This window comes from Choloepus didactylus, chromosome 1 (assembly GCF_015220235.1).
Source record: "Choloepus didactylus isolate mChoDid1 chromosome 1, mChoDid1.pri, whole genome shotgun sequence".
Classification (NCBI taxonomy): Eukaryota; Metazoa; Chordata; class Mammalia; order Pilosa; family Megalonychidae; genus Choloepus; species Choloepus didactylus.
The window spans coordinates 215,115,674-216,147,650 of record NC_051307.1 but is presented as its reverse complement, the minus strand read 5'-3'; the positions used below and the strand labels follow the sequence as shown (position 1 = coordinate 216,147,650).

Genomic DNA, 1,031,977 nt, shown 5'->3' with positions numbered 1-1,031,977 from the left:
TCCCTGGGCTTCAGCCTCGTCAGCCATCTTTCATTTCCTCCCGTGCACCATGGTTCTTCCTACCTGGGGCCTTCCCCCCAACCACCTCTTCTTATCCTTCAAATCTTTGACTTTCCCAGGGAAACTTTCCCAAACTCCCCTCTCACCTCTGTTCTCTCTAGCTCAACATCCATTTCCCTGGTATAGACTGGTAACACTCTTTACTTCTCTTCCATGACATTCCTCACACTGTTTATGGATGGATTGTTTGTATAATTACATGCTTCATGTCCATTTTCTCCACTTCAGAGGTTGTGCCAGCTTCCCCATTCTGTCTTCATTACACTCAGTAAATAAATGATTAATAAATGAAGGCTGAAAATACAAAGATACAGATGACCCGATTGATATTCTGTTAGAGCCATTTGTCTAGGTAGTTTGAAACTTCAAATCACCCATACAGACAAAATACTATAAGAATCAGAGACAGGAGAATGAAAGGAAGACTTCATGGAGGAGGTAGGCTTTGAAGAACACATAGGAAAGGAAAGGATGTGAGCAAAAGTAGAGGGAGGCAAAAGGATGTACCACTTGGCTATAAGCTCAAAGAGGTAGGAAATTGTTTTTTTCTCTGATGGATTCCCAGTGCACATGGTAAACACTCAACAAATACATGTTGACTCAATTAATGGCTATTAAAACAAATACATATTGGCTTAATTAATGAATATGTTCAGTGTATTAGAGGAGCCTGGCTTCCATGAATCATGGAAAGATTCATGCAGGGGATTTGGAAGAGATTATGATGGGAAGAGTAGATAAAGGTGATGAAGAAGGATCTTTAGCTTAGTTTAGTTTCTTAGCATAGCTGAGAGGTAACCAGAACTTCCAAGGTTTGTGGGGGTTTTTTAGTATATATTTAAATACATTTTTAAAGTTAAAAAAATCAAATAAAACAAAATTGTATGAAACAAAAAGTTCAAACCTCTCCCCTCCCCAGCCCATTTCCCCAAAGTAGCCATTGCTAACAGATGGTCATATTTTCTCCCAAATATGTTCAATGCATATATAAACATATTGGATATAATGATACAGATTCTTTACACAAAAGGGAATCATCTGAGTCTACTACTTGGCAAATTACATTTTTCATTTATCAGTGCAGGGATATTGCCTTGTCTGCATGTATAGATTTTCCATATTATTTTGAATGGTTGTACTGTAATTGAGGAAGTTTTCTCATCAAAGAAGAAGCAAGAGCAAAGTAAAGTAAACCGACAACCCAGGATGAAATTAGGATAGATTAAAACATAATGGAAGAAATGAACCATCTGTGGAAGTGACCCAAAAGTCTGCTTAAAAATGTGTGACTGAAGAATCTCTGAAATACCCCAAATCCCAATCACTGTCTAACTGTTCTGTATTATGATTATCCGTTTATGTGTTTGTCTCCCTGCTAGACTGACAACTTCTTGAGGTCAGAGACTGCATATCCATTTGTGTTTCGTAGTCTGGTGCCTGGGATATAGTAGTCACTCAATAAATGGTGGTTAATCGAATGGGTGAACATCAGAGAGAAATGCCTAAGTGTGATCGTGACCAAGAAAGCGTTAACTGATTTTATTGTAATGTACTCTGTCTGTAAAGAAAGAATTACTTAAAAAGGTGAAGAATCTCAATGGGGAAATCATCGACTTGACCACTAGCATGAACTGAACTTCCAGTGCAGGCATGAATGGTCACGCTTGTCATGAATTTGGGTTTCCATAAGAATTTTAGGAAATCGCCAGCCAACAAGGGTAGTATCATTGTTTAAGCACAAAATTTAATAAGTTCATTTTATTTAAATTTTAAAATCCAAAATAAGAGTGTTCTCTGTGACCAACTTCCATCAGCCATATATAATTAACAACTCTGAAATGAAATCCAATTATGCACAATTCTGCAATTCTTGGTAAACAAATTTTTTAAAAATCAGTATGGATTTTTTATTCAAGGTTGTTTTGCTTCTTCATCTAAATACTAAAATTATCATCTGTTTTCCTTCTTATGATACCGTGGATTTCATCTAAAGTGTAAATCTGCATTTGTTGTAGCCAAGCAAAGCACAAGAAAAGGGCCGATGATGGTACAATCTGCCAGCAGAGTTCTCTACCCTGACGACAGTGCCTTGAAGGTCAGAGGAAAACACTGAGCAACAAGTTAATCACAGCCACAAGCTAGCAAAGGGATAAAATGATTTCAATTAATATACACAACTACAAAATAAGTGGAATGCCTATAGGCCAAAAAGTATGCAAATAAGATTGTTTTTTATTTCCTGAGAATTGACAGGAATAGGAAAAAGCAATTATAAACATGCTTAAGTTGGCGTATTTCTCTCTGTCCATCAGACACAAGTTGGCTTATTTCCTGGGTGGTGAATACAATTGCAGAGAATAAACAAGGCTTTGCTTAAATCCTCCAAGCAGGAAACATGTGATTGAAGATGATACGGATTTCAGAGAAAGTGTTGGAAATGTTGGAATGTATTTAAAAGAAAATCAAAAGGAACATAAGAAGACAAATATTGATGGCATTTGGTGCAAAAAAAAGTACAGTTTATATGGAAGTTATAACTGTGTTTCAAATTTTAATATCACTGTATTATTGTAAATGGGACCTCTGAACTGTGCACCTCACTCAGTCCCCTCAAATACCTCCTGGAACAGGGCTTTGTACATAATAAATTCCTCCAAAGTATTTGATAATTGACTTACTTTAATTTGAATAAAAAGTATCCTTCAGAAATATAACATCAATCTGGGTATCTGGGTGGGGGGTATATGAGAGTTCTCTGTGTGGGTTTTATATTATTTTTATAACTCCCCCTGTAAGTTTGAAATTATTTCAAATAAAAAGTTTTTTTTTTTAATCATAACATCAAGATTATACACTAAAATTTCCAGAGCATATGGAGACTAGTGACATCGCAATGTATTTGGAAAGTTTGAACTCTTCAAAGGATGCTTTAATTAAGCAACAATTTCTAGTTTTGTGATATTGAAAACTGAACTTCTATAAAGTGATTTTTTGGCAGGATGAGATGGCTTTCTCTCCAGAACTCAGAGTACTTAAATAGTTCTGATAAGATTATTCAGGGGAAGTTAAGGTAGACCATTGATCTCCAAATCAAGGAAATGGGTTTCTTTGCAGAAAGACAACACATAAGACCATCACATTCATTTCTTCTGTAGCTTCTAGTGAAACCAATTTTCATACCATATTTCATTGATTCTAAGACAAAATAATTTTTCACTTTTAAAACCTCTGAAGTTGTGATGCATCCTTCCACTATGAGGAAACAAACTCATGTTGTGCTTACCCTCTGCCACCACCACAGCTCCATGGAAAGGCTGCTACCTGCACAGTCTTGCAATAATAATCCCTTGAAGAATGCCAGGAAAAGTAGGACTCTGTCCCAGAGAGGAAACTTCCACAATGCAAATGAAGGGCAGAGGCAGAACTGGGGACTGACTCAGAAGTGGGCATGAAAGAAGTATCCAATATGTTAAGAAAAAGATGATCCTTGAAAGGTGGAGGGGCCCAGATCCTATTATTACAAAAGGATGAGGGCTCAAATCACTCTGTTTAAATATTGAAGTAAAGATCAAAGGAAGGGGCTGTGGGATTTGTAGAACATGGGGCTATAAGTATAGCAGGAGGGAGTGGAAAGTGGAGATTTAAAGCACAGGTTCTGGAGACAGGTTGACCTTCGTCCAGATTTCAGATGATCAGTGGCAATCACAAATCATGTGACCTTGGGCAAATTCCTTGACTTCTCTAGGCCTCACTTTTCTCATCTGTAAGATAGAAATAACCGGATAAGTATTACCTATCATCATAAGCTCATTGAGTTACCATCAAGATTAAAATTGTTAATATATGTAAAATGTATTCATATATGCACATGCTAAGCACTCAATAAATGTTAGCTGTTGTTTTACTGTTAATTCTTAAGTGCTGAAGAGCCTGCTGCGTGTTTTAGGATCTGAAGAGATCACAGATATGGCTAAGCCACCACCATTGAGAGGCTGGATTCCGCCGCTCACTCTTCCTGTTCCACTTTTCCCAAAAGAACAATTCACCATCAGCAAACAGGCAGCAATGTGTCGAGCAAGGTATTGAGCAACTTTTTTTTTTTTTTTTTCTGGCTACTTCTTTTTTCAATATTTGCTTTTTTACCTTGAAAAAGAAGAATTTGTCCCCTTTGTCTACATTTGTTCACACTCTGCTTTCCTTTGACCATGGATCTCAGTAAATAATTGTTGAAGGAGTAAATTAATGAACATATAAATTTCTTCCCATATCTCCCCATTTTCTTCATCACTGCCTTAATTTGGGTTTGCCTTGAAACAGACCCTGAGACAAGGATCCCAGTGCAAGTTATTTACTTGGGAGGTGATTCCAAGAAACACCAGTGAGGGAGTAAGGAAGGGAGATTGGGAAGGGAAGGTAGCCACTGTAGGTAACTGAAGTTTGATTCCCCAAGGGAAATCTGCGAACCAGGGTAGAACATATATGTCAGAGTTATCCCTTTTGATAACTTATTTAGACTCCAATTCTTGTCAGTCACTGGCTGATGACAGCTGGGGATGAGGGCAAGAAGAGTTAATTCCCCAGTACTTCAGGCCTGGAGAGCAGGTAAACAAAGCAAACTCTGGTTATCACAAAAAGTACTTAGGCTAATAAATGCATGAATGGCAGTGGGATGTGGGGCATGCTTGCACAAAGTGCCAGGGGGCCTGGGCAAGGAACCCACATCTGCTACAATCGTCCTTTTGCAAGCCAGAGCAGAGGCTGTGGTCAACACCGGCCTGAGGAGAGCAAAGCAGAATCAGCATCTCTCCTATCAGAAACACTGACACACCAGGCTAGACGTGGAAGCCTCCCAAGAGTAGTAAAATAAATTCCATTCATCAATACCATGGAATACCATGGAGCCAGGAAAAAGAACAAAGGAGATTTATATACGCTCATACTGAAAGATTTCCAAAACATATTTTCGAGTTTTTAAAAAAAAGAAAAGAAAAAGTAAGGGGCAGACCAGCATTTAAGGAATTCTCCCCATTTGTGTAAAAAAAAAAATTAATGAACAGATCTATCTATGTATATGTGTGCATATTATTTTTCAAGAGGTCAAATGGACATTTGCCATTTTGACATCCCCAAATCCATGGTCACTGAAGGGGAAAGGACGTTCCCGCTCCCTACCTCTGGCTGCTTAGAATGTGGCTAAGGAAGAGACAGATACTCTGACTGAGGATTTTGACCCTTGAGAGAAGGACCCAAAGGCACAGCAGCATTAGAGGTCTTTGGCTGTGGCCATGGGAAAGTCCAAGGTTGTGGCAGCCAGTGAGAGGACGGTGGGCTCAGCAGCAGCAACCCAAGCAAAGCTGCACCTCCCCTCCCTTGCCCCGTGGTTCCTGACTAAGCCTGTTTCCGCAGTGCTCAGTAGATTCTATGAACTACTCTATATCCTTCCAATCAACTCTTTTTCTGCTTACACCAACTAGAGTCCATTTCTGTTGACGCTAGCTGACACGGGAGAGACTGAAGAAACTGATAACAGTAGCTGCCTCTAAGGAAAGAAACTACAGACTTTGGATGGAAAGGAGGTTTATCTTTTCAGTGCATAGTTTTTCTGTTTGATTTTTTTAACCCATGGACATATATTACTTTTTCACATTAAAAACATTTTTTTAAAGGATTGTAGTTGAAATGGATTTGTTTTTAAAAGTTATCCCAGTAAAGGCAGTACGTAGACAAGAAAGATGTGGAATTCAAGTACGATACTGCTAGCAGGTGCAGGATGGGAGGTTAAATATCACCCTCTTACTCTGCTCATGCCCTCTTTCCATGGAGGGATTCTTAACATAGACTTGGGTGGCTAGAACTCGGGAGGTCCATGAACTTGTGAACAGGAAAGAGAGGCAGCAAAAACACAGTAGCATTTGCAGCAACTGTGACTCTGTCACCAATAGAAATAAAAGATATTTTCATATGGCATTACAGTTGTTGAGATATCTCAAATATCATTTACACTCAGCAGTACTTCTAAATTACTTTACTTATTAGACTCACCACTAGACCTTATTTAACACATTAAAAAAGAAAGCATATATATCACTGTATCACACGTTTATTTTTTCATATTTCAATAATTATGATTGTATGATTGGTCTCCTTTAGAAACCTATCTATTTCATGCTATGCATTTATAAACATTGTTCTGGGAAGAGGTCCACAAGCTCCATCCGATTGCAGAAGGGGTCCGTGGTGCACAGGTGTGCACACACACACTCACACGCACACATAGCAAGGTTGAGAACCTCTGCCAGGATGCATTATTTTTTACCTCTCCATCTTACTCCTCACTGCATCTATTGACTCTCTTCTTTTAATTTTCTTACCTGTAAAATGGGGAAACTGCTTTCCTTTGTATAAACAAAGTATCTGAGGTACACACTCTTAATTTCTTGAAAAAAAGTCAAACCATCCAACTGGCCAAAACAATTAGCAAATGGTAGTCTAGTTCACTGGTCTGAGGATATTAATAAGGCATATATTTGTGTTTTTAGATAGGATAAGATAGTGAAACTCATAGCTGCCTGGCAATAAGTTTCAGCTCTGCCACTCAACTATATGCACGTCCTTGGGCTAATCACAGATAGTCACCCAGTCTTGCTTACTTCCTCTGAAGACAGGGATATTTGGTCCACCTGATTCATAGTGTCACATTGCTAACTACTGTCAGTAACTAAGAATCTTGATTTTTGCTAAGCATGACCTAAAGGACAATGGGGAAAATGTCTATATTTTTAAATCAACAGGAGGCCTGCCCTGTCCTTAGAGACTAAACACAAGTGTGAAAAAAGAGCACAAGAAGTGCAAAATGCAATGCTACAAACCAAATTCAAGGGTGTGTATGCCAGAAATAAAAAAGAAAAGTGAGTGTAATTCTTGCAGTTATTTGATGTTTGATTCATCGACATGAATGTGGCAGCAGGCAACAAAGCTGACCAAGAAAGGACTCATACCCTCTAGGAGTTCACAGGCAAGAGGGTAAACAGGGAAGATTTACTCTCAAAGGAATGTACAAGAAGGAGTGACAGAAAGAAGGGCAGCACCTTAAGACGAAGTGAGCCTTTAAAATCGCCAAAACCATGAGGATGCTATCAGCAAAATGCAGACTGTGAGAACCTCTACAGGACAAACACTATGATTTCTTCAAGAAATAAATTGCAAGGAAAAAAAAAGAGAGAGAGATGGAGAGGAGCCTATAAATTAAAAGGTACTTAAAAGGCATAGCAACCATTCACAATGCCTTATTTGGATACTTATTTGGATACTTATTCAAACAGAAGATTTTTTTTAATTATAACATTTATAAGATAATTGGAAATTCGAACACTATGTATTTGATGGCATTAAGGAATTATTGTTGATACTTTAGGTCCTTAAATAACTTATGGATGACAAAATATTATGCCTGGGATTTACTTTAGAATACTGAGTGGGGACTGGATGGGACATCGAGGAACCAAGATTGGCCATGGAGTGATGGCATGGGAGCTGGATGATGCTACATGGGTTATTTATATTATTCTGTACTTTTTAGTATTTTCAAAATTCTCCCTAATAAAGTTTGTTTGGGTTATTTTGATTTCTGTTTTTAAATCACTGGGGGAGACCCAACAGAAATAAGAGGTAACTAAAAGCATGCAGTTCTCTGGCTAGAGGGGTGTTCAAATTCAGCACAAAAATCTAGCTCTTGGGGGTAAATATTCCTCCTCTTTGCACCCTTTTTGTGGGGTATGGGTAGGACCCCTCTTCTGACTTCTAAATATGCTAGTATTTTACTTCTAGTATTTCCTAGCTTTTGATTTCTAGGCATGTAAAAGATTTAATCTGGTCCAGTCCCTCTCACTAGTGTTCCCCCACCTGGTCACCAGCTTGCATTGGCAATGGAGCAGGGAAGAGGCACGGGCGACCTTGGTCTCATCATCATGAAGCCCCCTCCCCTTCACTGAGCCCTGGGGCCAGACCTCCAGTTACAGGTCTGCACCCACGTGCAGGACATAGGGGCAAGCTGGCCTGGCGAAGGACAGAGGGCACAGAAGGTGTAGAGGAGGCAACAACTCACTTTCTGTCTGGAAGGTTCTGAAGAGCAAGGGAGCGAGGAGGCTTTTCAAGGAAACATTCCAAATCTCAACAATCCAGAATGATTTGGATGCCAAAAGAGATGTGATGTGACACTGCTCCCCCCTCCCTTCTCTGGACATTTCTGTCTCTGGGACATTCTTTCCCATATTTCTTCTTCTAGTCTATCACCCAGGTCTGTCACCTTCATTTCTACATTACAAAGTCTCCATAATTTGGCACCTGAATCTGCTACAGGCAAGAACACATGGGCAGAAATAGCAATGAGATAGCATTGGGGGCCTATCAAATTGGTAAGGACTTTTTAAATAAGAATGCCCAGTGTTAGTGAAGGTGCTGAGAAAGAGGCATACTCACATCCTGCTGGGTGGATTGGGGATAACTATGTACCCCTTTCTGAAGGGCAATTCGTGAACTGGTATCTGATGTTTTTTAAATGTACATGTCTTCTGTCATAGTAATTCTACTTCTGGAAATTGGTCCTGCAGGAATGATATAAGTACAAAGATTTATGTATGAGAATGGTCTTGATGGAATTATTGCAAAAAAAAATTGTGAACAACCTAAATATCCAATGATAAATAGCAGAGGACGACAGAAGCAATAAAATCACATCCTAGTAGCATATTTAGAACACGAGAAAATAGTCATGCTATATTAAAGAGAAAAGCAGATTATAAAGCAGAATATATCATATGATGTCAATCTTATAAATACATGGAAAGAACATACACCAAAATGTCTGATTTGTGGATAGTAGGATTCTGTACTATTTTAATTTTCTTCTTTGTAATTCTTGGCTTTTCCCAAAATTTCTCCACTAATTCCTTTTTCAATCAGAAAATAAAGCTTTATTTACAAAAACAAGTGAGCAGTAAAGAGCAGAATAAAAAAGAATTTTTTTGCCCTCTTCTCATCCCCTCCTCCTGTCTTCCTGAAGGTCTGCTGTTATGAATAGCAATAGTTATTGTAACAACAATAGCATACATTCATTGTAGACTTTCCATTTACCAGTCATCAGTGCTGAGCTCTTCTGGGCAAAGTCTCATTTAGTCCTCAGCACCCTGTAGGTGTTCATCTCTTGTCAAAGACAGGCACCTCAGGCATGCAGAGAGGTTTAGTTACTTGCCTGTGGGCACACAGCTAAATGAGGAACCAGATTTCTAATTCAATCTGATTCCAGAACCCATACCACCTCAAAGACACTCAGCCCTACAAAACCCAGAAAGGTGTTTCATGTTGAGCCACACATCTTAAGAAATGCCATGCTCCAGGGAGACACAAGGTCTACCCCAACCAGAATTCTAACTCTAGTAAAGTGTCAGACAATAAACTACCAAAGGGTGAATCTAAGAACCCGTCATGGAAATGCCTCCAGAAACCCCAGTTATTTATTATTTCAGTCTGTAACCCCTGTTGGAGTAAGGAGTTTATTAAATTTTTTAACCTCACTGTCAAGGAGTTTTGTTTTGTTTTGTCATTTTTTAACCACCACCCCCCCCCAACTCCACTCATTTCGAGTGTCTTAGACCACCCTAACCACACCTGTTATCCATTCCCCAATGCCTGGCACAGATCCTGGCATACAGAAGCTACTTATGCATATCTATTGGTTGAATAACAGAATGTAAGTTCCATGAGGGCAGGGATTGTGCCTAGCTTGGTAAGAACTGTGTCTGCAGCCTCTAGATGGTGCCCAGTATAGTCTCAAGATAGGTATACCGGGTAACTAATGAATGAATTGTATCACCTTGGGTCCGACATCCCCTCACCCTTTCAGGACAGGGGAGTTCTTATCTTTTCAGTCTACCTGAATTAGAACACCAGCCCTTACCTTCTCACCTGACCTAATTGCTTTAGTTGTAGGTTCTTGGTATCTTTTCTTGAAGGCTGAGGTCAGATTCTGTGTAGCTCACAGAATCCACCAGGGATTTGCACAAAGGGATTGTCAAGTATTCAGTTTGGTTTCTGTGTTCCAAGGCTTATTCCTGCTCAAATAAGCCTTCCCCACCCTCTCCCAGAACAAAACTGCTAGTTCTGCTAACTGGGTCACTTGCCAAAGAGCCAAGATTCTGTCTGTTTTCCCTTGGTCTAGTCTAGGGCCAAAAGCTAGTAAGTTGAACTCGAGGGACTTGCCAAGGTTCTCTATTAATGCCAATTTCTACAAACATCCTCAACCAGATCCTCTGCCTTCCAAGGTAACCTGCCAGAAAGTATCTCTGAAAAGTTTTGGAGCAGTCTCTGGCCTGAGAACTGTTACCTGGAGCCCTGGGAAAGGGTTCCAAGGCCAAATTTGAAGCTGTCACCCCTCCGCTGATGTCTCAGGTAAGAAGGCGGCTTCAAATATACTCTCCTTATTAAGCATTTCTAAGCCCCTTGCAGGTTCCATGGAAAGCTGGATCAAATGCCCAGCTCCAAACCCCATGTTAGAAGTTTGGATGCAGTATGTTTTTAAAAGTATATCTGAAAGTCCAATTAATTGATATAATTATCTAGTCCAGAAGAAGAAATTAAGGGACAGACGAGAGACCTGTCTCTATGGAATTAGGATGGAGAGACAGACAGGTCTCTTGTCTGTCATTACTCAGGGGACAGATGAGAGACCTGTCTCTTTAGGGAATTGGGATGGGGAGAAGGCAAATCAGTCAAACTTGTGCTGATTATTCACTTACTTAACAGACAAACAGATACTATAATCAATATACACAAAAGTCTACCCATAGTATACTTAGGCTATACAGTATATAGATATATAGAAGTATAACAAATATATTAAAAAGTACACAAATAATAAGTGTACACAGCTTGATGAGCATTCACAAACCAGAACCCAGATCAGGAAACAGACCATCTCCAGCACCCCAGAAGTCCCAATTGTGCCCCCAATGTTTGACTATTTTTGAACCTCATTTAAATGAAATCATACAGCATGTTCTCTTTTGGATCTGGCTGCTTTTGTTCAGCATTATGTTTGTAAGACTCATTCATGCTGTTGAGTGTAGCAGTAATTTGTTGATTCTTACTGATGTATAGATTTCATTGTGTGAACATACCACTATTCATTGGTTGTACTCTGGAGGGTTATTCAGACAATTTCCAATTTAGGGCTATTACAAATAAAGCTACTAGGAGTATTCTACTTCATATCTTCTAGTAAACATAGGTACACATTCCTGTTGAGTATATACTTAGAAGTGGAATTGCTGGGTCATAAGAAATGCAACTTTAGTAGATACTGCCAACCAATTATCTATCATGTTTGATCTGATTTACACTCTTCCAGCAACTCATGCTAGTTGCTTAATTTTGGATTTTTAGCATGGTGATTAAAAGCATAAGTTTGGAAAACAACCCCTTACCAGTTATGTAACTTTGGTCCTGTTACCTAGCCTCCAGGAGCCTCAGTTTTTATATCCTTGTGATGGCGATATTGGTTATATTTCATAGAAAGAGGGATGATGGGAGAACTGATTTGGGTGGGTATTTACCTTAGTAGCGTGCCTGGTGTATAACAGGCCCTTAGTAATAGATCACTGTTTAGTGATTGCTACCATCACTTAACCCCAAGAGAGAGCATCTGTCTAGGTGAGGGAGACAGGGGTGGAAGCAGAGAGAGGTTGATTCATTCTTGGTGGAGCTCTACACAGCATTTTTGCAATCCCCATTTTGTCTTTACCTAAGTCAAACTACAAAATCAATGGCCCTGGGTGGAACATGCAGGCAGAGATCTTTACCCAGGTGAGGAAAAGAAGAGATGTGACTAAATGGGCAAGTTCAAGCTGCCAAGGTAGGAAAGAATTTTACTGTCCCCACACATATCCGGGGAAGTTCCTTTCAAAAACAGCAAAGCAAAACAAACAAACAAACAGAACAGTTGAGGGACTCTCCTGTAAAGTGATTGGAGCATTTTGGGCATTTATCCAAGAGGCCATCCAGTTCAGACCCAGGCTGCCGGGCAAATTTACAGCAGTTTGGGTGAAGCCTGAAATTGGTTCCTCTCACCCTTTTGCCCCTTCCAGTCCCTCCTTTTCCCTGCCGGCTTAACTCCTGCTCTCAGCACTTAACGCTAATACCTTTGGGCAGGCTCCACTTCGGAGTTTAATCAGCTGCCAAGTTAAATAATGCCAAGGAGCCTAAGCAGTCTTCCCAGGGAGTCAGAATTCGGCATCACCCCACTACACAGGCCAGTCACTTACCAAAATGGCTTTTATTTCAATATATTTCTATGTGTGTGTGTATGTATGATTGTTTTTGTAAACGATTGTTTCCTGAGTTGCACACCAAAATCTTGTGGCAAGAGGAAGACGGAGGTGCACAAGGCACTGCACCTCGCAAAATAACACGACCACTGAAAAATTGCTGCAGGCAGATATTGGATCAGATTCCTAATTAAATGGCATTTCTAGTGAGGGGCTGTCGGTATCAGTGATTACACAAACACACACACATATGCATACGTACATCTGTGTATATATATGATATATATGTTTATGATTATATATGCATCCATTGCAGAGAAGAGAGTGCACCAAGTTTACACTGGTAGAGACTGCAGATCTACTCCTTTAGGAGACCCTCTGGCCTAGGCGCGTGCACACAGTGCAGATTTCCGAAAACGTGCCGAATGTCCTCCGATGTGATCGTGCAGGGGGATCGGAGGATCCCGGAAATCATGATAGAATTTCACCATCACTGCCCTCCACCCCCATCCCGCCCAAGGCTGCAAAGCCGCTGCCCCGGTATTTTAGATGTCTCTCCTGCTCCAAGTGAAAACCAATCTGTGGGTGCATTGGGATTTGCAAACCAGTTCCCGAAAGCAGCGGAGCACTCACTGCAAAACAGCCGCCGGTACAGTGGACCGGGCACTGGGCCACCTTGGCTGCAGCACCACAGCCTCCGGGAGGACTCGGGCAGATGCAGACGGCTCTGGCCCATCTGTCCCGAGAGGCCCGGACCCAGGGTTGGGCTCGCACTGGCCGCGCAGACACTTGGGACCCGGGATCTCTCCCGGCGCACCCGGCCTTGCCTGACCAGAGGATCCGGGGTTCTTTGTCTCAGGATCGCGCTAATCCGGCGAGCTGAGCGCTCCGGAGCCGAAGGTCCCTGCGCCTTGCACAAGCCCGCCACGGGCTAGCCGGTTCCAGTGTTTTCAATAAAATGCTTCAGTGATGGCAAGGAGGCGTGTGTTAAAAGAGGATTGTGGAATATCTCCTCAGAAGTTAATTTTCAGCAGCGGTTAAGAACTGCACCATGCAAATCAGATCCTAATTGTCCCTCTTGAAAGAAAGGAAGGAGGGAGGAAGGGAGGGAGAGAAGGAAAGGGAGAGGGAAAGAAGAGAAAGGACAGGAGAGAAGAGAAGAGAAGAGAAGAGAAGAGAAGAGAAGAGAAGAGAAGAGAAGAGAAGAGAACTCTTTAAACCACAAAGTTTCTTTGGTGGTTTGGTTTTTGTACAAACAAGTCACAGAAGAGCTAGGTGAAAGAATATGGTATCTGTCCAGTGGATGTTTCCTTATACTCAGGAGCCCTGTGCACTGCTCAACTCCTGTGGGGGACGGCAACATATAGCAACCTCATAATCTTGTTAGAGAATAATATTGGTATTAAAAATAATAATAGTGTCCCTTGTCATCTAGAATCAACAAGCCACCAGTACTGGGATTGCAACGCCTCCCTGGAGTAGAAATGCTTTGCCTTTTTCCTCCCTGATCTCAGGAGAGGTATAAACCTGTGAGCTTTTGCACAAGAAAGGGGTTTTCCTCCGAGGTTGTATCTACTCCGGGAAGGAGTCTAAGTAACTTGTCCTGGGTAAGGGCGATTTCTGGCATTAAAAACTAAAGTAAAATAAAAGCAAAAGTCAACATAAAAATTGTTATGGTTAGTGACCATAAAATGGCCAGAGGGAGGGAGCCGGAGGGGAAGCGTAGCTCTAGCCACGCCAGTCATATTTAATATGCTTCCCACGAGAGAAGCCCCTGCAGAATCCATAGGCAGCTGCCAGCTGTGCTTAAACCTGCGCTTTCAATTAAAAGCACTGGGCTCCAGCCATCGGGGTTGAGTCCGGATGCCCAATGAGCCGTGTGCGAGTTACCTGGTTGGGTCGCGGCGTTCCACGGCCACGGATCCACCAGGTCACGGCTAGTGTCAGGACCCAAAGAGTCACGGATCGGATACGCGCAGATGCTCCGGGCCTCGGCGCTGGGCTCCCCAGTGTGGGGAATAGCACAGGCCGCAGGGAGGCTTCAGGCCTAACTCTCGCAGTGTTTCCCACTGCTGCCCGGGTGTTGAGGCCCAAGAGTGGGCAAGAAGGCTTCCAGGCAACAGCGTTCCACTTTCTGCTGGGGCAGAACGAACAGGATGGGTCTGGAGTTGAGGACTCGGGACAGAGGAGATCCCCCGCGGCCGCCGTGGCGGATTCAGGCTGGGCGGGCGGAGCGCAATGGGCCGCAGCCGGCGCCGTCGAGCAAGGAGGCTGCCGCGCGTTTGGGCGCCCCCAGGTTGCCTCTTCGGAATCCGGCCCCGGCGCGCCGCGGCCTCATGGGCCTCATTTGGTCCGGAGTCCCTTGCCTGCCGGTCAGGCGGCCCCACTCGACCCGTTTTATGCCCCCAGATACCTGCGAGTGTGTAGGCCCAGCGCCGGCGCCTCCTTGTAAACCAGTCGGCGTTGGAAGAGAGACGGGGCCTTCCAGTCCATCACCAAGTCTTCTAAAGGGAAATTATCACCTTGAAGGGCAGGATTTCTTTAGATCTTGAGGTTTGGGAAAACATTTTTCATGAATGGGTCCACGTCGCTGAAATATCTGCTAATCCCTGGAGACTGGTGTTACCCTTGGGGTGGAGTTATTTTGGATTTTTCCTTCACTGAAAATGTATAGGTAGGAAGAAAAGTCATCCTCAATCCCACGGATCCCCCTCCATCAACTCCCTAAAACTGTCACATTTTAACTCCTATAGTTGCCCCCCCCTTTTTTGAAGCTTTTCAGCGTCAAAAAAATAAAAAAGCTGCTGCGTATGAAAATTAATTTGGAGGGTTGGGGGACAGCAAATCGAAATCTCAGCACTCCCTCCACTACGTGCCACGTTTCCCCAGTCTTCTATTATTCTGCCTGAAATCATCTCGTTTACAGAAAATATTTGTTTGCACTATTAGTTGGTACTGGAGTTAATTACTCAATGTGTTAACGTGAAGTAATATGTATAAAAGTAGGATCAGTGTTTATTGTGTGGGTGAGCTGTTGAGCGGTGCTTGAATAAACTGCAATTAGGGTTAGATAGAGATTAATTAACATGTGAGTGGCAAGGTGTAAAATAGTTTCCAACCCTCCACTTCAATATAATCTGCAGGCGAGGGAAGAAGTTTGTGGAAGCTAATTAAATACTTTCATAAAAGCCAGCGCATTCACCCAAGATTTGGAAAAAGAGGCACATTAGGGACAACTTGTTTTTACCCAAATGTTTTCTTTCTGTTGAGGTAGCACTCCTTTGTGGTGGGAATGGGGGGGTGGCTTATACAGCCACAAAAAGCGCTTAGGGATGGTGAGGCAGGTTCACGGAAAGCCTTTCAGCCTGATGGAGCTTTTAAACGAGCAGATCTTTCAAGCTGCTGCTGAGATCGACAGTTACCCAATTTGGAAAGGGGGGTGGCTGCGGGCCTGGTGGATAAACGGGAATCCACAGGAAAGTCGGGATAGAAATTCGGGTTTTGAAACCATGCGTAAGTGTACTGATATTGTTTCAGTGTCAGGGTGAGTTGTTGGTTTGCTTCATGTTTGGTTGCAGGATGGGGGGACGGGGGTTGGGGTTATTCTGTGCTCTGTTTTCACATTAACATGAGGATGGGGATAACATTGGGTCTGAAATCCCGACCCCCTGAAAATCTCCTAGATTAAATGGGTTGTGGGGAAATATTCTGCCCCAGAGAAGCACGCCTTTTTCTAGTGGCAAGTTCTGGAAGTTGGAGGGGGGCCATTGGGGGAACAGATTCTTGATTGCTGAATTTAGGGGCAGTTTTCGAGTTTCTGAGGCTTGGCAGAGTGAGAAAATTAATCGACCGCGAAGCCGCCCTCCGACCACCGTCCCTCTGAGAAGTCTCTTTGTTCCCCTCTCTGTGCTTTCCAAGTACATTCTCCCTTTCCCTCACCTGCTATGTCAATATCCTGTCTGAAACTGCATGTGAGAGAAGCTGCAACCGGGTGGGAGGGTAGAAGTCAGAAGAAGGGAGAAGTTCTGAAGGCGGAAAGGGAGTGATTTGACTGAAGTTAAAACTAGACCTTTCCTCCACCGTCCCGGAAGGTTTCCGGGATGTTTTGCAGCGCTCGGGGGGTGGGTTCGGGATAGTGGTCCATGAGTGAAGGGCAGGGTTTGCCTCCAGCATCCCTTTCTCGGGCTCCATAGAGTGTCTTTGGAGATGGAATTCACTACCAAACCCTCAACCCTGTTTGCTCATATTATACCCACCATAATCCTCTTAAACTGTGGTTGCGGCTACAAAGCTCCTGGTCTTGCAAACGCCGGCTGGCAAGATATAATTGTCCGGTGAACAAAACCAGCCAAAAGTTTTCAAAAACCCTTGCACCACCCACCCCACCCCCCTTTTCCTAAACCTAATTCTCTCGGTGGCTCTCTTGCTAGCAGTCTCCCCACCACCACCCCCATAAGAACCCTCAGCCTCGACCACTTTTGTTGTTGCCAAGAGCACCGGGCCTGTTGAAAGTGCTGGAGCGTCTTTGAGCAGTTTGTTGTGATACGCAGGTGGAATGGTCTGCAAACAGATGAATTCAGCCCCTCCAAACCGAGCGAGGAGCGCGCTGCTTTTGTGCTCCAAGCACAAAACGTTGAATTCCTCCGAACTTAGTTGGGGCCTGCCTAGAAAAGGGTCTTTTCTTCCCTCTGCTTGTACCTCTGGCCACACTAAGTCTCTGCTCGCCCCCCTTCAGGCCCCCTCCCTCTCCCCTCTGATAATCCTTCTCTTTATTTTAGAAAAACACAAAACCCGGTTCCACGCGGTGCTTTAGTGGCTAAAAGTGAAAGAGCTGCCTTGGCAGAATTCAGCTCTATGAATCACTTCGGAAAATTGGTTCGACTGAATGGCCTTAGGAGGGAAAACGTTTTAATAGGATCCAGGGGAGGTTCTGCTGTTTCAATCTGCTTCTTAAACAGGTGGAGATTGGACCTTCTCAATTATACAAACAGTAAGTACCCATCAGCGAGGAAAGCTGCCCTCCGAATCCTCCCCGCGCACAGCGCCAAACCCGCAGCAAAGCTGGGCTTTGCCTCAGAAACCTGATCAGAAATCAGCGGTTCTGATCGATTAGGATCTCAAACAGTCCTCCAGCTCGGCGTGCCGTGTCCCCCATCCGCGGGAGGGGGGCCGACAGGAGAGCAGGAGGCACAGCCGCCGGGCACCGAGGCCCCGGGATCCCGGCGCGCGGCCCTGCTCTTCCGGACGCTTCGGGGTCGTCCTTAAGCGGCGGGAGCTCTCTCCCGACCTCCGACGCCAGCCAAGACGAGCTCATTGCTTTTGCATAAATTAATATTTCCCCATTAACAAGTCCTGTCCACCCCCTCCCAGACGCGGCGCCCGCGTCCATGCGCCACATCCTAATGAGGTAATTATCATTTGCGCGTGTTCGGGGCTGGCGCCGGCTCCGTGGATAAATGGCAGTTTATTAGCACGATGCCCAGCTCGGCTGCGGAGGGCTAAGGGAGACTTCGGCAAGTAGACGGACACTCCGGGGCCCTATGGGGCGGCGCGCCGGGGGCCCCCGCCCTCCTCGCACCCCCCAAATCTGTAGGCCCCCAAAGTTGTGAATCACGCATAGAACTCTGCCTAGGTTTGGGTTTGGACTCTCCCTCCCCCCTCCTCTCCAACCAGCAAAACCATCACGATTCCACTCCCTCCCCCTCCCGTCTTTTCCCTCTTTCGCGATTCGCAAACCTCTCGCACTTTCTCGAGAGGAGCGCGGGCGCCAGTTGCCTCCTTTAAAGTTTGAGGGGCGGTGGCAGCGGCGGCCGGTAGGCGCGGGGGAACATAGGGGCCGCTACGGGAGCCGCGCCGCCGTCCATGTCATTCCACTTCAAGTGACTTCATGTGATGTCAGCTGAATGTAAAAGACAGTGATCTCACGCGGAGGGGAAGATGTTTGCCATCAAAATGTGACAGAGAAGACACGCTGCATGGCTCAGAACGCATCTCCTTGGCGGTGGGGGAAAGAGGTAAATAGGTGGGTCTCCCGGTCCCCTTTAACTTTGCCCCTTCACTGTCCAGCTCCTAGCTTGCGTGCGGAGGCCGGGGTCCAGGGAAGGGCTCAGGGGAGTTAATTTGAGGCGCTTTTCTTTCTTTCCTTTATATCTCTCTCCTATTCCTTTGTAAACCCTCCTCTTCTTCCCTCTTTCAAAGTCCCAGGGTAGCGGCTGGGGGTTCCTATGTGCGCCCTGTTAATGGGCGGTAATTTGGTACCCTTGGGTGCACTTTGTTCTGCCCTGTTCATTTGAATGCAAATGGGTGACCTGGGCCTGACAGGGTGCTTATTAAATTGCGGTTTCCCTCCTGCCTTTTCCGGAATGCAGACTTAGGCTGTGCCCCGGTCCAGTCCGGCTGGGCTCGGCTCGGCTCGGCTCCCTGCGCCATGGCAAGCTCGGCTTCCCTGGAGACCATGGTGCCCCCGGCCTGCCCGCGTGCTGGAGCGTCGCCGGCCACTTCCAAGACTCTGGCCTTTTCCATCGAGCGCATCATGGCCAAGACTTCGGAGCCCCGCGCGCCCTTTGAGCCCCGGCCCGGGGCGCTGGAGGCGGACGGCGGCCCGGGCAAGAAACTGCTTAACCTCTGTTCACCGCTGCCCTGTATGATCCCCCTCCAGCCGCTGGGCTACGAGGTGCCGTCCAAGACGCTGCTCAGTTACTCTGAGCTCTGGAAAAGCAGCCTCCGGGCGGGCGGCGGTGGAGGAGGAGGAGGAGGAGGTGGCGGCGGCGGGGGGGCCCCAGTGTGCGGCGCCAGTGGCTTGTGCAAAACCAACTGTGGCGTGTGTTGCAAGGCCGAGCTGGGCCTGACGCCGTCCGCGCTGCCCACGGGCAGAGTCATCAAGCCTCAGGTCATCAACCAGGCAATGGGGCTGCCAGCCAGCGGCTCGCTCTACTACTTCAACTACCTGGACTCGGCCGCGTATCCGCCGTCCGAGCTGCTCGGCGGCCACCTCTTCCCGTCTGGCCTCCTCAACGCGCAGGGCCCCGCGGCCCTGGCCGCACACCCCAAGCTCTTTCTGCTGGAGAATGCCAAGTTGGCCGGCCTGGCCGCGGACAAGTTCCCCCATCAGGCCCCTTATTCCCACAAGGAGCGCCTGCCTGCGCCTCTGGAGCAGGTGCTGAAGGAGAACTCGGCCCTGACTGCAGAGCGCGGCGGCGTCAAGGGCCATGGCAAGCTGACTGGGGGCTCCTCGGACGGCAAGCCTAAGAACTTCACCTGTGAGGTGTGCGGCAAGGTGAGGCCTAGAGTTCAAGGGGGCCGGGAGGGGTGAGTAGCGGTGGCTGCTTTCCCGGTGCAACCTGGACCGCCCCTTTCTCTAGATGGGGAGCTCGCCAGTAGCTGCGCACCCAAATTGGGGCGGAAGGGAGGGTAGCTTGGCCTCAGTTTCCTATTCTGCAAAATGGGGATGGCCTTTTTGTAGGACTGGCGCCAGCAGCAGGTTGAAAAGCACTTTATAAATTGAAAGGGGCTCTGGTTTCCCAAGAGGGTTTTGGTTGCTGGGAATAGGCTGTGGCCTCCCAGGGCTGCTTCTAGACCCTTGTACGGACACACCACAAGGCCGCCTCGTGTCCCTCCATAGGTGTTTAACGCTCACTATAATCTCACCCGCCATATGCCGGTCCACACGGGAGCCAGACCGTTCGTGTGCAAAGTCTGCGGCAAAGGCTTCCGCCAGGCCAGCACGCTCTGCAGACACAAAATTATTCACACCCAGGTACGTGGCCCCCGCGCCGGGTCCCCCCGGCCCACCACACCCCGCGCCTGAGAGTTGGCGTCGGGGAGAGGACAGCCAAGCGTTCCCCTTTATCCCTCCCGTGGGGCCCGTGTCCCTTTGAGATGCCCCCGAGGTGCCCTCTCTCGGCTAGGCCCTCGGCCTCACTGTGCGCGTACCTCTCTCTGCAGGAAAAGCCGCATAAATGTAACCAGTGCGGCAAAGCCTTCAACCGCAGCTCCACGCTCAACACGCACATCCGCATCCACGCCGGCTACAAACCCTTCGTCTGCGAATTTTGCGGCAAAGGCTTTCACCAAAAAGGTAGCGTGCCGGGCGGGACCCTCTCCTCACCTGGGGATTCGGTGGGTCGCGGCTGGCAGAAAGGCGAAGAGAGATCCGGAGAGAGGGAGCGCGAGAGCTGCAGGCTAAGACGCAGCGTTTCTTTGGAATAGGGTTTTGCGTGCTTTAGGTGGAAGCTCTCTGGGCGGGGTAGTAGACCTTGCTGTATTCAGGGTGGGTGCACAGGGAGACTCACAATTTGGGACGTGGGAAAGAAGGAAGGGGGCAGGAAGAAAGGAAGTAGTAGAAGGAGGGGATTTTGCCTTGTAGGAAAAGGTTCCCTTTGTAGCTGTAACTCCCCTTTCAAATGAAAAAAAAAAAAAAAAAAAAATCGAAGCAAAATCCACCTCTTGGGAACGACATAGGACTTGAGGAAAACCGCCACGGTCCCCAGCGCCCCCAGGCCCAGCGCCGGGTTCGGATTTCCCAAAGTACATCTGTATTCCTGGGTGGTGGTTGGGGGACTAGAGGGAGTAACTTTTAAAATGAGAAGGAAAAAAATGGGGGACGCAGCTTGGGTTCGTGCAAATTTCTTCAAGCGAGTTAGCAGCCGGGAGAAGAACCCGGTGCATCTCCGAGCGACACAAAAGTTCCCCCGCCCGCCAGAGAGCGGCGGGAGGGATGCTGCGCAGGTCTCAGGGCCGGTTGGGGCAGGGCGCGGGGCCACCCGGCGGGCCTGGGCCCTCGGCCCTGTCGGGAGAGCCCCTGGCTTGACACAGATGAAGTTTGACAACTTCTTCACTCGGAGAGGTCGCGACTGCCTAGCCAAGCGTCGCCGCCTTTGCGCGGGCACCTGAGCCGTCCCCGGGACGCCCGAGGCCCCCCATTACACTCCATCCCCCCACTTTTTTTTTTTTTTTTTTTTTTTTTGGTCTCCTGTAGGGAACTACAAGAACCATAAGCTGACCCACAGCGGCGAGAAGCAGTACAAATGCACCATCTGTAACAAGGCCTTCCACCAGGTCTACAACCTGACATTCCATATGCACACCCACAACGACAAGAAGCCTTTCACGTGCGCCACTTGCGGGAAAGGGTTTTGCAGAAACTTTGACTTAAAGAAACACGTGCGCAAACTCCACGACAGCGTCGGCCCCGCCGCCCCCTCAGCAAAGGACCTGACTACTCGGACAGTGCAGAGCTGAGAGCTACTGCTTCGCTGTCCCTTTCAGCCCTGTCCCATCCCCTAAACAGATCACACGTAAAAACTCATTTCTAATATTAAAAAAAAAAAAAAACTATAGCAGAGAGGCTAGAATCTATTTATCGAAACCAGCGTATTTTTGGAAAGCTAAACGTTTCCTCGATGACTGGCAGCAAACGCGTGGCTCCCACCTTTGTATATTCAGGAAACTTTATTTAAATCCTGTGCGCCGAAACTTATTTAATTCCAAGGCCTCAGCTTTTCGGGCTGCTGGTTTTAACCCCAGCCTGTCACCGTGAGCACCCCGGAAGAGCGTGGCGCCCCAGCCTTCTTTATACAGCGATGTAAATTCTCCTGTACAAGCGAACACGGAATATATACATATATGTGACTAAATAAACGGAATCATTAGTGCGCGTTTTTCCCCCCTCTTCCGTCGCCGTGAGGTCAGCTCACCAACCCCAAAGAATGCAAAGGAAATAGGCGTTTTTAGCACCCCCCACCCCAAATGCGTCTTCTTTTGAGGTGCTGGTGCCACGGTGAGACCAAACGGGTGCGCTGGAGTGTTAAGGCCCCCAGTGGGGAGGGCGCGTAGGCCTACATCAAGCCTCCAAGTGGTGCCAGGTTTCGATTTGGTGACTTCGGATGTTTGGGTTTCTGGGTTTTGCTTCATTGGGTTGAGAAATAGCAAAAAAAAAAAAAAAAAAAAAAAAAAAAAAATGTTAAAGTGGCATGGATCGGGGAGCAGATTTTGCGTTCGTCCGCGGGAAAAGCGGGGGTCAGCGGCCAGTGCACTGCCTTGCGGGGACGTCTCTGGATACGTTCCCTCCCCTGGGCGGCCTGAAGGGGTCAACCCCCGCTCCCAATCTTCCCAGGCACCGAAAGCTGAAGGCGAAAGGTCCCAGCCTAGCCTGACCGGTCGGCTGTTAGTCTGGGGCCGAACGACTTCGCGGTGCCGTGAGCCCTGAAGCGGGAAGGCGCGCCAGGGTTCCTCAAGCTCGCTGCGGCGGTAGCCGCCGCCGCCGCCGCCGCCTCCAGCTTCCTGATTACGGCGCAGTTAGCCCATTTCCTGAATAGCTATCTCCGCCGCCGAACACGCTGATGAAATGATCTCACGCTTGCTTTCTAAGTAATGACCCAAATTAAGAGAGAAAACAGAGACCCTTCAAACAGCATTACATTAATCATCTAATCATTCCCAGGAGGGGGCCGGCCACCGCCGCCCCGTTTGATCCGAATCTGGATAATCAAGAGCTCGGATTAACGGCTCGGCGCACTCGGCCTCTCCCCCCAACCCCTACTTTTAATATCCGCGCCACGATTCAACCCACGTCTTCTGGAACAAGGTTCTCTAGCGCGGGGAGGAAATGAGGCGCGGGCCCCCGGCGTGCGCTTTCACGCACCCTCGCCAGTGCCCGGGCGAGAGAGGCTAGGTGCTGGCCCCATGCGGATTTCTGCTGGGGGCTGCTATGTGGGAGGGAAAAATGGTTAGCCGCTAAGGGCAATCGCCAAGTAACTCCGAAAGTGACTTAGTGACGGTTTTATCTCAACGACTGGTGTAGAGTAGGCGCTTAGTGCACTGTGCACCAGTGACTTCCACAAGTACATTTCCCGAGCTCTTGCTCCATGCCAGGCACTCGACACACACCGCAAACTGGGAATTATTCCTACTTTACGGACGAAGAAATTGTGACAGAGATAGCTAAGTGATATACCCAGGGAACAGGGCTAGGTATGGTCGGGATTCGAACTCTGGACTTCCAGGTTCAGGACCCCAAGGTCGGAGCCCCCGGAAGATGTTCGGTAGCAAGGTGGAAGATCTGTACTGGTCCGAGCCAACGGTAAGGTCCCCTGCTCGCGGACCCATTGCGCGGGGAAGGAGAATAGTTGATCTTGTTTGCACAGTGGACGGCGACAGCTTCCCCAGGCTGTCGCAGGAGGTATTTTTAGTACCTCCGATTCAGAAATAGGAACATGTACATTAGAATTCCATTTCCTGAAAGGAGAGCGTCCTCGTTTTTTGTATTCTCCCCACCCCCCAACAAGTCTGGGGAGATGCAGCCAGGGGAGGGGGAATGAGGAAGCGAGGTGGAATTTAAATGTTAGTTTGTTCTGGCTGCAGTTAGCTGAAGGAAGATTGGGACCCAGAGGAATATGCAGATTCAACTCCGAAATCTCGGTGGGTGCCACCCACCCCAGGAAACCCCAGGATGGGCGAGGAGGACTTGGCGGCTACGGGTATGGAAATACCGCTTGCTTTTCCCAGACATCTATTCCTACGGAGATTACAGGCCGATTTGAGGAGCCCAGCTCCCTTCCTTGTTCTCACACAAGGTTTTATTAGCCCACCTTTCCCCATTTCTGGGAGATCCTGGGTGCCTCATGAAAGTCCTCTCAGCTGAATTTTTTTTTTTTTTTTTGGCCTTCCGGAAAGAATCCTTTGCAGACATGCTTCTTGGAGACCAGGCAATAGTCAGGCCAAGCTCACCTTCATCCTAAACAGCCCCAGAACGATGGACAACTGGCACACACCCCAAAATCTAGTGCAAAAGCATCCTCTTGAAGAAGTGGGCGGGGGTTGGGAGTGGGGGGGTGGGCAAGTTGGCCTGCATGCTGAGATGATCAAGTTCTCCTCTAAACTTTACAAAAAAAAGAGAAATAAATAATAGATGGGGCACCCCCATCCTGTGAAATCATTTCCCTAACCGTCAAGTGAGAGAACATTCTTGGAGAAATTCTTCTGTAATAAGAATTTCTTTTCACAGAAGAAAGAAACAAAGGGGTCATCCATTTCACAAAACTCGAGAGATGTGTTTCCGGGTGACAATTCTGAAGAAGGCTGAGGGATTGCTTGTTTGCAAACTGGGCAGCATATAAAAATAAAACTATGGGCCTTGCTCTCTTGGACTGCTCATCTCTGCAGCCAGGGAGAGATGCAGTGGCTATGGTTCAGGGGTTTACCTGAGTAGAATTTGTTGTACATCCAACCTCCCTGAGGTTGTTTCTCCATAACCTGATTGTTACTTAACCTTCACACAGTCTCCTGTCAATCGCTCTCACCTAGGAAGGTGTTATTTCACATCTGGTGGTAATTGTAGATAAACAGAGTTCTTCCGTATCTATAGGGCTTAGCTTTGCTTTTGACAGGTTCAAAGTCATTCCTCCCAGGTTAAATATGTCTGCTTCTTTCAGAGGTGGGATTCAGGGATTCCTTCTCCTGAAAGGTAGTGCGAAGAAAAAAGGAATCTTCTGACCGGATTACTGAACACGTTTCTCAGACGGTACACATCCTGAAGCCAGTGCTGAGTCCTTTTGGTAACTATCATAGCTGGGACCCTTCTTAGTTATTCCCCATGCATCGGAATTGACGGGTGAAAGGCTCTGTTTTCTCATTGCTTTTTTTTTCCTTCTTAATATTAAGCTGTTTGCATGACTTGTAGTTTGCAATATTAATAAATGACTTAAACAAGGTAGTCATCAGCTGCATATTAATATTCTAACCTTGATTAAATTGAAGAGGCCGCCCTTAAAAATATTTTTAAAAAAAATCAAATTGCGGGGGAGGGGAATCCTGTCACAGACACAAAAAAGACTCCAATTATCTTTTCCCCTACAAGATGTTTGTTCTGTCCATGACTGCTCACACTTCAGCAATCTTGCCAGCAAGACTCAAAAAAAAAAAAAAAAAAAAAAAAAAAAAAAAAAAAAGCCCTCTTCCAAAGCCACAGCCTTGTGCATAACAGATTGAACAGTCCTATTGCCTTAGGCGGGTTAGAGGTTCCTCTCTGCAAAGACGATGCGGAGAAGTTGCCAGCATCCAGACACATTTTGGGGGACACTGTGCTCATTCTTTCGTTGCTGCAGAAGTGAGTCTATATGCTCCCCATTTTGCCCACAAGTGGGTAGGTAGAGGGCTGTCTGAACCAGGACCAAGAGTTAGAGCAGCCAGGTGTCCAGGTGTGCTGGTGGTGAGCGGTCTGGGGGAGAAGTGGGGATAAAAGGGAGGGGGGGAGGGGGGCTGCCAAAGAGAGGACAGGAGTCTTGAGAAAACGCTGGGAAATAAACAACCTCAAGGCAGCTGCGTTGCCCTTTTCCCTGCACTTCCCTCTCAAACGTCTGAGCAACCAGTTTGCTCCTAGAAACATGTTAATTGCCAACGGAGCTCATTAAGGCATGCACATGCAAAACACAGCAAGAAAGATTAAATGGACAAAAGCGCAATAATGAACTGTCAACAATCGGGCCCATCTACGCAACCAGGATCACTCAAGAATGAGGCATTTAGAGGCAACAAAGGATTGTCTGGGATAGGAAGAAAAGACGACCTAGACTTTTGTTTAGTCAACACAATTGATTACAAATGAGAGATTAACAGGATAGCTTCAGGTTTTTTTTAAAAGAGGCAGAAAAGAAAAGTCCAATTAAGTCCACCGAATGTTAACTACATTGCGTTCCATGCCTAGCCCCAAAGAAATTCTCATTAAACCATCCCTGGCGATCCCTTTTGGAAAGTAATTTGTCTCCCTGATGGAGCAGAGAAAGAGAATCGTGTAAAAGAAAGCGTTAGTTCTTGGCACAATGAGCTTAGGAGACACACTAGAAAGAGCCAAAGGGGGAGTTAATGAGCATCTGACAAACTGCTTGGATTCAGGCCTAGAGAACAGCGATGAAAAGATGAAATTGGCCAACAACTATTCTTTATATCAAACATAAAAAGGCCAATCTGAAATGGGGCTGCTCAAAACTGGTTGAAAGTACATAGCCTAAGAAAAGAGAGCCACGGCCAGAACTCTTGTGGACAGTGGACAGAGTGTGAAGAACTCAGCACCCCACGAGCTAGGAAATAAGCAGAAAGGTGGGCTCTCCATCAGGGAGCAAACTCCAGCCCAGGCCTTTGGAGGTGCTGATTTGAAATTCTTGGTGCCCAACTCCCAGTCTCAGGGTGTTTCTTTCTTGGGTGAAAAATGTATCAGGCCAGCCTTTGAGTATTGCCCCAAAGTTCTGGTAATTAGCCCCTGGCATTCACCAAACCACTCCCCTCTCTTCTCTTAGAGCTGGAGGGGCCCCAAGGGGTACCATATGTCACCAACTCACATTCAGTCCCACTAACCTTCCCCCTAGTGACCATTCGAAACCCTTACCTCCAAGTGGTTGCCTTCCTAATTATGCGTGGAGGAGAGGTGGTGAGGAAATGATCTCACGGCGGCTTTGTGGACAGGTCATAAAATATTTAAATTATATCTCACAGTTGTTCACCTGGCTTTTAAAAAACCACCCATGTTTAATGTTTCCTTTTCTGAACAAACAATAGTATATGTCTACATGAAACACATATTATGTCTTAATCAAACATACATGTCCAGACAGCCCAACAGCAGAACTGTTTGGAGGTTCTTTAATACTCAGTGTTTTTTAGAGCCAGGGAAACAAAATTTAGAGGTATGAGATGGTTTTCAGCTTAGTCCACCAGCTAAGGAACTCAGAACAAATGTATGTGGATTCTTAATGCCTTATTTATCCCATCTTTGAGATGGGATGCATGCCATCTCAGATACTAAAGTGCAGCATTTAAAGTCTTGAGTCTAGGTTTTGTATTTTACTCTCAAATCCCTGGTAACAGCTATCACATTTCTGAGGGCTTGGCTTGCACTTCAGGCACTGCTCTTGCTTCATGGAAAAATATACTGGTATCTAGAAGTAAGGAAGGGGGAAGAAGTATACCAATTCAAAATAAAAACAGTCATCTAAGACCAGGGACAATTTTTGGTTTTCAAAGCACAGAGATGTTATAGAATCTAGAAAGGTGGGTTTCCAGAAAGGGGGAAGAAAATGAGACTTTTCTGTTGCAGATGAACTGGAGTCTTAATATACAGTATCTTGTTCTTTACCACAGCATCTTGGCAAGGCCACATTACTGACACAACTGTCATTGTTTCTGTCCTTTCCTCAATGTTTTTGAGTCCGACCTCTTATTTGGAGCTCTACTTTCTCTGAGTTTCAATATCCTCATTCTTCTGCCCCACCTCCACCCCCCAGAGGATGGTGGTGATTTGCCTAGGGAAAGATGAAATCTGTATCTATAAGGAGAAAGTAAAGCGAGTACTTAGGAGGATGGGATCTGGCATCAGAGAAGCTGAGTTCGAAATCTGGCTCAGCCACTTATCAGGGCCTGTCACACGCCTAGTAAGCATTCCAGAAGTTAGCTATTAGAAAAACTCGAACAGTAAAACTTCAGTGCAGAACTTTGTAAAGAAATGTTACATGTATTGTCTATGGACTACTCCTTACCTATTGATTAGGCAGGTTTTCTTAGCCCCATTTTGAAGGGGAGCACACTGAGTTGCTGAGAGGGTGTGACTTCTTTTAGTTTATACAACTAGAACACAGTGGAGCTGGCCTCACACTTAGATGGTTCTGTCTCACTCCAGTGTCATGGTTCTAAACATTAATGTGCATGAGAAGCATGTAAAGTTTTTTCTAAAAATGGAGATTCCTGGACTTCACTTAACTGAGTCGGTAGATCTAGGCTGGGGCCCAGAAATCTGCATTTTAACCTGATGCAGGTGGTTTCTCCCACTATATTCTGAGAAATATCTGTTTAGCCTGTGTGTTCTTTCTACCTCACTATGATGCTGATGAAATATCATCAGAACTTCATGGATTAATTAATACCTTCAATCATTCATTCAATAAATAAGACTTCCTCACCTCCTAGGTGTCAGGCATTGTACTCCATGCTGGAGTTACAAAGAGGAGAAGGACATAGCCTCTGCCCTAGAGGAGTTTATAGTTTGGTTGGGGAGAAAAACAATCCCCATACAACATTTGGATATGAAGATGAGATTGGGCATTCAGTCTAGTCTGGGTGTGTAGTGGACATCTGTTATTTTTGCCTGATGATCATCATTCTCCCGCCTTGGTAACAGCATCCAAACTTTCCTTTGGAGAAGCTACCCCTCCCCCACTCTCGGTCCATCTGGTTAAGGTGGGGCTAGTTCATCCTCCCATGGGTGAGCATGTGACCCAAGCTTGGCTAATCAAAGCACAGCATATTCCTGGCCACGGTGAATGGTTGAGGACTAAGCATCTGATTCAAGTTGGGCCAATTAGGGTCCTACACAGAACTTTTGCCAGAGCAGAAGCCTTCATTCCAGGGTTTGTAAGCAGGTTGGATGATACTCGGGAGACCTGGTTTGAGCATATTTATTGCACTGGTAGAGAAGACCTACCTGTAACTGAGAATATGAGAGACAGTGAGTGAGAAAAATGGAGACCTACGTTGGACCCTGGTGTGCCTGAAGCCAGCAGCACCCCTGGACTTCCAGGTATTTGCACTAAAAGTTTCTCTGTTCTAACCTTAAAGCTCCAGAGTGATACCAGGTGGAAGAAAAGGAAGTTTGAGGTTCCTCTCTAGAGGAGGCAGGCAATGCTTGAACTGAGTTTTAAAAGAGCAGTAGGCATAGCTACAAGGGAATGGAGGAAAAGGCCTCACAGGCAACCTAGCTGAAAGCTCAGAAGTAAAAGAAAGAGGGAGATTTGATGGCAACCAGATGCAGTTTGGTGTGGCTGGGTTTAATGTTAACAGATTTGGCTCTGAAACCTAGCTGGGTTTCTGAGCAGCTGTGGGACTCTGGGCTAGAGGCTTGTCTTCTCTGAGTTTCAGGTTCCTCCTCTGCAAAATGAGCACCAAGAACCACAGCACAGGGCTGTTAGGGTGATTCAGTGTGGTGGGGCAAGTCATACGTCTGGTCCACTGTGGGCATTCGGAGAAACGATTGCAATTATTATCACTGAAAGGTGAGGCACCTTACGATGGAGTGACAGGTTGGTATTCTATATTTCCCAAATAGTCTAAAGGAGTGTACTTCTGAAGCTACAGATCTTTTAGGGCAGAGAAGTAGACTGCCTGTTTCTAAGCAAAGCCATGGGATGTAGATACAATGCTGTTGGTTTGGAGTGGTGTACACCAGCTGATGTCAATACTCACCAGGTGTGGTGGCTTTGGGTGATTCCTCTTGACGTGCTAAGACCCAGTTGTTTCATATTTAAAATCTTTAACATAACAGGTTGTTAGAAGGATTTAAATGAGATAATATGTGTACTGCACCTGGCCCACAGTAGATGTTAAAAATATTTTAACTATTTACACTTACTACTAATTACTACTATTATCATTCAAATAATCTTAAAACCCTTGGGCAGGAGCTGTAGGACCCCGGCATCCTTCTGCAAATAAAGTGCCGTAAGCACCACAAGGACAGAAACTGTGTCTGCTTTGTTGGCTCCTGTGTGTCTAATGTCTGGCACATGGTGGAGACACTGAAATCAAGAGTTGGATTTCGGTTTCTACTCCTCCCCATGGGTGGGAAGGTTATCCTGGTTCAGCCTTCTGGGCAGCCAAGTTGCATTTCCATCCTGCCGCAACTCAGTAACAGAACAAATACTTATCAAAAGTCTGCTATTTGTGAGGCATTGTCCTAGAGATACCACTGTGAATAAAACAGACTTTGACCTTTTGAGTTTACCTACTAATGGGAGGCAGGTGATAAGCCAATAAACAAATGAATAATGTCTGGTCATGGTAAACACCAAGGAAGGAAATAAAAGAGGATGATGTGATAAGACATGTCTGGGAGATCACTTTGAATATGGGGTCAGTACCAGTGTTGTTGCAATTAAAGTCCCCCTTATACACAGGAACTAGGAGAAGCATCAACACAACTCAAGGTTACCCCTTGAATTAATCCACCTGGACTTGAGCAAAAAGCCTCCCCTCCCCCACAGCTCCAAATTCCTTGGCTCAGCGCATATCTGCTCAGGACTCAGAAAAAGAGTTTTCCAAGGTATACTACAGAAAACAAAAAGCACCCCTGAATCATGGACAGGACAATATTGACCCAAATACCATTTTCCCACTGAATGGCATGGTAATTGATCACAGCAACAAATTTTATAGAAAGAGATACTGCTGCCATGTTTTTAAAGCGTGCGTTTCCCAGCCAAGTCTCCAGATGGAATCACCGAAGCAACACATCCTTGACTTAAATGTGACTGTTTAACAGTTATATTGGGTAGGCCATATTTTTCCACAAGGAGGTGGTTGCTTGTCTTAGGAACTTGAGACTCTTAACAGACTTTTGGGTGAGAGCTTTCCAGGATACCACTCTTTCTCTCTCACTTCCTGAAGTCACAGAAGTCAGAGCCCTCGCTGGAGAGTCAGGAGAGAGGAGCGACAAAGCGAACTGTTATCCAGCCCATAGAATGATGAGGTTTGAAAGATGTCTTAGTGCCAGCGACTGCCACTAGTGAACAATTCGTGAACGTGAGGATGGTTGAGTTGTTTTTTTTTGCCTGACCAGCCTCCACGTTCCCTTCCTCTGGTTATCAGCCTTCCGATTTTGCGTTGGGGGAGCTGCCCTTCTCCACTGAGGACAGGCCAATGGAACTGTGAAGCCAGGTCCCTCACCATGTCCACTCACCAAGGGAAAGACAAAGGGAGCAAAGCTAAATTAGACATGCTTTCTCTCAAACTAGAGCCTTGGGCAGAGGGCTAAGACTGCAAAAACTGATGCTCCTTCATTGCAAGGAGACTGGGATCAGCCTGTTGCCGTAACTTCTGCCCTTTCCAAACCAGGGATTCCGGCCTTCTCTTTGTACTATGAGCTTCCCCATAACATTCCAGTGAATTCCTTTTCCACATAAATTGGCCAGAGTTGGTTTCCATGGCTTGCAAACAAAGATGCTGATGCATACAGTAGTGTTTGCACCCCTGAAACACTTTCTCTTTATAGTCCTTAGAAACAGAATGTCTGAAGTTCAAGATTGGATTTTCTATTGTCTACCTAAATGCCTTCTTTGAGTTTAGGGAATCTTTCAAATAGACATAGCCACACATTCAGTTCTCTGCTTTGCTTTTTGAAAGTGTTTGGAAGAAAGGAACCTGCACAACAATAATGGAATTTAGGGTTATTTTGCCTAGAACTCTCTGGATATAATTCTGTTTTTTCCAACCCTCCCATTGTAGGAACACCTTAAGTGCAGTTCACTGAAAAAAGCAGACATCTCAATAGACTTTGGGAAGATAGTTACCTGAGGTCAAGCAGTGAGATGGAGGAAGGCTGGTTTTAATTCCTGGGAGTCTGTGCCTAGAAGTCTGTGCTTTGTTTCTTGAAGAATCCTAAAACAAGGTGTACATTTGGGGTGAGAAGGTTTAATTTGCTTATCTCTTCTCCCTTTCCAAAAATGAGTTAAGATAATTTCCCCATATATTCAATAAGCCTGTCAAAAGAAGTAGAAGATCAAGTAAAGTGGGAAAAAATGTTAGCTACAAGGGTTACTATGAGAGAAAAATTGACTTCAGCAGAGGCTGAATCTCCCAGTAGCTAAGGCAAAAAGGGAAAGACAAGGTACTGATATCCTTCAAGAGACGAGGGAAAACAAAACAGCTTCCTTGATCAGATTTTCTTTCAGGTACCTCTTCAGTCTCAAATATCATGGAATTTGCGCCGAGAAACCCTAATGTTGATCAAGTTGTTATAGGTTAGCTCCAGTTGGGTTGTGTAGTAACAACTAAAGGGTGTCAGCCGACTTCAGTCATGGCACAGAGTTCATGGAAAAAGAAATACAAGAAGTCAAGGCTCTCTGATTATTGTGGCTGTTTCATAAAAATGCATGCCTTTTAGTAAAGGCTGGAGTTTTCTCTCATATAAATATCTCACACCTTATGCATCCATAATATATTTTGCAGGTCTGGTTTCTCGGGATGGAGGGCAGAGCAGAGTTTGATGTTTTGAGTGAGGCAGAGTAAACAAGGGATTTAAACTGTAGATCTAGGATTAATTTGAAGAAGATGCACAGGGTCTCTATGGTTTTCTCTCAAATTTATAAAATTGACATAAGACCGTTGACTATCTACTGCAAAGGAATATTGTGTTGGAAAAGGAATGTCCTGATGTTTGCAATTGCATCCCTGGAGGGGTGCCCTGTAGAACTCACAAGTGGCTGCTCTAAGCTTAAAGTACTCATCACATCACTCCGGTTAGATCATGGGAAATCAATAGCTTTAGAAGACAGTGTTATACATTCCACCCTCTGGGGAAAAAATGCCAAAGTGTCTGCTAGAGAGAAGAGGTTTGGGAGTTTTGGTTTCCCCATGAGTTCTTCAATGGTGCTGTTTTCCTGTTCACTTTGTGGTTCCCACTTCTGATATTTGGCTTATGCTGTTCCCTCTACTTAGCCCAGAGGCACCTCCTTCCATCTCCCCTACCTCATTCTTTTCGTGGCTGGCTCCATCTCATCCTCAGAGTATAGCATAAAGTATTGGCACTACTTCAGAAAGATCTTCCCTGGAAAGGCAAGAATTAACAGTACAGACAATACAGTGACACTTCACCTAGCAAGAGCTTATTCTTGGAAAGAGCCTTCATCCCTCTCCACTCCACCTGGTCATCTGAGAGAGCCTTCCTTCTTACTCCTTTCTCCCTCCCCCACCCTCACTCACTCCACGTTTCCCCCATTCTTTTCCTTCATAGGACACATCACAAATCATCTTTACTTGTCCCTTTCTTTTTGCTCTCCGAGTACATTGGAATTACCACAGCGCAGGCTCCTGTTGTCACCGGTGTGTGCCCAGCACCCAGGACTTCATCTGGCATGTGGTGGGCACTCAGCAACTCTAGGTTGAAGGTTTGAATAAAGTTTGTCCTGCTTGACCAAACCATGCATTGAAAATGACTTGCAGATTCTGATACAGCTCTCACTGACTCCATGCTCTCATTCCAAGTGGGGAACAGAAACCCCAATCAACAGAATTTGTCATCTATCAAGATAGCTATTGTTTATTGGGCATTCAATGCACAGAGAGTTTTATGAACGTTATTTTTAATTCTCCCAAACCTATAAAGCCCATACCGTTCCTTCAGTTGGGGAGGATGGAGGCTCCCAAAGGCTCCAGTTTAGCCCCAGTTGTTACTGGCGGAGCAAGCATCTGAAGCTGGATCCAATTCCCTGTCTGACCCCTTTCCATCTCCCCATGATGACTTCTCATTCTGGACCTGACCAAACTCTATGCATCCTCAAAGTATACCTCAACACTGCTGCCTTCCCAATACTCCATGTGAATTGTCTTTCCTTAAAGCTCCCATGGCTTTTTATCTATGTATCTCTTGTGATATCTGATATTTTTCTGCCTTGGACAACCAGTTTCTGCCTTGGGTGACCTTTAACATGGCTTACACATCCAGCCTGGTCTGGCTCCAGCTGACGGCAACAATCTCATCCCATTACTCCCTTGTGCTTTGGGGACTAGCTATGTTGGTTTTCCTCTTGCAACAAGCCACATCCTTTCATCCCCTGGGTCTTAAACATACAGTTCTCTTTGCATGATGCAGTCAACCTTATGTTTAGCTAGCTCCTCTGCATCCTCTCACATTCATCTGAAATGTTGCTTCCTCTGAGAAATCTTTCTTGATGACCCCACACAAGGTAAGATTCCCTGTACATTCTTACTACTCCATCCATCATTATGCAAGTTCCTTGATTTTTTTTTCCAGCATGATCACAACTGGCAGTTATTTTTATGAGCCAGTTTACTTGTTTGTCTTTCTCCCCACTAGGATACAAGCTCCATGAGGGAAAGGACCATGTCTGGACTCCAGTGTATGGCTCTGGAGAGTGCTTGGGCCACAATAGGTGCCCAGTAAATATTTGTTGAAAAATATCAGAACTTGTCACTCCTCTTCTCATAACCCTCCTATATTTTACCAAATTTCTTACTATGACTTACAAGGCCCCTGTTCCTACTCCCTCACACTGAGGTTTCTGGGCTCATCTACCTCACTCAATCCACTCCAGCTACCCTGGCCTCCTTGATGCACCTCACACATGCCAGGCAAGCTCCTGCCTCAGGACCTTTGCATCTGCTGTGTCTTCCTCTGCAACCCTTTTCTCCAAGGATCATCCTCTCTTCCTTCAGGTCTTTGCTGAGCTCTTGCCTTTTGAGGAAGGCCTTCTGTTATCAATCTGTTTGAAATGTGAAACGTTCCCCATCACATACATACAGATGCTTACTCCCACAAACTCCCTATCTCCCTTTCCTGCTTTATTTTTCTCCAAAACAATTTTACCACCTGTAAACAATAAATAATAAATGAATATTACTTATTATGATTACTTTTTTGTCTGTCTCATACCACTACATGGTAAGTTTCATTAGTACAGGGATCTTGGAATGTTTTCTTCACTGCTGCATTCCTCAGATCCCAGAATAGCACTTAACACATAGTAGGTGCTCAGGAAATATTGAATGAATAGCTGTCTTGCCCCTTCTGATATGCCCATCTCTCTTCATAGCCCCCGAGTCCCATTAAGCATTCACTGTTACTTCGAAGAATGAATGAACCTGTCAGATACTAAATATGGTTCCTTCTAAAAGTATACCAGACACATTTTGTTAAACTGTGGAAGATCTTCAGCAAACACTTGCAGGACTTTCAGAGAAAATCCAAGCCTGAAATGATAACACAATTCCTTAGCTTTTTGCTTTGTGCTGTCCTCTGTGGGCCTGGCTAAACATTACTTAAACAAAATAATGTCTTCTCATGCCAGGCTTTCCCCCCTTGCTGTTAACATCTTGCAAAGCTTCCTCTCTGCAAACTCAGTTTGTTTTCATCGTAGACCATCTCTGGGCTAAGAACTATGCTTCTAAAGGAGGAGCAGTCCTAGCAATCCTTGGGTTGCACAAGCTTTTGGTTTAGCTTGTTAAGAGAAACAACAACAACACAAAAGCAAACAGAAAGAGTTGAAGAGTTTGAATTTATGAATAGTTTTTCAACCTTAGTCACCACTAGGCTAGAAACTGCACTTCAAGGGTGACCTTAATTAGTGTAGCCTTTCATAACTTCAGATCACCAGCTATGGTATGATGCTACCTTCTGTGCCAGCTGGGCTTTGTGATGCCATCATATTAAGCAAATTTTTAAATTTTGTTTGCTTTTGTCTTTTTAGAAGAATCCCTTCCTTTTAGTGTATATATATATTTCCTTTTGTTAGAGACCCTGGGGAGATTTCCAGCCACCCCTTGCATTCTTGTTTGTGCTTTGCCAGCACCTTGAGCTTTTCTCCACCATAGCACTTACCAGGATGTTTTCTGGTTTCTCTCCCTAATCCTTATCTATGTACCTCTTGAGCACAAGGGCAGTAAGAGTTCAAAAAAGTTCATTGAAAAAATTAATAAATATTCTTTCCTCTCTTTCCCTTTCTTATTGATTTGTTGTTGACTTTTATTTGACCTAAATGAGTCACACCCTAACTACTTTTAGATAATTGATGACCACAAATGTCTCATTTCAACTTTCTAGGAAATTTAGATAAAATATTTGCAGAACCTTTACTTATCTAATCACCTTGATTTTTCATTTTTTATTTTAACAATTGCATGTTAGCATAATTTAAATACTTCTCTTGATTAGGAATCCTCTTTAGCTTATTTTATAAAATATGACAATTCACAAATACTTTGTAAGTATTAAGGATTAAAAAGCCATGAGTTTCTGTAAAAACTCACCTTTTGTTAGTTGCAAATACCCTTTAAGCCAAATAATTTCTAAATCCTGCTCCAGAATTTGCTTCTGTTCTGTAGCGCTTAGAGTGATCAATTTTCAGAAATTGTAGAAGAAAATAAATTCTGTCTCCAAATGATGTTTATAATCTCATATCTAAATTAAAACATGTCGATGCCACAGCAGTAGTCACTATGAAAATAGAAACATATAGGCCTCGATTCTAAATCAAGAGAGTGTTTAGCTGGGTGGTATATATATTTTCCATCATGTTTTTAAAAAATCTGTTACAGTGTATGCATTTTCAAAGGCCTGCATTTGATAAGCTTCTAAGAAATAGTACATGTATGGGTCAGATTAGAATTAAATGTACTTTGTATGCTTTTCAAATGTAGTACATATGGCCTGCTCATTAATGAAAATCCTGTTAGATTTTGATTAGACTTAATGGGATTTTTAAATAAAGCAAAAACATATCTGAAATATAGTCCATGGTGCCTATGTAACAGATATGCCTAAATGTTATCTCCATTCTAATTCTTCTTAAATTCAAACGTTTTATTGAGAATACTGACAAGTATACAATGGATTTTAAAGAGTTTAAATAGAATTGCGGCACACATCTCAATTTACACCTAATTATCAAGATTAATTTAGTTTTAGATACTGTTTAAAAATATATCTGCTAGTTTAAAAAATTGTCAGCTTTAAAAAAAACCCTAAGGTAATAATAGAAATAATTTATTCTAACATTATGTCACCTGAAAGACTTTAAACTTATTTGTATGTTTTAGAAGTTAAAAAAAGGCTTTTCCCCCATTTGGATGAATAAACAATATATCTTTTTCTGTTTTCTTGTTTACTCTTTTCCTAGCAATTAGTCGACAAGTATTCATTTAACCAATATCTGCATGTCTACTAGTGCCCAGCACTATTCCAAAATCGAATGTCACCTCCCAAATAACATGAAACCATGCTGTGATGATTTTGCTTTAAATATCATAAGCCAAGCATATAACTACTTTATATAGAATATATAATTATTCTCATTTTTAAATTACATGATTCCTTTCTTCCAAAGAGCTCAAGATGTTTTTCAAGTCAAAATACATTATCACATTATCTTCGCATTACCCCCATGAATTTAATGGAAACCAAGTCCTACCTACCTTTTCTTCCACCAGGCATGTCTTTCTAAAAATTGGCAATGGAGAAGAGAGATTATACACTCCTTGGAAGACAGAGAGAGTGATACGGCAATTCTGCCAGTTCCTTGCCCAGTAATCTCCCATCAACTGCAGAATGAGGGTGGCCTAGTCTCCCCTTCCCAGCAAAGAGATCATTCAATCTTCTTTCTTTTTTTAGTTTCTCTCTGAGCATTAGCTTTTACCTTCAGCATCTCACCCTCTGCTGATACTTAACCTCAGAAGTCACCTGCTTATATACCCTGTGCAGTACCATGTAATGAAATATATAGGTCAGCCCATCTGGTTTATGTGTTCAGAACTTCAGCCATTTATTTGGATATCATTTTTAGTGTACAGCTTGTCTCATAATTAGCCAGGATGCTAAGATCTTTCTCAGAAGCAGCTGACATCTTGTAGTCATGCCTCCAAATGTATTGGGGATAATGATGTGTGAAATTCAGATGTGTGAGGTTTCCCCTGCCCCCACTGGCTTGTTCTAATAAGGTTAACCTAAGCATCACTATTATGGTCTACCTTTTTTTGCTCTCTCTATTCAACTCCATCCCATTTGCTAGGGTACCCCTAAACTTCTCAGAGACTTGCATTATTAGGGTCTTTTCTTGACTCCATATCACCTCTTACACTTACTTTCTATTTTTGAACCCAAATAACCAGCTATTTTGGAATCTCAAATATCTACTCTTAGTCTATTCCCATAAATTGCCTAAAAAATAATCGATTGTATCGTTGCCTGAAATTCTAAACTGTAAGGAATTATTTTAAATTTTTTTATTTTATTTTATGTAATGTATTATTTAGAGCTCTTAGCTGCACGTAACATGTAAAGGGGCTTGAACAATAAGGAAACTGATCATTTCACATTACTAGAAACCCAAAGGTAGAGGCCTTAGGTCTGTTCCAGTTGTGTTATTAGCAGTTCCCAGCGTCACAGGCAGCCCTGGCAAGGTTCAGACAACAAAGACTTGTTTCTCTTACTTCTGAGCAAGAGAACCTTTCCCAGAAAGGTACCCTCCTGGCAAACTTGCTCTAGTGTCTCATTCGCCAGAAGTTTATCACATGTTCATTCCTAAACCAATCAATGGCAAAGAGAAGGGAATTAGCAGGACTGGCTTAGATCAATTAAAATAACAGGAACTGCTGTTGGGTGGGGCAGCTTTCCAGAAGCACTCAACAGGTTAGAAAAAGGTGATCTCTGAATAAAATGCAGTTTTAGTTAAGAAGTGTGTGTGTGTGTGGGGGGTGGGGCAGGGAATCAACAGTGTCTACTACACATGATTTGGGGGAAGAAAGAGAGAAGTGTTTTCACAAAGTCAGAGTGGCATTTTAGAACTAATGGACTCTTTCCCGCAGGTTAGCAAAAGGAAGGTAGAGAGTGATATATTTATCTTTTGGATAATTGATTTTTTAAATTTACATCTCAGCACAATAAAAACATTGGCTATAGATAAATTTATTTCATTTTGGAAATTCCCACTTAGTACAAAAATAGAATTTGGCTATTTAAAAATTTTTTAGCAGCTTATACAATTCACTTGTTTCCTAAATTAACAACTATAAGTAACAACAGAAAGGAAGCATTTAATAACCTTGGTATCCAAAGTTAAAAATATTATCAATGGAGAGAATTAATTAGCTGAAGTCATCTGAATACACTTTGTAATTTGTTTTCCTCTGAATTTGCTTTGACATTTAGATTAAACCTAGATTTTGAAAAAAAAAAAGTTTTTGATGGTACTTGGCATATCTCTGTACTACATTATGTGTTGCTGCAGAATTTACAAGATCAACATTTAGATGTCATCAGAGAGACATGCATCCTCGCACTGTGATAGACATTATCAGGCACCGCCCAAAGTAGCAGCAGCTATTTACATTGAACTTAAATAGACCACTATGGAAATGTCAAGAAGCATTACATTTTTGGAAGCCGGAAACACTGAGGAGAATTAGGCTTTGAAAAAATTTTGCATTCAAGTGACCAAAAATTATTGTGTACTAGAATAATTCTTTATGGGCAGAGCAAACACTGAGGTAGTTGGCAACTTAAACCATTCATCACAAGTCATTTGGTGCATCATGAAATCAATGTAGGGTATCGTCACTAGCATTTTTTTCCTTCCATTATTTTCTTTAAAAAAAAAACAACAAAAAAAAAATCAGAGGGCATTGTATATAGTAAAGGTAAGGTAAGGTTCATCTATTTCAATCTTAAACTTTTTATTTTGAAAAATTTCAAGTATACACAAAAGTAGAGAGACTCGTATAATAAACCCCCATATACTCATCATCCAGATTCAACAGTACCAAGATTTTTGCTACACTAGCATCATCTTTTTTTTTCTTTCTTTTTTTGCCAATGTATTTTAAGGCAAATCCCAGCCAATACTTCATTTCCCCCATATATACTTCAGTGTATTTCTTTAAAAATATAGAAATTTCTTACCAAACCACAGTAAAATTATCACTCCTAATAAAATTAACAATAATTATTTGCAGTCATATAATAGCCAATCCATAGTCCAATCTCCCCAACTATTTTTTAAAATAAATCTTTGGAGGATTGATTTATTTGAAACATAAAACTTTTGTTTCAGATATTTGTCTATTTGCAGGTGGTAAGTCATGATGTAAAATAGATTTCTTATATGGATTGCAGTCAAAGACATTTTTGGAAACATTTTCCAGGGCTTTGAAAAATTTTGTTTGCGGAGTAAAGTTTTATTTTTGTAGATAGGCATTATCTATATGAAACTAAAATGATATCATGAAGTAAAAATTTCAACAATCAATGGATTATTTTCCTCTACGTGGAGCAAAAGAGATGCTTTGGCTTTCACTTTTTTTTTCCAAGTGAAAAAAAAACGCACAAAAACACAAATCACATATTCTCAGAGGCTATTGATTTGACCCTTTGTGGGACTTGACTAAGTATCTCAGACTGGAGGAATTGTAGCCTCAGCTTTAAGAGTCTCATCCTAAAATAAATAATGAATTTAGAGCCTTGTTTGTTGCTAAAAAAAAGCACTATGGTAGGGAAAGATGGCAAAGTCAAGTGTTCAGGTATGTGATCTATTTATATTCCATCTCTCTCCAGATCAACAAATTAGGAAGCAACAAGAAACAAAAAGTTTTTTCCAGCAACTGTGTTCTCAGAGGTCCCTTGAAATATCAGCATTGCCCCTTTCCAGCCATAGACCCTTTTGCACATGCTGCTCCATTTGCCAAAAGGAACCTTCTTACCCACTGCCACTTTTAGTTTTTCTTTTCCTTTCCTCCTTTTAAATCTCAATCTTCCCTTCCTTAGCAAAGCCTTCCCTGACCTCCCTGAGTCACATTCCCCCATTATCTGCTTAAACTACCACAGACCACTCCTTTGTAGAACTTAGCAATGTTGCAGTTTTACATTTCTCAGTTCTAATAATTCATTTAATAGCTGTATCCTTGACTAGACTGTAAACCCCATGAGGGTGTGGACTGTCCTTGTTCAGCATTGTAGCTTCAGCCCTTAAGATAGTTGAACTCTACAAATATTTGATGAATGAATGACATGCTGACTGATGGGAGGAGGGCTGTCATCTTTGAAGCAGTTAAATGGGCAGGCCTATTATAATTAGGTGACATTGTCTTTTTTTAACTTAATTATTTCCTGTGAAGTTCCAAAGAAGAAGGGCATGGGTAATTAACAGGTGCTGTAGTCAGCCTCTGCTTTTCTGCTTTTTTCTTTAAAAAAGATTTTTATTGAAGTAACATATATGTAACTCAAAATTCCCCATTTTTACCATTTTCAAATGTACACTTTCAAGCATAGAATTCATTGGTATTAATTATGTTCACAACACTGTGCCACCATCACTAACACCGATTATCCCAACTTCTTCATCATCTCAAACAGTAATTTTGTACCCATTAAGCAGTAATGACCCCTCCCCATCACTCTCCACCCCCCTGTAACCTGTAATCTTGTTTTTTATGATATCTAAAATAATATAATGGTTTTAGCGACACAACTTTTATAAATTGTGAAAGCTTTCATAGATAATGACTGTTTTTTTTTTAAATTCAGTTTTACTGAGATATATTCACATACCATACAATCATCTATGGTGTACAATCAACTGTTCACAGTACCATCCTATAGTTGTGCATTCATCACCCCAATCTATTTTTGAACATTTTCCTTACACCAGAAAGAATCAGAATCACAGTAAAAAATAAAAATAAAAAAAGAACACCCAAATAACCCCCCCATCCCACCCTATTTTTTCACTTGGATTTTGTCCCCATTTTTCTACTCATCCATCTGTACACTGGATAAAGGGAGTGCGATTCACAGGGTTTTCACAATCACACGGGATAATGACTGTTTTTGCAATGCTACAAGAGAATTTAGTAGTTTAAGATATATTAAAAAAATGTATAAGATCAACCCTAGTTATTAAGAAATTTGTTGTACCTCTCAAAGCTATTACTTATAATAGAGACATGGATAAATAATGTGGAATCATTGGATAAAGTCCATGTGATTTAATCTGGACCAGGCAACCTCTCCTGTCTCAATTTCTGCCACTCCCTGCCTCAATTTCTACACTCCAAAGATATGGACCTGTTTGTTCTTCAAATATGCCAATCTACTTCTATTCTTCATGCATTTTACTTTGTTCTGAACACCAACACTGTCCAAATTCTCTCACCTAAGTTTTTATACCTTACACTTTGTGTATTCACATATTGCCTGTAAAATCTTAAAACATTACAGATAAGAAGTTCTCCTTTGACAATCCACTTGCTTCTGTGTCCTCCCTCTATACACATACATTTCCTTATAAAACATATATTGTAATATTGGATATGTACAAATTTTAAATAGAAATGATACATTGAATCCTTGTGCAAATTGCCTTTTTCACTGCAGTGTGCTGTGGAGAGGTGTCCATCAAAACTATTGTAAAGAATTCTATTCTATGACTAGACAATGAGTTTTCAGTCCTTTTCTCTATTGAGGACTTTCAAGTTGTCCCTCATTTTTTAATACTAGAAACTAGGCTTCTTTTTTAATACTAGAAACTAGGCTTCTGTAAGCATTCTTATATATGTCTCATTGTCCAACTGTGTGAATGTTTCTCTAGGATATAAATGGAAATGTTGGGGTGTAGACATTTTTGGGTTTTGTAGATAGATACTGCAAAATCGCCCTCCAAAGTGGCTGCACCTATTTACACTGCTATTAGCAGCATATAAGAGGATAATTTCCTCTTATCTTTGCTAACACTTTTTGATATGAAGCTTTGTTCATTTTTCCAGTGTGGTAGGTGAGAAATGATATCTTGTAATTCATATTTCCTTGATTGTTGAAATTTAGCATCTTTTCTTAACTTTTACTGGCCATTGCCACTTTCTCTTTGGTGACCTCTTTGCTTCTGGCTGTCTTCTTGGGCTGCTTTTTTGTTTGTGCTCTGGTTCATGGCTATGGCTCCACTGTTTCTCTACTCTTTGTTCCTGGCTCAATAGTTTTTCTTCTTGTTTTTGAGCAAGGTTAAATTGTATCAACTTCTTTCTCTTTTAATTAATTCAAAATATATTCACTGAGTACCTTAGGCTGATGATACGGTGGTGACAAGATAGGGTCACTGCCATAATCGAGCTTATATTTCAGTAGGAGAAATAGACAATAAACACATTAGTAAATGTATAGTACAATTAACATAAAGCAGGTAAGACTGAGTTATGGAATATGGGGGGTGACTAAGAGAGCGTGGTCAAGGAAGGCCTCTACAAAGAGGTGATATTTGAGCAAAGAACTGAAATTAGGGAGAAAAGAGCCTTCCAAGCAGATATATTGGCAAGCATAAAAGCCCTGAGGTAAGAGTGAGTAATGGGAAGAGAGTTGGCGTGGCTGGACCTTAGAGGCCAAGGGACAGCATGATAGGAAATGATGTTGAAAAAGTAGCTAGGATCTAGATCATATAGGACTTCCTAGACCATGATAAAGATTATTTGTTTCATTTCAAGGGTATTGGGAAGCCTTAGAGGTCTGTGGGCACCAGAGTGCCATTTTGATGACTCAAGTTGTTCTTTGGTAAAAGAGGAACAAATGTGGAAGCTGTAGGCCCAGCAAGGATGCCCTTGATCATGGTGACAGAGCTGTTGAGAAGGGGTCAGATTTGGGGCCTATTCTGAAGGCGGAGCCAACATGCCTTGCTGATGGATTATATGTTTGTGGTGGGAAGGGCAAAAGAAGCATTGAAGGTAACTTCAAGGTTTTGACCTGAGCTACTGGAGGAATGGTGATGGCATTTCCCAAGATGGAGAAAACTATGGGAGGGGCAGATTTGAGGGGAGAAATCTAGACTTCTGTTGTGGACATGTTAAATTTGAGATACTTATTAGCTATCCAAGTGTCGAGGGGACATTCAGCTTAAGGGAAAAGTTGGACCTGAGGCTATACATTAGGGAGTTGTTCCCTTAGGGATGGTCTTGAAAACCATGAACTTGATGACATCACTGAGGAATTGAGCATTAGCTAGAGAGAAGAATAGGGCCAGGACTGAGCTGTGGACACTCCAATATTTAGGAGTTGGGGAATAGGAACAGAAGCCAGCAAACTGAGGAGCTGTCATGGGGTAACCAAGGGAAGCCAAATGAAGAAGCATTTCAAGCATAAGCATCCATGATACCAAAGGGTTAGGACCAACATTGGATTTAGTTAGATAGAAGGCATTGGTGACCTTGACTAGAGACAGTTGGGGAGAAAGAGGTGAGAAGGCAGACATGCCCCTTATTTATGAGGGTTGGATACAGAGGGAGAGATGTCAGTATTGCTTCTCTGTCATCTCTAATTTAACTACTACACCACACAGATACTCCAGAGGAACCATCTTGGAATTGGAAGTCTCTTGGCTAATTTCTACTCTTCCATTCATCCCTGAAAATGCAGCACTGGTTTCTTCTTCCCTCTCCCAGTTTCCTTACTGCACCCCCACCCCCCATCTCCCAGGCTGTGCTAATAACGCTACCTCAGTCTTTCTACAACAGTCTACTGTATCTGAATATACAACTGATTCCTCCACAGACAAGAGGTTTTGAAGTAGGCACATTGTTTATTTCCACCCATAAACCCCTAATCCCCCCTGGGTCTAAGTAATAAATATTTGTTAAATTGAACTTCACCTCCTATTCAATTTTAATTGAATGGGAGGACATGGTAAAAGGAAGCCTTGTTCTAGTCACAGAAGTTTCTGAATTTGACAAACATGTAGAGGAGTAAATGAGGAAGATAAATTCTGTTAGATGAGCAAGCAACCACCTATTTTATGCAAAACAGCACCATTTCTCATGATATTGGTATGGCCCAAAGCAGGTCAGGGCACTGACAGGACCTGATGTATCTGTAAAAAAGTTAATTTTGACGGAAGGTATTAAAGGTCTTTGCTCAGATTGTAAAACTATAAGTAACAAAGATGTGAATTCCATTTTGAAATCAGAACCTATTACGTGTATGAAGTTAAAATACCTGCTCTGTGAAGCCAGTGTTTTCTCTCAACCTAATTTTAACTGGTAATTGCTTCTCGATGGTTCCTCTGTAGTACCTGTGTGGTGTAGTAGTTGGAATAGAGGACAAGGAGAAACTAAGAATGACGAGTCCCCAGGTATAAGAAGGGACTGGTATGACCTCCACAGTCACTTAATGTCACACTGCTTCCATTTTACCACCTCTAATTTGATGATTAATAGTACTTGCCTGTAATGTACTTTCCCTGTGAAAGATGCTTTTTTTAATCACCAAGTACTAACATTACTTCCAATGATTATCAAGGTCCTCTAAGCAAAAACAAACCTTTGATTTCAGTATCCAGCTTCTTTTATCTTGTACAGTAATCAAACCAATGTCAAATTATTTTATCTGGCTTGAAGCTTCATGGTGTTTCATCTTTAATAAACGTCCTCATCAAATGTACTTTAATTAAGAGTCTGGTCAAAATGCAAATTCCGGTTTTAATATTCATACAAAAATATTTATTGAGTATCTAATATCTGCTAGGCATTGTGCTTAGACTTGAGACTCTAAAAATGAACAAAAATGAATTGTCATAGCACATATAACTCTGAGAACAAAACAATATTCTACTCTGCCCTTATTAATTTTTCCTTTTATTATAAAGTATACTGTTAGAAGTGAAGTATGGAAATCTCAGTTAACTATGTTACCTTAAGTGTCTGTCCCAAGTTCAGCGTTAAAAGCTTCAGATTTAAATACTGAGTGGATTTTTACAAGTTACAGGTAATTGTAAGGGCTCTAAGGAATCAAGTTTAGTGCTGTCCAATAGAAATATAATGCAAATCACATGTACTTTTGAATTTTCAAGTAGGCACTTTAAAAACTAAAAAGAAACAGGTGAATTAATTTTAACAATACATTTTATTTAACCCAGTATATTGACAATAACATTATCATTTCAATATATAATCAATGTAAAAACTATTATCAAGTCATTTTGTACAATGTACAATTGAGCAAGTAGATTCACATATTCAACTTGTCCCAAACATCAAATATTGAAATTAAATAAAATTAAAAATTAAGTTTCTCAGTTGCACCAGCCCCATTTCAAGTGCTCAATAGCTATGTGTGGCTAGTGGCTACTGGCTACCATGTTGGAGAGCACAGATATAGATCATTTACATCATTGCCAAAAGTTGTATTGCACAGTGCTGGTCTAATTCAACTCACTGAGGAAACTGAGTGGCATTTTGTGGTAGGCCTGGGACTGGAATATTGTAAATTTCAAAAGACATTAAAAAAAAATTCAGGACCACCAACCTTTCAAAAGGTGAGTATTGAAATGAATTTGAACACATGGAAGGTAATGCATTGTTTAACAAATGATAGAGACATTTTCTAGAGGGAATTAACCTGCTTATATATGCTTGGTCATCACAAACAAGAAGATTTAAATAAAATATTGTACACTATGTAAGTGTTCTGGTTATGTTTGGTGAAGATTTTCTGTACATTCTTTATTATAAAGTGATTTGTTAAGCTTACATAACTTCCAAGTAAGTAGCAGTGGAAATGTTGCATCACTGGAAAACCATCACTCAAGACCTTTCAAAAGGGAAAAAAATCTCTAGGTTCTAGTCATGCTATCTGAGAAACTATGAAATCTGCTTTGTTGTCTTGCCTTGAGAAGGCATTTTAGGTGTTCATACCATATTAGCCCTTATTACCATCTAATATACATGTATGAGTATTTTTTATTGCTCATCTCTTCCTCCCACCCCCTTTTTCCACTCCTTCCTAAGGTTGTAAGTTCCATGAGAACATGGATTTTTTTTTTTTTCTTTTGGTGTTTTGTTCACTGCTCTATTCTTAGTGCTTAGTACATGGTAGGCAGTCAATAAGAATGAATGAATGGATGGATGGATGAAGGGATGGATGGATGATGCTCAGTTGGTATCCACTTCCATGTTTCATGGATATCATTTTAAAGGATTCTAGATTTGGCTCCTTTTGATTATCTCAGTATTTTAGTTTTCCCGGGGAGAGGATTACAGTACAAGAATATGTTCATAAGTGTCATAGACATTATAAAATGATTGGAGACAAGGTATGAAAAATAAGTATGGAGGACAAAAAAGACAGAAATGTAAGAGACAAAAAAAATACATATATGGAATTGTCCCCCTCTAATCTGACTGCATTGTCTCCAAAGTGGTATTGTGTAAAATATCACAAAAATGTCTAAATTGATAATTAGACTCAGAAAGGAATAATAAAAAAAAATTGACTCTAACAGTGGAGGTAGTTTTTGAGCAAACATGAGCAATTATCATCAAAAAGCTGGAAACAAAGTAAATCATCAACTAGAACATTTAATTGTTTCCTCTCAATACAGCTATTCATTGAATTTTACCCTAGTTCATCTACATTCTATTTTAGCAAAGTCTCAGTTTCTGTCTTTGTCTGAGATACAAATTAGTCTTTAAAATACCAGTAACTTAAAAAAAATTATTATATCTTAAGAGACCAGGTCCTTTTTCTTGCAAGCAGGGAAATATGACTCTGAGAGGTAAGTTGACATCCGGAAACGTTTTTAGCCTTCTGTCTTTGTTGGAGATGGTTTCCTTTTGTTGGATTTTAGCAAGGATATAATCTCAGTTCCATTTAGAAAGGGAGATCACAATGTCAGATGTCAAATCCACAAATCAATCCTCTCCTTAATTGCTGAAGTTTGACAAGTCCCCATGTTTGTCCCAGAAAACTCTAAACATTCTTTTATTAGCCACAGGGAATTAAATTTCTTATGTAGACAAATTTACTTCTAAATTATAAGAGCAACAAATGAAAACATCACCAAAAAGAAAGAAAGCCCTTGTTCTAACTTGAAGCTTTCTCAAAGTAATCTCTTTCCTCTTCTCCATATTTTCCACAGACGGGTGGAATAATCAACACCTGGTTATTATCTACTCTGGAGACTAGATTTTGGCAAGCAACTCTTTAAAAAGAAATCTCAGTATCCTAACTATGGTGGAAGAGGTCAAAATAGGTGACTATTGAAATGTAGAGTGCTTTAAGCCATGTAGCTATTATGTTTGGGCAATTCTTGAAAGAAGGAAAAATAACTCCACAGTGGGATTTAAGACTTTATTTTGTTTCAAATAAAAGACTTGCTTTTTCTTTTAACAAAATAAAAGGATGTGAGTGGGCTTAGAATAAAAAGACAAATTAAAAGACTCAGAAAGGAAAAGGAAAGAATATATTTTCTAGATGAACCAAATTCATAGCCTTGTGCATAAAATTCTACAGCTAAAGCTCCATGTCTTCCTCTTGTCTGAAACTGGTGATGGCAAAATCTAGTTTTTCACTCCCCACACCAGCTAGGGTATCTTCAATTATCTCAGAAGTGACAAAATAATCTCCAAATAATTTTAATTTGATTGAAAGGTAAGTATGCCCACATATTTACAGTTGTTGCTGTTGTTATCTATGGAAAAGGGGGGATGAGGCACAGATGTGAAAATTGTAAAGAAACTTAAAGATTATTATCTTTACCTCAACCTTAAACCGACAAGTTAAACACCTTGTGCATAAATGCAGAAGAAAACTGTGTCCGTTGGACTTTACTTTTAATCACACTGCTTTCTACATATGAGAAAGACCAGATGTCAGGTTTCCAGAGTACCATGCTTTTTCCTTGGTACTTAAAGTTTATTTTTTGAAGTTTGGAGAAAAGCTGCAGCTCCTTCTGATCTTTAATTTAGTTTATATGGAATTATTATTATGGTCTAATAATTCCACATAACAAAAGTGTTTCAGCAGAAAATGAGCTTTGAATATTTATGTACTAGCAATAATCCAAGAAAGGCTGTGAAAACAAATTCTTGGAATGACCTTTATTTTGAAAACTCTATTATTCTAAAAAACAAAAATTCACAAATTTCCTAGACAGTAGTATCTACAATGCAGCATATAGGAAGGATGCTGAATTAGGGGGAAAAGGTATAAGTAAATGACATTTCTTTTTCCTTGTCTAATTCCTACTCATTGTGCACAAAAACATACATTATATATGGTATTCCTCTTTTCTTCACCAAAAACAATATTTGGAAATTCCTATGTGAAGCTAATTTGTCATGAGGTATATAAAGCCCTTTAATGGGCAGTCCAGGTCCCTATGGGGAATTTTTTTTTTTTTTTTTTTTTTTTTTTTTGAACATACACCATGTGGTGCAATCTGTTACAGTCTACAAGTAGAGGAGGGGGGAAAAAAAGCTCTGTAGGGGCCAGGAATAAAAGTTTCTGAGATAGTAACTACAAACAGGAAAAATGGCACAGCCGAAGCCTGGCAATACCTGCCCTCCTTTCCTAAACTGTAACCCAGGATATAATAAATTTTATGCTCTTCTTCTTAACTATTTAGCAAGTTAGTTAATGCAGGAAAGGGGAAAAAAAAAGCAACCTTTCCTGAGATGGTTAAATTGACATTCAAATATTTTATATTTTAATCTAACCTGCTGGTAAATTAATTTACAGATTTCAATGAAAGTGTATGTGCAAATATTTCAGGACATTAATGTATCAACCGCTGTTCAATTCTGGAATGTGCCTACTTGCTTGACACAATATTTTACCATCTCAACAAATGTTTAGCCTTTTCTTCACTTGACTAAAGAGAAATAAGTTTCACATTACTTCATTCACCTACTTATGTGCATATGCTGGGAAAGATTGGATTTAAAAAAATAAACAAAAAAACTTCCTCATGTTCCTTTCTACTACATCTAAATCTGTTTACTAATTCAACACTGCTAAAAATAAAAAAAAATTTTTAAAATCCAGCATTCTCCTGCTAAATCAATTGGATGGCTGGAAACCAAACTGTAATATAACAGGAAAAAAATTATCAATTTGTCTTCATGATAGAACACACTTGAGAAGGTATAAAATTGTTCAGGTCTCTATGCCAGTTTTCTTTCTTCCTTTCTCTAGCTTCCTTTTAAAAAGGCTTTCAGCTTTTAAGCTGAGTTTTTATAGTTATATAACAGTTCTAATATTCTGCAACATTTTGTATTGTGACACTATACATGAAATTGTCATCGGACTGACACCCTGTGCTATTTATTCCTTAATTACAACTGTTAACACTGTAGAGAAGAGTGCTAATCTGCCAGCACATACTATGAAAACAACGTTATTGTTACACCAACACTCACTCAACAGGATATTTCTAAGATAGTAGTTTAAAAGAACTTATTAGCACAATGGTCATTTCAACAGTTTTTTTTTTTTAATATTGTCCTATTGTCTTCTTTTAAAAACACAAACCAATTTGAAATTTAAAATATTTAACTTTAGTACAGTGTAGACTTCCTTTATTAGCAGAAGCAACTTCTGTAGTTACAAAAATTATACACACACACACACATTTTTTTCCTTCTATTGAGTAAGCACTGGTGGACTGAGGAATCTTGAGGCTGTTTAGGGTTGTGACCCAAAGCTCTCTGTCAACTGTTTCAGAAATAATGAAAATAGAAAGGAGAAGGAAAGGCAAGTTTACAGATGAAAAGATGAGAGATCAGTTTTTCTCATTCACAGGGGTGGCAATCCTTAAATAACCAAGTGAAAATCCAATAACCATTTCCAGCTCTAATGGGTATCCTTGTTCAAAACCAAGTAAGTCTAAGACCTCTTGAAACTGGCTATTTATTGAATACTTCACAGAGTTCAGTTCTTCCCATCTCTAGAACTTTTAGCAGTTTGATTATCTTTAAAGCACAGAATCTGATGACTCTGTTTTCTGATAAACATTCTTATTATACTGCAGCTAAACATCACTGTCTTTTCATTTGTTAAAAGAAACCATAATAGTAAACAACCACTTGATCCTGTGCCTCACCCCCATAATGAAAGTAATCTTTATGGAAAGTAAAGATTCTTGAAACTTAAAATCAGAACCAGTAATTGTTATTCACCGTTGAGATGTGAATAATTGTAAATAATTTTTTAAGCAACATATATGACACTCATTTAATAATTTAGTTAATAAACAACCCACCTCTCTATACTAGTTTTTAACACTTCCATGGGTTTTGGTAGAAAGGAAATTCAAGAACTTGAAATATAGTAGTGTAGTGATTACCTGACATTTTCCAGAAGATTCTCATATTTTCATTGTCACTTAGTAGACAACAGAACAATATGAACATATCCAGTTCCTCAAGTTTCTGCAGTGACCTGACATTCTTTAACATTTGGTGTTACTAAACAAGGTTTCTGAAATAGCACATTAAAAAATTACAGCTGTGCCTCATTTTGCATGGCATTTTCCGCTTCATTTTGATTTTCAAAACCAATAGGATATGGTGCTTTTCCTAAAAGAAATTGTTCCCATTTGGGAATATATTCTTCTACTGATGCCCAGTAACGAGTCTGGAAAAAAAAAACATACCCCAAAGTAAAAAAGCATATCAAGCATTTGAACTTGGCTCTTCATAATAGTCTAAATGTTTATTCACTTAAGTGTGTATGTGTGTGCGTGTGTACACACACACACACACACACACACACAGAATATACATAGAATGTACTTCCTCTACAGAACATTTTATGTTAATTTTAGAAAAAAATCTGGCTACTTACTCATGTTAATTTTCAAATTTCTCAGTAAAACCAGAGGTTGGCAGAATTACAGATTTTAGAATTTTATTGTGATTTTACACGCCCTCTTGTGGCCAACCTTGTGATTATTTCCGGTAGCATCATTTGTGGCTATACAATAATTAAATGTTTTCTTTTAATGTTCCAAATCCTATACCAAATGGTTACCCATACTGAAATTATTACAATGAAATGATTAAACATGAAAAAATGCCACAGAATTAACATCAAAAAGCTTGACCTGGGACAAGTTCAGGAACTGAAATATAGCTAATAAGTTATAATATAGTATTCAGAATTGTCCCCATTAATAGTGTGGGGGAAAACAGGCATCCACTGTATCTTTTAGAAGAACACTTGATAAATTGTAATTTTTTCCCAATTGTTTTTGTATGATGAGAAAATAATATCAATATCATCTAGCCACTTTCAATACAAATAACTAGAAAATTGAGATGCTGTATTACCAGCCTTGCTTCAGTGGTTTATGGGATATGGAAGCTCAACCAATATCGCCACACTGCATCTATAAGCTTTGCTAGCTTCTCATGTTTTGGTCTTAAGGAGGCCAAAGAGAACCAAATTGCCAAAGTAAGTCAGAGGAGTGCATTATATTAGATAATCACTTATCAACCACATTTTGGGAAATTCATTCAAAGAATTTGATAGCATTTGGAACTCACAATTATTCACTATGGACATGAAAAAAGTACAGGGGTTGTGAAAGGTGAAAATGATGAGGGATTCTTCATATCTACTCAACTATGCATTTGGTCTGAGAAAACAGCCTGACATAATCAAAATAAAGGCCATCCTGCTGTGCAAGCTAAAAAATACCAACCGGGGCTTGTGTTGGGAGTTTCTCAGCCATGCACGGCAGGAATAACCCTGATGGTGTGGATCTCGTACATGCCACAGTAAGGTATTGAAAAATTCAGCAAATAAAAAGTCATGCCCAGGGCACAACTTTGTACTAAGTTTTTTGTATCCTTCACCACTGCCTTTTCTTATTACGTTATTTGACACAGAAAATTGAGGGGAAAATTCTCGGACTTTAATTTTGAGTCTATTTGTATCCCTGGTTAGGCAAAAAGCAAAATTGTATTTGGAGAAGGTCATAAAAAATATAAAATCAAATTATTCTATAGTAAATTCTCATTCCTCACACATACGTTCATAAATCAAGTATTTTTTTTTTTTTTTTTTTGCCAACCATCTTTCCAATCTGGTCTTAAACTGACTGAGCTAAATAAAGCAGGTAAAAGTCACATTATACTGCATGATAACCTTTGGTTAAATGTTTGGTGAAGGGGCTGAATTGCTACTTCTAACATCAGCCAACAGGAAAAGCTCTTTGGTTAGTTATGCCATCATCTTAAGATTCAGTGAATACTGTCTTTATGGTTTTTAACAGGACAATTGTTTTTTAGTGACTAGATGAAAACATACAGGATATGATAAAATTTCCATATGATTAAAAATAATTTTTAATCAAGGTACTTATCAATTACCTACCATGTATAAAAGCATAGCACTGTGGACATACAAAGAATAAATCAAGACACATCTTGTTTATTTTACTGAAGAAATAAATCTGGGAAAAGCACACATATAGCCATTGTTTAACAATACACTACTGACATGATGGGGTTTCTCTTTTTAAGTTTATGCCTTAAGATTCTCACCTCCAGAGAAACCACCTCAGGCTGTGAAAGTGGATGAATCCTGGTTTGTAGAGACTTTGCTGCTGCTTCTATATCCTGTAACAGACATCAGCATTTTAAAAGCAAAGTGTATTTACATAAACATACACACAATGATATCTGTACTAGCAGTTTTTATATCCCAAGTGTCTTACCTTAACTCTTTTCTGGGTACATGGTTTGAACTGAGGCAGGGGTACTGAGGTAGGAGAACTGATCCTTTGTCAGTTAGCCAGCTTCAAAGTTGAGAGTGCAGGACTTCTTATATTAAAATAGAAGGGAGGTGGTAATACTTCTAAGTTCTGTCTTTTCAATTTAAATAGCTAGTAAGTGCCAGTAATTCTTGCAAAAAGAGCTTTCTCTAAAACCACTCAGGGCAATAATTTAGCTCTGAAATTACTTAAAAATAGTCAGCTGGATAAAACAGTCAAATATTCTGACACTAAAGCAGTCAGATACTCGGACCCACACTGTGCTAACCTTAAAAGTGAAGAGTTCCAGAGGTCTCCCCAGATCATGTAAATGATATATCAGTGACATACATTTCATGTGTTTAAAATTCCATTTTAAATTTTAGTTATGAGAATAGTCCATGTATTTTAAAAAAAGAGTATCAATGAGGTAACCTCAGTACTTTGTGACAAGAACCTTACCACTATCCTATTTGGATTTTTAGTACTAGATTTCCAAGTTAATTCAACTACAAGTTTTATTGCTAAGTAGTATGTCATTTAGTTGATAGCATTCAATTACAAAATGAGCACCGTGCTTTCATTTGTAGTATAACTTGTAGATGTGTTTTCTCATATAGTTGTAAAATTGCAAGGGTAACTCAACTTAATTCATATCCTGATAAAGATTATACCTTGAGACATGCATGAATTCCAAGCTCCAAAATATAAGGCTCCAGCAGGTTGTTACTGAAGTATTTGAACCCTTTTTAATAAACATTCCCCAAATCAGCCCTATTTTGTCTTGTGTCTACTGATCATGGTTGAAAAGTTCACAGAGGCCTTGCCTGAAGACTATGTAAATTTTGTCTCTGCTTTGAGCTTAGTGAGTTGCTAGAAAAGAGAAAGTTGTCTGATCCTTGCACAAGCTCTGGAGCAATCTAAGTACAGGGCTGTTGGACAGACGGAGAGAGATGGAAAGGGGCGTGGGAGTAGGGTGTGAAGAAGCCAATGCTGAACAGGAGAAAAGAGATAGCAGATGGTAGCGGCAGGAGCAAGGAATGGGTGTGAAATGTAAAAGGGAAAAACAGGAAATTCCCTAAAGGGACTCCCCAAAGTTGCACAACCATTAATGCACCTGCTGTCTGGAGGAAGGTGATTTGAAGGGGAAAAACATCAATTTAGGATTAAAAAGCCCGTCTATCAGCATGTCTATCCCATATCAGAAGTTTACAGCTAAGACATTGGCAAATAAAGAGCTTTTGACATGGATGCTACAAAAGATACAGAAGCTAAACTGTTCTGTGATTATACTGAGATTTCACAAGGTCCTGAAACAAAATAATTTTTACTTTATAAATCAAATAAACCAGAAAAGAACATGGATATAGTAATCACACCCCAAATGATGTCATTTTTCTAAAAACAGTTATAAAGTTACGGTTAGTGGAAGGTCTAGGACTGTAGACAATATTATAAACATATTTCTTGAATATTATAAACATTTTTCTTGAAGACAGGATGCTGAATATATCTTATAAAAGAAAATGAGGATACTCAGTATCTTATAAGAGCATATTTGCAAACAAAAGAGCAGAAATAAGGAGAGGATATGTGGCCTGGCAAAGCAGGCCTGTGATTACAAATTTGACTGTCATCTCTGCAGCATGTCAACAAGGGATTATCACCCCTCCTAAAAATTCTTCATTAGCTAAGTGATATTTCACTTTCTTAGATTTTTTTTCTTCTCTGATTCCTATTTCTCTTTCTCCTTACCTGATCCTTTTTCTATCCCTGCTCCTAAGGGTGGGCTTTCTTAAGTTTTGTGACATTTGTCCTCATCTTTTTACTTTTCTCCCTCCAAGACTATCTCTTCTATGTAGCTTCAACTATTATTATTAACTTTTCTTTGTAAGCCATAATTCTCAACCTAACTAAAACAAAACTTAACTTCCTACTGAATTAGTAGTGAGAATTCCATTCACCTAGATACCCAGGCTGTATTCTCATCTTCAACTCTTCTTATTCCTTGCCATTTAAAATTACAAAACTCTATAGATTGTTTCTTCAGGAATGTTCCTCTCCAGCCTTTCCATTTAATTCCCAATGGTAGGCTCTTATTACATCCATCCATTCAACAAATTCTTATTCAATGATTACTCTGACTCATATCTAGACAATATGTCATTCTACTTCTATCCTGCTTTTCCTAATGTGGTATTGATTAGTTTTCTTAAAAAAACTACTATACATAAGTCTTTGCCTAGAATATAATCAATAATTATAAAAATAATCAATAGACACCCACAACATAGAGGATAAAGTCTGAATTTCTTAGCCTGACAGAAAAATCTCTGCAATTTGACCCAAGCTTTCTATAGCAAGTTATATCCTAATACTTCCATATAAGAACCTTCCTTTGACTATAAACTTGCTGGAAGGTAAGGACTACGACCCATACAACTTTTAGGTAGCAGAGTACCTAACAACGTGCAGGGCATGTGATAGGCTTTAAATATTCATTCAATGAATAAATGACTAAGGTATCAAAGTTTCCTAAATAGAAACTAAAAACTAAAAAAGCTAAAAAAAGGAGGAGGGGGGAAGAGGGGGAGAAGCTAGATTTCATTGACTACATGGTGTTACCCATGTAAAATTTTACATAGTTATAAGACAATAAAAAAGCAACCCTTAAAAACTGAAAACACAAACAAATCTGTTATGGAGTTGGTGGCATAATCACATGGAGAAGATGTACATCAAGTGATCTTAAAACAGTATTTTGACTGAACAGCCCCAAGGGGATATATCCTAAGGACAAAAAGAGTTATTAAAAAAAATCTTACTGAAAACTATTCTCAGTGATAACTTTGTTGGTAGTAGTGCTATCTGTATCAGAGGATAAAGTAAATGAAGAGTTATGTTGGTATGGTAGGTTGAGTTATATATCCCAGAAAAAAAAACATAATCTTAGTACCATTCCTGTGGGTGTGAATCCATTATAAATAGGACATTTTGAAGATGTTATTTTTAGTTAAGGTGTGGCCAACTGAATCAGGATGGGTCTTAATCCTATTACTGGAGGCTTTATATAGAGAAAGCCATGGGGAGGAGCTAGAAGTGGGAAGCCAGCAACCAACAGAACCTGGAAGAGAAAGGAGAGCCCACAGCCATGACGTGAGGCAGGGATACCAGCTAATGAACCCCAAGGATCACTGGCAGCCAACACGAGAATGTTACAGACTGGGGAGAAAGCATTATCTTGCTGATGCCTCAATTTGGGACTTCTTCTAGCCTCAAAACCATGAGCCAACCCATTGTATGATATTAGTCATAGAAGCCTGCAAACTAAAACAGTGTTGGAAAATTCTTTGGGAAATAAAATTTTTGGAGTGAGAAAAAGGAAACAGAAGTACAAGATTGATGATTTTTAGTTAAAAACCTTGCGATCCTGTATTTGAATTGGAAATACTGATACAGGCTCTTGATGCATTTTATCTTTAAAAAGAAAGTTGCAATAAACACCCTTAGGACTCTAAATATATTTCCCACCAAAAGGATGAAGGACACCTTGGAAAAATGGCCAATTCCTGATCTGGGCAGCAAATGTACATGATGAGCATGAAAGATTTTATGATATCAGAGAGGAAGTAAACTATCAAAGATTGATAGGATTGTGTCAAAGGCATTCAGGAGCTAACCTGAAGAGGCTCCACTTGGTAAAGATAGGATGATTTGAGCATCAGTAAGGATACAAATTATAGTGGATTAAAATACTTCAAATCCTGGATATGGTAAAAAAAAAAAACAAAAAAAACCTCACTGATCACCATTTTCACCTTTGGAGGATGCTAGAGAACCAAATCTGTTATTGTGAAAACTAAATAAAGGGAAAGAACCAAGCACTCATCATGTCTTTTCCTATATGAACTGTGCTTCAGTGAAACCAAGTAGTTGATGAGAGGAAGTTTCTCTTTCTATAAATATTTAGTGACTAAATGAGAGGGAATAAAAGAACTTGAATAACAGATTTTCAACCCATAATGAATTAATTAATCTAGGTAATGGTCATCAATAACTGCTTAAATTCCAAAAAGAAGGACAATGAGGCCTCATGGAGGCATCTTCCCTGCAAAATTGAACCTGAATCTCATCAGGCCTCTAGATCTAAATGTTCAACATGGGAACCGTTAGCCATATGTGACAAGTTCACATTAAGATGTCCTGTAAGTATAAAATACATACCGATTTTGAAGGAAAGAGAATATAAAATATCTAATTAATAACTTTTTCATTGATTACATTTGAAATGATAATGTATAGATGAATACATAATATATAATATAGTAACTGAATAAATGGTATTAAAATTAATTTGACCTATTTCTTTTAACTTTAAAGTGGTTACTAGAAAATTTAAAATTACATATATGGTTTGTATGAAATTTCTACTGGACAGCACAGCTCTAGATCTATCAATTTAAAGGAATTACGAGCAACAGAGGAACATGTTGAATGATACCTCAGAGATATAATTAGCAATATTCAGACAGTAGGAACAAATGGCCCAATTCCTTCAACAAATAAAAGGGGGAAAAAAGGGCAGAGGGGATTTAGAGATTATGATTGATAGAGACCTGTCAATCAATTACAAGGTCAGATCTTATTTGGGTCCTGTTTCAAACAAATCTAAATACTTCTTTATAAGATAATCAGGGAATATTGAACCCTGACTAGATATTTGAAAAATAATTGTTAATTTGTAAGTTGATAATGGTATTGTGATTTTGCTTAAAAAATAGTTTTTTAAGCCTTGTGGAAGAAATGTAGATGCCCTTATATAGATAGTGGTGAAGGTGGTGAACACATAAATGTATGACCATGCAGAGAACCACTGATTATTTACTTGGGATGGAATGTATGGTGAGTGAACAAAACCATATTAAAAAAAGAAATGGGTTGATGACAAAACCTCGAGGGCAATATACTGAGTGAAATAAGCCAGACACATAAGGACAATTATTGCAGGGTCTCACTGATAGGAATTAATTATAATATGTAAACTCATAGACATGAAATATAAGGTACCAAGATACAGGACGAGGCTTAAGAATGGGGAGTGGTTGCTTAGAAATGAACAGGGGTGTCGGTAGCAAGATGTGAGAATAACTAACAGCGCCGAATGGTGTGTGAATGAGGTGGAAAGGGGAAGCTCAGAGTCATATATGTCACCAGAAGGAAAGTTGGAGGTCAAAAGATGGGAATGTATAAAACTGAATCCTATGATGGTGGGCAATGTCCATGGTCAACTGTACAGATACTAGAAATTGCTTCCATGAACCAGAACAAATGTATGACAATACAATTAGAAGTTAATAATAGAGGGGCATATAAGGAAGAATGCCCTTCCTTAGGTATCTATTACAAACTATAGGTTTGTAGGTATCTATTACAAACTATATACTACAGTTAGTAGTATTTCAACATTTTTTCATAAACAGTAACAAATGTACTATATCAATACTATGAGTCAACAATTGAGGGGGGTTGGTTAGGGAGGATTAGAGTTTCCTTTTCTTTTTTCATCTTTCACTTTATTTCTTGTCTGGAGTAATGAAAAGTTTCTAAAAATTGAACAAAAATTAAGTGTGATGGATGCACAGCTGTATGAGGGTACCCAGGGGCAAGTGATTGTACACTTTGGATCTTTGGACAATTGTATGGTATCTGAACAATCTCAATAAAAATGAAAAAAAAAATATCAGAGTAATAAAGTTGGCTTGTTATAAAAAAAATAGTTTTTATCTTTTGGCCACAGATACTGAAATATATAGATAGATGTACTGAAATAGTTACAGAGGAAACAATATGATGTCTGGAGATCAGCTTCTCCAGGAGGATGGGGAGTATAGATTAAACAAGATTGGCCATGAATTTATAATTGTTGGTAATTGTGATAATCATATGGAACTACATTCTTCTATTCTCTCTTCTTCTGTATAGGTGTGATATTTTTTATAATTATTTAAAAATGAGTTTCCAATATGGATGATGGTACAAATGTCACTCTGTGGTAGAATTTAGAAGCCTATATTTAAATGAATCTGCTCATGATTATGAAAGGCAAAATATGAGCACAGAATGCTGAGATCTTTTACCCCACTCCCTGTACATGTACCCCCCCCCCCCGACCCCTCAATCCAGCAATATATATCTTACCCTAACTATACAGCAAACCCAGCTGTAACTGGCTAGTTTTAATCTTTTAATCTGTTGAAGAGCCAATTTCTGGCAAAGAAAAAAAAATAATGAAGCATGTGATATAGGGTCATTGGTACAAGGAACACTTAAGCATTCATTAAAATTATTCTATCACTGTTCCTCGAATGAATTGGAGAAAGTGAGAAAAGTAAGGAGGAAAGAGAAGAGATGTGGTGCTGTAAGTCACTGGCCGTCTTGGGTGGCAGTTTGTTGAAGGTCTTGCTCAACTGCCAACTGCCCCAAGAAGGTTTCCAGGACACTCCTCAATGGAAGCGCTGTATCCCTTATCTGCTCGAGCACTTTCCCATTCTTTCTCAACCTAGTGTTTGTCTATCCACGCCCCCACCCCATGATGTTAATTACCAAGCAATTGCCTTTCTGGTAAAACTAAATTAGGGGATGTGTGACAATTTATATCATGGAAGTATTTAAAGAAACAAAATCTTTCCTTTCTCTTTCAAAATCATACTAATTATGTTTACATGTTAAAAGGCAGACAGGTTTAATTTTACCAATATTAACAGGGAAAAAAATCATTCAGTCTGTGCTTTCAAAGTCCACTATTGATATTTAGTGACAAAGGAAAAATTCTGTGGACCTGGCTGTGATTTGTCTTTACTCCTTATAGTCATATTCATTTGTCTAGTAGTATGTTTTAATATTTGATCAGGTTAGTCTTTTCTTGATTGCTCCTCTTTTAAAAACATTCTTTGATATCCCTCCTTGTTAATTTTTTCAAATGAATTTAGAGAAATTTGAGTTTGATGAAAGTTTTGTTGGGATTTTATTAAATCTAAAAATAAGTTTGTGATAACTGACTATTTAGACAGTCTCCCCAGTCAAGATTAAGACATACATCTCCATTTAAATTTTCTTTCAAATATGCCACTGAAGTGTAATAATTGTCTTTACACTGATCATACATATCCCCTGTTGAGAGCATTCCTAAGTATTTATAATTTTATTGCTAATGTGAATGTGATCTCTTACATGTTATGTATACATAGGATTACTATTGATTTTTGCATATTTATTTTTATCCATTAATTTTATTCAACTTGTAATATACTAGCTTAAAACAACTTTGGCTATACTCAGTCTATAATCATATCATTTAAAAATACTAGTGTTATATCTTCCCTTTCAAACATTAAAACTCATTTCTTTCTAGTGTTTATTACACTGGTAAAGAATATCTAAATGACGTCAAATAATGAATGGTGATACAGGTCATTCTTAATTTGTTACTGTCTTTGTAGGGAATGCTTCCAATTTTTAATGGAATTATTTTTAAAGTGTGCTCTGTACTTTTTAAGTACAAATCCTGGATGTAACTTGTTTCTCACAAGGAGCACAAGGAGTTACCCTGTGGTTTCCCCATCTTTAATTTAAGGGATTGGCTCAGATGAGAGGTTCTCATAAAGTATTACTGAGAGCCACAGCAGGGCAAGCAAGGAAGGCTGAAGGGGTGGGACTTTATACTGAAGAAGTTCCACTTTTATCCATTTTACATCTTTAGAAAGTTTTTATGTTTAAAAAATGGAAAACCTTTAGATGAGAATCTATTTTTACCATTAGATGCTTCCTAAAGACTTTCTAACTCAAAATTCTGTAGCCAGGTCCTACTTTCAAAATGACTTCTATGGTAGAGTCATTAAAATTGTTTCCAATATTTAAAAGAATAATGAAGAAAAGCAGGATTCAAAAAAGAACATATAGAATGAGTCAAAACATGTTTTATAAAAAGGGAGGGTCGAGATTGCATTCTTAGAAGCAAGCACTGTGCCAAGCAAACATGTATTAAACCAACATTTATTAAAGGACTGGAAGGAAAAATACACTATTTCTAAATGGGAGGGATGATATATAAGGTGTGTTGTTTCATCTTCACTATTTCAAATTTGTTTTTCAGTGAGAATATATTACTTTAATAACCGGGGAAAAAAAGCATACCAAATTGAAGTTTCTCATGACTACAAAACCAGGTTCATTATCTTCCTTCTAGCTATAATGATGATTTCTTAGCTACCCTCCTTAACTTCAGCTTCTCCAGTCTTAAAATCACCTTGCCTCTAAATAGTAAATCAATCTTCCTTAAATGCCCATTCATACATTTCTTATATTAGTCTATATTTTTCTTTTGTTTAAACATTTCAGTGCTATATTATTTCTACATATCAAGTCTTATCTCCTTAGCTTGGCTCCACAACACATATCCAATCTTGTTTCCTCTGACTTTCCAAGGCTGTTAGCTCTCTGTCCCATAAATATTATCAGGGTCACTCATTCTTCTGGTCTTTGCTATACTGCAAGAATCCAATGGAATGTCTTGCCTTCTGCCTCTTGAAATACAGCTAAAGTTAGCCTCCTCTCTGAGGCCTCTAAGAATATCCAAGTTATCAAAGACCTTTTAGCTCTTATTCCTACAGAACTGAGTTTATTCCATGTCATTTAATGTTTTATCACATAAGGTCTCACATCTTGTGTCATCAACTAAGTCCGTAAGCTCCTTGATATCAAGAACTTTGATTTTATACTTATTTTGTTCTCCTCATTCTGCTCAGAGGTGGCTCAATACAACTCTCCAGACATTCATCAAATACTTGCTAATTAAAAGGAAGACACTTGAAAACCATATATCATATCACCAGCTGCAGGTCACCAGCAATCAAACCTTCTAATTTAGCTTTACTGACGTTTCATGGCAAATTCCAGATTATCCTATATCTTTCCATTTAAAAATAAATATTGCAAGCACCACTGGGCAAGTAAGACATATGGCAATATAGAATGCTTTGGTAGCACTATGGCTGTGACTTAAATTACTGTGGATCAAACTGCCAGAAGCTGAGAAGATAACTGAATTTTCCTCTTCCTTTATCCTTTAGTGACGACAGAAGATAACTATATTATGCCTATCGATGAAAATATTTAACAATAAAAAACTGAAAACACTGCTTTATAACTTAAATAATATAGTCTTACTACCAAATGTTTTAGTCATGGGATCTCTTGGAAGCTTGAATGGAAGCAAACTTTAGGGTTTTAATTATGGATGAAGCCATACAATTCTGGAAGCAAAGTATAGCAAGCAGCCAAAAATGTTACACATATGATTTTACTTCAAATGGGCTCATCGGACAAATGGTGAGGCCCTGCACAATGATACACTTTGACCACTCCTCAACAACATCAAAAGAGTTCAGGAAAATCTCTTATCTTAGATATGAACTCTATGTATTGACTGTGGTCCTAGAAGGGCAAAATAAAATTGACCTTATTTTTATAATGTTAAATAGTTTAGAGTTGTATCTAAATACCTTATGAGTACTTTATGGTCTTTCAGGATCTCCCTTCAAATAAAAGATGATAGACAATAGAAAGTTACATCTTCTATTTCTTACTTTCTTATTCTTGCATAAAGGTGACCTTAAAATTTCTTCTGTTGTCATCAATTTTCTGGTTGATTGAACACATTTAGCTTAAGCATATGCCAATATTTTTTTCATTTTACAAAATTAGAATTCAGATGCTACTTATCCATATAAGACAGATTTTTAAAAGAGATGCTGCTTCATTAATCCTATTTATTACTCAGAACAAATAAATTATATAAATGAAAATTATGAAATTCACCCAAAATGTTTTTGAAAAGGTGGGAAAAATCTCTATAGTCAAGTCATGGAAACTTACATTTAAAAGACTAACATTCCTTTTATAAGCAGTCTTAGCTGCTTGCATCTGAGATGCCTTGTCCAGGTTTTGATCTCCAAATCTATTGTCCATTTGTTGAAGTAACATTAATCTTTGTGATACTCTAGGAAAAAAAGAAGATTAAAGTAAAATAATTTATTACCTCCCTAATATAAAAAAGTAATTTCTTAATTGCAACTCAATTCCAAATTATTTTGAAAGCCAATTATGTCAATTAATAAGACAAGTGAAAAACTCAGATAAACTTAATTCAGTAAAATTAAGGAAAATTTGGGTAGATTTTAATTTTCATTAGCATATCTTTAGATATTCTGTAAGTATATGCTTCTGTTTTTTGGTCTCTGGTCTTTTGAAATTATTTTAGAATATTGAAGATATGCTTTAATTTTTGGTGAAAACGCAAGCTGTAATACATATTCCTTTGTACACATACTTATATATACTTCCTCACACACATACTTTGCTATAACTTGCTATACGAAACCTTCTGCTTAACACTTCAGTACCCCTGAATCTCATGTTACACATTTAGAATTGTGCTAAACTTCCATATGTTTGAAGAAGCAATAAAAATATTTTTCCTCTTTTCCAAAAGAAAAAGATGATGGTTCAATATATGAGTGAGAGGCTGTGTGTATGTATGCATACTCATAACAAGGTGAGACAGTAATTGACAAAATATGTAAAAAGTTGACGTAATTACCAAACTACTTTGTTAAATGTAATATACTTCAGAAGTTTCTCATTGGCCAAATGTTCACTTTACAAGTTTTTTGGTTCTCTTAAATGATTAGTACAAAAATATGTCAGATGATAAAAATACATAAGTGGCATACATAACAGCCACTTTTTGTTTCCCAAAATGTTGTGAGGGTTCTCAAGAAACACTGTTGCATAGGGCTGTTCTTGAGGGTAGAAGTAAAAACCCAGGTCTCTGAACAGTAATATTTGAAAGGGAAATATCTTAGAAAGCCAAGGAATTACCAAGGACCTGGTAATTAAAGAAAAACTTGAGAACTCACAGACAGAGGAAGAGAAAGAAAAGGTTAATACTAAATATAAGAATAATTTGCAGGTCCCAGTACAAAGTGAAAATGGAGAGACCCTTGTTAAAAAAATTAAGAAAACAACCGAAGTGTCCATCAACAGATAAATGGATAAATAACATATGGTATATACATACAATGGAATATTATTCAGCCATAAAAATGAATAGTATTCTTGTACATGCTACGAGATGAATGAACCTTAAACATTATGGTGACTGAAACAAGCCAGACACAAAAGGACAAATATTGATTCCATTTATGTGAAATACCTATAATAGTCAAATTCATAAAAACAAAAATATATTCAAGGTTACCAGGGGTGGGGTGGGGTGGGGGAGTGGGTGGGGGGGAAGTGGGTGGAGGGGGAGAGAAGGTGAATGAAGAGCTAGTGCTTAATGGGTACAGAGTTTCTGTCTGAGGTAATGAAAAATTGTGGAAATAGATAATGGTGATGGTTTCACAACATTGTGAATGTAATTAATGCCAATGAATGGTACTTAAAAATAGTTAAGATGGCAAATTTTATGTTATATTATTTCACCATAATAAAAAAAACAAAAACAGATCATGAATACAGTGATATTAGAGCATTTAGCTGAGGGCTGGGTCCTTCTAAACGTGGGACCTGTGACTGCACAGGTCACATGCCCATAAAGCCAGCCCTGGGTTAAGAAGCTTAGGGAAGTCCACTGAATACCAATATGAAGCTTCTCTAGACAGGGTTGGAGGAGAGGTGAATTAATCCATATACTAATAATTAAAAGTAAAACTATACTAAACATAATCATACCTTTATAAAAATTATTTACAAACACTTGATACCTACCAAGCAAAAACTACTCCCTCCCTCCAGCCCCATCCCCTGGTAACCTCTAATCTACTTTCTGTCTCTGTGAAATTGCTAATTCTAGATATTTCATATAAGTGACATCATGCAATATTTGTCCTGATGTGCCTTGCTTATTTTGCTGAGCAAAATGTTTTCCATACTATATCTTTTAATATTTGTTATTTAAGAGACAATGACACTCTCTAACAGCAAAATCTATTAACTCAAGTGTCAGAAAATTGAAAAAAAAAAAAAAAACTTTCAAATTTTTAAATCTTCCTGCATACACAATGTCTCACTAATAAAGCCGGTACCATTAATATATTTAGATTAATCTGTAAAAACAACATACTTACATTTCTTCATGTCTTTTAGAAAGGCGAATTTCTTGTGCAAACAAGGAAGTCATCTTTAATCAAAGCAGAGATATATGGTTTCTGCTAAATAATAAAAACATTGAAAGTTATTTCTACTACATGTCCACAGCTTTGCAACACTTGATAGCTTTAGTACTTTAGCCCTGAGTACTTTCTCTATTCTCAGAAGAGAAAATAAGACTTAAGGTGTAATAATGTATAAAATGAAAGAATGCATTTGAAAACAGATTTATTCACAATCTATAGCTTTTTGTATGCTAGATGCATCCCAAAACACCATGAATAAGGAAAATTCAACACATTTCCTATTTTCCCTTCCCACCCCCCTCTAACCTTAATCAGAACCCAAAACAAACAAGCAGCTGGTACTAAGACTAGTAAACATTTTATTTAATCGACAGAAAAAACATCCACTCTGTAAAATTCAACACAGGAACACCATCCGTTATGCATGTGCACATACACATAGACAGAAAGGCAAACAAGTATGAAAAGCAACTGGAAACTCGTGGTCTTTCCTTAATTGGAAGACTGCCCAGTTAGTTCTACCATCTCTTCCAAATACGAAAGTATCTTTATGTATAACTGTGGGGAAAAGCGCAGTTACGTCCCTTCACCTTTCCCCGGCCGCTCATCAATCTCAGCGGGGAATTTAGGAAAACCATTTCCATGCATACTCTATAGCATGAGCCAAGCTCACCTGGGCTAAAAAGCCTGGACCAATACAGTTGAAGGTCTAGAAAAATGCTTTGAAGGCCCTGAGCCTGAAGGTGAGTTATCTGCTTGACTGAATTTTGCAAAAGCTGAAGGTGCCTGCCCTAAGGGAGAAAAGGATAGGAATGAAATTCCTTCCTGGAATGATTCTCTGGCTTTCTTAAATTTTATGAAGTTCAATACTTATTCTCTACTAATCGTCTGAGTGTCCACGGATGATAAAAAGATTGAGCTCTTCATTTGGTACATTAGTAGGGCCACAGCCGTGGGAAACCTGGCTTCCCTACCCTCATTGGGTTGCCTCCTCAAGGCACAGCAGTGTTTTCCAATACCACGGACAGCAATCGCTCCGAGGCGAGTTTGGGAAGATTTATTTACACGAATTTTTCTGAGATCATTGCAGGCCAATTTCCGCCGCTTTTCACACAGTTTCATTAACAATAGAGCTGACCAGTGCACGTGTCAGGGAAATTCGGGAAAACTGGTTCACTTTAATTTCTTTTCTGTTTTCGCCCGCCATCAGCACTGCTAACAAACCCCAAGAGAAATTATGCCCTTTGAATCGAAGCCAGCGGCATTCGCCCCAACTCCCGGTTATACCCGAAGGTCTGAAGAAGTTTCCTCAGCTCCCCAGCTCTTCCTCCTTAACAACCCTCTCCTACCGGGCCTGCAGCAACTGCGCCGCCGTCTGACAGTAGGGATACCCACCCACGGGCCCCACAGCCACCCGAATTCACTCACCGAGCCCGCCCATGGGCTCTGCCGGGACCGTGCCAGCGTCGGGATCTCCGCGCAGGTCTGGGCGTGGACACGTCATCAACCTTGCGCACGCATGCCGCGCGGTGACGTCAGCACGTCGATATAAAATGAGGGCGCCGGCCCTAAGCGGCCAGTGATGGGAAGCTGCTTTGGCTGGAGGTTTCTCGGGTGACTCACAGTGGGGTTGTCTGGAAGGGTCGTTTTGAGCCACAGAGAAATTCCATTTGGGGATAGCTGAATTTCAAAGCGTTTGAAAATGTAACCTGCATATGTCAAAAGGGATCCAGTGAGTGAAGCTTTTTTATAAGCTGAAATGTCACAGCAGAATATAGAAACGAGGGAATAACTCGTCAGAGTAGTCCAAAGTGCTTCATTGGATTTCACATTTATTCAATTTATTTAACAAATACCTATGGAGAGCCTTCACGGTGCCCTGCCCTGGGTGTCCCATGCTGAGCAAAGCAGTGAAGCCTCTGCCCGCTGGTAGTTCTGAGCCCCGGTAGCGATAATATTGATCGTTCACGTCGTGAGGGTTTCCCTGTGTCTATGATTGTGTTTAAGTGGATGATTTCAGTGAAACCCCCACAATACCCCTTGAGATAGGTACCATCATCCTCATTTGACAGACTAGGAAACAAATTTGGCCGTTAATGTGTCCAAGGCTGTTGTTTGAAACCAGCACAGTCTTCATTAAATTTCCTACAGTCCCTAGGGTACACTCTTGATAATAATACTTTAGAGCTCTAGAGTGCATTCTCACACTTTATCTTATTTATTCCTTGAAATAATTATGGTGAGGGACATTGCACTATCAATTCATAGAGGAAGAAACAGGTTCAATTGGGATAAGGATGTGCTTCCCCTCCCCCCAGGATATATACATAAAACTAACTCGTGCCTCAGGACTCTTGAACATAATGCTTGATACCTACATCGACTCAGTTGCTCCTGTCCTTCAATGCTACCTCCTCAAAGAAGCATTCCTTGAACCCCTAATCTAAGATCGCAACTCTACCCCTTGGCTCTTCGTCCGTCTCTCTTATTTTCTTTTGCCCTACAACACTGCACCATGCCACGTTTTTTATAATCACCTCTTCATTTATCAGTGCCCCCCACACTACAATTCAAACTTCTGACAGCAATTTTGTCTTATTTCCTGCTGTGTCCTTAGTAACTAGATCTGTCTGACATGTAAGCTCTCATTAAATACTTTTGAATAAATGAGTGAAATAATTCCCCCATTGAAGTTCTATTATAATTTGAGATAGGATAGATACACTCAGTTGATGAGACTCTTGATTTAACTGTTCCACACCCTTACTGCTTAGTAAAGATGAAAAATGACCCTTAAATGGTCCTGCATTCTAAATATGAAATAGAGTTTTTGCATGGTTACAAGGCATTCTTATCTTTTATGTAGTTTACAAATAAGGATTTTTTTAAATAGGAAATGTGTTACATAAGCTAGAGACCTGGGAGACAGCATATTAAAGCATTTGTGTTGCCTAAGACAAAGTTTGCTCACCTTCCTGCTTTGTCTGTGTTTGTATAATGACACAGTTCGGACAAACCCAGCTCTTTCAACATTGAACTCAGGTTTTTTAGGTTATTAATCTGCCTTAGCTGTGAACCAAGAAATACCTTAGAAATTTTCTTGCGTTTTTTTAGGAGCATGACAATCAGGGAGCCCTCACAGACATTTAGAGATTATCTAGATAGACTGTGATAATTTGTTTTATAACATCCCATAAAAGTATATACTTAATGATGTGCCTTTTCATGACATAAGCCCACCATTGAGCCTTTTTTGAGATACCTTTTTGGTGAGGAAGACGCTGGTAATTGCAGAGCATATCTATTAGCATACACCTGTGTTAATTAGGTAATTGCTTGCAGGAATGAGGTACTTATGATCTACCATGCAAATTATTGCAATATACTTTGTAACACCTGGCCTGTAATGGGGTATTCTGTAAATGTGTAGTGAAGTTAATGTCTTCTAACCCCTGGAGTAGTTCTGTGCATTAGTGTGCTATAATTCTGTAATTGCCTCCTTAGCTTCACTATTTAGAAAGTATTCTGTCACTTAGTCATAAATTCTATATAAATGTATTTATTAAACATCTATAAGATGTAGTCTCTTCCCTCAAGAGCCTAGAATCTGGCTGGGCTCTGATGGGATACACAAGAGGCTAGAGGATGATGGCTGACAACTTAAAAATGGCTAATATATATATTGATGTCTCATTCTGTACCAGGCACTTTGCATGTATTACCTCATCTAATCTTTATAACAACCCTATGAGCAAGAGTGCTAAGCTCTTTAATATCCCCATTTTTCATAGCTGAGGAAATTCAGGCTTATAGAAATGACTTATCTAAGATCACACGGCTAGTAAGTGCACTCCAGCCAGTATTCTAAATTATTATGTATGTTATGATGACAATGTGTAACTTAAAAATATAATGCAGGTTATGAGGATGCTGGAGAAGAAAGGATAGAGCACTATAAGCTGAAATATCACAGCATTTTGAAAGATTGAGGTGAATGTTGAAGATAGTCAGAATTTGCAGGCCTTTTTTGTTTGTGACTTGGTGTGTCAGAAGGTAGGAGAGTCGGTGTGGTATGTTGTAAGTAAAGGAAGCAGTATGCACAGAAGTGTGTATGAGAATACATCTGGGGTGGGGACCAGTGGAACGGAAGCACTGAAAATATTTTTTTCTCATTTCCCCCAATTTTCAAGAAGTTGTTTCTGGTGTTACAGAATTTAGAAATGACCTTTAACAGTAATAAAGCGTAATAGGAGGTGAGTTGAATGAGGATAGAAAAAGGAAGACGTGATGATGAAACAGGAGAGACGAGCTTTAAAAAGTAAGAAATGATTAAAAGAATTGCAGAATCCTTGACTATTTCAAAGATTCCAAACAACTGATGGTAAAAGCTGTCGTAGTTTATAGAGAAGTCATGTTTTTTGACTTCCTTTGACTTTACTCTGGGTAGACAAATACTATGAAAATGAAGAACTCTTGATTGAAATGGAGGTAGTTTTTGTTTCAGGAAATCCCAGAGAAAATTTGGTAAAATGGGTCCAATTGCCTGTATTTCTGCTTTTCTTCAGTTTGAAATCATTGTAAATTTACCTCATTCTGTAATTCTAGTCTGTCCATTTTAATATGAAAAAAATATTCTACACTCAAAATATATCTGAAATGATTTAAATTGGGCCTTGATGAGTTGTGACAAGAGAGAATTTATAACTAGCAACTTATTTAGAAACTTTTGTTAAATGAACCAGGTATCAGTCTTTGCCCAATCAGATAAAACTCTGCAACAGAGAAATCATTATCACAGCTGGTGCCTACATTGCAGTCATTCTTGGCTGGGAGAACAAGGCCATGCTGATGGCTCTTCTCAATAAGATTTCCAGTGAGAATTTCCATATGCCTCATCCTTCCTTAGGAAAGCAAATTAAAAATCTCAGTAGTTCTAAAATGGACTTGAGAAAGCTTTAGAATTTTTAAATTGAAGCAAACATGATTTTTAGGTAATCATATGTTTGTTGTATGCAATGTAAGTATGTATACTTTTTACTTCCGCAATTTCAGTAATTTAAAGATGACGCCATCCTTTTGTCTTAAACTGACATACTTCCAGCTGAGTATAATTTATGAAGGCTTTTTTTCTTCCAATCTTGTCTCCTTCATTTCCCAGTGTCTTTCAATATGTTTATTAGCCTCTCGGTGAATTTTAACCCAGAATTTTCTTTCATAGCCTTCTTGTGTGTTTCTTTATTTCCTCCACATTTTTTCCCTTTTGGTCTTATAATCCTGTATAACCTTTATCATTAGTTCACAACTGAGCAAGTATTAAGAACCTTCTTAAATGTATACTTTACTTAGCATTGTATTTGGTCCTTCCCAGTTTAAATACTCTACATACCAGAGAGTTTTTTCATTATTATTGTTTGCAACATGAAACAACTTGAAAACTTTCGTATAATTTCTTTGAAAAAAGAAGAGTTGTATTTTTCCTGGAGAGCAACTTCTTTGTTTCCGGATCTAATGATATATACAAATATTGTCAGAAAAGGTTGTGATTTGATACAATTGGGACAGTTAAAAACAAAGCAAAACAACATAGTCTCACACATATGAGAGTGGCCTGAAGAAAATGTTTTACCTAATTTTTGAATACTTCCTGTGAATGCACTTCTTTTTTCAGGGCATCAGGTCTTGTTTTCAAATCTGATTTTGTTTTTTCTTAAGCATCCCTTTGATACTGCTCTTCAGTAATGAATTTCTTAAATTGAAAGCTGAGTGATTGTACGTATAGTTTGTTACAAACTCTCCCCTCAAATTTGGGTATGTGGTATGTGTTACTTTTAATGAAAGAGTATTAAAAAGTTTAATCAGTTAAATATACACTTTAGATTTAGTTTTCATGATCATGTTTTTCAGATGTTAGAAAGAAAAAAAAAGAGCCCCCAAATTTCTTTTTTCTTTGTATTTGGGTCTGCTCTACTTGGGCTCTGAAAAAAAAATACAAGCAGAAGGCCATAGAAGTAAACTGCATATTAATTTTAAGTCTTGAATATATTTCCCTAAGTCCAAATGTGTATTAATTTGCTTGTTGAGTTGTTTATAATTTTATTTAGTGTTTTAATTAGAATAAATGTTAATCTAAATTTCTAATCAACTTAAAATATTTGTAGTGGGTGGACCTGTTAGTACTCTGAAAAACTGGATAAAGAAAATTATCCTTTTACATTTTTTTTGTCTGAAGGACTCTTGTTTGACATGAAAGGAAGTTAAATATGTTGGCTTATATGCCCAAAATTTTGTGAAAAGTAATAGAAAGGAAAAGAAATAGATTCATTTTAACTCTAGATGGCAGTTAAACACAACTAATGAAGACCATCTTCTTTGAAATGCAGAAACAGAAAAATTAAAAAAAAAACAAAAAAAAAAACAAACAAAAAAAACAACCACCCACATTCTGTTCTACCATCCAGCTAATTATATTCTCAAAATGATGTCTTGGATTGATATTACTAAACAAACGTGTATAAAATGTAATTACACACAAGTGAAATAGTGTAGGCTTGTAATGGCAAGTTTTTTTTTCATCTGGTAATATGGCATACACCTGTGCAATGGTTTATAGTGCCTTATTTTATTTTATTATCTTTACTAACAGTTCAGTGTAGTTTCATTTTACATACAATTATTTACCAATATCAGTTCAAACCATATGTCACTGGAAACACTATTACATATTTAATGTTTTGAAATGTTTAAATAAAGGCAAAGCCTATTTTCAAAAAGAAATGTGTTCCATAAAAGTCCACTCCAAAATCTGGCATGGAAGCCCACACATGTACATTTGAGATTTTATTTTCTTTTATTTTACCACACATTTAAAAATATCATTTTTCTACACGAGTATTTAATTCACAGTGTTAGTTTGCTGCTTTTGAGGGTACTAAAATTATGTTTCTGATAGTATTTATAAGGGACAGGAGAAGTTTGTGAGATCATACTTTGCTCTCATCTCATGGTTTCAGCTCTGTGAGTGGACTATCATCTCTATAAACTTGTAGAACACAAATGTCTTGCTTATGAATGCTGTGCATTGACATTGGGTCTAGGAAACAGTACACAAACAACTTAAGGTAGACCTGATGATTCTCACCTGACTTGTCAGATGGCTTAGAAAAGGAAAGGATGTGATATCTTAAAAAAATTTTTTTTTGCAGATTTTATATGAAATAACCTTCTGTTGAGAAAACTTACTTGAATGAATTCCATTTCCTGTTTTTAGCATGTATATCCTGAATCTTTTCCCAACAGTAGATTATTGCATAGGCAGCAGCTGATGCTCTGGGCGAAGGGCCTCACTGTCCTTGCTATGTCAGGCCTTGCACTCAGGGAGGCACAGGTGGTGAAGGTGTAGTAAGGATCTGTGGTGCTCTCAGGCATAAAAGTGTGGAGATGCAGGTCAAGCCTACTGGAAGCTAGGGACCTAGAACACCTCATATTCTGGAATCAGCTCTTGGCCTTTGAATTGGCTGTAGGATCAATGTTGAACAGAAACTTCTCAAGAGGTGGTCACATTGTACAAAGTACCTGTGCCCTTAGAGTTACTTCTCTAGATTTCATACTCCTTAAATTGAAAGCCGAGGGATTGTGCAATGGTTTATTACAAATCTTCTCCTCAAATTTGTATATAAATGTTAATGTTAACATAAGAGTATTAAAAAGTTTAATCAGTTAAATATACGCTTGGGATTTCACTAGTTTTCATGATCATGTCCAAGACTCCAAACTCGTAATATCGGTGTGGAGTCATAGTAGGTTCTTTTTTTAAAATGCAATTTTATTGAGATATATTCACATACCATGCAGTCATCCAAAGTGTACAACAGTTGTTCACAGTATCATCACATAGTTGTGCATTCATCACTACAGTCAACTTTTGAGCATTTTCATTACTCTAAAAAATAAGAATAAAAATGAAAGTAAATAAGAACACCCGAAACATCTTATACTCATTTTCCCACCTATTATTCATTTACTTTTTGTCCCCCTTTTTTCTACACATTTGTCCATACGCTGGATAAAGGGAGTGTGAGTGTCAAGGTTTTCAAAATCACGCAGACACACTGTATAAGCTATATAGTTATATGATCATCTTCGAGAAACAAGGATACTGGGTTACAGTTCAATAGTTTCTGGTATTTTCTTCTAGCTAGTCTAGTAGACTAAAAACTAAAATGGGATATCTGTATAATGTGTAAGAATTACCTCCAGAATAACCTCTCAACTCCATTTTAGATCTCTCAGCCACTGAAACTTTGTTTTGTTTAATTGCTCTTCCCCCTTTTGGTCAGGAAGGCTTTCTCAGTCCCACGATGCTGGGTCCAGGCTCATCCCTGGAAGTCATGTCCCACATTGCCAGGGAGATTTACACTCCTGGGAGTTGTGTCCCACATAGTGGGGAAGGCAATGAGTTTACCTGCTGAGTGGGCTTAGAGACAGGCTGCATCTGAGCAACAAAAGATATTCTCTGGGGGTGACTCTTAGGCACCATTTTAAGTAGGCGTAGCCTCTCCATTGCAGTAACAAGCTTCATAAGGGCAAGCCGCAAGATTGAGGACTTGGCCTGCTGCAGTGGTAGTCCCCAAATGCTTGTGAAAATATCAGAAATTCCCCAAGTGGGGAAGTTTTAATGTTTTCACATTTTCTCCCAAGCCCTCAAGGGGGCTTTGCAAATGCTTTTTATTCTCTGCCCAAATTACTCTGGGATGTACTGGGGTTTCACACTAACCTGTACAAACCAACTAGATGTCACCCCCATTCAAGGTTTCATGTAAGTATGGTGTTTGAATAAACGGACCGTTCAAGTTAAATTATATAGCATGCTACAGAAAATATAGATTTTGCACCAAATAAACATCTCTTCCTTTGGTCTCACACAGAAGTGGAGGTTTTAAAACACAGTCAATATCATCCTTTTCCCTTAATTAATTCTAATCAAGTCCATTTTGTTCATATCTCTGATTGAAGTGTGATCTCTTTTTCAGCTTTTTTAACATTTGCTGTGTGGGGTAATGCTGAGATTCATGGCTGCTGCACTCTGGCTCTGAGTCTTAGGTGTCACACAAATACCCGAAGTTGCAGGGACTGACCAGGTTATGCATGAACAGCTCAGCATCTCAGAATTTAGAGATAACCATTACAACTCATGAATAGATGTGACTGCTCTAAGAGCTTATAATCTAGGTACCTTTATCATAAGCCTTCGCTTGATAACCTGTGCTCTCAGGTTCGATTCTCAGAGCTTGCGAATTATAGTTAGTCCATGTTAGTAAGGCATGGTAATATTTGTTGTTTCAATTCTGGCTTATTTCATTCAACATACTGTCCTCAAAGTCCATTCACCTAGTTGCATATCTCACAACTTCATTTCTTCTTGCCACCAGCTTGGTATTCCATTGTACGTATACACCAGGGTTCACCATTCTGTTTATAAGTTGATGTACCCTTGGGCCACCTCCATCCATTGCGAATTGTGAATATTGCTGCCATTAATACCAGTGTGCAATGTCCACTCATGTCCTTGCTCTCAGTTCTTCCAAGTATATACCCAGTAACGGGGTTGCAGAATCATATGGCAACTCCGTAGTTAGCTTCCTGTGGAACCCTCACCCTGCCCTCCAGCTAGGCTGCACCATTCTACCTCCTTAGCAACAGTGAATAGGTATATCCCTCTCTCCACATTTTATCCAGCACTTGTATCCCTCTGTTTTTGTTTTTTTACAGTTTTATTCACACAACATGGAATCCACCCTAAGTAAACAATCAATGATTCTCAGTATAATCACATAATTATTGCATTCACCACCACAATCTGTGTGAGGACATTTCCATCTCTTCCCCAAAGGGGAAAAGGGGGGAAAATGAATAAAAATACAAAAGATAGAAGAAAAATAAAAATGGAATACAATGAAAAGGTTAGACAACACCACCACCAAGAATCCCTTTTCACTCCCTTATATCCCCCTATTATAGACATTTAGCTTTGGTATATTGCCTTTGTACAATTAATGGAAGCATCTTTCAATGTTATCGTTAACTATAGACACCTTGCAATGTTGACATTCATTTGTTCTCCCTCATTTAAAAACATTCGTATATTCGTACATTTAATCACCATCATTGACCACTCTAGGTTTTGCTAAGTTATACAATCCCAGTTTTTATCTTCTATCTTTCCTTCTGGTGTCATGCATGCCCTTAGCTTTCCTCTTTCAACCGTACTCACACTCATCCTTCTTAAGAGTATTTACAATATTGTATACCATCACACACTTATACTGTTCATTCCATATCTGGATCTATACAATCAGTCCTTTTGAACCTTCTGTACTCCTTCAGAATCAAATGACTGATCTCTAATCTCTTTTCTATTTTCTGATAACCTGTGTTCTCAATTCTAAAATTTTCCTCATCATCGTTTCACAATAACTGTACAAACCTACCAGATCTCACTTCCTATTCAAAGTTCCTTGTAATTATGGTGTTTGAATGAACTGACCATACAAGTTAAATTATTTAGTGTGCTACAGGAAATACAGATCCTGCACCAAATAAACATCTCTTCCCTTGGTCTCACACAGAAATTGAAGGTTTAAAACACACTCAATATCATCCTTTACCCTTTGGTCTGATTTGCCTTAGTCCTAACCGGGTCCGCTTCATTCATACCTCTAATTGAGGTCTGAACTCTTCTTCAGCTTTTTTTAACAATTGCTTTATGAGGTAGTACTGACATTTGTAGCTGCCAATCCCTGGCTCTGAGTTTCAGGTGTCACATAGATACCCAAAGTTCCAGAGACTGACCAGGTTATACATGAACAACTCAGTATCTCATAATTTAGAGATAACCATTACAACTCAGGAATAGATGTGACTGCTGTAAGAGCTTACAATCTAGAGACCATTACAGTAAGCATTCACCTGATAATCTGTGCTCTAAGATTCAATTCTCAGAGTTTACACATTCTAGTTAGTCCATATTAGTGAGGCGTTATAAAGTTTGTCTTTTCATTTCTGGTGTACTTCACTCAAAATGCTGTCTTCAAGATCCACTCACCTAGTTGCATGTCTCACAGCTTCATTCCTTCTTGCAAATGCTCAATATTCTATTGTATGCATACACTACATTTCACCATTCTATTCTTCAGTCAATGTATCTTTAGGCCACCTCCATCCATTGCAAATTGTGACTACTGCCGCCATAAACACTGGTGTGCAAGTGTCCATTCGTTTCCCTGCCCTCTGATCTTGCAAGTATATACCCCATAATGAGGTTGCAGGACCTTATGGCACCCACATACTTAGCTTCTTTTGGAACCACCACACTGTCCTCCAGATAGGCTACTCCATTCTACTTCTCTACTAACAGTAAATAGGTACATCCCTCTCGCTATGTTTTGTCCTCTGTTTATATTTTTCCCTGCAATTTTATAGAGATATATTAACATACATACAATCATCCACAGTGTACAATCAATTGTTCACAGTATCATCATACGGTTGGGCACTCATCGCCACAATCAGCACTTGAACATATTACTTCCAAAAAAATTTTTTTGAGAATAAAAAAGATAAAAAAATTAAAATACCATACCATACAATATAATATAATGTCAGACAACAACACCACTACCAAGAATCCTATACCCCTCCTTTATATCCCCCTCTCATATACATTATCTTTGGTATATTTCCTTTGTTAAATTTAATGGAAGCATATTACAATGTTACTATTAACCATAGACTCCAGTTTGCTTTGATTATATTTTTCCCCAATACCATCCCTTTTTCAACATCTTTCAAGGTTAAACATTCATTTGTTCTTCCACCTGTAATAACATTTTTATATTTGTACATTTAGTCACCATCATTGCCTACTGAACATTCTATACTCCTTCAGCATGAAGTGCTCAATCTCTGCCCTCTTTCTATCTGCTGATAACCTGTGTTCTCAGCTTTTGACTCTCAAAGTTTGCTCATTAATGTTAGTTCATATTAGTGAGACCAGTATTTGTCCTTTTGTTTCTGGCTTACTTCTTTCAACATAACGTCCTCAAGGTTCATCCGTGTTTTTATATGTTCTGTGACTTTGTTCTGTCTTACAGCTGCATAATATTCTATCATGTATACATACCGCAGTTTGTTTATCCACTCATCCACTGATGGACATTTGGGCGGTTTCCATCTCTTGGCAGTCATGAATAATGCTGCTATAAACATTGGTTTATAAATGTCCATTTGTGTCTTAGCTTTCAGTTCCTCTGAGTATATATCTAGGGATGGAATTGCTGGATCATATGGCAGTTCTATACTTAGCTTCCTGAGGAACTGCCACACTACCTTCCAGAGTGGCTGCACCATTCTACATTCCCACCAACAGTGAGTAAGTATGCCCCTTTCTCCACATCCTCTCCAGCACTTGTCATTTTCTGTTTTATTGATAATGCCCGTTCTAGTAGGTGTGAGATGATATCTTATTGTGGTTTTGATTTAGATTTCCCTAATAGCCAGTGAACCTGAGCATCTTTTTGAGCCATTTGTATTTCCTCTTCAGAAAAGTATCTGTCCATGTCTTTTGCTCATTTTAAATTGGGTTGTTTGTCTTTCTGTGGTTGACTTGTAGGATCTCTTTGTATATTCTGGATATTAAACCCTTACTGATATGTGGTTTCCAAATATTGTCTCCCATTGCGTAGGCTGCCTTTTCACTTTTCTGACAAAGTCCTTTGATATACAAATGTTTAATTTTGAGGAGATCGCGTTTGTCTATTTCTTCTTTGGTTGCTCATGCATTAGGTGTAAGGTCTAGGAAACTACCTCCTATTACAGGATCTTTAAGATATTGTCCTACATTTTCTTCTAAAAGCCTTATGGTCTCAGCGCTAATGTTTAGGTCTTTGATCCATTTCGAGTTAATTTTTGTATAAGGTGTGAGAGAGGAGTCCTCTTTCATTCTTTTGGATATGGATATCCAGTTCTCCAAACACCATTTATTGAAGAGGCTGTTCTGTTTCAGTTGCTTTGGCTTGACTGCCTTATAAAAGATCAATTGTCTGTAGATGAGATGGTCTATTTCTGAACACTCAATTCTATTCCATTGGTCTATATATCTGTCCTTATGCCAGTACCATACTGTTTTGACCCCTGTAGCTTTGTAGTATGCTTCAAAGTTAGGTAGTATGAGATCTCCTACTTTGTTCCTCTTGCTCAAGATATTCTTGGCTATTTGGGTCACCCTGCCCTTCCAAATAAATTTGGTCATTGGTTTTTCTATTTCTGTAAAGTAAGTTGTTGGGATTTTAATTGGTATTGCATTGAATCTATAAATCAGTTTAGGAAGAATTGACATCTTAACTATATTTATTCTTCCAATTCATGAACATGGTGTATTCTTCCATTTTTGTAAGTCCCATTTGATTGCTTTTAGCAGTTTCTTGTGGTTCTCTCTGTATAGGTCTTTTTTGGCCTTGGTTAAGTTTATTCCTAAATACTTGATTATTTTGGTTGCCATTGTAAATTGAATTTTTTTCTTAATTTCCTCCTCCTGTTGCTCATTACTTGTGTATAGGAACACTGTTGATTTTTGCATGTTGATCTTGTAGTCTGCCACTTTGCTGTGTTCATTGATTACCTCTAGTAGCTTTGCTGTAGATTTTTTAGATTTTTCTACATATAGGATCATGTCATCTGCAAACAGTGAAAGTTTTACTTCTTTTTCAATTTGGATGTCTTTTATTTCTTTTTCTTGCCTAATTGCTCTAGCTAGAATTTCAAGCACAATGTTGAAATAACAATGGTGAAAATGGGCATTCCTGCCTTGTTCCTGATCTTAGAGGGAAAACTTTCAGTCTTTCTCCATTGAATATGATGTTAGCTGTAGGTTTTTCATATATTGCCTTTATCATATTGAGAAAGTTTCCTTCTATTCCTATCCTTTGAAGTGTTTTCATCAAGAAAGGATTTTGAATTTTGTCATATGCCTTTTCTGCATTGATTGAGGTGATCATTTGGTTCTTCTGCTTTATTCATGTGGTATATTACATTAATTGATTTTCTTGTGTTGAACCAGCCTTCCATAATTGGAATAAATCCCACTTGTTCATGGTGTATAATTCTTTTAATGTGCTGATGGATTTGATTTGTGAGTATTTTGTTGAGGAATTTTGCATCTATATTCATTAAAGAGATTGGTCTATAATTTTCTTTTTTTTGTAGTATCTTTGTCTGACTTTGGATTAGGGTAATGTTGGCTTCATAGAATGAGTTAGGTAGCTTTCCCTCCTCTTCAATTTTTTGAAGACTTTGAGCAGGGTTGGTATTAATTCTTTCTTGAATGCTTGGTAGAATTCACATGTGAAGCCATCTGGTCCTTGCTTTTGTTTTGGGGGAGCTTTTTGAAGACTGACTCAATCTCTTGTGATTGGTTTGTTGAGGTTGTCTGTTTCTTCTGGAGTCATTTTTTGATTATTTATGCTTTTCTAGGAAGTTGTCCATTTCATCTAAGTTGTCTTATTTATTAGCATATAGTTGCCTGTAGTATCCTCTCATTATCTCCTTTATTTCTGTGGGGTCCATAGTTACGTCCCCTTACTCATTTCTGATTATGTTTACTTGCATCCATTCTCTTTTTCTTTTCTTTCTCTCTCTCTCTCTCTTTTTTTTTTTTTTTTTTTGTTAGCCTAGCTAAGCATCCATCAATTTTATTGATTTTCTCAAAGAACCTACTTCTGGTTTTGTTGATTCTCTCTATTGTTTTTCTGCTCTCATTTTCCTTTATTTCTGCTCTAATCTTCATTATTTCTTTCCTTCTGTTTGCTTTGGGGTTAGTTTGCTGTTCTTTCTCTAGTTCCTCCAGGTGACCAATTAATTTCTCAATTGTTTCTCTTTCTTCTCTTGTAATATATACATTTAGGGCAATAAATTTCCCTCCCAGTACTCCGTTGCTGCATCCCATAAGTTTTGATATGTTGTTTTTTCATTTTCATTTGCCTCTAGGTATTTGCTAATTTCTCTTGTAATTTCTTCCTTTCCCAATTGGTTGTCTAAGAGTGTCCTATTTAGCCTCCATATATTTGTGAATTTTCCATCCTTCTGCCTGTTATTGATTTCCAGCTTCATTCCATGATGATCCAAGAAGGTGTTTCGTATAATATCAAATTTTTTAAATCTGTTGAGACTTGCTTTGTGACCCAACATGTGGTTTATCCTAGAGAATCATCCATGAGCACTGGAGAAGAATGTGTATCCTGCTGTTGTGGGGTGTACTGTTCTATAAATGTCAAGTCTAATTCATCTATCATACAATTCAACATCTATGTTTCCTTATTGATCCTCTGTCTAGATGTTCTATCCATTGATGAGAGCAGTATATTGAAGTCTCCAACTATTATTGTAGAGGTATCTACTTTTCCCTTCAGTGTTGTCAGTGTTTGCCGCATGTATTTTGGGGCACTCTGGCTTGGTGCATAAATATTTATGATTGTTACATTTTCTTGATGAATTGTCCCTTTTATTAATTATAGTGTCCTTCTTTGTCTCTGTTAATTGTTTTTCATTTGAAGTCTAATTTGATATTAATATAGCTACTTCCATTTTTTTCTGATTGTTTGCGTGATATATATTTTTGTAACCTTTCACTTTCAGCTTATTTTTGGATCTGTGTCTAAAGTGAGTTTCTTGTAGACAGCATATAGATGGGTCTTCTTTTTTAATCCATTCTGCCAGTCTGTGTCTTTTTATTGGGGAGTTTAATCCATTAACATTTAGTGTTATTACTGTAAGGGCAGTACTTTATTCTATCATTTTATCTTTTGGTTTTTATGTGTCATATCTTATTTTTTTCTCTCTCTCCTTTTACCCTTCCTGATAGTCTTCATTTCTATACTCTTCTCCAAACTTCTCTCTAATGGCTTTTTCTATCGGCCTGTACCACTCCTTTTAGCATTGCTTGAAGTGCAGGTCTCTTATTCACAAACTCTCTCAGTGTCTGTCTGAAAATATTTTAATCTCTCCCTTATTTTTGAAAGACAGTTTTGCTGGATATAGAATTCTTGGTTGATAGTTTTGATTTGATTTGTGAATAGATTTAGCATATTTGTTTGAAGATCTTTAATTAGTTGTTTCAACTCCTGTATCTCATTTGAAGTGTAAGTTTGTTCCTCTGACTGGGCCATATCTTTGTTTGTCCTAGTGTGATTTGTAATTTTTTTGTTTTCTAGGCATGTGGTTCCCCTGATTACCCCAATTAGATTTTCCCAGACCAAATGGGACCAGGTCTCAAGAGGAGGGTAAATTCAGTGTCAGGTTTCCCTGAGTGTGAGACCCAGAAGATTGTCAGACTTTCCTGTGAGGCCTCTAGTCTCTGTGCTTTTCCTATCCTGCCCAGCAGGTAGTGCTTCTGAGCCCACAGGTCTCCACTGGTGTAAAGAGGTATGGTGTATTTAATTCTCAGGGGACCCTCTGCCTGCCAGAGACTGAGGGTGTCAGAAGCCAAGCTTAAGCTGTTTCTGTTATTTTTTCCTCCCAGGCCCTGTGGTGTGAGTTCTCTGAGGGAAGGCCACCATTTGAGCTGGGCCCCATCTCTCCCCTTTTCCTTAGGGAAGATAAGCCCTTTAGGGGATTATCTCCTATAATTGAATTTTCCCTTTGACTAACTGACGATGTTGACTCTACCCTTGCCTGGGTCAGTGCTGACAATTGAAAATGAGGCTTTCTCTAATGAGCTACTTAGAATGAGAGAGAAAAGAAGGAAAAAAGTAAGAAGTCCCTTTTTTCAGAGCCAGTCCCCAGCCTTCCAGTTCACCAGGCAAGAACCAGAATTAGTACCCAGTTCTGTGTGTCCCTTTTCTTGGGACACAGCCCTTTTCCAGTATTCTGAGCTCAGCAAACTCCAAAAGCCTCTGTTTTTTGTTCATTTATTTATTTTTGGTCAGCCCTGCCTCCTCTTTGCTAGGAGAAACCTCTGGGTTCCTTTCCTGCTTGTTCTGGGTTTATCTGTGCTGTCAGCATGTATTCGTTAGTTCAAATTTGTTAATTAAAACCACTATTGGAGCATGGTTGTGCTACATTCCCTTGCTCCTGGCTGGACTGCTTTTTCCCACAGTGAAGTTTTCCAACTCACCCTGCTGTGCTGGTGGGATGGGGCACCATCTATGCTGAGATCTCAGCCATTCCACCCATTCCAGACCTGGTGTACAATATGTGTTCAGTCACAGATGGCCCCCCATCAGTTCCTGAATATTTACTAGCTGTTCTTGGCTATTTACCTATTGTTCTGTGGGACTCACCAAATTCCATACCTCTCTATGCTGCCATCTTGTCCTGCCTCAAATGTCAAATGCTTTTTCAGCATCTATTGAGGTGATCATTTGATTTTTCCCTTTCAATTTGGTAATGTGTTGTATTACATTGATTTTCTTATGTTGAACCACCCTTGCATGCCAAGAATGAACACCACTTGGTCTTGGTGTATAATTCTTTTAATGTACCTTAGGTTCAATTTGCAAGTATTTTGTTGAGAATTTTTGCATCAATATTCATTAAGGAAATTGACCTATAGTTTTCCTTTTTTGTGGTATCTTTATCTGGTTTTGTTATTAGTGTGATATTAGCATCATAAAATGAGTTAGGTAGTGTCCCTTTTTCTTCAGTTTTTTGAGAGTTTGAGCAGGAATGGTGTTAATTCTTTTTGGAAGGTTTGGTAAAATTCTCCTGTAAAAGCCATCTGGTCCTGGGCTTTTACTTGTAGGTAGATTTTTGATGACTGGTTGGATCTCTTTGCTTGTGATTGGTTTGTTGAGGTCTTCTATTTCTTCTTGGGTCAGTTTAGGTTGTTCATGTGTTTCCAGGGAATTGTCCATTTCCTCTAAATTGTCTAGCTTGTTGGCATATAGTAGTTGTTCATAGTATCCTCACATGACATTTTTTATTCTTTGTTATCCACAGTAATTACCCTTCTCTCATTTCTGATTCTGTTTATTTGGGTCTTCTCTCTTTTTGACCCTGTCAGTCTAGCTAAGGGTCTGCCAATCTTGTTGATCTTCTCAAGAAACCAACTTTCCATTTTATTTATTCTATTTTTTTGTTCTCCTCCTTTATTTCTGCTTTAATCTTTGTTATCTCTGTTCTACTTGCTTTAGGGTTAGTTTGCTGATCATTCTCTAGCCTCTTCAGTTGTTCAGTTAGGTCTGTGGTTTTCGCTCTTTCTTAATTTTGATGTATGCATTTAGAGTTATAAATTTCCTTCACAGCACTGCCTTTGCTTCTTCCCATAGGTTTTGATATGTTGTATTCTTGTTTTCAATCATCGCTAGTCATTTACCTATTTCATACTCTGCTCCCTGCCTGCCATTCACCTGAGAGCCTCTGGGGTATGAGAGGAGCTTCTGGTGCTTCCATGTGGCACCCTTGCCTATCTCTACTTCTTGCCCATGCACACCCTGGACTTCTGTAGGGGGAGAGTAAATGCATTCAATACTCATCTGCTGCCTCCCAGGTTCCCACGGGAGCTCCTGGCCATGTGGCTGTGAAGGATTATCTCCCCAGCTAATTGTTAAGGTGGGTGCATGGGTTTGGAGGGCTGCTGCTCACTCCCTTGCTATTTCTCTACTGCTGGCCCTTGGAGGCGGTCCTGGCTGAACAAATTCACCCCATGCCTCATGGTACAGTCTCCCCACCTTTCCATCCATGTCCCTGCCTCGTACTATAAGAGTCCCTCTATGGCTACACACACCAAATCCATGGTCCCAGGCATACTCTGGCCCCTCTCTAGTTTCTTTCATGGAGGAGAAGCCCATTTGCCTCACCCACTCTGCCAGTAGATTGTTGTCTTGCAAGAATACAAAGTTGCCAGAGCTTCTGATTTTTAAGTGAAGACAGAAATTCAGATTATCAGGTGAAATCTTCTGATTTTCAGTATTAGCAACTAATTCAAATAACAACAACAAATAACCCCAAAACAACAACAAAAACATGCCAGCAGGCAGACAGCTTACACCCTCATTTTATAGCATATTTTTAATAACATGTATTATAAAATTGTTTACATCTTTTATGTGTGGTTGCAATCCAGTCATACTTCCCTGAGGTTACATTTTAGTTAAAATTAGCTTTTAGGGACTGTCTGAAAAGGCTTCAGTTTCATATCCACCATCAGTGTCTTAATTGATATCCATGGATCTCTGATTACATCCTTTGTATTTCACTTCTGCCTAATTTTATCCTCAAAGAACAACCTTAAATTAAATTTTGGGAGTAGCTTACCATAGGCACTGTGTGCCATCAGTTTGTGTCCAAGAATCCAAGTACAAAATAAATATTGGAAAGCCTCTTCATTGGTTTTCCTTTTCCCACTTTTCCCCTTCTACACTCTTTTCTAGAATCAGAGTGATTTTTTTAAAACCATAAATCAGAACTTATCACTCCCCTCCCCAAACCTTGCCATAATTTTCCATTGCTCTTAGAGTGAAATCTAAGCTTCTTGCCGTGGCCTACAAGGTCTTGCTTGATGAGGTCCCTGCTTACATCTCTGAACTCATTTCCAACAAGGGCCCTCCTTGTTCACTCTGATCTTATTAGTGCACACCAAGATCAGCCCCATATCAAGAACTTTTGTACTCATTGTTCCCTCTGGCTGGAATGTCTTCCTCAGAGCTTTGTATGTTCTTCACATATCACCCCCTGTGGCAGATTATGTATCCCAGAAAAAGCCAAAACAAAACATATTCTTAATGTTAATGTATTCCTGTGGGTGTGAACCTGTTGTAAATAGGGTCTTTCCTAGGTATTATTTTTAGTTAACATGTGGCCAATAGAATCAGAATGGGTCTTAATCCTCTTACTGTAGGCCTTATGGAAAAAGTCTTAGAGAGAAAGCCACAGGAGAAGCAAGCCACCAGAAGTAAATGGAACCTGAAAGAGATAGAAGAGAACATTGCCAAGTGATGGAAAAGCCAAGGAGCCCCAAAGATAGCTGGAAGCCAGCCCCAGACCACCGTAGTCTTCAGAGAAAAAGCATTGGCTTGCTGACTCCTTAATTTTGGACTTCTAGCCTCAAAACCATGAGCCAATAAATTCCTGTTGTTTAAGCCAACCCATTGTATGGTTTTTTGTTTTTTGTTTTTTTTAGCAGCTGGGAAACTAAAATAGTTTTTGGTACTGGAAAGTGGGTTGCTGCTATGACAAATTCATAAAAATGTGGAAACAGCTTTGAAATTGGGTAATGAGTAGAGGCTCGAAGAATTGTGCGGTGCTTGGCAGAAAAGCCTAGATTGTTTTGAAGAGACAGTTGGTAGAAATATGGACATTAAAGGAACTTCCAGTCAGGTCTTGAAAGAAACGATGAATGTGTAACTGGAAATTGGAAGAAAGGAGATCCTTGTTATAAAGTGCCAGAGAACTTGGCAAAATTGTGTTTTGTTGTTGGATTGAAATTGGAACTTGTAAGCAATGCATTTGGATATGTAGCTGAGGAGATTTCCAAGCTAAGTGTGGAAGGTGCAGCCTGACTTCTTGCAGCTTATAATAAAATGTGAGAGGAAAGAGATAAGCTGAGAACTGAACTCTTAAGCACAAAGAAACCAGAAATTGATGGTTTAGAAAATTCTGAGCCTATCTAGGTAGTGTACTCTAGACTAGAGTAGACTAGGTAGTGTACTCTGAGACTAGGGCAGCTTTATCAGGGCCTCCCTGAGCTTTCAGGAAATATGTCGCCAGAGGACAAGGCTCCATGTAAAGTTTTAATTAAATAACCCTTTGCTAATGAGGATGTGGCTGAACATGGATCCAGTCAGCTAGTTCATTGGAAGTCAGGATTGGAAATATAGTTATCTAGGAAGAATCTATGGAAAGAACTTTTATCTGATGGTTTGGACCTCCTGGAACTGCACACAAAAACACCAAGATTTTTGTGACATTTGTATAAATAGAAGCAGTTCCTGAAAGGGACAGAGAGGGAATGAATTGAAGGAAGAAAGACTTCAGGGGCAGAACAATGGAAGCCAAGATCTGGATCAAAGAGATCTTGGGTGAGGTGTGAGGACACACGCATATGTGGGAAAGGGCAGGTCTACCCCTGCACTTGGAGCGGGCAGGCCTTCTGCCCTGGTGCTTGCAGGGTGCAGGCTTTGTGCCCCCTTGTGTTTGGAGATGGTAGGGCTTACATCCCATTGTTTGGGGAGAGGATGGCTACTGCACAAGCACTTGGGAGGAATGGGGCTGCCACTCCAGCAGACCCAGAGGGTATAAAGCATCATTCTAGAGATGACTCTCAGACTTTGAGACCTAATGGAGTTTTCTCTCCTGGGTGTTGTACTTGTTTTGAACCTATGATCTCTGTTTTCCTTCCAATTTCTCTGTATATTGTATGTTGAAAACAAATTGTATATTGGAAGCAAATAATTTTTTTTCTGGGTTTCACAGGTCCATCAGACAGAGGATATTTTCCCCCAAGATGGACCACATGCATAACTGATTTTGGTGAGACTTTGTACTTAGCATTGTGAATGAAATGACTGAAGCCTTTTTGGGTTGTTGTGATGGGATGAGTATATATATATTTTTTCATTTTAAATTGTAGACTACAACATACGTACATAAAAGTGACAACTTTCTAAATGCAATTTCACAAGTAGTTTGAGAGTAAATTTCAAAGAATATTATAGGTTACAATTCCGTAGTTTCGGTTATTTTCTTCTTAAGAAATATAACAGAATGAGTATATTTTGAATATGGGAAGAACATGTCTTTTTTGGGATCCAGAGGGAGGACTATTGGGGATTGAATTATGTCCCCCACAAAAGGCATGTTGATGTCCCAACCCCTGGTCTTGTAGGTGTGAACCCATTTGTAAATAGGACCTTTGAAGATGTTATTAGTTGAGGTGCACAAATGAAAGAGGATAGGTCTTAATCCAATATAACCGAAGTTTTTATAAGCAAAGGAAATTGGGTATAGAAAAGCCACTAAGAGCAGCCAGAAACTGGGAGTCAATGAAATTCAGAAGAGAAAGGAGAAGACACCACCATGTATATTTCCATGTGACAGAAAAGCCAAGGACCAAGCATCCCCGGCAGCCAGTTTCAGAATGACAGTCTTCAAGGAGAAAGCATCGCCCTGCTGATGCTTCAATTTTGGCTTCTCCTAGCCTCAAAACCATGAGGCCAATAAATTCCCATTGTTTATGCCAACCCTTTGTATGGTATTTGTGATGGTTAAGTTCATGTGTCAACTTGTCTAGGTTATGGTGTCCAATAGTTTGGTCAAGCAAGCCTGATTGTTTCTGTGAGGATATTTCGTGGATTTAAATCATCAGTACTTTAATTGCATCTGTGGCTGATTATCTTTATAATACATCATCTAAGGAGATGGCCTTCAACTATGAGACAAGTCTCATCCAGTCAGTTGAAGGCCTTAAATGGAGAACTGATGATATCAGCAGTCAGAAGGGAGAATTTCCATCTCTACTTCAGCCAACCAACTTTTCCTGGGGAATTCATTGAAAACCTTTATCAGAGTTCCTTTCATTTCTGATTTTATTTATTTGTATCCTCTCTCTTTTTTTCTTTGTCAGCCTGCCTAAGTGTCCATTGATTTTATTGGTTTTCTCAAAGAAACAACTTTTGGTTTTATTGACTCTCTCTGTTGTTCTTCATTTCATTTATTTCTGCTTTAATCTTTGTTATTTCTCTTCTTGTTTAGGGTTAGTTTGCTGTTCTATCTCTAGGTTCACCAGGTGAACACTTAAGTCGTCTATTTTTGCTCTTTCTCCTTTTTAATATAGGCATTTAGGACAATAAATTTCCCTCTCAGGACTGCCTTTGCTGCATCCTGTAAGTTTTTTTTTTTTTACTGCAATTTTATTGAGATATGTTCACAGACCATACAGTCATCTGAAGTATGCAGTCAGTTCACAGTATCATCATAGAGTTGTGCATTCATCACCACAATCAATTTTTGAACATTTTTATTATTCCAAAAAATAAAATATAAGAATAAACATAAAAGTAAAAAGAGCGTTCAAAACATCTCATACTCCTCTTCACCCCCCTATTATTCATTTACTTTTTGTCCCCATTTTTCTACTCATGTTTCCATACACAGGATAAAGGGAGTGTGAGCCACAACGGTTTCATAATCACATGGTCACACCATGTAAGCTCTGTAGTTATACAGTCATCTTCAAGAATCAAGAATACTGGGTTGCAGCTCAACAGTTTCAGGTATTTCCGTCTAGCTATTCTAGTACGCTAAAAACAAAAAAGGGATATCTATATAATGCATAAGAATAACCTCCAGAAAGACCTCTCAGCTCCATTTGAGATCTCTCAGCCACTGAAACTTTATTTTGTTTAATTTCTCTTCCCACTTTTGGATAAGAAGGCTTTCTCAATCCCACGATGCCAGGTCCAGGATCATCCCAGGGAGTCATGTCCATGTTGCCTGGGAGATTTACGCTCCTGGGAGTCATGTACCACATAGGTGGGAGGGCAGTGAATTTACCTGCTGAGTTGGCTTAGAGAGAGAGGCCACATCTGCTGAACAAAAGAGGTTCTCTGTGACTGACTCTTAGGCACAGTTATAAATAGGCTTAGCCTGTACTTTGCAATAGCAAGCTTCATAAGGGCAAGCCCCAAGAATGAGGGCTTGGCCTACTACAGTGGTAGTCCCCAAATGCTTGTGAAAATTTCAGAAATTCCCCAGGTGAGGAAGTTTAATATTTGCATATTTTTCCCCAGTCCCTCAAGGGGGCTTTGCAAATACTTTTTATTCTCTGCCCGAATACTCTGAGATGTATCGGGGCTTCACACTAACCTGTACAAACCAACCAGATCTCATCTCCTATTCAAAGTTCTATGTAATTATGGTGTTTGAATAAACTGAACATACAAGTTAAATTATTTAGTGTACTACAGAAAGTATAGATTTTGCACCAAATAAACATCTCTTCCTCTGGTCTCACATAGAAGTTGAAGATTTGAAACACAGTCAATATCATCCTTTACCCTTTAGTCTGATTTACCTTAGTCCCAACCAGCTCCATTTTGTTTGCTGTAAACACCCGTGTGCAAGTGTCCATTCATGTCGTTGCTCTCTGTTCTTCCAAGTATGTATCCAATAACAGGGTTGCAGGACCATATGACAACCCCATTCTTAGCCTCCTGTGAAACCACCACACTGCTTTCCAGGTGGACTGCAGCATTCTGCTTCCCCACCATCAGGGAATAGGTACATACCTCTCTCCACATTTTCTCCAGCACTTGTATCTCTATTTTTTAAACAGTTTTGTTCACACCCCATACAATCCATTCTAAGTAAACAATCATTGATACCTGGTATAATCATATAGTTATGCATTCACTACTGCAATCTATTTGAAGATATTTCCATTTCTTCATCAAGAAAGAGGAAGAGGAGAAAAAAATGAAGAAAAAAAACGATAGAAGGAAAATAAAAATAAAGTAAAATAAAATACAATGAAAAGGTCAGACACCACCACCACCAAGAATCCCATACCACTCACTTACATCCTCCTCTTACAGACTTTTAGCTTTGGTATATTGCCTTTGTTACAATTAATGGAAGCATCTTACAATGTTACTGTTAACTATAGACTCTAGTTTGCATTGCTTTTTTTCCCCACCCTGATACCATCCAATTTTCAACACCTTGCAATGTTGACGTTCATTTTTTGTCCCTTATTTAAAAACATTCTTATATTTGTACATTTACTCACCATTGTTGGCCACTCTAGGTTTCACTAAGTTATACAATCCCAGTCTTTATCTTCTGTCCTTCCTTCTGGTGTCATATGTGCCCCTTGCCTTCCCCTTCAACTATAGTCACACTAATCTTTGTTCAGAGTACTTACAATATTGTGCTATCCATTTCTGGATCTACAGTCAATCCTGTTGAACCTTCTGTACTCCTCCAGTATCAAATGCACGATCTCTAACCTGTTTCTATCTTCTGGTAACTTGTGTTCTCAACTTTAACTCTCAAAATTCACTCATCAATGTTAGTTCATATTAGTGAGACCATATAGTATCTGTCCTTTTGTTTATGGCTAATTTTATTCAACATAACATCTACTGTCTCCCATTTTGTCTTTTGGATTTTATATGTCTTATTTTATTTTTTCCCTCTCTCTTTTTACCCTTACTGATTGCCTTCATTTCTACACTCTTCTCCAAAGCGCTCTCTCCTTGCTTTTTCTATCTGCCTGTAGTGCTCCCTTAGTATTTCTTGTAGAGCAGGTCTCTTGTTCACAGACTCTCTCAGTGTCTGTTTGTCTGAAAATATTTTAAACTTTTCCTCATTTTTAAGGACAGTTTTTCTGGATATAGAATTCTTGGTTGATATGTCTTAAAATATCATACCTCTTGCCTCCATGATTTCTACTGAGAAATCTGCACATAGTGTTATGGAGCTTCCTTTATATGTGATGGATTGCTTTTCTCTTGCTGCTTTCAGAATTCTTTCTTTGTCTTTGACATTTGATAATCTGATTGTTACGTGCCTTGGAGTAGGTCTATTCATATCTATGCTGTTTCAGGTATGCTGCGCTTCTTGGATCTGTAATTTTATGTCTTTCATAAGAGATGGGAAATTGTCAGTGATTATTTTGTCCATTATTCTTTCTCTACCCTTTCCCTTCTCTTATCCTTCTGGGCACTCCATGACATATACATTCAGGTACTTCATGTTGTCCTTCAATTCCCTGAGACCCTGCTCATCTTTTCCCATTCTTTTCCTTATCTCTTCTTTTTTTTGTGTAGGATTTCAGATATCCTGTTCTCTAGCTCATGAATCCTTTCTTCTGCTTCTTCAAGTCTGCTGTTGTATGTCTCCATTGTGGTTTTCATCTCTTCTATTATGCCTTTCATTCCCATAAGTTCTGCCAATTGTTTTTCATACTTTCAAGTTCTTCCTTGCATTTGCCCAATGTCTTCTTTATATCCTTCATATCTTTTGCCATAACTTCCCTCAATTTGTTGATTTGATTTATGAATTGATTTAGCGTATTTGTTTGAAGATCTTTAATTACTTGTTTCAATTCCTGTATTTCATTTAAAGTGTATGTTTGTTCCTTTGGGCCATATCTTCATTTTTGTTAGTGTGTGACTTGTAATTCTTTTTTGTCTAGACACTTGGTTTTCTTGATTACTCCAGTCAGATTCTCCTTGACCATATGGGCCCAGGTCTCAGTTGGAGGGTGTAATCAGTATCAAGTTGCCCTGAGGATGAGACCCAGAATGTTGTCAGACTTTTCTGTGTGGCCTCTAGACTCTGTGCTTTTCCTAGCCAGCAAATGGCCCTTGTCAGCCTGCAGCTCCCCACTGGCATAAAGAGTTGTGATGCCTTAAATTCTCAGCAGAACCTGTCCCTGCTTGTGACCAAGGCAGTGTCCGAATCCAAGCTTAAGCACTTTCTGTTCCCTGACCCCACCTCAGGCTGTGGGGTCTGAATTCTCTGAAGAAGGGCAGCCACTTGAATTGGCTCTGCCCCCCCTTTTCTTGGGGAAGGTATGCCCTTTAGGGAATTATTACCTTCACTTGACTTCTTCCTTTCTCTATCTTAACTTGGCCCTTGCTTGAATCAGTGCTGACAGTTGAAAATGCCTGAGGCTTTCTCTAATGAACTACTTAGAATGAGAGGAAAAAAAAAAAAGAAAGAAATCCCCTTTTCAAAGCCAGTCTCCAGCCCCCCAGTTTCGCTGGTCAACTGGAGTTGGTACCCGGTTCTCTGTGATCCTTTTCTTGGGACACAGCCTTTTCCAGTTATCTGAGCTCAACTGATTCCACAAGCCTGTGCTTTTATTTCTTCATTATTATTTTTTTTCCATCAGCCCCACCTCCTCTCTGCTGGGAGAGACCTCAGGGTACCTTTCTTGCTTTCTACAGGTTTATCTGCTCTCATAGATTGTATTCTGTAGTCCAAACTTGTTAATTAAAACTGCAGTTGTAGCTTGGTTGAGCCACCTTTCCTCGCTCCCGGCAGAAATTGTTCCTTTTTCCCACAGGGGAGTGTTCCAGCTCAGACTGCTGTGCCAGTTGGGGAGGAATGCCAACTGCTCAGTTTGGGGAGCTTTAGTTACAGTTCTATGCTGTGATCTTAGCCATTTCACCTATTCCAGATTGGTGTACGATGTGTGTCCATTCACAGATGTCCCCCAAACAGTTGTTCCAGACTATTTACTAATTGTTCCTTGCTATTTTCTAGTTGCTCTAGGGGACTAACTAAATTCCACACCTCCCTATGCCACCATCTTGCCCTGCCTCATCCCATAAGTTTTTATGTATTGTATTCTTGTTTTCATTCATCTCCAGGTATTTACTGATTTCTCTTGCAATTTCTTCTCTGACCCACTGATTTTTAATTTGGCCAACAGTTTCTTTTATTTCCATAAGGTCTTCTATTTTTTTTATTTGCTCTTGCAATTTCTTCTTTATGCTCTTCTAGGGTCTTCTTTATGTCCTTTATATCCTGTGCCATGCTCTTCTTCATGTCCTTTATATCCTGTGCCATGCTCTCGTTGTTTGTCCTTAGTTCTTTGATTAATTGTGCCAAGTACTGTGTCTCGTCTGATCTTTTGATTTGGGTGTTTGGGTTTGGGTTCTCCATATTGTCTGGTTTTATCATATGCTTTAAGATTTTCTGTTGTTTTTGGCCTCTTGGCATTCGCTTTACTTGATAGAGTTCTTTGCGGATATAAAAAATACTGATCTCTGATTTGTCAGATCTACAGCTTGATGGCATACACTTTCTCTAACTAACCAGCAGATGGCATCTGCAAGTCACCTATTCCCCTCAAGTCAGTTCTCCCCAACTTTGTCTTTGTGGCGTGTGGGGATCTGATTCTTGTGCAATTGGTGCACTAAGTTTGGGTGTGTTGTTGGTGCTGTCCGCCCTGAATGTGGGGTGTGTGTCTGGGTAGTTAGGGAGGCAGGGGAGTTTTAATAATCAGACCTCCTAGGTGTTCCTGGAGATTTAAGGCAGTTGCAAGAGTCTAAGCCTTCATTTCAGGCTTGCTACATACTGTCTCTGCCGCTGACCCACAAGTCCTTGGTATTGGCGTAGGGTCCCTGGAATTTCCAAGCAGGTCCATGTTCTCAGCTGTGCTCTTCCAGGACCTCTGCTGAGGGAAGGCTGTGCCATGTCACAAGTGCACGCTGGCCCTCTAGAGAAACCCTGGACCGCCGGGCTGTGCAGGGGCGTTCCCAGCCTGCTGTAAAGATGGTTGAATGGGGCATGTTAATTTCCCCCTTTTCACACAGCTCCACCTTCCCAGCTGTGGGTCCCCCACCCACTGGGGAGATGGCTGCAAGCGGTGCGGTTTCTTTCTCCTTTTGGCTCCCCTCTGCCCCCCTGGTCCCAAGACAATCATCAGCGGGCTGTCCTCCACGCCAGACACTGAGATGTTGGCACAGTCTCCTCCTGCCGTGCTTCACTGCGTGGTTCTCACTGTCGTAACCACAGCTGCTCCCGGGTTTTGTTTTTGTTTTTTTTTTAAAGGAACTAGTCCATCCTCAAACACCAATCCATGGTTTCCCCACACTGCAGTGCGGCCGCCGGACTTTCAGCCGGCTCACTCACTCATTTCAGATCGTAGACTCCTGGTTTCACCAAATGCACGGTCCCTGTGGATTTAGCAGACCTTGTCCAGCTGGTGCATCACTGGAACTGGTGTTCTGGGTCACTTTCATGGCTTTTATCTAGTATTTTTCATGGAGGTGTTTTTTTGCCCTGTCTCACCTAGCCGCCATCTTAGGTTCTTCCCCCACTGATTTTTTTTTTTTTAAATATTCATTTTATTGAGTTTTATTCACGTACCACGCAGTCATACAAAACAAATCATACATTCGATTGTTCACAGTACCGTTACATAGTTGTACATTCATCACCAAAATCAATCCCTGACACCTTCATTACCACACACACACAAATAACAAGAATAATAATTAAAGTGAAAAAGAGCAATTAAAGTAAATAAGAACACTGGGTGCCTTTGTCTGTCTGTCTGTTTATTTGTTTCCTTTCCCTATTTTTCTACTCATCCATCCATAAACTAGACAAAGGGGAATGTGGTTCTCATGGCTTTCCCAATCCCATCGTCACCCCTCATAAGCTACATTTTTATACAATTGTCTTCAAGATTCATGGGTTCTGGGTTGTAGTTTGATAGTTTCAGGTATCCACCACCAGCTACCCCAATTCATTAGAACCTAAAAAGGGTTGTCTATATTGTGTGTAAGAGTGCCCACCAGAGTGACCTCTCGGCTTCTTTTGGAATCTCTCTGCCACTGAAGCTTATTTCACCCCACTGATTTTTAAAGAGTGTTATTTAACCTCCATATATTTGTGAAAGTTCTGATTCTTTGGTGGTTATTGATTTCCAGCTTCATTCCATTGTCAGAGAAAGTGCTTTGAATAATTTCAGTCTTTCTAAAATTGATTAAGACCTGTTTTGTTCACTAGCATATGATCTATCCTGGAGAATGTACCATGAGCACTAGAGAAGAATGTATATCCTTGTGTTTTGGGGTATAATGATCTATATGTGTCTGTTAGGTCTCATTCGTTTATCACATTGTTGAGGTTCTCTGTTTCCTTATTGATCCTCTGTTTGGTTCTGTTTATAGAAGAGAGTGGTGAGTTGAAGTCTCCCACTATTATTGTAGAAACAGTTATTGCTCCCTTGAGTTTTGCCAATATTTGCCTCAAGTACTTTGGATCTCCTTGGTTGCATAAACATTTGTGATTGTTATTTCTTCTTGGTGAATTGTTTCTTTTATTAATATGTAATGTCTTTTCTCGTCTCTTACACATTTTTGCATTTAAAGTATATTTTGTCTGATATTAGTATAGCTACTCCTGTTTTTTTTTTTTTTTTTTTTTTTTTTTGGTTACAACTTGGGTGGAATATCTTTTTCCATCCTTTCTCTTTCAATCTATTTGTATCTTTGAGTCTAAGATGAGTCTCTTGAAAAAAGCATATAGTTGAATCATATTTTTTAATCCATTTTGCCAATCTGTATCTCTTAATTGGCAAGTTTCATCTTTTAACATTCAGCGTTATTACTGTGAAGGCAATTCTTGAATATCCTATCTTATCCTTTTTTTTTTTTTTTTTTTGCCCTTCAATGCTTCATTGATACTTATAATCCCATTAACAAACCACAGTCACACCTGACCAGTAGTCCCATACCATTAAGTTCCAAAGTATGCTTTGGTTTTTGTTTGTCAGATCTGTTTTTTTCCTCTCTTTCTTTTTATCCTTTAAGTTACCCTTTCTAATACTCGTCAATTCTGTGCTCCAGACCTCTCTATCCTGTCTTTTTTTTCTCAGTCAACAGATCTCCCTTTACTATTTCTTGCAGGACATGTCTCTTGTTAACAGATTCTCCCAGCATTTGTTTGTGAGTGAAAATTTTAATCTCTCCCTCACTTTTTTCCAATTTTTTTATTGAGATTTTTCAGATACCATACAACTATCCAAAGATCCAAAGTGTACAACCAATTGCCCACAGCACCACCATACAGCTGTGCATCCATCAACACAATTTTTTTTTTTAATTTTTAGAACACTTTCACTACTTCAGAAAAGAAATAAAGACAAAAAAAAGGAAACTTAGATCCTCCCATACCCCTAACCATGCCCTGCTCCTTTACTGATTCATAGTTTTGGTATAGTATATTTGTTACTGTTGAAGAAAAAATGTTAAAATACTACTAACTGTAGTATATAGTTTGCAATAGGTATATATTTTTTCCTATATGCCTCTCTATTGTTAACTTCTAGTTATAGTGACATACATTTGTTCTAGTCCATGAGAGAGATTTCTAATATTTGTGTAGTTAATCATGAACATTGTCCACCACAAGATTTGCTATTTTATGCATTCCCATCTGTAACCTCCAACTTTCCTTCTGTTCACATGTATGACTCTGAGCTTACCCTTTCCACCACCTTCACACACCTTTCAGCACTGTTAGTTATTCTCATAACATTCTATTATTACCCCTGTCCATTTCCAAACATTTGGATTCGTAATTTTATATCTTTCATGAGAGATGGGAAATTTTCACTGATTATTTCCTCTATTATTGCTTCTGCCCCCTTTCCCTTCTTTTCTCCTTCTGGGACACCAATGACATGTAAGTTCTTGCTTTTCTTTTTGTCTTTAAGTTCCCAGAGACATTGCTTGCATTTTTCCATCCTTTTCTCTGTCTTTTGTGTGTAGGCTTTCAGGTGCCTTGTTCTCCAGTTCCTGAGTGTTTTCTTCTGCCTCTTGAGATCTGCTGTTGTATGTTTCCATTGTGTTTTTCATCTCTTGTGTTGTGCCTTTCATTTCCATAGTTTCTGCCAGTTGGTTTTTTGAACTTTCAATTTCTCCCTTATGTATGTCCTGTGTTTTCATTATATGGTTCAGCGCTTTCACCATATCTTCCCTAAACTTTTTGAATTATTATTAGTTGTTTCCATTCCTGTATCACAGTTGAAGTGTAAGTTTGTTCCTTTGACTGGGCCATAATTTCATTTTTCTTAGTGTAGGCTGTAATTTTCTGTTGTCTAAGCATGGTTTCTTTGGTTACCCCAAACAGGTTTTCCCAGACCAGAACAGGCTCAGGTCCCAGAGGGAAGAAATATTCAGTATCTGGTTTCCCTGAGGGTGTATCTTAGAAAATTGGTACACCCTGTGATGCCTCAGGTTGCTGTGATTTTCTGCCCAACAGGTGGCACCTGTTAGCCTATAATTCTTGACTGGTGTGAGGAGGTGTGGCCTTGTTCCCCCAGGCTCTGGGTTCTAGTTCTGAATGGAAAGGCCCCCACCCCTTTCCTCTTAGAGAAGATAGACCCCCTAGGGGGAGGCCATTAGCATTTCAGTGGTCTCTCTCTGCTTGTGCTATCTCCACCCTTCTCTGAGTCACAGCACTGGGAACTGAAAATGGCTTTCTCCACTGAGCCGAAAAGAAATAGGTCCCCTTCAGACCTATTCTGAGGTGACCCTCCGGGTCAGTTGTCACCCAAAGCCTCTGTCTGCTTTTTGGGGATTCGTACCTGTAGTGAGCAGTTCACACTCGCTACTTAAAACCTCAGTTGTAGCTCAGCTGAGCTATATTTGCTTGCTGGGAGAGAGCTTCTCTCGCGAACCATGAGGCTTTGCAGCTCGAGCTATGGGGGAGGGGTCTCACGACTTGGATCTGCAGGTTTTACTTACAGATTTTATGCTGTGATCTCGGGCATTCCTCCCAATTCAGGTTGGTGTATGATGAGTGGATGGTCTCGTTTGTCCCCCTGCAGTTATTCTGGATTATTTACTAGTTGTTTCTGTTTTTTTTTAGTTGTTCCAGGGGGACTACTTAGCTTCCACTCCTCTCTATGCCGCCATCTTCACCACTCCACCTCTCCCTCACTTTTGAAGGACAACTTTGCTGGATAAAGAACTCTTGGCTGGCAATTTTTCTCTTTCAGAATCTTAAATATATCATACCACTGCCTTCTCACCTCCATGGTACCCATTGAGTAGTCAGAACCTAGTGTTATGCGACTTTCTTTGTAAGTGGTGAATCTCTTCTCTCTTGCTGCTTTCAGGACTTTCTCCTTCAGCATTTGACAGTCTAATTAGTATGTGTCTTGGAGTAGATCTGTGTGGATTTATTCTACTTGGATTTTATTGGGCTTTTTGATTTGCATATTTATGTCTTTTATAAGGGTTGGGAAGTTTTCCCCATTTATCTCCTCAAATAACCTTCTTAGCTCTTTTCTCCTTCTTGGACACCAGTGGTTCATATTTTTGTGTGCTTCATGTTGTCCATCATTTCCCTGCGATCCAATTCAAACATTTCCATCTTTTCCACCATTTTTTTCTTTTGTGCATTTGAATGCAGTTGTCCTGTACTCTAGTTCACTTATTCTTTCTTCTGCCTCTTCAAACCTGCTGTTGTATGTCTCTAGTAAATTTTTAATTTGATCTACCATATCTTTCATTTCCATAAAATCTATTTTTCTGTTTATTCTTTCAATTCTTCTTTATGCTCTTCTAGTATCTTCTTGATTTCCTTTATGTCTTTATCCAACCTGCTGAAGTTATTTAGGAGATTTTTATGAACATCTTTGATTAGTTGTTCCAAATTCTGTGTCTCTTCTGGCTTTTTTATTTGGTCTTTTGGCTTGGCTGTATCTTCTTGTCCCTTTATATGCTTAGTGATTTTTTTGTTGTTTTCTAGGCATTTGATTATCTTGATAAGGTTATTTTGAAAGTTGATTTCCCTTGTTTTTCTAAGATTTCTTAGTTGACTGGGTTTGCATTGAAGGTCAGAAAAGCAGTTTTCCAGGATATACTTTCCCTGTCTTCCTGGCAGATGACACTGTTGGGCCACCTCTTCTCCACAACCCTGCATTTCCCCAAGTATTGCAGTGCACTGGGCCAGGCCCCACTGAGGCAACAATGCAGTCAAGGCTGCCATTCTCTATGTGTGCTGGAAGCTGCTGACTCTGGGGGTAGGGGCTGGGCAGTGTGAACCTTGATTGAGACCCCTGCCTATGGGCACAATGTGTCTGGTGATTCCTAGGCTCCCATGTGGAAAGGCCTTGGGCTGTGAGACAGAGAGGTACCACTTACCCAGTCAACAGCCAGCCCAGGAGATCTGCTTTTCAATGTCCAGCAAGACCTAGGTTTGTATTAGGGCACTGCCTTTACAGTTGGGGTGTCCGTGTTTCTTAGCCAAAATAGGGCTGGGTTCCTGTGCAGTAGGTGTAGACCAACTCCAGTTGACCCGGGATAGGGTCTGGAGAGGCTCTGAAAAGTGCATAATTCCCTGCCCTTTGCATCCTGCCCAGCAGATCGTAATGTTCGGTGACTTAATTTCCTCAGAAGCTCTTTTTCTCCAAGCCTCAGCAGCATCTGACTGGGTGAGGCAGAAACTGTGAGGTTCCTGTGTACTCACTTCACCAGCCAAAATCTGGCTCAGTGTGAAGCTGTGTCCCCCACTTTACTTTTGGCAGAGGATTCCTCCAACTGCTGTAGTCTGCAGCCATCCCAGGCAAGGATTGGGCCTTCTGTTATTTCCCTCAGGTCTGTATATCTTTACTACCTGTCGTGTAGAGACCATACATTATTTTGCATTGTTTCTATCTTCTGTAGGGCTTAGAATATATAGAGAAGGCACATAAAGCATGTTCAATAAATGTTAAAATGTTTATGATGGTTGTCTTCCCTAGTATTTTAGTTCTTGGAGGGAAGTCTGCTTAAGATTTAAAAGTTGTCACCATTGGACTGACCCCAGGCCATTCCTAGGAACCAGAAATAGGTACTAAAAGATACTGAAAGAATGCTCTCCATGCAGAACAGTCCTCTGGTTTTGAAAAAACTCAGACAACAGTGTTTAAAAGATAATTTAGGAAAATGAACAATCCTAGTAATCATATGTTTCTGTTTACTGAAAGCTCTCTCTCAGTTACTGAAAACCCTGTACCTCTCATAGTCGTAATTGAGAGGTTATCCACCTGTATATCATTATATGGATGCTATCCACCAGAGCTTTTATGGGATGTTGGCCTTTTAGTTCTTTGAGTGCTACCTTCTTCTAATAGAATAAGACACTTCATGTCCTCATTCTTCACCACCACCACCACCCTTTAAATCTTGTTTCTCACTCAGAGGCAACTCTTGTTTAACAAGATGAAGTATAGGTTTACAAGATGTTTTTGCAAGGATGTGTTGTGAAGTGGTTCACCTTACAGTAAAAGTTGTAGTTTAACTCATCAGAAACAGCTTCAAGGACAAGGTTAGTCATCTGAGTGCTGGATGGAAGTGAAAGGCAAGGGTATTCCAAGTGAGGGGAGCAATGGCTAAACATCTAGGTATAGGAATGAAACAGTGAATGAATAGACTGGTCTTGGCTAGATCAGAAGTTGAGAATTAAAAGGAAGGGGGAAAGTAAGTTTGGATAAATTGTTGCAATAAAAGGAGTAATGATGATATTTCAAAAATCAAGAGTTGACATTTGATGTGATTCAAAAAGAGAACTAGTAAACATTCTGAAGGGGACTGACAAGATTAAATTGCTTGGTTTTTAAGGAAGATTAATTACCAGAGCTTTCTACTTGCACTCTCTAAAGAATGATTTTGGAATGCATTCATTAAACTTACTCTCTTTTATGCCTTTTGTTCCGTTTTATCATGGGGCCTGCATACAGCCTGCATGTTGCAAATTCAACAATGTGCCAATGTACTTTGATTTCTTCAGACTCTCTGCTGAAATATGTGTGTGTTTTTTTAAAGACTCTGGTTCTTCTCCAATCATACATTTAATCTTTCTTTTTGATATCCATTTCTCTTGCTGCACACTGTGGATATGGATATGAACGTAGTGTTCTGTGTTCTGTTGGACTCTATTAATAGAGCAATATTATTTTAACAGCAAAAGATATGTGTGATAAAGTAATAGCATTCTGTCTGCTAATTCTAGCTCAGTTTTTACTTCGGTAATTTTACTTAGGAATTGTACTAACTTCCTAAACTTTTCACTAAACAAAATACATTAATGATTCCTAAGTAAGCTATCATTAAATCATATTTGTGGAACAACCATGAAAACAGCACCTACACCAAATATTCACTTTCATATAGAAAATAAAAACAGACTGTAGAAGTATACCTAAAGAAAGTATGTTTTACCTATTCAGATAATTCATAACCCCCATGGCAGTAGAAGTGTTGATTATTTTTGAAAAATCAGTTCTTAAATTAAAATGTTGTAATATGGAACTAATTTAATATAAAGCAGTATTATAAATGGGGAATTTATTCTATTCTATTTTTAAAATAATTCTGTACTTCTAACATTGACATGATATGTAATGACTTATGATTTTTCCACAATGGAAAATATCTTCGATATTTCTAACTTAACACTTATTTCTTGTAAAAAGTTCAAACAATATCAGAGTACATTGGAAGTATAATGTCCATTCTTCTCCATTTGATTTTTCAGAGATAATTATTGTTAAGTGCAGTATACCGTTTCAGACATTTTCCTTTCATATATATGCATGCATATTGATTTGAAAAGCCAATTTATCATATACTAAATTGCATCAGTTTCTTTTTGTGACAGTCTTTATTTCTCCACTATTTTTTAAACTTTTTTTTATATCACTGTATACAGAATTCAAAATTTCCCATTTTAACTACTTTCAAGTGTACAATTCAGTGGTATTAATTACATTTACAATATTGTGATGCCATCAACAACCTCCATTACCCTAATTTTTTCATCAACTCAAACGAAAACTCTGCACCCATCAAGTAATAACTGCCCCTCCTGCCCTTGTAACTTGTAATCGGTCTGTCTCTGAAATGTGCTTATGCTAGATATTTCTTATAAGTGAGATCATACAGTTTTTTGTCATTTTCCATCTGGCTTATTTCACTCAACATGATGTCTTCAGGGTTCATCCATGTTGCAGCATGTACCAGAACTTCATTCCTTTTTACAACTGACTAATATTCCAGTATGTGTATATACCATATTTAGTTTATTCATTCACCTGTTGATGGGCATCTGGGTTGCTTCCATCTTTTGGCTACTGTGAATTATGCTGTCGTAAACATTGGTGTACAAATTTTTGTTTGAGTCCCTGCTTTAAATTCTTTTGGGTGTATACGAAGGTGTGGGATTGCCAGGTCATATGATAATTTTATGTTCAGTTTTCTGAGGAAATGCCAAACTGATTTTCACAGTGGCTGCACAACTCCACAATGCCACCAACAGTGTATACAGGTTCCTATTTCTTTGTATCCTCATCAATACATGTTTTATTCTGTTGTTGTTTTTAAATAATAGCCATCCTAGGAGGTGTGAAGTAATATATCACTGTGGTTTTGATTTCCATTTCCCCATTAACCAGTGATGTTGAGCATCTCTTCATGTGCTTATTGACCATTTGTATATCTTTTTTGGAGAAATGCATATTCAAATCCTTTGCCCATTTTTAAATTGAGTTGTCTTTTATTTGTTGTTTAGTTGTAGCAGTTCTTATATTCTGGATATTAAATCCATATCAGATAGATGGTTAAAAATTATTTTCTCCCTTTCTGTAGGTTCCCTTTTCACTTCCTCGAAAAGTCCTTTGTATAAATTTTGATGAGTCCATTTCATCTATTTTTGGTGGTGTTGCTTGTGCTTTCAGTGTCATATCTAAGAAATGTTTACTTAAATCCAAGGTTATGAAGTTTCCCCCTATTATTTCTTCTAAGAGTTTGATGATTTTAGCTCTTATATTTAGGTCCTTGATCCATTTTTAATTAATTTTTGTATATGCTGTGAGGTAGGAGTCCAATTTCATTCTTTTGCAAGTGGGTGTCCTGTTTTCCCAGAACCATTTTATCGAAGAGACCATTCTTTCCCCAAATAATGTACTTGGCACCCTTGCCAAAAATGAGGTGGCCATATATGTATGAGTTTATTTCTGAACTCTCAGTTCTATTCCACTCGTCTATATGTTTACATAAAATTTCATTAGAGAAGTTGTGGAGTCATAGAACAATCATGCATAAATGATTCCCATACACTACCCTACCACCAACGCCTTGCATTGGTGTGGTACATTTGTTACAACTGATAGCACTTTTTTTTATAATAATTGTACATTTTATAAACAGTAGTAGTCAGCATTTATTGAGAGATTCTATGTTCTAGGCACTGTGAGAAGCAATTTACATGGATTACCTCATTTAAAACACCAAATACACAGGCTCATGAAATATGTGCTGCTGTTGTTATTTTTTAATTAGAGAAGTTGTAGGTTTACAGAAAAATCATGTAAAAAATACAGTGTTCCCACATACCCCCCTATTATTGACACTTTGCATTAGTGTGGTATGTTTGCTACAACTAATGAAAGAATATTAAAATAGCACTATTAACTGTAGTCCATAGTTTATATTAGGTGTATTTTTCTCATATACCACCCTATTAACAACTTGTATTAGTGTTGTATATTTGTTATAATTCATGAAAGAACATTCTCATACTTGTACTATTAACCCAGTCCATCGTCCACAACAGGGTATACTTGTTATACAGTCCCATGTTTTATCTTCTAACTTGAATTATTCTAGCAACTTTCATGACCCAAAACTTATTCCTTCCAGCACATTCACATACAGAATTCAGCTCCTTAATTAACTCACAGTAATGTACTTTTGTCACTACCATTCATTTGCAAACCTTTACAATCAACCTAAATAAAAATTCTATACAAATTAAGCCTCAACTTCCCATTCTCTACCACCAGTCTATCCCCTGGTAACCTATATTGTAGATTCTAACACTGTGAGTTTGTTTATTATAGTTAGTTTATATATATCATTAGAAATTAATCATATAATTTCTAATTATATGATTGAGATCATATAATATTTGTCCTTTTATGTATGGCTTATTTCATTCAGCATAATGTCTTCCAGGTGCATCTATGTTGTAGCATGCATCTGGACTTCATTCCTTTTTACAGATGAGTAGTATTCCATTGCTTATCTGTTCATTTTGTTTATCCAAGTGTTGATGGACACTTGGGTTGCTTCCATCTTTTGGCAGTTGTGAATAATGCCACTGTGAACACTGGTGTGCAAATATCTGTTTGAATTCCTGTTTTCCATTCTTCTGGGCATATACCTAGTAGTGGAATTACTGGATCATATGTAATTTTGTACTTAGCTTCCTGAGGAACTGCCAAACTGTTTTTGCAGTGGCTGTACCATTTTGCATTCTCACTAGCAAAGAATGAGTGTTCCTATTTCTCAATATCATCTTCAACATTTGCAATTTTCTGTGTGTTTTTTTTAATAGTAGCCATTCTAGTGAGTGTAAAATAGATCACTTATTGTGCTTTTGACTTCCATTTTCCTGATAGCTAGTGACATTGGGCATATTTTCATGTGCTTTTTTTAGCCATTTGTATATCCTGGTGTGCTGGTTTGAATGTATTATGTCCCCCAGAAAAATCCATATTCTTTGATGCAATCTTGTGGGGCAGACATATCAGTGGGGATTAAGTTGGAACGTTTGGATTAGGTTGTTTGCATGGAAATGTGCCCCACCCAACTGTAGGTGATAACTCTGATGAGATATTTCCATGGAGGTATGGCCCTACCTTTCACGGTGGGCCTTGATCAGTGGAGCCATATAAATGAGCTGACAAACAGAAGGAACTCAGTGCAGCTGAGAGTGACATTTTGAAGAGGAGCTACAGCCAAGAGAGACACTTTGAAGAACGCCCAGGAGCTGAGAGAGGAGCTGCAGATGAGAGACAGTTTGAAGACAGCCATTGAGAGCAGACTCTTGTTCCGGAGAAGCTAAGAGAGGACAAATGTCCCAAGAGCAACTGAGAGACATTTTTGAGGAACTACAGCCTAGAGAGGAACGTCCTGGGAGAAATTCATTTTGAAGCCAGAACTTTGGAGCAGACACCAGCCATGTGCCTTCCCAGCTAACAGAGGTTTTCTGGACACCAGTGGCCATCTTCCAGTGAAGGTACCTGATTGCTGATGTGTTACCTTGGACACTTTATGGCTTTAAGACTGTAACTGTGTAACCAAATAAACTCCCCTTGTAAAAGCTGATACATTTCTGGTGTTTTGCATCCTGGCAGCATTAGCAAACTAGAACACCTGGGAAATGTCTATTCAAGTCTTTTGCCCATATTATAATTGGGTTGTCTTTTTATTGTTGAATTGTAGGATATCTTTATATATTGTAGATATTAAACCTTTTTTGGATATGTGGTTTCCAAATATTTTCTCTCATTCAGTAGGTTGTCTTTTCACTTTCTTAACAAAGTCTTTTGAGGAACAAAAGTATTCAATTTTATGGAGGTCCCATTTATCTATTTTTTCTTTCATTGCTTGTGTGTTGAATGTAAAGTCTAAGAAACCATTGCCTTAGACAAGACCCTGAAGATGCTCCCCTACATTTTCTTTTATGAGTTTTGTAGTCTTGGCTCTTATATTTAAGTCTATGATCCAATTTAAGTTAATTTTTGTATATGATGTGAGATGGGGTCCTCTTTCATTCTTTTGTATATGGATATCCAGTTCTCCCAGCAGCATTTGTGGAAGAGACTATTCTTTCCCAATTTAGTGGACTTGGCAGCTTTGTAGAAACCCAGTTGACTGTATGTGAGAGTTTATTTCTGAACTCTTAATTTGATTCTATTGGTTGATATAGCTATTGCTGGGCCAGTACCATGCTATTTTGACCACTGTATCTTTTTTAATGTTTAAAGTCAGGAAATATGAGTCCTCCAACTTTGACCTTCTTTTTCAAGATGTTTTTGGCTATTCGGGGTCCCTTACCAGTCCATATAAATTTGATAATTGGCTTTTCCATTTCTGCAAAGCAGGCTGTAGGAATTTTAATTGGGTGGAATTAACATCTTAACAATATTTAGTGTTCTAATCTATGAACGTGAAATATCCTTCCATTTATTTAGGTATTATTTGATTTTTTTTTTTAGCAATGTTTTGTAGTTTTCTGTGTACAAGTTCTTTATATCTTTGGTTAAATTTATTCCTAGGTATTTGATTCTTTTAATTGCTATTGTGAGTGGAATTTTTTTCTTGATTTCCTCCTCAGATTATTTGTTACTGGTGTATAAAAACACTACTGATTTTTTGTGTATTGATCTTTTACCCCACCACATTGCTGAATTTATTAGTTCTAGTAGCTCTGTTGATTTTTCAGGATTTTCTGTATACGGGATCTTGTCATCTGCAAATAGTGAAAGTTTTACTCCTTCTTTTCCAACTTGGGTGCCTTTTATTTCTCTGCTTGCCTAACTGGTCTAGCTAGAACTTCATGATGCTGAATAACAGTGGTGACAGTGAGCATCATTATCTTGTTCCAGATCTTGGAGGAAAAGCTTTCAGCCTTTCACCGTTGCATGCAATGTTAGCTGTGGGTGTTTCGTATATTCCCTTTTTCATGTTGAGGAAGTTTCCTCTTTTCCTACCTTTCAAAGTATTTTTCTTAAGAAAGTATGCTGGATTTTGTCAAATGCCTTTTCTGATTCAACTGAGATGATCATGTGGTTTTCCCCCTCCGTTTTGTTAATGTGTATATTGCATGAATTGATTTTCTAGTATTGAACCATTCTTGCATATCTGGGATAAAACCCACTTGATAATGGTGTATAATTATTTTACTGTGCTGTTGGATTCAAATTGCAAATATTTTGTTGAGAGTTTTTGCATCTATATTCATAAGAGAAATTGATCTGCAATTTTCTTTTCTTGTAGTACCTTTATGTGGCTTTGGTATTAGGGTGATGTTGGCTTCATAGAATGAGTTGAGTTAGGTAGTGTTCCCTCCTCTTCAATTTTTTTGGAAGAGTTTGAGCAGGGTTGGTATTAATTCTTCTTGGAATGCTTGGTTGAAGTAACCTGTGAAGCCATCTGGTCCTGGGTTTTTCTTTGTTGGGAGGTTTTTGGTGACTGATTCTATCTCTTTGCTTGTAATTGGTCCATTGAGAGCTTCTGTTTCTTGTAAAGTCAGTGTAGGGTGTTCATGTGCTTCTAGACGTTTGTCCATTTCATCTTGGTTGTCTAATTTGTTGACATACAGTTGTTCATAATATCCTCTTATGATCCTTTTCATTTCCATGGGATCAGTAATGATGTCACCCCCTCTCATTTCTGATTTTATTTATTTGTACCTTCTCTCTTTTTTCTTTGTCTTTCCAAGGGTTTTTCAGTATTGTTGATCTTTTCAAATAAGTAACTTTTGGGTTTGTTAATTTTCTCTTTTTTTTTAATTCTCAATTTCATTTATTTCTGCTTTAATCTTTATTTCTTTCCTTCTGCCTACTTTGGGTTTAATTTGCTGTTCTTTCCCTAGTTCCTCCAGGTATGCATTTCATCTTTGATTTTAGCTCTTCTTTTTTAATGTAGGTGTTTATGACTATAAATTTCCCTCTCAGCACCGCCTTTGCTGCATCCCTTAAGTTTTTGATGTATTGTGTTCCCATTTTCATTCGTCTTGAGATATTTGCTGACTTCTCTTGCAATATCTTCTTTGACCCACTGAATGTTTCAGTTATGATCAGAGAAAGTACTTTGTATAATTTCAGTATTTCTAAAATTATTGAGTCCTATTTTGTAATAACCCACATGTGGTCTCTTCTGGAGAATGATCCATGAGCATTTGAGAAGAATGTATTTATTGCTCTTTTGGGGAGTAGTGTTCTGTATATGTTTTGTTAGGTCTAGTTTATTAGTCATATTCTTCAAGTTCTCTTTTTCCTTATTGATCCTCTGTCTAGGTGTTCTATCCATAGATGAGAGTGGTGTATGAAAGTCTCCTATTATTGTAGAGATGTTTGTTTAACACTTCAGTTTTGCCAGTGTTTGCCTCATGTATTTTGGGGTACACTGGTTCTGTGTATAAATATTTATGATATTTCTTCTTGGTGGCTTGCCCCTATTATTAATATGTAATGTCCTTCTTTGTCTCTTATAATAGTTTTGCATTTAGTGTTTATGTTGTCTAATATTAGTATAATTACCTCAGCTCTTTTGTGGTTACTGTTTGCGTGGAATATCTTTTCCAGCCGTTCACTTTCAACCTATTCATGTCCTTGGGGCAAAGGTGAGTCATTTGTAGACAGCATATAGATGGATCATATATTTTTTTAATATCTATTTTGCCAACCTGTGTCTTTTGATTGGCAAGTTTAATCCACTAACATTCAATGTTATTACTTTAAAGGCAGAACTTACTTCAACCATTTTATCCTTTGGTTTTTATATGTTATAACTTATTTTTGTTTCTTTTTACCCTTTTAGTTACCCTTACAGATCATCTTCATTTCTGTCCTCTCCTCCACACCCTTTCCTGTCTTTTCCTTTCAGCCCACAGAATGCCCTTTAGTATTCTTTGTAGGGAACATCTCCTGTTAGTGAACTCGCTCAGCTTCTGTTTATCTATGAATGTTTTAAACTCTCCCTCATTTGTGAAGGACAGTTTTGCTGGATAAAGTAATTAAAGTAAAAAAATAAAGCCAATTATTCTTGGCTGGCAATTTTTCTCTTTCAGTATCTTAAATATGTCATACCACTACCTCCTTGCCTCCATGGTTTCTGATAAGAAATCTTCATTTTTTTTTTTGTTTGTTTGTTTCTTTTGTCTTTTTCCATAGGCTTGAAGCTGAGTACTGTCTCCCTTATTTTAATAATCTTTTAGGCCAATCCTATAACAATTATACCAACAAGTTTCCTCAAACAACCCCTACCCCACCCCTGCTATCCCTATTTTCTTCTGTCCATATTCTATTCACCCTTTCCTCTGCTATTATCACTGGTATCTCTGCTTGTACTTGAAAGTAAAAAGCAATTTCGGATTATGCGAACTCAATGGCCCTGCTTCATAGCCTGGCCCCTGCTGAAAAAAGAGAAAAAAGGTGAAGCATGAAGGGCCTTTGTAGGCTGAGATCAGGGACCACCAGAATCCCAGATTGTTTCAAAAACAGGCTCTCGGATATTTTCCCAGCAGAAAAGTCTTCACTGGCTTGGAGAACAAGGGCTATTTCACTAACACAATTGTGTTTCAATTTCTGAAGGCTACCCAGGCCAGGAATACATCCTTGCAGTGCTTCACCACACACTCATTGCTGCAGTATTCATTGTCTCAGTCCTTGTTTACAACTGGAGGGTTCTCACAACTTGACCTTACACATCAGGGCTGGGGTGAGAGTGTCATAGGAGAGCCACTCACCAACTGAACATCTGTCTGAGGAGACTCAACCTCAGGAACTATATCTGTAATCTTCTCTCAGATTATCTCAGAAGTTGTCTCCACTCTGTGGGCCTCAGGACTGCTGGTCATAGGCTGCTCAGGACTGCTTTCCACAGCTGTTGGGACTAAGTTAGCCTGTATTTTCAGAGTGGGTGGAGGTATATTTTTGATCTGCAGAGGAGGTGGCTGTTGGTGTAAATTGATTTGAACTTTCTGAGGTGGAATCTGTTGCATGGCCTGGAGTGGGGGAGGCTGCTGCAGTATGGTCACTTGCTGCTGAGTGGGGGGCTGAGGCATCTGTTGTAATGGACGCAGCTGTAGTCGGGGTAGAGGCAGTTGCATAGAAGCAGCAGCAGCTGCTGCTGCTGCTGCTGCCTGCAACACTGGCCAAGTGACTATCTGGGCTTGTTGACTGGGTTGGATAGTAGCTGTACTGGTTTGGCCTAGCTGGAGCCCCCAAGAGGTCACACTGTGGCTGGGATAACAGTAACCATCCCCCCTTGAGACATGGTAATAGAAGAGGGTAACATCTGTTTGGCAATAATCAATTTGCTGATATTGTGCCAACCACCAGCCCTAGCAGATGCCTGATTTGCCACATAGGATGAACGAATGGAGTTAACAACAATGAAAGGCAACAGGGCAGGGGGCTCTGTTGAGGCTGGTGCTGGAGATGCTGGGTTAATGGTAGCCATAGGAGGTAGAGAAGGAGTCTGGGGTGCTGGCACAATCCAATTCCACTGTCTCCACTGTAGCCTGACACTCTTGGTTGTCTTTAAAAGCAGCCAGAGCCTTCAGATACTGTTTGTTGGCTACTTCAGTTTTCCTGTTATACACCTGTTTTTGCTCTTCTCCAAGACTGTCCCACCTGGAGGCCAGAATTTTTTGAAACCTCCCCAAAAGTGTCATTGGGATTCTGTCCCTTGATGGCAGCCTGTGTATCATGGAAAGATAACGCATATGCTGAAACTGGTTTCTGAGATTCATTAGGATCTTTCTTCTTTCTCTTCTTTGGGGCCATCTGCTTTTTTCCTGCTTCCACTACAGTGTCTTCTGGCTGGGAAGCTGCCTCTGGAAATCCTCAACACCATGCTCATGAAGTGAACTAATAGATGAAGGGGTTGTTGAAAGATGATCCTCAGGTGACTGGGCAGGTGTCAGGATGGTGCCATCCCCTAAGCTCAAATGAAGTTGAGAACTCAATTCTGACTGAACTCAATTCTATGCCCCATCAAGCCACATGTCATGTCTGTCATTGGTACATCAGTTGTAACAGGTGGGTTGGTACTATACTGAGTTCCTATAGAATTGTCCAAGTCCATGGTCAGGCCCCCACTCAGGAGCCCCCTGCCCTGCTCCATCAAGCCATGGGTCATGCCCACAGGCATGTCCAATGTTTGGACCCCATATTGGGCTGAAAGAAGAAGAAGAGTCTGCCAGGTCATCAAAGTGGCCAGCCACATGTAAGACAGCAGTGAGGGTCAGAATCCAAGGAGACAGGCAGAATTTCAAATTCTAAATCACCCATGCTTGGTGTATGGAATGTCTTGGCCCTGGACAGAAAGGGGTACAAGGGCCCTGTGATCATCAGGTAATTGTCATTTCCTCTCGGAAACTCCATCTTCACATAGTGGCTACCAGTGTCTCTGTACCCTCATTGCTCCCACTGCCCCCACCATGCTCTTAGTTTTAATCAGGATCTCTTGCATGTGACAAATTGCTTTTGTCATTGTTTTCAGAATTCTCTCTTTATATTTGACATTTAATATTGTGTTTAGTATGTGTTTTGGAGTAGGTCTATTAGAGTTTATTTTGTTTGGAGTACATTGTACTTCATGGATATGTATATTCAAGTATTTCATTATAGTTGGGAAATTTTCAGCTATTATTTCCTCAAATATTTTTTCTGCCTCTTTTCCCTTCTCTTCTCCTTCTGGGACAATGATGACACACATGTTTGCACTCTTACAGCTGTCATTCAATTCTCTGAGACCCTGCTCAATTTTTTTTACATTATTTGCTCTCTCTATTCTTCTGTTTGTAAGATTTTGGACGTCCTGTCTTCAAAGTTGCTGATCCTTTCTTCTGCCTATTTGAATTTGCTGGTATATGCCTCTAGTTTATTTTTAATCTTGTCTATTGTGCCTTTCATTCCCCTAAGTTCTGTTATTTTTCTTTGTGGACTTTCAAATTCTTCTCTATGCTCACCCAGTGTGTTCTTAATCTCTGTTAAATCTTAAATCTTTATCCATATTTTCCTTCATCTCCTTGAATTGATTTAGGAGATTTATTTGAATATCTTTGATTAGTTATTTCAAAGTTTGCTTATTCTCTGACTTTTAAATTTGTTCCTTTGGGGCATATATTCCTGTTTTTTTTATGGCTTGTAATTTTTTTTTGCTGATGTTTAGGCATCTGATTATCTTGATCTGTTTACTCTGATGGTCTGTTTTCTCTCTTGCCTAGGGTTTTATTGTTACTGACTTTAGGCTCTTCTTTAACACTTGGTTCACATTTTCTAGATCTTTAGAATTTCCCATGTTTAATTAATCAAAACAAGGCCAGAGCTCCATGAGGTGGGTGCAGACTAGTTCCATGGGGCCTGGGGAGAGGATCAGGAAAGATGCCAAAAAGCTTCTTTTTCTTTTTTCACTTTTGCTTTACCTAAGCTGCACTTTCCTGGCCTGCCCCCCACAGATGGTGCCCTTTGGCAAACCTTTCCCTGCAGCCTAAAGGGGGAGTGTATTTTTTCAAATCTCCACCAGGCAGTTTTGCAACAATGGCAGTAGGGATCCCTGTTCCTGGCAGGCTAGAACTAATTCAGAGCCAGAGCCCAGCAGTCCAAAGTAGCTGATCAGAAGCCATGCTTAGCATTTGTGCCAGTTTGGATGTATTATGTCCCCCACAACTCCGTGTTCTTTGATGCAGTCTTGTGTGGGCAGATGTTATTCATGTTGATTAGGATGGTGTCCTTTGATTGAGTGTTTCCATGGAGATGTGACTCAACCAGCTGTGGGCAAGACTTTTGATAGGATAATTTCCATGGAGGTGTTACCCCACCCATTCAGGGTGGGTCTGAATTAAATCACTGGAGCCATATAAAAGAGCCACACAGGCCCAGATGCTTGCTGCAGTTGGAGACAGTTTGAAGATGGCCACTGAAAGCAGACTTTTGCACCGAAGAAGCTAAGAGAGGACAAACGCCCCAAGAGCAACTGCGAGTGACATTGTGAAGAGGAGCTGCAGCTCAGAGACACATTTTGAAGGTGGCCATTGGAAGCTGACACCAACATTTTGGAGAATGCCATTTTGAAACGCAAACTGGGAGCGAGCAGATGACAGCCATGTGCCATCATTAAGATGACTTAATGGCCTTAAGACTATAACTTTGTGACCAAATAAACCCTCTTTATAAAAGCCAGTCCATTTCTGGTATTTTGCATAACAGCAGCATTAGCAAACCAGAACAGCATTCAACTGTGTACCACCCCCGTTTGCAGGGAGAAAGACCTTCACGCCCTTCTCCATTCAGGGCAGCCAGCCACAGACCATATCCAAGGTGAGCCTTGAGGGTGAGGTATGGGCACTGGCCTCTGCCATGAGAATGATTCACTCACTATTTTTGCTGTAGCTTCTCAGTCTCCCTCTCCTGCTCTTTCTTGGATGCTGTACATTGCTCCCCTAGTCTCCACAGCCCCTAAATGATTGATGCAGACAGTTTCTGTCTCTCCATTGACTGTTTTTGTAGGAGAGGTATTGCCTTTACTTCCCTAATCCATCATCTTCCCTTGAAGCTCCGAACAAGCTAGGAGAGCATTGTCTCCTTGTTTTCTTTTACTTCTGTGTCCATGATTTGCTTTAGCTTATTGAACTTACTTAGGAGAGTACTCAAAATGTCTTTGGTTATTTTTTCCAATGTCTATAGTTCTTCTGTTTTATTTTATTCCTTTGAATGGGCCGTTGTTTTCTGTTTCTTTGTATGTCTTTTGATCTTGTGTTAAGTCTGAGCATTTGGTTATTTTGATGTAAAAACAATGGAAATCAGATTCTCCCTCTTATCTAAGGTTTTAGTGTAGATTTTCTCTGTGTTAAGGCTATTATTCAATGCTTATCCCAGTTTATATTGAACCTATAGAACAGACTTTGGTGTTCTATGAGCCTATATCTTGTCCTGGGCATGCACAGTAGTTTTCAAGAATTCCCTGATATGTGTGATTGTTTCCCCTCCAGGAAAGGAGTTCCTCTTCTCAACTTCTCTTTTTGTGACCCTGGGCTTTACTTTTTGTCTTCATTACAGTTTTTCCTCCTTGGCAGCTGTGGTCGACTTGGTTTTATTCTTGTGCTTTGATTGACCTTTTCAATGGAGCTTTCAGCCCTGGATCTACTCTGTGGCTCAGCTTCCCCCTTTCCATGACATTTTTGTCTTTTCTGCCCCTGCTAACTTCTGGGTTACTGGGCTCAGATCAATGCCCTGGGTCAATCTTCCATGTAGCTAGTTGTAGCTAGTTGAGACCACTGTACAAAGATACTTGGTATTTTTGCCTAGGTGCATTAGGAATCGGGCCCTAGGGATCTACATTTGAAAGTGCCTGGGCCTCCAAGCTGCTATGATGGGTTGTACAAACTGCAGCAAGTATCTGAGTGTGGGAGAGGGGACAGGATGAGTAAATTTGTCCCATGGCTATCCTAACACTTTTGGGTTTTTCTTTTTTTTTTTTTCCCAAATTCATCCATTGAATTGTTTTCTAGTCTCAGTTGTCTCCTGGAGTTTTGAGAAAGTTGATTCTACCCTTTTTCACCCTTCCACTGGCATGTTTTACACCACTATGTTGTTGATATCACTCTCTCTTTCTCCTTTACTTTTGAAGGATATTTTTGCTGAAAATAGAATTCAAGATTGATAGGTTTTTTTCCCAGCACTTTAAATCTGTCACTCCATTCATGATCTTCTGGCTTGCATGTTTTCTGACAAGAAGTCTACTGTAATTCTTATCTTTTTTTCCTCTGTAGGTAATGTGTTTCTTACTCCTTTTGCTGCTTTCAGGATTTTTTCTTTGTCTTTGGTTTTTAGCAGTTTGAGTATGGTATGCCTACATATGATACACACACACACACACACACACACACACATATATCCTTCTTGTTTTCTAAGTTGCTTGGATCTATGGTTTGATGCCACTAATATTGGAGAATCTTGGCCTTTATTTCTTCAAATATTTCTTTTGCCTCTTTCTTCTCCATCTTGGACTCCAAATGTGCATATATTAACATTGTTTGATATTGTCCCACAGCTCTTAAATGGTCTGTACAGATTATTGTTCCACTCTTTTTCCTCTTTGCATTTCATTTGGGGTCAGTGATTCTAAAGAGTATATGGTTTCATCGCCTTGTGGTTTTATTTTGCACTTCCTTTATAACTAATGAAGTGGAGCATCTTTTTTTTTTTGTAAGCTTTAAATTTTGAAATAATTTCAAACTGACAGGAAAATTGCAAAAATAATATAGAGAACTCTAATATATCCTTTACCCAGATATCCAGATTTACCAACTTATAACTTTTGTGAGTGTGGGTACATACCAAATTACCTCATTTGAAGGAATAGTACAAATGACAGAACTTTGTAAATGTTTTGATACAGTTTATAGAAAAGGTAAAGGTAATAAACCCAACATGCCTGCACTGCTGTGGTGACCACAGAAGTCAACCACATGGCTATGGGGAAGTTAGCCTAAGACTTAGCTCTTATCACTCTTTCCAAGGGTGTGTTTGTAAAAGAGATACCTTGTCAAATCAGATTCCAGGGACTTCACCATTTGCAAGTTGGTGGATTTCACCTGTGCATTCAGGTAATGTCTCAATGAAATCATACAAGTGGGGGGCCTTTTTGTCATTGTCCAGTTTGTACAATTCCTGATCCACCCTTTTTTTTCCAAGTGTAATGCACACTATGTTGCTTTCAGCATGTTCTCCCAGTTGTCTCATTCTAGTTTCTTGACTGTCTGGTCACCTTATTGGTTCTGCAGCTTCATAAGTTTCTCAGCATGTCCCCTTTCCTCATGAGATTGGTGAAGACAATATTTGGCAAAGTTCTTGAATGCCATGTCATCATGGTCAATGTAGTAAGACATTGACAGGTAGACACAGGAGGTAAACTCCAGGCTGAGGTTGTAATTCTGGGACATGTGCAAAAAGGACATTGTCATCATGGTCAGTGGCTGAGCAGAGGTGATAGCAGCAGCAAGGTTTTCAGAGTGGTCCAAGAGTGCTGTGAGGAGGTGGCAGAGTGCAGGTTAAGAGCAATTGGCCGAGGGGGTCATTATCAATTTCCATTCAAGCAGTGTTGAAGCAGGAAACTTTGGTGACTCTCTGTGAAGATATCTGGCTCCAACTTTTAACATTTTGCTATACTCTTTGTCATTCTTTCTCTCTTTTCCTCTTTCTTGCTCTCTACCTTCTAAATATTTGAGAGTAGGGTTGCAATCATCATGCTCCTTTACCATTTAATAGTTACATGTATATTTCCTACAACAAGGTTATTTTCTTATGTAGCCACATTAAGTACAATTATAAATTCAAGAGATTTAACAATGATATAAAGCATAAGGTTAATATTTCACATTTTTCATTTGTCCCAATAATGTCTTCCTATTCCTTTATTAGATCCAACTTAGAATTGTATATTGCATTTAATTGTTATTGTCTCTTTAGTCTTTCTCTTTTTTAAAATTGTGGTTACGTATATGGCATAAAATCTCCTATCTCAACCACTCCCAAACATACAATTCAGTGTCATTAATCACGTTTACAAATGTTGTGCCACTATCACTGCTATCCATTATCAAAACTTTCCATTACCCCAAACAGAAACCCTGCACCCATAATGCATTAACTCTCCATTACCCTTTTCCCCTGGCCCAGGTAACCTGTATTCTTCTTTCAGTCTCTATGAATTTGCATATTCTAGTTATTTCCTATAAGTGGAGTGATACAATATCTGTCCTTTTATGCCTGACTTAAGTCACTCAATATGATGTCTTCAAGATTCATTGTATTTCATATTTTTCCTGAATGTCATCTTGGGCATTTCCTATTCCTTTATTAGATCCAGGTCAGATTGTATATTGCATTTAATTGTCATTGTCTCTTTAATCTTTCTCTAATGGCAAGGTTGTATCATGTATCAGAATTTCATTCTTTTTTACAGCTAAGTAATAGTCTATTGTATGTATATACTACATTTTGTTTATCCACTTATCTGTTGTTGGACACTTGGGTTGCTTCTACCCTTTTTTTTAAATTCATTTTTTATTGTGAACTTTAGCATGTATACATAACAGTGATAACTATCAAAGTATGATTTAACAAGTAGTTACAAAATTTCAAAGAATATCATGGGTCACAGTACCACAACTTCAGGTATTTCCATTATTTTAAAATATAACATGTATACAGAAAAATGTTAACTTCCGATGTACAGCTCAGCAAGCAGTTATATAGGTAATTTCAAAAATTGTTATGGGTTACAGTTTCATAGTTTCAGTTCTTTCCCCTATTATGCAATATAGGATATATACAGAAAGGGGAAGACTTTGAAAGCACAATTCAATGAATAGCTGTAGAGCAAATTTCAAAGAATGTTATAGGTTACAGTTCCACCATGTCATTTACCTCCTTCCAGCTATTCCAATACCCCAGCATCTTAAAATATATATATATATATATAAGTTTCAGGATTCATAGACCTTTGTTAAATCTTATCTTGTTTGTTGTTGCTGTCCCTTCCTCTCACTTAATCTCTTTCTCCATCTTCAGGGGTGTCTAGGTAGTGAGCACCCTAAACTTGTTCATATTGCAAGCGAGTGTTGACAGTATGGGGAAGGGGGCTGCATCTGATTGTTGTTAAAGAGGCTGTTGCCTCTGGGTTTTAGGGCTTGTCTGGCATAGGAACACTCTGGTGGATTCAAGTTTCTGAGAGAGAAATCTTAGTGAGTGAATATTTTATAGAGTGTGGGTATGGACCTAGGTATTTGGGGACTACTTTTGGTAAGGGCATGGCATACTGTGGCCATTTGAGATGTCTAGCTGGAGCTTACATAGGAGAAACCTCAGGATAGCCTCTTGACTCTAATTGGGATCTGTCAAGCCATTGTGACCTCAGCTTGTTTGTTACCTTTCTCCCCATCCCCTGCCTTTTGGTCAAGTAGGCATTTTCAATCCCTCGTTGCCAGGGCCCAGCTTATTCCTGGGCATCATGTCCCACATCGCCAGGGGGATTCATTCCCCTGGGAGTCATGTCCCTCATGGTGGGGAGGTTAATGAATTTATTTGCTGTGTTGGACTTAGAGAGCAACAAAAGAGGTTTCCTGGAGGTGCCTCTTAGGCATAATTATAGGAGGGCTCAGCCTCCCATTTACAACCCTAAGTTTAACAAGAGCAAGCCTCAAGTTGAGGGCTTGATTTATTAAGTAGTAGGTTCCTAATTTCACTTAATATACATTCTATCCCAAGCTAAATGGTTTCTTATGTTATCTTCACTTAGTCGTACAATCCTCATCACATTAGTGGTAACATACAACATCTCTCCTTTTGTGTCTGGCTTGTTTCACTCAGCATTATGTCTTCAAGGTTCATCCATGTTGTCATATGTTTCACAACCTCATTCCTTCTTACTGCTGTATAGTATTCTATGGAATATATATATCATATACATCTCATCTGTTGAAGGACATTTGGATTGTTTCCATCTCTTGGTGATTGTGAACAATGCTGCTCTGAACATCAGTGTGCAAATATCTGTTCGTGTCACTGCTTTCAGATCTTCTGGGTATATACCAAGAAGTGAAATTGCTGGATGTTAGGGTAACTTGATATCTAGTTTTCTGTGAAACCATGAAGCTGTCTTCCAGAGTGACTGTACCATTATACAGTCCCACCAACAATGAATAAGAGTTTCAATTTCTCTACATTTTTTCTAGCATTTGTAGTTTCCTGTTTGTTTAATGGCAGCCATTCTTATTGGTGTGAGATGATACCTTATTGTGGTCTTGATTTGCATCTCCCTAATAGCTAGTGAAGATTAGCAATTTTTCATATGTTTTTTAGCCATTTGTATTTTCTCTTTGGAGAAATGTCTTTTCATGTCTTTTCCCCATTTTATCATTGGACTGTCTGTACTATTGTCGTTGAGTTGTAGGATTTCTTTATATATGTAAGATATCAGTCTCTTATCAGATACATGGTTTCCAAATATTTTCTCCAATTGAGTTGGCAGCCTCTTCACCTTTTTGACAAATTCTTTTGAGGTTCAGAAACTTTGATTTTGAGGAATTCCCATTTATCTATTTTTCCTTTCATTGCTTGTGCTTTGGGTATAAGATCTAAGAAGCAACCTCCTAACACTAGTCTTGGAGATGTTTCGTTACACTGTCTTCTAGGAGTTTTATGGTACTGTCTCTTATATTGAGGTCTTTGATCCACTTTGAGTTAATTTTTGAATAGGGTGTAAGGTAGAGGTCCACTTTCATTCTTTTGGGTATGAATAACCCAGCTCCATGTGTTGAAGAGACTGTTCTGGCCCAGTTCAGTGGATTTGGGAGCCTTATCAAAAATCAGTTGACCATAGATCTGGGGGTCTATTTCTGAACTCTCAATTTGATTCCATTGATCAATATGTCTGTCTTTGTGCCAATACCATGCTGTTTTGACTACTGCAGCCTTATAGTAGGCTTCAAAGTCAGTAGGTGTAAGTCCTCCTGCTTTTCTTTTCTGTTTTAGAATGTTTATAGCAATTCGAGGCCTGTTTCCCTTCCAAATAAATTTGATAACTAGCTTTTCCAAGTCTGCAAAGTAGGTTGTTGGAATTTTGATTGGAATTGCATTGAATCTGTAGATCAGTTTGGGTAGGATTGACATCTTAATGACATTTAGCCTTCCTATGCATGAACACGGAATATCTTTGCATTTCTTTAGGTCCCCTTTTATTTCTTTTATTAAGTTACGTAATTTTTTATATAAAGGTCTTTTACATCTTGGTCAAGTTTATTCCTAGGTACTTGATTTTTTTAGTTGCTGTTGTGAATGGAATCTTTTTCTTGAGTCTTTCCTTGTTAGGTCATTTGTAGTGTATAAGAACATTAATGACTTATGTGGATTAATCTTGTATATGTGGATTAATATCATATCCCACCACTTTGCTGAATTTGTTTATTAGCTCAAGAAACTGTGTCATCGATTTCTCAGGGTTTTCCAAATATAGGGTCATATCATCTGCTAATAATGACAGTTTTGCTTCTTCCTTTCCAATTTGGATGCCTTTTATTTCTTTGTCTTGCTGGATTGCTCTGGCTAGAACTTCTAGCATAATGTTGAATAATAGTGGTAACAGTGAGCATCCTTGTCTTATTCCTCATCTTAGAGGGAAGGCTTTCAGTCTTTCACCATTGAGTATTATGCTGGCTGTGAGTTTTTCCTATATGCCCTTTGTCATATTGAGGAAGTTTCCTTCAATACCTACCTTTTTATGAAAAAAAGGATGCTGAATTTTGTTGAATGCTTTTTCAGCGTCTATTGAGATGATCATTTCATTTTCCTCTTTTGATTTGTTAATGCGCTGTATTTCATTGATTAATTTTCTTATGTTGAACTACCCTTGCATGCCTGGGATGAACCCCACTTGATCATGGTGTATAATTTTTTTAATGTGTTTTTGGATTTGATTTGCAAGTATTTTGTTGACAATTTTTGCATCTATATTCATTAGGGAGATTGGCCTGTAGTTTTCCTTTCTTGAAGAATCATTATCTGGTTTTGGTATTTAGAATGATGTTGGTTTCATAAAATGACTTAGGTAATGTTCCGTTTTCTTCAATTTTTTGAAAAAGTTTGAGTAGGAATGGTGTCAGTTCCTTTTTGAAAGTTTGATAGAATTCCCCTGTGAATCCATCTGGCTCTGGGCTTTTATTTTTAGGAAACTTTTTGATGACTGATTGGATCTCTTTACTTGTGATTAGTTTGTTCATGTCTTCTTCTTCTCTGGTCAGTCTAGGTTGTTCATGTGTTTCCAGGAAATTATCTATTTCCTCTAAATTGTCTAGTTTGTTGGCATACAGTTGTTCATAGTATCCTCTTGTGTTTTTTTAAATTTCTTCGGTATCCACAGTAATGTCCCCCCTCTCATTATTTTATTTGGGTCTTCTCTCTTTTTGACTTTTTCAGTGTAGCTAAGGGTTTGTCAATCTTGATCTTCTCAAAGAACGAACTTTTGGTTTTATTTGTTCTCTCCATTGGTTTTTGATCTCCATATCATTTATTTCTGCTTTAATCCTTGTTATTTCTTTTCTTCTTCTTGCTTTAGGATTAGTTTGCTGTTCATTTTCTAGCTTCTTCAGTTGTTCCATTAGTTCTTTGATTTTTTCTCTTTCTTCCTTTTTGATTTCTGCATTTAGAGCTGTAAATTTCCCCCTGAATACCACCTTCGCTGCATCCCATAAGTTTTGATATGTTGGATTCTCTTTTTCATTCATCACTAGACATTTAGCATTATTCTTCTGCAATTTCTTCTTTGACCCACTGATTGTTTAGGAGTGTGTTGTTTAACCACCAGATATTTGTGAATATTCTATATCTTTGATGGTTATTGACTTCTAATTGCATTTCATTGTGGTCAGATAATGTACTTTGAATAATTTCAATCTTTTAAAATTTATTGAGGCTTGCTTTATGCCCCAGCATATGATCTATCCTGGAGAATGTTCCATGAGCACTAGAGAAGAATGCATATCCTGGTAATTTGGGATGTAATACTCTATATATGTCTGTTAAGTCTACTTTGTTTGTCACATTGTTTAGGTTCTCTGTTTCCTTATTGGTCCTTTGTCTGGTTGATCTATCTATAGGAGAGAGTGTGTATTGAAAGTCTCTCACAATTATTGAGGAAAAATCTGTTGCTTCCTTCAGTTTTGCCGATGTTTGTCTCCTGTACTTTGGAGCACCTTGATTGGGTGCATAAACATTTATGATTGTTATTTCTTCTTGGTGAATTGTCCCTTTTATTAGAATATGTTATCTTTCTTTGTCTCTTATGACATCCTTTCATTTAAAGCCGATTTTATCTGATATTAGTATTGCTACCCCTGCTTTCTTTTGATGTAGCTTACAGGAATATTTTTTTCCATCCTGTCACTTTTCAATCTCTTTGTGTTGCTGGGTCTAAGTTGAGTCTCTTGTAAACAGCATATTGATGGTTCTTATTTTTTAATCCATTTTGCCATCTGTATCTTTTAATTGGGGAGTTAATCCATTCACTTTCAATATTATTACTGTGAAGCCAGTTCTTGAATCAGCCATATTATCCTTTGGTTTTTGTTTGTCAGATCTATTTTTTTCCTCTCTCTTTATTTCCTTTAGGTTACCCTTACTTATACTCTTCAATTCTGTGCCCTTCTCCAGGTCTCCCTCTCCAGTCTTTTTTACTCAGCCAGTAGAGCTCCCTTTAGTATTTCTTGTACCGCAGGTTTCTTGTTACCAACTTCTCTCAGCATTTGTTTGTCTATGAAAATTTGCCTGTCAAAACTGAGGGAGAGCTTTGCTGGATAAAGAATTCTTGGCTGGCAATTTTTCTCTTTCAGAATTTTACATTTGTTATACTAATGCCTTCTCGCCTCCATGGTGCCCTCTATTCTTAGTCTTATGTTGCTTCCCTTCTTTGTGGTGAATTACTTCTCCCTTGATGCTTTCATAACTTTCTCCTTCTCTTTAGTGTTTGACAATCTGATCAGCGTATGTCTCAGTGTGGGTTTATTTAGATTTATTCTATGTGGATTTTGTTGGGCATGTTTTATTTGCATATTTATGTCACAGTGATTTGCATATTTATGTCACAAGTCCACCAAATCCTGAATTTTCTCAAGGAAGCTCTCTGGCCGCCAGGCTGTGAAGGGTCGTCTCCCCAGCTTACTGCAAAGATGGCTGCATGGAGCATGGAAAGCTGCCCCCTATTATCCTCCTCTGCTCAACCGCCAGTCCCTGGCACTGGGGCTCTTGGCTGTGTGTCTGCTAAGGGTTATCACCTGAGCGAGGTGCTGAGACGGCTGCTTCCCTCCACAGTTGTCTGCCGGCCCCAACTGCCCGTTCCTCAGTAGCATTCCATGCCGAACACTCCCTGGTTTTAAACGCAGTCTCTCGCCTTCTTCAAGTACAATACTCAGTATGGGTGTAGAAGTCTCTGCCCAGCCAGAACTGCTGTTCTGGAGCACTTTCTGTCCTTATCTAGTGTTTTGCATGGAGGAGAATTTTGCTCTGTCTCTCCTAATCTGCCATCTTCCCAGAAGCCTGATTCTACCTTTTGGTTTTTGTGAATAATGCTGTTATGAACATTGTTGTCCGGGTATCTGTTTGAATCCCTGTTTTAATTCTTTTAATTCTTGTGCCAATTGGTCATTTGTATATCTTCTCTGGAAAAATAGCTACTCTTTTTTGCCCATTTTTAAATTAGGCTGTTTTTATTTTTGTTTCATTGAGTTGTAGGAGTTCTTTGTATATTCTGGATATTAAATCCTTATAAGATATACGGATAGCAATTATTTTCTCCCTTTCTGTAGGCTGCCCTTTCACTTGATGTACAAAAGTTGTTAATTTTGATGAAGTCCAATGTATCTTATTTTTTTCTTTTTTGAGCCTGCTTTTGGTATAAATCTAAGAATCCATTGCCTAATAAAAGGTCCTTAAAATATTTCCCCATGTTTTTCCCTCAGGATTTTATGTTTTTAGCTCCTATGATCAGGTCATTGGTCTATTTTGAGTTAATTTTTGCATATGGTGTTAGGGAGTGGTCCTCTTTCATTCTTTTGCATGTGAGTATGCAGTTGACCCATCACCATCTGTTGAAGACACTATTTTTTCCCCATCAAGTGGGTTGGGCACCACTGTCAAAAATCAGTTGGCCACAGATGTGTAGGTTTGTTCTTGAACTCTCAGCTTTATTCCATTGGTTTATATATGTGTCCTTGTGCCATACCACATTGTTTTGATTCCTGTAGCTTGTAATAAGTTTTGAAACCAGGATGTGTGTGTCCTCTAACTTTGTTCTTCTTTTTCAAGATGGTTTTCTCTATTCAGGCCCCTAGCCCGTCCATATGAATATGATGATTAACTTTTCTATTTTTGCAAAGTAGGCTGTTGGAATAGTGATTGTTTTGAATTTGTAAATCACTGTAGTGTTGATATCTTAATGATATTAAGTCTTTCAGTCTGAGTGCATGGGACATCTTTCCATTTATGTAGGTCTTTAATTTCTTTCAGCAATGATTTGTAATTTTCTGCATTTAAGTCCTTTACATTCTTGCTTAAATATATTACTAGCTATTTTATTCTTTTAGTTGTTGTTGTGAATGAAATTGTTTTCTTACTTTCCTTTTCAGATTGGTCATTCATGGTACATAGAAATACCACTGATTTTTCTGTGTTAATCTTGTACACTGCCACTTTGCTGAACTCATCATTAGTTCTTACAATTTTCTTGTAGCGTCTTTGGGATTTTCTATATATGGGATCATGTCATATGAAAATAGGGTTAGTTTTACTTCTTTTCCAGTTTTGATACCTTTTATTTCTTTTCCTTCTTAATTGATCTGGCTAGCACTTAAAATGTAATGTTGAATAGTAGAGATGAAAGTGGGCATCCTGTTCTTGTTCTGTTCTTAGAGGAAAAGCTTTCAGTCTTTCGCTACTGAGTATGGTGTCAGTGGTGAGTTTTTCATATATGCCCTTTGTTTTGTTGAGGAAGTTCCCTTCTATTTCTAGTTCTCTGAGTATTTTTTTATATGGAAAGGGTGCTGAATTTTGTCAAATGGCTTTCTGCATCAATTAAGATGATCATGTGGCTTTTACTTTCATTCTTTTAGTGTGGTGTATTAAAGTGATTGATTTTCTTATGTTGAAACATCCTTGCATTCCTGGGATTAAGTCTCACTTGTTCATGGTGTATAATCCCTTTAATGTGCTATTGACCTTGCATTCATTCTATTATAATAGTTTGGGGAGTATTACCATCTTTAAGAACATCAAATCTTCTAATTCACAAAAACAGGTACATAGCTCCACTTATTTATATCTTCTTTGATTTATTTCATCAGTGTGGTGGTTTGAAGCTATTATGTACCCCAGAAAAGATCATGTTCTTTTAATCCATTCCTATAGCTGCAGACCTATTGTAGGTGGGACTTCTGATTAGATTATTTCAATTGAGGAGTTGACTCAAGTAGGTCTTAATCCTCGTGCTAGAGTCTTTCATAAGAGGATAAAAAACATACAGAAGCTAAGAGATGAGATTTAGAGAACCCCCTGGAAAAGTTTAGAGAAAAAGCCACGGACAGAGAAGTGAAACCTAGGAGAGAAGGACCAGCAGATGTTGTCATGATCCTTGTTATCTGACAGAGGGGTCCAAGCTTGGTGTTTCGGTTTGCTTAAGCTGCAGAATGCAATATATCAGTAATAGGTTGACTTTTTGGATGGTAATTTATTAGGTTACAGATTTACAGTTCTAAGGCCATGAAAATGTCCAAATTAAGGCATCAAGAGGAAGATACCTTCTCTCAGGAAAGGCTGCTGGAATCTGGGATTCCTCTGTCACATGGGAAGGCACATGGTGACAACCGCTGGTCCTTCTCTCCTGGGTTCTGGTTTTAGTGACTCTCTCTAAAATGTCTCTGCCTTTTGTTCTCTCATAAAGGACTCCAGTGAAGGATTAAGACCCACCTTGAACGGGCTGTGTCATATCTCAACCAAAATAGTCTAACCAAAAGGTCTTGCCCACAATAGGTCTTTCCCCACAAGAAGGATTAAAAGAACTTGGTCTTTTCTGGGGTACATAATAGATTCAAACCATCACACTTAGGGTAACCAGTCTTCGGAGAAGGTATCTTCATGTTGATGCTTTAGTTGGGACATTTTCAAGGCCTTATAACTAAATTTCTAAGCCAATAAATCCCCATTTCTTCAGTTTTAGCAAATTGAAACAGTGAGTGACATAGTTTTCAGCCTATCAGTCCTCCTACTCCCATTTTATTAGATTTATAACATATATTTCTTGTTTTGTGTTGCTATTTTAAATGGAACTTAAAAAAATTAAGTTTCCTCTTATTCATTGGTAGTGTATAGGATAAAATAGATTTATGTATATTGACCTTGTATCCTGCATCCTGATAAAATCTCTTATTAGTTATAGATTTTTTTTGTTTGTTTTTTTGTAGGGTCCTTGGGATTTTCAATATGGATGATCATGTAATGTGAATAGACAGTTTTATTTCTTGCTTTCAAATCTGTATACCTTTTGTTTAATTTTCTTACCTTATTGCACGACTAGGCCCTTCAGGATGAAGAGCTAGGACTAGGCCCTTAGTTGAATAGGAGTGATGAGAGTAGACATACTTGCCTTATATCCAGTCTTAGGGGGAAAGCATTTACTCTTTCACCAGTAAGTATTAAGTATGATGTTAGCTGTAGGTTTTATTCAAGATGATCTTTATCAAGTAAAGTAAGTTCCCCTCTAATCCTAGTTTGCTGAGCATTTAGTCAGGAGTGGATGTTGAATTTTGTAAAATTTGTTCATTCCATCTATTGAGATGATCATGTGCTTTTTCTTTTCTTTTTTAATCTTTTGATATGGTAAATTACATTGATTAATTTTCAAGTGTCAGACCATTTGAATTCCAGGATAAACCCCACTTAATCAAGGTATGTTATCTTTTTTATATATTTCTAGATTTCATTTGCTAATATTTTGGGAAGAATTTTGTCTGTGCTCATGAAGGATATTGTTTTTCTGTTTTCTTGCAAAGTCTCTGTTAATTTCTTTATCAGAGTAATACTGAATTCATAAAATGAGTTGGGGAGTGTTCCCTCTTCCATTTTCTGAATGAGTTTGTATAGACTTAGTATTAATTTTTCTTTGAACTGCTGATAGAATTCCCCAGTAAAGCCAGTTGGATTGGCTCTTGGTTGGGAAGTTTTTAAGTAAAAATTCACTGCCTTTATTAATAGGGAACTATTCATGTTGTATATTTCTTACTGAGTGAGCTTTTGTAGTTTGTGTCCTTAAAGGCATTTGTTCTTTTCATCTATATTGTCAGAATCATGGGCATAAAGTTGTTTGTACAATTCCTTTGTTATTTTTGTAGTAATTGTAGTCTGAAAGTGACATCCCATCTCACATTCCTGACATGGGTAATTTGTGTCATCCCATTTTTTCCCCTTGATCAGTCTTGCTAGATGTCTAAAAATATTTTTTTGATCTTTCAAAGAATTAGCTTTTGGTCTCATTGATTTTCTGTGTTTCATTCATTTCTGCTCCTATCTTTACTACGGGAATATCTTGTTTTATTGTGCTTCACTTTATTGTGCTTTAAAGATGCTACGTTTTTACAAATTGAAGGTTTGTGGCAACCCTGCATTGACCAGGTCTTTTGGCACCATTTTTTCAACAGCATGTGCTCCCTTTGTGTCTCTGGGTCACATTTTGGTAATTCTCGCAGTATTTCAAACTTTTTCATTATCATATGTCCGTTTTGGTGATCTGTGATCTTGGATGTTACTATTGTAATTGTTTTGGGGCACCAAGAACTACAACCATATAAGGTGGCGAACTTAACTGATAAATTTTATGTGTGTTCTGACTGTTCCACTGGCCCCCAGTCTTTCTTTGGACTTTCCTATTCCCTGAGACACAAAACTATTGAAGTTAGGCCAATTAATAATGCTAAAATGACTTCTAAGTGTTCAGGTGAAAAGAAGAGTCTTCATAAGGGTATAGCTGCCATAGATAGTGATTCCTCTGATGGACCTGGACAGTCATTGAAAACTTTCTGGAAAGGATTGACTATTCTAGATACCATTAAGAACACTTGTGATTCATGGGAGGAGGTAAAAAAAAGAAGTTTGGAAGAAGTTGCTTCCAAACCTCATGGATGACTTTGAGGGGTTCAGGACTTCAGTGGAGTAACTGCAAATGTGGTGGAAATTGCAAGAGAAGTAGAATTAGAAGTGAAGCCTGGAAATGTGACTGAACTTCTGCAATCTCATGATAAACCTTGAATGGAAGAGGAGTTGCTTCTTATGGAGGAGCTGAGAGAGTAGTTTCTTGAGATGGTGGTATCTTTCCTGGTGAAGATGCTGTGAACATTGTTGAAATAACAAGAAAGGATTTAGAATATTACATGATCTTAGTTGGTAAAACAATGACAAGGTTTGAGAGAACTGACTCCAACTTTGCAAGAAATTCTGCCATGGGTCAGATGCTGTCAAACGGCATTGCATGCTTCAGAGAAATCTTTCATGAAAGGAAGTGTCAATTGATGCAGCCAACTTACTTGTCTTAAATTTGCTACAGCCAGCCCAGTCTTCAGCAGCTGCCACCCTGATCAGTCAGCAGCCATCAACATTGTGGCAAAATGATAGTTAGCATTTTTTAGCAGTAAAGTATTCTTTAAATTAAGGTATGTACAGTGTTTTTTTAGACATACTGCTATTGCATGCTTTAGTAGTCTATGGTATAGAGTAAGCATAAGTTTTATATGCACTGAGAAATGAAAAACTTCATGTGACTCACTTTATTGTGATAGTCCCTTTATTGTGGTAGTCTGGACATCAACCCCAATACTCTAAGATGTGTCTGTATTTCTTTTCTTGTGGGCTTAATTTAATCTTATTTTTCTAGTTTATTAAGCTGGAAGCTTGGATTGTTTATTTGAGACTTTTCTAATACTGAGCATTTAATAACAATAAATTTCCTTCTAAGCATTATTTTTCTGTATCCCCCCGTTTTTTTTTAATATGTTGTGTTTTCATTTTCAGTTCAAAGGGAAACTCTGTAGTTTACCTTTTGACTTATTTTTTGACCCATAGGTTGTTGAGAAGTATGTTCTTTAATTTCCAAAACTTGGGAATTTCCAGATATGTTTTTTGCTATTGATTGAATTCCATTTTGGTCATAAAACATATTTAGCATGATTCTAATCCTTCCAAATCTATTAATAGTAATTTATTTTATAGACCAGAATGTGGTCTATCTTGGAGACTGCTCCAAGTACCCTGGAAAAGAATATTTGTTCTTCCCTTGTTGAGAGGAAAGTTCTATAAATGCCAGTTAGGTTAAATTGGTTGATAATGGTTTTCAGTTCTACAGTTTTATTGTTTTGTTTACTTTTTCTGTTGATTGCTGAGAGAGGATTGTTATGCAAAAAAAGTTTACTTAGCAGTCCTCATTGCTCTCCTTTAACAGTCCTGCTTACAAGGTCAGCCCTTGGCTAATGTCTGGGAACTTAAATTTTGGGAGGGTTCCCACCATTCCCAGAACTGAAAAGAATGACTTACTATATCTAAACTGTTGATACAAAAAATGTGGCTTATGCTGAACACCTACTTTCCTTTTGGGAGTCTGGAGTTGTGGTACATGCTAAGCAGAGGATGCCTGCATGATAAGCTCTCAATAAAAACCCTGAACAGTGATCTCTAATGATCTCTAGCTGGCAACATTTCATACTTAGGGGAATTAACCACATCCTATGTGACTCCACTGGGAAAGGACCCTTGGAAACTTGCACGTGGTTTCCCCTGGACTTCATCCCATTCTGACACCATTTTTCTTTGATGATTTTGCTTTGTATCTTTTCACTGTAAAGAAATCATAGCCATGAGAATAACCATTTGCTGAGCCCATTGAGTCCTCAATCATACCCAGGTATATAGTTCTTCCTTATATGCCCCTCTATTATTAACTTCTAATTGTATTGTCATACATTTGTTCTGGTTCATGGAAGCAATTTCTAGTATCTGTACAGTTGACCATGGACATTGCCCACCATCATAGGATTCAGTTTTATACATTCCCATCTTTTGACCTCCAACTTTCCTTCTGGTGACATATATGACTCTGAGCTTCCCCTTTCCACCTCATTCACACACCATTCGGCGCTGTTAGTTATTCTCACATCTTGCTACCATCACCCCTGTTCATTTCCAAACATTTAAGTTCATCCTAGTTGAACATTCTACTCATACTAAGCAACCACTCCCCATTCTTAAGCCTCATCCTATATCTTGGTACCTTATATTTCATGTCTGTGAGTTTACATATTATAATTAATTCCTATCAGTGAGACCCTGCCATACTTGTCCTTATGTGTCTGGCTTATTTCACTCAGTATATTGCCCTCGAGGTTTTGTCATCAACCCATTTTTTTTTTTAATATGGTTTTGTTCACTCACCATACATTCCATCCCAAGTAAATAATCGATGGTTCTCTGCATGGTCATACATTTATAACCTTAAATCAAAGTAGAATGAAGAATCAGACAATACCACCAATGTCAAGTGTCTAACATGCCTCCCCTATCCCCCCCTCTTATCTGCATTTACCTTGGTATATCACCTTGTTACATTAAAGGAAGCATGATACAATGATTCTATTAGTTACAGTCTCTAGTTTATGCTGATTGCATCCCTCCCCCAATGCCTCCCCATTTTTAACACCTTGCAAGGTTGACATTTGCTTGTTCTCCCTCGTAAAACAACGTATTTGTACATTTTATCACAATTGTTGAATACTCTAGATTTCACCAAGTTACACAGTCCCAGTCGTTATCTTTCCTCCTTTCTTGTGGTGTCTCACATGCTCCCCACCTTCCTCTCTCATCCATATTCATAGTTATCTTTGTTCAGTGTACTTACATTGTGCTACCATTTCCCAAAATTGTGTTCCAAACCACGCACTCAAACCACGCACTCCTGTCTTCTATCACCCTGTAGTGCTCCCTTTAGTATTTCCTGTAGGACAGGTGTCTTGTTCACAAAGTCTCTCATTGTCTGTTTGTCAGAAAATATTTTGAGCTCTCCCTCATATTTGAAGGACAGCTTTGCTGGATATAGGATTCTTGGTTGGTGGTTTTTCTCTTTCAGTATCTTAAATATATCACACCACTTCCTTCTTGCCTCCATGGTTTCTGCTGAGAGATCTGCACATAGTCTTATTAAGCTTCCTTTGTATGTGATGGATCACTTTTCTCTTGCTGCTTTAGGGATTCTCTCTTTGTCTTTGACATTTGATAATCTGATTATTAAGTGTCTTGGCATAGGCCTATTCAGATCTCTTCTGTTTGGAGTACGCTGTGCTTCTTGGATCTGTAATTTTATGTCTTTCATAAGGGATGGGAAATTTTCATTAATTATTTCCTCTATTATTGCTTCTGCCCCCTTTCCCTTCTCTTCTCCTTCTGGGACACCAATGATACGTACATTATTGTACTTTGTTTCATCCTTGAGTTCCTGGAGACATTGCTCGTATTTTTTCATTCTTTTCTCCATCTGCTCCTTTGCATGTAGGCTTTCAGGTGTTTTGTTCTCCAGTTCCTGAGTGTTTTCTTCTGCCTCTTGAGATCTGCTGTTGTATGTTTCCATTGTGTCTTTCATCTCTGTGTTGTGCCTTTCATTTCCATAGATTCTACTAGTTGTTTTTTTGAACTTTTGATTTCTGCCGTATACATGCCCAGTGCTTCCTTTACAGCCTCTATCTCTTTTGCAATATCTTCTCTAAACTTTTTGATTTGATTTAGCATTAGTTTAAATTCCTGTATCTCAGTTGAAGTGTATGTTTGTTCCTTTGACTGGACCATAACTTTGTTTTTCTTAGTGTAGGTTGTAATTTTCTGTTGTCTAGGCATGGTTTCCTTGGTTATCCAAATCAGGTTTTCCCAGACCAGAACAGGCTCAGGTCCCAGAGGGAAGAAATATTCAGTATCTGGTTTCCCTGAGGGTGTGTCTTAGAAAATTGCTTCACCCTTTGATGCCTCGGGTCACTGTGCTTTTCTGCCCAGCAGGTGATGCCTGTTAGCCTATAATTCTTGACTGGTGTGAGGAGGTATGGCCATGTTCCCCCAGACTCTGGGGTCTGGTTCTGAATGGAAAGGGCCCCACCCCTTTCCTCCTAGAGAAGACAGAGCCCCCAGGTGGAGGTCATTAGCATTTCAATGGTCTTTCTCTCTGCTTGTGCTGTCTCTACCCTTCCCCAAGTCACAGCCCTGGAAACTGAATATGACTGGGGCTTTCTTCACTGAGCCAAAAAAGAAACAGATAGTCCCCTTCAGACCCAGTCCAAGGCGACCCTCTGGCTCTCCAAGGTCAGTCATCACCCAAAGCCTCTGTCTGTTTTTTGGGGATGTGTACCTGTAGTGAGCAGTTCACACTCACTACTTAAAACCCCAGTTGGAGCTCAGCTGAGCTATATTCGCTTGCTGGAAGAGAGCTTCTCTCTGGCACCACGAGGCTTTGCAGCTCGGGCTATGGGGGAGGGGGTCTCGTGACTTGGATTCGCAGGTTTTACTTACAGATTTTATGCTGTGTTCTTGGGCATTCCTCCCAATTCAGGTTGGTGTATGATGAGTGGATGGTCTCGTTTGTCCCCCCGCAGTTATTCTGGATTATTTACTAGTTGTTTCTGGTTTTTTGTAGTTGTTCCAGGGGGACTACTTAGCTTCCACTCCTCTGTATGCCGCCATCTTGCCCCGCCTCCTCTGATAGTTTTTTGTTTCAGTGTTTTGAAGCTCTCTTTTATACATTCACGTTTAGGGTTGTTACATCTTCTTGGTAAATTGATCTTTTTATCATTATTTAATGTTACCTCTTTATCCCTGGTAATAGTCCTTATTCTGAAGTCTCATTCTCTCGTATTAGGATAGCCTCTCAGGCTTTCTTCTTGTTCAGGTTTCACGGTATATCAGTTGTCTCTGGCTGTGTGTGTAACAAATTATTTTTAAACTATTTAGCCTAAAACAAAAAGCATTTGTTATCTGTCACATTTTCTGAGGGTTGGAAATCTGGATGTGCTTTAGTTTGGTGGTTCTGGCTCAGTGTCTTTCATGAGGTTTCATTCAAGATATTGGCCCGGGCTATAGTCATCCAAAGGCTTGAGTGAGCTGGAGGATCCACCTTCAACTTTTCTCATGCAGATGTTGGTAAGAGGTCTCCGTTCCTCACTTGCCATTGACTAGAGACCTCATTTTGTCATCACATGGTCCTCTCCATAAGGTAATCACAATGTGGCAGCTGGCTTCCTCCAGAGCAAATGATCTAAAAAATAACAGAAGATAGAAAGATGGAAGCTATGATGTCTTTTATAACCTGACCTTAGAAGTGACATAGCATCACTTATGATAGGTTCTGTTGGCCACACCAGCCTACCCTGGTATAGTACAGGAGAGGAATACATAAGGGTGTGAATACCAGGAGGCAAGGATCATTGGAGGCCATGTTGAAGGCTGGCTACCAGATACAGTGTTGTCGGGAGGCGACGCAGAACTTAAGAAACAGAATAACAGTTGCAGCAAAGATGGGAACAGGGGACTCAGAGCCTAGTTGGCAAAAAGTGCCTCCGCTTCTTCTACATCATATTTATTAGTTTCATTTTATCACAGGAAATAGAGGAGTTACTAACAGGCCGGAGAAGGCAAGATAGGGAAGTTAGCAAGATAGGAAAGTCAGGGACAGGCCATTCGAGACTTGCATGCTTCTTGCATAAACAATGCGGGTGCTGTCCTGGACAGTGTTCCATCCGGGCAGGACTTGGTGTTCCAATGTCCGCACCCTTTAGTATGTCAAGGATGCATTCCAAGCACAGGCCATTTTCCCACATTTCCCCCTTTTTGTTTTTGTATGGAGAAGAAGACTGAGTGAGCTGTTTCCTTTTGCATTAATTTGTAGATGGTTTGTCTCATGTATCTGAGGACTAAGCAGAAACAAATTAATATAATGCAGATAACAAATAATCCCCCCGCAAACCTACCGACTCTGCTCTTATCCCAATTTATAGGGTTAAGAGTTTGGATTCCATCAGCAATGCCTGCAAATGTTTCTGACGAAGACAAAACTTGCAGATTTGCTTGTTGCATTGCAAGCACATTAGTGTGTAACTGATTAACATCAATACTGAGATTTTTCTTATGTTCTAACAGGTGGCATTTCACTGATTCCCACGACGTGGCTGTCTGATTGTAAGCATGGGGAGTGATACAAAAACTAGATGTATTCCAATCACATTTTAAATGCAGCTGCATGCGTATATTGTAGTTATTGCAATAATGCCTAAAATTAGTGCAATTAGCATGCCAATAAAGTGCTTGGTACATTTGGTTATTTTTTGAAAAATAGTAAGCAGGATATGCATGTCCTCCCATGGTCTTGACTGAGATACCGGCAGCCATCTGCCTTTTTTCCGATGTAGTACAAGAACTGTAATGTTGGTACTATTCAAAGTGGTATTCAAACAAGTATATAAACTGCAGCTTTTATTAGCTGTGCAAACTACCTCCTGACTGGACATATTAATTGATAAATTACCAACCCAAAAGACATATGGGTCATGAACACAAGCTTGTATAGTAAAATTAAGTAAAGACATGAATTCTAACGAATAATTTGTGTGGTGGTGATAAGTGCCATTTCATAACTTAACTTGATCCAACCTTAAAGGAATTTTCCAAATGGTATCTTGAGGGGGGCCCGCACCTAGTGTAGGCCATGGTGAGACCATACCCGTACCATGCCAAATAAAGGGATGTAGTGAATTAGTGACAATACTAGTATGATTATGTTGGCTGATATGCCATTTTAGTTTTTTATGTGCTGAGCAGGACTCATTTGTACCACTACAATTCTGAACTGCGTACTCCTTAGGGGACTAGTCAGTGACTATGCCGTAGGAATCATTCAACAGTAGTACACTATTAGTCCCTCGACATGTTTCCCAATAAATTCTATCTAAAGCTGGGTTGATAGTAAAACAGCAGGAGTATATTTTGTGAATTATTAGGCACATACATACAACATTGAATATTAATTACAGGTTTAAGTGGTGTTGGAATATTTAATGCTATTTTGTTTTACAAAACCACTTTTTTTTTCTTTAAGTTGTAAGGTTCTATTGTTAAGCAGTTATTACTAATTTTTACCATTTTTTAACTTTGACCACAGAAATAATTGTTTCCACAAACCTTTTATAGCTTTCTATATCTATTTTTTAACTTCAACTACACAAATAAATTTCTCACTTCACAAACTTTCTGCAACTTCCTGTATTCATTTAGGTTTCATCTTACATTCTTAAACAATCAGTTATTTAGAACAAAGCTGTTTTTTTTCCTTTTAATTAGAAAAACATTTTTTATACCTTTTATACAATATGCTATTACCACCAAAATCAAACTTGTTAGAATGATGCTAAATATTTAAAACATTTTAGTTAATGCATTCTGAAACAGTAATAAACAATCTTTTGGCAGGGATTAATGGACTATATACGTGTTACATTGTTCCATTACAGGACGCTAAGAATTGTTAGGAGTAGGAATTTGTTTTTTGTGTTGCTCGTCCTACAAAGGCGGAGGAGGTGGAGGTGGCCAATCTTCCTCCTTCCTAATTACATCCTTTTTTTTTAGACTCCTCATGGGGAGCCCTGGGCTGAACGGATGATTGAAGGGGACATAGGGCAATACAAACTAGCCCCTAGGTCATTAAGGTTGAGACCAATATTTTGCTTCCTAATTTATATTTCTTCTTAAGGACGTAGCTGACTAGTTCCCAAAATTCCAAATCTAAAGTGCCTTGTTGAATAGAAGATAGCTGGGGGGTTTTTGTTCCCGGTACAGGCTGGGGAGGAGGAGGAGGTGGTGGAAGCTCCTCAAATTGAGGCAGGGGAGCGGAGGGCGATGGAGAGCGTGGCTTAAGGGGGAGAGGATTCTCACCCTCCAGGTCCACCGGATCATCATCGTCATTCTCATCATCCTCGGTCGGGAGGGGCTTTAAAACTGACTTAATCAAGGTACAAGTGGATCAAATAGTGACTGGCAAAGGGATACCCTGTATATGCAATTTCTTCAACTCTTTATCCACCTTATCCCAATCACTAGATTCCAGGGAGCCAAGAGAAGGAAACCAAGAGTAATACTTTTCTACTATTTGCCAGAGATCTAGAGTATGAGATTCACTAGCCTTAGCACCGCCAGCTTTCAAGAGCTGACGGGGGAGACAGACATAAGGTCGATACTTAGTCGTGCTATCTCTGCTTTACAAAATACTCAGGCGTGTCCTTACCTTTGAGGACTTAGAAGGCTTTCAAGTTCCACCCAGGGTCCTGTGCCAATATTGTAACCATGAATTCGCTAGCCGTGAGCCTTCTCCCGGACTATTCCTGCCCCATGTTGGGTGCCACTTGTTGACGGGAGGCGATGCAGAACCTAAGAAACAGAATAACAGCTGCAGCAAAGATGGGAGCAGGGGACTCAGGGCCTAGTTGGCAAAGAGTGCCTCTGCTTGCTCCACATCATATTTATTAGCTTCATTTTATCACAGGAAATAGAGGAGTTACTAACAGGCTGGAGAAGGCAAGATAGGGAAGTTAGCAAGATAGGGAAGTCAGGGACAGGCCATTCGAGACTTGCATGCTTCTTGCATAAACAATGCGGGTGCTGTCCTGGACAGTGTTCCATCCGGGCAGGACTTGGTGTTCCAATGTCCGCACCCTTGAGTATATCAAGAACGCATTCCAAGCTCAAACCATTTTCCCACAATATAGTGTATCTTTTTCTGTCTTTTTACTTTTAACTTATCTATATTTTTATAGTGGATTTCTTACAGATAGTATATAATTGGATCTTGTTTGTTTTATCTGTTCTGAGAATGTCTACTTTTAATTGGCATGTATAGAACATTTATATTTAATATAATTATTGATATGTTTGAATCCAGATCTGCCATTTTATTATATCTTTTATGTTTGTCCCCTCCGTTGTTTTTGTTCCTCTCTTTCCCCTTTCCAGCCTTATTTTGGATTATTTGAATATCTTTTAATATTCCATTTTAATTTATCTGTTGATTGATGAGAATATTTGTACTATTTTTTTGGTGGTTGCTCTGTGAATTACAGTTTGAATATCTAACTTTTCAGTCTAATTTTAGTTAATGTCATACCACTTCAGGTAAAATGTAGTCTCTTCCACCTTTCTCACTGACCTTTTTATTATAGTTATCATTTGTGTTGCATCTACATATATTGAAAACCTTATAGGCAATGTTATAACTTTTACTTTCAACACTCATTCATATTTTAAAGAACTGAAGGGGTAAAATAGTCTTTTATATTTACCCAGAAAAATCAAAATTTCAGTTACTCTTCCTTTTTACCTGAAGATCCAAGTTTTCTTCTGATATCTTTGTCCTTCTGCTGGTAGAACTTCCTTTAACATTTGTTTTAGAGCAGGCTTTCTGGCAATGAATTCTCATAGTTTTCCTTTATCTGAGAATGTTTTTATTTTGACTTCCTTTCTGTAAGATATTTTTATTGCATGTAGAATTCTAAGTTGACAATTTTTATTTCAGCATCTGAGAGATGTTTTTCCTCTGCCTTCTTGCCCGCGTGGTTTCTGAAGTGCAATCTATGGTCATTCATGGTTTGTTCTGCTGTATGCAATGTGTCATTTTTTTTAAATTGCTTTCAAGGTTTTTTCATCATCTTTGGTTTGTAGCAATTTGTGATATGCCTATGTGTAATTTTCTTTGAGTTTGTGCTCTTTGGGGTTTACTGAGCTTCATGAATATGTAAATTTATGTCTTCAAATGTAGGCAATGTTTTTCCTTTATTTTTTCAAAAATGTTTTCTCTCCTTTTGGGACTCCAATTACAGTATATTAGGGTTTTGATACTGTCCCTGAGTTTGTCTTCACTAGTTTTCCTCTGTTGTTCAGATTGGATAATTTCTACTGATGTATTTTCAAGTTCATTGAACTCTTTCCTCTGTCATATCTAGTTTTCTATTGAGCTCACCTAGTGAATTTAAAATTTTATGTTTTTTTATAGTTTTTATTTCTGTACTGAGAATTTCTATCTTTTAATTTGTTTCAAAGATTTTGGCTTTACCTCATGGAGCATAGTTATTATAGCTCCTTTAAAATCTGTCTGATAATTCAAATGTCTGGCTCATTTAGGATTGCCATCTTTAGTCATATTTGCTTGGCTATTTGTTTGTCAAGTAATTATGGATTGTATCCTGTACATTTTTAGTATGCAGTGTAGACTCTGCATCATGTTATAATCCTCTGCACAATGTTGATATTAGTTGTGGTTGTTGTTTTAGCAGACAGTTAACCTGATGAGGTTCATATTGCGAGTAAGTTCTGTCTCACCTTATGTGAGTAGTAGTTGGAATTTCATTTCCATTTTCCAAGCCTTTGCTCTGCTGCTTTGGATATGTGACTTCAGGTGACATTCAGGGATTAGTCTGACACTTGAGCTGTCATTTAAATCTTAGTTCAGTATCAGTATCTATAGTTATGCTATTTTGGGTTTGTGCTACGTAAGTGCATCTCAGCAATGAACTTGAAATTTGTGTGGGTTCATATGCAAAATGAGGGGATCCTCTTCTCCATCTCTGTAACCTCCATAAATTTCCCCATACTCTCTGGTCCAAAGGGGCTCCCTTTCCCAGCTTCTCTGGCCAGAAAGATGAGATTTCTATTGCCTGCACCGCTGTTGTGCTGTACAGTTTATGACTGGTGCTGCTTTCAGGCAAAAGTCACAAAAGAAAAGAGAAGCCTCTGAAAGTTGCTTCAAATTTTGATTCCTTTCCCAATCTTCCTGCTTTTGTTGACTTTAATTTAGAGTCCCTCTGTAGTTGCTGTTTGTATTTTGTCTGGACATTTTAATTGTAGGCAGTAGAAGAGATTGACTATTGTGGGCTCATGCTGCCATACAAGAACTGGAACCCCAGTTGTATTTTTCATTTCTATGATTCTGTGTGGTTCTTTCTCAAATATTTTTTTGTTGTTTTCATAGTAGTATTGTATTTTCCTTATACTTTCAAGTTTTGTTTTAAACATTAAAACATTCAATTGCTTTTAACATATTCTGTATATAGTATTTCCAGTATCTCAACTCTTTGTATTATTTTACTGTCTGCTTTTTCCGGCTCCCCTATGATGCCTTGCTTACTTGTGTGTTTCATGACATTTAACTCATGTTCTTTGGAATTTTATCTGAGTGAATTCTTTGAGGCCTGTGTTAAAGTTCAGTGTTTTAAGAGAAGATTTGTGTTTGATAGTGCCCACTTACATGAGTGTGACCTTTTTAATTCTGTACTTGAGATTTATCAGACCACACAAATAGCGTGACTTCAGATCATGAATCCATGACCTTTTTTTTTTTAGGGAGGGTTATTTATTTATTTATTTATTTATTTATTTATTTATTTATTTAATTGAGATTGTTCACGTATCATACAATTTTCCAGAGATCCAAAGTATAAAATCAGTTGCCCATGGTACCATCATACAGCTGTGCATCCATCACCACAATTTTTTTTTGAATTTTTAGAACATTTTCATTACTCCAGAAAAGAAATAAAGATAAAAAAAGGAAACCCAAATCCTCTCATACCCCTAACCACTCCCCATCCATTATTGACTATTAGTATTGGGATAGTACATTTGTTATTGTTGATGAAAGAATGTTAAAATACTACTAACTGTAGTATATAGTTTGCAGTAGGTATATATTTTTTTCCCTATATGCCCCTCTATTATTAACTTCTAGTTATAGTGTCATACATTTGTTTAGTTCATGAAAGAGATTTCTAATATTTGTACAGTTAATCACGGACATTGTTCACCACAAGATTCACTGTTTTATACATTCCTATCTTTTAACCTCCAACTTTCCTTCTGGTGACATACTTGACTCTGAGTTTCCCCTTTCCACCACATTCATGCATCATTCAGCTCTGTTACTTATTCTCACAATGTGCTACTGTCACCTCTGTCCATTTCCAAATATTTAAGTTCAACCAAATTGAACATTCTGCTCATACTAAGCAACTATTTCCCATTCTTTAGCCTCGTTCTATATCCTGGTAACTTATATTTCGTGTCTATGAGTATACATATTATAATTAGTTCATATCACTGAGACCCTGCAATATTTGTCCTTATGTGTCTGTCTGATTTCGCTCAATATACTGCCCTCAGGATTTCTTCATCAACCCATTTTTTTTAAGACAATTTTGTTCACCTACCATATATTCCGTCCTAAGTAAACAATTGATGGTTCCCTGTATAGTCACATTTTTATGTATTCATCACCATCACCACTATATAAGGACATGTCCATTTCTTCCATAAAGAAGGGGGAAGGGTCAAAGAAGGTAGAGAGACAAAAGAAAATGAAAAAAGAAAGAGAAAAAAAATGACAGCTAGGAAGCAACAAAAGGAAAGATAGCATTAAACTAAAGTAGAATAAAGAGTCGGACGACATCACCACTGCCAAGAGTGCCATACCCCTCCCTTATGTCCCCCTCTCATATGCATTTAGCTTTTGTATATTGCCTTTGTTACATTAAAGGAAGCATAATACAATGTTTCTGTTAATTATAGTCTCTAGTTGCATTGATTGTATTTTTCCCCCAATCCCACCCTATTTTTAACACCTCGCAAGGTTGACATTCATTTGTTCTCCCTCATGTAAAAACATATTTGTACAGTTTATCACAATTGTTGGGCACTCTATGTTTCACTGAGTTATACACTGAGTTATCTTACCTCTTTCCTACTGGTGCCCCACATGCTCCTAACCTTTCTCTTTCATTCATACTCACAGTCATCTTTGTTCAGTGAACTAACATTGCTGTGCTACCATCAACCAAAATTGTGTTCCAGACCTCTCATTCCTATCTTTGCCTATCTGTATTGCTCCCTTTAGTATTTCCTGTAGAGCAGGTATCTTGTTCACAAACTCTATCGTTGTCTGTTTGTCAGAGAATATTTTAAACTCTCCCTCATATTTGAAGGGCAGCTTTGCTGGATATAGGATTCTTGGTGGTTTTTCTCTTTCAGTATCTTAAATATATCACCCCACTTCCTTTTTGCCTCCATGGTTTCTGCTGAGAAATCCACACATAGTCTTATCAAGCTTCCTTTTTATGATGGCTCGCTTTTCTCTTGCTGCTTTCAGGGTTCTCTCTGTCTTTGACGTTTGATAATTTGATTATTAAGTGTCTTGGCATAGGCCTATTCATATCTATTCTGTTTGGGGTGTGCAGCGCTTCTTGGATCTGTAATTTTGTGTCTTTCATAAGAGATGGGAAATTTTCATTGATTATTTCCTCTATTATTACTTCTGTCCCTTTTCCATTCTCTTCTCCTTCTGGGACACCTGTGACATGTACATTCATGCGTTTCATGTTGTCATTCAATTCCCTGAGACATTGCTCATATTTTTCCATTCTTTCCCTATCTGTTCTTTTGTGTGTAGGATTTCAGGTGTCTTTGTTCTCCAGTTCCTGAGTGTTTTTTTCTGCCTCTTGAGATCTGCTGTTGTATGTCTCCATTGTGTCTTTCATCTCTTGTGTTGTGCCTTTCATTTCCATAGATTCTGCCAGTTGTTTTTTTTTTTTTAACTTTCTATTTCTACCTTATGTACGCCCAGTGTTTTCATTATATGCTTCATCTCTTTTGCCATATCTTCCCTAAACTTTTTAAATTGATTTAGCATTAGTTGTTTCAATTCCTGTATCTCAGTTGAAGTGTAAGTTTGTTCCTTTGACTGGGCCATAACTTCATTTTTCTTAGTGTAGGTTGTAGTTTTCTCTTGTCTAGGTATCTGGTTTCCTTGGTTACCCCAATCAGGTTTTCCCAGACCAGAACACGCTCAGATCTCAGAAGAGGGCAATATTCAATATCAGGTTTCCTTGAGGGTGTGTCTTAGAAGATTGACACACCATTAGGCCTCGAGCTACTGTGCTTTTCCTAATCTGCCCTGCAGGTGGCGCCTGTCAGCCTGTTGCTCCTGACTGGTGTAAGGGGTGTGGCCCGCTTAGTTTCTGTTTTGGCTGTTTTCCCCCAGGCTCTGCTGTCTGGTTCTGAATGGGAGGCCGGTGGTAGAGCTGGGCACCACCTCCTTTCTCTTAGGGAAGATATACCCCCTAGGGAGTTATCATCTGCATTTAAATAGGTTCTTTGTCTCTCTGACGCTATCTTTACCCTTGTCTGAGTCAGAGCACTGCAAACTGAAAATGGCTGAGGCTTTCTTCACTGAGCTGCCAGGTTGAGAGAGAGAAAAAGGGACAGAAAGCCCCCCTTCAGGGCCAGTCCATGCCCCACCCCCCAGCTTCACCCACCAGCCAGAGATAGCACCTGATCCTCTGGGCTCCCCTTCCTGGTACAGAGAAGTGCTCCAGCTCTTTAAGGCCAGTTGTCACTAAAAGACTCTCTCCACTTTTTGGGGATTTGTAACTTGTATTGAGCAGTCCATGTTTGTTAATTAAAACCCCAGTTGGAGCTGGACTGAGGTATATTCGCTTGTTCAGAGAGTGCTGCTTTCTAGTACAGCAAAGTTTTGCAGTTCAGGCTCCCATTGGGAAAGGGGCTCCCAGCCTGGGTCCACAGTTTTTACTTACAGATTCTATGCTGTGATCTCAGGCATTCCTCCCAATTCAGGTTAGTGTACAGTGTGTGGACAGTCATGGTTGTCCCCCAGCAGTTATTCCAGATTATTTACTAGTTGTTCCTGGTTGTTTATTAGTTGTTCCAGGGGGACTAATTAACTTCCAGTCCTCTCTGTGCCACCATCTTCTTGGTCTCGATGAATCCTTGACTTTTGATGATGAATTCTGAGAAATTATATTCCCTCTCTATTCAGTACTGTTTGTTCTATAGGGTAAGTTTATTTCTTATACTTATGGTGTAGTCTTTTCAGATTTTAGCTTTATTTTATGTTTGGTAGACTGCTAAAATAAAAGCTCAGAGATGCTAGGGTTGGGCAGACACCCTTGTAAAAGCTAGGAGAGCTTTAGTTCTTCTTCTCACTTTGTTTTAGATCACTGCAGTTTTCTTTACTTTTATACCAGCTCTGCAAAGCACTTAAATGCATTTTTGGAAAAATTTTTTAACATTTTAATTGTTTCATTGGAAAGGTTAAGAGTTTTTTTTGTGTCATCATTGTAGAAAATGGAAGATCTTGATTTCCTGCTTAATTATGTTGGAGAGTTTTAAAATGTTAGATATATATATATATTTAAATTAAAGAAGTATGTTTACAGAAAAATCATGCATGTGATACAGAATTCCTGTATACCACCCTATTATTAACACCTTGCATTAGTGTGGTATATTTGTTACAATTCAAGAAAGAACATTTTAGTAATTGTATTATTAACTATAGTCCATTGTTTACATTTACAATAGGGTTAAATGTTTGTATTGTGAAGTCCTATGTTGCTTTTACAAATTTTTTTTTCTAGTAACATATATACAACCTAAAATTTTCCCTTTAAACTGCATTCACATATATAATTCAGTGCTGTTGATTATGTTCACAGTGTTGTGCTACCATCACCACTGTTCATTACCAAAACTACAATCAACCCAAATAGAAACTATGTTCATTTTAAATATTATCTCCTCATTCCCTACTCCCATCTGGTCCCCTGGTAACCTGTATTCTAGATTGTGACTCTATAAGTTTGCTTATTCTAGTTATTTCATATTAGTGAGGTCATTCATGTGTCCTTTTGTGTCTGGCTTATACCATTCAACTTGATGTTTTCAAATTCATCCATGTTGCATAGATCAGAACTTCATTTCTTTTTACAGCTGAATTAATAGTCCTTGTATGTTTAGCACATTTTATATCCTTTCATCAGTTGATAGACACTTGGATTGCTTCCATCTTTTGGTAATTGTGAATAATACCACTATAAACATTGGTGTGCAAATAACTGTTCGAGTCCCTGCTTTCAGATCTTTTTGGTATATACCTGGAAGTGGAATTTCTGGATTATATGGTAATTCTATACTTAACATTACAAGGAACTGCCAAGTTGTATTCCACAGTAGGTAAACCATTTTACATTCCCACCAACAGTGAATGAGTGTTTCTATTTCTCCACATTCTCTTCAACACTTGTTGTTTTCTGTATTTTTTTAGTAGTAGTCATTCTCGTGGGTAAGGAAAAGGAATCTCATTGTGGTTTTGATTTGCATTTTTCTTAATAGCTAGTGATATTTTGATCATCTTTTTCATGTACTTTTTGGCCATTTGTATATCCTCTTTGGAGCAATGTCAATACAATTCTTTTCCCATTTTTAAAATGGGTTATTTTTTTTGTCTTTTTGTTGTTGAGTTGTAGGATTTCTTTATGTATTCTGGATATTAAACCTTTATTGGGTATGTGGTTTCCAAATATCTTCTCCCATTGAGTAGGTTGTCATTTTACTGTCACGATTAAGTTCACTGATGCACAAATGTTTTCAATTTTGATGAAGTCACATTTATCTGTTTTTACTTCTGTCACTTGTGCTTTGGATATAAAATCTAAGGAACCATTTCCTAACATAAGGTCCTGAGGATGCTTCCCAATGTTTTCTTCTAGGGGTTTTATAGTTCTGGTTCCTATATTTAGGTCTGTGATCCATTTTGAGTTGATTTTTGTGTATGGTGTAAGGTAGGGCTTCACCTTCATTCTTTTGAATTTTGTCATCCAGTTTTCCCAGCACCATTTGTTGAAGAGACTGTTCTTTCCCAACTGAGGCAGGCAACTTGGCACTGTTGTCAAAAATCAGTTGGCCATGAATGTGAGAGCTGATTTCTGAAGTCTCAATTCAATTCCTTTGGTCTGTATGTCTATCCTTGTTTTAGTACCCCTTTTGATTACCATGGCTTTGTAACAGGTTTTAAGATCAGGAAGTGTGAGTCCTTCAACTTCATTCTTCTTTTTCAAGGTGACTTTGGCTGTTTGGGGGCCTTTATAATTCCATATAAATTGGATAATTAGCTTTTCTGTTTCTTCAAAGAAGGCTGTTGGGATTTTGATAGGGATTGCATTTAATTGTAAATAGCTTTGGGTAGAATTGATATCTTAACAATATTTAGTCTTGCAATCCATGAACACAGAATGTTTTTCCATTTATTTAGATCTCTTATTTCTTTTTAACAATGTCTTGTAGTTTTCTGTGTACAAGTCTTTTAGGTACTTGGTTAATTTATTCCTAGATATTTCATCGTTTTAGTTGCTATCATAAGTGAATTTTTTTTCCTGATTTCTTCTTCAGATTGTTCTTACTAGTATATAGAAACACTACTGATTTTTGCGTGTTGATATCACACCCTGCCACTTTGTTAGAATTCGTTTATTAGTTCCAGTAGCTTTGTTGTAGATTTTTCAGAATATAGAATCATGCCATCTGAAAATAGGGAAAGTTTTACTTCTTCCTTTGCAATCTGGAGGCCTTTTATTTCTTTATCTTGCCTCACTGCGCTGGCTAGAACATCCATACAATGCTGAGTAACAGTGGTGACAGTGGACATCTCTGTCTTGTTCCTGATCTTAGGGGAAAGCTGTCAGTTTTTCACCATTGAGTATGATGTGGATTTTCATAGATGGCTTTTATCATGTTGAGAAAGTTTCCTTCTATTCTTAGCTTTCAAATTGTTTTTATCGAGAAAGGGTACTGGATTTTGCCAAGTGCCTTTTCTGTATCAATTGAGATGATATTTTTTTTTCCCTTGTCCTGTTAATGTGGTGCATTACATTATTAATTTCCTTATGCTGAACCACCCTTGCATACCTGGGATGAATCCCACTTGATCATGTTGTATAATCTTTGATGTGCTGTTGGATTCAGTTTGCTAGTATTTTGTTTATTTTTGCATTGATATTCATACGGGATTTTGGTCTATAGTTTTCTTGTGGTACCTTTACCTGGCATTGGTAAAAGGGTGATGTTGGCTTCATAAAATGAGTTAGGGAGTATTCCCTCCTCTTCGATTTTTTATAATACTTTGAGCAGGATAGGTGTTAATTCTTTTTGGAATGCTTGGGAAAAGTCACCTGTGAAGCCGTATGGTCCTGAACTTTTCTTTGTTGGAAAGTTTTTGATGACCAACTCATTCTCGTTACTAGTTATTGGTTTGTTGAGATCTTTTATTTCATCTTGAGTCAGTGTAGATATTTTGTCTATTTCTAGGAATTTGTCCATTTCGTTTCAATTTGTTGGCATGAAGTTTTTAATAGTATCCTCTTACAGTCATTTATATTTCTATGGGATCAGTAGTAATGTCCTACTCTTTATTTCTGATTTAATTTATTTGTGTCCTCTCTCTTTTTTTTTGGTCAGTGTAGCTAAAGATTTGTTGATTTTATTGATCTTTTCAAAGAACCAACTTTTGCTGCATCCCATAAGTTTTGGTATGTTGTGTTTTTATTTTCAATTGCTTCAAGATGTTTCCTAATTTCCCTTATGATTTCTTCTTCGACCCATAGGTTGTTTAAGAATACATTGTTTAATTTCCACATATTTGTGACCATTTATCCATCTGTTACTAATTTCTCACTTCATTCCATTATGGTCATAAAAGATACATTGTATGATTTCAATGTTTTTTTAATTGATTGGGACTTGTTTTGTCACCTACCATATTGTCTATCCTATAGAATGATCCATGTGCACTAGAGAAGAACGTATTTTCTGCTGCTGTTGCTTGAAGTTTTCTATTTCTGTTAGGTCTAGCTGATTTAGAGTATCATTCAAGTATCCTGTTTCCTTATTTACTTTCTGTTCAGATGTTCTGTTCATTATTGAAAATGAGAATTAAAATCTCCTGCTATTAATGTAGAAGTGCTACTTCTCTATTCAGCTCTATCAGTATTTGTTTTATATATTTGGAGGCTCTGCTGTTAGGTGCATATATATTTGTAATTGTTATGTCTTCTTGTTGAATTAACTCCTTTATCAGTATATAGTGGCCCTCTTTGTCCCTCATAACAGTTTTTGACTTAAAGTCTATTTTATCTAACATTAGTATAGCTACCCCAGCTCTTTTTTGGTTGTTACTTGCATGGTATATATTTTTTCCATTCTTTAGCTATCAACCTACTTATGTCTTTGAATAAGGTGAGTTTTTCATAAACATCATATAGTTAGGTCATGTGTTTTAATCCATTCTGCCAGTTTATGCCTTTTGTCTGGGAAGTTTAATCCATTTACAGTTAAAGTAACTACTGATAATGCAGGACTTTCTTTTGCCATTTTGCTATTTTGTGTTTGTAAGTCTTATACTTTTTTAGACCTTCAATTTTTCCATTAATGCTTTACGTATTCTATAATTTTGAGACACTTCTCATTCCTCTCTGAATGTATTTTCATGTAATTTCGTTTGGTTACCATGGGATTAAAATTTAACATCCTAAGTCCATAGCAATCATATTTGTTTTGGTACCAACTATCTTAAATAATATACACATAGAATAATTCTGTACTCCTCCATCCCACTACCTTTTTGGACTTATTACAAATTATATCTTTGTACATTGTATGTCCAAAACCATCAATTTTTCATAATTATTATGCATTTGCATTTTGTCACCTGTATGAAGCAAGAAGTGGTGTAATACAACGAATAATACAATAGGGCTGGCATTTATAGTTACACATATAGTTACCTTTACTGGAGGTCTTTACTTAATGCACTTTGGTCCCATGTCTTGTGTCCTTTCCCTTCAGTCTGAAGAACTTCCTTTAGCATTGCTTATAGGACAGGTCTCACGGTGACAAATTTCCTCACCTTTTTTTTTTTTAATCTGGGAATGTCAGTCTCTCTCTCATTTTTGAAAGTTAAGTCTTGCTGGATATAAAATTCTTGGTTGACAATTGTTTTCTTTCAGTATTGTAAAATTTCATACCACTGATTTTTTTGTCTTCATGGTTTCTGTTGAGAAATTGGGACTTAATCTTATTGTGAATCCCTTACACATAACTTCTTGCTTTTCTCTTGCAGTTTCAGAACTCTCTCCTTGACCTTGGCCTCGGTCTCATACAATTTGATTGCTGTTTTCCTGCGTATAGTTCTCTTTGAATTTATCCTCTTTGGGGCTGGTTGGGATTCTTGAATGTGCATATTCATGTCTTTGGTTAAATTTGGAAAGTTTTCTGTCATTATTTCTTTGAATATTCCTTCTGCCCCTTTCTCTCTCTATTCTCCTTCTGGTACTCCCATAATGTTTATATTGGAAAACTTGATGGTGTCCCATAGGTCTTTTATGCTATGCTCATTCTTTTTTTTTTTTTTTTTTTTGAACTAATTTCAAACATATAGGACAGTTGCAAATTCAATACAAACCCCATACAGAGAACTCCAGCACCCCCCCACCCCCAGATATCCATATCTTCCAATTTTACATTTTGCTACCTTTGCAGTACCTCTCTTTCTCCTTTCTTCCTCTCTCCCTCCCCACCACTCTTTCTTTCAACTAGATCATTATCTTTCTATCAATTGTCTGTCTACCCATTTATCATCTTCTGAACATTTGAGAGCAGGTTGCTTATATATCATACTCCTTGAACTCATAACATTTCCATGTACATTTCCTACGAACAAGGATATTCACTTATGTCATTAACTTAACTGCAGTTAATTCAAGAAAATTAATATGGATACAAAGCTTAAATTCTGTGTTCCAGTTTTTCCTTATGCCCCCTTTGAGCTTTTCTCCTCCATTCTTAGATCCACTCCGGTATCATATATTGCATTGATTTTCATTAACTCTTAAATAACTCTCTTTTTTAAAAATAACTATATAAAAAATTTTTTTAAAGATATACACTAAAAAAACATTTCAAGCAAACCATAACAAGGGAGTAAGAAAAAGACAACTAATCTAAAATAACTACTTTACTTCCAACATGTTCCTATTCTACCCCAAGAAAATAACCTAATATAGCAACATTTCTGTGAACTTGTCCCTACCATACCCATCAGAAATTAACAAACCATAGTCATTCTTGGGCATTCCCAGAACGTTAAGTTTACCCATGATAGCTTATCTGTTCTTATTGGGTTATCATTCCCCCTTCATTAATTGCTCTCTATCACTAGTTCCCCTATATTCTACATTATAAACCATTTATTTTAGGAGTGTGTTGTTTAACCTCCAGGTATTTGTGAATTTTCTAAGTCTCTGATGGTTATTGGTTTCTAATTGTATTCCATTGTGGTCAGAGAATGTGCTTTGAATAATTTCAATTTTTAAAATTTATTGAGGCTTGTTTTATGTCCCAGCATATGGTATATTCTGGAGAAAGTTCTGTGATGACTAGAGAATAATGTGTATCCTGGTAATTTGAGATGTGATGTTCTCTGTATGTCTGTTAAATCAAATTCATTTATCAGATTGTTTAGGTTTTCAGTTTCCTTATTGGTCTTCTGTCTGGTTGATCTATCTGTAGGAGAGAGTGATGTGTTGAAGTCTCCCACAATTATTGTGGAAGCATCCATTGTATCCTTTTATTTTGCCAAGGTCTGTCTCATGTATTTTGTGGCACCATGATTGGGTGCATGAACATTTATGTTTGTTATTTCTTCTTGTTGGGTTGCCCCTTTTATTAGTATGCTCATTCTTTTTTAATCTTTTATCTTTCTGCTCCCCAGCCTGCATAATTTCAGGTGACTTGTCTTTGAGTTCACCGATTCTTTCTTCTGCCACCTCAAATCTGCTGTTGACACCATCTAGGGAATTTTTCATTTCAGTTATTGTGTTCTTCAACTCCAGTATTTCTGAGGGAAGCTTCACATATTGTTCATTCATTGTTTTCCTCATATCTTTTATTCCATTGTCCGTGTTTTTCTTTATCTCCTTGAGCATATTGAGGATCATTATTTTAAACTCTTTGTCCAGTAAGTCCAAAGCCTGGTCCTCTTCATTGATGGATTCTGGATTTTAATATTCTTCCTTTGGTTGGGTCATCATTCCCTATTTCTTTCTTTGTCTTTTAATCTTTTGTTGCACACTGTACATGTTGATTTTTTAAAAAATTTTTTTAATTCAATTTTATTGAGATATATTCACATACCATACATAACATGCAGTCATACAAAGCATACAGTTGTTCACAGTACCATTATACAGTTGTGCATTCATCACCAAAATTAATTTTTGAACACTTTCATTACCATACACACAAAAATAATAAGAATTAAAAAGAACAACTAAAGTAAAAAAGAACACCGGGTGCCCTTTTTTTTTTTTGGCCCCTGTTTTTCTACTCAGCCATCCATACACTGGACAAAGGGGAGTGTGGTCCATATGGCTTTCCCAATCACACTGTCACCCCCTCATAAGCTACATTTTTATACAATCGTCTTCAAGATTCAGTGGTTCTGGGTTGTAGTTTGATAGTTTCAGGTATTTGCTGCTAGCTATTCCAATTCATTAGAACCTAAAAAGGATTATCTATATTGTATGTAAGAGTGCCCACCAGAGTGAACTCTTGACTCCTTTTGGAATCTGTCTGCCAGCGAAGCTTATTTCATTTCCTTTCACTTCCTGTTTCGGTCAAGAAGGTGCTCTCCATCCCACGATGCCAGGTCTAGATTCTTCCCCAGGAGTCATATTCCATGTTGCCAGGGAGATTGACGCCCCTGAGTGTCCAATCCCACATGGGGGGGAAGCAGTGATTTCACCTGCCAAGTTGGCTTAGCTAGAGAGAGGGCCACATCTGAGTTACAAAGAGGCATTTGGGAGGAGACTCTTAGGCACAATTATAGGCAGGCCTAGCCTCTTCTTTGCAGCAACAGTCTTCCCAAGGGCAAGTCTTGTGGTAGAGGGCTTAGCCCATCAAACCACCAGTCCCCTATGTCTGTGAGCACATCAGCAGCCATCGAGGTGGGGAAGCCCAACACCCCTGCATTCTCCCCCAGCTCCTCAGGGGTGCTCTGCATCTTTTTTTTCATTGTTTTGTTTTCTTTTTTAAAAAAAAATTAACTCTTTTTTTAAAAAATTAACTATTAACTATATAAAAAATTAAAACAATATACAGTAAAAAAAACATTTCAAACAAACCATAACAAGGGAGTAAGAAAAAGACAACTAACCTAAAATAACTACTGTACTTCCAACATGTTCCTACTCTACCCCAAGAAAATATCCTAATATAGCAACATTTCTGTGAACTTGTTCCTACCATTCCCACCAGAAATTAACAAACCATAGTGATTCCCGGGCATTCCCAGAACATTAAATTTACCCACAGTAGCTCATCTGTTCTTACTGGGTTATCATTCCCCTTCATTAATTGCTCACTTTTGCTCGTTCCCCTACACTCTACATTATAAACCATTTATTTTATGTTTTTCAATGTTCACATTAGTGGTAACATATAATATTTAGTTTTTTTGTGCCTGGCTTATTTCACTCAGCGTTATGTCTTCAAGGTTCATCCATGTTGTCATATGTTTCACAACATCGTTCCTTCTTACTGCTGTGTAGTATTCCATCGTGTGTATATACCACATTTTATTTATCCACTCATCTATTGAAGGACATCTGGGTTGTTTCCATCTCTTGGCAGTTGTAAATAATGCTATGAACATTGGCATGCAGATATCTGTTCGTGTCACTGCTTTCAGATCTTCTGGGTATATACCACAGAGTGCAACTGCTAGATCAAAGGGTAACTCTATATCTAGTTTTCTGAGGAACTGCCAGACTGACTTCCAGAGTGGCTGAACCATTATACAGTCCCACCAACAATGAATAAGAGTTCCAATTTCTCCACATCCTCTCCAGTATTTGTAGTTTCCTGTTTCTGTAATGGCAGCCAATCTAATTGGTGTGAGATGGTATCTCGTTGTGGTCTTAATTTGCATCTCTCTAATAGCTAGTGAAACTGAAGAATTTTTCATGTGTTTCTTGGCCATTAGTATTTCCTCTTCGGAGAACTATCTTTTCATATCTTTTGCTGTCTGTACTATTGTCATTGAGTTGTAGGATTTCTTTATATATGCAAGATATCAGTCTTTTGTCAGATACACGGTTTCCAAAAATTTTTTTCCCATTGAGCTGGCTGCCTCTTCACATTTTTGACAAATTCCTTTGAGGTACAGAAACTTCTAACTTGAGGAGTTCCCATTTATCTATTTGTTCTTTTGTTGCTTATGCTTTGGGTGTAAGGTCTAGGAAGTGGCCGCCTAATACAAGGTCTTGAAGATGTTTCCCTACATTATCTTCTAGGAGTTTTATGGTGCTGTCTCTTACATTGAGGTCTTTTATCCACTTTGAATTATTTTTTTGTATAGGGTGTGAGGTAGGGGTCCACTTTCATTCTTTTGAATATGGATATCCAGTTCTCCCAGCCCCATTTGTTGAAGAGACTGTTATGTACCAGATCAGTGATTTTGGGGGACTTATGAAAGATCAGATGACCATAGATCTGGGTGTCTGTTCTCCAAAATCTCAATTTGATTCCATTGATCAGTATGTCTGTCTTTGTGCCAGTACCATGCTGTTTCGACTACTGTGGCTTTATAATAAGCTTCAAAGTCAGAAAGTGTAACTCCTCCCACTTTGTTTTTCTTTTTTAGAATGCTTTTAGCAATTTGAGGCATCTTTCCCTTCCAAATAAATGTGATAACTAGCTTTTCCAAGTCTGCAAAGTAGGTTGTTGGCATTTTGATTGGAATTGCATTGAATCCGTAGACGAGTTTGGGTAGAATTTACATCTTAATGACATTTAGCCTTCCTGTCCATGAATATGGAATATTTTTCCATCTTTTTAGGTTCCATTCTATTTCTTTTAGTAAAGTTACATAATTTTCTATGTATCGGTCTTTTACATCATTGGTTAAGTTTATTCCTAGGTACTTGATTTTTTTAGTTGCTATTGAGAATGGCATCTTTTTCTTGAGTGTCTCTTCAGTTGCATCATTTCTATTTGATAGGAACATTACTGACTTATGTGTATTAATTTTGTATCCCACTACATTGCTAAATTTGTTTATTACAAAAGTAGCTGTGTCATGGATTTCTCAGAGTTTTCCAAATATAAGATCATATCATCTGCAAATAATGACAGTTTTATTTTTTCCTTTCCAATTTGCATGTCTCTTATTTCTTTGTTTTGTTGGATTGCTCTGGCTAGCACTTGTAGCACAGTGTTTAATAATAGTGGTGACAGCAGGCATCCTTGTCTCATTCTTGATCTTAGAGGGAAGGCTTTCAGTCTCCTGCCATTGAGTACTATGCTGGCTGTGGGTTTTTCATATATTCCCTTTATCATATTGAGGAAGTTCCCTTCAATTCCTACCATTTGAAGTGTTTTTAGCAGAAAAGGATGCTGGATTTTGCCAAATGCCTTTTCAATATTGAGATTATCATTTGATTTTTCTCTTTTGGTTTTTTAATGTGCTGTATTACATTGATTCATTTTATGTTGAACCCTCCTTGCATGTCTGGAATGAACCCCACTTGGTCATGGTGTATGATTTTTTTAATGTGTCTTTGGATTTGATTTGCAAGAATTTTGTTGAGAATTTTTGCATCTGTATTCATGAGGGAGATTGGCCTGTAGATTTCCTTTGTTGTAGCATCTTTACCTGGTTTTGGTATTAGAGTAATGTTAGCTTCATAAAACAAGTTAGGTAGTGTTCCATTTTCTTCAATTTTTTGAAAGAGTTTAAGTAAGATTAGTGTCAGTTCTTTTTGGACAGTTTGGTAGAATTCCCCTGTGAAGTCATCTGCCCCTGGGCATTTATTTGTGGGAAGATTTTTGATGACTGATTGGATCTCTTTGCTTGTGACTGGTTTGTTGAGGCCTTCTATTTCTTCTCTGGACAGTCTAGGTTGTTCATGTGTTTCCAAGAAATTGTCCATTTCCTCTACATTATCTTGTTTGTTGGCATACAATTGTTCTTAGTATCCTCTTATGATTTTTAAAATTTCTTTGGGATCTGCAGTAATGTCCCCTATCTCATTTATTATTTTGTTTATTTGGGGCTTCTCTCTTTTTGATTTTGTCAGTTTAACTAGGGGCTTGTAAATCCTGTTGATCTTCTCAAAGAACCAACTTTTGGTGTTATTTATTCTCTCTATTGTTTTTTTCTTCTCTATGTCATTTATTTCTGCTTTAATCCTTGTTATTTCTTTTCTTCTGCTTGGTTTAGGATTAGTTTGCTGTTCATTTTTTAGCTTCTTCAGTTCCATTAGTTCTTTGATTTTAGCTCTTTCTCCCTTTTTAGTGTATGCATTTAGAGCTATAAATTTCCCCGTCAGTACTGCCTTTGCTGCATCCCATAAGTTTTGATATGTTGTGCTATCGTTCTCATTCATCTCTAGATATTTAGCAATTTCTCTTGCTATTTCTTCTTTAACCCACTGATTGTTTAGGATATTTGTGAATGTTCAGATATTTGTGAATGTTCTAAATTGTTGACATTTATTGACTTCTAGTTGTATTCCATTGCGATCAGAGAATGTGCTTTGAATAATTTCAGTCTTTTTAAATTTATTGAGGCTTGTTTTGTGGCCCAGCATATGATCGATTCTGGATGAAGTTCCGTGGGCACTAGAGAAGAATGTGTATCCTGGTTTTTGGGGATATAATGCTCTATTTATGTCTATTAAGTCAAAATCATTTATCACATTGTTAGTTTTTCAGTTTCCTTATTGTTCCCCTGTCTGGTTGATCTGTCTGTAGGAGAGAGTGATGTGTTGAAGTCTCCCACTATTATTGAGGAAACATCTATTGCTTCCTTCTGTTTTGCCAATGTTTGTCTCTTGTACTTTGGGGCACCTTGATTGTGTGCATAGACATTTATGATTGTTACTTCTTCTTGTTGAATTATCCCTTTTATTAGTATATATTGTACTTCTTTGTCTCTTATGACATCCTTACATTTAAAGTCTATTTTATCTGAGATTAATATTGCTACTCCTGCTTTCTTTTGGCTGTAGCTTACATGGAGTATTTTTTTCCCATCCTTTCACTTTCAGTTTCCTTGTGTCTCTGGGTCTAAGATGAGTCTCTTGTAAGCAACAGATTGATGGATCATATTTTTTAATCCATCCTGCCAATCTGTATCTTTTAATTGGGGAGTTTAATCTATTCACCTTCAATGTTATTACTGTGAAGCCAGTTCTTGAATCCACCATCATATCCTTTGGTTTTTATTTGTCAAATATATGCGGCCCCCCCTTTATTTCCTTTAACTTATCCTTACTAAAAGTTTTTAGTTCTGTTCCCGTCTCCATACCTCTCTCTCCTTTCTTTTTTTCTCAGCTAGTAGAGCTCCCTTTAGTATTTTTTGTAGAGCAGGTCTCTTGTTAGCACGTTCTCTCAGCATTTGTTTTTTTGTGAAGATTTTAAACTCCCCCTTGAATTTGAAGTATTACTTTGCTGGATAAAGAATTCTTGGTTGGCAATTTTTCTCTTTCAGAATTTTAAATATGTCATTCACTGCCTTCTCGCCTTCATGGTGGCCACTGAGTAGTCACTACTTAGTCCTATGTTTCCCTTGTATATGGTGAATTGCTTCTCTTTTGCTGCTTTCAGAACTTGCTCCTTCTCTTCAGCATTTAACAATCTGATCAGAATATGTCTCAGAGTGGGTTTATTTGGATTTATTCTGTTTGGAGTTCCTTGGGCATCTGTGATTTGCATATTAATGTCATATAGAAGGGTTGAGAAGTTCTCTCCAGCAATGTCTTTGAATACTCTTTCTAGTCCTTTATTCTTCTCTTCCCCTTCTGGAACACCAGTGATTCTTATGTTATCTACTTCATGTTGTGCATCATATCCCTGAGATGCATTTTTGAATTTTTCAATTTTTTTCTGCATTTTTTCTTTTGTACTGTCACTTTCAAGCCTACATTCTTCCAATTCTCTTATTATTTCATCAGCTTCCTCTAATCTAGTACTGTGTGTATCCAGAATCTTTTAAACTTGATCAGCAGTTTCTTTTATTTCCTTAAGATCATCTGTTTTTAAATGTATTCTTGCAAATTCTTCTTTATGCTCTTCTAGGGTTTTCGTGATATCCTTTATTTCCAGAGCCATGGTATTGGTGTTTGTGATTACTTCTTTGATTAATTTCTCCAAGTTCTGTATCTCCTCTGATTTTTTAATTTGGGCATTTGGGTTATCCATAGTTTCTGGTTTCTTCATATGCTCTATAATTTTCTGTTGTTTTTGGCCTCTTGGCATTTGTTTATCTTGATGGAGTTCTTTTAGGAGATGCGGGGTTATTTAAACAATTATCTATAATTTGACAGAGCTACTGCTTGATGCAGTGTACTTTCCCTGACCTACTAGCAGGTGGTGCTCCTGAGCCACCGCTTATCCTCTATCCAGATCTCTCCAACTTCCTTTATAGAGTGAGTAGGGATCCAAACCATTTGGATGTTCAGTCAGTACACCAATTTTTTTGTCTGCAATGGGAACCACCAGCCCTGTGGTTGGGGTTTGTGCCCTGTGCAATTTGGCAGGGAAGAGGGCTTTAAGATCCAGTACTCCCACCCATTCCCAGGGTTGCAGCTGTGATACACTGGAGCTGAGGTAGGCATCCTCCCCTTCAGTCCCTCTCTCCTGTGGACCCTCAAGTCCCTGGGCTTGGTGTACACTTCTGGTGCGGCTTCCCTGCCTTTCAGCTGTGTAACTTGCGGGCTTCTGTCATAAGCCAGCCAAATCTTGAGTTCCCTTGAGGAGGCTCTCAGCCGCAGCACTGTGAAGGGGTGGCTCCCATCCCACTTCAAAGTTGGTTGTGCAGGTCATGGAAAACAATCCACTTCTGCAATTGTCCACTTGCTGCAGCGGCTTGTTCCTAACTCGGGGGCCTTCAGCTGCAGGTATGTAAAGGTCTATCACCCACACCAGTTATTATGGTTTGTGCCTAGGATGTGGAAGGCACTCCTTGCCACAGCTCCCGCTGCCATCTCCCTGGCCAATCCCCAGGTCCCACTCCAACCTGCCTCCATCTGCAGTGCAAGTCGGCTGCCTTTCCCAGCAGCTTTCCAGATTAAAGACTTACATGATTCCGAATGCAGACTCTTTGCTTCTCCAATTGTTCAGTCACTATGGAAGTATAAGTCCTTGCCCAGACAGTGGGACCCTGGAACCGGTATTCTGGAGCACTTTCTGTCTTTTATCTAGTGTTTTTCATGGAGGAGAATTTTCCTCTGTGTCTCCTAATCCACCATTTTGGATCTCTGCATAGGAATTTGAGTGAATATCCCCTCTACTACCTTTGAAACAGAACTCCTCCCCCTCCTGGTTACTGTTTGGAGTGATTTAATGCAGGTAGTCTTTTGTCCCAGGCCCTTTATGTACTCTGGGGCCACTCTACTCCCTCTGGGAGAGGGCCAGGGACCCATAGTGGGCGCGTAATCTGGCTCCACCCTGTGTTGTGGAGGGGGTTGGAGGAGGGGCCAACAATGGCTTTTGAATCTGCATTTTGTCAATTTAACACTTGCCTGGTTATTGCAGCCCTGTAACTGTGTGCCAGTTTGTATATATTATGTCCCTCAGAAAAAGCCATATTCTTAAAGGCAGTCTTGTGGAGGCAGACGTATTAGTGTGGATTAAGTTGGAGACTTTGGATTAAGTTGTTTTCATGGAGATGTGACCTGTCCAATTGTAGGTGATAGCTCTTATTAATTTCCATGGAGGTGTGGCCCCGCCCATTCAGCATGGGCCTTGATTAGTTCACTGGAGCCCAGTAAAAGCTCAGACAGAAGGAACTCATGACTAGCTGCAGCTGAGAGATACATTTTGAAGATGCCCATTGGAAGCTGACACTGACATTTTGGAGAACGCCATTTTGAAATGCCATCTGGGAGCAAGCGGACACCAGCCACGTGCCTTCTGAACTAACAGAGGTTTTCTGGACACCAGTGACCATCCTTCATTGAAGGTACCCAATTGTTGATGACTTAACCTTGGACTCTTTATGGCCTTAAGACTATAACTTTGTAACCAAATAAACCCCTTTTATAAAAGCCCATCCACTTCTGATGTTTTGTGAAAAGGCAGCAGTAGCAAAGCAGAACAAACTGTTTTGTGTAGTTTTGAGGAAAGTTACCGTCTTCCAGATTCTTCTGCAGCCATTGCCCAGGGGTGTTGGAACAGTGGCCACCCTCAGAGCCCACACATCCCTGGAGTGTGGAAGACAGTTATTTATGTCTCAACCTGGCGTCAGTAAACTGATTCAGGAGCTGGAGCTCTAGTCCCTATTGCCGCCCACCAAGAGTCTGGTGAAAGGGAATGGCAGCAGCTACAGGGAGGGTGAAACTCACCTGTCTTTGTTGCAAATTAGCCTCTTCCTCCTGGATGCTAGTGTTGCCCTAGACTCTTGAGTTTCAGAGTGGTTGAATTAGATTATTCCTATCAGTTCAATAGTTGTTTTGTTAGAGGGACTGATTTCCAGACCTTCCTATTCCACCATCTTCCCACAATTCTCTCTTTGTGAGATATATGGAGTTTTTGATATTGATTTATAATTTTACAGCATCGTGGACTTATTTTTTTTTATTGCCTTTCTTTGTGTCTTGGTCCATGATCAGTTTTTGTAAATGCTCTGAGCCTTTGAAAAATGTGCAGTTCCTTTTTGGGTTAGAGTTCTTTTGAATCTCTTAGTTTATGCTTTTGTAAAACCACATTAATTATTGAAATTCCAGGTATACACAAAAATAGAACAGTATAAAAAGTCCCAGGTATGTATCCATTACCAAGCATCAAAATTATCAGTATCCAGCCATTCTTATTTTATCTTTCCCCTCCCTACTGTGGGTCTGCTTTAATGTTAAACTAGCATTTAACTGCTAGTATCTCCAGCAGATAAAGAGCAAAAAATAATGGCAGTACCATTCAGGTCAATTTAAATTATTTTATGTAAAACCTCCACAATCCTGGTTGTTTTTCCTACCTGACCTGTCCATCTCTTTGAGAGGTATGTTAAAGTCATTTGCTTTAATAAAATCACCTCTCTAATGGTTATTTTGGCAGTTTCTATCTGTTCTGTCAGTTTTTGTTTTTATTTTTTAAATATGTGTTAGGTGCATGCAAAGTCCATGATTGTCATATCACTACCAGCACCATGTTTTAAGTTTTCTGCATGTTCTCCATCTCCTTTTCTTTCTCAGATTGCTGTCTTTTCAATCACTTATTTTCTCTCCTCCTCTGTTTCTGTCACCTTCTCTTACCATTTCTGTGTACTCCTTAATCCTCAATTTTCTTTCTCCTTCTCTTTTTCCATTTTCTCTACTCTTCCTTCTTATCTTGAATTTCTTCAATTTCATTCTCTGTCTTCTTTTCCCTTTTCTTCCTTTCTTATTCTCCTTTTTCTCCTTTAGATTCTGTCTCTGTTCTTCCATCTTCTCCATCTCCTTCACCTGGACTCTTTCCCACTCCTCTTTCTCTTTTTACTCCTTTCCTCCTGAAGTCAACAAATGCTTGAGATGAGAGGAAATGAAGTGAAATCAAGGACGACGACTAGGTTTTTTAACTTGACTGCCTGAGTGGATGCTACTGCTCTTTACTTAGATGTTGAAAGACTGAGGCAGGAGCAGGTTAGTCTGCTTGGGGAAAAATAAGTATTGCATTTTGTCATGTTTTGTTTGAGATGCTTATTAGACATAAAAATGGAGATGTTAAATATGAAGTTAGCTATGAATCTGGAATTCAGGGTGCAGGTTAGTACTAGAGATATACATTTGGAGTCATTGGCATATAGAAACTATTTAGTGCTATGGGATTGGATGGAATTACCTAGGAACATAGGCTGTACATGGAGAAAAGAGGGGCTACTTTAATAGAAGCCTGAGCCATGTTAACATTAAAGGTAAGAGGTGGATGAACAAGGGAGACTTGAGAAGTAGCAGATATAGAAGTAGGAGAAAAATCCCACCTTCATACCCTGAGTAATTTTTACTCTGCACAAGTAGTTAAGGGAGGCACCCTTCTCAAGCCCCAGATGGTTCTTAGCACCTCCCCTGCCAGTGAGGGAAGAGAAACATCTCAAGGAAATCACAAAAATGAAGAAATGTTTCAACTTCTAAACTTTATTTGTGTCTCTTCTCAGTAGACATGCCTGACCACTTTGTGTTATCCCCCATTGCTCTTTCTTTCACCCAGCTTTATTTTTCTTCTTTGCCCTTTATCTTGACATATATTAGATATTTGTTTGTTTTTGTTGTCTGTCTAGCAAATGTAGGTTCCATGATGTCAGGGATGTAATTTTGTATTCTACTTTATCTCTATGCCCTAGAACACCTCTTGGCATATTGGTTGCTCAAGTAGTTCTTGAATGTTGAAGGAAGAAAATGATTGTGCTCAATTGCTGACAGATTATTTAGGTTGAATATAAAAACAAAATATTTGGAGAACTCTGTAAGTATTGTAGGATGATGGTAGTGGAACCCCAACTTAAATAGTTTGAGGAGAGAAAGGAAGACAGAAATGGAGCTTGTGACTGTAGACAAATCTTGTAAGAATTTTTGCTATCCAAGAGAAGCACCAAAATGAGATGGCAGCCAAAGGAGCCTTGACATAAAGAAAAGACTTTTCTAAGCTGGTGATAAAATGGCATATTTGTTTACCTAAATGAATGATTCAGTAGAGAAAGAGAAGTTTGTAGTTTTATTAAGAAAAAGGCTAATTGAACAAATGAAGTCCTTGAGAGGATAGGAAAGCATGGGCTAATACAAGTAATGGGAGTTGAAAGGGTTCGCCTTACATAGTAGCAGAGACAGTTCATCCATTGTAACGAGGAGACAGAGATTTTGATTACAGATGCAGGTAGATTGATGAGATTTTAGTTGAGTTTTGCCTGAATTATTGAGATAGGCCACTGCTAAATCCTTTAAGTATTTTAAAAATGGAAACATGTTACCCAGTTGACAGTATAGGGTAAGTTCTGGAGACTGTATTTCTATTTGAAGTGTTTTTGTGGTGTACAATACCATGCCACTTGGGTCTGTATTTTATAAATAAGAAGAGACTATGATAGGGCTGCTAATAATGGATGCATCTACTGCCATCTGAGTGGGTGTAATCCCCTTGCTTTGGTGCACACCCGTCTTTAGAGACCTGAATTACCTGTGGATTGATGTAACCCATAAAATTCCTGGATAACTGAATAAAAGGAGAACTTTTGAAAGAGATACTATCTTCACATATGACAGTGAGTGGCTAAAGAGGCCAACTGAGTCTAGAGTGAGGGATGACAACGGTTGTGATAATGACAGTGATATATGGAAGGTAGTGAAAGATGGAGAAGATAAAAATTGGCTGGGGAGACAGGTATTATCACTATTATGTTAGTTTATAGGGTTTTAGGATAGAGATAGAATATGTCAGTCAATTGTAGAAACAAAGCTCATGTTTTTCATAGTAAAATGCAATATTTTGCATCTGCTGTTATGATACTAGCAAGTATCACAAAGCCTCCTGTTTGATTTTTCTGAAATTATGCAGGTTTTTTTTTCTTTAAAAACCTTCTTGGAATGCACTGAGAGGTTTAAATCATTAGAGGAAGAATACTTTTGAAGCTTTGGGGCATCGTGGATGTTTATCCATTCCCTGCATTTGCCATTTTTATTTCTGGACAGTGGAATACATGGATTGCTTTCCCCGTCTACCTTCATCCCCATCCACCTTCCTTGGATCCACTTTGGCTTGGTGAGCTTGCTCATCAGTGATGGAGATTTCTCAATATTACTATTTGATTGGGCAAGCTAGAGTAGTTGACTTTTTGTTTCATGAGTGACAAAATGTCTGCTAAGCAATTAAAGAAAATAAAGCAAGTTTATTGGATAATTATAATGGCTAATATTAATGGAATTCTTACTATGTACTATTCCAAGAGCTTTGGGTACATCATCTCCTTTACTCCTCAGAGCAGTCCTCTGTGTTAACATGAGTTTCTCCATTTTACGGGTTAGGTAAATGGAACTTAGAGCAAGGAAGTAACTTGCTCCAAATCTGTCAGTAAGTAGCAGAATTGACTGGAACCCTTGGCTGTCTGACTATTTAGGCCCCACTCTTTTACAGTTTTTTCCCCCTAAGGGAAAAGGCTCTCTAAATTCTAATTTAAGATAGACCAAATAGAATTTTATGAGCATAGTCTACTCACAATTTAGGGAAGTCTATGGTTACAGGTTTTACTTCGCTCACTCTGGTACACAAGTGTCTGGTATACTCTTTCACTAGAATCCATTTCTACTCTAATGTGTCAAATAAATATTTTTAAATAAATTGAAAAAGTTTTTTTTTTTTTTTTTTACATTAAGTAGCAATTTTTGCCTCATTTGAATGTGAATACCTCTGCCAACAACTTTACATACTGTGCAGAGTGTAACGAATGTGTGGTCTCTAGTAAACATTGAGTAAATTCTTCAGGAATGAATTAGAATGCTAAAGATGTCCCAAATTTAGAATGTTCTCCCAAGATTTGCAGGACCCATTGGATATTGCCACATATCCTGCCTGTACACGTTGAGAGGTGGGGAGGTGGTAAAGGGAAGATAATTAGTTTGTAGGTTGTTAACTGCAAATGTCAAATTATTTCAAATTGGTATAAATCAGATAAAGTTAATTTCCTCATTGACAATTTTTGAGCAATGGATTTGGAGAAGCTTCTAGTCTATTACCTTCCCTGCCAAACTTAACTTAATAATCACAAAAGCCTATTTTAACTTGCTAGTACTCAACTTCTAGTTCTTGTTTTATAGTGCCTTTATGCTATTTCACTGACCTAGGCAGAAATAGAAAGCCAGTGTCTTTAATCCTGTTTCTAAATCCAGGCATGATAAGTGATTTAATGTACTTCTTAAAATTCTTAAAGTTCCATTATTAGCTGTTAAAAAATGGAGTTTTGGACCAGTGGCTTTTTGCACTCTTTTCTTTGACCCATTGCTCTGGTTTGCTAATGCTGCTGTTGTGCAACATACCAGAAATGGATTGGCTTTTATGAAGGGGGTTTATTTTCCTATGAATTTGCAGTCTGAAGGCCACAAAAATGTCCAAATTAAGGCATCAACATCAGTATACCTTCCCTGAAGGAAGACGAGTGGCGTCTGGAAAACCTCTGTTAGCTGAGAAGGCGTGTGGCTGGTGTCTGCTGATCCCAGGTTGTGTTTCATCTCCTCTCTCAGCTCCTGTGCATTTTTCAAAATGTTGCTCTTCGGGTGTTTTGTCCTCTCTTAGCTTCTCTGGAGCAAAGTGTCAGTAAAAGTCTGCTTTCAATGGCCATTTCCTAAATGTCTTTCTTGGCTGCAGCACCAAGCTCCTCCTGTCTGAGCTCTTACAGGGCTCCAGTGATTTAATGAGGACCTGCCCTAAATGGGTGGGGGCCATATCTCCATGGAAATAATCCAATCAGAATTATCACCTACAGTTGGGTGAGTCACATCTTCATGGAAACAACCTAATCCAAAGGTTCCAACCTATTCAAGACTAAGGACATCTGCCTCTACAAGATTGCATCAAAGAACATGGCATTTTGGGGGACATAATACATCCAAACTGGCACACCTATTTTTTTTTATTGTATTTTAAATTGTAGAATATAACATATATACATAAAAGTGATAGCTTTCCAAGTGCAATTTAAGAAATAGTTAGCAAATTTAAAAAAATATTATAGGTTACAATTCCAGTTATTTCCTTATGAAATATAAAATATATTAAGAAGTCAATATCTTTCAAAGTGTTATTTAACAAGTAGATATACAGGAAATTTCCGAGATTATTGTGAGTTATAGTACCATAGTTTAAGTTATTTCCTTATTGTGAAATATAACATATATACAAAAAGGTATAGCTTTCAAATTACAATTTAGCAAGTAGCTATAGTGAACAAATTTCAAAGGATGCTATGGGTTACAGTTCCATCATTTTAGTTTTTTCCTATTCTAATACCCTAGCAACTAAGAAAAAGAAAATTATATAGAGATTCAGTATTCATAATCCTTTGTTAAATTCCATCTTGTCTGTTACTACCCCTTCCTCTAGTTTAATCATTTTCCCAATCTTCAGGAATGTCTAAGCAGTGACCACCCTTGGCTGTACATGTTGAAAAAGGGGTGGCAACTTTATGAAAAAAGGGACTTATCTAGTTGATGTTCTTGAAGAGGCTATTGCCTCTGGGTTTTAGTACTTAGCTGCGTACTCTGAAGGATTTAAGTTTCTGGTGTATAAACAGTAAGTGAAACCTTTATAGAGTCTCAGATAGGGATATGGGTATTCTTTAAGGTTTTTGGGACTACTGTTGACTTGGGCTTATCATATTGTGGTCATTTCGCATATCTAGGTGAAGCTTGCATAAAAGTAACCTCCAGGACAACCTCTTGACTCTATTTGAATGCTCTTAGTCACTAAAATTTTATTGTGTTGCATTTCTTTTCTCCCTTTTGGTCAAAAAGGCATTCTCAATCCCTTGTTTCCAGGGTCAGGCTCATTCCCAGAATCCATGTCACACATCGCCAGGGAGGCTTATTCGTCTTGGGGGTCCTGTCCCACGTTAGGGGGAGGGTGATGAATTTATTTGCAGAAGTAGGCTTAGAGAGAGAAAGTCCACATTTGAGCAACAGAAGAGGTTCTCTGGAGGTGACTCCTATGCATAATTACAGGTAGGCTCAGCCTCTTCTTTACAGCCAAAAGTGTCACCCAAGCAAGGCTCAATATTGAGGGCTTGACTTACAAAGTAGGGGGTTTATAAATTCACATAGCATATGTTATAGCTACAATAATCCATCCTTATCTCACATTATCATCACTTAGTTGTACAATTCTCATCACTCTCCATTTTAAACAATTCTCATGACCCAAAACATCTCATAGCTCTTATCAGCCCTTAATTAGTTTTCTCTAGTATTCATATAATTCTAGTATGGTATTACTAATAATTACAGTCCCTAGCATGCAAGGTGTAGATTTTTCCCATATACCCTTCTGTTGTCAACTCTTTGTGCTAGTGTCATAGTTTAGAGGTATATCATGCAAGCACCTATCTATATTTGTGGTGCTGATCTGTGGGAAACATGCCTTTAAACAATCATTTTCATTCCTATTTGCCTTCAATACAGCTCTGATATTTATCATCTCATTAACAAACAGTCATCACCCCTATCCATTACCATACCTTTAAATTCACCACCATTAACATATCTAAACATATTAGATTATCATTCCCCCTCACTAGCTACTGTCTATCACATGGTCCCCAATATTCTTATAAGACATTGATTTTATGTTGTTCAGATACTTCATAGAAGTGGTAACACACAATATCTCTCCTTTTGTGTCTGAGTTATTTCACTCAGAATTACATCTTCAAGTTTCATCCATGTTGTCATATGTTTCAAGACCTTGTTGCTTCTTACTGCTGCATAGTATTCCATCCTATGTATATACCACATTTTGTTTATCTGCTCATCTGTTGAAGGACACGTGGATTGTTTCCATCTCTTGGCAATTCTGAAAAATGCTGCTATGAACATCAGCGTACAACTGTCTGTTCATGTCACTGCTTTCAAATGTTCTGGGTATATACTGAGAAGTAGAATTGCCAGATCATAGGGTAATTCGATGTATAGTTTTCTGAGAAGTTGCCAAACTGTCTTCCGGAGTGGCTGCACCATTATACAGTCCCACTGGCAATGAATAAGAATTCTGATTTCTCCACATCCTCTTCAGCATTTGTAGTTTCCTGTTTGTTTAATGGCAGTCATTCTTATTGGAGTGAGATGATATCTCACTGTGGTCTTGATTTGCATCTCCTAATAGCTAGTGAAGATGAACATTTTTTCATGTGTATTTTAGCTATTTGTATTTCCTCTTTGAAGAACTGTCTTTTCATATCTTTTGCCCATTTTGTAATTGGGCTGTTTGTACTATTGTCGTTGAGTTGTAGGATTTCTTTATATGTGGAAGATACCAACCTCTTATCAGATACGTTGTTTCCAAATATTTTCTTCCATGAGTTGGCTGCCTCTTCACCTTTTTTGACAAATTCCTTTGAGGTACAGAAGCTTATGATTTTGAGGAGTTCCCATTTATCTATTTCTTCTTTCATTGCTTGTGCTTTGGGTGTAAGGTCTAAGAAGTGACCTCCTACTACTAGGTCTTGAAGATGTTTGTTGAAGAGACTGTTCTGTCCCAGTTCAGTGGATTTGGGGCCTTGTCAAAAATCAGTCGACCATATATCTGGGGGTCTATTTCCAAACTCTCAATTCGATTCCATTGATCAATATGTCTGTCTTTATGCCAATACCATGCAGCTTTGACTACTGTAGCTTTATAGTAGCTTCAAAGTTGGGAAGTGTAAGTCCTCCCACTTTGTTCTTCCTTTTTTAGAATGTTTTTGGCAATTCATGGCCCCTTTCCCTTCCAAATAAATTTAATAACTAGCTTTTCCAAATCTGCAAAGTACGTTTTTGGAATTTGGATTGGAATTGCATTGAATCTGTAGGTCAGTTTGGGTAGAATTGACATCTTAACAATGTTTAGTCTTCCTATCCATGAGCATGGAATATTTTTCCACCTATTTAGGTCCTTTTTATTTCTTTTAGTAAAATTTTGTAATTTTCTGTGTAGAGGGCTTTTACGTCCTCGGTTAAGTTTATTCCTAGGTACTTGTTTTTTGTTTTTTGTTTTTTTTTAGTTGCTATTAGGAATGGAATTTTTTTTTTTTAATTGCCTCTTCAGTTAGGTCATTACTAGTGTATAGGAACATTACCGACTTGCATGCATTAATCTTATATCCTGCCACTCTGCTGAATTTGTTTATTAGCTGAAGTAGCTTTGTGGTCGAATTCTCAGGATTTTTCAAATATGAAACCATATCATTTGCAAATAATGACAGTTTTACTTCTTCCTTTCCAATCTGGATACCTTTTATATTTTTAGCTTGGTGAATTGCTCTGGCTAGAACTCCTAGCACAATGTTGAATAATAGAGGTGACAGTAGGCATCCTTGTCTTGTTTCTGATCTTAGGGGGAAGGCTTTTAGCTTGTCACCACTGAGTACTATGCTGACTGTGGGTTTTTCATATATGTCCTTTATCATACTGAGGAAGCTTCCTTCAATTCTAACCTTTTGAAGTGTTTTTATCAAAATGGAATGTTGAATTTTGTCGAATGTTTTTCATTGTCTATTGAGACGATCATTTGATTTTTCTCTTTAGATTTGTTAATATGTTGAATTACATTGATTGATTTTGTTACATTGAACCATTCTTGCATGCCAGGAAGGAACCCCACTTGGTCATGGTGTATAATTCTTTTAACGTGCCTTTGGATTCGATTTGCAAATATTTTGTTGAGAACGCAAAAATTCTATTTTCGTTAGAGAGACTGACTTATAGTTTTCCTTTTTTGTAGTGCCTTTATCTGGTTTTGGTATCAGTGATATTAGCTTAATAAAATGAGTTAGGTAGCACTCTTTTATCTTCAATTTTTTGAAAGAGCTTGAGCAGTAATGGTGTTAATTTGTTTTGGAAAGTTTGGTAAAATTCTCCTGTGAAGCCATCTGGCCCTGGGCTTTTATTTGTAGGTAGATTTTTGATGACTGATTAGATCTCTTTGCTTGTGACTGGTTTGTTGAGGTCTTCTGTTTCTTCTTGGGTCAGTCTGGGTTGTTCCTGTGTTTCCAGGAAATTGTCCATTTTCTCTAAATTGTCTAGCTTGTCGGCATATGGTTGTTCATTGTATCCTCTTGTGATTTTTTTTCATTTGGGATCTGTGGTAATTATCCCCTTCTCATTTCTGATTCTGTTTATTTGGGTCTTCTCTCTTTTTGACTTTTTCAGTCTAGGTAAGGGTCTGTCAAACTTGTTGATCTTCTCAAAGGATCAACTTTTCGGTTCTCAAAGGACCAATTTTCTCTATATTGCTTTTTTGTTCTCCGGCTCATTTATTTAGGCTTTAATCTTTGTTATTTCTTTTTGTCTACTTGGTTTAGGGTTAGTTTGCTGGTCATTCTCTAGCTTCTTCAGTTGTTCAGTTACGTCTTCAGTTTTAGGTCTTTCTTGCTTTTTGAAATATGCATTTAGAGCAATAAATTTCCCTTTCAGCATGCCACAGGTTTTGCTGTGTTGTGTTCTCATTTTCATTTGTCTCTAGATATTTACCAATTTCTCTTGCGATTTCTTCTTTGACTCAGTGGTTGTTTAGGAGTGTGTTGTTTAGCCTCCATGTATTTGTGAAAGATCTGGCTCTTTGGTGGTTGTTGATTTCTAGTTGCATTCCATTGTGGTCAGAGAATGTGCTTTGAATAGTTTTAGTCTTTTTAAATTTATTAAGACTTGTTTTGTGCCCCAGCATATGATTCTATCCTGGAAAACATTCCATGGGCCCTAGAGAAGACTATATATCCTGGTACTTTGGGATGTAAAGATCTATATATGTCTGTGAAGTCTAATTCACTGATCATATTGTTTAGGTTCTCAATTTCCTTATTGGTCCTCTATCTAGTTCTGTCTATAGAAGAGAGTGGTGTATTGCTGTCTCTCACTATTACTATAGATGTGTCTATTGCTCCCTTCAGTTTAGCCAATGTTTGTCTCATGTATGTTGGATCTCCTTGATTAGGTACATAAACATTTATAATTGTTATTTCTTCTTGGTGAATTATCCCTTTTATTAATATATAGCGTCTTTCTTTATATCTTATGACACCTTTGCATTTAAAGTCTATTTTGTCTGATATTAGTGTAGCTACCCCAGCTTTCTTTTGATTGCAGTTTGCTTGGAATATTTTTTTCCATCCTTTGACTTTCAAATTGTGTTGCAGGGTCTAAGATGAGTCTCTTGTAAATAGTATATCACTGGGTCATACTTTTTAATCCATTCTACCAATCTGTATCTTTTAATTGGAGAGTTTAATGCGTTCACACTCAAAGTTATTACTGTGAAAGGATTTCCTGAACCAGTCGTCTTATCCTTTGGTTTTTAGTTGTTAGATCTATTTTTTTCCCTTCTCTCTTTGTTTTCCTTTAAATTACCCTTACTAATAACTTCAGTTCTGTACTCTTCTCCAGACCTCTCTCTCCATTCTTTTTTTCTCAGCTGGTAGAGTTCCATTTAGTATTTCTTACAGGACAGGTTTATTGTTAACAAATTCTCTCAGTGTTTGTCTGTGAAAATTTTAAGCTCTCTCTCAATTTTGAAGGAGAGCTTTGCTGGATAAAGAATTCTTGGCTGGCAATTTTTCTTTTTCAGAATCTGAAATACGTCGTGCCACTGCCGTCTTGTCTCCACGGTGCCCTCTGAGTAGTCCGTACTTTGTCTTATATTGTTTCCTTGTATGTGGTGAATTGCTTCTCCCTTGCTGCTTTTAGAACTTTGTCCTATTCTTCAGATTGTCAAATGTCTCAGAGTGGGTTTATTTGGATTTATTCTATTTGGAGTTTGTTGTGCATCTTTGATTTGTATATGTATGTTGTTTAGAAGTGTTGGGAAGTTTTCCCAAACAACGTCTTCGGATATTCTTCCCAGCCCCTGTCTTTTCCCCTTCTGGAGCACCAGTGATTCTTATATTTGTGTGCTTTATGTTGTCAAACATTTCCCTGAGATACATTTCAAATTTTTCAATTTTTTTCACCATTTGTTCTTTTGTGCTTTCACTGTCCATCATGCTAATTCTTTCCTCTACTTCTTCAAATCTGGTGTTATGTGTCTCAAGAATATTTTTAATTTGATCACGAGTATCTTTTATTTCTGTAAGATCTTTTTTTTTTTTTTTTTTAATTTACTCTTACAAATTCCTCTTTATGCTCTTCTAGGGTCTTCTTCATGTCCTTTATATCCTGAGCTATAAAGTTGATATTAGTGTGGAATTCTTTAATTAATTGTTCCACATTTAGTGTCTCTTCTGGCTTTTTAATGTGCTCATTTGGCTTGTCCATATCTTCTATATTCTTCAAATGTTTTGTAATTATCTGCTAGCTTCTGGGCATTTGGTTATCTTGATAGGGTTATTTTGGGAAATGCAGAATTAATTAATTAATTGAGCCTTTATATTATCTGGTTTGCTGGAGTGCAGGTTTCCAAACTTACCAGCAGGTGGTGCTCTTGAGGCACAGCTTGCTGGAGTTCAGTTTCCCTAGCCTACCATCAGATGGTGCTCTCAAGTAGGTCTTCCCCAAACTTCTCCTGTGTGGTGGGTGGAGTCCAAACCTGGTGGGGAACCAATCAGTGCCAGATCTCCATATACTCTGGGGAATCCCAGCCCTGGGGCTGCAACATGGGCCCTGAGAAGGTAGGTGGGGTGTGGGCCCTGCCTGCTGGTTCTCTGCCTGCCTTGTGCCTGTGGCTCGGGTGTCGGAGGGGCTCCCAATAGCAGGTATGGCACCTCTCCCTTCCCGGCTTCTTGCTGTTGTACCCCCCACCCCCACTTCCAAGGCGGGGATAGCAATTGCTACCCCCCAGGTTCCCTCATGGGAGCTCCCTGCTGTCTGGCTGTGGAGGATCACGCCCTAGCAAACTGTCAAGGTAGGTGGACAGGAGTGGAGAGCTGCTGCTCACTCCCTTGCCCAGTGGCAGTTTTGCTGCTGCTGGCCTGGGGCAGGGGTGTGTGTGCTGATGGGAACACACTCACTGTGTCCTTCCAGCCACTGTCTCTCTTCTGTGTTTGTCAGGTGTTCCCGCCACATACTGTGGGGTACTGTCTATGGCTGTTCACACCCCGGAACCATGCTCCCTAGTGTCCTCCAGCCCCTTTCTAGTTACTCTGATGGAGGAGAAGCCCTTCCACCTCACCTACTCTGCCATCTTCCTGGAAGTCAGTTTCAGAGACTAGGAGGCTTGCTTCCTCCTGGGTATCATCCTGGTTCTGGCTTGCCACAATCCTTGGTGTTCTTTAGCTTTGCCCATCACAGGGCAATGCCCTGACCCATTCTTAATAGCAGAAATGAGTTTCCTTGTGTAGGGATATATCTTAGACAGTAAAAGGGATGGAATAGAAAATTGACTTAAATGATTTTGAACAGTCTTAATTGCTGCTTAATGGAGTCATCTTGGGTGGACTTAGAGGTAGTTAGGAATGTGGGAACCCCCTTTGCCCCAGGCTGGCTGTCTAGGATTGTAGTGATGGAAGGCTGATATAAACAGTTGCCTGTTGACTGTTGCTGTTGCTTGTTGGTTTACCAGCCTGTGGTGGTTTGGAACCATATGTACTGCAAAGAGCATGTTCTTAAAGCAAATCCATTCCTGTGGATGTAAATCTATTGCAACTAGGACCTTTTGATGAGGTTAGTTCAGTTAAGGTGTGGCCTAGGGTGGGTGTTAATCTCTTACTGGAGATCTTTACAAATGGCATGAATATAAAGAGAGAGAGAAAAAAAAAAGAAAGCCACAGAAGCAAGAAGCTGAAATCAAGGAAACCTGGAAACTGGGAGACAAGGGAGAGACCAGCAGATGCTACCATGTGCCCTGTCACATGACAGAGAAGCCCAGGACCGACAGCAGCCAGTCTTCAGGAAGAAAGCATTGACTTGATGATGCTTTGGTTTAGGCATTTTCTTGGCCTCAGACTGTAAGCTAATAAATGCTTATTGTTTAAGCCAATCCATATTATGGTATCTGCTTTGGGAAGTCGAGGAAACTAATAAACAGCCTGAGACCTCAAGGCAGGTGATCCTAAAATTGTTATGGTCTGTGTTAGAGGTCACTGCTCACAGGATCCTGGCAGGTTATTTATGACTAATGATGGACATACAGAAGGTAATCGAAAGACAGGGGAACTCAGCAACGCAACAGTGCATGCCCCACCTAGAAGGGGTAACTGCTTCTCCTCTGCAGCTTATGCATGTGGGAATGTGAGCCTGGTATTGTACCTCCCGACGTTCTGATAGAAGCTTGAAATCTTAATCTTTTAATGTAAAGTTTTCCAATTTTTAATGGTTGGTAAGTAGTATGAATCTTAAAAATGATGGTTGAATAAAATACATCTGTGAACTGAATATGATCCAGGCAGGCAGTCTCTGTATGCCCTCTGGTGTCTGCAATAGAGTATTGAGTCCCGATGGATGTAGTTTGAGGAAAACCAGGGTTCTGTCACTAGAGAAATTCATCCCTTTGTGCCAGAATTAAGTCTGTCTTTCAGATACTTTGGAAGCAATTAATATATTATTGTTTAAATTCCCAGTTACTTAGGGGAATTATTAGCTCTTATCCCTATAGAAAGAAAAACTGGAACCCTAATAGTAAGCGTTGTGTTCTTGATGTGGGGTCACCAAGAGGTAGAAGATAATTTTGGAACAAAGCTGCCATGTTCTAGCCCAGTTTACCCTTGTTTGTAGGTAGAAGCAGTTGTAGTGATCCTAGATATATTTCATAGATTCTCCAGAAGTCTGGATAGGATATATCCTTCATTTTGGTTTGCTGCCTGTGTAACGAGTCCTCCTAAACATTCATTTAACTGCCATGAAAACTAAGGTGGGAGAGTTGGTGTGCATAAATATGATCTGTTAAGGGAGAATACTAACCTGATTTTATTGGATTTAGACATTTTCACAGAAATGCTCCACACTAATGAATACATCAAAAACCATACTTTATTTAATGTATAGCAATACAATTTACATATTAAATAACACTATAATAGAATGATTTGATATAGTTTTAAACAGAAGAAAAAGGGAAAATTTTCAGGTTACAAAATCCACCTAGCCCCCAAATTAGAAAAAAAAAAAAAAAAAAGTTTTCCCAGATAGGTCAATGTGACAATGTATTCAGTGACTAATTATGTCTAATTTCTATTGCACAAATGGTCAATGGAATTAAAAAGAAAACCCAACTTTCACAATCACTGCCTCAAAGAAATAACACGTTGGATTCTTTTGGAATGCAGAGATGGTTCTTGCTACTTCAATACACAGAAAGTTGAATTCACATATCCACCATGAAAAAAAACAAAAACAAAACATAACTATGACAGAGTTGAAACTAGAAAAAAATTAGCTTTATATGAAAATATAAAATTCTATGATTATATACCATAGATACAAAGTTCCCAGAAGATGCTTATCCAAGCAACAAAATATTTACAGTTTTAATGATTTTAGTTATTTCAAAATGAAGCAAAAGAAACGTGAGTCAACATGAAGGCTGAGTTCTTTAGAAACAATGGCTGCTTGCTAGTTTCAAATGACCTAACAAAGGAGTCACTACCCCAAATGTTGGAGAGTTGTGACATTTTATAAAACTGTCTCCTGTTTTGGAGATGTTTATTTCTTAAAACTCAAGATATTTTTCTTGAAATTAATTATCCTCTGTAGAAAATGCTTCCCTTTGCAAATATTTAACAAAAATACTAAAAACAGTTTAACACCTAAGACAAAGTAGAGGCCAAATATCATTATTACAATTCCTTTCTATTTGTAGCATGCCTTTTTTCTAGAGAGAAGTAAAGCCAACATTGTGTGTGAAATGGCAACTAAGGGAAAGCGCAAAGGGTTAAGTGAAATTATAGCTGCAAAAAAAAAAAAAAACAGGCATTTTCCCTTCATATAAAAATTCACTGGCACCATTTGAACATAAACTTTGGAACACAAGAATTGAAAATGCGTTTTTCAGTATAACTGCTAAATTCTTAAGACAAACTACACTTTATTATTTCTTAAATTATGATGAGTTTGGGTTTCTTTTTTTTACTTTTTCTTTTTTGCTTAGAATTAGTAATATGTTTCTTTGGTAAATTGGTATCTATATTTTATGTTTTAAATATAGTATATATGCACTTAAAAAATTCATAACAAGGCAGTTGTGCTGTGTCATTATAAAATAAGTAAGGTTATTTATTTGTTGATTTCAATATGTCACTCCGGGCTAAGAACTCCAGCAGGCAGACCTTTAACACCATAACCTTTCTCTGACCTTGCTGGACTCTTCAGCTTGTACTGGATTCTAAAAGCTTCAAACATAATTATATTAGGAAAACCAATTCAAATAACTTATTCTTTTTGAAATTCAGTTTAACTTTTTTTTTTTAATAATTAAAGAAGATATCATGGTTTTTGAATGCAAGAGGGTTTGCCTGATGGCAATAAGGTGTCTTTTTTCTGATGTCCAGCACAGTCACTTGGTCCGATCACTGCAATTCAGTTTCGTATGATGTGTGCCTTCTGTTTACCCACAGCTAAATTCATACACACAGGAAGCTTATTTTATCTAATGACACACATTAATTTGCAATAGCTGTTTCCTTCCCCCCTGAGTGCAAGTGGTAATAACCTTGTTATGTAGTTAAGCAATGTGCTTATGTCTCAAAGAAAACACCATCTTTGAAAGTCTCTGCCTCTGGACAGATGCAAGCATGTTTTTGTCAATAATGACTGAGGAATAATAGTGAGGATACACTCGGGGGTGAAAGTGAGGAACTGCTGAGTATAACTATCCTCAGTGACGTGTGTTTGGACCACTTTGGCAAGAAGGGCAAATAGCAATTGCTCATATTTCAGTGGGTCAGGCTCAGCAGACTTTGGTTCAAGCCTGCTATAGATACATAGTTGATCACAGAGAACTTCCAAATGATCCTTATAATGTCTCTAACCTATTTGCTATCTCTTTATTTTATCAGGATTCTGATACCCATGTAAGACTCACAGAATTGTGTTGGAGGGTATGCATTGCTATGCATTTAGCCCTCTGTAAATAGTACAGAAGGGAATACTTGCTATTTATCTTCTACCCAATGTTTACTTTTAGTAAGAAAAAAAATGTCGAGAATAACCATGAACCCCAATTCTTAACATTACTTCTGAAAGTGAAGCCCCTGTGCCAAATATTATAGTGACTTGGCTCACATCGGTACTATATATGACTGAAATAATCTATTGACTTGACTAAAAAACTGTAGCTCTTGCCTTGATCTGAAACCTTTGCCTTCCTGATTCCCATCAGCCTTCTGGGAGTTGTAGTGTTCTTATTCAGTGTTAGAGCTTCCTTCTGGATCACCTCTGGTGGGAGCAGAGGGACTGTAAAGCTGTCTGTGCCATCTAGCACATACAACTTAGCAGATTTTGTTCAACTGAACACTTTTCTCAAGCCCAGCCTACACAGTTCTTGAAAGCCATTACACTATTCTGTCTTGTTGCAACTATGTGATGAAACGATGCAATCGACTGGGGCAAGAACGCCTTTGACTGATCTGTGTATTTAAACTCTTGGACTTGGCTTGTAGCCTCTCTCGAGCACCTTTGGTCCTGCAGCACCACTCTGACAGATTTCAGATAATGCTAACTCAAGACATACTGAATTTCAGTGCTGATTATCCTTACTATACTCATGCCTACCCAGATATTATGCTAGTAGTCAGAGTGGCCTGTTTGTTGAAGCTTATTAACAAGAACAGGGTTTGGTTTACTTTTTAATTAACAGGTCCCGTTCTTCTGGTGATGATTTGTCTTCTGACAAGAAGCTATCCCTTCAAAGCAAACATGCAATAGAAGAAACAGATTTCAGTAAGTAGCTTATTTTTCTAACAAACTGTACTGAAATGTCTTATTAATGCTCCTAATTTTCCCATTATGTACTGCAAGGTGAATATGGCTCCAGAGGCTGGAGCAAATATCTTCCTTGGGCTTGGTGTAATGATTATCAGCCTCTTTTACGGAAGGGCATCTCTGTTGTTGAGGCTAAACTACACAAAAGTATACAAAAGCTATCTCCCTCTTGTAAAAAACTAACTGAAAATGTAGATACCACCTTTTATTCAAGATTCTAATTTTCTTTCTTCCAATCAGACTTATTGATGTGTGGGAGTTTAGGTTGTCCCAATATGTTTTCTAATACAGTATTTTAAATTTAATCTTAAGAGTGTATGTGATTAAGAGATTTATCATGAAACATTTGGCAAAAAAAGGAAAGAATAGAATGTCAACTGTATAGGTAGTCTTTATTGGATTGCTATATGATTTTTTTTAGAAGACTAGTTTAAAAATTACACACCTGCACAAATTTTCATTCTTCTACCTACTGTGAGGTGTGGTATTATAAATGGAAAAACATTAGTGCAGAGTTAACTACAGTTGTTTCCTAGCTGAGTTGTGTAAAATATTGCCATCTCTATTGTAAAAGATAGCACTGATTTTAGAGCATAGCTTTTTCAGAGTCAAAATAGAAATAACACACATTGTCCACATAGCTACTGTGAAAACTGTAATACAGATTTATCCTTTATTTTGACACAATTGGGCATTTTTGTTCAGCTGGAAAAATAACCTTGAAACTAATAAGTGATATTCACATGAAGCAACTCTTATGCCTTCTAATTTCTAAATGGATAGCTCAGCTATCATAAATGGAACTCTTTCAAGGACATGAGGTTGATAAACCTTCTTAATAGCTCCTACTATCCTGCTATTCTGTAAAAGAAAACAATGCTCAGCCACTCCATTAAAATACAGAAGGCATACAGTATTTAACAGTGCCTAAAAAAATAAGAGAGGAGGAGGACTGGGGAGAAGTAGAATGCAACTGCTTTAGCAATAATAATATAAAATCAAGATCCACTGTTATAACAAAGACCTCCACTGTACTACTTAACTAAAAAGTAGCATGTATGTTGTCATGGAATGTCACATCAGGGTTTGCTTTAGTATTAGATTATAGGCAGTAACACTGATCATATAGTGCAAACTAGGTAAAATTGCGTTTTACTGTGTGAAATGAACAGAGGTGCAAATGCTCAGTAGGATACCATTAAGACATAAAATGGCAAAAAATAAATATCAAAACTTTTATCAGTGTAAAAAAGTAACTGGGTTATTGTATAACCTAGAGTCTGGCAAAAAAGGCCTCAAAAAAGTTCTCAGTCTTCAGAAGTTTTACAAATTAAGTGCCCTTTCTGGATTCCAATCACACTAGGGATTCCATGCTCTCGGCAGGGTCCGATTCGTCTGCAATTAGAACAGCACCATTTTTGTCCACTGTCATGGGACCATTTCCATTTTCTTTAGTGCTGACCAAGCTAAGCATTGCTTTATAGACAAACTGATATTGTTCCTGAAAAACAAGAGAAAGACAGTTTTAGTTCACCCCCAGCTAAAGAACAGCTAAGTCATTTCATATACAGTGGAACTAACAATTAGACTGTAATTGTGAAGGACATGGTAGAGAATCAGGAATATGTATTTATACTACCCAAGAAACTTTTTTTTTTTTTTAATCACTTGAATGTTTTACAGTAAACACCGATATGGTTTTTATGTCCTTTTGATCTCTCTCAGCTTGGAACTAATTCTAAATTTAAGTTAATGGAAAATCCGTATCTTATAAGTAGAGAACATTATACTCAAAGCAGTTTCTCAACCTTGGTACTACTGACATTTTGGGCCAGAGAATTGCTTATTGGCAGAGATAAACGTCCTGTATATTGTAGGATGTGTAGCAAAATCCACAGTTTCTACCCACTAGATGCCAGTAGTACCTCCCCACCCCCTAGTTGTGACAACAAAACTCCAGACATTGCTAAGTATCTCCCGGGGGCAAAATCATCCCCAGTTGAGAATCACTGCTCTGAAATGTGAGTTCAAGTTTCACCTGAGGTTGTACAGGTTTCAGAAGTATGCAAACTACTTACAATGTCTGTGAATACTCCAGGCCTCATAAGATTGATCATTTTTGCAACCTGGAAAACATCCACAGCATTTTCATTCTCCAGTTGCTGGGACAGGGTGGTAAGGGCACATAACATTCCTGCTGAAACTGCTCCATACCTTGAGGAGGAAAAACAAAACAAAAACAAATTTGCTTCAGATGTACTAAGGGATTGCATATATTGGAGTGAAATTCCCATCATGTATTGTCACAGAAGCTAAGTAGATTGTAATGACAGGTTTTCTAGAAGACAGAAATGAATGAAATACTGGACATGAGGAGAGATTTGGAGACCAGCATCAAGCTGAGAACTTTATGAATGTGAAATCTCCCAAAGTGGCTTATTACACAATTAGCTTGATATCTATGAAAAGAGAGGTTCAAAATTAGATTTGGGGGGACTGTAGAGGATTTGGTGACAGGGATGAGTTGGATGATGCAGTAGGAAAAGTGACCTAAGAGAACCGTAACTATGTAAGAGACTCTTACACTGCAAGCCATTGAGCAAGTAGCAAGTGGTGAAAGGCTCTGAAAAGGAATTTTTTAACAGACCCAAACAGCTAAATTGGAACTCAGAGGCCGTCAAGAATAAAACTGGAAATAAATACCATAAAATGTACTCAGAGAATTTTCAAAATGAGTTTCATATAAAGTAATTTTTGGCACTGAAGTGGAACTTTTCAAATGTGGGCACTTTCTATGACAAATATGGTTCTCTCAACTTCACAAAAGGAAGCTTAGAAAAAGGGTAGTACACTTTTTCATCAGGCCTGGTTAGCAACTCCAGTTTTTCTAGGAACCTGTCATGGTGCACAGTTCCCATTTTAGAGATGAGAGAACATTAATCTGGTTGTGCTTTTTTGTACCTCCTCACAATTGTCTTGGCCGTGTCGACATGTATTGTTTAATATCAATCTTGAAACCAGCTTGTCACGAAACTCAAGGAGTTTGTTGGGGTTTTCATTAGGTTGCATTGAATATATAGATTGATGTGAGGAAATTAACATCTTTTCGTTTCTTTCCATGAATATGAAGCATTTTTTCCATTTATTCAGGTATTGCAAAGGTTTTAATTGTTTTATAGTTTTCTTTATAGTCTTTGCTGATTCTCTTTTAGGGTGATTCCTAGATACTTCATCATTTCTGATATTCCTAAGAACAGCCTCTTTTTATGACATTTTCTATTTGGTTTCAGTTGCCATTTATGGAAGTTATCAATTTTCACATGATGAACTTCCGTCCTGTCACAGAACTTTTAAGTTCTAATAGTTGGTGGAATCTCCAGGGGGTTGGCCACAGCTTATCTGCCAATAACACTAGTTTTGAAATTTTATAGAAATTTAAATCTTTACATCTAGAATTACTTGTAAATAATTCAAGGACTTAAAAGGTAACCAAAATAGAAATTACAAAATACTTACAAACTTAATGACAAAAGGTACAACATTTCAAAACCTGGTGGGTTTTTGTTTTTCCTTTGTTGGCTGGGACCTCAGCAGTTTTGACTACTAGCACTGAGAATATCCATGTTAGAAGCTTTACCAGTAAAGTAAAGAACACATGTTTTCAGTAACAAAACAAAAGTTTTCTGGTAGATGATATTATCAAGTTAGAGAGGATGCTTTCCATTTTGGGTTTGTTAAGATTTACTTTTTTGGGGTTTATTTTATTGTATGCTTTACCAACTTCTATTTATCTTTTAACGATGCCCGGAATTTACAGATAAATTTTTTTGGTATGGTATAACAAGCTCTACATTCCATGCATAAATCTTACTTTTTTATGATGTATAATTCTGTTACTATAATACACTGGGTTTTATTTGACAATATTTTATTTAGGATCTTTTTATCCATATTTAGTAGGTGAGACTGGTATATATTTTTTCCATTCTATTGCTAGCCTTGTGTAGTTTTTGTATTAGTTACTTTAAATCTGTTCTCTGTGTGTTATGGTTGAAATGTAGCCTAGTCAGGACTTGGCAAGCAGTTTGAGATCTTATCCTTATTCTCTTAGTGATCACTAACTATTGCATTTTTATTAAGTGTTAGGCTCTCTTCTAGGTGTTTAACATGCACTAACTTATTTCATCCTCACAACAACCCTATAGCATAGGTGCTATTATCCCAATTTTGAGGCTGAAGAAATGGAGGTATATTCAAGTGAAGTAACTAACTGGCCAAGGTCTTAAGGCTCAGAACAGAACACAGCATATACCATGTGTTTTAAAATTAAAATTACACATAAAACTGTAAAAGACAAGGACTTAGAAAAACCTAAACAGAATATTATCATCTCCTGTACGCAAATTAACAATTCTCATAAATGTTTTTAATATAACTCCAGAAGAATAGATTTTTTCTTCCCGTTAATTTTTTTCTTCACCATACTTTTCAAAGTATTATCTTTTTTTGACTTTACGTATTAATTTTACTGTCTCTTCCCTGCCCAATTTTTTAATCTTCAAAATTCCTTGTACTTTTTGTCAATTTATCTTTTTCTTTTTCTAGGTTCTCAAGTTGAAAACTTAGTTTATTTTTAAATCTTTTCTCTAATACATGTAGTTAAAGCTATACATTTTTTCTCTGAGTACAGTTTGGGCTACATCCCACCAGGTTTTGAAATGTATTAAGTTTTTAAGTATTTTTAAATTTCTACTTTGGTTAAATGTATAGAATTTCAATGAAATGTTGTTTCTAATCTATCAGTGCATTGTAATTGATGAACATGGCTTTGTACTGAAAATTACATTTATGCTCAATTTATGTAAATGACGAGACTATACAGTCTCTCTTGGGTGCAGGCTTTTATATATCACTATTAGATCAGGTTTATTAATTGCAGCATTTGTTCCAAAGTGTCCTGGTTATTCAGTTTGTAGAAAATCGCAGCTGTCATTTCTCCCTCTCCCATCTCTCTCTTCTCTCCCTGTGGCCTACTTCTTAGGCATTTGTTAGTGCTTCTGGATCTAACTTCTGTAGCCTAGTTTGTCCATTCCACTACTAGCCCATCTCTGAAAATTTTGATTTCACGATTTATATATTTTTCTATTTGTTACATTGTAATTGATTCCTGTTTCAAAATACATGTTCTTAATTCATTTCAAAAAAGCTTCCTTTAGATCTCTGCACACATTATTTCACTATGGGTTGCCTTTCTAGATCTAGTTACTTGTATGTACTTAAGAGGAAGTACCTATACCAATAAGACTTTAAACATGACTAGAAACAAGTCAGTCAAAGGCAGATACATTCAAGTATCATCTACATGGTGAGCATTCTAATGAAAGATGGGTAAAATGCAAAGGCCATGTTCTTTCAGAAGTTTAGGAATTAAGTGGTACTAAAGCATGTTTGTGGAGTTTCATGGATTTGCACTTAAAACTACAGGGACTTCGTGAAAAAGTGATATGAGTAATTTATAACCTAGATAAAACAAAAATAGGATAGAAATTCACTGGATTTTGTTGTTTGCCGCTTCCTCTAAGGGTGCCGTTAACAGTAATGCTTATTTAAGTAGTGCTGTTAAGGAAAAAAGTGAAAGTATTTTCATCTATCCCTGCCTATACCTCAAAGAAATTACAAAAGAAATGAAAATACTTTAGTTCCTGATGTACAGTAACATTTTTGCATGCTCTGCGTAAAACACATTGGGGTTCCTTGTATATATCAGCATACGTAATATATATGCAATTTAATCATATTTCATATCATAGAGATTTACAGTTTTTGTAGCTTTGTTCTTACAACTTTGTTTGTAAACTGATAACAGTGGGAGTGCAGTGGTTTAGAGTGCAGGCTGTAGGATCAGGCAGGTTGGGTTTCATTACTGAACAGGGCCACCTTCCTGGATGTGCTCCTATGCAGTTGCACAGGGTCCCGTACTCAGAAGGGCCCCCTACTTGCTTGCATGCTCTGCTGTTGCCATCTGGAAAGTCTTATTAAGTTTTGAACATGGGGACTGTGTTTTCATTTTGCACTGGCCTCCTCAAATTTACGTAGCCAGTCCTGGCTGTGATACTAACTATGTGTGTGCACAGGCCCTGGGCAAGTTACTTAACTTCACTGCGCCTGCATGTTCATATGCTAAGTGAGGTTCCAGGAATTACCTTCTGGTTATTTTGTGTGCTATTAAAAACTTCTGGGTGTTTATCACATTTCAAGGGATCTTAGCATGCTATATAACTAAAGCCTCAAGTATCATGTTTTTCTAATCCCACATTAAGAATCAGGCAACATTTTGAAGTGGTTGTTATTTCCTAGGAAATACCAAAAAAACTCTTTGAAAGCAGCCAAAGTAATATGGCCTATTTCAAGCAGGAGGGTAAAATTACCTGAGCTGAAGTTGCCCACCCAGATTCTCTTAGAGGGTACATTCTGAAAAAGCATTAGACTTACATTTTACTTTCAAAACTTATTAATATGTTATGCTACTAAATATAATGAACACAATGGATGCACTGAGAAGCTGTTGACCAAGGGAACTACCACAGGACTAAAAGAGAAATAGTTTCTAAAATAAAGGTTTATAAAGCTTAGTGAGATTCTAAACCATCTGGAGTTACACAATGATTTACAGGTTGATCCTGTCCATGAAGTTTGACTCCAAATATCCATACATTGTAAGATACATTTATATACTCTCCCTCTCTTACAGTAGGGAGAGCTAGGTTTGCATACTCTGACACTTGGAAGCTCTGTGACCAGGGGCAAGTTATTTATTCTCTTTGAGTTTCATATTGTTTTCCTTTAAACCCCCAAATACTGTAAACCACTAAATATTGTGATTCATAATAGTATTAGCTTCATCCCTGCTAACCAGCCAAAACAAATTTAAAAAGGTTTCTTCCTTTTTCCCCAAAAAGTGTGTGCTAAAATTCCATGTAAGGATTTTGTAAGAATGCCACTGTTTAGTTAGTTTGTGTTAGTAAAACATAAACCTCTCAAAGCATGCAAGCCAACTTTTCTACACTGCGATAAGGTACTTTGCACTTTCCAGAATGTACCTCCTAAGAGAACCTGGAGCCTTGGAAGAGTTTATATGACATATTAGAATGTAAACAGAACTACAATACCCTGTGGGTTTACGTACACATTAGCAATAAGATAAGAATTGTCATAAGCTGAGACGGGGGGTAGGTTTATTTTTAAATCCTTCTTTTCTTTCTAGTACTAGAGCAATTCAACAACAACAAGAAAATGTCTGTTTTAAATTAAGAAGCAGATACATACTCATCATGAACAATGGTGGGGCCATCCCTTGTTAAGGCCTCTTCCTTGATGACGTTGATAAGTTCAAAGGTACTGCTGATGGGGGCATCTGGATTAGGCCATTTGGGACACTGAAAGTGCCGCACTTCTAGGACATAATCATCCTACAACCAATACAACACGAGTCATCCTTTATTTCGTTATATTTACTATCTAATAACCAGATCTTGCTTCTGTGACAGATAACTCTGAAGAATGCCAGGTTAACTAAACTGCAGCTGGCTAGAAGAAAAATATTAGGGTGTCTGCATGCCATGAAAAAATGACTAGGTTATGAGGGTGAAACAGCAGAATCCTACATTGGTCAGGCAAACATTTCAGGTGATGACAGATTAGGACATAAAGCCTCTTATAATTTATCTTTCCATCTATAAAATGAAGGAAAAAAACAAGACATTAAGGGATCATCATTTAAATTACTGTTAAGAGGGCTCCACTCTTATTTACACCAAAAGAAGGCAGTTATTATACACTGAAATGTTGTATACTTAAAAAAATCATATCTCTGTAACCCACTGGAAGGCTTATATTTCTGCTGGTAAAGAAAATATTGAGCTCTAGTATATTTTTTCTATAATTAGGTCAGCAGAGCTATTTGTATGCATGTTGAATCAGAAGCATTTTTTTCTAGCTGGAAAAAGCAAATATTTGAAGGAAGAAAAAAGGGAAATATATACATTTTAAATTAAGTCTTACTCAAATGCCTGGGCCTGTCTTGAGAGTAGAAATTACTTCATCATTACCTCCTTGGAAGGATAATCCAAGGCCCAGGTATGGTTATTGCTGAAGAACTGAGGTTTAGGTTACCTGTGTAGCTTCAAGGATAAAGTCATGGATGATAATTTGTTCTTCATTAGAGAGGCACAGTCTGTCTTTGCTGATAAGGGTGACAGTAAAGGCCTCACAGTTCATGGATTCTTCTCTACTTGGCCAGTACACAAACTCATCTTCTGCCTGTGGGAACCAAAATGAATAAATAAATAAATTCCTATGTAATGTTTGAATTTTCTTGCAAAATGATTTCTTACATTTGCCATTTTCCATACCTATCAAGTCATCTTTTAAATTAGAGTTCTATTTCCATCAAATCATGCTGAGTTTCAATAGTTACTGTATTCTTTTGTAAAATATACTTGATAATAACCAGTTCCTAGAATCTGGCGATTAGGGTAAAAAAATGTAAAAGCTCTAAGAATACTGCTATAGCAACGTCTAAAGGTAAACTAAATTTTATTAAACATGGTGCCTGTAAGAAAAATAAAGCCAAGGTCTTATTTCCAAGGAGCCAACCTATGCTATAGAAAACATGTGGAGAGAAGCTACAGATTCAAAGTCTTATATACCAGTCAAGAAACCCACTTTTCATAACTGCCTTTAAACTGCATGAATTCCGAGTAGTGTTATCAATGATGATAGACCCAAAAGGCCAGAGTTTTCCTATTGCTTCTTTTTTCAGAGGCAGCTATAAAGTTAGGAAGATAAGAGATGCAAAAAAATGTTTCTCAGCAAGTATACTATTGGCATGTCAGGAGGGACACTTCTTTGTTGTATTGAACTATGCCTGGTCCCTGAACACTAAATGCCAGCAGAATCTCTCACCCGTGTCACTGTGAGGACCAAAATTGCTCCCTCTATAGGGGATGTATTACTCCAAGATGAAAAGTAAAAAAAGGAAACAAGACCTCGTTAACTTTAATCTGTTATTTCGCAATTACCTAAGCAATCAACACCTGTAATTGTTATTTCCTATGGATTCTGTTAGTAACTACTACAGTTAATTAGCATTTTACAGAGGACTTCCATAAACCTCTTATTTTATTTATACAATATACTAGTAATATCAGGATTTTTATCACCTCTGTCTTTACAGATGAGGTGGTGCATGAATAAGCACAATGGCTATAATTTGTTCTGTGAAAGAAAAATTAGTGTCAGGTTTCAAGGGATAACACAGAAAGTCCTTCTGCCTTGAATCAGGAAATTTTCAAATGTCCATCCATTTTAAGATTAAAAATAGATATCCAGGCTTGGTACTTGAATTGTATCCCTAGGAACTACGAAGCCTACAAATGAGTCTAATTGTTGCGTAGGTTGGCGACTTGGTGATAAATATGTTAATTATGATGATGAACCCCCTGCTTCTTTTTGTAATGAGTTCAAATGACAAACTATAGTGTGTACTGGCTATTTCCTGCAGTATATAGATTTCTATGGGCATTTTCCTGAAAACCCTTAGCTACTAACAGTGAACTCAGAAATAATTCTGAAAAGTGTTCAAAACAAAGAAGGCTTTGTTTAATCTTACATTGATGCATTAGAAATGAGCCAACAGTCCAATAAAACTTATCACCCTTTCAAGTTTCAATATAGCTTATTGCCAAATGCATTTTTATTTTTAAAGCTCAGCATAAGGGGAGACAGATTAGCAATTGGGTTTAGTCTATACAAAAGAAGTCTGTGACTGTCATTGGTTTCAATACATATTGGCCAAGGAAATGGAAGTAGGGCCCTTTCAACAGATATTATAGACATAAAGTAACGATGGACAGGGCCTCTAAATTTAACCACTATCAACAGATTAAACGTTTCTTACTTCCCTGTAAGCAAAGGAACAGGGTAAAAGTAGTTTAGGATTGGAAGTCATCATAGTGAAGGCTCTGGGAGCCTTAATTCCCATATCTGAAAAGTGGGAATAATAAAATTACATACCTAAAAAATTATGAAGACATGCATAGCAAATGATCTAATTAGCCTAAAGGCTACCAAAAGGATTTTAGTTTTGGTGGAAGAAAGGCAGAGAACAATTTTTGGACCAAGATGTGAATTAAGGAATAAATCGTGCATCTTGAAACACTAAGGAAAATAAACGTTACTCCTTTCATTCAGCAGACACTGTGGTCTCAGGGTTATTTTGCTTACAAATATATTCATATGTCAAAGACGCCTGGGCATTCATAATGGTGCCTTTTTGAATTTAGTCTCCATACAGTTTCAGTGGAAATAATAACAAAGAATCCAGAGACCTTATATTTAGGAAAAACTTGAGAACACTTAAGCTGAGTAAACAGACATGCATGCTGGGCTCCATTCTGGCCTGGCCTCTGTAGGCCTCAGACAGACACCGAGATGAATACATATTTTAGGGCAGCTCCTGCATCTTCACTGTCTGCAGAAAATGTACTGACTTATTTTGGCCAGTCTCCTACTGACCTCCCCATGCAAATGAGTTCCTGGGTAGATGCTTTTTGGTGATGTCCTCTGTTAAGTGACAATAACAAAATACTGATTCATCCAACAAATGAACGTTTTAACAACCCTAAATGCCTCCAGTTTCCACATGCCAAAGAGAATAGACCCTGGTGCCAGCTAATTTGAAAATTTACACTCCAGCTTTTAGCTTAGGATTTTCAACTTTGTTGCCATTCGATCATACAGAAGCACTCTTGGTATACTGAAGCTGGAGCAAAATACGACAAAGTGAAGAAGTTCCTACTGACTGGGCACAGAATCAAATGTATGTCATCAAGACTAGGAGTTCGATCACATGCTGTTCTCTCTTGATTAAAAAACTCATTAATCTGACACTCCATGGAGGCAGATCTTCATTGTATAATTGTTTTTTTTTTTTGGTTTGACCTTGTGAGTTTAAATGTTCACAGAGCAACTTTTGAAGACCCAACTAATTCTGAAACTTAAGCTTAAATGTTTGTACTTAGTTCTTATGCATACTTATTTGATAAACTTGCTCAGCCTTCTATGTAGTCAGAGACATGAACAGAGAAGGACTAAAGGAGGAGAAAGAACTACCAACTTATCATGATCTTAAAGAGGGTTGGCACAAAAACAGTCTTTGCTCATCTCCTTCCCCTGCAGTGGAGATGACGTGCTTAAAGAATGAGAACAAATATGATGCATCAACATTAGTATTTTTGATAGAAATTGTTCTTGCTGGGAAACAGTTCCATAATGTAGAGTGACATATATATTATAGAAAATGAGTACAGGCATGGGTGGTAGAACCAAATGACTCAAGTTCGGGACTTGCCTCCAATTATTTGTATGTGCCCTTGAACAAGTTACTTCCCTCAGTTTCATCAGCTATTAAAAGGGATGGTAGTAGCACTTATAAAGTTTGTCAAAGGATTAAGTGAGCTAATCTTGTAAACAGGGTTACATACTCAATAATAAATGTTAGCTGCCATTATCATTTATTTAGCAGAAGTGACAAAGTAGGTAAGAGCCCTGTCAAAAGTTACCTATTAATGAGGGAAGCAAAAGGACCCTTTTAAAAAACCCTACTGTACTGCCAACTGAGGGGTGATAAAAGCAGCATCAGAGAATTAATGGAATAGAAAGGGGCAATAATTCTGAGACTATGAAAGAAATCTGTACAGACTCCGAGAAGTCTACATTCCCTCCCTAGCATATGCAGACACTATAGCACTGTGACAAGGTACCCAAGTAATTTATGCTTATGCCCTCATGGGCTCATTAATATATAGCAGATGTGCCTTACTTACCAAGCTCTGGTTGTCTGGCAGCATGACAATGATCTGTGCATTATGATCCCAAATCATTCGCCAGAAATCTTTCGTAGTATGTGGCAGAGGATGCTGGGTTATAATAAATTCATTGCTCCTATAATAGCCCTTCAGTTGGGAAGAAAAAAAATTAGTGCCTCTGTTTTATTCTAGCTTTGTGGTAATAAAGTATGTTCATGCAATAAGACAACACTGTTTTGACCACACTAAAAGTAATTGAAAAAGGCATTCAGTACATTTGACTAATTTTTAGATGTACTTCTGCTAACATGTAGACAGTTTTCTCTCCATGTGCAATTCATTTCTAGTTACCCCTGCTGTTTTTACTTAACTGTAATTTCAACATTTATTCATAGATGGGTGAAATTAACAATAAAATTAATTCCTTATGAAGCATTTTGCTTAATTTAAGCATTTTTATACCCCCAGTGATTAGGTGTCTTTTGTTGAAGGTTTCAAGATATGGAAATTTCTAATACTTGTTATATTTTGCAAATTGAGAAATCAGCTGAAAAATGAAATCAGTCACAGAGGAGGTATCTGCTTCTTTAGCATCTTTCAGTTTAATTGACTTTGTTTATAATAACTGTTGACTCTCACCATGATATAAGAAGCATTAATGTAATCTGTTCCTTTCATTCCAGGCAATGGAGCAAGACCCACTCGAGCACGCTCAGCTATCATATGGAAAAAACAAAACACCACATTTGCCTTATTATACAGCACTAACAGAACTTTCTGAGATTTACTTGGTGCGTAACATATCCTTTCTAAGACTTACCTTTATTTTTTAAGCAAGCTAATATGTTATCAGCTAACGCTGAATTTAAAATGAAATTTTGCTGCACATTATTAGGACACAGGCATTGTAGGACTAGTTTTCTTGTGGGAGAAGCTTTCACAGCAGCTCGCTAAGAATCTACTCTGTGCAGAGATGATAGAGCGTTTCAGATAATTCTTGACACTGGCTTGATATTCCTACTTTTATACTTTGCTCTTTTCCCAACCCCTCATCCATTTCTTTCTCCTCAATGAAGAGGTTAAAAAATGGTGGCCTCTTTTCCCTAGAGATGATCTCTCTGTATCACACACACAGTAGCCTCTGCTGGGTAACAAGTTATATATATACAATGGTTACCACTAACCAAGAGTGTCTGGAACTCGACAGCCAGAATCATTTCATGATGTCACTCAGAATTGCACAGATGAATCCAGAATCCAGTATCAAGTGTTAACGCCACAGTAAAAATAGCTTAATTATTTTTAGTTAAAATATGTTAGGAACTTGCCAAATTCTTGAATTTGAAGGTGAACTGACTGCCACCCCTCCCAGTTTCCGCAGACTGCCTTAGTTGAACTGATCATAACATTCTTTCCTTGGAAGCAGCTGCCTCTTGACACAATACACAAAACCTAGTTTAAAAAATATTAATGCACTCAACTAAATCAAACTGATTTTAAGATCTTACATGGCACGACCGAAGAGTTTCTGTTCTTTTCTTTATTACACTCCTTCTGAGCACTAAAGCATTCCACATATTTTGCATTGCATTGTGTGACCAACTGAAAAGAAAAGCAACATTTTAGGCTTCTTTCAAAGATATAAGTCACAACATTTACTTGACCATTTACCAAAAACACCAATGATCAGATTACTGGTAAACAAAAACAATTTAATTTGGTACCCCAAAGAATACTTTTGGGCTTCATTAGTGATGATCTCTCAATTACCTTGGTTGTTTGTATTGTCTTGTTTCTACTATTTGGCCCAGGCTTCTCCATGTGGGGTACTATGTGTGCAATAGAGATTTACTGAATTAATGTGGATTTTTCTGTTACTTGGTGATCCACATTAGGAAAGACTACTTAATAGGCTATCAATTAATATCAGTTTAACTGAACTGACATTGTGCCTTTGTAAATGATTTGCCCAGTAGTTTGGCTGCTCTTGTTTATATGGCATCCTTGAACCATTTTGTTAATCCTACTCTTTTTTGTATGTGGGAATGGTCTCCTTCAGGTACAATGGGCCCTGGTTTTAGTTTTCATTTTTATTTCAGATTCTTGTTTTTTCTTCTACTTGAATTCTAAGGTGGTCAGTGCCTGTGTAAGAACCCATTACCTGGTTTCCAACTGAATTAACAGGTTTCTCTGATGATTAATTTTTTTTTAAAGGATGTGCAAACAAATATTTTAGATATGGATAAGAAAGGCAGAATTTAAAATCTTTGTACCTACTTCTTTTAAACATTTAAATCAAAGAACTGTGCCCTCATTATCAGAGTATTTAGGATGTAAAAGGAAAGCTAGAAATTTAAATTATTGTTACAAGTGAACTCAGTGGAATTAATCCTATTTTTCTTTTTCATAGCACTCATTTCTTCAGCTGATATTCAAATGAAGGTTTTTGATTCTATGGGAAGCAAAACCCTGAAAACTAACACTGTACAGATTCATCTCATTCTTTCCATCTTGGGAAAGTGAGAAACTACTTATGTACATAGAATAATGTGCAAAAATTGAATTTAAAGGGATAATGAGAGACTAATAGGGAAGTACTTGTAATTAGAGAGACAGATGATGTCTGAAAGTTATTATAAATTCTGCAAAGTGACTGAACTTCTCTGATATTAGTCTTCATAGTCTCTTTTTTCACCTTGACTTCATTCCATATAAACTTTACCTGCCTTTATCAAAGAAACAGAACAACCACTTAGGAAAACTTTTCTTTAGTAGTTTTTAGTTGAGTAATTCTTTTTTAGTTTCTAACTTAACTGCTAAGTTAAGCCAGTCTTTTAGGAAAATGTGTCTAGCAGTAACTGTTCTTAATAAGGCTAAGATAGATTAGTTCAGAAAAAAACAGTGTGTTTGGACTGGTATAAGTGACTCCAGGTTTTATGACTGTGGCTAGGGGCTGATGCTGATATTCAGAAAACATCCTCAATTGCTGAGTAAAAAATACAGCACTGTTCTACCTCCTTGGATACCAACAATTTGTATGTAAGCTGCAACTTTATTTTCCTTTGCACTACTTTCAAAGGGTACAAAAAGTATTCAGGCATCCCCCATTTTATTGCACGTTTCAGAGTCTATGTTTTTGTACAAATTGAAGGTTTGTGGCAGCCCTGCATGGAGCAAGTCTATCAGCCCCATTTTTTCCAACAGTATGTGCTCAGTTTGTATCTCTCTGTCATATTTTGAAATTCTGGCAGTATTTCAAAATTTTTCACTATTATCGTGATCTGTGACCAGTGATCTTTGATGTTACTATTGTAATTGTTTTGGGTGCCACAAATCATGCCCATATAAGACAGAGAACTGAATAGATAAATGTTGCATGTGTTCTGACCGCTCCACTGACTGGCCATTCCGTGTCATAACCTCACCCTCCCTTTGGGCCTCCCTATTCCCTGAGACTCAACAATATTGAAATTAGACTCACTAATAATGCCACAGTGTTCAATGAAAGGAAGACTCATCTGTCTGTCACGTTAAATAAAAAACTTGAAATGATTAAGTTCAGTGATGAAGGCATGTCAAAAGCCAAGACAGGCCAAAATCTAGGCATTTTGCACCAAACTGTTAGCCAAATGGTGAATGCAAAGGAGAAAACTTACTACTCCAGTTAACACATGAATGATAAAAGAATGAAACAGCCTAATTGCTGACATGGAGAAAGTTTTAGTGGTCCAGATGTAATATCACATCAGCCACAACATTCCCTGAAGCCAAAGCGTCATCCCGAGGAATGCCCCAACTCTCTTCAATCCTATGGAGGCTGAGGGAGGTGAGGAAGCTGCAGAAGAGAAGTGTGAAACTAGCAGAGGTTGGTTCATGAGGTTTAAGGACAGAAGCCATGTCCGTAGCATTAAAAGTGCAAGGTGAAACAGCAAGAGCTGATGTAGAAGCTGCAGCAGGTTATCCAGAAGATCTAGCTACAGTAATTGATGATGGTGGCTACACTAATCAACATATTTTCACATACTGTCAATGGAGACAAAACCAGCTGTATATTGGAGAAAATGCCATCTAGGACTTTCATAGCTAGACTTCTAGAGGACAAAGCCTGGCTTCAAAGTTTCAAACGATAGGCTGACTCTCTTGTTAGGAGCTAAGGTGGCTGGTAACTTTCCATTGAAGCCAATGCACATCTACCATCCTGAAAATCCTAGGGCCCTTAAGAATGATGCTGAATCTACTCTGCCTTTGCTCTGTAAATGGAAGAACAAAGCCTGGGTGGCAGCACATCAGTTTACAGCATGATTTACTGCATATTTTAAGCCCACTGTTGAAACCTACTGCTCAGGAAGAAAAACAAAAAAAGACAGATTCCTTTCAAAATATTACAGCTCACTGACAATGCACCTGGTCACCCGAGAGCACTGATGGAGACGCACAATGAGATGAATGTTGTTTTCCGGCTTGCTTATGTAACATCTATTCTGCAGCCCATGGATCAAGGAATCATTTTGACTTTCAAGTATTATTATTTGTGAGGCTTCAGCTGCCATAGATACTGATTTCTCTGATGGATCTGAGCAAAGGGAAAGGATTCACCCTTCTAGGTGCCATTAAGAATATCATGATTTGTCAGAGGAAGTCAAAAGATCACCATTCACAGGAATTTGGAAGTGGAATCTAACCCTTATGGCAGACTTTGAGGGGTTCAAAACTTCAGTGGAAGAAGTAACACCAGATGTGGTGGAAACAGCAAGAGCACTAGAATAGAAGGGGCACCTGAAGATGTGACTGAATTGCTGTAATTTCATGATAGAACTTGAATGGATGAGTTGCTTCTTATGGAGGCTCAAAGCAAGTGGTTCTTGAGATGGAATCTACTTCTGGTGAAGATGCTGTGAACATTGTTGAAATGACAGCCCAGGATTGATTCCAATTTTGAAAGAAATTCTGTTGTGGGTAAAATTCTATCAAATAGTACTGGAGAAATCTTTTTTTAAAGAAAGCATTGATCAATGTGTGGCCAACTTGACTGTCTTAATTGAAGAAATGGCCAAGCCACCCCCAGCTTCAGCAGCTACCACCCTGATCAGACAGCAGCCATCAAAATCAAGGCAAACCCTCTGTCAGCAAAAAGATTATGACTCACTGAAGGCTCAGATGATGGTTAGCATTTTTTAGCAATAAGGTATTTTTAAATTAAGGCATATACATTGCTTTTTTTTTTTTTTATATTAAACAAGTTTATTTTCACCAGCTTTTATACATTTCTTTCATCAAGCAACTGACAAGTAATTCTCTTTCAGTTATGTTGCCTTGGGTTGCAAATAACAGGAAACCTGATAAAAATGACAAACAAGAATTTTAATCTCATATAACAGTTCTGTGTAGGATGGTTCCACATTTGGTGAAATTTTCACATCAACTCCGTCAAGGGCTGTACATGTTTGGGTAAGAAGGGATGAGTCTACCTTATGTATTTCTTTAAGAACATTAAATTAACTAGTTTTTCAGGAGTCACAGTTCTGGTACATGTCTGTGCCTACACTGTCAGGAACAAAGAAATATAATTGTAATGATTGGTTTAGGTTAATCAACATTTCCTGTCTGATTGTTGGGAGAGATCCATGAAACACAGAGCACTGGACAAATGAACAGAATGGGACTCTGTTGGGAAGGAAGAATAGAGAACACCTGGGAATCTGCTATGGAATCCTGTAAATACTTAAACTTGACCCTTGGGCATTGGTATTTAAAATCCTTCCAGTTCATATGCTAGGGGCTTCTCCTAGTTCCTGCATTTCTTGCACTGCCCAGTGCCCCATGTCTGATTCCCCTCCCCTCCTTCTCCTTTCTCTGATCCTCTTGTCCCTACTCTACTTTCCCTGCCAGAAGCAAAATAAATTTATCTCCTTGTTTCATGTAAAGCAATTTCTCCACAATGATTTGTTGCCTGGTGTTTTCCTCCAGGGTCTCACTTTCTACCTTTAGAAATTTATCAAGGTATTTTCCTAAACAAAAAACAAAATGCTTCCTAAAAATGTACTTGGTGTGAACTAGTACAGTAAATTCACTTTTCTCATTCTTAACCTAGTGGGTTAGCATAAAAACAGAATGTGATAAATTACATTAGAACATTTCTTTAGCAATCCTTATAACCTACTGGTTTTAAGAATTCAGAGAACCAAAATTAAAAATGAAGGAAGGCGCTAGTCCTTGCGTTTTCTGCCCTTACCTGTGCTATATTCTCAAACATATTTACCAACCTTAGAAAATTCTCATATCTGCCCCCAGCTGCCTTAGTTATAAAACATCAACCTCTATAGGCTCAGCTTGTAAAATATAATTTCCCTTCCCCAGAATTGACCTGGAAATAATGTCAGTTGGTATTTCTTTAATCTCCATGTTGCCATTTATGTTAGGACTATTCTGTATACATTTGCGAGTTAATTTCTTCTTTGATAAATTCTAGGAACTTAAAGTATACTGTAGAAAGGATGCCACAATGAGTCACTGTGTTCAGAAAGGGAGATTTTCCATGACCATTGCCATTTCCTAATTCTTATTGTTCCATTGGGCCCAAGCTTTGCTCTAAAACTGGTGAAGCCCCTCAGTCCCATTGTTCCTTCCATTCTTAATCAAATTTAGAGTAACCATCATGATACCCAACCCAGATCTCAGATCTTGCAAGACACTAATTAGTAGTTGCCTTTAATGTATTAAAATGTTAATACTCTTACATTTTTTCGTGGAACAAGGGGAGGTATTTTGGACCCTTTTATGCCTTTGTCTCCTAAGGATCTAAATCTAACTAGTTTTAATCTGCATGCTGCTTTGGGCTCTCTGACCTCCTTTCTATAAACAAATGCGCTGGTTGTTTTTTCTTTTTCTTTCTTACACGTTTCTCACTGTAAATAAAATTCTTTTTGCTTTTCTGAACCATTGATTTAAGTCATTCTCTAAATTTTAACTTAAAACCATCCTTGGGGTATTCAGCAAATGGCCTTTGAAGTAGTTTGGTAATTCCATGTTTTCCAGAAGCAGATTTTATTCAAATAAAAATGGTTTGCTATTCTGTTATTGTGCTTTAAAAAAAGTTATTAGGCTTAAAATGTGATGGGTCTATGCAATAGCCTGCCTAAGGCCTGAATTTCCTTTACTTGGTCTGTTTTAAAGTGAATTACAGGAATAAGTCATCTGTCTGCCTCTTCTTTGGTTTGTGGGTAGATAAAGCAGTTATCTGAGCTCTTTCGATTTTCATTATAATTTAAGGTAAAGAAAAAAATGAAGCATTCTAGGGAGTATTAAATGTTTCAAATATGAACATTTAAAAACATCAGACTCATGAAATTGTGAATAGATTGTAAGAAAGACTTTCTACCAGAGAAGAAAGTTGACTTTAAAGTTATTGTTGGGAGCAAGAAAGAATAAGTTAATAAACACGTGTCTATTCTTCAAAAATTCTTTTTTTCCCTCCTTGTAATGTGTACTGACTGACACATGAAATGGATACAAGATTCACAGAATGCCATTTAAAATTGTGGCCTCCTTGATTTTGACTGATTATGTTTGGTCATATTTTAAGCATTTTAAGATTAACTTATTACTTATGACATGAAGTGCTCTTATTAGAACTGTACACTTTTGTTATTATTTCTGTGTAGAAATAAACTTCTAATTGTCTGATTTGTTGGTCATCTGTGTAAAAGGTGATCCTAAATATTGTTATAAAATATTTGTTGAACAACTTTTTGGTGCCTTATTCATGATTCTTTGGAATCGGAATGACTAAAAATACCTGGTCCATGTCACTGAAATATTTATGGGGTACATAATTTATATATAATGAAAATTCTGGGTATTTATCAACATCCAGAGTAAAATATAGCTGAGTAGTGACTTTGGCAGGAGAGTAGCTACTTTAAGATCTTGGGATTTTCTCTAGTTTAACATTAATCAGGGAAGAAAATGATAGGTTACATTTCTGGCATCTCACATGGTATTGATTTGCCGAGTGAGATGCTGGTGGGAATGTGAAGTTAGTTACCCTGTTAGTGTAGGTAATGTCAGAGGGTGTCATTAATAAGTTTCCAAATCTCAGTGTATTAACATAATGAAAATTTGTTTCTTGTTCTTGCAAATTCCAGTGTCCTTTGTTCCACATAGTTCTTCAGAGGCCCAGACTCTATATGTGGCTCCACCATCTTCTTGGGCCTGGAGTTTCCTGTGGGCAGCTGACAAGGGTAGGCTTGATCCTTGCTTTATCAACGCAGATTCCCATCTTGAGTGAAGACAGTTTGTAACGTTGACACCAATATTACTGCATAGAACACATCTCTTGCAGAGCAAAAGCGCCATCCATTTTCCATTCTAATGGATCCTCCCTTTCCATGCATGTGGGCTGCTCTGCTCTCCCAGCCCAAGACCTCCTGACTCCAGACCTCAACCTCCATGGCTCTGTCCTACATTGCTTTTTATACATAATGCTATTTCATGCCTAATAGACAATAGTACATATAACTTTTATATGTACTGGGAAACCAAAAAATTTGTGTGACCTGCTTTATTGCAGTAGTTTGAACCGATCCCACAGTATCTCCGAGGTATGCTTGTATTCTTTAATCCATTTCAGTTTATACATTTTGACCAAAAAGACATGACTCCCAAACGCAAAGGCATTTTTCACTTTCTTGCTTTTTCCCAAAGAAATTTATTCAAAGCATTACCTTGAATTGTTTTTCTAGTCGTGTCTTTCCTCCTACTCCAGGTATGAGAATGCTGTTAACATAGCTATGCAGCTGACTGGAAGATACTTCAGTCTCCTTTCCAAGAATGGCTTCCAACAAGGCATCATGGATGAAAATGTACTGCTCCTGAAAGGTACAATATATGGCAGTCACTGAAGGGAGCTGGTAAGGGGTAGCCACCTGTATCCCATTCATGAAATCTTAAATTAACTCTGCTCCTGGCAGGGAGCTCTCAGTAAATTCCTGTAATCATTTCCAGCTAGGTGGTTTGCTCCCATACTTGCTTGCTTATCCATCAGTAACCTCTTTTTTGGGTAGAGACTGTGTTAAGTTTATCTCTGCATTCATACAGTGCCTGCCAGAAACAGTAGTTTCAATGCAGCAAGCAAGAAAACTGTGTTTACAAGTGCCCCTATATGTTTCTCTGGCCAGGCAACATGTTTGTGTCCCCACAGAATCTAACACAGCACTAGATACAATTGTATCTGCTTTGTAAGTGCTTGTGTAGTTACTTAGAAACCCAAATGCTAAGAATCTTACAGAAATGGAAAACTCAGATCCAGAGGATAGGATCATGATTTCTTCTGATACAAATCTGTAAATTCCTTTAAGCCCTAAAAGAATGAATCTCAAACCACAGATGACCACACTGAGCCTTTTTAAAAAGTTCAGGTACTAAGCCCATTCTGCCTGCAGACCCTTCAAGACAGATTGGTTTCACGCACCACATCAATGTGGTTGAAGTCCTGCCTACTGTGTTTCATCTGAGTCACTAGGAAAGAGAATATGCTGTCAGTTGAGCAAGAACACACCATTCATTGTTAGACTTATCCTGACTTTTTAGAGATGTTAAAATACAAAGAATATACATATTAAAATCAATGAAATATGGTAGTTATATCATCACTTTTGTTATGATGATACTTTAGGGAGATGGGCTTCTGTGGCTGATAGGCTCTGTCAGCCCTGGAAGGGGCTTGTGCTAGTTTGATGTATTATGTCCCCCAAAATGCCATTATCTTTGATGCAGTCTTGTGTGGGCAGACCTTAGTGTTTAGATTGTAATTCCTTGAGTGTTTCCATGGAGATGTGACCCACTCAACTGTAGGTGATAATTCTGAGTACATAATTTCTGTGGAAGCATGGCCCCACCCATTCAGCATTGGCCTTGATTGGTTCACTAGAACACTATATAAGCTCAGACAGGAGTGAGCTTGCTACAGCCAAGAGGGACACATTGAAAGCACATTCTTGCTCTGGAGAAGCTAAGAGAGGACAAATGCCCCAAGAGCAACTAAATGTGGTTTTTGAGGAACTGCAGCCTAGAGAGGAACATCATGGGAGAAAGCCATTTTGAAACCAGAACTCAGGATCAAATGGAAACCAGCCACATGCCTTTCCAGCTAACAGAGGTTTTCCCGACACCAATGGCCATACTCCAGTGAAGGTATCTGTTGATGCATTACTTTGGACACTTCATGGACTTAAGACTAACTGTGTAACCAAATTAACTCCCTTTTATAAAAGCCAATCCATTTCTGGTGTTTTGCATTCTGGCAGCATTAGCAAACTAGAACAGGGCTGAAGAAAGTAGATACTAAGAAAATTGTGCTTTTATATAGCTCTGATGGATTGCTGGTTCAACTTTTATGGTTCTCATCAGTTTGCCTGCATTTTTCTAATTTGATAAACACTTCCCAGAGGGGAGTTAACCTTTCCTTTGAAAGTATAGGAGGTTTATCAGGTCAGAATAAATCTCACTTGAAACCTTAATGTATACCAGACAAAATCTATGTATTTAGAAAGCACTAACTCATTAGTTCTCACAAAATACTACATAAGAGATAGTCATTATTCACATCGATAGATGAGAAACCTTATGGAAAGGGAGGATGCTCAATTTGACAAATTCTGTCAATTAATAAAACTTGCCATTCATAAAAAAAAAAAAAAAAAAAGAATCTCTTTTGTCAATATCATTGAACTTGCAGTTAAAACATGTACTAGAGTCCCATGAGAGCACCAGCAGCTACTCCTTACCTCTGTCTGGACGAGGTAGTTACGCTGTGTCCTGATATGCTTCAGGAATCCCAGGACATTAACTGTGCTTTTATCTTTTATCTGTTGCAGCATACAGTCCATCACAATGTAGGTACCTGTTCTGCCCACGCCAGCACTGCAAGAAATGAAGACACTCAACTGGAACCTTTTGCTGTATCATGTCATTAACTGTAACAGGAAAAATTACCATCTAAATAGGTCGTGCATTTAGAAATAACCCTGTTGTTGACATAGGTTTTTAATTAGGGATAGCATCCAAAACTTTATTCAGACATTTCCCCTTTCATGATTCCTGATAGAGAGGGAAGACTGCCTTTATACCTTAGTAGCTGGAAGAAAAATATTATATACTTGCATTCTCATCCTCCCCTGGAGCTCAAGGAAAGGCACATAACTCAGAGGTGCTTAGGATGGAGAGGTGTCTCTTGTGGCAGCAGCTATGGCCACACCAAGCTCCATGATAGAACCAGAGCTGCTGAGGCACTGTTTAGGGAATTTTTTCGTGTTGTTCAGCTTGTGCCCGGTTCTCCAACTCTTCCAGGCATTCTGTGTGCCACCCATTATCCATTTTATAAATCCATTTCTGTACAATGCCCCCCCCCCAGTCTCCAGTTGCTTGCAACTTAGAACCTAATATACATAATACGAAAGTCCCTATTTAATGTGCTTTCCTTCAGTAGTCTAGGTATAGAATAAGAATGGAACATCTGGGAAATTGGGCCTCTTTTATTCAGGTCTTAACTATTAGGGAAAGAAAAGGAAAATCTGATTTCCATAGTACTGAATGACAAGCTTCTTTTAGCAGAATCCCCTGAGCAGGTTCCCCAAATAGTACAACTCCCTTGATACTTAAGCTGTTTAGTAGATTTTTATCTCCCTTTTAGCAATCCCTCAACTGGTTACCAAAAATGTGGAGTTCTCATGGGATATTAAGAGATGAGTTTCAACTTCTGCAAAGGGCTTGCTTTGTGAATGCATACTATAAGAAAAGTCCAAAAGGAATAAATCACAGAATAAGCAACAGCCGTTTTTGTTTCAAATTAAAAAAAAAAAAATTAAGCCAAGAAGGCAATGACAACAGAAACATAACCAAAGCACTTTTAACCAACTAAAGTTGCTTAAGGTGGGTAAGGAGAGAAAACAGGCTTTATACAAGGCTTTCCTAGTGCTTTTCAAAAGATGTTTTATACAGCACATATAAACTAAAAATGTGGAAATATAATCCTTTCACAAATCCTATAAATATTATTTGGAGAATCCTACAGAAGAGACATACACAGAAACTCAAAAATCTCTGATTTGTGTAGCTTTTAACTTCTACTTAAAGTCTAAATTTTACATATAAGGACCAGCCTATAATTTCCCTATAAACAATAGTAATTTTATAATAATAAATAAGGTGATGTCATAAAAACTAGAGATTTATCCTCTAAGAGATTTTTTTCCTTTGTTAAATTTCAGAAGTAGCAGGTAAGTCTTAATGTTAGGGGAATACAGTTATTTTACAGCAACCCAAACAGGACTTCTCTCCTTTTTTGGTGCAAGACCCGGCCTCTAAGTCAAAGCAATAGCACAGCCACAGTGGTCCAAGTTCATGGGGCCCAAATGCCCTGCTCTGCCCACTTCACATCTTGAACCCCAGATAGAAGAAAAAGGGAGACGCTGGTTCACCTGCAGTGCACCAACACAGGCCCCATTTCCAGTGTCCGGGCTGCTGAGGATCTCCTCACGAACGTCAGGACTGGGAGGGCATACTCGGGAACTCCCATGTCAGGCCACTGTGTGTAGTGGTACTGGATCACTACTCTTTCATTCTGACGACTCTTGGGATTTCCCTTCTGACCCTATGAGAAAAGTGAACAAAGATGTCTTGAAGAAGAGGGTGAGCATTCCATATAAAAATAACGTAAGGGTGTCAGGAATAAGAGCTCTGTCTGGCCCCATTTGCCCCAATTATTGTTCCTGGACTAAGTTTCTTCCTCTTTGTGGTCATCGCTCATGCCAGTAAATGGAGATATCACCTAGCTGGATGGGAAGTGCCACCGCCTCTTGGCAAGGAGGACTGATTAAGACCGATTTCTTGGATTTGGCACCATTCAGAGTATTTTGTAATTTGCCTACAAGATATCCCTCCATTTCCTGACTTTCTGCCCCAACTCCAGAAGCCTTAGTGCTTTGCTTTCATGTGACCAAGAGCTGTGGCTCTCACTCCTTCTCCCCTCTCTAGCTCGGACCGACCTTCAGGATCTCAAGTGCTATAGCACTGTACATGCTCCAGTAAGTGATGGGAAGAGCCTAAGTGACAAATGTTTCCCAATCTCTAGAGCTAGAGGCAACAACATTTCATTTATCTGACACTTTCATACATGAATTTTTCAGAGTACTTTTCCTTTAAGGGTCTGAACTTTTTACAATCACTTTGGAGGAAAAGTGTCTCCAAATGGATCTCTTTCTGTAATTTCTTTTTTTTAACATACCAAAAAATTAGAAAAAATAAATTGTTAAATGATTGATTATGATACATATATTCAATGGAACATTATGCAGCTATGTGCTATCTTTTTTCTTTATAAATACCTTTAAAAATTTAAATGTTTTTAGTGACTTTGATGATAACTCAATCAACACTGGAGCTTACAGGGTGCTTTGAACCTGTGCTACAAAGGCCCTTAACAGCTCGGTTTTTTTTTCTTTTAGGTCTTCTGTCAACTCATTTTTCTGTTTCTTCCTTATTTTCAGATACCACTTTTTCCTGATGTCAGTATACAAAATACCTAACATTCAATAAGAGTAAGTAGGTGCTGTTTGAATACCTAAAGGATTCCAAAGAGTTGGGGTTCCTGTGTAACTTTTACACTGGTTTTGGGTTAGTGTGAGGCAGCTAACAGTGGTATTATAGAGAAGGCAGTTAAATAGTGTATTACTGATTTTCATAACTTCTGCCATTCTTGGAAATACACATATATGAATTCTATTACAAATTTTTGAGTAACCATGAATTCTGAGGTGAGGGGCTAGTTTTCATTACATTCTTAAAGCTGTCTCAGGCCCCAAAAAAACTGATAAATAAGACCCACTGCTACCAAGAACTGCTCTACCTAAGTCTCTGCTGAGTGAAGACTTCACATTTTCTCAATGAACATCTTTCAAGAATTCTGCTGTGATGATCTATAATTCTAGATGTGACAGCAGATTTTGAAAAAGGGAAACTAAATTAAATTGAAAGTCGCATTTCCACAAAGTGAGATTCTCAGGATTTTAATAGTTGTGTAGAAAAGGATTTCACTATTAAGTCGCATTAAGAAACACTAGGCAAAAACAAAGTTACATAAGGTTTCTTAACTACAGAACTCTGGTCACTTATGTTCATTGTAAATTTCTAGGAGGAGGACATGTTATGCAGAATTTTCCTTTCTTATAAAACAGCAGGATCTGCTTTTTGCAGGACTCATAATCCTTGGAACGCACTTTTGGAAATACTGTTTTAAAGCTGTCGGAAAATTGGAATTAAAAAGCTAAACCACCACGCAGATGTTGCTATATTTGCTGAGTGTTTCTAAAACCTAAGAGTACCTTTTTTGCCTCTCCTTTTTCTTCTTTAAATGAAGCTTTGTTCATGAAAAGATAAAGAACTCCATCAGGCCAGTTACATTCTATTGTGTACTTTGCCAGTATCTTTTACATCCTACACTGATGTCAATCAAAAGAGTTGTGAAAAATTGTTTAAAAAAAAACAGGTTCCTTTTGAGATTTGGCCTTAGTTGTTCACTGATTTTCATTATAAGTTTACAAAAGATCCTCTGGCATCCCACCCAATTCTTTCTCTACCTTTTTCACTTTTGTATTTCTGACCGAAAAACGACGAACGGTATAACAGGCGTGTACTTTTGTGCTCTTCAGTGTGACAATGATGTTTCCATACTCCTCGCTATTCTCTGTTGGCCAGTACTGATCACATTTTCGCTGAAAAAAAAAAAAAAGTTGTAAGTTACATGTACAATTTAGACCATGATTCTACTGTTGAAAATGTAATTTCAAATGACAGTGTTAATACAAAGGTGGTACTGCATCTAGTTTACAGATAAAGGAGCACATGGGTTGCATTACTTCTAGGCATACTTGACCTCTGAAGAGTTTATTCACTTGGGGTAAGTGTAGACAAGATCATTTTGAGAAATGGGCTTAGTATTGCTAATCGTCGTTGAACACATGATATACTTTAAAGAGGGCCCAAGGAAGACAATTTTATGTTGGAGCTGTAAGAAATGTGGCAAGGACTTGTTAGAAAGGGAGTTTCAGTACACAATTTGGGAGGCTGGGCTGGATTTATGGAAGGTTCCTTTTAACTGTGAGAATCCATTTACGTGTTAGATACTAGGGTCACCAAAGGTAAAACTAGGGACTTGACAGTCACAAGGAATCCTTAGTGGTTCTGAACAGTGAATCTGAGGCTTAGCCCTTATATCAGCCTAAACTAGCATCATCATCTAATACAAGCTCGTAAGCCAATAAATTCAACAGTATTAGTAATCATCTTGACAAAAGGTTGTTTTAATGGTGGTGAAGGTGTTAAGCAGTCTATGCTTCCCCTAATCTCAACTATTAGGAAGCGTTCCTTAGATTACACACCATGTTGCTTGCAACTTCCTTCTGTCTTCTTTGCTTAGAATGCCCTTCCTTCTCTTTTCAGCTTGTGTAATTCCTACTCATCATAAAATCTCACCTGAGATATTAGTGCCTTTACAAAATCTCTGTACTAGAGGCTGCATTCATTCATTTTGAATACTTCCCTTATACCCTGTTCCTCTCTAGCATCACATGTAATCCACTCTTGCAAGTGCTTAGTTCTCTTTCCCACTAGACCATAGGCAAGAGAAGGGCAGGGAGAACACTTTTAATTTCTGTAACTATTTATACCTGGTCAACTTACTGCACTACAGCAGGCACTCCATAAATATTTTTTTTAAATAAATGTGCATGATTAAGATATTAAACCAAGAGATTCTTACTCTTCCTTTTTCCACAAGGTTTGTAATCATGATAATGATTCCAGTGTTTTGTTCCCAAATCATCCTCCAGAAATCTTCAAATGTAGATTTTAAAGGTCCTTGTGTGGCAATGTAGGCTTTTGCTTTGTTGTAACCCTTCAAAGACGACACAGCACAAAGTAAGATGAAAGCAGATCACAGAAGACCAGTTAATAATTCAAATGCCTTCTTTGCTGAATAGTTGGTTTTTAGTGAAAGCTCTGAATAGTATTAAAGCATAACACTCTCTGCCACACTCTTCTATTTTCACAAACAGGTTTATAAAAACATTTCTGACTTACATCGACATAGTTTGCATTAATGTAGTCGCTGTGCTTAGAGTCTTTTCCTGGTAAAGGTCTTAACTTCACCCTACTGTGATCATCTATAGAGGATAAGAAAAAAAAAAAGCAAAAACAAAATGTATAATTCAAAAACTAGGAGTATTCTCAAGTACAAAGCAAGGCAAACAGGCAACAAGGCATCCCTCAGAGTGCACCAAGAAAGCTTTTGCAGAACAAAAAATAAAAAATCCAAGGCAGAGCATTCTAACCCATCTCAAGAACACAGGACCACTTCTACCTCATGCTTTGACCTGTGAGTGTCCACTAAGTGCAAATTAAGGTCCTCATAAGTTCGTGCAAAACTAGTGCAAGTTGCAGTCCTTCAAAATTTCCTTGTCCTGTATTTTAAAACCAAGTACAAGAACAGAGGCCTTTGATTCCCCATGTCCTCCATTCTCCCTCCATTAATACACACATAAAAAGGTGATTGGTTAAATCACATCTGGAACATCTATCTTCAGGGGATTTCATGGCTAAATTAAGGTGGACCTCCTGCCATTCTAACAGTACCTAGGAAATTGAGGGAACCAGAACTAATTTTAACAGCAATCTCATTGGAGGAATCTTAAGTCAATGATCAGAATTTAGGATCCCCTTCATCTTAGCTTATGAATGAAAAAGGTTACATGGTTCTGATTGCCCAACAGTATAAACCCTCATTTTGGGGGGATAACAAATGAAGTAAAAGGAAGTTGAGGTAATAATTTTATTTTCCTTAGCTACAAACAGCATGGGCAAAAGCAATTTTATATTTCCATTTATAATCATTGTGCCAGTTTGGATATATTATGTCCCCCAGAAAAAGCTGGATTATTTAATGCAATCTTGTATGTTAGAGCTATTATTCTTTTTGATTAGGGTGTGATCTCTTGATTGAATGTGTCCATGGAGATTTGACCCTGCCCATTCAGCGTAGGTCTTGCTTAGTTTACTGGAGTCCTTTAAAAAGGATCTCACACAGAGAGCAGAAAGATGAACATGCTGCAGGATATGCTAAGCCAGGAGACCCAGATGCTTGCTGATGCTTGGAGACATTTGGAGATGCAGACAAAAGGACACTTGGAGACGCTAAGCTAAGAGATGAAGCCCAGAAATATTTTGGGGAAAGCCATTTTGAAAGGCAGCTTGGGAGCAAAGGAACACAGATGCCAGCCCCATGCCTTCCCAGCTGACAGACGTGTTCCAGATGCCATTGGCCGTTCTTCAGTGAAGGTATCATCCTGATGATGCCTTAGGTTGGACACTTCTATGGCCTTAGGACTGTAAATTTGTAACCTCATAAACCCCCTTTATAAAAGCCAATCCGTTTCTGGTATTTTGCATAACGGCAGCTTTAGCAAACCGCAACAGTCATGAGCATAGAATGTTAGTTCAAAATGAAGTCCAATGAGCAGATCAGCCTGGATGTTATTGGCCTCAGACTATATCAAGCACTCCTCATGTTCTTGAGATGTGGTGTACTTTTGTTGTTCCTGACAACCTCTCACATTAGACATGACGAACTGGGGCTTCTAGACATAAAAGGGCCCCAAATGAAACAGTTCTAAGACCATCTAGATACAAACTGCTATGCACTAGTAGCATTATACTGTATATTTTATTTCTCCCTGACAAATAAGAACACATACTCTTCAACTTGCAGAATTCCTTTGTAATCTAAAAGGTCACAGGCTGATTAAATAGATCACTGTAGGAGGTGGTGGCGTGGCATCCACAAATACTTTGATGGCTCCATGAGAGAAGCGTCCCCTCTACCATCTTTTTTTTTTTTTTTTTCATATATACTTCTTTATTAGAGAAGTTGTGTGTTCACAGAAAAACCACACATAAAATACAGGGTTTCCACATACTACTCTATTAGTAACGTCTTGCATCTGTGTGGTACATTTTGTTACAGTTGATGAAAGCAAATTTTTATAATTGTACTATAGTCCATGCTTTACCTTAGGGTTCACTGTTAACTTTTTTTTTTTCTTTTGAAATAAATTCAAAGTTACATGAATAGTTGCAAAAACAATACTAGCCCCATACACCGAATTCCATCATACCCTGACCCCCCTCCCCCGATAGCTCAGTCCACCAACTTTAACATGCTGTCACATCACTATTTCTTTCCTTCCCTCCCTCCCTATCATCCATCATATATTTCTGTCTTCTGAACATGAGTTAGCTGCACACATCCTTGAACATACACTATAATTCACGTATGTGCTTCCCATGAACAAGAACATTCTTTTATGTAATTCCATTAAGCACACCTAAGAAGTATGAGAGATTCAACAACGATACAATGCTTGCATTCTACATTTCCTTTTCCTTATCTCTCAACTGTGTCCCTTCGAGCCACCTGCCCTCCACCCTCCAATCCCATCCAAGTTCATCCTTAGCATTCAATTGTCATCTATTTAGACTTTTTTTTTTGTTTTCCTTTTTTCAATTGTGGAAACATATATACAGCCTAAATCTTCCCGTTCCACCCCCTCCCTAGCCTTCCATTAGTGGGATTAATCACATTTAGAATGATGTTATGCTCTTTCCCACCATCCATTACTAGAAATTTCCCTTCACCTCAAACAGCAACCCTACACTCCTTTCTTAACTTCCCATTGCCCCTTCCCCCATTTCTCTTAACCCAAACTCTAATTTCTTCTCTATGGTTATATTCTCTGATAATTTCTTTGTGTTTACTGTGGGGCTTAAAATTAACCTCTTAAATCCCTATCAATCTTGTTTTTCTTTGATACCACCTTCACTTCAATAGGGCACATAAACTATGTTCCTATACTCCTTCATTCCCCCACCTTTATATAGTTGTCTAAAATTACATATTTTACATTGAGTTCAAAACCACTTATTTGTCCTTATAGTTTGTGTATTTTTTTATCATGTAGGAAGTAAATAGTGGACTTACAGTTCAAAACTTATTGACTTCTATTTGTATTCCATTGTGTTTGGAGAATGTTCTTTGAGTATATTCAATTTTTTCTTTTTTTTAAATTTCTTGAGGCTTGTTTTATGTCCCAGCTTATGGTCCCTTCTGGAGAAAGATCTGTGATCACTAGAAAAAATGAGTGTCCTGGTGATTTGGGATGTAAGGTACTATATGTGTCTCTTAAAATTCTCTATATCTCTTTCTCCTTTCTTTGTCTCTCTGTTGGTAGGGCTTCCTTTAGAATCTGAAGTAGGGCAGGTCTTTTATTGGCAAAGTCTCTCAGCATTTGTTTGTCTGTGAAAAATTTAAGCTCTCCCTCAAATGTGAAGGAGAGTTTTGCTGGATAAAGTATTCTTGGCTGGAAATTTTTCTCTCTCAGAATTTTAAATATGTCATGCCACTGCCTTCTCGCCTCCGTAGTGGCCACTGAGTAGTCACTACTTAGTCTTATATTGTTTCCTTTGTATGTGGTGAATTGCTTTTCTCTTGCTGCTTTCAGAACTTGCTCCTTCTCTTCAGTATTTGAGAGTCTGATCGGAATATGTCTTGGGGTGGGTTTATTTGGATTTATTCTATTTGGAGTTCGCTGGGCATTTATGCTTTGTGTGTTTATATTGTGTAGAAAGTTGGGGAAGTTTTCCCCAACAATTTCTTTGAATACTCTTTCTCGACCTTTACCCTTCTCTTCCCCTTCTGGGACACCAATGAGTCTTAAGTTTGGACGTTTTATTTTATCTATCGTATCCCTGAGATCCATTGCGATTTTTTCAATTTTTTTCTCCCTTCTTTCTTTTGTTCTTTCATTTCCTGTTCTGTGGATTTCTAGGACACTGAGATGTTGTTCAGCTTCCTCTAGTCTTGTATTGTGAATATCCAGAGTCTTTTTAATTTGGCCAACAGTTTCTTTTATTTCCATAAGATCTTCTGTTTTTTTATTTACTCTTGCAATGTCTTCTTTATGCTTTTCTAGGGTCTTCTTTATGGCACTTATATCCTGGGCCATGGTCCTCTTGATGTCCTTTAAATCCTTTGCCATGTTTTCGTTCTTTGATTGTAGTTCTTTAATTAATTTTGCGAGGTACAACGTTTCTTCCAAAATCTTGATTTGTGTGTTTGGAGTTGGATTCTCCGTATCTTCTGGTTTTATCATATGCATTAAGATTTTGTTGTTTTTGGCCTCTTGGCATTTGTTTTGCTTGATAGGGTTCTTTCAAGTTGTATCGGGAAAAAAAAAGGATATCAATCTAATTTTTCAGAGACACAGTTTGGTGACGTACACTTTCTCTAACTAACCAGCAGATGGCATCTGTGAGCCACCTATATCCCTCCAGTCAGTTCTCAAACTTTTTTCCACGGAGTGTGGGGAAATGATTGTGTGTTCAGTTGGAGAACTCAGTTTGGGTGTGTTGCTGGAGCCGTCCGCCCTGAATCTGGGGCGTGTGTACAGGTGGCCAGGGAGGAAGGGCAGTTCTCTCAGTGTCCCACAAACCACTGGACTTGGCGTAGCGCCCCTGGGTTCTCCGAGCTGATCCCCCCTCCCAGACGCGATCCAAGGCCCAGGTATGGTTATTGCTGAAGAACTGAGGTTTAGGTTACCTGTGTAGCTTCAAGGATACCGTGCTATGTCATCAGTGTGAGCCGTCCCTCAAGGGAAGCCCTGGGCTGCTGGGCTGTGCTGCGGGGCTCTCAGCTTGTTTCAGAATGCAGAATGTGTGAGGCTGTCTTTACTGCAATGCCTTGTGGGCTGAGAGCAGCTGAGGTTTTCTCCAGAGAGAGAGCGAGAGACAGAATATTTCCCCCGATTCTCCCAAGGTCAGTTGTCACCAAAAGCCTCTGTCTGCTTGTTGAGGATTCGCTGTCTGTACTGAGCAGTTAATATTAAAACCTCATTTGGAGCTGGGCTGAGAAAGTGCACGGCGCGGCTTCCGTGAGGGAGGGGCTTTCGGCTCTAGGTTCTCGGCTCTCAGCATGGGTCCGCAATTTTACTTACGGATTTTATGCTGTGATCTCGGGCATTCCTCCCAATTCATGTCGGTGGATGTTGAGCGTACAGTTTGTCTCCCCGCTGTTATTCCAGGTTATTTACTGTTTTTTTGTTCATTTATGGATTGTTCTGGGGGAGACTAAGTCTTCCACTTCTTTCTCTGCCGCCATCTTCCCAGAATCCCTCCCCCCACCTTTCCAGCACATTCCACATTCAAGCACTCATTTTACTTGTGTACATGCTATGAGTAAAGGCATTCATATAGAGGTAGACCAAAATGACCAGAGTGTAACCAAGTAGCCAAGAGAAGGCCAAGACCCAAACTCTAAACTTTTAAAAGTAAAACAACATCTAACTTGCATTTGTGCAGATATAATAACCCCAAATGAAGTAGTGAAAGTATAACCACATCTAACCAGAGATCATAGTTCTCTAGCAAAACATTAGGGCCCTTGGCCATGACACATGGAAATTGCTTGGGTTTCCTCTCTCTCTGCTAAATACTTTTTTTTTTTAAATCATCATTTTATTGAGATATATTCACATACCACGCAGTCATACAAAACAAATTGTACTTTCGATTGTTTACAGTACCATTACATAGTTGTACATTCATCACCTAAATCAATCCCTGACACCTTCATTAGCACACACACAAAAATAACAAGAATAATAATTAGAGTGAAAAAGAGCAATTGAAGTAAAAAAGAACACTGGGTACCTTTGTCTGTTTGTTTCCTTCCCCTACTTTTCTACACATCCATCCATAAACTAGACAAAGTGGAGTTTGGTCCTTATGGCTTTCCCAATCCCATTGTCACCCCTCATAAGCTACATTTTTATACAACTGTCTTCGAGATTCATGGGTTCTGGGTTGTAGTTTGATAGTTTCAGGTATCCACCACCAGCTACCCCAATTCTTTAGAACCTAAAAAGGGTTGTCTAAAGTGTGCGTAAGAGTGCCCACCAGAGTGATCTCTCGGCTCGTTTAGGAATCTCTCTGCCACTGAAGCTTATTTCATTTCCTTTCACATCCCCCTTTTGGTCAAGAAGATGTTCTCCGTCCCACGATGCCGGGTCTACATTCCTCCCCGGGAGTCATATTCCACGTTGCCAGGGAGATTCACTCCCCTGGGTGTCTAATCCCACGTAGGGGGGAGGGCAGTGATTTCACCTTTCAAGTTGGCTTAGCCAGAGAGAGAGGGCCACATCTGAGCAACAAAGAGGCATTCAGGAGGAGACTCTTAGGCACAAATATAGGGAAGCCTAGCCTCTCCTTTGCATCTGCTAAATACTTTTAACCAAGGCAGTGAGGTCATTAGAAGTAAAGGATGCTATGGTAGAGAGAATGATGTGTGAGGATGTATGGAAGGCACAGATGTGTATATATACCTGCTTGACTTGTATGCTTAGAAGACTATAGGGATGGGCAAATCCTCACAATCACAGCAAGGTCAACCTTGATTGGGGAGGCTAACAAATACTGCCAGAGACAATCTATTCTAAGACTGGAGAGAAAAGAAAAGTTTGATTCGTATTCCTTGTTCTCTCTTTTATTGCATTCTTATTTCTCACACAAATGAAACAAACACTCCTATTTAAAAATGACTTATGGTTCTTTAAAAATTTTATATAAAATTTTATCTCTATTCACAGATGACATGATCTTGTATATAGAAAATCCTAAGGAATCTACACACACACACACGAATAACTATTAGAACCAAAAAACAAGTTCAGAAAGATTGTGCAGGATACAAGATCAATATTAAAAAATAAATTATATTTCTATACACTAGCAATGAAAAATCTGATATGGCAATCAAGAAAACAATTCTATGTAACAATAGCATTAAAAAGAATACAATATTTAGGAGGCAATTTGACAAAAGTAGTACAAAACTTATCCACTGACAACTAGGCCATGTCATTAAAAGAAATTAAGGATGACCTAAATAAATGGAAAAATGTCCTATTGATTGGATTGGAAGGCTTAACATCGTTGAGATGACAATGCTTCATAAATTATTCTACAGATTCAACAAAATCCCAGCTGTCTTTTTTGGAGGTAAGGGGCAGTAGTTGACAAGCTGATCCTAAAATTCATTTGGAAATGTGAAGGACCCAGAATGTGCCTGTTTGAAACTTATGGACCCCAGAAGAGCCATGATCCTTTAATTCAATCTTGTTGGGTGGAACCTTTTGATTGAGTGTTTCCATGGAGATGTGACCCCGCCCATACTGGGTGGGTCTTAATTCGATCACTGGAGTCCTTTGAGAGAGCTCACAGAAACAAGGAACTCAGAGAAGCTGACAGAGACATTTTGGAGAGAAGCTAAGATACGTAGTTCAGAGTTTGCCCCCAGAAGCTAGGAGCTGACACAGACCCAGATGCTTAGAGATGCTGAAAGATGCAGACAGAAGGATGTTTGGAGATGCTAAGCTATGAAGCCCAGAGTGTGCCGCAGAGAAGCTGAGACAGAACTCCCGGAACCTTAGAGAGAAATACCCAGGAGGACTAAGCAGAGAGCTGAGAGAAGCTAAGAGAGACAGAAGCCTAGAGACATTTTGGAGAAAGCCATTTTGAAACGCAACCCAGAGCAAAGGACCAGCAGACAACAGCCACGTGCCTTCCCAGCTGACGGGTGTTTTGGATGCCAGCGGCCTTTCTTAAGTGACACTATCTTCTTGATGATGCCTTAGTTTGGATACTTTTATGGACAATTGTGAACTAATAAATTCCCTCCACAAAAGCCAATCCATTTTGGTATTTTGCATAAAGGCAGCATTAACAAACCAGAGCACAGAATAACCAAAACAATCCTGAAAAAGAGGAGCAAAGTTGGAGGACTCACCCTTTCCAGTTTCTAAACTTCCAACCTACTAGGGAGTGTGATAATGGCAAAAGGGTAGGCTTATAGTCCAACTGAATAGAATTGAAAGTCCATACGTAAACCCTTACATTTATGGTCAGTTGATTTTCAGTAAGGGTACCAAGTCCAAACAATGGACCAAGAATAGTCTTTTCATCAAGTGGTGCTCGGCCAACTTGATAAACATATGCAAAAGATGAAGTTGCACTTCCACCTCACACTACATGAAAACAAATTAAAATGGATCACAGAACTAAATATAAGAGCTAGAACTATAATACTCTTAGAAGAAAAAGTAGTAAATCTTTGTGGCCTTTGATTAGGGCTGTGGTTTCTTAGATAGGACACCAAAAGCACAGGCAAAAACAACACAATAGCTAACCTGGACTTTATCCAAATTAAAACCTTACATGCTTCAAAGGACACCAAGAAAGTGACCAGACAACCGAGAGTGGGAGAAAATACCTACAAATCATATATTTAATAAAGGATTTTTATCCAGAATATATAAAGTACTCTTATAACTTAACAATAAAAAGATATGTGACCTAATTAAAAAATGGGCTAAGGATCTAAATAGACATTTCTCCAAAAAAATACATGCTGATGGCCAATAAGCACATGAAAAGATGCTGAACATCACTGGAGAGTAGGGAAATGCAAAACAAAACCACAATGTGATACCACTTTACTGCTACTAGAATGGCTAAAATAAAAACAAACAGTACGGATAAACCTTGAAAATATTTTCTAATTGAAAGAAGCACGAAAGGACAAATATTGTGTGATTTCACTTCTATGAAATATCCAGAATAGGCAAGTTCATAGAGACGAAAGTACATAAAAGAGGTTACCAGGGGCTGGGGAGATAGTAGAATGGAGTGTGACTGCTAACAATTTCTTTTGGGCATGATAAAAATGTTCTAAAATTAGATAGTAGAGATGGTTGCACAACTCTGTAAAAACAGTAAAAAAAACACTGAGTTGCACACTTTAAATGGGTAATTATATGGTATATGAATTACACCTTAATAAACCTTTATTTTTAAAACTCTAGAAGTCTTCAAATTTTAAGTGTTCAATTTAAAAGCACTATTCCATAAAATTCTATGAAACATGTACCTTAACCATAGTTTATGCAAACCATAAACATCTCTGTCCCTGCCCTTAATATGAAAGCACATATTACCTGCCAGGACTGCCAGTGACCCAAGCCCCACATGTCCATGAAAAGTGGCATTCTACTCACAGAAACAGCTTGTGTTCCTGGGGTATTTCTTGGGGCTCTGTAGGAAGAGCACCTATTTTCTTAAGTCCCTAACCTTGGGGATACTCTTGACCCTGCAAATATGATGGACAGGATGACGCACACATGCCAAAAGGATTAGAGGCTGATTATTTAAGATCATAGACCAATTACTGAGTCTTAGAAAGATTGCTTTGAAATTCAGCTTACTTGATCAAATTCACAATATTTCTATTTGTATTAAAAAGACTTGGCTCTCACCGATTAAAAACAGTGTCAACAGAGCCAAGTGACATTCAACCCTGAACAAAAACTTTGGCTCCCAGCATCTGAAACAAAATCACTTCATGTGAAAACAGTGAAGTGCAGAACATTTTCTTCAAATCACCTTATGAAGCTACCTGAGCTTAGACAGCCAAACAAAAAACTAAAGGGGCAGAAAATGCCCCCATTTCTTATACACTGTTGAAGACTGGCTAATAAGAGGTTAGCTTGCAAGCATAATTCTCTCTCAGCACCCTGATTCAGCCTGCCTAGCTCTCCGCTCATACCCCACATGAAGATTTCATTTCTTCGCAGTTGAAGATCATTTAGGGTATATTACTCACATGCTAAAATGTTGATGTATCTGTTCTTGTGCTTGTTATCTGGGTGATTGGAATGTTCTGCAGTGATGTTCATATCAGCTGTGCAGCGCTGGACTTCCTAGAGAAGAAAGCAAACTACGTTTCAGACACATTTTAGACATTTAACAAGGTCATGGAAAGAAAGAAACTATATGCTTCCAAAATCAAAAAGTATTTACTTGCTTCCTCCCTAGACCCAACTTTAAAAATGATAGTTATAACAAGTGTACGAAGGATGTGAAGAGGGTTTAAGGATTTCATCCATTCATTAATTCATCAATTATCTACTTCACTTTAGGCATTCTGCCAGGCAAGGGGATACAAAAGCAAAAAAATGATATCTCTTCTTGAAGTCACAGTCCATTGGGTGTGGAGAATATGCAAACGTGACAATCAAATGTGAGTAACAAAAAAGAGGCCTGAAGAAACGATGATGGGAGTATAGAGGAACAGAGAAAAGCTTTAGGCAGGAGATAATTCACCTGGGTCTTAAAGAATGAACAAGAATTTTCCAGGCAGAGAGAACAGTAAGTGCACAGCCCAGAGGAAGAAGTATAACCTCAACTGGGCTTTGCAATACACTTATAGGACTTATTGCTCCATTCCATAACTGTCAGTCTACAAATTGACCATAAAGATTCAGTGCTGAAATGACACTAGTTTATAGCATAATTAGTTATCATCTGGCTCAGATACATATGGCTGTGACAAATTATTGGTGAACTCTAATTTTATTTGAAGTATCCTTTAGAAAAGTAGCAGTACAAAAAGCAATATAAGCATGATCCATTTGCTAATACAACGTTGCTTGAAAAGCCAAATTTTTCTATACTGTGTGCTTCAAACTCAACAAAGCACAGGAGCTAACTAATAAGGGAAGTCATTAGCAATGCACAGCTGCTACAAAGAGCTGGAGCAAAGTGACACAAAATTATCAGGAAAAATGTTTTACATGTAACAGATGTAACAGAGTTCAGGAGCACACAGACTTTTCACAAAGGAGTTGCATAGCAATCATGGATGTTTTTCACAGCATTTACATTAAGCATAAGGAAAACAAGGAGCTGGTTGTCTATTATATTTTCAAAGTACTTTCCAGGGAGGAGTCTCCCCCACACCTGCCTTCTCTCCAAGGAGGAACTCACTCTAATCAAGGAATATAACTAAGGTATAAAGACAAGGGGTTACTATCCATTCCAAAATACCATGTTCACTGACTCTCCAATTCTTGGAAGCTGTATATTCAATTTTTCAAAATTGCAGGTCTTTCTAGTTGTCCATTTTTTTTTTTAAAAAAAAGCCCCATATGCATTAATTCAGCACTCCTTTCTGGAGGGAAGTGTGCATTTCAAGAAACAATTCTTAACCCATTTTACCCATGCTATATGTCACAAACTCTGATATTTGCTATTCTAGTCTAAAATGGTTTATAACCTACAGTTTGGCAAACACGGGTTTATAGAGCCTTAAGGCTCTCTTTGGCTCTCTTCTCTAAACGAGATAGTAAAATGTGGGCACTAAGTAATGAGTCTGATATTTTAACATCTTCTAGAACATAAGCTATGCCAGGCATTCTTGGAAAACTAGGGGAAACTGCCTTTTCGAATTGTGTAAAAGCCTGAGGCATACCCTTTTGATAGTGTGAAGAGCAGAAAACCTTTGAAAATGAACTAGTATTCTGAAAGACATTAATTTCTATGAATCCCTGAACCAAACTGATATCCTTTTGTTTCTGGACTTTGAAGGCCACACCTTTGGCATGGACCCCTTCAGGGCTGAGTTGCTTAGATATCTGTCACAGAGAGATTTCAGCTTTCAGCACAGTACTTTAAGTTTGAGTTTTCACTTTGTCCTATGATATGTTTTCCCTGTTGTGTGGATTTGGCCACCTTAGTTATGGGCTGAGGTTGCGCCTCTATTATAATGTAATGCAATTGACCAAGAATGCTTGGGAGCAGCTGTCTGTACTGTTTAAAGCAGTCATTCAATATGACCAATCAAACTCTTTGTTATCTGAAACCCTGGGTCAGATCCACTGCCTCTATTTCACTTTCCCAATTATGTGAATGACAGAAAACAAAGAATAGTCATAAATAATGTTAAATCTGATTTTATTAGAACCCAGGCGGTTTGCCTAAGGCCTTCTGATTTTGTCTAGTGGATAATCATGTCATCTGTAATTCCTTGCAGTACCGCTTGGCTCATTTAGATGCTGATAATATCATCTGATCCTGGAGTGGCTTTTCTCCATCCCAGAACTGGCACTGCAAAGTTAATGTGATTTTAATAAGTGTTAAAACCCTTTAAAGTGACGCTGGTCGATGGAGTGTGTATAGTTAAGTTACCTATTCAGCACTCTGATAAACAGCTTACCATTTAAGCTTGTTGTATATTACTATCTATGTTACAAAGCTGGAATCCTCAAAATGGATATTCTGAGTTTTAACAGGCATGTAACTGCAAGAGATTCCCAGTTGAAAACAGGAGGTTTAAAATAAAGTAAAAATCAAAAAACAAACAAAAACAGAATTCTTGTAGCATAACTCCAAACCTGAAACTTGGTATAACAAGAATTATTAGGAGATGGAATAGACTAAATAATCTTTTGCCTGGAAACATTTATGTAAGAGGCTGTCTGTAGAGCTCATGAAGCCCTGCTGTCCTACCATTCTATGACGCAACTGGAAAAAAGAAAAAAAAAGCAACCCCAAAACAATGGAAACAAAATATATGTAGAAATCTTTCAGATTACTCAGTTTCCCAAAGCAAGCTAAGAAGAAACTCAGCTGGGGCCTGGTAACCAAATACTGACCGAGTATTTATAATGTTCCTAGTGTCTTGGGTTCAGGCAGCCTTCAACTGTGTTCAAACTACACAGTCTACAGAGGACTGCCAGGTCCAGATCACAACTGGAGCCCAGTGCTTGCAGAGCAGGCTCTCGCTACGTACTAGCCACACTGTGAATTCCTGTGTTGCCCTTCTCTGCTCAGGCTACAAAATGTGGCCCGACTTTTTTTTTTCTTTCAAATGTTGCTTTGATTTTGTTACTCTCTTACTCAGAAACCTCTGGTTAGATTGCACCTTTCTCAGTGTAGTCTGATCCTATCTTCTCCAACTCCCTTCCAACCCCCAAATGGTTTTAACTCTCTGCCCTTTGAAAAGACAGTAAGGTTTCCTGCTCCTTGCCTCATTGCTGTTTACCTTGGGAAGAATGCCTCCCCTTCTCTCCCCCATCCAAACCCTTTTATCTTTTCTTATAATGACTGCCTTTCCCCTCCAGACAACCAACCCACCTTAGGAGTCAACAATATAGCACCCTTCATCCTGCAGCTAAACTACATGAAATAGTAGTAATTTTCATACAGAATGTGAAATTTGACTTACTCCCTTTTTGTCTCACTCTTCATAAAAATCTCAACTTCACCAACTAGGATTTTCTTCATAAGGGTCTAAAAATGTATTTCTTTAAGACATTGCAACCACACTGGCATTTGATAACACAGGTGCTCAGGGAAACTCTGCGGAGGTCATCTTCTGCCATCTTGCAGGCAGCAGTCTTTATTCAGCATTGCACTCTGTCCAGGGGCTCCCCTATGACATGTCATCGACAATGCCGGACCACTCCATTTTACATAAACTGATTGTGGCTGCTGATCCCACAGTGGCATGGGCTCAGGTGGACAAAGCTTTGTTCTCTTGATTTAAGATGAACCAGCCCAAATTTAGCTCAGCTGGAGTTAATTGTGATACAGACGATCCCCCAAAGGACCCTGTCAAGGGGCTATGGACCTCTGGTCTTCTCTCTGCACTCAGCCTGTCAACTTCTGATTCTCCTGACCCCTGCCTATTAGTTCTGTCTACCCTTGGAGCCTTGGAGCTCCCTCCTTTTGAAAGAGTAGGCTAGCATTGTGCCTTTGGAAGCCTCGTGGATTATGTCTATGGAGTCCAGGGAAGACAGTGTTCATCTCTAATGCTATTCTGCAAAATCATTTCCTGGGAAAAAGAGTGAGGTTGAAGTCAGGTAAGATAACCAAGGGAACAGAGTCATCATGGAATACTATCTGGAGACATGGAATACTCCAGTGACTACAAAATCTGCTAGAGGTACGATGTTGCCAACTTTTAACAATCTCCAAAATTCATCAGACAAGGAAAAGGGCTTACTTACAGTATCACCTCTAGACAAAGACTCAAAATTGCCAGTGAATTGTTTTGTTTTTTTTTTTCATTCTCCAAACAGTAAAGTTCTGCAAACATGACAGCTATTCATCAAAGCTTTTCTAACATCTATCCAAGATCTTCAAATAAGATCTGGCAAAGAGAACTTTTGCTGAAATATTCCATAAAAATTGTTAGGTGCCTTACTCTTCTGCACTCTTCTAGAACTTTATACCTGCATTATAGCACTTAGTTTGCTTTGCCTACTTCTATATTAGTTGTACACACTTTGGTCTTCCCATACTAGACTCCATAAGGGCAAGGACTTTGTCTAAGTCATCTTTGTACCTGTGCTCTGGAGAATGACAAGTACTCAATAACTATTAAGATGAATCGTTCTAACTCCTTTTAGTGGTCAAATATCAACTAAGTCATATTTCTCTATAATGTTCAGGTTAGTTCTTTAATTTTAGGCACCTATTCAGATGTTTTATAAGGTTTTCATAAGTCAAATTCTCACCTAACTGGGAAGAATCTAGAACATAAAGATCACATGGTAATGGGCCCTTAGTAGTCTTTTAGGGGATCCTTATTTTGGCCGCGCACCACCACCCCCTCCTTTGGGCCGAGGCAACTGTTGGCGTTTCAGCTGCATATCAGTTTTAGGCAGTCATTGGTGATCCTGGTTATTTCTTTTTCTGACTTCAGCCTATTATAAGACACTACTTTAAAGAGTCTATATGGCATCAAGATTAAAAATGGAGGCTTAAATCAGAGAGCCTTGGTCTTATATCTTATTGCTGCCATCTCAAAACGTAGCTACCCCATGCTTCAACTGTCAAGTTTCCTGATCTGTAAAATGGGGACAATTTAATAGCACCCACCTCATGGGGTGGTTGTAAGGAACAATCGAAATAATCCATTCACAGTACTCAGTAAATGCTGGCCATAATCATTCCAAATAAATGGATCTGGAATCCCAAGGCTGAGGTTTCTTTATCATAACAAGGGCTTTTTTTTTTTTTTTTTTTCATTACAGAAAACCCCTTTTCCTGCCCTTCCTTACATAGCCCATTACTATCTCATATTTATACAATGAGAGCATTTCTCCTGCCTCTCTCAGATGGCCTGTTACCAACTGTGCCTACTACCAGAGCTACCAAGAAGGAGTATTTCTGTTTCAAAATGCTTTGAATTTTTTCTCAATTAGGAGACTGTATAGTAATGAGCTTGCTACTCTCTTACTCTCCTTCATGTTAGGTTACCTAACTGTTCTTTTCAAGAGAAAGAACATTCTTCCTATTCTGAATAGCTCTGATTTGAAACCTTTTAACCCAGGAGAGATTGTGAAATGACAACAGTAAAATACTATCTCCTCCCTCCTCATCCACACTGTTTTCACTCTCCTAATTATCAGCTAATAATACTGACACCATCAAGTTCAATCTGGGAGATGAAAGCTTTTAGCCATGGTATTTTTTTTAGGATAGAAGTAGGGTACAGATGCTGAGGATTTGTTAATAGGCATGATTTTGATGCAGCAAAGCCCATTTTAAGTCAGATCAAGTTTACAGCAGTGTAGCTGATTATTTTGAATAATTAAGTGGTGTCAAAACCAGCTGTGATGAATAGCACTGGGGTCTCAAATCATAAATAATTGAGAAACCGGAGTTGCATTTGATCATTCTGATCAAATTCTGCTCTCTAGAGGATAAATGTTTGTCCTGAATACCATCAACATTGTTAAATGGCTCAATATTCTTGCTCAGTCACCCAGCCAACAGTCAACTGAACTAAATCACTTTAACACCACACACATTTGCTGTCCCCATGAATACAAAATGTTTGACTTAAACCATGTTCTGTATAGTCGAATAGGCACCTTATTCTTCTTTCCAGTAAGAGTCTAATAGCATCATTAAATACTTGAAATGCTTTTGTTCATTCTGGAAAACATATGACTTTGCAGAATAAATGATAGGGTTCCTTCTCTCTCTACCACCTTTGCTCTTATTCTGCTCAAAGAAAATAAAAACAACTAAGAGAAAAACTTGATTTAAAGCTGGTTAATATAATTGTCTTCATAATAGCCTTTGGGGACTCCAAATTTGCATAGAGACAGCAGCTTCTGGCCCTATATTTATTTCTCATTGTTCATGCGAGATGATTGCACCCTCCCAGCTGTATGGCTCCTAGACAGTGCCAAAGTGCTTACTTTCCTTCACTTCATTGGTCCCCGTAACCAATTTTGTGAAAAGAGGTGTGCAGGCTAGCATCATCATCATTTCCATTTTAAAGTAGAAATGAGACAGAGAAAACAACCAACTTACCCACAAAGCTAGAAGACAGCCGAGCTGCCATGAAAACTTGGCCTCCTCGGCACAACTCTTGCTGCCAGAGATGTGCCTTAGTTAAGTGCCTCAGTGAAGAAAAGGGCAGTCTGTTTAATAGCTCCTCATTGACACCCTGTCACTGCTGAACTGGCACAGAACCCAGAGTTGGCAGGGTGGTGCATGCCTCTCTCCACCTTATTTCCTACACACCAGTTCTTAAGATCAGAAGGCTGCATTAACCCATGCCTTCTCTTGAAAGATTAATAATCACAAAAACCAAAACTAGCAAACCTTCTGTAGTGCTTAAGAGTCAACCCAGCGCTTCCAAAGATGTTAATCATTTATTTTTTCCAACAACTTTGGGATGTAGGTGGCATCAGCATCATTTTTCAAAAGGAGGAAATGGGAGCAGAGAGATGAAGCAATTGGCTGAAGGATTACTAGGCTCACGACTGGTGCAGCCAACATCCAGGTTGCCAGATGTAAAATCTGCTATCGCCACTATCCTATGAGCGTCCCTGAAATGATGTGGAATTAGGGGTCCCTCTGCTTTGGATCACGATTATTGTTCTTGGTTGGAATTAAAATGAAGAAGGAACCCTAAAAACTGATCCCCACCAGTTTGCTTCTTCTCTTTCACTAAATCTGGTCTCTTGTATGGGCATGTGAATGCAAGCAACTCTCCTTCACCTAATTTTTATTAGGAAAAAGAATGCCTGTTAAACCTGGAAGTGCAAAAGAAAAGAAAAGGAATCCCTACTTTCCACAGTAATTGTTTTGTTATTCTTGGAATAAACTTGGTTAAAGATTAGAAAAAATACCTCTGCAAAATACTAGTTAGGTTTGTGGGTTTTGAAACATACCTCAAAATCCTCAGAGAACCCATGCTGGTTATTAGAATAAAGCTCACCGATGTGTTTAACAAACTGTTTGACAGGAATGGCTTCCATGTCATCTGTGGGAATAAAACAATATTCAAAGTCACAGAGAATAGTTCCATAAAACAAACTGAGACACTGACACTGAGAAGGGATTATTTAAGACAAATATTTGATTTTTTTCTCCCAAGAATGATATACATCACCTGAAATAGATGTCCTCAAGAAAAGTCTCAGGATTCATTCTACATTAGGATCTCATTATGATTTTTAATGCTTATAAGTCAGGTTAAATACGGTTCAAATAAAAATGTAAGGAAGAGAATTTCCCTTATTTTTTTATTCAAAGCAGTTTACACAGTTGATTTACCACATCATACTCTTAACTAAAAGTTTGAACTTAACCGAGGTTACCGATTGGCCAAGAAATTTTATCACAGATTTTTAAAATTGCTATTCAATGGGGTCCAGCTTGAACTTGGAGCAATTAAGTTCTATTCCAGACTTTGAAGTCTAAGCAATCTCTTATACACAATGGCAGAGAGATGCCATTGTACCAGCTGGCTTTGGGTACAATGCCATCTAGCTTTAAGTATTCGAAATTTTAGTTCAAGACAGCTGTGTCTACATGATGCCAAACAATCAGTTTGACTGAATTAACTGGATTTTTTGGTGTTGACAGACTAGGTATAGATTGAGGAAGACTCTGTGTCCCAATTTACTGTAGTGTGTCACTTTCATTTCAAAAGGACATTTTCAGTTCATGAGCCCAAAGTATGTTTTAAGCTTATTTATCCAGACCCAATCTGATTATTGAGTATTGCTGTAAAACTGCCACACCCAACTAACTGGCACTCCCAAACCTCCTTCCTCCCTTTTCCCTCGCCTACCTCCTCCCCCAACCCCCCAAATATTTCCTTTTAAAAATACTCTGCTGAATTTGAGATAAACAACAGACATGACATTTACTTTATTCAGAGTGAAAGATCTTTGGCAAACGCACAAACATCTAAACTGCCACAGATGCTTTTCTTAGCAAAGGCTATGAAGATCTGTATGTGTAAATGAGGTCCTACTTTGGCAAGAATTTTATAGATCCAGGCCTGACAATCTGATTTCTCTTCATCTGGTGACAGTTAACATTGACTATGTCATTCCTTCTCTACTTTCTTTTGAGAGAGCAAAGCTCTAGGGTGGCTTTTTGCATCTATTGACATTTTCAAACTCGAATCATTCTTAAGGGGAAAATAGCATCTATCTACTTCATTTAAGGAAGGCAACTTGTATGTTCATAATCCGAGTTTTTAGCATGGAAATGTTACTTTATCATTTAGGTGGTGCTCTGTAAGCACAAATCCTTTCTGTGTGAACAATTAAAGATCTAATCATTTTAATAGGCAACCTTAGGAAAAAAAATTGCCAAGTTATTTACAAATATTTCAGGATTGAAGAGGTTCATGAATATGCAATCATTTTACACACTCAGGAAATCTAAAGCTCCCATAATGATGTAACCAGCATTAACAAAGTAAGCAGAGCCAAAATGTTCCCCCAGAATATTTAGCAGAATGCACAGTTCAAGAAAAATTTCCAAGATTATCTGATCATTTCACTTAAAATGTTTAGAAGTAAGCGAATTCTACAATAATGTTCCAGTGAAATGAAATGACTCCAATTTCCTTAAACTTAGAAAAGGGTTAATATGTACAAAGTTGGAGTCTCTCTAAAAGATAAACCCAAGGATAAAGTCATCTTTGGACAAGAGGCAAAATGAGTGAGGTGGGAGACAACCCAACCCCACAAACACCCCAGTATATAGACCGCAACAATTCTTTCTTACTTATTTAGAAATGAAAGACACAACATGGTTCCCAAGTACAGAAATGGCATAGTTAATAATGTAATAGGTTAACGGCAACATTAATCCCATAATGATAGTTTAGAATATTCGATTCCCCAAAACTTATGGCGCCATGATTAAGGACTTGGACTGTAGTTCAAAACAAAAAAAGTGTCAGCTTAGAGTTATTTTACTCTGCAAGGTAAAAAACACAGCATTCTGAAAGGCACAGCCCATCTCAAATCATGAAAAGGAATGCTTTCAGGTTTATAATTTGTTATTTTTTCCTGCAGAGTGCTCAACTGTAATATCCAAGCTAATGCCACAACATGCTCAGAAATCAGTCTGCCTGCTGCCCCAATGGCTAGATGCAGCAAAAATCCAGCAGTGCTCCATATGATAATCATGGAAATACATGACTCACTGGTCTCTCCAATTTGCCCCTTTATCCATGTAAATCTAACGACACCCGCTCTGGGTTTCCATGCACCACCAATAACATAAAACTAGCAGATGGGCAGATACACACTCACTGACCAGCATCAGCTACCCAGATAACACATTAGTTGTCTTTCAATCAAGATAAATGTGGCTGAGGGGTCCTAAATCTTTTTTCTCTATATTAATATGAATATAGGCTTATTACTAAAAAGTCCTCATAGCTTTCCTCTTAGATAGTTTTTCTATTAAATTCTTTCAACATAAGCCAGACAAGTAATTATGAAATTGCTGTAACTAGCAGAAGGCTAGGCAATTAGGACAGCATCCTAGACCTGATCTGCTCAGTTTTTATATGGGAAGACCTTGTGTTGTAAGAAGACATGCATCCATAAGATGTTATTTCCACCGAAACATCTGAGCTACATCAAAGGTTGTCCTTTGAATGGATAAGCAGCATTAACTACGCACCAGGCAGTTTCTAAATACTTTATATGTGATAACACATATTTAATGATTCCAACAATCCTGAGAGATAGGTACTATTTTCATACCCATCTTACAGTAGAGAAAACAGGCTTAGAAGAAAGCTTACTTGAAGGCTGAAGTATGGCCAAGGAAGCCGGCATCAAACCCAAAGTAAAGAGTGCCCTGACTCAGAGCGAGAACACCGGTTGTCTGGGTCAGAGCAAATGGGAAACAGCTGGTGGCAACATCCACGGAGCATCTAGGACTCCACAGACATTAGGGAGATGGTCTGTGCCCAAAGATAACATTTATGTTGGAGAACAATGAACATATGGAACAGACAGCAGGGCAGCACGGTAAATTCATGGTGAAGATTCCAAGTGCCATAAAATGGATGGATTTGATGACTTACATGAGAGTAAATATCACTGATGTGTGTGGATGGCGGGGGTGGGGGTGTGGGGGTGGGTGTGCATAAAAAATGAGATGGGCTGGAATCAAAGTGAAGATGTTTTCACTACCTGAATGAATATGATACTGGTTACATGGAAGGCTGTTATGGCATAATGCAAAGAGTATGACAGAATCAGTTACAATGAGCCCTTACTGGTTGCCAAGAGCTGTGCTAAGTGGTTTTCATACACTGCCTCATTTATCTTTACAAGAACCAAGTGAAGAGGACCTTGTTATCATCACGTTACATATAAGGAAACCAAGGCAGCCTGTCCTAAGTAATACAGTTTGTAAGCGGCAGGGCCCAGACTTGAACTCGGGTCTCTTGAACCCAAAGTGTGTGCTCTTCTGCTCTGTGACAGACTGCTCATCTTTACTCTCAAAACACCACGGTTTCAAGGACGAACAAGGGACTAAGCAGAGAACCTTAATCTATTAAATATAGCTTCATAATTTTGTGCCAATATTTTCACTCACAGAATTTTCAGATACCAAAGTTTAAATAAAGCAAAAGTGGGACCACTATTTTTATCATTTAATCACCACATTATCAAATGGTTGATAGAGTCAGTTGAGAATCGGCACCTGAATAATGGGGCTTATTGTTATTAAATGTTATTATTTATGCTTAGTTCCAAGATTTTAGCCTTCTGTGGTTGGAATTATACTTTGTATTAAAAAGAGACCTTTTATTTTGGCCAAAGACAAAAAGTCTCTCTGTACCACTTTCTACGAAGCTTGAAACTAGTCTGTAGGTACCAAAAGCAGAGCATTAAAAGAGGTTGAACCGGAATGACGGCAACTTTTATTGAGAAGAAAGCACTGAAACTGAGAGATTCTTTGGGGAAAATAAGAGCCAAAAAATGTTGACCTAAAAGGCACCACCATTGGAGAATAAAGAACAATGCATTCAAACATAACATAAAGCTGTTTCCAAAGTCTTCAATGTCCACTGTATTTGCACCTTCAGAACTATCAGAAAGAGATCACCAATACTTTGATTTATGCTTTGGTTTTGCTTTCTCTTAATCTTAAGGAATAGCTGGCAAAAAAAAAAAAAAAGGCAGGGGGGATTAGCTTTTTTGTAAGTTTTTGTTTGATATTATCAGAAGAAAAGGAAAATCAGCAGCCTGGGCTGTCTCTAAATAGACACCACAGGGAAGCCCAGCCTAGCCCCCTGCTCAGAGTAGGGTTATTAGCCTGTAATTCAATAAAACCATTTAGCTGTTATTTTTATCAGCTACCAATGATGGAACCCTTTCTGGGTGCCAGGTATCCAGAGACAATGGTGCAAGTAAGAGTGGTCAGAGAATGGCCATCACAGCCAGACCATGCAGAGGGGTGATGTCACCTCTCTGCAATTCTATTTCCTCACCTGTAAGATGGGAATAATGACAGTATCTAATTCATAAGGGTGTTGTGAAAACTAAATAACAAAAGTACTTACAAGCATGCTTGACATTTAGTAAATGTTTAATAACTATGATTAATTATTAGATACTAATTGCTTTTCTCATACCACCCAGTGATCTAGGTGCTGTGATTACCCCCGTTTTATAGATAAGGAAACTGGCTGAGAGACTAAAATGGAGGCTAAGGAGTTTCCTCAAAGTTCACTGTCATTATCAAGTTGTGACCAGGTTATCTGTCTCCTCAGCCTGGGTTCTTCCACATCACAGTATCTCCTTAGCCCTTATATTTAATATATGCAACCTGAGAATCAGGGAACAATATATGATAAAGAAATTTCTTATGAAAAGGGCTGAAATGATAAGCTTTTTTCTATATATATATATATGTATATATATATATTTTTTCATTTTATTGAGATATATTCACATACCATGCAGTCATACAAAACAAATTGTAATATTCGATTGTTCACAGTACCATTACATAGTTGTACATTCATCACCTAAATCAATCCCTGACACCTTCATTAGCACACACACAAAAATAACAAGAATAATTAGAGTGAAAAAGAACAATTGAAGTAAAAAAGAACACTGGGTACCTTTGTCTGTCTGTTTCCTTCCCCCATTTTTCTACTCATCCATCCATAAACTAGACAAAGGGGAGTGTGGTCCTTATGGCTTTCCCAATCCCATTGTCACCCCTCATAAGCTACATTTTTATACAATCGTCTTCAAGATTCATGGGTTCTGGGTTGTAGTTTGATAGTTTCAGGTATCTACCGCCAGCTACCCCAATTCATTAGAACCTAAAAAGGGTTGTCTAGATAAGCTTTGTTTTAAGAGTAGGCTTCAAAAAGGGGGATGTGAAAGGAAATGAAATAAGCTTCAGTGGCAGAGAGATTCCAAAACGAGCCGAGAGATCACTCTGGTGGGCACTCTTACGCACACTTTAGACAACCCTTTTTAGGTTCTAAAGAATTGGGGTAGCTGGTGGTGGATACCTGAAACTATCAAACTACAACCCAGAACCCATGAATCTCGAAGACAGTTGTATAAAAATGTAGCTTATGAGGGGTGACAATGGGATTGGGAAAGCCATAAGGACCACACTCCCCTTTGTCTAGTTTATGGATGGATGAGTAGAAGAATAGGGGAAGGAAACAAACAGACAAAGGTACCCAGTGTTCTTTTTTACTTTAATTGTTCTTTTTCGCTTTAATTATTCTTGTTATTTTTGTGTGTGTGCTAATGAAGGTGTCAGGGATTGATTTAGGTGATGAATGTACAACTATGTAATGGTACTGTAAACAATCGAAAGTACAATTTGTTTTGTATGACTGCGTGGTATGTGAATATATCTCAATAAAATGATGATTAAAAAAAAAAAAAAAAGAGTAGGCTTCAGTTGCCTGGAAAATTCATACTTGTCAACTGGTCATCTTGATGATCCCAGGCCAATGAAGTATTACAGTATTTACCTTCCTTCCAAGATGCTGAGCTGCTAGGGTTGATTGCCTTAAGGTTTGTTTAAGAAAACATCCCTGCTTGCTTACTCTGGCAGTGTGTGATGAGTACACATACAAATATAATTACGATTCTGGAGATCCTTGTATCACCCACTCTATGGCCAGTCCCTACAAAGTTCATTTAACCCTTATCCCAAGTTCTGAACAAATCTGTCTGTGGGCAGGGAGAGTATATAGAGTCCCAGTCCAGTATTTCACTCAAGTCAATCCTACTCAGACCTTACCCCCCCTGGTCCCCATGACTGGGTTGTTCTCAGGTAGGACTGACCATGCCTCTAGTGGATAGACCTTAATTTCAGGAACTTGGTGGCCCCGTCTCATCTGCCCTCTCAGCCTCTCAGAGGCCAAGTTCAAGTCTCTCTGTGCTTGGTAACACCTCTGTGTCAATTTAGGAAGATAAAGGAAATACAAAATAAAAGAACATTATCAAGAGTTTAGTTCTGACTTAGTAAGCAACAAATAGATTTTTGTCTAAATCAGACTCTTAGGATGCAAGGAGTGCTGTGGAGATGGGAACATTTTATTTCCTGCCATTAAAAAGAAATCTCTTTTCATTTATGACACAATAAAGGCAATAAAGAAAGGGCTTCATTATAGTCAAAAGACCAATGAATCTCCTTTGGAGATAATCTCTGTATAAATAAAATATGCCAACAAGGTTGGTTTAATCCCAAGGGCTTTACAGTGCATATTTAAAACCCCTTTATATGCTGGCACCCTGCTGAAGCCAGTGACCTTCAAATTATTAAGATGTATTTTAACTGCTGGAAAAGCATGACTCATTTCTGGACTTTTAAGCTACTGGTTAGTAGCAATATTCTGTTTTCCAACACTGTTATTTGATAGTTACATTTTGTAATTTCCAGAAAAAAGCATTTATATGGGCACGTGTGTTTGACAATATGCACAAATGGAAAGCTCCTTCAATATGCTCCATACATAGGTTAATTTCACAAGGTAATTTATGATTTTAAATGGTGATATATAATGAAAGTCTAAAAGAAGTATTATAACATACTGGATGTTCTTTGTAGATGGCATATGTGGGTAATGCTTCGTTAATGACAGTAATGAAAATATTATTCAAGTTTATTATTTAAAGAACAAAATCCCCAGGTTGGAAACATGCAATTTTTAAAGGTATTTCTGAATGTTAAGAATAATATGGATCTTAAGAGATGGAAACTTGTTCCTACCTCAGTATCTTAGAAGATGTAATGCATATGAGACAAACTGACAACTGGGTTACTGCATTCAATTATTCTTTATTTTCACAGCATAACAATGGGAAACCAGTCACCAAGGAACATTTGATTTTGAAAACACATTAGTGAAAAACATTAAAAGTCAAAACCTAAACTCCTTTCATTCTCCTGTACAAGTCACAGGTTAACACAACTAGGGGGAAAAACACATATATCATACACAGGAGCAGGCTACAATTGAAAATCTTTCTGATAAAAGAATTGATGTCACTTCTCTAGTGCTTGGAACCTAACCTCAAAAAACAAAACCAAAACCAAAAACAACAGCACTTCTTTCACCTTGTGTAAGTTCTTTTACATCATGAGTTCTTCACGTGGCCAACTAACCCAGTCCCCACTTATCCACTGTATTCCCTGTCTCTAGCATGTTAACACATGTAGTTGAGATAAGAAAAAATGTTCTTTTCCATGTTAAAAGACTGTCTTTGCTGTTATAAATAGGAAGAACACACTGAATTTCCTTAATAATCGTTCCTAAATTTCATTTTAGAGTTAATATAATTGATATCTCAAAACTCCTCAAAAATTCTTAGAACTGCTATTTCCAAGAGAAATGTATCACAAAGTTAGCAAAACTTTCCTTAATCTTATGCCTATTTTATTATATTTTCCTAAAATCAGCACAACTCACTGATTCTATTTATGTTTTGGGATTTAAAGAACCAGGGCTGTTTATTTATGAATTTTAATCACAGCAGAATCATCCAAAACTTCACTGATTTAGTGTCTAAATTTGTTCAACATTCGATGTGTTTGTGAATTACTGCCTAAACCATTCAAATCACACCGGCTTGTTTATGCACAGGGAAGGAAAGCATTGGTGAGTTGAAAGTCTTTTTCTTAGAAAAGAAGACAACAAAAATGACTAGAGGAGAAAGGTGAAAAGAGATTTTCAGATATGGAGAAAACGTCAACAGAATAATTATGAGACTCTCTCCGGAAGGATGAAACAGGAGAAACAAATGGTCAATGCTCATGAAAGAGCAACTCAGAAAGGCCTAAAGAAAATATTCAAATGTCTTTGAAAATGCTTAATTTAATGAAGCAACGTCCAAAATGAAGAACCAGGAAGTCCTGAGATACCAATAGTGTCAGAGAAGCAAGCCAAGACAGCACAGAGCCAATTCTAAGCATCTGGGCTCTGAAGTCACACAGATGGTCAAATTAAATACTGTCTCTGAACCTCAGTTTCTTTATCTGCAAAATGGGGATCTCAATTACACCTGTCTACATAGGACTGTAGTGAAAATAACATAGAACACTAAATCGGTAAATTCTCAAAAATAGATGCTATTTTCTTAAAAAAAAAAAAGGGTTAAGTGTAAAATAAGTTCTAGGAAGGGAATATAAACTACAAGGATGACCTGTGAGCTCCATTTTATGACAGTTTGAGACCTAAATTTTCAATCTCACCTTTTTTGCATGCATTTCTAACCAATATAATAGTTCAGATGACTAGTGGTTGACTGGAAATACCTCTTTAAAAAAAATTAGAAAAGGAGGAGTTCAAGTGATAAATTAAATTGATAAATCTGGAGCCCAGCACTCTTGTCATTAAGTTTTGAAGAAGGATAAAATAAAACTGAGATTCATTTGACAGAATAAGTATTCCACATGAGCTTATAAATATCCAATTTTTAGAAATAAGAAAAATTGGATAATTCTTAACGTAAATCATTTAAAATGATCCCACAGAGGTCTCTATTAAACAAAAGTTATGGTAAAAGCTTTGAAAATGAAAATAACTATTGATTAAAAGTTGCAGTTTTCTAATACTGAATTTTCTGATGCAAGACACAGCTGACTGCAATCACCAGGAAAACCCATAAGAATAAATAGAGCAATGAATTGCTAAGGTGTTTCATAAATTAAAAAATAATTCACGAATGTTAAGTGATTATTAAATAGGACTGTGTGGTTTTACTTAGAGAAAAACAAGAGATTGTGATTAAGTGAAAAACTCTGCAAGGTCAGGTCATTTAGGGTAACTCTTTCCCAGTTAAGGGTGAAGTATTTGTCCAGGTGTGCCTCCATGATAGGGTTATGCCCTCTAGGAAAACCTGACAAAGAGAAAGATTAGCATCATTTGTGATTTCACTAGGTAAGTCTAACATCACACTGCCTTAGAGCATTTAAAGTAATTCATTTTACAAATGCGTTACAACTCATCAAGACGGCATCTACTACACCAAGTGAGGTGGAATTGAATATTGTGGATTTCTCAGTCAGTGGAGAATTTGAGGAAATTTTCTTTCTGTATACTTACATTACCAGTGGGTATGAATTAGGAGAAACTCAGATTTAAAAGGGAGAAAAACACACACTTAAAGAAATGCCTTTGGCTTGTGAGTACTTATACTTGGTAATTAAATAGTCAGCTGGGAAATGAAGCAGAAAACATTCAAAAGCATTTTGGGTTCAAGACACCTACCTACTCAGGAGGTGTGACACGGCAGGTGTAATTTATGACATTTTCTGAGGGTTCCAGGGAATTGAAAGTTCTAAAGTCCAAGTCAAAGAAGAGAGCTGCAAGGTGGCCATGCCAAGTGGGCATAGTTTGGGGTTCTGGATAATTTTAACATGAGAACCATGCAAATGCTTTCTTCTCCTGACTGCCTGGATTAACAATACCATTAACTTTCAACTGTTAATGTTTCTAGCTCACTTTATGGTCTCCAAAGTGCTTTTACACATAGCATCTCAGGTGATCCATCCCAGACATTAAAGTGCCAAGTTGGTCGGGCACCTTCATTTGACAGAAACTGGAGACAGACTAGGGCTTGGAAAGGTCAGAGAATTGTCCAACAGTTTCATAGTGAAGGCAGGGCAAGATTCTAAGTTTTCAGACTCTTAATCCAGTGGTTAAAAGAAAAGAAAAACAGCCCAGGAAGGATTTCGCCAGTTAACCTTTTAAAATGCATTTCAATCGCATTCAGTTACCCAGCAGCTGTGTTTGTCAGATGAATCAGTTAAGAGTCATAAGAGGAGAGAAAGGCAATTTTCCAAAGTCAACACACAGTCTAGGTGATACAAGAGGAAAATGAATATACAAATGCAATTGTACAAATCTGGTAGATTTGACAAAACTACTTATTCCATGCTGATGGAAGGATGATGATTCCTGACTGCTTTCTTTCCTCTCAAAGGCAAGAGTGCAATTTCCTCCACTAAGAATAAAGGGTTATAGCTGAGAAGAACATACTATAACACAAAACTTATCTATAGGGGAATCATTTAAAGCAGCCAAAGAATGACCCAATAGGAACTTAATCACAGATTTTTTCTGTTACCTCTCTTGTTTCTGTGTGACAAGTTTTAGTGAGAGAAGCTGACAATGAATATGGCAAATTCTAGCAATATCTCATAACCTAACATATATAGACACACAGACTGCCAATTAAGTTGCCAAACCATAACTGTACCTAGTGAAGATCTGCAAACAATGGAAGCATTCCTTCTTGATACCGAGAGAATAACGGTACCTCTGAGCTTCATAGTCATGGACTTTTAAGAACTTTAAGGAAGGTTTGGTGCACTTCTCATTCATTTATTCATTCATTCAACCAAGTTACACAGTGCCTACTATGTGCCCAATCTAATTCTAGCACTAAGGATACCTCCATCCCCTAATTTTCATTCTAGTTAGAGAAGACAGATAAACAAGTAAAATACATAGTAAATCGGACAGTGCAAGGAGTAATGGAGAATTACATTTTCCTCACTAGAAAAAATGAGAAAAAGCAATGTCTCTATTAAAAAAATAGTGTCAGAAGGATGGATGTATTAAATATTTGAAGATACATACATGGAAGCATATAATAAAACCCAAAGGGAGAAAGAGGTTCAAATCTGGGAAAAGGAAGGGAATGTCAAATGGAAACTGTGAGAACCATCCTCAAATCCTACATCCTATTATTACAACTGACACGCTGCAGCACTTCTGAATGTTTATGGCATTTGCTAGAATTCACTACACTGTGCTTCCCTAAAATTAACCAAGTGATTTACGTTTTTATCTGAAGATGAATGAAATATGTACTGGACCAATAACTTATTTCAAGATTTCCACACAGACATCCAAAGAACCAAAACTTCCAAAACTAAGGTAAATTATTTTCAGAATAAGGAATCTTAGGAGAAGGCTCACTTAACATCTTAACATAATTTTCTTTTTGGAAGTAAACACAAATCGACAAAATGGAATTTAGTCCAAATATATTGTAAATATGTAAAAATGTTTTTTCCTACTTCCCTTCCCTGCACATGAACTTGAAGTTGTCTGCTCTTCTTTAAGGAAGGATTCCACTACTTCGCAGATATGTAAAGGAGAACAGATTTCATTTACTTATACATAGTTAAGGATATCTTAGACTGGGCAATCTTTAAAAGGGTATAAAAATAATATTTTGTCATGGCTGTACATGCAGTTGAGAACAAAAGAGGAAAACAATTAGCCTGCTGGAAATAAGAGTAGTGTCTTACTTACCCGGAATGGGAATAATAGGAATACTTTCATTGGGGACCACCCGAGGTGAATTGCTATCTTCCACATAGAAATGAGCTGTCTGAAAACATTTTCTGTATAGGAAAGAGAAGAACATGCAAACAGTGAGACCCGAGAAAGATATTTTGAGTTCATCAGTTTTCAATTCTTATTTCACAGAGTATTGAGTACAAACCCACAGAAAAGTAACAAGATTCAAGAAGGACAACATTCAGCCTACTGGAAATACCCAAAATAGTTAAAGAATCTGTTCGTTATTGTCTATACCCTATCTTGGTAGTTGAGAGGGAAAGATTTAGTATTGAACGATTCAGATACGTGAAAACTTGGCACAAACAGTGTAAACTTGCTGCACAGACTGCTAGGATTACCCCATGATATTTCTAAATTCGACACATTACAGAGGAATCTTTTGCTATTCTAAACTCCCAGCACCAAGTTCCAAACCACACCTTAAACCCCCCAAACGCAGTCATCAAACTGCTCAAGTACACCGTTATCACCACATTGTCAGGAGCTTAGCAAAGCTCCCCAAAATCCCAAGCCGCAGACGGCTCTTTCAAGGGGTGAGAGGGTTTCAAGAGAGCAAAGCGCACAAAATCAGAGGCCCTTGCCAGACAATATCGGAGACAAGGACCCCAAGCCCTCAATGTGGCCTGCTGGTTTTTGTTCTGTTTTGTTTTTACCTGTACTTCAGGCAAAGCAGGGAGCAAACACTGGTCATCATAGGCAGTGAACAGAAAAGCCATCAGCACCTCACTCAGCCTCTGCCTACCGATGCTGGCCGGCCCTCGGCTTTCCAGCAGCCACGTCACTGCTCACTGCGGCCCTAATGAGCTGCCGGAAGCACAGGCTGAATGTTTAATGAGGCTGCTCGCGTGAATGGCTATTGTGACTAGAGAAGGGTCCCGTTCATCTGGCGGACGCTTCACAATAGCGAAGCAGGCGGCGTCCTTCTGGTAGTCCGTGCCACTGGGTCCATCCCACTCCATCTCTGGCATCTCACACCAAGCCACAGTTATAGCCAGGAAAGCTTTGCTTTTTCTGGGGACAGTAATCTAACTACTAGAGGAAGTCAGCTTTTCTTCAGAGCTCCCTTTCCTCATCTAACCACAGGTATCCTGGGATGATGCTTTTAGCACGTTTCTAGGAAGCCAAAGAAGGGGGCTGGGGGCTAGAAAAATCAAACAGTTCTATAAACCAAAGATCTGTGGGGCAGTGAAGAAACTGCAAATTCAGACAGATTATTCAATCTCAGCTTTATACGGAGGCATTGTGGCCGCATGCAATCAGAAATGCTCTCATGTCAAAGTATGAAGACTTTTTCTTTAAGCAGTGTCAATCTGCTCTAGAATCAATCTGGGCTGCAACTCCATACCTCTAGGGGGTTTCTGAACGTAAATTACTCCAACTTTTGGCACATGTCTCCCAGGTCCGCTCTTACAGAGCAGTAAAGAAAACGATTTTTTTCCATGACTTGTCTGGCATTCGTCATGTTAATAAAAATAAAAAAATAGAAAGTTTTTATCACTTTGTTTAGCTACATTTACCTAAATTTGGGAAGAAAGTCAATCAGATGAAAGCTACATGGGTATAGCACATAAAATTTCAAGGCTTTGGTGCTAACTGAACCTTCTACTGAATGTAAAATGATGGACTTGCACATCAGCAAAACACAGATTTGATATTTGAGCTAATAGCTCCTTCCTGTTTCTAAATTAGTTATCAAGTTTTCCACTCTTAGATTCCTATCCACACCCAACAACCCAACCCCAAGTTCACACAGATCTCCCGAATGAAAGTTAAAATAGAAGTTCTGCAGTGTGAGTGATTAATACCACTGAATTGTATGCTTAAAATGGTCAAAATGAGATATTGCCGTTATATATACACTACCAGAATCCAATTCAAAAAAAAAAACAAAATATAGTTTGTGGACTTCGCATATGAACTAAAACCTTAACCACACAGTAGAATAGCAAAGGAAAATCTGCTTTTGTTGAACTATGGGGTCATTCGAGTATTTAGAAGCCCAAAGAAGTGATCTAAGTCAATTAATGACAGCCAATTTACCTTTAACAAACTGAAAAAGTAAACGAAGAAGCAACTTCTGTTTTAAGCCTATCAAATTTTTAAAATCTAAAGCTGTTAGTAACATGAATTGTTACTGGCCAGGTTTTTGTTAAAGTTAGGTGACTTAGAAAGGATAAACTATATTGTAGTTTTTTTTTTTCCTAGAAGACAGGCAGCAAGCCCCTCTAGCCGTTCAGTGACACAGAGCTGAAAGTTCCACATTATCTTTGAAAAATGCAGTGCATGTGCTGAAGCAAATCATATTCTAGTGCCCCATGTGCTGCTGCTTATAATGGATTTTCCCTGGAGCAAAATAACTCTGTGATTTCCAGAGAACAGTACACAACTGGGGATAAGGGTCAGGAACCTGGAAGACAAAGCACTATGGACATCTGCACATCAATGTGCCTCCCACAGGGAGCCTTGGGTGGGCAGCCCAGTACAGAACTTTCGAGGAGAATGTCTTTCCTTCGCACAAAGGCTGACACAGATTCACAAATACTGATTCAGCACCCACAGCACTGCAGGTGCCACAGTAGCCGCATGGCGGGTTCAGATAACACATTTTATGCAATTGCCTACAATCCTTAAAACCATTTCCTCGAGCCTGGCTCAGCATTCGAGGAATTTATAAAGAATTATGCAAGTAATGCATGATCTCTACAGGAAAATCACGAAATACAAATGAGCCAAAGGAAAAAATTATTTAAAATCACCCAGAATCCACCTCCTAGTGATAATCACCTATCCCCAACATTTTGGGGTATATCTTTCCACACATTTCCCCATTTCTCTCTACTCCTTTATCATCTGTGAGGAGGGGCTGGAGCAGAATAACAGACAAGTCAGACAAGGTCCCTGCCCTCACACCACTTACTCTTGCGGGAAAAAGTGACAACAAACAAGTAAACCCAAGTTTCAAATAGTCAAAAGCTGTGAAGAAAATAAAACAGTACAACATGATAGGTGACGGGACCTCCCCGAGGAGGTAGTATTTGAGCCGAGACCTGATTAAGGAAGACGAGCCACTGGAAGTTCAAGGGAAGACCTTTGCAGGCAGATCAAACAGCAAGTCAGAGCCTCAGAGCAGAGTGAGTTTGGCATGTTGAAGAAACTGAAAGGAGCCAGAGGTGAGAGCAGGAAAAGAGACAGGAGGTGAGGTCAGAGAGGCGGGCAGGGGCCAGCTCACACGAGGTCCTGATCACGCACACTCCCGTGGGCTGCAAAGCATCTTCATTTATGTGCAAGAGCAACAAAAAGCCAATGGAGGGCTTTAAGATGGCGAGTGGCACGGTCTGATCTGAATTTTTAAGAGACACTCGCTTCGGCTGCTGCGTGGTGAATGGGTCATAGGGTAGCAAGAATGGACATGAGAGCAATTGAGGCTACTACTGTAATCTTGCCCAAAGACAGACAGACAGGCTGTTTGTATGCGTGTGCGTAACAAAATGACGTCATACTATACCTATCTCCTTGATAGCAAATATGTGCTGGCATCCTCATTATTACTGTTAACTTAATCTTCCATTACATGAATATATTACATTATTGGATGTTTAATTTAACTTAATGTATTCCTCCAATAAGTATTCATTGGGGGTGTAGCTGGGTCGGGCACTGAGCAGGGTACTAGCTTGCTGTCAGCTTTCTACTGCCATCAACAACACTCAGATGAACCTATTGCACATACATTGTGGGTATAAACTTAAGAAAAGCAGCTGGTTCAGAATAAATATCGTGTGACATTACATTTAACTTCCTCATTTTAGAGAAGTCCCATGACATATTTGTTTCTTGACCTTCAGCAGTGCTTAGGAATATAAAAGGAAAGGCAGGGATTATAGAGAAGAGGAAAAGAAAATACAAGTTTTAATGCCCCAACATTTCTCAACTGTGGTCTGTTCAAAGAGGCAGGGCTGTCTCTAATTTTGGGTTCACAGGAATGGTGACAGAATTCTTGAAAATACTCAACTGTGTCACTGACCATGCAACTTAAATTTTCTTTCTGGGTCCAATTCTCTTTCATTTCACCCTAAAAAACCCTTCCTGAATGAAAAAGATTTTAGGATCAGGAAGAGCCATCTTGAAAAAAATTATGCTTTCTTCATAATTAACATGTATTCATGCAAGTACCTTAAAAAAAAGGAAACGATGTAGATCATGCTTGGAATAAAATGACATTTACAAGTTTATAAATTATTAATGAATGGGTCCCCACATACTTTTTATGTGTCCACCCCACCCCCCTTTTATCTCCCATGCCTCCAGGGTGCTACATGGTCCTTCTGAAGAACTGACACAGCTGGATGATGATTTTTCCATTGACCATGACTGGCCTAGTAATAATCCAAATTAGCTGTCCTCTGCTTCCCCTAATCTACATTCGCAGCACATGTTTTCCAAATGTTCCCAAGTTTCCAAATTTAGGTACACCTTATAGTTTTGGAGGGCCCTAAAGAGTCTCTCACATTAGTCCAGCTTAAGTGAAGCAGTGGTTATTAACCAGCAGTGCACATTTCTGTAGCTTGAGGAACCCCACTCCTGGAGATTCAAGTCGAGCAGGTCCAGGGTGGCACACAGCCTGCGTATTCTTAAAAACCTCCCTTGTGGATTCCAGTGCACATTCTCTGTTGGGGATTGAATCTGCCCCCCACAAATGATATGTTCAGGTCCCAACCCCTGGACCTGTGGATGTGAACCCATTTTAAATAGTAGCCTTGAAGCTCCTATTATTAAACTGTGCCAAACCAAAGGAGGGTGGGCCTTAATCCACTATGGCTGAAGTCCTCAGGAGCTAAGGAAACTAGAGAGAGAGAGACAGAAGCCAGAAGTGAGAAGAAGCCAGATTCCCATGTGATGGAGGCAGAGATGCAAGCCAAGGAACCCCAAGGATTGCAGCAAGCCAGCACCAAGAGAAGATGAGAAAGCGTGGCCGGCTGAGATCTTGATTTCTGATGTCCAGCTTCCAAAACTGTAAGACAATAAATTCCTCTTATCCAAGCCAACCCATTGTGTGGTATTTGTCATTAGCAGCCCTAGAAAACTAAGACATGGTCCCCGGTGAAGACCTACTATGATAAAGGGAAAGTGATTCCCAAGAGTCTTCAGTATTCTAACAAGTCACTAAAGACACAATACAATTTTGAAAGGTAGGTATTATAAGTGCATAAAAAACTAAGATCTAGAATTCAGAGGGTTCCTTGTGGGATAGGAAACAGTAGCAAAAAATTCTAGGATGATAACATAACTGTCTCGAACACAGAAAGAAAATCTGGATTGCACACAACTGGAATAAGAATTAAATTCTCAGATAAAGGATAGCATTCTTTAAGGTGGAGCAAAGTCTTCTGCCACTTGTATTGAACAAAAGTCTTTTCTTAGACCACAGGAAAAAAAAAATAGGTTTCTCTATTGAAAATTCTTCCTTTTAAAACCACTTCATCAACTTTTGTGGATTACTCAACTTGTTTGCCAGCAAAATTAATTTTAGTTTCCGTGAAGGAATTGAAGTTGTCAGTAAGTAGTTCACGATGTTCTGATGTCCTGAATTCCAAGTATCCCGCCACTTGAACAAATCTGAGAACTACTAAGTTATTCAGCTCTCTAAAATCCACCACCATCAAGAAAGTACTGAAGTGGAGTGAATTACATTAAACATGCACTGAACTTGTGTGAATTCTTACTTCCCATCTGGGAGTGAGATCAAGAGAGCACAATTTGTGTGAGGTAATTTTTTCTTAATTCAAACTCAATGTATATATGGTCCAGTGAAATGATATATGCAAATCTGCTGGTCCCTGAGCTGGCTGCATTTCCTGCATGCCTCTGACAGTACATGCATCTCGCCACACTACATGTAAGTCTAGCACTTAAAGGTGTGCATTTTTCATACAACATAGCCCCTAAATACAAGCCAAATGCTTCTGGTGCCTGACCAAAGACGGCCAACATATTAGATCTATGTGCATCTCACAGAAAGTTCTATGTAGAAAAACAGAATAAAGCCTTTCTATGTTATTCTCCACTCATTCATCCCTTTTTAAAAAATCAACATGGGTTTAGATATTTTTGAAAGCTACTGAAGAAAGGCTCAAATGGAAATCAAGGGAGTCATTGTGATATCTTCCTCAGTAGCTGAGCAAATCTGTATTGATTCTGGTTAACAGCTTCCTTGATCTCAAGCCTGCAACCCTTGGCCTGTGGTCCTGACCTGCAGGGTGCCTGAAGGCCTCGTGGTAGGAGTATGGGTGTCTATGTGCCTGGTTTCTAAAAAGCCCAGGGAACACATGAGGTTCATAGTCATGAACATTTGGTCTTGGGCTGAAATCTCTAAAAATAACTCCTGATTGTTTCAAATAAGAGAGATAATTTGAGGAAACAGACTTTTTCCAAATTCAGAAATTCTCTTGAGAAAGCAGGGCACTTGGGTAGAGTACATTTCCTAGTCAAGATGCAGTAAATATCAACTACTATCAATAAGCCATCAATTTCAATTCCCTGCGCTCCCCAACGAAACACACACACACACGCTGCTCTAATAGTGATTTCTTAGTATTAATAAATACTAAAATTATGGAGGCTTACTATTCAAACAGAATGTAGCAAACCACACAAAAAAGCAAGAACCCTCTAGACTACTCCCACCCACTTTCCTTCCAGGAATATGACACATTTCTTGGTAGACCAGTTTTCTACAGAAAGGCTTTCCTTTCTGCTGCTTGTTTTGCCAGGTACCTGCTTAGATAACCTCTGCTATGGCCTAACAATTTTCCTGCCATATCTCTTTTTGCCTTTCTGATAAGAACCTGGACCTTCTGATGGGAAAAACTTAAGTGGCAAGCAATTTTCAAAAGCAAGCTGGTGACCTTGAGTGCAGAAAGACCAAACACCGGAAATGCCTACAATCCCACTCAGCAGTGCTGTATATATTCAAAAAATGTCCCCAGAGACAGGTATCCAAAGCCTGCCCAGGACAAGGCATTTCTGAAGCCTATGGACATCTAGGTCAAAATGCGGACCCTTTCTGATGAGCTTGCTATCACACTGTCCTCATCCAGCATCCTTGGCTACACCACCATCACCACCCTCAGCAACTATTCCAGGGGCACAGGTGGGCAAGAGGGTCACGACACAGCTTCCAGACCCCTATGAAAACCGGGAATTACAAAATAACCAAATGTTGATATACAGGGATTAGAAGGCAAGTCACTGTCTTCCAATTAAGCCCAATGGTTTTATAATCACATCAGGGTGACAAGGATTTTGTTAGTAGTGTACACAGAAAATTCTAATTGCAGACTAGAACAGTTGGCTGAACTGCTGCTGAATATTAATTAAGCAATCTTAACTGATTTATATACTGCCCTCGTTTAAATTTACAGAGGCACGCCTGCTAATAAAACCATTTCTTCTCATGCTCTTTAGTACAGAAATCACATTAATATTTACTTTGGAAAATGGATCTGTTGTGGTAAGCCCTGCATGAATAAACTGAAAATCGAAAATGTTTGCAAGCCTTCAAAAGGAAGATGATTGAGAGCTGTGTTTAAAAGACATGGACTGATTTATCAGGGCAAAACATTTCAAGACACTCAAGCGACAAACACTACAATAGAAGGAAAAGGCTGTGGTGTTGTTGGACTTTTCCTCAAAGAGGAATTCTTTGTTTGAAATAACTCACGGGCCTGACTTGAAAAGGAGCCTGATTTAAGTGCTAAGTTGAGATTTTTTTTTATGTGCTACCACCAACTTGCTGCTAAGTTTTCTTTACTGCACGTTAAATGATTCAGTTTGCAAAACTCAGTTTACACTCCGTATGTTTTCAGGAAGGAATCTTTTAGCAAGAAAAAATCAGAAATGCACTTATGGGAAGCACATTTTCCCAACCATGAAAGAGGACATGTGATCTGACCAACATGACTGTGCTTTGGGGGATAATCGGAAGGCCACGTTTCATGTCAGAGCTGTCCTGAAAATTCTGGGACATATGGTTGTCATGCCTTGGATAAGTGGGACCTGTCAGATGTGAGGAGAAGAGGGAGGAAGGGAGGAGAAAAGAGAACAAAATCATATTGAAGATGGTTGGGAGAGAGAAGGTAGATATTAAACATTTAAACAAGGAAAAAAATGTTTCAAAATATTTCACAAGGGTAGGAGAGATGTCCCATTGAACTCTTATTACAGCTGTGAGTGACACAAATCTGACTGCCCCAGTGAGCGTTTTATTGGATAATACAAACTGCCTGCAATTAACATCTTCTGGGCGGTGGGAGAAAATTGACAAATTATATACACAAAAAGTAGTCTCAAGACAACATACTCTCTCGCTAGACATTAAGCTGGCCAGGAAATCCTTGCAGATGCCTAGGAATGACTCAAGTACTGGTAATACTTTGAAGGAGATAATAGAACAATGGCCACTTCATTAACCACACTTTTGACAAGACCAAGAATCTGAATGTGACAGTTCTCCTATTACAGCTATCTTCAAAGAGGTGAGCCCTGTACAGTCCTTGAAATGTGCCCAGCTGTTGTCCAGAAAAGTGGGCTTGATGAAGGGGGCTTTGAGGTAGCTGCTTCACCCTTCATAACCTGGCCTGGAATGTTCTGAGCATCTGGAGTGAGGTTTGCGGGACTCTCTGCCTCATTTTATCACTGTCATAAGGCATGAACATGGTCCCCCGTGCCTTACTGGAAAGCTTAACAGTGACATGATGGTCCAGCTCATTTTGGGAAGGAAGTAGGAAATGGAAATTCACGTTTTATTACTGCACATATTTTTAAGTATCTGTAATCCAAATTGATCTGGTAAAAGCCTTTGGGCAGCTACTTGTTCTGTTAACATACTGATTGACTGTGCTTTGCTGGGAGAGTGATATTCTAAGGATCTAGTGAGGTATTTTGTGTTTCTTCACTAAATGGCCCCAGCCTGTAATAACTTTTTAAATACTTAGGACCAACCGGAAAAACAACAATAGTTGATTCTGACATCACACTAACAACCAGGTTAAATTCCAAGTGATTTAAGAATATAAATACTCAAAAGTGAAATCTTAACACTATTACAAAGAAAGTAACCTCAGAGAAGAAAGACTTTCTAACTATGACTCAAAATACAGAAACTCACAAAGAAAATATGGATACATTTGAAATGTAAAAGTCAAAGATGCACCATAAAGTTGCAAGCAAAACTACAAATTGGGAAAAATATATTTGCAACCCATATCACGGACAAAGGACATCTCTGCAAGTTGATTAGAAAAAGACCATTAAACCAAAGGAAAAATGAGCAAAAGATATAAACAAACAGTACACAGGAAAGGAGATACAAGTGGATCATAAAATGCAAAGGTTGCCCAATCTTGCTTGCAATAAGCAAACACACATTGAAACCACCCTGAGGTACCATTTTCCCTACCTATCAGAGAGACAAAAATCCCAGTGTGATAACACACGGCTCTGGGGGAACTGTGGAGAAATGGACACACATACATTTTTGCTGATACAAATGCCCCTTGGTATTCCACTGTGGAGGGCAGTTCGGCACCATCCATCAAAGTTATACATGAACATACCCTTCGATGCAGCCAATTCTTTGAATTTGTCTTACAGAGATATTTACACACTTGCAAAATGACACACTAAACAAAGTTCTTCATTGCAGTATTGCTTGTAATAACAAAAGACTGGGAACAACAACAGAATGACAGCACAGGGGATGGGGTAAATCAATCATGATACATCTGTACAGTGCACACTACGCTTCTGTAAAAAAAAAAAATGAGGAAACTCCATGTGCAGAGTGAACAATCGGGACAAGGGAAAAAAGCAACATACATGGTAATGTATATGGTATTCTCTTGCAAAAAAAAATGGGATAAAAGGATGTAAATTCACATTTGCTTAGATATACACATAACAGTCTCTGAAAGTATGGGCAACAAACTAGTAATTGTGGTTACCCACTGGCAAATGGGTAGGGGAACAGGATAGGTGGGGGGTAGGTGGAGAGATTTGGGGGTATATATCATTTAAAAATTTTTTATTTTGAACCATGGGAAGTATTACCTATTCAAAATTTAAATCAACAACTTAAAAATAATCAAATACTTTGGTCTGATTTTTATTGATTTTCTTTCTCCTTTCTGGAGGATTATCAGCCATCACTTCTTCCAGCTGTTTTCCTGCTTTAGGCAATCCTTTCCACCCTGCACCTCAGACTGCACAGAAAACTTCTGCACGGCCGTGGGAGAGGACTGGCTAAGGCAGGTGCAGTCAGAAACCTGCAAAGGGAGGAAAGGATACTGCCTTTCAGTTAATGCAGGCGGACTTTTTAACAGCTATTTCAGCTGCTTGGAGGGTTGCTGCTTGGGTCTCTATGCTGGGCTGTTCTCCCAGTCACTGGCTGCATTTAGACAGACACAGGCCCGGAAAGGAAACGACGGTGGGGTGTGGAAGTGCTGCCCTGATGTGCTCCTGCCTCCTGCAGCCGGCAGCAGTGAAGAGGGGACCACACTGTCCTCTGGGAGGCTTTTTCTCCCTTTATTAGAGAAGTTGTGGGTTTACAGAATGGAAGGCTTTTATAGAGCAGCAGAAAGGTGGATCTGGATCAGGAGGCAGCAGCAAAAGCCCCCAGGGATAGGATGGGGGGCAGCAGAGGGAGAAGCGGGCTGAGGGTCTTAAGTACACAGTACCCCCAGGAGGGAGGAGGAGTCCAGGCCTTGTGGGAAACAGAGTTTGGCAAGGGATAGCTGGGATATGGAAGAGCAGAGACCCTGGGCCCCCGAAGACAGTCCTGCATCTCACCGTCTCTTCGCAGCACCCTGGGCAGGGGAGAAGCAGCCTTGTTCAGGGCTCAGCCCACTGGGTGGGAGTCCCACACTGGCCACATAAGCAAGGTGGCCCAGCAAGTAACTTAACTTCTCAGAGCCTCGATTTCCTCATATTCAAGGGGGCAATATTTTTCATACCCCAAGTGTACATCATCTCATTTCATTTTCACAACAACCCCATGACAAGGAACCATCACTAAACCCATCTTCTAGATGAGGAAACTGAGGCACAGCGGCTTTGGTAACTTGCTCAAGGTCACAGAGCCTGGAAGGCTTAGAGTTGCAATTAGAACCCACATCTCTCTGAGCCAAAGCCCGTTGTTTTAGCTGCTACACTATAAAAAATTACAGTAAAATATTCATTTCACAATCAGGGTAGTCTATAAACACCTATAATTTCCCAAGATGGTTCCCAACTCCTAGACCGAGATGGAACGAGGTGCTTCCTCCAAACTTCAGGCACTCAGAAGCAGAGAAGACACCAGAGGTGACCAAGTGCCTCGAAACAAAAGGCCGTCTCTAGAAATCTCTCTTTTGATCCGAAATGAATCTGTAATCAACCCACTGCCACATCTAGGGCCAAGCATATTAACTAGAGCTGATAACAGCACAAATGTGTCATGGACAAGGCTATGGTGCCTTTCTGAGGAGGGCTTCGAAATTGGATGTGCATTTATCCTTGTGTTATCCATGGTGTGCCACCCATAAGGTAAAAACCACATTGTATTTATAACAAACAAGGTACAAAAGTTAGACTTATAAGTAATGTCTGAGGTCTCACAGTCTTAAGAGTATCTTTGAATCCAAAACTATACAGAGGGGTTTCTATTTCAGTTTTCAGCCTTGGAGTTTTGAAAATGTATAAGAAACTGAAAACTTCAAAACATAAAAAGGAGGTAGAATAGATAGAACGCTTAGAAACAACAACCACGTTAACTAGTGTCAGCAGTAACTGCCTTTCTCTAGAAGGCCAAATAGCACCATACAGCTTAAAAGAACATAGATCATGGAGTTTTTCATTAATCTTTCACAATTACTGCACTATGTCTTCTCAGAGCTCATAGGCATACCTGACTATAGCAGACAGATACCTAAAACTCTATCTCAGTAATCTGAGTTATCCATAACCAATGATGACAATTCTTTTCATATAAAAATTCTGTAAGTTAGTTAATTGAAAGGGAAAAGTGACTCCTAACATAATATCAGTTAGTGAATTAGCTTATTAGCAATTTGATATTAAATGATTAATTACCAAATTACGTGAAATTTGCTTAAGATAATCCTTATAGAAAAAAACTAAGAAGAAACTTCTGTGTGGTAATTAAGACTGCATAACCACAATTTCTAAAGGTTTATTATAAGCCTTTCCAAGACAGTAATTTTTCCAAGTATTGAAATACCTACAACTTATGTGCTTTTCACTGTTGTTTTTTTAATTTCACCCTTCTTATGGAAAAATACATGATGCATTCCCATTATCTCACTTCTCTCCTTTTCCTACTCACTCTTCATCCCTAACTTATCTGGAATTTTAGGTTTCTAGAGGATATTTTTCACTTGCAAGGCTAAATGCATGCTTTTTTTTTTAATAAAAGCTCTAAAACATGCAAACATCTGAAATTTTGGAAAGAAAATGGATGCAACATATATACAGACACGCAGAGAGCACCCCCAGTATGCAGCACCCTAAAAACAAACACCCTCAAAACTGCAAAATAAAGCAAAGCAGGCATACACAGAACATACTTGAATTGGTAGCAGTGACCCCCAAGCCATACTGGTATTTTACAAGCCTTATTTAGGAATTGGGGTAGAACAGGTGCAGTTCAGCATTGTGCTTGGGGACTTTAAACCCCATGGCAACCAAACAAAAATCCAGCAAGCCAGTCCCAGCCACTGAGACAGACCCCCCCCCCTTCAGCTTGACCGCCCCCTCACCTGCTCCCCTTCTCTCCTCTCTCCCCAGAAGAAGGCACTTCACGGAAACGTCTGGGAAAGCCCTTGGACTTTATTTTGTTACACCCTCTAAATGGACAAAAAAAAAACAAAAGAGAACAGCTGTAGGAGACAGTATTTTCCATTGGCCACCAAGAGTTCCACAACACCACCCCTCCGCTCCAACACAGACATGCCCCATCATCTGGCCTCACTTGGGACACTTTCGAGAAGAAGCTTAACCACTAAAGTGACTGGATTTACTCAGTTTTCTTATCCTGAGGTAAGAATTATGAAATGGGAACTTTGCTCTTGAAGCTGACTGTATATATCAGCAGCTGCTATTACCCCTGGTGCTGATGGAAGGTGAGGATATCACAAATGTGGGAACATCTTTATCCATGTGTATACCTGTTCTTCAACCTTTGACACGCTGCTGGGGCAAACCAGAGGCTTAAAACACCACTGGAATGATCCGACAGGAATCTACTGGGTACCATTTGGGGCTCTCTTCTGCCACAAATGTCTCTGGATTTGGTGCCGTGAAATCAACCTGGGGTTTTGTCTTTTCTATGCACATTCCCCCCTCTCTGGACAAACACTTTCCTGTTTCACAACATAGGTGGTGGAATAAGTAGAAGAGGCACGTCAAAGGAGGAGGTGGGGTAGCAGTTGGCAAGTAACAACTGTATATGAAGTCCTATATCTTGCTCCTCCTTAAAGCTCAAATAACCAGTCTGAAACTGGCATTTGCACTTAAAAGATGTAGTTTTGTCACTGGAGAATACCTGAAAGTGTAGATTTAATTGCATTTAACCCCCAAACTGCCTGGGCTCTAGGGTTCACACAGAAACAATTCCTATTCTTTCCCAATCCCGTTGGCAGAACAGCAGAGGCAAACTCAAATATAAGCAGATTCTTTTTTTGGACGCTCTACTGAATCCCACACAGAACTCTGAATTCAGGTAAGAAATTCCAAAGAATGCCTGCTAATTTCTGATTCACTTGGTAGCTTTCTATTTCTAAGAATAAACATCCTCTAATTCTCAAGTTTCAGGTCCAGATCTGTTTTTTTTTTTTTCTCCCTCAAAATAAGATTATTTATTTTGATAGTGATTAGACCCCAACTTGGGTACAAGTTCTTGGCACAGGGACCAAAATTTGAGGAATCCAAAATTTGGGAATATGATTAAAAGGGGGGTGGGGTGGGGAGGGCTGTAACTCAGAACTTCTTGTCTCCCTCTGTTGAGAACAGTCTGGAACTACAACAACTGTCCTTAAAAACATCACGAACATGCTCAGTGCGGCTGCAAACATTAATCTGAAGAAATCGTGAGTGTGTTGGAGTGTTTTTACAAATGTTCATAAAAACTTGAAATTTGCAGCTTCCTAAAATATTTAGACTTCTTCTCAACCCTTAGCCTTACTCTGAATTCTGCCAGATTCACTCTTCCGGGGATTTTGGAGCGGAGCCGGCTATCTCTGCAGTTTTTCCTCACACACAATCACAGGCGCTTAAAACTACCACCCATAAACTGACAACACTTTGCTGAGAAGCAAATGCCATAAAATCAATAACTAATATCTTCAACAATCGAGGGCTGTCTGAGTGGACCGACAGGACACCCACTATCAACCGTGGGAGAGAAGGCAATTAATTTTGACAAAGGCAGAGGAAGGTGGTTTGTTTTTACAAAGAACAGACTAAACACATAGGCGTTTCCCTTTCCTGAAAAGTGTGCTCATGTTTAATAATTTATCCATTCATTACTTCCATAACAGAATCGGTCCAGTCTTTTAAGTATCACGGAGCATGTTTAAATGACAACCTTTAGCAGTGAATCTCTCTTCGCTTTTGTCTAATGACGATGTGTTAGCCTGTTCCAAGAGCTTCGACTGGCATCTCAGGGCCAATTCGACAGCAGGGGGTTGGTTACTATAACAACTGACAGCTCTCATGAATTCTGAAAGGTCCCCGAGTAGCCATTTGGGAAACAGTTATTGAGCAAAAAGTTGCCCAGGCTCGGCAGCGTTGGCTGCCATGTGACCCCGTCTCCCTGCACACAGCTGCACCGGGCAAGAAAAAAAAAAAGGCACCCACCTCCAGGAACAGCTGGGGACTTCGAAAAGTTCCCCACCCCCATCCCTCTTAGCATCTCAGAACAAGACAGTTTAACACCACAATGTCATCATAAACTCAAACCCTCTGAGGCAAGCCATATTTTGGCATCATGAAATACACTTTAGCTCTCCCCACTGGCTTGACACATTGTCAGGCTTTGAAGAGCTGAACTGTAAAAATTATTCCTAATGATTTAAGAAAAAAATCTCAAAATATGGCCACTGATACAGGCTGCAGAAAGGGATGAGTGGCAAGGGAAGTCACCGGCTTTCAATGAAAAGAATCGATAGCCCGGAATACCTGCCATCCAGGGACCGGAATGTTGACAGAAAAGATATAAGTGATCACGCAGAGCCACCAAAAACCCAAAAACCGTGACTTGGACGCTCAGGCTTTTCTAGATTTGAGAGAAGTTTTACATGAGCCCCCTTCTTGACTCTCATTTCCTCCCTCAGCACAAGGGGACACTTTACCACTTGGACTGACCCAACGCCTTCGTAAATGCAAAATCGCCTAGAAAAGAATCCGATTCTACCCAAAGAAGTGGAATTTTCTTGGCGCACTGTGCCAGGATCAAAACACCTCTGCCGGGGGCACTGGTCCTTTCTTTGTTCTGTGAAAATCATGACTCCAACCTCCCCTCCTCCAAAAAGCCTTCCCCACTTGCCTCTCCTTCCTTCCCAGCCCGTACTCAGAGTCCCTCCCAGGGGGGCACTGTTCCCTTTCTCACCCTGCAACCCAGGAGAGTGCTAATTCAGCCACCCCCAGTGGCCAGGCAGGGGCCAGCAGAGGGCAGAGACAGCTCCCCTCGTCCAGGGGCTGCCTCGGTTGGCCAGTGCCTCAAGAGAATGTGGGACCCATGCTGCCAGGTCACCCGGTTTATCACGAGAACCCACAGAGCTGGGACTGTCAGTGGAATCTCCCTAATTTCAAAGTAACTCAGGTTTTTACAAACAATCTGTCCACTCAATGAAACAGGTCTGGAGCCCACATGGTTTTGCCCTGTTTGGGAGCAATCTTTGCTTGCTTGCTTGCCTCCTCCAGTGAGCTGCAAGAGCCCCTTGAGGACAAGGGCTCCATCTTCTCTCTGAACCTCCAGTACCTGGCACCCAGCAGAGGCTTAAGAAAGATCTTTGAGTGAATGAACAAAGGAATGAATGCATGGGCAGGTGTAAAGGGTCTTAGGTTAAAACAAAAACAGAAAAAACTCTAGGTGTGAGGAACTCCAAAACTTACTGGCTGTGTGATCCCGGGCAAGTCCCTTCACCCTCTACATACTTTCCTTTTTTTGGCACAAGGGTGACATGGTCCCTGAAGCACTGACCACCATCCAGGGCTGCTCTGAGGGTTGGATAATACAACGTGCTTTTTCCTTCACAGCTGCCAGCCTGGGAGAACCCCTTCCTTCCCCTGTGGCTCCTTTGTGCCCGACGGGGTGGAAGGGGGGCAGATGCCTAACCCCAATCCAGCCATCCGCGAGTCACTAAGATCACCGGCTGCTAGAGCAGATGGAAGGGGAGCGTGTGCCTGCACCAGTGGCAGCTCGGCGTCTCACTGTCACTACTGTGGGAATACGAGAGCTCCGCTTTCCAGCGAGGCACATGTGGTCAGTCATTCCACGAGCAAAGGAGGGGTGTTACATGCCCACGCTTGACTTTCACATGCATCTGTTTGTTTGTCTGAGCCTCATAATGCCAAACACAACTTCCTCCACCTCCCCACATCTGCGATTCGCCTCCCTTCATATTTATTACACCCTGTCTCCCAATGAACATCCAGGGAAGAAAAAAATTGCAATGTCAACAAAACTCACTTGTTTTCATGAACAGTGTTCTTAATGAGGAGGCACCAACACATGGCAAAATTTCTGAAAGCCTGGAGAAAGGACTGGGAGTAAAAGAGAACTTTTTCCATCGGCATTTGTGGCTAAATTGGCGCTGGCTGATTTACCACAGAATTTACAGATGGCTCGGTCATGTGCTGAAGAGGGACATGAATTTACCAGATCGGAGAGTGAAATCTTTCTAATACTGAACTTTCACAAATCTGAGTCAGATGTTACAACTCCCACTTAGAGAGTTTCCAGTTTTCTGTTCTCCAGAATCTGCGCAGTGCAGTTTCCTCAGCCCTATCAGCCTCTGAGAAGGCTGCTCTACACTCCTGGAAAGTTATTTTCTGAGTTAGAATTGCGGTCAATAAGATGCTAAATTTGTCTACATGGTAATCACCACCAATCAGCTGGGATAAGACAAACCAAATAGGTTATAGTATTCACTATCAAAATCTTCTCAAAGTAATAGAGACAGCTTCCAGAAGACCTGAAAATACAGCTGGTTCTCTGAAGCTTTCTTCCACATGATTTTGGCAAATCTAAACCATAGGGTGATTTACATCTGTCTTTCCAGACCAGTTTGCCACGACCTTTAAGAAGGTGGTGTGACAGCTGAGACATTTCCTTTCCCTGCTGTCTTTTGGACATGAAAAAACCATAAATGCAGGCTGAGGAAAGAAGTAAATGTCTCCATGTGCGATATGACTTATCCATGCAAGACTGAGGCAATGAGGAACAAAGTCAAATTGCCTGGGTTCAAATCCAGGATCTACAAAAGATTAAAACTGTGATTTGGGCGTCTCTCTTGATCTTTCTAAGCTTCAGTTTTCTGATCTGCAAAATGGACACAATAATCCCAATTACTTTCTGGGATCTGTGTGCTGATAAATTGGGGATATAATCTGTATAGCACATGTCTGATGATGGTAAATATTCAATAAAATAAGATCTCGACTGTACAGTATTTATTCAGATGTAAGAAGTCATTTCAGGGGTGAAACTTTGCCCATCGGAAAGAGAAGAGCTACCTTCAAAGCAACTTTTCTCTATATTACAGGAAAAAAAACATTAAAAAATATATTTGCAATACAATTCTAACCTTTTGCTTACAGTAGCTAAATTATTCTCCAGAATAGTTGATAAACAAATTGCATGCCCTGCCATGCTGATGGGACGCCCTGCACTCTCTACTCTCCCAGCATCTACCTCAAACCATACAAATCAAAGAGATACAAACCTTCCAAAAAATGTTGTCTTCTCTCTGAGTGGCAGCAGCTGTGCTGCTCCAAGTCTTTTTCAGGAATGTCAGCACGTTAGTGCCATATAAACAGCTTGTCTTTATAAGGCAGGGGACCCAGAGCTCTTGGAAGGCGCTTTCTGACTGCAGTAATTCAAAAGGTGCGTTTTATCACCATCTTGAGTACTAAGGCCAAAGGGCACACTTCAAAATCTACTGAATCGATTCCTTCTCGCTCCCTTTTCAACAGCAACTAGCGCAGCAGTGAACAACTGCGGGGTCGCTATGGAGTGCAATATTTGTAAGGCCCACAAAAGGACACGACTGCAAAAGGAGGTAAGCTCTGTTAATTATCCGCCCCACAACACTGCTCCTTGTCCAAAACCATTTTGTGTGCATTTCCTCTTAGCTTCACAGGGACTCCTGCGTCCTTCATGGGCCCCCATTTCTCCAAGGCAGACCTTTGCAAGGTGTATTCAAGGGGGGAACTGCAGCAACTATCTGTTCAACATCTCAGCTCACAGTATTTCAAAATACATTTCTCCCTATAGATCCATATTGCTCTTTGCAAAACTACTGCTCAAATAGTCCCCAATGGAGCATCTGTATATCTTTCAGTTGACAAAAATATCTAAGGGTTCTACCCATATTTTTTCGTTTTGGTCAAATTTGAAGTTATGAGACTAAAGACTGGCCTCTGAAGTTGTCCCTTTCAGGAAACATACTCTTAACCCAATGATGCCACTGGGTCTAAAGACTGAAGGATATTTGTGGTGCTCACTAGGTGCCTGTGTGCTCCCCAACCTTTCCTTGTATTCTGTGCACTGAGCTTGTCCCCCATGACCATCTCTGGCCAACACTGAGTGAATGGGAGTGAAGGGTTTCACATTTGGGCCAAGCAGTTGACAGCAGGGCTTCTCCCCCATTTTTCTTCTCCTGCTGCAGCCACTCGGGAGACATGTGTGCCAGAAGGAGGGGCCACAGGTTGAAGAGGGCTGCCCACCCCTGTCATACTTCACATGGTTGTGGTGTGAGGCCACTGAGGTGTCGGGGGGTGTCTGCTGCAGCAAGCTCAGCTTACCCTGAATAAGACAGTCAACCTGAGGACCACTGGGCTGCGAAGTTGATTCCTGGGGTGGGGGTGGGAGGTGGGGACACATGTTTGACCTAGTTACTTGGGGATTCTCTCCTCTGGAATTGCCTTTAGGCTGGTTATGAGCATCACCAAACGAATTTTATTAACTTTATAGTTACCCCTTTACCTTTGTGACCCAAATGGTTCTGATTAGTTGGTTTGCCTACATTTATATTACATTTATCTCCAATTGGATGACTTGTAGCTATTTCTAGGATGAATACTTTTTACAATTGAGATGATTCAAAAGAATGAAATCTAGAAGGAAATACCAAAAGTTATTTTTAAGCATATTTTGAGCAATGGGCATATTTTGGGAAATTGTGTACAGATACTGAATTTGCTTACATATAAGGGGACAACATTCATTCAGATCTGTAAATTTGATGTTCTTTATTTTAAAACCACTTCTTTTTTTTTAGGCATGCAGGGACTCGGAATCAAATTTATATTTTTTCCCTAGGTCAGATTTGCTGTAACTAACAACTAATATCTCAGCTAAGCACATGGTAAGCATTTCCCATAGCTCGTACTTAATCCTCTCTTGAACCCAATGGCGCATTTTTTAATCCTATTTTGCAGAAGAGGAACCTGAAGCTTGTGGAGGAATCTTTGTCTAAGGCAGTCTTTCTCAACCTTTTTTCATTGGTGCCTCTCTTAAGGAGCCTTGATAATTTTTTTTTCCTACTCACTTCCCTCCCAAGGAAATTTTAATACTACCAATCTACTATATATCTGTGTATGTAATATATGTATCTGTGTGTTAGTCACAAAAAGACTTATATTATTCCCCCCCTTTGGGAATGACAGTCCCCGGGCTGAGGGTACTTAAGGCCACACAGATAGCCAGTGGTAGAGCTCATCTCTGATTCGGATGTCCCCGCTTGGCCACTCCGTAGCACTGCCTCTTTCTTCTCCTGTCCTCCTGTAGCTTTGGCTCCTTCAGTGCCTTTCCATCACCCGCAGGGTAAGACACACATCCCCTCAGGTAGCAGCCAGGGCCTTCCTGAACTGGCCTCCACTGTTCCTGCACCAACCAGGCTGGGTTGAGGTCCTGCCTACATTCTCTCTTAGCAACTTGGACTTAGCCCTCTCTATCCACTCTCCCTACTCTAGTTTACCCATCCACCTCTCTCAATAAACCATGAGTGCCTTGAGGGAAGGGAACACCTCCCTGAAAGACTGGACTCAGCCCAGTATGTGGCAGGAATTCCACAGCACTGTGTCAATAGCAAGAAGCTGCAATTGGGCCCCATTGCCCATGTAACAGTAGGAATGGGCAGTAGTAGGGAGAACCTTGTGAACTGTATGCATGCTGTCCTATAATCATGCAGTTGGGATGGGATTTACAGCAGCCCCCGTTTTTCTAATTAATGGCAGGTGCATGCCCAGCACCTGAGTCCTAATTTAGAACCATGAGGCTGGTCACACTGAGCTCATACACCCATCTACCTCCACCTTCTTCCTTTTCCACTATTTACATGTGTATTTCTCCATGGAAGTGTAAGTAATTGTGGACATGGGCATACCTTGGCATGTTTATTTTGCCTTAATTAGCTTTTCCAATTCTGAGAGAAAAGACAATGATTAAGCTTGGGTGTATTCCAGAAAGTAAACTCATAAGCAATATTGGCTGCTTTTTTAGGTTTGGCTTCCAGTTGCAAGGCACCTTGCTTTTGGACTGCAAGATGCTTCTTGGCTTCAGATTATGATGATGTGACGACATCCGTATTCCTAGCTTTGAATCTGCTGAGCAACAATGTGAAGGCATGACTCGGAGCTCACCTAAGAGACTTTTCACAGGAATTATCATTATTATTAATATTTTTTGCTTTTTTGTTATCCATACCTCAATTCTCTTTTCTTGGTGACCATCATTACCTCCTTGATGCCAACTCTAATTTCTGGGCTTCTTTTGGAGGGAACAGGTCATTTCTATCTGCCTGGCAGCTGCATCTAGCCACCTTTCTGGGTTGTGAAGTTTCTTCGGGAAACCACCCCTTGTCCTATTTCAGTCCACACAGCTTCCATGGCACTGACCCCACCATGAGCTCTGGCATTAAGTTCAAGACTCGGCACAACAGAAGTATTCCATCCCTCTGGCCACCAGTGGGCTGCAGGGACAGATAAATGGCTCAAGTCAGTTCTAAGAGACACCATCTTGGGACTTTCCTGGAACTATTAGTTCCCTCGCCACTGGGTGGTGAGACTTAAGCCTAACATGGGTCAGAAGCCACCAGGTGCAACAGTCAGAGGCTTTCCTTGGAGAGACGACCACACGGGGGAGAGCAGATCCCAGAGGAGGGCAAAACAAGCCGAGTCCCGATGCCCTGTTCCATCTTCTGAATCCAAGTAGGCCTAAAGGTTCTGCAATTTTTGGTTCTACACATCAACAAAAAATGTTTTTTCTTGTGTTAAGGCAGTTTGAAAAGGGTTTTGTCAATTGCACCAGAAAAGAGTTCTAACCAGCATAGCGAGGTCCATAGTAGGCTTTCAGCCAGTGTCAGTATCCTTTCTCTTCCCTGGTCCAGGAGCACAGGTGGATCTACAGCAAGCGTTGGTGCAAAGGGCCCACTGATTGCAAGCTCCCTCTGAATTAGCTTTACAACAGCCATGCTTGGCCTTCACAGGAGGCTGGTGTGACATCGATTTTAAGGGCCAAGTATGCTCATGGTTTAGAATGAAGACATCCTGTGTTCAACCCAGGTTCCACCACTTACCGCAGGGCCCTGGCCAGTCACTTCACCTCCACAAGCTCTGGTCCCTTACATTTAAGATGGGAAAACAGGACCTGCCATACTACCTACCATATGGCTTTCTTGTAATAATCACATGAGATGGTGCCACTCAAGTGCTCACCACAGTGCCTAGCCCTCAAAGAGGACCCACTGAACCTTAGCAATCACTAATGGTACCATCGTCGTACAATGGGAGAGTGGGGGAGAAACAGAATTTGGAGATCTCAGGTTTAACTTTTCACTACTTCATGAACTGATTAAACTGCAGAGTCAACAACCCTAAGCAAACATGTTCAGAAACCAGAATGATAGCCGCAAAGGATCAGTTCTTCTTTGTTGTGGTAGAAACTGCTGCTGCAGCGAGCTGGTTTGAATCCCTGGGTACAAGGTCCGCCGCTGGAGGAAATGATCCAGAAGGTTTTGATCACCCTCAATGCTCTACTTATGTCAAGTCTGTTTGCCAATCATCTCCTCTCACTGTGCCTCAAAAGGTGGAGGGGAAGCACAGTTGTTCTATCTTCAAAACTGCATGGCCAAAGGGAAATACACATCTCTCCTGCATTTACCAATTTTCTGTGTGAGCTCCCCAGTGCTTCCTTCTTTCACATTAATAAAAACAGTTTGGAAGGAAAAAAGGTTCTTGTCCCCTCTAGGCTGTTCTCATGCTTAACCAATTCATCCATCCTAATGCTAATTCAATCTTCCTTTCTGTGCTCTGTGAAGTTTCCCCTTCATACTCACTTTTGTGATACTGGCATTGGGACTTGGGTAAAAAGCTCATATTCACAGTCTGCTGGATGAAGTGTAGCTCTCTGGTTATGTTCAGCTAAGCCTTTGAATATATATAACATTATAAATATATTTTGGGTGACATGAAATATTAATACAGTGTTCAAAATATATTTTCCATTTGGACTCACTGAATTTTTCAGAGGTGTAAATTTTCCAGAAGGAAAATGCATCTTGAATGGAAGGATTTTAAAGCTCACTTTAATATATCTACATACACGAATGCTGTGTCTGGCCTGCCTGGCCACATGGTGCTCTTGGGCCACAGTGATTCATGCAGAGCCGGACAGAGGACCCAACGTGGGCCGACCAGAAACAATCTGAAAATTTTCCCCGAACTGCTTGGTGCAAGACGCTTCTTTACACTGGAATCACAGAGCCTGGAGCTGCTGGGCACCCTTCTCTGCTCCCAGGTGGGGAGAGTCTGACACAAAAATCACACAGAACTGAGCAAAACCAAGAGATGGACAGGCAGACTTCCCACTACTTCTGCACGCTTAGGCAGCCTCCGATTTAACAAAGGGCTCCAGACAAATATTTGTTTCAAATTGCTTTCTCCTGGAGAAGGAAGAACATAGAGAGGGTCTAGGTTTCTAGGCTCACCCCAAAACACAGTTTATTTCATAATCTAGCTGGTCTGCAGCACTGGCAGTGCTTGAGTTAGATGCCTGGGGAAGCCTGAGGTAACCTGCTTCCTTACTCCCCTGTTCTAGACAATCGAGAATAGACCCAAGGACACACAGCCAACTGCCAGCCAATCCTGTTGGTTCTGTGTTTAAAGTACATCAAAATCCAATCGATTCACACCGTCGGCTCTACTACTCTCATCTGAGCCACTTTCACCACCTGGGACCAGGTCGGTGGTCTCCCAGCTTGTCTCTGCCCCTGCCCCTCTTCAGTCTTTTTCCAACACAGCAGCCAAGTGAGCCTGCTGAAACCAAAGTCAGACCATAACATTCTCAGCCCTGAACGCCACTTCCCTTAGAGCAAAAGGGTAGGTGTTCACAACGGCCCACAAAGCTATACATGACTTGATCTCTCTCCACCCTGATTCTTCCCAACATCTTCTCCTACCACTCTCCCCCTTACTCGACTGCTCCAGACCCCCTGGCCTCCTGGCAATTCCTGTATACACCAAGCTCCTGCCTCTGGACGTTTGCACTCTTCTGCTCAGAACACACCCCAGATGGGGCCCGCGTCACCGCCTCCAACTCAGGTCTCTGCTCAAGTACCACCTCCCAGTGAGGCCTTCCTTGACCTCTACTTGAAACTGAACACTCAACTCCACCTCCCAGCATGCCCCTTCCCTTTCTGGATTTAGGTTTCTCCATTACACCCTTAATATTGTATGTAACAATTTTTTTTACTTATTTGCTTTGTTTATTGTCTGTCTCCCCCCACCTAAATGTCAGCACCATGAGGGCAGGGGTTTTTGTCTGTTTGACTCACTGTTGTGTCCTCAGTGCCTACTGGAATGTCTGCACAGGGTAGCAACTCCGAGTTAACTGAACAAATGGAAAGAAGTGAGGAAAGGTAACAAGAGAAGATGCCTGTTTACTCCTGCTGAAGCTCATCAGAGAAAGAGCAGAAGCCTCCTCCCTCTGTCTGAGTCAGGGCCAGCCTGATCCACAGCTGAACAGACTGAGGGGGTGCAGCTGTGAACAAGCCCAGCCCTCCTCAACAGGGGCGCAACCTGGCTTCACGGAAAATCAGTTCAAGGCCGATGGTGATGTAAGGATGGCTTACAATGTGCCATTTAAAATTTTACATTTATTAAATGTCACATAGTATGCTATTTAAATTTCAGCAAACAGCTATGAAAACTGTTTTTAAGGTAAAAGGAATTTATTATGTGGATACAACAAAGTGGAACTTGGTCTCAGAGAAACTGGAAATGTCATGAAATGTATTAACTCATTTTGCAGGCTTAGAAACTGAGGCTCCAGGTGGAAATGGGAGTTGAGTCAAGTAGCTACCAGAGGTGGGATCTGAACCCAGATCTCCAACTTCCAAGCAAGAAGCCTCTTTTGCACTAAATCCCAGAAGTAAGCACCTTGACCTCTAAAGTGGCTTGCCTGACTACATCCAGATATAAGAGGGTCTGGGGTCTCCCAGGAGGCGTCACTAGCAATTCTCAAGCTGCCTCACCTTTCTGCAGTAAGAGGCCACAGGCTTCCCCTCCCCGCTAAGCCACTGTCCTCCTGCCCTGGGCAGGGTGCTCACAGCAGAACCTGGGCAGCACCCCGCCCCCCACACCCGCTCCATGAGGAACGTCCGGTTTACTCACCTCCAGTAAACTAGCACAGCAATGAGGAGGATGAGGCACACGAAGGTCAAGGCTGAAACCACAATCAGAGGGATGATCCACTCCATCCTCCCTGGAGAAGGGCGGCTGATCATCCCAGAGGTGTTCTTTTCTGCTGCAAAGAGAAACCATCCCAGTTAGAAGACAGAGGTGAGTGGAGAGGGGGAGCCGGGCAGCCAGAGGGTGGCGCAGAGTTCTGCTCCAGTTTTATGATGGGAAAGTGAAACCACCTGGTTTCAGGAGAACTGGGCCATTGGCTCTGGGCTGCCCCACGGCAAGAGGGGCGATCTGCAGCCCTCGCCATTTTCTTCGGGGTCACAGCAGAAAACCAGTGGGCTCGAGTTCAAGATGTTTTTCAAGACAGTTGTGCTGAAATGAGGAGTTGTGACCCACAGGAGCCTTTAGATACATTGAGGAAAGGTGGTCAAGTCTGAATGCAGCACCACACATGCCTCCTGGTGGGGGTGGGGGGAGGGATGGGATGCTGTCTGGGAACCTCCATGCACCCGTCCTTGAGCTTCTCAGGCTCACCTAGTACAGGGGAGAATGGCACCATGGGCTTTAGGACAACAATCCCTCACAACAATGGCCATTGATTTTCTGTGCTTCCTTAGCATCTATTACCCCTTCCTCTAGAAACTGCACCCCAAGTTTGCTTTGGGAGACCACCCTTCCCTAACAATGGTGGGCCAATGGTGCTAGAGTGGGGTTCCCTGCTCCCCTGGCCAAAGGTAGGTGTGGGACACAAGTGAGGGAAACGGGTGCTCTCTTCTGGAACCTGAATCTCAGCTAGTGGCACAAAGACTGAACAACAGCAAGTCCCACGAGGAGCACCCAGATGCCTCTGTCATCAGTTCCCACCACCCAGGTCCTTAGAGAGTTCTTCAAACCTGGCTCTCTGGTTTTCCCTTCAATTCCATTATCCAACCACCTTCCCCCATCCTTTCAAAACTCCAAGACAACCGAAGACCCACTGCCGTGCCTCACCTGGCTCCCCAGAACACAGCTGCCTCTAAAGCCAGGGGCTAATGGGGGGGAGTTTGCTAAACGGTCCCAGATTCTCTCTGGTCAGCTCATAGCTCTTACCAGAGAGGCTCCCCAAATTCTCCCGGGCTCCAGGTTCTTCAGAAGGCCCGAGGAGCCAGACCGCTGCTCTCGCGTGCACTGCGGGGAGAGAGGCCTGGAAACCAGGTGGTGCAAATGAAGCTCCGGGGCGGGGCGGGGCTAGGGACAGCACAGGTGCACTGAGGCACCCTGGGATGCCGGTGGTGAGAACACTGAGGTTAACTGTGGCCGCAGGGAGAAGCTCCCTTAAAAATCCAATCCTGGCCGCAGGCTACCTGGTGCTCAGCAAGGATTCCTCCTGCTTTGCAGGAATAGGCCACACGCAGCTGACCCGGGGCATCCCTCTGCTGGGGGAACTAATCAACCGCAGGGCTCCTCAGGCGGGGCTTCCAGGTGAGAGAAGGTGTGCCCGGGGAAACAAGGGGCCTGGGGGACAGGTTTTTACAGAGGCGAGGGCTCCCGACACACAAAGGCGTGTCTGACGGTGCCTCTGGGTTCCTGTAATGTGGTTTGCATTTTCTCCTTTGTTTTCTTCAGATCCAGTGGGGCAGCATTTATCCCCAGGCCACAGGTAAGGAGACAGAGGCAGGCAGGTGAAGCAGTTTGACTGAAAACCACACCAGAGCACTTGTCACCATTTATAATATGCCTTCTGAGTGGCACCAGCCTGCCTCTCTCAACCCCTCGCTCCACCTTCTTTCATTAGCTTTCGTTGGATCGATATCTGCCAATCCTGTGTGCACCAGGCTGAGTGCTAGGGCACGGGATGCAGCAGCACAACAGAAAGGACAGGCCCATTGCCGAGAGGTGGGTTTTGTTTAAAGGGGGGAGACAGACAGTGAGCAAGTAAGTAGAATAAAACAAAGGCGACCTCAGGAGAAGCACAAGGGGTTGAGGGAAACTGCTGTCCTAGTCAGTTTCTTCCTCAGGGCTTCCCCAAGGAAGAGATCTTTAGGGTGAGATCTGAGGGAAGAAAGTGAGTTAACCAGGTTGCACGTGGGAAAAATGCACGTTCTAGACAGCACTAAACAAACTCCAGGGGGTGGGAGTACAGGGAACGTGGAGGATGTTGGAGGAAGGGCCTGAGGATGGAGGGTTACAAGCCAGATAGCTAAGGCCTTGTAGGTGGAATTCAGGGAAGGGGATTGAGTCCTAAGGCAGTAGAAGCTACTGTAGGGTTTTAAACTGAGGCAGGCAAGGATCAGACTCGCTTTCTTTTCCTCGACATGCCACTTTTTATTGCACAGCTCTGGTGATCGGCCAGAAGGACGAGTTGCAAACGAGAACAGTTCTCGGGGGCTCCAGCAGGGGCAGCCCAGCCTGGCAATTCGTAGCCCGTCGGGAGGGTAGCTCTCTGAGACCTGAAGTCTTGTTAATGGAAAACGTCAGAAGGTTGACGGGCCACATGTCCAATTAATTCCGTGTCCACACTGGGAGGCCCTTGAGCACTGGAAGGACTCCAAATATCTTATTTCTCTCCCTGCATCCTTGCAGAAAACGATTCTCACCCCTGCTACTACAGGATGGGCAGGTGGGGGAGGGCTGCAATGGTAGCTCCAGATCCCACTCATCCTAGACCACTGAGCGCTACTCACACACTCCTCTCTGACCAACCACTGGACACATCAGCTCCTAAGACCAGTAAACAGTGCCCACGCCGGAATTTCTGGAGCTCATGGAGGGGCTCGGGCGTGCTGATGTGGCTTGAGGCTGACGGCCCTGAAATCACACGCGCACCTCTGCCGTGGCGATGGTGTCTGTCTCTCCCAGGGGAAGTGTTCGAAGTTTGCGTCATATTCTCAGAGTGGTCCAGACCCAGAAAAGACTGTGAAGGACCACTGCAGACCCTCACTGTCCGAGCAAGAACAAAGACCCACATGGAGAAGGGTCTGGGTCAGAGCTGTGTTCCCACTCAGCTTTCGTGCCTCTGGGCCATTTCTCTTTCTAACATTTCATGGCACCACCTGGGAATTTTAAAGGCCTAAGTCACCTGGGGATGAACTGAAATCTGTCTGAAATCCTCTTGCGGACAGTCCTTGAAAGGGGGTTTATTTGGCTGAGATCTGAGTTGGGCAACAACTTGCAGGGCGAGTGAGAGACCCAAGGAAATTATTCTACCAAGAGTTAGATCTTGACCTTGACTGCACAAGCAATCGGAGGTGCCTGGGTCTTTATTTACATAAAGGGCACCCAAAAGTATGAGGGCTACTGGATTTCCAGGTGTGTCATGACAATGCTGATTTCATTTTGAAATTCACAGTATTGTTTTGGTACAAGAGCCTGGAATTGAATACCATGTCCACGTGACCATGTGAAATCTGCTCCTGTCACTCTTCGCTGCCCTCAGGATACGCCCTGATCTCTGTGCAGGGCCTGCCTTGCCAGTCCGCCCACCCGCAACCCCCATCCCTGCATCACCTCCTGCTGCTCCCCCAGCACTGATGTGTTCTAGGCTCACCCATCACCCAACCCTCTGCTGATGGGCTGCAAACAAGCAGGGCCTGGGCCTCTGTCTCACTCCTGCCATCCCACTTGCTTGCAATTCCTTCATCACCACCCCTCACACCCCACTCCCACCCCCACCTCCCCTGCCTCCTGGAGGCTCTTATTGATCCCTCACTCCTGATTCAGGTGCAAACTTTTCTGTGAGGACTCCGCAAGCCCTTAGTCTGTGCTGTCTCTGGAAGGTAGAGTTAAGATCACAAGTTCAAGCCCTGGCTCTGCCACTTTCTGTGTGATCTTGAACCAATAGCTTTAAAGAGTTCAGGCCTGAAGTCCATCTGTACAGTGGGGAAAACAGCACCCACTTCATGTTGGGAAAATTCACCTAGAAGATGCATATAGATGCTGGGAAGCGTGCCCAGCTTTGAGCAACATTAAGTGAATGCTTATTGTTATCATCACCATCATCATCACCTGTATTGCTATTATTGCACACATCACACTCAATTCTAATTGCTCTTTTATTACTATAAGGTCCCCAAAGGTAGGGTTGCTTCCCAGCTCTGTATAAAAGAAAAATAGTGAAATTCTTACCCTGGGAAATTTTCTTAACCTCTCTGTGCCTCCATTTCCTCATCTGTAAATGGGGTTACCAGTATTGCCTGTTGCACTGTGGTGGTATGAAGATTAAATGAGTGAGTACATTTAAAGAATGCTGCCTGGCACCCATAAGCACCTAATAGATTTATCTGTTGTGATCATCACCATCCCCACCCACCAGCAGCAGCATCGTTCTCATCACCACCGTCTTCATCACCATAGCCACCCATCACCTCCACCTTCCTCCTCCCCAACCTCGCACAGCACCAGGAAGGTGGTGAGTGCTCACTGGATATTTGCTGAATCAGAATCCTTCCTGTAAGATCTGAGTGCCAATCACCAGAACCAGGGACGTGCTGGCCACCAGCACGGGGGGCTGCCTGTGAGGAGCTAAAACATCAGCATTTGCCCTCAGACAAGACTGCACTACAGTTCTTGCCGTCCTTCAGAAGAAACGATTGTCCGGGGCCTGACTCAATTGTGCCTCAAGAGCCCTCAGAGGAGGAAACATAATCAAACAGCGAACCAAAAGGGATACATAGCAGGCTGCAGCTGCTGAGATTACACCCCCTCCTCCTTTGCCCTCAGTCCCCTGACCATGGCAAGGCCTCTAGAGACTGAGCATGCTATAAACCTTTCAGTGGAAAGCAGCCGGGGTGCTACAAGTCTATGACAGTGCCCTGCAACGTCAGACGGACCCAAGTACGAATTCTGACTCGGACCTTTCTAGCTGTGTGACTTGGGGTAAGTGACTGCTCGTCTCTGAACCTCTGGTCCCTCCTCAATCAAAGGGAGACAGATGGTAGGCTTGCCTCTCCAAGGAATCATGGGGATTAAATAAGGTAATCGATGTGAAACAGCACTGGCTACATAATTTGCAGGGCTCAACACAAAAGAAAAACCTGGGTTCCTGGCTCAAAAATATTAAGAATTTCAAAACAGTGATAGCACAGCATGAAGCCAAGCCCAGGGCCTTCGGAGCAGGCCCTACCTGGGGAAGTCAGCCTGGCCCAGTCAGGCGTTAATCACAGAGGCATCCAGGAAGTACTCATTCTGGCCTTGCTTTCAAGGGAACCAAACAATAGTGCTAACAGTGTGATAAAATCAGACCTCCAAACTATTAAGAGCAGCTCCATTTTACTCGAAGCTCTACTTGCAACCCAGCCGCCTCTGAGGGGTCCAGCAGGGTTCCTTCTCAGTCACCAGAGGTCCTATTTCCCTCTGTGAGGTCTGAATAGTAACCCCTGGAAAAATAACAAAGATATCCCTTGGTTAACGTAGGGTCATCCAGATGGTTTGGTTTTCCTAGTAGGACTACTCTTTGATTCCTGCCAGCCCAGGGTGTGTTTGGTTTGGTACCCCATGCCAGCTTTCTTTTTAAAATTGTGAGTTAGCTACCAATACTTAGTAAGTGTTCGAGTTGACCTAAAAGTCAGCAATGGAAGCTTCTACAGGAAATGTGGAAGATTGGCAACACAGGTCTGAATCCCCATGCGGCCAACATCAGCTAGAACCGTGGTGCACGCTCCCTTCGGACAGGGCTGGTCTCACCAGTTTGCCACAGTCCTCACCAATTCCTCTTGTCACACACCAGAGCCATTCCCCTCACCCCCGATTCCTGCCACAGCTCACTCTAGCCAGTCTAGTTTCCGTCTGCATAACTATAACTGAATGAATACAGTGGAACAACATCTAGGGTCTTTTTAAAGGGCCTCATAATCAAAAGCAAAACTCATGGTTTAACAAACTCCTGACCATGATCTTGAAATCACTAACCTGGCTCAAGATAAGAGGCTGTTTCCATACAAGGCAGCTTTCCCTGATTTAGTGTTTCAAAGAGATTTCACTTTTCAACCAATTAAAAATGAACAATTACGTGGTACAACATGGTAGCCCCTTCCCTTCCCTGATTATGGGCCTTTTTCAGACTCTTCCAGAGATATGCCTTGTTGGTCTGTGTATGAAGGATGAAAATGGAAGGACAGGTAGGTATTATCTCACACCCCACTCATCCCACCATGGATGTGATGTGCAGGCAAAGGGCTGGTAGGAGGGTCAGAAAATGTGAGGTCAGCGGGGCCTGGACTTGACAGAATGAGCCGGCTTCACAAATTTCCAAATGAAATTTGGAGCAAGATGCAAACTAATCCTCTTGAAGCACATGCAGGAAGAAGGTGAGGTTCAACGACTTCCCCATAGCCTTTCTCCCTCCTCCCAATTTTTATTTTAGCATCCAGCAGAATCTGAGTAAAGTGCCTCCACTCTGCTATTTAAAAAAATTAAAAAAAAAAAAAAAAAGAAAAGAAAAACAGTTTTCAGTGGCATATGTCATCACTGAATTAATGCTGTTTGCCTTTTACTGGCTTGGCTCTCATCCCAGTAGAAGCAAATAAAAACGGAGTACAATGTACTATAAATGCTACAGGCAGTGATACATCAGATGGACCTATCTGAAATGCTTTCTACCCGAAACGAAGGGCCCAACTTCAGCTACAGGACAAGAACCCCCGTGTCGTCAAAACTAAAGGCAGCTTAGAGCCAGAGCCGAGAGGCTATTATCGGGAATAGGGTAAAACAAGATTCTTTTGTTTTTTTAAAAAAGGTAAGAGAAGGATGCTCGGCATACTCCTAAATCTATAGCCTCTTCCATTCCTGGCAGCGTGGCCGCATGTGTTCAGTGTAACACAACTCATTATAAACTGCTCTCATCTGTGAATTGTGGTGCCTGCTTTTTTCCATGCCATAGAATTTGCCTTTATTTTTCTGGAGCTCTGAGTTACTTAAACCACCACTGCAGAGAAATGATGGTTCATCAGCCACAAGTCCACATATTCTGCAACAGGACACTAGTGCCGTATTCCCATGACTGTCTGAGCTGGATTATAGCATCACTTGCTTCCGTTTATATGTCTGGAGTTCTTGATGATAAGCGCTCCCTCACCATTCACGCAGAGCTGACTTAACCGGACTCAAACAATCAAACAGGAGGCTGTAATCTCTGTTTCAATTAGGTGATGGAAACTTGAGGGCTATTAAATCTCAATTTAATTCCACGCCCCATAAATATGGCCAGCTCTAACCTACTGAACTGCCCCTCTAGATACTTTATTGCAGCATCAGGTATCCTAAAACCAGTTGGGGACAGATGCTTTATCCTGCCTTATGCCAAATACACCGCTATCTGCAACCTGACATCCAAACTCCAGCTTCCCTAGAAACCTACTTGTCCTTGGTGGGGTCTGCTTTTCCACACCAAGAGATGCAGTCTGTCCTAATTCAAAGACTGTTTGGCAGGGAAGAGAAATTCCCAAGGACCCAGGCTCCTTTTGGGGGACACTCAACCACACTGTGGCTGTATAACCAGTTCATACCACCTCATGCTAGTACTGTGGACATGCCCAGAAAGAAGGAGCAGGGGAAAGCAATGGAGAATTACACAGAAAAGGCACCTGATTAACAAAACCAGCATGAGATGAAACTATGGGTCTGTAGGCCATCTGAGCGCCTGGTGTAATTCCTTTCAGATGAAGTGCATGGTATTTTTCCCAACCTCCAAACAGCTGGGCATCACACTCATGATTTCTGCCCTACCTGTACGAACCTGGACTATTCCTTATTTCTGTCTTTAAATTAACTCCACTGTAGGCCTCGAGTAAACCTCTTTAAAACGGAAACTTCGTATGGATATCATCAGTGAGGGTTTCACAGCTTCAGCCCCGTTGACGTCCCGGGCAGGACGAGTCTTCACGGTGGGAGCTGCCCTGTGTGTTGTAGGATGGTGGGCAGTGTCCCGAGCCCCCTCCCAAGTGGTGACAACTACAAATGTGGCCAGACATTGCCCAATGTCCCCAGGAGGACAAACTCACCCCAGCTGAGAACCACTGCCATAAAACTGGTGTCTTTTTAAACGTACATTTAAAATAAACCTTCAGTTAATAGTGTCTCCACTGAAATCATCCTGTATTGCCCACTGGCCGGGAGGTGGGCTGCACAGCGTGGGGTCAGCCCCTGGCGGTGGAGTCACTGTCTGTGTTTGAGCTCTGTCTTGGCTGCGTGCTGTAACCCTGGGCCTGTTCCTTAACCCTCTGAGCCTCGGTTTCCCCACTGGCATCCCAGCAACAATGACGGCACAGTCCTCGCAGGGTGCTGTAGGATAAGTGACGTGTGCAGTCCAGGATTTAGCAGGGCAGGGCCAGCTCAGCACAGATGTTGGGCAATGAGGGGGTTGTTGTTTTAATAAATCAAAGGTTTTCAAGCTGGGCTCCTTGGAGCAGGAGGGTTCCAAAGAGGTGTCCCAGGATTTTGCCCCAAAGAGTGTGACGACTGGAACTTCATTTCTCTCCCTCCCATCACACACATGCTCTGGCTCAAAGAATAACAGTGACCCCGGCTCTCTGTCCCACTGCTCCAGGGGAAGGCACACAATTTCCATAAAGAGCCACACAGTAAACACTTAGGCTCTGTAAGCCATATGGTCTCTGTTGCATATTCTTTTTTCCTAAAATGTAAAAATCATTCTTAGCTCGTGGGCCCTATGAAAGCGGGCTGTGGGCTGCACGTGCCTGACCCCTGAACTGGACCATCACCTTAGCATGTGGCTGGGGGCTGGACCAGAGGAGGGCATCAGTGAGCAGTCAGAGAATGGCTCTTTATAAACTCAGGTTCTGAGGAAGATTTGATCTAAAAAGAGTTGCCCTGATTTAAAGGAATAAAAATGGAAAACCTGAGCACTATATAACAAGCTTGTCGACTATAATCACCTTGAAATGCTTTTGTCTAGAGTATGCTTTACAGCAGATTGCTCCAAGCTCGTTTTAGTGCAACGACTGAGTTCTGGGTCTGTCTTCACATCTAGGCTGTGCTTTTTTTGAGGGAGGGACCATGCTGGATTTCTACGCAGCACAAAGCTAGCTGAGAGCTTTGCACTAGATGGGTGGTAGGAAAAAGCTGAGGAAGAGTGTGACTACATCTATGCCCCTAATCCTCCTGATGAGCTGCCAGGGCAGTTTTGACTATAGAAATCAACACCACAGCAGAAGCTAGACACCAGTGGTCCCTACCGGGCCTGTGGATGTATTTAGTTTGACATGTGCAAAAAAATATTGGTTTTAAAATTTGAGTACACTTAAAAATTGGAGGATTCTGCACAAAAATCTGAATTTCTTTATCACTAGGCATTCTCATAGTTCCAATCAGTTGGCGCTCAGTGAGGTGGCCCATTTTAGAAAGGACAGGTGCTCTTCAGTTTGCCACAGTCCCCACCACTCCCTAAAGTCTAACAGCTGGCCTTTTTTTCTTACCCTCATTACCTATCTGAATTTTGGAGTCATCTGAGTTTGCCACTTCTTCTTTAGAAGGATGATACTAGTCCCCTTCCTGGGAGTTAACAGTAAAGCTCTTATCCACAGTATCTATAAAGATACTATCAAACAGCAAAGGGATTTAAACAAGTCTTTTGGAGAAACTTAAAAATATATTTAGTTTGCATTATTACTTTTTCAAAGAGATGCTAAGCAGCTAAATTTGTCTTTGCTTGATGCAAAAGAAAAAAAAATAAATATGCAAGAGATTTAAACAAAGGTACATCCCAAGTCTTTAAAATAAATCATTCCCAACATTAAAGTTGATGGCAATTTCATTTAAAAAATAAACACCAAGCTAGAGGAGGCAGAGGAGTAAAAAGCATGGGAAGGACAGGAAGCAAGGAATCACAGAGTAAGGTGGGGTTTGCTAGATTTACCCTAAAGTTCCTCACATCCTTTATTAACCAGTAACACATATTTCTGCTTAAAGCAGGGGTCGGCAAACTATAGCTCAAGGACTGAAGCTGCCCACAATCTCTGTTTTGTAAATAAAGTTTTATTGGAGCACAGCCACGTCCACTCATTCACCTACTGTCTGTGACCGCTTTCGTGCTACATGGCCGAGGTGAGTGGTTGCGAAAGAGACTGTATGGCCTACAAAGCTCAAAATATTCACTATCTGGCCCTTTACGGGAAACGTTTGCCTATCCCTGGCTTAAACACCCACCACCCTCACCCTTACCCTCACTCCCAAATTTGAGTGCCTTGAAATTCTGAAAGAAGACCCCTTTTGCTTTGGGAAGCAGCAGACCTTTCCCCGAGATGAAGGTGCTGGGGGAGACGCTCTGATTTACCAGTGTTGGGGATGGCCTGGAAGTTCCTCGAGATCAGCTTCAAGGCCAGCTAACTGGGGACCATAGTCTTGGCATGCTCCTAAAGTCTACAGAGGACTGGGAAAGAAAGCCCTGCTACGGGACCCCTCATGGTCATTGTGGTTACTGCCTGGCGCATGGGGGCTGCTCCTCCTTCCTTGTCACCAAGCTCAAGGCTGGCTCCGATCCTCACGTGCCTAGCACCATCACCCACGCTGTGGTCTGCACTAATGGCTGCCATTCTCCCCACATCACAGATGACGACACTGAGCAAAGACTTGCCTAGGGCCTCCCAGGGAATAAGGGGCACAGGCTATTGGGGTGATCTGACTCCAAAAGCCACTCTGCCAGGGTCGTAGATATTCTCAGATGCCTGCAGGGTTGAGGCTGGAGACTCACACACTCCATACCTGGAGGGGGAATCCTCAAGATTTATCATCTGTTTTTTGTCCCCTTCCCTTGGAATCTGGAAATCTGCAATCTGACTCCAATCACAATGACTCATTTCCACATAACTCCCAGTCCCTGCCTCTCTCCAGTCTCTCAAGCTGTAAACAATCCCAACCTAAGCTCTTAGCAGCTATGTTTTTCAGGAGTGTGGTCAAAGAAAGGTTTAGGAAGACTGGGCTGAGACGCACTATTTCACTAGAACCCCTAGTCCAGAAACTAAACCTCCCAACATCCAAAATTGATTCCAGACCTATACACTTGACTTTGGAGAAACCACTGGGGTGCCAGCCATCCACATCCATCGTCTTCCAATGGGGCTCCCTGCATTTACTCTTGCCTCTCCTATATAATGTCTACAAAGAGGCCCAAGTGATTCTTTAGAAAAATTCATCAGACTAATCACTTCCTGCTTAAACCCAGCATTGGTTCCCATTTCAAGCAGACCCAAGTCCTCAGCATGGCCAAGAAGCCTCTTTCTGATCAAGCTCTGCTCGCCTTTGAACTCATCCTGTGCCGTTCCTCCTGGCTCGCCATGGTCCAGCCACCCTGGCCTGATAGCTCCTTGACCGATTCAAATTCATTCTCAGTTTAGGACCTGCTGCTCCTGCAGCCTGGCACGTCCTTCAGTGGAGCTCGGCACGGCCAGCTCTTCCTCGCCACTCACGTCCTGCTCACACGACCACTTGATGTGACACTGCCCCCCTCCCGCACTCCTACATTTCCCACTATCTGAAATTATGCATCTGTTTACTCAAATATTCTCAACCCCCCCACTAGAACGTGAACTCCCCTTGAGAACAGAAGCTGGTCTTGATCAGTGTTCTCTTCCCAATGCCTAGTCCAGGGCTTGGTACACAGTGGGCACTCTATAAATAAATATTTCTCTAATATCTTCAAATGCAAGAGATTCAACTTTTTCATAGCAATTCCTAGAAGGAAGGCCATTGCTCAGGAAGGGATAGCTTCAAATGGCTTCATGAGAGGCCTCGCATTTCCTTAACTAAATTTCACAGAAGGCCACTCTGGAACTTTCCCTAAAACCAGGACAAAACTGAGCAACACCCGTAGGAAACCCACACTTCAGAAAATTAATCTGTACCAGCCTGAAGGGGGAACGTAATTCAAAACATGAAAATTTATTCTAAGTTGTATCTTAACATACGAGATCTCAGCTTTAGATGAATTTTAATGTTTACAAGTGCAAAAGCAAATAAATATTTACCAGTTGCTTTTTTTTTTTTTGCACTCTTATAACTCCACAACAGCTTAGATGCAAAAAAAATTGTTGCTAAACATCTTGTAGTCTGGCAAAATGAAGAGTTTCTTATTAAGAAAACCCCTCACAACAATAACAACCCCTCATGCTGACGGCTCCCTTGCAGCAACTATCCGAATGGTTCGTTAAGATGTGAGTACGTGGCAGTTGCAGGACCTCCCTGGGCCAGGGTGGTAGGGATGGCAGGCTGGCCACGCCCGGGCTTCCCCAGGTGAAAACAGGGCAGGCCACCCAGCAAATGGGTGCTTTGGGTAGAGGACCGTATTTCTCAGACTAGTTCCATGCGCTAACTCCAGCACTCCTTCCTTCTTCAGGTTTCAACATAAATGTCACTTCTCCAGAGCCACAGCCTTTCCTAGTTAAAATAGGTCCCTGCCCACCCCCATTATTCTCTCGGACGGCACCCTGCTTATCGTCTCTAATACCGTCTCACAATCTAATACTTCCGGTAGCATGTTTTCTAGTAGCTGGCTGGCTTGCTCTCGAGCTTGCATTCCAGCTAGCTCGCTGCTGATCATCTATCTGTCTTCTCCTATATACTGTGAAGCTTCAAGAGGCGGGGACCGAGCTTACCTGCGTCAGTGCCCGGCACAAAACGGGCAGTTCACAAATATATGCACTGAATAAACGAAAGAAGGAAAGAAATCTTAATGAATAAACTGCTTAAGATCAATGCCCTTTTTTACTCGGTTACTTCAATGCCTGGTTGATGGCCATACAGTTATTCTGAGGTGAGTCGATTTTACCAGAAAACAAGTATCATGGAAAGGCTTACTTCAGCAAAGATAAGAGAGTAGGTTATTCTCATTAGAACAAAAGGAGGGACATATAGGCATCCAGACATATCAACTCTTTCTGGTTCTCTGTCCTCTACCCCCATTTTTTAAAGGGGGAAAACCATTTGCAGCATCAGAGACCCTCGACAGAGGACTGGGCACTGCTTACCTGGATTAACAGTGATAAATTTGTTATCCTCGGAAAATCGGTCACCCCGGGACGCAGGCCTTTTAGACGGCATTTCGGGTCTCTGGGGGTCACTCCCTGCATAATGTTCCTCTGTGGCGGTGGGGGGCACTTGGGTGGAGGTGGCCAAATCGGAGCTGAGGCCCAGGTCGGCATCCATCGTCTCGTCCGGCTGGTCTGTGGGGGCCGCGGGGTGCTCCTGCCCGGGCATAGTCTGACGACCCCCCACCTCTGCAGTTCCGCTGGGCGACGAGGGTGCAGGGGTGGGCTCGGCCCCCTTCCGCTCCTTGGCAGCGTGGGTCACCTCACTCTTCTCCTTCTTCTCCGAGTCCTTCTCCCCCTCCTCCTCGTGCTCCCGCTCTCCATCCTCACTCTCACTCTTCTCGTCCTTCTCCCCGTCCTCGGCTCCCTCGCTGTCCTTGGTGGGCCCCGAATCGCTGTCAGGCCCCGGAGAGGCCAAGGCCTCCGTGGTCGCCAGGACGGGCCTGACGGCCTGCTTGCCGGCAGAGGCGGCCATCGGGAGGCGCGTCGGCCACACCGTGCTGGGGAAGGAGGGGATGCCGCCGCTGCTGAAGCCCAGGCCGGCGAGGAGCGTGCTGGTGACCACCGAGGCCACCGTCGCCTGGCTGCCGCTGGAGGAAGGGCCCATCCCGGTTGCCATGGAAACAAAGGAGAAGGGGATGCCAGAGGATGTCCAGGTAGAGGACCCCGAGCTGATGGGGGCCATGTCGGCCGAAGAGGCAGGAGACGCCGTGGGCTTGAAAGGGTCAGCAGCGGAGGATGGAGGGGCAGAGGAGAGACAGAAGAAAAAGGGGAGAAGTGTCAGTAATTAGGACCGGGAACGGGGTCCTGGTTATGACTCTCAACCATCATATGGGGTTTCCATAAGCATGATACAAAAAAGAACCTGAGCAGTCTGTGGATGGCCACCTGTTATCTTAATGGTTTTACAATTACTTCCAGTGCATTAACATTTTTAGCTAGCATATCAAACCTGACTTCCAACTTTTCACTGGTACTGCTTAGGAGGAGGCTAAGTGGCAAGAAAGGAAGTAATGGTAAAGTTGGCTTAAAGGCAAATATCAAATAAGCAATAATACAATGGGAATATCAGATGGTTATTGCTGGGGTGACAATGGAAGAGGCAGGAGCTCCTTGCTTTCATGTATATCAGTGGGCACTTGTGAGAAACATACAGTCTTGCATCTGGAAAGGCCATGGAGAAGCTGCTCCAATTCTGCCATCTTGCAATGAGCACATGGATGGACAGAGAAGGAGGGGGCCTGCCCAGGTCTGCAGGGGCAGAAACAGAGCTGTGCTCTGCACTGCAAGCTTCGAGGAAATGTTTTACACCTGCCATTCCACACTGGGCACCATACAGCTGCTATACTCTCAGAGTCTCCGGGTTTATGGCAAAATCTAGGTCCATGTGCACAACAACAATTACAGCAAAAATAACAAGAGCATCACCTAACCAACAGAGACCATGTGCCAGGCTTGGGGTGAGTGCTTTTCCACAGCACCCTGGAGGCACATGTGATCATCACCCCATTTCATAGGTGAGGAAACTGAGGCACAGAGACAGCAAGAAGCCTCCCCAAGGAGACATGGCTGGGCAGAGGCAGGACTTCCTATGTCCAAACCTCAGCTCGTTCTTCCCACTACACTAAACTGGGGTTCAACTGCAGGATTTTATTCACATAAGGAGGCTTAGGAAGACAAGAAGTGCTGCTCTGAGTTTTTACTTTAATTCTCACAGCCTGGTGCATAGAATCCAAAATTCCATCCTATCATTTATACAATGCAACACGGTAACCAGAACATCTTAGATTTCATTAATCCAGAATCAAATTTTACCTAGAAAACTTTTTGGTTTAAGGATGACCACGTTAGCAAATGATGCACTCAGAAACAGAGAAGTCAGGCTGCCTGGGCTGGAGCCAGGGACCCCTTGCTCGCTCCCTGGGTGAGGCAGACATGTTATTTTTACTCACTGAGCTTCAGTTTCCTCATCCTTCAAGTGGGGGTGACAGTACCAGAGACTGTGTGGGCTGCTGCCAGGAAGAAATCAAGTAATCGGTGCCTGACAGCAGGAAGTGCTCAGTAAATCTGAGGCTGTTTTGGCTATCACCCCACCACTGAGGCTCGCATAATATTTATTAACTGCACTAGGAATGGGGAGCGAGGATACAGTCCAGGCTCCGGAGCTCTGGTAAGCCAGGTGACTTGGGGCACATGACCCCCTCTCAATTTTAGCAAATGTCGAATGAGAGGCACGGAACTTGTGGACCCTTTGTGTTCCTGCATCGTATGATTCCACAGATAATAAATAATTAAAAATCTGGAGAATTCTTCTCTTGACAAAATTATACAACATTAACACCACTGCCTTAACTTTGCTGCACGACTTGTTTTTATAGTGTATTGAATTATCAAGAGTGAACACTTGACATTTTTTTCTGTCGTTTAACCACTTCAGGTTGAGCAGTTTAACAACATCATACTGCCACCTCGTGGTCACAGTGTTAACTGCGCAAATTAGCAACCGGACAGAACCCAACAATCACTATCGTCTACTTACCACTCCTGTCTTAACAATTCTGGTCCCTTGAAATATTCGAGTGGTATTGGCTGCGAAACAAAGACATTACATTGTGAACAAATAACATTAAAAAAAACATATCAAACTGCTTTTTTGTGGTCATCTCAAAGAACAGTAAAGCCATATAAAGTAAAAATCTGCCTCCTATATATCCACACCATGTTTTTATTAGCAAAAAATGCTAATTACCAAAATAATAACACCTGTACCAGCTGTGGTTTCTCCCTAAGCCAGACGTGGCAAGCAACCTGCATATTCTTTTGTTTGGCCTGCAACCTTTTTTTTAAAGTCAAATTTGTCACTAGCATTGTAAACAGTAGTTTTTATCTAAACTTCCTGATTTTCTGCTTAACGGGAAAAATCACCCATCTGACAATCTTGGCTGGCCTTCCTGCAGGTCCTGCCTGGGCTGAGCGGCCAGGGCCCCTGAGGGTGGGCACGTGCTCTCCAATTTCCCACCGATGGCCGCCCCTCCCCTCATTTGTACGTGCTCCCTGCTCCCCGCCTGGCCCCTGTGGGTCCCTGACTTGGCTGCCCCTGACCTAACGATACATTCAATTTGCATAATTGGAAAGTGAAATGTGCGGACACAATGTGGAGAACAGGTGGTCTGGAAGTCAATACAACCATTTAGATTCCAGGTCAAAAAAGGCAGTTGGAAGCCAAAGGCCTGGCACCCGCCCTGCACTAAATATATCCTCCCACCATCACTTAGTTGCTCAAGGATCGATAGGTCACTGCCTCAGGCAGGTGTACACACCTCTGTTAAAGACAGGAAAAAAAGGTTCCCAGGAGACCTGTTTTACCTGCGCCTCCAAAAGAGCTCTAATTAAAAACAACAAACCAAACAGCCTCTCCATCAGTGTGCCTGCTTTTCATTTAACTCAAAAACCTCCACCGGGGTCAGCTAGTGCCCTGGCACCTGGGAAGTTTCTATAGGACCTTCCAGGTCAGGTTTGCTTAACCTGGTGGGGTCTGGGGACCTAACGGAATTCAGGGATGGGAAAAAGTTACATCTGTGTTTTCACTAAACTCCCTGTGAGATGCAGCGTTTCCTTCCATTGTGAAGGTACAAAACAAATTTCAATGGTTTTAGCAGGACCTGTGAATTTGTCTCTGAAGTCACATTCATACCACCTTGCAGTCACAGGCTCTCTGGGAATATCATTTATGTTAGTTATTGCTCAGGAATCATCGTAGTTAACAGAGCCGCCACTTGTCATTGAATACTTGAATAAGAAAGCATGTATATATTACTTCGGCATAAATTTGTTTAAAATATTTTGACAACTGCGTTAGATCATAATTGGTCTCTTTTGTGGTGCACTTTATTTATTGAAAAACCATTCAGGGAAAGGATCAGTTGACTTCACCAGCTGCTGAATGAGTGTGTGGCATAAAGAAAAAGCTCATGAATCCCTGTTTGCCATGACTATAGACAATTGCACAGAGGCTCTGAATACATTGTCATCAATCTTTTTATCCTTATGTTGAAGGCTTGAGGTGGTGGGTAATACTTACTTTTTGGGATGATCCACTGCTGCATAATAAATCATTGGGCTTTGGAATCAGAAAACCAAGGTCTGCTCAGTTGCCAAAGGATCTTACCTGATCTCTCCAAACTTCACTTCCCCATTCGTAAAATAACACCTATATTATAAGCTGACACGAGGTTTGATTCAGAGGAAATAATTTTTGTGCAAATACTCTGTAACTGTGAACCATTCTACAAATATTGCCTTGCCATTACTGTTATTGTGTATTTGTTTTATGCTCTATATTATATATAAAAACAACATATTATTAGGTTTTAGATAATATAAATATAGTTATGTTTACTGTAATAAGGTGAATATTCCATGTGGCCCCCTCATGCTTCCAAATCACATGTAAATTTTAACCCTGAGAAACCTAATTATGCTGAACAAGGCTTTGGAGTACTCTAAGCTTGTTCTGTTGTTGTTTTTTAAAACTTAAGTCCTAATAGTTATCCAGTTTTGTAAACTGACTCCTACTGCTTATATACTGCCAGCTGGCTCACCAGAAATTCAGCTAGCTTACCTAGATAAGATTTAGTTTTATGCTGCTCCCTGGGTAGGAAAGATGATGTGGTAGGAAAGATGCTAAAGCCACAGTGGTGATGGGTAAAGGAGCCTTCCCCTTTATGAAAATACAGGCTGAACACCAGCATATAAAATGAGTAAACTCGTGTCCACCTCAGCAGAGAATGTCTGTAGACAAAGGAGACATCAGCGATTTTCAACAAGCCACTGAGAACAGACATGTTAAACATTCTGTGCTTTGAATTTATAGCTGACAAAGCCTCTCTGCATTACATTACATTCCAAACACTTAATTTTTCCCAGTCCACGCAGAAGCCTGGGAGCTCGGGGGCCTATTAATCTGGAAAGGCAGTTCTGCAGACTCCAGGCTCTCGGTGGGTGCACAATGGAGGCCTAGGCATGATTTATGTCTCCAAAGTTGCAGGGCCACAGCCTCAGCAGGCTCCCACTCGGTCCTTCTCTCCTCCTCCCCTCAGCCAGTACAGGCCTGGCCTCGACCTGCAGTCCCACGTCAGCAGAGGAAAAGGCGCCAATAGGCTCAGACCACAGGTGGGCGCAGCAAGCATGATTTATTTATGAAAAGAATGCAGATATGCTCATTTCAGTTAAAATTGAAGGATGAGATCAATGTGAATATGAGCAAAAAAATATCTATATACTCTATGCAGAATCACAAAGCTCGAAGGCATGCTCAGAGGGGAAACAGGCGGGAGGGTTTCCTACCCTGGGTTCATCATTTCTTCTTCTTATTTATCCACCCAAATACTGAGGAGGCATTGATACTCAATGCCAGGCACAATGCTAATAATAGAACACGCACCACTCCCAAGGAATTCTTCAAGGACCCAGTGAGGTGGGGTTAGTATTACCACTGCTACTATTTCTCAGATTGGGAAACTACGGCTTAGAGAAGTTAAGAAAGGTTCTCAGAGTTGCACAGCTGCTAAACAGCAGCCAGGACTCAAACCTGGGGCCCTCGCTCCAGAGCCGCAGGCTCTCACCCAGCACTTCCCAGGCTTTCACATACGTGCCAGGCACTGGGCCATCCTGTAAACACCCAGATTCCTGGGCCCCGCCGCAGAGACTCTGATTTGGTCAGGCTGGGAGGGGCCCATGAACGTGCATTTCTCACATGTCCAGGTGATGCTGATGTGCTAGTCCATGGCCTGCACACTTTATCAGGTCTTTGGAGTTGTAGGGAAAAAGGTCCAAAGTCTTATTCAGACCCATGACTCAAAACGGTTAAGAACCTCCAGCCTGCTCTATGGGTTTCTCATTTTACAGATGGGAAAACTGAGATCCAGACAAAATTAAAACAACCAGCTCAGGGAGGGCCTCGGAGCCGAGCCCCTGGTCTCTGCCCCAGGCCAGTCTTAGCACATATGAAAAAATCATATTATCAGACCATGGCCCACAGGCTGGCTGCCTGATTTTGTAAGTAGTTTTACTGAAACCAGGACGGAAATTGGGGTAGAACACATGAGGCAGAGTGAATCCTGTTTTTATTTAAAATTCTGATATGTTGTTCATCACAAATTTTTTGCATTGATTTCTATTTTTTTAAATTTCCATTAAAATAGTATTTATCATGATTTCTGAATTTTTGGCAGCCACTTCAATTTTGCACCAAGGTTGAATGCCTCATTTGTTTCACCCCTGTCCTGATCCCTGAACTTCCTACTGGTCTTAAGTCAGCAGGAACATATTTCTAGGTCCCAGGAAGCTCAAGGAACCTGTGAGCCAGGACTGGTTTGTGTGGTTTGTAAGTCAGAAGGGTGAGCTTTATTTGTTTTGGGCTCTGGTTCTTAACAGAGCCACTAACTGAATCATGCTGGAAACCTCCAGGGTGGCAAGAACACGACTTGGAGGGGATTTTACGATCTGACATGACATTAGACAACAGATGAGCAAAAGGTCCAAATACTTGGATTCCCACAGGTGGAAAATGAAAATCAAATAGAAACAAAACATATAATAAAATTCAACACTTTGTTCTTTCTTTTCCTGGCCTATGAAGTCCCTAATCTAAAAGACAGGCCTAATTTACTAGGACTACAAGGTGTGGTTTAAAAACCCCACACCGATTTGTAGACCAGCTTGTTTTCTTTTGCACAAGCACCATAATGGGAAAAAAGACAGAGGGAGGAGGCTCGGGGGTGAAACAGGCCTCACCTTGGAAGAGCATCGTCTGGCTGAAATCGCTGCGCATGTCGTTCCGACACACGGCCTGGACTCGGAACAGGTAAAGGCTATCGGGTGAGACGTGGCTGATGGTGGCTTTCTATGGGTGAAGAAAGAAAAAACAGTGAGATGGTTTTGAAGGCCACTGCAAACCCTGCATTCCAAAGCCAAACCTGGGGCCACAGCAAAGTCTGGCAGGTGTGGTTTCCCTACTGAACAAATGCTCGCATTGCAGGGAAAGAGTGTTCAAAAATAACCTTGCCTGGGAATATGTCTTCAAGGCCGAGATGTGCAGGATAGGAGGCACACAAAAGCATTCTTTGACTCCTGTTCTTGAATATGGCTCTGAATGTGTTTTTTTTTTTTTTCATTTTATTGAGATATATTCACATACCACGCAGTCATACAAAACAAATCGTACTTTCGATTGTTCACAGTGCCATTACATAGTTGTATATTCATCACCTAAATCAATCCCTGACACCTTCATTAGCACACACACAAAAATAACAAGAATAATAATTAGAGTGAAAAAGAACAATTAAAGTAAAAAAGAACACTGGGTACCTTTGTCTGTTTGCTTGTTTCCTTCCCCTATTTTTCTACTCATCCATCCATAAACTAGACAAAGTGGAGTGTGGTCCTTATGGCTTTCCCAATCCCATTGTCACCCCTCATAAGCTACACTTTTATACAATTGTCTTCAAGATTCATGGGTTCTGGGTTGTAGTTTGATTGTTTCAGGTATCCACCACCAGCTACCCCAATTCCTTAGAATCTAAAAAGGGTTGTCTAAATTGTGCGTAAGAGTGCCCACCAGAGTGACCACTCGGCTCCTTTTGGAATCTCTCTGCCACTCAAGCTTATTTCATTTCCTTTCACATCCCCCTTTTGGTCAAGAAGATGTTCTCCATCCCACGATGCCAGGTCTACATTCCTCCCCGGGAGTCATATTCCACGTTGCCAGGGAGATTCACTCCCCTGGGTGTCTGATCCCACATAGAGGGGAGGGCAGTGATTTCTCCTTTCAAGTTGGCTTAGCTAGAGAGAGAGGGCCACATCTGAGCAACAAAGAGGCATTCGGGAGGAGGCTCTTAGGCACAACCATAGGGAGGCCTAGCCTCTCCTTTGCAGCAACCGTCTTCCCAAGGGTAAAACCTGTGGTAGAGGGCTCAACCCATCAAACCACCAGTCCCCTATGTCTGTGGTCATGTTAGCAACCATGGAGGTGGGGCAGGCGAACACCCCTGCATTCTCCACAGGCTCCCCAAGGGGGCACTACATCTTTTTTTTTCCTTGTTTTTTTTTTTTTTTTTTTTTTTTAACTTTCCCTTCTTTTTTAAATCAACTGTATGAAAAAAAAGTTAAAAAGAAAACAAACATACAATAAAAGAACATTTCAAAGAGACCATAACAAGGGAGTAAGAAAAAGACAACTAACCTAAGATAACTGCTTAACTTCCAACATGTTCCTACTTTACCCCAAGAAAGTTACCTAATATAGCAACATTTCTGTGAACTTGCTCCTACTATATCCATCAGAAATTAACAGACCATAGTCATGGCTCTGAATGTGTTTTCAGTCCTCATTAAGCTCACAAGGTTTGGACTTCTGTCCTTGCTACTGTACTTTGTAAACCAGAATTATTTATCCTAATGGACTCTGTAATTACCAGGCATGTTGAATTTCCAGAGGCAGGCAGAGTTTAGAACCTCCACAACAAATCTCTGCAAGTCTGTTGCTTTGGAGTTTAAAGGCCTTGTTGTGTCTTGACTGATGGAGAATGCAGGAGATAATGAGGAAGAAGATCAGATACATGAGATCGAGCCTTTCTAAGCCACCAGCTAGGATATTCTGACAGATGCTCAATGTCTTCTAGCCTCTGCTACCTTCAACTGTATAATGGGTAGAGGAAGAGCTACCTCATAGGATTCTTATAAGAATGACATGTCACAGGCCAGGCAAAGCTTGTTCATAGAGTAAGCCAAGCCACAGAAAAGATGTCAGGGGTCAGCAAGCTACAGCCTGGCCCTCCTATTTGGGTAATAAAGCTTAACTGGGACACAGCCACACCCGTTCATTTATGTGTCGTCTATGACTGCTTTCATCAGACATAGCAGAGTCGAGTAAATGTGACTGAGAGTATACGGCCCCCAAAGACTAAAATATTTACCATCTGCCAGTTTACTAACAAATTTGCTGACCCCTGATCAAATGTCACTGTTGGCTATTGGATCATGCCCCCACAAAAGGCATGTTCGGTACCCAATCCTTGGACCTGTGGTGTGTGAACGCATTTGTAAATAGGACCTTCAAAGATGTTATTAGTTAACATGCCCAAACTGAATGAGGGCAGGCCTTAATCCAATATGGCTGAAGTTCTTATAAGCAAAGGAAGTTGGACATGAAGACAAACCATGGGGAGGAGCCAGAAGCCACAAGTTAAGGGAATTGGGAAGACTAAGGAGAAGATGTCATCATGCACACTGATACATGACAGAGAAGCCAAAGACCAAGGATCACCGGCAGCCAGCCCTGGGATGCTACTATCTGTGGGAAGAAAGCATCGCCTTGCTGATGCCTCGATTTTGGGCTTCTTCTAGCCTCAACACCGTGAACCAATAAATTCCCATTGTTTAAGCCAACCCATTGTACAGTGTATGTTTTAGCAGCTAGGAAATTAAAACAGTCACCAGCCTGACCTGGATTCCCACTCCTCAAAGCCTTATTTCAACAGTCCTTAAAAATGAGAAGATGGAAAATACCAAAAATGGGCAGTGCTTGCTTTATGAAGAAAAAAACAACAAAAGCAACTGATTTTTCCAAAGTCTCTTCCTAATGGATTAAATATCTTGTCATCGAAACATGTGCTCTGGGCAAAGTATAAAAACCAGCTCTGTGAGCTTAACCATTGAGCAGATTTTCCTGATGTAGCCGCTGAAATCCTCTAGACTGGTATTCAAAAAGTTAAGCACACCTGCTGCGGGTGCCTAGAAAATAGCACCCTGGGGGGAATCAGTAGGTCAAGGGTCACGTCACTTAAGTTTAAGCCTCATTCATCTCTTTTGGAAAAGGTAGGTGACCCAAGCTGCCCCACAAGTAGAGTGAGGATACAGAAAAGAGAGCTGCATTTAAACGCTGTGTAAATGCTAAGTATTACTTTTAGGTAATACCATAAGTTAGAGGATAGCTTTGTTGCCACAAAGTCAGCAGTCTTGACTTCTTGAAAAATTAAGAAAATTAATTTTGTGCGTCCCCAAAGAAAATAACCACCCCTAGACATTCTTATAAAAAAATAACTTGCTGTCGAAGCATGTTTTTCCCTACATCTCTCTCTTTCTCTGAAACTAATTTATGCCTCATTCGCTAAACCTCTGACCCCATCTTCTGTTTGGAGCAAAATCTTCACTCCATCTATGCAGGGATTCATCGGAATTCACTTCAAGCCTGTATCTATTCATCTTTGCATGTTTAATTATTTTCCACTTAGAACCAGAAACTGCCTAAGTACCTAGATAGTTTCTGCTGATTAATGCAAGCCATCTTTACTTCAGAGGGAGAAAATCCCTTATGGACTTCCAGTTGTGACAAGAGAAAGGTTAAAATACATCATAACCTTGGATGCCTTTGAATAGGTCCTTCTCTGATTTCATGAAGCTCATCATCCCCTAATGTGACCCAGATAACAATGTCTAGTGGGGAAATTGAAAACATAAATGGAAATGAAGTAAAAGAATCTTCATCTAAAGGAATATGAAAAGTATTATTCTATAACTGATTGAATGGGCCCCAAGAACTCTGAATTGGGAGGAAAAAAAAGTGGTAACCGTCATTAAGAATCCCACTGGGTGCTACTGCATTTTTCACAAGCATATACAATTACGGGCTTCGTTACTCCAAAGCCTTCTTTTGATTAACAATAAATGCAGGCTTTCAAACCCAAATGTGTCACTTTGAGTTTCTATGCAAAGACTTAAAGACTAGAGTTCACCAGAGGGTGTGCTTTTACAAGGGAGGAAGATGGCTTCTGCAAACATCTGTTCTGAAGGGCCTTTCTCTAAGCACAGCAGTAAAAAACGGCATGGGCACAGGGTTCAAGCAAGTAATGGGAATATGCACGGTGATGAGGTGAGACAAGAGGGAGTGGTGGGGACTGTGGAAAACTGGGTGGTGGTGGTGAACGTAGCAGCAGGATGAATAATAATAGCAATAACAGTTATTAAGAACCATATAAAAGAATATATCATGCTTACCATGAGCCAGGACCCACTGAACATTTGTATAACTCATTTAATATTTACAATTACCCCAGCAGATGAAAGCGGCTAAAGAAGTTTTTCTGTTTAAGACAGGAAAAGCACCTAGTTTTGCAGGCCCCAATTTACCAAGGAATTACCTAGCTTGCCGAGGTCGCACAGTCTCTGAGTATAAGGTCAGGAGGGACGAAGGCAATTTCCTCCCACTGTTCACACTCGTACCCATCACACTGCCCCACACCCATGGTGATGCCCACCTTCGCTGGGCAGCCATCAGGAAGGCACAGTGCAGAGACAGTGTGCACATAGTGCCCACCCAGAGGCCTGTAGGCGGTCCTCTGATAATGACAAGGCAGCGTGGACCCTGTATTGGAACGGGGAGGCTTTACCAAGTCTTTGTCGCTGTCCTTTGTAAACGTCTTCTCCTTCTCGTCCTCATTCTTGGTCCAGCTGTAGGAGATCATGTAGTTCATGATGGGCGGGTGGTAGATGGTCTCCGGCTGGCTCCAGGACACCTGCAGCGCTGTCCGGTTCAGAGGCTGCACCTTCATGTGGATGGGCGGGGAGCTGCAAACTGAGGACATGCAGGCCAACTTCAGAGGGCTCCAAGCACAACCACCACTCAATCACTTTTTAAAAACTTCATCTTCGAAAAGTTGAAATAGTAGTTTAAGAAACACCCATACTTCCTTCACCCAGATTTACCTACTATTAACATTTCCCCACATCTGTTCTCTCTCTTTCTACACACACACACACACATATGCACAGCTGTTTTGCTGCTGCATTACTGAGAGCAAGTTGCAGACATCCGGACACTTCCCCCTAAATACTTTGGCCTGCATCTTCTAACAATAAGGCCATTCTACTTTATAGCCATCAATTCCATTCTCAGATCAAGGAAAATAAACAGTAATTCAACAATATTATCTCATACCTAGTATAAAATTTCCCAGGTGTTCTCCAAGGGTTGTTTATAAATACCCCCTCACCCTGATCACACATTTGCATTTAGCCCCTTTTAATTTAATAGTCACCTGACTTTTTTTTCCTTAAATGATGAATTTTTTGAAGAATCCAAGCTGTTTGACTTGTGGAAAGTGCCAAATAGCTAAAACTGTAGATAAAATGTTATCATTCACAGATTAGAGTGTAAGTAAATGCAATTTAAAATGACTTTGAGTAATTTTAAATCAAAGATTGCCTCCCCCCCCAAATGAATATCTCCAGGCCAGTAGTACCCATGTAATTATCCTGATGTGGGGTATAAGGAAAGGTCAGGATAATTCATCTTTTTATTCCCTGTAGCTGGCAGGTTTCACAGGACATGGTGGATCTACATCTGTGGATGGACAAACCTATGAGAGTGTCAAGAATACCAAAGCAACCTCTAACAGCGACATATGGGACACAAGCCCTTTCTCGGTGGCCGTGGTCCTGAGTCTTGAGTGGGCTTTCTCAGCCACACAGTTCTGGGCTGAGGGGCTGTCCTTTTATTATAGGGTGTTCAGCAGCACCCCTGGACTCCACCCACTAGACGCCAGGAGGAGCCCCCATTTGAAACAGCCAAAAATGTCTTCAAACATTGCCAACCACACCCTGAGGGCAAAATCATCCCCCATTGGGGACCACATTTTAGAGGGGGAGACGGCGAGGCATCAAAGAATCACACGTGTGGAGCCAATATTACACCCCAGGCAGGACGGATGGAACAGGACACGGTAGTGTTCCAGCACGTTACAGGAGGCTTTGACAAGAGTCTCCCAGGGAAGACTTCCTTGAGGAAGGCACTTAACTGAGAACTGACAGGTGAATGGGGATTAAGCAGGAGGGGGTCAAGGAAAGAAAGGGCAGGCAGAGGGACCACCAGAGGGAGAAAGCTGAGGGAGCTGGATGAAGGCACAGGGACACGGGGGAGACAGGCGGTGCCAGGTGCATAAGAGGCGCGAGGCCAGTTAGAATTCTGGTCTTTATCCTACGAGCCCTGGGAAGGAACTGGAAAGGTCTGAACCAGAGGATTTCCAAAGATCCTTGAGTGCAGAAGGCCCTGGAGAGCGAGGGGGGAGGAGGGAGAGCTATTGGGAGGCTGCTGCAGAGGGCCAGCTGCTTGGGGATTGGGAGGGGGCAGCAGATGTCACAACGGGTACATTCTAGAGCTAATATTTAGGAGGTAAACCTGGGAGGCCCGAGGTCTGGATAAGGAGGGGTGGGAAGGAGAAGAAAGCTGTGAAGATGACTCTGGGGAACTGGGTGACGGGGCATTCTTTGTGCAGGGGAGTAATTTGGGGGGGGGGGGGGGATGGGGCAGGCCAGGGGACCAGGCCTTGGTGCCGACCTGCTGGGGTCTCTTGAGAGCACAGCCACAGGCCAAAGGGCCCCCCACCAGTCAGACTCCCCAGTTTCCTACTCAAAACCCCAGACCCGAGGCAGCCCCTGGGGAGCCGCACGGCTTTTGTGCCAGAGCAGCACGGACCCAGCTTTAAGGCCCAGGCTGCAAGAAAAAAGCGGAGACTGGTTTTGACAGGGAAGCATCCTTTTGCTCTTCATCTGCCAAACCATGGTTCAGCTGGAGATACGCTTTGTGTGACTGAGACAGGAAGGAAGGCATAAATTAATGAGGCATTCCCACTGCCCTGCAGAACCCCGGGAGGCATCACGCTGCCTGCCGAGTAAATGCTGCCAGAGCAGGGACATCAAACAATGTGAAGGGAAGCTTCCACCAAGAAGCGGAGGGCGCAATGACGGAGTGCGGACACGAGGTGGCGCCAACATACTATTTTCAAATACCCCTACTTGGTAAGTGGTTTACAGTTTCTCAAGACAGATCAAGGCAGGTGGGGGACAGGTTGAGGGGGTGGTGGGGGACAGCACCCCAATCTTTCCAAATACCAACTCCTACCATGTTCTTTTTTACCTCCCTTATTTTGAAGCCATCACTCCCTTGCTACAATTAGAGGTGGGCTGCATGGGATGCATATATCTCTAACAGTTACATCACAGCCACATAAATAATTCCATCACCCACATACAGATGCAACCATTCTTATTTATTTTTCTAAACTAAAATAGCTAGGTTTTTCTTTGCTGATTAAGATGATTCATGTTTAAAGAAAACTCAATATTACCAAAAAAAAAAAAGTTAAAAATAAACACCCCAATCCCAGGACTTGGAGATAACCACCATTAACATTCGGGGGATACATATCTAGATACAACTTCATACACATCCAAAAGCATGCACAGAAAATGCGATGCAAATGGGATACAAGTGTGACACTATAACTGGATTATTTTTTAATGTCTCTCTTTTTTTTTTTTTTTTACTAAGGTATGGGTATATTTCCCTGTCAAAAAATAGAGCTTGGCATCACTGTTTTGCATTAAGATACAGAGAATCCCATTTTCTCAACGTACTAGAAAATATCGTAAGGGCAGGTCTGGCCTCACACCAGCAGGACCATCTCCCGGAAGAGAATTCTGTAACTGAGTGGTTCCAAACAACGCAGCTGGGGAAGCACCAGGCCAGGGGTCTGCAGGTTGAGCCCCTGCCCGACCTATGGGAAGAGCAAGTTGAAGACAAATTTCTCTTTTGCCCACTCCCCAAAACTCCCCCACAAAGTGAGGGTTCTGCAGGGCATACCAGACCAGATTTGGAGGAGATATTTGCAGAGTACTAGGAGGATCTAAAAGAGGGGAAAGCGAGCTTTTTCTGTAAAGGGCCACTACTCAACTCTTGTAGTGGAAAAGCAGCCATGGATAATAGCTAAAGGAATGGATGAGACCATGTTCTGATAAAACTTTATGGATGCTGGAGTCCCAATTTCATGTGTCAAGAAATATTGTTCTTCTTTTGATTTTTTTCCAATCCTTTATAAACATAAAAGCCATTCTTACTTCATGGTTGTATAAAAATTGATGGTGGGTGGGATTTGGCCTGTGGGCCAATGGTTTGCTGATCCCAAATCTAGAAGGTAAAGGGAGGCCAGATGACACTTGGAAACACGCGTAGTATCAATTGCATTTCTATTCTTCTACTGAATTCTTTCCCTCAGCACAACCCGGCAGGCCCACTCCTCCCCAGAGCCTCAAGTCTTCTCAGCATTACTTGGGAGTTGTAGCATTGTCTTCAGTGACTACCTGTTTATAATCTATCCTCCTCCTTGAAGGTAAACTTCACAAAACTGGCATGTTTCCTGCCTTGTTCATTGTTATCCTGGCACAGAGCGGGCTCTCAATAAAATATTTGCAGAATGAATGGCATGCCAGTCGGACATGGAATAGAATCCCTGGTCTTTCCCCTGGTCCACAGGCTGATGTCAACCAACCTCAGCTCTTTCCCGGTTGCCCCTTGCTTACTCCTCTCTGGCCAGCCTCCACCCCAGCCCCCTTGAAGACCCAGCTCAAGCTTCCCCTTCAACGTTCCAGGCCGATGGGGGCCCCCTGATCCCAGAGCCGCTCCATTGGCCACCCCCACCCCAGTACCCACGGCCCACATCCTCACTCCTGCTCTCCTCTGCCTCCTTAGCTGGACCCCAGGCACCTGCAGGGCGGGCCCCGGTGCTCCACCACCAATGCCCTTGGCAGGGGCTCACATTTCCTTGAGCTGATGAGGGGAAGTGCTGCGCCCGTTAGTCGGGGCCGCTGATGAAGTTCCATCCATAAGATCAGTGTTGCGTGATTCGCTCGTGACACACATCGCTCAGGGATAAACGACACTGAGGCTTCCGATGCGACATGACACATTCCCCGTGGGGACACCTTCAGGAGCCTCAAGTTCGTGTGAGAATCTTGTTTCCAGTCCAATTCAAACCTTCCCCAAGGGGATGTCTGCTTATCGGAAAAAACATTCGGTCTACAAAGGAAACAAATCCCAGAGCACGCTACCGCTGGGGGAAGGGAGAGACGACCAGACACCCTTCAGAGGACACCCACCAACGGGCAGGCTCTGCTGGCTTTTTAAGTGATGGAAAGTCTTCTTCCAAACAAAATATCCCTCAAAATTCCATATACTTAACAAGTGTTGGCAAGGATGCGGTGAAATACAGGGAAAAAAAACCCCACCCAACTATCAAACAGACAAAGGCGGTGCTAAGATGTACTGTGGGACAGTTTGGAGGAGCTGCTACAGTAAAGCAAGCATGGGCAATGGGAACATTCTGGCTAAAGCACACTGGGGACCACAGGTCCAATGGTGTACCCAGAGCCAGAATGCCTGGCCCACATAGCGTTTTTGAAGTCTGTCTGCTATACATATAAATCTGGATTTCTAATGTGGGCCCACAGCCACACATGGCATGGTCACCAGAATCAGAGCAGATGCCCCTTCAGACCAGTTCTGTATGCTCACACTGGCCACAGTCCCCACCATTCCCTATTGCCTCTACCCAACCTGCTTCACTCCTAGCTGCCTGGCCCCCAAGGGCATGTGAGTTTTCCACTGGTCTACAGTGAGCACCAGGAGCACTGCTGTAGGCACACAGTAGGTGCCCAATACTTGCAGTGTTCCTTCCACTGACAACTGACATCACAAATGGCATCTACTACAGGGAGTTGGCCAGACGTCTTGATATTATCTTTTTGCACAAAATTGAAGCCTTTTAACCATGCGGGAGGCACAGCGCTGGCTCTCTAAACAAACAGCCCCTGTGAGATGCTCCCGACATCAGCCTTTCCCTTCTCAGGGGCCTGATTACGTTCCCACTGGTGTCTGATTGCTTTTCACAGGCATCTAGGAGGATGCTTATTGCCAGCTCTGAGAATTTCTATCTTTCCTCTGAACCACCTTTAATTATGATCCCAGGCTTCGTTAAATAATGAAGAGGTTTCTAGCAGAGTACCCAAGGTCCTGGGATTCTAAATCAATGTCAAGGATATTTTCTCAGTGGTTCCACATGTAAATGGTAGGGCCACCAACCTCCCATCCTCTTCATTTCAGGTTTTCGATAAACTAATGGGACAGGCTTTGTCTGCAAGTCCAACCTCTGGTGTTTGCAGTCTCTCCCCGGAGCCTCCCCTGCACCCATCCCCCTCCGGTCTGAGTTTCACACCTGAGGCAGCAGGCCAAATATTGATCAGGAATCAACGAGATAGCACTGCTCAAACAAAGCAATCTGGTTCAGCTTCGCTATTTCAAAATGCTTGTCAACATAAATGAAACGGCTGCCTCTGGGTGGGGTAGGGTGTGAGGAGCTGTGACATCACACACCACCCAGCAGGGGTGTCCGAGAGACCCTCGTGGCCTAAGGCAGCTGTGGCCGGCGGGGAGATGAATTCTCCAGAGGGGCCTGCCTGGCAGAGAGTGAGCTGCAACGCCATCTCCTTTTAAAAGCAGAAGGGGACTGTTCAAGTGGAACAGAGTCGGGAGCCTTGTCTCAGACTGTTTAAAAGCCTGTCATTTCTTTATCGCCCCAGCTCAGCTCAAGAACCCTTGAATACAGAGTCCTTTAGGGGAAATTTCTAAAGAAATGGCCTCAGGGCAGGATTTCTCTTATTGAAGGTTTGTATCAAAGAGGCCTAGGTAAACACAAAATCCTCCAAAGCAGACCATGTTGGACTTCAAACCTGGGATCCTGGTGCTCTGGGGTGCCAAAGCCTCCCTCGCCCCCCAGCTTCCAGATGCTCGCGAAGGCAAACAGCACAGATGGCGGAGCCCAAACCAGGAAGGAGGGGGTCAAGGCAGGATCCCAGCTCCGGCAGCTTTCAGATTTACAACATCTGAACGTCATCTAGTTGGAGCTGCCAGCTGCCAGGCACATGCCGTGGGCCAGGCTCACACATGCATCTCAGAAAATCCACACAACCACCCCAGGAGTGTGTTCAATTATCCTCCCCATGAACGAAGAGGATGCTGGGGTCCAGAGGCCAAGGACACAGAGGGGGAGGAGGAGTCAGAACGGGAGCCTGGGCTGTGTGTCCTGTCCACATACAAATCCCCACATCCGTTTTCCCATCTACAAGGGCAGCTGCTTCACCCAGATACCAGGAGGGCTGTTCAAAGTGCTTCAGTGATGGAAACCGGCCTGGCAGGTGCTCTGCATGGCCACTGCAGCCACAGGTCAGTGGCTTCTTCCCAGTGGGTTAGCAATCCTTTGCACCAGAAGCTTCTTTCCCGCTCCTGCCCACCCCCCGCCTTCTCCAGCCACCTCTGTTCTCAATGATAAAAGAGTGTGGGGTCAGAGTGGCCCCCAGCTCCTTGGAAGCCCTCTAAAGTTGGAGGCAGCCCAATCACCATTCTTCCCCCATCAGAAATGCTTACTCACCTAATGGTCCCTCAAGTCAGGAAAGGGATGCTAGAAAGATCTTCTGCAGTGGCCCAGGGGTGCCATCCCCAAGGGCTCTGACTCTGAGCCATTCTGCTTGGAAGCATCAGTAAAAACAAGCCCCACTTGATGAGCCTCCCTGCCCTGGGCTGAGTTAATGCGTTCCACAAATTACGTCATTGAATCCTCACTGTTATTCTGTGGGGCTGCTGGCCCCATCATCCACCCGTTTTAGAGAAGAGGAGATGGAGACTTGAGAGGGTCTCCCATTTGCTTCCTCATTCTGGAGTCAGACTACGTGGGTTATGGACGGATGAGCTGGGTGGTCTTGGATAAAGCCTGGGTAAAACCTTCTGGGATGACTGCACGAGACGCACAAATGCATGCTGACATAAACAAACTGCGTTCTAAGGAGTAGCTATAGCTAAATATTGATTGAGCACCTACTATATGCCAGGAACTAGAGATAAAGGTGAGCAAAAGTGGACAGCGTTCCTGATCTCCTGGAGATCACAGACAACTACCATGTAATCCCCCAAAAATGGAGCTCTTCCCTCGGAGTTCCTTAGGGACTCTGGATAGAATTCAAAGAAGTCGCTGGGCTTGGAGGGGAAAAAATACATTTTCATTTTCATTAATCTCTAACTCAAATTTAGCATTTCCTTCTATTGTAAATATAGGCAACAAGCTGCAAGGGTGTGAGCAGGAGCTGTGTGACATTGTCACCAAAAGAAATCAGATATATTCCTATTAGATTACAGTTGTTGCCAATAAATTATTGTTCATGCTCATTATTTCAAAATTATAAGTTATTAGACTCACTGCTGGGTCTTATAATTTAATGACTTCATCAACAAGCACATATATTACGCTATCAATTTCAAAAAATGTTTTGATAATATATGAGGATAACTGATTTCCTTTGCAACCTATATTTTATTTTATGCATTTAAAACCATCGATATGACATGAGGTCTAGAAGATTCATCAGGAGGCTTAAAGAGTCCACGGCACAGAAAAGGTTAAATACACACAACACTAAGGAACATATAAAATTACAAGCTTTTGACAAGAAGAATAAGGTAATTCTGTAAAAGGGTTTAATAAGGGACCCTTGACCTAGATTTGGGGGGCTGGCTAGGAAAGATTTTCTGAGCCGAGCGGTGTTTGAACTGAAATCTGAACAATGAGTAGGTATGTACACGGTGAGCAGGAAGGAAGGAGGCTTGGATGGTTCAGATGGAAAGAAAAGGGCAGCTTGTGCAAAGGCCCTGCCCTGGGAAAATAGGAACGAGGCTGCATAGCTGGTGGGAACAAGGAGTAGGTGATCTGAGACTAGGTGTCAGAGCTGGCAGGTGTCAGAGCAGGGTGCTCCAGAGGCCACTGAGCTGGACCACCGCCTCCTCGCGACGTGGGAGACCCCGGCGCACAGTCACACCCAAGCTCCTCCAGGCATGACGACGGCTTTCTGGTTTTAAATCCATGGTGTCTTAACTGAAGCGACGTATGCAAGGGATTTCTTTCCCTTGTGCTGGTTTGGAGGTTTTATGGATCCCAGAAAAGAGCATGTTCTTAAGCTCATCCATTCTGTGGGTGTAGCTCTACTGTGGGTGGGACGTTCGATTAGGTTATTTGAGTGGAGGCATGACCCACGTGGGTCTTAATCCTCCTACTAGAACCCTTTATAAGAAGCTGAAAGAGAAGGGCTCACACAGAAGCTCAGAGAGGAAGCCACTGAAGCCAGAAGCTGGAAGCAAAGAGACCCGGAAGTGAAGAAGAGACCAGCAGACGCCATGTATCTCGCCGTCTGACAGAGGGATCACTGATTGCCTGTTGATGTCTTGATTTGGACATGTTCACAGCTCAGAACTGCAAGCTTGTAAGTTAATAAATCCCCATTGTAAAAGCCACCCCATTTCTGGTATATTGCATCTCGGCAACTTGAGCAACAAAACCACCACCCAGTGGCATCTCCTCCATTCCCATGAACAGGCCCGACATGCAATTCAGTTTCTCAGCAAACCACTGCATTTTACTGCTCTGTGTGGCAATTACCATGGAAGACAGCAAATTTAAAAACCTTTATCCCCTCAGCTCTCTCTGATGTGCATATAATAGCACTTCAGGCTCAGAAAACAAGAGTAGCAGCCCTGGAGTCTGGGAAGAGAGAGGCAGAAATTCAATTTTCCTGTCTTCCAAGGATGTGGTTTTGCCTTTCCCACATTATGCTATTCCTGACCCCTCCTACCTCTTTGGAGCCTTTTTTCCACATGAGATCCCTCTTCCTCTGAGAGCCAAAGGCTGTAGGCAGTCCCAGCCCTGTACAGGAAACAACATTGTTTGGCTCGGCGCTAAGGGAGGTGGCAAAGTTCAAAATGAGGCATCTTCCCAGCTCTCCTTGACAACAGCTGCTCCTTGGACACTGGGTGGAAAGCTGGAGTTTACTCAGCCTGGGGCCCTTCCCTCCCTTTGACTCTAAGGTGCTGTGATTCCCTGCCAAAAGGGCAAAGCGGGCCTATCCCACTTTAGCTGAGCAGTGCATCTTCTCCACACGGCACCTCTTAACCTCCACCTTCTTCCCTGCCTTGCTCTAGTCATGGGCTCAACCGAGGGTGTGTACCTGAGACCAGGCTGCAAGTCTAGGGAGGGCAAATACCCAGGGCCCCTGTAGTGTACTTGGGTTTTCTCTGCCTAGGTCTCCTATATCCAACGGCTGGGCTGATGTTACAATCCCCTTCATTATGAAGAAACAGCTGGGTCAGTTCAAGTCGAGCACTCTGGCTGCCCTCAGTAACAGCAGACTTTTACCTATGCACCTTCCAAGATCCCATGAGGTGTCTTTATAAGTGATCCCAACCGACATGTAAAGAGATCAACCAATGCACCAAGTTGATGGGTATAGCAAGGCTTTTATTTTATTTGAATAATTGATTCTAGATAATTATGATCTAATAGGTCAAGCTGTCCTCATTGGTTTTCCATTTGGTCCTTAAAATAATTTTCCTCTTGGATAGGTATCAGCTCACCTCTGTATCTACTACATTTAGAGAGAGTGCCCTGGCTCTTGCCTAATATTCAACTTATTAGTTTTGGATCTGTGCTTCTTCCTGCCTTTCTTATTTGTTTCCAGTTCTGGCCAAAAGGTTGTAGAAGGAACACTGTTTTTTTGGATTCCAATCTTATCTCCACCCCCCTCCCCCAACATGTGGCTACTGTGCCAAGGGGTCATTTGGTAAAAATGGCCTTAAATAGAATAGTTTCATGGTCTTCCAGGTCTGGGTACTAACCTCCTGGGCATGGTTATCAGGAGCCAGGAGGAAAATAGGCAGCTTGTCACTGGCACAGAGAGACCAGGCCGTATACAGGTGGCACCTCCAGTGGGCTCCAGGCACCACGGCCTCCTGGCTGCCTCCTATATATGGGTCCATATGCTTTGAGGAGTTTTGGCTTCCCAGCTGGCTGGTGAAAACCAACAGTTTTAGGTGGTCAGCACACTTCTCATGGAGAAGGCTCCTCTCCTCCGGGAGGCCCCTCCTGGTGCCACCCCAGAAGCGTAGAAACCATGCAGCTCCCTGCATTTGATAACACCCATTAGCATTTAGTGTCAGGCACAGCATCATCTTCTTTTCAACACAGGCCTAGATTTGAAATGTGACAGCCAAGACACTCATTTTGGTCCAAGCCCGTGCTTTGGAATCAAAAAACCAGTCAACAGGGCTGCCCAGGAGTAAAGTCTACAACCATAAAGGCACTGGCTGTGCTGAGAAGCAAAGAGAAGAAGATGACTCAAGAGGACTTAACTCGGGCTCCCCACTTCTGCACCTTTCCAGAAGTTCTTTGATTTTTAAGCCTCAGGGGCTGGAGTGGTGAGACCGTTTCTTAGGCCATGAGAAAGCAAAGCATTCTGTCCATGTTCCTTGTACCTGAAGAAAAACAACCTCAAATAACCCATGTTTTTTTGAGGAATAATCAGTGGAAAGGATGGGGAAGATAAATAATCTGCCTCCCAGCTATAGTCCCCCTGTGGCTCCAAGGAGATGCAGGCAAATATCCAGGAGCCTCAAGCTTGATGAGCTGTGGATGCTAGTTAGCAAAGAAAGGGGAAATGTGTCGCTCTGGGAGAAGGATGCTGTTGGCCTTTATTAATTTCCAAATTGCTGTTCCCAAGCACCATGGTGCCCACACAAATAAAACCAATGTCAGGGAAGATTTTTCTAGCTAGCAAAGAAAAGCAGAAGTTATAGGAGGGTTGCTATGTCAGCCTTGTGGTTCAAACTCTGCCTACCTGCCTGGAGACAGAGAGCACTAAGAAAGTGGGTAATGTTTATAAAGTGTGAATATGATAAACAGCCCCTGGTGCCTGTTAGCAACATCAGTTCAACAGCTCCCAAACCAGAGCAGCCTTTCTGCCTAGGAATATCCAGACTTAGCACCTGCCACTGTAAGTGCTGCCATACTCTGCTTTTAGTTGTGATATGGTGGCTGTTATTGGGGCCAAGAGGAAAGCCTTCTTGCCATGATTTTTTTAGATGATTTCTTCTATCCAAGGTGGCTGATGGTCAGAGTGAAAAATGGTTTCCCAATCCCAGGAGCATCTCTGATTTCAGTTACTAGGAATGCCATGGAATCCTACCCCAAATGCCAGGCTATGTCCCTGGTAAGAGCTCCCAGCCTGGGCAAGATCGTAGACGCCCCCAAGCGTGCCAGGTCTTATGGGAAGAATCTTTTATTCCTGGCCATGGCTGGGTTAGCTTCATCCAGCCATCCATCCTCCCATTCAATCCAATACTTACTGAGGAGTCAACAGTAAGCCCAGTACCCCTTCCTCAACGGAGGAGGAGGAGGAGGAGGGGGAAAGGAGAAGGAGAAGAAGAAAAAGACAGCCTCTCAGGAGCTTATGGAGTAATGGGAGAATTAGATATTAGAAAAAAAAAAAATCACACAAAGAAATGAAAAATTCCAGCTGTGGTCAGTGCTAAGTGGGAAGGTACTGCTATTCTGACAGTGTCAGGGCAAGGGGTTCAACCCACATCTGGGAAACGTCTCTGGGGAAGGGACTCCAGAGCTGAGCTCTGACAGTCAAGAAGGGGCTGATTAAGTACAGAGGTAGGGCAAGGGGCTTCTGGGCAGAGGGGCCAGGTTGCTGGGACGTGGTGGCTGGTAGACTGAGTGAAGGCTGTGCCAAGGGAAGGGAAGAGCAGGCTGGGGCTGGGGAGGGACAGGAAGTACGGTCCAGGTTAGGGGTTATGGACTTCATCAGAAGGGTTTTAACAAGTTCAAACACGTCAGCCTCATACCACCACCAGGAAGACAGCATAGTCCTATTATTCTGAAATACATTCTCCAGGAATTATCACACAGAACATCTTGTGCTGAACATTCAAAGAAGCCAGTACTGACCTACAGACAACAAGGTACAATTATCTGCAGAGTCCTTTCCACGTCCCAGGCCCTGTGCTATATTTTCCATACATTATCTCATTTAATAGGCCACACAATTTGAGATCCCTATTTTATAGACAGGAAAACCAAGGCTTAGATATTAACTTGAGCAAAGTCACATAAGAGTAAATGGTTGGTCTGGGATTTAAATCCAGATTGGCTTCACTCCAAAGTCTATATTCTTACTGGCTGCCTTACATCATCTCATCATCCATTTGTTCATTCCATGAGCAATGGTATACACCTCCTGTCTGCCAGGCACTGTGTTGGGGCTGTTGATTCAGGGCCGCCCAAGATCCTTGGCCTGGAAGGCCTCAGTGTCCAGGCCACGTGGGGACCCAGGCCCTCACAGACTGACCCTAAGACCTGGGCCTCGGAAGCCTGTGCCCTGAGCATGCCAGAACCAAGCCAAGCAGATAAAGCCTGAATCCAGTGATTGCTTCCAGGAAGATAAGAGGACCCAATTCCCACTTTAAAGCTCCTTTACTATGGGAAGGGGTATTAAACTGTTGTTCAAGCTCCCTGATGATGTCAAAAACAAAGAGGCCACCACTTGTGGATTCACTCTGAAGCTGACAGTGCCTTGGAAAATGGAAAGAACACTCGTTTGGACATAGGAGGGTGTGGTTCATATCCCAACTCTACCACTGCCTGCCTGAGAGCCTCAGGACAAGTCATTTACTTTTTTTGAGAATGCCATTTTGAAACGCAACCCGAGAGCAAAGGAAAAAGATGCCAGCCATGTGCCTTCCCAGACAAAAAAGGTGATCCAGATGCCACTGGCCATTCTTCCTTGAGGGGACCCTATTATTGATGCCTTAGCTTGGACGCTTTTATGGCCTTAAGAGTTTGTAATCAAATAAGCCCCCTTTATAAAAGTCAATCCATTTCTGGTATTTTGCACAATGGCCAACGGCAGTTTAGCAAACCAGAACAGCCACCCTGCCTGGAATATTTCTCTCAGCCTCCTGCTGGTCCTGCTGACTCCACCCCACATGCCCCACAAACATTCTCACAAAAAAGGCAGAGTGAGAGGTCTCAAAACCTGTTTAAATCATTCCAAGCCCCTGCCTGAAACCTTCAAGGCTCCCCACTGCTGTAAGAATACCAGCTTAACTCCTTACTGGGATGAGTCTCTTTCTACTGTGCTCCCCCTTGGTTATCTTGCTCCAAGCTGGTCGATGCCCCTGGGCATTTGCAAATGCCCTTCCCTTGCAGACCCCAGCATGACAGCCTCCCATCACCACCCGCCCAGTTCCCTGAGACCTTCTCCTCACTGCTGCTCCTCACTCCAGCCTCTCAGAACACACCCCATCTGGTTTTCTTGGGAACAACAGGCAGTCTTCTCATCGGCTGACTTGTTTATTTCTCCCCACTCATCAATTCCATGATTCCCTGGTTCACCTCTATTTCTAGCATCTAGAACTTGTTCATAGTAGATGCTCTGTATATATTTGATGCCTGAAAAGTGGATCCTGACAGAAGTTGTTTTGAGAATAAATAAAACATATATGAATAGAAGAAGCTGGCATAGTTATCTAGCAGACAAAAACCCCATGTAACTTTTTAAAACCAGCTACAGAACCTGAAGCAAAAGTAATTAATGCTTCATTAAATGTCTATGACACATCAACATTATGTCAACCAACCAAAGGTAACTTACACCAACTCTTACATATTTACATAAAATTACAGTAGTCATGAGCTTTTAAAAAGGTTTGTTAGAACATGACCTGACCTTCAGAAGTAGGAGAACTTAGGATGTTCAAAGGCCTTAAAACAGTACTAGTTTTTGCCTTCTCTTTTAATCATGCTCAAGTTTAAAAAGTGATGGCCAATGATGATTATTTTCAAAAGAAGAGGGTTCAAAGCTATCCAGTGGGGCTCCATTAAAAATGTTTTTTTCTTAGCAAGACATCTCCTATGCTGAAAGTTTCTAGAAGTAAAAAGATAACTTTTTTGAAGAGTTTCAGGGGTGGGGGGGCAGCTGCCAACAAAAGAATTAAGTAGTCATATCAGAGCCTCTTTTAATAAGAAAAAGTAATTCAAGCTCATTAATCTGGTGAGTGGAAGTGATTAAACTGAAAATAGAACAATATTAATATTTTCTCCCAAAATAGCAGAAAACTATGATTTCAATGTCAACCTCTTTTTTTTCTTTTTTTTTTGGTTGTCTGAGAAAGTAGTTATTTCTCCTTTGCTTTTCTTTTCTCGACTTCCTTTTAAAGCATTCATAAATTCACTTCTCTGTTTGCTAATTTGGGTGGAAGCTGTGATGCTCTTTCTCAATATATCCAATTAAAATAGGCTAGTTACTTAGGCATTCCCACAGAAGTGATACATGTCCTTCAAGTGGGCTTTTAACCAAACACAGAAAGCAATCTTTGAAAAATGTGGCTAAAATAGAGATCCGCACAACCTGCTCCCATCAGCAGCAGCAGAAGCAAAACCATTCTCCAAAACAAACAAACAAACAAAAAACCAGGGCATTGGCTTAGGAGAAAGGAGGGTATGTAGGCAGCCTCTGTCCTCTCTGTTTTCTTTGCTTTTATTACATTATACAGTGTCGCTTTAATTAAGCCATCAAATCAAATTATCAGATCAAGTGGTTTTGATTCTGCTGTGGTTTGAACAGGTTTCATTAAATTAATAAACCATATGTTTCATGTTGTTGGAAGCAAAGTTATTTTTCTCTGGTCGCTGTTCCAAAAGTCTTCACAATAGACACTATTCAGCTCTTAAACACTGAATGCTCTTCCATGTGCCCGGGATGTGTTGCAGAATAACTGAAATGACAGCCCATTAAATCCTAAAGGCTGTCCAAGTTATTTACTGACAAAGGGCAAAGTAGTGAACTGGATGTCACTTGGGCAATCCAACAAGCCTAAATATTGTTTCCATTTACTGGAACTAAAGCTTCATATTTTTTATGGATGACATCCATTATAAGTCTTTCTTTAGCAACAGTACAATACTGAGGTGACTTTTCACCCCTTTCCTTTGGTGTCTTACATGGCCATGCCTCTCAGGCTTGGCACTGAAGGCATGATTCTGTCTTCCCTATTCCAGTATGTTCAGTCATCCTGACAGAAGGGCAGGAAGGAGGTCTTCTCCTCTGGGGTGTACACAGTGAACAGTGCTGTTCATTGAACACCAGTCAACGATCACAGCTAGGGGGAAGGGATGTGTGTGCCATACTCAGTTAACTGAGGCTCTGCTTATCTGCTAACATCTCTGGTATGAGAGATGATTATGTGTTAAGGTGAATTGGTAACTGGTTGGTGATCAAGTTCATGAGCCTCTAGCAGGTCCTAGAGTCCTGCAGTGGAGTGGAAAAACAGAAGCAACCAAAGGCACCTTCATGGGAACGGCCATTACCATCTTTAAGATAGAAGACAGTTGCCTTAAAACAAGTGTGTGATTAGTATGAGCAGCATACTGATGTTACTATTAGCATCCCCCTAGAGCAGTGGTTAGCAAACCACAGATCCCAGGCCAAATCCAGCCTGCCACCAGTTTTTGTAAATAAAGTTTAATTGGAACACATTCTCTCCATTACTGACATACGGTCTACATCTGCTTTCACTCTAGAATGGTAGAATTGAGTAGTTGCAAAAAGAAACCGTACAGTCTGAAAAGCCTAAAATATGTACTCTCTGGCTCTTTATGGAAAAACTTTACTGACCCCAGCCCTAGGAAGTTAAGTTATTTTTCTTTCTTCTGGGGCATAGCTCCATGCCCACCATCACAGTGCTTTTAGACACTGAAATCTTCCAGTAATGATCAGATACAGAATGCCAATCAGGCAGGCTTTGTTCTTTTTGAATTGCCTGAAGATTACAGAAAACCACCCTTCTTTTAATCTATTTTTTTGCAGAAGACTGGAGAAGGGAGGAGGACTCTTCTCTTGCATTGGTTTCACTGCTTATATCTCTAAGGTCAAGAATGTAGGGCTTCCTGAAGATTGTCAGCATCTGTGGTTGGCTTCAGCTGTTAAACTGCCTGCATTTTCTTGGGGGAAAAAAGGAGCAGCTTTTTGTCAAGTGGTTCTATGATGTGCATTTAAAAATAATTAGGGACATCATTTGTCATTAGGGAAATGCAAATAAAAGCCAAAATGAGGTACTAATTTACACCCACTAGGATGGCTAAAATAAAAAGAATTTACACTAATAAGTGTTGGTGAGGGTGTGGAGTAATTAGAACTCTCTTACATGTTGATAGGGATGTAAAATGGTGTAGTCGCATTGAAAAACAGTTTGGTAATTCCTCAAAAAGGTAGAGTTACCATCTCACCTAACAATTTCACTCCTAGGTATATGTCCAAGTGAATTGGAAACATATATCTACATTATCTACAGAAATTTGTATGTGAATGTCCACAGCAGCAGGAGTCATAATAGCCAAAAAGTGGAAACAACTTAAATGTTCATTGACAAATAAACACGGTTATACAAAATGGAGATGCATAATGTGGTATATATCCAGATATGGAATATTATTCAGCCACGAAAAGGAATGATGTACTGATACATGCCCTGACATGGATGAACACTGAAAACATTAGGCTAAGTAAGAGAAGTCAGACACAACAGGTCATACATTGTATAATCCCATTTATAAGAAATGCCCAGGACAGGCAAATCCATAGAGACAGAAAGCAGATTAGTGATTGCTAATGGGTTCAGGACTTCTTTTTGGGATTATAAAAATGTTCTAGAATTGGATAGTGGTGATGGTTGCACAACTTTTGCAAATACATTAAAAACGACTGCTTTGTAAACTTTAAAAGGGTTAACTTTATGGTATATGATAACTCAATAAAACAGTTATCAAAATCAAATAGGGGCATTGTGATGGTGAGGTTCATGTGTCAACTTTGCCAGGTGATGGCGGCCAGTTATTTGGTTAAGCAAGTACTGGCCTGATTGTTACTGTGAGGACATTTCAAGAATGAGAGATGTCTCATCCAATTCAGTTGAAGGTGCTAAAAGGAGGAGTGATAATTTCAGCAGTTAAGGGAGAAAATTTCCATCTCTACTTCAGCCAGCCTGCTTCTCCTGGGGAATTCAAGGAAAACCTTCATTGGAGTTCCTAGCTTACAGCCTGCCCCACAGAATTTGAACTTGTGCATCCCCATAGTCATGAGACAATTTTTATAAAAATCTCATAACGTTGACTGTTCTCTCCTTGGTTCTGTTTCCCTAGAAAACCCTAATACAGACCTCATTCAGCAATAAAAAGGAACGGATTACTGGTACATGCTAAAACATGAATGAACTTCACAACATGCTAAGTGAAAGAAAAAAAGCAGATTGGAGGTAGCCTGGGTTGAGAATATAAGAAAGGACTACTTTCAAATGGGCATGGAGGAAGTTTTGGGGATGATGAAAAGGTTCTAAAACTGGATTGTGGTGATAGTTGCACAACTCTATAAATTTATTAAAAGTCATGGAATTGTAATAATTACAACAGGTGAATTCCATGGTATATAAATTATGCTTTAAAAAAGAGCTTTAAAGAAAATAGGAAACTTCCATGCAGTGCTGGTGGAAGTATAAAGAGGAATATATAACCACTTTGGGAAACTATTTGGCAGCTTCTACCAAATCTGAACATATTGTTATTCTGTGATGCTACCATTGTACTCGCAGGTGTATAACCAATAGAGATGTATCCAAATGTTCATTAAAAGGCCTGTTCAAGAACTTTTGTAGTCCCTAAAACTTGGAAATAATCCACATATTCATGTACACAAAAGTGGATAAATAATTGGGTTCAGTCACACAATGGAATTCGGCAATGAGAAAGAACAAACTGCAACTATATGCAATAGCAAAGATGACTCTCAAAAGCAATGTGGAGCAAAAAGAAGCAAGACACAAGAGTACATATCAGATGCTTCTATTTATATGAAATTTCAAAACTGGCAAAGTTCCCTTATGGGAGTGGTTACCCTTGGGAAGGGATAGTGAGTAGGAAGGGGAGTTAAGGGGGTGCTCCTGAGAAGCTGGTGATGTTAGTTTCTTGATCTGGGTGCTCATTACTCAGGCATGTTTAGTTTGTGAAAATTCATCAAGTTGTGCACACACTATGTGTGTACTTTTCTGTCTATATGTTACACACAAATAATATGCTAAAAACTCAGAGAGGACTGTACCTAGAGCTCTCTCTGCTTCTAGAAAGATCACCAAATATTTGAGTATTCATACATCTTAAGATTCAGCAATGAATACTACGATGATTCTAACAAACCTTATAGAATAAAGAACTGCCTCCTCTTATTAAGGAGAGGTCCAGGCTTTGCGCCAATTCTGAGACAGCCCATTCAGTGGAAGATCATTCCCCCTTTGACAATTTCATGTAACAGACACCATTATTTCCTCTACCTCTCTTGGGTAATAAGGGCCATGCATTCCCTCTGCAGAGCTGATATACCGGATGCTCAGACTGTTTTTCAGGAAAGAGTTTTTTAACTGTCATAACCTGAGCAATTCTGAGCTACCAGATTGTGCACTCACTTGTGATATAAATTCCCGATTCCCTGCATGTCCTTGATATATACTTTGCACACTTTGCCCTGCTTTTCCCAAGCAAGTTCTTTTGGGCGAAAGCCTTCGAGTTCAGTTGTCTTCCTTATTTTTAGCTAGGTAAAAAACATTTAGCCCAAGTGAGGTTTTCTATGCCAGGCCAACCGCAGATACTTCACTGATTGGGAGCTTCTTAATCCTCCAATTGTTCCCAGCTAACAAACAATGTCCTTGAAAAAATGTCAGCCTCAAATTACTTGAATTCCAACCTTTAATTGAGGGATCTGGCCAGGCAGGAGTCCTCTCACTATACTCAGACAAAATCACATAGACAGGAAGGAAATGATCACATTCTTCAAACTCCCTTTCCTCTTCTTTTAGCTCCTTTTCAGACACACAAACCTAGAAAATGGGCTCATTCTTATCGTCAAAGTGCATGTCAATGTAGATATTTAACCAAGTCTTACAGAATATAATCTCACTTCTGTTCCTACAAAGTTCATATCCCAGTAAACTGGTCTGTTTTATTGAAACAAAATCTCCCCACGTAATTCACCACAATAAAAATATCACAGTCCACTCCCAGTGGTGACAAATGACACAAGTTCTTCCCGTATCACCCGAGCTCAGATTTTCACAGAGTGAGAGCACTGGCTTGGGAACTATCCATCTCCCCAAACCAGAAGGAAATTCTTTCTATGCCTTCCTCCCCTCCCAGTACTAGGACTTCGATCAACTTTATTCCTCTTGGTGTTTCCTGAGTCTTAGGGTTATACCGAGCTCTATGCCGTGATTATGACAAATTGCAGAACCCGAGAGGAGACATGTGAGGGGAGAATCATATTTTCTAGTTTCCTGGGAGAGAAATTCATGTTCATTTCACTTGAGAAAGTAGAAAGGGAAAAGATTAAGTTGCCTTAAAGTTATCAACTCATGTTTATCAGATATAGGAATTAAACTGTTAAACAATAGTTTTTAAAAAGGGGAAGTGTTTTCCAGTAGAAATGGAATTCTTGCCTGGTGTGGATGTTGGTGAGAACAGGGCACTTCGAGTGTTAGAAGCGATTGAAAGGTCCTGATGTTTGAGCACAGAGACAAAATCCTAATCTCGACAGGGAAACAGAAAGGAAAACACCAAAGCTTTTCTTTGGTCATTAAATAGTCAGGGCTGTACTTACAAGGTAAAAATGCAGAGAGAATGACTGACATATTACTAGTCACAAGGCCAATTTTTAATGTATCTATTTAACTGAAGTTACTCCTACAACTGCTTGAATTTATCATCCAGACAAGTTTCTTTTCACAGAGACACATATGTTCTTAACACCAAGTTCCAATTCATGGCTGGCTCTGAGCTCCTTTTAATTTAAAGTAATTTATGATAAGGAAATTTTCTCCAGGCAAGAACACTTAATCCAAATATACCACACTTAATCCAAATATACCTTTAGAAGCTTCTGTCCCCAGGGGGTTTTCTAAGAAGTCTGTCATGTCATGGTTCCATGCATCACGGACGGCCGACTTAGACACCACCCTGTCATTCAGATCCTGCTGTGGTCGAAAGTTATTTCTCAGATATTCCACTGACTTGACATGGTCTTGCTGCTCCGTGGTGAAGATGGAATAAAAAGCCTCGAGCTGGACAGATAACCAGAGAGGGGAGAAAAAAAGAATATCCATTAGAAAAGTTACGTGGTCCAAAAGGGGTGGAGGTGATAAGAACACAAAATGGTCAGGTGCCCTGATGCCAAGGCTGACAGCCCAGCAGGACACAAGGCTGCCTGCAGCAATCACTGCCAACAGCCTTCTCTGCCTACGGTTTCAGTCCTGCTAACCAACCAGGAAAACTCTTCATCTGCAGGCTGTACAGAGCTCCTCTAGCGTAGGTCCCAGGCAACAGTCCCAGCCTTTCCGCAGTGCCCTTCTGGCAAGCCCTTTAGAATTATGGCAAGAGTGCACAGTGGCTCCTGGAGCCTGACTGCATGGGGATGAATTCTAGCTCTATCACATACCCACTGGGAACTCCTCAAAACCCAGCCCCAGCACACTGCTTGACTTCTTTAAGCCTCATGCTTCCTCAGCAAAATGGTGATAACCACAGTGGTTTCATTCTCATTAGGTCTTCTTATGTACCAAGGAACCAAGTTCAGCAAAGAGTCACCTAGCAGTCACAAAGTCACTGAAAGCATGGCTTGCACATTAAATTGCCCAAGCTCAGCATTTACCAGATAGGTAATTATGGACAAACTACTTAAACTTTCTGTAACTTAAGTTTCCTTATCTATAAAACACATATAATAAAAGTACCTACTTTATAAGATCATTGAAAGGATTAAAATCAAGGTAAATTACTTAGCACATAGTAAGCCCGCAATACAGATTAGCTGCTACTATTATATTAAGAAACATCTTCCACCAGATTGCAACCAATCCTTCAAGGAAATGGGAAGGAAAAAAAAAAAAAATCAGGATTCCAGGATCATAATTATCAAAAGGGATTCTTTGTGGCTCTCAACAGTGTGATCACTTAAAAAAGATCATTCTAATATATAAGAGGGTTGGAGCAGTAATGGGGTGACAAAGACTTGTTCTCAACAGACCATGAAACTATTCTTGTCATTAAAGAAATGAACTGTAATTTAAAATGCCCATCTACCAAAATACTACGTCCTCAAAGTAGGAGGGAGAGAATGGAATGAAGATGAGAGAACTGGAATGACCTGTTTCTGGCCTATCTGGCTCTTTGAATGCCCAATCAGAATGCTTTCTGTGGGAGAAATGAAGTATTACATTCAAATAGCAATCTTAGCCAAGAAAAATCATTTAACTATATGGAGTCACCTACCATCCCACCTCCCCTCCAAATCGCCTGCTTATGTCGAGTGAGATAATAAACCACGAAACCTCTGCTTTTTCATTAAGGTTACTGAACTGGATAGTCACTCAAATAGCCTAAAAGCAAAAAGTGCATGTCACCCCTGTGTTATTTCAATTCTCTACTCTTCTCTTAGCTTCTCTTCAGGAATCAAATGATCTCTATCTATTTAAAACTCGCCTTCTTTCCCATTCTTCCTTCTGCTGTGGCTTCCTTATTTATAATGAAACAAAAAAGGCAACAAATGGCAGAAAAAAATAAGAAATTAGATTGTTCATTCTGTCAAATATCACCCACTCATAGGAAAACAACTAAAGACGTTAAGAAGAAAAATTATCTCAAATCGGTGATGCATACCCAACTTGATGGGACTTCCAAAATCAGGATTGAATGCATCCAGAAAAGAGAGATGGCTTTAGATTTTCTCAGAGAAAATAACATCTTAAAATTGCATGAAAGGAATTAACAAAGACCCTCTGGACACAGTCCAGGGAAAGATCAACCAAAATGATGAAAAGGATGGAGAATAAATCCTGTGAGGAAAGGTTAAAGGCAGTAGAATTGTTTAGCCTAAAGAAAAGCCGAGTAAGGAGTAATTTGATTAAAGTCCCCTGAATGTGGAAGATGCTGACCAGCTCTTCTCCATGTCTACAAAAGGCCAAATAAGAGGAAATTGGCTTAAATTAAAGCCTAAGAGACATGAATTGAATAATGGAAGGAATTCCTTAACTTTTAGGGTGATTTTAAAAAATGAAATGGGTTGCCATACATAGAAACTTAGGCTGGAAATTTTCTGGAAGAAATAGCCATCTGTTCTCAAATAGCTTAATCTCTGAGATGCCAGAAAAGGATGGCCTCGGAGACCATCTCAGCGAGATGACTCTGAAGCTTGTTTATTCTCTAGAATATTTGCTTTTTTCTTTTGCAACTAGCATTTAGTTCTCCTCAAAAATTGACTTCTGATGCGTCAGGGAAGAATTAGTCATATAACTGTAAAAAGAGGCAAGTTCTGAATTTAACAGAAAAATGCTTTTGCTTAAATTGCTCTTACAGCTTAATGACTACCATGGCTTAAAAGCCTGGCTGCTTCCTTGTCATTAGATCAACCTGCCCAAAGATTCTGAAGGAAGGATGTGATGGTTCTGAGCGTGAACTGATGACCCGAATGATATTATATTGTCAACTGGATCATAGCTTCACTTGACAGCCACACAAAAGAGAAAAAGGAGGACAAACTTAACAGACTCATCAAATGTCCTTCTGTAGATTGGCGGCATTCACTGAAACCCTGCAATTCCTCTAAGTTGAACAAAAGTTGCCAGTGGCCTCTTTGGTAATTGGCATGAGATGCCTGCTTGGCCACTGAGTAGAAATCTCCATGATCCTTGGACTGGCGAGGGTTGCCCGTGTTTTCAACTTGGCAAGTGAGCAGTGATCAGCTGGGCCAGAAAGCTGCAGATACATCACTACACAACTGATGTTGGTGGTCCCTTGATCCTCACCTTGTAACCACACTCACTTAAGGAGAACCTGACCACCACCTGGACCTCCACTTTGTGTAATTTCAAGGGATGCCACTTACAGAGACTACAATGAGAAGGTGCCCCTGGAGTTGTGTGACATGGCAGCCTTGCAGAAGTCTTGAACAACAGAACAACCTATACAATGTTGTACTTTGCTTGGTCTCTCTGGCTTTCTGAATAGGGGTTTAATTTCTCTGACTCTTCCAGATCTGGTTAAGTCACAGAGATCCTTTAAAATGTACACGAGATCACATCATGCCTCTGTTTAATAAGTTTCTACAATCCCCATTCTTTTTTTTTTTTTTCAAGAGTTGACCTACTTAAACTTTTTTAATGCATTTTTTATACAAGGCCCAATTGCAATTTTATTTAGATATATTCACACACCAAATAATCCATCCAAAGAATACAATCAATGGCTAACAGTATCATCAAGTAGTTGTGCATTCATCACAATTTTAGAACATTTTCATTATTTCAAGAAAAAAATAAAAATAAAAAAGAACACCCAAAACATCCCACACTTCTTATCTCTCCCCCCATTATTTATTTATTTTTGTCTTTTTTATTTTATTACTCATCTACCAATATACTGGATAAAGGGAGTGTCAGTCACAAGATTTTCATAATCACACGGTCACAAGATAAAAGCTATGTAGTTATACATTTATCAACGAGAATCCAGTCTACTGGATTGCAGTTAAGTAGTTTCAGGTATTTCCTTCTAGCTATTCCAATACACTAGAAACTAAAAAGGAATATCTATATAATACATAAGAATAACCTCCAGAATGACCTCTCGACTCTATTTGAAATCTCTTAGCCACTGAAACTTTATTTTGTTTCATTTCTTTTCCCCCTTTTGATCCAGAAGGCTTCCTCAATCCTATGATGCCAGGCCAGGATCATCCCTGGTAGTCATGTCCCACATTGCCAGGGAAATTTACACCCCTGGGAGTCATGTCCCACATACGGGGGGACCGTAGTGAGTTTATTTGCAGAATTGGTGGAGAGAGGCCACAGCCGAGCAACAAAAGAGGTTCTGTGGGGTGACTCTTAGGCATAATTTTAAGTAGGCTTAGCTTCTCCTTTGCAGGAATAAGTTTCATAAGGGCAGACCCCAAAATCAATGGCTTGACTTATTAAATGTGGTGTCCCTAATGCTTGCGAGAATATCGGGAATTCCCAAGGTGAGGAAGTTTAATATTTCCACATTTTTCCCCAGTCCCTCAGGAGGACTTTGCAAAATGTTTTTTTATTTTCTGCCCCAAATACTCTGGGATGTATCAGGGTATTACATTAATCTTTACAGAATAACCAGATCTCTTCCCTATTCTAGGTTCCATGTAATTATGTTGTTTAAATGAACTGCCCAGACAGGTTAAATTAAGAGAGTGTGCTACAGAATATTTAAATTTTGGACAAAATAAGTATCTCTTCCTTTGGTCTCAAATAGAAGCTGAAGTTTTAAACTACAGTCAATACCATACATTACCCTGTACTCTGATATATGTTAGTCCTAACCAAGTCCATTTCATTCATATCACTAACTGAAGTGAGATCTCTTTTTCAGCTTCTTTAACATTTGCTGTATGGAGTAGTGCTGACTTTCAGAGCTGCAGAACTCTAACTCTGAGTCTCAGGTGTCCCAGGGAACTACCAGGTTATACATTTACTGACTTTATTATGTGCTAGGCATTGTGCTAAGAGGGTTATTTGCTTTCCCTTAGTTCTCACAACAGTCCCATGAAGTTGATATTATTACTACAATAACAACAACATTTGACTGATGATGAAACAGGACTTAGAGACACTAACTAACTTGCCTAAGGTCAAAGGAATCAAGAGACAGCGTGTGGACTGGAGACCCAGGTTTGTGTGACTCTATCTTCCACTTCAACCACTTCATGCCACACACATAACAGGCTTTCAGAATTATTCACTGAAAGCCTAATGCTGCAGTGGAGAAACTGAGTATGGCGTTAGTAAAAGTCTCCAAGCAAATCCCTTTGGATGACCCCAAGGCCATCCCAAGCAGATGTCCCCCACCACTGAGGACATAAATCTATTTGCACTCTGGAAAGAAACAGCCTATTGCACTAATACAGAAGGAATTAGGAACAGTGACCAAGAGGGCAGGCACAAGAAGAAAATGCCATCCATCTCAGAAAGCCCTCACTTTATTTCATCTTATTCATTTTCAGTGGCATGTAATAAGCACATGTGAATTTACCATTACTTTACTATAACTAAAGAAGTCTTTCTCATTTAGTAAAAATAAATGAAAGTTTTTATTTCTATAATATTAAATTGGATTTTTAACTTTTGAAGTGCACATGTAAAACACTTCCTTCTTTTATCCCTGCTTGGGGAGTTGTAATTGCATTTTAACTGGTGCTGTTTCAAGAGCAGTTCTAACCTTGAATTGCAAATGTGTTGGCTGGAAGTATATATAAATCATTTCAACCTAGTTTTTATTATAAAAATATTACAGAGAAGCATTAGTTTTTAATCTGTCAGTTCAAATCAAAGGACTGTTAAAATCTATTCATGCTACTTGTGTGCGGCAAGAGCTCCTGTCCACGAGACATGGGGAGGACACTAGTGTAGCTGAAGAGGACAATGACAGAAAAACAAAAGTAAGACAATTATGAACCAATAAAAGGCTAAGCACAATGTTTTCAAAGGATAGCTATATAATGGCAATTAAAACAAAGCCAGAGTCCATTATGATCACAAAGAGAACCTCCAGGGTAACAATTAGGGACTGAAATGTCACACCCACCATCAGGGAGACACTTCAGCTGGACCATACCTTTAGGGATGACAGGGCAGGCCAGGTTTTGTTGCCTCATTTTTAAACAAGACAATAATGATGGAATATTAAATTCCCAATAGCCTGGAGCACTGAAAATTTTACTCATTGAACCAAGGCTGCAAAAATAAAAACTGAGAATAATGAGTTAAAAGCAGGGCCATGTCCTCCCTGTAGGTTCAAAATCTTTGCATGGAGGCAATTAAGAAAGGGCTTCTCAAGAAAGAGAAAAGGACTTCACTGTAGTTAATGAAGAAAGCTGTTGGGTTTGGATTAATAATGGCATCTTCACCCCATCATTTAAAAAATGTTGATCCATATACACTGTACACTATGTAGTACTGGAACAGAAACTTTCTGAATTGAGTTATTCATTCAATGTGGTAGACTGGAGGTAAATTTTAGAGCTGTGGCAGTCTCTAGTGGCTATTCCACTGGAAATGTGGCTACTCCTACATGTTGAAATGATAATATTTTGAATATATTAGGTTAAATAAAATATATTATTAACATTAATTTTGCCTGTTTCCTTTTTTTTTTTTTTTTTTTTTGCCTATTTCTTCTTACATTTTTGAATGTGGCTGCTAGAAAATTTAACAAGATATATGTGGTTTGTGTTCAATTTCCTTTAGACAGTGTTGCCCCAGGGGCTTGGTGATAATTTAATAACAGCAACAAAAACATCACCTAAAATTTATTGAGCACTTCCTGTCATGCCAGGCATGCATCTAGGCATTTGCAGAATTCCATCATTTAATCTTTATAATGACTCCATGAAGTGGGTACTATTATCATCCCTATTTTGCTGATTAGAAAACAGAGGCACTGAATAGTAAGGCAGTTGAGTAATTTCGCTAAAGAATTGAGCAAGGAATGGAACCCAGGCAGTTTGGCTCTGAACGCACAGTCTTAACTGTTGCTCTGTGCTTTATGATAGGGGTAACTGTGACTTAAAGAGACCACGCAGATAAACCTTTCATATCCACTCTGGCTTAAACACCCCAAAACAAACCATACTTATTCAGATTTATTGACTGCCATTTTTGGGAGTGACAAGGTCATAGCATACGTTTTGCCTGACAGCCACACTAGCTGTTGATAACCCCCACTGAATACTGACCAACCAAGCCAACATGGGATCTAGACTGTCACATAAAAGCAGAGGCAGAGATCACTGGCAATAGGGCTGGTTTGAAAGTCCAACTAGACTTGCAAAAGAGAACAAAAGAGGAAAAACAAGTGGTTGATCATATTCACTCTGGAAGCCTCAAAGAAATCCACATCATGCAAGCCAATAGTCTGTGCTAACTACTCAACTTAAGAGCAAATATGCGCTCACTTTTTTTCCACTTTCACTGCTTACAGGCACCCACACAGGATGAGGACAGAGAAGAGAGGAAACCGAGGCTTTGGAGAAGGAGAGCCATGGAGGACTAGCAATGTTTTCTTTCTGATAGAAGCAGATATGGAATTCCCGACTACTTGGCTTTCCTGAACTGGCTGTCTGCCTTTCTGAAATGAACATTCTGTGCTAAGAAATGTTGGCAGAAAGAATGCTGGCAGGGTCAGAGTGGGAAGGTCTGAAGCTGTAATACTTGGAAGGCTAGAGCTTTCCTTTCCAAGGACTAGCTCAGCTGTGACCTCCTAGCACTAGCCAGCAAGGATCAGTTTGGCCACAAGAAAATGGCCATTTTCCCCTTTGGGGACATGTACAAAATAGTACCTGATAAAAGTAAAGTACTGGCTGAAGATGGTATATGGTAAAGTAACTGGAAAGCCAATGTGATTATTAGATTTCTTCATTATTTCCTTGAGATACAATAGCTACAGAGAAGTCATGTACTGGAAGACTTCTCTCTGAGTGTATGGGTTACAGGGAGTAGAAGAGTAAACAGATTTAACAAAGCATTTTCTAAGAGCTCTAGTTACCAAATGTTAAAATGCTCTTAAATGACAAACACTTGACTAGAGGCCCAGGCCCCAAACTTTGCCTATCCTTTGGCCCCACAAAATATCGAAAGCTGCAAAAAAAATCCAGTGTGTGTTAATGGACCTTATTTGTCCCAATTAATCTCCAATTAATCAGCCACTCTTTGTCGTTCACCCCTCCCAGGCATTTTACAAAAAAAAGTGGCCAAACCCGTATTTCCTAATCTCATTATTTCAAGTCTTTAAATCTTTGATGACAAAAGCATTTATCTTAGTTGATAAAAAGGATTCCTTTTAAAAGCCCCTCCACCTAAACCCTGAGGATATAAATATTTGGACTGTAATTTTCATTTATTTTAATAAAACAATGCTGGCTTCACCATGAGGAAGAAAACTTGTTTCATATTTCATTATCTCCTTAAGGCTGACGGATCCTATTCAGAAACAATGTAAAATACAAATCGCCAGTCCTTCCTTTTTCGTCAGAGTGGAAATACAAGGGAAAAAAATCTCAAAGTAAAGTGCCTGCCAACAGTAATGAGACTAAACAAATCTGTTTAGCCTGGCCCCACACCATCCAAAGTTGTGAGAGGGATAAATGGTCTCTCCTCCATAAAGTTCCTTCTGCAGAACCTGCTCCATTTACCCCTAGAAGGGCATCTCTGCCTGGCTTGGGACTCTGCCCAGTGCCTGGGATGACAACCCAGGGTGAACGCATGACAGAAGGCCAGGCAATTCACGGGCGAGTCTACTCAGAACCATCCTCTTGAGTACCTGAAATAACACCAGTCTATTGTCAGTTGGTAGTTGGAGCAGCTGGTGTTAGAACAACCAAACTGGGCCATGCAACCAAGACAAAGCAAGTAGGGGGAGAAAAGGGACCAGAATTTTGCAAAGCACAGAATCACAACACTCTGACAGAAACTCCAAAATTTAACAGATCACAGGCCCCTGCAAGACCATGAAAAGCATGTGCCTCACTTTTTTCTATTTCTAGTCCAGGTCATGATGAGACATAACTGGCTTCATTTTAGGATGTCTCTACCATTGTTTCTTTAAAGTACCCTCTTCTCCTTCAGCTAACTTTAAGGAGGTTTCTATCTCTTACATCCAAAAAAGGCCCAAGATGAGGATATCATCTAATGCTATTTCTCCCACTTCCCTACTCTGTACCCTCTGCCCTTGTTAGGAAAATCTTTGAAACCCCCCCCCCCCCAAAAGCTGGTGATGCCGCTGTGTCTTTAATTACATTACTGACGTCATCAGGTCATTCCAAATCTTCCCCCTTCCCTCTACAATATCCCTACCGTTAGTTGTCAAGCTCTGAAGGAGAGGAGGCATTTTTATGAAGGCCCTTCCATTTTTAGACAGTCCTGGTTAATGGCTCAAACCCACTTTCTTAGAAATCCTACCCATAGTTCCTGGCTCTATTGTTTTGGAATTATACATAAGAAATCTTACTCTTCTTCTATGTGAGTGTAAGCTGAATTTTGGTCAAACAACATGTCCCCTTCCCATCAATTACCCTCATGAGGTAATTTCAAATCTCCCCACCCTCTTGCTGGCTCCCCATGGGCTGTCACTGCCCATCTCCTTTCCCACCAGTTTCTACACAGGGAACTGCTTGGCTTAAATGCCACTTTCCCATGAGCTCTCTGCAGCTGCACTCAGGGGGAAGCACTGCTGTGAGGTGGTTAGCCACATGGGTTTTGGAGTCAGATAAACGGTTTGGTGTCTGAAGCCATCGCTCATTAACCATGAATCTCTGGGCATGTTACTTCAGCCTCTCTACACCGCAGTGGCATGACACCCATCTCTCAGTGTTGTTTGGCCATCGATTAAGTTGACATGTGTCACATGTTTAGTCAAGTGCTTGATACATAGAAAGAGCTCAACAGATGATATTGTTTATTCTTTGTCTTTGTGTACACAAATCTCTCTCTCTTCTGTATGCAGGTTTAGCGGTTAAGAGCATGATCTCTGGAGTTAGACACCACAGCTCAGCAACCAGCTGTGTGACCTTGGGCACTTACTTAACCTTTATGTCTTGTTTCCTCCTTTGTAAAACATGGGTGTAATAGAAGACACCTCAGGAGGACAAAATGGGTTAACACCTGTAAAGACCTCAGAAAAGTCCTTGCCACAAAGTATCATCATTGTAATGGACAGCTCTTTTTATTTCCTCCAGAATGAATACTGAAATGTGACCTAATTCCATGCTGCAATTTTCCTCAGCTGCTTATAGCTAATGTTGAGTGAGAAACCACGTTTTACATTTTATAATTCTTGGGTTCAAAACACACTTATTGGATAAAAGAACGAAGGAATCAGTGAAGAGCAGGTAATCAAAAAAATCTGTACTGGGGTATTGTAGCAACGTCAACACAAAACAAGGACACACAGAAGCCCCATTTGGGGCTTAGGATCTACCTGATGGTAAGAGATGGGAACAGGCCTCCGGAAGACTATCCACTCCACAATTTCGCTACACGGTGGGGTGGTCAAAGAGCCTGTGTACCGGTAATAGCTGCCCAGGGAGGCAGGCAGGAGGTCCCGGAGGACAAACGGATCCAGAAAGGTCTCCTTCTCTGTTGGGGGGAAGAGGGAAAAGAAAAGCACAATTATAGGTTGGACCATGCTGCGACACTCAGTCAAAACCCTTGCAATGCTGGTACCACAGCACAAGCCTTATGTTTGTTTACATCCCAAGAAGTGCTAACATTTGGTGGTGGGAGAGTCACCAAAAATAAAGCAACGTTTCCCAGAGGATCAGCACCATAGAATATTTCATGAAAAAATGGTTTGATGATGATAACAATGTTGGGCAATATTCCAGTCCCTCCCACTCTCCCAGGAAACAGATAAAATACCCTAGCAGAGGAAAGTCTCGGAGAAGGCCTGCAGAAAACAAATAATCTTGTTTCACCACAGAACCCTTGTCTACTTAATACCATTATACTGATCATCAGTGGAACAAACTTGGAGACACAAGGAGAGAGTCAATATGAAATGGAAACTAAGCCATGGTAAAGTGCAATCCCGAAGTGGGTTATATTGCACTGTGGTTTCACCTAAGTCCTATCTAAATCAAAGTGGACTCTAACTAAGGCACAAACCTGAACTTAATCAAACATGATGGCCCTGGAAACAGGGTTCTTCTTTTCACGTTTCTTAAATGGAAGAAATGATATATAAGATGAAACTGGACACTGATACTTTAAAATAACTCTATGAGGAAAGAGGGCACGGAATGGGTTAGTGTCTGCCCCAAAGTCACATGGTGTTAAGTTGCAAGGCAGAGATATGAATCCAGGTATCTTGACCAGAGTCTGCGTAGTTCTTACTCTGCTAAAGCAGGAGCTGAAGGTAAAAACTGAAGATGTGGGGTTGGGGAGCATTTTTGGCAGTGGGAACGGCATGTGTGAAGACCCTGAGGTAGGAAGGAACAGTGCAACCGAGAGGATCAGGGCACTGTCTCATAATCCTCCCACACAGACTCAGTGGGTCATTCAGCTTCTTTCCTAAGTCTCTACCTGGTTCTCCAGGAAACAGCCTTGGGTCTAAATCCTTCTGCCCCTTTATCAAGGCTTTAGTAAGGCTGCTGTGGTCCTGCTAATGGCTGGGCTTTCCTTGAAAGTCTTCCACCACGGTCCCAGGACACTCCTGGGGAATCCCAGGGCTCCAGATTACTTCACTGATACACTAACAGGCACGGTCAGGCAGAACAGCCAGTCCAGACATTTGGGCAAATGTGTGTCTCCAGATCTAAGAAGTGTAAGTGACTGGGAGGTAATGCAAAAACCCCAACAGGAATCAACCACAATAGGATAATTAAAATTTCAAGTTCCTTTTAGTAGTGATTAGTTGAATAAGACTTAACATTTATTTAGCGTTTATTATATGCCAGGCACTATTCAGAGTATTTACATGATGCAAACAGATAAACATACTAAATGTGCCAGGCCCTATTCTCAGAGCTTTATAAACAGTAGTGTTTTTTAACACTTGTGAGAGGCATGCAGAATGTGTCCTCTTTACAAACCTGGGATGCAAAACCAGGTAGGCTGAATCTAGAATCCAGGCTTCCAACATTCTTAAACCATCACGATGCTATCTTGCTTCACAATCCTCTGAAGTACATACTTTTTTTTTTTTTGGGGGGGGGGTGTCCAAAGACAAAGTGTTCTTTATTTTCATCCATACTAGAGCTTTTAAATACATTTTGGATCTAAATCAAATAAAGCACTATTGTGATTTTAGGAAAATACCATGTATATACATCTTCAAGATAAATTTCTGAAAATATCATTTAAATTTACATGTTATAAGCCTTTTAAACTTCATAGACTATTGCTGTCTAAGTTGATTTTGTTTCTGTTTGAAATGTTTGTTTGTTTTGTTTGTTTTTAATTTTTTGATAAAAAAAAAGAAGTTGAAATCATAGGGCATCAAAGTTCTTGAGGGAAAAATATGTTTTCAATTTTTCCTTGTGAAGTATGTACTTTTAATACCCTCTTTTTACAGATGTGGAAACTGAGGTACAGCGAGATTAAGTAGCTCAGTGCAGGGTCACTACAGTGCACAGTGTAGTAACAGCAGTTACTCAAGAGGCTCAGAAATCTTGCCTGATCCTTACACAGGCTTTTGATTTATTTTCTATAAAGGAAAAAGAAGTATAAACTAATAAATGCAAAAGACTTTCAAATCACAAGTTTCCATAATCAAAACGACAAAAGCGGTTTCTGACAGACAAAAGGCCAAAAATCACGGAATTGCCCACCAGCAGGCCCAGACTTTAATTCAAACCTGGTGACCCACAGCAGCCTAATGATGGGGAAATCTCTGCAAATGAGCTTGGCTGGGACAAGTTTGGGCAGGATGAGGGCATTTTGTGTTTTAGCCTCTGTGCTTCCTGCCTGCATAAACAGTCCACACAAACCCGGTAGCTAGAGTAGGTGTTCTGGGGATTGGCACTGCCAACCGCAAACCCACCACCACCATTTCTCCCTCATGTTGTGAGTGAACCTGACATCAGCTGTAGCGCACCGACCTGCCGTAGGATCAAGGGCTCTGGACTGAATGGCCAGAAAATCTGGGTTTTCCCCTAGAGGCCTGATCCAATATTAGGGTTGCAGTCAAGCATGCTACACGATGATGGGAAGTGACAAGACAATCCTTGCAAGCCGGCATCTGAAGCTGGCATCTAAAGCACCCACTTGAGGAACAGACCATGGCTTTACAGAACTTATAAAGATAAAGCAGAAACACCTGCCCCACCAATCTGAGGAGACTAGATTTCAAAAAGGAACACAGGTTCAGCAGGGTGAGGACTCTTAAATGACTTCTCGTTAATGGCTAGTGAATCTGGCAGGGTCCCCAAGGACACTGCAGCTCTGTCCACTGTTCCAAGCACAGAAGTGCTTCTCTGTCCTTGACACCTTGACCACCCAAACCGCTCCTGATGTGGCTTCAACTGACCAGAAGGGGCAATATGATCAGTGGTAGGTAGAGCTGGTGAGGCGGAGAGAGGAGAATAAGTAACTTCTCTGCTACTTTATTCCTCTACCATCAATGCCATCAGATCTCAGAACACTGGGACATGGTGGGGCCCTCATAGAGCCTTACTGCAGTGGCTTTGGGGGATAAAGAACCATTTCTTAGAGTAAAATCTAACCCAGGAGCCCAGTAACTCAACCAACTAAAAGTGCAGCCAGTGAGGGTGAAGCTGAGTAGGAGCGGGGGCACCCCTGGAGTGACACTTTGAAAACCCCCTAAATATCCAATTCTTTAATTTTAGGGTAGGAGAAATGGAAAACCAGAATGAAGGGATAGACCCAAGGTCAAAACTGCGAAGAGAACACAGAGATTCGGAAGAGATTCTTTCTTCGAGGAAACTGCTTGGGATCTGGAACAGTAAGCCTGGAGAGTGGCAGATTTATCACTAGTGCTGAGAAAATGAAATGAAACCACTGCCACAACCAGCACTCCACTTCTCCTCCAGGGGTTGGTGAAGAGAGCAGCCCTTGGCCTCCCAGGGTTCAAATCCCAGCCCACCACTTGTAAGCTGTATGATCTTATGCAAGTTACAAAACAAACAAACAAACAAAAAAAAAACAAACCTCCTAGGCTGTTGTGAAGGTTAAATAAGTCAATACAAGAAAAGGGTTCAGAAAGTGCTGGAAGCTAACATTTGATAAATGATAGCTATTCTAATTCTACTTCTAGTTGTTATCTTTATTATGGTCGTTATTATTATTCCTCTAATCACCAAGTTCTAGCCGTGTACTACCTTTATTGTGTTGTGCATATGTCTTATTTTGTTTAAAGCTGGATTTCTATTCTCCATCACCTGGAGCAGTACAGGGTATAGAGGGTAGTTTTCTTTGTTAAAGGTCTAGCATGGGCTTTGGAATCCACTGACATTTAAAAGCTGTGTGGCCTTAGGCAGAGGGCTCTATTTCTCTGAGCCCCTTCCCTTATCTGTAAAATGGGATTAATGAGAGAATTTACCCTTCAAGGTTGCTGTGAAATAATACAAGTAGGGGGCTTAGCACAGTGCCCGCTCACTGTAAGCCTTGATTTATGGAAGTAATGGCTGGGACCAAGCCCAGCAGAGTTCAAGGCTTGCTCAGTTTTGTGTCCTAAATCAGAGATTAACATTTTCTATAAAGGGCCCGATAATTAATATTTTAGTCTTTGCAGGCCAAAGGCAAAATTGAAAGTATTATGTGCATAGTTATGTAACAAATATCCACAACTTTATGATGAAATTCAATATAGGATAATAATTGGCACAATTTTTTATTAATGAGAGCAATGGAATTCTTCTTTGGGGGTGATAACATTTTGCTTAATTAGCGCTCCAATATAAAAACCCGTCTTAGTTGAGTGCCCAAATAAACATAGGTGGGGGTGGGTACGTGGCCTGGGGCTACAGATTGCCAACCCCCGTTTTCAGCCAAGGACTGGAGGGGCTCCAGGTGTTAGAAAGTCACCCTCACGGCCACGGCCAGACTTGGGGTAAGAGCATGCCAACTGTTCTCCTGCCCCCAACATTAACAGTAATTTCCTTTGTGAACAATACAATTCAGAATTAACTCTTGAGTTGCTTTTTACCCCTAGGATTTTCTAAATTCAAAATGAACATGAGTTTATATTGATCTTTCTGGAACTTCCATTTCTTGCTCAGTCCCATTAGTGCTGCTCAAAATGCTTAACTGTAAGTTAGAGACAGTTCTAGAAACGGTAAACCCATATTCCCGGCACAGCCCCCAAAGCCTGCTTAAGCCAAAAGGTGCTTAATTGGTGGGACTCAGAACTGGGAGTTCCTGAGTAAAACCACCAAGAGGGAACAATGCACTTCTCAGTTGAAAACTTAAACTATTCCATTAAGAAAACCTTAATAAAGGTAGATATTAGAAAATGGAGAGAAGGATGGGTGTCTACTGTTCTTAATGGTGTGACCTCAGACAAGTCCTTTAACCTCTCTGTAACCGTTTCCTCATCTATAAAATAGCGTAAAAAAATAACTATCAACCTCGTAAGGAGGTTCCAAGTATTAAATGAATCTCAATTAGTAAAGGGCACAAAGTAAGCACTTAGACAAATCCTTTTATAAAAGGGCAGTGTGACTCCATCTACATCCCCATCAGAGCATTCTGTCTTGAACTTTTATCTTAATTATTAATTTGAATTCAAAATATTCCTATCCCAGCCACTTAACTAGTTAGAAAAATATTTGAAAGACTCTCCTTATACTACTATTCATTCCATTATACCATAATAAGCAGGTACGGCACGTTACTTGATAAAAGAATTGAAAAGGAATGGATCTCATACTCTACTTTTAAGGAACCTGAGTGCTGTATGCAGACAATATTATATTTTAATAATTAATTGTTCATCAAAGAAAAAGATGAGGAACAAGGATGCAAAATTCAAAGTTATTCAAATTGGAAAAATGAATAATGTATGACTTTTATATTAAATACACACTATATTAAGTAGTCTACATTTCACCCAACTCTGTCTTTCATTTTTAAGCATTCTGAATGACAATATGAACAATCAGTTAGGGGAGGTTTATTTAGAAAGGGAAATACCTATTTTGAATGTAAACGGAGTATATCTGAGGATGACTAAAATTTTCTTATCAATTAGAAAAATTTGTATGAGGCTTTAAAGTCATGGTCAATCACTAAATCCAATGTGGCTCAGTTATCCTTGAAGTTTGCTTTCAACATTAAATGATATCTGGCTTGATTCTGTTCGATTTCTTATTTCCGATAGCAGTGCCAGGAGATAATTTTTAATTAAAGAAAATCTGAGAGTCAAACATGCATAATTGGATTAAAAATGTGATCATTAAAACATTAGATTATAATCATCTGATTGATTGCATTTTTCAGTGTGCTAATAACCTAATGTTTTCAATGCTTTGGTTACATAGGAAAAAAGAAAGCCCTTTATAAAATATAATGAACAATCAACATATAGATTAGGCCTGCACAGTAACAAAGAATTATGGAATTTTATTGACTATATATATATATACCCATGAACAAAATATTACATTTGAAGGTGTTTGGAAAGCATGTGGCAGTCGCTAGGGGAAAAGAACCTGAACCACCTCAAAAAAGGAATCAACCAATTTTAGGGAAGTATTTAGAATATACTAACTATAGAGAGCCCAAAAATGGTTTAGTTTCTTCAGGGTTCCCCAAACTTCTTATAAGGAACAGCAATTAACTTTCTTAAATGCATAAGATCACCAGGGCAGGACTGGCCTTCTGTTTGGTGTTGGGAAGGGTAAGGAGGGTGACAGTGGAAAGAACTCGAAGTGGGGGGTCAAAGATCTATGACAGCACTGCTCAAACTTTATGTATGCAAATCACCTGGGGAGCTTGTTAAAATGCAGATTCTGGTCTACGAGGTGTGGGGTGGAGGCTGAGATTCTGCTATTTTAATAAGCTGCATTTTTAAAAATGCTGATGTAACTACACTTGAGTAGCCAGTTTCCATGAGGACTGTGTCAACGGCCCCGACAACTTCTGCAGGCTCATCCACTTCTACCTTCTCCCTCTTAGGTACAGCCACACAGGCCTCTTTGTGGTCCCATGATCACACTAGGTAAAAAAAATCCTACCCCAGGCCCTTTGCACTACCCCCTCACTGTGCCTCGAATACTTTGTCACTGCTCTATCCATGGCTGGCTTAGGACCAAATGCTCCTCAGCTACTAATAATTTAGTCATATCTGAATGATTCACTTCTCAATGAGTTCTGCCCTGATCACTAGCAATTTTAAGGGTAAGCTCATTGAAAAGGAAGTTATTTGATTTAAAACCTGAAGGCGGTGAGAAAGTAAGTCATGGGGCTATTTGGGGAGAACATTCCAAGCAGAAGGAAAAGGGATTCTGCTTGGTGGGTGACTAGAGTGACGTGAGAAAGAAGGTAAGTATAAGAAAACTTCAATAGCCTGAAATCAACAGGCCCTAGGAGAAAAACAGCTGTGGGTAAGTATAATCTGTAATATGGCTAAAAATGGTAAAAAAGCCACATTATGGAGTGAAACACAGAGTCGGCAGGGCTGGGCTGTCTGGATGTACCACGAATGTGCTGTGTGGCTTGGGAGGAGTCATCAGTCTGACAGGCTGGTGACAGACAGGAATCCCACACAGTGCCTTACAGGAGTAGGTCCTTTACACATGGCTGAATCCATTTGTCAAACGAACTCACTAAGTAACTCTAAGCCCAAAATGGGTAAACCATGGCCTGGGGGCCAAACCTAGCCTGCTGCCTGTTTCTGTAAATGCAGTTTTATTGGCTCATAGTTTACGTATCTTCTACAGCTGCAGAGGAGAGTAGTTCAAACAGAGAAAATATGGCCTTCAAAGCCTAGAATATTTACTATCTGGTCTGTACAGAGAGAGTTTAAAATATATGGCAACAAGCAATGATATTATTTGGGCCCAGGAAGCAAAATAAGGGGGCCAACTACATGGCAGGGAGAGGCATGAGGCTTTCCACCAGTGGACAAGGACTAGGTGCCTACTCCCTGGCCTTCCTGACATGCACAGTCCAGAGAAAATCCCAGAGGCCCAAAATATGGCACAAATAACTATTGTTGTAGGGTGTGGGCACCTGGAGAGACACTCCAAGGTCAGGAAACAGCCGCTCCACCCAGACTCGAAGACATCCAGCCTCCCCGGCTCTACTGATGATTTCAGTTGACCAAAAGTGGCATTTTGATTTAAGCATTGATGTTTGAATGAAACATATGTTGACATTTATATTTCCAAAGAGGGAATACATGAAGAATGCAGTCTTGTCAACAATTAAGAAAGTGAACATGACATTTAAATTATACAGTCCTATAGTGAGAAAAACACACTATTAGTACCGTACAGTTTCACTGCTTGCTTCTCTCCCCTAGATGGCTCTAGCAGCTACGAGTAACATGGCACATACATTCTTTTAGCTTCCTTTTGATGCTCTGTAAATGACTTAATTCACAGAGAAGAAACTGAAGCACACAGAGATAAGTGATTTTGACAATAATCAGGGAGTTAGTTGATGTTGGAACTAGGAGTCAAACGAACGCAGAGTGGAAAGGGAATGCATTTCAGAGTCCAACTCAAATCTTTGCTCCACTGTGTGAACTGGGATAAATTAGCTATCCTCTGTGAACCTCAATGTGTCCATCTATAAAATGGGATTAAGAACTCTTACTTCATTGTGCTACTGCTGGGATTAAAGGAGATTATATGTACAGTACCTCTCGGCAGCTTTGTCACCACTGTCATCATCTTCACTATTTCATTTTATTTTGTATGGCCCAACTAAGTCAAACAACATACATTCTATTTCAATAGCCAGGCAGTGATGGAGGCAGAACTCAGAGCTCCGTGATTGCTCCCTGTCTTCGCACGGCCTCTGCAATTCAACTCAAGTAAGCAGAAAACAACTATAGCAATGATGATGGTGCTGCGGCAGCAACAACAGCTGACACCGAGAACTTACCATTTTCCTGGCACAGCTATGTACCATAAGGCACTGAATCCTCAGGACAATCCAATAAGGCTAGTACTATATTAACTCATTTTGCAGTGGAGAACACTGAGCCCACAAAGAGTTTAACTGCGCATCAAAGCAGAGCTGTGTGCAAACCCAAAGGCTACACAACCGTGCCTCTCCCACACCAACGTGGTACATATCTGGCTGGGTAAGAAAAGCACACAGGTAGGCAAGCACTTTAGCAAGCACATTTGCAGTATATAATGAGACCTATTTTTAAATGCTCTCTTTGCTCTCCACATTCCACTAAACAACCAGGAAAAGGGCATTTCCCTGAACTCCCCAAATCCTATTCAAATGATAAAAAACACTGACAAAGGTGGCGGCCAATGAGAACTGGCTTCAAATTCAAACCTAACCTACAAGAAATCACTTCTGAAGTCTTTTTATGTGTTAAAACTATTGTTAACCACACGATTAGTGATAAAATAGAAGTTGCACAGCATCCCATTTCCTGGCTTTGGATAAAAAAAGAGATGGAAATAGCTCACTTCTATGGTGGTGATTTTGACACATTGAAATCCAGGAAATTGTGGAAATCACTTAAGTGTGTCTGTTTCTAGAAGATTTTGAGATCAAAGGTATTCAGACAAACATCTGTCTTTCCTGCATCCATAACAGACATGAGCCAATTAGTCAAGACTAGGCTGAGACTTATTTATAACACACTTCCAGAAAGTTCCAAGTAATTAAATCTGGAAACATAAGCTTCCAACTGGAAGTTTTGTCGTGTGTTAAGATGTTCAAGACTGCCAGTGAGTAGTTGAAAATATAGCCTTGGTTGTCCCATTCAAAAGGGAGATAATAATTTGGATGATTTCTTTCTTTAAAGTTAAAGAAAGGTTAACATTAAAACAAAACACTATTACTTCAGTTGAGACATATTTGGGTTACGTGAAGATTTGGGTAAGATCAAAACTGAAACCCACCTCTGTAATGTCTACCAACAGTAAGTATATGACCTGAGTGGATATTTACATTGTCCCAAAGAAAAACTTGACACAATTACACAGCAATGCCTATCTAAACATAAACAAACAACTGGCTGAAGACAACAACAGTAGTTGCTACATCACTCTGGTTTAAAACAGGGGTTGGTAAACTTTTTCTCTAAATGGCTAGATAGTAAATATTTAAGGTTTGTGAGCCCTGACAATCTCTGTCACAACAACTCAACTCCGTCATTGTAATACAAAAGCAGTCATACACAAATGAGTGTGGCTGTATTTCAATAAAACTTTATTGACAAAAACAGGCAGTGGGCCAGACTAGGTCCACAAACTGCAGTTTGCTGAATCCTGATGTGGAGGGCACTGAACACATGCCAGATGCCCTTGTTCTCTGTGCTTTCTCCATTCCAATGCATTTAGTCATAATACTCTCGAGGCAGGTGCTTTCACCATCCACATTTCACAGAGGTGGAAACTCAGGTACTGAGAGATTAAGAAATTTGTACAGGATCACACATATGCCAAGGTGAAGAACCATAATTCAAACCCAAGACAACTTAAACTCTGAAGGACTGTTCCTATGAGTCAGATTTAAAATGAAAAATAACAAGATTCCATTAATTTAAAAAGTATTCCATAATTCTGTTTTTTTCTAACTGATAATTTTGCAGGGAAATAACACCGGTTTTTCTGACCTTCAGCACAAAGCATGAGGAAAAAAAAAAGATTTCCCCATGAGACTATGATTTTCCAAGGGCAAATGCCCTTACTGTTCATCATTTTACCCTCAGCATCTTGGTTAGCATTTATTAGGTACTGAGTGGATAGAAAGATGGATGGAGTCTGTTTTCAAAGGAGCTTGAAATTCTCACACACACACACACACACATACACACACACACGGAGGCAAGAACCCCTTAAACCACATCAACTCATCCATACTCTGTCTTCTTGCTGCTGAATTATAATGACACAAATTCTCATTTCTACTTAATATTTCTTTCCAGAATCCTCTTGCTCTAGAATTTATCCTCTATTTTCCAAAGTTCATGCAGGATATTTTTCAGAAACTTCAGCATTTAGCCACAGACAGATAGTTTATCTTGAGATGTTAGACCCCAGAGACAATCATAATGGCACCAGGTGACAATGACAGATTATGGTCCCGCTAAATACTTCTTCACTCACTCCTTCAACAGAGCCTGTATGATGAGCCTCTATCAAGGCTGAGAGAGACAGCAGGTGACCTTGGCAGAGGACAGAGGGAGATAGTCTGGGACCGAGGGCCAGCTGGAAGCCACAAAGACCTTGATTCCCCTCTGGGCTGGATCACTTCTCAAGGTGCGACCCTAGGCCAGTCACCCAGCCGCCACGCACTTCACTGGCCTTTCTTTTCCACGGAAAGGGTGGTTCTATCTCAGAGGGTTTCTGGATACTGTGACATTGAGTAAACCACACTGGCACCATGGTGGCAAGGAGCCTTGTGCTTTTAGACTTTTCACTAGACACTCCATCCCCTTTGCTTCAGATTTCTCTTTTCTAAATTCCAAAAGGAGATATTTGCTTCCAAAGTCATCTCTAAATGATAAATCCCAAGGTAGCCACTGTTCTTTCTTTGGCCTGCAGTCAATTTGTAGAGAGAACAAACAGCCTGTCAGGAGTACTTATGGTAAAAAGTTAGGGAAAAAATTCTGTTACTCCCCTCTTTGCTTGTTGCAAAGCCATGCAGTACCTGATGTGTCCTGGAGGAAAGCAATGTCTGAATCTCTTCCTTTCTAGTGCTAATCCTTGTCTTCTTTGATTGTGATTGTGAAATATAATGCACATGCAGAAAGGTACATAAAACACACATGTACTGTTGACAAATAATTCTAAAGGGAACCCTGGTATGCCAGGACCCCGGACAGGAAGAGACCAGGGCTACCCCCTCAGGTCACAATCCCATCCCACCCCATGGTAACCACCACCTTCATTTAAAAAATATTCATGACTTTGCTTCTCTTTTAGTTTTACCATGTACATATGCACCCCTAAAAAATACAGGTTAGGTTTTCCCATTTTGAACTTTATGTTCAAGAATACTGCATGTATTCTCTGATATCTTGCTTTACTTGCTCAATTTTACGGTCCTCAGATGTATGCATGGTGATGAATAGTGAAGGAGTGCATTCCTTCTCATGGTGGTAAAATGTTCTATTTTGTGATAGATGGATGTGTATTGTAGGTAGGTAGATAGGTAGGTAGGTAAGAAGGATGGAAGGGAGGGAGGAGGAAGGATTAACGTGTCATGCTGTGTTTATGCAGCCTGCTGATAGTGGGCATTTGAGTTGTTTTTAGGTTGGGACAATTGGGAAAAACACTGCCACAAACATTCTTGCACACACTTTTGGCTATAATTCTACCTGGGTATGTACTCTTGTTTTTGTGTAAATTGCAAGTTCATTATTTTTAACTGCCATGTAATATTCCATTATATGAATATATCACAACTTGTATACCTCTTCTCCCACTGATGGACATTTGGGCTGATTCCAGTTCTTGGCTCTTATGAAAAAAGCTGCTATATACAAGTCTCTGTGTAGACATTTATCTTGGGTATATACCTAAGTGAGGAATTGCCAACTCAGAGAGGAGGGCATAGGTGTAACTTCAGCGAACAGCCTCACAGCTAACTCTGGTACAAACCTCTGTATCTCCCCACAGCATAGCGGTATCTCAGTAGCACCACCCTAATTTTTCTTAAGTAGAGTATCTGCAGCCTGCAACACAATGGGGACTGTGTAAGACAAGGTCTACCTACTGCTTTGAAAGTAATTCAGCTTACATACCCAGTCTGTACACTCCTCCAAGTTATTTTTTATCCCAGATAGCTCAATTCCAACAGGTGGGGTATGGAAAAAAAGGGTAGATGTCACAGTGCCAGCATTTTCCACTGCATGAAAACACTTGGCAGGGTACTCACTTGACGAATATTTGCACATTTATTTTACTTCTTTCCTTTCTGCTAGAGGTGTGCATTGACTCCAGCTATTCTAGGGCTTTGCTGAATGTCCCAGGACAGGGATAAATTGGGGTTAAAACCCCAAAAAGTGAACCCAGTGAATACACTAGTCTCCTGGGAAAGCTATTCTGCAAGCAAAGTTTTGATTTTGTCATAGTCCCAAGGTTCACTGCTGGGTTTTGACAAGAAAAGCTTACAAGAGCCTCATTTTGTGACATTAATAGAAGGGTGTTCTCAGGTGAAAATTCATCTGTACTTTCCTTGGTATCTTTCTCGGAAAAGCCTGGGAAGGGAGGACAGGGAGAAGAGCCGTATTACTTTGTCCAGTGGAAGATTTCGTCATGTCTGAAGCTATTTCTAACCTTCCCCCTCACATTTCCTCTGGAGGAGAGAGAAGCCTCCCTGCTCACCAAGGTGGTACATTCAGTGGGGGAGGAAAGTGATGGTGAGGAGGGGGCTGGGAAAAAAAGGAAAAACAGACAAAGCTCAACAATCAATCACTATCAGCAAGTTTCCTTCCAAAACATAAAAATGGTCTTTTTTCATATGATTGTCATGAGGGAATAGTTTAGTGTTTCAATGCCTTTTTGACTGTATTCTAGAACATGCAGACAAACAGCCTCCTGGATTTTCTCTGGGTGGGTATTATGAAAAGGAATTAAAAAGTAGGCAATCCAAAAACTTGAAAGAAAAAAAAGTACACTTTTCCACTGACATAGCACATAATATAGATATATTTCTTAGCAGTGGCCAATTGGGTAAAACTATGTAAAGGGAAGGCTACATTTCTACACCAATTCACACACAGGTTTATTTTTTATATGGGTCTTAAACAAATTAGGACTAGCCTAGATTTTTTGGAACCAACATTTATATCAGACCTGGCTACCCCGAGTGCTGGGCCTTGTACACAGAAAGTACTTAACAGCTGTAAATGATTGAATCAACGTAGTGAATGGAATTAACAATTTCTTCCTAAATCTTTCCTCTCCAGTGGACACTGGTGGTAGTATAAACCAAATACTGAACTGAATACATTTTGGTGCTTCTATCTGTTGCTTGGTGGATAGACGGAACCAAAATCAATGGCAAATCGACTCTCTCCATTGTCATATTTCTTCCTGGCTCTCCTATTGTGAAAATCACAATTCAAATAGAAGAAAGGATGATAAAAAACAGCATTTTGTATCGCCAAGAGGTTTCCATCTGTGTCTCTCCAGCATGAGAAGCAATGTCACCCTGCTCAGAGCCTCCAACGTGCCTTGCCCTTGCTCACCTCCAGACATCTTCATCTCCACTGGGCCCTCTGCTGGAAACCTTGTCCTCCCCACTCTGCTTGGACAATATCTAGTCACCTTTTAGGTCTTAATGTTCACTTTCTCTGAGAGGCCTTCTCTAAAGCCCAAAGTCTGAGTTAAGTTTGCTGTGCTCACTCTTGAATGCAATCCCACATTTAACCGTTCTCTCTCAGTGAGGGCAAAGTGCCTGTGTGCTTTGCTCTCTACCCTCAGGCTAGCATCCCAGGGGACTTACAGCAGGCACTCAATAAATACCAGTAAAATGAACAAGCACTGTTTGCAGGGACCTCTGACACTTTAAAAGTGAAGGGGATCAAGTAGAAAATCCTTCCGGAAATGTTTTAGGGAAGGTGTCTTTGGAAGGAAGAGGTGAACCTCTGTGCAGCCTAAGACCTTCCTTCTAGAGACAACCTGCTGCGCCTTCGGGACCCGCCAGGCTGTTCGCACCGAGGCCACTCTCTCCCTGAGATGCTCCAGCCTGTGCCTGAACAGAGGGAACACGAGAGCCAGAGCCCTCCTGCCCAGCACAGCCTCGGCTCCGGGTGCTCCACTGGTCTGGCCAAGACTCCCTTGGAGCTGTCTTCAGCCAATCCTCTCTCCTTCCATAATGCCGGAACCCCTGCTCCCAACCCTCTCCCCACCTACTATCCTTTATCCTTCTCAGGCAGCCCCTCCCTCAAAAAGGCTGTCTTGCATTTACGATTCCTTCTTGGCATCTGCTTCCCAGAGACCCCTAACTGGCCAACTGCCAAGTATCATTGGTCGTTATGACCATTTTAGTTGAAGCATTTTAGCTGAAGGAGCATAGAAGTATCTTCCTAATAAAACAACATTCTCAATGAGAAATTAACATTCTAAGATACGACTCCCAGGGCTGAAGAAATAACAGCCAATTCAGAGCTGTCACAGAAATCTGTATTGATTTTTCTCTTTACACATCTCTGTCATCATTCCCCAGCCAGGGCACAATTATTTATGTTCCATCAAATTAACAGATCATTCAAATCCCTCAAAGACCTTCAACATTAAAAATGCTTCTAGTTCTAACAAAAGCTCCTTTTTTTTTTATATTTCAAACATCCATTCCCTTTTGGAAAAATGACAGAAGTGATAAAGGTTATCAAAAAGGAAGCCAGCAACAGCCTGAGAACTGAGAGTAAACATTATGTTTCCAAGACAATCCTACTGCTTTCTCTTTCTGATCAAAGCAAACCCAAGTGGGCTTGAATTTCTTCTCCCCTTCATGCAATTTTATATTTTGATATTTTCACCTGTATGTTTCCTTGATTCACCCATTTGGCTAATATTTACTGAGCAGTACTATTTGCCATTAGAACGAGCCACAGAGACATGGTTTCCTGCCCTTCCGGAGCTTACACTCTAGAAGGAAACATCTGAATAAATAAATAGACAAAATTATTTGAGATACTTTTAAATACTTTGAAGAAAGAGACCTGGGAACATATGAGTAAATAAATAGACAAAATTATTTGAGATACTCTCTCTAACTGAGCCACCTCAGCAGGTGAATTCACTGCCGTCTCCCCTACGTGGGACCCGACTCCCGGGGTGTAAATCTCCCTGGCAGTGCAGGATATGACTCCTGGGGATGAATTTGGACCCGGCATCGTGGAATTAAGAATATCTTCTTGACCAAAACGGGGATGCAAAATGAGATGAAATAATTTCAGTGGCTGAGACATTTCAAATGGAGTCTAGAGGTCACTCTGGTGGACATTCTTATGCACTATATAGATAACACCTCATCGGTTTTAATGTATTGGAATAGCTGGAAATAAATACCTGAAACTAACAAATTCCAGCCCAGTAGTCTGGACTCCTGAAGACAACTGTATAATAATGTATATTACAAGGGTTGACAGTGTGATTGTGAAAAGCTTGTGGATCACACTCCCTTTATCTACTGTACGGATGGATGAGTAGAAAAATGGGGACAAAAACTAAATGACAAATAGGGTGGGATGGGGGAGATGGTTTGGGTGTTCTTTTTTTACTTTTATTTTTTATTCTTATTCTGATTCTTTCTGACGTAAGGAAAATGTTCATAAATAGATTGGGGTGATGAATGCATAACTATATGATCGTACTGTGAACAGTTGATTGCATACCATGGATGATTGTACGGTATGTGAATATATTTCAATAAAACTGAATTAAAAAAAAATTATTTGAGATAGTTTTTAAGTGCTTTGAAGAAAGAGACCTAGGATGACGTGAGAGGGAGTGATGTGAGAGGGAAAGAGGTAAGTAATCCGATAGGATGATTACAAGAGGACTTTCTGCAGAGGGAAAATCTGAACTGAGACTTGAAATCATGAGGGGCAGATAGCCCTGCCAAGAGCTAAGGGAAGAATCCTCTTGACAGAGGAAACAGCAGCACATGTGGACGCTGGGGTAACACACGCTGGGCAGGCTGGAGAATGGGAAGGCAGTCACTTCATCTCCCTGCCACCCAGGCCTGGAGGGTGTCTGTCCTAATCGTTGCTCTAACTCTGTGATCCCACGATGTGGGCATGCCACATATTTTTGCTGAATTATTACATGCCACATATTTTTTGCTTTGGTGGGTAATTGTTTTTTGCAGGTCTCCTCTGACTTCCCAATTAGAGAGTAAGGGGGAAACTACATCCCAGTATCTCTGCTACCCCCCAAATGCCAGGAAAGTTGTCCTATTGTAACAGTCACTTAGAAGGTGGTTGTGGATGATGGGGAAGGAGAATACAACCCACAGGTCATGAGCTAAATGGTAACGGTGCAGTGACTTTACCGAGATTTGGGGAAATGGGAATTAAAGGAAGCTATGGCTTATCTTAACACATGGAATCTCCTTCAATCATCATTATGGAAACAAGATTACACAGATCGACTCAAATGCTATAGCTGGTAGAAGGCTTTCTTCTTGCTGAAGAATAGTTGCTTCTTTTGAAGACCCTAAAACTCTTCACGGTGTTCTTCAAAAAGGCAAAGAATTTGGTGAAAGAGGCAGAAGAGTCACAAGGAAGGAAGATCTATCCATCATTTACTACATTCCAATCATAATCTACACTATGGGCTAGAATTTCAGTAAGGAGTTTAATCAACCAATCATCCATGGGGATCTTCTGGGAAAGGAGCTCAGAATAAACAGCACATTATCCACAACACCAGCTTTCCTTACCCTTTTGAGGCTGCCCAGAGCACAAAAGTGAATCTGCCTGTCCCTCAAAACCGCCACCACCAATGTCAAAAAACAAATGTGCACTGAATCAGAACCATTTTTGGCAAAGGTGTTTTATTCCCTGGGGGTACCTTCGTCATTGCACTTACTTTTGTTAAGTACAATCTACTTTCCAACTCAGGATGAGGGGTTTACTTTACAGACAAAAATTAAAATTGAACACTGGAAAGAAGCAATGGAAACGTTCTAAAATGAAAACCTCCATGGAGTGCTATCAATACTCTTTTTTTTAACTTTCATTAGTTTTACCTAATATAACCTACTATACTATTGAACAATTGAGAGAACAGAATAATTAATCCAAAATCCTATTTGCTTCAGTTGAACACTGGCAACTGGTTTTAGTTTCCCAGGAGAGAGGGAGAAAGACGTTTGTTAAGCTCTACAGAGCTGGCTAATACGTAAAGACAATCCTACACTAAAGGTATAAAGATGTTTTATCACAGCCGTGGAGATGAAGGGGAGATTTATGATGGTTCCTAATGCTATTTCTGTCAATGTCTTTGGAATTCTAATTAGATTATTAAAACTTTGCAAATCATTACATTACATGGAGACTCCACACCTCACTGTAGCAAAGGTACTTTTGAAATTAGAGGACCCTGATGTCATAGGTAATGATGCATTGCCGATAATAAAATTGCAGGGAAATTCCTCCAATAAAAACCAGTTGGAAAAGACAGAACCCATTTATCTTATTTTCTCTCCCAGTTTTTGCCTGAGGATAAGATATCTGGTGCACAGAACAATGGCCTAGCCTTTTCCATTCCAGTAGTAGCTGACGATGCATGCTCACCTGCTGCAAAGTTTAACCGACTGTCAAGCTACTTAAACTTTTTTTTATAAGTTCCCTAAATCTGAGAGGCAAATCAAGAAATTTATAAATGCAAAGAAACTTGGAAGAAGAATATTTTTGGGAGAGATCTGAGACAAAGGCAGGTTCAATGCATCTGAATGGTACACATGTCGGGAGTTTTGATTTATTACATATGTTTTCAAAGTGGTACCCGAAAAGAAACAAATTGCTTATGGTTAACCCACACCCATTTGAAGGTAATAAACTGGTTTACTCTTTACCCATCAAATAATGGCTCTAATGCCCTTCGACATCAGTGGATGAGGAACGGGTATCGTTCTTTGTCCTCTTCAAGATAACCCCGTTCCTTTAGGGAGAGAGCCTCACCCTTCGCATCTGGCAAAAGGAAGTGTACATGGCTTACTTACCATGATGTACGACGCCCTTCAACCCATGGATAATAGGATCCAGTGCTGAATTGTCCCTCGGACTGACCTACATGTAAAGGAAACATGATTGGTTAAATCTATTCTGGCATCAGGCACAACAGCCTCAGCTTAATCTTCTACAAAGAAGGGGAAAAATAGATGTTATCTAGCAAGTTGCTTAGGTCTCACATATACCAGGGCTCTCACCCAATGCAGGAGATTTATGACATAATAAAATCAAGTGAGGAAGTCTAAATCAAAAGGGAGAAACTTCTCAGAATACATTATAACAGGAGAAATGCCATAGCCCTAGCGAAATCTTAAAAGGCAACTGCAGGAATTTCTCCTTGTTTTGTTTTATTAAAAGTAAGCTCTGATCAGCTACAAAGTCCCTGAAAGTCATCAGAGAGCAATCCATCATTGACCGAATATTTCAGTACCTTCTGGTGATTGTATTTTTTTCCCTTCTTTTAGAAAAGGCATCTCCTCCCTGCCATCCTATTAACCTTTCTAGGGACCCCAGGCTTCTAAGGAGTCCCTAAGGGGCATTCCAAAGAGTTACTCAAAGCAAGAGAAGAGGGGGGAGGATCTCCAGAAGGCAATGTCATCCACCTTCCTTTTGTTCTGGGGTTCTGAATACCCCACACGTTAAGTCTTTTTGATCTTGATCACACCTGGCCTTTTCCTGAACTTTCTGATGTTACTTAGGAGAAATCCTCATTCTTGCCCTTTCAAGAAGATTAAAAACCCATCATCATATTGTAATCATGGTTTTTAAGTACCTTCTTCTAGACATATACTGACACATGTACAAATGAAACAAAATGTCTGGGATTCGATTCAATATAATCCAGGAGCAGACAGCAGAGGGAGTGAGTGGGCACAGATGTAACAACACAGCCCATGAGTCAGTAAATTTAGATCTTTGGTCATGATAAGACTTTCTCTACTCTCATGTATGCTTAGCTTTTTTTTTCAAAAGAAAGAGTCTTTTAAAATCCATTATTTGTAGTCAGCATAGCTCCTGATTTTTTCCCAGGGACAGTATTTATATCTAATCCACTTCTAGCGTAATGAGGTTGACATATTGATAAATCTCTTAATGTGTAGCAAGATCCAATTTGATGTTTCCAAGTTAATTCACAGGAATCCAGGTTCATCTTTAAGCTAAATTTTATAGTGACTGAACTTTTTCCACAGCCTTCCACCCTTACAAACTCTCCCTCTAGGCCTGCTGCTCCTAGTTTGCTGTCTCTGGCAATAATCCATGCTTCACACATTTCCTTCTTTCCTCTGCTTCAATGTCTCCAGGTTAGATCAGTGATTCTCAGCGGGGAGCGGTTTAGCTCCCCCACCCCAGGGGGGACATTAGGCCATACTTGGAGACATTTTTGGTCACAGATAGGGATGTGGTATAGGGGCGGGCTGGAGAGTGGAGGTGGGTATAAGGTGCCACTGACATCAACTATCAAGTGGGTGGAAGCCAGGGGTGCTGCTGAACATCCCATAATACTCAGGATACACTTCTATAAAAAAGGATTTTCTGGTTCAAAATATCAATAATGCCGAGGTTGGAAGTTCTGAGTTAATAGAGATTACACATAAATATTTGGAACCCTGAATTATGACTAAATTCAGAACACAGGTGTCACTAGGCATAGTCTTATGTTTACGGACTAAAAAAATGATTTGGAATTTGGTACTACATCATCAACACTATAAGTACACAAAAAAATGAGCAGTGAATAGGAATCCAGATACCAAGGTATAATTCTAGGAGTTGGCATGAGTGCAACTCCAAAGGGCCTGAATAGAAGCTCAAGCCAGGGATTTAACATACTGGTTGTAGCATGAAACATTCTTGAAAAGCAAACATCCGCAGAACACACCAAATCAAAATTGTATACAAAGAAAAATCACATTTGCACCACAGCAAATAATTTGTCAAAATTAAAACCATTGTCAAAAATGGAAACACAATTCAAGAATGCAAGATTAGAAAGCCTACCAGTAAATGTGGCCAGATTTCCAAAGTGACAGAATAAAATAAGAGCCCAGAGAAAAACCCCATATCAAATTGAAGTGGCAGACCAAAAACAGATGGTCTTCCTTACCCTCAGTTCAGTCTGGTGGAGATGTTCGTGAGAGTTAAACTATCAGGAATTACTCTAACATCTCTGGGAGATGGCAATGTGCTGGTTTGTATATATTACGTCCCCCAGAAAAAGTCATATTTTTTGATACAATCTTGTGAGGGAAGACGTATTAGTGTTGATTAGACTGGAACCTATTTGTTCAGTGTTTCCATGGAGATGTGACTCAATCAACTATGTGCGAGACCTTTCATTGGATTATTTCCATGGAGATACTGCCCCACCCATTCAGGCGTGGGTCTTTATTGGATCACTGGAGTACTTTTAAAAGAGCCATACAGGCCCAGACACAAAGCAACTGTGAGTGACATTTTGAAGAGCTGCAGCTGAGAGACACATTTTGAAGATGGCCATTGGAAGCTGACACTGACATTTTGGATAAAGGCATTTTGAAACCAGAATTCTGGAGTAGACACCAGCCATGTGTCTTCCCAGCTAACAGAGGTTTTCCGGATGCCAATGGGCATCATCCAGTGAAGGTACCCTATTGTTGATACATTACCTTGGACACTTTATGGCCATAAGACTGTAACTGTGTAACCAAATAAACCCCCTTTATAAAAGCCAATCCATTCCTGGTATTTTGCAAAAAGGCAGCATTAGCTAACCAGAACAGCACAAAGGCCCAAATTCCTCCCTTCCCTGTCACCTGCATACATCTCTGCAATCTGATTTTGCCACCATTTCCATCAGATTATATCAATTTCTCTACCATTTGCAATGGGCTTGCCTTGGCCACTGGGACATTAGGAACATCATGCAGACAGACTGGGAAACAGGGGCTTACCCTTTCTTGCTGCCATTTGGAATCTGAGACCGCGAAGTGAAGAAGCCCAGGCTAGCCTCCTGGAGGCGGAGAGGCCAAATGAAGAGTACACAAGCAGTCCTGGCCAAGTTCATTCTAGACCCACCAGCCTGCAAACCACCAGACAGGTGAGTGAGTCCATTCTAGACTACCCAGCCTCAGTTGAACCACTTGCAGTCTGCAGAGACCAGGCCAGCTAACTTAGACCAGAAGACCTGACCAGCCAAACCACCACTGTCAAAAATGGAATTACAATTCAAGAATGTGAGATAAGAGCGACTACCAGAAAACATTTGCAGGCAAAAAAGATGGTCTTCTGATTGTTGTTTTGATCAGGTTTGGGGACTGGTCATATAGCAAAAATTAACTGTTGCAGTTTCTAGGAGTGTGTACGGGGATGGAGGATGGGGGGACAGTTATGACATCAATAATTTTCTGAACCAATACACTTTGCTTATGGTTTGTCATAAAGGTTTCCCAGTGAGATTTCGCATCATGAGATACAGCTTTTGTTGTCCACCGATCAATTTGTGCTTACCTAAAACTGTGCTCTCTTGCCTAGCAAATCTCATGGATACTCTGATCTTCAGTCCCAACTGCAGGGGGATGCTTTACAAGTCAGACTTAATGCATTTAGTCTTATTTAATGATATAAATGCTCAAGGAAAGTGTTCCTAGCCCTCCATGACTGACACCCACAAATGGTATTTGTAGACTGTTCTGGTTTGCTAAAGCGCTAGAAATACATAGTGTCAGAAATAGATGTGCTTTTCCAATAGGGGTTTATTAGTTCAATGGGGATTTACAGTTCTCAGGCCATGAAAATGACAAACTAAGGCATCAATAAGAGGATACCTTCACTGAAGAAAGGCGAATGGCATCTGAAAGGCACATGGGAAGGCATGTGGCTGGTATCTGCTGTTCCTTTGCTCCTGGGTTGCGTTGCTTTCAGCTTCTGATTCCACTGGCTTTTTCTTTAAAAGTTCTCACTTAGCTTCTCTGGGGCAAACAATGGGCTTCATCTCCAAATGTCTGGGTCTATGTCTCCAAAACGTCTCTGGGTGTTTTCTCTCTAAGCATCTTGGCTTTTTATCCTCTCACAGAGGATGCTAGTAAACTAATTAAGACTCACCTTGAAAGGGTGGGGTCACATCTCCATGGAAACAACCAAATCAAAGATCCCATCCATGATAAGTCTGTACCCACGAGATGGAATAAAAGAACAAGGCTTTTGTGGGGGGCATAATAGATTCAAAACAGCACATAGAGAACGCAAGAAAAAAATAACCAGGCATCTTAATCCAGGTTTGATTTCTGGTCTTATCTGAATCTCTCAGCTCTGTGACCAATTACTCAGGCCTGGCCTCATTCAAGTTCAGATTCTAACCCCTAGATTCTAAGCAACCCCAGAAATGGAAAACTTTCTATAGTGCCCCATTCACCTCTGCAGCCTCCTTTGCTGGTTGATATGGCTGGAGTTGAGAAGGGGGTAAGGAGGAAGGGAGAAACTGCAGATTACTTGCTGGTCAAAGTAACTTGTTAAGAATACTGAGCTCACTCTCTAAACTATGTCTTGGTTCCAAAACTCAGGGTGGGGAATCCAAATGGAATGCTATTAAGTGGGTTCATTCCAGTAAGACACTCACTGTTTTAATTGGAGATAAATCTGCCACTTAAAATAATTCATGGGCATAAGTTAAGCAATTTGGGCAGATTGTAAGTAAGCCAACAGTGAAGAAGGCTGTCTTAGCATGTCGGCATTCTGGTTTCCATCCAGGTACAGAAGCCATGGGATGGGGAGACATGGACTTCTGAGTCAGATATAAGTCCTTTGAGCTTCTGGTTACCTGTGAAATGAAGATAAGCTTTCATAGTATTGTTATGAGTTTTAAATGTGCAAAACCCAAGAATATAATGCTGAGTACAAATGCAGCATCCAGTAAGAGAGACATATAAATACTGGACAAGTTTACCCGAACACTCAAAATTCAATGAATGTCAAACAACAACATTCTGAAGCTTCAGAATGTGCTTTGTGTTAAAAGTAACACCTACTTGAGTTCAAATTTCAAAAGATCCAAATTTATGTTTTATTTGACATCCACTCAATTTTATAATGTGCTGCTACTTTTAAAGACCACGTGAGGAGTCTTCCTGGCTCTTGAAATTTGCTTCCCTCCACTTTAAGATCAAAGGAGTTATGTAGTAATACTGAGAAGGCAGCAATTGCACAAATGAGCTTAAATGGACTGGGAGAAATGGAGAACCTCCTTTCCCTCTGGATCCTGTGCTCTCATTGCAAAATTTAGCTCCTGGCACTTCCATTTTAGAACAGCTTTCGTGGCATTAGTCACCTTCAGAAGACGGCAGGCAAATGCAAAGGAGGACCCTGAATGAAAGAGAATGGGCAATATAGGATTCAGCAGGCCATCAAATTAGTAGCCAAGTTATCAATAATCTCTAGAGCTCTGTCTATGATCTGGGCTTTACACGAAGGGCCTGCGTTTATTCCTGCTTGAAGCAAAATGAAATGGAAGCAGGGAGTCCCCATCAAACAGCACGTGCCTGGGTTCAGGAAGGTCCTGTCATTCACTCTTTCTGTTCTCCATGCTGGGTGGCCCTTGACGCAGATCCTAATAATCTTCAATCTATCAGGTCCTGGCCATCTGCTAAATAGGACGGCCAAGACAATCTCCTTGCCTTGAATCAGATATCGCCAGCTGCTCCTTCAGGCCCGTAAACATCACATCCAGCCAATATCCTCTTGTGGGAAAAAGGATTTATGCCTGCTGAGGGTGAATGGCAACTCTGCTAACAGCAGCTGTGGAGGAAAGTGACGAGCAGCAGGACCAGAGAAGTTGCATGGCCTTCCTGAATTGCAGAGATGAAGATCCATCTGCCCCGATGGTTAGCAGGTAATGGTATCTTCAGAAGCTTCAGTGCCTTGTTAGGACAAGGGCAAGTACTTTGTATAAAAGCTGATTTCAGAGCTGATTTTCTTCTCCTTCCATGCCCCTTCTTTAAAGAGCCATACAGTAAAGATGCTCCAGTTTCTTTTATTCTGATTTTAACATCTTAACCTTTCCTCCTCTTTTAAGTTGCCACTCACCAGATTTGATTCAAGCTGTGTTCAAGAGTTTCCCGGCATAAAGCACTGATAGCTTCTTTAATTTTTGTGCCTCTGCATTTCAGTTAGGCCTTACCAGGAGACAGAGTGCTGACTGGATTCTTTTATTGATATATTAAACATTTGCCAATAATTTAGGGAATCTATGTTTAGAAGACAATTCTAGCATTAAACCGCTGACCACTAAGCTATATTGAAAACAGGCTCTTGAAAAAATCTGTAGAAGTCTTTTCCTGCCCCTCCTCTTTCTAATACTCAAAAAAGCACTTTTCTTCTTTCACAGTCTTTAGTCTCAGTTTCTGAGGTAGAAATTTCTTTTCCCCTATTGACATCCCAACATCATTTTTTTTCTATTCTCTCCTGACGGTCCCTGCTGCAATGACATTACAAAAGCAGATTCAGAGGTGTCTGTGCATTTAGCATCCCAAACTGCCGTGGGGTGAAGTTGGATAGAAAAACAGACACACAACTCAGAACGAGGCACGACAAGGAAAACAGGATCTCTGCAGAACTGTAGGACTTTCAATGAATTGAAGGATTTTATTCTCCTAGGCAACTAAATGCAATTAACCGAGTGTGGATTCCTGATCAGAAGGCTTGGTTTAAATTCAGCTGAAGTTCCAGAATCATACATTAAGCCTAATCTAATAGATACGCAATTCATCACAGAAGCATCTCACAAGAGAAGTGAGCGCTCCAGTTCGAGGGGAAGGGCATGGCCCTGTATCATCATCTATTTTCCAGCACTTGACAGGGACAGACTCCTGGGACTGGTTTCCATTGGCAGATGAGAAAAGTCCTAATACTCATCCATGGCAAAGGATTAATAGCAAAAGGAAACACAATTATAAATGCTAACAGGATTCACTCTCCCCACCTTCAAATGGAGCTTCTGCATTGACACAGCTTACTTACTCTTAATTCATAATATCAGTGGAAACAAGTCAATTCCCAAGTTATTCATCTCCAGAGAACTGAGATTCATGGCCACAGAAGGCCACAGAGGAATTGAATTTGATGCTCCGGGATTACTTAATATTGGACCTATCCCTTTCCCCTTCTCCAGCCCACCAGGGTATTTACCATCTAATTGTCAGACTTGGCCTGGAGGAGTCCATTACTGGAAAATCCAAACCCCGCAGGGCGGCAGCAAGGACTAGGAGCAAATCTGCACAACTGCACACATCCTGCCAGCAGTAGTAGGCCTGCCTGTTGTTAATCCAGACGATTTCTCATTTTCATGAGGCTCAAACTGTCCTGGGGGGAATGTATGGTGCCAATTCCTCTGGCTCTGGACTCATCCAACACTCAATTTCAAAGCCAAAGCAGAGGAGTGGGATGGAGGAGGCAGGCTGAGGCACCTGGCAAATGCAACTTCCATAGGGGCCCACATGATAGTTTTTGTCCTTCTTTGTCTTTTTGATATATTGGGTTTGAGTGCCAGGAAAGTTGGGAGAGAGCCTCTTCAGAAGTTCAGCACCCAGATCTCAGAACCCACCTGCCCCGTCTCTACCAATGTTCCTAAAATAAAGGTTACTACTGAACTGGAAAGAAGCGAAAAAGAAATTCCAAACTAACAAAACGCAACCTAGAGTCTTAAGCTACAACGCAAATCATTTCACACAAATATTGTCATGACCTTTGAATAAAACATTACCACAAAAAAAAAAAAAGGTATAAGATCTGGGGAAGCCTGGGGCGAAAGAAGCTTATTTCAGGTCCAGCGACTTGTCTATAAGTTTCCCTTGATTTGGTGTGGCAGTGTTGGACAACTTTGACTTTCACTTGTTAATAATCCTGTCATGCACTGAAAAGCCCCAACAATATCAAAGGCTTAAGGGAGAAAGCAGAGCCCACTGTTTTCACCTGTAACAACCAACTTCAACCAAAACACATTAGATGTGAACTCTCACCCTTGCTTTTTCATTCCCTTGAAGCAAAAAGCTGCTCGGGGCACTCTATTTACAAAAGACGCAGAGCCCAGAAAGCACTGTGTGGGGACTGCTCTAAATACCCACCATGTATGCAGCAAGAAACATGTACGAGACAAAGCATATCAAATCAAAGGGGTTGCCAGATTGATCCTTCTGCTGAAGGAATCCTTCTTAGGAGCAGGTGAAGTCATCACTTTTGATATAAATGAAGTTCAGTAACCAAGCTTCCAGATGGGATTATCAGGGATGGGGAAGACTATGCAAATATTATGTAGCTATCATACATAAAATATTAAAATGACTTTGCTCATCTTATAGTTGTATTAAGAAGTGATGGGGGTGCTATGTGGGACCTGACTCCCAGGGGTGTAAATCTCGCTGGCAATGCAGGATATGACTCCCAGGGATGAATCTGGACCCGGCATCATGGGATTGAGAACATCTTATTGACCAAAAAGGGAAGCGAAATGAAATGAAAAAACCTTCACTGGCTGAGAGATTTCAAATGGAGTCGAGAGGTCACTCTGGTGGACATTCTTACTCACTATATAGATAACACTTTTTAGGTTTTAATGTATTGGAACAGCTAGAAGTAAACACCTGAAACTATCAAACTCCAACCCAGTAGTCCGGACTCTTGAAGATGATTGTATAACAATGTAGATTACGAGGGGTAACAGTGTGATTGCGAAAACCTTGTGGATCGCACTCCCTTTATCCAATGTATGGATGGATGAGTAGAAAAATGGCGATAAAAACTAAATGAAAAATAAGGTGGGATAGGGGGATAATTTGAGTGTTCTTTTTTACTTTTATTTTTTATTCTGATTCTTTCTGATGTAAGGAAAATGTTCAAAAATACACTGGAGTGATGAATGAATGACTATATGATGGTACTTGGAACAGCTGATTGTCCACCATGGATGACTGTATGGTATGTGAGTATATCGCAATAAAACTGAATTTAATTAAAAAAAAAAAAAAAAGAAGTGATGGGGGGGGAAATGATATGGTGCCCTTAGCCCACATTACAAGAATCCAGTTCTCATGCACTCAACAATTATGAAGTGAGTGCCTACTACATGCTGTGGTGAGTTGACTCTAAGATGACTCCCTCTGCAATACTGACTCTTGCTGAGTGTGAGCTGGATCTAGTGGCTTGCTTTTAACCTGAAAGATACAGCAAAAGCAACGGAATGTCACACCCATGATTCGGATTTAATTAAGAGATATTGAACTAATTTAATTAATATTAAATTTAATTAATTTAATATTTTTATAATAAATTTTTAAATTTTCATAATAATATATAAATTTATAATTTATAATTGGAATGATATTATAAATTTATAATTAGAAATATATAAATTTATAATTTTTATAATTAATATATTTTTAAAATTAATATTAATTTAATTAATTTAACTAAGAAGAGATTATAATGTCCCTCTTGCTAGCAGACTCTCACTCCGGCCTTCTCAAGCTTACACAATTTGGTAAAGTAAACCGCTGTTGGAGAAGCCCACGTGACAAGGAACTGAAGGGAGGAACTGAGACCCTCAGTTAAACTGCCCTTGAAGAAGTAAATTCTGCCAAACTGAGGGAGCCCCCACGAAGCTGAAAGTCTAGTTCTAGCTCCCACAGAGTGCAAGAGGACCCTGGCTCCCATAAAGAATTTGTACTTCACCATATTCCTCACACTACTAGATCAGCTTTCAAAAGGCAGTTCCCTTCTTTCTGAATAAACTCTAGCCCCTCAAAGTCCTGAGTTGTTTCTCTCTCAGCTGAACCTTCAGATGAGACTTCAGCCGTGGAAAGCACCCTGACTGTAGCCTTGTGAGAGGCCTGAAGCAGAGGAGGCACAAAAACTGTGCGATGATACATGTATGTCATTTTAACTTGCTCAATTTGTGGTAATTTCTTATGCGCCAATAGATAACCATGTGTTGAGAACTGGGTCCTGGGATGCACCAAAGAGTGTCCCCCTCATAGAGCTGCGAGTCTAGTTCTACCTCCCACAGAGGGGATGAGGACTCTGGCTCCCATAGGAATCCCCACATCACCAGTTTCCTTATGCTGGTTCATCAGTTATCATTACTCTGATTAAACTCCAGCCTGCCATCAACCTGAGCTGCTGTGTTGCATCACAGCTTCCAGAGTTCAAGGGGAAGCAATATGTTTAGAATCCAAGCTCCAACCAGGAAAACTTGGCAAAATTAAACAGCAACTCCCAAATGGAGCTAATGAAACACCAATTATCAGTTCTCGGACAAAGAGATTTCAGTGACTTTTAAGTTTAAACAAAGACAGAAAACCAATGAACTGCAACACCAAACCTAAGGCCTTGATGATAAAAGCTGTCCCTGAGCAAGGTGCAGCCCCTGATGCACTGGTGTGAACAGCTGTTGTTTCTGATTCTCAGCAACCAAGTTAAGTGCAAACTAATTACACATCCCAATGTGTTTTGGGGGAGTGGATTGGGGTTGAGGTGGGGTATTTCTCTCAGTGCTTCCTTTGGAGCACTGGATGGATGACCCCATGATGTAGTGTCTGAAGACTGATTTAAGTATCAATTCAGTCTCCTAAGCAATGTCTCACAGGGCATTCCCTATTTCAAACCATGCACAGATGTAAGGGGCTGGGTGCCTGATAATATAACGGAGACTTATGCACCCTGTCACTATCCTCTGAAATAAACTTGTAAACTCGTCCAAAACTGCACTTAATCCACAGACAACCAGTGAAAACTACTTCCAGGAAGCTATCATTAAAGCTGGTAGAGCATCTGATTTAAGACCATTACTTAAACAATATTGGAGAGCAAAAGGATTATGTAAAGACAAACATCTTTAAATCCACAAATTTCGTAAATTCCTTTCCAGTGGGTGGTAGGCTAAATAAAGGTCAGTCCCATCTCAAGGAGGACACAGATTAATGCTAACTGAACATTTGGGCTTTGTATTTAAAATGCACCTGAGTTCAACAGAGGATAAAATTAAATTGCAATGAGGAAAGACAAAATCTTTCCCAGCAGGCCTTGATTGATAGAATGTGCCATTTGTAGCAGAACAAAATGGAAAACCAGAAAGTTTGTTCCCTGCAATCATTGCCTCACTGGGCCAACTTTCTCTCCATTGAGAAAATAATACGATTTCTTCATAGAGCATGTAGTCTACTTATTCAAGCAACAGTGCCCAGGATCTTTCAATTCCTCCAGCAGTTCAGCTGGAAAAAATGGTCCCCATGGCGGGGAGGGTGTAACATTTAATCAGGAAGAGGCTTATCTTAGAAAAACTGCCATTGGCAATAACCTGGGAATAAGGAACTCCACAAAAAGTAATGTAGATGGATCTCCTGTAGTTGAATGCAGTTAGCTCATCTTAAACAGCAGCTTGAGTATGCAAGACTAGTGTAGCAGTTAAGAGCAGGGCTTTTGAAACCAGGTCTGTAGATCCAAGTTCAAAACTCTGCCCTTCCACTTAGCAGCTACGTGGTTGTGAGAAAGTTAATTACAATCTCACTGTTCCTCAATTTCCCCATCTGTAAGGATTCCCACCCCCACCCCCACACCTCAGAAGATTAAGAGAATTAAATGAGTGTTTAGCACAGTGCCTGACACATACGAAGTTCTTTAAAAAGGTTAACTATTGCCACTCTTTCCCTAAAGAGGACTGAATGCCTGCTGGTATCCAACCAGAGACAGACAGACAGACAGACAGACACAGCTCCAATTATAACCCTACTTCTGGTTACAGTTTTGGGGTTCCAAACTAAATTCAGTTGATCATGATTTTCCTTTTCCAATCTTTCATCTCAATAAAATTGTATATGACCTTTTCACCCAGTAGATAAGTTCACAACCCAGGAATTAATTTTGATTCTTTCCTTTCTTGCCAGACCCAAAAATGACACATTAGAAAGCCATAAAAATTCTACTTCCCAAATATATCTTGACTCCATCTAATGATTTTCTCCAGCTCTTCCACTATCTTTAGCCTAGGCCACCACTATCTTGAACCTATATAACTTCCAAAAGCCTTGCCTAACTGCTTTTCCTGCTTTCCCTATTGTATCCTTCAATTCCTTCTCTGGCTGTTCAATGGAATCACCACAGAGATTTAAAAGAAAAACAAAAACAAATAAACAACCAACTGTTCTTGCTATGATTGACCTGGGGTGTGGCCTGGGCATCTGGACTTTAAAAGTTCCCTAGGTGGAGCAGGGGTGAGATGGTTGCATAGAGAGGTGTGGAATTTAGTTAGTCCCCAGGAGCAACTAACAAATAACCAGAAACAACTAGTAAATATGACTGTCTACACATCGTACACCAACCTGGATTGGGTGAAATGGCTGAGATCGCAGAATAAAACCTGTTATGTAAAAACTGCGGAACCACACCAGGAGCCCCTACCCCCCACAGCAGGCTGAGCTGCAAGACCTTGCTGTGGGAGAGAACAGCCTTTCCGGAGCAAGTGAATATAGCGCAATCTAGCTCCAATTGGGGTTTTAATTAACAAATGTGGACTCCTGAATACAAGCTACAAACATAGACGAACCCCTAACAAGCAGCAAAGTACCCTGAGGTCACTCCCAGTGGAGAGGGGCTGATGGAAAAAGAATTTAATTAATAAAAAAAAATACAGAGACTTTTAGAGATGACTGATCTTAGAAAGCCAGAAAATACCTGGGCCTCGGGAAAGAGAGCCAGAAGACCATGTGCTCTCTGTGACTGATGGGTGAAATGGGGGTGGAGGGGGTAAGGGAGGTAGGGGTAGGGGTGGGGGGTGGACTGGCTCCTTTCTTTCCCTTTTTCTCTCTCATAACCTGAGTGGCTCAGTGGAGAAAGCCTCATCCATTTTCAGTTTGCAGCACTCAGACAGGGGTGGAGTTAACAGAGTCAGAGAGACAAAGCAGTAATTCAAATACAGAAGATAACTCCATAGGGGGTGTATCTTCCCTAACAGGAAGGAGGCGGGGCTCAGCTCTAGAGGCTGTCATCCTTTCAGAATTCAGACCCCAGGGCCTGGGGGAAAACAAACAAACCAGAAACAATTGAGAATTAAGCTGAGAATTTAAAGGTACTGCATCTCTTTACAACAGTGGGGAGCTACAGGTTGACAGGCACCACCTACTGGGAAGAGTAGGAAAAGCACAGCGGCCAGAGGCCTCAAAGGAAAGTCTGTCGATCTTCTGAGTTTTCTTTTTTGTTTTTATTTCTTTTCTGAAGTAATAAAAATATTCTAAAAATTGAAAAAAAATTAACTGTGGTGATGGATGCACAGCTGTGTGATGGTACCGTAGGCAACTGATTGTGCACTTAGGATGATTGTATGGTATGTGAACAATCTCAATAAAATTGAATTAAAAAAAAAGTTCCCTAGGTGATTCTAAAATGCAGGTAAGGGTGAGAACCACTGAAAGATTGGTGGTAGTAACAAAGGGTTCCATTAGCGAGTGGGGAGGCTTCCAAAGATGAGGCAAAAACTGCCCACGGTGTACGGTATAGTTACTGAACTGTGTCTATCTGTAAACATCACATGAAAATCTCCAAAAATCTGGAAATAGCTTTTCACAGGCATGTTACTCACATCTTGGCATCACTGGAGAAGTGATTTAAAAAGGCAAAGAGTGCTGTGGGAAACGTGAGAATTGTTTTAGAATGCTAAATTAGCAAAGTTCAACGACGTTGTATCAGGCAAAACATAACAGTTCTGATGGTAGAACACTATAGAGAAGGAGCCACAAGAAGTAGGTTGTCAGATGACTTAGAGAGGTCCCCTTACAGTTCCCAAACTTTAATCTTATAATTTCAGATGAAATCTTTGTAAAATGCATTACATACTTTATTGTCTTTAACATAATTTAAACCTCTGTAAATGATTAAAGCTGGTCCCTTTGAATAATAATTGGGCAACCGAGTTCTAATAAAGTGAAAATCTTGGGGTGTAGGAGCCCCACCCCATGCTGAGTGTCACTAGAAGGAAATGTTATAGAGTGCCCTGCAGAGCTCTCTCATGTACGGAGTATGTGTGCTTCAGGATATGGATGTAATGACAAATTCACTGGTAACTCTGAACCTTTAAAAATACTTTAAAATTATTGCCTGGGCATTAGCTATGCAAGGTTGTCAGACAACTCACCCACATGTAAGCTGGGCACCAACAAGAGATCTCATTAACTGGCAACTCTAAGACACAAAGATTCTTACTTTAAAATGGCCCTCCCAAGACATCGAGGCCCTGGATGAACTGTGTGTGTGATTTGCTTTTTATCTTAATTTTAAACCAAGGCATCATATAAAACAATAAGGTACACAAATCTTAAGTGTACAGCTGGATGAACTGTTACATATGTACAAACCTATGCAACCTCAGCTCAGAAGAAGAACAGTATTTCTAGCCTTCTGGGGACCCCCCAGTTGATACCCTTTATTCATCCCCATATTTATTCAGGATAACCTATATATTAATGGAATCATTCACCAGTCTCTTGTATTGCCTACTCATCACTGATTCTGAGACACTAGTATTTCATGTAGCAGTAGTTTGTTCTTTTCTATTGCAGAATAGAATTCTACCAATGAAAATACCATGATTCATTTATTTGATTTGTGGTTTTAATGGAAAATGATTTTATCTTTCTGTAGTATAAACCATCATCAACTTGATATGGTTCATGGAAAGAACATTTTCCATCAATAAAGCACATCAAAGTGGAATGCAACATTTCTGGAAAGTAGGTTAAATACAGAAATGACGATGAATTTGAATTTTATTCAAATGGTGCCCAAAGGCACACCCAATGCTGTGACAGATTCTCAATCTGTCCCATGACCGTGGGAGTCAGCATGGCATGAAGGTCAAGCGCAAGGACCTTAACAGTTGGGAAGACCTTCAGGTTTGAGTTCTGGGCCCTTCCTAGCTGGCTGACGTTCAACAAGTCACTTAATTAACCTCTTAGAGACTCCATTCTCTCATCTTCAAAATAAAGATAGTATAACCTCTTTCATGCAGTGTTATACAATAACCTATATATTGAATAAGCACCTCAAAATACTGGCTTTTATTATAATTAGAAAACTTGCTTTCAGTAACACAGAAAGCTTGATTGACTAATTAAAAACACCACAGTAAACTTACTTTTTGACCAACCCTCATACTTACATCCTTTCCCACTATTAGAATGTGCCTTGGATCAATCAATACCATGCCTGGTACAGTTACACTCTATAATCTAAGTTGAAATTCTTAGATAGTAAAGAGAAATTAATAATACTGACTTGAGGCAGATATCTAAGTGACATATTAATTCTTTTCTTCGGGCTGAGCTGTCAGTGGAGAGCAAACATGAGTTTCATGGTCTTTCCTCCATTATCAATCACTTCTCACAGAGCAGTAACCCACCTGCATTTATTTCCACCCCTTTAAAATCTCTTGATAATACTCAAAACTACAGAATGAAATTTTAGTTAGGAGTCTGTGCCAAAGATAAACATTTTTGTTAATCTCCTGAGGGAAAGGGAAATTTTCCATTTATGATTTTCAGGAATCTGCATTAGTCTTGAGAAGATAAACCAAGAGGAGGGTTATCTATGAATTTTAGATACCCCATACAGCATCTCCAGTGAGACCTGAGGGGATGGTGTGGGGTGATCGGAGATTAAAATTCTGTCTGTTGGTCGTCAGGTTACTGGGGTACAGAATAATCAGGAGGCAGGATGATAACAGAAGAGACAAACCTGATCATGGCCTGAAAATCTATGAGCTTGACTGTGTTCCATACAACTGAAGCAGTCAGCTGAATCTCATTTTGGCAAGGCTGCCACCACTAATGCTAGACCAATAATGTAAATTACCATCTTTATTTTGGATTTTAAAGAACAGTTACTTTTAAAATTAACTTAGTATATTGAGAGGACAGCGTTGCTTTTTTGTTTCCTATTGGCTTTTCTAACATCACTTAAAAAGTTGAAGAGTGTGAAGTACTTGGGCTACTACAGATTGAAAGGAGGAAGAATGAGATTCAACAGTAGCATACAAACCTTGTGTGTTCAAATAATGCTCCCCAAATAAAAAATGCCTCATGTTGATGAGGAAAAGCTCAACCAGGTTCTCGTGTACTTGGTTAGGTTACTGCAATCAAAATTAAAATGGGGCATACTCTTTTGACTCAGGAAGTTCACTTCTAAGTATATATGGAAAGAAAAAAACTTGGATAAGGATATAAAAATGTGAATACAACACACTACAGTGATGTTTATAATAGCAAAAAACTGGAGACTACTAAAAAAATTCCATCAATAGCTAAATGGTTAAATAAATTATGGTATAACCATTCTGTGGAACACTACAAAATGGTTAAAAAAGGATAAAGACAATCTATACTACCACCAGCAAGACAGGTCTGTGACATATTAGTAAGGACAAAACCATTTTATAAGTGGTTGAAATGGGAAATTTTGTGTTGTATATTGGTTACCACACAATAAAAAATTTAAAAACAAATTATTGTAGTTTCATCCTATTTAGGTAACAAATATGTATAGATGCTTTTATAACTTCTGAAAGCACATAAAGAAACATCAGCAGTTCCCTCCAAATGGTGAGATCAAGGGGCACCCCACTTTTTCTTTCTCCTTTATGAACCCTCATGTACAAGAATATTATTTTTAGAACCAGAAGAAAAGTTCCTTGCATTTTGAAAAACATTTTATTCTCATTGTTAGGCTTGTGTCAAGTATATGCTTGTTAATTTACATGCCTATATTAGAACAAGACATTTTTTTTGGGCAAAGACCAAACCAGGGCAAGCAGCAGGAACATTGGTGCCTTGATGTGGGAATGGATCCTTCTTCGTTTCCAACTGGTTCTTGTGTTGATGACACACTGACAGATGTTTTAAGGCCAGAGCTTAACTTCTAGGTGGCTGATAATACAGCACTTTCCCACACAACTAAATCTTTAATCCCCTTCTCCTCCCATGTGAACCTGTGTGGGCATAAAAAATGCCAAGAACGGATATCCCAATACACTTTCGAGAGCCAGCCTCACCCCAACCAGTGCAAGGAAAACAAAGAAGTGCAAGGTGAGAGGCTGTTTTCCCAAATAGGCCCAGGGTGAAATCAGCTCTCAGAAAGGAATCATTCATTGTCCCTGGAACAGTGATGTATGTGATTATCTGTACTAGAGACTGAGCTCAGGTGACGTGGTCCATGCTGAAAGGCAGCCAAGACCCGCAGAAACAAGCCTCGAAGTGACACTGAAGAGCAGCTGCAGCAATGGGGGAGGGGGTGGGCTGAGGATGCCAAACTTGATGTAACCTTGGCAACGTAGGAGCAGCCTCCTAAAGGATAATATTATTTTTCTTTCTCATTCCCAGGACCCCTCCTCACACACATGAAAGCACACACGCCTTAGGCACACAATAATGCTGCTAGTTGTACTTAATATCAGTGATAATCTCTTTCACTTTACTGGGAAGCCGGCCAGACCTTTGCAAACCTCATTCAAATGATTTCAGCTCTCTGCCTCTATTCTGAGGTATAGTAAGTTACTATCTATTGGAAGCTTAAAACGTGTCACGCACTATTCTGAGGGCTTTACATTCATTATTTCACCTTACGAGGTAAGAACAGGCAATGGTTTTCATTTAACAGATCTGGCAACTGAGGCTTGGAGACAGCAGGGAGTGGCGGAGAGAGGGCAAACCTGGTACACTGGTCTTTCTGGTACAACCTGAGCTGCTGCCCAGCTCGTCGCAATCCCTATTCACCACACAGATGTTTTCCTTTCCAGACCCCATGGTGGTTTATCCAGTCCTTCTAATCCTTAAGCCCTTAAGAATAACAAGGGCCACCAGAAATTTAAAGGACACACACACACAGTCACACATACACACTTGGGTACTTGAAGCCTTTGAGGACAGATATATAGAAACAACAGGCTTCTCTAATTAGTGCAGAGAAAACAGTATTTCTATTGGAAAATTGATGTTAAAGGTCAAAAAGGATTCAGAGTAAACTGTATTTCAGTAATATCATGGTGGAAAATGATAGCTTCCTCTTACTTAAGGACTTATCAGATTCTTTATTAGGCTGAACTACTCTGTCAGACTCTAAAAGAAGGGGGTATCCTGGACAGCTTTTCTAGAACTGGATCAAGGTTGGGCATCTTCCAGAATAATGCCCCTCGAAGTATGTGTCGGGGAAAGCCGGCTTAGCAAATCCCAGGGCATGGCCTTTAGCAATGGTTCACAGCTCCAGAAGGCACTGCCTCTTAAGAAGATTTAACTTCCTACAAAAACAGGACAGAAAAGGGAACTCAATTTCACTCAAGGGGCTTGAACAATTCTAGAGGATAACACCTTAAATGTTATTCGGTATAGTGTACGTGTATGAAGAGAGACCAGGGTCCCTCAATCTGGCTCCAAGAATCTTGCCTGTGTAAAGATTCCAGAACTAGAACCACTTCACACAGATCCCTAGTGACACTCTACAAAACATTCCTGTTTCATCCTGCCCAGCTGGCTTCCAGTAATTTATACACTAAAAGAGATGCCCCTGAAAGCCCCAAAGCTCCGAAAGCATATTCAGACACCATTCCAAAGATCTAGTGTCATAAACTATTTATTTTCATTAATTACAAAGAACCTACCAATTTGCAGCCCTTGCAATTCCTGCCAGGAAGTATTGTGTATGTAGAGAAAATGGGAAACAATTATAAAGACAAATGAACTCCCGTGTGCTTAGAAATGTGAATGGACTGTAGAGAACAGAATACTGGTGTTCTGCAACATTGCGTAGTCTGGAAATATGAAGCAATACAAATGCTAATGGGTCCAAATACTGCCTTGCGGTTCTATTGCATTGTTGGCTAACTTTTCACACATCCAGGGGCCCTGTCTCCCTGACAAACTTGCAAGGCAGGGCCTGAGTAGCATACTTTTTTTTTAGCACTCACTCCAGTGCCAAGCATGCAGACGTTGCTGAATAAATCTCTGCTGAGTGGATAAATGCCTTCATATCATAGAGACCTAAACGAGTATTTTCTTATTTTGCACTCAATGCAGTGATGCTGGTGAGAATAATCAGCACCTGATTATGGAATGTCTGATGTAATCAATACTAAAATAAAATCACTTATTTGGCATGTCGAAGAAAACAGTGTGTTGGTCATGAGTCGTAGTTCAGTAGCAATTAATTCTTTTTTCAGGTGGCAGTCCACTTCTCCCCTCTCTATCAAGCAGGGTCCAGTCAGAAGACAGATACCAAACCAGTAATTTGAACAGGAGAAATTTAAAATAAAGGAATGCTAACAAGTAAAAGGTAGTTAACTACAAAAAAGCGTAAAAGAGGCCCCCTTTATGAAACAAATGCAGAAAGTGCCTACTACCACCTCTACAGTAGAACTTGGAGGAGGGCCCTCCCCACAAAGCTGGCATCTAGACCATTTTCAGAGGACAAAGCTGCCCACAGGCACCCGTAGCCTATGGCAAGGATCTGCCAGAGGGCATGGGCTGGAGCTCGTCCACAGGAATCGCCTACCAGCAGCAGAGAAACTTGCTGAAGAAAGAGAGCTGGCTGGAGCATATCCATAGGAATGACTCCTTGGGTGGTGGAGAAATTGCTAAGAATGTGGGTGGGCTGCAGTTGGTCTGAAGGAGAAGCCCACCTTGGGTGGGGGTGGGGGAACTTGCTGGAGGGTATGGGCTGCAACTGTGTGTGAGAGCTATTGAGATGAGGGCTAGTGGACTGTGCTCCAGCTCATTAGCCAGCTACCTTGCCCAAAAACAGCACATAGAACCCTGAGGGGAACCCCACCCCACTTTGCAGTGCCCCTCCAGCGTCCTCTAATGGAAAGCCTACCATTGCATCAACTGGCAAAGGGATTGTTTGGGTGGGGTGGGGGTGGAGCTCTATTATCACAAAGCTAGGCAAAGAAAGGTGGCTTTGAAACTCAGAGACCACATGTGGTTAAGAAGCATGCTTTCCATGAGAGACTGAGTGAGAAGGTAGAGAATTCCATTGGATCATCATCAACAGATGCTAAAAATTCTCATTTTCTCCTTTCAGCAGGAGAATTAGAAAATAGTTTATCATGTCTGGCACAAGTAGGTGCTCAATAAATATTTCATGAATGAATGAACCACCCACATACGCAAGGATGGTTCAACATAAGAAAACCAATGAAGGTAATACAACACATTAACAAATCAGAAGGGAAAAATCAAATGATCATCTCAATAGATGCTGAAAAAGCATCTGACAAAATCCAACATCCTTTTATGATAAAAACACTTCAGAAGTTAGGAATAGAAGGAAATTTCCTCAATATGATAAAGGGCATATAGGAAAAACCCACGGCCAGTATAATACTCAAAAGTAAGAGACTGAAAGCTTTCTCTCTAAGATTGGGAAAGAGACAAGGATGCCTGTTGTCCCAACTATTATTCAATATTGTGCTACAAGTTCTAGCCAGAGCAATTCGGTAAGAAAAAGAAACAAATGGCATCCAAATTAGAAAAGTAGAAGCAAAACTCTCATTGACATGATCTTATACTTGGAAACTCCTGAGAAATCAATGACACACCTAGTTGACCTAATAAACAAATTCAGCAAAGTGGCAGGATATAAGATTAATGCACATAAGTCTGTAATGTTTCTATATAGAAGAAATGACATAACTGAAGAGACACTCAAGAAAAAGATTCCACTTTCAATAGAAACTAAAAAAAATTAAGTACCTAGGAATAAACTTAACCAAGAAAGTAAAATATTCTTACACAGAAAATTAATAACTTTACAAAGGAAATAGAAGGCAACCTCAAGAGATGGAGAAATATTCCATGTTCATGGATACGAAGGCTAAACGTAGTTAAAATGTCAATTCTACCCAAACTGATCTACAAATTTAATGCAATTCCCATCAAAATTCCAACAAGCTACTTTGCAGATTTGGAAAAGTTAGTCATCGAATTTATTTGGAAGGGAAAGATGCCTTGAATTGCTAAAAATATTCTACAAAAGAAAAACAAAGTGGGAGGACTTACACTGCCTGACTTTGAAGCCTACTATAAAGCTACAATAATCAAAACTGTATGGTATTGGCACAAAGATAGACATACTGATCAATGAAATCAAATTGAGAATTCAGAAATAGATCCCCAGATCTATGGTTGACTGATTTCTGATAAGGCTCCAAAACTGGGACATAACAGTCTCTTCAACAAATGGGGCTGGGAAAATTGAATATCTATATCTAAAGGAATGAAAGAGAACCCCTACCTCACACTCTATACTAAAATTAATTCAGCATTGATCAAAGCTCTCAATATAAGAGATTGCACCATAAAGCTCCTAAAAGATAATGCAGGGAAACATCTTCAAGGCCTAGTATTAGGAGGTTGCTTCTTAGATCTTATACCTAAAGCATAAGCAATGAAAGGAAAAATAGAAATGGAACTCCTCAGAATTCAAAGCTTCTGTACCTCAAAGGAATTTGTCAAAAAGGTAAAGAGACAACCAACTTAATGGGAAAAAATATTTGGAAACCATGTATCTGATAAGAGACTGATACCTTGTATACATAAAGAAATCATACAACTCAATGACAACAGTACAAATACCCCAATTATAAAATGGGCAAAAGATATGAAAAGACATTTCTCTGAAAAGGAAATACAAATGGCTAAAAAACACATAAAAAATGTTCATCTTTGCTAACTATTAGGGAGATGGAAATGAAGACCACAATGAGGTATCATCTCACACCAGTAAGAATGGCTGCCTTTAAACAAACAGGAAACTACAAATGCTGGAGAGGATGCGAAGAAATTGGAACTCTTATTCATTGCTGGTGAGACTATATAATGGTACAGCCACTGTGGAAGATAGTTTGGCAGTTCCTTAGAAAACTAGGTATTGAGTTACCCTACGATCCAGCAATTTCACTTCTCAGTATTTACCCAGAGGACCTGAAAGCAGTGACACAAACAGACATTTGCACACCAATGTTCATAGCAGTATTGTTCACAATTGCCAAGAAATGAAACAACCTAAATGTCCCACATCAGATGAGTGGATCAACAAAATGTGGTACATACGTACGATGGAATACTATGCAGCAGTGAGAACGAAAGAGGTTGTGACACATATAACAACATGGATGAACCCTGAAGACATAATGTTGAGGGAAATAAGTCAGACACAAAAGAAGAGACAATGTATGTTACCACTAAGGTTAACTCTTATTGTAGAATATAGCAGACCTAGAGATAGATAGCAGTTAGTGAAGGGGGAATGATAATCTAATAAGAACAGATAAAATATTGAGGGTAATCTTAATGGTATGGGAATGTTCGAGAATGACTATGGTTCATTAATTTTTTTTGAGGTATGGTAGGAGCATATTGGAAGCAATGAAGTTATATCAGTTATATCAATGAAGTTATATCAGGATATTTTTTTTTCTTTTCCTTTGTTTTATTTTACCTGGAAATGTTTTCTTAAATTTATTTATTTATTTTTTGATAAATGAAGTTAATTAAAAAAATTCAATTCACATAGCAGAAATCTCCAGAGAGGTCTTAATCTATTTTATACAATGGAATTTATAGCAGAAATAAATATTTCTTCAAGTTGATGGGTCATTGCCTAGGACTTAGATATATATTGACTGAATTATACAAAACTGCCTTCATCATGGTATTCATTGTAACATGATTTCCCTTGCATTCCTCTAGGTTGTAGACATATCAATGCACTTTTAATGGCCCAGAAGTCTCCTTCTAATGAAAACTCAGAGACAAAAATCTCAACTTAAATCAGGTGATTAATCATTTATACAAATATGCTTTGTTTTATGAATGATTTACTATACTGATTGTTGAACAGTTGGCTACCATGATGAACCTAAGAATCCGATTCTATTGACAAAATTTTGATCAACACATAATCCATCATGGGGATGTTCACTGTGAAAAGTGAGATACAACCATCCACATGTCTGTAACTTCTCACAATTTCTACAACTGTTTCACATTTCTCTTGTTCCCAGAATTAACTGGAACAGCTTGAACACCTCTAGTTTATAGGCGAGAGAGATCCTGGTTCAATATAGGATATAGAGTTCTTAATGCTGAGACTAGACTGACATTGAAATTTCAAGGAAAGACAATCAAGAAAAGAAAGCTGCCATTTTTCTTTTCAGTAAGGTTCCTGCATCAAGATCAATTATTATGTCCTTCCTGTGGAAACTATATGCTCCCTGAGAAAGGAGACCAGGCATAAGTTATACACCCCAAAGATATTCTGTGCTAAAGACAAAGATGCAGTTAAAAAGATCTTTTCTACAAGAAGCTGCTATACCAAAAAAAGTCACACTACATAATATGCACCGATATCTGTTCCTAGTAGAAAGTAAAATTCTACTAAGGAAATTAAGGTGTCTTTAAGAGGTGGTAGGGGACCAAGTAAAATCAGGACAAGGACTAGAGAGAACCACATTCTAATGTCTCAACACATTCAGTCGTTGGATACCTCCCCACCCTGAACTCACTTCCCTGCCTGAGTTAGGGCTTCCAGTATATCCTGCTTAGTGTGGGGAGCGTGCTGAGATGGTCCACAAACATGCTACCGAACACTGATGCTACGGTCTAGCTAACATAAGGAAGAACCACCCTGCATGAGCCGACAATGCTGTCCCTGCCCTTCTCTAGACAACATGAATGTCTCCAGGATGGCAAAACCATGAAATTGGTAGAAAATCTGCCTATATCATCTTCTTTTCGGTTTGGGAGTGGAAGATACACTTTTATCTAGGCAACCTACAGTACCCAGAAGATTCAGCAGGATTACCAAAAGAATAAAATTTGGGAGTACTATTTAAACCCATGACCATAAAAATCATGTGTCTAAATAGTATCTAGTGTCTACAAAGCAACAAACCCTACAATTGTAAATATTATTTCTGAAAATAATTCTACCAGAAATCCCTACATTAAAGTAAGGATTGTGTCTGTTACATTCATTGCTGTATCTAAAGCGCAAAGAGCAGAGCTCATCAACTATTTGTCAAATGAATAAATGAGAATTTATTCAAGAGAGCCAAGCTGATATGCGAATGCAGCACAACTTGTTACTAGCTAAGTGACTAGCTCCTGATTCCCCAAATTATATGCCAAGAGTTCCATGTTGTTTCTATACATTTTAGAATCTGTTACTTGTAGATCCTCTACTGCCAAAATGGGAAAAGCTAAATCCACCCATATTGAGGCTCTACTGCATGCTCCTTCAAGCTAGCTTCTTATCCGCCCAGAAGCATCTCCCCCTGCCCCATTTCCAGAAAGTCTTCCTGAAACCCTCTCATCTCAGATGCCTAAGTCTGCCTGAAAAACCATACACTCTTCTATTAAAATACTTATCACAGAGGACTGTAACCACTGTTAAATTTCTCTCCTTACTTCCTGAGGCTGTACCCTGATTTAGGGTGGGGGCTGGTCCTGTCATTTCTATACCCTGCAGATTAATACCTGCCACATAGTAGGCACTCAATGAATACTTCCTGGATGAACGAATCATCCAGCCACTGCTCCACCAGTGACTAAGGCATATCTGAACGGAAGTGAAAATGAAAACGAGGCTTTCATAACATTGTGAACATAATTAACAACTCTGAAATGCATATCTGAATATGGTTAAGAGGGGAAATGTTAGGTTATATATGTGGTAATAGAACAAAAATTGTAAAAAAATCCATAGAACTACATTATACAAACAGTGAACCCTAAGTTAAACCATGGACTAGAGTTAATAGTATAATTATAAAAGTGTGCTTTCATCAGTTGTAACAAATGTTCCAAACCAATACAAAGCGTTAATAATAGGGTGGGATAAGGGAATCCTGTATTTTCTGCATCATTGTTCTGTAAACCCACAACTTCTCTATTAGAGAAAAAAAAAAAACAAAAACATGAGTCTTTCTACTCTGCTTCTGTATTATGAAATCATCACTCTTATTGACAGTAGGATTTTATAGTTGCTGCTTTTAGTTGTCCATATTAGGAATTCATTTGCAGAAAGACAGTTAATACTAATCTTGAATTTTCTTGGGTATTATTTCCTGGAAAAGAAATCACATCAAAGCCTAATAAAACTAACCCAGTAATTAACCCCAAACACATACCAGAACATTTATATAGCTGTTTGATCACTGCTGCTAATACAGATGCCCTAGAACCACAATGAATTTTCCTATTGATAATGACTAAAACATGTTATTTGTCTTAGCTAAGCTCCAGCAGTAAGTATCTGTAGACAATGTTCTACCCCCTCCCCCCCACATCCTGCTATAGCAACAAAGTTTCTAGGTCTATTAATTTAAAAATATAGCTACTCATAACTCTAAAATGACTGCACTTCTTAACAGAGGTATTTCTTCCCCAAGGTCTATTGTTTAAATAATGATGGTTTCTTTATTACATAACTAAGACATGATAACTGCAGGAAATTTAGAAAATACTGCTAGGTAAACTAAAAAATAAAAAATAAAAAAAAAACAGCAGAATTTATCCTCCCACTCAGAGATAAACAAGTTAAAGTTTTGGTATATAGACTATCAGTGTTTTTCCAATGCAATAAACCAATCATTACTGTTATATTCATTATGTGCCAGGTTTCATGCTGAGCACTTCATACACATTATCTCATTAATTCTCATGATGACTCCATGCAGTGTTATCATTTCATAGATAAGGAAATTGAGGCATATAAAGGTTAAGTGGTTTGCCAATGGTCGAAAACTCAGTAACAAAAAAGTTTGACAACCAGGTACCACCTCTTAGCAACCACATTATCCTGTTTCCTAAATGCATGAAAGGTATAAACATAAAAATATCATTTTTCTAGGTTATTAGGTATTTGTCAACACTGCTTTTATTGGCTGCTTATGATACCACTGCACAGATACACCATAATGTATGAAACCCATCCCCTTGTTGGTCACGGGTTATTTTTTTAAAGGTTCAAATGAACATCTTCACAGGTATATGCACATCCATGTTAATTTCTTTAGTATAAACTTCCAGAGGTAGAACTGCTTGCTTAAGAAGTTCTTAGGTTTTTGACATGTGGTAACACACAGCCTTTTGATTGTCAGCTCCATTTCATTCCACAGCAGAGGATGGGAGGGTCTTTTACCAATCACGTTTTCAAAGTGAATTTGTTCCTCACTAAAAGCAAGCCTAATGAAGAAGTAGAGAATTATGCTCAAGTACATTATTTTCAAATTGTTCTTAATACCTTAAACACAAATACCCATTCCACATTTCTCCACTGGATATTGTAAATTCAATAAATAGTCTAACAATGCCTGTAACATATCAGGTACTTCATCATAAACTATTACATGAATGAATGAATGAATGAACAAATGAATAAAGTCAAGATAATTAAAAGATAATTTCCCGATAATAAGCCAAAGGACTGAAAACCTGTTAGATAAGACTTCTCAGAACCATGCAGAGCTGTAATATAATTTTGGATATCAGAGTGGGATTCTGGAATTTCCAAAGCTGTAGGATTTCTGCCCAAATCTCATATATGGCTCACAAAACAAAGCAGAAGAGGGTAACAGCAAATCCTAGAAGCAGTATAGGATGGAAAGAGAACATGCTAATATACTGTAATCTCACCATGATATTGTCCCTGAGACCATAAATTGGGTAAAATAGCACCATAACAACATCCCAGTGTCATTTGCAATTAAAAAAAATAAAAATTTCTGAAGGTTCCAAAACAGTGTTGCTATAAAGTACATTTATTTTATTTTTATTAGAGAAGCTGTGAGTTTACAGAAAAAACATGCATAAAATACAGGGTTCCCATATACTGCCCTATTATTTATACCTTGTGTTGATGTGATGCATTTGTTACAAGTGATAAGAGCACATTTTTATACTATACTTTTAACTTTAGACCATGGTTTAACTTAGGGTTCACTGATTATGTTGGGCAGTTCCACGGATTTTTTAAAAATATTTTACTCCAGTAACATACATTCAACCTAAAAATTTTCCTTTTAACCACATTCAAATTATATAATTCAATGCTGTTAATTACATCTGCAATATTGTGTTACCATCACCATCATCCATTACCAAAACTTTTCCATCATCCCAAATAGAAACTCTGTACATTTCAAGCCTTAATTCTCTAATATAAAATGCATTTTGTATTTCAGCAGGAAGTAAAGCAAGTAAGGCTCCCTCCCACGTAGCAGAAAGCTGAAGCTATGGCACAGTGCATGCACTGAAACAGAGGACACTAAACAAGTGGTGACATCGGACAGAATCTAAGCTACATATCTTCATAATCAAACCAGGTAAGGCTTACTCTCTGCTGATACGGTCAGAGTATGAGAGCCATGATGAATTCGTTTTACCAAGCTACTAAGCTAGAGTTGGAATGGTTTTGCTCTAAGTTAGAACCTGTGAATGGACTGGCAATAACATTCAAGAGATTTTAAGTATCTGAATTTATATATATAAATAAAGAGAGACGTAGATAGAACAGAGAAAAAGATAGCTGAGTGAAAAGAAGCATATTCTTATTTCAGGATATTTGTTTTTCCCATTGCTTTCTTTATTTTGTTTGGAAATATTTTTTTAATTTGATAAATAAAGCAATTAGATGAAGAAGAAAAAAAAGCATTCTCTTTTTTTCTTGCCTTCTGTCAGAACAACCTGCCATGTCCTGAAGTCAAACCCCTCCAGCAAGTTAGCTTGGCAAGAAATTAGGGAAGGAGCTTTGCTGGTAGATTGTCTTAGGTTGTGCAGTTAAACTGACTTAGAAATGGCATGTAGACTTGATACTAGGTATACCCACAAAAAAATTTTCCAACTTCTCTTTGTCAAAGCATAGGTCTAAGAAGGTATGCTATGAGAAACAATAAAGTAAAAACATATACCTGATATTCTAGAACCTGAGCTAACAACATGGGTTAATTAGAGGGATGGCACAATCCGGACTATGCTTTCATTTCATTCATTCATTCATTCATTCATTCATTTTTATTTCAAACAGATTCTGCCCCTGACGGTGAGAACATCAAGTGAGAGAAAATATGATTCAAATTCAAGAAACTGTGTGAAATGGAGGTTGCTTGAAAGTTTGGGTCTACCTGTAAACTCATAATAAAACTACATAAGCTGTTGAGCCCATGAGACAAGCTCACGGCTGGTGGGATTCCCAGATTACCCACTTCCTCTGCCTTGTCCCCGGATACTATCTTAGCCATATGTCTAGATTCTTCACTGACAGGTGTCATCAAAATGCAGACATGGATACTCTGCCTCCTGGTCTGGGCTCACGGCTTTAATTCACCATCTGTCACAAAATGACAATGGAATAAAAAGGGGATCTGTGGGAGAAGGCAACACAGGCTTGAAGTTTCTTCGCAGGAAACTAAGAAATGGAACAAGCTGGAGAGAAACCATGCATTCATTACCTTGGGGCTGGACCTTCCAGATATACCTTGGACTATGGAAAAAGGGAAGGAGAAAACAATAGCACTGCGATCTCAGATGTTTGAGGTAGATCAGTATTATTTCGCAACCCAAGGAGAATTTGTAGCAGACGTGCGTGGGAAGAGAAAGCAAAACACTACTTAGCACCATAACTGGTGGTGGGCTGGTGACAATGGAGTGCTGCACAATCTCATGGAGGGTCTAATGTAATTAACATCTACCCAGAACAGTCCGAACACAAAAAACTGGCCTCCTTGTGTTATGATAGAGTACGAGCATACTACAGAACATTCTAGTCTTGATACTGGTGCTCAATAATGGGGGACACAAAATAAAGGAAACATGATGAGGAATAGCTGGAGAACAGGATTCCTGAGAAAAAGCCTATTTTAAAAAGTGATTTTATAGTAAATACCAAAATTCATGGAGGACAGAAGGGAAGCAGGATACTACAAAAGAGAGGGCGAGTAGCACAGCGGCAACAGGACTTCCGATTTAACGTCTAAATTTTAGTACTATAATTAAGAAATTGAAAAAAAAAAAGTTGCCACTAATACAGTCTGGAGCAACAAGATAAAGTCTTCTCAAAACTTGTTAATCATACCAAGACCTCAATTTAGACAATGGCAAGAGAAATTATTATAGAAGAGAAATTACTGGTGGGTGCCATGTAATATGACCAACTTTCAAATTCAGCACAATTCATTTTCCTAGGAATGATTCTGGTAAGGGCAGCAAAGCAAATCATGAGAACAACTATCCTGTTTTACAGCCCCTGCCCTCTGAGACCTCCCGAGAGGTCATCTCTCTGGAGTAGTGATGATTTATTCTGCTAGAAAAAAAAAATCAGAGTCCCTAGAAACACATAATACAGAAATTCCCACTCAGAGCAGACATCAGTTGATTCACTTTCATGTGTTTAAGGAAGGTATTAAAACATGGTAACAGATTTAAGTATCTACCCTGCACCAGGCACTGAGAATGTAAAAATGGGATAATAGGAAACCCCACAGGATGCTTACATTTGAGTATGGGGGATAAGCCTCTATTTTGCTGTAAAAATACCTCTATAGAATATGATAAGAGGAAGACAGGGACAAATTTTAAATTAAAAAATGAATATGTCAATGAAAATTTGAAAAAAAAAGTTCACCTTTTCTGATAAAAATTTTCCCCCCATCATATCAGAAGAGATTTTGAAAACTAATAATGTCCACACTTTGTGTATGGTGAAATGGGCACTGTGCAAGTTGGCACAAATATTTTGGAAGACTGTTTGAAAATTAAGTATCGAGAGTTTAAAAATAGTTCATTCATTTTTTATTATGTCATTCCATTTCCAGGGAACAGTTTATAGTTGGAGAAATCAATCTGCAGTGGTAGGTTTGGGCCAGATTAAGACATCAGTATTTTATTCATAGGTAACTATAGAGCCACTGCCAAGTTCTAGATGAGGATAATGAAAGAAAAGTGCTACTTGTACTGATGGGGCATGTAGGATAGTCTGGAAGGCTGAGAGTCTGAAAGCAAACGGAGCATTTTGCATACTTGTACAATAGTCCAAGGGTAAGAGAGTCAGGGTTTAGAAAACACTTACAGCTGGAAAGCCATAGTTAAACACATCAAAATCCATCAATATCACTATTATAGAATTAGTTGAGTTGGAAAAAACCCAGTCAAATTATTGTTTGGCATGGTATATACCCTGTATGCAAACAATGTGATGGATTGTCAGAATTTTTCACATTTCAATGGTTTGTTTTGTCATTTAATAGACTAAAATTCTATGTAACATAATTGTATCAGATGCAAACTTCCCTGAAAATTTCCCTTTCAAAGTTAATTTGTTGTGCCTCATGATGCAATAGAGTTGTGGAGATAGCTGTCAAGTGTCTGTTTCAGTTTTCTACGATGATAATTTTTCAACATAAATAAAAGTAGAAAAAATAGTACAAAGTACAGGTACACATCCCTCAGCTTTATGCTAATTTTGCTTCGCTATATCCTCACGATATTCTGATTACATTGAGGCAAATGGCCAATCATTATTCATTTGTAAATATTTTAACATACATTTCTAAAAGAAAGGGACACTTCAATTTCTTTTAATAGGTTCCCTTGGCATTTGGGGTACCACTTTGTCATTGCAAATTACAGTTTAAATAGAGGCAACATTTAAATATGGCAAATGGTTTAGTAGAGAGGTTGGGGAAAAAACAAAAGAACCCTGGTTCTACATTTCACCAGCAATAGAGTAAAAAAGGAAAAAGTTATTAAAAAAGCTATATTTGAAACAGCATATAAAACAACCCATCTGTCCCCAGCTTAATGGAAATGGTGCAACTGTCTGAAAGTCCTTCCTGTCAGTAATTCTATAAAGTTTACTAGTATTTATTCCATGGCTAAAATGCCCAAGCATTTAGCCAGATAATTGGAAAAATTATGAGATGGGAACTGAGGGATCTGGAATTCCTATCCTATATTCCTGTGTGCCTCTTGGTTTTTTGCTGATGTTTGGAAAGCAGAAAGACATCCAGGCAAATCTGGTGTGTGTCCAGACCCACTCTCTAAGTGAAGTGATGCCAAATCAGTAGTAGAGGAAGCCTGGCCACTGCGGTTTGACAGCACGTAAACTGGAAGATGGAAATGACAGCATCAGAGGGGTTTCTCACTCAGCACTAAGGAAATTCTGGGAAGGCTTCCCATTTATTTATTTGTTTAAAATTGCAATATGTTCCAATAACAAAAGTATCACATGCTCTTTATAAGATACAGAAAAAGATGGAACAGGAAGAAGCTACCCAAATTCCCACCTTTCAGGTCACCATGCTTGAAACTGGGTCATACACCCTCCCCAATTTTCCATATGCACACAAACACATTTGCGTCACGGATGAGATAATTCATTATGCATCTTGTGCTGGGCAAAAAATACAACAGTGGTTGAGTTCAGAGGTTGGAATCCCAGTTTCACCACCTATTAGATAAGTGACCTACTCTCTGATCCTCAAATGCCTCACCTAAAAATGAAGTTACTAAAAGTACTTACGTTACCAGACCAAGGAAGTGGATTCTTTTGCCCGATGCACTCAAATGACCAATTCCTGAGACACCGGGGTTTCAAAGGGAGAGGTAACTGCTAGGCGCGAAGCAGGAGAACAGATGCCCTATCCGCCCAAGATCTGTCTCCGCAAAGTGCAGTAATTCTGATAGTTTTATAGCATCAAAAGATGGGCAGGTTTTAGGTAATGAGCACAATGGCCCCAGACGATGTAATTAGAGGTGATCTAATTGTTGAGCATGTGCAGACTGACTACATGCTTAGTCACAGAACATATGTAAGAAAACGGTGGCCTTAATATGATGATGGGTGCGATTTTTACTATTATAATGAGGTATAGGTGACTTGCAGGTTAAAGTCTAAGCTACTGCGCATGTCAGGCAGGCCCATTTTGGTTAGATCCAACTTCAGTTATCAAGGTAACAGTGAACTTGGTGTGGGTTAGTTCTGGGCTGATCTAAGATCCTTCATTAATAAACATTAGGGGCTGTCTTTAGTGATTATAAGACTCTAAAGTAAAAAAACTGGATAAATGGGTACAAGTGAACATTAGTCACAAGGTTTTACAATCACAAGGGCACAAGATAAAGGCTATGCAGTCATTATCAGAGATCAAGGCAGCTGGACTACAATTCAGAGATTTCAGGTATCTCCCCTTGTCTACTCTAATATACCACAGAGTAAAATGGAATATCTATATAACGATTCAGTAATCATAACCATTGCTTAAATCCTAACTTCTTGGTTATGCTTAGCTCACATGTATTATGAGTATTTAACAGAAAGTGTTTTGATAAATGTAAAATGTTTGTTATCCTTAACAGTTGTGTTTGCTTATTGTCTTAACATTTTATCAATAGCGTTAATGAATAATGTGGCTTATGTCAGTAAGTCTCCATAAAGTATAATTTTTAATGGCTATGTAATATTCCAACTCAAGATGGGCCTAATTTATGAAATCATTTCCAAAATGTTGGACATATGGTGTTTTCTCACCAAGTCTCAGTATCATAAATGATGATATAATCAACCCCTTTGCGCCCTGAACTTTCCCAACACTTTGAATTATTTTCTTAGGATTAACTTGCAAGCCTGAAATACCATTTTGAGAGACTAGAGCAAGCAGTGATGGGTGGTAAAGAATCATAAGGTCAGTTTCCACAGCAAGGGTTTGCTAAAACCAGAATGTGTGGCAAAAGCAGAAATAGATAGTTATGAGAATCCTAAGCTAATATAACTTTAGATTCTCGTGCTTTACTCTGAGTCACAACCACAGCCAAATGCTCCTCATATAGTCAAATCCCAGACAATGGCCCCAATTCCAGTGTCAATGAGGATTCCTAACTGTGGTAATTTTAATAGCAAATCAGAAGACATAGCTATATGTGAAGGCACTTCAGGAGCACTTCCATCCCAAGCAACAACAAATTAAATCTGGGTAACAATTCATTATCCTAGAATTGGATGCTTAGCTGGTAGCAGGTGACAATCAGATATGCACCCGTGCATCGAAGACATCCTGTGTTTTAATTCTCTCATTCCTAAAGTCTGAATACATTCTGTGGCTACAACCAATCAAGTTCATAGATTCAATTCAGTTCCACCAGCTGTTAATAACTAGCTATAAGCATAGAAGATTGTGAGCTACCAAACTTTACTATCTTCATGAAAGCAAATATAAAAATTACTTAGCAGGCCTTTCAGATTATTCATTGAACCTGTTCACTGGTGAAACCTATCAGAAGGTCAACGGCTATAGATAAACCAACTTTCCTGGAAGGTAACGTGTGAACAACAGTGGAATAGAAGCTAAATGGTACTAGTTCCAGCTTGGTGACTTTGGGCAAGTCACTTAACCTCTGATCTTTCTCTCTCAAGTCTGTCAATAAAATGAAACAGAGCTGGGGCCAGGATGGAGGGTGGGATAGAATTCACAGTACCTTGTTTGCCTAGTTGTTTAAGGACCAAACCTTATAATATAAGTAAAGGTACTTTATCAGTTGTCAAGCCCTAGAGAAAAGTAAATCGGTATTAAACTATTTTTATAGTTCTTTTAGCAGTCACGTAACCTCTCAAAATCTTAGTATCCACAATGAAGAAGACCTCTAAGAACCAGTAAGCCTCAGAGATAGCACCTATTCAAATGTGTGAAAATATAACGGTGGTAATTATTATTCGGAGATATTTATAGTTTACTTTAATGACTGAAGTTAATTTCCTAGCAATATACTGCATATTTAAAAATATTTCACTGAAAGCACTTTTGAGAATCCCAAATGCCTCTTCTTCTGGAAAGAGCTTGGTAAGATAATAATGTCTGGCCATGCTTGTTATCCCACTGAACTATTTCTAAAAACATAAATAATATACTTTGTGTAACTTATAAAAAATAGAAAATTGGAAAAGGACTGAAGAGGAAAATCAATACCATTTCTCTGTATTAAAAATGCATAATTTAATTTAAGCCAAGTTTCAAAGTAGAAAGACTACGTGGAGCAGAAATTCCACAGAACAGAGCTTATGGGAAAATGAATTTCTAGTTTCAAGATATTTTCTGACCATATTAGTTCATATTTTTTATTAAATATATAATTTAATTTTATTTTCATTATTTAATACACATAATACAGTGACTTTAACTATAGGACTACTGGGATTTTTGGAAATTCTACTTTCTGAGTGTTCTAGATAAAGATGGTATGAAAGACTAAGTGAAGTTGACATCATACTAGGGTTATCACTTAAGAAATTCATTATTTGAACACATCCCTAGTAGGCTATAGTGTTTCCTAATTTAGGGGAGGGGAGTGGGGGGGTCCTCCTCTGTCCCCAAAAAAGGTATGCTCCCCTCCAGATTCAAATTTGTATGCCAGCACCTTGAGCACGTCAAAATGCATCATTACTCTTGAGTGTTAATTTATTTATTGTGGAAATGCTCAGATGAGGATTCCTCTAAAAAACACTAGGTGCTGTTGCAGGGTTTATTTAGGTTTTCTTTGCTGGAACAGATGCAGGTCTGGAGTAAGATTGCCTTTGGCAGAACATCCTGAACTTCTTTTAATATGAGTCACATTCTCACTTCTCAGCTGGAAGATTACAGGAGCACAGTCTAAAGGAACCAGGAAAGCTGTCCTTCACCAAACCTATCTGATACCATTAGGCTTTACAGCCAGTATCTCCTTTATGGTACTAAGTGGAACAAGGCAATCAGTTACAAAGGGACTGTGCATTCACCCTTTCCTTAAACACTGGCTGGGGGCTGTTTTGTGGTTTCTGACTGTTCTGGTTTGCTAGAGCTACCATTATGCAAAGTACCAGAAATGGATTGGCTTTTACAAAGGGGGTTTATTTGGTTACAAATTTACAGTTCTAAGGCCATAAAAGTGTCCAAACTAACGCATCAACAAGAGTATACCTTCACTGAGAAATGGCTGATGGTGTCCAGAACACCTCTGCCAGCTGGGAAGGCACATGGCTGGCATCTACTGATCCTGGGTTATGTTTCAGCTCCTCTCTCAGCTCCTGTGCATCCTTAGTTTAGCACCTCCAAACATTCTTCTGTCTGTATCTCCAAGCATCTCTGAGAATCTCTGTCAGCTCCCAAGTGTCTCTCCAAAAAGTCTCTCTCAGCTGCTATCTTATAGGACTCCAGTGATTTAATTAAGACCTACCCTGAACAGGTGGGGTCAAATACCCATGGAAACATTCAATTAAGAGGTCACACCCTAATCAAAAAGATTAATGTCTGCCCCCACAAGATTGCATTAAAGAACCTGGCATTTTTCTGGGGCACATAATATATACAAACTGGCACACTGACAGTGGGTTCCTAATGGTGTCATCATAAACCAGCTTGGCCCCATAATTTCATTTTTAAAACGTGTTTTTTTTTCATGCTGTTTTAAAAATGAGCTGGTAAACTGTGTATGTTTAAAAGTCCTTCTATGCCATAAATGAAATCTAAATGGAAGCTCTTTGGAACTGTAAATTGTAATAGCATATAAAACGTTTCAGCATTAAGAGCTGAAGCAGCTAGGGACCATCCACCTAATTTGTTCTTTTATTCTGATAACTATAATCAGGCTTCAGCTTAGTCATCAATCTGCCCTGAACACAGAGGGTGGAGAGATGATATGATACTATGAATGACTACTGAAATTTTTACAGATTAGACATCTAAGGACTATTTGCAGAAGAAACACATTCAGGAAATTCCCAAGAAGTTCGAATGATGGGTTAAAAGGTTTTACAAATTAACTTTTACGATGGAAAACAGGCAGTTGTACTGGAGAGATAACATATCCCAAAAAATGCACACAGGAAGTGATATTGAAAACGCATCCCTGTCCTCTCCAAAATTAAAATGGAACCAGAAGAAGACAGAGGATCCATTCAACTCACTCACACAACACACATAAAACAAGGAAAGAAATAAACACAACTGGAGAAAACATCAAATGAGAAAAGCAGCAAAAAGTGAGCTCAGAAAAATAGCTGGAATCGAAACGATAATAAGGATGTTTCTACAAACCCAATCATAAGCAGCATTTATAAAACCCCTTCTGACCTGCTTTTCTACCCCAGAAGTGTTATTTCCATCAGTCACCAAGTTGCTCCAAATTCATGCTCCTAGAGCCTGAAACTAATTATCTTCCTCCTACATAAGAACATAAAATTTCTTCAGTCTTGGTAATAGAGATTGTTTTTCCTAAGGTCCCAGAGACCATCATCTCTTCTCTTTACGACAGACTGATGACTGCATCCTCCCCCTTGCTCTCTGCAGTTCAGTCCTCTTGCCACAGCATTCAGAGATCTGCTCAAAATGCTAATCCCGTTAGACCACTGATGCCATCAGGGTTTTTCAATGGCTTCCCCTTAAAAGTCTGAAGTTGATGGTCTTTGAGGCTCTGCAGGGTCCAGCGTGGCCAACTCCCCAGCACCAGTCCTAGTGCCTTCCTTCTGGTCCACGTACACTTAGTTCTCCTGCCTTAGGGCCATGGCATACACTAGTTCCTTGGAACTGAGAACTTCTCCGGTTCAGTCTCATAACTCCTGACCCAGCTGACCCCAGATCAATACTGTCTTCTCCTGGGTAGCCTTTCCTGACATTCCCAACTGAGCCAGGTCCCCATCACATGCTCTCAGAACATGGAAAACCTCCTTCCTTCACTAGAATCAGCCTAAGTTTCATCATACGTTCATTGGAACATTTACATGATCAATTTCCACTCCCCCAACAGATTGTGAGGTTCACAAGGGCCCAGACAATGCCAGGTTGCCCTCACCAGGGCAGAGTGCCAGGCACATACTCAGCTAAAATGAATATTTGCTGAATGAACATTAGAGAGGCCAGATTACACAATATAGACATAAACTAGAAAGATCCAACAGTAATCCTCTTTTCTCATTGAGAATGGAAGGCAACGCATGGTCCTTTTTCTGGTGTAACATCCCACCATTGTCATTTGTATCCAGAAGAGCCTTGTAAGTCCCAAGTGAGGCTGCATCCACACCAAGTCACAAAAACCTCCTTTGCCTCAATGAAGGGCACAGGGGGGATGTGGCTTTGACGTTCTCAATAACTAATAGCATCTCTGGGTAACAGAGACAGCATGACAGTCTGCTTAATAACTTGTGATGGTAAACGGTGCTCTCACTTTGCTTTATGACCCAAGAATTTTTAAATGAAGCTTTGATAACAAGGATGTAATTGAAGGCATGGTACTTTGCCTGGTATCCGGGCTGATTTCATACATTTGCCAGACAGAAAAATGTAGTGTAACATTTCATCATTTGTAAGGATTATCACTTTTGGGCTCTGGAAGATAAAGGCACAGACGGTAGCTTATTATGGTAGCTGGCACAGTCAGCGGGTGGATAGGAATGCTCCTTAGTGGCAGGTCACAGCCTTCCTGATCTGGGGATTTTTAAAAATGCTTCTTGGCAGAACACAACCACATGCAAGCAGAACTGCTTCTGGCCTCCCCAAAATGTTCAGCAGCAGCCCACGGGCCCACCACCTCTTAAGAACATCCCCAGCTCTCTCCAATCTCACAAGACAAACATCTTTCTTGGCCCAGTGCAGAAGTGGGTGCTCAGCTTTGGCCCTGGATGGCCTCAGAGAGGACACTGGGCTGGCAGAGGCCTGGCTTTTGGGTACTGAGCTCTTTGGCAGGTGCTGTGAATGTCTAGAACATCCTAGCACAGAACATCCAAAATCTTCTACTGAAGCAACAGGACTGGGGAACTGCACAGCAACAACCATAAAAACCCAATTTTTATGAGCTTGAAGAGAGGTTCCCTAGGCAGCCAATCAGAATCGGGTGCTTGGGGTGGGGGGTGAGGAGGGTGGCAGGCTGGTGGAAAACACAAAGCTCTCTGAGCACCATCCAAATTTCAGAAGTTAGCTGCCTGGTTTGGAAAGACAAGTTTCCTCTAAAAAGAGATTTCCTCAAAGTCCTAATTGCCTTCGGTGCCAGGTACTGTTACCAGGGCACCCCTGCTACGGGGAAATGGGAAACTCCATGAGGGCACTGGTTCTACCCCAGGGCCACGGTCCTGGGAAAAAAGGGGGGGGCTGTAGGACTTCAGGATGGGACACGGCAGCAAAATATTGAAGTAGAGATGAGAAGAAGAGCCCCCAGAGTAAGAAAGACATGGGTTCAAATCCTACCATTTTGCAGTTTTGTGACCTCGGACAAATCATTGCATATTTGTGTTCCTCAAATTCCTCATTTGTCAAATGGGGACAGTAGTCCTACTTCACAGGTTTGAGGTATCAAAGGAGATAACAGATGTGAAAGGGCTCACAGGAACATAAAATTCTCCTCCTCAATATTATTAGTAATAGTAACCAAAGAAGAGGAGCAAAAAGAGGTAGAAACTTGTTCTTCCTCCTTCCCACATTCCTGCAGGGGCTTACTGGCAGTGGGAATCTGCATCAACAGTTATTTATTAGAAGTGTTGGGAAAGAAGCTGTCTTCCCTCCAACTCCCTACTGCCCACTGACCCCTCCCCACCCCCAAGGCAGGGCTAGGTCCACCTAGGCACTCAAGGAAAAGCAGGCCTGGCCCTTTCCTTGGGGGCTGTCTTCCCGGTTCCTTAGCCATGCCCAGGCTAGAAGGGATGCCTTTGCTTCCAGACTCTAGCAACAAAAAGAGCCAGGGTGTCCAGCCAGGACCCTGGTCCCAGCTTCTCCTCTTTACCTGAGTAAATGAGTCAGACCAGCCTCACTTTGCCTGCACATGGTTCCCAAGGGAGGAAGCCTGAAAGACTCACATTAGCTTCTAGTCCCAGTCATACATTCTTCCATCTTCCTTATCGCTAACAAATCTCATACTGGACTCTCTTCCGGCTCAGTTTATCAAGTAGGAGATGGGGCCAAGGATTAGGCTCCCCTACTCCTATGCGGTTATTACTATTCTTGGTGATAAGCTAAGGTGGGATCACCACCAGACAATGACATTTCCTGTCATTCATCCACGTCTGGGGTGGGACTCAGGCATCTGTATTATTTGCAGCTCTCTTGGTGTTACCAGTGTGCAGCCATGGTTGACAACCACTGCTCTATGCCCTCTCAGCCCACTAAGTTTGGAGAGAAAGAAAAAAAAGTCCATAAAAACTCACCACATATTATTACCTTTTTGCATATATGTTGTATTTCACAATAAGGAAATAACTGAAACTGTGGAACTGTAACCCATAACATTCTTTGAAATTTGCTAAGTACTTGTTAAATTGCATTTGAAAAGACATCACTTCTATGTATATATGTCATATACTGCAATAAAAAATGATTAAAAATTAAAAAAAAAAGATCAAAGAAAGAAAGAAAACAAGAACTCATCACAAACCCTGTTTAGGCAAGAACCCCATTCCTCTCTCTTACAATGCTGCTTTCCTTCCTGGCTGGCAAGTTGAGCACCCTTCCCCTTGCACAACTGCTGGAAGCGGGGACTAATTTTTATCACTGCATATAAAACAATGCATGCTACTGCTTAACTTACAGTGAGAGCTAACATTTATCGTGCATTTACTACATACCAGGCACATGTTCACTTCACCTGTAGTAATTACTACAAACTTCACAACAGCCCTCTGAGGTAAGTCTGTTATTAATGGTCCCATTTTCTAAATGAGGAAACTGAGGTACAGAAAGGTTAAGTGCCCTCAACTTAAGCTGACTTGACTCTGTTACTAATGGCAGAAATGCAATTTAATTAAGCAATCTAGATGTAGAGTCCATTTTCTTCATCATTCTGACAAGTAATCTGTTTTGTTTTTGTTCAGTAACCATCTCTGAGGTAGATATGAGAATAGTAACACCAAATAAGCAAAGGTGTTTGTTTTAAGGAGCTTACAGATTAATGTGGGGGGGGGCAGGGGGGATGGGTGTGTGGTGTGGGTGTAGGAAGGACAGTAAAGTCCATGGTGACAATTCTCTGACCACTGTGCTGTCCACTCTCTCTAGTTCACCACAGTGACTCCACAACTTTGCAAAGGGAATTAAGAAAGCAAGAACTTTTGTGCATTATTAAGAAAGTAAATAATTTGTGCATTATTAAGAAAGTAAAAAGACAACCTACAAAACAGGAGAAAGTATTTGGAAATCACATATCTGATAAGGGTTTAATATCCAGAATTTATAAAGAACTCCTGCAACCCAACAACAAAAGGACAAACAACCCTATTAAAATATGGGCAATGGACTTGAAAAGATATTTCTCCAAAGAAAATATGCAAATGGCCAACAAGCACCTGAAAAGATGCTCAACATCATTAGCTATTAGGGAAATGCAATTAAAACCACAGTGAGATACCATTTCATACTAACTAGGATGGATATTATTTTAAAAAAACAAAGTAAGTGTTGGTGAGGATGTGGAGAAACAAGAACCACTGTACATTGCTGATGAGAATGAAAAATGGTACAGATGCTAAGGAAAACAGTTTGGTGTTTTCGACAGTTTGGTATATACCCCAAGTAGTAGAAAAACAGGGACATGAACTGATAATTGCCAGCAAGTGTTTAGAGCAGCGTTATTTACAACAGCCAAAAGGTAGAAACAACCCAAGTGCCTTCAACGATGAATGGAAAAACAAAATGTGGTGTATACATACAATGGAGTATTATTTGCTGTAAAAAGGAATGAAATGCTGATACGATAGGTGCTACAATATGGATGAAACTTGAAGACAACATGGTGAGTGTAAAAACCCAGACAGACAAAAAAGGACAAAAATTGAATGATCTCACTTACATGAAATACCTAGAGTAAGCAAATAAATAGGGACACAAAGTAGATTACAGGTCATTGGGGGCTGTAGGGAGGGAGGAATAATTTACTGCTGAATAGGTACAGAATTTCTGTTTGGGAAATGAGAAGGTTTTGGTAATAGATGATGGTGATGGGAGCACAACACTGGGAATGCAATTAATATCACTGAATTATACACACGAAAGTGGTTAAAATGGGAGCTTTAGTTTTGTAAACACATTACCACTTAAAAAAAAACAAAAAAGAAAGAAAGAAAGCTAGGGAAGGGAAACAAAGGAGAAGGAGGGAGGATGTGCATGTTTGGGGCGACCCTTCAGATGAGGGGGAACGCAGAGCCCAAACTGCCAAAACGTAGAAGGGAATACACCTCCCGCTGACAACAGCCACATTCCACCCACATCAAACGCTGAGACCAATGAAATGAACCGCAATAATTCCCTGCTGAAGTATTTAAAATCCTCCAGTGTTCACATCCTTATCTCTGGCTTGCCGTTAAGTAGACATTAATAACGGATCTCACAGAAGATACGCACAAAAAAGGCCACGTGGAGGCTGCCTGGTTCACAACTCGGACACTCTTTGGGGGCCAGGACCAAACCCAACTGGGCCCTTTCGCTCCCGAGTGGCCTCAGCGCCATTGGCCAGCATCTGGATCCTTGTCTGTGTTACTCGTCCCTCTCCTGCTAGTCGGCTGCTCCAGTTAAGTAACAGTTTATTTCACCATCCAAGGCGTCAGGGCTAATGGTGTTAGTTCCTCTTAGGAGAGACATGTAGATGCTCCTTGAGGAAATCTGAATTTGTTCACGCCTTCCTGAATTACTGCGTTACAGCACCCATAACAACCACTTAAAACTCCAGAACCTTGTCTTGCAGCCAAGGCAATCAGAGACCTGAAGCACCCTCCACCAAAATGCAAGTGGTCGGGGAAGATAAATAGATTTTTTGTACTAAAGAAACATGTTTATTTTAATGTGAATCCAGGCTTCAGGATGTGGGAAGGTAATCGTTGAAAGTACTCCCTTTATCCTGACATATCAACCCTAGTCGTTTCAAGTAATCATCTTCATCATCATCATCATCATCAAAACTGTTATTATTTTAACAACCTATATAGATTGCTTTAAAGTCTTCTCTGTGATGCTCTCATATATAATATCTCATTTGATCTCCACAAGAAACCAATCAGATATCAATATTCCCTTTTTATGAACAAAGAATTTGCGATGGGGACAGATTAAGTAGATTTATCGAAAGAAACAAGCCAGAATTTCAGCACTGAACGTCTCACTTTAAAACTCCAACCCTTTCCAGTGGCTTTCCTAGATACTGGTTTCACAATCAAAGGTGACTCTTAGCATTCTGGGAAGATTCCAGAATCAGAACCTCCTTCTCAGAGGGCTGTTACACATATTAAATGGGATTGCATATAGAATGTTTGGTAGAATTGGCAGAGGGCTTCATACATGACTAGAATCCATTAATGTCACTTATTATTATATATATTTTATTGCTGTTGTCATCGTTATATTCAAAGAGAACTGGAAAGTGAAAGTCTCTTTCTAGAAGGCTTGGGATTATACCTGCCTGAACAGTTTTGGTAGGATGAGTATATCCTGTAAAATTCAAAATGCAGAGGATCACAAAGCTTTAGGCTGATTGCCATAAAAAAAACAATAATAAAATAAAAGACGGTAACTAGACTACCAAATCCAGATGTGACGCCAAACATTCATTTCCTTTCTTAAAACAGTTTAGGATTTGGCATTGTGTTAGCTGCTTGTATTTCTGAGGCATCTGGCGCAAAAACCTATCATCGGTTCAGTTAAAAAAAAAAGAAAAGGACTAGAGCCTTGCAGCCACCTTTAGAGAGTGTCTAAGAATAGATATAACTCACTTAAACCTCCTTAGAATGCTGTTTAAGGGTGCCAAACCACCATGGAAAACAACGTCTATGGAAAGTTGAGTAAGTTCTCAGTAATTCAGATCAAAAAGCCTTTGACACTAAATTTATGAGCGAGAACTAGGCATTGTTTCAGAGACAAATAATTTCATTTCATTATATATGGTACAAACCAATTACTGGTATTGTGATTTCAGGAGTACCCTTCAGCAAACCCATTTATGTGAATACGTAAGAGTCCTCTGTAATAACCAAAGGACTGATATTAAGGGAAAACATCATAAAACGGGTTGACAATTCCAGTTTATACACATAGATTAAGTATTTCCCCCATTTCTCTGCAACTTCAGCCATAGTACTGAAGTGCCTGATTAATGCTTGTGTAAAATGCAAAAGTCAGTCCTGGCTTACCTCAATTTTGTACAAACGAATTCCAAATCGGCATGATCTAAATTAACTCTACTTATCATTTTATACACAGCTACCTAGGAGTTTCTCCCCTCAAATTAGATAACATGTCTACATGTTCAGAGAACACAAAGAGCTAAGAAAAATAGAATCTGATGTAAAAACGTGTCCAGGCAAGTCAAGGCATAGGAATGTTTCAGAGCTCCAAGGAAACTCAAAGCAAGGGGATTCAATGCTAATAATTTTCTCAAAAGACAGCTGTGCTGTCATAGGAAAGAAATATGTGAGCTCCAAGTACTCTATTAATATCACATTTGGATGCTTACCTGTTGCAAGTTAAAAGGCAGGAAGAATACAATCTATTATGGAAGTTTTCTCAATCTGTGTTTCCTAATCCCTCACAAACCACAAGAGTGCATTCTTGAAAAATACCATGATTGGCAAACAGTGTTAACAAGATCAAGGTCTCATACAAAATGGGGGATCTTGGGAAGATCACAAAATGTGTCATATGATAAATGAAAGTAGTTTCTTCCTAGTTTGTGAACACATCAAGTAAAGACGGTTGAATGGATTTTCACCAAATGTGCAAGTTCTGTGCAAACTGGTCTATCTTAAAATGTAACCTGTGTGGTGTATATGACATTGACTTTGGGTGTGTAGGTTTCGGAGGTGCTCGAGAGGTTGGCAGGCATCAGAACAAACTGAGGTGAAAGAAAGCCCTGGACTTTAGATAGATAGGAACCTATCACATATATTAAAATGCTGCAGACAGAGAAAACAAATGGTAGTGTCAATGTAAATCTTAAATACAAAATAAAAAGAGAATTGCAAGCTGCTGCTCATATGGGCAACTCTATGTAGCAGTGCCACAGAGGGAGTAGCATCAGGGATTAATATAGTTAAAGATGATTATTAATTCTCTGGGGAACACCTAGATGGCCAGGTAGTACAAAGATTTCAAAAGACAGAAGAGCAAATCTCTAAAATTAACAAGCCTCAACAGCTTCAAAATCCTGCCCTGGGAAGATACATAATGCCACAGGAATAGTGTAGTCCTGTGATTTCTTGAGGCAGATAAGCTTCACAAGGGAGTTTCACTGTTTTCTTTGAATATTTCAAACTATTCTCACTGATTTGAGTTCAAAGGCATTTGCACATGCTCTCACCTTAGTTTACTTTTCTTATGTCTAAACAGATATTTTATAAATTGGTTCTGGTTTCAAAAATCATTGCAGTGTCTGGGAACAAACATCCACCATGGGCTCTTTAATTTAAAGAGGCTAAAGTGAACCTGAATACCTAGAAACATGTGGGATTTAAATATTTTGGCTTGCAAATTTTTTTCACGTTATCTTGGAATCCCGGTTGACCAAACCTTGGTTGGCCAGGGACTACTGGACTTTTCAGGCCTGGGATAATTAGTTACTCCTATGGCTATCAGCCTACAGAATAACCAAATAGCCTTTACCACCCTCATCTACTGAAATTTAAAAACTCTTGTGTCTTCAATCACTTGATAAACATAAAGCAGGGTGTCTCAACCTTGGACTGACATTTTGTTTCAGATAATTCTTTGTTGTTGGGGGCTGCCCAATATATTGCAGGATGTTTAACAGCATCCCATACTAGATGCTAGTAGCACCTTCCCCCTCCCCCCAGTTATGATAACCAAAATGTCTCCAAACATGGCCACGTGTCCCCTGGGGGACAAACCACCCTCACTCCACATTGATGACTACTGCTACAAAAATAGCTAATAAATGACTGTTCAAGTCTTTACCTGATTCATTCACACTATCCTTATCTATCCACACCATTCATTCAATATGCTTTATAGCCTTTTTATAAAAGGGAGGAAATTAAAGACAAAAGCTGTCATCAAATCTAAAATATAATTATAGGCACAGAGCCCAAGAGAATTCAGAATAGCACCAAAGGTTTTACCCATAGGCAAAAAGAAAAAAAAACCAACAAGAACACAATTGTAGTTATGTAGGGAGGAGGGGCAAGATGGCGGCATAGAGAGGAGTGGAAGCTAAGTAGTCCCCCTGGAACAACTACAAAAAAACAGAAACAACTAATAAATAATCCAGAATAACTGCGGGGGGACAAACGAGACCATCCACTCATCATACACCAACCTGAATTGGGAGGAATGCCCGAGAACACAGATAAAATCTGTAAGTAAAACCTGAGGATCCAAGTCGCGAGACCCCCTCCCCCATGGCCCGAGCTGAAAAGCCTCGTGGTGCCAGAGAGAAGCTCTCTCCCAGCAAGCGAATATAGCTCAGCTGAGCTCCAACTGGGGTTTTAAGTAGCGAGTGTGAACTGCTCACTACAGGTACGCAGCCCCAAAAAACAGACAGAGGCTTTGGGTGACGACTGACCTGGGAGAGCCGAAGGGTTGCCTTGGACTGGGTCTGAAGGGGACTATCTGTTTCTTTTTTGGCTCAGTGGAGAAAGCCCCAGTCATTTTCAGTTTCCAGGGCTGTGAAGCAGAGAAGGGTAGAGACAGCACAAGCAGACAGAGAGACCACTGAAATGCTAATGACCGCCACCTGGGGGCTCTGTCTTCTCTAGGAGGAAAGGGGTGGGGCCCTTTCCATTCAGAACCAGACCCCAGAGCCTGGGGGAACACGGCCATACCTCCTCACACCAGTCAAGAATTATAGGCTAACAGGCATCACCTGCTGGGCAGAAAAGCACAGTGACCTGAGGCATCAAAGGGTGGAGCAATTTTCTAAGACACACCCACAGAGAAACCAGATACTGAATATTCTTCCCTCTGGGACCTGAGCCTGTTCTGGTCTGGGAAAACCTGATTTGGATAACCAAGGAAACCATGCCTAGACAACAGAAAATTACAACCTACACTAAGAAAAACAAAGTTATGGCCCAGTCAAAGGAACAAACGTACACTTCAACTGAGATACAGGAATTTAAACAACTAATGCTAAATCAATTCAAAAAGTTTAGAGAAGATATTGCAAAAGAGATAGAGGCTGTAAAGGAAGCACTGGACATGTATATGGCAGAAATCAAAAGTTCAAAAAAACGACTAGTAGAATCTATGGAAATGAAAGGCACAACACAAGAGATGAAAGACCCAATGGAAACGTACAACAGCAGATCTCAAGAGGCAGGAGAAAACACTCAGGAACTGGAGAACAAAACACCTGAAAGACTACACGCAAAGGAGCAGATGGAGAAAAGAATGAAAAAATATGAGCAACGTCTCCGGGAAGTTAAGGATGAAACAAAGTACAATAATGTACATATCATTGGTGTCCCAGAAGGAAAAGAGAAGGGAAAGGGGGCAGAAGCAACAACAGAGGAAATAATTAATGAAAATTTCCCATCTCTTATGAAAGACATAAAATTACAGATCCAAGAAGCGCAGCGTACTCCAAACAGAAGAGAGATGAATAGGCCTACGCCAAGACACTTAATAATCAGATTATCAAATGTCAAAGACAAAGAGAGAATCCTGAAAGCAGCAAGAGAAAAGCGATCCATTACATACAAAGGAAGCTTAATAAGACAATGTGCAGATCTCTCAGCAGAAACCATGGAGGCAAGAAGGAAGTGGTGTGATATATTTAAGATACTGAAAGAGAAAAACCGCCAACCAAGAATCCTGTATCCAGCAAAGCTGTCCTTCAAATATGAGGGATAGCTCAAAATATTTTCTGACAAACAGACAATGAGAGACTTTGTGAACAAGACACCTGTCCTACAGGAAATACTAAAGGGAGCACTACAGGGTGATAGAAGACAGGAGTGCGTGGTTTGGAACACAATTTGGGGAGACGGTAGCACAACAATGTAAGTACACTGAACAAAGGTAACTATGAATACGGTTGAGAGAGGAAGGTGGGGAGCATGTGAGACACCACAAGAAAGGAGGAAAGATAAAGACTGGGACTGTGTAACTTGGTGAAATCTAGAGTATCCACCAATTGTGATAAAATGTACAAATATGTTCTTTTACGAGGGAGAACAAGCAAATGTCAACCTTGCAAGGTGTTAAAAATGGGGAGGCATTGGGGGAGGGATGCAATCAGCATAAACTAGAGACTGTAACTAATAGAATCATTGTATTATGCTTCCTTTAATGTAACAAAGGTGATATACCAAGGTGAATGCAGATAAGAGGGGGGGGATAGGGGAGGCATGTTAGACACTTGACACTGGTGGTATTGTCTGATTCTTTATTCTACTTTGATTTAAGGTTATTTTTCCTTTTGCTGCTTCCTAGCTGTCTTTTTTTTTCCTCTTTCTTTTTCCTCTCTACCTTCTTTGACTCTCCTTCCTGCCTTGTGGAAGAAATGTAGATGCTCTTATATAGATAGTGGTGAAGGTGGTGAACACATAAATGTATGACCATGCAGAAAACCATAGATTATTTACTTGGGATGGAATGTATGGTGAGTGAACAAAACCATATTAAAAAAAAATGGGTTGATGACAAAACCTCGAGGGCAATATATTGAGTGAAATAAGCCAGACACATTAGGACAATTATTGCAGGGTCTCACTGATAGGAACTAATTATAATATGTAAACTCATAGACATGAAATATAAGGTACCAAGATATAGGACGAGGCTTAAGAATGGGGAGTGGTTGCTTAGTATGAGCAGAATGTTCAATCAGGATGAACTTAAATGTTTGGAAATGAACAGGGGTGTCGGTAGCAAGATGTGAGAATAACTAACAGCACCGAATGGTGTGTGAATGAGGTGGAAAGGGAAAGCTCAGAGTCATATATGTCACCAGAAGGAAAGTTGGAGGTCAAAAGATGGGAATGTATAAAACTGAATCCTATGGTGGGCAATGTCCATGATCAACTGTACAAATACTAGAAATCACTTCCATAAACCAGAACAAATGTATGACAATACAATTAGAAGTTAATAATAGAGGGGCATATAGGGAAGAACTATATACCTATTACAAACTATATACTACAGTTAGTAGTATTTCAACATTTTTTCATGAACAGTAACAAATGTACTATATCAATACTACGAGTCAACAACTGAGGGGGGTTGGTTAGGGATAGAGGAGGATTAGAGTTTCCTTTTCTTTTTTTTTTTTCATCTTTCACTTTATTTCTTGTCTGGAGTAATGAAAAGTTTCTAAAAATTGAACAAAAATTAAGTGTGATGGATGCACAGCTGTATGAGGGTACCCAGGGGCAAGTGATTGTACACTTTGGATCTTTGGATAATTGTATGGTATCTGAACAATCTCAATAAAAATGAAAAAAAAAAAAAGTATATGTAAACCATCATTAAGGGGGATTGCTATGTGTGGGGGTTTAACTTTCACCAGCTTTTCTAGATTAGTTTCTCAAAAAATGATTGTGATAATAATAATGCATTAGCCTGGTACTTCAATACCAAAAAGCTCTTTCACAAATGTTTTCTCATTACCAAGCCTGTGTGAGAAATGGTTGAAAATGCTAACAAATGAATTAAAAGTGTAAAGACAGTACATATTGTTATACAAAGTGAAAACACATTTTTAAAAAGCTGATAATTTCAGGAAAATAAATGATGGACAACAACAAAAAAAAAAAAGAACACAATTGTAAGTTACAATCTGCAAAATTAAGAGATGCCCTAAAGCACCTATATATAAACTATAACAACTAGAACAAACGATATACACTTCTTCCCCTACCCTCTACAGCAGAAACCCCAACTTTTTGCTTCAGTTCTCTATTAAGAGCACAGAACCTGGGGAAATACTATTGCTGTTGAAATTGCTGGCTCTATCATTTATTGAAATGTATAATCCTGGGTCATTTATGTTGAAAAAAAGCTGCATACCTCAGCTTCCACATCTGTAAAATGGAGGTAATTGTACTAGCTAACTCAAGGAGCCTCAGGGAAAATTAAACAAGATAGTGAGTAGTGAGCACTTTGTCATTAGCATTTTACATGGATTGAGTCCTCAATAATTTCTATTAGTAATATCTGTGCTCCATTTAGAAACACATTTCACCTAGTTTACCTGGCGGAAGGGCTAGAATGAGGGGAGTTGCCACCCATTTCTTCATTTAGTATGTAATATGCTCTCAGCTGAGACTCGTACTGGATCACACTCTGAGGAGAGCAAAGCTAGGAATAATGAAACAACTGGACTGTGAACCACGGAATTTGAATTCTTGGTTTGGTAGACTCCAAAGGTCCATGGGGCCATGGCCAACCACTTGATCTGTCACAGGTTATCTTATCTGTCATTTTATGGGTTATCACCATAGGGTTCTCAGGACCCTCTTTGAGTTTCTGACAATCAGATTCTAGGATTTATAGTAGAACTAATGGCCAAAACAGCTCTAAACTATCATTTAGTGATGCACAGAAGCAAAGGACTTGTTAACTGTCCTTGAAGTACAATGATTTAATTAAAAAAGATTTTCACATGGTCACATTCAAAGAACTCAAAGTCTTTTAATTAGATAATGCTTCACCAATAATTAAATAGTCCCCTGTAATGTCCACCAGGAGGAAATTTGAATTACAGGCCATTTGCAGATAGGAGCCATCCTGAAAACACCTGATAAGCCATAAATTCAATGTCGTACATCCACAAATGTATTCCAAAATTGAAACGGACATTAAGAACGACTCTAGCCTTCATGTAATGGTAAGTCCTATCAAATCAATTAGCTGTTAAAATAGTTTAATTGGAACATATGTATTTTAATTTTTGTGTGTGTATAAGAAAACTCTTCTTAATCAATCCAAAACATTCTGAAAATGTACTTTTAGGTAATGTAGTGTAAGAATTGAACTTATAACTGGATAAAACCAAGGATGTGGAAAATGTGAGAAGGATGATACTCAAACAGCAGCAACTGGAAAGGAACAAATTGAGAATCATATTAGTTTACTGCAATTATCCTGAAAAGCATTCTAAGAAGGAAGTTTTAAACAATCCATTGTCATTCCCCGACTTACATGTTCTTAGAGACAAACATTGTTACTGGCGTTTTTATGGTTCTGTTTTTGTTTTGTGGGAGTTTGGTAGATGGGTAAAATTACCAATCTCTTTTTATTTTCTTCTTTATTTTTCTTTTTACGGAGTAGGTGGCCCTTGTTTCACATTGCCATCAAACCAGTCAAAAGTACAGGGGGAAAAAAAATCCAAAAAACTATAGACTTCTCAGGAATGGTTAAAAATTAAAAAGATATACATAGGTCACCTTGAATAAAAGGAATGGTTTATGTTATCATAGTGGTGGTTTTGCTTTGCAGAAGAAGGAAAAGAGGAAGAAAAATGGAGAAAGGAGACTGCAATTCTAAAACTCACAACTAGGAACTTCACACTCAAAATGAAATATTTACTATTTTTAAATTATACGCAAAATATAATTCTTGGATTTTTCTCTTCATATTTTATATGCTTGACCTGATCCATTCTCCTTTATCTCCCAATGACAAATGATGCATCTCCTGAAGAAATAACTTCAAAGGCCATCTATTTTGAAAATTTACTGCTCCTCCACTGTTTTCAGGCCAGGATACAATTCTGAGGATACTTTTGCACTTTTCATGGAGCATGACACAGAGAAGTTGCTTAATAAATGTTGTAGAATGAAAAATTAAGTTAGCAAATGACTGCATACATGAATAAAATCATTTTCTTTTGTTCACTTTGAGAATCTAAAGGAGAAAAAGGAGGAAAGAGAAAGAAAAACATACACATGTAATGAATAACAGAACAACAACAAAAAAAGGCAAAGAAACACACATACCAATGAACTGAAATGCAGAAACTAACCCATCACTCACCAGACAGTGGCCCCATAAAGGATATGAGCTAAGAAAGAGACATGCAAGCCAGAAAAAAAGGAGGCAAAAATAACTCAACCTCCTCCATCCACTCTCCATTGAGATAAGAGCATTTTGTTGGGAAAATTTATAAAAACACTTGAAGGTGCGTCTAGATATTCTGGTACTAAAACATACCTTTAAGGCCTCTGAATATACTATGACTTTAAGATTTTTAAAGTCCTGTTGCTATTTCACATCTACAGGCATAAATGAAGATACTTCCCTTTAAGGGCACGTTAGACCCAGTGGAGCATCAGGTCAGAGTTATCATCCTTAACAAATCAGCAAACTCACAACCTTCATGTTCAATGTTATTTTTTTTTTCTGCAAAATTGTATGATAATTAATAGACCCATCTCAAGAGTCTTACACTTCCAATATAAACACCTTCTTTTTTAGGCAACCTTACACAGCCACCGAGACATATCCTTTAGCAAAACACAAATCTCTAATGGTATTGTACGACCCTGAGAGATTTCCTGTAACCCAACCCTACTCAGTACATATTTACTAAGCATCAGTTACGGGCAACAAACTGAGATGAGGGCTAGGAAAAAGCGGGTGGGTAGGTGGGGGAGACACAAAGAGAAGAGAAACAAGACATGGGCCACAACCTCAAAGAGTTTGTATTTTAGAATTCTTAGATCCTACTACTCATACTGCCTGTTCCTATATCTTTAGCTGATAGGTTATCAGTGTGTCTCTTTCTGGTCAAAACAAGAGAGCCCAAATATTTCCACTGAATTCAGTTAAATATCTGTACAGCAAGGCCATAGTGTTAGCCACTTATTAGAGATGAATAAGTCAAGACTACCATTATTCAATGATCTCACATTATAAAGTAAGAAGAAAGCAAGTAAAATAGCAGCTTTAAGACAAGATGGAATGCTAAGAGTCACAGGGGTTTACAGGAAGGACAAATCACATATGCCTCTGATGGGGAGGAGGGAAGGTGAAATGGAGGGAAGTGGAGAAAAAGGCTTCTTAGCCAGCCACGGATGGATGAGTCATCAAGAACTCCTTCTGCCTTCTCAAGGGCTATAAATAATCCCAGGTGCTGCCATTTCATTTAATTACTAAGTTTCTCCAGATGGAGAAAAATAATTAAGCAGTCTGCAGCACCTACATGATATAAAAAATGGGTTAGCAACCTGTGAAACCTTTGAGTTTTGAAGTTTCCTTTCAACTATGAAATAAGGGCAGAAATGAAAAGGGGCCAAATGACTAAAGTACAGACCTTAGGGGAAACCAAATCATTGTTGTCATATTGTGAATAGAAATTTAAATGGGAAGAGAGAGGTTCAAGTCTCTGAGTAGAAGCTGAACTGCTAATATGTAAATGAAGAAACCTCAATACAGTTGTCAAAAGGAAATACTTTAAAAAAGACAACCTATAAATAAAACGGGATGTAGTTTATTAAGTTCCTAAATGTCCAAGAAATATATCCATTGACTGGGCCTCTGGATGCAGACATGATAAGATTTTATATCTTTGTGCTTGATGCAAAGATTTAGTGATTGCACCCAAAAAGGTATAACAAGAAGGCTGGCAGGAGAATATTTCTAAATGCAGATACTCTTAAAGAATCATGCATTTGTAATTCCAAAATCCAATGGACTCAAATAAATTACAGGTATTCAAATGACAATGGCATCTGGGCACTGAAACAAATGGGACACACACACCCAAATCATAAATTCAATGATAATTGTGTATTTCATAAAAAACACAATAATGGAACCTATAAAACAGGGACACCAAACTTCTATGAGGATCAGTTTGCAAGACATTAAAATGGTTGCATCATTTGAAGGCCCGTGGTTCTGGTGGGCAAATGGAGGAAAGTGTTAAGTGTGGATTAGTGAAGAAACAGATTTGAAGGAAGTGAATAAAAGCAAAATCAGAACACAATTCAGAGAATGATGAGATAAAGAAATGTAGTCCTAATTAAAGGTAAGGTCATTCTGAGTACTGGATACTCTCTACTCTGTAAACTAAAGTGGAAGCCAATTAAATCATTTTGTGAGTTACTTTAAAAGCATTGTATCCTTCCACAAATTGCCTAATCACGTCACTGTCATGTTAACATTCACATAAACCTGGGTTTTCATTTTTCTTTTATTTATCTAGACACATTGTCCAAATGGGGTGTTATCAGAATAACAGGATATTTAAAAAGAGCATTTTAATGACTTTTTATGTTTTAATTTTTATAGGAATACAAATCAGGCTAACACTAAAGAATAGTACAGGTTCCACTTACAGAAACTGAAAATAATTTTAATTTTTTTTGTCTACATAAATTAAATAACCAGTATTGATTTTCTTCAGCAGATTAACAACAAACTCCTCCATCTCTTGACAATTTCTTATCTTACATTTATTGGTTCATTAAAAAGAAGACCTTAAAATCAAACTTCACCCTGGCCTTTCCCTTTTATCTTCGAGAGAGCTGCTAGTCCAGAGGCAATTTGCGTGAACTGGCCACATTACTACCGTACACTGGAAAACTGTTGTAATACATATTCCACTCACCAATGACTATGAAATGAATGCACCTCTGAGAGCTGAATGGGCCAGAAAGTGCTCAACCATAGACGGCTGCCATGATTCACTTTCCTGCATGGAAGTGGTCCTTCCTTTCTTCACTGGTGCTCACAGAGAGCACCCAGGAGACACCTGGCCATTTTTTGGCTTTGGGAATTTCATAGCTGTTTAACACCGTTCCTCATGAAAAAAGACCCTTATCTGTAAATCTCCCTGGCAAAGGAGGATATGATTCCCGGGGATGAATTGAGACCCAGCTTCGTGGGATTGAGAACATCTTCTTGACCAAAAGGGGGATGTGAAATGATACGAAATAAAGCTTCAGTGGCTGAGAGATTTCAAATGGAGTCGAGAGGTCACTCTGGTGGACACTCTTATGCACTATATAGGTAACACTTTTTAGGTTTTAATGTATTGAAATAGCTAGAAGTAAATACCTGAAACTATCAAACTTCAACCCAGTAGCCTTGACTCTTGAAGACGATTGTATAACAATGTAGCCTACACGGGGTGACAGTGTGATTGTGAAAACCTTGTGGATCGCACTCCCTTTATCTAGTGTATGGATGGATGAGCAGAAAAATGGGGACAAAAACTAAATGAAAAATAGGGTGGGATGGGGGGGATGATTTGTTCTTTTTATTTTTATTTTTCATTCTTATTCTGATTCTTTCTGGTATAAGGAAGATGTTCAAAGATAGACTAGGGTGATGAATGCACAACTATATGATGGTACTGTGAACAGATGACTGTACACCAAACATGATTGTATGGTATGTGAATATATCTCAATAAAACTGAATTTAAAAAAAAAAAAAAGACCCGTATCTCTGTCTGTAGTTATTGAGGTCCAGGCCAGGGGTCATGATGATATTGACATGAGAATGCACAGCCCTTCAGATCTCCTTTATAATTGTCATGAGGAATGTGAGGCTCCCAAGGCATTGTCAGGAAACTTACCGTATTTTACAGAAGAAAACACTGGATGGGTTCAAATTATAACCATGAGCCTCAACAGGGCCACCCACAGGCATTCTCTCCTCTAGGCCAATGTAAGGTTCCTTGCTCTATCAAGTGCCCTCTGTGTTTGTGCTTGTTTTGGTGCTTTGGGAACATTATGAACTTCATTATATCTAATCACAGCAAAATCCGCTGAAGTACCCAAATTGCTTGGAATAAGAGGCACATGAGTTTAAGAAAATTATTCTACTGTATGGAATAAGTCAGCATCAAGGGTACCAAGTTCTAGGCAGAACTTAGATTTCCCTGGATGTATGCTCATGGATCATTCACAGCGTGGCACTCTAGATAGTGAATATGTGGATTTATGAGCTCCAAATCAGAGCTCAGCCTCTTTACAAATGGGGGAGTTTCTCTACTCACCTTTTTCCAGCTGTTATCACATGGGATTGTGCCAGTGAGGAGATCCCAATGGGCAAAAGCCAATGATGCTTATTTTTTGATGTAGCAGCTAGTACTATTCCTGCCTGGCACAGAATCAGTGCTGAATAGATGATAACTACTTCTTGAATACCAAAATGTGAGATTTCAGGTTCGAATTTGGACTTTTTCTATATATATCAAGATTTCTCTGCTTATTTCAGGGAGAAATTCTACGCTCCTGAATTTGACATTCTTAGAGATTCAAAACACTAACTGGACTGCCAAATTAAAATAACAATTATACTTTTTTCTTTCCACTGCTTGACACAGTGTGAACCCAAATGTATAAATATATAGTGTGAACTTATAAGGAAAACAAAGGAAGCAGCGCAACACAGCTGCTACCTAAATAAAACTCTGTTCTATTTTATATTATCTGCCCTCTATTTTGGGTCTATAGGATAGCAAGCCAAAATTTAGATGAAAATACCTGTTAAGTTTCTTTGTGTACTTAAAAAAATCAAAACCTAGATTTTGAGGGTTTGCTGAGGTCTGTGCTGGAATGTCCACCAATGTGTCCTGCCTGCCTCAGATTCTAATTGGTCTTATATGTATTAAGCTTTTATAGAGCTGGAAAAATAGAAGGTAGACCATGTTGTGAACCGGTCCTTTCAGTATGCATGAACACAATTTTAAATTTTATTTTCCTTTAAGAGAGGTTACCAATAAAGTAGAACCTGGTTGGGTTGGGGGTAGGCTTGGCAGAGAAGGAGGTGAGGATAGATTTGACCGTGGGGCTTCAGCAGTACAGACCTAGCTACATAAAAGGCAGCATGCCAAGAAGACGATGACAGAAAATGAGGGATTAGCTAGGTAAGCAGGAGTTTGGAAGAGAGCTTGAAGTAACTCCAGTGTTGCCAAAGGCAAACCAATCACACTTTAGGGGTCCAGAGAAAACCCAAGTGATATGCCAGCAAACGTGCTGGTGCAATGAGCTTGTGACCGGCTACTAGGTGGGGACCCAAAGTTTGAAATCCAATACAAAAGCCAAGGTTGATGACCTTATCGTTTCTAACATCTGAGCAGAATATTTCCTTTTCAAATCTTCACATATAACCTCCCAGTTGATCCTACCTCCTAGAAAAGGGAGAAGAAAGAAGGAGTTGAGAGGGAGGGAAAAGCAATGGAGAGAACTATGAATTGAGTGTCACCCACTAAAAAGAGTAGTCAAATTAAACATACCCCAAACATAAAGGGTTTCATTCTAATGACAAAGAAGCTGGCAGGAAAAGGCAGATATTAAACACCCGGGTTGGAGAAGGTTTTGATGTCTTTAATATCCCTTTGAGTTGTTAGAAAGACAAGATTTTCCAACATGACACACTATGGTAAAAAGAACACCTGTAGGCAGCGTTTAGGCAAAGCTTAAGGCTGAAACACAAGTCATTTACCTTCTGCCAGGGCTACCTACAAACCCAAAGCACCATGCATCCCAGAGGCAACTTAGGGAAGTTGCCTGTCAACTAGGGAACTTGCTGATCAACACTACTTTAACTGGTTTTGACTTATTAAATAGCCTGGACAGCATTCCCCATGGAAGGAGGCAAGGATTGGCTCTGTGAGCTATGAACATTCATATATGACCTATGAACATTCAACAATATAAACACATTAAAAGAGAAAATGAAAGGATGGGAATTCATAAATGCACTGACTTGGAAATGGTCTCAATAAAAACTTTAGTCACGATGGGGATTTCTGGGAGGGAAAGAAAACGAGTCTCTTCAGAGAAGTGACTGATGCTATTTATTAATCTACTTGCAAGTAATGTCAAATTTTAAAGTTGCTCCAAAGAAAACCACCTTTTTTTTTTTTTACACTAGCCTCTTAATATGCTGAAGGAACCTGTTCAAAATGCTTCAGCAACGAAGGAACTTAGATGATAAATGTGTTCTTCAATCTGTGCACCAGTCAAGTAGCAATAAAGTCAGAATAATTCATGCAAAAATTTTCATTATGTTTCTAAACATACTTATTTACATTTTAAATCACACATTAGACAATACGAAATATCTTTCATTTAGACAGGTGTGAACAAGAAAACAGATGCATTCATTAAACATGGAACAATTCTTTGAAAATTAAAAAAAAAAACAAAACAAAAAACTCAGAGAACTCTCTGGTGGAGGTACTTCAGCCACTGTTAACTTACTTGAAAAAATATGGCCATGGCTCCAATTATTCTGTTTTCAGAAATTGCGATTTGAAAGCTGTCAAAGTCATCTGGGTTGTAAAAGAAAATCTGCATCTGTAAAAGAAACAATTAAAAGGTGTATTAGGGAAATTTTCAAACCTATACAAAGGTAGAGAAAATAGAATAATGAACCCAGATTCTCCACTTATTAAGATTTTGCCCAAAGTGTTCATCTTTCTATGTATTTTGTTTGCCAAAGTATTTTAGAGCAAACCCCAGAACATCATGTCATTTTATCCTAACATAATTCAGTATGCCTCATTAAAACACACCCCTTATCACATGGCCACAATATCATCATGCCACCAAAAAGAAATAACACCGATGCCTACTCATTACCCAATACTGAGGTCATGGTGAAATTTCCCTATTAAGAGGCAAACATACCTTTAAGTAGAAAGCTAAGCCTGTGAGATTCAGTCCTCATGTTAAAATTTCACAAGCTTAAATGGGCATATCTTCATAAACAGCTCCCACACTAATGATGAGAATGTAAAGGGGTTTCTCAGTAGCATCAAGAAATAGCCCAAACAGCATATTTCAGTGACTCCACAAAGAAATACACTGGTAATGATAAAGAATACTGCTTTACATTTCACAGAAAATGTAAAAAGCTATCTGTTCTAGTTTGCTAATGCTGCCAGAATGCAAAACACCAGAGATGGATTGGCTTTTATAAAAGGGGGTTTATTTGGTTACACAGTTACAGTCTTAAGGCCATCAAGTGTCCAAGGTAGCAAATCAGCAATCGGGTACCTCACTGGAGGATGGTCAATGGTGTCTGGGAAACCTCTGTTAGCTGGGAAGGCACGTAGCTGGCGTCTGCTCCAAAGTTCTGGCTTCAAAATGGCTTTCTCCCAGGACGTTCCCTTCTAGGCTGCAGTTCCTCAAACATGTCACTCTCAGTTGCACTTGGGATATTGGTCCTCTCTCAGCTTCTCCGGAGCAAGAGTCTGCTTTCAACGGCCGTCTTCAAACTGTCTCTTATCTGTAGCTCCTGTGTTTTCTTCAAAGTGTCCCTCTTGGCTGTAGCTCCTCTTCAAAATGTCAGTAACAGCTGCACTGTGTTCCTTCTGTTATGTCAGCTCATTTATATGGCTCCACTGATCAACTTAGACCCACCCCAAATGGGCAGAGCAACAACTCCATGAAAATTATCCAATCAGAGTCATCACCCACATCTGGGTGGGGCACATTCAAAAGAAACACTCAAAGAATTACAATCTAATCAACACTGATAACGTCTGCCCACACAAGATTACATCAAAGATAATGGCATTTGGGGGACATAATACATTCAAACTGGCACACTATCCCATTTGTTATTTCACTTAATCCTTTTAACAGCCCCTGTGATCACAGGGCAGAAACTACCACGCTCAGTTACAGGCGAGGAAATGGTGCTCCAGAAAGTTGATGCTAACTTGCCTAAGATTCAACAACTGGGAAGGGTCTAAAATCCAGGTGTTCTTGTCCCAACATTAAATACCTTGTGGCCAGAGTTTCTTACTCAAAAAGCAGAAGATAGATAAATCAACTTAAAATCATTATACAATTTCAATGGATGAATTCCCTTGATATTTGAAGCAGAATATTCCTAAAAGACTTTTACATATGTGGATAGAAGTAACAGATCTGGGTTGGTATTCCAGCTTCCTCATTTACGAGACTTTAGGCAAGCAATTTTCTGAGCATTAGCTTCCTCATGTATAAAATCACATATTTACACTTGGTAGGGCATCAAACAAGTTGCGGGGTTCAAATGAGTCAATGTAGTATTATCTAGTTGTAGCAACACGCCTAGGTAGACCTCAGTTATTTCTTAACAGAGCTCCATCATCATCATCATCATCATTATCATATTTTTAGGTTAACATTTAGCAGACATCATAAAATTTCTAATCAGAATGTGATTCTACTGAATCTCCTAGAATGACCCAGTATCATTAGATCTCTTCCATGACCTCTCGTTTCCCACATTTCCAAATGACACGATGCTATTCTATTTTCTGTAATAGACTGAACATCCACATCACTGATGTTGAACAATAAACTCCCAATGGACAAAGCTAAGTCAGAATGACAGGTAGAAAGAAGTACAGGTCAAAGGTACACAGAACCCTGCTGGCCGAATTGCCCAATATAGTAAGAACAAAGGGGGATTTCTTCGGTGGAGGGTGAAATCAGAGAGCCCAAATAAGGATACTTTCTAGGTATCCAAGAGGATGGAAGAAGACAGGATGATTAGATTCTTTTAGAGGATTTCCTTTTTTCAAGAGAATTCATTTTCTTAGTCTGTGAGTTCCCAGCAATTCTGGCAGTTTCTTACAAATTTGTTGCCTTTAGGTTTGGACAGTTTTAGACACCATGAATTTAAAGGGAAAAATCCATTTAATGAAGTTCAGATTAAAACAGTTTAATACTGGGTGAATTGCTTTGGGTACACTGCTACAGACCCAAGAAAGAAACGCCACACTAGTATATTCAGAAAATTACACTTCACTTTCCTTTTAAAACTCGGGCTCTCAAATGAAGTAGGTTCACAGAAGGCCTTCTTATACTTCAGCCCATGAGCCAGGAATGGCACTGTTTAATGCATCACCTGAATAGTGTGTGATACAAAATACTGTAAGACCTCTTCAAGGGCATTTTCATTTACAACTGGGTAAGGAAATGCATTTTTAGAAAATGTCTTTGAGTCATGGCTCCACCCATCTGAATAATAAAATGTCTCATAAAGAGAACAGTAGCATAGGTCTGAAACATCAATTTTCCCGGCTATTTCCCCAAGTTTCAGTCTCCTGAATTATGTTAACTTTTGATGCTATCTTAAATACCAGAGTAAATAAATGGATGGGGTTTTGAGGAGTGAACTGGATTTTATTGTTGCTATTGAGACAAATTGGGCAGAGGCTAGAAACTTACTTTCCAAAAATGTCTCTGGCAGGGGTTTGGGGTGGCTATCAAGTATTTCAAATATCCCATCAGCTTTCTGCATCATTTCTCGAGAGCCATGCCCAGAGTCCTCCCTTCAGCACTCCCCAAAATGTGTTCTTTCTAAAAATGTGAATCTAAGTGATGCTTACTGCATAGCAATTCCCCTCTTAAAAGTCAGTGCACATAAGCTGAAGAAAGGCTCCACAAAATTGGGCAAAAAAGAGATCTAGTAACTGTGTCACAGATCCTTTACCCAGTTTCACCAGTTAATTGCATGTTATACCATTTACACTTTCTCACTCTCCATGTTCATACCCACACACATCATTTTTCTCGGAATCATTTGGGAGTAAGTGGGAGAAAAGATACCCCTTTTACCATGAACTATCTATCTCAGGGTGTAATTTCTAAGAATAAGAACACTCTCTTACATAATCATAGTATGATTATTAAAATTAGCAAATTTTACATTGCTATAATACTATTTTCTAATCCACAGTCCGTTTCCAAATTTTGGTGAATGCCCAAATTACTGTCAATTACAGATAGTTTATTCAGATCTCAGTCCAGGATTCAATTTAGGATTAAACTTCAGGTTTAGTTTAATTGTCATGTCTATTTTTACTGTCCCCTCACCTCACTTTTCATCTGGAACAGTTCCTCAGACTTTCTTTACCTTTTTTTACTTGGACAGTTTGAAATGAAAAGGCTAATTATTTTGTAGAATTGGGGTCTGTCTGATGGTTTCTCATGATTAGAGTCAGATAATACATTTTGGGTGGGATTACTTTGGCAGTAATGTTTGTCTTCTCAGTGTATCCTAACAGGAAACACATTATATGGGTTTATCACAATTTCGAGCTGTTTATCTGGAATACATGGCTAGATTTCTCCACTGTAACGTTATTAATTTTCTGTTTGTAATTAAGATGCATATTTTAACTATTTAAAATACACATGAAATATTTCTATTGTATTACATACAATCATATCAATTCCTGTTCCTCATTCAACTTTCACGCATTAGTTTTAGTATCCGCTGATGAGATTTAACCATACCTTCTGTACTCATTAATGGCATTCTAGTGTAAGGAAAGCTTTCTCTTATCCACAGTTCATTCATCCACTCATTCATATCCAAATGGACTCTGGAATTTTTTTACTTTATTCAATGAGTTATAATCCATAACTAACATTATTTATTTTGATGCTCAAATTGTCCCAGATTTGCCAGTGAAAGACCCTTCATAAGGATACCTGTTATTCTGAGATGTTGCCATCATTTTTTTTCGGAGCACCTCCTTATTATCTGGCACACCAATACCTTCCAGGATTATTTTGTATTTCCTCTGCTCCACCCCTAGATTTGGTCACTTCTCATGTGAGCCCTGGTTCCTTTTAGTGGGGACTGGTATTTAAAATCCTACTAACTTTAGCTCAATATTTTCCAAATATAATTGAAAATAGAACATTCTGGCTCTACAAGAAAACTATAGCTGAAGGATCAGTGAGTCTATTCCAACCAGAACTCTCCTTGCAAGGGAAGGAAAGCTGGATCAACTCTGAACAAATGAATGTGCCTCTGCTATGCAGACAGCAGTGAGGCATTTAACTGTCTCCAACCACAGAAACAAACTGCATTAAGCCCATCTAAAAAGCTACTGGTAGACTGTGTGCACGAGGGTACATTCTTGGGATCAGTTCTGCCAAAGCTTTCAAAGTTGGGAGTGAGAATCAGAGGCTTGGATGGATCATTCAACTCTACCTTGTGGAATGGCTGGACTGGGAAAACCTCCAAGCACTTCTCTAGCCAGGTCTGAATGATGGATAGCCTTGAGTATCACACGGCTCACCTGGCATTTTGAGAGTAGAGTTGCACAGGGGACAACTAAATCACACTAAAAGTCCCATCACTGACCTGGAAGCATGGGGTAAAAGATATAGGAAATACCTGAACTAACAACTCTACTAAGTAATGGGAGGAAGATAAAACAACCACTGTCAGTATGGGGTTCACAACAGTCAATGTTTTAATGTTGTAGGGTAACATCGTGTTGTTTGCAGAGTCACAGCAAAATGCCCACTTGGCTTCCCCTTTCTTCCAGCTTATGTCATATTTTCCTTTATTTAAAATGACTGCAGTTGTAATTTGATTTAAAAAAATATGTATATGCCTGGTTTTCAATACGCATCACCCTCTGCGTTAAGTTGAATGAACAGAAAGCAACAAATCTGAAAACTAGAGCTTCCATAAGAAATTTCTATAAAATTACTAATGGTGTTATTTTCACATATTTCCTGAGTGCCTACTATATGTCAAATACTGTAGTATATCATTCACAACCACTCAATGAAGTATGTATTTCCATGATCCTCATTTTATAGCTCAAAAAATCAAAGATTTGAGAAATTAAACAATTTTCTAAAATTTACAAAGCTCTTAAGGAAGGTGAGTGGGGTTGGGATAGAAACTTAATCTTTCCAGTCCCAGGGTTTAAGCTCTTAATCACCATGCTTCCATCCAATTGTCCAAGAATATCTGCTTAATGGGTAAGGCACTATTGCAGTTGAAGACACAGTTTGTGCTTAGGAAGACTGAAATATCACTAATGAGACAAAATTAACATTTTTAATGCCAAAATTGAATGTAAGTGTATCACAAAAGAGCATAAGGCAATGAATGGTTCATGGTCAAAGGAGGCATATATTAAATGAATACTAAAAGAATATGGGCAATGAGCAAGCGGGGACATTTTATTGAAGCTGACTTTCTATTCAGTAAATTTACAGGTGTGCACTTAAAACAGCTCTCATTTCTTTGTGATAATGGGGACCAGAAGACGTGATCACAAGAGTGGAAAATCCAGCGGAGTGTTTTTGCAGATTTAGAAAACTCTACATTATTTTTTCTTCTCAGAAGGCTAATTTTTCTTCTGCAGGTCCCACACACAGAACCAAAGATAAAAATAATGATGAAGTAAGTAAGGAAACAGCACAGATAGTTCAAAGGAAAGGCATTCTATTAAAAGAATCAGTAAATATTTCCAGGAAATTGTTTGGCATCTTCAATAGAATGGAAGAGCACAAAGGCAAAAGCTACAAGAAAGGAAAAGATGGAGATGAGACATAAGCAGAATGAGATAAACAGGATGATTAAAAAGGCAACAGCAGAATTAGAACACATAAAAGGTAGCTGAAGGTAGTAGATAACAGAATTGAAGAGGTGAAATGTATTTTTCTAATCGTGCTTGGTGTTAACCAACTGGCATTAAAGTCAACTGGGAACATGGTGGTGCACAACAAACAAATGCCTGAGAATTTTAAAAAAGTGTAGTGATGACAAAGCAAAGCAAAACAAAACCAAAAAATATATAGTTAATGATATACTAGTTCTGCTTTTGGGATGAATTGCATAGAATGATGCTAGAATTAAGGTTTTGGTGTAACAGGTTCTTAATCTACTTTGATTTTTAAATTATGATGCCTTAACTACTATTGAGCCCAATCACGCTCATTCAATATACCATGCTCTATGCCATCAGATGAGCAGATCTTTGCAGACAGTAATTAAGCCTGCCTGGTTCAAGAACAAATCCCTAGCACAGTGCCTGCTTCATTGTAAATACTACAAATTTGTTTCAAAAATGAATAAAATGAGTAGGGGCTCCAGAGGGCCTTGAAGGCAAGGACAACCAACATTAAAGCCACAAACACTAGAACCAGCTCTGTGTTATCTCTAGGAACAAATAACAAAATGAGTAGCAAGGAGGGACCAGGATACTGAAGAAATGAAGGAATTTAAATTGCTGGAAAAAATATCTGGAAGGGTGAAAAGATATGCCCAAATCAGTGTGAAATGGCTCAGTGGGCCTATGTATGATTCTGTTAAACATAGATATTACTGTCCCTTTAATCTATAAGAAATGCAAACCATTTTCCACTTAAGTAACTCTGGCCTGAAATTTTGACACGCCAAAAAAAGAAAACCTATTCAATGAAACTACGGATGAAAATGGTAACTACACACTATATATGTTATATAAAAGTATATAACACAGACACTCTGAGTTCAGAACTACAATAAGAGATTTTTTGTATCAATGAACAAAGAGTTTTTACTCCCAGTAACTTTTCTTAAGAATCATTATTACATTTTTCTGATTACAAATGCTCAATAGTAAATGAAGACAATATGCTCTTTGGTTGTTTGAATAGGAAATGAAAGGTTGAGAAATACCTATCTCCAACATAAGGAATCCTCTTTTGGGTAGCAGAATAGGAGCGAAGGTAGAGAGGCCATAATTGTGCATTATCTGATTACTTCTAACAATGACTATGCATGCACTAACTATTACTCTAAAACAAGGATCAGCAAACTAGAGCTCACAGGCCAAATCTGGCCCTCAGGCTGCTTTTGTAAATAAAGTTGTACTGGAACACAGTCACAATGCACTCATTTACATAATGCCCGTGGGCTGCCTTCACTCCACAATCGCAGAGGTGAGCAGTTTCAGCAGACTCTATGCCTGCAAGGTCCAACATGTTTGCTATTTGGTCCTTTACAGAAAACGTTTGCCAACCCTGGTTCTAAAAAGCAGCATAAAATTGGAAACTCACAGAAATTTAAAATGTAGAATGTTAGTCTTAATCGTACTCCCAAAAGTCACTAACGATTTTAAACAAACAAATGCAGACGTAGGTGTATATGTGTGTGCATCACATTATAAAACTATTCTTCAACCCCAGTTACTTTTTGAGCTTCTTTGACTGAGCTATTATTATTTATATCTTCCTAACAGGCTTCTTGCCTGAAGAACGTAGCTCCTATTACAACCCAGTTAACAGCTTCCAGGAAAATGTCCATGAAGCTGGCAGAAAAACACAACTGGGTGGTATTGGAAATCTGAGTAACTATAGTGTCTGGCTATAAAGTCAGACCTGATTTATTGATTGAAGATGCTTGAGATCTCTAAAGCTCAGTTTCCCCTTCTGTAAAATAGAGACAATACTTACCTCATGGATTCATAAAAATAAAGACTGACTAAGCACAGGCCTTGGAAAAGTAAGAACAAATGAAACAGCCCTCATTTTAGAAATTATTACATACCTTTATTACTTTCCTTTATGACCACAAGGGATATGTAAATTAAGGTGAAAATAATTCCTTTCCATGGACCAGTTAAGATCCCAATGAGCCATGCCATGAGGTGCAGCAAAGAAACTTGTGTGTGAGCTTCGCACGGCCTTCACTGGAAGAATATTTTTAGAAGAACTGACCTCAAAAGAATAGCAGGAGTTCGGCACCTTTGCAGGCAAGGGAACATTTGAATAAACATTATAAAATGCTTGCTTTATTCAATATCATTAATCACGTAGCATACTAATCCTTAATTATTTCCTTTTTTTTTTTTTTTTAAACTCTCCTTTCAACCACTTTACAGAAGAAATAGAAATTTTTGGAGCAGAAGAACTGAAAATGCACACTGGAGCTATGACTCCTATACAATTGAGTACTGGGATATTTCTGGGATGTTTTTTAAACATTTGTGTGTGTAACTGATCTATTTCATTATGTCTATATTAGCTGGTTTTTGGAAATTCTGGTTCAGTGATTCATCTGCTTAGTCAAACAAATACTGAATCTTTGACATAAAGAGTTACAAGAGTAAGTTAGATTTTTTAGTTTTACAAGTTATTTTTTTTACAATTCAGTACAAGTTTGGTACAAATGAGGTAGGATCAGCATCAGCTATCTGTTGGCCAGGTACTGCTGCACCCAGTAGAAAGGGCAGTAAGCTATGGCTGAGTACCCCTGCAGACGTTAGTCACATTCTCTGAGCCCCAGCATCCTCATAAGTACATTGAGGATAAGAAACACATCATCAGGTTACAGTGAGGATTGAATGAAATAATGCAAGTACCTCCCACTATGCCTGGCATCCTGTAGGTTATCAATTGATTCATGTATCTTTAAAAATTAGTTTAATAAACAAACTAAAAATGTATTAGTGAAAGGGCTATAAACAGGAACTTATCTAAATGCTCCTAAGTAATGGAATGGATAAATTGTGGCATCATCCTACAATGGAACACCTAATGGAGTGTACTATAACCACACGCAGTGACACAGACAAATCTCACAAACAATGCTGAACCATACAAATCAGATACAAAAAAGATATACTGCATGATTCCAGTGGTATGAAAAACAAAATCAGTTAAAAAAACAAAACAAAACAAAAAAACGCTGATCTATGCAGTTAGAAGTCAGCATAGTGCCCATCCCTGGGGGTCGGTGATGGAAAGAAAGTTTCCGGGGGCATTTGAAAGGTTCAGTTTTTTTTATCTGGAGGCATGTTACAAAGGTGTGAAAATTTGTTTGGCTAAATGCTTATTATTCATGAACTTTTCTTTATGTATGTAATGCTTAAATAATAAAGAAAAAAATCTCAACGAAACAGCAGTACTTTTGACACTGGGAAAAGGAAAGTATAATTTTCTCACACAGTAATGCAGTTGGGCTGAATTTGCCTCTCTATTCTGCCCTCTCAGTACAGGCTACTCTAAGCCTGTATCCAATCGCTCCAGTCTAGGACCAAGTAACACCATGTAGAAGGATCACTCATTCCCACCATTTACCCCATGTCAGACACAGCCAATGGAGCTCTGAGGCAGTGTTATCCCTACACACTCCATGACGAGCTGCTTACCTTTATCAGGGTTTCATAATACTTCAGGTGGATTAATTTCTTCAATCCTGACCACCACCTTCTGAGGTAGGCACTATTATTCCCCACATCTTCTACAAACGGAAATTGAGACTGAGATATTGGGTTTTGGCTAAGAAGTGATAAAAGCTGGGATTTGAACCCAAGCATTTGATTCCAGAGCCTGCAGGCTTAGAATCACCATGATCGAGAAGAAGGCTTAGTAGCTATCTCCAGGATCCTAGCACAAGGCTTCGATAGCAGTGGTTTTCAACCAGGGGTGACTGTACCTGAAAGGAAATGTGGTGCAGTCTGGAGACATGCTTGTCACATCTGGGGAAGGGGGGTGGCAGGGGTGCTGCTGGCCTCCAGTGGGTGGAAGGCAGGGATGCTGCTAAACATCCTACAGTGCACGGGACTGCCTCCCACAACAAGGAATTATCCTGCCCCAAGTATCCATAGTGCCAAGGTTGAGAAATCCTGTTCTACACTACTGAACCTAAGTCAGTGGTTGAGGTAAAGCACTTGTTTTTCTTTCCTTGTCCCACAACCTCTGAACTAGGAGTGGGCAAGGCCAAGTCTGTTGTAAGGGGGCTCTAAGACTGGGAGGGCATTAATTTCAAGACCACTCTCACCTATTCTTTAGGTTACTGCAATAACTTTCTTTTCTATTGCAAAACAATTTTAACTTTCTTGCAGTTATTTTATGCATACGGTTGATGCTGAAATGCCACAGAGCTTAACACCCTGGTGGCAGAGAAGGGGGAGGGGCCTCTGGTTGCATCAGGAACTCATCTGTATTTCAAAAACATGAAAATAACCACTGCCTGTTTGTGCTCTTTGTAATAAAAAACTTTTTAGAAATTGCTTTGTATTTGGGAGTAACAGCCACATGATTCACCATGAAATGAAGTCTGGAAAATCATTTTGGATAAATGGACCTATAAATTCAATGGAATTTCCATGACAACATAGAGTGCAACACTCCACCACAAATAAAAGGTTATAAATCATTCAAAACCAACTAGGAATCAGGAATATGTCTCCCGTTTTCAATACAAGAAACCTGAAATACAGTTTATTTGTTACTTACTCACCCAAAGTTCCCATTACTGCTCTTTCCTCGCTTCCGATACTGTATTTTGTACCCCATAACAGGTTTTAGGGAAATGATGATGCTATGAATTTGCAATTACACTAAATAAAATTAAAAGAGATATAGAGTTTATGGTATCCCCTTCCCTTTTCCCAGTCAGAGCCCCTAAAGAAAGCTTGTGCACAAAGACAAGCCCTGTGGTTTAATCTAGAAAACTCCATTTTTCCTTAAGCGACTGAATGTTGCCAAATCAAGGTATCCAATAAGAAAATGGTTTATACAAAACATTTCTGAGTACACATGTGAGACACCTGGAGTCTTCCCAAATACATTTGAGTTCTATAAATCAAAACAATTACCCTCCAGGAGTGTTCAGGACAACCTCTACCGTGAAGCTTTTTTAAGATTAGCTGGATCAACAGGGCTGGAACACATCTGTTCTTTCAAACAGCTCCCTGTTCTTCAGGTCTTCTGGAGGAGGCCCCCTTACAACAGTCTCCTCTGAATCCAGCATCCTTCTGGGACGGTGGCACTGGCCATGGAGCCAAGCACCTACAGGCACTCATTAAATGTCTGTGGAATGAATGAAATCATTTCTTCCAAGACAGGAAGTGTGTTGCTTTACCCCATTTAGATCGTCTCTCATCATTAAGTCTTCCTTAGAGCTTACAGCTTTGGGCAGAGGGACAAAAAGATTTATGGATCTAGGGATTGACTTCAGGGAGGGGCCAAAGATACACGCACTGGACAATGTGTATCACCTTTTATCAGATGAACTCATAAGAGTTCCATCTTTTAACTGTACTGGTAACTCTTCAAGACACATTTTTGACCCTGACCTCATGTGGCCTATGGCTTTCATCAAAAGCTCTATGAGTTCTGAAAGCCAAAAAGATTAAGAATCACTGCTATATAAAATATGCGACTATGCCTCTCTGAGCACAAAATCCTTTCTTGAGGGCACATACCTAGAAGTGTTTCAAACTGTCCTCTCTGAAAAAGGTACACACCATTTATACTCCAGTCCACAATGTGTAAGAATACCAAGTTTCCTACCTCATTGCTAATACTGGATTTATGACTCCTCCTTATTTTGTACCCAGTGGATAGGCACTTCTGGTATCACTTTTAATTTTCCTGATAACCAAAGAGAAGGATGACCTCAACTCATTTTTTTCCTAGTGATCTGCCTGTTTGTAATTTAAGGTGACTCTTTATTCAGAAAATTAACGTTTTGCCACAAGTGTTATAAAAACAAAGAAAAACATATTCAAGTAATTTCCTATACCATCGTTGGTATAAGGAAGAAAAAATACTTGACATGCATAATAAATAGGATCCTGGTTAAAATTACCTACCGAAGGAGGGAGGAATAGAAATTGATCAATAGGACTTGACATTGAAAGATCTCCAAGACATTGTTAGTGGAAAAGTGAAGATACAAAATAAATGCAGTATCATATTTGGTTGAAAAATACACACAACATAACACTGCAAGTATATAATGTACATATACACAGAAATAAAAGGAAGGGAAAGGAAGGGAGGGGGAGGGGAAGGGAGCGGAGGAGGAGGGGTGGAGGAAAAGAAAAATAAGGCTTTGGAAAATAACACAAACTAATAACAATGATTTCTCTGGGGAGGGGACTCAGATTGGTTTGAGGCCAAGAAGGGTGGTTTGTTTTAGTGCAAATGTTTAAATTACTTCTGGCTCTAAACAATAGCTCATCTAGAAAAAAAAATCACCTTTAAAATGAGAGGAAAAAAAAAAGAAGAAAAGAAAAAGAAAAGAACAAAACTGAAAACCCACTACTGCTACAGACAGAGAAGGCAAAGCCAATGGATCCATTTGGGGACCCAACTCCGAGCACCAGCCACATCAGCAGAATGCACCAAAGGAATGAAATTATCAGCCCCTAGGGACAGGCAGCTCAAGATCACCCAGGGTAGGATATTCCTTTATTCCTGATCTTGCTTTGAGACAATTCACTGTTCATTTATTTCTGACTGCCACGAAACACACGCTACTCAAACTTACCAACACTCCAACGGAAAGAGAAGAAAATGAATGGAAAGATCCAGCCTATGTAGACTATTCAATTCATTTAACATAACTGCTCTGCTGAAAAGTGTATTAATTTAAGTTTCCCACCTACGTAGCCATAAAATTACAGTGTGTGCACGGCTGGCAAACACAAAGTACTGTTTCTCCAAGCTCTGAAGGTCCACGAGGAAGAGAAACTCAGGCTGGCAAATGAGGAAAGGGCACGGGTCCGGATGTTGAGCACATGCGCAGCCACTTGCTGGAGAGGACCGTGGAGCAGAAGACTAAAGGAAACGACAAGCTCACCAGGATCTGTGACGACCTGATTTCAGTGATGGAGGAGATCTGATCTGGAAGCCACTGGCCAGTGGCCTTCTGTCCCCTTGCCTGCCATCTGTGTGACTGTCTGTAAGCCTGTCTCCTATACGTTCTTCTCTCCTAACCGACTTGCTTCTCTCTTAACCTCAACTTGCTTTTAAACTATATTGCTTTTAAAAAGACTAAATAAAGTTTCCCTTAAGTTCAAACTCTGGAAAAACAAAACAAAACAAAACACAAACACAAAGCACTAATTCTCCCAGGCCATATCTTTGGTCAGAAAGATACCAGAGAATTGGAGAGCAATGCAATGCTGCTCCCCGCCTCCCCCCCAAAAAAAACAAAAAAAAAAAAAAAAACAAAAAACGGGAGAAACACCAGCTTTGCTGATGTACTTGGTTGAGACCTGAAACGGAGGATTTACAGAGAGGCTTTGGGGAAGTGGTTGAAGATCTCAATGCTAAGGAGGACAGAGCTTTGCCCCCATCATCACTTTCATAGTAGTTCAAAATATTCTTGACTGAACGATCCTGCTCCCTGTGAGCTCCCTGGATATGAGTCTGGATTTTAGAATATTTTATGCAGAGAAAACACACAGCGGAGTGGAAAAGATATGATTAGAAAATGGAGGTTCCCAACCTGCCTCATCCGGTACAAAGATCACAGGCCAACCTCTTAATCTTGCTGGGTCTCAACTTCCCAACATGGAAAATTGAGATGATATAGTTAGGTTAGTTTGGATGATGATTAAAAAAAAAAAAAAAAAAGGTTTGATGATCAAATACAGGCTTGCAGGTTTGGTGTTAGGATTAAACACCATAGGAAAAATAAGAGTGCCACAAAACCTATCGGATAACAACATTATCCTCTTCCCCATTAGTATAACAACAACGTCAATTATCATTATATAAAATTTATTTTAAAAAATAAACATCTCTAGTCAATAGGTTATTTGACACTGAATTCATTTACTGTATGACTTTGCATCAAACCCTTTATTAATTAGGTTTCCCCATTTTGTTTCACATTATTTCTCCCCAACCTTTTAACATATAAAATTTTTACATATACAAGCAAAACTGAAAGGAGTTTACTGCTAACCCCTACATACTCCCCACCTAGATTCTACCATTAACCTTTTAATATACTTGCTTTGTCAAGCAACTATCCATCCCTCTATCCATCCATTTAATCAGGTACTGAGTTTTAAGGGAAAAACCGATTGGCACTCTCTGACAATCAGCAATTATCAAACTAGCAACCTCAGCATCAAGAGAAAGCCAAGCAATATTTTTCAGGCCTTGGGTCCAAGCCAGAGGAAACCTTGCTGGTTTGCAAAGGGGTTAATAGCTCTATTAATGAGAGCATCTTGAGACTCTGATAGACAAATCTCATCAGAGAACTCTTAATAATTTGGAATAAAGACAGAGTTTAAGGGAGGTGTCAAAAACAACGAAATATCAAAGCCGTGGCTTTATGAAGCCCAGAGTGCTTAACTTAAGTCTACAGGAGACAGTGTCAGCCAATAATCATATTATCGATTGGCTCCATTCATGTCCTATCCCTGATTCACTCACCCTAGAACACATCTAGGTAGACTATCCATTAGATATAATGGTGCTCAAACATGTGTTTCTTTTGCTTGTCTTGAAATGATAATACATAATGTAACAGTGATGCTCAGAAATCTGTCCAGGAAGCCTGATTCTTAATCTCCAAACTTGAGATTCAGCCACTGCGTAGAACTGTGCCCACAAAAACTCCTGCCCAACATTTTAATGAAGATGCTATTTTCAATCAAAAGGAGACTAAGTTGCTTGCTTAGCTGGGGTTCAAACAGTGTCATGGATGTTACAAGGGAGATTCAGGGAGTTCAAGGAGCAATAATTCCAATAGCAAAATACTGAAGACAAGTTCATTGTCAATCATTAGGGGAATGACAAAATAAATTAGGGTACGTCCACCCCATGGAATATTATACAGCTGTTAAAAACAATGATGTCGAGTCTGTATATATTGGTATGAAATGATGCCTTTGATAAATTATTGAGTTTGAAAGGCAACTTATGGAAGACTCTGTACACAATCATTGCATTTTTCAAGTAAATAAAAAAATACAGAAGCACACATACAGAGGAAAAATCTATAAGAAATTTAATGATGGCTACCACTGAGAACTGGAAATGCAGAAACAGGCATGAAACAATGACTTCAAATTTTACTCCACACATTCAATACTGTTTAAACAGTTGTCAATGTGAAGAATTTCTTTTGTAAATATTTGAAATAACAATGAAAAGACAGCACTCATAAAGAAAGATGAAAAGGGAACCAAACAACACATGGATGACGAGATCTGTTTTCAAACTTCAGGAAGTATTAACATACATACAAAATAGTGCTCAATTTAAAGAGATAGTTTGATAAAATTTCAGAGTGAGAACACCCATGAAACTAGCACCCAGATGTGGAGTTGGAACACTTCTGACCCTGGGAGTCCTTGTGCTTCCATCTGGTCAGCACCCGCCCACCAAGAGCAACTACTTTCCTGACTTCCAAGAGCAGAGATTCGTTCTCCTGACCAGATGGTTTTAAGCTCATTCTAAACATGAGAATGTATGATGATTTAAAGAAAATCCTCTTTCATATTGGGCCTCAGTCCACATTTCTTACAAGGTTGACAGTCATAAGACTGAAGTTGAGTTCTTGCTTCCTGGTTTGTTTTAAGGCTGGTGGAGATGGGGAGGAGGGGGAGTGGCATCAGAGTATTCTCAGGGCTAGTAGGTAGATGGAATGAGGTCCAAGGAACCAGAAGTCAAGAGGTTCCAAGTCTAAAAACCATAATCTGGTATTTTGTGAGCTCTACCTATGAAGTGGCCACTGGGCCAGGTGCTTTACAAAGTTGAGGAGGTTTTAACTTCACGACAATTATAGGTGAGAGGCACAGCTGTGGTCCCCATTTTAAGGACTGGGAAAGGGAGGCTTAGAGGATAAGGAACTTCTTCAAGAGCCCAACTGGTGAGCAGTCAGGAATCCAGACGGACTCCTAAGTCTATACTCTTTACCCACAGATCAGACAGACGGGGAGAGCTCTTCATCAAGCTGGTCAGAAACTTCATCAAATTCTGCTCAGCAATCACATCCATCTAGAGCAGAATTCTGCTGTGAAATCCCACCTCTTCCTGGCATGATGATCACTCACTGGCAGACATCCTGAAGCAGTTCAGAGCAGAAAAGGGCCCTTGCCTTGCAATCCGAGTTCCATGTCAATGGGTTCTGATCTCTGGGGCTCTGTCTTCTGACTTCCGAAGCCTGAACCTGGTTGGCTTCAACAACTCCTTTGGTTGGAGCTCAAGCTCTGGCCCCTCTGTGGGAAGCTGCTAGCATCACTAAGGTGATGTTAACCAAAGGCGCAGCACAGACAGAGACCAGGCGTGGCCAATAAACTCACCAGAGCCATAAACAGAGGGCAAGAACAAAGTTCAAGCAGAATCTATAGGAGATATTACCTGGACACCAACAAAATGGGGAGTGGGGTGGACTTTAGTACAAAATGCAAATGTTATCATGCTGTCAAGCTCTCTCCCTACCACGAGGCAACTTAGAAATGGAGTCGTAACTGACACGAGACAATGCACTGCATAGCTTATGTATGGAATTATACCTAGGTAAACACATATTGCTTTTTAAATTGCACAGAAAAAAGGCTATAAGGCTGGATCCATGGGGGATTTGCATGCTAGGGGAAACACACCAATGGGTGTGCATTGTTGTGTTTTCAAAGGAGTTCCTGGCAGGGGTTATATTTTTATTCAGAGCATTGTATTCCATCTTAATACAGCCGCATGGCCTGGACTAAAGGTTGGAGTATTGAGCTTTATTATTTCTTCAAACGCCTACACCTCGGTGTTTTTAACATGCTGGCTCCATAATTCCTACCCATGGATTCCTCGGCATGATTGTCTATTTGTGCTTCACGGAGATACCCTGTTTTTTGTTCTCAGTCTGGGAGCACAGGGAGGTGTGGAACATACAGCTGAGTTTTCTGAGTCTTAAACAACACATTAGGGCCCATTTGGAGTTTCAGGGCCCTACCTTTTTGGAATGTTAACTACACAGCAGATGGATTTTTTCTTTTTTTCTTTTTTAAAGCATCCTACCGGGCTTCCAGGCCATTGGGCAACACAGCTCTTGGAGATGCAAACCTGTCTGGGTAGTGCTCTGGCAGAGTTATTGTCGTTCGTTGGTGTTCCCTGCAGTAAAGCTCTGAGTTCATTTTTCAGTTTTTTGAGCTATGACCAGCATACACAACCATGTTAATAGTTGGGGCCAGGAGAAAATTCACAAGCTAACAAGGGAACACAAGAACAATGCTGTCCACGATGCAGATGCTTTGCCACATCTCACTAAAGGTAAACAATGTCCTGTCAGTCACAGCAAAGCAGCCCACAAAGAAACATCTCTTCAGGAGAGATGAGTGATACCTCTCCATCTTCTGGAGCAGTAGAAAAGGGTGTAAATTGGAAGACGAAGGATGTGGGTGAGCTTTAAGTAAAAATTTCCTGACAATGCTCCAATGGTCAGCTGAGAACGGCTGCAGCTTCTCACCACAAAGATCAGGGTAAAAACCTCACAGACTGTCCTGCAGGTGACCAGGGTTAACCAACCTCTGGTCCTGAGATGTAAGGTCCATTAAAACCCTGATTTCAATAGCAAATTTTCCCTCAAACAGTAAGTAAAAACGGGAACATCTAGTCTAGCATCATAGTCTTTTTTTCCTGGAAACATAGATAAGTCCTTGTTGTTCAGATGAAAGGTCTTTAATTTTATCTCAAATTTATTCCATAACCACTATCTTGCTTTGAAAAAACCAAGCTCTTCCGAGAGCATGCATAACATGCTCTCAGTCTTTAACTCTCCATTCCATCTGTCGTCCTCCTTCTCACATCCCCAGATGAACAGAGCCACGAGTAAGCTCAACAAGGAAGACCTGTCTTCCCCACACTGTCTACTAGCAACCATCCCCAATACACAAGGAGTCCACGCAAGACACAGCAAGTGCCAAACCAGCACAGGTTAGCCACCACACCATCCCTCCGTTCTAACTCAGTGGCTCTCCAAGCAGGAGCAATTTTGTACTGTCTTAGTTTCCTAGGGCTGCCCTAACAAAGTACTAGGAACTGGCTGGCTTAAAATGACAGAAACTTATTCTCTCATGGATCCGGAGTCCAGAGGTCTGAGATCAAGGTGTTGTGAGAAACAAGCACTGTTCCTAAAAAGGAACAAACGCTCACCCAATTGTGGAGAAGAAAAGAATTTATTCAGGGTCTTGCAAGAAGGGGCACCCAACCAAATGTAGGGGTTGGCACGCAGAACAATAGATTTAGCAGTATTTATTTCCTAAACCTAACCACAAGTCCCTCCCCTGTTTCTCCATTGGCTGGATACTCCAGAGGTTACATTCTATCCGACAAGCCTAACTAGCCCGCCAAATTTGAAACATGCAGCCTGCCCAAATTGGAAACATTTGAAATACCTTTCCCTGCAAAGTTGCAACATTAGAAATGGTTGGAACAAATCTCCACCCCTGACTATAATGGGTATGCCCAGGCCTCTTTAGAGCCAGTCTGGGCTAGTTTGGTAACAAGTTATGAGGCTATTCTGAGAACCTCTATTCTGAGGCTCCACCCTGCAAGGATAGTAGATAGTGGGCGGATAAGCAGGGGGACTGACTGTGGATTACAGTTTGTCTTTTTAACCTTCTACCAATTCCTTAACTGCCCCACCCTGCTAGGCACACCTGTCCTGTGTGAAAGCTAAACTTAATCTCATTCTCACAGTGTTGGGGGGCCACGCTCCCCCAGGAGCCTGTAGTAGAGAATCCTTCCGGGCCACCAAGCATTTCTTGGCTTGTAGAGGCACTGTTCTACTCTGCCTCCATATTTAAATGGCCTTCTCCCCTGTGTGTCTCCATCTTCACAGGGTGTTCTCTTCTAAGGACACCAGTCCATGCAGGATTAGGGCCCATCCAACTTCAGTGTGACCTCATCTTAACTAATTGTTTCTGCAATGACCTGATATCCAAATAAGGTCTCATTCTGAGGAACTGAGGATAAGGACTTCAATGCATCTTTTTGGGGGACACAGTTCAACCTGTAACAGCCCCCCTCAGTGGAATACGTGGCAATGTCTGGAGACATGTTCTGGGGGTGTGGGGGGGGGGGCTTGGTGTGGAGATGCTACTGGCATCTAGTGGGCACAGGCCAGGGATGCTGCTAAACCTCCTACAACGCACAGAACAACCCCAACAACAAAGAATTTTCTGGTTCAAAAAGTCAAATGCCAAGGCTGAGAAACCCTGTCCTAAACAGATGACTGCTCATATGCCCCGTGAACTCAGAATGAGGCACACAACTTCTATTTCAGCTGAAATCAATAACTTCCCATTCCATGACAGCTTGACCAACAGTTCTTACCAGGGCATGTTCCCAATTCAATCCTGTCTGGACAAGATGTTCATAACATGAAGTTTGGCTACTGACTACTGAGTTAAGAAGTACATGACATGCTTTGACACGAATGCATTTCCTTAATTCATGAGGGCACAGTGGTTCAAGCCCTGGGCTCAGGAGTCACATGGGCTTGGGTGTGAATCCTGTTTCTACTGTTTACCAGCTGGGTGAGCTTGGGCAACTTTACATGTCTTAGTTTTCTACATGCATTAATTAGGGTTACATTTCATTCTGAGAGTTGCCGTGCAAAACAAAGGTAATAAAGTGAAGCTGTGACTCCCCTGTGTTAGATATTCAACAAACAGTAGCTATTTTCTCATTAGCATGGCAAGCCTCAACGATTTGAGCCATTTATGCTTTACTTCTGCTGCATCTACATTTTTTCCAATACATTCTGGAATTCTAATCCAAAAGGCAAAAATGTAAGTACAGTGTCATCTTAAAAATGAGTATAAGGCTGTAATAACAGCCCTATATTAATTACTGCTTTAAATTTTGCAATGTAGGGAAAGCATGGACTCAATTCCACTAATACTTGAAACATAATTGGGCATTAATTATATTAAGCACAATAGCAATTTATGATATGAATGTATCAATTCAGGGCAATCAGAAGCAGGAAAGCTTAAACTTTAATTCTACCTGGAAAACTAATCATCATCTCTCAAGATTACCAGGTATGTGAAGTATTTCCTGACCAATGAGCAATCACTCTCCAGAAGTGACTGCATTCTGCTCCCACTATAGCCTGTAATTCAGCTTTCATAGTTCATCTATAAACTTACCTGGCAACACATAAGTAAGTTGGAAACTACATCTCTTTCACCTTTGAATGCCCAGCAGCTAGTACAGTACTTGTCACCTGCTACCACATGCTTGAGGGATAAATGAATGAACGAATGCAGTGCTTGTTAAGACTGTGAAATGTTATTCAAATAAGGTACCAACTTTTTTCTTTTTTTTTGGCAAAAATTCTCATTTTTGCTTCCATTCCCATAAACAGGAAAGAATTCAAATGACCCAAAGAGACACATAATTAGGCAGCTATCTCAACCAGCACTGTTAACATTGCCTCTTCCTCCTCACAGAGGCTTTCCTGGCAACGAGGTGACATCAGGAGACACCTAGAAGAACCCCTAACTTTCCTGAATCTTCTCTCTTCATGAATAATTACCTGGCCCACATTTCTCTCCCTGGAGGCTCCACCCACTGTTAGGCCAGGGCAAGCGAATCAGATCAACCGATCCTTACAAGTGGGTTATTCCCAACAAAGAAATGTCCATTTTAATAAAGACTAATTGGAGAGAGAAGACCAACTAGAAGGATACAATCACAATCCAAAAGTGGAACCAACTTATAAAGGAAACCATGAATACTTTTTGAAGGCTACCAGAAGACTGTGCAGGCAGACAAGCCTTTTTCCTCCCTCAGAACTATACACTTCCATAGAACAATGGCACTCTTGGAATTCTCCTATAAATATTCCAAGAGGAACATCATTACACAATAAGAGCAATGAAAGCAACAGATATTAAAATTGGTCACAGATAAGCCAAAGGGGACAGAACCAGGATAGGGTTAGCTGTGGGGTGAGGGTGACGTCACTGACTGGGAAGGGGCACTAGGGGTCCTCACGGTCTCAGGTGATGGAAATGTTCTATATTTTGATCTGGATGGTGGTTCCATGGGTATACACGCATGTAAAACTCATCACACTGCACACTTAATATTTGAACACTTCACTGTACCTGGTTTATGCCTCAACAGAAAGTTAAAAAAATTCAGCACTGGATGAACCCTGGATGAATCCAATTTATCCAACCACCAGGCTGAGCCCTGTGACCCTTTAAAACCCCCGGCGTGGGGAGAGGTGGGTGTGCGGAGTGTCTATATTTTAGTTTGCATTTAGATGAGAAGAAATCTCAGAACCATTCCCTGAAGATCCTGTGAAGGGCCCTGAATATAACTTACTGCATATGCCTTAACCCCAACACTACAGGTGTGAATCAGATGTCATGCTTATCTTCCTTACAGGAAACAAATTCATGCCTTCGGAATATTAGGCACCAGCCAGAGAAGTTTCCAATATATTAAAGGCAAGGCAGTGAAATTCAAAATACAGATAATCGCTTACAAATTACTGATTTTCTTTGGAGAGCTATTACATTTATAAATATGAATACAGTCTATATAAAAACCATGAAAAATGACACTCAAATATCTGTCAAGAATTTGAATGTACCCTTAGAAAAAAAAATTCCAAAGTCAGAGAATGCAGACTAGCACATCCTTTTGTGAAATGATATTGAAACCAGAAAAGCAAATGGATGCAAGAGACTAGGTGATCTAAAGAATAGTTTAAAAATTAATGTTTGACATGAGTTGAGCTTCCTGGCTACTCTGGGTATCTCCCCATAGTCTATCAACAAAGCAATATGCAAATAAACCTGACAGAGTGAAGGAAATTTATTAATATGTAAATACCAATGAGGTATTTTTTTATGGCTTAAATCTAACAATAAATGGCAGTTATTTTTGCTTCTTCCCTTTTATCTTCTTAAAGTCAAAGAACAAGGAGTTGAAGGCTAACAAATGTACCAGAATACAGAAGGAAATGCTCTAAGGCTAGCCATTTCATTTTTAATAGACCACAATCAATTTTTAGACCATGCACCCACCCCTGATATAAATTTCTGAGTGTGCATGCATTCCCACTATGTCTGTTCACTTATAAATTGCTACCTGTATTGCAGTACCAACACAGTATGTTTATTCTAGCACACACACAAAAATAGAAATTAAAGATGGATGAGGTAAAGGTGAAATAAACAGTTTTTCAAAATATCTTGCTATTTATATTCCCATTAGGTAATAATTCACAAAATATATTTCAGGTGAGGTTGGTGCAGAATGACAGGAGACATAAAAGAATATTTCAAATTGTCTTGATAATTTATAATTTTCATGCCCAGCTTCAGGTCAAATCTGACGAGTTTCTCACTGTTTTTTAACCCATAAGATGGCTGACAGAAAGCTTGTTGATTAAACTGCTTGTCTATTTTAGGAGAGGTAGTTTAGTTAAAAAGCCATAATATGAACTCATAGATTCACTTCTACAGGCATATATAACATGCAATTGGTTGCACTATGCTCAATGCAACTGAATGCTCATTCATGCACTTCGGTACTCCCATCCTATCTGCTGGGTGACTGCCACTTAAGACTGCAGCCACCAGACATATGGACCACGTGAGGGTGCCAGCTGCAACTGATATATATCAAATATTAATAAAGCTTTATTTTAATTGAAAAGACCTAAAAAGAGCACTCCAAAGGACATCCTTCCACAAACTCTAGTGGTTCAATTTTTGTGCACCCCACTTTGGAGAATACTTTTATCATGTGTTAGAGTTCACTTGGGTCATTTAAAGAAAATACATATGCCTAAATCCAATCTCAGAAACTCTAACAGGTCGAGAGAGGGTCCCTGGAATTGGAAGAACTTAACATGATGATTCTGAAACAGGTATTCCATGCACCTAAGCTTTCAGAAACTCCAGCTGGGTCTATAGGTATCACAGAAATAATCCGCAGATGGCTTTTACAATGACATTTATTTGCATTTAGAGCCCTGCACTCAAGCACAGTAGCTCCCCAACCTGGCTGCACATCAGATCATCAGGAGGCCTGTTGAAAGAGCAGATTTCTGGGCTCAAATGCCAAAAATTCTGATCCAGTAGGTTCAAGGCAGCCATGCCAAGTGATTCCCACAGCAGCTGGCTTTGGAAACTAGCACACTAGTGCTTCTCAAATCCAAAACAAAATCAATTTGACAGTGACACTGTGTTGTTATTTTCTATATCTTGTTCATGGATGACACTCAAATATTTGTTGGATTAATGATCTGACTGCATGAATAGCAGCCTGATATTATGAAATCAGGAGATATACCTCTGTTCTGCCCCTAACCAGCCTTATTTGCTGGCTTACGGGGCAATTATTGGTTTGACTCCCACCTCTGGTGAGCAAGTCCTGATTTTCTTTAAATAACCATTTCTTCCCCACCCTTCCAAGAGAAGCTTCCTATGGAACCTTGGGCTACAGGGATGGAAATGTGGTCCACTGAGACTGAGCAGAGGAGCCAAACCAGACAGAGTCTTGGTAACTTCTAAGGTTGCAATCCAATTCTACCTCTGGACTTTTCACTCATGTGAGTTGCTAAATTCCTGCATTTTTCTTCAACTAGTTTCAACGGACTCTGTAGTTCCTAGCCAAAACAATGCTAACCAACACAAGTCTGCAAACCACTTAAGATCCCTGTTCCTTAACTTCCTTATTGATAAAGCAAGGCCACTGGGCTGTCTCTCAAGCCCTTTCAAGTCTATTATTTCTATTATTCTGCACAGGGTACAAGTCAAGGGTCTCTATATCTGGTTTTCTTTTCTATAACAGATTTATTCTGTTATACCTGATGCAACTTTCTTAATTTCTCTATTGAGATACTGTCCTTTTTCCGATACTGTTGACATCCATCAAAATAATCAACAAGTGTAATGCTCCAATCTATCGGCAGTGAAAAAACCCTAGTAGTGCCATTTTAATGACACATTCAATTATTTCCAATATTTCCCCAATTTAAACCCATATCTTGATGTCCTTCAGGGTTCAGGAGAAACAAGATAGAGAAATTTTATAGAAAGCCACATGAAAATTACTTCCTAAAACTGCTATATTTCAACCAACAGTTTTAGTGTTCCACAGAATCGACCTGAAACAAGGCAGTAGTTTTATTCTTCCCTACTTTGAATTCCCTTTGACCCACCAGGCAGGCTGAGTACTACAGCACTTATAAAACGTTCTTCAGGTAGATCTCCCCAAAAGTTTTCCCACCAGTATGTTACAATATTCCAAACCTTTGCACGTTCAAGGACAAACTAACTCCCAGATCTCTGGCAACTTATCTAGCTGTCCCACTCCAGTCAATGATTTTAATGGGCACAAGACAATGAAAATCCTACACATCACTTGGAACATTACTGAGTAAAGATGCATTTGATTACATGAAACACCAAGCACCATTCAATGCACACTTTCAGTACTACATGCAACACCACTTAACTTCTTCAAATGGGAAAGATATTATACTGCACTGAAACTTTGAAAATTACTTCAGAATAAACCCTTCTTTCATAGTATACCAAATAGCTAAGTATCGCCTTACTTTGTAAGGAAATGGAGACTTCTACAAACTCAAAACTCATTTTCAAAAAGAAAAGTAGCATGCATAATCTGCTGTGCAACCTTAAAACAGCAAAAACCTGCTGCTCACATCACACAGATCTCAAATGGACAGGGAATAGCTCAAGTACTAAGTCAGGTGAAAGAAACAAAAGAAGTAAGATAGATTTTTTCTTCTTCGGTCTTCTGATTAAAAAAAACTTTTTAGGATCTTTACCTTCTTGCTGTGTTTCAAGGTTATCAACTTCAGTGCTGTGTGGAAGTCATTTCTTCTTTTTATATTTCCTCATTCAGTTCACAAAATGTTCAGTTATACTTGAAAAGGCCCGAGAGAAACAGGCAGCCAGCCACTTGTTCAAGCTTATCTCAAACTTCCTTTACTCTGCACCTTTAATTAAATGAAAGTTATGTGCCTTCACTGGGCCAATTTTTGAATTATACATATTCCCTGGCTTTGTTCCTTGCAGGAGGGAAAGAAAGAACACATTCACCTTTACAGATCAACTAAAATGTGATGACACGGCAATTATACAATGCAGGTAACTTGCATGACTCTGGGTGGAGAAAAAAGGACTAAAAACATTTTCTGAATGCAGTAATAATCTGCTTACACATAGTTTACTTCAATTTTGGTCTACAAGTCTTTCAGGGGGCTTCCTGTGTGCCAGATCCTGAAAGAGTCTGGGTGATAAATAAAAAAGGTGGTAAGAAGATGTAAGTTTATATAAAAGGTCACCATTTTTGTTGATGACCTTCAAGTATTTTCCCACATCCTGACTTTACAAGGGGTGATAAATAGCTAGTGCAGCTCTCCATTGCACAAGCAGAAAGATGTACTTTCCACCTATCTTGTCTAAATTTAAATGTCCCAAAATACCAATCTTGGGAAAACTAAGGATATAATCTAGACTGTATTTTTATTCTGCAAAGACACAAAGGCAGGTAGTAAAAAAGTATAAACTGCCCAGAAAACAGGTTTCAACACCCATCATCCAGCTGAACATGATAAGCTGTTTTGTGTTCTGGGCTTGGGTAGATTCTGCTTCATGTAGGGTATATTTTCTCTAAGTCTAAACCTGGGAAACAGCAACATTTATTTCCTCCCTGTTTTCTTTCTTCCTATCCTTCTTTTACTCTTCTTTTTTTTTTTAAGCAAGACTTTTATCATCAGGATGTAATTTACCCTCCTTTTTCCACAAAACAACATTACACTGTAAACATGTTATATTAAATATGAAACACTAGGAGGTGGCTTACAGAGGTAATTGTCTTACTTTCAGCAGGCTTCTAAGAAAAGCAAATTTAGCTTCCCCAATGTGAACTACAGTAATTAATGACGTGTCAGGTAACTAATGTACATTTTTTAAAATATGGGTGAAATTAGTTATGCATCCCACTGTTTTAACTGCAGCCTGAACTAAACAACCGTGCTGGATTTTTCCACACTGGTGTAAATCTAAACCTAAAATCTGTTTTAAAAAGATGGGGGTGATGGGGTGGAGAGGTGAGTGTGGTAGGGAAGGAAAAGAGAAAAGCTACTGCTTTTATGAACTCAAAGCCTCCTCACGAACGACTGCTATCTAGGACCAAGGGATCCTAACTTCTGGAGGCAGTTACTATCTCTGAGGAAGTCACTATCTCTGAGGAAGTCAGCACTGACATCCCTCATTGAAGGAGAGAGGAAAATGCATATTACATAAGGTGACAGTAGAATGGGTAAAGAAGCCTTATATAAAACTTAAACTTTATACAAGTCTGAAACTGCAAGCAACGCATTCAGAGATACTATTTAAATAACAGTGAGTTGGGCATGTGAACCAAGAAATCCAAATAATCCCTGTATTCTAGAAGCTACTTTCAAACACAGGAAAGAGCAATTATATAGAAATAAGTGTGGATGTGTCAGACAGCATATTTTAAACAGGAAGACTGGGATTTAAATAAGAGATGAAGCTTCTGAATCTGGCAGATACAGGTTCTAATTCTGGGTTCTATTTGTGACTCTGGCACTTAGACACCCAGGCAAATTGACCTCTCAAAGTCCCACTTATATCACCCATAAAATGGGATGATCATATTATCTACTTTGCACATTTGTGAGAATTAAGTGACATAATGCTCATAATTATCTCAGCACACAACCTTACTCCCAATAAGTGCCCAAAAAAAGGTAATAGTTATTATCATCAGGTTTTTACCAGTGTACACTGCAGGTATAAAACATCTTTCCATTTAAGGAAGGATCGAAACAGTCCCGATAGAACAAACATCCACCATCATATTTAAGGAAACTTCCTCCAAAGGGTTCTTTCAATATTCTTACATTAAATGAAATCATCCAGAGATTTTTGTGTGGGAATACGTGCTAGTGCAGGTTGTGGGTAATACATAAAATCTGGAAGTTTGATGTTTGAAAAATCAGCACATAATGGTAAGAGACAGAGAATCCTGCAGGCTGAAAGCAGGGAAGAAAGATTTTAACTTAAAAGTAACAAATAGGTTTAATCTAGCCTGTAAGTGCTGAATAATTGGTGGGGACTGCTTGGCTCCGACCTTTGAGAAAGATTAGGAAACCATATCAGACTCAAGGGAAAGGATTTTATGATCAATTAGGGAGGTCTGGCATGGGCTCAGAAGGTATATACCCAAGGGATCAGTTATTCCTCGATTATCTACCGTGTCTATCCTCCCTAAAGAAAGAAGGCAGTGGGAGGTGGATGGTTGTACACAGAAGGGAGAAAAACATAGATGAAATCCTGCAGGGTCCATCCCTACATGAGCCTTCAAAGCATGGATAGGACGGAGCGGGATGAGAGTGGGCAGGCTTGAAATCATCGATCATCAACACTATCCGATTTCAGTCCTGTTCCAACTCCATTCTGGCCTACTGGGATATACTGTGCCTTCTGCGGAAGATGTAGAGTGGGGAGAGGGTGCTCCGATGGGATCCCTGACCTCCTGCAGTTGGACGGTTATGGTCCTCAATAACAATCGGGGGATGCAAATTCTGCTTTAGGCAGCCATCTCCTACGGGGAAGGGGAAGGGACAGAGCCCATCTTGGAGAAGCCAACCACCTCCTAATGAAGAATCCTTGACTGTGGTGGTGCAGCTGAACCACTGTTCTAGAGCCGCACTGGCTGAGTAGTATTGTTTGGTCCCATCGCCTTCCTCACCTTGCCCAAAGTGTAACTCAGAAATGGCCCCTTTGATTGAAAGAAGAGCTCGAAATTTAAGAGGTAAAGCTAGGCAGTCTCATCACTCGAGTGCATTTTCTAATGGAATGCCACCAGACGTGGAGGGCAGGTGTAGCTCAGAGCCCTGTGTTACAGGTCATGACCTGAAAAGAGAAAACCTAATGCATTTTATTCAAGACAATGAATGGAGAATAATGGTGGGAGCTGGGTGACTGGTATGTGTCTACATGTTCTTAACTATCAGTAAGGGCCTGACAGGGTATAGAAAGCAGTGGTTTTGAGGACAAGGCACTCTACTTACATGCGCTATTTATATGCTTTCTGATTTGTAGAGATTTTAAATCTAAAAGCTGAACAAAAAAAAGTTGGGCGCTATATAAGTTATGTCTGTTAAGGCTTAACAAGGAAAAAAAAGTCCAATGAGGAGAAAAATGTGTTGGTTCCCTTTTCTGTTTCTTGGCTAAGGGCGGTACAGCTAACTTGACATCAGCTTTGGAGCCTCCGCGTGGGTAAATTTAAATTTCCTTCAGATAAATGTTTTCCCAAATGAGAAAATGCTATTTTTAATGAAACCAAATAGCCTTAATTGGTTGTGATGGGAAGTAAACTCAGAGATAAACACTGCATAAATAATTCAACACTTTCCATCTGGGGAAACTTCTTCCTGAATTGGATAACGAATATTCGACCTAAGACAGAGCTTGCATCATTTGAAAAGCAACAACTTAAATCTAAGCTAGCAGCCAAATGCACAGCTAGGCTTCAAGGTAGCATTGCAGGACAAGTATTTTAAGTTTCATGAAATGGCTGTCCCACCCCCCAACACCACCCCCTCCTCTCCATTCTTGCAATGAACACACACAAATTAAAACACTCATCCCGGTCACGTTCTTTTATTCTCTCCTCTACCACAACGCTGTTTAATTTAAAATAATTCCTATGCTTAGTCTTGGTTAAAAGAATGGGTAAGGAATGGTCCCAAGATTCCTGGATGTACATAATAAAATCCATTAAGTATTAAGGTTTATAATAAATATATAGGAAAGAGTAAATAAGAATAGAGAAGGTAATTAATTCCAATGGGTGAAAAGGGAACACTTAATGGAAGATTTGGCATTTATTCTGAATGATGCCATATCTCAGATTAGAAGGATATTACTAATAATGACTATGGCTACATAACATATGTTATTGATTATTTTTATTATTTATTAATAGCTACAGCTAAGATATCAGGAGTAGTTACAGTGTTCCATGCCCTGAACTAAGTGCTTTAAATGTAATAATTCATTGAATCCTACAATAATCCCATGAGGTAAGCTCATTAGGAACTCAAATTCAAAGATGGGGAAAGTGAACACAGAGAGGTTAAGTGACTTGATCAAGACCGCACAGCTAGTAAGAAGCAAAACAGAGAGTCTGCATTCATAACCACTCTCTTTGCTATACTGCTTCTGAAAACAGTAAAATAGAAAGTTTCCATCAAGAGAGGAAGAAGAGAAAGTAAGAAGTGGGCTCAAGGACAGGTAGACTGTTAGTGTCATTATCATTGGGAACAAAAATTATCTTCCAAATGCCTTGCCTGAGAAAATAGAAAATTTTCACCTTACTCTTCCTTCTATACTGCCTTGTTCTTTGTACAGGCTAACCAGCTTCACAAGGCAACTACAATTTTTGATAAGCTGCCCTATTTTCTAATGGCATCTGAGGGAGATTTTCAAAACTTTGTTTCACTGACAATTTTGTCTCCACTTTCATGAATTTTCTTTCTAATAGAACATACAATCCCTGGAACAGGGACTGCTACTTTTTCGGAATCCAATGGAGAATATCATGGTCCTAATAATAAAAAAGGCAGAACCTTAGAAAAGAAATTGGCCAACAATTACAGCTTGTTCTTGTACTCCCAAGCCAAGATGCCCTAACCTCTAAGCACATGACATATCCCCTAGATATTTTCCATATTTTCCACAGAGGGCCAAAAAGGCCTTTTAAAATGGAGGGCACCAAGTGTCTCAAATAAATAAAACAAAAGGAAAAAAAGACCTTTCCTTCCCTGTTGTCCTTTATTTTCTCATGCAAACAATTCTACAGTGACTGCATAAGGGGGGTAAATCTAATTCTATTATCCCAAGGCAGATATAAAAATTCTTTAATAAAATAAACACCGCCACATTAAAGTCATTCTGAAATAGGCAGAAAAGTCATTTGGTGGTAATTGAATGTTGATTTAAAAAGTCTTGATGTTTGTGCGACTCGAGAGAGAAAATGGGATATGAAAATAAACAATATTGCATTTTGAAGGACAAAATGCTAGAGGTATATCTACAGAGGTGATTACAGAAAATAAATATAGAAGCTTAATGGAAGAACACATTGGGCTTCCCTGCATGCGCTGAGATAATTTTTGCATGATCAAATTAAACAGAATACAAAAATGAGTTCTGCCTTTCCTCATGCTCCTGTCTGTTAAAAATGAAAATTTTAAGCTGATGAGCTTACTTCAACATGTATCAAGAACCCTCTTGATACATGTTGCTCCACAAAAAAATTTGTACTCTTAAAACTATCTGCCAATTGGAAATCTATTTTCACTACATTGTGGTTAACTCCATGTAAGTATAAGGATTTGACCCTTCTAAGATGTGGGTCAAAAGAAAAGGCTACAAACCTGTTCATATTGTAGGCTCCACGATGTGGTTCTGAGGTAAAAGGTGAAGTTAATCGATTCAAGCAAGCAACTGCTATCTACTGAGCCAAGCATGTGTTAAATGCTGAGTACACGGGGATAAATAGGGCCAAAGAGTTTGCATATCCAGGAATCTCATCTTATAAGCAAAACAAATTAGGAAACAGGCACTTCAAGCACAGTTTGATGGTTGCCATGAAAGAGCACCTAGTAGAGGCTTTGGTAAGTAGGAAACTGGAGAAGGCTTCCAGGATGAGGCAATTAAGATGAGACCCAAAGGGTAAATACAAGTAAAAGTTGGTCATTGGGGAAAGGGAAGCAGGAGGAAGAGGGTTTCAAGCAAAGGAACAGCATGCTTATAAATCAATAGTTAGAAAGAGAACATGAGACCTGGAGTAACTGGTAGAAGTTCAGAAAGGCTAACCTGCCTGGGCACCTGTCTCTCGCAAGGGGTTTCTGCATAAGGACAGATCACAGAAATGATAGATCCTTAGAACATGGACAGTGATCCACCCTGGGGCTTGTTCTGGAGGCACATGGTCACTTGGATCCCACCTTTATTCCATGCCAGTCTCTGGGCATGGGTCTAGTAGAAGCCAGTGTAGCGCTGCAGCAGGTAACACTGTTCACAGCTCTGCCTCCAAAACTGGCATATAAGCATCAGACCAAACTTGCTCAGCTCTGAGCTTGCTCCAAATCCAGTGAGCTCCAGAAGCTGGTACATGCTGTCCAGGCTATATTTTCAATAAACCCTTCAAGAGGCAGCATGCAAAAGATTTAGGCACTTAAGCATGTCTGGGTTCTGATCTTGGCTCACAGCTCCCAAGGTTATGCCCCCTGGGTAAACTAAAGCCTGGTCATCAATCAGGGATGGTGATGGCATAGAATTAAGATGGGGCTAGGAGGGTTACATGAGATAATGCAGGCAAACCAGCTAGCACTGTGCCCATCACATGGCAAATAGTCAATCCAAGGAAGTTACCTTCACCACCACCACACCATCCTACCAATCATCATCATCATCATCACCACCATCAGCATTGCAAGCCTTATCACTACCATCACCATAATCCTATCATCCCCACCACCACCATCACTACCACCATGATATCTGGGCTTCAAGGTCTGGTAGAAGATTTTTCAAGTAGACTCAAAAAGATCCTTTTAGCTCACCATTTCAATCCAGGACAATCTCCCAGAATGTCAAATAAGGGGTGTGGGGAAGAGGCCAAAAGGCTATTTCTAAACACAGTGGGAGAAATCTGAATATTCAGAGTAGAGAGTCACAAGGTTGTATCTGAAGGAAGAGGTTTTGGAGAATTTCCTTGCATTGCAAAGGGACATCCCTCAATCCTCTCTTAATTTCTGACAGAGAATCCAGTATGTTTTCAGAATTCACATATGGTACTATCTCAACCTTTTGACAACGATCTGCTCACAACATGGAAAAACAGGCCAGAAGTAAAAACATTCTATCTTCTGGATTTATCAAATGTGGCATCTGAAGAGGCTTCTAAGTCTACAGGTCTTAGAAGCATTGGCATTTTAAGAACTGCTGTAAAGAAATAATTCTGCTGCCCAGGCATGCAGAAGAATAATATAAAAAAAGTAAATATTTAATGAATACTTACTATATAGTAGGTGCTGAGCAGAAAACTTAAATATGCATCGGCTCATTTAATTCTCACAACCCCCCAAGCATCAGATATTATTACCACATTTTCCAGAGGGAGAGGCTGGGACCCTGAGTTTTAGTGCCTTGGCCCAGACTCACTAAGCAAATGGATAGAGAGAGGATTCAAAAGGTGATTTAGTTGTCACCTGAGTCTACCCTCTACATCTGCCTCCTGAAGTGGGTCCGCCCATGTGCTTAGCATAAGTAAATCACCCAATCCAAGCTGGCAAAATTACTGAAACCCAGTACACGCAGAGGCTGCCACGCCCTGGCTTTATGGGCTACACAATGCAGAGGATCGGGATGGGGCTTCACTTTCCCGTGTTCCACTTAACTCTACTCATGGGAACCATGTGCAGCTTCAAATAAACTCTTTGAAGACAAATCGACTTATCTATAATGTTTGCAGAGAGCTTCAACGGGACACAGCATTATATGGCTTTATCATTACACCCAGCACATTCCCCATAGGTGCTCATTGCTGGATAAATAGGTTCCTTCAAGTGTGTTTTTGCATCTGGTGTATTACAAGACATTAAAACTGATTTTTTTTCTTTTTTTTTTTTTTTTAGGGGGAGGGGATTGTCTCCAATTTGTGACACTTAGAATCTACTTTGGAGTGTGAAATATAAATACGCTTAGAAAATGAAAACGCTTTCTTCTTATGTTCATTAGCAGGAGTCTTCCACAATTTAGAGGCAATCCTCCTGTTATGTTTTATCCACAGCTGCACCAAGCAGCTATAAAAGCAACTTTTTAAATATTAAAGACTTAGAGCTGGTTGTTGGCTGGAAAAGTAACTACCTAAAAAAAACACTTAACACTGAAAACCATCAGAAACCAAAAATTTCTTATTAAATCTATTTAACGACAAGAGTGTCTCACTGAGTAGAATAACTTTTTAAAATATTTAACACATAAGAGTCACTCAGAGAATGAGAAGGTATATATTATTAAACATACTTAATGATTAGTACTGCTCTAATATTGGAGGTAAAGGCCAAGTACTGTAACTATTACAAAGCATAGACGCCAAGTGTTTACAGCTGTGCTGGCAGCAGCCTGGAACCCATAGAGGGCATATTTAAAGCTCTCCGGCCACATGAGTCATCACCCCAAAAGCATTCTTAAATCAAATTTAACAGATGGCCACATTTAACTCATCATCTATGAAATTAATTCCTTGGGATGGCAAATACATAGATTCTCTTCAGATTTACCAAAAAACGGGATCTGAAGTTTGAACTTCTGTACAAGACCAAAACTTGCATTGAGAGAAAGAATATGTGGCGCAAACAAATACTGCAGCAACTGGAAAACATGTTTCCACAATTTCATCAGAGAAAAGGGAAACTTTTTTCCTATTGCATGAGAACACTAATTCTTACCAGACATTATAAGCAACATTCCAGTAGCTTCTCATTAGCTGACACAGAACAAAACGCTTCTACCTAAGTTGTACTTAGGAACACTATTACTCATCAACAAACAAACAAAAAAACTCTCTCTCTATCTATACACATATACCTCTGCCCTATTTGGATTGTGACAATTGTACTTACTAAGAAATAAACCAAGATTATTCATGGAATGAATTATAATGTACTTTATCAAATGTTCTGCAAAGACCACACCAAGTGTACTGACTTCTATTTTAGTGTATTTTGAACATGGACCTGCATCACCTCCCTAGGGTATACATGGAGAGACTTTCGGAGAGAAAAGCCAAACAATTCTCTCTCTCCTCTTAAAAGTTACATATCGTGGGACAGATTGGTTCATTTAATCTCCAGAACAAACCCAGGAGGCAAAGAGTTTTTATCCACATTTAGCAGGTGGGAAAATAGGCTAAGAAATAACGTATCCAAGTAATGGAGCTGGAATATGAGTGAACTGTGGTCTGCTTGAGTCCATGTTCTTAGTTTATCCTTCAACATATCAAGGTTTAGCCACAGCTGAATAATTACCAGGTAGATTAGAAGTTTGGGTAAAGATGGAGAGTGTGGCACATGAGAGCTTGTCTGTACAAGCCGAAAATCTAGAGCAGAAATTCTCAACCACGGGTGATTTTACCAACCAGGGGATATTTGGAAATGTGTGGAGACATTTTTGGTTGTCACAAAATGGGAGGGGGTTGCTACTGGCATCTAGTGGGTAGAGGTCAGGAATGCTACAAAACATCCAACAAAGCATGGGACAGCCCCCTAACAAAGAATCATCTGGTTCAAGATGTCGGAAGTGTTGAGTTGAGCTACAGCACTCTGGAGCACTGCCTAGAATATGTTAGATCTTCAATAAAAACTGTTGAACGAGTATCTGGATGAATTTGATAAATACATACTGAGTAACTACTCTGCCAGGCACTGTCAGGGGCTACAGAGATAAAGCAGGTACAGGTCCTCCTTTAGGTGTGTTCATATCCAGCAAAAGGAAATAAGACTTCCCAGAAATGCTATAAGAAAATTCATGGTCGTCAGGGGCAACGTCCTTTATAAAAAGAGGTACACACTATCTAAGGTTTTTAAAAGAAGAGAGGCCTCCAAAGTAGGCAGTCTGATCCCAAAGGTCAGGCAAATACGGTAAGGAAACTGAGGCCAGAGGTGGTTAAATCAGTAATGCCCAGCACATACAGCTACTTGAGCAAAGGAGTCTGACACCACTAATTTAACCCACCCCACCCCACCCTGTAGCCTCAGTTTCCTCATCTGTAAATTAAGGATAATAAAAGCACTTCTCTGTAAGGTTATTATGAGATTAAATGATTCACTCAAGGATTATCACCATGAAATAATTACTACTACAGGCTTCTGTCCGTTAGTGAACGCTACCTACGCACAGTGCTGAGACCAGAGGGAAACGGTGGCAGCTGAGTCAGAGTTACTTGAGCCCGGGGCCATGCACTCGTGTGTGTCATCCCACAGCCACAACACAAAGGAATGGAGTGTGCCCTTGGGGCCTCAATGATTTGCTTACAGCCACTTAATCAAAGGATGGTACAAATTACCCAGTATTTGCTTCTGGCTTGTTCTGTAGCACATTTCCCCAGCTATTACTTTCCTTGCTGTTTGTTTATGATGTTTCTCTTTGGACCAAACATCTTAGTAAAATTGCTCTGGGGACATTTTTATCTTTTTCCTGTCCAAGAAGTTGCATATATAAGTGAACCATTAGAAGTGAATCAGGTGAGTGAATCAGAATGAGTGTCAATAAAAGTGAGGTGAAAGCATGCCTGAGGCCGCCCCCTTATTTAACTCTTGAATAGATTTCAAACAGATTTACAAACAGTAAACATCTCATAGGAGTGTCACATTCTGAATTCTCTGGATTCAGTCCAGCTCCCAGTAGGGAAAGAGTGGCAAGAGCCTTGACCACTGTTCTAAATAATGCCAAGGTGAGAAAATAAGATAGAGGTCTTAGAAGTTGGAAAGGAAAAAGAGAAAGTGATTTTAGTTTGTTATAGCCCAGGATTAATAATTAATCTCCAAAGTGAAGTTTTTCCCCCCACCTAATCTGGAATTCCCTGTGGCAGTTTTGAGATGTTTCAAATTGAACTTGCGTTTTTCAAGGCTTTGCTCAAATGTAACCTTCTAAATGAGGCCTATTAAGCAGTAACCCACAACGCCAACAACTCCCCAGCCAAATGATCTCTTAACCCACTTCAATTCTGCCCCCTCCCAAAAGACTTTATTACCTAACCTAATTTATTTATAACATTTTTTATTTGGGGTGGCGGGGGAGTCTGTATGCCTCTTGCTAAAATGTCAACTCCATCATGGCAAGAATTTTTGTCTGTTGCTCACTGTTGTAACACACATGTAGAACAGTGCCTGGCATAAAGAAAACACTTGATAATAGGCTGAATACATCACTGAATTAACATGACATCAATTCTTCATACATAAAACCTACAGTTAAAAATTAACTATGCTCTCACCAGCTGCTGGGGATGGACCTACAACTTTGTGAGGCTTAAATATTCTCCAATTCCTGGGAGAAGAGCTACTCTTAGCAAACAGTGCATTTAAAAATGAGGAATTTCACATTGGATGCACACGCCAACTTTCCACCTAGAAGCTACAGCTCTTCCATTAGAGAATGATAAATGTCATTGTCATAATCAGACATTTTCCATGGTTTTCAATGTGCTGGTTTTTATGCTGAAAGCCAGAGCATTAATAAAGCAATTGAAAGAGTAGGATTTTAAGTCTATGAATGTCAGTGACAAGGTTTCACATATGTCATTTTGCAATAATAAAGGACTTCAGAAAGAGTGCTGGGACTGGGCAGAACAAGACTATTTTTTTTTTTTTTAAATAAAGGATGGTGAAGACAAGCCCAAAAGCAAATAAATGAGAAAAATGAAGGGAAATTCAATTAATCATTGCCCATAATGACACATTAATGTATTGTTGTTAGTTACTCTCAAATGTCCTGGGAGAATCTTCACACTCTCTCACCCTACCCTACCCCATCCATTTATCAGGGAATAAAAGCTGAACTGCAGCCTTTCTGATTGGTTTTAATGTTTGAAGGAGGCCTTTCCCTCTTTCCAGGTGCTGCTGAGGTTTCTGAAGTGCCAGCCAGGCCTTATGACCATGAATTCATGTCAGCCTTCTCTCTTTGGCTTTTACGTGAAGGTGAGAAAACAGTCTGCAAATGCAGTGTCTGAAAACAGTGCCTTTTTCCAGCCCCAAGCAGAGAGCCCTGACATTTGGATTTTCACTTTAAATTTACCCAAGGGTTTTCAACTCTTGATCTGACAGCATTAAACCTATTCAGGGGCTCAGGGGCCTGCGTAGTGGAGTCCACGGCGGATGTGGGGCTCTGTCCTCCCTGAGTGCACTTAATATTCTCATCCATCACCTGAATCGATATGGCTCAGTCCTGCTCCCCAAGAAGGAGCCATGGACAAGGACAGCCACACGGACTAAGTTAATTTAAAAGTAATAGAGTGAGATTGTTCCCATTACAATTATCGAACTGGCACGTCTGGTGAACGGCTGCCAAGTCTTGGTCAAGTCCATTGCAGAGACTCACACAGCAAATCCATCAATGCCACTGCTTTCATTTTATTTATTTTTACATCATCCATGGTTTTCTTCTGATAGAACAGACATCTAAAATTTTTCTTTTGGGTGGTGGAGGAGAATGTTGTTGTCTTATTGCTGTTTTAATTCCTTTCTCTCAAACACCTGACTACACTAGTCGCCAGCAGGACAGAGAAATCTATAGCAGTTATCATGAATTTTAAGGTATATCTACCTCTAAGTAATTGTAACTCTGACAAACTAGAATGACTAGAAAGGAGAGGGACTGGAAAGACATTTTACAAAGAAACTCAGCACATGGCTTTGAGCAGCTGCCTTTCTAAAAGACCCCACAATTGGCTATCATAGAGACCGTTCCACGGGCTCAATCTGGACAACCTACTTCACATAAGGTGCATGAAGATAATACTGACATTATAGGGTTCCTGTGAAAATTAAAATAATCCATATGCTCAGCACACAGCAAGCACTCAGTAAACATTATCCTGTGTTATCATTCTCTCTACGAGAATCATCAATCAGCAAGAAGGGTCCCTAGAAACCCCAAGAGTAGTCCAGGTTATTGCTACCAAATTCTCCCCCTCCAATTTTCCATTCACTCAAAAAAGTACAGGGTACTGGGTACAGAGTTTCTGTTTGTGGCTGATAAAAAAATTTGGTGATGATAGCACAATACTGTTGAATGTAATTAAGTAAACTAACATGGATAAAATGGCAAATTGTATTTTAAAAATATTTTACCACCATGAAAAATAAAAGTACAGGGGACAATGACCACAAATAACAGGAGCACCAGGGAAGTGAGAAAAGGTTTCCTTCCAAAGCAACATCTGAATCGAGATAAAAAAAAAAAAGAGGAGGCATCTGCTCAGAGGTAGGACAAGCCAGGAGAGTAGGTTCAAGGGTCCTGGCGGGGGGGAAGACGCAAGGCCTTCTGATGGAAGGAGGCCACTGAAGCTGGAGCAGAAAGAATAAGATAAGAAGTGTTTCCTGATGTGGTTCCAGGGATGGGAGGTAGGAGCTGGGTCATGCACATGTGATACTTTTATGGGATGTCTACGCCAGCATGTCACAGGCAAACTGAACATCCAGTGTGAGAATAAAACAAGATGAACACATCGTGTATGTATCTGAGAGCTAGGTCGGTTACTCAACCACTTAAATATTATCATGCAGGAGCAAATTTATAGATAAGTCTGTGCAAATTCTGCCATATGATTCCCCTTAGCATTAATAGTTCCGCTTGACAAAACCATCTGCACCGACCTAACACTCCACTCTATAAGTCTCTTCCACATGAAGAGGCATAGTGATTTTTCGCCGATCTGAAATTAAAATTTCCAGCCATAAAAAATATATCTAGATCCAAGGCTACATGTCACTTCTGAAATCTTGTCATTTAAATCACATTAGGCATTGAATGAGATATAGGTGAAATTTAACTTTCACAGCCTTTTAGTCTCGATCATGGGAAATTTATAACCCAGGAGTAAATCTTGCTGTCAAAGAAAATGTCTTCACTAAATCAGATTTGTTGCTTCCCTCCTTCCTTCAATACTTTTGTAAAATTGGAATGCTCATCAATAAAATCTAGTTGTTTTGTTCCTTCCTGGTCACAAAAGTTCTACTGGGGTTGCCAGTTCAGCAACGGAAAACTCCAGAATTTCCTATAGTAATATATCAGGTATTTGGGTTTGTAAAAATGGTGTGTTGAATATTTTTATTTAAATTCATGTTGACTACATCTAAAGCCTTCTTATACCTGAATCCCAGCTCAGTTCTTACTCCTACATGACTTTAAGGGAACACGTGTCACTGTTGACCACTCCTGCATTTCTCAAAACAAATGTATCCCTTAGCTTCTGTGAGCACAGGTTCTCCTGCCTCTCAGGCTAGTCCCCTTTGGTTTTCTCTTCAGACCTCCCACCCCCACCCTTTCCCCTAGGTGTCCCCTAAAGGCTGATGTAACTCACAGCTCTGAAAGACCAGTTCTCACTTAACTTTCTCGGGTCATTCTCATCAGCCAGAAAACATTAATTTTTGTGTGTGCACTAATGCTTCTCAAATCTTTATTTCCAGTTCTGACTTATCTCCTGAGTAGCAGATCCACTTAACCAACTGGGTTTGGACATCTCCAACTGTGTACGTCTAAAGCGGTACGTCTGTGTACATCCCCAGTTAGTAAATCTGTGTACGCATAGGCCTCCCCCTTCTACAGAGCTCCCGGCCTCAGCTGAGCCTGCCTTGGACCCAACCCCTACCTGCAGCCAGATCTAGATAAGTAACCATCATCACTTACCTGTATTACTTCAGCAGACTTCCAGTTAAACTTTTGCCTGTAGGCCTCCTCAAGGCCTTCCACCTCCTACCCCACAGTCCCAGTGATCAATCTAATAGGTAAGACTGATCATATCACTCTCCTTCTTAGTAACACTTTAGAAGATTCTCATTTCCCTTAGGATAAAATCCAAACTCATTACTGTCATAACCCCTGCCAACATTTTCGTCATTTTCTCTTCTCATGCTAATCTGTCTTTCACTCTGATCATTAGCCATCCTAGGTTTCTTCCACAAATGCACCATTCCATTCCTAAACTCTGGGCCTTCACATGCTATTTGTTCCCTTTTCCTGGAATGGGCTTTTCCCCAAGTTCCTTCATCTAACTCCCTATATTCATTAGGTCTGAGAGTATATAAAACTACTCTCAGGAAGCAGTCCTTGAGCTTCTAGGTTACGTAAGATACTCAAGTTATTTCCTCAACATAGCCTGTTTTACTATAACTGCAATATGTACACTTGGTCTCCCTTGTTCACCCAGCACACAGGCTGGTATACAGTTGGTACCCAATACCTATCCGTTGACTAAGTGTTAAAAAGGCAATAGGGTTCAGTCTAAGTTACTTCCCCATTCCAGAGGTGAACAAGCCTTCTCCCCAGATGAAGCCAGTGGCAATTTCTTGTCCTGTTCAGTTTTTTGCACAATCAATCCCATTATTGAAACTCACTTCATATCCTCTAGTTCGTCTGCAACCCAAAACTCTTCATTTCTTACTGTTTGCTATTCATTAACTGTTCATGAAAGCATCCTTGCCTTGTACACAGGACTTTATGATTTATGAATCTCTCCACCACTCCAAGACCTATGATTCCTCAGCATTCACTTGATCAACTGATTGATAGATGAAGGCATTTCCAGTAAAAGCCTGATTCCCTTTACCCATAATTACGAAATATGCTGAGGCTGACTAATACTCATTTAACTACCATTGTACAGTAACTCCTAACCTGAAAGTTTTAATTTATAGAAATGTTCTGCCACTGAAAAAGAAAAATACTGATTAGTCTTATGTATATTTTGTCCTCCCCACACGTAATAACTCCTTAAAGCAATATTCCAATTACACAATTTATACAAGGTGCTTATTTATGAGGAATACAACAGGTTGACATTAGGTTACCAGAAAATATCGATAACAAAAAGTTTTTTTAAATAGACTAAATTTTGTTTTTTAGGTAATGTACCAATATGGGCTTATCTTCAAAAACTGCAGAAAGTGACTTCCATTTTTAACAAAAAGGAAATTTTACCATCATGTTAGACCTGTGTGCATGTGTAGACCACATAACAGCATAAAGCTAAGCCTGTGTTTGGATACACACAATTTCACTAAAAGCCTCATGCAATTTAAAACTTGAGTAACTTCAAATACACAAATGATAGAGGCAAACTATAAACAATATATTTGCTCATTAAACCCAGATCCTTTAACAGAGTATAAGAATAATCATGAAAGCAATTTATAAAGTCATGCAACCACAGCCAGAAAATGGAAGTTGGAAAATCAGATTGGATAATGCCTTGTGACAGGTGGAAGGAAGGTGGCCAGGCAATATGAAATGCACTGTGTTATTTTAGGGATGTAAATCTTGCGTGGTATTTATAATTCACATTTTTATCATCACTTTTAGCCTTTAAAGTAATGCAGAGTCTAATGAAGGAAGACCTGATCTTAATGAATAAACAGGGGTGCATATACAAATAGGTACATGTCTTCCCTTTTTTCTCTCTCCTTTTGGCACAATTAAAATGGGAATAGCTGCCTGGGATAAGACTGGATTTTGAAGGTCACCCACATTGTAGTCAATTTGCCTTAGGTTTTAATTTATGTGTTTTTAAATGTGGACAGCACCCAGATGGTAAGTTTTCCAACAGAGTTAGATATATTAGTAAATAAATAACCCAGGCAACCCTTTGGAAGACGTGCTGCTATTCTGACTCATTCATAAATAATTATCTAGTGTTTTAGCAGTTTTTAAAGGCATGCTAAGAATGTGAGTTGTAGCTAGGACACCTCTGGTCACATCTTGATAATGAGTTCATCTTTAAATAATAGACACCTTTGCCTTCTGTTCTGAGGGGCAAAGTTGAAGTGTGTGAAAGTGATCGATGCATTGGTGAGCATGAAGCATGCAGTGTCTCTGAATGGACTCTAACTTAGACCTCCATCAATCATACTTGCTTTGGATACTTGCTTCCAGGTGATCTATGGAGATTGCTTGTAACACTACTGCTCTTCAGAAAGGATGCTAGCCCCACTGTATACAGCCTTTCAGAAGTAAAAATTTAAAAAAACGTCCTGAGTTCTGAGGTTCTTAGACAGTCTCCTCTACTGTCCCTAGAGAGGAGACATCTTAGGGATCCGGCCCAGGTCCATTTCCTCTGAAAATACCCACGCAGAGGATCACAGGAGTAGGCCTTTGACAGCCGTGTCTGCTCTGTACTCCTTGACCATAGCCAGCTGGACCAGGTATGGACCACCTGACCGGAGCTGGAACAATCAATTTGTCTTCCTTGGGTCTTTGGCGTTCGGTCCCAAGGACCCGCAAACTCAGAAGTTGTCCAGGGCCCCGCCTGCATTACACAGGCTAAGGAGCAGAGGTGTCCAGGGACCTGCCTGCGTTATACAGGCTAAGGAGGTGTCCAGGGACCTGCCTGCATTATACAGGCTAAGGAGCAGACTGGAGAGGACCTGTTTGAAGCAGAAAATAAGAATGAAGGAACCATGAAGACAAAAACAGGAACTGAAGATGTAAAAAAGAAGACTTCTATCCATGTTCCAGCCCCTTTCCAGCCACAATTGTGCCCCTGACTTCCATGAGACACTCATATTTTAAACATAATCTACTCTTTTATGTTTAAGCTGACTTGAATTGGTTTCTGTTATGCACAAGCTAGGACGGCCAGTGAAGACACAGTATATGACAACATTCTGCTTTCAAATTGTGACATGACATTTATTTTGATGGTTAATATGCAACATAATATGGCTGTGAGTCTTGTCTACGAATAGGAAGGTACATGTACATTTGGAATGCAATCACAATATCTTAGAACTCCTGGTCCTATTTGAACTAATTTTTTTTTCTGCCTGAATTAACAACAGGATTTAATGAAACCATACATTTCATAATGTGTTTGGTCATGCATTTCAGCCTTGTTTGGAATCAGAATCTCTCCTCTCCTAGAATATGACAGATTAACTATTAAAAATGTATAGGCAGTAATTAGTGTATCATTGCCAGAAACATAAGAATATTTTCCAGTGCAATGTGGATGTCACCACAGAAAAATCATTTTGAAGAACTCTTTATAATAATAATTTAAAAAAGTGTGCAGCTTTCAACAGGGTGTCTTTAAAAGTGGTTCTCCTTTTCTTGGAATACTCCTTTTCTCCCCTTATGAACAAAGAACCTTGCAGATTCTGAGTTCCAGTAAACCACTGTCTTGTCCTTTCAGTAATTAATGGATGCTTTGATACCAGAGAATTCTAAAGAACATTTTTCAAGCCTTAAATGCAGGCTGAGCTGATTCACACATAGCACATCTAAAAAGATCTAGGGAATAAATAATCATGAGTTGCAAACATTTGCCCGGAGCACTTGGGCACCAACAAGATTTCCAACAAGTGATGTGATTTTTTATTATTACAAGGAAAATTACTTAAACGCAAAAAAAAAAAAAAAAAAAAAAAAGCCTCTTTTCCTAATCCCTGGCCTTGTCCTATGGACAAACATACACATTTCCTGGATGATCATTTAGCAAATCCTTTATAAAAACCACATTAGCTTTAGTGCAAATTATTTGACTGATTTGGAAATCCGTGCTTACAATGGATGTTTATTTCTTTCGGTAGGCCTCTGACTAGGTGAAAATCTGATTAAGCTAGCCTACAGATAAATTTTTGTCAGCTGCTTGGCTTAAAATATGAGCTAGGCATTCAAAAGTATTTGAAGAAATTAGATTTAGCATGGTGTAGAGGCTTTTTCAGGTAAACGCCTAATTATTTTTAAGCACAAACCTGCTTTCAGCCAGAATCCTGAATGTCTAGTTCTCTGGCTGCTGAGCAGCCAATTTACCCTGATACAACCCCACTGGGTAGAAACCACCTTTTTCAGTGTGTTTGGGGGTGCAGGAGAGTGGAATGCCATTGCCAGAAGGAGAAATGAACCCACTGGTCATCTTATATGACCAGAATCAGAATAAAGTGGGCAGTTCAGGTCAGTTGAAGGAGGACAGTTCTGGGGACAGTTTGGCTGCTGGATGGAACAAGGACTACCTCAATCTTCCAATGTTCTCTGCAGTTAGATTTTCCCAGAAGGAAGTTCTTCTCTGCCATATTAATTTGTGATTTTTTAATGGCTGGCAGAAAAACCATTTTGGATGAACATAATGAGCTTCATCCCTAATTTGCCACTGAAAAATATACATAACCTATAATAAAAGAAAAAAGAGACACAGAATTTAAACAGTGAGGGGCCCTTCTCCCTAAGAGAATACGTATGCAGACTCCAAAAGGGAACGGTGACTCAGTCCTGCTTTGACTAAGCAGCAGGAGCAACACTAAGAGTAGACAATAATAATAATTGCTACTATTTATTTGCCCCTATGTCAGGAACCCAGCCAGGTACTATGAATGCTCCACTGAACAATTTTCTAAGTAGGAGTTTTATTCCCATTTTGTAAGAGGAGAAAACAGACTTGGAGAAGTCAAATTATGTGCCCAGATCATGCAGCAGATGTGAAGGGGCCAGTGAGCAAGCCCAGGCACAAGTGTCTCAGTCCAAATCGCATGCTTCTACTCGCCACACTACACTGTGAACCTCTGAGATGAGCATCAAGGTGGTGCCCATGGCAACCACAACATTTTACTGTGATAAAAGAGTAGTCAAGGTACGTAGAACATGGGGATTTCTCTAGGAAGTAAAAAACATGGTCAAGTAGTTAATGTTAAAAAAAAAAGGTACAAAAATATTGTATTTTCAATCTTTAAGCATAAAGTTTCTGAAACCCCTGTATCTAAGAAAGACTACATCTAATCAAAGGACAATATTTAATACAGTCATCATCAAGCCCTTGTATAGGATAAAACCTGCTTCCGCCTAATGATCAATTCCATTATGGGTATTGATGTAGTGACACTAGAAGTCTACAAGAAATAAACAGGCTTCCTTACCCATTGATTACCCAGTCTTAACACAAACAGCATTGCATACTTGAATGCATGGGCTGCAAAACCATGTTTTTCTTTAATAACGTACCCTTTATCAAAAAAGAAATTGTGTAGGCATCATGATAGTAAAGCATTGCAATTTCTATTAACCTTTTGAAAAACTTGTGGTTAGAAACACATCAGTAAAATAGAAGAAAGGATACCAAAATAGTTTTGCATTCTAAAAGCTTACACTTGAGGAAACCACTACTTGAGGCTTTCACTGGCAACTGATAAAAATTTGTTAGGTTATCATTCCCCAACAATTTGTTCAAATCAGACTTTTATTTTGCTTTAAGCTAAAACATTTGTAATTTTTACAATAGTTCAAAAGAGAGTTGATCTGAAACTTGGTGATTTTTAAGGATAGGTAGATACTAGAGGGAAAACTCATAAGAATAACTGAGGTTACATAGAAAGAATTAAAAGGGGAAAAAATAAATGAAACTCAAAATGAAACTCCATAATGCTGACATTTTACATTTGTCAACAAAACAAAGTCTCAGAACCTTTTTAAGTCTTAATAACTTAAAATCAGGTCATCTCAATTCAGAGATAACAGATGAAAATTTAGTTATTGTAATAAAAGGAAACATCGTCTCCAAAAAACTGGAAAAATGTTTTTTGCACTGTACTGAATTGACAATTCCTAAAAGGTAACTGAAGATAGATGAACACCAAACTTCTTAGAGTGCTTCCGAATTATGTTACCCTCTGCCAAGGCTGCAAAGTCAGTCTCTCAAATTCTAAAGCAAAACATAAAGCACAAGTCCCCACATAAACATCAGCACATCTGCATCAAGAATATGTGCATTGCTATATATATGCATTCAGACCTATAATTTTTTTTTTTTAACAATAAGTTCTCTCTTAAGTGCAGAGGTGGGTAGTGACAGCTAAGACATCACATATTAAATATTTTTAGTTCTTCATCCCACTCCTTGTTAGTATCTCACTCTGACTTCACTGCCCACATATAGAAACCTTCTGGTCCAACTCCCAGCCTATTACCTAAAGATCTCCCCTCTAATTGGGGTCACAAGCATGATCTGCACACTCCAGAGAGAGAACCCTAGAACTAATGAACAACAGAGAGGGGTTAAGTCTCGTTTGACATGACGCAACCTGCTTTTAAAGACAGAGTATTACTAAAAATGAGGCAAATGATTTGCCATTATCTGATTTTGGTGAATTGGAAAATCTCCTGTCCAAAAAAAAAAAAATACAAAGCCCTATTTATGACCCTAAACTCAATACCACGAAGTCTAAAGCACTTACCAGATACACAAAATTTAAATCAATTCACTAATTGATCAATCTTTATCTATCAGATAACCTGTGAGAGGTTTAATACCAAGAGAAGGAAGAACTGTATTCCCAAATTTTTACTTTCCTTCTTCAGAAAACACACTTAATATAAGGAGAAATGGTTTATCAACCAAAATGCCAAAAAGTTCTATAGAGAAGTGAATAAATTGGAAAAGCAACCCACAGAGAATGAAACCCAGATTCACTCTGATCTTCATTTCATCTCTACTTATATGCAAGTAGTACAGTCTGCTTAAGTCTGGTGGAATGGAAGAATCAAAAATAGTAAATGATAGTTAACGGAGTCAAATGTTCTTTTGAAATTGACTATCTCTTTCTAACAAAAAACCCACACAATAAATTACAATCTGGAGAGGTAGGGGCTCAGTAACATCTTCATAGAAAAACAAATTCATTCATTACTACCACCACATAGGGTTAATTCAAAGTACTGAATGAAGGCAAAAAGGACTTGGAAAGGAATGCGAGTCAGTGTCTAGAAACACTTGGCATCCACTAAACAGTCTCAAAATGGTCTTATTTCATTTGTTTTTCCAATAATGACAAAAAGATGGGTTTCTCTAACCTCTTCTTGGCTGAGAAAACATAGTTCATATGTGTCAGGAATGATAAGTCCTAAGAAAAGCTTTTCATTGAGGATTCAAGATTCCCCAACAATGTGATTGACAATACTGTGATTGAATGATTATTGTACTGTATCTTACCTTCTGAGTACTTTTGATAGAACACTTTATTTTTCCAATGTTTAGCATGTTCTAAAACACTATCATAACCTGTACCTTCTTTAACATTCACCACAGATCATGAAAGTAGATGTTAACCTCTTTACGCTCAAGACTTGGCATTGCTGACGTTGGCACCAGAATATCAGAATGACCCGTTAACCTCCCTGGGTTTTCTTATCAGTAAACATGGTAGATTAGGGATACATCTAAATTTAAAAAAGTTTAGCCATTTCTGGTAACCTTGTCTGGAACTGATATTTTTGTGTTTAATTAGATATAGGAGTAAACGAGGATGATGAACAGAAAAGTAATACAGACTCATAATAAATAACGCAGAGAAGTGCATAGCAATAAGAAATAATTCCAAACTAGAAATTTAGAAGAAAAACAGAGAAACCCCAGCAAAAAGAGGTCTTTGGCCGAAATTTCCATTTGGCTGCTCCCTAAGGAAATACACATTTGTATCAGTGGAGCTAGTGGACAATTGATGTAAATGTCATCAAAACATTGTTTTTGATCAACTCTTTCTATGACCAAGGGAATCTTCTGATTTCTGCTATTTTCATTAGTAACATGGGGATAAGAACCACAATAATTGCTCATTAACATATTTGTATCTCAGACTGATTCTAGGTTGTATATAAATAAAACAAAGAAGGATATTTCATTGAACAAATAACATGCATTGTTACTGGTTTTCTCTCTTTTATTAAACTATTTAGAACAGGTAATTTAATGATGACACATAGCAGTAAAATTTTGCTGTAGGCTTTTGAGGTTAAATTTAATTAGTGAAGTATCTTTGTAACTAATGAATTCGTTTTGGTTTGAATTTATTTATAATATTTTAATAAATATCTAATAAAAAGGTTGAAGAACAAATAATACAAAAGAAAAGCAACTACCCCTTTTTATGAAGTAAAACACAGCCCTATTTCTACAGAAAACCCACTTATAGCACATGTTCAAAATAACCTTGAAATGTAAGTGCTACTAAGTTTGTTGTTATCTTAAGCTCTTGCTAGGGGAATTTCAGACCCAAAGGTGTATCACTCCAGCTCTTAGCAAATCAATTTACTAATCCACCCACGGCTTTATCAATCCTGGAGCCAATCTTTCCATCTATCACCAAAAACCAGGGATCCGTCCCCATTCATAAGAACATTAAACACGTCAAGTAAATTGAAGGTCCTATTCAAATCCTAGCTCCCTGCCAGCTTTGATCTCCACTTCTATCAGTCACACCATAATCTACTTAAATTGAACAAAACCTGTTGGTAAGACCTGCTGAACTTTCCTGCCTCTCTGGAACCAACGGGGAATGACAAGCATTGTACCTGCCACTCAGAACATCAAACCAAAATGCCCGTCAATGTTGGTAGTGGTACACCAAGTGCCGGCACTGGAACCAGATATGACTAAAAGATACAGAGGTTCAGTGAACCAGTTCCTGCAAACCAGAGCTGGAAGAGTCCTCATATGTCTAAATTAACTGGGATAAGGAGCAGCCGATTCATTCTTTCATTCAGTCAAAATTTACATTGGTCGCCTACAAAGTACCAGCTACTGCGCTTGGCCCCAAGGTTACAGAAATTAACGAGACAGCCACGGATCCTGCCCACAGGAGGCTGGTAGGATAGTCAGTCACTTATGGCAGCCTTCACCATCAGTTCTCAGAACCCTAGTAAATTCATGAGACCAGAAATGAAGTTATGAATAAAATATGTGTGCTACACATTGTAACATAAAAGACAAATTAGAACTACAGACGAGTCTGTTCATCTATCTCTAGATTTTTCACTTTTTTTTCATTCAGAAAACAATATTAGATACTGAAAGAAGCACTAGCTCCAAAAGAAGGCACTTAATATGTACAGAACTCCACATATAATTTCAGGAAGTTTATTAGTCCCACATTAGGAAACCTTCCTGATGGGGGAAGGTAATTAACCATGCATAAATAATTTACATTACTATAGACACTTCTTGGAACTATATAAAGCCACATCATCTAATAACAAACTAAACTTTTACTATAGCATCCAGAACATTCTCAGTTCATGAACGTAAAGGTAACACAAATAACTTTCAGCTTTGGTTTAAATATCTTGGATACAAATCCCAATTGATCAGCAACCCTAGTCCACAGAAAAGTTGTGAAGGCCAACACAGTGTATTTCACATAAAGAGTGTCGTTTTCATATAAACACAGACTTCTGGCTTTTGCAAACAGAGATTTCCAGCTTCATTCGAAAACACCAGAAGATCTGACTAATGTTGGCCTATATTCTGAAATGTCAACAAGAAAACCAAACAGCATTTTTGACAACTCCTATCTTTTACCTTCATATCATATGTCTGGCCTTTTAGAGAAACCCGAGTTTATCCAGATATATGACCTGTGTTGCTATGATGTTTGTAACAGGAAAAAATGGAGAGACCAAAATGTCCATCAACAGGTCCTTGCTAAAATAAATTATATCACATTTACATCACAAAGAGAAGCAAAAATGCATCGATAATCCTACTATGTGACGCTGAAGTAGGTGGTTTGTAATTATTACACTTTTAATCCCCACAACAACCCTTATCAGGTAGATATCAATATTAAATGTCAGTTTACAAATGAGGAAACAGGTTAAATAGAAGCCCAAAGTCACAAATCAGTAAGTGGCAGTGATGAGATTTGAACCCAGTAGTTGGGGCTAGACCCTAAGCTATGAACTATTTAAAAATCATGATGTAGGTAGCTACTTACTGATACTGGAAGACTCCCACCATCTAGTAAGTGGAAATAAGCTTATAAAACTACATACAGCATATTGGTATTTCTAAAGAGTGTTATGTGTTTGTAAGAAAAAAATGTTGACACCAATTATCCATGGGGAGGTACCATTATAGATGACTTTATTTTCTTAACTCACATATTCCTTGAATTATTTTGTAATGAAAAAAAAAATATATATATATATATCACTTTTTTTTTTATATATCACTTTGATAGTCTAAAAAAACCATGAAACTATTTGAATTATAAGAAATAAAGTATGTTTTTGCTGTTATATGCATGCAGCATTTTAATTTTATCCTGCTTAGAAAACAAAGGTTTCAGAAGTGGCATCAAATTAAGACTCGTTGTTCCATTATCTTTCTCCTGATGTTGAAGTAAAAAATATTAATTGTAGGAAATTTGTAGAATGCAGCAAGATACAAGTAAGGAAACAGAATTCATTTTTGAAGAATATTTCAAAATATGGAAAATATTCAAAATATGCTAAATGATTAAGCAAGCTATGAATATACACATTTTAATACTAACCAGTTTTACATCTCCCTTCAACCACCTCCAAAGACTGGAAGGAAATAAATCAAAACGATCACAGGTATCACTCTGTAATCAATAGAAAATGGCATCTGAACTCTGACTAACTATGCTTAACTCCAAGCAAGACAACTGTAGTCCCTATCAAGATTTCAATCAGGATGTACTTTTTACCTGTTTTCTTACCTGAAAAATAGATAGGGTTCATAACTGCTGTGGCTATGGAAAGATGCTTTTAATAAGTAATGACTAAATGCAAAAACGCACAGAGAATGCTCTAAGTGGGGACATTTTTGAAAAACATTTGATTCAGGAGGTCTCCAGTGTGACTTTGGGAACTTGATTTGGAAATCTTTCTCCCTAACAATATGAAACAGGCGAGGCCCTGCTAAGTGCCTCTGCTGGCCTGGGTGCTGCATTCCGAGTGGTAAACTGTTTCTCCAATAGAGTCTATATACGTTTCTATATAAGTCCTACTTCCACTCTGGGGCCCCAAAGACTAAGTAGATTGCATCTTCGAGGAAAATCCCTTCAAAAATGTCAAGATCCAGTATCATAATCTACCCACAAACCTCTCATCCCTCCAATCCTCTCTCCAGATAAAGTGGGCTCACGTAATGCCAGCCATAAAGCCAGTTTCCCATTTAGATCAACTGCTCGCCCACCCCAATCTAGATTCTCAATTCTCATCCATATCATATCCGGGCCCTCCTTCTTCCCTGGAAAGCATCTCATCCAAGACGGTCCACATTTTCTCCCATCAGAGCTTACCTGCTATGCATCTGATATGTTTTATTAGTGTATATAATAGAGATGAAACTTTCATATTTTGTTCTTTCCATTACATGATCATTTGAAGAGGCAGCAATACCTTAAGTCAACTGGTGGAATTTCAGGCACTTTGAGTTGACTTGGGGACCCTCAGTTATTCAGAGTCTTGTCTATGGGAAAGACACCCATTATTTGACTCCAGATGTAATTGCTGCTTGTTTTATGGGAGTCTAGTAAACTTTGGAAAGCAACTAACTAGAACCTGAGCACAGTGGAGAGGCATCATGGTGTTCACGTTAAAGAGACACAGAATTTTAATTGAATATGGAAAAACATACTATCAATTGAGTGTTGTTTTCTCATTTAAGTCATAAGGAATGAGTGAAAATGACTCAAATTTGGTTTTGAAAAATAAAAAATGCCCACTTGATATTGGTGCACATTTTGGTTACAAGTCACTCTGCTAGACTATCAGGTTCCATGAGGTCAAGCTGTCTGTCTGTTCACTGTGAAATCCCCAAATGCTGAGCACAATGCCTGGTTCTCCATGAATACAGAGAAAGGCGCTGGTCTGGGAAGGGGTAGGGGTAGGACGGCATGGACAAGGGAGGAGAGGAATCTGGCAACTCTATAACCCTTTGTGTAAGGCACTGCAGAAACTCCTAGTGAACAAACCTGTAGAGAAATGCAGCACGCCATTTTCATGGCTTCTGGGGCTTAGCTCACAAATGAAATTGATAATCTCAATCTAAAATCCCCAAAGGCATGCCTTTTAACTCTGCTACAGTAATTGCTTATGTACATATTAACACCTTGCAAAATCCTGGACCTCTTTGATTAATTGGAACAATCTGTCTTGATATGTAGATGTAATGGTTGTTAATATAAGAGCTACACTAGGGAAGAACAGACCTTAAGAAGATCATACTCGTCGCTGCACGAGGACCCTTCAGCCCCATAGCATGAGGAAAGAGGATAAATGTGTTTATTTGGGAGTAACTAATTTATGTGGTCTTTCACATCCTGAATATCAGAGGTGCTTTGGGGGGAGGAGTTGGCTTTTTAAATGTCCTTTTCATGAATGAATTAAAAGTTTTCATTCTCAGGAATCAGAGTTCCTTACCCATTAAACCAGTGCATCAACATGATGAGGATACAACTAATACCAGAGTGTTTCCTAGTACATGTAACAGTTCCCCCTATCATGGGACTGTATTCGTCAGCAGTTGAGATAGAGCAGTAAACAAGACAGAAAAAAATCCTTCTCTTCAAGAAGCCTGGGGAGGAGGATGGGAAAGAGAGTTAAGAAACAAGTAAACATATCAATAAATAATTCCCAACATTAATAGGAGCTGTGAAGAAAAGGAGACTGGGTATACGAAGGAAACTGAGCTGGGACGGTGAGGGTGGGTGATGGTATGATGGTATAATGGGTAGGACTAGGAAAGGAAGGAGCCAGGGGATGGGATCATGGGGAAAGAAACATTCTAGACTGAGGAATCAGCCAGTGCACGCAGGGTGGGGTAGGCAGGAGCCAGACCAAGCAGGGCCTTGGAGGATCAAGTAAGATCTTGGGTTTGATTAAACATGATAGGAAACCACTGGGAGATTTTAAGCCAAGGAAAACGTGATGTGATTTAAGAGCTTGGAAGAAAGCTTTGCATACTGGTTAAAGAGTGAATTGAGGGGGAGGCAGGGCAAGATGGCGGACTGGTGAGCTGTATGTTTTAGTTACTCCTCCAGGAAAGTAGGTAGAAAGCCAGGAACTGCGTGGACTGGACACTACAGAGCAATCTGACTTTGGGCATACTTCATACAACACTCATGAAAACGTGGAACTGCTGAGATCAGCGAAATCTGTAAGTTTTTGCAGCCAGGGTACCCGCGCCCCTCCCTGCCAGGCTCAGTCCCGGGGGAGGAGGGGCTGTCAGCTCCGGGAAGGAGAAGGGAGAACTGCAGTGGCAGCCCTTATTGGAAACTCATTCTACTGATACAAACTCCAACCATAGATAGACTGAGACCAGACACCAGAGAATCTGAGAGCAGCCAGCCCAGCAGAGAGGAGACAGGAGTAGAAAAAAAACAACACGAAAAACTCCAAAATAAAAGCAGAGGATTTTTGGAGTTCTGGTGAACATAGAAAGGGGAAGGGCAGAGCTCAGGCCCTGAGGCGCATATGCAAATCCTGAAGAAAAGCTGATCTCTCTGCCCTGTGGACCTTTCCTTAATGGCCGTGGTTGCTTTGTCTCTTAGCATTTCAATAACCCATTAGATCTCTGAGGAGGGCCCCCCCCCCCTTTTTTTTTTAAATCCTTTTTTCTTTTTCTAAAACAATTACTCTAAGAAGCTCAATACAGGAAGCTTCAAAGACTTTCAATTTGGGCAGGTCAAGTCAAGAGCAGAACTAAGAGAGCTCTGAGACAAAAGGCAATAATCCAGTGGCTGAGAAAATTCACTAAACAACACAACTTCCCAAGAAAAGGGGGGTGTCCGCTCATAGCCATCATACTGGTGGACAGGAAACACTCCTGCCCATCTCCAGCCCCATAGCCCAGAGCTGCCCCAGACAACCCAGTGTGACGGAAGTGCTTCAAATAACAGGCACACACGACAAAACTGGGCGTGGACATTAGCCTTCCCTGCAACCTCAGCTGATTGTCCCAGAGTTGGGAAGGTGGAGCAGTGTGAATTAACAAAGCCCCATTCAGCCATCATTTCAGCAGACTGGGAGCCTCCCTACACAGCCCAGCAGCCCAGAACTGCCCTGGGGGGACGGCACTCACCTGTGACATAGCACAGTCATCCCTCAACAGAGGACCCGGGGTGCACAGCCTGGAAGAGGGGCCCACTTGCAAGTCTCAGGAGCCATACGCCAATACCAAGGACTTGTGGGTCAGTGGCAGAGACAAACTGTGGCAGGACTGAACTGAAGGATTAGACTATTGCAGCAGCTTTAAAACTCTAGGATCACCAGGGAGATTTGATTGTTAGGGCCAACCCCCCCCCCCCGACTGCCCAGAAACACGCCCCATATACAGGGCAGGCAACACCAACTACACACGCAAGCTTGGTACACCAATTGGACCCCAGAGGACTCACTCCCCCACTCACCACAAAGGCTAAGCAGGGGAGAACTGGCTTGTGGAGAACAGGTGGCTCGTGGACGCCACCTGCTGGTTAGTTAGAGAAAGTGTACTCCACGAAGCTGTAGATCTCATAAATTAGAGATAAGGACTTCAATTGGTCTACAAATCCTAAAAGAACCCTATCAAGTTCAGCAAATGCCACGAGGCCAAAAACAACAGAAAATTATAAAGCATATGAAAAAACCAGACGATATGGATAATCCAAGCCCAAGCACCCAAATCAAAAGATCAGAAGAGACACAGCACCTAGAGCAGCTACTCAAAGAACTAAAGATGAACAATGAGACCATAGTACGGGATACAAAGGAAATCAAGAACACCCTAGAAGAGCATAAAGAAGACATTGCAAGACTAAATAAAAAAATGGATGATCTTATGGAAATTAAAGAAACTGTTGACCAAATTAAAAAGATTCTGGACACTCATAGTACAAGACTAGAGGAAGTTGAACAACGAATCAGTGACCTCGAAGATGACAGAATGGAAAATGAAAGCATAAAAGAAAGAATGGGGAAAAAAACTGAAAAAATCGAAATGGACCTCAGGGATATGATAGATAATATTAAAAGTCCGAATATAAGACTCATTGGTGTCCCAGAAGGGGAAGAAAAGGGTAAAGGTCTAGGAAGAGTATTCAAAGAAATTGTTGGGGAAAACTTCCCAAATCTTCTAAACAACATAAATACACAAATCATAAATGCTCAGCGAACTCCAAATAGAATAAATCCAAATAAACCCACTCCGAGACATATACTGATCACACTGTCAAACACAGAAGAGAAGAAGCAAGTTCTGAAAGCAGCAAGAGAAAAGCAATTGACCACATACAAAGGAAACAGCATAAGACTAAGAAGTGACTACTCAGCAGCCACCATGGAGGCGAGAAGGCAGTGGCACGATATATTTAAAATTCTGAGTGAGAAAAATTTCCAGCCAAGAATACTTTATCCAGCAAAGCTCTCCTTCAAATTTGAGGGAGAGCTTCAATTTTTCACAGACAAACAAATGCTGAGAGAATTTGCTAACAAGAGACCTGCCCTACTGGAGATACTAAAGGAAGCCCTACAGACAGAGAAACAAAGACAGGACAGAGAGACTTGGAGAAAGGTTCAGTACTAAAGAGATTCGGTATGGGTACAATAAAGGATATTAATAGACAGAGGGGAAAAATATGACAAACATAAACCAAAGGATAAGATGGCTGATTCAAGAAATGCCTTCACGGTTATAACGTTGAATGTAAATGGATTAAAGTCCCCAGTTAAAAGATATAGATTCGCAGAATGGATCAAAAAAAATGAACCATCAATATGTTGCATACAAGAGACTCATCTTAGACACAGGGACACAAAGAAACTGAAAGTGAAAGGATGGAAAAAAATATTTCATGCAAGCTACAGCCAAAAGAAAGCAGGCGTAGCAATATTAATCTCAGATAAAATAGACTTCAAATGCAGGGATATTTTGAGAGACAAAGAAGGCCACTACATACTAATAAAAGGGGCAATTCAGCAAGAAGAAATAACAATCGTAAATGTCTATGCACCCCATCAAGGTGCCACAAAATACATGAGAGAAACACTGGCAAAACTAAAGGAAGCAATTGATGTTTCCACAATAATTGTGGGAGACTTCAACACATCACTCTCTCCTATAGATAGATCAACCAGACAGAAGACCAATAAGGAAATTGAAAACCTAAACAATCTGATAAATGAATTAGATTTAACAGACATATACAGGACATTACATCCCAAATCACCAGGATACACATACTTTTCTAGTGCTCACGGAACTTTCTCCAGAATAGATCATATGCTGGGACATAAAACAAGCCTCAATAAATTTAAAAAGATTGAAATTATTCAAAGCACATTCTCTGACCACAATGGAATACAATTAGAAGTCAATAACCATCAGAGACTTAGAAAATTCACAAATACCTGGAGGTTAAACAACACACTCCTAAACAATCAGTGGGTTAAAGAAGAAATAGCAAGAGAAATTGCTAAATATATAGAGACGAATGAAAATGAGAACACAACATACCAAAACCTATGGGATGCAGCAAAAGCAGTGCTAAGGGGGAAATTTATAGCACTAAACGCATATATTAAAAAGGAAGAAAGAGCCAAAATCAAAGAACTAATGGATCAACTGAAGAAGCTAGAAAATGAACAGCAAACCAATCCTAAACCAAGTACAAGAAAAGAAATAACAAGGATTAAAGCAGAAATAAATGACATCGACAACAAAAAAACAATAGACAGGATAAATATCACCAAAAGTTGGTTCTTTGAGAAGATCAACAAGATTGACAAGCCCCTAGCTAGACTGACAAAATCAAAAAGACAGAAGACCCATATAAACAAAATAATGAATGAAAAAGGTGACATAACTGCAGATCCTGAAGAAATTAAAAAAATTATAAGAGGATATTATGAAAAACTGTATGGCAACAAACTGGATAATGTAGAAGAAATGGACAATTTCCTGGAAACATATGAACAACCTAGGCTGACCAGAGAAGAAATAGAAGACCTCAACCAACCCATCACAAGCAAAGAGATCCATCAGTCATCAGAAATCTTCCCACAAATAAATGCCCAGGGCCAGATGGCTTCACAGGGGAATTCTACCAAACTTTCCAGAAAGAACTGACACCAATCTTACTCAAACTCTTTCAAAACACTGAAGAAAATGGAACACTACCTAACTCATTTTATGAAGCTAACATCAATCTAATACCAAAACCAGGCAAAGATGCTACAAAAAAGGAAAACTACCGGCCAATCTCCCTAATGAATACAGATGCAAAAATCCTCAACAAAATACTTGCAAATCGAATCCAAAGACACATTAAAAAAATCATACACCATGACCAAGTGGGGTTTATTCCAGGCATGCAAGGATGGTTCAACATAAGAAAATCAATCAATGTATTACAACACATTAACAAGTCAAAAGGGAAAAATCAATTGATAATCTCAATAGATGCTGAAAAAGCATTTGACAAAATCCAACATCCCTTTTTGATAAAAACACTTCAAAAGGTAGGAATTGAAGGAAACTTCCTCAACATGATAAAGAGCATATATGAAAAACCCACAGCCAGCATAGTACTCAATGGTGAGAGACTGAAAGCCTTCCCTCTAAGATCAGGAACAAGAAAAGGATGCCCGCTGTCACCACTGTTATTCAACATTGTGCTGGAAGTGCTAGCCAGGGCAATCCGGCAAGACAAAGAAATAAAAGGCATCCAAATTGGAAAAGAAGAAGTAAAACTGTCATTGTTTGCAGATGATATGATCTTATATCTGGAAAACCCTGAGAAATCAACGATACACCTACTAGGGCTAATAAACAAATTTAGCAAAGTAGCGGGATACAAGGTTAATGCACATAAGTCAGTAATGTTTCTATATGCTAGAAATGAACAAACTGAAGAGACACTCAAGAAAAAGATACCATTTTCAATAGCAACTAAAAAAATCAAGTACCTAGGAATAAACTTAACCAAAGATGTAAAAGACCTATACAAAGAAAACTACATAACTCTACTAAAAGAAATAGAAGGGGACCTTAAAAGATGGAAAAATATTCCATGTTCATGGAGAGGAAGACTAAATGTCATTAAGATGTCAATTCTACCCAAACTCATCTACACATTCAATGCAATCCCAATCAAAATTCCAACAACCTACTTTGCAGACTTGGAAAAGCTAGTTATCAAATTTATTTGGAAAGGGAAGATGCCTCGAATTGCTAAAGACACTCTAAACAAGAAAAACAAAGTGGGAGGACTTACACTCCCTGACTTTGAAGCTTATTATAAAGCCACAGTTGCCAAACAGCATGGTACTGGCACACAGATAGACATATAGATCAATGGAATCGAATTGAGAATTCAGAGATAGACCCTCAGATCTATGGCCGACTGATCTTTGATAAGGCCCCCAAAGTCACCGAACTGAGTCATAATGGTCTTTTCAACAAATGGGGCTGGGAGAGTTGGATATCCATATCCAAAAGAATGAAAGAGGACCCCTACCTCACCCCCTACACAAAAATTAACTCAAAATGGACCAAAGATCTCAATATAAAAGAAAGTACCATAAAACTCCTAGAAGATAATGTAGGAAAACATCTTCAAGACCTTGTATTAGGCGGCCACTTCCTACACTTTACACCCAAAGCACAAGCAACAAAAGAGAAAATAGATAAATGGGAACTCCTCAAGCTTAGAAGTTTCTGCACCTCAAAGGAATTTCTCAAAAAGGTAAAGAGGCAGCCAACTCAATGGGAAAAAATTTTTGGAAAACATGTATCTGACAGAAGACTGATATCTTGCATATATAAAGAAATCCTACAACTCAATGACAATAGTACAGACAGCCCAATTATAAAATGGGCAAAAGATATGAAAAGACAGTTCTCTGAAGAGGAAATACAAATAGCCAAGAAACACAGGAAAAAATGTTCAGTTTCACTAGCTATTAGAGATATGCAAATTAAGACCACAATGAGATACCATCTAACACCGGTTAGAATGGCTGCCATTAAACAAACAGGAAACTACAAATGCTGGAGGGGATGTGGAGAAATTGGAACTCTTATTCATTGTTGGTGGGACTATATAATGGTTCAGCCACTCTGGAAGTCAGTCTGGCAGTTCCTTAGAAAACTAGATATAGAGTTACCATTCGATCCAGCGATTGCACTTCTCGGTATATACCCGGAAGATCGGAAAGCAGTGACACGAACAGATATCTGCACGCCAATGTTCATAGCAGCATTATTCACAATTGCCAAGAGATGGAAACAACCCAAATGTCCTTCAACAGATGAGTGGATAAATAAAATGTGGTATATACACACGATGGAATACTACACGGCAGTAAGAAGGAACGATCTCGTGAAACATATGACAACATGGATGAACCTTGAAGACATAATGCTGAGCAAAATAAGCCAGGCACAAAAAGAGAAATATTATATGCTACCACTAATGTGAACTTTGAAAAATGTAAAACAAATGGTTTATAATGTAGAATGTAGGGGAACTAGCGATAGCGAACAATTAAGGAAGGGGGAACAATAATCCAAGAAGAACAGATAAGCTATTTAACGTTCTGGGGATGCCCAGGAATGACTATGGTCTGTTAATTTCTGATGGATACAGTAGGAACAAGTTCACAGAAATGTTGCTATATTAGGTAACTTTCTTGGGGTAAAGTAGGAACATGTTGGAAGTTAAGCAGTTATCTTAGGTTAATTGTCTTTTTCTTACTCCCTTGTTATGGTCTCTTTGAAATGTTCTTTTATTGTATGTTTGCTTTCTTTTTAACTGTTTTTTTTCATACAGTTGATTTAAAAAAGAAGGGAAAGTTAAAAAAAAAAAAGGAAAAACAAGGGAAAAAAAAAAGATGTAGTCCCCCCTTGAGGAGCCTGTGGAGAATGCAGGAGTATTGGCCTACCCCACCTCCATGGTTGCTAACATGACCACAGACATAGGGGACTGGTGGTTTGATGGGTTGAGCCCTCTACCACAGGTTTTACCCTTGGGAAGACGGTTGCTGCAAAGGAGAGGCTAGGCCTCCCTATGGTTGTGCCTAAGAGCCTCCTCCTGAATGCCTCTTTGTTGCTCAGATGTGGCCCTCTCTCTCTGGCTAAGCCAACTTGAAAGGTGAAATCACTGCCCTCCCCCCTACGTGGGATCAGACACCCAGGGAAGTGAATCTCCCTGGCAACGTGGAATATGACTCCCGGGGAGGAATGTAGACCTGACATCGTGGGATGGAGAACATCTTCTTGACCAAAAGGGGGATGTGAAAGGAAATGAAATAAGCTTCAGTGGCAGAGAGATTCCAAAAGGAGCCGAGAGGTCACTCTGGTGGGCACTCTTACGCACACTTTAGACAACCCTTTTTAGGTTCTAAAGAATTGGGGTAGCTGGTGGTGGATACCTGAAACTATCAAACTACAACCCAGAACCCGTGAATCTCGAAGACAATTGTATAAAAATGTAGCTTATGAGGGGTGACAATGGGATTGGGAAAGCCATAAGGTCCACACTCCACTTTGTCTAGTTTATGGATGGATGAGTAGAAAAATAGGGGAAGGAAACAAACAGACAAAGGTACCCAGTGTTCTTTTTCACTTCAATTGCTCTTTTTCACTCTAATTATTATTCTTGTTATTTTTGTGTGTGTGCTAATGAAGGTGTCAGGGATTGATTTAGGTGATGAATGTACAACTATGTAATGGTACTGTAAACAATCGAAAGTACGATTTGTTTTGTATGACTGCGTGGTATGTGAATATATCTCAATAAAATGAAGATTAAAAAAAAGAGTGAATTGAGGGGGTTGAGAGAGAGCTTTTAGAAATCTACAACAAGGGTTGAAGTCAGAGATGATGATGATTTGAAGCAGGGTAAAAATAGTGGGGAAAAAGAAAAAGCAGATGGACTGAGGATCTGCCACTTCACGTAAGAAAGGACTATTGACACAATAAGAACGGCTAATATTGAGCAAGCTCTTAGAATGTGCCAGTTTCACTCAGCACTCTAGGTCTATTAAATTAATTCTGTGAAGAGGGAGGTTTGTCTTATTGTTATTAAGTGTAATCACTTAGCTGAGTTACATTTCTCTTAGTATATAACCTACACTACATAATCAAACAATTGGTATTTGATTCTTAAACAACAAAATTTCCATATTACGTAATGAAAAACTTAAAGAAAAGAAAAATTTTTAAAAGACCTAAGTGATATGCACTAAAATGTTACAGACTGGTCAGTCATCCATGATCTCCCCTCTTCAAAATTTTTTTTTTTTTTAAACCAAGAAATACACACTTCATTATCTGGCACAGGATCACGACTTTTCCCCCCTTGATCAGCACGTTCTTCCTTCAAAACAAACAAGAATTCAAGCATTTCTTGCCATGCCCATTCCTGGCCAAAGACACCATCTCTCTACTGAAATATTACAGTCCTCGTCTGGCGTGGCTCTGTGTCTACATGTGGTCCCTGTGCACAAGTGAAACGAGAGGGCACCTTCTAAAATGTAAAGCAGATGGCATCACTCCTCTGATGACAGCATTCCAATGGCTTCCTATCTCACTCGGTGTAAAAACCGCGAATCTTCCCGTGGTCCACAAGGCCTCACATCGTCGGGAGCTCAACTATCTCACTGACCGCATCTGCGAACACTCGGCCCCCACGTGCGCTGCTGCAGACAGGCCTGGCAGGCTCCTGCTCCAGGGCCTTAGCACCTGCTGAAGTCAAAGTCCCTGGAGGCCTAGACAGAGAAGGCACCGTCTATCAACTGACTGAACAACACTGTCAATAATTTAGAAACTACAAAAAGAATAAGGAAGAGTTTAAATATCCTACATATCACCAGGGAAAAGGGGCAGCCTTTTCCCCAGTGTGTTCTCATCGTTAGTCTCACGAGACACAATATATCTACAAAGGAAAACAGGTGCATGGTCCATTGAGTTTGGGAGATTCCAAATTAAATAAAAATCAAATTGGTTTCTACACTGGAATATTTCTCAAGAATTTTACTATGTTAGCCCATTAACACGCTGTAAGAAGGAGATGTTTTAAGCAGCATTTCCCAAATACATCAGACCACAGAGCGTGTTTTATGTAGAGCGTTTAGACTGACTCACAAGGATTCAGAAAATATACCAACCAAGGGCATATTTTTGCAAGGCTGCTGCCTACATACGATGATAATATTTCAACCCACACTCACTCCAATAATAAGTGAGACAGAGAATGACAAAGAAAGAGACAGAGATGGAGAAAGATTCGAAGTCAGAAGCAGCTGAGAAACAGCAGGAACCATGGGGTGAGGGATTCTTTCACTCCAGGCCTTCCTTGATCAGAGAAGGGTAGACTCAAGGCATGAAGTAAGAAGACTCCTGGAAATAACGAACTTTTAAACCAACATGCTCAAATTTTTTTAATAGATTCAGAAATGGATGCTCTGTGTCGTGTGAGCTGGGATTTAGAAGGTATTTTACTATTAGCCCAACATCTGCCACATATCAACCTGAGTTTTAAAGTCGTGTCTTTTAAAGACATCCTCAGACTCTCAAGAGGTGAAATGTGTATTTTAAATAAATAGGATTTTTGGTGCATTTGCCTGGCTGGTCTGCCTATCACTGTAAACGTCCCCAGAGCAATATCTGTGCTCAACACAGCACCAGGCTGCGGCAGTTCAGCCAGGGAAGCTTTAGGCATTTCCTCCCTGTTCCATTAAAGGGAGTTTCAGGAAATTCTATTCCAGAGATTTCAAGGAGAAAGAGGAAAATAGACTTTCTTTCAATCCTAACTTCTTTCTATTCCTTATAAATCTTTCCGACTGTCCCTTCTGAGTGATGGTGTCACTAAAGAACTTGTTAAAGGTTTTAGATATAATATGGCTTGAAACCTCCCTGCTCAAGTTTTGACAGCACACACAAAGAAGCAGGCGGGGGAGTGCCGAGCCTTACGGCCCATAAATCCTCTTGACTTGAACTTGCAAAACATCAGATACGCCAGCCTGAGATCTCTAACTTCAGTGCCACAAAGTCTCCCGGCCAGCTTTATTTGAGTTCCCAAGCTTGGAAATGGGTTCTGAGAAGAACAGTGTTCAAAGCTCTGGGAACCAATGTTGTAAAAATAAAAAAAAGGAAGGGGAAAAAAACACCTAAAATATACAGAAAAAGAAAACCTGTATTACCTCTAAGTGAAGGGTTTTCAACAAATAAGGCAGACCCCAGTACAAAACTGTATAATGTATAAATGTTTTTGTTGAAAGGAAGAAGTAAAAATCATACGGATTTGACATAATTATTCCTCCCAAAGATTTCTGTTAGTCCTTTGGATGGTTTATCATCTAAATTTCATTATCATTGTCCGAAACTCCTAAGTCTACCTATGGCAGTGAGTACCTACATGTGGCTTCTGAGCACTTGAAATGCGGCCAGGCCAAATCCAGATGTGCTCTAAGTATAACAAACACGCTGTATTGCAAAGACTTAAACAAACAGTAAGTTATCTCAGTGATAATTGTTATACTGACTACATATTGAAATAATATTTTGAAAATATTAGGGTAAATATAATACGTTATGAAAATCAATTTCACATGTTCCTTTTTACCTTTTTTAATGTGGCTACCAAAATTTTAAAGTCACAATGTGTGGCTTGCATTATATTTTGTATTGGACAGCATTACCCTAAATGGTTAAAAATAGACTGAAGTGGTCAACCACAATAAAATAAGAAGTGTTTTCCACAGAGATCTCTAGGCGGAGTGCTAACATTTTTTATTCCCTTCCCTTTTATTTAATACTTGTATTAATCTTATAAATCTCTGAACATTTGAAGTTCTTTGATAGCTTTTTTCTGTTTTACAATAAACAGCAGTCAAGATTCTAACAAAATTATTTGTATTGTGTTAATGGTCCTAAAAACAACCTCAAGCTGTGACAAGAAAAACAATAAAATAACTTACCAAATAAAGAAAGTCAGGGTTAATATTTCAGAAACGTCAGGACACAGATTCCAGACAACTAATGGTAAACCTCAGCCAAATCACTTAACTTCGTAGAAGCTCAGTTGTCCAATCTTTAAGATGGGTATGGTGCAACCATGAACTGAGTTAACATACGGAAAGTTCCAGACAGGGAGTGTTTGTTAAATAGTGTCTACAATACTATCATCACCACCACCATCACCACAGCCACCATCACCCCCAGCACCCCTCCCCAACCACCATCACTGCTGCCACTACTATCACAGCCAATGCTATCACCCTGGCTCTCTCCGTGGCTATCTGTCCAATTTAACTGGGTTTTCTTTTCAGAGTGCCATCATCTCCATGACTATATAATTCTCAGAACGGTTCAATCAGCTATCAGCATGCCACATGCCAGTGAGACACCATTAAACAGCCCTAAGCCGAGTTCACATCTAAGGATGACTGTGTGAGATAAGGACCATCAGATCTCACGGAGCTTCACCACACCGGGGACCAAGGCTGCTTTCACCTTATAAAACCTGCTCTCCAGCTTTGTACATCCAGGCATTAACTTCTCCACCAAGCATGCTCTAAGTACCAAAGCTTTCTCAAATGTTCCTCTCAATTAACACAGGACATACACATGAAAAGATCAACCAGATGGAAATTAAATATTTCACCAGTAAAGGATGAAACATTCTGCCCTGAAATGGAATCTTTATTTTAATGAAGTCATTAATTAAATTTCAACCAATTCCCTTGCCATTTCATGGAAGTCACTACAGAACGAAAAATGATCGGCTATACCACAGAATAGCAAATACCAGATAACCATGAAACAATTTATTTAACACATCCACTACTCCATGAGGGGACAGGACAAGGAAAATAGGGCACTATACCTTGAACTACATGGACAAAGGGCTCTCTGGTAACAGAGCAACTTTTCAGAGAACCTGTAACAATTCTAGGAATTTAAGTAAAGTACAAGTCAGGAGAGCAGAAAAAGTGTGACACTGCAAAAGTTATTTTCAATAGGAAATGTCTAGTTCTCTCTCTAATAAAAATTCCCTCTAATGACAGAGCAAGATAGTATCATGTTCAGAAAGACACTAAACAGTTGTTTTTTTGAACAAGCCAAGATGTCTTTATAATTTTTATGGTAACTGAAATGCCAAAACATCTCAAAATGTTTATCTTAGTGGGGTCCCGTTTCTTACAAGGAACATGGGTTAAAGGAGGAGAGGACAAGTTATAAATCTGCATTTCCACAAGAATGATATTAATAACCATTACAAGAAAAAAGGAGAGGGACAATGGTCACATAAGTCTGGAAAAATGCAGAGTTAAACCAAGGTTAAGAGATTTCTTTAATACAAGAAACTTCAAAGCTTCTAACATACCAATGAATCTTATTGGCATCATGAATAGAACATGAATCTTCAAGGGACATTTCCCATGTCTAAATTTATTTCCAGCCAGAAGGAAGGGATACATGAAAAGGGTACCTTCTTGCCTCACCCACATTTAGCCGAGGTTTTAGAATATTGTGCCACTGAAGCCAGGGATCAATGCAGGTAGGAGCTCCATCTCTGGAGAGTTCTAGTGGCCTGCCATGTTTGCATCCGTGTGGAGAGGGTGGTGCAGTGTGGGGCCAAGCCTGCGTCTCGGGCATATATGCACGCACCTGAGAGCAGACAGCAGATGCAGGTCACCTAAACCACAACCCAGGGGTTGAGTGCAAGACAACTGTCCAGCCAGAATGTAACAGAAGCATTCCAGGGAAGAACCAAGATCCACTTCACAAAATGAAAGGCAAATCGTAAGTCTGACTCTAGGCAGGAAGCATCTGTGTAGATCAGGACAAGATAACACATCTGAAGCCTGAGATACACGAGACAACTTCAGGCCCAAACAGAATGTCAGAATGGGATTCAGTCTTAGAACATCATCAACCTCGACTAAGAATGCTGTACAATACACAACAAAGAGGAACCAAGGAAGAAAAAAAGAATAGTCTGGACATAGTCAATCCTCCAGAGGTACAAATTCAACAGCCTTGAGTTCTAGTTTTAACTAATCTTTGTGATCCTGTTTTTGTTTTTTTTTAAAATTCAGCTTTATTGAGATATATTCACATATCATACAATCATCTGTGGTGTACAATCAACTGTTCACGGTACCATCATATAGTTGTGCATTCATCACCCCAATCTATTTTTTGAACATTTTCCTTATTCCGGAAAAAGTCAAAATAAGAGTAAAAAATAAAAGTAAAAAAGAATACTCAAATTATCCCCCCGCCCTATTTTTCATTTAGTTTTTGTTCCCATTTTTATACTCATAGGGACCCTGTTTTAAAGACACAGATTCACAAATCTGCAATTATGAAATTTTCAAAACTTCCAAGACCAAAAGTATTTTTGTCATACCTGTTTATAATTTTGGTGCAAACACTAATGTAGAGATAAAACCTGATATGAAGAGCTGTGAAGCTATTTAGAGGACAGAATGTTCCCACTTAGTATGACTATTCATCTGCTTGCTGCAGAAATATTAATGCATTTAAGGGGTGCAGTCCCAGACTCTCAGACCCTACTGGTTGTCTTCTATAATATATATGGCATGTGCATCAAAACATTCCTAAAACAAATTCAGAATTCCAAAACATCTGGTCCCAAGAATTTCAGATAAGGGATTATAGACCTGTACCATATGGCAATGTGTAGATGGTATGTATTAGGAAAAAATGTCTTTGCTTCTATTCACTTGCTAAGATGCTCTAAACAGAGCTGAAATGAACCAGCTGTGAGTTTCACTGGAAAGGGCACACACAATCAATTCGGATCATTTAAAGCTTATTGAAGACTTCAACTCATAAAGCCCCAATAAGTCTGAATCAACAACTGCTGCAATCTCTTATTGTAATAAACAAGATTTTAATTACCTCAGACAACAAGCATGCAATGAACCTCTACTTTAATGGAGCTCTCAGAGGTTTTATCTGGAGGTTTCTCTTTGCATTAACTCCAACTTCAGTTATTAGTGTAAACGCCACATGATTCAATCCCTATTACTTTTGTATGAAGCTTTATTCAGGTTACTACCAAAGAAAAAGGAATGTGGGTGGGAAAGGGAGTCAATTTAGGATAGGGTATAAGCTGTCATAGGGAAGGGTGGTTGGACAGGTAACAGAAAGTCAAGGATTGGAATGTGACACTTTAACATCGTTCTTGAAATTACTGGGATGTTCTGAGCCCTTTAACTTTAGGGATACTCAATCATACCTGCAAAGTCCCTTTTGCAATGTAAAGTAACAACAATCATAGATTCCAGGGCTAAGGGTGTGGACAGCTTGGAAGAGTTCATTATCCTGCCTACCACAAGCCCTCACTGACTTCTCTTCACCCTTAAACTGTCTCAGGGCCTTTGAATACCCCTGTTCTCTCAGCAAGCTCCAATTCATCTCTTCCATCTCAGTAAATACTGCTGTCTCCAGAGAGGCCTTCTGTCCCTTGGCAAAATGTCCCTTTCCTTCAGAGACTGTATCACAAATGAAATTCCACAGCTATTTAAGGGCTTATTTTGTTCAATTTCTTTGTCACCATCAGAGTGTAAAAACATTGAGGGCAGGGACCATGCCCCTCTTGTTCACCACTGTATCCCACAGCCCACACAACAGAAGTCACAATAAAACCTCCCTGACAGGCAAGAAATAAAGCTGAATAATAGGAGGTAAGGACACTTGAGGGTCCAAATTCAGTCTAATCTAGGCATGGCATTGCAGCTGACTACAGCTTCCTTTTCTAACTTTGAGCTGTAAAGAATGAGGGCTACTGAAGGGTTTTTGTTTTGTTTTTACATGGAATTTTTTTTCCCCTATTAGATTGGATGTTTTTAAGTGTAGGAACTACAAGACAGTGTCCAGGATCTCGGACAGGAAAATGCAGTGTGATCTAAATTCGGGATGAGTACAAAGTTGTCCAAGATGACCTCAACGAATTCCTGGGAAGCAGCAAAACCTACAAAGTTGTGTTTATTGTAATCAGGGAGCAGATCCAACTTCTTGGGGGAGAGGGGGAGATATGCTTAAAAATCAACCTGCAGAGCTGGAGTACTGAGGCAGGTGTAGACATTCCCCAGGTCATGACTTTGTCCCAAGTAGGGTCCAAAAGAACAAGGGACAGCAATGCCATTACACACAAGGCAAGGTACAAGCAGAATACTGGGGCACATTTCCTCTTAAAACCTGCAAGACAATCAGTTTTCATTATTTAAATGTAGTTAAAACTACACTATTCAAATAAATGAAGGGTTGACTCTACTAAAGACACTGCTTTCTTTATTCCAGAGTATTACAACCACAGCACTAATGGCACTGGGGATCAGATAATACTTTGTTGTGGGAACTGTCTGTGCATTATAATATGTTTAGCAGCAATGCCAGCCTCTACCCACCAGATATTGGTAGCACAACACTGACCCGAATTGGGATAACCCAGTATGTCTCCAGAAACCACCAAATGGCCCCGATGAGAACTGCTGTTATTTCTTTTTTATACCAATCTCAGCGCAATCAACAATGACCCTTCACTGACCCTCGCACAAAGTGCATATAGGACAAAAAGATAATATCCCCAACACGGATAAATCAGTACATGATCAATTAAATTTTTCCTACTTTCGCTTAAATTTCTTATAAAATAATTTAATTACAGGGTTAGAAATGAACCAAAGCTGAAATGTTTAAAAATTTTAAACATCTCAAGGGGAGCTATTGTTAATAAAGAACTCAAATGAAGCAACTGAACATAAAATATTACAGACATGTTTATGGACAAAAGTGAACAAATTTCCTGTGCATATTTTAAAGTTAAGTTTGATTGAGCTACCTATAATCTCTGAAAGTCAAGTTCCTCCAAATATATCCACTAAGTAATTTAACATGTTTATGACATTTTAAGAAAGCAAGCTACGAACCAGATGGGCTTTGATGGAGATCTCACTTAATATAGGCAGCCTCACCATCTGACATTACTTACAAGAAGAGAAAATCCAAACAGCTTAGTCAAACAATAAGTCTGAGCTATGTAGCTGCCATTTCTAATTAGTTTCTGAATTCAACGACTCTGTTGGAGCAAGGGGAAACAGAAATACTGTTTAACGTTGCAAGTTTCCAGAAGAATAGACATCTATTCCATGCATCAATCCAGAGTCAAGTGAAAGGAGGAGACAGGCTCTTCCATTAGAGATGTGTTTAAGAATGAGGTTTACATTCCCATTTCCAAGCTCCAGAGATCTTTTACAACGCAGCAGCCAGATTAAGTTTCCAAACATACAAGTACAGCTCTTTTGTCTGGAACAACATTAACTGAACAAATGGCAACCCAATTCTAAAACAAAAAGGCTTCAGAGCAAAGCTGGCTAGACATAAACTACCCCTTCAATTCACAATTCAATGGGAACTGGTTACCAAGACCAGAAGAGAAAACCCACACTTAAAAACGTGATGTAATTTGCTTCTAGGAATCAAGTTATCCAAGTGCAAATAAAGCTGAGACTTCTATGAAATGATTCACTCAATTTAAAGAGAGGACGAGAGCCCATTAAGTAGAAGCCTTATTCATGAAACAGATAATTAAGTGTGACTAGGACAGGAAGCATCACAAAAAGAGGTGTCCTAATGCAGGAAGCATTTGGGAGCTGAGAATATATCCACTAAACAAGAAAAAAATACAAAGTATTTCCTCACAGGAGTCATCTCTGGTTTCTCTGATAACTGTGAATAAGAAACAAATAAATACGTGTATATAAGCAACTATAAACAAAGAGATATTACTGAATTTTATCTTCTGGTGGTCGTCTTTGCCTAAGCTTCATGGATGCCTAGAGGGTCCACAAATGGCCTCGGGAGTTAGGGACAGATATGAAACCCTGTAAATTATATGTAAAACTGCGTGTAGATACGTATATACGCGTTTTCTCCGTGGAGGGGGTGCAAAGCATTCATCAGATTCTCAAAGCAGACCACGTCTTAACAGAAGTTATGAAAGACTAAGAGGGAAAGCATTCCTTGGCCACTGGGCTCCTTTGATTACATCTCTGAGCCAAGCCACAGGGACATCCAACACCCAGTCAGTTATACCACTAACTTTTAAGACTTACTATATGAGGAATGTGATGCTTGTCACAAGAAAAGAATATTTACACACCGGCCATGATTAAAGGGGAAAATAAGATCAGCAATGGAAGGGACATATATGCTCTCCCCATTCAATGTTAACAAGGAGTTCTGGACATGTTCCCTCCCTCAGCCGAGCTCCAGGAAAATGCATGTCAGCATCCTTTACCTTCTCACAGCCGGCAGTGACACAGGGAAAGCAAACAGCACCTCAAACCACCAATGGCCACAGCCTCTTTCTAAACAGTTGGCAGAAACAAAACATATAACCTATTTCCTACTGAGAGAACGTCTAGAGACTCCTCTTCATATATCAAGTGCCTCTTCTTTTTTATGCAGGGTGAAAAGCAAGTAACTCGAGTTTCATATGAAATGTCACCTCCAGAAAGCAACTTTCAGAAATGGACAACAAACAGAAATTGTGTCACAAGAAACCAGTGGACTGAAAATCACTGACTTGGGGTGAGAGTCCACCCAAACCCTGATGCATATGACTATGCATTTCTCCAGCTGAACAAAGATGAGAAATTTGAGCATGGTTATCCACCTGCCATGCTTTAAAGATTTCCAGAGAGACAAAGGCAGGTTCCGCAGAAGTTTGACTTGCAAAGTGAGATCCTGAGTTTCTCTTACCTCAACTGGAAACCTCCTGCCGTTGATGCTGTGTTCAGAGCCTGCAGAGCCATTGCTGTGGCCCCAGTGAAACTCCACCTTCTCAGCTTTGAATCTGCCAGGCAGGCCGGCCCCGCTGACAAAATAGTCGTCTTTCAGAAGGATGGCAACTGTGTAAAATGGAGGGGGGGGGGGGACAAAGTGAGTTTCAAAACCAACTCTATGGGTTTCTTTGGTTGCATCTAGAAAAGTTCATGACTATGATGATTGGAATTATTTCCTTATGTACTTGTTTAAAAAAAAACAAGTAAAAAACACCAGTCTAAATAAATTAGCACATTCTAGCTTCAGAATGCTCTTAGACCGCCAGCTGGCTCCATATCATGACAATTCCCAGGGAATGGTTTCAGAATTTCATATCCATTTAACAGACAAAAAAAAAATGGAGACAAGGACAGAATAAGTCACTCTGAATTAGTGTCTCCTAAATCTGCTGGAAAATCAGAATTACGTGCAGAGTGAGTTTTATATTTTTAAAGCACTGATTCCCGGGGCTACCCCAAGTTTCAAGATCTGGAAAGAAGGGGAATATATAAATGATAAGCCAGATGTGATATCAGGAAGTCAAATTTGGAGGGTTATTCCATTATTACGGCAACAATAAGAGTGGGGTAGCTGGGATTGGGGGTTGCCATTCTTTGTATTTGATAATAGGACGCAGGGCAGTGCAGCGTGGAATCAACTCACTAAATCACTCAAATATGGGCAGATAACTGGAGGCACTAAAGCATTTTTTTTTTCATTGCAAACAAGAAAATTTCCTCTTGCCCACCTAAAAGAACACAAGAGCATCCAGAGCATAGAGAACCTCAGCCAATTCAAACTCTGAATTAAAAAACAAAACACCCCCCTCTTCTATGAAGCATGGAAAAGGTAACATCCAGAACAAAACCTTGGATTCGTACTAGCAGAAGAAAAACTAGTCTTCCAAAAATAGTGTAACAGTCAAATGCACCAAAAACAGATTCTATTTTACAAGTGCTGCATTCCCTCTTTTTTGTTCTCTGGAGTGGCTTGCTTCATTCATTCACTCAATTCATTCACTCAATTCATTCATTCAAAAAATTACTGATTGCTAGCTAATTGTTAACATGCCAACCAATCTACTAAATGGTTTATGATCAAAAGCCATGCTTGTATAAGCCATGGGAAAGCTCGCACATACTTTTATTGTCTCTTCTTCCTAAAGAGATCCCAGTTAAGAGTGTTAGAGGGAAATCCTGCATGAAAATTAGGTCTCCATAAAAGATAGGGGAATAGACTAATGACTCGTTCCTAAAAAAGTGCAATTAGTTTCAGCACTTCTCCATATAAAGGAAGCATTAAAGGCAAGTGAAGGAACCCTGCTTATATAAATTGCTTTTTAATGCATTCAAAAGGCAGTTTTTCTCCAAATTCTGAAAAACATATAGTGAACTTTCAATTAGCAAGATAGTGAATTAAAGGCTAAAATGAAGTAAAAGCAAGGGCTTCTTGTGCCAATACCACATGCTACAGCATTATTCCACCTTTACTCTGTGCTGTGCTTATAATAGAACAGGGGTTTGTTTCTATTATAGACAGTAAATATTTGGGCTTTGTGGACCATATGGTCTGTGCTGCAACTACTCAGCTCTGCCTTTGTAACACAGAAACAGCCAAGATGTATGTAAATGAATGGGTGAAGGTGGCTCTGATAAAAGTTCATATGTGGACACAAAAATCTGAACTTGATATACTTTCCACATGTAACAAAATATTCTCCTTTTTTTCCAACCAGTTAAAAATGCAACAATAGGCAAGGAAGTGACCTCTGCTTTAGAAGATATAATGTACCAACAATATAATATACCTGTATGTCCAAATACCTAGGACTCAGTGTTGCTTTGTATCTGATTACCATCAGCCTGTTATAAATTCTATACATAACATTTTGCATCAGAAAGACGAAGACAAAGCATTTTGAATGCATCTGTTACAAAACACCCAGGGACTCAGCAGCATATTATAAATGTTTGATTTTACCTAAATCATTTATGTCTCTGTCAGGGGTCATTTTACTTGTTTTATATGAATAATTAAAAGCATAATTAGGAAATTGTACAATCTGAGACATTAATCTCATTTTCCATTTTACAGAACTTCTCACTAGAGCACACAGCATGCTATAGACATCTACTCCCCTTCATGAAAATGGCTTATGTTTTTGTTTACATATAAAACAGGAAAGAGAGAAAACTTTCCCAGCAATCCGGAAACAATTTTCTGATGACCACTGATAACCCTGCTCTGGTTTGAAACAGAAAGTACCAAGGGCACTTACTGCAGAATGCAGGATGTTTTAAGAGCACATGCTCAGGAGACGGACAGACCTAGGCTGGAATCTCAGACTGCCACTTACCAACACGGGGACCTGGGCAAGTTACCGGACTTCCTTGTGCCTCAGTTTCCACCACTGTGCAAATGGGGGATAAAAACAGTGCCTATCTTGTGAGACTGCTATGACACCTAATGAAATCTCATGCAGAAAGCATTTATCACTGTGGCAGAAACCCAACAAGCACTCCACCCAGTGGTTTTTTATCATCAAATTCATTTATAGCGATGTGGATGGAGCTCATGTACAGCCGAAAAGGACAGATATAACAGTCCATTTTCAGACATGGCTCCACTTTAAAGCAACGTTGTCTTTCTCACAAAAGAAAAGAGTGTCACAACAAATGGGGTGGGATGGGGGGATGATTTGGGTGTTTTTTTTTTTCACTTTTATTTTTTATTCTTGTTCTGGTTCTTTCTGATGTAAGGGAAATGTTCAGAGATAGATTGTGGTGATGAACGCATAACTATGTTATCATACTGTGGACAGTGGATTGTATATCATGGATGACTGTATTGTATATCATGGATGATTGTATGGTGTGTGAATGTATTTCAATAAAACTGAATTTAATAAAAAAAAAATGTAAAAAAAAAAAAAGTGTCACAAGCAGGGACAACAGCAAGGGCCCAAATACAAGTAAATACAAGTAAAAGGCTTAATTAAGTTCACTAAACGAGAGACAGAAACGTATTTCCTTTTCTTGATTATTTTAATGCTTTTGATCACATTAAGGAAAACAAAATCTCAATTTGGTGCTAATATACTTTTCATATTTTCCTGATACAAAGCCATGCCCCCTTTAACGAAGAGTAAATATTAAGCGTTAATGTAATAATTTCAATAACTTTTATTTATTTGCACAGAATATACACATATTTTAACAGTAAGTCTATCTCTGTCAAATAGCACTGATTTTTTTCCATTACGGTGTTGATAAAACATTTTCTTTTAAATTGAGTCAACTGAACAAAAAATAGTAAGTAGATACTACTACAATATTAATATATAACAATGAAATTTAATCTAAAATTAAAAGCAATAGTAGTAATAGTTGACTCTGGATAAGGTAAAAATTAGGAAGGTGGCAAGCAAACACCTGCAGATTGGAACACAATGGACTAGGAGGGGAGGCAAGAAATTTCTATGTGTGTGGACTCTCTAGAGCTAGACCCCTGGTCTTTAAACTGCCTTCGAAATCAAAGCAGAATGATGGAAAGAGTGGAAGGAGCTAGGGACTCTGAATTCAGGATTTCTTAACAGAGGGTTCAAGAATACACGGCAGTGGCCACCCATGGACTTTGGGATCCGTGCCCTCCTGATGTAAGAAGTAAATTTTCGAGCATGGGTGCATATATGGAGCCTAAGAGCTGGAATCTAAAGCCAGTGTGTCCTAAGAGTTTGAACCCCCATCTGCCATGTAGCAGTTGTGGAAAAGTTATTTAATTTGTCTGTGCCTCAGTTCCTATTCTGGGAAATTGGAATAATAGACATTACTTACAGGAGCAAAAGGACTGACTTCTGACAAATGCTCAGAACAGCAATCCATACATGACATTACAGAATCAGGTAGACACTCTGTAATTGTTCCTTATAAGGCTCAGGCTCATGGGGAGAGGATCCACAGCTTTCACCAAAGTCCCCCTGTGTCTGAGACTCCCCATTATGCAAAGAAGCTCCAGGCTGTGCTCAGGGGCAGGAGAAAAGTGGGGAGTTAGCTGTCTCTTGGACACGGAAGAATGACTGACACCCTGCATTCTTTGCAGAACACGTACCAGCTGTTTATAAATTAAACTCAGTATGTCTATATAATGTTCGGCTCAATCAAATGTTCACACCAAAACTGAGTCAAGAGTAGCAGGTACCAAAAGTTAAAAGAAAAATGGATGGAAAGGAAAATAGTTGTTTACCAATTCCCCTGTTTTTAAAAATATGAGGTGGGAAAAGACAACAACTCTTGGATTTTAATGGTGGGCCCTAGACACCTTCCATAACACAGGAGTCCATCAGGGCATGATTTGTTTCTGGAAGTCAGGATTCACAGGCTCAAATTCTAGCCCTTCACTAAATTCCCTGGGCACCCGGTATTTCTTTTCTTTTTTTCTTTTTTCTTTTTCAATAGAATCCTCATCACTCTCCATTCCAAACAACTCTCATGACGCAAAATACCCCACAGCTCTTGTCAGCCCTTAATTATTTATCCCTAGCATTTGTGTGGTACTAGTATGACATTCCTATTAATTATAGTCCCTAGTATGTAACAGATAGATTTTTCCCATGTATCCTTCTGTTTTTAACTCTATGTGCTAGTGTCATAACTTAAAAGTATATCATGCAAGCACCTATCTATATTCGTGGTGCTGTGGGAAATATGCCTTTAAACAACCCCTTTCAATCCTATTTGCCTTCAATAGAGCTCTGATACTTATAATCCCATTAACAAAACATTGTCACCCCTATCCATCCCCATACCTTTGAATTCACCCTCATTAACATATCTGAACATATTAGCTTATCATTCCCCCTCACTAGCTACTGTCTATCACTAGGTCCCCAATATTCTACATTAAGACATTGATTTAACATTTTTCAGAGAGCTCATAGAAGTGATAACATACAACATCTCTCCTTTTGTGCCTGACTTATTTCCCTCAGCATTATATCTTCAAGATTCATCCATGTTGTCGTATGTTTCATGACCTTGTTCCTTCTTACTGCTGCGTAGTATTCCATTGTGTGTATACACCACATTTTGTTTATCCACTTGTCTGTTGCAGGACACTTGGATTGCTTCCATCTCTTGGCAATTGTGAACAATGCCACTATAAACATCAGTGTGCACATGTCTGTTCATGTCACTGCTTTCAAATCTTCTGAGTATATACCGAAAAGTGGAATTGCTGAATCATAGGGTAATTCAGTATCTAGTTTTCTGAGAAACACCAAACTGTCTTCCACAGTGGCTGTATCATTATATAGTCCCACCAGCAATGAATAAGAGCTTATTAATTCTTTTTTCAAATAATCAACAAATATTTACTGAGCAATGACTGAGGAAAGAAAGGCAGGTAAATTGGACAAAACTTGTGCCTGCATGGTGCTATAGTTAGTGGGAAAGTCAGGTCTCAATAAAGATGGACCTGCTCCCCTCCCCCCCCAAACAGAAGGAAAACTGCAAGTGGGACAAGTGGTACCGAGTAAGCATCCAACCCCCGAGGAAAGAAGGGGAAGGGAGTCAAACACCGATGGAAGTCAGCTCCGCTGAGCTACGGGGAAGAACTAGTGCGAGAGGAGCACATTCAGAGAGCAGAAGCTCATGCGAAGGTCCTGTGGTCATGGGAGGGGGTCAGGGGACTGATGCCAGAGAGCAGGATATGAGATAAGGCAAAAACATGAGGCAGGGACAGTGAGTGGTCTGTCTTTATTCCAAGAGAAATGGGAAGTCCTTGATATGTTTGGGAGAATGAAAAAGAAAGAGGGAGAAAGACATGATCATATTATAGAACTGAGAAAATTATTCTGGCTACTGTGTGAAGGCCTGGGAGGAAGGCAATACTGACCAATTCAGAGAAAAGTGAAGGGCTGCTACAGTAATCCAATAAAAAGAGGCTGGACATTTTGAGCTGGAAGAACTTCAGCTATCCAAGGAATGCCAAACTGTGGGACTATATGGGTCCCAAGGCTAGCTGGCTCTTTAACCATATGAGGAATGACAAATAGGAGTCTACTGGAGAGTTCTGAGTCCTAAAAAAGAAAGGGGGGCTTCAAATATAACCTTCAAAGTTCAGGTTAATTGGGAAATTAGGTTTCCGTCTATCCAAAACCCAGTTCCAAGCACCTGAACACAGCAATTGAGGCATGGAGATAACAGAAAGGAAATGTAGCTCAACAGAGAGGAAACAGAGCTTGTAATTTATCTAGGCAAAGGAAGACCCAGAGAAATATTCGCAACTTGAATTCCAGGGTTCAGGTAAAATTGACTAGTAATATAACAAGATAAGTGAACCCAAGAATCTGGCCCTTTGAAATAGAAAAATTTTGTAAATGAAGAGCCAAAGCCCCAAAAGAAGAGTGGATTTTATTTTTAATTCAACTTACATTTTCTTTTTTTGGCCAACCTTGAACTAACCAGAGATGCTCCAGGTTATTACTTAGTAAGGGTTATACAAGCCCAATGTCAATGATGCTGAACACCCAGATGTTTCCAAACATTTGTCTGATATTTTAATTTTAATCAGAAATCCTGGCAGACTCTTGGTAAGTGAAATGACCAATTCATTAGTGGCACCAACAAAATTCAGTCCTAAAAAGAAACCTTGATCCAGGATTGATGGCCTGCCCTGGTCTCTTTTCTATGCACCCCCTTTTATGGCCAGTTCTAAGGAAGGAGGACAGCAGAACGGAGAGAAAGAGTGCCAATGCTAGCATCAGGGAGTGAAAACATACCAACAGGGAGAAACACGGCGACAGGACCCAGGGAGAGCAAATTCAAGGATAAGACACAAAGGTAAAGGTAGGACAGAATGAAACAGGAAAACAGTAAAACCTCATAGAGAGATACTTGGAGAAAGACACACCTAGACCATCAAACAGAAGGAACACAAAGCCCAAAAAGTCATAAAGATATGAAGACAGACAAATATACAGGCAGATATCCTAAAACTTTCCTTACCAAGCTCACAACTGTTGAAGCGTTTTACCTGCATGTTTCCATTAAGCAACGATGCTAGGACCCTGGAGTCACATCTTAAGTGAGGGTTAAGTGTTAGAGTCCATGAACTTGAAGAGAAATCAGCCATCATGAAGAACACCATTGAAAACCCCTTAAGGAACCCAGAAGGGCAGCCTGGTGCTGTCTCTGGGTAAGACTCACATCTGTTTCTCCACCAGCCTTGGAACAGAGTGCTGATTCTTCAAGGAATCACAGAGGCAATGGTTGGCTAACACTGAGGACCACAATGAATGACAGAACACAGAGCATCTTTCAGACACTTGCTTGGCCCTGGGGAAGCCTTACCCAGGCAGGGGACGGTTCACCCTGGGAGTGGGGGTGCTCTCCCTGGGGGAGCCTTACCTGTGCACGAGCAGAGGGGCAGAGCCACGTGCTCCTTGGACACCAAGTCTAGGTCACACTCTCAGGGAAATGGCTCAGCAATGTAATAAAAAATTGATCCTGGGTCTACATATTTACATCGACTTCCTCTGCAATCTATTTTCTCTTATTAACCTAACAACTATTTCTTGAGTTCATCTGTACCAAGCACTATAATAAATGCAGACAAATAGGAAAGAATGTAGGCAAAGAAAAAATATAGTAAACCGATGCAAAATGGGAAAGTGGAAATAACATGCATTATGGCAGGCACATTTTCTATTTGTCCTTGGTGTGGGATGTGAGAAAAAGTAATGAAAAAAAAGGAAGGAAAAAAAAAGGCCCTCCAAATAGTTAAAATTCATAGGAGATCATGGCTTATGAACATACAACAAAAGCTCAGTCTAGTCTTAAATTCTGACCATTTATCTAGAAGATAATGCCAGGCATAGCAAGATTATTTTGAAACGTTCTTGATGAATGCATTATCTTTTCATTCTATAAAAATGAAAGAAAGGGAAATAACTTTAGGTGAAATCAAATGAGAACTAGCACAATAGACAGTGATAGCTCCTCAGGGAAAAAAAGATGCTATCTGTCCTGTAAAAATGTTTTAGACAACTTTTGAGAAGTGGGCTAGGTACCACCAAGTCTCTCTACTGATTGCACCAGATAGAACGTATAGCACTCTCAGGGGGTTAAGACAGATATGAACAATAAAACAGTTTTATGGGAAAGTTACTGTCTATACAAATAGGCTATTTTTAACATTAACTTTATATATTCATATTTTAATATCCAAAGACAGTCTATTTTACAGATAAGTGATCTGTAAATTTCCATCGGAAAAAAATAAATACTCCCTCTTGAATTTAGGTTCTGAAGTTCAAGGTTCAAGAAAAGACATGGGAGAAGAAGACAGATATAAAATGTTGTAAGACATATAAAATGAATGGTTGCAGCAAAGATAAATCTTGTGGCTTATGATATGTGCTTCTATTCAATTAAACTCTTTATTTTTGTGATAACTGTAGATTCACATGCAATTGTAAGAAAAAATGCAAAGGGATCCCATGTAGCCTTTACCCAGTTTCCCTCAATTGTAACATCTTGCAAAATAATAGTATAATAATGGGAGATTTTTCCAAACTGGATTTATCCAGGTTGCTTATCTATAATAGTAACTGTGGGAATTATCTATCCCTACTTGTAATTAAGCCACACAGATTACAGTGTATATGTACTGTTCAACTGAATTTATATGATCCAAACATACTAGACAGAGGAACTGAATTTCATTCCTTCAACAAATTGGAAAATTCATGAACTCATTTGGCATTTTAAGATATACATAGACAACCTTCTTATGTAAGTGAAAGAAGTTTCCAGGTTTGTGTTTTAAACAAAACAAAACAAAACAAAAACACAGGCTGATTCTGCACTGAAATTTCCAAGCCACGATAGGTCAAAATTTTCCAAGACAATAAGAAACAATTCCACATTCCTGTTTCAAATTGTATATGGCTGGTTGTCACTTTTTAAAAACCCCTCCTTTAGAATCATCTGAGAGCACTTATCAGATATTGGCCTATCTAGTATTCTGCATGAATAACGAGGATTTATTTCTGCTTCCCAGAAAGATGTGCTTCTTCTGAAATCCCTGAAACAGATACATTTTTGTGGGGATAGCTGTACTCTAAAATCAGGCACAAAAACTCAAGATAAGCAACAAGTTGTGGATCACTCTAGGAAGTCAGCAGAGTGACAGAGATTGATAATCAGCTTCTGGAAGACCAAGGTCATGAATCAACTTGCACTGAGTGAACCCTACACACGTCTAAAACCTGTCACTGGTGATACTGAGCTGAAAGCTGTCACTGAAACGTGTTATCTTTGCAGAAGGCTGTCAGGCATAGCAAGTCAAGTAGAAAATCCTATCAGAGAGCCCAGTGAATTGCCTTTGGCAGGCTGCGGAATGTGGCACCAAGGTGGCACTCAATTCCAAACTCCCAGCTCACTCTCAGTGTGGCAAAGCTCCTGTGCACTACGCTCTGATCGTCTAGGTAGTAATATTCTCATTGCAGTTTCCAAAGGACACCCACATTTGAAATATGAAGAAACTTCGAATTGTGGCAATAAGCACACCATCTACATTGGATGAGTAGAGAGGTGGGGATAAAAAGGAATATACAAATAATGTTACTGCTATACATTTTTTTGCTCAGCAGCTACCCAAACAGATGAACCATTTTATAGAGGGGTGGTAATCTGCCACAAGGTATGAAGGAAAATTGTTTCTGGGAACATTATGAAAAAGAGCCCAAAGCCAGCAACCACTGTGTATGCATGGGAAGCAGCTCTGTGAACAAGTCAGGCCAACCAAAAGCAATCAGCCAGGAATCATCTCAGAAAAATACTGGTTTAGAGAATGAAATTGGATCCCTCCTCTGCATTACATCCAGAGAGGTTAAAAGAAAAGTCAATTCTGTGACCCACAATATGAGTGGACTGACAGCTGATGGCAAGTTCACTGCAGCCCACCATGAGAACTGGAGGCAATCAAGGATCCTGAAAGAGATTACGAAGAGGGCTTTTGGGTACCATCCTTGGTTACAATGGTTCATTTAAAAAAAGAGGAAAATTTCTTAAATGGGGTAATGTTATACGTAGTAAAATATGAAAAATGTCTTTAGGCACAAAAAGAAGCCCAGGCAAGACTAAGCAGAGATGTAATGAAACATGGCAGTAGTTTATTTTCAGATTGAACAGTCAGCCATAGCAAGGTGTGTGCTGCTACTTAACATGGAAACATCTATAAATTGGTAGTTGAACAAGACTGATAAAAGAGAGGCAGCACTTTGCATTAGCAATGGTGTAAGCATGATGTTTCATATTCATAAATCCCAAAAGGACAAGTAGGGCAGTAAAATGAAGCAGAAGGACTGATTTGCTAGTCTGGCACAGAAAGAGATCAGACACAGTTCATCTGCACTCTGAAATAGTAAAAAAAAAAAAATAGTAACAAACCAAAATCTCAAGGAAGACAAGGGTTTTATTTCCTTTTATGAGTCTGGCAAAGTGCTGTCCAATAGAAGTTTCTGTGACAATGGAATGTTCTGTATCTGCACCGCTCAATATGATATCCCATAACCACATCTGGCTGTTGAGTACTTGACATGTGGCTAGTGCGACTGAAGAACTAAATTTTGAAGTTTATTTAATTTTAATTAATTAAATTTTAAGTTTAAATAGCCATGTGGCTAGTGGCCACCATATTGGACAGAACTAGTTTCTGAAAACCTGGGTCATGACTGGCTAACTCAGCTGGCAGTTAAAGGTCAACTCCCCCCCCCGCCACCCTCCTGTCGATGCAATTATTAGTGGAAATAATAATAGCAATATGAGTTACTTATTTAGTGCTGTGTGACAGAACCATTCTATCTACTTTACGTATAACAACTCATTTGATCATCACAAACCTATGAGACTGATACAATTTTATTATCCACATTTTTCGTATTTTTTAAAAACTGAGGTACAGAGTGGTTAAATAATTTGCTCAAAGGCACACAGCTAGTAAGATGACAAGTAGCTGGTTCTTGTTCAGTTATAGATTCTCCACAGCCACATGCACTGTTTAAGGAGAAAGTCTCGGTAAAGTTTTAAGTACCAGAGACATCCAGCAATATTTCAGGTTCATCTGTGGAGAGGGGAAGAAGACACTCTACCTGTTTTCCCAGTGTTTTTCATCCAGGTTTTGTTAGAGGACTCATTGTCGAAGCCATCGAGTTGCAGGTCCTGGTACTCCTCGCCAACCTGTGCATGCTGGTCTAAAATGTCGATAGGGGACTGGTGACGGCCTCTACAGCTGACACTGGACGTCATCCAGTGCTCAGGACCATAGGCACCTGGTAAAAGAAAACAACACTTCAGTTCTATGGCTCAAGGGCTAGAGACAGAAGGAGAAGGCCCTGGGAAATGGACCCTACATCTCCCAACGATGATTTTCCTGCTTGTCTCTACTTCAAGGAGGTCAGAGTATTGAAAGCTGTGGGTCAATTGCCACTGGCTTGATATGGCCAGAAGATTTAAGAAAAAAAGATATACATTACTTAAGATAGTTCGCTTCTTGATTTGCAATCAAACATTTGCCAACTTTATAGGAATTGCCCAGAAGGGCTGTCAGAATTGTTCACATTAAAAAATAAAAATTAAATAAGTTTTCTGAAATAGAGCATTTATTGATAAGAAAACATCTTAACCAATTTAGCATGTTTTGCTACTGCAAGCAGTATCCTAAATGCAGCTTTATTCTTAACTCTTTTAAGTTTGTGAACATGAAAAAGACAAAAAACGAAAAATTTAAAGTAACCCAAAACTGGATGAAAGCCATTGCAAATAATGTAGGTAATGAGGCATGATTTTTCCTTTGGCAAATTGTGAAAGATTTTTCAATTTGACCAGAGTCTGTATACTTGTGTGTGAAGTCATTCACATCTTTTCGCTCCCTCTCCCCTGCTCTCCCTCTCATTGGCAATGGGAGTAAAAAGTTTCCATTAGACTGTGCTCAGCACTCATAAAGATTTGTTTGGGATACATGCCCTGGAAATAAAGGAAGAGATGGTGACTATAAAGCATAATTCTCTTGGGTACTGCTGTGTGTTGAATTGTGTTCCCTTCCAACAACATGTTCACCCTCCATCCCGGTACCTGTGAATGTGACCTTATTTGGAATTAGGGCTTTGCAGGTGTAATTAGTTAAGAGGAGGCCCTACTGTAGTAAGGTGTGCCCTAAATCTAACTAAAGTCCAGATAAGAAGAAGGAAATTGGGACACAGAGGATGCCACACAGACACAGCGGGAAGACGGTCATGTGAAGGCTGAAGCAGAATGGGAGTGAGGCTGCCACAAGCCAAGGAATGCCAGGGGCCACTGGAAGCTGGAAGAGGCTGGGAAGCATCCCACCATAAAACCTTAAGAGGAAGCATGGCCTTGCCCACGCCTCGGTTTCAGACTTCTAATCTCCAATAACAACAATACATCTCTGCTGTTTTAAGTCATCCAGGTTGTGGTACTTTGTTAGGGCAGCACTGGGACACAAAGACATATACAGATCAGGCAGAGATAGACAAAGCACACCGTGTTTGCATCTCTGCCCTACTCTGAAATGAAATACAGATGAGGGCAATGTCTTCTCAGTTGATAGCCAAGCCCTGAGAGTTTCCTGCACCCTGCACCTTGAACCTTCTTGACCTAACATGGCAGGAACAGCCTGCTGAAAAGAAACAACTTTTGCTAGAAAAATTAAGTTGAATCCCTTTTAGAGACTTAGATATAGAATTAGAAGTGTTACAGTTTTAAGGAGACACAACTCAGGCTTCACAGTCAAGAAAGTTGAGTGTGTGTGTATATACATATATGTATATACACACATACACTCATGCATAACTCATATGATCTTAGCTTTCAATTTCTTCACAAAACAGAGAGGAGGATGAAAGTACAGAGTGATTGTAGGAGACCAACCCATTCATCAGCTGGTATTTTCATGCCTCCACTATACACTTAGCCTCGTATGATGGAGGGCGCAAGAAAGCTTACCACAGTCTCCCAACTACTAAAGAGAGCCCACACCTGTGCCCATCCCTGCTACCAAGCCCTCCTTGGCCACGCTATTCCCATTCCCTTGAGTCAGATACAGTTCAGAGCAGATATAAACAATGATATCCTCCCCAAAGGGACACACACGGAGTGTCTTTGTAGCTGTGGTTGTGGAAGGAAGCTTCATGGTTTCAGGATCAATAGCCGTAGCTCCCTAAAAAGGACTCATATTCTTGCTCTCCTGCAAATAACTCAGCCCAGCTCTATATTTAAGTCATTTTCCCTGATCTTCATTCCAAGCAGGGAGAGAAAAAGGACTATCAGAAAGACCATCTTCACTGACTGGCAAAGGTCTAGAAACCTTGTGACACATTCAAACATCATTTACAAGTACCGTAACACCCTCTAGAAAAAGTTAAAATCACCCTTTTCTTTACCATAGGACTCCAACTAATTTGGAAGGTAAAAGGCTTTTTGATCATGTGGTTTTACCTCTTGGTTAAACTCCCTAAGACTGATGAGTCAAATGAACAAACTATGCTTTTGCATGTTTAAAAAAGGAGCAATTATCTGCTGATTCTGACAAACTTATTTTCTTCTTTTACCTACATATTTGAAGAAAAAAATGGGGAAGAGGGGACATATTAAGTGACCACCTTACCACTGTTTAAATTTTCTACTGGGTGCCAAAAGAATCCAATGAAAAATCAAATAATGTGACTGTTGATATATTTGATGGCTGAGCAAAATATGAATTTTGGTTAGCCATAACTAACTGGACCTGTATATATGAATTATGGAAACTAATGTTTAATACCATGTGTACACACTACCGTGCACACACACACACATATGAAGAAGAGTCTAGAAACTCATTAGTCCAATTAAAACACATACAATAAAGAAAATTGCTATGGGATATGGTAAAATAAATCCAAACACATAGACTGCAACTAAATAAGAATGCAAAATACACAGACATCTGATAATTATCCTAGCAATGAAAAAATACTCTGCAACCTCTGAAAAGTACTTGCATTTCTCATAACCTTCCAGACATGGATGAAATATAACTTAACACTCTATAAAAATATAATCAGGGTTCGTACCAGTGGGATTCATTTATTCACTGGTAACAATCTGAAGATTTAAGCAGACTATATGCTTACTTTTGTGCTTCCACCCAATATACGTTCAAGTGCAATTTTAATTGAAACTGATCTTCCACTTCAGATTTTAAATTAATTCTCTTTTGGAGTGCTTCATGCTCCATACACCCTTGCCTTGCAAAAACCCCTATGTCATTAGTGGAGGAAATAGAACACTTTTCCAAGCTTGCAGGTATTGATTACCTATTTTCACATCAAAGCACCATTGCCATTCTACACTGTATAAATCTCTTCGGTGTTAAGACACTTTATAAAGGACTGAGAATTATGTCATTAATCATTTGCAGTTGCACAAGTCTCAAGTATTGAATCCTTTGATTTTGAGAACTTTGAATAAATGCTTTTAAGTAAAAAACATGACACTAAATAAAGACTCTGCTTAACTGAAGCGTAGTTTTTTTGGGGGGGAAAAACAATCAGACTCTGCTTAACTTAAGCTTAGTTTTTGGGAGAAAAAATAATCAGCAAGAAGTTTTCTTAGGTACGACATTACCCATTTGAAATAAGAAAGGGGAAGTCATTTGCACTTCACTTTCCTCTTCTTGACTCTTGGAATGGGCAGGATATTTGCATTTTGGCTGCTGACAACCTCTTTTGAGCAGCTCACAAACTCTGACATCCCAACCTAATAAATAAAGCGGTGTTTCAAAAAGGGGAAGGATGGGTTCAGGGTAGAGATCAGAGGGCAGTTTGGGCTGCCAAAACTAATATCTGTTCAACCGTTTTGTACAAAATCTTGTGGGAATTAGATCTTGATGGAGACATATTGCCAACCCATAAGAACCAAGGGAACCTAACAGTGTTTCTCACTTAACCTATGATGAAAAATATTTTCTTTTTAATGAATTCAATGAATGCATCTGAAACCCCTGGCGAAAGGTTTGATCTGAGTTTAAATGGCCATTCATCAAGAGAGGCGTTCCATGAAAATGCACAAGGCTTCCATGCTGTCCTAGCACTCTATTCTCCGTTTCCTTTAGATCTCATTAGCACTAGTGTCATTTATTGTTTATTCCTTAAAATCTGTCTTCCCTACTAGGAAGTAAATTCTATGAGAGTGGGGTTCCTTGTCTTGTTCAACTTTATACCAGTGTCTAGCCCAGAGACCTTTATACAGTGAGCACCCTGTACATGTATTTTTGGTACAAATAAATGACTCAGAAGAAGACAATCTTCAAGTGGCAGAGTTCTGTCTTTGAAAGAAACTATCGCATGTTCTCTATGCACTGTTTTGTTTTTCTTTTTATTGATCTGTCAGCTGACTTCTTCCTCACTCCCTTGGAGTCAAGGTGCCGGATGTCATCTTCAAAAGTAAGTACTCCTTCTCTTCATTAATACATTAAATGAGACAAGGTAAAATAAGCTGCAAATAAGTAACGCGGATTAAAGAATCTGTGTGAAAATTTAACAAGTCCTCCAAAGGTGACTGTGGTTTTTTTTATTGTCTTTTTTAAGAAAAGACTGTGCAGAATCATTGCTTTCGATGCCTTTTGTGAAGCATGATTATTTTTAAAGCTCTTATTTTTTTCTATGTTTTAACAGACTTCTCTAATTAAACAACATCAATCAAAGAGGAAAATTAGCCTTGTTAATCAATCCATGACTACACTCATTTAAATATCGACTCAACACGCAGCACTAGGGAAAGAGTTGAGAACTTGATGCCAGGGAACAGAGTTGCCCCAGTTCCCTTTGGGTTCCCTTGGGGATCTCTTGGGCAGTTTACTTAAAAGTTGTCGGTGGCTTGTACCATGGGAAAAAGCAATGGTGTTCATGTTAAAATGTCATCATGAGGATTATATGAGATAATCCAGGTAGAGTACTTAGAACAGTGTCCGGTACACAGAGTTCAGTAAGCGTTGGCTGCTGTTACTATCACCACGGTTATTATGTACTAAAACATGCAATGGGTCCTCCTGAAGCTGACTATATATAGGGGAAACCAACATACAGCCCAACAAAAAACGAAGGTAGGTAAATGCAGGTATTTCAAGTTCTGCAGAGATCAGAGGAGTTCTCACCTCCACCTAAGACAGGTTTTCCAAAGGAAGAGACAGACTAGTGCAATCACTTCCTGAGGCACACAGAAATTTACAAGGCCCTGGTCATCTTGACTAGGTACTTCCCACTGGGCTGAGGCTAAGTGTCAAAAATTAAGTTGATCCCTCCAAGAGGTGGAGCTTAATCCCAGTTATCCCTCCTTGCTAAGTGTGAGCTGAAATTAGTCACTCATTTTTGAAGAATATGGTAGGGAAAGAGCAAAACAGTAACTTTACAGTGGAGAAGCCTGGCAAACACTATCAAAGTGCTGAAGGTTAACATCGCCCAGTGAGGTCAAGTGGGTATCATGTGACAAGAAGGGCACGTCACCTCGGTGATATATTTTCTGAGAATTTATAACTCCAAGATCATGAGGGAAACATCAGCAAATGCCAAATTGAGGGATATTCTATACAATACCTGACCAGTACTCCTTAAAACTGCCATCAACGTGAAAAACAAGGAAAGACTGAAAACCTGTCACAATCACAAGTTTAAGGAGACATAATAATCCATGAAATGTGGTATCCTAGACTGGAAGCTAGAATGAAAAAATGGAAATTCCTGGAAAAAGTGGTGAACTCCAAATAAAGTTTGGAACTTAAGTTTATAGTAATGTATCAACATTGGTTTCCTAGTTGATCCTTGTCAAAAGACCATTCTTCTGTAATTACTCTTCCAAGGATGTGAAGAAATGTTTAGGAAGCTGCACAGAAGCCAAATATAGTTTAAGTTTTGTTAGTGTTGGATTTATGTATTTGAGGGTATGTGTCATGGCATAAAAGATTAAGGAGGTGGGCAATAATTTATGGGTAATACTGGGATTGTTCTCAAATCCTTTATTTTATTTTATTTACACACACCATGTCATTTTGGCATGAAAGGAATTTGCACAGAGGAATGAAGTTAGAAAAGGGGGACTGGCCTCAAGAAAAAAGAGCAAGCTCACGGGTGATATTTCATCATTTAAGGCTTATAATATATATGGTTCGAGAAATTCACCTTTAACATTATAGTTAAGAAACAGCATTATTGGCTTAATTTATGGCTTATTTATGAATTAAAATAACTCACTTCTACCTCCTTAGTGTACCATTAACAAGTCACTGTATTTTTCTCGTTCTCAGTTGCTACAATTCCGAAGACCAGCATCAGGAAGACATACTTCTTGAGTAGGGTGAATAAATCACACAATTGGAGATTGATTCCAACTGGCCTCTATAAGGTAGACATAATTCCTTAAGTGAAAATAAAGGCATATACTCTAAATCAGGGCACAGGCCTAAAGAACCCCCCTTGATGTTTGGTGTGTCTTTCAGGCAGATTTAGCCCAAAGAACTTGATTGAAAAGTATGAATTTTAAACCAAAAGTAGTTATACTATAGAAAGAAAAATCAACTAAAAACCTGAGAGAAATAATACCTCCTCATCCCAGCAATATTACTTTAACAAATAAATATAACCGGTCAGCAATAAGACTTTTTTACAAGTTAAGTGAATTCTCTCACTACAATATAGTTCTAGGCTAAGAAATGGCTTGAGAAAGAAAAAAGAGAATAAAAGTTTTACTTTTAGAGTATATAAATCATACTTTGGTCTAAAAGCAAGGAATTTCAAATACCTATCCATGATTCAATTTCTGAACATGGTTTCTTTAAATACATAAGAGGTTTTTATAGAAAATGAGCATACACCTTGAATTTATTTTACCACAATATATCCAAATAATGGTTTCTATTCACTAACAAAAAGCCATTAAAAATAACGAATTCTGTCTAAATCTAATTAGAATTTCTTTATTTGTATATAAAAGGTTTTAAGGATTTTTAACAGTGAGAAATTTGAAAAGTGGTAAAGTTTTTAAGAATTTATTTATATGTAAAAGGTTTTGAGGATTTTCAATGCAATTTTATTGAGATAAATTCTTATAGCATACAATCCTCCAAAGTGTATAATCAGTTGTTCACAGTATCATCATATAGTTGTGAATTCATTACCCACAATCCTTGAACATTTTCATTACTCCAAAAAATAAAATGAAAATTAAAATAAAAAAGAATATCCAAAACCCACCCATTCCCCTCTTCTCCCCATTGTTCATTTACTTATTTTAACATAGTTTTATTGAGATATATTCACACACCCTACAGTCATCCACAGTGTAGATCAATTATTCACAGCACCATCATACAGTTGTGCGTTCATCACCAGAATCAATTTTTTAAAGCAAAAAAGAACACCCAAAACTTTCTATCCCCTCCATCCCACCCTATCCTTCAACTAATTTTTGTCCCTTTTTCCACTCATCTGTCCGTACACTGGATAAAGGGAGTGTGAGCCACAAGGTTTTTAGAATCACAGTCACACTGTGCAAGCTACATAGTTATACAATTGTCTTCAAGAATCAAGGTCACTGGGTTGCAGTTCAACAGCTTTAGGTCTTTCCCTCTAGCCATTCCAACACACCAAAAACTAAAAAGTGGTATCTATATAGCACATAAGAGTATCCTCCAGAGTGACCTCTCAACTCCATTTACATGTCTCAGCCCCTGGAACCATATTTTGTTTCATCTCTCCTCCCCCTTTTGGTCAAGAAGATTTTCTCAATCCCACAGTGTTGGGTCCAGGCTAATCCCCAGGAGTGATTTCCTGGCCTTGCCAGAATTCACACCCCTGGGAGACATGTGTCACTTAGGGGTGCGGGTAGTAAGTTCACCTGCCGAGTGGGTGCACCTGCCGAGTGGGCTTAGAGGGGGGGGTTGGGGGCACATCTGAGCAACAAAGAGGCTCTCTGGGGTGGATTCCTAGGCACGATTAATAAGTAGGCTTAGCCTCTCCTTTGGAGCAACATGCGGTTCTGAGGATTTTTAACAGTGAATAATGTTAGATCCCAGAAAGAAAGGAACTAACATGTAGAAGGAGTTTCTAACCCAGAGGCCCCGCAGGTCATCTCACAGAAAACAGGCGCCCCATAAACTAAAGAATGAAGGCTGTTCAAGGCTGTTTCAGACACAGTGGTGCCCCAACCCCAAAAGGCGGGTAAAAGCAAGATCAGATATTTCTGTAGGACAAACAACTGAAAAGGCCTGCTCTCCCTAGACAGATAATGTAGCTGCTTTTCTGAGAAGAATAATGGGCTAGAATTCTAACAGCCTACCAGCCTAGAAGTTGACAGACACCCACCCAATCGAGGCACAGGATGCACTCATCAGGACCCTTCTCCCCCAACACCCTTCCCTCCCCACGTGGGTTTTTCCTTTAAAAAATGCTGCTCTCAGATAGAGGGCTGGAGCCATTTTTCCTTTCTTTCTTTTCTGATGGCTCCCACCTGCTTTCTTCTGCTTTCTTCCTCTAATAAACCTTAAACTCTCTACTTAAACCATGACTCGCTGCGTTTGTGTGGATTCCTGAACGGCTCTGAACCTAACAAATAATTTAAAAAGTGGTAAAGTTTTTTAGAATTTTTAAGTGAAAAATTTGAAAAATGGTAAAGTTTTTTAGAATTTATTTGTATTTAAAAGGTTTTAAGGATTTTTAACAGTGAAGAATTTGAAAAGTGGTAAAGTTTTTTAGAATTCCATTATTTATATTTAAAAGGTTTTAAGATTTTTAACAGTGAAGAATTTGAAAAGTGATAAAGAAATTCTGAATTCTAAAAAACATTATATTTAAAAGGTTTTAAGGAAAAATCTAATTAAAAACAAAACTAATATACATGGTATGTGTTTCTAGTCAAATATGCTTATTAATGCTCCCCTCCAGAAACTTTTATTAAAGATCTAGGCTTATTACTCTGAATCTCATTGTCTACTTCTAACCAACAGCAACAATCCAAACATGTGTTATTCATTTTTTATCTAGTATTATTATTAATGGTTTTCCTCCCAAATCTAATGATGAAATTATTCCATTTTTTTAATTTAAAAACTTCATGGGATTCAGCTTACAATCCTTTTGCATTCTCCAGTACTGGAAGCTTAATTATCTTTTGTGTATTTACTGTTATATATATGAGAAATGGAAAAATGCTAAGAAGCATTCATCTTGCTGATATCCATTGTTTTCATTTTATTCATGTATCATTAATGTTCGGTTTAAGCCCTGGGCCCTGACCCCACACCTGCCCTTAGGAATTCTGAGCTAGAACCACCTCCCCCACCCACCCCTCGTAACCCTGCAGGTTGACAATAAGCCACAGAACCCACCCTTAGGAAACCTGAAATGTTTAAAATTTTAACCTTTCTCACTTCCCAAGCCCCACTCTTAAACCAGCCAATGGAAATCTGCCAACTACTCCCTTTCCCAAAAGTAGCCACTGAAAGACTGCAAACCTAAACCTGCCAGCCTCCCCATCCCTGGACAAAGAATTTCCCGCCAAGCATCCTTTATAAACTCTACTGTTCCCTTGGCTCGGGGCTGTCGCCATTTTCTTAGGCTTCAGCCCACCTGCGCACCGCCAGACAATAAAACGCCTTTTGATGGAGTATTCGTCTCTTCTTCTCGATCGAAAAACCTAACAATTATAAGGTCATTCATCTTTGTAAATAGAGAACTATTGGAATTTTTAAGACCATTAAGAAAATGTAAACTTCCCTTCCAGATAATAATATATGTTGACGAATTTTTCTTTTTCAACTTAGGGGCTAAAAACTTTGTTCTTCTGTTTCACATCATTGGTGTATGTTAAGGCAACTACCAATAACTGCCAATAATAAAATACCAGAAATGGGAACTACTTTGTTCATTTTTTAATGCTAATGATTAGCCATCTAATTTCCCTGGGTCTCTATTTCACGACTGGATGCTAAAATTAATTGCAGGTGAAACATGAAACAGGACTAATGTCCAAATTGGGGGCCCCAGATTCTAATCCTGATACTGTCAAGACCTCTCTGGAATCTATTTTCCTGTTCTGAAAAGTAAAGAGTCTTAGAAAGAGCAATGACTACCTGGAGAGCTGAGCCACAGATCTGGAGGCTGAGATGACTGATTAGTGATGCCCGTAGGAGTGTGTAAGTGGCAAGCAGTAAAGCTGACGCCATAAACACACATGCTGTAAATAGACAAAGTCTGTAACTATGCATATATGGATGCTTTCCAGGGTCAACAAGTTCTAACTTTCAGGTTGAATCTACCACATAGCCACATAGCCGATGAAAATTTCCACTACTAATTGGATAGTTTATCCACTCAAAATCTAACTCATACGGACTAAAGTTGGGCCAGCTTTGTTTTTGCTTCTTGTAGACACAACATGGAATTGGTTCCAATAAGCATGTAAGCTATTAACAAAAAACTCACAATTCTAATTTTCCAATGCCGAATGTTAGGTGTTTATAAAACTGAAGTTAAGTTGGTTCCAGAACTGAAGTTTTCACCCTTCAACTCAGGTATATGTCAAGCTTCACATGTGACAGAGATTTGTTAGTTTAGAATTCTAACTGTCCACACAGGCGTACCATCTGCAGTCATCCAAGGACTAAAAAGGTCACATGGCATCCCTGAAAGAAGGCTGAGCAAGGAGACTAACAACTCAAACCCTAGTTCCAAGATGGCAAATAAGCTTTAACTCACATGCTCCAAAAGACTCAAAGATTGGGTGCTTACCCATCAATAAAGATAAGATCAATTAGCAATGTCTGTTCAGGGTGACAGAGAGGAGAAAGATGACAAGCCTGTCACATACTTGTTCTCTCCATTCCAGTTTTGACTCTGGAATGAGTTGAATGTGGCAAGGATCAAGTCTTAAAAACAATTCAACTTCCTTACATGAGGATTACAGGATACATCAGATCACCTCTAAAACTGGTAAGACTTCTAAATTCTACAAGAGCATTTCCAGCAATAGCTGGAGAAATAAATAGGCATATAAGACATTTGGGGACAGTCTATCCAACATCTAACCTCAGCCGATACATTCCTAGAAGCAGCCGCAGGGTTGTGATGAGGATTAAATAAATTATTACACGGAGAGTATTTTCAACAGTACTCAGCACATACTAAGTGCTCAATTAACGTTATTATCTACCCTTTCCTCTGGGGATCCACTTCTCCTTCAGGAGGCTGGGATGGTATAACCCCAACGCCATAACTGGAATGGAATTTGACTGATATTTGGCAATTAGCATAAACCCATTCTCTTTGACAGGAGATTGGTTCAGGAAGGGGTGCTAACCCAGGATTAGACCAATTAGCACATGGGATTTTCCTGGTGAGCTGGAATGATTTAGGTTATACCATTCAAAGAAGGTGCTACATTTTGTTCAAAGCCTGAGGGGAAAAAATTGCCTCCCTCCCCTTGAAAGTGAATGAGGAAGGAGGGCTAGGATTTGCCACCAGGAAAGAATTAGCTGGAGGCCAAACCTGACAAACAAAAGGGCAGGTGTAAAAACCCCCAGGGAAGGAAAATAGAGATGGGGGCCTCATCACATCATGCCGGAAATTTAAATTTTCTCTCTGGATTTTTCATCCTTAGGGGCCTTTATGTTTAAAGTAGCTTGAGTAGGTTTTCTGTTATTTATAACTAACAAATATAAGATATATTTAGATTGTTGGTTTCAAAAGACCAACAGTCAAATTATTCAATGCTGTCTACATTCATCACTAAGACAAAAATGTCAAATTATAAAGATAAAAATCCAGAATGCATGCTGCATGGAATATATTGTGATAATATCTCCTGATTCCCTACCTCCCCATCTCTCTCCCTCTCTTCTTTCTCTATAGGAGAGAGATAAACTTGTGTATGGGCTTAAAGATCTCATCTAGACAAAAGGAGAGGAAACAAGCTTTGAAGTCGATTGTTGTAAATTTTTACTCTGTTAACACAGAGGTTGCGGGATAAGAATCCCCGAAAGTCTTAATAGGAAGAGTTGCCTCTCCATGGAGGCCTTCTGCCTCGGAGGCACACCAGCGTTCAAGTTACTCCCTGGCGCCAGGTCTGCTGAGGTACCCATGCACTATTCTGAAAGGTCAGAGCTGCATCCCAGGGAGGGAAACAAAACCGGAAGTCACGGTTTAAACAAGGCCAGGATTTCCTGTGTTTGTGTGGAAGGACTTTTTCACACCATGACTGTCTACTGTAAGTATTATGCTCCACAGTGTTTTAAGACAGCTGCTCCAGACAGTTTTTGAGAAATTGAAATCGCAAGTGGAATTACGGGGGAAAAAAACCCACTCAGACAGAATTTGTGAGTTCTGTATTTGCCAAGGCTAACCCACTGACATAACGGCTGACAGGGAAAGGACAGGACATTAAAGACAGTTTTATGATGTCCTCACTCAGCAGCCAAGGGGGCTGGTGTTGACGAGGCGAGGGACCCAGGAGTGCCTCTGAGGATGGAGACAGATGGTTGACTCTGTGCCTGTGACCACCACAAAAGGAAGAAGGCACACTCCCAAACGTGGAAACTATTAGATGCTATCTGGGGAAACATCTAGAATAAAGCGCCACACGAGGTAGAGCCCAAACACCATAATGGATTCCCTGTGTATCTGTCACATTTTGAACAGTGGACTTTAACTTGTACTTTCCTCGATTTCAATAAATTTATAGAGTAAGTTTCAGTAAATAGTAGCTAGAAAGGAAACAGGAAGGATTTTGCAGAACTCATCATGACCAACAACTCTCTTCATTCCACCTAATCTAGGGGACCTTTGCTGACAGAGCCAGCTAAAATCGCATCCCTATCAACTCTCTATTTCAACCTTGCTATTTTCTCTTCCTAGTGCATGGTCCATGAGGAAAGAAACTCCTTGATGTCAAAGACTTGTCTGCTTTGTTCACACAGAGCCCAGAAGGCACTCAATAAATACCTGGTAAGCAGGGCCGGGACAAATGGGAAGCAAGAGAGGCACTGGCCTTGCGAGCAACATTTAAGGGGCCTCAAAAGACTCAGGAATTAGGCTGAGTAATATTTTAGTACAATTTTTTAAAAAATCAAAATGAAGGCCAAAAAGTCCATGATGAACAAAATACCAAATTTAAAAATAAAGACAGGATCAGTAATAGTGCTGTGCAAAGGCACATTGGAGCCCAAAGAAAAAGGTAAAATCAGTGTTCAAAATTAATGCAATGAAATAGCATTTATCTTGATACATGGAGTTTCTCGGTGCCCTAGTTACAGCCCTACTATTAAAAGACTGGGTGAAGAATGACATCAGCAATGCATCATCCCTTTGCAGAATATTCCGGACACTGTGATACCAGGCACCATGATGAAAAACTTTCTATAGTTTCTCTACTTGGTCCTTTCAACAATTCATGTCAAGTAGTAGCAGCTTCTCCATCTTCCAGATGAGGATATTTAGGCACAGAACCTAGGAAACTTACCCTCACATAAGTAACATACCAAGGAATCAATTTCTCATCTGAGGGATGAAACGAAGTTCAAAAACAGGAGTTGGCAAGCTATGGCCACAGGGCCAAATCCTGTTTTTGTAAATCAAGTTTTATTGGAACACAGCCGCATACATTCATGTACACATTGTCTATGGTGGCTTTACAACAGCGGAGTTGAATTGTTGTGATGGAGACAACAAAGCCAAAAATATTTACCATCTGGTTCTTACAAAATATATTTGCTGACCCCTTCTCTAAAATACCTAAAACCAATTCTACTTCACACTAACCACTCTAAAAAAAAAAATACACATATTCACAAGAAGGCATATTACATTTCAACAATATTTATAGCATGAAAGAACTGGCACTAATTTAAACATCCATTTGTGGTGACTAGCTAAGCAAACTGCATAATATGGAACACTATACGCAATAGTCCTAAAGTAGATAATCTTACTCTTGGAAATATTCCAAATGGATCCAAGATTTAAATATTTAAAATAAATAAATAAAAGTACTAGAATCATTCACGGGAAACTTTAGAGTAAGGAAAGCATTTGCAACTATCACATAAAACCCCGAAGTGAGAAAACATTGATAAAATCAACTACATTTAAAAAAATTAATTATCTGCCTGGCAGACACCACCAGAAGAAATATCGAAAGAAAAATTACAAAAAAAATTTATAGTTCATACCACAAAAGAAAAATTCTTTAATATATCAAAATATTCTGGAAATAGATGAACCCAGACCCCACATAAAAATGGGCAAAAACTTCCTAGACTTCACACCCAAAGCACAAGCAACAAAAGAAAAAATAGATAAATGGGAACTTCTCCAGCTTAGAAGTTTCTGTACCTCAAAGGAATCTGTCAAAAAGGTAAAGAGGCAGCCAACTCAATGGGAAAAAATTTTTGGAAACCATGTATCTGACAAAAGACTGATATCTTGCATATATAAAGAAATCCTATAACTCAATGACAATACTACAGACAGCCTAATTATAAAATGGGCAAAAGATATGAAAAGACAGTTCTCTGAAGAGGAAATACAAATGGCCAAGAAACACAGGAAAAAATGTTCAGCTTCACTAGCTATTAGAGAGATGCAAATTAAGACCACAATGAGATACCATCTCACACCAGTTAGAATGGCTGCCATTAAACAAACAGGAAACTACAAATGCTGGAGGGGATGTGGAGAAATTGGAACTCTTATTCACTGTTGGTGGGACTGTATAATGGTTCAGCCACTCTGGAAGTCAGTCTGGCAGTTCCTTAGAAAACTAGATATAGAGTTACCGTTCGATCCAGTGACTACACTTCTCTGTATATACCCAAAAGATCTGAAAGCAGTGACACAAACAGATATCTGCATGCCAATGTTCACAGCAGCATTATTCACAATTGCCAAGAGATGGAAACAACCCAAATGTCCTTCAACAGATGAGTGGATAAATAAAATGTGGTATATACACACGATGGAATACTACGTGGCAGTAAGAAGGAACGATGCCGTGAAACATACGACAACATGGATGAACCTTGAAGACATAATGCTGAGCGAAATAAGCCAGGCACTAAAAGAGAAATATTATATGCTACCACTAATGTGAACTTTGAAAAATGTAAAACAAATGGTTTATAATGTAGATTGTAGGGGAACTAGAGAGAGAGAGTAATTAAGGAAGGGGGAACAATAATACAATAAGAACAGATAAGCTATCGTGGGTAAATTTAATGTTCTGGGAATGCCCAGGAATGACTATGGTCTGTTAATTTCTGATGGGTGTAGTAGGAAGAAGTTCACAGAAATGTTGCTATATTAGGTTACCTTCTTGGGGTAGAGTAGGAACATGTTGGAAGTAAAGTAGTTATCTTAGGTTAGTTGTCTTTTTCCTATTCCCTTGTTATGGTCTGTTTGAAATGTTTTTTTATTGTATGTTTCTTTATTTTTTTTATTTTTTAAATTTTTTATATAGTTTAGTTTTAAAAAAAGAGTTAATTAAAAAAAAAAAAAAAAACAGAGAAAAAAATATGCAGAGCCCTCTTGAGGAGCTGGTGGAGAATGCAGGGGTATTGGGTTTCCCCACCTCAATGGTTGCTAATGTGCTCACAGACATAGGGGACTGGTGGTTTGATGGGGACAATAAAGAAATTGCCCACCATAAAAAAAAAAATTCCTAGGAAAATGCCTGGAATTTGATTTGTAAGTGAAAACACTTGCATTTCAGAATTTAAGTTGCAAGATGTGACAGCCCACTGAACACAGCTGTCAACGATGGAAACAGTGGTTCCCAAATGCTGAACCAAAAACCAGTGCCAGGGAACTTAACTAAAAATAAAATACACATTCTGGAGCCCTACATCAGCATCTCCAAGAGTGGGGACAAGGAAACTGTTTTGAGAACAATGAGAATAGCCATGAAAAATAAGAGCTGACACTAGTACCAGGCATTATGCTTTCTTTACAAGAATCATCTCAAATAATTCTCAAATCAACTGTAAGCCATATTCCTCACAGTTATCACTGTGGTATAGTTGAGGCATCTGAGGATCAAAGTACTAAATAACCTGTACCCCACACAGTAACTCTTAACCCCAATACTTCACACCCATTCTTTACTGACACCCAACATTTGCAGACCCTGATCCAAGGATTCTCTTATTTGCTCCTGACGAAAATATTATTCCCATTTTGTGGATGGAGAAACTATAGTCTAGAAAGGTTAAATTATTTGCTACTCAGATCACATCACTAAGCAAGATGTAGAATCAGATTGAAATCCAGGCAGTTAGCTCCAGAGCCCTACCATTTAATCATCCCACTCTAGTAATCTTTAAACCAATGGGTAATTCTAATGTTAACCAAGTCTGGATATAAAGTTCAACTCAGATTTCACACCTAGGTCCAAAAGCTGAGTACAGCTGCTACATAGGCTGGGAAGAATGGCCTGTTGGTAGCTTTGACCTTGCCACTCAATCTGCAATTAAAATACTTATTACTAAGTAGGCAGATAAAGAAAATAAAGTGATTAAGCAACTGCTTTTGTTGCCTAACGACAGCCAGTCACAGAAAGGCACAATCTCCTTTAATTACCATACTCAATTTGAGAAGATTCATACCAAAAACTCTGTGAGATTAAGCTCAAAAGAAAACCTGATGGAAAAGTTAAAGGGACAGCTAATTAAAACTGCAGACCTCTGTGTACTAAGAGAGTCTGTCCTATTTATGGTAACAAAGATATTAAAACCTTTAATTACAACACCAACCCATTCTAAAGAAGACAGAGGGGTGCACAGTAGGTAACTGCAGTAAATGCTTGTGTACTAGAAATGTACAGAAATCACTTTGACTTAAGATGTGGTTGTGGGGTGTCGGTTCTGTAATTCTTGAACCAAGATGTTTAAGCATCACTAATATCATGAGAAAAAAAAATAGCTGACAACATTCTAGGCTCACTATTAAGAAGGCAGAGTAGATTTGATAATTTGATGGTGGGCTCCTGCACAGCTGGAACTTAAAAAAAAAAAAAAGGATAATAATCATTTTTTTTAGTCACACAATAGGTAAAACCACACCACAGCATTAACCAATGAAATGAAGAATCTACTGAGAAAGATGCATTAAAAAATGAATTAAAAGTAAACAAGTTCAGGGTCCACAGCTTGTGACTAAGCAGGAGACAACACATAAATTTTTCCTTCTAGATTCTAGAACTACAACATCGAACAATGCAAGCATATGTCAATTCCTGCCCAACATGTTGATGAACTTAGCTGGAATTCTTCAGTTCAAGAGCTCACATCCCAGGGCTTTCCAAAACAGTTGGATCCTGGTTGTGAAAAACAAGTGCTCTAATTAACAAATTAGAAGTCCCTTCCTTGCAGATAAAAGCGCTAATGCAGACAAAGCCTCAATATAAAGTAATTATTTTCAGAAGTTGCTGGACAAGAGGCAGAAACCTGCTGTAATCAGCTTTCCTTCTCTTTGCAGCCTTGGTTCTCAACTGTGGGACCACTCTTTAAGAGGGAATTTAGACCTTTGGAGTGTCTAGGTAGGAAATGTTCTTATTTATTAGCATGATTTTCTCCCCACCCCCTCTCCAAACGCCTAACTCAGAAGAATAAGGGGAAAAAACCTCATTTGCTAAGAGCAGACACTCTTCAAGCAGTAGACTCTTAACCACGCTTGCTGGGCCAGGTCAAATGAACAGACCCCAAAGTCATGTGGTTTCTGAGCATCACTCAAAATATTGTACTTAATACCTTATTTGGAATTTCTTTGAGAATATGCCAAACTAGGGCTGCTCTCCTTTCTTTGGATAAGATCCCAAAGAGAAGCAAATTACAGGACACCAAGATAAATCAATAGAACTCTTCCACTGGCTATTCATACCTAACAAAGGCAGAACTGAGAGAAACTTAAGTAATATGCACTTTGCTCTTGTTCCGCAAGTGGAAGTCCTCATTTGTCAAAAAAAGTCCTGAACTCCAATGTAGGGGCAGATAAAAACAATCACCAGTACCTTTGCTTAACACTTCTCTGCAAGCCTGGAAGGCTGCTGTTTTGAAAGGGCCAGTGGTCTGACCTCTCAAGACAGGCTCTTGCAGAAGCAGCATGCCCTTGGGGAGGTATGAGCACAAACCCTGGCCTCAACTCCATCTGCCTGCTGTACATCTCCACCGGGGATGATGGGGCATCTCAGATTCCACATGCGCAAATCTGAATTTCCAGATCTTTCTTCCATTCTCAAAGTATTCCCCATCCTAATGTCATCCTTCAAGTGCTCAGGGCAAAATACTTGAAGTCACCCTTCACTCCCTTACTCCGTTCTTCATGTTATCCCCTACATACAGCAGCAAACCCTGGGCTGTTCCTTCACAACAGATCCAGAACACTGACCGTTTCTATCCATTTCCAATTGCTAACAGCCTGGCCCAAGTGCCATCACCTCTCCTCTGCATTACTGCAACCGTCTCCTACTGACCGTGGGCTCTCACCCTTGCCATTCCCTTCAGTCTCTTATCAATGCAGCAGCAAGTGATCCTGTTAAATAAAGCCTAAGTCAGAACACATTACTCACCTGGTGATGTTACTCACCAATAGCACCCACGTCATTCAGAGTAAAAGCCAAAGACCTGACAATCCTCTACAAGGCCCTAGGAGATTTCCTACCCCCATTATGTCCCTGATCCCAGTTCCTACTTTTCTCCCCATGGATAAACAACCAGGCCCTCTTGCTGTCCCTTGAACAAGTCAAGCATTTTCCTGCTGCTTCTCAGCCTATCTAGGAAAGAAGTAACCCCTCATGCCTCCCTGAGAACTTTACTCACATGCAACTTTTTAAATGAAATATACCCTGCCCCTATCTTTTCAAAATTGCAAGCCCCTTCCCAATGCACTTTCTGTCTCCTGTATTTTTTCTCCATAGCACTCACCTTATAATACAGTACGTACTTACCTATTTTGTATACACTCTGTTGTCTACTCCCCACCCCCCACTGGAACGCAAACTCTATGAGGACAGAGATGTGCCTGTTATGCACACTGCTGTGTATGAAGGTCCATACATTTCTTTGTAACAAACATAAATGATAATGCATTTTCTCTTTAAAATAGAGAGGGTTTTAAACAACTTTATCCAGGTATAACTTATGTATGATTAAATTCAACCCCTTCAAGTGTACAATTAAGTGATACTTGGTAAATTTATAGAGGTGTACAACCATTGCCACAATCCAGTATCAGAACACTTCTAACACATCAAATGATCTGGAAAGGGAATTTTTTTTTTTATAAATTCAGTTTTATTGAGATATATTCACACACCATACAATCATCTATGGTGTACAATCCACTGTTCACAGTACCATCATATAGTTGTGCATTCATCACCCCAATCTATTTTTTTGAACATTTTCCTTATACTAGAAAAAGTAAAAATAAGAATAAAAAATAAAAGTAAAAAAGAACACCCAAATCATCCCCCCCTCCCACCCTATTTTTCATTTATTATTTGTCCCCATTTTTCTACTCATCCATCCATACACTGGATAAAGGGAGTGTGATCCACAGGGTTTTCACAATCACACTGTCACCCCTTCTAAGCTACACTGTTAAAGTTGTCTTCAAGAGTCACAACTACTGGGTTGCAGTTTGCTAGTTTCAAGTATTTACTTCTAGCTATTCCAATACATTAAAACCTAAAAAGGGTTATCTATATAGTGTGTAAGAATGTCTCCCAGAGTGACCTCTCAGCTCCATTTGAAATCTCTCAGCCACTGAAACTATTTTGTTTCATTTCACATCCCCCTTTTGGTCAAGAAGATGTTCTCAATCCCACGATGCCGGGTCCAGATTCATCCTCGGGAGTTATATCCTACATTGCCAGGGAGATTTACACCCCTGGGAGTCAGGTCCCACGTAGTGGATAGGGCAGTGAGTTCACCTGCCAAGTTGGGTTAGCTAGAAAGAGAGGGCCACATCTGAGCAACAAAGAGGTAGTCAGAGGGAGACTCTTAGGCACAATTATAAGCAGGTTTAACCTCTCCTTTGCAGTTACGAGCTTCATAAAGGCAAGCCCCACAATAGAGGGCTCGGCATAGCAAACTGCCTGTCCTCATTGTTTGTGAGAACATCAGCAACAATCCAGGTGAGGAAGTCCAACATGTCTGCATTTGGAAAGGGAATTTTAACTGGACCTTTGCTACGTTCCATCCTCAGCCCCTTGTTGCACAAGGCAGTTGGATTTCTAGAACACAGTTTTGACATAAATTACAATGCAGCTGAATTTCTAGAACACAGTTTTGACATAACTTACTCAAGGAACACAAATACATATCACAGCCTACAACTCCCTTTTGTTTAAGACAAACGTTGAGTTTGTACACAGTACCAGGTACGGTGAGAGCAACAGAGGTAAGAGGATGAGTAGCATTTGAATACTGTCCATTTACCAGAAATGTAGAATATCCATACAAACAATGATTTCCTAGCATTACCCCAAAAGGGAAAAAGATTTTCTCCACTGAATGGCTCCTCGTCTGTCCTTTGGCTGGATATGCTCAGGTATGTTTTTCCCATGATGGTGAACCTGCAAACTTCACTTACAGCAACAAAGTGCTCCTTGAAATATTGGGATTTGGTTTGACTGGGATTAATAATTGATGAAATAATGGCAGGACAGAATAAATAACCAATATCACACTGTTGCGCTGAGGGTTTTAAAAGCTTTCAGGAAATTTAGTGTAAGGAGCAGGTGTACTTCATATGTGAGCTACCTTAGTGCAAATTCCTTTATTTGGTGATTCTTTCCTGACCTGCCATTACAGACCTTCCAAGTTCAAAGCTGGGAATTACATAACTTTAGGATTCACGTCCTAGAATTTTCTTTGAGAGCTCAAAATAAATTCTAAGCCTTCACCTTAAAAATCATACTGAAGACAACACTACTAATCTATTGCTACTCTTAATTATGTCAAACAATGCCTGCTAATCCCCAAGGGTTTTCTTCCTTAGCATATTTATAGATAATCTGTTACACATTAACAACTAGAATTTCAAAGCAAAACATACATCAGGTATTTGTCCTTTCAAGTATTACATATGGTTTGCAGATGAAGCTATTAAATTAGCTCCCCAAAGTAGCAAGCAATAGCACCAAATTTGAAAATACAGTGGCTATATTTTCTTTAGGTTTTACTAGATGTTTCTCTCTGTTTTCTGCATTTCCCTGATGGTAATTTTTAAAAACAAGGAAGAAAGTTAAACTACTTAAGTAATTTAAACTAAAACACAGACAGGAGTCAGGAGACAGTGAGAGTTAAAAATCATTCTTTCCTTTTCCTCATGAGATAATGGAGTTTCTCAACTACATCCAAAAAGTCACTTAGATACCTTAAACTGATGAGTCAAAGTAACTTGAGTTGACTTTATAAATACTAACAATCAGGAGTTATATCTTACACAGTTCAAAAAAAATGGCTTTTTATTAACTTGCTTAAGAATATTTATGAATGATGTCAAATGAACAATTATCTGTGCTAAACAAAAATGACGGGAATCTATTAGGGCTGGAGATAAATCTGCCTTACAACTTAACTTGAAATTATCTCAAAATTATTTTGAAATATATTCATCATAAAAACAACCTCACTGGTTTCATATTAATTTGCATGCCCATATAAATAAATTCATTCTAAACTTGTGGCTAAGAAGGCACACGGATGTGTACCATACGCCCAGTACGGCTTTCCAAGTAGTAAAACATCCCTGCCTCTGTCTTCCCCCATCACAGTCATGAACCACGCTGGACCAGGTGATCTGCTCCCTGGGTTGGCCATGTGCAGCTCGCAGGTGCCAACTGCTTTAGTCCTAGATCACCAGATGTGCTCACCAGGGCCCACAAAGCTCATGCAAGAGGGAGGGAATGAGGGGCACTGAGACTGCAGTACATTGTGGAGAACCCTTTCTCAAGGATTGCAGCTTGTAAAGATTCCACACTCGCCTCACCTCCTAACTTATTCCCTAATCGTTCAACCTTCTAAATGAAGCCTTCCCTATCTTTGCTACTTTGTCTGAGAAAGATCACAAGATTCCATACTGGACAATTACGTGCCCAACTGTTATTTGTTATTTTGTGTCTTTAATTAAAATTCCCCAAGAAGAATAATTAATTCATTCACAAAACATTTATTATCTATTTCTACTGCTATTATACATTCACCGATTCAAATATTCATTCAAGGTTTCTCAGATCTCATTTTTACTGAGCTCCATGCTCAGGGTACAGTGAAACTGGGCTAAGGGACGAGGTTCCCTGCCCCAACAGAGAACACATTCTTGGGCACAAAACTACTGCTACTCTTACTGTAGCTACCACTACCTACCATTAATGAAATATTCATCACATCAGGCACTGCCCTGCACTATTTTCTCCTACTCCAGATCCCATTCTGTGTAAACATAGTATTACAATTTCCACTGTATAGACATGAAAATTGGTGTACAAAGGAGTTAATCACAAGGAATGAGGGTACAAATTCTGGTGAATCTGAGACCCAAGTTTGTGCTATTTATCTTTATCATACTAACATGGACTTTTCAGTAAAACGTTCAGGATATAAATACCATGTATCAGAACTTAACAGGTTTAAATGAAGGTGGGCAATAATGAGAATCATTGCACTACAAATGTTCTTTAAAGTTGACCCATGTTGTTAACATATATTTTCTCCTTTACTTTTCTGTTCAATTGCCTAAAATACCATCATCAATCCCAGGAAAAACCACCATTGAGGCAGGATAGATATAGGAAAAACATCTTGCAGACTCTGAGGTACTTTCGGACTGGGAGCAGGGCTCCTAAAACTCCAGGAGTTTGAGCAAAATAGGATACAATGTTCAACCACAGGGCATGGACCAATCACAATAACTCATTCACAATCCTTAATCTGAATGTTTATTTAGCCTATTGCAATAGCTTACTTACAAACCTTAACTTACACATTTACTAACCAATCACAAGAGTGTATAGGCAACCAATTGCAATAGCCTACTTAACAATACTTAATTCAAGAAGGGGAATGCCTTGATATTACCATGTTCTGAATCTATATCGAGTGAACTTCCCAGAAGAAACTACAAATTGCTGCAGGATGTGATCAAGGAGCAGTGGGTCGGGGGAAGGGCACAGGCACTCCCAGCCACTGCCAGAGGCGCTACAACTGAGCATAAGTATTTCAGGGAGAATTCTCACAAAATGAATTGCAGTGTTAACAATTTTCATACTTGAACTGAGTCGACAGGTGGGAATCTAATCTAAGAGAACAACTTAATAAATGAAGAGGGCTGTACGGGGAGAGTCTTCACATCATTATTCTTAATGCCGAAAAGAAAAGCGCAAACTGTTCCAACACGAGAGGGTATGCTCATTCGATAGAAAGTAATATCTTTCTGAAATACAGATACAAAGACCAGGCAATAAGGAAGGATAGTTATGAAAAGTGGAAAAAAGAGGAGATGAAATTACATAGTCACCTTCATTTTAACAACCACAACAATACACGGCTTGTTAAGTAAAAAGGAAGAGGAATAGAACCCATGAAAATGTTCACTGGGCCTGTGGGGGAACATGAGTGACCGGCCCTTCTATTCCTCCTCACTGCTTGATTTCTTTCGAAATGAAAAAGAAATCAAACACACACACACACACACACATACACACACTGACACGTTAAGAAAACACCTCACCAATCCTTCCGTGCTTTACCATTTCACTTAAGAGTCCTAAATGTTTGATAATAAACGTCTTTACAATTCAGGTTTTAGACCATTTTATTTGCAAAATATAGTACTTGGTTATGATCTAAATGGCAACCATTTAGCTGCAGAAGCAATTATTTCATGGAAGAAGAACATGTTATTGTGAGGAATGACTTCTTAGTTTAACTCTCCTTCCAGTCAGGTGCACTTGATACATTTTAACATATATATTCTTTTTACCACCACTCCACATTTTAGACCAAGACCTTATATCTTATAATCTTATACCATTTCTTTATTTAAAATAGTTTTACATGTTCATTAGGGAAAATCTAGAAAGCCATTTGAATATACACAAATACATATGTATTCACAAACACACAGACAACATTATGATTACATATACATCTTTAAAAACATCTATTCAATCTGATTCAGGAATTCCATTTCAAAAAATGTTTTCCTATAAATATACTCAGAGAAAAAAGTAACCATCTTACCTAACAAGAAAAGTATTTGTGTCATTTAGCCCAATTCATAATCCCTGTTCAGTGACAGTTACATACACTAAATCTGGGAGAATGTCACCCATTTCTGATCCAAAGGCCATGATTATAGATTATTAGGTGATTAGCTTTTTAACTATATTTACCTTTTGTCCCCAGGAGGGAATGATTTTAGACATCTAAAATGCAGCTAATAAAATACTTAGGGTTTTGATGCATTGCTAACATTTGAAATGAGGCTTGAGACCGTTCCAATGGTGGGTTAATATTTCTTACCACTTCTGACAAGTAGAACAGAGATTAGGGAGTTGAAAAAACTGAGATGAATTGAAGGTCTCGCTGGTAAAATGACTAATAATAAAAACTTTCTAATGGAGGATTTCAACACTCTACTATGACTATTTTGTTAAAAAGGCTTTACAGCTCAATGCGAGAGATCAAATTACAGATAATTAGAAGCCCACATTGACAGACCCATTTCCCTATGGGGAATATGGAGACAGGCCAGCACAGGAATAGCTGTGACAGGCCCTGTGGCTGATCCCATAATGGCCTGGCTCAGGCTTGGGCTCCTTATCACATGTTCAAATTGCAGTGGAGGTGTCGCTTCTTCAGTGAAGTTTCCTTGATGCCTCATTCCAGTTCAATTTACTTTGCCATAAGCTTCAGAAAACCATATTGTTTTCCACTGGGACCACTAATCTTAGTTTTATTCATTTGCTTAAATGAATAACTCCTTCCTCCCACCACCCCAATGATAAGCTTTACAGCAACTCCAAGAAATAGCTAGGACAGATCTTTGGTCATGGACCTCTCCAAAGAGACTGTAAATAAATATATAAGTAAAACCAAAGGGCTTGCTATACAGATGCCCCTTCAAGGCGAATCCCACTAGACCCAACTTCCAACCAGACTGGAGAGGCTAAATCTGTCTTACACAGAAATTCCAGAACCACCTCTCCATTTTGCTCTCCATGGTTCCTCTAGGGTGTGGCAAAAGTGTTTGGTACATACTAGGCATTCAATATTCCTTCACTGAATGAATAAAGTGAAAAATAAACGAATGAATGGGAATAAAGACAGTAATTCTAGTCATCTTATATGGCATTATACATGCTGAATCTCTGTCATGCAATTTCATCAGAGTCACCAGAAGACAACCTCACTTCAGTACACTCTAGCTTAAAACAATGTTCTGGTTCACAGGCCAAATGTTCCATCAGAACAGAGATGTACCTGGCCTTCTTGGCATTCCCATTCTCCACTGATCGAGATGAAATAACAGCCCAACTCACGTGCCTTGCGTAATGTTTCATCCCTGTATTACTGAAGGCCGCCTGTTTGCAGCACTGCATGCCATGCACACAAGTAATTAACTTGTAATGCTCCACTGGCTCCAACACATTCCATGGCATCAGAAACTTCAACAGCAGTGAGTTAAGCATGCAAGGTGCTCTACAAGTTAAACTCCACAACCAAATATCACATGTAAGTGTCAGTCAATATGGAAGACCTCGTTGACATGCAAGTCACATGTCAGGTGCAGAGGCACGGTAACTATGGTTAAATCCCATTCCTTTGAACTCTGTTAATTTGGATCCATTGGTAATGCAGACAGACCTAGAATAAATACTTACTTCTTGCTTACAAAGAAAGGTCTGCTTTGAAAGTTCCGAAAATAATACTGCACCCGATCAGGTTTGAATAGTTGACAAGTTCAATAAGAAAAGCAACCATGAACAGTATAGTGACAAAGAACATGAATTCTAGAGCCAGTCCACTAGACCTTAATTTCACCACTTGGCCGGTAAGTGACTTTGGGCAATTCACTTAAACTCTCTGCAACTCAGTTCCTTGTCTGTAAAATGGGAATAAAGTACATAACTCATAGCACTATAACAAGGTGAAGTCCTTAAAATGAGCATCCTACATATTAAGTATTAGCTATTATTACTCCCAATATTATTACTCATTACAGGACACATAGTAAGGCCATGATAAAAATTGTGGAAAGGTGACAGCAAGACTGAGCAAAACTAAACCTCTATTTTTGTAGGTATTTAAGAATAACTTTCTGACAAACAACTCAACTATTCTACTAAATGCTTTCAACTTAACATTGTCCCGGATTCTTTACAATCTGCACAATTATTTCACTTTAGCTGGAATAGTTTTTTTCCCTTCTAAAGGCTGAATAATTCAGAGTCACTAATCTAGCCTGCATTTTCTTCTAAAATTCTTGGTCAGTGAGACGGTACAAGATCAAAGAACAATGGCATGGGATGGAACTACCCAGTGACTCATCAAAAAGGCTTTAAGTAAGCAGAGAGAACAAAGCCTAAAGCTCAGGCTGAGTCCCACGTGCAAAGCTGTGACACAACAAGGACAGACAAAGAATTATAATAATGAGGGGAAAAAAGGGCTGAAGTAATAAAGACAAGGGGAGATTCACATGAATGGAGAAATATTGGCTTTATAGTTGCCTGGAGGGACACAGAACAGGTCATATCACTTTCCCTTCCAGTGAAGGGCAGTTTAGCAATTTGGAATTCAACAATGTTTGATATGGAGTTTCGATCCTGAACTAACATTTTGCTATGGTGGCAGGAGAAGGGGTGTCATTTACTTATAACCCCAGAATAAATAAATACACATGACAATGTTGCCCCATTGAGGTAACATCCAAGAAAGGATCTTCCCCAAGACATTTCCCACCTCATTCACCACTTTATACTTTAGTGAAGATTACAGATTAATTTTATCCTCTCTATGCCATGGTTTATGTTATAAACCCATCCTGCCAATATCACTGGGTAAGTCTCCAAAGCACTTTAGTGATAATAGAATAACACTATTCTCTCTGTCCCATCATCTTGGTTTTATACTCCTGAAAAGATAATACATTAACCATTGTGGTCTACTCCTTCTGAAGCAGATTGTACATGATACTTGCAATTCTACTTACAATACTAATTAGTAAATTTTCCAGCTAGTTTATATGTTCTTTGCATGCATTAAGTGAACTACTGTTGCTGAGGTACAGAATAGAGCACTATCTGAAAACCACTGTGAAATTACAACATTCATTTATTCGTATGCCCGTCTGTTCTCTTTTCACCATCTCCAAAACAGATGAGCACCACAAAAGCAGGGGTCTTGTCTGAATAGTTCTCTGCCACGACATAGCTTCTAGAATGGTGCTGGCACAAAATAGGCATATACACAGAAGATACTTACTGAAAAGATGATTAATATATGACTTATTATACATATGTATATAATTAATGTATGATTAAATTTATGGGTTATCAATTAATCAACAAATAATTTGCCCAATTTTGACTAAACTTCACAAAGCTGATATTTGCTCTTCAGAAAAGGTTGATAAATTTGACTGCGGATATGACAAATGGACCTTAAAGCTAAGAAGGTTCCAATATACACACTACTAAGTCTCAGAATCTCATTTAACTCTCCCCAGTTTCTCTTTGAGATAGATTGTATTGTACCCATTTCACAGGCAAGGAAACTTATGTTCAGAGAGGCTGAAGATGGCCACGCAATTTAGAAGCAAAGCTGAGATGTGCAACCAGGTGCAATGGATTCTAAATCCCACAGTTTTCTAGCATACTCAGGAAAGCTGATTCCCTTACACCTCAAAGAACAAATTAATGCATTCCTTTTAGACAGTCTATTATCCTGATCTTGTTGTGAGAGTCAACACAGCTGTCAACAGTCTTCCACAGAATTAAATATACTCTCAGAGATACATCCTTCTTACGTGTCTTTCTTACTTGAGCTTAGCGGAGCTTAAGGGACTTTACAGAGCTTAAGGTGTCAGCTCTATTTGAGGTAAAACATAAATCAACACACAGACAACTCAACCCTAAAATCCATAAATGTCCCCAGACATAAATGCTTCTAGGGATCAAGGAGGTAATTTAACTTCATTAGGGGAGCTGGGTATAAGGTAACAGGGAAGGGTGGGGACTGTGGAGAATTTCAAAGAACAAGTTCGGTCTGAAATAGTACTTCTTCAACTCTAACTTAATTGCCTGGAAGGCTTAATGAACACAGGTTTCTGGGCCTCACTCCCACCCCCAAAAGTTTCTAATTTAGAAGGCTTGGGGTGGGGACCCTGAATTTGCATTTCTTTCAAGTTCCCTGGTGATGCTGAGGCTGCTGGTCCAGAGACCACACTTTGAGAACTGGTCTAAAAAATTAGAAACTGAAATTGATCTTTACATTTTTCAAGCAAGGTTGTACACTATTTTTAAAGGTATTACTTTAAAAATAGTGTACGGACCAAACAGAACAGGATTTCAAGACCACAATGTCCAACCATTGAGGAATGATGGTCTTAAAATTATTATTTAGGGGACACTCAACAATGTATTAGAACCCATTTTCCCTAAGAAAACAGAAACCAATCTGACCTTGGAAAATACAATGAAGTACAGAGGCCTGTCTTTCCTTTCCTCAATCAACCCCTAAATTTAAGATGCCTGTATGTTCCTGCAGCCAAAAGGTACCCTTAACTGCTGAGGGAAAAGGGCCTCCATATCTGTCTCCAACTCTCAGCCCCTCATGGTATCATTCAGAAACAATAAAGAAAGCTAAATTCAGAGCAAGAATGATAAACAAACCCATGCTATATGTTTATGGGAATTAGTCCCACCCTTTCCCTTCCTGGCCATCTGCCAGGTAACATATGTGCTCCCTTTTAGGGGTCTCCCGGAGAGAGGGAGATGACGACAGTGATCGTGTTAGTGGTGACACTGATGATGATGCCAAAGCTCATGCAAGGTGTAACTACCTGTTTAGCATTGTGCTGAGACCACATATCATCTTAACCTTGTCTTAGAATATCCTGGCCCAGACAATACTATTATGATTCCTAATTTTCAAAGAAAATTGATTTTTAATTTTCAAAGAAGGGACTAGGTAATTTCTTAAGATAATATAGCTGATCAGTGAAGGGGCTGGGATTTGAACCCATTCTCTGGGGTGCAAGCTTTAACCCATACCACTAGCTGTCGTTAAGTGTAGAAATTTTAGAAGCTACATATCTGAGGACAGGAGACACTAGTCAGCGCACAGGAGTGTGTGATTCTTCTCAAGTCCCACTACAAAAGCTATAATCTCTGACTTTCAAGAGTAACAGGCCTAAAACTACCTTGTCCTCTGATCCTCACTAGAAACAAGGGAGGCAAAATTGCCTACCTTGTCCATCAAAAAAACCCACATTTTTTGTCATGTCTGGACAGATAGCTCTGCATCTGGAAAGCTAAAACAGTGAGTCCAATTGGCCGTCAAGCACAAGTATATCAAGTTTTTTGTTCCCAAGACAGATCCCATTGATCTGCTTTACTTAGACTCAGTCTCAAGAGTTGACTTCGTAACTTAGGTTTATGACTTGATCAAATGATGCAGAAAAACAACTCCAAAAGCTAAATGATTATATTCTGCACATTATAGAGTGTTGTGTTTATGGCAAGGCAGCTGACTAAACAAACCAGGAATTTATCACCCTGATGCAGATGGCCTAACATAGGTTTCCTTTTAGGTCATTCAAGAAGAAGGAGAGACTGTCTCTCACCTCTGAGAGATGTACCACAGCCAGAAAACTTGTCATTAGAGAGTCATTTATGGGGCTCCCACTGTATACCAAGCACTGGAATCCAAGGTGCACAAGGCCAAAATGGGTTAAGCCTTGGGGGACTGCGTTCTACTGGGGAAGAAATCCATTAAGTAAGCAAGTACACAAGCACAACTTATGGAACCACAAGTTGTGATAATGGATATGAAATAATTGAATGTGAGTTAAAAGAGTATCAGGGACAATCTAACAAATAGGGACACTGAAGAGGTGACATTTAATCTGAGCACTAGTAGATATATAAAAGTGGGGCATTCCAGATCCATGGAACATACCTGAATGAAAGCTTAGAACATAGAAGAAAAGGAAAAAACGGCACAGAAAGTTGGAGAGGTCGCAAGGCTCAGCCCAAACAGATGCAAAATGACTGGAATGTATAATTCTCTAGAAGTGCAAGGAAGAACAAGATGACTGGGGGCTTCAGTGATCCTAGAAGGCTTCTCATATAAGCTGAGACAAAGACTAAGCATTAGGATGTGGGTGCTATGTTTGAAAGGAGAATTCACAAGTTTTATGAGGATCAGAAGTTTCAAAAACAAAACTACTACTACTAAACTACTATTTTCTTCCGCCCAAATACGGTCATTCTCTAACATTTTTTGGTGGCAGGATTGCACTGCAGATGCCCATCACTGCCTTCCCCAATCATTCCCTGCTATCCATACCGCCCCACTACAGAACCTGTTTGCCTGAGGAAGGGGCAGTTGTCTGAAATGGATGACCCTGTCTTAGATATCTTCCTTTCCCTGGGACCGTGGCTGAATGAACTGAGATGGACACTTGGCCCAAAGAAAGTCAGAGATATTCTCTCTCCAGAGAATTTGAAATTGAGACACAAAACAACTGGGTTAGTTACATTCAGGCCCTGGACTCCTGGGGACTGGAGGGAACAAAACAGCAGTCCTAAGACATTACTCATTGGAGAGAGAGAGAGGGTCTGTAAGTGGCTGACAGATGCTAAGACAGAGACAGCACCACCGACAGATAAAGAGACAGACAGACAGACAGTGGAGTAAGGGAATGGGGTTCCAGGACCTTCCCCATCCCCACGGCTCCTGGTTGGATGTATTTCCCAGCCCTGAGTCTGAGAGACACTCTACTCTCCAAATAAATTCCCACCTTTGCTTAAAGCCAGCTGGTGTGGATTTCCATTCCTTGCCACCAAATGATCCTTGACTGATACAATGAGAGTTCAGAGGATATTTAGACTAGAAAAATTTGACTAGATCCAATTTAACAAGTAATTATCAAGTGTCTATTCTGTGTCCTCAGAGTGAAACAAAGATGAATAAGGCTCAGTTCCAGTCTCTGAAGACTTTGCCAGCCAGCAGGGAAGATACACATAAAGGCAACTTATATAAGGTAGGCTCGTGACCAAAAAAAAGACAAAGGAAAAAACCCATAGCCAGGGAAGCATTTAAAAGAGGATAATTAATTTAAACTAAGGGAATCGTAAGAGGCAGCATTAAGTATTTGTCCTCAAATATAAGCAACATCATTACTTTGCTTTTCTTTTACCTGACATGAGAAAATTCTGTGAATATTTATAACCAGCTCAATGATGCGCAGAAATAAAAAAAAAATAATAAAAAAGTCTACAACGGTGTGCTTGGGGGAATGGAAAGTGTATCCAACAAACCAGCAGAACACATAAACCTCATTAAGGCAAGTCCTCCAAGCCAGATAAAAAAGGAAAAGTACAAGAGTCACAGATTATTAAATGGCTACAGACATCTGCTTTCAGATTAAGGAAGAGGTGGCCAAACCACCTAAGTGCCACTGTTTCTGTGGAAAGACCCTGTCTAGGGCTTTCAGGTGGGGTGATTCAATACTGCAAAACTGGCTGCTGAAAGTCAATTAAAATGGAGTTACACAAAAATAGGAGCTCTGCAAGATGCACGATGATCTTTTGTCTAGGCACTCCAGGAATATGAGGGTTGAATCTCTTCTACCTTCTGACAGAGAGGCCATTGAATGACACCAGCAGCAAGAGAGAAGAACACATCATGCTGGGAGCCCAATTATTACCTAACTGTTGCTGTGGATGGAAAAGAATTGGCAATTACCTATACCAGAAGACCTACGTTTAGTGATTACATGTTTGCATGCGCTCCATAAAAATGTTGCATCCAAGTCAATAAATTTGCAGCATGCATTATACAGCACAGTGCATCATTCACCTAGAACTGCACAGCCAAAGTAGCAGATGGCAAGTGAGAAAGAAATATTGATTACCATGAATAATTTTTACTAAAAAGCATATAAAAACTGGGTTTTAAAATATTTCAAAATAATTTATTCACTGTGGTCTCACTGTTTTACATTTCTGTTTATAAATATTTACAATGCACTACCTTCATAAAATTATTATTATTCAGTGTTCACAGTAGAGAGAAGGCATTGGAGACTGTGTGTATGCTTCTACTAATCTGTGTGACAATATTTTAATTTAGCATTAATTGTCATCTCTTCCCAGTTAAACATACACTGCTTTATTCGCTCTCTAGTTTCAGGTGATATTTATAGACAACATGCATCACAGGACCACTTTTTATTTGTGGTGATTAGTGACACCATTTGAGTCTTCAAGTTAATATTAACGTGGAATATGCTTTCATGGTAATGGAGTATGTTAACTCAATAACTAACAAGTTTTCAAACCAACTTCCTAGGTACCTTAAACATTCAACAGAATAAGAGAGGCAATTCATAGGGGTGGGTATTACACAAAGCAAATTCATTAAAGCGTTTAAAAATTTTTGTGAGAGCACCATAAATGAATATTTTAAAGGAATAAGAGAGAGACTGCGCAGAACAGAAGACTAGACGAGAACAGGTCAAAGAAAGTTCGCTAAAACCCAACATTGTAAACCCCTTCTGGGTGTCACATAACCAGTCTGGATCAAAAATGTCACTTCATACTGAAATGGCTCTGGATAAAGATAGGCAATTGCACATCTCCATTTACGACAGGTAAAAATCTTAACTTATGGATCCGGAAAGTCGTAGTGAACCATTTCATTTTAACATGTCAATAAGAGTGATTTTTGCCCCACTTCATTTTCCCAAGGTTATTTTGCTTTTCTTTCTTTAATTTCCCTACATTCAACCTCCATTAATGTAGTGTCTCGTGTATCCATTAAGTAGATTGTTGATCTGATTTTTAGAATCAGCAAAAGATGAAAGATGAGTCTTCCTGGGTCTCTTTAAACTAATCAGACTGGGGTCTGCAAGATCCTCATTAAATATTTGTTGAATGAATGCTAAGTAGTGACACTAAGAGAGAGCAATGGTTAGTTTGACTAAAAGTTGTGGTCAGGAAGTTTTGAAATGATGCTGCACACAGCTTGACTATCAGTATCTATAACAGTCTCTTCTCCTGTGACTCTTCCCCCCCTAAAAAGAATGTGGGAGTATGTAGTGAGAGCGTGTACATGTGTATGAGTGTGAGTGTGAGAGCTGGGTGTTACAGTAATACATGCTACAGAATAATTAATGGAATAAAACTTAAAAACTATCCCTCGTGGCCCTATATGGAGGAGGAGAATTGCATGTCTGTTAGAAGGAAGACAAGAAAATTTCCAGACAGATCATTCCATTTTTCAATAAATATATTTCATCAGTTCTGATGAAAAATCAGAGCTGATTTTTGTTCTTTCCCCAGAAATAATGAACTTAGCAACTCTATCCCTGGAATTGAAAAATCTGTTCTTTAAGGAGCATAACATATTATATTGTGTTACCTATTATAGGACTGAAGAAAAAAAAATAAGAATTCTGTGGCATTCCCCAGTGAAACAAAACAAAGCATTTTTATTTTCTTTCAGACAATATTAAAATTATCTGTTGTTAAGAACTTTCTCAAGTACATTTGTATATCCATACAGATATGTGTGTGCCTGTGAATGTTATTATTTCAGTAGAAATGAAACATAATATAAATCTTTAACTCCCCTGAGTAACACAGTATGATAATCACCAAGCACATTCCACTGACAAAGCAAATTTAAGACATGGATATTTTTATTAATGAGTAACTGTACGTGGATTTGACATTTAGTTGTAATTGAGCAGACAGGTTTCTGGCCAGATAACCTACATCACACGGGATCTAAACATATATTTAAGCCACGGTTATATTTTTACACCATTTTATTCCCAGGCCTTAATTCACATACATTTATGTAGATGTTCATAAATTTTTCCAAAATCCAAAATGAGACAACATAGCATTGCAGACTATAAACTTTATTTTAAAATTAAAAACAATTTGAACATTACCATCGTCATTAGCTAATGGTTTTTATCTTCCTCCGGGACAATAAAAGCATTAAAATTCAATTTATACAACATTTACTTCTCATAAGATTTTTTTTTAAAATGCCCATTAACATTTTTCAGTTAAAAACATCTAACATCTTACTGAATCACAAATAAAAGAGTTGGTCTCATAGATGACGATATGAATAAAACTAAAGTGGAGAAAAAAATAAAGTTTGAAGATATGACAGAGTACACAGATTCAGAGCAGTCAGTAATTCTTATCTATCATGTTTTCAGCCTAACCCATATTTTATATCCAGGAACTTAGCAGGGGGTGGTAGTTAATGTTAGATTAATTGCTGGGAGATGTCATTATGAATGATCATTAAACTGAAATAATACCATGATTACAACAATTTATCGCAAATTGATTCATCAAATGATAATGAGAAAAGTTTCCCCTCTTCCCAAGACCTGGTGGTATTCAAACTTCCATGCATGCAACCCCTTTCACCTAAATTGATTTCTCCTAAAGTTTCTCCTTCCCCATCTGATTTGTGACGCCGTCTGCTCCACATCTCACTGAGATGTTCTCTCCTGCACATCTCCTGTTCTTTCTTCTTTATGCTGCACGATTCCCATAAGTTCACCACAAAATATTTCCAGTGGACCACAGCTATAACTTAGGTCAAGAAAGAAAATGGATGCAGTTTGGGATGTCAGAAGGGATAAAGGGAAGTATCTCACGAGTGTCAACATCTGAGAAATCTTCATCTTAAATTCTCCCCATTCCATCTCCAAGGTCCACTCTCCCCTCTTCAATCTCATCTGCCCCAACCGTGCCGTTTTTTAGGGCTGCAATAAACCTCTCCCTCATGAATCCCTGCAGGCCCCGACTGCTTACTTCATTAAACAGAAAAGCTCTACAAGCGAACCCTGCCTTTATCTATCCTTTTATCTTATACACCATCAATATGATGGGGAGAAAATGGTATTTACAGCTTCTCCCAACCCCAGGAGGCCAGGATCCTGCGATTCAACACTCTTGCCTGCCCAGCCACTGTCAATACCACATTCATCTATAAATAAATAGGTATAAATTTACCACTAATACATTTCCTAGCACATCATCACCACTGGTTATATAAAATGACCCTCAAACAAGAGAAGTTTAACAGGGAACTGTGCATATACTTGCACCTTGACTATGGTCAATCGATGAGCAATGGGGTGGAGCTGGACATGGATGGGATTTAGGTGCTCAAGCCAGCACATAACATGAAACCAAGGAGGGTATTACCAAAATTAACCTCCAAAATCCTATCAGAAGATAAAGTGGAAGGCTGAGTTAGCCCATCCTCTCCGCTGTGTTAATACCCATCACTCGTTGTTCAGGGGTGGATACTACATGTAGTTGGCTTGCAATGAGGCCTTGTGTAGGAAAGACACATATCTTTAAATTCAGAACCACACAAGAAAGACAATGTATGAATGGGTTGCAACGTATGAGAGAGCAGCAGATTCATTATCACTCCCTCCTACTTCCTCTGGGGCATATGTGCTTTAGAGTGGAGTGGCCAACAGAACAGCACACGCTATTTAAAGGAAGAGTTTAGTTTCCTTTTCTCTTTTAACTGTAATGAGTTAAAAGACAGTAAGGGGCACCACCATTGTCTTTTTCCAACAGAGGAAAAAGCACAGCAGTAAGCAGAGAGCCCAGAGATTATGTTAATTAGACGACAGCAGGGTGCATCCCCCCCTCCACAGCACAACCACAAGCATGTTTATTACACTCCCTAATTGCCATTGCAATATCCAACATTAATTTACTACAGAGCCCTTGTAAACCTGCAGAAGTGTTTCTTAGTATCTAGAAGTCAACTACAGAAAGGTTTCCCCTCCATTCTTTAATAACCACTCCCTTCGCCCGCATGCCTACACCAGCACCTCATTTCTCTCCATTTCTGTCCCTTTCAAGCCATCATTAATGTCAGCAGTGGAGCAAAGGTGGTGCAAGGTGTTGGGAGAACACCTTGATTTAGCTGGAGGTGAGAAAAGCCTCCTAAAAGAAATGATTTAAGCTGAGGCCTAAAGCATTAGATAGAATGTAACCAGGTAAAGGAGTTACAGCCAGGATGGGAGGAGGAAAATAATTTTCTAAGTAGATACAGTTGTAGGTGTGGGACTTGCAAGGGGAATCACGGGCTTGATGTGGGACCTGGGGTAAGTAGGGCAAAATCATGAAGAAAGGCCATCTCCTTTGCTGGATCCTGAAATTTATCCTCAGGGCAATGGGCAGCCACAGAAAAGTTGTCGACACAAGAGGGACATAATCATATTCCGTTTTTAAAAGATCCTCCAGATTCCGAGCAGATAACAGTGGGGTCATAAAAAGTAAACTTGGAGACACTCATCCAGAAGCTACTATAGTCATCCAGGTGAGAGATTATCATAGATTGGTGGCAGAGAGCATGGGGGAAAAAATGGATTCAAGACACAAAAGGTAAGAGTGACATGGCTTCCTCATGGGAGGTGGATGGCACGAGAGAGGGATCCTGGTCTGTGGCTAACACTAAGGGACATCTGCTCACCTCGTCGTTCATCCAGACAGGAGGGAGTGGAAGGGAGCAGGTTGGACGTGAGGGAGCACAGGGTGGGGAAGAGCATGAGTTCGGCTGTGGTCTTAAGAACCCAAGCAGCGATGTCAAGAAGGAAGCAGGTTAGACAGCCTTCAGCTCAGAAGGGAGGCATCAGCCAGAAATATCAATCTGAGAGTGCTTGTGGAATAGATGGTAATTTAAGCCATTATGAGGTGGCCTGGGGAGAGAGTGTACAGAGTGAAAAGGGAAGGGGCCTCCAGATGGATCCTTAGAGGAATTCCAACAGTTCAACGAATTTAATGAATGACAATGGTTCGACCCTTTTATCATTCAGAGTCTTGATGTGGTTAAAATGAGGGCCTGTCACTCCCAGATCACAAACCAGCAGAGTTCTCCTTCACTGCTTGAAGCAGAAATGAATACAAAAACTTTAAAATCCTGCCTGACAGGACAGATGCCAAGAAAGCCCACTGAGGCCAGTGGTGGCTTCCGGGGCCTCAGGCTTGCAGTACTTCAGGGCTGCTGAGCACGGACCACTCCACCACTGAGGTCTGAGGAATGGGTGATTCTCAGTCCATCATTTTTGATTAGGATTTGAATTATTTGCTAATGCTGGGAAAGCAAATCAACAATGCCATCCACCACAGAGTGTGTACTTTGGTACCTGGTAAAAAACAAACAAAACAAAACAAAATGGCAGTTAATATATGTTGCCAAGAAGAAACGCTTGCACATTTCCTCCCAAACTCTTTCTGTAGACTGCCTCAGAGCCAGGCATTGTAACTGGAGAATCGAATCACAAAAAATTTGATGAGACATTAGCCCTCAAGGAGACCAAGGCGGGGTAGGGGGTGTGGGGTGCAGACTGGGAGGCACCCTGATGTTCAATGGTCCAGATCTAAACATGGAAAGAATTCCTACTGCCATAAGAAAATGAAGAATGGAAGTACATCTGCAGTAGATGTAATATCTACAATATTGAGTGAAAGCAAATCTTTCTAAAATAGCACAAAAGTAATGTAGACTCATCAGAGGTTAAAGCAACACAAATTCTAAGCAAACTCTGAAAAGAGGGGCCTATGACAAAACCAAGAATACTACAAACCACAGTTTAAGTGGCAACCTGGTCAGTGAGAAAGGACAGAGCACTTCTGAAATGGTTTCACCAGAGGCTTTATAGAAAACGCTAGAAAGGCAGGATTAGAAGTGATTATCCCTTCCAATTCTAGTGAGTAGGAAAAGGAGTTCAATTAGCAGGGGAGAAGATTCTCTTCCAATAGAAAAGATAAGATCAGAAGGGCCCAGAAAAGACTGAAGCACTCCTAACTTCTGCATAGGTATGTATTATCACATCCAGCAACGACCCCTATCTTTAAGAGCTATGGGACAATCCACAGGCTCTTGCACGCCTTAGGAAAATGATCTTTTTAACCAGTTCCAAGTCCCTACAATGTAAATTCCTCAAAGCCAGTGAGCTGGAAAGGAGAGACACACTGCGAGGCATGCACTCATTTGAGTTCACTCGCCAGGTCAAGGAATTATTGCAAAGCCTACATGACAATTTGTTCTTCAATATATGAATGTTTATGAATATAGCATACCATGCAGCAAATGGGCTCTCGTCCATGTTTTGACTCCTTATATTAATAATTTAAACCTATGGATCTAAAAATACCCACTTTCACATTTGTCTCAGGCATAAATATAGCAAAATAATTAAAAGGGTTGAATCAGCCAGTTCAGGCATAGATCAAGATTTCCCAGGGGAGTGAAGAATTTGCATACAATTACCAGAGGTGCATGAAAGCAAATGCAATCTGCCCCTAACACAACCCATATAAAAACCTGTAGATCATGATTAAGAAATTAATTAATCAATAGAAACCATTTACAGCATGATTGCTGCCCATGAAAGTATTTCTTGGGCCTTCAATCTGAAAAGAAATACCAGGAACTACCAACCCTATGAAATCTACCATGTACACTTTTCCTTTCAGCATTCATTTCATTGAACACCTACTACGTGTAAAAGCCTGGGGGTGGAAAAAGTAATCAGATACCATTTCTACCAGACTGAACTTCCAGAAGCACCCAAAGTAAAGCATGCAGAAAAATTCAATTTGGAGACATAACTGTCAGAACAGTGATATGCATAAGGAAAATAGCCAGGACCTAAGGGAAGTAAGAAGGCAGCAAGTCAGAGACAGGATAGTTGAGAGAGCTCAGAGCAGGTCAGGAAGGTCAGGACAGTGCATCAGGGCAAGTGACCATCTGTAGGAGCCAGGCTCAGAAGGGGTCTTTAAGTCATGCTAGTAACTTGAGAAAGCATCTTAATGGCAATGCGAAGACTTTCAGGAGTTTCTCTGGAGGCAGGTTCCTGATCACCTTTGTCGGCACCCTGCTTACTGCACCAAACTGTCAGAAAGAGAGACACCCATTACCTCCCCCTGCATGGAGGGTGGCAAAGAGCATAAAAATGCCTGCCGCCAGGAACAGCAGGTGCCGGGGTCATCAGCAAAAGCATGACTCACACAGGCCCTGGATGGAAACACTTTTACTCAACCTGGAGAAGACACACAGCAAGCTCAGCATCACTAGTGGGCATCATTCCCAGTTACTACGCTACCGGGTCTCAGTCCACAGCCGATGCGGGGAGCTGATCTGCCCACACAACTACAAGTGCCATAAAACTCACACACTGGCGCCAGACTCCAGTGAACGTTTACATATGTTCAGAGCAAAAGGCTGGCAAGAAGGAACCTGCAGGAAGGGAGTCAGTCTGCACTTATCATCGTGTCCCAGGAGCCAAGTAACACAGCCCTGAGTACAGGGTTTTTTTGTTGGTAACAGGGAAAAGCAGTGGGCTGCCCATGGACAGCCCCCTACTACAATCTCTGTAGTCTTTACCCGATGGTAAGTCAAGGCAGTGGTAAAACCCAAAGGATACGGAGTGGGGAAAGACCTGGGTTAATTGCCTGGGCTGCCATTTTGACAGCACTGGAAACTTAATTTCGTAATCTCTCTCTAGCAAAAAATCCTCACATATGAAATTAGGACAATATTGGTTCCCTGGCAGGGTGAGCTGCACAACAGGTAAGGTACCTCAGTCCCTCAGGGAGGCGAAAGCATATGGTCAACACAGCTATCATCTTCCTCACCTGAATTAAGGCCTCGTTCATGACAATGCCCAGCCCGTTTCTCCTCTACATACTAAGTTTCTAATGCTACTTGAATTAATCAGATAGCCTGTATCAGACTCTCCCCTTCACACCTATTGCCCTCAAATTGGTTATTAATGGCCACAGAATCCTTATTCTCATATGCCTACTATCAATGAAAAAAATATATAATATTTATTTTCCCAACTATTCATTTAAGTCCAAATTTTTCCTCAGTTACAAACACCCACATTACTTCCAGGCTTTTTTGTTTTTGTTTAAAGCCATCAGGTCAGTCTCTAAAGAAGTAAGACTTGAAAAAAAAAAAAAAAAAAAAAAAAATCAGGCCATGGTGACACCATTTAAGGCTGCTATACTTTAAGGTACCGTGGCATTTTAGGAGGGGGTTTTTTGGTTTTTTGGCTTATATTTTTTAAGTGGCTTTGCCTCTTCATCGGAGAGTTAACAAGTGGAGCTTTTACTGTAAGTAAAGAAGAAATGCCCTTCTCTTTCCCTGACAGCTATATTCCCACTGTGACAAAGATAATCATAGACATTAACAGTGGTAACAAGCTATTAGATCATCAACTCAGCGCTTCTTCCAGGGCGGGCGAAGCATCTAAAATAACACAGTATCACGACTACATTCTCAGAGGTAAATGCATTAACTCGCACTCCCAATTAACAAAAAGGCCCTTTACACACAAATGCTCAGTCCTTCTGTGCTTTATACAAAATTCGAGGTATCCAGTGTAAGCCTCCTTCTCAGACGTATTCAAACCCCTCTCTCCACCCTTCCCCTCCCTATCTTGAATACACCTCATCTCCTGTTCCCTTGATTACTTCTTCCACTCCAGAATCAATCTCTCTGTCCTTTATTGTATCCATGGCAACCAATTACTGCACATCTGGAGAAGATGCCCTTCTCCTGACTCATCCCCTCCTACAAATAGCAAGAAAATGTAAGCTCTAAGAAGAAAGGGATTTGGGGTTCTACTGTGCACTGTAGAATGGTACCTGGCTATAGTAGCAGATACTCAATAAATTTCTGTTGAAAGGACGACTAAGAGAATGGATTAAAACAGACCACAATTTGCTCCTTGGTTCCCTACCAAACAGGTTTTGTTCTTGTCTTCCCGTATCAATTCCTTTCCCTCTGATGACACACCCAGATCTCCTTTTGGGGAACTACACTTTGCCCCGAATCCATATTCTGTCTTGCTGGAAAAAGGGAAGCAAGATGCCAGACCCTTCTCTGGAGAAAGAGGCAAGCAGAAATCCAGACCTTGTAATTATGCAGTGTTTAACCACCAGGAAGTAGTGATTGCCTGGTTCAAAGATGAGACCTCTGCAAAAATTTTTAAAGAAAAGGAGCTCTCATTCCACAGCTTTGAATGCCAAACAATGTAAGCCTGGCACTACCAAGCACCATCTTGAGGAGAGAGAATGCCTCCAAATGAAGCCAAACCAGACAGAGGCACAAACACACAAACAGAGCCGGTACCAGTCCCAGACCTTTCAGTTATTTCACTCGATAAATTCCAATTTTTGCTTTAGTCCCTCCTGTTTGTTCTGCATTTTCTGTTACACGCTCCTGAAAGAGTCCTAAAGGCTAGATAAACTTCCTCACCTTGATCTAGGCAACCTCCAAGTCTTCAGATTTCCTTTTTATCACCGACATGCCTTCACTGAGTATTTCTTTCCCCTTAATCTTAATCTGTCATTCCCATATAGCCTGGCATTGATCAAGAACATCACGGCCAAATTAATCCATACCCTATATCATGTATTTTATATGCATAATTCCTCAGGTCTAAATCAAGTAATGTCCTTTCCATTGTAAGTTACTTTCATGAATTGTGAATATTTACACTTTCATTCTATGTACTTTGAGCAGATGCTCATTACACAGGCCAACCACAAATAGGACCTTTAGTCCACAACATTATCTCCTTCTGCAGGCCCACAAATTAGCTTGGGATCAAAAGCCTGAATGTGGATACAATAGAGCTGGACTAATTATCACTGCTAATGAAAGCACTGTCACCCTGGTCAGTCCACTACGGTGATTTTTTTCAAAAGAAACATGGGACTCTTCTAAAAAGGAATGAGTCCCTTGAAAAATCTCTGAAACTCTTCCTTACTAAACCAGATCGCACATCCCCCAAGAAGAGATTTTAGCAGAACACTCTTTCCTTTATTAGGAGCTGTCATTTCTCATCATACCATGTCTAAATTTGTTCAAATGTTTTCACTAATTTTCAATAATTGGGGAAAAATGTTCTAGAAATGATCAGATACCGAAAGGAGCGCTGATGCAAGAACAAGCTCATGTCCTACAAATTTCATGTGCTTGAAAAGGTCTTTTAGAGTTGAAAGTAAACAGATGTCTTCAAATTTCAGCAACAGAAGAGAGCAGTGCCAAAATAGCACACTGATGCAATAAGCGACACTAATTACAGAGCACAGGTATTTTTGGCCTCTCATTTACAAACTCCAGACTGAGTTCAACCACTGCAATGGAAAATCATACCTGTATTCAGCTTACCTGTGGATACGCATCACACCTGGAATAAAACATGCACACTGTACCTCATGCAGCACAGAGGACACCTCTGAAAGGCAGTAGCAAGTTAGCTACTCAAAAGTCCCACAGAAAAGTGCAGGGGCTGTGCAGGCCCACTCCTGCCCCTTCAGTCTTCTTAATTATAGACTTAGTCTTAAAGAAATAGTTTCTAAATTAAATCCTTCTCTGCAACTAAATTAAATCCTTCTCTGTTTCCTGTTCTTTATATTCTCGGGCATACCAAGAATTAGCATTTTTGTTTATCATATTAAAACATATACTTTATTTCTCAGTTCTGACCAATTGTGGAGTTACTCTCAGAGCACTGCCTTGAACATATACATCTGACAGATAGAAAACTGGAAACTTATTATCCAGTATGATTTTATTTACTGCTGCCAAGGGTGGAGCTGACTTTGGGATTGTATTAGGAAGACACAAAACACTAATTAATCCCCAGTTGCATGTTAGTAACCTTCCAGCGAGATGTTTTTAAATTGGGTGCTGTCTGAACATTTTGTAACTAAATCACAAGTCCAGTATTAACAGTAACAACTTATATTTTGATACCTGGAGAGAAACAATAAACATAATAATGAACGAATGAAAATGAATCAACCAATCAATCAAGAAATTTAGCAGGGGCATAGGAAGACATTTCAACAGCAATGTTTAGTAACTGTGTGGCTTGAGCACACCACTTCACCTCTGTGCGTCACCCTTCTCACCCACAAGCATAGCTGCTGTTGTGCCTATCTTCACATGAGTTTTAATTTTATACAGAGGGTTCTCAGGACAGTGCCTATGGTAAGTGATCAATAAATGGTAGCCTTCACTGATTTTATTAATTTAGCACAATTATTTAAGTAGAGAAACAAAACATGCCGTTTACAGCATGTGGTCATAATCTTCCAGAAAAATTTCTAGCTCAAGAAATTTCTAGCTCCAGTAACTTCACTCAGTCTCCTAGATGTGCCTCTATGCAAGTTCCACGTCTAAGGATTTTCAGTGTCCACTGGATCAGGGGTTTCACAAGACATTTGTCCAAGTAGTCAAAATTTCCTAATTGAGTAGGAAGTTCCTGGCACTCTGCTTACAATCTGCTGGCCAAGACTGTAACCTTTAATACGAAAGTGTCCTACTGATATTCTGCTTAAGAGTCACACACTCAGCTCTGCCCCTTAGCTATCCACCGCAGGGACATTTCTCAAAAGAGGTAAAGGGAAGGAACGAACGAAGACAAACACACTCAGTCTGTGGAGGACTTCACAACACACCTCGTGGTTCTATGTAATTCCTTTCTTTCTCAGCAGTACTATCACTGCCATTTGTCGGGTCTCAGGGGGCACCCAGCAAAACACCTTTAATGCCATAGGGAATTTCTTTGGGGGATAGGGAATGCCAGCTGGCCAATTATGCCATTCTGTCTGGGTCCCCAAAGGTTTACATTCAGTAGCTAAAACCATATCGATAATTGCTAGACAGTGAGAGTAATATTTTTTAAAACCAGAGTCAGTTCATTGCCAGTAATAGTACATATAATACATTCCAGGGGGAAAGACTGTAGATTAAAACTGTAAAAAAATTTTGTCAAGATTATACTTTGGCAACGCAGAGCTTTCTCAGCTATCCCAGCCATTCCCTGATGAATTCAACAGGCTCTAACTCACAGACAATTTGATTATCACGTAGCATGTGGTTGTTTGGAGCTGTGGAAAAGGGAGTTTCAGTCTGTCCTAAAGCCATAGAGTTCTTCAAATGGAGAGCGACTTAAATTCACTTTAATTTATCCTCTAGACTTCCAGTGCAGCCTGGTGATTATGGGCTCTGAGAACAAGCTAGAGGAGATCAAGGCTGAAACACTGTATTCCATCTACTCTGTGAAGCCACACACCATGAAAAATCACCAATGCCAATCATAATTTCACGAGGCCATCGATTGTACAATGCATCCGAATTATAGGGACACTAAATGTGAAACATGTGCATCACATAACTCAGTGGGTATCCATGGGGGCAGGAAGGGTAATTTTGCTGGGCAGGGGGCATCTGGCAATGACGGAGACATTTTTGAATGTCTGGACTTGGGGACGGGCAATGGAAGAGGAACACAACTGGCATTGACTGTGGAGAAGCCAGGGAGGCTGCCAGGCATCCTGTTATGTGTAACACAAGCCTCCACAACTAAGAATCATCTGGAACAAAATGTCAACAGTGCTAAGGTTGAGAAATGCTGATGTAACTGTTGAAATATGGTATTTTGTTGTTGTATCCCACAGCATGTAGCAGTTGCTCAATAAATATTAAAGGAAAACATGAAATTATTTTTATTGTATGTGAACTGAACTAAAGAAAGTATAGAGAGATCACCCCACATTTGGGACTGCTACCTAGGCTAGCTTCCCAGTTTTCTCTCTTCCCCAGACCTGGGACTAGCAACAGCCCCTGTATCATCAGTTAAACAGTAGCTATCCAATCCTCTGGTAGCATAAACCTGTCATTTCATCCATGCTTTGTTCAAAAGGACCAACAGTAAGTGATCAGAATGAAAAATTTCCAAGTTTTCCATCAGGAGACTAATATTTTAAGGCTTGATGAAGATGGTGATGATGATGACAATGACGACGATGACAGCAAATCAAGGGCATGATGAAAGCTCCCCTTTATTAACAACTTTATTATTATGTGTTCATCATGACTGCACAGGCTTGGAATTCATACCAGGTAAGAGAGTAATCAGTAAATATTAGCACACCACCAGCATCACTACTATTACTGCTACTATTATTCACAGTTTTAGAAAACAGGCTCGGAACAATAAAATATGTCACAAGTCCCAGACAAGGCTGCCATTAGGCTGAGAACCCCAAATATCCATTCCCTAAATCAGTTACAAATATCTTCTAATTCAGAACAATATCCCCTCATTCAGTTCTCTTCCTGCTACAAATAATCATGTTTAATTTATCTGTTTTCTACGTGGGGATTTTTCTGAGCCGGGGGCCTGTAATGAAAACACAAAAACTATACACAACTCACTTGAACTTTAGAATGATCCACTCACACAGCAGGGTTTTCAGTGCTGCAAAGCAAAGTCAGCAGTCTGCATCTGGCAAGCAGATCTGCTCCCAAGCACGTGACAGTCATCTATGTACATCCATCTCCATATCCTGATTACGAATACTGCCCTTCCTCCTACTGGCAAACAATATTGTGAAAGACTGCAATGTTTATTTGAAGGAGATTTTGCCTTCTTACTTCCTACCATAATTTATGTTTGGGAAGGAAGTTTGTTCTAAGTCTTAAATACAAATCACATTTTCTATACCCTGGAACAATGTGTGTGTATATCTTTTATTTATATATATATATGATATCATACATATGTAAAAATAAAATATCTACTAGAGAAAGAATAATTTAGTAACAGTAAAATGGAAAGCAGAATTTATTTAAAATAAATGAGAACTTCCCAGGTCTGGTCATATGGCTCAGCTCTTCTAGTTTATAGCTCTGAAATTTGAGACTAGGCCACAATCTTCTCTAAGCCTTTGTTTTTTCATCTCTTAGGCAAACTGAAATCATCATCACCATCATCTCTCTCAAAGGCTGGTTAAGAGAATTAAATGAAAATTAAATGCATGTAGCAATATAACACTTAGCATAAAGTAGACAAAAAAAATTCATTGGGCCTGAATGTGATTTACCAACAAAGAGCTGCAAATTTACAATGATCAATAGAGCCATGCAGTTAACTAAAATGAGTGTGGAGAGTCAAGGGATCTATTGGGTGCTTTGCTTTAATTTTTGTTTCCCCTTATTTATTAAGGATATGAAAAAAAAAAAGCCCAGATATTTCACTTCCTCTTAGCTCTGCTATTTGAAATTCAACAGCAAATGTGTGGTGACAAACAGCAATTGACATCTGGTGTGTCAGTGAGAAGCGCTAGGGAAGGGTGGGGACCATAGCTAACAGGAGAGCACACGGCTAGGTTAAGAGAACAGTCCCAGCTTGACTCCCATTTTGTCATGATGCAGAGTGCTCTGACTTCTGGAGGGAAAAAAAAAAAAAAATCTGTTTTCATCTGCTGGTTACCACATCAAACATTTCTTTAAAAACAAAGTATAAGCTAAAAGAGTGTGAACCAAACTGTTTAAGAACAATAAAAAATTTGATGATGAACAATCTTAAAACTTCTCTAAAAGACCAAAAAAACAAAAGAGGGCTGAGGAGGTATGATTGGGCACTTTTAAGTGGTCAATTCAACACAAAGTAAAAATTCATGGCACCCTAAAATCACTAGGCTTTTCATGTAGTTAAAACACCATAAAATAACCCCTTGCAGAGAATAACCCTGATTAGAGTTTTATATATTAGAGGCATTAGTCTTTTACACGTATAAGCCAAGTTTGGAAATCACTGGACAGTGATTCCTATAGTCATGACTGATAATCATCTCTGATCCATACAAAAAGTCTGTGAAAAAGGGATTCTCCTTCCTCTTTAATACATGAAAAAAAAATGTCACACAGCTGTCTATTACTTTTTCCAAGAAGAACCATAAGTAATGCGTGGTATGGGAGTCAGAATGCCAATCTGTCCTACCCCTACTGCAGAGTTCCTTTCAACAGAACACATCTGTTTAAGTATCTACTGAATCCACAGGACTCAGTAATAACCAGAACAAAATTTGGTCCCTTACTTAGAAAAACCTATAATCCTACTGATATAAAACCGGAAATCTGATGCAGAAACAGGGAAAAAAGCAATTGTCAAAATTAAGAAATATATATATAATATCTCAGAACCTCCTTCAGAGTGTTCTCACAGTTATGGAGTTAGAAGTTCTAAAATTTCATTTATTTATGCATGACTTTTGCAATTGGTGCCATAACAACCTAGCCACTGAAAACTTATTTACTCAGTATTTTCCTAAGAGAAATCTTTTTCTTTAAAACTTAAATGCGGTACAGAGAAATTAAGTAACACAAGGACATCAAAAATAAGATAGTGATGAGTCAAGACCCAGACCCAGGCCAGACTTCTTTCCACTCCATTTAAAAGCCCACCAGCATTTTCTTTCTCTCCGCCATTCCATCCAACATGGGTAGACAGCCACCAAATGCGTTATGGTCAGGAGGCAGCAAATGGAACTACACATGCAGTTCTAGCCACAGAAACTCCATCTATTCATGAAAGGGCAGGATAGAGTTGTCTAGTTAGTGGCCCCAAATAGGTAATTGTTATTTCTTATTTAAATAATAAAACAACATTTCATTGGACTCTTTCATTGAAGCGGGAGAATAAAGTTAAACACACTTCCCCAACCATTGCATGTACTACTGATAAAAACTAGAAACCCATCATTTCCAAAATTAAGTATGGATTAAGTATGAAATTGGAGCTTTACTTCTTTTACATGCCGAAATCTCAAAAACCTTTATTAAATTTTGGGAAATTTCTCCATATTTTTGCCTGGCATTTCACTGTGATGTGGATTTAGCAAAATAGCCTCACAAAGGGAATTTATTAAGCATTGTTTTTTTTTTCTTTAGACTCCATTACTTATGATTTTTAGGAGCTCTGAATGTATTTACTCAATTTTGCTATGTATGCATGTTCCTTTTAAGCTCATTGGAAGTGAGGAGCTCTTGTGAAGCCTGAGTAGAGATATATGATATCAAGTTATTCCACTGAGCTTTGCAATCCTAGTGTAAGTAAATATGGAGCTGTTGTACATCAGAAAACTGGGTTTTATTTTTAAAAGTTTCCTTAATTTGTGCAAAAGCTGCTCCCAGACACATGACAAGTGTGACTACGAGTTTGTTTTAATCTGCACAGCATCCAAACAACTGTCAAAATGGTGACTGTGAGAGGTGCAGCTGTATCAAGTTCTGGTTGTTCCAGTTACTTCAGCCATTTTTATACATTATAACAAATGACACATTTACACTGGACTGCAGCGGGCAATTTCAAACAAATATTAATGATGCCGGAAACTACTTTTCCATTCATAGAAAGAGAGCAGTTTTTATATTAATTATAATAGGAATTAATAGCCACTTATAAAAGTTTTCATCCTCAAAGCAAAATTCTGGAAAGCAATTCCACTTGGATAGCGAATAATGAAAACGTTAAGCAATGCTAATCCTTCTTCTCATTCCAGAAGGTTTTCCTGTTCATTTCTGCTAGAGAAAGTGACTACTTTAACAAAATTTTTTATTTTCCATCTTAAACTATGTTTTGAATAAAATAAAGAATAAGAGCAAACATTTCATTTGACCACACCCTAAATGAAAAAAAAATTGGTTATGGCTTTCATTAGTGGACTCTTCTGAAAAGTTATAAGGAAAAAGTAACTAATAAAAGTAGAGCAACTACACATTTCAAACACGATGATACTCATGTAAAGAGCTGAATGTTAAATCAATTTCCCTTCTCAACTGGCATTTACAGGTTCCTTAAGAATACCAAAAGTAGAATTTGATTCATAATAAATTTCAATTCATGTAAAACTACAAGGAAATACTTGAGGCATACCAAAAGTCCTCTTCCAGATCAGAGTCTCTAAATGGCAGGATAAGACAGTAAAATGCTTTTTTAGAAACCCATTTTCAAAGTTAATGGCCACACAAAAAAGTTAACACACTCATACCACATGGTCGATCAACCAAATCAAGAAAACAAGTCCCAATAATTAAGAAATAAAAAAAGAAAGGCAGGAAAATGGGGAAGGGGGGAAAGCTGTCAGAAAAACAAACAAACAAACAAAAAAACTGTATGTAAAGCTTTGATAAAATAAGCCAAAAAGGAAGAGTATTTTTCAAACCTTTACTAAGATAAGATAAGACCTCAAATGTGGTCTTCAAACAGTGGGAAACCTAAGTCCGGACAGAAGGAGATGATGGTATCATAGTTTGAAGTTCCAATAAAAGCACTCAAGGCAAAATTCGATTCTAAGATAATTCATTGAAGGAAAAAAAAACAAGATTAAATGCAGGATTGTTTTTCCTTTTCATTTACAGCCTAAAAGCTTCTTGGCAGCACCAGTAATCTGTCACAAAGGGTGAAAAATTGTGCTTAATAGATAATTTTAAGACTTTACTCAAAAGATGTTAATAAATATACTGGGGCTGGAAGTTGGAAGTAGCACCAGCAGTTCGATGAGCACAATGTTCTCCTTTTGCCGTCACCTGTTATAAATCTAAAAATGTGATCGTTCTGACTGCAAGTTTCTTGCCTCTAAAATAAGCTTGAAGCTGTGAAAATGTTTCCAAGTTTCCATGCCTCATAGAAGAGAACAGAAAACTCATAAAGACAGATTTCTTTAGCTGCCTTCATCAGAGGTAAGGTGGTTATACATTTTCAAGCATTTGCTCTGAATAATGGAAATATGATCAGCTTTAAATCTGCAATGAGGACAAGGGCCTTTCAAATGGTTTCTAAGACTCTCCATCTGATAACCAATGTCTAGAGAATGGCCTCGCCTAAAATCTGGGTTAGTTTACAAGAGGATGGCAACTCATAAGGTCCATGATGTGAAAGGGGATACCAAGCCCTGCACCAACTCCCTCCCAAGTTTCTAAAGATAGTTTGCAACAGTGCTGGGTAAAAATGAAACAGTAGGTAATTCTCACGTTAAAAGAAAGGACAGAGAAGCCAAATCTGGTGTGGGTATCCAACTACAGTTAGTTGCCTAGATTGATTCCCAAGAGAGAGGTTCCTCTCACAGTTGAGGTATCCTCCAAGACCGCATCTTTTAGGGAAAGACCATTTGCACCGGACATATCCCAAATACCTGCACTTGACTCTCTGTCTCATCTAAATGGCAGGACAATGATCCACTGTCTTTAGAGAGGAGGGTTCCTATTTTAGTTCAGAGCATCAGGACGTATGTCAAAAAAGGAAGCCTCGCTTACCTGGCCACATAATTTGCAATGTACCTGTGAGGATTAAAAGCATTTCTTAAATGTGCATCACCATTCTGAACTTAAAGAATCCTAGATTTGCTTCTAAGTCAAACATCCTATTCTTTTGCATGACTTTTATAAGGCGATGTTTGGGCAGCTGTTGTTTTTTATAAGTTTAACCACAGAAGGTATTCCTTCCCTATTAGAGATTCTGGTAATTCTCTTCACATGGCAGCTATAAATACAACACAACCTTCACATTCAGAGCTTAAGGCTCTAAGATATAACCCAGAGTCCTCACAGCATTAGGAAGAACTTAAATGTGCCTATCCCCATTTTGCAGGAAAATGTTAAGGAGAAGCAAAAAAAAAATGATTTGAGTAACATAATGCAATGGAACCGGGCCTTTTCAACACACAGCTCTCTGCCCTGCCCTCATTTGTACCTCCAGCAGATCTGGGCACAGTTCTGTTTTCACTGCTGTGTGCACACGTGTGTGTGTATGTGTGTGTGTGGGAGTGGGTGGGTGGTGGTGGTGTGTTGCTATGTCTATATTCTGGCTTTCATTTATTCAATGTCCAGTAAACTATGATGACAACCACAGCCTGCCCTGGTGAAAGTTCAGGTTCAAAGTCACCAGAGAGTACAGCGGAACTTAATGGCTGCTCAAGAGCCTAAGGCCAGGCATCAGACCCCATCTCCAAAATAGAACCTTGGGCAAGTTCCTCATCCTTCTTAGCCTCGTTTTTCTTGAAGACTATGAAAATGGTAATTACTCCACAGGGTTATTAAATTAAATATTCTACATAAAGTGCTTAGAACAATGCCTGGGGCCAAGCGCTAGGTGAGGGTGGCTTATATTGATAAAATTCTAATATATACATACACATGGCACCTCCTTGGATTTGAGGAATCTTACAAATATGCCGAAAAGAAAACAAAAAATAGGGTGAGGGCACTTGAGCAAGGGGGGAAAGAGGGTAGAAAAAGCAAGATGAAATCAGCAGCAAATCCACTGAGAAAACCAAAACCCTACATGTGTGCTTCCATGCTAAGAGAGGGACAAAATGAACAGTGCACCCAGCACCCTGTAATACTGAACTGGTGCTGCTTCTACTTCTAGAGTAGGATTAGGAAACTTTATTCTTTCCACTTGCTGGGAAGTTTGTTTTAGTGTGTATTTTTGGTGGGGGCAGGGTGTGTGGGTGGATATGTATGCATAAGTATATCGACACTCAAAAGTTTGGAGAAGACAGGGTGCCCATCAAAAGCACATGAAACAGACTGCTTTCTGTCCATCTGTTACTTGCAAAACTGAGAAATGTGCTCCATTCTGTAGATCACACTTTTAAACAAGAAATGAGCAAACTGGTATGCGTTTGGAGGCGAGAGACAAGGATGGGGGAAGGACACTAACTTATGAAAATGTGCAACAGTTAAAGGAAATGTGGGTGCACAGCCTTATGAGGGGGTGCAGGGAAGAGTTGCACATGGCAGGTGTCTCCAAACGGAGTAAAGACATGCACAAGGAATGGGGGTGGGGGTGGCGGGTTGTAAACAACCAGAATGGAAAGAAGAGCAATGAAAGGAGAGTGAAAGGGATTCGTTTTGAACGCCACACAAAGAAAGTTCTGAAGATGGAATGGATTCCATTTAATTCATTTAAGTAGTATGGTTGATGTGCTCGTCATTGATCTGACCATCAGGGACACAGCACCCGACAAGACAAGCAGGATCGCTGTGGTGAGATTATAGTCTGTGTCAGCTCATTTGAAAGAAATGAATAAGCGAGCTCCCAAGTTTTAGTTTGGCAAATGGCCATCCTAATTCAATGCCACATTTCCTAGCTTCCCTTGCAGCTAGTTACACACATGTGACCAATTCTGAGCAACAGGGCAAGCATGGGAATGTCATGTGCAGCTTCAAGGCCTTGCTTGCAAAGGGAGTGGGGCATACCATCCACTTCCCCTTCATGTCTTCCAGCTGGCCAGAGTGAAGACATGATGGCGGGAGCTGGGACAGCCACCTAGGATCATGAGCCGTGCTGTGAATGGTAGAATAACAAGACAGAAGGAGCCTGGGTTCCCACTGCTGTCACCACATCAGCCCTGAATTGCTTAGGTGTGGATAATTAAACAAGAACTAAATTCACCATATTGTTTAAGGCATTGTTACTTGGGCCATTGTTATAGCACACAGAAGAAGATTCCAAACATACATGCCTACAAAAGACATTTTTATTTTGTGACTGGCAAAGACAATATTAGAAAATCAAAGTTTTAGAGCATATGCAAGAATACAATCCACCTTGTAGATTACTTAAGCATCTATCTCCCAAGGTGTTCTGACATGCATCCAAATATGCAGTGTCAGTAATTTAAATTTTAATTCAATTCAATATATATGCATAATTTTATATGTATAACTTTATATGTATATATAGATAAGCAATATATACCACTTAATGTGATGAGTGTTGTGTTTAAGACTGACACCTTTCTTAGGTTTCTAGCTACGATATATAACTTGGATACATTTCCCCCTTCCACTGAAAATCAAAGCACCCAATAGACCAAGCTGAATGTTCTCACCAAGTGAGGTAATTATAACTGCATCTTTGAGCCCATAAAATATTCAGGCACGAAAACACAGGTGCAGGAGTAAAAGAATGGGCTCCAGCCCGATCCACATGTGGCTCAATTGCAGAGAGGAAATTTGCTTTCCCTGGGCTTGATGGCACAGATATCTAATGAGGTGAATTTCTGCAGTGGAGACTATTTTCAAACTAGCTGATCTACTGATTACATGTTTGACATAAATGCCAAAGAAAGCAAAGGGTGGTATTATTGAAGAGACAAGGGGAGAATCTATTACATAATCTCATCATTTCCTATTGCTATGGGTGAAATATAGAGTCTTAAAAACACTTAAGATGGGTAGCAGTGACCACTGTCAATGGGGATGAAGTGTTGATGTTCTGAGATCATCTTTTCCAAAATTTTATTGCTGTCAAGTACAGGAAGGAGTGACATGGTGGGAAGCAACTGATTAGTGGAAACTTACTAACAGCCAACATTTCAGTTATTAATTATACCCATCAGAAGCAGTAAACAAAGTCCACTTTGTACAGAATTTCATTTTATCTGTTCAACAACACTGAGCTGTGAACTGATACCATGGCCATTTCATGGATGAGGAAACTGAGGCTCACAGAGTTTCATTCATTCAGTCACAACCTATTTAATGAGTGCCCATTGGGTACCATGTACATTACTAGTTGAGAGCAAAAAAAAGACAAGGTCTTTGCCTTCACAGACATACATTCTAACTACAGAAGGCATACACTTGTATGCCAGCAACATTTTGATTGGCCCCCAAGTTGAATCTGAAGTTGAAGAGAGCATGTACCCTTCCAGGTATACTCAGCCTCCACCATTTCCTACTGTCTTATACCTCCCCTCATACATATTTCAAAACCCTGACTGGCTCCTGCAGACATTTGCTTCTGGGACCCAGAATCGCAGCAGAGGCTCTGCTCAAACAGTTTTGAATGTCTGACCACAAATCCTTAGCCATCTGGGTTTCCTAATTGGCAGGCCCTCTCCAGACGGCCAACTTAACTAAAGGACTTTAGCTGCCTTTTTTTTTTAAATTGTGGTAACAAATACATATACATAAAATGTCCCATTTTAAGGATTTTTAAGTGTACAGTTCAGTGGCTTTAATTCTGTTTCCAATCTTATGCAACCATCACCATCATCCATTACCAAAATGTTTACATCACACAAAGCAGAAACTCTGTGCCCATTAAGCAATTCCCTGCATTTCTTCCTCCCCCCTCAGCCCACTTTCAGCCCCTGGTAACGTCTATTCTCCTTTCCTTCTCTTATTCTAGGTATTTTATATAAGTGGAATCATACAATATTTGTCATTATATGTTTGGCTTATCTTAGCATATTGTCTTCAAGGTTCAGTGATGTAGTTTGTATCACAATGTCATTCCTTTTTAGGGCTGGACTTGAGTTCTTTAATGCTAGAAGCAAAGTAGCAAGCAGGGGGTTTCACTGACTTCTTCTAGCTCTAATCGTGGTTAAGTTGCACCTTCCTCAGGGTTCTGAGGGACAGCCTGCCTCTCAAAAGAGCCTGAGACAGGAAGAAAATATGGAAATGCTACACCTGACAAATCTGGAAGAGAAACAAATAAAAAGCAAAGAAATGGTGAGAGGAGAGAATTGTTTCTGACTACCTGGCCAAAGATTTCTGGGGTAGTGGTTATGAGTTTTGGGGTAGTGAGTTCAACACCCACCTCTTTCCCTTCCTCTGCAATTTTGTGACGTCTCATTAACTTCTCTGGGCCTCCATCCCCTCAGCTGTAAACTGAAAATACAACACACTACACTGTTGGTTTGAAGACTAACTGCAATAACATAAAGCCATGTAAACGGTGTCTTGCACTCAGTAAGAACTCAGCAAATGAGGGTATTAGATGTTTTTATATTTGACCCTTTTTAAAGGCTAATGCCAAAGGCACTTGGTCCACTCATGCTGGGAAGCTCATCATATATTTAAGTATTCATATACTCCAACATTTTCCTCCTAGCTAAGATGCTCAAGGCTGCCAGAAATAATCACACTATTTGTGATCCTATGTTTATGCAACAGAAACGAAATGGAATTTTATGGTCTGCTGTGTTCAACACCGTTGCCCACATTGGGATAATTCCATGCAGTGCTGTGTAACAAGAATCTATGCAATATTCAATTCAAAGATGCAGCTCCCAGACCAGCAAAGCTGTACCAACCTCTCCGCTTAAAAAAGGATCAGGCCAACTCCACATCTGTAGACCATATCTTATACTCAATAAGCAATAGATGTTTCATTGACCTGTGGAGTAAATCTTATTCATTTAAGAAAGAAAAAGCAAATGAATTTTGGCAGAGGAAAGTACTTTTAGCAGAAAACTTTTTTTTTTTTTTTTTTTTAACAGCAAAAGAGTTAGTAAAATACTGAAAATAGAAATGGTGAATAATTGCTTTAGGGATACAACAAATGCTGCCTACTGGAAGGAAAGGAAGACAATACATCAAGCAAATGCTTTAAGTGTGCCCGTTAGGCCCACAGGTCTGACTCTGAAGGTAAGAACAGGAAAACCATGTTGTTTTTCAAGATCAGAGTTTGTTATAACATTCATCGAGTGACTCGCATAGATTAAACATTGCAAAATGATAATATGATCATCATCCCTGAACAATCTATTGGCATCCTTTGGTTGTGCAGGCAAGGGATGCTCTTTTCTTAAGCCACCACAAAGCAAACAGCATTGATTCTTTACAGGCTTAACTATCCTCAATGAGTGTAATCAGGGTGGATCATAAACTTAAATACTCCCCTCTCTGAGCTGAGGAAAGCGAGGAGGCAGCTGGTAAACTGGTAGGTGGGAAGGCAGCAACAAGGAGGGGGGGGGGGGCTTGTACCCAGGGCCAAAGCTCAGTGAGGCCACATATGCACAGTGCCTTTCCAGGAAGATCCAGTGAGCTGAGCTGAACACTGGAGGGAGCGTGGACGGCAGTGTGGATGCTGGCTACAACTTGGTAAGTCAGGAATCTAAAAGGATTGTGTACATGCCACCACCTCACAGGATAAAACAGGAAAAGCTATTTGCCTGGGCTGAACAATATTCTACTTACCTAATACAAGCACAGTTCCAAAAGAATGGATCTCTACTCCTTTTAACAGTAAAATTTCAAGGATTTAGATTATTTGGGGTAAAGCTTTATTCGTCCACTCAACAAATATTTATTTAGTTGCCACTAATAAAGCATGGAAGGTAGAGCAATGACTATGACAAGTTCCTTCTCTCGAAGAATTCATATTCCTAAGGTGGACATGCAAAACACACCGTTAAAATAACTAAAAAGTCAACGAGAGTAGGTTGGAGTCAGCCATGAAAAGGTATGGACCTTTAGGCGGAGAGTCTGAGGGAGAGAACAAGCTCCACCTGGCAAGCACCAGGCACAGCGAGAAGACAGGAAAAAGGCAGATGAGAACACCCAGCAGTGGGGAGCAGCAGTTAGTGCCGCCAAACCAGACAAGTAGAAGGCCCGGGTGGGGAGGCCAGCTGGAGCCAGATCACACACAGCCTGTAAGCAGCCTCAGGCCTTGGGTCTGTCCAAGCAGTGAAAAACGAGCGGCACTGCCTTCTTTCACAGGGGACCTTCTGTAGTGGTCCAACAGCACTATTACCAATAATATTTGTTAAACTATTATTTAAATTTTGTTAAGCCCATGGATGATGCCCACAATTTGCAAGGGCTGGGGCGGGGCGGGGCGGTGGGGGAGTTGGCTCAACAGAAAAAGAACCACAGGCTACCTACTGGCTACCACTGTACATTCAGAATTTTGAGGCCTTTGTTTTTCAAATAACTCTTGACACCCCCTCCTCTCCTGTTTATGATTTAATTCTGATTCTAAAGAAGAGTATGGTTATCAATTGTAGGTCAAAAGTAAGAAGTAATTCATATGATCTTGTTCTACATCCCAAAGTGAAATGATCTCTCAGTGCCTCTGAGCTCCAGACCACAGTCCTGAAAAGAATGAGAACCACAGCTCTGATCTCCAGAGTCACCAACATTCCTCCAGATAGGATTTGTTAGGATTAACTCTCATGTCCCTGGGTCAAACTTCCTTTCAAACTCATCTGTGAAGGTACAAAGTCACGTAAATACAAAAAAAAAAAAAAAACCAAAATATCACATGAATACAGCTCTTCCATATTCAAACCTTCCTAATAGCACATCCATCTGATGCAGCCAAAATGGCTGTCAGCATCACAGTCTTTATGTACAGCTGTATTTATAGATACAGTGTAGGTAGCTTCATCTTTATCTTTCTCTATAAATACTTATACTGGCAATTGTCAACCAGATAATGGAGAATTTAAGAGCAATCTGTAGGAGTAAAAAATAGCACATTCTCTTTTATTCCATCATTAAGTATGCCAGTATCCAAGTACCCAGGAGAAGAAAGGGTAGTCTCTAATAAGTTTAATTAAAACCCAATATTTAATTACTGCCAATTTCACTGCCCTTTATTTAATCAAAATTGTTATTCATGAATAGTTACTCAAAGAAAATAAAAACCAAGAAGTTGAAACTGTATTCAGGAACACTTTAGTAAAGTTCAAGGTCAAGAGAAGGTCACCTTGTGCAGAGCCCACGACTAGCTCTTTCTGTTCCCTCACTGCACGCCACAGTGACTGAGTATGCAGGGAAGGTCTGCTCTAATTCTGAAGCATGATGCTTACATGCAGTCTTGTAAACAACCTGGGCTTCATTTTTCAAATGTATTCCTGTTAATGTCAGGTCAAAACTAAAATGAATTTAACAATCTAATCCATCACCTTATGGGCAGTGATCTACATTGAAAAACTCACATTCAAAGGACAATTTGGCTCAATTAATGGCTTCTCTCAAAGGAGGCAGACAATGAAAACCATATGGAGTCGGAATGGGCTATTCATTTTAGAATTAAATGTTGAGCTCCAGGCTGGGACTCAATTAAATGTGGGATCATTTGAAAATTGCTGGAATAAAAGAGAATGCCACTCGAGTAAAGCAATGTAATTTTTTGAAAATATACATATAAATCTTCCCTAACATAGAACTTGATAACGTGAACGAGCACTTCAGCCTTCCCAAAGAGAGAGCAACTTCTAGGAAACAATTTTGCTCAGGAGGATCATATTTGTCAACTTTTAAAATAATGCTTTTTGCATGTGATAATTGGTTAAGTTTTTGACAAGTTTTTGGTAATAGTAAATGTCACATTAAATAACAGAGAGTTCAGAGGTAGAATGTTCTCCATGTTTACAAGGCTGTGTTCCTCGGTTTTGATTACACCACTCCGGGGTTTTTAGACAACAGTACTATGGACATTTTGGGTCAGATAATTCTGTGTGTTGCAGAAAGCCCTGTGTATTATAGGCTATGTAGCCACATCCCTGGCCTCCACCCAGTTGATGACAGTAGAAAACCCCTTCCCCCCTTTTTTTTCCTTTAAATTCCTCTTTCCCTTTTTTAAATGCATTTTCTATGGTGAACTTTAACATATATACATAACAGTGATAACTTTCAAAGTACAATTTAACAAGTAGTGAGCAAATTTTAAAGAATGTCATAAGTCACAGTTCTACAACTTGAGCTATTTCCATTATTATAAAATATAACATACATACAGAAAGGTGTTAACTTTCCATATACAGCTCAAAAAGCAATTATGTATGTAATTTCAAAAAATGTTATCGGTTACAGTTCCACAGTTTCAGTTCTTTCCTTGTTATGCAATATAGGGGATACACAGAAAGGTGAAGACTTTCAAAGCACATTTCAATGAGTAGCTATAGAGCAAATTAGGTTACAGTTCCACCATGTCATTTACCTCCTTCCAGCTATTCGAACACCCCAGTATCTAAACAAATATTTATGTTTATATACAGTTTCAGGATTCATAGACCTTTGTTAAATCCTGTTTGTTGCTACCCCTTCCTCTCACTTAATCTCTTTCTCCATCTTCAGGGGTGTCTAGGTAGTGAGCACCCTAAACTTGTTCATGTTGCAAGGGAGTGTTGACAGTATTGGGAAGGGAGCTGCATCTGATTGTTGTTCTTAAAGAGGCTATTGCCTCTGGGTTTTAGGACTTGTCTAGCATAGGAACACTCTGGTGGATTTAAGTTTCTAAGAGATAAAACTTAGTGAGTGAATCTTTTACAGAATCTCAGGTAGGGACCTGGGTATTTGGGGACTACTGTTGGTAAGGGCATGGCATACTGTGGCCACTGGGATGTCTAGCTGGAGACTGCATAAGAGAAACCTCCAGGATAACCTCCCAACTCTATTTGGGATCTCTCAGACACTGTGACCTCAACTTGTTAACCTTTCTTTTTTTCCCCCTTTTGGTCAAGTAGGCATTTTCAATTCCTGGCTGCCAGGGCCAGGTTCATTCCTGGAAGTCATGTCCCATGTCGCCAGGGAGATTCAATCCCCTGGGAGTCATGTCCCTTGTGGGAAACCTCTCCCTTTTTTGACAACCAAAAATGTCTCCAGACAATCCCAAATGTCCCCTAAAGGGAAGGAGGGGAACCACTATGCTACTCCAATCACATTGTTTTGTAGGGAAATGACATTTTACATCCACTTAGAGATGGTATCAATATAATTGATACCTTTTAGAAACATGAAGCCTGAAAAGAGATAAGTCATTTTCAACCTCTGTATCTACATCTTTGGAAATCAAGCTTTTAAACTTTTAATAAAAGTAAAAACTAAAAAGCAAAAATAAATCCAACCTCTCTGTCTCTGTCTTCTTAAAGTTGTATTATCACAGTGGTATAAAATCTTTAGTTTATGGACACTCCAAAACACAATCCTATAATTCTAAAAGCTCATAAACTTCAGTAACTTGTTCTAGAAAATATTGGCCCCATCCATAAAGATAAATAAATCCCCTCCTCACACAGTCTGACAATTGTTGTGAATTTTCTTTCAGTGAATTCATGTTATTTAATCTTCCAAATAGAAAATAGGGGCTAAAATGTAGAAGCACTGGTAAAATAGCAAGTTTGATTTGGAAAATGTGATTTAGGTTCATTCTACATTCGAGATGGAAAATCTTCACATTCTACACACGCAGTCGGCACAGGCCACAAGTGCACTCACATGACCAGGGCGTGTTGTGAGTGATCTCACGCAGGATTGCCTTGTTCTGCAGGGAAGACCAGGCACACTGGACGTCACGCCTCCAGGCTTCCTGGGGCATGTTCCCAGCCCCAAAGAGGTGGGCAAGAAAACCACCTGGGCCACAGAAGCTGCCAGATGTGGGTCATCAGAGGGTGCACCGGGGGCTCTCTACCCACTGCTGGGCTCTCCCTCTGACAAATGAAGCAACCGCGTGTGAGTCACTTAACCTCTCACCTCAAATTCCTTAAAGCTGGAGAAAGATGGTGTGCAGTTGCAGTCATCATCTGGCTAATTTATCTTCCCCCACAATTAAACCGAAAAATACCCTTCAGATTTCTGATGGGTGGCCGACCCAGAACACCCGAGTTACAGACGGCCCCCATCCCAACTCGGCTCCCCTCAAGCCTCACGCCTCCTTCAAGTTCAAGTACACTTCACTTCGAGGGGGAGGAAAATGTCCAATTTCATACAACAAACAATTCAGAAATCTTTAAAAGGAATTTTATCCCCAATTTCTATTAAACATTAAATAACTACCAATTTATAATCTGACTTATAAGCCACAGAATGACTTAAAGAGGGCTTTAATTTTACAAAGCAAGAAAATCCTATAGCTTCCAGAAAAACCAAACCAAACACAGCTCCAGGGTTATTTTGCCCCAGTCACGCTTAAAAGGCATCATTTTGCAGACTCAGATGGTTAGCAGCAAACCACAGCAAGTTCCCAAATGAAACCATGCACTTCTCAGAATCCAGCCAGCAAGGCAGCATAAATGGGATAGAGCGCTTTGGGCCAACACTAGTGAGCAAGTCCACCCTGTTTTAATAGTACAGGATATAACCAGCCTAAAAACAGCCAAGCAGGAGACCTGCCCAGCTAGCTGGGACAGTCTTCAATAGGACTCTCCCCACACTTAGCTCACTAAACCACACCAGTTAATGAAGGAACAGTTGAGAGTTCAGCCTTAGAATGTGTGGCAAGTCTCACAAGGATGACCGTAGGCACAGAGCTGTTGACTGAGACCTGACAATGCACTTGGTAGAAGGGACAATGTATACATATTTTGTTTTTTACTTTCAACCTCTGGATACCAAGTACACTGCTAGGATTTGCTGGAGCAAAAAGGAATAATACATGAGCCCTAAGTACTCGTGGTCCACTTTCAACACTAAATACCATATGCAAACATCTTAGCTCTTACTAATATTTGGATTAAGTCTGAAATAGTAACATAAACTGGAACTATAACTACCTTATATTAATGGGGGAGGGAGGTCTCCCAATCACAGAACTCACTCTTTCTCCAAATCTCTTTAACCATGAATTTCCCTAAAATGACATTCCTTGGGCCCTGTAGCCCCGAAATCTCAAACTCAATGCATCTGGGAATCACCTGGGGGATCTTATTAAAATGCAGATCAGATTCCAAATCTGGAGGTCTGGGGGTGGGAGCTGAGGTTCTGCATTTCAAACAAGCTTCCAGGTGATGCTGACGCTACTGGTCAGAGGTCCAAACTGTGCAAAGCCAGGAGCTTGGTTCCTATGGCAACACTGCTTATTATCTCACCAACAGCAATCCCCTTTCTTCCTTGCAGAAAGAACCCTGATTCTGTTGGAATAGCAAGATCCCCCAGCCCCAAGGGATGAGTCACGACTAGGCCACAGCAATCATAGAATTCCTTTGCCAGAGACTGGGGTAGGCTTTGGCAGGTGATCCAAATCTGGCCAATGATATTTAAGGAGAAGGTTGCTGGGCTGACACATAGAGCAAGTCCTGGGAGAAAAAGTTGTTCACCCTCCCACTTGGCTCCTGCTTTGGACTCTGCCATGTGAGGCTAGGATTCATGAAGCTGAGACAGCCTCACAGAACCATGAGGTCACAAGGATGAGGGCAAAAGACATCACACAGAGGACAACAGAGTGAAAGTAACAAAGGGGGCTGGCAAACTATGGCCAAAGGGACAAATCCAGCCTGCCATTTTTATAAATAAAGTTTTATTGAAGCTCAGTCATGCCCATTTGTTTATAGGATGTTTATGGCTTCTTTTGTGCTATGATAGCAAAGATAAGTACTTGCAAAAGATATCATACAGTACCCAAAGCCTAAAATATTTATTATCTGGCCAACCCCTGGCCTGGATCATTAAATGACCTTCCTAAATGCTTCATTCCATCTTCCACTTCTCCTAGTAGCACTTACAGTATGAGTATTTCTTCAACAGTGGTCTTCCCTACTGGACACTAGACTCCCTGACTATCTTTTTCATAATTATATCACAGTATTTAGCCCAGTGCCAGGCACAAAGAAGAACCTCAATAAATTGTGCAAATTGTAATTAAGCTCATACTTTCTAATCTAGGTGTTTTGAAGTTTCCATTCCCTTCTTTGGCTCTTCAATATAAGGCATTCAGAATGTGCTAAAAATGATAGTTCTTAATATAATCTCCTGTTAGTAACAGTAGCCTGCTTTTCATCCTCCACAGACTCCATTTCCTGCTTCTATTCCACATCTGCTTGGAGAAAGGACAGACAGAATTTCCAAATCTGAACTGCCCGTACCCTGAGAATGGAAGTCCAGGTCAGAATCTGCATGACTACCAGACTCTCGGCAAACAGGATGGCCAGTCCATGTTCCTGCCAACTCGAGTCCACGGCACAGAAAGAACTCACAATAGGGGGCAGCCTTTTGTGAGCCTGTGAGGAAACACAAATTTTGAATTAAAGGAAGAAAAGGAAAAGTAAGAGACCCAACCATGGTAAAAGCCCCAGATTCCTGTGCATAAGAGCTACTACAAGGCATCTGAAAGAGACCTCCAAAAATTTTTACAAAATGGTCTAGAAGCAAAATAGTAAGGTGGAAATGGATGCTTACTCATTATTTTCAAACAGGAAAAGTTTCCTTGATAAAATTAGCATTAATACATTCCCTCCAATTATGTTTTGTAGCACAACACATCTATTTTGTAAAAACTTGTGCTCAGAGTCAGAACTTGGCTGGAATTCCTGCTTGGGGACTTGGGTAAGTCATTTGGCTTTTCAGATCCTTAGCTTTTTAATCCAAAAATGAGGTTTCGTAATAATACTTCCCTCATCCATTTGATGAAGTGAGTGCTTAGTAGCTGGTAATGGTGATTATTTTTGTTTCATTTTTAAAGGGAAAATGTAGAAACCCATTAAATACATTACCTACAAACTTTGCCCTCTTTAAAAATTAACTCCCTTCCACTATTAAAAAAGAAAAGAAAGAGAAACCAAAAAGATAATGACAATTAAATGCAACAGGTGATACTGGATGGGGTCTAAGAATGGAGGAGAAAAGGCCCAAAAGGAGATTATTGAAACATAACAAATAATTGGAATATAGACTGTAAGGTTTATATCAAAGTTAAATTTCTTGAACTTGATAATAACTGTACTTACATAAGTGAACATACTTGTTTGTAGGAAATGTACATGGACGTATTAGGTGTTTAAGGAGATGATATACACAACCTGCTCTCAAATGTTAAAAAATTCATAGTAGATAGATAGATGAGAGATGAGAAAGAAAGAGAGGTAAGAGAGGGACAGGGACAGGGAAAGAAGGGAAATGGCAAAGGTGGCAGAATGTTAAAATTGGTGGATCTGGGTAGGGTATCTGGGGGTAGGGGTGGGGATCAGTTAGAGCTCTTCGTATGGGATTAGTATTATTTTTGCAACTATTCTGTATATTTGAAACTATTTCAAAATTAAAAGTTTTTTTAAAAACTAATTGCCTTCACCCACAAACAACAAACCCTTTGTTTTCTATATTTGCCAAAATGGAATGTCTCTCTTTTTACTCTGTACTACTTATCTGTGCCAGAAAGGACATTACAGGTAATATACAAGCTGATCAATTAGCAATACATTGCAGGCTGTCTCCAGAAATTCCTCCGCAAGGAAACAGGAATAAGAAACAATTTGAATATCAGGCTTTTGCTTTAGGGAAAACCCTGGTGACTTCATTCAATAAGTAAGGAAACTTGGGAGAATGACAAATATCTAGTAACTTTAGATCCACACTTAGCACTGCACTAAAGCCACTGCTTATCATTACATAGCCCAGGGCCCCAACCTACACACCTGCAAAACAGAGATTAATTTTGTGACACTTGGGAAAAACAGACGCAAATAGTTAAAGGGCTGAAATTATGAAAAAGACTGAGCTGATGTGTCAGCATTACTTAACTTAATAAATTTTTGTAATCAGTACCTAGTAAGCTCTAGGCTTAGGAGCTAGAGAGAATAACAAGGTACAAAGTCCTGCTCTGGGGACTTAAATTCTAATGGGCAGAGTGAGACAACAAACCAACCAACATATCAAATGGCTTGTGGGGATATTTTTATGAAGGAACTTAAAAGAAGGGAGAGGAAGGAATAGAGCATAGTAGAAGGACTGTTTTAGAAAGGCTTACTGGGTATGGCTCTCTGGAAAGGGTAAGTGCAATACAGTGAGCCTGTTCCAAAGAAAGAAATGTAGAAAGATTTCACTTTGGTCTCTTAATAGTAAAACGTGCACACATACATATGCACACACACACTTACGAGTGGACACACACACGCGCATGCCTTTGGGTCCTGTGGCTGACTGTGTATCCCTGTGCCAGTGGCGGCTTTCATGTCTAACTGCTGGAGACCTTGCCCTCCGTGAGAGCAGGCAGCCGTATGCCCAGCATGGAGCACAAACACCCATGGACTATCAGTTGGATGAGTGAGCACACTTTCTAGATAAATATACAGGAATGTGATCCAGGATGGAATGTTTTCCGAAATCACTGGCAAAATATATTTGACACAGGAATCAAGTCCCTCTAGGAAGCGTTAGTAACTTTTGGCTGAGACGAGTAGCATGCTGTACATGGGAACAAAGAATCATAGCTGCAGGTCACATGTAGTTGGGAGTGGGCGGCTCAGCATTAGCACATGGCTACAAAAGCTCAACACACGCAACTATATTGATTGAGTAAAACTTACATTTTCAAAAGAGCTTCCTTCGTGCTGAATCTGCCGTCATGCTCGATACAATGAAAAAACAGATCTGGATACTTAATATATCACATTAAACAAACACAGGCTATAGAAACTTAAGTAAAGTGACAAATACAAATATCAAGGTATGGTTTAATTAAGCTCACTAATCACAGTCTCTGCTTTTTGCTTTATGTAAAGACTTCATGGAAGGAAAACAATTTCCTGACCTGCAAGTGCAGAACTCAGTAATAACCCTCAGCAAGGGCCCCTAACTGTCTCCTTATCCTTTACACTCCCATGTGCTATTTTCCATTTCAGTTCTGCTGCTGCTATCTTTTGTAACACTTTAAGCACCTTCTCATTCCTTCATCATTTTTTCTCATCGGTTAGTTCTTCATCAAGATTTGTCTTCACCAGTATCCTAATGGCTAAATTAAGATCACAGAAGCAAATAAAATTTTGCTGAAGCCAGATAAGTAACCTATCCAATCCTAGTTCCCCACCTCCACCCCCATTGTTCTCAGTAAGCCTTGAAAGAAGGAAGGACAGATGGATGGAAGGGACAGAGGAGGAACAGAAGATGAAAGCAAAGGAAATCAACCTATAGGAATTTTAATAGAAATAGTGTCCGGTTTGCTAACGCTGCCGTTCTGCAAAATACCAGAAATGGATTGGCTTTTATAAAGGGAGTTTATTAGGTTACAAATTTACAGTCTTAAAGCCATAAAGTGTACAAGGTAAGGCATCAACAATACGGTACCTTCACTGAAGGATGGCCATTGATGTCCGGAAAACTTGTTAGCTCGGAAGGCACATGGCTGGCATCCGCTTGCTCTCAGGTTGTGTGTCAAAATGGCATTCTCCAAAATGTTGCTCTTGGGGTGTTTTGTCCTCTCTTAGCTGCAGCTCCTCTTCAAAATGTCACTTTCAGTTGCTCACTCCAATATGTCACTCACGGCTCTACTGAGTTCCTTCTGTTTGTCAGCTCATTTATATGGCTCCAGTGATTTAATTCAGACCCATCCTGAATGGGTGGGGTAACACCTCCATAGAAATCATCCAATCAAAGGTCTTGACCACAGTTGATTGAGTCACATCTCCATGGAAACACTCAATCAATAGGTTCCAACCTACTCAACACTAAAACGTCTGCCCCCACAAGACTGCATCAGAGAACATGGCGTTTTAGGAGACATAATACATCCAAACTTGCAGAATTAGACTCTCATACTAACTGCAACATAAAATGCCCACTGTAAGTTCAACTTTGTGGTGGCTGATGAAAGAAAGCAGAGCTTTTTTGGGGGAGAGGAGGCCTTATTGAGCAGGAAAGACCAAAGAAAAACATTATATTTCACCAAATCTAGCCAAAATTCATCTCTATTAAATGTACCATTAAAAATTTTTTAAACTACTGCCTGGCCCTTTAATGAAGAACATACCAATGTTTAAAGAATGCACACTTATTTCAAAGATGTTAAAATGTGAAAATCTGTCTTAAAATGGAGGAAACACACCTGGGAGGAGCCTGCAGATGATGAAGGGCATACAAAATTCCTGGACATGGCTTCCCAGAAGCACACAGTTGCAAATACTCTGGAAGGGACACTTGACAAGTGAGTGCGGGTTTGTTCTAGAACTGAGATGTGGGGACAAGTCCAGGCATGCATTAGCTCCACATCCAGGAAAACATCTCCTCAGCCAGGAAACAGGGCTGTCTCCCGCAACAGCCTGCCACATCTGAGACTGCCACCGAAGCAAAGTCTGGTTTCACTTAAGAGGCTTACTGGTAGCATGTGAGAAAAAAGAGAATTTCCTAATTGGTACCTGAGGCTCCACTGCTACCACTGTAACCTGGCTTTTTTTTTTTTTTTGTTGTTGCTTTGTTCTCTGGCTATTGCTCTTAAGTGAGGCTGCTTTTTAGGACCAGCAGCATAGCTCAAGAAAAGAAGAAAGGGTGAGGGGAAAACACCTGTAACAATACTTTATCCAATTTGTAAGACCTTTTTGTTTTAATACCCTATTCTCCTACACTAGGTGGATTGTAGATTAGTGGATGACTAGGCCCATGGATAAATCAATCGGACAGAAACTCTTCCCTTAACAGAGGCATAGGAAAGAGAAAATCCTTCCTAGGACTGGATGCCACCATTCCCAAGGGAACACACTAGGCAACTCAGAACCATTCCCACTTGCCCAGCCCTGCCCCCTGGATGGAACCATTGCCCCACTGTCCTGTAAGGGCTTTGGTTCACACCTACCATCGAGCAGGAGACTGCAGCTTGTGGGGAGGGAGAGAGCCGTCTGGACCAGGAACTCCACCCCTGGTGAGGGATGCACACATTGCAGAGCACCAACTGGCTACTGCCGGGCATTTGATTTGCTTCCTATTTGTCACAGAATAAACTCAGAGCAAGCATTTGACCGGTCTCTCGGCATCCTACTATTTCAGCCACATCTGTATTTCAGGGAGGCCCCACAACACTCCCCCATTCGGCCATGCACTGCCAACCACATCTGTGTCTCCCACCCTCAACACACATCTGGAACGAAGCAGGAGATGAGAGTATCTGATAGCTATATTTGGCGTAAAAAAATAACACTCCCTTTGCAGCTCAAAAACTGTGCTTACCAAAGATATTGGCAGTTACTTTGGGTCTCTGACTTCGAATGCAGGGGATAGCAACAAGAATTACAAGCGCCATTGCCCTGGCCTTTGGGACTATTTCCACCACTGGGAACCAAGTTAAAAACCAACTCACCTTCCACAGTGTAGGAGAAGAATGCAGAGATTTCCCATTCCCATTCTCATAACCACTGAATTCTCCTCAAGAAGTCATTAATGACATTTACAGACGGATAAAAGGGATATTTGCAGAACCATGCTTTCCCCAAGAAATGAGGTAGTCTTTTGACTCGCAGTTTAAAAGAAATCAATGAGGATCAGTTGGCTAGGGATATAAAATGTATGCTGGACAAAAAGAAGGCGAGGTAGAGAGAGAGGGTTTAAATCAGGACCATACTCAATGGCCAACCCATTCACGGTGTCTAATTCAAACACCAGCCCTTTCAAAACACTGAAAAGGGTAAAGGAAGCTATTGCAGGCACCTTCCTTGTCCGTGTGATTTCTGAGCTTACATTTTAAATAAGTAAATAAACAGATACCATTTCTGGCTTTTACTAAATACAAATGGCTTTTACATACTATTTCCTATCCTCCCTGTTATCTTGTACAGGGGATATTATGAGTAGTGTGATACAATGAAGAGTAATTTTTAAAAATCCAGACCATAATTCATCTTCTCTCATTTATAAACCTGGTGAATCTAAATGTATCTGTGTCTTTCTGGCATCAGTTAGGAACTACTGCTACCTAATTCTCATTTCATTCTGAGTTAATTTCCCAATGAAGCCTCATTTTAGTATTGACATAAAAATTTCTGATCACAATTCTGCCAAATATCATTTCATCCTGCACTCCATTCAAGGAATTTTTGTTCAGCATCTTCCTCAGATCATCTGTCCCCCAGGCTGCCTTTGTGCAATTCCTTCCTCTTCTTCCCATTTATCACTGGCCAAGTTAGGGGCAAAAAAATACAAAAGTTCTATGAACTGATTTTAATTCAAATTTCCATTTTACTCATCTTTAAGCTGCACGATCCACTGGTTGCAAGATGCCACCACCTCCTTTATCATTGCCTGTTCAGGTTCTTGACTTCAATCTGAAAAGCAACCTTAATTAAATGTCCCTTGTTAGCAGGAAATGTAACTGAGAATTTAAGATGTGCTTTTCTAGCTCTCAGCAGCAGAAGCCTCCAAATACTCACACATCAAAAGAAAGCCTGCATGAGAAAGGAGTGACACCAAACTTAATACAAGGCTCACACCAAGGTGGGTGTCATTTTAGCAAGACGAAAAGAACCTGTAAGACGAAGATGAGCTTGAAGCAAAGCAACTGCCAGGCAGCATGGCATGTTCATCGCTTAAACACTCCATTTCATTCCAAGGTACCAAAACGATAATAGACTTTATTCTAATTGGATTGTCTGCAATGAGCCAATTTAAGTGCTAAATGCTGAGAATTATTCAGCCTGACATGGCAATGCACTGATGTCAGCCAATGCAGGGCAGGAGGTTTGTGGAAAGTGTGAGTTCCCCGAAGCATAATGAGGAGCCAAGAGTCTAACTTGGCAGACCTCCACCAAGCAGACTCACCTTGTCTCAACAGCTGCAGGGGACCCAAAAAGCACTGGCTGCCACCTTGGCCCAAAACACATCAGCCATCAGGCAGTGCAGTGGATTCCGGAGCACTCCAGCCCCCCACACCACGGCGACAAAGACAGGTCGACATCTTAATGGGAGAACAGCTGAGAACACAGGTAAAAACTGTCTACAAGGATGCGCACCATTCACTATCTCTTTGATTCCATTATTTTGACATTCTCAGAATGTTAAAATGGTTAAACTTATAAATGCACTGGCTAGAGTTTTATAAACGATGATTAAAAGCAGCTTCCGATCTAGAATGAATCTATCACATACCAGTTAGATGACCCCAAGGCAACTTAATATTCCTATTCCTCGGTTCCCTCATTTGTAAAATAATACTAGTCCCTATAGCTCACAGGGTATTAGCGAGATTGAGTAGATAAAGGGATGTGAACATGTACACAGCAATGCAAGTTAGCAATTAAAAATATATAATGATAATAATGTATACTTATAATAGTAATTTTCTTCAAAAATAGATTTAACAAGAAATAACTAAGAACCATCTTTGTAGCACAATCTTCAACCTGAGTTATCACAGTCTCTATTAGAGTATACATATAAAGGTGCCTAATTTGACAGAGATTTTATTCTCAGCACTGTTCTGCCATGACTTCACCTATAGAAATCACTTGTAAAAAACACTGGGGTTGGGGGGGAATGGTGGGGTGTCAAAATAAATGGCTTCTTGAATGACATCTAGCATTAAAATTTGGATTTTCAAAACTAATTTATAGCTATCGTAAATCTGTTAATAAAATAATTTTCAATCACTGCCCGCCCTACTTCTAAATCAAACTATATTTTCATTAAATATTATGGCTCTATACACACAGCCAAAAATAAGTCTAGAACACTGTGAAAAACTCAATTTACAAATGCCAGCAAAGAAAAATATAGTGCCAACTTTGAATGGCTCTAGAGGAGAAAGTTTCTTCAGCTTCCTAACTAACAGGTAAAATAAAATTTCTCCCACGGCGAATATAACTTATTCCACTCGGTTCTAGAGATTAAACTGCCATAATATTCAGGTCTGCCTAAACAGCACTCTTTGTATTTTCTATTCATAAGAATTAACAACAGTTGAATAATTTATTTGACCCCTTCTGCCTCATATTGCTAAGTCACATAGGTCCAGACACATTAATTCAGAAACAGGCTAAAATTATTTGTGCCATTCAGCAAGGAGTTACAAGTGCAACCAAAGCTGTCTTAAATTCACTGTTTCTATTTGGGATTTCTTATATTATTCAGGTTCAAGTATTTGACTTTAAATGAAGAGATAATATCATGCTTTGCAAACTGTGATAATACCACTGAAGGTTTAGTTCTCCTGTTGAAAATTAATTTTCATTTATGTAGAGTATCTGAAAAATAATCAGAAAGAAGCACTTTCTGAAATGCTCAAAAATGGGGAAAAAAATAATGTCCCTATAAGGCCTCATTCCGTAAATGCTCAAACTATAGCTTCTGCATAAGGATTCACAAACTTCATGGCGCTAGTCTCCAGAAACAGGCCAAGGAATAATAAGATGATGACAAATAAGATATATTCCACAGCTCTATTTACAGAATGACAACACCTTCCTCCAACTTGAAGCCGTCTCTTGCTAAAAACGGTAAAGAAAGATGAACATTTCCACATTAATCAGGATTTCAGTGCAACTCCCCCGCCTCTGCCATACTCAGGCCAACAGAAGAGAAGCAAGAGAGATTGTTTGAAATAGTCAGGAGACAGATAGCTGGAAAAGTGGTTGAGGAAGATTGCCCTGCTTCAGAACAGGCTAAGAATGAAAGGAAATGCAGAATTACAGGGCTATCTATCTTAAAATGATTTTAAAAATTTTCCCACTGAAAAAATTATGTACTTAATTCTCATTTTAAAAGAGTCAAACAGTAAGAAAACGTCTGCAGAAACATAAAATGCATCCCTTATAAACTGCCTATCTTCTTCCCTGCTCATTCCCCTCTTCAGAGGGGAGGTAACTAAGATTTATTAGGTTTGTATGTAATCTTCCAGTCCTTTTTGTACAAGTGAAATTCACTTAAGACACCGAGGTAGCCATACCTTCTCTTTAATGTCCTTGGTAATAACCCAAGAAGTAAACTGAGCTCATGAAACCAGGCAGATAATTGCACTCTAAAGAGGAAAAGCTACTGTCATTTCAGAACATCTTCACTTTTAAAGACCATTGTGACTAACTTATGAAGAAAACTTTCAGATGCACAAACTTGGGACAGGAAAACAAGGGAATGGGCAAATATCCACCTCCTACACTGCTATATTCATATCGTGAAAGACATATTCAATGATGACTACCAGATGGCAAGGAGCTACCAAATGTGGCTTACAGTCCCCCGTATATTTCTTTAGAAATAAAGAGGGACTAGAAATTTAAAGTCTCCAGGGGATACTGCTTTGAAATGGGTCTTAGGGAGCCCAAAGACCCATCTCCCAGAACAGCACTGAATTTTACATCTTAATCCAGCAGCCAACATGGAATCATCTTGTTATAGCAAGTAACAGCAGCCCTTTCCAACACAGGAAAAGTGCTCAAAGTCAAACCAGGCCCTGATGGTCCACTGGAATCCCTATCTTGACCTTGATGTGATTTCTGATCATGACGTTAATCACAACACCATTCTCTTGTTCCACTCTTGATAGGAATTGTAAAAGAGCTGCTGAAGAGAAGAAAAGCAACTCCAGGACCCAAGGTTTCCATGCAGGCAGGAAGTAAAACTGCAGCTTTTATGGTCTTACTGTGAAATACACTCAATAGGGTTGAAAAAAGGGGGAGATTTTCCCTTTTTTTTTAAAGCATAGACACAAAAGAGGACTCTAGAAATGCGTACTAATCTCTGAGAGCTGAGCCTCTTCTCAAAGACCAGGCCTCTCCTTTTACATGGCTTTCAAAAACCAGACAGTCACACTGTTGAGAAGAAAGCAGCATAAAGAGTGACAAATTGGTTAGATTTCCCTTAGGGGTTAGAAACACAATTGAGTTGACTCACATTAGATTAAGTGAACAGGATAATACTGATCCAGCCCATAGTGGTGACTTATTAACAAATATGCTATAAATAGAAAAAAGGCACAGACCATTGGATATTCCTTCTTGATATCAAGAGATGACCAAAAACAAGATTATAAAAAAGACTGGTGGTTTAAAGCTGGATGTACCCCAGAAAAATGTTCTTAAATTTAATCCATTCCAGTGGGTGTGAACCCATTGTAAATAGGACCTTTGAATGAGGTTACTTCAGTTAAGGTGTGGTCCAACTCAATTGGGATATTAATCCTATTAATGGGGTCCAGTATAAGTGGAGTGAAAATCAGACAGAGAGAAAGCCACCGAGCAAGGAGCTGAAATGCAACAGAGCCCAGAAGAGAATGGAGAGGCCAGAAGAGGCTGCCATGTGCATTGCCACGTGACAGGGGAGCCAGCAACCCAGGATCACTGGCAGCCAGGCCCAGAACCCAGTCTGCGGAAGAAAGCATCTTTTTGACACTGCCTTGATTTGGACTTTCTTTGAGCTTCAAAACTGTGAGTAAATAAACTCTCATTATCTAACCTGACCCGTTTCATGGTATTTGTTTGAGCAGCTCAGGAAACTAAAACACAAAGTAATAGCAATAGATATGGAAATGTTAAACCTAGATATAGAAATACCAGCCCTAGAAAACTCTGAGCACCTACTGAAGTCACACAGACACTGGGTGGTTACCAGCTCATGCAGTACATGCATGAATTAGAAAAAGGCACACCTTGCTTTAGGCTGCAGCCACTATTTGCCTCTGTGGCTGGTGCTCTCACATTGCAGCCCTGCACGTGTGAAAGTTCATGTAATTTTCTGAGAGAAAGTAAACAGAAAAGTAATTAGAAGGAAAAGGAAATATTGGATTTTAAAATGGTGAAAAACGGTAACATGAAATTTAAACACCAAGCTATGATGTGACTCAAATTCATGCAGTAAGTTCATTTCCTCCCAGTAAACGAAAATATCTCTCTCAAACCACTCTAGAAATGATTCTAGGCCCTACATAATTTAAATGCTTTAGACGAAACGCCTTACTGCACAGAGAATAAAGAAATGCCAACCTCCCAAATGAAAAGGATAAAGGGAATTAAATATGAAAACTATGCAGATTATTCAAGTAAATCAAACAAAAAGGCAAAAGATCAAAAACAGCCATGAAAGTTTTAGAAAAGATTGCCAGTCTTCTGTGCACAAGAATCAATCATAATGACAAATTTTGATGGATTTTTTTTCCTGTTCTGCTCTTTTCTCACATTAAAGGATAATTGAGTCATGCTTAAGTAAAGCTTTGCAGTTTGAGTTCAGTAAGCAAAGCATAATTCTAAATGATGCAAAGACACTATGGAATGCAAATCCATAAATAATTTTTAAATTTAAAAGAAAGCCTTTACATGAATTCCTACCTTTTCAGAGAGTGGAATATTTCTCGCCTAAGCGAAAATAAGTATTACTGCTTTGTTTTGGTGTTAGCAGTGATGGGGGCCATAATTACATGTAAACTGGAATAATTTATAGAGTAAGAGTATTTTTAATTGTCAATATTGCTGTATATTTTCTAAAAGTATCAAAGTACTCTCTTAGAAGCAAATCCTCTGAGGCCCCCAAAAGAGTCCTGGATTGTACAATATCAAGCATTTATATAAGATCCTGAGTACTTGCTCCATATGCTACTCACAACAAAGAAAAAATCTGATTAGGTTAGGATTAGGAGTACATCAAAATATGTACACAGACAATTTAAATTGAGGAAATTTAGGGTGTAAATCATCCTGGTGAAAAATGCACAGATTTACCAGCAGTGAAAGAAACGTAAATTGCAACAACTCTAAAGTTACACTTCAGAGTATTAAAGTACAATGAAATTATAAAACTCAATTTTGTTGGAGCTCTAGATAAACAGGTACACACTGCCTAGCAATGAAACTAACTTCAATCTTTCTAAACAACTCAGCAGCCTTTAGTAAGAGCTGTTCAAAAGCAGAAATTTCGAAGAAATAACTTGGGAAAAAATAAATTTATACCAAGAAATAATATATTTCATTATAATATAATGAAATTGAAAACAACTTAATGCTTAAAAATAGGGGAATATATATATATAATATATATAATATATTAAGCAGCACAATATATAATAATATTAAGTTAATAATGTCCACAACACACCGCTATTAAAAATAAACCTAGACAACGCTAAAATACAGAAATGCGTTTAAGTTTACTTATTCAATCAACAAGAAAAATGCAATTAAATATATTCATATATTGGATGTAAAAGGCAGAACCAGAAATAAGGCCAAATGGACAACTTGGTCTAAATGTTTGTCTGTACATTGAGAAAAATGAGACATGAATCCAAAGTGATGGAATTGGCCTTTAATGCACATATGCATTTATCCCCTGGTCAGTCCAGCAGGCAACAAATGTTCACTGCATTTTTATGTCCCAGATGTTTAGAAGCTTGGGATACGGTAGGAAGAAATGAAGCCATGAGCACTTCCTTTATGGAATTTGTAAGGGAGATGCTTCTGCATATGCCTCATCCCATTTTGCTGAAAATAAATAATTTTTTGAATATTATAAGCATAACAAGAAGTAGAGGCTGCAGTGGGGACAGGTTTCCTGGAGACAGGACAAGCAACTGAAGAGCAGACATTAGACAGGTGAAAGGGGGGGGAGGGAGGGCTGCCCTCCAGGTGAAGGGAATAGCATGCATGCTCAGGGCCCAGAGAAAGTGCTGGAAAGATATGGAGGAAATCCCCTGTGGCTGGGACAAAGAGAACAAGGGGATGGCTAGAGTCAAGGATTCAGTCATGGGGAACCTGAGGCCTTTCTCCTAAGTACCAGAGGAAACCACTGCAGGCTTTAAGCAAAGCCTGATCAGACTTCCTCAGGCTGCTTTGCAGGAGGCAGGAGCTTATGAGAGGAAAGCAAGTGGGGAACAACTGCACAAGGACAGGTAAAATGTAAGGTTCTTCAAAGACAAGACAAAAGGCTAGGAATAAACTCAGGTGGTATTTCATGGTCACAAAGACTGTGGCAAGGACGGCTTCACTCTGTATCTCTCAAACATAGTTAAGAAAACACAAAAAACTATTGCAAGAAAAATAAGGAAAATCCAGTTTTAAATATTGGAACAGATTTGAATAGGCAAATTCCAGGAGGGGAAAACAGGATGGTAAAAGATACAAACTGACACTCAACTTCACAAGCAACCAAAGAACGACAAAGTAAAAAGGCGAGTTACCCTTTCATACTCCCTGGAGTGGCAAAACTTAGAATATCAGGTAATGTGAAGTATTTGTAAGCTCATGTGAATTTTCATATACAAATAATGGTAGTGTAGAATGGTGCAGTTATTCTAGGAAACAACTGAGCAGATTTTGGTGAAATTCATTAAATTTATCAAATTCATCAATTCACCAAAAATTCAAGACATCCACATTTGGATGGACGGATGGATACATAAATATACATAGATACATATATAAATTTACACACAGACATACACAGATACACACAAGCAAGGTATGCACACACATATATGTATAGCATTTAAGGCCAAGATTTTTTAAGTAAAAAATTTTAAATGATTTTGAAATAAACTTTAATCTTTATCAATAATAAAAAAAACTCACTTGTTATTTTACTGTATAAAAGTATCATGGCAGCAGTATTGGAAATTACATTTTTCTAACATATCTCCTAAATTCCAGGGTGTTTTTTCTTAGGAATTTGCTAATAGTAGAGCCCCAATCCCAAAGATTTAGAAACTTGAGTTGACAGGGACTCACATTAGCTAGCTGTAAAGGGTACACTTAGTCTGAGAGAGCAGCTCTTTTATCATCCAAATAAATGTTTCTGTAATTTGTATCATTTGCTTGACCTCCTCTAACAGGAAACCTGGAATTCTTGGTAACGGGTCTTTGAATTTTCTACTGAAGAGCTGGCTCTGAGCATGTGAGCTCCAACGGGCTCAAAAAATTACCTCAGCATTGGCCAAGAAATGAAGCCAAGAATAGACTTGCTATTAAAAGTGCCTAGTTATCAAAAGGGTTTGGGAAAAAACATTTCATTCCTACTCTTTGAAAACACAAAAGCCTTTTAAGTGTTTCTGAGAAAAGATGATATTATTTAGGGAAAGGGCAAATCAGTGAAAGGGACACAGGAAATTTCACTTGCATCAGGTGGGGCAACACTGCAGACGCCTGCACCATCTCACCTTCCACATAATGTCCAACAAATTCAGGGACTTGAGGCCCTTATGGTATAAGCATAAGCCCCTAAAATGATTTAAATCTGTAATCTCAACAACATAATTGATGCTCTTTCTTTTAAAGTCAGTATTATTCATTTTTATGTACATTAGTGGTAACTTCTACCACACCAAAAGATTCTCATTATGTCTGCCTAAGCACATAAAATCAAATTAATTCATGTTTGCTTTCTTTCTATCTGCCCTTAATTTCTGCAGAGAAGAAGCACAGAGGCAGAAGGTTCCAGGGTTTATTACTATGCTGGGTCACTAAATCATACAGGATTGAACTCTTGGTCCTAAATTACTCAAACTCTAAACATGTCCCCTAAGCCTCATGCGTGGATCTGGGGCCAAATAAAGCCAGTGGCCTCCCAATGTATACTTTTAACGACTAGATTAACATTTCAAAACTACTAATTTTAAATGTTTATTTGATGTGTCCTTTGTGCCTTCTCAAAGGTTACAAAGCAAGCCAGTTCTTCAGCTCTTCCACAACTGAAAAAAAGAAATTCCACTGAGGGTCTGACTTCAGATAATATCAGAACAGACCAGGATTTCCCTGGGCAGAACATGATGGCCTCTGTCCTCTTAATTAAGGGGAGTTTTTATCTGCACTTTGCTTCTGGTTTTACCTGGTTATTGGAGTAATCTTCCTTACTAGAAATGCAGATTCCTAGAAGAAAAGGTTTTCTGTACCTCCCTTCACCACAGAGTGTGGCCCATAAAAAGACCTTCAATAAAAATCCTCATTCGAGGATGACAAACAGATTTCATCTTGAGTAGCATGTCATCGAGACTGAGGGTGGCAGCTAGCAGAGCCGAGCTGAGAAAAATCAGGGGGGCACACCTGGACTCTGCGAGGAAGACTGCCTGATCAATTAGCAATGGCTCCACGGGTATGGGCGTGCGAGGAAGAAGAGAGCACTCTCGCAGATCCGGGGTTAAGGCTCTCCAACTGATGAGTTTAAAATTAGTTACAGACGGACAGTCACCACTAAGCTTTGCTTAGCAACAGTACACACAAGACAAACTCTATAATAAACACTTACTATGAAATGCCATCAAGGTAAAACAGAAAAAGGGGGAAACGGGGAGGAAGAAGGGCTATAGCATTCTGTGGTCCAACACCTGATGCAAAAGAACAACCTCTCAAGAAAATGCTTTATCTTTTCAAACTTCGTAGCCTTTAGGTTCCCCAACTCAAAAGGGCAAAAGTAATTTATTGATTTAATTAACTGTGTTTATTAAGGAAAAAATATATATAATTCTTTTCCAAAGAGAAAGTCAGAATAATTTTGTTAATGTTTTAGCCAGAAGTGACAGTAATCACATAGAGCTTTAAAAACCTAACTTAACTGCTAGGTTTCTACAACAGGTATATAATCCCATAATGTAAAACCCATGTTTTAAGATGTTTGCTTCAAATTTGACTTCACTTTCTCCATGACAAAAAAGAATGCCTCTTATTTTAATGATGCCAGATACAACTTTGGAAAGAAATAAAAACTTAAAAACATAAAATAAAACACATTCATAACTCTATGGATTGAGGTCCTGCAGGAAAGCATGTTTTCTCCAAAATGCCAGGGGCCACCTTCCTAGAGACACCCTGCATGTGAAGTGAGTGTTAAAATATTAAGCATAATCAATTTCTCCCAGAGGAGAACTGTTTGGAAAGTCAAATGGGTAAAGATAAAGGGCTCATTTGAAGACGCTTTGAAGGTCCATTTAAAGAACATTTGGCTCTTGCTTTAATTTTATCAACTGAGTTGAAAGAGTTCTAATATTACCTATGTTACTTTTCAGCTTTCCCTGTTTGTATGAGACATACATGACATGAGTGAACATCAACAGGGTTAGACAAGTATCTGAAAAGGCCTGGTTTAATTTCAGCAGCTCTCTGTAGAATATGTAGATCCTTCATTCAAACATAGGTAAAAATTCTGGGAACATTCTGGAAAGTATATTTAGCACAGTCATGACTCCAGGAAATTTGTGATAAGTATATAACAAAGAAATGGACAAAGCAGAAAGATATTCTATGCAACTGTTAAAAGAACTCCTACAACCTAAGAAAGTGAAGGTTCGACTCAAGAAATGAGGCTGAAAGGAGGCAAAGAATCCTTAGGATTGGACGAACAAAACATCAAAAGAAGGAAGGGGAAATGATTCTGAATGAATGTGCAGTCCACTGGATAGGTTCACAGGCAGCAGATTCTTATGTGATCACACTGCTCCTGGAAGGAGCATGCCTTCACCATTTACAGGAGGAGAAATGAATCCTAGAGTCCTGGGTTCACTTTTTACTGGCTATATCACAGACAAGCCTTCTATACCTTTCTACCGTCAGTTTGCCTCACTGAAGTGTATGTGCCCTGCTCGCTCTCATGTAACAAGATGTGTAAGTGCAATACATACTACTCTGGTCTCTTCTGATTTTCAATTATCCACAACTTTTTATGCAGCAAAGAACCTGTTCCTTCAAAGAAGCAGCTCCTCTGAGTTCTATGGGCTGAACAAAAACTGTTCATTCATCAAAGTAAGGGGAACGGCAAGCAGCAGGAACCAAATGTACAATTTTCTATCCACTTACAACTTTGCTCTTGAGAATAATAATTTTTAAAAAAGTCTTTGCAACTAAAATCAAAGATCATTTTTTGCTTTTGAAATATTTAACAATTTACTTTACTGGGATGAAATCCCAGCATAAAATAACTAGACTAGTTTTTGTCAACTGGAAAAACACATACATATGGGAAATTTAAAATTCCAGCTGTACTCATATATACTCCTTCCATGGCTTTTACAGACTGGATTTACACCTTTTTTAAACTACCTAGTGGAGTATCTTTAAAAAAAAAAAAAGACTTACATTAAATTCTAAGTAACAATTTAAATGCAGTGAAAAACCAAGCTGTGAATCTGAGGATTATGTAAGGGTTAGAAAGCTAACCACAAAACTGGGGTGATAGGAGATGGAGGCCTGAGCTGGAGGCCTGTGGGCATATGACGAGAAGGTTTTAAATCCTGTCAAAGAGGCATCTATCATCATGTTTCAAACAGCAAAATACGGTAGCACAGTAATTCTCAAAGGATCCTGGGTGGCTGGATCAGCACAGCCCACATGTACTTGGGCCTAGAGGGAGGTAGCTCGTCAAATGACATTAAAAAAAAAAAAAAAAAAAAAAAAAACTCACACCAAAGGAAACTGCTAGCCCAGCTTTCGAGACAGAGAAAAGATGGTGTTTGCACCACTTTCTCTTGACACAAAAGTTTTCCTTCTTATGAGATGTTCACAGTCTCCTTAGTTCTGAGACCTGCCATCAGAGCAGGGCCCCGTTGTGGGGAAAGACAAATCTGAGGTAGGTGATGGGCCTCCAGGCTGTGGTTGGGTGTTGAAAAAGAGGAAGGGCAGGATGAGGTTACGCCAGAGCGGAGGCAGAGAACAACACAGGCTGGATCTGTCCCACGTATGGAAAAAATATCCACAGCTCATCAGATTCCAGCCCCAGCAGGAGAAACTGAACACCCAGATGCAAGAGTCTATTTACAGAAGCTTCTCCTCCTGACAATACCTGAATGACATCTATCTTTCTGCCTGACAAATTTAAGTCAGTCCAGAAATGTGAGAAGATAGAACAGATACATATCGAAAGGAAAGGGGAAGGAAAGCCCTCAGTTTTTGATTGCATGCCACCTGTTAATAAAATATAAAAATAACTGAGTCATTATAGGACCTCCACATGATCCAACTGTGAGGACCTGAACTTAATTTTTTTAAAACACAGAATATACATTTGTGTAATTCAGTGAGACTTGCTGATGTGCATTAACAGAAACACTGATCTTTGGTCCACAATTATTGTTAACTGGGTTTCCTTAAGGAGCCAATATCCACAAGACTGCAGCACTGTACTAGAGAAACAGGTCCAAAAGAGTTACCTGTGGGGAGGCCAGAGGGAAAAACTACATAGAGATGGAAGGATCAAAAAAGGTGTCAGGAAAGAGGCCGCATCAGGTACGTGCCAGGGAAGTTCCATGTTCATGGCTGAGGACAGGAAATACCAGATGCAAAGAAAAGGGCAGGGAGAGGTAGGGAGGTTGTACATGGCATGGTTTGTTTGAGGCAAGGTAAACCACTGGGTAAGCCAAACAGCAGGGTACACAGAGAACTGTGGAAGGTGATGGACTGCAAGGAGTTTGGCAGGCCTTCAATGTGTATATTCTACAGACACACATTCAACCACCATAATGTGGCTGAGTAGTTTCTCTTTGGAATGACAAAGGAGAGTTGAGATCAGGGGCGATTCTATTGGTTACTGAGGCAATGGGACCCCTCATATGTCCACAGAATGGAGTGTGTGCTCCACCAGGACCAGGATACACAACCACTTTGTTCACTGATATATCCTGGCTACACAGAACAATGCCAGGTATGTGTTATATGCTCAAAAAATAATTCACTAATTAGGAAGACAACACCATTGAGGGTGAGGGGTAAGGGAAGAAAGCTACTGACTACTGAGCATTTATTACGCATGAAGATATGGCTGATCATTTACAAGTGTTATCTAGTGTGGTTCTTAGAAACTTATGATGTAACTGCAACTGTATTTTATGACTCACGTCTTTATCTCTCTTAAATCAGGATAGAAATTGTAATTAATGGGATCTTAGCAATACATAAGTGTTTAATTAGCAATAAGTTTTCTTTCTTAGTGGTACAAGAAAGAGCAGTAAGTCTCATAATCAACGGTGTCTCTAATTGCATGAAATGTGGTATTATTAGTCTGAAAATACAGAGGATGGAAACTAAGGGCATGAATTTAAATTGGTTTCCTTAGTCCCAGAGGTAACTGTCTCCCAAGTACATGCTCATAAGACAGACGCTACTGAGCCCTGTGGTATTAACAAGCCCACTATAGAAAGTTGCTCTCTGTATGTTCTCCGACCTAATCCATTTCTCTCAAGTAGACAAGAAGCCTGCTTTAGGCCAGCGTGACTGCCCAGGGGAGTGGCATCCCTCCACAGGCTGACTCATCTGCTTCTGGGGTAGGTCATGGCGAGAGGGTCAGGGAATGTCTGTACTCAGTGATAACCAAAAAATCAGTTTACAGTCAACATTTTCAGTCTCTGAATACCAAGATGGCAAAAAAAATACGTTACTTTCTCATCGAATCTGTTTTCATTACAAGATAAATATCTTCATTGAAGAAAAAAAAGGGCTAAGTATCAGGCAGTCGTGATTACCAGGTTATATAATTTTAAAATATCATTTATATGAAATAGATTGCTTTTGCTTTTTCAATGGTACACAAACCTAGTAATGATATCAATGTTAAAATAAACATGAAGAAAAGTCATTCTACGAAAAGTGAATCCTGAATTCATCTAAAATAAGATGGGCAGACCCCAGGAGCAGGTGGTTGCCCTAGCAGAGCAGTTGGCAAATTGGTTTACCTCAAAGGCGGTGTCAAAAGGCTCTAAATTTCCTGGATTAAACAGTCTAGGATGCTATTAACACTTAGCCCAGTTTCAATGGACAGTGCAAAAGGACAATGTTTCCCTGTGGGTACAGGTATCTCAAGTTTGAAGTTGGGGAGCATATAACCAGTTCACACCATGCATTTATTACAGGGCAGCTTGTTGACCAAGGGTACAACACAGAGGACGAAAACAAAAAGAAAAAAGTGGAGAAATGGACAAAGGAAAAAGAAAACAAAAATTCTGCACCCATCATGTAAATTCACCTTCTGATTTATAGCTTCCAATGGAACTGAAATACCACCTCCAAGACTTTTCTGATTTCCAACTCTACCTGATCTGAATGTACAAAACCAAAGTGAGCAAATGGTAACACTTTGCAAGCATCAGCAGTCACTAGAGGGTAGAAAACCATGCAAAATTTTTGCATAACAAAACTCAAAAATCGTGGCAGCTCTTTGCCTACCAATCTATCCTTCAGTCTCCCTGTCCTGTAGAAAACATTGCAAGAAACATGCATGCCATCATCATTCACTGGGGTTTTATGTGAGCCAAAAACTGAACATGTACAGTGCAGTTTTTCACACATAATCCAGAAAAATGTAGAATATACCCACAGATAAATGTGGTTGCTTCTGGTTTGAAAATATTTAAATGCAGACTATGACAACCTCTGAAATACCCAGCCATTCACCTGGTTTTCCTCTGATGGCACCACCGCCTTCATCAGCAGGTAAGAATGCTCAGCTATGCTGAGCGCTTAATTTGTGCCAGGCCCAGAGCTAAGAATTTTCTGTAATTATTTCCATTGACCTTCACAGCACCTCTAAGGGTTAATTACTATTGGCATCCCAAGATTAAAGATGAGGTGACTGAGGTGAGTTGAAATCGCTTGACACAGGACACGCCACGGCCAGGCCTTGCACCTGGCCAGTCTACTCTAGAACAATTCTTCTATTCTACCATCAACAATTTTTTTTTTTTTTTAATACAGAAAAGGAAAATAATGGCAAGTGCCCAAAATGCTGTGTTCTGAGTCACCATGGACTTCCTCCTCTGCCCTGTGCTTGATTCTTGGTGCCACCTAACATCCCTGCCACGAATTTTTTTGTTTCTTTGTTTGTTTGTTTTTAAATTCAGTTTTACTGAAATACATTCACACACCATACAATCATCCATGGTATACAATCAACTGTCCACAGTATGATCACATAGTTATGCATTCATCACTACAATCTATCTCTGAACATTTTCCTTACATCAGAAAGAACCAGAACAAGAATACAAAATAAAAGTGAAAAAAGAACACCCAAACCATCCCCCCCATCCCACCCCATTTGTCCTTTAGTTTTTATCCCCATTTTTCTACTCATCCATACACTAGATAAAGGGGGTATGATCCACAAGGTCTTCACAATCACACAGTCACCCCTTGTAATCTACATTATTATATAATCGTCTTCAGGAGTCCAGACTGCTGGGTTGGAGTTTGGTAGTTTCAGGTATTTACTTCTAGCTATTCCAATACATTAAAACCTAAGAGGTGTGATCTATATAGTGCACAAGAATGTCCACCAGAGTGACCTCTTGACTTCATTTGAAATCTCTCAGCCACTGACACTATTTCATCTCATTTTGCATCCCCCTTTTTGGTCAAGAAGATGCTCTCAGTCCCACGATGCTGGGTCCAGATTCATCCCTGGGAGTCATATCCTGCGTTGCCAGGGAGATTTACACCCCTGGGAGTCGGGTCCCATGTAGCGGGGAGGGCAGCGAGTTCACCTGTCGAGATGGCTCAGTTAGAGAGAGAGGGCCACATCTGAGCAACAAAGAGGTACTCAGGGGGAGACTCTTAGGCACAATTACATGCAAGTTTAGACTCTCCTTTGCGGTAACGAGCTTCATAAAGGCAAGTCCCATGATCAAGGGCTCAGCAAATCAAACCGCCAGTCCCAATGTTTGTGACAACATCAACACCAGTCCAGGTGAGGATGTCCAACACATCCGCACCTTCCCCCAGATCCTCGGGGCTGGGGAGGGGGAGGCTGTAAATATATTTTTTATTATCTGCCCAAATTACTCTGGGATGTGTCACTATCTCACTCCAGCCTATACTAACCTACCGTATCTCACTTCCTATTCAAAGTTCCATGCAATTGTGGTATTTGAACAAACCAACTGTAGAGTTGTACCCTTTAGAAAATTTAGATCCTGTACCAAATAGACATCTCTTCCCTTGGTCTCATATGGAAGCTGAAGTTTTAAAACACAGTCAGTTTTGACCTTTACCCTTTGCCCTGCCACCAATTTTTGAGGTGGGGAAAAAAAGCATGTAACCTGTAAATCCCAAACAGAACTCATGTGCCATTGCAATAGCAGGCCTCCGAGTGCCTTCCCCTTGAAGAAAGAGTGGTTAGGCGACCGCACCGTGGTGGATTTGAGGAGAACTGTTAGGTGCTCCCGTGGGCATGGATGAACAGCAGGAGCATACACCTTACACCCAAGTATGGGGACTAACAGTATCTTTGCCTACTCTGCAGGTGTGCATCAATTTACAGACTTCTGACAGATTCACAGATGCATCTGTGACAGGAGAAGCAAGCCTTTAATTGAGAGACTGTAAGGGGGGGGGGACTAACAACAGCAGCATTGATAGAAATCATTTATTTTTCTAATTAAATTCTCAAATTGGTGGGAGTAGCCTATTAAAAACACAAAAGAAACCAAATGCAAAAATGTGGATTTTAGAAGTTAGCATCAGCATAATTTTTTAACGATAATACAGATAAAAGAAGACATTACAACCTTGTGCTGTTTCCTTAATGCCTCCAACTTTGGGTATCAAAAAAAAGAGAGAGATTTCAGGCCATCATCATACCATGTCTTTTGATACTTGTAATTTGAACTGATGCAATCAACTAGACTATTTGTGTTTAAAACTGCGTTAGAAAATTACATTTTTTCAAAAGACATTTATAGAGCAATTTCTATTTGCAAAGTGCTTTACAGTCATTTATTTAAAGTAATGCTTAACAACAACCATGCAAAGTAGGTCAGAGTTATCATACCTTATACCTTCTTTTTCAAAAGACTGGGTCAAGGAAGATACAGAAAAGTTTAAGTGATTTTCCTGGGGTTGCACACAAAGTTGGTAGCAGAAATTAGGATGCTACTACAGCCACTGAACCCCAAATATTCCTGTTATCCCAGCAGTTTTTATTCCCTTTTGGATCCTTGTCAGAATTTCCTGAGATCCTCGTGTCAAAGAATATATATAAACTCCTGCACTCTACTCCCAACCTACTATATCGGAATCCCAGAAACAGGTTCTGAAAATCTATTTCTGTAGCAGGGGCCCTCAGATGATTCAGCACGGCAGACTGGCTTGGGGTCTTCTGGAACGTTAGCCCTCTCTCCCACAGGCAGACATCAACCCTTACTAGCAAAGCTGATGCCTTGACAATGCAAAGAAACTGACAGCTCTCTGTCATGAGTTGGACTTCAAAATATCATTAGAGATCACTTTCAGTTCCCAAGTTTTCATCATGCCCACTCGGAAACACAAATGTTCCAGGCACTTTGGCCTTTTTCCTGAAAAAAAATTTCCCTTAGTTTCCTTTTATCTCAAAAATAGCAGCCATTTCATTTCATCATTCGCTGCTCAACCAGCATCTACTTTTCATTCTTTTTCCCTGCTGAAGTTATTCACCTATTCCATAAGCAGCTAATGCACAGAGTCAACCACTGTTTACGGGGAATGTACCTAAACACTAAATAGACAGGCTTTGTATTATTTAATTTAATCCACCTGAGAGGTGGTTTGATGCCCCCATATCATAGATTTTATAAACATAAAAGGGAGAATTAGCCCAAGGACATACCATTAGCAATTCCCAGAATCAAGGTCCAAACCAGAATACTCTCACCCCATAGCAAACACAAGCATTTCTCTTTATTTGTTTCTTTCTGAATTCCTCTTTTAGCTCTTCATTCCCTTCTATTTAATGAGTTCAGCACCAAGTGAACCATCAGAAGACTTTCTTTTCATTTAAATTCCTTATGCATATGTTTGGCCAATGATAAATGAGAACCCATTGGAAAAATAAATCATACAATGAAGAGAGGCAATGCCTAGAAAAACCAAAAGCAATGGACCTGGCAAGCATATTTCCATGGCCAGATCAGAAAATCCAGATTTGAATATAAACTCCGAAGACTGAAATTTACCACAGACAAGCACACGCGCCAACTTTTCTGGCCTGGACTATCTGAAGCATTACTTATAGAGGCATAACAAGAGAAACAAAGTTGGAGTCAGAACAACAAGGAAATGGAGATATAAGAAAAACAATCACGCAAGTGCATTTCTGGTAATATTTAATAAAAAAAAGATTTAGGGGCCCACCCTAACCAAGATGGTAGCGTGAGAAGTTTCAGAGATCTGACGCTCAAGGAAGCTTTTAACAAACAGCAAAACCTGGCAGAAATATCTTTCTCAAAGCTCCAGAAAACAGTAAAAGGATTGCAGTAATGGGACAAGCACTGAATTAAGAAAAAGGCTCCTTAAGCTGTAGGATCTCATGGCACCCTGGCTGGCTCCCTCCACACCCCCACAGGCTCTGCAGGCAGCTGACCCGCACTCCCAGTGTGGATCGCCGGTCCGGGTTCTGGAAGGAGCAGAGAAACTCTCACACACACACTGGAAACATGTACGCCTGGCCCAGTCTGTCTGACGGTGACTTGAGGGACTCTTATTTCAGAAACTGCCCTGAGCTAGAAGGCAGTTCACAGAGCTCTCCTATAAAATGCTCTGGGAGAACAATCAAGAATCTGCCGGAGGCAAGGAATTGCTGGTTATAGGACAAACAGTGCAGTGCTTAAACTGTTTCCTAGGGAGGAACAGACAGTCCTAGCCATGTAAACGGAGGAAGTCCTAGGGCCACACATATGTGTCCAAGAGAAAACACGTGAGCAGGAAGGACCCGGTAGAGCTCCAGGCTATGGACTGAAGGTGTTCTCTAAATCCACTGTACAGTTAAGCTCTGAAGGAGAGCAGCTGCACAGGTCAATCTGAGAAGACTGGTAAATGGGTTTTCTTTGTTAACTTTTTTGTTCTTAGCTCCTGGCATCAAGGAAAACTCTGTTATAACACTAGCGGGATACAGGCTTAAGGGACAGACACATCAGAGTCTGAATTCCAGTGATAACACATTAAAAAACCAAAATGCCCAGGTTTCAACAAAAGATTACAAACATGCAAGGAAACAGGAAGCAATAGCCCAGGCAGAGCAGAAGACTAAAGCATTAGAAACCTCAAGTGAGGAGGACCAGACTGAGGACTTCCCAGAGATAAACTTAATGATCCTAAATGTGTTCAAAGGACTAAGGGAAATCAGGAAAATGACAGATGAACACAAAGAGAATATCAATAGAGAGATGGAAATTATGAAAAAATAATCAAATTTATCTGAAGACCACTGTTAAGAGAAATTAAAAATTCTCTGGAGGGCTTTAACAGCAGATTGAAGTTGACAGAAGAAAGAACCAGTGAACTTGAACATAGACAATGGAAATCATCTGATCTGAGTAGCAGAAAGAACAAAGGGAAGGGAGCAGAGCTTGAGGAAACCGTGGGATACCATAAAGCATAGAGACGTACGCATTGTGGGGATCCCATAAGGAGAGGAAAGAGAGAAAGAAGCAGAGAGAATATTCAAAGAAATAATGGCTGAAACCTTGCCAAGTTTAATGAAATTATATACACATCCAAGATGCTCACTGAACTCCTAACAGGATAAACCCAAATAGATCCACACCACCCTATGTTTTAGTCAAGCTATTTAATGACAGAGATAGAATTCTGAAAACCACAGGAGGGAAGCAACATGTCACATATAAGGGAGTCTCAATAAAACTAAGTTCTGGTTTCTCATCAGAAAACATGAAGGCAAGAAGGCAGTGGAGAGACATATTTAAAGTGCTGAGAGAAAAAACCTGTCAACCAACAATTCTATATCTGGCAAAACTGTCTTTCAAAATAAAGGGAGGAATTAAGACACTCCCAGGTAACCAAAAGCTGTGGGACTTTGTCACACTGGGTTAGCCCTACAAGAAATGCTAAAGGGGGAGTTGCAGGTTGAAAGGCAAGGACATTAGACAACTGACTGAAACTACATGAAGAAACAAAGATCTCAGGTAAAGATAATGATATAGGTAAATATAAATACAAACAAGTACTACTGGATTTGTTATTTGTAATTCCACTTTTAATTTCCAATTGGATCCAAAAAGCAAATGCTTAAAATGTAATGATAATTCATTGGTTTTGGACTCATATAAATACATAATTTTTGATAAGTACATAAAGTTACAGGGACAGAGGGGTATGGGAACACAATTTATATTATACATGCTGTGCTGGTTTGAATGTATTGTGTCCCCCAGAAAAAGCCATGTTCTTTGATGTGGTCTTGTGGGGCAGACATAATAGTGGGGATTAAGTTGGAACGTTTGGATTAGGTTGTTTGCATGGAGATGCGCCCCACCCAACTGTGGACGATAACTGATGGGGTATTTCCGTGGAGGCATGGCCCCACCCATTCGGTGTGGGCCTTGATCAGTTGAGCCATGTAGATGAGCTGGCTCGGGGAGAGGAAACTCAGTGCAGCTGTGAGTGATGTTCTGCAGAGGAGCAAGCTTGCTAGGGAGAGGCATCCTGGGAGAAGTCATTTTGAAGCTAGAACTTTGGAGCAGACGCCAGCCACGTGCCTTTCCAGCTAACAGAGGTTTTCCGGACGTCATTGGCCATCCTCCAGTGAAGGTACCCAATTACTGATGTGTTACCTTGGACACTTTATGGCCTTAAGACTGTAACTGTGTAGCCAAATAAACCCCCTTTTTATAAAAGCCAATCCATCTCTGGTGTTTTGCATTCTGCAGCATTAGCAAACTAGAACACATGCTATCAATTTTAATTTGGGATCAAAAGAAAAAAAGACTTATAGGTAGTTACGTCTAAGCCTCATGGTAATCACAAAGAAAATATCAAAGAATATGCAAACTCAAAGAGACAGAAAATAGAGCACAGTTTACCAAGAGGTGGGGGTAGGGGCAATAGAAGGTTAATGGAAAATGAGTGTAGGGTTTCTGTTTGAGGTGAAGGGAAAGCTACAGTAATGCATGGTGGTGAGGGCACTGCAACATTGTGAATATAATTAATCCCACTGAATGGTATGCTTGGGAGGGGTTGGGAGGGGAAGATTTATTTTGTAGATATGTTTACACAATTAAAAAAGAAAGAGGAACTAAAGAGATAATTACAATTAAATGCAATATGTGATACTGATTGAGATCTAAGAATGAAGAAAAGGCTTAAAAGGACATAGGAAAAGCTGGAACATAGAATGTAAGTTGCACATCAATGTTAAATTTCTTGAACTTGGAAACAGCACTCAGGGGGATTATATAAGTGAAAATCCCCGTTCAAGGGAAATGTGCATGGAAGTACTATGTGTTCAAGGAGTGAGATGTGTAAAACTTGCTCAGAAATTAGTTATGTACATGATAGATAGATAGATAGATAGATAGATAGACAGACAGATAGATGGATGGATGATAGGAAAGAGGGGGAGGGAGGGGTGAAGGGAGGGAGAGAAAGAAAAAGAGGAAGGAAGGAAGGAAGGAAGGAAGGAAGGAAAGAAGGGAGGGAGGAAGGAAAAGAGAGAGAGATGACAAATGCTGCAATTAGTGGATATGGATATCTGGAGTTCTCCTTATGGGGTTTGTGTTATTTTTGCAACTGCCCTATAAGTTTGAAATTATTCCAAAATAACCAGTTAAAAATAAAAAGATTTAGGTGATGTAACTCACCACATCAACAAGCTAAAGAAGAAAAATCATATGATCACATCTATTTGCATAGAAAGAGCATTTGAAAAAATCCATCACCTATTCATGATAAAAACTCGCAGCAACTTAGATATTAAGAGGAATTGCCTCAACTCACATCTACAAAAAACTTACAACTGGCATCATTCTTAATGATGAAAACTAAATGCATTTCTCCCAAAATTAGGAAATAGACAAGGTTGTTCACTCTTACCACTCTTATTCAACATTCTACTGGCAGCTCTAGCCACTGTAATAAGGCAAGAAAAAGGAGTAAATGCATTCAGAAAGAAAAGGAAGAACTAAAACTATTACTATAGCATATGACATAACTGTCTACAAGAAAATCACAAGCAATCTACAAAAACGCAAAACAAAACCCTCCTAGAACTAATATATGAGTCCAGCCAGTTCATAAAAGATGAAAATAAAAAATCACATTTCTATATATTAACAATGAACATATAAAACTGAGAACTATACCATTAACTCCAAAAAAAATGAAATACTTGCAAATACACTGAATAAAAACATGTACAGGATCTGTATGCCGAGAATTAAAAATTATGTTGAACGAAATAAAAGACAAATAAATGGAGAAAAGTGTTCTGTTCACGGATTGTATGACTCATACCTATAGTAAAAACAACAATTCTCCCCAAATCGACCTATAAGATCAATACAATTACTACCAAAATCCCAGCAAAGTTTTTGTAGACATAGAAAAGCTTATTATAAATGTTAAATGGAAAGGCACAGGCCCTAGAATAGCTAAAACAATCTTGACAGGGAAGAACTAAGTGGGAGGAATGACTCGACCAGACCTTAAGACTCAGTATATAGCTACAATAATCATGACTCTGTGGCATTAGTGGAAGGATAGACACATAAATCCACAGAACAGATTAGAGGATTCAGAAATAGACCCACAAAAATATCCTCAATTTTTTTTCTGCCAAAGGTTTAAAACCAATGCAATGAAGAATGCATGGCCTTTTCAATACAGTGCTCAAGGAATTGGACTTCCATAGGCCAAAAAATGACCTGAGACTAAACCTCACCCCTTAGACAAAAATTAATTACAAATGGATCACGCATTTAAATGTAAAATGTAAAACTATAAAACTTTTAGGAAAAAACATAAGAGGAAATCTTTGGGATTTAGGGCTAGGTAAAAAGTTTGTAGACTTCATACCAAAGGGCTATCCATAAAGGGAAAACTTGATAACTTGGACCTAATCAAAATTTATAATTTTTGCTCTGTGGAAGGCCATGTTAAAAGGGGATATAAAAACAAGTTACAGACAGGGAAAAAATAAATGCAAATCACATATCCATCAAAGGACTAGTATCTAGAATAAACAAGGAACTCTCAAAATCCATCAATTTAAAAAAATCTACTTAGAAAATATACAGAAGACATGAACAGGTATTTCACTGGAAGGATCTACAGATGACATGTAAGCACATGAAAAGATGTTCAACACCATTAACCATCAATGATATGCAAATTAAAACCACAATGAGACATCACTACACACTTAATCAGAACATATAAAATAGCAAACAGTGATAATACCAAAAATTGACAAAGATGCAAAAAAACGGGATCACCTTCATACATTGCTAGTGGGTGTGTAAAATGGTTTGGTGGTTTGTTATTAAACTAAACATGCAACCACCATATGACCCACCAATTGTACATGTGGTAATTTATCCCAGGGAAATGAAATCCTAGCTTCATGCAAAAACCTGTGCATGAATGTTCACTGCAGCTTTAGCAGGGATAGCCAAGAACTGGAGAAAAACCAGATGTCCTTCAATGAGTGAATGGTTGAACTAACTGTGGCATATCTAGCTGGAATACTACTTGGCAATTAAAAGGAGCAATCTATTGCTTGAATGAATCTCCAGGGAATTACACTGAGTGAAAAAGTCAATCCTTGAGGATTATATCCTATTTTGATTCCATTTATATAATGTTTTTGAAGTAACAAAATTTTTAGAAATGGAGAACAGGTCAGTGATTAAGGACAGAAGTTAAGGATGGAGTTAAAAAAAGGGTAAAAAGAGGGATCCTTGTGGAGTTGGAAGTGTTTATTTAGTATCTTGACTGTGGTGGTAGATACACGAACCCACACAAATAACAAAACTGGGCAGAACATAATACATTCATACACACACAAAACAAGTATAAGTAAAATTGCAGAAATCTGAATGAGATCAGCAGGTTTTATCATTGTCAGTGTGATAGTATACTATAGTGTTATGAAATGTTACCATTTCATAAAACTGAGCAAGGTCTCTATATCATACAACTGTATGTCCATCTATGATCTCAAGAAAAAAATTCATTTAAAAAGATGTAGGCTGCTGACCAGGAAAGAGATAGTCTTGAAACGTGGGGAATCTCGGACATAAATGATATCCCTTTTACATTTATCAAAGCCAAGCCATATGTAGTGTTTTGAAAGGCAAACAATTCCTTTTTAACCTGAAGTATTGCCTCCTAGTATGTTTCTTCTCAATTGAGATATTGAAAGAACACAGTGAATACCTGCAGTGTTTGCCCAGATTACCCCCTCTTGCTTATCTGTAGCAACAGGAGGCAAGTACAACATAAACACTAAATCACATCACTAAATCCCAAACTTCATTTTTTATCAATTGATACAGGCTCTATTTACAATAAAACTTTGCCAGAAATTGCTTCCAAGGAGCCCAATAAACAGGTATTTAGAAACACAAAACTTGACTTCCTAAAATAAAATGTCCTACTGGTGATATTTTCAAAGTCAAAAGGTAGCCTTCTCTGTCTGAAGACACGTGGATAATTGCTCCTCAGTTTATAAGGTCAAAATTGTACACATTTATATGCACGGCAGGCAATTTTACAAGCTGGGAAACCTGGGGCAAATCATTAGCTGCTCTGTAAACTTAATCACTGGCAACATAGGCTGTCAGATCTAAAGAAGATTAAAAGGAGAGGGAGAAAAGTATTTTGATACCCAAAAATCACTGCCGTCTATTGCTAAGAAGGAAACACAGCTGGCTTACAGGAAACGATGTGAGTTTCATCTGTTTCTGGCCACTTTCTCTAAAAGGCTGGAAGGATGGCCCCAAAACTACCCATGTCAATCTCTTCACCTATATTCTCTGCTCCCAGCCCGACCTACCAGACCACAGTAACGCTCACGGACAGGCAGAGTGAGCAAGATGTCAGGTACTCTTGACAGACGAAGAATTTTCAGAACTCCTGAAATACTTAGTTGCTTATAATATTGATATTGTTGTCATATTGAGCAATGGCTCTTAACAGGGGGAGATTCTGCCTCAGGGACATTTAGCAATGTTGGGAGACAGTCTGGAGAGGGGGATGCTTCTGGCATCTAGAAGGTTGAGACCGGAGATGCCACTAAACATTCTACAATGCACAGGGCAGTCCCCACAACAAAGATCATCAGGACCAAAACACTGACAGTACTAATACAGAAACAACCTCACAGAGAGGGATATTCAGACTGGGTTTAATGAAACTAGAATATTAACATACACTAACAAATGTATGTACAAACTTATTAACTTAGAGCTACTAAGTATAGATGACCACAGATGACTTCCAGGCAGCAATACCTCTTTCTGGCACACTCACTAGATTTTCTGAGTCTGTTCTATACCAAGAAAGAAAAAAAAATTTTTTTGACCAGTATCCTCTAAGCATAGATTCTGGAACCACAAAGTCCAAGCGTGAATCCCAGTTTTGCAACTTAATACCTAGGTAGCACTGAGCTGGGTAATGAACTACCTTGGATAATGTGCCGGTTTGAATGCATTATGTCCCCCAAAACACCATTATCTTTGATGTAATCTTGTGTGGGCAGACGTATTAGTGTTGACTAGATTGTAATTCTTTGAGTGTTTCCATGGAGATGTGACCCACCCAACTGTGGGTGATGACTGTGACTGGATAATTTCCGTGGAGGTGTGGCCTCACCCATTCAGCATGGGCCTTGATTAGTTTACTGGAGGTACCCGATTGTTGATGCGTTACCTTGGACACTTTATGGCCTGAAGACTGTAACTGTGTAACCAAATAAACCTCCTTTTATAAAAGCCAATCCACTTCTGGTGTTTTGCATTTCAGCAGCATTAGCAAACTAGAACACTACCTCATGAAGTTCTTATGAGAATTAAATTAGTTATTACATATAATGCAGTTGAACAAGTACCTGGTGCTTATTTAATAGTGATTCTCATTATTAGCATAGGTGTTGGAAATTTACAACTTTGTATCCTATAGTTCTTGATTCCTCAACACTTCTGCCAGAACATCTTTCAACAGCTTGCAAAAACATTCACTTTCGCAAAATATGCTACATCTCCTAAAACCTTGTAAGTTCTTAAATTTTCAGCACTCAGAGCACTCCAATTAGAACTTCCTCCCCTACTGCACATGGCTGCAGTCAGCACTCATCTTCGGCACTTCATCAGTTGTTGCTGATAATGACGTGCCAACTATCAAGATAACAGTCTAAATGTAACAACATCTGTTACATCTCAGTGTGAGAAACTGGGAACAGAGATTTTGAAAACATAGAGTTTGATTCTTCTTCCCTATTGTAACTTCTCTGTAGCTATTAGACCACCTAAACAGTTAAGACAGCCTTATTAAAAATTAAACAAATTGTGCCCGATTTTTTATTTCATTAATTAACAAACAGATATTGATAAACAACTAGAGAGTACAAGCATCTACCTCAGCATTAAAATTACAGTTCGGTGTGGGTTGGAAACCTGGTTTCTACTTCTTTAATTAGTTGGGTAGATTTGAGAATGCTCCTCTCTGAGATTTACTTTCACCTTTGTAAAATGGAGAAAATCCTAAGTCAAAGGGCTATTGAGATGACTAAATTAAAATTTTTCTTAAAAAAAAAAAAGGACAGTAGACTCTCTAAGTTCACTTGGCAGGTAAACTCACTGCCCTCCACCCTACGTGGGACCTGACTCCCAGGGGTGTAAATCTCCCTGGCAACACGGGACATGACTCCCAGGGCTAAGCCTGGACCTGGCATCATGGGACTGAGAAAGGCTTCTTGACCAAAAAGGGGAAGAGAAATGAAACAAAGTAAAGTTTCAGTGGCTGAGAGACTTCAAATGAGTTGAGACATCATTCTGGTATTCTTATTCATTATATAGATATCCTTTTGTAGTTTTTAGTATATTGGGATAGCTAGAAGGAAATACCTGAAACTGTTCAACTGCAATCCTGTAGCCTTGATTCTTGAAGAACGCTGTATAACTATATAGCTTACACAATGTGACCGTGTGATTGGGAAAACCTTGTGGCTCACACTCCCTTTAACCAGTGTATGGACAGATGAGTAGAAAAATGGAGACAAAAATTAAATGAATAACAGGGGGGAAAGGGAGAGTGGGATGTTTTGGGTGCTTTTTTTTACTTTATTTCTATTCCCTTTTTTTGGAGAAATGAAATTTCAAAAATTGTGGTGATGAATGTACAATTATATGATGGTACTGTGAACAACTGATTGTACACTGTGGATGACTGTATAGGTATGTGAATATATCTCAAAAGAACTGCATTAAAAAATTAAAAATAACCACATGGTCTAGCATATAACCTGTACTTAGTAAATCTGAGCTATTATTTTCATAGCAGTAACTATGACATTATGGGCGGAAACAAACAAAATTTATTGCACTCAAGAAGAATTAACAGTTTGCATTAACAATTTAATAAAACAATACAACTTCTTAAAGAAAAAAAAACTAACTTTCCAGAAGGACTGCATTTATGTAAGTGAATCTCCTACATTGGCTGTCCTCATCCAAGTTTGAAACTGCATGTCTTCCCATAGCAAGCTGGAGGTCAAGAGCTTTAACAGGTACATGGTATGTAATGCTCTATATAACCACACTGGCCTGTACTAGAATCATCTCTTGAAGAACCTTGATGAATATGCCTCTTATAATTTATAACCTACTTCTCCACTGCTCTCAGTTATCCCTTGTGCCTTCCAGAATGTAAGGGTCTACAAAGGAATATTTCTTGATCTTGAAATTTGTTCTTGAAATCATGTAACTCTTCCATCATTAAGTGATTGCCACGTTGACTCACCATAAAGTGACTAATACCTAAAGGACTTTTTTAAGTCTGCAGAACTACGTATCTAATATCAGACAAAACTTAAATCATTTTCTCTCAATTTATATAAGCAATATCTTCTATCAGAAACTCAATAGCAAGTGGAAACTTCCCATATGCTTCCAAAAGAATGAGGAATGAGATGGATTTCAAAACTGAATGCTGAAATAGGGCTCAGGTGGGGTTTAGATTTTTTTTTTTTGTCTTTTTTTAACCAAAAACACTTTCTCACATTCAGGAGTTCAAGAAGGGACTTGATTTTAACCCTCTGCATGTTTCAAGGAAAAAAGGGATGGAACATAGAAACATAGCTAGTTCCAGATGTCTCTGCTCAAAGATTATGGAGTTGTTATGTTAGAACCTGAAATAAAATTGCCAAAACCTGTCCAAAAAAAAAAGAACAAAAACAAAACAAAAAACCCACAAATACTCCCATCTCTCATTACTGCTTGTGTGGTAAAATGCTGGACTTGGTTAAACCAAGAAAGACAGGAACTCTTAAAAAAGGGACACAAAGGACCAAAGTGAAGAAACGGTAACACTCTTTGCTAAATTGTTCCCATAGCTACATTTGACAATCTGTTTGACCTTACACATCAAGCTATGGATTATTTTCCATCCAATAAATACCTTAAGGATAATAATCGAGTTTCAAATATGATCTTCAAACTGCAAAATAAATCATACTTCTGCTACTAAAACGAATGCAACAGCTGTCTCCATATACCCTGTAGAAGAGCTTAAGTGGGAGAAACTTAAAATATCTTTCTATGAAAAGTATGAGAACAGTTATATGCAAAATCTCATCATTTGGCGGCACCTTAACAGACTACTTGCTAAAATGATTCCATGTGCTTCTCAGAGAATCTTCCACATCATCACTTTCTCTGACATTGAGCCTTTACTTGTTTGCAGGTATGGCTCTGTATTATAAGACTGTGTGTTTAATTAAATCCAGATTATGAATATGGGCCTGCTGCAAAAGTAACAAGGGAAATAAGCTCAATATTAAAATAACAGGAAGAAAATACACACGTGCAATTCATTATGAAAATAGTTTAGCAGACCATGATTTCTGCATTGGTATATGATGTCATCCCCCTAAGAAGTCTACACTTATTGAAAATTCCATTTTAAGACAAGATTAATTAACTTGAAGTATACTACCATGGTTAAGCCAGGTAGCAACTCAAAGATACAAATCAGAAATAATAAAATCAGCTTTTCCTACCAGAAATGTAAAAATCCTGATAGAATAGAACAGTTTAATGCTTAAGTTTTCACATCATGGTATACAGAACAATTCAATTACTGCATTAAAATTTCACTTTGCTAACCAACTTAAACAAGATGGGGCAAAGAACACAGGAATTAGCCTTAAAGAGCATCCACTAGCTGAATCTGAGGCAATCAATTTGAACCCCAAAATAATAATCATAATAGATTTTATAACCCACTGAATCAGCTAACAATAACATGAATCCTAATGAAATAAGCCAATGAATGAATAAATAAATAACTGGGAGAAAAAGGAAAGTGCTTCCGTACAGTAGAACACTACCTCACGGAGAGGAGTAATAGTTTCCTAACCATTTTACTGACTATTTAGCAACTACCATGGTAATAGCAGCAATCATCAATGGGTGCTAAAACTAGTGATGAAAAATTGGTACTTACACAGTTCCCAAGTATCACCTCACAAACTATTAATAAAAACTAGGGAAAATAGTAGCTTTACAGTTGAGAAATCTGGAAGATACTGTCTTAAATTACAAAAGTCTACATCACCAATAATTGAACAAACTGACATCCAGTGGTTCCTGATATGATGCACTGAGAAACACTCACCTGTGATTATTCATGCTAAAAATGCATAAGCAAAATGTAGTCATAAGGAACAACCAGGGAAGCTTAATTGGAGGGACATTCTGCAAAATAACTGCCTTATACTCTTCAAGGTGTCAATTTCATAAAATGCAGAGACAAACTCAGTAATTATTCCAGATGAAAAGAGGTTAAAAGGACATGACAATTAGATGCAATGTGATCCTAGATTGGATCTTGAATTGGGAACAAAGCAGGTATAAAGGACATTATTGGAATAAATAGTAAATTTGAAAACGGAATGTAGATGAGATAATCATATCAACAATGAATTTCTTATTTAGGTAATCGCAATGTGGATATGTCAGAAAATATCCTTTGTTCCTAAGAAACTGATATTGAAATCTTCGTAAGAAACTTTATACACATACATACACACAATGAAAGAATGATTGTTTTTTTAATTGGTGAAGCAGGATCAGAGGTATACAGGTGGCTTTTGTACTATTCTTTCAACTTTTCCCAAAGTTTGAAATTGTATAAAATAAAAAGTTACTCATACAGGGTATACAGAAAGACGCAAATAATTATTCATTCACCAGTCACTCAACACATATTTGAGGACCTTCTATATCTCTGACTCTGTTTAATTCAATTTTTAACATATCTCTGTCATTTGAGCTTACGTTAATCAGTTTTGATATTCTCCAGAAATCTCTGATTGAATCTATAAGATTGTTCCTGTGAAAAATTAGATTTTGAGTAATATTCCTCTAATATCTTTGCATTTCCAGGAATGTGACCTCAGCACTATTTAGCTAAGGGGCATATTAATTTTTAACAATAAAGAATACATGCAAAGATACTCTGAGGTCCTCTTTTTTTGCCCTAAATAAATATGGATGACTCTCTGTCACTACTACTTCTTTTTTTTTTTAACCTAATAAAATTCAGGCAATATATGGCTTAGAATTTGCAAACCAGATAATGTGGCAAACCATAAAATGTGACTACTATTCAAACAAAGGCACACATAGCCAACAAGATGTTAGATAGCAGCTCATAACCGCAGCCCCAAGAACTTCAACAATGGGTTAAAAAAACTGGTGTGTTTTTTCCTAGCCTTAAGAAATCTGAACATACTTCAAGACTGGGGATACGTTTGTAAAACACACGGTTAAGCGTAAAGAGTCCAGCAAAACTTTGATTTTCTCATTTGGAGATTTCCCAATAGTTTTTGCTGGACTCTTTACTCTCACCATGTGTTTGTACTGTATTTACAGGTCTTAATAAAATGTGTTTAATGGCTCTTGATGAGGGCAAAGAATGGCCAGAGGTGTAGAAAGTGCATGCAAGTCTTGTCCTGTAGATTTTTTTTGTTGTTTAATCTTTCTTTCCCCTTCTCACCAACGGCTAACTTTGTTTAACAATGCTGAAATCAGTACTTAATGATGGCACTTAAAAATAAGATACTATGGTTATTTATACTTTAAAAACAGTGTTTACCGATAATGTTTTAGGGGAAAACAATCAGAAAATTGGAACTGGAGAGTTTTTCTTCTTACTAGCAGAGCACACAAGATGCTTCATTGGTTTGCTTGATCATCCATGAACACTATGCACTGTTCGACTTCATCCCTAATCAAAGCTTCACTTAAAAAAACTTAAGTCCAGTTCTCTCGCTGATCAATTCTCCAAGAGCAGAAAAACGCCACAACACCCCGAGTCTGTGAAGCAAACATGTAATCAATTGTTTACACTTAATCAAGCAGAAAATAAAACCCTTCTATTTGGAAGAAGATTATCTATAAAACACAAATCTGAAAAGAAAGAAAACGGAAGGGCTAGTTAATGTAGCTCAAAATGGTCTTTGGTGTTGACAAACTAGGAAGTACAGCTCTAGTGTATCAAACACGCCTTCCCCACAAATGTCTAACCTGCTTCAAGTTTTCTACTTTCCCTCTTTGACTTCTGCAGACCCTAACAGCCATGCGTGGGCTCTAAGTGTGCACGGGACTAGATGTAAACTAACCAGCAGCAGATATCCATGGCCTTGAACATGATCCTATTTACTCCAGGTCATAAATCTTCGTAATGGCTCCTTTATGATCTAAAACCAAAACATTCAATGAAACAAACAAAAATACCACTTCCCTTCCCATAAAAAGATAAATAAATATAGATTTAAGTAAAATATAGAGATAAGTAAATGGACTATTAGATCATCATTAAACATAACGTGAAGACTTGAAAAGTCAACGCAGAAATGCTTACTTTTATTTATATCCTCAAATGGCCTTGGAAGGAAATGATTTTATCCTCCATGCCCTATAAAAGAAGAGTCATAATTTCTCCATCCCAAAATGCCCACCCACTTCTCCCCCGAGGAAGGAAGGCTGGCTTTTCTGATTTGAAACTGGCAGGAGGGGCCCAAGAATCCTAGTGCAGTGTCTTGCAGGTTCTCTCTCGCTCCCATCTATCTGGGATCTAGCTGTGAAGGCACCATGAGAGTGAGAAAATCGTGGCTGGCTGAGGCTCTACCCTGCATGTCCCATCTCCCCATGGATAGGTCATAAGACTCAGACTCCAGGAGCACCAATAGAATTATAGAACCAAACTACAATTGTTGTCCACTGATAAAACAGATGCTTTGATCTTTATCTGCCACCCGTCTTCATCTCGGTTGTTACAGAGGCAGACAGGGTTAGGAAGTATAACAAGACTGCATCCACAAGAGTTCCTACATAAATTAATGCAAATACGCACATTCAGAACAAAAGACTAGAAAAAACACACCAATAATGGCAAGCTCTTTGTAATGGAAGTATGGGGAACCATTTTTGCTTCTTAAGCCGTTAATATATCTTCCAAATATTCTACCATATTAAAAGGAAACCCACACAGGTGTTTCCTGAAAAAGAACATCAGAATGGAGATGTACAGGCAAAATTCAGAGCAAAACTGTCATGGTTTACCTTGTTACATGATCTATGAAATCTACAATTGGTTGAAAAGACAGCAACCCCCCGACTCTGCACCTCATCTACTTGTATTTTCATAAAAGAGCATGGTTTTCAAATTCGCAGAGTGAAATAGATGACATTTTGCTACAGCCCACAATGAAAACAAACAACACATGTCAAGATTATTTACCAACTGCACAGGCAGGACAGATCTGTAAGAGACTGTGGGTCTAGGAGCAAGTATTTTGATTAAACCTGAAGCATTCCACTCTCCCAAGTTTTAACCATTTTTCCCTCTGGGGTTTTCTCTTGTTAGGGGCATTTTAAAATCTGTCAGGAATCAAATTTGAAGATCCCTCCCTTCAAGTTTAGGAGAAGTGATGTGTGGAAACCCCTGAAGCACAATGTAACTTTGTACAAACACCTGCATTTTCAAATCATAACAAGATGAGGACTTGAAAGGATAATAAGGTTCATGCCTTTCAAGACAATTTCAACTTTCCAAGAAAAAAATTAAAATTATTATTCCAAGTACATGGACATTCCTCATTCCTCACTTCTTCAAACACATCAAGCTACTGCAAGCCCTGAGGCCTTTGGTCGGGCCTTCTCCCTTTTCATGGTTCAGCTTAATTGCAGTCTTGAAGAGATCTTCCCGGAATACCCTTCTAAGCAGATCAACTGTTTTAGGACTTTCTTTCCTCCATTGGACTCAACTTATAACCATTTAGTGCATTTCTGTCTTTACTTACCTGTTGCAGTCTCCCCACTAGACTCAACTCGAAGCAGAAACACATATGCTCAGATAACCTCAATGTTCACTGCACTGAGTTGGCAAAACATGCCTTCACAACTAAATAAATGATGGAAACTTTAACCCAATTCACTTAATATTCTGTCTCCTACAGCATTTGATTGCAATAAAATAAATATCAATTTAGCATCCTTACAAGTAAGTTCCAAAATGGGGGTGGGGTGACAGCAAGAGAAAAAAAATACATGAAACTACCAAAATAATTTAGTAGAGACAAGATGGTCTACAAATGTTCCAAAGATGCTGAGCATTTCTCATTACATTCTGTCATTTTAATCACCAATAGCTTATCAGTGGAGACAGACAAGCAACCACCTAAGAATGCAATGGGATAAGGACTTCAACCCATAAAAGTAATTTCAAGCATTATGGCATGCACTTTTAGTTAGCCTCACTACTGGCCCTGTTTTACCCTAACCCTCAAACATGCTTTTTGTATTTCATCCTCACAGAATTCTTATTGACTCTTACGGATTCCTGTAAGCTACCTTAATTCCTTTTCTGGAACAAAGTGAGTTTTGAATTATTAAATGAGGAGGAATATTATTTTAGAGGGTATTTTTAAAAGGAAATTCTAGCAGGTGATAATATTCTGCCTGGAGAAATCAGGAAAAGATTTCTAGATGATGGGACTTTTAAGTTTGGTACGTCTTGTGGAATGGGGTTGGTGGGGGTGTGGTGGCAAAGGACCTGATATATTAACAAGAATAGAAAGAAATTAATTTTTTCATTTTCTTTCTTTCCTTCCCCAAAGTTATAGTACCATTACAGAGATAACTAAATTATAACAACAAGAACAAAAAAATCTGCATTAAGGATATACAACCTGGTGCCCAGCCTCAAAACACTGTCCCTGTGAAATGCCAAAGTCATCAACTGCTGGTGACCACCAGTGGACAGACGTGGCTTTAATAGGACCTTTCTGAGCCCTGATGTTGAAGGCTGGAAAGTGAGCTGTAACTGCAGAGAGAAGGCTGGCATTGGGGTGACAATTAAGCACGTACTAGAATCCCCCAGCCAAGAAGGCAGAGAGCTGAGATGGTCACCAAAGAAATGGGAAATGGAGGCTAAGCACTGAAAGGGGTCTTGGAGGAAGAACCCGGAGAGACTGGGTCACTCATTTAATCAGTGGACATTTCCTGCATGGCTCATATGTTTAGTGACATGGATGATACAGAAATGGACAAGGATAATGCTCTGGTCTGAACACTCTGGTGGGAAAGAGAAACAAGCGAATGGGCAATTTTAGCATAGTAAACAGGGATTCTGATAGAGTTAAACCCACAATGTCCTGAATCCAGAGAAGGACATTCTAAAAATCAGGATGTCAACTAGTGTGAGATGTAAGGTATTTAGACACAGACTTCTAAGACTTTGGTGAATGTTGACTTTCAGGGGAGTTTAAGACATGTAAAGTTTTCTGGAAAAGCGCAGATAAATTAGGTGATGGCATATAGCTTGAAAGCCCTTAGCACCTCACACTAACCCTGTACAATGAAAATTGGACCAACTAAACCATCATCTCCAAGAACAATGACTCAGATATTTAATACAATTAAGAGAAGTTTGTTAGCAAGTGCATCAATGTAATTTCAAAGTGACTTATCAGAAGAGTACAGTATCTAGCACATTTTGGCTTCCCAAATGGTGTAAACCTATAATCTTTAAGAAAGCAAATCCATCTGAGCAAGCCATTCAGTTCAGGGGAAACAGCTTTCCAACTATTCACTTGACACTGCATAAACAGCACATGCAGTTGACTGACCCACAATTTATGAGTTATCCAGATGCATTTTAACTATATTTCAAAATGCCAAATGATTTTTACAAACGGAAAATTGTCCACCACTTACGTTGTCAGGAAGTGAGATATGTCATGTACTTCCTTCACTGTCAGTACTAATGCCATGTAACTGGGAGTTAATCAGACATGGAATTCCCACCCCACAAAGCTCTTACCCAGAGCAGGAGACTTTCAAGGAGGAAAGCAACAGTACCATTAAAAGTGCATGTTTGGAAATATGGTGACAGGGTGGGGGAAGGAGTTTGCAAGAATTTACTTCTTTGGGGGAAGTACCATAAAAGGTGATTGCAACCTTCAAGTAAACATTCATTTCAAATCATTTACTGGAATGTTTAGAAACAGCCTACCCAAAAAATCTCGAGGAATAAACACACCATCAAACAATCGAAACAATCTGTGGTGGAGTTTATACTCTGTCTTTAAGTTCTAAAATGCTATGTGCTTTATCTACATTTACTCTCATGAGTTCTGTCAGAAAGGTTATCAGTAAAGCCATTTTAAAGATAAATCATGGAGGAGCCCAAAAGATTGGTTTTTAAAGTTGATGCTTCATCAATAAAGCCATTCAATATTTTTACATGTGTATCTAAAACTCAGGAAGACATAACCAATTTCGTAATGCAGACCTACTGTGGCATCCCCTTTTCTTCCTTTTCTCACAATATATAGAAGTGGAGAATTTTAGCCCAGATCACATCCTCTTCACTTATTTCTTGTTCTTCTAAATAGCCCCCAATGGGTCTCTTCAAGACCATGGGCACAGATGGAAAACATACGGATCTGACAATCTTTGGAGATCTGCACTACTCCGTAACAGTGTTTTTCAACTTCAGCGCTATTGACATTCTGGACTAGATGATTCTTTGTTGTAGGGGGCTGTCCTGTGCACTGTAGGATGTTTAGTAGTGTCCCCGGCCTCTACTCACTAGAGGCCAGTATCATCCCTCCTCCCCAAACATGACAATCAAGAATGTCTCCTGACACTGTCAAACGTGCTTGGCGGGGGAGTCCAAAATACAGAAGGATTCCATTGTTTTTTTATAAACCCAGGAGAATGTCTTGTCACAACCAAAACAAAAATTCAAACCAAAGAAAACTGGTGCTCACATTTTATGTATCTTGGCCTAACTCAGCAATGAACAATTAAACAGAATCCAGAACAAGAAGTTAAAAAAAAGCAAATCTTACTGGCTCATATTTAGTACTTGAGTCATTGTACAGGGAAGGTTCTGCAGGACAAATGGATCTATCCCTCAAAAGGCTTGTCAAGTCTCCAGAAATTAATTTCTTTCCACTTGATGCCACGAATTCCCCAATACTCATAAAAAGCTCATCAATAAAACTGAAAATGTTCAGTGTTTCGGTGAGTTTTGGTGATAAATGCCAGAAGATGAACAAAATTTCTTATACCCTGACACTTCTAATGAAAATGACCTCATACAAAAAGTCCCAAATTTAACAACAGAGATTTCAGGAAGTACTTTTCTCACTTAATGAGGCTTGGCAGCATTTCAAATTAAACACTCTATTGTGCAAGGAGCTAATTATGTTAAGATTAAACTCAAAGAATGATAGGGACATTTACTGGACTTTGAGTAATTGTGTTAGCCTTCTATATGCAAGGATACATTGTGTTCATCCTAATTCTGGAAGACATCATTGCTCACCCAATAAATTCCACAGCACACACATAGTTTGTCTGGACTTTAAATATTGTGGAACCAAAGAGATATTTTCTTTCACCAACTGGCATTCATTTAATATTTCCTCCTTCTTCATGTCATCACTTTCATCATTTCCATCCCATTACATCAGAAGTCTCTACAGGTTAACATGTTAAGCATCCCATGAACATTTTCTGACATGCAACTAAGCAGTTACTATTTTTTTCTAGAAGACCTACATAGATACCACACAAATTTACTGTATTCGGTATATTTCTATTAACCACTCAAATATGATAAATTTCTGTAAATTGCTTGGTCAGCTGTTTCCCTGCTTTCCTGGTCTAATGATGAACTACAAAACAACCAAATATGGGCACCTGTGTGGCTTCTCTGTGGTTTGTCTATTAACCTCCTGCCGGGAGCCTAAACATTTGTACCAGAGTTTAAAAACACAAAATTAACTCCTGAAGGCCAGGCCAGCATTCTCATATACCTCCCTACTGCTGCAAAATACCCACATTCTCAGTACTTAGGAAACAAACACCCAAATGCTGTCATGCTTCTACAATCCTGGCATAATCAAACTGGTCCAAAATAAATTAATTAAAACTAGAAAATGCAGAATTTAAATATGATGTTTCCTTACAGATTTAAATGTAAAACATTTTTATATTGGACCCCAACATTTGACTTCTAAGAAGCTACACTTTAGAAATAAAAGAATTAGAAAGGAACGCAAACATAGGAGTAAAAGAATTGACAATACCGTGAAACCTTTATGAACAAAATCTTGGAGATACCTGAAATTTCCATAAGTAAGTATATCAATGCATTATGACATTCATAAAGTGCAATATTTCATAGCAAATAAATGACAAAAGGTAGAAATATATGTAATGATACAGGAAAAAATTTGTCAATTACTACTAAGTGCAGGGAAAAAAGCAAGTTATACAAGGTCTTATACAGTATGATCCCCATTCTGTTTAACATATATTAGGAAGACTCATGTTTGTGAAAAAATTAAAATCCTGGAAATTTGTACCAAGAGGTTAACAGTGGGAGGATGGTGGTGGGGGGTGGTCATGAAGTGATACTGTGAGGGGAGTTGAGATAGGAATTAAGGAATATTCTTATTTCTATTCTACCTTATATACATTTTTATAAAAAGCTTGTACTTTTGTAAGAATCAAAAAGTTCCAGGCACTGCCCACCTCACCCCCAATTTTACTAATGTATCTTCTCAATTTAAAAAAATTAATTTGTCATTTAATATTTGGAACCAACACTCTCATGGTTTTATAATGCATAAAACTAACATTAGTGAGCTATTTATATGACATGCTATTTAAATTGTTATCTAGAAGGCAAAACAACAGAAACGGTTTAATTTAGTTTGGTTATACATACTCATTATTGCCTTTCAAAAAAAAACTTACTGAGCAAATTTTGGACTTACAGAAAAGTAGCAAAAACAGTACAAAGAATTTCTGTGTACCCCTCACTCAGCTTCCCTGAATGTTGACATCTTACATAACCATGATGCAATTGTCAAAACTGGAAAATTAACATGGTAGGACAGTATTAACCAAAAAACAGACCTTATTTGAATTGCATCAGATTTTCCTCTAATGTCCTTTTTCAGTTCCAGGATCCTAATTCAGGATCCCACATTGCATGTAGTTGTTGTTTCTCCTTGGTGTCCCCTAACCTGTAATAGTCCCTGTCTTCCGTTGTCTTCCATGATCTTGACACACTTGAAGAGTCCTGACTGGTTACTGTGGAATGTCCCTCAACATGGGTGTGCATGACGTCCTCCCAAGAATGGATGAGGGTATGCAACTTAGGTACAAATAACAAAGAAATCATGTTATTCTGTCCATCTCATTCCTGTTTCATTGACATTGGACTCCCAAATACACAAATCTGTAAACCCCTATTCATTATGCCTCTTTCCCTTTTTAAAAGAAAACTGCTTTTAGTAAATTATCATCAAGCCCTCCTAAAATAATGCCTAAAAGGCACCTCCAGGAAACCTCTTTTGTTGCTCAGATGCGGCCTTTCTCTCTCTAAGCCAAACTCGACAAAGTTCATTAACCTCACCCCTCGAGGGACATGACTCCCAGGGGAATGAATCTCCCTGGTGATGTGGGACATGAATCCCAGGAGTGAGCCTGGCCCTGGCAGCAAGGGATTAAAAATGCCTACTTGACCAAAAAGGGGAAAAAGAAAGGTAATAAACTGAGGTCACAGTGGCTGAGCGATCCCAAATAGAGTCGAGAGGCTATCCTGGAGGTTCCTCTTATGCAAGCTCCAGCTAGACATCCCAAATGGCCACAATATGCCATGCCGTTGCCAAAAGTAGTTCCCAGATACCTAGGTCCCTACCTGAGATTCTGTAACACAGTCACTCGCTAAGTTTTATCCCTCAAAAACTTAAATCCACCAGTGTTTCTATGCCAGACAAGTCCTAAAACCCAGATCAACAATCAGATGCAGCCCCTTTCTCCATGCTGGCAATACCCCCTTTCAATAAGAACAATTTAGAGTGCTCACTGCCTACACACCCTGAAGATGGAGAAAGAGATTAAGTGAGAGGAAGGGGTAGCAATGAACAAGATAAGATTTAACAAAGCTCTATGAATACTGAAACTTTATATAAACATAAATATATACATATATATGAAGCTGGGGTGTTGAAATAGCTGGAAGGAGGTAAATGACATGGTGGAACTGTAACCTATAACATACTTTGCTCTACAGCTACTCAATGAATTGTGCTTTGAAAGTCTTCACCTTTCTGTAGAGACCTAGTATTGCCTAATAAGGAAAGAACTGAAACTGTGGAACTGTAACCATAACAATTTTTGAAATTACCTATATAACTGCTTGTTGAGCTGAACATCAAAAGTTAACACCTTTCTGTATGTATGTTATATTTTACAGTAATGGAAATAGCTGAAGTTGCAGAACTGTGACCCATGACATTCTTTGAAATTTGCTCTCTAGCTACTTGTTGAATTGTACTTTGAAAGTTATCATTGTTATGTATGTTTGTTAAAGTTCACAATAAAAAATGAATTAAAAAAAGAAAACTGCTTTTAGTCAATTATAATTAAGACTTTTAAAAGCAGAGATTGAATTTCAATTACAAGGTTTCCTTAGTACCAGCTGAATATTTCTTCTTATCAAAGTGGACTGAAATGGACCCTGGTCTGTACCTCACCTTGGTTCTAGGTAGAGAGTGGGAGTGGGGGAAAAGTCCGTCCACCTATGCAAGCTTTGTTCTCCAGTTACATTCCTTCAAGAAACAATAGTACTCTTAAATGTAAGAACAGGAAGACCTTGGCAGAGGCATGGAAGAGGATATACAAAATCTCTGTGTATGTGTGGATAGAAAAGACATGACTCCAAGAAAAGACAGTTCTCGATGAGCATCTGAATCACTAGATATCTAAGTCCCAAAATACAAATATAGAGTTAACTGCTCTTTCAAGTGGGTAGATAACTTTCATTTTAAAACATGTCCCAGCTCCCCTTATTTATAAAGACAAAAGTTTCCTGATTAATCAAGTGGTCTGTGTAATTAACATTAAAAGCATTATGATTCCATTAAAAAGGATTCTCTTCCCCCCAAAGGGTTTTTTTAGCCTTACAGATAGAATTCAAGAACTTTCAGACACCATCCCCAGGCACTCCCAGAGCCCTTTCTAAATGTGTCCCTGAATGGTGTCAATAGGAAATACTTCTTCAAGTGTCAGCTGCTGAACCAGAATGCAGCAGAAAGAAAGCTCCAGCCTCCATTAGCACTATTGATATTCTGAGCAGGTCTGTGCTTGACATATGATTTCTACACACTGAAAAGAGAAGAGGAAAACAAGGAAGAGGGATCAAAAGCAAAAGCAACAGATTTCCAGAAGTCTTCATCCACTCTGAATCTCACTTCTTCAGATAAGGGCACATAGCAGAGGGAGGAAAAAACGGAGGGAGAAATTTTAAAGGCAATTTTCTTTTCCTGCTCACCCTGCACACCTGTTAGCATCCTAAGAAATGTGGATCTTAACAGTTGTGCTCCTCTTCCGACCTGGTTTGTCTTTCTCCTCTACAGAAGAGCAAGTTTTTGATGCCAGATTCATCCCACACCGAGACAACAGTACCGTGGTTGGGAGACCTTGGATCTTCAGTTATGCATGTCAGCTAACCACACTCTCATTAGTTCCAGGGCACTTACCTTCAGCCCCCTGACATTTGAACTAGACAATACTTTCTTGCAGGTAGGATGCCTAGCAGCATCTCTGGTACCCACCCACAAGATACCAGTAAGCACCCTGTCACCATCCCTAATACCTCCTCCCCCAACCAAGTCATGACAACAGAAAACCGCTCCAGACACAGCCAAATGTTTCCTAGGGAGCAAAACTGCCCCCCATTAAGAACCAACCATTATCTTATACCACATCCTGAAAATTTCAAGTTTGTAGATATGTGTGTGTATGTGTGTGTGTTGAAAAAGAGAATGGGAGGAAAAAACAATTGTGGGCATGTGAGCAAAAAGGGAGGCATTTATCTCTCTGACTCAGAAATGTACCCATCCTGGAAGGGTCCACAAATATGAAATTATTCTGGTGCCTTTAAAATTTCAACAGTACTGAAAACACATTTTCACAGGCTAGATAAAATTGCAGAAAGAAGCAAATTTGGTGAGACAGGGTTAAACTTCAGAGTACAAGATTCCCAAACATATTTAAGGAAATCCAGCAGCAAAAGGCTGCTGAAGGCCAATGTCATGTCTCAAGGCTTGGAACTAAAAGGGAAAGGGGGGCACCTGTTTATCTGAATGCCCAGGGAGTGCTTGAGCCCCCAAAACAGGGGCCAGTACTGGGAAACAGCAGAGGCTGTGACAGAGATTTATTCAAAGCTTTTATTGACAGGCTCCTGTGACTGTGTATTAGGGTTCCTTTTCTTTATCAAACCATAACAGTAAAAACAGCTAACATTTATTCTGTGGCCAACATTGACATGTCAAGTACTTGAATCAACAGAAATAATCCCATTCAATCCTCCTACTCTACTGAGCTCTGTTTGACAGGGGAGGCAAAAGGGCGGAAGGAGGTTGGGACTCTTGCCTCAAATTCAACAACCGGTAAGAGCTGGGACTTGATCAGTTAGCTACACTCATCTATCCTGCCTTCTACACTGTCACTCACTTTTCCTCAGGTTGGAAAGCTAAGGGGAAAAAATGTCTTCACGCTAAGTAGAGAAGGTGGTGAAGAAAACTACCAATCTCACTGCCCAAAAAAAAAAAAAACCCAAAATACCCATACTCACACAAAACACTTCGTTGGGTCGCACATTACCAATTTATTTTCCTTCAAAAAATTATTTTATAAATAAATGGTAAATATAACCCATAATTCCTATATTTCCTCCTATACTATTTTTCTTTTTTCTATCTGCTAATATTACAAAACATTTCAAATGTCCAGAAACAATATAACTGAGAGCCATGCAGCCACCACCAAAATTTAACAACTCTTAATGGTTTGCTGTATTTGCTTCAGATGTTTTACTTTGAAAGACATGAAGTGATTGGTCCTGTTTATTCATTTTAGAAGCTGTAGGGCCTGCCAAGGCACGAATATGCCACAGCATATTTACCTGCTGCCCAGTGAAATGCATTCAGGCATTCGCCAACTTTCCCCATCACAAACAGCACTGTTGTGAATGTTGTACAAATCAACAGTCTACATGTTTCAGGAGTTTCTGCAAGCTACCAAAGGAATTACCTGATCATAAAGCACAGAAATCTTCAACCTGACTGAATTACTAAATAGCTCACTCAAACACTTGTATCAATTTATTCCCATACAATGGCTTTTTCAAGTGGAAAAAATAAAGTCACATTTTATCACTCAATTTCTTTTTTGACTCTTCATCATTCCAGTGATGGATGGGTCTGATCCAAAACCAGCTCTTCAGATTTTCTAAAGATAGATCTCAAATGATGAATGTAATTTCAAGGAAAGCATCTCCCTTTTCAAATACACTGTTTTTATCAGGCTAAATACTTTCCTTCTGCATTATTCTGGGAACATATGGACTAGAAGTGCAGAAGTGTCATATCCAAACCACCCCCAGAGACAGTTCCCCTCTTGGGAAGAGCACACTAACACAGCTCATTGAGGCAGACCACTTGAAAAGCCTCTAAACAGAGTTTACTGCGACTGTCTCTCTATGTGAAAATACACTGCAAAAATGGCAGTGAACAAAGTGTGGTTAAAACTGCACGAGCGCATCCTAAGAGCCAGGCTCACAAGCATTGCCTGGAGCACCTCATTCCATCATCATGGCATCCCAGAACTCACACAAAGAGAAATTGGGGCTCAGAGAGACTAAGCAACTTGCCCAAGATCACAAAGCTAGTGATCTGAAGAGACAAACAGCAGCTCACTTTAGCTCCAGAACCAACACTCTTACTATGTTTTAAATACCCACTGCACTGGAAAAAGACTGCCCATTCATAAAAATACATGTCACTTTCCACAGGAAATCTATTTATTAGCCCCAATTCTTTCCACAACAGGACATTTCAAAAAGTGTTTCCCTCACTGAGATTTCAACAGTCAACAGAGCATACAAGAAAAGCTCAGTTATCCGCGAAGCAGCCGCTGCTGCACTGATGAACAGAGCAAGGGGGTATTTCCATTGTAGAGAACATTGAGGAGGCTTCTGAAATGTTGGGCAAGAACATTCAGCTTTAAAACACAGATCTCTTGATGCTTACTTTCTATAGCCTTTAAACTTAGCCTCACTAAGAGACAGAGAGAGAGAGAACAATTTATATCCTTCAAAAGGGAAGGCAAGCAGACAATGTTGCTTGGGAGCTGTAATTCCAAAAGGCCTCAGTGATTTCCAGAGCCTGCTGCCCTGACTACTAAAGCTACCACCCTCCGAATCAGTGGGAAGTGGAACACGAGATGAATTCTAAAATGAAAGGCTAAAGAGAAGGAAGTCTTCCTCCTTATTCCCTGGGCAAGCCTGTCACTTCAAATGCAATAGTATCTAACCCAGTGGGTCCAAACCAAACACAAAAGGTCCTGGCAGAAGAAACAGAGTAAATATTTTTTAACACATCAACAAAACTTTCCTCTTCTGATGCAAGATTCTACAGATTTTGTCAAATAATATAGCCCATGATCCAGTTGGGCCCAGAGGACAAAAATTTTCTATTAGAATCAAACACTCAGTGGAGAACTAGAATTTTTTTGCTTATTAACAATAAAAGGGGATGTGGAGGACAGAGAGAATATAGATTGAAAACTTTCTATTCATTTTTTTTCCTGAAACTCCCAATTTGAATCAATTTCTTCTGTAAGTAACTCCATCTCACCGCTCATTTCTGAACAGTAATTAAAAATTCTTTTCTATTAATATTCATTAATTGATCTTTAGGTAAATGATCTAATATATTTCATAAACAAAGCTTAACTCAGTTATTATTATTATGACTGCCTCTATTTTAAGCAACATTTTGATAGTACTTTATGATTTATACAGCAATTTCCCAGATGTTATAATGATCTGATGCTCAAAATCAAGATGTAAGTATTATTTTTCCCACTTTAAATGGGAAATTTACCATCAGAAAAGTAGTATATTATGTATAAAAATTATTTATATGTATTCCAACAAAAGAAGTGAGAGAACAGATGGTGTTTCCACAAAATTCTATATACAGACTTTCTAAGATGGTAGAAATGATATAATATTGGGCATTTCATATTTAACTTGCATTCTTGCTTGGGCAATTTAACTCACAATATTGTATTTTAAAAATTAACTAAGATAATATGCATCATTGCTTTTGACTCCATTTAAGAAGATACTTGAAATATTTTCAGAATTACATATTAAACAGATTTTCTTTTAAAACCCTGATATGCATGTATCTGGAATAAAATTAACTCTTTCACACTGGCTCTTACACACCCATGAAATACAAATATTACAACTCTTCTAATATAAATGATATTAATTTATATATTAAAAAAAATAAATGCCTAAGTCCACCAGGGGAAAAAAAAAACTTGAAAAAGGGAATTCAAAGCACCTTTATATACCAAATGCCATCAATAGGAGAATATATAAATAAATTGTTGTACAGAGACATACAGTAGAATACTACACAGCAAAAAAAGAGAATATACTATGCAACCTCAAAGATGAATCCAACAGTTACCATGTTGAGAGAGAAGTCAAGACACAAGAAGTACATAATATATGATTCCATTAATAGGAAGTCAGGAACATACAAAACTAATCAACGGTCATAGAAATCTGAACAGTGGAGACAGTGGTTTATAGACAGGGGGCACACAAGGGAAACTTTGAGGTACTAAAAATGTTTCTCTATCTCCTTCTGGGTAGGGGTTACACAGGCACAGCTAAAGAGTACTTTCTTCACACTAATGTATGCATTCTACCTTTCCATTAAAAAAAGTACTAACTTGAAATAAACATCCGGTAAGTGGCATATTATTATTACAGTATCTAACTACTCCCTTAAATTTGTGCACAAACAAGACAGGTAACAATCAAGACTGCTCCGTGAAGGAGAACACTCTGAAAAGCTAGAAAGATCTCTATATAAAGAGTTATAACATCTCTTTGATCAACACACTCCTTGATGTATATAATGGCTAATAAAGGCACATCTGTGTCTTTATTCAATAACATAAGTTATATTTCATCAGCGAATTAGCATTTCAATAATTAGAAGTCAAAAGAAAAGGCATATTAAAAGTTTTGTTTAATAGTAATCCATCTCTTAGAAACCTATTTCAGGTTTTAGGTAGTATCATTAATCATTCAACTAACAGTGTGTTTCCTACAGTAGGCCATTTGATTCTTCCAATAACCCTGAAAAAAATACTATCAACTACATTTTCTTCAGAGAAAATACTAAGTCTCAAATGAGTTCATTAACAGCCCAATAGGTCTCTTGTGAAGTGCAAAGAGGTTCAATATAGAGATACCAAGGTTCAAATCACAACCCTGCCACTTACTACCGATATATTCTTGGATAACTTCTTTCATCATCCCTCCAAGCCAGGGATCAGCAAACTACAGGCCACCATGGGCTTTTATAAACAAAGTTTTACTGGAACACAACCATGCCCATTCATTTACTTACTGTGTATGGCTGCTTAAATATTGACCATCTGGCCCTTCACATAAAATCTTTACCAAGCCCTACTCTAAGCCTCAGTATGTCTGCATGGGAAAAACTGGCAGCAATACCAGAACCTATCTCAGGAGCTGTAGAGGAGAGTGTTTCAGCAGAAGGCCAGTGCTTGGTGAAAGCTCAGTAAGCAGTGGCCGTGACAAGGAGGAGGGCATGGGGGAGGAGAAAGAAGTCAGGAGGGTCTGGAGGAGGAGGAAGAGGAGGAGGGGGAACGGGATGGGAGGGAGGAGGAGGGGGGATGGGGGAGGCAGAGGAGGAGATGACGACAGTCAAAAGGAGCATTCAAGCAACATATCCGAGAATGGCACCCAGGGCTTCCAAGCACACCAGAGATACCTTTGGGCCATTCACAAGGTAAAAAAACATAGTAAAGAACTCATTAGAGGAAGCTGAAAAGTGTGCAAATACCTGACTGAAAAGCAAATATTCACTCTGGGTTTTGACAATTTTTTAGTCATGCAGCCAAAATACTGAAAAGCGATTGTATTTCTCACAGAGAAAGATGTGGCAATAGACAGGACCAGGTGTTCCTTGTTCTGTTCTTGCAAAAGAAGAACATACCCAGTGATATAAGCAAGGATGCCTCTGAGTCAAAATAGAAAATAAATTCTCAATTACAAGGAGTTGCTTGTATATTCCATTCTCTGAACCCAGTCCCTCATGGGCAGCATTATCACTTGAGGAACAATTGATAATACAGCTATAGCAAATGGACCAATAGCAGATCCCTGAAAGCTAAAATAAAATTAGCAGCAGGAAAAGTCATTGGCAAGTGCAATTCCCCCATTCTCATGGCCTGTAAAGCAGGGAGGCCAGAGAGACTAGTCTTGCTCTACCAACAAAGTTCTTAGGCAGAAGTGACCAACCTAAAGGTCAGAAGATCCCATGACTCTGCTGAAATCTGAGGAAAACTGAGTAACTCAACACATCAGACCTTGTTACAAAAGGGCATGTTGAATTAAACACGAGGCTATTTCAGGTATAAAGACGCCCAAAGTAATTCAAAACAATACAGGAACCAGAGCACCAGAAACCCTGAAAAGGAGTACTGGACCTCAACTCTGGTCTGCCTTACTTGTGCTTACTCAAACGAAAAACTCTCCCTTTACAATTTTCTGTTAAAAATTAGCCTCGGGGTAATTCTATAAACCAAACGTGTACTTTGCCCAAAGAAATCTTCGAGGTCAAAGTCACACAAGAAAACCTTAAGAGAAGGTGGAAAGAGATTGGAAGGGGAAGATGAACAAGGAGATGCAGATGTTAGGTGAGAGAGAGTGTGGAGAACGAAGGCCCCACGTGGGACATGCAAGAGGCCAGAGGGTTTGGGCAGAGTCATAAGAAATGAAGTCGAAAGGAGAGCCAGGGGCAAAATAATATAAAGCCCTCTAGGACGCAAGGACTTTGGCGTCAATTCTGAGAAAGGCAAAAGAATCAATCACAAGAGGGTTTTGAACAGAGAAGTAAAATGAAAGATACCTTACACTTTTTAATCTTGGGGCTCCACAAGAGATAAGGTAAAACATGATCCACTGACATGATCCAATTAACACTGTCAAAAGCCCCAACCAGAGCCTGGCACAAAACAGGGACTCGGGAAACGTCACCTCTGTTCTCTCATCCACTTCTTCACACGGTTAAGGGAGAAGTGGGGGGGAATTCTTAGGTAAAACAGGAGATCATGACCACAAGTGACACATCTAACCAATCCTATTTGTTAAATCACATCTACAGGATAGCCACAGAGGAGGGGGACAGCTTCTCATGCTCTAGATCCCTGGAGAAATGTGCTCACGCAGCACGGCCCCAAGGGTACGGATTCCCTGTGCAAGAAAGACCACTGTGCTAGCTCTTAAAACCCTGTCCCTTGGCCCCAGACTCACTTGGGAATTCGCCAATGGACTCCAAACAACTCAAGGCTTCCATCGCCTTACAAAGGGTCAGAAGAGTCAGTTTGCCTACAGTCCCCCCACAACTTAACTCTGAGTTCCCCAGGGGAAGGCCTGTGTCCTCTCTCCCTGGAACTCCATTACCAACTTGGCATGACAGATGCTCAAGAAATCCCTAAGGAAGAGAGGGAGAGTGCTGCAGGGCAATGGAGAAGTAGTACAGTGTCCGGGTGAATCCGCAGATGGCCAAGTCAGAGTGACTTGCCCTGAGACCCATTTCTGCCACTTGCCAAAATGTGTGAGCTTGAGTATTCCATTTTACCTCGCTGGGCTCCAATTTACACAATTTCACTATGAAGATAAGGATTATGAAAAGTTGAAATGAGATAATGAATGGAAAGAGCTTACTGCATGGCTCATCAAAAACAAAGCATTCTAAAAAGTAATGAATTACTATCATCATCATCATCATCATCATCATCACTAATAGTAATAGTATTAAACAAAATGGGAAGAAAAAGAGATAGGGAGAGACTCACCTTGTAAAGGTCACAACTTCAACCCTGCTGTATATGCACAGCCTCTTAAACAAACCAGCTATCCAGCAGGGGCCTACTTCCCTTAGCTTTTTGCTTCCATCAATTATCCACTTAGCCATTCTCACTTCAGGCAGCCAAGCCAGCTCGATGGGTGTCACTGGTATGTCTCCATATGCAATTGCACCTTTGCCATGGAGGAAAGCTGCAGGCTCTGCAAGGCAGGGGGCACAAGGCCATGCCAGGCATCTGGTGGGGGCACCGTCAACACCTGCTGTTGCTGAATCACAGTGACAAGAAAATCCTGCTCGGCTCCAGAAGGAGCTTCTGAGGCTAGGAGGCCATCTGGTGCTACTTCCTTTCCAATCCTGGGCAATCTGACGAACAAATCTCGTGGCTCACAGGTTGATGTTCCACTCAACCAGTAAGAACCTTGAAATTCCTGTCAAACCTTCCCCTGAACTCAGGCCCTCACACTCCCACGATATCGCTTCCATTTACAAACACAAGAAGACACTGCGAGGATAGAAGAGTGACCAGATTCAAAGGAGAGAAACTGTAAAAATGTATATGGTAAATTCTTCCAGAAAGGAGCTGTGCTCACTTCTCTCCCCCAGCTCCCAGCCTTGTGTCCTAAAACAAAGACATGCTTCTCCCTTCTTCCTCTGGTCCTCAACCACAGCTCTACCCCTCCCTAGTCTGGGCAGAGGCATCTGAAACCATCCAGATACTGACCCACATTATTTTCTACTCCTCTACTAGAGCCAAGTTCAAGAAAATGAACATGGTCAAGGGCAAACAGAAGTATGCATTATGTAGGCCAAATGAAGAATATTTGCTCCTCTGTATCAAGCCTGGGAAAAGGGAAGTGCTGAGGAATAATGAAATGATACCCAATGGAAATATTTGGAGATAGCACCCCTAAAAAGCGAACAGATTAAAATCAGCTCGCTCCTGGGTGTAGCAGAAGCTGGCATTTGTATGAATTATCTGCACCACAATAAGCAGGAACATGAGTTTTCTGATTAAATTATAAAATGGTCCCACCAGAACCTTCCCAGTATCCTCTTGCTGGCCCATCAAGAAACCAAAGTCCCTCTGGCTGGCAAAAGAAGCCTGTATCAGCATTCACTTCACTAGGCAGACTTGTTATGGCAACAGCATACAGGATGATAATTAGATGTCAGTGCCTTTTGAACAAGTGCCGAATCTCAGCATTTCCTAGAAGACAGCAGATACAGCAGGCATGAAAAAGAGAGCAGTACAACACTCCAGGCCTTCAGGGACTCTGGCTACTCAGCCTTAAGAGGAAATGCATTTTATCCTTGGGACAGTGGGTTCAGAAATCTGACAACTCTGGCAGAAGATGTGCAGGCAGAAAGAAAGGAGAACTCAGTCTATGAGAAGGCAAGCAGGTTCTGCCATGCTCCCATGGTGGGAGCAGCTTGCTCACACCTGCCATCACCACGGAGGGGTACCCAAGTCCAAAAACAGGATGATTTTATTATGACCAGGTATGGGGCCATCCATATTAAGACAGTGCCGCTATGTCTACCAACTCCACAGCTGAGGAAAACAGTCAGGTGATAATTAACGCACAGACAGTACAAACTTGGGCACAGGGTCTGGATTACCTGAGTTGGAGCCTTGGCTTCACAACTTACCAGGCACGTGCTTTGGACTAAGACCTCTGACATTCCATTTTCTCAACAACAAAATGGGAAAAATAATATAGCACTTTCCTTGTGGGATTGTTGGAGAATTAAATGAGATCAGAGAACAATGTGGCATAGTGGTTCACTAACTGCAAGCTTCTACTGTTATTCCTGCTAATGGTCAGTACTGCTGCAGTAATTTGGCCTGGGAAGAGTAAGAACAGACACTGGCTGCATGCTATTGATCATCCCAGTATCCGAGGCATTTCTCTCCTGGCCACAAACACAAAACAACTCTAGTTTGCCTCTGGCCAAAAGTACCAGTATCTCCACTGGCCATCAGAAATGACTCCCATTCCCCAGACACTCAGATACAGCCAAATGCTTATGCATGCAGCAGCAAAGGGAGCAAAACAACAGTGGTCTCAGAGAGGGTGAGAAAGGGAATAACCGAATGTGTCCATAAGATGGTGGTTATGCTGACATGGAAGGTCTTTCTAAGACAGCAAAATCATGTGACAGCCGTCCGAGAATGTTCATAGCAGCATTATTCACAATAGCCAAAAAGTTGAAACAACCCAAGTGTCCATCAATGGATGAAGGGATGAACAAAATGTGGTATGTCCATACAGTGTAAGATTGGTCAGCCTGAAAAAAAGAAGGAACAGATGGATTAACCTTGAAGGCATTATGCTAAGTAAAAGAAGCTACGCATATTAGCAAAAGTGAAAAAAACCAGGACAAAAATCGTATGATTCCACTTATATGTAATATCTAGAATAAGCAAAATCATAGAGACAGAAAATAGATCAGTGGTTATTTAGGGTTGGGAGGGGAACAGGGAGGTGGAGGAAGAGATAAGGGGGTGATAGTTAAAGAGTTCAGGATTTCTTTTGAAAGTGATGAAAATGTTCTAAAACTGAGGTGATGATTGCATAACTCTGAATATACTAAAAAAACACATTGAATTGTACATTTTAAATGGATGAATTCTACGGTATATGAATTGCATCTTGATGAATTTTTTTTTAAAAGGATTCATATTTTCTGACTCCATTTATATGAAATATCCAAAATAGATGGATATTTCATTTATATAATTATATTTCATTTATATGAAATATCCATTTATATGAAATATCCAAAATCCACAGAAACAGAGACCAGACTGGTGTTTGCCAGGGGCTGGATGGGTGGGGTGGGGAAAGACTGTTTAGTGGGTCTAGTATAGCGTTTTCTTACTCTAGTATATCTACTTTTGGAACCAGTAAGGTGACCATTGTACAACATTGTGAATGTACTAAATGCCACTGAGTTGTACACTTTAAAATGGTCGATTTTATGCTACATGTATTTCACCTCAATTAATTAAAAAAAATCTCATGAAAGAACTTCTGTAGAACCAGAGAAATAAAAGTGTAGAGAGGAAGACTATGGAATAACTGAGGAAGAATGAGATGCTGCACTTCACAAGCCGATGGATCCCTAGTCTTCCCGGTCTCCATCCCAGTGCATTCCTAAATTGTGAACTACTCTCAATTTCCAAAGCGCAGATGTTAAAGTGAAAACCTTAAGATTCCTGGGTTATTGAACACTCCGGGTGGTTAGTGAAGCAGATTTAAAGACGGCAATGGCAGCCAGAGAATTACAGCTACAAGGTGAAAAATTAAAAGCCGAAACAAATTCAGTTCGACAAGCAAAGCTGAACTTGATAGTTTAGTAGAGAAAGATCAAGTGACAAGCAAATGACTCTGGTTTCCTAATCCCTCTGAGATTTGCCTTAATTCTCCCAGAATCCTTGAAATGCTTGCCTGAGCTACGTTTCTTGCAACTGGGCAGCATTAGGGGCTGGGAGACTCCATGTCCAGGAAATCAGGGGAACGTGGTAAATACTACCCAAGTACCCAACTGTCAGACAGAGATGGACGTCTTTAGAATCAACAACACAAGGTAATGTCCCTATGATTCAGTGAGACATCAGGATGCCTTTGTCTCCTAGGGTATTAAATGAAAACCTAGATGAACAAATAAAGGGGTGAAATGATAAAAATAGGTATTAATTAGGCATCAAGAAAAAATCTACAAACCCCAGGTAACATATGTTGAGCATGACTCAAGGACACATGCAAAGGGTAAGTATTAATAAGGATTGTCTGATTTTGTTTTCATAATAATCTTATGAGGTAAGTATTACTGCTATCAGAAGTTAAGTGACTTGACTAAAATTCTATAATTTAGGACACAGTAAGATCCAGGATTTGAACCCAGAGTTGTCCACTGCCATTTCCCTTAATTAGCATGAATCTAAACTTGGGAAACTCGTTCAGAGCTGGTGTTGACACTATGAGTTTGCTAAGCACATAAGCCAATTCTGTGGTTCATTCTAAGCAATCCTGTCAACCTGCTGAAATGCCTCTCCTGGTGGAAACACACCTTCCCTGCACATGCAAACCCAGCCTTCCTTTTCACCAGTTTAAATGGCATGGTCAGAATTCTACAATAAGCTTTGGACACTACAGCAGGAATCAGAGACCTGTTTTAGGAACCCAAAGTAACATCAGGGGTGGTTCTAGAATTTGAATTAACTCGGGGACCCCAGGTTGAAAGAAAGGCTCAGATAAAACTACTTCACACAGAAAATGAAGAGAAAAGGCAAAGGAAAAGTGAAGTCTGGTTAGTCTTATGTGTCAAACTGACTAGGCCCTAGAACACAGAAATTTAATCACACACTAATCTAGGTGTTGCTGTGAAGGTATTTTGTAGATATGGTTAACATCTACAATAGCTGACTTTAAATAATGGAGATTACCCCTGAAACCGTGAGTGGGCTTCATCCAATCAGTGGATGGCCTAAAGAGCAAAATCCTGAGGTTTCCTGGAAAAGAAATTCTGCAAGATGACAACAACAATTTCCATCTGAGTTTGTGGCCTGCCGGCTTGCTCAACTTCAAATTTGCCAGCCTCCACAATCGTGTGGGCGAATTCTTTAAAATTATGTATCTATCTTCTATTAATTTTGTTTCTCTGGAGAACCTTGGATGATACAACATCCTTTTCCATTACAAACTCATACCCTGTGGACATATGACATTCCAGATAAATACCATGGAGACCAATCTAAGAAGACTGGGAATTAAATCCTATGACAATGAGGCCTTCATCTAAACACACTCGAACTGATTTGCTGCCCCAGTGTAAGCAATTAAAATTCCACTAGATTTTATAAAATACATAAGATTATGAAAATGGTAAAACATGCAACAAAGTTAAAGAATTTTACAGTGATCCCCTATATACCCATCACCTAAATTCTATTGCTACCTCCACCAAGGAAAGCTTACATACAGGTGAGGCTGATAAAACAAGCCCTTTCTAAGGGAGAGGGGTGAAGAAAAGAGACCCCAGGGTGCCAGTCCATTATCAACTCATTGCAGAAAGAGCTAGAAGCCCTGCCTTGTGTCTGGCCCTAAGCACTAGCAACGTAGTGAGATACTGGGACTGGATCCTTTGATTTGACAGGCAGTTCCTGAGTCTACAGATGAAATTCAAGATAACTGTACTGGACAGTCAATCTCTCCAGAAAAAGACTACTTTATACTTTGCACTCAAGGATTTTATTGATTGTTAAAAATGAAGGGGCCAGCCCTTCAGGGTCATCAAGTCAAATCTAGTCTTTCACTTTATACTTGAGGCAATTAACACTCCGAGAGGTTAAATGTCATGCCCAGGATCACACATTAGGTACAAACTTAGAACTTTCCAATAAACCACACTAAACTTTCACATAAAGACGAATTGCTCAGGCTGACACCAGACAAACTAAGAAAATGTGTTGGGGACAGGCGATATCCCTCTAAATAGATTTTTACAATGAGGACTAGAAAACAAAGTCCAGATAAGCAAAAGGTAACTGCATCCTGCTACTCTTTAAGTCCGGCAAACATATTTCCAATAACCCTCTTATACTAGTTACAGCTCTTGGGCCAAAGTCCAAGAGAGACTATTATTCTAGGTGACAATATAAAAAAGTTTCAGTACATTTGTTACATGATGATACAACTTTGAAGTATGAGAACATTTACCCCATTCAGCCTCCACTTGTATCGTCTTGATTCTGCCCCATGAGGTTCTTTCAATCTAATTGCTCAACTCATAATGCATCTGTAAAACAGCAGTGTGCTCCTACTATCAGGATGCACGGCAGAAAATTTAAATAGTGCAATAAAACCCACAGGCATCAGCATGCACTAACTGTCCTATCGTGAAAATTACTACAGAGGAGTGCCCCCTTCAAATACAGGAACTCCTCACTGATGGAGTATGCCAACACATGTCCTCCCATTGCCCATCTCTGACTAATTAACACCACTCTGGGCCTTCCCATCTGGCTTGTGAAAACCACTGTGTCTGATCTGGGCTCACCTAGAGCTGAAAATTACTTTACCAATAGCAGAGAACAATACTTTTTGCATAAACAGCAACAAAGACAAGCCTTTTTGGTGGCCCCTGCATCATTTTCTTTTATGTCAAGCATTTCTCCAAAGCTTTTGAAGACAAAGGACAGGACTCAATTAATAGAAAGACAGTAAAAGGAAGGTAACATTTTCTGCCCTCAAGGATTTCCTTCTACAATGATACCTTTGATCAATGTTTTCATGGGATTTTGTTTTCAGGCCCCCAGTTTAACAAAAGCTTCAAGAAATACCTGTGTCATTTTTTGTGTGTGATTGAAAAAAAAAAAAAAAATGCTACTATCAAAATTCTGGAGCGCAACAATTACAGCAAGCAACCTGCCTTGACACCTTGTATCACATAAGCTACCATAATATAGGCTCATTTCCTAAAGGATTTCTTAAAATAACCTTATAGATGTTTAAAGATTGGCACTAAAATGGAACAAATTTATTGATATACCCAACAATTTGGAAGAATCTCCAGGGAATTAGACTGAAATGAAGAAAACCCAATCCCAAAGGTTACATACTGTATGATTCCATTTATATTTCATCACTGAAATAAAATTTTAGAAATGGGGGACAAATTGCCAAGGTTAGAGACAGGGATTGGAGGGCAGGAAAGAGGTGAGTGTGTTATAAAAGGGCAGCAGGATGGATTCTTGGTGTTGGAACTGTTTTGTATCTTGAGCGTAGTTGTGGATATAGGAATCTACCCATGTGATAAAATTGTTTAGAACTAATACACACTAACACATGCACACAAATTAGTATAAGAAAACTGGGGAAGTCTGAATAAGACGAGTGGATTATATCAATGTCAATATCCTGCATGTGATATTATACTATAGTTTTGCAAAATGTTACCACTAGAGGAACCCGGATAAAGTTGACCAGGAATCTGTATTATTTCATACAACTGCATGTGAATTGACAATTACCTCAATAAAAATTTCAACTAAAAACATCGGCTATCCTTATGTATGCCTAAAACTTGGACTGCCCACCATGGCCTCAAGCAAGAAGCTTCCCTTGCATCAGCTGTACGTTGGGTTCCACTGTGATTTTGCTTGAACAAGGGCTTCCACAGCTAATGGAAGGAGAGAGAGGGGGACAGAGGCTTGGCACAAAGGAAGACTAGTTTGTGATGGTTCTATGGTTTTAAATAAAGGGTAACTCAAAATCAAACCCGGGTTTGAATCACAGCTCTGTGACCTAATTATCCCCCCTTGGTCACCATTTCGTCACTCCTGCAAAATTACTTTATAGATCAAAGATAATGTCCCTAAGGTCTTTAACAATGCCTGGCACACAGGGAGGATGTAAGAGAAGATCAGTAGTACTTTGATGCTAAAGGACCCAAGCATCTTTAAATATTTGAAAATACTAATATTAAAATGCTCTTAAAACAGAATTATTTTGAAAAGGAAGACTATCGCTTTTTGAGAATCTCCCCTTTATTCCGCTTAAAGTTTTTAAAATTCAGCCATTTAAATCACAGGGAAACAAGCATAAAAATAAAAAGATCTGTAAGATCTGTTCAGGAAGTTCTTTATCTCAATCTCCTAATTCTTTCATCACGACCTGTGTCGTGTACTTAAGGCACTGGACATGGTGTCTGCAAAAACGGCATGGGGTGGGGGCTGGGTGGGAGGGGTGGGGGTCAGGGAATGAACAGCTTTTTAAAAAAAATTTATTGTGGGGTAACTTATTAAAAGAAATTTGTAGTGAACTAGTCTATCATGCTATCATGTTAGATGTAAGCACCACAATTACAGTCTTTAAACTTCAATTTATAAAAGTCTTCTCCAAATGCAAAGGAAGGCATGATAATTAAAAGATTAGGAGCCTTTATTACTAACGTAGGAATTGAGCCACCATAATTTCAGCTCCCCAAAATCTTCCTACTCTCAATGGCATATCATGACCTGTTTTCAAAAGAAGCCAGATACTGTAAAAGTGTGCTTAACTAAAGTACTGGAGAGAGTAAACATTCATTTACTTCTTAAAAGAGCACACACACATTGAACACCTAATATGTCCTAGGAAAGGTTAAAAAAAAAAATCTCTATATTACACTGAGAAAATAATTGACACATAAAAGTTAATTTGCTTTAATACCATGACTACATGATTTTTCTATTATAAGCACAAAATTTATTAAAGGTATATTTTGTAAACTGACAAATTTGTGGCCATTTTCAAGAGCAAAAAATTGACTTTAGAAGTGCTGTTAAAACAGAATATTCTTTTACAAGAAGTAAGATAAAAGGAGTTTGTAATATTGTCAATAAAAACAGACTGAAATATATTCTCTCATAAAACTGTCTCCTCCATCCACTCTCTGAAGCAGGCTTCTGGTGGTAGTGTGCCACCTATTGTTGTAAAATGAACTTCCATATTTGCGGTTTTCCTTTTCAGTATTACAGGGAAGCAAAGCTTCCTACAGTCTTTCTGAACATAATGAGTGTCTGCTTTTCTACATGCTTTCTTGTCACTATTCCCACACCTGAAATATAAATGGACCACAAAGAAAATAAATACAAAATGTACTACTACCCATTTAAAAGATGCATCCATTTACTCCCAAGGTTATCATTCAGGGGTGATTTTGCCCCCAGAGATCTTTGGCAATGTTTGGAGACACTTCCTGTCATCAAGACAGGCAGGGAAATGTTATTGGCTTCTAGTGGGTAGAGGTCAGGGATGCTGCTAAACATCCTATTACACACAAGACAGTCCCTCTCTCCACCCCACCCCCCAAAGAATTATCTGGTCCAAGTATCCATAGTAATGAGGCTGAGAAATACTGGTTTAACCCAAACCAGTGGGTGTCATTTCTTTCAAAAGACAAATAAAGCCATATTTGAATGCAGGAAAAAAACAAAAACAAACAGAGAAGCCATTTTCACAAAGCCAACATTCAACGCATGTTAAGAACTATGTCAGTTTTTCCAAGATTAGTACAAAAACACTAATAACAGCACTAATTAACAATTCATAATTCAACCACTCAAAATAAAATTAAAGCAAATGTTGGCCAACTAGTCTGAAAGCATTCTGACATTAAGACATCAAACTGACTGGTGACTGGTCCCCAGGCTAACTCCTGGAATTCTTGAACCATAATAATCCTCCAATCATATTCAGGAATCTTTTTTCAGCGCATGGCATGATAGAGCAAAGATAATACACGGCACAGGTACCACCACTCAACACCACCCCCCAATCCCACTCGTAGCAGATGTCATTAATCAATCAAAGCCTCAGAATACTTATGCGGCACGTCAGGTCATCAGCAATCAATGGAGCTAGCACGGCAAATGTCAATCTGGCATCAGTGATGGGATATCCATTCAGGAGAGCTGGGTTAGAGATTTGCCTTGGCCACTGGAGGGCTGTGTAAAATTGAGCAAGTCACTCCACTTCTCAGGATCTATGTCCTTCGGTTACGTAACACACGCTAGAGGAGGATCTAAGAAGGCCTTCTAATTTTAATGCTACGCAAGGTGCTGTGAAATGAGATTTCTGGTGTAATGAGATATTTGTACCTAAACTGCGAAACTGCCATATTCTAAATGTACGGGGCTAGGCAGAAGGCGTGAAGAACGATAAGACACATGCAAGAATATGAACACAGGATGGCAATTGACCAGAAAATGAAATGGCCAACAAAAAAGGGTATTTTATCTTTACAAATAAAGGAACTGCATGGGGTAGTAAGGAAAATGCATTAGAATTAGATTCAGAAACTATCAGTTTGGGTCTCCCTCCCTCTGTGATGACAGTAAATTATTTAACCTCTCTCTGAGGTTCTGTGGCCTAATGTACAAAAGCGGCTAATTCTACCTGTCCAGCCCTCCTCACAGGGTTTTCTTTAAATTAATTACTAAGTCTTCAAAGGGTCCCCGAGAGCATCATGATTGAGTAATTTATAGTGTCTACACACTACAAAATATTACAGAGCTACAGAGTGAATGAGTTAGAGCTGTGTGGACTGACTCGGGGAGGCGTTCGCAAAAAGCAAGTGGTGGAGTGATGTGTACATTGTAAACAATGTGAAAATGAATCAAAGATATGTGAATACGTGTGGGCATGTGAAGAAAAAAGGGTGGAAGTATGTAGCTCAAAATAGTTTGGCACCAGGGTTGGAATGGTAATGGAGAAATAGTAAAAGAAGAATGAAATTGTGAGGTTTGGGGAAAACTGTGGGCTTCCTTTCAGTACAACTCTGTTCCTTTGGCTTGTTCCTATGCTAGAAATTGAAAGAAAAATCTTAAAATTATAAAAGTACCTTCAAAAAGCTCCTGGGTTAATGCTACAGACACACAGAAGAAACCAACTGTCACACTGGACCACCATCACTGGCTCCTCAGCCCATAGGTATTGGAATAACAATGGAAACAAAGATGGGGAGGAAGGGACAGGGACTCTGAAAGCTTTCAGGGGGTAGAAAGAGGCAGAAGTTGAAGGTGTGTGACCAGAGGGACACACAGACATCTATCTGCTCCCCCCAGCCCAAAGGAAATCCACCACCAGTTTTCAGAACACCTCGATACTAAGACGTCTCTCTTTAAGTTTCCTTTATTTAATGTCTATTGACCCCACCCCACCCCAGAACTCCCCAACACCAAGTAACAGGGTGTTCAAACAACTCGAGGCTTTCAATCTCAGCAAGCATCCTAACACGAGGCCTGAAACACTATTCAAACCAAGAACATGAGAACTATAAGGAAGAAAGAAAAGTAAGAAATTATTATAATTGCTTTAAAAGGTCTACTCCATCATATTATTTTACATCCCTAAGTAAAAATTACAGAACTATGAAGTCTACCATAACATGAATTTTCTAAAGATATTTCAAGTCTTTCTTCAAACTGAGTTTTGAAGTTTTAGATATAAGACCAAAATATGAAAAGTCAAATTTGACAAGGCTCTAAGAATCACAGAGGCCTTGGACATGCTTTGAAAACCATAGGATGCAGGCAAGAATCTTGCCGTTTCTGAAAGGGTATATATGCATCTCTGTCTAGACCATGAAAATGAAGAGGGGGATAATTATAAAAGACAGAAAGAGTAAGTTGCCAAGAGACAACTGCAAAACCCAGAATTCTATGAGAACTACTGGGGAAAAAATTAATTCCTACAAGAAAAGAAATGGCAGAGCTTTATATCCAACTATCATCATTCTCTAGAAGCTCATGTCTCACAGTCAGCTGCTGCCATCCCAGAGAACTTAGCAAACCTTTCAGAGCCCTGAACACAGGGCTGGGCACAAAGCAGGTGATGAAATGCTTGTTGTCAAACACGAGACTCACAAAGTAACCATGTTCACTTTCCTGATGCTGTGAAAAGAAGAAAAAATTAAATCACCGCTATTTCTGAAAAGACTTCTCCTCCACAAACCAGCAGCTCTCCAGCTTAACTAGAAAAACTATAGCAAATATTTGATGCAGAAGCAGCAAAAAAATTAATCCTAAAACTTGGGATTTTGAATCTTAAACCAATGTAAATGCAGGTAAACCCAAAGCTTTAGTGATAAACCAAAGATATGGAATTATCCCTCTCCTATTGCATGTCAGCATTTGCTCTTACTACCACCCCACATAATATATTATTAGATACAGGGATCTCTGAAGAGTGATACTCTTACCTGATACCTGACTTATACCTCAGCTAAATATTGCCTACTCAGACTGCCCATGCTATAAGGAAAGACCTTTTTCTAGCTTCTCTATGCCCTGTCCGCTAACACAGCTCTATATAAGCCTGCTAATTATCACTCTTGCATATACAATATCCTAGTTCAGTTTTCTAATTGTGCAAGTAAAAAGAAAAGTGTGTGGTTTGATGGGTTCAGCCCTCTACCACAGGTTTTACCATTGGGAAGACGGTTGCTGCAAAGGAGAGGCTAGGCCTCCCTATGGTTGTGCCTAAGAGCCTCCTCCCGAATGCCTCTTTTTTGCTCAGATGTGGCCCTGTCTCTCTAGCTAAGCCAACTTGAAAGGTGAAATCACTGCCCTCCCCCCTACGTGGGATCAGACACCCAGGGGAGTGAATCTCCCTGGCAACGTGGAATATGACTCCCGGGGAGGAATGTAGACCCGGCATCGTGGGACGGAGAACATCTTCTTGACCAAAAGGGGGATGTGAAAGGAAATGAAATAAGCTTCAGTGGCAGAGAGAATCCAAAAGGAGCCGAGAGGTCACTCTGGTGGGCACTCTTACGCACACTTTAGACAACCCTTTTTAGGTTCTAAAGAATTGGGGTAGCTGGTGGTGGATACCTGAAACTATCAAACTACAACCCAGAACCCATGAATCTCAAAGACACTTGTATAAAAATGTAGCTTATGAGGGGTGACAAGGGGATTGGGAAAGCCATAAGGACCACACTCCACTTTGTCTAGTTTATGGATGGATGAGTAGAGAAATAGGGGAAGGAAACAAACAGACAAAGGTACCCAGTGTTCTTTTTTACTTCAATTGCTCTTTTTCACTCTAATTATTATTCTTGTTATTCTTGTGTGTGTGCTAATGAAGGTGTCAGGGATTGATTTGGGTGATGAATGTACAACTATGTAATGGTACTGTGAACAATCGAAAGTACGATTTGTTTTGTATGACTGCGTGGTATATGAATATATCTCAATAAAATGAAGATTAAAAAAAAAAAAGACATAATGCTGAGCAAAATAAGCCAGGCACAAAAAGAGAGATATTGTATGTTACCACTAATGTGAATTCTGTGAAAAATGTACAATGTTTTATACTGTAGAATGTAGGGGACCTAGAGATACCAATTAGTGGAGGGGGAATGATAATCTAATAAGAACAGATTATGATTATGATTATGGTTTGTAAACTTTCTTGGATATAGTAAGATCATGTTGGAAGCAATAGAGTTATTTTAGGTTTTTTTTTTCTCTTATTCCTTTGTTTTCTTAGGGGTTGTTAATTTTCTTGGGGTATGGAAGGAACATGTTGGAAGCAATGTAGTTATTTTAGATTATTTGTTTTTCTTACTCCTCTGTTTGGACATGGTTTATTAATTTTCTTGGGGTATGGTAGGAACATATTGGAAGCAAAGTAGTTATTTTAGGTTATTTGTTTTCTTTAATCCATTGTTTTGTTTGAAATGTTGTGGGGTTTTTTTGGTTGTTGTTTGCCTGTTTGTTTTTAATTTTTTGATAAACAAAGTTAAAAAATTGAAAAAAAATCAGTAGAAAAATGGGAGTAAAAACTAAATGACAAATAGGGTGGGATGGGGGGATGGTTTGGGTATTCTCTTTTCACTTTTATTTTTTATTCTTATTCTGATTCTTTCTGATGTAAGGAAAATGTTCAGAAATAGATTGTGGTGATGAACGCATAACTATATGATCATACTGTGAACAATTGATTGTATACCATGGATGACTGTATGGTTTGTGAATATATTTCAATAAAACTGAATTAAAAAAAAAAAAAAAAAGAAAAGTGTGTGTACACATGTGTACATTTATATAAATATTTGTATAGCATATTATATAAATATGTATATGTATATATTAAAGAAGAACAAAACTTAAGGGGAAAAAAACCTCAGTGCTTCAAAATGGGGTGGAAGGTAGAGGAAGGGGGAATTGAATAAATAGTGGAGATACAGTAATCTTAGCTTTTCACAGGGTATTTTGCATTCTCTCCCTCATTCACTTCTCATAACACATAGAACGAGGTAGGGAGAATCAGACATATTTTATACATGAGGAAACCAAGGCTCAGTGTTTTCATAATTATTTTTAAAAACACAGACATTAAGTTGAAAATAAAAAAGCCCAATTCAAAATGGCTTAAACAAAACAAAGGGCATTCCATAATGGAAACGTTCAGGTGTACGCCTTGTGTATGTGAGTGTAGTAACACAATATCCAAGTCTCCAATTCTGTCATCAGACCTCATTCTCTCCCTTTCATTCAACTCAGTCTGCTTTCCAATGCTGGCTTCACTCTCAAAGAGGCCTTCCTGTCTCGATGGGCCATCAACAGGTCCTACCTTATGTTTCCATCAGTGCAGAAGACTCAGAATAGAAAGGGCCTTTTGTCATGGCAATTGAAGAACAGTGAGCAACCAGGGCTCACAGGACAGGCCTGGGCCATGTCCCCATCTCTGAAACAGGCAAGGCAATGGAACGCCTCTGAATGAACAGGCATGGCTACAGGTCCATCCCTAGAGCCCTGAGAGGAGACATCGCTCATCCCAAAACATCTCCAGTTGGAGGAGAAAAGGAAGAGGGTCATAGATATACCCCAAAAAGGCATCTTCTGAGTATGAACTTTCCTAGTACCCTATATTAGTTACATATCACCTCATAACAAAATCACCCAAAATTTGGTAGCTTAAAGCATCAACAAACTATTATCTGCCACATCTCCATAGGTCAGGTAATTCTTGGGCATTTTAAAATTCAAATACAATCTAAGTGGTAAGTATACTTCAACTTGGTCTAATTCTTTAAAAATAATCCATGAGATAGATGCTTTACTCAAAAGTAGCCAGTACCCCAAACATGCAAGTATTAGATGTCAAAACCAAACTTTGGAAACAGCAGGCAAGTCCATTTTGATAAAGAAAGATATGAGATATGTTGGTAAATTTACTCAGAGGCAGCAGTCATTACGTATTTTTTTGGCCACCCAGCATCGGTAGTCCTCCATGTGCTAAGACCAGCAGGAATTTCTGTTGCATTAAAATGGTTTCCCAACTATGTCTGCCTTGATGTAGGGCATTTGTGCTCTCCTAGGAGAGGCACATCATACAATGAAGAAACTTTTAACCACAGTGAAAAAATGTTCAGAAAAGATTCAGCTTTTCCAGGGATTTCATGAGTTCCCTTATCTTTCTCCAACTAAAGCCATCTTTGAGTAAGCTAAGCCAGAGAGCCTTCTGCTGTTTGCAACACTAATTGATACACTGTAAGTTAACTCTGAGTTATTTGTGGGTTCAGACATTGTACCTATAGCCAAGGTACTCTGCTACCAGTGAGCAAGCGCTAAGCAGGAAAGTTACTGTAAAATCCTGAGAAACCCACATAATCTGTCACCTATCTTGCCTGTGCCACCGCCTCTAAAAAAAACCTAGTCGTAGCTTGCCTATGGGAGCTTACACAGACATTTTGCAGAGAAGCAAAACTGAGATCTACTTAAAAATTTCATACAAAGGCATGTTTTGCTTTGCAAAAAAAATCTCTAATACTTGCTAAAAGACGGTGCTCTCATTTTTGCAGTGACTATTAAATTTCTAAATGTACTACCATAAAAAGTAGCACATGTGTACAAGGAGGTATGAACACAAATGTTCAACAAAGCATCATTTTTAATGTCAACAAAATAGAAACAATCTAAACATCTAGTGATAAGGAAACAAAGAAATAACCACTGAATAGACACAAAAAGAAAATATTTTGCAGCAGTTTTAAAATATTAGGGTACAAGCAGGGGGAATGGAGCATTATGTGAAACATTTCATGTTTTTACCAGGAAACTATAAAAATATATTGCTTACATAATTAAAAGGTAATCATAAAAATATAGTATCCTTAAAAAATAAGTGGACTTAGCTATCTGAACTCTGAAGAAATTGACCCAAAATACAAAAGAAGTTTCAGGTATGTAACAATGACTCCAGATACAAAGCACCCCAGCCTTCTGAACCTGCCATGAGTATACCTGGGATATGTTCTCTGAATACTTTTGGCTACTCCCCTGTAACAAAACAAAGGAAAAAAAAAAAAAAAAAATACAATGCCTAAGTCCATTTGTCTTTTGATTACTGTGTAGGCTTCCCCCATACATCATCATCTTCTATTCCATTAAGTTTATCACATTCTCTCCAGTAACGTTTAGCAACACCAGGGCTTCAGTAGCCACAGCAAGTTATGTTCTCATTTATGAAGCAGTATCCTGTTTTATTTCAAATCCAGTTTCCAAGGTAAGCTTTCAAATAATTTAAATTATATATTGCTCTACTGGCTCCACTACATGTATCTTTTCTCTGCATTTCCAATGTAAAAAAATAAAAAAGCCCTGAAAAATCAGTCATGAATTTCCTGTGCTACAGGTTCCATTAAATTATTCAGGTTAAGAAATGTATAAATCAAACCATCCACCATTATGCTGATTTGAAAACACTAATTGTGGTTGTGGTTTTATAAAGGAATGTTATCTATTTCATCCAGTGCAAATTTAGGAGAAACTATGGTTTCCTGTTCCAGGGTGTTGTCCAAAAATGACTCTACAGAAGTCTGCAAAAATAATCCTTGGCATTTTGTTTCAAGAGGAATACTTGGAGTGTTTCCCACTGAGAACGGAAATGGGCTTGTCCTGGCTGCAAAAGGACTCATCTGCTCCAAAGACTACAAGAACAAACAGAATTTGGGTTTGAACAATGTTTAATGAAATCACTATTTTGCAAGCAGTCTGGGAGGGAATCTGCACCCGTGATGTCAGAAAAACTTGCTTCTGTTCTCAGGCCAGGTAATGCATGGCAATTTGCTTGACTTCCCTAAACCTGTTTCCTTATCTACAAAACAGGGATTCAGTGTATCCACCTGGCTCTCTGTAAGATTTATTGTAACGATTAAAATGAATGCATTGTGCTTAGCACATTGCCTGCCTGGTACATAGAAAGGGCACAATAATGATATTATATTTTTTTACTTAGAGTATTAGACTGAGTATAAAACAATTCAAGATACAGTATACTAAGCTATTTAAGCAAGAACAGCTTTTATGTTCCATCATAGGAACAGCCTCAGTTTAACAAAAATGCTTAATGAATAGAAATAGTCTGAAATAACAATTCTAATATGAAAAGATAAAAAATAATTTTCCAAGATCATATGAGTTGCCTATAAAAAGTATATTAAAGATACTTTAAAGTACAACCCTACAGTAATCTGAAGTAAGTCTAATATGAGAAGAAAAAGTAATTTTTCAAGATCATATGAGTAGCCCATAAAAAGTATATTAAAGATACTCTAAAGTGCATCCCATTTTTAAAAGAACATCCTTAATTTAAAAAGATAAAAAATACAAATATTCCTTCAGTATTTTCCCTTTAATTCTGATTCATGAAGACGAAGTCTGCTAAAAGAGGCATTTCAGAGGCCAAGAGGAGCTGGTAAGATATCAGGCACCCAAACTGCTTTTGCTTGACCAAAGACCACACAAGTACAACACATGAAAAAAGGGAAAACACTGCAGAAAGGCCAGTGGCTTCAGACATACCACAGGTCACAACTGCCCACAAAATCAAATGCTGATCCAGGAACCCAGCAATCCCCGTAGGGTGGTTTAACCTCTTGTCCCAGCCAGGAGGCTTTTAGCTGCCACCCTCACATCACGAGCCTCTCTGGGCACAGGCTCTGTGGCATCTGTTCTCCAGCCAACAGAAAGAGTGCACAAGAGTTTTGTAGCATGTTCACCGCCACAGCTCCAAACTAAGAAAGACTCCAAGACCCATACACGTTGTAGCAGTTGCAAAACTAGAGCCACAAACCTCTCTCCTGCCCAGCTACCGGAAGCCCAATGCAGTGGCAGTAAGGGGTGGTGGCAACTATTTTTATACAGTCCAAAGAAGAAAACAAGGGGGAAAAGCAGAGCTGGGGACAAAGAGAAGCTGTCTATATAGAAAGTTATTATATAAGAGTTTAACCGTGGAAGCAGAATCAGAAATCCATCCTGCTTGGGAGAGGAAGCCATCCTGGCTGCTTTTCCCTTCTCTGCAAGAACAGAAAGTTCCTGTGAATATTGGCTGCTCTGACCAGTCCAGTTTTAAGGCAGAGTTTTTTGTTTTGTTTTGTTTTTTTTCTTGTTCTTTTTCTTTTATTGAATTAGTTTTGTTTTGTCCTAGATTTGAGGACAAAGAACATACCTCATATAACTCATTCAAACCTTCTATATATTTTTTAGCTTTGAGCTTTTGGGGGCTATGAGCAGCCCAGAATCCCCAAAAGATCACTGTCCAAAAGAACTTTCTGCAATGATACAAGGTTCACTGCATGAGCTGTCCAATGAGGTAGCCATGAGACATGTGGCTACTGAGTGCTTGAAATGGCTAGTGAAAATGAGGAAATGAATTTTTTAATTCTAAGTCATTCTAATTAATTTAAATTCAAATAGCTCCATGTGGCTAGTAGTTCCAGTATGGGCAGCTTAGCCCCAAATACCTTCTCTCTTTCACTGCATTCATTCACCAAGGGCTTGCTGAGTCTCAGGTGCTGAGTCAAGTTCAGAGAAGATAACTGCTTACATTTTGATCAAGGTAAAAGAGCCTTTAAGTGACAAGCAGTACGTGAATCCAGGTCCAATCCTATGCCTGGAGCCACTGCAGCCACTGCTCCCCTCACAATTTAACTTCTGAAATTGTCTTGGGATATGCAACAGTCACATGACTACATTCCCAGCTGCCTCTGATGGGAAGACAATTCATCACTCAACTATTAATTGCTATTGCAGCAATTAATTAATTAATTGGTTTTGTAGCATTGGTTCTTAACAATGTAATAATTATTTCTTAAACATTACATGCATAAATAATAAAATAAAGCAATTCAACTTTTCAGAGCACTTATTAGGTATTTGAGGCTATAATGAGAGTTTTATACAGTTCTTCAATTCTCACATCATGAAAATTAGTTACTATTTTTATCCCTATGTAAGAGATGAGCAAACTGAGCCTTTCAAAGGTTAAGCAAACTGTCCCAGGTCACAGAGCAAATGAATGATCCACATAGGATTCAAATTCACATCTGCCAGGATCCTAAAATTCTCTCCTTCATCCACTATGCCATATGATTTCATACAACTTACTAATATACATGCTTATATACCAAAGAAAATCACAGAAAACACATTATATGGTATGAAGTTTTTTTCTAGCCTCCCAAGTGGTTCCCCTTACAAACAGTCTAGCCCATGTTACACTGAGAACCAAAAAGCATTCTTTTATAATCTTCCAGAATACACACCGTTACCCTCAGTGTGTTCACTGAAGAGATTTCTAGTGAGAGAAGTTTAGCTCAAGTAATGGCTTTGCAAGGAGTTTAAGGATGAAGTATGCAGTTTTAAAAGCAACATCATGGGTTTTCAAGGGGAAAACTGAAATGTTATTTCATGTCCCTGGATAATAAGATCAATAGACAACTTCCCAGTGGAGGCATTTGCCTTTGACTGACTAAAGCAACAAAGTCTCAGCCGTTTGCCTCGGGAGGCCACCCCACAGTTTAATCAGCCTCACTGTTAGATTATCTGTCCTCATCTATAGCCTAAAAATTCTTTCATTTGAATTTCAACATGGTAACCACAAGCTGTTCTCCCAGATAGCCATGCTTCCTCAGTGTTTTGCACCCATCAAAATCCTGGATCTGTCAGCGTTCATTCACAGAGCTCCTACCAGGTACCTACTAGGTGCCTTTAAATTATTAATACTTTGAAAACACAAAAGAAGAAGCTGAAAAATGTTCTATCCATAAGTAGCTTAAAACTGGCTGCTGGGGAAAATGAGACGAACCTAACAGAAGCACAGTAATAAAATGAGTGGATCAATTTTGCCTTCAGTCATAAACATTCGCATAAGAAATGGACATTGAGCACTTACTATAGTGTCAAGCACTGTGCTAGGATTAGGAATGGAGCAACAAATATGCCAAATATAGTCTCCAGTTTATATAATCTCTAGTTTACACAGTCTTAAAAACCACTCAACTCTTGAAATTTTTCTACGTACTTATTCCAAAAACCCCCTCTCCACAAAAATAAAACCAACAGCTCTGCTTAGTCTTGATGACTGATGATCTATTATAGCTGTAAACAGTTATTTAACCAACTAGGAAAACATTTAATATCCTTTTAAAGTTATATGATGAGATCTGTTTGGGTTTCACTTCTCAAAACTAGAGTTGCCAGATTTAGCAAACAAATACAGTATGCTGAGCTAAATCTGAATGTCAGATAAACAAAAAATAATTTTTCAGTGTAAGTATGTCCATTCATTCAATATTAATATTAAAAATTATTTGTTGTTTATCTGAAGTTCAAATGTAACTGGGCATCCTGTATTTTATCTGGCAAGTCTATTACATCGTTTCAGCCAGTAATACGAAGTTGCAAAACAAATATGAAATACAGATTTCTGCACCAGAGCCCTAAGAGTTAATCACATTGGGCAAATTACCTCATAATAATCCTCATGTTTAAGTGCGGAAGCATGGGGTCAAGAAAACCTGGGTCACCACACAATTTCCTAACAGTCTGTGAATGGCATCCCCTGGGGTTATGTAACACAGCAACTAATGACTGAAGGAAAAAAAATGGAAGGATTAACTAAAGTTTTCTTTATGGGATTGCAGTTTCTGGTTTTATTTGATAAGTATAGTTACAGGAAACAATGCAGTGTTGAATAGAGCAAGAGAAAGTCTTATCTTTGAATATGTTGCCCCATCCTATACCACATTTAATCCAAAAAAAGTCAAGGTGAGCACCATGCCACACCAAACATCTTATCAATTCTATGTGCATTCTTCACACAGAACCAGTAAAATTAATTATTGTGTCTCAAGGGAATGTCACATGATAGGAAGGTGGCGGGTTCACTGTGGCACATACACGCACACATGCATGCAAACACCCTCACCAGCCTGGTGAGCAGCAACCCTTGGCTCAAGCCTTCAATCTAGACCATAGTCAGTAGCAGAAATATCCCCAAGGGAGGACAGTACAGATCCTCTCTTCACTATGTGTGTCACCTGGATTGCAGGTCAGAGAAGAGAGATTCTGAGGGCCCTGCCAACAGGGCCACATCAAATCAACCCAACCTATAGTTACCATGTGCAGGGAACTTGTTTACGCTGCAGCAGAGAATTCTTACTGCTACACAAAAACTTGTTACCTTTTCCTCCAGATGACACAGATAAAGTGAATTTCCCAACCTTCCTTGCTGCAGTGCAGGCTGACTGGACAAAAGAACAAGTTTAGGCTCCCGGCAGCTAGATGGAGATGGCGGATCCACAAGACAGAAGGAATGTGGAACCCTGAATGACAACGTGAAGAAGTGTCTACTACCAAGAACATCTACATTACTAACTTTGCATGTGCAAAAACCAAATTTTTATTTTATTGAACTACTGAGATATGAGAGCCTGTTATAGCTACTGGTGTTATTTACATATGCCCAAGATATTGCTACACAAATGGAAATCCAAACTATATTTAATGAAAGTCTGGCATCTACCTATAAAACTGCCTCTCTGGGCAAGCCACGCCAAAGGGTAAAGGTTGAAACTGATTGTGTTTTAAAACTTCAACTTCCATATGAGACCAAGGGAAGAGATATCTATTTGGTACAGGATCTAAATTTTCTAAACAGTACAACTCTACAGTCGATTTGTTTAAAAGCCACAATTGCATGGAACTTCGAATAGGAGTGAGATACAGTAGGTTAGTATAGGCTGGAGTGAAATAGTGACACATCCCAGAGTAACTTGGGCAGATAATAAAAAATATATTTACAGCCTCCCCCTCCCCAGCCCCGAGGATCTGGGGGAAGGTGCGGATATGTTGGACATCCTCACCTGGACTGGTGCCTAAGAGTCTCCCCCTGAGTACCTCTTTGTTGCTCAGATGTGGCCCTCTCTCTCTCTAACTGAGCCATCTCGACAGGTGAACTCGCTGCCCTCCCCCATACGTGGGACCTGACTCCCAGGGTTGTAAATCTCCCTGGCAATGCAGAATATGACTCCCGAGGATGAATGTGGACCCGGCATCGTGGGACTGAGAGTATCTTCTTGACCAAAACAGGGATGCAAAATGAGACGAAATAGTGTCAGTGGCTGAGGGATTTCAAATGGAGTCGAGAGATCACTCTGGTAGACATTCTTATGCACTATATAGATAACACCTCTTAGGTTTTAATGCATTGGAATAGCTAGAATTAAATACCTGAAACTACCAAACTCCAACCCAACAGTCTGGACTCCTGAAGACAATTATAGAATAATGTAGATTACAAGGGGTGACAGTGTGATTGTGAAGACCTTGTGGATCACATCCCCTTTATCTAGTGTATGGATGAGTAGAAAAATAGGGATAAAAACTAAAGGACAAATGGGTGGGATGGGGGGATGACTTGGGTGTTCTTTTTTCACTTTTACTTTTTATTCTTGTTCTGGTTCTTTCTGATGTAAGGAAAATGTTCAGAGATAGATTGTGGTGATGAACGCATAACTATGTTATCATACTGTGGACAGTGGATTGTATACCATGGATGATTGTATGGTGTGTGAATGTATTTCAATAAAACTGAATTTAATTAAAAAAAAAAAAAAACTGCCTCTCTGGCCTGATTTATAACAATTTCCCGCTGTTTAGAGAAAGTCTCTTCTTTCTCAGTTTTGCTTCATATGTCAATTTAATATTTCATAAGCTACACATGTAAAATTAAAAGCACAAGAACCACCAGAAAGAATGTGAGAGAAAATAACTATCAAGGATTTACATTTTTAAAAATACTCTAATGCTACTGTTTAAAACAGTGTGGTATTGACAAAAGAATACAGATATATATAGATAAATAGAATATATATTAAGGTCCCAGAAACAGACCCATATATGTATGGAAACTTAAAGGATATAAATGAATATAAGAGAGAACCTACCCTCAGAGAGTATTTTGAGATAACTCATTGCGAGGAAAATTAAATGAAAAGTTTTGGTGAAGAAGCTAAGCTACAGACTAAGATAGTATCAAAGATACTTCATTAGCTTTTGCAGTTCCCAAATTCTGCAGTCCTTCCTAAGTTCAAGAGATTTATCCCTGAGGTGATTTTCCTTCTTTTTTTCATTATACCAAAATATATTTATTCTATTGGCAGAATTCCATCAATTAGAAGAGTCTTTGCTTTTACAACTCTGATATCTTAGCTAAAATCCTTCTCTAACAGAACTACTATGAAATACATTAGTTAATATCAACATCTAATACCTGAGATACTCAAATTGGAATATCTCTTAAATATTGGACTTTTTTTTTTTTAAGTTTTCTAAATAACCAATTCCATGCACTGGAAATGCTGCAAAACTGAGGCAAAGTAAATTAACATTGTAGTTTACATTCATACTGTCAGTTGCTTACGGAACTCCAATTTTAGAGCTGCTAAAAGGAATTTCTTTCCAAACCCTCCTTTCAGTCATATTCCAAAGAGCAAGATAGCAGGTCTTACCATCTCTCATTTTCACTTTAAATCAATTTGCTAAGGCATAATTTATATACAGTGAAATCCACTCATATTAAGTATACAATTTGATGAGCTTTAGTAAAATAATACAGTCGTGCTAATCAGCAACACGTTCAAGACAAAGGCCATTCTCATCACCCCAACATGTTCGCTCACACCCACTTGTTGTCAGTCCCCTTCCCCTTATATCTGGTGCCTGCTGACCACTAATCTGAATTTCACCATTATATCTTTGCCTTGTCTAGAATTTCATAGAAATGTAATCATGCAGTATGTTTTCCTTTATGTCTGGCTTCCTTTGCTCAGCATACTATTTTTTGAGATTCATCCATGTTCTGTGCTGAGTTGTTTCTGTCACAGAGAGGTACCACGATTTTTATACTCATCAGGTGATGAATAGATGTTTGGGCTGTTTCCAGACTTTGGCGTTTATGAACACATATGAGTTTTTGCATGGACCTCATTTTCTTGATTACTGTAACTTTACTGTAAGTTTTGAAATCAGGTAGTTTGAGTCCTTCAATTCTGCTTCTTTTTCAAATTTGTTTTGGCTAGTCTAGGCTCCTTTGCATTTCTAATACAGTTTAGAATCGGGTTGTCAATTTTTATTTAAAAAAAAAAAAAAGCTTGCTGGCATTTTGATTAGGTTTGCCTAGAATCCATATATTAATTTCTAGCTCTAATTTTAAGGAGTCCCACAATGTGGGTTCCCAATCTATCTTGTCTTCCATTTCATGCCTCTCTCTACTCCTATACTGTGCCTTTAGACAGGGCTCATAAACTCCCCAGCTGGCACCCAGCAGGGGAAGCTCTGAGCATCCCTGGAGGTCACCCCTTCTGTTCCAGTTCCCACTTTAGTCCTGGCCTACCTGTACTTCCAGGACAACAATACAGCAATCGAGCCTAAGGAAGCTCTCCTGGGCTCTGGCTTCCTCTGCCTCTGGCAGTTCAGCTTAGCTTCTCAGGGAGAGCACACCTCATGAGCCAATCTCAATCTCCAGGAGGAAATTTGTACCACACTCAGCACCCTTCATGCTGTAGCCACTGCACAAGGTCCAGGCCCTGCCCTGGCCTATGCATTTACTCATCATTATATTAGATATTATCCTCTTTGCCTCTTGCTTTTAATTTATTTCACTTATTAAATTGCCAGTGAATGGAAGCAGAGGATTGTTCTTTTTTCATGCTGTTTCCTAGGCACGAAACCTTTTTAGAGGCAAGGGTGGGGGTGGAAGGGGGCTTAGTTAAATCACATCTCCTTTGACCTGACAGTCAAAAGGATTCAATGAAAAGGTTTAAAGAGAGTCCACCTTGTAACTCAGGTTAGTTCAATAGCCCATTAGCCTGTGTAGTGACTTTATACCTACAGGACAAAGATTTTTTTTTCCTCTTTCTTTGAAAAGAAAGAAACCTCAGAAAACTACAGTCATTGTAAAGAAAGCAATGGGTCCTTAATTTCTCTGCCTTGAGCAGGCACAGGAGGTCCTTGCTTTAACTCATATTTCTCAACAAACATCTGACTTAATGACCAAATAGAAAGGTTTGTCACCGTCCCCTCCCCCCCTCAACACACACTATAATATGACTATTCAAAATATATATAAAATGCCTTCTTAATATTTTCTGTTTTGAAGTCTGTAGCGGTCACAACATGAGTCAAAGCTTTTTTATTTTTCTCTATTTGTACTCGGTAAAAAAAAAATCAATGGATGGATAAAAGGTATCATGGAGAAAGCAGGTATATCTATCTGAAATCTTTATTTGGGATATTTTTTTACTTGCATATTGTCTCCCTCCCCCAATATGAACTCCAAAAGACAAGACACATCCTCTGTCCCATTCACCCACACCCAGAGCCAGATCAGCCATGAATAGGCACTCAATGATTTCTTGATGTATAAATGAATATTTTATTCCTAGAGCTCAAATCATCAAGACCAGAACAAGAAACAGTTACACAATTCACACCCTGACATCATTTGTAAGAAAACCCAAATCATCTCCATTATATACTTATTAACTGCTTATTAGTTTAAGAGAGGAAAGCCCAATTTTTTGTTGCCTTAGAACAATAAGATATATTTGCCCAAATTATAATTCATTCTCTTCTTAGATCATGTAGGTCTAACAACACTCAACATATTAAACTTCCAATAGTTGCTAATTAGAAGGATACAGTTCAAAACAGACCCTGGCTATTCAGACAGAAGTTTAACAAAAAAATGTTCGTAAGAAAGTTAATTATATATTTAGTAAAAAAAACATTAGAAGCAACCTAAATGACTGACTAAACACTGCATCAATTAAGACACAATCATACAAAGTAATAAGATTTAGATTTTACAACTACCAAGATGCTGAAAACTACTAAGAAATGCTTATGATATCATATCAAGGGAAAAAAACACAGGCATGCATCTAAATATGTATGTGCATATAAATTGTAAGTGTATACATAAATATACATGTGCAACATTCCCTAAATTCTAAGACTCCATGAATTCTGAAATGCAGAGTCATTTTAATAGCAGCTTTTTGGAGGAAAAAGAAATACTACCACATAAAATACATAAAACATATGTATTACAAAATAAGCAGAATGTGTATGAGTTTATAATGGGAGGAAATGCTCTATAGAAAGCACGGGAAGGTATAGGAGTAAGGGGGTAAAGGGCTGGGAGAATGATATTGGAATAAAATATACAAAATGTCAAAAGTGGATCTTGTCTCTAATGCAATTATCTGTTATTCTTATTTCTCTATATTCTTTCTTATTTTCCAAATTCTATACATTGGGCATGCATTGCCTAGAGAGTCTTAAAACAAACTTCATCAATAATATTTTCAAAGCATTTTTTTTTAAACAGGAAAGTAATATTTCTATACAAGGTTTTATGGCAGAAATTTCTTTTCTTTTCAGTTCATGTCCCAACTCTGCCAAGCACGTGTAAAAATTTGTAGGCCGTGGCTCTTGGAGCTGGTCCATCCTAGAAATTCCAATCTTCCGGCAGCTGGAGAATATTTACTGTTTTACTTCAGTTTGTTTTTGCATTTATCTTCCTTGATGATCTGAGGCTTACACGAGCAGCTGGACATAATTTTAAAGAAACAGAACAGTATCACAGAACCTTCTCTCGTGCTCACTATTCATCTAAAAGACCAGTCTTTTATTCCACAGAGCACAAACTCAGATCCATCTAGCAGTATTTTTCAGGTGTAATCAGCTCAAGGACTATTTTAATATATTTAACACATCATAAAGCTTTTTCGGCTGCCAATAAAAATAATTTCCTGTGAAACAAAAATCCTTATTTCTTTCCTTAGTGCTTTTTCTCACACCAGTTTTTAAACCCCATCAATGAAAGATTATCTGTGTCTTAAAGGAAATGTAGTTTGTTGGCCTTAGATTTGCTTACAACACAAAATATTCTTTGGTGGTAACATATAAATCAGAAACCTGAATTCTTCTTTCTCAATCCTTATTGAATTCATAAAGCACTAGTTTTCCAGACATGTTAATTAATATGTGGTAACTTCACAGCATTGTTCACTTAAAGACTATCCCATTAAGCATGAATGCTTAGATTTTATATAGCTCCTTTTTAAATGCAAACTCTCAGAATTCTGGAAACAAAGATGCTAATAATATGCTATCAATTTTATTTACAGAAACATAAGACAAGAACTAATTCCAAATGACAGTCTTAGCAGAAGGAAGCAAATGAAGAAGAAAAAGCTCAAGAAAAGTGATGAGAACACCCAATTTCTCACTTTTTTGACCACACATTTCATTATGTAGCAAGATGATGTTATTGAAGTAACACTAAGGCAACTATTTTCAAAAAGTTTTCCTCATTTGATATTTTGTTCAAAAGGTCCAGTTCCACTCAAACAAATTTAAGTCATCATTTCCACTTTACTTACAAGATGAGCAGCTATGGATTGCTAAGCGCGGTTTTAAAGGAAATGCCTGGTTTTAATAACCATACAGGCCAGGATATTACTTTAGAGGCACTCGATTTGTTCATTTTAGGTTGATACTTACAGAAACAGAAGTTATTAAGTCAGGCATAGCATAAACCCAAAAGCATCCTAAAAACTTACTTGGAGGTTAAATTTGGCGATCTTACTTTTTGTCAAATCTCGAGGGTTCTTTCAAAGAAATTTAAAAAAATCAAAACCACCTGTGTGGTTTGATCATTTACTACCAAAACTTCTTCCATTTATTTCCACTGGGCACCTCAACAGCACGATATTCCCCAGTTGACTGATCCTCACATACAAGGTCCCCAGCAACAATTTGCTGCCTTTATTTCTGTTGTAGAAACATGGTTTCTTGTCCCAGTTCCCTCTCACTTACCGTATCTAGAATCTCCAGCCTTAACAACCCTGAGTTAGGTTTCTTCACCTAGTTTTGATATCCCTAAAGCCCCTCAAAATTGAATGTGGAAAGCACCTAGTAATTGAAAATGAAAAGTCCACAAATGTGGTATATTTTACCCCTACAGGCATTTTAATCCTTTTCTTTCACCTAGAACACAAAGGTCCAAGCCTAAATTCTTACTATCTTTAAGAAGACATAGTCAATTCACCCTTGTGCAAGACACACTTTTCAGACTGCATATCTGCATCTTGCCCGTGAACAGTCTAGTGGCCTCTAGATCCTCAGCACTGAGCAAAGCACAGGTGAACAGGAGCCTTGCTTTATGAGCCAAGTTCCATGCTGTCACACACCGTTACACATGTAGGAGAGATTACTGGATAGTTGTCAAAAGTGCAAATCTAAACTCAAAAGAGACCTGGATTCAAATTGACCTTTGCCCACTTACAAACTGTTATAAAATCTCACCGAGCCTCATCAACTATCAACTATAGATAGTTTCCTCATCTATAAAGTTGATGACAATGATAATAATGACGTTAATAAATGTCTGCGAGGCATTAAGCAAGGTTGTTGAAGCACAGTATGCAGGAGCAACTGAACTTATTATCACTATCCTGAAACGAAGTTGGCAGCCAGCAGAGATGAAAACAGTAGCTCACTCTGGAAATGAGCCTACCACCTTCGTACACTAACTTCAGGCCACAGAATGTTACAACCTCAAACCACATTCACTCTGAGAATTTCTAAGCACTTGCCACGACCTGCACACTCAGAAAACAATGAGGAAGATGAGGAGTGCCTGCACCACGGAGGTCACAGGCTAATGGATGAAGTACAGACTATAATAAGGGCATCAACAAAGAACAAGGGCTTAGAGTGCCAGGTACAGCAAGAGGAGAAGAGACTGGAAGGATAAAGACCAATCCGTGATTCCCAAACACAATTCTCAGGAACAGTATCAGGCTCAAAGCATAAAAATATCCAAAGAGCCATTAACTTGTCATGGGGCCCAGGTATCTGCATTTTAATAAATGCTTCAGTAATCCCGAAGGAAAGCTAGGTTTGAGAACCACTGATGTAGACTTGAGGCTGCCAACAAGTTAAGAACCATCAAAGACTTGGATGGTGGCGATGACACCATCTGAGTTGAAGAAACAAACTGACTCCACCATTCATGGAGGACTCAGAGTAGGGGCGGCAACCTACAGTGAAGAGAAGCTAACGCAACAGCCTAAGCACCTCTCTTCCAAGAGAACTCTAAGGTAGAGTCACAATAATAACGCAGACTCTCACTCAACTCTCAATATCATGGCCTGGCTATCACCCAACGCAAAAGACACCAGGAAACCACCAAACTTGAGTGCAGAATTCTGAATGCAAGGGTAAAGAATGTTTCAATGAACCAGAAATTTATCATGCTGAATCTTCAGTGCATTTGGACTTTATTTCCAGACTTATCTGAATTAAAGATGGCAATCACAATCAAAGGGAATATAAATAGCAAACAAAACAAACAAACAAACAAAACCAAAAAAGTGAGCCTTCATTGTTTGGCCTGACAGTTTGTTCAAAGTAATATTTAAAGGTCTAAGAATTCCCATATGTGTACTTGAGAAAACTTCCAGGATGAGAAACCAAAATTAGCACCTCACATCAGAACCCTATTTTTAAGTAAATTAAGCTCCACAGTGAAGAAAATTCTGTACTGTAAATTGCCCTCCTAACTGAAGAATATTTTTGAGAGAAATAATCTTAGGACCAAAAAATAAATCTTTATGAACAAACTTGACAATAAAAATATTCCAGACAATTCTAAGACCAATTTTTATCAAAGCTCAAGGAAACAATTGTAACCACAGGAGATTTTCTGTGAAGAAATGACATGAGGGAGGCAACATGTCAAAAGAAGATGCCAGAATAAATAATTCCTTTCAAGGCAAAATGTCTTTTTTTTTTTTTTTGACAAATAAGCTAAAAGAAAGAATGTTAAAAGTAAGCTATCTTCAATGTTTGCTTGCCCAAGTCTTAAAGCTGATTTTCAGTTTACTAACCATGGTAAGTTACTGAGATGTGACTAACTAAAGAAGTAATACAGACAAGTAAAAAACAAAACCCACAAAACTGTACAGCAACACCTCACATTTAGGCAGAGCTTCCCCATTCAAAATGAGCTTTCAGGAAAAGCACTTTGACAGTAAAATGAAGCAGAGAGGATTGCAGAAGAAGGGGCAGGCAATGGATGTACATGGTAAGTACGACTTTGCAGGGATTCTCTTTTTATTAGGTGTAGAAGAGTCACAAACACTCCTCCAAGCATAAAATCTAAAATTTCTGAAATAAAATTAATAAAATGAGTAAAGGCTTTTGAGAGTGCTTCTATGAGTTTTTAAATAGAAATCCTCTATCAAAAATATGCCCACTTGATTTTGATAGATGTTACCAAACTGCTGTTCAAAATTGTGGCTATTAAAATATATGTCCCATTGAATACTTAGAGGCATACATGGGTTCATTTAAAACTTCAAATCAAGAGACTACACCATCACCTCAGGCCAACTCTACTCCATCCATCCAATAAAACGAAGCCTGATTGTACAGAAGATAAGAGCATAGACTGTGGTGTCCAAGTGGAATTACTCTCTCCAAATCTCAATTTTCTGAGCTGTAAAATGGAGATAATACCTACCCTATAGGAGCACCGGAGAAACAGATAAGATAATGTCAGATAAGGGCCTAATAACTTGAAAGCAGCTTACCACAGCACTTAACAGTGGTAGACCCAAAGCCAAAAGTCTGTGTTCAAGTCCAGGCCAGCCTCGAACCATCTGTGTGGCCCTGGGCCAACTGCTTACCCTCCCTGTGCCTCAAGATTCCCAAATGAAAAATGAGATTGCAAGGGTACCCACACCTCATGGGGTTGCTAAGAGAATCAAATGAGTTAGTACAAGCAAAGAGTTTGAGCAGTGCCTGGCACATAATAATGTGCTTTTAAAAATGACAGTTATTATTTTAGGCAGCAAATTCAATATTCCAAATTATATTTCCAAATCCAATGATTTTGAAAATGGAGCTTCTATCACCGTGTCAAAACCAAAAGCACAGCTGTGGGGAAAATATGCCCCTTACAGTTAGATGGAAATGTGAATTCATTTGCATGGGATTGTGCATGCCAAGCACCTCCTTCTTCTTGTTAGGCTAAACAACATGATTACCCTTATTTTGGCAGATATAATTTCTTGATTGACTCTTTCTGGGATATTTATAAGATACAAATGTTATAAATGAATGTATAAATGAAATCTTTCATCTAGAAATGTTTTTTAAAATATCAAATTATTTTTTAAAAACATGCTACCTAAAATAGTTATAAAAATGTTTCATGTGAGTTTATCCTTTCTTTCAACAAGGAAATTCTTTACTCTTCTCATCTGAAGCAATTAAAAATTTTTAGCACTATAAAAAATGAATCATATATGTATGTATATGGGTATGGGTGTGTGTGTGTGTGTGTGTGTGTGTGTGTGTACACTGCTTGAACCAACAATTCCAACTAAAAACCCACCACCTTTTTCCAAAGGGGATAACAGTCTCAAAAACATCATCTCCCATAACAGATGTCAAAAACAGCCCAAATTAGGTAACACTTCCTTTCTGTTTCACTGGTCACTGCCATTGTCCCAACTCATTCTTTCCTGAAACTCTCAATTCATTAAAGTAGGAAACACTTGTAGACAGAGCAATAGGATTAAAATAGTAAAAAGGTAACAGATAGATGTGATCCACCAAAGAAGAATGAATGGTAAGTTGAGTCTAATTTCACTATAACTGCGTTGAGCATCAAGTGATGTAGGTGACACGAGGTAAAAAAAAACAGGTGCGACCTAAAATACAAAATGAAATAAAAACTTCTGTTTGTGACATATTTATAAATGGTAAAGCTTGTCCCAATGATTGCATGCACGTTAATGACTTTGAATTGTTCACTTAACTGCTTCTTTTTAACATCTTATCCCCTTCTCTTCACTATAAATGGGTAATAAGTTCTCTCATAAAATCTGTGACACAGATGTTTATACACATTATTAATATACTGGAATCTTTTTAATGAACAAACTTGCAACATCAGCTAGGAGTATTTCGGGGCTGTGTTTGAATTTGATTCCTCCACAAAAATATCATAGACACACACGGCATTACTCAGTGGTATTAAGTATAGGTTCGTTAAAGGAATATGTTTTGCTCCTAAACTTCCACTCTGCTGATATTCCTCAAGACCTTGAAATTAGCAGACTCTGAGAGTGAAGACTTTAGATGTTGAACTGGAATGTTTGTTACTCAGACACACTTTAAAAAAGAAAAGAAGCCATCAAATAAAAACCAAGGCACAATCTTCATTTTGGCTTCAGAAATTGGTTGAAATACAATCACACAACTTAATTAAACATTTATCGATGTAAAAGACAATACTACCCTTCATTACAAGAGATAGCTCATACTGCATAATTCTAAAGCACAGCAGCATAAAAATTCACACAGTGAAGGTCTCCAAAATCTGGCAATCCTGATTTGTTACACAAGTTCTCAGAACTGGCAGGATACCTGGGGTTATGCCAGATGACATCACAGAATTTCTCAGAAGATGGCTTTTAAATATATTTCTAAATGAAGAAATTTGACTAGCAATTGACATAAACCTAACTTTTAGCAACAACTATCATGTGGAAGAAAGGTGCTGTCTTCACAATCAAATATTAAAATCATCACAAGGCAAAAAATTCTCTCTTATTTGCTGTAAGATCTGCACCATGTGGAGCATACAAAAACCCCTTGGCATGATGAAACTAAATGAATGAGGTGGTTTTCTTCATTGGATTATGCTAAACAAATAGCTATAGATAATCAAAACAACCTCCCCAAGAAATATCCAGGTGCTTTGTTTCCTTTTACTCCAAGTTTAGGACCATGAAAGACCAGCTAATTAAAATTACTTAGTGATTTTCTGGGCTGCCTGACTCTTGCTTGAAGGATAGCAGAAATTTTAAAGGAAAAAAAAAATTTTAAAGGAAGCTGTGCCTTGCAACAACAGAACAACAAAACCCTGCAAAAGTCAACAATGTTGGAAATAAACCTTTCTTGTGGATTCATACACTCTCCCTGAAAACACTGTCAAGAGATCTGATCTAAACTCTAGTAGAATCAAATGGGGGGGGGGGGGGGGGACGAGAACAGCAGACAGGGTCAGACAATATTTGCTTTTGGAGTAGTTAGCCCGCGAAGGCACACTTTTGTACTGATCCTTGAAGCCAGAGTGTTTCCCTAGCAGTGTCGTTGCAGGCAGTGATTGGGTAAGTGAGGGATGATAAATGGTCCCCAGCCTGCCCCCGTGTTGACAGAGGCCCGTTTGGCCCCAGTCGTGGAAACAGAAAGGTCATACATTACCCAATGTGAACAAACAGAGTGCATGCTTGTGATAAATAATGGTCATTATTGAACTACAATGCTCTCTGGGAATTCCTCAACACTTCCTTGACATTAATATACTATACATGGAGGGCTCAGCAGGGCTCTCTCAATATTATTTAGTGCTTTATGTTTTATGTGGGGCATAGAGACATTGGCTTCTCCTTTCTTGGGATGCATGTGTCTGAAAAAATACTATTTTCTTTTCTCCTATCACATACCAAGTCTGCCCCAACCTGTGCCTCATATGCACACACACATACCCTTACACTTATTAAGAATATAAATCTGTATACAATGCATGCAGATACTAACCAGACGTAACACTAAAAATAGTAGGGAAATGGATGCTTCTGGGCTTTGACCTCTTCTGAGTAAAGGGTTTAAAAAAAAAAAAAAAGGAAACATGAATATGTTGGCCCAGATCCTTCAGGAAATGAAAAACACAGTTCCCTTCTTCTCACATATCTCTACCACTGTGCCTTCACACAAGCTGCTGTCACTACAGGTAAGAACTTATCACCCTCTCCCCCAGAGGTCCTCACCAAGCCCATTCCCACTGTTCTCTTCGCTCAAGTGGGAAACCAGCTTACATGTAGTCTTCTAACACATCCCACCCCACCTATGCACTTCTGTCCCCACTCCCCTGGGTTCACACAGTACCTCACTCAGAGGCCAGCTGAAGGACAGTTGGAAAGCACGGTAATTGCCCTTACAAGCCCATCCATTCTCTTTCTCACTCTTTGGGGTAAACTGTGTGCCAGGGACTGGGGAAACGAAGAGGGCAGGCCATGCACAAAACAGACATTGTCGACCTTATTCTACTCTAGTGGCAGCCTCCTCATGGGGTAGCTAGCACTTAGGGCTCCTTCATTTGTATGTTTTTGGATGCAACCAACCATGCCTAAGGTTGCTACATAGAAAGATGGAGAGATGGACAGACAGATACTAAATAGCGTGCATTCTCTTCACCCAGGTTTGATTATTGCATGTGAGAAAGTAACTTAACCCTTTGCTAACCTAGGATTTTAAAACTATAAATTGTGAAAAATTCTTTTACTTCACAGGGAAATAAAATCCACATAACATTCCTTGATATATTGAAATGAAGGGGCATGTAGAACAATAAAGATCCCATACTTACCACAAAAATGTAGCTCTGAGTCAGTACTAACAGCAAAACCAAAACAAAGCGGGTCAATAATGTATAGCTGACCTAATCTGAAAACTGCCAGTTGATTTAAGGAAAAAAATACAGGGTGCCAAGAAGCCATGAAAAGAACATTCAGTGGCTCAATGAGGCGTAGATGATATCTAACCTAGAATCCATGTGGGGCAGTATCATCTCCAGGTGTTGTCCTCCCATCTCTCCTGCCATGTGACAGGGGCTGAAACGGGCAGTTACGGCAGGGGGAGGAAACGGAAGACGGAGTGCAGTTAGGAACAGAGTGTACAAAATCACAGCGGGAACAGAGGCGTAAACCCTTCTTCAAACTGTGTAAAGTTGTATGAAAGACTAAAAATGGAAGACTTACGTTGACCCCGTGTTCGGGTGAACAAGTTTACACTGCAGAAACAAAGAGGCCTCCAAAATTGAAACTTAAAGCAGCAAGGGCATTTTCTTTCTCATGCTACAAATGTGTCATGCAAGACGTGAGGGTCAGACCCTCCTCACTCAGGTACCCAGGCCGAGGGGAAGCTGTATCTCACACTTTCCTGATTGCAGAGGTTAGAAAAGGGGTATCTGGCAAATCCTGCACCAACTCTTAGAGCTTTCACCAAAAGCAACACCCTTCACATCCCCTCACATTCCAGTTGCCCGATCAAGTCGCAGGGCCTTCATATTCAACTTAGAAGAGGACAAGGAGGTGAAATGCTACCATATACCTGGAGGTGGAGAGCTAAAATTATTTGTTTAAACATAGGAATTATTACTTGTTACCAAATGATTTCAGGTCAGGGTAGGTTTTGCTACCATATGACCAAACGGAAGAAAAAGAAGAAAAAAAAAAGCTTTCCATTTTCAGGACATTTTCTATTTGGGCATCGTGTCTAAGGGACTGTAGACCTATAGTACTTAGATGGGGCATTGAGAAGTCGTTCATCTTTGCTTACAACAAGAAGTTATGGATAAGAAGTACTTTGTGTCACTGTAAAAAAAAATTATACTTCACTCCAGGCTGCCACTACACAAATATTAAACATCCAGACATTCCTGCATTTTAACAAATTAGCAACCAACAAAAGTGGGAAAGGGGGAAAACAGAACAGTCACTAGAGCTTTAGGTTCTTGGAGATTTGAAAAATCAAAATCCTCAAAAAATTTGATGGGGTGGGAGGGTCAGGTAAAAGGACAAATGCATTTCCCAAAAATCCCCAGTGACCTGGGATTAATCAACAACCACCTCCATGTCATTAGCCTGTCATATCCACTTAGCATCACTGCAGGTGAATCTCTCCATGCCTCTGGGAGGGATGTGAATGTATTTGCATTGATATTCACTATGTGCAAAACACCATGGGGGAGGAGGCACCCCTTTGAGAGCAAAGATAAAGACCCTTTTTAGCAGATCCAAACTCTGAATCTCCTAGACTAAAGGGCAGATTTCTTCAGGCCACAGGACCCAAAAATCACACCTCTCAATAATGTTTTTTTTAATTTTCATATTTCCATATTATCCTCTCAAAACCATAGAAATAGTTGTTAACGATAATGGTGGCTAAGAATATTTGAACACTTATGTGCCACCCACACAACTGAGAAACAGACATGCATTATATCTGTGACTTTTACAAAATTGTTACTATCATCTTCATTTTATTAAGAAAATCATGGAAGTAGCAAGTAATAAAACTGGAATCAAACCTTGGTCTTTCTCCAACTTTGTGAAATTTAACTATCATGCAATACTGTCTCCTATTCAATACTCAGAATCTAGTAATTAATTCCCAGTTCAGCTTTTTAGTTTTTTAAAACTATGATATGCATTGTAAACTCACCAAATTAATGGGTATGGAACACTTACATTTCCAATCTTCCCCTCTGTATATTCTGGTCTTTAATATTTCTACAGATCGTGACCAGAAGCAAATTCTTCTCTTAGATAACCATAAACACCCATTAACATTTTTTGGTAGATTTTCTATTTATTCTGTATTCAATATGACCAGGCCTTATATTTGAAGCATTTAACTCGCTGGTCTTTAAAATAAAACCTGGGAAGACAGAAAGCCCATTGGTTTCTCTTAATTGGTGATCAAAGTACAGTGTTCTCAAGTTCTGACATAATTTGCAAAGTCTCTCCAGACACTGTAAACTTTTCTGACTCATCTTCGGCATTCTGACCAATCTCACAAATCATCCTGTGAACTTTATATCAGAAGCAGGAACCAGCATTTATCTCTACTCCGAAATGTCACCTTTAGTTTTGTCATGCTGCTCTGCTCACCTCTCATGACAGGCGTCTGCGCAATAGGTAGTTAAATCAATGAAAGGTCAAGGGGCACTTTTCCCCACTGCCCCAGCCTTTGTCTTAAACAGGTAATTAAACCTAAGAAAGCCAGTAAGACATTGTATGGCTTATCAACATGACAAGCAGTGAGTTAGGGGTTTTAGTTTACCTCATGCACAATTTTCTTGATTTAGCAAAAATCGCTATTTTATTTAAGCATCCAACTGAGACTATGCAAAGCCTCAAGGGGAGCAATCTTCAATTTAAATTTTGGTTTCTTTCCATGTACCTGTGCTATTTAAGCAAGCTGGTGGCAGAAGGCTCTGTGGGATTTGGGGTGAAGGCTACTTCCAGTCTTATGGATCCGGATACCTAGGTGGGGGGTATGTTTGAATTCTCTGTATGGGTATTGTTATTATTTTTGCAACTGTCCTATAAGTGTTAAATTTTTTCAAAATGAAAAGTTTAAGGGGAAAAATTTTAACATGAAATTTACATGTTTGTCCATATATGACCCGTATTTTCATCTCAGAAATGTCCAAAAAATAAAACAGGAATAGTTGAGTCTGACATGTGATACTACTCAAGATCTACTGACCCAAAGTTTACAACTGTCAACTAGTATTTCAATATCATTGAAACATTCAGAGTTATCATCAGTAAATTTGCTGGATATACATATCCAAGTAGGTGTCCTTCATTTTCTCTGCTGTCCCCTTTATCAAATTTCTATTTACATTGTAAATCCAAGTTAATTTTAGTGCCATGGAGAACAGCTTTTTGTTTTTCTTTGAGACAATAAGAGCTAGTCTGCAAAATAAAAATAACATAAATGACCACAATAATCTCTATGTTTTCCATCATTTTTGCTAAGTTAAAATCCATTTCATCTCAACTGCACAGATGTCTTAGACCACAACTGCATATCACATTTAAGATCTACTTGCACCTCTGTTGAAAATAAAGATACACAGGTAATAACACAAAGTGCTTTTAAGACAGAAACCTGTCTCCACCACCTTTTTTTTTCCCAAACCAAGATTTCACTAATTAATAACCCTTGTGTGACTTGTTCAGCAACTAAAGCTCCATCAACCTGCCAATGTAAACAAACATTTGGATACAAAGTGCACAAGGAGAAATGGCTTGGATTGGGTGAAAAACCACCTGGGGAATTCAAATATCTTAAGAACTCCTGACTAGGAAATGCAGCCTCTCAACAGCAACAAAAAACAGACACTCCCTGTAACTTCCCTTTTCCTTTAAGAGAAACGCAGCGAGGGTGTTTTAAATACCTCCAGCCATCTTAAGGGTCTGCCTCAAAACTGCCTTTCCTGTGTCTCCTTTGTTCGGAAGTTATAAGGAAAAAACCCTGCTGTGTGTACCTGGAAGAGTTAAACATTTGACAAAAAGGGTAAAGGTTGCTATGCCAGGGTCCAGCCAGAATTTTAGCACCAAAAGTACCCTATTAGTGGCAATGTGAACAAATAGGTTGACACTGGAAAATTCCTCCGTGCTTAAATTGGAAAGAAAATCTCTGGCCTCTTAGATCTTTTACAAATAGAACACTCTCAAGGATGTAGCTCCTTTCCCTCAAGTGCCTGATTTATTTTTCTTGTCTATTTGGTTTTTCCAAACAGGAAGGATCCCTGTGAGGATAGAAAGGATTTTTTCTTCTTTTTTTTCTACAGAAGGTCACTGTTCTACATTCATCACCAGAGCTGACTGCGAGTGCTTCCATTGGCAAATTATTTTGAATAAAGTTCAGAGACAACATTAGCATGTTAGTCCTCATTAATGGAAAAGTTAACTCTAAAGTCAGGGACAAGAAAAAATTCTCTAAGCATCAAGCCAACATTTTCAACAGGCCAGAATTATTTCCAGGCTGGCTTTTACTTTTTCCAACCATTACTTACTACTTACGGATGTGGGTGAGAAGAGAAGAGGTGAATAAGAAACAAGTGTGGAAGTCAAAGCAACAGTAATGAAAAGACAAGAATGATGTCTTAGAGGAGCTGTTCCAAAAACCAACTCACTGAGCAAAGTCATACTGTTTCCCAGTCACAAAACGAGATTCTCTTCTTGGCTCTGCCACTGACTGAAATGACAGTACTTAGGCAAATTATATAACCTGCCTGGGGTACAGTGGCTTAATCCCTGGGAGATGGAAAAATAAGTCAAGTTACTATGATGTGTTTGAGAGGCAGTTTCATGACTGGGTCATGGTCAAGCTCTACCACTGATTCAGCTAAGTCTGCCCAGTGCTGATTTGAAGAATGGAAGAAATAATGGAGGCGACCTCACCAAAGTGTCCGTGTCCGGAAGAGCAGTGACAGATATAACACTAGAAAAGCTCTTAGCACATTGACTGTGAGAATGTCCTCTATTGTTATCGGTATTGTTATCATGTATATTCCTGTATGCAGATTTACCTCACAATTCATTACTTCCTACTGCTTCTACCTCTCCTTTCTCTCTCCTTCCCTCTCTTCAGAGCTCTTCTGCCCCTTTCCTGTACCCTCAGGGTTATGCTAGCTTGTCCACATGAGCTGTGTAACTCAGAGCAAGTTGCTTATCATTTAAGTGTCTCCTTTCTGGCATGCCAAATGAAATAAGTGATGCCTGCCATAAAGGATAAAGTAATGTAAAAAATGTAAAACTACTACTTCTGTCAAACTGAAAAGAGTACACAAATGAAAAATGATGGTTAACAAGTATGCCTTTGTTATTATCAACTATAAAGACAGAGTTACAACTCAGGACTAAAGAAGTAGCTGTCAACAGCTACAGCAGATCCATGCTGAGGTATGTCTTGTCAAAATGTAAAGACAAAGTCCATAACAAAGTCTGGCATTTTAAAATTCTGACAAAGCAAGCAATATTTGAAATGCTAGGGCCTTCAGAAAAGCATAGGCCTACAATGTTCACAGTGAATCAAAACACAAAATGTCTTAAAAAGGTGTAAGAGATAACAAGTAATCAAGTTCTCCAGAGTGGCTAAAACCCTAGGAAATCTCACTTAGATGCAATTTTCCACAACCGTGGAAAATAACAGAGGAAGTGCAAAAATGGAACCCCTGAAGATGAAGCTGTAACTCTAAATGAAGCCGAACAATCCCCCAGCGAAAAGCGGCCTCAATCTACTGAGAAGCAAAATCTGCTTTTTCCATTTTGATGACCACACTGATTCAACACTGAGGAATTAATCTTTGATCACCTACAATCACAAGGACAAAAGGAACACAAGAATGAGAAAAAGAAAAGGGTGTTTTTTGACTAACATCTCAAGTGAGTGTTCAACAACCCATGTTCTCTAACTGATCACATAAACCTTTTTTTTCACTTAATCTATTTTTTATTACTACTAATAAAAGCCACAATAATATGAAACACATAAAAATACGAAATAAGTATTCCTAAAAATCCAGTCTACATTTCCCCAGTTTCCTTTTAATTTCATCTGTTTTACAATTTTTTTTATGTTTGAATCAGGATCCAACAAAATGGATGTACTCAATTGATGTACTAAATCTCTTCTTACCTATAGGTTTCCCCTTTAAACACTACTCCCCCCCCCCTTTGTTTGCTTAATAAAACTAAGTCCTTTGTATTATAAAGTTTCCCATGGTCTGGATTTTGCCAATTTTTCTGATTACTACACTACCCTGTGGTATCATTTAGCATGTTATTCTGTTCACTTAATTTCTGAAAATCAATGTATCTAGAGGCTTGATCAAACTAAAGTTCTACATATTTTTTGAGAAGGTACTTCACAGGTAGGTGGTGCTGTATACTTCCCTTAGGAAGTATATAATGTGTACCTGTCTCTCTGTGGTGGTAGCAGCCCTCAATGATAATCACTGACATCAAGGAATTTACTGGAAATGTCAAATTTTGTCACCAACGGTGCTATCTTCTCAGAAACACTAGAAACTCCAATTACAGTGATCTTAAAGCCAAACAATGACTAGACTAGCTGGAGTATTTCTATAAAAAGAAATATCCTTCATCAACCATTTGGTTCCCCACCTATATTTTATCATCAAAGCTTCTCCAAGCTTCAAGGGTTTGGAGCTTGTTTTCTACTAGATTCCTCATAAAGAGCTCAAGAGAATAATATTCCCTGACATCTGGCATATTCATAATAATTTGCTGGTTTATATTTGAGGGTCAATTTTCTTTCCTTGAGTATCTTAAACATGTTTCGCCATTGTCTTTCTGGCATATAGGACTGCTATAAAAAATTCTCTTGAGAATCAATCATACTTTTATGGTGACAAATTCTTTTTTTCTAGATGCTCAAAGTATATATATTTTTTCTTTTGTTTAAAAGAACAGACTTTTACTAGACTTGCTGACCATTCTGAGACAATTTTCCCTGAAACACAGTGGCCCTTTCAATATGTAGCGTCAGGGACTCTTATTTCAATCAAGTTTTCTTAAAGATTTTTTATCTTTGCTTTTCCTGTTTACTTTCAATTTCTTCTTCAAGGAGTCCTACTATGTTATTTTTTTTTACTTGTCATATTTTTTATTGTAGAATATAATTTATATACATAAAAGTGATAACTTTCCAAGTGCAATTTAACAAGTAGTTAGAGAGCAATTTCAAAGAATATTATAGGTTACAATTCCACAGTTTCAGTTGTTTCCTTATTTTGAAATGTAACGCATAAACAAAAAGGTAATATCTTTCAAAGTATGATTTAACTAGCAAATATATAGGAAATTACTCCAAAGTTATTATGAGTTATAGTACCATAGTTTCAGTCATTTCCTTATTGTAAAATATGACATACATACAAAAAGGTACAACTTTCAAATTATAATTTAACAAGTAGCTATAGAACAAATTTCAAAGGATGCTATGGGTTCCAGTTCCATCATTTCAATTTTTCCTTCTAACTATTCTAATATCCTAGCAACTAAGGAAAACAAAATTATATAAAGATTCAGTATTCATAATCCTTTGTTAAATTCCATCTTGTCTGTTGCTATCCCTTCCTCTAGTTTAATCACTTTTGTGATCTTCAGGGATGTCCAGCAGTGACTACTCAACCTGTTCATGTTGAAAAGGGGTGTCAACTTTATGAGCAAAGGGGACACATCTAGTTGATGTTCTTAAAGAAGGCTATTGCCTCTGGGTTTCAGGACTTAGCTGGCACAGGGGCACTCTGAAAGATTTAAGTTTCTGACGAATAAACTTTGAGAGTGAAACTTTTATAGAGTCTGGTATTCCTATTAATTATAGTCCCTAGTATGAAATGTGCAGATTTTTCCCATGTACCCTTCTGCTGTCAACTCTCTGTTTCAGTGTCATACCTTAGAAGTACATCATGCAAGCGCCTAACTACAATGTATTTTTTTGTTTCTACTTTAAACAGTATCTAAACGCCCTTTACTCAATTTTTTTCATTATTGCATTTTCTTTGCCAATTAAAATGTTTAATCTTATACTCCTTTACTTCCCCTGAAGTATTGGCAATTGTGTTTATTTGCTCTTGTGGTCTTTAAACATTTTTTTATTATGAAATATTACATATATGCAAAAGAGTGTTAAATTTCAAAATATAGTTTAACAAGTAGTTATAGAGCAAATTTCAAAGCATAATATGAGTTACAGTTCCACAATTTCAGATAGTTCTTTCTAGTTGTTCTATAATACATTAGAGACTTTAAAAAAAAAATCTATATAATGATTCTGTAGTCATAATCATTTGTGATATCTTCTTTGTTACAAGTCCTCCCTTTTATTTGGCCATTCTCTCAGTCTTCAAGGATATTCAGACAATTACCATTCTACTTTTTTCAAGTTGAAAAGGGGTGTTGACATTATGGGGTAGGGGGATGTAGCTGATTGATGTTCTTGGAGAGACTGGTACCTCTGGATTTCAGGGCTTATCTGGCATAGGAACCATCTGGAGGTTTTAGGTTTCTGATAAATAAGCTTAGTGAGTGAAATTTTTATAGAGCCTCAGCTAGAGCCCTAGGTATTCTTTAGGTTTTTCAGGAATACTGTTGATTGGGGCTTGGCATACTGTGGCAATTTACAATACCTAGCTGAAGCTTGCATAAGAGTAACCTCCGGAATAGTCTCTCAACTCTATCTGAAATCTCTCAGCCACTGGAACCTTATTTTGTTACATTTCTTTTCCCTCTTTTGGTCAAGAAGACATTGTCAATCCCACGATGCCAGGGTCAGGCTCATCCCTAGGAGTCATGAGTCCAGTTCACTTTTAATTTTTGAAATGATTGCAGTCATTTGCTTCTGCTTCTTTCCTGAATTCTGCCATTTTTCTTTTAAAAGACTTCATTTCTGAGTTTTTTAGATATTAATTTATATTGCTTTTTCATCAATTTTATCATGTTCTTAATTTTTTGTGTCTTGCTTTAAAGCATCAGATATATGGTTTTCAACTCTTGTGAGTACTGCTCCTTATTCTCTCTCATTACTAATTTGGCATGGAATTCCACTATAATACTTTTCTGTTACCCATTTTTTATGTGAAATGAATATTTCCAAACACTGGGAAGTAGAGGGCACACAGCTCTGCTTTTCCGGTTTCAAGGCTCTAGATCAGCCTCAGTAAACCGTAACCTTCTACTTTCTCAGATTCCGTCTCCTCTGCTTAACTCACACACTTTATCTGTATCTTTCCTTTTCCTTGACCCTCACTGCCGCATCCTGCAACAACTCAGATTCAACTCCCAGTAGTTCCTCCGGAGTTCAGAGTTTTGCCTGGAAGAAAAATTCAGCCTGTGGGGGAAATTCTCAAGACTGGGCATCACCAGATTTTACTGTATCACAGTCTTCTTGACCTCACCCAAGAACTGGATATCCTATGGAACCTCTTCCTATTTCTGTGGGCTTGCCATACTATCCGAGTATATAGTGTCTGATTTGAGGGTTCAGGTCTTCCCTCTCCCTCTAGGGCCAATTCCACGCAGATCTTATACCTGTGGGTGCCTTGTCCACACCCAAGTATATTCTATGACTGATGGAGATACCATGTAATCTGGTTTTATTGCAGGTATTATTTGTGATTTTGTAGTTTCATTTGCTAGTTGCTCTGTTTTTTTCATGGACAAATTCAAGATTAAAAAATTGTATTACTAGCAAATGCTCTCTTGGCAGAATTTACTGGTAACCCAAACAACAATGAGTCCACAGCCAAAACAATAAATAAAACATTTTATAACTCTTAGAAATGTTTAAAAGTACATAAAAAGATCCCCACTCCACCTAACAACAGTTTTCTATGAAATCGATCAACCATTTTTTTGTTTGTTTTTCAAGAACTTTAGGGATTTAAATTAAAATAGTTTAGCATTTTTTTTATCAATAGCTCCTTGTAAGCTTACCATAAAATATATCACACAAAACAGAGAATAGATTAATGACACCCTCAAGCATCTACCAACAAGCTTTATAACATTAAATTTAAATTAATTTTAACAATAAATTATCTCCCTAAAAGCTCCATTTCCATCTGGATTTACAAGTGAAACTCTTCCCATCAGCTCAGTGAGAAGTCAATTCCATCTCACAAAAGCCTTTCAAATCCAGGTTACTTCTCTTTATCTCCATTATCATTCTCCTCCAATCTTTCACCATCTTTCACCAACAGCACTACAAAAACAGCCACTCACATCCTTCTTCAATACAGTTACAAACAATGTGTAAACAATCAGAATCTACTTGGGCATGAGGATTTTTTCTAGGAAGAAGACATCCTAGGAGCTCTTGACCACCAAATCCTTAAGAACCAGTAAAGCTATAACTCTCTCTCTAGCTGCTGGATGGGATATAGTTAACCATGGGCCATTTTTCTAGGATTAAGAATTCTGTTCAGGAATGCCAAGACATAAAATAGTAGCAAGTCAAGATCGCTACTTTGAGTTACCTTGCTATCTGAACTTCACCTCCCTGGGTCTCAGTTTCCTCACCTGATCAATGTAGGAGCTTGGCTAGATGATCCTGACGTCATCATACAGACTCCAAAACAAACTTAAAAGTCCTATTCAACAGCAGGAAAGGAACACCCATTGAACTAAAGGCTTTAGTTTGACTATCGAAAGATATTCCTCAGCAGTAACATTTTCAGGGGCTAAAGATGGCCAGTAAGCCGTGATTTTATAACATAATACAGTCTCTATTGAAAAAAAAATGAAAATAATGAGCAGGTTCATTCTAGAATTTTGAAACACTAGCTTTGTTCCTAGGGCAAATCAGGAATCTGATCTGCTTTGTTCACACTGCACCCCAGTGCCTGTAATAGTGCCCAGTGTGTAACAGGGGCTCTATAAATATTTGTTGGACAGATGGATGGCTCTCCCTTAACTTAATAAACAGTCACTAGATCTTTCATCTTACTTGGTAATGACTGTGACCATAGAGCAATATGCTTCTCAATAAGCACTTGCAATAAAGTACAGATAAACTACTTTTGCTCAGTAAAACAATGAAGCCTCATCATCTGGGTCTCTACAATTTTGCCAATATATAAGCTCGTATTCTCATATTAGCTCAAATGAGAGATGACACAGGGAAATGGTTATCCCCATTGTAATGTATGCCATCTCTAGACTGCACTGGAAACAAGGTTACAGCCATTAGAGACAGTAAAATGAAACAATGGGATTTCTTTTAATAATGAACAAAAGGAAATCTGAGACAGCAGCAGCCAGTAATGACTCAACTAGCTGGCAGGTCACACAGACCACAGACGAGCCAGCCCTGCAGAGAGTACAACACAGTGGTTTGGGAGCTAGGCAAGGTGTGAGTTTCAATCCTGTCTCCACCACTGGCCACCTTAAGCTTCACATCTTTATTTATAAAATGGGTTAAAAACTGTGCTTTTCTGACAACACTGTTGCCAGGGATAAATGAATTCACATAATGCAAAGCACTTAGCCATGTACTTGGCCCAAAACAGTCGGGCAATAAAATTTATGTTTCTGAACCCCTCCCTGTCAGCTTAGAGCTAAAAAAAAGAAAAAAGTGAGATGGAGGCAGAAAACAAGAGACACCTTGTAAGTACATCCGAGTTTTTTTACATAGATTTTTTTCTATTTGCTTTTATATGAAATAAAGATTAGGCGGCTCTAATGTCTTACAAGCAATAAAAACGACTTATAAGTTTCATTAACCTAAGACTAAGCTGCCTTCCGTGTGACTCATGGTTCCCTGGGGTCTGTCGGAGAAGACCTTAAGAGGAGATCTTAAATTAAAAACAAACGGACCAACAAAAAAAGAAGCAGAAAACCTATGGAGAAACTTGAGAGAATAAGTGACCACTAGTCATAGGTCTTCGGCAGGTTCCAAACTGCTCTCTGTGAAAAAAAGCAAAGACAGAGCAACTAAAGAGATAATGGCAATTAAATGCAATACAGAATTCTGCATGGGATCTAGCATGGGAGCAGAAAAGGCTCAAAGAGACATTACTGGGATATAGGAAAACGTCGGAATGTAGACTGAAAGCTTTAGATTGACGTTAAATTTCTTGAACTTGATAACTGCACTTAAGGTGGTTACATAAGTGAATATCCTTGTTCTTAGGAAATGTACATGGCAGGATTACGTGTTCAAGGAGCATGATGTATACAACCTACCCTGAGGTGTTCAGAAAATGGACTGATAAGTAGATAGACAGATTGACAGATGAATGGATGGATGGACAGAGAGAATGATAAAGCAAATGTGGCAAAATGTTAAAATTGGTGACTTAGGTTGCAGGAGGGTAGGGTATGTTGGAGTGTTCTTTGTGAGTTCTGTATTATGTTTGTATCTGTCCTCTAAGTTTGAAAGTATTCCAAAATCAAAAGATTAAAACACACACACACGCAAGCAAAGCTCGAGTCTGCTCTTCAGTATAAGAGGTGGAGTACTCTAAGGTTCCTAAAGACAAGCTCTAAAGAAGCAGGGCTGAGAGCACACAGCAGCCCCCACAGTGCCAGGTGAGTTAGCACAATTAAGGGTCCCCACTCCACAAAGAGAGGAAGTTCAAACCTGGCTCCACTGTTTACCAGCTGTGTGACTTTGGAAAGTTGCCTTAACTTTCTCTGTAAAATGACACCTCATAATGTTTTCGTAAGAATTAAGTTAATAGCTCAAAAGCACTTGGAAGAATAGTACTAAGTAAGAGGCTGCATACATATTTGGGACATAAAGAAACCACTTTGAGACTCTGCTTCTTGTCCTGTCATGCAAGAATATTAACAGCCACTTCCCCATAGTGTGTTGGGATAAACCAAATGAGATGGTACATGTTAAGAGTATGATTTGGGGCCAGGAATATAGTATATGTTCAATAAATATTACTATTACGATGACTACTACTATTATATTAAAGGGATCCAGGGCTCTTCAAACTGTGAAAGCTAAAAAAGCAAACAAGTGTCAACATACACACATACACACATGCATGCATAAAGACACAGAAATAAGCAGATTTTAGTGTTTCCATTCCCTACTCTCGCTAAAGCTTTGGCTCTCCCTTTGTGTTGAGCCCCAGGCAATACCTCATGCTGGAGAATTTTTCCTTTGTTCCTCCTCACTCACCTATCCCAGTTTCTCAAGAGGTTGGTCTCTGCTAAACAATAGTGGATGGGTAAGACTTTAAGGTAAGCCAAGCAATTATTCATTGCATGGGACATAGCACTCATTGAATTTAAACTGTAAATGTCTCCGAAAAGCATGGGGCACATAAGACCCCAGGGGCAGGTATGCACATTTACATGAATCCAGTACCCTAAACCAGTATGTACACATTAAATATTCATCAAATCAGCAAAAGAAGTTGTTCACAACATTTTTAATCTGCCTCCTCACTCTCACACACTTCGATTCCCATCGCGGGATGTAATGCAGGCTGGACGATCATGGGCAGGGCTAGAGCAGGGGGCCCTAAGGGCACACTAGTCTGAAGACCAGAAACATTTTTGCTGATCTTGTTGGCCCTTAAGAATCTCAATTACAGAAAGCAGCTAATTGAGGAGCTACCTGGAAATCTAGGAAATTTACTGATGAATCTGAGTTTACATTGGTGAACAAAGGTACAATCATCCCTTTAGAATAATACTCATCTTCTATTGTGGAAAGCAGCTAATTGAGGAATTAATGGAAGGAGGAAATTTAACAACAATTCTGAGTTTTAATTGGTGAGTTTTCATAGTACCGCAAAGGTCTACACATCCATTTAGAGTAATCTTCAATCTTGTGCAAATGATTATTATACACAAAAGAAAACTGATCATGCCCTGAAAAGAAGGTAGAAAATAGATATTTGTTGAATGGCCGGCAGACAGAATGACGGAGTGAATGAATGGTCAGTGTTGTTGCCCCATTATCTCTGAGATAGTAAATCTAAAATCATGATTATGACACCCTGAAAAACCAACTGCACCTGCCAGAAATAAGTTGCCATAGTATGTTCTCTGCATGTGTCATATCAGGCTACAAGCATCTCTTCATCTGCAAAATCACATATATTTCAAAACCTGTATATCCTAGCAACTTTACCTCCTGAATCACAGAGGATAGATTCACAGTTCTCCCCACTATGTCCTCCAGCACATTTTGAAATAAAAGCTTTTTTTTGGAAGACAAGTCTACTAATAAATTAAATTATTTCTGTTATGCCACAACTAATGGAGAGAAAATACAGAGCTTAAGCCGAACAATAATCTAAACCGTTAGATCTGATTTGCAACCTAATGATATTCTGGTACTGGCAGAGGAACAAAACAAAACCCGAGCTGTAATAACAGCAAGGTGTACTGTCAGCACTCTTTAGGGAGTTTTTATATTTTAAGCCTGTGGGAATGTGGAAAAGGTCCATGGTGCTATTTTTTCCCTTATCTGACTGACAGAGCTGATTATACCTTTAAATTAAATCTAATAATGTATATAGCCTTTGTTAATCAGAACAAGAAGGCTAAGGCTAAGGTTCCGTTTTGTGAAAACGGAGATCATTTAACAATCCTAAAGGCAGGCACAAGTAAATAGGGAACGGCACCAAAATTCCACCTTGGTCAAACGTAGAGCAGGTTAAGTGAACCTCCACTGGACAGATTCTTTAACCACAGCACTGACTACTCTGATTCCTCTCGGTTTTTAAGTCCAAAAGCAGACACATTCGTCAAAATGCCTACTATATATGCCAGATTTCAGCTATGATATTGCTGTGCAACAAAGGAGAGAAAGGGAGACAGGGAGGGAGAAGAGGGAGGGAGAGAATGTAAGAAGAATTTCAGTGGTGGACAACATGAAGCATTTATTTCTCACTTACGGGTGTGTGGGAATGCTGGACCACTGAGCATCAAGTTGGGGCCAAGACCCTGCCCACAGCTCCACCAGCCTCTCACTCCAGGACAAGCAGCTACCCAGGATGCACTTTTCTCATGGGAGGTGGCAGCAGCAGAGAGGCCAAGTCCAGCCATGCCGGCCCATTCAAGCCCTCCACTCATGGGCCACCCAACTACAATCCACTGTCCGAAGATGGTCCCAGAGTCCAACCCAGATGTAACAGGCAGCGAGGTGTACACAGCCTCCACAACGCGAAGGCCCAGCAGAGTCACAGAGCCAAGGAGCTACGAGGCTATTATGGGGAGAGAGTATCACCAAGTCTTGTCAACAATCAGGTCTCCCATACCTGCCTTGCCATATTTCACCACAACGTGCCCTGCTTCTGACAGCCATCTACTCCCCATCATGGGGCCACAGGCAGGCAGCAATAAGCTGGGAGAGGGCTTCTGATACAGGAGAGGTAACTCATTACTTGGCAGGAAACCCACAGACGGTCATGCTCTCTCTGTGGAATCAAGGGGATAAGTGACAATAGAGTAAATGTCCACCAAAGAAACTTCAGTTGCCCTCTTCACAGCCCTTGTGAGGGGGCTGGTTTTCTCCATTTGTGCTTGAATTCCTTATAACAAATACTTCCTTATTCCAATCAGTTTGAGGGAATCTCTGCCATTTGCCAGCTGGAGGTCACAGTGCAGAAAAACGGAAATCTGGTGAGAAGTGGTGGGCATGGGGTGGTAGGAGTGGGGAGCGGGCAGCTGGACCTGGGAACTTCTCTTCCAGACAGGTCTGTGTAGCAAGTACATTGCTGTTTTATACATAGGCCTATGTGGAGCAGATGGGGGCTAATGGAGAATACCAAAGGGGAGTGGTTTCAACAAATTTAAATAAGGCACCCCTTGTACTGCCCTGCCTATGTCAGGGCCCCTAAAAAAGAAATCATTCCTTAATGTTTGTTATTTGGTTCTTTTCCATTCCTTTCTAATGTTTACTTACTTAGGAATCTGGAACCTTATTACCTTCCAAGTAATTCTCAGATCAAAACTTGCATCCATGCCCTCTAATCTTAAATTTCTGCTGCCTGTGGATCACTCCTTCCTGGATATCCTACCTGCACCTATAACTCAGTTTAGGTCCAGAACCAAACTTAACCAGCTCTCCACACAAACCTCTGCCCCTTTCTCTATTCTCTACATCAGTAGCATTTCCTTATTTCCTCCTGCACCTCTAATCAAGTACACTTGGGGCTCCAACATGCCATTCTACTCCCAGTGGCAGACACCACTGGTTGCCTGGCCCCTGGCCAAGAGCCATTTGAATATTACAGAGAGAACCCACTTTCCCAGCCTCCCTTGCAGCTATGGCACAGGCAGGGGACCCAATCCCAAGCAAGAAGACCAGAAGTTAAGTCTGCAATGGGGCTGCTGGCAAGGGTTTGCCTCCCTGATAGAAATAAGAGTATGAGGAGAAACTCTTCTTTTTCTGCTATCCCCCCTTCCCCCCACCTCAGGCATTATCTTGAAACCCTGAGAGAACAGAGCTTCAGTGCCTGTGCACCTAATCCTTAGCTCAATATTAAAATCCCTTTGTTATCTGACCCACATTTGTACTTCCAGTTTACATCTTTCTATCCCCCTTCATTCCAAGGAGGAAAACTATACCAGCTTTTGGTATTCCAATCCTAAAATGTACCAAATATCTTGCTAAGTTACATATATGGTATTCACTTGGGCCATACAAACCTATCAGTTCAGTGTTGTAACACCCATTTTACAGAAAATGACAGGGCCAGAAATCAAATGCAAGTGTGTTTTCACAAAGCCCATGCTCCTCAACCATGATTTCCTAAGAGCCTCCTGTGTGCCAGGCACTGTTACGCCAAATCGTTTCTCTTCCAATATGTCCTTCTATCGGCCCCAACGGCTCTGCTGAGAAAGCCACTTCCTGCTGGAAGCTGCTCTTCAAGGGCCCCAGAAGTCAAAAGTAATCATGCTCTGCTCTGAAAAACTAGAATAATTTTTCTGCTCTTCCCTTAAAGCCTTTAGCTTTAGCTAAAGCCAACTTGTACTAGGGTATTTTAATAACACCTTACTCCAGCTATGAACAAGCAAGCTCTTGGTTAAGATAAGATCTGGTTTTCAATCATTTTGTAACTTTCCCTGCCACCCATGATAACAGTAAGAAACAACAGTCATCGGGACTTTACTATGAGGAAGATGGTAAGCTAACACTTCATACATTATTTTATGTAATCCCAACAATAACTATGAATTCATTTATTCCCATTTTGCAGGTAATGAAGCAAGGGATAGCAAGGATAAGGCATCTGCCCATGATCACACAATTAAGAGAAGTAATCAAACCAAGATTCAAATCCGAGAGGTCCAGAAAGAAAGAAATAAAAATTTTAAAAATAGTGCACTACACCTCACTTTTCATCAACTAAGACACAAAGGTCTTAACTCTAAAACACTTGGATCGTAAGGTTCCATTAGGAGTAGACCCAAGTTTAAAAGCTACTATCACTGCCAGATTTGAGAATAAACTTCACTGCTTCCCTGGCCAACTTCTATTTTGGAGGGAAGAAAAAGGAGAGTTTAATTCAGTATCTAAGCCAGGGGTTCTGTGCCCAATGCACTGTATGTTCCAAACATGTAAGGACTAACTTAAAATCTTTGTGGGGTTGTGAAAAGGATGGTCTGTCCCACATAATTAAATCTGCTATACGATCTAATATCACATTATGGGATTTAAATAGCCTATATTCAAAGAAGTTGATTCCTGTCTAGGCAGGTTATGATAAGGTTGATAAACTATCTTAAAGGTTCCCAAACTGGATTCAGGGACCACCTCTATAAGACTTGTGGGGACCTTGAAAAAAAATGCATGGATTTCCCCAGTTCTAAGCCACTGCCATAGTTTTATAAAGTTCCCTGGAGTCTTCTGACTTGCTGCAAGATTTGCAAACCACAGGATCCCAGGCCATTCCACATCTCAACTATTAACACCTCTAGAACTTGTAATTTTTAAAATAACCAAAAAAAAAACAACAAAAAAAACCACACCAATGGATATACACATAAATTTTAGTTTTAGTCTCTAACAAGGCCCTTTTTGAAAAACTCTCGAGAGTGATGACATATTTGGTTCCACCCACACAAAAGGCCTGACCCTAAAGAACACATTCCGTGCCTTTCTATACAGCCTGTCGAGAGCTCCATTTGAACAACGCTGTCAGGACCGAGGGGGTAGGATTGCACAAACTCGGGGAGAAGGAAGCACATTCTGAGAAAGCAGCTTGCCCTTCAATAATCTGATAAACAGGCGTTAACAGAAGCAACGTGAGTGCTGGATGCCGAGCCGGGAGCCTTTGTTGAACCGTATGTCAGAGAGCTACCAGCTCTACACAAGATCAAAAATGTAGCTTTCCAGATAAAGTCACTCTTGGAGCTCTTTGCCGGAGTAGGAGGGAAAGAAAGGGCTTTTTTAAAAATAATAATAATAATAATAAAAATGATACAGTCTCAATATACAGTTCAGCATTTGAAAGGGCAAACATCATCCTAAAAATTAGTAATACAGTAATACGTATATACACACACATCCAAATATATGATTGTTATCAATATGGTGTTTTCACACATGTGTAGTTTATACTTATGTATATATGTGTACATATTAATTATTTTCTGGCAGTCAGACTATTTCAATAACTTAGATCATAATCAGGTAAAAAAAAATAAAATAAAAATAACAAGTCCAGGTAACCAATGATCAAGATTAGTAATGCAGAATTGACCACAATTTTAAAATATGCATCAGCCCCTAAATGATGAAAGAAGAACAGGAAGAGGGTAACAGAAAAGCACACAGATCTAGGGGTCAAATCTAAGTTTTGACAATGTCACTGGCAAAACACAGGCTTCTGTCCCAGGGACAGAGTAGAAGCAAACTGAGTAGTGACAAGTAACTTTAATTAAACTCTCCATCTGCTTATAGCCTTGATGAATTTCAAAATGTACTTGCTCACCAAATCAGGGTCTCTCAAGAGCAGTAATCCTTTCTTATTAATCTTTGACAAACTATTAAATCTCCCATTTTCCCGTGACCAATGGTAGTACGCCCTCCCTCCCCATGATTTACAAGGAGTCTCAGAAATAAAAAAGTGATGTACAGCTCATGCAATTCATTTTAATAGGAATTTGAATGGCTTCTCTTTTCCTATTTCAAAATACAATATCCTGAATTGTCCTCCTCTGTAAATGTGATAAACAACTTGGGCACAGAAAATGAATAATTTTTAAATAGCAAGATAAAAGGCATGATTTTGTATTCCCTGTTTATGAAGGCCCTGCTCTCTGAAGTGATCAAAGCTGTGGCCCTGCTGTGCTTCCACCTGCAAAACTCCTATTAAATCTAATAGAACTTAGAGGGGTACACAAGCCACCAAGTATGAAACCTAATTTCCATCTCGGTTCATTTGATTTCCTAAAATTACATCAACAGCAAAATCAGATAGATGGTGGATGCTTGTTTTATGGGGCTGCTATAATAGGTAATCCTCTTTTTTGGTACTTACAGAACAATTACCACTCTGTGATTCTGACAAGGCCTATGTGAGTCTATTTTTGTCGCCTCTTTTTCCTTCATTTGTCCACAGACATAGCCATCAGAACCTGCTAACTACTCTATCACATTTTTAAGATAATTTGAGAGGAAAAAATGATACTCATTAAGATGCACTGTAAATCCAGAAATGCAAAAATCACAAGAGTTTCCACAACACAGAAACCAGAGGGACTTAATCATTAAATTCAATTTTCCACTCCCTGCACCTAAAATGAGTCACAGAGCAGACGGTCATGTGTATTTAGAACTTGGATAAGGATGATGGTGAAACAAAGTCTCTGACCCATCTATTAGAGATAACCTTTGAATTATTCCAGGGAACTTTGCCTAGATGCATTTGTGTTAACAGATCCACACACTCGCTGGCTTTAAAAACTCAGTTCTGTTTCTTGCCGGCCCCATTATTTGCCACAGAGTCCGTTCTATGATTATTCAATCAAGTAGCTATAATTGCACCCTCTCTTACCCTAAAAGACCAAAATGATAACGCTGAAGCATCATCTCAGTCTCATGGTCCAACACCAAAAAATGGTATTCATGCTCACGTGAAATTGTACTTATTAAATGATACTTGTCAATTCATAAGAAATTAGCTCCAAAGGCATGTCCCCCAACTTTTACAGTCATCCCACTGAATTGTGTCACCGTGTACTATATTCTGCAAAGGGGCCTGCATTTTCTTTTTCTTAAATGGCAAAGGAAAATATGATTGACAGCTTAATAGAGAACACCATCAACAATATGAAAACAAAAGGTCACATCACACTTTGCAAAGTCCAAGATTTGTAAATTCATTTCTCTCCTTTTCACTACCCAACATCTAGCCTTCATAAGAAATCACAACTAACCTAAAAAATACAAGTTTCCCCCTGGGTAAGAATAGCTAAAGTGTACTTCTTTATTTTCTTCCAATCACAAAGTAAATACCACATGAGATTTAATTGCAGTTTATACTGTCATACATCCCAGTGGGGTAGCCCATCTGGGGACTGAATTTGTGACACCCTTAACTTAGACTTCGACAACCTTCTGGGCTGTGTTAATTACTCTAACCCAGGAAAAGGTCCTCAGAGGGAAATGTCATTGGTGGGTAACTCATGTCATGGGGCCTCTTTGATTCTTTGTTCAAGAAGAGTGGGCCTAGGATTTTCTTTAAAGGGAATTTATTATGAATATACTTAATGGCTTTTGACTTAGTGGGGCAGGTTTTCAAAAAAAAAAAAAAAAAGAGGAAAAAGAAACACATAGGCAATAGCTCAATCCTAGGAAGCATCTGTTAAGCAGGGTTTCCTAACCTCAGCACTACTGACAATTTGGCCAGAATAATTCTTTGCTGCAGGGGCTGCCTTATATACTATAGCATATTTAGCAGCATCCTTGGCCTCTACCCACTACATGCCAGTGGTACCACCCTCCAAGTTGTGACAGTCAAAGATATGAAATGTTCCTTGGAGGGAAAATCACCCCCAGTTGAGAACTACTGCTTTAGAGCAAAAGAAATGACCCTTTAAAATTGCCGAGGTCAGCCCTGGCGAGGCAGAAGAAAGCTGCAGGTCTGCCCTGCCTCTGTGGTTTCCAGCACTCCTTTCCACATCACCAATGAAGCTGGGAGCCACTGTCTCCAAGAAACACATCCACAGACCTTTATCTTAAAGGATCTGTCAAACCATTTATAATGTGCTCTCATAAAACTAAAACCCCAAAGGGGAAAAATGCCGTCTGTCTTAAAGGAGGGGTGATTAGTTAGCATTTACACATCAGGAAAGAGGAAAAATCCTGTGCTTCAAAACTGCTGCTTTGGCAAATGCCTGATGTTATGAGATCTATTTGAAAAGGGGTAAGGAAAGAGAAAAGTAAAAGTATGTTTATAACATCTTTTCATCTTTTTGACAGATCAGTGACAATTTTTTTGGAGATAAAGAGATGGAAAAAGAAAAAAAAAGGACAGTCAATAAATACTGTAGCAAAAATAAAGAATGAGCATATAAGGAAGTAAAGCTAACCATCAGCACTTTTAAGCTGCCCTTAAACAAAGACACTGATGGGATAGATTTATTTTAGCCCCTGGCACAAGAGGTTGCCGAATACCACCAATACAAGGTACCGTGGGATAAAGAAGGTTCCAGTACCGTTTGGGGGATATAAAAGCAAAGCAAGTCTGGCAATGGGTAGGCTAAGATCTGAGATTAGCTCTCTTTATCAAGAGCATCTACCCAATGAAAGAAGAATGGTAATTTTGGGCAGTGAGTCATGATGTGTTTTCCTCAAACAACGATGAAAACCTGTGTAATTAACAGTACTCCCCCCCATTCGTATAACATGCTGAAAGGTCAACAACAGAGGATGGCAGGTGGAGGTTTACTCTCAGAAAGCCCACAGGAATTTCAGTGACCAACTGCCTTTCCTGGGAAACGTTCTTTTTCTTCACTTCAAACCTGCATCCCAATCTTTCTCCATGAATGAGTGTGGTCTTGTTTGCATTGCAATAAGCATTTTCCAGAATTTCCCACCAACCAGTAAATCAACTGGGAAAAGGCAGTGATTAATTCAATAAATGGATCTTGCCAAGATAGGTTACTCTTACCTGACAGCTATGTCCTAGAGGAAATACAAAACACCCTGGCATTTTAACTTTCTAAGTGCTTGGTGATTACTCTAACAAACCCAAAAGATCCATGACAAACCAATATTTTTCGGTCTCTGGAGGAAGAAATGACTTATAGCACCACGAAGCCAGAGTACAGCAGCAAGTCTCATCTACCCACGGACAGTCACATCTCAACACCGTGTATTGTATAAAAACGCAATGTTCGGGAAGCAATGAAAAAACATTCTTTGGGAAAACACAACCCCTCAAGTGTGTGGTAAAACATGAACATAAGTTGTAAAAGTACAGTGAGTTGCAATATGTACTGGAAAAGCATTGTCTGATATAACTATGCATAGAAAAAGGATTCAGCATACTTTATAGAACCATATTAACCAAAACGGTAGCCACCAGCCACAGGTGGCCAAGTAAGTACTTGAAATGTGGCTCAGTCCAAAATTTAGACATGCTGTCAGTGTAAAAACACCCTGGATTTCAAAGACTTAAGACATATATGTGTGTGTGTGTGTGTGTGTGTGTGTGTGTGTGTGTGTGTGTGTGTAAAAGAATGTATACTATCTCACTAATAAATTTTTATTGGTCACATGCTGAAATGATAGTATTTTTTATATACTGGGTTGGATAAAATATACTATTAAATTTAATTTCACCTGTTTCTTTTTACTTCTTAACATTGCCACTAAAACTTTTTAAATAAAACATATGTGACTTGCATTTATGGCTTGTGTTATATTTCTATTAGTGCTATTCTAGAACAGAAGTTGGCAACCTTTTTCTATAAGGGCCTGATAGTAAATATCTTAGGCTTTGCGAGCCATGGAGTCTCTCTGTCTATGGCACTAAGACAGCCATGGACGGTATGTAAGCAAATGGGTATGTATGGGCTCCAATATCACTTTATTTACAAAAATAGGCAGAGTGCAGGATTTGGCCTGCGGGCCATCGTTTGCCTACCCTGGGTCTGGAACATTAGCAGTATACTATTAAAAAGATGAACACACCAGGGGCCATGATCTGAATTCAGCCTGCAAATGTGTTTCTGTATCAAGCATGGTTTTGGGACAAATCTGAATCTGAATGCCTTGAGACAGGGCATGTATGTTCCAAGTTCTCACAGTTCTTATCACTCCCAAGGTCTAACTGGCCTTTGTCACGCATCTGTTCCCTTCCTGACCCAATGGCCATGGGCATTTAGCATTCCTACTGTAAAAGCAGTGTCATGTAAAGAGGCAGTCTAAAAGACAGGCAGTCATGTAATCAGATAACGTGCATTTCTATCAGAAACTGGTAAGTTAGTTGACCACATAATGTATTGTTCAAATAAAATCAATTTATCAATTTAGAGGGTGAAAGGAGGCATAATTAATAATTATGTCTGGAAAACAAACTTCAACCAGAACGAGTGCAGTTATCCTACTGATAAACAAAGTTAGGCCTACATTAAAAATTTTGGCTTTCTCCGAAATGCAGAAACAAACAAGGAAGGAAACTGTTAATGATACTTCCTCTATGGCACATTGTATTAATATTAAACAAACCCTGCCTCTAACATATCTCACATGGCTGGGCTTACCTAAGATCTGTGTGATGAACATTGTGGTCAGCTTCCTGGCATTCATTTCATCTTCTCTTTGGTCATTTTCCCAAGCTCTATTTCACCATCTCCGGGTAACAACCCTGGGTTTGGTCTGGATGGACACAACTTACCAGAACAAATCATAGAATTACAATAAAAGAAATTCTACCTCAGTGATACGTACATGGGAGCTCATTACATTACTTTTGCATATTACTGATAATTTCTGTAGTAAAAAAAATTAAGTAAAATTAGGTTCCTCCCAACTGCAGAGTTGCAGCATATATCTCAGGCTTAAGATAACCTGCTGTACAAATAACGGAACTGTGGTGCAACTGATCCAACCTAAGTCAGAGTCACCCAACTTTCCCAGAAAGTTCTTCCTCCCAAGCAACCCTTCTCTCCTCCCAGATGTGGACAGAGACATCAGCAGTGTCAGGAAGAGCCAGCAGTAGGATGATGTTGACACTGTGGGTGGCAGGTGGAGAAAAAGAAAGTGGGTCCCTGATGACAGTCTTGAGCTGCCAGACCTAACTGATTCTGAGATGGAGACAAACTCTCTTCCTCTCCTTTACTGCTGATGCCATCTTGAACTGAGCTTCTGTGGCTTGCACCTAACATAGATTACTCACATAATCATCGCCCTCACTTTCCTCTCCCACTCCTCCTCCACCACCACCACTTCCTCCCTCACTCCTTCCCTCTCCACTCCCCTGTTTTTCGTGTGCGTGGTAGGGTCAGGCACAGGTACATGTGTTTCTATCTGTAAAAAATACCCTCCAGGTACAGGCCACTGGAAGGTAATCATGAAAATAGGTGCACTTTTAAAGCTAAATTAAGCAGTCAGAAGCCATTTCCCCCTCACACACACTCCCCTGAGCAGCCAGTGCATCTGTTTTGTAGAAGCATCTGGTTACATAGTTTTTACCTCACCAGGAAGTTACTTCCCAGAGGGAAGCCATAGCTGGCAGTGCTGAGAGAGCAGCTTCGCCTGGGGTAACACTGCAAACAAAGCTTTGACAGGCTTCTGCTTCCAGCAACCTTTCTCCTTCCTTAAAAAACTCTACAGAGTGATGTCCAAAAACACTCAAACAATTGAGATCTCACACTGATCAAACGTTTCCTTTAAAGACAGCAAATTGAGAAATAATACAATTATCCCCCCTACAACTAACTTTTTTTTTACATAATCACAAGAATATTTCTTAAACAATTAGAGTTTGCCAAGCTCTGAGCTAAGCATTGTACCACAGATTATTTCATTGACTCTTTCCTCTATTCCCATTATTATCCCCACATTTCAGATGAGGCAACTGAGGCACCAAGAAGTTAAGAAACTTCTATAAGGTGCACAGCAAAGAAGTAGGAGATTGGAATCCACACTCTTAACTGTGAAATGATACCACCACCCAAAGTAGGAATTCATTTCCTTGTTAATAAACACACTTGCTGTTCTGGGAGGACATGCTATGCCCCCTTACTCATGGAGGTAGAGCGTTAACTCCCCAGTCCCTGAGTGTGGAATGTGCATAGTGATTTTCTTCCAAAGAGTACAGCATGGGAAGGGAGTGGGAGGAAGTAGCTTCACAGTGGAGAGACCTAACAAACGCGACCTCAATCCAGATGATCAAGGTCAACGTCAACAGTCATAAATTATGTTGACAGCATGTACCTTTGGTATCACGTGATAAAATGGAAATTTACCTCTGTGATCTTCCTCCTAAAAACACATAACCACAGTCTTACAATGAGAAAAGCATCAGATAAACCCCAATTGAAGGAAACTACTGTCCTTGGCCAGTCATCTTCAAAACTGTCAAAATCAGCAAAAACAATGAAAAGTCTGAGAAATTATCAAAAGCAGAGATGACAACTAAATGTAATACGGTATCCTGGATGGGATCCTGGAACAGAAAAACAACATTAGATAAAAACTAAGGATACCTGAATAAAGTAGAACTTTAATAACAATGTATCAAATGTGGTGCCTTAGTTGTGACAAATGTACTCTACTAATGTTGAGAGGTTAACAAGAGGGGAATCTGGGTGGGGATATGTGGAATATCTAATATCATCTCAACTTTACTATAAATCTAAAACTATTCTAACATAAAATGTTTTTTTGTTGTTGTTTTTTTGTTTTTAATTTTATAACAGTTGGAGAAAAGGTACAAGAGACCAAGAAACCCTCAAAATTTCCATTTCTGACAATGATGTGAACTCTGCTCAGGAACCTTTGGAAGGCTCTCTCTGTACTATACAGCTCTATTTCGCCAGCACAACCAGACTCATCCCACTCTGGTTTCTTCCACTCACAGGTTATTCTCTAACTGATGTTCATCCATAGAAGCACATTATTTAATTCACTAGTCAAGTCCTTGCATCCCACTCTTGAGTTTATTAAACTGTTTTTTAGCCAATTATAAACTGATGATCACAAATTTTAAAGAGACCTTCATTAAGGGCCCCTTCGTATGCAAAGGTAAAATGAAAGGATTCAAAATCATTCAGAAGTTTTCTTTAAAACAACAAGAACATCACTTAGAGTGCCTTAGAAGGGTGGAAAACAACAGGTTTTTTAAAAATGCAAAGTGACTTTGAAAACTTTTCATTCCTTTCTGAGAAATGTTTTGTATAGAAGTCTCAGAGGAAAAGCAATAACTTGCAAATGATTTTAACAAACATGACAGATACAAAGTAATTTAATGTCTGCTATTATTTTCAACACTCAAAGAGACCTCCTTAACCTACCACCACAACTAACTAGTTGTCATTTACTGACACACACAGCATTTTGGAGGTCTAAGATATTCAGAAGGCATTTATAGTAACAGTCATATCCGTTACTTTCCATCCAAATGCATTTCACAATTATCTGAAGTGTGCTGGTTTCTTTCCTATATCACAGTCAATAAACTCTTAAAAGCTCTGTGCCTCTGCTGGGCAGGATTAGTCTTTGTGGAAAAACAGTTTATCCCTAAAAGATAATTCATGCAATTATCTGTATTAAAATGCAGACAAATATTTTAAAGATAAAGAAAAAAAATATATGACCATACCATCGCTACAGAATTACTACATGGCTTGGAGATTCAGTAGACAGATGCAAAGTCCTTGCTTTCCTTTATTTTATGCTGGGAAAAAACTTCTAGGGACCCTATTTTCTGAGAGTTTCTCTCTCTCTCTGATACTTTGCTATATCCCCAGGCCTTGGCTCCACAATTCTTCTAAACAAAGCCTGAGGGACCACTGGCACTCCAAGGTATGTCAGAGGAAACCTATCTGCCAACCTGATAAACCAAAAACCACAATTTACAAAGGTGGGCAGAGGGAGGTTAACAACTACTAGCTTAACGTCAGCACTGGAACTCAACTTCCTGGTTTCCATGCCTATGTTTTTCCTTCTACACAGTGACTTTCTTTCTCACAGTGATGTTTGCACCAACACTTTTCTTCTCCTTCTTTGAGAAAAAGGACAAGGAAACTAACATTTATTACACAGCTAACACTATATGCCTCCCACAGCTGCCTTATTTCATGAAGTTGAGACGTCACTGATTATAAGACTCATTCCCAATTTCAGTGATATTCAAATGACAGTTTTCAAGCACTGCAAAAGGAAAGCTGCATCCTAATTAAAGAGATGTTAAAATGTGGGGGGAAAATGTCTTAGCATCAATGAACTCTGCTAAACCATTTAATCCTCAAGGGAAGCCTGTAACTTGGTAAGCATTATCTGCATTTGAAAAACAAAGGAAACTAGGCTCAAAGAGCTGATGATGGGACACCTTGCCCCTGGGAACTGTATGCTCCCTGCTCAAGTGCTGTGCTGCCCTTTCCTACATCTGTTACTTGATTCTTATTTGCAAGCCTATAAAGTTGGGCCCCAAAACCAACCTTTCACCTGGGAGAAAACAGATGAGAACAGTAGTTTGACAAAAATAGACGGAAAAAAATCAAGAATTTACATTCATTCTTGAAAGATGTCTGAGTCTGTGTCACCAGGCATTGTGTTAAACCAGAGTAGACAGTGAGAAAAGAAAAAAAATCCTCACTTGGCTATCTAGTGAGAGACAAACAATAAACAAGTTAATAACTGTAACACCAATAAGGTGATGCACTTGGGTTAAGAGTACCCTGGAGAGGCCTCTCTTAAGAGAGTGAGAAGGATCAGCCATGAAAAGAAGAAAGCAGAAGGAACCATACACAGAGATGACAAAGGTGGGTGTACTGGTTTGCCAGGGCTGTCATGACCAATACCACAAACTGGTCGGCTTCAACAATCGGAACTTACGGTGTCAAGGCTTTGGAGGCTGGAGGTCCAACATCGAGGAACTGGCAGGCCTTGCTTTGCTCCTGGAGTCTGTGGCTCTCTGGTAATCCTCAGTCGCATGCCCTTCTTTCTCCCCGCATTGTGTCTGCAACTCTGGTTTCTGCTGATTTCTGACTTCTACTTCCTTGTCCAATTTCCTTGGCGTATAAGGTCTTCCGCCATATTGAATTAAGGCCTGCCATCATTCAGTTTGGGCACTTTAACTAATAACATCATCCAAGGCCCTATCTACAAATGGGTTCACGCCCACAGGAGCAAGGATTAAGACCTGATCATGTCTTTTGTGGAGTCCATGATTCACATCAACAGTGGGGAAGAAGCTAGCAAAAGCAGCACCCCTGGTAGGGCCTCCCTCCCATTCATGTGGTCCCAAGAGTGCGAGGCAGGCTTCCATTCCTTATAATCTATTAAGCAGCCTCAGCTCCTTCATGGAGCGAAGTGGTGCCATTCAGGCTCCATATACCCGCGGCGCTCAGCTCTCCCAGCAGCTGGATTTAACAACTCCCCTTAATAACTCCAGGGGTCAGAGCCATTATTTATGACAGAGCTCTTTTGTTTTGAGTCACGTAAGAGGGAAAAAGTATCAATAATCTTTGCTCTAGGACAAGTTCCTACAATCTTCTTTTCGATTTCCACAGCCAAGATTAAAGGGCCAGGGAGGCTCAGGAACCCTAACACAAGTTATCTGAGTGTGGACTATCAGATTAATAACGCCTACCACCAGCCTCCCGAGTCATCTGTCTCTTTAATCTTGCTCAATGGTTAACATTTGGGAAACGCTCCCTTATCTCCCAGAGACATTATTTTCAGTTATAAGCAACGAGGATGTCCCCTCTGGTCATCAAATTTAATGTGATGATTATTAAAGGGAATTTTCTAATACCAATGCACACTTTCAACTTGAGGGCCCATGCTACAAATTTCTCCCGGTTTTGGCTGGTGGAGAACAGGCCAAGGACGAAATCTGAATAAAGTTAAGAGGAAATCTGCAGCTGTTCAATTATTTAATATGCCATATAAGACAGAGGTATCTATCCAAAGATATGATTACGCTCAAAGCCATAATGAGCTTTTACTATCCAGAGGCCACCGCCAAATGAGTCGGGGGAGGATGGGGGAACTGGTAAATATAAAATTTTACAGTCTAATAGTAATCAATAGCCTTAATAATAGCTGATATTTACTGAGCACTTACCAGCCAGACATGTTTAATTTTTTCATTTAAACTTCTCAACCCTTGGAAAGTAGATACTTTCACATCGACTTTTTTTTTAACGCAAATTTATTGAGATATATTCACATACTATACAATCCGTCCAAAGTATACAATCAGCAGGCCATTGTATCATGACACATCTACTTTTCACAAATGAAAAACTTAAGATCTGGTGATGTTAAGTCTCTGGACATTCACAGTCTGTGCTCTTAAGGCCTACAACACAAGGAATAAATGTAACGCAGAGGCAACTCTAAGTGCAATGGGATCACACCACCAAGGGTAAAAATCTCAGCTCCACTACTCATAAGTTGTTCAACCTTAGGAGAGCTATTTAACCATTCTGTGCCTCTGTTCTCTCATCGGTAAAACAGGATAATCATAGGCTCATCATGCAGGGTTGGTTGAAAGATTAAATGAGACACTTGGCAAAGGGTCAAGCACATATGAAATATGCCCCAAATGTTGGTCATTCGTGAAGCTGCTGCTGCTTCTACTGCTGACGCCGTGCTCCACGTTGAATTTCTAATACCAGCAACAAATCACTCACTTATGTTACTCTCTCATACTCATGTCCTAACGAGTCCAACAACCACGATTAATATTATATGAACCAGAAATTACAGAGTATTAAAAAAAACCCAATCCCTTTCTCATTCCCATGTGGACACCTGAGTCCTTCACAAGAAAAGGTCCTGATCTTTTAAAATAATTCAAAGAATAAATACACCAGTTTTTAGACATGCTCCAAACAGAGGAAAAATCCTCATTATAACCTGACGAATTTAACTCAATTTTCAAAGTACACAACCTGTAGATTATGCTTAAAATGCATAAAGGAACACTCCACGTTTTAAAGACGTTTACATATTCAACTTGCAAGCAACAATCTGCTTGGATATAAGCAAAGCATGCTATCACTGATGTCTTACATTTCAATTTTCTTTACAGCAAAACAACAAAATATTTAAACAGTTAACATCTGCTCAAAGACCTAGGAGATGAAAAACTTCAAAAGGCATAGGTGGTGTGGTGACTACAGAAAAAGTCAACTTATATAGGGGCCAGATTTTTGAAAGCCTGACCTCCAGTGTCAGAAAAGGAGAGCCAAATGCCAGAAAACGTATGGACGGAAACTGAAACTGTAAACAATCTGAGAAAATTTAAACGAACAGATGGCAAAAGGAAAATAAAGACAAGGAAAATTTCAAATATAATAGTAATTGTAACACATCCTAACAAAAAATAAATAAGATATCCAAAACAAAAAGTATACATATCCATAATAACTAATCATTAAAATAAAAGAAAAAAAGTGAAATGGGGATGGGGCTGGAAAACAGGGAGATAGTGGAAAGCAAAGGATCTGTATAAAAGCATTTGTCCAAAATGGTCTGTGTTCACAAGGCCACAAGGCACTTGAACACACTAAAGACAAAAGTGAGCCTCCAAGCACTAAGCAGATACACCAAAACTGTGTCATTATCCACTTCTGGGGATGTCACCCCCTCCGTAGCAAAATCAGTTTGTGCCAACAAGATATCTGGTGAAAACAACTTCCACACACCATTGAAAACTGTCACTTTTGCTGTAACTGAATAATCAGAAAGAAGTTTATTTCAGTATGGTGGGGAGAAATGGAAATCAGATGAATCTCACAGTTTCTTTTTCACAACTCTAACCAAACTTGGAACTAATTTTAGTCCTTTTCAGCTGAAAGGAAACTGCAAGGGATGGTGGCAGTGTCCAGAAAGACAATAAGTAGATGTCACCCAGAAAGCTGTATCCCGGCTCCTGTCAATTTGCAGTTTAAGGACCTATATTGGTAATAGTTTTTCCTTCTCTCTTTTCTCTCTTTCCCTCGCTCTCTTGATCTCCTTCTCTCTCTCTTTCTTTCTTTCTCTCTTTCTTTTTAAATCAGTGACTCTTTTTGTGATCCTCTCTCCAATGTATTACTCAGGAATCTTTTCAGTGAAAGGGACAGACACCTAAGGCAAGGTAGATCAAGAAGAGAAAAAAGGAACTGACTGACTTAATTAGAAAGTTTAAAGCTTCAGGTAGAGCTGCTTCCAGGAGTTGAAGAGATATTCATCATGGCTCAGAATCTCTTTCCACCTCTCAGATCAAAAGGTTGCTTTCACAAAGTCAAAACTGTAGCACACTCTCATTTGGATGAGAAAACACATCCAAAATAAGAGAAACTCCATGTTTGTTAGGGACCCATCTAGCAAACTCAGGGAAGACAGGGCTTAGCTTTGCTTAGTTCACATGACCAGTCCTGAAACCACCACTGTGGCGAGGTACTTGGACAAGTCTGGGTGACATGCCTATCCGTGTCACAGAGACAGGGGTAGGTGAGCTGTCTACCCTGTGACAGACAGCCCTCCAAGAACTGCGTAGAGGGGGTCCTGGGGGAAGGGCTGGGATGGGTCAATGAAGAGACCAAGTCAGAGAAGTCTCAACCCTGGCAACCTTTCCTCCACTTACTTCCATTTCTTATGCTTCCTGCAAGGCCCTTCTTTTAGTTTTCCATTTAAGAAATGAATGGCAAGCTATGGGCTGGGAGAAGAAAAGGAAGATAAAAGATAAGAATAATAAAAGCTTCCATGGAAAAAAGAATTCAGGAAAATGTGACAAAATACACCTGAGATGTGAACCCATGTTCATTGGTGGGAAGGGGCCAAGAAGTGGGAGAAATGTGGCATGTGCTAAAATGGGGGCCTTAAACGTAGGCTCAAGCGCAAGGCAAAGCCATAAAGTCTTACATGTGGAGGGGGGAAATGGCTCAGCACCCACTGCTTCTGCGAGTCCCCTTTGGTGATGCTGCACCAACTGGAAGATGACAAACCCATGCTTCACCCACTCTTACCCCAATAAAATCTGTACTCTGAGGTCACAGGAACCTAAGCAGAGAGAAAAGATCTAATAGCTGAGGCATACCAGCTTCTAGAACTCAGGATCCTATTTATTATACATGATGTTCTTTTCTGCTTTCCTTTTCTCTTAAAGTGATGCAAATCATTCACAAAGTCCAAAAAGAGACATTAAAATAAACTCATTATTACTACTTCTGAAAGCAAGAGAGCACCTTAAACAAATCCCCAGCTATCACAGAGACTTGCAGTTTGTAGAATATTAATATTGCATAAGTATTATAAATAAATGCATTATAAATACTGCAATGCTAGGAAACTGAAGCTGCAACAAATACCTGCCCAACCTCTGCCTCAAACAGATTAAGTAATAAGATCATTTTAGTTCCTAAACTCGCTAGGCAATGTTGAATCAAAGGCTGGAATCAAGTCTCTCAAGGAACTCATCTTTACAACAGGAAATAATTTTGCAGTCTCTGCAGGAATAAGCTTGAATTTCAAATCTAAGAAACAAGACATTCTAACTATCCAAAGTAAATGTTATTTATTTTCTCCTGCTCACTCACTGAGAAATGATGGTTTCTGGCTTCCCAAAACTATCCTAAAAGCTTGCGACTTAATAGCTCAGGATCCATTATATATAAATATATATGGAGAAGTCAAGTCAGATGATAAAAATTACATCATACTTCCATTTCATTAATAATTTAGCAATGTGGCAATCATTGATTGGATTGTTATTTTAAACTCATGACCTACATCTCATTTTAATATAAGAAGAGGGAAAAGAGGCTTTGATTTATAACTTGTTTAAAACAAAATGTCCTTACTAATAGTCAAAAGACCAAATAAAGCAGATTTTACATACCGTCTATCTTACTGATATGCAGGCTAATCAACAAAACAATCAATGTGCCTACCTAAGGCAGAGATGAATGGCTTATTCAGACATACTTTTCCTAAATAAAATAATTAAATCACCAAATGTAAACAATAGAATTTCAGGGAAAAACAAACAATCAGAAAGCCAAACAATTTTAGAAACAGAAAGTAATCTGAGACTAAGAAGTTATCTTGTGATGCGTCAGTGAAGCTAATTGTGAAACCAACGGCAAATTAAATAGCTATAAAGGTTCTGCTTGAGTATTCCATCATGTGTACACAGAGCAAAAGTGCACACTTACAACCTTACATATAAACTTAGCCATAAAGCGAAAGAATATTTTATCTGTGGAGATAAAACATCAGCACAATTCTGTTCTCCGGGATGGTTCTTATTTTAACTAAAAGCTCAAATAAATTCAGTATTGAAGTTTTCAGTAAAGCAACATATGGTCTGCATTTTGTTGTCAAGTCTGATCTTAATCCTAACTGTTGGACTAAAATATGCTTCATTCAACGGCGAGCTTATAATAAATGGGCTCTCGGGATGGCTGAGAAGACAAGATGGCTCCCGGATGTACTCTGCGCCCGGGGAGACAGGAAAAAGGGGGTAGGCAAGAAGACAACAACCGAATGATGAGGGCAGCGACCCCTGCATTCCACTGCCCGTGACAGACCCCACTAAGTCTTCCCCACTGGCCACAGACCCAGCCTGAGAAATCTCGAGAACTCGGGCAGACACCACCCACTGGAGGAGGTACAGTACATGAAACCCACTTGCCCTGCTGGGCCTGATGGTTCCAGAAAAGAGCTGTTGCAACTGAGACCCTAAATAATCTGATGTATAGAATCTAAACTATGACAGGATATGCCAGTTGTAGGCCCACTCCTTCAACAAAATGCATTCCTCCCACCAGGCTTTAAGCATTTTCTTTCATCTCACGTCATTTAAAATAGAAGCCTTAATACAATTGTTAATAACAAGGGAAAGGGGAAGGGAAGGGATACATGGGAACTCCCTGTACTGTCTGTGCAATTTTTCTGTAAACCTAAAACTGCTCTAAAAATTAGTCCCTTTAAAAAAAAAAAAAAAAAAATCCTTAAAAAAAAAAAAAATCCCAACTCCTTTTAAACAAGTAAGCACATCCAAAGTAATATTTTATTATCTGTGAATAAACTCCCATTACCATAGTCCAAACACTTAGAATTTCTGAACGCTCTGCCCTTTTCCAATAAAATACTTAAATATGTGAAAAGTGATTTTCCATCTACATTGGGTCACAGAAAGAAAAAACATCCTTCACAGGAAGTAGTGAGCGGAAAGCACTGAGGATCTGGCAATGGAGGAAAGTAGTATTATTTCTGTCCTCCTCACTGCTACGGTAACACTTTATGATATCTAATGTAGCAATTATAACACTATAGTTACCCAATTATGTATTAGTCTCCCCACGTAATATAATGTTCTTAGAGGCAGGGAGTAGGCCTTATCCATCTTTGTTTTACAAGAAACCTCACATACCAGTGCTTAAGAAATACCCCTCTGGAATTTAACTTAATACAAAAGTAGCATAAGACACAGCAGGCAGACATGAGGGATGAGAAACACATGCAAAACTCAGAAATAACCAAGAATGACAACCAATGATTAAGTCCTAAAGTGAGAATTTGACAACAAGGGTGAGGAATGAGTCTCGGCAAAGAAAGCCTTGATCTGGAAAAGGGATCAGCAAACTATGGCCCACAGGCCAAATCCAGGCCTCTGCCTGGTTTTCTAAATAAAGTTTTACGGGAACAGGTAATGTTCCTGGTATTATCAGCAGCTGCTTTCACGACGTAACAGCAGAGTTGAGCATATAACTCAATTTGAAGTATACTAAATACAGGGACCATAAGGCCCCCAAAGCCAAAAATATTTACTATGTGGCTCTTTACATAAAATGTTTGTCACCCCTGGTGTAGCACAAACTACGGCTAGAATTCCAAGGATCTGTGAACGTGAGATGACAAATAAATTAATCTTTATTTTCAACAACCTCAAACTAGAAATTAGTATTTCCTTCCATTTATGAATGTGGGCAAAACCACTGTACTTGCAGCAGTACCCAAGACCCAGAAATCACCAGAAATCCCTCATCTTTCAGTTGCTGCAGACGTCTCAACATGTTATTTACGCTCATGACTTCAACTTTACGATAGCTGTTAGAGCCGCTGTAAGATCTTATTATGAATGTGATAATAAAACATTCACGTATTAACAAATCACAAATTTTAATATTTTGTTAACGATTTTCATATAATTAGCTCCCTCTATAACCCTATGTATTCTGGTTTATGCAGTTTAAAAATACTGATGTTCTTCCTAGGCACCTGAACATCTTTCTAATACCCAGGAACGAAATGTGAATCTCCTGTGCCTTGATATTTAAAAGAACCAGTGCAGGATACCCTGATGCTGAAAATAACAGTGTGAACCATGTGAATAAATCGCCATTAACCTGAAAAGGGGAAGGAGTTGGCCAACATGGCCAATTTCGAGGACAGAGAAAGAGGCAAGCAGCAGGAGGCTCTCAAACCAGCAGCTGCACCTTTATACTTTGGATTTCGCTACAGAGCATCATTTGTTTTCTCAGACAAACCCATATGTTGGTAGTCTCACCCACACCTGGTGCCTTCTTCATAAAACAAAGTACATTAGTGAGGACAGGGTCCCTGGGGAATAAATGGCCTGATTTCAAGACTTTTGACATGACTCCACTGGGGAACGGAGGCTATCACTAAAGCCACAGTGGCCAGGAATGCCTACCTAAAAGTGTGGTCCCCATAATAAACAGAAACAGCTCTACAGCCCACCAAACTCAATAAACTGGCCTTTAATAAGTTTCGAAGAACAAATCGACTTTAACAACTCCATAGGAAACACTGTGATATAATTGTGTCCATCATACCAAAATTAAAGGCTTCCGATAAGGAATGAACATTAAAGTCCAGGACTCACAGAGGCAAACTTTTATAGTCCATGGAGCCAGTGATCAAGCATTTATGAGATCCCCAGAAAGGCCTAATAAAGCAGACTACTGTGATTCGGACACCATCGGCACCGGCCCACGCTACTTCCAGGCTCTTTACTTCACAAATCACTGAAAAGCCAAACAGTAACTTGCCGCTCAGAATCCAGTGCGATACCCCATCCACTGAAACCAAATGCAGCAAAGTTTATTCAAACAGAGAAGATGTGATTCTACCAAAGGTGCCTCAGATCCTTTCAGAAACAAGCAGAAAAGATAGTCATTACATAAGTTAAATAATTCCCTATACGGAGTTTTTCTGACCTCTGGGACCTTTCCAAAGTAATTTTCCTTTAAACTTATTTTTTTTAAGTCTAGTTTTTTCCTTCCACAATCACTGAAGCTCTCAAGTAGATATTAGAAGTTTCTTTATTTTAGCTTATATTATAAAAAGCACTTTTGAAGAAGCATATGAAATCACCTACTATTTTCCCTTTTGAGATATGTGTTAAGAAACTGCAATTGTATTTTGCAGAAAACAAACTGCAGTGATACAGGGAAGACCCTGGCGGTAATTCGGAAAGAATTCACAGTACATCTCTTTTCCCCTTGTCGATTAAGCACAGTGTCAGTGTGTAAGGCAGCTATTCCCACTGGGACATTCCAAAGACAGGATGTTACTTCTCCTCAAGTTTAACATATTCTAAATCTACATGATCTAATCAGACAGAGAATAATCATTTTAAAATATATTAGCTCCAAAACTTGATAGGCATATGTCATTTCAGTTGTTTAAAAAAAAAAAATCTGTCATGAGATATAACGGTAAAAATAGAAGGACTAAAAGGTAAAAGTAAACCTTTCATCCCAAAATAATACTGCTGCATATTTCTGATGCTACTAATGATACATGCTCATCTTTGGGGTAGATTTTTTTTCCTCTTTTCTAACTCTTCCCTACCTTAACTCTTCAACCACCCTTGAATTCCTAAGAGAATTATGATAACCTGCCTAGCTCTTAAAAACTTTAAAAGCCCTCCAAAGATAAAAGACTAACTAGTGACCAACCGATAATGAAATACTTCATTAAGTCAACTGAGACCCAAATACTGTACTGAATTAAGTTTGGTTATATCACGTGTTTTCCATGCTGTGAGATGAGCCCAGGCCACAATCTGTGTCGCTTTCTTACGTTAAAAGGAGAAAACAATCAAGGAAGAAGAAAAATAACAAAATGTATTCTTCAGAAGCCAAAATGAACAGCCAATTGCCCAAGGCAAATCATCTTTTAATTTCTTTACCACAATCATGATGGGCACATCTGACACCATCCACTCCATCCCCCCTTGGATAACAGGGGAAAATAAGTTGGTTTTAATTTAATTCCATAATGAATGAGAAGAAAAATTTGAGAAGCACAAATGATTTGTGGAACCTACATTTGGCATTTATATATAGTGGCATTTATTGATAAATCAAATTAGTGGTTGTTATTTTGTTTGGAGAGGGGGGCACATAAAAAGGGCAATGGATAGCTGGCATAGGGGAAGTGGAGGTTTCTTACAGACCAAGAATGTACAGGAACCAAAGCAGGGGAAGGGGTGGAGTAGGACTGGCCCTGCTTCCCTTAGATGTGTATGTGTTAGGGGTCGAAGGAGGTGCGGTGGTAGTGCATTACGGTGTTATCACCATGACCCTGCATATAAGCTCAACCCTGCTTACAGGCTTTCTAAAGAAGTCTCCACTGCTGTCCATGTACTCTCTGAATATAAAGGCACTGTGTTCTGAGATGATCTGTCAATATAAGTGCTGCTTTCAATTTGCTATACAATGTTTTTTATTTCCCATTTTATTTTCCTCTGTTTATCAGGTGAGTGCCATTAACTAAAGTAGGTAGACACAGCAAAATAGATTAAGACTGATAAAATTATAAAGGTAATTTAACAACAAAAATTCTGCTTTCACGAGAAACACTCAGTTAATAAAGGTCTAAGGATGGGGGAGGATTTTAAATAGCTTGAATTATCTGGATAATTACATTGATTTTTTCCTAAAGTAAACTCAATTTTGATTGGCAAAGCTAATTATTTAAATAAATATATTTCCTCTACAATCATTTAGATTTCTCAAACCAATGAGTTTTTGGTTTAATTTCTCTAGCTAAGTGATAAATTTTACACTTCACTTTACATTTATATAAACAAACTCCTAGTGTGGACAGGACCTAAAAAAAAGTATGTACATCTCCTGAATCGTCCTCTCTCTAATTGCATCACTCCAAAAGCCAAATATTGCAAAGGTTAATGTACAGAACCTATACTTAATTCACAACCATGGTTTAGAAAAATGGTTATCAGTTGTCTGTTAGAAGCACAACCATGAAAACGTCTGTAGCATTTCTGCATGTAATTAGCCTCTTTTTTTCCCTAGCTATTTATAAATGCATAAATATACCTGCACGCTACGTAACGATGACAGACAGTGACAACATATTGATATACAGTGCCACTTTTGTAGTTAGAAATGAATATTTCATTAGCTGAGTTATCACTGCTGGGTTGCGACCTTCAATTCTCTAATTTTAAATTCATCCATTTTCAGACTATTAAACTGTTCTTGAGCACACCACAGAAATTACAGATGTAGTGGTAAATTTTGAAGATAATTTTTAATTCCAAAATAGGTCAAGGCTATGCATACTAAATACTTTAAAAGAATTGTATCTCATAATAAGAGCAAATGGGTCATTTTGGTTGTTAATGATATTTGCTTCTACGTGTAAAAATGGAAAGGCAGAAGAAACCGATAATGATCACTGAATGAGATTATCAAGCTCATAATTTCCCAGCACCATGAACAAGAAATTTTAAAAAGATCAACTACCCTGAAGATCAAATTAACTAGACCTAGCTCCTGCCTTCTAGAAGTTGAGAATAAAACAAAGCTGTCAACTTCTAATGCAGCCTCAATTTCCCCATGCACAGGACCCCTCTTCCAGCAGCAAACTCTGATTCCTTCCATACACACAAAAATGCTCTTCTTTCTATACTTTTTAGTTTTTAATTGTGGAAAATATACATAACATAAAAAATAATTTTAACCATTTTAAGTGGGAAATTTTTGGACATTAAGTACTATTCCAGTTTGCTAATGTTGCTGTTATGCAAAATACCAGAAATGGGTTGGCTTTTATAAAGGGGGTTTATTTGGTTACACAGTTACAGTCTTAAGGCCGTAAAGTGTCCAAGGTAACACATCAGCAATCGCGTACCTTCACTGGAGGATGGCCAATGGTGTCCAGAAAACCTCTGTTAGTTGGGAAGGCACGTGGCTGGCGTCTGCTCCAAAGTTCTGGTTTCAAAATGGCTTTCTCCCAGGACGTTCCTCTCTAGGCTGCAGTTCCTCAAAAATATCACTCTTAGTTGCTCTTGGGGCATTTGTCCTCTCTTAGCTTCTCAGGAGCAAAAGTCTGCTTTCAATGGCCATCTTCAAACTGTCTCTCAGCTGCAGCTACTCTCTCAGCTCCTGTGAGTACTTCAAAGTGTCCCTCTTGGATATAGCTCCTCTTCAAAATGTCACTCACAGCTGCACTGAGTTCCTTCTGTTTGTCAGCTCATTTATATGGCTCCAATGATTTAATTTAGACCCACCCTGAATGGGTGGGGCAACCCCTCCATGGAAATTAGTCAATCACAGTCAACACCCACATTTGGGTGGGGCACATCTCCATGGAAACATTCAAAGAATTACAATCTAATTAACACTGATAGGTCTGCCCACACAAGATAACATCAAAGATAATGGCATTTGGGGAGACATAATACATTCAAACTGGCACAGGGGTTTATTTGGTTACAAAGTTATAGCCCAAAGGCCATGAAAATGTCCAAATTAAGACATCAACACAAGTATACCTTCACTGAAGGAAGGCCAATGGCATCCGGAAAACCTCTGTTAGCTGGGAAGGCACATGGCTGGCACCTGCTGATCCCAGGTTGTGTTCCAGCTCCGCTCTCAGCTCCTGTGCATTCTTCAAAGTGTCTGTCTTGGCTGCAGCACCTCCTTCTGTCTGTGAACACTTTTATAGGACCCCACTGATTCAATTAAGACCCACCCTGAATGGGTGGGGCAACACTGCCATTGAAATTATACAATCAAAGGTCTCACCTACAGTTGACTGAGTCACGTCTCCATGGAAACACTCAAAGGATTCCAACCTAACCAACACTAATATGTCTGCCCCTACAGGATTCCACCAAAGAACATGGCATTTTGGGGGACATAATATATCCAAACTGGCACAAGTATCTTGACAAAACTGTTCAGCTTCCACCACTACTTGCAGGCTATTTTCATCTTCTCAAATCAAAACTCATACTCATTTAGTAATAACTCCCTATTCCCCTCTCCCTCAACCCCTGGTAACCACTATTCTGCTTTCTATCTCTACGAATTTGGTTATTCTAAGTATTTCATGTAATAGAAATCATACAATATTTGCCCTTTTGTGTCTGTCTTATTTCATTATATTCCTTTGGGGTTAAAAATGACTTTGCAGAATAAAAAAATATTTATATACTACGGCACACATTAAGAAATTGAGTATTGTAAAATAATGGAGGAAGGGAAGGAAAGCATAGTTGAGTGACAGCTGCTTCTTGCCCAACCCAACATTTCCTAACCCTCCTCCTTCAGCATGCAGTTTTGCTACGCAGAGCAGCTGCCTTGAGTAGGATGATAGGCTCCAGTGAGTGTGGCTCCACTGACCATTCATTATTCTCCTCCTGAAAACTTTCTAAGCAATTTCTGGCTCACCCAACACTTTTATTTCTCTGTCCACTTTTCACTATTTTTGATTTTCCCTTTGTGGGCTCCTCTTCCATTATTGGTTCCTTAACTGTTGGTGTTTTCGCAGGGAGATGCTAAATTCTTTTTCAATCATCTCAGCTAATAGCAAATCTTTGTCTCACCCCAATCTTCAGGCTCGAATAGTCAATGACCGGCTGGACTATTCCAACAGAACATCCTGCTAGGACCTCAAGTTCACACAATCAGTCTTCTGCAAAAATCCCTTCACACTCTCCATCTCAAAATCTGAAACAGGGCACTGGCACAAGAGCTCTCCATGATGAAGCTCCTGCTTGGCAACCCAAAATCATATATGTCCAATGCTTGCCCTCAGATTCCTCCAGGGCTCAGGACCTGCCTGTGGTATGGGCATCAGCTACGCCAGATCTAATCTCCATGCCTTGCTCATGCTTTTTCCACTACAATGAACATGCTGCCACCAGCTCCCTCAGCGAAATGCAATCTCAGTCTCAACCCTCTTCACCCAGGTAACCTCTATTTGTTCTCTATGATTCATCACAGGTATCACCAACACCCCAAAATCTGTCCTGTCTCCTAAACCATACCCTAGGATAGATGATAGTTATGTTCCCTAGGTGCCAAAGCAACATATATATTTCTCAACTATTGCCATTATCACATGATATTATGTGAATTGTCATCTGTGTCTCTTCCATTCAAAAAACAAGAACACTTATTAAGGACTCTAGTGCCTAGGAGAGTACCTGCACAGGTAAATAGTCTTTAAAAAATGAAATATACAACCACATTCATGTGTAACTATTACCTTGGAATAAAGAGTAGAACCTGGACATAACCCTCAGCCTAAACATCGTATATGCAAGGAAGGGTTTTCAGATGACCAGGTCAACTAGGATACATTTTCCTCTTAAATATTTTGTGCCTCAATTGATATGATCAATTGGGCTCAGTTTCCGGCTCACCCAAAATTCTGGTTTAACTGCACACCAAATTTTTGTGCACATATCACATTTATGAATCAATGATTGGTGAAAATTATTTGTCTAATGCCTGTCTTTCATACCAACTAAGTTTCGTGAAAGCAAGGTCTATCACCAGGCTGATGGTTCACACTCAATTTACTGAATGATTTAATGTGTGACTAAATTGGTGAAAAAAGCATTGTCTTTATCTATTCTTAAATTAGCTTTGATTGGTTTGTCAAATTAACCAATTGATAACCTTGGAAAACAAACAGCAACCGACATTAAGGGCACATTAAGGGCATGGTAAATAAGAAAGGTACATTTGAATGAATTCATCTTTAAAAATCATTTTAGGGAAAGTCAAAGGAAGATGGAAACATGAAGCATTTTGCCCTTTGGCCTTAAAGGTCTTAAAGTCATAGTCAAACTCTACAATATTGTTTCCCGATATTACAGAAAGTCTATGCAAAATTACTACCCACCAATCACCTTTGCCTAGGGCTGGAATGGTATCAATTCAATATGGTAGCAGTGGTCATCTCATGCTAATTAGAAACTCTAACAGATTCAAATCATCTTTAATAGGAGAAATTACCTAATAAATGCAGTCAGTTTAGTATCAACATCCTCATAATTATTCAACTGAAAATCAAATGTCTATATTTAGAGCTGGATAGAGTTACGCTGATACAAAGCATGGCATGGTCATGGACAAAATTTTATTCGGTAGAGGGATCAGGACATAGGAAAAGATGACATTTATCCAAAATTAATTGTTCCGTACAACACAGAATATTCTTCATGAGATTCAAAATACAGAATAGGTTTAAAATAATAGTTGTTCAAAGGAAAGTCATCATACTTGTGCCGGTTTGAAGAGGAGCAAGCTTGCTAGAGAGGAATGTCCTGGGAGAAAGCCATTTTGAAACCAGAACTTTGGAGCAGATGCCAACCACGTGCCTTCCCAGCTAACAGAGGTTTTCCGGATGCCATCAGCCATCCTCCAGTGAAGGTACCTGATTACTGATGTGTTACCTTGGACACTTTATGGCCGTAAGACTGTAACTGTATAGCCAAATAAACCCCCTTTTTATAAAAGCTAATCCATCTCTGGTGTTTTGTATTCTGCAGCATTAGCAAACTAGAACAATACTGAAGTTACAGTTTTAATCTGTCGTTTTTTTCCTAGAAAAACAGACAATACTTCTATACCCAATCACGCCTCCATGTTTTACCTGAAAGGCACATACAACTACACCTATTTTATATGAAATACTTTGTAAATTTTCACTGGCTCTTCTACTTCTAAAGGTTTGTGAACTTTTTGAATGTAAGTAGAAGGAAAAGAATCAATAATGAACTTCCCAACAGATAAGGCCACAGGACATCCTTCCTCCTACAGAGGTCATTACTGAGCCTTTCACAGGCAAACCCTTTTAATCTCCATGTATGCCCTCAATTTTTTGGCAGATATTCTCAAGTCATCTGAAATTAGTAACATAGCTAAGAAGACCCAACTCAGATACTCTAAGAGCTACATAATTAGAAAAATTCCTCCCCATTTCCTCTGGAGGCATGTTCTGGGAGAGCTCTGAGCTAACCAATGTTTTTGTTAACAAAATCCCATTAACTTATAATATCACACCATCAAGTAGCTCACCTTCTAAAACAAAGAGGATGGACAGAGGCACATACTTTAATTTCATACATCTTTTATCTTCATATTTGAAGCTAATTGGCAGGAACACCTAAGAATTACATTTTTCAAATAGCTTATGAACTGAAAACAAATTCTTAGATCAAGGATGCAAATTCAACCGTCTCACAGGGCCTAGGAGATAATATAAACAGCTGAGCGTAGGGACTGCTAGAAGGAAGCACTGGTGTCTTGTAGGAATGTGGGCTCAGTGTTGCCAGACTACCTGATTTTACTTTTTCATTTAGGAATGTGTGCACACTGGTTTGAATTTAAGAAAGATATGAATATAGACTTTCTAAATTAGAATCTCTAATTTTAAATGTTGAAAACTAATTCAAAGATGTTCACTATGTGAACAAACAAAAAAAATTGTGGACCAAATGCAGCCCAAATCACAGTCAAATCTGGTTTGTCTTAGATTTAGTCTCATGCACAGAATTCACAATGGCGTCATTAAGCATTTCCAAAAGTTTAGTTAGTCTACATGTTTTCCACTCAAGGTTCTGATGTTTTTCAGCTTCCTAAAATGAATACTTACCCCAAACTCAAAATAAACTGTGATTGTCATTACCCAGAGCTGCTGATGAAATTACTAATTTCAGGCAACTTGCCATCCCTTGATTATACTTTATACAATACTCTTGACATGGTCTCATTCAGAGACCAAGATGTGACTTCCAAGTCCAGTAATGAAGATTTGTGCCCACGAGCCTACATTAAGTTTTCGTATCCAGTTTCTTATGGTAGAGTGTCCTTACTTTGGGGCTCCTCAGGAGCAGACTCTGAGACTAGGATTCATGTTCAAGTACTTGACTTGGATGATGACCCAGGAAATATCAGCAGGGCAGTGGAGAAGTAAAACAGGAAAGGGTGTGTTATCAAGCAAGTTACCCCAGTGGGCAACTGGGACTTAATCCCAATGGGGATCTCTGGGAGTCAGTATAGATCACACATTTCAGAGTCATCCCACCAGAGGGGCAAGGGAGCTGCTGGGATATTTGCACACCAACTCTCATCAATCACTGGTTGAAAGCCACTGCCGAAAGGGCATTACTTCCGCAGCCCTTCCAGATCACCATACACCTAGTGCCAGTGAGTGCAGGTTCCTGTGGCCCGAGAGAGCCCACGGGCAAAGAGCTGCAGATGGCAGCAGGTGGACATCAGGTCAGCATGCAAATTCCTAAGTGCTTGGAAATGAGAAGAAATACGGGCAGGGCACTTACAACATCTATGTTCCCTCAACTTCCTGGCATACCCTACTGACACTGAGTGAGGAGTAAAACAAGACAAGTGAAAACATCAAATTTTCTAAGGCTGGAAGTTGCAATGGACCATCTAGTCTCTGACTGGGCATCATGCCTTCCTACAGAAGTTCACTGACATAACCTGCATCTCTCAACCTCTATCAGCATCTCCACAGGCCAGAGGACTGGGGGCACGGGGTATCCTTGGGAGATATTTTACTGTTCATCTCTCCAGGGACAAGTCATCGGTGATGTACAGTGCCAAGCACCAGACCTTCGGCCCCCACCACCCACATGTGTAATGAGGGAGGCAATTAGGAGCAATCACACTCTTCTGGCCAATTAACGCCTCTCACAGGGATGTGCACTCTTAAAATTAGACCTGGAGTCAAACTCTACTTGCGCAGCACTAGCTCCTCCATTTTTCTCTCCCCAAGGATTCATCAGATGCTCCCCCAGTTTACTTCGCTTCAAGCACTCCCAGGAGCATGTAGAGCTCTGCATCATTTCTTAATGGATTTTAATCTCTGGCTAAAAGGAGGGTATCCCAAAATAGCAGCATGGCTGACCATAAGGCGTGTTCAATAGCTTCCAAGATGTTCTAAAACTTTACAAACTTCCCTCCCTTAGACTGTGTATGTGTTGGGGGACGGTAGAGGGTGGGGTGGTGGATTTAGGTATAAATCTTCTTGAAATGAATGTAAATATGTACATAGTTATAGCTAATGTTTTTTTTTTTAATTCAGTTTTATTGAGATATATTCACATATCATTCATTCATCCGTGGTATACAATCAACTGTTCACAGTGCCATCATATAGTTGTATATTCATCACCACAATCTATTTTTTGAACATTTTCCTTATACGAGAAACAGCAAGAATAAGAATAAAAAATAAAAGGAAAAAAAGAACACCAAATCATCCTCTCCTCCCACCCTATTTCTCACCCAGTTTTTGTCCCCATTTTCCTACTCATCCATCAATACACTGGTTAAAGGGAGTGTGATCCACAAGGCTTTCACAATCACACTGTTCACCCCTTGTATATAGCTAAATTTTTGTGATCCTTAGGGTACATCTTACAAGATCTGTAACAACATCCCACAAGATCTTAGAGGTTCGGTTTTTCTCTTCCTTCCTCTTTCCCTTTCTCCCTCCCTCTCCAACCTCATCTCACACTACACGCTGCCCCCCACAACCCCACTTTACCCTGGCCTCCACGGTCTTCTGGCAGATGCCAGGACAAGCCATGCTCTTCCCCTACCACGTGGTCTTTGTACTTCTGCTCCTTTTGCCTGGAATCTGCCCCCATCCCGATTCATCACATTCCTGGGAGAGCCTGACTCACCATACATTTAAAGTAAGTCCCCACTACTGTTAGCTACACAAGCCCATTCATTTCATTCATGGCCTCAAGAGAGCAATTTTATCTATTGAAGTGTTTACTAGTTTCTTGCCTGATGGCTCTCCTAAGATGTGGGTATCCTGGAGGAAGGGATCAAATGGGTCACATTCTCCACTGTAGCCTCAGTACTTGGCACAGAGCAGGCCACCAAGGATTTGTTGGCAAGTGAATAAATGAGAAGCAAATGAATGAATCAAAGTTTCCTGTATCCTGTTCATGTAAGTACTGTGCTACTCGGAGATCTAACTATAAGCTAAGTATACCTGGTACCTGAAACCCTGGAAATGTATCAGTGTCACAGCTTAGAGTCAACAAAGAAATGGACAAAGTAACAGGACTTCAGAGTGCTGTCTTTAACTGGAGACTTTCTTCAGAACAGACATAGTGTTAAACGGCAACTTGATTTACCATGAACCACATTTTAAATAAAGCCCTCTAACCAATTCTCATAAAATGTATTTGCCTCACGTGACTTTATTCTGTGATGCCCTCTGTGCCAGTTTGAATGTATTAAGTCCCCCAGAAAAAGCCATATTCTTTGATGCAATCTCGTGGGGCAGACATTTCAGTGGTGATTAGATTGGAATTCTTTGAGTGTTTCCATGGAGATGTGCCCCACCCAACTGCAGGTGATAACTCTGATGAGATAATTTCCATGGAGGTGTGGCCCCGCCCATTAGTATGGGCCTTGATTACTAGAGGACTATATAAGCTCAGACAGAAGGAGCAAGGTTGCTACAGCCAAGAGGGACACTTTGAAGAAAGCACAGGAGCTGCAGATGAGAGACAGTTTGAAAATGGCCATTGAAAGCAGACTCTTGCTCCGGAGAAGCTGAAAGAGGACAAATATCCCAAGTGCAACTAAGAGTGACATTTTTGGGGAACTACAGCCTAGAGAGGAACGTCCTGGGAGAAAACCATTTTGAAACCAGAACTCTGGAGCAGACCCTGGCCACATGACTTCCCAGCTAACAGAGGTTTTCCGGACACCATTGGCCATCCTCCAGTGAAGGTACCCGATTGCTGATGTGTTACCGTGGACACTTTATGGCCTTAAGACTGTAACTTTGTAACCAAATAAACCCCCTTTTATAAAAGCCAATCCATCTCTGGTGTTTTGCATTCTGGCAGCATTAGCAAACTACAACACCCTCCTTGACCTCTCCAGTCTTGCCCTCCAATTCCACGGCTTCAGCAGTAAATCACCCTTGGCTTGATACCATACTCCTCTAGGTGCCCAAATGGACTCACACCTACTGCCCTATATCAATGAGTGATGGGCTCTCTCAGGCTCCCAGCAGTACAGTGAGAGCTTCCCCAATGCTGGAATTCACAAATGCCGCTTGGTATCCCCAGGACCTAGAAAATGAGTTGCCCCTTATTAGATGCTCAATGAAAATTGCTGAAATGAAAGTGGGAAAGACGCAAATGGAAATAGCCTATTTCTCTGCCCATGATATATAATATGGTCACTACCCATGGCTACTTAAATTTAAATTAATTTAAATTTTCTTAAGTTCTTAAACCACACTGGCCACATTTAAGTAGTCAATTGCCACATGAAGCTAGTGGCTACAACACTACACATCAAAGAAAAGACAATTACCATCATTGTAGAGAGTTCTAGTGAACGGGGCTAGTATAGATCTTCAAAAAAAAATAATGTTACCAAGTAAACACTGATTACTTATTGGCTAGAAGAAATGCCATTTCTGACATTCCACAGAAACATAAGATTAAAATGTTCCAAATATTTATTAGGAACTTCTAAATGCATAATACTAGGTTAGGCCCACCAGAGATTCCAAAAGGAACGAGACTTTCCAAAATGAGAATTTCACAAACCAGTATTTCAGAGCAAAAAATAAATAAATAAAATTATACAGGCATCCAATAATTAATTCAAGTGGAGGGTGGAGCAAAATTTAAAATCTGACAACAACTAACCAAAGAAGTAACTTTTCAGATGCACCTTGAAGATGGGGAGGATTTTAACAGTAGAGGCCATTCCAGACTCAAAATGTGTGCAAATTAAGATTCAGCTGCAGGAAAAACAAACAACAACAACAACAAAAAAAAACCAAACCAAAACAAAAAAAAAAACAGAATGCTCAGCAATGACAAATGTTCTTGATGCTCAAGTATGAAGTACAAAAGGGAGAGTGGCAAACCCTAAGGCTACAAGATAATTGTAACCAGAGCATCAAGAACCTGGAACCTCCAGTTGAAAGGACAGAATTTCTAGTAGGAAATGGGAGCTGCCCTAGCAGTGAATGATATTATCAAAGCTCCATAAAGAAAAGTAAGGTCCTAGGGTAGAAGGCATCCCTCTAATGATGGTCCATTATTGATGGTAGCTTTTCCTGTTTTCTTAGTCTGAGCAACTAGTCTACTCAAAAGAAAATAATCAACAATAGACACAAACTGGTTCTTTCCATAACCACCAAGTGACATCTGAGATTCCATGCGTTAAGCAAAGAAGGCGGAAGCACCCATATTGATATCAATCTACTTGATAAAACTGAATTTAAAATTGCAGCATATAATAATGGGAACTTGGGGTCAAAAAGGATCATCCAACCTTTTAAGAAAGTAAGTCAACCTCCTGGCTCTCATCCATTCAAAGAAAAACATGAACAAAATACTTCCGAGTTGGAAAGCAGTGCCATTTACTTAGCAAACAGAGTCCTTGAGGCTCCAAATAACTCTCAATGACAAAGATAAAAATCTGGAGATGAAGAGCTATCAGACCCACCTAATCCACTGGTATCAGAACATGAATTTTCAGCCAAGCCCTTTGGTGTTTGTTTTACATGGAGCTATTTATGTGAAACTAGTTTTAGACTACCAAGAGTTAAGTAAGACTCAGTTTGTCTTTTCCATTGTGGTCACTTGGGTTTCTGTACCCCAGAAAAACAGGTTCTTTATCTTAATCCGTTCAGGTAGGCATGAACCCACTGTAAATAAGACCTTTTGATGAGGTTACTTCAGTTAGTGTGGCTCAAATGAATCATGATGAGTCAATCTTTTTCCTAGGGCCTTGTAGAGAAGGCCGAGGGAAACCACAAGGAATAGCAACTGCCAGAACCTGCAACTCAACTGAACCCTGAAAAAAAAAGGAGAATACACTGCCATGTACACTGTCATGTGACAGAAAAGCCAAGGACCAAGGATTGCTAGCAGCCCACCCTAGAATGCCACCATCTTCAGGGAGAAGGATGCTCAACCTTGGACTTCTCCAAGCCTCAGCACCATGAGCCAACAAACTCCCATTGCTTAAACCAACCCACTGCATGATATTTGTGTTTGTAACTAGGAAACTAAAACATCCATCAATTAGATTACCAAAATTAAGATTTCAATTATGAGGTAAACCTTTCTCTCCCAACATTAGTTTAATACTAGTAAAGAGATACTCCCATATTCAAGAAATAAGTCAAGTGATATTACTTTGCCAGCTTTGCTGCAATCCTTCAAGCTTAAAATATTGAAAGAATGTTCTTTAAGGTATACTACATCACACATAATCACAAAACTGTTCAAAATATAATGAGGGAGGGAGAAAGGTACATATTCTGGAAAATCAAATACTATAGAAGTCAGAGGAAAGGAAGGGGACTAACTTGGAAATGAAAGGAGTGGGTACTGTGAAATAAATTCTTCATTTTGGGGGCAAGTCAGAGTGTTAACACTTGGGTCACTTAGGCATCCACTTTATCAATTTTGTTTTAACCCCTACCTCTTTTGGTGCTTTGGTTTCATAATAATCTGAGAAGCTGCTCAATAGCCACATGTAGAGACACCAGCAGGCAAGCATATTTTACTCTCCACTGCCTGCATGTGCAAATCGATATAAAATTCCTCTTGTGTCAGTTATATCAATGCTAATTATAAAACAATAATTTTAACTTTAAAATCTCCCAAGAGAATATTCACAAGACAAGGCATTTAGTCTTATAAACAGCAAACAATCTGGAGCAGACTTGAGATGTGCATCAAAAGGGGCAGCCAGATCCAGGTACCCCCAGAAGCTCTGGTGCCACTCTGTACACAGCAACTGACATCACTGCTTCCACAAACTATTTAGACTATTATGCAACAGCTCCAGGATCAAATTTCCCATTATTTATATGAGCCAAATTTTCAAGGGCCTGCAAACTCCAAACAAGGTATTTCTTTCATACCATCACCCATAAAAATGATTAGTAGAAGTATATAAATGTATAACCATGCAGCCTGGTCCCAGACACAATTTCCCTTTGTACTGGCCATCTTCCTTCACATGCTCTGCTGTGTTTTGTGGTCATCTTTGGGGAAGGAATTCAGCCCCTTAGATACTCTCTAATCCAGGAGCAGATGGATAAATGGACAGGTAAAAGCACTGACGTTCTTTCCTTAGGCAACAAATTTTTATTGAGCACATGCTATGTACTGGACTTCTTTTAGGCTCTGGGGATACAGCAGTGAGCTCTGGACAAATTACCTAACTCCATGATAGCTGATTTTCATAGGCATACAATAAAAACAATAGCAGTGCCCTCCTCTTAGGATTGGTGCCAGAAATTAAAATACATTATTCACCTAAAACACTTAGTACAGAGTGCATGAAAGAAGTGCTCAACAAATTACTTATACAATACCACTTTCAATCACAAGTTTCTCATACTGGGCACATGAATCAAATTTCAAAATCTATAGCATCCTTGGAACTTTCCACTTTTCCTTTCCACGAAACTGCATCCTTTATTATTTTGTTATTACTGGTTAGCAGCTAGGTATTAATCTTTCCTATTACTCCCTCCTCTTTCACATGAGCAACAAATAGTGTCCAAATCTATGATATAAGAAAACAAGCAAACCACTGGATTACATTAATCTTTCAAAACTGCATATTGTTCTTTCTGTATGGCAAAATCCCATCTCCTGAGCCTCCAATTAATAAGTAATTGTTATTGTATGGGCTCTGCCACTTTCCTCCGAATAATTTCCACCTAATTGCATTTGTCAGTGCCCTTTGAAAGGCTTTATAAGGCACAGCCAATACTACAAATGCTAACCTACCACCATCCTACCTGTGAAGATTAGGTTCATGTGTCAACTTGGCCAGGTGATGGTACCCAGGTGTCTGGTCAAGCAAGCACTGGCCTAACCATTACTGCAAGGACTTTTGTGGCTGGTTAATAAACCAGAAGGCTGCTTTATTAAATCATCAGTCAACTGTCTGCAGCTGTAACTGATTACATCAACAAAGGGTGTGTCTTCCACAATGAGAGAATGCAATCAGCTGGATTTAATCCAATCAGTTGAAGACTTTTAAGACACACAGAGGACCTTCACTTTTCAGCTGACCAGTAAAGTGTTTCCTGAGGAGTTCATCAAACACGTTCATCAGAGTTGCCAGTTTGCTGCCTGAGGAGTTCATCGAACATCTTCATTGGAGTTGCCAGTCTGCTGCCTGCCCTATGGAATTTGGACTCGTGCATACCCACAGCTGTGTGAGACACTTTTATAAATCTTTTATTTATAGATATCTCTTGTTGATTCTGTTTCCCTAGAAAACCATAATACACTACACCAACTCATAAAACACATATTTGTTAAGATATACACCTATGTAGTTAAATTTTAAGCTCTACACATCATCTGATGTTTTAAATATTTGTTTTTGCCTATAAAGCAATTCCTTTGGTTGATCGATTTATTTGAAATTTGTACGTAATGGAGTTGTACCATTCATTTCTCACACTCTTTGTGATGGGATAATAATCAAATCTGAAAAGCCCTGTACTAAAGGGCATGGGAAAAAGTAACAACATATTCTTTGATCCAGCAACTCCATTTTTGCCAATCTCTGCTACAAAAATAAAAGCACCAACACACAGAGATGAATACTGAACTACTTTTGTAGTATGAAAAAGCTGGATAAACATGAAGGTCCATCAATAAGGAAATGTTTGAATAACATATTATAGCTATACTATCGCATGTCATACAGTTATTTAAAAAAACACATTGGATATTCACGTATCAAGAGGTGGGTATCTACTCTACACGTTTACTGGAATGATGTTAATGAAAAACAAATGGTGTGTGTATGTGTGTGGTTGTGGGTATTAGCAAAGGTTAGACAGCCCATCTCAAGAGGGTAGGCTTGGGGGAAAGGGATTACTAATTTCATTATCCATTTCTCCATTAACTGATTTGTCACAACAAGCATGTTATTTATGAAATATAAAGAAAAGGTTGATACAAAAATTAGACATTAAAGAAAAGTAATGTAAATGGTTAAACTAGCAAGTAGAATCTTAGCAGTTTTTGGATACTCCCATACAGCACCATGATTTGCAGCAACACAATCCAATCTTTTCTAAACTTGTCATTCAATACTAAGTAGGTGCTTCACAGATTCTAGCTGATGGACAAAGTAGTCTCAAAGAAAACACTCTAGCACTCACTCTCCCTCTCTCTCTTCTTCCCTCCCTCTCTCAACTCTTTCATTTCCCAGAAAATCCTGGAATTGGCCCTGGCTGACTTCCGTGAGAAGTGATGAAAAGGGATCATCAAAATGGTTAAGAGACTGCCACAATTTTCAAACCTGCTTTAGCTGCTCCAACTCCACAGTGGCTTAGGAAAGAAAAAAAAGGGGGTAGGGGGTGGGGGGTAGGGGTGATTTTGTCATTTTAAAATTGTTCCAAGCAAGGATGCAGTTCACCTGAAAAGGAACAAGTTAAACCAAGGGAGAAAATACAAACAGTGCAGGCACAGTAATTATTTTTGGCACTGGATTTACTTCTTTACTCATCTCCATGGAAATTGAACTGCAAAACAACATAAATGATGAGAGATGCCACAATATTCCTATAATAAACCCAAGCATCTTGGTGATCTTTAAATGGGAGTTCACACCTAGACCAAGTCATATGTAGAGGTCAGCTTGTATGCTCTAAACAAAAACTCAAAGAACTATCAGGACATGAAATTAGTTTGCCCAGTTTCAACAGCAGCTTTCGGACTCATCATCTAAACCAAGTGACTTGGCACACATAGTCTGCATACAGAGCCTCTCTATTTACTAAGTGTTATGTGAATCTAACAAGTTTTAAAGGACAAGATCAATAACAGTTAGGATATTTCCTCTTCCCCATAACAATTAGAGCTTCCTTCTCCTATTTTGTTAATCTTCACTCTTGAACATGGGTATCAGATTTAAAAAACAAAATCCAATCTGAAATGTATCTTTGGACTTTCAAAGAAAGTTTAAAAATAAATAAATAAAAATAAGATAGACAAAAAAATAAAGCCCTCAAGTTTCTGCATCAATTTTTGCATTCCCTGTTTTCTCCCACTCTCTGGTGCCAGAACAACTTGAACTTCACATGGAGTAAGAGGCTTGGCAGATTTTCCAGCCTCCACTTCAACATTACGGGAACTAAAAGCTTCATTATGGTAAAGTGTCAAGCCTTCATTATAATGCATCTTATTTTCTCTTTGTTCCTGATTTTTTAAAAGCATTGTACAGTGTAACAGAGATAAGAGTCCACTTTTCTTTTCATCGAACTCAACTCCCCCACCTCGCCAACCTCCCTAAGTATGAAAATCAAACCAAAGGAGAAATAAAGGACTTCATGACAAATGGTGACATGTAGTTGTCTCAGGATGAAAAAAAGAGCCAGAGGAAGGGATCACTTCTCAAGGCCTAGTGGAGAGTCAAGAGGAAGGGAGAAAATTTTGCCAAACAGAATTTAAAAGCCCATGACACAAGGGTAGAAGGTAAAAGGAGGTGTGACAAAGTACACCTCTGTCCATGCCAAGGAAATAAACATTCTTTGGCATACCCTAGAGAAGCAGAAATGGTTTTCATTCTGCCCCAAAATTTTAAAAGTCACCTATTAATTGCAATAAAATATGAATTTGAGAACAATATTGAATTCTACAAAGCTATCATTCTAGAAGAAATTCTAACATGGATAAATACAGTTTCCATTTTTTTAAAGAAAATCTCAAATCACAGCTCATTTAAAATTCTTTAAAAAGTCATTTCCACAGAAAAGAGTTATGCTCTGAATGAAACAAGATCAAATGTGGGGAGAAAAAAAGTATATGCAAACATAGGTAGATCATTCAAAGAGTTATTTCCTAACTCCAGCCAAAAAAAAAAAAACGCACAAAAACACAAAAAAACAAAAACAAGTGCACATATTCACATATATTCCAGCCTAACATATTCAGGTAATTAACATGTAAATGACCTGGTTTACAGTTTTTATTTAATCTAGACAGCATTCTTCATTATTCACATAAATGAATGTGAGATGAAGCTATCAGCTAAGATCCTGCTAAAGTAGCCAACGTTCAAAAACAAACCCTGGAGGCGGGGCAAGATGGCAGACTGGTGAGCTGTATGTTTTAGTTACTCCTCCAGGAAAGTAGGTAAAAAGCCAGGAACTGCGTGGACTGGACACCACAGAGCAATCTGTCTTTGGGCATACTTCATACAACACTCATGAAAACGTGGAACTGCTGAGATCAGCGAAATCTGTAAGTTTTTGCGGCCAGGGGACCCACGCCCCTCCCTGCCAGGCTCAGTCCCGGGGGAGGAGGGGCTGTCAGCTTCAAGAAGGAGAAGGGAGAATTGCAGTGGCTGCTCTTATCGGAAACTCATTCTACTGATTCAAACTCCAACCATAGATAGACTGAGACCAGACACCAGAGACTCTGAGAGCAGCCAGCCCAGCAGAGAGGAGACAGGCATAGAAAAAAAACAACACGAAAAACTCCAAAATAAAAGCAGAGGATTTTTGGAGTTCTGGTGAACACAGAAAGGGGAAGGGCGGAGATCAGGCCTTGAGGCGCATATGCAAATCCCGAAGCAAGGCTGATCTCTCTGCCCTGTGCACCTTTCCTTAATGGCCCTGGTTGCTTTGTCTATTAGCATTTCAATAACCCATTAGATCTCTGAGGAGGGCCGTTTTTTTTTTTTGTTTTTTTTTTTAAATCCTTTTTGCTTTTTCTAAAACAATTACTCTAAGAAGCTCAATACAGAAAGCTTCAAAGAATTGAAATTTGGGCACCTCAAGTCAAGAGCAGAACTAAGAGAGCTCTGAGACAAAAGGCAATAATCCAGTGGCTGAGAAAATTCACTAAACAACACAACTTCCCAAGAAAAGGGGGGTGTCCGCTCACAGCCACCATCCTGGTGGACAGGAAACACTCCTGCCCATCGCCAGCCCCATAGCCCAGAGCTGCCCCAGACAACCCAGTGTGACGGAAGTGCTTCAAATAACAGGCACACACCACAAAACTGGGCGTGGACATTAGCCTTCCCTGCAACCTCAGCTGAATGTCCCAGAGCTGGGAAGGGGGAGCAGTGTGAATTAACAGATCCCCATTCAGCCATCATTTGAGCAGACTGGGAGCCTCCCAACACAGCCCAGCAGCCCAGAACTGCCCTGGGGGGACGGCACTCACCTGTGACATAGCACAGTCATCCCTCAACAGAGGACCCGGGGTGCACAGCCTGGAAGAGGGGCCCACTTGCAAGTCTCAGGAGCCATACGCCAATACCAAAGACTTGTGGGTCAGTGGCAGAGACAAACTGTGGCAGGACTGAACTGAAGGATTAGACTATTGCAGTAGCTTTAAAACTCTAGGATCATCAGGGAGATTTGATTGTTAGGGCCACCCCCCCTCCCCGACTGCCCAGAAAGACGCCCCACATACAGGGCAGGCAACACCAACTACACACGCAAGCTTGGGACACCAATTGGGCCCCACAAGACTCACTCCCCCACTCACCAAAAAGGCTAAGCAGGGGAGATCTGGCTTGTGGAGAACAGGTGGCTCGTGGACGCCACCTGCTGGTTAGTTAGAGAAAGTGTACTCCACGAAGCTGTAGATCTGATAAATTAGAGATAAGGACTTCAACTGGTCTACAAACCCTAAAAGAACCCTATCAAGTTCAGCAAATGCCACGAGGCCAAAAACAACAGAAAATTATAAAGCATATGAAAAAACCAGACGATATGGATAACCCAAGCCCAAGCACCCAAATCAAAAGACCAGAAGAGACACACCTAGAGCAGCTACTCAAAGAACTAAAGATGAACAATGAGACCCTAGTACGGGATATGAAGGAAATCAAGAAGACCCTAGAAGAGCATAAAGAAGACATTGCAAGACTAAATTAAAAAATGGATGATCTTATGGAAATTAAAGAAACTGTTGAACAAATTAAAAAGATTCTGGACACTCATAGTACAAGACTAGAGGAAGTTGAACAACGAATCAGTGACCTCGAAGATGACAGAATGGAAAATGAAAGCATAAAAGAAAGAATGGGGAAAAAAATTGAAAAACTCGAAATGGATCTCAGGGATATGATAGATAATATGAAACGTCCGAATATAAGACTCATTGGTGTCGCAGAAGGGGAAGAAAAGGGTAAAGGTCTAGGAAGAGTATTCAAAGAAATTGTTGGGGAAAACTTCCCAAATCTTCTAAACAACATAAATACGCAAATCATAAATGCTCAGCGAACTCCAAATAGAATAAATCCAAAAAAACCCACTCCGAGACATATACTGATCACACTGTCAAACATAGAAGAGAAGGAGCAAGTTCTGAAAGCAGCAAGAGAAAAGCAATTCACCACATACAAAGGAAACAGCATAAGACTAAGTAGTGACTACTCAGCAGCCACCATGGAGGCGAGAAGGCAGTGGCACGATATATTTAAAATTCTGAGTGAGAGGAATTTCCAGCCAAGAATACTTTATCCAGCAAAGCTCTCCTTCAAATTTGAGGGAGAGCTTAAATTTTTCACAGACAAAGAAATGCTGAGAGAATTTGCTAACAAGAGACCTGCCCTACTGGAGATACTAAAGGGAGCCCTACAGACAGAGAAACAAAGACAGGACAGAGAGACTTGGAGAAAGGTTCAGTACTAAAGAGATTCGGTATGGGTACAATAAAGGAAATTAATAGAGAGAGGGAAAAATATGGCAAACATAATCCAAAGGATAAGATGGCCGATTCAAGAAATGCCTTCACGGTTTTAACGTTGAATGTAAATGGATTAAACTCCCCAATTAAAAGATATAGATTCGCAGAATGGATCAAAAAAAATGAACCATCAATATGTTGCATACAAGAGACTCATCTTAGACACAGGGACACAAAGAAACTGAAAGTGAAAGGATGGAAAAAAATATTTCATGCAAGCTACAGCCAAAAGAAAGCAGGTGTAGCAATATTAATCTCAGATAAAATAGACTTCAAATGCAGGGATGTTTTGAGAGACAAAGAAGGCCACTACATACTAATAAAAGGGGCAATTCAGCAAGAAGAAATAACAATCGTAAATGTCTATGCACCCAATCAAGGTGCCACAAAATACATGAGAGAAACATTGGCAAAACTAAAGGAAGCAATTGATGTTTCCACAATAATTGTGGGAGACTTCAACACATCACTCTCTCCTATAGATAGATCAACCAGACAGAAGACCAATAAGGAAATTGAAAACCTAAACAATCTGATAAATGAATTAGATTTAACAGACATCTACAGGACATTACATCCCAAATCAACAGGATACACATACTTTTCTAGTGCTCACGGAACTTTCTCCAGAATAGATCATATGCTGGGACATAAAACAAGCCTCAATAAATTTAAAAAGATTGAAATTATTCAAAGCACATTCTCTGACCACAATGGAATACAATTAGAAGTCAATAACCATCAGAGACTTCGAAAATTCACAAATACCTGGAGGTTAAACAACACACTCCTAAACAATCAGTGGGTTAAAGAAGAAATAGCAAGAGAAATTGCTAAATATATAGAGACGAATGAAAATGAGAACACAACATACCAAAACCTATGGGATGCAGCAAAAGCAGTGCTAAGGGGGAAATTTATAGCACTAAACGCATATATTAAAAAGGAAGAAAGAGCCAAAATCAAAGAACTAATGGATCAACTGAAGAAGCTAGAAAATGAACAGCAAACCAATCCTAAACCAAGTACAAGAAAAGAAATAACAAGGATTAAAGCAGAAATAAATGACATAGAGAACAAAAAAACAATAGAAAGGATAAATATCACCAAAAGTTGGTTCTTTGAGAAGATCAACAAGATTGACAAGCCCCTAGCTAGACTGACAAAATCAAAAAGAGAGAAGACCCATATAAACAAAATAATGAATGAAAAAGGTGACATAACTGCAGATCCTGAAGAAATTAAAAAAATTATAAGAGGATATTATGAACAACTGTATGGCAACAAACTGGATAATGTAGAAGAAATGGACAATTTCCTGGAAACATATGAACAACCTAGACTGACCAGAGAAGAAATAGAAGACCTCAACCAACCCATCACAAGCAAAGAGATCCAATCAGTCATCAAAAATCTTCCCACAAATAAATGCCCAGGGCCAGATGGCTTCACAGGGGAATTCTACCAAACTTTCCACAAAGAACTGACACCAATCTTACTCAAACTCTTTCAAAACATTGAAAAAAATGGAACACTACCTAACTCATTTTATGAAGCTAACATCAACCTAATACCAAAACCAGGCAAAGATGCTACAAAAAAGGAAAACTACCGGCCAATCTCCCTAATGAATATAGATGCAAAAATCCTCAACAAAATACTTGCAAATCGAATCCAAAGACACATTAAAAAAATCATACACCATGACCAAGTGGGGTTCATTCCAGGCATGCAAGGATGGTTCAACATAAGAAAAACAATCAATGTATTACAACACATTAAAAACTCGAAAGGGAAAAATCAATTGATCATCTCAATAGATGCTGAAAAAGCATTTGACAAAATCCAACATCCCTTTTTGATAAAAACACTTCAAAAGGTAGGAATTGAAGGAAACTTCCTCAACATGATAAAGAGCATATATGAAAAACCCACAGCCAGCATAGTACTCAATGGTGAGAGACTGAAAGCCTTCCCTCTAAGATCAGGAACAAGACAAGGATGCCCGCTGTCACCACTGTTATTCAACATTGTGCTGGAAGTGCTAGCCAGGGCAATCCGGCAAGACAAAGAAATAAAAGGCATCCAAATTGGAAAAGAAGAAGTAAAACTGTCATTGTTTGCAGATGATATGAACTTATATCTAGAAAACCCTGAGAAATCAACGATACACCTACTAGAGCTAATAAACAAATTTAGCAAAGTAGCAGGATACAAGATTAATGCACATAAGTCAGTAATGTTTCTGTATGCTAGAAATGAACAAACTGAAGAGACACTCAAGAAAAAGATACCATTTTCAATAGCAACTAAAAAAATCAAGTACCTAGGAATAAACTTAACCAAAGATGTAAAAGACCTATACAAAGAAAACTACATAACTCTACTAAAAGAAATAGAAGGGGACCTTAAAAGATGGAAAAATATTCCATGTTCATGGATAGGAAGGCTAAATGTCATTAAGATGTCAATTCTACCCAAACTCATCTATAGATTCAATGCAATCCCAATCAAAATTCCAACAACCTACTTTGCAGACTTGGAAAAGCTAGTTATCAAATTTATTTGGAAAGGGAAGATGCCTCGAATTGCTAAAGACACTCTAAAAAAGAAAAACGAAGTGGGAGGACTTACACTCCCTGACTTTGAAGCTTATTATAAAGCCACAGTTGCCAAAACAGCATGGTACTGGCACAAAGATAGACATATAGATCAATGGAATCGAATTGAGAATTCAGAGATAGACCCTCAGATCTATGGCCGACTGATCTTTGATAAGGCCCCCAAAGTCACCGAACTGAGCCATAATGGTCTTTTCAACAAATGGGGCTGGGAGAGTTGGATATCCATATCCAAAAGAATGAAAGAGGACCCCTACCTCACCCCCTACACAAAAATTAACTCAAAATGGACCAAAGATCTCAATATAAAAGAAAGTACCATAAAACTCCTAGAAGATAATGTAGGAAAACATCTTCAAGACCTTGTATTAGGAGGCCACTTCCTAGACTTTACACCCAAAGCACAAGCAACAAAAGAGAAAATAGATAAATGGGAACTCCTCAAGCTTAGAAGTTTCTGCACCTCAAAGGAATTTCTCAAAAAGGTAAAGAGGCAGCCAACTCAATGGGAAAAAATTTTTGGAAACCATGTATCTGACAAAAGACTGATATCTTGCATATACAAAGAAATCCTACAACTCAATGACAATAGTACAGACAGCCCAATTATAAAATGGGCAAAAGATATGAAAAGACAGTTCTCTGAAGAGGAAATACAAATGGCCAAGAAACACATGAAAAAATGTTCAGCTTCACTAGCTATTAGAGAGATGCAAATTAAGACCACAATGAGATACCATCTAACACCGGTTAGAATGGCTGCCATTAAACAAACAGGAAACTACAAATGCTGGAGGGGATGTGGAGAAATTGGAACTCTTATTCATTGTTGGTGGGACTGTATAATGGTTCAGCCACTCTGGAAGTCAGTCTGGCAGTTCCTTAGAAAACTAGATATAGAGCTACCATTCGATCCAGCGATTGCACTTCTCGGTATATACCCGGAAGATCGGAAAGCAGTGACACGAACAGATATCTGCACGCCAATGTTCATAGCAGCATTATTCACAATTGCCAAGAGATGGAAACAACCCAAATGTCCTTCAACAGATGAGTGGATAAATAAAATGTGGTATATACACACGATGGAATACTACGCGGCAGTAAGAAGGAACGATCTGGTGAAACATATGACAACATGGATGAACCTTGAAGACATAATGCTGAGCGAAATAAGCCAGGCACAAAAAGAGAAATATTATATGCTACCACTAATGTGAACTTTGAAAAATGTAAAACAAATGGTGTATAATGTAGAATGTAGGGGAACTAGCAGTAGAGAGCCATTAAGGAAGGGGGAACAATAATCCAAGAAGAACAGATAAGCTATTTAACGTTCTGGGGATGCCCAGAAATGACTATGGTCTGTTAATTTCTGATGGATGTAGTAGGAACAAGTTCACTGAAATGTTGCTATATTATGTAACTTTCTTGGGGTAAAGTAGGAACATGTTGGAAGTTAAGCAGTTATCTTAGGTTAGTTGTCTTTTTCTTACTCCCTTGCTATGGTCTCTTTGAAATGTTCTTTTATTGTATGTTTGTTTTCTTTTTAACTTTTTTTTTCATACAGTTGATTTGAAAAAAGAAGGGAAAGTTAAAAAAAAAAAAGAAAAGAAAAAGAAAAAAGACAAACAAGGAAAAAAAAAAAAAAAAGATGTAGTGCCCCCTTGAGGAGCCTGTGGAGAATGCAGGGGTATTCGCCTACCCCACCTCCATGGTTGCTAACATGACCACAGACATAGGGGACTGGTGGTTTGATGGGTTGAGCCCTCTACCATAAGTTTTACCCTTGGGAAGACGGTTGCTGCAAAGGAGAGGCTAGGCCTCCCTGTATTTGTGCCTAAGAGTCTCCTCCTGAATGCCTCTTTGTTGCTCAGATGTGGCCCTCTCTCTCTGGCTAAGCCAACTTGAAAGGTAAAATCACTGCCCTCCCCCCTACGTGGGATCAGACACCCAGGGAAGTGAATCTCCCTGGCAACGTGGAATATGACTCCCGGGGAGGAATGTAGACCCGGCATCGTGGGATGGAGAACATCTTCTTGACCAAAAGGGGGATGTGAAAGGAAATGAAATAAGCTTCAGTGGCAGAGAGATTCCAAAACGAGCCGAGAGATCACTCTGGTGGGCACTCTTACGCACACTTTAGACAACCTTTTTTAGGTTCTAAAGAATTGGGGTAGCTGGTGGTGGATACCTGAAACTATTAAACTACAACCCAGAACCCATGAATCTCGAAGACAGTTGTATAAAAATGTAGCTTATGAGGGGTGACAGTGGGATTGGGAATGCCATAAGGACCAAACTCCACTTTGTCTAGTTTATGGATGGATGTGTAGAAAAGTAGGGGAAGCAAACAAACAGACAAAGGTACCTAGTGTTCTTTTTTACTTCAATTGCTCTTTTTCACTCTAATTATTATTCTTGTTATTTTTGTGTGTGTGCTAATGAAGGTGTCAGGGATTGATTTAGGTGATGAATGTACAACTATGTAATGGTACTGTAAACAATCCAAAGTACAATTTGTTTTGTATGACTGCGTGGTATGTGAATATATCTCAATAAAATGATGATTAAAAAAAAAAAAAAAAGAAAAAAATAAAATAAAAAAAAAAAAAAAAAAAAAAAAAAAACCCTATCATTCAGCCTTAAATTAACCCCGAACATTGAAGTGTATAGATGGAGCCAACACACATCCCGTTAACTAGGCAACTCCATACTGTCCATCCTCTTCACTCTGAGTGACATTCAACAGCACCCAGGTACAAATCAAACAGAAATAAAATCCTCAACACCACATTTTTATACTTAAAATCTTCCCACTTGCAATGATTTTATACATATCTAAACAAACATGTCAACCTTCTTGGCCCATTTTATCATCTCTATACCGTTATATACTATTACTTTCTACTATTATTGTTTATGATATGCTCTGTAGCAGCAGTTTTCAACCAAGGGCAACTCTAGACACCCCACCACCAGCACCCAGGGGACATGCGGCAATGTCTGGAAACACATCACAACTGGATGATACGCTACTCTCCACAGTCAGAAAGAACAAAGGGACAATTAGAAAATCATACCAACATTTTTTCTTTCATTCTCCATTCCCAGTTGTTTCCCCCTTCCCTCTCACAATTTAATTTCCAAATTTTCAATCTTCCTTAATACCCTCACTGCTGAGGCCAAATCATATGCATGTCTGGTTCGACTAAAATCTTTGTTATCACAAATTTGGTTCTGAGAGGCTTTATTCCTTTTACCTAGCCAATTGGGGGTGACAACTCTATTACTTTCAAATTTTATGAAATAAAACCATCCCATACTCCCATACAACATCACCCTCTTAAGGAAGGGTATACTACAAAAGACATATCCATAAATCTAAATGTAGTCATTTCTAGTAAATATTTTCATTTGTGGTGACAAGAGTACATATTTTCATCACATTAAACTAAATGGGGTTTCATTCCCCAAGGAATTCTTTCACACACAAATGCTCCATTTCAAATATGTAAAGAAGAAAGAGGAAAATATTTCTGATGTATACTGGCATGGTTTTCCTTTGAATCAAGTCTATCTCTGCCTTTCAATTCATAATCAGTGTATGAATCATGTGAAACTCACCCTCTCAGACGGAAATTTCCCTATAACCATTCACGAGAGCATTCACCCCTTTTCGGGGAATAAGTATGCCAGAACACGCTGATTCAGTCCAGGAGAAGCAAGCTTCTCCCGGCTCTCCACCCTTAACCACACCCCTGGACACTCCTTTTCCTCTTTTCTCTTTTACTCCCTTCCTAATGGAGTGTATGAGTGCACAGTGAAGGAGCAGTTTCCAATTATATGTTAACACTTTAATATTAAAGGTTCTGAAAAGTCCTGCATTACAGAAGCCTATACTACTATGTTTGCCTCAGCATTTCCCAATCTTCCTTGCCCACAGAACCCTTCTACCATAAGACACCTGTTAACAGCCTGTTCAACTGCTAGCCTAGGCAGACTGTGGGAAAACTCTCCCTGAGCAACTCTGTTTAGCCTTTTGCCAGAGTCTTCCTCCTCTGAGAATAAGTGCTGAGGAGAACAGAGAAAAAACGCTACTCCCAGAGACTCGTGCTGAGAAATCAGTAAAAGCATTTAAATCCTTAGGTAACCAAGAGTTTTAAAATGGCAGTAAAAGTCTCTCAATATCTGAAATTAATTCCTGTAGCAAATGTCCCTACCAAAAAAGACATACATCACACCAGTGAGTGAGAGAGATATAAATTCATGGTTAGTTGTGATAAATGGTGGGACTGGCAGCTTTTCTGGTGAATAACTCTTGCTCTCGATCAAATTCCAAGACCATAAACATGAATTCTAATAACAGTATTTATGACTACTATGTTACAGATAAAAACTTAAAATCAATTAATATATTTCTAATTATTACATTTCCTGTCCTAATGCATAAATCTATTCTGTTCTGTAGTAAGTGCTCAAAATCAGATATCAAATATTCATTTGAACTCGTACTTTAAGCATTCTACAACCCACTGAAGTGTCTCTGAATACTGAAAGCATATATATCTTCCACTTTTTATATTACAGCTTCACCTAATTTATTAAAACAACTTAAAACATCTAAATGCCAAGCAATTAAAAGAGACACTTTTAAATGTTCTTAATATCCTGTAAGACATTGATATTCTGCAAAGGGTAGCACTCAGCTGGAGCTACTTTTAGACAAATTATTTAAATGAGAATCTGTGCATTTTGGGGATTGAATACACGAAGAAAACTAGGAAAATTTAATTACTACATGAAAACCATTATCCATTTGAATAAGTCACAAGGAAAGAGAAAGGACATGGTATAGCTTTCTTACCACTAAAACATATGGAAAAAAAATGGAGTTTGGCAATCCTACTTACTAAGTAATGTGTTTTAATAATGAATGGCTGTTTCATAACAAGCATTTTAAACTAGGGAAATATATTTTAGTGTAATAATGGTGTTAAATAATACATTTGTGATAAGAACATATTTCTTTTTTATAATAGTCTGTTTTTCCACCAGAGAGATTTGGAATCCTCCAAATTTACCCCCTTTCTGCATACGTGGAAATGTGGTACCACTAAGAGATGTTAAACTCTACATGTAAGAGAGAAAACTTAAAAGGAAAGTATCTCCAAAGATAACGCCTCTTTTCAACAGCACTGACTGACGAAACTCCTTTGGAATTAGTCTGAGATGTGTGAAAGAATCTAGGGTAGGAAAAAGATGCGACGAACATTCTTTGGGGAGAAAAGCGCTTTTCACTTACACTCTGCCATCAACACCCTTCTGGATTTGAGCTTCAATCGCAGGGTCAGAGGGAGCTGAATTTAAATGGATGTGTCAGTACTTTGGGAAGATGTTACCATTCCAATATAAAGAAAGAATGCATCTGGGCCATTCTGGCATATGAATCCTCTTATCCCTTTTCAGATTCTTATTAGACCAACTAGAGGGGTATCACAATACAGACCAGATGTTAGATGTTGGTATATCTAATCTACACAATGTCAGTGACTATCGCTGACAATGCAATTTCATTTTCACAACGGAAAAAGAAAAGGGCTCTCCTTTGGGATGAGACTCTGAGCTCCCTGGGGGCAGGGACCACAGAGAACACACCGTTATATACAAACACGCAGAAATGGGCTTAGTGCAGAGCAAGCACTTCATAACCATCTGCTTTGTAGACAGGTAAGGGCAGCATGACACACACAGATAAAAACACAGCCATTGGTACCCCACCACAATGTAACTTTTATTTCATCCATAAACAGAAAGTGAGGAATCCATTCTGGGAGGAATCTGTGGTCATCAGCACATTTACAAAACTCTTATCAAGCATTAAGCTGCTGGTACTTGACAAAACGCTGGATCACGATGACCTGTCAGTTGTCACATAACAAAGTCACAGCTTTGTTAAAAGTGTTCTCTTCAGACACTGTGCTATTCCCTGCCCAGCCCTGAAGTGACTTGTCAAGTTTCACAACTGGGTAACTAAATTTTCTCAAGGTGTTGCAGTGGCTTGGTCAGCTGATTCTTTAGCGTCCTTCGTGGTTAGCAATAGTAAGATGGGCATTATTTCATATTAACCTCTTACATCAAAGATGTGACACATAGATTAATCACTAGTGACCTCAAAAAATATTAATAATAATAAATAATAAGAGCAACCTCTTTATTGCAGGTGACCATCATTCATCATGTTCACATGACATGAGAGGTGGATATTTTGTTTCACCACAACCAAAAGTAGGATTCATTCCTTTACTATTTCACGCATGGATTCCTGGTGTGGTCAACTTGCTAAACTTCCCATTTTCCCTCTCCAATCTCCAAAGATTACGGGAAAACACACCACTCATTTGTCCACGTGGTAGATATTTATCCTAAGCAAGAATATTTGGCCAGAAAAAAAACAGTCCCCACAAAGACTATTTCCTCTTCTGCAAAAGGTCTGGTGTGAGCATCAGATGAGACAGAGAGGGTAGCACTGTGCCTGACACCGCCAGAGCTCAGTAACTGATAACTACAGACTTAGTAGTCCTCATAGTCCTCGTCTGTTTTTTCTCTATTACTTTATAGTGCTTAGATCTGTGCCTCCCACACGGCCAGTGCTTGATAAATATTCATTCATTCAATGAATGAAGACCAGAGAGATGAAGCCACACATTCCCCACTCATTTTACGCTCCTTATTAGATATAGATAGAAAACTGTGACAAAGATCAGGTGCAGGAGCTATAATTTAGTGAGCTAGAGAACCCAAAAGGGGGTTCTCCATGGAGCATCCCTGGATTTCAGAAGTTTGTGCACTTGGATGGGGGCTTATGCCCCTAATGCATTCCATTTAGGAGAATGCTTGCAAGTATCAGGCCATCCTATTTCCCAAATTTAGCTTCAGTTAGGCCATGTGGCTGGTAAAAGAGTGGAGAGAGGTATAAACACTCTCAGGAGAGCTCCAACTCACTTTCCAGGAAGCCATTTCCCAAAGAAGACTGTTTCCTCTTCTGCAAAAGGCCTGGTGTGAGCATCAGACGAGACAGAGAGGGTAGCACGGTGCCTGACGCAGCCAGTGCTAAGTCACTGTTAACTACAGACTCCTTCGTAGTCCTCCGAATCAGCACTGGCCAACAGAACATTCTACAACAGAACTTTCTGCAACTTTCTACCCTGTGCTGCACAACAGGGTAGCTACTAGCCACATGTGTCTTCTGAGCACTTGAAATTTAACTAGAATGACTGAGGAATTGCATTTTAAAGTGTATTTAATTTTAATTAACTTACATGTAAATAGTCATATATGGCCAGTGGTTAGCTTGCTGGATATGTGCAGCTCTGAAGATATAAAAGCCTCCAAATTCATAGGGCTTTACTATTTTATTTGCAGATACGCCAAGCTTCTGAAGTCTAATTTGCATTCAAGTGTTTAAATGAACAGATTTCTTTTCTATGATTTCTCCCCTTAAGTGTCATGGGGTTGCTTAATTTGAAAGACCTGGAAAAGGTAAAACAATGGCAGCAGACATTACGGGCTATTTATCCAAGGGCTGTCCTGGCTACTTCTGGGTAAATCCTGATTGGTCTAGGTTTATCAGGCAAATCCCATTCTTCTTGCCAGTGACTAGCTGAAGCATGAACATGTGACCAGATCTGACCAATGAGATATGAGGGTAGACTGGCCAGGGAGCAGGGAGCTTTGAGAAAAGGTTTACATGTTCTTTAAACAGATACACAGGAAGAGGCAGTTTTGTCTCTTCTTTCTCCAGACTTTATGACTCATATTTGACTTCTAGAACCCTAGCAGCCGTATTCAATCCACCTGGAAAATGCTTTTAATGACCAAATCTACTCACAAAGGAAGGCAGAGTATAAACACAGAGTACATGCTAAGAAAGGCAGAGTACAAAGATGCTACCCAGAGTTGCCCTATCTCTAGACTTTCTGTGTAAAATAACAAAATTCCCTTATTATTAAAGCTAGCAAAGTCAGAGGGTCTTCCCAACAGGCTAAAACATGGTAACCAATACAACAGAAAATCTTTACACTTAAACAGGCTCCTGGAAATGATACTGTGGGTATTTGGGAGAAAACTCCTGGTTATATTGCCAACCATGATAATGCTCATGTGACAAAGGAAAGCAGATTTTGACTAGTTTTTTCTAGCACAGTAGGGATGCAGTCTAACTGGCAGTAAAGTGTTGAATCTTCTTTTTCACACCCTAGTGGATGGTGAAAGAAGGGGCTATCTTTACATGAAAGGATGTTAAAAGATAGCTTACGAGGAGGTAGTGATCGAATGTAAAAGCCACAGGACCTTCAAAAAGTGTCAAAATCACTCCCCAAGAGGAAAGTGTGGACTATGTACTTAACAACAGTGAGGAAAAAATACCTCCCATTATCACAGTGAGCACTAGAAGCAGAAACCCACGAAAACTGACTCCTCTCATCTCTCTCATCTGTGCAGACAGTAGTCAAACAGCCCAGTAGATGTTCATATTTCATTTTCTTGCTAAAATTTCTCAACAACCAATCAATAACGAGTGCACTAATGGCATGGACACCCTGCTAAAAGTGAGAGCACTGTTTTAACACTTGGAACTAGGGAAAAGGGTGGGACAGTGGAAAACAGGTTCCAGCAGGAAAGGAGCCAACAATAACTGGGCAGAGCTACTAAATGATACATTTGGGAGCAGGAAAATTTCATGCAACTTCGAGAAGGAGCTTATTTTCCTCCCAGGGAATGGCCTTCAAACTGGGAGAATGTGGATCAACATAAAGAGGAAATCTGGATCAAGTGGCTTCCAAGCCCAGGGAAGATCTCAAGGTCAACCTAATTCAAAAGACAGGGTCCACAGAGCGTAACACATCTAAAACACAGCCACCGCCCCTTTCCTTCTCTGAAGTTTCATCCCTTGTGATAAGCAGGGATCATATTCAAAGTCGGAGGCAGAGACTAAAGAAATCACCACAGATGCTGGAGGATGGGCAGAGAAGACCACAGCTGAATCCTGAGGAGGTCCCAAAACAGGGGAAGGGGACACAGGCAGCGATGGAGGCTTAGACAACAAATGTTAACATTTTAATAATCTGTACGGCTCTACTGGAACCAGCACTTAAAATCACCCATTCTTTATTGAATCATGACACCAAAATTGTTCCTTATTTTTTAAGTGACTCAACAAAACAACTCTATATATAGTTTGTGATTTGTCAAATCAGAGTAAGAATACTTTGATTGCATGACATATAATAAAAAGCTTTTCAATTCTTCCAAGATAGTGGTAGTATCTCTTAGAGAGGAAGACTTCTTTTGCCATAATGGAATGCCAGATATACTGTTTTCTTAGTTAAAATTTTTCTTTAAACCAGTTTTATCTTAAAACTTAAAAATAAAAAAAAACTCAAATATACTTTAATAGAAAAATTAACAAACCAAAATGGAAAACTAGCATTGCTTACCAGGCATGAAGGTTACCATGAACTAACGAAAACCACAATATCAAATTCTAAGAAGATACTCCACCAGCTGAAGGCTCTGATGCAAGACCTGTCTTACCTTATTAAAGAGAGACATTAGCAAGTGATAGAGATGTGTTAAAACCAGTTAGCACCAATGATTATGGATGACAATGAAGTTACGTTAACTTCTGGAACGTGTATCAAAGCAGCTTCATTTTCCATGTGACAAATTCGTGTTCGTTATTACACTCAGGGAAAATATTATCATATACTATAGTGGTATTAATGAAAAGTGAGGATTTCTGAAGTTAAGAGTATTTTTCAAGAAGGCAGAGGTATATATATGTTACTAGAATGAAAATTTTACAAAAAACCTACAAACAGTGAACTCTATTGTAAACTACGGACGACAGTTAACAGTAAAATAATAATAATATTCTTTATCAATTGAAAAATAAGGCAAAGATTCTACATGATATATCAACCATTGATTTCTTTTTTTAACCTTTGTGAGGTCTTAGTTACTGACAGAAAATGGGGTTTAATGTAAGGAAATGCAGGACAGGTAAGTTTTAATTGTAAGAAAGACAACACGAGGCACAATGCTATTAAGTGGTAATAAGGCCATGGGAGATCGCCAGCTCAGAGATGGAGGAAAGACCATTTTAGGGTCAGTTAACAGACCACTGAAGACTAACATCATCACTTACAGTCTCATCAGACTGGCAGAACACTCAAGGGGGATTGACCACAATGAGAGGAGATAAAAGGAAACAAAATAATTTTCCTCAGGTACAAGATTACAGCTACCCCGTGGTCAGAGTTACTTTCTGCACTTAAACACAGAAAATTCAATTTTTATGTGCATATTAGACACTTATTCCAGCTACATTTTTCCGAGATTAAGAGTTCACAGTCCAGTTACGTCTGACTCTTCTTCACTTTCATATTGCTGCCAAGGCTACCCCACCAAGAGAAGAGATAACAGGATAAGGAACAGAAGGGCAATTCCGCATCATAATCTCAACAGGGAGAGGCCAATAAAGTGTTCCTCAACATGATAGTCTCTCATTTCCAAAGAAAATTCAATATACCATAACTGAAGAATATCCGGGGGGAAAGATGGAATGTTCCCATGTTTTATAGCATCACAGACTGTGTTTTATGAACCAAATCAGATACATAATTTAAAAAAATACATTTTGTTAGGTTAGAAAGGAAGACCAGCAGTAGCCTTTAAGTAAATCACATAGCACATGCAAATCACTGCTTTCCAATTATTAGGCATGTATAAGGCCAAATGTGTTTTTCCTTTGAACCTTCCCCAACTCCTCCTCCACCCCCCACCTCCCAAGAAGCTAGTTTCAAAGGAGAAAACAACATTCTTTCAAATTTATTACCAGGAAAAAGGATGCTTGACTTTGATCCATCAAAGATATGAAAAATATATACATATATATAACGCTCTGTATGCCTTGTGTATACCCAGTGAATTTACAGATGAATGAATATACAAATTTATGTTATGTCAAAGTAAATATTGACCTTACCTCTGCCTGAGCCAGCATTTACTGCTTTACTCAATAAATCTCAATATTCATTTTCAAACCAAGTCAATATCAGTTCATTAATTTCTGCATGGTTCTTATCAGTATTTTATAAAATTTAGATCCCAGTGAAAATGACTCACCTAAAAATTTCAGATACAGCCAATTAGAGAGACAAAAAGACTTTTGGTTTCCTTCCTCCTTTCCTTTTAAGGTGTTCTGTTGTTTTTTGTTTTTCCTTTCTCTCCCCAGAAAATTGTTATAATGAAAACTGCCTGAATTTGATAAAGTTCAGCCATCTACTAAGTCATTAAAATGCTAGTCTTCTGCTAAGTTCCCAAAGAGGATATTAAGGTAACATACAATCCCTGTCCTCCAAGAGTACAATCTACTGAGACATTTGGACATGGAAATAACAGGAGAACTTAAACAGGGTAGAAGACAGAACAGGTCAATTGATTCTGCCTAGAGACATCACAGAAGGCTTAGTAGAAGCAGCAGCATTTGAACTGCATTTTGAAGGGTTTACAAGGTGTTAAAAGGGACACAGGGAGCAAATTAAAGAGCACCAATGACCAAAGTGGGAACAATTTGAACAACAAAATAAATAATACTCTATTGGAGTATAACCTAGAGTATAAAGTAAATATCCACAAGTCCACACTGACATGAATAAATAAATAAATGCAAGAGAAAATACAGATTCCCCATGCAGAAGAATACCAAATAATTTACGTAGATACTCCTGACCTCAAGAAGTGAAGTATGACTCCTTGCTTCTTAAATGTGGGCAACACCTAGTGACTTCCTCACCAGCAAACCCAGACTGAAGGACATTCTATCAAATACCTGACCAGCTCAACTCAAAACTGTCAAGGGCATCAAAAACAAGGAAAGTTGGAGAAACCATCACAGTCTAGAGGAGCCTAAGGATACATGACAAATAAATGCAATGTGATATCCTGTATGGCATCATGGAACAAAAAAATGACGTTAGGGAAAGCCTAAGCAAATGTGAATACAGTGTAGAAATTCTTTAATTATGATGTACCAATATCAGTTTCTTAATTTTGCCAAATGTACCTTACTTACATACAATGTTAATGTTAGTAAAAGGGGAAACTGGATATGTTTATAAGAGAACTTTCTGTACTATCTTCACAACTTTTCCGTACATCTAAAACTAAGCTAAAATTAAAGTTATTTAAAAATACCATATATATATTAGTGTAAGAAGGACAGTCCAGATATACTTCAATAAGATATTAAATTATCATAGAAACATGCATGTAAGAATGCACGATCCCTCATTTCTTAATGATAGCCACAATCAACTTTTGTGTGTAGTTTCCAAATTTCTCGTGTCTACACATCAATAGGACCATATTATCCTCATTACATTGCAAACTCACCTGTTTACATATGTTCAGCCTACTTCATTTCGGTGGATGTTTAAATAGTATTTCATTTCAAGGCTGTGCCATTATTAACCAAATCCCTACCAATGGCTGTATAGGCTGTTAACACAGTGCCACTTTAGGGACTTCCTTGTTTCTGGAAAGAACAATTCCTAGAAGTAGAAGTGCTGGATCAAAGACAATCGATACTTAACCTTTTCATAGACACTGCCAAAGAGCACTCCAAAAAGTCTCCATCAACCTGCTGCCTTTAGCATCAATTAAAAACCCAAACTCTCAGCCTTCCATTTACCCATGTTTTGAATGCCCCTTCATAGTCAAGTTAAAGTTATCACTGTTATCTCTCTCTTGAAATCAACACGGATTGAACAGTATTTCATCTTCTTATAGGCTTTTTCAAGGGTCGTGAGGACCCTAAGGAATGTATTCCTCTCCTCTTACACTGTACATTAACATCTATTAACATTACAAATACTTGTGAAACCATCACTAGTGAGATGTCAAGAAACTTCAGAACTCAGGCAGTGAGGATTAGAATTAACGAGCAAAATATATATATACGAAAGTATCACTGAGCAGACAGAACACGTTCTTTCAAATAGTGGGGTGAAAAAAGCCAAATTCAGCCAAGTATTGAAAAATGCTCAAGGTACCTTAAGCATGTGGCAACACATTTTTCTCTTTTTTACAAGCCTTGATTAGGGTATGGTCATATGTTTTCTCACCCTATCTATCCTTGTAATCACATATTTAAAAATAGTAAAAAAAAAAAAAAGAAAACCTATAGAAGAAACAGATTGTTCTACAATTTGTTCCCTGTCTTGAGGCCCTCCTATTCCAAAACTCTGAGGTAGGAACAGGAAAATACAAAGATTGGTGAGAGACAAATAGAGCATAAAGTTTAAAGGGTGTAAGAAATAAGGACAAAACTCTGCTCCACGTCTAAATAGGTTTATGTCCAAAGTTTTTATCTTTACAACAAACCTACCACTCCTCTTATTTATTTATTTTAAATTAAATGCAATGCCATCTTCAATCATTTTGCTTTCTCTTTCATGTACAAATGGTAATAAAGTCCCATGGGCTCTTTCCTTGAATCTAACAAATCCTCGATGATACAGCATCATCATTTTTCATCCTGACTTCTTTCCCCAACCAACCAATCCATATTCCTAAAACCAGTAGTCTTAATGCAAATTTAAAACCAACTGTGGTCCACTTCCATCTTAAAACCCTTTATGACTCCCTGTCACCCCAAGAAAGAAGCTCTAGGTCATTAGCAGAGGACTGTTAGGTCCTCCATAGTGCAACTCCATGCTCTGGATTATTCCCTTGCCTTTTTCCACCCTACCTTAGGCTCTAGTCTGACTGAGCTGCTTCCAGTTCCCCAGTCACTGCCAGATCATTTCAGGCCTCGAGGCCACTGCAGATCCTGGCAAATACCCGCCCATCTTGAAAGGATCAGCTCTGCAGCAGCAACTCTTCGAGGAGCTTCTCCAGCCCCTCCCCATACAGCACAATACCTGGCACAGAGTAAGCACTTAATAAGTGAGCTGAAAGAATGAATAAATGAATTCTATTTAAAAACTGTATATGTATCAATACAGAAAAATATAGAAGACAGAAATTCATTCTACTCCACAAAAACAAAGAGGAGACTGAGGAGTTACGGCAAGAGCAGTGAGGCTAAGATTCAAAGCAGAGGTGATCTCTAAGCTGGGGCCTGGGAGGATGAATCGCAAGGCTGATACCTCCCCAATGTGTGGTTTCATCAGATCAGGTCTCTACTGGGAAGGCAAAGTATCTGAGAAAACAGGTCCCTTAAGAGCCTTCACGGGAGGCATTAGCAGAGGGGGCAAATAACATGACAATATTAATGTGGAACCCTGAGGTTCTACAGTGCTTTCCATTTTTCTAATGACAAAAGCAGACTTCTGCAGGTATGTACGTTTTGCTTTACCCTGTACAGACATTCTTAAAAATAGGCATGGAAATGTAATTTTAGGAGTTTAATTATACCTTAAGATCACCAGGGGAGTTTGTTATTTACAGGGATCCAGGGTAAAACCTTTTGTGAATCACCCACTAAGGTAACTGAATTTCATGGCAGAACTTCCTTTGTGAGTCTCCAAGCACAGGCTCTGGCATGAATTCATTTATTCGTCCATTCATTCGCCAACTTCAATAACATGCTCCAAATACATATAAAATGAGATAATCTCGCACACTACAGAAGAAACAAGGAATTGTTTCTATTGTAATTGTAATTGTAAGCTATAAGCCTGTCTTCAAGGATTCTACACTTAGTTGGGGAGATAAGACACACACCAACACACATGCATGCTATAAAACAAGATGTTTATAAGAATAGTGTAGTGCGGTGGCCTATAATTAAGAGCCAATGGGTAATATGTACTCTACTCCAGAGTAGAGGCCAAGAATTATACCAAAGACTCACATACAATACCTATAATCCTCAAAGCCATCCTGCAAGGGATGTCCTTTTATCTTCATTGCACGGTAGAGCAAAGTCATAAAACCCAAGGACAGTTAGAAAGGACCTCAGATGTCCCCTCTTACAATATCCTGGCCAAAGAAGGAATGCCCCTTCACTCAGCCCAATGCCAGACACTTCTCAAAGGGAATTTTGGTCATTGTGTGTTTCGATTATGGAAACTTCTGAGAACTGTCCCCTTCGACTGATTCATAAAAGCTCTTCTACACAGAAGGAACATGAGACAGATATTTCTAAAAATGCAGAAAACCAAAGAGGATAAGTAAAAAGGGAGGGAGGTAAAACCACAAACTGTTTTTCTCTGAAGTGTAAGTAGTAGGGAAGAAATAGTTTTATAGAAATGCCTCAGATTTCCCCTTGAACCTACTGCAGATTTGTTTCTCATTTTCTCTTCCAGCAGTGATGACCTACCTAGCATATATTACTTTCATGTAATAACAACAATAGTTCTGGGAAAATTCCAAAATTTGTGAGCTGTCATCACCTCAAGTAATGCAGAAAAATATCTATATCTTAATGTAGGTAAGACTAACAGAAAGGAGGTTGTTCTAATATTTCCAATGACATACTCTTAAACTATTACATTTCATTCCAATATAATTCTCTGTGAATTACATAAAGAGGTCTTTCCTTTTTTCCCCTACTATTTCATTAAAGGAAAAATAAATCCCATGATAGGAAAGCAATCTTTGCATTAGAATTATTGTTATTATTAACAGTTAACATAATAATTCTTATCTATGTTCCATTTCATACCTTTTATGGATGATGTTTTCACATTGAACTAAGATATCATGCTCCCCTTTTTAAAGTGACAAAATCAAGACAGGGAGGCATTCAACCTTCAGCAGGCCACCACGGGACTAAAACACTTATCTCCATGTTCCTCAATAAATAATCCTCCCTACTAAAGTTGTAGCTGGTTCACAATACATCCTCTGATAAGCCTACTAAAGTTTTTTTTTTAGCATTTCAGATATAAATAGGGTGTCTGTACTATCCAATGTGACAAGCAAACTATATTCAATTGTAGTAAAACTGGGATAATTTGGCTAATCCAAAATTGAAAAGTGTTAGGTGTGAAGTGAAATCTTACACTAATATGAATGGACTACCTACTCTCTTGACAGTCTCCTGAACACAAGCTATCCACAGGTTGAAAATTCATGCAGTTGTCCTTTGTGTCCGAGCTGGAATGCCACCGGAATGACTGGGTCACTATCATGCACCAAAGGTGGCCTCAGGAGCAGGTCATGGTAACCAAAGGGCCCCCAGAAGAGCCAATACGCATTCCGTCTCCTTCAGCAGACTCCACCCACTCAACTTTGCTCCTTCCAAGTTCTTTCCAAAATCCAATCACCAGAATCACTATGAATGCTAACTAGAAGACTTGCTGAGGCTATTCCCACTCAAGGAACTGCAAGATGAAAAAACAGACACCTTCCAATTCTCTGAGCAGTTCTGTACATGAGTCAGACTAACTATTGCTCAAACACCCAGGCTACCGCAATGTGAGAAACGGTCAGCAAACTTTTTCTGTAAAAGGGACAAGCAGTAAAGAGTTTAAGCTTTCTGGCCACATGGTCTCTGTTCCAACTACTCATCTCTGCAGCTGAAGTGCAAAAGGAGCCATAGTCTGTAAGTAAAGGAATGGAAGTGCCCCGTGCGCCAATAAAACTTTATTTACAAAAACAAGTGGTAGTGGGGGAAAAAACAGATGGTGGGCTGCAGTTTGCCAGCTCCTAAACTTGGCAATAGGTAGCTTGAGCCTCTCTCCCAAATCCCAAATTGGAACCTCTGTGAATTGGTGGTGATGGGCCCTAACTTGCTTAGTCTCAACTTTGCCTAATAATCACCTGTGGTCAGTTGTGGCTACCTATTGAGAATTCCAATAATAACAGCATCGACAGCAGAAGCATCAGTAGTGACATAGTGTCAAAAGCAGCAGCAGATAACAGTGGCTACTTATTTTATGCCAGGGACTATGTTAAAATTTTCACTTATGCCAGGGACTATGTTAAAATTTTCACTTATATCATCTAATTTCATCCCCACAACCCAAGGAGGTAAGTGCTATTAATTATGCCCATTTCACAGATGGGGAAACTGCTGCTCAGAGCAATTAAATCAATTAAATCAACATCATATATGTGTTTAGTGGCAAAACTTGGATTTGAAACAAGGTCTATCTACATGGTTCCAAAATTCATGCTCTCACACACCACACCCCCACCAATGGCATTACCTTAAGAAGAACTAAGAGAAGTCCATCTGATCAGAGGCATGAAATTAAAATCTGGACCACTAAACCAAACTTTCATAAATGGCCTGCTTTACCTTTGCTACATTTAAAAATGTTTCTACCAGTAAAGAACAAGCCTATCCTTTGGCAGTCCCACTATTCTAGCAACATTTATTCCTAGGGGTATATACCCGTAGCTAATAGTACCACATCTGGTTTGCTGCCCTTTTAATGCACTGATCTGAAGTTCCAAAAGTAATTGGAACAACTCTTTCTCCTGCCGTTTCTATGTCTATGGCCAAATGCCAGGGAGACTCTCTGATGACGCCAGCTCTTCTTGGTGTGAGAACCAATACTGCAGAGTTTTGGCCTGAAGACACCAGTGGTACCATGGAATCTTCAGGATGAACTCTTTCCAGCATGACGACAGTATACCACCATTTGACACCTGTCTCATTCTTTTCCTATTCTTTAACCTTATTTCTGCCATTATGTCTACCAAGTGATTTCAGGTTCTTCTAAACCAAACCATATCCTTTGGGATTCCTCACGACTGTCCTATCCGGATTCCAGAAAAGGTACAACTAAAACAGGAGTCAAGAAACTATAGTCCATGGACCCTATCCAAGGGGCCAGTCGTTTTTGTAAAGGCTGCAAAGTAAGAATGGGTTTGACATTTTTAATTGGTTGAAAACAAATCAAAATAAGAAAGTATTTCATGATGCATGAAAATTATTTGAAGTTCAAATTTCAGTGTTCATAATATTTTGTTGGAGCACTGCCAGTCTGCCCCATCCTATCAATGGCTGCATTCCCACCACAATGGCAGTGTTCACTGGTTGTGACCAAGACAATATTGCCTGCAGAGCCTGAGATATTTACTATCTGGACCTTTACAGACCTTTCTGCACCCCAGAAATACAAAACAGAGACTCCTTATATTATCCAGGGCTAACGACATCAACAATTGCTCCACCCCAAAGACTGAACTCACTTAGGTACATTTGTAACTGAGTAGTGGGAAAAGTTTGAGGCCTTTCATTCTTTCACTGCCACTTATAATTGGAGATGCTGATGGGATATAACTTCCAATTTCCTGACTAACAGGATTATTATTCTAAATTGATGAACTGTAAATAGCAGGGCACTTTATGCCTCTTCCTGATAGCAGAGGCTCAGAGTACAAAATGATAAATTTTCTTTTGGTTTCTTGGCAAGAAGCTATATATATGTAATTCTGGACTTCATCTCCCAATTTTCTTCATTTCTCAGAAATGGTGACAAAAAGGCTCTAATTAGATCACTCCAATCAGAAGGAACTGGGTGTGATGGAAGACTTCAGAATCACTATGTGTTCCTTGCAAAACAAAACAGATAGGCTATTCTCCCTGTAGGGGCAGGAGATTTATCAATAGACAAAAGGATGCAAAAAGCCAATAGATAAGGTGTAATTAAAGATCAGGCTTATAAATTTTTTACTGACATAAATTTAGAAGGATTTGCAAGTGGAAATTTAGGATTTAAAACCAGACCATCATTATGAAAATGATACCTTTCAGTTTTATATGCAACAACATTTCATAATAGAGATTCATGAAGACCAATATTCCATGCCTCAAGCCATTTCATACAAAGAATTTGAATTATGCAGTGTCAAAGTAATTTCCAAAGCAGTCTATCTTCTACAAGCATTCCTCTTTAATTAGCTGTAATACATTTTCCATATCTATTTGAGCATCAAAATCTCTTCTAAAAATAACAATTTAACTACCATAATTTTGGTGTTGTTGGAAACATAATCCAGAAAGGACTGCTTATTCTTGTGTATCTTCATTTTTGTGGTCCTTATAATGTACCAAAAATATTTCCAACATAATGTTTACCAAAGCAATCAGAATGCTCTCTCACTTCACTGGATAGAAAACTAAAAGTGAAATTAAAAATGAAAAGAACTGCAGAATCCCGTAGAGTAGAGGGCTGAAATATATTCAGCCAACAAGATGTGATTAGAAAATAAAGTTGTATTTCTTAGATTAGAGCATAATAGAGCATCAAGCAGCTCAAGCCTAGGCTTATATTTTCTGCTCTCTGAAATCTCAGCCACTGAGAAAACAGAAAAGAAAAAGCCGTGCCTTTCGGAAAATTACAAGTTTGGTACAATAACTCATTAGCAAGTAAAGTTCAGGAATAAATGCAAATTGAGAGGAAAAAAACACAGGTTGAGAAAACAGGTGGGAGAGATAAATTAAGGTACTTATAACCTTGAGGAAAAACACACTTGAATATTTCAACTTTTAGTGAACTACAAAAGGTATGAACAAACAGAACTCAGGCGTGAAAGTGATTGAAAGTGCGCTTTCGAGTGAATTTAATGAGATGTTAAGAGGCCCGTGCGAATGTGAACCAGCGGAACAATTCAGCTTACCGGAGTAGGCCCAGTACGGGTCGCCGGAAGCCTTGCGCCTGCGGATCTGCACGGAGCTGCCTTGTCTGTTCTCATGCGGGGCCCGCACGTAGCCTTCCGTCAGCGCTGGAAGAGCAGGAGAAGCACAATGAGACACTGGAATGGTGTCAAATGCACACACGCCCGGTGACGTCACTGCAACACAGACCTTGGTGATGACGGAAAATAACCTCCTTATTTTACAGAAAAATGACTTCACAGAATTTGGAGCCATAACCATGATTACTATTATTATTAATAATAGCTAAGAATGGGCCTTTATTCTGCACCAAGAAGCTTGGTGTACTGGGTACTTAATATACATTTTTCTCATCTGATCTGCAAAACACCCCCAGGCAGTAGACACTGGGCCCATTCTGTAGATGAGCAAACTGAAGCGCCAAGAGATTAAAAGACTTTCATCCATCCAAGGTCACACAATTAGTCACACAAAACTGAGGTTTAGGTCCAATTATTAAGTATAGTGAATGCCCTATGTGCGAAGGCTCTCTAGCCACATTTGATCTTCACAGAGCAAGGGGGCATTCTACCTCCTTTACAGACAAAGGAACTGAGCCAGAGAGGCATAGTAACTGGTCCCAGGTCACACAGCTAAGCATGCAGTGAATCAGGAAACAGAACACAAGCACCCCTACATCAAAGCCAGGTCCCCTACCGCCCAGTCACTGGACACACAGAAACCTGGGAAACTCCTTATGGGATATTCCAAACCTCTACATCCTTCAGGCCACTAAGAGTCACCCGTTGTACCTCATGCTATGAAAAAAGAACCCCAGCCAGGACATCGAGACTCAGAAAAGAAACAATACTTAATGATGTGTTTTTGCAAGCTCAAAATGAATCCAATCAATCAAGCAAAAGCAAAAATATTCCATCCCATTATTCAGAGCTCCCATCTGTCTGCTACAGTGTTTAAAGCCCTTTCCTCCCAGCTTACTTCTGGATGCAAATTTCTTTTGTTGTGAGCCCACACCTGAATGCACTAACTTGTATGAAGACAAGTATCACAGGTGCCCAGAATCCAAAATGAAATGAAATTACACTTCAAACAATACACCCCACCTGACTATGTTAATATTTAAATGCACCCAAACAAAATCAAGTGTGCTTTTAAAAAGCAAAGAAAATGGTTGGGGGAACTGCGTATTCAATTTGCAATTATGATGGCATCAAGGAAACACATTCTCTATTACAAATTAGTCAATCGAATAATAACATTAATATCATCATGATGGCCTCAGCCTTGGCGACAATGTGCCAGTCAAGAAGAAAAATCAGGGAATATGTAAAGTACTTTATGCTTACACTTCAATTGCAAAGACTGGGTTTAAGAGAAGTAATGCTTTAAGTAGAGAAGCTCCATAGAGATGGACCCTTTAGGGGGCAATGTGAATCTTGCAAAATCCAAACACATGTCTAAACAATAAACCTGGTGTCAATTATGTCTGCCAATTAGCACTCCGTGACAAAAGTCAAAATCTAAGTTTCTGACCATTTTTAGAGTAGGATGAAGGTTTGAAATCCATCCCACGTCTTTGCGGATGAATAGTTCCGAGTCCCAGGCAGTTGACCAGCCTAAACCAGGGACCAAAAGAAAATTTCCCATTTATCTATCCTATTTTTGCACACTGAATAATTAATTGGTAGGTTTATTTGTTTTCTTTGCATATAGGAAACTGTAATATATGTTTACTGTGCTTCTTGGAGCTACCTTACTCAAAATGATTATTTCCAGATAATCCTTCTTTGTGTCAAGACATTGAGTAAAACACTGTCTTGAAGGTGGCAGTCATAAATGTGACTTCCATTGGGGTATGTAGCTGAGCTTCAGTTTCCTCTTCTGTAAAATGGAGCTAAAAATATCAAGCTCATATGACTGGTAGTAAGACAGCACAAGCTCTTGGGACCAGAGCATCTAATTTACCACTAGCCATAGGGTGTTTTTTAAATGCCTGTTTTGACAATGATAATGTAGTGGATCTTTGTTGCACAGGACAGCCTCCCTTTTTATAATAATCATACCCCACTCCATGTTGCCATGTTGTCATGAACTAGATGGCCACTGCCTATTTCCCCACCCCTATCGGCTCCAGGTGTGGGCCTATCAATCACTGTAAACATTCCCTGGGCCCCAGTGATGTGTTCAAGGATGGGATGGGGACACTGCCCAATCAGAGAGACTCTTCTCTCTTCCTGTAGTTGTACTGACATGAGCCCAGAAGCCTCAAGAGAGTGGATGAGGATCAAGTAAGGGGTCAGGAGGAGAACTGAAATATGAACCAAACCAGCAGAAACAAAATCTATCAATCAATTCTGTTGACAAAACTTAAGCCTGGATAAAGCCAACTTGAAGCCAGGTCTATTTTTCTGTAGTTACATGAACCTGCTAAGACAGTTTGAGATCACTTTTTGATCCCTTACATGCAACAGATTCCCAAACATCACCGGGGTGACTTCAAACAAATCACTTAAACCCAGTCATTGCAAAGTAATGGAATGTGTATCCCAAAGAGCAGATAGCTTCCCAGCCATTCAGATACATTACTCTGTGGTATGAGGGATCTTCATGTAAAGGATTCAAGCTGAGCAGCCAGAATGCCTGTGGAAACATAGTTCCCTTGGGTAAAAATAAGAGGTGTGGTGCTGCTGTAGGCAGGGGTAATAGAGGGGACACCAAGGAAGGTGGGTTAACCTTGTCCCATTCACACTCCCTAAAATAAAGAGGTACAAAGTGGGTCGGGATTGAAGCAAGGTCAGGATGGACAAGAAGACATGCTTTTGAATGACAAGCTGTGTGGCCTACAAAGGGCTATACACGTCTGGGAACGAGGAGCCCATACATACTTTGCTGCAAACCTGCTACTCATAGTGGAGCTTGGCCTCTGGTATGTGTCCCATACATAGTGAGTGAATGAATGAATAAAGCATGCCCAATAGCAAGGCTCTTTGCAGTACAGGTCGGGGATGGGGCATGGGTAAGAGTATATGTATCCATCTGTGCAGCATGTGTGTGTGTGTGTGTGTGTGTGTGTGTGTGTGTGTGTTTACACAGCTATAGGCAGAATTATCACCTTCCCCCACTGACTCTCTTGTGAGCCACTGTCCACCCCTCAGAACAGCAAACACCTAAAACATGAAGCCAGAAGGGAATGATCCCGAGTACTTAAGAAGCAACTCTCAAGGAGGCAACTCAGAAACGGTTAGGCTAACAAAAGGACCTTATCTCCCTGGCACCAGATTTTTTTTTTTTTTTTTAAACAAATAAACTACTGATTAAAGGAGACTATACTTAGTTTTTCCTTTTATATTTAGTTTTTCCTTTTTCCTTTTTCCTTTTATAGTCCATCTATGTTAGCAATGTGTGATTTCTGTTTCTGTCAATGAAACACAATCATGCATTACTGGCACTTGCATAATTTAAAACAAAACAATTTCAATATCATCCTCAAATGCATGTTAATCATATAAGAAGATTTTTTTAAAAAAACTTTTAAAAATTGTTATGTGAATAGTGGTAAAAATGTATAGAGTATACTGAGTAATTTAGTATTTTTTGGCAAGGAACAGAGATATGCAAAAAGGAAAAAAAAATCTATGGTCCCCAAATAAAGATACAGAGTCAGCACCCCAATTTCAATCCATTTTAAAACACTTTGTACTCTGAGCGCAAAAAGCCAACCAATGGTGACATGGCAACAGTATGGTCTGGCTATGAATCATGCTATTGATTTTCAATATCTTCTGTGCAGAAAATTAAATTATGCAAATGAATGCCTTTACAGATCCTTACCTTAATGTGAAATTGCATACTTGCTTATGTCAGCAACTTCATTACACAATTAAAAATGGAGCATGCTTATGAAAATATGTAGTTTCAATCTTCAGAAGAGACAATAAGTATAAATCTAAATCTGCTTATGGCTATTGTGTGAATAATAAGCAGGGGGAGCTGGTGCTATGCAAACATATATTTCACCAAGTTCCACAGCACCAAGCCCACTACCGTTTGGGGAAGTGAAGTTGTTTATTGGTAGCTTAGGAGGACTGTTTCAATGCTCAAGGAACTGGGGTTATGGTGAGATAAAAACTGCAGAAGACACAGGAGCAGCCCAGTGGTATACACAGTGATGTATACTCCGCCTCGACGAGATCATCTTGAATACGATTCTAACCATCACCCCCACACACGGCTTGGATAACAAACACGGACACGAGGAATATCAAACTTGGGCAGTCTTCAAGGGCCTGGCTAGTATAATAATGAAATTGGTTTAGAAAGCAGAAATCCATCCTTCTCATATCATCCAGGAAAAGTTGAATCTCTCAAGTTTGACAAGATGGAAGTGGAGATTTCAAAACCAATAGCATTAACTAGCCAATGATGCTTACGTCTCTCTCAGCAGGAGACATCTTAAGTCGAGTCGGTTGCTAGGCAGAAAGCTAAATGAGTGATAGGTATTTTCATCAGGGAGTTTCCATAACTCTATCGCCTTTCAGAACTTCCACTGAGCCTAAAGCAAAAAAGATCAAAATGTTTCCAGACCCAGAGTCCCAATCCTTTCATATAAAAATGTCCTAAGAGTGAACCTACCACTGAAGATATCAATGAAATTGTCTCCTATATGCATGATTTAATTTCCCAGAGCCAATGGACATAGTTTATAGCAGTAAATGTTTTTATTCTGGGAATATAAAAACAGATGCATATACCATCTGCTTTCACTGTATTTTCAGGAGGATTCTGTATAATCCTTAACACTCAATGTTTCACAGAAATTTTGACCTGGAGAGATGGAAAGAGGGGCTCCCGCAGAGAGACTTTCAAGCTGCTTTAACCCTTCTGAGCTAATTCACAGGGTGAACAAATTTCATTTAAAGATCTCAGCTCCTCTAAACCCTACATCAAATAACATTCTTGACAGATGTCTTCTAAGGCTTTACTGTTCGAGAGAAGAAAGGGTCACAGAGTCTACAAAGGATAAAAATAAACACCATTACATATTCCCCTTCTTCTTCCAAAATTGCAAATGTGTTAACTGAAATTACAGAGTACAATTAATGTCTCACTGTTAGACAAAATTGGTCATCCATTTACAGAGTCATTTGTAAATCTAGAAACAGAGAGTTTAAGGTGTACTCCAAGAAAGGGAGACATGTGCTCAGCAAACATTTTTAAATAGCCTAAGGCACCGCTCTACCCTACTGTCTCATCTTATTACGTAGAACCAGTGATGTCCATTCAGATCACTACTAGGCCATAATCTTCTAGAAGAGAAGAATACTTGCATGGCAAGGCAGGTGTAGTATGAGAACATCCAAAGTTCCATCTACAACATGGTCCCACATGTTGTTATACCCAAAGCAACATGGTTTTGTGATGCTTGAGAATATTTCCACTTAACTATAGGTCCAATTCTCAGTAATTCCAAAGGACTTAGAAGCCTGGGAGAATAGGTAAGCATCCATCCAAAACTGAAAATATCAGAACAAAGAAATCCTGGTTCCCTAGTGCCAAAATGGAAATTACTTAGGATGATGGATGGATGACTTTCATCTAAGGAGTCCAAGTTCTCTGCCAGAGTTACTGCCAAAAATAAGCCCTTTAAAACCAAGCAATAGGCTCTCACATTTTCAAATCCAAAACACAGATTTCCACAATGGTAGATAAGCAGTTAAGCAGGCTGTTTATATCTATTATAACTGCTCCTACAACAAACAAATTAAAGATCTCTCAAGGATGGCTAAATCTCTATCCAACACTATTTTCTCTAAATTTTACAGAGCATTTAAAAACATTAAATCCCACACAATAGTCTAAAATGAATAAATCTTTATCCTTTTTGTGCCTACAATGGGCAAAAGTATCAGATTATACTTAGTGTAATTAAATATTCCCATCAGCCTCTCGTTTCCTTTGTGCATGCATTTCAATTAATTGTAGTAAAATGTACTTGGTGAGTGTCCCAAAGAGTAGAATCAAGAAGTATGTTCCTTTGTAATGACTGCATTATAAATTGTCTCTCTGCTTGTTTGTGAGAGGTAGCTATTCTCAAAAACAATAGATTATATTACAGTAGATTACCTATTTTATCATATTCAAATGCACTTATTGTCCCCTTTATATACAAAAAGAATAATTCAATCATCAAAAGTGATAAAGAGACTTAATACAGAGCCATGTTTGGTTTTTTGGGTTTGTGTGTCTGTGTATTTTGTTGTTGTTGTTGTTTAGTAAAATAGATTGCCAAAACTCACAGGCAATTCAAGAGAAAGAGGAATCACACAGCAGTGTAATATCCTAGGTGGGAATAAAAGAAACACAAACACACAAAAAAAGTTTTATAAAAATGAGATGTCAGGGAGAAAATACTTCTCTTTGTTATTTTACTCTAAAATAACGCCAAGTTTGAAAGGCAGAATCCGTTCTTTTAAATCAGAAAGGACTAAAAGGGATGAAAAATTACAGCTATCCCTCCACTATTAATTCTGTCATAGTTTAAACACTTGAAAAATAAAAATACATGCCTCCCCCAGCAGATCTGATCTGACAAAATGAACCCCTCAAAAACTTATTTTTATAATGGGCTCATTAAATATTTTTGACAAACATCTGAAAAATATGTTCAATATTTTTATTTTTAATCAAATAATGATTTAAATCATTTAATCAAATGATTTTTAAACATTGAAAAGTTATGTTTAATCATTAAATGTGTTAAACAGTGTCTAATGAATAATGTTCACTCTTTCTCAGAGGTACCCTCCTAAAAAATAAATGGGCCCCAACTTCAAATACTTTATAACACCAAACAAATAAATCAACCAACTCTTCCGGTCCATCTTAAAACTATTTGGTTATCAAAAACTCAAGTACCTTGATTCTTTAATATTACCAGGAAAATGAGAATTAAAAATGAGCAATGTTGTAATAGTAACAAATGCCCCAAATCCATGCTTTCAATTTTACAAGTGTGGTTTCTCTTTGAATCCTTGATGATCAGCAGAACTGATGATCACAGCCCAGAGACTGCACACTGGTGGTCACCGTGCTGAATACAGATACCCATCTAGATGTCCTGCTCCCCTTACTCTGTGTGTGTGTGTGTGTGTGTGTGTGTGTGTGTGTGTAATTATTTACAACATTTGACAACCCAAGAGATAATCCTAATATCTGTCTTTTAATTTTTTTTTTTAATGGAAGATCTGGAATTTGTTCCCAAATACCAACAATACACTATATGAATTAGTGACTAGCTCTTTAGAGACGAGTCATGAGTATGCAGCAGATCACAGTTCCCAGCCATTCCCATTTCTTGGCTTACATTTCCTCGTAGTCCCTGTGGCCACTCGAATTTACCAACCGTGGCCTAGCCCAATAATAAATTCTTGAGTATGTCATTTATTATCTATGATCCAGGCATTATTTAAAAGTAACACCAATATGTTGGCTCATGTAATTATTCCAACAATCTTAAGGCTTATAGGTACAATTATTCAGAAAGTATATGTAACTTACCCAAGAACATGTAGTCCTCAACCTAGGTGTTACACTAAAACTGCACAATTGACACTACACAACAGCTATTATTCACAATACTGGATTTTAGGAATCAAAAACTAAGTTAAGAGCTAGTACACCTGCTCAAAGGTAAACAAACATCAAAAGTGAATAGCGTTTCTACAATGGGCCTCAGAAAACTAATAATGTAACAATATCGAAGAAAAGAAAGTGGTCTAAGCAACTCTTCCCAGCATGATAGGCAATGGTTTAAGATAAAGTCATGTTCTGACAGTACTGGCAGAAAAATTAGAGTGATTTTTCTGACATGATTTGGAGAATATCCAGTTACAAGTATATAAACATTAGTTATTGTCTATAAAGTAGAAAATCACTAATATCCAAGCAGAAATAATCATTAAGTTACAGCTTGAGTTAAGGAAGCAAATAAAAAAGTGATACGCTAATTAAATAAATCCTCTTCGTTCACATTTTCTTTTGTTTAAAATTTATAATCAAGACTGTCCAATAAATTTTCATCTCTGAGAAAGGATAAACTTTGTAAAATAGCTTTTATGTAGTCATTTATACACACATATTCCATGAGAAATATAGAATGAAGTATTATATAGTTGTTATTTTTTAATAGAACTAAAAGAAAGTGGACAGACAAACCTTGATTGAATGTGACTGTATGCCCCTTTCAGAACCGCAGCACATCCAACAACTCTAGGGAGGTGTGCCGGCAGCCAACGGATGATTCACTTTTCCAGAGTTCAAAGATAAGTGACTTTCAGGGAAGCCACTAAAAAAAATTCCCGACCCATGGTTGATGGCAGAAAATGTACTGTAGGCACAAGCCCTAGACCCTGGGTTTAGGGATCAAAAAGAATGAGTTTCCAATCCCATCTGGCACTCCAACCTTGACACCCCTTTGTTCAAGACACCATGTCACCGTGAGGGTAGACATGATTCCAAGCTCTAGTCAATCCTGACACCTGTGACCTGCCCTACATCCTGGTCAGCCACTCAGTGGTCTATATCTGCCCAGAGCTGTGTGCTTCTGGTCAATGAGGTATCTACTCCAGCTCACACTTACCATCTGCTTAAGTAGTTCCTAACTCCTTCTGATCATAAATAAAATTCTAGGGAATTCAGTAAGAGTTAGGTAAATATTCCTAAAGTATCTCAAGGTATCTACAAGATGAGATAATATTATACCAAGGCATTCAACAACATACACCTGCTCTCTTATAGCTTCCTGTCCCCTTCCTGGAGGGAGGGGGAGACAATAAATAAACACATAAATTAAAAGTTGTATACATAGTATAAATGAAATAAATATGATATGACCATGGAGACATCAAGTGCACGTAGAGTAACCAAGGCAGGAAATAACCACTTTAATCGAGGGCATTGGCAGGGAGAGAGGAAAGAGTTCTAGCCAATGGAACAGTCTGCATGAAGAAGCTGACGCAGGGAAGGGGTTGTCCTGAGGCCACCACGGCTGAAGCTTGGTCAACTGGTGGGAGAGATGAAGCTGAATGGGGATTAACAAGGGCAGGATCATGCAGGGCTTTAAAAGGGCTTTGTAATGAGCTTTGGGAAGCACTGAAGGGCTCTAAGTTGACAGTCACTATAGTCTGATATATGCTTTTCTTGAAAACAGCTCTATGAAGGTATAATTTTTTTTAGTTTATTTATACACAGTTGTATAACCATTATTGTAATGTAATTTGAGGATATCTTTACCAATATATGTTTATAAAAGATGCCTCTACTGTGCAGTAAACAGATTGGCAATAGGCAGGTAAGAGCAGAAAACAGCTCACCATGCTGGCCCTCAGGTGACACAAGCTAAATCATGTATTAAGTATATACATGCACGGTGTTCTGGAGGCAAGCTTTTGAAGAGCAACAAAATATTAGCCTAATATTTACATCCAACTCAACTCGTTTTAGTTTTATTTTGCTATGATTTTCTACCATCTTCACCTTGGCCCTTTTCCACCTGAATTATTATTTGTACTAATTTTGCCAAGAATTGGGTTATTTAGATATGCCAATTGAAAAGAACAGTTAAAGGAAGTCAGACCAGATACAACTATTTACACACTAAATGAGGAAAAGAAAGAAGGCAAGAATACTCACTACCCCCACTTTTTTTCACTTTAAGTGCATAAAACTATACCAAGATCATACAAAAAAAAAAAAAGACCTGCCCATTTGATTCTTGTAGAGGTACACAATACTCTATTTATGGAATCATAGGTTAGTGCCTTTTTTTTTTTAATTAACAATTTCATCATCATTTACACATGGACTTGAGAATGAACTTAAACCTAGCCACGCCTCTCTCTGCCACCTAAAATGATTCTTAAAGAAAAAGAAACCTCTCTCCTCCACAAGTACCCCTGAGCAAATATAACAGCAAATGACCTACATAAAAGATAATTAATGAATTAAATCGATAGTAATTCATCATACAACGATAGAGGTTTTGTCTTGTGCAACTGTTCATAATTATCTGCAACCACGAACATGTAATCGTGGACAAATATGTTCTGTGGCTAGTAGGGAGATAAATTAACAATATACCCCCTCTACCATTTTCGAAGTCAGTGGTATCATTGCCCCCTACTGAAACACTGAGAAATGGGCCTCTCATGGGTTTTGAGTAATTCAATCAATGTAAACCTGTCCCTGGCATTTAAAAGAAAAAAGAAATAATCCAAGAAATTGGGTTAGTATTGCCCAGACAACCACTTTAATGTTGTTGGTCAGAAAATCCCAGGGCTACAAGTTCATTTTTGTATTTCCATTTTTATTAGGTGTTAGATTTGCTTTCTATCCAGCAAGAGTTAGGTTTGCTTTGTTCTCTTCAATTGCAGAAAGAAATCGTCAGAAGAAATATCTTGCATTCTGCTTTGCTTGAAGAGGAGTTATTAACTTGAAATAACACAATCTAGTTATTCAGTCTCAACAAAATGATTTAAAAGAGCTAATAAAGCTTAAATAAAATGATTTAATTAAAAAAGTCTAATCACATAGAAATTTTCACCAGATAACATCAAGATGGGTGAAGCACTTATCTCTAACTCTGCTATAACTAGCTCTAAAAGCAGTTTCTTAAAATAATTATGTGGGAAAAAAATTTCCCCCTTTTTGGGAAAAAAAGACTATTCAACCCCAAATCCTTTTCTGATGATAAAACTGCAGCTATTAAATAAGGAGGGCTTATTTTTGGGTTCTTTTTTGGATGTGCTTTTTCTAAAATGTCTGACTTTAACCAATTATACTGCAGGACCCATCAGAAACATCAAATGGAAAAGTGGTTTTATGACTTCAGAAAGCTCAAATCCAAATTGAAAGTTGTGGTTCAATATTTCTTTTTTCCTCTCAATACCTATTTGTACACAAGAAGCTGAATGAAATCAATTTCAGAGACACTTCTCACCTCTGAATGTAAATCCTTTTACTACTCTGCAATCCAGTCAAGTCAAACTTGGAATGGGAAGCAGAAAAAAAAAGGGTTTCTATTATTTACTTAAATAAATACACTGATGTTAAAGGGAAATTGTGTATCTTTATGTGCTTCCCTATCAGGTAATATTGAATGGAACAACTAGTGCCCTTGATTTTTAAACAGCAGATTAGAAAGATGGAGCATATTCAACAAAATATTCCGGAACATATCAATACAACACACATACCAAAACTATAGGACTACAGAAAACAGAATCCTCAGTGAGTTCTGAAAAATAAAGTTCTTTAAATATTATTTACAAAGGTTTATTAAACAAATTTGTTCTTAAATATCACCTCTGCATAATCAGTGAGTATTCAGTGAAAAAGGTGAGAGAAATGGATGGTATTTAGAAACTAGTGGACTCCTCAGGTTTTTCTTTCATGCTAGTCCATGTCCCAGTTAATCCGTTTTTTATTATTTAACACAATGGAATCTAAAACAGAAGAAGAGAAAGACTGCAAAGTTTAGGAGTTTTGGTAAATCATCTACGATATCTGAGGTTTATACAGGAACCAATGTTTCAAAAAAGCAAGAAAAAGAAAAATCAACTTCATGAAACGCATTTAAGACTTCTCATTGGGGGCATAAGTAATGCTGTGATCCAAGAATTCTCAATAAAATTAGTTTCCCCAAAGTGAAAAGATGCTCAGTCTCAGGATAAAACAAGATATTGTGGCAGAAACAAAGAATTCTTAAACATGTTTCTATAAGAAATGGTTATTTTTAAAAAGTCTCTATCTCCATGTCAAAGAAATAAATTCATCACTAAAATTCCTCTTGCACTGCCATTTACCATGTGTCAGGAGTCACGATGCTGAGCTCTTCCAACTGGATTATCTCATTTAATCCTCACCAGAACTTTGAGGGTTAAGTCCTCTCTTTATTCCCATTTTAAAAACCAAGCAACCGAGGCACAGAATTGTCAAAGCCTCATCAAGGTTGCATTACTACCAAGGAGAGAAAGGAATTCAAACCCCGACACTCTACACAGACAGATGAAGAGAACAGAAGCTCCATGACTGGGGCTGTCACATGAAAATAGAGGGTGCATATTCAGTTTCAATTAAAGGGGAAAAAAAGACCCAAACATAAAACACAAACTCAGCACCTGTTTGGACTGATACAAAGTGATCTTTGAACTAGGACTCACCCGGACCATTCTAATTTTACACATTCTGTCTCAAGGACATCACTAGGTGTTTAGATGCCCCAAACCTGTGTAGAAATACTATGTTATCAATTTTGATTGTCCTTGTAAGAGATTTCACACTGTAAAAACTCTCCAGTTTCACTAAAAATACTATAATAAAAGTGATAATTCCTGAAAATTATTACAAAGCATGCAAAAATTCTAACACTACAGCCTACACAGGAAGACATTATGCTAACACCAACTAACAGCTGAGAAAACAATTCACTTTCTCTAAAACAGAAAAAGAGAATGTTCCACATGGACATATGTTCACATTTTAACTGAAAACTGGGGGTCAGAAGAAGTCTTAGAACTCCACCATCCAAAATAGTAGCCAAATTGAGATGTGCTGTAAGTGTAAAAAACATAATGGTTTCAAATATTTAGTATGAGGAAAAGAATGTAAAATTATCTCGATAATATTCTGATGCAGTTTACATGTTAAAATGATATTTTGGATAGATTAGATTAATGAAATGCTATTAAAATACATAATTATAGTATATATAATAAATATAATAAAATATTAATTATATAATAATAGTAAAATCTGTTTTTACTTTTTTGTGTTGCTACCAGAAAAGTTAAAAGTACATGTGCAGCTCACATTATTTTTCTGTTGGACAACAGAACACTAGAAAAAGAAGTGCTTTATAGACTTGCATAGCACTGTGAGAGCAGGCTGCTCAGTCCCTTTTGTGGCGTAACTATGAGAGCAGGCTGCTCGGTCCCTTTTGTGGCGTACCTCCTTCTAATGCTCTTTCTCCAAGTACAAAATGTAAGCCAGAAGAGGCTAGGCCTCCCTGTATTTGTGCCTAAGAGTCTCCTCCTGAATGCCTCTTTGTTGCTCAGATGTGGCCCTCTCTCTCTGGCTAAGCCAACTTGAAAGGTGAAATCACTGCCCTCCCCCCTACGTGGGATCAGACACCCAGGGAAGTGAATCTCCCTGGCAACGTGGAATATGACTCCCGGGGAGGAATGTAGACCCGGCATCGTGGGATGGAGAACATCTTCTTGACCAAAAGGGGGATGTGAAAGGAAATGAAATAAGCTTCAGTGGCAGAGAGATTCCAAAACGAGCCGAGAGATCACTCTGGTGGGCACTCTTACGCACACTTTAGACAACCTTTTTTAGGTTCTAAAGAATTGGGGTAGCTGGTGGTGGATACCTGAAACTATTAAACTACAACCCAGAACCCATGAATCTCGAAGACAGTTGTATAAAAATGTAGCTTATGAGGGGTGACAGTGGGATTGGGAATGCCATAAGGACCAAACTCCACTTTGTCTAGTTTATGGATGGATGTGTAGAAAAGTAGGGGAAGCAAACAAACAGACAAAGGTACCTAGTGTTCTTTTTTACTTCAATTGCTCTTTTTCACTCTAATTATTATTCTTGTTATTTTTGTGTGTGTGCTAATGAAGGTGTCAGGGATTGATTTAGGTGATGAATGTACAACTATGTAATGGTACTGTAAACAATCGAAAGTACAATTTGTTTTGTATGACTGCGTGGTATGTGAATATATCTCAATAAAATGATGATTAAAAAAAAAAAAAAAAATGTAAGCCAGAATGCTTTAGTCGAACCCTTCCTCTTCCATCTGTCTATCTACCCGATTCCCACAACTTAGGGGAACTCACCTGTATTCCCGCTTTCTCTATTCAAGAGGCTGCTTCTCCATGGAAAAGAAAAGCATTTTGTGGCCTATGCATGGGTTTAACAATGGAAATATCAGTGGAGCTCATAAAACCATCAGGAGGCGTAATGCCATAGCACTAAGGAATATACACCATGTACACCAGCATGGCATTCAGTAATCACCCATCATATATTTCAGAGCAAGTGGCGTTAAGAGGGCAGCCAGAATATACAGAAAAGAGAGCAATTGCGTTTTTGACACTATTTCCTAAAGACATAACTAAACAATCAGTATGCTCAACCTAGATATAGAGTACCCCCTCTTCTTGCAATGTCCATGAACATTTTCCATGTGACATGACTTTAGACCCTTTCCCCATATTCTACACCCACATAAAACAAGCACAATCTTTCTGGACAGTCTAGGCATTCCAGGGAGTATTCGATTCCCCACATGACCACACATGTGGTCTTTTTAACTCCTGGCCCACCTCTCTCAAAGAGAACAAGATGTCCCTTCCCGCACACAGTCCTAAGAGCCCAAATCTGGCTTAAAATAGAGGTGCAGAAATGCATCCAAGATCATGATTCCATTGGTCTCTTGGAAGCCTCGGGAAGATCTTAAAAGGTCCCCCTTGGGATCACATGCAGGTGGTTGACATTCAGAACTACACTGACTTGCTCAAATCGTCAACAACTTAAATCCACAGCTAATGGAGGACAAGGAAAATGAAAACTCTTTTACAAAACTAGTTAAAAAAAATGTTTTCAAATACACCCTCTAGAATAACATGTCTGCAGAAAGCCTGAAGTTAAAAAGTGTGTTTTGCATTTCTCTCTGCTCTGGGTTTTGAAGGTCACAGAACTCACAACAGATGTGGCCTGGTTTGAACCACAGAGGTCTGCGTGGCTAATAGCAGTCAGTGTAAAAGCACAACAGCTGAGGCGCGGTAGCTGCAACAGTTGGCAGGCTCCAGCCCAGCAGGACGTGCCCCTGGCTCTGCCAAAACAGACGGTATCCCTTGCAGGCAATCTGCCCAGGAGTGGGAAGAGCAACTTACATGCCCCGTGATGATCACAAACTCGTCCCTTCAAAGAAATCACCGCAGACCTAAGGGAAACCTACGTAAACATATCTAAGTAGCAACATAAGATGAACCATCCATTTTCCTGGAGCAAATGAAATAATGAACCATTACTTTTCTGGCAGCAATCTTGAAACCAAGCAACTGATCAATAATCATATTATCACACATCTAGGCATTTCCACCATAAATTCTTTTTTTAATAGCACTTATTCTTTTTCTGGTTATAAAAGCAATAAATATTCGTTGTAGAAGCACATTAGGCGAAGTACATTAATGAGCAGAGTACATTAAATAGACAAGAGTGTACATAAAAAGCATAAACAAGAAAATAAACATAACCATAACCACTGTTAAAATGTTGGTGTATTTCCATCCCCTGTTCCAATAATCAATAGGCTCAGTTTTTTAATGCAAGGTGACTCTCAAAAATGAGTCTGTTTAATATCTTAAAACTCCCAAAACGGAGGAATGTATGAAAGTAAGTCTTGTTTCCATAAAAATTAAGAGTACCACCATTAACTGCCACTGAGATTTTGCCCAAACCCAGCTGCCTTGTTTGTTAAAGCTGGGGACTGGGTAAACAACTGCCATGGTCACTTCGAGTTTTGGCATGCTCCCATCTGAACAAGCTTCCTTGTTGGGTAATCTAAATGAACCAAGAGCAAACATGGCAAACTGACGGCCCACCACATGCAGCCCACAAACATGCTTCCCTCGGCCCATGTAGCATTTGTTTTTTATGTCACTCAGTTGACAACATTTACAAAGGGGATAGAATATATGAAAAGACAGACTTTAGTCTTCTCTTCAAAAATTATGGTAATATCAAGCCATCACGAACCTTACGGCAACAATTGGCTGGAGGTGCACGGGGCACCTGTGAGGGCAAACGCTCTGCCCTCAACCACCACCATGAACAGTCACTATTCTGTCCCAGCAGGGAGGCCAGGCCTCCGTTGCCAGTTGTCACTGCTCCCGTGTCTAATTTTGTAAACCCCTTCAGTTATTTACAGTGTACCTCCTGGGTCCTTGCAAGCGTGTAGGTTTGCAAGTCCTTTAGAGTACCTAATATGTAAAATAACAAGATACTCCAAAATAAGAAGATTCAGCTCTTAATCATTGTATTTACTTTCTATGTGCTAGGCACCATTTTAATCTTTTAATTTAATCCTTTAATCCTCACAATCTCCCTTCAAAGCGGGCACCATTGTTCAATCCATTTTGGGTGAGGAAGTGCAAGCTTGGAGGGGTCTGGCTTCTTCAAGGTCACACAGTCAGAGGACGTGGCAGAAGCATGTCCTCCAAACTCCAAGCCCAAGACAGCAAGGAAGTGATGTTCAGGATTCTGTAATTCCGTCTGCTCCAAAAGGCAGTTCTTCTTTGCCAACATGCCAACAAATTTAAGAGCACTCTTAAATGCACTCTGACAGGGTGAAAGAAAAAACTAGGGGTGGCAAAGGGATTAAAAGTGCCAAATGTCAACAGAGAAGGAGAAAAGCAATGAAAATATCACAAATAGTTCAACTGCAAACTTGTGAAGTGCTTCCCAGGAGACAGGTAGACCAGCCACTAGGACCAGCCAAAACCAAAACTATAAAGTAAAAGCCAGGCACTGTCAGTCTCCACGTAGCTTCACAAACTGCTGATAAAAAAAAAAAAAAAAAAAAAAAAAAAAAAACACTTACACAAAACTTAGAAATAAAATGAAGAGATTGCAACATGTCCTTTCAATGTCTCATACCAGGTCAGAATTTCATAAACCCATGCAAAAATAATTTAATTATCTCAATGAACATACCACAGATTGACTTGCTATTTACTACTGATTAAAGGCCAGACTCAGTAAAGTTAAACATTAACCTGTAGACTTATGTCCTGTTTGAAAGAGAGAAACAGGTTATGTTTTTATTATCCTGTAGGACATTAACCAATGTTGAACGAAACCTAGCAATCATATTCTAGCATTCCTTTTATAAATATCCAGTTTCTCAAAATCCCTTTCAACCTGCTTTCTCTTATTATTGTTTTCCTCATTAATGATCTCAATTTGACACATATTAATTGTTTGTAATGTTTTATTTTTTAACTTTTTGAAAATTTTGATGACATTGCAATGGCTTAAACCATCTCCTGAATGACTTGGGCTCCTATCCTTTCCCTCTCCCCTCCTCCATTTCCAAACAACTGCATTCAGAAAAATGCCACAGAAAATCAAAATTAAATTCAATCGCTCAGGCCTAATAAATAAGTGGGAACAGCTTAACATCTCACCACCACAGGGGAACTGGCAATCTAAATAGAAGATTGCTGGGGATACAAAAATACAATAATAATAATAGTTAATGACGGAACTTTGTGTTTCAAAACAGGCAATTTAGGGACAAGGCACCAGAGGAGATATGGTCCAACCAGCAGGGTATAATGGGTTAAAAAATGGCCTTGTAGGCATCTTATATGTCATAGGTAGGAAATGATTTATTTACAATTATGTTTAGGAATTTTGGGGTCTTATTCATTTAATGGTGGTATATTTTCATCTCCATTATAAAAGTCCTCAACACAAATGAAATTTGGTATTATATTCTCTAAGAATTACTGATCCAATTTCTCTAAATATAGTCTAACAATCAAACTCCACATTATTTTGAATCATCAACCCATATACATCCCTATGCATAGTGAAAATAATCCCACCAAGTCATAAATCAAAAGACTCGATCACTTGAAAGACATGGTAAACAAGGATACAGCAGGATAACAGGAAGCCCAGAAAACAAAGCCACTACACATAAACCACAGTAATGAAACCTGACTGACTGAAGGTAAGAAGTGCAGTTCCACGTGGATTTATGTTACATGGTAACAGAGGATGATTCATTGAAAAATATGTAAACTAGAGAGGTTAGATTAAATGTGTTGGGAAGGTTTGTTCTCCACTATCCATCCCAGCTAAACTCATCTTGCAAAGGGCTCTGTTGAGAAGATGGGGGGGAGCAGACTACAGACCGTGAAAAATATTTGCAAACCACGTATCTGACAAAAGGCTACTTTCTAGAGTATATGGAAAAGGTTCAAAACCCAACAGTGAAGAAACAATGCAATTAAAAAGTAAGCAGCTATTTCTCTGAAGGGGATGGCAAATGAGCACAAGAAAGGATGTTCAAAGTCATTAGCCACCAGGGAAATGCAAATGGGAACCACAATGAGCTATTGCTGCACACCCAACAGAAGGGCTAAAATAACAAAACAAAATAACAGTGACACTATCACAAGGTGGTGGGGATGCAGAAACACGGGCTCCTCATACACTGCTGGTGGGAATGTGGAATGATAAAGCCTCTGGAAAACAGTTTGGCAGGTTCTTATAAAATCTAAACACACACCTATCATACAGCCCAATTGTACGCCTCGGCACTTATCTCAGAGAAATGAAAACTTATTTCCACAGAAAAAACAGCACACAATTGTTAATATCAACTTTGCAGTAACCAAAAAATGGAAGCAACTAACATGTCCCTTAAAAGGTGAATGGTTAGACAAACTACAGTGCCTCCAAGCCATGGACTACTACTCAGCAATAAGCCTAGGTGAACTATCGGTGCATATGACAACTTGGGTGGGTATCGGGCATTATGCTGAGTGCTAAAAGCCAATCTCCAAAGGTCACATGGTGCATGATTCCATTTATATAACATCCCCAAAATGACAAAATTAAACCAGGTTAGTGGTTGCCAGGAGTGGGAGTGGTACGCGAGGGGAGTGGATGAATGTAAAGATGTTGAACGGGAGACATCTTTGTGGTAATAGAAGAATGCTGTATCTTGATTTTGGTGACGGTTACACAGATCTACACATGATAAAATGGCACAGAAATATATATAAACATTGTCCTGATGTCAAATTCCCGATTTTGATATTGTGCTATAATAGCGTACGCTGCAACCACTGGGAGAAACTGGGTGATGGGTACATGGGACCTCTCTGTACTATCTTTGAACCTTCCAATGAATCTATAATTATTTCAAAATAAAAAGTGTTAAAAAAAAAAGAGTATCTTATACAAATAATGTAACAATGGACGCCATTTTTGCTTTCTATACAAACCACTTTGATAACTGCATTTGGCAATAAATCATACCAGAAGAAATGTACACTTAAAGGCAATATGGGTTTTCCCTTTTCTTGCTCCACCAAAAATTTATACACCTACTCTATTTATAGCAGTAATATCTGGTGGGGGGGGGGGACAAGAAGGGTATGAAACTTGAGCAACATCTTAGAAATATACACCTCCACAATCTGATCATGAAAATTAATGATGTTATGACAGAAAAAGAAATAGAAAAGCTACCATTACTTTCAACTTCTGATTTCCTGTTGATCATCTGAAAAATACTGGGAAATAAAACAAGATTGTGTGCTAACACACATTCCAACCTCTAGGCCTAGGAACACTGGTACCAGTTAGGAGATGGATTCTACAATTGTTACAACAAAGACATTTTCCAAACAAAAAGGAGAGAGGAAGTAAGCATGGTCCTTAATATTTGGCCTATGTTGAATATGTAATACTTCGAACTCAGGGACAGGAAACCAACTCCTCCAAATGAGCTATGCACACCTGCCCACCACCCCCAAATCCACTCCCAAAATAATCTTTTAAGTTCCATTTCTACCTCCCAAATCATTCAAATTAAAACATTACTGTCATAATTCTAAAATGTGGGCTGGCACTTTGAGAACAGAAAATAAAACATTTATCCAAATATCCAAGATTAAATATGTATTAAGCACCTGTGTGCCACACTGTACATTATACCTTAAGAAAAAAAAAAAGGCAATCTGTTCACATTTAAATGTTTGACCAAAATAAACAGACATGACATTTTAAAAATTCACCCTTATTTCCTAACCACACAGTTTCATTTTAAAGTTGCAATAATGAAATGAAAACAAGACAGAAATTTGATATTAACTTTCACAGTTCATGTAGCTACTTAGAATATAAAACTTGCAGCGGAGACTTCTGCATGACAGGGCTCCAAAAGCCCAATCCTAAATCCAGCACGTAGGCTGGGTGCCCATCCTGTATCTGTACCCCACCCTTACCTGACTGGCTTCCTGCTCCAGATCAGAACCCTCATTAGATCCCCAAATCTCCCCCCCCCACCTCTCTGCTGAGCTTCAAGGGAGACGGCCTCAACTCATACCACCTGGCGGGTGGTCCCAACAGATCTAACCCCCTTTCTGCCAGTCATGTTGTTGCATCTTGCCACCTTGAGGAGAACACTCTGAGGATGAAGTGGGGACACAGATGACAGAGCAGAAGACAGAAACAACCTAGGGTGGCAATGAAATTGGCCACTGAATGCCTGCAACCATCACAGCGATTATTGCTCTGAGTTGGGTCTTTCATTACTTGTGATAGTGACAAATTGGTCTTGTTTACAAGACAGCCCTCCTAAGGGGTGGTCTCTGGGGGGTATTAAGAGAATCAAGTCCTCTTGGCATTTCCTGACTTGGGGAAGTATGCAGGACATGAGGTTAAATATGAAAAGCAGGACATAAAATTGTTCCTGAAATATAACGCCCTTCTTGATTTCTAATGGTTGTATAATACTTCATCAGTCTCAGCTGATAGACTGACTTTGTGTGATTTGAGAAAAGTGCCCCTTCCTCTGGACACTTCTCTGCAAATTGCCAGGATAAAGGCCCAATAACTTTACTTATTACATAATGATTCTGCAGTGAATGACACCCTTGAGTTTGTAGGCATCTCTGCAGCTGTAGACAGCACTAACCCAAATTTCTAGGATTCCAGTGTATCCTTGAACTTTATCATCAAATCTCAAACGGTTAGCAACACAACCAAATCTGATGATACTCTTACTTAAAGCACTAAAAAAGTCAAGTTGCAATTCTCATGTAGGTACCCAACTGGAACAGTAACGAACACTCATACAGTCCCAGATAGAGACCAGTGACCAGGAACAGGCAGGGATGTACAATCATTCCAGCCAGGAGACAATCAAGATTGAAGGGTAAAATGTGGCACAAATGTATTATGCTTGGCTGAATTTACAATGTAATCAAAAGGCAAGAAGTCAAATAATCTGTAAGCAATCGCCAGAGAGGTGTCTGATTAAGTGCCTCACAAATAGGACAGACAATAAATTAAAATTACAAGCAAGAAGAGTAGACTTAAAGAGATCACAGGTAAAACAGTTAAATAATCAGTCAACGCAGCAGAAACAAGTGACATATCTTGTTGGCTAAGTTACAATGGTCACTGGTCTTGCAACCGATTACTTCAAAAGCCTCTAACTGCATTTTCCAATGACTGGGATCTATCCATAGAAATCAGCTGTCAAAATCTAGCTGTATCACATATTCAGGTTTCACTCCAAATGCTGTTTTAATTCCCTCCATCGGTTTACTTAGTGCCTACCATGCGTTTGGGATACAGATGTGAAAGTAACTCATCCAAAGCTCATCTATATGTCAGAAGCCAGGATGGCTGGAACCCTGAAGTGGGGAGAAGTGAATGAAAGGGGGCATGAGGGGGCGGGGTGGGGTATGCTGGTGATTTGCAGGCTGGTTACATGGTGTCTTCAAATTGTGAGAATTCATCAAGCTATTCACTATAATGTGTGCACTTTTCCATATGCATGTTACAATTCAATAAAAATTAACAAAAAAATATCCTCTGCCACCATGGTGCTTCCATTCTAAAGGGTGTGGTGAGGGGGAGACAATAAACAATGCAAAGTAAAATACAGGAATGCAGATGGTACTCTGGAGTGGGCTGTGATTTCCAATAAGAGTGGCCAGGAAAGGCCTTATGAAAACATGATATTTGAGCAAAGACTGCAGGCCATGTGGGTTTCTGGGAAAAGAACATTCCAGAAAACAGGAGAAGAAATTATAAGATGCTGAAGGCAGGAGGGTGCCTGGGAAGTGTGAGGAGCATGAGAAGGCCAGCAAGGCTGCAGCAGGAGTGACAAGGAGAGACACAGAAGGGGTCAGAGCGGTGGTGAGGGACACAATGCCACAGGGGCTTGATGCTCTCATTTCTACGCTGACCAAGAGGAGGGGTTTTGATTAGAGGAGTGACAAGATCTATCATAATAACATCACTGTCTGGCTGCTATTGACACCAGATACCCAGAAATCCTTTTGTCTTTAATAATGCAGATCAACTTTCACACAGAAAGCACTGTATACATGAAGATTTCTTAGAAGAAGTATAGGGACTCCCAGTTTAGAATCACTTAATTCAGGCCACTTATTCCTCATTTGATAAATGAGAGAAAAGCAAAACCAAAATACATGTTTCTGATTCCAAGTTTCTATTTTTTTCTACTAAAACTCCTTTTGTAATTAAGCAAAGTACTGGTTTTCTGGGTTTTTTTTTATTTATTCATTCTACAAGTATTTATCAAGAGACTACTATGTGTTCAGTAGGTGTGAATTATACAAGGGAGGTAGCTGCCCCCAATGTCAATGAAAAGCCATCGTGATTCAGTAAGGTCAGAGTTATGTTGCCAGAGGGGCAGGGCCATGGAGGGACCCTGTCTCTAGGCTTGAGGCATCCAGGAAAGCTTCCTGGCAGAAATGATAGCCAACATGAAGCCAAAAGGACAAACAGATCGGTGCAGGAAAACCAAAAAAGTAACATAGCACAGAGCTTGGAACAAACTAAGCGATCAACTGAGCGATCATCAGCTACTAGCTGGACCTCCACGTAACTCCAAAGTCCCCACTCTTACCCATCAACGTGCACAGGGCTGGTGAACTGCACTGCGAATTATTCAGGCACCTTTCTCTAAGGGATTGAACTGGTATGACTCCCAAGAAATAAAATGTCTAATTCTGATTCCACTAATTTGGAACTTGTGGTCCATCTGGGCAGCAATTAGATTGGCCTTGTTAAAAAGAGTTTACAATATAACTTAAAAGAAAAACTATCTGGTTCAGGAAACCAGTTATACACACTTTGGATGGATAAATCAGCAATCTCTGCACGTGCTAGGCAACAGAGGCTCATATTTTGGCCTGGGAGATGTTTCACTAGATGTCAGTAGCATCTCCCCATCCCCAGAAGTGACAACCCCAAACGTCTCCAGGTAGTGTCAAATGCCACAAGGCAGGGCAAAATCACCCCAGGTTGAGAACCCACTGCAGGAGAGAAGAAATCACAGAACTTGTAGGACTTTAGAAGGAATACAAGAAAGGTGAAAATTTGCTGCCTATTCAACACACAATGTCTTTGTATAATTTAATAAAGAACTATAAAAGTAATGATCAAAGAACCCAACCCAACCAATAGCCCCACCTCTTCCAAAGCCTGCACATACATAGGCTCGGTTCAGAAACAAGACTTCATTTGATGTGATCGACACCCAACTGCTACAAGCAGAAAATGGGATGAAGTGGGAAAAGAGAAGGTAAGGAAGTGAACTGAGCCAAGGGAAGGACACAAGTTTATTCTAGCCCCTCCATGTTCCCTTCTTTGCCCCTACCTCCTGCCACATGAGGGATACAATCAGAGACCCAGAAGAGTCTACAGCAACACAGAAGGACAGACAGAAGGGGGCACGTCCTCTGAGACTGCCACTCCCCTGAGACTTTTGTGGGCAAAAGGACCTGCATCCTTACTTATCCCCATAACTTCTGACTCAAGGCCCAAAACTGCAGGTGCTTGTTAAATACTTGAGAATATCTGGAGTCTATACTCTCAGTTAAAAAAACTGACTCCAGGGTCTTTCTTTGATCACATCTTCCTATACAACACAAATCAATTCTTTTCCCCAAATTTCTACACTTCATATTCAATTTCCCCATTTTTCTCTTTCTATGGTAAGATTTTATAGCTCAGTATCAGGGAAACCAACACAATGTTTCATATATGGAATCCTTGCTTTTGTGAAAGCTTTTGCTAGAAAAGAAGGGGAAATCCTTGTCTAAAATGAAGATTAGGGATATTCTATGATTTTTAATAAAGCAGATGGTAGCTAGTATCTATACAGTTCATGATGGGAGAAAATCTACCAAGCCAACAAAGCAGAAACAGAATTCAATGTTGATTGCTTATCCCCTTTCAACTTATGAACCATTCTCCAAATTTACTGTGCACATCGCCATTCAATGACTGCTTGAAGTCAACAGCATTGAATTCCATGCTTCTGTTAAAATGAGAAAGGACGAGAGGAGGGCAGGGCACTAGGCTGAAAAGGTTATCAAAACCCTGCTGCCAAGTCCGGCTCTGCTCAGCGAGTTCATCAACCTGGTTACGGGCCTCTGTACCACTTCAACGCTCTCTGCTTTCCCAAGGCCCTGGTTTCTAATTGCCTAAGAAAAGCTACTCCGTTTCGGTTGCACTGAACTTGGAATATAAGCTATTCAAGACACACTGAATTCCCCTTATTTTGTTTCAAAGGAAAAATTTCACGTTCCCTGCTTTCCGTCAGCCACAATAATGAAGAAAAACAATCCCAAATTGATTCCAAAGGACAGTATCAAAAAGTCACACCATTTTCCATTCATTTAACTCAACATATTAAAAAAAAAAAACGCATTGAAATGGGATGTCACACATGGGTCCATTCCTCATTCAGGGTACAGTACAAATCTACCTGGCATTTTCAATTCATTTCTATGTCCCAATTTACTGGCTACAATGAAAATCAGTTAAGGATATGGAAGGGATTTTTAAATAAAATAAGTTGTCACTGAACTAACAACTTCCTCTCTATCATATCAACAATAAGAGAATGAGGTTAGAATTCTAAATCAGTCATGATTCTTTGAGTCTTTTTGCAAAGCTGTGTTTGGGTCAAACAGAATCTTAATACAGTCTAATACCTGTAAAAAAACACAAACCACTCCACAACCAATTCCTTACAGTAACAGCTACTACAGCTCCTTCAAGTATGAAAGTAAATTGTATATTAATTTGCCCACGTTGAGAAAACGAAGTGTGCTTTTGCTTCCCCACAGAACTAGTTTTGAGACAATGGTCTCTGAAGTTCCAGTTCTACTGCCTTTGGGCCCTGAGCAATAGGCCTCGGTTTCTTCATCTGTAAAATGTGGATAAAAATAGTATGTATCTCAGAGGGCTGTGGTCAGGACTAAAATGCACACATATAGGGAACACAATAACTTACAAACATTACTAGTTGTCTTACTATTCTTTCCTTTAAGCATTCAAAGATTAATCACGAAAGGCACAGTTGCTCGGCTTGTGAAATTCAACTTAATATTAATGTTCACACAAACCTTTGTGATTCCAAGGAATATTTACATGAAAACTGGGTAATAGTATCAACATATCTTATGCATTATGGGCTAGAGGAGATTAACACAAAGGAAGGAGCCACAAAATAGGTCATAGAGTCAATGTCCCTGTGAACCTGGGGATTTTTATAAAAAGATAAGATAAATATTTTCACAGGATAGTTTAAGTACAGGTTTGTCTTTTGGCCCAAGAATGCTGTGAATATAGGATACTTCATAACCCATCAATAAGAAAAGATAGCAAGGACAAATATAAAAAGAGCAATGAATACACCAATGTCTTTATGAGAAGGGACAATATTTTGTTTATATATCCATGGGTTCTCAGAGTAAATAAAAATAACCCAAAATGCTTATTAAATGAGCTGCTTTTCCATAGGGTAAATCTTTGGTCTTGCGTTGCTTTGTAATAAGAAACTGATTTCTCTCTTCCATTTCAGACACATGCCTCATCCACACTAAAATTCACTGTCTTACTCTACAAGTAAATTATTCATAAAGAAAAGCCATAAAGTTATCAAAAAACAGCACCTTAGAGGCAGATGTGTACCTATACAGGCCTCTAGATGACGTGAAACCCTCAGAGTTGAGACATAATCCCCAATTCTGGGGAAAAAAAAGCAAATAAACCAGTTCCGACAGAGCTATAAAGAAGAGGGTGTGGCAGATGGAAGTGCTGCTACTAGTTGAGAAGCCATTTCCGCCACATGCTCATGGATCATTATGGGGCTCTAAGCAATGTCACCACAGGGAGAACTTTCTCCATCTATTAAGTCATCACGTCCCTCTTGTATCTAGCACAGGGACTTGTACGAAGCGGACGGTCAGTAAGGATCTGCTGAAGGATCACTGTCTAATAAATACAGAGTTAGCCTTCATTTCTTGATGGTGGAAAAAATAGAGAGTAAGACTGTTGGTGGGAAACTAGCCTGCATTCTGTTCCATTCCTTATTTGAAAGCACACGGTGGTGTGTTCCCATGTCCTCATCATTGTCTTTTATTTCTTTCCTTCCCTTTTGGTTGCTCAGCCTCCATTCCCCATCCTACTACAGGCAGTGAGACATGCCCAGCTCCTACTAGAGGAGCTGGAGGTGAAGGGGCAGGACCTCTCTCCACCCACCCCAGCAGAGCAAGGGACAGAGCACGAGATCTAATTGGACACCCTGCCCTCATGCCACCACTAATTTGCAAAGGAGCTCCTTAAGGACAGAAACAAGGCTGGGGGTTGGCCCATGAGGCAGGGGCTGCAGCGTGGCCCACTCTACCCCTCCACTGAGTGAACTGTCCTCTAGCACGTGCTTTCCAGCCTCTTGGAATTTCTTTGGTCCTTGCCCATGACCACAGTTGATTCTTCACCCTCTCTCTCCATTCTGTGTTCCTGATAACCTTCATTCCAAAAAACTTCAATTGGCTTAAGTTACCCAGCATTAGTTTCTTTTGTTTGCAGCCAAAACAAACAAGCATACATTCAAACTGATACTTATGATATATTTATTAGGATTAGGTCCAGGTACCATAACAGAAAATGTTAAAAGAGCAGTACCTAAAACCAGATAAAGAGTTACTTCTCTATCCCATTAATGAAATTCAGAGATAGGGAGGGTCCATGGCAGGCAGGGTGTCCCAATTTTCAGTTTGTGGTAGAAGATGCTCCATAGTATCAGGCCTCAAGGGGCACCTTTGAACGCCTAGAAAAAGGCACTTTTCTGCAAATACATGGCTTAGCAAACAGATGGTCCTTTTGTGGAGTACCTTACTCAGGTACTCAATTTGAGAAGCAGAGACTAGGCTAAACTTCAACCCCGACTTAACCCCTCAGCCTGAGGCCTTTGCCCAAGACATAATCTGCACAACTGTATATACAGTGCTATCCAGGCTGCTTCTAACTGTGACTCTGCCATCTTTAGTATACAGAAAAACACTTCATGGTCCCAGATGGCTGCTAAGATCCAGCCATGTGTCCACATTCCAGCCAGCAAGAAGAGCTGAAGGAAATGTCACCAAACTTTAAGAAAACGTTCTGGAAGCTGCACACTATTTCCACTTACATCTCAATGGCCACTCAATGTAAGTACAAGGGAGGCTGAAGGTTGGTCTTTATTCCATGATAGGGCTTCTATTATTGAGAAAGAAGAAACAATCAGCAGACTCTAGTCTACTATCCAAGGTGTAGTTAATACACTGGCATAGGACAAAAGTAGGCTGTGACCTCTCCTTGACACTTAAGTTGATATCTGACAAAACACATTAATAGTTACAGAGCTCATACTTTAGAAAACCAGAAAGGACTTCCTAGAAAGTATTTTAGAGATCATTCCATTCAAACCTCTCATTTGCATATTAATGTTTCATAACAAATACCATTTTACACAGGTATGTAACAGTATATTTTTAAAATATGGCATTATCATTCATTTGCAACCTACCAATCCTTTGTTAATCATTACAACAAATGCTTTAATGCCTTTTTAACATTTAAATCACCCGTGCAATTAGCACAATGTCTAATCACAAATGGAAACGGGCCCATGACTTTTGCAGGCCATTTAATAAGAGTATGGATGCCTCACTGCCATATGATGGATAAGGTGACCACCTTCTACCAGCTAAAAATTAGGACACACTGTCTGCCACACACAGGGATGATAGTAACCACTGCTGGATGCTGAGTGCAACAGGAAAATCTGAGACTATTTAGCTACAAGTATCAGCAACTTTTAGAAGAATCATATGGTACTAAATTTTGGAATAAGTTAAATATACAACCACAGGGAAGGCGAATCTATCTTTCTCATTCTCTACTGTATCCCCCTGCCTAGCAAAAACACCTGGTATGTACAGGGGCTCAAAGAATCTGTCAAAACTCCTATGGGAACTTAAATCTCTGTAATCAAAGACACAAGTCTTAAGAATTCACTAAGAAGGCACTAGAAAATAACACACCAAACAAACAACACACAAAAGGGAAAGATTCAAAAAAAAAAAAAAGAACCCTGGTTGATGAAGGTGGAGAACTTAGGGTTGCAGTTAGGAAATTCTAAAGTTTGTAAAATATTATTATATACTGACTACAAAACCTCCAAGAACATCAAAAGATCTTATTCACTAATTTTACCACTTCCCACAAAGTACTCACTCAATAAACTGTCAACAGGCAGCTTATAATAGTGTCATATGCTATAGCTGCTATGTATCTCCCATGCATGTTTCTGTACTTTTGTTACATATAAGTATGCATAAATAAAATAAGATGATACTTCAGGATAGGGAGGGAAAGGATGTTTAGGGACTTAGCTCTTCTCTAGAGATTGCTATGAAGTCTCTAAAGCAACTGTAACAAAACATTAGCATCTGTTAAATGTGTCAGGTGTATTTCCTGTATGCAAAAATTTTACCAAATTCAAATTTTTAAAAATAATTGACAACATTTAAACTACATGTAAAAGCTTTTTCTAAGAAAATAACAGCAAAACTGTACCTAATAGGCCATTTGTTCCCCAGAGTAAAACTTCTCTAATTTTACAGACAGACAAGATTCACTTACCATAAATTCATGTGACAGCCATGAAGGAGATGAGGGAAGGATGTTAAGAGAGTAAGGGGAAAATTGTATCACTCACTAGCCAAGGGACTTTGATGGAGGTTCCTTCTTACTTTTAAGCCTCAATTTACTTACCTTTAAAATGGAGATACTATGATCTAATCTCATGAGATTATTATATGAACTATATGAGATTCCACATATAAATTATGTGGCACAGAGTCTGGCACAGAGTAAATTATCAATACTGCTACCAATTATTATTTAAAGAAGGAAGAGGTTTAAAAACATTCAGCCACATGGATGATAGTAATTAGCTCTGCCATAACAGAGCTGTGGGGAGGATTAAAAAACAGAAAGAGCAAAACACAAAAGCCCAGATCTTTACCTCACAGCGTGCTGAAATCAGAAAGCTGTTGGTGCTGCTGGCTTTCGTTTTTACTACTGTCTTACATTTCCTTCAGACAGATTTAGAATCCAAACTTGACTGACACTCTTGTGTTGGCTTAAATTATGCCATTTGATGTGTGTTCTTTGGGCAAGCCCCATCAAACCCCTTTGGAAGCAGCCACATAAAGAACAGTAAGTTTCCAAAACACCTTTCAGACTCACAAACTAGTATTCTTCATTCAGAATAAAGTCCTTAAAAACTGCTCATCTTAATCAGTTCTGCAGAAAGCCAGCTCATTAAGAAAGAGCTAATGAGCCAAGGTGATGATCTACCTGTTGGGGCAAGGCACCAAGTGTCCCACAGCTTCTGTGGAGGCTCTTGGAGGCAGGTCAGTGCTCAAGTGATGCTTTTAAACCATGACCACTCATACAACAGACTCACAATATTCAGGTCGCCCTGTGGGAGCAACTCAGTATTTTTTAATGGACTCAGATCCCTATTTGGCTGGGATGTGAAGGAGGACAGCCCTTTCAAACACTGTTGGTGGGAGAAGCACCAAGTAACACAGCATTTGGGGGAGGCAAAGAATCCACTAAAATTAAAAAGACTCTTTACTACCAACTGTTTATCTATTTATTTAATCGTAAATTGAAATTTACATGTGCATGAAGGCGCATGTTATAAGTTTTATTCTTTAAACTGCAGCATAATTTATAATAGCAAACAGCTGTGAACAGCTACATGTTCCATAACTGTGGATTATCTCTACTATGAAATACTATGCAGCAGTCAACAAGGATGAAAACACTATCTGTGGAATGACCTGTACAGATATCTAAGAGATATTAAGTGAGGGGAAAAGGTAGGTTAACTGACAATATTTAATACGTAATAAGAAAATTAGATATTTCTTCCACTATGTAAATGCACAGTAAATATGCAAAATTCACAACAATTATCTCTGAGAGGGATCTGGAATTAGGAGTTGGACAGGTAATCTCTGTTTTGTTAGAAATTTTAAAACTGCAATGTATTCGTGTACTATTTTTTTCCACACACAAAAAAAATCAAACAAAAATAAATATATACAGGCATAGTGAGATAAAAATCAAAGAAAGAAACTAAGTTAAGGGAGAAGGCTGTTTCTACACTTATTTTCCAAAGCAGGGAATTAGGTCTCCCTTCTCAGATAACTTTACAGATACTATATGTTCCAGTTAGCTACTGCTGCCCTTTTGCAAAACACCAGAAATGGATTGGCTTTTATAAAGGGGGTTTATTTGGTTACACAGTTACAGTCATAAGGCCATAAAATGTTGAAGGTAACGCATCAACAACTGGGTACATTCACTGGAGGATAGCCAATGGCATCCAGAAAACCTCTGTTAGCTGGGAAGGCATGTGCTGGCATCTACTCTGGAGTTCTGGTTTCAAAATGGCTTTCTCCAAAATGTCAGTATCAGCTTCCAATGGCCGTCTTCAAAATGTGTCTCTCAGCTGTAGCTCCTCTTCAAAATGTCACTCTTAGTTGCTCTGAGATCCTTCTGTCTGTCAGTTCATTTACATGGCTCCAGTGATTTAATTCAGACCCAACCTGAATGGGTGGGGTAACATCTCCATGGAAATTATCCAATCAAAGTCATCACTCACAGTTGACTGACTCACATCTCCATGGAAACACTCAATCAAAGAATTCCAATCTAATCAACACTAATACATCTGCTCCCCCCCCAAGATTGCATCAAAGAATATGGCTTTTTCTAGGGGACATAATATACACAAACTAGCACACTATATCACTATATATTTTCCAATTATTAGCAAGAGAAACAGGTCAACACCTTGATTTAGACGGAAGATGGAGCTAATACTGGGCACTTACTCAACAGAACAGATCGCAGCTGCATCCTGAGCATTTGCCTGGCTTTTCCTTTTTTTTAAATGACAGGTAGCCCAATCCTAAAAGCCCCTTTTTAGCCATAGTGCTGATGGCATTTCAGAGTGTCAAACTGCAAGCATTTAATCTTGTCTGCATTAGCAGGGATCACACTCTGTACATTCAGTGAGCCATGCGTCTCCACACGGGGTGGGGGTGGGGGGGAGTGGGGAACTCGACAATCAACTTAAGGGATAAACAAGGAACATACCTGTTCCTATGGGCACATACCAAAATATGAAACCAAAAAGGAATGAGAGGCAGGACATCTTAGGAAATGGGAATAGGCTTGTTTGTTGCTACCATCTTGTCAGCCATTTAAAGAAAAGTCAAAAGTAAAGGGTACAGAAAGGAGGGTGTCTTAGTTGCCAGGCTGCTGTTACAAAGTCCCCCAGACTAGGTGGCTTAAACAACAGGAAGTCACTGGCTTCCAGTTTCAGGGGCTTGACGCCCAAAATGAAGGTGTCAGCAAGGCCATGCTTTCTGAAGTCCACAGTATTCTGGCGGTGGCCTGCTGGCAATCCAGAACTCAAAGCCCACCTCTCTCCCATGGCCGTGCCTCTCCTTCTGTCCGTCCTGCTGCTGAGTCCAAACGTCCTCTGTGTATAAGGACTCCAGTCATACCGCATTAAGTCCCCCCCGATTCAGTTTGTCCTCAACTTAACTTATACGACCTTTGAAGATCCTATTTACAAATAAGTTCACACCAGAGAGGCTAAGACCTGCACATGTCTTGGGGGGTGGAGTGGCTGGGAAATGATTCAAACCGTAACAGAGGGGAAGAAAAACCAGGGAGGAATGCACTGAGGAGGGCACCTCAATTACAAAGACCCAGCACAGCCCCTGCTCAGCCATCAGTCCTCGCAGACACTCTGTGGCATGTTACTCCCAGACTGCTGAACATGGGATAACACTGTTCATTAACTCAGTTGTCTGTTCAACATTTATTGAGTCGCTCCTGTGTGTCCAGCCATAAAACAAATGGAGCAACCTTACTTCTTATTTCACCATGACTATCTTTACCTGGCCCTGGCAAAATAAGAAGGAATAAGGACCACAGTAACTCCCCATTTCACCAAAAGTATTCAATACAAAAGACTCTTCTTTATTCTATGGTTATGTCTCCCTGTTCTTGTTTTTTGTCTTCAATAACAAAACAGCCTTTCTTTTATGCAATGATAGGGACAGCAGATTTTTTTTTCTTGAAACATTCATATAGGACAAAATCAAAGGTTAGCTATTCTACATCAGCCCTCCATTTTTTTTTTTTAAAACTAGTCCACAATATTCATAGCTAGAAACCATGGACAAAATAGGATCATTGAACAAAGAAATGAACAGAATCTTCCTACTTTCTTTCCCACCCCGCAACTCCCTCCATGAACCAAAATCCATCAGATACCATTATTTCACTCTCTGGTTTGCACGTACATTCTCAGCATGTTATTCTTACATCTTTTTCACGCCCTTCACAGGCATCTTTGTGACCTTCACTTCCTAGGGCTGGATGCCCCCCACACACCTCTGGGGCATGTGGTCATTAACAGGTGACAAGCCGATATGTCACAGCCATCCAAAGCCCTTCAAAGCTTATATCTTTTATCACCGTCAGTGAGCTCAACCACTCACTGCCCAGCACCTGTGTCCACACCTCCAGCAGGCTACAGCCAACCCAGCAGGCAGAGCTGCCTAACTTTAAAATGATTTAACAGGTCTGTTCTGAGCAAGGACCACGAGAACAGGGCCTTTTTTGAAGGATGCCTGGGAAGCTGGGCTGCAAATGGGCAGGTAGCAGAAACTGACACATCATAGCAGCCAGGGGAAGGGGCCAGGTGGGAGCTCCTATTCTTCAAGAAGGTAGTGGGTATGAATCTACCTGTGTGACAGCAGTTCATCTCCGAGAGTGCATCAATAATTCTGCAAGCAGGGGAACAAGAACAGACTTTTGTTACCTGGGTTTTGTTAGCTTTTTGCTTCTGTTTTTGTTTCCAACAATGGGGTATCAGGTCGAGGAGGGAATTATGATTTATTCAAAGGAGTTTTTACTTTAAGCATTTAGAAGATTGAATCTAAATACAGACCAGCAGTTGGGGGAAGGAGGCGGTGTCATATTTGGCAATCGCCTGGAGATAACTGTGATTGTCACAACTGAGGGTGCTACCGGCATTTAGAGGATGGAGACTACAATGTACAGGACAGCACCCTCCCACCCCCTAAAAAAAAGAATTGTCTGGCCCAAAGGGTCTGGGGCTGAAGCTGAGAAACCCTACACTGACTAATTTAAAGCCCCAACAATCCTAAATGGTGGGCACAGTTACTGTATCCTTTTTACAGAGGGACAAACTAAGGCACAGAGAAGTTTAAATAACTGGCTCCTGGGGATCTTGAGATTTGGCCCTGCAGTCTGCCTCCAGAACCTGCATTCTTCACCATCACGCTACCTGGACTCCCAGAAAACAAACTTTTGCCCCTCCTCTCCACTAATCCTGGGCTCCATCCCTTCACTGTAAATCCCGGAGTCTGACTTACTCACTCCTTGGCCTTCCCAGTGACAGCACAAAGCTGCCACAAACTGGCAGTCCACAAAGGAAAACTTACTTAAAGTGTGATCTGCACCCAGCTCACTTTTATTACAGGCTGACTATAGAGCATTATTTTTCATTTTGGCTGTGCTGGTATATATTAGTGTCCAGAAAAATGAGCCTGAGAATTTCTCCTCCAAAATTCAGAGAGGTGGACTTTCATTTAATATTAGAATTGGAAACAACCTCTATAATCGAGAATCCTGAGCTAATATGCATAAACAAATCCATTAGGAAATTCTACACAAATCTGTATTTGTTTTTCAGAGAGGGTCATCCTTGTCAGATTACCAACCAGATGGGAAACCAAGAAAAGGTTAAGAACTTTGATGCAATTCTATGCCCCTCATTTCCTCATTTTACAAATGAGTAAAGTAAGTGAGAAAAACCATGAGTCCTCCCCTCAGGGCTTGCCAAGGAGACAGCTGATTCCCAGAAAGGGAGCACAAGAAAAGATGACATCAACTCCCCCAACTCTGTGGAATATCTCAGAAACACTATTTTTGGTTACTAAATTTGGATCACTCAAATATTAGTACAAAAACTATTAAATAAAATAAAGTGAAAACAGGAACATCATCAGCCTAGTTAAACAGAGATACTCTCTCAACACTAATGTTGCAGAATCTGGCATTGGTATAACTGAAGCTTCTTTACAACTTTTTAAGGTCAAGCAATACCATTAAGATGCATTCTTCTACAGACATTTATCTATAATTTTTACAGAAAGACGTAAGTCAGAAAACAAACTGAAAGTGATGGGCAGTTCAGTGATCTGGCTCCAGTATAAGTAGGGCAAAGACAAGCTGCTAGGAAACATCCCTGAAGTATCAGTTGAACCTACAAGGCCCTGGGGCTAGAAGACTCAGGTTCAAATCCCCACTCCACATCCAACTTAAGATTCCCTTAGGCATGTATCCAAGGAAATTATGTACATATGCACACCACAAGGTATCTACAAGAATAATCCTTACAGCTGTAGTCCTAAACACCTTAAATCAGAAACAACCCCAATGGTATATTCATATAATCAATGAAAAGGGAAAAAAAAAAAAAAAAAAAGTACCTCATCTAACAGCATTAATGAATCTACTACATGGTTCCATTTGTTTGAAATTCCAAAACAGTTAAAACTATGGTGTGCAAAATCAGAACAGTGGTTCCCTGGTTGGGGCAGGAGGAATGACTGGTGTGGCTGGGACACTGGAAGTATTCTAGATCTTGATTTGGATGATGATTACACAGGAGAAAACACACTAAGACAATAAAAATGCACTGAGCTGTATATTTAAGATTTACGCACTTTACCACACGTACATTTTACTGCAACTAAAATTTTTTTTCTTACTTGTTCAATGAAGAGTTTAAAAAAATCCAAATCTGCCACTTATGGATGAGGGTCTTAAGACAAGATTCTTTACTTCCGTGGGCCTCAAATTCCTCTTTGTAAAATGCAGATAATAATAGATGCCATTCTCAATACGCCAATGCTAAATGTATACGAGAAGGGGATATAGGGGAGTAATATGGGATTCTTGGTAGTGGTGTTATTCGCTGTCCTTAGTAGTATATTGTATTGTATGACATGTTATTTTTCTTTTTATCATTTTTTCTTATTGCTAAAAAAAAAAAAAACAAAAAACAAAAAAAAATTTTCTTGTAGTAATAAGTATGTTCAAATGCTGATTGTGGTGATAAGTGTACAACTTTATGATGATACCATGAACAACTGATTGTACACTGTGGATAAATGTATGGTATGTGAATATAACTCTATAAAATTGTAGGAAAATATATATATAGGAGTAAAAGTGTTGGAGAAAACATGGTGAGAGGGATGATGCCTCACCAATATGGACTAACTACAATGTGTAAACTCAGAATTGAATCTTAGAACATAGCCTAAAGTGGACACAATAATTGTAATAGTCCCTAGATTGTAAGCTCTTACAGCAGTTAACTGTATCCCTGAAGTGTAAGGCCTATCTCTAAACTTTGAGATGCCGATCCCCTAGTATATGTTGTCACAAACATTGGGACTGGCGGTTTGATGTGCTGAGCCCTCGAGCATGGGACTTGCCCTTATGAAGCTCATTACCACAAAGGAGAGTCTAAAATTGTATGTAATGGTGCCTAAGAGTCTCCCCGAGTACCTCTTTGTTGCTCAGATGTGGCCCTCTCTCTCTCTAACTGAGCCATCTCGACAGGTGAACTCGCTGCCCTCCCGCCTATGTGGGACCCGACTCCCAGGGGTGTAAATCTCCCTGGCAACGCAGAGTATGACTCCCGGGGATGAATGTGGACCCAGCATCGTGGGACTGAGAGTATCTTCTTGACCAAAAGGGGGATGCAAAATGAGACAAAATAGTTTCAGTGGCTGAGAGATTCCAAATGGAGTCGAGAGGTCACTCTGGTGGACATTCTTATGCACTATATAGATAACACCTCTTAGGCTTTAATGTATTGGAATAGCTAGAAGTAAATACCTGAAACTACCAAACTCCAACCCAGCAGTCTGGACTCCTGAAGACAATTATAGAATAATGTAGATTACAAGGGGTGACAGTGTGATTGTGAAGACCTTGTGGATCACACCCCCTTTATCTAGTGTATGGATGAGTAGCAAAATGGGGATAAAAACTAAAGGACAAATAGGGTGGGATGGGGGGATGATTTGGGTGTTTTTTTTTCACTTTTATTTTTTATTCTTGTTCTGGTTCTTTCTGATGTAAGGAAAATGTTCAGAGACACATTGTGGTGATGAACACATAACTATGTTATCATACTGTGGACAGTGGATTATATATCATGGATGATTGTATGGTGTGTGAATGTATTTCAATAAAACTGAATTTAATAAAAAAAAGAAATTAACAAAAAAAAAATAATAATAATAATAGATGCCATTCTAATCAAGCCATAGTAAAAAATTAAACAAGGTAAGGATGTGTGAAATCTTAGCAAGATGCTTCAAACCACATAGGCTGCTATTACTTCTATCATCATCATTATGTTAATAATCCGTAGAGATATTTCTGCACTTACTTCTCTTCATTAACATATTGTAAGAATTAACCGCTGAATGTGGCTTTTGTGTTTTCTTCCCCCTATTTTTTGGCTACAAAAAAAAAAAAAAGAGTAAATACTGTTATAATGACATGCAACTAGAGATGCAACATAAATAAGAAAATGTGACATGAGCTTCTCCAAACTCAGGCCAACCAGAGATCCGAAAATTAAACCACACCACCCTGCCAAAGTGGCATCCCTGTGCTCGCTTCCTCTATGATATTGCAGAGTTGTCAGATACCTTGTTAGCTGTGGGTGCAAATGTGAGAGATATCATACTGCTGTTCTGCATGTTCTGACAAGACCACAAGGAAACACAGTCCCCAAAGAATCAGAAGCCCAGCATGCAACCTGATTAATCACCAGAGGAAAAAGTCCATATGGTGTAATGGTGGAGTGCTCCGTGAACACACAGGAAAAAATATGTAGCTAGCAGTAAACAGATCAAAGGGGCAAAAAAGGGGGGGCAGGGTACAGCAACTACTGAATCCCCCAGTGCATATGTTTCCAGAAAACCAGGAGCCTTGCCTCCGACGCTGTTTTCACTTGGTTTCTCACTGCAGGGTTCCTTATATGGTATGGTCTCTTGACCTGGATGGAGACAAAGTTTGCCGCCCTGGTTTTCATGATAGGGATGCACATTTGTTTCCATTAGAGTAGTTAGAACGTTTCAAATGTATTCCCTACGGAGAATAAAAGCATGTAATTTCAAATTCACAGAGGCAAAGGAGAATATAAGTAACAGATAATGGGGAAAGGGTATATACCCAGAATAAAAGTGATGCTGTATGAAAAAACTGGGATATTTATCCTTTCACATTCAGAAGAGAAAACCCAAAATGGGAACATTCCAAAGTGAGGGAAGGTAACTGAAAAGCCCTCAGCTCAGCCTCAAAGGGCAATCAAGTTAACTTCACCATCTTCCAAATACATAGTCATATGCTTAACAAAGTATCACCTGCTATAAGAGGTAAATTAAACAGAAATATGTTTAAATGGGTAATAAAAATGGGCAACCAGAGAATTCGTTGAGCCCAATTTAGTTATAAATTTCCTTTAAAGTTAAGCTAAATATAAAGAAAAGTCAATTAAGGACAAGCTTTTAGCACTCTGCTGAATTACTTTAATATTCATTTCTATCTAGTCAAGGCTACAGAATCTCACTGTCGAACATTCTCAACTGATATGCAATTTTATCCCCCAATCTATTTACTTGCAGGTATTTAAGAAGAAAACAGATCTGGATAAAGTAATTTTACCTTTCTTTTTGAGAAACATCTTACACATAAGAGTTTCTGTTAGGATCTCACAGTATCATTTTAGCAATGCAGGGGACGACTTACTTCTTGGTTGAAAAGCCAACTCTTACAAGCATCTGGAAATCCTTGGGGATCAGACAGGGATAAGGAGACTCTGGGCATGAAAACGCACAAGGTTTTCAGAGCCACCTGTCCTTAAACAAAAGGATCAATTCCAACAGGACCAAGGAGACACATTCTCACCCAAATGAATCCAGAGGGCCAGGCCCTGGAGTTCAAGAGCCCTCAAAATCCAAGTATGAAACATTTGTTCTTGAAAATCCTGAAAAGTTCTTTCAAAAGCAGCCACTCTAAGGTTGACTCTCCTTTTGTATTTAACCTTATTTTCTTGGACATTTTCAAGGTTTCAGTTTTATGCAAATGATTCGTATAGCCTTCTTTGTCATCACAGAGGCATTTTGCTATTCTGAAGCTGGCTTCTTTTGTTCCCCTTTACTCCAATGAATTCAGACTATCTCCTGGCTTTTGTCTCTCTACAGTAGTAAAACTCTATTGTGATACAGCGGCAGACAATTTAAGCTAAGGTGACAATCATTTCAGAAAAGAAAGCAAACCTGCTTTCATAAACTCCTACCACATGACTAAATATGCCTTCTGAAGCGGGGGAAGGGAAAAACACTGCAACCCTCGCTATTTAGCTCCGAGTAAGATGACAAAGGAACTTGAAAATGGTAGGTAAAAGCAGCTGGCATTTACAAGTAACAACTAACCTTCATTTTCCCTTAATGATGTCTATGGATCAGTGGTTCTCAAAGTGTGGTCCAGAGATCCCTGGGGGTCCCAAACGTACTTTCAGGAGCTCCCATGTGTGTACAGCAGAGTTTTCCAGAGACTACATTACAGTGATAGCACAACAGATTGAATGCAAAGGAGTTACGAGAATCCAGCCGTCTTCTATTGAGCCAGACATTAAAAAGACTTGCAAAAATGTAAAGCAATGCCACTTTTCTGACTACGATTTCTTGGTTTGGAAAATAGTTCTCTTTTCATAAAACGATATTTATGTTAACACGCTATGCTTTTATTGCCATAAATTTAATGAATTAATCATTTTTAAATCTCTCAAATTCCAATTTTTAATAGAGTAAATATCAACAAACTTCTTTGGGGTTCTCAATAATTTTTAAGAGTGTAAAGAAAATCTGAGAATAAAAAGTTTGAGAACCACCCACCATAGAAGAACAGGGATCAGCAAACTACATCCCATGTGCCAAATCCAACCTGCCTGGATTTGTTAATGAGGTTCTAATGTCACAGAGGGACATTCGTTTACATGTTGTCTATGGGCCAAATTCAGCACCTCTGTTTTTATAAATAAAATTTTATGGGAACACAACCACGCCCATTTGTTTAAATATTGTCTTTGGATGCTTCCCTGCTATAGAGCAGAGGTGTGACCCATTGTGACAGAGATGGTATGATCTGCAAGCCTAAAATATTTTCTACCTGATCCTTCACAGAAAAAGATGATGATGGTAGTGGTGGTGATGATGATGAGCCATCTTAATTTACCATCTCCCATGAGTCAGATGCTATGCCATGAGCACTTACACCCACTAAACCGCTGTCTCCAATAATTCCCTGCAGGAGATCCTATCATCACCTCCAGGGTATAACGCTCAGAGAGGTTAAGGGGCTTTCAGGTCACAGGACTTTGGGTGAAACGGAGTATTCAAAGCTAGGACGTACTCCAGGATTAACCATTATCTGACTGCTAACTTTGAAAAGCACTCCAAGATAAAGACAACAACCTTCCCGCACTCTATCCTACACTGGTAAAAAACAGAGAAGGTATTTCTCCATTTAAGTAAGAGCACAGGACTCTACTCATTCCCACCCCAAAGACCAGTTCTCAGGTTCAACTCCTTGCTCATCTGTGCACACCAGAGTGTCTTGCCAGGGTAGATACATAAACATGTATTCATGCAACTCATCAGTGAAAAGCCCTTATAAAACTGAGTACTGCCTCACAATAGAAATGAACCTGTGGTTAAGATTTTGTTTTAATGGATATGCACTTGAGGTATTGATTTATGGCCCTTTAATAACAACAAAAACGGTTAGCATGACCACATAGCATTCAGAAGAACTTGTTTCAAGGAGGAACCACTTGATGAGGGCAATACCCTCTGGTCAGATTCAGACTTTTAAGAGCCTCTAGTTACATTCCAGTGACACATACTGAAAGTGCCATACAATGTTCTCAAAACACTTCCTTAAATCCCTGTCTCACTCCATCCACCCCACTAACACACACAAATTCCCCAATATTTATAAATTAAGGATAATTTATTAAAATTATTAATGTATATAGTAGTGTTTCCCTTTTTTTTTCTTAAAATGGAGTCTATACATCATATATGATTGTATACATCATACAATAACAACTGACTATAATTATTGGTCATCTGACAAAAACAGTAAATCAAAACAAAACTACTCCACCACAACCTGGAAGAAGTCATACTGGATGTGGAATTCATCATATGTTCAATAGGAATGTTTGACTTTAAAATATCTCTCACATTACTCCAAAAGTCAAAAAGCAAACCAATCTCAAATTGGTACCTAAAATGCAGAGGGGCATACATGGGGCCCTGCGAGGCACTAGGATTTCAGACCCAGCTGAGACCTCAGGGACAGAGAGATCCTATAGTCAAAGGAACTCATTCTGAGGAAGAAACTTGAGGGGCAGGAAGTATCCAAAGACTCTGTGGCCGGGGGGGGGGGGGGGGGGGGGGGGGGCAGAGAGGTAGACAGAGGGAGAGAGAGACAGAGAAGGGGGGGAGAGAGAAAGAGAGAGAGAGAGAGAGAGACAGAGGGGGAGAGAGAGAGAGAGAGACAGAGAAGGGGGGAGACAGAGAGACAGAGACAGAGAAGGTGAGAGAGAGAGAGAGACGGAAGGGGGAGGGTGGAAGGGGGGAGAGAGAGAAGGGGAAAGGGGGAAAGGGGGAAAGGGAGAAAGGGAGAAAGGGAGAAAGAGAGAAAGAGAGAAAGGAAGTCTGTCTCTCCCACTCCTACAATAAGGAAAAATCTTAAATAAATAGAATACTATATAAATTCTGCATGTGGCCTTTTCCACTCAACATCTAGGTTGGAAACCAGTTAGAATCAGTACATACAGAGACACATCTTTTCCTGTAAATGGCTATATTGTGCCCCATTATGCAAGCATGTCATAATTAAGAAGTACCCTAATCATGCACATTTGGCTGTTTCAAGTTTCTTGCTATCACAATTGTTGCTGCAGTGAATATCCCTGTACATAAATCTTGGTGCTGATGTGCAAGTCTCTTCACAAGATAAATCTCCAGAACTGGGATTACTGAGTCAAAAGGTATAGATTTTTGAACCAAATATATACTCCATGGACACGGTAGTAGGCCAGTTATAGGTAAGTAAGACAGTACTTTTATCCATACCTTTACCAATGTGGTGCTTTATCAAACATGTTGTTTTTTGCCAATCAACATAAGATAAATAACATATCTATTTAATGGCGCTGTGCTGGTTTGAGTCTGTTAGTATCCCATAAATGACTATGTTCTTTTAATCCAATCTTATATGGGCAGACCTATTGTGGGTGGGATCTTTTGATTATGTTATCTCCATGGAGATGTGACCTCACCCATTCAAGGTGGGTCTCAATCATCTTTACCAGTGTCCTCTATGAGAAGATAAAAGGCAGAGCATTCTGAAGAGAGCTCAGAAACACTTAGAAAATGCAAGAGACATTTTGGAGACAGCCATTGAAACCAGAACCAGGAGAGAAGCTAAGAGATGAAATCCAGAGTTTGCCCTGGAGAAGCTAAGAGAGGACTCCGAGATGCTTAGAAAGAAATACCCTGGGAGAAACAAGCACGGACACTCGGGAGCTAAGAGAGAGAAGCTAAGACAGAAACCCAGAGACATTTTTGACAAAGCAATGGAAACCAGAAGCTAACCTGGGGAGAGGTCCACAGACTCTAACCATGTGCCTTCACATGTGACAGAGGAACCCCAGATGCCATCGGCCTTTCTTCAGAGAAGGTATCATCCTGCTGAATGCCTTAACTGGGACATTTTCAGGGCCTCAGAACGGTAAATTTGTGAACTAATAAACCCCTCTTGTAAAAGCCAATCCATTTCAGGTATTTTGCATTCCAGCAGCTTTAGCATACTGGAACAGGCACTTTACCACCTACCATCTTAATGCCTTTAAAAAACTCATATGGCCCTTCATAAAGTAGCCTTTTGCCTACCTTAACGCAGTTTCATCTCTGTTACATCTCAGCCACTCCCTAAAGAATGAATGGTATTTATATGAACACATGTCTTAGGACGTGCTCTTCCTCTACCAAAAATGCTGTTCCCTCTCTCTGCACATCTTTGCATCTCAGGCCCCCACTCAACTCAAATATCACTTAGTTTTCAGTCTGTCCTCCCTTAAGTCCACCCCACACATGAAACCAACTAGAGTCTGATTTAGTTATGTTCTCCTCCTTGCTCCCCTCCACACATACACCTTTTTAAACCTTTGTTATGTAGCAGATTGCACCTTTGTCCATCTTCCCAGAATATCTGAGCACACCTTTCTAGGGCAAGGATGCAACCCTCCCTGGGTCTCCCAGGGCTTATTAGCACTAAGTCCAGCCAGCTAACGGCAGAGAATGTCTGGGAAATCTAAAGGACAATGGCTGACAGACACTGTTGACATGGAGATGTATTCAATTATAAAACACTACCTGAACATTTAACAATAAGAGTTCAGAATATATTAGAAAAAAGAAATGCAGTGCCAAGTTTCAAGACATCTCATGGGTAATAAGTAGAAGCATCTGAATTTTTCTTACATAAAATATATTATTTCCCATCATAAAACCTAATGGAAACATAAAAATAATTTGTTCTAACAAGTTTTGGACAGGTATTAAATTCAGAATTTCTTATATATTAATCTTTTATACATCCTGCTAAATAGTTAGACCTTAATTTGATACCTATCTCTCCATAAAACTGAAACATTTGATGCGATGAATGGGTAAATTGTGTTTTTAATATTCTTCCATTGTTCATCTTTTTTTCATTTTTATGCCAAGAAATAGCAATTAACTCATAAAATTTTTAAATCTCACATCGTATCCAAATGTTATAAAAACAACTGTAAGTAAAAGGGCTGGGAAGATTTTGAGGAAGAATATGTACAATATACAAAAAAGTTTAATATGTGTTCATGTAAAGGTAACTAACTTTGCCATGGATTTTTCAATTCTGATCATTTCCACAGCATAAGAAGCAACAGTAGCAGCTCATACCTATCAAACAACATGTGCCACACACTGTACTTATGTCATTTTTGTGCATTATTTCATTTGATTCTCACATCAGCCCTATGGAGTTAAATAATTGTGCTATTCGCATTTTATAGCTGAAAACCCCAGCTGAAAGCTTAATGCAGGGATGTATTACTAGTAAGTTGTGCAATGGACTTGTTTTGTCCAATTCCATAGAGCATGGTCTTTATTACAACCTAAATTTCTATTACATGCTTCTCAAAAATTGCCAAGTCGATGCTTCAAATGAAAAAAAAATGTGATTTGAAACTTCTGTGCCACACAAAACTCTTCTTCAAACCATTAACTGTACCACACACACTGAAAAGAAGCTGAATCCTCAAAGAGGGGACACCAATTTCACAGGATAGAAGAAGGAACTCCATTTATATGTATCATATAGTATTTCACTGTTTAGCACTGACTGGAACGGACCAAAAAAAAAAAAAACAAAACAAAACAAAAAAAAAAAAAAAAAAGGCAGAAGAAAAGGAAATATAATATAGAATTCTCACTCTCCACCCTTCTTTCATTATGTTTTCTCTGCAGCCTAAAATGCATCTCTCTTCAACCTGTGCATGACATGAACATCCCTTTTCCATTCCCCATCACAAAGTTCCTTATGAGTTAGGGGTTCAAGTGTTAAGCTCCTCTTTACTTGATGTGATCCCACTATGCCTCTAGCCTCAGGAAAGTTCCACACATCCTTCGTGGTGTCACATTTCCACTGAAATGCTCAAGGCCACATCTGCTTTTGATGGGAACCAAAATGGTGGCCTCAGGTAAATCTTGTCTGCATTACTGATCTTGCTGGGATAGTTTCCAGAAACTGCCCTATGTACAGTATATAAATATATACTCATTGCAACAGATTGGTACAACAAGCACCTTTGTCTCCTTCTACTTAATGCCACTCCACATCCCAATGAGAACAGACTGGTTTTTGGTCATTTTTCTAAGTGATTGGACATAAGTAACAGAGATACACATACATGTATTAGGTGATGCTTACACTCATTTAAAAAACACAAATAGTTTAAACTCCATATTTCTCTGTAACGTGCTTTTAAAACCCAACAACATATTGAATGTTTTTCCATGTCAGTATATATAGACTTTATGTCATGGGGGGTGTGTGTGCTAATATTCCACATTTTTCGAGTACCATATGTTATTTAACCGTTCCCTGTTGACAGATTACCTGACTTTATCTGTCTATGTAAAAACACAGCAATTCTCTCCAAAAATCAATCATTCTTTGAGCAGTTTCATCCAAGAAATGTAAAGAAGCAATAACGTGCCTTTCAAGGAAGACAACTGAGATCTAAAAATATTTGGCATTGAGTGCATCATCTGTTAATTTCCTTGAAAAAAATCACTCTAGATAAACCCTAACACAAGCTTCAAAGCCAACACACGGTTGCTATTATTCAAAAGCTTTCTTTCTGGTCAAATACTTAGAAGAGCATTTCAAAGAGAACACAAGTCAACTACCAGAAACTATTTGAGTGAATTGCTTTCTCTTGGAATATAGAATCCAAAAATGGCACAATTCTAGCCTTAATGTGTGAAGATGAGGAGAGAAAGAAGAAGAAAGAGAGCAAGAATTTATCTTGTATCATGAACCATGGAGCTTCCAGAGGGAAAAACAAGCTTTACCTGTTTCTGTGTTGTTTGTTCAACCTATCTTCCGCTCTTCACATACGTCCTCTACTTTGCATGTATCAAATGCCCAGAGATGGAAAGGAAGCACAGCCCTGACACAGCTGTTGTATAAGACACATGTCCCCAGCAGGCAAAGGGACCTTTAAGCACCTGCCTTTAGTCTCGGAGAGAAGAGGCAAAACAGTCACCCTCAGCACACCTCTGATGGATCTCTGCCATCTCTTACTCTCTCCAATATCAGGTTTAGTGGCCTTCAAGGACCAGAAAGCCCATCCTTCCAAGAAGTGATAGCAACCCTCCTGGAATCCGCTGCACTCGTGTTCCAAACCATCTGCTGCATACAATGAGAGCTGCTGAGGTTGTCACAAGCAGCAAGGAGTAAAGTCCACTGCCCGGTTTGGGGCTAATGCCAAAATGAAATCTGGCAAAGCTTTACCCCATTACCTAACCCCAAGAAGAGCTTGGACAGTGCCCAGAAAAGGAAAAAAAAATGACAGCAGAAAAATAGTATGGGAATAACAATGAGACTCGTGAGAAGGTTTGTTCCCTTGCCTGACTGGCCTTCCAACGAGGTGCTTTCATTCCAAAGCACTTGTGAGAGGAGTATCATCTCTAGCTCCACTAAAATTCCATAACTGGGGGGGAGGAGGGGTGTGGTTGTAACACAGATTCCCAAATCACTTCCCATATAAAAGGAAGCTAGTTAAATCGCTAATTTCTTTGATCAACTAATTTCAATGATGGGATAAGCAAGCAATAAAACAAGATACACATATTTCTATTTTATCATCATTATAACTATCATACTAGCTTGTCTTCCTCAATTTCTTGGGAAAAATATCCAACAATAAATCTAAGGACTAGAGTTCGTGATTCTGCTTCACCAGGGCTACACAGAATGCTCCCAGAAGTAGTCAATCCTATACAAATCAATGAATGCAACTCATATTTGCCCTAACAATTTCAGCCTTGGTACTTGTATTTCCAACAACACCAGGGCCCTCAGCATCCAATAACAGATAGGTCTTCCCAGCTGACCAAGCACTGTGACTTCTCCCTGGATCTGAGTTTCGGCTGCCCCATTTATTCACTTGATGTGCTCACCCAAGGCACCTTCAAAACTGAATTCCACATACCCCATACAATCTACATTTTAAGTCAGACCTCTGTAAATATGCATCAGATTTTGTAGAAAATTCCTCTAGACTTTTTTTTACATGATCCAGTACGCAAACCATCTTCTGTGTATGTGTGTACATACATGTGTGTACGTATATATCTAATTTCAACTCTTCATTATAGATGATGATAAGGGAGAAGTTATATGAATCATTCCCCAAAATAGGCCATTCCAAGTGCCAAATCACTTCTGGCTGGTATTAGCAATCTTTGTTGCAGCAGCCCCAAGTGTGAATTGAAAATGCTTTTCTTAGGTTAATAGTAAATATAATTTTCATTCCTAGTGACACCAATCAAAACAGGGGGTTCTCTGCCCGATGTGCCCAAATGACCAGTTCCTGAGACACTGGGTTTTCAAAGAGAGAAGAGTTTATTGCTAAGAACAAAGCAGGAGATCAGATGGCCTACCAGCCTAAAAATCTGTTTCTATGAATTGCAACAACTCTTGACAGTTTTATAGTACCAAAAGATGGGCAGTTTTTAGGATAATGGCTTGAGATGAAGTTAGAGACGATCTAATTACTGAGCATGTGCAGGTTGATTACATGCTCAGTCACAGAACATATGTTAAGAAAATGGCGGCCTTAGTATGATGATGGGCATGACTTTAGTATTATAATGAGGTATAAGTCACTTATAGGCTAGAGTTTAAGCTATGACATATGTCTGGCAGGCCAATGTTGGTTAGATCTAGCTTTGGATAGTAAGATAGTGTACGAATTATGGGGGGGTTAGTTCTAGGCTGACTCAAGTTCCTTCATTAATAAATACTAGGGGTGTGTTTTGAGATCATAAGACTATGAAGTTGAAAAACAGGATAAGGGGTACAAGTGGGGCCAGTAGCAAGGTTTTTAAATCACAAGATAAAGGGTACATACTTATACAATCATTATAAGAGATCAAGGCAGTTGGGTTATAGTTCAGTAATTTCAGGTACTTCCTTCTGGCTATTCTAATATTCTAGAAAGTAAAAAGCGCATATATATATAATGATTCAGTAGTCATAATTTTTTGTTAATTCTTAATTTCTTGGTTACACTAGAACATAAAATCCAGAATGATGGATTTTTACAGTAAAGGGAGTCCTCAAGTGGAAGAAGGATGTCCAAGTTAGGGATCTGACTTCACCGTATCAGGTCCCATCTACTGCCAAACCTCCACAACCTCTGCTCTCTCTGCAAAGATAAAGGTTACACCAGACATGCTAAGATATGATCCAGTGAGAGAGACAGGACAGTCCATGAATAAGGCAAATATGTCTAAAGTATGCCGAGTAAGTCGAAGTCAAGCCACCCTTGGGTAAAAGATTCTGCCACCGACAAGCCTCACATAAGATTACCCAGGAAAAGAAAGCGAGGATATGGTAATGTTTACCATTTACTAGGCAATGACCCAGAAACAGGAAAAGGACACAGAATTTAAAGTAGCAGCTGTCAAGGGCACTGACAATTGAATTTTGCAAACATAAGCATAAGCCTTTTGCTATGGAAAACACAAGCAGGGCAGGATATTGGCTCTTTTCTTTTATTCTGGGTTGCCCACATTCTGCTCAGTAAGAAGCCAGATTAGACTGCTCCAATCCACCAAAAAGCTCCAGAACAGAGGGAAATGCAAAGAGCCTTCCCTGCAGTGCAGCTAATCACCAACAAAGCTGGAGACCTGCTTCCACAGTTGGTGGCCTCCAAGTCTCTGAAAAGATGGAGGCAGCCTCTGATGAGCTCATGTTTCATCTAGCTCTGATTCCTCAAAGATCCCTAGCTGGGATGACAAATGCCAGGATACAGAGTCAAGGCTGCAGCTTGGGGACCTGCTTCCTAGGTCAACCAACAGACAGAGCCTTTCTTTGGCCCAAGGTTCAAAAACAATTTTGCAGGGAGGCACCCGACTAAATCCTGGTCTCTGGCTAACTCCATGAAAATATTATAAATCTGGCTGATAACACACATCACCCCAGGGAAGGTCTCTCTCTCTCTGGAGACAACATCCCTGTCAACACACCTTCCCTGACAACCACCTCAAAAGACCCAAGGTAGACAAAGTGAATGCCAGCCATGGCTTGGAAAGGTCAGACACCTTTAGAGAAAAGGGGTCAAGTGGGGTACGTGGACATGCTCCAAACCATGCAAATACTGAGGAAACATGCTTAAAGGGCCTCTGCTAAGAAGCAGGCTGTAAACCCTGGGTATCCAATTCCACTTCCAAAAGCACGTGTGAGATTCCCACACCCCTATTAGCCTAATAGCCTGTGTGCTGGTTTGAATCTATTATGTACTCCCAGAAGAGCCTATGTTCTTTTAATACAATATTCTAGGGGTGGGCCTGTTGTAGGGGGGACCTTTTGATTGGTTTGTTTCCATGGAGACGTGAACCCGCCACTTCAAGGTGCTTCTTGAGCCCCTTGCTGGAGACCTTTATGAGAGGCAGAGTCATTTTGAAGAGAGCCCAGAGACACTTGGAAAGAGAGAGCCCCAGGAAAAGCAAGAAGGACACACAGAGAGGCTGAGACAGAAGTCCAAAGACATCTTGGATAAAGTCACTGAAACCAGAAGCTATATCCGGGAGAAAAGGATCAGTAGAGCCAGCCATGTGCCCTCCCATGTGACAGAGGAACCCCAGATGCCATTGGCCTTTCTTCAGAGGAGGTTTTGTCCTGCTGATGCCTTAACTGGGACATTTTCATGGCCTTAGAACTGTAAATTTGTGAACTAATAGAACCCCAATGTAGAAGCCAATCCATTTCTGGTATATTGCATTCCAGTAGCTTTAGCACACCAAAACAGCATGTCATTAAACTGTATAATTCTATTAGCCCTTTAGCAAATATGGAAACAAAAAAAGTCATAATCCTACCATAAAGTTGCCATATATTGAAGGCTATTTAACAAATTGATTTCCCAAAAAGGAGAAGGTATCGTTGCACATTTTATATACCACCCTCACAAATGTTTCTCTAAGTGAACGCAAATGGGTCTCTAAAGAATTTGTCTAATGTGTTACCAAAAAGACTTCTATGACCAAGTCCTACTTAAAAACAATGCATGCTTTCCTAAATTCTTCTCATTCTTTTTCATCCTTTTATATAAATACAGAAGAGTTTCATTTTCTTTTCATTCCAATCACTTGCATTGAGAGGAAGAAGGAATATCAACCAGCAACTTCCAAGAGGGTCTCAAAACTGCCCTTTAGTCAAGTAGGCCAGGAGGTCCCCTACCGTGTGGCCCCAGAGTCCATTTATAGCGTAACTAAGGTGTACCCTGCAGCGCTACCAGGGATAATCAGGAATCATCATTATATGAATAAATGCCACTGTTACCACAGACAGCACTTGTGCTTTCCACCAAAATCCAGATCCGTGAGTACCCTGGGGAACGGCTGCATATCATTTTGAGGTGCCAATGAAGACCCCCCTAAAGCAAATTTCAGATAAAGCCAGAAAATAGATTTTCAAGTCAAACAATTCCCAACATTTCCTCCAAATATGGTGAAAATGTGCTAGTGTTTTCCTCTCAACAGGTAATAAACAGAGTCCTAGTTTCATTTCAATGTATGCAATGTCATCTGGTAAGCTTTACATGGTCTCTTCTTCAGATCTTAATGGCCAGTGGCTAATTCATTTTTTGGTTAGTTGGTTTCAAAAGATGTCTTTATTGGATTTAATCTTTTGAATCTATAATACACGCATAGATCATAACAGCCAAAAGGTACCAAAGCATAGACAGTGAAAACTGCCATCTTCTTCCCTCATCCGTTGCCCAGGACACCTCCCAAGGCAATTCCTATAACCACTGCTGCTAGTGATACTCTTGTATGAGTCCCCACACACAAAAAAAGTAGCCTAATCTAGATACTGTTGTAGACCTTTAACAAGATATCTCAGGAAATACAGATATCTCTATAGATAGATAAACATATGTATTAGTTCATAAAGAGCTGCCACATAAAATCACAACAGCTGCACATAAAATCATAAACAATGATTTAGACATAGCATAATTTATTAGAACAACCCTGTTAATGAGCTGCCAGGTTTTTCCAATCCTTTCCAAATCCAAACACGGCCACAATGAATGTCCTTGATTTGTCATTTTGCACTTATGGAAGTACAACTGTAGGAGAAAAAGCTGGGGGCAGAGTTGTTGGATCAAAGGGTATGTGCATATATAATTGTGCCTGGCATGGCCAAATCACCTTCACAACGGCTGTATCAATTTGAAGTCCCCACTAGAGAGGTGTGAGAGTACCTCTTTACCCACAGCCTCACCAACTCACCATAGCAACAGGCCAGTACTAAAAGGCCACTCCCTTCCCTGGCACAGAGAACAATGAGGAGAAGCTTCCAAGCACTGGTATGGGCCAGATCCTCCTTCCATTCACTCCCTAGCTCCCACCTTTATCTGCCACACAGCAGCAGAGCTATCAAGTTCATGGTTCAGTGGGCAGAAATTGCCCGAGTCCTATCTTGGCCACTCCTGAGATGCATGACCCTGGGGTCTTTCAAGATTTAAACTCTCTAAAGCTCAGTGTCCTCATCTACAAAATGGCCATGCATATATGCTGCCTTCTACTAGCCAAATAGAAGCTAGTCTACCCTCCCCTGGACTGCAAGGAGGATTAAATGCCACAGTGCACAGCCCTCATAAATATCTAGCAAATGTTCACAATTATTCCATTCCCACTCACAAACCAACAAGAGGTAACTAATTTTTCCAAGCCGAAATAAGAAAGCTAAGCAGTAAGAGACGTGACACCACTGGGACAGGCTGCCAAAGGTTCCCCTCAGGAGATGGGGATGCCCTTCTCTGCACTCAGCGTGGGGGCTCTCAGACAGACAGACAAGGGCCACACCCTCATGGAAGAGATAAACTAGACATTTTTTTCTTATAGTTGACGATAAAACATTGATGAAGGAAATAAAACAAGATACAATAGGGACCCTAGTGTAGAAGGTGGAGCACTCCTGTAGAAAGAACCTGCTGCTCGGCTGCAGGGAGCATGGTTGGCCAGCAGCCTCCAACCGCAGTGCCTTCAGGATGCATGCAGCTTTTGAGCCAAGACCATGCTACTCCCAGCCCAGCCAAGGACTGCACAGGGCAAGGGGACCTGGGCTTGGCTAGTTCTGCCAATTGTGGCACTCCTCTAGCAAGCAATCATTGCTCAGCGGCCTCTGGTGGGGGTGGCTAAGACTGCATCATATTTGCATAGAATTCTGAGGGTCTCCCTGCCCAATCCTGCCTCCTCCCCCTTCATCTGCCACAGGCACTAACAACCCCCCCCCCCCCACCCAGTAAACTCCTTGCATCTCTGCTCCCTCTCTAAGCTGACACACATAGGGCAGTCAGATCCCCTGGGGACCAACAACTGCACACCTAACCTTAACCATGTCCTCTCCAGCCCCTCTTCAGACCTTCCTTTCACCTTTCCACAATGTGGCACCTGCAGTAATCCTTCTCCCTCAATGGGCCTTTTTCACACAAACCAGTTTCCCTATCTTGCATACCTCTGCCTTCCCTGATAATTCCAAATCCTTAACTCAGTAAGCGTGGACGCTCTGACCAACTCTTCACATGCACTGTCTCATTTAATATTGACAACCAACTTGTGGGGTAGGTAGGTACTCTTGTAATTTGGGGGGTGGGGGGAGAGGAAGAGGCAGAGGAAAAGAAGAAGAGCTCCACATCCAGGAGAGGAGATTCAGGTTAAATCATTTGCCTGCAAGGTCACAAAGTAAGTCATGATGGCAAAGACCATGGTGACATGGTCATCCTCACCATTCTGTACTGGTTCTTTTAAACCTGGATCCCAAATTCAACTCCAGGAAGCCTTCCCCAGTAAACTGTAAAACTCAGCATCCCAAGTCCATTAGAATTTTATGCACAGATTTTAATCTATATTAATCCACGTTTGTTGATTCCTGATTTTGAAGCCAACTAAGCTGGTTCACATAGTCCAATTTTGGCTCCAAAACTAAGTAAGCTGTATATACCCTGCATCAGAGGCTACCACTTGTACAACTTTTGTATTTCCCAGAGAACTTGCTATGAGACTTTCCATAATAACAACCACATGAGGTTCAGGAGCTACTGGGACATGTTGAGAGAGCCCCTCTAGGCTTGCACGAGTTCCCTTTCTTTCTCCCAGTATCACTGGCATGTGGCAAATACAGGCTCAGAGAGAATCCACACTTAAAAAATTGCATTTTTAAAAAGGGTCAAAAATGCTCCTAAACAAGAGACCCAAAGGAAAAGCTCAACGTACTTTCACCTTCAATGAACTGCCAAACATGCCCTAAAGGGCATGCACAGGAACATATGTCCATCCAGACAACATATCCTGGAGAGGAGCTATCAGGAGTGTGCTAAAGCGGAAGCAGAGTGGGAAAAATATCACACCTCACACACACACACACACACACACAAAGATATACAACACATTCCACCCATACACCACCTACCATACACACACATGCCACACCACATAGACACACACACACACGACGTACAACACATTCCACCCGTACACCACCTACCATGCACACACACCACATACACACACAGACACACACCACACACATCCATATGCGAAACAGGAGGGGCTCAACAACCCAGAAGGCAAAACTTCCCTTCGAATTATTCTTGAAAGTCCAGGTAACACCTCTGATCCCTTCAGGAAACAAAAGAGAAAGCAGTCACAAGTAGAGTTTTGACTTTCACATAGCTGTTTTGTCTTCAGGGAACCTCAAACTAGTGTTTATGTCATGTTTGCTGGTACCAGAGCTGCTTTATCTAAATATGTAGCAGACAAAGCTACACATTTCTGAATGTTACCACTGTAACACATATTCTAATCACAGCCCCAAAATAATGACCACATAATTTCTACTTCAGGCAGAAAGGCCCTTATTAAATGCTTAAACCCAAATGGGAAGTCTCTCTTCTATTCGTAATGCCAAACTGTAGCCTCAAGTCCTTCTGCAATATTTTTCAAGAAGACTTCCAAAATTCAAGTGAGGGTAAAGTCATATGTTGAGAGAGCAAGCGTATGCACCAGCGAGACAGAAATAAATATAATAGAGGGAAGCAGGGAATGTGGTGACTATGAAGAGGAAAACAAAGGGATTTCCAGTTAAGTTTGGCTACTGAAACGATGGTTTTAGCAAGGGCCACAAACTCAGAAGTACGCCTGAGAGAGCCAAACTACCACAAGGATAACAAAGATGTTAAGTGTCAATTGCAAAGGAAAATTTAGATGTTTGGTTAACCAAATAGTATGGGAACCACACATTTCCTAAAAGGGAAAAAATACATCCTGACTTGCAATTGAAAATTACAGTTCCATGGAGAATTGACTACTAACTCTAGGCCAATCCATAGTAACAGGGTTACCACTGCTTCATTTACATGTAACCCATTCAGAAAACTGTCCTCAGTGACTGATGCCACCATTCTCATTCCAAAGTGGCCTTACCCAGGGACTCCTGGTTGGGCTTCTGTCAATTGTCAGCCCAGCTGTCTTCAGCCATTGTGCTGATCTTTTCAGCCTGATTTTGCAATGAAGACTGCAAAGAGTAATTCAACTTTACAGAAAATAAAAACTCCTCTATGGGCTCCATAATGACCCATTGTTCAGACCAGGTGTGACATCCCTGTAATTAGTGAGCAAGACACCTTGAGCTTTGTTAGATCTAAAAAACAAATCCATTTAATCTACAGACAGGGAAGCTATTCATACCGCAGGAAAAATTAAGTAAGAAGGGGAGGAGGAGAGTGAAAGGCTTTCCACGTAGACAATTTGGCTAATAGATCACATATGTTCAGCTTTGTCTTCCTCTGGCCTTTTTCTGTTTTAAAATTTATTTCCCAGGGGCATTTTGCACCAAACAGAATCTTCTTTGTTGCTAAGAAATTAATCCACCCCTGCTGTTTATTCCTCATTTGAGTCATAATCCTCTGTTAGTGACATCACAATTAGCCACTTGTGGTGATGATTATAATGTCATGAACAAAGGATTATGACTCCAAGTTAGGAGCACTAACTGCTGGGCAAAGAAAAGTTCCTCTTTTCAAATAACCATCCCCAGGGATCAACAACTGGCGGGTGGGAAAGGAGAATAGGACGGGGGAACTTTAATTGGGAGAAATCCACCTTTGAGAAGGTGTAAGAGAACTGAACCGGTATTTACCTGGTGAATAAACACCAAACATTACCAACTACATTATGTTTCCCAACCAGCCCACTTTTAAAAAAAACCTTTTTATGTTGGCTAGTACAAACAACTCCCATATACCTTTCACTCATAACCACCATTGGCAACATTTACTGTATAAATCTCTCTGTAAGTAGATATTTTTTCCTCAACGTTTTGACAGTAAAATGCAGACATCATGTTCCTTCATCCCCAAATACTTCAGACAGTTTCTTCAGAAGACATTCTCTGACATAACTATAGTACAGTTATCAAATTCAGGAAATTTAACATTGATATAATATGACCTAATTTGTAGTTCTTAGTTTAATCTCACCAATAATCCCAATTTTTTTCATTAGCTCACTTTTTAAAATAATCAAGAAAAACAAAGTCAACACTTTTCTTTTTCAGCTTTCCTCAGTGGTCCACAATATTGCTAATCCAACACTCAGGAATTCTGAAAATTTATCAAGAGCCCCAAAATACTGTTACCACTTACTTGGTGGTTACTATGTGCCCACATCAAGCTTTTTACATGAATTATCTCCTTTAATCCTCACAAAAACTCCATGAGGCATGCGTCCTTATAATCCACATTTTACAGAAGATGAAAGAAAAAACATCCCTAGAGAATGAAGTATATATTGGAAAATATATCAAGGTGAAACAGCCTAGTCTTCTCCCTGTGATAAGGGCTGAATTCAAGCTGGTCCTAGCAGGCAGTCTGACGTGAATAGATTACAGAGATCCCGTCAACCTTCAGGACAAACTAAAAGCAAATCAATACCCCACTGTAAATGAAGACTGCAATTATAAATGCAGATTGCAGGGTCACTGCTGCTTGTAATGTTTCAGCATTTGATCACTACAGATATTCCAATACACATCTTGCTTTCTGAGCAAGTTTTATGGTTGGGCATGTGGTAGGAAGCTTCTCTGGCATTTTTAACTGCCTATTTAACAGATCCAAGAATGTCATTTCTTCTAAACACGGAGTAAAGATTTTAAAAGCAAGAAAAGAAGCTTTTCACAAGCTAAAAGCTTTTAGAACATCATGGACCTTAAATCACCTATTTCACAGAAACAGAAATGGCTCAAAGAGCAGCTTGGGCATTACTTCATTTTTTTAGGAGAACATAAAGATACAGGATTCACCCAAACTAACTCGGAACCAAAGTTGCTCGTCTAAGCTGGTTGAGAAAACGAACAAAATTCACCATCTAAAAGCCATGATCACATATGAAAATAATGATTGTCTATACTGCTATTTGTGTTATATCACTATTTTAAACCATATATTAAACACATCCCATGGTGCACTTGACATGGACCTCGTACAGATTTCCATCTCTCAGCAAGTTTCACCTACCAGGTGCCAAAAATTATTCTATTGCATCCTGCAATAGATCAGGATTATGACCTTATGATCAGAAACTGCCATGGGAAAAGTTTTCTCACCAATGTATCCCCATAGCCCATACCAGAGGATGGCCCATTTGGAGGAAAAAAATGGAGAACTTTATTCAAAAGTGGCCAATGGATCACCCACATATTTTGCATGCCCCCCCCCCCAGTTTTGTTTTGTTTTTTTTATAGTTTCACCTAAAAATTCAGATTTCTGGCTTCTCTTGAAACTTAACTGGGGCAATCCTGGGTGTATGACAAAATCCAACACAAAACAATGCTGGCTGGAGCTGAGGCTAGCTGTAGCTGAGAACTGAACCTCCCCCATTCACTATGTCCCTACCCACTCTGCTTCAGTCACCTGCACTCATTCTTACAGTGACCACATAATTAAGTGTCTTAACCAGGACACCTTTGAGAATGAAAGGGAGCACTGTTAGTAATTAAGCCAAAATTAAGGCGACATATGGTCACCCTCCTTGGATTTCCCGTTTTGGCTCCAGATTCAATACACCACATCAGGTATATCATCTTTGTCCTTTTCTAGACCAACTGTTTCAGTTTGCTGTGTTAGTTTTTCTTTGGGAGTAAGAGGATAGGAAAATTTAATTTCTAATTAGTAAATTGCTCAGGGGGACAATCGAAATGGAGACGAGAAAATGATCCAGGAGCAGGGCATTTAAGGAAAAGTGGGACGAATTGAAGAGGGCAAGGTGTCATGAGTTTGACTTCTCCTGGGGATCATCCTTAACTTCTCATCAAATCCACAGAACCCTGAAAATATCTGATCATCTGAAGTTTTATTAGCTGGAATCTTAGGAGGGGACTGTTAATATCCAGTACGTGTCTACTACAGTCAAACTGTGTCTTAGAGGCTGGGCTGGTGGCAGGGGTGCTAAATTTCTGAGGCCTTTAAGGGAAAACAATACAAGCACCTCTGAAACTGAGCAACTACTGAAAAACCTAGCATGCATTCCATCCTCCTGATGTGCTGTCAAGATCTCCTTTTATAATGAACTCAACACATGCAGTTGTGCTCCTTGCCAAATGTGGTGGCCATTAGTTTGAAAACAGTTTGAAATGCTCAAGCTTTGGAGTCATATAATCAAAATCAATTAATGTACCATTTGGGAGTTTAGACATCCATCTATCCCTGAGGCAGCGAGCTTTTCAAACTATCCATTTTGTCTGTGGCTCAGTCTTATACTTTTTCTGTTAGCCTCTCCAATTGCAGCAGACTGGTTCCCTGCATGAATTTTCTCTCCCTTTTCTAGTCAGGAAAAAAAAATCTTAGTTTAGGGATCACTATTGTCACTGGGTTAAAAAAAAAAAAAGCCACTGTTTCCAGAAAGCTTTCAAGGAATGAAAAGAAAGAAGAAAAAGAAAACAATTTATCTAAAACAGAGATCCTTAATGGGGGAGGGCACTTGAAGACATCCCAAATTTAGGGGTGTGGGGTACAATCTGAAACAGCACTTTGGGTATTATTATGCGCATGTCATTTCAGAGAACAAAAAGATTTTAGTTACACAAACAATATGAAGTGGGCAAATTCGGGATTATTTTTAATAATTCTCCAAACAGGACATGCTTATAACAGGATTGTGAAGTAGCTCAGGTAACCTTTTCTACAGAGGTGGAATGCCGAGCTAAAGAACCTGGAAGCCAGGAAACGAAACTCACGTTGGCCTCAGACAGTCAGCTTTCCATCAGAAAGGCAGCCAATTTGCCTGGGAATGTTCTGAGATTGCAAAAATAGAGAGAAAAGCTACAGTGGATCAAAACTGTTCTTTTTGTAAAAATGTTATTGTGGTAAAATTTATAGGACATAAAATTTCTCGTTTTAAATGTTATAAGTATTCAATTCAGGCATATTAATTACAGTCACAATATTGTGCCACCATTACCAAAACTTTTTTACCCCAAACAGAAACTCCATACCCACTGTGCCAGTTTGGATGTATTATATCCCCCAAAACACCATTATCTTTGATGTAATCTTGTGGGGGCCAATGTATTGGATAATTTCCATGGAGGTGTTATCCACCCATTCAGGGGGGATCTGAATTAAATCACTGAAGGCATATAAACAAGCTGACAGACAGAGGGAACTCAGAGCAACCGAGAGTGACATTTTGAAGAGCAGCTGTGCTAAGATAGGACAAAATGCCCCAAGAGCAACACTTTGGAGAATGCCATTTTGAAACAAAACTTGGAAGCAAGCAGATGCCAGTCATGTGCTTTCCCAGCTAACAGAGGTTTTCTGGATGCTAATGGCCTTTCTTCAGTAAAGGTACCCTATTGTTGATGCCTTTTTTGGACACTTTTATGGCCTTAAGACTGTAACTTTGTAACCAAATAAACCCCCTTTATAAAAGCCAATCCATTTCTGGTGTCTTGCAAAAGGGCAGCATTAGCAAACCGGAACACCCACTAAGTAGTAACTCCCCATCCTCCCTACCCCCAACTCCTGGTAGCCTTCAATCTACTTTATATCTCTATAAATGTGCTTATTCTAAATATTCCATATAAGTGAAATAATAGGACACTTGTCCTTTTGTGCCTGGTGTATATCACTCAGCATGATGTCTCCAAGGTTCATCCATGTTGCCACAATATCAGAACTTCATTCCTTTTACAGTTGAATAATATTCTATTGCATGTATAAACCACATTTTGTTTATCCATTCATCTGTTGTTGGACATGAGTTGTATCTACCTTTTGGCTATTGTGAATAATGCTGCTATAAGCATCAGTGTACAAATACCTGAGTCCCTGCTTTCAATTGTTTTGGGTATATACCTAGAAGTGGAATTGCTGGGTCCTATGGTAATTCTATGTTTAACTAGTTTTAGATTGCACTCCCTTTGAAATAAGGAGATGAGGGGAAACACCACCAAGTTGTACATGCCAATTTCAGACCCACCTGGCCCCATCCTACTCTTGACTCCCCCACTGTGTATTCAGACAATCCTTTGTGCAAAGTTTAGACCATTAAACAGACATTTTAAAACACAGGTTGACTATTTCTATCCTGGACCAAACATGAATATCTATTCTGTCTTTCAATTTTCAAAATTCATCAGGCCACCCCTTCAAGGATTCAGAAGAGTTTTCCAAGCTGCTGGTTTTCAAGTCTCTTTTAGACCAGTGCTTTATACTCATCAACCATTTTCCTTTGAGTTTAGAGAGGGCAGGCATATCCATGCCTTTGACTTGCAAATTCAACTCCAATAGGAAGCTGCTCGGCCACACCACGCCCTGACTTACCGGCTGCCCTGCAATATTTGTCTAATGATGGAAAATAAAGCATCCTAACCTACTCCAATGGGGCTCCCCACTCAGGATCTGCACACGGCATGTTGTGTTTCCAAGCACGGTATCTGGGCCTCTGGGAACTGAATTTCCCAAACAGCTTTCATAAATTTTACCTCACGAGAAAGGGCTGTACAGAAGCTACCTTTCCAAACTCCTGCGGTCACTTCCACCTCCCATCCCACGTCCCAGCACTCATAACGACACTTTATGACTGACTTATGGTCCAAAGGTTTCACATTGAGGGGACTGCCAATTTTCAGAAACTAATTTTAAAGATACATCAAATAAGTAAGGTTCACTACTGTTCTGGAATCCCATACAAGAAATCTGGTTTATTCTAAGTCAAATTAACAGGGACTGAAAACGGAAAGTTGGGGAAATTTACCTACCGAGGCATGGAGAGGAAAGAAACTTTTAGACATATAACCAAGGGAAGGTTTTAATCACAGGCCTTTATTGAATATTTTTCATCTGCATATAAAATAATTAATAAGTAAATACACATATCTACCAAAAATTCACCACTGATCCATTGGGATCGTGATCCAAACCACTAAATGGGTTGATTCCAGTGTCCAAAAGACTCTTTCTAGCTTTGTTACCTTAGCTGAGCAAGTTACTTTATCTCTCTAGGCCTCAGATCCTTATTTTTTAAATAGGCAGAATAACAGAAACTGCCTCTGAAGACTGCTAGGAAGATTCCATTAGATAAGGTAGGTGCGGCCAGGTATAGCACAAAATCCTTCCATTCTAAGCACCTTAAGAGATAGTAATTATATTCAATGCATTATTCCTACCCAACTAAACTGAGGCTCACGGAAAAAAAGAAGCAGCATTCTTAATCTAACTGAGGAAGCAAATAAGCAAGAAATCACTGGTCCACATTTGCACTTGGCCTGTGTCTATTTCATGTGGCTCCACTGCCCCACAACCTGGGGGAGGCCAAGGATAGCCCTCCACTGAGAAATGGGAATTAGTAGCTCATGGAAACAAACAACACAAAGACAACACACCACATGGTAACTGTCCAACTTCTATGAATCCAGAAGGGTTAGATGCAAACCACATCACTTGTTAAAATGCACGAGGCACTCAGACATCTGGCAAGAGAAATTACTGGGTGGACTAAAGTATGCAAGTATGAACTGCAACTAAGCATCCAGAGAATTTATTGATTTCTCAAACTTTAATAACTTTTGTAAATAAAGACTCTTTATCTTTGAGTTAATTAGGCAAAATACCAATCCACCTCTTCAATCATCACAATTCAGACTTCCTGGTCAGATAATGAAAAACTAAAATTTAATCTACAAATTCACCATAAGAAAATGCATTATTTATGTTATAGATATAAATTCTTGTAGTAAGGAGAAGATAAAATGATTGCAAAAGCAACAGAATATAGTGAGTCCTCACATACCCATCACCCAGCTGCAAAAATTATCTTAAACTTAGGGCTAATAATGTTTCAGCTAAAACCCAAGCCATACCTATATTTCTCTCCCCTATAATCATTAGAAGTCAATATCTGACACCATTATCAAACATGATATGATACTAAATGGGAAAAAAAAGACCTAAAGCTGACTGTGAAGCATAATCATATTAAAAGACACACAAAGCCAAAAGTACATACATACCAGGAAAACATGTCTACACCCAAATGGTAACGGTGATACATATGGGTGATGGGATACAGAGCTAAGTTTCTGGCTGATGTATTTTTAATCAGCTTTTTCTACAATGGGCCATGCATTACTTGCATTATAAAGATACAAACAGTTTTAAACTCCTCTTTTTTTAAATTAAATTCAAACTGGGCTCCTATCCTTAAGAATGTTTTAATACAAGAAATGAAACTATTTCAGTAGTCACTTCCACTAATAATATCCAAATTTACTAATAAATCTATTTTTCCATCTTGTCTATTTTTCTATGTATTGCTCAACTTCACCATTCTAGCCTGGCCTAACTGCCTCCCCTACCCCTACCAAATTATCAAAACCTGCAATGTAAAATTATTTTATGGGAAAAAAAAATTACACACACACATACACACAGAAATAAAGTTTTTATAAAGAACATTCTTGCCACACCTCAAGTGCCAGTTATTACTAGAAACAAAATCATTATTCAAAAAATGTTGAGTTGATGCAAATTTATAAGGCAACAGTGCTGAGTGACAGACATCTGTGGTAGGGTAATACTAGGCTGTTTCTTGCTTTGTTGATTCAACAATCAGCACTGAATGTCTTCTGTTCTAATTTATTTTAACTTCTGCTTAATTAAATGCATAAAAGAACTAATGTGTTGGATTTGGGGATTTAAAATGACTTTCACCCAGCTGTTTTTAAATGCACTAGGAAATTTCTTGAATATAATTGTTCTTTTAGAGGCAAAAAGCAGACTGTAACCATGACATTCACAGAGGGGAATTATCACCTAGTGACACTAGCTGACAACTTCTAAACAGTAATTCCCACCCATCGCCGGCAAGATATTCCAGGATTGTTTCCAATTACCTCATGAGGTAATGTAAAAAGTGTACAAAAGAAAGGTCAAGGCAAAATTGTTTTAAATTCATTTTCAACCAATTCAACAAACGGGCTCAATAAATATTTGCTAAACCAAACAGAATCCAGCAGCAGCACATCATCTTATTTTTGATAGAAGTTAGGAACCCCTCCCTCTGGCTCTCATTGTTTAAAAAGTATTTATTGAGTTCAATCCTGGCTTTAAATACATTAGATAATAATGAAGTCCAGAAACACAACGGAGGAGAGGGAGAGCAGCATCCTCAGAGGGGTTTTCTCATGCAAAACTACATGTTTCTTTTTCCTACCACATCTTAATATAATGACTACATTCCATATATTATTCCATAATATAAATGGAATACATTCCACTGCCTCCACCCTCCCCAGCCAATCAAGTGTTGTTCTGTATTTTAAAAGGAGAACATGGAGGGATATACTTGCTATACAGTCCAATGCCTGATGCCAAGCTGGCATTTTTATTCCTATCCTGCTCCCGCCGACCCCACTTCAGCCTGGTATTCTCCCAACTAAAAACACCTTAAGCATATAGCCTTAACTGACCTGATTCTTTCAATTTTCTGATGTTTCCACTTTATACCTCCTCCGAGTTGGTGTAACAAACAGAGGGCTGGGTTCAAATGGCAAAGTAAAAGTATTATATGGAAAAAAAAATTTACACACACACAAACACAGAAATAAAGTTTTTATAAAGAACATTCTTGCCACACCTCAAGTGCCAGTTATTACTAGAAATGAAATCATTATTCAAAAAATGTTGAAACAATAAAAAATGCCAATGAAGCGTGCTTTCCTATGGGATTCTACTTTAATTATTTCTCAAAGAGCTAAGCAACAATTTTGAAATGACAGCAGAAACTCAACCATGACAAATGCCCCTGTGTTGTGAAAACTTACATAATGTCCAACGCCTCTGAACATGCGAAAATGCAGAGGGGCTAAAAGAGATTTTAAACACTCCGCCTCCTATAGCTGGTATCCTTCTCAAAGGTTTATGTTTCATGGCAGTGGGGCTCCAAGTATAGCTTTGGAGTTTCACCATATGGAAAGCAGCGATAAGCCAGTAAAAGATGTGGTGCTGATCAACATGGGGGCAGATAATACCATTTCTGAAAACAGATTACAAGTCCACAATGCTCCTTAGCATAATTTAAACAAACATTACAAAATGGATTCCTACTAGGCAAGGTGCTCTTAAGAATAACTCAGGTATGTTTGGAAGCCACCATGATATTTTATAACCCCAGGGAACCAGTTAATGCTCTGACACCCTTAGAAGACACCTTGCTAGCCTGAAAGAAATAGCAAATTTTCAAAAGGAACCTGATTTCAGAATAAGTCAACCCCCTACCCGGGTCTTCCCAAGTCTTCTAAATATCAGCCACTGACCTCTAAACTGAGTGCCCACGAAACTCAATCAGTTTGGATTAGAAAGCTAACTCTCAGAGAGCATTTCCTGCTAGCGTTGAGCCTTAGAACGTGTTATCTCCTTCCATCTTCCCAAGAGGCTATGCACGAGGCAGGCATTCATCCCCACTAAAGGGACAGGGAAACAATGCTCAAAGAACTGAATAAACCTGCACAAGATCAAAAAGCAGTGAGCCAGGGTTTGGGCAGAGGTCTCGTGCTGCTGGACTTCAGAAACAAAGCTCTCTCCAAGAAAGAGTAGCCCAGCTCACTGCACTCACTGATCTCCACCAGTGCTCACAGACAGCACACATTCTGGCCTGTGGGACCACCTTGTCCCCAACTGCCGCCCCATCAGTGCCCACCATGGACAACAGCCCACGGTGCCAAGGCAGGCCACAGTCCCTTCTCAAGTCTGCCTATCTGGAGTAAAACTGATTTTTGCCACAATGGAAGACAGACACGTTAAAAAATAATGTGTGTCCTACAGACTGTTAAGCTAATTCTGTGCAATGGGGTTCCAAGCAGAAAATCACGTGCTTCGAAGAAGAAAAAGACAAATCATGATTCATTCATTCAACAAATACACTACAGGGTCTCAGGTATAACAGTAAACTTAAGTAGACTGGCTGGTCTATGCTAAGGAAACAGACATAAAACTGAAAGTAATGGTAGTGGTAAGGTCTATGAGGAGAAGGAAGCAAGGGAAAGAAGGACAGGGATGGACAGACTCAGACGCAGAAGTCACAGGCACACACCTCATGCGCCAATTGAGGTGTTATCAACTGGGCGTGTTTAATGTTCCTGCAAATGTTTTAATACCACTACCAGCATCTGAGCACCCATGCTGTTTGGAATTGGTCCTTCTGACCCAATTTTAGGTCTCAGTGAGCAACTGATAACCTCTCAAGCTCCAAGCCACAAAGTCATCAATCAACCCCACCGGAAATGAGGCGCTGAAAATTCTCTGCCTGAAAGAAATACTCCTGCTGGTACTTTTTGTTTAGATCTGCAGTCCTCTCACAATCAAAAATCAAAATTTAAAATAACCAGCCCTAAAGAACACCTCAGCATCTTTTACTCACAAGGGCCTAAGAGCAGACTGCAACAACAGAAACACAAGGCAAAGTATTAATTTTACCAAGGGAAACATCATAACTATGAAGCATTTCTACATTAAATAAAGTTCCGCATAATAAATGAGTTAAAAAACAAAGTCACCGTTGATTTAATATACACCAAGTAGGTATTCTGTGAATTAAGTGTAAATAAAAAGGCTTATGTTGAAGTTCATAGTAATTTCAGATTACTTGTGTGGTAGAGTGAATCTTCCTAATAAATGACAGCCCTAGTGTAACATGCATTTAACCCAAGATAACATGCACATCTCTTGAAAATATTTGAGTTACATTTGTTGTGATTTTACTCCAAGATCTCATTAAACTTCAGGAAGTGTCTAGAATGATCAGCAGAGGGTAATGCTCACAAAGTAACCTTTTAAATAAAATGATAAAACCATAAAACCAATTAAAGCCTTACACATTTCCTCAAAACTGTAAACTTCGCATAATTTCAGATTTGAGGAAGAAAAACATATTGCTTTGTCTCCTCCCACCCATCCGTGAGCCGCTGTGGTATGAGGCACCACCCCAGCTGATGGCTGTACGTTACTGACATTTGCTTTATACAAAAATGAGCCTGTCCCTTTCTATTTGGAAGCTGCTGCAGGAAAGCAGGAAGAATGGAAACGTTAAAGAGTGCTTTCTCAAATTTTGCAAGGGAGTGAAAAATCTGCTTTCTTAGAGACGTACTGTCCACGCTCCTTTTCCCATTCCTGCTCCACCTTAATTAATTGCACACTCACTGACAAGTGTCCCTCAATCTGTCTTGCCAGGCTCTCTCCCGTTCTTTTATGTGATTCATTTTATCTGTTCCTTTCTCCTTGCCCAAATAAAATTGTTGGGGATTCTGTAAGGGTGTCCTATAAATGTTTTAATATCCACTGTAGCACTGAGTGCTGCATTAAATACTTAGCCTCTCAATATATGAGATGAATTTTAACTAAATCCTTTTTGAAAGTTTATGGAATTAAGTTCCTTCTTATCTTTCTGGACCACATGTGTGGATGGGAATGGTCTTGTATAGGGGTCAGAAAACTTCTTCCTTCAGGGGCCAGAGAGCAAATATTCTAGGCTTCGCGGGTTTTGCAGGCCTTATGGTCTCGGTTGCTACTGCTCAACTCTGCTGTTGTAGCAGGAAAATAGCCATAGGGCAGTAAGTCAAAACATAGGTGCAAATTAATTAATATAGGAAAAGTGTTTAGAACAGTGGCTACCACATATTAAGCACCATGTAAATTTATTATAAGCATTACTTTTACTATGTCTAATATCATTATTATCCCAGAACCAGTACCAAAAATATACTTTTTTCTTTGTGGTATGGGTACTTAGAGGATGCCAGACTTTTGAGGAAAAGAAAGTTGGAAAGAAATTCTCTCTCCATCTCTACATCAATGTCTATGCATCCTAAAAGCAGAAATTTTTAAAGAGGTATATATAGCTTAAAAAGTCACATAAAAAAAGGCAAATCAAATACATAAGCTATGCAATTCAAATTTAGCTTGTTGAGGCTGCATTTCTTAGAATCTGAGTTCTTCTACTACGATTTGTGATCATCGGATACTTTTTCTGCTGCTGCTTTCAAAGCCTGCCCTAAAGTGATTAATGCTGGTTTAAGGCAACAAGAAGGAGCAGATGGCTGGGCCTAAATTTTAAAAATGCCTTTTAAATTATCAATTCAATGAATGAGTAAGAGGAAAAAAAAAAGGCATTAACATTACATAATTTCCTTATTAAATTTAAAGGAAAATATTAAATTGAAATCATCTGTTCATTCCAAGTACCATTTTTGGTCAAAGGAAATGCTGACATCAGGCTTTCTTGAATACATACATATCAGTTAGTGCTTGACCAGGGGTGATTTTGCCCCATAGGGGACATTTAGCAGTGACTGGACACATTTTTTGGTTATGACAAAGCGGGGGGGCGGGGGTTCTACTTGCATCTAGTGGGTAGTGGTCAGCAATGTCGCCAAACATTCTACAATGCAAAGGACAGCACGTCCCATAGAATTATCTGGCCCAAAATGTCAACACAGCTGAGGATAAAAAACCCTCCCTTAGACTTAGAGAAACCAGTAACAATACAAGCACCTGCCAAGTGCCCTGGCATAGTCATTTCATTTCACCTTCACAGCAATCCTGGCAAACCTGGTTTTCCTTTAGTCTACTGGCAGATGTAGAAAAAGACAGCACAGACAGGTTAGGCTGCCTGTTCCAGGCTGCACAGCTTCAAAGCAGAAGGGACTCCCAATTTAATAGATCAAATACTCAATCTTGGGGTTTGCCCTTATGAAACTTATTCCTGCAATGGCAAAGCTAAGCCTACTTATAATTATGCCTAAGAGTCACCCCCAGAGAAGCTCTTTTGTTGCTCAGATGTAGCTTCTCTCTCTCAGCCAACTCTGCAAATAAACTCACTGCCCTCTCCACAACGTGGGACATGACTCCCAGGGGTGTAAGCTTCCCTGGCAATGTGGGATTGAGGAAGCCTTCTTGACCAAAAGGGGGAAAAGAAATTAAACAAAATAAAGTTTCAGTGGCTAAGAGATTTCAAATAGAGTCAAGAGATCCATTCTGGAGGTTATTCTTATGCATTATACAGACATTCCTTTTTAGTTTATAGTATATCAGAATAGATAGAAGGAAATACCTGAATCTATTGAACTGCAATGCTGTAGAAGTGATTCCTGATGATGACTGTATAACTATACAGCTTTTATCATGTGACAATGTGATTGTGAAAATCTTGTGACTGACATTCCCTTTATCCAGTGTATAAGCAGATGAGTAATAAAATAAAGACAAATATGTATATAAATAATGGGGGGAATAAGGGATATAGGATGTTTGGGGTATCCTTTTTATTTTTATTTTTACTTTTTTCTTTATTTTGGAGTAATGAAAATGTCTAAAATTAATCGTGGCGATGAATTAACAACTATATGATGACACTCTGAGCCACTGATTGTATACTTTGAACGGAATATATGGTGTTTGAATACATCTCAATAAAATTGCATTAAAAAAAAAAAAGCCACCGCAAAGAACTGAACACAAGCTTATCCAGGTTTACCACATAACCCTTCCAGAAGTGGAAATTATTTGACAAATGAAGGCTGGTAGGTTTAACTTAAGGGAAGTAAGTTATCCAAAGTCTCTGAACTGCTATCAAAAGAGAGCACCCGTGTCCGTCAGACTCAGAAGTCGTTCCGGCAGATAGCAGAAGAGGAGAAATCTTGTCACCTTGGCACAGGCAAGGAACCCTCTGTGGTTCTGCAGTGTGCCCTTGATCTTGACCAGCCAGCATAAAAGGAGCAGGGCTTTCATTGAGCACCTAGGAGTTTATTAAACTCTGCCGCTCTTTCTGCTTTATAGGGTTTTCTGCCCAAACTCAATAGCTACCAGCATTCTGGAGAGGTTAGCATCATTATTTACTGAACAAAACACACAGCCACCTGTCTCTGGTTCTCAGTTTAATTAAGCATCTCATTTGGCAAAAAAAAAAAGGTGTGAAGATACAGATTTCTGATTTCTTATCCTTTCCAATATACGCCTTATTTTACTTCATTTTCTGCACTTCTTCAATTCATATATAAAATTCCCATTAAAGGGGCTTCAAAGGCATGTTTCATTTTTAGAAAAATGGAACTTTTAATTTTTCATAATTTTTTTTATTTCTTAAAAAAAAATACTTGATGTTACTGTTTTGGACTTTTTAGATCACAACTTGACCCAAACTTGCAAGGTAACTGAGCCTCTATGAAACTTAGGCACATTTCTATAGAAGAACCACTGACACAAACAACTTATTTGTCTGGCTTTGTACAGTGAATGTAAAACTGTATTTCCAAGAAGAGTACAGTGAAAATACCCAGCCAGCCAAGCACTTCAGAAGGACAGACAGTGGATGTCATGGATCCCATCTCCTACCTCCATGAGGTCTCTAGTTCTGAATGGCAGAAGGGTAAGCGCTGGCCTGGGCGAGATTACCCCTACTAACCACCCAAGGTTGCCTTTCCTCAGAATTTCTGCCCCCACTGTAGCCCAGCAACACAAAAGAGAACCAAATGAAATCAGACATTAAATGTGAGTCCCCTTGTGAGAGTCCCTATTCAAACAGGGGTGATCCTGATAGTAGCACTAAGATTATCAGAAAACTCCATTTGCCAGAGATGGGGGGAAAAATCTAAAGCACTGTATGCCCAAGTCATTAAACTTCATATAACCCTTAGACAGAAAATGTCCACTCATTATCTTCCCATCATTCCTTTTTACAAAGGTAGAACCGTTTTTACCAAATATACAAATTAATGTTAGGACACTTGAAACAGTCTCTATAGAAGGAATAAAAACTTTTGACATGCTTCTGGACTGGAGATTACAAGGCAAGGCAGGGAGTGACCATCTGTCAGTACCAAGAATTCAGTCCTCTGCTGCTCCACAACTAAGTCCCAGGAATGGAGCTAAACCTAGATGACAATGACTCAAAACTGCAACATTCTGTTCTCAGAAAGGAGAGGGGCGTGACATCCGCTTGACTACAAGGAGCATGCAGAGTGGGAACTTGGTGATAATCCCCTTGATGTGATCCAGATATGAAACCAAACCCAACAGTTCAATTCCTGAATTCATCACTGGCAATATAGGGAATGAATTACTCATCCTAATTCTGCCAAAACAGAAAGTAAGACATGACCAAAACTTCACATTCACTCTCTGACCAACATAACCAGAAGTAATTCAGAAGAGTTTCAAAAATATATGCCCACTTACTATGTGCCAGACATTCTAATAGGTGCTTTCAACATATGCTCTCCAGCCCTTAAAATAAACTTGCAAGACGGAGTTTATTCATTCTGTATACAGAGCAGGAAATTGAGGCTTGAATAGATTACGTAATCTGCTTAAAATCATAAAATGATGCTCATTCATTCATTCAACATATTACTCACACCTTCCATGCTCCACTGACCTGGGTATTTGGATATTAACAACACAGACAAGTCTTGGTGTTCACAGAGATAATACTCTAACAGGTAATAAAGCCAGATTTCCCACCTGAGGCTGGGTGTGATGCCAATGTCCTTTCTCTTTTCAATGGCATTCAAAACGAAGTCAATGAGACTCATCAGAGGCTACTTGACTCTGAGATGAATCAGGAGCCAATTTCTCTCTTCAGCCTCTAAAGCACCCCCCCCCCCTTGTACACTACACTCCTTAAGACAGCCAGTAATGGGCACAAAGTCACTACAAATAACTCGTAGTCAGGAGGTCTTTAAAAATTACTACTGGAACAGGTCTTCCTTGCTCATGCAAAGCACCAATCTGACTCCAACGCAATCCCCTTTCTACCCCTAGAAGGACACTGCCCAGGGCCCCCACCTTCAAAGGGTATGCCAAGGAAAGGAATCTTCTTATGGAGTCAGTGCTAACTGTTCGCTTCTGTCTATCTGGACCCCACCATTTACTTGAATTAGTTATCTATTATTGCATAACAAAATTACCTTACATAGTGGCTTTGTAACCACCAATGTTTATTATCTCACAGTCGCTACGGGTCAGGGATTTGAGAGCAGTTCAGCCAGGTGGTTCTGGCTCAGGATCTCTCATGAAGTTACAGTCAAGATGTCAGCCAGCTGAAGTCACCCGAGCACTTGACTAGGGATGGGGGCTCCGTCGGCCAGCCCATAGGAATCCTCAGTTCCTCACCACGTGGGCTGCTTGAGTGCCCTCACAACACGGCAGCTGGCTCCACCACAGCGAGTGATCCAAGAGAGTGAACAAGGAGGAAGACGCGATACCTTCTATAATCTCAACTCCAAAATCACACAAGCTCATGTCTATCTTATTCTTTTATTACATGCAAGTCACTAAATCAAGCCATACTCAAGGGGAGGAGAATTAAACTTCAGCCACTGAAAGGAGTGAGAGAATCTATGGACATATTTTAAAACTAATCTTACTTTAGAACCCCTCCAAGACAAGAAGAAGAAATCAGGGCTTCAGAACAATTCAGGTTTCTTAACCACAAACCCAGAACCTCCAAGTTTCCAGGGTTGGTTTCTGTGGTTGGACTACCAACCAGATCCAGTCAACAGGTTGGCCCCCCCAAAGCATATTCCATGATAAGGAAGGAAAGTCACACTTGATGAGCCATTAGGCCTGCTGCATATTAAAATTAAAATTACTGATATTTGAAAGGAAACAGTAAGGGATTTTTTTTTTTTAACAGAGTATTCCTAAACGAAAATCATTATTCTCTTTTCCACAATCACATTTCAAAACCTGGTCATAGGAGCTAAGTTTGTATGTTTCTAGAGCAGCAGTCTTTATGCAAGAATGCTAATATCACGCACAAATTGATTACCCTTTACTCACTTCACAGAAACGAAAAAAAAAGAGGGGTGATTTACAAACAAACAAAGCCCTTTATCCCCCACAAAGTTGGAAGGGGGGAAATTCTAAGATTTCCTATGTCCAATAATCCTCCTCGTCATCAACATGTGGATGGTCCTAATGAACCAGGAGCAACATTTTATTTGTGCCTTGCCTTTAGAAATTACAATGAGCTTCCATCTGTATTACACCCCTCAAAATAATTCTGTCAAGCAGGTAACATTCATCTACCTAGTGTTTCCAGAATTTCGTTCTTTCACATAGTATATTCAAGGTTTCTGCCATATCCAGGACACCTGTATTCTTATTTTTAACATCAATTCACTGCTCTCAATTAAATGAATTTACTTTCAGGGAACCGTTACATTACCTCCACAAACACAAAACCAGCATCGTTTGGTTTGGATAAATATGTTACCCAAAACAAGAAGTTTAAGTACATCCTGACACTTCAACACTGGCCTGCACATGACTTCAGAATCCTTTTCAAGACAGCATTCTAAGCAGTCTCTACCTATTAATCACCACTCACATTCAGGATGAAATCTTCTGGACACGCTGCATTGAATCTAATGCCCTCTTTTGACAGAGAAGGAACTGGAGGCTCAAAGTTTTTTTTTAAAAAAATGTAAACTGACTGCCTAAGCTCTTTTGGATAGTGACCATTCAAAATCAGGACCCAGACCCCTGTCTTCAAACTGCTTCTTGCTATACCCCACTGCCTGGAGAAACAATCTGCAAAGGCTTTTACATTTTAAGAGGCATGAACAGCATCATCAAGTCATCTTCCTCTCCAATGAAGCAGAATGCAGTCAGTCAAGAGCTCCCGAAAATTGAACTAGAAAATGCTCAACTGAGTGGCACTGTTCAGACTTGCACAATCACAGCTCTTGTCAGTGAAAAGAAACCATATATTTTCTATGCCTATAGGAAGCCCTGAGGACATGTACTCAGAATGACAGCTTTAGAGCTGAAAGTATAAAACCACCAGTATTCTGTCTTTGATGTTCATCAGGCCAGAGTTCAAGACCCTTGAAAGCAGGGACCAGCAAACTTTTCAAGCCAAGGAGCACCAAGGTGCCCCTGAAAGACCCTGGGCACTGTCAGAGAAAGGGGAACCAAGAACATGGCAGGGCCATGAGAAAACACAGCAGAGCTCATGCTTCTGAGAAAAGGTTGGCAGCTACAGGACCCAAAGACATCCTCCATAGCAAGCCACAAGAACAAGCATCACTTTCTTGGTCTGAAAAGAGACTCAGCAGCTAAGAGCCAAGGGCATGGTGGCCAGAATCCAGCCAGAATCCGTGATGTCTAAAACGCAGGCATATTTGGTGTTCGTATGTGGAGATGGTCTCTCCCTGGATACTGCAAAGTCATATGAGCCAAGGGAGCACCAGGTGACTGCAATGAGGCTCTAGTAAACCCCTTCTTTAGTTCTAAAAATATTTTACCTATTAGGTTCTAGCTACTGCGATAGAGCAGTGAACAAGATGGATCAAATCCCTGACTCTCAAAGAACTTGTATCTTAGCTGGGGAAATAAACAACCAAAGTAAACAATTATCTCAGGGATAAGCAACAGAAAATAAAATTAGAAAACAAAAGTGTGATGCAGGAGGGAGGGTAGAAACCAATCACTAAATTAGACATTAGATCCCTATGTTAAAGAAGGAAAAATAAGCTCAAATATGTCATCCAAGGTCAAACAAATTAGCTAATGGCAGAGCTGGGATTTGAACCCACACCCACATGTCTGTGGCAGCATGTCTAAGTGCTTAATCACGATGCCACTCTGTGCCTCTCCCAAGGGCGCTGAGCTTCCCATGAGGGCATCTATGACAAACAGAACAAGAAAGACACCATTCATTCAGCTCACTATGCAACAGACTCTTTTCCTTAATTAGCCTCACATACCCCTTAACGTGCCCCCCATCCCTCGCAGTTAACAAAGTACACACTTGACTTCTGGCAGATTCTAGTTCATGTTGATTTCACTAGAAAACTGGGAGCAGTTTGAACCAAGGTTTATTCTAATCTCATATGCAAGTAGATTCTAGATCTTCCCTTCCATATAGGCCTGGCCCTTATACTGAGAAGTTGCCATAATGAGCAAGGAAAATTGGAGATGGGAGACAGCAAGTATGAGAAAACACCAGGGCACAATGAATCACAAAGCCAAGATATGTGCAACCATTTAGCTACAGGCATACACTACTAGACCATAAGCTCCATGACAGCAGGAATCTGTTTTGTTCACTGTTCTAACCTGGGTATCTGAAACACGGATGCCTAGCACACAGTAAATAAATATTTAGAGAAAAAAATCAAAACATTATGTTAAACAAAAGAAGAGAAAGATAAATGTCTGTGAATTGCAGCTGTTAAAAATGGCAAGGAATAGTGGACAGGTTAATTATATGCTATTCAGCCTTTTGAAACCATGCTGGACAAGGGCTCTTAAAGAAATGGGAAAAGTTCATAATACAAGTGGATAAGCAGGTTGCAAAACTTTATGGACAGTATGCTTTTCTATTACTGTGTGTATATCATCTCTTTCTATACATAATATGTACAGAAAAAATACTACAAGGATGCATGGCAAAATGTCATACTTATCTCTAGATTGTGAGACAATCTTCTAAATATTCTTCCTTTTTTTTGCAAATACGTACTTTTGGAAAATTGTCTTTCCTTTACTTTATACATACTTATAAAATGATCTATGACAAAAACGAATTTGTTGTTCGGCATAATTTGTCTTACATCTTTACCTCCTTGACATCTGGTGGCTGTGTTATAAATCTTCCCTCCATAGCACTTTGACAGCTTCCAAAACAGGCTTCTGATCCTTCACCAGTGATGAATATCCAGGAGTTTTAGCTTACAGCAGTGGTTCTTAAACAGGGGCAAATTTGCCCCCCAAGGGATATTTGGCAAGATCTGGAGACATTTTCAGTTGTCATATCCGAGGGGACAGCCATTGGCTCTAGTGGGTAGAGTCAGGGATGCTGCTAAACATCCTGCAGTTCACAGGACAGCCCCCCACCCAATTATCTGGCCCAAAATGCCAATAAGGCTGAGGCTGAGAAACCCTTTCTTGGAGGTATGAGGATGAAAATCATGCACTGCGCAAAGCGGGAAACTCAAGAACCCATCTTAAATATAAATTAATACAAAGAAAAAATACTATCATCAACAGTGCTTGAAACATTTTGTTAACTATACTAGAGGTATAAGGTTGCAGAAGGACACAAGTAGGGAATATTTGCCTTTTTGAGTATCCTCTGACCCTAGCACAGTCCACAGCACAGAGCAGGGCTCAGCAAGTGTCCTGTTCATCAGGAAAATTCCAACTTCAGAGTCAAGCGGACGTGAACTTGCAGATCAGCTCTACCAATGGCTAACATACTCCACATCTGCAAAAGGAGAATTATCGTGCTTGCTCTATGGAATTCATTTACAAGAGATGATGTATATAAAGCTTCTAATATGGTCCAAGATACACAGGAGAGACCCTCAGGAGAATAGTATTAAGAGTGTGGGCTGCTAAGTACAATGAACACACCAAAAAAAGTTCCAACATGTTGTTTATAGGAATCATCTCCCTTCAAGCTCAGGGCCAATGCATCCAGGTTAACCTCCACTGGACCAGTTACCATCTCTTGCAGCTTTAAAGCTATGGCCCATGAAATAAGCCTAGTCCTCGAGCCTCGTCGGGATTGTTCGGGACATTCTATGTCTGGTCAGCAGCAGCTGCATGAGCACATAAATGGCCGGCACTATCTATCACCAGTATTTTTTGGGGGTGAAAGGTCCAAAATAGATTAACAATGGGACAAAATATACAGGACTTTTATTATTTTTTTTAAGTAGAAATCCAAAGGGGGTAAGATTACCTCTGCTGAGACTGGAAATCAGTATGTAAGAACTTAATCAACCAAACCCTACCAAGATTCCAGACGGTCTGTTAAGTATTTTGGGATTTTTATCTTACAGCCAACACATCCATCTGGTAACATAAAGAAATTATGCTTTTCCTTTAAAAAAAAAAAACAGTCCAAATGCATTCATATAATTGAGGTTGATGAACAGGGTTCTAAAATCGCAGGTAGTGTGGAAAGAAATATAAACATACACAGATAAATGAACATTTTATCTGTGCCATTAAAGTCAGCAGAGTCATATACACTTTTTTACTAGACAACTCCATTTTGGATGTTATGTGGACGTTCTTTGGGTGATGAGGTGCAAACACAGATAGCCTGCCAGCTGATAATGCATGAAAAGGACGGCTTTGTTAGAGCCAAGGCCCTGGAGGGGGAGAGGGGACAATGAGGGCGCAGAGGGGCCCCAGGCTTACCTAATCTGGGATCCTGTGAGGGTCGGGTTGGGGGGGGAGAGGGAAAATGTGGGTCCTAGTTCTTGCCTTGCCACCCAGAGGACAGGAGTAGGGCTTTCCCAAGGATCTTAGGGATTGGCAGTAGCAAACTATATGGTGACAAGACCAGATGTGGCAAGGGCCATTTGGAGAAGCTGAAGGCACCTTCTTACTCTCCAAGCCATATGGAGGTACATGCCTTGCTAGTAAATTACACTGTGTGAAAGGGCTAAAGAAGCAGCAGGGGCCATTGCCCCTGCCAAGAAGCTAGAGGCGGCTCTTATTTCCATCACCTACAGAGGTGCATGCATTGCTAGTCGTGTTTACAACCAGGACAGGGCTAGCAGGGGTGGTCACTCAAAGGGGGAACTTGTGGCTCAGAAAAAAATGACAAGATTCCAAATATAATTTCTTTTATGCCATTACAAACTCCACAGCCAAAGATATAGGTCCAAATTGCTGAATCATTGTTCAGAGGTAAATAGGATTCCTCAATCTTCTATTAGTAGTTAAAATTAGTTTGCAATATAAAGTATGCAAGAAAACAAGCTATAAAACCAAAAAGTGGTGAAAACACCTTCCAAAAAACACATATCCAACAAAGAAACTCATTTCCAAATCAAGAGTAAAAGCAATACAAAAGATGTGAAAATGGCCACATTAATAAATTTTAAAATAAAAATGTACTGTGCATTTGATGATGAAATGTCTGTTTAATTTGGTTATTTTCACACTAGTGTTCAGAAACATTTCACAGAAATTAATGTTGCTGGTAAAACACATGGGCTCAAACAGGAAACTTCTTCCTAATTCAAGTCATCACCCCACAGTCCTACAGTTTTCCTCATGAAAACCACAGATGCATCCAATGGTCAGATAACTATCGAATCTTCATATAGTCAGGTGCCAAATTTCCCTTCTCCTGGCCAGGGCTCAACCATTCATGGGCTCTTTTTTGGCTGCTTCTCAGCAGTTCTGTGCAAAACTGTCCACTATGCTCTTCGAACATGGGTCTCATTCCACAAAAATCTTGTATTACACATTCCCGTTGATTTCCCTGGGTGTGTGGCCAGGGCCAATTCCATGATTCTGAGAAGGCATCCAATGGTTTTAGGATTACGGTATATGGAGCCCCCACCCTTGGCTTCTTTGATTCAGTTTTGTAACCCGTATGTATTAAAAGATCATTTCTCTGCAGTAAACAGCTTTGCTTTTCATACTTTCACTGTGTATCACTGCATTTCTACAGAAAAAGAAAAGCAAACTTTACCAGGCTTTATAATCCCCGGTGCTTAAGGGTTTGATTTGTCCTTTGGGGAAGAAAAAAGGGGAGAATTAAGGAACCCAGAGAAACCGGACATGCCCCTTATGAAGTCCATAGTAAAAACCCGGCTCCTAGTTCAGAAAGACACTCAGGCCACCATCTGGAATGGACATTCTTTACGGTCTGCATTACATGAGCCAGATCACAGCACCCTGGCTAAAATAATGGGCTCAGAGACACAGCCATTCAGGATCCAAACCCCAACCCCAGGCTCCTCCAATTTTAAGCCCTGCTACCAGCAGAACAATCTTGGGTAAATTAAAACTTTAAGTGTCAGTTGGCTCATCTATAAAACGACACAAACCACTTCTGAAGAGGACCAAACATACACGAAAGAATGTTGCACCATACTTAGCACAACAAAACTTGGTTGTTATGGTATTCTGACTGCACCCAAAGTTGCCACTGGGATTTTTAAACCCTCGTAATAAACTCACATAGGGCAACAGCTTTTTAACATTGCTGTATTATATTAAATGTGTATGCATTGCTCAGCATGTATTTATGTAAATAAATAATTTCAACAAACATCAGAATCTTTAACCTGGAGATTCACAAACCAGTCCCTTCCACCCCCACCATCACTCTTAACTACTTGCAGTCTGAAATACACACACAAGGAGTGCATGAGAACATTCTCCTTGGGAAACATTTGAGCAGTGTACCATTCTTCTTCCAATGCAGGGTAACCGAATCTAATGCAAAAATTTCCACCTGTCTCCCTAGAAGTGCATTCCAGTTGGTGGCCAAATGAGTGTGTGAGAATTGTGCCTTCAACAGCAGAAAGCCTAAGAGATGCAGGCATTCCCTAGGTACATTAGCCTAGGGTAACCCAATCAAACACCTTACATTTAGCCTTTGGTGCAAAATGAAATGCTTTTTGTCTTGGGGCAGAGAAACGTAGATATTTCAAATTGTGTATTTTCAAAAGAAAATCTCTCTTGTACCACAAGGAGTTGAGTATTTCACTCTTTCAGTTCATTTTGCTACCCAGCTTTCACTCCCCTCTCTTGTGGTAACAGTTCATACCTTGAAAGAGTCAGACCAGGTGTCTTACAGCTGGATGCCTGGTGCTTAGGACTGTGCCTGGAACACATGAAGGCATTCCGGGAAGGAAAGGATAGTCTGCTCAGGGAGCTGGAGAATCCTTTGCAGTTGAATGCTCTTGAGTTGAGCTGAGATTCAGGTATGAAGCTTGTGCATGGAACAAGAATTGCATGGGTAACAAACCTACAAATATGTTTCTTTTAATCTCAAAGCCCTCCTTCATCCCCAGTTGTGCCTCACTACGCCCTATAATGGTTTCCTTTACTACTTCCCCTGTTAGCAAATTCTCAAGTGATCATGTACAGGGCCAGTTTAGTCAAACATCAAGCCCCCGCTTATGAAATTGTGGAATGTCTTGGGCTTCAGGTGTGTCAAAGCAAGGGGGCAAATAAAACCCAAAGCAACAGAGGGCTCATGGCTTGGTGCAGGGGGGCGTCAGCAGGAGGGCAGGCTGTAATGGGCCTCCAAGGCCACGATCACAGAGGTGGGATGCTATCTAGGGGAGATGCCCAAGGCACGGAGTGTTCAAAACATTCAGTGGAGTTTTCCAAAGTCACCAAGATACTTAAGAGCGCTAGCTACAAAGACATGCCGCCACAGTTTGAATCACTGACTCAGACTCTTAAGAACTGGATGGACCTAATCAAGTTAATCACATGCTCATTCCCCTCTGTAGAGAAATATCCATATCCACCCTCTTTGGGGACTTTTTTATCAAGGATTAAATTAGATAGTACATGTAGATGTTTAGAATAATATCTGGCATACAGGAGAACTACAAATGCTGTTTGGGGAAGATTAATCCAGATAAAAGCAGGTAAAATGCCAAGATGGGAAGAACCGTTCACAAACTGCCAATTCAATGTGTCATGTGCCTAACTATGGTATACGGTTTGGCAGTTTCTTTAAAAACCAAAGGTGCACTTAACTATATCCCCCCTAACAAATGACACAACCAGAAATCGAGCCAGACCTGTGTTCTGCAAAGCCTAGGTACTGGTTCCACCAAGACTCTTGGACATTTATCTCAGAAATGAAAACTTAGGTTCACACAAAAACCTACAGACGAATATTCAGAGCAGCTTTATTTGCAATAACCAAAAACAGGAAACAACCTGACTGTCCTTCAATGAGAATGATTAAACAAACTGGGCAAATGCATGCCATGGAATCCTACTCAGCACTAAAAAGGAACAAATGACTGACATGATCAACAACTTGAAAAATTTCAAGAGAATTAGGCTGAGTGAAGAAAGCCACTTCCACTTTCCAACTGTATGAATCCATCTATACAACGTTCTTGAAATGACAAAATTATAGAGACAGAGAACAGATTAGTGGTTGTCAGGGGTTAGGGATGGTAAGAAGGGAGAGGAGGGGGGATATGACTGGAAAGGGGTAGCAGGAGGGGTCTTTGTGGTGATGGAGCAATCCTGTACCTTGATCGTGGTGGCGGGGATATGACTCAACACCTATGATAAAAATACAAAGAACCACACACAGACACACACACACAAACAAGTGGACACAAAACTGGTGAAATCTAAATAAGGACTATGAATTGTTATCAATGTTATCAGTGTTTCCTGGTTTTGATATAGTAGTATAGTCATGCAGAATGTTAGCATTGGCAAAGGCTGGGTGAGGTGTACCCAGGACCTCTCTGGTGAAAAGAAAGAGTTCCAAATGGAGATGTTTCAACATGTATAGCAACAGAAGAACTTTGGACAAACAGGGAAATTCAAGTAAGAAATAATCAAATGATCCACTGCAGAGAATCAGGAATGAGCCATATTTTACCTAAAAGAGCTGCCGTCTCTGCATGGAGCAGCACCTATTTGTGTCGATATAAAGCAGGTGGGATCTATAATCATTACACACAGCAAATTCAGACTATGGAGTATACAGGTAGGGGTGAGTATCCTAGTGGCAAACAACATAAACCAACTCTGGCTGATCTAAGAAAAGTAATTTATTGAATGCCTTAGGTATCTTCAAGGATTACCAGGTAGGATGAATCAAGGATTGGCCAAATGCCACTGCACATCCATATAAATAAAGTTTTACTGGAACACAGCCATGCACATTGGTTTGCGTACTGTACATGGCTGCTTTAGTGCTACAACAGCTGAGTTGAGTAGTTGCAACAGAGTCTATATGGCCCACAGAGCCTAAGACATTTATTATCAGGCCTTTACAAAAACAATTTACCAACCCCCAAACTAGATAACCAAGCTCAGGGACCAGAACAGTTAAGGCACCGAGGTCTCTCCACTGCCATTGTTGTCCTTGTCAACAAGATGTCAGAGCCACTGCCAGAATGGCTTTTCCCAGTCCCTGGGTCAGATGCAAATCTAGTATGGATGCATGTGATTGGTGGGGCCCAGGTCACATACCCACACACTAGCTGCAAGGGAGGCTGGAAACCTGAACATCAAAAAGATTCTGTCTCCCACCAGGACTCAGACAATGGGCAAGGTCCAAACCAGAAAAGGGTTTCAGACACTGGACAGCTAAAAACACAGAAGGGGTCTGTGGAGTGTAATCAAAGCTATTAAATCACCACCCAACTGGGATGGTTTTTAGTTTCTGAGTCTCAACCCAACTTAACCAATAATAGGTGTTAATCATTGTCAATATTTGCTAAGCCTGAACTCCTATTTGTTTACTATCATCTTCAGATTTCCCTTATATCTTTAATACTATATTTTATCTCTGGGTTGGGAAACACAGATTACTTTTGATGCTTTTATTTGATAGGGGGTAAGGCTCGGGAGAATTCTCAACTGTGTGCACTTATGAAGCTAATTTTAAAAGACAAAGCAAACCAGGCAGCCCTAATGTTCTCACAACTTCCTAGCAGCAAACGGGTTCTGTGGACCATAAAGCAACACCTTCTTCTCCAGATGGCTTGACTGACCATTAAGACAAATGAGTACCATGTCTTTTAAAAGTAGAAGGTAAAAAGTCCCAGCAATCCAAGACCTGCAAGTAACCAGAGTTAAAAAGGAGAGAGGGTGGTATTTTTAATCTCTACCTTATTCAAAACATCTCTTTTAAAATTCAGAGAGTTTCATAAATCTTAGATACGATTTATCATATTCCTAACATCTTGAACTGCATCCAAGATTTCTAGCTCAAATATTTCTTGCAGGTAACAAAAGCCAAAATGTTACCAGTAGGGATATTTTGGTGCATCTCCCAAAATATACCGAAAACCTGCTAGAATCACTCTTGAATGACCTTCAAGCAGCTTTTAATTCTTCTTCGGGATTAGTCTTAGGTTCACTTAGTTCTTTTCTCTCCTCACAGATGAAAAGCTATGGTCACATACTGACCACACCCCTGCTTGGAAAATGGAATTCCTACTTACAGCAGACCACACCAGTTTCATAGGAAGGTTTTGCAATGAGCCTAAGATAAAACCAAGATTTGTGGGAAATGATGTTTGAAACCTAAAGTTCAAAAGTTAACATCAGCACATCTGCCAAAGATGATTTCCGGAGCTGAAAAGACAGAGGGCTGACATAGTAAGTGACACCTCTTTATCAGCTCCCAGAACTTCAGGGCACATAATTAGCACCCAATTAGTTATTAATAACTTAATATTCACACATCTGCTGAAATGCTGTAGGCGCACGGTATAATTTAACTGTGATCATGATCGCCTCTGTTGGGGTAGGTGCTGGATATATAATGAATTCGATTCCCCAGAGCCCAAAGTTGGGGAAAATTGGAAGTCAAATCCATTCCTTTATACAGGGCATAAATAGTCAACTCAGGAAAAAAGGGTATCCTGGTTGACCAGGAAGAGTTAAGTTAAATTTAAATAATATAATATACAATCAAACTGACCATTTAAAGAGCATTTCTGGACTGCCTACTATATGCAATCACTGTGCTAAATTAACTGCCTTATTGCTTCGAATAAAGCTAGTATATCATTAATTACTCACAAAGCCATATTACATATCAAACATGGCTCTCATCACATTAAACATATACATTATTTCATTTACTCTTCACAACCACCCTGTGAGGTAGATCCTATTATTAACCATCATTTTACACATGGGGAAACTAAGATTCAAATAACTTGCCAGAGATCACATACGTCTGTGTGGCATAGCCAGGACTCAAACCCAGTTCTGTCTACACTGTAGCCTTTGCTTTTAACTACTAAGTTAGAGTTAACTTCTTTCCTCTAAGGACTCGTACAAACCTCTGCATCAGAGGGTTTTACACAAGACTAAAGAGGGATCCAGAGCACTTCCATCCACTTAGGGCCTTCAGAGAAGGCCTGGTTGAATCCCCCTGTCATCATTAACACACCATTTGATTTTAACACGCTATGTGATTTTCAACCAGTTACTTCATCTCTGTCTCATTGTTGTTTCTCATTTTTAAAAAAAGACTCATACTTCTGTTTTTAGGCACATAAACTCCTCTCCCAAAACCCCCCACCCCCAACTAACCACCTTCCAAAACCACCATCATCACCCCGTAGTTGCTAAATTCCCCTTGGCCACAGAGATGAGAAATGAATGTGTGGAATCCAAAAACACAAACCAATTCCATCTCCATCTTTCAAAGATGGCCTAGTCCCACATTGCAGGGGTAAGGAAAGGAGAAAAAACAGGCTGGGGATATGAGAGGGGCAGAACCCCTCCCTCATATCACAAATACATGTCCAGAGAGGTACCAGTAGCTGGCTGCACCCCAGCCACTCAACCCAAAGCCTTTCAAATGCTGGTGAGGGCAGTTAATGAAAGTTATTTTTCCAAACTCACAAACTACAGAGTCATCTCTTAGCTATTTCATTTTCGGTGCCCTATGCATACAAAGGGAATTTTACCTCCAGACCAATAATTATCAGAGCATAGGGTGAGACCCAATTTTTTTAGCTTGATGAGAATGTTAAAATTCACTTTATTTTCACAGAAGCTACACAGCTACACCTAAGTAATAAAGATGGCATCTTTGTTGCCAAGCTCCAGTAAGAATGTGGTTTCTTCTGAAGATCAAGGTAAAATCTATGAACATTCTTGGATATCTAGGCAAGTTTATGACCCACAGAGGATGTTCAATTAGATGACAGAATAGTGGTCTGCTCCCTTAGTAATTTCCCATTCCCTCCCCAAAATGAGATATTTGGCTCATGAGCATCTGGCTAAAGAGACTCTGAAACCTATGACCTATAGTCGTGAAGAAACAGCTCTAAGTACCCCCACGTTGTTGGTAATATTTCTACAAAAGGCTTGGATAGTAATGGAGAACATTCCCAGGCAAAAAGACACTCCCAGGAAAAGGGATCTGTTTGCTTCCTTAGTTTGTCTGCAAGTGGCTGTTACAAGACTCAGTGGAATGATGTCTGAAGTTCACAGTGAAAAAAGGTCATGGCCTTTTCTCAGAAACCCTAAAGAGCCATGGTGCACAGGGGCCTGGACATTCTGCAGGAAGATCAAGTCTGAACTATGAATACTGCAAGGCTGTTTAACAGAGACCTCGTCAAAGAGATGAGAGCACGTCTGCTGGGAGGCTTCCAGGAAAGGAAGGTCTCCAAGAGCATCCCTGAGTCCCATGCTGCAGCCCCTGCTTCCCATCTCTAACCCTGGTGAAAAGGCAGGATGCTCACAGCTACTGCTCCATCTTATGACCATGGGGGGAAGGCCAAGGAAACCATGGGCATCACTGGGCTATGAATCCAACTGCCAAGCTGCTTGTTACAGAGAAACAGTAACCATTTTTCAGTCAGATCTTCTGTTAGAGACTGCCCAAAGCTTTTTGACTGAGTCACCTAACGATGAAATATTGTTCTATTGGAGGAAATCATCTGACCTTTTAACTAGAATAGATGAATAATATGTTTGCATAACCATATACTTGAAAGTGATTAAAATGAGAAATTTTATGTTGTATAAAGGTTACTACAATAAATTTCTTTAAAAAAAAATAGCATGACCAAAGCTAATGAACACAGCTGTGTATTTTATAGCAGATCACTTTCAAGTAATGTTAACATGGAAAATGTGGGACCTGGCTCCAAGAAGTTTTCTGTTCTGGAAAGGAAAAGAAAACAACTCAAAAGAGAGCTAAGGGCATTTCATAAGCAAAGGACGCAAACAAATGCTATCTGAAACACTGGGGATAAACAACACTGCCTTAGCACTCCCCAGAGATTTATCTTAAGGAAAGATGACTTTGTGTCAAGATACAGTTACAATGATTTTGATTACACCATTCATCATAATATGAAAAATTGGAAGTACCATTTATATAGCAATAAAGGAACAGTTAAATAAGCTCAGAGTACAAGCATTATATCAAACCTTTCTCTATAGTCACATCTAAAGTCCTTAGAAGAGAATTTAATGGCCTAGGACAACACTCAGTCAATGAAAGGGCAGATTAAAATACTGTACAATTGTATTTATTTTCACTTCTAAAAAACTGAGACATGCATTTGCACACAAACACATCAAGGTATCCAAAGCAACCCAAAGAGATTTATTTTATCTGGATTTATTATGGTGAACATGTGTGGCCTTTATATTAAGAAAACAATAAAAGACTTTTTAAAGATGTCTTAAAATATTTCCCTTTTTTATTTTTAAATCTGTAAAATTCCTAGCAAGTACTATGATAAATACTATAAAGAAGCCCCATCTCAAGTACTCACCACCCAGCCTAATGGCCAGTCTTGCTTAATGTACTCTCACACACATTCCCCTCATCTGTGTTATCTGAAACAAATCTCGGTTATATCATTTCATCCATAAATATTTAAAAGATAGGGGCTCTTTAAAAAATTAAAACCACAAAACTATTATCCCACCTAAAAAACTATTAATAATAGTTCCCTAATACTATCCCATTTTCAGTCAGGATTCCAATTTCCAAATACCTGGGTATTTTTTTGTTTGTTTGCTTGTTTTGTTTTGTTTTTTCAAATTAATTCATTTGAATAGGATCCAAATAAGGTCCATACAGAGATTGGTTGGTATGTCTCTTAAAATCTTTGATGCATAGTTTTCCTCTCCATCTTACCTTTTCCCTTTACAATTTATTCATTAAACAAACCAGATCTTTGGCCGATCTGGAGTCTGTCAATTCCTATTTCTCTAGATCCCTATGGTGGGCCATTTACCATGTTTCTCTGTCCTCTGAAATTCCTATAAATTGGTACTTGGACACTTCATCAGATTTAGGGAATCTGTGTGTCTTTGGGTATGTGTGTGTGTTGTTTTGTTTTGTTTTTTGGTAAGACCACTTCCTAGAAGGTAAATTTGTTCCATCATCAAGTGTATAGAATGTCTGGTTGTCTCAATTTCGTGAGATTGGCAAGTATTTATGCCCAGTTCCTAAATCCATCAATTCATTAATGACCTGCAAAATGGTGATATTCTTACATTCCTTCTTCATTTCATACCAAAGTAATTTTATAGAGGAAAAACGTCCCCCCAGCTATTATTTGGTTACCCAGTCCTAAAATTTTTAAAACACTACATACTTAGATATCTATGCTTCCACTACATGTGGGACGACCAAAAGTTATAACCAACAATCTCCTACTGCTTTCAAGTCTAACCTGGAGTTCAAAAAGCTCCCAAAGAGTCAAGAGGGGTGCACCTGAGTCTATGTCCATGCAGTACAGGAGGCAGCGAGGAGAACCCTGGGAAGAGAACACACGTGGAGTCCACTTGGACCTCTTCTGGGATCCTGGGACACCTCTCTGGGGGGACTGGCCATGACTCTCAGAACGAGCCCACTCCAGCTGCTTACCCAGAAGCTTGAGAGGAACCTGGAGCCACTCCCCGAACCCCAGGCAGGCATCTGTGAGCCTGACAGAAAATCCCCCAACCACCAGGGCAGCAAAGCGGAGAGAACTGACAAACTGCACACAAGAAAAATGGAGTCAACAGTATGAACTCAGTTTAACAACGGCTTCACAAATCAGAAGGCAGGAGGCCCCAGGCGGAGGAAGGCACACACCACAGCACAGGGTCGGGGTCTGTGGCTAGGGGGCAGCTCTGTGGCTGAGAAAAAGGGCCAGAGGAGCCAATTTAATAACTCGGGGTTGGCATTTGGGCTTCTGCCTTGGTACTTTGATTTTTATAATCTAGCAGTCCAGCTGAGTGGGGAGCACAGAAAGAACCCTGCAGGTAAACTTTAAACAGCCTTGCCAGCAACTGCACAAGAGTTCTCTCTGGGGCTTACAGATTGGGGGTGGGGCCGGCATGGCCACCTTACAGCCAACAAGGTCTCCTAAGAAGGTATTCATTAACTAGGTGTTCACCAGATCCCAGAAAAGGAACTTGGTCCATTAATTATAAATGCAAAACATAATTAGATCCATCCATTCTAAATCTCAGATCTTTGTAGCAGGCAACGTTTACCTCCTGCTTCCATTTTAATGTTTCTAAAAGGCAGAAGCATTGAAATTATAGCCCCTGAAAGTGTTTCTAAATTTGAGCCCACCCCTCCCCAAAAAGCAAGGAATTTTCTTTCTTAATCACTTTCCGATGTCACTGGCATCTGGTGAACGTCCTAAACCTGGATTAAGTTTCTACATAAGCACTAATGGCCCATCTCTTAAACAGAACTGCAAGCCCATCTGTAGCGGACAAAACACAAAAGCTGATAAACCTTAAATGAATTGGTAGTATTTACCTAAATGAGAGTCAGAACTAATCTAGTGATTTTCCTTTTAAAATACATCCATAAAAAGGGTGACTCAGAAAGACAGCAAGAAGAAATAAACACAAAATTTGTCTTTCCCAGATCAACAAAAATAATTATTGCTTAACAAACTACTCACAACCAACCGGAGACCACAGGATAGCCATGTGCTGTGTGCTTCTTGTTCCTGAGGTTTCCGTTTTGTCCCACTAAAATACACACCCCATTAAGCTGGCTACATAAGTGAATAACCTCAGTCTTAGAAGATATATATGGAAATACTAAAGGTTCAAGAAGCATGTATATAACCCACTCTCAAATGTTCAGAGAATAAATAGGTAAACAGAGTTCTCTCTGGGGTTCTGTATTACTTTTGCAGCTATCTTGTAAGTTTGAAATTATTTCAAAACACAGAGTTAAAAAAAAATAAATAAGTACCCCAACAAAGGTAAGGGTTTCAGTCTGGTTCTGTTCACTACTGTATCCCCAGCACCAAGAACAGTGTTTGACACATGGAAGGTGATCCATATGTATTTGTGAGTGGAAGAGAGGGATTTTATTTATTTCATTCCAACCAGCAATAATCACAATTAACAGCACACTTCAAGGAGATGAAAAGTTTTAGTTTCTTCTCTGTGGATCTGCCTGTAATTTCAAGTAATCAGACAATGACTGTCTGAGCCGGCAATGCTTTCCCATCTCCCCACATCTCTGTACTAAGTTGCTCAGAGATCCCCAAAACAGCGAAGAACACCTCATAATCCAACAACTTCTCTGCTGTGCAAAAGCCTTCCAACCTAATGTACTGAAAGAAGAAAAAAGAAACTCCGAGACTGGGACCCTATCTCCTCCAGATCTATTATATTCTCAGAATGACCCAAAAAGAAACCAGAAATAGAGACATGAAAGTAGAGACAAGTGGACTGCCAGAGTCACTGCACTGCCTTTAAAATAACCACAGTTGGTGGTACATGTCGTTTCCTTAGAATCTGAAAGCCCGTCTTGCAGGATGAAGAACGGCAGGGTTGCTTAATGGTAAAACCAGGCTCTGGATCAGACAGTTCCGCCACTTGCAAGACACAGGACTTTAAATGGGAACTCTTCCCCTGAGATGCGTTTGCCTCATCAGTTAAATGGGGTGAGAACAGCAGTTCTCCTTTTGGGTTGTTTGAGGATTAAATATCTTAATGAGTGAAAAGCAGTTGGCACAGCACCTGACCCCTGGTACATGTTCAAAGAATCGTGTGCATGAGAAGGACCGTGATAATGGAGGAGGAGGAGGAGGAAGAAAAAGGCTGTTCTTGTGTTGGAAATGCCAGGCTACATACCCCATGTTATGCTCTGAATTCTCCCAAGGGCAGCTTTCATTTGGGGGGAAGGACTGGACAGTAATAGCAGTCCTTTGCCCACTAACCGCATCAGCTTTATTTCCTCCCTTACGGCTGCTATGAATTTTCATGTTCACAAAAAGTGCTCAACCAGGAAACTAGGCTGTCAGTCATGTACCACGGGCAGGACTCTGAGAGGGCAGATCAGAATGACGGAAACGTTTGGCTGCTGGGGGGCTGGTGGGAGCTCAGAGAAAGAGGCAACTCATGAAGAGTCTCCATGGAAACTCAAACCAGTTTAAGATAGACAAGTATGCCCCTCATCTGCCATGTGCCAAGCACAGGTGGCATGTGTTGAGTTTTTACTGAATGGAAAATACAGAATGATACAAAACAAACCAACACATCACCTGGTTCCCTGGAAGAAAAAGTGCATCTCTCAAGAGTGACGGATAGTCATCTGCCACATGTGGCATCCTGCATTCACGCTTTTACCAATGAGAAGCAATCTAGAAAGTTCAAGTTCCCTCACTCACAACTAATTACAAGCCTAAGTAACAGAGAAGAGCCATCATCTCCTCCCTCTTAAGTGGTCCAGGAGCCATAAATTGAAAGAGGCAGGTACCAGGTAAAAGCAGCTCAAGGCAGGTGGGGCAGAGCAAGAATGCAGGGACAGAATAGCACAATATCAGGGATTTAAGGAAAATGTGGATGTCCATTTTAAATAAAGTCACCTGATATTTGATAGTGATAAGTCAAATACATACTTAAATTATACATCTAATACATATATACATAAATTTTAAAAGCTAACCTGCAATGTCTTATTTACAAAATCCCAGAAGAAAAGATCATGTCTTGTAGCCTGACTCAAAGTTTTTTATGAAGTGTACAACCTGCCAACCTTCTGGCAACCATCAGAGACCTCACTTCCTACCCATGCATGCGTCCTCTTGGGCAGTGTGTCTCAAAACGGGGTCAGATGGACCACCAGGCTCTTCTCACAAGTCTGCAAGTTTGAGGTTTTTCATTTCTATGGTAACCCAAAAATAAAATATTTCCATTTATGAACACAAAACTTACTTTTTTCTATCAAAGTCATTTTCATGCAATAAAATTTAAATGAGGCTATGATAAATGCTTGTGGGGCTTGGATAAATTTTCAGGGTTCTCACAAGACTTTTTCCCCTTTGATAGGAGTCTGTGTACCACTTAAATTTGAGAAATACTGCCCTGTGGTACTCTCTATCTGAGGGAGGGGAGGACAATTTACCCACAGATACAGTCCTCAAATTCTGTTTAAAAAAAAAAAACAAAAACAGAAAACAGCTAAATACAAATAGTTTTAAATATCCTTATCCTGGATAATGTTGAATAAGAAAAAACATCCATATCATCTCTATAAGAGCATCTGAAAACAATTAACAGTACGATGTTTTTCTTCCCTTAGCCTGTTTCGTTTCGTAAGGCAGTTTGTGAGAATACCTGCAAATAATAAACTTACCCCACAGCTGTAAAAACAGAGTGAAGGTTACATTAACCTAAGGTTGACAAGCCCCGTTTTTAAAGGTAACCCAAGGTTTTTATATTATGTCCTTAAAATTCCTCAAGACTGAGTCACAGAACAAAGTGATAACTGAAACTCGATTATGATGCAGATATTACACACCGTCTCTTAATGATATTATTCCTGTCTGAATAAACAGTAATTCACAGATTGGAATGATAAGGTGATCATCCTCATTTATCGCCATCACTGGATGGCCAAGGTCCTCAAAGGGCTGGGCTGTGTTCATGTGCAGTTTTCTCCATATGGTGAACAGCAGAATTTCGATGTGCGACTGACATCTTTGTTTTGTGGTTTATGGCCAACAATGATAAAGGCACATAAAAATGCCCCACAACACTGTGGAGGAAAGGGCAGCGCCGAAGCAATACAAAACAACCCTGGTCAATTTCTAAGAAGTCTAAGGTTCCCCAAGTGTGTGCTCCAGCATCACAGTATCACATCCTTCAAATACTGAAACCTTAAGGTAGCAGGCTCCAAACAAACAGGAAGAGTTCCACCTGATGTGTAACTTGAGTTCTGGTACTGAGAAAATTCTCTGGCCTCGACTACCTTCCTCAGAATACAGCCCTTGCCAATGGTGGCCTCAGCACAATGCCTTACACACAATACATGCTTCCTATAGATTGTTTCATTCAGTCCTCTCAGTAACCTTGGGAGATAAGTCCTACTAGTATCCCCATTTTCCAGATTAGAAAATTAACTTTGTTAAGCTGCCAAGTAACTCATCTAAGGTCATTCTGAACATAAGTGGTATAAGAGCCAAAATTCAAATTCTGGTCTGAGTTAGTACCTGGAATAACTAACCTAATCAGAGACGAGAAAACGACATGGATAATCCCATAACACCAAAACACTTTAGTACTGGCAGAAATACAGGACATTTTTAGCATCTAAATACTTCATATTAACATTACAATGTGTTAGCCCCCTAACTGTACCCAGAGCAGTGGCTAGCGGGAAAAGACCCTGCCCCTTCCACCAGAGCAAGCCATGTGGCAGACGGGCCACACCACCCTGTGCAGTATTTTGACCTCTGACTTAGATGAAGATAGAGAACAGCATAACTGGAATATTATGACATTGGAATGAATCTAAATTTCAAGCTTCTGTCAAAGTAGAAACAGACTAAAACCAGCAATATGAAATTTTACTGTAAAATATTATATTCAGATTAATCAACAAATAAATACAATGCAGGAGCTGAGAGACCTGACAGTTCACTGAAAAAAAAACATTAGGAACAAACATTCATAGTAGTATTATTCCTAATTGCCAAAAAGTAAAAATAACCAAAATGTCTTATCAACTGATGAATGGATAAACAATATGTGGTAAACCCACACAATGGAATATCATTTGATCATAAAATGAAGTACTTATACATGTTACATGTATGAAACTTGAAAACAGTATGCCAAGTGAAAGAAATCAGTCACAGAAGACCACATATCATACTGTTCTATTTATATGAAATGTCCAGAATAGATAAATTTATAGACAGAAAGTATATTGGTGGTTACTAGGGGCTGGATGAGAGAGGTTGGGGGAAAAAGGAAAACGGGTTTCTTTGGGGGACAATGTAAACATTCTAAAATGGGTTGCAGAGATGGCTGTGCAACTTTAAGTGTGAGAACTGTGTGATAAAGTATATCTCAATAAGGCTCTGATCCAGAAAAAAAAAAAAAAAGGCATCTGGAGCATTTAATTGTCTATACAATTTAATTGTCCATAGCAATATGCTATAACTGCTAAGAAAGCTAACCTGACCTTCAAGATGGCTCAAAATAAGGAAGAACTTACCCAACAATGACAAAGGCTACCAACATGAAACAGTGACCTCTCCAGTGCTGGAGGCATTCAAGCAGGAGCTGCTGGTCAATAATACTACCAAAGGGATTTATCCTAGTTCTGGGCTAAGAGCCCTAAGGTACCATCTCTAAAACACTATAATCCTAAAATTTGTCATGATGACATTTAAATGACTAAAGAAATAGTCAGCCAATTAGTCAGTTTCATGGTCCCCAGGGTACGGTTAAGCATATCAAATATGGAGATAGGCTGCCTGGAATCAAATCCAGACACAAGCATTTAATAGTATGGCTTTAGGGAATCAATCAACCTAAGACTCAGCATTTTGTTTGTAAAACAGAATTGACGATGATGTTGATGATGATGATGACGATAAGACACTTTATAGAGTAACTGATAAGAAAGTACATAATGATGAGCCTTCTCATAGCATCTCACTGGAACAGCATTTTTAGCATCACTACATGAGCTCTATGTAAAAATGTCTCTCTAAACTGAAATACCACCCAACAGCGTTCGCTAATTAAAAGGGGCAGGGCCCAGTCCTAAACACAGATCCCAACAATAATGTAGTTGATAAACATGTATGCTGTTTTCCAATAAAGTATGCAAACCTTCTAAGAAATAATAGTGCCGCTTTAATACCTTAATGTAGTCAAGGTATATCGGATGGTAGAATTCTCCTAACAAAAAGACTAATATGCCTTAAACTACTGAAAACTTACTGTATCAACACAATATAATTTTATGTATATACCACTTTTTCCTTCATTCTCATGCTCGATAGCTTGTTTTTTCGCCAACTCATTTTACAGGATGTTATTTCAACATCAAGAATAGACGTTCCACGCAACCAAATCATGCCTGTAAAACGACTGTTTGACAGGCCCCGACAAGTAGAAGTTAAGTCTTTATTACACGCTCAGAAGTCCATATGTGTGTTTTACAAGGTCTCAGCTCTCCTTCGAACCTTGTCTATTATAAATACAGGCTTTAGATATGTTCTCACTTTGAGATAACTTACACAGTTGACTATTTGCAGGGCAAACTAATGCAATCAAACACTAAAGCTTCAAGGAGATTAGAGAACTGCCAAGGTCTGAACTATATCAACAGCTTTGAAATCAGCTCATTCAACAGTGCTTTGACAGTATTATACCCGCAAAACAAACACAGCAACATTGTGGGCATCAGATATAGGTTCACATTCCAGATGTTTGTTTCCAAGACTTATAGGGGAAACAACCCATCATTTGAGTTGTTTCCAGAGGACAAGCACAAGCATCCTTCTCATACAATTTGCTTAGTTTACCTTGGTGACAAATGCTGTTCTGATTGACCTAGGTATTTGGGGAGCTCAGGGGAGGAAAAGGGAAAATCACTTACAAATCTCCGCTGTGCAAGGGTCAAGAAGGAAGTTTTTCCTTGCAATCTATGGTTTAAAAAAATTCCAGTCTGAAAGTTTAGGTTTCCGCAGAAAAAAGCTTTCTTTTTTTCCCATTTTAGTAATATATTTGATCTAAGCCACTAAAAAGCCATATAATCCACACATCTGCATAATCAACATATGCAAACCACAAGTGAGGTATTTCACATTCTTTGTCACATGTTGTGTCCTGGAAATCTGCTGTGTGTTTGCACCCACAGCTCATCCTGATTCAATCCAGCCACATTCCAAGGCCGCAACAATCACGTGTGGCCAGGGGCCTCAGTACTGGACAGCGCGGCTTGAGACCCACTTCTGCAAAAGTTCCTGGATGAAAGAATCAGGATCTGGGCCCTATCTTTCACAATAAAAACATTCAACAAACTAGGAATAGAAGGGAACTTCCTCAACCTGATAAAGGGCATCTGTTGAAAAACCCACAGCTAATATCATACTTAATGGAGAAAGACTGAAAGCTTTCCCCTGATGTCAGGAACAAGACAAGGATGCCCATTGTCACCACTTCCATTCAGCATTGAACTTGGAAGTTCCTAAGAAAAAGAAATAAAAGGCATGCAGATTGGAAAGAAAGAAGTAAAACTATCTTTATTTGCAGATGACATGATTGCGTATATAAAAAACAATCCTAAGGAATACACAAAAGAATTATTGGAGCTTATAAATTCAGCAAGGTTGCAGGATAAAAGATCAATATACAAAAATCAATTGTATTTCCACAAACTAACAATGAATAATCAAAAACTGAAATTATAAGTTAAGGTTTCACATCAGCATGGTCCCAATTAAATTCAAGATTTCCAACCTAGAAACTGGAAATTATAAAATCATCCCAATCATTTTCATTTCTGCCTCTTGGAAAACTACCTGAATTGTACCTGCAGCAATTAAAGACTTATTTATTCATGTAATGAATACTTACCAAGTGTTTCCTGTATCCCAGGCACAGGGGAAATGGTGGGGAACAGCAACAACAATCCCTGCCATCACCTATTATGAAAAGCCCATTCCAGTTGGAATACAGCAAATGAACAGAAGGCCAAATAATTTTAACTACAGATAGGACTAAGTGCCCTAATAAAAACAGGCAAGGGAGATGGAGTCTGATGGGAGGTCAGGAAAGCCTCCCTGAAGAGGTGATATTTTAACAAGCCAAATCAAGAAGGAGATGAGGGAGCTTTGTGTGCAACTGAAATCTCATGTGTACAAACCCTGAAGTGGAAACAAGTTTGGTGTGTTTTAGGAACAGCCAGCCAGCAGAGTAAGCAAGGAGACTAGTACCAGGCAGGGAAGATAGGAACCAGATCATGAGGGGTGAGCAGGTCAGGATATGGTGTGAAAGCTTTACTTTATACGTTAAAATGTAGCAGGAGGGAGAGAGGAAGATGAAAAGGAGTGACGTGATCTATCACTCTGGTTCTTTGTGGAATAAATGGTCAGAGTTGCTGAACTCTTAACGTACGCTCACGGAACCCTCACTGTGTAGTCTTGGGTAAGTCACCTACCCCTCTGAGCCAATATCTAATATATCTCAACTGTCTCACAGCGTTTCCCCATGACTAGCAGATCATGTATTTGAAAGCTCTTTGCAAATCTAAGATGGCTGCAGGATTATCATCACCCTTGCTGAGGCTTTCCCTAATCTCCTAAAACAGAAGTAATTTCTTTCACCAAAAACAAAGAGCACTTTATCTGTCCACCTCCTCTAACACTCATGACTTTCTATCTATTATAAGCATCATCAAGGTGTCACTTCCTCCAGACTACACATTCTTGATACAAACCTCGCCTCTGCAGAATTCATCACTCCCTATTTTCTGGCTCTTCTGTCCTCACTCTATATGATGTTGGGGCATCTACATTACTGTATTATAACTGTGTGTTTACATGTCCATCTTTGTGACTGTGCTACAAATTCCCTGAGAGCAGGGAATCATCTCTATCTCTCCAGTTTCTCTGTCACGCAAAATCAAGGGAGAATTTTCCACATGTTTGCAATTTCCCTTTACTGACCAAGAAAGAGTCTCCTAAACAAGTGAACAGAATAAACACTCTTATAGTACTTAATAGAGTAAGGCTTAAAAACCTTGGCAACAGAAATCTACCAACAAAAGTAATTTTAGAAAACAATACATTCGCTTGACAATTCTGGAAGGATCTTTACATCTGGCAAAAACTGTTAGCCATTAAACTTTTTTTTTTATTGTACAGTTACAAATATTCAGCTTTGATTCCTCACTCCCAGTAACAATTCCTGCCCACAATATTCTGAAGATTTGAATCAGTTCATCTCAAATACACAGTTTCATAGTCATTGACAATTACTTTAGCACTTTGGAGAAGGTACGCTAATATTTCTTTCTACACTTGTTGTCAGAGATAAAGAGTAAGACTCAAGATGATAAATATTTTAAACCATGCCAAACCACAAACACGTCACAAAGAATGCCAACTGAACTGGAAAAATTCCTTCAGCCAAGCTGAACTTTAAAAAGATCCCCCAGAGAGCTTACAAAAGCAAGACAATGACATTTTTTCTCACTGGGGGCGTACAACAGGGCAAAACATCTCTGACTTGGAAAAAAGTCACTATTAATAGGAAAGCGTAAAATACAGGTATTTTATAGTTTGGTACTTAAAAATTTAAAAAAAAATGTTTTATTTCTATGAGATATTTATATTCCTGCAGGAAATAGCAAAGCCAGAATAATGAAATCAAAAGAAGCAAGGATAGGGCTTTGTTCACATCAAGTGGGTTACTTCAAGTAAACTTTAGAATGAAATTCAGGACAAACTCTTTAAATAAACTGATTATCTCAAAATCTGCTCTGGCCAACAAGCCCATTAAAAAAGACCCAAAATAAAGTCCAGGAAGCAAGCATACACTTCTCTCCCCATTATGTTCTTTCCTACCAATAATATCATCCGTTTAAAGCACACACCGAGCTGACTAATTCCTTCTGCCCTATGGCCAAGGAACACCCAGAAACACCACTTAAACGCTTGCTTCAGTCATTAACCTGTGTTCAGCATCTTCAGGCACATTAGCGCAGCCGGAGGAACTTTCGCCAATTCTTTGATTTACTGTTCATTACTCTAAAATGCTGTTCTCCATCCACCCTCTAACTGTTTAACAATCACTTTGATTTGACATCAGACTTCATTCTTGGCATGGTGGTTCCTTACTAGCCGAAGAGACAGCCAGTGGGAGGTGAACGAGCCAGAAGCCGAGGACGTGCAAACACACACGAGGCCGGTTAACATCGAAAGCCTCCGGGAGATCAATTTTAATCTGCCATTTATTATTACTTCACAAACTCCACATGCCTTCAAAAGAATCTATGATAACCCTTTACCTTCTTTTTTGTCTCCTTATCTGAGACCACAAAAGTAATATAAGTTACAAGCTTTGAGAAGATATTGCTTTCCTGTCAATGCACATGGCCTGAAAGGAGTGTTGTTCACAAAGACAGCTCTCTATTCCATCATGCAGCCCTTTTCCACTTGGAGGTTAAATCAAAGCAACAATGCAGACGAAGAGCTAGAGAAGCCATCGCACAGTAATCAAACCTACCAAGATCTACCTGTCCTTCCTGTGCCCCTCCTTCTATCCACAGATTACTGAGCTATATATCTAATTTAAGGAACTGAGTTCATGCAGCTGCTAAAAGTGAACTGCTTAAAGGCAAAAATGCCTCTATTTCCCAACTGTCCCTCCTACCTGCCTCTCAACTTCCCATATGCAATCAGTAAGAAGCAACATCACCAAGAAAACAGACGGCAGATGTTTCACTGAAAAACTGTCCTTATTACATAACATCCTGGAGCATGCACGTGGCGTGTTGGTAACGAGCACAGCTTCACACAGACCTGGGGCGAATACCGATGAAGGTGCTTATGAGTCATCAGATCTTGGTCAAGTGACTCAAGCTCTTGGAGCTTCCTTCCCTTCCTCGTAAAATGGGAGTAATTCTTACCATGCAGGGTTTTAGGATGGAATAAATTAGGTGTTTCTTCCTGTAGTACAAGACATAGGGTCAAAACTGGATAAATGGTAGCTATTCACCCCACCCCACCTCATCTCCAAACTGCTCTAACTTTGTCACACCTTTTGCCCAGCTTTAAATAATTCACTATCACCTTAGATGGCTAGAAGTTCAGAGCAATGTCACTTGAAAAAGAAAAAAAGTAACAAAGAAAAAGAGGAAACTGAGAGGAAGAGGTGTAACATACTCAAGTTAGACAAAAGAGCAAAATACATAAAGTCTTGTTTGTCTAGTCCCCAGTGTCTAGCACAGATCTGAATATATATAGTGAGCACCCCCCCCAAAAAAAAAAAAGAAAAGAAAAGAAAAGAATACTTGTAGCATTGAGGAAAATGCAAAAGTGGAAGTAACAGCTTAATGTTGAGATGAGATAAATCCAGCCATAAATCCTGGCTTATCTCAACTATCTAAGTTGAAGGTCTAAGGTATGACCCAAAAAAACACACCCTGGCAATGTTCCATTTTAGCTGGTGTTCTCTATACACAGGAATGTTTGACCAAAGGGCAGAAAGATTTTTCTTTGGCTCGGTTTACAATGAAGCTGCAAAAATTAAACCACACCTCATTTGACCCTAGTAAACCCAGAATAGGAGAGAACAGATGCGTTTATTTTCCCCCAAGTTTGATTCTTTCATATTTTAAACTTCTTTTAATGACTTTCTACTGCATTCGGCAAATAAAGAATCCTCCCATTGATAATTAAACACCTGCTAATTCCTACAAAGGCATTCTTAAAAAAAAAATTTCAAGTGCAAAGAGTCTGATGAATAAAACATCCCCTTTATTCCATAAGGCCAAGCTCAAATAAAGGAAAATGGGTCATTAAATAAAGCCCATCAACTCCAATAGCCTTGGTTGTGACCATATTTATACTCAGATCACTTGGAGGTAAAAGGTTATCTATTCAAATATTCATTGCCCCAAAGAATACTTAAAAAGAAGTAAGTCTTGTAAAATCAGCAGTCATGATGAAGAATATAATCCAGGTAGGTCATTTTGTAAATCTCTCATAAAAATATCAAACATTCAAAAGTAAGAAGAGTCCCCATGTACTCATTCCCTACCTTCAACAATTATCATATATGGCATATCTTTTCTCTTCTACACCCCTACCCACTCCCTACCCCAGTGGGATTATCTTAATATAAATCCCAAATATTATAATTTTCCCTGTAACTAATTCAGCATCTAATGCTAAAAGATAAAAACACTTTTAAAAATACAATTACAATACTATTACCTGTAATACCTTAAAATATGTAACCATCCAGTATCTAAACTTCCCAGTCTCAAAAAAAAAATTTTTTTTAACATGATTTGTTCAAGTTGGGATCCTAAATCCATACATTAGAGTAGGTTGATGTCTCTTAAGTCTCTCTTAATATAAAAGGTCTTCTCTGTCTCTTTAAGCTGCTCAAGGCATCTGTTGAATAAACAGGGTCATGTGAAGTGTAGAGTTCCCCACACCCTGGATTCTGCTGATGGCATTCCAGGTGTATCATTTTACAGTACGCTCTATCCCCAGCATTTGATCCAGAGGCTTGATCTGATTTAAGTTGATTTCCCTTTTTCCAAGAATGCATTATAGTTGGTCAGGTGAGTCATGTAAATTAAATTGGATGACAAATGTAAAACGCCTTTAATGATCTGTCAGTCAGCCCTCCCTTCCCACCAGGTAAGCCTGGGGTGCAGCCCTGACATTGCTGGGAGTTCAGGGACAGGCCCCTCTGTGGTGTCCAGGAGCAGGACACATACAGTGTATGCATGGCTAGCTCGTGACACTAGGGTGGATAATAATTTTGTAGATGCAGAAAGAAGCACACACACCAACATCATCTTCTCCATTTGCACTTAAACACCACCAAGTACTCAGCATAAGTGCATTTCAAACGGCAATGGTATAAATGAAGAAGACTGCATTCAAGTCACCTACTCATCCCACCTTCTGCAAATATGGAAAACACAACCCGTTACATCTTACGTTAAATAAAAAATGGAATTCAAGTTACGAAATCTGTTTTTAATGACACATCAGCAGGCAAATATAGATTTCCAAGCAATAGCAATGTCTACCATCACTGCTAAGGGTGGGGGTAAAAACAATCTTTCGTTTTTGCTGCTGTCAGGATGGACAATGAGAGTATAGAAAAATGCATTTCTGCTTTTTAAGAAAGCTTTACTGGGAAATAGGCTGCCATAAAGTAATTCATCTATAAAGCAAAATAAGGGATGTCATCAATTTTACCTTACATTTGAATCACACTCTCAATTTCTTTTCAGCTGTATTTCAATTATGTCTTTTATTTGAAGACAAGCCCCTGCAAACACATAATGTCACCTAGAAGCGATCGTCAAAAAAGACCCTGTCAGAACAAGAAAGTTATTTATTTAATGTCTAAAGTACTGTGCTTCACGCAGGAGGTAATGCTCTCAATGCCTGAAATATGAGCAAAGCAAAAAAAAAAAAAAAAAAAAAAAGGCAAGTGAAAAGAACACTGGGTTAGGTTTTTTGTTTGTTTTTGTTTTTTGCCAAATTTAAATGGACTTGAAATTCTGCAATAGTGAAAACAAGCATTATTTAAATTTTTATACTCAGAATAAGATTTAAGCAAGTCCCCTTTAGTGAACATACTTTGGGGGCTGAAATGTTTAGAAGTATTGTTACAAATGCTTTAAATGTCCTGAGGCTGCCTGGCTCAGGCTCTCTGTCCGATGATACTTTAGGGTATCACTGCCAACGATTCACCAGAAGCACCGAGTGTCCCATAACATGTAAGACCATGCCAATGCTTTATGCTCAAGGATGGGCAAGAACCACTCTTGTATTTCTTAAATCATAGGTTTAAAATCTACCCTGGTAAATATCCAAATCCAAGAACATCATATGAGCAGATAATCATCACCCTAAATCTACAACTTAAAATTTAAATTGTCCCTTCACAAACCCTTATTGATTCTGGAATCTAGAAATATAAGTGAGACGTCATTTATAAAACAGGACACTCTTTTGGGGGAGCCATTTTCATGAAGAAATATTTGATTTTTTTCATAAAGAGTTTCTGCAAGCACAAAAAGGGTCAGAGAGTAGAGCTTCATTGATAATACATTACATATGCACCTATATTAATATATAACAGTGACAGTACATTTAAAAAGAAAAGCTGTTGCTGTCATTGTGATAAGCACTTTGTGCCTGCTGTCACTGAATCCTTAGAATGACCCTACAATGTAGGTGCTATTATTCTCATTTCACAGAGGAGGAATATGAGGTCTGGTATCAGTTAGTAAATGCATTCTGCTGCTGCAATTGGAGACCCAGTTACATGGGCTCAAACGCTTAAGGGTTGGCTTCTTCCATCTAACACAAAGCCTGAAGGTAGATGGCTGCAGGCATGCATTCAGTGGTTCAAGATGCCCAAGTCTCTGCAATTCCCTTGGCTTCTCAGGGTTCCTAAATAGCTGGTGCAAATCGAAGCCTTCACGTCTGCATTTCGCATCTGCATTCCAGGCAAGAATAAAAAGGGTAAAAGCAAAAAGAGCACACCTCCCTTTTTGAAAAGCCTTCCTGAAAGCCCAAAACAACTTCTAACAACTCATCAACCACCCCTATTTGAATAGAAGACTGGGAAATGTTTTTTTTTTATTAGGTTCATTGCCATCCCCAGTAACACGGGATTCGATCAAAAGAGAATAGGAGAGAGGAGGCGGGGCAAGACGGCAGACTGGTGAGCTGTATATTTTAGTTACTCCTCCAGGAAAGTAGGTAGAAAGCCAGGAACTGCGTGGACTGGACACCACAGAGCAATCTGTCTTTGGGCATACTTCATACAACACTCATGAAAATGTCGAACTGCTGAGATCAGCGAAATCTGTAAGTTTTTGCGGCCAGGGGACCCGCGCCCCTCCCTGCCAGGCTCAGTCCCGTGGGAGGAGGGGCTGTCAGCTCCGGGAAGGAGAAGGGAGAACTGCAGTGGCAGCCCTTATCGGAAACTCATTCTACTGATCCAGACTCCAACCATAGATAGACCAGACACCAGAGAATCTGAGAGCAGCCAGCCCAGCAGAGAGGAGACAGGCATAGAAAAAAAACAACAACACGAAAAACTCCAAAATAAAAGCAGAGGATTTTTGGAGTTCTGGTGAACATAGAAAGGGGAAGGGCGGAGCTCAGGCCTTGAGGCGCATATGCAAATCCCGAAGAAAAGCTGATCTCTCCTCTCTGCCCTGTGGACCTTTCCTTAATGGCCCTGGTTGCTTTGTCTATTAGCATTTCAATAACCCATTAGATCTCTGAGGAGGGCCCTTTTTTTTTTTTTTTTTTTTTTTAATCCTTTTTTCTTTTTCTAAAACAATTACTCTAAGAAGCCCAATACAGAAAGCTTCAAAGACTTTCAATTTGGGCACGTCAAGTCAAGAGCAGAACTAAGAGAGCTCTGAGACAAAAGGCAATAATCCAGTGGCTGAGAAAATTCACTAAACACCACAACTTCCCAAGAAAAGGGGGGTGTCCGCTCACAGCCACCATCCTGGTGGACAGGAAACACTCCTGCCCATCGCCAGCCCCATAGCCCAGAGCTGCCCCAGACAACCCAGTGTGACGGAAGTGCTTCAAATAACAGGCACACACCACAAAACTGGGCGTGGACATTAGCCTTCCCTGCAACCTCAGCTGATTGTCCCAGAGTTGGGAAGGTGGAGCAGTGTGAATTAACAAAGCCCAATTCAGCCATCATTTCAGCAGACTGGGAGCCTCCCTACACAGCCCAGCAGCCCAGAACTGCCCTGGGGGGACGGCACTCACCTCTGACATAGCACAGTCATCCCTCAACAGAGGACCCGGGGTGCACGGCCTGGAAGAGGGGCCCACTTGCAAGTCTCAGGAGCCATACGCCAATACCAAGGACTTGTGGGTCACTGGCAGAGACAAACTGTGGCAGGACTGAACTGAAGGATTAGACTATTGCAGCAGCTTTAAAACTCTAGGATCATCAGGGAGATTTGATTGTTAGGGCCACCCCCCCTCCCCGACTGCCCAGAAACACGCCCCACATACAGGGCAGACAACACCAACTACACACGCAAGCTTGGTACACCAATTGGGCCCCACAAGACTCACTCCCCCACTGACCAAAAAGGCTAAGCAGGGGAGAACTGGCTTGTGGAGAACAGGTGGCTCGTGGACGCCACCTGCTGGTTAGTTAGAGAAAGTGGACTCCACGAAGCTGTAGATCTGATAAATTAGAGATAAGGACTTCAATATGTCTACAAACCCTAAAAGAACCCTATCAAGTTCAGCAAATGCCATGAGGCCAAAAACAACAGAAAATTATAAAGCATATGAAAAAACCAGACGATATGGATAACCCAAGCCCAAGCACCCAAATCAAAAGACCAGAAGAGACACAGCACCTAGAGCAGCTACTCAAAGAACTAAAGATGAACAATGAGACCATAGTACAGGATATAAAGGAAATCAAGAAGACTCTAGAAGAGCATAAAGAAGACATTGCAAGACTAAATAAAAAAATGGATGATCTTATGGAAATTAAAGAAACTGTTGACCAAATTAAAAAGATTCTGGACACTCATAGTACAAGACTAGAGGAAGTTGAACAACGAATCAGTGACCTGGAAGATGACAGAATGGAAAATGAAAGCATAAAAGAAAGAATGGGGAAAAAAATTGAAAAAATCGAAATGGACCTCAGGGATATGATAATATGAAACGTCCAAATATAAGACTCATTGGTGTCCCAGAAGGGGAAGAAAAGGGTAAAGGTCTAGGAAGAGTATTCAAAGAAATTGTTGGGGAAAACTTCCCAAATCTTCTAAACAACATAAATACACAAATCATAAATGCTCAGCGAACTCCAAATAGAATAAATCCAAATAAACCCACTCCGAGACATATACTGATCACACTGTCAAACACAGAAGAGAAGGAGCAAGTTCTGAAAGCAGCAAGAGAAAAGCAATTCACCACATACAAAGGAAACAGCATAAGACTAAGTAGTGACTACTCAGCAGCCACCATGGAGGCGAGAAGGCAGTGGCACGATATATTTAAAATTCTGAGTGAGAAAAATTTCCAGCCAAGAATACTTTATCCAGCAAAGCTCTCCTTCAAATTTGAGGGAGAGCTTAATTTTTCACTGACAAACAAATGCTGAGAGAATTTGCTAACAAGAGACCTGCCCTACTGGAGATACTAAAGGGAGCCCTACAGATAGAGAAACAAAAAACAGGACAGAGAGACTTGGAGAAAGGTTCAGTACTAAAGAGATTCTGTATGGGTACAATAAAGGATATTAATAGAGAGAGGGGAAAAATATGGCAAACATAAACCAAAGGATAAGATGGCCAATTCAAGAAATGCCTTCACGGTTTTAACATTGAATGTAAATGGATTAAACTCCCCAATTAAAAGATATAGATTCGCAGAATGGATCAAAAAAAATGAACCATCAATATGTTCATACAAGAGACTCATCTTAGACACAGGGACACAAAGAAACTGAAAGTGAAAGGATGGAAAAAAATATTTCATGCAAGCTACAGCCAAAAGAAAGCAGGTGTAGCAATATTAATCTCAGATAAAATAGACTTCAAATGCAGGGATGTTTTGAGAGACAAAGAAGGCCACTACATACTAATAAAAGGGGCAATTCAGCAAGAAGAAATAACAATCGTAAATGTCTATGCACCCAATCAAGGTGCCACAAAATACATGAGAGAAACACTGGCAAAACTAAAGGAAGCAATTGATGTTTCCACAATAATTGTGGGAGACTTCAACACATCACTCTCTCCTATAGATAGATCAACCAGACAGAAGACCAATAAGGAAACTGAAAACCTAAACAATCTGATAAATGAATTAGATTTAACAGACATATACAGGACATTATATCCCAAATCACCAGGATACACATACTTTTCTAGTGCTCATGGAACTTTCTCCAGAAAAGATCATATGCTGGGACATAAAACAAGCCTCAATAAATTTAAAAAGATTGAAATTAATCAAAGCACATTCTCTGACCACAATGGAATACAATTAGAAGTCAATAACCATCAGAGACTTAGAAAATTCACAAATACCTGGAGGTTAAACGACACACTCCTAAACAATCAGTGGGTTAAAGAAGAAATAGCAAGAGAAATTGCTAAATATATAGAGACGAATGAAAATGAGAACACAACATACCAAAACCTATGGGATGCAGCAAAAGCAGTGCTAAGGGGGAAATTTATAGCACTAAACGCATATATTAAAAAGGAAGCCAACTTGAAAGGTGAAATCACTGCCCTCCCCCCTACGTGGGATCGGACACCCAGGGGAGTGAATCTCCCTGGCAACGTGGAATATGACTCCCGGGGAGGAAGTTAGACCTGGCATCGTGGGACAGAGAACATCTTCTTGACCAAAAGGGGGATGTGAAAGGAAATGAAATAAGCTTCAGTAGCAGAGAGATTCCAAAAGGAGCCGAGAGGTCACTCTGGTGGGCACTCTTACGCACACTTTAGACAACCCTTTTTAGGTTCTAAAGAATTGGGGTAGCTGGTGGTGGATACCTGAAACTATCAAACTACAACCTAGAACCCATCAATCTCGAAGACAGTTGTATAAAAATGTAGCTTATGAGGGGTGACAATGGGATTGGGAAAGCCATAAGGACCACACTCCACTTTGTCTAGTTTATGGATGGATGAGTAGAAAAATAGGGGAAGGAAACAAACAGACAAAGGTACCCAGTGTTCTTTTTTACTTCAATTGCTCTTTTTCACTCTAATTATTATTCTTGTTATTTTTGTGTGTGTGCTGATGAAGGTGTCAGGGATTGATTTAGGTGATGAATGTACAACTATGTAATGGTACTGTAAACAATCGAAAGTACGATTTGTTTTGTATGACTGCGTGGTATGTGAATATATCTCAATAAAATGATAAAAAAAAAAAAAGAGAATAGGAGAGAATGGATCTTGATTAGGCAAATCTACAAGAGGCTCAAAGAGGTTTAAAAAAAAACATGTCCAAGTTCACAACTATTAAGAGAGTTAGGTTTGAAAGCCGTGTCTCACCTTACTACAAAATTCATACTGGGAGCCACCTTGCTATACTGCACCATCAGCAAACCCAAAAACCTTATTAAGGGGTGGCCTAAAGTGAAAAATTGGAGGAAGTCAGTCTCCCAGGAACTGCTCATAAGCTCAGTGGCCTCTCTTTTTGGGCTTCAAGGTAAACTGAGAACTTCTGAGTACATGAATCCAAGGAAGCAGGCAGATTATCAGAGTTTTTGATGAGCCCTCAACCAACAGCATTTCCTGAATAAACAGTACAGCGGCATGAGGTGCTTAGCAGTGATATTTGGGAGTAGATTTACTCTACCTGCTATTGTCCCCTCAGGCATTTTGTTTGTTCAAGTGATATTTGTAACACTCAAATAGGTGATGCCTTTCACAGGTACTCCTTTACTTGACTTCTACAAATAGCACCTGGAGTTTTCTTTGTGTTTTCTTTAACTGCTCCTTTCCAATTACAGAAGGCCTATATTTAACGGCATCCACTCTACAAGACTGTCAATACTTTTTTCTCTGCTAATATAAAGGGATTTTCCTTCCCAATTTTAGATGGCATCACTCAGGAACCAAATTCTCTAGCCTGGTGCAAAAGGAAAGAAAACTGTCCCAAGTGTCCACAGTTGTACCAGAACAGCTCTATCTCCAGAACAAGGCAAGGCTTTCAGGAAGGGATTCAACAATGTGATTGGAGCCCAAAGCCCTGTAATAGAAAACCTTTGAAGAAAGAAAGCCCCCTCTTTACTTAACCTCATTGTCCTCTTCTCCTACTTCTCCACATTCGAGTTCCCCAATCTTCCTCTGCATCCAGCTTTGGTGACATGATCCATCAGGCGTCCTATCCTCCCCAGCCAAACCAATCAGAACCTCTCCCCAGGAGGGATCTGAGTCTAAAGCAAAGTGTTGTCCCTAAAAACAGGTTATGGAACCGACTCATTCCAACACCAGTTGGCCATTCGCTCCCATTGTCCAGGAGCCTGCCGTTTCAGAGGACTGGCTAGCCCACTTTTCCTGTATCCTGAGAATAACCTCATAGTGTCATTGCAACTTGTGGCTTTAGTCAGTCAGAACCCATTCTGTTGCTTGCAACCAGGGAAACCCTGTTGCATCACTTTTATTCCCATGCAAGCTTATTTCCCTGATATTAAGATAAACAGTGGGAAATTAGTGTCTCCTTCAGCTTCAGTGAGTGGTATCTGAAATTCCAGAACAGGAAAGTGACATTATTGCTTTTAGTAAAACCAGCAAAGTGATAATTTCCCTTTGTTGCATGTAGGGTACAAACGTGCTTTCCTGGAAACGAGTTGCAAAAAGGAAAGTGACTGAGACCCAGGGCGGGGGGCGTCCAATTCATTAGGAAACAGTTACTAATTGACATTAACCAAAATGTAGTGTCCTTCATCTTTCTTTAGTAATCCACACAATCTATACTTCTTGCCTATTAAGGTAAGATTGTCACAGAATGAGCAAAACAAGAAAACAGATTCTAAAATACAAAAAGTTTGCTCAGTTATAGGATTTACAATTATTTGCATAATAAATCAGAGAAGAACACTTTCCTTTGCAAGGGAAAGTAATTTACAAGATTCATAAGTCCCTATTATTTAGTAAAATTAGATCTGTACCTGCAGCGTCGACAATTCCAACAACATAATGTTTCAAATAGAACTGGGTGGCAGATCCTAAAATACGCACTGCAATCTGTTACTTAAAAATAATGACAAAAACTTATCAAAAGTGATTGACAACAGAAAACTTCAGATGTGTACCAACTTATGCTTGGCACTAATTACAATTAGCAAAGTGTTTTTCCTGAAAGACTTCCAGCTCTCCTTTCCTCATTCGCCTTCTCTAAATCCAAAGCAAGTCTTCTGCTTCAACCAAGCTAAGGTTTGAGCATGTTAAATACAAAAAAAAAGTTAATATTTGGTTTCTACCCTCCAGATACTTAATTTACTGGGAGAGAAGGAAAGTATAAAAGAATGCCTAAGTGAATGGTCACATAACTACACCCAACAAATACTACACCATTCATCACATTTTGTTGTGTAAGAGCTCTGGGGATGGGGAAATCAGAGTTGATGTCCACAGTGAGTGAAGACTTTAAATGACTTTCAAGACTTTCAAAACGGAAAAGGGACTGCTGACCGCATAATTATACCATCATTAAATGGGCATTGGCCTGATTTCAACACGCATCCTCTTACTTGATCCTACTGGGAACCACACGGGTTAGCAATCCCTCTACTTTACAGATAAGAAAACTGAGAATCAAAGAACTTTGCCACTTGCTCCACCAAGATCACCCAATCACTATAGCTTAGACTAAGGTATGAATCCATTCATTCATTCAGGTATTCATTTGAACACTGAAATTATCTTAACTTCAAACTCCATACTCTTAATCTACGAACTGTAATTAACCTTAGCGAAGAAATGTATTTGGAATATACTGTATCCCAATCTCTCCTGGTACAAAAAAGTGAGGGAGGGAAGGAAGGAAAGAAGAAAGGAAACTACTGAGATAAAACAAGAAAAGAAAACTTCTGAGGCACTGCATCCAGATATAACATGAAAGATGAGTTTTAGCTGACTTTCATCTATTTCTCACATACACTCACACCTAGGGAGGAGAATCATTTCTGAATATTTCGTATTAATCCAATCCCATCCACAGCTCACACAGCACAAGTGTAATACAGGTTCAAGATTAAGTCATTTATTGTAACAAGTTGCCTGCAATTGGAAGGAGGGACACCTGATATTCTCCATTGCCTGACACTGTTACCTGACATTTCCAGCACTGAGTACCCAGTGATTAAGAACATGACCCACTGGGGATATGAAGAGAAAAAATTTCATCTTTGGTTCATATTAATTTTTACTTCACGCTTTATAATTTACATAAGATGACAGTATAATACATATATAATTCACACAGATAATTCAAAAAAATGAACATTGGGTAAAATATAAAAATTTGAGTATGGGCCCAATTTTTTTACTAACACCATGAGATCAGTGAAAGTCACTGTTCCATACTCATTTATTAAAATGGTAAGAGTAACTTCCAGCACCTTTGATAGCCAAACGAAATGACATCACTTTGGAATCACTCCATTAGCTGGGGGGAAGTGGGATAACAAAACAAAACGAAAAATGTTCCTTTCCATCTCTCCCCAAAAGGTATCTGATTCCTAGCTGATCCTGGGCGCAGACAATGGCTGACCATTACAAATATGTGAGGCCACCTCATTACGAGTTCATACTGAAACCAAATCCCATTCTCCCTCCGCAAATTCAATTCACATCAATAGCCTCATATATCACTGGCTACTGCTGTTGGCTGCCTGATTTTGAAACATAAAATTTTTTTTGAAAGATTACTGCCAACATATAATAGGCAAACTGCAATTCCAGTTCCCTACACATGTGCTTGAAGGAGGGGGGCTACACAAGCTACAAAATGTAAATGAAGCCTGTTGTTATCAGCTGTTTACAAGCCCCCTGACATCCTCCTCCCTTATTCCTCCAGTCACGTAAGGCATGGGGGCGGTGGGGGAGGGGGGGGATGAAATCAAAAGTGCCACCATTCGAGAAAGTCCTTTTATTATTCTACTCAATCCTGGTTCCCTGGTCTCTTAATTTTCTGAGCAGTGCACACAAAATGCAACAAAATTAAGCTATGTTTGCTGTACACAGCCAGTCTTCATTAGGCAAAATTCAGTGTGAAGGAGTAACACAATTACGTGGTATTGTTTAAGATGTATTCATCACTGTCTTCTTAAGAATCCATCTTACGAGAACTAACGCTTAAAAGGTAACATCTACCCTAACAAAAGTAGACTCCCTAGAGGGGCAAAGAAATCCATTTTCCCAAAAGCCCATAAACAAACTTACTATGTGGCCTGTTGCAAACTTCTGGCTCGGTCTGCCACACCACATACCTAATACATCACCGAGGTCCATCACTCACCTTTAACATCCTGGTTGGCTTCTTCCAGAAGGATCATTTCTCATCAATTCATATTTAATACATGACCCATAGGTACTACAATGGGAGGATAAATACAGTAGATTCAAGGTGAATCCATGACCATTTTTACAATAAGAGACAGAAGGAAGCACATTATTTACTGCTTGTCTTCTCAACAGCTGCAATATTGACAGCTGTCCCAAGGGGGACTGTCCTGTCCATTGTAGGATATTTAGCAGCACCTCTGGCCACTACCCATCAAATGCCAGTAGCACCACTCCTCAGTTCTGTCAATTAAAGTGTCTGCAGACATTACCAGATATCCATCTCCAAGGAGGGTAGGGAGAGCAAAGGGGATGAGGAACAAAATCACCTAGTTGAGAACCACTTGTTCCGTGGGTCTACATACCCATCAGGCAGAAGTTTTATGTATATGACTCCTGTAAGCAGAGAATTCTATACATAAATCCACTGCACGCCCAGGCACTAGTCCACCATGCCCACAAACCTTTCCGGGACATTAACAAAGTAAAATTTGCTTACCAAAAAGAAAGCAATGCTAAAGTTCTAATTTTGATCATTAAAAGTCTACTAATGGCCAAATGTACTCATTATACTAGAGAATTCTGCCATTTTTATTATTGCATTGACTCATTAACTATCCAAAGAACACCTGTATAATATGTTGCAGGTTTTCCACTTTCATATGAGACCAAGGGAATAGATATCTATTTGGTACAGGATCTAAATTTTCTAAATGGTACAACTCTACAGTCGATTTGTTCAAACACCACAATTGCATGGAACTTTGAATAGTAAGTGAGATACAGTAGGTTAGTATAGGCTGGAGTGAAATAGTGACACATCCTAGAGTAATTTGGGCAGATAATAAAAAATATATTTACAGCCTCCCCCTCCCCAGCCCCGAGGATCTGGGGGAAGGTGCGGATATGTTGGACATCCTCACCTGGACTGGTGTTGATGCTGTCACAAACATTGGGACTGGCGGTTTGATGTGCTGAGCCCTCGAGCATGGGACTTGCCCTTATGAAGCTCATTACCACAAAGAAGAGTCTAAACTTGTATGTAATGGTGCCTAAGAGTCTCCCCCTGAGTACCTCTTTGTTGCTCAGATGTGGCCCTCTCTCTCTCTAACTGAGCCATCTCGACAGGTGAACTCGCTGCCCTCCCCCCTACGTGGGACCTGACTCCCAGGGGTGTAAATCTCCCTGGCAACGTGGAATATGACTCCCGGGGATGAATGTGGACCCGGCATCGTGGGACTGGGAGTATCTTCTTGACCAAAAGGGGGATGCAAAATGAGACGAAATAGTTTCAGTGGCTGAGAGATTCCAAATGGAGTCGAGAGGTCACTCTGGTGGACATTCTTATGCACTATATAGATAACACCTCTTAGGCTTTAATGTATTGGAATAGCTAGAAGTAAATACTGAAACTACCATACTCCAACCCAGCAGTCTGGACTCCTGAAGACAATTATCATAATAATGTAGATTACAAGGGGTGACAGTGTGATTGTGAAGACCTTGTGGATCACACCCCCTTTATCTAGTGTATGGATGAGTGGAGGAATGGGGATAAAAACTAAAGGACAAATGGGGTGGGATGGGGGGATAATTTGGGTGTTCTTTTTTCACTTTTATTTTTTATTCTTGCTCTGGTTCTTTCTGATGTAAGGAAAATGTTCAGAGATAGATTGTGGTGATGAACGCGTAACTATGCTATCATACTGTGGACAGTGGATTATATATCATGGATGATTGAATGGTGTGTGAATGTATTTCAATAAAACTGAATTTAATAAAAAAAATAAAAAATAATAAAAAATATGTTGCAGGTTTTCCATATTTAGCAACAAAAAGTCAACTTTATGGGCTAAAAGTTTTTATTTGGATCAATCATCAAGAAAGCCTTAAGAAAAGTTTCTGCAGAACCAAACCCACTTAATGGAAGAGATGGACATGCTATGATATCTAGCTTAATGGAAACAAAGGGGTGAAAGATTTTTGTTCCCTATACAACCAATGCGAAAATTGTGCAAACCAATACTAAAAATGACAATTTTTATTTAACAGTTAAAGAATCCAGCTTCCAAAAGCTCAATTGCCATCTGCAATTATAATCATGCCTAATTTAGAATACCCCACCATGTTTTAGTCTTAATTAAAAATGGCACATCCTTGCAAGGGAATGCAATGTGAATTCACAATTCAAATGTTAGCAGGATACATACACACACAAACACTCCTCTTTCCCTCCCCCCATATATATCTAACGGTGGAGTCTAGACTTGGGAGCATTAACTATTTTACCAGTTTCTTAATGGATATAACCTCACTATTAACTTTGTTTAACTTTCACATTTCGAGTTAGAAGGGATGTTGATTATGTTAAGATAATTTGCCAGAAATGCAAATGGGTTTTTTAAGCCTGCCATCTTTCACAGAGCATCCTGTGATGATCCTGTCTCTAGCCATTATTATCTTTACTGTGCATAAAGGCACCAACGCATGTGTAATTCTCCTTTGATGCAAAATAGTTCTTTCACCACACTAAATGATAAGATTTACCAAGTACCACTTGGCCTCTTTGCAAGCTTACCAATTAGTTTTAATAATGTATCCCTGCAAGTTTATAATTCAGTGTAACCTTTATATTAAATTTCTCAATATGGTCTCAGGCACAAGCAGCCCTATGCCTAGAAGACATTACTACAGACATTATCTGGAAAACACTGTACAAACTCCTGCTGCTGTCAAAGTCATCTAAAATATGACAAATACAAAGACCTAAAATGGAGGATCTGAGAACAACACAGGTGCACCTTTATATTGGAAAACTGAAAAGAAATGTTTTCATCCCTGTCCACTATGTGCTGATTCCTTACAAAATACCAACTTCTTCCAAAATACTGGAGTGTTAGATTCAGGTTCCCCTGCTGGAGCAGAGCCTCTGGCAAGGAAGGCAAGAGGGGGTTGGAAAGCTGTAAACAATAAGCTTGCTTCCCATGTATGCCTGTAAAATTAAGCCTCTCTCAGTTGGACAATTAGCTTTATATAGCTAATCAGAAAGAAAGAAATGAAGGCCATCTGGTTCTTGGAAGACGTTCCCTATCTGATTCACATTATCATCTTGAAAGTAAACTTCCCATGTACCAGAAGACAGGAGAAAGCAGGAAGAAAGGAACACCCTTGTAAAGTGCCTGTAACCCCGATAAACCTACATGCAGATCAAGTCCCTAACAATGTTATCAAGAAGCAACAGCAGAATGACTAAAAGCTGACACTTTAGTTGAACAGACCCAGTTTGATTCCTAGCTCTACCACTTATTAACAGGTTAACCTTTGGCAAATGGCTTGACCTCTCTGAATAATTGGCCCCTGTATCCAGGTTCTTTGCCAAGCAAATTTGCAATTCCTCTACGATATGCTTTCCTCTCCCTTGACCTCAGGCTTGGCCATACAGCTTGCTTCAGTTGGTAGCTTTACCTTGAGAGTGAATTTTCTACGGCAAGGAAGTCCGTCTTTCTTGGAAAAAGTTCTTAAAGGATAGTTACTCAAAGAACAGTTACTCAAAACCCAAGGTTAAGGATGGAGCTTGCTTCAGACACAAACTAGGATCAGACAATCAATCCACAGTCCTCTTTCTCCATCCCCTCTCCCTGTCCATCTGCTTTATTCCCTTCTTATTGAACCAGGCTTTCTCTGCCTTCCGGTGCTGAAGGCAGGAAGTCTACCAGCAATGCCCTGTCAAAACTCCTTGATTCAGCAGGCAGCACTCCTGCTGCAGTGGTGCCTCAATCCCAAGGTGAGTTAGAAGCCCACCCTGGACCACTCAACTGAGGCTGGGGCAGGACCATCAGGGCTGGTGCCCAGCCAGTCAAGAGAAGTGAAATCCAGCCCACAGACCCCACTTGCAAAGTTGAGGGGCTCTTTTCCACCAGGAGGGCTGGGTGCCTCTTTCTTTGCAGAAAGGCACCACCTGTTCAGAAGAGGTGCCCACGTGGAGTGAGGAGGGCATCTGTACCTGGGGAGGAGAAAGGCCTGGCTTGCAGGGCTGGTGTCTAAGAAAGCTGGAGAGGGTAACTACATGGAGGAGCAGACCACACGGGTGGGACTGACTGAGTAAGTAAATATACTGAAGACAGTGAGAGCCAAGTTTCTCACTGTGAGAGAAGGGCATTACAAATATAGAGAGAAGAATACTAAAATGAGCCATGTGGTGTTGAATTGGAATTGGAGATAGTAGTGAACTCATTATTTTTAATATATGAAGACACAGAAATACTGATGTAAATTGTATGTATGTGTGTATTTATACACATATATAGTCCCTACAGCTGTCCACTAGGAAGATCTGAGAGTTGCAATGTCCCACAAGCAACACGTACACCTAATGCCCAGATCTTAGTTTCTAAATGCGATTCTCCTCTAAAAGGAATCAGGACTCCTTGGCTCCTCAGCAACTTGACTGAATCCAGAGCTATGCCAGCAAAGTAAAAGATAAGCCAGAAATTTCTTGTTACAGTAAGTAAGCAAGCACTCCAATAATGATGGGGACACGTCAAAGGATGCAGGAACCAGATGGAAGGAACTCCCACTACCTAAATGTAAAGCAATCTGAGTATTGAAATAGTGATAATAGCAGATTATAACCCATTAAGTAAAATAAGAATCCATGAGTCCAAATTGGTATAAAAAATAAGTTGAAAGTCTGAAAAGAATAGCCTCAAAGAACCTGTCAATAAAATATGTATTAAATACAAAGGGGAGAAAAGAGCAACTTTACAGTGGCAAGCTTGGCAGATGCTGCCTTTGTCAAGCGAACAAAGTTAACATCACCAGCAACAGGACAAATCAAAATCATGTACCACCTGATAGGATGCAACAAGAGGAACAGAGCTCACTTCTGTGATATTTCTGCCAGAAATGCAAACATAATCTAAACCTAAGCATGTGGAAACCTCAGACAAGTCCCATTTGAGAGACAGTCTACAAAGTAACTGGCTTGTTATCTTCAAAAACATCAAGGTCATAAAAGTCAAAGGAAGCCTGAGAAACTGTTCTAGATTTGAAGGAGACTAGCAATTAAATGTAACACATGATCTCAAATGGTTCTTTTCTTACAAGGACATTATGGGGATGTTCAGTACAGTATGAATGGATTTTGATGGAAATATTGGGATGATAGAGAATGTCCTTGTTTGTAGGAAACCCAAACATTCAAGCACTCAGGGATCAAAGGGCATAGGGTTGGCAGCCTAGTCAACCGGTACGGGGTCGGGGGGGGGGGGGAGGGTGGAAGTTCTATGCTGCTGTTGCAATTTTTTTCCTGTTTTTGTTTGTTTGTTTGTTTTTGTCCTTTTTAAGCTGCAATGGGTTGAAGGCAAAGGAATTATGGAGTGGATGGGCCCCTTCAGAAGGTGGTTGGGGAAGGTCATTCAGAAAGAAGAGGACTTGAACTGTGATGTGCAAGAGAAGGAGCCACCATACAAAAATCTAAGGGGTACAGGCGATAATTATGATGCTGATTTTGTTAACACAATAGTACCATCATCTAGCACTTATACGATGCTGACTGAGTGCAAAGCAATGGTCCAAGTCCATTCTGTATTTTAACTCATTTACTCCTCACAGCAACCTTAAGTAGAAAGTAGTCATATTACATCCAACTTAAAGAAGCGGAAACTGAGACACAGAAAGATTTCAGTAACTCACCCAACGTCACACAGTTAGTAACAGCCAGGATTCGAACCTACTAATCTGGCTCCAAGGTTTGTCCTCTACACCCTAACCAGGTGACCGTAGGCAACTAACTATAAAAGAGGCTTCTGCAGGGTGAGGCCAAGCCTGGAAGGGCATCCCAGCCATTAATGCTAGAGCCAGTGAGTGGACAGGGAGTGGCAAGAGAAGAGGTGAGAGGCGGCGATGGAGACTGTGTGGTCCAGGGCTGAGAGCTGGGATTTGTTAACATGTAATGGGAAGTGGTTGTTCTGGAAGCTGGGGGACCACTTAGAAGGCTGCCACTAAGGTCCAGGTGAAAGAGGATGGTGGCCTGGACCAGATCAGCAGCATTAGAGATAGAGTGCATTGGTCAGAGAGGTTCAGGATTTATTTAGGAGAAAAATCCAACAGGACTTTGGTGACTGTTCTAGAAAGCCATGCCATGAGGCCACCTTCTAAGTAAAACTCCATTCAGCAAATTTCTCAGATAAGAGTCAAGAAAGAGAGGTCACAGTATATATATTGCTGGTGGTTTTCTGTTCTACTTACCTCACAATTCTTTAAAACAGCACAAAGGACAAAGAATCCACTGCTCCCCTCTGCTATTAGGACACCTTCAGTAACCCAGTAATGGCTCATGTTTTATTGAGACCACACCATGTTCAATTTATGTAACCATTATCCCCGACAATAAACAATGTCTGGTCATTCTGATTTCATAGCTTTCTTCATACAAAGAGAATCTCTCTCCCACCGATTAAGTCATCTGTTCTCCCTGAATCTCATCAAAAATTGTACCTGGCAGTGTAATTGGGAGGGTTTTAAATAGATAATTTAACCTTGAGAGGAGGTTTGACTCAACACATCCTTCCAATCTAAGAAACACACAAATTCCCTTTCACCTCAGCATGTCTATCTTTAATTGTGACAGGAGTGCCGAGAAATTCATTTCCAAAGAGCTGATTGAGCCACGAGGGAATATTAGTACCTAAATATTGAAGCAATCCTGATGCTCTGCTTAAAGGGAAGCTGGATTTGCTAGAAGAAAATATTCCAATATGTCTCTGGTCTATGTCTTTTAAAAAAAAAACATGTTTTTAGCATATTTTCATCTCTTTACATTAAATCAGAGAGAAGACCCAGTTTATTTCTCCTAAAAATACTTTTAAAAAGCTCTTTTGCTTTCTATCACCAGCAATTACTTTTGCTAGGATGCTGCTAGGTTTGTGAGTGTCCTCACCTAAAGGCTGTGATTTTCTTCACTTTTGAATATGGAGGATTAAATGTCCTTTCCAGTCTTTGACAGTCTAAGTGTATTCTACTCTGCAGGCTACAGAAAGCCTTTCACATCTCACGTCGGAAATTACACAGGAGTGAGCATGGTAGGGGGTATATGAGTATGCAGGACAAAGCTGACCTGTTCTTCATCATCCTCTAGGTGCATGGCAAAGGCTATTCCATCATATGATTACAAGTACAAAAAAAAAAAGTAATTCCAGGAACCAGAGAATTCAGAACCAGTAATAGGATCCACTCCCCTAACCCCCACCAAAGCTGATACCATCAAACTCTCTCACATGATTTACAACCTGGCAATCTATCTCTTTCCATTGATTATCACGCTATTATGGGACATAACTGCTCTATGCCCATTCCAAGAACTCCTAAGTGTTGCACTGAGAATACACTAATGCACCCTTAATGCGGAGAAGAACAGGGCAGGTGGGAACCAAAGGGACAAAATTGGCTGGAGAATGCCTAAAGCTTAAGTTCCTTTCAAAAGCAGTGGAGAATTTAACAGCTTTTCAGGGAGACAATCAGGCAATTCGTGCCCAGCAGCTACCTTAACATTTCTTTCTCACACCCTTAACATTTCTAACTGCAAACAGGCCACACACTATACTGCAGAGAACTACCTGGAAGTAACTGGAAGCACACAAATGCCTCACTATGGGCAAAGGGCAACCAAGAAAAGAGTTGACCAACCTGATCAAAGTGCTGGGTGGCTAAGAATGTGATAGACAGATGCTTCGGATTAAAAGACACTTTGCAGACTAGCTCTTTAAATAAGGCCCTTCTCTACAGCACAGATTATGATATGCTTTATCAAAACCTTCACGTAAGGGTCACAATCTCCTATCCACTGCTTCTTTTTGTATGGCCCACAAGCTGATGAATAAAAATGACAAAAATCCAAAGACTATTTCACAACATGTGAAAAGCATATGAAATTCAAATTTCAGTGTCCGTAAAGTTGTACTGGAGCACAGCCATGCCCACTCACTGACGTACTGTCTATGGCTACTTCAGCGCCACAATGCATATGAGTCGGTGCAAGAGCTGCAGGGCTGCAAAACCAAACATATCCATTTGGCTGACGACAGAAAATGAGTGTCAACCTCTTCCTTAATTCACTCACAAACTTCAGGAAAACAGCTCCAAATAAACTAAAGGCCCACTGGAAAAATGTAGCTACTAACAAAAAAATTAAAATTGCTCTTTTCTCTATAAATAGGCTCCCTTTTCAGACATCTCCTGAAAACAGCAGAAGTGACTGAACATACATAGTCAAGCCACCGATAAAGCTTTCAAGTTTGCTGATTTGGTAGCCTAGATGGTGGTTAAAAATAAAATGGGAAAAAGAAGAAAATAAAACTTGATAAGGAAGACACTGTGCTGGGCAGTTTACATATATGATTCCATTATTCTACAGTAAGGTTCTGAGGACCATTATCCCCATTTTACAGATAGAAAGGTTGTCTAATGTCCTCACAAGGCCATGGTAGCACATGGTGGGTACATGGCTTGAGCCCAGGTTTTATCGGCTCTAAATGCCATGCTCTTAACCATTATAAGATTATTACAACTCCTTTTCAAAAACTCATAGTGTTTTGCCATTCAGAATAAGAGAGAATGAGACAGTGAGAAAAAGAATAAATAATGTTTAAGTGAATGAAACAAGAACTAGAACTACCTACCTTTGAAAGGAATGGTCATTTAACAGAGACTTGTGGGTCTTATTAAATCCTGTGTGCTTTACTGTTGAGTTCTTAAATAACATTCAGTTCTTGAGTTACTATCACCCTAAGCATATCTGAATTCATCTAGGCTAACGTACCAAATAATCTTTTAATCCATCTGCTATGGAGACCCAGCATCCTTCCCCATTGAGAGCTTACCTCTCAGGGCAATTTTCTACAACTAGCAATGAATCACCTGTAATCCAAGAGATGGTGACAATACATATACCAAATGATTCAGGACTTCCAAAACCACCTGATGATACAGGCAGTAGTACCTGCACTGAAACTATATCCGTTACTGTGACTACGCCTCGTGGATAACACACAGCACTTACACCCTGCCAGGAGGCACTGTTCCAAGCACTTCAAATATACTAATGTATTAAATTGTTAATCCCCACATCCCTACAACGTTGGAACCTTCCTTTTATAGATTAGGAAACCGAGGCACAAAGTGATCAAGCGATTTACCCAAGGGCCCACAGCCAGTAGGTGGCAGAGCTGGGACTCAAAACAAGACAGTGTGGCTCCAGGCAGGCCCTTCAAATGAGAGCCTTCTCTACGTTCAGGTTTGTCTGGTTGGTTCACTTGTAGTCCTTCCCTGCATCAGTGATTGGTTCAGGAGTGGCATTTAAATGAGAACCATACACCTCACTCGCTCTCCACATGAAATCAACTGTGTGAAAATCAACTGTGCATGATCAAAACTCATCTGTTATTAATATTAAAAGAGCAATCCTTAATCTTTAACTAATTGGAGAAAGGTTAGGAGGAATAACTTCTATTAACTGTTGACATTTTCTTAAGGGGCAAGGTTATTTCTTAGTTTAAAAAAAAAGAAAGGAAAACAACCAAAAGCAGAAATATCTGGAATGCTTAGAGATGGAGAGATGCTTTCCGTTGCTTTACCTTCACAGGGGACCAAAGGACAGAAGGAAACCCTTTCTGCTTGATACTCTTCTAAGATTCTGAAACTTTCTGATTTATACTGAATAGAACTCAGCCTGTCCTTGAAGGGTTGGGCTCTTTTATCATTCTGAAGAATAACTGTCATAAATGGAAAAGGTCAGAGTTTAGTTATTATCAGTCCATATCTAGCCATCCACAGGATCAAAGTTCTTGGTATCACACTCAGGCTGAACCCAACCCCAAACCACTGCAGCAAACACATGGCACACAACTGCTCCCTGCCTCAGTCCCTGGCAGATGCAGCGATCATCTTCCTCTTCCCCACCAACCCCATCCTCCCCAACATAATACCCCAGAGGCTCACAGCAAGGGATGAGTGTAAGGATGCAAGATTAAACTCCTCCCTCAACCTGGTCCTAAATCAGTGACAGCCTGCCCTGGCATCAGGAAAGGCCTTATTACCAAGGGTTCATGGGATCTAGAAAAGGTCTCTCTCCCAGTTTGAGTCTCAGGCCAAACTGCACTGCCTTGAATACTAAAGAATTTATCATCTCACACAAAAGTAAGTGCAGAGGAAGGGCAGACCTCAGGGTTAGTTGACTCTGCAGCTCAAGGATATCAACAAGAATCCAGGTTCTTTCCTTCTCTTCTACGTCAGCCCTCCTCCACTTTGACTTCACCCTGAAGCTGGCAGCAAGACAGCTATAGCACTTGTTGATGGCACCGTGAGCAGGTAGACAGACCTTGGCTTCCCAGGTGCTGGGAGAGAAGCCACTTTCCACGGACAGGCCCAGCAGACACATCTTCCCACTCCACTGGTCAGAGCCAGAACACACAGACACTCCTGAAACAATCACTGATGCGGGGAAGGACTACAAGTGAACCAGACAAACCCGAACACGGAGTTAATCTTGGGGTCAGCTCCTCCCCATCTACATGGCTCCATGCAAAAAGGCGGACACCTGTGCAAAACAGGTTCTATGAGAAGTAATACAGAAACGGCTGCTGAAAAGGCACCAAACAGCAAAGCACCCCACACAGGACTTCTGAGCCCGGAAAGGTACAGACCAGAGACCATACACAGAGCAGGTCTAGCTAAAAGACAATTGTGTCAGCCCTTATGGTGTAATAAAACTGAACTCTTTAACAAAATTGTAAAATGGGGAGTAATTAAGTGAAATTTCAGATATCTTTCTAGATTCTCATGAGGTATTAGATCTGACAACACCAGTTTGGATTCACGCAGGGCAACAACCAGCCTAAGCCCTACTGAGCTGGCCCTTGAGGTCTCCGAGATCCTGGCCACTCCCTCACTCCCCTACTTCACTCCTTTACTTTAGCTTCCTGAACACGGATGGCACTTGAGTTTGCAACCCCGTATCAGCCATCACAGACACCAACTGGGGAAAGGGGGCTCTCAAACTGATAAAACCCAAAAGCTGAACTTCCACCTCCAGGTCTCTTCACAGAGAATTTACTTCCAAAGAGAAGCAGCAGGGGAGAGTGGGGTTAATAACCTTTTTCTAGCCACATTCTGTTATCTTTATTCAGACCAAAAAGAGAAAACAAACCGCCATGTAAGATTTAAAGAATCGGTGGAGCTGCATTTTTGTGGGAAAGAGAAATCCCAGAAAACGAGCAAGCAGAGAGATCAGCTTCTGTGCAGACTCACATTTAATGCGGCGTTTGATGCATCAGGCTGGCATTTGGTCTCAGGCATTTCAGTTTTAACAAATCCCAAAGTAAATAGGTGGATCCGAAATCCAATTCCATGTGGCATTTTCTCAGGACAATAGTCATAAGCATTAAATGGATACTCATGTCGAGAAAACAGAGAATTTACACCAATATCAAAACCCACCGGGGACCACGACTTACCCAAAGTTATTATTTTGTGTGTGGCTGTCCATGCCACCTCAGTTTCACCAGCTCTGGTATAAAAGAAGGAAGAACACGGAATACCCATTCTAAACCCCTGTAGTTAGACGAAGATGATCACCAAGGTTCTGAAGTAAGCATTTGTCACTTTCACATTCCCAATGTACCCGCCCTCTTTCCTTGACAAAAATGCTACTTTTCTAAAAAAGAGTCACTCTAAGAGACTGAGGTTGAGGCTTTCAACCCCCACTAATCACATGGGTGGCGACATGATATAAGCCTGTCCAGTTACTGGTCCAGGGAAATGTGACCCAAGTCTTGATAATTAAGAGTAAGGGGTGATAATGTGGACTCTTGAGGAGGTTCTTGACTTGGAGGTAAGGAGCTATGCATATGATATAAATCCACAGGTGCTAGGGTGAAGAGGGTGTCCATCTTTCTATCAACATCACAAAAGCTGCCAGAAAAGGCTAGCCCAAAAACACCAAAAAAACAAAAATAAACAAACAACAGAGCCCTGATACTTGGTATGAAGACCTGGATCCAGCCATATCTGAACCCACTGCACCAGAAAGTTCTTCTATCTGCCTAAGCTACTTTGAGCTGATTTCTCTCCAACTGAAAACTCAATGCAATGTTCCCCTAAACTGTCTGAAATTAAGAATGTTCAACAAACAGAAAGAGGGAAAAAAAAAAAAAAAAGAAGAACACCAGAGGCTGCGGCCAGAGGGATTCTATGTAAAGGGTCTGAAGAAATAGCTTGATACTAAGTCCAACACTCAGTAAAGCCAAGGCTGTTTACAAAAATCCTGCCAAGGTTTAGGCACTCAGTGTCCTCAAACCACAGCCTTAACATGAACCACATGGACATACCTGGCTATGGTAGGGGAGAGAATAAGTGAGTCTCGCCCCAAAAGCATAGAAGTGTCAGCAGGAAATTCCAGATATGGTAACAGAATTCCAAGATAGCCCTACAATCTTCACCCATGGCATTACACCCTGTAGAATCTTCTCCCCTTGAGTAGGGGTGGAACCTGTGACTTGCTTCACACAGCAAAGGAGGAGGTATTTTACAGATCTTAAGTCCTGTATCAGCTGACTTTTAGTCAAAAGGGAAACCATCCTGTATGGGCCTGACTTCATCAAATAAGCCTTTTAAAAAGATTCAAGAGATTTCTCTTGTTGGCCTCAAAGAAGCAAACCTCCATGGCATGGAGATGGCCACATGGCAGGGAAAGGCAGGCAGCTTCTAGGAGCTGAGGCCTCAGTCCTACAACCACAAGGAACTGAATTCTGTCAATAGCCAGTGAGTTTGGAACAGAACCCTGAGCCTCAGACGAGATCACAGCCCCAGTTGCCGATACCTTGATTTTGGCCTAAGCAAAGATCCCAGATTTGTGACCCATGGAAACTAAGATAATAAACTTGTGCTGTTTAATGTCACTACATGTGTGGTAATTTGTCATACAGCAATAGAAAACCAACACATCAGTTGTGCTGAGTTGCCACCAACCAGGAGAACAGCAGAGAAAGAGGCAGGACCTCGTGACCTTTTTAAGGAAGCGTGACCATGGAGGGCTCTAAAGCATTCTGATTCTGAGACAAAAGTTGTTCCATTGAGGTGGCAACAACTCAGGTGTCCACCAACAGATGAATAGATAAACAAAAGGTGGTATATCCATACTATGGAATAGTATTCAGCCATAAAAAGGAATGAAGTTTGGAGACCTGCTACAACATTGCTGAGCCTTGAAAACATTCCATTGAGTGAAATAAGCCAGGCACAAAAGGGCAAATACTGTATGTCTCCATTTATGTGAAATATCTACAACATGCAAATTCACAGAGACGGAACGTAGATTAGAGGTTACCAGGGGCTGGGGTAAGGGCGATTGGGAAATTATTGCTTTCTATTTGGGTGATGAAAAAGTTTCTATTTGGGTGATGAAAAAGTTTTAGTAATGGGTGGTGGTGATGGTAGCGCACTGTAAATATAATTAATGCTACTGAATGGTACACTTAAAAATTGTTGAAGTGGTAAAAAAGAAAAAAATGTTAAAGCTTTTTTATAAAGTTGTTTTATTGGCCCTGAGCACTTAATATTTATTTACATGCTAAAACTCAATTCCCTAGCACAGTCCTTGGCTCATCATCAACGATATCTCAATTCTTACTAACTGAATGAGAAAATGAAAATATGAATGGCTAAAACCTCAACCAAGAAGAAGGATCAGGAAATCAGATGCACCTGCTCATCAAGATATGGGATTTGCTGAAGAACACAATGTGGTAAGGTCCAACAGGGACCTATGGATCCAGACATGGGCACCCTTTTCAGCCATCCTCCTTACTAGCTCTGTGACTTCGGCTAATGACTCAAGTCTTTTTTGCCCTACAGTTCCAGGAACAACTCAGAGTTATCATGAGGATGAAGTTAGGGAATAATACAGAAGGGCACCTGGCTTGGTGCCTTGCTTCTATACAGTTTTACAAAGAATAGCTCCTCCTTCTCTTCCACAATTAACCCTCCATTTAGATCTGGGGCAGCTAAATTCTGGGGAGAAACTCAGGCGAGTTCTGACGAAGGGCAGTGGTATAATAGAGTGGTCACAGACTGTGACCAATATGGGTTCAGACCGAGAGGTCACGGCGTGGAGCAGCTGTCACCATCCCCATCACTGCTGCTGTTGCAAGGTCTGAGCGCCCAGCTGCAGTGATGGCCTACTGCTGGCGGGAAGGGAAGGATCAAATCATATTTGTGACCAAAGAAGACCATGAAACTCCAAGTAATGCAGAGCTGGTCACGGACAACCCCAACGATCCGCATGAGGAACACGGATTGATAGTGTTAAACGGAGACATGAACTGGAACTGCCCATGCCTTGGGGGAATGGCCAGTGGCCCCTGTGGGGAACAGTTCAAGTCGGCCTTTTCCTGCTTCCACTACAGCACAAAGGATGTCAACGAGTAAGACTGTGTAGACCAGTTCCAGGCCATGCAGGATTGCATGCAGAAATATCCAGAACTCTATCCCCAGGAGGATAAGGAGGAAGAGGAAGAGAAGAAGTCAGGAGGTTTAGAGGAAACAGCTCCCCCTGGGGCCACCGAAACCAAAAAGGGGGAGGGGTCAAGCTAATGAAGACCGCCAGGCACTGGGCTCCGGTCCTTCCATTTCAGATTGAGACGGACCTTTTGCAAAATGCCTTTCATTTGCTCGCCAAGAAAGTGCCTTTCCTTCTGTTGTTCCGTGCACTGTAATGTACAAATTAACTTATTCTGATGATGGAGCTCTTGGGGGTTTTATGCATGTGGGTCCCACATAAACCTATCAGCAAAATTAGCTGTCACTTTTTAGTTCTCTTTTCTCAGATTGTCCTGAATTCTGCCACTTTGAAATAACGTGCTCAATATTCTCAGCAGCCAAAAATCATTACACAGGAATGTTTCTTGTGCATGAGTTCATTTATTCTGACCCATTATATCCCTATTCATACATTTGTTTAGGAAACAGAAACATCATCCTTTAAAAATGCCGGAGTGGGGCCATTCCTAATAGAAGAGGCCAGATCATCGGATATTTGTTTCTCAAAAAACCATCTTCACCTTTTGCATACGAGGAGATACTCTAAGGTTATTATATACTTCATTCCTGATACATGTTGGTTTCCATTTTTGCACTGAACTCCAGGTTTTCTACATTTGGAAAGTAGAGATTTTGAGCTTCTGATTCATAATCTCTTTCTAAGTAAAGGGAAAGCCTGTTCCTTTTTATTCTGAAAGCCCTGGTTTGCTGCCTGGCTTAACACTGGTTCTGTCTTGGCCAGTTCAGATGCCGCATTCTTGAGAGGTGAGGACCTATTGTTAACAGAATAACAGCCAAGAGAGAAAATGGTATGAATTAAGCACTCAATTTAAAAGAAAAAAAGATTTCTACTTGGAAAAAAAAAAAAAATACCCAGTATGCCACAGGCTAGCTATGGGACAGGGACCACTGCTCCAACTTGCCCAGACCCCAACTCCTAATTTGATAAATGGGATGATGATACTTACACAAGAGAGTTAAATGAGAAGATAGGCAGAAAAGAATAATACCTAGTACATAAGGAACCCACTAAAATTATTATACAAATGGGCTTTTATGTTTATTTTTATTATTTGAGCTGGGCAAGACGTCTCAATAGGCAACCTATAACCAAACATTGGAGGAAGTGGTATGTTGGTCAGTGTTTATCATGAGACTCTATCAAGGTGGCTGATTTACAGCAATTCCCAATTTCTATGGTGTGAATATTCCCACCATGGTCAATTTCAAACTAGCAATGTGAGAGAATAGGAAAGCAAGGTACAGCAGCACATCGTTATAAAGTATTCCTACCATACAGATACAATACACGTAAAGAACTTCAAGAGCATAGATAATATTAAGATAATTAGGAAGTGATGAGTTTTGGGTACTTAATACCTTTTCAAAAATACAATTTAATTGCAAGTTTATATAACTTCACATTTTAAAAGGCTGTGTTTAGTAACCAGCTCACAAAATTCCCGAAAATGTTAATAGTTGTCTCTTGTGAGCTGGTGAGCTCTAGCAAACCATGGACTGCAGGAAGCAGAAGAGAAGCACACAGACAATAAATTCTCCACCATCACAAGGTCCTAGGTAAGCCGGGCCCTGGGACTATGGTCTTCAAAGCCAAGCACCTCTGCAGAAGAGGGTCACACTGGCTGTCAGACAGTAATGGACAATGTTTGGTTAATTAAGCAGGTTTTAGTGCAGCTAAAACCCTGGGCCTATCTTCTCCCTGATCCCATAAAGCATTCGTGGCAGTTTGGTTTTTAACCAATACAGAAGTAATTTGAAATCAATTTCCCCACTCCTTGATGAACAATGGACTATTTAGTGTGACCCACAGAGAAAATTAGAAGCCCATGCACGTGAGGCAGCTACTTGGAGCCTCAGCTGCAACCTGCTCCGTGACCCAGCCTCAAAGCTAGATGCTTGAAGGACACCACCAAGCTGGTGACATTCCCCTCTGAACTGTGTTATCACCACCATTTGGGGATTCACCCTCTCTGCAGCTTCAGCCACAAAGGAGAAAAGGGCCATATTTGATCCTTCTTGACACATATACAACGAGCAACAACTTCGTGTCAGGCGCTCTGGAGACCCATGTGAGCAAGACAGATACAGCCTCATCTCTTCCAGTGCACACAAGCTGGCAAAAGGCTAGGAGGGCTTGAAATAGACACCTAAGACAGTTCCCATTCACACAGTCACATAGAGTCATTTGTCCAATTAGCTAGCTGTATCTCTCACAAAGCCATAGTGAGAATTACACCACTATTTCCTAGGCACTTAATCCTAGATAACTTTAGCCTTGGCTTATGTTGACTAAAACAGGATCTGCAATCTTGCAGGGTAATTGTGGAACCCAAATGAGACATGCATGAGAGGCACTTGTCTATTCCCTCTGCCCCCAGAAGCTACATGCCTAACTTTTTACCTCCTTCACATCTTTAATCAATGTCAACTTTTTCCAAAGGGGTCCATTAAAACAGGAGGCAACCTATCCAACCCCCCCGCCCCTGCCTCCCAACTTATTTCATTTTTCCTAGCACTCATCACCTTCTAACATATGTTAGCTTGTTTGCCCCACTAAAACACAAGCTCCATGAAGGCAGGTATTAGTTGTTGGTTTCGTTCACTTTTCCAAACAGGGCATAGCACATAGGAGGCATTCAATAAATACATGGGATGGATGGATGCAGACTAAGAACTCTTACAGAAGAGACAATGTCTTATTGGTCTCTGAATCTCCAGCATCTTATACAAATTGCATTCAATTTTTGCCAAATAAATGAACAAAAGAATATGCCATGAACAGATTTGAGCCCATAAATAACCTGTAATTATCCAAAGGATATAATATTATAATATCCTTACTTGCAGCAATTTCCCTCCAGGTGCTAAAACTCCCACGCACAATGCAAACATGCGTACACAATATGGTTTCCTTGGTGTCTTCCCTGTGCTCTGGATGAGGGAGCGCAATACCAAGGAAAGGGGTGGTTGACCAGATCAGATCTATCCTGATTCAATCAGAGAAAAATTTTTTCACATCTATTTCATGTACTGAGATTTCAAGTAAGATTTTATTTGCAAAATAGGTTGCACACAAAACAAAGACTTGCAAATATATAACTTGAAGGCCTTCTTTTTTCCCCAAAAAGGCAAGATATGTCACAACCAAATTTTAGTTAATACAATGGATCCCCATCTGTTGGGGGTGGGGGGGTTAGTTTCAAAGTCAATGTAACGAGGTCTCAGAGTCAAGATTACCTTTGAATCACCCAAAAAGTAAAATACTTATTCTGTGTAATGATTCTTGCACATGCCAACACCCGCAACACACTGACCTTGACTAAAATAAAGCAAAGTCTCCCGCAAATGAGTGGGAATAAGAATCATTAAGCTTTTTGACACATAAAGAATAGAAGATAAGTGGAAGATTCCAAAGTATTCCTGCTCATCTACAGAATTCACTCCATTTTATTCTATTATGAAGGCTCCATAACCTACATACTCATGAATACATTTGCTGTGGTAAGGAATGAAGGATATGGGAAAGCACCCTGAAAACGCTGTTAAAACAAAACAGGTATTTTCTAATTTTGAATCTGTAGGCTGCTTGATCAGAGCCATTCTTGAGGTTTCAGAGACACAAAACCAGCCCTCTTGCTGTCCATTCAAGCTCATGCTATGCAGCCACCACACTGAAGCTCTTGGCACTGCCCTCGTGACGAAGTGGAGTTGCAACTTAAATCATTCCCAAGGTTTAATGAGTATGTATGGTAACTCTCCACTCTATTGTCAATTAATAAACCCAAAATTAGGAGACAGAAAGGCAGTGGAACAGGATGGCCAACCTCCTGTCTTAGTTCATATGTAAGGTAAGGAATCTCCAAGGTAAACAGACAAAAGAGACTGGCTGCACTGTCTCATCAAGCGAGAAAAGCTGTTCTCAATTTCTCTACTTCACTGGTCTACTCCTTTTCTTCCTGAGGTGAATAAAAACACCCAAGGGGAAATGTGGACCCATTCATCAACATTCCTAGCCAGACAGTGAGCTGCTTAATGGCTTTACTGATTCCTTGTTTTGCTCTACATTATGCATTACATTGGCTCAAGCAGTCCATACAAGAAGAATCAAGATGGTGTTGGCAAAAAGGCATTATTTCATTTTAAGCTTGTTACCATTGAGACCAGTCAACCCTGAACAAAAGTAGCCAAGTTTCAAAACAACCATGTGCAAAATTTCTATTCATTCCGTGCCAACAGCTCCTTCCCATGGCCAATGCCCCTTGATTTCAAAGCCGTTATCTTGGTTGGTAAAGAAAAACAAACTGTGGCAACAACTATACCCTTTAAGTGGATTTTCCATGCTAGAATACTGTTTTATTTTGGTTTATATGCCAAGATAATGGTTCTAAAATGCTGTAAGGGGATAAAGTTCATATTTTAAGAAATGACCCTAATTACAACTAACACGAATAAATCACTAACCTATCTTCACATAAACATCAATATGTGGCAAAAAATAAAGTGATTAAATAGTTTGCAAAATCTGTCAAAAAATTACAGGGTTTTCAATTTCCTTGCAAATTTATCCACTGTTAGGGATTCAATTACACATATGATGTAAGCAAACAACACAGAGAACGTTAAAGCAAATTTACTACATTTAGGACAGCAATCTAACACCAAACGCTATGTGGTAAAAAGATTAATTCAGACCTTTTAACAACTGAACTCGGCTGCCATAGACAAGTTGGGCAACTGGCGGTATCCTGCAGCTAACAAATGGGGAGAGAGAAATTTGACATGAAATGTTCTATACCATTTATTTCAATCACATATACAGTTACTAAAAGTTAGTTTAAATTGCATAAAAACCTTATAAAAGGATCCACTTTCTGAAAAGCAATGAGAAGCCAAATGCATATTCATGCAATTATCATTTTTGTTCACCATCCCTTCCATTTGTCAAAGAGGAAACCATCATGAATTAGCAAGTGGGGAAATCTGGGTTTCAAACCCACTTCTGCCACTAACTCATTGTGACCTTGAATGGGTCTCAAATTCTCCAGACTTAAATTTTCTTATCAGGAATGAGAGAAGAGTTGGAATAGACCAAAAACAAAGACCTTGTTTTGGAGTCCATGGAAGCCAAGATCCCAGCCCCCACCCAACAATCATTTGTCAACCAAGAAGCCAAGCTAGGTTTTCCACATACCCTGCTTCAACAGGAAAGGATTCTTTTTAAAAAAAGTTTGAAAGCCACTGCTCAAAATTAGTCTTTTTGTTTGCAAAATAATCTTGTTACTTGTATAAGTGAATATGCATGTTGTCTCCCCCTCACACAAGCAAAATAATGTGAACCTAAAGTAAAATTCCATTCAATTTTAAGCTAAATATGTATATATAGTGCATTCATATACAAAGTGAAAAAAAGTGGAGAATAATTTTAGGGGTTCCAGAATGAGGGGTAATCATGACAAACTTTTCCCTTAGCCTAAGCATTTCAAAGATAAGCAACTTTTAAGGATTGCTTTCTGTCCTGAAATACCTTTTTGTCAAAGTTATTTTATCTAAAAGCCATACATTTTTCCATACCTGCTAAGGCAATCTGTCAAGGCTAACTGCCTAACATTAGCAGTGATACCAAATATACATTTAGTTTGCTTAAACTTGTTTCCTAAACTAACTGTCCTGTTTAAATAGGTTTTGCCTTGAAGGTGGGCAAAGTGTAAATTAAATGAAAAAAAGAAGCTAAAAAGCTTTTCTTTTCAAACCTATTTTCACTTTTCAAGTCTTGATAAAGAATACAATGGTGCTAACAACACTTCAGTCCGCAGCCACCTCTAACTTAGATTACTAAAAGAAATATTAGTATAAAAAGAAATACAACATACAAATTTTCTAAAATCTTTTTATCCAGAGTGAACAACAGTTTGATTTCTTAGCCATTGTATAAACCAGTTACCCAAATCTATAACACCGATAAAGACTCTAAAACACAAATCCAGTCGTATCTGTAAATCTTAAGACACCTAGAGCTTGATGGCTGCTCTGTGTGTAAATGGTACCTTTTATAAACAGAGCATACTTAACGTGTATGACATTAACTCTATTTAGTAGATAGGTCAAGGCCTATAGCCAAGCTACCAAGTTATCAAAATGCAATTTCTCTAATAATTTTCAGAAAATGCATGCTTTACCCAAGTTCTCAAATGTAGCCCGTTTTTGAACTGCAACACTGTTGGCACAACTTAGAGAGCAACAAACTTTGAGGATACATTCCAGCTGTAAGAAAAGACACCTTGGAGTGTCCATTGTTTTATTTCAGTTCAATTCTCTGTGCAGCTAAGTAAAACCATCATCAGCCTTTTTCCCCCATCTGTGAAAAATAGAAGTATAGTTGTTACCTTAAATTGTGATTATCACTGTGCTGATCCTACCACCCACCCATGGGGAAATAAACTGTCCATCAGCAAACACAGACAGCAAAACATCTCCCTTTGGGTACAAAGGAAATGCCCCACATCTTGCTGGGTTCTGTCCAGGGAGGTGGGAGATTATTACCACTCTCTGTATACAGACACATACACCACATCCAGATGGAAACTGAAACACGTAGACTGTCATCTGTGTGTTTTGACTAAACGACAAACATCTGTAAACAAATAACAGGCTGGTTTTCCCACTTTCCATCCAGATTAAGAAAAACTCCTCCATTTTCCCACAACAGATTAAGAATGGTTAAAAGGGGAAAAAAAGAGGGGTACTAATTGTAGCAATTCCCTCTCCTTTTCAGAGTTTAGCTGTGCTTAGATCAGGCCAATTTTGTGGTAACATTTTATTTCTTTCTGTAAGCCATTTCCCCAAACACACTGTGCAGATTTCTCTGTGCTGCTTTATTGATAACAGGCTTGAAAGCAGGTCTGCCAGATTATTAGCATAGTATAAATTACAGACATGCAAAACGCATGTCAGCTGCACTGGCAGGCCCAAACAAACGGCAGATTTGGGGCTCAAACTGCTGTCCCAGGAACCTGGCACAAGGTAGATACTTAATGAATATTTGCCAAATTGAGTAACACTCTGCCTAACAAAAACAAAACAACATCAGCCCCGGACATGCCTCAACAAAAATAACTCATATGGATGGGAAAGGGGTATGGACATGAAGCAGCATTTGGAATCACTGCCTCTTCTGCTTGGGCTCCCAATATCTGATGGCCACAATTACAGCCTGACCTACATAACTTGGGCCTCTCTGCACATCAGCCACCAAGTCAATCCATACTTGGTCTGCTCTGAAAGGAAGAAATGTCCATGTCACTAACAACCGCCAGCTGCACTCTGCACAGGCAGAAACACAGCCTTGTAATCCCCCACGCCCCCTCCTCCCAGGAGAGCATATTCATCCTCTTTTTCTCTTTAATTCCATTTAGGTGCAGGAGAACAGGCATCCAAATACTTGTTGATTCAACCCCAACATTCAGGAACAAGCTGGATGCCAGTTAAGAGTCATGCCTGGTACGTACATGGTTTAGAGTCTGGTTTTAAAATTATTTTTTAAAAAGTAATTCTAACAATCAATACACATTCATTACATGCCACAGTGAACAACCTGAGATGCATTTTATTTTTTAAACACAGCTGCCCATCTGCTGCCTACATTGCTGATAAAGCTCTAAGTGATTAAGGAAAAAAAGAGAATTTCGTTTGCTGTGATAATACACAGTTCTGCGTATTTTTCCAATTGCCTTGAAGGTTGAAAGAAATGAGGTCTTGATGAGTACCGGCTAGCTATTAATTAAATTTAGTAGCAACAAAATATTACTTTTCAAGTACTTTAAAGAACTGAGAACAGCTAGAAAGCTCAGCAGAATTTTTCTTTCTTTTTGGTTTCCCTGACCCCCTTTTCTAATTCCTCTCCTCATTAAAAATGTCTCCATCTGAAAGGAGATGAAGAGAACAGGAAGAAAAGCAAATGCAATGGTTATTATAAAAACTTGAATCATCTCCAAATTTTGAAAACAGTATCATTTTGTTTAACCAAGAGAATGAGAACTGTATACACAGTTACTTTTCAGGAATAGACTTTAAAGGGCGATTTCTGTCTACTCATGTAACCATCGTGGTTTGACTGTGAGGAAAATTTGAGCTATCTCCTTTTCTTTTGTAATCTCACTATTTTTTTCCTATCCAATAAAGGAAATACCGGTTCCTGGGCTGAAAGGAATCTATAGGGCCATCTAAAAGAAGGTCACTCTAATGGGGCCTCTCTCCTGACATGCTCTGTTTTAGGGTTCTGAAGGTGTCTCTTCTGAAGGGGGCTGGAGGTGCCTGGGGTGTACCTGGGGAAAGGCTGCAAAGAGGGGACCTAAGGATGCCAGCCAGGTTGCTTTGACTTGTCCCAGCCCAGCAGCTCTCAAATTCCAATGTGCATAGGAATCCCCTGGGGAATCTTGTGAAGTACAGATTCTGAGCCAGGAACCCCCAGAATGGGGCCCAAGATTCCAAAAGCATGTATTTCAAACAAGCCCCAGCTGCTGCTGCTGCTGCTGTGCAGATATGGGATACCCTGGGCCCATTCAGAGTATGCCTTGCTGTTTGCCTGGTCAGCATCTCTATTATCCCTGGGAAAATACCTTCAAGACTAGATCAAACAGAGGGCCAGGTCCAAAGAGGGTCCAGTAAGCCCCTCTACCTGAAGCCCCAGTATAATTGCTGAAACTTTTGGGAAAAATCAGATCTCTTCCTGGTAGGGTTGTTAAACCTATGGAATACATGCTTGTGGTAATGCATAGAACCAACAGGGCTTCAGGGAGGTAGAGAGTGATTTTCAAAGTCAGAACGGGTATGGAAGTTTCACAAGATGGACAGATTGCACCCACCCCACATACCCCTCAAAAAAAAAAAACTTAGTGCTTACTACAAGAAAATAATTTGTAATTTTGTATAGGCCTAACTTTAAGCAAAAACAGCACACTACAGTAGCCACCTGCTCTGGCACAGTTCAAACTCCAGAGAGAGGGAAGTTTCCTTATTTTATTTCCCAGTGTCCTCTTATTGAAGAAGCCCTAAGCAGTTTCTCCTTCCTCCTTTGAATTCATCATATATATTTTTTAATGCTCATTTACCCGCATGCCAGTTTCCAGACCATGAGTGCTCTGAAGGCAAGAACATGTCTTTTTTATTCCTTGCAGTCTCAGCACCAAGCTCAGGAGGGAATTTACAATCAGCACATGGTAAGTCTCAGGCACTGTGTGTGGCACTTCATATCCACTATCCTTCTGGAACCTCCCCACTCCCCATTTACGATGGATTCTCAAGGATCCACACACAAAGCCCAGAAACAGGATTTGAATCGAATCCACCCAGTTCCAAACGAAGCTCATCCTCCCCTCCCCATATCCTGGAGCTTCGCAGAATGTTTCTAAATAGAGACATCTCACACTTTCACTGCCTAGTTCAAAGCCTGTGTCTGCAGGATCTCTCATTCCCCTACATTCCTCACAGCCCTCCCCTCTTCCTACGGCCTCTCCATCTAGTTTTCACACCACTGACCCAGAGATGGATGCCACTGGCCCCTCCTGCTGGAAGACAGTTGAGCATTAAGACAAGGATGTTGTGGAAAATGGCACATCTTTTCTGTCACTCCACAGTAAACAGAGAGAGGAAAACCCATCACTGGGCCAGCCACACAGTGTGCGGACATCAACATGCTCGTGTACACTTGGCCTGCGAATATTACAAGAAGCTCATCCCCGGGCACTCCTGACCTCCAAAAACAAAGAAAAAGAAACAATATACACAAAAAGCAAGGCTAAGAGAATCAGCTACAGAAACTGAATCACACTCTTGCCCAGAACCAGAAGGAGGGAAAGGCTGGCCAGGGATCCTCATCTCTATTATCCAATGACCAGCAGCTCCAATTCTCTGAACCAACCCTAAACAAATGCTAGCAAGCATGCACAAGGAGGCACATATAAAAGACTGTTGTCTGCCACACGGGTTTAATACTGCCCATAAGTTGGAAGTGGCCTTAATGACCATTGCAGAAAAATAGCTAACTACCCCTGTGACATATTCTCAACAATGGTATACCATACTATAATTAAAAGAACCCTGTTAAATGTATTCTGCATCAACAATGAAATGTTTTTAAAAAGCCATTAATAGAAAAAAGCAAGCAGTAAAGTGATAAATACAATATACAGGCATACCTCAAAGACACTGCAGGTTCATTCCAAACCATCAAACAAAAAGCAAGTCACATGAATTTTTTGGTTTCCTAGTGCATATAAAAGTTATGTTTATACTATACTGTAGTCTATAAGTTTGCAATAGCATTCCATTAAAAAAAACAATGCACATGCCTTAATTAAAAATATTTTATTGCTAAAATATGCTAACCATCATCTGAGCCTTCATCAGGTTGTAATCTTTTTGCTAGTGGAGAGTCTTGCCTCAATGTTGATGGCTGCTGACTAATCAGGATGGTGGTTGATGAAGCTTGGGGTGGCTGTGGCAATTTCTTAAATTAAGACAATGAAGTTGGCCACACTGATCAACACTTCCTTTAAAAAAAGATTTCTCCATAGCATGCGATGCTGTTTGATAGCATTTTACCCACAGCAGAACTTCTTTCAAAATTAGAATCAATTCTCTCAAACACTGCCACTACTTTATCACCTAAATTTATACGATATTTTAAATCCTTTGCTGTCATTCCAACAATGTTCACAGCATCTTCACCAGCAGTAGATTCCATCTCATGAACCACTTTCTTTGCTCTTCCATAAGAAGCAACTCCTCATCCATTCAAGTTCTATCATGAGATTATAGCAATTCAGTCACATCTTCAGGCTCCACTTTTCATTTTAGCTCTCTTGCTATTTCTATCACATCTCTTGTCACTTCCTCCACTGAAGCCTTGAAATACTCAAAGTCATCCATGAGAGTTGGAATTAACTTCTTCCAAACTCCTGTCAATGTTGGTATTTTGACCTCCTCCCATGAATTATGAATGTTCTTAATGGCATCTAGAATGGTGAATTCTTTCCAGAAGGTTTTCAATTTACTTTGCCGAGATCCAACAGAGAAATCATTATCTATAGCAGCTATAGCTTTATAAAATATATTTCTTAAATAACAAGACTTGAAAGTCAAAATTATTCCTTGATCTAGGGGCTACAGAACGGATGTTGTTAACAGGCATGAAAATAATATTCATCTCATTGTACATCTCCCTTGGAGCTCTAGGGTGACCAGGTGCATTGTCAGTGGCCACGATATTTTGAAAGGAATCTTTTTTCTGAGCACTAAATCTCAACAGTGGGCATAAAATATTCAGTAAACCATGTTGTAAACAGATGTACTGTCATCTAGGCTTTACTGTTCCATTTATAGAGCACAGGCAGAAAAGACTTAGCATCATTCTTAAGGGCCCTAGGATTTTCGGGATGGTAAATAAGCATCAGCTTCAACTTAAAGTCACCAGGTACATTAGCCCCTAACAAGAGAGACAGCTTGTTCTTTGAAGCTTTGAAGCCAGGCACTGACTTCTCCTCTCTAGCTATTAAAGTCCTAGATGGAATCTTCTTCCAATAGAAGGCTGTTTCATCTACAGTGGAGATCTGCTTAGCATAGCCACCTTCATCAATTATCTTAGCTAGATTTGCTGGGTAACTTGCTGCAGCTTCTACATCAGTACTTCCTGCTTCACCTTGCACTTCTATATTATGGAGATGGCTTCTGTCCTTAAACCTCATGAACCAACCTCTGCTAGCTTCACACTTTCCTTGTGCAGCTTTCTCACTTCCCAGAATTGAAGAGTTAAGGGCCTTGCTCTGGATTAGACTATGGCTTAAGGGAATGTTGTGGCTGGTTTGAACTTCTATCTGGACCACTCAAACTTTCTTCTTCTCAGCAATAAGGCTGTTTCACTCTCTTATCTGTCACATGTTCACTGGAAGAGCACTTTTAATTTCCTTCAAAAACTTTTCCTTTGCATTCACAACTTGGCTAAATGTTTGGCACAAGAGGCTTAGTTTTCGATTTAAAGTGAGAGACAGGGACACTTCCTTTCACTTAGCCCATTGTAGAGTTATTAATCAGCCTAATTTCAACATTGTTGTGTCTCGGAATAGGGAGGCCCGAGTAGAGGTAGAGACGGTAACAGCAGGTCAGGAGAATATTCAGAACACACATTTATCAATTAAGTTCGCCATCTGATATGGGCATGGTTTGTGACGCCCCAGAACAATTACAACAGTAACATCAAAGATCACAGATCACCGTAAGAGATGTACCAATAATGAAAAAGTTTGAAATATTCCAAGAATTACCAAAATGTGACAGGGAGACACAAAGTGAGCACACATTGTTGGAAAGATAGTGCCGATAGACTTGTTTGACACAGGGTTGCCACAAACCTTCAATTTGTAAAAAAAACACAGTATCTGCAAAGCATGATAATGCAAGACACAATAAAACGAGGTGTGCCTGTATAGTTTATGTAAAAATAATCTGTATTTGTATAAATGTATATAATATGTAAATATACTAAAAAAATAGATTTATACTCCAGAGAGACAGGATTAGAGGAGGTAGTAAACAGACTTAAACTTTAGTGGAAATGTTCTAAAAAACAACATATTCGTATATGCTGTAGGTAATTTATTTTTTTAATTATAGAAAAAATTAAATGCCAGGGATGCATACCCCAGCAGTAGGTGCTCCCAGACTCCTGGCCCATCCATCTCAATCAGAAACAGATGATGCTATCCTGGGAAAGCACATGCTAAACAGGACACAGAGACCAGGCCCAGGCACTCCAAAAGAGCCGTGCTGTGCTCAGTCACCACCCACCAGAATGCATCCGGGAAACCAGCGCTCATTCGCCCTCATGGCATCTGAGCCTCATCTCTTGCCTAACTCCACAGCTTCCTGCCTCGGATTCCCTGAGGCTGTGGGACACTTGTTCTAGCCCAACCTGAAGGGGTTGTTTTCTGCAGATCTTATCTAATAACCAACTCTGGCCACACTCCCATCTTCTACATTTGTTTCCCAAACAATCCAAAAAATTGAGAAGAAGTTCTACATGGCCCTTTTTAGAAACTGGACATATAACTGCAATAAAGAAAAAATGACAACCTGAATATAATCATGAGGAAACATCACACAACCCAAACTGAGGAAGATTCTACAAAATAAGTGGCCCATACTCGACAAAGGGCATGAAGACAAAGAAACCCTGAGGAACTGTTTCAGAGTTTAGAAGACTAAAGAGCCAGGACAATGACAATCCAATGCAAGTTGTGACAATGTACATGGATCTTGGAACAAAAAAAAAAGCTTAATAACAAAAAGACAAAACCTTTGTTTTGCTATAAAAGATGTTAATGGGATAAGTGACTAAATTTGAATAAGGCCTACCCATCAGATAATGGAACTATAACAATGTAACTTTTCTGATACTGATAATTGTACTGTTCTTATGAAAGAATCTATCCTTGTTTTGAGGAAGTGCATTCTGAAGTATTTAAGGGTCAAAGTGCATCCTGCCTGCAACTTACCATCAAACTGTTCAGAAAAAAATGTGTGTGCATTTGTGTGTGTGTGGAGAGACAGAAAAAGCAAATATGGTGAACTTAATATTTGGGTAATCTGGGCAGAAGAGGACTCAGGAATTGTTTGTGCTACTTTTACAACTTCTCTGTAAATTATTTCAAAATTTAAAAATGGAAGGAAAAAGAACAAACGAGAGCCGTAAGTCTTCTGTTAAAAACTCTTTAATAGAGAACATGTCCGTTTCCTATCTATATTCCTATTTTACTACAAGGTGAAATTTGCCCATTGGTGCTGCAAATAAAGCCAAAATCAAGTCATCATGGGCCCTTAATTTCTGCCCTGGGTAAGAAACAAAGGAGTCAAAACATTTCTCCATCTTGAACAGTGGCCCCTTAGATGGCCTCTGTCACAGGCAACCTCACCCTGCACACCGTTACCCATGAGGCGAGCCATGCCAGCTCGGCAGCCCTCCTGTGGACAGGGGCCCGAGAGCAGGCACACATACTTGGGTGATACCTAGCCCTACAAGTAGCAGAGAAGAAACAATGAGAGAAAACCATTGCCCAGTCTGTCTCTTGGTGTCCTGCCATTTCCAGATCATTGCTAGTCAAGGAATCCAAGTACTCTTGGATCCAAGAGTCTTTCCAGGGAAGGGAGACGGCCCCAAGACAAATGGGGCATTCAGCCCAAAGGGTTATGTCAGCTCCCCTTCCGGATCCCATTGCCTCTCCCTTCCCTGAGCTTCTGGCTCCTTGATTCTTAGGATCCTGCTGGCCTCATCCCTGTGTTCCGTTCCTTCCCATAAAGCCAGCCTCTCTCAAGGGCAGCAACTTTCTAATACCGTTTACCCTGCAGACAGACAACTTTAGAAACGGTTGGTTCAAATGACCAGAAGGAACAGGACAGCTTTAGTTTCCTATCAGTAACTGGAGACATCCAAGGTGACACAAATCTAAATCCATCCCCTATTCTCCTGTCTGAAAAGGTGCTGGCTGATTGCTGTATCATCTTCACAGGCCAGAGTCCAAAGTCAATCCCAAAGCCCTTACATGAAAATGACCCGCTAATTGGGTCCCCAGGGCCTCCATCATAAATAGATACAACTGGCAGTGTAATTAGCAAGCTTCCACTGCCAAGATAACCACTGAACCACCATTTTTTATTTCCCTGTTGAAGAGGTTCTCTTTTCTGACCTTAAGCTCCAATCCTAGATATCTGGAGATGGAAAAGGCCAACTCAGTAAGAGGAAGCTATCATCTAATGAAAGCAATTAAAGTAGCAATTAATCCAATAGTCCATACTTACAAAACAAGGAAAAGAAATTAAAAAGGAAAACCAAGCAAAAAGCAACCATATTAATAATTTCCATTGTTTCAACTGTACAGAGGCTTCACCAAAAACACATTAGGATTCAAAAGCCTACCCAGTGTCCTAATTTTCATTTTCTTTCATGATTACCAACTTGATGGTTCTATAGGCAGGTAACAGTGCCTGGCACACTGTAAGTTCCCAATAAATGGATACAGGTTTGGGAGGTAAGGAGGCCTCTTCAAGAATCTTCTGCAGTAACCGAAGGACTCATGTCTTAAACTTTTATCTCCTAAAAATTGAACTGTATGCTAATAAAAGATGCTTTATTAGTCACAGTATGATTCCAGTTTGTTTGTCTGTTTGTTTTTAAACGAACAGACAAGCCACCAAAAAGCTATATACCAACATGGTAAAGTTGGTACAAATAAAGCGTATAAATAAATGGATGTTAAGGTTACAGATGACTTTTATTTTCCTCCATGTGTCTTTCTAAATTTCTCCATTTTGTACATGGAAAATGTGTTATACTTCAGCAATCAGTGGAGGAGGGGACATGAAAAACAAGAAGAGTAAAATGATGCTTCCATTCAAACATAGAGACAGCAGACTTCTACCTCAAATATGCAACAAATCACATGGGTATCTTGTTGAAATGTAAATTCTGATTCCATTGGACCTGGGTGGAGCTGAGATTCTGCATTTCTAACAAGCTCCCTCTTGGTGGCTGGGCAAACCCACCAATGTTTTGATTGCCAAGGATCTATAAAACGCAAAAATAATTCAAATACTAACAGTTGCACTTTTAAAAAGATGATGGTAACAAGGTCTTAAATCAAAGGAGGACAATATATGTGAAGTCCTACACTGAAAAACTAATGTGTTTTGGGCACCAGCCAAAGAGAGTTTAGGAAAAAAACAACTAAACTTTACTTGAAAGTACAGTGCTCTGCTGGAAGCAGCTTGTCTTAGTAGTTAAAAGCAAATGAAATTGCTTCTTATTGATCTTAATTTAGGTTGGAATACTTGCTGTCCAATAATGCCAGAAAAGGAAACAGTGAATGGGGACAAGATATGATAAGAGATGAACCTGAGGCAATCAGACACGCAGCTGGCCTGCAGTCTAAGCAGTAGTTAAAACAGGACAGACAGGATTAGGTGTGGACAAAATACACACCCAGACAAGCAGCTCTGCATCAGTCTCATCCTCCAGGGCCTCTTACCATTATGAACTCTTTTTATTATTTTTTTTTAATTCAGACTCTAAATGTTGTTCAATTAAGTTTTACTGGTTTCCTTACAGATCCTTAGGATTCCAATTTACAAATAAAATCAAGAGAAGCAGTTAAGGCTAAGTGTTATCAGCACGTGTCCTCAGGAGACCTGTCCCTAGCACCAAAATAAAAGTCCTCGAGTTCCTGAAGATAAGAAACTCATAATGAACGAACTTGAAACAACTACACTGAAGAATGAAAGGACTATTAAAGGACTATTTTTGGCAAGAGGGTGAGAGTTGTTCCTGTCCTCAAGGTGTCTAGCCTCTAGCTACCTACCCTTTTCCATACTTCCAGGAGGTTTTGGTGCTCTTTGGTTGAAAATGATCAGAATTTACCCCTGCTTAATGTAGGCAGAAATAGAGTGTATCGAAAGGAGCTTGGACATCTCGCAGAATCCAATCAACCCAGCTTCTGCAAGGGCAAGGAGCGGAGCAGCCGTGGGGATTCAGGGAAGAGGAAATCAAGGGAGATGACGGCATCCTCATGTCACTGGCCCAAGTCTCCAATTTATGGAAAAAAGGTGCAACAGCTTAGCCTGGGTTACCCACCACCCTTAAACGGGGATGCACAGAGCCCTTAATTAGCAGACAATCCCATCAAGACTGTGGAGGAAGGATTAATTCCAAAGGAGTAACAAAGACACTGCTAGCAAAAAATAGCAAAGGGATGCTAGGCAGGCAGAAGCAGTAACAGTATAATAATAAGACGAACAAGCACCACCACCATGACAACAGCAATGTGATTTTCAGGGGCCAGTGCTTTATTTGTACTCTCATTAAATTCCAACATTGACTCTGAGAGAGGGACCATTATCCTATCTTCTAGATGAGGAAATCAGGATCGAAGCTAGTCCAGGACAGAGCAGGGAGACAATACAATCTCAGTCTACAAAACCATGATGAGAAAGTTGTTTAGCCTTTCCTTACCCTATTTTAAAGTGTCGACTGACAACAGAATCAAGTCCAAATGTTTCAGCCTGGCATTCAGGGTCTAGCCAATGCATTCAACAGTGGCTGCATGCCCCTTAAATCTCTGCAACATCCGTCTGCACGCTAAGTCACTAACGGCTTTATGCCACAAGAAAGCAGCTAAGATCTAAAGCAGACATAGATGCCAGAACTTCGTGACTTTCCCCTAGGAACAAGTCCATTTTCCCAGCAAGGTCAACCACCTTCAGAGGCTCAGTGTTGCCCCCGCTCCCAAGTTCCCCCAACTCCATGTGCACATCAAAATATCAGCCAGGCTTTCAAAGGGCATCAGAGCACCTACAACCAGAAAAGCATCTCTCTCTCTCTCATTCCTCTACTGCTCCTGAATTCTTAGGGGCTGAGTCAGAATTTCAGCATTTTATTATTTTCAACCTTACACAGCTACGAACACTATTTTAGGAGCCTTTATCCTATTTCCCCAATTCTATCGCATTTTTAGAACCTCCATAACACAAGAAGTACTAAACACATGGAGTTTCCACTAATATTTAACATGAACCCATTACTTTCCTTGCAATAATATAAGTGAGGGTACACCATTATGGTTTAAAAAAAAAAATGCTGTCCCACTCGGACATTCATTTCCTTATCTGTGGAGTGGAAACAGTAAGATCCAGAAGTCAACGGCTTCACCCAAGAGTCACTGTGGTCATCCTTCCCTTCCCAGCATCCTGACAGCCTTAAAAGAATACACGGTTAAATTCAACACTGACTCCACTCATGTCAAACATAGACACAGAGGCTCCCTGGATTCAAATTACACTACTGCCTGGCTGCGTTTGCTACTTTGGATCAATTACTCAACCTCGCACTGTCTCCACTGCCTTCTAGAGAAGCAGTATCTATCTCAGAGTTCGTGCCAGGATAACAAGAAATAATGTACTGAAAACTCTTACTACTTCAGCCACACGTGGCTGTAATCCTCATAACTTTTATCATTTACGTATTATTATTCAGCATTCATGGCCCCAAAAATCAGGGTATAGAAACTGCCAAGATAAAGAAGAATGGGTTCCCTAGTAATTTATCCTGTGCCCTTCTTTGCGCCTCTGCTCTCTCCCTCACATTCTTATGGCCACATGCTCTCAAACTGGTACATATAAATCTAACGTCACAGGAGACAAGCAGCCCCATGGCTGTGCCAAGCCAGCACTCAGAAATAGAGCTGGAACACTAGGGGAAAAAAGGAGCCTGTGAAACATCTCTACTAAAACAAGGGCTTCAGTTGTGTGGAGAAAGACAACCAATTTGACCTTCTGTCTCACTCCCAAGCTTTCATGCTCCCTGTCTGATTAGCTAGTGTCTGGAACTAATTAGCAGGTGTGGCAAGAAAGAAAGAAAAAAACAAACCTTGGCAACTTTCTCTCAGGGAATTGATGACTCGGGCTTTACAAGAGCTTCCCTAGGCTAGAACCAACTGAGAGCACAGTGAGAAGGGATCATTATTCAAATAGTTTCCACCAATTCAGCCTTAAGAGGTATCTACCACTAAGAAAAAAAGAGTTAAATATTCATCCCTGACCATATATAGCTGCTTCCTTACTTACAGATGGGTGGCAAAAATATTATGGACCAAAACACCTGAGTGGACCAAGATCCTATACCTCCGAAAAGTCAGAGGACAAGAAAGTATAGGATCATGCTTTTCTAATACAGTGATGAAGGAAACACAAATATTTTTCCTCCATGAAAAGACATTACTTTCCTGTAACTACTCAGAAGCCTCCTGAATCCAGCAGAAATAACATGGTACCTAGCTAGCATGCCCTGTGAGGATGAAGGGTATAATTATATCCTGTTACCCACGGTAACACACGAGGAGCTCCTGAAGGATTTCTGCAACCAAAGAAAAATAATCATCTTTAAGTTCTTTTACTCTATTCTTGGCCGCAGGAATAAAAACACACTTACCCAGTAAGGTTTCTTCTCCAGCTTTTTATTAACACATATTATTTACTAAGTTTAAAGCACATTCTAGCATTTTGTCAGTTCTGTATCAGAATACATGCAAGGACTTGACCTTATATACCATGTTTCCCTACGGTGGCCAAGTGCTGCACAATTAAGAAACTGGCCAGGTTAGCCTTGGGTCTTCGCTCACCAGCCTATCTCCTTTTCAAACCTCAGCCATCAGCCTAAAGGACCCAGAGTTCAATCCCCTCAATGCAATTCACAAGATGTACATAAATGGCTATCCATGTAGATTACAAGCACCAAGTTTTTAGAAAAGAAAATCACCACCTTTAACATCAGAAGCCCGGGGCCAACACTTTCAAACCTATGTGACGCTGGCAAGTTTGTTAACTTAGTAAAACTTCTATTTGCACACCTGTGAAATACAAGGTATCACAGCTGCCTTGCACAGTTTTAGGATAAAGTCCAGATAAAGCATGTGCAGCCCTTAGCATAGGGCCCACCATGCTCATAAACAGTGCCTTATGGCCTAATGTGTAACATTCTTAAAATACCTGTAGGGGTAGAAGAATTTTTCAGGACACCACGGTAGGTAAGTGAGCCCGGCCTCCTCACCCCACCACAATCTCCAGCCCTCACCTCCTTAACAGCTGGGGAGGCTGATGTTCTTCCTAAAGCTCAGGGCTTTTGGTAGAAAATACTAACCAAGAGTTCAACTCCCAGCCCAGGAGTGTAACTCCCAGAATCCCTCAGCCACACCCAACTAAAGGGACAGGGCAGGGGGCTGTCACTGGCTGCAGATGTAGGTGATGAGAGCACTCCCAAAAAAGGGGGTGGCCCTGAGAACTTGGCAAGGGAAACAAACTGTGTGTGGACAGAATGGTCAGGAGAACAAGTCTCCTTTAAGAGTCACTCTCAAATCTGGTTGTGCTGAAGAGTATGACAAAGGCCACAAAGAACTCCGTTTCTCCCTTTTCCCACGTGAACCTGCACACCTGGGCCTGCTGCCCCTCCCCTGGGTTTCCAAGGCAGGATCAGATAAGGCCCAAGGGCCCATCAACACTTCTTCAACAGCCTCACCTGAAGACTTCCACATCCTTGTTTATCCCTCATAAAAGAACTTACAACTGGAAACCCTGATTCTTATTACCCACACTAAACAAAAGGTATGTGTCTAACCTGCCAAACATTCCCTGGGAAGGAAACATTCCCATCATGAACCTGAAAAACAGTTAAACAGGGATGGATGGGGCTTTCCCAGCTGTCCTGCGTCCCCCTCCCCACAAGCATCAGCCACCACTGCCCAAGTTCCTGGCCTGCAGGTGTGCATTGACATAACAGGTCCCGATGCCAGATGCCAGAAGCCCTTCAGGGTGGACCTACGGGCTTTTTGGTGAAAGTATGTTTTGTATGTCTCTGACCCCAATTGGAAGAGTCACCCATTTTAACACTCTGTTGGAGAGGAACCAACAGCCCTAAGAGGGGGTCTGGAGGTCGCTACACTGCAAACATGCAGAGCCCACCAGCCAAGTCCATCTGACCAAACCCGCAGCCCAGTTAACACCTGGGCCACGCACTGGTAATAACCTGGAGTCCACAGCTAGACTCTAGTACAAGTTTAGCTATTAACTGTAAGTGGAACTTGGGCCTCAGTAAAAGGAAGTTCCCAGGAAAGCAAATACAAGGGCCTGGGATGCTTCTTGAGGGAGGATTCTAAAGCCTCCTCCACCAGTGGGAGAGAATGAGTGCGCCACGGAGGAGAACTTTTGTCAGGAAGCCTCTGCTGGGCACTTGGAATCTCTGAAGCTCTCCAAGCTCCCTTCTGCCTTTCAAATTCTGTACAATGTTGAACATGAGCTGCATTGGAATGTTCCAGAATGCTATGCTGTCCCTGGATTTCCTCAGCAGCACAGGCTAGCCATTTAAGCATGCCGGTCTGTTTGCAACCTTCTACAGACCCCACAAAGCACCACCAAGAGGAGCCAGAAGAGGGCGAAATCAAAGCCATATACTCTCCTAAGTGCCCATGCAAAAGTCGGTAAAATAACAAAATGGCCACTATTTTCAAGTGCTTACTCTTTGCCAGACCTGTACTAAATGTCTTAAACAGCTTACCTCATTGAAATCTCAAACCATCCTACAGAGCAGAGACTGTCAGCCCATCTCACAGATCAGCAAACACAAGGCTGAATGACCCAAAACTCACTATCCTGATACCTGGACTTCAGTGCTTTCCAAGTGACAGGGTGGACTTTAATTTTTTTTTTTTTCCTCCAGAAAGGCATCCCTCTCTCCATCAACGAAAGCATCTCCCTTGACCCTATGTTTTGAAGGAAGGGGGAGATAATTATTGTCACTCAGGGGACTGCAACTGTGAAATGCTCTTTTTAGAAGATGAAATAAGGTCAGAAAAGAATACTCTAGACCAGCACTAGCCAATAAAAATACAAAGCGAGATACATGTAATTTTAAATTTTCTAGTAGTCACATGAAAAGATAAAAAGAAACAGGTTAAATTAGTTTCAATAATATAGCCTTAGTCCAATATATCTAAAATATTATCATTCAATGGGTAATCAATATGAAAAGATTAATGAGATAGTTTACATACTTTTTTTCATATAAATCTTCAAAATCTAGTGTGTATTTTATATCTAAAATGCATCTCAGTTCGGATAAGCCACATTTCAAATTTTCAAGAGCCACAAGTGGTGAGTGGCTACCACAGTGGACAGTGCTGTCCTATAGACATTTCATAGTAAGCAAGTTAAAGCTCAACATCAGAAGGGACCTTTGGGAGGAAAAAATTCATGCCCAGGAACCAAATATGGGATTACTGGATGTCATCCAAGCCCTTGGGATATTACCAAACACAAAAAACTTAACCTGATAGCAACTTCACAAAAAATTCCTTTCACCTTTCATTCACATGCTCCAATTTCCTTAGCAAAAAATAAAACTGATCAGAGGCCACTCAAACTCTGAGAAACAAGCCACCCTACAGGTAATATTGAATGTGTTCAGAGTAAACACAAGATATTTTGCCAAGTATAAACAACGGGGAGAAAAGATCCATTAAATCAGTCACAGTTTTAAAAACTGCTGTCACTATGCCCATACTTCATTCACACTTACTTAAATTGCTAAGAATTCAGAAAGGTGTCACTTTGAAATACAAACAGTACTCCAAGAGCCATAATCTGATGCAAAACCTCTGGGCTTTGAAGAAAGGAAAAATAAGCAACTAATTTGAGATCCCTAAATATCTACTTGTGGATCTCACCAATTAAAATATGATGTAACCACCATCAAAAGACTGGATAAATCTTTTCCCTGAATATTGAGTTTGAGTCTAATATGAGCCCAAATCAATTCCACAGATCAGGAAACCTTTGCACCTGGCACCTGCTCTTGAAACTTGCTCCTTCAAGTCAATTTAAAAATGGTTCTATGGTTCAAAAATTGCCTTTGCAGCAGCAAACCTATCCACAAAGATACAAAAGTGGATATGCTTCTCCTTGTTGTGCTATTTTCAAAGGCTGGCTCTCCAGCGTCCGTAGAAGAGGTCTTCTCTCCCAGGCCAACTCTTGCAAAGGATTCCAAGGCCTAGTTCAGCCTTTAGCAGAAAAGAGCTTTGTGATCAATTAGCAACTTGTGCCATGGCTATGGGAATGGGGAATGTTGGTTCAGATGCTAATTTCCCTCCAAACTCTGGAGAGAAAAACTGAATAGCATGGGAATACAGAGGCAGGAAGAAGATGGACACATGTGCTTGCAGACTTTCACTGGATGTCTCATCCATATGCACCCAAACTACATTAATGCAGAGATATACAGCAAGGCATCAACTTCCTACCACACAGATAATTTCAGTAATGAGAATGCTAGGAGTAGCTATAAACCTGTTCCTTCAAGCTGGGGACTGCCAGGACAAGTGAAAATCTAATAGCCATCTTCGGTAAATCCCTGTCAATAGAAAACATTTCTGAATAACAATGCGCACCTTACATTCATCCAGCACCTCTGCAGCTAGCTCACACGGGGACATGAAGGCGGGCACCTGGGAAGATGAGGTCAAATTCTGATTCTACCACTTAATTGCAGTGGGATCACCACTCTCCCTGAGCTCCATTTTGCCCACTTTTTCACAGGGTTCCATGGCATTAATTGAGAGCCTATTTATAATACGAGCATTTTGATTCATAAATCTTGAGTAATAGTTATTAAAAACAGGAACATTATGTTAGACCCCAAGCAACCAATGCTTTCCGAGGGCTTTGCACACCCAATGTCATTTAATCCTCATAAGAATTCTGAGAGGTGGAAACTCTCATAATTCCCATTTTACACATGAGGAAACCAGTAAAGGTAAGAATTGGCCTAAGAAAGAAAGGGCAGAGCTGGGATTCAAACTTACATCCACAGGATACAAAAGACCTGCATTTGCCACTTGCTTCTTTTGTCAGAATCCACCTATCAAGTCTCATTCCCTAAAAACTGTTTAAAAGTCCATAGCACCAAACAACCCAATTACAAAGTGGGCAAAAGACATGAACACACATTTTTCCAAGGAAGAAATACAAATGGCTAAAAAGCACATGAGAAGATGTTCATCTTCACTAGCTATTAGGGAGATGCAAATCAAAACCACAATGAGATATTATCTCATGCCTATAAGAATGGCCGTCATTAAACAAACAGGAAACCACAAATGCTGGAGAGGATGTGGAGAAATTGGAACTCTCATTCATTGCTTGTGGGAATGTATAATGGTGCAGCCATTGCAGAAGACAGTTGGGCAGTTCCTCAGAAAACTCAACATCAAGTTGCCCTACTATCCGGCAATTCCACTACTCGATATATATCCAGAAGACCTGAAAGCAGTGACACGAACAGACATTTGCACATCAATGTTCATAATGGCAAGATTCACAATTGCCAAAATAAGGAAACAATCCAAGTGTCCATCAAAAGATGAGTGGATAAACAAAATGTGTTATATACATACGATGAAATATTATACAGCGTTAAGAAGGAATGAGGTCCTGGAGCATAAGACAACATGGATGAACCTTAAGGACATGATGCTGAGTGAAATAAGCCAGACACAAAAGGACAGGTATTGTATGATTCCACTAGTAAGAACCCTCTAGAAAAAGTAAACTCAGAGTCTTAAAATATAAAATATAGGGGACCTACAGATAGAGAGAAGCTAGAGAAAGGGGAGTGGTTACCTAATAGATACACACTTGTTAAGTAGGTGGAACTCAAATGTTGGGAAAGGATAGAAGTCATGGCAATTCGTTAGTGGGAATATAAGCAATAGTGCCATACTGAAGGCAAAAATGACTGAAAGGGATTGTTTAAAGTCATGTATCTCGCTGATTAGCACTGCAAATATAAAGAAGTTCATACATGAACTACTTCAGGGATATGACACTGGTACAAAGAATTATTAATAGAGTGGTATGTGGGAAAAACTACTTGTTACATGCTGCAGACTATATTTAACAGGAATACCTTACTAGTACCACACCAATGCTAGGGATAAATGAATAGGGTGGGATAAGAGTTATGAGGTGTTGTGGGTTTTCACTTTGACACAGGGGAGTCTGTTAGTTTTCTCTTTGGAGCAACGAAAATTGTCCAAAATCGAGAGTGATGATGACTGTACAACTAAGTGAGGACACTGTGGGACGTTAATTGTTTATTTTGGATAGAATATATGCTATGTGAATATATCTCAACAAAATCTGCAGATTCAAAATAAATATATACATAAATAAACAAAGACTTAAGTGCTAGACAAAACGTGTAGAGACAGGTGTACCTACTCAGTGTTGGTTGGGTGGTAGAATGGTGCATTCCCTCCAGAAGGTAACGTAGCAGATCCACAGGAGACTAAACATAGGGTCGCCACATGATTAGGCAAGCCCGTTACTAAGGATATACTCAGAAGAACTGAAGGCTGGGTCTCGAATAGATATTTGTGCACTGACGTTTACAGTGGGATTACTCACATTAGTCAACGGATGGAGGTGCCAAAGGGTGAACTGTAGTATATACAGACGATGGAATATTGTGCGGCTACAGAAAGGAATGAACTTGTGAGACATGCAACGGGGTGAATGAACCGTGAGGACAACATGTTGAACAAAACAGGACAGAAACAAAAGGCAAATATTGGATGGTTTCATTTAGAATATACTTGTAAGAAAGTTAGGGCCTAGATTGTAAGCTCTTACAGCAGTCACATTTATTCCTGACCTAAGTTTTATTTCTAAATTTTGAGATGCTGTGCTCTATGTGTATAATCTGGAATTTCCCTTGAACTTTGAGTACCTGTGTGACACCTAAGACAGTGTTAAGAGTTCTGCAGCTCAGAAAGTCAGCCATACACCAACTGTTAAAGAAGCCAAAAAGAGATCAGACTTCAATTAGAGATAGGAACAAAACTGACCTGGTTGGGACTTATCGAAATAAATCAGAACACGGGTAAAGGATGATATTGTCTGTATTTTAAAAATTCACCTTCAGTGTGAGACCAAAGGAAGAGATGTTTACTATGTCCAAAATTTAGATTTTCTGTAGCACACAATCTTACTTAACTGCTGTGGTCAGTTTATTTAAACAACCTAAAAACACAGAGTCTAGAACAGGGAATAAGATCTTATAATTCTGTATAGCTTAATATAATACCCTGATACATTCCAGAGTACAATGGGTACATAATAAAAATCATCTGTAAAGTCCCTTGAGGAACTAGAGAAAAAATAAAGAACTTTTAAACTTCCTCACCTGGGAAATTTCTGATACTTTCTCAAGCATTAGGGACTCCCAACTGAATAAGCCAAGCTCTCGATCTTGAAACTTGCCCTTAGGAAACTTATTTCTGTAATGGGGAAGCTAAGCCTACCTATAGTTATGCCTAAGAGTCACTTTCAGAGAATCTCTTTTGTTGCTCAGATGTGACCTCTCTCTAAGCCCAAACCTGCAAATAAACTCATTCCTCTCCCCCCTTCATGGGACATGACTTCCAGAGGTAAAAGTCTCCCTGGCAACATGGGACATGACTCCGAGGGATGAGCGTAGCCCTGACATCATGGGAATGAGAAAGCCTTCCTGACCAAAAGGGGGAAAAGAAAGGTAACAAATTAAGGTTTCCATGGCTGAGAGAGATTTCAAATACAGTCGAGAGACTGTTACAGAGGTTACTCTTATGCAAGTTTAAGCTGGATATTGCAAATTGCCAGGATATGTCATGCCTCAACCAACATGTATTCCTGAAAACAGTAAAGACTACCAGGACTATATTTGAGACTCAATAGAAGTTTCACTCTCTAAGTTTATTTTTCAGAAACTTAAAACCTCCAATTTGTTCCTATGCCAGATAAGCCCTGAAATCTAGAGGTACCAGTCTCTCCAAGAATATCAACCAGTTGCATTCCCTTACACCATAATGTCGACACACCTTTGCAACATGAAGAAGCTAGAATGGTCATTGCCCAAATATTCCTGAAGACTGAGAAAATGATCACATGTGAGGGAGGAGGTGTAACAGAATAGACAGGATTTAACAAATAATTATGAGTAATGAATCATGATGTCTGTTCTAGTTTGCTAATGCTGCAGAATGCAAAACACCAGAGATGGATAGGCTTTTATAAAACGGGGGTTTATTTTGCTACACAATTACAGTCTTAAGGCCACAAAGCGTCCAAAGTAACACATCAGCAATCGGGTACCTTCACCGGAGGATGGCCAATGGCATCCGGAAAACCTCTGCTAGCTAGGAGGGCAGCCGGTGTCCACTCCAAAGCTCTGGCCTCAAAATGGCCTTCTCCCAGGACATTCCTCTCCAGCAAGCTTGCTCCTCCTCAAAAGATCACTCACAGCTGCACTAAGTTACCTCTCTCTGAGTCAGCTCATTTATATGGCTCCACTGAAGAAGGCCCACCCCAAATGGGCGGGGCCACGCCTCCATGGGAACATCTCATCAAAATCATCACCCACAGCTGGGTGGGGCACACTCCAAGCAAATCTAACCAGCACCAAAACGTCTGCCCACAAGGCTACAAAGATAATGGCATTTGGGGGACACAATACATTCAAACCGGCACAATGTAGATATTTCTTTTTAGTCTCTAGTGTATAAGAACAGCTAGAAGGAAAATAACTGAAATTGTGGAACTGTAACCCATACCATACTTTGAAATTTGCTCTATAACCATTTGTTAAATTTTACTTAGGAAGTTATCACTTTTCTGCATATGTGTTATATCTCACAATAAACAATGTTAAAAAAAAAAAAAAAAAGTCCATAGCAGAGATTAACTAAGAGTTATTTTCACAATCCCCTTTGATTATCTGGTCAGAGTGTTGACACTTTTCCCTCCATGTGAAGTGATGAAGTGAGGGAGAAACCTCAAGATCAGACACCTCTTTCCCATCAGTTAAGATGCTTCAACAGTATTAGTCATGGTTCTCTAGGGAAACAGAATCAACGAGAAATATGTATAAATATAAGATTTATAAAAGTATCTCATGCAAGGTGGGTATGCAAGAGTCCAAATTCTGTAGGGCAGGCAGCAAACTGGCAACTCCAAGGAAGATGTTCGATGAACTCCTCAGGAAACGAACTGGCAACTTCCACGAACTCCTCAGGAAATGCTTCTCTGGTCAGCCGAAGAAGTGAAGGTCCTCTATCTGTATCGCTTAAAAAATCTTCAACTGATTGGATTAAATCCAGCTGACCGCATTCTCTCATTGTGGGAGACACGCCCTTTGTTGACGTCATCAGTCACAGCTGCAGCCAATTGACTGATGATTTAACAAACCAGCCTGTTGGTTTATTAACCAGCCACAAACCTCCTCGCAGCAACTGTTAGGCCAGTGCTTGCTTGACCAGACAGCTGGGTACCATCACCTGGCCAAGTTGACACATGAACCTAACCATCACAAACAGCAACTGAGAAATTTTGCTTTTTAGAAAGCACATCCCAAAAAAAATGTTTAAAAGAAACTCTAATAAAAGAGCCACCCACCCTCTATTACAGCAAATAATTTCAGCAACTTTTGCCCAAATCGACCAATTGAGAAAATGAAGGGATGGAGGCCTAAAACTATTTAAGTCTTTTCTACACCCTCCATTCATGACCTTTGTACACATGTACGCAAGAGAAAATGACTAGGTTTTAGATGAGAAAACAACTGGTTGGAAGAGGAATAAAATAGGGGAGGCACTGACTAGCAATGTGTTCCAGAAAACTTAGCTTCTGCCTAAGCACATTTGGAATCATGATGCACCAGCCACCATCTATCTAATCAAAAGGATGAGACAAGGTGGTCAGTCAATACCTGTCAAGCAAGCAAAAATGGTCGGTTCAGGCAAGTCTTTCTCTTAGACCAAACTGGCAACCCAGAGCTTTAACTAGGCAATGGATACACTCCCCAATCAACATTCATCTTCACATCCTGTGGTCAGCACAAGCAACTTCTGCTGCCCTCTACATAGCTCAGGTCACTCTTTCTAGAACAGCCAAAGCAGAAATAAAGAGTAACCTTAAAGCCAACACTTCTGAGGCAATGTCCCCCAGATTCACAGAATATTTCCCAAGTTATTCCACACACACAAAAAAAAGGGAACAAAAAAATTACAACTGCCACCATCAAAACATACCCCTGGTGTCCGATAAAACATTTGCCTTCTAATTAGAACATATCTTGTTTTCAGCAATAGATATGTTGGTGGCCAACAAAAGAAGGTACAAATTTAGCTTTCCCATTTTTAAAATGGACACTGAACACAATGACAGTATATATGCTTGCAATTCTCTTAAGGAACATGTTAATCTTGGATATCATATCCCTTAAGAGAATGTAATATACAAATGTGAGATTCTGGAAACTACCGTAAAATGTCCTGTAAAAATAGAAAGCATTATCTATTCATTCTGGCAGACCTCAAATACAGCTAAATACAACCTACCTAAGTGTTCTGATATATTGCATTCCTCATTCCCAATATGCAAGAACACAGTCAAATTAGGTTCTGAATCGTATGTGGGGAATTCATATAAATGGAATGCATATTATTATGACCATTTAAAGGACACATGCTAGAATTAGGATGAAGGCATCAGGCCCCTCAAATCTTCCATCTGTCCACGCTGGCCAAATCTACTCAAACCAAAGTTCAGATTTTCATATGCTATTGTTGGGAAAATTAAGACGTAATATTTCCATCATTTATTAGAAATCCACACATGGGTCTAATGTACAAATATTGTGTGGAAAAATTAATATCCTTGGCAAGGGACCCACTAATATGACATCTCCCAACATTAATGTACTCAGATCTACTGCTGGTCACTGCATTTCTCCCTTCCTCCCCCTTCCCACCCTTCCACCCCCCCCCCACACCCCCCACTCTCCCACCCCCACTCCAAATCATCCCCTCCTTAGGTAGTTTGGTAACAAGAAAGTTAACCAAGGGAACAAGTTCTGAGATCAAACGAGATTTTTTTCAAATTCAAGATTTTTTTCAGACAAAACTTTTTTTTATTGAACAAACCGACAACTGAGGTCATCAATGGAAACTAACACATTACTGGGTAATATCCAAGCAGCAGGCCATTTGCTCAGCCAAAAAGTGTTCGCAGCCAGAAGTCCAGCTTCACCTTCACAGGCCAGATAGTAATCAAGTCATGTCATCAGCCAAAGATACATGGGTGAGAGTGTACATACCCGGGCACACACAACCTAATCCAGATAATACACAGCCCAAACAAGCAAAAAGAAAAAGGAAAAAAAAAAAAAATGTGTCCCTCAGGTAGAAATCACCTATACGCTGCAACAGACACCTCCAGGGACCCTGCTGGGTGTTGTAAATAACCACTGAGAGCCAGGTGTGTGCCCCATCTCAAGGGACAGCCACTACTTAACTCCAACTTTATTGCTGTCACCAAGAAGGAACACAGACTCTAGGTTGCCATACCTTCCAATTTTTCAAGACCAGCCCAAATTTTTGTGGGAAGCCTCCACAAGGGCAGGAGTTCCATCTGTTTTTGGTGCCTGGCACACTGCAGGTACTTGGAAAATATTTGTGGATGGCATGAATGTGAAATTCCCTGATTTTTAATTCAATTTTTTCTTTTAAACACAGTATGGTCAAACAGAACATCTGCCAGCCAGATGCCCCCTGTAGAGATCCAGATGACCCTCTCCTTTCTCCATTTCTCTTTTCTGGATTCAAAAGAAGAAATAAAATTTAATGTTTAAAAAAACAAAAAGTAGCTTACAGAGGTTCCATTAAAAAGACCCACTCACCATCTTGTTTGCTACTCCCTGGGAATAATCTGTTGCAAGGTTAGCATGATAATCGAAGGGTTCTTAGCACCTTAGGAAGCAAACTCTCAGAGGAAAAAGTTAACAAGAAGTGCACCTCACAAATCACAATATAATATGTGCCAGGCATTTCATTTACAAATTGCAATAAGGCTACACAACCCTTCCAAACTGACCAGGATGGAATCAACAATCTCTAAAATTCCAAATTTTAGAAACTATTTTATAAGGGTGAGGACAACAACCCCAAAGAAATCAATTGTCTTACCCATGATCCCAAAGCTGACTTGGCTGGTTCCTATGGCTAGTTCTAAACTCCAGAGGGAAATTTTGGAACCCAGACCATTTCACCAAGTACAACTCTCTCAGACCTTTTCCAGAAGTCAAGTGATTCAGAGCCAGCAGCCCACACTTAAATGATACATAAGATAATGATACCACATTGTTATAATGTAACTATATTTGAGGTCCCAAATAAAAGTTTTCAAATTACAAACCAAATCAATTTAGATCATTTTGAAAAGGAGTAGAGTCAAAAAAAACTCACCACCACCAAACTCAGACTCTCTCCATAGTTATTATCAGCTTATTCAGAAGCTAAAGTAATTTGCTAAAAGGTCATCTCGTCAATGTAACCAAAAAAATCCTATGCTAATTGCATTACTTCCTTATTTAATTATCTCAAATACACAAATACACCTTTATTTCACCCAGTGTTTAACGGTACTTGCTTATATGGGAAAAGTAGGAGGGTGAAGTACACAAGGCTAGGTCTGCCTTTTAATTGGCCCTCCTGTGCAATTAGAAAAAACAGCTTCTAAATTGTCTTCAAACAGCAACTAGTGTGAAATTCAAAATAATCTTGAGAAATGAGACATTACAGCCACCAGCACTTGCCCCCTTGGCGACTTTGTAAAGTGACAACCTCCTACGCCTTCAGTTTCCTCATCCTGAAGTGGGAATAACCATGGCTCCTATTTAAAGGGAGAATTAAAGGCATATAAAACTTGGATCACAGCAAGGGCTTGGTAAGTGTGAGCTCTTATAACTACTCTTCCCATTTTAAAGATAAAAAAACCAAGGCCCATTTACCCAAGGTGATATTGCTGCAATAGAACAAGAATTTCAACCTGAGCCTCCAGGGTCCTGGTGTGGTTCCTAAGTAAGAGATGTGTATATCTGAGACTTCACGATCCCCTATGCCACCCAACCCCACTTCCACCAAGAGGTTAGATGGGGCCAAACTGGACGAGGGTGGGCCCTAATCCAATGCCTAGTGTCCTTTTAAGAAGGTGGAAAGTTGGACACACCGAGATCACCATGTGATGATGGAGACAGAGACTGAAGTGCTGCAGCTGCAAACCAAGGAATGCCAAGGATTGCTGCCAAACACCAAAAGCTAGGAGGGAGCAAGCAAAGATTCTCCCTCCCAGATTTCAGAGGGAGCACGGGTCCACTGACACCTCAATTGCAAACTTCTATCTTCTAGAAGTGTGAGACAATAACTTTCTACTGTTGGAAGCCATCCAGTTTGCGGTCCTTTGTTTCCGCGGCCCTAGGAAACTAGGACACTGGGTGACTTGCCCAAGGCAGCTCAGCTACCAAGTGACAGAGCCAGGCTATGGCTGACTCTTAGCCCCCAGACTCGCCGGATGGAAACACTTCAAGAAAAGTTGTTTGTTTTTAATCAACAGAACTCATTTATAAATAACCATTGCTTTGAAAATGAATCCTTTTGTCAATTCTTGACTATCTCCACTCCTGAAAAGTCAATGACATTTTCTTAATAGTCTGGACTGTGCTTTTATACTTTGTAAATCTGTCTATGACCGTCACCTATCCAAATGATTCCACATTGATCAGTGTCTCTGATTTAAGTTCACTGCACAAGTTCTGAGGTGTGAAAACTCAAATACCTCTTGGATTCATATATAATAAGTGGCCTGAATCCCTCAAAAGCATATCCTGAAATATCAATCAACAACCTGCTTCATTCTCATTAGAAAATAGTATCACAAAACCAAAAATAAGATCAGTTCTATTTTCTTACATGGAAGTGTTATATCCATGAACCATGCTTTCATTTCTTCTTTTAGTTGTTAGACTTCAACAGCCAACTGTGTCACTTTGCTACAGCCCAAATATAGCTAAGTCAAGACGTTTAAAATCATGTTTTGTTGTTTGGCCAGAAAACCATTGTGGTGATTTCAGTTTGCAAAAAAAAACTGATTACAGGGCATGAGCTGTGTACAGCATTGTGGTTCTTGTACATTCTCCATGGCTGAAGCCGTGAAGCTATAGAGACAGGTGTCACACAAGTTCAAAATGAAAGCAAACACCCAAACACTACTGTTTGCTTCCCATTAATGGCATCAAATTACAGCCCAGAAATGACAGGAACAGAGCAGATTTGCTCCCCTGGGTCACCAAGCAGTCCACAAGGCCTGGGAAGAATAAGCAGCATCTCAGGGTCCAGGACTAAGTAACTGTCTCTGCAAGGGATGATCCCACATAGGGATCAAGTGAGAGTCACATGGCCCTTTTGAAGCCTGCAGACAGCATTTTCCCATTTTAAGCCACGAAAGGAGAGACCTCCTTTGCAATGTGGGCTAGGAGGTATCTCAGACTTCACTGAGGCTCTTTCATTTCTTTAAACCTCAAAATGTAACCAGTCTAATTTTACATGGGGTATCCTTATTCCTCCTTGCCCCCCAATAGCAATGCCAGCTATAAACCATCATATAAATTCTTAAAATATTTTGTTTGCACACACAGTTGTCCTTTTCACTTGGTGTTACCTCTTCTCACATACTCCTATCCAAATCTCTTTAATGCACAAAATGGTTAATTTATTGAGCACTTACTATTTGCCTTGCACAGTGCTAAGTCCTTTACAGGCATTTTCATTCAAGCCTCACAGAGACCCTAGGAGAGTCAGCATACTAGCAATACCCTATTTCAAGGAGGGGAAAAAAACAGCAACTAAAACAAACAAAACAACAACAATGACAAAAAAAAAAAAAAAAGGTCCAAGGCAGCACAGCTAGTAAATGGTAAAGGCCAGCTGGCTCCAGGTCATATTTTTCTGTACTTCACTATATTTTACACAACTTTCCATGGCTACCTGGTTTAGAAAGAAAATAAAAAATAATAAGCATTTAACCAAGTTCCAGGCTCCTTGCTACATGCTGACAGCGTAATACAGTGATTTCCATAAACTGGTTAACAGATATCAAAGCTCTCACTTAACTCGAATGTTATCTACTCCCTCTCTACCTCAAGCATTACAATAACACCAGCAAGTTTAGGGGGGGTGGGGGTGGGGCAGAAAAACCAGGTACCTTTCGCACCTGGTCAGTGAACTGTCATTCTACCATCTAACTCTAAACACACTTTTAAAAATATTTTTTTGGAATAATCATAGTTTCAAGGGCTGCAGTCACAAAAACCTTGTTCCTGCATTAGCCTGGCAAGCCACCTCATGTAAGTTACATGTTTTGTCAAAACACCCAACATTTTGCTACAAATGATATCAGGTGAAAAAGTATCCAATTATAGAAGTCCTTACAGGAGGTGCCAATCTCACATGGAGTCCTCTAGCTACTTAAAACAATTTTGTAAAGTCATCACTTATAAATCACATAATCCTTCTCAAAGTATGAGTAAAATTCTAATTTATCAGCTATACATTTCAATCATCATAGACTTCTCTGAAAGCCAAAATCACCTACAGTAAGATTTTTCTTTTTAAAAAGACATTAACAACTCTGTGGTCTTGTAAATTTGAGACAAAGAGAAATTGCAGGAAAAATGGTGGGGGAAGTAAATATGGATTTTTTAAACACTTACCTTTTTTGTTTACAAAGCCATATAAACACAGTACCAATTTTTTTTTAAATCACAGGAAAGTCATCACAGACAACTCTTTTACAGAGGTGAGCATTTGATTTTCTCAGTGCACAGAACCTTGACACAGTCCTGGGTTCAGTTCTTTTCAAGCAAGATGGTCACTCACACTTCCCACCAGACAGGGAAACCGCTGACAAATATTTACTGAGGACTTCATGTGTGCCCAGGCAACCTCATTCTGGGACAAATTCAATGGCTGCTGCCAAATTCCACAAAGCTCTCACAGCCTGTTGGGGGCAGGCTCTTCTCAGAAGAACATTTCTCACTACTGGCTTTACCAAGGATCAAGCTCAGATGCAGAACTAAAATAAAAGTGGGACAGGGCTCACTTCCTTGGCTTCCTTTATATTATTAGCTACACATGCCTTTTATCCTCCACAGATACAGCCACAGTTTCACCACCTGTTATCTGATAGTGGTCAACCTGTAACCAAAGAGTACCAAGGGCTTTTGGGGAGCATCAAGCCCTTTTGAGATAACTTCAGATGCCCTGAATTTCTGCCATAAGCTTTGCATTAGGAAAATGACCAATGAAAGGTGCACCCCAGGATTAAAGCGTTAATAATAATTTCTTTTTTTAAATCATGCAATTCAGAAAGCACGACCTTATAATCTTCATCCTGCTTAAAAATGACTTCCTATTGTCTCACATGCTCTAAGTAAAATGCTGAATGGAAATCTAGATTTTTACAAAACTATTTTCACCTTAAGAGTTAAAGAAAACAACCCACTAGCAATGCTTAGTTTACTTTCTTCATCTGGGTAAAACTAATGTAAGTGCCCAGACTGCCCTTTGGTCAAGAAGTTTCCAGGAAAACTGTAAAGGAGAGTGTAGGGAGGAGGTGGGGAGGAGGTGCCTTAAAGCAACTGCTCTAAGACACTTTAAGGGTTCTTTCATGAATGGAAAGAAAGTTTATCCTCAATTGGTAGACCAGGAGAACTGATTACACTGTTTTAACTTGGGAGTTTTTCACAAGAAAACTGAAAGATAAATCTAAAAGGGTTTTTTGTTTTGTTTTGCAACATCAAATCATCAGCACTCCCTGAACAGCTTCATGTAAACAACATAACTTCAGTGAAAACAGGTCCATAACTAAGAGGAGATGCTCTAATCTTTACTACTGGATAGTCCTCCTTCTCAGTTCAGACAATCTAGTCCTAAAACCTTTCTGCCTCTAGCAACTGCAACATCCAAAAGGTTCTGAGATGCCCATTCGTGTTAATGTTCTAAATTCATCAACCCTCTAATGTGAACACTGTTTAGAAGGAAAAAAATACATTATTCCATAATTGTGTCAAAAGGACTTTGTTAAAAGCCCCAGCTCAGACACTGGATAGATTCATTTTCAAACAAGACACTTGATAGAGAACAACTGGATGATTTCTCACCCATTCTTAAGAGTAAAACTGTCCACTTCACCAATACTATTTTTGCTTTTTTTCTAAGGCAGCAGTAAAGGGCTCCCATCAGGACTAAAGCATCCCCATGCAAATACATAAAGAAAGCCAGCTGGGGGGTGGGGAGGGGGGGAAATCACAGGTATCAATCATGGATCATCCAATTCTGACACATCCAACATGCACAGCAGAGCTTATCCATCTGAAGTGGTTCCAATGCCTGCTTCCTAGATGTAATTACTGTACAAAACATATCAGAACCAAAGAGAAGTGTTTCACTCTGAGGGCGGAAAGAGAGAAGAAATCAATTAAAAAAAAAAAAAGTTTGGGCTCAATAGCTAGAGAATGTAAAATAGATAAAATATTAACCCTCGCAGTGACATTTTTAATTCTCTCATAAGCACTTAAATTCCCAATGACTACAGACATATACCAAATATTTAGACAAAAAAATGTCTGGAATTTGCTTTAAAACAGTAAGACATGAGGGAGGCTGGGAGGTTAATGATGAAAGAACATGAGCTGACCATTGTAAAGGCTGGGTGGTGCGTATATAGGGCCCATTATGTTTTTCTATATTTGTAAGTTTTTCCATAATAGAATTTTTAAAAAGATGTAGAAGAACCTAATATGCCTAATGTTTGATAACACTTCTGCTTTGCACTTGAAAAATCTCATTTGAAACACCAACCCTGACACATATCCCCACACCTGCCACACCACTGTTGAAAGACTCAAAGCCACAGTTTCAGATTCCAAAGAAAGACTCATACCAAGGCCGTGTTTCCAAACCCTCCCCAAATGACAGCTACCCTACATCCTGAAAAGGAATTTTGAAGTGAAATGCAACTTAAAACAGTTGGTAGAATTCTGAGAGAAAACAAATAAAATAACTATGTAACACAAAATTTGGGCTATGATGTCACAAGGAGGACCCCGATTCAAAAACCAGAAGCATTTTTATCCCTCGTGACAAACAGATACACGCTTCCTACGCTACCGCAGTCAAGAAAGGGTGTCCCAAAGGGAATTCCGGCCCGCACCCAGGGAAGACCTGAACAGGAGCAGAGTCCAGGTCACCTCCCAGGGCCGGGGCACCTCCGCAGAGGGCGCGCCCCACTGCCGCTCCCTCAGCGGCACCCCCCGGGTATGGAGGTGGCCGAACCGCGACAGGAAACCGACGAGTGGCTCTGGGGCGCCCCCTGAGGTCCAGCGCCGCCGCGGCACCCTTGGAAAAATGGAAAGCCGTCTTCTCCCAGGGTTCTGACATTTTAACTTTGCCTGGCTCCGAAGGCTGCTGCACCCTCTAGAGCTGCACTTCCCCAAACCCAGCCCCCTTCTTGTCCGCGCCTCACTCCTTCCCCCTTGCTTTTCTGACTCCTGAGGCTCCTGGTCCAGGGAAAGAGCTATTTACCTCGCAGCGTGGGCACGAAAGAAAATGAGGAAGACGAAAACTGTCAAAGCCCCATGAAGGCGGCATCACTGGCAGTCCTATTTTGGATTTCAGCCTTCCTCAGACAGCGAGGAAAAAAAGGCTGGCCAACTAACTGCAACCCTGAGCATAAAGAGAAGGCCTCTTATTTCACAAGCCTGCCCTGGGCTGCCTCCCACTGCCCCCATTAAAGAGTGGTCATTACAAAAGCTCAAACCCTATGGGTACCTGATCCTCGGGGGAGATGATTAATACAAATGAGTAGTAGTAGTCTTTACGGGAAAGAGAACTGTTGTTTATCATGAAGCGCTACCCATTCCGCCCCCAACCCCGTAGTGGCAGGACCTACAGGGGCAAATCCCAGACCTCCAGATGAGTGTGGACGCCTCAGGTCCTCGGTCCGCCTCTGGGCTGGGTTCCTGGGATGGGGCAGGAGCTCGGTGAGGATCTGGGTGTGCGGGGAAGAGAATGTTGGAAGTGCAAAGGAAACGGGGGTGCCAAAGAAAAGGTGCTGCGAAGGGTTGCCCTTCCCTCTCTGCGCCTCGGGGCCATCACAAGCCCACAAAGGTGACACCGCTGCCAGTTCCCCCGGAGCGGGTTCCCTGACACCGCAAGGGTGCCCTGCTCCAGGGTGCACGAAGGAACTGGGGCACCCGCTGCACCAAAGCCAGGCGCTCAGACCGCGGGGAGGCAAGCGGCGGTGCCCAAGGAGAGCAGAAACATCGAAAGCACGTTCCTCTTTTTCTTGGCTCAGATACTCCCCACCTCTGGGCATCCAGGAGCTGGTGGATGAGAAGACAAAAACGAGGGGTTCTCTGTCCTAAAGGGGGTGAGAGATGAAAAGCAACTTCCATTCCTTTCCCCGGTTAGAGCAAAGGACATGGCTTCCACCCCTTCCTCCCCCAGGGAGGGAGCCGAATTGCTTCCAGGGAGCTCCAGGCTGCAGCCCCCGGGGCCTGCAAGAAGGCAGGAGGAGGCCGGCCCCTGCTCTCCCCGAGAGGACAGAGTAAGGGGATTTGCCCGCGCAAGGCCAGAAGCAGAGGGTCGACGAGTTGCACATGGTTACGTGTGGTGATAAATTATCATCATCAATGGCCAATATTGTTCCTGTTTCAACCTGGACAGAAATGAGTGGGTCTGGGTCTGTCAGCAGTGAACTGCCTGCAAAAAGGCAAAGATGAAGGTAGGCAAAGCGCATGAGACAGGAAAAATCCGCCCAAGCGTAAGCAACAGCCCTGCGGCCGACCCGCCCCCAGTACCCCGACCCTGGCAGCCAGGGTGTGCAGAAGTCGTGGGGGGTTGGGGGCGCGGCTCAGGGAGCCACAAATCTCCCTAAATCGCCTGCTCCCTCCTCTCCCCACCGAGCCCTGGCGCCCAGACCCCCACGCCCAAGGAGGCTGTCTCGCGCCGGCACCGAAGCGCAGCCTACCCCAGCCCCGAACGAGGGGCGACCCCTGGCCCCAAGATCAGAATGCAGACTGTTCCCCCCTAACCCAACCCTTCCGCGACCAGCCTGTTTCCATCCCCCAAACACTACCCTCTCCAAAGGTTGACGAGCAGCAAAGCAAGTCTCCCCGTCCTTAGCTCCTTCAATCCCTAACAGAGCGAGGGGCGCACCCCGTCCCTCCCCCCCCAACCCACAGTGGTATCCTCCCCGCTGCCCCAGCCTCCCAAACCACCCCACGACTCTAACCCTCCGGATCGCCAACGGATCAACAGAGCGAGTCCCCTTTTCTCCCGGCTTCAGGACCTCCAGCCCCTCCCTCCATAAAATACCAGAGCGGGAGCAGATCCCGCGGTCCCGGACCTCTCCCTGGTCGGCCCCTACCTCCAACCCTCCCCGACAACCAGACTCCCCCGAACGCCGCCAGGAGCTAACGGAGCAGATCCCTCTCTCCTCCCCGGACGCTCTCCCCACCCCCTCCACCGTCTCAGGGGTCCCCGGAACGGGAGCCCTACATCAGCACCCTGATAACAACTCCACATCTCCCGCGCGCCGGCCGGGGCCGCGTCCCCTCGGCGGCCGGCACTCACCCGGGAAGCACACGACATAATGGAGCACGGAACTGGTGATTTTCAGGAACAAAATCCACCAACACGGTTCCAGTAACCTCCGCATGTCCAAAAACGCACATCGAAATGAGGAAGGCAGGGGGGTAAACTTGTTGAATAAGTTCTTGCCTCCGTGCGAGCCTCCGCTAAGCCCGGGCGCTTCCCCTGCACGCCCGCTCCGCGGGCCCCCCACGCTCCGCAGCTGGAGTCCCCCTAGAATCCGGGAAGCCCCCGAGCGCTCCCCGCAAACCCTCAAAAAGTGACCGAAAACGTGAAGCCTCGCTGGGAACGATCCTCTCGGCAGAGAAGGGCTTCTTTCTGTTCAAAAAAAAGCGAGCCGGGCGGCCAGGGCGAGGAGTCTCCGGGCGGCGGCGATGCCCCGGGCTCGGGGCAGGCAAGGACCGTAGGCGGCGTCGACGGTAAGCAGCCGAGGATCCCCAACTTGAGTCGGCAGCGCAGCGCAGACCGAGAGCCGGCGGGCGACGGAGGGGCTGAGAGCGGCGCAGCGACTCCGCGCTTCAGGCAGGCAGCTCCTTCCAGGGCCCCGGGAAGGAAGAAGGCATGTTTGCAAGCGGAGAAGGGAGGGGAGAGGCGGGAGGAGCACGAAGCCCCCAAAAATAGAAACGGCCGGAGGAAAACACAAAGGATCTCAGAGGGGTGCTGGGGCGAGGGCGCCTTCAGTCCATGCTCCTGAAAGTTGTGGCTCGGGCGCAGGCTGGGGAGGAACGCGGAGCGCGGGACTGGAAACTGGCCATGCCTCCATACAGGAAGTAACATGTGAGCATGGATCCTGGCAGAGACTTTAAAGCCGGCGTGCAAGCGAACGAGGGAACGCGCAGGGGGCGCGCAGCGGCGGGGGCGCGCAAGCAGGAGGCGAGCGACAGCGGCGGGAACGCGCAGGCCCGGGCAGCCGGCGGCGGGCCCGCGCGGTCGGTGATCTTAAAGCAGCCGCGCTTGGCTCCTGCCTCCAAGAAGTCCCATCGCCCAGTGCCACTCGCGCGCGGCCCCTGGGGCCGCGGGCTCTGTTGGGGCCGGTTTGCAGGCAGCTCTGGTCCGGGCTCGGAGAGAGAGAGAAGAGTGGCTGCCTTCTGGGGGTCGACGTGACTTTACCAGATTCCTTTTCTGCGAGCCCTTAAAGACGCGGCGCGCTGCGCGGGGGGTTGGCGACGGCTCCCCGCGGTGCGCGTAGCTCACGGATCTGGGACTTAGGGGCCCAGAGGAAAGGCACTGGCCCTGGTCTGGCAAGTAGGGAGGGCGGCCAGCTACCTTTTTAGGGCGAGGGGGGTTCCTATTCTGTTTCACCGTCCTGCCATCACCGCAGCGGGGCGCGCCCACAGCCCAGTGCGTTCTCCCGCCTGAAAACAAAGCCGAGCGGCGTTTGCACTTGGGTTGCGTTGTGATTTTTTTTTTTTTTTTTTTTTTTTTTTTTGCTTTTCGGGCTTCCATTGGCCGAGTGCTCGGTTGAGGAGAGGGGGAGGGGAGGGAAATCGATCACAGGTTTGCAAAATCTAGCCCTTCGGAGCCCTCCACCCAGTTTCCCGGCTCCACGATGTATCGGAGACGGAGTTTTCCCAACTCGGAGCTCCTCCAAAGAAGGGAAGGTTCCCGCAGCCTGGCCAGGCCGCGGGGAGGACGCAGGAAGTGTGCTGCTCACCCCTCTTCCCACCCACCCCTGCGGGGTAAAAGCACTGCCGCGAGGCTGGAATGATTTCCTGGCAGCTACCCGGGGAGTCTTTTTAGCAATCGGGGAGAGGCATCCGGGGGAAATGGGAGAACTGGGCTTATCTGTAATGAGTTTTGTCCCTTGGCTCTCGGTAAGAAGATCTTTATCGCTTAGACTTCTAAGCGCCCTATTTTTTCCTCTTACGCTAGTGCTAACAGTGGGGGAGGCGGGCTTTTGATTGAACGTGTAATTGAGCCAAAGTAATTAGCCATTTGTAATTTTTGCCTAATTTTTCTGCCTCTGTTTATAAGCTATCTTGACATGTTTTTAACTTGCCCCTGCTGTTTCATCCCTCCAAGCAGGGTCCCCCACCCACCCAAACATCCCAACCGGATGCTAGATTTTCAAATAATGTACAGATGTTCAGAGATCCTCCCGCAAGATGTGATTAGGAAAGCAGTTTCACACCCACACTTCCAAAAGAAAAACCTTTGAAAAGTTACATTTGGAATTACAAACTAATAAAAGCCAAGAAGTTCCCGGGGAGGGCCCGAGCTCTACCTTTAGCAGAACGGGGGTGAACACCCTCCCCCGGGGTGTAGAATGAAAGTTTGCTTTGGAATTGGGTCCTTCCTGGTTTTGTTGGATTCGTGAATCCCGCATGAAGATCCGCGAGGGTTAGTCTTCTAGGGAGTGTTGTATTTAGGTGATGTCCGTTCGTTGGGAGGTTTTCAGAGATTTAGAATGACCCTAGTGTGCCTGGCTATCTTATTTGAGTCTTAAAATGGTTAAAATGGGAATATCTGCAGAATTTGAATCCAGACACCTGGGTGGGCATCCCCAGGTGAGTTTCCTCCTCTATTAAATGATCATAAGAAGCACTGCCTTGTGGAATGCTTGCTACCCACCAGAGACTGTGGTGAATTTCTGTAAACTTTTTGCTCATTCATCAGATTTATTGCGTGCCTACTGTGTGGAGGGCATATTGGGAATACAAGCGTGAAAAAGACTGGCAAATGCCCTGGACTTTGTAGTGGTTACCTTTCAAAATACATGCTCCGTTCTGACATGGGGCCCATACTACAATTCTGCCAGGAGCAAGAATTACTTTCCTCCGTTTTATAAGCAAGGAAACAGGCTCATAGTAGAGTGATGGAGTCCCCCAGCTAGTGAATAACAGCTGGGATTCTGAAACCCAGCCTATCTCCCTCACCTGCATGGAAAGGCAATGAAATGATAATTTCAGAAAGCACTTTGAAAATAAGGGTGAGAAAAAACTTTGGAAGTGGGGCAAACCTCATAGGGATTTGGGGAGTGAATCACCACTATTCCAGTGGTGGAGGAGGCCTCATGCTAAAAATTAACATCAAATTAGGTCAGGACTGGTGAATGCCCTGGGGTCTCAGGCCAAACGGTGCCCCAACTGCACCTGGAAGCACCTACCCACAGCCCAGACTCAACCAAATTCCCATAGAAAATAAAGTCTTACGGGCATACCATACTGGCGGCCTTTTCGTGGATTCTACAAGCAGTTGATCAACTGGTACACAGCAGACACTGTACTAAGTGTTGGTGGCACAAAATGACCTGAAAGAGGCCCTGCTGTGCTCCCCACCTGATGATGTAAACCCCCCTCCCCATACTGTGTGGGTTGCACAATACAGTGAGCCCTCACCAGAGTTGGTGTGAAGGGTTTTGGGGGTGCCAAAGGAGGGAGGGGCTACTCTGATGGGAAGGCAAGAAGGCAACAAAGAGAAGGTGCTATTATTAGTAACAAATTAACACAAAGTTAGCATCTTTAAACCACTCATGATTATCTCATATTGTATAGGTCAGAAGACCGTGTATAGTGTACGTGTAGCTGAGTCCTCTGCTCAGAGGCTCAGGAGGCTGGAATCACAGTGTCGGCCAGGCATTCTCATCTGGAGCTCAGGGTCCTCTTCCAAGCTCATTCAGGTTTTTGACAAAATTCAGTTCCCTGTGGTTGTAGGTCTGAGAGCCCGTTTTCTTGCTGGCTCTCAGCCAGAGGACACCCTCAGTCCTAACCTCAACATAGAGCTTGCTTTTTAAAAGCCAGCAGAAGAATCTCCCTACAGGCTGCTACAACAATCTTATATAACCTAATCAAGGGAATGGCTATCCCAGCACATTCACAGGTCACACTCACTCATGAAAAAGGATTTACACCAGGGGCCAGGAATCTTGGGGGGCATCTTAGAATTCTGCCTACCACACAGTGCTGGTGACCTCTTTTGAGTATAGATTGGTAATTAAAGGCAATAGCTCTGAAGCCCGTCTAGTTGGATTCTGATGCTATTTATAGCTACATGACCTTGGACAACTTAACCACTCTGTACCTCAATTTCCTCATTTGTAAAGCAGGAATAATAACTGCACTTACTCCGGAATTGAGAGGACTAAAAGGAATTAATATATGTAAAGTAGAGCAATGCCTGCACCTAATAAGCACTTAATAAAGTAAGCTATTACTTTTATCTGCTCAAAATCCTTATGCAATAGGGAAGTAGACATCTGTAATTTTCTACCTGCTCAGCATCCATTTGTTTTCTTCTGGTAAGGGTATTCCTGTTTTCCTTTATGCTACTCTCCCAAGAGGATCTTGGTGCACCGGACCCCTCTTCTCCTATCCCACCCTCTGCCTCCTCACTGGCTCAGCCTAGACATGTGTCCCAGCCATTTGGAGCTGGCCTGATTGGTTAGGGATGGGCACATGTTTCCAATTGGTCCTACAATAGTCAGTCGTAGGACTTCCATCTGGGTTTGCCAAGCTGCATGAACATAAGCCTTGAGCTGTAGGGAGGGTCCTACATAGGAAGAGCCTGCCTGAGGGTAAATTTGACACACTGGAAAATAGAGTAGCGAGATGGAGGCCAAATGATCATTTGAATCCCTGAATTCATTCATATCTGAAGCCAGAGCAAACCCTGAGCGTTCCAGTTACTTGAGCTAATAAATTCCATTTTTTTTCCTTACTCCTCTTTGAGTTCGGTTTCTATTACTTGAAACTAAAAAAGACCTAGCAAAACACATTTATTCTGGAAAAATGTAATGAAGGAAAAAACTCTTAAGTCCTCTAATAACAGTAATATTTGTCATAACATAAAGCCCTGTATTTATTGTTTAGAGAATGAACAAATAGTGGCGCTAGTGAAATACACTGTTTAAAAAGCAGGATTAAATAATACTAGCAAACATGACTATAAGGCTCTTTGGGTTACAAGCAGCAGAAGCCCAAAATGAACCAAATGGAGTTAAAAGATAAAAAATCAATAAATTCCTTTTATTTTTATTATGTCAATGCTGGGAAGTTCAAGGTTTCAGGTAAGACTGGGGCTTAAATGATGACTTCACATTCCTTCTTACCCTCTCATGGCTCTGCTTTCCTTTGCTATGGCTTCCTTCTCTGTCTCCTGGAGACTCCTCTTCTCAAAAGAAGATCTTTCCCAAAATGAATCCCATATTGATTCCCAAAAATATATTCTGATTGACCTTGCTTGCTTGGGTCATGTACCCCTGCCTAGACCAGGACTTGGATCCAGAACTTGACCAATCTGAGTCATTTGTTAGAAATATATTCCTTTCAGCTTATCAAACAGGAAATACTGAGATGCCAAGGATTTCTCATAGAAAATCAAGTTATTTTAGAAAATCAAGTTGTTTTCGGAAGAATTATCTAAAAAGTGCCATTTTGTATTGTACTTACCACTAACCACCAAAAAGGTGGGCTTATTTGAAATAGAACAAATCCAAAGAGGCGTATGACAAGTTATCATTTAGTTTAATCAGTCTCTACTTTTTAATATTTAATAGGTAATTATCTATAAATGTTAATTATATTACGATGCTTTATAAACAATATTTACTACTTTGCATTAATCATGGATTTTTAGTAAACGGCTATGTAGACAGTGTTCCCTTTCTATGCAATACCTGTTGTTTCTTCTTCCCGCCAAGGGAATCTTGATTTAGTTGGGGTGAATAGTCCTTGCCCCAATCCTGCTCACTTTGTCAGAGATTTGGTTCCCTTTCCCCCTTTGCAACCAGGGAGATTCACATGATTTTCAGGCCAGTAAGACTTTAGCAGAAGATTGCCTGGCAGGGGAGGGTGTAGACCAAGTGTTTTGGGAAAGCTTGCTTTTAAAAGAGGATAGCAGATATCTTATCCTCTGACGCAAGCCTGTAACACCACATATAAAGTAATCTTGCCAAAAAAGGTTGGAGGAATCTGTGAATCTAACTTCTGATCAAGCTTCTAGATCCAGCTATCAATTTACAAAAAATACAGAAGACAGAAGAACATGTTGAATGACATCACAGGAAAGCAATTAGCAAAACCCAGACCAGGGAAACTACAGTACAGTCTTATTTTTTTCAATAAATGCATTGCAAAGAAAAAGAGAGAGGGAGAGAGAAAAGGGGGAGTTGGGAAATGGAGGCATAATCTATAGATTTAAAGAAGACAGTCATTTGCTGGAAATTCTGATTCAAATAAACTATTAAAATTATGATATTTATAAGACTGTCATATGTTTGATGATATTAGGGAACTATTGTTAAAATTTTTAGCCATGATAACAGTGTTGTATTTATGTATAAATAAAAGAATCTTCTCTTTTAGAGAAACATACTAAAGTGGTGGTAAATGAAATAACACTGGTGCCCAAGACTTGGTTCAAAATAACAGTGGAGTCGGAGAAATAGGTCAGGATATAGGTGAAACAGACTTTGGCTATAAGTTGATCATTGTTGAATCTAGGTGATGTGTACACAGGATTTACTACACTTATCTGTCTACTTTGGTAAATGTTGGAAATATTTCATAATTAAACCTTTAAAATGGGGGAGGGGTAGATTGAGCTGGCAGTTTCCTTTCTCCCCATTCTTCCTGACTTGAACATGGATCTGGTGCTGGAGCCGTAGCAGCCTCCTAGTTACATGAAGCTAAAAGAATGAAGATCAGGATGGAAGAGTAGAGGGATGGAAATGAGGTTGCATCTTGGATGGCATTCGTGAGCTTCTCACCTCCAGACTTCTCACACTAGAAGACCAAAGTCCTATTTGTTTAAGCCACTTTGAGCACAGTTGCCTGTTACTTGCTTCTGAAAGCAACCCTAACTGATACAACTTCTATGCAAGAAATCTGGCTTGCTCAAAACAGATTTCAGTTTCCTTTTCCACTATAATACAGGCACATACAAATTTATTGTTGAAAAGAAAATTAATGCATATTTGGTAGATTCAGTTTATTGTTAATTCAGAATAATTTAGATATACATTGTAAACAAAATACATACTTCAAATATTGCTTAATATTAAAGAACTTTAAAGTGGAACTATAAATTCCGACTGGAAAGATATCCAAAACTGCACCATTTGATACAGTAGCAAATCACTGCATTTAAATTAACTACAATTACTTTAATTTTAAAATTCAGATCTTTAGTTGCACTAGCCACATTTCAAATGTTCAATAGCCATCAAGGGCCAGGGGCTACTATATTAGAAAGTGCAGAAAATTTCTATCATCCCAGAAAGTTCTATTGGACAGCACTGGTCCAACATAATTGACAGCAGTGCAAAAGTAATTCAATGGAGGAACAATACTCTTTTCAACAAACGGTGTTAGAGCAATTGGACATGTATAGGGAAAAAAAAAATTGAACCTCCACCTAAACCTCACAACTTATATGAAACTTAACTAAAATGGACTTATATGTAAAATGTAAATCTACAAACCCTTTACAAAAAAATAAGAGTAGGCATGTGTGCTAGACAAAAACTTCATAGACTTGACACCAAAACCACAATCTATAAAAGGAAAAATTGATAAATTAGACCCTGTTAGGAGAATGAAAAGACAAACAGAATGGGAGAAAATATTTGCAAACCACATATCCAATAAAGGACTAGTCTCCAGAATATAGTAAATATAGTAAAAATAATTAGATTTTAATATGTAAATATAGATAAAACACTATTAATATAAATAAATTGCTTTATTTTATTAATTTTATTAATTATTTTTATAAACAAAATAAATACATTATAAATATACATATACAAATATAGTTAAAAAACAAAATTCAATTGGAAAATTGGCAAAAGACATGAAATTTACTGAAGAGGATGTATATATAGATGTCAAAAGGCACATGGAATTGTCAACAACATTAGCCACTAGGGAAATGAAAATTAATACCACAATGGAATATCACTATACACCTCTGTAGAATTTACATAAGTATGTTAAGAATGTAGAAAATGGCCTAAAAGAAAAATTGACGCTACCAGGTGGTGGCTAGGATGCAGAGCAACCAGATCATACCACATTGCTGGTGGGGCTGTGTCTTAGCTTCCCAAGCTGCTTAAAGCAGATACCATGAAATGGGTTGGGCTTAAACAATGGGAATTTATTCACTTAAAGTTAGTGTTTGGTTTGCTAAGGCTACCAGAATGCAACATGCCAGAGATGGGTTAGCTTTTAACAATGGAGATTGTTACAAGCTACAATTCTAAGGCCATGAAAATGTCCAAATTAAGGCACCAACAAGAGGATACTTCTTGGAGGAAAGACGGCTGGCATCTGGGGTTCCTCTGTCACATGGGAAAGCACATGGTGACAGCTGCTGGTCCTTTTCTCCTGGGCTCTGGTTTCAAAATGGCTGTCTCTGTCCAAACATCTCTGGGCATTTCCCTCTTAGTATCTCAGTTTCATGTCTTTTATCCTCTCATAGAGGACTCCAGCAAGGAGATTAAGACCCACCTTGAGTGGCAGTGTCTGCTGGTCTCTCCCTTCCCTTCCAGGTTTCATTGCTTTCAGGTTCTTGCTTCCATGGCTCTCTTTCGGTCTCTCTATTCATTCTGTTTATAAAGGACTCCAGTAATAGGATTAACACCCATCCTGAATGAGGTGAGTCACACTTTAACTGAAGTAGCATCATCAAAAGGTCCTACTTAAAATGAGTTTTTCATCCACAGGAATGGATTAGATTTAAGAACATGTTTTTCTGGGGTACATGCAGCTTCAAACCACCACACTCTACCCACTGAACCCCCAAAACACATGTTCTTTCTACATGCAAAATATGTTAATTCAATCACAATATCCCATTTCAGAGACAATGCTTACCAAAGTCTCATCAAAACTGGTTATAGGTGTGGTCTGTCCTGGGGCACACTTCCCCTCCAGCTGTGGACCTGTAAAACCTAGAGAACAAATTATCTTCTTCTAATATACAAAGGCAGGACAGGCATAGCATAAACATTTCCATTCCAGAAGGGAGACATTGGAAGGAAACCAGAGGTCATGTGTCTCAAACAATTCCAAAACCCTGCAGGGCATACTCCATTAGATTTCAAGGTCTGTGGGTCATCTATGGAGAGATGTTTTGTCCTCCGGGCTTGATGGAGTGGCAGCCGCACCCCTTCCAAGTGCTTGTGCAGCGGCCAAGCTCTCCTGAAACACTGGAGTGAAGATTCTACCCTCTTCAAGCATCAAGAGGGCAGCCAGGCTCTAAGCTGCACCCTCATCAAGCATCAGGGTGGCAGCCAGACTCTAAGCTCCATCCTCATCAAGCTTCAGGGTGGTGGCCAGACTCTTTGCAATCCTCCAGGCATCTGAGAAAACTGGGATGGTGACACTCTTCCTAACAACGAGGAGGAAAGCTCACCCTCTCCAAGTGCCAGGGCAAACTCACCATTTCCACACTCATGTGTCAGTCTGTTTGCTTAGCCTGAGAAGATATGTTCAGTCCAGAATGCAGTTTCCATGGTTCTGCCTTTGAAGTGATTTTTCCTTCAATCCATCCCTTTTAGTCTAGGCTGTCAGTGGTTCCACTCATACAGTTCTCACAACAAACTTGCTGGTTTCACATGCAGCACATAGGGGCCCCAACCTTCAGGCAGTAGGACTTTCCCTAGATCCTTCCTGGATATCTGCATTTCCACTCTGGACTTGCACTGAAATAGTTGACTAGTTCCATGTTCAGTTAAACCTTTGCATGGAGCAGTATTGCCTAGGGACTCACTTTCCAGAAGCTCAGAATTTTCCAAACCATCAATTTCTGGTTTCTTAGTGCCCAGGAGTTCAATTCCCAGCTTATCCCTTTCCTCTTGTATTTTACTTTAGCTGCAAGGAGAAACCAGGCTGCACTTCTCACATTTAGCTTGGAAATTTTCTCAGCAAAATATGCAAGCTCATTTCTTTCATATTCTGACTTCCATTTTACATCAGGACTCAATTTTGTCAAGTTCTTTGGTACTTTAAAACAAGAATCATCTTTCTTCCAGTTCCCAACAACATATTCATCATTTTCTTCTAAGACCCCTTCAGAAGTACCTTTAGCATCCATATTTCTATGAACAGTCTCTTCAAAGCAATCTAGGCCTTTTCTATGAAGCTCTGCACAATTCTTCCAGCCTCTACCCATTACCCAATTCCAAAGTCATTTCCACATTTTTGGTATTTCCAATAGTAGCACCCCACTCCCAGTACCAAAATCTGTTTTCATTTCCTAGGCAGCTTAAAGCGGATACCATGAGATAGGTTGGGGTTAAACAATGGGAATATATTTGCTTAGAGTTAGAATCCAGGAAAATGTCCAAGTCAAGACATCATCAAGGCAAAGCTTTCTTCCTGAAGATCAGCTGCCATTGATCCTTGGCTCCTTCTGCCACATGGCAAGGCACACAGTGACATCTCCTCCTCCAGGTTTTGTTGCTTTCAGCTTCTTGCTTCCATGGCTTTCTCTCTCTCTCTCTCTCTCTCTCTCTCTCTCTCTCTCTCTCTCTCTCTCTCTCTCTCTCTCTCTCTTCATTCCATTTATAAAGGACTCCAATAATAGGATTAAGACACATCCTGAATGATGTGGATCACACCTTAACTGAAGTAGCCTCATTGAAAGGTCCTACTTACAATGGGTTTACATACACAGGAATGGATTAGATTTAAGAACATGGTTTTCTGGGGGTATGGACAGCCTCAAATCACCACAGGCTGTAAAATGGAACAGCATCTCTGGAAAACAGTTTGGTGGTTTCTTTAAAAACTAAATATGCAACTATCATACAACCTACTAAACAAAGCAATTTCTTACAACCAAGAAATTTAGAATTAACAAATAATTAGGAATCATTATATAGATCCTTTTTTTTAAATTTTCTAGTATGCTGTGTAATAGCCAAAGGAAAAACCTGAACGTTCTGAAACCCACTGAACTGTAACCCAGATGCTTTGATCTTTGATAATGATTGTGTAACTATATAACCTTTATCTTGTGATTGTAAAACCTCATGACTGGCCCCACCTGTATCCCTTTATCCTGTTTTTACAATTTTAGAGTCTTATGATCAAAAAGACAACCTCCTAATGTTTATTAATGAAGGAGCTTGAGTCTGCTCAGAACTAACCTACCCCAATTCCTAAACTATTTTAGTAGTTTAGCCCACCTAACATGTATGGTAGCTTAAACTTTCACCTATAAGTGACCTATACCGCATTATAATACTAAAAATCATGCCCATCATATTAAGTCAGCCATTTTCCTACATACATTCTGTCACTAAGCATGTAATCAATCTGCACATGCTCGGTAGTTAGATCATTTCTAACTTTGTCATCTCAAGCCATTATATTCATTATCTTACAACCTGCCTATCTTTTGATACCATAAAACTATCAGAGTTACTGCATTTTGGGGAGACAGATTTTAGGCCAATAGGCCATCTGTTCTCCTTGCTTCTTGTAGCAATAAACTCTTCTTTTGAAACCCCAGTGTCATAGATTGGCTATTATGCACACTGGGCAGAGACCTCCGCACTTGATCGTTATCACTACCAATTTCACTCCTGGGCATTTATCCCAAGGAAATGAAAACTTAAGTCACAGAAAAACCTGTATGAGACTGTTCATAACAGTTTTATTCATAATAGACCCAAATTAGAAACAACCCAGATGTCCTTCAACAGGAGAATATGAAACAAACTGTGGTACACTTATACCATGGAATAGTACTCAGCAATAAAAAGGAATGAACTGCTGATGCATGCAGCAACTTGCATGAATCTCCAGAGAATTACTCTGAGTGAAAAAAATCAATTCCAAAAGGTTACATGCTATCTGATTCCATGTATATAACATTCTTGAAATGACAAAATTACGGAAATAGAGCACGGATTAGTGGTTGCCAAAAGTTAAGGATTTTGATGGGAAGGAAATCACTTGGGAAAGGAAGTAGTTGTAGCTATAAAAAATTCAACATGAGGGATCTTTGTGATGATGAAATGACTCTGTATCTTGTCTGTATCACTGTCAATATCCTGGTTATGATGTTGTCCTATGGTTATGCAAGATGTTACCACTGGGGGATACTGGGCAAAAGGTACATGAGATCTCTATATTATGTCTTACAAATTCAAAGAAATGTACAATTATCTCAAAATAAAAAGTTGAGTTAAAAATAAAATAGGTTGCTGAATATTAATGAATAGTTGATTCCATTTGTATAGACTAACAAGCGAACATTTATGCCATTGTTTTAGAGCATATTAAACTTCTAGAACTGCATATTTGAAAAACTAAGAAATCATTTAAAAATCCTGATTTGGAGGCCACACCTCACATCAAGTAAAACACAGTCTCTAGAGACAGAATTCAGAAATCAGTATTTTCAAAGCCCATGGATGATTGTAATTTGCAGCAAAGTTTGACAGATACTTTTCTAGATACATATAAAAATTGTATTCATATGGTTGTAATTTTCTCTTTTGCTATTACAGGAAGTGAATATTTTCTGTTTTTTTTTTTTTACATCAAATGTTATTTAAAATTCTTACAATTTGTACAGACTACATATGCAATCTCAAAAAAATAAAGCTATTTCAATTTTAAAACCAATTTACTGTATGAGGTAAGTCTCGGATTGTTTGTTAAAACAACTACAAGAACCTCTACATATTTTCTATTTTTCCTACTTGTAAAATAAAAGAGATCTTACCCATCATTTAAACACATCTCAAACATCACCTTTTTTGTGCAGTCTACCCTTATCATAACAGCCAGAAATTATTGTCCTTTTTTCTGCATTTTCACAGTACTTTGCTTGGACCTCTAAAAACTGGTAAAGATTCTTGTACTTGCAAGTTGCAGAACTCCAACTTCAAGTGGCTTAAACAAAAATGGAACTTTAAAATCTTTAATAAAATATTAGCAAATTGAATACAGCAATATGTAAAAAGAATAATGTACCACAACTGACTGTGGTTTATCCCAGGAATGCAAGATTGGTTCAATATTTGAAAATCAAACATATATTCCACCATATTAATACAGACTAAAGAAGAAAAACCACATGGTCAAATCAATTAAAGCAGAAACAGCATTTGACAAAATTCAACATCCAGTCATGATAAAAACTCTCAGCAAATTAGGAATAGAAGAGCTGTTCCTTTACTTGATAAAGTGATCTACAAAAAGCATGCAGTTGACACCATACTTAATGGTGAAAGACTGAATGCTTTGCCCCTAAGATTAGCAACAAGACAAGGATGTCCACTTTCACCACTCCTATTCAACATTGTTCTGGACTCCTAGCCAGTGTGATAAAGCAAGGAGAAAAAGTGCACTATCTAGAAAGGAAGAAATAAAACTGTTCCTATTGACAGATGATATGATTGTCTAGAAAGGGAATTCCAAGGCATCTACAAAATGTTCCTAGTACTAACAAGTGAGTTTAGCAAATTCAGAGGATACAAAGTCAACCTACAAAAATCATTTGCATCTTTATACATTAGCAGTGAATAATTGGAATCTGAAATTCAAAATGCAGTACCATTTAAAATAACTCATCCAAATTGAAATACTTAAGTATAAATCTAACAAAACATGTGCAGGATCTGTATGTGAAAAACTACAAAATGCTGATGGAAGAAGTCAAACAGAGACATACCATGATCATGGATTGGAATATTTGTTAAAGTTAAGATGTCAATTTTAATAGAATTCACCTATAGATTTAACACATTTTCAACAAAAAATACCAGCAGGACTTTTTGTACATGTAGACAAACTGGTCCTAAATATATATGGAAAAGTAAAGGAACTAGAATAACCATGCAAAATTGAAAAAGAAGACTAAAGACGTAGACTTCACATTACATTATAGAAAGTCCTACATACTTTAATCATCAAGAAAGTATGATATTGATATTGATGAAAGGAAAGACACATGTAACAATGGAATAGAATACAGAATCCAGAAAAAGGCCTATACAAATATGGCCAATTGATTTTTTAAAAGGTGCAAAGGTAATTTAGTGGAGTAAGGATAATTTCCTCAACAAATTGTGCTAGAACAATTGGACATCCATCTACAAAAACATAAATTAAATTTCTGCCTACACCTCACACCTGGCACAAAAATTTATTCAAAATGGATCATATATCTAAAAATAAAACACAAAACCATAAAAATTTTAGATGACATAGAAAATATTTGCAATCTTGAGTTACACAAAGAATTCTTAGATGTCACATCAGAAACAATCCATAAGAGAAAAAAAATTGATAAATACAATGATTAAAATTTAAAACTTTTGCTCTGCAAAAGACACTACTAAGATGAAGAAAAAACAATCTACAGACTGGGAAAAATATTTGCAAATCACAAGTTAACCAAAAGATTTGTGTCTAGAATATATAAAGAACTCTCAAAACTAAACAGTAAGGAAACAAAAATGGGCAAAAGATATGGACACTTCACCAAAGAGTATATACTGAAGGCAAATAAGCACATGTAAAGAGGTTCAGCCTCATAAGCCATTATGTAAATGCAAATTAAAATCACAATGAGATATCACTAAACACCTATAGAATGGCTTTAAAAATACAACAAAACTTATATTACCAAGTGCTGGCTAAGGTGTGTAACAACTGGAACTCTTGTTCATTGCTGATAGGAATGTAAAACGGTATAGCCACTCTGGAAAACAATTTGGCAGTTTCTTACAATATTAAACATACATTTCTCATACAACCCAGCAATCCCACTCTTAGGTATGTACCCAAGTGAAATAAACTTATGTTCACAAAACATCCTGTATGTGAATGCTTACAGCAGCTCTATTCATAATCACCCAAAATTGAGAACAACACAAATGCCCTACAATGGGAGAAATGATAAACAAACAGTGGTACATCCATACAGTGAAACGCTACTCAATAATAAAACAGAAGGAACACACAACTTGGATGAATTTCAAAGGCATCATACTGAGTGAAAGAAACCGGTCTCAATAAGTTACAATTGTATGATTCCATTTATGTGACATTCTGAAAGAGATAATACTATAGTTAGGGAGAACAGATCAGTCATGGCCAGGATTTAGGGTGGAGGGAAGGATTCTCTACAAAGGGACAGCAAGACAGAGTTTTTTGAGGGACCATTTTGTTTCTTGATTGTTGGTGATTATATGAATTTATGTGTGTGTTAAAATTCATAAAACTGTGCACCAAAAATAGCCAGTTTTACTGTGTATAATTTTAGAAATTTTTTTTTAATAGGACCTTAGTTGTTAGTGGAAGATTGGCTTCAGGAATGGCTAGATGTAGGGGTGTAACACTGTCAGTAAGACTCAGCCTCTCTCCAATTCTTATCTCTTTTATTATGGGCTGGATTTATTCTCAGCCAGGCCCCCTCTTTGATGGGACTAACCCTCATGGACCAACTTGGATCTGAGTCCATCCTTGTATCAATCCCTGTGGCCAGAGCAATTGAATATCCACCCCTGCTCATCCCAAACCAAGCCACAAGAACTGAGAGTGAGGGAGGGGTGGCTTCCCAAAGGAAAACCAGGTTGCTGTTACCAAAATAAAGAGAATATATGCTTGACAGGCAGAAACTTCAGATATCTCTAGCTTCCATCTGGCATTTCTTTAATTCTAAATGATGTTATACTTTATTGTCTATGTGATATTATAAATCATAAATTCTTTGACACCAAGGACTCTCCCTTATTTTTCTTTTTAGCTTCCAACACAATACACATTTTCTTCCATACAGTAGATGCTCAATATTATTAGTTGCGTACATGAGTGATACAGCAAGTAATTAACTAAGTCTTTATCAATATGTTTATAAAGCTAAACATTTGTGTATATGTCAAAAGCCTCTAAAGGTATATTATTTCTTGTCTCTCTGCAGCCACATTAATAGCCATGTCCCAGTTCAATCTGGCTTCTTTCTGTTGAGATTTTAGCACGTACAGCTCGGTTTTCCAACAACTGCAAATCAATCATTACATCATCATCCATCATGTCGAAGTTCTCAGTAATGAAGGTGTCTTTTTTTCCACATTAGCAATTTGGGTGGGCGAAAGAGCCATAAAGATGTATGACAGAAGACTGGAGAATTGGATTAAACAAAGTTAAAAAGATCCATTTTCTGGGTCCTTCTTTGCTGCAGGAAATTTGTTTATCTATATCATAAAAGGGCCAATTGTTTGGAAGTTTTTTCTTCAAACCCTCAGAAGAAAAGTGTACTGCAATCGTTTTTGCTCTGTTATTGGATTATCAGAGAGCTTGGAATAGCAACCATAAGCAATGCCTTGTTTTGAGGAAATAATGTTTGTGTGTGTGTGTGTGTGTGTAACCTAAAATCATAATTTGTAGCAGCTATGGGCTCTAGGTTAGTTCTTCTAAAGTTCCACAATTTAGGTATACTCATTGTCTCAACCAACAAAATCCCAAAATTATCTGATCGCCATCTGCCTCTCTCTTTACCTTCCACTGTCTCCAGGCGCAGAACGTTCCATCCACATCAGTCTTCTGCCTGTTTCTCAGAATTAAGGGTTAATTTCCACTTCAGGGTCTTTGCAATTGCCCATTCCCTTAGCTCAGGATTTCTCAACCTCAGCACTTCTGACATTTTAGTTTCCTAGAGCTACTGTAACAAAGTACCACAAATTGGGTGGAATAAAACAACAGAAATTTATTCTCTTGCAGTTCTGTAGGTTCAAAGTCTGAAATCAAGCATCAGCAGGGTCATGCTTCCTCTGAAGGCTCTAGGGAAGAATCCTTCCTTGCCTTTTTCAAGATTCTTGTGGTTTGTAGCTTATCACTCCCCTTTCTGCCTCCATCTTCATGTGGGCATCTTCCTGGTGTGCATCTTCAAATTTCTCCCTCCTTACAAGAACACCAGTCATACCGGATTGGGGCTCAGCCTACTCCGGTATGACCTCATCTTAACTAATTCCATCTGCAACAACCCTATCTCCAAATACGTCACATTAATAGATCAGGGGTTAGGACTTCAACATTTCTTTTTGGGGTACTCATTTCAATCTACGCATTGGGCCAGATACTTGTTTGTTGCATCATATGATGTTAAGCAGGATCCTGGGCCTCCACCTACTAGATGCCAGTAGCACTCCCCACCAATTGTTACAAACAAAAAACATCTCCCGACATTTGAGAACCACACTCCAGCTGTAATCATTTCCCTCAGTTCTGTTTTGATCATTCTGACCTCAGCTTCAGGGAGGCTTTCCAAAGCTACCCTATCCACCAGCCACTTTCTACCACTGCCCACTATGCCCTTCACAGTCAATTGTCACCCTCCATTTGATCTTATTGATTTATTTACTTATTTCTTGCTTTCTTCCTCCACTGGAGTATGAATCTCATGTGCACAGGAAGCTCAGTTATCTGTGTTGTTCACCACTGGGTCCCTAGAACCTGCACTATTAATTGGTGCTCAATGCAGACAAGAGAAGATGTTGGGTTAATGTACACAAGGGGGATAACGCTGCCACCAGGACTTTTACCAGCTCAGTCGCTGGTATTTCCACCACTAAGGGTACTTACTTCTTAATCTCCCTCTTAAAATATCTCAGTCTCTATCTTGGATTTAGTAGGGGCTGCAAACATAGGATTATTTTCAGATCAGCCCTGTCTGTCCTGCTTACCCTCCTCTCCTCATATTTCTAACCCTTGGAATGTCTTCTGCCTCACTTTTACCCAGTGTTATTACCAGTTTTGAATTTCACCTCCCTCAATAGGCCCTGAATGTCTGTTGCACAGACACCGTTCCTTATTCTTAAAGCAAACTCCCTCCCAGACTCACTCTCTTTTTCTCTCTTCCTCCTCCACCCCCCTGTCTTTCTCCCTCCTTTTCATCAAGTGCCTTTTGTGCACCAGAGCCTGCTTAGACTAGAGAGATGTTGAGATAAGGTTTCCTTCCAGCCCTCCCAAGGAGAGAGTCATTAGGCAATTAATTACAACACAATAGATAATATTTGCAATATGAACAGAGGCTACAAGGAAAATCACTGTGGACCTGGAAAGGCTTTGAGAATCATCTTTCATATTGTGCTCACATTATAGGTACTCATATATCTAGATTTCTCTCCCTTTCTAGGTTATCAGGTCCTTCAGGGCAGAGACTTTGTAATTTCATTATTTTCATCTCGGTAGTTCCCCTCCCCAGCACTCAGCATGATGTTTTTAACAAATACTCCACAATTACTTACTGAATTGGTGAATAAATAGTTTGTTTTTCAAACACTGAAATGGTGAGGCTATATCTTTTTCCCCCTTCTAACTTGAATAAAAAACATTTTCTGTCACTTTTCTTAGCATAAGGACATCTCTACTGGGAAACAAAGAAAAGTCTTTTAATTTATTTGATCCCTCAAAAGACATAATGGGAACTTGAAACTGAGATTGAGTCCAGTGCCTGAATGAGGAAGGAGTATGTGGCAAGAAAAGACAAATATTAAAAGTGATTCACATAGAAGAGGGCTGTTGAACTGGAAAACTATTAATGATGTTAATCAGTTTCTACTGTGACCTGTTAACACCCAAAATAATGTTGGAGGGCACATTTGTGAAGTCAGGAAGCCGCAGCAAACATGTTTCTGTCAACTTTAAAAAATAGGATAAATATAAACTATTCTTCTAAACTGAAAAAGAGGTAGCTTTAGTTTAGTTTACAGTCATGTGATTTACAGACTTCCAAATGGTTCCATATGGCTAAAAATAGAGGATCTGAACCTGAGCTCATAATTTAACAGTAGGGTTTCCTTCCTAAACTTCAGGATAGATACACTCCTCTTGATGTGTGCTCTTGGCAATGAAATTCAGGACGTGGACAACCTGCTGAGATTGAGACATGGGGGCAAGCCTGGCAGATAGTAGAGGGAGCAAAGGGGGTCTTTATTTCAACATAATCATAGAAACATGTAGTGTTGGCTATGATTTATGACCACATAAAGATGATTAATCCAGAGCTCTGGGGGAAGCAAAGTGGGAGGGAAACCGATCAGAGGTAAGGAGGACAAGGAGTGGAAAGACAGAGCATGTCACAGATAATCTCGAATTCTGCTTTGCTAGGCAGAAAGTCTGCCACCCAGCAGAGGAGTATGGATGTTGGCATCAGAACATTTATGTAAATGCTTTTTAACAAAGGGTCTGCTAGAAGGCCAAGCAAACTTCCCCAGCAATGATCTGGCACCACTGGAAAAGATCTCAGACATTCACCCAGGCTCCCTAGGCCTGTCTCATCAGGGAATCACAGGCACCACTTACTGAACACTTGGCAAGGGATGGGCTACAGGTGGGCTTTATTGTTCTTATTTTGTGAGTGAGGAAAAAGGCTCAGAGAGGTGAAATGACTTGCTGAAAGCCAAACAGCTAGTAAGTGGCAAAAGCAAAATTCAAACACTGTTTTTTCTAGCTTCACAGAGCCTACTGCCCCACCTACACCCCCCTTGCTACTCAAACTGTGTAGCATCAGCATTACCTGCAAGTTCATTAGAAATGAAGACTCTAGGGCCCCCTCAGACACTGTAATTTTAACAAGATTCTATGGTGATTCATAAGCTCTTTAAAATATGAGAAGCACTGTCCTAGGTCTCAATCCTTACTAAATATTAGAATCACCGGGGGAAACTTTAAAGATACCAGGTCCCATCCCAGAACAAGTATATCAGTCTCTCTGGGGTAGAGTCTGGACATTGGTATTTATTGAAGCTCCCCAGGTGACTCTTAATGCTTAGCATGGAGCTGTTTCTCGGGCTCCTTCTCAAGGCTAAGACAGAATGAAGAGGAGATGGGGAAGGCCTGCTTTGAGACCTTTATGGAACCAACATTTGCTTCGTTTTGAGCCAGAGTTTGTCCAGTCCAATGGTTCTAAACCCTTGCTGCACACAAGACCACCCAGGGAGCTTTTAAAAGTCCTGATGTGCACACCACACCCCAAGCTATTAAATCAGAATCTCTAGGGTAGGACTGAGGCGTCAGTGATAGTTAAACTTCCCAGGTGTTTCCAATATGGAGCCAGGATTGAAAACACCTGCTCTAATTAGAAATCTCTGGGACTCTGAATCTTAATTCTCTAGCAATAAATGCCAGTTGAGAGTAAATGTGGAGAACAGAAGAACAAGTAAAACAACACCATGGGATAGCAATCAGCCAAATCAAAAAGGAGGGATAAATAACCCAGTTTCTCTAACAAACTCATCAATAGCACTAGGAAAAGGGGAGAGGTTCAACATTCTGTTTTTTCCATATTCATATACAGATAGTCACATTTTTTCATAGTAAAAAAAAAAATTTTTTTTCAACCTCTGGGAGTGAAGCCCAAGAATCTGCATTTTAATCCTGTCCTCAGGGCATCCTGATGAATAAGTAAAATTTGAGGACACCTGCTTTATAGCTGAGACTTCATTTTTCCCCCAGGCTTTCTTAATCCCATCCAAGTGGGTTTCACTACTAAGGTTGTCTAGACCTGCATTGCCCAATACAGGGGCCTCCAGCCACATTTGGCTATTGAGTACTTGAAATGTGGCTGGTCTAAATTGAGATGTTCTATAAATGTAAAATACACACCAGATTTCAAAGACTTAGTTTAAAAAAAATGTGAACTGTCTCATCAATAATTTTTCTATTGATTACATGGTAAAATAATATTTTGGATATATTGGGTTAAATAAAAGATATTAAAATTAATTTCTCCTGTTTCTTTGTGTAAGGTGGCTAATGGGAAACTATAAATTATATATGTGGCTGAAATTATAATACTATTGGAAAGCACAGCTCCAGAGTTTCACTATTAAAATGTGGTCTTAACCTTGTGGATCACACCCCCTTTATCTAGTGTATGGATGAGTGGAGGAATGGGGATAAAAACTAAAGGACAAATGGGGTGGGATGGGGGGATGATTCGGGTGTTTTTTTTTTTTCACTTTTATTTTTTATTCTTGTTCTGGTTCTTTCTGATGTAAGGAAAATGTTCAGAGATAGATTGTGGTGATGAACGCATAACTATGTTATCATACTGTGGACAGTGGATTGCATATCATGGATGATTGTATGATGTGTGAATGTATTTCAATAAAACTGAATTAAAAAAAAAATGTGGTCTTAAGAATTAATATTTAAAATATATAAATTACACCTACAAATCAACAACAAAAAGACAAACGACCCAATTTTTACAATGGGCAAAGGAATTCAATAGCCATTTCTCCAAAGAAGATACACAAATGGCCAATAAGTACATGAAAAGATGCTCTACATCATTAGTCAGCGAGGAAATGCAAATTAAAACCATAAAGAGATATTGTTTCACACCTACTAGTATGACTAAAATCAAAAAGATAGACAAGAGCAAGCATTAATGAGGACGTGGGAATGCTGGTGGGAATGTAAAATGGTGCAGGCACTGTGGAAAATGGTTTGGCAATTTCCTCAGAAAGTTAAATATAGAATTGCCATATCACCCAGCAATTCCACTCCTAGGTATACGTCCAAAAAGAATTGAAAGGAGGGATTCAAACAGGTACTTGTACAATGATTTTCATAGAAACATTATTTACAATATCCAAAAGGTGGAAACAAACCAAGTGTCCATCAGTCTATCAATGGATAAAGAAAATGTGGTATATCCATACAATGGAATATTTTTCCGTTGTAAAAAGGAGTGAAGTTCTGATGCATGCTACAACAAGGATGAACCTAGAAAACATTATGCTAAGTGAAATGAGCCAGACACAAGGACCAAATATTGTATGGTTCCACTTGCTGAAATATTTAGAGTAAGCAGATTCATAGAGACAGAAAGTCGATTCGAAGTTATGTGGCGCTGTGGGGGGAGAGAGGATAGGGAGTTATTGTTTAAAGTGTACAGAGTTTCTGGGGTGATGAAAAAGTTTTAGAAATGGTGAAGGTTGCATAACATTGTGAATTTAATTAATGCCACTGAATTGTACCCTTAAAATTGGTTAAAATGGTAAATTTTATGTTATGTATGTTACCACAATTGAAAAAAGAGGGAAAAAAAAATGTAGTCCGTGACCAGGAGCAAGAGCATCTTCTGGGAGCTTCTGAGAAATTCAGAACTGGGACCCCACTGAGGCCTAAATCAGAATCTGCCTTTGACAAAGTGCCCTAAGCTAGCCTCTGCCTGCCTCTCAAGCTCTCATTCTTGAACTTCTTGCACTTGTCTGAAACCCTGTGGCTCAAAGAGGCCAATAGGCTCATTTAGTCCATTCCCTTGCCCCAGGCAGCACTGTATTTAAACTCTGTAAGTGCATCATTATCATAAAGTTATTCACCTTTTTGCTCAGAGACAGGGAACAGAAATTTTCCTCCTCTTTTAACTTCTTTCTTGCAAAATCCTTTGATTTCCAGCTCTGTTCTCAATTGCCATAGAAGGACAATTGCTGTTTTTCTTTCCCTTAATACTCTTCTTTGCAGGCCTTCTTTAGATTTTGTTTTCCTTTTCTCAGCTAATTCCATCCTAGCCTCATGGGACCCATTTCCCAGTCCTGCCAATCATCATTCTTGCTGGTTCCTTTTCCCAGCCATGCTGTCCCCCTCAAACAATTTCACTAAATGCCGGGGTGTCACCACCCAGTTCTTTATGTAAAATCTTAAAATGGCTGGTGCCAGGCAGATCATTTGGAGAGAGCACTTTGATAAATGTCCCTGCCTTTGGAAGGTCAGACAAAAGAAAAAAGAATAAGGAGGGGCTGAACTCCTTGGAGACCAAACAGGAAACAGTAATGTGAAGTGCTTTTGCCTGGAACGAAGTGGGCTCAGTGGAGCAAGGAGAGTCGGCAGGAACTTAGGAATTCTAATTTTGGCTCTTTCATTAGCTTCCATCACAAACTCAGGAAGTCACCAAGCCCAAATGCCCCAATTTCCTCCAGTCAACAGGGACAATGTTACTTTTCCACCCATCAGGGGATTTTGAAATGTTATGATTAAAAAAAAAGGAAAAGAAGAGAAGAAAAATACTTTAAGAAATAAAAACAAGCCAGTATCCTTGTTCATTAGCAACTTTCATTTCAGTGTGGGCCATGACAATTTTTCCTCCATTTGGTATTCCTATGTGAACTTTATTGGTCAAATGGATAATACCTCCATTTAGAAAAGCTAAATAGTTCTTTAAGCAAATCGTTATTCTAGAACACCTCACTGATATAAATCAGCTCATAAAATCCATTACATTGATTGGGTGATTCAGGGACCCTCACTTCCACAAGTGAAATGAGCAATTTAATACTCAACAGAGAGCCCCTTTGTGAAAAAGAAGAAATTTGAGTGCTATTATGCCTATAGTAAAGACACAGATATTCAATACTGAGATCTTCGAAAACTGGAAAAAACAAATTCATTTTCACTAAAGGGATCTCTGTAGAGAAGGAAGTCATATAAAATTCCCATGGTTTTTTTTTTTCTTCAATTTTTAAAAACTTGCCTGATCTCCCAAGTCTCTGCTCAAAATGAACCCAGGCCTCTGAAAACTAAACTTTAAGCACCACCATCTAATGTTTTCCTGCAAAAAAGAGTTAAAACAGTTAAATTTCCTCCACAGTGTGACAAAATTCCAATGTACTTAACAAATAAATGTTTTACCCTTTAAAAATTAACCATATTTTGCATTTCCAAAAACACTTTACTTCTACTAATTAATATCACAGTTGGGAAACTGACTTTTTATTCTTTTTCCAGGCAAACAAGCTGAGAGTTTAAGTGATTTGCCCTTTCTGAGAGAGGAGGCCAGGGACAGAATTCAAGGATCTGAACTTGTACAAAGGCAATTTAGGCAATTTTTCAGGGACTTAACAAACATCCACCTGGTGATGTTAAACTATCTTTGAAGAAAGCAGCTGTTGGCCCAAACTGAGGCCTACAAGGAACCCTGTGGATTTTAAGGGTATGGAAGATCTATAAGAGGTGAGCTGACTTCTCTCCCAGGAGGTGGCCATATGGAAGGCACATGGTCCACTGATAACAATAGCTGATATTTGTTGACCGTTATAATGTGCATAGGACTTCCCTTGTATGATCCCATTCTCTCTCTAATACTTGGAAGTGCAGACCTTCTTATCTACATTTTACAAATTTAAAGGTATAAAGCTTAGAGAGATGTAACGATTTGTCTAAGATCATAAGTGAAAATTTGAAACAAGAATCTGAAGCTGAAAGCTCTAGTTCTAAGCAATAACCATCTTGATGTAAATTCTGTAAATTATCTGCAGAAATCATTCACCTTGTGAAAGAAAGTATCCACACCCACTTTTATCTATAAAATGTCAGTAATAATGATTTATTTAAATTTGAAAGCCTGGTAGATCAAATCTTACTGACCTCGAAGTTTACATTATTAAAGCAAAACATGTTACATCATCATTTCTATTTCTCAATTTTAACCTGCAGACTTAGAACTGAATAAATTGGGGGAAAATGAATGACAAGGGCATTGGTTAATTAAAAGTATTGATAGTTCTTATTTTTAGACCAGCAAAACAATAGTCTAGATTTAGGGCATATCTCTATATCTATCCATCAATCTATTTCTTTGTTTTAATACCAGAAATGTTTTCTTTTCTTTATTGGGAAAGGGCAAAAAGTTACCCAGACTGTTGCCACTTGATTGTAAATTTATTTCATTTAAATGCAGACTACCCCAAATTCTTCTACACCATTTATTTCTCTTCTGTTTACCAGGGATTCTGTTAAGGCTTGAAAAAAATGCTATCATTTAAAAATATAGGCACCTATCCATTTCCAAGCTTATCAGTAACATTAAAATAATAACAGCACTTTCCATAAATGCCTTCTTTCAATTTGATATTTATATGTGAAGGCCTCATCTTTCAACCCTTAGCTAAAGTGTTACCTTATCATTAAGACCTTGCCCACCATTCCCATTTACTTTTGCTCACATCATTCAGAAATCATCAGGATTTGCTTTTTGCAAAGCGTCTTTGTGTTTTTAAGTTGAAACTTTTATAAATGAGGAACTTTGGTTGAATTTGGGCCCCTGACTTTTTTTAATCCCCTCCCATTGTTTTGTAAACATTTGAATTAGTTGCTTACATCAAAATCCTAGAAATCTCATATACATATTTCCATCTTCTCTTGAAAAATTAGAAGGCCTGGAAATAGTAAGTCCACATTCCCCCACAGAACTTGGTAGTGGATGCCTTCTATAGACAGGGTTCTTCTAGTTTGCTAATGCTGCAGGCAGGCAAAACACCAGAGATGGATTGGCTTTTATAAAGAGGGTTTATTTGGTTACACAATTACAGTCTTAAGGCCATAAAGTGTCCAAGGTAATACATCAGCAATTGGGTACCTTCACTGTAAGATGGCCAATGGTATCCAGAAAACCTGTTAGCTGGGAAGGCACGTGGCTGGCGTCTGCTCCAAGTTCTGGTTTCAAAATAGCTTTCTCCCAGGACATTCCTCTCTAGGCTGCAGTTCCTCAAAAATGTCACTCTTAGTTGCTCTTGGGGCGTTTTTGCTCTCTTAGCTTCTCTGGAGCAAAAGTCTGCTTTCAACAGCCATCTTCAAACTGTCTCTCATCTGCAGCTCCTCTCTGAGTTCCTGTGCATTCTTCAAAGTGTCCCTTTTGGCTATAGTAAGCTCATTCCTTCTGTCTGAGCTTATATAGTGCTCCAGTAATCAAGGCCCAGGCTGAATGGGTGGGGCCACACCTCCATGGAAATTATCTCAAAGGATTCCATTCTAATCAGCACTAAAACATCTGCCCCACAAGATTCCATCAAAGAACATGCTTCTTGGGGGGACATAATACATTCAAACCAGCACAAGGGTATATATTCTCCTTTTGATCGCAGTCCCCACCATTTCCTGGATCACACCTGGCAAGTCCCTTCAGTTGCATCCGGGTTTGTTGTTGACTGGCTGTCTCCTCCATCCTGCCCCTTACATCACTTTGTTCAGAGCTGCATTCCTAACACCTATAGCAAGACCTGGCACATAGTAAGTGCTTGAGAGTATTTATTATAAGAAAATGAAGAGGAGAGAACAAATTCCATCTGACTTGCAAAGACAAGCCTCAAGTAAGTGCTTTATGGTGGTTTTAAATTATGTCTACAAATTATTTCACACTCCTCCCTCTAAAAGGGGGGGACTAATTTCCCTCCCCTCAAGTGTGGAGCAAGACTTAATTCCTCAGTTCTAATGACTAGAAGTTGCAGCGACAGTGTGTGTAACTCCTAAGACAGTATCATAAAAGATATTACTGCATTCACCTTGCTGTCTTTTGGATCACTTGTTCTTGAGAAAGCCAGCTTCAGTGTCCAGAGGACACTCAAGCAGGCTTATGAAGAGATTCACTTGGCAAGGAACTGAGGCTTCCTGTCGACAGGCTGCAGCAGCCTGCAAGGCATGTCAGTGAGCCCTGTTGGAAGTGGATCCTCCAGCCCCAGTCAGGCCTTCAGATGACTGCAGCCCCAGCTGCCTTCTTTATGGCAACCTCACGGAGAGACCCTGAGCCAGTCCCACCCAGCTAAGCCACTCCTGAATCCTTGACCCATGGATACTATAAGATCATAGTGCTTATTGTCCTAAGCCACTAAGTTTGGGGGTAATGTGTTATGCAGTAACAGATAACTAACACATATATAGTTCAAATGAACATAAATTTGGTCATTTACAAATGATGGTTATTTGATGAAAATTGATAACCTACAACAATTAGAGGTATGTGAGGGCCGTGGTTCTTCTCCCTGACAACGTTACTGAATTAAAACAAAGCAGGCAAATGGTCATATCTAATTCGGCCACGTGAACCAGTAAACAAAAAACAATCACACATCCATTCTTGGGAACTCAGTAAAGTCCCCATTATCTGTAATTTTAGGAACTTTGATAGCTCTTGAATATGAAATTTATTCTGAACTAAATGTGACTCGGTTTTGACCCACTAACTTTCTAGTTGCATCAGATGAAAGAATTCTTCATTAAGTACATAAAGACAACACAGAACAGAACTGAGTTATAAGCTTTAGGTGATACTTAGGAGGTGTTAGGTTTTTGGGTTCACTAGATAAGTAAACCTCATCTATGTCAGAGTGAATATGCCTGTACAGTATTTCCTGCTAACTTCACATCATTTCATATATGAAAACTTATTTTTTTACCATCTCTTATGCTAATTAACAAAACTTCTGGTGCTAATTCAGATTGGACATTTGAACCTCTTGAGAAAGGGGGCTTCTCTGGTGTGTTGATTCCTGATTAGGATCCCTCAGATGCTGAGTATGGATTCTTGATTAGGGCCTTTTGGAAGCTAATTCACCATAGCGAGGGTAGTAGAGCAACACTACCTTGCAAGTACCTAACACCTTGCTCTGCTGAAGAATTTAAAGATAAGTTATAGAGAAGATAAAAATAAGAGATGTTGTGTGGAAAATTAACTTGATGCAATGATGTCTCCAAATACGCTACCAGGCAAGATAACTCAAAGGTCACTTAACTGAAAGGTTCACAAACCAAAGGAAGATGCTCAAATCATGTGGTTTATTGAATCAATTTAAAACACAGTGTGAAGCAAGTGGGAAGAGGTACGATAGGTTAAAGTACTTAAAAGAGGATATCATTGGGGTGAAAGGCCTGTGCTATCCGAATCCTGGGTTACAGGATGTTCACATATCATGTCTCTCTCTCTTTCTCTACCACATCAGTTTTTCTGGCCCATGGTGTGCTTATGAGGATCAGAAGTGAGGTTTGACAAGGGACCCAACAGACAGAAGGACTTTAGCACACACTTACTCTATCAGAGACACGCCAGCAAGTACCCCTGGCTGTAGCTTTCCCAAAAGCCCAATGAGCAGCTATTGGTGTTTCTTGGGCAGACACCCTGGGCCCTGAATGTTGTCATCAATAGGAAGTCAATTTAAGATTTCATGAATATCAAATGCTCATGTGCCTCATGTACTTGAAGGCGATCGTTACATTAATGTAATTTCCCTTATTTTTTTTTTTATCTTGTCTCTAACTTGTGAAGCAGGAATATTTGGTGCCTTTTGCTCTTTCCATCCCTTTCTATCTATGGTTATGACACATGTTGCGCTACTTACTTTATCTTCTCCCGATTTGTTTCTCTTATTTTCTACAGCAAAACTGACTAATTTTAAGTAATACAGTAAACACACATGACAAGAGATTATCATAAAATTAAGAGATTTTGAAGAAAAATATTGGTTTTAGAAATCATGGAACCTATTACACAGAATTCATTTAGCTTATCTATCTTTGGAAATAGCCAAGGGAAAAACCTTTTTGATGGTGGTTTGTTTACCTAGGGATTTTATCTTTAAAAAGAAAGGACTTTGAGGAAAGCAGGAAATGCAGAATTAAATTCTAAAGGGTGCAAATAAAAATTGGAGACAGGCTAATTCAATTAATTTTGATTCACACCATCGGTGAGACAGGAGCACTGAACATCAGACCAGGTGCAAGAAATCAAGTGAAGTAGGTCTCAGGCAACCAAACGGATTTCTCAGAATTCCGGCTGTAACAACCACAAGAATATTCTTGGTTGAGCAGTGTCCATCAACTCTGCACCAAGACCTTGGTTGATTTATGAGGCCCGTACCTGCCATAGAAGACTTTCCACAAGGGGGAGCCTATTTGCCTAAATGAGTGAGTTATTTCGCTTCATAAATCACTCTGCTGGTAATTTTCACCTGTTTTTCCTGAAATTCGGAGCTCTTTCAGTCACCTCTGACAATGCTGTGTTGAATATAAGAACAGGTTCTCTTTAAGGGAAAGAGCACAGTAAGAGTAGAAAGTAGTTGCAGGTAAGTTTTATCAACGCAGAACTTCATAAATGGGCAGTTTATTAAAGTGTACATTTCTGGGTCTCACCCCAGACCTAACCTATTGAATTAAAATCTGGAGGACTGGGGCCCAGGAATCTGCATTTTCCCCAAGTTGCACAAGTTCTGCACATCGAAGTGTGATCAGCTGAGCTGAGGGATTCTTTCAGCAGCCCCCACATGGAACGGAATACTCTGGTTTGGATTTGTGAAGAACTTAAAACCGTTTCTCATAAGTTTGTCCTTTTACAATTAGAATCATAAATGGATGCAGCAGAAGTACAATTAACATTTTTTTCCAATCTTCTTTAATAAGGATGTTAAGACAATGGACCAATGGGAAAAAAAACCCTCATCTTTTGGCACCTATATGTTTGGACTTTGATAACTCTTCTTGGTTGAGTTTAAAAGTCACAAGAAGTTGGAACTTATTTTCCTTTAGAGTAGAGTGCATTCTTACCTCAAACATTTCTAAATTGAGGTTGGGTTTATTTAAATGGTAATTTCACATTTAGACTCCTTCCCATCTCATCTCTTTATCTTTCATTTTCTCCACTCACACTTGACTGTTTGGCAAGTTGCTAACCTCTTTGGGGTTTAGAATCTTCATCTGTAAAATGAAAGTAATAATAGAGCACGCCTAACATTGTTTTCAATAGGAAGAGTAAGGATATCCACTAAAAATTAGGATCCCTGATCGACCGTTCTTGAGTTTCCTTCTGATGCTGTAGCCACTAATGGAGCAACTCATCTTCATCAATGTCCAAGCAATTGGCTGGAAGAAGTGTTTTGTTGGTTTTTTTTTGAGAAGGAATAAATAATAGGTAAGAATCAAGAAGATTCCTATCATCCATTTGTCTCAAGAGGTTAATTTACTCTCCAGCAATTATCTCACCCAGGGCAACACTATTTCAATAGCTCTGCAGCCCAAATAAGAAATGCCCCCTGGGCAGTTTTCCAAACTTCCTTCCTCAAAAGAACCACCTAGAGCACTTCTAAAAAAATACAAATTCGAGATCCTATTGTTTGATTTCCTAGGTCTGAAAAGTGGGGGCAGGCACCAATAGTTTTAATAAGATTCCTCGGGTGAGCCCCAAGACTCAGGTTTGGGAAGCGTTGCCTGAGGGCAGCTATCTGGTTTAATCACAAAACCTGATTTCCCTTGTAAAAACACCCAGCTGCATTCTTCCCCTGAGATTGGGCTGGCTGTTCCCTAACAGTGACTTACTGGTGTGGCCTTCCCCTTGTCCGTTTCCCCAGCTGCTGAGACGAGGTTAAGGTGGCCCCGTGCAAGTGTGTGAGGAAGTTGAGCAGCCCTGGCTGAGAGTATGTATTTAATAATGGAAGCACAATGTGATTATAACAAGTGTTTTTCAAGCAGTCTTTGGGGGTTTCCACCAGAATTTGCTCACAAGGAGCTCTTCTGTTTCTGATTGTGGCCAGCCAGCTTGGAGACACTCCAAGCATTACAGAGTTAAGCCACGTTACATGAAGTAAGGGTGGGCTGGGTGAATCCCTTCCATCCTCTTTACTCGCAGTCACCCTCACTATGTCAGCTCACTGCTTCCGATTAATAATGGCCTGTTGGTAAATTGTTCCAGAACTTGTCTTTGAACTTGTTGTGTGCCCTTTGATGTTAGATGACCTTGATGAAACTATCCAGGGAGCTAGATGTGTCTGCAGCATGTCCAAGGCTCATTTGGCATGATGGCAGGGTCTGGGCACCATTCCCACCTCCGCTCATTCTCTAACCTGTAGGAACCTCCTAGTCTCCAGGACTCCGCACTGTCTGCTCTGGGTTCTTAAGGACATGCTGCCCTTTCACAACCTGATTGATTCTGGCAACAAAAAGAGCACTTGGGGGTGGTTGAACAGATGTGGGTTCACAGTATTTGTGTTGTTCCAACAACTGCAAACCTCCATTTTTTCACCTGTGAAAGGGGTCTTGTAAAGAGGTTTTAAATAAGGCCTCCCTCAAGGGATTCTAAAGATTGAATAAGATAATGTAGGCAAAGCACCTGGAAGACTGCCCCAAAGATGTAAAACACTAAAATATTAGTTCTTACTATTATCAGTTTTATCAATTCAGAGATGCACTTTTTTTTCCTTCACATTTTTAACCTCTTCTGAACTTAGGGTGCATCTTACAATTGGTTGCATGTCACAGTTTAATTAGCAGCAGTTTTTCTCTCGGTGGTACATTGAAAAGTGGCTGGGATGTCTTACAAGTGGTGGCTTACATGGGATGTTGAATGACAGCAGCAGTAGTTGTCATAATAGTACTTGGATAATGGTACTTAAATCTGTTTTGAGCATCATGGGGGCTTTGTGTAGATGATTTTTTTCTTTTTTTGGAACAAAGGCTGGCCAGTGAACTTTGTTTCTCTCCTTGATTTATCTGATAAATCTTCACAATTACCTAGAATTCCGATTTCTGGGTGCCCACTTCAACAGATTGCTGTCTGGGTACTAAAATGCTTCAATCTCCTCCCCTCCCCACCCCCACCCCACCCCCAAGGAAGCAGACTGCTCTCTGCCTGCAGGGACTCAACTGAAAGCCTTTCTCTGGGCTCTGGTCTGTAGTGTGAAACCTGATCTCTCAAGCTCTCTGATCTCTCGTTCCCTCCAACAAGACACCGTAAAATGAGTGCATAAAACAGGAGTGATTATGGACCCCTGTGGAAGGGGTTGGAAATTGGCAATTGCTCATGGCACAGCCTGATTATCCTGCAGCATTGCTGTTCTCCTCACCTGGAAAGTCCAAGTGCTGCCAGGCCTGTGCTCTGGCCTCTGAGAATCCTGTCTGGAGCCTGCTCTTTTCTGAGTTACTCTTGTTGACATTCTTGGTCTTGGAGTTAGAATCTTCTTTTATTAAGTGCCTACTCATCTCATCCTCATATGCTTTATCTCATCAAGTTATGGCTCTTAACTCTCCCAACAGCCATAGAAGGCAGGTAGGTCTAGTAAAGTGAGTTTTATACTGAGCAAAGGAGCCCTGGGTTCAAATTCCAACTTCTACATATTAGCTTTGTAGTTTGGGGTAAATTACTTAAAGATTCCTATCTTTAACACTGAGATAAAAATGGAATTTGCCTATGAGAATTGATATGAGGATTAAACATGGGGGTCCCTGGGGCGACTAAACACAGTGCTGGCACAGCTCCAAGGCTCAATGGAGGTTTCTCACACATGGTTACCGCCATTCCCCTAACACCCCACAGGCTGCTTGGCACACGATGGGTACTTAATAAAAATCACTTCAGAGAGGGAGAGAGAACTCAGGGAGGAGTTTATCAGTTTATGGATAAGGATGAAGCATCAAGCTTAGCCCTGCACTGGGAACTGCAGAGGCCCAGGTGAACGACATAACAGCCTGTATTTAGGTCATATTTTACAGCTTACAATGCACACCCCTATTTTCTTATTTAAACCTCTCCATAACCCTAGAACAGAAAAGGTATTCTTATCACTATCTCCTGAGGAGTATGAGACCTGGAGAGGTTGGGATGCAGATGGGGCATTTAAAGTGACTCCTACAAATCAAGGAGAATGTCCCAGAGGGGAGGGCATAGGGTTTAGCAATAAGGAGGCCCTCAGTGACCTTTCAGAGAGAATTTTCTTTAGAGCAGTGGGACAGACGCCAGATCTCGGGGAACTGAGGACAGTGTGGGCACAGAGGAAATAAGAATTAACCTCTTGGCAGCAAAGCAAAGGAGAGAAATGGATGGAGCCAGAGAGGTCAGCAGGATCAAGGGACAGCTTTTTCAAAATAAGGGTGACCTCAGCATGGTTATCCCATGGAAATGACTTGCTCTGGCTGATTTGTGACGACCCAAACTTAGAAAGGGATAAATCATGGTGGCTGACGTTTCACTTTGAAAAATGATTCTCTTCTTAGCAGAATTCTCCATAAACTGGAAGAAAATCCAAGTGGTCAGTAAACACAGGAAAATATGGGTAGCCTTCCTTATAATAAAAAAATACTGTTAGAATAAGAATGAGGTACAATTTTTCACTGATCAGATTGATGAAGATAGTGCATTTTGATAATATCGAGAGGAGGTAAGGAAGTGGGAACATAGCTGTCGTACAGTACTGTTCAGAGTGGAAGTTGGTATACTTTTTTCTGGAAAATATTTTGAGAATATTTATCAATATTTTCAGTGCACATACTCTTTTACCCAGCACTTTCACTTTTGGTATATTTCCCTATAGATATACTTGCATATATGTGCAAAGATATATTTACAAGGATGTTCACTGCAGCTGTGTGTGTGTGTTTGTAAGAGAAAGAGAAAAAGAAATCACCTAAATTCCCGTAAATAGAAGAATAATTACATAGACCATAAGTTATCGTACACCCATTCATTGGAAGAATGGGGGGTGGGGGTCTCCATCTCCTAACATGAAGTGATGTCTATGATATACTGATAAATAGGGGAAATAATTAAACAGATTTTATAAAATTAGATTGGAATATGCAACAAAAATGGCTGGAAAACAAGAATGGGTTAAAATTGATTATTTTGGGGGAGGAAGAAAAGGGGAGAAGTGACTTTTATCTTTCATATTATTTTCTTCACTGTGGGGATTTTTAAAAAATCATGAGCACGTATTACATTTGAAATGAAATATTGTTTTGAAAAATACCCCACAATCTCCCTTTAAATAGCTGTGTCTCCTAGTATACTTAAATAAAAATCCCATTTATATAAATCGGGTTTATTCACTCTTTTTTTCTGGAACACATCTAATGTATTAACATACACCAGTAAGTTTAAATGACCCATCACTAATGGGTTTCTTCAAGGGCTTTCTTCTCCACTGGCCATTTCCTCTGCTGTGGAGACTAACAGATTGCCAGGGAGTTAAAGAGTCTTCCAACCTAAGTGATGAGAAACCTTTCAACAGCCTCAATGAGAATCAGGCTCTTTTGAAATGACATCTGAAATTATGAAAGACTGTTTGGGAGCTCTGTCCCATTCTGGATTAGCAAAAGGAATCTCCCAAATCTGGTTGATCATTAAATCCCCTAGGGCACTTTTTTAAGCACCTCTTTGGCACCTCACCCTTATTCTGACCTAGTAAAGTCAGGGTTGGTGCCCTGAATCTGGCTTTTTTTGTTAATTCTTTTTTTGTCTTAATTCTCAAGACAATTCTAATACAGAGCCAGTTTAGGGAACTCCTGTCCTGTACCATTTGGAAATCTTCCCTTTTCTTTCGTAGAAATTACTATGCAGTGCTGCAAGTCATTCCCTCTAGAATGGGAGTCCCTGTTTATTGGTTTAGCAATGGGAACTTGTTTACAGTTGCCAGAAGTCTATTGACATGCAGAGAGAATGCCCAAGTGAGGACAGTGTTCCTCAAGCTTCTCCAATACAAGTTTCAGCCACAGAGAAAGCCATCTAAAAGATTCCCGCCAAGCCATCTGTTGAGCAACAAATTAAAGGAGGCAGGACTGATGAGAGCTGGTTAAAGCAGCACTTCCCAACAATCCAAAGAGATATAGGCTTGGTCAAGGTGATCTAGGTGGAAGTAGAGAGCCCTTTCTGAAATAATTTCCCCTTAATGTCTACTTTTGTCAACAATGCACTTACGGTTCCCTTAATAGAGATGCACATCAGTCTTGGAGGAAACTCAGTTTGGTCTTGAAAGTATTGTAGCAGATACCCTCTCCCTCCACACTGTGTCATCTAAAACATTATCCAGAGATTGGTCCAAGCTAGGCTCGACCTTTCAATATCTTCTATTGTTTTTTTCTCCTTGGTGGAGATTTCATCCGCTTTTCTTTGGCTCACACTCATTTAAAACAAGAAAGCGTATTTGCTGGCCCTGCCTGTCTCTCCAGATTAATCTCTCACTTCCTCCACCATTTTTTGTCCCCTTAGCTCTGACTCTGCTGAACTACTTGCAGTTCCCTGAATGCTCTGACTTTTCCCACATGTCCCTTCACTCTTCCTTGAAAGTCTTTCCTTGCCTTTTTTTTAGCTTGGCTGACTCCTACCCTTCAACTCCAGTTAATCCTGTGGGGGAGGCCTTCTCCAATCCATGTACCAGCTAAGGTCCCCTTGGGGCATCCCATGTGTGTCCCTGCACCCCTCAGACCTCATGTCCAGTAATTATCCCTTTTACTCTCTAAGAAATATATTTGTTTGTATTTGCACAGAATATGTCTGGAGGATATACTAGAAATTAATAACAATTGTTTGGTCAGTGGAATAGCTGGGGGACAAGGGTAGGAGGGAGATGCTTCATTGTACTTATATGTTTTGGTTACTTTTGAACTTTTGAACTGTGTAAATTTATTACCTATTCCAATAATACAACTCAAATTTAAAAACAAGAATAGTACATGTAAGCTGCAAAAGAAATTCAATCTTCTACCATTCTCAGATTACCATCTTTTAGGCAGAGTTCCTTATCTGTCACTTTTAAAAAAATCTTTATTTTTAAAATCTCAAGTAATACGCAAATTCCCTCCATCATAAATGCCAATGCAAATTAATCTTTCTTTTACAAGTCTTCTCTGACATAATACTCATGTAATTTCCATTCTGGTCTTCAGTGTGTATTAAGTTGAGTATTTAAAAAAAAAATCCTGAGATGTACCACAAACCTGAAGAAGACCAATCATTTACAAAATTTGGACTTGAGGTGCTTTTAAGTTAGGGATGTTACATTTTGCTGCAGTGGTATTTACAGTGACCAACATCCCAGTTTTCCCAGAAGGAGGGACTTTCAGTTCTGTAAGTGGGTAAGTCCCAGGCAGACCAGGACAAGTTGGTCCCCAGACATTCAATCAGAACAGAAGCCTGACCAATCAGAATGAACACTGGCCCAAAGAGAAGGGATGCTTGACGTGAAAACCCAGGCTGGGTACCAGTGCCTGCTAACCCGGGTTTTATAGCTCCCTCCTCATCTTTCCAGAAGCATTGTTCATCAATTCTATGACATTTTACTTTAAATTTCATAATGAAATAAATGGCATAAAGAAGGAATTCCTGTGACATTTGATGTTGTTATGTTCTTCACTGAAGCCAAGAGATTTATGACCTTTAGTGAAACATACAAAGTAAATCTTATTTTTAAATCTAGACCCAAAAAGAAAATATACCATTTTTTTCTGAAGTAGTCAAAGGTATACTAAGTCAAGAACCACTGAATATTATTGTGATAGTATGGCAGAAATAAGTAACTAAAAAGTAAATTAACAGATGAAAATAATGAGTTTGTGAGTAGGCGGGGCATAAAGGCCATAAAAAGTACTCAAGCTGAGAAAACAGTGAAGAAGATTAATTTTGGTTAGAAGTTGATGTTGAGAGCTCATTGCACTTTTAGCCTAAAACTGAAATGCATGCTGGATAAGACTGTTCCAGACTTCATTAACCAGTAATCTGTGTACATAAGGGTGACAGTGAGCAAATAAATGTGCAGAAGTAAAATAAGTAAGTCTTTCAAAATTAATATCTTTTAGCAGTAGTTGACTAATCAGTTAAAGGGGCAACTCCAAAAACCAATCTATGAAGAAATTTTTCTCTTTGAAATGCCTTTTTACCTGTTCACAATTGGATTTCCTCATTTCTAGAACCTATAAAGAAAGGGAGCAATTTCATACATTCTGTGAACCTTTGCAAAAATGATGAAAGTTTTAGACTTGAGATGTTTTCTACAGACGAGGGTTAGTTAGATCATACAGAACATTTAAAAATGGTTTACCTTGGCCATTTCTGCTGGTTTTCAGGGGACTAGAGTAAGAATTCTTTACCTGGAAACTTTTCTGAAGGTACAAAACCATCTGAAATTGTCTGCCAAGTTTTATGTTTATGTATCTGTGCTAGTTTGGATATATTATGCCCCCCCCCAAAGTCATATTCTTTAATGCAATCTTGTGGGGGCAGACGTGTTAGTGTTGATTAGGTTAGAATCATTTGATTGAGTGTTTCCATGGAGATGTGACTCAATCAACTGTGGGCAAAATGTTTGGTTAAATTTCCATGGAGATATGGTCCCCACCCACTCAGGGTGGGTCTTAATTCAATCACTGCAGTCCTGGAAAAGAGCTCACAAACAGAAGGAGCTCAGAGCAGCTGAGAGGGACATTTTGGAGACAAGCTAAGGGCTGATGCTGATGCTGATGCTTAGAGATGCTTAGAGATGCAGACAGAGGATGTTTAACTAAGAGATGAAGCCCAGAGTTTTCTCCGGGATATGCTACGACAGGACCCCCAGGTGCTTAGAGAGAAATGTCCTGGGAGAAAGAACCAAGAATGCACAGGAGCTGAGAGGAGCTGAAACACAACCTGGAACCAGCAGATGCCAGCTGACTGGTTTTCCGGACACCAGCAGCCATTCTTCAGTAAAGGTGTCCTCTTGTTGATGCCTTACTAAGTTTAGACACTTTTATGGCCTTAGGACTGTAGATTTGTAACCAAATAAACCCCCTTTATAAAAGCCAATCCATTTCTGGTAGTTTGCATAATAGTAGCATTAGCAAACTGGAATAGTATCCATGCACATTTTCTTGGGGAAAAAATCCTCACCTTTCTTTAAATTCTCAGAGTTATGTCACTCCCAAAATGTCTAGTAAAGATTGAGATACTACATAAAAGTACTCCCCCTCTCTCTTCCTCTCCCTCTGCCGCTTTCTTTCTCTCACATTTTCCTCTCTCTCTATTGCTGTCTCTTAGAAAACTGATTAGGCAATATTCTTCACAAAAAACATCAGAAATCTCAAGTGAACCTTTCAGCTTAATCTTTCAAACTACCAAAGGCAGCCAGTTGTATAAGAGCAGATATTCAGATATAAGGTAAGAAGGTATCTAATCTTTTAGGCAAAAATCTAAGAACTTGATAGTGCTTGCTATTTGTTTTACTTGCAAAAGTCTGAGAGTCCAGCTCCATAGACAGACAGAACAATGCTACTTTTATTCCTCACCCATGGGTGGCACAGATAAACATATCCTATGGATAAGTAGATAGACAAACAGACCTACCCACGGAATGGCTTGTTGATCGCTAGGAAGGGGAGGGAAAATTTACATGAGGGCTAAGAAATCTTCAGTAGGGAGAAATCTAGAGCTCAATATTTTCCCTTTCCAGTTTAACTACAACATTTCTAATGGATTGGGGTGGCCCCAAATGAAGTCTCGAATGAAGAGGAAAAAATGGCAGCCCTCTCCAAAGGTGAAAGTAACATTCAGTAACAGCGAAGTCCCAACTGGTAACTTGGACTCTATATGATGTTAGAAAAACTATCCAAAAGTTAGAAATAAGGAAGAGATTATTAGGTGTTCTTTCAGAGTGGTGCTGGGTGGACTTCCTATTGTCTGAGTCATTTCACAATACCATAGAGGCAGAGGTCAACTTTTAGATTTTTCTCTCGAGAGGCCTCTAAAGGTTAGAATTTATGGCCCTGTTGGACATTAATCAGTTTTGTATCTAACCCAACAATCTTTATCCTAACATTGCCCATACAGATCTAACTCCTCAAATACCCTTTGAACTGATTTTAACATATTACTGGCTCTCTTATGATGAGTTGAATAATCTGACACATTCATTTTATATTTGCATACAAGTTCTGATTTTACCTTTTTGGAAATTATATTTTAACAATGAGATTAGAGTTTATTTTAGGGATTTGGTTCCCAACCAGATTGGGATAATTTGGGAAGCCTGGGCTCCAGCTCCAGAGATTTTGATATAATTGATCAGGGGTGAGGGTGGGGGTAGCCTGGGCATTGGGTTTTCTTTAAAGCTTCCCAGGTGATTTTAACTGCATTCAGTATTGAGAATCCCTGTGGCCATTCTCTTAGCTATGCAGTGATGTGGATAATACCTGACACCTCCTTTTGGCCCAGATTTTCTGCTCAACCTCTGAGCAGACCAGAGACCCTTATATATCGTAAGGCCGGGCAGACAGAAGTACAGAGGTGAGTGGTTCCAAGATGGAGGTTCCAGCTCACTGATGGACCCAGATTCCTTTCATCTTTCTCATCTGCCACTCTCTGTATCAGCAAAGTCTGTTTGTTCCCTGTTGTTTGCGAGATGGTAGTTGCAGTAGCAAAAAGCAACAACATCTAGAAGCAAGAAAGGAACGAGAGATTTCTCTTATTCATTTCTGTCTTTATCTCGGGAAAATTCCCTCTCCAGTCTCATGGGACAGGATTAGGTCATAGGTTCATGTGCTGACTACAAGGAGCCTGGGAAATTGAGTATCTGAATTCTTAGCTTTCCTTGGAATGATACGAGGGCCCTGATGGCAATAAAGTAAGTTAAGAAAATGTCTGTTAGGTTTGCAACTAGTGCACATAGTGCACATTGTGCTAATACCACTTCCTATTATATGATTACATACTAAATGACCACACTTGAGTAAATTAACATGTTTTATTGGGACAAATGGGATTAGCTTAAAGATGCTACTATCTGCAAACAAAACCTTCTGTCTCTCACTGACCCTCCATCAAACTGAGTCCTGATTCCATGTTGCCGTGGCGACAGAGTCCTATGTGTCTTCTTCCTCTAGGCTTCTGTTGAAGTCCTGGTCCCCTAAGAGCCAATGTAATGTCATTAATCTAACAAAGGAGAGCACAGGAGAAGGCTGCTATTATGTTACAAAGCTCAAGGGGTGGCCTTATATTTTGCTTATTTTTTTAAAGTTTGATTAAAAATCCAATAAAACAAATAAGTTACAATGTGTAATTATCATTAATCTAAGCAAAGATTATTTTCATGCACTTATGAAAAAAATAGTTCAGTAATCTTATCCAGCCTTGGATTATAGAAGTAAATTCACTGAGGAGCTCCTCTTTATCTATCTTCCAGGTTCTGTCTGTCCCAGTATTAGAAGATTTAACTTTTTTTAAAATGCATCTTCCAATTCTTTGATCAATCATTTTTTGCTGAAACTTAAAAAAAAATAATTCTTTTAACAATGCATATGGGTTGTAAGAGAAGATACAAATAATATAAAATAATAGAAACTAGGAACTATAAGTGTCCCTTCCCCAGCCCATTGCTCACACACTTCCCCATCCTGAAGTTCCCCTCCCTGGAGTTGTCTGCAGTTAACAATTTTATTATTGATCCCAGCCTATATAGGTATACATATGCTGCTATAAAGTTGTGTGTGCGTCTTTAAGCATATTATATATTGTACAACTTTCTTATTTCAATTAATAATATATCCTGATCAATATTTCATATTCTTATGTATAGATCTATTTAGTTCTTTTTCATCCTGTTAATAGGACCTTCAAAGATGTGCCCAAATTTAATGAGGGTAGGCCTTAATTCAGAATGGCTGAAGTACTTTTACGCAAAGGAAATTGGTCAGAAGAAGTAATGGGAAAAAACCAAAAGCCAGAAGTCGATGGAACCCGAATTTGAAAGGAGAAGGAATCACCAGGTGTCAGAAAAGCCAAGGACCCAAGGAGTGACATCATCAACATGGCGACTTAAAACATCTGCTGAAGGGGTATTCGCCTACCCCACCTCGATGGTTGCTAACATGACCACAGACATAGGGGACTGGTGGTTTGATGGGTTGAGCCCTCTACCATAGGTTTTACCCTTGGGAAGACGGTTGCTGCAAAGGAGAGGCTAGGCCTCCCTATGGTTGTGCCTAAGAGCCTCCTCCCGAATGCCTCTTTGTTGCTCAGATGTGGCCCTCTCTCTCTGGCTAAGCCAACTTGAAAGGTGAAATCACTGCCCTCCTCCCTACGTGGGATCAGACACCCAGGGGAGTGAATCTCCCTGGCAACGTGGAATATGACTCCCGGGGAGGAATGTAGACCTGGCATCGTAAGATGGAGAACATCTTCTTGACCAAAAGGGGGATGTGAAAGGAAATGAAATAAGCTTCAGTGGCAGAGAGATTCCAAAAGCAGCCGAGAGGTCACTCTGGTGGGCACTCTTACGCACACTTTAGACAACCCTTTTTAGGTTCTAAAGAATTGGGGTAGCTGGTGGTGGATACCTGAAACTATCAAACTACAACCCAGAACCCATGAATCTCGAAGACAGTTGTATAAAAATGTAGCTTATGAGGGGTGACAGTGGGATTGGGAAAGCCATAAGGACCACACTCCACTTTGTCTAGTTTATGGATGGATGAGTAGAAAAATAGGGGAAGGAAACAAACAGACAAAGGTACCCAGTGTTCTTTTTTACTTCAATTGCTCTTTTTCACTCTAATTATTATTCTTGTTATTTTTGTGTGTGTGCTAATGAAGGTGTCAGGGATTGATTTAGGTGATGAATATACAACTATGTAATGGTACTGTGAACAATCGAAAGTACGATTTGTTTTGTATGACTGCGTGGTATGTGAATATATCTCAATAAAATGAAGATAAACAAAACAAAACAAGACAAAAAAAACATCTGCTGAAATGCCGCCCCAGAGATCTAGCAATGTAAAGGACAAATCCCACTTGCTTGGAACCCCAGAGGATGGTAGAAACTGAAGAAGGATTTCCCAAACGCTGAACTGAAGAAACAGAAACATACCAGGTAGGAAACTTGCACCCCAGACCGCGGGTCTGTTCCCATCCTGCCCTCACTCAGTCCCCCGCAGTTTGGGAAGTGCATACAGAGGTAGCACGGCCTAGGTCCCTCTCAGCACAGACCGCGACTGTAGAGTGCCTCATGGCAGCAAGTTAGAACTCCACACATATCTAGGCACAGGGACCTGGGTCCACAGAGAACCAAGACAGAACACAAGGCACTGAGGAGTGCTGCACAGAAGGGCCCCTGGCAGGGTGGGGGTGGGTGGGAAGAGACAGTGATAGAAATGCTGGCAAGAACTGTTGTGCCTTCACTCAATCCAGTTTCAGTTGCCTGGACCTCCCAAAGGCAAAACGGACTTTTCTGAAGTGACCCACTCTTCTGGAGTGACTGCGTCTGGCTCCCCAGGTGTCACAGCCCAAGAGGGCCATGCCAGTCCAGAGGCCAAAGAAGACAACAAGCATTTTCTGATACATGAACTTTTTTTTTTTTTTTTTTAATTTTTTTTTTTTTTATTCAGGGCTTACTTACAGGGTGAGAAGTTGTGGAGAGATCAAAACGGCTCTCCCAGACCCGGCAGGCATCGTGTTCACAGGGAAGACGACCCAGCCATGCAAAAAGACCAGAAAGCCTTTTATGAGGGTTTAAGACAAAGGCCCTACCAAGGGTTGGGGGAGCATAGATGCAGGAATAGGTCATTCTGACCTGGGGGGTGGTGCAGGAAGGACTAGAATAACACTTGAACAATTACATTTTGCTCTTTTTGTGAGACTAAGAGCCTCTCACTTCCTGCCTGCTTGCATAAAGTTACATTTTAAGGTCAATTTACCCTTTTTTTCTTTACTGGCTTAGAAAGACAATAGGTTAAACATCTAGCTGCCTAGGTCATGCAGACTGCTGTGCACCAAAGATCTGCAGGCCTATTTTGCTCAGGCCACGGGTTGCTACGCCAGGACTCCACTGCACTGCTACGTATACACCCAGAAGAATTGAAGGCAGGGAGTCAAATAGCTATTTGCACACTCATGTTCATAGCATCATTATTCATGATTGCCAAAAGATGGAAGCAACTCAAGTGTCCATGAACTGATGAATGGACAAACAAAATGTATATACATAAAATGGAATATTTTTCAACCCTAAAAGAATGAAGTCCTGATGCATGCGACAACAGGGATGAACCTTGAGGATATTATACTTGGTGAAATAAACCAGACATAAAAAGTCAGATATTTTATAATCACACTGATATGAACTAATTATCATAAATAAACTCATAGAGTTAGACTCTAGAGTATAGGTCACCAGGGGATAGATTGGGGATTGAGAATGGGGACTTGATGCTTAATTTGTACAGAATTTCTATTTAGGTTGATTGTAAATGTTTGGAAATGGATGGTGGTAATGGTAGCACATAATTGCAAGTATAATTAACAGTGCTGAATTAAGTATGTGAATGTGGTTGAAGGTGGAAGTTTTGGGGTATGTATGTTACTAGAATGAAAGCAGATAAAACATGGGACTATATAACACAGTGAGCACTTTTGTGTTTTTTATATGTCATATATATATATTTTTTGTCTCTCTTGGCCTTTATTGCAAACTTCTCTTCTGTATAGTTGATCTTTTGTGATGTTTCTCACTGATTCCTTTCACATTTCTGTTTCTGTATATTTTAAAAATACTTTCTTTGAGGTTACCTGTACAGCTACAACATACTAACTTGAAAAGACACCTACTTAGCTTCAGTAGCATACAAGTTCTCTGCTTACATATCCCTCTGTTTCCCCTCTTTATGTTGTTTTTGTCCTATTTTACCATTTTATATTTTGCATGCTCATTATCAGGAAATATGCTTTTTTTGTGTGTTCAGCTATATTCTGACTCTTACAGGAATTAAAGAGCAGAGTTATATATTGAGGATTCAGTACAATTAGGGTTTGTATTTATGCCCTTTTGTTTACACTTACCGATGATCTTCATTTCTTCACTCTACTACAAGCCACTCTCTCCTGTTTTTTCCTTTCAACTTGCATAACTACCTTTAGTAATTCTTTTAGGGCAGATCTCTTGTTGACTAACTCTCTCAGTTTCTGTTTATCTATGAATATTTTAAACTCTCCTTTATTTGTGAAGGATAGTTTTGCTGGGAAAAAGAATTTTTGGCTGGCAGTTTTTCTCTTTCAGTACCTTAAATATATCATACCTTTGCCTTCTTGCCTCCATGGTTTCGGATGAGAAATCTGCCCTTAGTCTTACTGAGGATCCCATGTATGTGATGAATGCTTTCCTCTTGCTGCTTTCAGCATTTTCTCATCTTAGATGCTTCGCATTCTGATTAGTATGTGTCGCAGAGTAGGTCCATTAGTATTATCCTGTTTGGTGTATGTTGCAATTCTTGGAATGTGTAACTATGACTTTCATAAGAATTGGGAAATTTTTGGCCATTATTTCCTCAAATATTGTTTCTGTTCCTTTTCCTCCCTCTTCTCCTTCTGGGACACCCATGGCATGCCTGTCTGTGCACTCTGAGATGTCATTCCAATCCCTGGGACACTGCTCACTTTTTTTTTCTATTCTTTTCTATGTGTATTCTTCTGACTGTATTATTTCAATTGTTCTGTCTTGTAGTTCATAGATTCTTTCTTCTGGCTGTTCAAATATGCTTTTTTATGCCTCTAGTTTATTAATCTCTTATATTGTGACTTTCATCCCCATAATTTCTGTTATGTTTATTTTTATACTTTCAAATTCTTCTTTATGCTCACACATTTACTTCTTAATATCTTTAGATCTTTATGCTTGTTTTCCTTCATTTCCTTGAATGATTTAGGAGATTTGTTTGAACATCTTTGATTTCTTGTTCCAACTTCTAATTCTCCTCTGAAGTTTTAATTTTTTCCCTTGACTGAGACATAATTTTGTTTCTTGTAATGTTTTCTGATGTCTAGGCATCTGATGATCTTGATGAGTTAACTTGGAAGGTGAGTTTCTCCCTCTTGTCTAGGGTTTTATTGTTGATTGGCTTTGTGTCACAGCTCTTCTTTGGTGCTTGGTCTAACATATTCTATAACTTTAGAATAGCCTGTGTTTTACGGTTCAGATTTTCTCAGCTCTTCTTCATCTGATTCTTGCCATGGGTATGTGGTGCAAATTTAAAGATTGTACTTTTTGTGCAATTGTTTCACCTCCATGAGAGAGCTTCCTTCTCCTGGAATCCTGATCTGTTTGTTTTTGTGCTGAACTTTCTCCCCAGCTGCTATGATATATTTAAATTCTCACCCTCATGCAGTGTCCCATTTTACTTATGCTTTTATGTTCTGGGGCCCCTCCTATCTTATAGCAGTTTAGTTTAACCACTCCTTTTTTTTTTCTGTGAGGCTTTTTGGCCTCCAGTTTCTTCCCCATTAGTGTATCCTGTGCCAGGATCAATTCAGAAATGTGGGTCACTCCAGAAAAGTCCGTTTTGTGTTCTGGTGGTCCAGCCACAGAAATTGAGTTGAGTGAGGGCACCACTTGCCCACAGTTCTGCCACAGTCCTTCTCCCCCCACCCTGGGTGCCCTTTTGTATGCCACACTCCCCAGTGGCTTGGGTTCTGCCCTGAGTCTCTGAGGACTTGGCGTCCTGTGCCTGGATTTGTGTGGGGTTCTAACTCACTGCTGTGAATGGCTCTATTGTATGTTTCCACAGTAGGAGGGACCCAGGCTGCTGCCTCTGAGTGACTCCCAAGCCGCATGGGACTGATTGAGGATGAGGGAACAGACTGGCAGGTCCAGGACAGAAGTTTCCTAGCTGACATACTTCTTTGTCTTTGCTTCAGTGTTTGTAAAGTCCTTCTCTTGTCTCTACCATCCTCCAGAGTTCTAAGCAAGTGGGTTTTGTCCTTTTATTCACTGAATCTCTGGGGAGTCTTCTTTAGGGGATATCTTTCGTCACCATGTTGATGACATCACTGTCTGGATTTCCACTTTTTATTTCCTTCCGTATCTAAAAGGCAAATGCATAATTATAATGAGAAATCAATAGTTTTGGACTCATCATGCATAAATATGTTATTTGTGAAAGGAACTACTTAAAGGTGGGCTGAAACAAGGAGTGTATGAACAAAATTTGTGTATGATACTGAAATCAAGTTGCTATTAAGTCAAGTAAGATTGATATATTTTTAGGATGTTAAATTTAAGCCCCATGATTACCACAAAGAAACTATCATAAAATACGCAAACTCATGGAGTCGGAAAGTGGAGTACGGGTTACCTGAATTGCAGGTCAGGGGGAAGGGGGAGTTAATTCATAATGGGTGTAGGGTTTCTGTTGGAGTGATGGGAAAGTTCTAGAAGTGTATGGTGGTGAAGGCAGGACAACATGATGAATTTGCTTAATCCTAAAATATCGTACTTGGGAATGGTTGAGATTGGAAAGTTTGTGTTGTGTATTCATTTCCACTGTTAAAAAAAGAAAGATTTAATGACAATTAAATATATGAACCTGGACATTATCTAATAATGGAGGAGAAAAGGCTCAAAAGGACATTATTTGGACATATGAAAAATTACAAGTTTTTTATCAATGTTAAATATCTTGCACTTGATTACTGGACTTACGATGGTTACATAAGTCAACACCCTTGTTGTTAGGCAATGTATATGAAAGTGTTAAGTTCAATTAACATGAGGAATACAAGCTCTCAGATGCTTGGAAAATAAATAAATAGATGGATGGATACACAGAACGATGCAGCAAATGTGGCAAAATGTTAAAATTGGAAGATGTGGGTATCTAGGAGGTGGGCGTTTATTGGAATTCTTAGTATGGGGTTTGCATAATTTTTGCAACTGTCCTTGTAAGTTTGAAAGTATTTCAAAATAAAAAGCTTAAAGAAAAAAAATTGAAGTCCCTTAGATTTCAATTCAGTCATTGTCCATACTACAAAAGACAAAAATGCCATGGATAGCATCAAATCATTTTACTTGAGCTTAGAATATGATACATTACTTTTACATCACCTTTACTTTCTAAATTATGTTTGGCTTAAGCTAATATTAACATTAGTTTGCAAATTCTGAACTTACCCTTCAAATATGACCCCTAGGTGTGGGGAAGAAACAGCAGGATTATACTGAGTAAAATGAACCACCAACATTAGTGTACATCATTTGTTGATTACTAACTATGTGCAAGGATCCTTGTAACATTTATTGAGTTCTGGCTACCTGCACCATCTCACTTCATCCTTATAATGACACTCTGAAACAGACTTTCATCTCTAATTCACACTTGAAGAAATGAGGCACCACACAGTTATCTTGTACGAGGTCCCATAGTTAGTAAGTGGGGGAGCCAGGATTTGAACCTTGGCTATATGACCCAAGGATTCAGCAGCCAAACACTGGATTTCAATAATCTTCTTCCCGACTGTTTTTCTAGTGTTCTTATTTCTAAAACCAAATTCTCCTGGGGGAATTCTGTACTACTCCCGTATAGTGGGTAAACTGTTTTTATAATTTAAATATCCAAAATTTTGAGGCAGCTATGTAGTGGGAGGCCACAGTGGGGAGAGATGCTATTATCTTGGGGACATCCTATTAAGAATAATTTCGATTCTTCATTCCCTTCTAGAAAAAGGAGTGGGAACTAGTGTTTTTTGAACGCCCATTAATGCCAGGTGCTTTATGTATGTTATCACATTTTATATTCTTATAGCACAGAAATAAAAGAAAATGTATTGAATTATAAGATATTGCAAGCATTTCTTCTCCACTCATTTCTAAGGGGAAGGAATCTTGCTTCCTCGGTTGTGCAGGATCCAGGTAGACCTAAATGAAAGAAAATCAAGAAGATGGAGAGGCTAAGTTTATCTCCTTCAGCATTTCTCACACTTGGCACCCTTGACATTTGACGCTGAATATTTGTTTTTTGTGTGGGCTGGCCTGTGCATTGTAGGACATTTAGCAGTATCCCTGGTCTCCACTGGAGAATCACAGATCTATCTGACTGTTAAAGGGTTGAGGCCTGGAGGGAAAGGGGAACTGGGCTAGAATAAAGAGGTGACAGAGCTGGATGCTGAGGATAATTTTGAGGGGCAGAGAGAAAAAGGAAAATTTTCTTGGAGACTTTGTTATGCTTCAGACAGAAAATGAGAGAAATCCTCAAAGGGTTTTTAAGGAATTATCTAAAGAGTGGATTTTCCTCTTCATAATTTTCTTGAAAGTTTAAATCAAGATTTGTGTTGTTCTGAATTGTGTTTTTCTAAATGATGCTGTTTCTTTGAATATGATTCTGTGTTGAAACTGGATCACATAGTAGGCATTTGTGTAGAGTTTATATGGGTTATACTTATAATAGTCTTTTTTTCTTGAACTTTTTATTTTGAAATAATTTCAAGCTTACAGGACAGTTGTAAAAATAATACAAAACTCATACAGAGAACTCCAACATACCCTACCCCATATACTCAGATCCACCAGTTTTAATATTTTGCCACATTTGCTGTATCATGCATTCTATCTATCTATCTATCTATCTACTAAATATTTGAGAGTAGGTTCTATATATTATGTTCCTTAAACACGTAATACTTGCACATACATTTCCTATGAACAGAGATATTAACTTATGTAATTAGTATAAGTATTATTGTCAATTTCAAGAACTTTAACATTTATATAGCTCCTATGGTCTATATTCCTATTTTTTCATATATATCAATAATTTCCTTTTGAGCTTTTATCCTTCATTCTTACATCATTTCCAGGATCACGTATTTCATTTAATTGTTATCTCTTTAGTTGCTTTCATTTTTTAAAAAATAATGGCAGCATAATATACATCATAAACATTCATATCTCAGCCATTCCCAAAACATACCATTCGGTGAGATTAATCACATTCACAGGGTTGTCCTCCCTCACCACCACCATTACCAGAACTTTTCATCACCCTAAACAGAAACCCTATACCCATTATGCATTAACTCCTCGTTCCTCCTCCTCACTACCTATGCTAACTTGTGCTCTTTCTGTTTCTATGTGTTTGCATATTCTATTTCATATAAAAATGGAATCACAAAACGTATATCTCTTTGTGTTTGAAATTTCATTCAACATGATGTATTCAAGGTTCATCCATGTCGTAGCATGTGTCAGAGCTTCCTCCTTTTTTAAGGCTGAATAATATTCCATTGTATGTATATACCACATTTAGTCTATCCACTCACCTGCTGATGGACATTTAGGTTGTTTCTACATTTTGCTTTTGTGAATAATGTTGCTCTGAGCATTGGTGAGCAAAAAATAGTCTTTTGAATTAGAATAATCCCCATTTTTATAGACAATGGACTTGATCTGTCAGAAAGGTCAGAGTGTACATTTATGCCATTCTGCCTCCCCTCTTCCCTCTGCCTTCCCAAAAAGATCACACTTAGTTTGCTTGCGCTTATAGAAATACTTGTAGGAAAAGACACTTCCTTTTCTTTTTAATGACATCATATCTTAAACTGAACCTCTGTCCACCATGTGATTCAGAAACGTCTGTCTGCAAGTTCCCTTTTGGTGCCATAATTAATGACCACAAATTTAGCGGCTTAAAACAACCCAGATTTATTATCTTACAGTTCTGTAGGTCAGAGGTCCAAAATAAGTATCAGTGGGCTGAAATCGACATGAGGGCAGGGCAGGGTTCATCCTGGAGGCTGTAAGGGAGAATCCCTTTTCTTGCCTTTTCTAGCTTATCCCTGGCTTGTGACTCCACATCACTCCAACCTCTGTTTCTGGCATCATAGCTCCTCCCTCTGACCCGCCTGCCTCCCGCTTAATATAAGCACCCTGTGGTTACATTGGCCACCTGGATAAACCAGGATTCCCTCCACATCTCAAGATCCTTAGCTTAATCCCATCTGCAAAATGCCTTTTGCCACATAAGGTAACAGAGTCACAGGTTCTAGGGATTAGGAGGTGGGCCTGTTTGGGGGATCCATTATTTAATTCTTACACAAGTGTGTGAGAACATGCCATATGTGTGGTCTCATTCTGATAATGTACTTGAATTGTTCCATCTCGACTTGATTTTTTTAAAACGTGCAAAATCCTTAGGCTTAGCCAACATTTAATTTTCACATTAGAAAATTGATAAAGATTAATAAAATAATAATATTGATTGAAATACTGATAGAGTTTTTAATAAAACTCCTTAATTTCATCCCTGGTAGTTAATTACCAAGTCCATTCAGAAGAATAGAGCATTGTCCTCAGTTCGGTGGTCTTCCTAAATCATATCACACATCTAATAGTGAAATATATGGAGTAAATATTCTTTCAACAGTTTCAAAAGGATCCCACTCCCAAAACAGTGCCCAGCACAGAGTACTCTTCCTTGAATGTTGGTTAAATTAATTTAAGACTGCAAGGTCATACCAGGTTTTGTTAAAGTTGAAATATGTTGGCATGCAGTGGGACTGGGAGCTAAGTCATTTCTGACACAGTGATTTGGGGAGAATGCAATTTGACCTGCACCTCCTGACTCCTGGTGAAGCCCATTATTGGGTATTAGAGCTGAAGATACTTCATTTCACCTCTTCATCATTAAGAATAAGCTGAAACCAGCTTTTTTTCCTGTGGCCTCTTTTCTTGAGTCACCTTTGTCTTATACTTGATTAAGTGAAATGTATGATACAAAACTTGCCCCTTCTGGAAGTTCAGTCATGGAACAGAGGTAGTATAGTGTAAGAGTTAAGAGTGTGGACTCGAGTCAGGTTGATGGTATGTTTGCATTCCACTATAGCCACTTGCTGAGAAGCCATGGGCCAGTTTTATAATCTCCCTGAGCCTCAGTTCCTCACCTGAAAGGGATGATAACAGTGCATCCCAGATCACAGGGTTGTGGTCCTTTAAGAACCATATGAAATGCAGAGTGAGTGCCCAGGACATAGGGACCATTTGGTAAATGGCAGCTAACATTTGTTCTATTGGCTTACCTATTAACCGGTAGGGTGATAAAACAGGCCTTGCAGCACTTTCCTGTGTCTATGACTATTTTGAGTGAAAACAGGAGAGTTTTGGGGAAGAACTTATCTAGACAAGACATTATTTCTGTCTTGGAAACTTTTTGGCAAGAGGTGGATGTAAATAGACAAGAAAATGAATAAGACACACAAAATACTAACAAATACTCAAAGGAAGAGGTGCTGCCTGGTTCCCACCCTCCACCCAAGGCTGATGGATCAGTGCAGTGTGAGTATAACAGTCTGCAAATATTTTCTGAGCTCCTAGTACATGCAGTGTGTGAATGTGAAAAATGTTAATGGAAATTTCTGGGGAAATGTTATTTCCTTTTTTGTATTTTTTGGGTGTTTTTTTCAATTCTTCAAATAATATTTTAAAATTTAATAAAACTTTAGAAGGAGGGACATTAAGGAACTTGCTTACTGTCACAAAACTGTTAGGGGTGAAGCTGGCTGGGGTTCATATTCAGATTTGCTTGACTCCAAAGCTTGATTCTCAGCCTTGAGTTACTCTTGCTATAAGTAATATGGTTTTGTTTTTCAAAAATTCAATTTAAATGCAATTTCCCTTTGAATTCTAACTACTGATGGAGTCCTACATCTGTCCTTCAAAATTCCAGGACTGCAGGGGAAGGCATTGCATTGTCTGTACATCCTCTCAAAACACTGTCATTTCCAGGAAATTATCCACCTACCACCAAAATGCCCAGGGATGGAGCATCTGCTGTGTACTGGGCACAAAAAGAGGCATTGCTCAGGGAATCTGAGTATGAAGTTGGTGTGAAATAAGATCCCAGCAGCCCATTTTGGAGGGTTCTATGTGGTAGAGAGACATTTATTCTTTCATTTATCTATTTACTCACTGCTCACTGAGTTCTTCAGAGCCATAGATATTGAGCCCTGATTTTCACTGTGCTGCTTAAGACAGTTTTGCTTGCAAAAAACAGAAACCAACTTAAACTAAGCTGAAAGAGAAATTTGATTATAGAAATACATGCATGGTTTTATAGGCTTCAGAGACAGAGATACATCTGTGCCTTGGACACAAAATGGCACCAGGGACTGGACTTGGTGGTTTACACTCTTGAATCAGATCTTCTGGTTTTGAATCCCTGTCACCTTGGGCAATGTACTTAACCACTCAGTGTCATCTATAAAATGGGTATAATAATAGTAGCTTCCTCATAGGTGGTTGTGAGCATTAAGCAGTTAATATACATACGTTAGGACTTATAATAGTGCTTTCTATTTATTAAACACTCAATAACTTTTAGTTCTTTGAATTCTTGTTATTACTATAATATGCACCTGCAGACTGGATTTCTTAACTTTCTAGGCCACATCATAAAGAATTACCACTCAATCCTACCAGTTTTATGTGTTACTGGTTCAGCCACAGGGGGCATATTAAATTGATACCCTCTTGGTTCCAAATCCAAATCTCTAGAGGAGATTGCCTGGCTCAGTGAAATAAGCATCATCCTTGGTCCAATCAATGAAAGTGAGTTCATAGGGACCCATTAACTAATAATTTGGTCAAGAACCCGATGTAACCACATGGATGGAGGAAGGAGGGACAGGTGGTGAGCACTGGATAGACAAACTGAGAAGTCTGCAATACACCAAAGAAACCTCTAAATGTGTTACCTTTTTTGTGACATTCCACAGAAAAAGGGGAAAATGTAAAAACCCATTCTTTGCTTTTTCTTGAATGTCTAAAGAACATCTCTGTGAATTCTCTCATCTTTCTTCTTAAAAAAACAGTGCCCTTAGATTAAACATTTCATGATGAAGACTTTGAAAATTGCCATGGAGATGATAGAGGAAATTATACACTTGTTCTTTTTTTCTTCTTCAGAGCCTATGCATAAGAATGGACTGAGATATTAACCTCAGCTCTTTTCCACAGTGAACTGAAGTGTTTTAACAAAATCTGCCACTCTGCCAGCAATAATAGACTTTTCTGTTTGTTAGTGCTAAAGTCTTTTCAACTTTACTAAATACAGGCTACATTTGCTTGTTAAGTAAAATACCCTACCCTGTCTAAGCTGTGAATTTCTAAGCTATCCAGATAATTTTATTCAAATCTGTTTTTTAAGGATGGCTATCTTCTAATCTGGCTTCACCCAACATTAGTAATTAACTAGATTTATTGGATCGCAAGTAACAGAAATCAATAAGGGGGAATTTATCAGCTTACTTAACTGAAAAAAGTTCAGAGGTATGGTAAGATTCAGGTGTATTTGATTGAGTGGCTCCAACATATTACCAGGGACTCCAGTTTCCTTTTGTTTCTCCATATTGTTTCCTCATATTGTCTTCCCCAACATCAGCTTCATTTAAAGGGTAGCTTCCTTTATGATTACAAGAAGACTAGCAGCACAAACAGGGGCCCCACTTCCCTGTTTTATGCCTGGCAGAGAGGAGACAGCGTTCTCTTGGTAGCTTCCTCAGAAAACAGAGGACAGTTCTTTTCCAGAATTATTCCCGAGAGTCTTCTGTGGATCCCAAGCCCATGCCCATCTTTGAGCCATTCACTCTGGCTAGGAGAAGGTCACATCCATTGACATAAGCCAGGCTTGACTTTCCCTTGGATACTTAGAGGTTGGGAGAGTCAATTCCAGCCAAAGCTCATGACTGAGAAGTTTGAGGTCCTGTTAAGAAGAGAGAAGGCTACAAGGTATGTAGGGGAGGCAATGAACAAATGTTCTTTACAGAATGGTTCTTTTTATTTCAAGGTACACTCATTTTATGTCCTTTCCTAAATTTCAATGAAATACAATCTTTTTGTTAATTTTTGGTGAATGTAGTCAGATGTCTGACTCTAGTTAGAGAACAATCACCCACCCACTCATTATAGACTCTGCCTTAGAATTTAATTAAGAGGGTGGGCTCTAGCTTTTCCTACTGAGGACATCCATCAGAAAGACGAGATTAGTTTTGATTTATCAGAGTAGTGCTTTATGTTTAATAAAATACTTTTCAGACCTGTTATCATAGCTTGAAGGGACTCATGCTGAGACATCTTGTTTTTGGTTTTAAAATAGTTCCAGTCTGACTACCAAACCTTGTTCTCATAATAGAGCTACTAATTATTTAGGCATTGGTGAGCATGAGCTTCATCTCATTGTCTGTCAACAGCTGAATTTGTGGTGATGTCTGAATTACTTGAAATTATATATAGTAGGAATGTTTGTGAAAAGGAATGTTGAAGGGTAGGCAAATAGTGACACAGAGGAAAAAATCAATTTGGAGGAAATTTGGAGCCTGACTATTTAAATGATGTGCTTTACGGCCTTTATTCGCTCCCTTTGAGCAAATAAAACGATTTTGAATATCTGGAAGAGTGAGGTTGATTGCCATAGGAAAACATTGATATGTCAAGATAATTGTTTCCTTTATACTACTTTTCCCTGGTGACCTAAATATTTAACAGGACCTAACTTTTCTTCTTCCCCGTTTTTTTCTTAAAGGCTTTTGAGGTCTTCCCAGAGTTAAATGCTTCCTAAGTCCCATGGCCTCCAGGGGAAGTATAATATCATTCCAGTTGAGCTTGACTGTTGATATAAAGAAAACTATTGGCTGTTATTAATTTAGCAAATTAACAATAAGGATCACATCACCTTCTTCAAAAAGAATCCCCAAAAGCTTAATTTCATTTTTTCTCATGTGAAAAGACAAAAAAAAAAGAAAAAAAGAAAGAAAGAAAAAAGAAAACAAGAAAATAAATTTAAGCAAATAGGCAAATAGTTAAAACAAGGCGCTCTCTAGCCTAGCCAACCTCAGTTGCTGTCCTTAAAAATTTCAATAATTTCTTATTAATTCAGATGAATACTTAAAGTTTATCCTTTTGAAAATTGTTCATATGCTTTTTTCTTTATGCTTTTATGTATTGTCTTTTTTTAAAACAAAAAAAATGACAGTTTAACATACTTGTGTAATACAGAAAAAAAAACTTTTTAAAAAAAGTTGTTTTAGCTGTATGTATATAAAGGCACAGCCTTTAAATTACCTGGCCTATTTAACATAAAATATTAAATTTTATCCTTGAAGTATTTTGGGATCACAGGGCTTCAAGTCAGACCACAAACCCAGGTGAAGGCTAGTTACAAATTCTCCGAGTAGTTTTTTCCCCTGCCTTCAGCCAGACTGTTTCATGTTCCTTTCAGTACACTAGGTTTATTTCTCCTCGCACCAAGGGTGTAGCCTGTTGGGGTCTCAACCTTATATGGGAATATCAAGTCACCAGCCCTGTGTGCCCCACCCCTAGGCGCCCCTCTGAGCAGCTGCCCGTGCCAAAGCTCAAGGAGTTGAGTCTCGGCAGAGTGTCTCCCAGGGCCCCATTCTCTGTTTTTGGCATCTGGAGAATCCTTGCATTCATCCCAACCCAGCGACGCACTTACACAGATTTGTTTACATTTTAAATGTTTTGATCCAGCATTTTCCGTTTCATTTGGGAGTATTGTTTATATAGCGCCTACCCTACTGACATACAAGTCCTGAGTTGCTTTTTCAGTGATTATTCAAAGACTTGTTTACAAATAACCTGACTCGGATTTGTGAGGTTATTCATCCTGGAATCCTTTCTAAATCTGTCTTACCTTTTTTTTTGTTTTGAATCTATGTCAGGTGACCTCCATAACCATCCCAAACAAGCATTGTTGAGGTTGCTTCTGGATCAGTAACCTGTTCTTCAACTTATTTGAGCACAACTCTAATATTAGAGACTTGGTAAGAACTCATACATAAGGCAGATCCCCCTTTTTGGTGGATAATTTTTTTTTGAGAAAGTAAAAACACATTACTTCATATTCACGCATACATGATAGTCTTACACCAGCACTCACTTAGAATGCTCTACTTTCCATATAGTTGGTCTGTATAGGTCTTAGTGTCTGCTCAAAGACCACAAGTTTCTTGAGACTAGGGACTGCCTTACTAGTTCTGTGTCTCTTACCACCAGCATCGTAGCTGAGCTTGGCATCCAGCATGCTCAGGAAGTGATTGAATGAAATAACCTGTTGCCTTAAAAGTGTTTCTGTCTCCCCCTTGTGTTTGTGTGTGTGTGTCTATATACACACACACACACATATATGTATATATATATATATATTTTTTTTTTACTAAATCCATGTTAATCATCATCAATTTTGGTAATAGTTGGAACCAGTATTTCCATCCCCTCAGGGAATTATGTGTTTCTTCTATCAGACAAAAATAGTAAAGCATGCATCTATCTTGGTTGACTGTAACTTTTCTCTTTCTGCCAACAAGTAGAATAATACTCTGCTGCCACGCATTATGGACCGCATTCGCTGTCTCCTCCATCCCATCCCTCATCTGGGCCCCTGTTTTAAGGATAAACAGCTATAGATATACATGGTCACCTGGTGAGTAAGGCAGTAATTCTCACCCCTACATTTGTATCCAGTTAAGGCCAATTAAAATGTACTTGTATTTTATTTATTTATTATTTTTAATTATTTATTATTTATCTATTATTTTCATTTCAGCTCTGAGCACAGCACCTAGCCACAGTAGTAACTCATGACTTAGAATGAGTGAGTGACTCTGCTTGTATCCATAGAGAGAGAGAGATGACTAGGTTCAAAGTCCTGGGAACACCTTTGAATAATTTGAATTTGGGTACCATTGCAGAAGATCATATTGAAAGCAAGCAAACATTTGTGCTATTGTCCTCATTATGGCCATAAATAATAATATCAGCTATTTTTTTGGAATGCTTATGATCCATTTAGAAGACATTATATTAAGTATTTTGCGTATGTCTCAGGTTGGGTTCTCAGAAGCAGATGTTGAGATGGAGTTTGGGGTGCAAGATGTTTATTAGGGTTCAACACATGAAAGGAAGGGGGAGGAAGCAGGATTGGGGAGAGGAAGAAGTTGCACTGGAATGTAGGCCCCAAAAGTCTCAGCCAATGTGGCGGGCAGCTCTGAGGTGAGATTTGGTTGTCAGAGTGTCCCTCTTTGGGCTGAAATGACCAGGCCTGTATATTGGTGTCTCACTCATCACTGGATGCAGGCGGCCCAGGGAGTGCATGACCCTGAGCAAGGGGCCCTCTGGAGCTGGGGCTGACTCAGTGTAGAGTGTCTACTGGCCGCACCCCTCCCAGCCGGGTCCCTAGTCTTTCTTTGAGGGAGGATCCAGGTGGCACGTCTCAGTGTTTACTATGGCACGACATATGTTATTGGATCTGAGCAACACAACAGCTCTCTGAGGTAGAGACTGTTTTTCTTCCCATTTTTTCAGGTGAAGAAATTGTGACTTAGAGAGGTTAAGTAACTTGTCCCAGTGGTGGAGCCAGGATATATATCTAGATCTGCCAGACTCCTCAGAGTTGAGGCTCTTATTACACCAGAGTACAGTAACCCCCAAAATTTAATATTTATCAGATTCTCAAAACTTTAGATTTGGAGAGGACCATACACTTCCTTACTTGAGTCCAACTTTAAGAATTGAACTTTTCAGTGAGGGCCCATTCTTGTTCTACCACCATCTATCTTTTGTAGATTTGCCCATGAAGATACAAGATGGATGATTAAAACTGGGAGTTGGGAAGAAAAAGATCTTAAAAATAAACATTTCAAATTGAATTTCAAGAGAGGGAATATTTGTCCAAAATTTCAACCAGAATCAGAGAATTGCTAAAAGACTTGCTTCTGCTTGTTTGTCATTGTGCTAAAAATGCTTTATTAGGTACCAGTTCTATCCCATTTGCTATTCTGGGTGTGTTAACAGCACAGAGAACAAAACAAACAAAGCTCCTGCCCTTAGGAATCTTATTTTCTAGTTTGGAAGGCAGATGTTAAATAATTATAAGATGTATAAATTTAGATTGAAATCTGAACTCCTTACCATGGCCTACGAGGGACCACGTGGTCTGGCCCTCTCCCGTCTCCAGCCTTGTCTTGAACCCTCCTCCATCTCACCAACACAGACGAGGTCATTCCTATGCTGGGTCTTTCCATTTGCTGCATCCTCTGATCTTGCTCTACATCATCACTTGATGGATCCTTCTTGTTACTTGGGTCTCATCTCAAATGTCAACACCTTGGAGAAGCCTTCCTTGATTTTGTCTTGTTACCCTGTTTTATGAACTTCCTGGAATTCAGTGCTATGCAAAGTTCATTTCTATTTTTGTATCAGCTGCATGAGAACAGAAGCTCTGTCCATCTTGTGCATGTCTATACCAACACCTAGACAAACATCTGGCATATAGTAGGCATAGGATACATTTTTAAGGAATGAAGGAATGAAGACTGAATGAATGATTACATGACAGGGAAGTGCTGTAAGCTGTTGGAGTCCTTGAAAAGGTCACCTACCTCATTAGGGGGTCAGGTAAATATTGGACATATAGTGTTTATATGATCTTTTTTTTCACTTCAAATATAAATCCTCTTCTTCCAGCACACCATACTTTATTTTAAATACTGAAGGTGCTCACTAAATTAAAACTGTTTGATGTTCAGAATCTGGAACAGAGACTCTGTAACTTGTGAACTCTTCAATGGTTGAATTCATCACACTTTAACCCATATCTGTACCCCACTCTTGTCAGTGAACCTTTTAGAATCTTATTGTGCTATATATCCCAGGGCCTAGGAGAGTTTTTGAAGAATGAGTAAGTGAATGAATGAATAAATGCCTTCTGGGACTACCCTTTCTCAGTTTCTTTGCCAAAGAAGTCAGCAATCATTTTACCTCATATATAGCGCGTAATGTCTACAAGATGCTTAATGAACAGTTATTGAAAGAATGAATTATGCAGCCTGGTGCCACCTGGAAATAAGTATGGTTCATCAACAAAGAGTGCCTCCTGGAGCTGGGACAGATGAGGAATCCTGGGTTCTTGTCTGGTTTTGCAACAGAGCTGTCAAGTAACAGCATCCTCATTACCCTCTGCTTTTCACTTTCCACATCTGTGACATTACATGCCTTAGCTGAGGGCCAATAAGTCAGGCCACCTGGATTCTGAGCTTGGTTCCACCATGACTGGCACCTGTGAGCCTTGGGCGAGTACAACCACTCTGAACCCCAGTTTCTTCATCTTTAAAGGGAGAGAAATAATAGTCCCAACCTACTAAGGCTGTTACTGAGATCAGGGTGCAAAATTTAAGGAGGTGCCCAAAACTCAGCAATCAAGATAAATAGTATATTAGTACAATTACAATTCATGCAAAAAAATCCATGATGAACAGAATATCAACATTTTCAATAAAGACGGGGTCAGTACCAATGCCATGCCAAGCCACATCAGAGACTGAGACAAAAGGAAAAATCAGTATTATGAGGATTAAATTAGATTATGCTTGTAAGGTACTTAACTCAAAGGCTTGCACATAGTAAGAACACAAGAAATGTAATCCAGTATTATTAAATCATCTCCACAGTTTCTTCTAGTTCTAAAATTGCTTAGCTACGAATCATCCCCACAATTTGGAGTCTTTTAAAAATTGGCAAGTACTGACTTAATTTTATGCAAAAGTTCTATAAGGTTGGCACAATGCCTGACATCCTTCTGTAAAAATGTTGTAGAATTAGTGCTAGTGAAAAATAAAATAAGCTACACTCTAAACCTCTTTTATGTGTACTTAGGCTATAGTTAAATACACTCAAAGGTTAAGGTAATCTCAGAGCAAAGGTAAGTCTATATGCAGCCAGAATCACAGTCAAGCCACGCACAAATAGCTTCCAATTGCTCCTGATCACCCAAGTACCGATCTACCTACTCAAGAAATAAATATTGAAGGCCTGTTGTGTTCCATTGCACTGAGCTAGATGCTAGACATACAAAGATGACAGGCAGTGGGCCCTGTCCTTGGAGTGCTCTAATGGAGACATAAGACATGCCTGCAAATGTAGGGGATCTGTATCACATGTCAAGGCTATATCCCAGGAAAATGCAACTTATAGAGTGGAGACTTACAATGGAAAATTATTTTCATAAGAATTACTGTAAAACATCTAGCTATGTACTCACCATTCAACACTTTTTACCCATTAACACTCACCTAAAACACATTTTGAAAATACTTAAAGGCATTATGTAAATATGGAAGGAATAATAAAAAGCTGTATGTAATCGTTTGTGCCTTAAAATGTTGACCCTTGGCTTGGTGAAGGATTTATGGGAACACAGTAAGATGTTGCACAAAATACCATGGCCACAAAAAGTGTATCCTTCAGTGAGAGGAGTGATGATGGTGATGAGGAGGTGAGTAAGGCTTGGCCAGAGCCAGCTTTCTTTCCACTCTGCATTTGTGTCAACTCCACATCTGTATTGGGGAAGTGAGATGCAGATCACCCAAGTACCAAGTACTTGTACCAAGTACCCAAGTAGCAGTTTAATGACCGTCAAGTAAAAGTCTTGCCTCCTTATGTCCTTCTTAAAAAACAATAAAGAAAGGAATAAAGCATCAACCACTTTTTATCCCCAGTCTTAAAGTTGTGTTAGAAGTCTTCTAGTGCTTGTAATGAGGTGTGGAGTTTGGTTGGTGTATGGGCCAGAGAATCCCTGACAAATCTGGAGAGCTGAGGCTCATTTCACAGCTGCTCCAACTGTATCCTGATGTATCCTGATGTATCAGGAGAAGCATCTTCTAGGTGAATAAAATTCTCCTTTTTATTACACTATCCCAAAGGTTAGTATGACTGGGAATGCACAGAGAGGTGCCTACTGATCCTATTATTCTCTTCATTTCAGGTTTTAAGAGTTGGGTTAAATATTCTAATTTTTGTGCTTTATGATCTCACATGAGCGACCCCTTGTGTTTTTATTTTTTGTTATCTATTTATTACATAACATAAAATTTCCGTTTTCACGTAAACAGTTCAGTGACACAGTGTTGTGTAACCACCACATCGAACTAGTCTAAAAACATTTTCATCACTTCAAGAGGAAGCCCTGCACCCGTTAAGCAGTTTCCCTTGTGTCTGTGATTGACTTTAAATTATGTCAGTAGAGATTGTGGTATCTAAACATGTGGTTGATTCGTTTTAAGCTATACCCTAGGCATAGTAAGTTACTTTGATTGGAAATTTGCTCCTGAGATGCTCAGTTTGCATTTATTCCAGATGAATTTCCTACAAATGCTTAACTATATTTGTCCTGGATCAATACCAAATATTTTGTTAATTAGCAGAATAAATATTAGAAGCAGGTTTTCATTGGCAAAATGGTATTCAAATATATAGATTGGGTAAAATGTTTTACAGATACTTCCCATCTTTGCACAAATGAGACATAAAACTCTAGTGAGCCTTTACCTTTCAACTTTGAGAATTGTGCCTGAGGCTTGGCTCCAGTATGGTCCTGGGTTGCCTGATGCTGGCTATGAGGCTAACTGAATCCTGTCTCAAGAATGCTGGGCCTGCCTCAAGAAAACGTTTCATACAAAGAATGTTTTCATACAAAGGACAGGGAGCTGGGACTTCACGGAGCTTGCAGGTTATATCACTGTTTTTGCATCTGCTTGCTCATGCATGTCCATCTGATAAATGTTCATTCGTAAGACAGAATTTGTAGCAAGGTTTGGGGGAGGTAGTTTATACTGATCTACCTCTAACTATTAAACAAATGTTTACTGAACAGCTAGTATGCATTCTCTTGGAACTCACATTCTACAGAAAGAACTCTAATAGTTGTATTTAACAAACCAGCTTGAGCCAGTACACATTTTCCTGACACATCCTTCCAAAACTGAGATAGATACATCCCAGTGGAGAGTTTCTTAGACAACAGTGTTTATCATAAATTATTTTATCTATTTCCTTCTTGAATATTATTAGAAGAATCATTTAATTTGTAGACAAAAAAGGTAAGAATGCATTTGGGGTTTGAGGGTCTGAGCATTCAGATTTTAAAGCTTATAGGCTTTTTTCATCTACCTTTTGGGAAGGTCTTCAGTGCACTCTGTGTTCTCATCAGTGCTTTCCATCTCTCCCAGTGAGAGCTGCTACCCAACGATACAACTTTGAAATGTAGTGACTTACAATAAAATGGGTTACATATAAAAGAAGGATGTGATTGCAAAAGGGACTCATGAAGTGTCTGTCCACAAAGCAGACCCTCTTTGCAGTTCAGCAAAGTGAGTGTCATGCGACAGCTAAAGAAAAGCACTCTGGGAATTTAATTACCTTGAGCTGAAGGTGATGAGGAATGTTTTCCCTGGAGTAGGTGGAATTTGAGTTGAGCCCTTGAGAGTGATAGGGTTTGGATATGCACCTACGTTTTTTCCTTACTGTTAAAAGTAAAAGTAAGAGAGATGGAGGTGTTAATGTGATTTTTTCGAAAGAATTATTCCATATAGCCACGTATAAAATAGAGTGCTCATTTCTCTGTGAGGGAAAAATCTTTTGTGAAAATCAAGATGGTGAGGAGAGACACAGACACTAGTGAAGGTTGGCGAATATGAGATAAGGCCAGCTCAAAAGGAATTAGGTAATGCTGAGGCGGGGAAAAAAAAAAGAGCTTAAAGAGCATGAGAAGGGCTTTCATTTGCATATTAGCCTGGTAGGGTATTTTTGAGTAATGGGATTTGCTAAAAAATAAAGAGAGGTGTGAAATGAATAAAATCTTGGCAAATAGCTGAGGTATTACACACCGTTTTTTTTCTCATCAACTGTAATAAGACTAATGGAAAGGAGAAATCTGAGAATTTAAGAATTGTGAAAAGGGTATAGGAAAGCAGTCTTTTTCACTTACTTTTGGAGGGAGTGTTAATTGGTAAAAACTTTTTTTGGAGAGCAATTTGGCAGTGTATCAATCAGGTTTTACTTCGGTAACCAACAATGCTAACATTACAGTGACTTAAAGCATCAAATGCTTATTTCTCATCATGCTATGAGTTTGTAGCAGCTTGGGGGGCTCTGTTTCACACTGTCGTCCCTAGAGGACCCAGGCTGGTGGGGCAGCCACTTACTGGACTATGTGGAGGAAGATAAAGAAGGCCCTGGAAGGTATCAGATTGGCATAAAAATAACAATGACATATGTCTCTTGTACTCACAATTTACTGAGCAAATCACATGGCAAGGGGACAAGGAGGGGCAGCCCTGTGAGGCCCTGGAAGGCAGAAAGCTGAAAATATTCTGGGGGCTAAACAGATGAGTGCCTCGGGCCATGACTATTAACATAAAAAATTTCTAAACCTGTTGACCCAGTAATTCCATTTCAGGGAATTCATCCTAAGAAAATACTCTCATAAATACCCAAACCTATATGTTCATGGATGTTCCATCCACCATTGAAAACCCCCCAAAAAACACCAATAGTGGAATGATGAAACAATTAATGGGATTGCTATGCATTGCAATTCTATACAGTTATTAAAAAGAATAAAATAGATGGTCCAGATAATTTAAGTAATTAATTTTTGTAAAAAAAAATTGCAAAAGCTTATGTATACAATGATACCATTTTTGTTAAAAATTATATGTTAGAATATAAAATAATTAGGTTTTCTTATATATTATGTTAAAATATAACAATATTGTTATATTATGTTAAAATTATAATTGCATTTGTTCAGAGGAAGGATAACACAAAGCTATTAATAATAATATTAATACTAATGTAGCTGTAGTTTATTGGGCATTTACTATGACCAGGCGCTGTGCTAAGTGCTAAAGTCTTTACAAGCATGATTTCAGTCTGAGGTAAGAGGAATTATTTTCATTTTACAGATGAAGAATCGAAGCTTAGGAGAAGTGAAGTGACTTGTCCAAGACCACACAGCCAGGTCATTCTAAAGCCAGAGCCCCGGCCCTGCCTGACAATAATGACTGCCTTAGGTGGAACCTGGGGCTACTGGGGGGACATGGGAGGGAGGGTTTTCACAGTCTACCTTATGGAATATAATAAGTGTTGTTTTCCTTACAAGCAGCATGTATTCCTTTTGCAAAAGTAATTTAAAAATAAACCTTTTCTCCAAAAAATTGAAAGTGATGCCAAGCAAGGGGAGAAAATGGGAATTACATAGACACGATGGAGATAGCGAATATGAATAGAATTTGTGTATCGTCAGAATAAAATCTACAAACATACCAAATCCATCCAAGTATCTGGAGTTAAAGTGGCTGTAGGAAGGAATTCTCATATCAAATTGATTCAATGTCTAAGACAAAGGGAGGGCGGGAGCCTGATGAGAGGCCCTGGGAGTGAGAAGGGGGGGGTGTCTCTCAGCGAGTCAGGGTGACCTGGCAAATGACAGCCTCCTGGAGAAAACTGCAAAGGCCATTGTGAGACCCTTGGTAAGCAGTGACAACTATGAATCACTGGAAACAAGCAGCAGGGTTCATAAGGAATAACTCATGTCTGGTGACTTGACAGCCCTTTAAGAATAGAATTATTCGGCTGGTGAATAAAAGAGCCATCATGATTCTTTGCATTTGGAGCTTGGCAGGACTGCTTGCGCCCTGGACATGGGTGTGGGTTCAGACTCAGAAGATATCTATACACCCGGGTATGAAAGACATATGTGCAAGGATGGTATCTCCCAGCACTATTTATAACAGGGGAGAATTAGAAATGGCTGAAATATTAACAATTGGGGATTAGTTAAAAATAGTTTAGAATATCCACAGAATGCTTTATGATGTAGCTGTTTAAAACAGGGGCCAGCAAACTATGGCCTGTGGGCCAAATCTACCACACCAGCTAAGAATGATTTTTACATTTTGTTTTGTATGATTGAAAAAATTAAAAGAATAACATTTCATGATATGTAAAAATTATATGAAACTCAAATTTCCGTGTCCACAAATAAAGTTGTTTTGGAATGCAGCCATGCCTACTCATCAATGTGTTTATTGTCTGTGCCTGCTTTTGCACTTCAGTGGCAGAGTTGAGTAGTTGCAGCAGAGGGTGAACGGCCTGCAAAACCTACAATATTTAGTATCTGGTCCTTTATAGAAAAAAAATTGCTGATCTCTGCTCTAGAATAGATCATTATACACAATTCTTCTTCTTTTTAAATGAAATTTGTAAGAATAGCAGATTCGTTTTTAGCCCCCTGTACTTCCTGAAATGTCTTTGCTTTCCTTTTTTCTTCTTTTTTTAATCAGGGCTCTTTCTCAGCTTTCTTTGACCAGCCTTATTTTTTATTTGCTTTGTTTTGTGTTCCCATTTGTTTGTCTATCTCTGTCTTAAAGCTATTGCAGATCATTCATTAATCTAAAACCAAAAGTTTAGTTTTGTTGTAATTCCTAATTGTGGTGGATTTAACTTTGTACCCCAGATTGGACATGCTCTTGGTTTTGGTCTGCTTTCTGGTGGGTGTGGACCCCTTGTAAATAAGATCTCTTGAAGATGTTACTTTGGTTGAGGTGTGGCCCAGTTGTATCACGTTGTGCTTTCATCGGGTTACTGGAGTCCTTTGTAAGCAAAGTGAAAGTCAGAGAGAGAAGCCATGGGGAGCAACCAGAGCGGGAAGTCAAAGGAACCCCGAGGAGAAAGGAGGCAACTTCTCCACATGCATTGCCATGTGATGGAAAAGCTAAGCGTTCCCCCAAATTGCCATCCAGCCAGGAGATACCAACACTGAGAGAAAAACAAGCCTCCTAGCCTCTAAAATTGTGAGCCAAGGAATTCCTATTGTTGGTGTTTGTTTTAGCAGCTAGGAAACTGAAACACTGGTCGTTGATTAAAAAAAAAAAAAAAATCAAACAACATAGAAGTACGTAAGATATGAGGAACAAACTCCCCATCCTACTTTCCATTCGCTTTCCAAAAATTATCCATGGTTAATGGTTAGTGTGTCAGCACCCAATCCCAATACCACACTTATAATTGATGATGTTGCATTAATTTGGGGGATTACCTAATTATTGTCAGTCTCTGCCAGTAGAATGGAAACCCCCTGATAGCCATGCCCGTGCTGAGCACTTAACACAGGACCTGGGACATAGTAAGCCCTGCATAAATACTTTTTAATGAATTATTATGTAAGTGAATGAATTACAGTTTTTACATCTATATAAATGGGATTATATAACATACCATTCTGTGTTGTGCTATTTTTCTACATATATACGTGGTACATTAATATACACAGATTATACTGGATGTGTGATGAAAGAGGGTTTTCTTTCTTTCTTGGCAACAGAAAAGTACACTACTCTGTACCAGCACCAGGGCGCCTTTCGGTAACTGTGTCTTTGGTGTGCTCAGATGTAGCCTCAGGCAGGTAGCTCACAGTCATGAAGCATTTTGTTCATCCTTTTCAGGGAAACACACAGGCAGTGTCATAAAGAAACCAGCATGGAGTATTTTCCTGGGCCTTCCTACTTGTATTTTTGTGCCATGAGCACAAACATTGTTGCTCTCCCCTCTATTCCTCCCTGTTCATCCTCCTTTCTTGTGTCTCTTTTGATTTGCTCCTCTGCCTTCCCTGTTGTATTCCCTTGCTTTTATCTAAGATGTTGTGCATGTGAGCTAACAACACTCACTGCTTTCCAAGTGAATGTGTCATGTCTTTTGAACTCGGATTTATGGATTATGCTGTGTAAATTTGATTACCCCATAAAGAAATTGGGACCTAGAAAAATTAAGTAATTTGCCAGTCTCCAGCTGACTTCTATTACTGCACTATTCTGCTCTGCTCGATGGACAGGGCCTTACCCACCGCTGCATCCTCAGGGCCTAGTACAAAATCTGTGCCCAGGAGCAGACACTCTGTCATTGTCTGTTGAAAGGATGGATTAGAAACAAATTTATGATGATTCCGCAATGTTCCCTGTGCGACTATTTTATAAAAAGTTCTTTTATACAATGCTGGTGCATAAACACAGTTAGAGCTTTCCTGGAGGGCAACTTGGCATTATGTAGCAAAATGTTCTTACCATTTGCAATAGCAATTTTACTTCTAGATATTTGTCTTAAGGTAATAATCCCAACATGTGCAAAAATTTATATATAATGAGGCCTATTGCAACGTTATTTATAAATTGGAAACAGTCCTAAGGTCTAACAATAAGGCATTGGTAAAACTATGGTACATTTCTATAATGGAGTAGTATGCAGCCAGGAAAACACCATACTTACTAGGAGAGTGCTTACCACTGGATGGGAGAAGGCGGCAACTTCAGAGGGATACACAGAAAACTTCAACTGTGCTTGTAATGATTTATTTCTTAAACTGGGTAATGAGCTCTTATTAGCTGCTAATTATTCGTTCATTAGTGTAGAGTTGGTAAGATATTCCTATTAAATATAGTCTTTAATCTGTAATGGGTAGTTTTTCCATACCACTCTGTTGTTAACCCTCTGTACCAGTGTCATACCTTATAAGTATATCATACTAACATTTATCTAGGTTTGTGGTGTATTCTGTGGGTTACATGCCTTTAAACAACCATTTATGAACATGTTCACCTTTAATGCATCACTGATGCTTATAAACCCATTAACGAACCAGTCACACCTGACCATTCCCATACCATTAAAAGCACCCTCATTATCATATCTGTACATATTAGATTATCATTCCCCCTTCCCTAGCTTCTGTTTATCTCTAGGTCCCCTATATTCTACATTATAAAACACTTATTTTACATTTTTCACAAAGTTCACATTAGTAGTAACATACAATATCTCTCCTTTTGTGTCTGGCTTATTATGTCTTCAAGGTTCATCCATGTTGTCATATGTTTCACGACCTCATGCCTTCTTACTGCTGCATAGTATTCCATCGTGTGTATATCCCACATTTTGTTTACCCACTCATCTGTTGAAGGACAAATGTCTTGTTCACAAATGTCTTGGCAATTATGAACAATGCCACTATGGACATCGATGTGCAAGTATCTATTTGTGTGACTGTTTTCAGATCTTCTGGGTATATATGAGAAATGCAATTGCTGGATCATGGGGTAACTCTACATCTAGTTTTCTGAGGAACTGCCAAACTGTCTTCCAGAGTGGCTGTGCCATTATATAGTCCCATCAGCAATGAATAAGAGTTCCAGTTTCTCCACATCCTCTCCAGCATTTGTAGTTTCCTGTTTGTTTAATGGCAGCCATTCTTATTGGTGTGAGATGATAGCTCATTGTGGTCTTGATTTGCAACTCCCTAACAGCCAGTGAAGATGAGCAATTTGTCATGTGTTGCTTAGCCATTTGTGTTTCCTCTTTGGAGAAATGGCTTCTCATATCTCTTGCCCATTTTAAAATTGGGCTGTTTGTACTATTGTAGTTGAGTTGTAGGATTTCTTTATATATGCAAGATATCAGTCTCTTGTCAGATACATGGTTTCCAAATATTTTCCCACATTAAGTTGGCTGCCTCTTTACCTTTTTGACAAATTCCTTTGAGGTATAGAAGCTTTTTAGTTTGAGGAGTTCCCATTTATCTATTTTTTTCTTTCGTTGCTTGTGCTTTGGGTGTAAGGTCTAAGAAACGACCTCCTAATATTAGGTCTTGAAGATGTTTCCCTACATTATCTTCTAGGAGTTTTTTGGTACCATCTCTTATATTAAGGTCTTTGATCCATTTTGAGTTAATTTTTGTATAGGGTTTGATGCAGGGGCCCTCTTTCATTCTTTTGGATATGGATATCCAGTTCTCCCAGCCCCATTTGTTGAAGAGACTGTTTTGTCCCAGTTCATTGGATTTGGGGGCCTTATTAAAAATCAATCCACCATAGATCTGGGGGTCTGCTTCAGAATTCTCAATTCAATTCCATTGATCAGTATGTCTATCTTTGTGCCAATACCATGCTGTTTTGACTATTTCTTTATAGTAAGCTTCAAAGTCAGGAAGTGTAAGTCCTCCCACTTCATTTTTCTTTTTTAGTATGTATTTAGCAATTCAAGGCCCCATTCCCTTCCAAATAAATTTGATATCTACCTTTTCCAAGTCTGCAAAGTAGGTTGTTGGAATTTTGATTGGAATTGCATTGAATCTATAGATCATTTTGGGTGGGATTGACATCTTATTGTTTAGCCTTCCTATCCATGAACAGAGAATATCTTTCCCTCTCTTTAGGTCCTCTTTTATTTCTTTTAGTAAAGTTATGTAATTTTCTCTGTGGAGGTCTTTTACATCCTTGGTTAAGTTTCTTCCTAGGTACTTGATTTTTTTAGTTGCTATTGAGAGTGGAACCTTTTCCTTGAGTGTCTCTTCAGTTAGGTCATTTCTAGTGTATAGGAACATTACTGACTTATGTGCATTAATCTTGTGTCCCGCCCCTTTGCTGAATTTGTTTATTAGCTCAAGTAGCTGTGTTATAGATTTCTCTGGGTTTTCCAAGTACAAGATTATATCATCTGCAAAATATGACAATTTTACTTCTTCCTTTCCAATTTGGAGGCTTCTTGTTTCTTTGTCTTGCTGGATTGCTCTGGCTAGCACTTCTATCACAATGTTGAATAACAGTGGTGACAGTGGGCATCCTTGTTTTTTCATATATGCCCTTTATTATATTGAGGAAGTTTCCTTCAATTCCTACCTTTTGAAGTGTTTTTTTTTTTTTAATCAAAAAAGGATGTTGAATTTTGTCTAATGCTTTTTTAGCATCTTTTGAGATGATCATTTGATTTTTCTCTTTTGATTTGTTAATGTGTTGTATTACATTGATTGATTTTCTTATGTTGAACCACCTTGTATTCTTGGGATGAACCGCACTTTGTCATGGCGTATGACTTTTTAAATATGTCTTTGGATTCAGTTTGCAAGAATTTTGTTGAGAATTTTTGCATCTATATTCATTACGGAGATTGGCCTATAGTTTTCCTTTCTTGTAGCAACTTTTTCTTGTTTTGGTATTAGAGTGATGTTGGCGTCATAAATTTAGTTAGGTAGTGTTCCATTTTCTTCAATTTTTTGAAAGAGTTTAAGTAGGAATGGTATCAGTTCCTTTTGGAAAGTTTGGTAGAATTTCCCTGTGAAGCCATCTGGCCCTGGGCTTTTATTTGTAGGAAGCTTTTTGATGACTGATTGGATATCTTTGCTTGTGATTGGTTTGTTGAGGTCTTCTATTTCTTCTCTGGTCAGTCTAGGTTGTTCATGTGTTTCCAGGAAAGTATCCATTTCCTCTAAATTCTCTAGTTGTTGTCATATAGTTGTTCATAGTATCCTCTTATGATTTTTAAAATTTCTTCAGGATCTGCGGTAATGTCCCCTCCTGACTTATTATTTTGTTAAATGGGTCTTCTCTCTTTTTTACTTTGTCAGTCTAGCTAAGGGTTTGTCAATCCTGTTGATCGTCTCAAAGAACCAACTTTTCATTTTATTTATTCTCTCTATTGTTTTCTTTTTCCCCTGTATCATTTATTTCTGCTTTAATCCTTGTTATTTCTTTTCTTCTACTTGCCTTAGGATCATTTTCTAGGTTCTTCTGTTATTCCATTAGTTCTTTGATTTTTAGCTCTTTCTTCCTTGTTAATATATGCATTTAGAGCTATTAATTTCCCTGTCAATACTGTCTTTGCTGAATCCCATAAGTTTTGATACATTGTGTTCTCATTTTCATTCATCTCTAGATATTTAGCAACTTCTATTGCAACTTCTTCTTTGACCCACTGATTGTTTGGAGTGTGTTGTTTAATCTCCACATATTTGTGAATGTTCTAGATCTTTGATGGTTATTGACTTCTAGTTGCATTCCATTGTGGTCAGATAATGTACTTTGAATAATTTCAATCTTTTTAAATTTACTGAGGCTTGTTTTATTCCCAAGCATATGTTCTATTCTGGAGAAAGTTCCATGAGCACTAGAGTAGAATGTGTATCCTGATAATTTGGGATGTAATGCTCTATATATGTCTATTAAGTCTACTTCGTTTATCACATTGTTTAGGATCTCAGTTTCCTTATTGGTCCTCTATCTGGTTGATCTGTCTATAGAAGAGAGTGGTGTATTGAAGTCTCCCATGATTATTGTGGAAACATCTATTGCTTCCTTCAGTTTTGCCAATGTTTGTCTCATGTCCTTTGGGGCACCTTGATTGGGTACATAAACATTTATGATTGTTATTTCTTCTTGTTGAATTGTCCTTTTTATTAGTATATAGTGTCCTTCTTAGTCTCTTATGACATCTTTGCATTTAAAGTCTATTTTATCTGAAATTAGTATTCCTACCCCCGTTTTCTTTTGGCTGTGGCTTGCATGGCATATTTTTTTCCCTGCTTTCACTTTCAGTTTCTTTGTGTTGCTCCGTCTAAGATGAATCTCTTGTAAACAACATATTGATGGTTCATATTTTTTAATCCATTCTGTGAATCTGTCTTTTAATTGGGGAGTTTAATCCATTCACAGTCAGTGTTACTACTGTGAAGGCAGTTTTTGAATCAGCCATCTTATCCTTTGGTTTTTATTTGTCAGATATATTCCACCCCCCCTTTATTTCCTTTAAGATACCCTTACTAAAACTCTTGAGTTCTGTGCCCTTCTCCATATTCTCTCTCCTTTCTTGTTTTCTCAGCTGATAGAGCTCCCTTTACTATTTCTTGTAGGGCAGGTCTCTTGTTAACACCTCTCAGCATTTGTTTGTCCATGAAAATTTTAAGCTCTCCCTCAATTTTGAAGGAGAGCTTTTCTGGATAAAGAATTCTTGGCTGGCAACTTTTCTCTCTCAGAATTTTAAATATGTCATACCACTGCCCTCTCATCTCCATGGTGCCCACTGAGTAGTCAGTACTTAGTCTTATGTTGTTTCCTTTGTATGTGGTGAATTGCTTCTCTCTTGCTGCTTTCAGAACTTTCTCCTTCTCTTCAGCATTTGACAATCTGATCAGAATATGTCTCAGATTGGGTTTATTTGAATTAATTCCATTTGGAGTTCATTGGACATCTTTGATGTGTATATTTATGTCCTTTAGAAGGGTCGGGACATTTTCCCCAAGAATGTCTTTGAATACTCTTCTTAGCCCTTTACTCTTCTCCTCCTCTTCTGGAACACCAATGATTCTTATATTTGTGCACATCATTTTGTTGGTCATTTCCCTAAGATCATTTCAAATTTTTAGATTTTTTTCACCATTTATTCTTTTGTGCTTTTACATTCCATCACAATATCTTTGAATTTGCTAATTCGTTCCTCTACCTATTCAAATCTGCTTACATGTGTCTCAAGAATCTTTTTAATTTGATCAACAATATCTTTTATTTCCATAAGATATGCTATTTTTAATTTACTCTTGCAAATTCTTCTTTATGCTATTCTAGAGTCTTCTTCATGTCCTTTATATCCTGAGTCATAATATTGATGTCTGTGTGTACCTCTTTGATTAATTGCTCCAAGTTCTGTGTCTCCTCTGGCTTTTTAATTTTGATGTTTGGGTTATCCATATCTTCTGGTTTCTTCATATGCTTTATAATTTTCTGTTGTTTTTCCTTCTTGGTACTTGGTTATCTTGGTAGGGTTCTTTCAGGATATGCAGGATTATTTGTACATTCATCTATAATTTGGCAGAGCTACAGCTTGATGGAGTGCACTTTCCCTGACCTACCAGCAGATGGAGCTCTTGAACCACCTCTTACACTCAAGGCAGTTCTCCCCAACTTCATCTATGCACTGAGTGGGAGTCCAAACTATGTGGAGGTCCAACAGTGCACCAATTTTCCTTGTGCACTGGGGTCTACCAACTCTGTGTGTGTGTGTGGGGGTATGCCCTGTGTAGTGGTCCCGGCTGTCCTCAGGGCTGCAGGTAGAGTACTCTGGGCTTTAGAGCTGTGCATCTCACCTTTCAGCTCAAATGCCCCACAGTCCCTTCTTCTCTTCTGTGAGCCCATGAGTCCCTGGGATTGGGGGAGGGCTCCTGGCACTTGCATGCAGCACCCCTTCCTCTAGGCTGTGCACACTGTGGGCTTCTGTGGAGGAAGTGCAGGCATCATCACAAGCCTGCTGAATTCCAAATTCCCTCAAGGAAGCTCTCGGCCATTGGGCTGTGAAAGACTGTCTCCCAGCCAGATGCAAAGATAGCTCTATGGGTCATGGAAATTTGCCATTTTTGCATTTGTCTGCCTGCTCCAACATCTAGTCCCTAGCATGGGGGCTCTTGGCTGTGGGTCTGTGAAGGGTTATCACCCACGCCAGGTAGTGAGGAGGGTACCCGGGGAGTGGAAGGCTGCTCGCCTCTTCGCTGTCTGTTGGCTCCAGCTGCCCATTCCCTGGTGGCGTTCCTGGGTGAACACCCACCCGTCTTGAGCACAGTCTTTCGGTTTCTCCAAGTATACTCTCACCATGGGTGTAGAAGTCTCTGCCCAGCTGATGGAACCCTGAAACTGCTGTTCTGGAGCGCTTTCTATTCTATATCTAGTGTTTTTCACGGAGGAGAATTTTGCTCTGTCTTTCCTAATCTGCCATCTTGGATCTCCCTGGTGTGTCTTAAATATGGAATAATTGAAAAAATTAATTTAAAAATCATGTTTAGAATTTTTAGTGATGTGGGATAATGATTGTGCTGGTTTGAATGTATTATGTCCCCCAGAAAAAGCCATATTCTTTGATGCAATCTTGTCTGGCAGACATATTAGTGGGGATTAAGTTGGAATGTTTGGATTAGATTGTTTCCATGGAAATGTGCCCCACCCAAATGTGGGTGATGACTCTGATTGGATAATTTCCATGCAGGTGTGGCCCCACCCATTCAGTGGGGCCTTGATTAGTTTCCTAGAGCAATATAAGCTCAGACAGAAGGAGTGAGCTTGCTACAGCCAAGAGGGACACTTTGAAGAATGCACAGGAGCTGCAGATGAGAGACAGTTTGAAGATGGCCATTGAAAGCAGACTTTTGCTCCAGAGAAGCTAAGAGAGGAAAAATGCCCCAAGAGCAACTAAGAGTGATATTTTTGAGGAACTGCAGCCTAGAGAGGAACGTCCTGGGAGAAAACCATTCTGAAACCAGGACTTTGGAGCAGACGGCAGCCACGTGCCTTCCCAGCTAACAGAGGTTTTCCGGACACCACTGGCCATCCTCCAGTGAATGTACCTGATTGTTGATGTGTTGTTACCTTGGACACTTTATGGCCTTAAGACTGTAAATGTGTAACCAAATAAACCTCCTTTTGTAAAAGCCAATCCATTTCTGGTGTTTTGCATTCCAGCAGCATTAGCAAACTAGAACATGATCATAAAATAATAATAATAATGAAAAAAAACAGGTTATAATAAACACTATGAATGAAATAATCCCAACTTTTTAAATCAGTGTCTATGTCCAGGCAAGAAAGAAACACGTTAAACTTTTAACAGTATATATCCTTAGGCAGTTTTATTATGGGTGATTTTTATTTCTACAACCAGTATTATTTTTGTTATGGAAAAATAAGTAGTACTTTTTAATTCACCAGCTCTTATCTACTTTATGTCTAACTTCCTAAGCAAGAACCCCCAGCAAGATATCCAGATTGTCTTTTTCTTTGGATTCACACATCCAGTTTTTGCCAGGCTTTACTATTTTTATCTTCACATTTTCTTAGTCTTCTCCTTTGTCTCTAGTCATTCTCTGAAATGTTTTAAACTTGATTTTTGTCATATATCTAAAGCAGATGCTTTTTGGATTATCCATACTCTGATCGAGTAGTGTCAAAAACCCCTGTGTGTTTTCTTTTAACCAATCTGAGTTTCATTCTAAAGATCCTTGAGGACGTAGATCACAGGGTTTGGCAGTAAATTACTCGTGAGGAGTCAAGGATGGTGATAAGCTGCACATTGACTTTATAACTTCACACTAGTGAGGCATGTTGGGATACTCAATAGTTCCATCCCATCACATTAGAAAGGCCATTAAATATTAATGGACTAGAGTCTTTCACTTGGGTGTGAATTCATTAAGGAGCAGAGTGTGCACACCAGGGCAAGTTTGAAGAAGCAACCCTGACTTGTCTTCTCTTAGTTTTCTCTCTGTGATTCATTCTGATGGAAAACCTGCTGGAGATATTGGATGGCAGTGCTAGGGCTAATGACCTTGCTCTGGTAGGAAGGTGTTCTTGCCTTATAAAGAAATCACAACCGGAAGAAAGGCATCCAGGTGATAGGGGATGCCAGCTAGTCCACACAAAATGAAATGATTTATTGAAGAAAGAGAAGCAGCAGAAGTCAAGTTCATTTGGAGTGTTTCAGCATATGTTCTGAATTTGAAAACATTGTGCAGAAGGAAGGCAAGGAAACAAGATTTTTGCTGTATAGCTTAGGAAATGTGTGGGAAAGTGTTTGTAGCAGGAGGATTCAATTATAGGAGCTTCCTGTCCTTCCTTCTTTCCTGTATTATTTTCCCTCTTATACCAGAAAGAGTGGTTCAGAATGTTTGAAGTTTGAGGATTAATAACCTCATAAAATAACCTTGGTGGGGTTGATCTATTGCTTCCCAATGTGTATTAGTCAGGATTTTTGTGGTTGCAAGTGATAGAACCTCAATTCAAAACTAACCTAAGCAACCAAAAAGGACCATATTGGTTCGTATAATTGAAAAGCCCAGTGGGTAGTGCTACTTCAATCATGGCTGGATTTAAGAGCTTACATCGTGACATCAGGAATCTGTCTTCTTCAGATTTCCTCTGAGTTGGCTTGATTCCAAAATGGGCTCTCCCTTAAAAATGGCAAAAATGGCCTGGATCTAAGTAGCTTAACAAACTCAGCAGGAAGTACCTCCTTTCCAGTGGCTCCAGCAAGATCCCAGGTCTGAGTGTTACTGGTCTGGTTTGGGACATATGTCCATCCCAGATCCATCACTGGCCAAGGAGATTGAATGTTCTGACTGATCGGGTCTACATTGTGTGCCCACCCCTGGAACCAAGGAGGCGGTATCAACCTCAGCAGCAGTAAATATGCCATGATGGGGGAATGGAGGTCTCCTAGGAGGAATCCTGGGGTGCTGTCCTCAGAGAAAGAGAATAATAATGGATGGCTGGGCAGCCACACACCTCAGATATCCACTGCCCACTGGAAATCTATTCTTCTGAAAATTGAGTTAACTGCAGCATCTAGAACTAGTTTATTAACAATATTGCATAACACAAAATTATGTTAAGATCATCTGAGCTAGGGAGAAGTGGGTCACAGTCCTTATTCTGTTCTACTACAATTTGTTCTGCGGTGACTAAGTCTTCAGCCAGAAATCTGTGACCACAGACTTATTACTGTAGAAACTTCCTTTGAGGGAGCAATTAACATCTATTGTTATCATTGGAATGTCATCATTTCATCAGGAGTTGCTAATAATGGTTCTCTTCCATGCTTTCCTATGGATCATCACACTGAAATCAGTTCCTTGAGGTCACAGCCTACATCAACACACAACCAGGCAGCTAATTAGTAGCTTGCCAGATGTCCACTTGGTTCTACCAGCTCTTCTTCTACTGTTAGGCTAACAGAGAGTCTTGATATGCCCAAATAAACAAAGCTAGTGAGGGTAATTCTGGCTTTGTCAGCCCAAGAATAGCAATTTGGAGCTCTAATTTAATAGTGAACAGGGCAAAAAAGATCCATATTATATACAGAGACAAGAAGCATGGTAAGTTTCCATATCTACAAGTGCAAAAGAGGAAGAAAGAATAAAATATTATAAAAGCAAGGTCTCCTTATGATTTTGACAAAGATTCAACATGTTTACTCATGTAAGAATGATGGCTGAAGACAGCTAGTAGAAGTGGCATTCCTTCTCAAAAAGCTCAAGTAGGGAAGCACTGAAAATTAAGAACAGCATTTCTCAAAGACTGGCCTTTGGATCTCCTCCAGTAGAATTGCCTGAGGTATCCTATAGTATTGCTTTGATTGCAAGCATAAGATGAGCAAAAGGTATTGAAAAGATATTTGGGCAAGTAGGGTGGGGATTCACAGAGAGGAGCCTGAGGGACTCTGAAGGCACCAAGGAAGTTCTGCACTGCCGAGGAGCAGGAAATGTGATATTGCCTCATGCCTGGGACAGGATGCCAATGCTGAGCTGCATTATCTCTGCCTGTTCCCTCACTCAAGCTCTCAAGTCCTGGGAGAGGGCATATGATTGGGCCAAGCTTAGTTCACAGGCCAATTCGTTGGCTAAACCAGTGGATAGGAAAGGGTTTTTGGTTTCTGTGGAGGTGGGTGCTTGTATTTGTCTTCTCACCAAGATCATACCAACAGGAAGCAGGCAATTCCGCCAAATAAAATTGGATTGGTTTTAGGTCAGGGAATAAATAGTAAGCAGATACAAAATAACAATTTCTGCTCTACCTAGGATACTTGTTGAAAATGCGAATTTTGAGCTCCAAACCAATCTTATTGGATCAGAATCTCAGAGTGCAGGGTCTGCACATTTCTGCTTTTACCAAGATTTCCAGGTGAGGTTTATGTACAGCAAAGGTTGAGACCACTGGATATAGGGGGGAGGGGTATGCTCATGTACACACATCTAAAAAATCATAGCAATTGCTGAAACATCAGCTTGAATGAATGGGCAGAGAAGAAAAGACTGGTGAAGTTAGTAATAAAAGTTCTAAATATAGGTTCCTCCTACCCTACAGAATTTTTGAGGGACCATGAAGGACCTAATCTTGGAGAGCATTTAAGTACTGTAGGAATTCCTTGAATACATGGCATGTAATGCTTGTAATCAACCCATGACATTACAGAATAGCTGTATTGAGGGATAAGTTCAGAAGGGTTTCATACTCATTTCCTATTCACTTAAATCTACAACATTCATGTTTATTTAAAAGGTAGTAGAGTCCAGTGGTTTAGAACTTGGGTTTTGAAATCAGACAGAACTGGGTTCAAATTCTGTTCTGCCAGTTACACATTCAGTCATCATGAACATCTCTAAGTCTCAGTTTCTTCATCTGTAAAATAGGACTAGTAATACCAAGGTCACATGATTGGTTTGAGAATTAAATAAGGTAATGAATGTGAACTTCTTACTCCCGCCATTCCTGACATGTGGTGTGTGCTAAATAAATAGTAGCTTTTATTATTAAATAATTAATACCACTTACGGATTGCCTACAGGGACAGCAAAGGCAAGGTCTCCATTCTCCAAGAGCTTACAGTCTAGGGAAGGAAAGAGCAAATTCCCTTGTGTTCCTTTAAGAGCTCACCAAGATGGAAAGCCAGAGAGCCTTCTCACTTAGCTATATACTTCTTTCCCTTCCATGGACTGTCCATGGTGCTGGCATCAGGTGAGCTTCTGGGTGTTGCTTCCAAGTCAACCCTGGTGGCAATGGCAGGTTCTTCCTGTGCTTTAAGTGAGGGGGGTTTCTGTTCTTTCATGGTCACCAAAGAGGACCACTTCTAAGAAAGTCAGACCTTTCTCATATTTACATTGATGTCTTCTAAAAATGTCCACCCCTTTCACTCTGTTTTCCAAAGACTATATAGTCTGACTAGGGGGGAAAAGAAAAGGGTAAGGGAATGTGGTGATTTGGTGTGTGGTGTGTGGTGTGTACCCCAGAAAAGCATGTTCTTAAAGTTAATCCATTCCTATGGGTGTGGGCCCATTGTAAACAGAATCTTTTGATGAGGTTACTCAGTTAAGGTGTGACCTACCTCATTCAGGATGGGTCTTAATCCTTTTTCTGGAGTTCTTTATAAATGGAAGCAAGACGAAGAGAGAAAGCCACAGAAGCAAGAAGCTGAAAGCAACAAAACCTGGAAGAGAAGGGACAGACTCGCAGATGTCACCATGTGCCTTGCATGTGGCAGAGGAGCCAAGGATCGCTGGCAGCCTGTCTTTCGGAAGAAAGCATTGCCTTGATGATACTTTAACTTGGACATTTTTTCTCAGCCTCAAAACTGTAAGCTAATAAATTCCCATTGTTAAGCCCAACCCATTTCATGCTATCTGGTTTGAGCAGCCTAGGAAACTAAAACAGGGGGTAAGAAAATCATGCCAGGCCCCAGACACTTGAAAAACATTCCTTTACCAGTGCAGCATTAAAGAATTTACCAGTCAGTTGTGATGGACATCATTACTTGATAAAATAGTGAAAATAGAATTGGTACCAAATGTTGGAGAGGATGTGGAGCACCTAGAACTTTCATACACAGCCGGTGGTTTCTTAAAAGATACAATCCAGCTGGTCTGCTCCTAGGTATTTATTTGCTCAAGAGAAATTAAAATAGACGTCCATACAAACACTTGTGTGCTAATATTTATAGTGGCTTTATTTGTAATAGCTCGGAACTGGATACAACTCAAATGTTTATCAACAGATGAATGGGTAAACAAATTGTGTTACGTTCATACAGTGGAAAACGACTCAGTGATATAAAAGAATAAACTGTGGATACTCACAGCAATATGGATGAATCTCAGAATCATTCTGTGAGTGAAAGTCAGCCAAAAAGAGGACATATTGTATAATTCCATTTATATAAAATTGCAGAAAATGCAAACTAATTTATAGTGATAGAAAGCAGATCAACACTTGCTTAGGAATGGAGGGTTAAGAGGCATAAAGAAAATTTGGGGGAGGGGTGATGGAAATATCTATCTTTATTGTGATAGTTTTCAAAGTGAATATGTAAGTCAAAATTGATCACCTTGTACGCTCTAAACATATGCAGTTTAATGTTTTTCAATTAGATCTCAAAGTTATTTACAAAAAGCACATTGAATTAGGAATCAGAAGACAAGAGTGCCAGTCTTGGCTCTTATACAAAGACTGGCTTTGGGCTAGACTTGTTACCTCATTGTGCAGCTGTTCGTTCATTTTTAAATTGAAAGTGCTAGGTCAGTTTATGTTTAAAGTCTCACTGAGTTGAAAAATTCTGATTCTTAATGATCTTTTAGCCAATAGGTAAATTCATCAAGGTATCAGTTTCTTCAATTGATCTTTTAACTGTGTGGCAATTTTTTTCCCTGGGTTTAATTGATTTACCGAATTCTCAAATCTCAGCCACAACAGACCAATTGAATGAACTTTTTTAAGCTTTGAAAAGAGATCAATATAAGCCCAAGGTCTTCATGTTAAGTTTGTTATCACTACCTGCAGATTCATAAGAAGATCGCAGATTAGGGATGCAGGTTAACAATGAGTCTGGAGGGTGAGAATCACAAAAGAAATATGGTCAAATTTTATTAACACCAGCTTAATAGGCTGTAGAATAACACTTACATGCTGTCTCCACTACAAAACCTTTCTGGTACCCTGCTGCTGTTCTAACTTCTGTCTCTTCAGGAATCCAGAAACACATTGCCCCCCTTATTGTTAGTACGATCTTTGGGAAATTATATAACACCTCTACGCTCCTCATCTGTAAAATGGGTATAATAATAGGGCTCCTGTGAAGATTAGATCAGATATTACCTGCAAAATATTTAGAACAGTCCTTGGCACAATGTGACTCTTCAATAAATAAATGTTAATTGTAATTGTTCTGATTAATAATATCACTGGATAATATAGTTTCTTAGGTACACGTATCATTGCCTTGAGGGAGGAGTAACTGCCTCGGATTCATCTTTGTATCTGCTAGGACTGAGCACGCAGTAGGTGTTCAGTGAATAATTTTTTGGATGAAGGCACAAGTGATGACTAATAGCAATTATAGAGACTCAGGATGTTAATTTCTTCATTGGACACAGCCTCTGGATGAATCTTGCTGACTACAAAGGAAATGTCACCAACTGTCAGAGATACAGCAACACATTGCTCAAGCATATGTGCCAGGGAAGGCAGAAACTTGTTATTGTATGTGTGAGAAATCCATAACCAACACAGTCAAAGAATCACTCTTGGATTCTTCGCTGGACTTCAAGAATGTATTTATGTCTATTTCATTCTCTCATGACTTTACAAGAAATATTTATCACTGTGCTACTTGGGGGGGCATGGTCCTGGGGCAGAAATCTAACTCCAACTTGGTGGTATCCCTCCCCCCTGGACTCTCTCTTTTGTTTTCTGAGGACATTTTCTTCCCCCAGGGTTGAGTCATTCACTTTAGAAGCAGCACTGAGACTTTAAGGCTCCATGAAAAGGGCTTCTGGCGCAAAGATTCCAGATGCATGCTTGCAGAGTAAGGTTTTCTACTCCTTAGAACTAGAATAAGATTCTGGATAGGGAAGGGGGTAGAGGAGTTAGGGGCTTCATTCAGACTGGAAGCTGAGTCAGTTCCAAGGTACTTTTGGGTGCTATCCATGGAGAACCACTAATTGCTGGTGTGCAGCCCATGCCACTAAATGTCCAGCTTGAAGTGATAGTTGTAGGTGCCTTAGAAACTCTACTCACAAACCTCCACCCACCCACTGCTTTTAACAACCTTCATGTATCTGTTCTGGGTAGTCCTTCAAATAAAATGTAGGAGATATGGACACTTCATGCTCTGATGGTAGCATATTAGTAGAGCCTTGATCAAGGTGGGATAGCAGAGAACCTGCTGGAATTTACCCTGTGAACCATGGCACCAGTGGACACATCACTTCATTTTTCAGTAGTGAGGAGGCTCTAGAATCAGGCTACGTAGGTTCTTCTCTTAATCCTACCATTTTCTACCTGCATCACCTTGGATATATTTCCTAACCTGTTTTTTCATCTTTTAAATGACAATTTTTTTTGAGTTGTATGCAGTAGAAAAAAAGACTGTTTAACTTAAACAAAAAGTTTATTGGAAGGATATCAGGGACTCATAGATTCAAAGGTGGCATTGGATTTTAGGAAGAAGGAAGTCCCAAATTGTCTTCTGGTCAGAGGAGTATGGTCTGAATCAACCCCAAGAATGAAATGGATCACTGACCATTTTGGTCTTATTCTCCCTTTGCCCAATATTCAGATTCTAAGGAGTGAGCATTTGCTTGTCCTAGTCTAGGCTACATCTCAACACTCGCCTTGGGAAGGTGGAGCCTTTGCTCAGCGTCTCATAGAAGAGAGCATCCAGTTGGAAGAATAATTTCTCAAGGGGAAATCATGGATGTTAGTTAGGGAAAATAGATTCTGGGCAGTTCCCAAACAGAAAATGTCCACTGCACTAACTTAAAGGATTTCTCATACAAAATGGGATAATGCACGTCAAGCTCTTAGTGCAGTTCCTGGCACAAGAGTAGACCCTCAGCAAATATTAGCTGTTATCATCTGCTGGAGTGTAGGCTTCATGAGCCTAGCTATTGGGTCTGTGTTCATTCACCACTGCTGGGCACATTTCAGTCAGTCACTAAATAGTTGTTGAGTGAATGAATGAATGAACATCAACATGTAATCAAGGCATTGTGTTGTATGTATTAAGTATTAAATATATCTAAAACCAGATACAAAATATGAAAAATGAAGCTTTCCTTTTCCCTTGGCTTGTCTTAACAATCAGGAAACATTTAAGCTATCAAGTCCATATCCTTGATCCCTGAAGTACATTCCACAGTGATAATCTCCAGATAATTTAACACCAATGTTCCTAATTTTCCTGGAAGTATCTGGCTGGTCACTGCAGATGGTGGTGTGCTGTGCTGATGTTAGTGACCTCCAGGTAGGTAATAACATGAATGAGATTAAATCTGTTATGTGATCTTGGCATCTTATCCTTTGTTTGAGAGTCATTATTATTATTGTTCTTGCCACAAGGAAGTCAGATCATGGTTGATGTGTTTATTCTTTACAGAGGACCTAATCCTTGTGATCTGTAGGTAATGTGAGTTGTGGTCTTTAACAATAGCTAGCAACTGGGCCATACTCTTAAGGGAGATTATTTGTACCAATCATTCATTCACTCATCTGACATTTATTGATGGTCCACCTTGTGCCAGAGACAGTGCCGGGTGCCAGAGAGCCTCATGGTGAACAGAAGAAACACAGCTCATGTCCACATGGCACTAAGCATTTGGGGGTGGAGACTGACATCTATATGTATGTACTTCAAATAGATTTAAAACCATGAGTGACGAGTCTTATGAAGGAGAGGTATGTGGAGTTTATAAAAGGGGTATCTGATCTAGGCCAAACATGAGGGAAGGCTTCCCAAACTAAGTGATGCCTGAGTTGGGACCTGAAGGATGAATTGGCATTAACTAGGCAAAGAGAGTTCCAGAGAGCATGAGCTGAAAGTGCACTTGCTCTGAGGCCAGAAGGAACTTGGTGGAGATGATGAAGGCCTGAGGAAAGAGCACAGTGGCTGAAGCGGGGAAGTGGCGGTGTGCAGTCTGAGATGCAGCTAGAGAATTAGGTTGGGTGCCAGATTGCAAAGGGTTCTGCAGCCTGTGTTAAGGAGTTTGGTCAGCAGTGGAGGTTAATCAGGGGCCTAACCCATATTTAAAAAGACAACTGAGGCAGTGGTTTGGAGAAGGGATGGTAGAGGATCGGAGTGTTAGAGTGATGGCAACACTCCAGTGTATTGATTGTGACTCAGAAGTCTGCAGAGATGTGTCCTGGCTTGGTGTGTTTAGCAGATGGCAACTGTGGTGAGAACTGTTCTACCAGGCATGTTGTCTCCCATCTTTTAACAACACTTGATAACTGACAACTCAAATACTGTGTTCAATGCTGGTCTCTACAGAGGCCTCATTAGTCAATAGAATTCTACATCATCTCTCAAACAGATCATAGTGACTTTCATAAAAAAAAATGTGAAAGGAAAGGCATAAAACAGATGATGCCTCTATTATTTCTGCACAGCTAGATTTTATCTTTCCAGTGTTCATTTTAAAAAGGCAATTGTAATCTTTCTACCAATCTCCATTTGGTTATTTTTCATTCATTTATTCATTCAACAGCTGTCAGCCTATTATTCCACTCTTGTTCTAGGTAGGTGAATCAAAGATGAATAAAAGAGTCCCTGCCCTCCTACAGAGAGAACATCTTCTAATACAGGAGATAGACATGTAAACAAAGAAGTAATACAGTGTGTTGGTTCTGTAATAGATATATGTATAAAATGCTTTGTGAGTCTTGGAAAGGAGGTAACAATTGCTTCTATAGAGGTGGCAAGGAAAGCTTTGTGGAGGAGATAATTTGGGGCTTGGACTGACAACTATTATTGAACAGAGAGAAATCTCCTGTACCAGAGAAAGGAAACTATTTTAAGTTAAATGCTAATATATAAGATATATTTGGTTAGCACATATGTAAATATATCAATGCCATAATATATGCTTGGAAATACCCTGTGTGTTACATTGGTTGACAGAGAATGTTCTAACCCTGAGCTTTGCTTGTCCAGTACCGTAATTTCCAGCCACATGCAGCTATTTATAGTTAAATTAAAACTAAGTTAATTAAAATGAAATAAAATTAAAAATTCAGTTCCTTAGTTCCACTAGCCACATTTTAAGGTCTGGGTACCCTGCTGAACAGTACAGTTAGAGAACATTTCCATCATCACAGAAAGTTCTATCAGAGAGCACTACTCACCTATCTGATTTTAGGAGAACGTGCACTGGTCAGTAGTTATATGGCGTAACGGTCATAAGGGAAAGGCTGCAGGGTGTTTACATGCTTATGACCGCTTGAGTGACATGAACCAGTTGGAGATTAACTCCAGTGAAGCAGAGGGCTCATCTGAGGCACTTCTGATTTTCCTGGTGTTTTAGTTTCCTAGGCTGCTCAAACAAATACTATGAAATGGGTTGGGTTAAACGATGGGAATTTATTTGCTCACAGTTTGAGGCTGGGAAAAAGTCCAAATCAAGACGTCATCAAGGCAACACTTTCTTTCCGAAGACTGGTGTTCCAGAGCTGGCTGCCAGCGATCCTTGGCTTCTCTGTCACATGGCAACATCTCATGGTCTCTTTCTTCTCTTTCGGGTTCCGTCGACATCCAGCCTCCTTCTTCCTCTGGCTTTCTCTCTCTGTGTCTGAATTTCATTCCACTTATAAAAGACTCCAGTAATAGGTTTAAGATCCATCACAATTGAGCTAGGCCACATCTTAACTGAAGTAACCTCATCCAAAGGTCCTGCTTACAGTGGAATCACATCCACAAGAGTGGATTTAATTTAAGAACATGTTTTTCTGGGGTACATACAGCTTCAAACCACTCTACCGGGTTAGAGGGGTTTCAATCTCAGGTTAATGATATCATAATGAGAAGGGCCATGTGAAAATAAGATAAACAGGAATTGTGGGTGGAGTAATGGGTGGTCTGGGTAGTTTCATTGTGGTGGAAAGTTGGGTAGAAACCAGAGAGACAAGGGGCTGTAAACAAGCCTCTAAGCTTGAGACCTCACAGGGCATTGTAGACCTGCTGTAACCCCAGACACACTGGCAGCTCATGAAAATCAAGTCAGTGGCCTTGACTTTGAACCTGGCGGCCTCTCTGCACAGAGGAAATTGGAGTGGGAGAGAAGTAGTGCTCTTTCTCCTGGGAATTGACTTGAGTAAATAAGTTTGGCCAGCTTGCTCCATAGTACATCCTGCCCTTTACTACTAAAGTAGAGGGTTCCAGCTTGCCCACAACTGGAAGAGAAGATCAACATGTGAAGAGAAAAGAGTGGCTCAGAAGTACGTTGAAGCAGCAGGAAACACATATTCAAAAGCGTGAAGGGGGAAAAAGCATGGCATGTTTAAGGAATAATCCTCTGTGGCTGAAACCAAGAGAGTGTGGATAGTTTAATAGTAAATGAGACTGGCAATTTAGGGTGGGCCAGGCTGTCCAGGGCCTAGAAGGTCATAGATAAGGGGGGGCATAGTGGAAAGATTGTGAATCTTTGGAGACAGACCCAGGTTTCTTCTCAACTTCTCTGCTGACAGTCTTTGAGATCTTTAGCGAGTTAAGTTACATTTTTGTGCTTCAGTTTCCTCATAAAAACACCCCATAAGTAGAAGTTTCCTATTGAAATGAATATCAACATTTCAAAATACTACAATTTAGATGTGCAAAAAATTATAGCTTCGTAATTTCCCATGACTTATCTAAACTTTTTGAGTGTCTGTTCTGTTAACCTTGCTCAGACATTTGGGTACATCTTCAGTTCTGCTTCTCTCAAAGGGTTACCCTCTGTGATGATTAGTTTCATGTGTCAACTTGGCCAGGTGATGGTGTCCAGGTGTCTGGTCAAGCAAGCACTGGACTAACCATTACTGCAAGGACATTTGTGGCTGGTTAATAAACCACAAGGCTGGTTTATTAGATCGTCAGTCAATTGACTGCACCTGTGACTGATGACATCAATGAAGGGCATGCCTTCCGCAATGAGAGAATTCAGTCAGTTGGAGACTTTTAAGCGAGACAGATAGAGGACCTTCACTTCTTCATCGGAGTTGCCAGGTCGCTGCCTGAGGAGTTCATCGATCACCTTCATCAGAGTTGCCAGTCTGCTGCCTGCCCTATGGAATTTGGACTTGTGCATCCCCACGGTTGTGTGAGACACTTTTATAAAATCTTATATTTAGATATCTCATGTTGATTCTATTTCCCTAGAGAACCCTACCTAATACACCCTCCCTGCTCTTCCTCCTGTGCTGGTGCCTGCCTTCACGTGTTATGTGTGTTGTTCTGGGCTGGGGCCTGGAAGGCTGCTCCACAGGCTGGTCCCTCTAGGTCTTCCCTGGCCTCACAAAGGTATCATTTGTTCCACTTGGCTATTGTTGCCTGAAGTTCAATGGCTGAAACATAGGGCTTATTTTCTTGGTTAGTTTTCTTTGGTTTGTTTTTCTCCCTTCCCATGCTGACTTGGGCCCTCTTAAAGAGGATCCTCTGAATCTCACACCATCTCAGCCCAAGCTCTGGTATCCAACTCCAGCCTCCATTAAAATAAAAAAATTTTTTATTAGAGAAGTTTTAGGTTTGCAGAAAAATCATGCATAAAATACTGAGTCCACATATACCTCCCTTTTATCATAATCTTGCATTACTATGGGACATTTATTACAGTTCATGAAAGAACATTTTTATAATTGTACTATTAACTATAGTCCATTGTTTACAATAGGGCCCACTCTGTTTTGCACTCCTGTGTTTGTTTTTTACTTTTTCTCTAGTAACATATATACAATTGAAAATTTCCCCTTTTAACCACATTCAAATATATAATTCAGTTTTGTTGATTACATTCACAATGTTGGGAATGCTACCATCACCATCGTCCATTACTGAAACTTTACAATCAACCCAAATAGAAACTCTGTACAATTTAAGCATTAACTCCCCATTCCCTACCCCTACCCTGCCCTAGTAACCTATATTCTAGATTCCAACACTATGAATTTGTTTATTCTAATTATTTCATATCATTGAGATCATACAAAATCTGTCTCCTTGTGTCTGACTTATTTCACTCAACATCATGTTTTCAAGGTTTACCCATGTTGTTGCACATATCAGAACTTCATTCCTTTATATAGCTGAATAATATTCCATTGTATGTATATACCACAATTTATCCATTCTATGTTTGATGGGCATGGACTGCTTCCATCTTTTGGCAATTGTGAATAATGCTGCTATGAACATTGGTGTGCAAATATCTGTTTGAGTCCCTACTTCCAATTCTTTTGGGTATATATGTAGAAGTGGAATTGCTGGACATATGGTATGCCAGTTTGAATATATTAAGTCCCCCAAACGCCATTATCTTTGATGTAATCTTGTGTGGGCAGACGTATCAGTGTTGACTAGATTGTAATTCTTTGAGTATTTCCATGGAGATGCACCCCACCCAACTGTGGGTGATTGGATAGTTTCCATGGAGGTGTGGCCCTGCCCATTCAGCGTGGGCCTTGATTAGTTTACTAGAGCACTATATAAGCTCAGACAGAAGGAGCCAGCTTGCTACAGCCAAGAGGGACACTTTGAAGAATACACAAGAGCTGAGAGAGGAACTGCAGCTTACAGAGACATTTTAGAGACAGCCTTTGAAGGCAGACTCTTGCTCCGAAGAAGCTAAGAGAGGACAGATACCCCAAGAGCAGCTGAGAGTGACATTTTGGAGAGAAGCTGAAGCCTAGAGAGGAACGTCCTGGGAGAAAGCCATTTTGAAACCAGAATTCTGGAGCTGATGCCAGCCATGTGCCTTCCCAGCTAACAGAGGTTTTCCAGATACCACTGGCCATCCTTCAGTGAAGGTATCCGATTGTTGATGCATTACCTTGGACACTTTATAGCCTTAAGACTGTAACCGTGTAACCAAATAAACCCCCTTTTATAAAAGCCAATCCATTTCTGGTGTTTTGCATTCCAGCAGCATTAGCAAACTAGAACATATGGTAATTCTATACCTAACTTTCTGAGGGACAACCAAACTGTCTTCCACAGTGGCTGCACCATTTTACATTGCCACCAACAATGAATGAGTTTTCCTGTTTTTCCACATCCTCTTTAACACTTGTAATTTTCTATTTTTTTAAATAGCAGCCATTCTAGTGGGTGTGAAATAGTATCTCATTGTGGTTTTGTTTGCATTTCCCTAATAGCTAATGATTTTGAGAATCTTTTCCTGTGCTTTTGACCATTTCCACATCTTTGGAGAAATGTCTATTAAAGTCTTTTGCCCATTTTTAATTGGACTGTTTGTCTTTTAATTCTTGAGTTGTTGGATTTCTTTACATATTCTGGATAGTAAATCCTTATCAGATATGTTGTTTCCCAATATTTCCTCCCATCGAGTAGGTTGCCTTCTTACTTTTGTGATAAAGTTCTTTGATGTCCAAAAGTTTTAAATTTTGATGATGTCTGATTATCTAATTTTTCTTTGTTGCTTGTGCTTTAGATGTAAAGTCTAAGAAACCATTGCTAACACAAGATCCTGGAGATACTTTCCTACATTTTCCTCTAGGAGTTTTATAGTTCTTGTTCTTACTTAGGTCTTTGATCCATTTTGGGGTTGATTTTTGTATGTGGTATGAGGTAGGGGTCACCTTCATTCTTTTGCATATGTAGATACAGTCTTCCCAGCACCATTTGTTGAAGAGACTATGTTTTTCCCAGTGAGTGAACTTGGCACCCTTGTCAAAAGTCAGCCATAAACTTGAAGTTTAATTTCTGAACTCTCAATATAACTCCACTGGTATATATATCTCTCCTTGTGCCAGGACAATGCTGTTTTGATTACAGTGGCTTTGTAATAAGTATTTGAAGATTAGGAACCACCCCTACCCCCCACCCCAGTCTCTTCTATAAAGTTGCCTCTAATTGGGCTGCTGGCTGTCAACTTAATACATTTTGTATCCTACACTGAGTTCAGGTGGAAACTTGTGGATTCCTTCCATTCATTTCTTTGTAAAAATCAAAACAAAACAAAACAAATGCCATGCTCCCTTTTTCTCCATTTTTGTACATTTTTCTGAGGTACCCTTAAAAGTGTATCTTTACAGAATACCAAAATGACAGTTGATCTCCAATTCCTCAGGCTCTCAGATCCTCCCTTGTGCCACCTGGCATTTTTGCTGCACCCAGTCCCACCCAGGCTTTTGACCTTGAAGGGAATTCAGGACCCCTGTACCTGAACCGTGCTCCCCTTTCCACTTTCTTCCTCCACAATTCCCCTGCTCTCCCTCCCATATAAACACCCTCCGCTTCCTAACTGGGCAGCTGTCATATCCTGATTTCCAGGTTCCTATGGTTTGTGGTACAAATGGAATTCAGATCATAAAGCTTTACTTTTGATAAATAAAGGGAGATTTTAGAATTCCTTTTTCTTGCTCAGCTAACTCTGGCTTTCATGATCATTATTTTGCATTGTTCTAAGGGGACGATGATTAAAGAAAAAATACCATCAGACAAAGTTAGAGGATGTAGGAATCTTAAATGGCAAAGGATATAAAGACAGAGACCATTACCTAGGGCAGAATGTGTTCCTGCATGCTCTTAGAAGGATGGCTTCTCAGGTTCTCAAGTTCTTCAGAGGGACCTTCAGCAGCAAATGCTGTCTCCTATGCTGAGTGAGGAGACTTCCAGGCATGAGATGGTCCTTTGGAGTTCTAATTTTTTTTTTTTTTTTAACTCCTCCCGATCCCTTTCCTCCTGCCTCATTGACTCATCTGGAGGCTCTGTCCCACCTGCTGTGACATATGCATATATGTATGTATGTAAATATGCATATATGCATTCACACACGCACTATATAGACCTTTCTTAGTGTTCAGTGTGACCCCGAATGAAGCAAAGATCCTTTCCCAGAAGAATCAATCATCAGTCTCTGAGTTCCACTCCTACAGTATGAGACTCAAGGCCCATCATGCTCAGTCATAGCTGAGCAAAGTTTTCATTGTTCTAGTGCAGGGTTTCTCAGCCTAAGCACTAGTGGCATTTTGGACTGCATGATTTTTTTTCCATGTGGGGCTGTCCTGTGCATTGTAGGATGTTTAGCAGCATCCCTGGCCTCTACCCACTGGATGCCTGTCATCCCCTACCATCTGTGACAATCAAAAAATGTCTCCAGTCATTAACATATGTCCCTTGGAGGGCAAAATCACCTCTGGTTGAAAAACCATTGTTCTAGTGTGTATCTGCTCAACTCAGGAAAAACTGAGACTCATTTTAATCAATAGATGAAAAGCCACAAGGCATGCAATTGAAGTGAAATTAAATATATATATATATATATACACATTTGTTTAATAATTTATAAAATATTACAATGGCTATACTATTTTTAAATGTAATTTTATTGAGATATATTCACACACAATACAATCCATCCAAAGCATACAATCACAGCGTCATCACTAGTTGGGCATTCATCACCAGGATCAATTTTAGAATATTTGCATTACTCCAGAAAAAAAAAATAAAAAGAAAAAAAGAAACCCCAAACATACCCTACCCCCCCCCCCGCCTTATTAATCCCTAGTACCCAATTTTAAGACTTACAGTAAAGGTAGAGTAACTAAGACAGTGTAGTAATGTCAGAAATTGAACATCCAGAAGTAGATCCACACAAACATGGGCAACTAACTCTTTTTTTTTTTTTTTTTTTGCTATATAGCTATACAATCATTAACAAAGATCAGGACAACTGGATTACAGCTCAACAATTTCTGATATTTACTTCTAGCTATTCTAATACCCTAGAAATTAAAAAGAAATATCTATATAATGAGTCAGTAGTTATAATCATGTTAAATCCTAATTTCTCGGTTATACCTCCTCCCTCTTATTTGTACATTCTCTCAATCTTCAGGGATATCAGGGCAATGACCATTTTCTTCTGGCTGATGTTCTTGGAGAGACTGGTACCTCTGTGTTCCAGGGCTTTTCTGGCATCGGAACGATATGGAGGCCTTGAGTTTCTGAAAATAAATAAATAAATAAATAAACTTACTAGGTAAAACATTTGTAGAGTCTTAGATAGAGCCCAGGGTATTCTTTAGGATCATACTGTTGGTTGGGGCTTGACATACTGTGGTAATTTGCAATATCTGGCTGAAGCTTGCATAGGAGTAACCTCCAGAATGACCTCTTGACTCTATTTCAAATCTCTTAGCCACTGAAACTTTATTTTGTTCCAGTTATTTCCCTACTTTGGTCCAGAAGGCATTCTCAATCCCATGATGCCAGGACCAGGCTCATCCCTGGGAGTCATATCCCACATTGCCAGGGAGACTTACACCCCTGGGAGTCACGTCCCATGTAGGGGGAGGGTAGTAAGTTTATTTGCAGAGATGGCTTAGAAAGAGAGGCCACATCTGAGCAAAAAGAGGTTCTCTAGGGGTGACTCTTTGCTTAGCTTTGCCATTGCAGAGGGAAGTTTCATAAGGGCTGGCTTCAAGATTGGAGGCTTGGCTTATTAAATTGGGAATTCCTAATGCTTGTGAGAATCAGGAATTCCCGGGATGGTGGAGTTTAATTCTTCCACATTTCCTCCCAGTCCCTCAAGGTGATTTTGCAAATACTTTTTAATTTTCTGTTCAGAATACTCTGGAATATATTGGGGCATTACCTTAATCTGTACAGAATAACAAAATCTCATTCCCTATTCTAGGATCTATGTAATTAGGTTGTTTAAATAAATTGACCAGACAGGTTAAATTAGATAGTGTGCTACAGAAAATTTAAATTCTGAACTAAATAAACATCTCTTCCTTTGGTCTCACACAGAAGTTGACGTTTTAAACTACAGACAATATTATCCTTTACCCTGCATTCTGATTTACCTTAGTCTTAACAAGATCCATTTCATTCATATCTCTAATTGAAGTCTGATCTCTTTTTCACCTTCTTTAACAGTTGCTATATGGGGTAATGCTGATTTCAGAGGTGCAGAACTTTAACTCTAAGTCTCAGGTGTCACAGACATACCCAAAGTTCCAGGGAAGTACCAGGTTATACACAAAGAGCCCAACATCTCAGAATTTAGAAATAACAGTTAAAACTCAGGAATAGATGTGACTGCTGTAAGAGCTTACAATCTAGGAACCTCTACAATGAGCCTTATTAAACATTCTGTACTCCTTTATCATCAGTTGACAGTGGCTACAGTATTGAATGAAATGTTTCCAAAATGCCTAGCGTGCAGTTGTTTTTATTGTTATTATGTGGAGTTCATACTTAATCCCGTGGGAAATAGGTTCACCATTGAAGGTTTTTAAACAGGGTACTGACGATACCAGATTTATGTTTTAGAAAAGTCTCTCTGATGGCTTGATGGAGGATTGATTGAAGGAGGTAAGGCTGGTGACAGAGAGATCAGTCAGAGTTTAGAAAAAGAATTCTAATCTTCCCAAACAGTAGGGTCTGGGCTGGGTATATATAAATATACTGGTTGGAGCTGAGATAATTAACTGCAATCCAGGAGTCATTCAGACATTCTCTCTGGAAAGTTTGGGAGGCCAATGGTGTAGAGGATATGTAGCATAAAAGATTGTAACAGAACAAAATCTTCCATTTGTAACCCCCCAGGTCAACCAGACTCCAGTTATAAACATTTAAAATGTGTTAATATTATAAGACTCCATTTCCTGAAGATGGCTTCCTGTAGATACAGAAACATCATTTACGATGCCCTGAAGTCTCCTCTTTGTTAGCTTGGCATAATTCATTGACAAAATCATTTTGAAAATTCCCAAGGAGAAATGACGGATTGTTTGTGTTTGGTTTTAGCACTGGTATCCTCTTCTATTTTGTAATTTACCTATGTTAACAGAAGAATTGGCTCCTAAACATACTAAGATATGACTCCATTTAGCCGCCTTGTACATTTTGTATATGTTGTTTTCTAGTGAAAGAGAAATGGCCGTGGTTGCTAATAAAATGAATTTAGAACTTGAACTGCACACAAATCAGTAAACTGTCTTAAAAGGAGGGAACAGAAAGCTGCTGAGTTCTAGAAGCAGCAGTAGTCCTTAATAATTACTGGTTAAAACTTTCGCATGCTTTGCTTCTGTTTTGTATTGGTAACATTTATAAGACTAGCTACTTATCACCCATCGGTGGGGTAAGAGAAACTGCTATGCCATGCTACCTCATTAGCATTTGCAGGTGTGGTATTGAATAAAGGACAGTTTCTGCACTCCTCTTCCCTTTTCTTGTTTGGAAATTGGAGAGATCTTTTTTTCTTCTGGGCTCTGCCATGTCTCTCTCCAACTTGCAATCTTCTTTATTCTCCCCTCAATATTTAGAAAAATGAGCTTTTATGATAAATTTGCTCTTAAGTTAACTCAGAATGTTCCCATCCAGATTGCAGTGTTAAATGTCTTCCGAAAAAACAATTACGTTCCTTGAAAAGTTTCCGTGTGCTTAGAGAAATGGTATAAAGAAAAATTCCCAGCATTTTCCTCTAGAGTTTGATGTTTACAGAACCCAGTCTTCTTTTACATCACGTATAACAAATCTCTTAGGTTTTAGGCTTATGCTGTACTGATTTGCAACTTTTGATTTTTTTATTTAAGCCCAAACTAGCTACTGATATCCTGCTGCTCAAACCATATAGTTTCTCTGATTCAATGCCACACAATCCTTCTCAATATAAAAGTCATGTCTATAACCCACTGGCAGGCCACCAAAGGTGGTCTTTTGATATTTCAGAGCTGTTTTATTGTACAGTTCCAGCCTCTGGCTTCATAAAACACAAGTTTCATAACTACTGTAATTGCTGAGTCTGTTTGTCTCATACACTGGGCCAGCGTTCCTGGAACATCTTGCTTTCTTCCAAATTAACAGGTTCCCTTTTTCTCCCATCTCTCATTCCCTGGCTGCCTTGCACATGGTACCCCCCTTTCCCCCTAGGTGGAAACTCAACTATGGTAAGTATAGTAAGTATAATCTTCTTCTCAAGGAAAAAATAAGGCTTGTGCCTGTTTAAAAAGAGAGCTAGACAGATGGCATTTGCATTCCAGGTTTCTGACGATGATGATGATAGTGGTGATGCTGCTGCTTCTAATGGGAATATTTAATATTTGTCGAGGTTTTATCAAATGCCAGACTTGGTGCTAGGTGCTTTATAAATATACTTTACTGAATCCTCACAATAATTCTATAGGGCACTATTGCAATCTCCATCTTGTAGATGAGGAAACCAAAAGAAGTTATGAGTGAATGGTGATTATAAATAGAGATAAAAGTTGCCCTGGATGTTAATGGTCAAAGTATATTCCTGGCAATACCTGGTGACACTGATTCATTCATTTACTTATTTAGACAATTTTATTCTTATCAATATGCCAGATCCTAAGTTGAGTGCTAAGCTATACCATTCTCCAAGTTATTCCTTAATGTAGTCAAAGTGATAATCATTTTGGACACTTGTAGTGTGACAGGTTCATGTGTCAACTTGGCCAGGTGATGGTACCCAGCTGTCTGGTCAAGCAAGCACTGGTGGAAGCGTTGCTGCGAAGACATTTGTGGCTGCTTGGTAAACCAGAAGGCTGGTTTGTTAAATCACCAGTCAATTGGCTGTAGCTGTGACTGATGACATCACGAAGGGCGTGTCTCCCACAATGAGAGAATGCGCTCAGCTGGATTTAATCCAATCAGTTAAAGACTTTTAAGCGAGACAGACAGAGGACCTTCACTTCTTCGGCTGACCAGCGAAGCATTTCCTGGGGAGTTCGTCGAAGTTTCCTGAGGAGTTCATGGACCATCTTCCTTGGAGTTGCCAGTTTGCTGCCTGCCCTATGGAATTTGGACTCATGCATTCCCACAGTTGTGTGAGATACTTTTATAAATCTTATATTTATAGATATCTCTTGTTGATTCTGTTTCCCTAGAGAACCCTAACTAATAAACATAGAAAACTTGCGCTATACAGAAATTCTCTGCTGACACCTAAATGAAGATTTGCCACACTGGAAGCTTGGTTACTGAAAGTCTAAAAGGCACAGGTCCCTTGTAGGATACTAAAAACCAATGGGGAAGAAATTTAGCCCCCTTACTATTAGTGTTTAATCTACTCTTTAAACTTAAAATTACCTGCCAATTGTAATAAAATGAAACAAAATAAAATATTTTAGGTGTATTTAACATAAAAAGTGAAAATCCTCAATCCCATTTATGATTAGTTTTATTAGGTTGTGATTGGATCTTTGTTTCTAAGAGTATCACCAACTATTTTAAAGAAGAACAATCATGAACTCCATTTTACATTCACATATGCCCCTAATAGTTTGTATGTTTTATGCCTTCTTTGACTTGTTCAAGGAGTGATTTACCTAATCTTGAAATACTAGGGTGAGGATGACCCTGAAATATAAGGGAGAAAAAAGATATTCTATTTTTTTCACTGCATACTAAACTAATGGAAAACATTTTTCACATGGATACTAAACTAATAGAAAACGTTTTCTAAGAGCTGGTATAAGACAAACATTTAAATTGCTTAAAAACAGGCTATGTCCAGATTTATAAAAGGCAACCCAGGGAAACTGCCCACTGAATATGACATTGGAGTGGCAATACTCCCTTGGATCTGTTAATAGCCATCATTTGTTGAGCAAATACTATATGTAGGCACTGTAACGGGCAATTATTTAAAATTATACACACACATGCACACACACACACACACACTTTCATCCAGGCTCCCTTGTCAATAGTATTATGGAAATGAAAATGAAATCGGAAAAACCCAAATGTCCAAGAATAGGGAATTTGTCAGATAAATCATGGTACAAACGTGCATGTCTTTAAAATGGCAATGTGGAAAAAAGTTTTATGTGAACATGGAAAGTTGGTTAGAAAAGACATATTCTGAATGTTAGTGAAAACAAAAATTAATGTTAACCATGGTTATCTTTGGGTGATAAAATGACGGGTGATTTTATGTTTTTACATCCCCTGGGCTATAAATTACTTGACCTGTGCATTGCTCTGCTAGGGGATATCTAAGCACTTTGTAAATGTTTTCATTTCAATTATCACAGCAGCCAGATGCTTCAGTAACTGATGCCATTTTCGATATCCTGTTCACAATTTATGTACTTGCAGAATTATTAAATCTAGTCCCTATGCCACACCATTCCCAGATTACAAGTAAAATACAAAAAATTTTTTTAAAAAGTGGTGATCACATGAAAAATAAACTCTAGCTATTTTACTTGAACTTTGGAGAAACTTTATTCTTGTTATACATGTGGGAAAACATAGGCTTTTGACTATACAGCAGTTATGTTGGAATTAAAACATAGAGGCTGCCGTAATACCAATTTCTCTAATATTAGTGTGTTAGGGTGACTGAGATCTACAACTTAGTTTGCAGAAAAGGATAAGCCTTGTAGGGTTGGGGAGGCTGTGTGTGTGGCACGGGGACCAGCAACATAAGTTGTGGAGCCCGGTGCAAAATGAAAATGTAACAGCAAGAAAGCAGCCAAGGACAATATGTGAATGAATGAAAGTGTCACATAATTTTCAGGTGTCATGAAATATTATTATTCTTTTGATTTTTTTCAACGATTAATAAAATGTAAAAAACCATACCTAGCTCTTGGGCCATCCAAAATCAGGCCATGGGCTGGATTTGGCCTGTGGATTCAGGTTTGCTGAATCATGTTCTAGAGACAGAGACATCGTTAGTATTGATGTCTGTGTGGGTGTGATGTGTGTGTCTCTGTTTGTTTCTCACATGGCTCTGTTCCTCTTTTGTGTAGATGTCATTCTTTCCCATTATGGGTAGTCTTCCTTCATAGTCAGCAGGGGAGTGCAGATGGAGTCAGGGATGAGATTGCCACAGAGAATGCCAGCCTTACCACTCCAGTTTGGTTATCTAAGAAAGAGTGCATCTCTTGTCTTCCAGTAACTGCAATAAAATCCTGTCTGACTGGATTGATTTGGGTTATTTGTTCATCATGAGTCAACCACTGTGGACAAAAGAGTGGGTTATTCTTTTTAGCTAGCCCAAAGTTTTGTGGCCACCCACTCCAGTGGCAGGGATGAAAGGCAGGTCCGATAGACTTGCCATCCCCATCACAGCCTTATGCCTTAGGGGAGGGATCATTTTTTAGCGACAAGAGGCAAGGGATGCAGGGTAGAGATAAATGTAGAAGGTTGCTGCAAGGAAGAGGGACAAAATGTTCTTTAAGATCATTATGGGGATATACATTAAAAGGGTGAAATTTATGGTATGTGAGTTGTATCTCAATAAAACTGTTCTTTAAAAAAGATCATGGTAGGGATAACTTTATATCACTCCAGGTATGGCATTGGGTTTACAATGATTCATCCATTATTGGGGGATGGGGAGTGGGCAATATTTAATTTCCCAGCTGCAATATTTAATTTCCCAGCTGCTAAAACAAATACCTTGCAATGGGTTGGCTTAACAGTAAGAATTTATTGGCTTATGATTTCAGAAGCTAGAAAGGCATGTGGTCTCCAGGGGTTGGTATCTACTGTTGGGCTAGCAATCTTTGGAATTCCTTGAATTTTCTCTCACAGAGCAATGCACATGGTGGTGTCTTTTTCTTTCTCTACCAGATTCCATTGACTTCCAGCTTGCTTTTCCTACATATCTTTTTTCCATGTCCAATTTCTTTTGCTTATAAGGACTTCAGACATAATGGATTAAGACCACCCTAATTCAGTTTAGGCACACTTTAATAACCTCTTCAAAGGTCCTATTTATAAATGTGTTCTTGCTCATAGGACCAGGAGTTGTACCTGAACATGACTTTGGTGTGGGACATGATTCAATCCCCAACACCCATGAACACATTTCCCTTTCAAACTACCACTGTATTCACTGCTAACCAGCTTAAAAGCATCATCCATCTTGGCTGACTTAAATCCTTCCTTTCCCCATTACTCTTCAACCCATGACAACCTAGCTTCCATTCCTTCCCTTGTTTGGAAAAGAGGGACCTTTATATTGCCACATCTTTGTCTTAATTTCTTATACATTGGCCAAATCTGAAACAGCTGATCATACCCTTCAGCTTGATGTTGCTTTTCTTGGCTTTTGTAATTCTACAAGAATGGTGAATTGCAGTTTATGGCAACTACATTATCTTACCTAATCCTACAGCAAATGTGAATATAGAAAGGACAGTTCTTGTTCCTTCTTTGCAGATAAGAGGACTGACATTCAGAAACAATAAGTGACTTGTTCTGGATCCCACACTTGGTACCTGACAGAGCTGGGACTTAAATGCTGGTCTTTTGACATCAACTCAAGACTTACTGCCCTGCAGATATCTTACAGCAATCAACAGATTCTCTTCCTTTTCCTCTAACTTCTCCTTCTCAGTATCCCTGTCTGGGTCTTCTTCTTCCTTGGGGTACATATAGGTGGTCATCAAGGGTCTCTGCCTTCTCCAGCCTTTCTTCTTGGGCAATAATTTCCACCAGAGATGACTCTTGGAAGGGTTTCCAGGTCTATATTATTGATATGCATCATCACTCCTTCCTCTGTTGCCTGCCCCCAGCACTTTTTTATGCCCCTATGTGGCTTTAGTCTCATTATGCTTCTTAGGTTGCTTCACTCTCCAGTGGAGAGGATCTCTGTCACCCAGCTTAGCCTTTCCTCTTGAGCACAGTTTTGTACACCAAGGTGATAAAAATTTTTTGATTAAAAATGCAACTGAGCCAAAGACTAACTTCCAGAAGACAACTTTAATGTTCTGTGAAGTCTCTAGTAGAGGTGATATAACATGGTAAAGTGCCCTCATTACAGAGACAGACTGACAAAATATTGGACCCCAGCCTCATCACTTATGAGATGTGTGGCCCTGGGCAGGACATTTACTTCACTGAGCCTCACTCCCCCTTGCTGTGGAATGGATATGGTAACAACAGCAACAACCCCACAGTATGGTTATGAGGGGAAAAAATGCAGGGTACTTAACAAAGTATCCGGGCTACCGCAAGCCTTCAGTGAGTTGGAGGTATTATTACAATTTCACACATTTTACATATGCTAAATAAGAAGTAGAATTTATGGGGTTTCTCAATGAGCTCTTTGCCTCCCAGGTGACAGCCTGGGATGGAATCTCTCTGAATCATCCATTTTCATGGACATATGGAGTCTTAATGTCTTCAGTTTGCTTTAGCCTCACTCCCCCATCATCTGCCTAATGGACTCAGTCCTGCAAAGGATGAGTGAACCAGACAGGTGAGGCTTGTTGGCCATCCTTGGCAGAGATCCACGACGTGGATGTTAATTTAGCAGCCGTTTTCACATGGCACACTTTCGCCTTGCACAGCAGTGTTGGCCCTTGTACGTCTGTGTGTGTACATTGGGGCTAATGATACTTGGGGTATGCTTTGTGATATGATTAAGACAGAGACTACACAGGGCATTATTTAATTAGCACAGGTGTGTTTCCACTGCCATTTGAGAGGCTGTTTTTTGTCTTGCTACACAATTCCATGGAGCATATCTGAGAGCAGTATTCTCTTTGAACTCTGCAAGAGGTTTGTCCGCAGATAGGCATCACAGCCTTGGAACACGAACAGAAACAGGGCCTTTCAGGATCACTAACTTGTGTGAGTTAAAAAAAAATCCTATGCCATGATCTTGTAACAAGATCATGAAAATGCTTGTCTTAAAGATGGAGAATAGGTTGATTTTTGCCTTTACTTATTAGGAATTTGTCCAAATTTAACTATTCTGAAGTTTGCCTTTGCGCTTTTTATGAAGCCTGGGCTTATTAAGTAAATGAATCAGGTGAATAAGATAGTTCATGGTAATTATTAACTCATTTTTAAGAATCATCTGTTTTTTAAGGAGTAAAAGAGCCAGTTTCCAGGAATTCTCCAAAATCCTTTATTCTACTCAAATTGGTCTCATCCTTATTCCCCCTCCTATAATCTTCCCTTTCCCCCGTTTATTTTTTCTAGGCAATTTTATTATATTCCTTTGTCCATTAGGCAGAAAAACCTGCACTCATCTCCTCTAATGCCAAGCAATTTATAAAACATTGACAGAACCCTACTATGTGTCAGAGACTATGCTCAGTGCTGGGACACAGAGAGAAAGGAGGCATGGAGGCAGATGACGCAGGGATTAAGAGCATGGACATTGGTGATAGATGGACATGGATTTCAGACCCGGGCCTTTACACCCCTGGCTACTGTCACTGGGCAAAGTTCTTAATCTCTGTGAGCCTAAGATGCTGTTGTGTAAAATGTGGAGAATTATATCTACCCCAGAGGATTGTGATAGGAAACAAATGAAATTGAGTGTCTCTATTAAGCAGCTATTTCTAGTTGGAAGGGTCAAAACCAGAACCCAAACTGGCTTTCACATAAAAGAGCTGTAATACCTTGTATAACTGAAAAGTTTTGGAGTGGATTTCAGGTATAACTGAATCCAGGGGACTAAAAACAATATCATCAAGATTCAACTTCTTTTTACTTCTCTAGCTTTTACTATCTTTTCTGTTGGCCTCATTCCCAAGAAGTCTCTCCAGGTTCACATTATTATCCTTATAGCTAGTATCCAAAGCTCAAGGAGAACATCTCCTTCCTAATCATTCTAGCAAAACTGGAACCAATTCTTGTTGGGTAATCTGGGTTATCCCAAGCCCAGTGACTATGGGTAGGGAGATGGAATATTTTGAGAAGTCCAACCTGGGTCACAAGTCGACTCATCTAAACCATATGCACAGTAAGTGTGTGGCGGGTTCCCCAAAGTAAAAACTGGATGCTGTTTCCCAAAGAAGGAAAAATGAATGCAGGCAGACAAAAAATCAGATGTACACCAGAGCAGATTAACACAGAAGGTGGCACATATGAATATTTGCCATTATTATAATTATTACTTTGAAAATGATTGCAACCAATGAATGCCTGTAATAATGACTCTTTATGAAATATGTTCCTTTATAATGAGGGAGGGATCTCTGACTATTTTAGAAATATCTGCTCCTTTAATTTGGGTAGGCTACTCAATAAATATATTGATTCCCTCAGAAAGCCGCATTTATGAAGTCCTTTTGTGTTTCTCTGATGTCCTCCTCAGCGTTTTGCTCATGGGTGGGCCTGGAGTAAGGAACTCAGCAAATATTGTTGACTAATCTAGATGCAGAGAAACAATTACTGTGCTTTTACAAGCAAACCTTGTTTACCAGTTAAAACTAGTCCTGATGTCAGCTCCGACGCTTTGTTAGTCATTTTTTCATTTAAAGGGCATGTACTAGAAAAAATTTTTTAAATGTATTTCTTTCAGATTACTAATTTAGACTGGCCTTATCCTGGTCAAATCCAAATTAGTGCAGTTTTATAGCACACACACTCTTTAATGCTTATTCCCTCTTTCCTAAACTATTCAAAAGCTGTTTTCTTAGTCAGTTTTCCAAAAATGTGATTTTTTCCAGCTCTTCCATTTAAAGCTCAGGTTCTTTTAAATAAACTATGATAAAGATAAATATCTTGCATATAAACCATTAAAGACAGACACTTCAATTTCAGACTTGGTTTATAGACAAAAAATATCGGTATCAAATTCTCATTATTTAAAATCCCGTTATGTCCCTAAGACATTGAGTCATGTAATGTTTTGGCCTGACTGATGTTTTTTTATTTGTTTTGTTTTGTTTTTGTTTTTGTTTTTTTCTATTAATGCAGTAAGATCAGTATCTCAGCTTCTGAAAAATGTGTTTCAAGATCTATTTCATTTAGGAAGAGCATATGATAAAAGGAAGTATAAACAGTTAACTATTGAAATTCTTTTATTTTTACAGTGAACTTTTAATAAGTTCAATCCATTGTTTTCCATGCGTCTTGCCTTAAAGAATATGTTCTTCTTGATTTATGATGCACAGTTTTATTTTCCTAAGTTATAATCAATACCTACAAAGTGCTCTGATTAATTAGGAAATATTTTATCATTTGGTTTCCCATTTAAGAACCCTTAACTCATTTTTAGCTGCACATTTCCAGAGACCTTTGGCCAGTATTTTTTGAGTTTTCACTCTCTTTTGGTGCTTATTTTCTTTTCTACCTGATGCTCTTCTCTTCTCTATTGCCTTAAAAATATGTGCTTTACCAGCAGCTTCTATCACTATTCTTTCTGCCTATGACTACAGTATCTGGTGCTAGGGACAAATCAAATATTTTTTGTCTCAATTTGATCATCACAGAGAAAATCTTAGAGGCATATATATCACACCATCTAGACCAGTTGTGTAAAAAAAATGTAAACATTTACATATAGAGGCACAAAAATGCTTACAGTCAACTTGTCTGTGCATGTGAATACATTTGCAAATAGGATCTTGGAAGATGTTTTTAAAGGTGAGGCCAAATGGAGTCAGGGTGGGCCTTAATCCAATATGACTGGAGTTCTTATAAGCAGAGGAAATTTGGACATAGTAAGTAGGAGACAGAAAGAGACAGATGGCCGTGTGACGGAGGCAGAGATTGAGTTATGGATTTCCAGCAAGCCACCACCAGAATGCTACAGACTGCAGAGAAAGCACAACCCTGCTGGCACCTTGATTTGAGACTTCTAGCCTCCAAGACTGTGAGAGAAGAAATTCCTGTTGTTTAAGCCAAACAGTCTGTAATTTTTGTTACAGCAGCCCTGGCAAACCAAGACACTCTCCATCCCCATTTTCACTTGAGCTACTTTGTGTAGGGTTCTGCTGTTTGTAATCAAAAGAGCTTTGAGGAGACTAGCTATATGTTAATTCATGATCAGTTATGTGAGTATCCTCATTCATAGATAATTGTAAACAGAACTTTCTGACTGACAATTATTTATAACTTTTTTCTTTCTGATAATGGACCCACAGATATCGCTTAATTATCCATGTTAGTAAGTTAAACAGTGAAATGGTGAAACCAAATCACCAGACCACCTTCTCCTTCTCTCAAATTTCATAGTTCACTTTGTAGTCCATGTGATTTGAAAAAAAAAAAAAAGACATATTCCAGAATACTTGACTGTTGTTCATTCAACAAATAGTTGAATGGGGTATGTATGGTCCCAGACACCATCCACAGCGCTGGAAGATATTTCCAACAGGGGGAGGTCCCTGCCCTCAGTGAGTTTTTGTTTCTATTGGTGGTGTGGTGGTTTGGAACTGTATGTACCCAGAAATATGTGTTCTTAAAGCCAATCCGTTCCTGTGGGCATGAACCCACTGTAAACAGGAACTTTTGATGAGGCTCCTTCATTTAAGGTGTGACGTAGCTTAGTCAGGATGGGTCTTAATCCTACTACTGGAGTCCTTTGTAAATGGGATGAATACACAAACAGAGAGTGAAAGCCACAGAAGCAGGAAGCTGAAAGCACTGAAAACCGGAAGAGAAGAGTGAGACCAGCAGACATCGCCATGTGGCAGAGGAGCCAAGGATCACTGGCAGCTGGTGTTCAGGAAGAAAGCATTGCCTTCATGATGACTTGATCTGGATATTCTTCTGGACTCTAACTGTAAGCAAATAAATTCCCATTGTATAAGCTGAACCACTTCATGATATTTCCTTGGAGCATTCTAGGAAACTAAAATAGGTGGTAACCTAGAGTCACATTGATTAACCTGGTAGAATTAAAATGTTTGTGGTTAGTCCACAAAATGAATACAAAAAAGGGATGATATTATTGCACCTTTTCAGGCACACACTGATGTTATTTTTCTTGTGAATATGCTGATGAAGATGGCTGCCTGAGACCTGACCCACAGCCAACCCTTTCCCACAGCCTGAGGAGTACAGTGTGGTAAAAACAATGGCAACCAGTTCATCTATAATTCAACTATAGCAATCAACAGAAGACTCTGGGAAAAGAAAAATCAAAATCAAAACAAAACAAAAAATAAACCAAGGCTCTGGAGTGGTTGGAAAGATGGGGGGGCTAGCCTCTAACCCTGCCTGAACCCACAGAAGCTGACTGGAGAGTCCAGAAAATCCTGAGCCTTCTCATGGACGTCTCAATGTGGAGACATGGGCACACCAGAAGGTCTCCTTGCCTTTCCTCCTCTTCTGACCAAGGAATATTGGGAATTGCACCTGGGAAAGCAGGTGAACTGGACATGACTGACCAGGTTTCCTCCCTGAGGACTTGAAGGTCCTGTGGCCGGAAGTGCAGAAACAACTGGAAGTCTGAGTGTACCCAGTTTTGAGGTAGGCAATGCTCGCTCCTCCAGCTGGCGCAGTGAAGTAGTTTCCAGGAATTTAACTGCATCAGAGAGGAGCACACAGCTCAGGGATTCTAATGGCAGCCAGCCCTATACCATCTACATGAGTGTCTATGAGGAAAATGGGGAGGCCTGGGCGTTCTCCACCTGGTACCCTCAGACTGTAGCCTTGAAGGGAAAGAGAAGTTAAAGGTCTGGAAAAAAAGCACGCAAATTCTGCGACAGTGGAAAACTGGCAAAGTTTCCATCAAGGGAAAACCAATACCAAGTGAAAACTGTATCAGCTTGGGAAGAAGTCTGTCTGCCAAGTCAGACTGTGTCCATCCTCTTGGGCCACCTCACACGCTGTGCCCATTATGCCACGTATTCCTCTGTTCCGGGAGAAATGGGAAGAGAAGCAGATCAGCACTTAGCAGAGCTAACCTCCACTCCTAGCTGGGTGACCTCACTTTCAAAATGGGCCATGATGATCCACAAGATCCATTTCAGCTAAAAAAAAGTATAACTTGCGATGATCCTGCCACAGCCTTGTCAAAGATCATATTTACTTGTTTGTAAATTCTGCTCTGGGGAGGAAGTTTCTAGAGTCACCTTAGCCCTAACTGCAGGACCTAACCCACAATTCAAGGTTTGGAATCTTGACTTCTGAATTTGCTGACTTGTTTGAAAGATGAGGTGGGAGGAAAAGGCTTTTAGTAAATGATGCTCCTTAATCTTTGTGTGTTATTCAAATAACCACAAATGGATAGAATTGCAGTCTTTGGGCAGTTTAGTAAGATTCTTTACGGCAAGCTTGGCTCCTACTAGCAGACTATCACTCTTAAAACACTCTGGGAGCAATTACACACTCAGTATCCCCTTATTAAGCAGCAGTTTTATTTAACCTTACTCATTTCCTTCTGAGTGTGAGAATGAAGGGAGAAACGAATTAAAACACACCAAGAAACTCCATATGCTCTCTCTTTGGACTGTATGGAGAGTGGCAGCATGGTATAATATATGCATAAGCATGATGCAGAAGTTGGGGGAAGGGGAATTTTGGTTAACACCTCCCACTCTTTCAACCACCCACACTTCAAATCAGTCTGAATTCCCAATGCTGTCAGAGAAATGGGGAGGTGTGGGAGGGGAATAATGACTTGTTGGCATGGTCCCCATTTCAAGTGGCAAATGTGCATGCAGCATTAATCCTTCAGAGGCTACAAACAACTGAGAAATAGCATTAGACAGTCTCTTGAGGAGAGGGGGTCACCAGATATCTCTATTCACATTTTGTCTTAATTCTTGATTGTAAAAATTTTTTAATTTCCTGAACAGACCTAAACAATTTATTGCAAATTATGCCTCTGTAATAGGTGCTGAAGAAAATGCATACAAATAAGTAGAGAGAAAAAATAGATCCAGAAGTAGATGATTGCTGAATAATACATTTAAAAAATACTTTTCCTGACATCTTTTTTTCTGGAATAATAATTCCAAATTGCCTGATGGCAAACTTGTTTTTCTTTTGTCTGTCTGTCTGTCTGTCTGTCTGTCTCTCTGTCTGTCTGTCTCTTTCTCTCTGTTTGCTCTGTTCTCTATTGCTCTATTTTCCCTGGCCAGTGAAAAAATGAATAAGTAAATATCCCTGGGATCACTCCCTTCTTCCCCTTAATTCTGGAATATTAACTCCCATTCGCCCTGCTTTAATTCTGGAGTATTTGTAACCAATAGCCATGAGACATCATACTTGATATTTCTCCTCGATGGTGTGAGGGTAAGGGCTGGGTAAGAACAAGACTATATTTTAGGGTTTCGACTGTTTTTTTTTTTTTTTTTTTCATATGAGTTGTTTTAGGGGTTGGCTAGCTCAAAAGTCTATCCATGGTCATGTCACCAGACTCCCTGTCCCAGTTGCCCACTTACTGGGCAAATCTCTTAACCTCTCTGCCCATTTTGAACTCTTCATGATAGGGATGATTGTAGAATCTACCTCCTAGGGCTATGTGGAAGTAAAATTGATTTGTAAGTGGATGATCCTCACTAAAAGTTTACTACAGAATTCAGTTATTCAGTTAACATTTCTTGAAGACCTGCTGGTGCAAGGAATTGTTACAGGCATTTAAAAAGATACTGAGACCCAGAACCTGCTTTCAAGGAACTTAAAAAAATATATTTAAACAATATCCTGGGAATATTTTTTCAGTTATCAAACATTGCTTTTTAAAATAGGCTGGTTTTCTACAGTTCAGCTAATCTCTTGCTGGATAATTAGATTTCTAGATGTTCCCCTTTTGGTATGTATGTGGCTATTATAAACATTTGGGTAATCAATCCTTCTGCATCACTTACATGTTTGCATGTTTCATGTCTTAAAAATTTATTTTCAGACATGTTTAAAAATTTTTTTTTAAACATTAGAGCAGTTGTAGGTTTACAGAAAAATCTTGCACAAAACACAGGGTTCCCATATACCACTTGTTATTAACACCTCGCATCAGTGTGGGATATTTGCTACAATTTATGAAAGAATTTTTATAATTCTATTAACTATAATCCATCTTCTACAATAGGGTTTACTGTGCTATATAGTCCTATGTGGTTCTTTTTTAGAATTTTTATTCTAGTAACATAAATATGAAGTAAAATTTCCCTTTTAGACCACATTCACATATATAAGTTAGTACTATTAATTACATTCACAATATTGTGCTACTATCACTGCCATCCATTATCAAAACTTTACAATCAACTCAAATACAGACTCTGTACAATTTAAGCATTAACTCCCCATTTCCTATCCTAACCTGGACCCTGGTAACCTATATTCTAGATTCTGACTTTATGAGTTTGCTTATTCTAATTATTTCATATCAGTGAGATCAGACAATGTCTGTCTATTTGTGTCTGGCTTATTCCACTCAACATCATTTTTTCAAGATTCACCCTTGTTGTCACATGTATCAGAACTATATTCTTTTAAACAGCTGAAAAATATTCCATTGTATGTATATACCACATTTTGTTTTTCCATTCATTGGACGATGGACCCTTGGGTTGCTTCCATCTTTTAGCAATTGTGAATAATGCTGCTATGAACACTGGTGTGCAAATACTAGTTCAAGTCCTTGCTTTCAAATCTTTTGGATATAATACTAGGAGAGGGATTGCCAGGTCATATGGTAATTCTATACCTAATTTTCTGAGGAACCACCAAACTGTCTTCCACAGTGGCTGCTCCATTTTTACATTTCCATCAACAATGCATGAGTGTTCCTATTTCTCTGCATCATCTCCAACAGTGTAGTTTTCTGTTTTTTTTTTTTTTTTCCAAGTAGTAGCCATTCTAATGGGTGTAAGATGGTATCTCATTGTTGTTTTGATGTGTATTTCCCTAATAGCTAATGATGTTGAGCATCTTTTCTTTCAGGGATGTTTTGACATATCTTTGATATATGTTGGCAAATTAGGGATGGTAATTTAACCTAATTTGATTTTCAGTGGGTACAAACTATTCCAGGATACCACCCATAATCATTTACATTTTTTCCCTTGAATTCCTTTCTTCTGCTGTGGTCTCTTCTTTTTCTCCTTTTTTGGCAGGTGGGTGCAAGAGAATAGACAGTTGTCAGGGGCTGGTTGGGAAGAAAATTGTCTGTCTGGCACTCAGCCCTGATCCTACTGCCATCTATTCAGCACAGGTGGGATCACAGTCCCCAGCCCATTCCAGGCTCTGAGAACATTCTGAATTACTCCGTTGGGAGAAGCCTTACAGCCAAACTTCACAACTTGTTGTCAAGTTAGGCTTCTTGCTCATCTTCACATTTTACTTTTCGTTTATTTTCACCTGACCTTGTCACCTGTTTTGAGTAACTTTGTGCCTCCCTTTGCCCCATGTATGTGAATCCCTGCTTTGGTTCTCACTTGAGCAACCGTGAATCACTGGTGGCTCTAGCTTGTCCCCCAGGTTTTGTAGGGTCTACTTCTCTATCTTCTTGCCCAATCATCTAATCTCTATCATTGTTCTTGGATTTGCCCTGAATAACCATTTTGCACAGTGGGGTCTTGCTCATCTCTTGGCCCCAGTCAACCCATATGTGGCTGGTTATACCAAAATCAAATCCGACATGAAATAAGAAAAAAAGAAATTAGATGAGTCACTTCTTACCAAATCACCCCCAAACTTGGTGACTTAAAACTTATTTTATGCCTTTCATGGTTTCTCTGGGTCGGTAGTTGGGGAGGGGCTCAGTTGGGCAGCTCTGGCTTGAGGTCTTCCAGAAGGTGTCTAGAGCTGGAGCAGCTGGGGCTAGCTAGGCATTTCTCTACCTATGTGTTGTCTCAGGCTTCCCCAAGTAGTCTCTCTGAACAGGCTAGCTTGGCTTCCTCATAGCCTGCTGCTCTCAGGACAGTTGGAGAGCTTGCGTGGAAGCCCAGGGCTCCAGCATGAGCATTTTGGGAAAACGGCAGAAACTGAATTGCTTTTAAAGACCTAGCCTTGGGAGTGCAATAGTTTCACATCGGTCATACTCTGCTGGTTGAAACAGTCCCAAAAGCCAGCCCACTTTTTAAAAAAAAATACAGTTTTATTGAGATGTATTCACATACCCTACAATCATCCATAGTGTATAATCAGTTGTACCATCACATACTTGTGCATTCATCATCATAATCAATTTTTGAACATTTTCCTTATTGCCCCTCCAAATAAATAAAAGTAAAAAAGGGCATCTAAAACATTCCATCCCCCCATCTCACCCTATTTTCCATTTAATTTTTGTCCTCATTTTTCCACTCATCTGTCCATACACTGAATAAAGGGAGTGTGAGCCACCAGGTTTTCACAATCACATGGTCAACCGTATAAGCTACATACTTCAAGAATTAAGTACTACTGGGTTGTAGTTCAACAGTTTCAGGTATTTCCTTCTAGCCATTCCAACACACTAAAGACTAAAAGGGGATATCTATATAGCGCATAAGAATACCCTACAGAGTGACCTCTTGATGCCATTTGAAATCTCTTAGCCACTGAAACTCAATTTTGTTTCATTTCTCTTCCCCCTTTTGGTCAAGAAGATGTTCTCAATCCCACGATGCCAGGTCCAGGCTCATCCCCGGGAGTCATGTCCCATGTTGCCAGGGAGATTTACACCCCTGGGAGTCATGTCCCACATAGCGGGGAGGGCGGTGAGTTCACCTGCTGAGTGGGCTTAGAGAGAGAGAACAGCCCACTTTTAAGAAGAGGAAATTAGAGTCTACTTCTTGATGGGGCAGTGGCAAAGTTCTAAACAGCATGTTATATGGGAGATATTATGGCCACATTTGTAAAATATGACCTACAACATTGCTCTACAGATACTCTTCTCCAAGTTTCCCCCAACATTATATCTAAGATCTTTGGGGAAGTGGATGGACATCTATCTGTGTGCTCTCACCCACTGAAAGAATGCCAGTTGACCTGCAAAACTGAGATCAAATTCTCCTTCATCCTCTGGGAAGCTTTCCTGAACTATCTGTAGTGCTGCCTTCCTTTTGAGCTATTCCAATATGAGCCATTGGAACAGTGGCTTATATTCTACAAACCATGGTGCCAGAAACTTCACTTTATATCCTCATTCCTCTCTACTGGTGTGACTCCCCTGCCTATGAGCAGGAATCCTGTATTACGAATTTTGGTGTTCTCTCCAAACCAACCCACTCTCCCAACATTGAGACCCAAGGTAGTTCCTCATGGATATCTGTAGAATGAATGAAAGAAAATAGACAAAACTGAGGAATAAGGGGTTATTCTGAAAAAGACCATAATAAACCAAGTAAATGAGGATTTCAAATTCCTGTTTTTCAAAATTTCTCTGGGCTTCCAATGTCCTTTTTGGTGGGTGGTGGCCTAGTCACAAATTTCCAAGTCCCCTCAAAGATAGGAGCCCACCAAAGATATCCTGCTATTTAGTCTGAACATCCACTGGATTGTACTGCTTTCTGTACTCAGCAGACCAGTTAAAAGCAGAGTTGTCAGCAGACCAAAGTATAAATTAAAGGGCTGATACGTCATTAGACATATGGTCTCCTAGGAATTGAGACTTTCATGTAGTTGGTGGAATTTGTAACACTCTGGCCTCTAGGACCATATGCTTGTATTTAGAGATGCCAGCAGAAATAAACACTGACTTCCAGTACAAGACTATTTTTTGCTGGCCCTCTCCCACAGCCACCAGAGAAGTCTGAAGTTGCAAAGTTTAAAAGAACAAAATGAATATTTGGTTTAAATCATTTTCCCGATTTCTCAGTCATAATTTTACCCTGGGTCTGGAATGGCTTCAACAAGTGCTATCCCAGCGACCCTCGGCTGATCCTTGAGATGGGCCAAGGCCAGAGCTATGCCATGTGACTCTGGACTCAGCTGCAGCCACTTGGATTATTCTGGACCTAGGACAACCACTCAGGCCAGCGCTTAAAGAGATGGTCTAGATTTATAAGATCTGCCCTAAATAGAAATGAAACAAAAGACACAGAAACACTACTAGCACTAAAATCAGAAACTAAAATTACAAAATAATACTCTTTACAGCATAGAAAATTGAAATACTTAGGGATATATTTGACAAAAGATGTTCAAGAACTTTACAGTGAAAACTTCCAAACATTGCTGAGAGAAATTAACGAAGGTTTAAATACATGGAGGGATATACTGTGTTCATGGATTAAAGAATATTATTAAGATTTCAATTCTCCATGAATTATTCTATAGATTCCATGCAATGACAAACAAAATCCCAACAGACTTTTGTCTAATAGCCAAAAAAATTTTGATAAAGAAGAATAGAGTTGGAGGGCTAATACTACCTGATTTTAAGACTTATTGTAAGTCTAGGGTAATCAAAACACTATGGTCTTTTATTTCAAATCAAGAAAAAATTCCATTTATCAGTGTGGTCTTGGTGCCAAGACAGACAAATAGATCAAAGGAACAGAATAGAGATTCCAGAAACAGACCCATACGTAGATGATCAATAAAATTTCAACAAAGGCAATTCAATAGAGAAAGGAAAGTCTTTCCAACAAATGGTGCTAGAACAATTGTTTATCCATTTGCAAAATAATGAACTTCAATCCATACCTCATATCATATATAAAAGTTAACTCAGAATGAACCATCCACCTAAGTATGAAACAAAAACTATGAAACTTCTGTAAGAAAACAGGAGAAAATCTTTGTGACCTTGAGTTATGTGAAAATGTCTTGAATATAACAGCAAAAGCATAATCCATAATGAAATTAAGTAGATATCATCCAAATTAAAAAAAACAAAACAAAACAAAAAAACACTTCTACTCCTTAAAAGACACTGTTAACACAATGAAAAGATAAAACACAAACTGGGAGAATATGTATGCAAGTCACCTATCTGAGAAATGATTTGTATCCAGAATATATAAAGAATTCTTTAAATACATTATTAAGAAAAACAAACTACCCATTAAGGAGCTGGGTAAAAGATTGGAACAGATACTTCACTGAAGAAGATGTATAGATGGCAAATAAACACATGAAAGTTTGTTCAACATCATTATTCATTAGAGAAGTGCAAATTAAAACCACAATTAGATACCACTACACCTTTATTTGGATGGCTAATGTTAAAAAGACTGACATACCAAATGTTGGCAGGGATGTGGAACTGAAAATCTTATACACTGCTGGTGGGGAGGTAAAATGGTATAACTACTTTGAGAAACAGTTTGGCCTCCTTAGATTGTGAATGTGCCACAGTTCCCATCTCCATAAGGCCTGACAATCAGATTTATAGTACTTTCCCTAAGATTCCTGTCTCCCACACTGATGCATGATCCTCACAGTCTTTTCAAATTACCAAAACTAGCTTGCATACAACCCAAAGAGGCTAGGACACCATGTATTCAATCAGCTTCAGAATTGCCATGTAAAGTTTAGTTTTTGTCCACCCTCTTCTCCTTCCCTTAATTAAGCTGTATTTTTGTTTTTCTGTCTTGTCTAGCCAGTATCCAGGCTGGGATATTTGTGACTCCTCACTCTGAGTTTGCAGGTCAACCTGCAAACACGGCGAGAGATTGCGTGCCCTGTCTTCCTTTGGATGGGTGTTTATACCTGAAGGCTGTGTGTTCTCCCACCCATGTTCAGCTGCTGTTGTGTAAGGCAGGTGGTACCACCCTGAGGGCTACTGGAGACCAGCGGCTGTATTTCATTTATCTTTGTGCTTAGCACAGTAACTACCATAGGTAGGTGTTCAATAAATGTTTATTGAATGGATATTTGAAATTGGGAGAAAATTTGGCTTATATAAGGACATGGGAAAAGTTCTGCCCTTGCTATCTCTAACCAGATTCTTTCTACAATGGTCAGAAAGTGTTTCCATATAAACAAAGTAGATTAGTCAGAACTCTTTCAGTTGCAATTTCTCTCATTCATTCATTCATTCTACAAATATTTATTGCCTAATAAATATTTATTCCACAAATATTTATTGCCTATTCCAGGCACTCCTTAAGGTACAGCTATGAACAAATAGACAAGAAACTCTGCCTTTATGGAGCTTATATTCTAGTTAGACAGAAAAAATAAGGTAAGTAAGATGGGATAAGTGCTTTGGAGAAAAATAAATGGGGGAAGGGGCCTAGGGAGTGCCAGGGTGGTGGGGATTGTAATTTCAGATAGAATGAACAGGAGAGGCCCCAGGTAGAATCTGAAGGCCTTACTTCCAGCTTGAACTTGTTTAAACTACAAAAGGAATTTATTTATTCACGTAAGTGTAGAGAGGCCATCACTAAGCTCGGCTGGATGCAGTGCCTACGGTGAAGTTTTCTAGAATCTGACTCTTTTCGTCTCTTGGCTTTGCTTTCTTCTCTTTGGCTTCAACCTCAGGCTGGTTCTCTCCTGGGGACAAGATGGCTGGTAGATTCATAAACTCTCAACTGAGCAGCCCCAGGGTAAAACAAAGCTCATCTTCTCCAGTGGTTCCAAAAAATGTCCTAATATCAGGTTTCTTTAGTCTGGCTTAGACCACATGGAACTGGAATATGCTGATTTATCTAGGCTCAGTCAGGTGATACTATTTAAATGAGAACTTAAGGGTGTCTGATTGCATTATATTTGTAGAGGATTGGTGTTAGGAACAGACTGTTTACAAAGCATTCCCTAATGAATACCCTCCAAAATGATTTCCAGATTGTAAGTCAGTAAAGTGATTACTGTACAGGTGAAAATGCAGGATGAGAGGGCTGGAGTCCCATAATCCATCTATTTTTCTACTCCAGACAGGCAGGAGAGCACAGTGCTGAGGGAGTTAGAGATTCCCAGGTTAATAGCCCAGCTATGGGCTAAAGAAGAAATCACAAGAGAAATTAGGAAAAATCTTGACCCCTTCTTGATTAAAGCACTTAGAAAACTAGGAATAGAAGGAAACATCTCAAAATGATAAAGGACATGTATGAAAAACCCACAGCTAACATCAAACTCAATGGTGAAAGACTGAAATCTTTCCCTTTAAGATTGGAACCAGACAAGGATTCCCACTGTCACCATTGTTATTCAATAATGTACTGGGCATTTTACCCAAAGCAATTAGGTAAGAAAAAGAAATAAAAGGCATCCAAATTGGAATGGAAGGAGTAAAACTTCCCCTATTTGCAGATGATATGATCCTATATAGAAAGAACTCTGAAAAATCCACAACAAAGTTACTAAAGCTAATAAATGAATTTAGGAAAGTGGCAGGTACAAGATCCATACCCCAAAATCAGTACTGGTAGTGTTTCTATAACCAGCAATGAAAAATATGAAAAAGAAATCAAGAAAAAGTTCCATTTGTCAGTTTTTCCACTAATGACTTTTCTGCAAAAATGAAAAATCTGGTTCTTATTAGCTAAGCTGTGTGGTTGTTTGATCAATGTTAATAGAAACTATATAAAGTACTTTTAGAATTACTAACTATACCTTTGGGAGAAACACGTTTTCTGACTAGATTATAGCTGTATTATCCAGAACCACAGATTTTTAGAGTTTGGCTGTAATCTTGGCAGTCACAGTCCCTTCTCCTTCTCTTGAGAGAATGCTCTCAGTATTGTTCCTGTCCGTGCATCTTGGAGAAGGGGAACTCTTTGGCACTACCTCAGAAAGGTTTTTTCTTCAGAAACATGTCATCAGTCACTCAACAGATATGTATTAGGAATCCATCAAGGGTGTGTCTGGCACTGGGGAAAATAGATATGATTCTTGCCTTCTAGAAACACCTGGTCTAGTAAGAGGCAGAGGAGTAATGGACAATTAGAATAGAGTAGCATGTGAGATGGGGAGTAGAAAGCAAATCATAACAACATTACATGAGATTAGTACTATGGTAGGATAAATGCTATGGGAGCAGGGTGGGTCCCTCACCCATCCTGGGGTATCAGAAAGACTTTCGTAAAAGATGACATACATAATATGAGTCCAGAAGGACTGCACTCCTAGATTCAAATCTTCCAACATCCCCTCCAAATCACCTATCCTCAAGAAATCTAATTCTAAGTCTAAATCTAATCTGAAAGTGAGCAGAAGATATCTATATCTGTATCTGTATCTATATCTATATCATTTATATCTATGTTATATCTATATTATATCTGTATTTAGCTATCATTTTTTTTCTGTGAGCTATTATATCACATTTTCAAGGCACTTTTCAAGTGTTTTTGGTTGTTATTTCTTTGGCTCCTCACAACAGCCTTGCCAGCCAAAGAACAGATGATATTTTGCTTGCTGTGTGGAGAAAAACCATAAGGGACAAGAGTAGAAGTTGTAGTTCAGACCAGAGATGATGCATCTTGGATACAAAAAATGAGAAATTAGACCTGGCTTCCAGTATGGGAAGGGTCCTTCACAAGCTGTGGCATCTTGGTCAAGTTACTTAACCTCTCTGATCTTGAGTTTCCTCATCTATCCACAATATGGAATAACACTAACTATCTAATAGGATAGATGAGAGGATTCAGAATAACATAAAGTGAGGCCATGCAGTACAAGCACAACTGCCTTGCTTCATACATGTGTCTGTCAGGGTCCCTGCGGGAAACAGATGGTGTTCTCAAATTATGATAGTTCAAGGAGGGTTTAATTATAAGATTATTTTCAAAGTTATGGGCAGCATTTAGAAACCCCACTACTCCAGAGCTTGTAGGAAGAGCAGCCCTTACCACCTTTAAGCCTAAAAGTACCAGGGCCAGAGGCAAGAAGGAATGGTCATGTAGAGAGGGAAGACTCAAAGGGGCCATGATTGTTGGTTGAGGGATGTAGCTAGCCTGAAGAGGTTCATTCTTTCTTGTCTTTCATCTGCTGCCAGGAAACAAGATCTGCAAACCTAATTAGAAGCCACAGGGCCCAGGAACCATCTTTCATCCATTCAAGTCAGTCTCCCTGGACAGAAAGCAGGATTGGAAGGATGGAGAGTGGTTCTGGAGGGGCAAGTGGAAGGTGTCTGGTGCAACCCAAGAGGTGAATGGAGAAATTCTAAGAGAAGGGTAACCAGTTGGGAAGAGGCCTGACCTGTCAATCTTCATTCTCCTTTCTTCTGGCAACAAAGCCTGCCTTTCTTTAAGGGATTCGTCCCTCCCCTACACTTGGTCTATATGGTTAGAGTGGGATTCTGTCCTGCACGGGTGAGCGTGTGACCCAGGCCTGAGTCAGTCAGCATGCCCTATCATCTTGGCCATTGTGGTTGGTCCAAGATTGAGCACATGGCTCAGTTAGAACCTTGAGACACAGTGAGTCTTGCTACGAATGTGGGGAGAAAGGCAGGAGGAGTTGCTACTTCCATCCCGCCTTCAGACGGACAACCTTGAGCCTGAAAATAAAACCAACCTAGTCTTAGTACTTCACCTCAGAAGCTATGCGTTAATAAATTTCCGTCAAAAGGCAACTTTGTTTTTTAGATAGATAAACTACGTATAACTAGGAAGTTCACCTTCAAAATGAAGTATAACTGAAAATTGAATATAGTGTTATAGCTGTTTTGATACATAGTTGAATATTTAAAGAATTTTTCATTTTACAAAATAGGAATTTTCTAAAAGGAAATGTGGTTAAGAGCAGAACCAATTTTAAGTATAGTAATTGAAGGATAGCAGTTTTGCCTACTAAGTTACAGAGCACAGATTACAAACTAGAGCCTACCACCCTTTTTTGTATGGTCCATTAGCTAAGAATGGCATTTACATTTTTAAATGGTTGAAAAAAGTGAAAATATTTTGTGACATGAAAATGTATGAAATTTATATTTCAGTCTCCATAAATTAAAGTCTTATTGGAACACAGCCATGGTTGTTTATATATACATTGCCTGTTGCTGCTTTAGTGCTATGGTGGAGTTGAATAGTTCTGATGAAAGCTTGCAAAGCCTAAAATATTTAGTCATTGGCCTTTTGCAGAAAGTCGTCTGCCATAGAGAGAATAGTTTTGTTCATACATGGCTCATAGTCAATTCAGTTCTTTGCTTCTAGCTGGTGGAATGGGGATCTTGATAACATTCCTTAATTTCTGCTACCACTATTTATAATTTATTTTGCAAAATGGGTTGTCGATTCCATTTGTATGTTTTGCCATTATTCATATACACACGAACTAGGAGATTCAGTACTTTTCAGGTACACTTTGTTTTTCTCTTTTTGAAACTCACAAGATGTAGTTATATTTGCTATGGATATTAAGGCACCTTAATGGTCTGAGGGAAAGGTATCTGCCGCTAACTGGTTTTCCACACCAGTTATCTCACATGGCATATAATTACTAAATCAAACCTGTGAAATAAATTGCTTGAATACAGGGTGTTCACTTTCTGTGTTGCTGACTTAAGAATTGCTTTCGACCTGTATTAACACTCTACCTCCTGTGGATAGACTTGACTAGTTTGCACTAAAGAAAGATTTATAGAAGCCAAATCAGTCATTTATTAGTCCTATAATATTTTTGTCCCAATCACTTGATATACTCTAAGAGAACTTAATTTTACATTAACAAAATATTTATATTTGATAAGTCTTTCAAACGATTTAAGTTAAAATTTCACGGAAGTACCTATTCAGTCTTCAAATTAACTGTGCTAATACTTGGGAAGTAAGGATGCAGTCAGTTTTATTTGTGTAATGCTTTATACAATGTTTGCAGCAGGTGGACCTATGCTAATAAAGCTAGTATTTTCTGGTTCATTAGGACTGACTTGAGGGAGGGAGAATATATCTGACCCACAGTCAAGTCTTTCATGAATCATTGAGAGTTGACTGTTATCACTTGCCAATTGAAACTGGATATTGAAACATCTTTTAAGAAATGCACTTTGATCTGAAATAAAAATATAAAGTAGTAAAAAAAAAAAAAAAAGAAAAAGAAAAAACCAACCTAGTGGAAAACAGACCTGTGAGCCCAGAACCAGCTGTGCCCAAAGGTAGTGCCACTACTGAACTCTGCAGTTAAGTAAGCCAATAAATTACATTTTCACTTAAATTGTTTTGAGTTGGATATCTGTCATTTACACCAAAAAGAATCCTGATATAGACAATAATACTACACAGTGTTTTTTCCTAGGTAATAATTTTAATGCAAATACAAATTTAACAATAAATATCAAGCTGTGTCATAGTTATTAGAGGCTGCTCCATATATCCTGTGTTTTATACTGTACACTTGGAAACTACAGTGCTAGTGATATTCTAGCATAACATAAAGGCAAGTCACATAGTAATCAGCTGAAAATATAAAAATAGGGTAGTTGAGGTTTGTGTTTTATAGCATATTCTTGTGTAATTACTTCCCTGTTAAATTCATATAGAAAGTTGAGGTTGGAAATCATGGTTGATATCACATATCTGCTAAGTCACTGTCTGGGTAGAAAATGAAAATCATGCTGAAAGTTAAACTCCGCTATTAACTGAATTAATAAGATAGTAAAATCCCAATTGATCCATTTCCTGGCGGCTGGTGCTTTTACAATTTTTCTTAACAAAAACTATGATTTGGGAATTATGGAGCTCTCTCCAAATCAGTTTGCTGGTCTTGTTTAAATGCCCCTATTTCAATATAATTCTTAATTTTCAGCTAATTGAATTTTAGAATGCAAGGAGCATTTAAAAGAACATGACCTTAAAATTAAGAAATTTAAAAAGTCTCTTTTCAACTTAGCTTTTATTTAGGAATTTTACAGCTCATTTTCTCCCACAACATAATAAGAGGAATTTTGGGTAGCAGCTTATTGAAATATAATTCACATGCCATAAAATTCACCCTTTTAAACTGTACAATTCACCAGTTATTAGTATATTAACAAAGTTGTGCAACCATCACTACTATCTAATTCCAGAATATTTTTATCACCCTCAAGAAACCTGTATCAATTAGCAATCACTCTCTTCCTGTCCCCTTGTCCCACTCGCTGACAACCCCAAATCTGGTTTCTGTCTCTATGGACATTTCGCATCAGGAATCATACAATATGTGGTCTTTTGTGACCAGCATTTTGCACTTAGCACAATGTATCAAGGTTCATTCCTGCTGCAGGATGTCTTTGTTTGCCATGGCTACTATGAAAAATACCACAGACTGGCTTAAACAACAGGAATTTATTGTCTCAAAGTTTTTGGAGGCTAGAAGTGCAGATCAATAGGAAGGCCATGCTTTCTCCAAAGCCTGTAGCATTGTGGTGGTGGCTTGCTGGCAGTCAGTCTTTGCGTCTGTCACATGGCATGTTTCCTTAGGTTTCCTCCTGTGGCTTCTACTGTGTCCAGATTTCCTCTCCTGGTAAAGCCTCCAGTCATACTGGATTAAGGCCCAACTTGCTTCAATTTGGCCTCAGCTTAATTGGCTTTTCAAAGATCATTTACAAATGAGTTCACACCTACAGGATCTGGAGTTAGGACTTGAATATGTCTTTGTGGGGGGAATGATTCAATCTACAAGAGAGCATGCATAAGTACTTCATCCCTTTTTATGGTAGAGTAATATTACCATTGTAAGGATATACCACATTTTGTTTACCTATTCGCCAGCTGAAGGACATTTTGTTTCCGCTTTTTGGCTATAATGAATAATGCTGCTATGAAAATTCATATATGAGTTTTTGTTTGGACATTAGTTTTCATTTCTCTTGGATATATATGTAAAAGTCAAATTGCTGGACCATATGGTAATTCTATATTGATCTTTTTGTGGAAAAGCCAAAGTGTTTTCCAAAGTGTTGGTACTATTTTACATTTCCACCAGCAATATATGAAGGTTCAAAATACTCTACATTCTTGATAACTCTTATTATTGTCTTTTTCAGTACTACCACCCTAGTTGTTATAAAGTGGTATCTCATTGTCGTTTTGATTTGCATTTTCCTCATGTATAATAATGTTGAGCATCTTTTCTTGTACTTATTGACCATTTGAATATCTTGTTTGGGAAAATGTCTATTCAGGTCCCTTGCCCATTTTAAAAATTGGGTTATTTGTTTTTTAATTGCTCAGCAGTAAGAGTTCTTTATATGTTCCGGATACAAGTTCCTTATCAGACATAGGGTTTACAAGTATTTTCTTGAATTCTCAGCATTGTCTTTTCAGTTTCTTGATGGTGAGCTTTGAAGTCCAAAAGTTGTTAGAATTGATGGAGCCCAGTTTTTCTACTTTTTTATTTTGTTGTTTGTGCTTTTAATGTCATAGCTAAGAAACTGTTGCCTAATCTAATGTCATGAAGATTTACTACATATTTTCCTCTAAGAGGTTACATTTTGCCTGTACATTTAGGTCTATTTGGATCCAAATTTTGGGTTAACTTTTATAAATGGTGTGGTCATGATAAGAGTTTGAAAGAATCAGTGATAATTGAATAGAGATAAATGATGTTTCTGTGGGATTTCTACATTTAATTTAAAATGTTTAGTTTCAAGAGTGGTTTACCATTAACTCTACAATTGTGAATAACCAGCTAAAGCAAACACTTTCTTTATCTAATGTTCAACCAACAGAATATCTTATTTTTTGGTAGATTTTAAAAATTGAGATAAAATTCACAAAACATAAAATTCACCATTTTTACCATTTTAATCTGCACAATTCAGTGGTTTTTAGTATATCCACAATGTTGTGCGAGTATTACAACCATCTAATTCCAGAACATTCCCATCACCCCCAAGGAAACCCTGTACCATTAACAAGCATTCCTAATTCTCCTTCCTCCTTCCCCCTGACAACCACTGATCTACTTTCTCTTTCTTTGGATTTGCCTATTATTTGAGTCCATTTATTACATACAATAAATGGACTCAAATAATATGTGACTTTTTGTGTCTGGCTTCTTTCACTTAGCATAACGTTTTCAAAGTTCATCCATTTTGGAGAACAGGAAAACTTTTGCCTGAGCTTTAATAGAGCATTGAGGTCCTCGAGACAAGTAAGAGTCTAAGTCCTCCTTCGATCCCTCTGTCTTCCTTTACCAATCCATTCTCCACACCACAGCAAGGATCTCTTACACGGTAGATCAGTGTATGGACCATCCATCTGCTCTTAACAAGGCTTACCTGGCCCCACCTGGGCTGCCTCAGCCTAGCTCTCCAGCTCCATCAAGCTCTGTTCTTCTCCTTTCAGTTCCAAGATGTGCCCTTTCCAGCCAAGGGCATCTACTCGTTGTGCCTCCACCTGTAGCTGATCTTCCTCTGTCTCCTTTAGTTAATTCCTTAGACTCCTTTTTCAGATCTCAGCTAAGCTGTCACGTACTCAAGTCTAGGTCATGTTCCTAATTACGGTGCTTCATAGCATTTAGGCAACATGTAATTATACCCCTGTCCATGTGACTATTGCATTAATTTTCTTATTTATCCCCCGGCTAGGCCATAAATTAGCAAAGAATAGAGACCATGTCTGTTGTTGCTTATTTTAAAAAATCCATAGTTCCTGGTACGGAGGAGGTCCTCTCTTTGCCTCAAAGAATTCCTAAAATATTATAGTGCAGTTTTCCTGTTTGGTGTGTTCGTTAATATTAGAATACTTTGAATATTGGAAATTCTGTCAACCAGTGTATTAGATTGACCTTTGTCTGACTGGACTGTGTAGTAGAGTTCACTGTTCTTTGTTTAATGTTGACCATGCTGATCAATAAAAGTTGGTTAGAATCCTGCAGAGAGCAAAGGAAATGGAACTTAACATAAAAAGCCCCCCAAATTTTGAATTAAAACTATCCTTTCTCTCCCCCATGCCTCTCCCTCTCTCCTTCTCTCTGAGCCAGATAGCAGCTTTCAAATTAAATTATAGTTCTCTTTCCTTTCCAAACGAGAATCAGCACATGTATATGTTTAAAAAAAAAACCCAAGCCTACATTTTTATAGAACAATAAATGACATGATCTCATCTTTTTACAAGGTTATTATAGTAGAAAAACTCTTAAAAGTTTTACATATGGTTGATTTAAATGCCTTTTAAAACATATGATAAACTATGGCAGATTCACTCTTCTGAGGAATAATTGATATCCTGAGGAACCAAATGAAATGTCATGGGAATCCCTGACTTCAGAGGTGTTGGAAAATTCAAAATCTATATTAGACATCAGTCTATACCAGTGGTTCCTAATCAGGGGAAATACTCCCCTCCTTTCCCTCCCAGGGACATTTGGCAGTGCCTGGCGACATTTTTGGATGTCGCAACTGGGGTTGGTACTGGCATCTAGTGAGTAGAGGCCAGGGATGCTGCTAAACATCCTACAAGGCACAGGACAGCCTCTCACAACAAAAGATTACCTGGCCTAAAATGTCTATAGCACCTAGGTTGAGAAACCTTGGTCTATACAAAGTAAGTATTTTGAGATGTTATTAAATTAAAACTAAATGGTCATCTACTCCATGGTTAATTGATAGTATGTGGAAATTACTGAATATCTTGTTCACTTAGACAGCATTTCTTTAGCACCTCCTTCATGCCAGTAACTGGGTCAGGCACTATAGATACATGGTTTAAAATACATGATATTTATCACTGAGATGCTTGCAGTCAGGGAGACAGACACATAATTTAATTTTTAATATGTAGGGGAAAGATTAAGGGAACAGGGTGCTTGGAGAGCTCTGGTCAACATAAGAAAACACTTTGTCTCACCTGAGATTCAAGGGGCCTTCATGGAAGACATGACACATCTGAAATGCATCTTGGAGGTTGATAAAAGTTAGAAAAGGGAAGAAAGGGTATTTCTGGCAGAGGGACTAGTGCAGGCAAAAGAACAGAAGTGTGAACCAGTATCTGTAAGCAGCTTGATGTTCATAATATAGCACTGAAGGCAAAAAGCTTCAAAGGAGGGATGGATATGGCAGGTGAAGGAGGGCTGTGTGTGCAGGCTGAGGAACTGGAGGGAAGTGGAAGCCAAGCACAGGTTTTAAGCAGCAGAGCATCATGATCCAAATTGCATTTTATGTAAATAACTCTGGAAACCCTGGAAATGATAGATATAAGGGATCAAGGTTGGATGCAGGGGGACCAATTAGTAAGCTCTCAGTAAGCTATTGCAATGGACCAGGTAAGAGCTAATGAGTGTTTGGACTTAAGCAGTGGCAGCAGGATGGAGAGGAGGGCTTGGATTGAGTGATATTAATGAGACAGGGTCAGCAGGTTGGTGATTGATAGGATGTGGGATGAGGGAGGAGGAGCCTCTGGGGATGACCCCCATGTCCATGGTTTGGGTGTCTCTGGGCTTAATGCAGAATGAGGATAGAGGAAAAACATCTGGTGATAATTTTGTCATGGTCAAGTTGAGTGATTCATTCAGCAGGAAGCACATTTGAAGCCCTTAAAGGTCAGGGATTGAGATGTTGATTTGAGAGTCTTCAGCATACAGACAAGAGATAAAATCATGAGATTGGATGAAACTGTTCTAATAAACTGAGCAGAAAGGAAAGAACAGTGAACCAAGGATGGAGACCCAAATAATGCAAGGATAGAAAGTTACATTACAGGGTACTAATTACTATATAATATATGAATATACATGCGTGTGCAGAGGTGGGTATCTACGTATCTATATTTGTGTGTATAGATATAATATATATTAGATTTTTTAAAAAGGCATAGAGAAGAAAAGAAAATGGCTCATAGAAGCTCACTATTCATATCACCTTTGTTGACATTTTTTAAATTAAGAGAAAAACATATCTATTGTTTGAACGTTAAAGTTTAGAAAAGAGTAGAAAGGTAAGCAGCACATTAAAAGTGAAAGCACCTTGCACTTTTCATTTCATTAGATATTTTGGAAATCTTTCTACAGTGGCACATACAGAACTTCTTTCTTTTAAATTGCTATCCAGTGGGAATACTGATATTTGGGCAGAGAAGGAATCTCCCATGAAGAGAAGGAGACAGAGAAGGAACAGAGAGGTAGCAGGAGAATTAGCTAAAAGCACCATCTTGGAAAGGGAAAGTTTCAAGACAGCCTAAGTAGTCAACTGGGTCCAGAGCTGAAAAATGTTTTGGTTATTGGCCCTGGGGAAGTTTAGGGCAATCAACCTAAGTACATTTCAGTGGTGCCAGTGTAGCAGAAATCAATATTGAAATGAGTAAAACAGCCTTGTTCTCCAGGTGCCCATTCTCTGAGACAGGACAAAATAATGGCCATGGAGAATAATACATAGGTGGGTGTGAGGTACAATGGTGGGATAGAGGTAGGAAATAATTATTTATAAAAGCTATAAAAAAGGAAAGTTTATATTTGAACACGGCTTCTTAAGTCAACATAGGTATGCACCCACCTTGGACCCTGTCTGAAGAGGTTAATAGTGAAGGTGTTAGAAAACAAGAGTTGTAGACCAGTGTATTCCACCTTTTATACACTTTGCTGCATCATGACCAAGGACTGTGTTTTTAAACTATTTAAATACCCTCCTAACATTTGCTAACATAACAACATTCATTATACACTGGGCACTGTGCTCTGAGCATTACCTCATTTAATTCTTACAACCGTCCTGAGGAAGGTCTTTTTAGTATCCCCATTATACAAACAAAGAAACTAAGGCCCATGCAAATTCTGTCTTTTAAGGTTTCTCAATTAGAAAGGGGAGGTTCTGGAATATACATCCCAATCTTGTGGGACTCCAGAACCTAACCCTAAACCACTAGGCCATCAAGCATACGGGGGTGGAGGGCAGGGAAGGAGATGGAACGCCCCTCCCTTCCTCTAGCAGTGAATTGCTGATAACTGGTATCCAGTTCCAGCTGCATTGTGTCCTGCAAACAGCATTTTGTAACCAGACTGAACAATTAGGGCTAAAGAGGAGCAAGCACACACCTAGGCCAGGTTTGCTCAGCTACAGGTGAAAAACAGCCACTAAAGGTTACCTGGGACTTCATCAAATTTAAATTTGATGTTATACTGCCTTACTATGTTATACTATACATTCTTATCGCCTCCAAAAAACAAAACAAAAGAAAGCAAAAGGAAAAATAAGCCGTCAGTGGAAGAACTGAGTTTTAGTCCTAAGTCCTAAGATCCAGTAGAGAGGACAGTCTATTAGACATTTTCGCCTAGAGTATGAGCTTGGAGAGACGCTGTGGGAATTCAGAACTTGGTGGGTCCCGGGGGAGGGAACCTCGAATGCAGTGCCACCACCCCCCCTTACAAGCCAAGGCAAAATGCTTCACAGATACCTAAGTTTCCTTAAAAAAAAAAAAAAAGTGTATGCACATTTGTGTGCTTGTGTGTAATTTCAAGCATAGAGAAAAGTAAAGAGAATAAAATAGCAAACATTTATGGTGCCAGGGATGACATAAAATATTGAACAGTGACCAAGCAGAAGGGTATTGACCATATACTAGCAGGTCGGCTACACTGAAACACACAGCTGACCCTCAGCCCTCTCCACCAACCTCTCGAGGAATGCTTCTATTCACTGTAATAGAAGAGCATACATTAAGATCAAGCCAATGTTTTTATATGCAAGTTTCTTTACTCTGCCTGGTATGTGGTTAGCATTCAATAAATGTTATTCATTTTTATTTCTAATAAGGCATGGAACAAATAACACATTAATTTTATATTAGAGAAAACATAGGCTGTGTCTACCCAAGGCAATTTCTGCTCATTGCATTGTCTTACCTAGAATGTTACTGCTCCTTCCTCTTGACTCTTGATCTTCTGGTGAGCGGATAGAGGGTTAAATATGAGAAAGAGTTACGAAGGGAGTAAGAAAATTATGGATCGGTGCTTTTGTTGCACGTTGTCTTCGGGGTTGTCTCTTTTAGTCATCCCTGCTGCTGGCAAGTCAAAAAGTGTTTTGTCTGGAAATCCCCACTTCAATGCAGCAGAACAAATGTGTTTAACACTAATTTTGCTGGTAAGATATTTATAAGGGAAATCTGACTCATCAGTTATGAAAGAGTGTCTCTGTCCCTCGTAATATGTACTGGTTAATTCATTTCTCCAATTTTTGTGAGTCTCCAATTATGGCCATAATTCAAGTAATATTTCTCTCTAGATCTATGAATCCTATCATAAAGTAGTAGTGGTAAGAGTGTTAGATAAATCTGGGAGATAATGAAACCTGACTTACCTACCTCATAGGTTTCTTGGGAGGATAAAATGAAGTAATGGATGTGAGCGAGTTGTTAAAAAACAGAAGTGCTATAAAATTCAAGGTAGTGTTTTTTTGTGCCTTGGTTGCAAAATTATTTTCTATCATATTCATTGTTTACCTGCTCTTCACAAATATGCATATGAAAAAAAGCATTCATAGCCCTCTTTCCCTATCCTCAAGAAATTGGAAATTTTTTCTGTTCCTTTATGAAGGTAGTATCACTTAGATTTCCATAAAATTCTCGATTCCTTATTCATTGTTTCTACACCTTCCAGGGTGGCTTTAAGATAAGTACCTATCTCATTCTCTGAGGCCTTGTAATCTCTGAGCAAATCTAAGCAACACAAATAAAAGAATTTCTCTGGGAGTAACATCTTCAGTTTGATTTGGACACCTATGGATCACTACGTTGATAAATTAATACTGTGATGTACCAACATATTATGTCACCCTCATGGAAAATAACATACCCAGACTTAATTTATAGATGAGTCTTTCTTTTTTTACCCCTGAAATGGGGGCCATAACAATTCTAGACTCTCCATTCAAATGTACCCTATTAGTCTTTCTTCTAAGACATCATTAATTTCTTTTTTTTTTCAGCCTGGCCAGTGATTTCTTTAACTCCAAGAGATGTCCAGTCATAAAAGAAGAGATTGGAGAAATAATATAATGGTACATATTTGAATGGTTTTCATTTTCTAACAGTTTGTAGCTTTTTATAAATAAAACCACAGACATGAAACTAGAAATAAAATGAAAATGTAGGCTGTATATATTTGTCTCTGAATGCTACTTAGGTAAAAAATGAGTCCCCAGATAAAAGCAGTGTGAGTCATTTCAAATCTAACAGCCTCATATTATCATAAAATTGCACTGATGTATTTGTAAAATCTATGAAGAATTCTGTAAGGAACTTTTGATCTTGGCAGGATCCTGGGGTAGGGAATATTTGTTGTTTTTATCCAGTGGATTCTGCAAAAATACAAAAAAAGTATCAGATTTTTTAGACTAATTAATGAAGATGAAAGTTGAAGACAAAAATAATTGCATTTTCCTGCATGGAATGTTAGAACTGAAAAGGAATTTAGTGTCTTGTGTAGGAATAAATCTTCCCACACCCCACTTACATTATTAATCAGTCCCTGCACTTCTTCCTGCTAAGCTTCAACATGACCTCAGAATCCTTCTCAACACAGAGCTGCAGGCAGCTATAACTGGGCAATCAGATGTGACATACAAGTAAAATCTGTTTATAGAGAATTTCAAATAACCTTCTTTAATTTCCTTCAAAAATATGTCACAAATATTTATTGTGCACCATTGTGTTCTAGACATTGGGCACACACACAAATGGAAGAGGTCTAGATCTTGCCCTCAAAGAGTTTATAGTTTAGAGAGGGAAAGGAGAGTCACAAGGTGATTAAAACACAGTTCTAAGAGCCAAGAGAGGAATATACATAAATTATACACTGGAGGAACTCATAACATAACTTGAAGCTTTACTGGATGTTTTTCTTAATAAATGATGCTTGAGCTTAGATGTGAATAACAAGCAGTAATTATTCATGCAAAGCTGGGATATTCTGGGACAGCAGTTCTCATTTTTTTTTTTTTTTGTCTCAGACCTCTTTAAACTCTTGAAAGTTATTGAGGACCCCAAATAACTTTCAATTCTGTGAGTTATATTGACCTATAATTACTGAATTCAAATTACAATTTAGAAATTTTAAAAATATTTCTGGGATTCAAAAATAAAATAAAAAATCCAGTGCATGTTAACATCTATAACAATTTCTTTTTTGGTGAAAATAACTGTATTTTTTAAAAAAAGTGAGAAGAGTGGTATTGCTTTATATCTGAACAAATCGCTTTAATATCTAGCTTAATAGAAAACAACACAATTCTCTTATCTGCTTCTGTATTCAATTTATTATGATATGTTGTTTTGGTTGAAGTTTATAAGGAAAATCCAGCCTCATAGAGATGTGTATTTGGAAAAGATAATTGTGGGTATTCTTTCTTTGATATTATGCCAAAAATTGATGAGTGGTAGCTTGTTAAGAGTTAGTTGCAATATGCAACCAGAAACTTACAGCAATTAATTTTTTGTATGCTGTTACATTAAAATCCATTGATCTATCTTGTACATTGAATGGATTTTTTACTCATGCATAACTTTGTAACATCCTGCCTTGGTTATTTGGGAAATGGTGGATCAATGACTTGCAGAGCTTCCAAATGTTGATGTGTTTCATTGCATAATATCCAAAATATCTCATAAATTAATATCATCACCAATCTCATCAGAAAAGGCTAAGTATTGGAAGCTGTTAAGCTCACAATGGTGAATACAAGTTTTCCAAAATTGTAATTTTCACTTGAAAACTTTTATCTTTGGCAATCAATACTGTCAGTTGTTTTCCTGGAAGTGACAGGCTCATTTTATTCATTTTCAAGGAAAAGTTTTGACAAAATGTTTGCCAGTCACCCAAGTCTGAATAACCATTCTTTGTTCTATGAAAAAACAGGAAGTTCAGCTTGCAAGTCAAACCATCACACAAATTCTGCCCCTTCCCTAGACATAACTATTGTACTTTGTTATGCAGTATAAGCACTTTATGCATGTTTCCCATTTTGCCACATGGGATATTAAAAAGTCAGTTACACAAAGGTTGAAGATTTAATAAAACTAATAGTTTATATATTCTTAAGTGAAACTGGCTTTTTCTTAAACTGTGATTGCATGGCAGTCAAGAATATAACAATATAACTTTATGTTTGGTATAATGAATGTAACGATACAATGATAGCCTGGTACTATGGCCTGATCCATGCTATAGCCCCAACAACTTACACACCAATGCTTTTGTACTATTAGTGCAAATATCAACACAGTGAGGAAAGCAAATAACATCTTTGTAATATTATGGAAATCCTTTTGACCTTATGGATACTTTGAGAACTCCCATTGTTCTAGGTAGAGGAAGAAATACATCTAAGAGCCAGGAGACGGAGAGATTAACTAAAGCCGTAAGACTGGTTGCAATTTATGTTCATTCATTCAATTCAGTAATCAATGAGTGTCTTCCATGTCCCAGGCACTGCTGTAGCACTGGGCAAATAGTGATGAACAGAACTGTTCATCTCTTTTCTCATGGAGATTTCATTTAAGCGGAGGAACAGAGAAGAAAATAGACTAATTATTCAATTGTATGAATATACTGCAATTTTCTTATCCATTTATCTGTTGATAGATATTTGGGTTGTTTCCATTTTTTAGCTATTAAGAATAAAGTTGACATGAATATATGTGCATGTCTCTTTTTGGGCATTATGTTTTCATTTCTCTTAGATAAATAACTACTTGTGCAATGGCTGTGTCAGAGAGTAGATAAGTGTTTCTCAACTGAGGATGTATTTTCTCCCTACAGGACCTTTTGCAATGTCTGGAGACAGTTTTCATTGTCATGACTGTGGGGGTGCTACTGGCATCTAGTGGGTTGAGGCAGGGATGCTGCTAAACATCCTGTAATGCACAGGGCAGTCCCACACCACAAAGAATTATCTGGCCCCAAGTGCTAGTAGTGTTGATGTTGAGAAACCTTAGGTCAGATATATGTTTCAACTGTTTTCCTGCAGAGTTGGACCATTTTTCATTCCCGTTAGCAATATATAAGAGAACCAGTTGCTCCACATCTTTGCTAACACATAATTTTGTCCATCTTTTTAATTTTAGCAATTCTGCAAGGGTGACATGGTATCTTTTTAAATTTTAATGTACACTTCCTTAATGACTAATGAAGGGGAGCATCTTTTTATGTACTTATTATCCATTTGTATATCTTCTTTTGCGAATGCCGGTATAAATCGTTTGCCCATTTTCTTTGTGTTTTTAAGGGTTCTTTATATATTTGTGTTTCATGACCTTTATCAGATATTTTCACCAAGTCTGGGGCTTGACTTTTAAATTTCTCTGCAGAGTCTTTTGAAGAGCTGATGTTTAAAATTTTGTTGAAGTCCAATTTATTAATTGACTTTTTCCCTTGTGATTGATGTGTTTTTCTTTTTTTTTTGTCCTAAGAACACTGTGCCTATCTCAAGGTTGTGAAAGAGTTCTACTTTTTTTTTTCTGTAAGTATTATAATTTATTTTTATGTTTAGGTCTCTGATTCATTTCAAATAAATTTTTGTGTATTATGTGAGGCAGAGTTTGACTTGTCCTTTGTTCATACAATATACATTTGATCTAGCACAATTTTTTGAAAAAACTGTTCTTTCCCCACTGAACTATTTTGCCACCTTTGTCTTAATTACAGTTAGTCTTGAAATCAGGTGGTGTGAGTCCTCCAATTTGATTTTTCTTTTTTATAAAGAATGTTTTTGTTGCTTTAAGCCTCTTAAAATTCCAAAGAAATTTTAGAAATGCTTTGTCAATTTCTAAAAAAAAAAAAAAAAATCCTGAAGAGATTTTGATTGAGATTGTGTGGAATCTATAGATCCATTTGAAGAGAACTGAAATTTAAAAAATATTGCATCTTCCAATTCATGGTATGCCTGTCTGCTTATTTAGGTCTTCTTTAGTCTCTCCCAGCAATGTTGTGTAGTTTTTAGTCTAGAGATTTTATATTTCTTTTGTTAAATTCATTCCTAAGTGTTTTATGTTTTTTGTTGTTATTATAAATGGTGTTTTGAAATTTTGTTGCTTGATCATTCATTGCTAATATGTAGAAATATAATTAATTTTTATATATTGACTTCTATCCTGTGATCTTGCTAAATTCACTTATTAATCCTAGCAGTTTAAAAAAATAGATTTTGGACTTTCTATGTAGATAATCAAGTCATCAGTGAATAAAGTAAAAGACTTCTTCTTTTTCTATCTCTATACTATGTTTTTATTTTTCTTGCCTTACTGTACTTGCTGTCCAGTACTATGTTTAATAAAGGTAGTGATTTATTGCCTTTTTCCTGATCCTAGGGATAATGTATTTAGTATATTAACATTTAGCATAATATTAGCTGTCTGTTTTTCATAGAAGCCCTTCCTCAGATTGAGGAATTTCCCTTCTATTCCTAGTTTCCTGAGTGTTTCGTTTATCAAATGCTTTGTATGTATTTATTATGATGATCATTCGAATTAGCTCTGTGTTAATGTGGTAAACTGCATTGATTGAATTGATTAATATTTGAAGACTGACTCAGCCTTGCATTCTGAGATAAACCCCACTTAGTCATGACAAAGCACTCTTTTTATATGTTGCTGGATTTGATTAACCAATAATTTTTTGAGAATTTTGACATCTACATTAATGAAGGATATTGGTCTATAATATTCTTTTTTGTAATATTTTGGTCAGATTTTAGTATCAGAATTTTAACCTGCCTTATAAAAAGAGTTGCAAACTTTACTTTCTTCCTCTATTTCCTGAAAGAGCTTATATATGATTGTTATTATTTATTCCTTCAATGTTTGCTACAAGTCACTAGAGAAACCATCTGGACTTGTGGTTTTCTTTAGGGGAAGATTTTTTTTTTTTTTAATTTGGACTTAAATTCAGTTTCTTTACTAGATATCAGACTATTGATATTTTTATATATTTTTTCTCCATCAATTTTTATAAATTATGTTTTTCAAGAAAATAGTTCATTTCATTTAACTATTTGATTTTATGGGCACAAAATTCCCTTATTATTCTTTCAATGTTTGTAGGACCTGTTGTTATAGCTACTCTTTCATTCCTAATATTGATTATCTATGGGCTTTTTAATCTCATCTTTGTCCAGTCCTGCTAGGGCTTTATCAATCTGATTAATCAACTTTGGTTTTTGTTAACTTTCTGTATTATTTTCTGTTTTCTATCTTATCAATATCTTGCGTTAACTTTATTATTTTCTTCTTTCTGTTTACTTTGGATTTAATTTGCTGTTTTTCTAGAGTCTTAAAATGGAAATTTAAATATTTTATTTTAGGCTCTTTACTAATATAATCGTTTAAAGCTGTAAATTTCTCTATCATGCTTTATCAGCATCCCACAAACTTTCATAATCTTTTATTATGTTCAATTTGAAATATTTTATAATTTCCCTTTAGATTTCTTCTTTGAGTCATAGGTTATTTAGAAATAAAGTGTTTAGTTTCCAAATCTTTGTTGTTTTCTCTATATTTGATTGTAGAGATGACTAACTGGCTGATAGATTGGGTGTGAGATATGAGAGAAAGTGTGTAATCAAGGTTGACCTCAAAGTTTTTGGCTGGAGCAACTAGGTAAATAGTAGTGTGATGTACTGTAATGGGGAATACTTCGGTACTAGCAATTTTGATGTGGGAAATCAAAGTGTCAGTTTGGCCTTGTTAAGTCCTGTTGGGAATAACTGTCTCCAGTATCTCAAATGAAATATATTATTCTCATTTTCCTTATGCTGGAGTGATACATATGAAGTGAAATAATAAATGTTTAAATAAGAAATTTCGTGCTGACTAAATATAATACCATCAGAGAGAGTTCACCATTTGGGTTCTCTGAGTTCTGTTTGATATGAATGCAAGATTTTGACACGTTAAAAAATTAATTATGTGAGTCACAGTTCAATTAAGTGATATGAGTGTGCCTGAAGAGGAAATAAAGGTTATATGGCATATATTGTCAATTATGCTATAAGCCAGTGATGAAACTGTTCCACTTATGAATGGCTACCATATGATTCAGTTATTGAAAGAGCATCGGAAAAATAATATAGTGTCCAAAATAGAAAGAATGGAAGTCATCATGAATGTGAGTAGCTCTGTCTCGAGGATGTGATGATGGTCTTTACACGGAAACATCTGGTAATTTATGGCTCAGTTCATCCATTTGTGTATAAGAATCTCTGTGAGATAGGACAGCATACTTCAAGATCTTATTAACTTTTTTAAGTTGGTCCAAGTCCAGTTTAAAAATATTTAAATTCAATTAATTAATTAAACTTTTCCTTTTGGTTTGAAAATAAAAAAGTACATGGTGAAATTCTCCTTCCCAGCCTTTGCACACATGGGTCCAGTTCTCTCCCACCCTGTCCAGAATTCTCATTTTTAGGGGGTGTTCTAGTTTGCTAATGCTGCCAGAATGCAAAACACCAGAAATGGATTGGCTTTTATAAAAGGGGGTTTATTTGGTTTCAAAGCTACAGTCTTAAGACTGTAAAGTGTTAAAGGTAACACATCAACAATCGGGTACCTTCACTGGAGGATGGCCAATGGTGTCCAGAAAACCTTTGTTAGCTGGGAAGGCACATGGCTGGCATCTGCTCCAAGTTCTAGTTTCAAAATGGCTTTCTCCTAGGACGTTCCTCTCTAGGATGCAGCTCCCCTTCAAAGTGTCACTCTCATTTGCTCTTGGGGCATTTGTCCTCTCTTAGCTTCTCTGGATCAAGAGTCTGCTTTCAACTTCTATCTTCAAACTCTCTCTCATTGGCAGCTTCTCTCTCAGCTCCTGGGCATTCTTCAGAGTATCCCTCTTGGCTGTGGCAAGCTCGCTCCTTCTGTCTGAGCTTATATACTGCTGCAGTAATCAAGGCCCATGCTGAATGGGTGGGGCCACGCCTCCATGGAAATGATCCCCTCAGAGTTATCACCTACAGTTGGGTGGGTCACATCTCCATGGACTCAAAGGATTCCAATCTAATTGGCACTAAAACATCTGCCCCACAAGATTGCATCAAAGAATATGGCTTTTTCTGGGGGACATAATACATGCAAACCAGCATAGGGGGTTATCTTTCTAGAATAACTTTATGCACATATAAGTAAATATTAATTTTTTTTCCTTTTTCACATAATGGTAGTATATTACACATGATACCTTGCTTTTCTCACTTAAAAATATATCCAGGATTTTTTTCTAGCTGCATATTATTCCCTTGTATGTGTTTACCATGAACCATAATTTTTGTAACAGTCCTCTATTAGTAGATTGTTCTGAATTTTTTGCTTTTACAGTGAAAAGTCTTGCACATATATCATTTATCTGTAGGATAAATTCCCAGAGATGGAATTGCTAGATCAAACAGCATTTGCAATTGTAAGTTGTTAGATATTGCTAAGTTGTCCCCTATTGGCAAGCTCAGATATTTTTAAAGTATTCATTTCTAAAGTCCTATACAGTGTTCAACTTTCTGCAAGAATGTTTCTTCACTGGACCAGAGGAAGGAGGAAGAGAGGTAACGTTTCTTGACATTATTTTCATAAGCAACTTCAAATTCTTTAGGAAACAAAGACAGAGAGAAAGGAAAAAACAGAAAGGGATAAAAACATTTAAAGGTCTACTATATGCCACACATTATTCTTGTCTGTTTATGGAGATGAAGTCTCACCATCAGCCTGTGAAGTTGATTGTGTTTTCTTTAATCAAAGATGAAAAATTAAAGGTCAGAAAGGTTAAATATCCCACCAGAGATCATGCTAATGCTAATGGCTGTTTAACAGAATCCTAAAATTTTTTTTTTCTTTTCCCTCAGGAGTATGGATATGTTTATAATTAGTGAATCTGTATCTCTTAGTCTTACCAGATCAAGCTTGATTTACCCTCGATGGTAAATCCATCTCATTCCTGTTGCCTGTATTAGGATGAACTTCTAGGACCACATTTGTTGACCACTGAATCCTGATTGACCCAAAACTTGTTTGAATTGTGAAGCTCCCTGCCAGAAGATGGCCCAGAGTTAGATTCTCTGTGATAGATTTTTCTCTAGTCCTGTAGAATTTCTTATCTAATAATAGCATTTTCAGTTACACAATCTAAGATAAGGCAATCAGATCTTTTGCTTGAGGATATAAATTAATTGCAGGCAGAAGTCAGTCAAGGGAAAGAATGTGTGTTTTGACCACAGTCCAGTGAGAAGGGACTCTTAATTTAAGTAGGCCACTGATTTCTAGGTGACCTGAGGCAAGGTCCTTAACCATGACTGAGCACTCCATCTGTAAATGGGGAGTCATTACAGATAATGTTGACCACTAACAATTCACTTGACGTAAAATTAGTTGTGATTGCTAAGTGCTCATTAAATAGTAGCTGCTATTATTATTATTATTTCATAATTTATAGCCATATTTTCTGTTCTGAAAAATCCTTAGCACTAACTGCTGGGGCGATTTCTGTGTGGTATGTATCACCTTTGTGGTTTAATGTGGCTTTATGTTCAGCTAAATCAAAGCACCAAGGTAAAGCTCTACCTGACCTGGTCAGGGATTAGCTTTTGCCTTTTCATGCATGAGATTTGATCATCTTTATCATTGTCTTGGCTTATGTTACCTACATATCATAAAATTATCCTGCTCTTTAATATCTTGCCACAAACTTTTATCTTTTTGACCTTCAATGGAATGGTGGTAAGATAGCCTACTTCTGAGATCATCTATCTATCTCATGTAAGGTGAAATTACCAGGATTTAAGTTTAATATTTACAACATGGCCATTTAGATGCCATGAGCTTTGATTCATCCTTGCCACGAGATGGCACTATAATAGAACACATTCATCGGAGTTATTATTTATTATCTAGGAGATATGTCATAGAAATAGGAGATAAGGAATAACCTTCACATATGAAAGTGAAGATGTGAGGACTTTGAAATAACGACATTTTATAAATGGAAAAATTTAGTGCTTGAGTATGATATGGTTGGGTTTTCCAAAAGCAAAGCCTGAGACAGGGACTTGTGTGCAAGTTTGAGAGGTGATCTTGGGCACAGGAATGAGGAAGCAGGAAGAATGAGATTGGAAAGGAAAGGAAAAAAAAAAAGCCAGCATAAGAGTGATGTTTGAAGCTTGCTGGCATGGGCAACAGGGCTCAATTTTAATGAACATCTTGAGAAACACAGAATGCCTCCCAGAATTATCTACTCAGTTGTTGGGAGACAGAGGGTTTGGCTCCTGTCCTCCATTGGTCAAGATTGCCCACCCCTTGCTTTTTTCCTGCACAAATGTAAGGGCCAAGCAAACTTCTGCATATGCAATATATTAGCCATGAGACAGAAAGTAAAGACACTAAACATGGGCTAAAAGTGGGATGCTATCAGGCTGAAGCAGATCTTAGCTTGCATTGAATGATCTATTGCAACACAGCTAAACTCAGAGCAAGGCTAGGTGGATGTTGAGTCAGGGCACCAGATGTGTCTGCTACAGCTCTCTAATAAATCATGTGCTCTGTAAATTCTTCCAGTTGAAATAAACAAAGAATCCTAATGAACCATCTGCATCTCCAAATCCTTGGGGACTTCTCAATAGGTATTCTGACAAAGGTTTTGTGAATAAAGGTATAAATGATTATTCTACGAAATTCACAGGAAGGAGATATCTGATAAGTCCAAACTAGTTCTTTATATGTTGGTATGAAAATCCTTTTATCCTTTTGCACTAGGATATAGGAGCAAGAGGACTTTGCTGTGGTAGGAACTACAGCAAAGGAGGAGTTTACTAGTAGAGAAAAACTGGGGTGGATAGTATGTACAAAGGGAATTGTATTGGACTGGGAGACATGCATGAGGACTGTAGAGTTCAATATTTGTGACTTTAAATTAATCACTTAGGCCACTCTGAGCAAACTTTTGGAGGCTCAGTGTCTTTATTTAAAACAGAGATACATGGTTGTGTTCAATCATCTTTGAGTTTCTAGTCTTAAATTACTATGAAAATTATACTTGTGGAACAACAGCTGACTTTCCACTTGTAGTGTGACTGAGCACATTGTATTCTGTATAAGTCAGGGTTCTCCAGAGAAATTGAACCAATAGGATGTGTGTATATTTATTTATTTATTTATTTAGAGGTTTATTTTAAGGAATTGGCTCATGAGGTTGGGGGTGGGGTGGCATGGAAACTCAGGCCAGATATCTATGCTGCAACACTGAGGCAGAAATTCTTCTTCTCCAGGAAACCTCGGTTTTTCTCTTAAGAGTGATTGGGTGAGCCTCACCCACATCACCAAGGGTCTTCTCCCTTACTTAAAACCAACTGATTGTAGATGTTGATCACATCTACAAAATACCTTCATAGCAACACCTTCACTAGTGTTTGACTAACAACTAGACAGCATAGCCTAGCCAAGTAGACACACAAAATTAATCATCACATATTTGCATGTATACTTATTTTTACATGCTTATTTTTTATGAATGTCAGGACACTGGAATTGATTATGCACTTGAAGATATGGAAATCTCCTTGATCTTTAAAAATAGAGTTTTGTTGGATTCAGAATGATGATATGCAAGAAAATAGAAGAAGCAATTCTAATACATGCACAGGTGATATAAATGAAGTCTCTTCTTGTTTAACGTTCAGTCATATGGCATTGTTTGTTCTTAAAAACTAAATGAGTAATTAGCATTTTGTTTAATGGATGCAGTAGGAAGAATAAAATCACTTTTAGAGGACGGGTGATCATATAATTTATTATGCATTCTGGACACTTTTGAAAGGGTAAAGAAGCTCTGGTAATTATTCTAGGTAAAGAGGCATAAATCAGGACCATCACATGCAAACTGGGATGTATAGTGCCCTATTTAAAGATTGATTTCAATTTCCTTAGTGCTTGGGCAAGTATTAAGGTAAACTAAAACCAAATCTCCTAATATTAGACTAGCCCTCTCTCTGAAAACAATAATAGATCTTATTGAAATACCAAAAAATGGCTGTTTGAAGCCATCAGACAGTAACCAAGGCAGCCAAAATTTGAGGGGCCAGGATTTCATAGAGAAAGGAAAAGCATTATATTAGTCCTTGCATTTACTGATGCTTTTTCCTAAAAACATTTGCAATTTTGCCTTGTAGGGTATAGAGGCTGAATAGAAAGCAGAGGTTTTAGAGTACAGCAATATCACTGAATGGGAAGACCAAAATTGAACTTTGAGTCTACTAAAGTAGCCAGGAATGAAGGAGTTAAGATCTTGAAGAAATTGAAACTTCATAGAAGTGATCCCAGCCTTCTGCTTACAATTTTCCTTCAAAGCATTAGTTGATTCCTTAGCTGATCCAATATGTATTGGGTGAGATGGTAAGAAACCCAGCAAATAGTAGTTGTTAAAGGCCAAAGATTCAGTCAGAGCTTTTGGCAGTCTTGCAGTGCTAGAGAGAGACAGAAGTTAGAATTTAGAAGCTGCCAAGGAAGAAGGATCGTGGTAAATTCCCCAGGCTTTTAAATGAGACCTCTGAAGTGTTCTGCCATAGGATGAGGATAAAGCAGCAATAGATCAGCCCTTACAAAGTCTAAAAAATAACCTCCAACTATGTCAGTGTCTGATTGGATCAGGGTTTCCTGTCTGTCTGGCATAAGAAAACAAAATCTCTGGAGAAATAAAATGTTATCCAAGGTATCTACAATCATTCATGCATAATATATAGTATTCAATCCAAAATTACCAGGTATATCAGGAAACATGACCAAATAATAAAGCCAAGAGAAAAAATAGATAATAGTAATAGACCTATAGTTGATACAGATATTAGAGTGTAATGGTTAATTTCAGGTGTGAACTTGGCTAGGTTGTAGTATCCAGTTGTTTGGTCAAACACTGGCCTAGTTGTTGTGAATGGGATTGTTATCTATAATCAGTTGAAAAATTAAAGATTTCCCTCAATAATGTGGGTGGGCCTCACCCAATTATTTGGAGGTGTAAAGAGCAAGAATTGAGGCTTCCAGGGAGCAGAAGATTTTATGCCTCAAGAGTTCAATATTGCCTCTTACTGGAATTTCCAGCCTGCCAGCTTTCCCTAAGGAATTTGGACTCAAGGCTTCAACATCACTTTTATTAGCATTTTCAGCCTGCTGGACTGTCCTGTGGAATTCAGTTTTGTTAGCCCCCACAATTGTGTGAGCCAATTCATTACGATAAATCTCTATCTATCTATCTATCTACCTACCTACCTACCTACCTACCTGTCTACCTAAAATATATGAAGACAATAACAGAAAAAGCAGGATGGGAGTAGTTAAAATGTAGTGAGATTCTTGCATCATTGGTAAGTCATACAATTACTAATTTAAGGTAGATTAATAAGTTCAGAATGAAAGTTGTAATATCTAGGGTAAACACTAAATGAATACAAAAGTATGTATAGATCTAATAAAGAGGAATAATGGAATGATAAAAAATGCTTTATTAATGCAAAAGAATGTAAGAAAGGAGAAAAAGGAACACAGAAGAGATGGGATAAATAGAAAAGAAATAATGTGGTGGTGGATTTAAACTCAAATATACTAATAATTAGACTAAATATAAATGGTCTAACATTTCAATTAAAAGACAAAGCTTGTCAGACTGGATTGAAAAAACAACCCAACTATACACTGCTTACAAGAGATATGTGTTAAACTTAAGGAAAATTCAAAATACCAAATAATCACTAGAGATATAGAATATTTGAGCAATACAATTAACAAACTTGGGTGTATTTGTATGTGTGGGTGTGTATGTCTGTGTGTGTGGATAACAGTATCCAACAAATGTAAAATATAGACATTCTTTTTCAGGTGCACATAGAACATTTGTTAAAATAAGCCATATGCTGGGTCATAAACCAAGTGCTGACAAATTTCAAAGGATCAAAATCATACAAAACACATGCTGTGACCACAGAGAAAGTAACACACAGGTACACACACACACACATATAATCCAACAAAGGATTCATATCTAGAATTCATAAAGAACTTATACAAATTAAAAAAAAAAGGTGTCCAATGGTGGCTGGATTTAATGATTCACTTTCAAAGAATAGAGCAAGAAAAGGGAAAGATAATGATTTAATAGTGGAGACACCTGGCAAACACTAGCTTAACCAACTGCTTCAGGGTTAACATCATCAGTGATAAGTCATGTTGAATTATGTAACCCTGTATGATTTGACGAAAAGGACATTACACTTCTGTGATATTCTCTCTAAAAGTCATAATTCCAGTATAATTATGAGAAAAACATTAGACAAATTAATATTGAGGGACATGCTACAAAATATAAAGACTGAAAACTCTTATAAACCAGGAAGACAAAGGAGACATGATGACTAAATGCTGCGTGGTATCCTGGTTTGGATCCATGGAATAGAAAGAGGACATTAGTGGAAAACCTGGAGAAATCTGAATCAAGTCTGGAGTTTAGTTAATAGTATTGTACCATGGGTTTCTTAGTTTTGACAAAGGTACCATGGTAATGTAAGATGTAAACATTAGGGCAAAGTGGGTGAAGAGTATAAAGGAACGTTCTGTATTATGTTTGCAATTTTTCTGTAAATCTATAATTATTCCAAAATGGAAAAAAAAAGAAAGAAAGAAACGATGAGTAACTCAATAGAAAAATGGGCAAAAGACTTGAAAGAGGATACCTGAATGTCCAATAAACACAAGAAAATATCAACTTCATTAGTCATGAGAAAAAATGCAAAATAAAGCCTCCATTCATTACCACTGCACATTCTCCAACATGATTAAAATGGATAAGATAGAGAATACCAAGATTGTGATGATGCTGAGCAACTGGAATTCTTATACCGCCGGTGGGAGTATAAATTGATAAAACCATTTTGTTACATTTTTTGGCAGTGTTAATTAAAACCAAACAGACACCTGCCCAACAGCCCAGCAATTCTGGTCTTTAGTACATACTTACATTAAAAAACTTGCGCAAGAATTTCAGAGTAACATTATTCATAATAAACCCAAACTTAAACTACCCAAATAGCCATAGATAGATAATTTGTGACACATGGATACAATGGCATTTTGAAGAAAAAAAATATGAGCTGCTGTTACAAATAAAAATATGGGTGACTCTCACAGATACAATGTTGAGGGAGGAAAGTCAGACAGAAAAGAGTACATACTTTATGATTCCATTGACTTGAAGTTCAAAAGTAGATGACACTAATCATTGGTGATGGAGGTCAGAAGAGTGAGTGAGGTAATGACTGGGAGGGTCTAGAAGGAGCCTTCTGTGGTGCTGATAATATTCTGTATCTCATTCTTGGTGGTGGTTACAAGAGTATGTTCACTTCTGTAAAAATTCATTGAACTGTGCCCTTAGGATCTGTGCAGTTAACTGTGTAATATATTAAGAAAAAAGTTTTAAAAAAATCCCACAGATCTCCTGAAGACATGGATTTCAATATTAAAACATGTTTTCCTGTTTTATGATACAAGTATAATAAGATAATGTTTTTGCAAAAGGTCTATAAGTTTTGGAAACTGAAAATCTAACCCTATGAATATATTATTCAGAGATAATGGAAACTGTTTAGAGTTAATTTGTGTGTGCATGTGTGTTCTTTAAAAAAGAAACAGATATACATTATATAGAATGCTCTTAGTAGAAAACATCTGCACAATACTTTGATAAATAATAAGTTGGTCTTCTATGCTTTGGGATTTATTTTATTCACCACATGAATGGATCTGGGGAGACCAGTTACAATTATTGTACCTACTAAGGCCAAATGAGGCAACAGACTCTCCCAACGTTCCAATATTCTGAAATGTAGAGAACTGTTTGAATGCCCAATAAAGCTTTTATAACATTTGGGGACCTTGTGAGCAAAACAAGCTAAGATTAATACTCAAGGAAGATTTAACTGAAAGAAAAGCAAAGGCAGATCAATATTCCTGAGGAGACTGAGAGGTCAAGAGAGTGTGTCAGCCGGGGTTTTAGAGCTTTGGGTCTTCCTCTTACAAAATGATTAATTTGATATGAGCAAGCTACAGAGTTTGAGCACTTTATATTGTACATTGTGGAAAGTTTCTCACTCTCTTTCCACGTGTGTGTGTGTATAAAACTTACTTTCAAAAATTCTCACAACTGCTCTGAAAGATATGCTGGTTGTCCTCCCATGTCACAGATGAAGAAACTGAAGCTTAGAGAGATTAAGTTGCTTTACTAAGGACACAGTGTCCATAAATAGAAAAGCCATGATTTAAACTCAGGTATGACTGTTTCCATAGAACATGCTCTCATTCACTCAGAGATACTTCTCACGGTGTGAGTCATGTGCCTCTGGTGTCCAAATTATGGGGTAGGCTTGACAAGTATAGATTCCCAAGTGCCCAGAGCAGGCAAAATCTCTGAAGGTGGAGGATGTGAGTGTTAAATTTTCTTAAGGGCTCCAAAGACAGAGAACCATTACTCTTTACTCTAATAACTTTGGATAGGAATATGATATTTTATTCAAACCCAACTCCCCAAGTTTATCCAAATTTCAAGGAGTAGAAGAGAATAATGCTCTTTCAGTGTGTACATGCTGCTGTTGTTTCACACAATCCCTCTGCAATTCTCTATCATTTCACCTGAGACTTCTAAGGGTATAAATCCTTTTCAACAAATTTCAAACTGCTTAAGCATAGAATATATACAAAAGAAACATTGAGTTTGTTTAAATAAACATTTATGACTCCCAAGAACAGTATATGTCTGTTGATTCTTTCCACTACATTCTAAATATTAAGTTGAAGCAATAAATTCATCAGAAGGAATATTATCCTACCTACACAGTTTTCTGTTTGGACCTCTTGAGACTAGTGGAATAAGATACAAGACAAAAAGTGATGTGGAAATGATCAAATAATATGTAACAGCTAATTCTTTCAGTCTGAAAGAAATTATTTTAGCATGTTTCCTTCCCCAAAGCCTCACTTTCTTGAAAAAATGAAGAGAACATGAATGAATGAAAGGGTGAATAGAGGTTGCTAAAGCTTAAAACTTGGATTTTTTTTCTTAGTTTTTTTTTGGGGGGGGGGGGAAGAAAAGAATTAGATATTATGTCCTGAAAATTTCTTGGTCATACAGTGAGAGTGAGAAATAAAACTAAAACTAAATGACTAAGAGTTTTAGTCATTAGAGGTATGAACTGTATGTAGCGTGGGCCAGACCTGGGTTTGAGGCTACCTCTGCCACCTTGTATGGTGATCTGGGGCAGGTTTCTTACCCTCTCTCGTTTCCTCCTCCGTAAGAGTATAATAATAATGGTATCTATTTCATGGGACTGAGACTTAATTATGGGAAATAACTAAGGTAAGGCATGTACAGAGAATAGCACAGTTGCTGGCACAGAGTAAGCATGCAAAAAACATTAAGCTGTTACTGTAATTGTTAGTGCTAATTCATTCCAAGACACCTACCATTTATGTTGTAAGGAGAATTTCCTTTTATAAAACTATGTATGAAATATACTATTACAAGTTTCCTGAGTTAGGGACTGATGAAATTAAAGTAACAGAAGATCATTAAACAAAATTTCCACCTGTGTGTGATTTTAAGTGCTCCCCCTTGCCAGGAGTCCTCTGCCTTAAACAAGTTCCTTATTGTTTCCTGGATTGTGTTGCTGTAGAGGTTTCTTCTCTGTTTTCTTCCTGGAGCCTGAGTTGCTGGTTCTTTTTCTGTGGATTAACAACTTCCTAATCACACAGAGATAAGACTTGAACAATAAATTAAAGTTGTCTTCTGGTGAAATGGGGAGGGCAAAGTTGATAGAAGTCAGCTTGCCAGTCCAGTATGCTGTCTGAAAATCTCTTAGACGAAATGCTATTACTAAATACAGAATTACCACAGCAATTTCTTCTTTTTAAAAATAATTTCCATCCATTTACAGAGAATGTATATTTGCTATAGAAAAATTGGAAAATATAGAAAAATAAAAATATGAAAACAGAAATAATTTCTAATTTTAAAGAAAATTGGTTAACATTTTGGATGGTTTCACTATAGACTTTTTTCCCTATAGAAATATGTGTATATATATATATATACATATATGTTTTTACTTGTTATAAAACAAAAGTATGTATAGAGTTTTAAACTGTCTTTTTTCCCTAAGGTGGTATTTCCCATCATTGACTATTTTCCAAATATCATTACTTTTTATTGCCATTTTAAACTGTATTTTAGGAGAATTAGAAAAGTCTAATACTCAAGTGTGATTGTCTTATATTTTCACTTAATATTTTACATGTTAATTGATTCATTTAGTCATCAGGTATTTATGATGCACCCGCCATGTGCAAAGCACCAGACTGGGATTCTTTGTGTGCAGGGACGTCGGTCTTGTTCACCTCTGTCCTGATACCTATAACCGTGCTTGGTGGTAGTAGATATTACTGAATGAATGATTATTAAGTGAACACTTATTAGTATTTCTACTGTCTGCTCTCATCCCCCAACTAGGGGTGGAACTTCTTTAAAAATAAACCACATCATTGCCATGAATATGTGCCTGGGCCAATTGTGGAGCTGTATTCTGAAGTGTGGGTGTCCGAGGCATGCTAGGTAGGTGGCTTCATTTTGTTCCAGGTCTCGGGGTAGGGGATTTCCTGAGAACCAGACTCAACTTGTTTTATGGTCTTTGACCCTGGAAAAAGGTTCTTTGCACATGACATTTGTGTGTATGTCTCTAGAAATGGACTTTCACAGAAGCTCTTCACATACATATTTATTCTTTGTACTAAAGTGTATTTGCATTTGGTCTGGTAAGACCTCTCAAATGACTTCCATAACCACACCTCTAAGTTCTCCCTTCAGTTTTCCAAATACTTTCTCTGGATACAGTGCCCTCACAGGAAAGTACCTTATATTTAAACTCACGCTGGAGCTAGACAGAACCTGTGGTTTCCAATCTGAAAGGGTAATTTCCTTTCTAAGTTTTAAGATTAAAAAATAATTGGGGCCCAGGAAAAGGTCTATCCTGTAAGAAAAATGACTTCATCTCTTGTGATATTTTGTTGCTGAAGATGAGTTAAGAGTAATGGTTGGCTGGGAGTGTGTGTGTGTGTCGGGGGGGAGCATGGGGAGGGAGTGGGGGGTTTCAACTCTAAATTCATTTAAATCAATTCATAGACAAAAGCATTACCTAGAAATTACCCCAGCAATAGATATAGAGTTCGTTATGGACACTGACAATATTTTTGAATCTCCCGGCCTCATCTCTGTGCATGTAAAATATGTCTATTTTGCTGTGACTTTTATGTTTGTGCATCAGGGACTGACAGCCTGTAAAGTTGCTTTGCTAGCTCAGTCTTATGTTTTTAGGGCTAAATCCAGAAAGAGGAGTACTGGCTTTCCTGGTATACACTGACGCTGGGAAAATGGTTTGACAGTTGCTTTGTTATATATTTTAAAATTTTTAATATACTTTTAGCAGAGTACATGCACACATGGTTAAAAGCTATTTGTGCAGAAAGACAACAGGAAGTCAATTGTTTCCTTCTCTACCCCTCCCCATCACCAGAGGGAGACTCTTTTAACCACTTCTGTTTTAGTCCGTCAATGACTACCTCAGTATCTTTAAAGGGTATTTATTTCCTGTTAGTTTTTAATTTGCCCACTTTGGATTGTCAGTTGCTGACTCCTCAAGAAGACCACTAGAAAAACCTGTTAATCAAGCAGAGCTACGTTTATTAGAATTATCCGAGTAGGTTGAAAACCACCTTGACAGCATCTTAAGTATGACTCAGAAGGGGGAGGTCAGGGGAAGATATTTATAAAGTGAGAGCAGTTTTAAGGCAGTTCTGCAATGCCAGAAAGTGGTTGGGATCAGGCTGAGTTAATGGCATACTAACTTTGGATTGGTGTGCACAAGGCAAGAATCTGAAGCTTATGTTGATAAACAAGCTGTTAGTCTTGATAAGTAAGCTGTTTAGTTAGTTCACATTGTTATTTGCCAAGAGTAGGTATTCCTTGTAGCAAACAGCTATCTTATTTATATTTTGTTCTAGTATTGTTAAACAAGAAAACAGGTTTGGTCTTTGTTCCTAGGACAGAATTGATTAACTTCCTACTATGTTACATGACTGGATTAGATTATTTGCATCTCCTTCTTGTACATTCCTCAAAACTAGCTCCTCCAATGACTAACTCCACTCCTTCCAACCAGAGACTTAAACTTCCTATTTCTCGTTTAATCACCACAGATGGCATCTTTTTACCATCACCCTCCCACCACACACATACACATCCTTGTAGTTTGGATTTGTTCTGTGATTCTTGGTTATAAGGAAACTCATGTTTATTTTGCAAAATTAAACTACATTGAAGTCAGACCTCACCAGTTTGGTTGGCATGATGTCTAATTTGGGCACCTCTTCCTGCAGGACTAGAAAATGTTCCCAGGAATGTTTGAATATTCAGGAAAAAACTTATGTCAGTTAGTGTTTCTCACTAACCTGGGTGCATTTGAGGGAGTGTAGTTCTGAAGGTACCCTTAATCCCCCTCTTCCACACCAGACTTGAATATTAGAACTTTACAGCATCTTGGCTTAGTCCCCAGGAATCCACACAGTCACCCCATCAAAGGTCTTGTCAATCCATGGGGCTTTCAGTGGAAGTGAGGCATAGGTCTTCATTTTTATTAAGTCCCATTTTCCTTGTTTTTTTTTTTTTTGGTGGGGGGAATCTGGTTTTCCATGAAGTCAGACTACTTTCTTTTTCTTCAGTTTTTGAAAACCTCCATCTGTGGCACAGTGAGGGTCTAGAATTCTAATACATGTAGCAGATGTAGTATAATAAAGAACTTGGCTGGTCTTTGTCCCTGTTTCCTAGGAGACAACATTCACCTCCTTGGAATTTCCTATGATAGGAGTGATTTTTCTTATTCATGGTGGGCCCCAGACCACACCTGATTGTTTATGCTAAGGAGACAACTCAGGGTGAGGCCAGTCGCAGGGACAAACTGCAGTCTTAAGGTAAGGGCTGGGCCCACCAGAAAGACCAACATGTGATTAGGGAGTTGGGGCTTGAGATACCTCATATCAGCCCTACCTCTAGGGAAGGGTGGGAAGGCTGGTGATTGAGTTCAGCCACTTGGACATTGACGCAGTCAATCATGCCCATGTGATGAAATCCAAACCCAATAAAAACTCTGGACACCTAGCTCAGGTGAGATTCCATGATTGATAATATACACTGAGGTGCTGGGAGGGTGATGGATTCTGATTCCATGTAGTGAGGATATGGAAGCTTTGCATTTGAGACCCTCCCAGGCCTTGGGCTATGCGTCTCTTCTTTTGGCTTCTGATTTGTATCCTTTTTTGCTATAATAAAGCTATAATAGTAAGCATAATGCTTCCTGAGTTCTGTGATTACTTCTGGCAAATTATCAAACCTGAGAGCCTGGTGTTAATCCCCAATATGTAGGGAGTTGGTCAGAAATGCAAATGACCCTGGGAATACCTAAACTTGTGGCTGGGGTCTGAAGTGAGAGCAGTCCCATGGGAATGTGCCCTTAACCTGTGAAATCTGACCTTATTCCCAGTAGTTCAAGTCAGCATTGCATTGTAGTTCAAAATAGAAATTATTACACAGTTAAAGCCGTAATAATTCCTACTGCATAGGGTTGTGGTGAAGATTAAATAGTTTAATTGACAAAAAGCATGCTTTTCATTGTGCCTAGCACTTAGTAGACCTTCAGTAAATGTCAGCTATTATTATAATTATCATTACATTGCTCTGTGATTTGAGAGTTTTTAAAAACAAAGTCCTCATCTTTCCCCTAGGGCAAGGGAAGCCCAGCTCTCCAGAATTCAAAGCCTTGGCTCTTCTCCAAGGAGGAGAGGAGAAAAATACTATGAAACCTAGAGACAAATCATTACTTAACATGTTTACCCTGTTACATTAGAAAAGTTGGTGTTAAGATAGTACAGGGCTTCCCTGGACCAGGATTTGGCAAACTATGGCTTGCACCCCAGCCCTCCAAAAGCCTGATTTTGTAAATAAAGTTTTACTGGAACACAGCTAGCTATACATGTCAATTTAAGTATTCTCATAGGTTTAAAGCAGCCATAGACAATACTTAATGTGTCTTTGTTTGCCAGGGCTGCCCTAACAAATTACCACAGACTGGTTGGCTTAAACAACAGGACTTTATCTCACAGTTTTAAAATCAGGTGTCAGCAGGATCATGGTTTTTCTGAAGTGTCTGTAGCGTTTTGGCTCACCTTAATCTAATTCAGTTTGGCCAAACCTTAACTAATAACACCTTCAGAGGTCCTGTTGACACATGGTTCACACCCACAGGGCCACGGGTTAGGACTTGAGCATGTCTCTGTGGGGGACGTGATTTAGTCTATGACATTAAGGATGCGCACAAGCTGAAATGCTTACTATCTGTCCCTAAAGAAAAAGTTTGCCAATTCTTGTCCCAGACAATTTAGGTTTTCTTAGGATTTAAGTTAAAGTACATTAAAAAAGAAAACAAAAAACCGCATTTTTCTTATGTGCATGGGTGAGTAGTGTGGGAGATGAAGGGAACTAGTCTATCCTGTAGTGCTCAGCCTTCAAGAGCAGGAGGACACAGACAGGCCTCCTATCTGAGTGTGAAAGGGAAATAACTGTGTGACAAGGAGTGTATGGGCTGCTATGAGGGACCTCCTAAAAGTTTCTTCCTCTTCTACTCTTAGGCCCAGGCAAGAGTGGCAGTCGTGTTTTAAAAGACCCCACTTATTACAAACATCCAAACACAAGCATAGGTTTCTTTTCAGATTTGTAAGAAACTTGAGTAACCAACTGAGTGGCCAGGAACTGTGGAAGAGTGACCCCTTAGCATAACTAGGCCCCCCAAAGTGAAGGGTGCAGAACTGAGGACATGCAAGTGTGGGAGTGAGTGATGGAAAGAGAAAGCCACAGCCTCAGTGCTGGGAAACCAGGGAAGGAGCATCTGCTTTTGTTTCAAATTGGTGACCCAAGTTACCCTAAGTATGTGTCTAGGAAGAACAGGTTCCACAGATAACTGAGTGGTATAGTTGTTTTTTTGTTTAACTAAATGGTCTTTAGTATATTCAAATAATTATGCAACTATGAATGCAATCAACTTTAGAACATTTTTATCACACCAAAAAGAAACTTCTGGCTTTCAGTCAACGAAGATGGCAGCATTAGGTGCTCCAGGGTTCTGTTCCCCCACAGAATCTTTAAACAACTAGCAAAAACTGGCAGAGTCATTGTTATGAAAACTCCAGAAAACAATTAAAGGGCTGCAGAAACTGGGTGAGTGTTGAGTCAAGAAATCACAGCTTTAAAAATGGTAGGAGAAGCTTGTGGCACTCTTGCTGGCCCCTCCTTTACCCCCTCCCCAGTGTGGGTGGAGCCAGCCTGTGCTCCCATTGTGGGTCACTGTCTCTGTTCTGGAGAGAGCAGAGTAACCCCTACATGCATACTGGATGCCCATACGTTAGTGCCAATCTATCAGGTGGCAGCTTTTGAAAGACTGGAACCGGGAAACTTGTCTCAGGTTCACCCTCCCAGAACTTGCCCTGCAGGCAGAAGCAGCTTGAGGACCCCTAAAGTAGAGTTAGAAATAATTAAGGTAAACTGGCCTAGGGCAAAAGATTACTGGCTTTCAATAACACAATAGAGCAGCGAGGCAGGGGTGAAAGCCTATTTCATAGGAGGTGAAGGAGGTATTCAAATTCCTGTAAACAGGGGGGTTCCTAAAACCATGAGCAAGACCAAGCCCAAGACAAGAGCAGACTCAGAAAGACAGAGTGGACCCCACACTTCACATTCACCTTGGCTGATGATCTTGATAGGAGGGCTAAACTCTGAAGGAGAGTGCCAGCCAATGCGGAGCCAGTTTGCAAAGACTGTGACGGATGTTTCTTGTGTTGGTTTATTTGTTGCTATATGCTCCTGGCACTCAAGGAAATAATCACTGTATTTAGCTGAATACAAATGTAGGGAACACACAAAGCAGGGACTAAGTAAAAGAGTTAATATTTTAAAATATAAAAATGCACAGTGTGTAACAAAGGATTGCATGATAGACAAGAATCATGGAATGATGGCCCATCAAAAGGAAAAAGAAAAATCCAGAAATATCAATAAAGAGACCAGAATTTGGACATACAGGACAAAAATTTTAAGAAAACAGTCCTTAATATGCACAAAGATAAAGGAAAATGCAGAAAAAGAACTAAAGGATATCAGGAAAACAATGAACAAACAGTATTTGAATCTCAATAAAGAGATAGAAAAAAGGAACAAAACAAAAACACTGAAGGTGAAGATCACAAAAATTGAAATGAAAAATTCCCTAGATGGTTTCAACAGCAAATTGGTGCTGGCAGAAGAAATACTCAGTAAGCCTGAAGACAAAGAAAATTAAAATGATCCAGGCTGAGGAGTAGAAAAAAAATTATTTCAAAGGGAACAGACTCTAAGGGACCTGTTTATACTCACTGTAGGAGTTCCAGAAGGAGAAGAAAGTGAGAAGGGGCAGAGGGAGTATTCAAAGAAATAAGGTAGAAATTTTCCAAAATTTAATAAAAGATATTATGCACATTTAAGAAGCCCAATGAATCCCAAACAGGATGAAGTACAAGAGACACGTAGTAATCAAAGTGCCAAATGCCAAGGACAAGGAGAGAGCTCTGAAAGCTGCAAGAGAAAAGTGACTTGTTATGTACAAAGGAGTCCCAATAAGACTAAGTGATGATTTCCCATCAGAAACCATGGAAGCAAGAAGGCAGTTGGATGAAATATTTAAAGTGCTCAAAGAAAACAATCACCAATCAAGAATTTCATATCTGGTAAGACTATCTTTGGGGAAGAGATTAAGACATTCCAAGATAAACAAAATCCAAGGCTAATGAGAGTCCCTCAGACTGAAAGGAAATGACACTAGAAAGTGGATTAAGCAGCAAAAAGAAATAATGACCTCGGTAAAGATAGCCATATAGTTAAGTGTAAACATCAGTTGTATTGTACTGTATGTTTTGGTGTGCTACTCCACTTTATATGTCCTACAGTCTCGAAATACAAATGCATAAAAGTAATGCTAAATGTATGGTTTGGGGCAAATGATATATAAAGATATAATTTGTAACAAGTACAACAAAAAGATGGGGTGTTGGAGGGGTATAGGAACAGTGTAAGTATACGTTATTGAAGTTAAGTTGGTATCAAATCAAACATGATTGTTATAGATTTAGGAAGTTAAATTTAAGCCCCCTAGTAACCACCACAAAAATATATGAAAAATACACACAGAAAGAAATGAGAAGGGATTCAGAAAATTGTACAATAGAAAATATTAAATAATTATGAAAATAGATATTAATGAAAGAATTGAGGGACTTATAAAAACAAAATGGTAAATTGTCAGAATAAAGTCCTGCATTGTTAGTAGTTACTTTCAACATAAATGGATTGAACTCTCCAGTCAGAAGGCAGAGATTGGCAGAATGGGTGAAAAAGCATGTTCTGGCTATTTGCTGTTTACAGAATCTCACCTTAAATTCAAAGACACAAGTAGGTTGAAAGTGAAAGAGTGGAAAAAATATAGACCATGCTAATAATAGCCAAAAAAGAGCTGGGGTAGATATATTAATATCAGATGAAATAGACTTTGTTTAAAAATCTGTTAAAAGGGACAAAGGAGGTCACTACATATTGATGAAGGGGTCAATTCAACAAGAAGACATAATTATAAATATATATGTACCTAAAAGCAGAACCCAAAAATATATCAAGCAAATATTGATGGATTGAAGGGAAAAATAGACAATTCTACTTCAATAGTAGGAGATTTCAACACACCACTTTCAATAATGGACAGAACATCTAGAGAGAAGATCAACAAGGAAATAGAAGACTGGAATACTACAAACCAACTAGATCTAACAGACATATGTTTAACACTTCACCCAAAAAGAGCAAAATACATGTTCTTCTCTAGTGCACATGCATCATTCTCCACTATAGACCATTTTTTAGGTCACAAAACAAGGCTCAATAAATTAAAAATATTGGACTCATACAGTGTATCTTCTCTGACCACAGAGAAGCTGAAAATCAGTAACAGTAGGAGAACTGGAAAATTTACAAGTTAAACAATGAATCTTATACAACCAATGATTCAAAAAAGAAATCACAGGGTGTATTAGGAAAAACCTTGAAGTGAATGAGAACAAAAACACAACATAACAAAACTTATGAGATGCAGCAAAGGCACTTCTGAGACAGAAATTTATAACTCCATGCTTACATTAAAAAAGAAGAAAGATATCAAATCAGAGACCTAACCTTGCAACTGGAGGATCTAGAATAAGAAGAGCAAACTAAACCCAAAGTGAGCAGAAGGAAATAAAGATTAGAGGGGAGATAAATGAAATAGAAAATTTAAAAACAATGGAGAGAATTAATGAAAACAAAAGTTGGTTCTTTGAAAAGTTCAACAAAATTGGAAAAAATTAAGCTAAACTGATAATGAAAAAAAAGGACAAAAATAACTAAAATCAGAAATGAAAGGGGGGTCATATTACTACTATCCCCACAGAAATAAAAAGGATCATAAGAGTATACTATGAACCACTGTATGCCAACAGATTAGTCAACCTAGATGAAATTAACAAATTCCTAGAAACACACAAACTACCTACGTTGACTCATGAAGAAATAGAAGATCTCAACAGATCAATATAGCTAGTAAAGAGAACAAATCAGTAATCCAAACCTTCCCAACACAGAAAAGCCCCGGACCAGGTGGCTCCACGGGAATTCTACCAAACATTCCAAGAAGAATTAATACCAATCTTGCTCAAATTCTTCCAAAAAATTGAAGAGGAGAGAACAGTCCCTAACTTTTCTATGAAACCAATGCCACCCTGAGACCAAAGCCAGATAAAGATACCACAAGAAAATAAAATTGAAGACTAAAATCCCTTATGAATATAGATGTAAAAATCCTCAACAAGATACTAGCAAATCAAATCATACTCCACAGCACATTAAAAGAATTATATACCCTTCATCAAGTGGGATTTATCCAGGTATACAAGGGTGTTTCAACAGAAGAAAATCAATGAATGCAATATAACACATTAATATAATGAAGGAAGAAAACCACATATTCATCTCAATTGATGCAGAAAAAGCATTTGAGAAAATTCAGCACTCCTTGATAAGAACACTTAGAAAACTAGGTATAGAAGGAAGCTACCTTAACTTTATAAAGGGCATATAGGAAAAACTCATTGCTAACATTCTACTTAATGGAAAAAGACTGAAAATTTTTCCTCTCAGCTAAGGAAGAATACAAGGATGCCCACTATCACCACTGTTATTCAGCATTGTACTGGAAGTTCTAGCAAGAGCAATTACTCAAGGAAAAGAAATAAAATGCATCCAAATTGGAAAGGAAGAAGTAAAACTTTCCCCATTGGCAGACAACATGCTCCTATATATAGAGAGAAGTCCACAGTGAAGCTACTAGAGCTAATAAATGAGTTCAGCAAAGTGATGGGGTAAGCCCAAAAATCAATGGTGTGTCTATACACTCATAATGAATAATTTGAAGAGGAAATCAACAAAAATTCCATTTAAAATAGCAAATGAAAGAATCAAATATCTAGAATAAATTTAACTAGAGATATAAAGGACTTATCCATGGAAAACTACAAAATATTGCTAAAAGATGTCAAAGACCCAAATAAAGAGGAATTCCATGTTCATTGATTGGAAGAATAAATATTTTGAAGATGTCAATTCTACCTAATTTTACAGATTCATTGTAATCCAAGTCAAAACTCTGACAGCCTTCTTTGCAGAAATGGAAAAGCCAAACATAAAATTTATATGGAAGGGTAAGGGGTGCCAAATAGCCATAACCATTTTGAAAAAGAAGAGTTTAATTGGAGGACTCGCACCTCCCAATTTTAAAGCCTGTTACAAAGCTACAGTAATCAAAACAGCATGGAACTGGCACAAGGATAGACATATAGACCAATGATCTCAAGTTGAGGGTTCAGAAATATTTCCTCACATCTATGGTCAATTGATTTTTTTGATGAATATACCAAGTTCACTCAGTGGGGAAAGAATAGTCTCTTCAACAAATGGTGCTGGGAAAACTGAATAACCATATGCAAAAAATGAAGGTGGACCTCTACCTCACACCATGTACAAAAACCAACTCACAATGGTTCAGAGACCTAAAAATAAGAACCAAAACTATAAAACTCCTATAAGAAAACAGGGAAGCATCTTTAGGATTTTGTGTTAGACAATGGTATCTTTGACTTTACACTAAAAGCAAGAGCAACAAAAGAAACAATAAATAAATGGGGCTTCATCAAAATTGAAAACTCTTGTACACCAAAGGACTTCATCTTTTAAAAAGACAACCTATAGAATGGGAGAAAAATATTTGGAAACCACATATCTGATAAGGGATTAATATCCAAAAATATAAAAACTCCTACAACTTAACAACAAAATGACAACCCAGTAAAAAGGGTGCAAAAGACTTAAGACATTTCTCCAAGGTTATGCAAACGGCCAAACAGCACATGAAAAGATGCTGAATACCATTGGACACTAGGAAATGCAAATCAAAACTACAATGAGATATCGTTTCACACTCACTAGAATGGCTACTATTTGAAAAAAAAAATGACAACAGAAAGCTACAAGTATTGGAGAGGTTGTGGAGAAATAGAAACCAGCATTCATTGTTGGTGGGAATTTAAAATGGTGCAGTTGCTGTGGAAAACAGCTTGGTGGTTCCTCAGAAAGGTAAGCATAGAATTACCATATGAGCTGGCAATCCCACTTCTCTGTAAATACCCGAAAGAATTGAAAGCAGGGTCTCAAACAGATGTTTGCATACCATTTCTTTTGTTTACTAAAGCTGCTGGAATGCAATATACCAGAAATCAGTTGGTTTTCACAATAGGAATTTATTAACTTATAATTTATAGTTCTTAGGCTGCAAACATGTCCAACTCAAGGCATCAGCAGGATGATATCTGGACTCGGAAGACAGGCTGCTGGTATCTGGAACACCTTTGTCACATGAGAAGGCACATGGCCCATGTCTGCTGGTCTTTTTTTGCTCCTGGGTTTTGTTGCTTCCAGCTTCTGGTTCTAGTGGCTTCCTCTCTGAGCTTCTGTGGGTCCTCTCCTAGCTTCTCCAGGGTTTTTCCCTATGAGCTTCTCTTAAATTCATCTCTTTGCTATGTAATTTATAGTTCTTATAAATTTATATAAATTATATAATTTATATAATTTATATAGTCTTTAAAAGATGAAGTTCTTTGTATGTATTTTAATTTCCTCTCATAAACTACTCCGGTAAGTGGATTACTACCCACCTTGAATGAAGTGGGTCACGTCTCAATTGAAATAACCTAATCAGAAGTTCCCACTGATAATAGGTCTGCACCCACAAGATGGATTAAAAGAACATGGCCTTTTCTAGGGTACATAACAGGTTCAAACTACCATACCATTATTCACAGTGGCATTATTCACAACAGGCAAAATGTGGAAGCAACCCAATTGTCCATCAAAGATGAATGGATAAACAAAATGTGATATACATGTGGTACATACATACAATGGAGTATTATTCAGCTGTGAAAAGGAATGAATTTCTGATCCATGTAATAACATGGATAATCTTGAAGACATCATGTTGAGTGAGATAAACCAGACACAAAAGGGCAAATACCATACAGTCTCTCTGACGTGAAATAATTAGAATAGGTAAATTCATAGAGTCAGAAGCTAGAATACAGGTTACCAGGGGAAGGGAATGGGAAGTTAATGCTTCGTTGGTACACAATTTCTCTTCTGGATGATGGAAAAATGTTAGAAAAATTTTTGGTGAACTTAAAATTGTGGTGAACTTAAATTGTGAACTTAATTTACAATACTGAATTATATATTTGAATGTGGTTAAAAGGGGGAATTTTAGGTTGCATATATCTTACTAGAATACAAATTATTTTTAAAGAAACTGTAGGACTGTACAACACAAACAGTAAATCCTAATGTGAACTATGGACTATAATTAATAGTACAATTATGTTAATGTTCTTTTAGCAATTGTTACACTAGTGAAAAGTGTTAATAATAGGGAAACCTGTACATATGAAGGGGGTATTTGGGAATTCTGTGTTTTCTGCATTAATTTTTCTTTAAACCTACAACTGCTCTAAAGCATACAAAAAAAGAGACTTGTGCCCATTAGCAGTCACTCCTTTTCCCCCTCAACTTCTCATCTCTTATTTCACATTCAAAATTTATCTTCTATTTCTGTAGATTTGCCTATTCCATTTTATATAAATGGAATCATATAATAAGTGGTGTTTTGTGACCAGCTCTTTCAAATACCGTGATATTTTCAAAGTTCATCCATGTTTTAGCATGCATTAGTATATCATTCCTTTTTATCTTCAGATAATAGTCCGTTGTTTGGATGCACCACATTTTATTTATCCATTCTTCAGCTGATGTGTATTTGGGTTGATTCCACTTTTTGGATGTTATAAATAATGATGCTATGATCATTCATGTACAAGTTTTTGCATGAACAGATATTTTCCCTTCTTTTGGGTATATACTTAATAGTGGAATCCCTGGGCCATGTAGTTACTCTGCGTTTAATGTTCTGTGGAACTGCCAAACTGTTTTACAAAGTGTCTACACCATTTTACATTCTTACCACAACCTATGAGGGTTGTTATTTCTCTATATTATTACCAACACTTGCTAGTATCTGTCTTTTTGATTATGGACATCCTTGAGGGTTTGAAGTGGTTATCTCATTGTTGTTTTGATTTGCGTTTCTCTCATGACTAATGATGGTGAACATCTTTTCACACACTACTGGCCATTTGTTATCTTCTTTGGAGAACATCTATTGAAATATTTTTTCTAATTTTTGGTTGGATTGTTTGTCTTTATGATTAAGTTGTAAGAGTGCTTTGTATATTCTGGATACTAGGTCCTTATCAGATATATGATTTTCAAATATTTTTCCCATTCTGTGGATTGTCTTTTCACTTTCTTGGTGGTGTGCTTTAAAAGTGTTTAAAGTTGATGAAGTCTAATTTATCTTTTTTCTTTTGTTGCTTGTGTTTTTTGTGTAGTATGTAAGGAATCATTGCCTGACCTCGTATTTTCCTGTATTACAGTTTGATCCAGGAAGGGATCTAATTTCATTCTTTTGAGTGAATATCCAATTGTCCCAGCACCATTGGTTGAAAATATTATTTTCTCCCCACTGAACTGTCTTGGTACCCTTCTGGAAAAATCAATTGACCATACCAGGTTTGCTTCTGGACTTTCAATTCTATTCTATTGATCTATATGTCTATCCATATAGACATATACTATAGTGTCTTGATTACTGTAGCTTTGTAGTACATTTTGAAATCTGGGAATATGAGCCCTCCCACTTTGTTATTCTTTTTCAAGATTGTTTTGGCTGTTCTGGGTCCCTTACATTTCTGCAAGAGTTTTAGAATCAGCTAGTCAATTTCTGCAAAAAAAGCCAGGTGAGATATTGAAAGGATTTCATGAAATCTTTAGCTCAATTTGGCGAGTATTGCCATTTTTTAAAAAAATAAACTGTCCTTTATCAACATTTACAATGTTAGGCTTCAATTTGGAGCAACTATCAAAAAAATGTAAAGAAAACCTACAAAATATAAGAAAATATTGCAAATCAAAAATCTGATAAGACAGTCTTTTATAAAAATTTTTTTTAATTCATTTTTATTGAGATATATTCACATGCCGTGTGGTCATACAAAGCATACATTCAATTGTTCACGGTACCATTATATAGTTGTGCATTCATCACCAAAATTAATTTTTGAACATTTTCATTATCACACACACAAAAATAATAAAAATAAAAATTAAAGTGAAAAAGAACAATTAAAGTAAAAAAGAATGCTGGGTGCCTTTTTTTTTGGCCCCCGTTTTTCTACTCATTCATCCATACACTGGACAAAGGGGAGTGTGGTCCATATGGCTTTCCCAATCACACTGTCACCCCTCATAAGCTACATTTTTATGCAATTGTCATCATCTTCAAGATTCATGGGCTCTGGGTTATAGTTTGATAGTTTCAGGTATTTACTGCTAGCTATTCCAATTCATTAGAACCTAAAAAGGGTTGTCTATTTTGTGCATAAGAGTGCCCACCAGAGTGACCTCTCAGATCCTTTTGGAATCTCTCTGCCACTGAAGCTTCATCGTATACTTCTTTTGTTAAATTTATTCCTAAGTGCTTTATTCTTTTTGACACCAATGTAAGTGGAATTGTTTTATTAATTTCATTCTTGCTTTTTTCATTGCTAGTACTGTATATAGAAATATAATTAATGTTTTATGTTGGTCTTGTATATTGTAACTTTGCTGAACTCATTTATGAATCATAATAGGTTTTTGGTAGCTTCCTTAGGATTTTCTATACAAAATATCATGTCATCTGTAAATAGAGATAGTTTTAGTTCTTCATTTTCAATCTGGATGCCTGTTTTTTCTTTTTCATTTATTTGCCTAATTACCTCAGCTAGAACTTCAAGTACAATGTTGAATGAAGTGGTAATGTGGCAAGAGCAGACAGTCTAATCTTAGATATAGATTTTTAAGATCAACTTTTTTGAAGTAGAATATACATACAAAATGTACCCATGAGTTTTGACAGCTGTATACCTCTATGTAACCCCTACAACTATCAATATAAAGATTATTTCCACCATGCTAGAAACTTCCCCAGTGCCCCGTTGCAGTCAGCATCTCCTGCATACAGTCAACATCATCATCAGGTTAACCCCTGACGTTAACCACTGACCTGCTTTCTGACTCGGTAGTCTATTTTCTAAAATGTGATATAAATGGAATTATCAGTATATATTCCTTTCTGTCTGGCTTCTTTCACTCAGCATAATGTTTTTGAGATTCCCCCATGTTGTTGGGTGTATCACTAGTTATTTATTTTTATTACAACTTCCATTGTTTTCTATATCATAACTTGTTTATCCACTTGCCTGCTAACGGACATTTAGGTTATTTTTAGTTTTTATCTATTGTGAGTACAAATAATACATTTATGTATAGGGTTTTGTGTAAACATAAAGTTTTAGTTCTTGTGGGTAAATACCTAGGAGTAAAATGTCTGAATTGTATGGTGAGTGTGTATTTCACTTTTAAGAAACTGCCAGGTGGTCAAGTTTTGGGAGTCACCTAAAACTGCCTGCAAATCCTGAGTTGGCAAAGTGAGGTGCGGGTAGGTCACCTTTCCACCCTGCTCCTTGCAGAGTTTCACAGGCTGAGACTCCATCCCCGGTTTCTGTGGGTGCAGTCAACACCCAGAAGTCCTGAGCTCAGATGCATGTCCAGCTACCACCCTGCCCTGCCCATCATATCTTCTGCCACTCAGTCCACTTGGCTTTAGACAGCCAGGCTGGGGGGGCTGTAGCCAGTGACTGGGCTGCTGGTGGGATGCTAACTGGGCACTAGTTTGATTTCTAATTTTTAAATATTTTGACATGATATGTGGTCTCTATTTGAACTCTTGCCCTGGGACTCACAAATAGTGGGAATAAGCTTAACTTCTATCTACTGCCCCCATTACTGTAGTCTAATACATAGTGTTCTGTTATTTAGATATTCATTCTTTTAGGTTTAAGTTATTATTCCTTTAAGACTCCTCTTTATCAGGGATAGATTGGTGAAACGAAATTAGATAACAGTGTAGAGTCATGGTGTATAGTGAAATTGTTAACTAAGTGTGGGTCTTTGTTTGTTTGTTTGGAAAATTCATGTTCACGATAGCTGTCATGCCTGTCTATCTTTTAATGGAAGACATAAAAGTTAAACATTGTTTCCTAAAGTCTTAATTCAGGATAAAGCCAGACTTTTCTCCAAAAAATGATTTTTTGTTTTTCCTATCATTTTATTTTCCTATTTTTGTTATTTCTATGATGTATTAAGTTGAACCATTTACTTGCAGTATGCTAGTTAAGACAATTTTCTTAGCATTTGCTGAATGATTTGGCAGGCTAGACGTCCTAGAGCTAAATTGTAAAATCCCATTCAAACCTAGTCATATAAAAATAAAATTTGCTGCCGGGTGCACTCCATGACACATTATGGTGAGGTCTCATCGCAGTACAATAACAAATGCCAAAATGAAGTGACTACTGTGTAATAGAATATGATGAAGAGAGAGGAGTATATTAGTGATGCAGCCAACCGCATTTAATTAAATCCATGTCCAAATTAGTTTCCTGATTGGCATGTAAAAAGAAAACATGTTTACTATGATACTTCAAGTAGCACAGTTGTTTCAACATGCAGGCTTTTTAGCCTCGTGTCAGTTTTTTTGTTTGTTTGTTTTCTTTTTTTTGGTGGTCAAGTTTCTTGCCACCTTGAGAATAAAGAAAATATTGCTGAAGCCCCGTATTTCTCAGGTGAGGAAAGAGGCTCAAATGGATTAAGTAGGCTGCTCAATTCACCCAGCTAGTAAAGAGCTGAGCTGGAATACAAACTTAAGTCAAGAAGATTCCGAAGTCTGTGCTCTTTCATCTATGCCAAGGGTTGGCAAATTATGGCCAGCAGGCAAAATCTGGTTAGCCGTCTGTTTTTGTACACTGCAAAAGCTAAGAATGTTTTTGTGTTTTTAAACTGTTGAAAAAAATAAAAAGAAGAATGGTATTTTGTGACATGAAACTTACATGAAGTCCAAATTTCAGTGTCCATAAATAAAATTTTATTTGAACACTAGTCTCATCCATACCTTTATGCATTGTCTGTGGCTGCTTTCACACTATTTATGGCACAGTTGAGTAGTTGTAACAGAGATTGTATGGCCCACAGAGCCTAAAATATTTTCTATATGGCCCTGTATAAAAGTTTACTGACCTCTAACCTATCATGGTTCTTATATGCAGTACCCTTCACATAATAAATTAAACATTCAACTGGAGGCTGAGGCCCAAGGATTATGTTTTTAATAAATACCCAGCAGCATTTTGAGCACTTCAAAAGTGATTATCATTATTCTTACATCATCACTATTTGTGTATTTCCTCCTCTTCCCCATTCATTAAGGCTTGAGACCAGGCTGAAGTTTTTTGAATGAGTGAAGGTGGAGTTCATGTATGAATTCATATACTTCCTGAGTGTCAACCAAATGCCAGATACTCTTCAGTGACAAAACAGAAGACCTACAGCATTAGACAATCTTTTACTGTAGACAGGTAAAATGACTGTGATAAAGCTACATGATAAAAGGCCCACATTAGTTGAATAGAATAATACTTGCTATTCATAATGCTATCTAATAAGATCCTTCAAGTTTCAAAGATTAAGTTATTTTGATTACATTTTGGCTTTAGATGTATCTGATAGAATTCATGGGTTTATACATTGGTAATGCAAAAGTAAACTATAATGTGTGGGTATCACTGGAATATTGGGACAGAAAATATGGTGTTAGCAATATTTTAATGGAATAGTGAATTTGTGTGAATTAACCATGAGACAGCTATAGTACTTATTTGTGTAGCTGTTGTCTGGCTATTATAAAGAAAACAGTTGGAAGTTATCTCATAGATGGAACCAGATAGAAGGAGCCCATTTTAGCAATAGGAAGGTGCCTAAAGATCAATTTTAGAAATCACAATTTTGATATGTACAATGTTGTATTGAATAAAGTTTATTTTTTGGCTTTATTTAATTACAGTTTGTTTGGAACTGCTTGAGACTGCCCTTGCCCATTTGCTAGGGCAGCATAATATACAATGGAAAAAAAATATTTAATTGTAATATTTCCTCTATCCAATGGCCACAGAAGAAGCAGCTATTAACACATTGCCAAAGCAGGATCAATTTTTGAGAAACGTCAGCACATTCCATGAAAAGCAGAAAATAGAAAATTATAATGCCATTAGAAAAAAGGAAAACTGACTACTTAAAAAAAGTTTCTGTTGATTTATGTATTAGTTATGTATGGCTGTGCAACAAATTATACCCAAATTTAGTGGTTTAAAACAGGAAATATTTATTATCTCACAGTTTCTGGGTGTAAAGAATTCAGGTACAGATTAGTTGGATGACTCCGGTTCAGGGTTTCTCACGAGATTATACAGCAAGGCTATAGTCAACTCAAAGCTCAACAGGGACTGGAGAATCTGTTCTAAGCTTGCCCATGTAGTGGTTGGCAGGATCAGTTCCTCATGGGCCATGGGGCTGAGGGTCTCAGTTCTTCACTGGCTGATGGCCACAGGCCATCCTCAGGTCCTTGCCGTGTAGCCCTCTCCAGGGTAGCTGGCTTCCATCAGAATGAGCAAGTGAGAGAGCAAGAGAGGGCAAGACAGACATCTATTTCTAACCAATCTCAGAAGTGACATCCCGTTACTTTTGCTCTGTTCTATTCATTAGAAGTGAGTCACTAGATCCAGCCCACCTGCAAGGTAAGAACATTATACAAGGGCATGAATACCAAAAGACAGTAAGCCACATTTTAATTTTTCTGATTACAGTAGTTTTACATGCATAAAAATTCCATCATTAGAGAACTACCATTCATTGGTAAAATATTTATCAAATGCCTTCTACATGCAAGCATGGGGGATAGAAGAATGTTCAAAACAAGCAAGGTTCCCTGCCTTTATATAGCTTACATTCTGGAGGGCATGATGCATTTAGAATGCTTGCTATAGTTCCTGGCATTCAAGAAGCCTCTCAAAAGATGTTAGTTATTTTTATTTTTGCAAGACAGAGTCATGCAACCCTGTCTGTAGCATTTCTAGTCTTATTGTAGACAAAAAAAGGTTTACTTATCCAGAGCCTAAATGGACCTTCTTTCACTTATGCTTGAAAGAGGCAATTTATAATAGCTTGCATCATGACACACTTGTAACTGCCTCTCTCACGTTTGTGTTTTTAAAGTGATCTTTGCCAGAAAAAATAGAAAACACTATAAGGAGTCCCTTGGAAGTAGCTGTCCTTGTAGTTTTGAGTGCTCTGCTGACCACCCTATCCTTTTGTCCTACACAAGCCAAGTTGACCTAGCATCTCCCAGCTCTGAATTATTTAATTGCTTTCTTTTCTAGATGTATCTCTTCTTGTCTCCCAAGAGCCCTTTAAAAATGGCTTCTTGAACTACAAACAAGAATTCAAATGTGTGCCTGGTTATGCCAGTATTCTGTGGTTGCTTTCTCTAATTAATATTCCATATCTCAAAAACTGTCTCAAGATTTTAATTGACTTTTGTCACCCCCATCTCATTCAAGTACTGTGCTGGCCATCCCGGTGCATTATTAATAAACCATGCATACTGTGCCCCCCCTCCCCGGCCTGGTGTTTAGTTTGTCCTTGAACTTTGTTTTGAATGACAATTGAAATATAATTTATTGTACTGGGCTTCCAACACTAGTTTGTCAGCTGTAGTTTGCTGTACTAATTAGGAAAAAACTGTCAATCAAAGCAGTTACCCACTTGTGAGAATAGAGATCGCTTATTTTTCCTGTCCATAAACCCTTCATGTAGTGTAGAACTACCAACCACCCGCCCCCTCTCCACGTACACCATTGAGAGATTTGTACATACAAATCTGAGATATGAAGTATTTTTTATAGAAATGGTGATATAATCCTCTCAGGTTTAGAAACAGGTTCCCAAAATATAGTAAATGGATAAGAATTTTGATGAATACAGTGATTATGCATTAAAATGGATTCTTTGGAATACTAAGTCCTTCCATTCATTATTCTTCATCATGAACTTCACCAATTCTGCAGAATTAAACTTTCTCCCAGCCCTTTCCAATTTAGGACAGTTACGAGAATAAATACTTGGGGTTTATTACCTTTTGACCTAGGGGTGGTTATAGCCAGAGAAAAGTGAATGGATTTTAAGGAAATTACCTGGATGTTTTAGGGTATGCCAGGCTGGTTGTCCTACTCCAGGCACACACAGGGCCACCTAATAATGATATTTACTGTGGCCTCTGACATATTTACTATGTTCTTGCCATTATCCCATACTTCTGTTATGGCTTCTTGTCCCCAAATTCACAACTAGTCATCCATGTGCCATGTGCCTGTTTCCTCTTCAACCTGTTCCCTGCCTCCCCCTGCTCTGCTCAGTATCCAGGGGTGCTGCCCCTACAAACGACATGCCCGTGGCTCCCTTCCAAGTGGTTTCTGGCTGGGTTTAGCCATTGGTGGACACTGGCAGGGGACTGGAGGTAGGGAAAGGGGAAAAACCAGGAAATTTTTTGCTGTCGCTTTCTACCTGGGGTAGGTGTGGGAACCCGCCATCAACTACTTCTCTGCCAATGGTTGACATTCTCTGTGGAAAAGTCCCTCCCTCCGTGTTCTGACTTCCCACTGGGCAGCTCCAGTTTCTGGGCTCAGTTTGCATCACTTAAGCTCTGTGTTTCTCCAGTTCTAGGATAGTAGACACTTCCTGCTATTGCAAATTTCCAGATTGCTTCACTGCTCCCTGTATGGCTTTTTAGCTCATGCAACCTTTTGTAACTAGTCCCCTAAATTAAATTTCCTTTTCAAAACACTTGACCTGGGGACTTCCACTTACTGGAAAATGTAATAGACATAATTTTCACTATTCCTTCCACTAAGTACAAATAAAATCTCTGAACATAAAGGCAGTATACAAAAGCTAAATGTTAATAAGAGGGGGATATAAGGGAAGGTATGAGATTCTTGATGTCATTGTTGTTTCTCCCTTGTGCTTTATTTTGTTTATTTTTATTCCTTTTTTTTTTCTCTTCTTCTTTCTTTGTGGAAGAAATGGAAATGTCCTCATATAGATTGTGGTGGTGAATGCTTAACTTTGTGATTATACCAGAAATCATTGATTGTATACTTAGAATGGATTGTATGGTGTGTGAATAAAACTGTTTAAAAAATAAACAGAAAGATACAAGTGCTGGAGAAAATGTGGAGAGAGGGATGTATCTATTCACTGCTGGTAGGGAAGTAGAATGGTGCAGCACATCTGGAGGGCAGTGTGGTAGTTCCACAGGAAGCTAACAGTGGGGTTGCCATATGGTCCTGCAACCCTGTTATTAGGTATATACTTGGAAGAACTGACAGCAGGGACATGAATAGGTATTTGCACACTGGTGTTTATGAGGCAGTTTTCACAATTTACAATGGATAGAGGTGACCTAAGGGTACAAAGACTGATGAACGGAAGGACAAACTATGGTGTATACATACAATGGAATATTGAATGGCTGCAAGAAGGAATGAAGTTGTGAAGCATGCAACGAGGTGAATGAATCTGGAGGACAGTATGCTGAGTGAAATAAGCCAGAAACAAAAAGATAAATATTATAATGCCTCACTAATATGGATTAGCTATAATGTACAAATTCTGAGAATTGAATTCGAGAGCATAGGTTATCAGGGGAAGGCTTATTATAAAGGTCCCTAGATTGTAAGCCTTTACAGCAGTCACATCTATTCCTGAGTTGTTATGGTTATTTCTAAATTCTGAGATGCTGAGCTCTTTGTGTATAACCTGGTCATTCCCTGAAACTTCGGTTATCTGTGTGACACCTGAGACTCAGAGCCAGAGTTCTGCAGCTATGAAAGTCAGCATTACCCCATACAGCAACTGTTATAAAAGCTGAAAAAGAGATCAGACTTCAATTAGAGATATGAATGAAATGGACTTGATTAACACTAAGGTAAAGGGAAAAGGATGATATTGACTGTATTTTAAAACCTCAACTTCTGTGTGAGACCAGAGGAAGAGATGTTTATTTGGTGCAAAATCTATACTTTCTGTAGCATACTATATAATTTAACTTTTATGGTCAGTTTATCCAAATACCGTAATTACATGGAACCTGGAATAGGGAGTAAGATCTTTTTGGTTTGTACAGGTTAGTCTGATGCCCCAAAACATCTCAGAGGTATTTTGGCAGAGGATAAAAAAAAGTAATTTCAAAGCCCCCTTGGGGGACTGGGGAAAGATGTGGAACAATTAAACTTCTCTACTTGGGGAATTCCTGATATTGTCACAAGTACTAAGGCCTACCAATTTAATAGGCCAAGCACTCGATCTTGGAGCTTGCCCTTATGAAACGTACTCCTGCAAAGGAGAAGCTATGTCTAAGAGTCACCCCCAGAGAACTTCTTTTATTGCTCAGATGTGGCGTCTCTCTGACTGCTGTCCCTGCTACCTGGGGTATAAACTTCCCTGGCAACATGGGACCTGACTCCTGGGAATGACCTAGGCCCTAGCACTGTGGGATTGAGAAAGCCTTCTTGGACCAAAAGGGGGAAGAGAAAATAAAGTTTTGGTGGCTGAGAGATTTCAAATAGAGTTGAGGGATTAATCTGGAGGTTATTCTTATGCATTATACAGATACCCTTGTTTAGTTTTTAGTGTGTTAGAATATCTAGAAGGAAAGAACTGAAACTGTTGCATGGCAATCCTGTATCCTTGATTCTTGATGATGATTGTATAAGTATATAGCTTTTACGGTGTGACTGTGTAATCATGAAAACCTAGTGACTGACACTTCGTTTATCCAGTGTATGGACTGATGAGTAAGAAAATAAAGACAAATAAATAAATATTGGGGGGGGGGATGAGGGGTATGGGTTGTTTTGGGTTTTCCTTTTCCTTTTTATTTTTATTCTTACTTTTATGATTTTTTGGAGTAATGAAAATGTTCAAAACTTGATTGTGGTTATGAATGCACAACTATATGATGATACTGTGAACCATGGATTGTATACTTTGGATGATTATCTGCTATGTGAATATATCTCAGTAAAATTGCATTTAAAAAAAGAGTGAGTCTTTCTACAAAAGTTTTACCTATTAAGTTTATTTTTACAGAAACTTAAAACCTTGAGATGACTCCTATGCCAGATAAGCCCTGAAACCCAGAGGTACAAGTCTCTCTAAGAACGTGAATCAGTTTTGTTCCTCTACCTCAAAATGTTGATACCCCCTTTCAGCCAAAGAAGTTAGAATTGTGATTGTTCAGATATTGTGAAAGATTGAGAGAATGATCAAAGGAGAGGGAGGAGTTAAACTGAGAAGTTATGATTTAACAAATGATTATGATTACTGATTCACTATATAGATATTTGAGTTTCTACTGTTTCAGAATTGCCAGAAGGAAATACCTGAAATTGTTGAACTGTAATTCAGTAGCCTTGCTCTATGATAATGATTGTATAACCGTATAGCTTTCATCTTGTAGCCATATGATTGTAAAAACTTTGTGAAAAAAGAAATCCATGGACATTACATATAAAACAAGCATAAGAAGACCCTGAAAGGTAGAGAGAAGACAGACTGGTTAGGGACTCGAAGAACTAAAGGGTAGGGAGTTCTCTTTTTGCCTTTATATGTCAGATAGGATACTGAAGAAAGTTACAACCGAGAAACACGGAGGGAAACATGAAAAACAAAAGCCCCCAAAAATTCTGCTCTCTCTAGCTAACAGACCAGGAAAGAGGCAGCCTAGCAAGACAGAAGACTCTTAGAAAAATAACCACTTCTATTGCAAGCACCACAGAAAAATTGTTGGCCCATTTCCACCTCCAGCAGCAAAGGCTGGGGAGCCTAAAGGTCCACCCTAACCAGGCTGTGACTGAGATGCCCCAGCCCCTCCTTTGGGGTGGTATCATAGAAGGCCAAGTAAGGAGCTGGGACTTTCAACCATGCTGGGTGGTAACAAGGCCACCACTCCCCATCACTGTAGTGACCATGGAGACCATGGGTGGATCCTGGAGTTCTACCCTGGTCCAGCAAAATGAGATGTCCTTTCCACTCCCTGCTAGGGTTGGTTCAGAGAAGACCTCCCAGAGAGTCAAGACTTTCACCACTGTGAAGTGGTGATGAGGCCACCCACCGCCCTGTGGTGTCAGTGGAGGCTGTGGTGTCAGGGAAGCAGTAATGAGGTACTCATTCCCCTCTCAGGCAAGGAAGTATCAGCTGAGCTTCCAGTAGGAAGCTGGAACTCTCACCTCATCCAGCAGTAATGAGGCCCAACCTCCCCTCCCCCCACCTTGGATGTTACTGGAGTTCAAATAGGGAACCAGGACTTCTATTCTTACTTGGCAGTAATAAGGTGGCATGCCCCCTTCCCCTGCTGAAGAAGTGTCAGAAGAAGCCACCCGAAACAGAAGGTTTAGATAATATCCAGAGTCTGATAACGTAATACCCAAAATGTCCAGGTTTCAATTTAAAAAGTTACTCAAAATAAAAATAACCATGAAGACCTCAACTGAATGATGGAAAGATAATCAATAGATGCCAACAATGAGATGACAGAGCTATTAGAATTATCTGACAAAGATTTTAAAGCAGTTATCATTAAAATGATTAGATGATTTTACAGCTAAAAATGGCTAAAACAGCAAATTTTGTATTATATATATTTTACCACAATAATATATTTAAAAAATTAGTGAGCAATTCTGAACACACTTGAAACAAATGAAAAAAAAAAAAAAACAAAAAAAAACAGAAAGCTTCTGCAAAGAAATAGTATGTCTCAACAAAAAAAAGAACCAAGTGGAAATTTTAGAACTGAAATAAAAAACTTAATGGGTAGGCTCACCTGCACAGTAGAGGGGGAAAAAGGAATCCACTAACTTGAAGACAGAATAATGGAAATCACCTAATCTGAAAAACAGAAAGTAGATCAGGGAAAAAAAAACCTGAACAGAACCTCAGGAACCTGTGGAACCATAACAAAACTCATCGGAGTTCAAGAAGGAGAGGACAAAGAAGGTGAGGCTAAATAACCCAAAGAAATAATGACTAAATACTTCCCAAATATGTCAAAAGGCATACATCTACATATTCAAGAAGGTGTGCAAACTCCAGACAGGATAAATCCAAAGAAATCCACACCAAGACATGTTGTAGTCAAACTTCTAAAAACTAAAAACAAAAATTATTGAATGCAGTGAGAGAAAATGACACCTTGCCTGTAGGGAGAAACAATTAGAATCAGAGTGAAATTCCCATGAGACACCATGGAGGCCAAAAAGAAGTGCATTTTTTTCAGTTGCTGAAAGTAGTGAACTGTCAGCTCAGAATCCTATATCCAGCAAAATCTGTTGAGCACTGAATCATGTACCCCACAAAAGTTATGTTCACATCCCTACCCCTGATCCTGTATGTGTGAACCCATTTGTAAACAGGATTTTCAAAGATGTTATTAGTTAAGGTGTGCCCAGGTGGAATGAAAGTGGACCTTAATCCAATATGGCTGAAGTCCTTATAAACAAAGAAAATTGGACATGGGAAAAAAAGGCACAGGGAGCAGCCAGAAGCTGGAAGACAACAGAACTAGGGGAAAAAAGGAGAAGGTGTTGCCATGTGCACTGTCATGTGAGAGAAAAGCCAAGGAACCCCCAAGATTGCCAGCCAGCCAGAAGATGCTGACCCTGGGGGAAGGAAGTGAAACTTCTGTCCTCAAACTGTGAGCCAATAAATTCCTGTAGTTAAGACATCCCATGGTTTTAGAAGCCAGGAAATTAAGACAATATCTTTCAGGTATGAAGGAGAAATTTTAGATGAGGGGAAACTGAGAGAATTTGTCACCAGCAGAACTACCCCAAAAGAATGTCTAAAGGAAGTACTCTAAACAGAGGGAGAATATAAATGAAGGAATTCTGGAGTATCCAAAAGGAAAAATTCAGGTAAATACAATTGATGTTCTGTCTCCTTTTGAGTGTTCTAAGTTGTGATTGATGGTTAAAGCAAAAATTAGTCTTTGATGTGGCTCTAAATACATGTAGAGGAAATATTTAAGATAATTCTATTATAAATGGGGAAGAGCAATGTTATTAATGGGAAGTAAGATTCTATGCTGGTAGAACTGTTAAAATGATGAAACCAAAGGATAATTTCCATATATATATATACACACACATATATATATATATACACATATATATACATATATATATACACATACAGAGAGCAACAACTAAAATAGCACACAAAGAAATGCATTAAGAAACAGTATAGATAAATCAAAATGAAATTCTAAAATACATTCAGATAACTCACAGGAAGGCAGAAAAAATAAAATAGAGAAATGAAAAACAGAACAAAAAGTAAAGTGGCAGACTTAAGTGTTAATTTACCAATAATTACATTAAATATAAATGGTTTAAATATATGAATTAAAGACAGAGATTCCCAGAGTGGATTAAAACCATGACCCAACCATATGCAGTCTACAAGAAACTCATTTCAAATATCATGATACAGGAGGTTGAAAGTAAAAGGAGAGAAAAAGATATAGCAGGCAGACATTATTGAAAGGATAGCAGGGGTGGCTATGTTAATATCCAATAAAGTAGACTTCAAAACAAAGGATATTACCAGAGATAGAGAGAGACATTATAGGATAATAAAAGGGTCATCCCACCAAGAAGACAAATCAATCCTAAATGTGTACACAATAAATAAAGAGCTGCAAAATATGTGAAGAAAAACAGAACTGAAAGGTGAAATAGACCATCCATAATTATTGTTAAGGACCTCAGTGACCCTCTCTCACTAACTTAAAACCAACTAGACAGAAAATCAGCAAGAATGTAAAACTAAACACCACCTTCAACTTACAGGAAGGTTTTATAGAACTTTCCTCCTAACAACAGCAGAATTCACATTTTTTTCAAGTGCCCACGGAACATATACCATGATAAACCATATCATGGGTCATAAAAAAAAACTCAACAAATTTAAAAGAATTTAAATCAGAGTATGTTCTTAGACCATAATGAACTAGAAACCAATATTAATCAAACTATAAATCAAGAACATTAAATATAACAGAAAATCCCCAAACACAAGGAAACTAAACAACATACTTCTAAATAATCCATGAATTAAGGAGGAAGTCTCATGGGAAATAAAAATACATTGAAATGAATAAAAATTAAAATAACATCAAAATTTGTGGGACCCAGCAAAAGCAGTACTGAGAGGGAAATTTTTAGCACTAATGCTTGCATTAGAAAAAGAGGAACTGTCTCAAAGTAATAACATAAGCTCCCACTTCACATGACCTAAATTGAAGAGAGCTAAATGAAGGGACTATTGAAAAAGGTCAGGGCAAGGTTAAAGGAAGCCAACAAGGCTGAGTGAAGCACCCCATGTTGAGCAGCAGCAGAAATTTCTATCACACTTTAGGTTCGAAGGCACAAAGGGAGAGAGCTTTTGCAGAAACC

At 39.5% G+C, this 1,031,977-nt stretch overlaps 3 protein-coding genes and 2 pseudogenes across 11 annotated transcripts; 2 read left to right on the top strand and 3 right to left on the bottom strand.

Moving 5' to 3' along the window:
- Positions 1-17,337: 17,337 nt before the first annotated feature.
- On the top strand, positions 17,338-22,016 carry FEZF2 (FEZ family zinc finger 2). Of its 3 annotated transcripts, none has more exons than XM_037829137.1 (6): positions 17,338-17,370; positions 18,280-18,402; positions 18,749-19,656; positions 20,002-20,136; positions 20,325-20,457; positions 21,358-22,016. In XM_037829137.1, exons 3-6 carry the CDS (start codon positions 18,808-18,810, stop codon positions 21,618-21,620), a joined length of 1,380 nt encoding a protein of 459 aa, XP_037685065.1. In that variant the 5' UTR covers positions 17,338-17,370; positions 18,280-18,402; positions 18,749-18,807; the 3' UTR covers positions 21,621-22,016. The 3 variants fall into 3 exon arrangements, with proteins under 3 accessions (XP_037685065.1, XP_037685070.1, XP_037685064.1); XM_037829142.1 differs by having other exon boundaries at positions 17,344-17,370; positions 18,280-18,394; XM_037829136.1 differs by lacking the exon at positions 17,338-17,370 and having other exon boundaries at positions 18,157-18,402.
- A 27,040-nt stretch (positions 22,017-49,056) lies between these two features.
- On the bottom strand, positions 49,057-67,160 carry C1H3orf14 (chromosome 1 C3orf14 homolog). 3 transcript variants are annotated; one of them, XM_037799541.1, is made up of 6 exons: positions 67,099-67,135; positions 66,344-66,461; positions 65,623-65,706; positions 63,368-63,491; positions 53,226-53,300; positions 49,057-51,312 (listed from the first exon to the last, which is right to left on the bottom strand). In XM_037799541.1, the coding sequence occupies exons 3-6, from the start codon at positions 65,673-65,675 to the stop codon at positions 51,178-51,180; spliced, it is 387 nt and encodes a 128-aa protein (XP_037655469.1). In that variant the 5' UTR covers positions 65,676-65,706; positions 66,344-66,461; positions 67,099-67,135; the 3' UTR covers positions 49,057-51,177. The 3 variants fall into 3 exon arrangements, with proteins under 3 accessions (XP_037655469.1, XP_037655465.1, XP_037655463.1); XM_037799537.1 differs by lacking the exon at positions 66,344-66,461 and having other exon boundaries at positions 65,623-65,703; positions 67,099-67,160; XM_037799535.1 differs by lacking the exon at positions 66,344-66,461 and having other exon boundaries at positions 67,099-67,142.
- Positions 67,161-109,296: 42,136 nt separating this feature from the next.
- Positions 109,297-111,130, bottom strand: LOC119528983 (annotated as a pseudogene).
- Positions 111,131-175,239: 64,109 nt separating this feature from the next.
- PTPRG (protein tyrosine phosphatase receptor type G) lies at positions 175,240-862,082 on the bottom strand. 5 transcript variants are annotated; one of them, XM_037799495.1, is made up of 30 exons: positions 861,749-862,082; positions 699,597-699,701; positions 469,152-469,331; positions 457,937-458,085; positions 387,257-387,352; positions 330,079-330,145; positions 311,723-311,880; positions 301,596-301,788; positions 281,309-281,493; positions 276,654-276,762; positions 272,398-272,447; positions 269,799-270,573; positions 256,828-256,960; positions 244,692-244,778; positions 231,829-231,920; positions 219,923-220,014; positions 212,551-212,647; positions 202,866-202,948; positions 202,546-202,680; positions 201,365-201,499; positions 199,208-199,380; positions 197,516-197,651; positions 195,455-195,601; positions 188,240-188,333; positions 187,371-187,447; positions 186,750-186,878; positions 183,037-183,183; positions 182,191-182,333; positions 176,943-177,078; positions 175,240-176,365 (listed from the first exon to the last, which is right to left on the bottom strand). In XM_037799495.1, the coding sequence occupies exons 1-30, from the start codon at positions 861,831-861,833 to the stop codon at positions 176,219-176,221; spliced, it is 4,335 nt and encodes a 1,444-aa protein (XP_037655423.1). In that variant the 5' UTR covers positions 861,834-862,082; the 3' UTR covers positions 175,240-176,218. The 5 variants fall into 5 exon arrangements, with proteins under 5 accessions (XP_037655423.1, XP_037655425.1, XP_037655446.1 ...); XM_037799497.1 differs by having other exon boundaries at positions 256,828-256,957; positions 861,749-861,945; XM_037799518.1 differs by lacking the exon at positions 861,749-862,082 and adding an exon at positions 744,690-745,100.
- Positions 822,213-822,632, top strand: LOC119506471 (annotated as a pseudogene).
- Positions 862,083-1,031,977: the final 169,895 nt, after the last annotated feature.

Excerpts from the sequence above, each read along its gene's own strand:
- C1H3orf14 (XM_037799537.1), bottom strand. The coding sequence starts at position 65,675 with ATGACTTCCTTGTTTGCACAAGAAATTCGCCTTTCTAAAAGACATGAA. Across the intron at positions 53,301-63,367 it reads GGAATGTTAGTCTTTTAAAT|GATATAGAAGCAGCAGCAAA; the intron begins GTAAGTTTCCAT and ends TGTCTGTTACAG. Across the intron at positions 51,313-53,225 it reads CTGAGGTGGTTTCTCTGGAG|ACTCGTTACTGGGCATCAGT; the intron begins GTGAGAATCTTA and ends TTTTTTTTCCAG.
- FEZF2 (XM_037829137.1), top strand. The coding sequence starts at position 18,808 with ATGGCAAGCTCGGCTTCCCTGGAGACCATGGTGCCCCCGGCCTGCCCG. Across the intron at positions 20,137-20,324 it reads ACAAAATTATTCACACCCAG|GAAAAGCCGCATAAATGTAA; the intron begins GTACGTGGCCCC and ends CTCTCTCTGCAG. Across the intron at positions 20,458-21,357 it reads CAAAGGCTTTCACCAAAAAG|GGAACTACAAGAACCATAAG; the intron begins GTAGCGTGCCGG and ends GGTCTCCTGTAG.
- PTPRG (XM_037799495.1), bottom strand. The coding sequence starts at position 861,833 with ATGCGGAGGTTACTGGAACCGTGTTGGTGGATTTTGTTCCTGAAAATC. Across the intron at positions 330,146-387,256 it reads CCATGGCCATATTTTTTCAA|GTCAGTCCGAGGGACAATTC; the intron begins GTAAGTTAACAG and ends CTTTACATGTAG. Across the intron at positions 201,500-202,545 it reads ACCTTGTGGAAAAAGGAAGA|CGAAAATGTGATCAGTACTG; the intron begins GTAAGAATCTCT and ends TTTTTTTTTCAG.